Source organism: Peromyscus maniculatus, chromosome 4 (assembly GCF_049852395.1).
Source record: "Peromyscus maniculatus bairdii isolate BWxNUB_F1_BW_parent chromosome 4, HU_Pman_BW_mat_3.1, whole genome shotgun sequence".
NCBI classification, from domain to species: Eukaryota; Metazoa; Chordata; class Mammalia; order Rodentia; family Cricetidae; genus Peromyscus; species Peromyscus maniculatus.
In genome coordinates, this window is record NC_134855.1 from 22,138,289 (window position 1) to 23,070,788 (window position 932,500).

Sequence of the window (932,500 nt, forward strand, 5' to 3'; positions counted from 1 at the left end):
TGTAGTAGTGCTGGGTTCAATGGTACATGCCTAGAATTCCAGCACTCAGGAAATAGAGAGCAGAAGTTTAAATTCAAGGCCAGCCTGGGTCACTTAGCCAGCCCAAGGCCAGCATCAGATACATAATGAGACCCTGTCAAAAAAACAAAAACAACAAAAACAGAACAACTAACAATGAAAGCTGAACCATTTCAGAGACTACTAGAGGGGACAGAAGCATAGATCTGCTTCAGGAATCCAGGAAGAATTTTCACTGGCAACAACTTTAGAGAAAACCCCAAAGAGACTACACATGTTGTGAAGTGATTCTAAACAAAACTGCCTCACACAGAGGGAAGACTGAACACCATGCACCTCAGGTGAGCTACACAGACCTGCTACGGGATGTTCTGTATGGTGAATGTGTTGCTCTGATTGCTTAGTAAATAAAACACTGATTGGCCAGTAGTCAGGCAGGTGGAAGTATAGGCGGCACAAGGAGGAGAAGAATTCTGGGAAGTGGAAGGCTGAGTCAGAGACACTGCCAGCCGCCACCATGACAAGCTGCATGTGAAGATGCCAGTAAGCCACAAGCCACGTGGCAAGGTATAGATTTATGGGAATGGATTAATTTAAGATATAGGAACAGTTAGCAAGAAGCCTGCCATGGCCATAAAGTTTGTAAGCAATATAAGTCTCTGTGTTTACTTGGTTGGGTCTGAGCTGCTGTGGGACTGATGGGTGACAAAGATTTGTCCTAACTGTGGGCAAGGCAGGAAAACTCTAGCTACACAGATCCCTGTAAGGAAAGAAATGGAGGGCAAGATGCCTAAAGATCACTGAAAAATGAACTATTGGGCACAAGGTAAAGTCAGGAAAGTTTCAGAAGTGAAATCAGCTAAGACAGGCTTCACCAGCACAGATGGGGTCAGGTATCCTTTCAAGCTCACTTGCAATTTGCTGGAGGATTTCCTGTTTGGAGGTACCACAAACTGATGCCTACTTTTAGAAAAGATGCTACCAGCTTTTGAAAATGCCCTGTACTCCTGGGGAAAAATATGATTGTTCCATGTAATTTTTCTTTTTCTTATTAAGTTCCTCAGTGAGGAAGTTTAAAAACAAAAAGAGGAGAAAAGAAAGAAAGAAAACAAGACCACATTGATTTGTTATGGCAGTGCAGGGGTCTCCCTTCTTTGCTTTAACAGTCATAGTTGCTACAATCGTACTTGTGTGTACTATAAATACAAAACTTTTGATTTTATTGCTTGTTTTTGTTTTCAGACACATTTTAAACCATTTAATTCTCAAGAACTAACTTTTATCTTCTTGTATATGAACAGAAATAATGGTACTCATTTCAGTCCAAGGCTGTTGCTTTATATAGTTGTAACCCTAAATTTCAGTCCTAAGTGACATTGCATGTTAACCCTGGCTGATTGCACTGGCCACAAATCATCAACATTTCCATTTTCCTGTGCCTAGAAACAACGTCTAGCGTGCCAAAGGAAACTTAAAATATAAACCATGATGCTGCATCACATTCAGTTTCGGCAGGAAGTAGATACTGTTTTATCCTCAACAGATGTGACTGAAAGGATCAATATTGTTGACATTGTTCCTCTCTTATGGATAGAAATCAATACTAACAATAACATTCACCATTATGTTCTGGGGAGGGAATTTTTACCATTCATAAAGTCATGTTGAGCTTGTTCTCTATTACAGTGTCACAGGCTGCTTCTGATGGAGAACACTTTTATCTGCAATTGGCTAAGTCATTTATCTTAGTGAAACATCACAGGCACTGACGGCATTAGCAACATGGTATAGGAAAAATGTCATCATTAATTATCCCGAGGGCTGAAGCTGGGGTCTGTGAGCTTCAAGTAGCAGACTCACACAGACAGTAATGTAGTTTGTGATTCAAGCACAATTAAGTGTAATATATTGCTAATGTCTGTTTAGTTCTTCTATTTAGTACCTCTCCAGTCCTCTCTCTCTCTTTCTCTTTCTCTTTCTCTTTCTCTTTCTCTTCTCTCTCTCTCTCTCTCTCTCTCTCTCTCTCTCTCTCTCTCTCTCTCTCTGTGGGGGGGTGTAACTGATGAAGAATAGGGCTGTGGGGTCTGAGCTTACTAAAAGCATTGTATTTGAGCCTCTTGAGAAGTTTTCTGATAGCTATCAATGTTTTTAAGAGTAAATTTACCCAGTACCTACACAACAAATGACAGATCAAAGCAATTCTTAAGTGAGATTTTCCTCCACATTTTAACTGCCTGGATGATGCAAATTTACAAGGCACTTTTCTCTGATGGCTAAGGATGATGAGCATTTGTTTAAGTATTTCTCTGCCATTTGAGAATATTCTATTGAGAAGTCTCTGTTTAGATCAGTACCTCATTTTTAAGTTGAATTGTTTGGTTTCGGGGGGGGGAGGGTCAGTTTCTTGAGTTCTTTATATATTTTGGAGATCAGCTCTCTGTCAGATGTGGGATTGGTGAGGATCTTTTCCCATTCTGTAGGCTCCCCTTTGCATGACAGAAGATTTGCAATTTCATGAGGTCCCATTTATTAATTGTTGATCTTAGTGTCTGTGCTACTGGTGTTCTATTATGGAAACTGTCTGCTGCAACAATGCATTTAAGGCTATTCTCCACTTTCTCTTCTATCAGGTTCAGTGTAACAGGATTTATGTTGAGATCTTTGATCCTCTTGGATTTGAGTTTTGTGCAGGATGATAGATACAGATCTATTTGCATTCTTCTATGTGCCAACATCCGTTATGCAAGCACCATTTGTTGAAGATGCTTCCTTTTCTCCATTATATAATTTTGGCTTCTTTGTAAAAAGTCAAGTGTCCATAGATGTATCTGGGTCTTCAATTTAATTCTATTGATTGACCAATCTGTTTTTTTTTTTTTTTTTTTTTTTTTGGTTTTTCAAGACAGGGTTTCTCTGCGTAGCTTTGCGCCTTTCCTGGAGCTCACTTGGTAGCCCAGGCTGGCCTCGAACTCACAGAGATCCGCCTGCCTCTGCCTCCTGAGTGCTGGGATTAAAGGCGTGCGCCACCACCGCCCGGCGACCAATCTCTTTTTATGCCAATATCATGCTGATTTTTATAACTATGGCTCTATAGTAGAGCTTGAGATCAGGGAAGTGGAGAGCTCCAGCAGTTTTTTTATTGTACAAAACTGTTTTATCCATCCTGGGTTTTTTTGTTTTTCCATATGAAGTTGAGTATTGTTCTTTCAAGGTCTTTAAAGAATTGTGTTGGAATTTTGATGGGCATTGTATTGATTCTGTAGATTGATTTTGGTAACATTACCATTGTTACTATGTTAATCCTACTGATCCATGAGCATGGAAGATATTTTTCTCTTCTGATATTATCTCCTTATCCTATACAAAAAAATCCACCTTATACCTTTCTCTCCAGCTATGAGACCCTCTGACCAGGAATTCTCCTACCCCTTCACTAATCAACAGTAAAGATTCATGAAGATGCTAAAACAGAAGACGGGTCAGTTTCTTAGTTCCTAAGATATACAGTGGGTAGATATGAGCTCTGTTTAAGGAGGAATTGATGCTTTGTGCAGAATTTGTCTACTAAAGACCTGGGGGGAACACAAGAAAGTCTATACACAGAAACAGCTGTCTATCACCTTCTGACACTAGAAAACTTAAGAATGACATTTAATTGATACTGTTGGATCTTTGTGTACTTGTTAGAATTTGGTCTATCTTAACCTCAGATTTAGGTGAAGGCTAAGAGGACTATAAGACAGAAATTAGCATTCTATCCACAGTTATAAAAATCCAGATAGTGTTAGGTCAGAAAGATTGTTTAAAAGGAACTCTTGCTATTGAAGAGGATGGATGTCCAATTCCTGGCACCCACACAAGGTGACTCACAAAAAACTGGTGTAATTTCAGCTCCATGTGTTCAACACCTCTGGTCTCCATAGGTGCCTTCATTCACATGTACACACCCAATAGACACACATGTAAGTGTAAGGGAGGGAATAGTAAAACCCTGAACCAGGCTACTCTACAGGTGGAAAGAAGGTTTATTTGGGGACTTCAAAGCTGCCATGCATACTTCTTGGGGGCAAAGAGAAGCAAAAATCATTTGGAGGAGTCCAGAGCTGTAATAAATACCCACTGGGAGGCAGAGGACAGCAGAATGGTAAGGAAAGTCATGCCTATTTTAAAGAAGTGGGGAAGTATGCAGGCCAAAAGAGCCTGGTGAGGAGGTTTGAGAGCCATAAGACACCAGCATCCAGCATGGAACTTTGATGTGTTATGGGTATGTGCTAATAGGGACCAAGATGCCTCATTTGCTGAGGAAGGGAGAGATAGTTCTTATTAGCAGACAGAGACTATTTCATAGGTTTTACAGGAGTACTGGGTGTATACATGAGTAATCTTCTGTTGAATCTATCAAAAGTCTAGGCTGAGCTGAACCCATACTGTCATATAGGACATTGTCAGTGGCACTGCAATTGGGGAGGGGGTTGGGATTTAACATTCCAACATTTTGCTGATGATAGGGGCTGATTACAGTTATCATCTGACTTCTTTAAGATGAATTGGAATGTTGTAGGGGTTCCAGGAAGGCTGGGAAGTAGGTCTGTCAATGGTTGAGGGTGAGGAAACAGGCAGGTGGGTAACAGTAGGAAACCCAGGGATATTTTGTCACAAGTGTCTGGTTTATGGACCACTGTGTAATTTTGCCAGTTTTTTTTTCTGGAAAAGTCATGCAGAGATAGAGAGTAATCATGATGATGTAGCACAAAGAGACTCCACCTGGGACCAGCTTTAAGTGTGGCCACACTGACACCTAGGCAGAGAACTGCCACACATTTCACCTGCTGCCAGGCCCTTCTCAAACTGTGAACAAACAACACTGGAGGGTTGACTACACCACTCTGCCTTGCCAAGGTAGGTCAGGTCCTAAGGCTTTAGTGGAATCTCTGAGTCCAACGAGAAAAGAGACTCAAGGAGACAGGCAAAGGGGGGGATAGGAGGAGGCAAGAGACCCAAAGGAGAGTACTGCAAAGGAGTCAGCCCCTGGAGGATGTAGTCTGTGAGTCAGCTCATATATGTCTTTAATCTTCTCTTTCACTTGGCCAGACTGCCTCACACAGAATATTCTGCATCAGTAGGTAAATACTCTACCACTGAACTATATCCTTGGTCCTTTGTGGAATTTGATCACTTTTAAAATAACAAAATAAAATAAGATAAAAATGTAACACATCAGAATAGGATAAAACAAACAGAAAGAAAATTGCATAAGGGAATGCATAAGAATCAGAGACCCAATTTATGGCATATTCAGGAACCCCATTAAAAACAATAAGCATGAAGCCAAGATATATACACAAAGACCTATAGCATAAAAAGAGAGAAAAATACATAAATAAACTAAAATTAAAAGATAAGATAATGAGAAAAGAAAAAGAAAATCCATGACACAACATAAAGACAAAAGGATCTTCCAAAGATGCCATTGAGTTTGTTTTCTGTTGGCCATCTACTTCTGGGGATGCAGCCTACCCTTAGCTGTACTTTGTTTCCCCAGTGAAACTTCCTTGGAGAAAACTAAATTTTCATTTGAAAGAGTTTATCAATTGGAGACACCTTCTGGATTAGGGATGGGGACTTGTGTCCATCTCTCCTTTCAACTCTAGGACCCCATCTGGTACAGATCTGTGCAGGCACTGGATGCTGTCTCAATCTCCATGAGTTCATATTTGCTTTAATTATTTTGTTTTCTTGGTGCCCTCTATACCCAATGCATTTTAGACTCTTTCTGCCTCTTCTTCAGAGGAAATCCCTGAGATCTGAGGAGAGGGATCTGATGAAGGCTTCCCTTTTAGGGATGAGAGTTTCAAGATCTCTTTCTCTACATAATGCTTGGGTGTGGGTCTCTGTATTTGTTCTCATCAGCTACAGAAGGAAGCTTCTCTAATGAGGACTAAGCAAGGAACTGATATATAAGTATAGCAGAATATCATTAGGAATCACTTTATAGCTATGTTTTTATTATTTAGAAAAGTAGTATTTGATTTTACCCTAGGTTCTTGGGCAATCTTGTATTAGGTTCTCGGCCATCCAAGCAGTATTGGGTACAGTTTCCACCTAGTGGAGGAGGCCTTAAGTCAAATCAGATATTGGTTGGTTACTTGACAAGCTTTGCCCCACCATTGCCCTAGCATATCTGCAGGTAGGACATTAGTAAGTCAAAGGTTTTGTGGTTGTGTTAGTTGTTTCATTTCTCCTTAGTATCATGAAGAGTATCTTTCTGTACCAAAGACTCCTACACATAGGGGTTGAGGTTCTATGTATGTTGACTCCTCCATAGTCAGAGAATTTTTTAGGCGATATCTTTAGTAATGTGGTGCTGTGGATATCACTCGGTATAAATAAAGCACTGATTGGCCAGTAGACAGGCAGAAAGTATAGGCAGGACTAGCAGAAAGGAGAGAGGAAGAGGAGAGGAAGGCAGAGAAAGGAGACAACAGCTGCCTCAGGGAACATCATGTAGAGGCAACAGGTAAAGCCACAGAACAAGTAGCAACATACAGATTAAAAGAAATGGACTTAGTATAAGAGTAAGAGCTGGACAATGGTAGGCTTGAGCTAATGCCTAAGCAGTTTAAGTAATATAAGCTTCTGAGTGATTATTTTATACGTGGGTTGTGAGACTGCGGATGCTTGGTGGGACCTGGAGAGAAGCACTCCAGCTACATAATGGCGCCCACTGGGTTGGCAAGAGTTTCCACCTAAAACCTGAGAAAAAAAGATTCTAAATGGAGCTGAAAACAGTTCCTTGTCTCCCTCAAGTTAGCCAAGTTAGCTACCCCACTATGGTGGGTTCCTGGCATCCATACTCGACCTGCAGTATGGTGGGAATAAGGCCACTACAAGTGACACATTATGCTGTCTGGTGGATTTAGCCTTTGCTAGCACAAAACAAAAAAAGAGGTTTCTGGGCTACACACTGCCCAGAAACTTTGATAGAAGCATAAACCCACTATTTCTGAGAGGTGATGGCTCCCAGAGCTGGCAGAAAACATACCACCACCATGTTGGGAAGCTGAGGTGGGCAGAGCCAGCAGCCACAGCACAGTTTTAGTCTTGGAATGCTGCAGTTTAAAGCAATAGGCTCAAGATAATATAAAAAATAAGCCACGTAAAGATGGCTACCACACAGAGAATCTGGATTATGTTCTCTTTGATATTCGTAACTGAAGAAAAACATATGATTGCAAAAGCTGTTGAGTTATGTCAAAATGTGTATTTTAAAGGTACCTTGACTTCAAAATTTGGATATAAGGATATGTTGCTTTGGAAAAGAGGCTCTGCTTTTGTCTCCACAGAAAGCCAGAGGCTACGGATTTGTTCCAGATTAAGATACATCAGGTTTGACCAGCCAAGACCTCCTGAAAGGTCTCCGATGACGCCATGGCCCAGATGATCCAACATCCAGATGGGATTCAAGGCAACTGCCTCAGATGATACACCCTCACAGACTACTCAATGATTCTAAAATTATCTTTACGTCCCCATAAGATACAGCGCCCCCTTCCAGCAAGAAGTAGTAAGAGAAGCTATGCCCAAATTCCCAAATATACCATGCTGGTTTTGGAGATGGAATTGGATCAGTCCCTCTCTAAATCCAGGCATATTGCTAAAATAAAAGGTTAAGAGATTCTTGTGTCCCAAATCAGAAGAGCCCTCTGATGTGGGACAGAGAAAAACCAGTATTTTTATTTAAAACAGGTTGACTATAAATGCAATCTTTTTCTAAGGAAGAAAAGGGGATATGATATAGATATGATGGGATAAAAGGGTAAATTGCTGAACCTATTTTAAAGAGCAACAACTTGTTTAAAATGTTTTACATTGGTATTGATTTTAGTTTATTGATACAAACTTAAAGTTTATTTTGTTATACTGGGTGTATATTTCTACTCTTGTTTAATGTGTTATGTTTGTACAGCTCATTTAAAATCATAATGGATAATTAAAAATAGATTAATAATTAGTAATCTATGATAATCATACTCGTAGCCATGTTAGTTAAGTCTTCTAGGTATACATAGATATATTTCAGATAGATAGGTAATCTTCAAATACTTCAAAGACCTACAGAATATGGCATTTAAAATATTTTAAAAATTTAGGCTTTCTGGACAGTGAGACATGTCTGCTCCTGGCAGTACCAATTTACTTCAGAGAGGAGGATGGGCATCAAAGACACTCCATATGGAGTTTATCTTCACCTTGACAAAAATAGCCATTTGGGCAAGAAACTGTTCTTGCCTGGACTGCTTGATTGACTGGATATGCAGGACCCATAGAAAGGTGACCACTGAACTTTGCTTGACAAAATGGTCCTTCAGGTTCCTGCTTCACAGAGGAACCTGCCAGACATTCTGCAGGACACTGAGAAAAGTGACTGCACAGAGGAAACTGCCAGACATTCTACAGGACGCTGAGAAAAATGACTGAGAGACTCTCGCCCTGTGGGCTGAAGACAGATGCCCCAACTTTACAAGAGAACTTTGGACGACTATCCAGACTGCCAGCTGTCTCTGTCTACCCTGCAAGACTCCAGAAAGTTGCTTGCATCCTCCTCCCATTTTTCAGGTAGTATTATATCCTTCTGAGGTCTTTGATGTGGTTAAAGACTAGATAGTTATAATTTCCTCAGTTGTGATAAAAGATGGGTTAGATATAAAACCTTAGACTCACAAATATAAGATAGATAGGATAACTTCTTTAATATTATAACTGTAATTCTTGCTTGATATTGTTTTGTTATATGTAATTTTACTATGTTAAAGCTAAAACCTTCCTTTTTGAAAAAAGAAGAAAAGAGGAAGTACAGTGGATATCACTTTGTATAAATAAACCACTGATTGGCCAGTAGCCAGGCAGGAAGTATAGGCGAAACTAGCAGAGAGGAGAGAGAGGAAGAAGAGAGGAAGGCAGAAAGAGGAGACACCAGCTGCCCTTCAGGGAACATCATGTAGAGGCAACAGGTAAAGCCACGGAACACATGGCAACATATAGATTAACAGAAATGGACTTAGTATAAGAGTAAGAGCTAGACAATGGTAGGCCTGAGATAATGGCTGAGCAGTTTAAGTAATATAAGCTTCTAAGTGATTATTTTATACGTGGGGTGTGGGACTGCGGATGCTTGGTGGGACCTAGAGAGAAGTGCTCCAGCTAAAATGTGGCCTTGCCATAAGTTGTGGAAAGCAACCTATAGTTTTGGCAACAGCCTTGGATGTTTGGAGACTCTTTTATTTTTTATTTTTTTTTTTGTTTGCTTGAGTTTTTTTTTTTACAACTATTTATTTTAAAAAAGATTTTCTTTCGTTTTACATACCAACCCAGTCCCCTTCTCCCCCCTACCTATGCCCATCCCACCACGATCCCCTCCTCATAGAGAACAAGTCCTGCCTTAGGTAGTCAACACAGGCTGTTATACCATGTTGGGGCTAGACCTTGCCCCTCCCTCCTGCATCAAGGTCGAGTAAAGCATTATACCACAGGGAATAGAGTCTAAAAGGCCAGTTTGTGTACCTGGGATAAGTCTTGGTCCCATTGCCAGGGGACCAACAAACACCTTCACATCAAGCAATGCAACTTTCACCCACATTCATAGTTCAGTCTCATGCAGACTCCCTAGCTGTCAGTCCAGAGGCCATGAGCACCCATTAGGTTAGGTCTGTTATTTTTGGCATTTTACGGACCACCCCCTTTTGCTGATAATCCTTCCTCCTTCTCTTCAACTGAACTCCAGGATCTTGGACAAGTGCTTGGCTGTGGGTCTCTGCATCTGTTTCCATCAGTCAATAGATGTAGGTTCTATGATGACAATTAGGGTAGACACCAATCTGAGTGGAGGGGAAGGGTAGTTCAAGACCCTCTCCACCATTGCTATGAGTTTTATTTGGGGACAAGCTGGTGAGTTCCTGGGGTTATCCCTAGCTGCAGATGTCTCTTCATCCCCTTAATGGTACACTCTGTCTAGATATCTCTTTCATGCTCTCCCTCCCTGTCTCTCCCCCATGTTCCCACATCTATTCTCCTCCTATCCCCTCCCCTCTATTCTACACTCTCAGTTTGCCCAGGAGTCTTAATCCTTTCCCCTTCCTGGGGAGATCCATGTGTGTCCCTCTTAGTGTCCTTTTCTTTACCTAGCTTGTCTGGGGCTGTGGGTTGTAGCCTGGATATCCTTTGCTTTGTTTCTGACATTCACTTATGAGTGAGTACATACCATGTTTGTCTTTCTGGGTCTGGGTTACCTCACTCAGGATGATTTTGTTCTAGGTCCATCCATTTGCCTACAAATTTCAAGATGGCATTATTTTTTACTGCTGCATAATACTCCATTTTGTAAATGTACCACATTTTCTTTATCCATTCTTCTGTTGAAGGGCATCTAGGATGTTTCAAGGTTCTGGCTATTACAAATAATGCTGCAATGAGCATAGTTGAGCAAATGTCCTTGTAGCAATTTGAGCAACTTTTAGGTATTACCCAGGAGTGGTATTGCTGGGTGTTGAGGTATGTGGATTCCCAATTTTCTGAGTTACTGCCATATTGATTTCCAGAGTGGCTGTACAAGATTGCATTCCCCTCAGCAGTGGAGGAGTGTTCCCCTTTCTCCACATCTTCTCCAACATAAGCTGTCTTCTGTTTTTATTATCTCAGCCAATCTAACAGGCATAAGATGATATCTCATAGTCATTTTGATTCGCATTTGCCTGATGGCTAAGGATGTTGTACATTTCTTTAAATGACTTCTGACCATTTGAGATTCTTCTGTTGAGAATTCTCTGTTTAGTTGTGTAGCCCATTTTTAAATTGAATTTTTTGATATTTTGCTGTCTAGTTTCTTGAGTTCTTTATATATTTTAGAGATCAGCCCTCTGTCTGATGTGGGGTTGGTAAAGATCTTTTCCCATTCTGTAGGCTGCCTTTTTGTCTTATTGACAGTGTCCTTTGCCTTACAGAAGTTTCTCAGTTTCAAGAGGTCCCATTTATTAATTATTTCTCTCAGTGTCTGTGCTAGTGGTGTTATATTTAGGAAGTGGTCTCTTGTGCCCGTGCATTCAAGGCTATTTCCCACTTTCTCTGCTATGAGATTCAGTATAACTGTATTTATGTTGAGGTCTTTGATTCATCTGGACTTGAGATTTGTACATGGTGATAGATATGGATCTATTTGGATTCTTCTACATGTACATCCAATTATGCCAGCACCATCTGTTGTAGATGCTTTTTCCCCATTGTATAATTTTCACTTCTTTGTCAACAATCAAGTGTTCATAGGTGCATATGTTAATGTCAGGGTCCCCAGTTTGATTCCATTAATCAATATGTCTGTTTTTATGCCAATACCAAACTGTTTTTATTATTATAGCACTATAGTAGAGCTTGAAGTCAGTGATGGGAATGCCTTCAGAAGTTCCTTTGTTGTATAAGATTGTTTTGCCTATCCTGGGATTTTTGTTTTTCCCTATGAAGTTGAGTATTGTTCCTTCAAGTTCTGTGAAGAATTGCATTGGGATTTTGATGGGGGACTGCATTGAATCTATAGATTGCTTTTGGTAAGATTGCCATTTTTACTAGATTGATCCCACCTATCCATGAACATAGGAGATCTTTCTATTTTCTGATATCCTCTTTAACTTCTTTCTTCAAAGACTCGAAGCTCTTGTCACACAGATCTTTTCCTTGTTTGGTTAGAGTTACCCCCAAGATATTTTATGTTATTTGTGGCTATTTTAAAGGGTGATGTTTCTCTAATTTCTTTCTCAGCCCATTTATAATTTGTAGATAGGAGGGCTACTGATTTTTTTAATTTAATCTTGTATCCTGCCTGACACATTACTGAAGGTATTTACCAGCTGTAGGAGTTCCATGGTGGAATATTTGGGGTCACTTATATAGACTGTCCTATCATCTGCAAATAGCGAAAGTTTGGCTTTTTCCCTCCCAATTTGTATCCCCTTGATCACCTTTTGTCGTCTTGTTGCTCTAGCTAGAATTTTGATTACTATATTGAAAAGTTATGGAGAGAGTGGGCAGCCTTGCTTTACAACCCTCTCTATGCATATTTTCCCCCTCTTGTGGCTTCTTTTGCTCAGCACTTTACTCTCCCATTTTACCCACGTTGACATAAATGGCAGGAGCTGATACTGTTTGTGATACCTTAACAGGCAGTTAGAATCTAACTCAACAGCCCTGGTGCCTCACTCCAAACAGTCAGTTTCACAAAAGGAAGCCAATGGTGTTATAAAACATAGTGATCTGTCCCCTTAACTATTCAAATAAGAGGCTACACAAATGGCCCAAGAGACAAGGCCAGATATTTCTTAATGGCTGTAAAAATGGACCCCATTCACTGTAATGCAAGGGACTCTCTCATAATTCACCTGCCTGTGTGTCTGCCAAAGTGCCTATTATTCATTAAAACTTTCATATCCATCTGGTCAGGCAAATATTTCTCCCTACTCCTTGGGCTCCTTCATTTCAACATAACTTTAATAATGAGCAGGACCTCAGGCCTTACATAAGGAATTTCTACCTTGTCTTTGAGAGCCTGCCGGATTTCTGTCAGGAGAACTGTAATTAATGACTCACCTCTGGCAGGTCAAGTCTAGTGATGACCAGCTCTAGTTTGTGGGGTATCATGTTGGAACATGTGTCCCTCCAAATTCATGTTGAATTTTCATTCCTAAAGCAATGATAATATTGAGAGTTGGGGCCTTTGGAGGTACCAACCCAGGAAGGTCACCATCATGACAGGAAGTGTTGCTTGTAGAACAGGGCCTGAAAGAGAGTATAGTCCTTCCTAGGATCATGTGAAAACATAAAACAAACTGCCATGTTAGAACAAGAAAGCAGCCTCATATATCCAAAAATACACCTCATGCACTCCAAATATATGAATTTTAACATATCTACTTTGAATGTAGATATGTTGAGGTCTGTAACAGCCAGCTGTTATCACAGCATTTTTGATCTTACTTGCAAAGGTCATTGGAACATCCTCTGGGTTCACTTTCTTACTGATAGATAGCAGAGTCTATACCCAATAACACACAGAGTTTTAGGGGCCTATATTTTCATTGTTACCATTTCTGTTGTTGCTACTGTTAAAGTGGAGCCAGTCCTTCCTAGGGTTTGCTTGTGAAATGTCCCATGTAGACATTTTTGTGTTTGAACTCGTGCTCTCCAGCAGGTAATGCTGTCTTGGGAAGTTGGGGTCTAGCTTTAGGTGGTGGGATCTAGCTCCAGGAAGTAGTTTGTTAGCCTGGTATTGGAGGTGGGGTGACCACAAGTACAGTGTAAGCAGCCACATGCTAACACCATCTATTCCTGTTACCATGCTTTCCCTGTTCTCACAAAGTGTGAGCAGAAAGGAACCCTTCCTTATGTTACTTTCTGTGGTTCACTTGGTAGCAGTGACTGCAGAGTAGCTAACACAGTCCTTTGACAGGAGTGTGCCCATCCCTCATTGGTCCATGTCTTGCTCTGACCTCACAAGGAGCCACTGTGAGGAATGACTGACACCTGTGCATATAACACACTGCCTAGGGCTGGGTTTTGTCCTTCTAGTACAGAGAGCTGTTGCGTGGTGATCTGTGGGACTTGGACGTGGATGAAAGTTTTGGACCTGGATATTGGTGAAGTTTTGGACTCGGATACTGGTGACTTCTTGTACTTGACAGAGTGAGTTTTTCTCTCACTTTGCTGGTTGTGCTTTGGGGGTATTGGTTTTAGTTTTTCATTTTATTTTTTGTAATTTATGTTTCTGGTTTTAGATGTTAATTTTTACATATTTTAAATTTTCTTTGTTAGCTATCCTCCATTTTTCTTTTTCTAATTACTCATTTTCTTTGTTTCTTTTTACATTTTAAAGATTTTGTTTTAATAAATATTAAGCATATAAAGTAAAAAACTTCACTGTATCTGCACATAATGTACTTTGAAAATATTCACCTACTCTATATACTTACCCCCTCCTCTTTCCCCTTAACATACCTAATCATTCCCTATTACTATCAGGTCTGCTCCCCAACCTGAGATCCAAGATTTGAAAAAAAAAATGTCTTTGTGGGACTGGCTTGTTATACACAACACCATGGTTTCCAGGTCTATGCGTTTTCCCTGAAAAAATGACAATTTCACTCTTTTTGGCTGAGTATTTGATTCTTGCCCTTCTGTTTCTGTACAACATTGCTAATATGTTACAGCCCTTACATGACTGGGTGAACCCATCTTTATCATGAAATATGGTCCTTTTAAGTGCTGTTGAATTTTGTTTAAACTATTAAGTACTCTTCCTAAGGACTGTTGCATCCATGTTCACCAAAGATGTTGATTATACCTTTTTCTTGTTACTGTATCCACCTGGTTTAGGTACCTGAGTAATACAGGCTCCTAGGATGCGTCTGGAAGCATCCATCCCCTTTTCATTTCATGCAATCGTCTGAGAAGCATTGGTATCTTGGTGATATTTTATGTATGCTCTAACAAAGCTTTCCTGAAAACCATTAAGACAAAAAAGCCAGCATCTAGAGAGACTTCTTACCTCTAGCCATCCTCAGAATGAAAGAGTACAAGAGTCTGTCTCCAGGAATCCTCAGACTGAATACAATGAGCTCCTGTCTCCTCCCATCTTATATTCCTCTCTCTGCCCAGCCATATCCCTTTAGATCTCCACCTTCCTAGTGCTGGGATTAAAGGTGTGAGCCATCACCAGCTGGCTCTGTTTTTCTTTTAGACTGGATCAATCTCATATAGCCCCGAGTGGTCTTAAATTTACAAAAATTCATCTCCCTCTGCCTCCTGAGTGCTGGGATTAAAGGTATGAGCCATCAACACCTGGCCTCTATGGTTAACTAGTGGCTTAGCTCTGTACTCTGATCTTCAGAGGTCTGATAGAAATCACCAATGAGTTTTTCTGGTCCTGAAGTTTTTGTTGTTGTTGTTGTTGTTGTTTGTTTGTTAAGAGATTATTTTAAATTACTATTTCAATTTTGTTGCTTTTCTTTCTGTTTTAAATTAGTTCTTTGAGAATTTTATACAATATATTTTGGTCATGTTTATCCCTTCCTCCAATTTCTCTCAGATCTTCTATACTCCCTTTCCTGCCACCCAAATTTGTGTCTTTTTGTCTTATTTTTCACCATCAAGTACAGTTTCTGTTGTCCTTATACTTTTGGATATATGGCCTTCCACTGAAGCGTGGTCAGTCCCACCTACCAGGGGCCACACCCTTAAAATGTATTCTCCCTCTCCTGGAATCTATCAGTTGTCAATAGCTCATCAGGGTATGACTTCTTTTCCAACATCCCCTCTTGGTGCTGAGACTTTTTTCTGGAATGAGCTTAAGCAGGTCACAATGCTGTAAACTCAAATGGGCAACTGCCCTGCTTTGTCCAGAAAACAGTTTGTATTGTCATCCACTGCCTCTGACTCTGACAGTCTTTCAGTTTAGGTGTTTTATATTTTCTTAGTTGAGTTTTGGTAGCTAATGTGTGTCTAGAAGTTTATTCTAGACTATTCCAATTCACTGGAACATTTTAAAAACATTCCCTAGTGATTGTCTCCATGTCTGGATTTCAGTTGTATCTCTGGTAATACTATGTTATTTTGTCTCCCATATTATTAACTTGTATCTTAAAGTTTTCTATTAGTTTCTTATTTTGTCTCTAATATTGTTAACTTGTATCTTAAATTTTTCTGTTAGTTATTTTGGTTAAGATTACCTCAATTATATTTATTCTTAAAATAATCAAGTCTTTTTTACATTGGTCCTTGTATTATTTTAGTTTCCATTTCATCAATTTCTGCTCTGGACTTGAGCATTTCTTCTATTTCTTTTGGGTTTGGCTTGTTCTTGTTTTCCTATGACCATGACATGCATCATTAGGTTATTTTGGACATCCATCAGGAATTTATAGCTATAAATGTTTCTCCTAGACCCGCTTTTGATTAATTTTTATCTTGCATCACTAGTTGGTGTTGGTACAAGCATTTATATCAACAAAGATGAAGAAGTGGGAAGTGGCTCAAGGCAAAACCCTACAGCACAACTCCTTTCACGAAGAGGCTTTAACAGAGCACTATAAAATCCTAAAGACCCTTGGCCAAGGAGCATTCGGAGAAGTAAAGTTGGCTAGCCATCTACTCACCCAGACAAGGGTAGCAGTAAAAGTTCTTCCAAAAGGCACAAAGAATAGCTTCATCAAATCAGAAATTGAAATAATGAAATCTCTTGACCATCCCAATATTATTAAACTTTTGCACATAATCGACACCACAAATAACACTTACATGGTTATGGAATATGCCACAGGCGGTGAGCTAATGAACAGGATTGTACTGTTTGGCTACCTACAGGAGGATGAGTCCCGAAAGGTATTTAAACAGATGGTATGTGCCCTCCAGTATTGTCACAGGAAAGGGATTGCTCACAGGGATCTAAAGCCTGAAAATATTTTAGTGGACAGCAAAGGCAATATAAAACTCAGTGATTTTGGGTTGGGCACCAAGCTTACCATGGGGCAGAAGCTAGCATATTTCTGTGGGACCCTTCCTTATTGTGCCCCAGAAATCTTAGATGGTAGAGACTACGATGGCCAAGCAATTGACATCTGGAGTTTGGGGGTTGTACTCTACTTTATGTCGACAGGGCGCCTCCCTTTCAAAGGAGTTACCTATGGAGGAATAAAGCAGAAGATCTTGGCAGGAAAGTACTCTATTGAATACAATCTGTCGCCAGAGCTTTGGGATGTTATTGCTAAGTTGTTAACTGTAAATCCTGGACAAAGACCAAGAATAGACGACATTGTGAGTTTTCAATGGCTAAAGCATGGCAATGAAGGTTCTCCCAATCCCTTTAGAGAGAACAATGAGGATAGCTACCCAGACCCCACTGTGATGGTCATCATGGGCGTCATGGGTTATAAGCAAGGAGAGATAATGGAAGCTTTACAGGAGAAGAAGTTTGATCAGGTGATGGCCACCTACTTGATTCTAAGGCAGCAGTCACCCTGGGAAGACGACTTGATAAAAGATCTTCAGCCCAAGCAGTCTTCTGGAACCTTGAACCTTACAGAGCCTTCCAGGAAACCTAAAGTGGCTATAAGGAGGAGATCTAGTGTCCCTATCCTTCTCAGTTCTTTCATTTTGCCCACTCTACCTGAGAGTCCTGAGAACGACAAAAAGGGGAGAACGAGGTACAGTATGCCTCCCACCGTGAACTGCCCTAACAAGAAAATAGCCCCAGTTGAAAGAATCTGCCCCCATCGTGTACACGAGGCTAACATCATGAACAGAACTTGGAGGGATAAAGAGAGCACTATTAACACCTGCAATGAATTATGTACCAGAGTGTCTTCAAGACTGGAAACTTATTCCAACAAGTTACCCCTGAATGTGTCCAAAGCTGGCCCTAACAAATCAAAGAACAAGGCATCCTCACAGAAGGTTTTATCTCATCACACCCCAATGGAGGCAGTTCAGTACAAAGATGTCAACATACCAGGTAAAAATATCGCCTCATCTCTCCCAAAAACCTCACTTCAGGTGGACTTCAGGGGGCAGCCCCACAGCGTGTCTTCAGCTAGTCGGAGAGGTGAAAAGACCAGTTCATCTCTCTCACAAACTGCACCTAAGGAGGACCTCAGGGGACAGCCCCACAGTGTGGCTACAGCTAATTCAAAGAAAAAAATGACCTCACAAGATAGATCACCCCCATTCTCCAGCAAGGAGGCCCAGGATGAGGGTCCCATTGTACAAGAAAAAGACCTCAGCCCATCCTCCCCAGAAACACCCCAGGGACACCTCAGTGGCCGGAGCCAGACTGCACCCAGAGCTCCCTTTAGAAAGCGGGTTTGGAAGAGCCTACAGAGCAGGATTATAAAAGGCCTGAGAAGTTTATGTTGCTGCCTACCAATGGAAAAGAGGGAGCACCTAGGCTGCAACAAAATCCTGCCTATGAGTTTAAAAGGACCACGGAGGCAGCCAAGGTAACAACAGGTAGGTGGAGTGGCTCCAATGCACTTTTGTATCTAGGCCTTTTTTTAAAATTGTGTTCTTTTCTTTAAAGAAAAAATATTTACTATATGTGTGTGGAAGTTAACTTGCAGGAATCAGTTCTGTCTTTATACCATGTGGGTACTAGGGAATGAATTAAGGTCCCCAGGCTTGGGGTCAAGTACCTTTACTCACTACACTATTTCCTGGACTAAATGATATGCTTTTAAATAAACAGATTATAGGAATAGGTGATACTATATTATCACACCAGAAAGCAAATCCCACACTATCCTTCCTGAGAAACTTGACCTAGATGTAAACAGACAGAAGAGCATAGTGGCCCAAGGCTGGGCATGGATGAGGAGAAGAGTGGGTGAAGAGAGCAATGGGATAGGCACTCAGGAGGAATCAGACTGAGGGGCCAGCACTGCACAGGGCCAGCACAGCCAAGCAGAAGACCTGCATATTCTCCTAAGAGGCCCCTTTCTTGTGTCTGTTTCAAGTGCTGTTGGAGGCACTGTGCTCCCTGTAAGCTGAAACCAGAGAGTAGAGAACAGTGCGCTGAAGATGCACACGGCCCAGGAGAGAGCCAGGTAGGAAGTTTAGATGGCTGTGTGCCATGGGAAGCTGTGTTCATATCACAGGCTGAAACTAGGAACAAAGGGTTCCTGTGTCTGCAGATGAAGACTGGGGAGGAGGGGGCATGCCACACCCTTCTTGGATTACCTGGACCCTGAGGACTGAGAAAGGATTCTGGGAGGCAGGTCTGACAGACTCATGATCCTCCTGACTCTCCCTTGCAGGTAGGTTCATGATGGCTGGTGGTGCCACAATTGTGCCAGTAAAGGGAAGCACTCTGTGGGACCAGAAGTCCTTTAAACAAGGATCCACGGAGTGCTGTGGTCATTAGGAAAACAGGCCTCAGAGGACTTTCCACACACAGAGAGATCATCAGTCCAGCTACCTGTCTCCAGGTATACCTATGAGCCATTAGAAGAGACAGCGGCACTGGAAACAGAGGAGGACTCCAGAGGCCTGCCCAGTTTGTATGTGTTCAAGATGAATATTGCTGACCAGGTTGGAGCCAAAAACAGAAGGATGAGTTTGCATGGAGTGTCCATCTTGTGCTCATTTGCTAAGGTAGAGTGTGTGGGAACAGGTGAGGCCATTATTTATGGTGCAGCTCTCAGCACCATCCTGGCCTACTAGACAGCTTGCTTCCTGTTCCCACCAGATCCAGACACCTTCACAACTCACCCCAGCACTATTACTGGTGAACCTGCTTGTTGCTTTGCAACCTGAGTCATATGGATGCACTCTTCTGTACTCTGTATCTGGACAGACAGACAGACAGACAGATAGACACACACACACACACACACACACACACACACACACACACACACTCCTTCCAATGTACCTCATACACAGTTGACACTAGTGAAGTTTGCTTGAACGGGAGAGGATTCCCATACAAGCAAGGTAATTTCATATTCCATGTGATTTCCCTCCTGGAAATGCCTCCAATTCCTCTAACTCAGCTTGTTCCTTTCTCTACCCCCAACTCAATCACTTACCACCCTGCTCTACTGCTTTGCAGGAGCCATGTGAAACCAGCACATGCCATGGTGCACGTTTTGCCGCAGGGCATCCGTTCCTGTGCAAGGTAAGGCCCACCAGCTGTGCTTTGAGTGGAAGCAAGGTGAAGTCTGGAGTGTCTGACAGTTGGATTCAGAGATGGAGCTGGTTTCAAGCATGATAATGGATAGAACCTGTTGATGGAAAAACAATGGCAACACCTGGCCTGACACTGAGGGTGTTTTTCTGGGTGACTCATGGTCTCCTGCCATATTCCTACCTCCTAAGATAACTCAGAGACACTTAAAGGGATTTAAGGGGTCAGATTCACGCCCCTCCTTAGGCCCACACTGTAGTACACCCCAAAACCACAACTTAGTACACCCCAAGATACTATTTTCAACAGTATTTTATACAAAGATCCCAGCTGTTTTCTTTCTGACATCCTGTAGGGACATTGCTGTTGCTGAGGCTCTGTTTCCCCAGGCAGCAGGCTGGGAAAGATCTTTGCTGCCTCTGTGACCCTATGCTTGGGCTGCCAAGGAGACTCATGGGACTACACTCAGCAAGGGACATTTTCAACTGGATATTGCTTAGAGCAGGAGATGCCACTCAAGCCCTAACACACTGGATGGAAGGGGGACACACAGGTGACACTCCTCTGCTCAGGCCATGGGGAAGTTTTGATTGGTTACAGGGTGATGGACAACTGAGCATTTAGTAATCTTACCAAAATGCCATGTTTTTAGGTCTCCTTGATGGAAGAGTCTTCTTCTGATTGACAGAGAATTTGGGCCAGAAACTTACAAGCAGAAGGACTAAGAGCAACAAGAGAAAATATCTACTATCCAGGTAGCACCCAGGCCCTTGTACTAACTCCTTGTTTTGGTGGAACAGTGTCTGAGGCAACTTGGAGACTTACCTCACTGAGGGTAATGCCTCTCTGTCCTGGCAGGAGCCATGTGAGAGTGAGGTGCTGCTCAATCCCCTCCATCTTCTCTATGGAGTCATCTTCTATTACTGTTCCTTGATCACCTAGGCAGGGACACCACTTCTTCATCAGAAATACTGCCAGCTGCAAGGGACAGACATAGAAAACACTGATAGTAATTTGAGGGTGTTTTATAGTGGGGCCCCTTTTAGAAAGTGACATCAACCAATACCTAGAGAACTGAACCATAAAGACAGTCTCTAAGGAAAGGTCCTAGACAGTGAGAGCTGAGTGACTGATGACTTTATGCATTGTGTATCCAGGTGAAGATCAGCCGTCATGGATATGCTCAGAGAGCTCGGCATAAGATTGTTCTGCAAAGGTGTTACCAAGAAAGACAGGCACCAGACAAAAAGATATATGATATGGCACAAATATCTGAATAAAGAGACCGTTTTCTTGCTACAATAAATTCCTTTGTATATTTGAAGCACATGCTCTGATGTCCTGATTTATATCTATATGAATATTTTGATGGTGGAATTGGTCAGCATGTCTGTCTTCTGAATGTACCATTTCTCCCTGTGGTGAGAGCAGCACTAATTCTCCATGATGTACTTTGGTCTTCATTCTGTGCTTTAGATCTCTGCCCTCTTCCTCCTACATACTGCCTAGTCTACAACCTAGAAACATCTCTCTATCCTGCTATTATCACTAATGGAGAATTTTATTTTAGGCTCCACTGTGGTGGTAATCTAATTGTACAGAAATGTGATTTTGAAAGTATGTTAATAAATAAAGTTGCCTGGGGGGTCAGAGCTATTAGAGCCATAGCAAGAGTGTGGCGGTGGTGGCACACGCCTTTAATCCCATAGATCTCTGTGTGTTCAGGGATACAGCCAGCATTGGAGACATATGCCTTTAAGACCTAGGGGGCTGTACATTCAGACAGTGACAAGGCAGTCACGTGTTTGGGTTTACAACCAATGAGAAGGCAGAACAAAATACTATAAATAGATGAACAGACAGGAAATAAGTCTCTTTTCGGGAAGCTGGGACACCGCAGGCGGAAGGGTGAGATTTTAGCAATGAGCTCTGACCTCTCAGCTTTCTCTTTTACATTGTTTCTGTGTTTCTTATTTAATAAGATGGTTAGTTACATCTACATCTGGCGCCCAACGTGACAAGAATCCATTAAAAACCGTTTGGCTTGGAGGCAGGCGGCCGGCGGCGGCCGGGGGCAGCCTGCGGGGCAGGGGGCGGCAGGCGGCGGTTGGCTTCTTAGCCTGGGTCTAGGTCTGCTTGACCTCAGGCTGGACTATCGGTGAGCTGCTTGCTTAAATCCTGCTTGCTTAAAGCCGGTGCTACAAACAACTCAGACCTGCCCTGCCGAACAGGGCCCTGCCTGTAAAGCCAACGCACGTGGTCGGAGCTTAAGGAAGCCAGACCCAAGCCTTGACTCGGCACAAGAGGGAACACGTGGCTGCATTTAAACTTTAGCCAGCTACGCTTTCTTGTGCTTGCTCTCTCTCTCTCTCTCTCTCTCTCTCTCTCTCTCTCTCTCTCTCTCTCTCTCTCTTTCTCTTTCTCTTTGGATTTACACCTGGGACACTAGGTAGCTGTTTTGAAAATCCCCTCAGATTTCTACTGTTCTACGCAGATTTGGTAAGTCATAACATATCAGATATTTTAAAGGAAACTATCTAAAAGAGAATTTTTTTCCACATTTAAAAAAAATGGGTTTTATGTGTACATTGGAAGAAAATTGGTTTTTGTTCTAAATTTTAGGCAGTCTGACAATGGAATAACTATATAATATTAGTATTGGTGGAATTATGCACCTTATCACTATGCTAATCCTCATTTTAATATTTAAAAAGATAGTCAATTTAAGTGCCAGGATAACAGCTTTAGAAGAACTTGTTAAACCTGTAAAAATTCAGACAGAAGAAATTAACAGTGAAGTTGTTTCAAGTCGGGATCATAAGGTTGCAGAAAGAAAGCCTGTTTTCACACAGTCACCCTTAATTTATCCTGTAACCGTACAGCAGATGCCTGATCAAATGGCTACACAAAATATTTGGGCTCCAATTGAAATGTTGGATTTAAAAAGGTTTAAGGAGGCAATAGTATCTTATGGCATGCATTCCCCATATGTAAAGCAAATGTTAAACTCTTGGTCAACATATAATAGGATAGTACCACAGGACTGGTGGGACCTTGCACAAGGTGTTCTGGAACCCAGCCAGAGACTTCAATTTCTGACCTGGTTTAAGGAGGAGGCTAAAAAACATAGAAAAACAATGGAAGGATAAAGGAATACAAGTTTGCCAGGATCAGCTTATTGGAGAAGGCCAATATGCTTCAGTACAAACACAATGTTTATATGATGTCCAAACACTAATTTTATGTCGAACGGCAGCCTTGAATGCATGGGACAGAGTTGAGGAACCAGGAAAAAATCTGAGTCATTTACAAAGGTGATGCAAGGCCCAAAAGAGTCTTTTACAGATTTTTTTACAAAGACTGGCTTCAGCAGTAAAGAGAATGGTCTCGGATTCAGAAGCTGGTAAGGCAATAATTGAATCTTTGGCCTTCGAGAATGCGAATGCAGCATGCAGAAGAATAATCAGGCCATTAAGGGCAAGATCTGCACCTATGGAAGATTGGATTAGAAAACAATTAATGTTGAGGCTGATGAGCATGATGATACGTGGGTAGGAGAAGTAATTTCAAAAGGTTTGAGGAGTGTTAGATGTTTTGGATGTGGAAAGCAAAGACATTTGAAAAGGGACTGTAGACAGGTCATTCCGAGAAACAATGTTTCTTCAAGGAACAATGGCAACAGAATGCCCCTTCCTTCTGGAGTTGCAGAAGGTGTGGTAAGGGAAAACACTGGACCAACAAATGTAGATCAACAAAGGACAGACAGGGTAATCCTTTGCCTCAGTCTTCGGGAAACTCCCAGAGGGGCCTCGTGCAGGCCCCCAGTGCAAATCCAGTTCAAACCTTTCCTGCAGCCATAGAGGAAATCCCTGCTCTGAGCGATTAAATAACCAAATGCCTATTGGAATATATCATGCTGGTCAGGATGATGAAACAGAGAGAATAGAAAATTCAGGAGAAAACATAAAGAAAAATTTTTGGCAAACTTCTTTTAATGAACAAAGACCAAAATTAACGATAAAAATAAATGGTGTTTTGTTGTCTGGTCTGGTAGACACAGGTGCGGATGCTGCCATAATTGCACCAGAATTTTGGCATCCAACTTGGCCTCTTCAGGAGGTAAACGTTCAACTGTTAGGAATTGGGACATTATGTCAGGTGAAACAGAGTGCAAGATGGCTCGAATGTATAGGTCCAGAAGGACAGAGAGGAAAATTAAAACCATATGTGGCTAACATAACTATGAACCTGTGGGGTCGAGACTTGTTGCAACAATGGATTACTCAGATTAACATCCCTCCAATCTCAGAAACAAATCATAAACTAGCACATGTTACTGAGAGAAATATTAGAAGAGATTGTTCTAATGAGTGGTCACCAGCCATCCATATTATACAAGAACAGGGCACAATAACTGATGATCTTCCAAAGACACCAACAGCTCTACCTTTAAAATGATTAACAGACAAGCCTGTATGGGTCCAGCAATGGCCTTTAACAACAGAGAAACTCCAGGCTTTAGAAGAGCTGGTAGAAGAACAGTTAAATGCTCAGCATATTGAAGAATCAACCAGCCCTTGGAATTCTCCTGTATTTGTTGTTAAAAAGAAATCTGGTAAATGGAGAATGGTAACAGACCTTAGAGCAATTAACAAAGTAATTCAGCCAATGGGCTCTCTACTATCTGGGATGCCTTTGCCTACTCTGTTACCAAAAGGATGGCCTCTCATAGTTATTGATTTAAAAGACTGTTTCTTTTCAATACCCTTACAAGAAAAAGACAGAGAAAGATTTGCTTTTACAATACCTACGTATAATAATTCTCAACCAGTTAAAAGATTTCAATGGAGGGTCCTCCCACAGGGAATGTTGAATGGCCCAACTCTGTGTCAATATTTTGTACAACAGCCATTGGAAGTGATATGTAAAAAATTTCCTAAATCTATAATTTATCATTATATGGACGATATTTTACTAGCTGACTCAAATGCAGATACTTTACAAATTGTATTTGAAGAAGTAAAGAAAATTTTGCCTTGCTGGGGATTACAAATTGCTCCTGAAAAGATACAAAGAGGAGATTCTCTTAATTATTTAGGATATAAAATAGAGCTACAAAAAATTAGACCCCAAAAGGTACAAATTCGGAGAGATAGACTACAGACTCTTAATGACTTTTAAAGATTATTTGGAGATATTTCTCATCTACGAACTATTGTTGGGGTAAAAAATGATGAACTGACTAATTTGTTCAAAACCTTAGAAGGTGACAAGGACTTAAATAGTCCAAGAGAATTATCACCTGAAGCTGAGAAAGAATTAGCCTTGGTAGAAAAGAAAGTGCATGAAGGACACATGGATTGTATTGATCCAAAGATGGATTGCATTTTGGTTATTTTACCTTCTAGGCTTTCTCCTACTGGAATATTAATGCAGAGGAAAGATATTATATTGGAATGGATATTTTTACCAAATAAACCAAATAAAAAATTAAAAACTTATGTGGAAAAAATCTCTGACTTGATTTACAAAGGAAAATTGAGACTTCGTCAATTAGCAGGCATAGACCCAGCAGAAATTGTCATACCATTAACTAAGGAGGACATTGAAAAATTATGGACAGAAAGTAAACCTTGGCAAAGAGCTTGCAGTAATTTTTTGAGAGAAATTAACAGCAAATATCCCAAAAGCAATAGAATTGATCTTATAAAGAGAGCTGATTGGATCTTGCCTCAAATTGTACGGCAAAAACCCATATCTGGAGTTTATACATTTTATACAGATGCCAACAAAGAAGGAAAGGTAGGTTATAAATCAGAAGATTTAAGTAAAGTGGTTCAAAGTCCGTATAATTCAGTTCAAATATCAGAATTGTATGCTATTCTGTTGGTATTAATGGATTTTTCAGAACCTCTCAACATAGTAACTGACTCTCAGTATGCTGAAAGAGTGGTGTTACATATTGAGACTGCAGAATTTATCCCTGATGCTTCAGAATTAACTTCACTATTTATTCAATTACAAGATACAATGAGGAAAAGGAATCATCCTTTATATATAACTCACAATCGATCCCATACTGGTCTGCCAGGCCCTCTAGCACAAGGCAATGATGAGATTGATAAATTATTGATAGGAAATGTGCTGGAAGCCTCAGAATTTCATAAAAACCATCATGTCAATAGTAAAAGTTTAAAAAAGGATTTTTCCATAACCTGGCAACAAGCCAAAGAAATAGTAAAGAAATGTCCTACTTGTTCCTTCTACAATCAAACGCCATTATCAGCAGGATGTAACCCAAAGGGTACTCAGAGAAATGAAATCTGGCAGATGGACGTGTTTCATTTTGCAGAATTTGGAAAATTGAAATATGTACACCACACTATCGATACTTATTCAGGATTTCAATGGGCAACTGCTTTGAGTTCTGAAAAAGCTGTTTCTGTAATCACTCATTTGCTAGAAGTTATAGCCATCATGGGTATACCTGCACAAATCAAAACTGACAATGCTCCATCATATGTCTCTGTTAAAATGAAACAGTTTTTTTGCTTATTACAATATAAAGCATATTACAGGCATACCACATAATCCTACAGGTCAAGCAGTTATAGAAAGATCAAACAGAACTCTAAAGGATATGCTAAATAAACAGAAATGGGTAACAAAAAACCCCAGAAATAGACTGCATAATGCTCTTCTAACTTTGGATTTTCTGAATGCCAATGAGAAAGGAACAACAGTTGCAGAGAGACATTGGATAATAGAAAAAACTACAGAATTAAATCAGCCTATATACTTTAAGGATGTGCTGACCTCAGAATGGAAACCAGGGTATGTATTACATTGGGGACGAGGTTTTGCTTTTGTTTCTACAGGAGAAGATAAGCTGTGGGTACCATCAAAATTGATAAAGGTTCGATTTGAACAAGAGAGACCTCTTAATTAGAGGAGGTGATAGTTCATCAACCAGCATGAACATCCAATTTAAACTAACTTGTATCAATAACACATGCCTTTTCATTTAATCAGATAATAACTTGTCAAAAGGAAACATCCCCATAATTAGTCTTGGGGAAAGGTTTTTGTTTTTGTCTTTTAGGAGAATGAAGTTTAAGGAATTTGAAGAACACTGGACAAATGAGACAACTGAAGAAAAGGGACAAATCATCTATCCCAAGAAACAGAGTGAAACGGTGTATAGGTATATATTATCTAAAAAATTTTACGTCTTCCTAAATGTTTGTTTCTGCCTTTCTCTAAAGATTTAACACTATTGGTCTTCTATTAGTCCCAGTTCAATAAAAATTTAAAGCTGACTTTGGAGTTGGAGAATGGCTCTCTCCTTCTTTAAACTGAAGCATGTTGTTAAAAGGAAAATGCAAACTCCCTGTATCATGCCAGAATAAAAGAGCCATCTTCTGCTATGGTACAGGACAAAGGCAAAATTAATTAAGGGACTATTCTATTACTAATCTCAACTCTTTTGATTGTATTCTGATTCTTTAACCTTTTCTTAAAGTATAAATTTTATATCAAAATTTACAAGATTAATATATATATATATATATATATATATATATATATATATATATATATATTTTAAACTTTGTTAAGATATGAATGGTTATATAGAGTACTAACTAATTCTAGAAAAAAGGCTAGCTACATATATATGTTTTTGTGTTCGAGTCTCTTATCAGTTTTCTGCAGGAAATCACGGCCAGGCCTAACATCAACTGAAGTCTCCAGAAAGAAGATGGGGCCCCACAACAACAACAATTCCACGTGGACAATAATAATATCATTAAGCTGACAAACATCATCCACAGATCAGCTTTGAACTACAAGGTGCTCAGAGCAATTTTGAGATGACTAGCTGAGATGATCCAGTCTCAAAGACTACTTGAATAAGGACTTGAGATAAACCCTGAACTTTGGCATTATACACAGACTGGATAATGAAGGATATAGTTACCTCTCCTAGAATTTGACAATTAACCTAAAATTTTTCTTTCAGGATAAAGAAAACTTCGCCCATACCCAGCAGGAAGCAATTTTAAGAATAAGACGCCCACATTCCCAAAGAGGTGGTGTGGGACAGGTGGTTTTTTGGTCCTTTTAATGGGTTTTGGTTCTGGGATAATTTTCAATGTTTAGGGGGGTTGGTTACAAGTTATTGTCAAGGGTTAGGAAAAATGCTAAGCAAAGGAGATTAGATTTAAGGTTCTTGTCTAAAAAAAAAGAAAGAAAGAAAGAAATGAAAAAGACAATTACTAATTTTAAATACTTTACATTGGATTGAATTGTTTTATATTGTATACAAATTTGAAACTGATATTGTTAGAAAATGCTATATGTATATTTCTAATTGTATTCATACCATTCATTTAACAAATTTCTGATCCTTGAATGTTAATATTACCAACTATTAGGATATAAAGAAATGAAAGTTAGTAGTTAGACATTACAATAGAACTTGTAGTCATATTAGATATGTTGTAAAAATTGAGCAGAGATGTTTTAGACAGGTCATCTTCAAACCCTTCAGAGATCTATAGAATATGGCATTTAAAATGTTTTAATAACTTAGAAAATTTTTCTTTTTTGAGACATGTCAGCTCCTGGCAGTACCAATCTACTTCTGAGAAAATATGGGCATTGAAGAAACTGCATATGGAGTCAACTTTCATTGTGGCAAAAGTTAGCCACTGGACAACAAAGTATCCTCAAATCAACAGGACAAAATGGACAGACAGAACACGAAACAAGGGACTACTGATTCTTGCCAAAACAAGTGTGGTTATGGCTTTATCAAAAGGCATCTTCTGAGGCCAGGACAATATGGCCCATCCCTGAAGTGGCCTTCGCATCTGGAAAAGGCATGGTGCCCTTTTCCTTCAAAGGCAGCTTAACAGGCAGAGGGCCGATGGCTTCTGTTGTGCAATGGAACAGCAGCTGACAGTTCATGCCTCTTGAAAGTAGACTGGCATTTAATAGAGGGATGTGGAGAAGAAGGGGATGCTGAGATGAAGCCATATATACACAGCCAAGAAGAATGAACAGCTGAATTAAAAAACTGTCAACAATTTCCAGAATTTAAAATCCTGAATCATGACAGGACACTAGGGGAATTCGGGTGTTTCTGGTACGTGGACTGCTCTCACTCAATGTGAGGTTGAACTGTTGACCTTGTGTACATCCTACATCACAAATGAGTCTGCCAGATACACTAAGCCTATAGGCTGAAGATGATGCCCCAACACTGAGGAGAAACCTCAGGTGACTGCCCAGGCAGCTGGCTGTTTCTGTCAACTCACAAATTTTTTGGAAGTTGCTTGCATGCACTTCCTGTTTTTATTTTTGTTAGCTAATATTATTCCCTTCTTGGGTCTCTGAGGGAGTTGAAGATTAGTTAGTTATGGTTGAAGATTAGTTAGTTATAGTTGAAAATTAATTAGGATAGAAAGTGCATTAGATACATCTTAGATTTACCAAAATAGGAAAGATAATGGAATTATTTCTCTGATTTGTCAAATACCTGGTTAGGTATTTATTACTTGTATATATTGTATATAGTTATTGTACTTTTGTATATAGTTTTTCTTTTGTTAGTTATAACCTTTTGCTTTTTTTCTTTTTATTAAAATAGAAAAGGGGAAATGTGGTGGTAATCTAATTGTACTGAAATGTGATTTTGAATGTATGTTAATAAATAAAGTTTGCCTGGGGGTCAGAGCTATTAGAGCCATGGCAAGAGTGTGGCGGTGGTGGCACACGCCTTTAATCCCATAGATCTCTGTGTGTTCAGGGATACAGCCAGCATTGGAGACATATGCCTTTAAGACCTAGGGGGCTGTACATTCAGACAGTGACGAGGCAGTCACGTGTTTGGCTTTACAACCAATGAGAAGGCAGAACAAAATACTATAAATAGACGAACAGACAGGAAATAAGTCTCTTTTTGGGAAGCTGGGACACCGCAGGCGGAAGGGTGAGATTTTAGCTCTGAGCTCTGACCTCTCGGCTTTCTCTTTTACATTGTTTCTGTGTTTCTTATTTAATAAGACGGTTAGTTACATCTACATTCCACATATGAAGTATTTCTCTCTTTTAAGGCTAATTTTAGTACCATAATGTCCTTCAGGTTGGCTCAAGTTGACCACAAGTCTCAGTATCACTCTCCCTTTCTTTTTCAGAGACAGGGTCTTGCTATGCAGCCTAGGTTGACCTACAATTCTGATACTCCCATTTAGAATCCTGGATACTGGGGTGACAGGTTTGTACCTCCTGAATTATAAGGCCTAACTACATTCTTCTTCAACAGACATGTGGATGTAGGGTAGATACATTGTTAAAGGATTAGGTTTTGATTCATTTTGAAATACTTCCAGTTTTCTCTGCAGTTGTCCTAGCTCAACATTATCAAAAAGATCCTTATAATTGGGTGTGGAAATGCTCACAAGAGCCCTGACTACTAATCATAAGGCAGTGCCTTTGTGTAGCCTGTAACCTGGTTCCCTCTTCAACTTGTATTTCTGCCCTGTCATTCACATCCTCTTGAGGGACAGAGTTTCCTTCAAGGGACAAGGGATGATCTGTGCTGTCATGTGAACTAGAGACTGAGAGGCTTCCAAAATGACAGAAGTCCTGTCCCCCTACAACCAAACCACTGTCGGAAGAAACTAAAAGAGCAGCGCACATCTCTTCCTGTGGAATCACAGCCAGCATGGGCCATCTAGCAGGTCTGGTTTTGGTTTTGTAAGGGGTCCTGTACTGTGCTGTATCAGTTCACCCCTTGATGCATGCTGGTTAACTCCATAGCCTGGTTGTCAGGAATAGGTCTCAGATACATGGGGCAGTACAGAGATCTCTTTGGCATCCTGACCTCCTTTCCTTTGTAATGTCCAGAATGTTGGGATGACTGGATCACAGGGCAGATATGGTTTCACATTTTGAGAAATCTCCACACTGTGTCGCATGATGATTGTATCAATGTGTGCTCTGCCAACAATGTCCAAGGGTGTGTAATTCACACATAGGCAAATATTTTTTTTCTTTTGATAATATCCAGACTAGTTCATATGGTGACATTTTTGACAACTCATTTATCAATGGTTGGCCATACTTCTTGGATGAATGGAGTTTAATTCACAAAGTTCTAACCTATGTCTCTACCTTGGTGAGTTTCCTCTACTTTTCTAAAAGCAATTTCAGCATAACCAGGTCTTACATGAAGGTAGTTGTTCCATTTTGAGTTGATTTTTATGCAGGCAGAGAGATAAAGATCTAGTTCACTCTTCCATATCAAATGCCCAGTTGTTTCTAGCACCATTTGAGGTCTACATAGAAAGTTGCAGACCAGTCTGTGCTAAATAGGGAGGCTATATCTATAAATAGATAGATGATAGATAGATAGATAGATAGATAGATAGATAGATAGATAGATAGATAGATAGATAGATAGATAGATATAGATAGGTAGATAGATAGATAGATAGATAGATAGATAGATAGATAGATAGATAGACAGATGAAAGAAAATTCCAAAGGTAGGTATAGGAATTTTCCCAGGGGCTTGCCCAGAGATTATTCCTCCCAGAGTCAAGGGGAAGACACTATGTCCAACATGGGGTTATCTGAAGAAAAAGAATCTATTTACACTATGATCTTTTGTCCATTTACTTTATTTCTCTAAGACAAAATTCTGTCTATACAGCTTCCGTTGTGTCCTGAACTCACCTCCTCTCTGTCCCTACATTTTCTGTCCTCTCAGTTTTAGTAAGCTCTTAAATTCAATCTCAACTTCATCTTAAGTTTCTCCATCCATGCTAATTTCTTCTGTTTCTACTCTGTTGACCTGACCCAATCCTTATTCTCTACAAAAAAAAAAAAAAAAAATCCACCTTGTTCCCTTCTCTCCAACCACGAGACTCTCTGACCAGGAATTCTGCCTTTCCTTCACTGCAACCTAGATCAGCAAAAATCTTTTGTTCTGAGTCAAATGCTCTGGAATGGCATTTGGCCAGTATGGGGAAGGAAAGTCTAAGCTTCGGTTGCAGGAAACAAGGCTAAGCATCTACAGTTTGCCTGTCTCCTGGGCTCTGTAGTGGTATTACTTAATAGATCAGCAAAAGGACTGAGAAACTTAACTGTTTGCCATATGGCCTAGTAGTATATGAGCATACAAGATTTTCATAGCAGAAGAAGACAGCTGGTATATATTAAAGGCTGAATAACACCAAATATTCCATGATAAATGGCATGCCTCTAGAAAAATACCTTGACTTTCTATGTATAGCTTTATTATATACAGCTGAATCTCTATAATATATTCTTGTGTCTCACAGCACGTAGATACCTAGGATTCACTTCAAATTTTTCTGTTCTCTTCCCAATTATCTATTAACTAATCAACAGTAAAGATTCATGAAGATGCTGAAACATGAGAAAGGTCAGTTTCTTAGTTCCTAAAATGTACAGTGGATGAATATGAGCACTGTTTAAGGAGTAATTAGTGCTTTGTACAGCGTTTTTATACAAAATACCTGGGGGAAACACGAGAAAGTCTATACACAGAAACAGCTGTCTATCACCTTCTGACATTAGAAAACTTAAGAATGACATTTAATTGATACTGTTGGATCTTCGTGTACTTGTTAGAATTTGGTCTATCTTAACCTCAGATTTAGGTGAAGGCTAAGAGGACTATAAGACAGAAATCAGCATTCTATCCACAGTTATAAAAATCCAGAGAGTGTGGGGTCAGAAATATTGGTTAAGTGTGCCTCTTGCTATTGAAGAGGATGGATGTCCAATTCCTGGCACCCACACAAGGTGACTCACAAACAACTGGTGTAATTTCAGCTCCATGTGTTCAACACTTCTAGTCTCCATAGGTGCCTTCATTCACATGAACGCACCCACTCAGACACAAATGTAAGTATAAGGGATGGAATAGTAAAACCTTGAACCAGGCCACTCCATGGGTGGAGTGGAAGGAAGGATATTTGGGGAGTTCAAAGCTGGCATGGTTACTTCTTGGGGGCAAAGGGAAGCAAAAACCATTTGGAGAAATCCAAAGCTGCCATTGCTACCCCTTGGGAGACAGAGGGGAGCAGAATGGTAAGGAAAGTCATGCCTATTTTAAAGAAGTGGGGAAGTATGCAGGCCAGAAGAGCCTGGTAAGGAGGTTTGAGAGCCATAAGAGACCAGCAGCCAGCATGGAACTTTGATGTGTTATGGGTATGTGCTAATAGGGACCAAGATGCCTCATTTGCTGAGGTAGGGAGAGATAAGGAAGTGTAAGCTCTTCTTAGCAGACAGAAACCCATTTCACAGATTTCTGAGGAGTACTGGGTGTATACATCAGTAATCTTCTGTTGAATTTATCAAGAGTCTAGTTTGACCAGAACCCAGACTGTTATTTAGGACATTGTCAGTGGCACTGCAATTGGAGGGGGATTGTGACTTAACATTCCAACATTTTGCTGAAGATAGAGGCTGATTATAGTCATCATCTGACTTCTTTAAGCTGAATTTTTGGGGGAGTAGGTCAGTCAAAAGTTGAGGATGAGGAAACAGGTAAGTAATAGTAGGAAACCCAGGGAAATTTTGTCACAAGTGTGTGGTTTATGGACCACTGTGTAATTTTGCCAGTTTTTTTTTCTGGAAAAGTCCTGCAGAGATAGAGAGTAATCATGATTATGTGGCACAAAGAGACTCCACCTGGGACCAGCTTTAAGTGTGGCCACACTGACACCTAGGCAGAGAACTGCCACACACTTCACCTGCTGCCAGGCCCTTCTCAAACTGTGAACAAACAACACAGGAGGGTTGACTACACCACTCTGCCTTGCCAAGGTAGGTCAGGTCCTAAGGCTTTAGTGGATTCTCTGAGTCCAACGAGAAAGAGACTCAAGGAGACAGGCAAAGGGGGGGATAGGAGGAGGCAAGAGACCCAAAGGAGAGGGATGCAAAAGAGTCAGCCCCTGGAGGATGTAGTCTGTGAGTCAGCTCATGTATGTCTTTAATCTTCTCTTTCACTTGGCCAGACTGCCTCAAACAGAATATTCTGCATCAGTAGGTAAATACTCTACCACTGAACTACATCCTTGGTCTTTTGTGGAATTTGATCACTTTTTTTTTTTTTTTTTTTTGGTTTTTTGAGACAGGGTTTCTCTGTGTAGCTTTGCGCCTTTCCTGGAGCTCACTTGGTAGCCCAGGCTGGCCTCGAACTCACAGAGATCCGCCTGGCTCTGCCTCCCGAGTGCTGGGATTAAAGGCGTGCGCCACCACCGCCCGGCTGATCACTTTTTAAATAACAAAATAAAATAAGATAAAAATGTAACACATCAGAATAGGATAAAACAAACAGAAAGAAAATTGCATAAGGGAATGCATAAGAATCAGAGACCCAATTTATGGCATATTTAGGAACCCCATTAAAAACAATAAGCATGAAGCCAAGATATATACACAAAGACCTATAACATAAAAAGAGAGAAAAAATACATAAATAAACTAAAATTAAAAGATAAGATAATGAGAAAAGAAAAAGAAAATCCATGACACAACATAAAGACAAAAGGATCTTCCAAAGATGCCATTGAGTTTGTTTTCTGTTGGCCATCTACTTCTGGGGATGCAGCCTACCCTTAACAGTACTTTGTTTCCCCAGTGAAACTTCCTTGGAGAAAACTAAATTTTCATTTGAAAAAGTTTATCAATTGGAGACACCTTCTGGATTAGGGATGGGGACTTGTGTCCATCTCTCCTTTCAACTCTAGGACCCCATCTGGTACAGATCTGTGCAGGCACTGGATGCTGTCTCAGTCTCCATGAGTTCATATTTGCTTTAATTATTTTGTTTTCTTGGTGCCCTCTATACCCAATGCATTTTAGACTCTTTCTGCCTCTTCTTCAGAAGAGATCCCTGACATCTGAGGAGAGGGATCTGATGAAGGCTTCCCTTTTAGGGATGAGAGTTTCAGGAACTCCTTTCTCTACATAATGCTTGGGTTTGGGTCTCTGTATTTGTTCTCATCAGCTACAGAAGGAAGCTTCTCTAATGAGGACTGAGCAAGGAACTGATATATAAGTATAGCAGAATATCATTAGGAATCACTTTATAGCTATGTTTTTATTATTTAGAGAAGTAGTATTTGGTTTTACCCTAGGTTCTTGGGCAATCTTGTCTGAGGTTCTCGGCCATCCAAGCAGTATTGGGTACAGTTTCCACCTAGTGGAGGAGGCCTTAAGTCAAATCAGATATTGGTTGGTTACTTGACAAGCTTTGCCCCACCATTGCCCTAGCATATCTGCAGGTAGGACATTAGTAAGTCAAAGGTTTTGTGGTTGTTAGTTGTTTCATTTCTCCTAAGTATCATGAAGAGTATCTTTCTGTACCAAAGACTCCTACACATAGGGGTTGAGGTTCTATGTATGTTGACTCCTCCATAGTCAGAGAATTTTATAGGCGATATCTTTAGTAATGTGGTGCTGTGGATATCACTCGGTATAAATAAAGCACTGATTGGCCAGTAGACAGGCAGAAAGTATAGGCAGGACTAGCAGAAAGGAGAGAGGAAGAGGAGAGGAAGGCAGAGAAAGGAGACAACAGCTGCCTCAGGGAACATCATGTAGAGGCAACAGGTAAAGCCACTGAACAAGTAGCAACATACAGATTAAAAGAAATGGACTTAGTATAAGAGTAAGAGCTGGACAATGGTAGGCTTGAGCTAATGCCTGAGCAGTTTAAGTAATATAAGCTTCTGAGTGATTATTTTATACGTGGGTTGTGAGACTGCAGATGCTTGGTGGGACCTGGAGAGAAGCACCCCAGCTACAAATGGCGCCCACTGGGTTGGCAAGAGTTTCCACCTAAAACCTGAGAAAAAAGATTCTAAATGGAGCTGAAAACAGTTCCTTGTCTCCCTCAAGTTAGCCAAGTTAGCTACCCCACTATGGTGGGTTCCTGGCATCCATACTCGACCTGCAGTATGGTGGGAATAAGGCCACTACAAGTGACACATTATGCTGTCTGGTGGATTTAGCCTTTGCTAGCACAAAACAAAAAAAGAGGTTTCTGGGCTACACACTGCCCAGAAACTTTGATAGAAGCATAAACCCACTGTTTCTGAGAGGTGATGGCTCCCAGAGCTGGCAGAAAACATACCACCACCATGTTGGGAAGCTGAGGTGGGCAGAGCCAGCAGCCACAGCACAGTTTTAGTCTTGGAATGCTGCAGTTTAAAGCAATAGGCTCAAGATAATATAAAAAATAAGCCACGTAAAGATGGCTACCACACAGGGAATCTGGATTATGTTCTCTTTGATATTCGTAACTGAAGAAAAACATATGATTGCAAAAGCTGTTGAGTTATGTCAAAATGTGTATTTTAAAGGTACCTTGACTTCAAAATTTGGATATAAGGATATGTTGCTTTGGAAAAGAGGCTCTGCTTTTGTCTCCACAGAAAGCCAGAGGCTACGGATTTGTTCCAGATTAAGATACATCAGGTTTGACCAGCCAAGACCCCCTGAAAGTTCTCTGATGACACCATGGCCCAGATGATCCAACATCCAGATGGGATTCAAGGCAACTGCCTCAGATGATACACCCTCACAGACTACTCAATGATTCTAAAATTATCTTTACGTCCCCATAAGATACAGCGCCCCCTTCCAGCAAGAAGTAGTAAGAGAAGCTATGCCCAAATTCCCAAATATACCATGCTGGTTTTGGAGATGGAATTGGATCAGTCCCTCTCTAAATCCAGGCATATTGCTAAAATAAAAGGTTAAGAGATTCTTGTGTCCCAAATCAGAAGAGCCCTCTGATGTGGGACAGAGAAAAACCAGTATTTTTATTTAAAACAGGTTGACTATAAATGCAATCTTTTTCTAAGGAAGAAAAGGGGATATGATATAGATATGATGGGATAAAAGGGTAAATTGCTGAACCTATTTTAAAGAGCAACAACTTGTTTAAAATGTTTTACATTGGTATTGATTTTAGTTTATTGATACAAACTTAAAGTTTATTTTGTTATACTGGGTGTATATTTCTACTCTTGTTTAATGTGTTATGTTTGTACAGCTCATTTAAAATCATAATGGATAATTAAAAATAGATTAATAATTAGTAATCTATGATAATCATACTCGTAGCCATGTTAGTTAAGTCTTCTAGGTATACATAGATATATTTCAGATAGATAGGTAATCTTCAAATACTTCAAAGACCTACAGAATATGGCATTTAAAATATTTTAAAAATTTAGGCTTTCTGGACAGTGAGACATGTCTGCTCCTGGCAGTACCAATTTACTTCAGAGAGGAGGATGGGCATCAAAGACACTCCATATGGAGTTTATCTTCACCTTGACAAAAATAGCCATTTGGGCAAGAAACTGTTCTTGCCTGGACTGCTTGATTGACTGGATATGCAGGACCCATAGAAAGGTGACCACTGAACTTTGCTTGACAAAATGGTCCTTCAGGTTCCTGCTTCACAGAGGAACCTGCCAGACATTCTGCAGGACACTGAGAAAAGTGACTGCACAGAGGAAACTGCCAGACATTCTACAGGACGCTGAGAAAAATGACTGAGAGACTCTCGCCCTGTGGGCTGAAGACAGATGCCCCAACTTTACAAGAGAACTTTGGACGACTATCCAGACTGCCAGCTGTCTCTGTCTACCCTGCAAGACTCCAGAAAGTTGCTTGCATCCTCCTCCCATTTTTCAGGTAGTATTATATCCTTCTGAGGTCTTTGATGTGGTTAAAGACTAGATAGTTATAATTTCCTCAGTTGTGATAAAAGATGGGTTAGATATAAAACCTTAGACTCACAAATATAAGATAGATAGGATAACTTCTTTAATATTATAACTGTAATTCTTGCTTGATATTGTTTTGTTATATGTAATTTTACTATGTTAAAGCTAAAACCTTCCTTTTTGAAAAAAGAAGAAAAGAGGAAGTACAGTGGATATCACTTTGTATAAATAAACCACTGATTGGCCAGTAGCCAGGCAGGAAGTATAGGCGAAACTAGCAGAGAGGAGAGAGAGGAAGAAGAGAGGAAGGCAGAAAGAGGAGACACCAGCTGCCCTTCAGGGAACATCATGTAGAGGCAACAGGTAAAGCCACGGAACACATGGCAACATATAGATTAACAGAAATGGACTTAGTATAAGAGTAAGAGCTAGACAATGGTAGGCCTGAGATAATGGCTGAGCAGTTTAAGTAATATAAGCTTCTAAGTGATTATTTTATACGTGGGGTGTGGGACTGCGGATGCTTGGTGGGACCTAGAGAGAAGTGCTCCAGCTAAAATGTGGTCTTGCCATAAGTTGTGGAAAGCAACCTATAGTTTTGGCAACAGCCTTGGTTGTTTGGAGACTCTTTTATTTTTTATTTTTTTTTGTTTGCTTGAGTTTTTTTTTTTTACAACTATTTATTTTAAAAAAGATTTTCTTTCGTTTTACATACCAACCCAGTCGCCTCCGTCCTCTTCTCCTTCTCCCCCCTACCTATGCCCATCCCACCACGATCCCCTCCTCATAGAGAACAAGTCCTGCCTTAGGTAGTCAACACAGGCTGTTATACCATGTTGGGGCTAGACCTTGCCCCTCCCTCCTGCATCAAGGTCGAGTAAAGCATTATACCACAGGGAATAGAGTCTAAAAGGCCAGGTTGTGTACCTGGGATAAGTCTTGGTCCCATTGCCAGGGGACCAACAAACACCTTCACATCAAGCAATGCAACTTTCACCCACATTCATAGTTCAGTCTCATGCAGGCTCCCTAGCTGTCAGTCCAGAGGCCATGAGCACCCATTAGGTTAGGTCTGTTATTTTTGGCATTTTACGGACCCCCCCCCCTTTTGCTGATAATCCTTCCTCCTTCTCTTCAACTGAACTCCAGGATCTTGGACAAGTGCTTGGCTGTGGGTCTCTGCATCTGTTTCCATCAGTCAATAGATGTAGGTTCTATGATGACAATTAGGGTAGACACCAATCTGAGTGGAGGGGAAGGGTAGTTCAAGACCCTCTCCACCATTGCTATGAGTTTTATTTGGGGACAAGCTGGTGAGTTCCTGGGGTTTTCCCTAGCTGCAGATGTCTCTTCATCCCCTTAATGGTACACTCTGTCTAGATATCTCTTTCATGCTCTCCCTCCCTGTCTCTCCCCCATGTTCCCACATCTATTCTCCTCCTATCCCCTCCCCTCTATTCTACACTCTCAGTTTGCCCAGGAGTCTTAATCCTTTCCCCTTCCTGGGGAGATCCATGTGTGTCCCTCTTAGTGTCCTTTTCTTTACCTAGCTTGTCTGGGGTTGTGGGTTGTAGCCTGGATATCCTTTGCTTTGCTTCTGACATTCACTTATGAGTGAGTACATACCATGTTTGTCTTTCTGGGTCTGGGTTACCTCACTCAGGATGATTTTGTTCTAGGTCCATCCATTTGCCTACAAATTTCATGATGGCATTATTTTTTACTGCTGCATAATACTCCATTGTGTAAATGTACCACATTTTCTTTATCCATTCTTCTGTTGAAGGGCATCTAGGATGTTTCAAGGTTCTGGCTATTACAAATAATGCTGCAATGAGCATGGTTGAGCAAATGTCCTTGTGGCATGGTTGAGCAACTTTTAGGTATTACCCAGGAGTGGTATTGCTGGGTGTTGAGGTATGTGGATTCCCAATTTTCTGAGTTACTGCCATATTGATTTCCAGAGTGGCTGTACAAGATTGCATTCCCCTCAGCAGTGGAGGAGTGTTCCCCTTTCTCCACATCTTCTCCAACATAAGCTGTCTTCTGTTTTTATTATCTCAGCCAATCTAACAGGCATAAGATGATATCTCATAGTCATTTTGATTCGCATTTGCCTGATGGCTAAGGATGTTGTACATTTCTTTAAATGACTTCTGACCATTTGAGATTCTTCTGTTGAGAATTCTCTGTTTAGTTGTGTAGCCCATTTTTAAATTGAATTTTTTGATATTTTGCTGTCTAGTTTCTTGAGTTCTTTATATATTTTAGAGATCAGCCCTCTGTCTGATGTGGGGTTGGTAAAGATCTTTTCCCATTCTGTAGGCTGCCTTTTTGTCTTATTGACAGTGTCCTTTGCCTTACAGAAGTTTCTCAGTTTCGAGAGGTCCCATTTATTAATTATTTCTCTCAGTGTCTGTGCTAGTGGTGTTATATTTAGGAAGTGGCCTCTTGTGCCCGTGCATTCAAGGCTATTTCCCACTTTCTCTGCTATGAGATTCAGTATAACTGTATTTATGTTGAGGTCTTTGATTCATCTGGACTTGAGATTTGTACATGGTGATAGATATGGATCTATTTGGATTCTTCTACGTGTACATCCAATTATGCCAGCATCATCTGTTGAAGATGCTATTTCCCCATTGTATAATTTTCACTTCTTTGTCAACAATCAAGTGTTCATAGGTGCATATGTTAATGTCAGGGTCCCCAGTTTGATTCCATTAATCAATGTGTCTGTTTTTATGCCAATACCAAACTGTTTTTATTATTATAGCACTATAGTAGAGCTTGAAGTCAGGGATAGGAATGCCTTCAGAAGTTCCTTTGTTGTATAAGATTGTTTTGCCTATCCTGGGATTTTTGTTTTTCCCTATGAAGTTGAGTATTGTTCCTTCAAGTTCTGTGAAGAATTGCATTGGGATTTTATTGGGGGATTGCATTGAATCTATAGATTGCTTTTGGTAAGATTGCCATTTTTACTAGATTGATCCCACCTATCCACGAACATAGGAGAACTTTCTATTTTCTGATATCCTCTTTAACTTCTTTCTTCAAAGACTCGAAGCTCTTGTCACACAGATCTTTTCCTTGTTTGGTTAGAGTTACCCCCAAGATATTTTATGTTATTTGTGGCTATTTTAAAGGGTGATGTTTCTCTAATTTCTTTCTCAGCCCATTTATAATTTGTAGATAGGAGGGCTACTGATTTTTTTAATTTAATCTTGTATCCTGCCTGACACATTACTGAAGGTATTTACCAGCTGTAGGAGTTCCATGGTGGAATATTTGGGGTCACTTATATAGACTGTCCTATCATCTGCAAATAGCGAAAGTTTGGCTTTTTCCCTCCCAATTTGTATCCCCTTGATCACCTTTTGTCGTCTTGTTGCTCTAGCTAGAATTTTGATTACTATATTGAATAGTTATGGAGAGAGTGGGCAGCCTTGCTTTACAACCCTCTCTATGCATATTTTCCCCCTCTTGTGGCTTCTTTTGCTCAGCACTTTACTCTCCCATTTTACCCACGTTGACATAAATGGCAGGAGCTGATACTGTTTGTGATACCTTAACAGGCAGTTAGAATCTAACTCAACAGCCCTGGTGCCTCACCCCAAACAGTCAGTTTCACAAAAGGAAGCAAATGGTGTTATAAAACATAGTGATCTGTCCCCTTAACTATTCAAATAAGAGGCTACACAAATGGCCCAAGAGACGAGGTATTGTTGCTTATAGAACAGGGCCTGAAAGAGAGTATAGTCTTTCCTAGGATCATGTGAAAACATAAAACAAACTGCCATGTTAGAACAAGAAAGCAGCCCTAATATACCCAAAAATACACCTCATGCACTCCAAATATATGAATTTTAACATATCTACTTTGAATGTAGACATGTTGAGGTCTGTAACAGCCAGCTGTTATCACAGCATTTTTGATCTTACTTGCAAAGGTCATTGGAACATCCTCTGGGTTCACTTTCTTACTGATAGATAGCAGAGTCTATACCCAATAAAACACAGAGTTTTAGGGCCTATGTTTTCATTGTTACCATTTCTGTTGTTACTACTGTTAAAGTGGAGCCAGTCCTTCCTAGGGTTTGCTTGTGAAATGTCCCATGTAGACATTTTTGTGTTTGAACTTGTGCTCTCCAGCAGGTGATTGTCTTGGGAAGTTGGGGTCTAGCTTTAGGGAGGGGGTCTAGCTCCAGGAAACAGTTTGTTAGCCTGGTGTTAGAGGTGGGGTGACCACAAGTACAGTGTAAGCAGCCACATGCTAACACCAACTATTCCTGCTACCATGCTTTCCCTGTTCTCACAAAGTGTGAGCAGAAAGGAACCCTTCCTTATGTTACTTTCTGTGGTTCACTTGGTAGCAGTGACTGCAGAGTAGCTAACACAGTCCTTTGACAGGAGTGTGCCCATCCCTCATTGGTTCATGGCTTGCTCTGACCTCACAAGGAGCCACTGTGAGGAATGACTGACACCTGTGCATATAACACACTGCCTAGGGCTGGGTTTTGTCCTTCTAGTACAGAGAGCTGTTGCGTGGTGATCTGTGGGACTTGGACGTGGATGAAAGTTTTGGACCTGGATATTGGTGAAGTTTTGGACTCGGATACTGGTGACTTGTTGTACTTGACAGAGTGAGTTTTTCTCTCACTTTGCTGGTTGTGCTTTGGGGGTATTGGTTTTAGTTTTTCATTTTATTTTTTGTAATTTATGTTTCTGGTTTTAGATGTTAATTTTTACATATTTTAAATTTTCTTTGTTAGCTATCCTCCATTTTTCTTTTTCTAATTACTCATTTTCTTTGTTTCTTTTTACATTTTAAAGATTTTGTTTTAGTAAATATTAAGCATATAAAGTAAAAAACTTCACTGTAACATTTCTGTATCTGCACATAATGTACTTTGAAAATATTCACCTACTCTATATACTTACCCCCTCCTCTTTCCCCTTAACATACCTAATCACTCCCTATTACTATCAGGTCTGCTCCCCAACCTGAGATCCAAGATTTGAAAAGAAAATGTCTTTGTGGGACTGGCTTGTTATACACAACACCATGGTTTCCAGGTCTATGCGTTTTCCCTGAAAAAATGACAATCTCATTCTTTTCAGCTGAGTATTTGATTCTTGCCTTCTGTTTCTGTACAACATTGCTAATATGTTACAGCCCTTACATGACTGGGTGAACCCATCTTTATCATGAAGTATGGTCCTTTTAAGTGCTGTTGAATTTTGTTTGAACTATTAAGTACTCTTCCTAAGGACTGTTGCATCCATGTTCACCAAGGATGTTGATTATACCTTTTTCTTGTTACTGTATCCACCTGGTTTAGGTACCTGAGTAATACAGGCTCCTAGGATGCGTCTGGAAGCATCCATCCCCTTTTCATTTCATGCAATCGTCTGAGAAGCATTGGTATCTTGGTGATATTTTATGTATGCTCTAACAAAGCTTTCCTGAAAACCATTAAGACAAAAAAGCCAGCATCTAGAGAGACTTCTTACCTCTAGCCATCCTCAGAATGAAAGAGTACAAGAGTCTGTCTCCAGAAATCCTCAGACTGAATACAATGAGCTCCTGTCTCCTCCCATCTTATATTCCTCTCTCTGCCCAGCCATATCCCTTTAGATCTCCACCTTCCTAGTGCTGGGATTAAAGGTGTGAGCCATCACCAGCTGGCTCTGTTTTTCTTTTAGAATGGATCAATCTCATGTAGCCCAGAGTGGTCTTAAATTTACAAAAATTCATCTCCCTCTGCCTCCTGAGTGCTGGGATTAAAGGTATGAGCCATCAACACCTGGCCTCTATGGTTAACTAGTGGCTTAGCTCTGTACTCTGATCTTCAGAGGTCTGATAGAAATCACCAATGAGTTTGTCTGGTCCTGAAGTTTTTGTTGTTGTTGTTGTTGTTGTTTGTTTGTCAAGAGATTATTTTAAATTACTATTTCAATTTTGCTGCTTTTCTTTCTGTTTTAAATTAGTTCTTTGAGAATTTCATACAATATATTTTGGTCATGTTTATCCCTTCCTCCAATTTCTCTCAGATCTTCTATACTCCGTTTCCTGCCACCCAAATTTGTGTCTTTTTGTCTTGTTTTTCACCATCAAGTACAGTTTCTGTTGTCCTTATACTTTTGGATATGTGGCCTTCCACTGAAGCATGGTCAGTCCCACCTACCAGGGGCCACACCCTTAAAATGTGTTCTCCCTCTCCTGGAATCTATCAGTTGTCAATAGCTCATCAGGGTATGACTTCTTTTCCGACCTCCCCTCTTCGTGCTGAGACTTTTTTCTGGAATGAGCTTAAGCAAGTCACAATGCTGTAAACTCAAAAGGGCAACTGCCCTGCTTTGTCCAGAAAAGTTTGTATTGTCATCCACTGCCTCTGACTCTGACAGTCTTTCAGTTTAGGTGTTTTATATTTTCTTAGTTGAGTTTTGGTAGCTAATGTGTGTCTAGAAGTTTATTCTAGACTATTCCAATTCACTGGAACATTTTAAAAGCATTCCCTAGTGATTGTCTCCATGTCTGGATTTCAGTTGTATCTCTGGTAATACCATGTTATTTTGTCTCCCATATTATTAACTTGTATCTTAAAGTTTTCTATTAGTTTCTTATTTTGTCTCTAATATTGCTAACTTGTATCTTAAATTTTTCTGTTAGTTATTTTGGTTAAGATTACCTCAATTATATTTATTCTTAAAATAATCAAGTCTTTGTATTATTTTTGTATTATATTTAGTTTCCATTTCATCAATTTCTGCTCTGGACTTGAGCATTTCTTCTATTTCTTTTGGGTTTGGCTTGTTCTTGTTTTCCTATGACCATGACATGCATCATTAGGTTATTTTGGACATCCATCTTTTTTTAACCGCAGGAATTTATAGCTATAAATGTTTCTCCTAGACCCGCTTTTGATTAATTTTTATCTTGCATCACTAGTTGGTGTTGGTACAAGCATTTATATCAACAAAGATGAAGAAGTGGGAAGTGGCTCAAGGCAAAACCCTACAGCACAACTCCTTTCACGAAGAGGCTTTAACAGAGCACTATAAAATCCTAAAGACCCTTGGCCGAGGAGCATTCGGAGAAGTAAAGTTGGCTAGCCATCTACTCACCCAGACAAGGGTAGCAGTAAAAGTTCTTCCAAAAGGCACAAAGAATAGCTTCATCAAATCAGAAATTGAAATAATGAAATCTCTTGACCATCCCAATATTATTAAACTTTTGCACATAATCGACACCACAAATAACACTTACATGGTTATGGAATATGCCACAGGCGGTGAGCTAATGAACAGGATTGTACTGTTTGGCTACCTACAGGAGGATGAGTCCCGAAAGGTATTTAAACAGATGGTATGTGCCCTCCAGTATTGTCACAGGAAAGGGATTGCTCACAGGGATCTAAAGCCTGAAAATATTTTAGTGGACAGCAAAGGCAATATAAAACTCAGTGATTTTGGGTTGGGCACCAAGCTTACCATGGGGCAGAAGCTAGCATATTTCTGTGGGACCCTTCCTTATTGTGCCCCAGAAATCTTAGATGGTAGAGACTACGATGGCCAAGCAATTGACATCTGGAGTTTGGGGGTTGTACTCTACTTTATGTCGACAGGGCGCCTCCCTTTCAAAGGAGTTACCTATGGAGGAATAAAGCAGAAGATCTTGGCAGGAAAGTACTCTATTGAATACAATCTGTCTCCAGAGCTTTGGGATGTTATTGCTAAGTTGTTAACTGTAAATCCTGCACAAAGACCAAGAATAGATGACATTGTGAGTTTTCCATGGCTAAAGCATGGCAATGAAGGTTCTCCCAATCCCTTTAGAGAGAACGATGAGGACAGCTACCCAGACCCCACTGTGATGGTCATCATGGGCGTCATGGGTTATAAGCAAGGAGAGATAATGGAAGCTTTACAGGAGAAGAAGTTCGATCAGGTGATGGCCACCTACTTGATTCTAAGGCAGCAGTCACCCTGGGAAGACGACATTATAAAAGATCTTCAGCCCAAGCAGTCTTCTGGAACCTTGAATGTTACAGAGCCTTCCAGGATACCTAAAGTGGCTATAAAGAGGGGATCTAGTGTCCCTATCCTTCTCAGTTCTTCCATTTTGCCCACTCTACCTGAGAGTCCTGAGAACGACAAAAAGGGGAGAACGAGGTACAGTATGCCTTCCACCGTGAACTGCCCTAACAAGAAAATAGCCCCAGTTGAAAGAATCTGCCCCCATCGTGTACATGAGGCTAACTTCATGAATAGCACTTGGGGGGATTCAGAGAGCACTATTAACACCTCCAATGAAATATGTACCAGAGTGTCTTCAAGACTGGAAACTTATTCCAACAAGTTATCCCTGAATGTGTCCAAAGCTGGCCCTCACAAATCAAAGAACAAGGTGTCCTCACAGGAGGCTTTATCTCATCACACCCCAATGGAGGCAGTTCAGTGCAAAGATGTCAACATACCAGGTGAAAATATCGGCTCATCTCTCCCACAAACCTCACCTCAAGAGAACCTCAGGGGGCAGCCCCACAGCGTGTCTACTGCTAGTCGGAGAGGTGAAAGGACCAGCTCATCTCTCTCACAAACTGCACCTCAGTTGGCCTTCAGGGGACAGTCCCACAGTGTGGCTACAGCTGGTTCAAAGAACAAAATGACCTCACAAGATAGATCACCCCCATTCTCCAGCAAGGAGGCCCAGGATGAGGGTCCCATTGTACGAGAAAAAGACCTCAGCCCATCCTCCCCAGAAACACCCAAGGGACACCTCAGTGGCCGGAGCCAGACTGCACCCAGAGCTCCCTTTAGAAAGCGGGTTTGGAAAAGCCTACAGAGCAGGATTATAAAAGGCCTGAGAAGTTTGTGTTGCTGCCTACCAACAGAAAAGAGGGAGCACCTAGGCTGCAACAAAATCCTGCCTATGAGCTTAAAGGACCACAGAGGCAGCCAAGGTAACAACAGGTAGGTGGAGAGGCTACAATGCACTTTAGTAACTAGGCCTCTTTTTAAAATGGTGTTCTTTTCTTTAAAGAAAAAAATATTTACTATCTGTGTGTAGAAGTTAACTTGCAGGAATCAGTTCTGTCTTTATACCATGTGGGTACTAGGGAATGAATTAAGGTCCCCAGGCTTGGGGTCAAGTACCTTTACTCACTATACTATTTCCTGGACTAAATGATATGCTTTTAAATAAACAGACTGCAGGAATAGGTGATACTATATTATCACACGAGAAAGCAAATCCCACAGTATCCTTCCTGAGAAACTTGACCTAGATGTAGATAGACAGCAGAGGATAGTAGCCCGAGGCTGGGCATGGATGAGGAGAAGAGTGGGTGAAGAGAGCAATGGGACAGGCACTCAGGAGGAATCAGACTGAGGGGCCAGCACTGCACAGGGCCAGCACAGCCAAGCAGAAGACCTGCATATTCTCCTAAGAGGCCCCTTTCTTGTGTCTGTTTCAAGTGCTGTTGGAGGCACTGTGCTCCCTGTAAGCTGAAACCACAGAGTGGAGAGCAGCGTGCTGAAGATGCACACGGCGCAGGAGAGCCAGGTAGGAAGTTTAGAAGCTGTGTTCCTATCACAGGCTGAAACTAGGGGCAAAGTGTTCCTGTGTCTACAGATGAAGACTGGGAAGGAGGGGGCATGCCACACCCTTCTTGGATTACCTGGACCCTGAGGACTGAGAAAGGATTCTGGGAGGCAGGTCTGACAGACTCATGATCCTCCTGACTCTCCCTTGCAGGTAGGTTCATGATGGCTGGTGGTGCCACAATTGTGCCAGTAAAGTGAAGCACTCTGTGGGACCAGAAGTCCTCTAAACAAGGATCCATGGAGTGCTGTGGTCATTAGGAAAACAGGCCTCAGAGGACCTTCCAAGCACAGAGAGATCATCAGTCCAGCTACCTGTCTCCAGGTATACCTATGAATCATTAGAAGAGACAGCGGCACTGGAAACAGAGGAGGACTCCAGAAGCCTGCCCAGTTTGTATGTGTTCAAGATGAATATTGCTGACCAGGTTGGAGCCAAAAACAGAGGGACGAGTTTACATGCAGTGTACACCTTGTGCTCATTTGGCAAGGTAGAGTGTATGGGAACAGGTGAGTCCATTATTTATGGTGCAGCTCTCAGCACCATCCTGGCCTACTAGACAGCTTGCTTCCTGTTCCCACCAGATCCAGACACCTTCACAACTCACCCCAGCACTATTACTGGTGAACCTGCTTGTTGCTTTGCAACCTGAGCACTCTTTTGTACTCTGTATCTGGACAGACACACACACACACACACACACACACACACACACACACACACACACACACTCCTTCCAATGTACCTCATACACAGTTGACACTAGTGAAGTTTGCTTGAACGGGAGAGGATTCCCATACAAGCAAGGTAATTTCATATTCCATGTGATTTCCCTCCTGGAAATGCCTCAAATTCCTCTAACTCAGCTTGTTCCTGTCTCTACCCCCAATGCAATCACTTACCACCCTGCTCTACTGCTTCGCAGGAGCCATGTGAAGCCAGCACATGCCATGGTGCACATTTTGCCCCAGGGCATCCGTTCCTGTGCAAGGTAAGGCCCACCAGCTGTGCTTTGAGTGGATGCAAGGTGAAGTCTGGAGTGTCTGACAGTTGGATTCAGAGATTGAGCTGGTTCCAAGCATGATCATGGATAGAATCTGTAGATGGAAAAACAATGGCAACCCCCAGCCTGACAGTGAGGGTGTTCCTCTGGGTGGTTCATGGTCTCCTGCCATATTCCTACCTCCTAAGATAACTCAGAGACACTTAAAGGGATTTAAGGGGTCAGATTCACAACCGTCCTTAGTCCCACACTGTAGTACACCCCAAAACCACACCTTAGTACACCCCAAGATACTATTTTCAACACTATCTCACACAAAGATCCCAGCTGTTTTCTTTCTGACATCCTGTAGGGACATTGCTGTTGCTGAGGCTTTGTGTCCCCAGGCAACAGGCTGGGAAAGATCTTTGCTGCCTGTGTGTCCCTATGCTGGGGCTACCAAGGAGACTCCTGGGACTACACTCAGCAAGGGACATTTTCAACTGGATGTTGCTTAGAGCAGGAGATGCCACTCAAGCCCTAACACACTGGATGGAAGGGGGACACACAGGTGACACTCCTCTGCTCAGGCCATGGGGAAGTTATGATTGGTTACAGGGTGATGGACAACTGAGCATTTAGTAATCTTACCAAAATGCCGTGTTTTCAGGTCTCCTTGATGGAAGAGGCTTCTTCTGATTGACAGAGAATTTGGGCCAGAAACTTACAAGCAGATGGACTAAGAGCAACAAGAGAAAATGTCTGCTGATCCAGGTAGCACCCAGGCCCTTGTACTAACTACTTGTTTTGGTGGAACAGTGTCTGAGGCAACTTGGAGACTTACCTCACTGAGGGTAATGCCTCTCTGTCCTGGCAGGAGCCATGTGAGAGTGAGGTGCTGCTCAATCCCCTCCATCTTCTGTATGGAGTCATCTCCTGTTACTGTTCCTTGATCACCTAGGCAGGGACACCACTTCTTCATCAGAAATACTGCCAGCTGCAAGGGACAGACTTAGAGAACACTGACAGTAATTTGAGGGCTTTTTATAGTGGGGCCCCTTTTAGAGAGTGACATCAACCAATACCTAGAGAACTGAACCATAAAGACAGTCTCTAAGGAATGGTCCTAGACAGTGAGAGCTGAGTGACTGATGACTTTATGCATTGTGTATCCAGGTGAAGATCAGCCATTGAAGATATGCTCAGAGAGCTTGGCATAAGATTGTTCTGCAAAGGTGTTACCAAGAAAGACAGGCATCAGACAAAAAGATATATGGCACAAATATCTGAATAAAGAGACCATTTTCTTGCTACAATAAATTCCTTTGTATATTTGAAGCACATGCTTGGATGTCCTGATTTATATCTATATGAATATTTTGATGATAGAATTGGTCAGCATATCTGTCTTCTGAATGTACCATTTCTCCCTGTGGTGAGAACAGCACTAATTCTCCCTGATGCACTTTGGTCTTCATTCTGTGCTCTAGATCTCTGCCCTCTTCCTCCTACATACTGCCTAGTCTGCAACCTAGAAACATCTCTCTATCCTGATATTATCACTAATGGAGAATTTTGCTTTAGGCTCCACATATGAAGCATTTCTCTCTTTTAAGGTTAATTTTTCATACCATAATGCCCTTCAGGTTGGCTCAAGTTGACCACAAGTCTCAGTATCACTCTCCCTTTCTTTTTCTGAGACAGGGTCTTGCTATGTAGCCTAGGTTGACTTACAATTCCTGATACTCCTGTTCAGATTCCTGGATACTGGGGTGACAGGTTTGTACCTCCTGAATTATAAGGCCTAACTACATTCTTCTTCAACAGACATGTGGATGTAGGGTAGATACATTGTTAAAGGATTAGGTTTTGATTCATTTTGAAATACTTCCATTTTTCTCTGCAGTTGTCCTAGCTCAACATCATCAAAAAGATCCTTACAACTGGGTGTGGAAATGCTCACAAGAGCCCTGACTCCTAATCACAAGGCAGTGCCTTTGTGTAGCCTGTAACCTAGTTCCCTCCTCAACTTGTATTTCTGCCCTGTCATTCACATCCTCTTAAGGGGACAGAGTTTCCTTCAAGGGACAAGGGATGATCTGTACTGTCATGTGAACTAGAGACTGAGAGGCTTCCAAAATGACAGAAGTCCTGACCCCTACAACCAATCTACTGTTGGAAGAAACTAAAAGAGCAGCGCACATCTCTTCCTGTGGAATCACAGCCAGCAATGGGCCATCTAGCAGGTCTGGTTTTGGTTTTGTAAGGGGTCCTGTACTGTGCTGTATCAGTTCACCCCTTGATGCATGCTGGTTAACTCCATAGCCTGGTTGTCAGGAATAGGTCTCAGATACATGGGGCAGTGCAGAGGTCTCTTTGGCATCCTGACCTCCTTTCCTTTGTTATGTCCAGAATGTTGGGATGACTGGATCACAGGGCAGACATGGTTTCACATTTTGAGAAATCTCCAAACTGTGTCTCATGATGATTGTATCAATGTGTGCTCTGCCAACAATGTCCAAGTGTGTGTAATTCACACATAGGCAAATATATTTTTTTGTCTTTTGATAATATCCAGACTAGTTCATATGGTGACATTTATGACAACTCATTTATCAATGGTTGGCCATACTTCCTGGATGAATGGAGTTTAATTCACAAAGTTCTAACCCATGTCTCTACCTTGGTGAGTTTCCTCTACTTTTCTAATAGAAATTTCAGTGTAATCGGGTATTACATGAAGACAGTTGGTCCATTTTGAGTTGATTTTTATGCAGGCTGAGAGATAAAGATCTAGTTCACTCTTCCATATTAAATGCCCAGTTGTTTCTAGCACCATTTGAGGTCTATATAGAAAGTTGCAGACCGGTCTGTGCTAAATAGGGAGACTATATCTATAAATAGATAGATGATGATAGATAGATAGATAGATAGATAGATAGATAGATAGATAGATAGATAGATAGATAGATAGATAGATAGACAGATGAAAGAAAAATTCCAAAGGTAGATATAGGAATTTTCCCAGGGGCTTGAGCAGAGACGATTCCTCCCCGAGTCAAGGGGAAGACAGTATGTCCAGCATGGGGTTATCTGAAGAAAAAGAATCTATTTACACTATGATCTTTTGTCCATTTACTTTATTTCTCTAAGACAAAATTCTTTCTATACAGCTTCAGTTCTGTCTTGAACTCAGCTCCTTTCTGTCCCTTCATTTTCTGTCCTCTCATAGTTTTAGTAAGCTCCTAAATTCAATCTCAACTTCATCTTAAGTTTCTCCATCCATGCTAATTTCTTTTCTTTCTACTCTGTTGACCTGACCCAATCCTTATTCTCTACAAAAAAAAAAAAAAAAAAAAAAAAAAAATCCGACTTGTTCCTTTCTCTCCAACCACGAGACTCTCTGACCAGGAATTCTGCCTCCCCTGGATCACTCCAACATGGATCTGCAAAAATCTTTTGTTCTGAGTCAAATGCTCTGGAATGGCATTTGGCCAGTATGGGGAAGGAAAGTCTAAGCTTCGGTTGCAGGAAACAAGGCTAAGCATCTACAGTTTGCCTATCTCCTAGGCTCTGTAGGGGTGTTACTTAGTAGATCAGCAAAAGGTCTGAGAAACTTAACTGTTTGCCATATGGCCTAGTAGTATATGAGTACACAAGATTTTCATAGCAGAAGAAGACAGCTGGTATATATTGAAAGCTGAATAACACCAAATATTCCATGATAAATGGCATGCCTCTAGAAAAATACCTTGATCTTTCTATGTATAGCTTTATTATATACAGCTGAATCTCTATAATATATTCTTATGTCTCACAGCAGGTAGATACCTAGGATTCACTTCAAATTTGCCTGTTCTCTTCCCAATTATTTATTAACTAATCAACAGTAAAGATTCATGAAGATGCTGAAATATGAGATAGGTCAGTTTCTTAGTTCCTAAAATGTACAGTGGATAAAAATGAGCACTGTTTAAGGAGTAATTAGTGCTTTCTACAGCATTTGTCTACAAAAGACCTGGGGGGAACACAAGAAAGTCTATACACAGAAACAGCTGTCTATCACCTTCTGACACTAGAAAACTTAAGAATGACATTTAATTGATACTGTTGGATCTTTGTGTACTTGTTAGAATTTGGTCTATCTTGACCTCAGATTTAGGTGAAGGCTAAGAGGACTATAAGACAGAAATTAGCATTCTATCCACAGTTATAAAAATCCAGAGAATGTGGGGTCAGAAATATTGGTTAAGAGTACTTCTTGCTATTGAAGAGGATGGATGTCCAATTACTGGCACCCACACAAGGTGATTCACAAACAACTGGTGTAATTTCAGCTCCATGTGTTCAACACTTCTAGTCTCCATTGGTGCCTTCATTCACATGTACACACCCACTCAGACACACATGTAAGTGTAAGGGATGGAGCAGTAAAACCTTGAACCAGGCCACTCCATAGGTGGAGTGGAAGGAAGGATTATTTGGGGAGTTCAAAGCTGGCATGGTTACTTCTTGGGGGCAAAGGGAAGCAAAAATCATTTGGAGAAGTCCAAAGCTGCCATGACTGCCCCTTGGGAGGCAGAGGATAGCAGAATGGTAAGGAAAGTCATGCCTATTTTAAAGAACTGGAGAAGTATGCAGGCCAAAAGAGCCTGGTGAGGAGGTTTGAGAGCCATAAGAGACCAGCAGCCATCATGGAACTTTGATGTGTTATGGGTATGTGCTAATAGGGACCCAGATGCCTCATTTGCTGAGGTAGGGGGAGATAAGGAAGTGTAAGCTCTTCTTAGCAGGCAGAAACCCATTTCACAGATTTCTGAGGAGTACTGGGTGTATACATGAGTAATCCTCTGTTGAGCCTGTCAAGAGTCTAGGCTGAGCTGAACCCATACTGTCATTTAGGACATTGTCAGTGGCACTGCAATTGGGGAGGGGGTTGGGATTTAACATTCCAACATTTTGCTCATGATAGGGGCTGATTACAGTTATCATCTGACTTCTTTAAGCTGAATTTTTGGGGAAATAGGTCAGTCAAAAGTTGAGGGTGAGGAAACAGTCAGGTAGGTAATAGTAGGAAACCCAGGGAAATTTTGTCACAAGTGTTTGGTTTATGGACCACTGTGTAATTTTGCCAGTTTTTTTTTTTTCTCGAGAAGTCCTGCAGAGATAGACAGCAATCATGATTATGTGGCACAAAGAGACTCCACCTGGGACCAACTTCAAGTGTGGCCACACTGACACCTAGGCAGAGAACTGCCACACATTTCAGCTGATGCCAGGCCCTTCTTAAACTGTGAACAAACAACACTGGAGGGTTGACTACCCTACTCTGCCTTGCCAAGGTAGGTCAGGTCCTAAGGTTTTAGTGGAATCTCTGAATCCAGTGAGAAAAGAGACTCAAGGAGACAGGCAAAGGAAGGGGTAGGAGGAGTCAGGGGCCTAAGAGAGACCCAAAGGAGAGTACAGCAAAGGAGTCAGCCCCTGGAGGATGTAGTTTGTGAGCCAGCTCCTATAAGTCTTTAATCCTGTCTTTCACTTGGCCAGATTGCCTCACACAGAATATTCTGCATCAGTAGGTAAATACTCTACCACTGAACTATATCCTTAGTCCTTTGTGGAATTCAATCTCTTTTTAAATAACAAAATAGAATAGCATAAATGTAACACATAAGAATAGGATAAAACAAACAGAAAGAAAATTGCATAAGGGAATGCATAAGAATCAGAGACCCAATCTATGACATATTCCGGAACCCCATAAAAACAATAAGCAGGAAGCCAAGATATATACAAAAAAGAACTATAACATAAAAAGAGAGAAAATATATAAATAAATAATTAAAAATAAGATAAAAAGAAAATCCATTGCATGCATAATGAAACAAGGAACTTCAAAAACTCCACTGAGTTTATTTTCTGTTGGCCATCTACTTCTGGGGATGCAGCCTACCCTTAACAGTACTTTGTTTCTCCAGTGAAACTCCCTTGGAGAAAACTAAATTTTGATTTGAAGAGGTTATCAATTGGAGACACCTTCTGGATTAGGAATGGGGACTTGTGTCCATCTCTCCTTTCAACTCTAGGACCTCAGATCTGTGTAGGCACTGTAGATGCTGTCTTGGTCTCCATGAGTTCATATTCGTTTGAATTACTTTGTTTTTTTTTTTTTGTTTTGATTTGTTTTTGTTTTGTTTTTTTTTTGTTTGTTTGTTTTTTGGTGTCCTCTGTACCCAATGGATTTTACATTTTTTCTGCCTCTTCTTCAGAGTAGTTCCCTGAGATCTGAGAAGAGGGATCTGATGGAGGCCTACCTTTTAGGGATGAGAGTTTCAGGATCTCCTTTCTCTATATAATGCTTGGGTGTGGGTCTCTGTATTTGTTCTCCTCAGCTACAGAAGGAAGCTTCTCTAATGATGACTGAGCAAGGCACTGATATATAAGTATAGCAGAATGTCATTAGGAATCAATTTATAGCTACGTTTTTATTATTTGTTTTAGTACTTGGTTTTACCCTAGGTTCTTGGGCAATCTTGTCTAAGGCCATCTAAGCAGTGTTGGGTACACTTTCCATCTAGTGGAGGAGGCCTCAAGTCAAATCAGATATTGGTTGGTTACTTGACAAGCTTTGCCCCACCATTGTCCTAGCATATCTTGCAGGTAGGACATTAGTAAGTCAAAGGTTTTGTGGTTGTGTTAGTTGTTTCATTTCTCCTTAGTATTGTGAAGAGTATCTTTCTCTACCAAAGACTCCTGCACATAGGGGCTGAGGTTGTGTGTATGTTGACTCCTCCGTGGTCAGTGAGTTGTGTAGGTGATATCTTCAGCAATGTGGCTTTGCCATAAGTTTGTGGAGAGCAACCTGTAGTCTTGGCAACAGTCTTGGTTTTTTGGAGATTCTTTTTGTTGTTGTTGTTCATTTGTTTTTTATTTTTATAATTTTTTTATTTAAAAGAAGATTTTCTTTTGCGTTTAACATACTAGCCAGTTCCTCTCTCCTCTTCTCCTTCTCCTCTCACATACCCCCATTCTACCCCCATCCCCTCCTCATAGAGAGTAACTCCTCTCTTAGGTAGTCAACACAGGCTGTTATATCATGTTGGGTCTAGACCTAGCCCTTCCAGCTTGCATCAAGCCTGAGTAAGGTAGTATACTATAGGGAATGGAGTCTTAAAAGCCAGTTTGTGTACTTGGGGTAAGTCTTGGTCACAATGACAGGAGACCAACAAACACATTTACATCAAGCAATGCAAATTTCACCCACAATCAGAGGGCCTAGTTTGGCCCTATGTAGACTCTCCAGCTGTCAGTCCAGAGGCCATGAGCTCCCATTACATAGGGTCAGCTGTTTCTATAGTTTTTCCCATCATGATTGTGACCCTTCTCCTTACTCCTGTAATCCTTCCTCCTCTTCAACTCCAGGATCTTGGCTAAGTGCTTGGCTGTGGGTCTCTGAATCTGTTTCCATCAGTCATTAGATGTAGGTTCTATGATGACAATTAGGGTAGACACCAATCTGAGTGAAGGGGAAGGCTAGTTGAAGAACCCTCTCCACCATTGCTATGAGTTTTAGTTGGGGACAAGCTGGTGAGTTCCCAGGGTTTTCCCTAGCTGCAGATGTCTCCCCATCCCCTTAATGGTACACTCTGTCAAGATATCTCTTTCATTGCTCTCCCTCCCTGTCTCTCCCCCATGTTCCTACCTTTCATTCCCTCCTATCCCCTCCTCTCTATTCCACACTCTCTATAGTTTGCCCAGGAGTCTTAATCTTTCCCCCTTCCTGGGAAGATCCATGTGTGTCCCTCTTAGTGTCCCCCTCTTTACCTAGATTCTCTGGGATGTGAACTGTAGCCCTGTTATCATTTGCTTTGCTTCTATCATTCACATATGAGTGAGTACATACTGTTTTTGTCTTTCTGGGTCTGGGTTACCTCACTCAGGATGTTTTTTTTTCTTGTTCCATCCATTTGTCTACAAATTTCATGATGACATTATTTTTTACTGCTGCATAATACTCCATTGTGTAAATGTACCATATTTTTTTTTATCCATTCTTCTGTTGAAGGGCATCTAGGATGTTTCAAGGTTCTGGCTATTACAAATAATGCTGCAATGAGCATGGTTGAGCAAATGTCCTTGTAGCATGGTTGAGCAACTTTTAGGTATTGCCCAGGAGTGGTATTGCTGAGTGTTGAGGTATATGGATTCCCAATTTTCTGAGTTACTGCCATATTGATTTCCAGAGTGGCTGTACAAGATTGCATTCCCCCCAGCAGTGGAGGAGTGTTCCCCTTTCTCCACGTCTTCTCCAACATAAACTGTCTTATGTTTTTATTATTTTAGCCATTCTGACAGGCATAAGATGGTATCTCGTTGTTTTGTTTTGCATTTTCCTGACAGCTAAGGATATTGAACATTTCTTTAAATATCTTCTCACCATTTGAGATTCTTCTGTTGAGAATTCTCTGTTTAGTTGTGTAGCCCATTTTTAAATCGAATTTTTTGATATTTTGCTGTCTAGTTTCTTGAGTTCTTTATATATTTTAGAGATCAGCCCTCTGTCTGATGTGGGGTTGATAATGATATTTCCCACTCTATAGGCTGCCTTTTTGTCTTATTGACAGTGTCCTTTGCCTTACAGAAGTTTCTCAGTTTTAAGAGGTCCCATTTATTAATTGTTTCTCTCAGTGTCTGTGCTAGTGGTGTTATATTTAGGAAGTGGTCTCTTGTGCCCATGCATTCAAGGTTATTTCCCACTTTCTCTTCTATGAGATTTAGTGTAAATGGATTTCTGTTGAGGTCTTTGATCTATTTGTACTTGAGATTTGTACATGGTGTCAGATATGGATCTATGTGGATTCTTCTACTTGTAGATCCAGTTATGCCAGCACCATCTGTTGAAGATGCTTTTTTCCCCATTGTATAATTTTGTCTTCTTTATCAAAAATCAGGTGTTCATAGATGTGTATGTTAACGTCAGGGTCTTCAATTAGATTCCATTGATCAATGTGTCTGTTTTTATGCCAATACCAAGCTGTTTTTATTATTATAGCACTATAGTAGAGCTTGAAGTCAGGGATGGGAATGCCTCTGGAAGTTCCTTTGTTGTATAAGATTGTTTTGCCTATCCAGGGATTTTGTTTTTCCCTATGAAGTTAAGTATTATTCCTTCAAGTTCTGTGAAGAAATGCATTGGGAGTTTGATGGGGATTGAACTGAATCTATAGATTGCTTTTGGTAAGATTGCCACTTTTACTATGTTGATCCCAACTATCCACAAACACGGGAGATCTTTCTATTTTCTGATATCCTCTTTATCTTCTTTCTTCAAATACTTAGGCTCTAGTCACACAGGTCTTTCACTTGTTTTGTTAGAGTTACCCCAAGATATTTTATGTAATTTTGGCTGTTATGAAGGATGTTGTTTCCCTAATTTCTTTCTCAGATCATTTATTGTTTGTATATTAGAGGGCTATTTTTTTTGAGTTAATCATAGGCCTGAAGGGAACCTTCTTTCATTATTTACTAAATTATCATATTATCATCCCTACTTAGTTAAAAAAAGAGATTTATTTTATTTTGTTTGTGTGTATGTTTTCCCTACACACACACACACACACACACACACACACACACACACACACACTTATATATAAAATGAAAGTACCTACATAGGCCAGAAGAGGTATATTGATTGTCCTGGAATGGCAGTTACAGATGATTATAAGCCAATATATGGATGTTGTAACTGAATCCAGATCCTCTGAAAAAGCAACAATTACATTTAACTATTGAGACATGTCTCCAAGCCCCCTTCTTAATATTTGTGCTTCTATCCATAGATCTGTGCATCTTTCACCTTAGGAAGGGAGTTTAGAGTTTCTTTTATTCAGTGGATAATGTAGAGACTAATAACTGTTCAAATTGCTGAGAATAAGTGTCTTTGAGTGTTCAGCCATAGGGGGCATCCCTATCATCCTCCTCTCATGAAGGCTCAGGGAACATCTCAGAAGAGTGGGAACAAAGAATGCAAGAGCTGGAAGATGGGGAGGAGAGCTGCAAAACGCTGTCTTCCAGATATCACATCTCTAATGTACATGTAAACTCTTAGCAGCTGTGATAGCTTGAACAAGATCAAGCTAGACAAAATTAACATGGGTTGGGGAAGAGTCCTTATAGTCTCAACCCTGGCCAAAGAACTGTTAGCTGCTGATTGCTACTGAATGAGAAATACTCATTTTCCTTTGGGGATGTGGCAAACACTAAGTTGTGTATACCTGGTTTGATGCCTCATACCCATTCACATATGATCAGCACTAATTGGATTCAAGAGACTTTTAATGATGATGATGATGATGATGATGATGATGATGATAATAATACATTTGCATCACAGTTTCTGTATCTATCTTTTCTAAAAAGAGGGTGCAGGAAAATTGTAAAAGCCAGAATAGCAGGAAGTCTGCTGTGAGACAGTTTCTCCTATAAATGGCTGAATAAACAAGACCAACCTAAGGAATGACAATATCAATTGACATGAAAAGGGGAAATTTTCATGGAGTCCTATCCCTACACAAAGAACTATGGGCTAGTATCGAATGCTGGGATTAGGAGAAATAGCCTTTCCCAGGAGTTAGCCTCCTCTCGGCTTTCCAATGCAGAGTGGTCAGTCTTGAAACCATATACACACCACTAACAAAAAGAGATTTAACAGGTTGTTTGTATGTGTATGCACGTGTGTGTGCATGTGTGTGTGTGTGTGTGTGCAAGTGCATATTTATATAAATAATACCTTCCACTGCCAATAACCTACCAATCCATCCCCGTCTGTGTTAGATAGTTTTATGCTAACTTGACACAAGCTAAAGTCATCTTTGAGGGGAATATTTCAATTAAGAAAATGTCTCCATAAGCTTGGGCTGTAAGCAAACCCTTGAGGCCTTTTCTTAATTAGTGATTGATAGGAGAGAGTCAAGCCATTGTGGGTGGTGCCATTCCTGGGATGGTAGTCTTAGGTTCTGTAAGAAAGCTTTATACAATCTCATGATCTCAGCATTGCACTCAGCTGTTTTCTGTGATGTTCTCTATTTGCTGTAAAAGGGGGCTTTTTTGGGTGAGGCATCATGGTTATGCTTATCTGCAGGTATACAGATATTATTTAGAATATAGTAAGGAACTATGCTGATCAAGCAAAGTGGCAATGCTAGGTTATTTTCTAAATTCCGTAATCTCACTAGCCTTGGGAAGGTGACTCAGTTTCCAGTACCACAGATTTCCTTTGTGCTACATGGGCTTTAAGTCCAATTAGGTAACTGGTGGTTACCACAAATCTGGGGTGTTTTGCTACCTTTATGCATATCTTGCCTTGCTGGTAATGATCATAGTTCACAGGTATTTTAGCTGGACAGGCTATTTGATTACTTCCCTCTCCTGGCAACTTGTAGAGTATTTATTTTTTAGAACCATGGGAACTGGACCACAGGAAAAGGGCTTCTGCATCAAATCCAGCCCAAATCATCTGAGTCCTATGTTCTAAGTGTACAGTGTCTTCAGCAATAGGGGCCTATCCTCAATCCCTGAGAGGGAACGAAGAGCTACATCAATAACCTATACTGTTTTGAGAGTCAATAGGACTACACTAACTATTTGAAAGGAGGTTTCTTGTGATTGGTACTAGGTTTTTAATATTCTGGTTTATAATTGGGAGCATTTTTAACTCATGTGACTTAACTTCACACAGTCACACACATGCATAAGCACACATATACACACATAGGTGTGTGTGTGTGTATATATGGCTTTATCAACAGATTTAGTGTCACTTGTCACTCACCTTTCCTCCTTTTGTATTGACCTCTGTCCCTTCTCCACAATTGGAACTCCTTCCCCCATTATTTCATTTCTGCTTGATAAGACCTGTATCCAGCTATGTCCCTCCCAAGCTATCTCCCCACCTATGATTGTTTTATATTTTTCTGGTTTCTGTGGTTACTCCATATTATCTACTCAAACCTGAGGATTTGGAGGTAGGAGCCACAGAAGTGAGAATAAGAGACATTTGTCTCTAGACCTGAGTTACCACACTCAATATAATCTTTTCTTGGTCAATTCATTTAACTGGAAATTTCATAGTCTCATATTTTGTTACAGATGAATAGTATTCCATTTTGTCTACGAAAAAGATTTTTATTATCCATTCATCTGTTGAAGGACATTTATGGTTTCAATTACCTAGCTATGGTGAATAGTGTAATAGTGGACATTGTTGAGCAAGTATCTGTGGGGTAGTAGGTCAAGTATTTTGGGCATATGCCAATGGTCATATGGTAGATATATTTTTAGTTTTTTGAGAATTTTCATATTTATTTACAGAATGGCTACATGATTTTGCATTCTCATCAACAGTAAACAAGGGTTCCTGTTTCTTCACAACCTCAATAGCATTTGTTGTCAGTTGTTTCAATGTTTAATGCCATAATTATAAATTAATGTTCCTACATTTGTGTTCTTTTGTATATGTATACATATTTCAACTTTCAGTATTCAGAGAATTTTGGAGAATTTTTTGTTTGAAATCAAGATGATGACTGATTCCATCAACATTAGAATATAAAACTATATGAATAATTTTTGCTCATTTTCGCTTGTTGATCTTTATTATAGAATAACACTGTGATGATAAGATAGTTCACACATATCAGCAAAACAATAGGTTCTTCACTTTCCCTATTCGGTGTAGAGACCTCCGGATGTAGAGATTTGCTTTCAGAATAACTTATGGATGTCACAACTTTACTTCCTCACTCTAAAAATGTAATAAAGATGTGGGAGAGTCTAAATGCTGTGCTAGGAGCAGAAAGGTGTCAGAAATCTAGTGGAAGCCAAGGTAACTCCATGTCATCATCACCCTGTTGAAGCAGACTCATTCCAACAGGGAGCCATACTTTAGTGTATTCTCCCTTCTTTCTAAAGAAAAAGAGAAACGGCTTGTAGTGTCCATTGTCCTGTGATCAGTCATATAAAATCACATACCATGGATCAGCACTATCTTGTCTCAAAGTCATTTGCATAACATTAAAATACAGCAATGTGCTTTGTTTCAACTCAATGAAACCAAGAGTCCAAAATTATTTATATTCAATACGTCCACAGTTGACTAACATTTAGCCAGGGTTGTAGAATAAAAATCTTATTATTTACAATAATATGGATGAACATGGGAGATAATGAGAGATCATCAGATGCATCAATAAAAATTCCACTTGTTCTCATTTCTACAAAAATCTAAAAACCTGATCTCATAGAAACAGAGAGTGTGATACCTATGAGAAGCTAGAGTGAAAGGCTATTGGGGAAAGGCACATGTTGATCAAATGGTACAAATATTCAGTGGGAGAGTAATCAGTTATGATTCATAGAAAGGCACCAAAGAAAAGGAAGGCTATATGATGTATTTCAAACTTGCACAAATGATAGTTTTTAAATGTTTTCACCATACACACTCAAAATGTGAATGTCAGTTGACAATTTTGTTAGTTTTTCTAATTTAAACCTATATTAGAAACATATGTCAAAACATCACAGTAAGTGCCAGGAACATTTACAAATGTCCTGCTAACTAAAAAATAACATTAAAAATACTAACATAGAAAGTGAATCTTTTCCAACCACATATTTTTCTAACTATACTAAGGATTTCATCTCCTACATTCAGAGAACACTTTAGTGGGTGATACATGGGATATGGAAAAAGCACCACATGTATATGTCAGCATGTGTAAACATGTCTGTACCCTGAACTCAGGTGTAGTGCCCTCTCTAGTAGAAATACCTACCCATATGTAATCTCTTCTGGTCCACCCAGCAGCCTTACAGCGGGGAGAAATAGGCATGTCACAATATTTTGGAAAGGGTACTTACTGAGTATTAAGTGTCCATGTTTTGTCAATGTCTGGGAAACTAGGATGAGACAAATTACTGCTTTGATTTACCTGTTCATGTTTGATTATTCATTATTATTATTGTAACTATAAAAGCTGTTATTCAGCACAACTTGGCAATTTGAGTAGAATTCTATGAATTGGTCACAGGACTGGGAAACTCAAATGTCTACACTATTCTTCAGTAAAGAAATCAAATACATGGCAAAATTATTTTAGCAGAGGAAATAATACTAAAAGCTGTATGCATTAGACGGAACTTCAGTACTTACAATTTTGTCTTGTTAGCTGTACTTAATAGATTAAGAAAGTTGGCTTAAGGAGATACTAAACTGAGGCGATTTCTCTCCTTAAGTGCTGAAGCTAAGGCTTGAAAATGAAAATTTCCGATCGGCATTTGCTTTTCTGTCCACTGCTGTGTACCACACTGGTCAGCTATTGAGTTCTGCTATTCTGTTTTCTCAGAAGCTTTCAGCCTGTTCACACTGCATCCTCCTCTCCAACGTAAGACACATATCCATTTTCAATAATTCAAGATGATAAACATGCCTTTAAAATGGAAATTAAGATGCAGTCCTGTGCATATTACAGTACATGAAAGTAGTCACAACATGCCACCTCAAAATATGTCGCTTTGTAGTGAAGATTCTTTTGAGCTGAAGGCAATTGAGATTCAATAGGTAAGGGAAGCATTTTCTGTTCTTCTCTCACTAAGCTAAAAGCAGGTCATAAACTTACCTTTACAAAGGTGTCTGTTTCCTTCCCTCCCTGACTAGAAACCCATCATTGAAACAGAGTTGACTTCAGTATGAGTTTATGTAAATAAACATTTCTGAAATAAATATTATCTTCTTTAATATATGCCTACTTGGTTCCCCATTTCTTCTAAATGACACCTAATTGCCTTTTTTTCTTGTTCTTCTTGTTCTTATTTTTTTCTCCCCCTCCTCCCCCCTCTCTTTCTCTCTCTCTCTCTCTCTCTCTCTCTCTCTATATATATATATATATATATATATATATGTATGTGTGTGTGATTATGATTTAATTACAATTCTTTCCTGCTTTTCCTCCCTCCAAACCCTCCCACATATCCGTTACTGCTCTCTTTCAAATTCATGCTCTTTTCCAATAATTGTTATTGCATGTGTATATGTATATGTTTATGTATATGATGTGTATGTATATGTTGTATGTATGCATTTGATATATGAGTATTTTAATTACACATATGCATACATATATATATATATATATTTAGATGTATATATGATGTCTATGTACACTTGTATACGTATATTCCTAAATATAACCTATTTAAACTCTATACTGTTACTTGCATGTATGTGTTTGGGACTGATCATTTGGCACAGCATGTGATATGCTGAATCTCAAGGCAGGAGAAACAGCTCAAATATCATGGTTAAGGTCAACTTGTCATGGGTGCATCAGATTCGATTCCATTTCAGTACCACAAAAATTAAAGAAGGAGAAAAGAAACAAAGTTTTAAAAGATTTTGTTTCACCACTTGCTTGATTTTCCTCTTCTTTTACCACCTGTATGTATAAAATATTAACTAAATTGGACTTTTCTTTGTTCTGTTATGTTATCCTTTGGTGGTTTCGTTGACAAGCTCTTAGTTACTGAATATAGAGATTAGAAGAGTCATTTTTATCTCAATACAGTGATATGACTCTGGAGGCTAGGGCAGAAGGGTACAGAGCTCAAGGCCAACATAGTCTACAGAATGAGGTCGATCTCTCTCTCTCTCTCTCTCTCTCTCTCTCTCTCTCTCTCTCTCTCTCTCTCTCTCATAAAAGTCTGTGTGTGTGTGTTGTGTGTGTGTGTGTGTGTGTTTTAAATTGTGAAACATTTGAGAGGTCTGAATATATTTCCAGGGATCTGATCCCAGATGATTCAGACTCTATCACTTTTAATATGTTAAACCACATAAGGCATCTCTGCCTTATACTTCAAAATGTAAAGATGTCTGGTATAAGTAAATATCTGAAAATAATGTCACCTATTCCATTTTCTTAAAGAACTAGAAAGGCAAACTGTAAGTAATCACTGATATACAGATGGAGAAAGCTGAATACAATGAAGAAGAATACTGTCACACTTCCCTTTCCATGATTTCCATTACAATTGACTTTACTTATAAACCATTTCATTACATAAGAAACAAAAATAGTATCATAGATATCATACATTAGTGTGTGATAACAATTCTAGAGAGGTTTTCCAAAAAAAAAAAAAAAAAACAGCATTTTAAATTTCTTTTTTAACCACTGAGATCACTACCCAGTTTGGTGATTTCTCCTAATGCCAATCCTTTGGTGCCGTACTAGTGACAGGATTCTGATTCTGATAGGTGCAGTGCCCAACCAACTCTGCAGCAGAGGTCACACTCGTGACCTATCTACATGGTCTCTGCTTTTATGGTTCCATCTGTAGAATGATAGATAAATCATCATAAACTTGACTAAGTGTGTCCTGTGTGCATCTGCTTGATTGCACTGGATATGATTGACAGATAACAATAAAAGGCTATTAGAAGAAGTCTCAGTATTGACAAATGAGTTTCATCTGAATAGTGACTTCTGAGGGGTGGTCAGGATTCAGATGGGCTGAGAGGAAAAAAAGCCATCCAAGGAAAGCAGAGACAGAAAGGGCAGTAGGTGCGTGATAGTGTGGCATCTGTGTGTGTGTGTGTGTGTGTGTGTGTGTGTGTGTGTGTGTGCATGAACACAAGTGAGAGGAAAGAAAGGAGGAAAGAATATCTCACTATTAAATTGTTACTCATTGTAGCCAGTACATTCATATTAATCAGGAGGAGATGATTTTATAACTGTTAGTTTCACTGCAATTGTTGAATACCAAAACTGGGCTTTACATCACTGTCACATTGGCAGGTCTGCGCAGTAACACTGACATTACATCAAGGAAGAACTCATTACCTCCAGGCTTTCATACCTTTCTCTTTTCATGCTTTTCATATCAAATTATGAAACACTGAAAAGACAGTGTCCAATCAGAACAAGGTTAGTATAGAACAAAATCCTGGAAGCATTTTTCAAATATTATATAAAAATAAGAAAATGTACAAACTGGTTGAACCAATTATTTAAAACAAGGTCTAATAACAGGTTTCTGTGGCTTCAGATGCAACATGAAGTGTAGCATCTCAGCAATGGTTTTTGTTACACATTCAATTCTTCCCATTTCTCTTTTCTATTACTACTGGCCAGAGTTCATCCAGTAATCTAATGGGATCCCCCCACCTTGCTTTGTGGTTCTTATAAATCAACAGATATGCCTTAATAGTTTCCCATTATTTCCTTTAATCAACTTGAATTTTCAATTCAGCTCTTTAGAACTTTAGAACTGCTTGTTCTGTGAATGATCTGATCCTATAACCTGAGATTATAGATTTTTAATTTCTTTTAGCAAGAATTCGAGTGAATAGAGTCAATCTAAAGAAAAGGAGTAATGTAACAGCAATGAAAAATTTACGAAAAAAAAAAAACCTCTTTTAATTATCTTATCCTTAGAGACTTGGGTAAACATTTCCTTGGAAGAAAATGAAAATGCTTAAGTCCTTAATTTCTGAATCCTGTAGATCTCTTTACAAGAGTTTGTGCCTAAAGAATTTCATACATGTCTATGTACAGTCAAGTCACCATGTGGAACACTATACAGATGGAGAGACAGCCTCAACAAACATAGGGACCTCAACACAGAGAGTCAAATGAGGATGATGACCAGTGTAACAGAAGAGAGACAGCGTGAAGCCATCACTCAGCAGTGATGCATGGGCTTCCACAAGAGTCCACACTAGACCAGTTCAGAAGTTGAGTAGACCTTGTATGAAATCTGATATGCTGATATCACACGTGTTCCCACAGTACCAACGTACAAACATTTTCTTTCTTCCTTTCTCTTTTTTTTTTGTTTTGTTTTTTGGGTTTTTTTGTTTTGTTTTGTTTTGTTTTGTTTTGTTTTGTTTTGTTTTGTTTTGTTTTGTTTTGTTTTGTTTTGTTTTGTTTTTTTGAGACAGGGTTTCTCTGTGTAGCTTTGCACCTTTCCTGGAACTCACTTTGGAGACCAGGCTGGCCTTGAACTCACAGAGATCCACCTGCCTCTGCCTCCCGAGTGCTGGGATTAAAGGTGTGCACCACCACCGCCCAGCAACATTTTCAAATAGTTATTCCAACAACCCAACTTCTGCTTTTATTAAATAATTCATTTTTTAAAAGTTATACTGGCATTAGAAGAGTAAAATACAAATATTATGAGAAATATTTTGAAGTAAAAGGCTAGGGAAGGATTTCTCTCTCATAGGATTTTGCAGTATGATTTAAAGTGAAGCAGTTCAGATGAAATATGAAAGGTATTATAAAAGGTAGGGAAAAGTCTATCAAAACAAATGAAGAAAGGCAAATGTGGTGTAGTGGTACTTCACTTAAGAGAGCTTCAGTCAAGACAGCCTGACACAGAAAACAATCTGTCCTATAGTGAAATTTGCAGAGATTCCTTTGTGTAGACAAGGGGATGAGTTCAGGAGTTAAAGAGTGAGAAACACTTACAGTTTAAATGTCTTTAAAAACATGTTTCTTGATCATAGCCTGCTGGCATGTGCATGGAGTAGCTGTCACAATGCCACAGAATTGCCATCCGAGGAAAAAACCACACCTTAAAACTAAAATTAAGACTTCTCCCTATCTCTTGATTGTGCTTTTGGTCTGGGATTGAAACTTACAAACTTCTCTCAGAGGTAGAGAGCCACATTTGATATTGAGTTTGAGATCCAGCATGTGCTTGAGCCATACTATAATCATTTAATTTTTAAAATAACATTGCTAAAATAGTTTTCCCACAAGCGTGGGATAACAGATAGTAATACAGATTAGAGCAACACTGCAGTGCCACTCTTCAGGGTGCAAAGCAGGTGCCGCTCCATCTCTGCACGTGTGCCTAATGCTTATACATTTTAAATGTAAATTGTTCCCTTTTAAGAAAAAATACTATATTGAATATGGATGCAAAGGGGTTATGCATTTGTGTTTCATATTCTTGTGCTGTAAAACTCATTTTCTATCAGTAATAGAAGTTTTAGAAAATATTACAGTGTTTGTAACAAATCTGGCTTTTAAAGAAGCAGATTTACATAAACTAAAGCACGGATTTCTATCTCTATGCAGCTTTGTTCTTTGTGACATTTTGTGCAGGCTTATTATGATTTTATCTATAGACACATTTAAATGTGCTTTGAATGCAGGAGAAAAATAATAATTTGAAAGTGAACAAAGTGAGTTACTAAGACAAATTATCTTAAATCGTATGTTTTAAATGTTAGATAAAGTTATCTGTTAAGTCTTCAGGCTATAAAGCAAGTGCATGAATCATTTTGGGTTGTGAACTAGTCATGAGTTTTCTATAGCTTTCTCTATAATCATCACAGTCCCCAAGGTGTGGATATCATAATTACAGAATGTTCAAGAGACTGCCCTTGAAATAGGCAACATGATCATAGCTTAGATGTCTATATACGAGCATTTACATTAGCAATTTTTCAACCAAAGAAATCCAAGCCTGGAATGTTGGGTAGCACTTCAGTTTGCTATATTTTCAACACATCTATTGTAGTTAATATAGAATCATGGCTTATGTAAGGTATATTATGCACATATAACTTCAGGTGAATATATATGTATATATAATATGATATACATATATATACATATATATTATATATAATTAATGTTATATACACACAAATAGAGAGAGACAGAGAGGAATGGAGGAAGAGGGATGTGGGGATGAGGGAGGGAGAAAGAGAGTTTGGATTTTCTAAATGTTTATAGGTATGTGTATGTGCTTACTTGTCTATATGATTATCATGTGTGTGTGAGCACATGGTGTCCAGAAGAGGGCATCAAATTCCCTGGAACTGGAATTGCTGGTAGTTGTGAGCTGCCATGTGGATGCTAAGAACTGAATCTAGAGACTGGGCCTAGCCTGTCGGACCTTCCCAGCAGGCGAGAAGAAAGCTAGCCCAGGTCCTTGGGTCAGGTATGTGGGCCCCCTCATTTTAAGGAAATAAGGGCTGGAGAATTAGATGTGTAAGAGAATTGGAATGGTTCATTGGCACAGCCATATCTGAATGGAATGGCAGAAGTCATAAAGCCAGCACAGCTGCTTGACAAAGATCCAGCACAGCTGAGCCACATGATGGCTGCCATGCCACCTTTGTTTTTCATCTCCACCTGTTACATACTTGGGGCACTTTTAATATTTATACAATTTGGGGATGTTGGATTGATGGAAAATTCTTTATGAATCATTTACGCCTTCTCCCAGGAATGCTGCTTCTAAGCTTATCCAGGAAAGTCCTGAACATACTAACCCCCCCACTTTGAGGGAGATATCTTTATGTACTTGAAGGTCTTCCTTACACCTGGGAGGTTGCTACACATAAAGTAGCTACAGGTCTCTTCGTGAGGCTATGAGACATTCTTGAAACATCTGTCCCTGTACTTACACTGGAATAAGATATTCAAAACAAAGTAAATTCAAAAAGGTCAACAAGATCTGGTAGGCTAGAGGAGTTGGCCACAGCTCAGATCACAAGCCTCTTCCCACAGTACACTCAGACAATTACATGTCATAAAACTCTGCCTTACATAGAGACATATTGATAAGTAAATTACGGAGTGAAAAGATGATAAAAGTTAGATGTTAGGACCTCCGTCTCTTAGAAGTTAGTTCATGTAGCATGACAATTAGGATGTTTGGCCAGGTGGCCTTCGAATACTTCAGAGGGTCTGATCCAGTTGGGGGCCCCTCAGCCCTTGGTTCATAGTTCATGTGTCTCCATTCGTTTGGCTATTTGTCCCTGTGCTTTATCCAACCTTGGTCTCAACAATTCTCGCTCATATAAACCCTTCTCTTTCTCGCTAATTGGACTCCCAGAGCTCCACCTGGGGCCCAGCCATGGATCTCTGCATCCAGATTCCTCAGTCCTTGGATGGGGTTTCTGGCATGACTATTAGGGTGTTTGGCCATGGGAACCGGATGCAGAGATCCACGGTCAGGCCCCAGGTGGAGCTCCAGGAGTCCAATTGGTGAGAAAGAGGAGGGTTTGTATGAGCGAGAATTGTTGAGAACAAGGTTGGAAAAAACACAGGGACAAATAGCCAAACGAATGGAAACACATGAACTATGAACCAATAACTGAGGAGCCCCCAACTGGATCAGGCCCTCCGGATAAATAAGACAGTTGATTAGCTTGATCTGCTTGGGTGGCATCCAGACAGTGGGACCGGGTCCTGTCCTCAGTGCATGAACTGGCAGTTTGGAACCTGGGGCTTATACAGGGACATTTGGCTCAGCCTGGGAGGAAGGGACTGGACCTGCCTGGACTGAATCTACCATGTTGAACTCAATCCTGGGGGAGTCTTTGCCCTGGAGGAAATGGGAATGGGGGGTGGGCTGGGGGGAAGGCAGGGTGGGGGGTGGGGGAGGTGGGGGGTGGAGGGAGGGAGGAGCACAAGGCAATCCATGGCTCATATGTAAAATTAAATTTAATAAATAAATTTTAAAAATGAAAAAAAATAGTGTAAAACTAAAAAAAAGAAGTTAGCTCATGTAGAGCCACTATAATGTCATTTGGCCAAGGAACAACAGAATGCCAGGATTAGACATATAGACAAATTCTATACGGATATAAATGTGAACATTGATTGTAATAACTGCAGCTTTAGCGTGAGGGGTTTTCCTGCACACTCTGACCACTAAGAGTTAATAATACACTGCTTTGAGACAAGGCAAAATGCCCAGGGTGGTTGAAGATTTTGTTTTGGTCTAGTGTCCTTGAAGCAACCAAAATAACCAGCCTGAGCACAGGCTGTCATATGCCTCTAGATTCTCAAAAATTGCATTATGGGTTTATAAGAATGATAACTCTGTTTATTAATGATGTCAAAACTTGAGGGAAATGATTGGAAATGATAACTCTGTTTTGTCATAGTTTATTAATGACGACTAAAAGATGAGCAAAAGGAAGTGAAACACATGTCCAAAAACAAAAATGATATGATCCATGTTTTGGAACATCATGAATCTATCTCTGCTAACTAAATTCTGTATAAATAAGAAACATTCTGGCTGCTAGTCAGTCAGGCTGCAAGATTCTCCCAACCACCATGGCCTGGCTTACTTTCTTCTCCCGCCGACTCCTTATACCCTCTGCAGGACCCATCCACCACCAGGGAATGGCTCCCGGCAGTTCGTATGCCAAGGAGAAACACATAAAGGAAAAAGGTAGATGAAGAGGATTGGGCAGACGTTGGAGGCCAGCTGGCTATCTGCGTCTATGACTGAGGAAGGAGGTCTGTTTACCACCTGGGACCATTGTGATGTCAGGCTCAGGTTGCTACCAAGGGCCATGTGTGGGTCTCAGGTCCTACAGTAGCCTATAGGGTCTGTGTTGATATTCATGGCTCCTGTTGCCATCGAATGTCAAGCTGACTCCAGTGGGCTGGGCCGCCTCCTGGGACCAAGTTCCGGTCTAGGAGCCATGCTGCCACTGGGGCCGTACTGATCTGGGCAGCCTTTGCTGTCACCTGCGGCCATGGTCACAACCAGGACTAGGCTGCTCCTGGGGGCCATGTATGTGGCCATTGTCCTACCACAGCTGAGGTCTATGTTGATGCCCATGTCCCCATGGTTCCCCCAAAGGTCACATGAAGCCTGAGGTCTGGGCTTATTGGTGTCCAGGGGTCATGCTGCTGTCAGAGCCACCCTGATTTGAGTGACCAGAGCTATCACTCGGAGCAAGGATGTCAATCTAGCCAAGCTGCTGTATGAGGACATATCTGAGTCCATGACCCTACTGCAGCTGGGATCTCTGTTGAACTCAGGGGCACAGGTTGCCACTAGGGCCCACGCAGAGGCCCAGGATCTGGGCGGGAGCCTACAGCTTGGGTGGAGTCATGGGGAGCATGCCTCAGCAGGGTCCATACAGATATGGGTAGCCTGTGCTACCACCTGGGTCCAGGCTGCCACCAAGGGCCATGTCTTGATTGCTGGTCCTGCAGCATCCAGGGGCTGGATTTACATACGTGGCCCTGGTTCGCCAAGTGCCATGAAGAAGCCTGGGGTCCAACCAGCCACTTGAGTCTGGGTTGTTATCCGAATGTCAGGATGTATCCATGTTTGAATGACCTGTGCCGCTACTCAATGACATGGCTAGTCTGGGCTGTGGCTGAGGGCCATGCCAGGTCCATAGCCCTACTGTGCTGATATCTGATGCTCCTGTTACCATCGAAAGCCATGCTGAGACCCAAGATCATGGGCCAAGCTATTAGTGCCTCAGGACCATGCCGCCACTGGGGGCAGTGGCGACATCCAGAGGAAGCTCTTGTTAAGGACCATATTGGGAGTCCAGGGTCCTACCTTGGCTGGGTGTTTGAACTGAGATCTGGGTCATGTATTGCCACTAATTCTCATTCATGCAGAGGCCCCAGGTTGGGCCTGCTAACTGATGTCTTGGTGATTTCTGGCGACCACACAACTACCGGAACCATTCCTACCTGGGCCGCCATCCCCTCCACCCAGAGCCAGGATGTTGTCCAGCCTAAGATGCTGCCAAGGGCCATGTCTGAGTCCATGGTCCAGCCGTAGCTTGGGTCTGTGTTGGTGTCTGTGGCCAATGTCACCTCAGGAGGCCTTAGGAATGATGTGAGATGAAATCAAGGGGCTATACTGAGCCATCAGGCCCTCTACTGCCCTGGGAAACCTGGTCTAGCCTCTTGTGGGCCACTAAAGGAACAGAGCTGGGCCCTGCACTCCAAAGAATGGGTCCCCAGCCCTCACCCCAGGCGAGGGTGAACCTACGCTGAGGGCATGCATATAGGTGGAGCTGATCCTACCAACCACACCCGAGGCAGGTGGCCCCAGTGGCTCGATCTGACCTGCATGGGCTAACACCCAGATCAACAACTGGGCCTTGGGTGGACCCACCCTAGCATCTACCCCACCTAGGTCCTGCTGGAGCTCATGAAGGTACTGATCCTCTGGAACGATACCTGCATGATCTCTAAGACATAGGATACCCCAGAAGAGCTTTGGTGAGGATCCAGTGAGAATGATGTATCAAAAACCAGAGGCCTTGAACCAGACCAATGACTCACTGCAATGAACAGTTACCAGTCAAGCTAAAGGGACAAAAAAAAAAAAAAGGGTAGACTTTATGACACACCAAAGCCTCCAATGCCATCAGGAGGAATGAAGAGGTGATGGAGAGTCAGGAGAGAAGGAGAAACAGTGTTTTTCTGTTTCTGGTGTGGCTTTTGTTCTGTTACGGTTTATTGGTTTTTGTTTGTTTTGTTTTGTTTTTGTTCTTGCTTTGCTTGCTTGCTTGCTTACTTGCTTGCTTGCTTGCTTTGTTTTGCTTTCTTTCATGGTGATGGGATTGCAGCAGGAATGAAGGAGGGTTGGGGGGACCAGGAGGTAAACAAAATTGGGGTGCATGATGTGAAACCCCCAAAGGTTCAATAAAGATGTTTTAAAAAACCTGAATTTATGTCCTCTGCAGGAGCAGTAAGAAGTCTTAGCCACTAAAACATTTCTCTAGACCTATGTCTTGACTCCTAAACATTTTCACACCCTAAAAGCCTATGTGCCAAGGCTGGCTCATTAATGGGATATGAGAGAACATTGAGGAGGTGGGACCTACTCAGAATGGGTTAAGGCATTGGAGGCTTGCCTTCAAAGGATCTCCAGTTTCTTCTCCTTCCTCCTCGTTAGTGACCATCACTTGGTGAGCATTGCGTTCTCCCATGCTCCCTCAGTGTGAAGTACTGACTCACCATATGCTTTAAAGGTCAATGGGCCAGGCATCAAAAACTTTAAGAAAAAATAGAGAAAGCAAACTTTTCTCTTTATACATGTGTTTATCCCAGATATCTCATATAGTAACTGAAAGCTGATATTCTGTTGCAATAAAGCAAACAAGTAGATCCGGTTCCTCATCTGTCAGTGACCATAAGCAGCAGGGGTCCTCTGCCCCAAGTGAGAGTAAATTTTATTCTCACTATCTGAAGAAACTGACTCTTTTGGGCTCTAGAGTCAATGTGTGGAATATAGTAGGTCTATTATGTGGTCAGCTTTAACCTTTATTTGGAAAAGTAAAAGTCCTGGGAGAACAGGGTAAGAGAAGAACTGATTTTGACTGTGGTGTGGAAGGTTCCATTCGTGGTAGAACATCATAGGGCAGAGGTGTAGCAGCACCTTCCTGAGGGTACAAAACAGAAAGAGACCAGAAGGACAAGATATCATCAGGTACCTGCTAAAAACTGCTAAGTCATACGGTATGCCCCTGCTTTATTTCAATAAATTTTAAAACCCCTAAATTTCAAAATGATGGGTTTTCTGAACCAAAGTGAATAAAGAGCTTCTCGCTTTCTTTCTTGCTCCAGATGTTATCAGAATTTTAATTTTTATGAGCATTATTGCTTTATAGACATTTCTAAATACCTTTAATTTACACTTCTGTTACTACTAAAGTGTTTGTCTATTTCTTTAAAAATATACTGACGATTAAGGTTTCTTCTTGTGGGGTGTTTTTACTTTAATTCTTCCATTTTTCATGTGTTGTCTTTAGGAAAAAAACCTCTCTCATAGTTTTAGAAGTTGTTTCTAACCTCTCACCTGTGTTAACTCAATCTAATGATTATAATCTACTTCCTGCTTTTAAAAATAGAAACAATACTTGCATTGTTTATTTCCACTAAGTATTTAATTAGGTAATAAATATAAAATACTAGTACAACATTTGACATGGAGTGAGGGTTTCATTCATGCTTGTCATTTACTAATCTGCTTTCAATTGTACTGATAGAATTTCTTGTACCTAACTATGTACATGAATTTAGAAATTTTAATTTTAATGTATACTTAAATAGATTATTATGTCCATTTCCTCTCAGATCAAAGTCTTAGACTAGATATCTGCAATTTAGAGTGGGTGCTATAATGATAGATGAGGGGATACTTCTGGGAAATGAGAAGCCTTGTGCTCACATTAACCTGCTATTCCTGTCAGTGTGGGAAAGAGACCCTCTTTTACAGCTGACCTGCATTTCTGAACTCTTCATCCGACCTGCTGGTGATAGAGACATGTAAAACGGTACCTACTGAATCTATATTTTTAAAACAAAGGCACTTTCATCTTATCCACTATTGCACCTACCACTATATGATTTATCACCCAACACATCAAAGTATTTTGAAGCAGGTATTACAAAAGGCAAAGTCTACTTTTTATTTCCTTTCTGAAGAAAAGCCAACCCACAAGAGAAGAGAAAATCCTACAGATGCCATAAAAGTGAATAAAGTCATTCATAAATTCATGAGGCAAATGTTTTCCCTAAGATTTTACTATAGATGTTAGACAATAAAGGTAAATGTGAAAAATGTGACCATTCAAAGGTTTTTTTTTTTAAGTATATGGCATCTTCTCTTAGCAGAAAATTTTACTTTTAGTTACTAAATAAATGTGTGAACAATGAGAGTATTTCAGAAGTTACCAAGACTTGATCATTAAAGCAACTTGCTTAGTGTTTGTCAAATGTCCACTCCAGGGTCAATTCTCAAGATACGGAGTCAGATTCTTCACTAGCAAAGAGTCCTGGGAAGCATTTTATGTTCATTTGTCTACTCAGGTTAATCTACTATTCACGCTGTACCATACTGGATATACTCAACCCTAAGCTGGTAAAAATATTTCATCCCTTAAAATTAGTGTCTGCATACATTGTTGAAAGAGTAATAGATTACATCCTGGCATGGCACAGAGCAAAACATGGTGTCAGTTCAAGTAGTAGTGGCCATCATACAGAAGTAAGAAGAGAATAGCATAGGGCATATCATCCTTTCTCTTCTAGAACATTTTCACCTCCTCAATGAGTAATCATTACCTCTTGACAATGCCATGACTGTATTCAAAACACTGTGATTGACTATTCTAATCATGTAGTCCAGGGTTCTAACAGATCAAAGGCAAATATAAAGTACTTTTCTTGAAAGCTTTAAGATTCACTCTGGACATTCACAACGTTAATCAATAATTTCAATTCATTAATCAAGTAGCTTACCAGGTATTATGTACTTAGGAGCTATGCATAATTAGGGCTTTCCAAACTGGGCTAACCCTTTGATCTAATCAGATGAGTATTACAGGTATGCTCATATGGTTTGGGGGTTATTTTAAAAAAGTCAAATTAAATAGCTCACTATTCTATAAGCCATATGTCAATAGGCTCAAGTTTCACAAACAGAGTAAAAAATGTTACTTCCAATGCTTTGTGCTGTAATTATACTATAATCAAGTTATAGAGCACATAAGGTAGTAGAAATAGATACACGAGGCCTGTCCCATAAATCAAGAGTGAGACTCATTTAATAAGCAAAGACTGTTTAACTGCTAGGCTAAGAGGCAGAGTGAAAAAGAATAAGCTTTTAACAACACCTCTTTAATTGAAAATACAAGCAGAATCTTTTGTTTGAGCACTAAACGCAAAGGACTGGTTCTCAGTCTGTGTGAATGTGCATGATTCCCTAGGACTATGAATGCTTGTAATAGGGGCAACTTTGGTTGAAAGTTTCATGAAAGCATGAACTGTGTATGATGATGAAGTGAAAAAGTAAAAGTAAAATACTCTCTTAGTAATTCTACAGCCTCAATTTAATCTTGGTAGACATTTTTATTAATGTTATAGTTTCCTCAAGACTGTGTTTTCTTGGTGGAGTTTCTTGTTTGTTTGTTTTAATCAAAATAAGATTATCTCAGTCATGTTTTCTATGAATTATTTTTATACTGAAAATTTAGAAATAAATAAACTATTGAGACCAATGATTATATTTTCACATAATTTTATATTTGAAGACTTATTTATTCGAATCCTTGGTTATTAAGACTTTAAAATCAGCATTTAAAAGTGTATTATTCATTTTTCAAGGAATAATTTTCTTCTTCATTATCTAATTAATTTTTCTCCACAAATTAATTTGTTTGTGGAGACCCCATGTTCATTTTTCATACCAAGTCAAGATAATACACAGATACACAGCCTTCTGATTCAGTAGTATTTTCTGTTTGTTTATTTATTTGCTTGCTTGCTTGCTTGCTTGCTTGCTTGCTTGCTTGCTTGTATGTTTGACAAGCTCTTGCTATGCTATTAGGCTAACTTTGATTTCATGCTCTTAAGAGATCTTTTTGCTTCAGGTATTCCAGCATCTGGGACTATAGGTGCATGACATCATGCCCAGCTTGTTTCTTTCCTATTTCATTACCATATGTTTTGGTTTTACCTTGTGATATCCTAACACATTTAAATACTTTACATAATAGAATAAACCTTATGAATAAAAATAATTCAAAAACAATAAGTATAATTAAAAATTTTAAGCTAAATCACAAAATATTTGATTAGCTTCTACTTAAAAGTCAGTAGAGAGAAAGAAAATGCTCTGTGCAAGTGAAAAATTATCTAGAAAAGATGATAATTGTCCTAGTCAGTTCTAGGAGATACAAAAAATGGAGTTGATTATTTATAAATAATTAAAATTTGCTTCCCACAGTTTTTGTGCCTCAGTTATCTAAGAAAAAAACTTAGAACAGATACTAAAATATTCTGCACAAAGATGATGCCTTGTTTCTTCATCCTCTGAACAGGAAGGGGAATGATGTATCCTCACATGGCAGAGGGAAGTGAAGACAAGAGCTTCAACCTGTGTGAACTGACATCCTGTAGTGTATTCACAAAGTGAAAAGATGGTGAAGATCTCCAGGCCTCATGTATAGGGCCATCAATGGACCCATGACTGACCCATCTCCTAAACATCCCACCTCCTCCATTACACCCTCCATTACAATGCATGAATGCAGGAAGGCACCAGGATTCAAACAATTCAGTTCTGCCCTTGAACCCACGATTCACATATAGACTGCGTTCACTCTCTCCCAATAATTCCAACCAGGATTAACTTAGAAAACCTGTGTCCTCAGCATCAACTAATTCAGATGTGGGTGAAACCCAAGGTGTGAGCCATCATGGGGCAAACTTACTCTAGCTGTAATCCCGTGAATGCAAACAGATTAAGTACTTCCAAGCATAGGATAAACATTTACACTCTTAAAAATGAGACACAGCCAAAAAGAAAGGGTATGAAGAAGCTCCCAAGTAAGAGCAAAGCCTACAGAAGCAAACAATAAATCTTAGCATAGGAAAAACTGAGATAATATAAACTGAGGTAAGGACATCCATTTCCACCACCACAGCCATACAGATTAGCAAAACACCTACCCTCTGACAAACACATAATATTAAAAAAGAAAAAAAAACTTAATGAAAGAGCTAGAGCTACCAATCAACAAATTGGCTAATGAAATCAGGAGATTGTTCTCAATGGATGTGCTCTATTATTTTCTATAATTGAATTTTTCTTGAGTTGGAAGATTATAGATTTCTATTTAGTTTTTTTCCTTCATTCTTTCTGCCAATATCCCATTTCCTATCTCCTACTCCTCTACATGCTCTAACATTTATAACCCTGATGGTTTTTTCTCTCTCTTTCATTTTATCTATATTTTATTATCTCTTCTCCCTTAAGGTATCTCAAACCCCAGTGGCCCATTTCAAGTGCTCTGGCTTCCACATTGACTCTAAGTTAAGCATAGGAAACAAAGGATTTTCAGCTGGGATCTACCTATGAGAGGGCAGGCAGCATTTGTGTTTCTGTGTCAGGGTGACTTCACTCAGTATCATTTTTTGCAGTTCCATCCATTTACATGTAAATTTTGTTGTTTCATTTTTTCTTTACAGAGAGTAATGTTCCATTATGTACATGTATCATGTTTTCTTTATCCATTCGTCTGTTGATGGACATCTTGGTTCATTCCAGCTCTTAACTATTTTGAATTGAACTTCTATGAGCATGAATGTGTAGGTATCCTTGCAGTAGGATATGAAGTACTTTGGTGATATGCCCAGGAGTGAGATAGCTAGGTAATGTGGTAATTCTATTCCATTTATTTATTCATTTATTCATTAATGTCTTCAGTTTAGAAACACCCACAGTGGTTGCCTTAGTTTATCTAGTTTATTATCCAACTAACAGGCATGAGGGGTCTGTTTTCCTTACCTCCACAGCATCATTTCCTGTCATTTGTAGTTCCAAACTTGGTCATGCTTCCTGGGGTGAGATGGAATCTCAATGAAAGTTAATTCTGCATTTTCTTGTGGCTAAAGATGTTGCATACTTTTTTAAATGTATTTGCCAGCCTTTGTGTTTCACGCTTTGAAATCTGTTTTTTCTTGTTATTTTGTTAGTTTCACAACTGATTTTTAACTGGATTCTTTATGTATGTTTTAGTTCATTGTAAATGATAGACATTAATCCTATGTTAAAAGTATATGTGGTAAATATTTCTGGACATAAAGCTTTAAGTGGAATATGGGGACTAGGAGAAAAAAGAGGTTAGATTGTGCATTGGCCAAAACTTAGGATATATGAAGAATCATTTATAAAATCCAGCATTGTAGGGTAAATACACACACACACACACACACACACACACACACACATATATACATATATATGTATATGTATATGTATATATATATATATATCTGAGAAGATAATGAATATTTTCATGAAGATCTCAGTGGCAAGCATGAGATACCTCCATATGAGTTATTGGCTATGAAACATCTAAAACAAAACAGGCTGTTGCCATTGTCCTTGGTTGGCCATTATGACTAAATGGTAATATGAAGTGTGATCCTAATCAGTCTTAACAATAAAAACCCAGAGTCAGATATTGAGGGTGAAAGCTGAATGATCAGAGGAGCAGAGCAGCCAGCCACTGGAGATTTCTTACCTCTACAAAAATCTCAGAACGAATGGCCAGATCCTATCTCTACAAATCCTCAGACTGAATGGGGGAGATTCTGTCTCTATGAATCCTCAGACTGAATGGGCTCCAAGATCCTGTCTCCATCAGCCTTATATACCTGTTTATATTCCTGTTTCCACCTCCCAATTGTGCTGAGATTAAAGATATGAGCCTCCCAAGTGGAGGGATTAAAGGAGTGCACCACCATACCTGGCTTTGTTTCTCTTTTAGACTGGTTCAATCTCAAGCAGCCCAGGGTAGCCTTGAACTCCTGATCTCCCTGCTTCCTCTTCCCAAGTGCTGAGATTAAAGGTTTGTGCCACCACTGCCTGGCCTCTATGGTTAACTAGTGGCTAGCTCCACGCTCTGATCTCCAGGCAAGCTTTTTTTTTTTTTTTTTTTTTTTGTCAGAACACACACAAAATATCATCCAACAGTAACATCCTATTGCTGAAGATCAAAAGCACTCATTTTGATTGCAAGACAGAGAAACCAACCTTAAACTGGCCAGGAAACTCTCTCCCTGCTTGCTAGCTTACATGGTGCCAAAAGACGCTATACATTCTGCTGGAGGAGGAAAAACACTGATGTTGATACTCAGCAATGGACTCTGAATGATATAACACTAACTTGATGGCAAAATGGGCCTAGTGGTACAATCATGGCATGATATTTATGGACATAATCAACCACTTTCTGACTGAATATGAGGCCTGCTCCATGGGGGTGATTTCATGCCTGCTATATAACCCTGGTGTAAAACCCATGACTGTGAAGATAATGGGCCCAAGGGGGAAACCTACTGCTGTTTTGTTAAATGACCATGCTGTCAAACTACAGTCTGTATATTTATGTGTATACTCACAGATTTTTGTTGCTCTCAACTTGGGTCTGAGAAGCTTCTTTTTTGCAGTGTATCAATGCACTATTGTAGATGGATCACCTGTATCAATCACTCATCATAGAAGGTCCAAGGAGCATCATAGAAGAGGGGAAAAAAGGAATGTAAGGGGCAGTGTGTAGGGAAAAGACATTGATGAGATGCTGACTTCTGGACATGATGGTTATTACACACAGAATCCCAGCAGCTGTGATTATCTGTACAAGCTCACTCCAGGCAAAATTCCATCATAGACCAGGGTGGGGGGTGGGGACCAGTGGTTGGGGGAGAGACACGACTCCGGAAGGCTTCACCCATGGCAGCAGAGCAATTGGTGGTTGGTGGCTACTGAGTGCATGTCACTCATCTTGGGAAAAGTGCTATTGATAGTTTTCTCATATTCCTGAGGATGGGCATGTAACCATGAACATATGAGTGGTACTAATTATGTTCAGGGAGTTACTAAAAACAATAAAAAAGACATCATGAAGTTTGGGAGGAAAGAGAGTATGGGTAACTAGAAGGAATTTGATGGAGGTAGTGATGAATGCATTTGATCAAAATGTATGTAGTTGTGTGGAACTTTCAACGAATCAAAAATAAACAAGAAAGTCAAATGATCAGTAAGCATTTTAAAAGTTTTCAATACCCCTAGACATCGTGGAACTATAAATCAAAGCTACTTTAAGACTCCATCTCATCCCAGTCAAAATAGCCGTCTTCAAGAAAACAGATGACAGCCAACGTGGGCAAAGATGTGGGGAAATGATCCTTATTCACTGCTGCTGGGAGTGTGGAGCAGCCACCGTGTGTGAAGCACAGGTACTGTGTGTGAAGCACAGGTACTGTGTGTGAAGCACAGGTACTGTGTGTGAAGCACAGGTACTGCGTGTGAAGCACAGGCACTGTGTGTGAGGCACGGCCACTGTGTGTGAAGCACAGCCAGTGTGTGTGAAGCACAGGTACTGCGTGTGAAGCACAGGTACTGCGTGTGAAGCACAGGCACCGTGTGTGAAGCACGGGCACCGTGTGTGAAGCACAGGCACCGTGTGTGAAGCACAGGTACTGCGTGTGAGGCACGGCCACTGTGTGTGAAGCACAGGCACCGTGTGTGAAGCACAGGCACCGTGTGTGAAGCACAGGTACCGTGTGTGAAGCACGGTCACTGTGTGTGAAGCACGGCCACTGTGTGTGAGGCACAGGCACTGTGTGTGAAGCACAGGTACTGTGTGTGAAGCACAGGTACTGCGTGTGAAGCACAGGTACTGTGTGTGAAGCACGGCCACTGCGTGTGAAGCACGGCCACTGTGTGTGAGGCACAGGTACTGTGTGTGAAGCACGGCCACCGTGTGTGAGGCACAGGCACTGCGTGTGAAGCACAGGCACTGCGTGTGAAGCACAGGTACTGTGTGTGAGACACGGCCACTGCGTGTGAAGCACAGGCACTGTGTGTGAAGCACGGCCACTGTGTGTGAGGCACGTGAGGCACGGCCACTGTGTGTGAAGCACGGCCACCGTGTGTGAGGCACGGCCACTATAAAAACCACTATGGAAGTTTTCCCCAAACCTGAAAGTAGAGTTGTCATCTACCCAGCTATGCCACTCCTGCACATGGACCTATAGGGCTCACTGCTCTGTCACAGAGTCACTTGCACAGCCACTCCTGCACGTGGACCTATAGGGCTCACTACTCTATTACAGAGACACTTGCACACCCATTTTTACTGCAGTTCTGTGCACAGTAGCATGGATATGTAACTAGCTTAGATGTCTGTCCATTGGGAGTTAAATGAATGGTGAAAATGTGATTCATATATACAATAGAATTTTCCTGTAAAGAAAAATAAAGTTATGAAATGTACAGTAAAAGGAAGATCTGTATCTTACATTAAGAGAGGTGACCTAGACTAAGAAAGATAAAAAATCATGTAATTTCTCTCATATGAGATCCTAATATTTTATCTTTTTCTCTCATATATATGTATATATAAATGTATATACATACATATATATGTACGTGACTTGTATTAGTCACTTGTTGCTGTGATAAAGCACCATGGACAAAATCAACTCATGGAAGGAAGGGTTTATTTATGCTTGGCATTCTAGAGGGACACCCCATAACTGGAGTAGGGGATGTGACAGCAGGAACTCAGCTCAAGGATTCAATATTCAACCTCAAACATGAGGCAGAGAGGACAAACCAGAAGTGGAAGAAGGCTATAAACTCCCGCACCGTGCCTCAGCCTCCAGTGAGCTCCTCCTCCTGACGGTTCCGCCAACCAGAGACCAGTTGTTCAAATACGTAAACCTACGGGGGGGGGGGGGGGGGGGACATTCCTCATTCAAATCACCATGCCACCTGAAGTCTGAAAGAGGACTAGAGGAAGGGAGTGCTAAAGAACATGAGGGAGGTGAGCAGGAAGAATGGTCGGCTACAACAAAGTTTGTTTGAGAATCTCATAATGAGAACTAATGCATTGCATGCTAATTAAAGTCAACCAAATAATTGCAAAAAGACTAAGGGCTTAAGAATTCTCTGAGCTTCTATGTCCTATATATTTACTAGCGCGGGTATTGATAATGAACTAAATGGGAACTGACCCTGTGTTTTCTGCAGGCAAAGCCTCCACAGAATCCCTCTTCTTTGGAGTTGGACCTTTACAGCTCTCCCAGGATGGCACTGAATATGGTGACTAAGCAGTTAGGGAGCCTGCCCGCTTGGCTTCTCTATACATTGCAGTTGTGGGCAGTCTCAACAATGGCCTCCCCATGTGACAGTTCTCTGTCTAGTTCCTAAAATACCTTGTGCATCCTTCGAAATCAGGTGGAAGAAGCATCTCCCAAGAGTCCATGCTTTTTCATAAATGCTGAGTAAGCTTCTTATGGACATGACCCATATTTATGGCTTCAATATTCCAAATGGGTTATTCTGGATGATATAAGTCATAACAATGACAATTAATAAGCACTGCATTCAAATACAGAATGTAAAGATTTGAGCTACACATACAACCCCAGATCCTCACAACTTCCTTAAATCCCTTATTAAAACTATTATATCCTCAAGGTCCTAGTTTTCTTGGCCTCTATGTGGTAGTGGTCTCCAACATGGCAATATGCCTTGGAGGTCATTCTTCCATTGTCGTGATAAATAGCTTCTACTTTCCTTATAGCTACACTAATTTCTTTATCAAATATTCATTTGATGCTTTGTTCCTCCCTCCTGAATACTCCTCTTCATTATTTATCAGCTGATGAGCCTGAAATTTTTCTAAATCTTATAGTTCTGCATTCCTTTTGACTATAAATTACATCTTTAATTCATTTCTCTCCTCTCACACTTTCCAGTAAGCAGTCAAGGGAAGTCATACAGAACCCTCAAAACATCTTAGAGATTTCTACTGCCAAAAAGTCAAATTTCATTGCTCATAAATCTTTCTTTCCACACAGTTGTAGGACACAGGCACAATGTTAACACTTGTTAACAAAAATGGCCTCTTAGCCAGTTGCTAACACTGTCCTTTTATTTGTATATGAGATCCTAGAACTGCCTTCACTGTGTGTGTTATTTCAATACTACAACTACAATCGCTCCTGCAATAATAGTCCAAGGGGGTAAGACTCTCCCCACAGTTTTTGTCTCCTTCTGAGTCCTTATGGTCCAGCTTCCATCATTGCCTACCTCAAAGCTGATCACACATTTGGGGGAGGGCATTTTAAAAAACATTCCTTTCAGTTTTTGAAATTAAAATATACTTATATCACCTTTCCCCTCCTTTTTCCTCCCTCCAACTATTCCCATATACCATGCCCCTTGTTTTCTCTCAAAGTCATGGCCTCTTTTTTCTTTCAAATATATAGAACTTATGTAGTCCACATGTGTCAGCCAATCCAGTCCAGTCTGCCATAGAGAATACCTAACCCACCAGGAGTCTTTCCATCTTTCTCACAGCTCTAGGGTTGAGAATGGTATGATGCTGACAGCATCAGTTTATGGTAAGGGCTTGCCTTGCCTGTCTACTACCTCTGGACAGGAAGAGGAGACTGTTGTGCCCTCACAGGTCAGAGTGAACAAGAAGGTTGCTCTCTGAAACTCCCTTCATAAGGGCATTCACTTGAATCATGACACAAAGCCCCTGTGGCCCACTTATGTTCTAAGGCACCTAACTCGGTGCCATCATCTTAAAATTTAAGTTTTAAGGTGGGAAATTTGGGTACATGCAAACAGTAGAAAGGACCATGAATACCAAGAACTTTGCAAAGTAGGCTTGCTATGCAGAACAACACAGAGAGAGAGAGAGAGAGAGAGAGAGAGAGAGAGAGAGAGAGAGAGAGAGAGAGAGAGAGAGAGAGAAATGCTCCAAAGACAAACCTGAAGGGCTGAAGGGTCTGTTTCACATTGGTAGCTCCAAAAGAGGAGTATAGAGAAAGAATGTAAGAGAAGAGGCAGAGCAGGGCTAGAGAATAAAGATTGGTCCAGGCTCTGCCCAGGGAAGGAAATGGTAAGAGTGGATATAGAACCTGTCAACAGAGAGGAGAGTTTGAATTTGTCGAGAGCATCATTGCAGCATGGCCAGGAAGAGGGTACTATGAGTGACTCAGAGAAACTTGTGGTTAAAGGGGCATGTAAAAGGTCTTACCTTGGCCTTCTCATTAAGGGCAACAGAAACTATGGAAACTTCTTTAAAAACACAGAAGGCAATTCCCTTTATTACAACAGCCAGGAGTGAAGCTACTTGGGAGGCTAAGGCAGGAAGGTGGCAAATTCAAATCTAGCCTGAACAATATGAGCAAGATCCTGTCTCTAAATACTATCAAAAGTTCTGGAAATGTTCAGTGGTGAAGTTCCTTTCTAGCATGTCCAAAGCTTGGTCCTAAATAAGTAAAATGAGCCACAACTCTAATTTTAAGCACGTAGTATAAGAGAGTTGCTAACTAGCATTAAGACACAGATGGAGGGAACCTAGGGATGGAGAGGACACTGCTAATTGCTATGAGTGTCCCAAGGCAGATGATGTGGTCCTTGGCAACCCATTGAAGCCTATCTCACCAAGAGTTTCTAGGAAACTAAATAATCTGGGGAACGATCTCTATACTGCATTCTGTGACTGGGCAGATGGCTCAGCACATAAGTATTTTCTGTGCAAGCAAGAGTACCCAAGCTCAGATCCCAGAGCACAGTTAAATTTTGTGTGGGTATGGTGACCTGCTTATAATTCCAGACCAGGAAGATGGACAGAGGACCATTTGAGCTAGCTACCTAGCTAGCTAGGGAGCCAACCAATCCTAACCAGAGAGCTCTAGGTGCATTTGAGGCCATACCTCAAGTAATGAGATGAAAGCATGATTTAGGAAGATTTGAAACATGAATCGAGCCTCCACATGCCCACATGTGTACATATACATGCATAGGCCCATTCACATACTTATATCCATGTGCACATACCACACACATGGTGGGAGAAAAAGAAAAATAAACTCCAACTCCTCTCTGAACACTGAAAGAAGACAGAACTCTGGAGGAGAGAGTACATAGATCGAGCATTATCCTAAGAAAGTGTAGTCACTGTGGCCATCGAGTAACAGCAGCAGCAATTTGCTTTATCCACAGTGATCCAAGCTAGCTAAGTCATCTCCCAACAGAAAAACTGGGTCACCTGGTGCTAATCTTGAACCATATTGATTTTCTGCTTTAACAATAACAAAAAGGATTGGGCCATACAGGGAAGATAAATCCTTTCATGGCTCCTGGATATCTAACCTCTCTCAGAACAAAACCAGACAGTTAAATAAAACATTGTGAGGAGCAATATAAAAGAGGGGAGAAAAAAAACACCTCTAACTATAGTTTAAGGGAAGACCTCAGAGTTAAAATTGAGACTGAAGTTGGTTTTTTTTTTTTTTTGGAAGAGTAACAAGAGAGAAAAGAATAGCAGAGACAGGAGGAAGTAACCACATTAACCACATGTAAGGGAAGGCAGAGAGGTGACAGAGAGTTTGAGAGTCAAATTCTCATAGAGAATCTAGTGGAGCTCTTCTCACCCACAGTGAAAAAGGACACAAGATGTGACCCAGAGCTCAGCACAGGTCAAATCATAAGAGCCCTGCATGTCATGTTGAGAACTGCATCTTTTTCAAATACCACTGCACAAAGCTCTTTTTCCCCTAATATATAATTCTACTTGTGTTTAAGAAAAGTTAATATATGGATCACAGAGACTTTATAATGTTAGATAAATTACAGACACAGAGAATTACGCTAAGATATTGTCTAAAGAAAATTAAAAGAAAATGAGTGGAAATGGATTTGGAGAAATAAATGTGACCACACGCTGTTATCACAGCGCATGGATGGTTTGCATCTTAACCATGCCCCAAGCCAGTGTGGCATATAATATTGCCAGGAAAAGGTAGAAACTCTTGGGGATAGGGCAAAAATTGAGGGAATAGGTCATTGGGAATGTGTGCATCAGTGTCTATCAGGGCAAAAATTGAGGGGATAGGTCATTGAGAATGTGTGCTTCAGTGTCTATCAGTACCCTGGCCCATTCTTTTTTCCTCTCCTACATCTCCATGCACCCCATTATGCATTCTTTTGCCATGTATTCCACCACGATGCTCTACCTTATCACAGGCCCAAAGTGATGTGACTAAGTTCTCATGCACTGAATGCATGAGACAAATAGATCTTTCCTTTCATGGTATTTATAGTATTCCCTGCCAGCCGTGGAAAGTTTATACTATAGTGAAAACCCCACATTTACCATAAAGGATGGTAGGATGCTGATTCTACAGTCTTTGTCAAGAATTACAGACAAGAAACTAGAAACAAATCCTCCTGAAAATATTTCCTGGTGACATTTTTGGTTCTGTATTAATGATATTTTATTCATTAAATATTTAGAATGCCATAGCTAGCTGCTTATTTGTATGAGGGAAATGTTAACCAATGATTGCATCTCAGAGCAATGAATCCAAATGTCCATTCTTTCAAGCAGGGGGGAAATTTGAAGTCTCATGTAAAGGGACTAATTGCAAATATTTCGTTAGATAAACAAGACAAATAAACACAATTTGAAAGAAACAAAGCATAAGATATGTAAATTGCTGTGTTAGAAGCAAACCTATGAAAACAGGACAGGAAATGAGCTAGTTGCTGATTGCTTTGTTTGTATGTTGTAGCTAGTATCCAGACTCAAAAGTCCCTTCCTATGCCAGCTGGGGATGCCTGAGGACCTGCCTGCATTTTGAGCTCTTCCTTTGATCAATGTGTGTGTGGAGGGGGGCAGGGGTGGATAAGTTTCATACATGCTCTCAAGTGTATGATAATGAATCAAAGATATCACAATAAGTAGGTTTGATGGAACCTAGGCAATGGCTCACTGGTGAGTTGCCTTCCTAACACTACCAAGGCCATAGGTATGATTCTCAACACCAGAAATGACAAAAGGGAATTGTATGCATTTAAATTATGTCTATACAAAGAATGGGAAAGAAATAAGTAGGTTGCTAGAAGAAAATTGTGTGACCAATAAGGTCGTTAATGGTGAGTGAAAAACTGATTGCTGCCTCTAACAGTCAGAGAAAATGATGGCACAAATCTGCATCATTTCTGAACACTGATATTTGAGAACTATTTCTCCTGTGGCTTCCCAACCAAAAACTCATGCTTTGTATTGTGTGTGGTGGCACATGTTTATAACTCCCTCATCCAAAAGTCTGGGGGAGTCAGATTACAATTTTGAGCCCAGCTTGGGCAACATATCAAGATTGTCCCAAAAATTCAAAAATGGGAAGAAAGAGACAGACCAAGACAGCGACAGAGACAGATAAAGGAGCCATTCTGAATTGGATTTCATACAAAGTGAAACCCATGTCTGTGATGCCTTTATATGGCCCAGTTTGCACTGTAAGAGAAACTGAGTCCTCTAAGAGCCAAACCCACGGAAACAAAAGCAATGCATTGTAAGTGTGCTTGCTATTATAGGTAAAATGAAATCTTCCTGGAGATGACCCAGATATCTGAACTTCCCATTTTCAAGGTCCCTTCCTCTGCTTGTGGTCACCAATATGTAAGAATAGGGAGGTTAAAATACCCAACTTTTCCCTCTTGTATGAGTTCCAACATTCACAATGTTATTTCATCATGAAGACTGTCATCATCCAAAACTTTCCCTTCTTCCATTTGATAAAACTGTATTGAATGTTGTAGTGGGTAGCCATCCAGCTTGGATCTGGAAGTTCCAACCCCCATTGAGACTCTGGCAACTGTCACGCCTACGAGGCAGGGCAAGGGGAGGCGCCTGGGGACCCGAGAGCTGGATGGGCCAGCGCTCTCTCTGTGCGCTCTCTCTGTGCCGGGACACTGAACGGTGAAGGTGGACTGTGGAGAACTCCGGAGAACACCACTGGACTGTGTTACACCTTCCCCAGACCCTGCGACCTACTCATTACTTAATTTGTGAGTTACGCCATTAAATAAATATCCTTTTAACTACGTGGAGTGGCCAAAATAATTTCTCCAATAGAATGTCAATGTTATTCTGTTATCCCTGGCAAGAATCTCATGGGCCCAGTATCTTGACTTCAACTCTACATAGAAAACAGTCTACATCACAGGGTACTAACATTAAAGATCACCAACTCCATTAGTTGGAATGAAAAATGTCCCATATAGGCTCATGTATTTGGACACTTGGTCTCCATTTGGTCACATTGTTTAGAAAGGTTATGGGACCTTTAGAAATACAACACCAGGCAAAGGATTTGCTGTATTGCCCTGCTCCCTGCTCCTTTCTCTCTGTGTCTGTCTGTCTCTGTCTCTGTCTCTCTGTCTCTCTCTGTCTCTCTGTCTCTGTCTCTCTGTCTCTCTCTGTCTCTCTCTCTGTCTCTCTCTCTCTGTCTCTCTCTCTGTCTCTCTCTCTGTCTCTCTCTCTGTCTCTCTCTGTCTCTCTCTCTGTCTCTCTCTCTCTGTCTCTCTCTCTCTGTCTCTCTCTCTGTCTCTCTCTCTGTCTCTCTCTCTCTCTCTCTCTCTCTGTCTCTCTCTCTCTCTCCTTACTATGTGTCCATGAAAATGTCACCCAACAGATTCCTACTCCTGCTGCCATGCTAAGACTTCTTTGCCATTATGGAATCAAGCCCTCCTAAACCATAAGTCACAATAAAGTCTTTCTTTCCTACATTGCTTTTGGTATGCCCTTTTATCACAGCAACAGAAAAACAGACTTATTTATATCTTTTTTTTGTTACCTTCTTGCCCATCACTTTTTGTGCACATAACTTGAGCATTGCTTTCGTTTTTAAATGATATAAAACTTTGCTTCTACCTGACTGACCTCAATTTAGCTATGCCAGTTTACAGAATGAATTGCTTGGGGGCTAAATTTGTGTTGTTAACTTAATCATTTTTCCCTCAAAATTCTGGAATTTGAAAAGATACAAATTTATGAAAATCTCTTGAAATCTTTAAATCATTTTTGATTCACAGAATACAGATTTCCTGCTTTTATCTAAGGGGATGTACTAAAGTCAGACTGAATCATTTAGGGCCTGCTTTCTTAAAAATGTAGATATTTCGGGGAATAAGATATCATTTTGTTTGGACATTTGTGCATGCAAATGTATATGCAGATACATGAGGGAAGGAAGGAGAAATACTCAAGGGAAGGGAACAGCCTGGGACTTTAGAATCACGTGACAAACTTGTTCTTTCATTTAGCTATTAGTCTATTGAAGGAAATCGGTATGTTTTAAATCAATGAAGAAAATATTTGACGCAGGCCAGTCTCTATATGTCAATATCCAACAAGCAGCTAAAGTTGAAAATTGTAACAGCATCCGTGATATAGCCACTGGTGGTAGATAGTATGTATTTTCAAGATGTCCCTTTAGGACCTGGAAGATGAGTCCTAATAATCACGTGATTGCTACACATCAAAACTTTGATTGGTTGTACATCTCTGTGATAGCAGCCAGGCCACACAAGTCTTTGTCATCAACACTTCCACACATGAAATATCCCTTCATGACAGAAGATGGCAACAGCATTAATCTACAGGTATGCAAAAAAAAAAATCTGTAAAAGGCAGTCATGCAGACATGTGTCACATCCATCTAACAAAGCATTAACTGTTGTATTCACATTGGAACCTATGACTTCTATAGCCATAGGCTTCTGTTTTGGATCGCAGTACATGATTTTAGTTTTTCTCATGGAAAAGGCCTTAAATTCTAGTGAGTAGCAGTTGGTGGCATTCTAACACTATAAAAGCCAGGCAGCATGGAACAGCTCCCAACTCTTTTCTTATTTCTCCATGTCACACAGTCAAGCATGGGGTGTCTTTAGCAATACAGTGTTATCATCTGGCCCCAGCATGCAATCAACTGCATTAGCATCAGCCTTTGTGGTTTGGGAGTGTCAGGAGACTCCTGGCTTAAGAGAAGATAGAAAGATAGCCCACCTCTGATACTGGGTTATTTAGTCAAAGGCCTTATGTTTTCTGACACTATCTTTTCATGTGCACAGAGGTACTTTCTTTAAAAACCCTCTTAACCTCTTTTTTATTCTTCTTCAAGATCTTTAAGCCACTCAGGGGTTAACACTACATAATAAGATGTTTTTACAGAGTATGGCAAGATCATTGAAGGTCCTGCTATGCTTTATAAGCAAGCATCAATTGGTCTTAGACAGTTAAAAGGACACTAAAATGAAACATTATCAGGGCCCAAAAGATTATGAGAAGATCTTGTCCTTGTTTCATTTCTGATAAAATACCAAGACCAAAAGCAACTTAGATGAAAGGGGGTTTAATAGACTTATAATCCCATACTATAATTCCTCATGGTGGAAGTAAAGTCAGGAACTAAAAAGAGCTATTCACCTCATACCCTCAGTCAAGAGCAAAGAGAAATAAAGTCATGTATCTTGGCTTGCTTGTTTACACTCAGCTCAATTTCTTTATTCTTACATATGATTCAGCACCCCTACCTAGGGAATGGTTCCACTCACAGTGGTCTGAGTCTTCCTATAGCTATTAACATAAGACAATACTCCACAAACATGCCCACAGCTCAACCCATTATAGAGAATTCCTTAGTGAGACTTTCCCATCTGATTTTAAGTTTTATTAAAGCTAATCATCAAATGCCATCGTTTGTATCAATTGTTTCATCAGAAGAGTAATGCTGAGTTCAGACGTGGGTGGGAAACACTATGCCCTTCAGCCCTCAATCATTCTGGAAGGAATTTCAAACCATTTTATTTAAAGTACTCCCTTATTTTCCAAGTAGGACTGATAATGAAAATGGTTGAACATATGCATATCCTTAAACATTCATGAATTGTAACATGTACTTCAAAAGTATAAAACTGTAGGCAAAAGGAACAAAGCCAGTTCAGATTTCTCATTTTAACATGGCCCTAGAAGAAAGAGGAACTTCACCTACAAATTAATGACAAAATGTTATTCCAACATGATAAAAGATAATATTTAGTCATTTTAACGACAAAAATATATTTTAGAACATACATAAATTCAGCTAAAATGCCATGCAAAGTAATTTGAGTGTCATGGATTGAATCCATGTCCTCAAGCATGCTAAGCACGGGCTCTAATCTTAAAATACTCCTCACGTCCTGCAAGAAGTTTAAGAAATAACTCTGAAATAAACAGTGAATCACAAAAGGCACTTTAAATAGAGTAAGAAGGAGAGAGTAGAGACTCTAGAAGAAAATTAGATGAAGCAATGTTACTATCTATATCCATCTGTGCACAATGAGAAGGTAGTTGATAATGACAGACTTGAAAACTATAGTCGTCACCCTAGATCCAGTCTCTTGTAACCCTTGTTCCAGTCTCTTGAAACAGAGGGGGGGGGTTTACTGGAAAGTCTATTAAACATTAAACTGCTTTAGCCAAGTCCAGAATACATATACGTCTGTACTTCAAGAAGAAGGAAGTAAAAGATTTCCAAATTTCTCATCTATGAATAGGCAGAAACAGAAGGGAAAGAAAGTGAGTGAAAAGCCTTTTAAAGGTGTCATTTTTCATGAGGGGAATGTAATAGGAAGGAAGAAGCAGTGAGACTTGCCAGAGGAAAACGACACTTGGGTTCCAAAAATGGATTCATGAGGAAGAAATGGAAAGTGCCTAGTAGGTGAAAAAATATAGTAGAACTTCCAGCCGAAGATTGATGGGTCAAACAAGAAAAATATGGGCATGGACAGGAAAATAATGTTTGAAATAACCAATGTTCTGTGACATAAAAGTTGAATTGTATGTCACAGAACAGACTAGAAGTACAAAACATACCCCTCTGTGTAACACTAAAGACATTTGGGATTAGAAGATAGATGATAGGCAGATAGACTAACGATAGCCAAATAATGGACAAGTGTATGACAGACTGATGATAGATGGATATGTAGATAGATATGATAGAAGATAGATGATAGAGAGATATATGGAAAAATGGATGGATGGATGGATGGATGGATGGATGGATGGATGGATGGATGGATGGATGGATGAGTGGATGGATGGGTGGATGGATGGGTGGATGGATGGGTGGATGGGTGGGTGGATGGGTGGGTGGATGGATGGATACAAATGTACTTCATATTATTGTGTATACATCAGGAAATTAAGAACAATGTGTGTGTAACAAGGTAGTATCTCAAATGTGGGAGTTCATGAGCCCCAAACTAAGCAAAATTTCCAGCATCCATGAAGCCAAGAGACGACACATGTCCAGGAAGTAGACACAGGGACAAGAGAATGGCCCTTAAGAGAATGAGGAGTCAAGTGTCATAAATAAGGATTGGTTGGCATGAAGGTACAAAACATTTCCAAACTTAGACAGATATCATTAAGGATAACAAGATATAACAAGTGGGATGACTAGCTTAGTGTTCAATTAGATCTCACAAGATTCCCACGACCCAGAGCAGCTGTAGTTCCATTATTTTACTTTGGCAAAGAGCATGCAAAACTTCCTGATTCTGAAGGTTTAGTAAGTAACAACTTAGCAACAACTTGTTACTAAGTAGCTTAGTAACAAGTAAGGTTACCGGTCAGGACAGCAGAGTTTTCCTGTTCTAACTGTCCGTATCTAAGTAGCTTGGGCATATCATAAAAAGACTTTTTTAAAAATTAAATACAATGATAATTCCCCAATACTAAACGTTTAAGGGAACTGGGGAATAATGTAAATTATGAAATAAAGCCAAAAGGGTAGAGTGAAAGGATGGAATATAAGAACCTAAGGTCTGCAAGTCAAAGTACAATATGAGTGATGAAGGAAGCCAGGCCACAACAGCTCTGTCTGAATGTGCTACAGTTATCACTCCAAGATTTTACCAATTGCATGAAAGGAAGACTTTGACCTGTCAGTCTTTTTCTTTCCATATCTAGTCAACAACAGAGTATGACTTTCTCCTGCACAGTAGAACTAATCTTCCAAAATTCTGACAGCACAAGACACTAGCTGATAGAAAGTAAATACAAATATTATAATATTTTAGATTTCTCAATTACATTCAAATTTTTATAATTCCTATTGAGTCAATGTAGGATCCTCTATTTTATGTTTCTTTTAAAAGTGGCCAGTAAATTATCTTGAAGTAACTTCATGTGTTCTACTACCCTGTCTTGGAAGCTGGGGACAGCATGTTTTGTCTGGGGAACTTGGTCTAATTTGAGGCAACAAAGGATGTGTCAAAAGGATTTATGTGTCACGGTACAGTGGTTTCCTTTTCCCCTGCATTGTTTCACTATCTCAATAACCTTGTAAAGAAGATGTGTTTTCTGCTCATCAGGTAGATAGTAGCTGTAGCCTGAGCCTGAGCAAGGTACAGCAAATTGTACAGGTCACAATGAAGACACTCAGAATAAACTGTAGAGGGCCTCAAGGGGTGCAAATGCTGCAGGCTTCAGCAAGGAACAGGAGCCAACCAGCAGAGAGCCAGGCAGTCTCTTCCACAGTCCCCATTCTGAAAACAGTAGCTCTTTGTTTGAATGCCTAATAGCACCTTCATCAAAAGACCTGAGCTCAGGAGTAGGCCGGAGGAAGGAATCTAGACCAGACAATAAAGAGCAGAGCTTAAAGAAATAATGTGCATTAGTGAAGTTTCTCAGTCTACTTCTCACATGGACTTTCAAGACCTAACTCTTTTTTTTTTTTCCCTGTGGTTGTCATACTATCTGTCAAGATTTATAATCTACCCATTTTAAAAATTTCATTTATTGGACAATAAATTATTGTGAGGAACTAATAGTCCATATTAATTTTTCTTTTGAGACAAGGTTCTTCTTATTTAGCGCAGAGTGCTTGAGTTAGTGGTATACACCACTACACCCAGTTTATTTTAACTTTTGAATAAAACCGTTATCCATTATAAGTCAAAAATCCTACAATCAAACTGAACAGTGGGTCAGGGTCTCAAAATCCAAGAGAAATGTGTCCAGAGTTGAAAGAGAGCATGTCCCCAGGGTTTAGAATATTCCAGAGCACAAAGTAAAAAATACATGCTGATGTTTGGAGTTCAGTTCCCTGACACAGAAATCACTGCAGAAACAAGCAGAGCTCAAGGAAGTGTCTGTGGGTGTCTAGAACTGACAGGATCTCCATGGGAAAAGCTCTCAGAAGAGCCAGATGTCTCCAGCCTGCAGGGGGAGGTGCAGCGTTTTGCTTAGTTTCTGTCAGTGGCTAGAAATTTACAACCTGATTAAACAGGGTGGGAGGGACTAAAGTTAACATGCAAATTCCTAACAGGGTGGAGTCTCATCAGGTCTTAGAGTCTGGCTGGCTAGCAACAAGGAAATATCAGGCGTCTCCCACCCCCACCCCCCAGAAGGTACTGGAAGCTGAAGGCCCTGTGAGGATCTAAGCAGGTAAGCAGGGAGGCCATGGCATGGCTCTACACAGAAATGTACATTCACTTCTCTTACTCTTTTCCAAATGGTAATTCTCTCTGCTGATACAGCGAGGTCCTTTGGAGATTTCTTTCCCTTGTTTCTTTTATGGCATGGCCTCCTGCACCTCTAAACCCAGGAGAGAGAAGAGATCTAAATAGCAAGAGTGAGATAACACATTGCAATTCATCTACTAAACTTGATTAGTTAGCCCTGCACTTCCTCCAGTTTCAATGGTCCAATAGAGCGAGTCCTGTTGAGGACAGGCATGTTTCAATAAGCTTTCTGATTTGTGGGCCTGTGTTTTGTCCTATGCTGCTGTTAGTCACAGTAACTTTTACAGAAGTGAAAGTGTCTCTTCTGGCGTGGAGTCTCTTCCCCTTTTGTTTTCTACAGCATTTGCCTAAAAATAGAAAGTCAGTTGATGTTTTTCTGTGTTTGGTAGACAGCTTTGGTTTCCAATGTTCACTGCTTTAGGAACTTGGAAACAAACTCAAATGCTCAAACAAAACTAAAGCAAACTCAAGTCTTCTAAGGCTCAGCTCGGCTGGCAGTACTATGACGTCACATAATTCCCAGTGGCAGTCCCACAAAAGCATGCTTTGTGCACCTGTATACAAACTTTTTACTTTTCCCATGGAGGATGACATTTCATGAATGTGTCTATACCAGCTTCTAAACTTTGAACTTGGGATCCAGTTTCCTCACTTCAGGGTTAGAAGGGCTCTTTGCTGTGTAAAAATTAACTTTTGAGTACTGGGTCATTTATTTAACTGGTCAATCTTAGAACAGTAGGATCAGGATTCTTACCTAATAATAAGCTATTAGTAAGTAAGTAAAACCTTTCAACTGTAAAAATTTAGCTACATAAATATAGTCATGAAAATACAGTTTTCAAAATTGCAAGGGTATGACTGAGGACAAAATCAACTTCCTTCAAAACACATTGATATTTAAAGCTGTTATGAAAATATCTTATGAATGTGACTTGATGCTAATCACAGCCTCCTGCAAAAAGTTAATTTGAAGTTTATTTTATATAACAATGACCAAAGAGTGTTCAGATGACTTGAATCAGGTACATGACATGTTTGTCTACCTTTGCAAAATTAAACCATGCTAAGTACATGAAATATGAATTTTGACAGTTATGATGAACTAGGATTTAATGTCTTCATTTTCAAACAAATCATGTCAATATGCTTGGAAATGATAAGTCTAAACAAGGCATAAAATGATGTTTTGAAGCACTAATTGTCTTAGCTGGTGGTATGAATGCAGAATTAAGCAGCAATTAGTGTGAACTAATCAAGTGCTCTCTTGGGGCGAAGGCCTTGAATGAGCATTTCAGCCTGTTGGAGCTATGCACAGAAGGGTATCCCAGAAGGAATGAGACCCTATTTCAGCGAAGACACTCCTACCCAGTATCTTCTCCTTCCTTAAGTGTAACAAACCTGGAAGTGGAAACAGCCGCACTTTTGCCAGAAAGAATTAGATTTTAAAATAAAGACAGATAGGCATGAATCTGCAACCCCAGTACTCAGGAAGGAGAGTCATGAGCTCCAGTTAGGCCGCTGCTCCTTCATGATGCTCTGTCTCCAAGTATGTTTTTAACAGGAAATAAATTCACATTTAGACTCTGCTGGTGTGTAGACTTTATGTGGAATTGAAAAGAGAAACTAGAGGAAAAGGGAATAAACTAAAGTTATTGGTTTTAAGACTCGAGAAACAGGATGCAAGAAAATAAGAGGCTGCTCTGAGCAGAGAGTTTTCTCTCTTTGAGCAGGGGGGTTTCTCTGTGGGTCTGACTCCATGCCTCCTCAAGAGAAGCACAGTTTGCTTCTTGGACACACTTGATAAACACTGCATTGGCCTCAGAGTCCATTTTTTAATCTGTTGTAACGTCTTTGGCTTCTGGGTTAAGTAACTCTATCTCCTCAGTATTGTTACAAGGACTAACTAGACGTAGGTGAAAACATAGTAACACTTTTCTTGTTTGTTTTTGGATAGGGTCTGGCCATGTACTCAGGGCTGGCCTAGAACTCGTAATCCTTCAGTCTTTTCCCCAGTAAAATTACTGTGATATCGGCCACCGTGCCCAACATGATTCACTTTTATATTGTCCACATGCTTTGTCAAGAGGTCAGAAGCATTATTTTACTTTTTCAGAGTTATATGTCTGAGTCATAGTAGAGCTCAATAAACATTTTTTGAATTGGTAGTTGGAGAACTACCATTCTTTTCAGTTAGAAAGTCTCTACATTTGCTCACACAAATTATTACCAGTTGTTTTCTCGCATTATTTTGTTGTATGTTAAAATATATGTTAGCAACCAGGAAGACTGTTTCTAGGTTGCTGTTGTTTAAGACAGGGTCTTATGATGTAGTACAAGCTGGCCTGGAACTCAGTATAGCCAAGGATGATGCTGAATTCAAGGCCATCCTCAGCCTCCCTAGTGCTGAGACTGCAGGCATGAGTAAACATCTCTAGTTTCATTTAGTAGTATTGCACCAGCATTTCACAGATTGAAGGGATGATAGCAAGGTTAAAATGTAGCCACAGAAGATTTCACAGTGTTAACAAATGCTCCCTGAGAGGATAGTGGGGTGCTGCTTGGAATATGACAGTGAATTAATCTCAGAATGGAAATAATCTCTCTCAGAACTCATGTGTCCCCAAAGAAATAGTAAAGTGCCAGCACTCCAGGTAAAATCCCAACATAAGGCAAACTCTTGACTCTGAGTTTCACTAGAAGTGTTTCTGTAATTGGTCTTCCTATGGTCAGAGTGAGAGAGGTCACATTCTCCTGGGAACAGCTAGTCCTCATTCACTGAGCTGTTTGTTTGGCTTCTCCTATTCAGCTGTCATTTTATTCTAGGGAAAAGCCTACATAAGCAACAATGCTTAGCAATGAGGTAACCAGCATGAGTAATTAAACATGGTGTGGTGCCAGTAGAATAGACTTTAACTGAGCCTGTAAGAACTCACTGTCACAGGTCTGTAGTAAGGATACACCTTACAGCAAGGACGTAAAGCACCCCAGGATATTTAGCAACAGCCCTCAACAGGCCCCAGAGCTTTGCAGAGCTTAGTGTATAGCAGGGTTCTGTGACTCTCAACAGAGGACCAGCCTGTATTTGTTTGGAGTCTTCACTGTTTAGCCACAACAATTGCTCAGCTTGGTGACCTTATTTGCTGCTGGAATCACTGCACACTTTCATGGTTTAATAATCAATACTTCTGTTTCACTGAGAAAATAAAAATGAGTCTCTCGTGACCATATGCTCTTGAGCCCCAGTATTTCATAGCTTCTCTCTGATTCTTTGCAATTTATGACCCTGTTTCTACCTGAATTAATCAATGTCTATCACAGTTCAAACTCTGGGAAGAATTTGCTGTTATGCTCAGCTAAATACTATGCCCACTGCCTCAACAGAGCTGCAGCAAGTCATTCGGACACAGCAACGCATGGTCAAGTGTTCAGGCAAGGACTAACTAAATGTGTCAGGTCAAGGGAGAGATGCTGTCATCTCTAGTCATGCTCCCTCCTTCAGAAGGTACCCCAGTAGGAACCAATTTCAAATCAAGTCGCAGGCATAGCAAGCATATTCTATCTTTCTCATCTGCACATGTACCTAAAGAAACTGTGCTGTAGTTAGAGTTCAAAATAAAAGGAAGGATAGAAAATAAAATGCAACTTTAAAAACTTCTTCTATGCCAGGTTTGAACAAAACCCATTCTAGATTAGCATGAGGTGAAAAGCAGACATCATACACTCTCTTCATTACAATGGCCTTAGTGGCATCACTGTCTATACTTATGGAATTGAATGTTTTCCATGTAGGACTCTTCTGTGCAGGAGAAGCCATTGCCACCCTGTCTGTATTTTTCTTACCAAATGTACCATGAACTCACACTCTTCTCTTTTCTCAATCCTGTAACATTTAAAAAATTATTTGTTATTACTAATATAAGTAATATTGTGTATAAGTAATATTATCTGTGTGTGTGTGTGTGTGTGTGTGTGTGTGTGTGTGTGGTTTTTCTGCATTAGTACAGGCATATATGTGCCACGGTGCGTGTCTAGGGGTCAAAGGAAAACTTTTGGGAGTTGGTTCTCTCCTTTCACATTGTTCAGTCAAGGGCTTTCTTGTATCTGCCAGACTCACACTCTAGGCTGGTTGTCCCAGGGAATTCTGGGGAGTTCTCCTGTTTCCACCCCCCATCTTTCTGCAAGAGTGCTGGGATTACAGATGTATGGCATATATCCGGAATTTAACTTTGGCTCTGAGAATCAAACTCAGGTTGAAAGACTTACGCAGCAACTGCTTTCATCTGCTTTGCCGTGTCTTCGGCTCCCTGTTAAATTCTTATAATTCTTCAGAGTACATGGTGTTTTTCACTTAATGCAAATTACATATCTTTTCTTCACTAAAATCACTGAATAAGCCTATTTTCTATTCGACAAGTACCCCAAAGCCCCTTTGGGTCACAGAAGTTTCCAAAACTAATATCTGCTGCCCTTGTCAACTTCACTCGATTTCCCACCCCCTTAACCCTACAGAGTATTGTGTGACCAAGCTAAGGTCATCTCCTGCCCTGGACCTTTCAGTTATAACCATCTTCCTTCCAATTGAGATTTTCATCAAGACAAATGCACAGGGCCCCACTGAGGTTGGTCACTTAAGCCACAGATGCATCCCATTATTCTGTTCCCTTAGTTCTTAGAAGTATCCACAACATTTACTACAGTATTCGTTCTCCTTTTCTTCCACAAAATGTCAACCATGTAAGAATTGACACTTACAGCTTTCTCCCCTACCCTCCCACCAGTATCGGGGGCTACAGGAAGGGAGCAAGGCAAGCACAGGTCTTAAAGGCTTAAGTGGATGATGCTTACAGAACTACCATGTGTAAAACAAGGAAGTCTAAGGTGGGCTAGGTATCTTTCACACCTTTCTTACTCAACTTCAAAAGCCTGAAATTTCGGGGAAATATAAATCAATATGCCAACCGATGAATGGAGTTAAAACATGCAATTAAACCTCCATTGTCAGGCCAGTGAGATAACTCAACTGGTAAAAGTGCTTGCTGCACAGCAGGATGTGTTGAACTCACTACCGAGACCCACAGTGCAAAGAGAGAACTCATTTCTAACAGTTTTCCTCTGATGTCCACACATGCTTAGTGGCATGTAGGTGTTCCCATATTCATTTTATACATTCTATACCAATTATTGAAGTAATTTTCTTTAAAAAAAATATTGAACCCCTAATGGCTCCTCAGAAAGGTTCAGCCCACTTCCCCAAATACTAAAGAGTTCTAGATAATTAGGAAACAGAGTAGAATGTGGTTTTAAGAAACACTACAGAATCCTGCTTGCTCTGGGGTGGCTGAGAAGCAGCAGGTGGTTGAATTAATTGCTCTGGTATCCTATTGAGAGAAAGAGGACATTCCAAGAGAACTTGCCTTTCCATCAATATCATATACATTACATTTGCATGTACATTAAAGACTCTTGTTAAAGTTTAAGTTATTCATAGCTTTAAAATGTTGTAACATGGAGAATTAGGTGTCTATACTTTTAAAAAAAAGGAACCTTCATTGTTACAACTTAGTAAAATAGCTAGACAGAATGAGGTGAAACAATAAATTCGTGGTTTGTTTTTTTCAGATAAGAATGGAATGAGGACTGGAGAGATGGCTCAGTTCACTAAGAGTACTTGTTTCTTACAGAGAACCTGACTTTGGTTTCCAGCACCCACACAGATAACAACTGCCTGCAACTCCAGTTCCAAGGACCAGATACCCTCTTCTGGCCTTTGTGGACACTGCACACATAGGACACACACACACACACACACACACACACACACACACACACACACACACAGACATATTCATGTAGGCAAACAATCATACACACAAAATAAAAATAAATAAACCCTAAAATTGAAAAGTAACAGAATGAGGAGGTTACAGGAGATGTTTCACTCAGGAAACTATCTGCCATACAAGCCCACAGATCGGATGTCAGATCTCCAGCACCTACAGAAAATCTAGGTGCAGCAACAGGCATTTGTAACCCCAGTATGAAGGGAAGGATGGAAACTAACTAGGCCCTGCTGGAGCTCACTGGCAAGCCAACCTAGGCTATTGGTGAGCTCCAGGGTCAGTGAGAGCACTTGTGTCAGGAATGTTAGACTAAGTGCGTGAGGACAACACCAACACTGACCTTCAGCCTCTGCATGCACGCACACAGACGTGTGACCCACAAACATATATGCACATACACACAGAAACACATGCATGTACACAGACATGTATAACACACACACACACACACACACACACACACAACCACAAAATAAAAAAAATAAAAAACCAGCAATATTAACAACAAAATCTCTTCTGCAGCCTTAGCAATTTTTGTTTTTTATTTATATAGACAAGGTTTCAGTATGTATCCCTGCCTGGGCTGGAAAGCTCTATGTGATCCAGGCTGACCTCAAACTCCTAAAGGTTTGCTTCTGCCTCCCTGTTGTGCCACCACACCTAGCATAGTATTTTCAAACATTTCTAAGTTACTACTATTTTCATTGTATATAGAACAAAATCTTTGGATTAGGTTTAAAGTGAGTAATTCCATTGTTCTTTCTACCATGTGGGTTGCAGGAATGGAACTTGGGTTTCCAGGCTTGACAGCAAAGGCCTTTACTCTTGGTGCCCTATCTCCAGCCACTTCTGTTGGTTTGATTTGGGGGAGGGAGGTTGGTCTCAGTATGTAGCCCGTCCTGGTGTGACGCACTCACTGTGTAGCCCAAGCTTGTGTCTATCTCTCAGTAATTCTCCTACTTCAGCCTTCCAGTTCCGGGATAACAGGTATGTACCACTGCTCCTGGCTAGAATTCTATTGTTTCTGGAGTTGCAAAAATGGGAATCTGGGTTTAAAACCATGGTACACTCTGTAAAGGGATAATACTCTGTAGAGAAGTGACGATGGCGATATTGTTTGATCATTTTACTTCCTTCTTAGATAACAGTTTGTGATGGAGCCCTCGCCCCTTGAGCTACCGGTTGACGCAGTGCGGCGCATTGCGGCTGAACTCAAATGCCACCCAACAGATGAGAGAGTTGCACTCCGCTTGGATGAGGAAGATAAACTGAGGCATTTTAGAGACTGTTTTCATATCCCCAAAATGCGGGATCTGCCTCCAAGTAAGACTAGTGGGAAGGGTTTTATAATTCAGTTTAGTAATTAATTTATCTCTGCTAAAGCATGTGATTGTCATAAGTCTCCAAAACCATTGTTCCATTACATAATAGAGCTGTTACAATTGTTTCTGAGAAAACAGCGGGCCCCTGACACTACCCTACCAACCCATCCACCTACCTGAGCCTCCTATTCTTTATGTTTCTTATCCTTCCTGAATATAATGCTCACAGGGTGCTTATGCTGTCAACTACTTTTCTGAACAATACAGCAGCTGATTGAAAGTATAGGCAGAGGTGCTTGCTTGTTCTCGGCACTTAAAGCACAAAGCAATTCTTTTCAAAGCGATATTAGAACATGTCTTATTTTGTGGCATCTCATTGATGATAGATAGCATGGTGCTTGTCTGAGAGCTAATGCATTTGTGGCTAGAAGTATTAGGAGGCATAATATGTGAACAGCTTTCTTTGCATGCTACAAGGAAAGGCAACATGTGTCAGAGCTTCAAGAAACCCACGCTGCATTTCTAATGTGACAAAGTGACCTCAAAGTTTCTGTTTTTAGGGAGAAAACTCTGTCTTTAAACATATGTATCCCAGGCACAAAAAATATGAAGCATCTTGTTTCAAGCTCCATTGCTTTACACCAGTGAAAAGGCTACAAGGCTGACTGGAATGGATTGCAAAGTCAGCCTCACGTGATATATATAATCCAACTTCTGTTAATTTTCCTTCAAATTTAATAAAGTGGGTACAATTTTGAATACTCAGAATCCAAGAACTTCCACTAACATTATTCATGATAGGTTTGGGTCACATATTCTCATTTGGCTTACACTCTCTGAACACCCTTGTGAAATGTGACACCTAGAGGATCGATCCCTGTGTGACTGCCATGTCTAGCATCAGACATAATTTTGGAAAGAAGAAAGTGGAGTGCAAACCAGGTGTCAGAAGATGAATATGCTTGCCTCAGAAGTGTACACTTAAAAATAGATGAGATGTAAGATTTTCTCATGGGGAACTTAGCATAGTTTTTTGCTATGTGTTACAACTAGAAGTTTCTGGGGCTCGTGAGATGGCTTAATGATTAAGCACACATGTTGTCCTTTCAGAAGATCAGAGTTCAATTTCTAGTACCCATATCATGTGATTCACAGCTACCTATGATTCCAGCTCCAGGGGGATTCAATACCTCTGCCTCTGTAGGCACACAAATTAATGTTCACAGACCCACACAGAGACAGACAAACAGATAATTTTTAAAATAATTTAATTTTTAAAAACAGCATTGCATATATATGATCATTTAAGAGCTGATGCCATTGTCCCAACCCTAAGAATAATATCCGCTTTGAGTTTTTGCCAAACAGACTTACTTGGGCAAGACATGGCTGATTCTTAAAGAAAATAAAGAGGGATGATAAATTGATTCAGTAAATAATTTAAATTGTTTTAATAAATCAAGTTTCAGATGGCAAAAAAAAAAAAATAGTTCATCAAGACAAAGTAAGGTTTCTTCACGAGCAGCCTGAGGGTGAACAGGGACTGTATTAGAAATTCTGTTTCTTAGTTCTGGCCCAGAATTATTGAATACACAGCCTTGGTTTGAGGCCACTGTCACCTACTCTAAATGAAACTGGGTGGTATACTGGAGGTGGATCAACTGATCTCCATTCTTGTATTCCCATTCTGTGTGTGTCTTTCTCTAAGGATTCACCCATTCAACCAACATTTCTTCACCATTTTCTGGTATGACTCACTTTTCTCAGAATAACTGAGTGAAGTGAGTAGTGGTTGATTGTGTGCTTGAATTTGAGGAGACGGATATTAAGGAAAATCACGAAGAACTCAATGTATGCTCTACTCTGAGATATTGCCCTGGTAGAACAGTGATGATGGGTATTATTTTGCTCAAGATCATATGGGATGGAAACTTTGATAGGGTGACATCTGTGTAAGGGATGACAATGGAGTGAGAAGGTGAGCCCTGTGTAGATACAGGAGAAGTAAGCTGAAGAAGAGCTCAGGTTTATACTATTAAAACAAAACAGAATCCAACTCAGGAGCAATGACGGTGGCTTCTCTTCTGTGATTACTTCTTACAGGCTATAGATGCATCAAAAAAATCAATATTTTAAGAGTATAGAACAATGGCATAGCAGTTCATTCTGGGAGACTAGCATAAAAGCCAAAGCAAGAAGCTTTAAATGCTGAGCGACAAGAAACAAAGCAGGCCTATCAACAAAATTGGGAAAGGAAAAGCAACAGGACTCTCAGTGGTAGAATTCTTTTTTTTTTCTTTTTTTTCTGTGCTACAAGATCTTGCTCATTGCCCAGTTGGGCTACAAACTGATGGATGTCCTCCAGCCTTCCAAGTGCTGGGGTTACAGGTGTGTGCCACCCTTCTCAACTCTAATAGTATGTGCCTTAGAATATTCAGAAAGCACTATGTTTATTGACCTGATAATTTCTGGGTTGACTGTTTGATTTTTGCAGTCCTTTATACACCCTAGATATTAATACCCCATCTGAGCTGTAGTTGTCAAATTTTTCCATCCATCTTTTCTCAACTCCTTGCCTGTGCACTTGCCTTGAAGTATTTTACTTATGTTCTCCTCTAAACAGTTTCAAAGAACCAGGTCTTACAACAAGTTCTTTGATCTATTTTGAGTAGATTACTATGCAGGTCGGGAGATAAGACTTCAGATCTAAAATCTACAAATGCAAAAGTACATGCAGAAATCCTACTTTGTCCAGACCCATTTGATAAAGTCTATTTTTTCTTAACAATGTTTTTTTGTTTTATGTTATGTCCATTTCCACCTCTCTCCCGATTCCAGTTCTTCTTGTATCCCCAACCCCTTCTCAAATTATTACCTATATATGTTTTATAAATATACATGTGTATGAATGTATATATATATATATATATATATATATATATATATATATATATATATATACACATACACATACACACACACACACACACACACACACACACACACACACACATCCACATCCACAAATATGGCATCCTTATAAAAATTTGTTGGTATATTTTTGGAAGGCCCTCTATTTTGTTGTTCTGCATGTTTTTATGTGCCAGTACCATGGTGTTTTTGTTATTGTGTCTCTGTAATACAATTTGGGGTCCGGTTCTGAAGTATCTCCAGCATTGCTCTTTATAATATAGAGTTGCTTTTACTGCTTGGGTTTTTTTGTGTTTCCATATGGTATTCGTGGTATTTTCCATGTCTGTAAAGAATGACAACACTTACATTTACTCAGCAGACTGCTTTTGGTAAATAATTATTTTCATAATCTATATTATAAAAATGACTACTATATATAGTATATATATGGCATATATATGTAATTCTGCCAATCCATTAATGTAAGATATTTTTCTATCTTCTGTGAGTTTTTATTATAGAAGTCTTTCATCTCCTAGGTTACATTTATACCTAGGCTAGTGTGTGTGTGTGTGTGTGTGTGTGTGTGTATGTGTGTGTGTGTGTGTGTGTGTGTGTGTGTGTGTGTGTGTGTGAAGCTATTACGCATATGTTTTAGCCTTGATTTATTTCTCAGGAAGTTCATTATCAGTCTAGAGAAAAGTTACTGATTTTCTCTCCTGCATTCTTCTTGAAAAATATGTATAAGGTCTAAGAGTTTTCTTTTCCATATGGGAGCATTTGCAAGTGAGAATAATTAGAATCTCTTTCCTAATTATACTCTTTTTATTTCTCTCTCTTGATTTATCACTCTAAGACTTTGAGGCAGGTGGATCTCTGTGAGTTCAGGGCCATCCTGGTCTACAAACAAGTTCCGGGACAGACTCCAAGGCTAAACAGAGAAACCCTATCTCAAAAAAAAAATAGTTCTGGGATAATAAACTTCTTGAAAGAAGAAATACAAATGAGCAGATACTTGAAAAGTGTTCAACATCCTTAGCCATTATGAAATTGAAACTGAAAATTTTCTTTAGATTCCCTCTCACACCAGTTGGAATGGCTAATATCAAAGCAAAAACAAAAACAGAAGAAAGAGGAAAAAAGTCAAATAACAACACATACTGTCAAGATGCAGGGAAAGAGGAATGCTCCTTCCCCACTGGTGGGGATGTAAGCAGACACAGCAACTGTGGAAAGGAGTGTTGCAGCAGGCTTTCTTTTAGACCACCAACCAACTCTCAAATCATGACACAGACACCTGTTAGTCATAATGAATGCTCAGCCTTAGCTTATGCTCATTTCTTGCTAGCTCTTATAACTTAACCTGTTTCTCTTTAACTACATTTTGCCTTGGGGCTTTTACCTTTCTTTCCTTCTGTATATTTTACTTTCACTGCTTTTCCATGGCTGCCTGGTGGCTGCCTGGCTTCTGGCCCCAGGCATGTCCTTCTCTTTTTTCTTCATTCCCTCCTATTTCTTCTCTCTTATTTTTCTAGAGCCTACATTTCTCCTCCTGTTTATTCTCTCTGCCAGCCAGCCCCACCTGTTTACACAGTTAAAATAGTATTCTGCAACAGTGTAGAGGGTGTTCAAAATCGAAGTCAGAACTACCATACTACTACACTCGTGCCACTTTCTTACATATTGGAAGGACTCTAAGTTGGTATGCCACAGAGATGCTTGCATATTCATGTGTTTTTGTTTGTTTATTTGCTCTGCTGTTCAGAATGGCCAGGAAATCAAAATGAGCATTTCATGTCTAGCAACAAAGGAACAGATAGAGAAATGTGCTACATGTAATGTGATGCTATACAATCATAAAGAAATATGAAAAAGTTACATGTCCAGGAAATAGATCAACTCATTGTGCTAAGTAAAATAATTAAATATGTGAGCACAAATACCACATGCTTTCTCCTCTATGGGCATTCAGAATTATGTGTGGAGGTTCTTAGAACTAGGAAAGAGAAGAGGAGCTCTTAGGGGCAGGGAATCAGTTGGTGGAATACATGGAATCAGAAAGCAGATGGAGGACTGACTATGTGTGGGAAGGAAGAGAGCCAGTCAGAGGGAAGCAGAAGGCAAGGGGGAGAGCAAAGGAGAAATAAGTGGGAACAAAGGACCCTGGCATCTGTGTGTGAAAATGTCATAACAAAATTGATTACTTCATATGCTAACATAAAAAATTAATTTTTAAAAATTCTTCAAGGAAAAACTACAACCTACAGTTTTCTAATTTTTCTTCATTGAATACAAGATTAGTCTAGGTTTCCAGTAGAATTTTTTTGAAGTGAATAAGCTTTAAAAACATTTTCTGGGATACTATTATGGATAGGATGAAAATATTCTTACTGAGCTGGTGGTATTCTTAATGCTTCACATTGTTCTGCAGGTTATAGCCAAAAATGGAAGGAAGGAAGGAAGGAAGGAAGGAAGGAAGGAAGGAAGGAAGGAAGGGAGGGAGGGAGGGAGGGAGGGAGGGAGGGAGGGAGGGAGGGAGGGAGGAAGGAAGGAAGGGAGGGATGGAGGGAGGGAAAGAAAAGAGAAAATGTGAGTAGTATAGAGTGGTTGTGAGTAAAGGGCTGATAAGACCAAAGAAGTAAAAGTAATGGAAGCAAGGAAAGCAGCTGAGCTTCAAGACAGACTTGAAATGCTTGTTAAACAGTAGATTTAATGTTAGCAGATGCTGCACCAGCTTTATGGTATAGGTTAAATAGCAGTGACATGATTCATGTAATTAGCTTGTTTTAGGTAACTACTCATCTCAAAAAATGTCTTTTTCTGCTTTAGTATGTATGGCCTTCATTTAGAGTTCAGGAAGGTAACAGCTAAGTTTCATAGTAGTAAGAAGCATGTGGTGACAGAGAAAACAGAGCAAGGTGTGTCCTCTTCTTTGAAAAGGATTTCAGGTTCACCTAACATGCCCCCACCTAACTGTAAAAACAAGAGTGCTGATAAAATGTATTTTTTTTTAATTTAAAAAAGATTTATTTAAATGTATATGTGAAGTTGCATGTGTTTATCCACATTACATGCATATAAGTGCCCTTGTGGGCTACAGGGCATCAAATCTCATGGAAGTGGAGTTCCAGTCTGTTGTGAACTACCTAATGTAGGTGCTGAGAACCTGGGTTCTCTGCAAAAGCAGTAAACATTCTCAACTGCCAAGCCATCTCCCCAGCCTCACATTCATTCTTAATAGTCACACGCCAAGCTAACAATTCTAATACTATAAAGGAAAATGAGAGTGGAATCAGGGAACAGCTAACAGCTGGGTTAACAGTGAAATCATAAATTTGAGAGTCATCAACATTTAAGTAACATTTGAAAATATAGGTTTGAACATTAAAAACCGTACATCCCACTGGAACAAAATTTCTGGAAGCAAAACAGTAAGCATGAGCCTGTAAAGCAAACTATTAACAGAGTTGGAAAAAGTGAATCAGGGAACACATAATGTGTGTAGAAAGGCATTCAATAGAATGAGAGTGCTTCTGCAGTCATAGAAGCTAAATCCAGCAGTTAAGAAAGTGTTATTTAATAGGCTTAATTTTAATCAAGTCATTGGAATGATAGTGGGGATGGATTTTTGCAAATATAATTGAAAGATTGGAAACTGGAATTTACAGACATTTTCCAAGAAACTTTCCCTTGAAAAGAAGAAAACCAGAGATCACAGGGAGAGAAAGGAAACCCCAGAGGTCTTTGATCATGTCTGCACTTTAAGAAAAAGAAACTGAGAGGAGTATGAGATAGAAAGATAAGTTTTCCGGCTAAGAGGAATTTATATTAGCTCTGTTGTCTGTCCTCACATATTCAGCTCATGGAACCCACAAACCTAAGATGATATAGACTATTAAAGACAATTTTTGTCAATTCTCAAGAGATGGGCATAGTAGGCAAGATCTGCAACTGAGATGGATACTTCTTGAAGAACTTTCATGTCCCCATCTCAGCATTACATCATCCTGGCAATACAGCCCATGCCTTGCTCTTCAGTGTCACAGAGGGTTGGAAATAAAATGTGTTTATCAAGCATCCAGGGTTTCACCCAAGTGTGGTGGCAAGGTCTACTTTCCCCTTCAGTGGTTGCCTTAGTTACATTTCTATTACTGCACTAAAGCACCATGACCAAGGCATCTTATAAAAGAAATAATTTATTTTGGCTTATGCTTTCTGAGGGTTAGAATCTATGATGGAAGAACAAAGGAACAGCTGAGAGCTCACATCTTGATGCACTACCACAGACAGAGAGAAACAGTGGGAATCATATGAGCCTTTTTAAACCTCAAAGCTCCTATCTAAGTGACACACCTCCTCCAACAAGGTCACACTTCTTAATCCTTTCCAAACAGTTTCACCAATTTGAGACTAAGTGTTCAAATGTATGAGCCTATGAGAGTTGTTTTCATTCACACAATCACAGTTATGTATATTTTTCCCTAAAGGGAACTTAACTTCAAGAGTATAGGGAAATCCTTCTTAAGTCCTCAAAATGCATTTTTTTCTTTGGGAGTCTTCCACCCTATAATTTCCAGACAGCATAGAAGACTAATTAACTCAAAAATTACTTAAGACTATATTAGTTGTGAAGGTAAGTCTAGAAGTGAACCATACTTTTCTCAGTCTTCCTCTTAGAAGATCAAGTCCCAAGGGCTTTGGATGGGCATAGCCTTGCATCCTCATAAAAACAAAAATAAAAGCTAAAACCATCCACTCTTAGTAGCCATGGATTGCCTATAGCTATTTATCTATTGGTGAATCCAAGTGAGATTTATCCCATTCACACTGGCATCTCAAGTGGTGGGTACCATTTTTCAGGTATTATTTAGGTGACCATTTTTTTTTTTTTTGGTTTTTGAGACAGGGTTTCTCTGTGTAGCTTTGTGCCTTTCCTGGAGCTCACTTGGTAGCCCAGGCTGGCCTCGAACTCACAGAGATCCACCTGCCTCTGCCTCTCGGGTGCTGGGATTAAAGGTGTGCGCCACCAACGCCCTGCCATGGTGACCATATTTTTAAGATTCATGGCTGCACCTCTCTGTCATACACAGAAGACACTATCGTCCAGTAGATACCTGATCCTCTATCTCTTAGGTTATACAATCCCAAGTGGGCAGCTCTGAATACATATACACTCAAGCAACACTAAAGGGACTCAACAGGTTGTATTTATAAATTAATATAGACATATGTAACAATAATAATTAAAGAATAAGAGGACATGAAAAAAAGAAAGGGAAAACTAGTGTTCCTTCAGGATAATATCAAGAAATCTAATAGTATTAAACTGGACTTAATGAGATGTTGTGGTGTGTGATGTTAGTATTAAGGCACTCAGCAAACCATAATGATATGAACTCATTCCATTCTGAACAATGGTAAACTAGACATAGGTACAACTTTTATTCAGTAAAATACATAAATCAGATTAATGGGTCTTTACAATGTGAGTAAATCTCTGTCCTCAGACACATGGGCACCATTTTACAAATTAGTGCCAGATCTTTATGCACACATGAGTTCAGAGGCTCATGTATGACTGACTCTGTATGGTTTTCTGAAAGTGCCTGCTACTGAGAGAGGGTTATTTTTGTCTTAATTTTTGTTTGGATGAGGATTTTGCTGTAGGTTGCTCAGTAACCAGCTTCAAAGGGCCCAAGTTCATGTACCTCTGCTAGAAAACTGAGAGTTTAGTTTATGTTCTGCTACTGACATAAGGGGCAAGGGCACTGGGAACAAGTTGTGCAAGTGTCCACCTTGCTTTCCTCCATGTGGCCAAGAGCCCTGGCGCTGGATCAACACGTTGCTACTGGAAAATCAGATGGAGGGCATGAGCAGAAAACAAAGCAATAATTGCAAATATCTCGTTCATTCTTCACAATCTTCAGAGGAACGCTGCTCTGACAAGTAAAGGAGAACTAGGATTCTCCTAGAATTCGGACAGACCTCCAACTTTGGGGTTTCTGGTTCTGTGAATTCCTCAAAAATAGGAAGAAACCCTGAAGCTCCTTTATAGTTTGGTTGTATTTCCAGTTCTGACTTTTTAGCCTAATCTACAGGTGGCCCTTAAACAGGAAGCTATATCCCAACTAGCTTATCACAAACTGAAAATGCATTTGAAAGTTAAAAACTATGAGTGGAATTTAAGTCTGTTAAGTTGAACCAACTCATGTCTCTGCTGTCAGTTCTCCAGAACCATCAGACGGCCACTAGACACACCACAATAGACTCCAGTGTCATCCTGGAAGTGCTTCACCGTGTCAAGTTGTGTCTGACTGCTACCTAAGTGCAAAATACAGGCAAGAGTTTCCACAGTTCAAAGTCAAGTAAATACCCATTGTACCAGTACTGAATTTTTTTTTAAAAAGAGCTTTATTTTAAAAGATTTTTTAAGGCAGAATATATTAGTACCCTCATCTTTCATTTTAATGGCCAGGAACAGAATTGCTCCTTAGGAAGTTTGACAGGCAGAATTATATGTATTAGATAATGGAAGAAAAGGAAGCCTTCCCTCACCTATTGCTTTGCTTCTGAGGCATCTTTGTCTTCAACTAAAGTTTTGACCTGATTTCTCAGAGGACCGTGATCTCAGATTTATGGACATGAGCCTAAGTCCCAGCTAAGTGCTATTGCAGAGTGCTGAGATGCAGCTCCATATTGCCAACTGTAATAACAAGCCAGTTACATTACTACCACAATTATTAAGATTGGAACAATTTTACAATTAGGCAGTGTGTACCTAGTGAGTTCAGATTATATGCTTGGCTCTTTCTGGTAATGAGGGGCTCCGAATAATCAAAACGTGAACGAAACAAGCACATCTGGGCCCTCTGTGTTTTCACCTAGTGATTGTAACACAACCAGCAACCATTTTGTGTCCATTAACCTGCCAAAACACTGTGCTTCTTTGAAGAACAGAGTATCTTTCATTTATTTCCTTTCCCTTCCCCGTCTTTGCACTCTGCCCATTTCCCTGTCCCTGTCCTTTAACATGAAAAGAAATTCTCAATTGAGATGAAATTGAAAATAAAAACAAAAGCAATTCATTTATGCTTTCTTAAATAAATAGTTATGATGTCCCAGTGATAACACAAAACTCTGGATCAGGATTCCAATCAGACGGGGCCACACCACCCACCAGTCCTGGAGAGGAGAGTCAGAGAAGAGCATGGGGTAGAAGTAGGGAGAGCCCTATGTCTGAGGTTTATTGCACAGTTGTCAGGGAGGTAGCAGAAATGTTATCAACAAGCTCAATAGAAAAGTTCTCGTCACTATAGTCATTCCAGGCACCAGCAGACGGACACAGGAGCTGGACACAATCATCTAAGCTGTTAGTGTCAAGGTTTTGTATGCTGGAGTCTCCCATGCCTGAGCCAATTACTAAGCAGAGTAAAAAAGCTGTTTTGAAATGCTCTGAGTGGGCAGTGCCTCCAGTTACACTTTGTGTGGTGGTCTTTCTGTTCCTTCCCTGGCCCTCTGGTATCCAGAAACACCTGGGAGGCAAGGAAGAGGGATCAGGTGGCCTTCTAAAGGCCTCATCTGTGCAGCAGCACAGATGGCTCTTCCAGAGAGGATGGAACTGAGGCTCATGGAATGCTTGCAAAACTAGGCCAACACCTCAAAGCAGAGCCCTGTTTCTACTCCCCCTCCCTAAGCCTCTGAGGATACTGCCCAGCACTGATAGTGGGCACTCAGAGAGCCTCGTGTCAACAGCCAGGAGACCAAGAGGCTGTGGGGAGAAAGATGTGTTTGAAAGGAGAAGATCCTTATTAGCAACCTGAAGGCACTGGGCAGAACTGAAGGCAATGCTCTAAAATCCATCCGCATATGCTCACTGTAGTCTTGGTGTTTGCTCTATGGAAAAGAGAAACAAAGACAAGGCTTAGGATTGTCACAGTGGCCCATCACCCAGCCTGTCTGGCCTTATAGTGTGATTGATCATAACCTCGGAACATTATGTCAAAGTCAACCATGCAAGGCTTTGTTGGCACAGGAAGGACACTGTAGCCTAGGAAGTAGATTCTTATATTCGCCTCTTAGATTCACCGATGAGTTTTATTATTCTTGGCATGGAAGGTAACCCCAGAGGAGAAAGATTGGATAGCTCCACCAGGAAAAGAAATAAGAGGGAGTCAGATACAACATGGAGTTGGCCACGACAGTAACATGGCCTTCCTTCAAACTTCCAGTGGCTGGACAGCTATCATTCCATTTTTATCAAAGTGGGGCTGAACATACAGCATATACAATGGTGCATTGAACATTGAAATTTTAGCTTAGAGCTAGGCAGAGTGGCACATACTTTTAAAATCCCAGCACTCAGGAAGCAGAGGCAGACTCTGTGAGTTCAAGGTCACTATGGTCTACATAGGGAATTCCAGGACAGCCAGAGCTACCTGTCTCAAAAAAAGGAAGGAAATAAGAGAGAGAGAGAGAGAGAGAGAGAGAGAGAGAGAGAGAGAGAGAGAGAGAGAGAGAGATTCTAGCAATTTCAAATTAAACAGCTCTGTAATAACATCTGAATCCCACCTGTCAGATAGCTGTTCACTAATGTTGTCACGTCTTCACATACACATATAGGGAAAGACATGTCACATATGAATTCTTTCAAAGCAAATAATGTAGTTTTGGAGTTAAATCTCACAGAGGTATTTCATTTTCTTTGATTTCTTTTTCTTCCCCTGTGCCCTCAGGCCAAAAACATCACCATAAATGCTCTTCTGATAGCTATCACAACAATCTGTCCGGAAACAATGTTGTCAAAGCAGCTTTGGGGCCTGACATGCTTCCCACGTCAGGACCTCGGCCTTGACAGCCTTGCGTTTTTATGTCACTCTGTACTTTGACATCTCCAAAGTACAAAGTGCTGTTCTCTGGTTCACAGAGAAAAGAATTTCAAAACTGGACAACATTTGTTTTTTAAAAAGAACGTGTCCTTCAAAATAATTAAAGAACATTAATCTTGTATTCTAATTAATTCTAATAACAAACATCAATTGCATAGAAAGAAATTTGAAGGTTTTATCTTGCCGAAAATGAATGAGTGCAGCTGCCGATAGTCACACTGAATGCTGATGTATAAATTACAGCCAAGACTGTGGTTCATACACCCTGAGTTCACACCAGGCACACAGTAAACTCAGTCGCTAACGTATGAATTCATTATACAATCATTTTATTTCTAAATATTCTGTACGCATTTTAAAATGTTCTGTAAAGCTACATAGTCACTTCTGGGTTCCCTTCATAATTTGAAAAAAGATGATGATGAGGATGATGATAATGAGCTAGAGAGATGGTTCAGAGGTTGAGAGCACTGGCTGCTCTTCCAAAGGACCTGAGTTTGGTTCCCAGCACCCATGTCAGACAGCTCACCACCTCCTGTACTCTATCACCGGGAGACCTGATGCTCTCTTCTGGCTCCTGTGGCCACTGCACGTGCTTGGCAGACAGATACACACATGAATGAAAGTAAATGTAAATTAAACCTCTAATTAAACAATTGAATGTAACAGTAAACTTCCACCGGCTTCTCAATATGAGATCATTATTGCTTATATTTGTGTATCTGCTCTGAGGAGATAGAATTGTTCTGAGAGTGCGGTCTTTGAGACAGCTGACCAGAACCTGTCAGCTAGATCCCAACATGAGCCACTTGACTTACTAAATATGCTGAACAATATACATTTAATCATGTGAAGAGTGGGACGATTTTGTTCACAAGGGCTGTGTTATTGAATCCTAAAGCATTTTAAGTGGGATTCCTCAAGTCTTATATTCCTGAAATTACATGCCATACTAAGAGGGATGTAAAATATCCTTTATGGCCTCAGTAATTCCATTAAACTCGAGCAATCTCTGTGTTTTGCTCATTTTGTGATTTTTGAGAATTGAGTTGAGTATAAGACTTCCCAAAGTAAACCTGGATAATTCCTTGGACGATTTTTTTTAATGCTTAATAGAGGGGCAATCTATAGGAACAAGTTAATTAGAATCTTTGATTCTAGCACAGATGCTGGTATTTCTTTTCAGGTTTTTTTTTTTAAATGATAGACTAGAAAGTAAATCTAAGGAAGCACAAGAAGACTTGCTTGGCATTTACAGTATTTTTAGAATCATTATTTCATTAACAGGTCATAATCACTTTAAACAACAGCAACCATATTAGGTATAAAATAATTATATATATATAAGTATATAAATATACTTAGATGATTTAAAAATAATAAACAGTTTACCTCTTTCAATCATAACATACCTGGAACTGGTATGCGATGTATTTTCAATTAAGAGCTTGTGTGAACAAATTATATTACTAAGTGAATGGTCTAAACATCTAATGAGCCCATTTTGTGTGTGTGGAAAGTGGTGTAATAGAAAATTCATACATATAAAAGACATAAAGCTCTACTTACAGACATTAAAATAATTACAACTTAAAATAGCTTCATTAGTATGCCTGCAATGACTAAAGGTGTATTTCCTTTGACTTAATCAACCCTGTAAAAGCCAGCAGAACTTAAGTCACTCCAAAGAGCCCCACTTGGGAAATCTACTTGTAGGATTCAGTCATCTCCACAGAAGGTTTGGAAATGTGCTTTGCCACCAGAGGTGAGAGGTAGTAGCAGCAGACGTGAAATGTCAGCTGAAGGGAATAGTAACTACTCTAAGGGCCTGGTGGTCCTATGTGGAGAGAAGTTTCTGGAATACTTACAATAAGCTCCCAAGGGAAGGAGCTAACCTAGATGCACCAAAGCCTGAGTAAGCTTTTCCTTAGTTTCTGTGCTCTACAGTGTCCTTGGTTTGGTTTTGATCGTTATTTTCTGCTCTGATGGAGGGATTGAAACAACATCAGCAACAGAAAAACAAGTCAGACTTTGGTTTTCTGAATTTAGGACAAGTGTAAGATGAAACTTCGCATCCAATATGACACAGAAATTTCACTTTATTTTTAACACATGCATACAGCGTGTACTGATCCAATCACGGTGATGAGCAGGTACAGTTCCTGGTCAGAGCTTTATGTTTGAAGCCATCAAGTCCCTTTCTCCTGCTTCTCCATGATGTTCCAAACAGTTAAGATCTATATCCTGCCCATTGTGCAGTGAGATACCAGAGTTTACTCCTGCAGTTGAACTTTGATACTCGGTTCTCTGACCTGCCTCCAAACATTTGTCCTTATCTTGCTCAACCTTTAGTAACCACAATTACACACTCAAGTTGGCTTTTTTTCATCATCTTTGTAAAATAACAAGTAGTATTTGGCTTTCTTTGCCTGGCTTCTCTGGTTGCTTAACCAAACTTGGAACTGTTAAATAATTATAAGGGTCATTGTTTTAAATTAGGTCCTATCTTGGACCAAGACTGCAATTCAGTTGCAGCGATCTGCACTGAAGGCTGATGGAGGCTGCCATCAACAAAGTAAAACCAAGCTATTTAGCTGACCTTCTAAAAGACCAAGAGAAATGGGAGATAGGAGTCAACTGTGCCAAATGGGCTGCTTCAACCTTACTCCTCTGCACCCTGTAATATGTAATCCTTGAAAAATAACCTGAAGGAAGGAATCTGTGTTAACAGAGCTGTTAGTTTCTGTCATTTGCCCCTGTCTTATATGGAAATCATCATCTGGTGCTTCCTTCTGTCTTCCTGTAAGGAATCACCTTTTTTTTTTTTTTTTTTTTGGTTTTTCGAGACAGGGTTTCTCTGTGTAGCTTTGCGCCTTTCCTGGAACTCGCTTTGTAGCCCAGGCTGGCCTCGAACTCACAGAGATCCACCTGGCTCTGCCTCCCGAGTGCTGGGATTAAAGGCGTGCGCCACCACCGCCCGGCAGAAATCAACTTTTTATTGATGAGGTTATTGTTGTTTTTTTAAACTGTTCTTATTTCTGTTTGTTTTATTTCTTTTTTAGCTAGATCTTTGTTGCATAGCCTCAAGTAGGTATTAAATTCTCAGTTCTTTTTGTGAAAGTCGGGTACAGGGCTTAGTCATTGGAACACTAATTCTATGTTATACATTGAAATATTACTTGACACTACAATTATAAATAAAATCAAATAATACCTTTCAAATAATTTGCTGTCATTTTGCTCTCACACAAATTATATCCACTGAATGACAGAGTAAGTAAAGACCAAAGTGATTGCATTTTTTATTAATTAACTTGTTACTCAGATTTGTAATAGTGTATTTCCACAGCCTCACATTCCAAATAACCAAACTGTAGCCATGACCAAGTATGGAGACTTCCAGAATAAATACAAATTTTTGTCTTAAGTTTAGCTTAATAAAATTATATAGAGAAAGTTGAAATTCTTAAGTGCTTCTACAAGTTCTTAAGTAAGTGTGGAGTGAATTAAACCTTTGTGGAGTCTTCTCTGGGTTGAAATATATCCTTTCAAAATCCATGTTGAAGGTGAATGATACCATGTGGCTCAGTGGCTGGACCCACATGGTATCAAGTCTGATGATCAGAGGCCAGTCTTTGGATACTACAAGGTAGAAGGAGAAAATGACTCCTCAACATTGTCCTCCAACCTCCACATGCTTGTAAAAAAAATAAAAATGCCATGTGGAAAAAAATGTTACTTTAAAGATTAGTCACGTTTGGTTATCCCTAATCTACCATGACTTTGTATTTTTATGAACAGAGGCAATTAGGAGGCACATTACAGGAGATACAATGAGGACTGCACATGAAGATAGCCATCTACCAGATAAGGATAGAGATTTAGAAGAGAGCCTTCCTCATGGGATACACAGAAATCAACCCAGACAACAATCTGATGTTGGGCTTCTACCCTCCATTGCCACAAGCTTCTCTGTGTTAGACCTCCTCATTTGTGAGAAATTCTTAGAGAAGAACTGTCCTGTTCTTAAATTTTGGAATAGTTAAATTGGAAATAAATCCAGAGGGCTTATAATGCAAAGTGTTGCAGCTGCAACATATTGTAGATACTTGGCAGATAAAGAAATTAAGAGCATACAAGAATTTCTCGGTGACCTAGGGAGAAATTCAACAACACCTCTTTGATTCTTTTAAGCAGACACTCATGAGTTCATGGCCACCATTCTTGTCTTAGGTGTTCTCTACAGGTGCTTCCATGCTGATGGAAAAACCAAAAACACTGCAGTAGAGATGGTATGATTGACAGAGCTGGGTTCATGAAGAGCAGAGCCTGGCCTGGTGTAGAACAAGAGTACTACTCACTCTTCTGTCTACTTGGGGTTGACAATACAAAAGCAGCAAGTGGTCAAACCTGGACACAGATCCTCAGGGCTCCAGATCAAGAAGCCATTCGAAGCAGATCTAAACAGTATAGACTAAAAGAAGGAAAAAAAAAACAGAGGGGTCACCTCTACTTCCTCCTTCCAGTAAGAGTGAGGTCAATTCAAAGAAAATTTTCTTCTGATGGACTAGAAGGAAAAAATTAAAAGATAATCTCAAAAGATGTCCAAAGAATCAACCTCCTCAGGTGTTAGGATTTAGCCAACTTTGGGGGTTCCAGTAAGATGGCATTTATTAGTCATAGTTCACTTTAAAAGTAGATTACAATAGCTCATTCAGGTGAGGGTGAAAACAAAACCAAAACATAGAGATGGTAAAAACTCTGACATAATTGGAAACCCTTAATTCCAAGAAAAGAGGTATGTCAGTGCCATCATTTCTACAATAACTGGTTTTGCAGGACATCAAATTAAACATATACTGAAATAAAAGAAGTTTTCATGATTAAAAATATCCTGAAGAACATTAACACCTGATATGAATCAATACTAACTTCATTTTGGAAGAAAAGAATAAATTTACCTCAGAGAAAAGGCAGTGTGTGTGTGTGTGTGTGTGTGTGTGTGTGTGTGTGTGTGTGTGTGTGTTAGAAGGAATCTCACATTAGTCCATGAATATGAAGCACTAAAGAAGTGATCTAATACACTCATAAGACGTCAAGTTGTGAAAGACTGGGGTTGGGGAACTACGGACTTGGAATTATATATGTGCCCAGACCTACATTCTCAGGAGTTGCTCCTAGAATGCACTGGAGATAGGAAAAATACAAATACATTTTAGAAAGTTCTAGATGTGGACTCAAGCTATAATGTAAGAGGAGATAATTATTAGTAATGATTAATGTGACATCAGTAACAATTGACACAATCATCTTTTTTTTTTTTTTTTTTTTTTTTTTGGTTTTTCGAGACAGGGTTTCTCTGTGTAGCTTTGCGCCTTTCCTGGGACTCACTTGGTAGTCCAGGCTGGCCTCGAACTCACAGAGATCCACCTGGCTCTGACACAATCATCTTAACAACAAGAAACAATGAGTCTTGGCTAGCCTAGCAACTAATGATGTAACCAAAGGGATATGGCTTGCACAGATGCAGAGTAACCTCTAGGCACTCAGGGAACACATAAATGTCCTATGATTCCAAAGCAGTTTGGAAATGCTCTGTTTAACCTACTTTCCTTTCTTCTTATTTAATATAGAAAAAATAGTTGTACTGTAACAAACAGCAAGGATTAGAACAAGAAGGAAAAGAGAAACTATTTTTGGTCCACATGTTCATGAACATGAACGTGCATGATAAATTCTGTTCAGCTGCTGTCTGGTCTGAAGACCCTCTGAACACCCATCCAGTTACTTACTTCATACTATTTGATGCTATGTCCTTAACAATTATCACAGATGCTGTTTCTGACAATGAGTTCTTGAGAGATTTTGTACAGTAAGTTATGTGTGAACTTACATAAGTTTCTTCCTCAACCCATGTCTCAACTCTCCTCAAATTGCTGACCTTATGCTCTCTGTCCCCAAGTAAATATTTTTTTCTAAAAATTTTAAGAAAAGGAACGGAGAGTGGGAGAGAGAGAGAGAAGAGCACTGTAATATTATGAGGGTTGAACCTGCAGGCAATATCATCCAGGTGAATCAATGACTGACTGATGAAATTTGCTTAAAGGGCAATAATGTGATAAAAATAAAATGAAATTCATTTATGATTTTTCTATATGACCTATCTATAAAACAAGTTAGAGTTAAGAGATGGAAGATCGTGTTAGAAGTATTACTTGGCAGTAAGACGCTTGGCTACATTGTACAAGGCCTTGGATTCAATTACCAGGACAAAACAAGGAAGGAAGGAAGCTCAATTTGAAGAAGAGGGGTATTTTATTTTGTACGATTCCAAAGTCATTAATAATCTACTTTCTGTCAAATTATTGGAATAGATATAATTTTGATTTTAAAATAGGACCAAATTCACTAGCACAAGATTTGATAGCAGATTTTGTTTCTTTCATTTTGGAATTTCCTTTCCCTCTTCCTGCAGGCCTGTAAGCTGTATAGGGCCCCTCAGAGCCTCTGAACTCCGATCCTGTAAGAAACTCTTCTCTCCTGTTTACTCTTGTCCCAGATTCTATGCCATAGATATAGGCCTCAATGACAGGGGACCCTTTCTCCTATCAATCTCTTCCCCAGTCCCCAAACATACTCAGGGGAGGGGCCTTCTTTTCTTTCAATAAAATTATTTATTTATTTTATATCTCAGCCACAATTTCTTCTCTCTCCTCTCCTCCCAGTCCGTCCCCCACACCCCCTGTGTTCCCATGCCCCAATCTACTCCTCCTTCCTTTCTGTTTAGGAAAGGGCAGGTCTGGGGAGGCCTTCTTAATGTGTGCAGTTATACAACTTAAAATTTTCCTCACAGTGACAAAATAGCTGAGAAAATTAACTCCAAAAAGTGAAGATTCACATTATGCTCACATTTTAAAAGGTTTTTGTGCACAATTAACCACTTGAACTTGCCTGGACCACACTGAAGCAGAACATCATGATAAAAGGGTGTGAAGAAATAAAGGGGCTGTGCCCAGGAAACAACGAGACAGAGAGAAATTGGAACAAGGTCTAGCCTCCCAAATATGGCACAATTACCACTTCCTTAAGCTGGGTTTAAACTTCTAAAGTTTCCACAGTTCCAAAATAGCATCACCAGCAGGGGTCGAAAGCTAACACATGAGCCCAGGACCATTTCCTATTCAAACTCTAAAATCCCACCCCTGACCCCCAAGGCACATGTCCACTTCACAAAGCAAGAGGCATTTAGAATATCTCCAGGAGTCTTCAAAATGTCTGCAGTTGCAACATTGTTCTAAAGTTCAAATCCAGTATCTCCTGAAATTAAAGGCTGTATTCCTCCAAGATACAACAGTACAGAGTGAATATTTCTGTTCTGAAAGGGAAAAAGGGGTGTGGGGTATAGAGAGGAGAGATGGACCAAAGACCAAAACTCAACAGGGGAAGCATTAATGAACATAGATCTGGGAAGAAATGGCTGTGCACACCAATAATTCCAGCACTTTGGAAGTTGAAGCAGGAGAATTGTGATTTTGAGACCAACCTGAGCTACATAATTATACTTCCTCCTCTGCCCCTCCCCGTAAAGGGGTTTGTAATTGTGCATCCAGTGTTCGGGACAGGTAGCGTCATAATTCAAAACTACAAGATCCTGGGTGGCCTTATCCCTACATTGCCACCTGCAAGAGGCACTCTACTCGGCTTCTGTCTCAGCTGGATCCAAAATAGCTTTTCTTGGCGAACATTCAACTTTTCTGGAATCGCTAACTTCCAGGGGTCTCCATTGTGTCCTTAGCTTCAAACATTGCCCTGTCAAAGACTTCCTACAGAGATCCTGGCACTCTTATACACTGCCTGGCCTCCTAGGTTTTCCTTTAAAGTCTGGATGGAAGCTTACATAACCCTGTAATTCTTGCCTTTTACATGCCTGCAAAACCAGCATCTCCTGGATGGTACACAAGTCAGCCCCCAGCTCAAGCAGTAGCTCTCCTTTGAACCCCCACACCCACCTCATTTAAACCATGACTACAATTACTTCAGAATACCTATGCAGCTGATCCTGGGAAAATACTTCCCTAGGCTATTCAGTGTGAACAGTGTTCTCTCAAAGGAAAGTCTTCTACATAAGTTTACATGTTCACTATTTGGCCACAGATGGCTTTGTTGAGTCCTCGGGTCTCAACAAGCTGTCTTCCCTATCATTCCAGTCCATTTTAATTGCCTTTTTTAAAATCATGCCAACCCCTTCAACATTTTCATCCTATGTATGCTCTTCTCTGGGAAAAATCTAAGCTTTTCTAACATTTCTGTTCTTTCTGCTTTGTATTCACAATTTTCACTCTAGAGTGATTCAAAGTATCCAGCAATATTTATGCTACACCCAGAGTTCTAAATTGCTCCCACTCACCTACCACTAAGTTTCAGTTTAAATGTCTAAGTAACATTAACACCTGTTTTGTTGTGTCAAGTTCAAAACATGCAACAAGGATGTCCAATAGTTGATAAGAGAAAGTTTAGTACTTATCTTTATTTGTTTGTTTGATTATTTTTATCTCTCACCAGACATGGTGGCACATGCCTTTAATTCTACCCCTTAGGAAGCGGAGGCATGTAGATCTCTGTGAGTTCAAGACCAGCCTAGTCTACAAAGTGAATTCCAGGATAGCCAGAGCTACACAGAGAAACCATATCTCAAAAAACAAACAAACAAAATTATCTCGTACAGTTCTAGAGATTTAGGATCAAGCTGTTGGCAGATCTGGTAAGACCCCTTTCCTTCACAGATGATTCCTTATTGGGTGGTTCCATGAAGGAAGGGATTGGATGTTTTTGAAGGCAAAGCCCTTCTGAGCTTACAATGCCCCAAAGCCTTCATTGCCTAAAACCAACAGTCTGGGAAGTAGTATTTGAACATATGAGTTTTCAGGGAATCCAAACATTCAGAATATAGCATATTTTGACATTTTCTACATATTTCTACATATGATTCACATTTTTCACAGTAGAATAATTTACCCTGTCTCCTTGAAGCTTTCTTTATGATGAAATATATTTGACAAATCATAATAATCAAAAGCATGGAGTAATTCTCTTGCTGAGAGAAAACATCACACTAGTAAACAGAGTTTCCACAGATGCTCTCATGTAGAAACTATCTCAGCACATCCTTCTGAATAGCCACTTTCAAATCTCAGGGGATACCTCAAAGGTTTAGTTGGTCCGCTGGGAATGGCTAAGCTAAATGGCTGCCACTCAGCAGTTCCCACAGTCCCTGTGGCACAGGACAACAGGCTTGTTTTCTGTTGCAGAGATGCTCTATTCATTAGGTTCTCAAAAGATTCAGCCACAGCGGGTCTCAGCAGTTGTGCTAGAGGGAAAGTAGGTTCTGGGTGACCTCACTTTGCTGAGTAAAGAATTTAGCTTAGAAATGACACACACACCCTTCCTGCTCACAGTTGACTTGCCTAGATCAGTCTTGTGTGTCACAAGTCTGTCACACGAGGGCAGGAAGTATGTTGTCATCGTATGTCCAGAAGACAGGAGAATCAAAAGCATTGGCAAAGAACTCCAGTGATTTCCTTACTAATACCTGATATGTCCTGGTGTTGAAGTTGTGTCTTAAGTCTTGGGGATGACTATGCCTTGTTGCTACTCATAAGATAAATATGAGTGCTCATCCATGCTGTTGGGCCACATCCTCTGACTCAGTCATGCAATACACAAAATGCAGATTGCAAAATGAATGTGGGGCTATTGGTAACTTAATTATGAATTCAGTAAAGTTCTTTGATGTTGGTCTTTGTATTTCTCTGGTTCCAGGGACTGAACCCAGTAGCCATTATTACTAATGTGTTCTTTTCTCCATGGTCTTAAACATAAGAATTGTTTACTTAATTGCTACAGTAAGTGAAGACTAAAACCTAAGATGGAAAATGCAGGAAAGTTCTGATGTATCTGAAAGAGAAAAAGATGTAGAGAGCAATATTTACTTTATGATGTTTGTACTATGCATGTGTATATATAAACACATAATAAGATACAGAACTCTAATAGCATTATGTTGTTTGATTTCTAAACATTTCCATGACACCCAGTAATTCAAAGTGTATTTTGCCTAAACTCTGGTAAGCTAACTCAATTAGATAGGCTATCATATTTCCTGTAGAAAACTGTTCTTAAATCTTCCTAAAGCCTTTGGCCATTTATGATTGGAAGAAGTTACTAATTTAGATTTCTTCCTGTAGCACAATAACTGTGCGAGATCTTCATGTCACCTCTATGGGTTTAAGTTATGTTTTAATGTAAAATACAAAAGGTTAATTACTGTTCAGAACCTGACGCTTCTGTGGAAGTAGCTGCAAGTTATTTATTATCCTTCCTCTAGTTAATTATGTTAATTGTGGTGGATTTACAATGTCAAGTGTAAGAACATTAATTAATTTAATAAGCACTTTTTTTTTGTACTTTCTTCTGTTTCAGTTGATCCATCTTTAGTGAATAAGGATGAAAATGCCATCTATTTATTGGGAAATTCCCTTGGCCTTCAGCCAAAATTGGTTAAAACATACCTGGAAGAAGAGCTAGACAAGTGGGCCAAAATGTAAGTACCAACCTGAAAAGTGTAATTCCACATCTGACAGAAGAACTTTGAAAATTACAAAAGGTGTCTAATTTGGGCAAGTTATGCCCAAGCATTTTAGGACTGAAGAAAATCTAATTGACCATAATTATCAATACTACAATATTTTGAGGAAATGACTTGGGGTCAGAATAAGGCCAAATTGCAAATTCGTGATGATGGGAGTGTAAAACAACATATTTAAACATTTAATCTCCTTTCCTACATCTAAATCAATGTAGCCACTTTATTTTACATGCTTAACCACCAGCAAAGAAGTTAATTTATGACTTTGAGTGTTTTACGATTCATTCATGTCTAAGCTAGCAATGACATCAAAAAATATGGAAGCCAGGCTTGTTAAGATAACGTTAGGTTGGGGGGGACGGGATGGGACACAGGATCATGGATACACTGAGTGAGATGTATCGCCTGTTCTTAGCATCTTTAAGCTCCCACAGTTTCTTCTTGTGTAGACAGTTAAAAGACGTCTATTTCCAGGCTTTCTATATATGAATTCTTACAAGAGCACCCTTTTTCATCCTGTGTTCAATGTATACTTGTAGTCTTCTAAGGACTAACCCTTCCTCTTTCCACCCTTCCTGAACCCTCTTCTGTAAACTAGCCTCCTCAGCCATATGTCACCTCTCCCAAATGTCACTACATTAAAAACACATCACTTTCAACATTTAAAACTTTTTCATTAACACCCAAGAGTTGTACATATTGATGAGTATATCAGTGTGATATTTTTATTTATGTTTATAATGTGTACCAATCAATTCAAGGTAATTGAGGTTCCCATCTAGTTATCACAGCTTATTGTGAATTATGATGCCATCAGTTTTATAAAACACCAGAACTTATTGCTTCTGTCTAACTGAGTTCAGTTGCCCATTTTTAACCCTCTGCAATTTCCCTTTGAGTAGACAGCTTAGAGATATCTATTTTCATCACTTTCCCGTTCTTAGGGAAATAATCTGGTTTTGTGTATCTTCTCTCTTTCCATAGTAATTACTTATAAAACTGAAATGAGATATATTTGTTAAGTACTTGAATGTTGTTGTCTTATTGTTGAATTGTAAACACTTGAGTATTTTAAACAGCTCCAAAACATTCTTTAAATGTTTTCTCTGATCATTTGAAAAATAAAAAAAAAAAATCATTATGGAATTGAGCCCCACCCGATGGTCAGGAAACATTTCAGAAAGATGAGGCCACATTAAATACGAATTCTGGTGCAGGCCATTGTTTTGTGACCTTTCCACCTTCCTGCTCTGTCATACTGGGAGCAGCTTACTTCTTACCACCTAAGTGAGGACAGCTACCATGACTGTCAGGTAACGCTGCAAAGCTCTCAGTTTTTATGGTTAAGAATGAGAGCTCTCAAATTAATACAAGAGTGATGGAAAGCTGATATAATTTATTAAGCATGTTATAATTTCATCTGCCCGACTTTTATGCGCAAGTTTCAAAATACACATCACCACATTTGAGAGCATTTTGGACTAACAGGTTTTAGTATTTAATAAATGAGGGTCACAGTTAATAAAAATGGTCGATATTCATGTCGGTCCTTAATGTGCGAGAGCAGAATTAAATTGGATGATTTTGCACTTTTGGAAGTGTCGTCCCCCCTTGAATACTCAGGCAGCCAGGCTTTGCATTTTTATGCTCTAGGTATTTAAAAATGCTGCCCTGCTGCTCCATTCACTCCACAGCATACCTCAGGCCACCAAGGGACCAGCTGAGGAGTGTTGGGATGTTAAAATGATGTTTCAGGAAAGTGCCTGTCTCTCAGAGCATCTTCTATTGTTGCATTTCACTTTCATATTTTACTTTGTGAACGTAGACAAAGCCAGAGCCTTAGTTAGATCCTTCCAATGCTCATTAGACAAATGATTCAGAGAGGAGTGCACTTTATGGCAGGAAGCGATGAAAATTGAATTAAAGGCCTTTTCTCGGCAAAAGAGATCCACCCATTTTTGCTTTGGTTACTTTCCTTTCCCTTTCCCTCGGCCCTGGGGACATAGTCAACCTTGTGACCTTACTTTCTCCTAAACAGCCGCAGAGTTTCAGATGTAAAACGGTTACACTTCTGTTCCTTCCTCTCTTCCCCGCACATCTTTGATCCCAAAACAGTTCTTATTTGTTTTTTTTTTTGCTCCCCAAATACTTAATTTGGAACCTCACTCCTAGCTTTTTCTGTATGAGACTCTGTAGGAAAGAATTTTTTTTCTTATCAACTTAGCTCCAAATAGGAAGAGGGCCTGCAAACGTTTTGACAGCTGCGAAAGTATTGAGGGAGGAAAGGTTTTCTTAATGGAGGAGCTGGCTGAAGAGCTGGGCATGATGGATAACTGTAGTGACTCACAGGGAAACACAGGACACTGCTCCATGGGACCCTTCACTACTGTGCTGAGTTAGTGAGTATCCTGGGCTGGAAGCTTCCAGGAAGGACAGCAGGAAACTGCCTTTGTCCCTGAGTTTGGGTCCATGACAGCCTTCCCTTGAAAAGCCCTTAGTCAAGTTCAGACTGTTTCTTTTTATAAAATCTTGCTTTGTGTGCACATGTTTTCATCTAAAGGACTGTGGTACTGTGGTAGACTGTCCTCTCAGTTCCCTTTCCGATGACCGTTCTGGTTTCTATACTAATCTCCCCTTGTGCTGTTTGTCGATAGATCTGGGACTTCCCAGTATTGTGGTAAGCTTTTAATGGATGTGATTTTACTCTCTCTGCATCCTCCACGCCCATGTTTGTTCCCAGGCTGAACCTCAGGCCAGGACTGTGCCTCTTTCATTTGACCAATGCAAGATTCTCAATTAAAAAAAGCTACAGGCACTATTATTTTTTTCCTTTAAAAAATTAGGATATAAAGTGATAAGTTTCACTGTGGTATTTTCACACAAAACTTAGTTTTGTTGATCCTCCTTCCTCTACTTGCCTCCCCTGGCCTCCTGCTCCCAGGCTTGTGTCATGCCATTCACAATAGTTTCCTCTCACCTTCCCTATCTTATGTATTCTGTTGTTGTAGTCCTCTACTTCAAACATCTGTCATCTACTATACAGCCTCTTTTCTAGTTTCATGACCTACAGCCACATTCACGTTCCTGTATGGTCTCACGCGATAGAGAAAGTGCAATTTTTCTCTTTCTGAGTGTGGGTTGTTTTGTGTACTATAATGATTTCCAGATTCCTCATTTTAATATAAATTTCAAAATTTCATTTTCTTTATAGCTGAATAAAGTTCTGTCATATGTATGTACATTTTCATTGTTGCTCTCTCGACAGATATCTAGCTTAGTTCCTTCCTATAGCACAGCAAAGAATATGGATATACAAGTATCTCCATACATGCTACAAGTCCTTTAGAGTAGTCCATAAATGGTATTAAAATGATGAGAAGCAGGAGAGGGGGCCGGTGTCTTTGAATACGGTGGAAACATTCTCACTCACCTCAGGTGGGCTTTGACTCAGAAGTTAAAGTGCAAGAAAATCAGGGTCACACAAAATGTGTGCTGAGTCAGTGGCTCACAAATCAAAAAGAAGAAATGCACAGAGCACAGAGGGTGACTTTTAGATGCATGTTTGATTGTAAGGAGTTTAGGACCAAAAGGGTCAGCATCCTACACAGCAGGAATGCAGGAGTGAGTGCATCATTCAGCTGCCACTCTGGAGGCTAGGGAAGGACTTAAGTAAAAAGTGGATGCTATGAGGCAGTTAGGAGAGGGTGCACTGCTCAGTGAGTCCCATGGGCCTCCTCTCAGTTCCTGTCAAGTCTAGGCAGGGCTGCTCATTTAGAGGAAGAGAGAGAAAGAGAAACCAGATCAGGAACCAGACTCCTTTGGGATTTCTGACCTCTAGCTATGACAGAACCAAGGAAAAGAATAAGAACTGGTTTGCTTTCGTGTCTCAGTCCCTAAAACTACCCAGCCAGTTTCTGTCTCCCTTCTCCCATTCTTTTCCGTATAACTGGTTATGTGGTAGCGCTACTTACAATTTTTTGAGGAGCTTCCATGTTGATTTCCATAGTGGATGTCCCTTTCCCTTACATCTTTGCTAGCATCAATTAATGGGGGATTTATTAAGGAAACTCCACATAGTTAAAAGGGAGGTTTATTTTGAAGTAACTTACAACAAGTAAAGGGATAGGTTACAGGATCCAGGAGGAAAGGTGAGGTGCAGTCCACCTGGGTTCTCTGGAGACCTCTGCTTGGTCTACCACCCAGCATCCAGGATCACCAGGAACCAAGAGAGCTGGCACATCTGAATCTTGGGTCTTAAAGCCTTCCATCGTGGCCCTGCCTCAGGACCAGGTCATAGGTAGGTGTGACAGTTACTGGAAGCCACACTGGGGGTAGTGCTTCCAGGGTAAAGCTGGAAGAGCTATCCACTACAATTAATTGTCATATATTTTCTTAATGATGGCCATTCTAACTGGAAGAGATGAAATCTCAAAGTAGTTTTTATTTGAATTTCCCTGATGGATGAGTAAGTGAAACAGGATTTAAAATATTTGTGGGCTCTTTGTGTTTCTTCATGAGAACTGCCCAGTCCTCTACAGAACTGCCCAGTCCTCTACGCTATTTACTGATCAGCAAATTTGGGTGGAGTTATTTAAGGGGTTATCCAATTTTTGAAGTTCTTCATGTATTCTAGATATTAACAATGTCTAAAGTATAACTGGTAAACATCTTTTACCATTCATCTTGCTGTCCATCCTGAAGGCTGATAGCTTCTTTTGCTATGAAAACTTAAAGTTTACTAAATAGTCTAATATGAATTAAAATTTGTTGTCTCAGTAAAGACAATATTAAAAAGCACAATCTTGCCGTGCAGTGGTGGCACACGCCTTTAATCCCAGCACTTGGGAGGCAAGGCCAGGCAGATCTCTGTGAGCTTGAGGCCAGCAGGGGCTACAGAGTAAGTTCCAGGAAAGGCACAAAGCTACACAGAGAAACCCTGCCTCGAAAAACAAAACAAAAACAAACAAACAAAAAAAAAAGCACAATCTTAACAATAGGGTTAAAATTATCAATACACTTTGACAAAATGAGACATCACTAAGAGCTGTGGATATCAAGGCAGGAAATGTCATATTCTTCTCTCTTGCACTCCACTGCAGACATCCTGCCTATTTGTCTACAGCAAAACCTACTTTTTACTGTAACTGAACTTATACCCTAGGATGACCATGTTTGATTACTAATACTAAAGAAAAATCAAAGGTCAAAACACTTAGTGATATTTTTTTTATTTTGGTAAGGGGCTTTATATCCTAAAATAAAATACTAGAGACTGATAATCTTATAAAGGTCAGAAAAGTTTTATCTCACAATTCTGCAAAATTAAGGTATGAAAAGACTTGGTACTTGCTGAAAGTAGCTCTTGCTTCCCAAATACTGTTTCTTGTCATGTCACAGGTGATGGATGGTGCATGCACCTTATTAACCTTTTATGAGGCTGTGGGTCCTAGTCAAGCCTCTGCCCACATGACTTAAATCACTGTTTAAATCAGTAGTTATTAGCCTGTGAGACCCCTTCAGGGGTCAAACAACCAACCCTTTCACAGAGATCGCCTGATATAATCAGAAAACATGGATATTTGTATTAGAATTCATAACAGTAGCAAAACAGTGATAAAGTAGCAACACAAATAATAACACAACATGAGAAACTGTATTAAAGGGTTGCAGTATTAGGAAGGTTGAAAACCACTAGTTTATACTCTGTAGCTCTTAATACAGACACACTGATGACTTAAATTTTCACCTATTACTTCTGAAGAAATATGTCTAGGCTCTAGTTGTATACAAAGTATTTCTTCTACAATTTCCACTTATTTAAGAAAAAAATTGCATCTTCCCCAAAGTTTAGTAAAAGCTTTTATCTCTCATAAAACAATCCTTATTATTGTTATTTTGCAAATTGATTTTCATTTATGAAATTTCTTAAGTTGATCTGAACAGCTTATATTATAGTTTAACATGTGTTCTGTCAAATTAAATTATTTAGGCAATTCTAATATTTTGAAACAGAAAAGTTGTAGCATAGACTCATTGCTATGTTATAATTATCAATAAAAAGTTTATACAATCCTGAACATTGTATCATAAGCCTACTATCCCATCACTCAGGATGTTGAAACAAGAGAATTGGATATTTGAGGACATCCTTGGATATAGAGCAAGATATTGTCTCAAAAATGAAGAAAAATGTCCTTTTTATGTAATAAAAAGACTAATATTCTTCAATCCTATGGTATATGAGAAAGGATAGGCTGTCAGCTTACAAGATTTGGGAGAATGTTTTCTAATAAATATTTACTAACAGTTTGTGTGGTGGTTTGAAAGAAAATGCCCCCAAAGAGAGTGGCACTATTAGGAAGTAGGCCTTGTTGGAGAAAGTGTGTCACTGTGGGGGCAGGCTTTGAGGTCTCTTTTGCTCAAGCTTCCCTCAGTGTGACACTGAGTCAACTTCCTGTTGCCTACAAGATGTAGGACTTCCCCACTCTTCCCACAGCACATCTGCCTGCATGTAACCATGCTCCCTGCCATGATAATAATGGACTGAACCTCTGAAACTGTAAGTGACTTCCGTCTGTAACCAGAAGTTTTTCCTATGTCCTGCAGCCACTTGGTCCCAAATAAATACTCAGAGGCTTAATATTAGTCGCAAACTGTTTGGTCTATAGCTCAGGCTTATTGGTAGCTAGCTATTACATCTTAAATTAACCCATTTCTATTCATCTATATTTTGCCATGTGGCTGTGGCATTACCAGTCTGCTGGCATCTCGTTCCCTTGGCAGCTAGATGGTGTCTGCCCTGACTCTACCCTACTTCTCCTTATCTCTCTGTTTGGATTTCCCACCTGCCTCTTATCCTGCCTTACCATAGGCCAATGGGAGCAACATATATTCACAGCATACAGAAAGACCATCCCACAGCACCCCTCAATTGGATGTTATTCTTGTAAGAGTTGTCATGGTCACGGTGTGTCTTCACAGCAATAGAAGAAGCCCTAAGACAGTCTGCATTATTTAAAAGAAAGTAACGTGAGTTAATTAATAGCCATGATGATAAACTTCAGTTAGAAGGCAAAACATCAATCCTAAGAGTATATTGTAGATTGAGAAACATACATTACATTCCAAAGACAGAAACCTAGAACCATGGTATTTAAGTCATCTGTATTCTCAAATTTACTAGATAGATGCTGTCTTCTGTTTTTTACAGGAGTAATTATTTCTATGGTAATGCCTTCATAGGGACTTTTGTAAAAGATTGACAGCTTAGGTAGAATTAGTTAAAAAAGAAATGTCCCATGGATTTATACTTCATGGCAGTGTGTTTGTGGACAGTGCAGTGATTAAGTAGCCCAGAGAAGCTTTCACCTGAAGACACCTACAATAGTTTTTATTCAGTTATGAATTTCTCCCTTTAAATAAGAGGGGGACTCATGAATAAGAAAATACAGATCTCCACTAGTCAAATACAGATTGTTAGCCAGTTATCAATTGGGTCATGGATAAAGTTGTGCTTCATTAAGAAAGGCTCTGAAAATTTATTTGTTCACTTACAGGGCAAGCTTTCTAAAATAGGACCACTTCTTATTTTGTAGGATGGGTAAAATATGGCCCCATTTTAAAGAGAATCCAAGTTTCTATTAACTTCTTAATTAGATGTTATATCCTGAAATCTGATTTCATAGGCAAATATTGCTCATGGCCACCTCACAAAACACTCCATTCCTGGCAATGATTAATGTTGTGGTAATGGGTTAACTCTTTATATTTCTTTCCCAACATTTGTAAAGGATTGCAGCTGTGTTCAGCTTATTTTAAGCAACTTTGAATGAAAACAATCTAGCAACTTTCCTAACTCTAACACATATGTTTATAACCACACTTTAATCTACATCAATTCTTCCTAATGACAGGCCACTTTACTTTGGGTTTATTTGGATAAAACGTTCTAAATACATTTCACTACCCCAGGCTAGTGGGCTGACAAAATGAGGAAGTAGCCTTAGTGTGTAATATTTTAAAGAGACGAAGATGCCAAAAGCCTTGCAGGGAGAAACATATCCCTAAAGATTATTACCATGGTGTCTACCAGAGTGAGAAGTAGGTGGCATAATATTCTGAGATATAAATTCTCTGAGGCAGAACATAGAATTTTACTACCTAGATGTAATAAGATATATTGTGCTATCAGCAAAGGCCAGGGAGCTCTATGTGATTAAAATAAAAAAGGGATCCAAGTATCTGCCTTTAACTACCATTTAATGATAATGATTTTTGTCTTTAACATTTATATTGGGAGTCCAGAGAAGCAAGCTGCAGGCTATCTAATAATAATATGAATAATAATAACTAGCAATTGAATTGCCCTTTCCTTCCTCCTAGTTCTTAGCAGCCTATGTTTATTCACACAGAAAGTCCTCCTCCTTCATCTTAGTTTATATGGTAATGGAAATATTAGCTTAAAGATTCCTGTTATGTACCACATGTTGATGAAGGCAGTTTAGCATTAGATTTACATTAGAAGAGATGAGTCAGCAAGGGAATATTGTGCATCCATCTCTTTTATATGCTATCTCATTTACTTTTTCTGCCAACCCTTTAAACAACATATTGTCACTCTTTTATTTACTTTTTCAGATGTGGAAAATTAGCCCCTGGAACCTTCTAATAAATGTGATTTTCCTCCAGCAGAGACCTGAAGTTGACTCATACTATATGATAAAAAGCTAACTATCAAACATTCAGAATGTAATTTTTTTTTGGTAGCATAGCATCAAATGTGAAGGCATCCCAGCTCACCACAGGCAGATGGAAGAATTTCAATAGGTGGACATAAACCTTGACTTCCCTTAGAATAAAAAGCATGTGCACCAGCCTTATTTCCTAGTCTATAACGCATCACCTAAGACCAATCCATTTCCGTGTTATGGAAGACGTGAGCATTCAACAGCGTTCTAGATGTCCCCGCACAGACTTGGATTCAATTTCCTCCACATTTTCATGTGCATTATTCTTTCTCATTTTCTTAACACTGAAATACTCTTTTGTATTTTCTGATTTCCCTTCCCCCGCAAAAAAAAAAAAAAAAAAAAAAAAAAAAAAAAAAAAAAAAAAAACCTTCGAGGAAATGTACTTCAATAATAAAATTGAGCTGGAACATGATAGCTCAATTGCTAGAGAGGCGATATGTAGTGAAAGATAGGTGAAAATGTAGTGTTGACTTTGATTGTTGCTAAATTTTGTTATTTCTATAAAATACTATCACAAGGATAGTCATTTTATATGTTTTTATCTCATTAATAGATTTTGGCCTCCCAAAATAAGTTAGTATGTGTATTTTTGTATAGATACTACTGTAGGCTACAAGTATGTAAGTAGAGTGCTCTAATAGTCTTGAAAATTTCAAAATAAAGAGAACATAGTAGCTTAGGCTGGAAAATGTTTTACAAAATGAAGTAGCACATGGATAATCTTCCAACCACATGACAGTTAAAAAAAATAATAAGCAATGAAAGAATGATGAATCTTAAACATAAGATACCCAGGTACCACTTCTTGATTTTATAAAAGCTATATTTCAATATTTTTGCTTAAGCATTATAAAGATATGTGTACTGGTTACTTGTCTTGTTACTATGTCAACTGCTTAAGAAGACTCAAACTTAGGAGGGAATGATTTATTATGAGTCATGGTTAGAGGATGCAGTCCACCATGGTAGGGAATGTGTGACAGTGTTATTGTGAGTCATGATTTGAGGATGCAGTCCACCATGGTAGGGAATGTGTGACAGTGTTATTGTGAGTCATGGTTTGAGGATGCAGTCCACCATGGTAGGGAATATGTGACAGTGTTATTATGAGTCATGGTTTGAGGATGCAGTCCACCATGGTAGGGAATGTGTGACAGTGTTATTGTGAGTCATGGTTTGAGGATGTAGTCCACCATGGTAGGGAATGTGTGACAGTGTTATTATGAGTCATGGTTTGAGGATGCAGTCCACCATGGTAGGGAATGTGTGACACTGGTTGCAGTGACTGTTGGCTTACATTTGGGCAGATTAGGTGTGGTGATCTATTGTGTACCCTCATAAAACTTAATGTGGTGATATATCATGTACCCTAATAAAATTTTCCTGAAGATCAGACAGACAAAGGAACACGCCACTGCCACATCTTACCTCTGGGACTCCTCAGCTGGAAAAGGCTTCAGTTCCTGTCTCTGCCCAGCCCTATTACTTCCTTTTTAGTGTTGCGATTAAAGGTATATGACTTCCCAAGTACTAGTAGGAGAGGCATGAGGTCTCAAGTGCTGGGATTAAAGGTGTGTTCCACCATCACCTGGCATAATATTTAATCTAGTGGCTTGTTCTGTTCTTTGATCTTCAGGCAAATTTTATTAGGGTACACAATATATCGCCAAAATTAGGAAACAAAGCAGGATTGGCCTACAAACCTCAGGTTTGCCCCTGAGTTACCCAATTCTTCCAACTAGGCTCTACCTCTTAAAGCTCCTATTACCTCCCAAAACAGGGCCACCAACTTAGAAACACCTGTTCCAGTACGTGAGCCTGTGGAAGACATGTTACCTCTAGACTAAATAGTACACATGGAAATATCTTACTAGCTAATATTTAAAAACAAAGTCACACACACCACCACTGCCGCCGCCGCCGCCACTGCTGCCGCCACCACCACCACCACACTACTATTGGTTGTAGTATTAAGTCAACTCCACATAGTTAAAAGGGAGGTTTATTTTGTGGGTGACTTACAAGTGAAGGGATAGGATACAGGGTCTGGAAAAGGTGTAGCACAGTCCAGCGGTGCTCTCTGGAAAACTCTGCTCCATCTACCTCCAGCATCCAGGATCCAGGAGCCAAGAGAGCTGGCACATTCAGATCTCGGGTCTTAAGGGCTCCTGTCTCAGCCCTGCCTTGTAGGCATAACACTTACCAAAGCCTCAATGGGGGTAGTACTTCCAGGTCAAAGCTGGAACAGCTACCCACTACACACTACTAAGAAATTTTTATGTCCCTTTTTCAATTTCAGGGGAGCCTATGGTCATGATGTAGGGAAACGCCCTTGGATTACAGGGGATGAGAGTATTGTAGGCCTTATGAAGGACATTGTGGGTAAGTATAAAACAAAAGAATTGTGAAGATATAGTTTAGCTCTAAAAGTAAGTGATAGCTCTTATTGACTAACATTATGATTTTCTATGTTAATCCATAAAAGTAAAAAGAATATGTACCTTTAATATTATATCCAAGGTTTTTATGAAGAATATAGTATCAATATACAAAATATAAAAATAAATATCTGTTATTTCTAGTCCTTTCAATTATCTATTTGTTTATTTAATTCTTTATTTTGTGGTACTGGGGATGGGCCCCAGTTCCCGCCTCAAAATAATCACGTGTTCTCCACTAAGTTGAACCCAGACCTCCTGGGTCTCTGCTTGATTTTTAACACAGTCTTCCTCTGTAACCCAGGCTATCTTACAACTTTTGCTTGGTCTTTTGTGTGCTGGGATTATAGGCATGTTCAGCCCCTTAGATACTTTGAAACCCCTTTTTATCACCTTCTAAAAAGAAAAGCACATTTTATTAATTTATAACAAATAATTAAAAAAATACATGAATATTATAATGTTACATAATAAACATTAATTATCATTAATATGTTTAGTGTAAAGCTCTGAAAGCATTGTTTCAGTTTAATCCTTGGTGATCTATTTAAATTAAGACTGAGCCAGATGAAGAAACCAAAGAGGAGGTGTGGGGGTCCTAAGTTTATGGCCAACAAGCTGCATAGTGTGATCCCATCCTAAACTTGACTAACAATCAAATGAACAAAGTTTTATTGTTTTGTGTGTGTGTGTGTGTGTGTGTGTGTGTGTGTGTGTGTGTGTGTGTATGTGTGTTAGAATAAGAATGATCCCCATAAGCTCACATATTTGAATGTTTGGTTCCTAGCTGGTGGGCTGTTTAGGAAGGTTTAGGAGACGTGGTCTTGTTGGAGTAGGTTTGGTCTTATTGGAGAAGGTGTGTCACTGTGAGATGGGCTTTGAGGTTTCAAAGGCACATGCCAAGCCCCATCTCTCTGTGGCTCTCACTTGCTGATCAGGATGTGAGCTTTCAGCTACTGCTCCAGCACTATGCCTGCTTGCCACCCTGATCCCTGCCATTGTGGCGAGCTCCTCGACCAGCGAGGAAGAAGGACCACCACTCGAGGATTCTTCTCAGATCACACTTTATTGGAGCGCCTCTTAGTTAAGGGAGAGCGGGAGGTGAGGGGCCCCGAGAACTAAATTGCAGCTGCTTATATGGGGAATCAGGCAAACGTGCTGTACTGTGATTGGGTCCCACCAGAATGCAAGCACAGGGAGCCACGGGATAGGCTGAGGACATAAGGTCAATTACCATACCCGTGCATGTGCAGGTCACAGGACACGTAGTCCCGAGAGCATAGCCAAATATGGAGTTGTTTACAGCTAGGCTACCAGGAAGCCAGTGCCATCTTTGAATGGCGACTCCCTACATGCCATGATGGCCATGATCTCACCTTCTGAAACTATAAGCAAGTCCCCAATCCAGTGCTTTCCTTTATAAGTTGCCTTCATCATGGTATTTCATCACAGCAGCAGAACAGTAACTAAGTCTCTCTGTCTGTCTGTCTCTGTGTCTTTCTGTGTGTGTCTCTGTCTGTCTTTGTCTTTCTCTGTCTCCCCCTCTACCCAACCCCTTTGTGTGTGTGTGTGTGTGTGTGTGTGTGTGTGTGTGTGTATGTGTGTGAGTGTACATGAGTAGATGTACCTACAGAAGCTAGAAGAGGCCTTCGAATCCCCTAAAGCTAGAATTCCAAGCAGTTCTGAGAGATCCAACATGGGTACTGGGAGGGCATCTTAGGTATTTTGTAAGAATAATATGTGCCCTTAATCATGGAATCATCCATTCATCCCTAAAACTTTAACTGTAATATGACTGGTTCTATTTTGTTGCATAATGAGTTTCCAAAACTAAATTTTGTATCCTATTGGTAGAATTCATGATCTTTTGGATAGTAAATTGACTTTTTATTTCATTGGGTTGAATACTGACTGAAATTTTATGTGAAATTTAGGGTACGTTATACTTTTTCACTTTTTATATGCTATCTGAAAATATTTGATTTACTTTAGGAAATTCCCAGTTTTCAAATGGTTTTAAAAATCTGGCCCCCTTATTAGAAAGTATAAAACTGTCTTTATTTTTGTCTCATTTGATTCTGGGCAACTAACTAGGTGATTCAGTCTACATGGATGACAGGTGGAATTAGAGTGGAGAAGACAGACTCAAGTGCCAAAAGGCTATGGCAAACCATTAAAATTTAAGAAATAGAATATTTACTCAAAAAAAATAATTTGTGATCCTTTGCTAAAAGTTCCAAGGCTGTAGTGAGAAAGAAATGAAGACAAAAACATCCCTGACTGCCAAACATAAATTAATATATATATGATCACTAAAAAAAAACAAGGAAGCCCAGAATTTGTCATTGTGACTCATATTACAATAGGAACTAAGTTTTTAGTTGACCAAGTGCCAGGCATATGCATGTAAATCCATTTTATCTGAATTATCACACAAGAAATTATTTAACAAATTGGAAAAAATTATGTAAACTCTCAATGAACAGAATAGAAAGCCAAGACAATTGATGTCCATGCTATTTGGAGAATCTGTTAGCAGAAAGATGATTGCTAATTCCTTTATTATAAATAAACAAAAATCTATAAATACACTATAAACCAAATTTTTATCTTCTAGAGGAAAAACAAACAAGTGACAACCCTTTCATTATTACCCTGGTCATTATCTTTCAAAGGCTTGGATATTATTCAGCCAATCCAATAGGGGAGTAGGTATAAAGATAGGAATAAAAGAGAGATCTCTTGAAAGACTGTAACCACTGTATCCAAATAATCAGTTCCTCTTGCCCCTGTGTGTAGCCTCCAGGCTCCTCTTATATCAGACTGAAGAGAAGACTGTCAGGTTGGAAAGCAGGGGAAAACTAGGCCCATTGAGAGGAATGGCATGCATGTCCATCAGCCCAGGCTGCCATAACCAAGTGTCTAAGATGGGGAGGCTTTAAAAGACACCTTTTTCCTGAAACCAACAGCCCTGATCTAAGAGCCACCAGGCTCTCTTTCTGACTTGCACAAGCTAATTTCATATTTTCCCCAAGTGACTTTTCTTTCTTGTAAGAAAGCTAGTCATACCTGATTAAGACCTCACCTGTATGGCCTCAATTATTCTGAATTAACATAGGGGATTATTAGGGCTTCAACAAACGAGCTTAAGACACATTAATTCATAACACATAAATGTAAGCACGTTCTTCATAGCAGCTAGAACTCACCAGAAGACTATGTGCTTTCTCTGTGCTTTAAACCTAAAGGCTCAAACAGGAGACCAACCCCTGGCCGATCGACTTGGTGGGACCACCTTACTGTAAAGTGCACCACCAGCTTAATGATCCTCTTTTACATTGAAAATTATATTTCCATGCTATCTACTACAAAAAATTTAACTCTGGTTTAAAAAATTGTGAGCAAAAGTAACCTTACTTCATTTCAATTTTATTGAGTTTCTAATGTGCAAATTTCTTTTGGTTTCATGTGGCTGCGTTGTAGAATCTGAAGACTGAGTGCACGCTGACAATACCACCCACCTCCTCTGGCTCAGAAAGATGACAGGAACAATATAGGCATATGTGCCTCCGCAGACCAAAACTATAGCTGCTGTGAAAGGGCTCAGAAATTCACAAGTACAGCTTTGGGGGCAGCAAGCGAAAGGCTCAGAGAGAGGGAACTGCGTTAAGAGCATGCACAAGAAGCTGTAGGGTATGTAGGCAACCTGTAATCTCAGATCTTGAAGCCAATATCCCAGGATGCCAAAGGGCAACTGACCTCAGGGAGGCTAGAAGCACAGCATCTCCTGCTCTACCATGAGGTTCTCTCCAAGCAGCACCCTTGACCTGTCAGGAAGCCCTGTGCATGACAAGGGAGGAAACTCACAAGGAAACAGTCTCTATTATAGCTAAGAGGCTGCATTTTTGAAAACTATGTGTATTTGTTGAAATTTCTAATAGATAAACAAATGAAAACCTAAAAATAAACATGTATATTAATTCAACGTGAGATTTGTGTTTCTTATCTATAGACTGTGCAGTGTGTGTATGTGTGTGTGTGTGTGTGTGTGTGTGTGTGTGTGTGTGTGTGTGTGTGTGTTAGTAGTAAGCTTGTTGTTCAGATAACAATTGCATTCTAATCTTGTTACTCTGTGTTTAGTATTTATTATCCCCAAAAGGGGGAGTTAGGATGTTTATAGACAGGCCAGGAAAGTTGTAAGATGATATTATTTAGTGAGACTTATTTATAAAGCCAATAAACTCTACATAATTTTCCTTTGACCATTAAAAAGTTTATAGGGCTATTGCAACTTATTAAATGTACAAGCATTTTGTTGCTCAATAAGTGCATTTATGTCACATAAAGATAGCAAAATTTTTAAAGCAGTCATCTTCCACTGTTATTAGTAAGGTGTGGGGGGACATCCCTCACCCCCACATTTCCCCAGAGTACTCTTGAGTAGAAGCAGTAGGAAATATTAGACAGAAGGATAGAGGGGAGAGAAACAGACAGAAAATACAGGACAGCCTCCAGAGGGCCTGGATCCTAATTCATCAGCCTGACTGTCTCTGCCCTAGGGTATTTAAAGGAATGCCAAAGGGGTGTAGCAAATGACCTCTCCCCAGCACAGTCAAGTGCAGACCATCTCAGACACCTGTACTCAGGACCGTGGTCCAAGCATCTTCTTTATGCAGACCTGCTGGGTAAAGCCACTAGGAAACCTAAAAATGTGCTCCAACAGTAAGGAGAGAAAAAAAAAAGGGCTATAAAGATTCAGGTTGCTTAGAAAAGAAAAAAATGCTAGAACATTTTTAAATTTGAAGAAGCTACATTAATTAACCTCTGCTTTGTGCAGCTTTATCTGGTTTGTAAATTCTATACAGTGTCATGTGATTCATGTTCTGATGCATTTCTAATGCTGGAAACCAATCCTGACAATGAGACTATGTTAACAATCATTTGATTAAATTCCGACACCAGCTTCCCAGAGTTCGTTCACATTACATAGGTTTGGAGTTTGACCCGCCTCTGGTGCTCCACTTGTGACACCTGCCATAGGTCCCTACTTTGAGCTGACTGTCTATATACTGGGACTTCCACAATTGACTCTTTGGTTGTAATGGCATAAGATTCACTTTCCATATTCTAATGATCTGATTTGAAAGTACACAACCCAGCAGAGCAAGAAGGAATCTCAAGGTCATGTGAGAGGGTTGACATAGAGCGTGGTCAAGCTTACCATGCCCTCAGTGCTCAGGTCTGCTCTCAGGGTCAGTGTCCAGTCCCTGCCCAAACAGGAGGTAGTAGGTGAGATGACCAGTTCTATCATCTAGTCACATGATCTCTCCTGACTCCACCTAAGTCACAGCCTGGAATAAAGAGCCAAACATATGAGACATTTCTTCTTTTCTTTGCACATTTTAACTTGGATGTTGTATTAGTTAAAATAGAGATGTTTCAGTTCTCTATGTAAAAAGGCATATAAAAGATAATTATTCTTGAAATGTCTAAAGTATTTTGTATATATGAAACTCAATAAAATATATGAATAATTTCCCAAAGGCTCAATATTATATAAAAATTATTATAGAGTTAAATGTTGCTGGAGAATTTCTCTCCCGCTCCCGCCAGTCCCGGAACCCACTTATAAAATAAACACACAGACGCTTACATTATTTAAACTGCTTGGCCATTAGCTCAGGCCTATCATTATCTAGCTTTCACTCTTATATTCAGCCCATTTCTATTAATCTTTACTTTGCCACATGGCTCATGGCTTACCGGTACTTTACATCTTCCTTGTCCTGGCAGTGGCTCCAGGCAATCTCCCTTTCCTTCCTCCTTCCTCAGTTCTCCTCTCTCGTTGTCCCACCTATACTTCCTGCCTGGTCACTGGCCAATCAGTGCTTTATTTATATAGAGTGATATCCACAGCAGTTAAATACTTGGCTTTCTGCTGTAACTCATGTGTCCAGTGAAATATCCCTAGTATTTCAGAGGCAATAACTCCCAAAAGCTGAACCCTTGAAGTTATTTGCACAACTTGCAGGTAGCTCAATAGGTTGGAAAGTATACTCTCTTCAGTAATCTTTACTGCCTATTATTAATCTTTGGGGAAAGAAAAGGCTTTGTGGATCTGGTAAGTTTTAGGGACTTTCTGAGTCTTTTGAGTTGTCTCATTAAGTCTTAGCAAAATTTTATTTAGAATTTTTCAAATTTAAAGGAGTTTCCCTCAGGGATGGAATGTTTGAATTAAGAGGAAATTACTACAGGGACTTGGAAACTTAACTCAGTGACAGAATGCTTGTCTAGCAAGATCTAGCTAGACCCTGGGGTCAGTCACTAGCATCAGAAACAAACAAACAAGGCAAATTGTTACACAGAAGCAAAGTAAGTATTCCTGGGAATTAAGTAGAGGAGTCTGGTTTTATTCAAAGAAAAGAACCAAAGAAAACCCCAAAACAGAAAGAGAAGATAAACTATCCATTTTAAAGTTAGTTTCTTTCCAAGGTAGGACAGGGAGACAAATTTTTTTGTATCAGGTTTCTGTTGGTTACCTGTTCTGTGAAGGAACTAAGGCATTGGGAATGTTATTGTGCCAATTAAAAGTGACTTGTTTGGAAATCAGACTGATGCTGGCTTTTAAGGTTAGGTAAGAAATTGGTTTCACCTGAATGATATAAAATATGAATGTGATTTCATTTTTGTTGCTCTCCTGATTTATTGGAAACTTAGTGTGGGAGTTTTATCCTAATCAATGTCTTCTTATTTAACATTTTTCTCATGGTGTTTGTCAAAGAAAAGCCATACATGATTTCCCTTTACCTTGCTTTCAAAGTGTTTCTAAGAGGGAAAATATATCCAAATTTAAAGTAACAAAATTGTTAACAACTTCAAAATATTGTTTTTTCTATACATACTTTACTTCATTGCTCTCTCTCTCTCTCTCTCTCTCTCTCTCTCTCTCTCTCTCTCTCTCTCCCCCCCCCCCCCGTGTGTGTGTGTGTGTGTGTGTGTATGTGTGTGTGTGTGTACTCGAATGCATATATGTGAGTGTATATATATCCTCAGATGGAACCCATGGCCTTCCCTGCAGTAGACAAGCTCTCTATCACTGTGCCATGCTTCCAGCTTTATTGTAATTTTCGTTATTCTTCTTTATATTGTATCATAAGTAACTTCAAACTGTCTCCAGAAGATGACATGGCTTAAAATCATGAAATAGTTAAAATAACAGTGAAGTGTAGCAAAAGCCAAATTACTTTTCATTACTAAATATAAGCAGAAATAGATGTCTTATTCTGGTCATTGTTGAATCGTCTGGTCACTTGAAAATATAGTCTTTACCATAAGATTATTCAAAAGAAGTAATAATAGGGTGGTGACAGTTATTATGTACACATGTTGATGGCTCTAGAATGAACAGGAAGAGAAAGAGAGTGATCAGCCATATTTATTCAAAATTTTTCAATTTTGAATGTAAAGAAAAACTACTAATAAAATATTTTGTATAGAGCCAGCAATTCCACAACACATGGGACATGGGGTAACTTTCCCTTATAATTAATGTCATACTATCAAGATGCTAGAAATAGATGTGCTGGAGAATATTATTAGGATCATTATTAAGTCTACTTCCCCTAGATACATAAAAATCACCAAGGGTTAGATGCATGCATTTGATCTTTTAAAAGAGTAATATGAACATATTTCCTTTATGAAACTGTGGTTGACCATGAGAGGAGCAATGATTCTCAGGTGATCTGCCTCAGCTGTCCCAGACCCTCTTCCATGCTCTGGCCGTCTTTATGGGCCATAGAAATTTGTAACTAGAAAAATTCCCTGGGGCTTTGCCTAATTACAGTTCTGACATCAAATGCACAATAGCATTTGCATCTGCTTAATAAAGGAGAGGGAAGAGGATATGACAGTCCAAGTGGACTCTCTTACCAGACAGTAAGCAGCTGGGGGACTTGCTCTTCTCAGCTTGCAAAAACTTTGATATTATATTGGGATTGGAGAGACAAAGAAGGAAATTGGTTATGAACCTGGGTCTCCCATATTTGATTTTTGGGGAATGTCTCATAAACAGTGCCTCCAAATGTAATTCTGAACAAAAAAATTTATTCTTATTTGTGAGACTTTGGGTTAGTTCTATTTGGATATCAGTTTCCATGTTGATATAATGAAGGAAACCCACAATAGATTTCTCATCTCATGGCTAAGAAGGCTGTGGGAAATAATGTAAGTTGCAGATTTCAAAGTGCCGATGCACTTTCTGAACAAAGTCTTTAATGGTTCAGCTCACTTGAAACTCCCAGGAGTGGCTGTTTAAACATTTCTGAAATTAAAAAGTATCAGTGAATAGTAATGGCTCCATAACTATTTCCTTGCCAGGCTTCAATAGAAGAAGGCAGTGCTTATATTGAGTTGCCAAAAACAAGTGGGAAACACTCATCTCAGATGAAGCAACTCCAATTTCGACATTTATCAAAGAAAATCACAAGTGGTCCCCTAAGGGTAGAGCCTCCCAAGTCTTAAGCTTTCAGGAAGCTTCTAAAAAACTGTGCTCTGAATAATTTTAGGTCATGATGCTTCCTCATTAATTCAAAGAAGGCTCTTAGGACAGGAAAGGGAACAAGGAGAGGCAACTTGAAAGAGTTTCATTTAACTTAAACCATTTATCTCTCAGAGAATATTGAAATTGTGTAGAACAATATTGTGTTCAGAGGTAGACTTGAACCCATGAGGTCAATTAGGTAAACTTTCTTTTGAAAATAAACTAAAAATTAGTTCAGTTGGCATTGCTGTGAGGTTAAGAATAAATTATTCTTAAGTGCCTTTAGTTATACTCACAGTAAACATTTCTGTTAGTGTTTCAAGACTTTAATTCTAGCATCCCTCCTGGGTGTACCTGGGTATACACATTTGCATCCTAAATAAATGGGTCTTGTCTTTGGACAGGGCTCAGCAGTAGGTTAGGATGGCATTCAGGAAAGTGCTCTGGTGAATTCCATATGTAGTAGTCAAAGAAGGGATAATGGTGTGGGGATAAATAATCACTCAAAGTAATGAGAGATTATTGACAAAGAATTGGTTCAAGAGTGAGTGTGCCCTTGAAAATGAGGGAGAATTGCCAAGAATAAGCTGAGATTGGTTTAGACCAGCATGTCTGGGGTAGATATGCTTGTGGGGTCAGAACTTACCCATGCCAGAAATATTCAGAAAGCAAATATGTATTATGTGACAGACCAACATTTCCCAGAAAGTGGTAGTTTTAATAAATATGTAATGCTTAAGCAAAAATAAATGTCTGGGTTTCTATATAAAAGCTCTCCATTAATCTCTTCCAATTCTTGGTTTTCATCTGACAACTATTGTGTTTTCTTACCATTTTTATTTATCTTAAAATGTTTTCCCCCATTAATTGTTTTCTTGCCATATTGTTTTCTTTCTTTTTCTCTCCTATTTTCTACATCAAGTTTTTTAATAAGTGGTTTTCACAATAAATACTTACAAATGACAGAGAATCAATCATATGGTCAAGACAGATACCATAGAATAGGGTTTTATTTCAGAAGCAATAGTTAAAAAGAATCATACCGCAGTACAGAGAAACAACTAGGATAGAGCTGATGATATTTACTTTCATAGAATATTTCAAAATATATTTCATATGTAGGAGAAGACACATGTTGTTACATGTGAAGTAAGCTTATCATGTCCATTTACTATGTCTAGACATGTAGATGGAGATTGTTTTCCTGGCCCCTTGACTTCAGACCTGATCGCCCTTAAAATGATCAAGGATGTCTTTTAATACCCACTACTTCTTCACCAATTGTATAACAAGTAAAGAAATCCAGATAGCAGATACAAGTTGCCTCTGACCAAAGGAAAACACAGGCTCCTCCTTGAATAGCTATGATAATATATGAGTTCATCAGTTAAACACTCATTTCCAATAACCTCACTCCAAGCCCACTTACCCTAGAATTTAGTGGACTTATTATCCCACTGACCACTGTGTTTCTAAAGGGAACTCTATTATAATTATGCCTGTGAGTAGACCAAAGTAAGACCAGCATTATATATTTTCTCTTACAGCTTTATGAACCTTGTGATAGATATTTTCCTCAGTGTTGGTTAGGAAATAATTTCCCTTAAATAGATCTAGTTGGTGTTTTTTAAAGAAATATCTAGAAAGTTGAAGCACAGAAGTTGCAGAAGCTTCTCTGGGGTGTCCCAATGACAAATATAGGCTTGTATCTCCTGTCTCCTTCCAGTTCTCAAACCTTCAGAGCCAGGTCCCATGGTGAGTAGGTAATAGACTTCTTAATTTTGCTTATGTTTTCATCAGATGGTACACATTTACCTTGTCTTTTTATCCCTGTGTGTGAACAAATCATGAAGGTATTTAAGCTGTGGTATTTCCTCAGGTAGCTCTTTCGTCTTGACAACTAGGACTGATCTTGCTGTGGTAACAGTGAGATATATCTGGCAGAGTTGACTTCTGCTACCAAAGGTGCACTTTAGCTTCATGACAGGAACAACCAGCTTTAAAGTTTAATTTCAAAATGTACACACATTAAAAAGTACTCTCTGGGGATTTTGCCAACTGATAACAGAATAAACCACTCCGAGTTTGTGAGTCATAGAAATGAGTATTATCTTGGCTTTGTTATTCATAACATCAAGAGAGAAATACAATTTTTAACTGTCTACATGTATGGAAGTTCAGGTATAATTTGGTAAATGGACCAGGTGTGGAACTTCCATTTTCATAATGACATATCAATAATAACATTGTATGATCAAATAAAGCCCCAGCCTCATGTTCAAACTACATTCCAAACCAACAAGATAAACCTCAAATATGATGGATTTTTAATAATTGTTTTCCAGGAGCCCATGCGAAAGAAATAGTTCTAATGAATGCTTTGACTGTTAATTTACATCTGCTACTGGTAAGGTTTCTTTTCCATCTGTGTTTTGGGTTCTCTTATTTGCATAATCTGATATATTTCTATCTTAAATTCATAAGTCTCCGATGGACTGTTCATTAATGTGTGAGATTATTTATATTTTCACCAAGAAACTCTAGACCATGACCACATCATTCCTTCATAATTGTGCAAGAGTTTCTTCTTACAAAGAGCTTTAGAGTAATGAGTTCTTATCAAGAGCAGAAGGAAAAATAGTAATAGCACTTGAAAGAAAAAACTGTTCCATAAGAACACTCACTGGCAAGCTCTGAGCCTCTCAGAAAGGATGCTTCCCTATGCTGAAAAAAAAAAAGTCAGTGGTTTCTAACATCAATCTAAAATGCACCTTTGGTTGCAGAAGTCAACTATACCTAATGTATTTCACCATTATCACAGTATGATTGATCATAGTTATTAGTACAAAAGAGCTGTATAACAAAACACCACAGGTTAAGTACCTTTGTGGTTTATTCATACACAGAGAGAAAAAGACAAAATAAATGTTACACTCTGATGGGAACATGCAAGAATCTGTTTTTGAATGATATCTAAAAGTTCATACATCCTTAGTTTTGACTCCCAACTAATTGCTTAGTGTCTCTTTAATGTTAGTCAAACTTCTCAGTATCTCTGAGAAATAGTATTTCTCTTTGTAATAATAAGGACAACAGTATCTTCCTCATAGATGTGCAGGACTCAGTGATTCAATATGTAAAAATTAATTTAGCACCTGGCCATTAATGAGCATCCTGTTGAAAGGTGTTGCCTATATTAAAATCTGGGCCAAGCTTATTGTTCAGGGATTTCATGAAGAAATGGAAGGGCCTGTGAAGAAGCAGTATATTTCTGGCTGGTGCCTCTAAGATGGACAGGGCCTTCATGTGAGGGCAGAGGCACATTTAGCTGGACCTAAACCAAAACTCCATAAAGCAAACAACCAGACAACCAGTGATAAAGGAAACCAAATTGGCAGAGTAAGATATGTAAATAAGACACGCACAGAACAAGCTATTTCAGCCTCACTCTAGAGAAATTACCTTTAATGTTTAAGGAGATAAATTTTCAATTAACATTTAGGTAAAGCCTTAGAATATGTTTTTATCTGGTTCACATTTTCCTCTGAGTTTGTTTTCCATTGATAAATGTAATGAGCCAATATCTTTTCCCTCTTCATAATTCACTGGAAACTAGGCTAATTGGAAAGGTACCCCTGTCAGATATCTTAGATGTTTAATTAATTAATGTCTTTAAAATGTTGGAGCTTATAAAATGAAAGTGTGGCATAAAGGAGTGAATGAGTAAATTGTGTGTTAATGCTTCTCAATAACTCTATTTCATTGTAGTTATCATTCTTTAAGCCTACACCAAAGCGGCACAAGATTCTTCTAGAGGCCAAAGCCTTCCCTTCTGATCATGTAAGGATTTCTTCAAATTATATTTATGTTCTTTCTACTCTTCCTAGCGGGACGTATCATTTTCCTGACTTGAATGTTTATTCGTTAGTAGTTCCAAAGTAAGCTGACTAAAAAAGATCTGTCAAGTGCTTTTGATTTAAGTTTTTTTTTTTCCTAGATACGAGATTTATTTCTTTTGTTCAAGTAAAACATGTGTTCAGGGAGGAAAGGACTGAATGGGGACATTGATTTATTAGTCTTTTTAAAGATGTTGAGCAAATCGTTCCCTAAATCAAGTGTGGTTATAAATGTTTTATTAATTCCTGTTGCTGTTTTCTAAAATCAAATCAATAAAAACTCCACTGCTTAACCCTTTAGCAATGTTAAATTGTCATATGAATGTGTATTTGCATCTCTTTTGTCATAGTATGCTAGCAATACTTATTGATTCCTTTCTATGAAAAAATATTAAAGATTACAAAATGCTAATGCAGGGAGATGGCTAAGTCTGTAAAGCGGTTGCTGTAAGGCATAAGGATCTAAATCGGCTATCTACCACTCACAAAAAAAGCTGAGTATAGCTGTGTGGACCTGTAGTCCCAGAACAGGAGACAAGAGAGAGAGGAGGATGTCTGAGGATTGCTAGACAGCCTGTCTCTCTTGTCAGAAAGTTTCAGTTTCAATGAGAGACCCTGTCTCAAAAACACAAGATATAGAAAGATCATTGAAGTCACCTTACATTGACCAATGGCTTTTATATGTGCATGTGAACACACACAGAAAAATGTACGTATAACTACAGCCTTACACAGAGAGAAGATTCAAGGATTTCTTGTAACTCATTCAGATACTCATGATTCTTCCAGATCCATACACAGATAAAACCTTTTCATTTAGTTTCAAAGAAACTTCACTCCTAAATTATTTTATTACTCTACACTACATCTTGTAATTTTAAATCGTGTAATTCTATTAAGCCAACAAATGATATTTTACTAAAAAAAATCAAAACAAGATTAAGACCTTGCTACCTTGAAGACAATTCCAGCTCCTCTTAGTTATTTGGCCACATGCATATCTGATTTTCTCTATGGAGTTTCAAATGTGATCTGTCTGGTGCCTGACTCTTCCTGGGGTGAGTTGTTAGTTTATCCTAACTCAAGCCAGGTGCTGCAAACTCCTCTCTTTGGGTACATTGCAAGCCCCAGTTGTGATTTGCATTGGGTGAGTTTTACTGTAACAACCTCCTTATCTCTAAAAGCTACTCTGCTCTTTTGATCACCTTTAGTATGTGGTACTTCAAAAAGTGCCCCAATTCCTGCTCCATTACGTTAAGAAGATCCTCTCTGGTGTAGTCATTCACTTTACCTTTGACATGTGGTTTAATATAATGGTTTGGTTTCATTGGTATTTTATTATTTATTTTCAGAGGAGTTATATTAAGGGACTGCTGTACTTTGGACTTAATTTAATGAGTAAAACTTCTTTCTTTTTCAGTATGCTATTGAGTCACAGATTCAACTTCATGGACTTGATGTTGGAAAAAGTATGCGGATGATAAAGCCAAGAGAGGTATCTGAGAAAGAAAGAAATGTTCATTATACTTCTACTTAATGCACATTGATTTCCCTCAGAAATGTATTATCTTCATGGATTTGATGCAGCTTCTAAGAAAGCATAAGAGACCAATGCATTTTTTACTATTAGATCATTTTGTTTAAAATAAAAAATAAATGGAAGTATATTTATCTTCATTTTCAAGAGCTAGATATATGACAAGGAATTTTTCCTTTTATGCCAATGGAGTCCATAGTGGTCAAGTGGGTGAGAACGGGATGACAAATTGGATATACCACTTTAAATTTCAAATATAGTTGCTGGTGGATCCCACTAAAATCAAAGACTAGAGATCATTGGGAAATTGTTTGGAGACTGTATTTCATGTTCTTTTTCAATGTATCAAACTTTTTCTTGTACGTGAGACACAGTAAGTTTTCTAGAGCCAATAAGTTGAAGAGTCTGGGATAACAGTGTATGTAGGAACCAGTATGAAGGATTAATGGTATAAAAGAGTCTCAAATCTGTAAGAAGTATCTGTTTTCACAGTTGTTACATAAATGGGTAGTTTCTAGCATAAACGAATATAGCCACCAGAAACCAAAATTCAGGGCTAGATATGACCAGCATGCTTTATCCTCTGGGTCCACTTTAACCAGCTGTTTAGTAAATAGTTTCAAATCAACATGAATGAGAGCTTTATCTCACTGAAACTTTTATTTCTAATTTGATTCATGGTAATCCTTTAGCCAAATAAATTACATGTTAGTTTCTGCAGTACTCTCTTTAGTCTGTTTTTTGTTATTGTCAAACTGTATTAGAATTTTAAGAGTTTTAAGTTGCCAGTTCCCTAAGTATAATTTTTATGATTAATAAGTTCTTTCTTTATATTTATAAAAAGTATATATCTAATAAAACAGAAATTTCAATATCAGTGGTTTCCTTATTTGGTAAAAAATCCCTAGGAGTCTTCTAATAGAAACTACACACACACACACACACACACACACACACACACACACACACACACACCCCTACTCATTCATACAAGTCTTCTAACATGAGACTTTGGCCAATAGCAAGAAATTGAAAACTTATATACAAGGATAGTATAGGATTATTTTAATGAGCTTTCTACATGATATTAAGGCAATTAAGCATGCACTGGACCCAAATTTACATCATGTTTGCTACAAGAGAAGATTTGTAGAAAAGTTAGATAGACATCAAACCCGCTCACCCCTAAGCAGATGCTTATCTGATTTCTTACAGCTCAAGTTACTTTTTCAAGATTGAATCTCACTTCACTGACAATTTCCAATCATTAGTTGTGGTGAGGAGGTTAGAGAAACTTTGTCCTTGATACTTTATTTTGATCTGTTTTCTTCATGTTTGTCTTTATCTTTACATTAGTTTGGAAAAGATTAAATTTTATAATAATTGAAATGTCCATTTGGCAAAACTCAGTTGAAAGGTGTGTAAGGGAGTTTTCACTGGAAAAAGTACCACTAACTTGATAAGTGTAATAAGTGAATCTCCAGCTTTGCTAAAAGATATTTAAAGGACTTCATGATATTTTTTTAAGATAAAGATAATGGGAATACTATTTACAGGTTTGTAAATTGTAAAGATTAGTTGAAAACTGAAGTACAACGGAGCATATAGGATTGTGCAGATCGGCACTTAAATGAAACCTCTTTAGCATTTTATTTTTTGTCTTTGTAACCAACTCTATCCCCATGCTGCTCTTTTGCTGGGTTTCTGAAGAGCATTGGCGTGGGGAAACATAGTCACCTTTCATTTGCATTCTGAAGGAAAGACATTGGTGGATATGGAGTGACATGTTTGCTACTGTCATTCTGTCAACTTGCACTGAACTTGACTTAGGGGGAAGAGACATTAAGGACAGAGGACATACTGGAAGTAATCGAGGAGGAAGGAGACTCGATTGCGGTGATCCTGTTCAGTGGAGTGCAGTTTTACACTGGTCAGCTCTTCAACATGCCTGCCATTACAAAAGCTGGACAAGCAAAGGTAGATAACTCTTTTCTCCTTGTTACTTCCCCAGGCAGCACTCTGCTCAAGAGTGGTCCACCGGCGTTATTTTATGTATGCTTTAAATTGTTTTGGAATTTTTTCTTTAGAAAGGAGGCTTAAATATTTTAAGATATTATCATCACTATTGCTATGGTTGTTGTATTTCAAGCCATGTTTACATGACATCAATGATCCAACCTCATTCATCATAATGTCATCCTCATGTGGGCCCCTAGAGTCCAGGATGAGCACATTTTGCACACATGATGTGACTCTTCAGACAGCAAAAGAGGGATGAAATAGGGTTTCCAGGACATGCAAGGACTGTTAAAAAGCCCACTTCAGTACATTGTCATACTGTAACTCGTTCTAAATCTTAAAGCTAGGTACTTCCAGATAAGGAAATATGGACTCTATTAGTAGCTCATATAGAGTTATCTGTAGGATGAGTTTTACTCAAGCGACTTTAAGGATGCCATTTTATTTCTAACAATCTTCTAGCTTTTTAATATTGTCTATAGCAAAAGTGTTTATTCCCCCGTACACTATTAATTCAAAATTAAATTATTTTTAATTATATATCATGTTTCTCTATATATAAGTAAGTGACTTAAGATTTTTTTTTATTAATTTTGGGTTATAAGCAAGAAATCAACTGGGGAAAAAATGCAATAGTAATAAGTTATATTTAAAATCCTAAGTAGCTGTTCTGTTTGATTATGCAATCAAGACTTGTATTAAAAAAGGTGACAATTGAATTTTATTCTGAACATTAATAAGTTATAGGATTACTATATATGTGAGATCCAGCTAATACATGCAGTTATTGAAGCTAATGAAGGGAACTAATGAAAAGAAATTTAACACCGTTTTCAGTGGTCTCTAGGAATTTCCAACCAGGACTTCCAGCTGATTTGATGGATAGCTGTGAAAGTGGTGCGTTACAGGAGATAGAAAGATAATGTCTTCTTAATTTAGATGTTAAATCTTGAGCACCAAAATAAAGGGAGGCCAATAAAACTTGTGTTTTAAAATGTTCTGCAAGTAATCAGCAGCCATGTACTCTTAGTATGCAAGCATGTCTCATTAACCTTCACAGAAATGAGACAAGGGACAGAGAAGAAAGACCATGAGCTTGGCGATCATACAGGCAGGCTTTCGGACACTGGCTGGATCTTTGCCATGTTAGATGATCCCTAGCAAGTTACTTGACCTCTCTGAGCTTCTGTCTCAAGTTTATAAAAACAGAATCTACCTTATGCACTCAGAATTAAGAACGTAGTATCTGAAGATTTTTGTGACTGCCTCACGTTCTGCTCTTAAGCAGGGTCCCTCCCCACTCTGCTCTCTTCAGTGGATATGAAACAATGGGCAATGTCTCAGATATTGACTTTATTTCCCATTAAAAATAAAAATAAGGGAGTTAGAGAGATGGCTAATTAAGAACATTTGGTGTTATCACAGAGGACCAAGGTTTTGTTCCCAACATCCACATGGCAGTTTAAAGCATTTCTAACTCCTATTCCAGGCATCCAATGTCTTCTTTAGCCTCTGAGGCACCAGGCATATACATATACATATACATATACATATACATATACATATACATATACATATACATATACATACATGCAGGCAGAATACTCACATATTCAAAATATAAATAAAATTTTAAAATCTTAAAAATGTTTATTCGGCTTTATATTGAATTCTTGTTAAGGGATTTAGTTGCTGGAACTAGTCTCTAAGTATGCCGCTGGCTGTCATTCATTTAACATGTCTGTAGAGTCAAATTCTCATGACACCGTCAGTCAAACAAATGAAGGGAAAAATGAGCAGTTCCCATCTAAATCCAATGATGTCGTGGGAACGAACTAGGGATATGGCTGACTTAGATTTACCCATTATCAAATTTCTTTTAACAAATGTTTACCCTCTTGCTGTCCAATTGCTTTCATTCTCAACTGGAGTTGAAAAATTAGGCTAATTTAAAATTAGACTTATGTAACTCTCCTGTGTGGTCTGTGAATATAAAGCTGATGAAAGAGACAGGGAGAAAATTAAAGGTGTCAATCACAGAAGAAACTGACAATTGTAAGGGGGAAGGGGACTTAAAATTATCACTGCTAAGACTTAAAGAGTGAGGTAAAAGAGAGGGAAGTTTCTAGAAATTGAGCATGATAGCAGCCAAAATGACAGTGAATAGAGCAATGAAAATCAATGAGTCGCTTATGAAGTAAAATCTTCAAAATCTTGAAGGGAAAATTTCAAAGTTTGTAGTAGGGAAGTGGGTCCACACATTTTGAAAGGTGGTTTAAAAATGCATATATACCAATAACAGCACAAATCATAAGTAGCTGGAGTTACTTTGTATCTTGAAATTAATTTAAAAATTGGCGTATGGTTCTCCAGGACTTGTTAGGCAACCATAGTGCTGAGGTGTTATAGATGTACCTTCTTTGTCATTTCCAGGAGACACTTTCTCACAGCAGATTTCCTGGTCCTCTAGCTCCTAACAGCCATTTGCCCTTTCGGACAGTGTTCTCTGAGCCTTGGGTGTAAGAGCTGTGCTGGTTCTGTTGGGGATGGGCACCCCATGACCACTCGTTCTCTGCTGTTTGATAGATGTGCTAACAAGGAAGGAAAAATCTTAAGGGGTCGAACTATAGACAATGAATGACAGACAACTAAAACATGCTGAGAGCAGGAGAAATATTCAAGGATAAACCCTCTAGTTGATTATACCAAGTGGTCAGCTCTGAAATCATATACATAAAAACAACACTAAACAAATCAAGCATATCATGTTTATATTGTGTATGTGTGTGTACTTGTGTGTATGCTCAAACACGCACATACATTCTGCTCATAAGAGAAGAATCCTTGTGCCTTAATTGTCTCCCAATGAATGCCCCCATTCCTTTTTTTTTTTTTTTTTTTTGGTTTTTTGAAACAGGGTTTCTCTGTGTAGCTTTGCGCCTTTCCTGGAACTCACTCTGTAGGCCAAGTGGGCCATGAACTCACAGAGAACTGCCTGCATCTGCCTCCTGAGTGCTGGGATTAAAGGTGTGAGCCACCACCACCCGACCCAATGTCCCCATTCTTAATGCTGGTATTATTTAACAACTTGGTATTATTCAACAAGTTGGTATTATTTAATAACTTGTGAATTGGGAGGATACACCAATATTTAGAGGATAGACCTTCCCATCCCAAATTCTACCAACTTTACAAATATAACCTCTTTGTCCAGTTTGACTCTTTATAGAAGTTCAAAATATGTGCAAATATAGACCTTTTGTACCTGGTTTGTTCCTAGATTGTAGTACTAATTCATCCATGCTGTGCTGAGCTGCAGTCTTGCCTCCTTGTGTTTCCATCTGAGTATAATATTCACAGATAGGAAATACAGCACAATTTCTCAATTTGCATCAGAGCAGATGTTTGTTTGTTTGTTTTTCCATTTGAAGGCTGCTTCTATACATGCTACTTCAGCTGTTATTACAAATAACTTAGGGTAAGCCTCCATCAAATTTCTGGTAAGGCTGTATCTTAGAAGTAGGATCCCTGGATTATAAATTGTGTGCCAATTCAGTCATAATCAACAATACCCACCACTTTCCTACAGAATTATGTAAATTTGGTGTACACTCTGAGCAGTGTGTATGAGAACAACTGTTGCCCTGTTGCAATCTTGGTATCAGTTACTCAATGCCCTGGTTGAGTCAGAAACTTTCAAATGTGTGCTATATGATTGAATATCTTCTTTTGCGAAATGCCTTATTAAGTTTTTTTAACCCATTTTCTACTGTTGTCTGGTGTTTTCTGGTTAAGTTGTAAGTGGTGTAAAGTTAATTTCTGAAGGACAGAAGAATATTTAATTTTCAATAGGTATCAAAGATGAAATCAAATTCATAGAAGAAGAGCTTATACCACAACTTTGACTTATATGGTGATTGTAAGACGTGGAAGTGCTTTTCATAACAAGAGGAAGGTCAGAGATTTGTGTGGCAAGGTTGAGGAAAATGAAACAGAGTAGATAAGAAATCATAGGGAAGGCCATGAGTTGTCAGAAGACATGAATTTGAAGAGAGATATTCATCAGTTCATGGAACTACATGGTTGTTTCATATTACTGAACAACCCATCTTTCTAGAGCTCTGATTTCCATATTTCTGATTTTCATGGTCTGTTACTTGTTTCTACTAACATTTCTTTTCTATACCAGCAACATGCAGATGTATCCCCTTAACCTCCACCACCATCTCTAGTGATTTTGAAACTGCCCCTCAACTCAGCCATTGCTGCCAATTGAAAAGCCCCAGATTGCAGGACAATGAAAAATCAATAGTCAATGCTAATCTTCCCACAACACTTGGACATCCAGCATGTGTTTCAAAATCATGTGCTTCACCATTATGCCAGACTTAGGGCTCAGCTGTAGTTTCCTTTCTGAATCATTTTTTCTTTCTTTTTTTCCTTCCTTCCTTTCTTTCTTTCTTTCTTTCTTTCTTTCTTTCTTTCTTTCTTTCTTTCTTTCTTTCTTTCTTTCTTCCTTCCTTCCTTCCTTCCTTCCTTCCTTTCTCCCTTCCTTCCTTTCTTTCTTTCTTCCTTTTTCTTTCTTTCTTTTTCTTTCTTTCTTTCTTTCTTTCTTTCATCCTTCCTTCCTTCCTTCCTTCCTTCCTTCCTTCCTTCCTTCCTTCCTTCCTTCCTTCCTTCCTGATACTTGAGATGAACCTTAGGGACTTGCACTTCTCCTTCCTGAAGGATAAAATTAGAGTCATGTGCCACCATGCTGAGCCTTCTGATCTTACCAATTTTTTTCAAGAGAAACTTCAAAATAATTTATTTTCTATTTAATTATTTTAAAGTGAGAAGAAATTACCTGTATCCATCCAGTATTTTCTTAGAGTCCAGTTAAATGGTTTGCTGTGTGCCACGTTTACTTTTGGAAGATATTTGAAATTTGATGAACCAATAGTGACATGCACAGTACTTTTAGAGTTTTGAAATTACATTAGTCATTTCCATCTTTTATTTTATTCTTCCCTCTTGTATTACATCCCAACTGCAGTTTCCCCTCCCTCCCCTCCCCCAGTCTCTCCCCCCTACCCCCCAGCTCCAACCCTTCCCTCCATCTCCCCTCAGAAAAGAGCAGGCCTCCCTGCAACATCAACCAAACATGACGTAACATGCTACAATAAGACCAGGCACATACCACCATATCAAGACTGGATGAGGCAACCAGGTCAGTAGGAGGAAAAGGGTCCCACAAGTAGGCAAGAGTCAGAGACCGCCCCTGCTTCCACTGTTAGAATTTTAACCAAACACTTTAAATTCTGCTTTCTCACTGTCTGTCTTTTCTTAAGCAATCCTCAATCAAAAATTAAGATTTTCAGGTGTAATGAACAGCATACCAATGAAAATCAGCCCAAACACAGAACTCTCTTTTGCTAACCATAGAGCCGTAGTGTCCTGAGGCTGCTGAGCTGTATGGAGAAACACAGTTAAGTCTTAAGTCTGAGTGACAGATCTAGAGTCCTCAGACTTTCCACATCAGTTATAACATGGTTGTCAAGGACCTATTTCTATTCAAAGCAACAAGAAGGAAGAAGGGAGGAGAGGACAGGTTCATCTGTCCCATGTGTCCCTTTTATGTGAAGTGCTAAATCTTTCCCAGCAAAGCCCAGCAGATTTCTGCTCATGACTCAGTGCCTCTGAAGTGGCAGCCAAAGGAGGTATGGGCGAAGAAAGAGTTTGCTTTTATGGTCCTGTAGTAAGAAGAAAGTGCTGGAGAGTGGGTTTGGGATTGCCAACCCACAGTATTTCCTAACTACATCTGCAGATGACCCAGTGCTTTCTAACATGGTGCCTTTGTTTCTGAGCTGTATTCCTGTTCTTTCTTTCCTTCCTCCCCATTTCCCTCCCTCATCACATTTCACAGGCACTGAAAACAGTTAATAAGGAACTTATAAGAAAGAAACACATGTTCTCATGAACGATAACTTCTTAGTTTAGAGTATGATAAAAAAAAAAAAAAAACAGTTGAGTGAGCCTGATAGTACGTGCTTATAATTCTAGCACCGTGGAGGCTGAAGCAGGGGAATTGAAACTTCCAGATTAGTGTGAGTGGCTAAAGAGCCAACCTTCTCAAAACCAGACAGACAAACAAACAAATGAACAAAACTGAGTTGTTAAAAGTTCATTAGTAATTATTTTCTATGCAAAACTCTCTGTGTATTAGTTAGGCAGACTAGCCTCTATTTAAAAAAAAAAAAAAAAAAAAAAAAAAAAACAGAACCATAGGCCCTTTCCCAACACCCTCCCAGGGTATATTTCTTGCTCATGCTATCCAGAGGTCAACCTTCTGTCCATGCAAAGATTAGCTTCTCACGAGTCAGGATTGGACCTTTTGGTTTTCCTACTCTAAAGCTCTGGTGTGTCCAGCCAAAGGATGAGGATAAAGGGTGTGATCAGCACAACAATTTCCCAAATGCCTTACCTTCAAGTGGCAAGATGCCTTCTTCATGTAATCCACTGGCTAACAGTCTGTGCATTCTCTGGGAAATCAAGTTTAGCTGTGTCTGCGAAGGGCTGTTCACTGCTACCCTGACACACTGATGGGGTAGGACGTTTCTTTTGAAATGTAGAGTGGAATGTGCACTCGTAATTTTAGTAATTAAGGCTGGCAAGAGGGCAAAAACACTTGTTGTGCAACACTAAAGACCAGAGCTTTATTCCCAGGACTAGTGTAAAGGCTGACCTCTGACCTCTACATGTACACCATGGCATGTGCACCTACACTTACACTGTACAATATTTTCAATAGTAAAGAAAAAATTTAAATAATTATATTAATTGTGTGATTTACATACTAGACAATAGTGTATTAATTATGTATTTTATATTAATAAACTAATGAGTAACATAAAATATATGTTGTTAGGGTGTATTATATACTTTTATATTAGGAGAATTATATTTTAGCATAATTTAACTGATGAAATGCACTTATCAGCTTAACTTATTTTGTCTGCCTAGCAAATTAAGATGATAGTAATGTTTACTTCATAAGCCTGCTTTAAGAAGAATTAAGAGAAATGGCATCTTAAAAATATTTAATACTTATTATGTGGTAAGTACTCAATAAATATTTATAAGTTTCGACATACAAAAAGAATAAATAGATATTGGGATATATAGCTTCCTTGGAAAAGGAAATAGTAGAGAAAGGAGACTTCCAGGTTAAAAAATAAGGAAGAGAGTTTTTCACTGGTGAGTGAGTATTTTTGCATGAGAATGCACACAAGAGCAGAATAATATGGACAGCTTGTTAAGAGCGGAAGAAGCTATGCTGAAGCTTCAAAAGTTAAACAACGGACTAATATACCATTCAATAATTGAATTCTTAAAAATCTCACTGTAGCCGGGCGGTGGTGGCGCACGCCTTTAATCCCAGCACTCGGGAGGCAGAGGCAGGCGGATCTCTGTGAGTTCGAGGCCAGCCTGGGCTACCAAGTGAGTTCCAGGAAAGGCACAAAGCTATACAGAGAAACCCTGTCTCGAAAAACCAAAAAAAAAAAAAAAAAAAAAAAATCTCACTGTAAACTCCTCATGCTCTCTGTCCCCAAGCAAATGCCTTACACCACCTGAAACACCTGGTTCCTGGCAGATAGTGAGTGCCCAATCATTACCCATTGAAGGAGTAGATGAATAAATAAATCGCTTTAATCCTTCATCCCTTTGACACATTACAGTAACACACATATGTGGGTGTTCATGTATTTGTTTCCTTTGAGCCTACTAAAATTAAAATGCAGATGGTGGATTAAAAGAAATAATTCTGCAAGACACCTCTTTATCATGTAGCAGTTTTTATTTTTGTATGTGAATTATATGTCATGCCCAACCATAAGGCCTTTCTATTGCTAGTAAATATTAATAGCTATTATAGTCCAATCCATGTTAATAAAGTTGAATTAATTCGCAGCTATACATGGTGATCTGTACCTGTAATTTTAGACACCATCTGAGAAGTTGAAGCAGAAGAATCATTTTCGTCCAACAATTAAGGGCCAGCCTGGGCAACGTAGGAAGACCTCATTTCTTCAAACCTACACAGAGTGGTGGGAGAGACGGGGAGAGAGATGGGGAGAGGGCGAGGGGGCAGGGAAGGACAGAGGGATGGAGAAAGAGGAGAGGGACTATGGGAATGGCTCACTGAGTAACAAAACTAGCTGAGTAAACTGAAGATCTGAGTTCCAATCCCAGCACCAATGTAAAAAGCTGGGCATAGCCACAGGTGCTCCTGTTACTCATCATTGTGAGGAGGAAGAGACAGGAGGATTTCTGGGGCTTGCTGGCCAGCCATCCTAGCTGAAAAAAATGACAAGCTTGGGTTCAATGAGCAACATTGTCTCCTGGAAATAAGGTGCAATTGATAGAGTAGGACACACGGCCATTGCGAATGCACATGGACATGTACAATAAACACACACACACACACACACACACACACACACAAATACACAGACATGTGCAAACACACACATGCACGTGCATACACACAATTGTTTCTGAATACTGAATGATAAAATCACAGAAAACTGATAAATATCTCATTGGTGAAATCAACTAGCAAAAAGTCAGAGATACCAAAGCAACATCCATATGTGAATAGTCATTCATTAATCTTCAACATAAATACCAACTTTTCTTTGAAAAGTTTTCATGTCTGTAAGTGCACAAATAAATGATTGCCTAAGCTTTTAACAGAAACCTTAGCTTTAATGGTTGAAGTCAACTTCCAGGAACTGTTATAGTATAATACCAATAATGCTTATGTGGGGCATCAAGACTTGCACTCAGTTTGAATGCATTAATAATAAACTAAGTCACCAATAGTGCATTGGTGTCACATTAAGAAAAAAAATCAAAGCATTTCCCTTGTGTCACTTAACCAGGAGAGAGCCCAGATTTGAATTCTCTACTTGCTCTCTGTCTTCTGTCTTGTCTGTCAGAGGAGTATGAATCTGTGCCTGCCTCAAGGCTGCCTTGTGAATGTATCCCTGTGTCTGTGTCTGTTTGTCTGTCTGGGTGTGTCTGTCCCTAAGAAAGGACTTTGCTCTCTCTTTCAAAGAGCAGCATTGTAAGTACCACATGGAGGAAGGAATGCGATACTTTACAGAAATCTTTAACAGAGTTTTATGAAGGATTAAGTCACTGACTCCAGCTCACCCCAGCTGGCCCAGATAAAAACAGTATACATTACAAATAACATTGTTTATACAGCAATATCTGTAGTTTGCTTACAACATTTATGATGGATATTCACTTTATAAGAATAAGCTTAGTCTTCCTTTGCTGTTTTCAGCAAATGACTATCATAACACATGAATAAACATATGTGCATTAATCTTGGGTCAGGAGCATGGAAGAACATATACCTTGAGATGACACCTGTGTAATAGTTTAGGCTGTAAATGTTGGTTACATGGGATATCCAAGGCAAGTAAGATTGGTTGTTATATTTTTCTCTTAAAGACATGTTAAACAAAGAGGGCAAATAACAGTAGGATAGTTAAGTCTTACATGACTTCAAGTTATATTATTAATTCTGGCTGTGAGGTACAACAAAAGCTCCTGTCACTTAGAATATAAGATACATTTTTCTCATAATGCATTGCCACAGATGCTAAATGAGATATATATAAAAATACATAGATTTTACTTTATTTTATATGTATATATTATATATTATGAATTAGCATGATGTGTGTTCACTTTTTTTTTGTAGCCCAGTCCGGCCTGACATTCATGATCCTCCTGCCTCAGCTTCTTGACCTTCGATGTTATGATCATGTGCTTACCTGCCTGAAGATGCATAGAATTCTGTTGTACAAAAATTAAACTCTTACACAAAAATTTAATATTACAATTTTACTAGTGAGTCATCTTTACTAGAAACTGTAAGTTGGAGTTCACTTGAGAGGATCTTACAGTCAGCACATAAAAGAATTTTGTCACTATATTCTCTATAGTAAAGTGGCATATATTTGTATATTTCATTCATCAGTAAATATTTTCATGGCACATTGTAATAATAAAATTCAAACAAGGAACACCTAACACAGCATTGTGTGCCAGGTGAGCATCTTAGGAAATAAGAGATGAAGGTAGTTCTAGCAACAGGAGCAGATAGTATCCAGTAAGACCTTCTCTGTCTGGGCTGCATATCCAATAAGGACTATTCTCAGAAGTGTAAAGCATTAATGGGTTTATGAAGTAGCAAATGTGGCAGTATAATCTAACTTAAAGACTTCAGAAAAGAAAGAATAAGACAGTGTATGAGGATGACAGAGTCGGAAGCAGCGTCTTCCAAGCTTTATGAACTTCATGAAGACCATTGGAAGATTCTGCAGGGCTTTAGGTGTTTAAGAAGACAGATCTATTTTAACTTTCAAAAGGAGCCTCCTACCTGCAAGGGTAAAAATGGATGGGAAGGGAATGAGAGTGGACAAAATGAAAAAGTATAGCATTATCTTTGCAAAAATTTAAAGACTGTCATTGTGATGCACTTCAGTGTGCTTTGATCATTTGAGAAATCATTTTTATCTTCATTCCCTCAGTTATAATAAAAATGAGTTTTAAATAATCATTAGTGATTGTGTCTACACAGAATTCCTGAAGTATAATATAGACTTGATTCTATCAAGGAAATCCAAAAAAAAGAAAATTGAGAATGTGTGTTTGTGTACATATGTGTATGTGTAATTGTGTGTATGCATGCTTTGGATAATAAAAATGCTGTGGCTGCCCAGAAAATGATTGAGAGCAGAACATTAGTCTTCGTTTTAGTAAGGAGAGAAGTAAATTTTAAATGGAATGTACCATTAACACTGGTCTTTGAAATGGTAGAGAATTGCTGTACTGTATTCAGAAAATTATCCATACTCTTAAATCCTCCCATTTGAAATCCAGAAAGTGTTAAGTCAAAATAAATTGATGAGGATCAGTGCTCAGGAATCTAAAATTATAGAGCTATTTCTAAGCAATCTCTTCAGGTGTTTTATATAAGATTTGATTAAGTGGACCATACAAGATAAAAATAATTTATTCCCAGTGGAAGAATATTCTAGACTCCAGATGTTGTTTTAGGATTATAAATCTGGGAAAAGCAAACCTCCTAGTTGTCAATCAGGATTTCTGATATTGCAGCCATTCCTATCAAAGGCACGAGGGAGAACTAATTTTCTGATATCAAACCTCATTTACCTGATAATTCCAGGACCACCTGAAGGAGATGTTACAGTCAGAGGGTTTTTTTCAGATGATACAAATGATGTAATTAGTTGTCTAAGTCTCAGGGCTATTCCTCTTCCATTCCATTTTTCTTATCTCTTGACTAATCAAGGAAGATTGCTTTGTCTTTGTTGTGATTAAAAAGTAAATGAATTCCAATGCAAAATGTATGTATCCATGTATATACCATTCTAATTTATTCACTACAATAATAATAAAGAAAGACTATGGAATTCTAAGGGTTCCTGGCACAGAAGAAAATGCATAATAAAATACAGAAATTACCCACATCATTTCCTCTTCCCATTTCTTTTTTTCAGGTGAATTATTAATGTAAACAAGTTTAGTACTATCACCTTCAAAGTTAGTTGAGTTGGAGAATGTTCATTTACCCACAGATAGTCTACCTAAGGTAAGGCAGTGACCAAAGAAGAGAACCATCAAATTATCTGTAAGAAACCTTTCCCATTCTTTTGGTTTCCTTTGGCTTTTTTTTTTTTTTTTAGAAATTTCTTTACTTTTTTTTAATGTGTGTCAGCATTTTTCCTACATGTAAGCATGTGTACCACATGTGTGCCTAGTGCCCACACAGGTCAGAAGCAGGCTTTGAATCTTCTGGAACTGGAGTTCCAGATGTTCAGGGGCCCTCATATGCATGCTGTGCAGCAAATCCATGTTCTCTGCGAGAACAGCAAGTGCTCTTAACCACTGAACCATCTCTCCAGAACCTGTTTTGGTATTTCTAAGACAGGGTCTTGATATGCAGCTATCTGAGCTCAAGCCTGTCAGCTTCCTGCCTCAGCAGGAGCCCTGGAAGTGCAAGCATGCAGCACCATGTCCAGTTTTAAAAATTGTCTGTCATGGGACAAACATAAGAGATGTCTCTTTGACTTACTGTGTAGACTTTAATGTGACATCATCATATTTAGTGCATAATTAAAAACAGAAAAGGAAAAGTTGATTAGGGATATTATTACCATGATTGGCACAGAAATCATTCAAAAATTACTTTCAAGGACAATGTTTCTTGATTTCCCATCTCAAGCTGGGCTGTTTCCAGATAGAGTCACCATTACTATGTAAAAGAAAAATTAAAAGGTTTTTTTTTCCACCTATGACAGAGTCTTTACGGTGAATGTCCTGTTTTCATTCCTCGGCTTGACCCCTACCTACTCAAACAGTCAAAAGCCTGCTCTAGAGATTTCCCTTGCTGCCTTCATTCTCTTGGAAAACAGAGTGTGATTTAATTACATATCAACAATTAAAATTTATGATATTTTATATAAAACTACCATTTGCAAATATCTCAGGAAAAACCAGAAGTTTGTTTGGATCATCATTCCTGCATTGTAACAACTCTAACCTAAGAACTCCCTAAAGGCAGGCCTATGGCTCTGTGCTGTCCTTGGTGCTGAAGCTGAATCACAACTGTGGTTTACATTTATGCTTTGCCCTGTGGCATTCTTACAATGGGAAAGTGAAGTATTTCTCTCAGGCCCAACTTATATGTAAACTTGTCTGACTTTAGGGCAGCAGTTCTCAACCTATGGGCCACAACCTCTTCAGGGGTCTTAAGACCATCGGAAGACATTACTAGTCATAACAGTAGCAAAATTACAGTCAAAAGGAGCAATGAAATAATTTTATGTTGGGGGTAATCACAACATGAGGAACTGTATTATAGGGTCACAGCATTAGGAAGGCTGAAGATCACTGCTTTAGGGATCCTACATGTAAAATTCTTGACCTTCATCACGAAAGCTTTTGGATCTCTGTGTAAGGAATTTGTCATCCTGCAGTATTTCCAGAGCATGATGGGAAACATATTATTGGTTTCCTTTTGCTCTGCCTTACAATTTTTTCTACACCTGTTTAGACTCTTAAGTTTAGGAAGTTTAAATCAGTAGAGTATCAATGACTGACTCTACAAACTTCACAGGCTGCAAGCTTTTGCTTTGCACAAAATGATTTGCTATAAATACATGATATGTCTGTGAACAGATATCTGTGTGTTTTCAACAAAAGTGTTGGTCAGGCAAGTTGAAGGGTCACAATATCACATAAAGAACAGAATTTAAACATGATCATTTTCTGGAGAACTACTTGCAGTGGCTAGTTACCCTAAAAATTGGATACTTTTGTTAATTTTGAGCTCCTCCTCAAAGTCTTCTCTACTCGTTGTCATTCTTAGGCCATACAGGGTGTTCCATTAGGTCATTAAAAATTCAATGAACTAAATTAAGCATGAAAAATTACCTCACTCTATTTTCTCACTTAAGATATCCGAAATAAATCAAGCAGGCTCATTTTTTTAGTAAGATCGTTGTCAGATAGGCTTAAAATTGTGCAAGAATACAGTACTGCTGAGTCCATTATATTTTCCTGGTTTCGTACACATTAGATTGAATTAGGAAAGGATCTGAAGAAAAGTGTAGCCATGGGTAGAGTGCTTGTCTTGAATGCATGTGTCCTAAGATTATATACCCAGCATTGAAAAAGGTTGGGTAGATCATCAATTTGTGGAGTATAAGTGACAGAAATTGTGAGACAGAAGTTTCCAGCTTAAAATTACAGTGTGCGTCAGAGTCTCTGAATTAATTTGCTTTTCCTGTCTCCCCAGTCCAAGATTCTTACTCTGCAAGCAGCATTTATTTTTGCCTTATGTATTCAAAATAGACACATTAAATCGTACTTGAAGATGTCCCTCTCCTTCTTTCCATTCATTTTCATTTTCAGATTTCCCAGGCTTATTTGGGAATCGAATCCAGGGTCTCATGCTACCTAAATGCTTGATCACTGAGATAGTCCAGTCTCAGTGTTGACTTTGTAACAACAGAACTAAAAAGATGCCTGTCTCTGGGGAATGATGCATTCTATAAGTGCGGCTAGATTAACAGCAGCTGCTTCGGATAGCCTACTGTGGTTCAGGTGCTTGCTATCTAGTACAGTGCTTTATTTCCCAGAAAATACACTACTGACTTTTCATCATGGCTCAGATGAGAAAACTAATTCTGCGAAAGCACTTGCCCTGCACACTTAAGCAGATAATGAGGGTTGGTGTTGGAGTCTACTTTCAGAGTATACCAAAGCTATCTTCTCAATGTCTGGCACGGAAGATCTCTTTCCACTAGACTGTCTCTTTTTCAAATTAATCACACAGTGCCAAAGAAGTCTGATCATTTATGAAATTCAAGGTAAAAGTGAGTAATTATCTCTTCTTATCACCTCCTTCCTTGAGTTTGAGATTTACATCCGGTTTTCAAGGATAGAAAATAGAGATTATTCCAAGTAAGGGTCCGACCAATGCCAGCGTTCAGAAGTCACTTCTCAGACCTTCAGAAATACAAACTCCACCTCATGTAGAAAGCTCTTAATACTTGGTTTCCTCAACCCTCTTGGTGGTTATCTCATACAGCTGCTCCATTAACTATGGCTCCAGCTGAAGGCCCATATATCTGTGCACCTGCATCTCTTTAGTGCTTTATGTGGTAACAGAAAGAGTTCCTTCTAAACAAAAGAGTATGCAAGCCTTTATAGGAATGAATAAGATCTACATGACACTGGGCAGATTTGCAGCAGGAAGTCCCTGGACACTTCACTGGATCCTGTATCTGCGGTGCAGTGCACAATCAATGAACTTGGTTCTTTCATCTGTATGTTGACATCTCACTTTTGTGAGGATTGGCTTTAAAGGGGAAAATAGAGAGAAGACCAAATGGGGGAAACTCTACTTTCTTTCAAGAACTAAATTAGCCAGGGTGTACAGACATAGAAACATTTGCTTGTGACTATTGAGTGCTGACAAAGGAAAGAGCAAATACTCTGCTGAATCTCATGAAATCAATCCAAACTCACATAACGAAATTTATGCATATGCATGCTTGAATTTGTTTAAAATTAGGCCAATATTGTGGATGAGGGACTCAATTTTCAGTTCAGAAGCTCTTGCTTTCTTTTGTGTCTCTCCTCACAATTAAGAAACACAGCCATGGTACTAATTCATACTTACCAGTTTACACCAAGGAGTCTCTGACTATGTTAATCCCACTTTGAGAAAACTGAAACTTAAAAGATAATTTAGATTATGTCAATGTTTATGTCAAAAGAATGTGAAAGAGATCTTCCTATAAAAGAAATAATAGCATCCAGAAAGGCTCCAAATGTTGTGATAGCTTGACCACCCTCCACATTTCGGTAAAGTTTCCTTATCTACATCTGGTGTTCTAGGGATTTCATCTAAAAAACGAGCCTTTGGTGGGCTTGTGCACACCTCTTTCTCACCATCATTCCATCCCCATGGATAGATGGGGCATTTTGCTTCATGGTGATTTCTGTCACAAAGTACCTCACTTTTAAAAATAATCTATATCATATTATACTATATGTGAAAGCAGCTTGGTTCTAATGAATTGCTCATAGTGTGTTACTTTCATTGGTACAGGTCAACTAGTTAATGAGGATTCCCACTTCCATTTTTATACTTACCCATCAACACAAAGCAGAGTATAAAGATCAAATGGTAGAAATAGCCATTCCAATTTTATTAGGATTTCAAAGAAAAAATTTTTTGAGTTGGGATATTGCCGGGTTGGTCTCAAACTTCCAACTCCTCTGCTTCCATCCCCCAAGTGCTGGCTTCATAATCATGCATCATCATACCCGATAAAGCATTGTTTCTACTGCAATAAGTCCTTTCATTTTTGTGTATTACTTTTCTCATGACAAACTCTTTTTTATTCAAAACTCTCTTACTGGATTTCTTATCTTTAAAATTAAGCTCTCTGGGACAAGCAAGTCACAGAGCAATGCTCACTTTATCAGGAACTGTTGTCTCTCTGCAAATAGATTGCTTAAGTACCATCAATCAATACATCTGGGACAAAGGGAACTGTGAAATCAATTTAGTGAGAAGAGTAAGTGTAACCTAGTTACTATGCACTTACGCATTAAAATATTTCATTTGAAATTATCAGACATCAGTCTTTGGGCAGCTATTTGGGGTGTCATCCCAGCTTCCTTCATCTTATTCCAGTTTGCTACTGACCTTCAATATGAGCATTTAGAATTCATCATCAGGCAGCTCTCTTCTGGGATAAAAGATTGTGTGGATTTATTTTCTATAATGTACTTTATTTGTAGTTCTATCTTCTGTATTACTTACAAGAGCCTAAGGTCTAATACAACCTTGACTAACAGAGTTCTGCTCACAGAAAACTTGCACGCTGAGTTATTTTGTGATGCAACTTGACTCCTAAAATCTGTTCCTGTAGTTGAACAAAAAAGAATTTGCCTCATACGTTTAGACCCATTGTTTTCACTTTTGTTTTAATACTGAAGAGCTGCTGTTCCCACTGAGCTATTTATGTAATTGACTTGGCAGCCTACACCCTAGATTAGAATAGAGTAGATACTTGCAGGTACTGTTTGGAAAGTATTGTGACCCACAGAACTTGGTGACATTTGCTACAAAGTAGGCTTAATATACAAAGTAGTATTAATTCCTGCTCATAACCAGATAGCTGAAAGAAAATGAAAACAGCAAAAGGAAGACATCTGACAGTCTTGGTTAATTTGGTATGGATAAAAGGAAAGATTTTGTAAATTCCCAGGCTGAGGTGATTGACAGAGATGGCGGGACAATAGGAGGCCCTCTTGTAGATCTTATTGCTTGCTTTAATGTTATTTTATTTTAGTTAGTTAGATAGTTTTCAGATGTGGTTTTACTATGTAACACTGGATGATGAGAACTTGATATGTACCAGGCTGGTTTCCAATTTGCACAGTTTCCTGAATACCTGGATTGACGGTGTGAACCACCACACCTAGTCAGGTCTTAGTTTTGGTTTTGGTTTTTAACTTGGTATCTGTGTATGATTGTGACTCCTAACAAGTGAGTGAATTTGGGAATTAAATGTTCCAATACTGTGGTAAGAAACCTTATTAGTTTTTATCCTCCATTCCATTCCTCCCTAATAATTTAGCAGATATCTAATTGCGAATCTCATTGCAAAACTTAGCATCAGAGTTACCTAGCCAACCTGTTATTGTTAATCCACCATATGTCTGTATTTCTCTATAAAGTGGTAATGTTCATAGGCAAGCATACACATATAAATATACATAGAAACTTTCTTATAGATTCTAAAACAAATTTTTCCACCTCACATATTTTTTTTCTTATGAGAATGTTGTCCTAATTAGTGTACAATTTTAATCTGGATTTTTGAGTCAGGTAAAGAAGGGTGATCAGAATTCTCAACAACTTCACTATTCTGTAAGGTTTCTGATAAGAAGCCAAGAGGTACTCACACAAGCACACCAAGAGTGTCCACAATTAGTCTCGAAGGAACTGAGAAGGCTCTGGACACACCTAGTACAGTTTTTGTGACACTGGAGATAGACTACTTCATTCAACTGGGTCCGAGTCAGCACTTCCAGCGAACACTCTGGTTGACTGTACCAATGTATAGAGGTGCCCTTCTGTGCAGCAACAAGGATCAGAAGGCCTCATCTGTAAAATGGATTTCAGCTGGCTTAGCTCAATGGCTATTGCTCACCTCGTTTAGGTTTTTGACAATCCTTATGAACACACAAATGCACACCTGGTGAATACCAGCCTCAAGTATTGATACAAATATCTGTCTTGTATCATGTTCTGCACAATTCAGGGGCCTTTTTTGAATGAAATAGGAGCAAACCAAATAATAGTAAAGAGTCAACGTATTGCAAACTTCCAAAAGAATCATAACTTAGACTATCGGAAACTTCCAAGAGAATCAGAATCTTAGCCGCCCCCCCCTTCATTTATCTCATTCTATAATTCACTTAATAGGTCCTGATGAGACTGTGCTTTTTCTTCTCCTGGAGATATCAGCAATAATCCTATGCTGCATTTGACTCCACTGATCAGAAAAAAATATTAATGCTATGTTAAAGACGATTAAAGAAACAAACCCAAGTGGTGTTTCATATTTAATTGAGAGATTTAGAACATTTTGAACTGCTATTTTGCCAAAAATACTCCATTTTAAAAGATGCCCTCAGAGAAAATAGCATACAATAAAACTATATCCAGAACAAACCTCAAAGAATCTTCTTCTACAATCCAACATCAGGGTTCTCAGAAGTCCCTGTCCCCTGTAGCCATGTGCTGCAAGCCACGGTCAACCATACCATGTTCACTGACATTGACATCTTTGTAGGTGGATAGGGAGCCCTTGGGGCATAAGTCATTTGAGCTGTTTGCAGACAGAGTTCCAAAGGCAGCAGAAAACTCTCCTTCTCTGAGCCCCGGAGAAAAAGGAATTGTTTACAATGGTTTATTTTCTTCATACAATTACTTCAGGATTTCAGTAACAAGGTGGTGACATCATATTCCATAATGGCACTGGCTGCAAGTCCATCTATAGTAAGTAGTTCCAGGTTTAGGACTTCACCCTGAAACCTACAGGTCCTAGGATCTTGCCCATGGCAAATGCTGAACCAAACATGAATGACTCCTAGGTTTTGATCTCACTGCCAGGACTGAATGGTTGAGTGACAAGCCTGTGGTCTTGAGGAAAAAGAAAGATGATGTAAGCATTGTGGAAGCCATGAATCTCTTTGACTCCAGAAATGACAAAGCCAACAAGAAGATGACCATTGCTGACTCTGGGCAGCTCTGATGCTTTTGACTTGCACGCATCTTAACTACTAGGACATTCCTTCTGTAGCTCAGGAGAGCTCCCCACTTCCCATCTGCTTGCAATATCCCAAGATATTTGCACTCTCATTAAAATTTTAGGATCTCAAGTCTAGCTGTATTGCAATGTTAAGTTTATGAGTGTGAATAAGAACTATTAAATAAACTCCAGCATCAGATGAGAGGATATCTACTGGCAGTTGATTTTATTTGTTTCTTCTTTTGCTTACTTGTTCAACAATGTTTTTACTTATTGTATAAAACAGTAAGACTGGAAATTTGCATAAGAATATATAAATAGGGAAAAACTACTGAGAATGGAGCCCATCCTTAGAAGTTACTTTATGAACATAATCTGAGCTATTCAAGCCCATCTGCTTCCTGTGGCTGTAACTGAACAGTATAGACTGTCTAATTCATAAAGGAATGTTGTTTTATTTAACTTGTGGTTCTGAAGGTTGATAAGTCCAAGAGCAAATCTTGGGACTCTTGGGAACTCCCTTTCTGCAGTTCATCATACCCTAGCAGGGGCCATCACTTGGGAAGCAGAGCATGGATGATATGATACTGTGTGGTCTTTTGCTTTCCTTATTCATACGCAGTAATACCATACAGTGGGACCCTGTGACTTCAGCTAATGTTAACTACTACCCAAAGGCCCCACCATCACATGCCATTTACATATGAATTTCAGCATAAAGTTTCCAACCCCTGTACTTTGAGGGACTCTAAAATCATGGTGTCAGCACAGTGAGGAGAGAATGGTATTGGGGAGAAAGTGTAAACTAAAGGGAAGAAGCGATAAGGCCTCTCTGGTCCAGGACAGATAGAAAAGTCTATAGAGGCTCAAGAACCATGGCAACAAGTACTACAGTGTGCTTCCTCATCCTACCAGGGGTTTTCTAGAGGGAGAGCAGGTGTTGTCAAATTCGTGGTTTAGAAAATTCACTGGAAAAGGGCAGAGTGCAAGAATTTGCATTGCTTGAGAAATAAATTCCTAGAATTATTCAAGATGGCTAGAAAGTAAGGTGTTGTGCTGTCTGTACACAACTGTATTTCATGCAATTCTGCCAAAATGTATTTGCAAAGACCCATTTATGGTAAATCTGAGTAAAAAATGTGTTGAAAATTTGAGAATTTTTATTTTTATTTTAAAAATTATATAAAGGAGACAAGCAAGCTTTAGGGTCTCCTCCTCCTCCTCTTCCTCCTCCTCCTCTTCCTCCTCATTTTCTTTTTTTTTTTTTTTTTTTTTTTTTTTTTTTTTTTTTTTTGGTTTTTCGAGACAGGGTTTCTCTGAGTAGCTTTGCGCCTTTCCTGGAGCTCACTTGGTAGCCCAGGCTGGCCTCGAACTCACAGAGATCCTCCTGGCTTTGCCTCCCAAGTGCTGGGATTAAAGGCGTGCACCACCAACGCACGGCCCTCCTCATTTTCTTTGCATCTCAAGTCACCTACTTTTATTTGTAAAATAATGGAAACAGCTGAGGGAAGGCGACCTGGGAAATGGCTCTGTGCTATGCTTTGTTTTAAGATGCTGCCATCTAGCGACACTTCTGTAAAATTACACTATACTCAACTTTGCTTCTTGCTGCATGCAGTCTCTGCTTCAATAATTTATGTTCTCTGCCATCCATACAAAAGAATTGTACATTCAATAAAATGTATTGTGGGAGCCTGGAGTGCTTTTCTGATATGATGCCACATCTGTGACCACAGGGCATTAATAATGGGATCCAGTAGGTGAACTTGGTACCTTCTTCATAGTCCATACTTTATAAATAATTCATAATGAAATAAAGTACAGACGCTTGAATTCCTTGAGTTTTTTAAGAAGGTTGAATTTATTCTAAAAGTGTGTAAAAAGATGAGTTTGGAAAATTCTTTGATTAAAACATCTTTCCTCTAATTAGAAATATGGGTGAGTAGAAAGATGACTTCAATTTCAGGATCTCTGGGTTGTTTGTTTGTTTGTTTGTTTGAACACGGAATTTCAGTCTTATGTGTATCTCACAATGCACAGTAACAATTCTGCCTTTCTATTAAGCCTGACCATGAATCTGAGAGTCCAGATTCTGATGACCTCCAAGTCTTCTTGGTGTGGATTAACTGTATTGCTTCCCAGTCGCTTTCAAAAGGTGCATTACTGTAGAAAATGTCTTGCTTATATGACATATATTCCTGAATTTGGGAGTAAGAAAAATTGTACAAATTCACCTCTCTACCTTCAAAGAAAGAGACAAAATCAGTTAAATATTATAGATAAGCTGTTCCTTTTGTGAAATAATAGATGCAGTCAGGTTATAATAAGTATAGTTTTGTGAACTGAATTTCCAAGAATAAAAGCCACACCTGTGTTAAGAATCCTACAAAGCTGAAGAGATTATTGACTGATTAGAACATCTGCGATTGTGGAGTGCTCAGATGTGGTAGGTTTGAAGCACAATTATCTTAGGCTATCTTTAGTCTCCTTAGCAGGGATTCATTGTTCACCTCTGTGTGTGACCTGCCATCCTTGTAACTAGCAGGTAGAATAATTTGGGACTGTGCTAACAAAACTGCCTCTATCAGCCCATAGACTTAGAATGTCATCAGATTGCTCCTGGGGTCCATACCAGAGACTTCTCCATTTTTCTATAACAACCTGATAGTCCCACGAAAGTCCTTGAGAACTTGAGAAGTGACATGATTTATGACTTTCTTTTCTTCTGTTACTATAAGAAGCACTTCATGAAACGTCTGCCACACTGGACATGGTATATTTGCTGTAAACTGAATCTGTGTTCTTGGACATGATCATGCATATTTGGATCTCAAATAAAATGCCTCTTATTCCCTTTGGGCTGGGAGCTTTGCTTCTGTATCCTCAGTTCTGGGCACACAACATGGGGCCCTAAGGATGACCCAACTCACAGCAGGAATAACATGCATCTGTGTGAGATACTAGCATGACCCTCTCATGCCCAGTTGCCTAGTGTGGCCTCATTGTGTGGATGTTGATGGAGTCTTTCTGGAGGTTGGACTTCCCTTACATCAGTGGATGATCCACTGGTTTGTTTTCTTTTCTTTTTTTTTTTAATGTTCTATATATTTATTTTTTATTAAGATATTTTCTATTCATTTTACAGATCAACCATGGATTCCCCTGTCCTCCCCCCTCCTCCCCCCAGCCTTCCTTCCCAATCCACCCATTCCCACTTCCTCCAAGACAAGGTCTCCCATGGGGAGTCAGCAGAGCCTGGTACATTCAGTTGAGGCAGGTCCAAGCCCCTCCTCCCTGCACCAAGGCTGTGCAAAGTGTCCACCATAGGCACTAAGTTCCAAAAAGTGGGCTCATGCACTAGGGACAGGCCCCGGTCCCCGTGCCTGGGGGCCTCCTAAGCAGTTCAATCTAAACAACTGTCTCGCTTATCCAGAGGGCCTAGTCTAGTACCATAGGGGCTCCTCAGCTACTGGTCCACAGTTCATGTGTTTCCACTAGGTGTTCCCGAGTGCTGAGATTAAAGGCATGCCCACCACCGCCTGGCTAATCCGCTGGTCTGTTTTGAGCTGGTAGTTGGGAAACTATTTTGTTTGGATTCTATTTGGTTTTTTTTTTGTTTGTTTGTTTTTTGTTTGTTTCTGAAGCATTTAGTTGAGGTTAGTCATTTTGTTTTCAGAACATTCGGTTACAGGCATTTGGTTTGTTTCTGGTTTTGGAAGTTTTATTAATATGAAAGCATTTGACCTTTTCCCTCCAATATCTAATTCTGTGTTTTACTCTGGCCTCTGTCTATCACAAACTCCATAATCCATAAGCACAGTACATTGGGGACAGGGGAGCCCAGAAAAAAATACACATTCTTTCGATGAAAGAAACTTTAATGGCTCTGTTGGAAACAAACATAAGGATTGATCGCCCAGTACGTTGAGTCCCCATACATTACCCATCATGTAAATGTCCAGCAAGTAAATGTCCAGGACAAGTGTTAGATACAATACAGTGGGAACTGACAGGGGAAGAGCTCCAGAGGGAATTCCTTCCGAAAGCACTGTGAAGCTTCCACCCAAAGCACAGGTCCCTAGCCAGCACAGAGAAGTTCATAATTTTCAGAAGAAAATGGGAAACAGATAGAAAAAAAAGATGAAATATTTGGAGAAAAACTGCTATTTGGTATTCTTCCTCATTTTATGGCTGATATTTTTGTTAATTCAACTTGGGGAAAAATGGGCACAGCAAAAGACAACTTGGCTTTCTACTGCCTCGCTGGAGAACATCTGGTTTTTCTGGCGTATTTCATTTCTTTGCTGTTTTCTTTGTTCTTTTCTGGGGTTTTTGTTGTTGTTGCTGTTTGTTTGTTTTATCAATCTCACAGCAGCATGTTGATCTGTTCAAATTTTTACCCCACCTTGGTTTAATATTGGAAATTCATTTGCATCTAAAAATTTACCAACTTTTAGATTTTCCAACTCACTGGAATGTATTTCAAGACAAGACTTGAAGATTTTTTTGAATTTCATTGGTAACTGGATCTCCTTTCATCACTTATTTTATTAATTTGGGTCTTTTCTCTCTCTTCCGTTTGTTTCGTTTGGCTAAGGTCCTGTCAATCTTGTTTATCTTTTCAAAGAACTGACTTCACTTTATTCATTCTTTATATTTGTTATGTTGTTTCCCATGTCATGAATTTCTTTCCTAATCTTAACAACTTCTTTCCCTCTGCTCCTTGGAGTTTGGCCTGGTCGCCTTTTCCCAGAACTTTAAGTGCATCATTAATTTATTTATTTGTAGTTGCCCTGACTTACTTACTTACTTACTTACTTACTTACTTACTTTGTTTTTTACTTTCTCTCTCTCTCTCTTTCTTTATCTTCTTTCTTTCTTGCCTTCATTTACTTCATTTTTTAAATTTATATAATATATATATATATATATATAATCACATTTTTCACTCCCACAAATCCTTCCATATTTCCCCCACCTATTCATCCAACTTCATGCTCTTTCTCTCTTAAAAAAAAAAGACAAACCCCCAAAACAAACAAAAAGCATCAAACCAAATGATTTCTTAATGTAGGCAGGTAAAACTACAAACTTCACTATCATTGTTTTTGAGATGTTGTGTTTTCATTTTTATTTGCTTCTAGAAATGATTCAATTTTTTTTCTTGTTTTTTCCAACAACTCACTCAATGTTAAATAGTGTTTTGCTTAATAACCATAAGTTTGTCTGTGTTCTAGATGGGTTTTTTTTTTGCTTTTGTAGTCTGATGCAATACAAGAAATTATTTAATATTAACTGTATTTATTATACTTGATTTTTGTCCTAATATATGATGTGCATTGTGCAATGTTTGGCTGGAATGTTCTGTAGATGTCGCAATCAAGAGAACATTATTATTCTAAACAACTCAGTATGAAGTTGCTGTCTTTATCTTTTCTCATTAGTTTTGGTTTAAATTCTATTTTGTCAGGCATTATATCAGTGAAACCTGCTTGTTTATAGATCCATTTGCTTGGAATGGCATTTTTCATTCTTTTATCCTAAAATGATGAGGTGCATTTTTTGGAGGCAACAAATAGATGAACCCTGCTCTTTGATACAATCTATTAGGCTGTGTTTTCAGATTGGGGAATTGAGACCATTAATATTCAAGATTATTGAAAGTTGTGTATTGATTCCTACCATTCTGCTGATTTTGTAGTGATTTTTTTTATTTTCCTCCATTGATTAGTATCATTCTCTCGGACTTATTCCTATCTGTAGCCTCATGGAGGGATTCGTGTTTATCTTAAGTATTAGGATTACTTTCAATATTTTCTGCAGAGCTAGCTTCGTGGCCATAATTTATTTAGTCTATTTTTATCATAAAAGTTCTTATTTTTCCCTTAAATTATGATCAGTAGCCTATATTGACAGTGGTTATCTTCCATAACTTAAAATACATCATACCAAGACTTTCTAGCTTTAAAATTTCCAGTTAAATAATCTGCTGTTATTCTGATGGGTCTTTGTACATGCCTTAGTGCTTCTCTCTTGCTGGATACTTTCTTTGTTCTGTTTAAATAATATTCTAATGAGAATTCTATGAAATGAAGTTCTTATTTGCCCTCAATGCCTTATTTATCTGAATTGACATCTCTTTTCTTAATTTTGGTAAATTTTCTATCATGTTTTTTTAATGTTTTCTATGTCTTCAGAATAAGTTTCTTCACCTTCTATTATGCCTACAACTTATAAATTTGATCTTTTCAGAGAGCCTCATTCATCTTGGGATTCTCAATATTAACTCACTGTTTTATCTTTGTCCTTGTTGGATTCTTCCAGTCCCTCCACCTTGTCTTCAAGCTCAGCATCCTTTCTTCTCCATGGTCCATTCTATTGCTGAGACTTTTTAAAAGTCTTGTTTCACTTATTTTTTATCTTATTTTATTTATTTACTATTTTATTTTACTTACTATGAAATTTATATCCAGCATTTCAGATTGATTTTTCTTCAATATTTCTTTCTTTTTGTTGAATTCTTCTCTCATTTCATCTATCGCCTTCCTTATTTTGTTTGGCTATTTGTGTCTCTAAACACGTTTATAATCATTATTTTCAGTTCTCTGTCTAGAATTTCATCTAACATACTCTTACTAGATGCCATTGCTGTAGGAATAATACTTTTTGAAGAAGTAATGTTGTCTTGCTTTTTCATATTTCTTTTAATAGTGCATTGGGAATTGTGTATTTGGTATTACTTCTCTTGATTTGGTGTTTCTTAATCAACTGTATTCTTTTAGTTGAAATATTTGTACCATTCAGGTGAGACTTGGTTGAGGAAGAATAGAATGTGTAGCTATAAAAATAGTTCTTTATATCAGGATCTCCAGGTGCCTGGCAGAGACCGTATAAATCCCGCTGTAGGACATTAACTAGGAGAATGACCAGAGCTGTTTGGTATTACCAAAAACTGTGGAAAGATGAACAACCAAGGATAACATGAAGTATACTCAGATTTTAGTTAATATGATAGAAGAGGGAGGAAAGTAAGGTAAATAAGAGAAAGTATTAAATACTGGATTGACTTTGAAGAAAAGAAATTCAGGTAGGGAAAGTTGAAGTATGGTTAGGATCTACAGAATTTAGAGATGGTTACATTGACGGAAGGTTATGATTAGGAAGTAAAAGAAGGAGGGATAAGGATGATAAAAAGAAGAAAAGACATATGGGGAACAGGAGAGTGTATGAGATGTGACAGAACAGTCTAGATTAAACTAGAAAGCTAGACTAGAGTGAAATGACTTAGAGTAAGCTGTATGGAGCCAAATAAACAAAAGCCTAAAACCAGCTGAGCAACAAACAAAAGCAAGATCATCATGACACATATGTGCGTGAGTGGAGGGTAAATGATGGAGGCTACATGATAAAAAGAATGCTTGTGGGGTCATTGCTAGTACAGATGCATGGCAGATGGTAGTACAGGAGCCATTGGCTCTGCCACCTGGGTCTTCTGGGAACCCTCTGAATCTGTTGGGGATAATTGGTTGTAGTGTTCACGAGGAGAATTTAAGCAAACCCCTTCCATCTCCCATAAATGAGCTGTGGGTTGAGTGCAATAAAGGCATTGCAGTTTGGCGTTGCTGCTTGCATTTCTCCTACTGGACCTGAAGTTTCACCCCATTCCCATTTTTGCATACAAGTACAAATGTCAACGTAGTGAAGAAGGAAATAGTGGCAGTTTTATGAAGATGGCTTTGGTCTAGAAGGTCATGCAAAGGGTTGTGGGAGTTGTAAGTCAAATGTTGTGAACTGAGGCATCAGGGAAACTGTTATTGTTTAAAATGTTGCAAAAGACTTGAGATACTTGTCATGACTGTTTCTGATCATTAAACAAATTGAAGCCTTGTTCTGTTCTTCCTCAGGGCTGTTTTGTTGGCTTTGATCTAGCACACGCTGTTGGAAATGTTGAACTCCACTTACATGACTGGGGTGTTGACTTTGCCTGCTGGTGTTCCTACAAGGTAGGAACTAGTTAATGCCTGAAATCCTTTTATTTCACATTGGTCTTATTCTAAAGAAAAAGCTTGGCCCACGATTTGGATTCTGTTTCTGTCAGTCCTGAGTTTTCTGATTCAGAAAATAATGAAGTCATATGATAGAATAACATGAAAAACAATTTAGTTCTATTCTTCCTACAACTGTAGAAAATTTATTCATTAAATTTCTACGCTACTATGAAAAGAAATTAAGTATAGAGAAAAGATTCCACACTAGAGCTTAATTCTTACTGATTAATGCCTTTAGTTTTGATGGATGTGAAAACCAAGTTATAATATCTCTACATACAGAAACGAAAATTTAGACTATGAGTATTTGACACAGAATATTTGAACAAAGACTTTGAAATCTGTTAAATCTTAGTTGAACTGCTACCTACTAGTGATGCTGGGCATTCCATGGGCACCTCTGCAGGTTTCCAGACTCTCATGTCCTGAAGGAAGGAATTGGACACAGATATATGAAGAAAGCAGGGCTGTGTGTTAGAGAAAGGTAATTTTCTAGGTAGGAAATTGCAAGAGCAAAAGGAGCTCAGTAGTTTAAAAGGCCCTACTCCGGGGGATTGCAGCTTTGGGGGCTTTTTTCTTTTTAAGCATTCATTCTATGCAAGTTCTATCTGGTAAATGTAATCCTATGTACAACTTCATGCACCACAAGCATGTGTTTTGACCAACTTATGTCTCTCCTAGGGAGTGTGTGTTAGCATTTTAGTGAGTCACAGATCACCTTCAGACACCAGCCCCTTGCATCGGATGGCACCTGCACTTTTGCTGAGATTAGTCAGCCTACAGGAGAGAATCGGACCAGCTAAGTTTTCAATACATCCAAGGTTCTCCAGGGCCTCACTCTGCCCCACTCTTCTGACGCAATAATTTGAATAAAATTTCCTGGAAAATAATATAGCTACATATTTTTAACTTAGTAATATTTTTCATTTGTTTTTCTTTTAACAGTAAGACCCAATATTCTGTTTTACTGCAGAAGCTCAAATAATCACAAATTTTGAACTGGTCAAAAGTTATGGGCTTATTGAAAACAAGTAAAAATGAAAACAGTGTTTATATTTTTCTCATGTATTCAAGTAAACCCATAAAATTTCACTTCTTTTCCAGTATTTAAATTCAGGAGCTGGAGGTCTGGCTGGTGCCTTTGTCCATGAGAAACATACTCATACAATCAAGCCTGCGTGAGTAGAATCTCCAAGCTTTTATTCTTTTACGAACAAATCTGTGCGCATTCTTAGGATGTTAAACGTTTCTAAAATTGCTCACGAACAGGAGCTGGATTAGATTATAATTATTTTACCACTCCATTAACAGTGCTATGCTTTATCAGAAAGAAATGCTTTCCAAAGACTTCAATTGGCTGGATGGGAAGTTTAATCAAAAAAGGAATCTCCAATGCAAAATGAGTTTTAGCAATCATGTAGAGCCAACGGTTTAATGCAAAAGCCCTCTTGAAATTTATACTGTTTAAATATGCTGCTTTGGCTTTCCAATTGCTATAAATACAAGCTGTCCCCCCACCCACCCAAACCACAGTCTTGTGGCCACGACATGAAAGTTACAGGTTGTGTTTGCGTTCCCCAATGCCAAGGTGTCGCATGAACCATTGGAACCAGGACTTTTACTAAGTTTCAATTGCTTTGCCCTCTGAGCTGGCCAAATCATCTTCAGAGTAAGGACAGTGGACTGAGCACTCCTCCGCCTCTGGGGAATAGAAGGATCAGCGGAAGAGGTGAAGGGTCAAGGGAAGTGATCATTGTTGGGCAGAATTAGAGGAGCAGCTTCAGGCCCTGCATGAACAACTGGCTCTCCTATCCCATGGCCCAATATCTAAGAGACAAAAAAAATGGAAGAACCAGAAGGCAGAAAACATCAAGGCCAGGTTGGGACTGATGAAGATGGTGAGGGGCCTCAGGTACCTTGACCCTTTACCCCAAGAAATCCAAGAAAGCAAGCGACAGTGGGGGTGACAATGCTGCTACTCTAGGCCACCCTGGCTTTGGACTTTCAGGAAGAATTAGCAAGATACCCAGGGAGGCCACAGAGATAGCCCCACCTGGCTTGCCCATTGATTAGGGTCCAGAGGAGCAAGAAGAGAACAGTGCCGTGAGTTACGGGAGAAAAGGCAGTTGAGCCAGGATATCAAGATTACCTGGAGAGGAGCTGCATTGAGCCACACACATCACCTAAGCTAAGGAGCCCTCTTTATGAGACTCAAATCCAGAAGCAATTGGGATTGAATTTGAAACTGACAACCCATGCACACGTAGCTTGAGCACGGTTTTATCCTGCCTATGAAAGAAACTTAGAAACGTTACATTATTAAACGTGTGGGAAGAGTTTGAAATACCAAATGGTTAGCCACCCCCTACCCCAAAGATATATATAGAGAGAGACATGCACACACACACACACACACACACACACACACACACACACACACACACACACACACACACACACACACACTTTTGTAATAACAATTAATGGAATAAAGAAGCCATGGATTTGAGAGAGAGTATGGGAGGATCTGGAGGATGGAAAAGAAAGGGGAAAATGGTGTATTATAATCTCAAAATAAAAAAAGAAATAACTTTTTTTAAAACCTCAAATAAGAAAGAAAGAAAGAAAGAAAGAAAGAAAGAAGGAAGGAAGGAAGGAAGGAAGGAAGGAAGGAAGGAAGGAAGGAAGGAAGGAAGGAAGGAAGGAAGGAGCCTGTGGGAATGGCCAGGGAAGAGCTAGCTTTGAAGAAGTGGGAACTACAGCACTTACAAGATGTCAGTGGACATCACAACTCACCGAGAAGCCTCTCAAGAGGGTGAGTGTGAAACCAACTTACTGTGCACCAAGTCCCAGTGTCTCATCAAGTCCAGCCCCTGATTTAGCGCTTCATCCTCATCTTCCTCTTCGTATGACACCATTGATTTTGATTCAGTCAGGCTAAGAGACAGATGGGGCAGGAAGGGCCAGACCCCTTAGCCACACTGCCCCAACACTTCCCTCCATATTGTGACACTTCTTCATCTCACACTCAGCCATAGGAGATCCGGCTCTGTAGGGAAGAGGATTACAGGGACATTCACTGAAGTAGGGACATGAGTAATGAGACTGAACTCCCCAGGCCCATTGGTAATGACCTCTTAGATGTGGAATCTCTTTCAGAATGTTGGAGATGGGGCAAAGGCATGATTGGGAGAGAGCAAAGGCCTAGCATGAGGCTACCTGAAGCCACATCATCCCTGTTTACACCCAAAGACCCTGTTTAGGGGGTTTGTTTGTTTATTTGGTTTTGCTTGAATTTACTTAAGCTAGGTAAGACTGGGAGTGGGTAGCACCATTGTCCTACCCTCAGCCTTCATGGGGATGAGAGGAGGCAGGAGTTCTCTTTCTTTGTTGGCTTTTTTGTTCCACTTCATTTGGAGCCTGAGGATTTGTTCATATCTTCATTTGGATCCCAAAACTGTCTTTCCTTTGTCTCTTGATTTTAACTTTTAAATAAGGAAAATGTTGAAAGAATTAGACATTAGAAAATGTTTTATTCCTTATCAATATAAAGACAATCAGACTGCGCCTAGTAGAGGCCTAAGTGTGCTGTTGTTCACATTGCATCTACCTTTAAAGCTGTCAGTGTTACAGGATAGCTTGTAAGGAGTATCTTCTCTCCTGAAAGACTTGATAATCCATGAAACCTAAAGGAGCTGAACGTTGAGCAATAGACTGGTACTGCAAAAGCAATACTTGCATGCTTTACACAACTCTCTTCATGTTTTACAATAAGTGTAAATACAAGCACAGTATACCAACTTATTCATGCATTTTTATTTGATGAGGGAACTCATTGTTTGCCTTTTATTTCAATCTGGTGTGGAGATAAACAAATAACATCTTATTTGTTTTTGTCCTGGAATGTGTTTGATGAGCATCAGGAATGCCACTACGAGATACAGGGCTGCTGGTTAGGTTTCTTCATCCCCCTGCCACTAGCTCAATGATTTAACCTTTAAAGAAATTACAGGAGAATTAGTAGACCTTGGAGCGCCTCCCATTTCTACAATCCTCTGCATATTAATCCTAGAAATTTAAGATCATTTTCTGTGGGTTACTTAATCATGTCTGAAGTCTCCTCAAGATTTCAAGCTTCTAAAATTAAAGAGCACTTTTTCTTTGGACAGCTATTTAGTCAGGCCTGTATTTTCCTTAAATATATTGCTGTCAGTACATTAAATTGTTCTCTATATCCCAAATCTTCAGAAAAGACTATAAAGCACATATTATGAGAATACTACACATATTTTAAGTCACTGTTTTTTTTGTTTGTGTGTGTGTGTGTGTGTGTGTGTGTGTGTTAGGGTGTGTACATGTATGGCACATGTGGGGGTGGTGCATACTCATGTATGTATATCTAGATGTAAAGGCCAAATGTTGATTTCGGGTCTCTTTCAGTTGCTCTCCACCTTAAATTTTGAGACAAGGTCTTTCAGTGAACATGGAGCTCACTGATTTGGCAAGGCTAGATGGTGAGCAAGTTCCCAAGACCCCCTTATCTCTGCCCCACAAGCCTAGGTTTACAGGTGTGGACTATCACTTCTAAACTTCTAAATAGGTGGTAGGGATCTGAACCCAGGTCCTCACGCTTGCAGAACAGGCATTTTATAAAATGAGGCATCGCCCTCACTGGGTAGACAGCTCAGTAGACAATGTACTCGCTCAATCATGAAGACCAGCGTTTGTATTCTCAGAACCATAAAAACCCAGATGTGTTTGCACACATATGATAATATCAGCCTGCCTGTGGTATAATGACAAACACAAACAAGATTGTCTCCAGAAGTTCCCAAGCCAGCTAGCCTGGCTGGCATATGTCACAGTGAACAATAAAGTAAATATCCAAGGTTGTTCTCTGACCTCCCCACATGTGCGCCATGGCATACGTCTGAACACATGCACAGGAACATGCAAGCACGTACAATACACACACATAAAAGGTGGCTACCATTTGAGCCAGTTTAGTTTCTTTCTACATAGTTGACAGACAAGGTATTTATGACTTTTGTGTGATGAGTAACCTTCTCAGCCATTTCTCATACTCTGTTATTTAAATTGGGATCGACGATCTGATGTGTGATATCACATTGAAGGGCAAACTGGTTACAGAGGGACAGAGGAGGAAGTAATTTATATGTGCTTTAGGCCATGCTAGGAGTTAAGCTCCGACCTCCCAGCAGAGGTGCGTTGCCCTTAATTTCCCTTGCAATGACGGAGGAGAAGGAGGGGGTGAGGATGCTCTTCTGCACTGCGTTCTGTAGACTCCCTAAATTATACTCTCTTGCTGGTGTGCAACTTTAAGATTATTCCTGCACTGTCAATGCACTTCCCCTAAAGGAAATCATATCTGCCTCTATTGCATACACAAGTTTAGTGAGAAAAAAATAGTTTGATGTATCCTAAGGCATTAAATGCTGCCACTTAATTTTATTATATATCATAAATTCATATAGGGCTACATAAATATATTCAAAGTTTCAGAATGAATAAAACTAGGTGACATTTCTAAAAATTAGGACATTTTTTGACACTTAATCTTTAGGACTTCTTTAATACTACCCCCTGGTTACGTTATTGGCTCCCAGTGAACATGTAGCATTTTGCCCAATCAAAAGCATAAATTCTCCAGCAAGAGAGATAACTCCAAAGTTTATGGTTTCTGACCTTCTAGGATATCAAATCATTCTTGACTGTCATCAGTTTCAGTGGACTTTGGAAGAGCTGACTGAATTTCCATTCCCCAAATTCTCTCTCCCACTGGCCTTATAGCCTACTGTTTTCTCCTCCCTCCCTTCCTCCTCTCCATTTTGAGATTTATGAGGCAGACTGTATATATAGCCCAGGCTAGCCTGTTCTGAGGCAGATTGTGAAGCCCATGCTGGCCGGGAAGTCAGAATAGTCTAGCTCAGCTCCTGAGTGTCTCATTCATTACAGGTGTGTCAACTACACCGGAAAGGGAGCTCCTTTGATGCTTACTTTGTATTTGTATAAGCTGTGGTTTAAGGTTTTTGAAAGATTATATTGTGATGTACTGCATTTTAGCTAGTCAGCTTGGCATGTGGATGGGCTTAAATCAGGCTTAACTAGCAAAGCTGCATTACAAGAGACTGGCTTTTGCTGTTTGGTCTGTTGTTCATTTCTTTGTGTCCTTAAAGCTTCTTTCCAAGTGATGTCAGAATGACTAACTCTAGGGCTTCCTGTTTCTAACCTGATTTCCCTCTTCCAAACCCAGGATCATGTGTTAATTTGTGTTAGGGACTTAGAGCTCTGTAGGCGTGGGATGTTGCAGATTTTCGCAAGAGCAGCGTAAGCTATTCCCGGTGATCTGCTCTTGTCTGCGATGAGAGGCCTAACGCTTCACTGAAGCTTCACAGTGTGCTCTGTAGTGTGTTTTCTTTCTTTGTTCATCTGCCAATCAAGCAGCATCTTCAGGAAAACATTAGAGCAAGAACAAATATTGGAAATGTCAAAATAGAAAGCTGAATTAGACTGATCCCATAAACGGCAGTGGTGTCCAGTAAAGTTGTACTGAAATGAAAAGCTGTTTCCTTTTAAATAGTAATTATCATGCAAAGACCACATATAACTTGAATTTCAAAAGTGTGCTAATTCTATTGCCAATTAACAATCATATTTCAGTTGTTAGGTCTGAGGTTTCAGTTAGTTAACTGTGTTTAATAAATCTTCTAATGCCTATACCATCTCCATTTGCATAGGACTGCAGAGTTTTTTGTTATTAAATTATTAATTATTGTATCTGAGAGCCATGTGAACAGCCTCAATTCAAATGCAAGGATCTAAAGGCTAACAAACTTGACATACAGCAAAGTCAGCTTTGTTGCTTGAAAAGGCTGACATCTAGTGGTTGAAGATGTTATTTCAAATTAATAAACAGTCATTACCATTCGCCTTTACCAGATATTTTCATACACACACACACACACACACACACACACACACACACACACACCACAATCTTTTTTTAAATCTTTTATCACAATGTACATTGCAGCAGTCTGATAATCAATGCCTTAAAAAAGGTAAGAACAGAATGTAGGTGGGAGTAAAGGTATGGGGGAATTTCAGGTGTATGGTTAGAGAAATTTTAGATATTCAGCATGGATGTGAAAAGGACTGCCTTGCAGAAATGGATAGTCCATCTGGTGTGGAATGAATCACAGGAAATGAAGCAAATTCTAGAAAGTTAGCATTTGCTATATAACTTTGCATTGTTTTTGATGCAGTATTTCCATCAGTGATGGATGCATTGTATCTATACCAAGAATTTTAGTCCCTTTTTTGTTAGAAAGTGCTTGTTGGACCTTGTCCATAGCTAATGATATAAGATATTTCTGAGGAGTTTGTGCATGAAAAGAATGAAAATATTAGAGGGCATAGGCAATCTACTGTGGAAAGGTCAGAACTCAAGCAATCTCACCACCTTCTAGTTCAACATCACCCTTTCTCAGAGCAACGTCACATTTTAACCTCTCCTACTTAATAATTATGATATATTAGGACTGCTATGAATGAATTACATATTGGGAATCCCTCAATAGATATTTCAGGTGGATTGCAGCTCAATCTACAAAGTTAATAACTGCCATGGGAATATATTTTAATTTAAATTCTTTGAACGTTTCAAATGTAAGTCTTGTATTTACATCACTGCCTTCCCTTCCTTTACCCTCCAATTCTTCACATGCCCCCCATGTTTTTTTACCTACTCACTCATTATTATTGCTATATATACGTATATATACATAGCCTACTGAGTCCGTTTAGTGTTGCTCATACATGTATAGGTTTAGGGCTGACCACTCAATATTGGATAACCTGTCAGGGGGCTTTGTCGCAAGAGAAAACTAATTCTCCCTCTCTCAGCAGCCATTATTTATCTACAGTTCTACATCTGGAGGTCTCCCTCCCATATCCACACTGGCATGTTAATTGGGGTTGTCATCACGCACATCTTGCTCTGTTGTTGATATATCAAATTGGGGCTTGGCTCCCCACAGTCAGTTGTTCTTTGCATTTTGACCAGTTGTGTCTTTCTTTCTATATGGATCTCCATGCACTACAAAGAGAATTTTCTTTGATGAAGGGTGAGGGTTTACTCTTATCTGAAGGTATAAGGATACCTGGGTGGGACTATTGGTTGTTGCCCTCTCTTGGTAGCTTATTTAATAACATCGCTAGATACCATGAGAGCTAGTCCTCAGGGACGGGCTTTCTAAGTCCATTCCAACTTGATTCTTTCAAGTACTATATCTGAAGTGGTTTCTTCACCAACAGGTCTTACTTTCAAGTTCTGGGAGGCAACTGAGACAACAGCAGTAGCTGAAATTGTTTGGAAAGTCTTTCGGACCCTCCTGAACAAAAACTTGAAGGGAGGTTTCCTATGGCTGGTTCTCAAGGGGGAACATTACCACTCCATGTGGTATAACTTCACTTAATATATATGTGTATATATTGTACATGCCTTTCTAAGCAAACATAAAAAAATATGAAAGGAGTCTTTTAATTGCAAAGGCTTAATAATCAGAAATGTTTGGCAAACAGCAGTGTTCAAATGACCTTGACTTTGTGTTAGCTTTACAAATGTCACCTTTCTATTTCATATGGTCCATGATAATGTATAATGTTTGCCCTTTTGATTTAGGAATTCCAATAATACCTGAATTCTATGAAAAGTTTTATTTTTTTCTGCAAGATCCCATGGCTGTAATTCAATATTCAGCACCCAACCTACTTTTATGAAAATGGATATTCTGCTTTGATTGGATGTGCAGAAAGATGATTTCTGCTCACAATGTTAACCTTAGTCAGTGAGATCCTAGTGCTCAATGTTGTTGTCCCTTATTTGCACTCTGATTCAGCAGATCTCCAAACACCCCCATTATGTTTGATCTCCTGAAATGTTCATTTCTCTTGGAATAAATTTGTGAGCATTTTAATTGGCCCAGAATGATGCCGACTGATAATTTTGATGCGAATTCTCTAATTTCTAATTCGTGTCAACACATTTTCATAACAACTTACAGTCATTTGATTGAAGATTTTAAATATAGATGACATTTTAAAAACTTTATTAAGGGCTTTCCCCCTCTTTATTGCTACAGATAGTTTGCAAGTTAAAACAGTCTGTCTAACTTAGTGAATGGTTACAACAAATTTTAGATCTCAGAAGCACAGGTTAGTATCATTGTTTCAGCACTTATTATGCACATAAAATGATTCTCAGAGAAGTCCAGTGAAGAATAAACATATGCATGAAAATGTCCTACCAAAAGACTTAACAAAACATATAAGCTTATACCATGCTTCACCCAACATCGATTTGATGTTTCCTATATCTACATACATCCAGAGACATGCCCCAAACCTTATCTAAAATGGAAACCTTGCTTTAGTTTCTTAGTGATCCCTTCTGACTCACTACTTACCAAAGCCTCTGTTGCTTCTGCATAATGCCTCCATATGCAAATGCTCCTATAACAAAGAGGAGAGGTTGCAGAGGAAGGTGCAAGTGTAGGACTAGTTCAGCCCTGGAGATAATTTTAACCACACATTCTTGGAAGAAAAAATTTCCATGGCTAGCCATTATTATCATCAAATTGCAAATTGTGAGTTTCTCATTATGCAAATAGTACCCAGTGTTGAACACAATACAGTGATGTAAGAAAACAAAGATTTTCCTACAAGAAAAGATGTTCACTCATCAACCACCCTCATAAAATTAGTCCTCACTTGAACATCCTTCCTCAACTAAATTGGCATCCAATTCTGTAAATTACTTTGTGTAGTTTCATCATAAATAAGAGAAGATACAGCAAAAGCATACTGAATATTAAAAGTAAGATCTTTCCAGAGAGTCACAATGTGAATAAAGTTGAAAAACTGTTGATTCCTAATCATGGGCAAGAATATGCCATAGTTAGAGCTGCTAGCATAGATAGTTGAAGAAATCTGATAATAATCTTAAATCAAATAACTGAAATATTAAGGATTTTAGAGAAAATAATTGTTAAAAAATCTCTAAGATCCTTTGTAAAGAGTTAAACCTTGTATAAAGGGGATTGTATTTTACCACCATCATTACTGACTCAAAATACAGACCAAAAATAAACAATGGATGTATTGTTTGTTCTTTTCAAAATTTGTTTTCTAGGGCTGGAGGAATGACTCAGCAGCTAAGAGCACTGGCTATTGGTTCAGAGGATCCAGATTCGAATACCAGCAGGTGCACATGATTCACAGCTGTTGGTAATTCGAATCCCAGGTGACTCCCCCACCCTGTTCTGGCCTCTGAGGTCATCAGATCCACATGTGGTGCACAGATATACATGCTCAAAAAGCACCAGTACATATGGAAATTAAAAACAAAATAATTATTTCAAATGGTATCATTTCTATTTCAAATTTATCAGATTCTAAACTGAAACTTTTCATAATTTTCAACTTCATAATTTTTTATCTATTTATTTTTGTTTCACATATATGAGTGTTTGTCAGTGCTACATATGAGTGCCTAGTAGCTACAGAGGCCAGAAGAGGGCATTAGATCACCTGAAATTGGAGTTATAGATGGTGGTAAGCTGCCATGCAGGTGCGGGGAACTGAACTTCAGTTCTCTGCAGGAACAGCCAGTGCTCTTAACTGATGAGCCATCTCTCCGGTATTTTCATGTACTTATTTTAAGGTAACACTTCAATAGATACTTAAATACTTTCTCCATTACATTTAAAATTTATTTCAAAAGATATTTGCTCAGTTTGTCATCAAAGGATAAAGAATTCCAGTGTCTTTACATACATATGTGTGTTGTGGAAGTATAAATATGTACAGATATTAATTTGTATTTCCAACTCAATAATTAAATATGGCAAAGCTTACTATGTATCTTATTCCTACCCGAGTACCCATCTAAGTTCTCAGTGCTTAGTCATGTAAATGGAATAATACTGAGTGGGTTAAAATGAAGCATAAATACAACCTGCAAGTATTTTTATGCAAAAGCCTCATTTTTCTTTGACTAAAAATAGATTTCTTTCTCATATAGTGTGTCTTGAATTGTGTTTCCCCTTGCTCTACTTTCCTAGTTCCTTTTCAAACTCCCCCTCCCCAATCTGAATTTACTCTCTTTCTATCTTTCATAAGAAAACAGATTCCCAAGAGATACTAATATAATAAAAACAAGATAAAACTAACACATTGGAATAGGACAAAACAAGCAATATAAGAAAAAGAACCCAAGAGAAGTCACAAGAAACAGAGACCCACTTGTTTCCACACACAGGAATCCCAGAAAAACACTAAACTGAAAGCCAATATATATAATGGAATCTATAAGGTAAAAAAGAAAGAAGAAAAAATATACATAAATAAAATTTAAAAAATAAGATACTTTTTTTTTAAAAAAAAAGGAAAAACGCTGACATCATATTATGAGACAGGGAACATCCAAAGCTGATGCTGACTTTGTTTTCTGATGGCCATCTACTGCTGGACATGCAGCCTACCATTAAGAGTAGTTTATTCCCCAGTAAGATTCCCTTGCATGTAGTTGAAAGTTTTCCTGTATCCTGGCCTGCTGGTGGTCCCGCCAAATCTCTCCCACTTGCGTCCCCCAAGTAAGTACACAGAGGCTTATATTAATTAAAACTACTTGGCCCTTAGCTCACGCTTATTGCTGACTAGCTCTTACATTTAAATTAACCCATAATTCTTATTAATGTTTAGCCACATGGCTCAGTACCTTTTCTCAGTTCTGCCTTGTCATCTTGCTTCCTCTGTGTCTGGCTGGCAACTCCTGACTCAGTCTTCCTCTTCCCAGAATTCTCCTTGTCTGCGTATCTCACCTATACTTCCTGCCTGGCTACTGACCAATCAGCATTTTATTTATCAACCAATCTGAGCAACACACATTCACAGCATGCAGAATGGCATTCCACAGCACTTGGAGGAAACGAAACTTTCATTTAGAAGTGGTTATCTGTAGATGTAACCAACCGTCTTATTAGATAAGAAACAAAGAACCAATGCAAAGAAGAAAGCCAAGAGATCAGAGCTAAGAGCCTTACCCTGCAGCTAGCCTCTTCAGCCAAGAGACCTCTCTGAAAAAGACCTACTTCCTGTGTGTTTGTCTTTATTTAGTCTTTCTGTTCTGCCTTCTCATTGGTTGTAAACCCAAACACATGACTGCCTTGTCATTGCCTGTCTGTAGAGACTTCCAGGTCTTCTATGGTATTGAGATTAAAGGTGTGTGTCTCCAATGCTGGCTGTATCCTTGAACACACAGAGATCTACCTAGCTCTGCCTTCCAAGTGCTGGGATTAAAGGTGTGTGCCATGAATGCCCAGCTCTGCTATAGCTTGCTATTAGCTCTGACCCCCCGGGCAACTTTATTTATTAACATACAATTAAAATCACATTTCAGTACAAATAAAATACCACCATAGTTATCAATTGGAGAGTGATTCTGGGTTAGGGTGCAGACCCATGAAGGCCCTATGTATGTTGTTTCAATCTCTGTGTTGGTACTGATGATTTGTTTTCTTGGTGTCCTCTATCACCTCTGACGCTTGAACTCTTTCTGCTCTTTCTGCCTTCTCTTCAAGAGGGTTCTGTGAACACTAAGGGGAAGGATTTGATTGACCCATCCCATTTAGGAATGTATCCCAAGGTCTTTTATTCTCTGCATATTGTCTGGCTGTGGGTCACTGTATTTGTTCCCATCTGCTGCTGGAGGAAGCTTGGCCATGATGGCTGAGCAAGGCACTGATCTACAACTATAGTAGAATATCATTAAGAGTCATTTTATCCCTCCCCACTTTTTTTAGACCATTAGTACTTAGTATTTCCCAAGGTCCCTTAGATAGCTAGTCTCAGGTCCTTGAGCCAATCAGCATCAGGTATGAGTTCCATCTTGTGAGTGAGCCTTAAGTCAAAATAGATATTAGTTGGCTATTCCTAGAAGTTTTGTGCCACCATTGCATTAGCATATCTTGCAGGTAGTATACCATTGTAGACCAAAGGGTTTATGGCTGGCTTGATGTTTACATTTCTCTTTTGATAGCATAGAGTACCTTCCTGCACCCAAGACTCTAGCACCTAGGGGTGAAGACTCTATGTAGGCAACAGCTCGATTTCTTTTTTTACTGTATTAGGTTTCCTAAAATATATACATGTATGAAGGTGATCTAAATGAAATCACCAAATAATCAAGAGACAGAGTGACAACTGGATATTTCTTGTTACTAAATGAAGCTTCCAGTAGCAGGATTGGGTTACATCTAATTGCGTTATTTGAAAATGGGTTCCAATGGGAATCCACAAATAACCCAGATTGTTGCAAAGACTATAGTTTCCTCTTCACAAACTGATGGCAAGCCCATACTGCTGAAGATAATGTTTATACAACTCATTGGACATAGAGAAATCGAGCAGGATTAAAACAGGTGGATGAAGTGGAGAGGGAGAGCGAAGGAGGGGCAGGAAGGAATATGGGGAGAGATAGTTTTGATAGCTAGCTTTTTTATTTTTTTATTTATTTTTTTTTTGTTTTTTTTTTTTCGAGACAGGGTTTCTCTGTGTAGCTTTGCGCCTTTCCTGGAGCTCACTTGGTAGCCCAGGCTGGCCTCGAACTCACAGAGATCCGCCTGCCTCTGCCTCCCAAGTGCTAGGATTAAAGGCGTGCGCCACCACACCCGGCTCTAGCTTTTTTAAAGCTCTTTATATAATTTTGGATATTAGCACTCTGTCAGATGTGTAGTTGGTAAAAATCTTTTCCTGTTCTATAGGCTGCCCCTTTATCTAAATGAGAGTGTCTTTTGGTGTATAAGAGCCTTTCAGTTTCATGAAGTTATAAATTATTTATCTTAGGGACTATGCTAACACTTCTCTGTTCAGAAAGTCTTCTCCTATGCCAATGAGTTCAAAGATATTGCCCACGTTCTCTTCTATCAGGTTCAGTTTATCTGGTTTCATGTTGAGGTCTTTGATTCATACAGAGTGATAAGGATAGATCTCTTTGGATTCTTCTACATGCAGCTGTCCAGTTTGACCAGCACTAGTTGTTGAAGATACTTTCTATTTCAAGTGTATATTGCAGCTTCTTTATCAAATATCAGGTGTGTGTGTGTGTGTGTGTGTGTGTGTGTGTGTGTGTGTGTGTGTGTGTCTTCAATTCTATTCCACTGATTGATGTATCTGTTTTTGCACCAATTCAATGCTGTTTTTAGTACAATAGCTCTGTAGTACAACTTGAAATTAGGGATGGTGAAACCTCCTGCGGTTCTTTTATTATTCAGAATTGTTTTTTTAGTTATCCTGGGGTTTTTTTTTTCATATGAAGCTGAAAATTGCCCTTCCAAGATCTGTGAAGAATTGTGCTGGAATTTTGATGGGGATTGTGTTGAATCTGTAGATTACCGTGAAAACCTCTTTATTAATATAAAATGTTCTTGCTGTATAGTCTAGGCTGGTGTTGAACTTGTGATCCTTCTGCCTCAGTGCAGGCATTACAGCTGTGTGTCACTGAGAAGAGCACTCAAGAAAGTAAACATTCTTTCTGATGGAAATTAAAAAATGTTATAGTTCATTTGGGAAGATACCACTTAAACAATCATTGTAATTGATTTAAATGACAGACAACACCAAGGTAGAATATGTGTCCCAAGCCAACTTGTAAGTAATGGCTGGTGTTGCCATTGAAGTGAAGACTCGTAACTAACTTGGGGCTGCTTGGTCTAACCTCAGACCAGGGGAGGAAGAATGTAAAGCATCTATTCCCCTGTCAAACAGAATGCAATATTAACTACATGATTACCTTTATCCAGTTATCTATAAGAGAGAGTCACTCCACAAATTCCATCCATTTAAGGAGGAATAAAAGGAACAAAGAATTGTTTAAATGACATTCCTTAAGTTTATATCAAGGGACTCTTTTCTTTTTATTCCGTTCACTGGCACCTTTATGGAAGTGTTATTGGCTTAACATTTTAAACCTGCCTCACTATAATCAGATTGCCCTTTATCCTCATTCTTTAATATTTTAGAAAGTATAAGCAATAGTAAAATCAGGATTATTTTAAGTTACCAGTTCTGAACAAGTTAGTTACATCTGTCCTCAGAGTTAGGCCTCAACTTGTAAGTATATGGGAGTCCAAAATCAGACATGTTTCTTTCAGAAAATTTACCTATGGAATCATGATATATAACCAACTCTGTTTTTGCTCATAAATTATTAAGATTTAAGATCAGTCATTACAAAATTATTATTTCCCTCAATGGCAAGGTGGTGTGTGTATGAGAGGGGGGGGAGAGTAGCTAAGCTTATCCAGAAAACTGGAGGTCAAAATTTGGTGTTTCCTTCTGTCAATCTTCAACCTTATTTTTTTTCATCATTCCTTTCCCCCAACTCCTCCAAAATCCTTCCCACCTCACTAACTACTAATTCTCTCTCTCTCTCTCTCTCTCTCTCTCTCTCTCTCTCTCTCTCTCTCTCTCTCTCTCTCTCTCTCTCACTCTCTCAAAAATGAATGCATAAATGAAAACAAACACAAAACCAATAAGACCAAAAAAATACCAAAACAAAAAAAGAAGTGCACAAAATTTATGAAGTTCATTTTGTGTGGATCAACTACTTCTGGGCATGAGGCTTGCCTAGGAGTGTAGTTAATATACCCATGACACCCCAATGGAGAAAACTATTTTTCCTTTTTCCAGAAGGTACCAAATGCAAATAGATTATTGGCTAGGGGCATGAATTTGTGTCTACTTCTCCTTCTCAGTGATGGGCTTTTGGTTGATTTGAATCTGCGCAGGTGTGTGCATGCTATTACCATCTCTGTGAGTTCATATTTCCATCAGTCCTATTGTGTCTAGAAGACACTGTTCCCTTGGAGCTGTCTACCACCTCTGAATCTTACAGTCTTTTAACCTCCTCTTTCACATAGATCTCCAATCTTTCATGGGAGGGGTTTGATAATGACATCCCAACTGGGTCTGAATGCTCCAAGTCTCTCACTCTCTGGGTATTGTCCATTTGTGGGTCTCTGTATCAATTGCTATCTAGTGCAAGAAGCTTCCTTGATGAGGGTTGAGTGATACACTGATCTATAGACACAGCAATATGTCATTAGGAGTCATTTTATTGCTATGTTCCTTTATCAGAATAATAGTAGTAGGTTTACCACTAGGATCCCTGACCTACCTTGTCTCCAATTTTTGGCCACATTAACAGTGTCAGACATGAAGTTTATCTCATGGAGTATACCTTATATATAATAAAGATTGCTTACTCCCATAACATTTGTGCCACTATTACACTAATATATCTTCTAGACATGTCTCTATTGTAGGTCATAAGACTTGAAACTGGATGACATTATTACTTTTCTCCTCTGGTATCAAACAGTACTTTCCAACACAATGAATAATACTACTTAGTAGGGACAAAGCTTCTAGTTAGGCACAAGCTTGAACTCCCCATGTTCAATGACATAAGTAGAATCTTCAGCAATAAGGCAATACTGTCGGGTTGTAGAGATAATATACTAGAGCTCACTGATTTGGCTAGACTGGTTGACCAGTGAGACCCCTGGAATCTACCTGTCTCCTCCTACCTAGGCTGGGGCTACAGGCTTATAGCCTTATAGGAATTTTTTTAATGGTTGCATGGCTGTCCATGGTCTGGGCCTTGTCATACTAATTATTTTATTATTATTATTATATCATTATCATTGTTGAGATTATAATGTAATTATAAAATTCTTCCTTCCCTTTCCTCTCTCCAAATCTTCCCAAATACTCCTCCCTAATTTCCTTCAAGTGGCCTTTTTATTCACTAACTGTTGTTCATATATATATGAATATTCATATATATATATATATATGTATATATATATATATATATATATACCTAAATATAACTTTTTGGTTCATATAATGTTACTTGTATGTATGTTTTTAGTGCTGAATGTTTGGCATTGGACAACCCATTGGTATGCAAGTGTGGGGCAGACCACTCCTCCCATGACCAGTTTATTCAGTTTCTTATAGTTATTTTTGTAGGGTTAAGGCCTTGTGGGCTTTTTCCCATCCAGTTTAACATGTTTATTAGTGTTCTCCTTGTTCAGCTCATGTTTGGCCATCCATGTTGGTGAGAATTTATGGGTGTAGCTTCTGATATTACTAGTAGACACAATCTCACAACAAACACCTTGATCCTCAGGCTCTTAAAATGTTCCCATCCCTTCTCCCACAATGTCCCCTGTGTCTTAGGAGCAGGATCACTTTGTATAGAGGTGCCCATTGGGATTGGGTTCCATAATATTGTGTTTTGATTGGTTGTGATTTTCTGTAGTGGTCTCTATCTGTTGCAGAGAGAAGTTTCCTTGATGAGGGCAAAGACTACATTTACCTGTAGGTACAAAGACTAATTTTTATACACTGTTGCTAGAGATTATGTGCATTTAGTAAATTAGTTGTTGTAGATTCTCCTCCAATAACCATGATTTCACTAGCACTGAGTAATTAGCTAGGTCCAGTACCAGCCATTGTTTTCCACTCACAGATATATCAGACTTTTATATGGGTGCTAGGTATCTGAACTCAGCTTATTATTCTTGTGCTTCAAGAACTTTACCCACTTAACCTTCTCCCCAGCCTCAGCAGTTTTATTGTGTGAAATTTCCAAATAACTTTCCCATATGGTAAATTTAAGCTGTTACGATAAAAATAACTTATTTGTACTAAGGTGTGATCACAATTAAAAATAAATTTGATTAATCATTTTGTTTTCTTTCTACTAAGGAAATAAATAATACCAGCTGTTAAAGGAAGCTAAATAGTAATTATCCACATTATAAGATCCTTGAGGCCCTTCTTGCTAGCGCATCAGTCTTCACTGATAATGATGACATAATCATTATTTTGGGAACGGTGAAGTCCTTTGGAACCTCACATTTTATTTTATGCTCTAAAACTGCAGTCTAGGGTCTCAGAAGGAACATAGGGTCAATGATCCTTTCAGACTTGAAAAGTAAAACTTGTCAAAGAGCTTCAGCTCGTGTGTTAATTACTTCAAATTCTGAACAGAAAATGACCTTTGAAATCTGCAGGGTTTTTTTTTTCTAAAATTTTATATAGTATTATCTAGAAATTGCTTGCATCCCCCACCCCCAGCTCTCTAAGATTGCCAAAAGAGCTGGGGTAGAAATCTGCTACGAGGATACACACACCTGGTCTGTGGGCAGCTTGGGAAACGACCTCATCACTCACAGACCCAGGGCATGCTGGTATGTTCAAGACTTTCTGAATACAGTTCTTGAAACAAATGGCTGACCTACAGGCTCTAGTTTCTCTTTGCCTACTTGTGTTTTGTAAGAAGAAGGAATTTGCTTGGGTGGTAATTACTCATTTACCTGCTACTTTCATGGCCTTATGTAGATACGGTGTGCCTTTGGTTTGCATAACATTTTCTGTTTCAATCAGTTTTGGTTGATGTCTCAGAAACTTAACATAGCAATTTAGGCAGGTGATATGTTCTTTTTTCTTTTTTTTAAATAAAGGGTTTATGATCCTAGTAAGATTTCACCATAATCTCTCCAATATAAAGTTGATTGTAAATTGAAACTTCTTAATTCTGAATTACTTGAGTAAGGGGCATTATGCTATTAATCTCTCCTTTATAATCCAGAATGCTCAGTGAAAAAAATTAATGTATGTTCCTTTCTTTCTTTCTTCCTACCATAATAGACAAACCAGAGTTTAGCATATGGAGACATTTATACTCTGAAAATTATTCTGAAGGGGTGTGAGTTGCAAAGTGCTGACAAATTAAATATGCATTTCCATATGCTTCTAAAAAGATCAAATGTATCTGTGAGAGCTATCTACATAAATCCTTCATGAGTTTGGTTCAACACGGATGCCCAAAATTTGAGTACTTTCAAAAGTCTCAGGCTGAGACATCTTTTTCCTGTTCTTGTACTCAGGACGTCAATATTATTTCAAAGGATTATGCAGCAACATTTCAAGATAATAAAAGACTTCAAGAAAGTATATTCAGAAAAATTTCAAACATTTTTGAAAATAATGTTTTATTCCAAAATATTGATTCAGCTCTTATAAGAACAACATAATATTCTGAAATGTCAGTAAACAATAATTTTTATTAACTAACAGTTATCAACTTAGGACATATGTTTGTATGACTGCGCTTATCATACTGCTAGCTCACTGGCCACATTTGAATGAGTCTCATGCAAAATGAGACTTAAAGAGGTAGCTGAATATGTGACAGACCAAGAAAGCATGGATGGGCAAATGAGAGGAAGAAAATGGGTTGATCTCAGCACTGACTCCTCAAACTCCTTTGCAGGGACATGTTAGACAGTTGATGTAGAACTAAACACAGCAGTGGTGAGGAGGTGAATAATTTCAGAAAACAGAAACTTATGACCACCTCAATGCCATGCCATATCAAGCTTGATAGCAGGCCAGCTTGGGGGCTGGTCGCTAGTTTCAGAAGAGGAACCAAAATTTGTAGACCCAACCAATCCATGGTGCTTCTTTGCAGGAAGTATCTTCTTTGTCATGGGGACTCTCAAGCCCGAGTCTGTTTTTGTCACACAACCACACTTTCACCTTTTTGCCAATATTCTGAATAACCAATGACTGAATTTAGGCATTCCTTGTGCCTTCTCTGGCTGTTTAATTCGTGTTTCATTATTTATGATTCCTTTCATTACTTTCCCAGCCATTGACTGCTCTGATCCCTCTGTGCTAACTGCCTTCTCTTGGTGCCTGAAAACCTGTTACTGCTGAGATACATTATCTCCTTGAAGTCTAACAAAACAGTGTCTGCTTCCTCTGTGTTTCTTCTTACTCTCACCATTGGTTTAGCAAAACAGTGGCCTGCTATGACATTGTGGCCAAAGAACATGACCTCATGACTTATGTACCTACCAGACCATGTCCAAATGTTACCCAACTAACTTCCCATGCCAGAACACAAAGTTCTAGTACATTAAAACAGGGGTTGTTTGCATTTGTCCATCCAAATTGGATTGTACATTTAAAGACTATCATGGGAGTATGCAAGAAACACTATGGCTTATGATAGATGAATAAATCTTAGAGCAATAAGAAATGATAGCCAAATGATTTGCAATTATTCATGAATAGAAGTTATGTTCATTGAACCACAGAAGAAGGTTACCTTACAATTTTAAATAAATATTGTCCATATTAAAGAAATATTTCTGTACATCCACTATATGGCAAGCAAAATTTAAGGTACATGGAATGTACCAACAAATAAGCAATCTTGCTTATCTCCATCAAGCTTATGCTTCTACTGGTGTACAGACCATGCTCATAATATAGAGCAATTGCATGCATGCTATAAATAAACAAGTCTTACAGGGGATTTAAAGAGTATCAAAGAAGAGGTTTATAGATGCACATTTTGTGGGAATGTTGACATGTCAAATTTTGAAAAAGTCTTCAAGAAAATACATCCCGAGTGCTAAAGAGTTAAAGGAATGAAAGTATTTATGAAGTTCTTCTGAAGAGAGTTGCAAGTAGAGGAAATACTTTATCCAAGGCTATAATGTAAGAGCAGAACTTGAGTATTTGTGGGAAAGCAAGGATACTAGCATGATCTGAATAGATTGGATGGGATGAGAATAAATCGACACAATTAGATAGGTAAAAATCATTATATGTTAAAAATTTTAAATGATCATCAAAATTGATTCTTAGGTAGGGATAGAATGAATGATACCTTCAGCAATTCTTTTATTATATAGGATTGTTTTAGCTATCCTGACTTTTTTTGTTTTTTCATATGAAGTTTAGTATTGTTCTTCCAAGGTCTGTAAATAATTGTGTTGGAATTTTGATGGGGATTGCACTGAATCTGTAGATTGCTTTTGGTAAGATACCAATTTTTATTATGTTAATCCTATGGATCCATGAGAATGGGGGATATTTCCATCTTCTGAAATCTCCAATTTCTTTCTTCAAAGACTTGAGGTCCTTGTCATACAGGTCTTTCACTTCCTTGGTTAGAATTATCCCGGGATATTTTATACTGTTTGTGGCTATTATATAGGGTATTGTTTCCCTGATTTCTTTCTCAGCCTTTTTATCATGTGTTTATTTAAAATTGTAAGGTAAAATTCTTCTATGGTCCAATGAACATACTTCTATTCATAAACAATTACAGATCATTTGATGATCATTTTTTTAATTTCTCACAGATTTATTCATCTATCGTCAGCCATAGTGTTTTTCATATACTCAGCTGACAGTCTTTTAGATGTACAATCCAATTTGGATGAACAAATGTAAACATCCTCAGTTTAAATGTACTAGAATTCTGTGTTCTGCATGTGAAGTTAGTTAGGTAACATTTGGACCCAGTCTAGTAGGTGTGTAAGTCATGAGGTCATGTTCTTTCGCCACAATTTCACAGCAGGACATTGTGTCGATAAACAGTGGGTATAAGAAAAAACACAAAGGAAACAGATGTTCTTTTGTTAGGTTTCAAGTAGACAACACATCTGCTGGAAGTTTCCCTTGCATCAGGCATCTACTCTGCTCCTTAAAGCCTCCCTTTCCAGTCATCTCTCTCACCATTCTACCCTTCTGCCCACCTCCAACCTGATCCTTCAAGTTCCCATGCCTGCCCACCCCCAATTCAACTAGGAGATCTCCTCTATTTCTCCTACCCTAGGAGATCCATGCCTCCCACCTTGGACCCTCCTTGTTACTTAGCCTCTCTGGATCTGTGAATTGTAGCATGGTTATCCTTTACTTTACAGTTAATATCTACTTATGAATGAGGACATACCATGTTTGTCTTTCTGGGTCTGTATTACTTCACTTGGTAATTTTTTTTTTTAGTTCTGTCCATTTGCGTTTAAATTTCCTGGTATCCTTGTTTTTAATAGCTGAGTAATACTTCATTGTGTAAATGGAATCAAATCAAAGACCCAGACATACATCCACACACCTATGGACACTTGATTTTTGACAAAGAATCGAAAACTATGCAATGGAGAAAAGAAAGCATCTTCAACAAATAGTGCTGGCATAACCAGATCTCGGCATGTAGAAGAATGCAAATAGACCCATATCTATCACCTTGCAAAAAACTCAAGTCCAAGTGGATCAAAGACTTCAACATAAATCTAGTTACACTGAAAGTGATAGAAGAGAAAATGGGGAATAGCTTTGGTACAGGAGACAACTTTCTGAATAGATTGCCAGTAACACAGACGCTCTCTTGAAACTGAAAAGCTTCTGTAAGGCAAAGTGTAGATGTAACCAACCGTCTTATTAAAATAAGAAACACAGAACCAATGTAAAAGAGAAAACCAAGGGATCAGAGCTCAGAGCTAAAATCTTACCTCCTACAGTGCTCCTAGCTTCCCCGAAAGAGAGCTACTTCCTGTTTGTCTGTCTTTAAATAGCCTTTCTGTTCTGCCTTCTCATTGGTTGTAAACCCAACCACATGACTGCCTCGTCACTGCCTATAAGTACCGCCCTCCAGGTCTTAAAGGCGTATGTCTCCAATGCTGGCTGTATCCCTGAACACACAGAAATCTACCTAGCTCTTCTACCAAGTGCTGGGATTAAAGGCATGTGCCGCCGCCGCCGCCACCGCCGCCGCCGCCACCGCCGCCGCCACGCTCTTGCTATGGCTCTAATAGCTCTGACCCCAGGGCAACTTTATTTATTAACATACAATTAAAATCACATTTCAGTACAAATAAAATACCACCATAGCAAAGGACACTGTCAAAGAACAAAATGGCTACCTACAGAATGGGAAAAGATTTTCACCAACCCCACATCCAAAGAGGACTGATCTCCAAAATATATGAATAACTCAAGAAACTAGACATTAAAAAAAACATATTTAAAAATGAGGTACTGATGTAAACAGAGAATTCACAAAAGAAGAATCTCAAATGACAGAGAAACACTTAAATGTTCATCATCCTTAGCCATCAGGGAATTGCAAATCAAACAACTCTGAGATTCCATCTTATACCTGTTAGAATGATTAAGATAATAAAAAAAAAACCCACTGATGACAGCTTATGCTGGAGAGGATATGGAGTAAGAGGAACACTCCTTCTTTGCTGGTGTGAGTGCAAATTTGTACAGATACTTTGGAAATCAATAAAGAAGTTTCTCAGAAAATTGGGAACCAATATATCTCAAGACCCAGTGATACCACTCTTGGGCATATACCCAAAGGATGCTCAATCATACCACAAGCACTCATGTTCAGCTATGTTCATAGCAGCTTTACTTGTAATAGCCAGAACCTGGAAACAACCTAGATGCCCCTCATCTGAGGAATGGATGAAGAAAATGTGGTACATTTGCACACCGGAGTACCACTCAGCTGTTAAAAACAAGGACAAGGACATCAAAAAATTTGAAGGCAAATTGATGGAACTAAAAAAAATAATAATCCCAAGTGAGGTAACCCAGACCCAGAAAGACAAACATGGTATGTACTCACTCATAAGTAGATATTAACTTTAAAATAAAAGATAATCATGCTACAATCCACAGACCCAGAGAGGCTAGGTAACAAGGAGGGCCCAAGAAGGGGATACATGGATCTCCCAGGGAAAGGGAAATAGAGGAGATCTCCTGGTTGGACTGGGATGGGTGGGCAGGGAACTTGAGGGATAGGGTTAAGGGTGGGAAGAAGGTAGAATGCTGAGAGAGATGACAGAAAGGGGGGCTTTAAGGAGTAGGGTAGAAGCCTGATGCAAGCAAAACTTCCAGGAGTCTACAAGGATGGCCCCAGCTAAGACTCCGGGCAGCAGTGGATGCATAGCCTGAACTGGCCATCCCTTGTGACAGGATTGGTGATTACCTTGCTTGTCATAAAAGAGCCTTCATCTGGTAACTGATGGAAGCAGATACAGAGAGCCATGGCCAAACATTGGGCCAAGCTCAGGGAGGGCCCCTGAGAAGAGGAAGGAAAGATTGTAGGAGCAAGGGGGTCAAGGACAATGCAGGAAAACCCACAGAAATGACTAGCCTACCTCATGGGAACTCACAGAGTCTGAAACAACAACCTGGGAGCCTGTATGGGATCAACCTAGGCCCTCTGCATGTATTCAACAATTGTGTATCTTGGTCTATTTGTGGGGCTCCTGGCAATGGGAGCAGAGTCTGTCCCTGGTGATTTGGCTGACTCTTGGGAATCTACTCCTCATCCTGGATTTCCTTGCCCATCCTGAACTCAGGGGGAGGTTCTTGCTCTTATAGCAGTTTAATATACCATTCTTTGCTGATGCCCATGGAAGGCCTGCCCTTTTCTGAGCCAATACAGAGGAGGGGTGGAGTGGTGGGGTGGAGGGGAGGTAAGGAGAGGCAGTGGGGGGAGAGAATAGAAGGCAGGTTGAAGTAATGATGTAAAATAAATAAATCAAATTTAAGAAAATGAAGGAGGGAGAGGGGTGGACTTTAGAAGTCCTTCTGGGGAGTTATCCCAGTGACCAGACTGCAAATGCTCAGAATTCAAAGAGGAGGCTAGCAGAGGAGGTCATGAAAGGTGCCAGGCTTCTGGATCTATGCTCTGAGATAGTTGGAAGACTTCATGAGTAATTCAAGAATGGAAACATATGTCTTCCTCAGGAAAAAGAACAAGTAATAGATGGTTCTCTCGAACAGAAGAGCCTGAAAGACTTGGGGACCAAGGTTTGGGAGACTGTAATGGCCTAGTTCAGTCTTTTGCAGTGGTCTTCAGGACTATATTCCTGGGTTGGGGCTGGGGTGGAAGCTGGGGGGCTTGTGGTGGCAAAACAGAAGACAAGGAGTGTATTCCCATCATTAACCTGGAATGCCTGGTCAAAGACACAAAATTCAAGTTTCTGGAAGAGATCCACCTGTTCTCACTGCCATCAAAGAGTCTAAGATTATTGGCAGGCTCTTGGCTGCATCCTTTAAGGAGGAGGGTTTGAAGATCATGCCAGTGAAGAAGCAGACTTAGTCTAGCCAGTGGACCAGGGTAAAGGCTTTGCTGCCATTGGTGACAACAATGGTCATTCAAAGCTACTCTCTTGGCTGTTTTGGAATAGCCAACAGATTGTGTCAATTATTGTCACCTACTGCGCTGCAGAACACTGAAACCTCTCTTCTCAGCTGCCTGAACTGGGTGGTCTTTCTGCCTTTCTCTGCCTCTGGTGACCTCTACAACTCACCTCTGTGACATCAACTTCTTCAGGAAATATGAGTGAAGACATGCAATTGTCAACTTCCTGTGCTTTATCATTTTGTGTAGCATCCCCCAGTGATACCACCAGTGACAGCATTGTCTTTTTATGTGGCTGAGGCCATGCTGTTATGTATGTAGGCCAAACTTCTTGGTCCATTCATCCACAAATGGGTATCCCAATTGTCCATATCTTGGCTGTTGTGAATAGCCTGTCATGAATACAGTGATCTCTTTGTAAAAAATATAAGGTCAAGCTGCCAACCATTTTCTACAAAAATAAGAACATGTAAAATTTGGTTTTGGTGAATATGTTTCTCATTTTTCTCCAATTAAAACAATCTTTGTGAAACTTTTGACTCCATGAAACTTGTTTAGTATATATATGTGTGTGTTTATACATATGTATGTATATTAATGTATCTGCATTTCTGTCACAGAAAATTCTGGACTGACAGACATTCTAACATATCCCCAACTGTTTTTTACAAATTGTATTTATTTTTAGTAATAAGCAATTATGATGCATCATATTGTAGTTTTGTTGTTTTTGTTTTTTTTCAATACTATAACATTTTGTTCAAATCAATACATTTTTAAAAGCCATGAAAGGAGTAAGACAATTGTGTTTAAGTTGTGATGGGGGAAAGGAAGGATAAGTTGTGAGAACAAGAAGCATAAATTCTGAATTCATGGGCATAAGATATGAAGTCAAAGGACATGACTGCAATTTTTCACTACATTTGTTCCTAAAGAAATTTGGATCTGACTGTATTATATTTTGGAATTTGCTCCAAGAGCAACTGAGTTTTTATAATAAACTACAAAGTCAAACAATTGCTTTGCTTGGTTTCAATGAGGTTTGGGGTGAAGGAAAGTAAAGGGTATAAAGTTTTTTAATTTAGTAAGTTAGATATTGATGTTAATTTGTTAAATTTCTGATCTGAGGATTCTAGCATTAATGTCTTCTTTAGAAGATCAAAGATGGGCCTGCGTTAATGGCACAGTGGTTAAGAGTGCTTTTGTGCTGGGCGGTGGTGGTGCATGCCTTTAATCCCAGAACTCGGGAGGCAGAGCCAGACGGATCTCTGTGAGTTCGAGGCCAGCCTGGTCTATGGAGTGAGTTCCAGGACAGGCACCAAAACTACACAGAGAAACCTTGTCTGAGAGAGAGAGAGAGAGAGAGAGAGAGAGAGAGAGAGAGAGAGAGAGAGAGAGAGAGAGAGAGAGAGAGAGAGAAGGAGAGAGAAGGAGAGAGAAGGAGAGAGAAGGAGAGAGAAGGAGAGAGAAGGAGAGAGAAGGAGAGAGAAGGAGAGAGAAGGAGAGAGAAGGAGAGAGAAGGAGAGAGAAGGAGAGAGAGAGAGCGTGCTTTTGTACCATCTTGAGGGTCACAGTTTGGATTCCAGATTCTGGTATCAAGGTGAGCATCTGGCAAACACATGATAGAAGCAACTCTGATGTCCTCTGCTGTCCTCTATGTGGATACACACAGCTAAAACAAATGCCGGAGAGTTTTGACCTCACTTTGTCATTCCTTATGTCCACATTTAAGCACCCTTGTGGTTTTCTCACACGGAGCATGATTGTGTTTCAGAAACACCCTTAACAAGTTGCAGCCATGCTTTCCATTGGTTTGCATTTATTTGCTGCTCTTTTTTTTAATGATGGTCAAAGAATTTTTTGGCTTTCTTCCAACACTTTCTTTTCCCCAATTCCTTTATTTTTTAAGAAAGCCATACTCTGTTTAATTTTTAATTTTTCATGAAAAAATTTTCAATGAAAACTTCAAATACCATGATACTGCATTTTATTTGTGATTGTTCAGTTCAATTTTAAGGAATCATTTGTGAGTCTGTTGTGTTGTTAGTTGATTACTAATATTATTGTAATTTTACTTCACTGGCTTTACATCTATTGATTGGTAGAGTGTATGCCAAAACGTCACTAGACTGCATCTCTTTAGTGCTCTGTTTTTTGTTGTTGTTGTTTTGGTTTTGGTTTTATTTGTTTATTTTCCTAATTCTAATTGGTGGACTCTGCTAGATTCTGTGTGATACATTTGGAGTCTGAATATCTTCTAAATAATTATATTTTTGTTTGTGTTCTATATCTTTGAAACCCTTTAAATAGTCCTGAGTCCATCTGTAAAAGCTTCAAGGTAGACTGTATGAGTGAAATTACTCAAGTTTACTAATTCAAGTGCCAAGAGCTGTTCTTTATTGTTCTGAGACAGAGTATCATGTCTGGCCTCAAATTTGTTATGCTTTGTAGCTGAGGTTGGTCTTGAACTCCTGATCCTTCTACTTCAATCTCTCAGTGTTGGAATTATAGGCATGTCCTGTCACACACAGCTAGGTCTATCCATTTTGATGTAAAATTACTAACAACCAGAGAAGTCAGGCAATGATGCTGGCGTGTTCTTTTTTTTTTTTTAAGATTTATTTATTTATCATGTATACAGTGTTCTGCCTGCATGTATGCCTGCATGCCAGAAGAGGGCATCAGATCTGATTATAGATGGCTGTGAGCCACCTGTGGGTGCTGGGAATTGAACTCAGGACCTCTGGAAGAACAGCCAGAGCTCTTAACCTCTGAGTCATCTCTCCAGCCTACTGGTGTGTTCTTAATCACCACTATTTTCTCAGATCAAGTCAACCAGCATCAATTGGCCAGTAAAGTAAAGGTTTCACTGTAGTGGTACTGGTATCTTGTTAATCATGGCTGATTCTTCAGCCCCAGAGATCAGAACCACAAATTGTTAACTCAAAATATCACACAAATAGCCATAGGAGTCTTTGTGTCCCTCTGAAACTTCACAAGCTCTTCCTTCTGCTTAGCTCTCAGCAGTTATCATAACTCACCAAGTGTTTGCAATAAATTATTTTTCTCCCCCCAAAGGTTCCAAAGTCCTGCCAAAAGCTTTCTGTGCTGGATGGTTTTACTTCAACTTGATACAAGCTCAAGTCATCTGAAAGGAGGGAACCTCAATATATTTTAAAAAAATGTTTTCATAAGTCCAGGTTGCAGGCAGGCCTGTAAGGCATTTTCTTAATTAGTGATTAATGGGGAGGATCCAACCCATTGTGTGCAGTGCCATGCCTGGGCAGTGGTCCTGGGTTCTATAAGAAAGGCTGTACAAACCATGAGGAACAGGCCTCCTGTAGCTGAAGTTTTCCTGTGCTTGCCTGGCACCATGGTCCCACAGCCACTTATAAAATTATAAAATTCCTGTGTCCTGGTCCGGTAACCACTCAGACCCAAGTAAGAACACAGAGGCTTATATTAATTAAAACTGCTCGGCCATTAGCTCAGGCCTACCATTGACTAGCTCCTACACTTAAACTCAGCCCATTTCTGTTAATCTATAAATTGCCATATGGCTTTACCTGTGTGTCATTACATGCTGCTCTCAGAATGGCAGGCTGGAGTCTCCTCACTCAGCCTTCCTCTTCCCAGAATTCTCCTTATCTGCTTATCCTACCTATACTTCCTGCCTGGCTACTAGCCAATTAGCGTTTTATTAAACCAGTGTACAAAAGCATTATCCCACAACACCCTCCATTGCCATTAGTTCCTGCCTCCAGATTCTTCACCAGCTTGAATTCCTGCTCTGACTTCTTTCAATGATGAATAGTGATATAGAAGTATAAGCCAAATAAACCCTTTGTTCCTCAACTTGCTTCCTGGTTGTGGTGTTTCACCACAGCAATAGATACCCTAAGACACTTCCTCAAAACACATGGTCAGGTCTGTCAAAGAATTACTCTATGAACTGGAACTAATTTCTTTCTTATTCAGGGTTTCTATTGCTGTAATGAAACACCATGACCAAAAGCAACTTGGGGAGGAAAAGGTTTATTTCAGTTTGCACGTCCCAATCATAATCCATCATGAAAGGAAGTCATGGACAGCAACCTGGAAACAGAAATCATGGAAGAGTGTTGCTTACTAGCTTGCCCACAGGACAATCTGTAGGGAGCGTTTTCTCAACTGAGGTTCCATCTTCCCAAGTGATCCTAGCTTGTGTTGAGTTGACTGAAAACTCATCAGCATACAACCTTTCCCCTTTCAAGTTCCCTTTTCTCCTCTCATGAGCCCCTTTTAATAGCATTACCCCCCCATTCACTCTCATATAAATACCACATACAAAAAAATTAGAAGGTATGGTGTGCATGTGAGAGAGAACATTCAGCATTTGTCTTTCAGAACCTGGGTCACCTCACTTACTATAATATTGTCAGTTCTATGCATTGTCATCAATATTTTATCATTTAATTTTTCTTTATAGTTAATAATATTCCAATGTGTGTATGTATCATATTTTCATTTTCTAGTCATCTTTAAATGTACAAATGAAATAATTTGATTTTTTCCTATTGTAAGTAGAAGAGTAAATATGTCTACAACTATCGCCATGATAAGTATGGAGTCTTTTGGAAAATGTTCAGGAGTAGTATTGCTATATTATATAATAGTTCTATTTATAGTTGTTTGAGAACATTTCAGAATGACTTCCAGAATGGCTGCACAAGTTTATACTCTCTCCAACAGTAAAGAAGGGCTCCTCTTTCTCCACGTCCTCAATAGCATATGTTGTCATTCGTTTTCTTGGTGATGACCACTTTGAGTTGAGTAAGATGGAATTTCAAAGTAATTTTAAGTATATTAGTTGGTCATTTGATTTTTTTTCTTTCAAGATCTGCCTGTTAAGATCACTGGCCCACTAATTTATTGGCAGATTTCTGTGGATGTTCATTCCTTTTTTGCAGGTTAAAAAAAAAATTATTCTAGATAGTAACCCCTTCTCTGAAGTATAGCTGGTAAAGATTTTCTCTCATCCTCTAGGCTGTCCAGCTGGTTCATAGTTTCTTTTAATGTGCAAACTCTTGCTAATCTGATGTGATCCTATTGTAAATTATAGAAGATACTTGCTGTGTTATTGGGATTCATTCAGAAAGTTCTTGTCTGTAACTGAATCCTGGCAAGTTTTCTCTACCTTTCCTCTAGTGATGCAATGTTTGGGGTTTAAAATTAAAGCCTTTGGCCCACTTTAAATTGAGTTTTGTGCAGCCTGAGATTCATATGTGTAATTTCATTCTTCTGCAGGTGGATATCCAGTTTTGCTGATGCCTTTTATTGAATAAGTTGTCTTTTTTTCCAGTATGTTTTTTTTTATGTCCTTGTCAAACGTTAGGTGTCCATAGATGTGTTGGTTTATTTTTGGACCATCTATTTTATTTCATTGGTCTACATGTTTATTTTTGTGCCAGTACTATGTTGTTCTTGTCACTATTGTATAATCTGAAGTCAGGTAATGTGGTGCATCTGACTATGTTCTTTCTGCTTAGGATTGCTTTGGCTATCCATGGTCTTTACATTTTCATATGAATATTAGGATGTTTTTCTAATTCTGTGAAAATTTCATTATTTAAAAATTTCAAATTTTAATGAATATGCCATTGAATTTGTAGATTATTTTGCTATTATATCCATTTTATAACAGTAACTATGCCATTGTCTACTGTATTCTTGTTTTATTTTTTTCAATGTCTTCAGGCTTTTCTTATATAGGTCTTTCTTATCTTTGGTTAGCTCTATTCCCAGATGTTTTCAAAGCTGTTGGAAATGAGATACTTTTCCTACCTTCCTTATCAGCAAACTCTTGATTAACATATCTAGAAGCTATAGATCTTATATTCTCATTTTATATCTTGCACCTTTCGAACATGTTTATGAGATCTAAAAGTTTCCCTATGAGTTCATGGGTCTTTTAAGTGTAGAATCACATTATCAGCAAGTACAGATAGTTTAACAATTTCCTTTCCAACCATTGTGTATTTCGTATATTTTTCGTTCTTTGCTCTGCCTAAGACTCCGAGAAGTATGATGAATAAGTGTGGAGAGAATGGACATCCTCTATGCCTCCCAGATGCTCTTGGATTTTCCCAGCTTAGTATAACATTATTTGTAGGTTTGTTGTCTACGGCCTTTCTTATGTTGAGGTTTTATTCCTAGTCTAGTCTAGAGTAAGTTTTACCCTAAAGAAATATTGAGAGAATGGAAAGATGTCTCCATGCTTAACAGTGCTTACTGCACTTGCAGAGGACCTGGGTTTGAGTCCCAGAACTCAAATAGCAGCTCACAACTACCTATAACTACAGTTCCAGGGAATCCAATGCCTTCTTTGAACCTCCAGGAGATGACCAGACATGCACATGATGCACTTGTGTTCATAAGTGCAGGCAAGCACTTGTGACAAAATAAAGTAAAAATGAATAATACTTCATTTCCTCAAATGTCTTTTCTGAATCTACTGACACGATTATTTGATTTCTATCTATCAGTCTATTAATAAAGTGTATTACATTTCCTGATTTGATTATGTTGAACTAACATGTGATATTATTAATGTGATCTTGAATAAAATGTGCAAGTCTTTTTGTGAAGAATGTTTACATCTATTTTAATCAAGGATATTCTTTTGTAATTTCCTTTTTTGGTTATGTCTACATCAAATTTTGGTATCAAAGTAATACTGACTTTGTAGAATGGGTTTGGCACTGGTCTCTCTCTATTTTGTGGAACACTTTGACAAGTATTAGTATTAGATATATCATATAGGTAGGTAGAATTCATCAGCAAATACATCCCCTCCTATGCTTTTTTTTTGTGAATTGATGTTTAACCATTGCTTCAATTTCATTGTTAGTTATTGGAATGTTTAAGCAACTTAAACATACCCATACATTTATATTCTTCTGGATTCTATATCCTTCTGACTTTAATTTTAGTGGTCATATACTGTTTACTGCTCTAGAGGCAGTGGGACTTGGGAAAATGGAGCAGATAAATGAGGTGGACTGGTCTCATGCAATAGCCAACTTTATTCAAAGCATTGGATAATTTATACTCTGAGGGTAAAGAAGCGTCACATGACTAAAGTGTACAATCACAAGGGCAAGCCACAGGTGGTGGGCAGGCCACATGCAGCAAAAACATGTTTTTCCATAAAGGCATATAAATAAATAAAAATTACCCAGTTGTAATGAATAATCTGAAGTAAACTCACTCCTATCCACTATATCTGGGAGGATAACTAAATCATAATCCAAAAACCACTTTGTGTTTTTGAAGAAATTGAGGTCATGAGACTCTTGTCTTGGTTTCTTAGCATTTTCTCACAATCACTCAGAAATCTCACACAGCTCCCTCCATTCTTGGATCATGTCTGACAATATACATTTTGATTTTTTTTTTCATTTCTTCTAGATTTTCTAATTCATAAGATATAATGTCTCCCCTCTCATCAGTTATTTTATTAACTTGGAGTTCTCTATTTGTGTTAGTTTGGCTAGGAGTTTGCTAATCTTGTAAGTTTCTTCAAAGAAACAGCTATTCAGTTGATAATTCTGCTTATTGTTCTTTTAGTCTTGATTCCATTAGTTTCTGTCCTGGTCTTTATTATTATTGCTTGCCATCAGTTGCATTTGGGGTTAATTTTGTCTTGTTTTCCTATAGTTTTGAGATGTATCTCTAGGTTATTTACTTGCTGTCTCTCTGATACTTTTTTGTGAGCACTTTCAGCTCAGCTATAGCTTTTCATCTTAGGCCAGGGTTCAATGTATCCCAAAGGTTCTGGTGTGAAGCACAATAATTTTCTTTTGATTATTGTTTAGAAGCAGCACTGAGTTTAACTATAAAGAAGAGAACATTTCCCCTTTGGTATAGTCTTTTGTTCATATTTCTGTTATGAACATGTCATTGTGTATACTCAAGACAAGTTACCATTTCCTCCTGTGATACTAGGCTGAACAGTACGTCTTTGATGTCCCTGTTAAACATAAACAGAAACCATCGTAACTCATACTCTTGAATTTTTAATATTATTGCACACACAGAGATGACAAGTACTCAGTTCTTCAGCGAATACACAAAATGAAAGAAAGCTTGCTAAGTAAGAAAAGATTGAAATATTACCCCCAATTTTTATTTTGACCCCACTAAAAATGAAATGAAGAAACATGTTACTGTATTTTTTCACCACTATGTCTCAGAGTCAAACTTTTCAAGAAAACGCCAAGAGGTAAATTTGATATCTTTGAGTGCATAAGGCTCATATACTATCATGATATGTGCTACAAAAGAAATAATTCTACCTAATAAATCAATGTTTTCTACATTTTTCAAGCTGTAAAAAATGAAAATAATTCCAAGTTCATGCTTTTGCCAAAAACGTTACCTAGTTCCTTCATTCTGCAATAAATTTTATCTCTTGTACATTTTCCTTAACATTTCTCAAACACTATCATTTAAGCTATTAATCTAATAACAATTCTAGAATAAATTTTATCAAAACAACGTTCTATTGAAATATTTTATAAAGTGTTTGCTGTGGGACTGAGGTGAACATGGGCATCATGTAGATTAAATACCAAAGTCTTGGCTCTCTTATAAATGTTTACAGAGGTAATGATTCTTTCAATTAGAATGAGACATACACTTTTTCTTTCTTTTTTGTTTTTGTTTTTCCTTTTGGGTGGGCATGGATTTTATAAATCATTACCACAAATGTCTCTGATTATGCTACACCTTTTTAATTAACTTTGTTATGTCTGTCTTTCAGTCAGCTCTTAACTGTTTTCAAACTAAATAACCATGAATTCATTAGAATTGACTTGATCATCTTATATAAATAAGTGCATTATATTTCTTCTTCCACTTTACCCCCTTGATGTCATCCAGCTAGTTACATGAAATGTCTATAATTCCCACATTATACTTAAGAAAGTTCTGATTTTTATTTTAAATATGTGAAAAAGAATAAATATTTGAAGGCTAGTGAGATGACTCAGTGGATGAAGATGCTTACTACCCTGTCTAATGAGTAGAGTTCAATCCCTGGGACTCATATGGTAGAAGAGAAAAGAAAATTGAACCCTTCAAGTTTTCTTCTGAACTCTACAAGACACTGTGGAACACAAGTCCATACCCTTCCACACAAAAAATAAGTAAATAAATAAATGCAATAATAAACCTTTTGACAAGTATACCTTCCTTTGGACTCCAGTTTAAATGTTAAAATTTTAAAAGTATTGAGTAAATTTCTATGAATGCCCCTTCACCACATGCCAATTGCATTTCAAATGGTGGACAAGGCTGTGAATTTTACTCAACGAGTGTTCTACTTGGGAAAGTCACTTTACTGAAATGATGTGCCTCTCTCATGCTTCTCTGCCTCTCTCTCCTAGTCTTTCCTTCCTTTTCTGCTAAAATGGACCCATATTGTTGCTTACCTTCCCCAGGAGAGCACCTTTCCCACCCCAAGGTGACTCAGTTTTCCTGCTTGTGCTTCCTGTATTGATCATTTATGACACATCACACCACACACATACCCTGACCTACAACATAGTCAAGTCCCTGAGCTCACAACTTTATATTCTAGCTGGAGAGAAAACAAAAGCAAATGAACAAGCAATTATTAAACATGATCAATATATACTGTGGGTACTCCTCATCTTTCTTGATTTTGTATAACTTGTATTCATTCCCTATTAGCACATCCAGTTCTTTGCCTCACTTTTAACTTAATAACTGCATACTAGTTTCTATAATTTACAAAACCAAATTCCCAATTAAAGAAGTATTCCTTTACATCTTGAACAGTTACTGAGAAGATGTTGTGTCTATACTTACATGTAATTTGCTTCACACTATATTTTTCCAGAAAAATAATTGTTAGATGTGTATTTGCCAAGTCAATAGTATAAGCATTCATAACTTTTGTAGTCATTATTCCTCTGCTTTCCTCTGGTGCACATCTCATAATACTCCTACAATAACATGTGAGGATTATCATTTTTGTCACATTTATACCAATAGAGGGCAAAAACAGACTTTTAATTTTTTCAATATGATGGATGAATTATGCTATCTTTTTATAACTATAATTAATAATGGTATTTTGATGCTTAAAACAACTTTTGAATCAACACTGACATTTTTATGCACTTTGGCCTTTCTGGTTTATTTCTCTCTGCTCTCCTCTTTTCTTTCTTAGACTTTTTTTTTCTCTCTTTCTCCTCACTCTTCTCTAAGACAGGATCTTCACCTCTAGCATGGGTGGCCTGAAACTGTGTGTTGCTGAGGCTGCCTCTGACTTTAGGTCTACTGTCTCTACTTCCCAGGGCCAGGGCTCCTGCTATGGAATGCCTATCACCCTTTGTCCAGTCTCACTGAGTTAGTTTGCACTCTGACTTTCTAGAAAGCTTAAATTAACCTTAACTGATACATAAAAAGCACAACAATTGTAAATATTAAAACTACGAAGTGATTTGATGCATGTGCACATTTTAAAATGCTCAGGTTAGCTGTGTTTGTCTCACACACTTACCATTTTTTGTGGCAAAGCCACTTATACCCCTTTCCTAGCTTGCTGAGAAATACTATGCTCAATTGCAGTGTGTAATCAACCTATGGTGCGGTGTCGTGCCAAAATTTCTTTGTCCTGCCTGATTTTAACTTATTACCAATAGACCAACTTCCTCCACCTCTTCGTTCATTCTTTGCAAACTCTGCTAATCACCACTCCCCTCTAAATGTATTTGAAATCAGATCATTTACATTTCACATGTTAGTGGCATCATGTTTTTCTTTCTGTGCATATTTTCTTTCATTTAATAATGTCCCCCATTCCTATCATGTCATAAATTGCAGGATTTCCTTCTTCCCTTATGGTTGAATACTGCATCTACATACATATTAAGAGGGCTAAGTGGTTAAGAGCACTTGCTACTCTTCCACAGGACCTAGGTTTGGTTCCCAGCACCCACAAGGTGGCTAACAGCCATCTGAAACCCCAGCTGCAGGGAACTGCGTGCCATCTTCTGGTCTCTGCAGGCACTAGATGTATGTGTTGCAGACATATGTGCAGACAGAATGCCTACGTAGATTAAAAAGAGTAAATTTTTAGGTTGGCTAATCCTTTGTGATATAAATTGAAAATGATTGTTTGAATTGTTACTTAAACAATCTTTCCTAGTTGGTTGTTCTGCAGAAACAGTCTCAAGATTCTTTTTAGTTTTATTACACAATGAATTATGTATTTATTCACTTGTTGACATGGTGTATGCTGTTTTGAATGGGAACTTTCACAGATAGTAAAATCTTCCGCGAATATTCCCTGTCATCATGTTTTTCACAAAGAGATTTCTTAGTGTGTTTGTTTTCCATGCGACATTTGAGTCAGCTTCACTTTTCATAAATAAAAGCATGCTTGCTTGAATTTTTATGTGACTCGTGTTAAATTTGTACATCAACTCAAGGGTAATTGGTTTCCTTTTGATATTGATTACTAATTATATCCTTTCCAAGTGGTTTAGAAATGTAGGCCTTACATGTTTCTTGGCAATATATCTGTGTATTAATGCAAGTATATTTAAAATTTTATTTTTGTAATAATTACATAAAAAACTATTATATTAAATAATCAACTTGTTCTTTTTTTTTTGTCTTTCCTCTCCCCCCCCTTTTATTTTATTTTACAATACCATTCAGTTCTACATATCAGCCATGGATTCCCTTGTTCCCCCCGCCCCTGCCCCCCTCCCCTGCCCCCCAGCCCACCCCCCATTCCCACCTTCTCCAGGGCAAAGCCCCCCCGCCAAGGACTGAGAGAAACCTGGTAGACTCAGTCCAGGCAGGTCCAGTCCCCTCCTTCCAGACTGAGCCAAGCATCCCTGCATAAGCCCCAGGTTTCAAACAGCCAACTCATGCAATGAGCACAGGACCTGGTACCACTGCCTAGTTGCCTCCCAAACAGATCAAGCCAATCAACTGTCTCACCTATTCAGAGGGCCTGATCCAGTTGGGGGCCCCTCAGCCTTTGGTTCATAGCTCATGTGTTTCCATTCGTTTGGCTATTTGTCCCTGTGCTTTATTCAACCTTGGTTTCAACAATTTTTGCTCATATAAACCCTCCTCTTTATCTCTAATTAGACTCCCGGAGCTCCACCTGGGGCCTAGCTGTGGATCTCTACATCCAGATCCCTCAGTCCTTGGATGGGGTTTCTGGCACAACTATTAGGGTGTTTGGCCATCCCATCACCAGAGTAGGTCAGTTCTGGCTGTCTCTCGACCATTGCCAGCAGTCTATTGTGGGGGTATCTTTGTGGATTTCTGTGGGCCTCTCTAGCACTTTGTTTCTTCCTTTTCTCATGTGGTCTTCATTTACCATGGTCTCCTATTCCTTATTCTCCCTCTCTGTTCTTGATCCAGCTGGGATCTCCCGCTCCCACAGGCTCTCTTTCCCTCAACCCTCGCCTTTCATTACTCCCACTCATGTCCAGGTTGTTCATGTAGATCTCAGCCATTTCTCCATCACTGGGTGATCCTAGTGTCTTTCTTGGGGTCCTGTTTTCCAGGTAGCCTCCCTGGTGATGTTAGTAGCAGTCCAGTCATCCTTGTTCCACCTCTAGTATCCTCCTGTGAGTGAGTACATATCATATTTGTCTTTCTGAGTCTGGGTTACCTCACTCAGGATGATTTTTTCTAGATCCATCCATTTGCCTGCAGACCTCATAATGTCATTGTTTTTCTCTGCTGAGTAGTATTCCATTGTGTATATGTGCCACAATTTATTTATCCATTCTTCAGTTAAAGGGCATGTAGGTTGTTTCTACTTGTTCAAGTACAAAATAACATAACTTGAAAGTAGTGATAATTTATTTTACCTCCTTCCCCTAATTTTTTTCATCCATAAACTCTTTTAATTTATGCTGGAAGTTTTGGTGTTTCTCTGCAAAGTTCAAATTAATTGTGACTGTGTATTATTACATTTAAGATTAGTTTGATTTTATATTTATCATTCTTTCTGTGTGTGTGTGCTGAAATGTGGTGATATTTTATTATTTTTTAATTTTATAATTAATTTAATTTTAGATATCAGCCACAGATTCCCCTGTCCTCCCTCCTCCCGCACCCCCCCTTGCCCTCCCCCTAATCCACTCCCCATTCCCATCTCCTCCAAGGCAAGGACTCCCCTTGGGATACAGCTCAGCCTGGTAGATTCAGTGGAGGCAGGTCCAGTCCCCTCCTCCCTTCACCCAGGCTCAGCAAAGCGTTCCAGCATATTTTATATTTGTCATTCTAATTTAGGTTTATAGTGATATTACATTGCTCTTACAAAATAGTAATTTTTCAAATGCTTTCTCTCTAATTGAATACTTTTTGATGGATGGGAATAAATAATTTTGAGATTTATCTACTCCAAAACAGTAGTGAGATAGGTTTTCTTTAATGACTTTACATTTTTATAATGTTTTCTAGTTCTATAAAAATCTTTTGGTTTAGACTTTTCCCTTTCTTGAATTAAGTTAAATAAATAACCTTCTTTTAGAAAAGTGCTCATTTTATTGATGTTTTAAAACAATTTAGGTAATCTCTGTTTCGTGATAAACTACATTTTCCTTATTTGTGACTAACCGTGCACATAACATTTTCTTTTGCTTTATTGCACCGTCTTCCATTTTCCTACGGAAATAGAATTTCCTGACCACTGCTGACTTCAAGATGCTCCCTGGACCCACTGGCATTTATGACTATGATAGCTGTGTCTGGGCTTCATTTAATGTTGTTTAACATGGTGTCTTCTGTTGTTAAGAGCTTCTAAAACAGCATTTCAACACACCTTGCTTTTCTATTTACTGTTTTTAAGCAAAATCTTCTGATTCTTAGTATTTTATTTAAATTTTTCTTTAAAAAAATTCTGTTGTTCCCTTCCATTGAATAATGGTGGGTTTGGCATGTTTCTTCTTCCTTCTGCCTAGCCACCATCACCCTTTGCTCTGACTTCCTTTCCTCTCTGAACTCCTTATAAGCTAGAGTTCTAATATGCAGGTTGGTCACTGTGGTCTGGATCGCTCAGTTGCCATTGCATTGTTTCAATATAAAAATTCAAATCAGTCTTTATTCAATAAAGTTCTGTTGAAATAAGCCAGGTGGTGGTCATGCATGCCTTTAATCCCAGCACTCAGGAGGCAGAGGCATGTGGACTTCTGTGAGTTCAAGACCAGTCTGGTCTACAGATCAAGCTCCAGGACAGCCAGGGCTACACAGAGATCCCTGTCAATTTCCTTCTTGGGGGCCAATAATTACCACTTTTTCTATAAGTAAGTTGCATTAGATCTTTCTTCCTTTGCATCTTTGTCCTGCTGCTCACTTCTGTTCTTTTCTCTTTTCCCCTGCCCTCCTCACATTCCTTCCAAACCCTTCATTACTTCTTTCACATGTCCTCTTTTCTTTCAAATTCAACTCTACAAGCTCATTTTCATCTGTCACATTTCTAAGATATATGTTGTGTGTGAAACTTTTCCTAAGAAGTCATCACACACACACACACACACACACACACACACACACACACACACTTGCATGGGCGTGCACATCTATTCACCCCAGAAAGGGAACACACAATAGATCAGAGTAACGTTTGAACCAAAGTCAACTTTGTAAAACAGTGAGTTTTCATTGGAGTTACTAACAAGAGTATGGGTAAAGGGTTTCTTTCAGGAGCAGGGGTGACTCAAAACAGTACTGTCACCAAGATGGCCACCCCAGTACCTGTGGTGACTGATGAATGCTACAAGCTAGGAGCTCTTTGCACAACTTGCAAATAGCTACAGAAGTCCCAGAATCTCCTCTGGGCTGTGATGCTGGTCACTTTCCTCGAGGGCACTATTTGTTGCTTCTAGACCCTGCTATATTCCCTACACTTGCCCTTGGAATTTTCACATCACACTAAATATCATTTACAACGCTTTTTCACATTTATTGATTCAATTGCTGTCTGTTTTCCATTACCTTTTTGGTAGTCAGTTCTGCAGCTCCTGCAGGTTGTGATTTCCATCTGTGCATGGTGTTGCTACTGGTCTTGCGTTTCAAGTAGATGTTTCATGTTGCTGCTGCTATCTTCCATGCATTTTGTCAAGTCCTCATTCAGAAAGGCGTGAATGCTTGTAATCCACATCACTAAACAAAGAAGAAAGATTGTCTCTCTTTGAATGCTTGGCAAAAATAGGCACCTCAAGTTTTGTAGCATGCTGTCAATTGAGTGCCTTAAACATGGTTTAATTCTTCTGTTATTTGAAATTGTTTCTTTATTTGTGAGATTGAGATGTGTTATTTGTTTTGATGAATGGGGGCACATTTGCATTTCCTCTTTGGTCAAATTTGTGCCTTGTTTAGAAAAACATAGCTCTTGGAATATTTTGTTATTCTCTCTCTCTGAAAAACAAAAAATAAAAAACAATACTCTTTATGAAATCACTCAAAAATAGCAAGAGCATTTCCCTATCTGTCATTTTCTCTGTAAGTTGGTCTACCTTTTTTTTTTCCTTTTATTTTATTTTACAATACCATTCAGTGCTACATATCAGCCACGGATTCCCATGTTCTCCCCTCTCCTGCCTCCTTCCCCTGCTCCCCATCCCACCCCCCATTCCCACTTCTTCCAGGGCAAAGCCTTCCCTGAGGATTGAGATCAACCTGGTAGACTCAGTCCAGGCAGGTCCAGTCCCCTCCTCCCAGGCTGAGCCAAGCGTCCCTGCGAAAGTCCCATGTTTCAAACAGCCAACTCATGCAATGAACCCAGGACCAGTCCCGCTGCCTAGATGCCTCCCAAACAGATCAAGCCAATCAACTGTCTCACCTATTCAGATGGCCTGATCCAGTTGGGGGCCCCTCAGCCTTTGGTTTATGGTTCATGTGTTTCCATTCGTTTGGCTATTTGTCCCTGTGCTTTATCCAACCTCGGTTTCAACAATTTTTGCTCATATAAACCCTCCTCTTTCTCGCTAATTAGACTCCCGGAGCTCCACCTGGGGTCTAGCCGTGGATCACAGGATTTCAAGTGTTTACGTGTCCGTATGTTTTACTTCATATTTTCTTCTTTCATTTATACTTAAAAATTATTTTTAAAATACTGAAAATAGGGTTAGACGTGGCTCAAGGATTAAGAGCACTTGCTGTTCTTCCAGAAGACCTGGATTCAGGTCCCAGCAACTACATGGAACTGCTCACAACTGTCTGTAACTCCAGTCCCAGCAGATTCAGTGTCTGTCTTCTGACCACCATGGATACCCACATGCATGGTGTACATACAAACAAGTATGCACACGTGCAGAGACAAAAATAAAACATAAAAAAAATTAAAATAATGAAAATATACAAATGTATTTTCTTTACTCTGGGGTGTTTTAAATCACAATAATCATGTAGCACATGACATAAGGCTGGCTTTTATGTATACTATCCAGTTCCTTTTGTCTGAAGATGTTTCTTTTGCTAGAACTTTACTTACTCATTTAATGTGTATTTTATATTTTTTCAAGCTTGTTGAATATTATTTACAAAATTAGACAGTGAACTCCTTTAAATATTTCTATGTTTCAAAGTCTTTTATTTTCATGCATTTATTATGTATAAATTGATAAGCATTTCTCCAAGTTCCAAAAGTGAGTGTCATAGTCTTTATTCCAATGGCATTGCAATGACAATACCGTGCTAGTCAGCTTATGTGACAAACACCTGGGAGGAAGAATTCAGCTGAAGAATAATTAGTCTGCATCTCAGTGGCAGGTTCTAGTTCATGGTCAGGGGGCTCCATTGTCCTTGGGCCCATGGTGAGGCAGAGTCTCATAGATGAAGGTCATAGAAGAGAAGGGTGTTTCACCTCCTGGAACCCAGGAGGCATGGAGAAGAGTAACTGGAAAGGGCCAAAGCTACACACAGTGCCCACAGTGCCCCTTCCTCCGGTGAGGTTCCACCTTCCACAGTTGTACTGAGTATTCAAAGTCTGAGGCCACCAATGGAGTGAGCAGACCACTGATTAGAGCAGAGCTTTCATGATCAATTTCTATGTCTGATGAACCTCTGTGGTATACCACGGGGTGTGCTTGCTCATCTCCTCCTGATCATTGCATCTAATTAAATTGACAGGATATTATGAAAAACGTTGTTCACAGAGAACTCATGATTGGGAGCATTGTTCTTTTCTCAAAGTTTGTTTGTCTGTCTGTTTACTCTAAATTGTTTCATCCTGTTTTCCATCTAACAGAGGCATACATGATTTTTTCCTATATAATCTATATTTTCTATCTGGCTCATTCAAATACATTCAGTGTAAACTAAGTTCAAACTGAAGGAAGACATTTCTTTAGGAAATTATTCAAACACCCTCAGCACTCTATCAGGTTTTGCTAGGCCAACTCTCTAGGATTCTACTGTAAAATATCATGGACTAGTAGGTAACTTTAGCATTTAAGCTTTAGTTTGTCATTTAAAAACAAAACCCCCATGAATGTTCTTCTAAATCATTTAAGAGATTAAAAAAACATTGTATAAGAAAATATTATATAACTGTATTTTACTCTACTAAAACGAAATAAATAATGTGAGATTAATAAATTCTCATTTTTGATAGTATCTTATTCTATTGTACAACATTTATATATTTAAGTATTTGGTAACTTGCACCACAATTTATTTTAATATACTGGTCACAAAATCCCTAAACAACTGCAGTAGTGTTGTAGACCAAATGCCTATTGTTATCTTATATTTTAGGTTAGTGGGATGGTTTGGCCATGAACTCAGTACAAGATTTAAGATGGATAACAGTAAGTATATTCAACTTTATCATATGCAATTTTGTTTTGATTTTATTCTAATTTTCAACTGACTTTGTATTCCATGTAATAGACATGCCCCATGGAGAATGCACTTTAAAAATGTCACTGTGGTTTCCAAAATAAGAAATGACATTTCAGTATGTAAGGCTAAGTGTTTATAGATGTAGCATGATTTTGTATTTTATCCCTTTGAAGAGAGATTAAAGGGAGTGAAATCTAGCCTGTGGCTCATGTGGCTTGGTCAGATTCCCGAGTAGGAATGGCCAAAACCCAGGCAGGAAAGATGGGGCCATTTGGTGATTGAGGCCAGAGCCAGGGAAACATGAATGTCAATCCCAATTTGCTGCTTAGTAGTTTTGTGATAATGCCAGTCATTGTTTGTTCTGTTCCACATATTTAATGTGAATAATGTGGACTTCAGTGTTTGCTTTAAGAGTAAGTTAAACTCAAAATCACAAACCCAATGGCATGCTACAGCCCTTTTAACAAATGTTCACATTTATTCTTGGTCCAAATATTCCCTTGCTATGGCATTTGCCACATACCAAAGAGTAGGAATCCCTATAAGCAGCACGCACAAGGGTCATATCTTCCCTCATCCTTTTTCCCAGGACTGTGCTCTAGCCTTCTACAACACTGGAAGCATCCATTTTCCAATTAAGCATAAATTCAGAGGTTTTTTTTTTTTTTATATGTCCAGATCTTAGGAACTCTTTATATGTCTTTCAATTGGCAATAGCCAGGTCACAGAGTCCTGAAAGACAAGCCTAGTTAGATCAGAAGCCACACTGCTAACCTGTTAGCTTCATGCCAGTCACTTCAACTGAAGTGAGGGTTCTCCCCAGTGGAGAGATTTGATTAGGTCAAGAACAGAACTGGCTCTCTTGCTGTGAGACGGAAGCTCTTTTGCTCGGCTCAGTATTGTAATGCTAAAGCAGCCATAGAGGCTCATAAAAGCCACCGAGATGGTTGTCCAATAAGCCTTCACTTAAAATGATTTAAAACCATGTAATGGATTGGACTTTGCCTGCTGGTTTTATTTCAGCTAGCCCAAGGCTTGATGGATTTCCAAAGAAATTTAACATTTTATTCTTAATTTCAAGTGAATTTCTGGCCACACCGATGTTTTTAGGTTTAATTTGCATCAGTTCAATGTATTTAATTGAGTTAGGGGGTACAACTTTATTTTCTAGCTCACCACACATAGGCAGATTTTTTTTTTTTTAAATCTCCCCTCCTTTTCCTAAGAAATCCATGTGACCTAATAAAACTCCCAGAGCTAAAACCACCTTCATGGGTCATTTCATTCATCTCTCTGCCTTCAGGTGACTCAGGATCACATGCCTTCACATCTTGATGTTCTCTCTCATGACATGACATTCGTAATATTTTTAAAGCAGAGAGTAAAAAGGAAACACTGTCTTGGAACCAGGAAGAAAGAGGGTAGGGTTTGGATGATTTTTATCCTCCTGAGAGGGTGCTAGTGTCAAATCAGCTGACAGGGCTGAGCCCAAGTCATAGGAATCGCCATGAAGTGAAAATACATCAGAATCTTCCCTCCATTGAGTTTCTTTTACGTGGTTCAGGAATACCATGGAGGGGGGGCGGGGATGGTTTTAAGTCTTACTCTTTCAATATTGACTTCTTTATTGTTATAAGCCCTTCTTTAAAGTATGTTGTAAATAATGATGTTATACTAATTTTTCAGAACTGCAGTTAATCCCTGGGGCCAGTGGATTCCGAATTTCCAACCCTCCCATTTTGTTGGTCTGTCCCTTGCATGCTAGTTTAGAGGTAAGAAACCTGGGCTTCTGCCTTCCCACATCCTTCCTGCATACCTCACCTGGTTGTCACAGGTCCTAAAGAGTTTCTGCTAATCAAAAAGTTCCTGCTGTTTCTCCAAGAAACGATGGAGAAAAGGCAGCATTTCCTACTGGGACAGTGACTAGGACTATGACCTTGAACTTGTTTAATTTGTTAATTGTGCCTGACATGTCTTTTGCTGTTCTCCTGAGATGTATGTGGACTTGACAGAGTCAATGTTCACCTTTCCACAAACCAAATGAGCATGGAACATTGAATTCTAATTTAATTCACTCAAGTAGCTAGTATTTACTGAGGAATTGGCAGGCGTTGTTGTGACATCTAGGTATCCTGATACTTCTAGTTCAACAAGCCGAGGAACCACTAAAGTGCCCTGTAAAAAAGTAACAGGAGGCTAACTTCATAAGGTAACTGAAGAATTAGGGAAACCATACATAGGGTAAGGTGGCCTCACTAAACCGGGTAGATATTTTTCTTATTGAGATGTCTATGGCGTTGTATCAATGTATAATTTCTAGTATAATCAGTATTTCTTTTAAATGGATTCATACATTTGTCTGAATTGATTTTACACAATATTAATATTTATAAAATCATTTAGGTTTATTGATATGTATGTATACAAAAAGTAGATACAGAAAAATGAACATATCTAGAAACCCAAACTGCCAGTGATATTCTAAATTCATTCAAGTAAATATATTACATATAATTATTACTTATCAAGTAATTGAAGTTATATGATTTGGGGCTAGAGAAGTGGCTCATGGGTAGAATACTGGCTGTATTTCCACAGGACTTGGGTTTGATTTCAGGCACTCACATGACAACTCACAACTCTCTGCAACTCCAGTCCCAGGGAATCCAATGCCCTCGTCTAACCTCTGTGGGCGCCATACACCCAGGTGGCACATGCAGACAGACAAAACACCCACACATAAAAAAATAATAATAATACATTTCCAAAGTTATACACTTAATATTGGTACATATATCGGTTGAATACATTTGACTGAAATGTATTAAAAAATCATACCTCTTTAAACAAATGTTTAAACAGATACCTCCTAGCCAAATAAAGATTTGTATTTGTTTTTTAATGCCTTCTAAACCCATCTAATTCATGATATTTTAGGAAATCTGTTGTGCAGGATTTGAGCTTGAAAGGGGTTTTAAAGAAACGATATCTTTTCTAAACCAAAACTATAGCAGTTTCCCATTATGGCCACTGGATGGCAGTATCAAATTCCTGTTTTTGTACATCTTCACCACCTAATAGTGATAACTGTCTTTCTCGTTTCATCCTAGTTTAGGAAGCACCTACTCAGTTCGACCACTAGATGGAGCATGTGCTGTTTTCCTTTTGGGACTGTTAGGTTTTGATAGAAAATAGACCAAGTGACAAGATTGTTTTTCAGCCAGTGTAACACTTTTTAAAGTCTTTTGGAGGGCAAGTCGGTTTAGTACTTTGTGTAATGATATTTAGTAGTTGTCTAATATGATTTAATAACTAGTATCCATAAGGAGAAACCTTGTGTTTAGCAATTTGAAAACAGCAGTGTGATCTCGGTTCGCAAGGTTTTGACAGAAGGGCTAAGTATGGAAGCAACCAAGACATACCCTCAGGAGCTAGAGAGTCCTAGCATTTACATAAATCTAGCATTTATATAAGTCCTAGCATTATCTATAAATCAGAAATGCTTCTGATTTCTCTGATCCATATATTCCAAAGTTCCAAAATTCCAAAATTGTCCTTTTTTTTTTTTTTTTTTGACAAGGTAACCTCCAACTCAGCTCTCTCCACCTTTGGAGTGGGGTGATTCTAGCCCCTGGGGCCACACCCAGCCCCACTCATTTTAGCAAACTATCTGCACACAAGGGAGGCAGACTGTCCTTTATCCTACCACTGGTCTACCATGCTGGATTAGAGCCACCTACACCAACTTTCCATTCTCAGACACGAGGACTGACTGATCTTTCCCTTTAAAACCTAGACTTAAGCCTACCAAAGAACCTTAGCAGCTGCCTGCAGCCGGACACACAGGTCTCGGCAGCTTCTGGACCCCAACTGCAGCCAGTCACTACCAAGGCTATGTTCTGGCCAAATGACCCTTTTCCCCTTTTTAGTTTTAATTTTTAGACATTTTAATTAAAATATAATTTTGCCACTTTCTTCCTTCCTCTCCCTCTGGCCCCTCCTCCAATTCATCCTATGCCCCTCCCAAACTTACAGCCTCTTCTTTGGTTATTATTGTTGAATATACTACTCAAGCTTTGTTTGAGCTAAAGTGGGTTTGAAGTTTTTTCCTCCACATTTTAAATGGCAAAGGTTTAAAATCACAAAATAACACACAATTTCCATTCCCATTCTCTGATATACTAATCCCCCTGAATTTCTGAGCCACCACGTCAGTAAGCATGGGCAAGTTAACCTCCTTGGTTTTACTTGTTTATAAGTTTTGTTTGATTCTGGAGGAGATCCAGCCATGCCGTGGAGACAAGAAAGGAGAAGTGTCCTGGGGAAGGAAACAATGTAAGGAGGGGGTTCAACGTGAGAAAGGCTGATCAGTGAGAGAAGAGTGGAGATAGGGAAGGCAGGCTGGGACAGAAAAAGGACAAAAGAGACGAGAAGAGAGCGAGAGTGGGAGGGCATGCACCTTACTAAAATATGACCGATATTTAAATCAAAGAAACAAATGCTTTAACTAGTTTCTCTTCTCTACCTTCCTTACAAAACTATTCTATATACTTGAAAGACAACTGGAGGATTCTACACTTAAAGATCAACTGGACAGGGACAGAGAGGTGTCTCAGCGTGTAAGGCGCTTGCTGCGCAAACCAGGGGACCTGTGTAGATAAAGGTGGAAGGAGAGAACAGAAGGGGCAATGTTGTTCTCGGACCTCCACATGTGCACCACAGCGTGCACACACCCACCCAATGCTTCCATACATCTTCAAAATATGTATTACTTATGACTTTGACTGCAACTACATTTGCTCAGCTGATACTGTGAGAGTATTTCCTATCATCAGTTTCAAACTGCCACTCCTGTCCACTGCTGGGTGGTGGTCATTCACGCAACCATTTAAAATAGACTGTGTCAGAGCAGGAAGAGAAGGAGACTGGGAAGAAGCCCACACTCCATTCCACACCAGACACTCTGGATGACCTCAAACAAGCACAGCTGCTCCAGAATATATTGGCTCTATTTTTGTAATGAAGATGTTTGGGGCAGAGAATTTCAGAAGTTTCAACGGTCTTCTGACCGCTAAGTTGCAATTTTTATTTATTTTATACTTAATGTTCATATTTTTATATATCAGTAAGTGTACAAGTTCTACATCTGCTCAATATATAAATTTATTGTTATGGTATAAGCTACAATAACTATTCAAAAACACAAGCTAAGTATTCAGGTTGACTGCAGGGTGATGAAGCCCAAGACAACAGCAAGGACAAACGCGAGGTGCTTCTTCACAAGGCTTCGGGATCCAAGTTTGAAAATTTAATAGATGCCAGGTAGGCTTGGTGGCTCACTCTTTATGTCCTAGCACTCAGGAGGCATAGGCAGAGACAGGGGAATATCTGTGAGCTCCGGGCCCACCAGGGCTGCATAGGAAGACCCTGCCTCAAAAAAAAAAGAAAGAAAGAAAGAAAGAAAGAAATGAATAAAGAAGGAAGAAATAAGAGAAGGAAAGAAGAGAAAGAAAGAGAAGGGCATGCAGGAAAAAAGAGAAATAAGAGGAAAAGAAAAAAAGAATTTAAGAGAAAAAAAAATCCAAACAATGGAATACTCCGCATTCTACATGGTTTCACTCCTTGAAGGGTCTAACCTTCTACCTTGAGAGTCTAGCCTTCTTCCTTGAGGGTCTAACCTTCTACTTTGAAGATCAAACCCCACCCTAGCTTGAAGGTGTAACCTGCCAAGAATTCTTTTAAAAGCTATAGGATTTTAAAATTGTATTTTTCTTTCTTTTTTGTTCTTTGTTTGTTTTGAGACAGGGTTTCTCTGTATAGCCTTGGCTGTCCTAGAACTAACTATGTACATCAGGCTGGCCTTGAACTTACAGAAATCTTCCTGCTTCTACCTCCCAAGTGCTGGGATTAAAGGCGTGCACCACCACCGTCAGGTAAAATTGTGTTTTTCAACTTCCTCTTAAAAATAATTTTGTTTTTGATTCTTGAAGGAAGTAAAAAAAAAAAAGCATCAAGGAAAGCAGGCACATGTTATATTTCCCTTCTAACTCCAATTAACTTGTCTTCCGGTTTTTTGTTTTTGTTTTTGTTTTGTTACGTTTTTCCATGCTGAGGATGAAGCCCCTTGGACTTCATTATTATTCCAGCAGTGAGCCCATCCGCAGCTCTCTTAAATGTAGGACTTCAGAACCTACTTCTCAGCTCTGTGAGGACACTATAGGAAGGCTCAGGCCATGTTGTGGTTGGAATGCGGTCCCCACAGATTCGGGTATTTGAGTGTCTGGTCCCTGGCTCATGAAACCATCTTAGAAGGAGGTGAAGTTCTGCTGGAGGAAGCGGGACATAAGGGCGGGCCTTGGATTTTTATAGTGTGTCCCAACTTCCGGTCTGCCCTGTTCCTGAAGGTGGACACAGTGTGACTAGAACCCTTTGTAAATTGTTTGCAAGCATAAACCCTCCCTTGTTCACATTGCTTATTGTCAGGTCACAGGTAACAGGAACTGTGACTAGAAAGACCACAGCCACCCTTGTTGTGGCTGTAAAGTGGGAAAATAATTTTATATTTATTTTTCTGTGGAAGAGTAAACCATTTTGTAATATAGAAGATAAAACAGGTTGACATTGAGCACAAAGACGTTTCAGTTATAAAAGAAATCAGTAAAAGCAAATGCCTCATCTTTTTTAAGAACACAAGAAATGCTAGTTAATAGTCTCCAAGAGCTTCTTTTACCTGTTGATATAAATGAATTATTAAAAGTGGACAACTTGCTCTTCCTATGCATGGGGTCTTCATTCATGGAGTCATATCCAGGGGAAAACATTCACACAGACCTATGTTTTCATTGTCATTATACCCAGATGATACAGTGTTCACAAGTAGCTACACAGCAGTTGTGCTGTGTTAGCAGGATCTTTAGTTATTATAGTGTGTGAGAGGATGTGTGACCGTCACATGAAAGTCCAATGCTATTATATTTATGGAATTTGGTTGTCGAGGGTTTGGATACTTGTAAGAGTTCTAGAAGCCAATGCAAAGGAGCAACTATATTTTACACATTACCCTATGTGCATATTCAGGGGCCAGTAACTGAACCAGAAAGTTTTATAGAATAGTTTACTAAACAAAATATTTTTTAGAATATTATATTTTCCAGAGAGAAACTTGAGCTAATATATCTCATAGTCTTGTTTCCAACCCTTATGAGCCATGCCTTGCCAATCTGCTCCTACCCTTCAAGGAGTATTCTGACCTAAAACCTGACTGGCTTCCCAGAAGCTCCAGCCCGCCAACATCTTGTTTTGCACAAGGTAATGAAACTTCGAGTATCTTGGACCTAATGTCCTGAAGCTAGTGATGCTGACATCTGATCTCTACAAAGATACCAGCACCTTCCTACACCTGCCTTTGCCCACAGCTGCTTTGGTGTGCAGCTGTCTCTGCCTGGAACAGGTGCATTCACTCATCTCAAACAGTATTTCCCTTCAGCAGTTTCCCAGCCTTACGCACAGACAGAAGATCTAGAGTAGCCGTCAGCCTCTGCCTGCGGCTGGATCTTCGCTGACTCACAATCCTAGCCAATCCATACCTCATACACTGTAGATCCAGAGAAATCTTTGCACACTGTTTCAAGTCTGATTATCATGCCTTCTCGCACATGCTGTTTATGTCTTGGTAAAACACAGATACCACTAAATGGCACCACCCATATTTGCTCTTGATATTTTGGCTCATGTTATAGCAAAGGACATTAAATGGCATGCCATATACATCATGCTGTTAACATTCCTCCCCCCCCCCCTTTCTTACATGGAGGATACATTTTTAAACAAGACAGAAAAGTATGTCTGTTATGGCCCATTAACATCACTACACCAATTACTGTAGACCCTTGTCACCCATTGTGATAGGCCCGTCAGACGGCAAATGACCGTATTTTACACAAGTGCTAGAGTCTTGCAAGGAAAGGAGCGGTGGAAGGTGGTGGTGACTAAATTCGTCAGCAACAATAAGTATTTATGCCACATTATTAGCTTCCCTGAGAAAATCAGCTTCATAATTTAACTTTTAACAATATAATGGTGGTGAATCACACCTTTAATCCGAGCACTCAGGAGGCAGAGGCAGCTGGATCTCTGAATTCAAGGACAGCCTGGTCTACACAGCAAGTTCCAGGATAGCCAGAGCTAGACAGAAAAACCCTGTCTCAGAAAACAAACGAACAACAACAAAACAGTACTGACTTGGGAAAATGTAGAGATCACCAAAACATTGCGGACAATACCAGCAACCTCATTTGCAAATGTGTTTGTCTTGGTTTGAGTGGTCTGTAGACCAAACTACAGACAACAGTTGAATGGTCCAAAGCAAAAATATTCTTCACTTGCAAACATTGTTTAAATGGCATTTTGCATATATTTTCTGTCATGGAAACTTTACCTTCATTGTTTAAAGATTAAAGCATCAAATGAAGGCATGTTTCCATAGAGAAAAGATGTTCTAAAATGTGGTTTTTTTTTTTTTTTTTTTTGGTTTTTTGAGACAGGGTTTCTCTGTGTAGCTTTGCGCCTTTCCTGGAACTCACTTAGTAGTCCAGGCTGGCCTCGAACTCACAGAGATCCGCCTGGCTCTGCCTCCCGAGTGCTGGGATTAAAGGCATGCGCCACCACCGCCCGGCCCTAAAATGTGTTTTTTAATAGATCAAAAGTCGGAATTTCCTTTTTTATGTGTGATTTACATTTAACTTTTGCTTCTCTTTGAACCAGAAGCCACTGCTAATCTGACTGTCATTCTCAGCTCTTTCAGAAAGCAACTATGACAGCGCTGAGGAGAAAATCCATTCTGCTGACAGGCTACCTGGAATACATGCTCAAACAATACCACAGCAAAGAGAACACAGAAAACCAGGGGCCCATTGTGAACATCATCACCCCGTCCAGAGCAGAGGACCGAGGCTGCCAGTTGACATTGACCTTTTCCATTTCCAGGAAAGGCGTTTTTGAGGAACTGGAAAAAAGAGGAGTCGTTGTGAGTATACGATCAGTTTATGTCTTGGACTGAACCACAGTTTCTCTTTGGGCTCCAAGTTGGGATGAGTCTTAGGTTCCTCTGTTCACCCTTTATTTCATATCATTCCCATTAGCCAGTCAGGATAAGTCAAACACCAACTCGGCACTCAGCACTCCGCTGATGGATAGCCAGAAGGGCCCTCTGTTGTTTCTGATCAAATGGAATACACGACAAATCCTGCTTTTGAAAAATAGTCTTACATTATTTCCTCAGTTTTTCTTAAAGATGTATTTATTTATTATGTATACAATGTTCTGTCTGCATATATGCATATACCCCAGAAGACAGAACCAGATCTCATCATAGATGGTTGTGAGCCACTATGTGGTTGCTGGGAATTGAACTCAGGACCTCTGGAAGAGCAGACAGTACTCTTAACCTCTGAGCCATCTCTCCAGCCCATTTCCTCAGTTTTTTGACAGCTAAGCAGAGATACATCAGACTCAGTGAAGACAAAATTTTCACCAGTTTGGCTTGTAAAATGTATATATATATATATATATATATATATATATATATATATATATTAGGGTTAAAGATAACCCTTTTATATTTTATTGAACGAAATAAAACTAATCACCCTCATTTGGTTGATTAAACTAAATTAATCTCATTTTGGCATTTCAATCAAAAACAATGTGGTGACATTTCTAAGGAATGGGAACGAGACAAAGAATATTGACTGTTGCTTAAACCCTGTGTTTAGGTGGCCTTCTTAGCCTTTTGAGAAGAACTGACACATATTACTGAGGTAGTTGCAAGGAAAAAGTTTATGAGTTGGGCTGCCTTCCACTCATTAGTACTCACAGCTTTAGAAAGGTTACCCTGCCTTGGAGCTCATGTTATAGTAACAGTATTGCAAACCAAGCTGAGGCCCTCCCAAGCTCTGTGCTCTCAGGAAATCCATGCTCCTTTGGCTTGAGATTTCCCATATTAATTTTGAGTTTAATAACACTACAAAGAGTCATTATAAAAATTAAACTAGCCGGGCGGTGGTGGTGCACGCCTTTAATCCCAGCACTCGGGAGGCAGAGGCAGGCGGATCTCTGTGAGTTCGAGGCCAGCCTGGGCTACCAAGTGAGCTCCAGGAAAGGCGCAAAGCTACACAGAGAAACCCTGTCTCGAAAAACCAAAAAAAAAAAAAAAAAAAAAAAAATTAAACAGGATAGCATACCCAGACTATATTAACTGATGTCTATAATTGACATTCTTTAAAGTTGGCCGTGGTGATGACTAGGCCAGGTAAAATTATTTGTTCCTACTTCCAAACCCATCAGTAGTCCCAGGGACATATGGACAAGTCCTGTCTCCATGGTCAGGGACTAGAGAATTAAATAAAGGGTGGTTTCTAAAGCTCCTAAAATTTCACCGAAGCACTTGTACATTTACATTGGTCCCAGGGATCCATCTGATCCAGAGCTTACCCTCTAGAAAGCTGGTTATAGGATCCACTTTGAGAGATAACTCTCAGTGACTTCAGAAACATAATTTGGACATTCACATGAAAACCCACTGTTGGTGTCATTATTAAGAGCAAAGTTTAGACTAACAGAGACATAGAGTTTTACTTACAGTGACAGAAAAAAAAAATGCTCTTATATTGTGTTATAGGGAAGTCATGGTCTATGAAATCTTATCATGTAAGTAGAATTTCTGTGTGTGGATATTGCTTAGATGATGGCTTTATGTTTTTTCTCTCCAGTGTGACAAGCGAGAACCAGATGGTATCCGTGTGGCCCCTGTTCCTCTCTATAATTCTTTCCATGATGTTTATAAGTTCGTCAGACTGCTCACTGCCATACTTGACTCTTCAGAAACTAGCCGTGTTTTCTAGAATCACTCAAGCAAATCTAATTTTACTACTATTGAATTCCAGTCATTAAAAAATATCTAGAACTTGATTGCCTAGAATTGGTAATAATTATATAAACTTAGATAAAACTTGATATCTGTTTTAATGACAGTGTTGTTGGGGAATGTACTGTCTCTGGGACTGGGGAGTCAGACATGACATGACATGACTCCAGCCTGTAGGTCACTGTCTTGGTCAGCTGTATATTCCATGGTCACTGAAAGATTTTCTGTTTAATTTGTGATTGAACTGACAGCTTTATAATGTATGAGGACTTCTTGCATCATCATTGAAAGTGTTGCTTTAATTTTAATGTAAAAAAGTTTTTCTTTTAAAACTTGTAATTGAATCATCTAAAATATGTATGATTGTGTGATGTTCCACCCAATTCCAGGAAAAGAAAACCCATTTTCTATGCTGTTACAATCGTGTGCGTGTGCGTGTGCATGTGCGTGTGTGTGTGTGTGTGTGTGTGTGTGTGTGTGTGTGTGTGTACTCATGTAAATTCACATACATAAGGGATGATGGTGAGAGTGCTTAGGCTACATGCTCATGTGAAGCCAGAGCTCAACACTGGGTATCTTCCTCAATCACTGTCCACTTAATTTTTAAAATTTTTATTCACTTATTTTTATGCATATGAGTGTTTTGCTTGCAAGTATGTCTGTTCATCATGTACATGCTGTGTCTACAGCAGCTAAAATAGGGTATCAGATCACCTGGGACTAGAGTTACAGCCATTTGTAAGCCACTGTGTGGGTGCTGAGAATCGAACCCAGGTCATCTGGAAGATCAGCCAGTGCTCTGGTCCTCTGAAGTATCTCCGCAGCCCTTCTGCCTCGTGTTTTGATATGGGCTTCCTCACCAAACCTGGAGCTCACTCCTTTATGTAGCTGACCAGTGAGTCTTCAGGGTTTCTCTGTCTCTGTCCCCTCTCATTAGTGCTGGGATATAGATGTATGCTGCTACACATAGATTTTACATAGGTTCTGGAATCTGAACACTGGTCCTAATGTTTGTACATCAAGCACTTCAACCACCAAGCATTCCCCAGACATTCACATTGTTATTTTATATTTGTTCTTTGTGTCTTTCACATCATGCATCTCTATCTCTTTCATTTCCCTATCCCTTTGTATCCACCCTCTGTCCTTGTAGCATCCCCTCCAAAATAAAATAAAATAAAATTTAAAAGAAAAAAAAGTCAGCCTCATCATGGAAGCTGTAAACTTACACACTGAGTCATGCAGTAAACCCTTTTATCCATATGTCTTTACTTGCAAATGTTCATTGCAAAGAGTTGTTGGTCTGGTTCGAGGCCTCTGGTTTCTGCTACACTATCAATGCTGGGCCCTCACTGGGACTCCTATTGGTTGTCCTGTTGTTGCCTTGTGGCATGGAGGTCCTGCAGCTTTGAGTCAACAGGACCAGTCCCTTCACATGCTCCAGCAGGTAACAGATGGGATGGATATTGGAGTGAGCCAACTCATAACCCTTGTTCAGGGTTGTTGCAAAGTTGATAGGCCTGCCAGGTCTCCCTTGTCCTCACCACCAGGTTGAGCTCTCCTGCATTGCCCTGGCTAGTTTACCCCTTACAGCAGCGAGCAAGGGGTGGGGCCAGTTTCCTGCCTTCATGTCCCCAGGGTCACTTTCCCCACACCTACACCTCCAGGGACAGGTCTACTATGTTGCCCAGGTGATTAATGGGGACTTCTCTCCCATGCTCACAACCTCCGGGCTGGCCAAGCCACATCCCTGCCAATGGGATTGACTCTATTGTGCGGCTCAGGCGAGTCAGCGGCTGGTATGGGGGAGGGTCAGCTCCCTCACCCACCTCAGGTGGCAGGGATAAAGGAGAAATGGCATCTTTCTCTCACCCTCACCAACACATGGCAGACAAGGGGGAGGGGTGGCTGGCTATCCCACTCTCACACCCTCAGAGCTATCCCACCTACACCTCTGCTACCAGAGTCAGCTCTACTAGGCTGCCCAGGCTAGGAACAGGGCCCACTTCTCTGAACACTGAAGCTGGTAAAAGGAAAGGTCAGCTCTTTTGTCTGTAACAGGTGGTGAGGGGTAAGGGGGGCATCTCTCCCCCACCCTCATCACCACATTAGAGAAGAGTTGTGGGGACAACAATCCCACTCTCACAACCTCAGGGCTAGCTCATCTACACCTCCACCAACAGAGTTGGCTCTAATATGTTGCCCAGGTGAGGTGCAGGGCCTGCTTTCCTGGGTGTTGCAGCTGGTAGGGATCGGTCAGCTCCCTAGCAAACTGGAGGAGGTAGGGGTGGGGGGCATCTTTCCCTCTCCCCACCACCACACGACAGATGAAGGAGGCGGTAGCAACTATGCTCCTCTCACATCCACAGAGCTCAGCCATCGCTTTTGATGCTGCTACTAATATGTATTTATTGGCAAAGTATTCCAAATTTACATGTATAAACAGCAAGATATGACGATTACAACATGATCAGTGGTACTAAATTGATAAACTTGAATTACATAAACTAGGTCAAACAACTACTTTTGGTGCAGTAAATAATAAGATAAGAGACTATATCCAACAGCTACCAACACACACAACACTCTTGTTTACTAAGCAGTTCGATTCCATGTGTTCACTCATATCTTGGTTAATGCAACAAAGTTCTCCACTTCATTATCTTACCTGAATTGATGGAATGGCCCTCAGGACATTGAACTTCATACATGCATGGCCTTCTATGGGATAGTTTTAGAGTTTCACAGTGGTCAACAAAACAGTACAGTTTCCATTTCCAAGGAACATAGATCCATGGAGTTCAGCACATTAATCGTGGAAAAAAATACTTAATTACAACTGGCAGCTGTTGTACCCAGAGTCCCCAAAAGACCACCAGAGATAGAATCCAATGCAAAAGCAAAGAGTCTTTGTACTGAGAGTTAACTCAGGAATCTCTGTCTGTCCGATGCAGCAGCAGAGCAGGTAAGACCCTGAGTAGCAATGGGGCACGATTTTTAAAGCAAGGGGGTTTGGGGTCTACAGTCTATATATGGGTAGACAGACTCAGGATTGGTTTATGTGAGTGGCAATCATGTTAGTAACTTTTAATTGGCTAGGGTTAGTTGGGGGCTACAGTTAACCATTTTGAGGCAGGCCTGGACAAGTCCCAGGCTTTGTCCTTGAGCTGCCATGGAGGCTGGGAGGCCTAGCATGTACTGACTGTGGGGGCTACTCAGTGGCCCAGGCTCTGTCCTTGACTCATGCATGTAGCTCTAAATTGGTAAGGGCTCCCAGACAGTAAACAATTGGCTGAACCTTGAGTGGTCAGAGTAAGTGCAGAAAGGGAGCTACTGCAAGGGCTATGACTTTTGTTCATGGCCCTCCCAGAAACTGCTTGCTCAAGTCTGAGGAAACAGAACTTGAGGCCTGATCCCTGAGAGAAGAATGAGCAGCCTTTTATGGCGTCTGCCTGATCCTTTCAGTAACATCTGTTGATGATGTCCTAGGTAGTTCTCTGTTGCTGGGATGAACATTGTGCTGGCTAGTGTTTTGTCAACTGGACACAGGCTAGAGTCATTTGTGAAGAGAGAACCTCAACTGAGAAAATGCCTCCACCAGATTGGCTTGTAAGCAAGCTTGTGGTATATGTTCATAACTGATGATTGATGTGGGAGGATCCAGCTCACTGGGGATGATGCCACTCCTTGACAAGTAGCTCTGGGTGCTATAAGGCAGTCTGACAAAGTTATGGGGAAAAGCCAGTAAACATCATTCCTCCATGACTTCTTTTTCAGTTTCTACCTCCAGGTTTCTGCCTTAAATTTCTGTCTTGACTTCCTTGGATGATGGATCACGGTCTATAAGGTGAAATAAACCATTTGCTTTCCAAGTTGCTTTTGGTCATGGTGTTTTATCACAGCAATAGAAATGTTAACAAAGACAAACACCATCACCAAAAATGACTTAGGGAGGAAGTGGTTTATTTCATCTTACAGGTCACACAACCCATTGCTGGATGAAGTCAGGGCAGGAGCTTCAGCAAGCCAGGAATTTGAAGCAGAAACCATGGAGACACTCTGCTTACTTGCTTGCTCACAGGCTTCTGTTCAGCTATCTCTCTTATACAGCCCAGGCCCATCTACCAGGGATGTACTGACCCACAGTGCCTGGCCCTCCCACATCAATTAGCAAACAATTGAATGCCCACAGACATGTCCACAGGACAATCTGATAGAGCTAATGTCCCAAAGGAAACTCTCTCGGATAAGTCTGGGCTTGTCAGGTTGACAGCTGAAGCTAACTAGGACTGATGATAAATAGATGACAGCATGAACTAGAAGACTTAACCCATATGATTGAGCAAGGGGAAGTGTTTGAAGATGTTTATAAGGTTATATTAAAACTATTTCATGCTAATCATACTAACGTTTTATCAAATTATAAACAGAAAACATGGAAGGAATACCATATGCACATAACCCACAATGAAATAAAGTGTTACAATCCTGTTCCCTTTCCTCTCCCCTGATGTCATGTTTGTAAATAACTTCCCTGTTTTCAAGAGTTTTCTATTCATGTATGCCCATAAAAAAAATTCATTTTATTGTATAACAACATTGAATAAATGTAATCGTGTTGGATCTACTCAACTGCTTTTGCTCAATATCATTTTCTTTTCTGAGATTCACCTATTTGTTTTGATTATCATTGCAATGTAGTATTCTATTCTGGTAATAGTTTACAAACATTTATATAAGTCACCTTTATGCTTTAATATATCTGAAAACTTTTTCCTGAGCATTTTCAAGTAATTTTATTGTATTTTTCCCATGGAGATGATTATATAAACTGTAATTATTTTCTCATTCATAATTCAATTTTTTGTGCGTGTAGGTGAGAGGGAGAGAGAGAGAGAGAGAGAGAGAGAGAGAGAGAGAGAGAGAGAGAGAGAGAGAGAAAGAGAGGGGGTGAAAAGAGAAAGAGAGGAGGTGTGGGTTAACTTTTGTACAGATCTGGCCAATCTCTATTTTCTTTCTTCAATTATAAACTGCCTTAATTACTACAACATAGTAGGACCTAGCATCTGCTAAATGAAATAGCTCATCTTTTATTTTTAAAAGATTGCCTTGGGTATCCTGGGCCTCTTTACTTTTACTTATAAATTTAGAATATATCTAAATAAATTTAGAATAAATGTATTGTGCTCTATAAAATCTCCTGCTGGGATTTCAATTGAATGGCAATTAAATTTTAGTGCAATTTTGGAAGAATTAACTCATTTCAATGTTGAGCCTTCTTACTCAAGAACATAACATTTATTTTCATTTATTTATGACTTCTTTAATGTTTTTTTGAAAAGTTTTATTTTCTCTATTAAGACACCGCACAGTTAGAGTTCAGAGCACTGACCCCCTCGCATGCACTGTTGCATTACATGCTACCTTTTGTAAATGGTTCACTGACAGTTGACACTGCGCAGATGTTCAATTGATAGGTACACTTTGAATTTTTATTTAAAATCTAACTCTTTAATGCTCAATTCGCGGCAGAGTCTTCCATGCAAGGAGTCATTATCTGCAAAGAAGCTCCATTTCTACTTCCTTTCTAATTTGGGAGATTTATTTTTTCTTGTTTCTTTTTTTATCATTTTATCACCCAAAGGCTAAAGGGTTTGAACACATGGTTTCCAGGTGGAAATTTTAATTTTGAAGGTTACAGAACCTGTTGGATTATGGGTGTAGCTGACAAATGTTAGGCCACTGGGTCATGGAGCTCTGGGAAGAAACTTCCAGGTGATGGCTACTCCCTAAATCCTTCCTGCCTTCACTTGCTTCCTGTCAGGTATTTGATCATAGCAAAGAGACCGGTGATTAATACAGTATGTGTATTCATGTGTGTTCAATCTGTTTTATCCTTTCACTTGTATGGAAACAGTTCATTTACTCTAGCTCCTCCCACTCTGGTGCTGGAGTTCAAACCCAGGACCTTGTCTCTACTGGACAAACCCTTCACCACTGAGCTATACCCCAGCACTTGGATTTTGTGAGTGTGTCTCACTGTGCAGTTTAGTCTGGCCTCATTGGCCTTGCACACTTTTTGCCTAAGATTGATGCACAGCCACGCCTGTCTTCCCTGGCTGATGTTAATGCATGTGCTTGACAAAGTTGAAAATCAGCCCTTTTCTTTTCATCCTCCTCCTGTGCCCTGAGCCTCTGGCTTCCACATTGGTTATTTGGTGCTCATGCTTAGGCTACTTTCCACCAATGAAATCGTATACTGGGATGTCTGCTCACACTTCATCTCATTTAAATCACACCAAGGGATTGCATTTAGGGTTAGTTTGATTTTGTTTTAATGGGAATTTTCTACTAGAATTCAGAAAAAAAAATACTCTGTTATTTCCCCACAACCCTAAAAGAAGTGATTTTCTTTGCTATACAATTCTATATTGAGGATTATTTTTCTCTTAAGAAATAAACACTCTTAATTCACTGTCTTAGCATTCAGCCACTGCTTACATTTTTTACTTTAACAATTAAATTTAAAATTTAAATATTTGCATGAAATTTTGCTTTAACTGATAGCATATCCAAGACCTGAGAATGACTCTTTAAGGTTTTGGATGAATACACTAGCTCTGGTGTTATTTGTTCCAATATTATCTGTTCTCCACTTTTTTGAAATTCCATTAAGACATTGCACCCTCATTCTTATTACTAACATGTCTCTCATATTTTCTGCCTGAGTTTGTAGATAACATTCTCAATTACAACTTTTTTAAAAAGTATGTGTATAGAGAGTTTTACCTCTATATATGTCTGTGCACCACATGTGCGCAGAAAAGGGTCAGAAAGGGGCATTAGATGCCATGGGCCTGGAGTTACAGGCTGTAAGCCACCAACTGGGTAAAGGAAATTGAACCCGGGTCCTATGGAATAGCATCCAGGGCTCTTCACTGAATAAGCCTCTTGATTACAACTTTTAAAACGCATTTTGAATTTTTATATATTTTATTCTATTTTCTAAAAATCCCCTGGACATTGTTGATCTTTCGATGCCATGTTTTTAACTACTTTTCATGGGCCTTCTAGCATGCCGTCTCAGTTCTCTTTCCCCCGCTGTCCTGCATGGAGCCTGCTCACACCCTGTAGCTGCTTTGTTTATCCTGGGTCAGTGGCTTAGTCCTGTCCTAGTTAGAAGCACTACTGCTGTGATAAAACACCATACCCAAAACAACTTGGGGAGGAAAGGGTCCATTCTGCTTACACTTCCACATCATACTCCATCCCTGAAAGAAGTCAGGTCAAGAACTCAAAGAGGGCAGGAATCTGGAGACAGGAGCTGATGCAGTGGCAGTGGAGGAGTCTTGCTTATTGGCTTTCTCTTCATGGTTTGCTCAGCCTGTTTTCTTATAAAATCCAGGACTACCAGCCCAAGGGAGGCCCTACTCACAATGACCTGGGTCCTCCCCCATCAATCACTATGAAAATGCTCTACAGGCTTGCCTACAGTCCAATCTTAGGGAAACAGTTTCTTAATTGAGGACCCTCCTTTCTGATGACTCTAACTTGTGAGTCAAGTTGACATGAAACTATCCAATACAGTCACTAGTCTAGTATTGTAAAGAGACATCATGACCAAGACAACTCTTATAAAGGAGGGCATTTAATTAGGGCCTTGCTTACAATTCCAGAAGGTCAGTCCACTGTCATAATGGCTGGGAACATGGTGGCAGGCCGAAAGACATGGTGCTGGAGCAGTAGCTGAGAGCTTCACATCCTGATCCATCGACAGGTGGTGGGAGAGAGAGAGAGACAGACAGACAGACAGACAGACAGACAGACAGACAGACTGGGCCTGGAGTGGGTTTTGAAACCTCCAAGCCCATTTCCAGTGGCACACTTTCTCTAACAAGGACATACCTCTTAACCCTTCCAAACAGTTCATCAACTGATGACTAAGCATTCAAATATATGAGCCTGTGATAGTCTGCATATAATTGGCCTCTATAAGCTCATAGGGAGTGGCACCATTGGGAGGTGTGGCCTTGCTGAGGGAGGTATGGCCTTGTTGAAGGAGGTGTGTCACTGTGGGAGCACGCTTTGAGGTCTCTTTTGCTTAAGCTTTGCTCAGTGTCACAGTCGATTTCCTGTTGCCTTCAAGATGTAGGACTCTCGACTCTTCTCCAGTGCCACGTCTGCCTGCACACCAGCATGCTCCCTACCATGATGATAATGGACCGAACCTCTGAAACTGTAAGCAAGCCCCCATCCACCATTAAATGTTTTCCTTATAAGAGTTGCCATGGTCATGGAGTCTTTTCACAGCAATAGAAACCTTAACTAAGACAGAGACTACAGGAGGAGGGCATTCTCATTTAAACCACTTCATTCTACCTCTTGGCCCCCATAGACTTACAGCTATATCATAATGTACAATTCATTTTTAGTCCAACTTCAAAAGTCCCCGTAGTCATTCACAGTCTCAACACTGTTTAAAAGTCAAAAGTCTCTTCTGAGACTCAAGGTAATCTCTTAACTGTAATGTAACAGGCTCCCAAATCTTAGCACAACTAACACCATAATGGAAGTACCATTCATGCTATTAAACTCAGCATGTTGGCAGCATGACCAGCCAAACCTAAAACAAGGGCCTTATCCATCGAGTTTGTATTCTGGGAAAGTCTCTAAATGTACTAACCTTGCTTTTTGCGTTCTATAGTTCCACATCTGACTAACTGTTCTTGTTAACTAAAGTATGCCAATCAAAATCTGTTTTTGTGCTTAAAAGCTCACTCTGAGAAAGGTTCATTGCTACATTGTGACCCTGAAAACACCCAGTGTAGCTGCTAGCCAGCTAATAAAGACTTTCTATTGGCTTAAATCCACAGCCAAACAGTCTTCTCTGGTGGCTACCCCACAACAGTAGCCCCCTGGAAAATCAAAACTAAAAAGCAGATCACATACTTCCAACACACAATGGCACAGATATACATTACCATTTCAAAAAGGAGAGAAGGGAGCATAATGAGGAATTACTGGACCAAAGCAAGACCAAAAACCAGCAGGACAAACTCTGAATTCTGCATCTCCGTGTCTGATGTCAAAGTGGTCTACAGATTGGCAACTCCTTTTAGCTTTGTTGACTGCAACACACTTCTCTTCCTTAGACAAATTCCACACCCTGTTAGCTGCTCTCCATGGCAAATATCCCACAACTCTGGCAGCTTAACATCTTGGGGGGCTCCAACACAACCCATGCTTCATCTTCCCAGCTTCAAGCAATGGCCTCTTTAGGCCTCCGTGAAGAAATTCCCCTGCCACATGCCTGGCCCATTGGTTTTTCGTTATGCCAGGAAGACTCAACAACCCCTTTCCTATGCCTTTGACTCTACAGTTAGAACCACATGGCTGACGCTGACAAGTTCTTCTGCTTGCTGGGACTGGAAGCTGTTCTTCTTCTTGTTTCCCATTTGTGTAAACTTTTGGCTGTTGATGGTTTCCTTCACTGTGTAAGCTTTCCTTTAACTCCTCTTCACAAGTTGGAGGCTTAGCTGGATGGAGTCTTGCCCTGTGGTCACCACTCTCTTTCTTCCAGCTATCATAAGGCTTTTCTTTAAACTTTGGTATCTCCTTGAGCACAGGAACATTCACCTTCAACATTATATTTTCTGGTGCTCCTTTTCTCCTTAAACTGTACATTTTTTTTCCTGGCTCTTCTTACTTCTTTTCATTGTATGTTTGTGTAAGAGTGATCACTAATAACCACATTATACAGCTAATACTCGGCTATCTTGATATCTCTTCTGTCACTATCCTCATGGCGGGGGCCATGGTGGCAGGCAGGAAGGCCTGGTGCTGGAACAGTACCTGAGAGCTTTCCATCCTAATCTGTAGGCAAAGAGAGAAAGACAAGTGGGCCTGGTGTGAGATTTTGAGATCTCAAAGTCCATTCCTTGAAGTTTACCTCCTCCAAGGGTACAATTACTCCAACAAGGCCACACTCCCTAATCTTTCCAAAGAGTTCATCAACTGGGGACTAAAAAATACAAATATGCCTATGAGGGGCATTCTCATTCAAACCCTCACAATCAGATTGCACTATGCCTGGGAAAGTATGCAAAGCACAAGAAAACCCACATTTTGCTCATGCAGAATGGGTTCTGCATAGTTGAGAAACCCTGCCTGAGCTGTCAGTGAAACAGGAACAAATTGCTCCTGTGTTCATGCTTTGCTCCCCCTAATATCTACTACTCTCTCCTCCACTCCTTGGCAAACTTAAAGATCCTTGTTTCAACTCCACACTTCAAATCTCTCTTATTTTGTGAGGTAGGTGCTTAGAGATATAAACTGACCTCTATTGACTGCCTTCCTTGTGTTTCATAAGTTTTGGTACATTGTGTTTTTCATTATCATTAAACTCTAGAAATATTTTTACTCCATTCTTGATCTCCTCAACAAGCCATTCAGCATTCAATAATGTATTGTTTAATATCTACAAATGTGTGTGTTTTTGTTGCGGGCCGCAGGAATATATCATAAGAACTCAGCTGGTTATGGCAAAGTCACTACCTGGAGGGATCATGGAATTCCTCCAGAGGAAGCCAAATCCCAAGGAGTTTTTGGTGTTACTTGGCTTGTTATATATCAGCTGTCTTCTGTTATGAAAATCATGTGTGCCTTCATAGCTTTCCCAATTGACTTTTCCCCAAGAAGGACTAACAGTGTAGACTGAGCACTCTCTGGACATACACATTCCAGGTAATTTGGAGAACAGCCTCAGGGAAAGGCTTTCTCTGGAATCAGATTATCTCCCTTAGCCACTTTCAAAGACTGCAGGAAACACCACCCAGGTGGGCGCCCATTGTTAGTCCCAGGTGGACTAACAATGATAACCAGCCCACATGCAAGTCTCCTGACTTAAGGTAAATTCCACAAGGGGACACCGCCTAGGTCAGGTAGACATTAAGTAATAGCTTTACACAATTTAGCTCAGACCCCTCCTTTCTTACAGCCTTACTAACTTTATAGACCTCTAACTACTTACCTAGCCACTTCTAGGAATATTTAGATAACCTTCTGTGCTAACAGCTATGCTCAGCCAGAACTCCCAGTTCAAGCCTCCCTGTAATTATCATTATTGGTAGCATCCGGCCAGGTCCATCACCGGATGGAGGAAAGTACCTTATCAGAGATACCTCTGTACTCTCTAAGACTTAAGCATCCAGGCTACCTGTTTGAGAAGGCCTGGCGGATGTGCCAATTAAGCCTTACTTCCTCCTTCCCTAAACCTTGCCTCTAGTTCCAGATCTCCCTTTAACTATCACCAGAGGCATCTAGCTGTACACAGGTTGCCTAGAGACTGAGCACACTTTCCCCCACCCTGCAGAAAAACGGCAGACAGCTTGGACAGATAGGAGCCACAGGAAAAAAGAAGACAGTTTTATTTTCTCCCATTGACCTAGCAACTTATAGATTTTTAACATCCTTTACCAAACACATTTAAGATTATAGTTGTGCACGTAAGATCCCTCTTCTTAGATATTACCCATATTTAGCCTTTAGTTAATTCATTAGTCACTTCCCCTTTGGGTCACAAATGGTAATTAACAACTAGTGCCCCTCTTTGTAATTCTTATCAACCCTCCATTTGATCCTGATAGTGGACAATCACTGCCTGAGGAAGTTCAGGCTGAGTGTCCTGGGTGGAGGGGAGGATTGTGATTTTGGGGAGATATATAACTGTAAAGCAGGAGAGAAGAGAGAAGAGAATGGAAGAACTAGATGGGTAAGAACTTGAGAGGAACGAACTGAGATGGGGAAGAACTAGATTGAAGGGCTAGAAGAGCAGACTAGAGTAACGAGATGGAAGATGAGGAAGAGCCAGATGGGGAAGAACAAGATGAGGAAGAGCCAGATGAGAGAGAAGGAGACGGGAGAGGAGCTGATAGGGGAAAGAACTAGATAGATGAGAACCTAGAAGGGACAGAACTAGATGAAGGAATTAAGATAGAACATAGAGGGGACAGTAGATAAATATAGAGAAATCAGGCAAGAAAGGAGCTAGACATGAGAACAGAACTGTAGCTGTGTATAAAGGATGTTATGCCAGGAGAATTAAAGCGAATGGACCAAAGAACTCTGCGTGCATAGACTGATTTACCGACCTTAAAGAATAGATTCTCAGCTGGTTGATAGAGCCTTCCGCGGACCCTGGGAGGGGACTATCGAGGGGCTGGACCCCCATAGTCCTCGATATGTTTTCTGTAGTTTTTCTTGCTGTTGATTTCTTGTTTTAGTCAGCTACAGTCAGCTAGGATGGAGGGAATTATTTCAATTTTTCTGTACTTAGGTTTTCCTTCTTCTTAGTATATGATTTATTTTAGAATATTTTCACAGCTTTTTGAGAATGTATACTCTGTAATGTTTGGATAAAATATTCTGTAGATGTCTGTTAAATCCAGTTGTTCCATGTCATGATTTAAGTCTAATATTTCATTGCTTGTGTTTTGTCTAAATGACCTGTCCCTTAGTGGAAGTGGGATGCTGAAGTCATTGACTATTACTATATTGGGTTAATACATGGTTTAATGCCTAGTCATATTTGTTTTATGAAATTGGAAATATATGAGTTTGATATGTAAATGTTTAACATTATAATGGCTTCTTACTGTGCTGTTCTGTTGATCAGAATGAAGTGACTGTCTTTAGCTCTTCAAATTACTTTGGAGTGAAGTCTATTTTGTCTGATATTAGAATAGTGATGGTCCCTTGTTTTCTGTTTCCATTTGCTTGGGATATTTTTTTCTGTCCTTTCACTCTAAGTCATTTCTATCTGTAGAGGTTAATTGTGTTTCTTATAGACAACAACAACAAAAATTCTTTTTTATTTTTCTAATCCCATGGTTAGTCTGTGTCCTCTGATTGGCAAGTGAGGTCACTAATACCCAGTAATTTTTGAAAGCTGCGTATTAATTTCTGTCATTTTGTTGATTTCCTGGGGTTTGTTTTCTCAGTTCTACTTTGAGTAGCTGTTATCGTACCATCACCCATTTTTCCCTGTATCTCCTTGAATGGCTTTTTTTGTGATCACAAATGTCTTTAGTTTGCTTTCATCATGGATAGTTTTTCTTTCATTATCCTTCAATCATGATAAATAGTTTTTCTGGGTAGAGTAGTCTGGATTGACATCTGTGTTAGTCACAAATTCGAATCACATTGTTCTAAGCTCTTTTGGCTTTTACTATTCCCACTGAGAAACTGTCTGTTTTTCTGAGGGGCATGCCTTTATATGTGACTTGCAGATTCTCATGTAGCTTTTAATATCCTTTCTTTGTTCTGTATTTTAACTGTAATGTAGTATATGGAGGCTGTTTCCTGTTTTTGTCAGTTTGGTGTTCTCTGTGCCTCTTTAAACTGGATGGCCATCTCTTTCCCTAGACTTGGAAATTTTTCTTTTATGATATCTATTGAAAATATTTTCTGTCTTTCATCTGGGATTTTCTTTTTTCTGTTGATAATCAATAGATTTAGTATTTTCATGGTGTTACAAAGATCCTATAATTATGATTTGTTGCTGTTTGTTTGTTTATTCTTTTCTTTAATTGAATGTTCCAATTCCTCTGTCTTGCCCTCAAGCCCTAATAACCTATTGTGTACACAATCCATTCTGTTGGTGTCCCTTTCCACATAGACTTTTATAATTTTTCATTTTCAGCTTCATTTCACCTTGGATATTATTCAACATTTTTTATTGAAATCTATTTTCATATCCTGCGTTTGCCTATTTATTTCAGTCAATGTTTGTGTTATCTTGGGTTTCATCAGTTTGTTCCTCTGCCCCCTATAATTTCATTGAGACATTTATTCACTTCATACCATCTCTGAATTCTCTTAAGTCTTTGAATATATTTATCACAGTGATTCTGATTTCATGCTTTACATTTTATCAAAGTTGTTCTCTTTGGGGACCATTGCAATGGGATGCACAATTCTTGATGCAGAAGTGATTGTCCTGATATTTGTACTGCTTGTGGTTTTACAATTAGACCTCGGTGTCTGCACTTAGGTTATATTTATATTCTATAGGAGATTTTATTTCAGCTACTGTACTAAGCCAATAGGATTACACGCATCATATATTGGCTTAGTGCAGTAGCCGAAAGGTCCTGGGAGTTTGGGAGCTTGGACCAAGAGAATAAGTAGTGATAGAACTCCCAGGGCTTCGTGCAATAGCTGGAAGGTCACAGGAGGGTGGAGAGGGACTTTGTGGAATTCTGAGTGGGAAGAGCCAATAAGAAGTGGTTACCAACCCTGGAGCAGTAGCTGGATGATCAAGAAGAGCCAGTACCAGGGTTTTTTGAGTCACAAGATGGAAGCGTCAATGGGAACCTGAGCAGGGACACTTACAGGGCCTCCTATAGCAACTGAAGTGTGGTGTGTGGGCCACTGGGGAGCACTGAAGGAAAAGTGCCAAAAAGAGTCAGGAACTACAGTGACTACAGAAGCCAAAAAGCAAAGGACTTTCCCAGAACTATGGACTTTAATAGATTTGGTATTTGCTCTCCTTTTGGCAGGTGATCCTATCTGCATGCTGGGTTTCAAGGCCTGGCTTCCCTACTTTTATCACAGCACAAGTTGTGCTAAGGTCTGTGGTCTACTAAGGTTTAAGTCTTGTTAAATTTCCCACTGGTTTTGTGGATATGAGTCAAGTTGTGGACTCATCTGAAGGCAGAGAGTACTGGGGTTATATTGTCCATTAGCACTGGTAGTTTAACATAATTTATTCTGTGCTTTACATAGATAAGTACATAGATGTTAAGCAAGAAAGATCCCAAAGTAAGGGCTAGGGAGCAAAATGATTAATGACTCAGACATGACTGTAAGTAGAGTGGTTAACCAGGAGGGAGAGGATTGGTACCAGTTATGTAATTCTTGACAATGACCATGGCTAAACTTTCTCTAATTATCCCTGACTGACTGGCATAAAAGCAACAAGAAACATCCTTGTCTCATAAGGAAGAAGTCCAATTCTCTTGGGTTCTGAAGGACAAAGTACAGATGTGTCTACTGCATCACACATAACGCTGCCTCAGTGGGTCTCAAAAACACAGCTGATATCAATACCTTGTGTTGAATTGGTTTAGACCCAAGTCTACCAGAATATTTCAGAAGCAATCAACATTTAGAAGAGCTGTCTGAGATAACTTCCAGTTTTGGAAATGTACAAGTTTAATATTATTATTATCTTGTTAGAAGGCAAAGTTTCTACAGTCGTGGTCATCTAATGTACTGCTTCCTGAAGTTGACTGCCCTCTTACAAATGCCCCCTGTTTGAGACTTATCTACAGTGAAAGTTTAGAATGTATATGTATATCAATTATGTTATGTAAATGAGGATATCTGGGAGCTAAAGAGATGGCTCAGCAGTTAAGAGAGTATGTTACTTTTGCAGAGGGCCTGAGTTCAGTTTCCAGCACCTATGGCAGAGGCCTCAAACTGCCTGAATATCCAGCCCCAGGAAATCCAATGCATCTGGACTCAATGGATACCTGTGCTCACAGTCATTTCCATACTCCTACTTAAGTACATATAATTATGATTACAGTAAAATATTAACATAAAATAGTTTTTTTAAATGGGATACTTTCAATGCAAGACTCAGGGAAAAGGCAAATGACCTGACATTTCGCTCCTTTCTTGGCCTCAAATGAAATTTCAGTATCATATTTACATATCATTTTAGGTGAAAAGAAATGTACTTTTGTGCCAATATTTGTGAAGAAGAGGTCTTAACGTTTTCTCTCCCCATGTGTAAGAGTATCACTCCATGCCCATCTCCCTGCATTCCATCATGTTAAACAGCCAGCTTGTCAAGAATCGAGGCATTGTAGTGATGCATGTGTCTGTGGGACACATTTTCTGTGGGTTAAAGTAAGTAGTTGGATCCAAGTCAGGACATAGATGCTACAGCTGGTCTGGGGAAAAATGGCAATTAAGAGGGAATAAAAAGAACACACAGGGAGAGAGAATCACAGACAGTCTTTTTTTAGGTGACAACAACAGATCCAGACTGCTTGAAACTGGTAAATCACTCCAAATGTCTCGTTTTTCACTGAATGCTAAATAATACTGCAATTTTATAACCATGAGTTGGTTATATTGAAGGCCACATTAGCTTCTTTCATTTAAATGTATTGTATGTATTTTATAACTGTATTTGTTATCTTTCTTACATTTCTTTGTCTCAACAATACCCAGTATGACTGAAGCAAGGCTATGTAAAAGTTAAGGACTGTGACTTCTGAATGGCTTTCTGTCCAGCCAAATCTGGCATGTTCAGTGTTATTTGTGCAGGCACGTCTGTGTACTTTAGCATGTGGAATCTGTGTCACTACATATTAAACACACAGACTCACCTCTCTCAAAGTAAAAATGAAATAAGACAATAAGAAAAATAATATTTTAAAATAATTCCTCTGGTGAAATTGGTAATTTACAATCACTTAAGGAGAGAAGATTTTCTGGATAATAATCATCTATATCACCAAGTAGCAAGACATATTAGTCATCTAATTCATATGAAAATCATAGTGAATAAATAAAGACAGGAAGTAAAACAGCAAGGCCCTTTCTCTAAATGGTGAGGAGCAAGCAGGAGGGTTTGGGTTAACATACTCAAAGCTGGCAAAGATGAAATCAACATTGAAGAAGGTTGAAAAATTGTAATTGCCTGGAGTGGAAATCAAACTGTAGAAACCTGATTCAAGTTAAAGAACCATTGACAAGTTTAGGTCTGAGTTATTCTGAATGTAGCCTGTCATTTCTGAAGGCCAGACTGCAGGCACAATGCGAGACAGATGGTTGAAAAGCTGGAATTAGCAGACAGGGCCCAGATCCCTTTCTCCAGTTGGTGCAGCCAAAACATTCGAAGTGACAGGAATATGTTGTCCAGAGAAAGGGAACTTGGGTAGTTCTGGGTTCAGGGACACGAGTGTCACCCAAGAGAGAGAGAGATGGGGTTTGAGGCTGAAAAATGGGGATTCAAGGAAAAGTTTTGCATTCTAAATGATCAAAGTTTGCCCTCCGTTTCCCATTTGGATCCTAAGGATTGTTTATGTTTACACCCAATCTCCACACAGAAGGTGAATATACACTTGCTCTGGAAAAACTAACAGTTCAGTTGAAATCTATCCCTATACGAAACTTGTCTCTGTTTCTCTGAGCTCTACTTTTAAAAATGAATGGATTGTAAGTATCAACAGATCATCAGTTATAATGTTTAAAATGCAGGACCAAGTCCAAGGAACAAACTGAAAAGAAACAATTAAAGAAAATAGTCAAAGGGAAGTAAATAAAAATACAGAATCAAAAATTGATATACACAGAAAAATATGGAAAGAAAAACACTTGAAAATTAAGAATGTATTATGAATTTTTTTAAAAAGCTTAAGGAAATTTTTGAATATACAGTTGAAAAAATGTCTCAAAAAACACATTTTGATTATAGGATCAATTTAAGATGCCAGTATTAGGAAATGATTTCCAGTTTAAAATTCTATGGTGAGAGCCAAGGAGGTAGTCCAGTGGTGAAAAGGCCCTTGTTGTCCAGCCTGAGGACCAGAGTTCAAATCCCAGGACCCACAGAGTGGAAGGAAAGATCTGACTCCCCCAAGTTATCTTCAGACCTCCACAAGCATGCCATGGGACACATAAATATGCATACACGCACATGCATCTACACATACACACACAAAAATAATTGTGAGAACATTACTATGATCAGCAAAGCTACCAGTTACTGAGAAAATGCCTAAGACACTTACAGATGAGATCTTAGAATGTTCCAGTGCTTTGTACTTCTCAAAGCACAAAGAGAGCTACTTCAAAACTAAACCCTGGTGGGAGGGCATAGAGTTACCAAACAGCATGCAGACAAACCCAATGCTAACAGTGGTTCATCAGCCCAAAAGAGGAACCAGGCCAGCTGGGAGCAGGCGACTAGAGGACTCTCAATGTACATTCTGTATCTGTGGCTTCCCAGTTCTCTTTCCAGCCTACCAGCCACCTAACACAAAACCATGAGGTATTCAATGCCTGCAATATTTGACTATTCTGAGAAGAATTTTAACTTCTGTCAAAACTAATTTGAATATAAAAATAAATATAAGCGATAATACTAAGAAAATTTAAAAGATGACAATTGTCATCTGTAAAACACAGAGATAAAGATGATGGGATAAGGAAACATCAAGAGTCAACTGTACAGTTACTGTTTGAGAATGCTATATTCTCAATAAATTTTAGGATACATCACCATTCTTTTACTTATACGTGTCAGTTTTGCCACAAACAAAATGAATATTGATATAATCAAATCACAGTTGTACTGTATTTAGATAATGAGGAAGAACACATGTATTTATGTGTTTGTACATGAGCACTGCATGGGGAGGGGAATCCATGATAGCGGAAGGTACTGTATCCATGATCAGAAAAACAAAAATATTGCAAAAGTCATTTTACTGAAATAGCAATAAATTATGTTATTTTAAAACGTGGAGTGGGGACTGGAGAGTTAGATCAGTGGTTAAGAGCACTGGCTGCTTTTCCAGAGAACCTGGGTCTAATTCCCAGCACCCATATGGTGGCTCACAATCATGTCTAACTCCAGTTCCAGGGATAGGATGATCTCTTTTGACCTCTGCAAGGACCAGGCATGAGTGTGATACACATACAAACATACAGTCAAAACACTCAAACACATAAAATAATCAAATAAATCTAAAATAAATGAATAAACACATGGAGTGGGATCGTTATTATCTAATGCTTGAAAAAGAGGGCAGAAATATTGGAAGAGCTTGAGGGAGTGGGTGTCTACATTGAAACAATAGTGGGAACTTCACACACAAGACTGCTCAAGATCAGAGAAGCCAAAATGCCAACATGACGTTCCACTTGTCCTAGTAGTACTTGAGGGCTACTAGGAGAGAGAGAAAGAGAGAGAGAGAGAGAGACAGAGAGAGAGAGAGAGAGAGAGAGAGAGAGAGAGAGAGAGAGAGAGAGAGAGAGAGAGAGAGAGAGAGGAGAGAGAGAGAGAGAGAAAGAGTCAGTTTTCTTTATGGGCCTGGGAGACTACCATTCCTCTAATCAATGGAACTGCACAGTGCACATACACATAGCACTAAATAAACACAACAGGTATCAAGTAAGACAAGAGACGGCTAGTGAAGTTGGGAAGAAAATGGGGGTGGGATAGGAGAGCAACTAGAGGGAAGAAATGCTGATAGATTTGATCCAAACATATTACATGCATCTACTAACATTAAATAAAATATTTTTAAAATATGAAAGCTGGATATGGTGATACATACCTGTAACACCAGCACTTTAGAAGCAAAGGCAGGGGGATTGCAAGTTCTGGCTTGCCTGGGCTACTGTCTTAGTTGGGGTTAGTATTGCTGTGATTAAACACCATAACCAAAACAACTTGCCGAGGAAAGGGTTTATTGGGCTTACACTTCCATGTCACTGTTCATCATTGAAGAAAGTCAGGGAAAGAACTCAGAGTAGGAACCTGCAGGCAGGAACTGAGGCAGAGACCATGGAGTAGTGCTGCTTACTGGCTTGCTCCTCATAGCTTACTCAGTCTACTTTCTTAGAAAACATTGTATCATCAGCCCAAGGTTGTCACCACCCACAATGAGCTGCCCTTCCCCCATCAATAACTAATTAAGAAAATGATCTTATGGAGACATTTTCTCAACTGAGGCTCCCTCCTCTCTGATCACTCTAGCTCGTGTCAAGTTGATATAAACCTAACCAGTACAGTGTCCAGTGAGATTTACCCTGCTTCAAAATTCAAACCAAAGAAGCAATATGGATCTGAATAAAAAACAAAACAAAAGAAAAGGTTGAAAGCAGTTATCTTGTTGCTAGCAGGAGTAAACAGTAAATGTATGTGGAACAGACCACAGATTTTGACAGAGTGGAATGGTACAGAGAAATACTTCAAAAAGATTAAGCATTTAGATCCTGAAACCAAAACAGAGTTAAAATGATGTATCCACCTTCTCCTAGTTATAATTCCTGTTTTTAATACTTATTGCCTTTATTTCCCTGCTTGGGAATTTGAGTAATAATAGTACTGCTTCAAAGGGTTAGTCTAAATTTTGAGTTAATACAAGAAATTACTTAAATAACACCTGGCACAATTTACTAATGTTATCAATTATGTACAGCTGCTAACCATCTACATGGACTACTTTGATATAAAAAATGAAAGGAAAACAATGTGTAGCATGACACAGAGTAGTCAGGATACAAGGAGGGTCCTATATTTAAAAGCTGAAAGTTTTTAAGTAACCAATAATGGAACATAGCTGCTTTAACTTAAGTATAATTTTGCTACCTAACATTTAAATAATGTGATAATTATGCTTGATTCTGGAAGAGCTGGTTATTACTAAGTGTGTGGAGCACCTAGGATGTGAATTTTAAATGCTTTTTTTGAAAACAGAGATTGTATTTGTGAAAGAAAGGAAGCCAGTGCAATGAGTGTCACGCTAATCCTGAATTGTCAGAGGCTCTTTAACACCGGTGCTTGCATTTCTTCTGAGGAAAGTTAACACCACACCTGTATGTGGCCGCATCTGTGCTCCGGCTTCAGTTTCATGTCTACAATTTCAGTAGGTTTTTCACACATGTCTGTTCACTTATTAAGACAAAACTGATATTGAATGCTTCTATTTCTCATCAATACAAGTTGAACACAGTAATTTTTTTCAAATAGCAACTCTATTTAAAGAAATGCTGCTCAATAAGGGGAAATCAGGTAATGTTTTGATCGTGGTAGTTTTATTAATTATAACATACAGTAAGCCATGTTTGTGTTTTTGTTTGTATTTTCAAAATACAATGTAAATAAGAACACCTCCAGATATTCTTTTGGCAGGCACAAAAGCTGTTTATTCAACAGATGATATAGACAATAATGTATGGCTCATAATTAGGGAAAAAGCTGTAACTTCAGAAGTTCTGATGGCATTCAAACAGTTTGTGTGTAACTAAACTAAGGCTGTTAGTGAATGGCAGCTTCAAAACATTTTAAACATGTGGGCAAAAAAAATGAATTTTTATTATTGTAAACGCACAAGGAAGATTTGTGGAGAAGCTAGACAACATACTGCAGCCCAGGCTGAGTGAGCCGAGAAGAATGCTGCCGTATAAATAGACACCTGCTCCTCCACACGTGGGCCAATTCTATGCTTCGAGACCTCCTGCTAAATGCAGGCAGCACTGAGGGACAAGGTAGCTGAACAAAACACAGTGCACAAAGAATGTCGTGGGGGAGCATGCACCTGCCCTCACAGAGTCACAAATGCGTATACAATCCAATCACAATCAGAATGCCATGTCTGAAACCTTAAGTCATCCAATTAATAATTTCCATAATGTATCTAAAGTTGAAGCCACATATTGATACTTAAGAATGAAATCAATTCATTATTTTAAATTATTTCAAAGATTTTATCTGTCATGGCAAGTTATCCTTTCATTTTCTGTCAAATTGAGAACTCCACCAATGAGCTTCAAGATTAAAAGTGTAAAACTAACCATGTTTTGGTTGATTTATTAAAGTTCTAGTGCCATGACCACCATAGCCTTAGTCTTATTGGAACCCCACCCCCACCCCCCGGAGATGTCTGAAACTATGGGTGACATCCGAGCCATATGTATTTTCCTAACACATCCTGTCTTAGTCACTGTTCTACTGCTGTGACAAGACTCCATGACCACAGCAACTCTTGTAAAGGAAAACACTGAACTGGGTGGGGGCTTGCCCACAGTTTCAGAGGTTTAGTCCTTTATCATCGTGGTAGGGAGCTTGGTGGCAGGCAGGCAGGTGCTGGAGCAGTAGCTGAGAGCTACATCTTGATCTGCGGGAAGTAGGATAAGAGAAATAGAGACTGGGCCTGGCATGGGATTGGAAGCCTCAAAGCCCACCCCTAGTGACACACTTCTTCCAGCAAGGCCACATCCCCTAATAGTGCCACTCCTTGGTGACTAAGCAGTCAAATCTCTCTGTCTATGGGGGCCATTCTTATTCAAACCTCTCTCACTCCCTTTATTCCATTTAGCATCAGGCTTTTCTTTGAAATTTTTTTTATCTTCTTGAGCATTGAATTAAGCCCCATTAAACTCCCTGCTACTCATTTTCTGCTCAAACTGTACATTTTTCTATTTATCTTTATCCACCTTGCATCTTTTCATTATAGATCTGTATAAGAGTGATATCTAACCACCACAGGACACAGTAAATGTTGGCTCTCTTGAACTCTCCTCTGCCAACACCATTAATCCCAAACTCTTTAATTTAGCCTTGGGCAGATGTTTAGGACAAGGTCAGAAAGCAGCCACATTCTTTGTCAAGATACCATAAGAATGGTCTCTAGGCTATTTACTAATATTCTTCAGCTTTGAAACCTCTTGAGCTGGGTCCACTTGCTCTCAGCACTTCTGTCTTCTAAGATCCAACTGTGAAGGCCCATTAAGACCCCCTTGATGCATTCCACCGCCTTTCTAGTCTAAAGTTCCCAAACCATCCATTCCTCCAAACAGCAGCATGGTCAGGTTTATCAGAGCAGCACTCCAGTCCCTCGTATCAATTTCTATCTTAGTCTATAGCTGTGGCTATTCTTACAAAGAAAATTATTTAATTGTGGTATGTTTGCAGTTTTAGAGAGTTAGCCCACTGTCATCGTGGCTGGAAGCATGGTGGCAGGCAGGCAGGTGCTGGAGCAGTAGCTGAGAGCTACATCTTGATCTTCAGGCAACAGGAATAGAAAAATAGAATCTTGGCCTGGCACCACCCACCACTAGTGACACACCTCCTCCAAGAAGGCCATACCTACTTCAACAAGGCCAGCCTCCTAATCCTTCTCAAATAGTGCCACTCCCTGATGACTAAAAATTCAAAAATATGTGCCCATGAAAGCCATTCTTATTCAAACGGCCACACATACTACCTATGATAAATTTTAATTTATAAATTAGATATAATAAAATATTCAATACTAGAAAATGTAACAAATAGGAAAAATGCAATAATTTATTTATATATATAATGTATATGTATATATATGTATATATATATACACACACACACATACATTATTTAAACAGTTTGATTGTTTTATTTCTGGAGTCGTCTGCCTACTACTTTCAAATTATGTTTGATCTCAATAACTGAAGCCAGGGAAGTGGAATTGTGTATAAAGAATGTTACAGATGGTCCCTAATTTGCAATTTTGGTTCCTAATGTATTGTGTAGACATTATTTGTACTTTACAATACTATGGAAGTGATAAGCATTTGGTAGAAACCACAGTTCAATATTGAATTTCTATTTTTTTCTGGGCTAAAGATGATGTATATTCTGGTATATTCTTACAATGAAATATAGTAGCCATGAACCACAGCTCACAGTTGGTCATGTGACTTCCAGGATAAGCAATTGATACAGCTGAACTACAATGAGATTTTTTTATACTTTGGGTATATTTTAGTGCATTTTCCTTACTTCTTATATTTTCGATTTAGAATGTTAACCTGCTTTCTGATTTGTTCAGATTAATAGAAGAAGAAAGCTTAGCACTTGAGCTAAGCTCTTCTACAAAGGAGGTCCAGTCAGGGAACATCAAACAAGTGGGGAAACAAAGACTGTGAGGGATTGAAGGTAAGAAGAAGGAAGAGAAATACTATCATGTAGCTATGACATAACCATTGCAACCATGTTCTTATGGCTGCAGTGGGCTTCTCAACATCTGGCCATGGCCCTTGGAAGGAATGTGGGCCTGTATTCCTTCCTGCTGTCTCTGAGTGACAAACACTCACTATTACCTGCCTCCAGTGCATAGTTTTAAAGCTGTGGCCAAACAGACATTCTCAGTTAAAATTAGCAGGTTACAAAACAAAACAAAAAGACACAAATGTGGGAAAGATGCCTATAAAGTAGAAGGTAGATGACAGAGGCAGAAGATAGACAAGATAGGATGGGGATGGACTGGAAAGAGGCCTTAGCCATTGAAGACTAGGCTCACAACCAAAAAGACAAGAGAAAGTGGGGTAAGAATAAGATAATACATGCAAGGAATTGTCAAAGAACAAATTTAATCAATAATTGTAAAGAAGACTCACATGAGGTCTACTTACATGATTAAGTATATACAAAATTAACATATAAAAACCAGTACACTTCTCATAAACAAAAGATAAACACTGAGAAAGAAATCAGGAAAATAACATTATTCAAAATAGCCTCAAAAATACCTTGGGATAAACTTAGCCAAGCAAGGGAAAGAATTACATGATGGAAATTTTAAGACATTAAAAAAAATAATAATAAATTGAATAGAATGCCAGAAGATTGAAGGACTCCTGTGCTCATGAACTAGTTGGATTAATATTATGAAGATGGGCATTCTACCAAAAGCAATCTACAGGTTCAGTGTAATCCCCATCAAAATTTCAACCCAATTCTTTACAGAAATTGAAAAATAATCATAAATTTCATATGGAAATAAAAACAACCCAGAATAGCCAAAGTGACCCTGAACAACAACAAAAATCTTCTGAAGCCATCAACATCCCAGATTTCAACTTATTCTACTGAGTTATGGTAATAAATGCAGTGTAGTACTAACATAAAAACACATTCATTGATCAATGAAATAGAATTGATGATACACATATAAGCTCACACTTCTACACGCACCTGAGTTTTGATAAAGAGGTCAACATGATACAAAGGAGAAAAAACAGAATCTTCAATAAATGATGTTGACCAAACCAGAGAGAAAAGTTTAAAAAAAAATGAAACTATACCTTTATCCTTCACAATATACAAAATTCAACTCCAAATGGATGAGGGAGCTCAACATAAGACCTACTATCATGAGAAGGCATGCAGTACTCTTGCTGAACAAGACCCTGATATAGGTATTAAGACCAACAATTTGCAAGTAGTATTTGAAGAAAATAAAAGCTTCAGGATAGGGAAACTCATTATCATTTTAGTGAAAAAACAGCCTGCAGGATGAGAAAAAGTTCCAGCTGTATATCTGACAGATGGTTAGTATCTACAATATACAAAGAACTCCAAATTCTGAGCATCAATGAACAAATGGGTCATGAAACTAAAGAGTATTCTAAAAAGACAAAATACAAATAGCTGAGAAACATGATAAAAATGTTCAACAATCTTAGGCCCCAGGGACATGCAATTTAAATTTACTTGGAGCTTTTGTCTTACCCTACACAGAATGTCTAAGATCAAAACAAAACAAAACAAAACAAAACCTTTCATGCTGGCATGGATATGGGGAAATGAGAACAGTTATTCAGTGCTGATAGGAGTGCAAAATGGTACATATACTATGGAAACCATTGTGGGGATTCCTCACAAAACTAAAAATAGATTTACCACATGACTGAGCAATACCACTTTTGGGAATAAATTCACAAGGCTCTACATCTCACTAGAGAAATAGCTGCTCATCCATGCTCATTGCTACTCTATTCACAATATCCAGGAAATAAATGCAGTCTGTCAACTATTGATAATGAAATGTGGCACATTACACACGGGAATATTATTCAGCTCTTAAGAAAAACATGTTTATAAAAATAGCAGGTAAATGATGAAGGTTGAAACAAGTATTCTGAATGAGATAGCCAAGACCTCCAAAAGCAAACATCCCAATTTACGCTAATTTTTGGATATTAGCCTTGAATCTCCAGATATGTACGTTTCATTTGGAATACCCATAGAGGTCAGGAAATTAGTAAGGGACCATGGGCAGGGATCTTTCATAGGAAGGAATATAGAAAGCAGTCATATAAAGGATTAAAAAGGAAAAAAAATTGTCCAAGGAAAGTTTATTGAGGAAAGGGGTGGGGCAGAGTAAAGAGGGAATATAGAAAAAGATAAATAATACTAAAGACCTTTTGAACATGAGCACACACATAGATTTAAAGATTTATAATTGAGATAACTTGTTAATAGGTTGACAAAGCCCTCACTAAAACCCATGTGCTAACAAATACAAAGCTCAGAGCCATCAGTGGGTTATCTCATTTGGAATTGTTGACTAGTGAGGTCCCCCCCAGAATTAAAAGCTCTTGTCAATGCTGCTGGTTACCCTACAGAACAGGGTGTTAAGATCCTAATCACAGAAGATGTCATGTACTTGAGGCATCAGAGATATCAAACTAGTACCTACCTACAAGTTTCATCCCTTCAGATGAGCTTTTTTAGTGCTAGAAGGTGCTATGCATATTGCCAGGGGAGAAAAGTAATCATCAACCTTATCCAGCTGGGAATCTGTGAGCTCCAGTAATCAGAAAGCTAGTTGGTCCCATGGTGCTCATGTCACTATTGCACTAGTGGTCATGACTTGCCAGGTCAGTGATTAATCCTATATCATTATTTTCTTACTGCAGATCTCATGTACGGAGTGATATTGGATGTCCCCCAGAAGTCACAAATAATGCAAACACATGCCTTACCTTGAAACAGTCTAGTAATACTAAGTCCTACAAGAGTGACAAAGCAAATAAAAAATGAAAAGCAATTTGTGGCTACGAAAAATGTTTTTAAAGGGATGGGGAAATAAATAGGGGGCCACCTCTACATGAAGATGCAGATGTGGCAGTTTAGAATGATCACTGCTGTTTACCTGGAGCACTTGACGTATAAGATTCCCTCTTTATTAAGCCATTCCTCGTACAGAGGAGGTTAAGAGCCAGCCTTGCAGTGCTGCAGACTGCCTTCAAATTTCAACTCCACCGGTAGTTTCAGTACAACCTTTATCAGGGAAGCTTCTATCTAAAATACATGGTGATTAACACAGAGATCCACAAACAGGTCAAGGTGTAGCAAATAAGAGCATGTGGAATGCTCATCCGTAAGTGGAACATCTCTCACATCCCCTCCTTCTGGGGCTCAAACATCATTTTGGAAGAAGAACAGAAGACTGTGAGAGCCAGAGTTGTTGAGTGAATACAGGCACATGGCATCCTCTGAATGCAATTTGGCAGCTGCTCATATGAACTTGCAGCCATTATGACAATATGCGCAAGTCCCATGGAAGTCAAACCAGACCAAACCGCAGCATGAAGAAGGGAGGAAAACATGAAGTCTTTCCCCTGACTAATGAGCTATTTGCAATTGATTGCTGCTAGGACAGGGAGTGTCAGTTGTAGCTGAAGTTTTCCTGTGTCCACCTGGCTCCTGCAGCTGCTCAGACCCAAATAAACACACAGTGACTTACATTACTTATAAACTGTATGGCTGTGGCAGGCTTCTTGCTATATAGTTCTTATATCTTAATTTAACCCATTTCTATAAATCTATACCTTACCTCGTGGCTTACCGGTACTTTTACATCTTGCTTCCTCTGTCTTGTCTGGTGACTCCTGACACAGCCTTCCTGTTCCCAGAATTCTCCTCTCTCTTTGTCCCACCTATACTTCCTGCCTGGCTACTGGCCAATCAGCACTTTATTTATTAACCAATAAGAGCAACATATTCACAGCCTACAGAGTGATATCCACAGCACCCTCCCCCTTTTTAGAGTGTTGCCCAGGTAAGGTGACAATTCTTCACTGAAAGACCACATGTACAAGAGTATTTGGAAGCACATAATGGCCTTGGTGGCTGAAAAACAAACAAAAGGACAAAAAGTTGAGTTTGTAGGGAAGTGGAGTTGATCTGGGAGGTGCTGGGAGAGGGAATGCATAAGATTAAAAATAATAATTATACCATCTGTTTGTGATGATGCAGAGAAGCACGTCACTCATACACTAATGGCTACAATGAACATTGACCAGAAAAATCTGCAAAGTACTTTGGGAATTCCTTTTGAAATCCAAACATGTTTGTATTTGCAGTTGCTAACTGTCCTCTTGGGGATTTATGCCAGAGAAATGAAAACCCATGTTAACACAAAAATAGTTACAAATGTGCATAGCAGTTCTGTTTATAATAGACAAAAATTAAGAGCAACAGCATGTATTTCAGGGGATGGATACTTAGAATTTGCTACAGCCATATTATGAAATCCTACTTCTAAATATAATAGAACAGACTTTTAATACTTTTAGCCACTTAAACAGAACTCAGAGGAATTTTAGAAAAGAAAATAGTTACATTAAAAGGTGCTATGTCATATGGCTCAATTTTACAACATTTTAAAAATTGTATTTTAAGGTCTGTATAGCAGCTATGTGGTTGCCAGCAGCTAAGAATTAGGGATTCAGGGAGAAATAGCTAGAAAGGAATAACATGAAGTAACCTTTTAGTAAGTTTCCTGTACCCTGTTTGCATCATTTTTATGATATTACACATATTAGTTGCATAGAATTAAACATATGCATAAACAAGAACACTGTAAACTGGTAGTGTATGAAAAAGCTGTCTATAGTATACCAATGCCAATTATAATTTTGTTACTGCACTATAGTGTTGAGGGGACACTGCCTATTCTCTCTCCATGTTTCTTGGTGACCTCTGAATTCATAATTGTGTCTAAAATGCTATGCCTTCAGTGCTGAGCTGAACCCAGAGTCTTACATCCACTAGGTAAGTACTTTACCACTGAACTCCACCAGGCTCTTGAAAGCTTCCTTAAAGGATCATAACAAATATCTGTTACTTTTGAGTTTCTCATTTCACTCTTGCAGATACTTTTGAATGCTTTACATCAACTTTATATGAGTAGAACACACTATTTAATATTTCTTCCAAATTCTACATTCATTAATGTTCCTTCAGTAGCTTGACATCAGATAGAGTAGAAGCATTTGTACATGGAAATTGGCAAACACTTCAAGCCAAGAATTGATTTATTGTTCTGGTGATTTTCTAAAGAGAACTATTAAAAATTTAGATAAAACATATAAATGCCTTACCTATAGCTGCTACTTTGAATAACAAAATAAAATTGAGGACATATTATTTTAGTGTTAAACATTATTACCTATTTTATAAAATGTCACTTCATTTATTATTATTTCATTTTCAGCTGGCACATTACATTATTGTACAGAAACCAATAATCCCTTAGGATGTATACCCAGATTATTGGTTCCCAAACATTCGCCAGATGCTCACCATTTACTGTGATCGTTTTGATCCTGAAAGAGCTCTCAGCTAGACAGATGTGAGTAATAACAGGACCCTGATCTCACTGTTAGAGTGTGCTGCGAATTCAATAGTTAGCAATGCAAGAACAGAATGATTCATGAACAAAACTACAGTTAGCTCCTTTGACTTTGGCAAACTCTGTATTTTAGGTGAGGGGTCTGCATATTCATTTGCCTGAGTCTCATCAATAGTTTAATTTAAAGTTCTCTCATTCAGAGTTTCAAGAGAGAAGTCTAGGTTGGCTTAAGCCTTTCAATAAATGTTTTCACATCCTACTTGTTAAATGAGGCCACTAAACTTAAAAAATATTCCCTACCAATATTTCAAAATTGTCCCAGGGTTCTTTCAAACCCTAAATTTATAAATGGCCTTCACAAGGCATTCTTCATCTATTTTTGCTCCCCCCACTTGGACATGCTTTCCTTTAGTCAATAAGCATGGATTCCCATTCTCTCTGCCTTCATTATCATCTCTCAGATCCACAATTTCAGAGCACAGATAACACAATTTTTTTGAGAACCAGATTCCAACCATATCCCTAATGAATCATACTTGCAGGTGATTAGGCCTTTCTACATAGTTCCTTCCTATAAAGAAGGGTTCCTGAACCTTTAACCTACTTTGATCAATGGAACATAGCAGAAGTGACATTCTATAACCCCAATGCTTTATGTTAAAGAAATATGTAGCTTCTATTTTTAACCTTTGGAATGATCTTCTTTAGTCAGCTACAATATTCTGTCAAATATGGTTTTAAATGACATCAAATTGGTTTTTATAGCTGATTCAGTTAACAAAGGCCTAGAGAATAACACCAAAAAGGTCAGAAGTAACCATCAACCAAAATATTTGTTTGACCTTTGAATATTCATTGAATTTAACATATTCTTACCCAGAAGGGAGAGAAATTCTCCCCTACTTGGTCTTATACTGACTGTTTAACTAAAATTCCTTACAATGGGGTCAGCAAACTGTGGACCCTGAGACATACCATCTGCTCTTGTTTAGATTGAAGCTAAGAGTATTTCTCTTAGTCCAGGGATTGAACTCAAGGTCTCTCATGTGCTAAGCTGACTACTGAGGCACACTTCCAGACCAATAATAGTGTCCACATGTTCAAATGATTACTCACAAAACGGTAAGAACCTTTCATAATTCAGTTATTTATTATCCATTGGAGTTCAGCCATGCTCATTCACCCATGTACTGTATAGCATTTTCCATGATATGGCACCAGACTCCTACAGTATTACCCATAATGCCTAAATAATACACTCCCTGCTCCTTTGTTAAAAAGAGATACCAGCCCCTAAATTGAAAACTTAGTTTATTAAGGGACTATCAGTAATATAGTCATATTCAATTCTATTGTGTGCCCAATTCATTTCAAGTTTTACATATATATGAACCACTTCTACTTCTAATATTTTAATATTTAAAAATATTCTTCCCATTGATATATAGAACAATTTAATTTGAATAAGACCATATAAATATTTTTGCTTTATATCTTAACACTTCCTCAATTTTGTTTCAGGAGGTTAGAAAGCCCTCTAAAATTACAATATAAAAAGTTAACATTAGGTATTAGTATTTTATGTATTATTTCATGTCTATATCAATGAAGACATACATATTATTTTTGAAGACAATAGTTCCACAGGAAAATTACAATTCATCGCATTACTTGTCCTACCATTTGGGTACCTATATAATTAAAATGGCCTTTACATTTTCTGCAGAATGAAACTTCACTATTTTGCAATGTCTGCTGACATGTTTTGTCATACACATGAGCGAGAATAGAACTTAAGAGAGTAACAACAGAAACACTCAAGTGGTCTGCACTATAATGTGAATGAAGCTTCAGAAAAGAGACCATTTGATGGCCAAGCCTTATTTCTAGCCCGTTTAGTAGATTCTAGATTTAGTAGATGGTCCTAAACTGAAAATAGAAACAACATGTTATAGGGAAGTGAAAAAGACTCTGAATTAAAACTCCTTTTCCAAGGTGCAATAGCTGTCTGATTCAGGGCAACTTCCTTAACCTTATCTCTGTTTTAATTTTCTAATTTGTGTCATGGGCAGGATGAGGAACCATCTAGTTCATACTTCTCTGAGTTTCTGTGAAGATTAGATAATCTGGTTTTCATAAGCCACCTGGCTAATTGGCTGGCTCATTGTGCACTACACATGCATTAGCACCTCTGCCCTGCTATGTCCCACTTTTCCTTTATCTTGAAATTGTTGTGAACAAATCTCATATGAGAAATACTCAGTATATGACCTTTAAGGAACAGAGGATTTTACAAGATTAGGCCTGGATCTTGTGAATCCTGGAAGGGCTGCCTTTCCCTACCCCATTTCATAAAGACTGTTCTGTCTGCATGACCATTTGAGAAGCCTGTGAAGGATGGCTCCTTTATTCCCAGCACTCAGGAGGCAGAGGCAGGCAGATCTCTGTGAGTTTGAGGCCAGCCTGGTCTACAGAGTGAGATCCAGGACAGGCACCAAAACTACACAGAGAAACCCTGTCGAGAGAGAGAGAGAGAGAGAGAGAGAGAGAGAGAGAGAGAGAGAGAGAGAGAGAGAGAGAGAGAGAAGCCTGTGATGAAGCCAAGCCCTCAGGTCTGGAGGAAAAATTATACTTTAGTAAGATGAAACCACCCAAACCTCAGAAATTGTATTTTTAAAATGTTATATTTATTATATTTTATTATTTAATCACATACAACAATCATGTAAGTATGTCATATTGGATGTGTCTCAAAAACCTTTTGTATTCGTCTGTATTACCAGGATGTGAAAAATTTGTCAAAGAATCAGAGATCAAATGAGAAAAAAACTATCCCATGTTACTCTTTCTCAGAAACTGATAAGTCTTAACTTACCTAGTATTTAGTTATTTTATGTTTTTAGAATATATAATCAAAACAAAAGAGGATACCTGAAAGTGTGACAGTATATTCAACCCTAATGAGTCAATAAATGAAAATAAACCCCAAAATGAAGGGAAAAGCACATAAATAGACCACATGCTTCTAGAAACACATAGTACATATGAATGCTCAATATGAAGTTTAACCTGACATTTAAAGACTACAGTAAGAATGGAAAGATTAAGGTTAGAAATATAATTGATATACTCTGATGATTAACTCTGTCCTGCTTCTGAATGAGTGTGTTATATTCAAAGTAGCTAAAGGTTCTGGTTCTTCTCATTAAGCCGAAAAAAAATGTAACCCTCTTCTTGAATCTGAGCCTCCTTCACCAGCAGAATTTGGGTCATCAGCTGCTCTCATAGGAGCCTAGCAATGTGTACTCATCTGTTAGCATGTGCCTCCAGGGGAAGAAGGCTACCATGTCAGAAGTCCCAGTGCCCCATATCCTTCATGCTGAAGAAGGTGTACAGAAGCATACCATTAGCAGACCCAATCAGACCCGGCCATCTAGCCATCTCCATTATAGTCTCAGAGCGATGAAGACAAATGTTACGGCTCCTGAAGACCAGACCTTGTGCCAGGTGAATGAAACTAAGTAATCTTAGCTATTTTTCCATTGAACATAAGAACTCAGCATGAAATAGCCATGGTCCTAACAACAGCACACATTCACTCTGGACTGCACTAACTCAGGGCTTCCTCCTAACCTCAAACAGGTGAGAGTATGAAAGTAAGGATAGCTTAATACAAAGGATGTTGGGAAAATTCCATATGTAAACCTATTAGTCTGTTAGCTTCCAACATATGTCTATTCACATAAAAGCATTTAATAGGAATTTATGTACAGGGAATACTGCTTCTCTAAGAAGTCAAAATCAAAAGCCCAGTGTCAGGTGTGGGAACTGAACTAGTAACTTCACCTTGAGTTACTAGTCAGGGGTATTCTAGAACCTCCAAAACTATTGTAAATCTCCAAAATCTAAACCCTTGCCATTGTTCTCAGTTTCTCACTAGAACTTACTGTAATGACCCCATTGCTGAAAACAGCACACACTTTGATTATAGAACATGAAGAAATCAAGTTGGAACTAAGAAGGAAGCTTCCTTCTTGTTGACTAGATTTTAAAGTACCAGAAGGTGCCATGTAGGCTTCTGTGAGGTGCTATGGAATGTTGTTCTGTATGCTGTGAATGTGTGTTGATAAATGAAATTCTGATTGGCCAGTAGCCAGGCAGGAAGTATAGGTGAGATAAGCAGACAAGGAGAATTCTGGGAAGAGGGAGGCTGAGTCAGGAGTCACCAGCCAGACACAGAGCAAGCAAGATGTGAAGACAGAACTGACAAAAGGTACCAAGCCACGTGGCTAAACATAAATAAGAATTATGCGTTAATTTAAGTGTAAGAACTAGTCAGTAATAAGCCTGAGATAATGGCCAAGCAGTTAAAATAAATATCAGCCCCTGTGTGCTTATTTGGATCTGAGCAGCCAAGGGACTGGGCTACAGTGAGGGAACAGTCATAAAAAGTCTCACCCAGCTGTGGATCACATGAGCTATAATAACTAGCTTGGTAAGTCATGCTCATGAGTGCAATATTGTCATGGATGCTATGGGGGTAAGCAACTGCTTTCTTGTTAAGGCTTTCTCCATAGGAGAAAGTTCTTGCCTGGTGCCTGATATCTGGCTAACAACTTGTGGTTGGAGAGGTCAAAGGCTCCAAGAGATATAGCTACAACTATTATTTTGTTAAATTGACACAGTATCAAACTAGTCTCAATATCTGTATCTGTATACCCATAGGTTAGCACCACTGTCATACCACTTCAGAAATGTTCCTTTTTTTTTTCGATGGCAGTGGTTAGTACAGAAACTGGCAACTGATCAACTTATGGAGGGTAACTGTAGAAGGTAATTGTCAATGGAGTGCTCAGTCACTAAGGGGATATTTCTATTACCTAACATCTTCCCAAAGCTCAGCATTCATCAAGGATAAGGGGGTAGAAAGATTGTACAAGCCAAAGAGATCATGAGAGACTGAAGAAAAACTGTCTTTTGGACATGAAAGGACCACTGCACTCATGAACTCAAGCATCTTCATAAGACCTATGTAAGTCAAATTAGTCAACATTCCAGTATGATGGAGGGAATGTGGTTTGAATGGGAATGGTCCCCATTGGCTCATATATTGGAATGCTAGGTTTCAGGTTGGAAGAGATTTTAGGAAGGATTAGGAGATATGGCTTTGTTGAAGGAGGTGTGTCAATGTCTGCCTCTGTCTTTGTCTCTGTCTCTCTGTCTCTGTCTCGTGTGTGTGTGTGTGTGTGTGTGTGTGTGTGTGTGTGTGTGTGTCTTCCATGTGTCCATGTGCTTGTAGATCACTTACTGTTCCAGTGACAAGCTTGCCTGTCTGTGGCCATGCTTCCCACCATGATGATCATTGACTCACTCTCTGAAGCTGTAAGTAATCCTGCAATAATTGCTTTCTTTTATAAGTTGCCTTGGCCATGGTGTCTCTTCACAACAGTATAACTAAGATGGAAGGATATGAGCTCCATGCCTAGCTGAGGAGCTAATGCTAGCTGATAACTTCTGAGGAAGGGAGACTCAGGCTTCTTCAGAGGAGTGGTTCCTAACAAGTCAATCATGCACCAGTGGATGGTTCCAAACCCATGGGCTTCTGGGCAGCAGAACTTGCACTAAGTGTATCTAAAAATTTAAAAGAAGAGGATACAAAGTTGAGTGGGGGTGGATCTGGATGGAGTTAGGGGGTGAATATGATCAAAATGCATTGTTTGCATCTATGAAATTCTCAAGCAATAAAAATATTACATTTAAATAAACACAACATGGCTCAAATGGGCATGATATGGACTCATATGAGACTGCTCACTGTTTTACTGTTTTTATTTATTATCTTTACTGTGGGTATTAATATAACTACTATACAAATACTAATAACTTTAAGTGGTGCTGCAATGATTCCATTGGGAGATATATATATATATATCCAGTCTAAATTTTTTTATTTTTTAAATTTATTTATTAAATTTAATTTTACATATCAGCCACAGATTTCCTTGTTTGTCCCCCTCCCGCACCCCCCCAGCCTTCCCCCCAGGCCAACCCCCATTCCCATCTCCTCCAGGGCAAAGACTCCCCCAGGATTGAGTTCAACCTGGTAGATTCAGTCCATGCAGGTCCAGTCCCCTCCTCTCAGGCTGAGCCAAGTGTCCCTGCATAAGCCTCAGGTTCCAAACAGCCAGCTCATGCACTGAGAACAGGACCTGGTCCCACTGTCTGGATTCCTCCCAAGCAGATCAAGCTAATCAACTGTCTTATTTATCCAGAGGGCCTGATCCAGTTGGGGGCCCCTCAGTTATTGGTTCATAGTTCACGTGTTTCCATTCGTTTGGATATTTGTCCCTGTGCTTTTTCCAACCTTGGTCTCAACAATTATCGCTCATACAAACCCTCCTCTTTCTCGCCAGTTGGACTCCTGGAGCTCTACCTGGGGCCTGGCCGTGGATCTCTGCATCTGGTTCCCTCAGTCATTGGATGGGGTTTCTAGCATGACAATTAGGGTGTTTGGCCATCCTATCGTCAGAGTAGGGCAGTTCCGGTTTTTAAACACAAATAGATTCAGAATCTTCAAGTAAATTGAGAGTCTAGATTGTACATTCATTGTTTCACATAAAAAACTAGGCTGTTGGGTTTAATTGTCTACTCTGTCACTTTCCAATATATAACAAAAGATAGATTTGAATTTGTTTTGATTTTGCCCTCTGCGTAAGGAAGATAGCAATGGTGTCTGTCATTCAGGACTGCTATGAAGACTGAGTGAATAGTTACATCTAGATAAGTTTAGATAAATCTAGATCACAATAAATGGTTAAGAACTTATTTTTAGCTCTATTTTTTTGTTGTTCTTTTCCCAGGCATACCTACAACTAAGGACTAGGTGATAGTGAGGACTTAAGTGGCATAATGATATTTAGAGAGAAGAATTTCTTAACTCTGCATTTTTCCTTGAATAAATTTGCGAAGTTGTCTCTTTTCTTACCTAGACATCTTTCTTGCTAGATACAACTGAGGTATACTCTTGGAGAGCCATGCAGCACTTTTAACTCACATCAGCCTTCACCCATCTTCTGATTTCTCCCAGGGAGACACGTTAATATTCAAATATCTTCCCTTCACTAGTATATATTTATTATGTATGCTACCATGTTACATAAGGTCATTTTCATAAAAGGAAATCACATGCTGTGAAAATTTTTACTCCATAGCCCTCTCTACCCATCCAACCACCACCCCCCCCCCCCCCGTATTCCCCGAGCACTTTTGCTTCTGCTTTCATATCATATATGTATACATGACTGTATGTAGCTATATAAATCTAGAAACCACAAAGGAGAGGAAAGCTACTTCTGGGTATTTACTCAAAGACCTCTAGTCAATATATCAGAGATACACTTGCATACCAGTGTTTATTGCAACACTATTTACATATGGTAAATTATGCAACCAACCTGGACTTTTGCAATGCAAATCTTTTTTTTTTTTTTTTTTTTTGCCAACAATTGCTCATAAGAAAAACCAGGACTAGGCTGAGCCTCTCCATCTCCCTGGAACACTTCACACCACTGTTCCTGTTCGTCTGTACTAATACTAGTTTGGAATGTTTTCTTCACCTAGACTTTTTTCTAAGCATAAGCAAATGTCCTCCTTTTTTTTTTTTTTTTTTTTTTTTTTTTTTTTTTTGACGTAGAAACCAAACTAGCAATGTTCTGCACTCACATTCCTCACTACTTTATTTATCTTTCATGACTTATTTTTTATTAAATCATGTAGGTATCCCTGAGACCAATACTTTGCTTCCAGTCTATACTCAGAATAGTCTTTAACTTACTTTGTTGACTTGGATAGATGGTTCCCTGTGCATTGCCTCCTGGCCCACAGCAGTATCAGGCGCTTGGTACTTGCTAAAAGACAAATTCTTTGGCACTTACTCAGACATGCTTTTTCAGGTATTATGAGGAGGATAGGGGCCTGCTTTAAACAATTCTCAGTTATTCTCATGAATGGCAAAATTTATAATCTGCTAGTGTTAAGAATAATTGTATGGACAGCCAAAACTGTTTCTTACACTGCTTACAAGGTTGGGTAAGTTTTAGAAGACATGAAAGAAAGGGAAAAAGAAAAGAAAAATGTTCTTATTAAAAATCCCAAGGGACTGCAGAGATGGCTCAGTGGTTAAGAAGAACTAGCTTCTCTTCCAGAGGACCTGGGTTCAATTCCCAGCACAACCATGGCAGCTCCTGACTACTTGTAAGTCCAGACATATATGCAAGCAAAAATGTCAATGTACATAAATATAAATAATTTTTAAAGATCCATGATTTAAAATAATGTCAATATAATGATGCCTAGTGATAGTCTGCTATACTAATAGATTGGTGACTAGCCTAATTGTCATCAGAGAGGCTTCATCCAGCAACTAGTAGAAACAGATGCACAGACCCACAGCCAAACATTAGGCTAGGCTTGGGAAATCCTGCTGAAGAGAGGGAGAAAGGATTATAGGAGCCAGAGGGGTCAAGGATATCACAAGAAAACCCACAGAATGAACTAACCTGGGCTCACAGGAGCTGACAGTGACTCCTAACAACCAGGGAGCCTGCATGGGACTGACTCTGCATATATGTGACAGTTGTGTAGCTTGGTCTTTTTGTGGGACTCCTAACAGTGGGAACATGGGCTGTCTCTGACACTTTTGCTAGTCTTTGAGACCCTATTCCTCATACTGGGTTGCCTTGCCCAGTCTTAGTACATGGGGAGGTGCCTACTTTTACTGCAACTTGATAATCCATGTTGTGTTGATATCCATGGGAAGTCTGTCCTTTTCTGAATAGAAACAGTAGAAGAGTAGATGGAGGGGAGAGGCAGAGGAGAGGAGGAAGACTAAGAGGAGAGGAGGGAGGGAAAACTTCAGTATGGATGTAAAATAAATAAATAAATGAATATTTTTTAAAAGTCCCTGATTTTCAAGACCACAGCTTCACCAAAAGCTCAATAAAAAATAGCTTCCTCTCCTCTCTCTCTCTCTCTCTCTCTCTCTCTCTCTCTCTCTCTCTCTCTCTCTCCTCTCCCTCTCCCTCTCCCTCTCCCTCTCCCTGTCCCTCTCCCTCTCCCTCTCCCTCTCCCTCTCTCTCTCTCTCTCTCTCTCTCTCTCTCTCTCTCTCTCTCTCTCTCTCTCTCTCTCTCTCGTTATTCTGTATCTATTTTGTTTTGTTTTGATTTTCATTTTTTTATTAAGAAAGTTTCAATTCACTTTACATAACAACAACATATCTTCCCTCTTCCCACCTCCCAGCCTTCCCCCAATCCTCTCCCCATCCCCACATTTTCCAAACCAAGGTTTCCCATGGGGAATCAGAATAGCCTGGCACACTCAGCTGAGGCAGGTCCAAGCCCCCTGCAGCAAGGCTGTTCAAGGTGTCACACTCTAGGCACTGGGCTCCAAAAAGCCTGCCCATGCACCAGGGACAGATTCTGATCCCCCTGCCTGTGGGCAGGGGACGTCAAGATCATGATGGGAAAACATGCAGAGATGACTAGCTTCCTCTCTTTAGCCCCCAGCATCCACTGTGAGGACATGCAGGGATGCTGATTTAAGAACATCAGACATAACTGAGCAGAGTTTTCTAGGTATGTTATCATCATTTTAACCAGCACAACAAATGCATCTGTAGACATTTCTCTTAAATAGATATTTACGTTATTTCTGAATGAAGGTCAACTCTAACATTCAGTGGCTAGATGAAAACTTTGATTTTATTCTCCCATAATCTGCAGTTCTGAAAATTTGATCAGTCTCAGTTACTTGGTTCTTCTGTGTTTGCAGCATAGTTTAGGATGCCTTCTGAGGTACCCTCTCACTCAGATGACAGGGCTAAATACCCAAATGGCTTTACACACGTATCTGTGCTTTGCCTCAGATACGGTCCAGAGACAGCAATGTGGAAGTGGATTCCATTGCTTGATGAAGCAGAAGAGCTACAACACAAAAGCAGACTGAGGTCGAGTGTCTGGGCTGTCTCTCTAAAAAGAATTGAATGTAAATATACTCGCAGGAAATCAAGTCAGGCAAGCTTTTCCAAGTAATTCTTATATGGATGGAAAGTGGGAATCAATGCAAAGCCTAACCAAGAACTGTTAAGTTAATTAGTCCATCATTAAAAATACCATGTTTGCCATGTTTGAACATTTTATGATTCTCTACATCCAACATAGAACATAAACATAAAAATAAAGAAAAACGATTCCTGTGTGAAGAGAATCTTTACATTTTAAATCTAAATTGGAATGAACTAAATAAGAGTGTATTACCAAGCTTTATTCAAGTAAACTGAGAGTTTCGATCCCAGCTGAGGGTGTAATGAAGAAGGCCACTCCTCTTCTTTTCTGATCAACTTCAGATGACTCAACTTCACAGGAAGTCTTTCAAGGACGGAATGAATGAGTCAGGGAGGAAAAGTGCCATCCAAATACAGTGGAGTCATCCCATACAGCAGGATTCACCATCAAACATTTAAACTAAATGTGCACAGACCAAAATATCCAAACTAAAGAAGAGGATAAAGTGTGTGTGTAACTCAAATAGCCTCCCTTCTTCATGAGTTGAGATTGAATGTAACAAGGTGTACACACATTCCCCTCATTGTCTCAATGACTTGCAAGAGCAAGCCTTGTCATGCTAAATGGGATCACAGTGTTTTCTAGAATCCAATGTAGTTGTTGTTCCTGCAACCAAGCAAAGTACCCTGTTTTCCAACAATATATGAGAACTGAGCACACTGAACTCATTTAAAAAGGGGGGGGGGCGGAGATGTTGGCCTTGAAAATTTCCACCACTGAAGATACTCAGTGTACTTGGGCTCATTGTGACCAAGAAATCCCTGCCCCTGTTGAAAGTAAGGGACACACAGTCCAGTGTAGGTCCCTTCAATTTCTTACTCTGACAATTTTCCATCCCTTTCCACACTACACTTTTGTGAGGATCCACAGTTCTCGATTGCTCTGCCATCACTCTCGGTAGAAATAACTTGAAATTGCAAGCAGTTCCTTTAGTCATTTTCTTATTTAGCTGCTTGAGTGTCTTCATAAAACCCACTTCTTTTCTGAAAGAAAACAGGACAGCTCCCTGGAGAGCACTACACACTCATTTGAGATGTCAGAGATTTAGCACCAAGAGAGGGAATGAGCCATTGGTTTTCAGGCAGCACATAAGAACCCTGTCACTTGCCAGCCTCCATCACAGCAAGGAAGGAGGACCCCCTCCCCCTCAAAAAAACATGTTAGCATGTTAACTTTGAATAGAACAAAGTGATCCAAGTGATAGCACAGGCATACACCATTTGAGATTTGTGGCACCAGCCAAAGCTCATCTCCCCAAACCACAGGGAATGGGAGACAGCCTTGATGCTCCATCTCAGCCAAGACAACAGTCCTTCATCTCAGGGAATACAAAGGATGGATTTTATTTTTACCCTTTTAATTTAGGTTTCTTTTTCCTACTCAATCAGTAAGTTTTGAAAATGGTATGAGAAACTGGAGGTGATGGTAACTTTTTTTCTACATAAATCTAATCTAGACCACAACAAGGAATTAATACATTTAGCCAATATTAAAATAGAAAATCCTTCTCCCAAAACCAAGAGTCCCACAGGAGTCACTTGACAACAATCACTGGACTATTGTTTTATCCTCAAACTGATATAATTTTAATATCACATAGTTAATAATGAAATAATCAAGTAATTAATAGGCCAGCATTTCCTATACCAATTGAGAATAATTGCTTTTAAATAGTCACTTCAGGCCAGGGAGGTAATCAGTCAGTAAAGTGCTCACTGCAGAAGAATGAAAAACCAACTTAGGTTTGGTTTCGCCAGAACCATTTAAAAAGCTAAGGGTGATGACATGTGCCTATAATCCCAGCGCTTGGATAGTAATAGACAGGTAGATTCCTGGAACTTGTTAGTCAACCCAAACCAGTGAGCTTCAGGTACAGTGAAAGAAAATCTCAAATCATCAGGTGAATAAAAATGAAGACACTCAACACTGACCTCTGACCCCCATAGCTACACACATATGCACTTGCGCGCGCGCGCACATGTGTGCGCGCACACACACACACACACACACACACACACACACACACACACACGTCACCTATTTTATAGCCTAGGATCAATTGTTCTTTGACTCTGAAACCATGTTTTTCACACGCTTATCATTTAACACCTTCAGTTAACAGGCTTGCTTATCAAGTTCATACATAGGTCTCTACCAACGGCAACAACAGGCATTTGGATCATATCTAAATATCCTGCCTGGATCAGAGATAGGGAAGAATCTTAAAATCATCATAAGAAATAGCAAAGGAGGGGGTGGGGAAGTTAGCAATCACTGTGTTCCTCACCCTCTGGGACAGAAGTTTCCAAAGAGCTTCCATCTGCTCCTTCCCTACAGGCTTTCTCCCCCTTCCTGGCTGTCCTCTGCATCTACTAACAGCTCACCACCTACTCCATCAACCTTACATTTCCCCCAAGTTCTCCCCAGTTTGAAGCATGGGCTTACTGCCACTGAGATGACAAACCACTACAAACTGAGTGGCATAAATGAGCACTCACTGATCTCACAGCTCTGTAGAGAGAAGCTCAACATGTCTCTTGGGGGCACTGTCAGGGTGCTAACAGGTCTGTGTTCATTTCTGGAGAGAACCGCCTTTCTGAGCTTTTTCAGATTCCAAAGACTTTCCAAATCTCTTTCTCCTGGCAGCTCTACAGTCTTCAGAGTCAAGAACTTGTATTTGGATGATGATGATGATGATGATGATGATGATGATGATGATGATTATTTTGGTTTTTTGAGACAGGGTTTCTCTGTGTAGCTTTGGAGCCTGTCCTGGAACTCACTCTGTAGCCCAGGCTGGCCTTGAACTCACAGAGATCCGCCTGCCTCTGCCTCCTGAGTGCTGGGATTAAAGGCGTGCGCTACCACCGCCCGGATGATCATTGCTCCAAAGGCTCTAGATATAGCTGGGAAAGTTCTCAGCTTTTAAAGGGCTATATAATTAGGTTGGGCCTACTGGATAATGCAACGTGAGACTTATCAAGGCTTCTTAATTATCCCTGCCAAGTCTCTACTTGGACATTCTGCAATTAAAATATGAGTCATTTTGAGGTTATATACTACCTATGAGTTACCTGCTGGGTAATCCCTTTCTTATCCCTTACTTGTGCATGACTGCCTTGTAGAGTACTGGATTACTTTTCACATAAAATACTTCATTTCTATCTTTTATTCCCCATCACTCACTAAAGGCAGGTTTTTGTTTGGGAGACAAGCTTCCACTTTTTATTCACATTTGTTCTGGAGTTTGTAGACATAAAGATTTATGTGCAGACAGCTGCTGAAGAATTTTAAGGCTGGTATAGCAGTTTGTAGCCAAACACATAAAGAGCTCTAAGGTGAGATGGTCTTTCAGTAAATGAGTCTCTTATGTGGGGATGCCCACCTCTTCTCCATAGGAAACTCTTGGGGAAGTGGTTATGACTTCAAGAAAGGCACAAAAATAAATAAATAGATAAATCACTGGCAAGGTTCAGAACCCAAACCTTAGCACTACATGATTGGAAGAATAAATGTTTTAGGTGAAGGCAAAAGACTGTGACCAGGAAAATAAGATGAAAGGCAATGAAAGTATAGAATGATATTTCCTATACCAGCCATATCTTGATTTATGCACAGGCCTGTGTGAGATCTCAGATCCAACCACTTGGAAACAGAGACAATGGCCTTGTCTTGCTACTTCCCCTTCCTCTTGGGGGTTTCTGATGGCCTGACTTTAGTCTAATGAGCCTAGTATCCATGAACACATCCTTTATACTATGTCATCATAAGTCCACACTTCATATAGTAATATTCTAATCGAGTTATCCTATACACATACATGCAAACATAGATGTTCAATGTATATAACATACCCATAGAAACCTTTGTAAATTGCTCATTCAGAGTGAGAATTTTTTTAGATCTTTGTGGGTAAGTATACCTGTAGAAGATTTGGGGTACCTGAAAGTCTAATATGAAGTTGCTTTTTTATTTTTTAAAGAAAAAGTATTAATTCTTTAGTAACCATAAAAATTAGAAATAATGCATACACTTCCATGTGTAAGACTGGAAATTTTAATAATTAAAGATGTGAAAAGAGGAAATTTGCCCTTAACCTGGCCTGAGACAGAGCTGTTAAATCACCCCCTCCTTCTGGGAAGAAATTAGCATTCCTGATAAACTGTCCCAGCAGTTTGCAGAAGAACTCCTAATGGTGTTAAGACCTCTTCTGGGAAACCAGTTGTCATCCCACTCAATTTAGTGACAATCAGACACTCAGTGACCCTTAGCCAGATGCTTACTTTCCATTTGTAATTTTAAAAGGATGGACATATACATATATGTAAATATTCATATAGACTTATATACATGCATATTATGTAAAAGACTCAAATTGTCCAATTTATGATCTTTTCTTTTGCAAAAGTTTAAAGGTAAAATTCAATCAATATACCTAATTTTGTTTTCTCAAAGCAAGAACCTTTTGAAGTAGGGAATATTTCATAAATATTTGGAGACATTTAGAAATCTCCTTTAAATATTTTAAAATATAGGTACAAATTCTAAAAACTTACTTGACTTATTAAATATTTACATTATCACAAAGATTCTCTGGGCACTAACATAATTATTATAAAATGTACTAAATTAAAATGTGAAACATAACAACATCAACAAATGCTATAATATTAATGTAAACTAATATTTTAGTTCTGATCTCAAGGTCAATCAATAATGTAATTGTACTTTCTGAAGTATGATTATAGGCCTGACCTAATATTCTAATGCACCAAATCTTGCAAGACACATCCAAGTATTTAAAACAATAAGCATACACATTTTACTAGACAACAATATCAGCATACTAATAATATTGCTTAAACTCTCTTACACATTTTTTTAAGATTTTGAAACATGATCTCACTATGTATCCCAGACTGAATATGAACTCAGATTTCTGCTTCATCAGCCTCCCCAAATGCTGAAGTTGCGTGTGTGTGCTGCTACAGTAGGAGTCTTTCAACATTTGGATATGTAATTCTAAATCTTTCAAAGAGTTAAAAAGAAAAGTCACACATAAGAAATTAATTATGACTTCAAACACAGTTCCTGAGTTTTCTTCCCAAAATACTTTGGGGATTGCTTTTTGGCCTTTTGGCTCTTGAAGACCTGATGGGAATCCGTGTCTGTACAGAGGACCCAACAGAACCTTCTCACTTAAAAGCATTGTCATTTGGATCATTTTCTTAAGACTAATCATGTTTTTCCAATATTGCCGGGAAACAATACCATCAACTACATTTTTTTAACCACACAGTATTATCCAACCCTTGGCTATGTTGTGAACACTTAACTCAATGTTTATAAAATTTGTGTGCGGTAAAGGGATTATTTTTATTTAGCACGCCAGCTACTCTCTGCTGAGTTTTTTTCTTGTAGGTCAGAAACCATGTTAGGGCTGCCACATCATCTTTTACACCATGAACCAATGCCGTGTGACAGCAATAGAAATCTCCACTTCACAGCCAGAGTTTCAGAGCATAAGTAATATGTCCAGGGTTGTGCTGCAGCTACTGATAGAGTCGAAATTTGAAGGCAGTCTGCAGCACTACATGGCTGGCTCTTAACCTCTTCTGTATGAGCAATGGCTTAATAAAGAGGGAATCTTATACTCTAAGTGCTCCAGGCAACCAGAGAGCAATGATCGGTCTAAACTGCCACATCCGCATCTTCATGTAGAGGTGGTCCCCTATTTGTTTCCCCATCCCCTTTAAAAACATTTCTCCTACCCACAAATTGCCTTTTATTTATATTTGCTGTTTTACTCTTGTAAGGCTTACATTACTAGACTGTTGGAAGGTAGGACTTGTGTTTACACTGTTGTGGTTTCTGGGTGACATCCATCCAATGTCACTCCATTCGTGAGATCGGCAGTAAGAAAATTGCTGTTAAGTTAATGTGAAAAACAGGTTCGTGTCATTTAGTACTTACACACAAGTGGTATTCTATAAAAGGAGAAAAATAAAACCTTTAACATTTTTGTATTGGCTGATCTTAGCTCTGCTACACAATAGATGTTGTTTCAGTGCCGTCTAGCACCAGACAACAGCTCTTCAATTCACCCGGCCTTCCGTCCACTTTATTTATTCAAGCTTTTCAATAACCCAGCAAGACAGGCCAATTGCCACCATCTATTACTCTTGTTGTAACACTGAAGAAGTTAAAGGGCTTGTCAAAGGAAAAAGATCAAATAAGTACCAGGACAGACTTTGGAGCCTAGTGTGTCTGATTTCACTAATAAAGAGGCTTACCCTTGATCATGAAGGGGTACTGAAAGTGACTCATTATTGAAATTATTCTCTGTGCTCTGCTGCATATTCTCGGTAGATCCCTTTAACAAAATGCCTACAGCTCTCCTCTAGGTTGATTTAAGTGTGATATTCTCATATCCCAGCGAAGATTTTAGGAAATTAAAATGTGCTTTCATTTCAGCATGCTGCAGCCCACTTTGGGTGTGTGTGCTTCTCCCTCCAAACACCTGCTACCCAGGAAGTCTTCGGAACTGATCTGGGATGCCACTCACCTCCTCTCTGAACAGAGCCATAAAGGATCTTAGCTCCCATCCCATTATCCACACGTTTAAAATGGAACTCACTGCCTTCCCCACCACCCTAAACACACCCTGACCCCCACCTTCCTCCTCCATTCTCTCAATTTACTTCACTATCTATCCATGGTGTAATACATATAACCATTCACTAACTGAACCCTCCAAGTACCCACTTTCAAGCAATTATTACATTGCATTTTTATCTCACATTGACTTCAAATTTGATTCATTTTTCTCCATTCCCATTGTTCAAATTATACTCTGATAGAAAAGGAAGAATGGATCAGTTGGCTCACGTAGTAGAGCATGGTGCTCTTAGAATTATTTGGATTGTTAAAAGTGCATCTTGTGCGTATTTCTTTCATGGATGCTCTCCTATCCTTTGAGTTCCTTACAGTACAATATGTGATGGTATCTTTAAAAGACAATTATGTTCAGTCGGTTCCTTTTGGTAACTATCCTCATTTCCAGGAACCTGGGGACAGAGTGCATATCTACTCTGATACCCTCTGAAGCCTCATACTTTAGCACCGATTTCTTCCTCTCATTTGTTCTGCAGCAAAACTTAAATTTTCTTTTGCTTTGCAGCACCACCCATGCTCTGCTTACGTGGGATCTCTCATACTTTGTCCCCTGCTTATTTTCCAGTCATTCCTCAAGTTTACCTAATTAAAGAGAGCCTCTGTGTTGAGTGTAGACTTCATCTCCTATAGCAGGCTTCTATGAGATATCTAAATATACTCATGGCAAAATTGAGGAGCCCTCATTTGGGTTCCATTGCAATTTTGTGCTTTGCTTTCATCTTCAGTCATGCATGGAGCCCCCACCCACTAAGTGTTATACAAAGACCTGGAATATGCCTGGCATCCCCAGCACATTCATGCACCTACAATAGCACACTCATTCATCACCTATATTGCTCATTCAAAGTAGCAAACCTCAGGTAGCTGAATCACAACTTCAAATGGGTTCTTTCTATTTTTGAAATTATTTATGTAAACAAAATATGAGCAAAATATAAATCATCATACCTAAAAGCATGACAGTATGCTTATGTGAGTTTGGACATCATGAGAACACAATATGATTAATGAGAAATCTTGGTGACAAAGTTGTGCAAAATGAATGGAGGAGCAGTGTGTAAAAAAACACACTTATGGAATTGTTATATGACATCATGTTGTATATTGCTCTCCCATCTCTAGATTCTTTCTGAGCTTTGAGGCTTTATTGTATGCCATTTTGGGTCAACTGAATTAATTTAAACAAGTGAGTATTGAAGTGTAGATTAAGGGAGAAATGCTCAAGTTGAGGATAATAGATAAAGTTATAAAAAGTGAGTTGGCACAAATGAGAAAATGTAAAACTCTCAGCCAAAATAAAAAAGTTCAACTTTCTCATGTAGCACGTGTCTTTCATGACATTTAATATCCTCACTTAGAAGAAGAAAATTCAAGTAAGCTCCTTGCAGTTTCCCTTGGATGGCATACATGCATGAGCACAGATTTCTTTAAAACTCTTCAAGTGGGTAACCCATTTGAGCACTATTTTGACCAGGTATGAGTAGATTTTTTGCTCTGTGTCAAGGGTTTTTATTTTTCTTTTATTTTTATGAAGCAAACTTGTGTTCAATATTGGTGACATATTTTATTTACACACCCTGAAGCCATCACAATGCCTCGGTTATAGATCTGTAATTTGTGCCCTTTTATTCTTCAATTTTATTACCTAAGCTTACTCTTCTAAGCATTGTTTTATGTTTCTGGTTAAATATAAGTGAAAATTGATTGGAGTATTTCTCAATGGAATTTTATCTTTATTTCATCATAATTGCTTCATATTTGAATAATGACAGATGAACTGCCTCATTCAATTGTACTTTTAAGGCTTTGAAGTCACAATAACATCACAGGATTTAAATCCTCAAGCCATTATTACAGCAGAAATGACACTGGGGAAAATGGAAACTTATGGTGTGATAATTTGCTGGAGGGGAGAAAAGAAACTCCAGTGGCTAAAACACATTATCTCCAGGACAGTTTCCAGCCTAAGGCATTCTGACACATGAATGAACTAGAGAGGTACATGGGGTCCCACTTTTCCCAATGACTTCTAGAATACTATAACTATTGAACCAAAATTCACACAACGAACAAGTGATATCATAATTATTTTGTTTTAAGATGAAACATTTGGGCTAGTAGGTAGCTCGACAGCACAGTGCTTGCCTGGCATGTACAAGACCCTGGGTTCAGTCCCCACCCCTGCTAAGGAAAAAATAAAACATGATCTCAATATCGTGTAATAACAATTCATTATTTCATCAATAGAAAACTCATCGGATTTCTTTTTCCTCTGGCATATATACCAAGAGTCGAATACTTGTTATCATGCTCCAAGGTATATATTTAAAGTTATCTTTGTTTTTGAATTCGGTTTCAATTCATGACAAACTATAAGCAAATGCTAAAAGTAAAAACAGAGTTGGCATTTAAAACTTCATATATAGATCTAGTGCTTTTGGTGCTGACTGATCTATGCACAAAGCACTTTAATTTCTTCAATATTAAACCATTATTTCTGCCATTGTATTATTAAGGGTTCAGGTCCACACTACAAGGTGGAGTGTCATGGAAAGTAGCTCGAATACACAAAAAGGTGAAAAGCGCTCAGGTTGCACAGAATAGCATAGGTGTGAGGGAATATTTCTAAGGAGTGAGTGTAGACATGGTGAACATGAAGCATATTCCAGCCAAAGATAAGAGCATCCTGAAGAGATCAGGTCAGTGGCTTTCTTTCTGAGATTCTCAGTAAAGAAAAGCCAGTAAACTTTAGTTTATGACCTAATACTCGAACATTAGTCAGCATTCCTATAAAGCATCATCCCTCACTATGAATGGAGCATCTCAGAGCTTGCGGGGGAACTGTCCCTCTAATCCACAGATGCTCAGTCTCTATCATTTTCAAAGACAGCCCGATGTTTAATTCCATCTCTTCCCATCTTGTTCTCTGAGCTAGTTCTAGATTCTGGCCCTCGCTAAGGAGAGATTTGCTTGGTACCTTTTTAAGATTAATTTTATTTTATGTGTATGAATGTTTTGTGTGCATACATGTATGTGTACCACATGTGTGTCTCCTGCCTAAGGAGATCAGAAGGAGGTTGTAGGATCTCCTAGAACTGAAGTTATGGATAGCAGTGAACTACCACATGGGTGGTGGGAACCGAACCCCAGTCCTTTGGAAAGCATCAAGTGCTCTTAACTGCTAAGCCATCTCTCCAGGCCCTGTTTGGTACAATTTTATCTTCAGGTTTAATTTGCTCAAGTCACCAAACTAATTAGTTCCAGAGCTCTTATCTCCATTTCCTGTGACTCAAACTTTGATTTGCCAATGTCTCTTTCTTAAGCTCCTTTCTTTAAAAAGAAGCCAGCATTCAGTGTAGATGCTTGCAGAAACTGGTAGAGTTCAGACTTGGACAAAAAGACAGCTGAAGACTATAGTCCTCAGCAAAAATATATCATTTTTTGTTGTTGTTGTTTTGTTTGGGGGGCTTTTGTTTGTTTGCCTTTCTCTGCCTAAATGCCTAAGAGACTATCACATATCTGGAAAAATAATGCTTCTTTCCCCCCACTTATCTTCAAAAACACCCCAATATTTGCAGAGCCCTGTACAGAAGGAAAAGTAAAAATGCTTAAGCCACACTACTGAATAAAAGTTGCAGAACAGCTAAACTGTGATATCCAACACAGCCCTGTGTCCCCACATGGCACATTCCCGCAGTGTGACCGGGTTTCTTGTGCAGTTTGGAGTGTGGGAGACCCTGGCTCTGTCCTTGAATGTTGAGTTTCTACTCTGCTTTCTACACCACAACTTTATGCCCCAATGCTTCACCCAACCTCCCCTGAACATCTCTCTCTAGGAAACCTTGACGATTAAGGGAGCACACAGCTGGCAGTATGGCCTGCCCATGGCAAGATCGATGGAGGGGTGAGGTTTAAATAAGATCCCAAGCAGACACAGAGATCGTTGGGCAGTAAACAGTTAAATACCTAACTTCTGAAAATGTCTATAGAGGCAAAAGACACAAAGGCCAAAAGTCCCCAACAACCCACTGTTTTCAGTCACGATCCACGTACTAAGTTTCCACCCTCTTTCAATAGCCCATAAAGTGGGTGACTAAACCCTCATGCTCCCCACCCTTCCCCAAAGCCACACCTCTGAACAGCACAGCACTGGGGGGGACCAAGCACCAAGAACAACTGGGGACAACTTAAAATCCATTGAGAGATGACACCAATCATACACAGGAGGTAATTAAATTACACATGGAAACATTAAAGGACGGACGTCACAGATGTCTGCTCATTTTCTCTAATTCCTCATAAAGCTTGAAAGCCATTTTCTTTTTCATCCTGGTGACATTTGTTCAGCCTGTGACCGCTCTACTTAGAATGCCCTTAACTTGGAGGCCGTATGATACAAGGAGAGTGACTTTAAAAGAGTCTATGTCCTGTCAGCGAATCTGGGACATGGTGGGCTGCTGGAATTGTCCCCACCCCTAAACTGTCGCAGGGGTTGGCTGCTGGGTAAGCGCACTATCTACTCTTTTCAATTCCTGTACTCTTGCCCCTCAAACATCACTATGTGTGGCTGATCTAGCTGACCTAGGTGTCAACCACCTACAAAGCCCCCTGACTGAGGCTTCTCAGTCACTGTCACTGGAGAGGAAGTTCCCGTTAGGAACACCCAGAAAAGGTCCCCATTAGTATTTACGCTGACTCCTATAGATGCCACAAGGTGGCGCCAAATCACAAAGAAAACTGACAGAAGCTTGGCTGCTCTCAGATTTGCAGACCTTGCAGCTGGGCAGCAAACAATCATGGCCCTGCCGTTTCATTAGCCTCCCAATGGGCATCATTCCTCGATTTCCCTAATGCACTAATGTTTGTATCGGATCTTTCTTACATTTGAAGGATTTTACTCGAGGAACCAAGAAATCAATGAAATCGAGGGAGGGTTTGGAGGTTTGGAGGTTCCAGATAATCCATAAAGCCCTAAGTTTAAGAGATAAGTGGAATTTGCTCAAAAGAGGGCCCGCACCGTGGCAACACCTGCCTGCAGCTCCCTATTCTGAAGGACTCTAGTATGACTTCATTCATGTGCAGTCTTTCTCACCATGTGATATCATGCTGTGTTGTCTGAAACGTAACTCCGGGTATATGCCCCAGAATTAGGTGGCACAGTGAAGGCACCTGAAACTTGCGTGCTAGACGGGCTTGTCAACATAGACTGCCACACACCCCTGTCAGCATGGGGGTCTGGTATCTGGAAGGCCTGAGCTTACACATGCCTTTGTAGAAGCACTTGACTTCACTTTACTTTCACTGTGTGTGTGTGTGTGTGTGTGTGTGTGTGTGTGTGTGTGTGTGCGCGTGTGTGTGTGTGCAAGCGCACACACGTGCACATGTGTGACTCTGTGCACATATACCAATATATCTACGTGTCTATAAGCATAAATTTGTATACACTAGACACAGAGTTAAGTTCTTACTAATTACCTAAGTTTTACTTGTCTGTCATTGAAAATAGAATTTTGTGTAATCTTCCTGGATTTTGTGACCTGTAAAGTAAAACACTTACATTACTTAAGAGTAATGTAAGTTAATTAATGCATTAGAAAGGTCAATTCTTACCTAGTCTTTTATTCTGGAAATTCCCAAACAGGGACGTCATCATTATTTTCCCCTTCTTAGGTAAGAAGATCTATGTTTTCACTTGGGCTGTCAATGGGTCCATCCTGAAGTGACACATTTTGAGACCACAAAGATTAAAAGCAAAACTGTCAATGTGGAACATTTGGAAGAGTGCTTTTTGTTCGCATACCTGGTATTCTGTGAAGAACTCATACATGAAGGCAGGAGGTATAGCAACCATTTTGAGACCATGAGGGCCAAGACAAAAGGTTCCTAGCTAACTTGATCTTTGCCATTTGGAGACACTGAGTTCATTGTCTATGTCAGCCACAGCCCAGTTATATGTTTCCCTTTACATAACCATGCATATGTCAAACCCACTGGTAATTTGGGTTTCCTTTCACACAAGTAGAATCCTAGCTACTAGAATAACTGGGTCCCATCCTTACATGCTTCTCTTGAACTTGTCTACAGTTCTGTCCACACGTGATACCCACTATGGGTCATGAAGGTAAACTGAGCTGCTGTTTTTCTATGTTCTCTGTTCTTTTTAGCGTGAGCTCTGAATCATGATTCCACTTGAACAGGAACTGGGACTGACGCACTCGCTGTGGATTTACTACACACAGGCTGGAAGGGTCTGCAGACGTACGTTGTAAGCAGAGTAAAGGTGAAATAAAGAAATAGAACCTGGGGGAAAAGGAGGTTAACTAAGTAGAAGATGGGCCAGCCTGGGGGCGGGGGTGGGGGAGTGGGGGGGGGGACTTCATTGTCAGTGGAGGCTCCCGATGCTGGACAGAAGAAGAGAATAGAGAAGTGTGGAGCAACTGAGGGGACCTTTGTCAGCATGCAGGCCTCCAGAGGGCAAAGGCCACACTGCAAAGAGAGAACCTCAGAGAGAGTGCTGCTAGATACGCTGTAAAACTCAAGAAATGTCTGCTAAAAGCGAACCATCGGAACCCAGTGAAATAATCGCGTCAGTATAGTTAATCCCTGAGCGCTAGGACGGGAGGGAGAACTTAAAATACCACAGGAAAGGGCAACTTGACTCTTCAAACTTCATCTGTAACTGTTTACTGATGATGTTCTGCTTGTTATGAAATAAAGTACTCTGGCCGGATAGAGCTGGCAGATCTAGATGAGGATTCTAATAGATTCTGAAACTTGTGGTGTTTTTAGAGTTAACTTCCCTTTTGTATTTTTAGCTCACTTGTTACAATGTTGCAAACACCTGCTTCTAAAGAGCAGGCTGAAAGGCAAGAGTAACAGAAGTCACAACAGAAGAATCGCCCCTGTTGTCTAAATTGTTCTTTCTGTGTGGTCCCAGTCACTAACTGAGAGTTTTAATATGATTTATCCAGGAAGGCAGGCATGCTAGAGAAGGGGAAGAGTCAAGTTTCTTCCCTGTGGCTCTACCCACTAATATTTGATTAAGATATTTAGAGAACAAATGTTTCGAAACATAAAAGTAAGGTATTTGAAGTTGAACATCTAGAAAGGATTTGATCAAATATAAAATTATTGTTAACACATCAACTTAGTAAATGTTTTTACTTGTAGGTTTAAAACTGGCCCTTTTGTTTTAGTTTACATCAAAATACACGTTTGCCTTGAATTTCAAAAGAGTTCAGACTCAAGTTTCCAAGAAATGCTGGAACCTTGGGGACCTTGGAGGAGTGCCACATGCATTCTGTGTTCCTATAGCTACTGCTGTGCCTTGAATTTGGTGACTGCAAGGCCAGAGTTTGTTCTTAGTCCACCTTTCCTCAACTGCTACTCACCAGGGTGAGTGGCTGTGGCCTCCATGTGCTTCTACCACGGCTCTCCATCTCATCATGACCAGAATTCTGCAACTGAGGCACAGGACCACAGACCAAAACCTCAGAAACCCTGAGCCTCAGTCAGTCTTTCCTCTGCCATTTCAGACATCTTGCCATGTTGCAAAAGCAAATGGACCAACACACACACACACACACACACACACACACACACAAACAAAACAGAACAAAAAGAGACAATATTTTAGCATGAAAAACTATCGACAATCACTTCATACTTTACTCTGGAAGAACTAAAAGAATCCACCCAATGTTCATGACTGAGTGGCCATGTGCACTTGACTACAAGGGTTAGCGAGTTTCCATGTCCGCAATTCATTGCTGAAAAGCAGAAGATTACCCGTGAACGAGCTAGAATCTACCTAATGGATTAGCATATGTGAGAGGAAAACTGCTGAGCCCGAGAGATCTTGTTTACATAGTGAGTCCACAAGATTCCTAATTCAGTAGGTCAGTGGCACTGGAATTCTAGCGTGTGTTTTTAAATTCTGCTCATTTCGGTGCCGGAGTTTTGACTAGATTCGAGGAGAAATGTACAAACAAGTAAGAGTTGCTTTCTATTTTTCAGCCAGGGGAGGTTTGAAAAGAGCTCACTACAGAACGGAGACAACATTATTTCCCAGAGCTGCGGTGGTTTTCCTCATTACATGGAAGCGAAAAGATGTTTTCATTTTGAATATTCAAGCCTGCCGGAGAGTGAAATACAACTGAGCTGAAGAGTCAATGTAAGATGAAAAAAGGGAGCCCCCCTCCACAGCTGTCTGCAAAAATAGATTATTTCTCCTAATTTCCTGATTTAGTTATAGTCATAGTGTACATAAAAACAGATTTGATTTTCTTGGAATCAAACGTAAAATGAAAGCCAAGCCCTTATCGCTGGAACAAGACAGCAGTTTGCGGGGCTGTTGCATCCTTTGAACTCCGATGACATTGTCTCAGAGGGAAAGATGTTTGATGAGTTTTTTACACTTTAAAGCTCTTGCTAGGGAAAATGAGCTGGGAATCTCTTGGTAGAATTGAAGGGGGGTTGGATCATTCTGGCTTCAAAAGATGAGGGGGAAAGTGTCATTTTCTAGTTCCCTTAAGTATCATTCTTTCAAATACTTGTGTGACAAGAGGTTCAACAGGCTTAGATATGGAGTTTTAGTTTTCCAGAAATGCATGGAGGACTTAACTGGCCTTGCACATCAAAAAGAAGAAAAAGAGTAAGTGAGAGAAAAAGAAAATAAAATCCCCAGAAAGAAGGGAATGCTAGAACAAACCCTGAAAAACTCTAGCTCATAAAACTCCTGTGACCAGTTCTCTATCTTACCAGTCCAAAGTAAATAGGCCGCTCAAACCCATAGCCAGCTAACACACACATACTTCATTCAGCTTGTCAACGATGAACTCAAGGAGAAATGTTCATTAGAGACAGAAACTTCTTTGGACCTTTGGACATTGCACCACATATATACTATTTGCTAATAAGCATCTGTGTTTCATGGTACCCAGGTACCTAAGCATCATCAGGAATAAAACAGTAGCAGACAAAGGTGACACAAATTAGAAATGAAGGAGGGAGGATCGTTGACCTCTAACAGTCATGATGAAATTAATAAAGATGAAAAGCTGAGACTGGAAGGACTGGATATGTGAAGGATCAGGACCTAAGGTTTGGCTGTGCTGACAGGTTAGCAAGTCTCTGCAAGCTTCAAAAATGGCAGTAGAAGACAGGAAAATCCTGGTCAGAACCTCCAGAGCAACAATAGGGAACAGGTTCACCTCTGCTTCCCTTGTTCGCTAGTGCCCCAAAGACACCAAGGATGGAGTCATAGGAACACTGCTTTTGCAGGGGATTTCTGTGAGTCGTTGAGATTGCAAAGCTTCTAGAGTGTATGGAGGAAAACCTGCAAGCAAACCGCTGATGCAATGGGAGGCACAGTCTTCATCCTCCTCAGAGATGAAGAAATCTCATGTCTGCCGCAGAGTAAGACACCATGTCCTCCACGGCTATTGTCCATAGAAAGTTCTTGGAAGCTGTCCCAGAACAAAGCTACTGAGGCCTTTGTCTTACAGACAGGCAGGCAGGATTGTTTGCTGGAGGATATAGACATCAAAACCATTTCTCTTAGGATTCATGTGACATTCTGCCATTTCATATCTTCATGGTTCTTTCCCCAAGTCCAAACTATGATGGGCCCAAATCATTCTTCTACATAATCTTAAAATCTGCTTACCTGAGTCATTCTTAAATAAAGCAAACAGCTATATCTTGTCTAGAAATAGATGTATAGAAGATGCACAATGAATTAAATGACATGGTTTGGAGGAACTATATCATGATATTTTTATCACGAGTATTTTAATTGTGATTAAAATGCAAGGGGGATGCCTCAGTCAGTGTGCCTGTCCCATAAGTTTGGGGACCTAAGTTCAGATCTGTAGCACCTGTGCAAAAGTCAAGCATGGTAGCCACATGGGTAACCTGCTTGGAGCAAATAGAGATCAACAAGCCCCTTACTTAGGTCTCTAGTCTGCCAGGATAGCTAATCACTGAACTCTGGGACAGTGAGAACCCTGACTCAAAAGAAAGAGTGGAGCATCATAGTGGAAACCCGCTGACATCAAATTTCTGGCCTAGAAATACATGCATATACATGTACACATGCACTCACTTGCACACAAACACATACTGTGCATGTGGAGACATATACTAGACACAGAAAACTGATTGAACACTTTATTAATTCATTTCTCTTTATTTGCATTATTATTATTTTATAGAAAATACCTCATGATATTTGATTAGCCTAGCAGTTTGAGGTTGATATTTGTATTTTCTCCATGTCCTAGTTATTATCATTTCTTTTAGTGAAAAAAAATGCCTCTTTCTTTTAAATTATTTCTTTTATTTTTGAGATTATAATATAATTACATGGTTTCTCCCTTTCCTTTTCTCCTTCCAAACCCTCCCATAACTTTCCTCCCAATCTCTCTTTCAAACTCATGGCCTCTATTCTTAATTAATTGCTGTTACATATATATGCCTAATATATAAATAGTATATACATACATATTTTAAAATAGAGAAATACAGCCCGATCTGTCTGTATAATGTTACTTGTGTGTATGTTTTCAGGGCTGACAATTTCTCATCAAATAAATAATTTTATTTATTATATTATATTTATTTATTTTTTATTGTGCTCTTCTGGGAAGACTATTTCTTCTGCTCTCAGCATACCTTAGTGGCCTGTGATTCTTTGTACAGGGTTAAGATCTCCTGGGCTTTCACTGATCCACTTTAGAGACAGAGTCTCACAGTAAACGCTCTGTCCCTCCTTTCTTGACAGTCTTTCCACCCTCTGTTCTAAAATGTCCCCTGAGCCATTGGTGCAGGATCATCTTGTAGATGTATTCATTGAGACAGAGCTCCTCAACTCTGCATGTTGATTGGCTGTGAGTTTTTGTAATGGTCTCTGTCTGTTTCAAAGGTAAGTTTTCTTGATGGGGGCTAAGGACTACATTTTTCTTGGGGTATAAAGGCAAATATTTACAATGTAGTAAGGGATTATGCTGCTTTAGTAAAGTGGTGGTTGTAGATTCTCCACCAAGATTCATGACTGCACTAGCCCTCTGCAGTTGGGTAGGTTTCCAAAACTAGGAATGATTTCTGTCTAGGAATGTTGAGCATGTCTGAAGTCCAGGTAAAGAGCTGTTGGTTATGTCTAAGTATACATACTATTACTGCACCACTAAGGTTATTGGGCCATACTGGTCATTGTTCTGGTTCATAGGCATCATAGTTCTGTAGGACTGTTGGCTCCTTCTATCCTGTTTTAGTCAGTAAAGAGACAACATGACCATGGCAACTCTTGTAAAAGAAAAGCATTTAACTGGGGCTTGCTTACAGTTTCTGAAGTTTAGCCCATTATCATCATTGTGGGAAGCATGCCAGCATGCAGGCAGACACAGTGCTGGAGAAATAGCTGAGAATTCTACATTCAGATCCATAGGCAACAGGAAGAGTAGTGAGCCATTGGTCCTTCCTTAGGCTTCTGAAACCTCAAAGCTCACCCCTAGTGGCATACTTCCTCCAACAAGGCCACACTTCCTAATCCTTCTAAGTAGTACCACTCCCTGATGATGAAACATTCAAATACATAAGGCTATGGGGGCCATTCTTATTCAAACCACTACATCTCCTTTAGAAGCTTTCATGGCACCTTCTGAGCCTAAGAAAGCTGGCCCTTAGGGAGGAGACATTCAGATTGATTCTAGCTCAGGAGCTTCTGGACCCTGTTTCTGAAGTGCATGGTGTTTTCAGCAGTATGGACTTACCTCCCACCTCTGGTGGAGAACATCCAAAGGCAATAACAATAGCCTATAAGGTTTTTGGAGTCTCTTGGAAAACCTTAGCCAACAACTCAAAGCAGGAATTCTTGTGTCTGTCATTTGATTTTGGTAGATGATCTCTTGCTCTTGAAGGGAGAAGGATCAGTTCAGATGACAAAATTTCATTTATTCTATAAATGTACATTTATATACAGACTTACGTATATTGTAGGATTTTTTAAGGTAAACAGTTAATAATATGATTTCTCTTGACTTTCACTTGATTCTCTCTGTCTCTGTCTCTCTCTCTCTCTCTCTCTCTCTCTCTCTCTCTCTCTATCTCTATCTCTCTCTCTCTCAGCTTTTTATTGATTCTTTGTGGACTTCACAGCATGCATCCCAATCTCACTTATCTCCCTGTCCCCTCCCTTCTGCCTTCTGCCCTTGCAACCTCCCCACAAACCAAAATTTAAATTTAAAACAAACAAACCAATAAAAAAATCTAGGCACGGAAGCTGTAGTGTGGCCCGGTGAGTTACACAGTATAACCTTTAGTATATACATCTGTGCTTGTAAGGGTTTGTTGCAATGAGTCACTGGTCTGGTTCAAGGCCTCTGGCTTCTGCTACATTATCAATCCTGGGCCCTCACTGGGGCTCCTCTTGGATATCCTGTTGTTGTCTTGTGTCATGGAGATCCAGTAGCTTTGGCTCTGCAGGACCAGCCCCTTCACACATTCCAGAAGTTCATAGATGAGGTGGATGCTGGGGTGGGCTATCTCATAGACTCTGTTCTAAGCCTGGGTGGTAGCTGGGATGGTCAGCCTGCCAGCTTTCCCTCATAGTCACCACCCAGACAAGGCGTCCAGCACAACCCCAGCTAGTTCACCCAATGTAGCAGATAGCAAGGAGAGGGGCCAGTTCTCCTGCTCTCACATCATCAGGTCAGGCTCACCTGCACACACACCACCAGGGCCAGCTCTACTGCTTTGCTCCGACAAGGTGTAGGATCTACTCCCCAGATTCCTGCACTTGGTGAGGGGCAGGACCAGCTCTTCCATTCTCATGCCACTGAGGCTGGCTCTTCAGCCTGCCATGGTGGCGAGGGGTGGTGAGGGGAGGGCATATTTCCCTTACCCTTGCCACCCCATGGCATTCAAGGGAAGGGGCGGGGGTGGGTGGGTGCAGCTCTTCTGCTTTCACACCTGCAGGCCCGGCTCTGGTGTGCTGCCTAGGCATGGTACTGTGCCGGAAGGGCAGGGCCAGTTCTCCTTAGTGCTACTAAGAGAACCTAGTGCTACAAAAACAGTGAGGGGCAGGGCCGACTCTGTGCAGCCCTATCCTCACTGCTTCCAGTGGTAACAGGGGCCATAGACATCAAAACATCAACACAGAGACCAAGGCTGCCATAGGGCTACAAACCCAGACATGGCCCCTAACAGCAGCCCTGGCCAGGAAGACACCATGTTCTGTGGTGGATGAACAGGCTACTCTGATCTGCATGAGCCGGGCAAAGGCTCAACCCTCAGATACTAACCTGGTCCTGGGTGGCAGCCCAGGCCCCCGATGTCTGTGTGGCCCTTAGTGACACTATAGGTCATGGGCATCAAAACAGCCCCCAGCTGTGGTTGGACCACAGATCCAGAAATGATCCTTGGCAGCAGCCAGGGTTCAGATGCAACCATGGTCCTGGTTAGTAGTGCAGGTCACTTAGATCAGCAGGGACCCAGTGGCAGTGTGGCCCCACATGGCCCCAGGTGTGGGTCCAGATCCCAGGCATCCACACTGGCTTCAGTGGTAACAGGAACCTCAGCCATCAGTGCATGTCTTGGCTGTCAGTGAGCTATGGACCCTGACATGGCCCCGGCCCCAATGCCACCCTGGTCTCTCATGTCTGTGTGGGCCCAGCAGCCGCCCAGCCCTCAGGCCCTCAGGCACCAAGACAGCCAGAGGTAGAGGCCCAGATCCTGAGCATCAGTGTGGCCTCTGGTGGCAACACAGGCCATGGACATCAGCACAGACTCAGGCTATGGTAGGGCCATGGACCCAGACATGGTCCTTGGCAACAGCCCAGCCTGGATGTCATTGCAGCCCTAGTTGACATTGCAGATTGCTCAGTACCATGACCCCAGTGGCAGCATGGCCCCCAAATGCCAACATGTCCCCAGGTAGCAGCCCCCCGACCCCAGTTATCTGCTCAGCCTTTGATGGTAACAGGAGCCATTGACATCAACACAGACCCTAGCTGTGGTAGGGCCACATTTTGGGAACAGACAACATCATGGCCCCGGGTGGCAGCATGGGCTCTAAGATCAATGTGGCCTCAGGTATTAGCCCAGAGTGCAGGCCTTTGCACAGCCCTTGGTAGCAATAGGAGCCATGAATGTCAATTGTCACAGGGTCACAGACCTAAACATGCCCCCTGGCAGCAGTCTAAGCTGGATGCCACCATGGTCCTGGGTGGTAATGCAGGATGGCATGGCCCCTGTGGGGGCACATCCCTTAGACATCAATTTGGTCACAGGTAATGGCCCAGACTCCAGGTGCCCACGGGGCCCTCATTGGTAACAGGAATTATGGACATCAACCCAGACCTCCACAGCTGTATCAGGGCCACAAACCAAATCATGGCCCTTGGCAGCAGCCCAGGCCCAGACATTACCATGGCTCTGGGTAGCAAGCAGGGCATCTACCTCAACCATTCAACACTGTCCTCACCTTTTCAGATCTGCTCTCTCCCCAGAACATGAAGCATTCTGTCTCTTTCTCTCTCCCATTTCACCACCCTGTTCTCACTTACCATTGCCAGAGGCCCTGGGTAGGCTCTCAGATTAATTCTTCCCACCCCAGGTCTAGAGACCTTGGGCAGAGCTGTGCTTGTCCTTTGAGCCTGCCAGGCAGTTTTCAAATGACCACATTTTAATCCCTGGCTCCCATAGGATTGTAGCTATATCATAATGCAAAATACATTTAGGCCAACTTCAAAAGTCCCCATAGTCTATCATAGTCTCAACATTGTTTAAAAGTCTAAAGTTCAAAGTCTCTTCTGAGACTTGTGCAATCTCTTAACTGTAATCTTCTGTAAAATCAAAATAAAAGAGAAGATCACATACTTTCAACATACAATGGCACAGGATACACATTACCATTCCAAAGGGGAGCATAACCAGGAAATATTGGTCCAAAGCAAGCATTAAAACTTGCTGGGCAAACTCCGAACTGTATCTTCACGTCTGGTGTCAGAGTTCTCTTCAGATCTCCAAATTCTTTCAGCTTTATTCACTGAAAGACACTTCTTTCTCTTGGGCTGGTTCCACTCCCTGTTAGCAGCTCTCCTCAGCAGGTATCCCACAGCTCTGACACCTCCAACATCTTGGGGTCTCCAAGAAAACCCAGGCTTCATAGCTTCACACAATGGCCTTTCTAGGCCTCCATTCAGGGACACCCCTGACACATTCCTGACCTCAAGGGCTTTTCTTAGTGAGAGGGAGATTCCTGAAACCCTTTCTTCTACCCTTGACTCTCAAGCCAGAACCACATGGTCAAAGAGGCCAAGTTCTGCTGTTTGCTAGAGATGGAACATTCAACTATGTCTTTACCAGCTTTCTGTTTTCCATGGTTTCCTTCACTGTATAAGGTTGGATTCCCTGAAACTTGTCTGTAGACCAGGCTGGCCTCAAATTCAGATAACTGCCTGGTTCTGCCTCTGGAGTTCTGGGATTAAAAGTGTGCACCACCACACCCTGCTCCAAATTTTCTTTAATTTTATTTTACAAGTTGGAAGCTTAGCTGGGTGGGATCTTGCCCTGAGGTCACCACTCCCTTTATTCCATCTACCATCAAGCTTTTCTTTAATCCGTTTATCTCCTTGCACACAGGATTTAGCTCCATTTCATTTCCTGGTGCCCCTTTCTTCTTGAACTGTACTTTTTTTTTCTATTTTTCCTTGTTCAGCTTGTTCCTTTTCCTCACAGAGCTTCATAAGAGTTAACACCAATAACTTATTTATTTGTTGACGTTATTTACCAGGCAAGAAAACAGGAGGTACAACAGAACCCATTGTAAGAGTTTTTATTAAGGAAAGCAAAGGATGGAGGTGGGTAGACCTACCAAAAGAAAGATGCACAGGGAATGTGGGAGAGGCAAGGAGAGGCAATGCACACTACCCCAGGCAAAAGGGAGAGAGAGCAGGGAGCAGATAGAGCCTGCTTTGACAGGTCACCTCGCACATGCGTGTGGGGGTATTGTGTTCCCCAAAATATTGTGTACCTTAATAAACTTACCTGGGGTCAGAGAACAGACAAGCCACTAGTTAGGCAGTGATAGCACACGCCTTTAATCCTAGCATTCCAGAGACAGAAATCCCTCTGGATCTCTGTGAGTTCAAGGCCACATTGGAAATAGCCAAGCATGGTGACACACACCTTTAATCCCAGAAAGCCAGCCTTTAATCCCAGGGAGTGGTAGTAGAAAGCAAAAAGATATATAAGGCGTGAGGATCAGAAACTAGGGGCATTTGGCTGGTTAAGCATTTGGCTGGTTAAGCATGTGGCTGGTTAAGCATTTGGCTGGTTAAACTTTCGGGCTATGGAGCAACACAGTTCAGCTGAGATTCAATCTGAATGAGGACTCAGAGGCCTCCAGTCTGAGGAGGCAAGACCAGCTGAGGATCCGGCGAGGTGAGATAGCTGTGGCTTAATCTGTCTCTCTGATCTACCAGTGTTCACCCCAATAACTCGCCTCGGGTTTGATTTTATTAATAAGAACTTTTAAGATTCCTGCTACACATGCGTATATGGGTTTACCTAGCTATGCTATGCATACGCATAGATTATGTGATCACACTGCATGCAGATTATGTGACGATGCTGTGCATGGATTGCGTAGGACATAAGGCCCTGGAGTGACTAAACATTTTGCCTCACTACTGACAACTCATGTGCAGTCATGTAACTCCAGATGTGGCTAAAAATAATAACATTCTACCCTTTTTGTAATTATAAAAAGTAAGGGGCTAGGGGTGGTGAGTGAACATGAATGGGATAAAAGGCTAGGAGGAGGAGAGGAGTTGCTGGGGAGTCTGGGGTCGGACGAATGAGGGGAGCAAACAAAATGAAAGCTCCTACCTTGGCTAAAAAAAAAAAAAAATCTCTTCCTGTTAAAGGCACAAGGCAAGTTGGCAGGACAAAAAAAATGTGTGGGTAAGAGGAATACCCCTGAAAATACTATTAAGTGGTGGGGTCTGATGAGGTAGATAAGGCTGTCCCCCTACCCCAACAATAAGCAGATTAGGAGAGGTGCGTCCCCAAAACTCCCTGATGAGGTAGATAAGGCTGTCCCCCTACCCCAACAATAAGAAGATTAGAAGGAGAGGTGGGTCCCCAAAACTCCCAAGTGGGACTAAGTGACTCTGGTGTCCACCAGGAAGGAAATGGATCACCTCGATACTGCAATGGCTCCCTGAGGCTCCCTGTAGGAGATGATAGTTGTCAAGCCAGAGCCTGGGCACCTTCAATCATCCATGGCCAAGCCTAGAGTGTTGGCTGGAGGGTGGTCTGCATTTGATGTCCCCATGCCATAAGGTACACAGGGGGAAGTCAACTAACAAATGTCCCTCTTGGTGGCACTTTGGACATAGCCCTGGTGGCCAATACGATCCCAATGCCCTTCTTGACCACATTTAAAACAAAGATCTGGGGGCCATCCGATGGCCAGTCAGATGGCTGTGGCGAGCAATTGGCATTCCTGATTACTGGCTTTCTCATCTCTCCCATGGTACACCTTAAATGCCAGCACTAAGACCTCTGCCTGTGGGGTCAGGAGCTCTTTCTCCAGATGCTTAAGTTTGGCCCGAATGTTGGGGAAGCTCTGCAAAAAGAAATGGGTCATAAGAAGCTGTCTGCCCTTTGGTCTCTCAGGATCTAGATTAGTATATTGTAAGAGGGCCTTTGTAAGTTGTTCTAGAAATTGAGTCAGATTCTCTTGTCTGTCCTGAACTGTGTGTTGAAGCTTTTCAGCTTACTGGTTTGAGGGCAGCCTTATGAAGACCTGCTGGGAGACAGGTCATAAACTGATCCCTAGCTAGGGAGCCACCTGGGGTGTTATAATCCCACCATGGATCCCAACCAGGAACTGCCTCAGCTCCAGGAGGATGTGATGCATTAGTCCGGTGGCCCTCATCTGCCTGTATCCTAGCCTGTTCCCAGACTCATCTGTGCTCCTCGGGAAGTAGGTGATTAGTGAGGATCATGTATTTATCATGAGATGATTGAGTGATGTATTGGAATTGTTTAATAAAAAAGGTAGAGTTAGAAGTATAAGAACCCCGTTTCTTTTCTATCTGAGAGAGTTCTGCCAGTGAGAAAGGGACATGTACCTTAACCAGTCCATCCACCCTGGCTACCTCTTGCAAAGGGAGGATGGCCACCAAGTTGGTTTGACTGGGGTGGGACTCCTTAGTGGCTTCAGAACTCGTGACAGGAGTAAAGGTGAGAGCTAGCGTTGGGTGGTTGGAGTGGTCCCATACTGGAGAGGAGGAAGGGGCTTGAGGAACCAAAGGAACAGTCGCTGGAGGAGAAGCAGTGGGAGGTCAGGAAGACAGGGGTTCATTAAGGATCCAGTAGATGGAAGGGGGTACCCTGCTTTCAAGCTTTCTCTTATTACATCCCTACTCCAATGCAGCTTTTCCCTCTTTCTCCTTTCTCGTTCTTGTCCACAGGGACCAGTCCCTGCCCCTGTCTCTGCCCCTTTTCCTACCCCTTCCCCTCAATAAACCTCCTATGTGGGCCCTGTTGTATGGTGTGATTCTGCCCCGCTGTTTTTAAAATACAATATTGGTTCCCTGACTGTTCCCAGGCTCTCCTGTCAGTTTGAAATGTGCTGGGACCCTAGACCCTGGTCCACCACAACAGTCCTACTTTTCCACCTTATGGTGATATTGTGTTCCCAAAATATTGTGCAGCACTCTAATAAACTAATCTGTGGTCAGCGAACATATTAAACATAGAGTTTAGGCAGTGGTAGCACATGCCCTTAATCCTAGCATTCCAGAGACAGAGATCCATCTGGATCTCTGTGAGTTCAAAGCCACACTGGAAACAGCCAGGCATGGTAACAAGAGCCTTTAATCCCAGGTAGTGATGGCAGAAAGCAGAAAGGTATTTAAGGTGTGAGGACCAGGAACTAGGGCTGGTTAAGCTTTTAGCAACTGTTCAGCTGAGATTCATTCTGGATGAGGACCCAGAGGCTTCCAGTCTGAGGAAACAGGATCAGCTGAGGAATTGGCAAGGTGAGGTAGCTGTGGCTTGTTCTGCTTCTCTGATCTTCCAACGTTCACCCTAATACCTGGCCCCCAGGTTTGTTTTTATTAGTAAGACCTGTTAAGATTCCTGCTACACCACCTAACTGATCAGATCACTGAGATTCTCCATCTAACACCGACAATGGGTAAGCCTCCCACTTCTGACCATTTCCCACGAATGAAGCTTCATTTCTTGAGCACAGTCCTTGCCTTCTGGCTTTTCTCAAAGTCCTGGTACCAGGCAATTGTGTCTCACTTGGGCTCCTAGCCCATCAGCCCCTGCATTTTGGACAATGGTCCACTGAACAGCTTGTGCCTTCTCAGGTCCTCCCTGAATTTCTTGGATGCTAAAGATTCCAGCCCTTGGACCTTTTCTACCTCACTCATGGAAAATGTGCCTACCTCCATATCAAAAGGGCTGCTCACCAGCACTCCACAGGACCTCTGCAACTTCTGCCAGTGATCGGATAGATATAAGGGGGTACCCTGCTTTCAAACTTTCTCTTACTCAGCTTTTCACTCTTTCACTCTTTTGCTCTCCCCCTCCCTCACACCTGCAACAAATGTGTTTTCTGATCTGCTCTCTTCCACCTGCCATGAATCTGCTCTTTCTTTTATCAATCGCTTTGGCTTCCATTCAATACCAATAACTGGGTCTCTCATGGGGCCCCAGGCCTCTGACCATTCCCCTAGATGTGAGGCTCCATTTCTTGAACACAGTCCTCTCCTCACCTTCTGGCTTTTCTTAAATTCCTGCTGCCAGGAAACTGTCTCTCTCGGGCTCTTAGTCCTCAGTCCCTACTCTTATGTGACAACTTACTGAACATCTTATTCCCACTTAATCTGATCCTCCCTGGATCCCTGGGATGCCAGAACATTCAGGCCTTTGGATCTTCTTCTCTCTGCTTCATCTTTGCGAACTATGTCATACACCCCTCTGCTCCCATTGGGATGTCTTTTGGTGACCCACTGACCATTCTTTGGACCAGACAGTTGGGGAACTGAGAAAGAAGTCTCTGTTTTCTTCCCTTTTCTTTGCTCCAAGATCTGCTTGTGTCTGTCTGTTCTTCCTCTCTAAACGTTCTTTTTGCTGCAACGTGCAAATCAGAGATGGAGAAGAAGCCAGCTTTGTCTTGCATAGCACACACTGATTCTCCCTTTCTATTTACTCACCTCCTGTTTAATTCTGTGTGTATGTGCATGTAACTGCTAGTGCATGTAACTACTAACAGCAGCCATGTGGCTCTCCTCCATCCTGCCTGGTGATCTCATCATGAATTCTTATGAGCTCCAAGAAGCTGACTTGAATCTGTCTGAACAGCATCTTGCCAGGTCCAAGTGTTGCTGGACAGTTCCACAGAGCCTGGACAGTGAAGTGAAACAGCCAGCTACCCCAGGACATGGCCAGCACCCTAGTTTTCTCAGGTCCCCAAAGATAATCGACACCCCCCAGGCCACCAGGAAGCAGTCTCAAGAACAAGGCACCCTCATCCCTGCCTCACCTACTACCCCATTTGTAACTCCTCACCTGTTTATAATAAACAAAAGGGAGGAATGTCAGCGTTTAGGCATCTCTACTGGCCTGCCCTTAGGGTCCTGACAGGATACACCTCAACTGCAGCCACTAAGAGTACCTCCTGTGCGCATTCACTACGTTTCTTTATAAAAGGTGGGCCTTGCCCACCTCTCGTCTCTTTCTCTTTCCCTTCCTTGTCCCCAGGGACTGGTCCCTGCCCCCTTCTCTCACCCCTTCCCCTCAATAAACCTCCTATGTGGGCCCTGTTGTATGGTGTGATTCCTTCCCTCCATTTTCAAAATACAACAATAACCACATGAAACAGTCAATAGTAGGCTGTTTTGAAATTTCCTCTGCCAATAAAACTAATCCAAAACTCTTTAATTTAGCCTTTGGCAGACTTTTCAGACAAGGGCAAAAAGCAGCCACATTCTTCACCAAAATATCCAAAGGGCAGTCTCTGGACCACAGATGAATATTCTCCTCCAAAACCTTTCGAGCCAGGCCCCAACACTTCAAATCACTCTCAGCACCACTGCCTTCCATGTTCCTACTAGGATGACCCATTAATCCCCCACTTAAAGCATTCAACAGCTTTTCTAATCCAAAGTCCCAAAGTCCACAGTCCTCCAAGCAAAAGCATAGTCAGGCCTATCACAACAATACCCCAGTTTCTGGTACCAACTTCTGTCTTAGGATCTCTATTCTTTTGAAGAGACACCATGACCATAGCAACTCTTATAAAGGAAAACATTTAATTGGGACTGACTTACAGTTTCAGAGGTTCAGTCCATTGTCATTATCATCATGGTGTGTGTAAACAGATGTTTCCTGTCCCAACTGCCATATCCCAAATAACTGACTCAGAGGCTTAATTTTACTTATAAATACTCAGCAGATAGCTTGTTACTAGCTAACTTTTACATTTTAAATGAACCCATATTCCTTATTTATGCTCTGCCACATGGCATTACCTTGACTAGCATGGCACATGCATTCATCTCCTGCTCTCTGAATCTAACTGGCAACTCCTGACTCCACCCTTCTCCTTCCTGTCATCCTTAGTTGGGTTGCCCCAACTATACTTCCTGCCTGACTACTGTCCAATCAGTGTTTTATTAAACCAATTCAAATAACAAGTGTACAAGAGGATTATTCCACAGCAGGGGTGGGGGGTGCGTGTGGGTTCCTTCAGGTAGGCCTAGAGGTGAAAATCAAGTTTCTTTAGCTTTGTTATTTTGTTCTTTCACAGGGATCTTTGAACCTAACACACCAGACAAGCTTACGTTGTGTTTCTGTGTTGAACACACTGAGTGGAAATTTTTATAACATAAAATATTGAAATAGTAATGCAAACTTTACTTATAAAAGTTTAACAACCCCTGTGTCTGAGAGGGTTTCAGCTTAGAGTATAAGAGTTAATGCTAAAAGGCTTTCCATTCATATTGTTTTAAAAATCAAAATGCAGGATATCGTGATGTTGACCAATATCCATGTTGTTCTCTGGCAGAAATATCTTAGTGTATGCTCAAGAAGTGCCTGAGATGGATTTATATTGACTTTCAAATACATGTAACAAATGATAGGTATTTTGATGAAGGGAAAAAAAAAACAAAACCTCAACAAGTTCCATATAGAAGGAAGGTTTCTCACAAGCAGGAAGGCCGTGTGCAGAAAGCTCATTGCTGGCTTCAACAGAGAAGACCTTAAAGATGTTTCCTGAAGATTATAAAGGGAAAGATGCCCCCTTACCACTTCTGTTCTATGTGTTATTGGAAATCCTAGCTACAGCAACTGGCAAAAGAAAGAAAGAAAATGAGAGAGACAGGCAGGGAAGGAGGGAGAGAGGGAGGAAGAGACAGAGAGAGGACACTCAGATAAGAAAGCATTTAAATGGTTTCTTTTCAAATTATATAGTCTGGTGAAGAAAAACCCCACAGAGTCCACCAAAACATTGTCTGAGTTAAGTGACAAATTAAGTTGAGGGACTCAAAATTAATCTCTTGAAAGGTATGGACCCTGTTAAGTTGAGCATGCACCAGTGGATGGCTCCAGACCCATCAAGTTATAAATAGTAAAACTTAGATTTGATTGATACATAGAAAAGGGAGAGGACAAGTTGAGGGTAAATTGGGTGTATAGAAAGGTAGGTATGGCTCTAGGAGGAGTCAGGATAAATGATCAAAATACAGACAAACATTCTCAGAAATTAATAAAAATTGTATATTAAAAATGGGCTGTGAGACAGGTCACACCAGGCAGAAGAACAGATGGGTGTCTAGCCCAACTGCTCTCAGAGAAGCTTCACCCAGCAATTGATGATAAGAGATGCAGAGACCCACAGCCAAACATTAGACAGAGCTCAGGGAATCCTGCTGAAGAGGGAGAGGAAGGATTGCAGAAGCCAGTGGGTCAAGAGCACCACAAGAAAACCCACAGAATCAACCAACCTGGGCTCATAGGGGCTCACAGAGACTGGACTAATAACCAGGGAGCCTGCCTGGGATTGACCTAGGCCCTCTGCATATGTGTGACAGTTGTGTAGCTTGGTCTTCTTGTGGGACTCCTAACAGTGGGAGCAGGGGATGCCTCTGACTCTACTGCCTGATTTGGGGACCCATTCTTTCCACCACATTGCCTCATCCAGCCTTAACAGAGGAGGAGATGCCTAGTCTCACTGCAAGTTATTATACTGTGGCTGGATGATATCCGTGGGAGGTCTGCCCTTTTCTGAAGAGAAAGACGGGAGTGGATGGAGGGGAGGGGGGAGGTTCCTGAGAGGAGAGGAGGGGAGGCAAACAGGCAAACTTTGGTCCTGATGTAAAAAACAAAAACAAACAAACAGAAAAAAAATGGGCTTTGGAACTAAATAAAGTTGTCAAAATGAAAAAATATGAATGGAAAATTAACATTTAAAAAGGAGTTCAACATTCTCAGTCATCAGGAAATGTGGTTCAAAGGTACTTTAAAATTCTATCCAGCTTCCATCCAAATGGTCAACACCAGGAATAGAAATGACTATAAATGTTGGTGGGGATGTGGAAAGGGGGACCTTTACAGTTGGTAAAAATGTAAATTAGTGTAGACACTTCGGAAACCTGTCTGTAGGCTTCTCAGAGAACTAGAAGTCTAGCTGCCTTCTCACCCAGTTATAGCACTCTTGGACACATACATGAAGGACGTTACATCACACTAGTGTGCTTTTGCACACCCAGGTTCATTGCTGCTCTATTCACAATAGCCAGGAAATGGAAGAAGGCAAGATGTCCACCAGCAGAAGAATGTATAATGAAAATATTATACATGCACACAGAAAAAGTTTATTAAAAATAAACTTTTTAAACTGTGAAGAAAAATAAAGTCATAAAAATTTCAGGTCAATGGGGGAGATTGGGGAAGTTATGATGAGTGAGGCAGTGAGGTAACCCAGGCAAGACAGACAAAGGATGCCCATTCTCTCTCGCAAATGTGCACCCTGGCTAGGGGCGTCAGTGTTGTTTATTTAACCTGGATTTCCTGTGGGAACTAGGAACGGGATCTTGGGGGGAAGTGTTCCTTTTAGGAGAGGCCGAGTAGAACACAGGCAAAAGGAAAGTAGGGAGGGCACTGGATGTGGGACAGCTTAAGGAGGGGGAGGGGGGGCAGGGCGGAGGAGGAGCTAAGGAGGGCTGACCAAAATGAAGGCTGTAGGAAGAAACCATGTGGAAACTTACTATGTTGTAAGCCCAAGACACCCTCTGCTCGACTAAACACCGCTGCTTCCGGAAGCAGTGAGAAAAAGGTCCCTGGGAGAGCGATTGATTCCTTCTCAGAAATTGTTGCTCAGAGAGGCCCCAGAGGCCGCCTAAGCAGCACAGGCTTTTGTCAGTCCTTTTAGACAGGTGCTGACCAAACCCCAGGTTTTGTTTGACATCTGTCTCTAAGGAACCTCTTGGTCGTGTTCTTCGTTTTTACTACTAGCTTTGGCAAAGGCTGACAGCTTCTGGATAAGGGTGCATTTTTATATTGTGTGCGAACACCTTCTGCTAATGCTGGGGGGTGGGGGGTGGGGTAGACTGCTGAGCTGCTGAGCACTTCAGTTTCAGTAAAGCACTTGCTGCATGGAAATTTCCAGTTTGCTTCTTGAAAAGGGCAGGGAGGTTTCACTGTCCGAACAGCAGTTTAGCATGGAATTCTACCTTTGGGTTTCAAATAGGAGAGCTGTGATTATAATTTTAGCGCCTCAGCGTGAACTCATTTTCAGTTTCTCTTCAACTTTTGCTCTGCCTTGTGCCTTGCTTTCATAAGCTTTCCTGTTTTCTTTTCTTTTTTTTTTTTTTTCAAGTTCCTCTTATGTTGCAGTCATAGCCAGTCTCTGGTCTGGATTCCAAGCAGCAATGGTTTTTCTAACTCACTACTTCAGACAGCCTTGGTGCCATCTCCTCCTTCCCTCTGGATTAGAAGCTTCCTGGCCAGGGGTTTGCGTTCAACTTTGCTCAGTTAGCTGGAGATTTCCACGCAGGCCATCCTTCTGAGCGTCGGCTTTCTTTCAGAGAAGGTGGCTTGGCTGTGTGCTTAGCTTTAATTTGTGCATTTACAGTGTTGCCTGTGCAGGCAGAGCGCATCATCCCAGCAGGCAGTGTTGCTGCAACAGGAAGTTTCCACCACAGCTTACATCGCCACTGCCGGAAACAACGGCCTCTCGTAAATACACCTCTTGCTCCTTCTGCTTCTCTCATCAGAGAGGGAAATATTTAGGATTCTCAAAAAAACGCAGAGGTCAGGCCCACCTGCGTTACCCACAGCCCTGTACCCCAGAAGTCCATCCCCGAACCCAGTGAAGCCTCTGGAGACTTCACTTTGTAGACATTTAAACAAATCACAGGAGTGTAGCCCTTCTTGATATAAAACCCAAACATGTAAGATGAATATACTATATCAAGGTGCAATTACCATGCTTTGATGGAGGTGAGGGGGCGCATGAAGAAATCGCATGCTCTTATCTTTAAACTGTCACTGCCCCCCTTAGTAACTTGTACAATATGGACGAAACCCTTTTCTCACCTTGACATCCCAAACCCCACTCCCACTTGTTCTTTGCTGCCAGACAAACAAACATTCCAGTTATAATTCAAATTGCTAAGCCAACTCAACTTTGCCTCTACTTTTCCCTGTCTTGGATCTTAGTTCTCTGGTTGTGCACCTGAGTCGTTTCAAGTCTTGCACCAAGTGTTATTTTATCAGAAAGGTCATCTGTTTCCTTTTCTCACCCCACTGTGAAGTGTCAATGTCTAAATTGTAGCTAATGACACTTTTTGAGTCATTGCTCCAGCAAGTTTTCTGTTTTGTGTTATAGCAACAAAATTTCTTTTTACTGCTTCATTCAAGTTCACATGGGTTTTACTGGAGACCTGAAAAGAACAAAATCGTCTCTTCTTTTCAACCTCAAGCAGTCCATATCAAATTCATAGCTTTCTTGAAAGAGCTGTGTATAATCGCTGCCTGGTGCCTTTGCTTTACATTCTCTGTAATTGTTCTACTTTGATATATTAACTAATAATATGTTTACTCTCTGCCTTACCTCATCATCAACAAAATCAAACCTGAAGCTAGGTATTGGGGTGAACGCTAGAAGATCAGAGAAGCAGAACAAGCCACAGTCACCTCACCTTGCCAATTCCTCAGCTGATCCTGTTTTCTCAAACTGGAAGCCTCTGTGTCCTCATCTGAATGGATCTCAGCTAAACTGCTGCTCAAAAGCCTAAAAGCTTAACAGGCATCTAGTTCCTGTTCCTCATACCTTATATACCTTTCTGCTTCTTGCCATCACTTCTTGGGATTAAAAGCATGTGTCACCATGCCTGGCTGTTTCCAGTATGGCTTTGAACTCACAGAGATCCAGACAAATCTCTGCCTTGGGAATGCTAAGATTAAAGGTGTGTGTGTGTGTGTGTGTGTGTGTGTGTGTGTGTGTGTGTGTGTACAACCATTTTCTGGCCTCTATATCTAGTGGCTGTTTTGTTCTCTGACCCCAGATAAATTTGTTAGGATGCACAATATACTGGGGAACACAATATCACCACAATCCTGTTTCTTTCCCCTGGGATAATGTAACACTTGTTTGTGAGAGTTTTCATATTCTTTCCCCTACAAATATCTAATTCTGATGTGTACTATCCATTCTTGTATGAGGAATTAAAACGTTTAGAATATTTTATACCCATCTTTCCCATCTTTCCTGTCCTTAAAACCACACAGAAGTCCCAGGTACTTCTGTGGTCCTCAGAGAAGTTCCCCAGGCCAATATAAACATTCTTCAGGGCTCTCTGTCCAAGCTCAAGGATGCAACTTGGTTCCGACGCTCCTGAAGTACAGAAGCTCATATTGCTGTACTGTTGGACTGCCTCCTATTTCCTAAAACCTCCAATTCTTTGTCCCATTTTCTCTAAACCTTACTGTTTTCCTGTTGCTGACAACCAGAAGGGAACTTTTAGTGACTCTGAACACAGGAATCTCTATATTTCTGCACCCTGCCCAGGAATTCAGGCAGGATCTCTGCTTCCCAGACTGTGCCCCAGACTCCTAGTCAAGGCCAAGGCTTACAGTCATTCCTGATTCCAGTGCATCTCTCCCCTCTCAGGACATTTTCCACAATCCTCTCTGCTTTTTTCTTTCCATGCATGCACTGTCACTTTTTCCCTCTAAAGACTCATCCTCCAAATTCGTGTCTTCTTTTCCCATCCGGAAAAAGCAAAAACACATAAAATAAGTCTCTGTGGCTCCATTTCTCTCTTGGGTACCACACAATCCCTCCCACTTCTACCTTTTCCTGTCACATAAGAGCTCCTTAAACATGGGGATACCTCCTGTTACAAGTCTATTAAAATAAAGTCTTTCTTTTCCAAATTACGTGTGTGTGTGTGTGTGTGTGTGTGTGTGTGTGTGTGTGTGGTGTGTGTTTACACTAAGATGCATGTGTCATGGTCAAATAATATCTTCTAAGATGTAGTTCTCTCTTTTCATCATGTAGGTCCCAGGGGTCAAGCACAGGTCATCAGAATTGGCAGTAAGCTCCTTTACCTCCTGAGCCATGACACCAGCCCTGTATAACAAGATTTCTTCCCTGTATATCCAACAAGAACTGTTTTTATCAAAGTCACAGTGACCTCCACCATTCCCTATCCAAAGGCAATTTGACCACTCCCATTTAATTCTGGAGACATCACCAGCATTTGACAATTTATAAATCTCTCAAAGAAACACTTTAATTTGACTTTTTAAGACACCAAACTCTTCAAGGACCTCCTCCTCTTCCTTAGACTGTTTTAGTGCATTTGGCTGTGGCTGGTTTTTTTTTTTCTTCTTTTTCTTTCACAATCTTTCGATTGGGCACTGAGAGTCCTGCCTTGACCTTTCTCTGTTCTACGATCACTTTAGGCTTTCACACCCAGTCTCACACAAGTAAATGCTAAATGTTGCTGATTTCCAAATAGACACTGTTAGCTCAGCTCTTTCCCTTGTCTCTCACCTTCATATCCAGCTGCACATTGGATCAGCGCACTGTGAGCACAGCCAGCTTCTCAGAGGTCAATGTCAATAGCACTATGTACAGCCTCGGTGCTGCTCTTCTGAAGCCATTCGGTCTTATCTACATTTGATGTATTCTTTGCTGCTCAAGACAAAATGCAGTCTATTCTCAAACTCCTCCAGAACTGAACCATTGCCCTCTGCTGATGGTCCAGCTTGGTCCATGACCCAGTCATTTCTGCTGTGGGTAATTTTGACAGCTTGGTCCATCCTTCAGTGCTCACTAGAGTTGCACAGAATTCCATACAGTTTCTCAGGAGTGCCAGATGGAGTATTGCTCCCAGCCTGTGATATCTCTGTCTCACCACACACTGCTTTCATCAATTCCCCCTGTTCTCTGACATCTCTTATCCACCAAATAATGTGATTCCTCACCACCGCACCTTCCTTTCTCTCTCCTTATTCATATTTAATATCTAAATATGTCCCAGAGACTTATTTCTTTTTAATCTAGAGTATAATATGCCATTATTTTTGTCTGTTTTGGTATAAATTCAGCAGCTTAAAGAAAACAGGCTGGGAAGATCAACTCTGATGACAGCAGATTCAGAATCTGACAAGGATTTTTCCACATGGATGCTGCCTTCTGATTATGAATTCATATGGTAGAAAGAGTGGGCTATTTTCATAGGGTCCCTTTTATAGGAGCTCTTATTCAAACCATAACCCCAAACTTAACTTCTAGGGGTTGGGGTTTCAATATGAGAAATTTGGGAAGACTCCAACTTCTTATCTACAACATACATAAATCCAGAGGCAGATCTTAAAGCTGTGTGCATGGCATGTGGAAAGTGCTCAATAAGCACTGTTCTCCAAGAGAGGTAACTGCTTCTCCTCTCTCTCACATGGACTCTCAGTAATCCTCATCCTAGCAATACCTATTGACCCTATTCGGTGTTCCTGGAGTGTTCATCTCACAGCATCCATTCAGAGAACCCATAGACTTTCCCCCAACCACCACTAACATAGGTTCTACCTGAGACATAAAAGCCAGGATCAAGACCCATCGACATAAGATGGGGTGAAAATACTCTGTAGGAAGAATTCTCTAGACCATTATGGACACTACAGTCAGGGTGCTGGAGCAAAGTGAGAAACTGAGTGTATTTTATTTTGCTTTTTTTTTTCTGAGATTGCTTATTAGAATGGCTTGTTCATATTTCTCACCAATGTTGGTCATTTTCTCTTCCACACATTCACATCCAGACCTTTAACACTTCTGTGGAAGCTGTGGGAACTAGTTTTATTGTGATTACTCTTGGTACTTCCCTCCATGCACTGGTTGGATACTAGAGCATTTTCATAAATATTTCATCCAACTCCATTTTTTTTTAATCCAAATTAGCCTACCTAGAGGTTTTTAAAATTGGTTTATGTACATCTTTTGGAAATATATGCATTTTCTACCAGGCTTTTCTTCTTCAGTCATCTATGTCTGTTATATCTGTAATAGAAATGGTTAATTATTTTGTAGCCCAATCTACAAGTATTTGCTCTTTTCCCATGGTAATGGAAAGATAGCCTTTATGAAAATAAAGCAGATTTATCCACTTCACTGTATCAACATCAGAATTTAACCTCAAGTATAGGTTTAACTCATTAGGGGTGGGTCTATCTATAACATGAATCTTAAAAGGTCTTATAATAAAAAAAACCCAGAGCCAGATATTGGGGTGAAAGCTGAAAGATCAGAGAAGCAGAACAGCCAGCCACTAGCTTACCTCTACAAAATCCTCAGCCTCAAGAGAGCGAGTTCCTATTTCCTCATGCCTTATATACCTTTCTGTGTCCTGCCATATTACTTCCTGGAATTAAAGGTGTGTGTCACCACTACCTGGCTCTGTTTCTCTCAGGTAGCCCAGTGTGGCCTTGAACTCACAGAGATCCAGACAAATCTCTGCCTCCCAAGTGATAGGATTAAAGGTGTGTGCCACCACTGCCTGACCTCTATGTCTGATTTAGTGGCTGGCTCTGTCCTCTGATCCCCAGGTAAGCTTTATTGGGGTACACAATATATCACCACATCTCTCACTACATGTAATCTAATGTAGGGTTTTTAGACCCATGTACATCTGTCCATTTATATCTGCTTAGTGGGTGTGTCCTGCCAACACTATCTACAAAACAAATGATTCCTTCTGATTTACCTTAGGATGATGTTTTCGTCACATATTTAATTTTCAAATAATGTCTTTTATATTAATTATTGTATACAATGTTATAATATACTAATAACATTGATTTAGGTATTAAAACATTGATTGATTATTCTTTGAAAGAGGGTCTTGTGAAAGAAACCCAGGCTGTCCTTGAACTCAATATGTAGCTGAGGCCAGATTTTAACTGTCTGTTTTCCTTGCCTCTAACTCCTAAGTGTGGAGATTGTGGGCCTACACCACCGTGTCCAATTTTAATACACACACACACACACACACACACACACACACACACACACACACATATATATATATATATATATATATGTTTTTTTAGCATGTTAATATCTAGCGACCAAGTCAGCTGACTTTTTGTTATTATTCCCAAACGAGCTCGAATTCTTTAGATATTCATACTTCTACAGAAATTCTGGAAGTTGCTAGTGGCTTTCTTCAAAGGTTCCCACTCCAGTTCTAATCAGGACTATGTTGAATCTATTTGTAGGCTGACCTAGGCAGGCTGATGCCAAGCCACTGCTTTGCATCTACAAACACAGTGTATTTCTGGTTATAGTGAACTTCATTTCATTTATTTGATACACATTTAAATTTTAGAGGACATTCTGGGAAATTGGCTTCAATGCTTCTCCTGGAAATGACTCCTAACTTCAAAGTCTATTGTCCTCAGCAGTAGAGAGACTAAATGAAATTCTGAAAGTGGAACTTCAGGATTCAGTATCACTCACTCAGAGCTATGCTGTACAGTGAGTGGTTCCAAGATGGCTTGTTTAGTTATAATAGGGGCTCCAAGGTCAGAGCCTCAGAGTTTGACACCTGGTTCCTCTCTACTAATTTGGCCCACAAATAAATCTCATTTTCCTTATATATAAAAATAGTATACTAATATTGACTGATTCATGAAGGCATTTTGAGGATTAAAACCAAGAGTAGAAGGAACTGCTTGCCCTAATGTGTAGCTCACTGCAAGCACTCACTAAGTACTCCTGTGAATGAATGAACCTGTCTACCAATAAGTGACAACACGGGACCGAGAGCCTTAATCGAGATGAGTATCCATCACTCCTCATAGACCAAACCAAGACAAAGCCTTGTGAAAAGAAAATGCACCTTTGACTCCAGTTAATATATTTTATTAATACTTGCTTTTACAGAGACATCTAAGTTATACTGCTCATCCTTGATTTCTGAGTCCAGTGAGATTTTACCAAGGCTTCATATTAACTGTCTTAAATTTCTGGGATGCTTCCTGGTCCCATAGGCTCATATGCTTGAATGTTTGGTCCTTAGTTGGTAGAACTGTTTGAAAAGGATTGGGAGGCATGGCCTTGTTGGAGGAAGTGTGTCACTGAGAATTGGCTTTGACATTACAAGCCCACACTAAGCCTAGTCTCTCTGTCTGTTTCTCTCTGTCTGTTTCTCTCTGTGTATCTTTCTCTTTGTGTCTCTGTGTTTGCTGCTGCTGGTGGTTGTAGGTCAGGATGTATAGATCTCAGCTACTGCTCCTGTACCATGCCCACCTGCTTCCCTCCACAATGATAATGGACTAACCCTCTGAAACTGGAAGCAAGCCTCCAATTAAATTCTTCCTCTTATTAAGAGTTGCCTTGGTTATGATGTCTCCTCACAGCAATCAAACGGTAACTAAGATACCTACAATTCTTCCAGATATAAAGATTAGTTAAATCTATTTATTGTTCTCCCTAAAGTAGTTTTCATATCTGTGCATTCCACTATACAGATGACTATCTGAATTATAGGGAATGTAAATGGCTTGGACAAGGTTAAGCAGCAGTATCAAAATTGGTCCCTGAATTCAGTTTTCCTCACTTCTTTCACATTCTTCCTACTTTCTCTTTGACGCCAATAGCAAACACTCATCAAAGTCTTCTTAGGACCCATGTGCCTAAGAAGGTCCATCCAGGAAGGAGGTCTGACAGCGGATTGAATGGCATTGTAAAGCTGTCCATACTACTGTCCTCCATGGAGGTCTCATCCAATTAATCTGCAGATAAGAGACTGTGATTTATTTCCTCACATATTTTGAAGGCACGGGTTCCCTTTTGGGACTATCCTGCAAATCTCATGGAGCTAACCAAGCCTGGTAACCCAGGGTCTGATTTTCTGAACTCTGGAGCTCAATGTACATGCACATATTACAGCTGCTACTGAGACCTGGAACTGTATGATCTGGTCCAGCTGAGGCACAGCAGCTTGCCCAAAGGACAGCTCTTGAACCATTTATTTTGTCTTTTCCTTTCTGTTAGACCAAAGGATTGCGCAGCTTGAGCAAATGCTCTTCAGCACGTTTCAAACAGCTTAGGAAACAGAGAGAACATGCTAGAGTGGAACCTCATTCATGTGTAGTCCTGAAGCAGTCCCCTGCACTACAGGGTCTCCTGGAGTGCCTGCAGGATCTGGGCTGTGTGCTCTAAAGTTCTAATGCCATCTGCCCACAGCACTGTGCACTTGTTAACCCAACTAGGTTCCTGTATGTTTAGCCACCAGTTAGACAAGCACCAGCACTATGTCAGAGGTGACCTCTTGGCTTCCCAGTGGATATTCAGTGCCTTCTGTTAGCACAAACATGCATAAGTTAGCCCAGGAGAGACTGTTTTTAGGGCCTTACTAGAAGACAGAGAAAGAGGAAGTTTCCACTGGTCTTACAACCAGCTCCTTCCCTGACCCCACCCAACCCGGTGGCTAAAATTTTATTACATTTTCCCCTCCACATTAAACTTGTGCAGCCCACACAAATATACAATACTGGAAAACTGACTATTCTATTGGTAAATAATGGTATTGTTAACTGACTATGCAAGGTTAGCTCTAAGTCAAATAATGTGTGGTTAGCTGCATATACCCAGGAAGTGGGTTGTTTTTTAAGGTCTATGCTCACTCTTTGCCCCCGCCTTTTTTTTTTTCTTCAGTACTGAAATTAAGCAGCAGCTAGCACAGGCCTCCTCCTAGGACATGTGACTTTGCTCTTTCCCGTTTTGTTAAAAAGGCATTAACAGGAGTTGATATCAGTTTTAATAGCAAGTCATCATGGAGAAAAGGTATGTACTTTTAACTTCCTACTGTAGATTAACAACTGGAAAGTCTTGCTGTTTGGCACGTAGAATCATTTCTAGCACATGTGCTGTGCTGCTCCTACCTGTAGCTCAAACATCAGCTTGTTTCCTTTGGTGGAGAAAAGTAGCTTTTCTTGTTGTTGTTGCTGCTGCTGCTGCTCTTTCATATTTGCGGCTGAAAAATTCAAAAGTCTGTTATGGAAGTATTATGCTAGTGTCTTTGGTTCTGATTTTAGACTAAACTGTTAAGGATCGAGTATGGCCAAGTTCTAGCTTGAAAGTGCTTTTAAAAGTAACTCTGAGTAAAATGCGTACTTTTAAAAGTACCCGTAAGACCATGCACATTTAACTGATAGCTACCTAAAAATAAGCATTATTCAAAATTCAGCTGATAAGAGAAAAAGGCCACTACAACGATAGGAAATAGCCTCTTAGATTTCCGTGTGAAAATACTCTAAGGCATTGAGTAAAGAGCCATGAGAAGGTTCTCACACAACCTGATAAAACAGCCACTAAGAAGCAGGGAAGTTTAGCATATAAAAGATAATCTCTGTCACAGCAATGGAGTATTTCCCCTAAATTTTATGTATCAGAATGGATAAGATCAGGCTGGTTTTCTAAGTCATAAACAGACCTTTATGTTCAAAACAAAAATTTCACCTGATTTCACTGACGGTTATTTCTGGGAAGAGGGCTCACTTGAAGACATCATTCGTTGCTTAAGATACCAGTATTTTGAAATATTCTGAAATAATAAACCATGGAGATGAAAAGGACTTATTCACTGCAAACCAGCAAGAACTTTCCTTAGCCATTGATATGCTGATGTCTCTGTGCATTCTGACTTATGTGCAGAAATCATCAAAATGTTGCTGATCTTAGAGAGAAATACCTAAATAAATCTAACGGAAGAGTTTTGAGAAAATTTAATAAAAATGCAAGATATGATCCCTTTGCCCCTAATATTATTTTATTGTGCTGTTGGATAAGGATGCGATACCCTACAATACAAATATTTGGGGTTATTAAAAATGGTTGCAGGGTCGGTAAGTGCCAACAATTTTATTTTCTTTTATTGTGGTCTAGTGAAAGACACTTATAAATGTTTTTGTGTGTGTGTGTGACATGGTCAATCTTGTAGGAAATTATTCAGCATGCTGACACACTCCTGGCACACTGCATTTTAAGCTCTCTTCAATTGTCCACACTGAAGCTAGCTACTTGATGACTATTAAAATGATTATGGAAAAACGGAGATTAGGATGTGGTATCCAATACTTTTTATTGTTAGCATGTCAAAAGATCTGGTAACATATACTTGCTTTGATATTCTGATTAGAATTTCAATTTGTTGTATTTCCTTACCATGGAAAGTAGTATTTAAATCTGTCTTCAATATTATGCTGCTGAAACCCTGTATCCTGAGAAGCTATATCTTTCAGATAATTTTGGTTGATATGTTATTGCTAATTTCATTGTATTATAAAAGAGCATCCCCATGAATAGAGGTGGTAGAATCCACACATTAGCAAGAATGAATGTTCAGATGAACATTTGAAGTAAGGAAAAGACAATAAAGGTTTAAAGCATTAATATGATTGGAAATCAAATTCTTTGTTAAAAAAATGTTTCTGCAGCTTCTGTTAGATTCAGGTATTTTACAGAGTACATATGAAAAGTTCAGACAGTTTGGGATGGATGTAGACAAGGCAGCAAGTAAAGACAGGTATATTGATGATTTCAACCCTGTTTTGCCAAACAGTGGTGCAGACTCTGGACTATTCAGATTAATTCTTAAAGGGCTTGATTACAGTTGAGTTATTCCAGATCAGTCTGCCTCTGTGCATGCTGAATAGTTAAGTAAGTTTTAGTGAACTAAAACAAGCAGAGAATTTCATTTTCAAAGTCACTGCACAGCAGACCTGATAAACACTATAATTTTTTTTTTCACTTGGGGCCAGCATTCAGTCAAATTCAGAAAGGAGAAAAATCTTTCCTGCATACCTTCACCCCCTTTTGCTAATCTTTGGCTCTCTTCATGGGGTACCTCACACAGCCCCTAACTTAAAATCCTACAGTTTACTTATCCCATGATGCAGAACATAGGGACTTTAAGGCAAGCAGCTTTGTGCTGTACAAGGAAGGCACATGGTCTTAATGTCCTTGCCAGGACATCCCTGCTCTACTAGCAGACCCCCAACATGGTCTCTCAGATAACGGGATCCAAATGACTATTTACGTGTTGAAGATTCCAGTCTTGCTTAAAGAAAATGGTGTGTGGTAAATGGCTGTAAATAGTCCAAAACAGGGTGTCTTGCTACCCCCAGTCCAATTAGTAGTACTGAAAGACCAAAGTTCTGAGAGTGTCTAATAGGGAAGCACCTCAGGGATGTTCTCATCCCTATAAACTATTTCTACAAAAGTACACTTCTTTTTCACTTAAGTGAAAAACTACTGTGATGTATCTTCAGACAATTTTGTTGTTTCAATACACAAAACACTTAACACGTGTAAATTTTTGTGAGAGAATGTATGTGATATACGTGTGCATGTATGTGTGTTTGCAATGGTGTGTGTGTGTGTGTGTGTGTGTGTGTGCGCGCGCGCGCGCGCGCGCGCGCGCGTGCGTGCGTATGCATGCTCACTCATGTTTGTGTTAGTGTATAGACCAAAAGTCAATGTTAAGTGTCCTCCTTATTTGTTCTCAACAATACTTTTTGAGACAGCATCTCAGCAACCATGTCGTTCACCTAGTAAGCTAGACTGGAACCTCAGAGAGCTCCAGGCATCCTCCTGTTTCTGCATTTCCATTACCGGGATTACAAGCCCGGGCCACAGTCCCTGACTTCTCATGTGGGAGCTGGGGATCCGAACTCTGCTCTTCATGCTTGTGCAGCGAACACTTTACCTGCTTAACCATCTGCCCTCACCAGAGATGCAGTTTTTAATGTTCCAAATTATTTAAAAGTTTTTAATGTTCCAAATTAAAGTGGATATGATATTTTTATAATGTGAAACATGAGTTGATGACAAAAGTTAGAAATGAATTTATAATTTTTATGACTCTTAACTTATGGCAAACAAAATCATTTTGCTGCTAATGATACAAACCTAGCAGTGGTAGCCATGACAATGCTTGATTCATGACAGCTCCACAGAATACAAGGTCAGGAAAAGCTGGATCCAGCATCTCCTTTGAGACTCTCAGGATGGGAACTTTATACCTTCTATAAGGAGTATGCAGAGGACGTTCTCAGTGAGTTAACAGAGCTTCAGGCTGTGTCTCATCCTTTCTGAAAACCTGGTGGCAAAAGAATGCTTTTCCCATCACAACAGTAAGACCTAAGATGTGTGTCTAACTGGGTCAGACACAGGAGTCTCAAAATTTAGCTACAGGTTCAGGCCCATCTAATGATACCATACCTGTAGCACATGGGCTTTCTCTGACATGAAGATTCTGCTGAATCGGGAAGGGAGGCACTTTCCCAGAAGAGTTATTGTGCTTCTTCAGACAAAACCACAGGACTCCTCTCCAGAGTTAAAAATGGTTGCATTTGAAAGTATTGCTCCCACCTTCTCCAATCATGTACTTACACAGAAATGCATTAAAGCAGGGTTGAGTAAAGTAAGAATTTCCATGAAACAGAATTGAAAATATTTTCAACAACTATTTATGCAAACATCCTTTGAACAACCTAAAGTTTGTAATCTAGGACGAAAGTTAACTTACTTTGAAAGACTTGTTTACTTCTATTTTATGTGTATAAGTATATAGGCTGTATATATGTCTCACATCATGTGAGAATAGTACCACAGAGCCAAAAGAGGGTGTCAGATCCCCAGGAACTGGAGTTATAGGCAGTTGTGATCTGCCATATGGATCCAGGGAGTTAAACCCAGGTCTCCTGCAAGAGCAGCCAGTGCTCCATAGAAAAAAGTTATCTTATTACAATGCAAATAAAGTATATTAATTATCACAAAACATACAAAGGATGTTCTCTCTGGATTCAGAAACCCATTCAAAATTTTGCTGTTATTGTTGTTTGGCAGGCCACCAACTATAGAAACTTGGTGGATAAATAGTACACCATTTGGTCTGTCTTGTAAGATAATTCAGAAAAATTGTGAGACAGGCTTATGGTGGGTTTCAGAAACAAATTTATTCTAAAGAGCAGGATCGAATGTATTAAATTAGGAAAACATGGGCAAGGGCAGAGAATCTCAAAGCAGAAATGAAATGTCCAGTCCAGGTCTGCTGAAAAGTAATGTAATGTGAGGTGAAGCCAGAAGAATGCTGGGGTTGTCAGGGCATGCACCTGCTGAACAGGCTGCACCTTAGAGATCCAGATGTGTACAGCAGCTGTGAATGGCATCGTCCATTCCTGAGATTGCACACTGGCGTTGAATGGGTTTTGTCACATGAGCATCAGTCTGCTTCTTCAGTTTTCCTCACTGTTGAATGCAGTGCTCCTTGGAATTTGCAGACAGCCTGAACTCAGTGACAAGACACAATCCTTCCAGACAGGCACTTGCTTCCTTGCCCAAGCACCCAAGACCCTTGCCCAGGCTGAACTTCAAAGATTTTTTTTTCTTTTCCTGGAAGTACTTAGGTGATTTGCTGGGATGATTACACATAAAGGAGATTTTTGGAGACAATCCTTCTCACATTCATCTTTCTGTCTACCTTATTCACTCTGACTTCAACCAACCATTTTCATACTGATTTATACTCCTAGGATTCTTCCTGTAAAAAGTATATATTTATGTATGTTCATATGTGTGTGCTTCCTTTGAGGCATAACTTTACACACTTCTCCAACTTTGATTTTTTACTTTAGCAGTGAATATTGGGAACATTTTCATGATAAAAATAAATTATATGATACATTTTTTTAAACAACTGTTTAGTATTCCATATGAATTGATTACATCGAATCAGGATTTTACTTTAAGAGTCATAGTGTTCATCATTTTACATTTTCTATGGGGCAATGAATTTCTGTGTAATTATTTTGAAAATATATGTATAGAATGAATTATTAGAAATACATCTGTGAAACAAATAAAGTAATTTTAGTAGTGGCGCTAAACTATTCTTCGTATTCTTGACACTTTTTGAGCCTCTATCCGCACTTCGTTAGGGTGACCGTTGAAGCAGCGTGGAGAATGCCTCTGGCCGCCTCAGCTTCGGCAGCGATAGGAAGATGGCAGCCGTCGGTGTGCTCCACCTTGTCTGGTGTCATAAATCTACAAAATTGTATTCCGACGCAGTTTTGTGTGCTACTTCTGCTATTATGAATGAAGTTGAGTTTGCTTTAAAAAGTCATATCTGTTTCCACTATTCAGGAGAGGGGCTCATTCTTAACTGTGTAATTAAAAAAAAAATCACTGATGTTCAAACCTTGCTGAAGATCTTGAAGAAAGTAAGAAACCAGGGATAGAGTAGCATCCATAGAATAAACCTTTCTAAAGATTGAATGGACACTAGCCAACTGGGGAGGGGGAGACTGCTGTGTGAACGCTTGAAGGAAAGAGAGAAAGAATGCAAATGAAACAATACATCCAGAAAGCCAACAGGTCTCAGAGGAGCCCGAGACAGATGGGTGTAATCACTAGCTCAAGTAGATAAATAACCTTAAACAGAAGGAAGCAGGCTTTAATGAGTCTGAATGTAGATGAATTGGATATAGATAAGATGAAATGAGGAGAGGAAGTTGAGGGAATTCATGCTTCCTAGGTTCTGTCTTCCCTGAAACAGTTGGAAGCTCATCTGATGACAGTGAGTACTTCCAGGTGCCAAAAAACAGATGGAACATTTTATTTAAAAACGGCCCTTGTCGATAACACAGTACAATTGTAGATTTTTTTTTTAATTTTTTTCTTAGACAGGATTTTAACCATGTAGTCAAGGCAGGCCTTACAGTCTCTGTGCAGCCCACTCCAGAGTCTGACACCTTGTGTGGTCCAGGTTGGACTCGAACTTGTGTCAGTCCTCCTCTCTCACCCTCATATGGGCTGGGAATGCGCTCATGTCCCACCATTCCCAGTGTCTTTATCCCCTTTCTGTTGCTGTGATGTCATACGCTAGCAAAAGTAACTTAGAGGCAAGGGGTTTATTTCAGCTCATGGCTCAAGGTTACAGTCCATCATGGTAGGGGAAGTCACAGTGTCAGGGGCTTAAGACAGCGAGCAACACTGCATCCACAACAAAGAAGCAGAAAGCCATGAGTGAAAGCTTGCTCTCTAGTACTGGACACATTCCCCGTATAACATAGACCATATCCTCTGCCCAAAGAATATACCCCACAATTAAGATGGGTTTTCCCACATCAGTTTAAATATACACAAGATAATCCCACATAAATGTAACAGGCTTTCTTTTGAGCCACCAATCAGCTCGTAAATTATGACATGGAGACTTATTATTAGTTATGAATGCTCGGCCTTATCTTAGTCTTGTGCCACTAGCTCTTATAACTTAATTTAACCGACTTCTCTTCATCTACATTTTGAATCAGGACTTTCTACCTTTCATTCTGTAAGTCCTACTCCATGTCTGGCTGGCTGATGGCTGCCTGGCTGGCTGGCCCCAGGAGCCTCCCTTTCTTTCCCCCTCTTCTCTTCTCCCTCTTCTCTTTTCAAGCCTAGAATCCTCCTCTTAGTTATTCTCTCTGCCCACCAGCCCCGCCTATCCCTTTTCTGCCTAGCTATGGGCCGTTCAGCTTTTTATTAGACCAATCAGGTGCCTTAGGTAGGCAAGGTACAGCAACACATCTTTACATAATTAAACAAATGTAGGATAAACAAATGTAACACATCTTTGCTTAGTTAAACAAATGCAGTATAAACAAATGCAATACACCTTCTCATAGGTAGTTAAAATACTATTCTGCAACATAAACAAATGTAACACATCTGTACATAGTAAAAGTAAAATTCCACAAAACATAAACATGCCTAGAAGCCCATCCCCAAGGGGATTCTAGATTTGTCAAGGCTAGTTATCACATTTTTAAATGGATTTTTTTCTATTTTAATAGACAGTAGCACAATTGAATTAAAGTCTATAACCAATCTGAGCTCCAAAATCAGATCCTGTAAAGTGTTGAGAATTACAGGGGAAACAAAAAAAAAATTATGTATGTGTTCTAGTCAATGAAAACCTTAAATAACATAGACATACAAACACAAGAATTCAAATATGAAGCTATGTGCACAAACCTAATTTCTCACGAATGTTAAAGCACATACTATAGATAGATCCCCAGAGTTCTTAGCTTGGCATGTACACTAGCCATTGCACTTCCAGACACTGAGCTGCACATAGTGCTCTTGTAGACCCTTCTTTCCCTATTCTGTCTCCTCATTTGACTTCCTAGTGTATCCTGATCTGTTTTCACCCTACTAATTGGTGGATGATCTTTCTTGGTGTCTTTTGTGTACTTTATGCCAGCATTCAGATCTCTAAAAATTGAAATAATCTGAGATCCATCTTGGGATGCAATCCTAGTTTTGTCCTGGATGTCTATTCCTAGGTAATCTTTAGTTCTATGATTTTAAATCCTATCTATCTGCTAATTAGATCTCAAGACCAAACCTTTGTTCACAGCATTAAAACCGTAAATGCAACTGACTACCCATCGTCTGTCCTTGAATGTCTCGGACAAGTTGCAACAACTATAGCAAAAGCAGTCCCTTTGGCTAGCAATAGAGCTCCATGGGTAAAATGCCTGCTAAACAAGTCTGAGGACTTGAGTTCCAACCCCTAGAACCCACATAAAGAACAGGATGCAGTAACACACGGGTCTGTAATCTCAGCGAGATGGAAATAGGAGAATCACCCAGAAGCCCATGGGTCAGGTAGGCAGAAGTACAGAGTGAGGCAGAAACAAAGGGAGACTCCACCTTAAAAGAAAACAGCGTGGAAGGTGAGAAACAACTTCTGAAAGTTGTCCTCTGAACTCTATACTTCTTCTGGAGAATATGTGCCCCCCACATCACATGCACACACACACACACACACACACACACACACACACACACACACACACACACCAGAGAGACAGAGTGGCAAGGAACTTTAAAATACAAGACCAAAATAGTCACCTAGACACTGCCACCTCTGATCAACTCATGCTGCTTATCTCCTTCCGTCTTCCTTCATTATGACACCATCTTTCGGGCTTTCTGGGGCAATCTAGAATCATGCTTTGCTCCCCGCCTTCTTCCTCCTCTTTCCTCTAAACACCTTCTACTCACTGAACAGTAAGTAGATTCTGGGAACTACAGACAAAGCTTCCTCCATACTGTCTATGTGTCAGCGATGCCTCTCATAAAACGTCCCTTCTTCCTCAGACTATTTTTTTATCAGTGTGTTTGTGGGTATAATGGTTTTTTTTCTCCAAAACGCTGAGAAACAGCTACTCTGAGACACATGATGCCGTGAAGTTTTAAACAGAGCCGCAGCAACCAGTTCACTGTTAGTTACTGTTGTATTGCAGAAGAGACAGCATGGCAGAGCCAACTTACAAAAGAAAGCATGGAATTGGGTGCTTGCTTACAGAGTCAGAGATTCAGAGAGTGGGTTTGTGACCATCATGGCAGAGTACATGACACCAGGCAGGCAGGCATGGTTCTGGAAAAGTAGCTGAGAGCTTGTATGTTTAGAAAACAGCCATAAGGCAGAAAGAGAGAGAGAGAGAGAGAGAGAGAGAGAGAGAGAGAGAGAGAGAGAGAGAGAGAGAGAGAGAATTGGGAATGGGGAGGGCTTTTGAAACCTCAAAGCCCCCCCAAGAGACATAACTCCTCTGACAAGGTCAAACCTCCTAACCCTCCCCAAACAGTTCCATCCACTGCAAAGGTGGGGTGGGGTGGAGGCATGGCAGCAACAAGCCTTCAAATATATGAACCTAAGGGGCCACCACTATACTCTCTAAACAAAAGTAATATGGAGCAATGTGTATTTGTCTTAACTCACAGTTTCGATGTTAAAGAGTTTAGGAAATTCTACAACCTTTTGTTTGGATGTTTGGTCTAAAAGTGAATTTTTTGCTGTAGTATATTATTAGCCACATCTTGCGGAAACTATTTCTTACATATATTGAAGATACTAGCAAAGAACAAAGATATAAAAAAAAGAATATATTATAAACCAAACCCCATCTATTACATTTTAAAAGGCATTGTCATACAAATTGTTTATTTTTTACATGTAGGTATTTTACTTGTATCCATGTATTTGTATTCATAAAATATTTATTTGTTTCTTAGATTCAGGCTGATAGATTTATACTTTCTAGGAGTCATTTAGAGCAAATCAGAGGACAACTAAGGGTATTATTTTGTGTCTTGAACTCAATACATTTACCTTTTCCATTGCTGTTACTGCAGAATTCTTAAACTTTCCTCCCTGTCATTTCCAAGGAGTAGCTAAAGTGACCATTTGGAGACATGGACAATTCAGTTCTCTCCTAAGCATTCTTACTGAGCTCCAAACTAAACTCCCTAGTTTGCACTGTCCTCTGTGGCTCGGGACTACGCTTTTGTTTTCCTTTGCAGGCCGAAGTTTATTATTTTTCAGCTAGTCAGTGTCGATTTTCAAGACACTTTGCATGTCATCTTACTGCCAACCCCTTAGAACCTGTAAGAGTAGCTGCATGTAATAATCAATGAACAACTATTTTCTCAGCGAAAGAATGAAAGTTACAGAAGTTGGCCCTGGGCTGTAAAAATAGGGAAAGACTTCTGAACACCTAAGACTTTTCCTGAATCTAAAAATTAGAAAAAATGTAGACGGTAACTTATAAATACATCCCAGATAAATATCACTGCACCTACTCTGATGGTTATTGGTACTTCAGCAGCTGTGCCGGACAGTAGCAATTGGATTATCACTTGAATCTGTGGCTCTCTTTGCCTTCTCTTTATTCTTATCTAAAGATAAATGTAGCATGATTTTTGTTCTAGTTGAATTCTAAGTATTATCATAAATTCGTGAAACTCATCATGAGCAATTTCTTGCAATTAGTTTCAATTCCACCATATAACCATGTGTGGGAGTACAGTTCGGCAGTACAGGAAAGACAGAAGATGGGCTAATTCCTCTTTTGTTTGTTTTGCTTGGCAGAAAACTTTTACTCCACAAAGCTCAAAACAGGCTGTCTCCAGAAATATGATTTTATTTTCAAGAGTTCCTATTTTTGATAAAAGTGGTAGCCAGTCACTGATCCTTGGAATTGAAATTAGGAAGAACGAAGGAGAACTAAGGCATGGAAGAGAGGAAGTGTGGTGTTCTTTTTACCCACTTTTACTTTAAATCTAGTGTTTGTACAGGTGTTCAAATGAATCACCTGAGGCAGGTATGCTGAGGCCACAGAAATGTGTCTGGGGGGGAGGGGTGGGAGGAAATTTTGGGGTACAATATCTCAATTACTGGCAAGAAAATGTATTTTGTTTTATTTCAGTTCTTCCCTGGGTAAAGCAGCTCAGTATTCCATTATGGAGTTTAGGTGTGTATTCCAGTCCCTATTGTGAAACGACATATACAGGAAATCGATGAGGGCACTATGTTTAACTAGGGACCCCAAGTGCTGGGATAACATAGGCAGCAGCTGGGCTTCTGTCCTTGGAGAGCCACAAGATCCTGTGGTTGCTTGGCAATAGGTTCTAGATTAGCCATCTGGCTTTAGGAAAGGGAAATAGCAATGGGGTGGGTAGGTACTGGTGGGGCCATCTTAATAAGGAACCTGGAGATGAGTCTGTAATGGCAGATGTGCAGAGTACAGATAATGGCATAGATGGGGAGAAAGCAAGATGAAGCAATTATTCTGGTTTCCCCTCACGGTGTCACACAATCCTGGGTCCGTTTGGCTCTTGTAAGTGTGAATCAGAAGTGAAACACAGGATTCCAATGACACTCCACACTGACTGGGAATCACAACCATTTTAAGCATGAGAAAAAACCTGAACTTGGACATTCCCCATGGTGCTGGTAGAATTTGTGGCATGGACTTGCAGACAGGCAACAAGCATCTGTAAAGGTGAAGGAATAGCAGCTTTGACCACACTGTCTGCCTAAGGAGCCTACAGTTAATTGGGCAGATTAGACACTGCTTCAGTAAAGAATAGGAAGCAAGTCAGGATATAAATGTCTGTCAAAGTATAATAGGAACAGTAAAAGAGGCCAGAGCAAGAGAAGAGAGAAAGGGCAAGTCACGTTGTGCCAAGAGCACAGCACACTATCTCAACATCCAACAGCAGTCACGTTGGGAGGATGGTAAGGACATGTGAAGTAATGTCTGAAGAAACTCTTTCTGAAGCTGTGGTGCAAACACCATCTCCCAGCTCCACTCCCCATTTCTAACTTACCTGCCTGAATTCACGAAGAGTAAAATATAGAAACTTGTGTGAGCTTAATGTGCAGCAGGAACTCTGTTCCATGCACTCAGCAGAGGAGGGATGCTTCTATGCATATTGATGCCAGGTGTCACCTTCAAAAATATCTCCAGACCAGTCAGAACACACAAGCTAGAAGAGTCATTCAGAGAGAAATGGAACACAGGGACATGGGTCCTCTCTAAGGGATGGAAAAGGGGTTCTCATCCAGTGGACTGCTATCAGTCAGTCTGGTTCACTTTGTCAATGCTAATGATTTTTCAAGTGAAGATATGAAACTTTTTTTTTCTATTTTTTTCTATTTTTTAAAATAAACATCAGCTCTCATTTTCAATTGGAAATTGATTCAAAACATTTTAAAACATTGTTCAGGCCCAACACCATATGTCTGTGGGCTGAATCTGGTTGGCTGTCTGGCTGCCTTTTCCACCTCTTGTTGAATTTATAGCTGCTCCTAAGAATGCAGGAGCAGGTGTCACAGAGCAAACAAGAGCCACCAACTAACTTTTATACAGTTAAGACATCTCAAAAGTCCTTTGGGATTTGTTAAAACATTGAATTATCTTATGAGAAACCATCTATTTATATAGATAGCTTTTCATTTAAGTTTGTTTTGTCTGTCTAGATTTCATGACTGGGTTCATTTTCTTCACTAGAAAGAATAAATTTTCTTCTGCTGCCAACTCTCTCCAAAACATTTTAAAATCATTAAAATGTGTCTCCAAAAGTTTAACTTAACTGAGTAATAAAGAAAATATTACTTTTTCAACAGATATGTTTAATCGTATGTTATAGACTGTGTATTACAGAGTGTCACCTGACATCTACATGTGTGTAGATGTACTGTTCTATGGGATATGAAAGATTTTCATGTCTCACATGAGAGGAGTAACAGTGGCAACATCTAAACACATATCCACATGTGTGTGGCCACACTGGTGCTCATGCACACACACACATACACATACACATGCACACACACACATATGCACACATGCACATATACACGCGAAGTTCACAGTACACAAAGTAGGCAATATAGCCAGGGTGTGGATGCATAACCCTTTTCTTAACTCTCTGTGACTCAGAAGGATCATGGCAAAGGAGATAAGCAAGTAAAGCCACACAGGAGATAAAGAAAATCCAAACATTTTAAATTAAACAATCCTCAGTCCAGTATATTTTAGCTTATTTTAATTTTGAAATTATAATTACAACATATTTTTCTTTCCCTTCCTCCTTCCAAAATCTCCTCCTGGCTCTCCTGAGAATTCATAGCCTCTTTTTTCAAAAATTGTTATTGCTCACATATATTTATATGCATATATATACCTAAATATAGGCTTTCAGTCCATATAATGTCACTTGTATGTTCATTTTAAAACTTAAAGTATTATGCATTCTCTACATTAGGATGGAAATTCGGCTGAACTAATGAAAATTATAATAATGTTAAATGAACTGGACCCCTGTTAGGTAGATTACTAACCCCCATCACCTCTATTTTCTAGCTAAGGGGACCTCTGGGAATTTTGGTTTGGGGATCCAGCCACCCCAAAGTTTCATGAGTTAAGGTAATCAGCAAAACAACAGAAGAGACTAAAGATACTAAAAGCATGAGGACCCTTCAATTACTCAGTCAGATGGAGCTGAAAACATCCTAAGATATGCAATGAACATGGGATAGTGGGAAATTTCCAAAGATGGAGGATGAAAAATTCAACTAAAAATTTTAATTTCAGTACAGAGGACTGGCCAAAAAAATTTTCCTCATTTTTCTCTCCTTGGCTTCTACAAAGAACTTTTGCATGATCCATACTTCCAACCTTCCTCTACTCTTTAACAAGGAGAGTTCTGTTGCAAGTGTCCACCTTGCTATTTGGTTCACACTTACCAAGTCCATGATATAAGCCAACAAACCAAAGGTAGCAAAGTACCCTGAACCAAATGTGGCACAGCAGACTTGGAGCCTGTGCCAGGCTGTGTCTGTGTATATCTCTTATGGGAAAGGACAGACTTTCAGCAGTATTTGTGTTGCATATTTGTTAGTATCTAAATCCCATATTGAAGCACTGTTTTCATTCACCTGTGTCCACGTACCTATCCACCAACTACTCACACAGCTTTCCCTCTTCCCAATATGGTGCTCCACCACCTGCATGCTCTAAAGTGAACTTCCATCCCCGTAAAACAACTACAGTTACAACAAAAGCAAGATGAATCTAGCAATGATATAGCAATAATTTTAGAATAATATTAATATAAAAATAACTCTTACGATAATTTTTATAAAGCAGGCTGGAGATGACTCAGCAGTCAAGAGCACATGGATGTTGGGCAGCTCTCAACTACCCATAACTCTACCTCCAGGAGATCCCACCCCTTCTTCAGGACTATGCCTGTGCTGGACTCATGCAAATAATATGCAGCACATATAGAGAATCAAAATTAAAATGAAATAAAATATGTAAACCTCCTTATAAAATAGCTTAAAACTAGGAAAATCTGAGTCCCTGAGGGATGATGGGCTAATGTTATTTATTTTCTTTTTCCTTTTCTTTTTCTTTTCTTTTTCTTTTTTCTTTTTATGGTTTTTGAGACATGGTTTCCCTGTGTAGCCCTGGCCATCCTGGAACTCACTCTCTAGAACAGGCTGGCCTTGAACTCAAAGATTTACCTGCCTCTGCCTCCAGAGTTCTGGGATTAAAGGTGTGCACCATCACTGCCTGGGGAAAATATGATTTTTGACACTTCCTCAACCTTAATGATTTGGAATAACTGTGGAAGATACAGTTAAGTTTGCTTGCTTAATTATCTATAGACAAATCATTGATGACCATTGTTTTATAACACATGCCCCCCCCTTCTCTGTTATACTCCAGCACTCATTTTCAATTGTAGTAGAGCTTATTTTTTATTCTAACTCTTAGGATAAATGTTAACTAAGTGCTGGTAACCACTAATTCCAGAGGGATGGGATTGTGTGGTTGCAAAAACAACTGGTCTTGGATATTGGACTGGGCCTGCAAATGTACACATCAAGCTCACTTTTCAAGCTTAGTTCCAAGTCCAAGCATCCGTGAGGCCACTTTCTCTTCACCAGGCATTGCGTTGTCTCTGACTACAGCTTCCTCAACTGGTGACCTGGTCATTTGTTGGTTATCCACTTACCAGTGTTGAAGTCCTGCTCCAACACTGCCACTCTGAGATGTCTGCCATTCGATAACGGACTGCCTAGTTGATAGCTTCTACGCTGTGCCTCATTGGCTGTTTCTGCTCTCTGTTAGATAATTCCATCTCACTTGCCTTTCCAGTTGCCACTGTTCACCCCGACTGTGACCAGATACTTGCATCATTTTTTTTTTGTATAATGTTGGTACTTGACAAGTTATTCACCTCTGTCACCACCTGTGCCCAACAGAGCTCTTCAGAACCTGTCACTTTAGATGGTGTACTAGTTCATGGTTCCTTTTCACTTTGTGAACATTAGAGATGATACTCAATTCAAAATGGCAAATATATACATGTATGAGTTATCCATAGGGCAAGAATTTTATCCCATCTCCCAGCAAACACAAAATTATTCCAGGTTAAATCACAGTTTTAAAAATGAAAACTTAAAGAACCAATAATTTAAGGTAAAATATTTCATACAAACAAGTATGTGTGAACCTAGAATTACTCAGGGTATATTTAAGAAAAAAAAGTGATAATTAAAAGAGGAAAGGAGAGCCTGGAGAAATGGTTCTGCAGCTCTGCATCTCCCTGCTCTTACGGAGGACAAGCTTTGGCTCCTGGCATGCATATGGCAGTTCATATCTGTAACTCCAGTTCCAGGGGATCTGACACCTTCTTATAGCCTCCATGGGTACCAGGCACAAGCATGGTACACACAAATATGCACAGGTATTCATTCATCCACAAAAAATAAAAATTTTAAATAGGGAAGGAAGAGTATATGAGAAAATTTTAAAATTAAAGGATCATACTAATAAAATTATAACATTAAAAGAATGAAAAGGCTACCCACAAGTGGAAGATGTATACAATAGAAAGTGGTTTGTATCAAGGTCAGTAAAGAATTATTGCCAAGCAATAGATGAAAGAAGACAACACAATGGAAAAATCATAAGGAAAATGAGGAAGACAGAATCATAGTTGCTTTTGTTGAGGTGGCGACTGTAACAGACAGAAGCATGAATCTCAAGTGCCCTAGTGTGATGTTTAGCCGTGATTACACAAAAGTGTCCAGCTTCAAACAACTAACTGAGCTCTGGACACAAACACAGGCATGATCACACATGCAAAAATGCCTTTAGTGCTATTTAACATGCTTCATGCTCATGACGAAAAGACAGCTATTTTAAAAATATATTAAAGGAACACCTCTGAAAAACTTTTGATGATACAGCCATCATCCCTCACAACAATGGAATGTCACAATGCTGCTCCATCTCCATTTCAGTCTGCCCTGTTGGCACTGAAATTCAATTCAATCAATCCAGACTTTGGAGATATCAGCATTATGGGAAGAATAATGAACACAATAACAAATTTTCTAGATGAAGCAAATGCCAGCTGTATTGACATTACTGATCACTGTTAATTACTGATGAACACTAATTGTGCAATATACAACTTCCCTATATTTGAACCCTGCCCAGGCAAAGACCGAGATAAAGTCTGGTATAACTGTTACCAACAGCTAGAAGATTTAACCAACTTGACAGAGAACTTTGCCACAGCAACAAAGCCATTTAGGGGGAAAAATCACCCTAGAAATCCCAGGAAATAGACGCAAACATAGTCTTAAATGCAGTGTCTACAATTGGTACTCTTCCAGCAAAGATCAGAGCACATGCTTGGCCCTGGCAATATCTAGATTCTGTTTGTTTCGCCAGTGTTTTCCAATACTGTGGATGCAGGGCAACTATGCTGGTATTTCTCTTAAGAGATACTTTATTTTCAATCTCTGTAAGTCTGCAAGAGATTGAAAGTCCTCCACATTTCTTTCCGAGTTAGGTCAAAGTTAACAATGAAACAGTCTGAAGACTGCCTTAGTTAAAACCTGTGTAGTCCTCTGTATCTGAGGGACTGGCATTCCAGAGAATGTCTTCCAGTCCTGAAAGGTAACCACATCAGCATTCACATTTTGGCCCTATGGATTTCCAATGCTTTTCAACCTGCCTGAGCATCAGAGGAAACCAGACATTTCACTAATCTCAATTTCTGTCTTCTTAGTTCAATGAAATTGCACCTGTGACCTCTGTCACTAGGAACTTTGACTGTCTTGTCTCATCTTACCATTTTCTGCATATGTTTGATGCCTTAGAAACATTAAACAAGTACTTGGATGTCCAAATTGTACTTCCTAAAATCCTGGATCTTTTTCCCTCATGTCACACGGTTCTCTTATCATGACAGTAAGACTTATAAATACTTGAAGAAATATGTATTCAGATTTATCTTTCTCATTGTTGTTGTTGTTGTTGTTGTTGTTGTTGTGTGTGTGTGTGTGTGTGTGTGTGGTGCTTAGGCATATATTATAGCACAAATGTGGTTGGTCAGAAGATAGCCTTCAGGACTCAGTTCTCAATCTCCCATGGTTCTGGGGAATCAAGGTTAGGTCACAGGCTTGTGCAGCAAAGAGCTTAACCAACTGAACTGTCTCACTGGCCATACCATATCTTTTGTAAAACAAAATAACCTTAAACAAATAACCAAATGTCTCCAAGAACTATAAGATGAGTTCAAATTCCTTGAAAGCAGTTGCACAGTTCTCCTAATTCAGCCCTGCCAGACCTTCTCTACTTAGCTTTTTTACCCAGCTACCCATACTCTGCCATTTGATGTGGAGGTACATGTCTTTCTTCTGTGAATGTAATATCTCACCCCATGGGGCTCAGATTTATGTCTTCTCCTGTGAAGTTGTGTTTATCCTAAACACCAGCCCTAATGACATACCTTGAAAATGTCCCTGGTTCCATTCTCCTTTACACCCTTATCAGACTCCATGATTGTCAAGCATGCTATGCCTAAATTTACTGAAAGATTCTCCATAATTTCTGTAGAACCAGTGGGACTAAACAAGCCATTTCTTGGGGTGAAGACTCACTATGCCTTGGACTAAAACTGTCTGCTTCATTTCCATGAGAATGTTGCTAAAGTCCCTGGGAGGTGGGGGTGCCAATAACCGACAGTTAACAGATGTCAGAAATGCCTATCATACAGATTTTGAATCTATTCTATTTTTAATGGATTATCTCCATTTAGAATGGCCAATGCAAAGATAATAATAGTAACATTACAATTTTTCTAAGCAGCTGACCTGTCAGCCATTTTCAGTAAGTGCAGCCTACCCCCAGATTCCCTGATATTGGTTAAAGAAATGTAATGTCTTATTATCACATCTCCCATATGTAACACCTGCCCTGTCAAAGAGAATGTTACCCAATGGGCTGGCTATGATCAAATTCCTTTACTGTGATCTTCCTTTCTCATTATATTTGACATTTTTGAAACTGGGTTTTATTGCATTCTCTCAGCTTATGGAAGTGGTCTGGGGAAATGAGACTTAATAGAGATGTAGAAGCCACTGGGAGAAAAAGAAAAGGAAAGTAAGCGAGAAGGAAACTGAAATTAAAATGTTATTTTGGTAAATGGCTGCTGTGGTAGAAATAGCAAACAATGGCAATGCAAGTTAATTACTGACCTGTCAGGAAAGCACGACACGAAGGTTGTGCCACGTATTACTGGAGCTACCACAGCCACAAGTCATTTCCACAGGGGAACAAGCAGACTTTGTTGTAGCACAGATCAACATAAGATCTTTCCAGGGGATTGAAATGGATTTCTCTGAGAAATAATACTTGTCTGTGGAGTAGCCATGAGTTCTTCGCAGACCCGGAGAGTCAGTCTGTGCCACACATGCAGAGACAGAAATAGGATCTGACTGCAGAGGGGCTTTCTGCGTTTGGGGGGGTGGGGCGTGCAGAAGAGACCTGGCTTTTGTGGGTGGGGTGACCACGTAGCTCATGTGCTACGCAAGGAAAATCTAGGCTGGCTCTCATAAAATAGGAATTCTCTGAGGGTGCATGTGATATCTGCCTCTGAAATAGTTGTCCTCAAAAAGCTCCCAGTGGTAGCCAGTGTCATATGAAAAAGTTCATATTTGTGTATGTGAGTGAGTACATATATAAAGTGCCTGAAGTAATCTTGTTCTCAAGGGAGATGTTCACTTGTTTGCAATAAGAAGGAAACAGAAGGGTTATTCTGAAATGGAATGAAAATATGGTGTTCCGTACATTTTTGGAAATCTATATGAATCTCTAGGAATACTTTAATTCTGGCCACATAAATATAAAAATCCTCACTTCTTTGTGCCTCTCTCTGACTTGCTGTGAAATACTCATAGTGCACTACCCCTCATCCCAAACATTGCTAGGAACACATGTTTAAAAAAAAAAAAAAGCTTAGCCAGATGTTTTCCTTTTCCTGACAGTGTGTTGGTAAGTTACACACACTATATTAACTACTTTCCTCAACAAACATTGATTCTATCACTCTTGTTTTTCCCAGACCCATAGGAACACATATTAATTCATTGGGAGAGTTTATGATATGTATCTAATGTGGCTGCACTGTAGTCATTTTAACTTCCCTGATCTCTGACATATTTACTTTGGAATCGTTGTTCTCTTATTTTCCCAGACTAAGTCTTCCCTGACTTTGGACTCTACAATGGCATCAAGTATGTTTAGGGATACAGGGATGCCTGGGAGGACTTTGCACTGCCCATGACAACTTGGAGAAGAAAGCAATGTGTTCAAGCCCAATTCTGCTGAGTCCCCACAACATGAAGACTCCATCATAGGGCCTCTTTACTTTTTCATAGCTCAAAGATATCTTAATGTGTTCTTACTTTTAATGCTGCGGTTGTGAAATAGAAGTCAGAACTCTACTTTCAGACTCAAAAGGTCATGCTGCTGAGCTTCCCCATAATTAACAGTGCAAAAAATAATTGTCAGAGCATCTATGAAATTTGTGATTACATATCATGTTCACTCCTCTTTGGGCTTTTGTAGGGTGAAAGGTGAAATAGAGCCCAGAACGCCATAGAATCAAGTCTCATGAGCAGAGCCAACATTTGTGTGGCTTTGATGAAGTGTGTTCTCATCATACTTCCTGTTTTGAAAACAGGATTGAAAGTGGAACTTCAGCAATACCAGAAGATATTCTTGCTTTCTTAGTACGTACAAATCAGAAGTCTAGAGGAGTAGTAAAGCCAGGCTGAAATTTTTATATTTAAATTTCTAAGTTGGGAATTTGGGACTCGTGGGAGAGATTTATAAAATCAGTGGGTATCTTAGACACATGCAAAATTGTCTTGTTCTCCCCTATTTTTGTTAGTCATTCGCCATTATTGATTGCCTCCTACAGAAAGCATCAATGTCTTATCTTATGTAATAAAAATGATGATTTAAGTGAATGACATAGACTAGGATAAACAAGGGGCAATCTGAGCAGGAATGAAGAGTTAATATAATCAGAATTGCTACAGCTAGTATCAGCAATATGCCTGAGGTAACTACATCATCCAGAGAAGAAACAGGCAACACTAACATTATAAAATCTAGATAATTGAAGATTTGTGGGGTCGAGACATGGGTAGAACAATAGAATAGCTGTTAAAATATCTGTCAGTAATTTTGGAATAATATAGAGACACAGAGCTCTTCATGTCCCTTTGTGGATGCCCTGAAATGCACACAGTGCTTGGGTTAGCCCAGCTACTTCCAGATACTGAGCCAAGTCTTCAGGAACCCTCAAGTGTGAGTAAAGATTGAGCAGGTTTTGTAATATAGCTTGGTATCAAGAAATGTATTTCATGAAGACTGGGGCATCACTTCAATACACCTAGGAGGAATTTTCCAGGATGGATCACTATGTGCAATCCTGATGGCATCTCCATGGAGCTTACTTAAGGCCATATGCAATATGGTCTGGTATTCATTCTAGATTTTTGGAAGTTGCTCACAATGCTCTTTCTATTTACTTAGGTGATATTATATCCTTCTGAGGTCTTTGATGTAGTTGGAGACTAGATAGTTATAATTATGATTTTCCCTGGTTATAATATGAGATAAATTAGATATGAAATTTAGACTCGCAAATATAGGATATATAGAATATTTTCTTTAATTTTGCCAAATATAAATAAACTAGATGTTGTAATTGTAATTCTTGCTTGATAATTGTTCTATAATATGTAATTTTACTATGTTACAGTTAAAAACCTTCCTTTTTGATTAGACAGAAAAGGGGAAATGCTGTGGGATAATGCTATTGTACACTGGTTTAATAAAACACTGATTGGCCAGTAGCCAGGCAGGAAGTATAGGCAGGATAAGCAGACAAGGAAAATTCTGGGAAGAGGAAGACTAAGTGAGGAGACACTAGACTGCCGTCCAGGGAGCAGCATGTAATGGCACACAGGTAAAGCCACAGAACACGTGGAGACATATAGATGAACAGAAATGGGCTGAGTTTAAGTGTAAGAGCAAGTCAGTGGTAGGCCTGAGCTAGTCGCCAAGCAGTTTTAATTAATATAAGCCTCTGTGTGTTTACTTGGGTCTGAGTTGCTGTGGACCCGGTGGGACACAAGAAAATTTTCAGCTACAGTCTGGTAAACATTATTCTACCTGATTCAAAGATGCACACTGCCAGAGGAGTTTCCATTTTGATATTCAGACAAATGCTTCTTTGAAAATTATGAAGACAGCTGGCTAATCTTTCATAACATCATGTTTGTTGGCTTAATTGGAATAATCTTATCTAAATAATTCACTGAGAAAAATGAAGGATACAGGTCAGGAAGAATAGAAATGCAAACTGCACAAGTCCAGCTTCTGTAGATGACAGGATGCCTAAGTCAGTGACAAAAAAAAGAGACTTTAACAGGCAATTTATAGAGTAATGGTAGGGTGTGGGGTAGAGGGATAGAGTGCTGGAAGGTAAGGGGAAATAAGAAACTATAGGGGGGTAAAGAGAGGGCTTTACATATGATCCAAATACAGCTTGCAAAATATTATCTAGAAACAGTTCTACTCGGAGTCAGTGGTTCCTGTCGTAGTGAATGAGTCAGTCTTCTCTGCAAATACTTTGCCCACCACTACAGCTTGTGTTCCAATTCATGACGATCACTCTGCTTCCCTCCACCCCTTCCTTATGCACCTCCTGCTGTCAATGGGGAGATTCTGCTTTCCTCTCAATCAACCAACAGAAGACATTTGTGTATGATGCCAAGAGAAGTCTCCTCTCTCAGACTCTCTTCTGGAGGGTTTACAATACCAGCTGGGTATAGCTCTGGCAAGTGTTCTCAATTGATGCATCGATCAGATGACAGGCAAGCAACACTAACAATCTCACCCCCAGAAGTCAAACACCACTTTCTTTATGACATTCATCGTGGTTTCCCTTCAGTTTATTCTCTTCCCTGCCCCCACTTTATTTCCCCTTCATGAAAGCATTGGTAGCTAGTTCACATTATCTTAAATGTTAGCAAGGCTGTGCACTCTAAGCCCTTGCCTGACCTAGCCAGGCACTCTCTGATCTTCTCTTCAGAATTGCTCTCTCCATCTCCTAGCTCTTCATCAGTCTGATAACACTGATCTTCTCCCAAGCTGGGTACAATCTCAGTGTAGTAGACTCGAGAATTTAATGACTGAGATGTTTCTCTATCCTTCTCAAAAAACTGTAGGGCATTTGATGTAAGAACACAATCTCTGATGTCTAAGATGCTGCCCACCTCCTGGAAGAATCTCAGTAAATCTTGAAGGAATAGAGTTTTTCAGCTGATAGGAATCTTTTCCTGTGTGTGATGGATGTGTGTTCTTGTGGGTATGTACATGTAGGTGTACATGTAGGTGTTCATGAATGTGTGTGTGTGAGAGTATGAGAGAGAGAGAGAGAGAGAGAGAGAGAGAGAGAGAGAGAGAGAGCTTGCAATTCTCTCTTCCATCACGCTCCGCTTGACTGTTTAAAACAGAAGCTGATAATTCTCACTAATTCAGCTAGTTTGACTTCCAATGAACTCCAGGAATCTGCATGTATCTACCTCCCAACTCCCCATGATGCCCAACTTTCAGATTTTCATATAGGTGACGAGGATTTGAATTCAGCACCTTTACCAACTGTGCCATCACCCCTGTCTGGAAAAACAGATTTTGCTGAATTTTTTATTGTTATTGTTTTTTAAGATAGGGTTTCTGTGTGGCCCTGCTTGTCCTGGAACTAGTTCTATAGACCTCAGACTCACAGAGATGGACCTGCCTCTGCCTCCTGGGGAGCTGGGATTAAAGGCATGTGCCACCACCGCCTGACTGTGGCATTTTAAAAACCCTCTTCAGAATACTATATTGTTCTACAAAATGAGAAACTCACAAATACTTGGAAATAAAAAAAGATCAATTATAAGGTAGTTTTTCTTTGTTCCTGAGATAAAATATTGACCACAACTTGAGGAAGAATGTGTTTAATTGACTTGCAGTTTATATATAGTCTATTATCCAGGGAAGCCAGGAGAGGAACTCAAGAAGGGAGGCAAGAAAAGAGGCAAAGGCTAAGGAGAAACACTGCTTACTGGCCTCCTCTCCATTGTTTGCTCAGCTGGATTTCTTACCCACCCTGGACCTCATGCCTAGGTGTGGTACCGCCCACGGTGAACTGAGCCCTCCCTCATCAATCATTAACAAGGAAATTCTCCACAGACTTTCCTAATAGGTGAATCTGAAGGAGCAACTCCTCAGCTGAGGTTTGCTCTTCTCAGGTGACTCTAGTGTGTGTCAAGATGATGAAAAACTAACCTGCCCAATATTACAAAGTGACTACTAACACAGCAAAAGAAAATCCAGTAGCAGTTCCTGAGTGTCTGTGGCTTTAATTACTTATAGCCAATCATATTCTGAAAGTATTACATGGAAATTTCCCTAAATTAAAACAAATCTTAAGTTTGAAGCCATGTGCTGCTCTGAGATCATGGTGAAATTGAATGCTGTCTGCTCTGACACTCTCAAGAACCTGAGCCATACCTGTGTGTAGTGTCTTCATTGTATATGATGCCCACTTGTTAATGGCTTGGTAACCCTCTCCGTAATTAGATCCAGCATTCCGCGTCTTATACTTGATTTTGTGTAATCCTTATGCAGTGCCTAATTTACGTTACAGTCCTACCTTCTACACATACTGTATGACATCACTTGGGCATATGTCTTCTCCCATTGTCACTAGAAGATACATGAGGATAGTACAATTTTAAGAAAAAGAAACCACATTCGCATAACTTCCATTCCAATACAGTGTTATAATCACTTAGTGTGCATGACTCATAAAATAACCTATATTGCTAATATATACACATAGAGGAAAGCATAATAAGCATGATTTTCATCATGGTCCAGTTTCAGGAACCCACCAGGACTCACTGCACATCATCCTTATAGACAGGGAGGGCTACAATACAAGGATAGCTGAGGAAAGACAAGACGCATGGTGTAGTAAGAAATGAACATAAGGCCAGATGAAAGGAAGCAGCAGTTAGGGGAGCGAAAAGAGCAAAAATCAAGAGCAACTGGCCCAAAGAGTCATACAGCTGAGGGAAAGCTCTGAAATAGGGAGATTGTCCCTAAGCAATCAGGGAGGTCGGGACAGAAGTTTGCTAAGTAACCCTGCCTTTTGACAGTAGTACATCACTAGGCAATTCGGGGGCTGGTTTTAAAATGAGTATAAGAATTCACACGGTGGGGCTATGCAAATATGGTGGCTAGATAATCTCAGTCAAAAGACAGAGACTTCAGCATGAATGAGTCCCCCACTAATATAACAAACATCCTACCCTTAGACTTTGAATCTATTGATTAATGTGGAATATCAAGCTTTGAATGTACTTGGAGAACTTCACTAAAAAATAAAAGACCTTTCTAGAGGAAAGTAAAATGTAATTATTTTAATATGAATTAAAATGTAATTAATTACCTCAATTTTTCCTTCATACATACCCATTGAAAGAGCTTCTATATTCAATCAGATAAGTCTTACAACACATTCACATAGACATATTAAAAAAAACATAGCTAAGGAATTCTTTGAACAACTTTCCTCTAAATAATTTTGCGTATTATGACTGAGGTATGATAGAGTATAATCATTTAGTGTGTACAATGTATTCATTTTATTACATGAACATGGGACCATCTCAACATTTAATCAGTAAGACTAATATCCCTATCACTCCCACATTTCCTCCTATTCAATAATAGCTAGGTTATTATTGCCCCCACTGTCTTCTTCCTCTGTAAGCAATTGTTCTTTGGGTTTCTGTCCCGTGTCGGTTTGCACTCTTTTAGAACACTGTACTAATAAGACAGCAGAACAAATGCTCTTCTTTTCTTTTTGAGACAGGTTCTTGTTATATAGCCCAGGCTGGCCTAGAACTCATCACCCTTCTGCTTCAGCTTCCCAAGTGCTGTAATTACAGATGTGTGAGACCACAACCATTTACCACGCTTCCAATTGTTCCACCTTTCCTTTGGACTGGCTTCATTCAGTAAACAGAATGAGTTTTCAATTCTTCATCTTAGTGTCTGTGAATAGATGGTTTCATTTTTAAGATGCTGAACTATGTACATGAATATGTGTCGGTAGATGGGTGCACCACAAGTATAGATGCCCTTGGAGAACAAAGGCTTTGGACCACCCTAGAGCTGGAATTAAAGGCCGTTGTGAGCAGCCAGATATAAGGGGTGTGAACAGGACGTGGGGCCTCTGTAACAGCGGTGTTTTACCTGCTGAGTTTCCACCCCTTTATTTTCATTGTATAGATGCACTAGAATTTGTTCCTCTGTGCTGCTTTGGTTGGAATTATGTGCACACTTCACCTTCTTTGCCAGTGTTACTGGGAAAGTCCTTAGTCCCTTTGCATTTATCTCCTCTATAACAAATGATTTGAATGTCTATTTCATAGGCATTTTAGAGAATCAGGAAATGAACTATTGTGAAGACTGACTACCATGTAGTAAATAAAATCTGGACATATTTTTAAGCTGTTATAAGTTTCTTTTTTTATGGGGGTGCTTCAAGACAGGGTTTCTCTGTGTAGCCCTGGCTGTCCTGAGACTTACTTTGCAGACCAGGCTGGATTTGAACTCAGGGATCTGCCTGCCTCTGCCTCCTGTGTGCTGGGAATTAAGGCATGCACCACCACTGCACAACTAGTTGTTGTAATTTTCTAATTGCCATTTATTATAAAATAACACTATTTTTTCATATTAAAATACTTTTTTTTTTACCTAGCACAGTGGTACATATCTGTAATCCTAGCACTGAAGGTAGAGGTAGAAGGGTTAGGAACTCAAAATCAAGGAAAGCCTAGGATCTGCAAGACCCTGTCCCAAGCCAAAACACAAACAAACAAAAAGCCCCAATTTATTCTTTGCTGCATATTTTAGTGCCCATTTTTCTTGATCTCTATAACGATTCTAATCCCATTTCAAACCCATGGATATCAATACTCTTGACTCCTCTAATGTAAGACTACTGTTCTTTTAAGTTATATTACCTTCTGGAATTGATGAGTCATTGCTTTGTGTAATGTTGTACCCAGGTGCCTAGTGTTGATAGCGCAATGGTCAGGCTAGGAAAAGGTCATCAAGGTGCATCGGGGAAGCTGTGTTTGCGTCACAAATGTTCCCTTAGATTTAGAGGGTGTGTTCTCAGGAGGGGTTCTGGGGGGACAGGCGAAGAGTGTTCTTCCTCAGGTGCTGCCCTGAGTCTGCTTTATTTCCCTCACAGCTGCTTGTGTTAAGTGTGCCTACGCTGGATTTGCCCGTTAGCCTTTTTCTATTGAATATATATCATAAATAAATAAAATGTATAGGAAAAATAAGTAAATGCTGTTTTTCTTTTTCATTATATTCTTCTTAAATATAATGTTCAACTAATGCAGCAAACAGTTTAGTAGGCAGGTGTCAATGAACACAAGAATTTTAATTTCTCCCTGTGGATATTGTGAGAGGGGTCCATTAGGTCCGCTTGTTTTTCTCTGACGTTAATTCTACTTGATTCATATAATTTTTTTATCTCTCTCTCTCTCTCTCTCTCTCTCTCTCTCTCTCTCTCTTTCTCTCTCTCTCTGTCACACACACACACACACATACACACACACACACACACACACACACAGTGCTAGTGGCACACACAATGTGCATACAAAACTGGCAGTGATGTAAATAATGAAAAGCCTGTATCCGTAATAGTGAAGAGTTAGCACCATCATTTCCCTAGACAGAAGACTGTATTACATAGAAATTTCTTTTTTTAAAGATTTCATTTGGGGGGTTAAAAAGATAGCACAGCAGTAAAGAGCACTGGCTGTTTTTTCAGGTGATGGGGATTTGATTCCTAGCCCTTAGGCAGCAAGCTAGCAACCATCTTTAAGTCCAGCTCCAGGTGATCTGATACCCTCTTCTGGTCTCCATGGGCACTGCATGAACATGTTGCACAGACATAATGCAGGCAAAGCATCAACACATATAAAGCAAAATGCAAAAAATTATTTTAAAAAGATTTTTATTTTTAAAATGTGTGTGGGGTGGGATGGGGTTGGGCACATGAACGCAGTGCCCATGGGAGCCAGAAGAAAATGTTGGATCCCATGGAGCTGGAATAACTGCCAAGGCTGTGAGCTGCCCAAGGTGGGTGCTAGAAACTGAGACAGTTCTTATGCCAGAGCAGTAGGTAGTCTTAGTGGTCGTAGTCATCTCTCCAGACCCTATACAGAAGTTTCTAATAAAATTAGATATTTCACAGATAGGAGCTGTGATGCTTACAAACATCTGTCATCTGTGGGGGTGGAGGACAGAGCTGCTAAAAGCCAAGTGGCAACTGTCTTATTTCCTACTGGATTTTAGTAACTTGATGATTAAAAGGATTGTCTCCTCACTAATAGATTTTCACAGGAAGTGTATGTATTTATAGTAATATAATGTTTCATGTTTTACCAGGATAAGCTGTAGTGTGCAGACATCTACAAATTGTGATAACTCGTTGGAAACACAGAATTCTGCCCACCAAGCTACAGGAGTGGTGCAAATGAGAATCAAAAATGCCAACAGCCACCACGACAGGCTGAGCCAAACTAAATCCATGATCCTCACTGATGCTGGGAAGAAGGTCACTGAACCTGTAAGTCAAATACTCCAAACATGCCACTTCCTTTTAGCAGACAGATTTAAAAAAACAAAAACAAAAACAAAAACAACACCCCCCAGCTAATTAGCTTTGTTTTGTTTGTTTATCTAATGTGCACCAGAAAACTGTTTTGTAATGGATTTTATCTTGCCTACTTATAGTCATAATAATATCCCCAGTTACAAGAGCAGAGCTGGGCCTAATCCAGAGCAATAAAGGGGATGTGGAGCCAGGCTGAAGAGCACCTTTGACTCATTTTAAGGGCGTCTGCTATCATGCTTCATTGTCATAAAAATAATGAGGTTATGCTAGCATGCGGCGTTTGTACTTCCAAATACAGTACATCACTTTGAAAAGCCAGAGGCTAAAATTAGCTAAGAATGAACTGAGGGGAAAAAATCAACAACTAAAAAAATGTGAAAAATCTCTTTCTTAAAATCTCCCCCTAACCTAATAGAGAAGAGTTGAAATTGTGGTTTGATTTGCAGCAGGCTCCAAGCGGCTGCAATGGTGTGGCTATTTAAGGTTTGGAGAGGAAGCCATTTTGTTTCGATAATGTGTCATTAGAAAGATTTGAAATAAAATAGTTAGAGATGAACTCTACTGCCAATTGTGTCCCTGGCCCTGCACGCATCCTGAGCCACTATACCCACTGATTGCAATGAGTCTCCTCTGGTTAATTTTCTACCATAATGGTGGTAACTTGCAGCTGAGGCCATAGAATGTTACAAAATTATTTATGCAATGTTAGCCACTCTTTTGGACCCCAGATCTATTTTGTTTGTCACAGTGAGAGGAAGAGGGAGAAATAAGTTAGCTGGGGACAGACCATGAGTCCCAGTCACCCTGCAGAAGCATGTGAGCTATTAATTGAGTATTCTGTTAATATCATAGGGGCCTATGAAATATTCAGCTCCCTAACTGCGTTATTAAATGAGGTAAACTTACTGAGTAGAATGTTACCAATTATATTTATTTTCCATTTTTCACTTGAATTTCAAGTGCAAAATTAACTCACAGCAATTTCAGGGGGTTGAGAAATATATGAATTTAATCATTTCTTCCTCAGGTGTTGTAGACAGACTTAATGTGAGAAAGCCAGTGTTGATACAGGGGGAGTGAGAAATCCACCCTTAGATAAGGTAACTGTGAGAAAAGCATTTTCCTTTATTGACTTTCTCATTTACAACAATTGTCTGCTGGGAGGCACAACACTGTTAGCTGCCTTCACTTTAAAAACAGCTAGCTGTTTGTCAACTATGAACTTAAGACAGTGGTTAGAGTCAATTATTGGACTCTCTATATGTTCTATCCATAAGAACGGTACCTTTGGAAAAGTTTAAAAGTTAAGTATATTTAATGATGCCTAACATATTTTATTGGCTGTGTTTAACAAAAGGCACTATGCCGCAGTTGTTTTTGACAAGCATGAAAACATCACAGCATGAGACTGCAAAAGGAATTATGGAGAGAAATTACAAGTGATCCATCTCTCAATGAATTATCCACCTCAATAGCCCGCAGAACTCAGCTACCAATTAACACCTACTTTATTACATGTTGGGATGTACTTAATAACTTTCATGTGTTTATGCACTATTACCTTGACTGATGCCTCTTGTACAATTAGGCATAATTGGCATATCAATATGCAAAAGTTAAAAGGATTAACCCTCTTAAAACTAATGAGCATTTCTGTATCCAGCTGCTAAATGAGACAAAATTAGCATTTTTCACTTTTGGGCAGGATTTGATCATGCAGTTTCTCATTGTTGGTATTACCTTGTTACATAACTTTAGTTTGGGGGGTTGTATGCTGGACTGCTGGAGAAAAAGAGTTTTCCAAAGTTAAATTAGCTGTAATTATCCCAGCTTTTGTTTCCGCATCCTTAGTCTGAGCAATATGGATTCCTCGATAAGGAACAAAAATAAAAGTTACTTCTGGTTATGTGTACTCAGTGCATAATTATATAAAAGGGGTGTTTTAGTGAGGATATGTCATTTCACGGAGAAAACTTGGCTCAGAGATCCTGTATTGAAAGCTTGCCATGGCACTAATTTTCTTTCTGTCTCAGTTCTTTTCATCTTTTTTTCCATGCACAATTTTCTGACTAGATACTGACAGAATGTAAAGTATTTTGGCATATTTATTCAAACAAGCCTGTTAAAGTTATCTGCTTGGTTTTTCAGAAGTTGGGCGACGGTGTGAGGTCAAGGGGGAGAGTTCGCATTTGGAAGGGGGAGGGAGATGTACCCTAAAAATTTGTATGCATGTTTGCACAAAGCAGTTTGTTTCAACAGAGACACATACATGAAAATCTCTACAAAAGAAACATTAGGTGCTCAAAGGCTACACATAGGCTGTGTGGCTTGTTTAATAAAAATGTCTTATTTATAATATCTGTTTATTGGAAAGTCTCATTTTAAACTACTGGACTAACTGATAACATAAGCTGTCTGATATTCACAGTGATTTCATTATTATTTTTAATATTTTAAGGTAAAATCAATAGAAGTTTTCATTAATTCACAATTTCATTTGTTGAGTTACAGTATTTTTATATGACTGTTTACTTATAGCATACAATATTTTGTCATTTGTAAGTCCTTTAAGATTCTGAAAATTGAAGTGATTTTGAAATGCTAATGTAGTTCTTAAACCCAAGAAGTACAAACAGGTGAATTTAGTTGGAAATTTGAGAATTCTGATGACCTAAATGTTTTAGGAAAGCATTTCAGTCACACAGGTACCCCATATGACATTAGAATGATGTGTGTGTGTGTGTGTGTGTGTGTGTGTGTGTGTGTGTGTGTGTGTGTGTTTCTATTTAAACATCAAATAATTAATATCAAAATTTCAAGAAGTTGATTTGGTACTCAGGGAATGTTGGACAGGTAGGACTATTGGGTGTTGAAGGATGCAGTTTGCAAGACAATTGCCTCTCCGTTAAAGAAATCTGGAGCATTCCATTTGAGTGGGAAGGAAGCTTCCTGGTCTCTGCAGTGATCTGTTGTCCCATCCTGAGATGCATAGTGAGGCCTCTGAAAGGAGGGTAGCTTGTTTTCCAGAACACACTAGTTGGAAAAGCAGACAGCAAGGATAAAAAAATGGAGCAAGTGAAGTTGCCTGTCAAAGGGCAGAAAGGCCAATGTGTAATTCAGCAAATAGCTGGTACAAAAGGTTCAGTGCACTTCGATGTCTATTTATCATAGGGATGCTCTAGTCTACCAGACAGTTTAAAATAGATATTAATGAACAGTTTAAACAGTCCAAATCAGGAAGCTGCAAACACAGGATCTGCAGGCTGGAGCCATTTCAGCATTTAATGCTGGTGTCTTCCGCAGTGACAAGCATGAATATTCACCATTTCCATCCTGCAAACCCACAGAAGGGCATTACTACATTCATGGCCATCATGAACAGAGAAATATGTTTTCACTGGTGTTTAGATGAGGACTTAGGTCAAGCCATCCCTAAGTGTTAACATACAAGATTCCTCTTACCCCCGTTAACACACTGCCTCTGTTCTCTCTCTCTTTTTCATTTCAATGTATTATCAGAAAAAAAGAGGAAACAATTTTCTTTTGTTTCTTACTTCTGTCATTATAGGATACTTGCCAAAGTTGTGGCTAGCCAAAAAGGCAGACATAAAAATCACTACTAAAAATATAAGCCTTCTGTTTCGCAGACTTTTTGAGAAATATTATGAGATTGTAGGGCATGTCCATATTTACTTCAAATCAAGCTTATAGTTAGGGTTGAAGCTTTGTTTGGATAAATTGTCCTGAAGTGGATCCTGATATTTAATTAAAATGACACTAAATCACATTGAATTGATAAGACTTGGCATCTCAAACAAAGGTAATTGCCCGTATTGGTTTTGTGCAAAAATAGCGCTGCTTGGAAAATGTGCAGGCAACACAGACTGTCAACTCCATTTATAGATCGATATGTGAAAACCATTGATCAGGCAGGCATGTGTAACAGTAACACTTTGCATTTATTTGTTGTTTTTATACCACATTAAGGCTTACAGGATTATAGACTTCCTAAATATTTTGACTTCCTCATAAATATATGATCTGTTGCATGTTAATTAAATGAGAGTCTGTAGCCATTTCTAAAATTGTTTTTAGTTTGATGGTTTCCTTTTATTGCCATGGATCGTATGATCTGAAAATGGATTAGTTTTCTTTTGCATAAAGATTATTAAAGCTTATTTTAATGTGTCCTATTTAATGTAAGATGTGACTGCCGTTTTGCTTTGGAAAACATAGACACAGACAGTTATTTTCTCGTAGTGAGTGGCTGATCTGTTTTTTATTAACTGGGCATTCTCGGTGCACAGGGTAGAATTATTTCCTGACATATTCTGCACACCCAAAAAATAACAGGTATTCTTGATTTCTCTGATAGAATTTGTTTTCTTTCTTTTCTTTTTATCTAGCTCTGTGACACAGGCATCTGATTGAACATTATGTAGAAAACAAACTGATCATTTCAATTAAATTTTAAACACACACCAATGCAATCTGAATTCTATCTTTCTGATTTGAAAACAAGCCTCATGAACTGTCCTTCTGTGCTGCATTCTGCAGCTGAATCTTCCTTATCTCATCAGTGTAAGGACAGTGTTTTGTTCCTAATCTTTATTGGACTATTGTAGATGACATTTGTAAGCCATTTTGGTTTATAAGGAAAAGCTGGAGGACAGTGGAGTGAGACTCTCCGCAGATCCAAAGCTCTGATACGACGACGCAATAATGTGTCTTCCACTGCAATTTTCTTTGCCACTGAGAGGTCAATTCTGTTGAAGAATCTTTTTGTACCCTCTGTAAACGTTAGGAGTGCTGCTTTCAAGACAACATTCAGCTTTGTGCATGATATTAAAATGCTACAAGAAGCAAGACTTCAGACACACGAAGATTAAAGAAAATGAAACAAGAACAATACACAGAAACTCCCAGGTTGCCTAAGGTAACCAGCCTCCAGCTGTTGGCAGTCATGCAGTGGAGCAGATGAAAAAGTTTGTTAGTCAGAATTTCCACTTTCCTACAATATGCCCCAGAGAAGATTCAAACCCCAACAGAGGTTTCCGTCTCTGTCTGTGCCACCCTGTGCCATTTCATGCTGGGAAATCTTTTAACTCTATTTACCAAGTACAAATTGGGGTTCCCAAAAGGTGGGGGAAGTGTATGGTAAAATTAAAGAGTCCATACTTCAAAGAATGAGCCAGGGCTCTGGAGTTCACACACGTGGCAAGCACCGTTTTCCTTTTTACTTGAGCACAGAGCTAAATTTGTTTATAATCTCCTACTGATTGAACATGGTGCAGAATGTACATGAGATACATTTTTTTAAAAGTTAGTCCTCTGATTACTAATTTGAATCCAAAACTCTAACCTTGTTAGCATCTGGACTTATTTCCATAATAACAACCCCTTCAGAACCTACAAAGTAATGAATAATTGACAACAAATGAAATGTTTTGATAGTTGTCGGCACAAAGCATGTTTAATGTTTTGTGTTGCTTCCTAGCTAATTATGTAGATGACACATTTGTCAGACCTTGACTGCCATTAGAAACGTGTTTCCAGAGGGGAGAAAAACAGGCTATTCATAGAGTAATTAACTAGAATGCTCAATGACCTGTGAGAGATTCAAATCGCTGCCAGTTCAGACATTGTTTTGTTACAGAGCAGAGGGGTAATTAAAATTCCAAATTACAGTCTTATGATGGAGCATTTGTTTGTTGACAGTATACTCTTACTCTAGTTTGTTAATTCTTTTTTAAATTGCTTCTAATCCATTTTATAGCTTTAGTAGTCCCGTCTTTGAATTTACTGACAACTAATATTATGGTAAATTGTACTTGAATGGAGGACTGCCTGCTTCAGTTCCCTGGGAGCACAAGGTGGGTGGGACAGAGACGGTCCCTCCTGAAACTGACATACAAGGTGCTGTCAGCGGAATGTCACTGCCCCGAAACATCTTGTTAAACACTCCATTCCCAGCTCTGTGTTAAGGGCAATATCTCAGTAAAAAAAAACCAACAGAGATCAAAAGGAAAATTTCAGTGAACACCTAAAAATACTGAAAGAAACCTGTCCCCAACAAGAAATGATAGATGAGGTTTTGAGCACACAGAAAGAAGAGAGAGGAGGTAGCCCTGTGGAGGCAGACTTGAGCGTGTGGAGACAGGTGCTGGGTTAATTTCGTGGGATACAGCAGTGCACAGAGAAGCTCAGACACATCACTCAATGTGGCAGTTTTTGCAGCGATACTTTCATCCCAGGTCAATAAGAAACCTGGGATAACAGGTGTCACTTCTGTGGCTTTTCCAGGAAGTGTTCGAGAGGTTTGCAAATCTAGAGGGCTACACTAGCCTAGAAAGCTTCAGCTCCAGCACAACATTTATGTAGGTTGCTGAAAGTGAGACTATAGTTTTATTAAAGAGATCTGACAGAAGTCACACGGTGTTTGATGCAGGCGAGTTGACAGAGGCATCCAGTGGGCACTGATTATCCTGAAGTCACTGTCAGCTAGGATTGATTTTCACTTCTCCGTTTATGTAACGGTTCCTGTAATACAGCTGACCCCGAATCACGTTACCTTGTCATTTCTCTGCATGGATCAAGAAGAGATGAGCTGAAAATAGCGAGACACCGACCTTGAACTTGCCAGAGAAGTGAGAAGTGACAGTGGGGTTTTCTGTAGTTCATGCACAAAGATGAAAGCAGGCTGCTCTCTGCTGAGTTCAGCGCAGCAGCACAAGGGGGCAGAACAGCACTGGAGATCACAGGTAAAAGCTTTAGCACCGTGTGCAGAAGCCGGAATCTGTGTGAGAGCAGAGGTCTGATTTTTTACATCTTAGTGAGACATAAAGGAGAATTACTGATGAATCAAAATCTCGGGTCCCATGATGTCCCTAGTCAGTAATCTAAAATTATACATTCTAATTAAAAGAGGTTACCTAATATTCCGAGTGCCAGCAACTATGCTTTTCCAACCGGTTATCTGCAGTGCCTCTTCTTTTATTCATATGTTACTTTACCCTCAAAACAACTGTGAACTGTACTCAGCATTAGTAAGAGAGTCTTATGACAAGCTCCAACGGTGACCCGCCAGTTTGAGAAAGGTGAAATCCAAGGTAAAGAATGGGTTTTGCCAATGAATTCAAGTTTGCCGGTATGTTGTAGCTTTTCCAATTTTAATATTTGCCTCCATTTCCAATAACTGCCTTTTTATAGACCATGATTACAGGCGAGGTTAACTTAAACCAAGGCATAGTGAACAGTCCTTTACTTACTGAAGCTGAACCATCATTGGTTCATAAGTGCTGTTCACACAGTTTCTCACGTTAGGCCGAGGACTGAGAGAAAAGCAAAGAACAACTCAACTAAAGCCCAGGTTATAGATGCCTGGTGCAATGCCACAATGCCATCTTTGCATGTGTGATGGTTCATCAATATTTCTGAAAAATCTATGTAATACCTAGATATTTTCTTACATGTAGTAGATTCTACATGTCTGCATACAGGCTTATAGCATTTGTGAATGCATACAGAATTCTGTATCTGCATATATAGTATGTATACATATCTATAAAGAAACACTGCACAAGTAAGCTCATACATATTTATATAAATAACATGCTTTTGTACTCATTTGTGTATTTCTGGAAAATAATACATATATATATATATATTTGCAGACAGAAATATCAATATCAGTTTAATAATCTTTTAAGATTCAGCTCAGTATATAGTGACAATCTTAAGTTCTAAAACAATAAGTGGAATCTTTATTTTTAGGGTACAATAAATTGGGGATCATTCTGTCACCAAAAATGAGTCTAAAAATATTTTCAGTACATGGGTCATTTCAGAATTTCTTAATACCTATATTTTAGCCTCTGAAACAAGGAAAATATCAGTACTCTGACTTTCCATGATTAGGGAAGGGAGTATGTCAGGGGATATTGAGGGGCTTAACATTCTGAAGTGTGTGTGTGTGTGTGTGTGTGTGTGTGTGTGTGTGTGTGTGTGTGTGGCTGATGCCTTTCAGGAAGTTCTGGGAAGCTGTCTGAGAGTCTCGAAGACTTCTCCTTCCTGCTCTGAGGAGTGGTGTGAGCACACAGACCTCCAGGTGCCCTCTCCTAGGCGGTAGTAAATCCATCCCTAAACGGTTGATTAGCCTCTGCTTCTAAGGTCACTGATGACATAAAGCCATCGGTGGCTAAAACAATTCCCCAGAGTTTTGGTTTGGATTTTACTTTTTTCTCTTCCCTCTCTTCAGTTTGCAAGGCTTTTAATAAGGAACTCCACTCCCCGATGTGTTCAGATTCGGTTTATTGTTGCCATCTGTTTAATTATCCTCTCAGGTTTGTGTCGGGAAGCATGAAAGTATTTTCTCCAGCCTTTGAATCCCTATGTTCCTGAAGAGATGTGGGTAAAGTACGTGTCAGTTTTCAAAGAGAGTATTAAAAACTGATAAGCAGAACCATCTCCAAACAGCAGCTCCGAAGGCCAAGGCATTATTTTGTACATTAATGCTTGTTGCAACTAATTAGCAAATGTACAGCCTTGTGGCTCGGTGGCAGACGCACACGATGCCGTCTCGGTTACATGCAGTCTTCTATGGTGCTTCTTGCAGGTGACAGGTTTTTGTGATTTCTGTTTCCTTGCGATGCGCTGACAATAAGTTTATCGGAGGAAGAGAGGGGATTTGAGTTGCGACAGCACATGTGTTTGTCATATGTCAAGCAGGTTTAAGGAAGTGCTAATGTTAAAAAGCAGCAAATATGTGAAAACAAGGACGGCCTCCTTGGGGAAAGAGGAAAAAATGAAAGGGAACTCAGAATCGTTTTATCCTTCCCTGTTCCCCCACTTTCCCAGTCCCCTCAGCCCTCCATCTTTCCCATTACAACTATTATATTATAGCATTGAATCTTTTTCGGTTTTTTTTTTTTTTGTTTTTCACTCTGAGACTCAGTGCCATGATTTTTCTCTGGTGGACACTCTTCTCACATTTTATCTGATGCATTTTTTTCCCCTACGCAGAATTCTTTGAAAAACAATGCAGTGGCTGGCATAGACTCGTTATCAGGTCATACCAAAATTAATCTGTATACTGGCATCTGGGTAAAATAACACACAGTGAAGCAAATCAGTGTGTCAATATCCAGAGGTCACTCAGAAACTCCAGCAAGAAGGAAACCTAGCACATTTACACCCCGAATCAAAGAAGCCAAATAACTACCAATGAGGTAGTTATAATGAGGTAGTTATAAATGACCTGATTTTTCCTGAGATTCCTATATTATGTTTGATGGTATTCAGAAATGTCAGTCTTGTTTTTATTCACTGTCTTCCCAAGGCATCAGAAGCAGAGGTAATCAGAACGCTGTTCTATTATTGTAGTGTGGGTGGCCACACTGTGGTGTAGCCTTATGCTTATACAGGCTCTCTGACAGGGAGGAGTAATGGGTGCACTAAACTTTCCTCCTCGGTTACCTTTGGGCACCTGACCTGCTTTCTTTCCCACAGGGTGAAAGAGAGCTACTGTCTCGTATATGCAATGAGAAGGGACATGTGTCTCCTTGCATCGAATTGTCCTGGATCATATCATGTAGCACGAAGTGACCCAATATAGGAAGACAGGAAAACAAAGTGACAGTTTTGTTTAATATAAACCAGCATCAGAACAAGAGACCCAAACCTCCAGGCCCACGGCCAGATCGCAGATCACGAAGTGGCCAGAGCTGGTGTTTTCCTCTTGAATTTGTCCAAGGCACAGTCTTTAATCAAAAGAACAAGGTTAATGAAGAAATAAGCCTAGCTTTGGTCAGGCAAACCAAATGTAAGTACCACAGTTTTGAGAATCCACAGGAAAGCGAATCTGGCTGATACTTGATAATACATCACCCACTGTGGTCTCTCCTATTGATCACTGCCCGACAATGGGCAACCTTTCACAGTGGCTTCCTCCTTTACCATGAATTATTGACAGTGCTAATGCCAATAGCACATGACCAAATAGACAGGAAAGAAATTTAAATTTCTTGTGTAGTATCCTTAACTCCTGTGCTATTAAAAGAGAGAGAGAGAGAGAGAGAGAGAGAGAGAGAGAGAGAGAGAGAGAGAAGGAGCTCTTAGAACTCCTTTGACATGTAGTAATAATGTGATATTCTTAGAATTCTTGCCTATAACTAACACCTGTCCTCTCTACATGAATACTTTCCTTTACAATAGAATGATCACTGTGTCAACTCAACTTGAGGATCCTTCAAGTGTTCCCAAAACAGAAAGCAGAACAGAACAATTGCTTCCATCCACACATTCATTCGTTCCTTTACTTCTTCAATAAGCATATTACTAATGTCAGAATTGCTTTGGAAGCCGAGGAACGAAGCAAATAGTGCTTCTGTCTCCTTGCAGGTTACCTACTCATTGAGTGAAGTTAACTCCTAATCCTCGTGGACCAGGCCTAACCTGCCCAGTTCAGGGAGACCCTAACGCCAGCGCTGCCTCAACTTTTCGTGTGGTTGCTAGAGCCATTGGATTGCATTTTGTTACACAAACACCATGCTTCAAAATGGCCAGGGAACCCAGAAATGTTCTTTATTTTCACTTCCTGCAGGCTGTCTCCCTGTGATTATAAATCCCAAATAAAACCTTTTTCTTTTTAAAATATGTTTAGAATTGTGGGTTCCCACATGACTTTAAACTCTCATGTGTACAGTTTGACACCTCTCCTGTGTGCTGTTAGCTGGATGCACACAAGCTAGTTGAAGATGATTTTGACAACAGACGAAGCTGCAGTTTTTCTTATCTGGTTAAGTGTGTTGGTCCTCTTCTACTCACTGCTGATTTTAACCCATCCTCTGTACTTATAAAATTAATTATAAATTTAATTGATGTTAAAATAATGCTTTTTGAATAAAAATAAAATATTAATATATTTGTTTATCTGATTTCAGTAGAACTGAACATGGACCTAACTTAGACATTTACAGAGGAATCAAAACTCTCATAGTCTTGCCTTCTAAAATTTTTCCTTGGTTCTTTGCTTTGAGATTTGATGGAACATTATCCTTCACCTTCTCATGATTTATGGAGTTGTGTCGGACTGATTGCAGCTTATACTTGATCTAATTTATAAGCCTATCAAAGCAGCCCTTACCATTAGTGTTTTCCTGTCTATACAGGATGAACAAACTACTATTGCCCTTAAAAATGTGCCACTGATCTTGTGCTTACACTAGATCAAAAGTGACATCATCCATGAAGGAAAGCCCAGACCACAGGGTGAGTCACTGAGGAACTTTCTTGAGGCATATTCCACCCAGAAGAAAGGGAGGAAAATGAGCATTTATAGGAGAAATGTATTTAAATTGCTTAGACATGCCAGAGCCAAGATATAGTGTCAGCTGGTTATTAAAATAAACTGGTCTGGTAACAGCACTGCCCAAGGAGAGGTGCTTTCCTGATCTTCTTGGTCACCTGATCATACACCAAATGGCACTATTAAGTCTTTATAATTTCTTGTTTCTCCTGTTTAAGTAAATAACTGTCTAGCTATGAGAATGGATGACGAAATGTGGATTAGATTCAGGATGTACTAAGTTGTATTATTCCTCACCTTTTACCTGTAAAGATGAGCTCTCTTTCACTCATGTTGCCCTTTCTAACTCCAAGTTCCCCACCTGTTTAGTTGGGGCCAGCCTTGGATGACTTATGCAAAGATCATCATCCTGTACCCATAAGTCTGAAAACTGCTTTTCACCTACAATGCATAGACTTGCTTCAGACTGTTCTCACCACAGTCTACCCTGACTTTCTGTCTATCATGCTCTTTCTTTGAGGTTGATAAACTACAAACAAGTGACCAATCCACTGACCCAATTGAATCCCCAGTTATTTTTATTCAGCTGAAGTATTTTTTTGTTTTGTTTTGTTTTTAGCATTTTTCAATGTAAATGCTTAGCTGGATGTGTGACGCCTTCTTGAAGGTTATATGACCTGCTTAGCCATGGACTTTGCATTGAGTACCTTATAGCCATTCCATCGGCTGCCTTTCCCCAAGTGAGGACACCATGTGGAAAGTCAGAGTGTGCCAATTGTCTTTACACATGGGAACTCAGACGCTGACAGTTGCTACTCATAAATTTGGAAATGTAGTCTCTACCACATTTCAGTGACAGTATAAAAACAATCTTTCTTTATAGCTAAAGATGAATTTTCTTACTCAGATTTTCTTCTTTGGGTTTAATTTCAATTTTAGACTCTTACATTACTGTAAATTAACAAACATCTTGCTGCCTCTTAGACACCACTAAAAAAGTAACTGTGTTGTCTCAGGAAATGGTGTTCTCTTGTCACCAAGTTATAAATACTCTGTTTACTTTAGGTTATCTGTGGTTTAACTCTCACATGTTCTGTAAAAATCATTCGGAAATGATGGGAAGCTAGCTGCCTTGAAAGTCAGAACAACATGTGGTGATTTAGAAGTCTTATCAGAAGGACTATACAGGCCCTCAGAAGCAAGGGGTGAGACGTGATGCACCATATTTTACACAAAATTAAACCACCTTAGGTTTGAGTAGTTACCTAACCCCTTACCATTTATCATACATTTTGACTAATTAATCTTAACTTGAAGTTTTCTAAACTTTGTTTGAATCTTTACCTCCTTTTCAAGAGCATGTGACAGCCCATAAGAAGTGAAAACATACAGGAAAATGAACTCTACCAATACAGTCAACTTAGCTCCCCAGAACTAAAACTTACTCCAGCAGCCGGCGTTTTATCCAATAGAAGCCTTTATGGAGACGGAACAGCAGTGTCACGTGAGGAAGAAGCATTCCTCAGTAGCACAGATCGGAGGCCTCGCAGGACATCTGAGTTTACAGTTGGGATTCTGCTTTCAGCAGCTTCATTGCATGTTTTCCTCCTGTCTTTTTTTTTTTTTTTTTTTTTTTTGGTTTTTTGAGACAGGGTTTCTCTGCGTAGCTTTGCACCTTTCCTGGAGCTCACTTGGTAGCCCAGGCTGGCCTCGAACTCACAGAGATCCACCTGGCTCTGCCTCCCGAGTGCTGGGATTAAAGGCGTGCGCCACCACCGCCCGGCTTCCTGCTGTCTTTTTAATTGCACTGATATTTTAACATTGTCACTGCCCTATTGTATTTGTATTTAGAATTCTTCTGTCATAAGCTGGTTCCCCAACAGTCAAGATCCCATTGAAGTAGCTGTTGTCCCATTTAAATGAGTCCTAGTGCTCCTCAAGTTCACGACAGGCCCCCTAGTGATGATGCTTCCTAGTGGGCATTCCAGCCAGCAATTCTAATTTTAATGTCTCCAATCCAGTTTTGACTTGCCCACTGAAGGTGTGTGAAACTGTACATTCAAATCAAGACACATAGATCTCCTGAGTATAACTTCTCCAAGTTCCTGATTCTGTGTAGGAATAAGCCTTAGAAAGAGGAAGGCAAAGTTGTTTATATGTTAGAGAGGTCATTTACATAAATAAAACTTCAGGAACCTTTATCCTTTGCTGATTTCTGAAGACAGAAATTATTATGCCCATGACCAGAAATCAGCAATGAGAAATCAAAGATTTCATTTGCTAAGAAGTGGCCCTTCTTGGTTCTGTCAGAGCTTTCGGCAGCCAGTGTCTCTTTCAGTGTAGAAAAAAGTACATGTTCAAAGTTTCAACCAGTCACATTTCAGTCAGTGAGGACTAAGATATTTTAGGGATTATAAAGCCAGATGTGATCCATGCCCTCACAGATCTCCGTGATAGTCCTTACAATATGCTTTTTCACTCCACTCAGTAAATGGGTCCCTTAATTATGAATCTGGGGTAGTGCTGGGCAGTCTTAGGGACAAATCCTGCCTCTTGCCCCTTACTAATCATCTTAGTTTGAACTCATGACAGGGTCTTTTAATGCTTTTAGTCAGACAAATGTAAAAATAAGTCAGGAGGTGGTAGTGCAAACCTTTAATCCCAGTACTTGACAGGTAGAGGCAGGCAGATCTCTGTGAGCTCAAGGCCAGCCTGGTCTTCAGAGCGAGCTCCAGGACAGCCAGAGCTACACAAAGAAACCCTGTCTCTAAAACAAAACAAAACAAAAAAGTAAAAATTTCTATCATCTACAGAATAATAAAAATGAAACAGCATGATGTGTACAAAGAGCCTGTGGGCATTTGTGTAGTATCTTAACTTTTTATTAAATCACTATTATAATTAAACTATTCATCTGCAGTGTCTCAGTTCTGTACCTTTAAGTCGCCTCGTGAGTCACCCTGCCATTTTATCTTGTCCTTTCAGTGAATAGGTTGTGAATGTCTATCTATGTTCTGACCTATTCTGATTAAAACCAACTTGAATGTTTATTCAGGTTCTTCTTGATTTTAGATTGGCTTCTTACTCAGGTGTCTGAAATATGCTATCATTTTAATCATGCCTGTTGGATTCTCCCTTCTGGTGTGACTCATGATTAGCTCTTGCACTGCACTAATAGAAAAGTTGAACAATTGGAAGCATCCATTATGTGCTTGGAACTGTGCTGTGTAACAAAAGATTTCCTTAACTGGTAATAGCGGCAGACTGGCAACGCGGCTAAGAGGTGGTTCTAAGACTGTCTAATCCCAAAGCTGGAGCTTCCAGCAGGATGTTCCTTACATTACTCCTGGAGAGAATGACTGGAAATCAGGTGTGTCACTGAGTTTATACCTACTAAAATTGACTCCAAGGCCCAATTAAAACTTAGCCTCCTGTGCTCAGTTTTATGTCTGGCTTTCTTTTGTCTGAACTCTGACAACAAATACTCACCTTCTTAGTTATATAATTATCCATTATTCATAGCCTTGGTGTTCTTTCTGTCTTTGTAAACTTTCTAACTTTCTTACTGCTGTTCAGGATTTCATATTTTTATAGTATAAAGCACCTACTCAATTGAAAACTTCTCGAATTCAGACCTCATGCCAAATCTTGCCAAAAATGGCATTGGATATTATTTTACTTTAAAATATTTTAGAAGGCTCAAAACATCATAGATCTAATAATACCCAAAGTGCCAAGCAGGTTATTCTCGAAGACACATGATAAACCAACTTGCTTCCATATTGGGATTGAAGTGGCAAGCACAAGGCCAGCAAAGGTCTGCACCAGGTCCTCTGCATATATGTCATGGCTGTTAGCTTAGTCTTCTTGTGGAACTCCTAATAGTGGGAGTTCCTGACTCTTTTGCTAGCTCTTGGGACTCCTTTCCTCCTATTGTATTACCTTGTCCAGCCTGGCTATGAGGGGTTTTGCCTTGTCTTACTGTATCCAGTTTCGCCATGTTTGGCTGTTGTCTTTTGAAGGCCTGCTGTTTTCTGAAGGGAAAGAGAGGAGGAGTTTATCTGGGGGAGAGTGGAGGCTGGCAGAAGCTGGGAGGAATGGAGGGAGGAGAAAATGTGGTCAGGATATATTGTATGAGAGAAGAATCCATTCTCAATTTAAAAAAAAGAAAGTCATCTTACAGTAAAGACAAACTATGCTCATTCCTGTTTATGCTTAAATCTGTTTCTCAAGGATTGGGCTGTGCCCTACCTGTAACCTTAACTATGAATAGTTTTGTACTGCCTATTCCAGGAAATGGTAACCATGCCTTTGCTTCTAAAGTTTGTTATGACCACCTGCTGTTATGATTACATTGTTATGACCACCTTGTTACGACCACTTTGCAACCCTGCCTGTGTTTCATGAGACTGTTATGGCCAACATCTTATGCTGATGTTCTGCTTCTGGAACCCCACCTGTTTACTTGCCAAGTCACCCATTCAGAAACTCTCTACTCCTAAGCTAAAAAAAAAAAAAAAACCCAAAAAAAAACAACAACAAAAAAAAAACATTATCTTCCCCCTGTCCAATGCTGAATCTTGAACCCTGCCCTATGGAAATACAGCTGTGTACATGAATAAAACTTGCTTTAATTAATTTGGCCATGATTTGGGACAGTGGTCTTTCTTCTTGCATCTATGGGATTAACACACAGAAAGAGCAAAGGCCAAAAAATTGCCATAGCTCAACTGTGCTTCACCCCACCAATGGTGAAGATGCTGCTGTGGAGAAACTGAGACCAAAACAGGCAGCTTAACCTCTTCAACAGATCGTTCAGAGAGTAAAGTGGCCGGAACTGGCAAACATCCCTCTACTGCACAGGCATTATTTTGTGAAACAGCCAGAATTCTGTTGTTCTTTAAACTTCCACATTTTTTCATTAAGAGACCAGAACACTCCAGAAACAACACAATGGAAATCATGGGATGCTAGCAGTAGAGTAAGGCAGCCAGGGACCAGCAGTGACTATGACAGCACTGTTAGGATTTGAGCTTGAGTTATAAGAAGCCCAAGAAAAGGAAGACAATGTTGCAGTTTTCTAGCCATAGCTAATCAGTCTGATGTAATAGAGAGCTCTGCAGGAAGAGCTGAGGATGCTCCTGCTTGTGGCTTTCAAAGCCATAGGAGGCATTCTTGTTGTTGTTAAAATGCCTCAAGGTATACCTAGCTCCAGGAAGGAAAATCATCTGCCCATGTAGATAATAAATTTTAACCAGAAATAGTCACATGACCTTTTATAAGCATTGACGTTTGCATTTAGTTCTATGTACTGGAAAAGTGAACATAGAAGATTAAATAAGTAATATTTTTGTGTCATTATGAAATGTGCTCTCTCTCTCTCTGAGTGTGTGTGTGTGTGTGTGTGTGTGTGTGTGTGTGTGTGTGTGTGTGTGTTAGTAATACAGAGGCAGATATTTCCTAATCAATTTTAGGAAAATGGGGATAAAAATTGTCAAAGACATAGGCTCGTTCCCTCTTTCTGCTCACTATCTTTTGAATGTAGCTCATTTCCTATTGCTTCTGCTCTTGTGGCCAGCAGGTGGCTGCTTTCCTTTCAGTCTTTAGTTTTTCAGCTAAATGCCAGGAAACACATGCAAAGGGGAAAAGCCCATGTGCAAATTGAACCTACCCTCCTTTAAATGAATAAGGAAGAAAGGAAGGAAGAAAGGAAGGAAGGAAAAAGAAAAAACTATTTAGTGGTCTCTACCAGCCTATGGTTAGAAATGTATCACACATTCACATTTAGTTTCAATGAAAATTGGGAAACTTAATTAGGACACTTACCTGATGTAAACAAAATAATTTTGAGTAGATGTAAGATAAAAGATAATAATAATTATCATAATTCAGGGTTGAAGTGGTTGACATTCCTTAGATTGTCAGGACCTTTGCAGTCTACTGTGAGTTTGGGCTTTATCGTTTGATGCACAATTATAGGCCACTGAAGGATTCTAAGCTGATTAAGTTCTTCTGCTGAGTGAGAGAAGAGTTGAAAAACAAAAGATAGAAACTCAGGGGACTATCAGGCACTTTATCATACTCTTTACATAGTAAATCACAGTAGCTTGTCCTAGATTGGTGGAGTAAAGACAGTTGGAGACAAAATAAAGAATATGTTCAATGTAAAATGATTTAAAAAAAAAAAGGATCAGCCACCAGTAGAGAGAGAGAGAGGGAGCAAGGGAGGACTTTTAAATGCTATGATAGGGAAGAAAATGGATGGGTGGTTGTGCCTATCCCTGAACTGGGAAGAACACAGCAACAGAGTCCTCAGCTAAGGTATCAAGTGAGCATGAGCTTTCAGGAATACATCCAAGTGATAGTTACAAATTGACCATCAGGTATGTGAGATAGGAGCTTCAAGTGCTTATGTATATATGCCTTGGAGATGCATTTTGATGCCAGCCACCAACATTTAGTGATTAATGCCACAGAAACAGTCAAAATCCCATTGAGACATAATATAGTTACAGAAAAGTGAATATTCATGGATATATAAAAATATTTATCTATATGCATGTGTGTGCTTTGATATCCATGTAAGTGTGTATATGATAATAACATTAGAGATACCTGTATGCTTTCATATACATGTATGTGCATAAGTTATAATAATATTAGAGATACATAATGTTTTAAATTATTTTTTTCCTCTCCTGTTACAGGAAAACTCAAAACTTTTAATCTTTTCATAGAAAGTATCAGTTCCTGATTAAGAGACTCATTTTGTCATTGCAATATCAGAAGGAAGAGAAAATATCAAAATTGACCAGAAAACAACACCTGGCTACAACAACATGCAAAATAAATGTTCCAAGATAGAATCAAAGTGCAAACATTAGGGGAGAGGTAAAAACAAGCTGCCAACAGATTATAGAGATCACACACACACACACACACACACACACACAATCCTCTTGTTTTGTCTGCAGTAAACTGAATGGATTTTTTCAAACTTTGTTTTTCCCACTTATGGTTTGCTCCAGGATAAAATGATAAGTGCTGTTAATCAGAAAAGGTAGGTGGCATATTATTTCCTTAGTAGATGGATAATAGACTCTCGACCAAATTGTTTACAATTTCTGTCTAAGAGTTGTTATATCTCAGGAGCAGAACACACAAAAACGTCAACTGTATGTCTGATTTAATCCACTTTAAAAAACGAAAATCCCACAAGGAACATTCTAGGATAATGGAATATGTAAAATTAGTTGCTTTCCAAAAGGTCTTTCCCAGTTTTATTCTTCTGGGTTGTATTCCCTACCCATTTGGCCCTCAGATCCACAGTCTCCTATTGGAAGAGGACTCTGCAGTACTGTCCCAGTGCCCACTTTGAATCAACCTGCATTTGTCAAACAATTCCCTCTCATCCACACGGTCCCAGTGTAGACACTGTGTGCAATTCTCCTTTGTTTCTACTTTCCATTTGTACCTGGTGGACTGTATATTACATTAATTCATAAAACTGGCTCTGCCAGGCTCCCCATGGTTACAATTATTAAGGCCATAACTGAACCAGTTTCTCTCATCTTGATCTTCAACCAGAAGTTCTTGTCCCGAAGCTTTTGCTTCCCATTAAAACGCTAATGATCACCTCCACCAAATTAGCAGCTTAATAATAATATTAAAAAAAAGCTGAATGGAAAGACTTCGATCACCACCTTTGAGAGCTCTGTATTCTAACATCTCTCCCCTGCATCATTAACAAACAATGACCTTTAATTAAAAAATAAAGGATATACACAAAATACACAAGAAGCTTTTTTAGCATGACATATTCTCACATCATTGTCTTTGTAAAGAACACCTAAACCTATTGTATTTGTTTTCCAGATCATACAAAGACCATACTTGCCCATAGGAGATTTTTAAGCTTTTTTTTTTTTTTTTTTAAAAATGTGTTGTCTTTTCACAGAACTAAAGTTAGTTATAAATCTAATCGAATGGTAGAAATTTGGTAGAGCTTTGAAGTTCCTATCTGACTTGCTTGTTAAAGGAATTGACATAGACGAGTCATTGTAACCTGTCCCCACATCCACGGAGACAATGGAGCTATTTGATGTTTTTTTCATTTTCCCATCTCCTCCTGGAAAAAACTAGAATAATGGCTTTATAATGAAGTCTTTATACAAACACAGTGTGTCCTGAAACAATATTAACAGTATTTTCTAATTGATCAAATGGGAAAAGACTTCTTTAGGTATCAATCAGATGTATTAATGTTATCCATTCCCCTGAAAAGTAGTAATACCAGTAGCACTGTAGACTTTTTAATCCTCAGATTTTAAATCCATTTCCTATTTTCAGTTATGAATTCTCCCTAGGACCCTGCAGATATAAAATTTGAAAATGGATGCTGTAGTGGTGGACTGTGCATCCACACATAGAAAGCCACAGAGGGCTAAGAAACTATGAAGCCTGAGTTTTTATGTGTCATTAGCTCTTTAATGAATCTCAAGGGCCCCTGAACCAATGAACTGAGAGTCTTGGGAAGCCTCTGTCTGACCTGAGTGGAAGAAGTGAGGGAGAGCACATAGATTAACAGTACTCAGTCCTATTAAAATATTCACAGAAGACTCATTTGAGAATGTATTAACCACATACTAAGTTAAGGCCCACCACAGATCAAATGCTAAGTTTGGGGACAGGAAGCAATTGGCAGAAGTTAATTGGCCAATATTCAGGGAGGAGACTGGAAGAGAGGAGGCTGGGAAGGAAAATGCCCTGATAGCCTTTTAAGACCTGTGGTTGGCAGACATTCTTCTGATAATGATCTGTGTCCATTGGTGTTTCTTCCCTCAGGAGGTAAATACATGAAGAAATGGTAGCGCTGATGCCTCCTGGAAATGGAGCAGGCGTCTGCATGGCAGAGTGGAGGGAAGGGCTGGATGCTTTCATTCCCAACCACATTCGGGATAAATAATGCTCTCTAAGCCTCAGAAGTCGCTAGACTCTTACTCTTAAGGCTTCTTCTTTGAATTAGAAATTAGTGCAGTAGTTCCACGGAGGGCTTTCTAATGACTGCAATCTGCTAATTTCCTCAAGGCTGTATTAGGATGATGACCTTCAAAACTCAACATTGTTGCCAGATGTGTTTTCAATGGAAAGAAAGTACCAAATCCAAGTCTTAGGTCATGAAATGTAGCTGTCAACTTGAATAAAGTAACACAGAAATGATGTTACTAGTTAAACAATAAGGGATATGCAATAGCCGAAAGAAATCAAAATTTAATAATGAGTTAAAGCAAACATATATTTAGCTTGAGAAAATTTTAAATATCAACAAATTTCAAGGAAATCATTTCCTTGTTAGGCTTGAGCAAGTTTTCTTACTTTGAAAACTTCTTCAGTGACAACTGATATGAAAGAGATGACCTCATTATATAATTATTAACAAAGATTATTTTATATGGATGAAATGGTAAATAGGCAATTATGTGAAGCTTTTCTACTACTTATATATATATAATATGTTTCCCATAAAAATCTCAGTTATAATTTCAAAAAACAAGTAAGGAAATTATTCAACACAAAAATAGAACTAATTTATTAATTTAGGTGATAGGCTATACATTGGTATCTATATGCAGAAGACAAACTAATGGTAAATTAATCATTATATATCCTAATTCTTAGCTTTAGGCAGCTAGTTCAAATCCATGAAAGCAGAAGAAAATCTCCTTTCTCTTGGCTTTTTTTTTGTCATTTATCAAATAGTGAAAACTATCAAAAAATCTATATAAACATTTTATGAACTGAAAAAGTCTTCCTTTTTACATATGCAGACTCTCGTTTTGCACTTTAAACAATAAAGAAAAATTAGCTACTTTTGTATTTAGCTATTTTGTTACTCTTGATAACATGATATGGAATGTTTATTTAACTTACAAAGCTACAGTTTGGGCAGGAAACAATAGAAAAGGTCTGTATTCTAAAGTGACACCAATCAGCTTAGGAATGGAAGACTTTCTGTTTGGATTGCTTGCTTATGAGATTAGAAAACAGATGTCATTGTTTCCTAAAGGATTAGCTGGACTTGAAGATTGGGGTTTGGGTTCTATTTCCTTCCACACCAGCCTGTGTCAGCTGCCTCTTAATCTAGGGACAGCTCCTTAGAGCTGTTTCTTGAGGGCAGTGTGGAAATTTTATTTATGTAGTAGCTTTAGAAGCTTGCATAGAGTCACTTTGATGGTAGTTATAGGCCTGCCAAGTTTAAAGGAACATGGAATATTTGTGTGAGTTGTGTTTTGGAGTGCTTAGAAAATGAAATAAGCTACCAAATGAAGTGTAGAAATGTTCCAAACTCTACATCTTTCTTCTGCTTGCCATTATTGGCTGGCATCTTTGTCCTCTACTAAGATTTTCTTCGGTCATAAAGTGTGAAGCTTAGAGCTTAGTATGGTCTTTTACAGAGGAAGAAGAGCTGAGCTGAAGGAATTACAATCAAGGACTCTACTTAGCTGCATTTTGGTCATGAACCAATCCCATATCAATTGCTTGTCAAGTTGATGGTTCTAGGGACCTACCTGAGCAGAACCCAGGAGACCAAGTCCATTGGATTAAGAAAGGCTGTCATCACTCTTACCAAAGGGAGTTGCCTTCAGGATAGACAACATAAAGCAACCAGAGAAAGTTATCACACCAGTGAGAAGACTTTTGTATTTTCTACCTAATTCTTACTTCCATTGTGTACTTTCCAACGGTACTTACTTATCATTGTGTTCATTCAACTGTTTGCAATTCTCACTATCTGGCAGGTACATCAGTGGTTCTCAAGGGCAATCTTGAGAAGAGGAGAAGGGGTGGGGGCTTCTCCTCTTCTCAGGTCCACTTCTTCATAGTGTTTGTAAGCTGTGCCTTGTCCTTCTTATGTGCATGGGCATCTGGGTGTAGGATGATATCCTAAGAGGCTCCATGATGTACTGTAACAGTAGGTTAGGTGCAGACTTTGGTTCTGAAACCTTTTCCTTTTCTTTTAAGACAGACACAAAAGACATTTGCAAAACCACTAGGCAATTCTTCATCAGAGAATTGTTTTGGAAACTAGTCATTTTTGTTGAAAAACATGTTAATAGGCAATGTGTTTATTATTGTTGTGTTTAAATGAATTGGTACTTACATATTATTAAGATAACTCAATTTTAGCTCCTTGTGATAAATAATAATAGTTGTAGCTTATATTAACAATGTCTTTAAGGATCTTAAACTTTTTAAGAGAGTAATGTTCTGTTATAAATATTTGAGAACCTTCGTCTATGTTTAAAAATGCAAACTTCTACAGAGGACATAGGGAAAGATGCTATGGGAAAATGATAAAATACATCATACCGTACTGTGTGTGTTTATCTAATGCTCATAAAAACTCCATTCCTGGAGACGGCAGCTATGTATTATTCTCACAAATAATATTAAAATAGTATCTATTTCTTTTATAAACAGATCTAGTGAGGTGTTTAATTTTATACATTCATGAACCATTGAGACATGAAATCAGTTGTTAATTTATTTCTAAGGTATTAAAATATTAAATTGATTAATTATTGATTAGCTTAAAAGCATTCATTTAAATCTTAGGTATATCTCAAACATCTTTTCTAAATAAATGTTTAATAATTACTAAAATAAATACTCCAATATTATAGAATTCACTATAGTCAGAAAAATAATACTATGTCATGTGTATTTTAGTAATTGTGGCTGTAGTTTATAAGTGCAATTTTAGATTGGCTTCAAACCCACAAAAAATATTCGGGCTGATCATGTTCCAACACTGGTTAAATTTTGCTGCTATTGAAGAATAACTTTTTATTTTGTTTTCAGTGATTAGATGAAAAATGTGACACAAATTGCCACCTAGACCTGAGCAGTGCTTTTTATCCTCTGAGATCACTGATTTATTTATTTTTGGCAATAATTTTGAAGTCTCTAGAAAGCAGCACCAAAATCTGAGCTAATGACTGAACTTCTGTTCTCTTGGAATGAACAAGGTCTTTGCCTCCGTGCTGAGGCACACACGCTTTTGTAGGCTACCACTGGGAAATTCCTACCACTCTCTACTGCAGAGGTTATCAATTTGACTGGTGATCAGAATCATTTAGGCAGATTTAGAGACACAGATCTCCGCACTCTTCCAGATCCGAAAGCTCAGACTGACCTGCTCTTGTGCCTGATGTCTCAGGCCTCAAAGTTAAATGAGAAAAATCAAACAAAATGTAACAAGCAAACAAAGCAAAAGCCCCTACATTGACCAGCTTTTACTTCAATATTCAGCCCATGAAACCGATAGTATGGTACAGAGCAAGTCATCTTGCCTATAAATACCTACCTGACAATCTATGTATATATCTTTAGTTCATTGTATGTTTTTCAAAAACCTAGATGACAAAACCAAATGTACAAGTCATTTTCAAAATGATATCAGTGAGACAATAGTAAATATCAATGTTTTAAAGAGAAAATGATCTGGTCACAGTTCATCTGTATCTAGGAAACTTTTACTTTTCTTTAACAATGATTCCTCAGTGATGTATCGTGGTGTGTGTGTGTGTGTGTGTGTGTTAAATATAGGGGGCTAGAGAGAATGGAAGGGGAGAGGAAATGAAGGGAGAGTGGGGAGGTGGAAAGAAGGTGAAGAAGGGAAAGGACTGGAGGTGAAATGGGGGTGAGACGGAAGAAGGGGAACAGTGAAAAAGCAAAGAAAAGAATGGGGAAGAAGAAAAGACAGAGGGTGAAATGAGAATAAGCTATTATAGAAGTAGCTTAATCTCTTTGAAATGATCCCATAAGAATATCAGAGGACTCTACTTTCAATAGAATGGGAATTAATTTAGGTATGGAAACTGTCTCTGGAAAGTCAAATGTTAGAGGGTGAAAAATTCTCAGAAATGGTTGAAGCAGTCTTTTCTACCAGCTGAACTAATCATCTGACAAGGGCAAAATCACAAAGATTTAGGGTAGATGGTACCATGAAAAAGATCTGTGCATATGTAGTGGGGCTCCCACCAGGTATATGGGTCATGAAAATATAGTCTACTCCTTGGACAAAGAATAAGTAGGACATAAGGGGAGATCATAAGTGGCAACTTCTTTCCACCACAAGGGAAGCTACCTGTCAAGGATAGAAGGTCAATTTTAACATTAGAGACAGATAAAGAAAACAGAGAAAGGTCATAAGATGTTTCCAATTTTGACCCATAATGTAAGTCAGATGGCCTCTAACTTTACAGCAGATGAAGTTTATTGGAGCTTTATTTTCCTAAGACACTAGAAAATCTGGTCAAATACTTACTCTTTCTGGCAGGCTCTGTAGCTGAGCTAAATACTATTGAAGAGCTTGGTTATCAGAGACCAAGATAAGCAAAGGCAAGAAAAGGCAGTTATACTGCTGGACATTGTCAAGTATGTCCTCTATGCATACCATAGGCTGTTTGTGACAATCAATGATTACTTGTCATCAGGATGATGTTACTGGAATTAGGAAGATTGAAGCTGTCTTTCTGGTTTAAGCCTTGGTTCTTTTGTGTAAAGTGAGCAATGTTCAAACAAAAAAAAATGGAATGAAACTATAGTACCCACAGCACTGTCTTTCCTTGAATTCATCTAAATATCTTTGAGGGAAAAGAAAAATCAAAATAATAAAGTGTCTAAAAAGATAAACTGGCAAAAAGAACACACACAGGAAAATAAAAGGAAGGGTCACACAGCTCCAGCCTGAGTGTGAAAGTGGGACACTCAGGTAAATACTGTTTACAAATAGCTCACTCTTCAGAGTTTTTTGTTTTAGATTTTCCTATTTTTTTTCTTGATTAAAGCTAAAGGTAAAAAGCAACCATCTTATAAGTTAATTTACTGGAAACACAATTGTCCAAAAGTAGAAAACAAACCAACAAACAAACAAAAAAGTACTGTCCTTAAATTAAAGCTTGAAATTGAAACCATATAAAGAGACAATCTTTACAAATCAAGTTGCCAAGGAAGAGTAAGACAGGGATGGAAAAATAGGCAAACCCAAAGTTCCTCCACTGTGATTGCCCTTGCTCTTCACAGCTCATCCTCTCGTGGTTCATAGCCCATGGCAGTTGACTCAGCTGGGGAGGTCAGCATCCCAGCAACCCAAGACTTAGGAAGAAAGAACACAACCATGTAACCTGAAATGACATATCGCTGAGACAGCTTGTTGCTCTGCATGCTTACATTTTGAAATATATCATGTGAGCTGAATTACAGAGAATAGCATTCGACAGGGTGAAGGGTTGCTTTCTCTAAAGAGAAGGCAAGGTCCTTGGCAAGGCAAAAGTCTGAAGGACAAGTGCCTTTAGCATCAACCAGAAGTCTTACTTTATAAGATGACCTCAAAAAATCAGACAGCCCTGCAGAGCCAGTAGAAGAATAACCAGTGGGATGAAATGACTTAGTGTGTTGCTATCGAACCAGCTTACACAGGACTTATCTCTGATGGCATTTATCTGAAGAAGACTGGACTATTTTCTCTCTGTCCATTCCCTCTGTAGCTCAATGTTCAGGAATGGAACAGTGTTTCTTCTTTGGGTTTTCCGGGAAACTGTGGAACACCATGAGATTGGAAAACTAGTTATCTAATGTCAACTTACTCCATATACAGGAGCCTTTGTTTGGAAATCAATAGTATCTACGTACAATGTTGGTTTTGTTGACCAAATGACATAGTAGATATAGCTACAAAAGAAATGTAAGCTATAATTGAAATATTGCCTGGTGTACATGATGCTTAGTGGATAGTTTTGCCCATAAAAATTATTTAACAATATTATCTTTAAACTGTAGCTCAGTTCTCTTATCTTCCAAAAAGACCTAATGATTTCCTTTATGTGTGCATTGTTGTTGCTTCTGTGGAATGAATATTATCTATGAAACCATTTTTAAAATGAAATGTTTTTTTTTTTTTTTTTTTTTTTTGGTTTTTCGAGACAGGGTTTCTCTGTGTAGCTTTGCGCCTTTCCTGGGACTCCCTTGGTAGTCCAGGCTGGCCTCGAACTCACAAAGATCCACCTGGCTCTGCCTCCCGAGTGCTGGGATTAAAGGCGTGCGCCACCACCGCCCGGCTAAAATGAAATGTTTTTATTAGTACTTTCTTATTAATTTTTTGCATTTATCCCACAATTATAATTCACCAAATACTCTGCCAGCCTTTTTGTTTGCTAGGATGAGGTAAATATAGCTCATAACTTAAATAAAAATATATTTCTTCTCCTTTAATCTGTCTTATCAATATTTTCATTGTTCTATCATTTTTAATCATTCACATATAACTTGACATTCATGTACTTTGAACATTTCCTCTGAATTTTGTTGCTTCAAATCCTTGATTCTTTTCTGGTTTTTAAGTCTAAGATGGGGATAGAACATGTCAGAGTCACTTGAGAGTTTTCTGCATGAAATCAGCCACATCTATGGTCCTACAAGGGTCCAGTGGCTTCCACCCAGACCTGTTAGTTACAGCAATGTGAATGAGTAGCCATGCTTTGAGGAGTCCTTCCTTTCAGATTCCTCTGGAGGGCCAAAAGAAGTGGAGATCGTCCCCCAGGAGTACTCATGTTTTGTTGTGATCAGGATGATTCCTACCTCCTTCGCCCTGCATCCCACCCCCATTATTAATCGCATTGTAGGAAATCTATTTATTCTGTGTCAGTTCCATTGGAGAGACCTAAAAAAAAAAAAAAAATCACATGAAAGCCATTTTCCTTAAACTGAAATTTCATAGAGTTAAAACAGAAAGTGTCCTCTACAAAGGTTACATGAATGCTACAAAGTTGGCTTCCTTTTTAATTTTCCTAAAATTCCTCGGATTCCTTAGCCACAGTAGATCCTGTCAGGCCCCCACCTTGTTCCTTTTTGTTGCTGCCCAAGACTCCAGATTAGCTTCTCCATAGCTGCCTGCAAAGTGCCCTGTTTCCCAAGGCAAACAAACAAACAAACAAAAAAAAAAAAAAAAACACACAAAAAAACTAAGCTCTCATAAGGAATGCTTCATAAGGGCTTTCCATATGCTACAAGAATATTGCTACAAAGTTTTTGGTGAACTTCTAACAGTTCAAAATTTTCTCAGGTTTTTCTTTTTCATTGTGGATGAGGTGGCTGTGCCTTCTTCACAGTAACCGAACAAGGAAAATCATGGTCATCCTAAGGGGGCAGAGAAATCTGAGAATCTGAGAGTACAAAATAGATATGAAATAATATTTCCTTTATGATTAAAACTCTCATTTTTCTTCTTACATGAACCAAAACTTATAACATCTGTGATGTGAAACTTTTTATTTTAAAAGATTACTGTGCTTCTACTGTTGTTGTTTTAAGATTTAGATGTGGAGTTTTTGTTTTAAGAGTAAATTATGAAATTTGTTCATATAATAAGAATTTCTTTTGTAACATATGACCTAAGCTATTGGGACCTAGACTTGTTCTATACCTAAAAGCTTCTCATGCCTTATTTTTGAATTGGCACTGATTTTTGTTTATTTATTTTTTTGTTCACTTGGTTTGCCAGGATGGCATGTGTTTTGTTTGTTTAAGAATTTCATACAGGCATGTAATGTATTTGATCAAATTTACTCCCCCACCCCATTCATCCCTTCAGTGTCTGTCCTATGAACTGCACACTTTTCACTCCCAACCTCACGTATTCTTTCTTACTTTATGAAAAACTCACTGAGACCACTTAGTAATGCCTGTATGTGCATGGGAGTAGCACATTTACCAGAGCATGATAAATATATCCTTGAAGAAAACTGACTTTCCCTCCCCTAGAAGATATCAGTTGCCAATAGCTTCAGGCTAAGGGTAGAACCTCATGAGCACCTCCCGTACTGATGCTGGGAGTGTTTTGTTACTGCCTTTGAATGTGAGTCCACAAATCAATATTGGTGCCGTTCTATGTTATTTGATTTTCAAAATATTCCCACTTGGTCCTATATCTTATCATCCAAATTTGCCTTAAAATACCCACTAAATGAACACAGAGGAGTCTGCTTTAAACGCCCAGCATCACAATTTGGGAATCATTATGCTATGTGACAGATTTCTCCCCAAACAAACACTTTGATCATTTAATGATAGCCCACGCAGGGAACACTAATGACTAACTCCAGCATTGTGGTGAAGACACAACAGAGGATACAATGCCTCAGAATTCACTCATCTTTATTCATCTAAGGGGAGCATTAGTGAGGGTTGATTTTCTTCTTTCTTCTTTTTTAATTAATATTATTTTGGCAGCTTCCCTTGCTTTGAAAAATAAGAAAGTTTGTAGAAGGTGATGGGTGAAAGAGATTTCTCTTTTTCTTCCTAGATGTCTGTGAGAATCATAAACATGAAAATCCTCTCATGGATTCTATAGTAAGAGAAATGACAGCATCCCACACAGTAATAACAGCCAGGAGAATACTTCCCAGTCCTTCCACTGACTGTCCAGAATGACGAATACTTACTTAAACAATGGCATGGGTTTCATGGCACTGCTTTCCTCTAGAAATTCTATTGATTTGAAATATTTATATTTTAGCTTCTGCTGTTATTATTAAACCACTATTTTTATTATTATTTTGTACTCTCATGAATCCTATTTTTCTTGTCTTTTGAAAATATTCTGAAAAGTTTGATTTTCAGCTTTTTAAGTTTCTTTTCTTTCTTTTAACTATTTCTGCTTACAAGCAGTCTTCTACCAAGTCACCCCACACACACCTTATGTCGACTTATTTGATACTCTCTACTGAATTTCAAAACTTTTCATGAAAAGCAGGGGTTATTTTATCACTGAGAACAATGTATTGCCTATACCTGATGCTTAATGACTAATTACTACTTAATAATTAAGTAGTTTCTCATAACCAATGACTATTAATTTACATTTTTAAAAGAGCCATTAAAATGTCGCTGGAAATCTCCATGTCTTTAGAACAGGGACCTTATTCTTTTTGCTTAATAGGCTTTTCTGTAGAGCAGTTACATGATGAAACCCTTTTTCCACTTGAGGTTATCTAAACTCAGTATCTACAAGAACTTAGAACTATCCACAGTGCTATCCCTCTGGTCTTCTAGATGATGAAATACATCTTTGCTTTGGAGTTTCTGGAGTGTGATTGAAAATAGATGCTGGAGGTCTTGATTAGTAAGAAGGTGTTAGTCCCCTAGTTTATAGCTACATACTTACCTCTTCCCTCTGTAGTAGCCAGTGGTTTTGAGTCTAGACCCTAGATTCTAGCTGTTTCTGATATAATGTTGTAGTTTACATGCCTTTGTACAGTGGGTTAGTGTGTCTGCAAGTCTATTCTTTCTGAATGATGGCTGTTATTGGCAGTCATGACCTCATCATCTGGGTACCAGGTACTACAAAGTGATGAGCTTCTTGAAGGTTTTGTCAGTAAAATGAGCAACTGGATTTGTTAGCGCTATTCTGTTTTGTTTTTAGAGTTTTCCTTTATGTTATTAATATTCCTTTCTCTACAAGTTCAAATGCAGGTTGTATCTCCTTTAGTCATTATAATGCTTCCATGTGTTTTTTTCTTCCAAAAATATCTGTCATGTTTACTTTTGCTAATATTTTCATTTCTTGTTGTTTTAGAAAGATATCAAAATTTTGTTGTGTTTGTTTATTTATTTATTTATTTATTTATTTATTTATTTATTTATTTATTTATTTATAGCCAGTGTCTTTCTTTGTTGTTCTTTAGGAACTTCAAACATGAATTTATAGTAATATTCATCCACTACTGCCTTTTGTCACCCTCCCTCTCTGACTGAAAGCTTTCTTCTTCCCCAAAGCTTCCTTTTTATGTTGTGTGTGTTCATTCTCTCTCTCTCTCTTTCTCTGTGTGTGTGTGTGTTTGTGTGTGTGTGTTTGTGTGTGTGTGTGTGTGTATCTGTGTGACCCACTAAATTTCATTATGGTTTTGTTACATGAGAATGAGTAGGGAACATGGACAACTAATCAATTGGTATGACATTCCCTTCTTCAGCAACCATTCATTTCCTATAATCACTCAGTGAGGGTTGAAGATTCACAAACAACTCCCTATGCATTTTGCACTGATAACAGGCCCAATCTCATGGAGGTCTTGTGTAGATAACCACAGCTACCATAAGTTCATGAGTGTTACTACTCAACATGTCAAATGTTCAGAAGACACTGTTTTACAGTATGCATACCTTTCCTCTGGCTGTTACATTTTTCTACCTCCTGAGTCTTGGAAAGATTGAAATAGATGCCCCATTAAGGGCCACATACTCCATAGTCCTTATTTCCAGCACTCTGAACAGTTATGAATTTCTGTAATAGCTGCTGCCCACCCACAAAAAAAGAAGCTTCTCTCATGAGGCCGAGAATAACACTAACCTATGACTAAAAGCATATGAATATAGAAAGGAGTTTGATAGGATGTCTATTTTGATACAAAAATATCAGTTTCCCTTCTAAGCTCTATGAAATACCCAACTATAGGCTCTTGGCCAAGTTTACATTACCAAGCATGAGCTAACTCCTCTTGAATGGGCTGAAAATCCAACCTGAAAGCTGTTGTTTACCCTATAATAATTATGCCACTATTGAACCAATGTGAACCTCCTCTTCCCCTGCAGAATGATATTGTAGTTTATAATATCCACTGCTGGATATGCCTGATGATGAATTTACTCCTCCAGAAGCTTGTATAGTAAATTCTGGCACTGTGTAAGTAAGTCAGCAAAGGGGGATGTTCTCCATGTCCTGCAACTCAACTTGTGTTTTCTTCATCAGTTGTCTTACATTCTCATCCTGGTAGGCAATCAATATACTGTATTATTTGAGGGATGGGAAAGTCTGTCTCTTTTACCAAAAACTCAGGTGTGAGTTACCTTACACCTGGTAGTTGTATTTTCACTTAATAACCTTTGGCTTTGAGAGGATCACTCTCCACACATGCCACTGGATAAATACTTTTAGTTGCATTTTAATAGATACAGAAAATAGTAGTTGTGTTGGTTAGTATCAATTGTCAACTTAACAACGTATACAGTTACCAGAAAGATGTGCCTGTGAGCATGCCTGTGGGGAATTATCTTTATTACATTGTAGTAGGATATAGAATCACTGTGGGTGATACCATTTTCAGATTAGGACCCTGGACTGCATAAATGGAGAAGATAGAGAGCATCTTCCTGATTAGGATAGGACTAGCTTTTCCAGGCTCTGCTGCTGTGATAGCCCCCCAAATGACACTCTACAATTTAGAAAGGTTTACTGAAATAAACCACTGACCCTTTAAATTGTTTTTGTCAGGTATTTTATTTTATCACAGCAAAAGAAAATAAAAATAAGACAGTAAGTTTCTATAGGGTATTTTATAAGGTTTTGAATAATCCTTCTCCCATTATCTACTCTCTATGTCCTTCCACCCCTATACCAATTTAAACCTTTCCACCCTCAGTATTCTTCAACTCTACATTTATATCACACACATTCTACTATTATGTCCTCCCTCCTTGAGGCCTCTTTTCCTAACCTCTCTCATGGACCCTTTCTATCATCTTTATTTGTCTTTAGGATATGGTCTTACTATATAGTCAAGGTACTCCTCAAACTCAAGATTCTCCTGCCTCCAGTTTCCAAATACTTAGATAATAGGTAGGCACACACCAAGATGGGAAAGATAATACATTTTTAGCTTCTAAATTTTTTGATTCATGTTCACATTTGCTCACATTTTCATTTTCTAGGATTTTGTATTGATAAAGATTTTTCCCCCTTTCTACCATGGCTTCAATAGGATTTTAATGAGTGGGAGATGTGTTATCCACCTCTAAGTTTTAACTATAAATTAATTTTGACACTGTAATTGTTTTCTCGTATAAGAACTAGATGAGATAAAACAAATTGTCAATCATATCCCAGTATGAGGATTCACTGGTAAATCTCACTGTGCTCTGCTGAGTAGATTTAAAGAGAGCATACCTACACTTAGTCTATGTGTCTTCCAGGTTTCCAAAGCATTACTACTGCTAGTTCATCTTCCATGATAGTCTAAGACACTATATATGAAATACAATGACTATAGATAAGAGGTGCTTTATTAGTTGCAAAATAATTAGTTACAAATTATCTACCTGCAAAAAGTGAACTTGTAGGTCAGTCAGCAAATATTGGTTCAATAACTACTTTGAAAGGTAGAGTGAATTCAGCGCTAAACATCATTAGGGGCAGAATATATATTTTTTAATAAAATGAATCTGATAACCAAATGCCAATGACCTTTATAAACTCCATGCCACTCCCACCACCCCCAACCACACACACACACACACACACACACACACACACACACACACACACACACACACGCCTTGGATTTATCATCTGGAGAGATGGCTTGGTGTGTAAAAATGCTCACTGCACAGCATAAGGACCCGAGTTCCGATCCCCAGAGTCCACACAAAAAGTTAGACTTGGTAGCATGTACCTGTAAGCCTAGTGTGACTGATACTGCCAAGCAGATCCCAAGGGTTTGCTTGCAAACTGGTCTAGCCAAAAGAGCAAGTTCCAGGTGTGGTAAGAGACACTGTCTCAAAAAATCCAGCAGAGAAGATATTGAAGAATATATACCAATATTAACCTCTGTTTCCACTTGCACCCTCCCGAGTGAGCACATGCACACAAGCATATACAATACACAACAACAACAATAACAATAACAACAATAATAATGTAATTATAAATACACAGCACTTACTTGTTAAACGATGCTGGCTCTACAACAAATTACTTACATTTGGTTTCTTCCCCTTAAATGATCTTACTTAAGTTCAACTTCTTTAAAAAAAATGCAATTAGGTGATGTCCTGGTTACTGTTCTATTGCTATGAAGTGATACCATGACTGAGGCAACTTATAAAAGAAAGAATTTAATTAAGAGTTTGCTTACAGTTTCACAGCATGAATCCATGACCATCATGGTAGGTAGCATGAGCCTATGAGGGCCATTCTTATTCAAACCACCACAGATGAGTTAGCTAATAAGATGTTTAATTAGATCTAGTAAGATTTGTTTATGAAACTATAGACTTTGAGCCAGTGCTACCCATTGTAGGATAAAACTTGGAAATCATGAGAGTGGATAATGTATTTTGTATGTGGAAGGGAGGTAATTGAAACCAAGATCAGGCAGGGTGTGGTGGCTCTCCTCTTTAATATCTGCTTTCAGGAGGCAGAAACTAGTGAATTTCTCTGAGTCTGAGGCCTCAACGTGAATTCCTGGCCAGTTAGAGCTATATAGTGAGGTCGTATCTCAAAAGAGAAAGAAAAGATGAAGTGGAGGGAGGGAGGAGGGAGGGAGGGAGGGAGGGAGGGAGGGAGGGAGGGAGGGAGGGAGGGAGAAAAATTAAAGAAAAACAAGGTCAGGTAGGTAGAATTCAAAGGTGACACCAAGTTTCCTAGCTCTCAGTATTCATGTCTGGCATAATATTATTTTTGTGTATGTGTTCAAAAGTTTCTTTCTAATTAATAAACTACCTCACACTGTCTTCAAAGGAAATGGGTATATATTTTAAAACTTTTTTTAGAAACTTGAATTTTATCAAGTACATCTGACTGATGTTAATTACCATGTTAGGACATGATGATATGTTATAATGAGTGTTGCCCATGTGCTCAGAGTTTTAGGGTGTTTATTTCTTTATTTCTAATGCCATTCTGTGGAGCAAACAAATATTGTACTTCAACAAAATTTATAACTGAAGAGATAAAGTTGCCAAAAGTTATGTAATCTGTGCAGAGTATATGGTAAGAAAACATGCAATGGCCCAAAATGATCATCTGTGTGACGGTAGATGGGTTTAATGCATTTTAGAGCAGATGTGTTTTACCTTGCATGCAGTTCTGCATCTTTACTTCTCTACAGTGATGGATGTCTATCTACTCAGCTTTCCTTTCTAGAGAAGAACCTAAGTTTTAGACAACTACCAAGCATACAAACCCAGGAACTATATTTCAGTTATGATCGGTGAATGATTAGTTTTGCAAATTTGACATCTTTTTTTTTCAGTCTAAATGGATGCCAAAAATTCTAGAAGAAATTATAGAAGTTTATCTAGAAGAGACCAAAAATTCAGTTGGCTCATATTTTGAAAGGAATTAGGAACATATTTCCAGTGAGGTATCTTGGGCCAAAGCTAGTGCTCATGGTGGGCTCAATGACACAATAGTTCAAATATATAAAGGGATACAAAGCAAAGTTTGGAAAGATCTATCTCATAGCACTGTGCAATTGCATGTGAAGTATTGTGACTCCAAGATATGTAAAACTGGTCTCTGTGCTCAGGACTCTCTTGATTGGACTACTAGGGAACTCTGATGTTTAACTCACAGCCCAGTAATTGGATAAAGGAGCACTGGGTGTCTTTACACTAAATTTCTTCTACTTTTCTCCAGAATTTCCTGAGATAACTCTAAATTCAAGCTAATCAAATAATTAATCACATAGTAGTTTCCTTTGAATCATACTGACTTACTTTGTCTTCTACTTATTCTCTTGAGAATGCATCTAAGCAACTGATAATAACCTGAACATGGAAAAAGGGACCCACTTCTAATATGCAAATGTGCTGCTTTTATGAAATTTTTGGACAGAAAAAATGGCAGATTTTCTTTTAAAAACCGTATGTTCTTACATTTTTGATATCTGAAATCGGCAGCTTGCCAGAAACATTCCTAGCCCAATGCCAGACTACCCCAGAAAGGTGTCCTGAGAAGTCTGTTCTGATTACTGAAGATGTTGAACTAGTCTTGACTTCAAACAGTAGATATTTCCACACTTTAGTGGTATATGACAGCTCTATCCATTCCACAATGTCAAATTCTTTGGTTTTGGCCATCGGGTATTTATGCATTTCTGGCTAAGGAAGTAGAGAAGCCTAATTTGATTTTGGAGCCAAAAGTTTTTAGGCCTCGTTCCTTTGGAACTTGGACTGGACAATTTTGGCAGTCTATAAAGGCTAGGACAGATCAAGTAGTCACACATAACTAACTGACTCAACAGAGCATATTCAGAGAGAAAGATCATGCCTACACATTGGATAACCATTCTCCAAGGCAGACTGACAACACCCTGAATTCAATCACCCTTAAATAAACACACAAGGAAAGCACAGCTTTAACATACCTTCGGGCTCTTCTCTCCACTGCTGCCTGATTGGTTTTTGTGCCATAGGCCAGGCTGCAGATGCTGTCATTACTGTTGTTCTTACTTATGTCTGTCTGCTGTCTGCTAACAAGCATTCATATGCTTTGGATCATTAAAGTCACAACCTCCTGTGCCAATCTATTCCTCTTCATGGGTTTTGCTGTAGCTTGGAAGGGATGATGCTATTTTCGTTTCCTTTTCTTTCCATTAGGACCTCTGGTCAGGGTCATTTTGGAGGTCTAAATATCACAGCATCCACCCTTTGGCCTCATTGAATGTAAGATTTGTGTTCCTATTAAGCTTGTTCTTCCTGCTTGATTTTCAATGCAAGCCGAATGGCGTGTGCTGGAACTGCAATGGACAGCATTGCTGCAGCTTCAGCCGTGCCCTGGTGTCCTGCTATGTACCAGCCTGTTGTACTTCTACCCATGCTAAATGTCTTCTGACAGACTCCAGGTGCTCAGGATTTTCACAATCTAACCCATTTCATTGTTGGAACATGTCACTTGGGTCTTGGAGAAATCTCCCCTTTCATCTTTACTGTGGGTGGCAGATTGAATACACATGTTCATCTACATGTACAAGGCAGCACGTGTCCGTCAGTGTGATCAGGGGTGGAGAAACACAAGTTTCTCTTTCATGGAAGGCACAGAGGATAGATATTGCACAGAGAGAAAGGGAAAAAAATGTCACTTGGAGTATTATGCAGGCTGCCCATCTAAACCCATCATTGCCTGGCACCTACACACTAAGGGCAAGGATCCAGCCAACTTGTGAGTGGGCACCAGGCCATCTGAGCAGATGGGCATGGAAGTCGGCAGCCAGTAGACCATGTATGTGCATCAATGGAGGGTGTTGAGGGCACGATTCCCAGAGGAGAATGTCCTAACAGCTGTCTGGCCTGAGCCAACATACTTACAAGCAAGGAAAAGCGCCATCCTTCAATCCTGCTGAGTCGGATTAACCTTCAAAACTAAATCTTCTTTTTCAGCAGCAGAAGGTGAGTTCGGGGGTCTCTAGGAACCTCGTGGAATCAGTGAAGAAAGCAGTCTGGCAAGGTGTAATTATTAGGTACAGACTAAAGTTGCTGAAGGCATTCATTCAATGTGCTTATTTTGCACACTTGGCAGAAAGTCTTAATTCTTGAAAGAGTGTTGTAGCTATTCAAATCTTTGCCTCCTACAATGTTTGTAGAAATGACTCTCAACACAGACAGGCCACTTTTACTAAGTACATGTTCTCCTTTAAATTAAGAAAAAGATTTATTTAAAAAATGTCAGTAGACTATAGAAAGCAGAGGGCAGGTAGGAATCTTCATTCAATTTTACACACTATAAATGAAATGGCATATATAATGCACTATAGTTTTTCAAAACCAGAAGAGCTTCTTTGTTAGTGGTCAAAATAAACTTACAGGTTTTTTAACCTAGGTTTTTTAACCTAGGCCCTTCTGGAAAGTGGAAGAATTTTTTAAAATTTGAAACTGAGCCTGATTTAATTTGTTAAGAATTTCATGCAGTTTGAATCATCATGAAATCAGATGTAGAATGTGTCTGTACAAAATAGCAAAACAGGAATTTAACAATGATGTGTTTCATTTGGGTAAACATGACTAGAGTCTCATAAATATCCTAGTTCTCAATAATTTTTATTTTTTTGTTTTTTACAGTTTATGGAGTGTTTAGGAAATAGTTTTCTTAGCATTATTTTTATGTTGGCTTCAATCTTTTTATTTAAAAGATGCCTAGTGTATACTTGTGGGGGAAATGTAAGTTTTGTTCAAATGTTCTAGAATATGCATATATAGTTTGATAAACTACTCTTTGAACTATTTCCTTTTGTCTCTATCAGAGTAAATATCTCTATTATTAAGTGAAGAGGATGAGTGAGCTATTTTATTTGCTCTTGGAAGTGATCACACTTGTGACTTCAATAAATCCTGTACTGCTATTAATAGTGTCATAAGCCGAATAAAATGCATCACCAACTTGCGCCCAAGGGTGGTGCTATTAGGAGGTGTTGTAGACTTTGAGGAAGAGAGCATTATGGGATATCCTTATGCCACTGGGGTCCTGGTCTGTCCCATTTTTATCTTTTGCTCCCTCCCAAAGAACTGAGTAGTTCTGCTTTGCCATGAGCTTCCCACAGGATGTGCTGTCTCATCACAGGCCTAAAGCATTGTCATCAACTGACCATGGATTGAAACTTCCAAAGCCATTACCCATAACAAACTTTAAGTTAATTATTATAGGCATCTCATTATAGAGAAAGAAGGCTGAACACTACATATGCAGAGTCTAAAAATTCAGTCTTATGAAGAGAATAGTTAGCATGAACAGAAATAAAGGGAGAGAATGGTTAGGGATAATAGAGGTGCATTTGGATAGAAGTTACGCCTGATATTCTGTAGCATATTAATGTACTTGAAATTGACAATACTTAGATGCATATTTCAAAACATCAAGTGAGGGAAGTTTGAATGCTGCCCAAAGATGTGAGAAATATTTAAAATAATGGATACATCAACTACCCTCATCTGATTGATACTCATTATATATCTGAACTGAAATTTTGCACTTTTGCCCCATAAACAATGTGTTACGGTTGTGTATCAATGAAAATTTTTAAATATTTAAGTAAACACTATTTAAAGCATACATAAAACAAAATTCTTATTAAAACATAGATGTTCCCACAGAGATAAAATACTAAGAATGAACACAAGGCACGGACATATTTCACATTAAAGAGATACAGAGAAGCGTAACCTTCAGACATCAGCATCCTTGGTTCTGATGATGATTTCAGTCTATGAAGACAGGAAGAGAGACCAAAAGAAATAATATCGATCTGAAGCAAGCCAATGGGCAATACTGTACACAATTAATTTGTATTTAAATAAGATCAGTAGGTAGTCTGGTTTTCTTCTTGAAGTAAAACATGTGATTGAGATTAAATAAAGAAAAAAAAGGTATTAAGCATTTAGAAAGCGCCTTTCTTGGCTATATGGGAGTCAGGAAATTATGGTTAAGTTTAGCCTTAACATGTCTCAGGAATCCTTTCTAATTGTTCCCTTTAATTTTTCTCAGGGGATAAAAAACATAATAATCAGTGTCCTATTTCTGACTTATATTATACAATAAAAGAGGATTAAGGAGCAGCCAAACGTCATGTGTGGGGAATAGATTTGGTTATGGATACACACTATGATATTTAAATTGTACAGAGGTCAGAAGGGAAATGGAAATGAACATGCTAAGCATTAGCGTGTATCTATCATACACGAATAAGGTACAAAGTAAAATAATTTGGTTTGTCACCACTTTAGGTGAGTGCCTACCATTAAGTCTACTGAAAAACATATTTACATCACAGCAGAAAACTGAGAACGGGGTAACTTTCTGTGTCCACAGAGTAACAAAAGGATATGTGCACAGGATGAACAGGGCCACCATCCCAATCTTCTTTCTGCAAAGCTAGCTACCACGCATACGTGCTGTGAGAGCAGTCATCATTTGGGCTGTATTTATGATGTGTAAATAACTAGATCGTTACAAGTACTAGAAATATTAGCCATGTCTCCACATTCCCCAAAGAATTCAACTAACTTTCCTTTAAATTCTGATTCTGATAGGTTTAAGAAATAGAATTTGGCAAAACAAATGAAAATTTGAATATAAGACTTGGGATACACCAAAAAAAACTTTGAGAAACTGTGAAGATAAAGACTAAACTTAACCACAGATTTATTTCTGCTTTTCATCCACGTATCCAGGGAGGTTGCTAATGGGAGGTATGCCTCAGAAAACGCACATGTCTGTGAAAACCTTGGAACGGACTAATGCTTTTCAAGTGATTTTATTTCAAGTCTAAGCCACAAGATATAAACTTTCATCAAAAATGGTAATCTATTTAAAATCAGAGCTGTGTGGAATGTTTCATGTTTATGTATAACTTTTATGGTAGACCCTCCCACACAGGGGAAATAATGTGCCCAAAGTCTGTTATTTTTACAGTATGTAATATATCACAGACTAATCCCACTCATCAGTTTCATGCACTTTATATAGATAAAAAATGAAAAAGAAATGGAAGGAAAATGAAGAATATTTGAAAAAGTGACTTTTAAATTCCATTTTGAAGCTAAAGATCTGAAAAATTATGGTGCATGTTCTAATAAGAGAAGTGAGGGGTTTGAAGGAAGCACGTTTATGCATTCTGGGTACTTCATCTTTCCACATTCCAAAGCTGCAGGAAGGAGAAAGGGCTGTGTGCCGATAGTGAGGGAAAAGTGAACCTTTGGTCAAAAGTTGTTCAGTCATATAGATTAATCTCATATCGATTCTAAGGGAATCCAAGTCAGAAGACATTTATATTTCAATTGCTTTTCGATGGAACCTACTACAAATCATTTCCAATTATAGAGCATGATCATTCACTAGGAAGGTACCATCATTGATAAGTAGTTTGCTCAGGCCAAAAAAAAAAAAAGATGAAATGTGACATAACATTTTTTTCTTCATTAAATGAAAGGTTATCACCAACTTAAATACTAATTATCACAACTTCATTATTTAGGAGGCAGGATAAAGAGATAAAAACAGCTTAAGACATAACCATGTCACTTCAATTGCAACTTTTAAATGACACTCTTAATAAACAGGCCAGAGAAACTGAATTGTCAAAGCTTTTATTTGCTCAGAATTTTAGAAATCAATTCAAGTAAAAATTTATGATTATTTCAAAGTAGAATTGTAAAATGGTATTAAAAACATTTCATAACTCAGAAATATAAAAACCAACAAAAGAAAGGTGACTGTGTGCCTTCAACTATGTGCTAAGCAAACATACATGTTTCCTTTAGGCTTAAAACCACATAGAACCAAAGAGAAGCATACATGAAAATAGTGCCTTCCACACAGGTAAAGCTTCTGCAACTACATGAAAAATAACTTGCTGAAATAAAGCTGTACTAAACTACAGTAACTTCTCATTGTTATTCAACTTCTCAAATTCATCAACTACTTAGAAAATAATCAGAAGTTAAAAAGAACTAACAGACTTTACCAGGTCATGAAACATAGCATATACAACTTCAGACAAAGCATAGGTATTTGAAACCGAGTAGGGTGTCAGTCCTTAAATTCTTGGTAATAACTAGGGCTATCTAAATGAAGCACTCTCTTGATGTACTCATAGCAGAAATATTTTATAACATAAACAAGTGTATTTTAGTGATCTGCTTAGACATTACTGAATTGAGTGTACCAGACATGATCATTGTTCTAACTACACTATTTGATCATAGGTATCTACTGTCTTAAACCATCAAGTATAAGGAGTATCCCAAGACAACTTACCAAATTAGACAATAATTAGCTGCTCATTAATATCTATAAAGGTACTATGAAATTTTCAATTATTTATAATATAGTTTAGGAGGTATTTTTCCCCTCCAAACTTATTTCATGAGAATTTTGGCTGATCCCAAGTTTTCTTCATATTTATTATTTCAATTAAGTATATCATGGAAAGACTGTTTGATGAATCCTAACTTTTTCTGATATCTATGTGTAGCAATTAAGCCATTATGAAATCAGAATTTTCAAAACCATAACTGTCGGTCAACTGAATCTGATTGGAATGGTATATTTCTTGGCATTACTAGAAAGACTGTTTCAGCTGAGAATGGATGATGAAAGTTCTCTATTTCAACACTCTCATAACTCAGTTGAACATGACTGATCAGCAGCTAATTGAGTTAGGAATGATCAGGAGCATTACCTCCCCCAAACAAGGATTAAGATGATTTGTAAAATGTTTGAAACCCATTTCTAGCCTCCCTGTTAAATGTGTGCAAATTTACATGCTTGACTTTCTCTCAAGCAATCTACCTTAGAAACATTCTCTTCTGCATACTGAAATGACTCAAAGTTTCAGCTCCCCATGACATTACTTACTGATGAGATTCACATATGATTTTATGTATATACATATGTGTATATATATATGTGTGTGTGTGTGTGTGATACACATATATGCAAAGGATGATAGCTGCATAATAAATATATAAATACTGATCCAACTTAAAATATTATCTATGCTTTTGTTAGGTATAGATTCACAAAGTTACTTAAACAGTGTCTGTATTTATAAAACAAGGTAATATTATTGACTTCTTAAAGTTTCTGTGAGATTAAACATTCTAATGTATAAAAAAAGCCTTCAATAGTACCTGGCAAGTCAGTACTCTATAAAAGTTAGCACAAGGTATTGTCCTTTCATCATTTTGAATTTAAATTTGGTTTAGGTAGATCATGGACCCAATGGTCCATTTCAAGAGAAAAGCAAGTATATGTTCAAAATGGTCATTTCTCTCAATTTTTCTCATTAACATTGATTTCAGATTTTAATCATTGGCTTACTATATGAGCTTCCCCATATTTTCCCCTATATTGCTCATTTAATATAATTATAACAGTTTTGTTTTAAAGTAAAATATGTGACTATACTAGTAAATGGCTTTGATATGATAATCTTTCTGTGAAACCGTAAGACTTTAAAATAATGAAAGTTAAACTGCCACAACTCTAACAAGTGTATTGCTTTGTTAACAATAAGAACAAAGCAGAATTTGAAAGCCTGACTTAAGGCACACATTTACAAGGTGAGATACAGGGATACTTAGGTGCTGGTGTGCTACTAACACCAAGTCTACTAACATTGGAACAAAAGAGGACATGGAATGATAGGGCTGGCCAGGTCCCATACAGAAACTTTAGGGTTTTCTAGGCATAACTATCTTTAACACTTGAAGCATTTTACTTTCCAGGTAATTGACTTTTGCACCCAAGCTAAAAATATAGTTGGGTTTTAAGGAGATAAAATCTGAAAGTTTCTGTCATTCACAATCTTCCACACTTACATATAAAACATGTATGTTGCATGGGTACAAGTATAGTATAGTAAGTACTTAGGAGAGGTACTTCCAAACACATGCCATCATGAGATGATTTTCTATTTATTTATTTAAAGTATTAAGTGATGGAAGATCATTTCTCACTGCTGAGTAGTGGAGATAGCCACTGTGAAGCTGGAGTTTCTAGGATTCCTCTCATTGACTACTTTTGCTCTCAGCATCCTTGTGCATAAGATCTTCCATCTTCACATCAATTGAGTATCTACCATGATTATCCTTTTGAGGTAATACCAGCTTTCAAATTCTCTAAACTGCATGATGACTCCAAGAAATAGGAATTTATTTCTCACTTGTGCAAGAGAAGGCTGTTTTTTGCAGGAAACTCTGAAATTTTCTATAAATACAAAACTCTTCCTCCCCAAAAGTTTAAAGTAAAATAATTAATAAATATAAACTTTCTGAGCCTAGGTTAGTTTCCTCCACATGGTGACTCAGGGTCTCCAATCTTCCTTCCATATAGATTAGTTTGATGTTGACTGTTAGCCAGTGTCAAAAGAAAGAGAGAATTTGGAAAAGAGAGCTTTTGTCATTAATACATCTTTGTTTCTATTCACATTCTGTTAGCCTAAACTAGTCAAATGGCAAGCCCTAACTGTAAGATAGGTAAGTGCAGGTACAAGAAGGCATCTCCCCTTACCTCTCTCTTACTTTGTATCTACTCTCCAACACTTGGAAAACTGTCTTTCCTCCTCCCCAAAGAAGACATCTCCAAATCAGTCCCATTCCTCAAGACAATTCTAACAAATACACATGAGATTGGCTTACATGATAGGGACGAGGTATTCCAGCAGTGGCTGTCTGTACACCTGAGAGGCTGAAAACTCAGATGCCCCAGCAGTTCCAGTCTAGTGCTGATGGCCTGGAGCATTCCTGGAGAGCTGCTGGTCTTTAGTTCACATTGGAAGGCCAAAGAAGCTGGATTCTGATGACAACCACAGTGGCAGCAACATTAAAATATACACACGTTAACTGCAAAAAGCCAAAGCATGTAGGCAACAGCAATGCTTTTCCCCTGGACCTCTTGGCTTCCAGGCTGCTTGCCAAAGGTCCTGCCCGTTTTGTAGAGAGACTCCCCTGATTCACAGTTAATCCTTCCTGGAAATGCTCTTAATTACTAGGCCAGATACGTGTTTCTTAGTTGATTTCAGATCCAATCACATTGAAAACGAAGATAAATTAGCACAGCATCCGGCTATATTAGGCTCTTATTTACAGAATCTTTGGTAATAAAGAGTTCTTTTTCATGAAGTCACAGTATCTCTGGAGAGCTAAATGATTTAGGACTTAAAATTCAAGTTGTATGCTTTACTTTATCTACCATATTTAACAGATAATGGCGGGGTCAAAATGAGGTAAATGAGGAGAAAAAAATGGTAAACATCCTTGTCAGTACACCAAAATAATGACTGTGTCCTGCAGGGCAGACCCTGTGAGACCCTGGCTGTGGTGGAGACCATTCCTGACTCCTCTGCCTGGGAGGACACCTCATGCCCATTATTCTAGAGTTTGTGTCTGCTTTCTACGTGTGCTTCCCTGTGCCTTATGTCCATCCTTCCATCTGGACTCCAACAGGACAGTGGAAAAAATGATCTCAAATTTGGCTCTCTTCTTAACAGTTTTTGTGGAACAAATATGGGCTTCCAGAATTGTATAGAGTTACAGGATTTTAGGCCCAGCTTCTGGTTTCTATGGTAATACAATTACCTCAAAATCTTCACAGACATTGATCTAATTTCTTCAGTTTGTTAAAAACACCAGTAACTAGAGCCAAAGACATAAAACCTTTTTCATCTCTACTTATGGTGCTAAGACCTGCCTCATTTCTTTCATCCACTTCTTTCCTTTCTTCCTTCCCACTCTCTCTTTCATATAAAATATGAAGAAATCTTATTAATGAAATCCTTTAAGCTATCAATCAAATTAAATCATAACTTCCTCCTCTCTTCTTCTTTAATGATGGAATTTGTCCATTAGGCTTCTTCTGGAGAAAGAACAATAACTCTCATTCTTCTTTGTTCAAAGAAAATGTTCTGTGTGACTTTTGTGTATTTAATGGCATCTGAACAATGAAGGAAGATGTGAAAATAACACAACACATATTTTGAGAATCATGAGCTGGCATCACAAACATCACATCATATTTCAACATGAAATATTTTTCCCAGTTACTGCAACTTAAGATGGTAAAACACAAAGATGTAAACTATTTATCTTATTATGCTTAGAGTCTGGCAACAAAAGCAAAATGTTTTTTCTGAATAAAGCCCAAGCTCAGCTTGTCTCTCCTTCAGGGTGCTCCAGAACATCTTGGAAGTCTGAAGGTTGAGGTTACTCTATGTTTGGGTGAACCAATCCTCAGGAAGTTTTATATTTATGTGATTGGTGGTTGAAGCTAGTTACTAGGGCCTCATTACTCTAACAACCATAAATGGTAAATTCTCTCCTTGTGCACACACTATATTCAATGATTTGAGCTTCCACATAGCATTGGGAATATAGTCCAAGCTAAGAGTTCCAAGAGGAATATGCATATACTTTTTGTGTTCTAACCTGTAATGCCTTGTAGTGGCACTTGCGTTATATAATTCAGTTAAAGCAGGTGTAAAGGTCTGGTAAGGTCCAAAATTGGAATACTGATCTCACTACTTGATAAGATGAAATTCAAGGCTTAGAAAGGCACATAATTATTTTTTTCAGCCAGCCATCTTGAAACACAAACTTTATTCAAATCAATTAACATCTAATGCATTGCTCATTTTATATCTATGTTATTATCCTTATTTAATTAAATTTTAATATGTTCACTTTCATTTGCATATCCACTAAATTGTGCTCATTAAAATGATTTTCAACTTTGTAAAGAAAAACAATGTAATAGCATCAAATGTCAATGTGTTTGCAGATTTCCCGGCACAGAAGGAATCATTCACAGCATGTCTTGAAAGATGTCATTCCACCGGTAGAACATCCAGTAAGTGACTAATTTTACTCTAGTATTCTACTCTTTGATCTACTATTGCAAAAAGGTGCCATAACCTCAGTGTCTTGAAACTACACACATAATCATCATACATTGTGTGAGTCCAGAATTCAGATGTGTTTTACCAGAATTGGGGTATGTTTATTATTGCCTAGCTCAGTGACACTCAAAGGTTACAATCAACCTGTCACTGAGAACAGGATCATATGAGGAAGTTTGACAGAGGGAGTGTCAAGCTCACTGACAAGGTGATTGGTGGGATTCACTTCTGTAAGAAATAGCAAGTATGACTCTTTTGCATCAAATACTATAAAACATGTGTTTAGGACAAGAAATTCCAATATATGTTTTCCTCCCCCACCCAGTTATATTTTTGTTTACACAAATACCAATTGATACATTTCAGGAATTTTTGTTTTGTTTTGTTTTGTTTTTCGAGACAGGGTTTCTCTGCGTAGCTTTGCTCCTTTCCCAGAACTCACTCTGTAGCCCAGGCTGGCCTCGAACTCACAGACATCTGCCTGCCTCTGCCTTCCGAGTGCTGGAATTAAAGGCACCCGGTTGTGGTGGTGCATGCCAGTAGGATTTGCTGAAGGAGGCAGAGGCAGGAGGATCACAAGTTCGAGGACTGCCTGGGCTACATTCCAGGAATTTAATGGCCTGGAACAGGACCCTTTCCTCTTTCCTCCTTCATTTCCTGTGTGCCAAGTCTTTTCAGAATAGCCAATTGAATAAGACTGTAAAGCCTTTCTTTTCATAAAATCCCATTCATAAAGGATGCACACTCATGAGCTAATCACTTCCCATCTCCTCATGCAGTCATGATGGAGGTTAAAATGTCAACTTTGTGTCAATCAGCCTACAGTATCACTCCTTGACTCAAAACTTGCAGTGGCTTTTATTCTCCCAAGGGCAGAAGTTAGAAGGCAACCAGCAGTTCCCAAGTCTTAAATGTCCAGCTACTTCATCAATATCACCTCCTTCTTCTGCCTTATTTTGTTCCCACCAAACTGGTCCTTCCTCTGAAGTGTTATTTAACTTGTTCATTCATCTTTCTTGTAAACTATAATTTATTTGTGACCAGTATATTTAAGTGTCACTACTTCATTGACCTATTATTATTATTGTTGTTATTATTATTATATCTTAAAAATAAGTCTTGGGGTGGTAAGATAGCTCATTGAATAAAGGCAGTTGCTGACAACAAGTTCAATCTCAGTTTAATGTCTTGGATGCATATGTTAATAAGAGAACTGACTTCAGCAATCTGTCTTCTGGATTTTACCCATGCACCATGGCATATGTATGCCTACATACACACGCACGCGTGTGCACACACGTTTGCATGCACTCAGGCACACACATGAGAGAGAGAGAAAGAATAAATGTAAATTTTAAAATATATCTTATTTAATCTATTTTAGGTTCTTCATTTTCACCCTTATTCAATATTCTCTTTGGACCTCACATACATTTTATTTATTTGTCACTCATTGAAATGTTATTCTGCTAAGGTAGAGAAATTACTTCCTATGTCCACTATTCTGTTTCTATGATTCTTATAATTGCAAGAGTATAGAAGAGTTTGGAAAGTATCATTTGAGTATATGGCATAATGAAAAGCTAAAGGCTTTGCTTATAAGCAGATCTATATTTCACCATTTTCTTAAGTCTTGAAGTATTAATTAGTCATTTGTTCTGAGACTTCCTTCTTACTAAAAGCAGGAAGTAAAATATACTAACATCACCAGTCATAAGTATCTCCCCAAACTCCTTCCCTCAACATCACACCAGCTCCAGTAGTAACAAATATTGCTAGGTTTCAAATGACTTTCCTTCTGCTGTTTATTTTACCTACCATCATTGATATACAACTGTGTGTACAAGCGTGCACACAAGTGTGCATGCACATGTGCATGTTACTATACACACATGTTACTGTATACACATGTGTGAGTGTATATGCACATATATAGGTATGCAATATGACCAACTGAGACATCTCTTCAGTTCCAACCTAGCCAGCAATCTTCTGAAGCAGCCTCTCCTCAGCTGGCATGTGACTACTCAGTCCTCTTTGTAAGCACTCATTCCATCATCTTGACTTTCAAATGCTTTGGTTCCCACCTCTAATATTCCTTTATGTCTTTCACACAGATCATGGGCAATGACACCAGAACAACTTCCCTTAAGGCAGTACCTTCAATATTGTGTTTTCTTTGTCCAAACAAACTGGCTTCCTTTTACCTATGGTATCAAGTTTATAGAATTCTCCTATGGCCCCTGATTTATGCTATATATAATCCACTCCGAAATACAGACCCTCAAGCCAGCAATAGAAGTATGACTGAGACATGGCTTTTAGCCTGAAGGAGCTTGACTTTTCTGTGGTAATCATGGTGCTTTCATGCTATCACATGTTCAAATACTGTTACACTGTCCACTCTTATTTCATGGCTAATAGACTTGTGCTGTAGTTGGACTGTAAATGCCTGGAAGTGAGAGGCCATGACTTGTGTTCCCTTTTTTATGTCATGCTCCCACTTACATTACTTTTGGCATTATTGTTTGTTCTGGAAACACATGATATAACAAGATATTAAGGGATGATGAAAGCGATGGTTGAAAATAGTAATAAATGTATGCTCATTATTCAAATGGAGCTCAATCTTTTCAATATTGTAATTTGATGTATTTACGTATTTTGTTTTCAAAATTTTCAGTTCTGAGCTTTATGTTTTCTATGGAAACTATTTCTATGATTTCTCAGATTTGAAGCAGTTTGCCCTTGTATAATCTGCTTTCCAAGAGCAACTGGGACTTGTCTCTGTCCCAGATGTATAACACTAAAATTGCCTGCTTCCTTTTCCACCTCCCTTACTGATTTCTAACTTATATGAAGAGAGGATTACGCATGATTTACTATTTCAATATTAGGACCTAGTATAGAATTTGTCACATGGTAGCCACATGATGAATAAGAAAATAAATATATACAAATAATTATTTATGTATACATATATGTGTGTATATATAATACATATATGTGTACATATATACACATATAAATACACAAATGTCTATGAAATTACATTTGAGTGTCCTAATTCTCCCACTGAAATGTCCCAAATTTTTACATACAATATATCTGTGAATTATGAAACTTAAAAATTCAAATTACGATTATTTTCAAATTTAATCAATAACTATTACCCAGTTTTCAACTTCACAGTCATGCCTCTACATATCAAGCATAATCCAAGTTTAGATAAACAATTAGAATATTCAGAAATAGTTTTTATGGTTTACCTTCCTTATATTAAAGTTATATTTTTATTAACTAATGTGGTAAACTGTGTGATCTCTGCAGTTTCAATTTAAAAAGAAAGAAAATAAGTTACATTTGAAGGTGACATTGAAGAGAAATAGTAAATCTAAGTAAAACCAATACTTTTTTTTTTGAGACAGGATTTCTCTGTGTAGCTTTGGAGCCTTTCCAGGAACTCACTCTGTACCCCAGGCTAACCTCGAACTCACAGAGGTCCTCCTGCCTCTGCCTCCTGAGTGCTGGGATTAAAGGCATGTGCCACCACCACTGGGTGCAAAATAAATACTCTTAAAAGCAAAATTTTAGTTTGTAATCACTCAAAATCTATAATCCCCCTACCCCATAATCTCAATATACACACAACTACACATAGCCACTACTTCCACAAACTTTTTAAATTATCAATTAAATTGCTTCCTGGTACTGATGGGCCCCCTCCCCCAGTTTTCTCTCTGAGTATACACTTCACTTGCTCAGTCTTCTGATCTCAGGGGACATTCACCTTTTACTTTCTGGCTTCTACTGAATGGAGTTTCTTACTTTTATTTAAAGGCAGAAATGCCATCAGTCAAGTAGTCTTCATCTGGTGGCTTGGCTGGTAGGAAGGGCAATGATGAAAGAACCCCTGGCTTTTTCAAAAGGCAAATATGTACATTTTCAACTCTCCATGACCATCCATGAAGACATTCTTTTACAGGACCCACAGAGTTTTCTTTAAATCTGACTAACTTGAACTTACAGTCCCTTCATTCACCCACAGATTCTTTTCCCACACCCTGCCTCTGCTTTTATCTCTCCCTGCCTCCTGCCTCCATACCTCAGGGTGGCAGCCAAGTCATCCACAGCTATCTGTTGTCAGCATCTATCAAGACAAGATGTCATGTATGAAACAATGGACCAAAATAATTTGGAGTAATTATTTAAATTCCTTGAGTTGATATTACTACTTATGTTTATTGTTTTAATCATATGGATTATCTCATGCATATTTATTTTTAAAAAATGGCTGTAATGTAAATATCACTTCTTTTATGTCATATTCAAAAATTCCCCTAAATATTTTTAAAAATCATGAGACTACAGTTTTGGTTCCAGCTTTTCAAATTGTGTATTAGGTCTACTCCTTTTTGGAGTAAAATGTTTTATTTATAAAAATGAAACTGCTATTGCAGTTGCTCCATTGAGTGGGTTTTCTTTTTGGGAACCATGAACCATGAATTATTTTTTTACAGTTCCCTTTGATAAAGCTGATTGTGATCAACATGAATAATTAAAAGAACAACACATTTGTTTTGACTGTTACCTTTGAAACATTGCTAATTGGAGTCTAAAAATGCTCACAGTGGCCCCAGTTCAGGAAGAAGTGTAGCATTAATGCCACACAGATGCAGATCACAGGGCTTCCATGGAAAAGGCTGGGATTACAGCAGAGAAGTGTGCTCAACACAGCAATGAAGCAGCAGCTTCAAACATGGAACATCATGACATAAACCTCTAATGCACTCCTATGCGTTCATTTCTTGACCTCCTATTAATATATTCCACATTACAGCTGTTCATGAGACCCAATTATTTTCAAGACTTTTTTCCTTTTTCCCTAAAGATTCAAGAAAGGTAACCCTGACTGTAGCATGTTAAATCTTTATCTTCTTTATTTTTATTGAAACATTGTAAGGCATGTCTGGATAACCCTGCAGGAGTCAAAAGCCTGTGGTGGGCTTTAGAGAATCATCTACTTTCTCCTGAGCAAGGAGGATTTTGAGGGCAGAGCGCAGGAAGTTGTCCTGGCTCAGGGCAAAGCAGGCTTTTGCAGATAAACCTAAGCCACAGATTCTTCCTTTTCAAGCACGATATCATTTTGTGGATTAATTAATTCATGTGGGGGCTTTGAGGATGAAAAGCAGTATAAAGATATTGTACTTTCTTATTTTAAAGAAAAAAGCATAGTCACTACGTGGGAATAATTCTATTGACCAGGCTAGGGTTTCTCTAAGTTGAAAACAAAACAAAACAAAACAAAAGCCCAGAAAAACAAAACAAACAAACAAACAAACAAAAAACACCTCTTCAATCTTTCAGAATATTTTGCTAAGTTAGAGGTTAGATTTTTCAAAGAATATCCTCTCTATATTCAAGGCAATAATAATAAATTACATAATTGAATCCACCTATTAGAAACCATTTCAAATTAAATATTTCGTTCATTTTCTTAAGCAGGAGTCTGCTCATTGATTCATTTATTTGTCTGGGCTGTACTCATTCAGGAAGTGTGTTAGGCTCTGGGAATCTGATGAGAGATTAGCAAGTCATGGCCTTTCCTGGAGAAATGTTCAGACTACGGATAAGCAGAAGCACCAATGATCGAAGAAAGGCATCATTCTGCACTCATATCTGTGGAAGAGGAAAGACCTATCTTGAAATCAGTAGGCATACAATCAATCACACTTTGAAAATGTCACTTAAAATGAGATTTGCACCATGAGTAGAACTGCAGAAACAAAGAATGGGAACAGAAAGAAAGAAAGAAAGAAAGAAAGAAAGAAAGAAAGAGAGAGAGAGAGAGAGAGAGAGAGAGAGAGAGAGAGAGAGAGAGAGAAAGGGAAGGGAGGAAGGAAAAAGAGAGAAAGAGAGAGGGGGAGAGAGGGGGAGGGAGGGAGAGAGGGGGAAGGAGGGAGGGAGGAAGACAAAACAGCACATGCAATGGCTTAGAGACAGAACAGATTTATTTCAACTGTGTTTGAAAACCTGCAAGAAAACTATGATGAGGCAGGCATGGTGGTACATGCCTGAATACAAACACTCAGGAGGTAGAAACAGGAGGTCTGCAAGTTCAAGGCCAGCCTGGTCTACATAGAGAGTTCCAGACTAGCAGCCAACCAGGATTACATACCCTGTGTCTCAAAAAAAACAAACAAAAATCTCATACTGGCTAGACTATAATCATCAAAAGAAAAGAGCCACAGGGCATGATTAGAGGGAGCAGTCCTCAGGTGAAGAAGCGTGAGGTGATAGGAAGAATTCTAGAAGCCATGAAAATGGATACTAGTTAAATCGTGTCTCCCAGCCATGTCCCCACTTGTCATTTATTTAATTCTAGAGGAAAGTGCACACGCATCAACAAAGACCACTAGGATTGAGCAATTCTCTCTTCACAGCTGCCCAGAGTGAAATTAGGTTATAACACAAATGAATTATAGTAATAAGTGGCTCACACAGCAATGGGGAATGAAGAGAAGATCATCCTCTGTGAACTTCAATGATGGTCACAGAACAAGTAACACTGGAAGCAAAGACGGAGCAACAGAAATTCCCGACAGAGTCTATTGAGAGTTCAATTACAAGAAGAGCCTCCTGAAGACTGAAGTTCTTCAGATACAGTGTGGTCCCCCCTAAGCCTGTTTCCTACACAGAAACTGGATTTCTTGGTGGCGAATAAATGAGACATGCTGGCTTCAGGAAGAAAGGCTCAGGAATAAAGTTCAGAGGAGAGCTGAACCATGGGATGCTATAATGTCATTTTCAAAATGACCTTTTGGTGAGTTAATGGTAAATAAATCAGCAACCCAAGGACAGCATTGCCCTTGAAATACACAGTGGTTTAATAAGAGTGGGGAAGATAGCTTGGCAAAACATAACATGTGGTTCACCAAGCCCAGTGTTTAGAAAACAGTTCAAGCGCCCTAAAGGCAGCCATGATACCACACCCTCAAGTGAGACAAACAGGGCAGGGTAACTGAACGAAGGCACGCTCCACACAGGAACTGAAGAGAGCCAGGAAGTTGTGACAGTAAGAATCACCCCAGGCCAGACCGTGATGCTAGATCAGCTTCTCAAGAGTTCTGGGTTTCTATTTTTTCATTTTTTGGTTGGTTGTTGCTTGTCTTTTGTTGCTTTGTTGTCGTTTATTTGAGTCAAGCTCCCACAGCAATGCAGCCCTGGCTTACCTGGGCTACCTATCCCTATGTACCAGGCTTGCCTTGAAACTTGTGGGTTGTTCTTCCTGCCTGTGTCTCTAAGTGCTGAGGTTATAGGCATTATAGGCATTATAGCCACCATGTCATACTTCAGGAATTCCTTTAGGAATGCATAGCTATTCTCTGGGTTTTGCAATTGTGTGATGCACAGAACTGCTTTTTTTAAACTCTTTTTTTTTTATGTAATCATTGCATCCAACTTGAGAGTTTACATGTATGAACGTACAATGTATTATGTGTTTACATAAGGTAAGCGCTTGTATCTGAAAGGACCATCCTTCAGAGAAACCCTCGTGGGTCCTTTCCATATCATGTTATCTCTCTCCTTTATTTATAACTCACCAGATCCAGTTATGCTGCCCTCATATGCACAGGTGTAGGGCCAGTAGAGCATGGTCACCCTACCGTGGACTACACTCCTAAGGAAAAGGGTCTCTCCCCAACTTAACAACAATCAACTGTCAACTGCTCCCCAGCTAGGGGGAGGAGCTCCTGTGCCCATCCTCATTCCATGATATAATGCTGATTTACATATTCTCTGCTGTTTGCTCAGATGTGAGTCTTTGCATTGACTGCTCTCCTCTGCACAAACACTTCTTCGATGGCAACTTAGAGCTTTATTAATCTATGGATGTGAAACATTTATGTATACATAAGGCATTTGTCTATTTAGCAAAACAATAATGATAGGCTCACGTTAGGGCATACGAGCTCCTCTGGTGGTTTGAATGAAAATGTCTACATAGAGTCAGACATTTGAACACTTGGTCCCTAGTTGGTGGTACTGAATGGAGACAAGGTACAACATTGGAGGTAGATGCTGAAAGTTCATAGTCTCATCCTACTTTGAGTTTGCTCTCTCTCTGCTTTGTGTTTGTGGTTGAAGATCTGTTGATCTCCACTCTGGACAACTATTTCCACAGCTCCTCACCATTATTGGCTCTCCTTTTGGAACAATAAGCCAAGATCTTCCTTGCATAAGTTGCCTAGGTCATGATACTTTATTACAGCATCAAAAAAGTAACTGAGACAGCCACAGGTTCCTGGCCAGAATTATAGTAACAGATATGAACTTCCTCCCATAGAGTGATCTCTAAATCAAATCAGGCATCTATACAGAAAAAAACAGGTGGAATTACTGTAAGAGCCAGAGGTAATTTGTGACTGTAAGGAAGTAGCATTTTCCATATATAACAGAGCAGATGCGTGCATGAACTTACAGAGACTGTGACATCACATCCAAGACCTTCACAAGTTCAACCCAGACAACATCTCAAACATGGAGAAGGCTAACTAGACACAAATCTGCACCAGTACCCAAGACACTGTTTGCAATTGATAACTGTTGAGGAAGGGAAAATCAGTTTCCATCAATGGAGTGGCAGTAGGTATATTAAACATACCCGAGGGCAGGCCTATGCTCAGGATTATTTGGCCACAACAAAATGAACTTTATGCTTTTGCTTGCTTTTGGTGTCTGTGTGTATTTGCATGGATTTGAGTGTGTGTGTGTGTGTGTGTGTGTGTGTGTGTGTGTTGTGTGGGAGTGTGCGCACACACAAGCACAAGTGTGCATGCATGCATGCATGCACTTTTGTTTGTTTGGTTTCATTTTTGCTGTGTTTTTTTTTTTTTAAGAGAGAGAAAGAACATGAAGCTTGGTGGAAAGGGATGTGGGAGGATCTTGGAGTACTTGGGGGAGGGTAAAGAATATGACTAGAATGTATTGTATAATAAGTTTTAAAATAAAATAGTCTTCAAGGAGGAGGCTTTCAGGTCAGAGCTCAAATCTTCTGATTCATGTGTCTGAAGTGCATAATAATGTCTTCAGCAATAGGGACTTACATTCAACCTTGGGGAGGCAACCAAGGGCAGCAGCAATGGTCTGTATTGTTCTGGGAGTCATTTGAACTCCTCTGAACAAAACTGGAAAGAGGGTTTCTCTTAATACCTTATCCCCACTACGAACCTACATACATTATCAGTAGATCGAATACAGGAGGACATGTAGAAACTGTGATATACTGAAAAGAAAACAATGAGTCTCGGGGAAGAAGCAGTGAGAGGGGGAGACAAAGACAGAGATAGAGGTAGTGTGTGTGTGTGTGTGTGTTTCTGTGTGGTGGGGAGCGTGAATGTATGTGTATGTGAGACTGTGTGTGTGAAAGTATGTGTATTTGCATGTGTGTGTTTGTGAGCATGAATATGTGTCTGTTAGCTTTCTTGCTGTTATGATAAAAAAAAATACAAGAAAGAACATATCCAAGGGTACACTTCACTTCCGTCACATTTACAAAGTGCTAAGTCTCAGGTTGGTGGCTTTCAGTGGCAGCAGGAATATGTGGTAGAAGTTCTTCAGTTCACAGAGAACAAGAAGACCAGATCACCAACAAGAGGGGAGCAAGTAATATAGTCTCCAAGAGCCTTTCCAACCTTTCTCACCACCTCCCATTCTCCATTCCCTCCCACTCCCTCTTGCTCCCTGCCATTGACCTACTTCCTTTAACCAGGAACCACCTCCCACAGTCCCACTACTTCCCAATAGTGTATTAAAATCTGAATTAATGTTTTAATGCCTTTAGAAATGCCTGCACAGTCACACCCAGAGGTGTACTTGAGTAATCTCATAGTCATTCCTAAATCCAATTCAAGTTAACAATCAAGATTTGTATCACAGTGTAACTAGAGAAAAATGTCAAGAAAAAGAAAGCACATGCGCACGCGCACACACACACACACACACACACACACTCAAAGACAAAAAAATCTCTTTCTGAGAAAGAGTACAAGGTGATTAGAGAAGCACAGGATGGTATAAAAATGATGTGACAAAACATGTCCTCATTTGATTTTTTAATAGAAATCAGTAAACAGGATTATCAGCAAAATACTGTGAACGACTAAAACTTTTTTAGCCACCTTATTATCAAGTAGGAAAATAAATTAATGCTAGATGTCTGAGAATTACAGCGGTCCAGGGTTGTGGTCATGAAGTAATGATGCAAACTTTCCTCAGGTCAGTCAGCCATAACATGATTCACATCATGAAACCTCCTTTCAGAGAGACCATCCCAGCTTCAGACTGAGTCCTGTCTCAGATCTATGGGACCAGAAGAAAATCCTGTTTGCTAATAGCATCAATGTTGATAGAGACCCATCAGTGCTTCCTCATAAAATATGGGAGGCAGGGGCTATTCTGACTCTCACTACGTAAGACACTGGATTTCTATAACAGATGACCTAAGAAGCTGAAAATGGTGTCAGTGGTCATCAACAAACATAGACTAAGAACAAAGGAGGGAGAATAAAACATGAAACCATCATCAGAGCTATAAAGCAAAAAAAAAGAGCTATGTGGTCAAAAGCCAAGTTCTCAATCAAATTGCTTGAAAGTTTCTAATTTAGTTCAGTTTATTTTAAGCAAAACCGTTCAGTGTACCATTATAGACAGATGAACCTATTGCTTGCATTTGTGTCTGGTCACATGAGACATTGACGTGAAAACAAAACAAAACACAACAAAAAAACCTGCAGTGTCTTCTTGAGAGATTATAGGCTCAAGTTTGTTACACTTGTACCCAGCCATCAATCAAAAGTTCTCTTCTCTCCTGCTCTGTCTGTCATGTCCAACCTAGGTTTATTAACAGGTACCATCTTGAAATTCCACTGCCATTCATTCTCCTCAGCTGTGTCTCAGCACACAGGATGCTGCTGAAGCATTTCCTCAGTGCTGGCAGACTGGCTGGCATCCAGCCTGGACAAATTGCTGATCTTTCCTGCCACGCAATGTTAAATAGGGATTCTAGCCGGCATTGAAAAAAATAGCTCCAACAGCCGCATTTAGCATCTAAAGACTGGCTGATATTTCTTAAGTATTCATCGTTTGGGTGCTGTGATTCCTTTAATGAATTTCAGTTTGGCCTAGAATCTGGCATGGGAGGAATCCCAAACTTAAATTTAAAGCCTGTATATAACTTTGTAAATCACTAAAGACAAGACAATCTGAGCTCCAGATGTCTGAACTATAAACTGAAATTTATAGATCATTGCTCTTTCAGACCATGCGACTATGAAAACAATTAATAAAGTACCATATATAAACCCAGATGTACAATCCATAGCAATCTTCCTTTTACCCTAATACCTCCTTCCATTCAGTCTAAGCCTCTCAGAATGGCTTCTTCTTGGTATGTAGAACATGGGAAGTTCCAATGTACGATGGCAACCCCTTAGATATTCACATAATTAAATTTACCTATGGAAGTCTTTCTTGCCTGTCTGGCACATGAACAGTGTAAGAAGTCAACTGGAATTTATTAGTCCAGGTTGAAGGATGACCAGAGTCTCAGAGGAGCAGAAGAGTATTATCAGTCCACAAAAAAGAAGGGATGTCTTAATGGGAGCCCATAGGAGGTTCAGCTGCAGTAAGATCAGGCTGGTCTTGTGAATCTAGCAACTTTTGTTCATGCATAGTGGCTATTTAAGAGAATGGAAGACGATTAATTAAAACTTTGCTGAGGACCTAAGTGTGCATCAAGAATAGAAGAGAAACAATGTATAGAGAGGAACTGCTGATCCTAGAAGCAGGAGTGTGTGTTTGAGAGATGGTAAGACATGAGTGTAAAGCTCAAACACATACACATCACACATTTAGATATGTAATGTGTATGGACCATACACTTAAATATGTATAGCTGTTCATGGTGGTACTAAGTGACTAAAAGCAGAAAATACTGCAAAGTTACATACAGTTCTTAGGGTCTTCCTATGGCCTGAAAAGCATATGAAAATTTGAAAGTTAATACCTAACTAGCTATTCAGCTTTCCTTCATTGATCTCCCAGGATTACTAGAAGGTCATTCCTGAAGACTTCATGATACTGACCAGTGCCCTTGGAAAATTTTTCTTCCATTAATGGCAGAGATACCATGATTACTGAATCCCAACATGAAAAACCTTTGGCTATCCATTTCAAGTGGCCCGAGAAAGGTCCAGCTGAGGAGATGCCTTTGTATACCCCACCTCAAACATGTTTCATTGATCTCTTCCTCTAAGGACATTAATGTTGTCTTTTCACCTTTCTCTTTATAGAGAATAGTCATCATCAATATGGTTCTTTGAATTCTAAGTGTTCAATTGTGGGTCTTGCATGGAATATTTCCGAGAAGGCAATAATCTTAGCTGAGAATTTATGAATGGGTTGAGAGGGTTTTGTAGCTTTTAATATAAAACATTTCAGGTTTTTTGTAACTTTTAATCTTCCTGAGAAGTTTAAACAAAGCAGTGAATTAAAGAAGGGACTTCCTCTGTGATGCTAATAGCTACTGAAAGTGTCTTTGTTTCTAATATTTATAGAGACCAGTGATGCCTAGAGTTAAACTTGTGTGGGATTTAGATGGTAACAAAATTCTCTGTTACCAAAGAGATGGACAGTATACATAGAATAAGGAAGTGGTCAAAACACATGGTGAGATGCACCTAAACATGGGGTGATAACACTGTGAACACCATGGTTCTGAAAACATCATCAGACTGTTTTAGACTTGTGGAAAACATACTGAAGGAAGAGACATCTTCTAAACCTATGTGAAAATTATTTTGCCACAATTGTCATTGTTACAATAATTTCCTACAGCTTATTCACTAAAAGTGCACTTACCAAATGTATTTGAAAGATAAGTATTAGGAATATAACAATGTAGGAATCAAGGAAAGGTCACATACATATTATCTATAGCAGAGCAAGTCTTACAGTGGACAATTCTTTATTTGGTACCATGTTACTCTTTGAGACAACTCACTACTCAAATGGTCTTTTCCATTCACCAATGAATGGTTTTGATTTTTACAATTTCTCTAAAAATGTAAATAGCATTTACATATGCATTCATTCATGTATTTATTCACACAATCCAGTTAGTGTAACTCTGGATTCCCACCAAATATAAAAGAGACAGTCCTTTGCTTTCAATGGGCTCCTAGCATGGGTGTAGATATAAGTAAATAAGCCAGTCATTACAACATTATCTCATAGGTGTTAGTAGAGTGATAAGAAAACAGTGGAAATGGAAACTGGGAGTGGGATGCCTAAAAGACAATTCAACAAATGATGGAAAGGCCATCTGACAAAAGCCATATAGGTAGAATTTTAAAATGGGTTGAAATTTTGTTTTGTATATATAGGAATTTCTGAGATGAAGATATAGTGAAATATTATACTTAAGGATATGGATTTCACTGGTGGCACTAAGGAAATAGGAACCTCGGCTGTTAGACATGGAGCATGAGCATTGTACACTAATCCTTTAAAGAGAGCACAGGCCAAGAACTGGAATAGGATGTACAAGGCAGTCAGGAGGGCATTAATAGACCACCAAGAAACTAAAACAGCTTATTGACTTTGCTGGGAATCGACATATTATGATCTTCACTTGTATGTACTTTGCCTGGAACTTACTGAACACCTCTGTTGTGTCCTAGTGAATTGTTGCATGCCCTTTAGGGGGTTTGCAGCTGTGTTAGGATGAAAGCCAATAGTAGAAGTGGGGGAAAGAAAAGCAGTTACACAGCTCAGATGTCAATAATACTGTTATGTTGTCTCTGGCTAACTGGTCAAAATGCTGCCATTGAAATATTTTCTCATGATTCATCAGGCTCAATCTCTTCTTCCACTGAATTCTTTCATTTTTTCTGGCCTTGGCAGGCATATGGGGAGGGCATAAATCAAGAGCTTCTCTGGTAAGATTAAGGAGAGTTTGCATTGTCTTTGTTCTATCATTGAAGTCAGTGTTTTAAGCAAGTGACTTCCTGACACAGAAAGGAAGGTGAATGGTGCTATATCACTATCAAACAATCCATTCACATACATCCTCACAATCTATCATCTGATAAGCAAAGCTTGTAAAGACTTGGATCTTGTATGCATTCCCCATAAGTCTTGTATGTATTATTAATAAAGTTCTGTGACTGGGAGCTTCCATCACTGCAATGACTCTTGCTTCGAAAGCTTGGGTTCATTCATACTAAAGTGCATAGGAGTTTGTCACAGTGTTAACATATGCATTCTTCTTGCAGATGGTTGAAAAAGAAGGGTATCTTCAAAAAGCCAAAATTGCAGATGGAGGAAAAAAACTAAGGTAATGAAAGTTCTTCAACTCTCTGTTGCATAACCACACAGTCTCCTGTACCCTTAGCTTGTATCACTGATATTGTTTGAGAAGCAAGACCACCCACATCTAGCTAGAAGAGTCCCTTCTGTTACCATTGTTGACACCCTTATTGTTAAAATGATTATAATTTTCAAAGGAAGGCATTGCATTGTAGAGTGTTGCCCAGAATGTAAAAGTGGCTGATGTCTTGTCTTCTCTTGGGACTAGAAATCCTTAAAACATAAAAAGGGAAACATGGTTTCTGGATTAACAGATTGGGTTGTTGAATGAATTCATTTGCAGCATGTAAAGATCTCTATGCAGTACCCAGAGAAGTTTTATGAAGGATAGAAGATTTGAACCATATTTGTAGTTCAAAATAAAACGATCATTTAGAAAAAAAGGAAAATAAAAAAGAAACCATGAACAGAAAGTAGGTGAGGGAAATTCAAAAATAATAAAGAGCTCCCTGGAGTGAGGGGCAGAACAACAAAAATATTCAAGAAAAAGAACAAGGTGGTTGTTGTGTTAAGAAAGACATTTGTTATGTTATTTATATGGGGGCTTTAAAATAGTCCTCTTCATTTTAGAATTTTTTTCCGTTTCTTACATTATGTATTCTATATTTAGCTTTATAGTATGGAATATACAAGTAATAAAGGTTCATGGAGGGACTCAAAGTAAGAGACATTTACTTGTGAGTTATTACTGTTATAACTAAGTAGGACCAATATTCTAATTAGCTATACAATGGGACAATAGTTAATTGCATTACACAATATGTTACTAGAAAGATGCTTTGGTTAACACTGGAGAATAAAAAATGCTTTAGTTTAATGGCTAGAGTGGGCAGTGTTTATATTTATTTGAAAGAAGTAAAATGGAAGTGTCACTCATAATTCCAGTGCCTCCAATAGTTATTCAAATTTTAAATGGGAAATAGGGCTGATTCTTTCCCAGAGATGTTTCTTGTCACTAGCCTGGCAGCCACTTTGCCTCAAAAGTACCAGAGGCACAAGATCAAATGTAAAGCAGCTTTCAGCCTGGCCTTCTCTGTCCCTGGAGAAATGCCAGTCAAATTTTAAAAGAGCAACAGGTGAGAATCATTGACTGACTAGCACAACCATTGTACCCTTCTTTTTCACAGATCTCAACCCTCAGTCATCAACTCAGGCATGTGTGTGTGTTGGGGGGCGGGGTGTAGCTATGCAAGTAGGCCAAGACTCTTTCTTACCTGACCGACCACAGGGGTCCCCACACCTAAGCCAACACAAGAAACCACCTCAGTCAGTTCATTATTCCATGATTTGTGGGCATCCAGAAATTATAATAACACTGGTCATTGTTACTCTCTAGCATCACACAAAACAGGAGGGCCATGAAAGCAAGGTGATGGCCTCCTGTGGTGGCTCTGTGGAGCCCCTCATCTGTGCCCCATTAGCCAACATTGTCACACTCGTAGAAGTAGGGGTCTGAAGCATCAGAGACAGAGAGAAGCTCCTTTCCCTGCGAACTCTCATGGACACAACGCACATTGTTTCAATGTATATAGCACTGTACATTTGCTTTATTTACATAAAAACTTAATGAACTTGTGTACAGTGTCTGGATAGAAGTTGCAATACATATAAGCATTGGTGTGTACTCTATTCCATCGGTTTCTCAATCAGTCTGCATGCCATCAAGCATTTTTTCAGATTTTTTCATTTAAAGTTCCATAAATTTTAGTTTTTAATGTTTTATAACTCCAAGGTGCAGTGAACTGAATTGATTATACCCTTCATTTGCAGCCCTATGATACTGTATCTGGGGCAAGACCCCTAGGTGGTTTTATTCCATATTTTCTTCTACTCTCATATCAATCTCCTGTGCACATACACTCTAACTGGTCTTCAAATCCCCTATCCATACATCAATTTGGTTTTCTGCATGGTATTCAAAACAAATCAACAAAATCATTGTTTATAGTAATATGTGCTTTAATGTATTCTATGTCATGTAAATAGTTTTATATTAAGAATCTCATGTTTTTTGCTGTGTTCATTCAATATTAGTGCAAAAATACCTGTCGTGGTGATCTATTAAGACCATTTCCTTCCCATTGTTACCCACTTGCCATTATGTATTTGTACAAAATCTTATTTTCACCAGTCCCCTAGCCACAAACACCCAAGTTTTCTCTAACTCTTCCCGAATCTAAAATATTATGATAAATCACACATAATTGTTTCCTTGGAACCTATTAGATGTTCTCTCAAGGAACTGTACTCGGGAATTAAGATTGCTTGGGCATCTGCTATGTGCCACTGCCAGGCTCTATTGAATGACTGTAGAAATTCACACAAGTTTATCCTGTATTGCAGAAGGGATCCTATTTCTCCATAATCTAATCCAATCCAACATTCTACTTTTAATATTGTCAGAAATATGGCCACAAGAATGTTCCCTTGATGCTCCTTTCGTTCCTGTTTCACTGACTGGTGTTGCAGTTGAGTGGAACTTGAATTGTTCATCTAGAGTCACTCAGATTCTGCATCTCAACAATTGCTTATTCATGAGCTTTGACTACTATCTGTTGAATATCTTGTCTTCTTTTAGTTTGAGAGAATGCATAATATATAATAGGTAACAATACTTTGTTAGGTTTAGACATTATCAATAACTCCTCTAAATGACGTGTGGAGTTTATTTTTACATTTAATATACATGCTTTTAAAAATGAATATTTTAAATGTTATAGTCACCATTTTTCATATACTTGATATCCTGCCCTATTCATGAGCTACATTATATCAAATAATTTCTACTCTAAAAAAATGTTTATTTAATATTTAATTGAGTCAAGTTTTATACTAGAAGTGTTTATAACTGCAATACACTTACTAATTATTATTGTTTTTTTTCTTTATATTTTCTAAAGACCAGTTATAAGCCTGGATTACCTGATCAAATTGCATGACCACTAATGAATCTTAGGGGCTAGGGAAGTGATGGAATGGGTAATAGTGTTTTCCACAGGACCTTGGGTTCCAATACCCAAATCCCACAGGAAAATGCCTAGTAGAGTTAGGGACAAATGTATATGAGGAGAGCACTGCCAATCAACTAGGCCAAAACAAAACAGTGACAGACGACAGACATCGAATGGACTCTTCTGTCCTCCATGCAGGTGCATACAGGAGCAGGCATCTATACACACACACACACACACACACACACACACACACACACACACACACACACGTATGCACATGCTTACAATACACATGAGTGAAAGCACAGATGTGAACCCTCTCCCATATCCACACACTAAAAAAAAGAACCTCACTATTCTTGCTATATCTTGCTATTGCCTACCCAAAGTCTATACTTTTATAAGCAGTAACCAAAGGGTCAGTTTGGTCATAACCTTGAAAAATTATAGAGGTTTTATCACACAGGTCATTCAATGATTATTAAATGATTTCATCTAGTTACAGTAATTTATATTGCTTATGTGAGATTTCCTATGGGCTGTTTCCCATTCATCAAGGATCTTATATCACTTTAGTCAAGTTTAATGAGCTAATAAGCACTATTAATAAATGCTTATTCGGTCAAGCACATGGTTCATTGTGATAGTAGTGACATGACTTAAGTATTTAAGTCATATTGGGTTATAGGCTTCATGGTGATTTCTTGGTTTTCAAATGTAAAATTGTCATCCTCTTAACTGCTCCTTTCGCCAGGGTCTTACAGATGTAGTTGTACCAGCATGTAACCCTGGCCTGCTTGAAACACACTTGTTTGCCTGTTCTTGATTTAAGCTGCATGAGGCCAAGAAGCAAGACCTGTCCTTTTCTTTCCTGCCGCTGTTGGTCCTGAGAGCTTTCACTGCCATTTAATAAGTAGCACTTTTGAAACTTCAGCAGAGTTTTCTATCTCTAAATCCATGATATGTCATCTACATTTTACATTGTTCCTTATTTTTATCTTGTCTTTCCTTGTTATCATTTTTATTTGTCTCTATTTCTCTCTGTCCTATGCCTTTTTTCCATTAAGAAAAAAAATTACTCATGTGACTAAGAGAAGGTGGCAGGAAAGACAAGTTGCTGGCTTCATCTAACATTCATAAAAGGCCCCAAACTTAGCCTTATTTTAAAATGAGGTTATACACATTTCCCTTGTGATATACTGACAGGCTTGAAAGCAGAATTCATTCAGCATTCAACTTTAATTTTTAATTATGAACCTTGAAATTATGCCTCAGCTTTTCTGATGAATCCTGGGACCCTTTTCATTTGGGGAATTTCCTTCTCAAAGCAGTAAGTAGCCCTGGCTTGTCTGAAACTCCATGATGACTTAAGAATAGTTTTTTGGGGGGATTATTTTTGTTAATTTGTTTTGTTTTGGTTTTTTTCTAGTTCCTAGGGCTTAATTTTACAAAAGGCACCTGACAATGTACTTATAAATGAGTTCAGTATCTCACATGTTTCTCCACGCACATCTTTCCTCTGTCGGTTCCTCTGTGGCTCCGTACATCTCACCACGTTTAGATTTTCTCACATTGCTTTCCCCTTCAGAAGGGCATGACAACACTTTGTGTGAATATGGACAGAAAATGAGCAGGAAAACAAATATGAAAGGGGTAGCAATGGTTGTCTTTACTAATGTCTGCATTCATCACAGGCTGGGTACTGTGTGTGTGTGTATGTGTGTGTGTGTGTGTGTGTGTGTGTGTGTGTGTGTGTGTGTGTGTGTATGCACATGCACACTGCTCATTATCATCAGCATGGTTTTTTTTTTTTCTGATATGATGCTAAAGTCCCCTCCAGTGTGAACTTAATTTTCCTTGGTGCTTTCTGCTCAGATTGTCAATAAATTAACACAAACCCAACCTCTCTCTCTCTCTCTCTCTCTCTCTCTCTCTCTCTCTCTCTCTCTCTCTCTCTCTCTCTCTCTCTCTCCAGCCTTCCTTCTCTCCCTCATTCCTTCCCTCCCTCCCTCCCTCCCTCCCTCGATCTCTCTTCTTAGAACACTGAAAGAAATCTGTTGTATATTTACTGTCTCACTGGCTCAACTTTTAGTACAGATACATTACAGAAGCTCAGCATATGAGCGAGAACACATAAGTTCTCAGTTCCTCTGGTCTAAGAGTCGGCAGGGTTTTACAGTAAATCATTCAGAGGCACTTGGATAAATCCCTCATTACTATTACAGCACAGACTCAAATCAACTCCAGAATAACCAAGTTGGGTCACAGCAGCAGGTGACCCAAAGAGAGTCTGAAATTGATGACATCATCCCACACATACTTTCCTCTGTTTTTTCTTTTTGTTTTGTTTTTTTGTTTGTTTGTTTTGGGTTTTTTGTTGTTTGTTTGCTTGTTTGTTTGTTTGTTTTTTCGTTTGTTGCTGTGTAAGTAAAGAACACGAGGAGGAGTGAAGAGCATAAAGCTTTGAGGTTAAGAGAGATGAACATGTTGTAGGCCCTAAATCGCTAGAATGATGATGAATATTTTAAGGGCCATTTCCATCACACAGCCAAGCAGGTATATGCTGCTGTTATTATGTGCTGCCATCCGGTGTCCATTTGGTAGAATGTCAAGCTGATGTCTGCGTCAGGGGCTTTTTATTGTTTTGGTTTTACTTTGTTTCACCTTCTTCCATTTTTTCCACTTTATAACTCACAATTTGTTTTAGTAAGTTATAAGAAGTATTCCACTTGCCTAAAATACCCTGGCAATTGCTCATATCAAAATCAGTTGTTCTGATGTGAATTTAGTTATTCTGGCTTTGTAATTAAAGGATCTTTTATCCTATCAGATATCATGTATTTTGTCTGTCAAACTGCAAAAAATGTTTTCATTTCTTGTTCCTAGATCTATTTTCAGCACTAAAAGACTAGCTGTGATTCTGCACTGTATACCTGGAAGTCTGTGAGGGGACTTCGAATCTTTCTCATTCCGGGGGTACTGACTCCTGACTTCCTAAGTTACATGTATTCTAAAAGAGAGAGAGAGAGAGAGAGAGAGAGAGAGAAGAAGAAGAAGAAGAAGAAGAAGAAGAAGAAGAAGAAGAAGAAGAAGAAGAAGAAGAAGAAGAAGAAGAAGAAGAGAAGGAAGGGAGGAAGGGAGGAAGGGAGGAAAGAAGGAAAGAAGAAAGAAGGGAAGAAAGGAAGGGAGGGAGGGAGGGAGGGAAGAAGGAAGGAAGAGCAAGCATGTTAGCAACAGTTAATCATTCTCTCAGTGTCCCAATGTTAGGACAAATGTGGGGATTTCAGCGGCCTCCCACTGGTGTAGGAACACACTTGCTCATCAGAAGGTGGCACAGGAGACTGGAACCAGCAAGACAGGCAGCTCTGCTCCTAGGAGGAAGAGTTCTAATGCTTCTCCAAGATCATGTCCTCTCCTCCTAACTCCTGCCATGAGGCTCTGCATAGAGCAGCCATGATAGGAGAGTGTTTGGCCATGCCCCCGAAACAGCTGATCCTTCAGAATGAGTGTAGGCTTCAGGGTCAAATCCTTCAATGTCTTCTGTATGACTGTGTGTCCTTAGGAAGGACACGGTCTCAGTAAGCTTCAGTTATCTCCTCAGTTGCACTGGCTCCTCACCCACCTGCAAGAGTTGCTCGGAGAACTGGTGCCTTTCTATGATTTAGGGTCTGTCTTCTAATCAGTGATAAAAATCCTGGAGGTCCATCCTACTTTTCTTTACTTTTATCTTCGACTTACTGTCTTTACTTTTCTAGTCTGCCGTGGGAATTGTTTGGCACAGAGTGTGTGAACAGGTACTTGTGACTGGCTAAGTGGTTCAAGTACATGATGTGTATAAAATACCAGGTGGCAAACTGCTCCAAGTAAGAAGCTAAGCAACAGCATAGCTCCCGTTATTGAAAGGTTTGAGATGAAGAGATGATCTAGCTGGGGACTGGTCAGACTACTAATCTTCTTTAAAAAGAACTGGGTAAAGTAGTCAGTAAGACAGCCCAGATAGATGACTCATTCTCACAGACCACAAACGGTTTTGATAAATTGAGGAAGTCAGCCAAGGCTATTTAACTTACATTGATGATATTCTTAATCAAGTTCACACTGCTTACATCTTTTAAAAATCCAGTGTAAGGTCATAGATTACATAGATTACAAGGTACATTTTCAGAGAAACTGGACTTGACCTTTAATGCTCATGTGGTATTAAGTAAGTCCTCTAAACTCTCTGAGCCTAGTTTTCTATCTTAGTACATGGGGACATTAGTAGTTTCCTTGTTTTTTGGCTTAAGAGTACAAACATTAGCCAGACAATTAAACTTTTACTAGTTGCTCAAAATAATTATGTCACTGATATTTTTAAAAGAAACAGTGGGAGAAATTGAGGTGAAAAGAGGTCTTAAATTTATCTGCTACATTTTATTATTTATTTTGACAAGAAATGATTTTCAAGCTGTAGGATTCAGCTGTTGGGGCATCTTTCCTCTTCATTTGGATACAATAAAGATGATGTTTGAGACCAATGAAACTAAGATATAGCAGCCCCAGACATAGGTATTACAGATGGTCACATGACTAAGCTTCCCAGCTCTTCCTTCTCATGCATTAGCGTTTGTCCTTCCAGTTAACCTAGCAGGAATAGTTCAAAGTCCTAAGACAGAATGATGACGTAACTGGAATTTCATGGACTTCCTGTGTAACCCGCTCCAGTTAGAAGTTTAAGGAACAGAAGAGTTTTTCCAGCAAGTTCTATAAATGATCAACATCTGAAACAGATTCAAACCAGAACCATTTCTCTAGGAACTTCTATAGATAGGAAGCAAATACGGTGCGCGAGAGCACACTGCCAGGAGATAGGAACTATAGTGAGAAGCACAGCAGGTGGATTAAATATGGGTCCGTCACCTGTTAGGATGTTTCGCACTCTGATCACACATGGTCAAAAGGACTGATAGAGATGACCAGCCTTGACCAATGGCTCAGCGTTTCTCACTCTTCTTTTTGGAGTCGTCTAATAATGTGAACTGCTTAAAGGGAAGGCTATTACTGATTCAATTCACCTTAGTACTGTTGCTATCTATAAAAAGAAACTGGCACTAATCCAGACAGAAAGTGTTAATTTTTCTCTTGCTTTCTGACTTTTTATAATTTGATTGAAGCACTGACTACCCATCTGAAGACAAGGGAGTCCAACAGCATGGTGTTGTATGATGAAATTCTGAATGTGTTTCTTGTATGTCTGTTTATTCTGTTCTCTTTTAATGCAATAGTGCAACATTCACGAGGCTAGAAAGATTGCTCAGTGGTTAGGAACACTGGCGGCTCTTCATGAGGACCTAAGTTTGGTTCTCAGCACTGATGTAGTGGCTCACACTGTTCTTAACTCCAGTTCCCTGGGATCTGACACCCCTTTCTGGTTCTGCAGGCACAAGTCATGTATACATACATACATACAGGCAGAACATGAGTACACACAAAGATAAAAGTAAATACCTTTTAAAAAAGAAAGCTTCAGGCATGTAATAGCAACCACATTCTTTTTGTCAACATTAGTCATACTAAATAAAAACTATCCTTATAATTAAGGCTCTAGATTATAAATGGAAAGTGGAAAAAAAAATCACACAAAATCTTGTGTATATGGAACACAAAAACTTGTCATAGTCACACATTTTGTATGGTGTTCAATTTATCTGAATGAAAGCTTCTTTGTAAACTTTTTCTTCTTTGCTTTTTGTAAAATCAATACTATTATGTTGAAATAAAGGTTAAACTAGAGAAAATGGTAACAATATAATTGAAGGGCAGAAACTTGTGCATCCCCATCTTATTGATAGTTTTGCCACCTACGGAAGAAAACCTTTCACAACACTAATACATACATACTCCAACTGCAGAAGCTTTCATGTGTTCAGTTGAAGAAATAAGGAAAACTAAGAAATAAATACAAAGGGAAGGGGAGAACTGTAATCTCACCATCTTATTTAACTATGGCTACAATCGAGACTTTTTTCCAGGCCAAAGTGATCATTGATTAAATAAACGTCCATTTAGCTCCTAGACTCTCCAGGACTCTGTGCTAGGCTCTGAAAATACCCAATAATGTTGAAATGATTTCTGTTGCCTGGGGGCTTGTATTTTAATGAAGGCAATGAAAGTGAAAAATTTTGAAGTATTTTTTTTAATTCATCATGTTACATGTCATGAATGTACTTTGAGGGAAGCAATATTTGGACTTCTGATGGATGGAATTAATAATCAGAAGGGGCTAAGCTGAGGAAAATGGTCCTAGGTAAATTGCATAGCATGGAGGAAAGTATATATTATAGGCTACATTGAAATCTTCCCACATCAGTATTCTCAAACACAGGAGTCATTCTTCCAATGTACAATTCTATTATGAGCAATTTTCTTAAGCAATCTCTGTTTTTTGATGTTTTTTGTTTGTTTGTTATACTTTAGGAGCAGAATTACCAAGGAATGTGCAATTCATCTTAATGGTCAGAGCCTCAAAAACCTAGACGTATTTCTTATTTAAATTTGTGGGAATAAACACGCCTAGTCAAAAAACGATGTATAAATTTTTTGGAAATTTATGAAAAAATATATCGTTATTTTGCACTCTAGAAGTGTGAGAGAATGTATTTAACATTGGTTCTTTTAATCCTTGGCAATTTCATGGGAAAGAGGAGAAAGCACACCACTGCTCCCATTTGTAATTCCTTGACTGCTAGTGAGTATCAAAAGCATTTTTATTTAAAGAATGGCATGTGAACTGGTCAGTCTTTCTGATTCTGAGACGTGCTACATCAATGAAAAAGAGCAGAGACGGAGCGGCCTCCAACATGTTTACTTTAATGCTTCAGTACCGTGAGGAGGCACTGATTAGTTAAAGAGCATCTGGGAAGATTGACAAACTGAGAAACTTTTATTTATGTGCCACAAAATTTAAAATTCTAGAGTTTTTTATTATTATATGAATTTTCTATTACTTAACAGATATAAACAAATAGAAGATTTTTAGGAAAACTCATTAAAAACAGTCTGCACTCACAACAAATTCCCTGATACGGTTCATAAATGTTCTTTTCTCTTATGATGCATTTATCTATTTTTTTTTTCCCTAAGGAAAAACTGGTCTACTTCCTGGATTGTTCTTTCTGGTCAAAAAATTGAATTTTACAAAGACTCCAAGCAGCAAGCTCTTCCCAACACGGTAGGTTGTTCTCTGGTTTTTTCAAATAGCATTGAATCCAAAGTGTGGTTTCATCAGCCATCACACTGAAGCCTCTGAGCTACCAACCTCTGAAAGCAGATGGAGGAAAGGACACAGGAACCTCTTAATCAGATGAAGGGAAAATAGAACGTAGTGTCTGTTTTATTAAGTGCTGCATTTGGAGAAGATGCAGAAATGAGATGGATGGTGAGCGGCTATCTGGTAATGTGAAGGTAACACTTTAAATTAAGGTGCCATTTATAAGTGCTTTATTCTTATTTATGAAATAATCACTAAATGCTGCTACTTTCCCAAATAATGTATTATAAAGCATGTTATAAAATGCATTAGTAATAAATGTTTAACGGATGAGACTATGGGAGGCTGCTTTAAAGAATATTATAAGACGTAAATCGTATTAAACCATGTATGTGCATCTTTAATACATGGATTTAAGTTGTTATCTTGCATTCTATAAAGTGCCTCATACATTAATAAATAATAATAAACTGTTTATAAATGGCACCTTAATATAGGGTGTTACCAATGAAAAAACACTCTAAGTTAACGAAGTGATTTTTTATCTTAGCCTAACTATGGCATTCACTATATCCAGCTAACCTTTCTGAATACTCCTTATGATGACACCTAATCGGCCTAATGCAATTTCTGTATCTTGTGGTTATTGCAAAGTAAGATTTGCAGAATTGCTTCACTGTACCTGAGGGAAGGCACCACAGGCCGCAGAGATGTGGCAGTGACAGCGGGAGCTATTGGGGGTTACTTAATGGTGAAACCTGGACCTCAAAACCTCGCTGCCCAAACACAACAGCTACCATGCAGTGCAAGACAGGGTGGGCAGATGGTCTGTCAGGCCCTGATTAGGAAGGACTCTAGGCCACAAGGAACTAACCTGCCGTAGCCCATTGGTTTGATAGGCAGTAAAGAAAGTGGTGGCCTGGTGGGAGGGAACCATAATGAACTAATTTATATTTGGCAGATGATAAAATAATGGCAAGTTCTTTGCTCTTCAGCCACTAGTTATGTTTGCTATATAATCCTCTTTAAATAGGAAATAGGAACTCTGGCTAAAAGATGTCTTTTAAAAAAGAAAAAATTAGTAAGAACAAAGAATCACATCTGGCTTGCTCCTCATCATTTCAATCACCTTTGTCTGCAAATGACTTACTGATTTTGGAGACTCAGTAAAGTCCAATTTTCAAACTAATAATGAATAAATTAAAAATATCTTAGTCCTTTTTTTTTAAATTACTTCAAAAATTTGTCTTAGGGCTTTGTTTTGTTTTTCTTTTTGGCTACAGTAAGGTTGGGATAGTATTTGAAGGGACATAAAATACCACCCAAGGCTGGGCACAAAAGAACCCACCCCCACCCCCTCGCAGGGCCTCGGTGTTTTTCTTTGAATGAGTTCTGCGGGGAAGGTAGGAAGTTAGAAGGTGCCAGCCTGCCTGGGCCTGATGCTAAGAAGATGATCCTTGTCCTGCTGAGGGAGAAGAATCCCATTGGAGCTGAGTCAGGTGGAGATAATGGGATGGATTAATTCCATATTATAGCATTTATTTCATTATTTTTAATCTCCTCATACCAGGAGATACAATTCTCTCAGCTGTTTAATTGTATAAAGGGGAAAGAAAACTCTCTTATCCATTGCAGGCAAACCTTGCAGGTTAGCTCACTAATTGTACGCCACCAACTCAACCTTCAGAATTGTTACAAAGTGACAATGGATTTGACTTGTAGGAGGAACTCACTGACTTTCTATTTCGTTTTGGTTTTTGGTAGTCCTTCTTATTACTTCTGGCCCCATTTTCAGTGCTTTCTGTTTCTCCCAGGCACCCGTTGTCTTCAAAGCAAATTCTGGGTAGGAGCTAACTGTTCTGTGGTAAAGGGAAGGAGAATTACAGATCTGTTTGTACCGCATGAATTGTCTTGCTAGTCAACTTGGATTCGTTTCTAACTGGGTATCAAAAGCCTAGTGGGACAGCTGCATTTATCAACTCCAGCCTTAGAGAAATGATACAGTGATTGCCAGGCCTTGATTAAAGATGCTGTGGTTTTACTCGGGAAGAGATTCATGCTCAAATTTCTAAATTTCCCTTGCACCTTTTAGCAGAGCCTTGGTGTTCACTTTGCTCTCAAGGAGAGGCCTTTCCTCCACTAAGCCTGGAGAAGCTGTCATAAGTGCAGACTGTGGTTGTAAGCTTTCTGAGCCATCTTCGAATGTTATGAGTGACGAGACAAAGATTAGGGTAACTCAGAGCATGCTAAAGTCACACCCAGAGGACCAGTTCTTCTTGCCACTAAGTAGCTGACAAAGTTACTCAACTTCTTTGAGATGGGTATCCTCACCGAAGAACATGGTAGTTTTGTCACCAAAAATGGTAAAGAATGAAAGTAATGAAGTAGAACCAAAGAGTCACAAGTAATGAAGTAGAACCAAAGAGTCACAACAGCTATAATTATTAATCACCTGCTCTCATATTTGCCAATAACATATTTAAATATTTGAGGATGAAGAGGTGGCTCTGTGGTTAAGAGTATTTTCTGCTCTCTCACAGGACCCAGGTTCAGTTCCCAGTAACCATAAGGCAACTCATAACCATCTGTAATTCTAATTCCAGAGAGTCCGATGCCCCTGTTCACCAGGCACACATATGATGCACATACATGCAGGCAAAAGACTCATATACATAAATTAAAAATAAATAAGTATTTAAAAAACAATTTACTATGTAATATTGACAGCAGTATAGTCAAGACATTGTATCATATTAATTTTATGTGAGTTGTTTCACATATTTATAATATATATATATATATATATATAGAGAGAGAGAGAGAGAGAGAGAGGGGGGGGGGGGCGGGCGGGGCAGGTTCTCATTGTGTAATCCTGGAGCGAATGGACCATCTTGCTACATAGACCAGGCTATCTTGAACTTACAGAGACCAATCTGCCTCTGCCTCCCAAGTGCTGAGTGTACTACCATGACTGTCTGGCAAACTTGTACAAATTTAAGAAAATACTGTTACACAAGGCTTTCATAAAGAGAAAATAATCTGTATCCAAAGGCAGCAAGAGATATCTATTCAAATGAAGCAGCTGTTCATCTGGGACTCACTTATACCTTCCTAAATATCCAAGAGTGTTTCCAGACCCCACGTTCTTCTGTGGATTCTCACTACTGCTGTTTGATGTAGCATCTCACATAATGCTGTGACTGATTGCACAGCCCACATTTGACAAATCTTCTTCTCACTGAGGTGTTTTCAATGTCTGTCTTTCCCCAACTTAGGGCTGTTAGAACAGTTTGCCATTGGTGGCACATCTCAAACAACAAAGACTAAGTTCTCATGATTTTGGAGTCTGCAAACTCCAAGATACAGGCACTGGTAGATCTAGTGTTCAGTGAAAATGCCCTTTCCATGTGGGTCCCTTCTCCTTGTAATCCCACGAATAGCAAGAATATTAAGGCTTTGCCCTTCATAGCAGATCCCACCCCCAAAACCAGCTTCCAACAGCATGGCAAGGGTTTAGGATTCAGTGTATGAACATGTTGATTCCACAACAACATCCTAGTGACACTTTTATCCTGAAAACATGCACAGGATCATGTAATTTTGGGTCCTCAGTCCTCTCTTTAAAGGACGTGGAGGACTTTTATCCCTTTCAGCATTTGAATCAGAAGATCAAACAGTAACTGATCATCTAGTGTCAGCATTTCCTAACAGGACACTAGGAGGGAACCAGTGCAGAACTAAAGTCGGTTTCTACGGAGAAAGAAGCAGGTTTGCTATCTACCTGCATCCTGTTCCTGCTTACGCACCTCACCTCAGACCAGAGCGTGGGCAGTGCTGGATGCTGAGCTTACTATGGTCCTGAACACAATCTACAAGTTTTCCATGTTTTCAGATGTAGCCCACTTTATAGTCTCTCATTTTTATTCTAAGTCTCAGCCAAAGTATGTTAAAGTGTCTTACTGTATTCTCCAAATGTCTTAACAGTCTTCTCTCTTTTTTTTCTTGTATTTTTGTCTTTTTGAGCTGAGTTGGGAGTACTTTTTCTCTGTGTGTCTTTCAGTTCTTTATTTAAGTCTCCTCATGTGATAAACATTTTTTCTCTAATTTCAAATAGTATAATTTTTCACTTCTAGGAGTTTGTTTCTTTTAATTTATTCTATCAGCTGGCATTGCTACTTGTTCCCACAGGTATTTTCCAGACTACAATTTAATTTTGGTAAAACCAGGAGGAATAGTTGTTTTATGACTGGTCTTGTGATTCTAACGTCAGTGGTCCAGGGCCTCACTGTATTCATGGGTTTTTGCTGCCTGTCACTCATGCTTCTCGGGTTCCTGATTGTCATTGCTCAGCTTTGGCTGTGCACTAATCGTTAAGAGTGAAATATGACCATGTGGGGTGGGGGTGGGGGAGGTCCCTGTGGTTTGTAATAAATGTGTCCTACTTACTGGAGTGTTTGTATTTTCAAAAGGGATGTGAGACAGTGACTTGTGGTATTAGAGTCTCTTTGAAATGTATCTGAAATGGCAGAAGTACAGAAACACTAACTTCTTGGAGACAAGGTGCTTCTCTGCTCCTTTAACATTTTAGCCTGACCAACATCTCCTTTCAGTGTCCTTTTGGAATAAGAGAAATAAAACAGTTTCAACACCAGTATTTGTTTATCTTTCCAAAAGATCTTAGGCAGGACCTTGTTCTATTACATTGTGAGGTGGAACAAAGCTCCAATGTGTAGTATAAATAAACAACCTCAGAACAACATGAAGTTAGGTTGCTTTGAGACTCAGTTTTCCTGTCTATTTTAGAGCTCCATCTCACACATACAAATAAAAACTTCAGCATGGCTTTCTCCTCTGTCATTTCAGACTTTCAATTCTGAAGTAATCTTTAAAAGATATGTTTTTTACCCAAAATTTTTCATTGTTTTCAGTAGGAGAGTTGATCCAAATAACATCTCTACTCATTATAATCTACTTCACTTTAATGTGAGTATGCATTCAGTTAATCAGGTTTGTGCTATTTATATCAGCCTTGGTGGGAAAAGACTTCATTGGAATATGTATTGAAATCCCACAATGAACAGCTTGCTCGTTAAGGCTGCATATAAGACATAGATATATAACCAAGATAGAGACGTTGCCTTAACATATCTCTGCCAATAATGATGAGAAGAAATAGGAAACAGAATAGATGTTTGTTTTTGTTTTTCTTCCTTTCTTTTTATTTTTTTTTTCAGGATTTAAAGGAGGGAGTGCTCACATCTGTGAAGGATTTGAATTGGTCCTTAAGAGATGGTTGTCACTTCTGCATGTGGAGATTTGCAGACAGAAAACATGGGGCAATGAAAAACTCGAGCAATGACTAAGAATGGATGGGATATGAGCACTAAAATATAAATGATTTCTCTGGTCCAGTTGAAACACAGGATAAAATAAGCCTTAAGGAGAGGCTATGAGCTTTTGAATGCGCTACCAGGGCAGGGCTCTTCAATGTGATACTGATATATAATCCAGGCATCTGCACTGCAGAATAATCTAAATGGCTTTTACTGAGAATGAGTATGACACATGTGGTGCTTCTGGAAGGAGCTGAACTTAGAGAGGGACCCAAACAAGAGAGAAATTGATTCTCTTGGGATCATGGGTTACCCTCAATACAGGATCTGAATCTTTGCTTCCCTGGAGAGGTACGCACAGTCATTGTCTCATCTCCTGCTGTCATTTGGGTTTTCCTCTGAGGCCTTGACTCAAAAAAACTCTAATTTTTGAATGCAGCTATACATTTTTGTGCCTGGACAATTTCAGCTGACTCTTGTATCCCATTTCCGAGTAACGCCTGGGCACTTGCTGTGTTTTGTGACTTTAGAGTTTCTGTTTGATGTGTGGGAAGATACCCAACAGCATCTATGGGACACTACAGATGCACATTGCTATGGATATTGCTCTGTATAAATAAAACACTGATTGGCCAGTAGCCAGACAGGAAGTATAGGCGGGACTAACAGAGAGTTTTAGGCCACTCTAAGCCCCTTTCTGCCTCTACAGACAATAGGTCTGCCAGCAGGCATGACTCCAAACCCCTGCTAGGGACAGTGTTCTGTCTGTTTTAACTAGGTAAAACTGTGGAAGCCTTGGGCTAGGGAGGGGAGCCAGCACTCAGGGAGGAGGGGGAATGCCCCACTCACTGCATTTTCCCTGGTCTGGGTGCTAAACTTGACGCAGAACTGAGACCGGATTAGCTTCTTTTCAGGAATGGAACCCTGTAGGTTTTTATTGGTTTTACAGAACTCTGTAACCTTCAGTTTCAAGTGCCTGCCAGCTGGGGAGGAATCTGAGGGCAGGAGCCACCCAGGCCTTTGGAATTTGCACCATGTGAGAGCCAGATATTGATGAAATTATAAAGGCCACTCCATGTAGTTAAAGGGAGGTTTATTTAGTGGTGTAACTTACAAATGAAGGGATAGGTAGGTTGCAGGGTCTGGGGAAGACGTAGCACTGTCCGGCGGTGTTCTCTGGAGAACTCTGCTTGGTCTACCTCCAGCATCCAGGGTCCAGGAACCAAGAGAGGTGGCGCATCCAGATCTCGGGTCTTCAGGGTCCTCTCTTGGCCCCCACCTTGTAGGCATGACAGTTACCGAAGCCTCCACGGTGGTTAAAACTTCCAGATCAAAGCTGGAATGGCTACCCACTACAGCACATGGTTGATTAATCAAAACCTGTGGATAGATGGCCTTGTGAAGTGGATTTTTCACAATGTGTTTATTCTTTCACAGTTTCCACATACTTTGATCATGATTCCACCATCATGCTCTCTCACCCACTTTTCTCTCCCACTGAATCCATTATAGAATATAATAACCCCAACAAGGCCTTCTTACACTTTTGTGTTGTTTTTCTTATGTGACCAACTGTGTTTGATTGTGGTTGCCTACATGCCTACACTAATATTTTGACTCCTTCTCTTAGTAACCATTAAATGTCTAGATCTCTTAGGGAGAGGTAGAGTCATATGATCCTCTCCTCAGGTGAGGATTTCTGAAAAGGACTCCTGGTTTCTCCAGAAATAAGACCAACAACTGACAAATGTCAGAACAACTTTTTTAAATGTAGAGACCCTGGCTCACTTATTCTATGAATAATCAATAAGTCCTACCAGGCATCACATGATCATTTTAATCAAAGAGAAATCCAAATGAATAATATATGACCCTTGCTCTCACGGTGTTGTGATATGGTAGAGCTGACAGAACCATAAATAAGCTTATTATAATAAACTATGACTGTGATATAACTGTAAGAAAGCCAGCAACAGACCAGGGCTTCCCAGGTATACAGGAATGTAAAATAGGCATACAAATCAAACATTTACTGATAATAAATCAGAGAAATTTATTTTATCACAATCTTTCGGTATGCATATAATTTTACTGTTTATTAAAATGGAAGCAAATTTACATAATAAGATGTATGTGCTCATTTTTTTCAACATAAAGAACTAAATCTTGGCTGAGCATTTGATACTATAGGACCTAGAGCATTTTGTCAGAGTTGATTGATGCTTTGATTCTGTAATCATCAATTCTGAGAATGCTAGTTTATATAAATAGGTAGTTCAAAATAGCAGGAGTGCTATTTAGAGACATTTTAGAAATAGGTGGAAATTTTGCTCCACTCTCTTATGGCCAAAATCCATTTGGTAATTTTTTTAAATGGAATTCAAATAAGCAAATCAAATGTTGAATTTTATGAAAATCAAACACTGAACAAAAAAGGCAGTTCAAGGGTATGTTAATTTTACACTGACATTCTGAGGAATGATGACAGGCAAGTACAGATAGTCTGTTTTCATAAATACCCCCACTGTGCTTCTGTGAGGACAGAACCTTCAGTATGTACAGTGAGGACACTAACACCCATCACACAGTCTCAAATGTGAGCTGAGGTCTCTCAGGCAGCCTTTGCTGGCTCTGAGGATACAAACACATGTGCAATGCAAAGTGTCCCTGCATGCTCCAAGCTCAGAAGCAAGGCTGAAGTGAAGTTCTGTGACACAGCACAGGCAAGCGTTGCCAGACACATCTTCTTTGCGATTTTATTTTGAAATAACTTTTTCTCCTTGCATATCCAGAAGCAAAAGTAGCCAATTTTCATGACCCTCATGCCTTAGGGTTTCTGTAGCTAGAGAGTTTCTATTGCTGTGAAGAGACACCATGACTATGGCAACTCTTACACAGGAAAACATTTAATTGAGGTGGCAGCTTACAGTTTCAGAGGTTTAGTCTGTTATCATCATAGTGAGGAGCATGGTAGCATGAAGAGAGACATGTGCTGGCTACATCTAGATCAGAAGGCAATAGGAAAGACTCTGACACTGAGTGAAGCTTAAACATAGGAAACGTCAAAGTCCACCCCTACAGTGATACACTTCCTCCAACAAGGCCATACCTACTCCTGCAATGCCACACCTCCTAATAGTGCCACTCCCTATGAGCATATGAGGGCCAGTTACATTCAAACTACCACACTCCACAATCAGTTACCTGGCCGTTTAAGAAGCCCAGCTCTAAAACCATAGGTTTGTGTGGATTTTTGCAAACCATTTGCCCCCTTAGGCTTATATTTCTGAATGTTTTGTCATTAGGGTGTGTTGCTGCTTGAGAGGGATTAGGAGGTGTGGCCTTGTTGGAGGAAGTGTCACTTGGGGTGGGCTTTGGGGCTTCAGAAACCCCAAACAAGCCCAAAAGCTTTCTGCTGCCTACTCTTTCTGCTGCTTTCGGATCTGTATGGAGAACTCTCAGCTTCCCCAGTACCACCTTGGCCTGCCTACTACCGTTCTCCCTGGCATGATGACAATGGACTAAATCTCTGAAACTGAAAGCAAGCTCCAATTAAACAGTTTCCTTTATAAGAGTTGCCAAGGTCATTGTGTCTCTTCACAGCCATTGGACACTGACTAAGACAGTTTGGTACATATAGTCCTTTCTCAGGGATGATGGCCTTGCAAGTGAATGCTCATTCTACCATATTCCCTCGTTTGATCATTCTACAAGCAATATTTTGCAAGCTCAACTTTGCACCATTGTGTCAAATGTTCTGATAAGTACAAAACTGAAGCAGCCATGCTGGGTACACAGGACAGCAGTCTAATCTCCCCAGAAGCCAGAGACAAGAGGATCACAAATTGAAACCTTGCCTAGGGTGCAAAGCTTGCTCAACTTAGCATGACTCTGTCTAAAAAGGTTTTTTTTTTTTTTTTTTTTTTTTTTTTGCGGGGGGTGGGGGGGGTGGATGGGGGGGTGTTTGTTTTTGTTTTTGTTCTGCTGGCAATGTAGTTCGGTGGTACAGAATTTGATTTCTATGCTCAAGGTCCTAAATTCTACCCCAATTACTAAAAGGAAGGAAGAAGAGGTGGGAGAGATGAAGGAAGAGGAGAAGAAGGAGGGGCAGGAGGAAAGGAAGAATGGTCTTCCTGCCTCTGCTTCTTCAGCATATCTTATCAGCAGACACCACAAGAAAAATGATATGATTCTACACATAAAAGACCCTAAACACTCCCCAATACTTTAATAACTGATAAACATATTCAGCAAAGTAGTAGGATAAAAAATTAACACACAAAAATCAGTAATCTTCCTATATACACAGGACAAGTACACCAAGAAAGAAACCAGAGAAACAATTCCATCCACAATGGCCTAAAACATACATATCTTGAAATAAATCTAACCAAGGAAGTAAAAGACTTGCATCAGAAAGACACCAGAAGATGGAAGGACCTTTCATGCTCATGGATTTGTATGAGTAATATTGCAAAAATGGTCAAAATCAATCTACAGAATCACAATATTCATAAAAATCCCAATGATATTCTTTACATAAATTGAAAAAAATCCTAAATTTCACAGAACAATAAACAAAACAAAACAAAAATCTCCAGAATAACCAGCATAATCCTAAACAATAAAAGCACTATGGAGGTACAACCACCCTGATTTTATACTGCTTTGTACCAAGGTGATATAGTAAGAAAAATAGCATGACACTTGGCATAAAAACAGAAACATTGAACAATGGAACAGAACTGGGGACCCAAATCTAACTCCACGCTCCTACAGCCCACCCACCTTCTTTTCAAAGAGGCAAGAAAATACACACTGGAGAAAAGTAGCATTTTCAGCAAATGGTGCTGATCAAACTGGATAGCTGGGTATGGAAGAATGAAACTAGATCATTAACTCTCACCATACACAAAATCCCAGATGTATCAAGGACCTCAGCGTAAAGCCTGACATTCTCAATCAGACAAGGAAGGAATTACTAATACAATGGAGTTTATAACACCGGAACAGACAATATCCAGGTAGCATAGGCATTAACACCAACAATTGACAAATGGGACCCATGAAAGTAAAATGCTTTTTTCTACAGCAAAATACACCGTCATTCAAGTGAAGAGACAGCCTGCAGAGTGGGCAACAATCTTTCCCAGCCATACATCTGACACAGAATTAATATCCAGAATATACACAGAACTCAAAAGAAAAAAACTAAACATAAAAAAGGTCCAGATAAATTGGGGCAAAGAACTCAACAGAGACTTTTCAAACATTGAAATATTAATGGCTGAGAAACACTTTTAGCATGTTCGACATCTTTAGCCATCAGAGAAATGCAAATTAAAACTACTTTGAGAGTTCATTTTAGCACAATCAGAATGGTTAAGGTCAAAAAGCATACAAACAAACAAACAACAACAATAGCTAAAGAACAAATGCTGGCATGGAGATGAGAATGAAGGGAATGTATTCATGATTGTTGGGAGTACAAACCAGTGCATCCACTATGGAAATTGTTGTGGAGATTCCTCAAAAAGCTGAAAATAGATAGATAACATGATTAAGCTATACCAGTGTCTTAGATAGGTTTTTGTTGCTGTGAAGAGACACCATGACCATGGCAACTCTTATAAAGAAAACATTTAACTGGGGCGGCTCACTTACAGTTTTAGAGGTTGAATCAATTATTAACATGAAGCGGGGCATGGTAGCATGCAGGCAGACATGGTGCAGGTGCCAAGAATGCTACATCTTGCAGACAATAGGAAGTTGACTGAGTGACACACTGAGGGTAGCTTGAGAAAAAGAGATCTCAAAGCCCACCCCCCACAGTGACACACTTCCTCCAACAAGGCCACACTTCCTAACAGTGCCACTTCCTTTGAGGGCCATTTTCTTTCAAACATTCTACTCCCTGACCCTCAAAGGCGTATAGCCATGTCAAAATGCAAAAAAATAAATAAATAAATAAATAAAATAAAAATGTATTCACTCTAACTTCAAAAAATCCCTATAGTCTATAACAGTCTCAAACATGTTTCAAAGTCCAAAGTCTCTTCTGAGAAGTATGGCAATCTCTTAACTGTTATCCTCTGTAAAAATCAAAATCAAAAAGCAGATCACATACTTCCAATATATAATGGCACAGGATATACATTACCATTCCAAAACATAAGGAAGGGAGCATAGCAAGGAAATACTGGACCAAAGCAAGACCAAAAACCAGCAGGGCAAACTCCAAACTCTGCATCTCTATGTCTGATATCAAAACACTCTCCACATCTTCAACTCCTTTCAGCTTTGTTGACTGCAACACACTTCTCTCTCTTGGGCTGGTTCCACTACCTGTTAGCAGCTCTTCTTGGCAGGTATCCCAAGACTCTGGCATCTCTAATATCTTGGGTTCTTTAAGGCAACCCAGGCTTCAACTTCACAGCTTCACACAATGACCTCTCTACTAGGCCTCCATTCAGGGACACCTCTCACACATGCATGTCCTCAGTGGCTTTATTCCATAACTCCTTTCTTCTATCCTTAACTTTAAAGCCAGAAGCATGTGGCCAAAGCTGACAAGTTCTGCTGCTTGCTGGGGCTGGAACATGCCTCCCTCATTCACTTACATCTTCATCAACTTTCTGTCTTTCACACCTTGGCTGTCCTGAAACTTGCTCTGTAGACCAGGCTGGCCTCAAACACAAGAGATCTGCCAGCCTCTGCCTTCCCAGTGCTGGGATTAAGGGTGTGCCCTACCAGACCACATGTGGCTCTAAGCTTTTCTCTAGTTCCTTTTCACAAATTGGAAATTTAGCTATGTGGGATCTTGCTCTGGGGTCACCACTCCCTTTATTCCATTTCTTAATCTGTTTATCCCTTTGAACATAGAATTTAGCTTTATTCCACTTCTTGGTACTCTTTTTTCTCCTCAGCATTTACTTTTTGTAATTTACCCTGCTCAGCTTACTCCTTTTCATTATAAATCTTCATTATGGTTATCATTAATATCCAAAGGACAGAGACTATACTAGACTGTTTTGAGATCCCTTCTGCTAATGGAATTAATCCAAAACTTTTCACTCTAGCCTTGGGTAGACTCTTCAAACAAGGACAAAAGGCAGTCACTTCCTTCACCAAAACATCACAAGAATGATTTCTAGGCAGCATACTAAATCTCTTCTCTGAAACCTCTTGAGCCAGATCCCAACGTTTCAACTCATTGTCTAACATGCTCCTACTAGTATTCCCTATTAAACAGTGCTTACAGCATTTCACTGCTGTCCTAACCCAAAGTACCACAACGAATATTACTCCAATGAATGACATGAAATGGTCAGGCCTATTACAGCAATATCACACTCCCAGTACCAACTTCTGTCTTAGTAGCTGTGAAGAGACACCATGACCAGGGCAACTCTTATAAAGAAAACATTTAATTGGGGTGACTCTGCTACAGTTTCAGAGGTTTAGTCCATTATCAAAATGAAGGGGAACGTGGCAGTGTGAAGGCAGACATGGTGCTGGAGCTGAGAGTGCTATATCTTGCGGGCAACAGGAAGTTGACTGACTGACACACTGAGGGAAGCTTGAGGAAAAGAGATCTCAAAGCCCACCCCCACAGTGACACACTTGCTCCTACAAGGCCACACCTCCTAACAGTGCTACTCCTTTTGGGGGCCATTTTCTTTCAAACCACCAGAGCCAGTTCTTGGGCATATACACAAAATTTACATCTTATTACAGAGATAATTGTTTATCTATGTTCTTTGTTGCTCTAATGCCAGGAAACAGAAACAGCCTACATGTCTACCAACTGATGAATTCATAATGAAAATGTGGTACATTTACACAATGCAATAATATTCACCTGTTGAGAAAGAGTAATCATTCTAAGTGAGGTGATTTAGACCCTAAGAAGCAAACAAGTATATTTTTTTTCTCTCATATATGGATGTGATCATTGATCTTTAGAAATGTGTATTTCATTTTGACCACTCATAAATGTTAGGAAACTAGTAAGAGATCGTAGTGGATGGGGAAATCTTTCAAAGGAAGAGAGAGAGAGAGTGATATAAAGGGGGCAAGAGTGATAATTAAACTAGAAGGATTAAATAGGTTAGGGGATGGGAGGGAATATGGAGAGGGGTAACTGATACTAAAGGCCAATTGAAAATGTCATATGGACACTTACTGTTGTAGAAGCTTTCTAAAATATGTATGTATACACACATAAAATAGTTTAAATGGGGTCTCTTTATAAAGGGGGTGGGGGCAAGACCATAACTACATACTACATACTAGCAAATAAAATCCTCAGTATTAGAAATGGGTTATCTCTTTTAGAGTTGATGGCCAGTTGGGGTCTCATAAAAAAACAAACATTACTGGCTATGTCCATTGCTTTTGGTCACCTTCCAGAAGTTGACAATAAGGCCCTGTTGTTGAAGCTACCTCATTCATGAATCCTAACACATGGAGAAATCAAGTTGGCACTGACCCAGGAGCTTCATCCCCGCTATCTAGTTTGATAGTGCTGGAAGGTGCAATACACTGTACAGGAGGATACAATTAATCATCAGTCTTACCCAGCTGTGATTCCAGTGAGTGAGCTAAGAAAATGACTCCACTGGTACAGTAGTGGCACAAATATTATGGAAATTATCAAACACTTTCTAATTGGATTTAAGGTCAGTGTCACAAGATGAAACCCATACCTGCTGTAGGTACTGGAGCCAAGAATTTGAGGTTAGATATGTCATAGCCTTTGGGTAGAACCTACCACCGAATAGGACATAGTATGTAATTGACTTCTAATGACATCACTATATCCATTGATTAGTGTACTTGTCAACCCTCATCAGAGAAGCTGCTCCTTGTAGTAGTTGACAACTACTACACAAGTAGGCAACATACAGGGAATAAGAAACTATGGCATACTCAGCCCCAAATGGATCAACCAATTTCCCCAAGGCCCAGAGACCACTGTGAAAGAGGGGGATGAAGGATTGTGAGGGCCAGAGATAGTAGATGGAAAGGAAAGAGTGTTTTCTGGACACAGCAGGTCAGTTGCACATAGGACCTCACAGTGATTATGACATCATCGCAAGACCTGAGTAAGCTCTAGCCAGATGAAAATGTCTTGCCTCTAGCTTGGGAGCTATTGTCAACTAATAGTTGCTGGGAGAGGCACTAATTTTCTTTTTTTTTTTTTGGTTTTTCGAGACAGGGTTTCTCTGTGTAGCTTTGCGCCTTTCCTGGGCCTCACTTGGTAGTCCAGGCTGGCCTCGAACTCACAGAGATCCACCTGGCTCTGCCTCCCGAGTGCTGGGATTAAAGGCGTGCGCCACCACCGCCCGGCGAGGCACTAATTTTCATTGAGGGTGTGATCCCTGCTAGGTCCATGATCCAAAGCAGGCCCCACAACCAAGAGTATCTGGGCAGCACAAATTGGATTGGAAGAGAGAGAGAGAGAGACAGAGAGAGAGAGAGAGAGAGAGAGAGAGAGAGAGAGAGAGAGAGAGAGAGAGAGAGAGAGAGAAAACATGAAGTTGAATGCATTAGGAAAGTGAGGTGCATCTGGAAGGAGATGGGGGAACTGATGAACATAATTAAAATACATTGTATGACATTCTCAAAGAATTAATTAAAATATTATTTTAAAAGGAAGAAATATAGATATTGAAACGTTTCCCTTGAATCTAAAACCAAATTGAAAGAAAATATACCCATAAATTGATTTACACTGTAAAGTTGGACATTGATAGTGGCCCTAAAGGGCACGACAATGACCTGGGCTAGTTTTATGCTAACTTGAAGGGAAAGAGATTGCTTCCAGCTAGTGAGGATTCTAAATATATTCAGAGGAAGTGACTCATTGAGCTTGCTTTCGAAAGACAAATGGGATTTTGATGCAGGCACTGTAAGGGGAAAATATTTTATGTTGCTATAAGAAATGGTAAACTATGGCAATTTAATTCCTTAATTGAATTATTTCACAAAGCTATTGATCTCCTTTCTTCTCTCTTGCTCCATGCACTGTTTAGGCTGATTTAGCCATTTTGATCAAGCCTCACAGGCAGAGTAAGTGTGCTGCAGTCCCGGTTGTACGCTGCTTCTACAAAACACCTGGGAACAATTCCCGTTGGGACTGCATCATACAAGTTTCAGCTGGTTTCTAAAATTGGAAGCCACTGCCTTGACTAGAAAGTCAGTGTGGAAATGGCTTAGGGAAGACCTGAGCTGCAAGGACATCACTTCACCTGCTGGCCACGTGGAGCTCTTCGTATCCAGTATTACACGTTCTCAGATTAAGACAGCCTCAGTAGCAGTCAGGACACAATTGGAGAAATAGCACTTCTGTATTTCTAATTGTAAAGAAACTTAGAGCTTATATGATCTTACAGACACGTTCTAAAACTGTTCAAGCAGAGGAGAACAAAAAGGCTTTTCTCTTACAGAGAGAGAAAATTGCCCACCGGTTGTCTTTGTAACTTTAATAAACCATAGGCCATCTCTCACTGACAAGAGTATTTTGATATTCTCTCCTGTGTTTGACCTTTGGCAGTATGGCCAGTGTTACAGACATCCCAGTGCAAAGAGAAAAGGAGGGCAACTTATCTAAGAATTTTGAATGACAGTTACAAGAACATGAGCTCATAGGTGCATCAGCCAGAACCAATTGCATACCTAGAAAGCTTAGGACCTCTAAATAGAATGTTTTATGGTTGTCTGAACTGAGTAATTTCTGTTGTTCCATATGCACACAGATGAGAGCAGGTGGATCTCCCTTATCAATTAGGTGAGTTAGTCTATTTTAACCCTCACATACTACTCAGAAAACTTAGTGTCATTTTAGGCACAAACTCAAGAGCTTTGTATGTATTTTCAGTAATATTTCTGCCTCAAAATTTCTGAAGTCAATACAAGACTTCAGTATTGAAGGTGTTTCTGGCTCAGCTATACAACTTTAAGAGTTTTCATTTCATATTATTCTAGTGTGTCAATCAGAAGTAACAACTGTAAATTTATGCTCTGGGTTCTTGGTTTGTTCCTTTGCTGGGAATTCACTTCAGGTTCTCACACATGGTAGGTAAGTACCCTACCACTGACCTCCTAGCTCTCAAACTTAACCTTTAATTATGTATTTACGGATGTAGAGAGTGATGTTTGATATATGTATACTAGGGAATGATTATATCACATAATGAACAAATCACCTCCCATACTTTATTCATAGTAAGTAATTTAAATTAATAAAATTAATTTAATTCATAAATTAAAAACTTTCTGGGTGGTGGTGGCACATACCTTTAATCCTAGCACTCAGGAGGCAGAGGTGGGCGGATCTCTGTGAGTTCAAGGCCAGCCTGGTCTACAAAGCAAGTTTCAGAAAAGACTCAAAGCTACACAGAGAAACTCTGTCTTGAAAAACAAACAAACAAAAAATTAAAAACTTATTCTCTGCAATATTCATGTACACAGTAGATTATTAAGTAGATTATTAAGTTCCCATGCTGCACAAGAAACCCAAAGAACTTACATTTCTCCTTTTAGCTTTTGTTTGTTTGTTTTTGCACAGAACAGGCTCAATCCAATAAAAATAAAGCAAACAGACAACAACTAAAAATAGCTGCAGAAAAGATATCACTTCTTCCAGAAAGCAGAGAGCTCACATTCTGCTCAAAGACTAGGATAACTATATCTGGAGGAGGAAGTCAAGGAAGGTCTAAACAATTCCTCTTTGGGCTAGATAAAGGCTATTGCTAGGAGTGACTAGGGAGTGGTGAGTAAAAAATGTTTGGTAATCTCTAAGTTTGTTTGTTGTACTTCTGAACTGGAGATCAACTGGGTAGAGCCTTGACTAGCATTTTCTGGCCTGGGGATGACTAGAATCTAGGTGGGGAATCATTTACTTCTTTAAAATGCAAATTTCTGCAGTTTCAAAGGGAAGGAAGTGCATGGAACAATGTGGCACCAGCTCTCAACATTCAAAATAGGGCTAGTGGTATGGATTAGCAATAAAGCATTTGTTTAACATGCACCAGGCCCTGAGTTTGAACCCCAGCAGTGCAAAATCTTTTTTTTTCCCTTTAAGTAATACTAATATTGTAACCTTCAGTTCTACAATACTGAATGAATTTTCAAGGAAGAACTCCAGAGCCAACAAGGGAAAGGAAAACTCCCATCTTGTACATAAGGTCTGTACTAGTGCCTCCTTGTGTGTGTCAAGGGAAATGTTAATGAGTGTTGGCAGAGTTGCCACATGTTACTGGGAAAACTGGGCTTCCCTCTAGGTTTCTTAGTCTCACTGGTAATAAAATTCAAGGACAGATTCAAAAGGAAGCCTGAAGATAATTTGTTATCTTTTTAAAGGAAATCTACAAGGCAGGCAAGTTATAAATTTCCACACCTGCTGAAAAAGGGAAGGAGATAAAAAGAAGAGAGAAAGATAGAAAGCCATGCTATTTATTAGGCATGAAGGGCTGCCTGTAATGGACAGTGGTGGGGGAGTGTCAGAGAAAGACTAAGGAAACCCAGAGTACCCCAGAAAGCATACTTAGATGTTGCTATTATCTTAAAGAAGAATCTAGAGAAAGAAACGCACATTATCACAAGGTTAAGTATTCCTCCTACCTCTTTAACATAGTTTATGGTTGACCTTGCTCTCACAGTGGGCATGTCCAACTGAATTGACTTTTAAAAAAGAGATAATATTATGTCTACACCTGGAGGTGGATTCAGATCTTTACTGTAACATTCCCTGGTCTAAACCAGTAAGCGAATTTTTTCAGGAGATATTCTGAAACCGAGGAAAACATAGGAGATGTTTTTACTACAATGATCTAGAGATCTAATTTTAAATCTGTTCACCAGTGGGGATTTATGTCTCAATTGGAGGCACTAATTTATCTAACTAAAATTTGACCAGCTCCCTTAGGCCCCTGGTAACCACCATTCTATGTAGATGTAACCAACCATCTTATTAAATAAGAAACACAGAACCAATGTAAAAGAGAAAGCCAAGAGGTCAGAGCTCAGAGCTAAAATCCAAATAGAATACCACCATAATTCTACTCTCCACTTCTGTGAGATACATGTCTTTAAAAAGTTTATATCTAATTACAGAAGCATTTGAGGACACTTAATAAACTATTAACTTTTTTCAAACCACCCATTCAGCTCCATTCAGCTGTATTCTTGAAAACAACAACAATAGAAGTGTAAAAGGCACCATTTAAATTGTTTGCTTTCTTTAATATTGTTTACTTTCAATGTGAAATATGTGTTAAGCATTAATTAGATAAGCACCAGATCTAAGGCTGATTCACTGTAGTGTGAACTCAACAACAACATGAACTTATGGATATAAAGTATGGGAGTGAGCAAAAAGATGAAAATAGTTTCAATTAAAATGCTATTCATGAATTATTGCATATCTATGCAAAATGAATACAGAATAATTTTATCATTATGGAGGGAGTATTGAGCCCTCACACAGACTCCTGCTCAATAAAACCTGGAAGAATGGAAAGGCAATAGTAGAGCTAGCAATCTTAGCCTGGCAAAGGCATCTTAAGTCTCTTCTTAGTATTTTAATCTCATGATCCTGTTCTTGAGGTCAGGACAGTCATCCCTGCTGGGCTTCACTATGACAACTGCAAAGTATACCATCATGTGGGCTTATTATAGATTTAATAACTAGAAAAAGGTTACAGTTGAAAATCTGGAGATGACAGGTAAAAATAAGAATAAAGGAAGAAAAAAGAGGAAAGTAGTTTCCATTGTATTATTAACATAAATTTTGTAAGAAAAAAATCCAATGATCAATATTACTTTAAATGAAGCTGTGTTCTCTGGTTATCATTTTATTAAGATTTGGCCATTAACCACAATAAATTCTGTATCTTACATAATTTTTAATAGCTATAAAAATCAATTAAATTGATGAGAAGCCTTATAAATGGATAATAGTTTGCTATCCCTCAATAAACCTCACCTTAGGCTTTCTCAGAAAACTATTTTAATTATGAAGCTTGACTTTGTGTTTTATCACTTTGGTCAACATAATACATATTTCAGAGCTTGTGTTTCTCTAGAATAAAGTGAACATTTTCCTCTACAGTACATTAAAAAATAATTGTGCAATAAATGTATTTAGACTTTTAAAAAGCCACTTATGAACCAGAAGTTTCAGAGAATTGATATATCATTCAGGGTAGATGTAAAGTTTTTAAGTTATACTACCTAGGCTACAAATGTTAGGCTCACATTTTATTTGCTGTGTAGCTTTTGGTTATTTCAATAACTGCAACATGATGTTAATAGGTGCATCTCACCTCATAGAACTGTATGTGGCAAAACTGATGTGCCTGACACATAACTAGCACAGTAACTCTTAATTGCATTCATTATTGGTGTCTACTACTAGGAAACAACGAAGCATAGTTGTTAAGAGTAGCAGCAGATGAAGGCAGGTAATGACAGCAGTGTGCAAGACATTCAGGCTCTTAAAAGCCTTGAAAGATCTTCCATCATTTTTCCCATTCCATTGATAAGAAGAAGGAACTGACTACTTTTTGATCCATAGGGTACTGAATTAAAATGGAGTAACTATAGACCCTCAACTAAATAGCAGCTATATTGGTGGAGAACTATCTATCTTTGCCATAAGAAAAGCAATGTCAATTATTGCAACTGTGTGTGTATGTTTTTTTTGTTTGTGTGTTTGTTTTCTTTGTTTTAATAATGAATGGTTAAGCGTCATGCTTTATTTGGAAGGTATACGTCTGAGACATACAGAAGTGACATACAAATGACATGAAAATGTAAGAACTGTTACAGTGGACTCACTGGATGCTGACTGACACTGCACAGTCCAATAAGGCAGGAAGCTCACTGGACAGGTGTGCTGGGCAGAGAGACATCCTGAAGAACGCAGAAAGAAACTCAAAGGACAGAGGACATGGGGGAAGGACCAATAGCTTTCTGCCCTATTTCTTCTGAGTTTCCTGCTTCCCCTTGGTTTAAATTTATCAGCCAGAGCCTTTACATGCTTGTCCCAATAAGATTCTGTCCCCAACCTTAATGGCTCCTCAGAAAACCTGGTTCCAGTCCTTGTAGAAATGGCTATTTATCTACACTGGAAGTAAAAGAAGGAACTAAGAACCCACCGACACTCTGGCCATGTGGAGGGAAGAACTGAAATCCTAGGAAGGTATTCTGAGATGAAGGGCCATATAGCTCAAGTAGGATTGATCATCTATGACAGCCAGTGGAGTGAATGGAAGTCTAAAAAACATCTTTGGGAGAATTCCATTAGCTTTATATAATATAATAAATATAATATAATATAATTAATATGATATGATATGATACGATACGATATGATATGATGTGATATGATATATGATATGATATGATATAATATATATGTAATATAAATGTGAGAATCAGCATACAGTACAAGTAATCTATGAAGAAGCTGTTAGAATTATTCTAGAAAGATCTTTTTTTAATATATGATGGTTTTTATTTACAACTTTATTGGAAAAAAAGGGGAGAAGTTTAAACAGCTTTAATACAGGGTATTGTAGCTGATTTTTTTAGGTTGAACAAGTTCATTCTCAGTGTCCACCTAATTGTCCAGGTGGACAATACTGAACCTGCATATGCAATTTCCTTTATCAAGTACAGTGCTAACCTTTTATGCAGTCTTTAAAACATATAAATACAAAGGAAAGGAAACCATTCATTAAAAACTGCATCAAATACAAAGTATTTTAAGTATGAATTTGTTGTTCCTGGAAATAACACATGCCCATTGAAAACCAAAAGCTGGAGAAGCAGTTACATTTCCTATGGGAGTGGACAGTTACAATAACAATCATCTTCTATAATGACCATTTTCAATTTGTTATCAACTACTCTAAACTTACTATGAGATGTAGTCAAAGTCTGAAGAGAAGACATATGGAGAGTATTCCTTTTTTGGAGGACAATATCCCTCCAGAATCGTCATGAGGAAATATAAACTGTTGATTCTAGGTGGCAAAACAATTAACATAGTCAATTTCAATTCATGTTGGTCATGTTGAGTTGACCTGATTTTCTTCATCGACTTGTTTGGTGTCATTCTTCTAGATCAAGTGTGTGTTTGAATTTCATCCTAAGTTGGTCAGTGATGACGATGAGGAAGCTGATGATAACTGTTACATTCAGGGAACAGGTGGTGATGAGGTTGATGATTCTATAGGTGTAAATGACATAGATGTAAGCTTGTACATTCCAAGAGGTGTGGAAAGGACAGGTATCCCTGTAACCAGTCTTGAAAGATTCAACAATGTGCTTCAGATAAAGATGAGAACAAATTAAGGGAAGCTTCTGGAGGTCGGGCTGAAAATGATGAAAGAAGTGATTTAGAAGAGGACAACGGAGTGGGCTGGGGGACAAGAAAATGGATTCGTCGATGTTGTTCCTGTTGATGAGAATCTGTTCACTGGGGATGATCTGGATGAGCTAGAAGAAGAATTAAACTCTAGAGGGATTTTGATTAAGAAATAAGTCCAAGAGAGGTCTATTATTTATTTAAAAGGAGAAAACATTCTTTCCACTAAAAAGTAATAAAAACACAAATTTTAGCACTATAACTACTAATGAAGGTTTACTTCTCTGAAAAGCCAGTTTGATTTGTCCTATAACATACTGAGAAATTTCACTGTAATAGCAATTTCAGTTATTATTAAAATCATTTATATTCATATACAGAAAACCCACATGTTATAATCAGTCTCCCCTTCTGGTTTGACAGAGGCCATACTTTAGATATTAATAAGATCAGGTATCAGTTCTGCACTATTTTCTAAATCGTTTTTCTCAGATAAGAATTGATAAGTGAGTTTTGTCCTCCTCCATGAATTATTTCCCAGAATCAAAACAAGTTATGTGGTTAAACTTAATTCCTCTAAACCTATTTCATGTTCTGTGTTTCAAAATTGTAAGGAGAATCTCAGCTGATATTCCAAAACCAGCAATTAATCCAAAATAAAAAATGGTAGCTAATAACCTACTTCAGAAAGACTGAGTTTTATCTTGTTTAAAAACACATCTAGGACTAAGGCAGAGAGGAGAAGAAGCTCAGTAATTTGTTACATATGTGCCTAATGTCCATCATAGAAAACACCATAAAGCAAAAGACTGTCCACACTGAGACTCTTTCTAATACACAACCAAAAACTATGTGCCCCCAATAGCTCGTAAAATAGAAAACTAAACCCAAAGGCTTAATCTAGCACAAAGAAAAACATACTATGTAGAGAATACTGTCAGCGATTATTGAGAAGCCATGAAGATGGACTACGAGAATAATAAAAACATGAAGTGGCTAAGGCACAGGATCAATTTTTAATGACTTCACATTTCTCCAACTGAGGGGCTTGCATGCTTTCCTGTCCAGAGGCAGTAACTCTTCAATAGAGCTATCAAAATAGTTTTTTTTAAATCAGTCATTTCTATTTTAAATTTATCCCCACAGAAGGTATGACATCCATATCCCCAGATTTAAATCCATATTTGATCAATTTATAACTATTATAAATCGGTATAAATTAAAAAAAAAACCTTTGTTTTTATAACAGAGTATTCTCTCATCCATGGACTTCATGTAGTTCATTAGCTGTCTCTTGCTTGTGTTTCAATGCTGTAGGATCAGAAATACATTTTGTATTAAAGGAGTCTTTAATTTCAGGCTTCTTGAGTAAAATCTTGTTCTCTTCCAAATGCATTTTACGACTTTTTCTGAACTGTATATTCTGATGTTTAAGACTTGAATACTAAGACTTTCTTTTCTGATGCTCTCTGGTGTCCATCATTGTTCTTCCAGGCTGGGTCTTTTCTTAATTGGGAGGAAAATAAAGTACAGGTTAGGACAATTGTTCACATGATCCTCCATCTCCTTACCTTAGTGTTCTTGTCATGAAGCATGTATCTTTGATCCTTTAATATTACTCAAATAACCAGTTTTCTGTTTTATTTCTAAATTCACCACATTACTAATCTAATAGTTTTTTTTGTTTGTTTTGATTTATAACATGATGCAAAACTAGACATACCTAGGAAGAAAGAACCTAACTTGAGAAATTGTCTCCAACAGACTGGGCTGTGAGCATGTCTGTGGGAGACCCAGTCCATGGCGAGTGGTAGCTCACTGGGCAGATGGACCTAGGCTGTATAAGAAAGATACTAGAACAAACTGAGGGAAGCAAGCCAGTGTCACATTGTGGCCTCTGCCTCAGATCTTGCCTCCAAATTCCTGCCTTGACTTCCCTAGATGACGGATTGTAACTTTGGTCTGTGTTTTATCACAGCAACAGAAAGCAAACTAGAATGTTCTACATGTTTTATTTTTTGCTCTGACTGTGCTGTATGATAGCTTTTACTGAGGTCCTGCCTGTTTATGCTTTCATAAACGATATTTCTAGATGAGCTCTTTATTTATAATCATTAAGGCATGGGACAGAATCTGGATATTTTCTGTTATAACTCTCCATCTAGTTCATAAATGATTTAAGTAGTTCAAATGTTATGAAAACATGTTGCATTTTGAAAACTCCCATGGGTGTAGGTAGCATGGCTGGCATCCAGAGAAAAGGAAAGCAAACAGATCTGAAAAGGGCTGTCAGTTAGGAAGTTGAGCCTATAGATAGAATTTATTGAGGGATTTGGCCATTATCTTAAAGACATAAGATTCCACAGATGAAATAATGTGAAGTCTGAAGGGGCAGAAAAGCCAACGTGTAGGAAATGAGTAGAAGAGGGTTTTTTGTTTGTTTGTTTGCTTGTTTTTTTTTGTTGTTGTTGTTTGATTGGCCACAAAAGAAAGAGCTAGAAGAATTCAGGTAAAAGAAAACAAAAGAGTTCAAAGGGTTATCATCCCAAGATGGAAAGAGTTAAGCTAGTTTGGGAATTTTTGAATCTTTTGGTTATCTGTGATGGGGGAGATGGTAGAAGAAGTCAAGACAATTTCATGTAGACTGGTAAACAGGTAATTAAACACGATTAGCAATAAAGAGAAATAAGAGAGCCTGAGATTCCTACAGCACATTCTAACATTAGTAGTCTTAAAAATAGATTTCTGGACCATTGTTAGAAGCTGGAAGGGGCAGGGCAGAGGAATTGATTGAGGAGTCAATATATTACAAATGATGGGACCAGATTAGAGGAGAGACAAAAATCCAAGTATGCTGTTGAATGAGAAAAAGTGGGAGATGAAGAGAGTAAGCCAGAGATTAGTTAGACATTAACCATAGACTATTTAAAAATTGGAGAGAAGAAGAAGTAGGTGAAAGAAACAAGGAGTCACATAAAAAAAGACAAAATAGTAGGAGCAAGCATACTTCTATCACTGAGGAACAAGAGCATTTCTTGGAAAATGGCAGCCAAACTGAGTCCAAGGAGCAGACACTAGGTGTCAGGTGGTTTATGTTAACCTTAACAGTTAAAACATTTTACACTAACCAAAAAAAGGGAGTAAAAGCCAAGCTATAGGTGGTTAAAGGAGCGTGGGACATGAGCAACAGGAAACCATGAATTCAGGAACCTGGTGGTTCTGGAAGTAATGGAATAATAATAAAGGCAGCTGAGAATGAAGTTTTTGAGTTGGTAACTTTGAAGAGCATTTTTCCATTGTCTCTCATGACTGAAGCTGCAGAAGGAAAAATTCTATCAGAGAGTGAGGAAACGGAAGAGTAAAGAGATAAAGCAGGGTTTGAATTCTCTAGATGGAACCAGAAGTTATAGGGAATACACCATGGGAGATGTGTCTCTTGCTCTGAGGTCAAGCAGGCCACAGGCTGAGTCATCGCTGTCCTGCAGGATGCCTGTATTCCCGGAACTTCTGACTTACATACAGGCCAGTCTCATGACAAAGAATAGGGCTGTAGGTAGGTAGAAACAGATCACAGAGCCGGAGCTAGAATTCTGTGGATAGACAAGGAATAAGAAAATGTCAGCTCTTATAAGGAACCAATAGAAAACAGGAATTAGGTACACTGCTTTGAAGCAGGGGCCTGGGAGGAAGAAAGAATGACTATGCAGGGGAGGCTGTGTCTGTGTTGTCAAGAGCATGCTGCATGCCATTGGATAAAAGTGAATTCATATCTCAGCGTAGGTACTTGCTAAGTGTGTGGCCTTGGGTGAGGTACTGGCCACTTGCTGTTTGAGTTTCTTCACATGTGTGTTGAAGTAACTGACACTAGCTTCACAAAAAAATATTGTAAAGATTGCAGAAAAATTTAGTGTAAATTTTTAATTTGTTCTTGGGAAGGATCGGGATTAGGGGACCTGTGTCTGAGTTCTACACCCTTTGGGCAGTAGGAACACACCATATCGTAGAGCAGAGTTGGAAAGGAGAAAAACTTTGTAGGTTACCTGTCTCAAGAAAGAAAAGAAAATAATAACTAGGCACAGAAAAATGTTGCTAAGCAGAGTCAGCAGCCCATTGAGAAGGGCAAGCACCATTTGTGATACTGCTCTCCTGAGGAGCCCACAAGATTATTTTTCCAGATTTTTTAGACTGACAGATAATGAACAAAGGACTGGTGGGAAACAGGGTATTTGATGGGGTGGTTAAAGTGACTGTTGAATCAGGAATGAGGGCTTACACATGGAAAGACATGAAACCAAAATTCTTAGAAGACTGGATGGAAGACTATGATAAGACTATTTCAAGAACACCAGAAAGAATGTCAGGAGCAGGAAGGAATTGTGCAGAACTCAGAGTTGAGTCTATAGATGAGAAGCACAGTGAAGTCATGGACTGGAAAAGAGATGGAAAAGTGAGAACATGGGGAGTCTGGGACACAAAGAAGGCATGATCAGGAAAGGTATGTTGGCATGAGGAGCAAAGGAAGGTGATTGGGAGTGACAGAAATTTGGATTGGGATAATAATGAATCAGATGCCACAGTCATGGGGTTTAGCTCATGATGCTGATGACATTTAGAGACCAGCATTGATGAATGATGTAAAGAATATAAAAACCTGCATTGATCTTTACCCATTGTGGTCCTCTATTTCAACATCATAGAGTGACTATAAATAATCAGGTAGAGTCTTCTAAGGCTTCTAATGGGGAAATTTCCGTCTCTGTCTCTGCCTCTGCTCTCACCCCGTGTGTGTGTGTGTGTGTGTGTGTGTGTGTGTGTGTGTGTGTGTGTGTGTGTGTGTGTGTTACTGGGGATTGAACCCAGTGCCTTGTACATGCTAGTGATCCAGTGATCCATATGTTCAGCCCCAGCTATAAAATTCTTAAAGGAACAGTCAATACTTTCTGTAACCCTGGAGTTTCAGGATGGAGCATAACTCACAAACTGATACTGAAGATGCACAAGGAACAGTTTAGTATGATGTCATGAAATTCATTCTCAGTTTTCATGAATCCATTAAACTATTATAATCATGTTCCCAAATCACAAGTTAAGCAGTCATACTGCTTAACTCCTAAAAATTTTAGAAATCTGAATTTATGTAAAACAAAATTTTAAGACACTCAAGACTTCCTTCCAAAGCAGAAAAGTTAGTTGCATGTTGGTATTTTTCTTCATTCAGAATTCAGTAAATATTCACTGAACAGCAAGTGCATGCCAGGCATTGTTCCATACATTGGGAAAAACAGTGAAGGAAAAGGGAAACAAGCCCCACATTGAGGAAGCTCAGTTCTAAGGGAGAAACACAGATAAAAATAATACATGTTACTTCCAGGTGGAAATGAAGTTGAGTGAGAATTAGGTAGAGGTCTCCAGGGGTGCTGGGAGACAGCCGCTTTCCACTGGATTCAAAAACCCCTGGGGACAAGGTGCCTTTAGCAGGGAGCTGATGCAAAAGAGCCAGCTCTTTGAAGATCTGGAGGCAGTGTAGGTAGTATAAATAAAGATGATGAAGGGATGAAGAATCTCCAGCAAGACCAGTTTAGTAGAGGGGAATGAAAACAAGATAAATGCCTACCCTGCATGAGTGAGGCACAGTTTTCCCCAAATTCTAATGTATTTTATCATGAGTATCACCCCAGTGATAATTCCAGTTTCAAGGACGGCATGGTGGTTAACATCAGACTTTGGGAGTTGTGTGTACATCTGTAACTGGAAGCTTTTCTGTGTCCTGCCTGGCCCCACAGTAGCTTATAAAATAATAATTCAGAGGCTTAATATTAATTACAAACTATTTGGTCAATGGCTCAGGCTTATTGTTAGCTAGCTGTTACATCTTAAATTAATCTATTTTTATTAATCTATGTATCACCACATGTCTCATGGCTTTACCTGTGTTCTATTAAATCTTGCTCCCCTGTGGTTCCTAGTGTCTTCCCTGAGTCGGCCTTTTTTCTCCCTTGTATTTGTTTGGATCTCCTGCCTGCCTATAACCTGTCTTGTCATAGGCCAAAACAGCTTCTTTATTAACCAATGGCAGCGACACATATTCACAGCATACAGAAAGACCATCCCACACCATACATCTCTGTGGTAGAGTACTTGCCTATGCATGAGCAAAGCTCCATGTTTGATCTCTAGCACTGCACAAAGAAGACAGTGAGTCTAATTGCATTTAAATTCTGACCTTTGGTGCCAGAGAGATGGCTTAGCAGTTAAGTGCATTTGCTGATCTTCCAAAGGACCAGACTTCAAGTCCCTCGTAAGGTGGCTCAGAACCATCTGTAACTCTAGTTCTAGAGGATCTGATTCTCTCTTTTGCCACAGGAGTGTAAGTGGGGCATAAGCATGCATGCAGGCCAAAAACTCAAACACATGAAACAAAATGAAATAGTTTAAAATAAATAAGTTAATTCAGACCCCTTTAAGCTGTTTGCCTTGGTAAACTTCCATACACCAGAATCATTCTAATACACGTTATAACCTATAACACAGTAGTATTAATGATAACTGCCTCATAGTATTATAAGGATTAAAAGACAGCCTAGTCATAGGGAGATGCTAGTTAAAGAAGTGCTTGATATATGCAAAGTGCTTCTTAAAAAATGTAATTCTCCTACCACTTCTCCCACCCCATTGCATTAAGGAAATAAAATCCTTTAGTTTTATTCCCTTAATTATTATTGTTGGCTCTGAGTATGATATAATTTAACCAGTTCTACAGAAAGCAACTTGTTGGTTTTTCCTGGTGAGATCTAGAGTAGTGACAGCCCGGGTGTCGATGTGGTGTGAACCTGCAATAGTTTTAAGGGGGATGGCTAATTTTAAAGGGTTTCCTACGGAGCTCCTGCTGAATAGAAGTGAAAGGCACACTGTGGACTGCTACCCAATCAGGTGAATTTTTTCCTGCAGAAAAATTATGCTCATGTGGGTGCACATACACAGACACACAGAATACAGACACACACACACACACACACACACACACACACACACACACACACACAAGTTCACACACTTACTTTAGTTGCTGAGATGCAAACATCTCCTATTTTACCATAGGAGTAAAAAAACACACAAAATCTTCTGCTTACTCCTAAGTTAGATTTTTTAAAATCCAATAAAATTGGAAATAGTGGTTATGAGGCAACAAGTATGGACAGAAAATATCTTTTAACATTTTTACATTTCTAATTTCAAGTTTTGACTTAAAGCTCTTGACATCGAAAGTTGCCTAGAACATCTCTATACTAAACATACAGAATGTTCTGTAGGAAAAAAATGAGGAAATTATTGAATTTCTTAGTAAAGAAGACGAGAGTAGCCTAAAGCACATGAAAATTGTTGAAAAAGAGTTCGAGGCGCCGCCGCCGCTGCAGCCGCCGAAGCCGAGATGCCTAAAGGAGGTAGAAAGGGAGGCCACAAAGGCCGGGTGAGGCAGTATACAAGCCTTGAGGAGATCAATGCCCAGTTACAGGCTGAGAAACAGAAGGCCAACGCAGAAGATGAACAAAAAGAAGGTGGAGATGGTGCTTCGGGTGACCCCCAAAAGGAGAAGAAGTCTCTAGACTCAGATGAGAGTGAGGATAAAGATGATGACTACCAGCAAAAGCGAAACGGTGTGGAAGGGCTCATTGACATTGAGAACCCCAACCTGGTGGCGCAGACAACCAAAAAGGTCACACAACTGGATCTGGATGGGCCAAAGGAACTTTCAAGGAGAGAACGAGAAGAAATCGAGAAGCAAAAAGCAAGGGAGCGCTACATGAAGATGCATTTGGCTGGGAAGACAGAGCAGGCCAAGGCTGATCTTGCCCGGCTGGCAATCATCCGGAAACAACGGGAGGAGGCCACAAGAAAGAAAGAAGAGGAGAGGAAAGCAAAAGATGATGCAACTTTGTCAGGAAAACGAATGCAGTCACTCTCCCTGAATAAGCAAGCTGGCCTGTGGGAGGAGATGCCCAGGAACTGGGCCATGCCTCCAGGACCTCTGCCGTGTCTCATCCACCCTGTGCCCTGGCGTCGCTGCTGCAGCCCCTTATGGCCAGGAGCCCCTATGGCCTGGGGCCTCCTCTTCATCTTTGCACAGAAATCATTCAGGGGATGTGGGGAGGCTGGGGGGAGGGGCAGCTGCTATCTTTGAGACAGAAAGATGCAAGACAGCATTTCATACATAACCGTTTGAATGTTTTTGCTGATTTTACAATTTGGAACCCTGGTTGGGGGCTGCCTGGGAAGTGGGGTAAAGAGATTCCATTTGTCCAGTAGATTGCACGTTGCGGGTAGGGGGATAGTGCCAGTAGGCAGCTGATGTGGGAGTTGATGACAACCAACCCAGATCGTTCTCTGGGTGCTCACTCAGAGGGGCTGTCAGGAAGCCTGTGCCCCTAAGGGTCCAAGGTTTGTGCCTGGCCAGTTCCGTCCAATAAGGCCTCTCCTCTCTGACCTGCTCTGCCCCCTTCCCACCCACCTGATCAGGGCTAGTGGCCATTTTTAACCCTACCCATTGATCATTTCAAGAAACCTCTGGTAACTGTGCATCACCCAGACAAGACATGCTTCTCAAATTCAACTTGTATATTTGGCAGATTAAACAACATTATCGAAAAAAAAAAAAAAAAAAAAGAAAGAAAGAAAGAAAATAAAATTGTTGAAAAGTATTTCTATACAGTACCTCCCTGGAAAATAGTAAAGAAATGTCCAAAAAAGGGGGCTTTATGTAACACTTGAAGTAGTGTGAATTTAAACTTATGTAGATGTTATTTACTATGAGTCAAATGAAATTATTAGGCAACTGTGGTTAATGTTCATTCTTAGCTGGTTATTAGGAATTTCTGAAATGAAATGACTTTCATTTATCATGTACTTTGTATAAAAGAAAGCAAATATTATGATCTGTTTATTAAATAAATTAACTTTATTACATAAAATTTACATATGTACTCCTAAAGTCTAAAACGTGGATCTTTTTCTTCTTACTATTATTTTAAGACAATGTCTCACTATGTAGACCAGACTGCCCTTTGATTCACAGAGATCAGCCTGCTTCTGCCTTGTGAGTGCTGGCATTAAAGATATGTGCTACCATGTCCAACTAAAAATGTGACTTTCTAAAAATAACATTGCTGACATGTTTTGGATTTGCTTTTTAAATTTGTTAACATGCAAAATACAAACATTTGAGGAGTGTTTGAGATTAAACCAAATGCGTTTGCTCTGATTTCAAGATGATATAGCTAGGTTCTAAGTAACTTCACTGATGCCACAAAAATAAAACCGGAACTTCTTCCATTACTTTATGATTTTTCTTTTAATTGTAGGTCTAACAAGTATATGACTTAATTTTTTTTCTTGTCCATCACTGACTAACAATATTATACATGATGGAAAAGCAGATCTTCAAGTTTCTTTAGCATTATGCCAAATCATTGATATAAGTATTGATCCTTTTATTGTCTGTAATGAAATGTGTTTTTCACATAGAAACTATGCTTCTAATTTTAGAGTACTAAAATTATAAAACCCCAAGTAAAAGTCCCGCGGATTAGGTTTCCCCTGGGAAGCACAAAAGAGAGGCTTTATGTCTTTGTGTATAACCTCTAACGCAGTGAACCCATTTTCTCTGACATGCTTCTCTGATGCTCTGTGATCTTTACTCTTATTTTATTTTTGTTTACAGAAAGCCAGGCACAAAGCAGAAAGTGTGGATTTGTGTGGTGCACAGATAGAATGGGCCAAGGAAAAATCAAGCAGAAAGAGTGTCTTTCAGGTAGGAATGCCACATGTACTCAATTTATTCCTGTTTCTTCTGAACCAGAGCTCTCTTGGGTAATCAGAATAAGACTACCTTCCTGGGATGTTTTCATGTGCATGAACTACTTGTCTGAAGGTTATTATGAAAGTCTGACTCTGACTCCTCTTCCTTGTGGAACTATGGGTTTATTTTGTGTTTTCCCTTGATGACTGGTTACTATCTAAACAAACAACAACAACAAAACAAAAAAAAAACAGATGCTCTGTGTCGATTATTTTACAACAATATCATTGAATTTTGCAATGTATTTGATAGCTGTTTGGGGTGCCAACCTAGAATGCTTTGCTTAAATAGATGTGACATGGCACTTTCAAACATACACAAATTAAGATTCACTAATTATAAGCTATTCTCATTCATTGCCCTTCCTGCCTTTCAGTCATTGAAAACATTTACCAGTGGAAGTAAGGAGCAAGGGAAAGCAGAGCAGTCTGGTGGGGATGGCACGGAAATATGAAAGGGAAGTGGGAGAGAAATCAGAGTGCATTACATACAAGTAAGAAGTTGTCAAGGCACAAATTTAATTAATAAAATTTAAATCAGATCCTTTTATATTGAATATTTTCACTTTGGGAAGAAAAATTGCTATGATTGATTAACAGTCACAATCATATTCCATTGAGTGTAAAATAAACCACAAAATCCTTGAATGACTGGAAATCAGTAACTTTGGTATTTCATATGGGATGTTACCACTTAGTAATCATTATTTGATATGATTTTTAACAATTCTTTAGCAATCATTTCAGATTATAAGTTTTTCCATTTTAGGTGATATACAATGTTTACATTTTCAATTTTGTTTTATTTTAGAATTATTCCATTTAGGAGTGAAGGAAGTGGAATAATATTTATTTATATTAAATATTTTCTGCAGTAATTCTACTTTTAAAGAAAAAAGTCAGTTATTATGTAACAAAAAACATTGATGTACTCAGTATAAGGATCTTACAGTGGTGTAGGTGGGTGGCCTTTCCCACTTCTACTCACATGAGGGGAAATAGTTCACTTCTAGTACGTCCAGTATGGGTTACTTCCTCAAGGAACTTATTCAGATGTATTAAAATAATTCAGGTCTATTCAGATTTAAAAAGGAAAAAAACTACACACATGTCCTAGAAGAAATTATCTTTCTGTTTCTAGTTTTATTCTACTTAAATATAGAGATGTTTTTAACCAAAAATTAAGTGAAAGGATAGATATAATTATCATCTGTCAACTAAAAATAAAATTTTAAAAAAGAAAGAGGAAGGAAGGAAGGAAGGAAGGAGGCAGGCAGGCAGGCAGGCGCATGGAGAGGGTGGTGATCTCAAACCAAATGCAGAGAATTTAGAGAATCAAGGTATACATAATAAAATTAACTTTGTTTGAGAATGAAGGTAAGGATCAGTAAAAATAATCCTCTTCTCTGATCTCTTCCTCTTGGTGTTACTCTGACACTAATAATAAAACGTAAAGGTCACAATTCTAGTCTCTGACCATCTAAGACAGTGATTCTCAACCTGTGAATCACGACCCCTTAGCAAACCTCTATCTCCAAACAATATTTATACTATGGTTCATAACAGTAGCAAACTACAGTTATGAAGTAACAACAAAAATAATTTTATGGTTGGGAAACACTGCTCTAGGACATGATCAGATAAGCTAAATGTTGTAGGCTTACATCTTTGTGTGTCCCCCAATTAATAAAGTTGTAAAATAAAAATATTAAGTTCAATTTTAAGAACATAATGTTTGTACAATGGAACATTTCTTAGATTTTTGAGGTCAGTCTTTCTGCATCTATCTCTACAAAGTTTCAACTAGACCAAAAATGAGGCTGCTGTCAACTCTGATATACAAAAGATGATGTATGTCGTCCTTAGCATTTTGAAATACTGTTAACGTTCATTCTTTTATAATTTCTACTTTATTTTTATATGTACTTCTGAACTCAGGTTCTTCTAATGACATTGTAGTCTATTTTACCTTTTCCAAGTTTAGTGGCTTGAAAATTCTTGTTTTCTATTTTTGTTTGTAATATAACTGAATAATTCATGGGGCTTTGGGCTGTCATTATTGAGACAGATGATTGGTAGGTGGGTACATATGTAGATAATATAATGATAGATAGATAGATAGATAGATAGATAGATACATAAATACATAGATACATAGATACATACATAGATGATATATAGATCATAAGTGAATAAATTCTTGATAGTTTTGTATATAGAAATAAAAGGTTATTTGTTGTTTGAATCTTAGATGGTCTTTTAATAAAAAACATGGAGCCAGATATTGGAGTGAAAGCTGAAAGATCAGATGCAACCAGCCACTAGTTCTTACCTCTATGAAATCCTCAGTCTAAAGAGAGTGAGTTCCAGTTTCCTCATGCCTTACATACCTTTGTCTACCCAGATATCACTTCCTGGGATCAAAGGCATGAGTGCTTCCCAGTATTGGGATTAAAGGTGTGTGCCACCATGCCTGGCTCTGTTTCCAGTGTGACCTTGAACTCACAGAGATCCAGGTGGATCTATGCTTCCCAAGTGATAGGATTAAGGGTGTATGCTGCCACTGCCTGATCTCTATGTCTAATCTAGTGGCTGGCTTTGTCCTCTGATCCTCATGCAAGTTTATTAGGGTACACGATATATCACCACAGTTATTATAAAGCTATTATGAATAACAAAGTTAAAGGAAAATTCTGGTATTGTTTTCTGTTCATTCATTTTGGATAAAGCATCTGTCTTTCCATGAGCTTAGGTAAAATTTACTAATATACATCCATAGAGTAGATCAGAACAGTCAGCTGTTTGAGCAGAATAACATAAATTATTTTTATAGTTCCGTTAACAAAAAAGCATTGGAAAGAATTTGCCAGACAACTAAGTCCAGATGATGTGCATCAATATTTGATTAGATACATTAGTTGGGCTAACTCTCAGCTGATCAGAATAAACATGATTCTATCTCAAAAACATGGTATTAAGGCATGGGTGGGTGTTTGAGTGCATGTAAGGGTCTCCTTACCTACTGAATAATGAAACGTTTCTTCCCGACTAAAAGAGACCCTTCTAACTTTAGCTGAGGTATCACATCAAAAATAGTTTTAGGATTCCAAGTTTGAATTAGGCTTGATATTCAATCTCAGCCTATGAATTATAGATTACAGACAGCAAATGACTATTGAGATTTTTAGTTCCAGAAGAATCAAAGAAGAGCAAAATTAGAAATAATTTAAAATTTGAAATCTGTCTTTAAAAAGTTGATGGATTGGCAATTATATACCACATAATTACCATTCTGTAGAGAAGTCAAACTTGAAATGAATGGGAAAACAAACAAAAATTGTGAGTGCCTGAGATATGCTGGGAGCACACATTTTTTGATACAGAAAAATGGAATATTTTTCATTCACTGTTTGTACTTTTTAGACATCTGACTTGTTCATTTTCTGTATTTAACAAAAATCCAAGTTTTATTTACAGTCAAATTTCCATCAAACTCAGTGTGGATCCAGGCTTCTTCTAATAGTACATGCTAATACCATACTGACAAAATTATAGCTTTAGTATGTAGTAACTCTTGGTAAATCAAAATGATATTCACTTTCTGAGACCAGGAACTGCTGCCTATTTTGGAACCAGAATCTTTGTGCTACTTCTGTCTAGTGGGCATTGTTCAATAACAAGTAACATTTTATAAAGTGCTGTTCTCTTCTATAGTACATTATCTATGGCTTGTATTCACAGGTGTCAAAGAATGTATAAACACATCTTTAAAGAATATAATTAGGTGTACATTTATATTGAATTACTTGATCTTAGAAAATGCAGTGAGCATTTGCACACACACACACACACACACACACACACACACACACACACACACACACACACGAAGCTTTGCACTTATGAAAGAGCCATACAAATTCTAAACTAAATTAGTAAATGTCCATTCCTCTAACTTTTGTTTAATTCTGCAGAAAGAGTGAAATCATGGACCATCACAATTTTGATGTTGCTTGAGAAAGCATTTAGCCAGTGAGTAATTTGGGATGAACTTTGGACAGGTTTTCTTAGTTAACTAAAAACAATGCCAGGTCTTCATCGGCGAGAGACTGGGCAAAAAGATTTATGCACAAATCACATGTTTTAAACATTTCTGCTAAGTGCTGGTTTGCTCTTTGGTGTTTAGCCTGAAATTTAAAGCACCAAGGATTAAAAGGATTACAACATAATCTTAAATAATCCCAAATGTCATTTACAGAGAGATAGTTGTAATAACTAAACAAAACTCCACTAAAGGGTGGCAGGACTGTAGGACAGCATCCAAGGCATTAGGGGAATGACTATCTTCTCTTTTCTCACTTGCTACATTAGGTGCACTGTCTTGCATAAGGAAGTTTAACTGATAACATAGTTGTGAAGTTAGCTACAGAAACACAAAATTTGGGCAAAGCTTTAAAAAATCTTACTGTTTTGAAGTTGAAGGGAAGTTTTCAGTAAGGTTCTTTCCCTTCCTTTGAGTTTGAGGCTTTCTGAATGATGTTTTTGGAAGTCTAGGGTGGGAATTTATGACATGTGTCAAAGGACACATAGTCCCAGGTTCCTAGGGATGCCACTTGTTAAAAAGGAGAAGGAGCTCTGCATGGTGGTGCAAGCCTTTAATCCCAGTCCTTCTGAGGCAGATGCAGGTGATCTCTGTGAGTCTGAGGCCAGCGTGATCTGCATAATGAGTTCAAGGACAGCCGGAGCTACATAGAAACCCTGTCTCAAATAAATAAATAAATAAATAAATAAATAAATAAATAAATAAATAAATAAATATAAAAACAGAAACAAGACTAAGGACAAAAAAGGTAATTAATTCCACTCAATTAAGTTATCACATGATACTCTTTCCTGTCATATAAAACAATTTTAGATGTAAGACTAGAAATTATTTCAGCTATTGTACGTATTGAACCAGGAGACTGGGAATGCTCTTGCTGATCAGATTATAACTGCTGAGGCTAGACCAGAATACATTTAGTATAACAAACAACAAACAAAACAATTAGGAAATTCTGTCTACAACATTAGTCTTGTGTTACAAGATTCCCAAAGAGTAACTGAAATAAAGATCTAAGAGATATAGTTAGTTTCCTTGGTTCTCAGTAGGTGGTAAGATAGCAACTAATTATTTAAGATATCGAATCATCTGTCCTCTGAAGACCTATTTTCCTCAGACCTAGTGTGGCTGAATAGGTCTTGGTGTTTTATAAACCAATTTTATAAAATTTTGCTATTGAATTTGTTGGCTTTTTATAGATTACATGTGTTAAGCTGTAAAATTCTACCAGTTAATAAATAATGAGTGGATCTATGTCAATTGCCTATCTGTAAGGCAGAAAATATGGAGATGACTTAAGGAGATGATTGTTCACTTTACCTCCTTCAGCAGTTCAGAACATAAATACTGTGTTCAAATGTCTAGGATTTGACATTGTCTCTTTAATATAAAAGCACATCTGCGGAGAGGGACCCTGTTCCCTACAAGCAAAGTAAAGTTAAAGTAGGTTTACCATTTAATTACTCATGTTACTTTTCTGACTCTGGGTAAACTCCTCTGGCTATATTGTATATTAAATATATTCATGTAATATCTTGCATGGATATGCATTACAACTAAACATAATTTGATTGCTCGTTCAGATCTGACATGTCTTAGCTTAATGTATTTTAGTACTACTTAAGTTTATTAATGTGGAGATAATTTAATAACATCCTGGAAAATGCTACTTTAAGCCAAAAGGAAAACTACTGGTATTTCACATTTATACATTTCTTGTATCAAGAGGGGTAGTTTAGAATAAATCTGAGCTTTTACCGATTTTTCTCTTCCATTTTGCAATGCATATAGTTAGACTAAATGCAAAGGGGAAATTCTTCACATTTATACATGCATTAATTTGAAGTAAGACTGGTTTTAGTTGGCAGAATTGCTCACAGTGTCTTAAAAGGCATAGAGTAAAAAATAAACCAGAGTAAAAAGAAGCATCAATATCTAACACAGCTTTGGTTTCCTCAATGGCTCGCCCTTCACCATTTCATCTGCCCACTAAAGACTTATCCATCCTGAAGAGGCAGAGTGGAGAGACATTTGCATCTGGGGACCTGCATGTTTTCAGTTGAACTTTACAGAGACTGAGGGCAGGATTCCTTCTCCAATTGCCCCTGTATCACACTGAGAAAGGAGATGATGGGCCCTCCCCTTCCAGCCTTCTGTCTGTGTTAAAAATGAAGAGGTCCTTGGGTATGTTTGAAAGCAACTACAAAGGAGTAATGTTAATACATATACAGACGGTCATTGTTACTTATCTGCTCACTAACCAAGTCGTCTCATAACTTTAAGCTTGAAATTCCAGTTGTGAATTTCAGGAGAATCTCGATGATGGTGATACATATTGTACAATGCAACCAACTTTGGGGTGCTTCAACTTTTACGCACTGCCCTCAGTTGCTAAAGATTTAGTATGCCAAAAGAAAAAAAATATTCATTTACTGTTCACAGGGTATGTGTCTTTCTGTCTTGTTTAGATTTTAGTATCTAGTCCTTTTTGAAAGTGTCATTGCTGCAATGTCTAGTTGGTGTAAACTAGTTAATGGAATATGCAAGTTAGTATGTTAACAGAAGCATATTCCCCTGGAATTTTCTAACAATCCCTGAACTGCAACTTGTAGAGACACCTTCAGTAACAATGTCCCCAAATAAAAGGGAAAGGACATTTTCTACTCCCCTTCATGGCATCAAAGAAACACTTTTCTCTTGTTTAGAAGGAAACAATAAGATTATTTTTATGAATGTTGGCTTCAGTATGTCAGTGAGATTATGCTTCGAAAGACTGAATTGTGGAATTAGGGCTTTGACACACAAACAAACACACACACATACACACACACACACACACACAGAGAGAGAGAGAGAGAGAGAGAGAGAGAGAGAGAGAGAGAGAGAGAGAGAGAGAGAGAGAGAGATACATCTATATGACTGGCTGTGAAAAAGAGATCCTGAACACAAGAGAAAAAGGAATGTATTCAAATTTTGATGAAGCCAAAACACATTTAGCTCTGACTAATAAAGGAAGAGTAGACACAGGGAGACAGGTCCAAGCACACCAATAAGATGAAGACCACGCCCATCCCTTCAGACTAGATCACTGGGAAACATTGGCATTTTTACTGATTTAATTTTAAGGAAAAGAATAAAAAACAGAAATCAGCTATGTTGTTAGAGAAAACAATATCAAATTTATCCTACCCAGCTGATCCTGTGACGCTCTGGAGTATATATCCTAGACTCAGTATATTTTCCTTTGCACATTTCACTCACTATCTAAAGCTGCTGGAGGACCATGGCTAGTGCACTGTGATTTTACCTGTTCATGCTGGAGTCAGAACAGAATGAAACCGGATGGCAGTAGACATTACACTGATCATGTTGATAGATTTCTAGAACCAAATCGGTCCAAGGAACTAAGATGTAAGCTTTCCAAAATAACATAAACTAGATCAAACTTTTGAACTGAAAGGAATGAACTTGTCATGTGCATTCTTCTCAGAAGAATAGATGGATGTATCCTAATGGGGTACAGCCGCTGCATTGCTCCTTTTGAATTCTGAAGTAGCTGGGGTACCGGGTGGAGATAAGAGATTTTTATTTAGACAATCTGGGTTTCAGTCTGATCTCAGGCTGCCAGAAGTAAGCTGCCCTTCACTCCTCGGCCTTGTGCTGGGACTCCCACCTCTCATGAAACTTCTTCATCTCGTCATGCTTTGGTAGAGCAAGTGTGCTGGTCTCCAGGCTGTCTGTGGCTAACTGCAGTTTCCTGGAGGTGTCCAAAGGATGAGGCTTCCAGGTACTGGGTAACAAAACCTAGGTCTTCCGACTATATAAATCAACCCAAGCAAACAAATCCTGGGCCTTAAGAAAGGTTTCATGGGATTGAAATGAAGTTACCAAGTACTAGAATTTTTCTACTTGTGAATTTTCATCTGCTATAAAGTGCAGAAAGCATGACTTTGATTCTAGCATGACAACTTTCCAACCAAGGGATCTCTTTTGCATATCTGTTTCAGAATTCTTATTTTATATTTGTAAAACAAAGTAGCCATGTTTACTTCATGCTGAGTCTGGTTTTCTTTCCTTTTTAATAGCAAACAGATGTATTCAAAGAAAAAGGAATAGTTTGAAGTAAGACTGGTTTCATCCCTGAAGCTGGTATATAATATATGGAGCCAATAAATGGTAACACAGTTTACAACCTGTCCATGAGGAAGACAGAGTAAAATAAAGTCAAGTACCTTAGCAAAGCATAAAATCACCTTCAAATAAATAGCCAGTGCCATTCAGTTTTTAGAAACCCAAGTTGATGAGGCTGTATCTGAAGGCAAGAAACACACACACACACACACACACACATACACACACAAACATACACACAGACACAGACAGACACACTCAATGTTTATATGCCACTAGCCACAAGAAGGAGAAAAATCTGGGCAGTGGTAAGCAGAACTATGAAACCTCAGAGCAATGTTTAAAGCAGGATGAGAAAATAACAAAGCAAGCATCATAAACAAAGGCTTGAAATGAACTCAAGGAAACAAACAGTCAGTTTATGATGCAGACTAATGCCAGCATTCACTCAGTATCGAAGCCTGGGATCTGTGCAGAATCTTTCAATATATGAGTGTACCATGGCACTAAAAATTTAGTGGAAAGTACAGAATTCAAAGCAAGGACATAATTTAGGAATATATATGTATAAGCAAATACAGATATGCATATAATCAATAGTTGAAAAAGAGGCCATGAATTTGCAGGAGAGTGAGAAGGGATATATGGGAGAGTCTGGAGGGGAGGAAAGGGAAGGGAGAACTTTTGTAATGAAATTATAATATCAATTTTTTCATAAGGCAAGGAAATAGAATCTAGGAAGATGGCTCAGTGGAAAAGAGCACTTGCTGTGCAAGAACGAGGACCTGAGTTCAAATCCCCTCAACCCTTGCAAACCACTGTGGGTGGTGGCCCTGTGTGCCTCTGACTGCAGCTTTGCAGGAGGTAGAAAGAAGAGGGTTTCCACCGCTTTCAGATTCAGACTAGCTCTAGCTTCAGTGGGGGATGATGCTTCAAGGGAATAAGGTGGAGAGAGACAGAGCAGAACTCCAACACCCGCCTCTGTCCTCCCTGTAAATAATCATAAGGCACAGGTTTGTTTATTTATTTGTTTGTTTGTTTGTTTATTTGTTTATCTGTTGTCTTCAATTTGACACAAGCTAAGAGTTATCTTGGAAGAAGAGCCTTAATTGAGAAAATCCGTCACAGTCTGATAGCCTGTAGGCAAGTCTGTGAGGGCATTTTCTTGATTAATTATTGAAGCAGGAGGTCCCAGGTCACTGTAGATGGTGCCACTCTTGGGCAGGAGGTTCCGGGTGGTATGAGACAGGCAGTGAACAAGCCATGAAGGAATAAGCCAGTCAGAGTTTTTCGATGGCCTCTGATTTAGTTCCTGTCTCCAGGTTCCTCCTCTGCTTCCACTCATGATGGACTTCAATCTCTTAACCAATTAACCCTTTCCTCCACAATGGCTGTTGGCAATGGTTTCATGGTCTTTATAACAGCAATAGAAACATGACTAAGACATACATATACCATGTAAACACACACACACACACACACACACACACACACACACACACACACACACACACACGCACGCACACATGCACGGATATAAAACACTGTTGGACAGTTAAGGTTTCTTGGTATTTGAAGAGGACAGGGTATTGAAAAAGTGGTGCCCTAAGTGTAACAATGGGGTGAAATGATGACATTGGGGGAGGAAACTGAAGCCAGCAACAGATGGGGCTGCTGTTTGTGTCTGGTGCTGGCATTCTCACAGAGAATGTAAATGCATTTCTTCTTGGTAGAGACTTTCCCCCACCCCCCACCCCCACCCCCCGGGCCAACCTCACCATTTTAGAGAACATTTCATCTCCAGCATGGATGGAGGTTTTCTTTTCTTTTCTTTTCTTTTCTTTTCTTTTCTTTTCTCTTCTTCTTCTTCTTCTTCTTCTTCTTCTTCTTCTTCTTCTTCTTCTTCTTCTTCTTCTTCTTCTTCTTTTTAAAACCTTTTTAGAGCTTTATTGGGAGGGGGGAGAGAAAGAGAGAGGGAGAGAGAGGACAGACGGAAGGAAGGAGCAGAAAGGCCACATGGAGGTTTTCTAATTCATTGTAGGGTGTATGTTCAACCTTAGCTGTTTACAGTGACAGCGTTAACACACTGCAGAAGTGACTCCAAGGAGCGTGAGCTGCTGACACTGACCTTCCTTTAGTACCTTAGACAGACCTTGGTAGTTCTCTTGTGTTTTATCTGCTACTTAAACAATGCTTAATTTTTAAGAGTCCCATGCCCATGATCAAGTCAAAGACAGACTTCTAATGCCTGATTCTGCGATGGATTTGAACTCAAATCATGACAGAGATTATGAATGCAATCTTTGTATGTACAGGGTGTGGTGATAAATGTGATGGGAAATATGTGGGACATTCTTCTTTGATAGATACACTGGGACATACACCATCACAGATGTTACTGTCCACCTGAAAGGAAGGCACAAGCCCCTGGCTGTCTTCAGCAGAGTATCAAATGAAATTCAGCAGCATTTCATGTTTAATCAGCATAATAAATATGTGGAAGACCAAGTACTAGAAAGCAAATGTGTCCCACAAAGTACAAGTAATGCATAAAAAAAGTGGCTGGCTTCATTGCAGACAAATTTGTCCTTTTACTAAAGTAAGGATTGTTCTATTATTAACACGGGAAATCTTAGATGGGCAGCGCAGACTGCTGCATTATTCATAAAAGCGTTGCTGCCATCTGGTGGCCGACTGGCAGTTCAGCACAGACTGCTAATTCCATTTGACTGGGTCTCGTGTGAGGGATGCCTGACAAGGTTCTGGGTGGTGAAGCAAGAAAGTGGGAACAAATAGGCTTAGATGTCATTCACTTGACTACTGTCCTTGCTCCCCACACTGTGGTAGAATGAAAGACTCAAGGAGGTAGTGAGATACTTACATATTTTTGGCCTTAATGTGAATTTATATTTTACAAGGCTTATCTAAGGATGTTCCTCTTGGCTGTTGTTGACTGACAAATTTTATTGACATTCAGTTCTGTTGGCAAATAAATATGTACTCAAATATTAGGAAGATGTATTGAATCTAAAGATATGTTATTTTGTGTAAATAAGAATATATGTGAGATGCTGTAATCCCTCATTTGGATCTAAGCATGAATTTTCTTAAGTTATCATTCACTGAGTCTGCTTTTGGAATTAATACAATTTATAATATCAAAAAAGAAAAATGAACAGCAATTCATAAAGCTTGAGATTCTATCTCAGTCCCTGAAGGGTTGTATAAAGAAATCTGATCAATTGTACACAACTCAGAAACCTATAGAGTAACAATATATCTTGTAAGATTTAGAAATTTAATGACAAATAGTCAGGTCACATTGCACTTTAAGCAGCTGAGGCCTCATGATTCATTCTCACTCAGATGAGGACATCTTTGTGTCCTGGACATTCTAAAACTTTCTAAAATCATAGAATGGCTCATTGTATGTGGTAAAATCTGATCCCGAGAATGGATATTTATGTAGATCAGATGTCTTTGAAGTACATAAGATATAATGAGTTAAAATTGCCCCAGGAGGGAGGTTGGAGTTCCTTGAATTCTCAAAGATGGTATTTAATAGTTAATGTTCACATTCCAGTGTATGTTTCCCTGCCATTAAACTGCCTTACGACTTAGTAAAAATCACCAACAAAGAGGCATTGCACTATGCTGGAAGAATTATAATATTGAATGAATGTTATTCTTTACCATAGAAATTGCAAGTGACTATTTTTAAAAAAAGACATTTGGATTTTATTTTAAAATTCTTGGGAAGGCTTTGGATCTATGTATATACATTTGCTATTACCTCTGTTACTAGCTACTTTTGATACTGAAAATATTTCCTTCAATACATTTAATTTGGCGCATCAAAAATTCGTGTCCCATCTTCCCAGGAAGAAGGCTAAATTTCCTTATGTCCTCCATTCTCTCTTCTCCCCATATTCTCCTCAGGAAGATGATGGAAACAACAATACAACAAGGCTCTGTCAGGAAACTAAACACCATGTCACTTATCTCTCTGTCTCTTTTATCTGTACGTGTACATTTTAAAATAGATCTGTTTCCCAGGAGGCTTGAGTACAGTTGCATGGTCAGGGTACCCAGGTATTAGTCGTAAGTTGCTCATGATTATCTCAGTAACATTTGCTTTTCGGCACCTTCTACAGCTTTTTAACAGTGCATTCCTATTTAGTCAAGAGGATTATTCATATACTATAATAAATGATGTTACCTTAAGCATTTTAATATACAATTGCTCGATGTTACTGCATAGTGCGGTATTTCGTGGTGTGTTGGTTTCTGCCAAGTGGTAATAAGACAGCCTTATCTAAGTGAAAAGGGCTTGTTTTCTTTATTAAGAACGTTTTTTAAAATCCCTTCAAGCCTATGGTTTTGTCATAGGAGGCTCTGGCTTAACTTGGGTTCTCTGTCTCTGTCACAAAGTCCAAGAAACTAGAAGTTGGTCTGCTCTTAGCTTATTGGAGGGCAGATCTCAGAAAGTAGATTTTAAGAATCAGCAAGAGCCAAACAGCAGGGAAAAAACAGCACATACAAAGGACGTATAAAGCTGGCCACAGAACTTTCCATCCAAAGTTCCATAAAATGATTAAACAAAATATTTTTTTTAGCTTCTGGATGCCCCCTATGGAATGGGGCATCCAGAAGCTAAAGAAGTCTTTCCAACTTTCTGGTCATACACGGTGACTGTGGGGACAAGAAGGCTCTTCTGGGGGTTCTCTTATAGAAGCTGTAAATATCCATAGCAGAAAGCAAAATATATATGATGCAGCTTGAGGCAAGATGTACGCTGTCTGAAGAAGGTTGAAACCAAGAGGCAGCTATGTGCACCAGCAAGTGCAGACACAGATGTGGAGAGATGTGAGGAAGGAGAGCAGCAATGTATGATGCAGTATGTCCTAGTAACATCCAAATGTCCATATATCTCACACTAAATAATACCCAGAGCCTTAGAGATGTGGCTGATCTCACGACTATAGAAGAGCTAATAAAAAGTTTCAGGGAAAATTTTTTACAATTTTCCTGTAACTGTGTATGAAGCTGTGTCTGATATTCATTCTACATTTCATTCCCAGGGGTTCTGGATTTTTCTTACCCATTGTTATGGTCTGTTTTCCTGATGTGATATTGTCATGTTCAAGGGCTGTGGGACCTGGTGTTCTTGACATTTCCAAGCTCCGTTTGATGTAGTTAATAACCCACTGCACTCACCAGGTATGGAGACAACAAGAAGCAACTCCCTCAGTTACTTACATGCCAAAACCATTCTTGGTGTCAGTATACAGAACCAGCGGTACCCTATTGTTAGAAGGGCCAGGTTTCCTCATAAACATATCAGCTATTTTATTGGATTATTAGTCTATATCTTTAGGATGCACAGCTACCAGCCATTGGACATAGTTTTAATTACCACATTACTGACACTTTTAGAAGCAAACCTCACCCTATCCTGATAACAATGGTTTCCAATGCAGCAAAGACCAGACTTGAAAACTTAGAAGCATAAATATTACAGGTGTGTTCTATGGTGGCTATTCTCTTTTCTACTGTGGTTCTTAGACAGCTCTGGTCTAACTTTGGGGAATGTCGTGTCATATGTTACCATGAATCCTGTGATATGGACCAGTTTGGTGAGTGTATGCACTTGGACTGTAGTATGGCAGACTTTTTTCCTCTAAGGTACCACTTTATTTCAGATTTATTTTAAGATACCATACCATTGCAAGGTCAATTGTTCCCAAGTGGTGTGGCACTTAGAAGAACAGTTTGCCCCGGAGCTAGGTGTCCAGGCTTCTATTTCCTTTACTTCTTTGCATTGAGGCATTGAGGCAGTGCTTGGAATAACTAGTGTTACTGGTTCTGTGTACTTAAAGATCAGAGACAGTGGCACCAATCAGAAAATACAAACCCATATTTAGAGTTGATCTCAAGTCCAGGGAGGCTAAATCAAGATCTCAAGAGCAGAAGGGGTCCAATTTGCTAGGCAGCACCTGACTGATGTTTCAAGTTATGAATGTTTGTCTCTCTAGATGAAAAGCTCTTCAGTAAACAAAGCTATATTGACTCTGTTGGCAGGAAGTAATGGTGTTAGGTCAATGTAGAGTCACTATGTCTGACAACATGACTATAATCCTGGATTCATTTTTACAAGATCTAAATGGCTAAGGAGAGGAGATGGAGACCATCAAAGGTCTAAGTCACCTGGTTCAATGGTATGATCTCTAGGAAATGCTGAGGTTTTTGTTGCTTCAGAAAACAAAGTCTTCCTCCATCATCTCATAAGCTTTAAAAATATGTATGTGTATGTGTATGTGTATGTGAGTGTGTAGGTGTGTGTGTGTGTGTGTGTGTGTGTGTGTGTGTGTGTGCATGAAACTTTTAGCATAACCTACCACAAAACTTACAGTGATATTATATTCCAGTTTTTCTTTGAACTTTTTCAATCTTATGTCCTGAGAGTCAAAGTTCAAATATCATAGCCTGGACATGCTAAAGACATTGGTTGATTGTGGAATAGCCACTCTGCTATATCAGTGGCTTCCAGAAATGCTGTTATTGCTCAATATACAATGTACATATAGCATTAGAGGCTAGTTATAGTCATGTAACTGGATGAGAATATCTGAGTAAAAACTGAGATTTGTGACTTTAATCAAACAAGTAATTGTTGTAAGCCCCTGAACCTTGGGCTCATTCATAACAGAATAAATAGCTAGGTGATCCAAATTATGCATCTACAAACATAATCCAAAGGTTTATTTTTTATGAGAAGTAATAACAGTTATAAAAATATGATTTAACCTTTTAAAGAGGTCATAGGACCTCAATTCATTGTGCCAGCTTTAATAATTAATAGCCAAGTTCCATGCTACAAGGCTGTAGAGAAAAGGCAGGTAGTAGACTTCATCTGGCCATGTAGCTTTCCTATTACTCAGTATGTTTATAGAAATAACTGCCTAACAAAGTTAACTTCCAGGAAGGATGCCAGGTTACAAGGAATCATACCCAAGTCTCAGAATCACATTGGGCTTTCACCCAAAATGTTTGCAACATTAGGTGGAAGCAACATAATCAGGCTTGGAAAGTTCTAAGGGAAAAAACGACAGAGAATGCTCAGGGAACACTGTGTTCAGAGGCTTCAAGATAGTATCTTTCTTGGCCTCTCAAAAAATAAGAGAAAACTGTATATCTTGCTATTTTTAAAAACAACGTGGACCAACAGAATCCAGGGTTGTCACAGATCATTGTTAAGCCAACAACTTTAGAGGTTCTAACCCACAAGCTGGGCTGTAAGACTAAGAGAAGATAGAAATACAGTTGGAAAAAATCTAAACATAGCCCAAAAGTTTTGGCATTTCAGGACTTTCCAGGGGAAAGAAAAGAAATTTGATTTCTGTGCAGTTGATGGGAAAGCTTGCAAATGGCCTGAGAAAATTAAATTTCTCATATTTTCATTTCAAATGGTATTTTCCTGTTTGTTTTTCAAAAGTTGAAAATGACCTTACATGTTAAAAGTCATTAGTTAAGAATAGTTATGAAGACAATGTTACTTTTGGGATTTAATATTGTAACAATTCTTGATTTTGAGAATGTATATCTGGAAATTGCCATTTTTATTATTTTTAAAGGTTTTCAGAGATTTTTTTCCAGGCTGGATACTTGTGTAAAGTGAACATGCAATTCATAAACAGGACTATCTTAATGTATTGTTAACATTTTCTTTCCCCAAAAATATGTGAACGTGGAGGTTTAATTTATTTGTTCCCCTTTAGAGTTCTTTTTATTTCCACTTAAACCAAAAATATTCATGTTTAAATTTTAGGCTTGTTAACTCTAGGATTTAATTTTTCCCATTTTTTCAGCTAACTTAAACTCCAAAATTACATTGAGTTTATATTTTTGAATTTATAACAGGTTAGATTCAATAGAAAGAACTGATGAGAAAGAAAAGGAATGAAACAATTGAGTTAATCAAACTCTAGCTCAGTGGTTCTCTACCTTCCTAATGCTATACTTTTTAACACAATTCCTCATATTGTGGTAACCCACGACCATATAATTATTTCCATTGCTATCTCATAACTATAATTTTGCTACTGTTGTGAATCATAATGTAAATATCTGATATGCGGCCCTGTGAAAACACCATTCAACCTCGAAAGGGGTCATGGGCCATCGGTTGAGAGCCACTGCTCTAGGTGTCTAGTAACACCTTCACAGCTATTTCAAGTTCAGTGTGTTTAGCTGGCAGTCTTCCACAGCACTGGGTACAGCTCCAGATTTTGGAGAGTAAGTTTTCAAAATACCCAGTTTCTGGTTAAGAAGTACAATAATATTCAATTATTCTCCATTGTATTTCTTATTCTTTTAAATACATTTCTCACCTCATATAAAACATTTTTTGGGGTAAGAGATACTACCTCATCTACTACAGTGGGATAACATCATGTTTTCCAGTGTAACATAAATTGAACTATAAAGAAAATCTCAGTTATTGGAGAAAGCTGCTAGAGTACATTTCAAATGCATCTTCTGAGAAAGTGGTTGGCATTTGCTTTGCGTAGAATAGTGCTGAATCGCATGAATCCTAGCTTTTCTGGAACCCAACTAGGACAGATGAAGGTGGAGTTGAAAAAGACGTATCTCTTTAACTAAAGGCATGCTTTTTAAACAATGGAAAACCATGTTTGTCGATGTGTTTTATATTTTATTCATTTTTTGCATATGAATTTCTTAAATTTGACTATTGTAAGTGAAATATTTCTGAGAGAATAAGTTATTTTCTATTTTAATAAGTCCAATCCTAGATGCCAAGAGATGCTGTAGAGGCAACTTCTGGAGTCACTATGAATTGGGGTTCCATCGTATTACAGCTCTTTGACATGCAGAAGGTACCCAGGGGGTGCTCGTGTTTCTGAACAGTGAAAGCAAGGCAATAAATTAATGAAGAAAATATTAACTGAGAAATACAACAGACCAAGTTCATTAAGATTTTCCTTTGCCGCATTTCAATGTCTGGCCCTGGAATTAACCAAAATAGACTTTAGTGTACTCTAGAGTGTATGGGGTGTCTTCTGGTGTTTAACTATACCATCTTCACTCTGGGCCCAGGCTGATGAAAAAGACTGTTTAGCACAGCTGTGCAAAAACCAAACGGGTCTTTAAAGCCTCCACCCAGAAAGGACATGTGTCATATCTGTCTCTATTTCACAGTACTAAATAAGCCAACAACTTCTAAAGTGGCGATGCCCTAACTCCTGCCCCAGCTGCCCACCAAATAGACAGAGCCACTGCAGGAAGATCCCCTGCTTTGTACTGAGAATAGCCAAAGAGCCTACAACAGTCTTTGCCCAAGTAGACGTTCAAATCATCTGCATTATCTGAATTAAAAGACCTTTTGCTAGATGTCGCTATTGTTAAGATGGAGTGAATTGCACCACACCTTTACAAAAGTAAAAGTGCATTTCCACAATTTTTTGTTTACTTGTCTTTGGTGATGATGCAATGACTCATTTAAAGGAACCACTCATCTTCTTTGCTAAGTGCTGTTGCAAGTGGAACTAGAGTTCAAGTTATTCAACATCGTATGTCAACCTGCATACCAATTCATATCCATTTTAAAATTAGTTCAGAAGTGTTTAGGAAGTGAAAATTTTGCATTAATAATTAAAGTCCAAGACAGATGCATAAATGATCATTAAAGGTCAGAGAATTCAGGGTGAAATAAGTACTTTCAGAAAGAATTACAAATGAAGAAAGATTCTTAAAGTATTTTCATTTAGTGTTTGAATGATATTACTGGTTCATTCATTTTTCTAATGATAACTGAGTATATGTCATACATCCTCTAATATATTTATGTTTGATTTGCAAACATTTACAAACTGTATTTAAAATAGAAAGTATGTAAATATGATGACTTATTTGGTTGGACTCACAAGAAACATTTAGCAGAATGAATCAATTGCAAGGGGCTTTGTTGGAATAATTATCTTCTAGAGTTCAAACATAAGAAATGATTATTTTTCTATCATGTTTTATGAAATATATCTATACATTTATATGAATATATATTTATTAAATAATACTAGATGGGCTTTAAAAAAAGGAAAGACAGTTTTCAATGTAAATTGTTCCATAGCAAAAACAACAAATTTTGACAGTGAGTAAAGCTATCTAAATTTCCAAAATGTGGCATATGCCTCATTTTTGGTGTTAAAGATTTGTACAAGAAAAACAACTTTAATTTCAGTGAAAGAATTGACTAATGTCAGTGAAAACGACTGTGTACCAACTCGATGTATGCAGCTATCATGACAAAGTTTAGTGTTGGTTAGTTTGCTCTTTCATTTTGTCATTTGAAAACTTGATTTTTCTTATGTAGAGCATACTGGTTCAAAGCAAGCAAACAAAGAAGCCTTCAAACAATCCCAGTAAATCAAGGTGCAATTAGCTACCACTCGGGAAATATTTAACACATGCTATTGGCACTTAGAAATCTACACCTTTAGAAGGAAGGCAGAGAAATTTAGTGAAGTAGCTGAACTGATGGAAATTATCAACAATCTAAACAAATGAGACCTAAGTCAGAAAGGAATAGCCAACACTTGTATAATGTAGTTACATCTTGGAACAAAAAAGTTAAAGAATATTTTGTACCTCATATAAAAAACAAAACAAAACAACAACAAAAAACTTCTTTTCCATCAAACAAGCTTAATGGAAGTCAATTAAAAACCTGATGTGTGTGTGTGTGTGTGTGTGTGTGTGTGTGTGTGTATTAGAACATCTTCTGTTCTTAGTATATCACAGGCCTTGCTTAGATCATATGCTTGTAGATTTAAGTAGGAGGAAATGCTATGGTTTACATGCTCAACCCTCATGCCCAAACCTTAAGATGCTCAACCCTCATGCCCAAACCTTAAGATGTGTCTCTCTATTCTATCCAGATACTCTGATTCATTTAGAATTTGAAAATTTGCTAAAGTAGCACTTCTAAACTTTTCCATTCATAAACCCCAAAAGGGAGAATGAAAATCTCTAACGGCTGAAGAAGACTCAGAGATAAAGCTTTAGAGTTTGCTTAGCACATCAGGTTGAATTTTTCCATTAAACTACTTTTTTTTTTGTTTAGGAAATTTTGAATTAGTGTACATGTTGATGGGCTTCCTAGTAACATTACATATATATGTATTTATGTTTCTGTATCATTATGCTTTGCTTCTAATTTGCTCACACTCTCCTTTCTGGTCTCCCTATCTCACCAGTATCCCACCTTCCCTTCATGGCAAATGTATGTTTAGATAAATTAAAGTTTTAATACATAGGTAAGAGAGCAATAAATGCATATCCCCTGTCTCTTCCATTACCCTCTCTTCTTCCTGCATTTTAGATTCCTTGACTCCCTGCAATACCTCTCTTTGCTTCCATATCACATATTGTGGATACACTCATAAATACTGAGCCCCATAGTCTCAGGTGGAGAAAGCATCAATGTTGGCTGAAGCTGGTCCATCTTCAACTCTGTCCATTTTCCTCCAGACAGCAGGATTTCATCCTTCTTTATGGATGAAATTCCTCTGTGTATATGGACTACATTTTCCTTATTCATCTGCCTGTTGATGACAACATTGTCCATGCTTTATTAAAGCCGAAACTTTTGTCACACTTAAAAGAAGAGAATTCTAGCCACGACATGGTATTTGCAATAAATTTGCACCCAAACTCTTACTGTTCATCATCATTGTGATTTGGTCCTAGATGATGGAACTGCTTCCCCCATACAATGCTAACTATCTTGAACACAGAAGGCTTTCACTTCTGTTGCTGTTTTTGAAAGAAGCTCAGGGTGACATAGCATTTGACCTTTTGACACATCAGTGATATTTAATCATTTCTAGTTCATTTTGGTGTGCCAGGAAATGATAATCACTCGGTATCATTTGGTGGTGAATGGATTGCTTCTCTGTGGTTTTATGATGCCTATTTTAATTACATCTCCTTTTTCAATAAATGTATATCAGAGATGCTGATTTCTTTGATATAACACCCATATTATTTTAATTATTCTGTTATCATTTAATGTAATTATATTTCATTGGAAAGTCAAATCTCCTACTTAACTTTTCCTTTTTATATTTACATTAATATTATTTGGTATATTTAGGACATTAGTAGGGTTTAAAGCAATCTTTGATCCTTGTATGTAATCTATTTTAGAGCGTTATTTTGAAAATGTTTTAAAATGATATTTTAGTTTTCTATTAATATGCTAATTACATTCAAATATTTTGAATGTATATTCAGTGAAATTCAAAACATTTATTTCATTAATGTGGACATCATTGATAATCACTTAAAGTTTTAATTTTCATCCTCAGGAAATCTAATGCTTTATAAAAGTGTTCCCCTTTCTGTTTGGTTTTCAAGCTTCTCTATTTTTTATTATCATATACATATTTAACTAGTTATATATAATGGGTTTCATTATTACACTTTTGTACATATGTTTAATGAGTTTGGTCCTCAGTTCCCTAATCTCTTTTCTCTTTGCAACTATTTTCCCTTTTCTTCCCCCCCCCTTCTTCCCTCCCTTCTTCCCTCTCTTCCTTCTCCCTTTTCCTCCATCTCTGTTTCTCTCTTGGTTATACACTGAATTTCACCTGGGTTACTTAAACAAGCATGGATAGGGATTATTTTCAGGAATATGGACATCTTGTCAGTGACTATACAACTGAGGAAAATATCTCTGTCTCATTGAGAGCTACTAACTGCCTACAGATCCTTGGACAGTGGAGTGGAAGCTGGGTGGTAGGATGTTGAAGGGCCCAGTCTCAAGGAAGCTGTGCTGATAATCAGAGCAGCTGAAAGTTCAAGAGAGAATGGCCATGGTGTGCCTGGCTGAAGCTGTTCTATGGCACCCTACCCATTCCACCATTGTTGTAGTATCCCACTGTGCTATTCCTGGAGCCTGCATGTCCTCCTTTTGATGTCTGAAGTTCTCTTTCTCTCTTTCTTCTGTTCTGGGAATTTCTGTCTTTCTTCTCTGTTGTTAACATAATTTTCTGCAGCGTTAGTTCTGCCCTTTCTGGCCCTCATAAAGATCTGAGATCTAGTAATAGCTTCAGGTTTGATTTCTTTACCCTTTCAACTATTCTTTCATTTCATTAGTTTTCAACCTTCAGAAATCAATGTTCCCACTTTTGACCATGTAAACTCCAATCTGTGTTTTACTGAGAAGCTAACATAAGTAAATTCCTAAATATCCCATTTCGTCCAATAAATTTATCTTCCTTTCCTCAAGATATTCTTAAGGAACTTTTCTTTATGAATTATAAACCTTTTATATAGTATCTAGGTATTTATATAATACTCTTACAGATTTAACACGTTTGCTTTCTCTTAAAATGTTCACTTACATATTAAAGGTGAAGGAAGAATCAGCATGTTAATATCTTTTTGTAGTCTACACTCCACTCAAAAAGAGATAGATTTAGCTCACAGACTAACATTTGAAGAATTTTAAGCAGTCTCCAGTTCCTTTTTTACTTTAATGTGGGCATGAATTAAATCTGCAATTCTCCTGAAAAACGAACTACTTGCTGTCTTCTTTTTAATCTCCAGTCATTTTTGTTTTTATTTTTACACGTCAAGCAAAAAAAAAAAAAAAAAAAAAAAAAAAAAAAGCTTTTTCTCACAAGGGACCTGTTACATCCATAGCAATGGATGAAGGAGATGGTAGCTGGGGTACTTTTGTTCTACCCATACAGGAACCTTGGTAGGCCAGGAGAAGCTCTTCTATGGCTGACATTTAGCAGCTTTCAGAATCCTCAGCTGCTGACAGTAGTGAGCTGGGGCAGGAGGCAGTTGTAAGCTGCTGCATACAGTGACTTCCAGCAGCTCTCAGGCAAGTCTCCAGGCCTGGAGCCCTCAGCCTTATACTGACCAATGTAGAGCTTTCTGGCCTAGGGTGCTGGAACTCTGTGATCCACTTCAGCATGTACTGGGCTACAGCTCCTTTGCCTGGAAGCTCTCTGGAACTCTTTGAGCAAGCTTTTGCGGTTGACATTGTTATTGCAGCCCCTCCAAGGCAGTGTGACTACTGCTACTTTTGCCACTACTTCTACCACTGCTCTTGCCTTTGTTGATGTTTCTTCTGCCACTGTCACTGCCGTCCCCTCTGTTCTTCATGGTACAAGATCAGCCTACTCTATCAATGATGAAGACAAAAGATAGGCAAGAAAATACAACTTGAGGAAAACCTTTTGGGGGACTTGTGTTTCAACACTAGCATTGGGGGGCAGTACAGAAGGATGTCTCCTTGCCCGCCTCAGCCAATGTATGTAGCGAAGAATGGAGGTTTGTACCAATCACAGCCCACTTTCATATGCATGAAGTGATCTGTTCATTCCCATGCTGGCGATTTCTAGCTTATACTGGTCACCACAGTCTATTTGCTGAGCAAGACTGTCCTGGCTCTTCCAAGCTGTCTTGGGGTAGTTCCAAGGACATCTAAATAGGAATGAGACTCAGAAAAGCAAGGACTGCTGCAGTTTTGCCTTTAGGAGCAAGGCTTTGGCAGCACATCATCTGTGACTGGTCAAATGGCTGTGTTGAGGGGAGAGCAGTCTGGCTTGACTCATATTCCTTAGGTCAAGGAAGCTTGGGGACCAGGGAATGGTCTAAGAAAGGTCAATTGAGGAACCAAACTGCCCCATCTCCAACAATTTAGCTTATTTAAAAAGCAAAAAGTAAAGTCAAACATAAACATTGAAAAGCAATGGTGCTTACAGTAAATGCTGGTCATCATAGTAATTGAGTCATATTTAACATTGATTTGAGTTGGTTTAACTCCAGAGGTGGGCCCTCTCATCAACCGCACCACCCTCAAGGCTCTTGTGATTGGGAATGAGACAGTTGCAGGCCCTCTTAACATTCTTGACTTCTTTTGTTGTCTTGGGCCAGGAACGGGGTGCTACTTGCCTAGGCCCAGATGACCTGTGTCATGTCTAGGCATAGTTATTATCAGTATTCAAAAGAATTGCCCATCTATATCCTCCATGCTTGCCATGTGCTGCCATGGCTTGATTTCTTCCATGTTTTCATGAATGTTTCAGAAGAAAAGTATTAAATATGTATTTTGTCAGCAACTCAGTTTTGAATCTTACTTTTAATAGCCTGTGTTTTTCTAAATTTATATTTTGCCATATAAAGTGGATTTTTTGTGCTTTTTTGCATTGTGATTTTATATTTGACAATGCAAAGATAACAATATCCATGTAAATGCTGTATATTCTATATTGAAGCACTTTAAGATTTTGACGGTGTGTCATTCTGTTATTCTGGTGTGACTTCTCAATAGATTGTTCTAAGTTAAAGATTAAAATAAACAAATTATTCACATCATTCTATTTCATAATCACATGCTTTACTACAGTGCTGAGGATGGTGCCCAGGCCCTGGGCATGTTGGACAGCCACTCTGCTGTGGAGCTACATCTCCAGCCCTTTAATCACCCTCTGTGGTTGCAGATCCTGCACTATTTTCAAATATTCCCACTTAAAATAACACCGCACTGATACCCTTATATCTGTCATTTGTGTCCAAAACCCAAAGTAATTAGGCTGAGATACCTAAAATAATGTACAATCTTTATTCAGTCAGAAGCCACTTAATTGTGGTCATTATTTAACTATTCATTTCAGATTTTTAAAGCAAAATGTCCATGCATCTTCCATTACTTTTGTGAGTGAGATTAGGTCACTCTACCTCATTAAATACACTGTGGTTTAAACACAAATAAATTATGCAGCATACAGCCTTAGAGCCCTGATAAAAAGTAGCAAATGTATGACTCTATCCCTTGTTATCTGTGCCTAAGTGAACTATCTATGTCCTGGCTGGCTTTAAAGTCTAGAATTTTAGGAGTACAAAGCTGTCTTTAATAACTAGTTTGTTTCCAGAGAGAAAAAAATCCATAGTTCTCCATTAATGTTCATTGTTACATTCAAACTAGCTTTGCTCTGGTCTTCTCATCTGCACTCCATTAAGTCACATTCTGTGGTATAATGTTGCAAGTTTTGGAAATGCAGAGACAGTTCAAGAAATTGATTCTATTTGTTCTTTCTGTTCAATAGACCTTTGATCTGAAATGTTCAATGGTGCCTGGCTGTTCCACGCAAGCCACTTTTAAACCATTGTTCGCATTGTAATAGCCTTGTTATCAGGTTGTGTGAATTAATTCCATCACATTACGAGGAGGAAGTTAGATTCACACGGCACAGACTAATAGCTGTCTCCTGTTACTGGCCAATTGATTGGGTAACCGGACGACACGCCACGTTTCTAACTCAGTTGTTTTGCAAGGTGGTCTTAATTTCGGAGTTTTGTAATGACAATAATAAATTTTGATTTCCCCAGGACACCTTGCCTAATAGGCTTTGAAAATTTAACAATATAGACTGAAAAATGTCACAATGGACTAGGCCACCACTCTTGGTAAAATCCTCGAATCAAAAAGAAAACAAAGAATAAGCCCTTCTATTCAGTGAAAACCCATATATAAACAAAAACAGAAACCACCCACAAACTAACAAGGCCACATCTCTGGGGCAGGAGGGGGCTCAGGAGAAATACTGAGTCCCTCCAGGCAGTTCCTGTCAAACATTGGGCCAGAGTAGCTTTTGATTTCTTTCGCAGGAAAGAAGGTTGGAGGCATCGAGCAGGCTGCCCACTCCATCACTGAACTGTTGCTGCAAGGAGCAATATTGATTGGCAAAAATGGGTCACACATTATGATGTCTACATCACATATTGCTCATCTTAGCAACAGCAAGGTAGAGTTAGAAAATTAATTTGAAAGAAGTAATTTAAAAGTTGTCCAAATCAACATTTAAACAAAATTGTCATTTGATAAGATGAGTTTATTTCCTTTCTTAGTTGAGTTTGTAAATATGAAATCAGTTCAGTTTTTATTTAATTACTCCTACTTATTTCACAAGATCACGCGAGCACATTTTTCTGAAAGCAAACGTCTTGTTCTTGAGATAGCCAACTGTAGACAAATGACAAGGTCACCGCTGAAGACTGTTTGCTTGAGGTTCCTTCTAGAGGTGTTATGGTTGCCTGGACCCATTTGTCTTCTGACACATCAGCATGCTTGTGACATACACCTTGGATGCTAAGGCTTGACTCTAGAATGACTGACCTGCCCTCTAACCACACTGTTCAATTATTAGTCTTACTTCCTGAGGCGGCTTCATTTCCCATCCTGCCATGGCCCCCTCTTCCCTCCCCTCCAACTCAGCCTGCGCTCGTCCTTTGTGAGAACTTCCATGAACAGTTTGCTCTACTCTTGTGACTAGAGTGAAAATTTCTTAACTCTACTCTTGCGTAGACTGTATGACCCTCTAGTGATTGGCAGAAAAATTACATGAGACAGTTTAAGCAGAACAACTGTCTTGCCAAAAGCATTCTGGAGGAACAGTTGGACTTTTGGAGACCCTTATCCACCTAGTCTTTGCAGGGGTGCTGCAACCTCTGCCATGCATTTTTGTATTACCACATATACTCCTCAGAGCTACCACATCTAGAACTTGTTTTCAAGATTAAAATAAAGCCAGGTATGGTGGAACACACCTTTAATCCCAGCACTCTGCAGGCAGAGGTAGGCAGATCTTTGTGAGTTCAGGGACAGCCTAGTCTACAAAGTGAGTTTCAGGACAGACAGGACTACACAGAGAAACCTTGCCTTGAAAAACAAAAACAAACAAAAATAAAGGCGCCAAATGATGAAAACGAGAAAAGGCTTTTGAAGAGCAATTGTTTCCCTTGTGCTATTCCATTTGTTTCTGTAAATCTGGGCTTTAAAGCCACAGAAAGTGTCTCCCTGCTATCTACCTTTTTCAGTTATATAACACTGCCCCTAAATGAAACAGTGCTGTGCATTTAGGACTAATAATCCTATTTATGAGTTACTCTTGCTTAACATTTAGCATTTTCTGCACTCTTTCTAGGCCTATGCATCATGGTTATAATTACATTTTGTATCTTTCGAAGCTAGAGCCACAACTACTTTTCTTGAATGTCCTTTAATGCTTGTCATGGTACCTTTCATAGTGATTCTCTGCATTGTGTTTATTCTGTTTGATTTAATTTTGAATCTTACTAAGACATTGGCTTAACATTAGGCACACAACAGACATGAACAAAACTTGCAGACTGTTTAGAAATTCCATCATGCAGCTACCACACCACCCTAGCGTTCTTCTGGCTCAGATGCTGCACGGTTCATAGTGTTCTTTGCAGTTCTCTTCCTCTGTCTTTTCTTGTTGTGGTGGTGGTTCTTGCTTTGATCCTGGAGTTTATTGAATTTGTGTCTTTCAACCTCTTGAACTTTCTTTCCCTTCCTTTCTAGTATACCCCAGGAACCTACAAGTGATAGTGCATTCATTACCTGCCATTTGATTTGCAAATAGAAGCAGTTTAGTTTTCATTTATTGTTCACCTATCCATAAGAAAAATGAACAGTTTCATTAAGTATCATTTGCTTAGAGTAGCGGGCAGACAGGATTGCTTGGTTTTGAAACAGGAAAATGGCTAGAATAAAGGACACATGCTCCATGCCCCAACCCAAAGTTTACCATCCTTGCCTCTGTATTCTTGTATCAAGCGTACTCTTGCCACAGGGATGTTCTGTCTGCTTGATTATTTGGACAGTTAGAACTTTAGAATCTTAACTATTCATCTGTGGACCTGTTTTCAGAAACATTTCAAAGGATAATTTATCTTACCACATCAATATGTTAATTCAACTTTGAACTAGGCCGTATGAAACTCTGCAGTACAATAAGGATTATTTTTCTAGGTCCAGAGGAAAACGGAGCATGATTTTGACTTCCAACACGCACCCTCTGAATTCTGTCCTTGTTCTCCTGTCTGGACAGCTTTCTTCAGGGACATTTTTCTGCCTATGTTGCTCCTTGTTTTTCATTTAAGGAAAACTATTAATTGGTTTTCTATCCTCTCTGGAAATTTAAGAGCCAGATTTGTGTGTCTCTAGCATCTCATAAAGCTTGTGTTCATCTCAGAGTCTTTATACTGGTTTGTAGAAATAGATTTGAGAGACCATTGGAATAAAGGCATTGGGGCTGGGAATTCAGCCTGCTTAGATGCACAAGGCCCTGGATACAGATTCTGATGATAATTATGATGACACAGAAGTGTTTATGAAAACATGTACTTGTTATTAATTATAACACACTTATCTCGTGTATGTGTAGAAGGAATGTGCCAGGATAAAACATTTCAGAGTTTGCTGCTTCCATAGCTCAATGATATTATTAAGAACATCAAGTTTTCTCCCTATCTGTTTTCCTGGGGATCAGCTTGTCTCACTTGGGATGCATATTGGCAATTTCTGGACCAGGTGTTCCACAGGGACCTGCCAAGTTTAAGCAGATTAAAGAGTTGCTTCTTATACCTCTTGAAAATAAAGAAAGCTTTCCCAGGAAGGTCCTCTGAGGGCACTTCTGGAGCGGGGGGAGAACTATTTACATGACTGTTGCACACATTGAATAGAATCACTCAAAGAGAAAGAGAGATTCTGTAGTTCAGAGGACAGAAGGCTGGCATCCCCACAGACAATCTTCAGTACAGGCATGGCTTCTGTCCACAAGGAAAAGAAGATGCAACTTTTGAGTGGGTAATATTTGGAACTGTTGTATTGGTCCCCTGACTTCAGGCGCCCAGTCCCTTGGGTGGAGTCTCTGAAGCAATGCATATACAACTGTTTACATAATACTACATTGACTACCATGCCAGTTTCAAAGTTTTTAGGATCCTTTATAAATGTAAAGCTTATTCTCTTGATACCAGGAGCCACTATGAAATCCACAATATGTTTTCAAGTTACCAGTATTTTGTCCTTTGGGCCACCCACACTGAAATGGTTGTTTACTTGGTATTATCATTTTGTTTCTCTGGCTACATGTTACATAGGATAGATTAGAAGAAGGCAGATTCAATATATGTTGTGGCTACTATTTCTAGTAAAATAGCATAAAATTCAGAGTGTACTTATTTAAGTGCAAATGCTGTCTCTATTCTAAGTCACTTAATCAGGACACTTTAATTTCTACCACAGCTGAATTCAGATCATAATATCTGCCCCCTATCTTTCTCTCTGGGAAGCTGGGAGGATTAATTAGATAAAGCACTTAAATCTCCTCATAGAGACGGGGGACATATAAAGGATGTTATTATTTCTAGGAGAGAATGAAGTGGTGTCTTTTTTATGGACAGTCCACCCTTCTGGGTTTTTTCCTCTTCATTCAGCTGAAGTGCCAATTTGGTGGGTTTTAATTTATCCTGTGAAACCCTTCTCATCTTCAAGTAGTTGTGCTTAGAGAAAAGATTCTCAAGTACTGCCTCTGATGATGGGAATTGCATGCGAGTTCTGAATTTCCTGAACAGTATAGTGTTTTGTTCTGCTAGTATGTGATTGTAGCATTTGTCAAGAAACAAGCTGTGCCTACATTGAAGACTATGACCTGTGCCAGATCTTGAGGTTAGACCAGTCCTAAGTTCTGCCAAGAAGTATGACAATTCTTAGTCAGTTTAGTGTTGATTCTCAGACACTGGGTGTCTCTATTTCAAGTTGAGTCCTGATTTGAATGTACCACATTGTTCAGACCTGCCCATCTTTAAGCAAGGATCATGAAGACCTTCTACCTGATAACAACTGAAATGCTCTGAGTTAGATCCTCTTAGACATAGAAAGATGACAAAATGGAAGCACGGTCTTTATTCATTCTGTTCTAAAGCTTCCCAGGCCGTTTACATGTAAATTGCCTTCAAGCAATATTATTTTCATATTTCGATCACAGAACCCTCTGATTTTTCTTCAAGAATTCTCATTGTTGGTTACAGAGTTAAAACATGCCCATTTTTAAACCTGTGTGCCTTTTTTTTTATAGAGCTTTAGTTGGTTTTGCTTTTCAGCTGTTATATTTGACTTTACTCAGCGCCTGTATGAATGGGTTTTAGCTGCAGAGCTCAGTTAGGTGGTTTTTTTTTTTTATCATTTTAACTGCTCCTTGAAGTTCAAAGTTGTGACTTTTGTCCAGTGGCATGGAAACCCTTACAGATGGAGATGGATGTACTTCTTCTCAGGAGGAAGTAAGTCTGCATCCACCCAAGGGTTTGGGAAGTAGCCACAGTTGGGGGCATTGTAGGGTGGTGAGATTGTTCCCAGTACTTCAGACCAGCCTGACATGACCTCACATATTACCCATCCTAGAAATGAAATCAATCTGTAAATCTTCACAAGTCAAAAATCAAAGACTTCTTTGAAAACTGAAATGGGGGCTATTGAAATGGTCTGAATCTGGTTTTTATATTTTATAGGCTCACTTTAAAAATCTGAGATTTCTTATTTTCCTTATAATTCTGGTACCAAAAGGAAAAGGAGAGATGTGGCTTTCCTAGCAGACTCATGCCAGACTGGCTCAGTCTGCCAGCAGTCATGAACATGGAGACTCAGGAGAAGGAGAAAAGATAGAAGGATGTACCGTCAACAGAGGAACAAGAAAGGTACAGTCAGGGCGTCTGTAGGTCCATTTGTCGGTGCAGAAACAAGAATGTAAAAGTGCTATTAGGGCTTGCCACCCATTGACTCAGGCCATGCCCTGGAATGTTATGCTGTCGGCATAAACATTACACCCTTGGCAGAAGTCACAACGGTAGGTAGAGATGAATGTGCCTTTGAAGAAGGAAGAAATAAATGTTTCATTTTCTTTAGCAGTGACATGGCTTTTCATAGTATTGGCATCTTCATTTACCACCCCCCCTCCAGAGTATTATCTGTTTATGATGCCTTCTTTTGAAAAATTCACAGCCAAGAGAGATGCCAACATTAGCCTAAAATAACCTGAGTTTTAAGGTTTTGATCAAGCATTTGATGATTTTGAGGAGAGAGAATCCTGGTCTTGAAATGGCAGTCTATCCCTAACAACTGTAGCCTTCCCATCCGCATCTATCAATCAGATCAGTGAATAGCAGTCAGTCCATTAAGTGTCATGCCTTAGTTTATATAAAAAGAAATGAAAAACACAAAAGGAACCCTCTTTTTCTTGCTAGAATAAAGACATTTGTAAATATATTTCTAATTGAAAGAAAAAGCAGTAGAGCTACTTAGATAGTTATGCTTAAGCTAGGTATGCTTTACTTGCATTTACTGGCTTAACCCTTCAAACATCCCTGCTGTCATACCCATTTTACAAATCAAGGAAAGTAGTATTCAGAGACTTCCGGTTATGTGACCAAGGCAAATTATCTTTGTTATATTTTAGTGTCAACTTTACACAACCTAGAGTCAGTTGGAAAGAGGAACTTCAGTTGCAGAGTTGTCTTAATCGGACTGGCATGTGGCTATGTCTGAGAGATTGTCTTGATTGATGATTGGGTTGGGAGAGTCCAGCCAGCCCACCGTGAATGACACTCCCATCCCAGGAAGGTAGATCTGGGCTGTGTAAGAAACTCAGCTGAGCATGAGCTAGAGAGGGAGCCAGTGAGGAGCATTCCTCCATAGTTTCTTCTCCTGTTCTGCTGATTTCCCTCAGTGGTGGATCATAACCTGGAACTATAAGATGAAATTAAGCCCTTTCCTCCCCAAGTTGATTTTGGTTGGAGTATTTTATTACTGCAACAAACAACAGGAAGCAAATTAGGATAGCCATGCAGTTAGTAAGTGGTAAAGTCAGGCTTAAAACAGTGGCAGACCATCTTGCAAGAATAATAACCATATCACTAGGCTACCTTGGATTAGAAAGACATAGAGGTGTGGTATTTAATAAAGGAAGCCCTAAGCAGCAAGCCAAAACCAAGGGCATAAAAGAACACACTAATAAGATAAGATATAAGACTCTTAGGATTCATTTGTGTCAAGAATATTGGCTTAAAAATGGAGATCTGTGCATGGCCTTAAGGTGGTTCATCTAGACAGCAGCAGCTGAATGGATGGAAAATGGAAAAGGAAAGGCAAGAGCTGTAGCTCTTCCACAGTTTATATGTGCCTATGGGGCACAGGTCTGAGAACCTGACTTCTTGATGCTGATGTGAAGAAGCACATTCTCTCACACTGGCCAGGTGTGAATGGTGGTGCTTGTAACAAAGCGGCCAGTAGTCACTATGCACTAAGATCCGTTATTAATATGTGGCTGCGCAGCAGCTACCACAGACTCCCCCAGCATTCAGTGATGAGCTGAAAATATGCTACTTTCCATTTTTAAAAATCCCACTATTGAGATAAAGAGAAGAGAAAAACTTCTCACTTTATTCCTTTTTTATGCTTTTTGATTGCTGAACTATGCAAAAGTGTTACCTAGCCAAAAATATTTTTAAAGTCTTCTATGAATCCAGTATTCATAAGCTTATGTAACTTCTTCACTCCCAAATTAAAGGAACTTGTTATACATGCAATCCAATAAGGTTACCATCTAGTACATAAAAGAGTTCATTCTTTCAGCAGGTTATAGTTTTAGTAACTTTCTTGAAAGTTAGCTCTTCAAACTGTTCCTCATCCTTCCACAGTGAGAAATGACTTTATTAGGACTAGAACTTGCCAAATGTCACATGGATAATCACTGGTAGAAGACACGTTTGCACCTGGGTCAGTCTTCAAAGTTGCAATCTTTCTACCCAGGCAAGCTGTTCCAAAAATGCAGCCCATGCCTGGTTATGCATACCTGTTTACATGCCACCAGTGCTGCCCCCTGCCGATATCTGCTTGAACTGCATTGTAATCAGTCAACACAACCCAGAGAAAACAGTCAGTTCTTGTTGGAGCAGATCATTTAGTGATATTGATTCCAAATTTGTCATTGCTTTCCATGAAAGCTAAGCATAGAGTATAAATTGCCACTCACCACATACAGTTGATGACTTTCTATACCCAAATGGTTTGACAATTTGTGATTTCTCCCCCAGGAGGTTTTTTGCTAACATTTTTCAAGGCAAAATATTCAATCCTTGTCTAAAATGATCAAATTTTGCCCTGAAGCAAACTTGTAAATTTTTGCAAAGACTCGTGAAACTTCACAAGGCAAGAGATCAATAATTTCACACTGTTCTGTTCTCACCGTTTTCCTCAGTGTACAAACTGCCAACATGAGAAAGTTAAGATTTAAGTGGCGAGTAAGAACTCTCTCCCAACCTTTTAAAAATAAAGTAGTGTCTTTAAAATAGACGTGATCAATCTGTATTCAAAAGTTTTAGGAAAAGCAAAAAACTGAGTTTAGAAATGTAAAGTTAGTTCTACATAAACAGTGAAATATGTCTCAGCTCTTGTACCAGCCTATCATATGTACTACACTCCCCATAGTACTTTTGGGTTTTAGACTGCATGTCTGATACTGTAACTTTTGTTCCAAGCCAGGATTCAAGTACATGCCAAAATGGTCTTTGCACTACTGTCACACCAAGGCAGAAGGGCACTCTGTTCCACTTTGGTAATGCTCAACCTTTGTGGTTCTGGCTTAATAGTGCACAAATTAAACCTCAATAAACATGAACCAATGTTAAGGCATGTTCTATCATTTTTCTGTTCAAACATTTAGGTTTTTTTTTTTAATTTCCTTGCATCTAAGTTGTGAATTGCTCCTTTATTTTTCTTCCTGGGTTCTGTCAGAGAACTCGTTTATTTCCATGGCTTCAATTATGCCTTTCACGTGGACAACACTCAGCCTATGTCACCTGTCTCACCCCTTCATCAGGTCATCAGCTCTTTATTTCTGGCCGTTTACTGGCAACTTGTGCTCTTTGAAAATTTGCTTCTCTTTGTGTTGAACCCTCCATGGTAACCTCAAACCATCTCCTTCTTCTGGATTATTAATTTTTTTATAAATAGAAGCATGCATCCAGACATCTCATGTTTGAAACTTTGGAGCATAGTTTAAGTATATACACAAGAGATAGGAGTTAACATAGAAGAATGCTTGGGGTCAGGGACACCTAGATGACCTGGGAGCTTTGCTGGAAGTAATTAATGGTCACCACAGAGAGTTTTGTCAGATCTAATTTTTCAAATGAAAACAAAGAAGAATTTTGTGCTAAAGTTTTTTTAAATATGTTTGACTGCCATCAACTGTTAAATATCATACTCTTTTGAAGTAACAGGAGATTTACAATGAGAATTCCTACTGCCAGACTGTGACTCCTGTCTAGTAACTGACCAAAAGGCAATCAGAAAAATACATAAATGAAAAACAAAAGATAGGTCCTGATGTCATACAGCAATCTTGTGAAAGATATGCAAAAGACCTATACAAATAAAATTAAGCACATGTAAATGCATTCAAAATTTACTTACATAAAGTTAAAATTGGGTTCTTTTCCATTTGGGAATTTTACTTCTAAATCCAATATTATTTGAGAAAATTGAAGAACGATGGGAATATAGCTAATTAAGTATTGTTTTCAATGTACTCTAACAGTATTTTTCAAATAAAAGAAATGAAAATTAGAAGCATATCAAAACATGATTAAGATTTTACCCTTAAATATTCAAGTTATCAGGTCAAAATCCATGTTAAATGTAAGTTAGATGAGTCATGATACCAAACTCTATTTTGTCCATTCATGGAGCAAAAATGACCATCTACCTTTTACTATTTACTTCACCTACATGAGGTAGATAATTGGTCTGAATATAAATAGCTTAACACTGAAAATGGGGAACATATTGATAAAACACTACAGCATAATAGCTACTGAATTCTGTCGGCGCTGCCGTGGACCTACATGCATTTGCTTTTTGAATTAGATGTCTAATATTTTGTGAGATGCATATTTCTTTAAATTGAGTAACTAAATTCATGTTAATATAGTATTGGTTTATTGAACTTCAGATTTCAGCTCAGGCATTACAGAAGAGTTAGGAGCTATATTTAGAGTGAGATCTGCATATTCCATACAGATGGAATCAGTCCATGAATGCATGTTGTTATCAACCCTGCCAGTCCTAATAAAACTCTATCTTTGGTGTGTTTGAACAAGACTTACGTTACACATGAAAACTGAAACATCAACCATTATATACCCTTTAAGTGTAGATAAAATAATTTTACATCCATACAATATTTTTAAATGTTGACTTTAGCAAAAACTTAAAAATCCTCTGCAATTTGAAATGAAAATTCATGATGCACAAAATTATGAAGGAAAACAATGTCTACTCCAAATAACCCATAACTTTTTTGAATAAAATTTTAGTTTTGTGATTTAATCTTTCTCATTTACACTTGCTCAGTGTATTTGAATTCACAGTGTTTCTACATGCAGTATAACATTTAATCTGCACAGAGCCCTTTGTGAAAAGTGGTAACGTTTCATGTTTAATGATGAGAGGGGTCCCATGGAAACGAATGGCTGTTTTCATCATCATAACCAAGAACAATGGCAAATCAAAGGGTGGAGGTCCGATGCTCCCAATGCCAGTCCAGGGTTCTTTTGAATAGACTTTGATATGTTATGCCAAATTCTGAGCAAATCTTCACTTACCTCTCATGCACATGCATAGGGTACATGATAGAGGTACAGATATGACAAGTTTTTAATTTGTCTCTATTGAATTTCCTTTATCTGAGCATAGCATAATAAGAATGCAAAATGCACTTTTATTTCTTGCCTAATATGAGTATATACATGTATACATGCATAAAATAAGTACTATAGGATGTACTTCTTCCTTTGATTTTTCTATTACACAAAGATTATTATGATTTTTAGACAAAAATGAGAGGCAAAAAAAGGAAATCTTAATAGTCACACAGAAATCATAGCCTATAGGGAAACGTATTGTCCTAATTTGTTTATTTACTTTTTCTTTGACTGATGGTAGTGATTGAAGGCAGACCTGGGAAATGTAGAGCACACACTCTGTTTCACTGGCCTATACCCCTTACCATTGGATCTAAGTGTTTGGGAGTGGAATAATAAACTGAACAAATGTATAGTATGTTGTAGTGGGTAGCTGTTCCAGCTTTGACCTGGAAATACTACCGCCAGTGAGGCTTCCGGTAACTGTCACACCTACCTATGACTGGCCCCTTCAGCAGGGCCAAGACAGGTGCCCTTAAGATTAAGAGTGCCATGCAGGATGGTGGTGGTGCATGCCTTTAATCACAGCACTCAGGAGGCAGAGGCAGGTGGATCTCTGTGAGTTTGAGGCCAGCCTGGGCTACAGAGTGAGTTCCAGGAAAGGCGCAAAGCTACACAGAGAAACCCTGCCTTGAAAAACAAAACAAACAAACAACAACAAAAACAAACAAACAAACAAACAAAGCTGGCACATCCGGATCTTGAGTCTTAAGGGCTCCTGTCGCCGCCCTGCCTCAGGGGCCACTGATAGGTAGGCATGGCAGTTACCAGAAGCCTCACTGGTGGGGGTACTTCCAGATCAAAGCTGGAACAGCTACCCACTACATTATGTATACTCCTAGATATAACCTAGCATAAGTCTGCTCTATATCATTGGTGGTTGTCTGCCCATATGATCCTATAGATTAAAAAAAAAAACCTCTAATGCTGCCATATAAATTATCTAGTGACAATACATTAGTCATTAGAAAAGCAGTCTGCTTTTGACACCAACAAAGCACAGGCAGAGAAAGGATAATGGAAGAGATTAGACTCAATTATCTGTTACAGTTACTTATGCTGGGACTTTTTTTCTTTAACTCCAGTGGACTTGAAACCATGTTTCAGGACATGAGTCTCTCTCTCTGAAAATGACTGACATCCCAAGATATGTCTTGACAGTTCGCTACCTACCAAAACAGTAGAAAATAGGGAGAGACTGTAACAAGCTTCTGATCTCTGTGTGACTATTCAGCAGCAGTGAACCGCAGACTTGACTGATCCTTGAGTCTGTACCTTCTGTGGTACAGAATGGGAGAGGACCCATTCCATTCAGTTGACTTTCCAGTTCTTACAAGAAAGAGGCTATCTCAAATTTTCAACTTGAAAATACACGTGTTTGAGTTCCTAGTCTTCCCTGCTGCTTCTTGAGCTCACACACCCGTACACACATGGTGTGAAGGCTCTTTGCATTTGATGAAAGGCATGAAGAACCAGGCACAGTGCAATCCACATGGGAAAAAGTGCCACATGGTTCAGTTGTACATCAATCACCCTCAGATGGTGACAGAAGGTGTCATTCTAGGCAACAGGTCACTGAGAGAGTGCCACTCATATGTATGCACACTCAGTTATATCTTGTGCACATTCCACACCTCCTAAAGCCGACTGAACATGTTTCCTCTGGAATCACGTACACAATATGCAGAATGGCTATGCAGGAAAAATCCATGGCAACCGCACATGCAGAGCTTAGAGATCTTATTTGAAAAGAAAATAAGTTTACCTTTCTTCAGATTTAACTTTTTAAAAGACACAATTCTTTAGCTATATTGGATTAAAACTTGAAAAGTAATGCTGCACAATTTCTTGAGCAGTATCTTGTCTTGGGGCTTTCTGAACAACCTACAGGCTATTCATTCTTCCCTTTAGAAGCCTTGGAGGTATTTTTCTGTGCTGTGTACATTTTCATCCAAAGGAATATTTTCTTCTCATTCCCTTATATACCTTGGGACATTTTTCTCCCACTACAGACCTTAGAGGACTGTTTAAGACCCTATCCACTCCATCTACCCTTACTTTCACCTGAAGGGCAAAATCCCTAAGATCTTGACACAAATACTGATAAATACATGGAATTATTAAAGGTGCTATCTCAGCAGAAGAGGGTCGCTGCTGCCTTTGTTCTCGGGGGAATACATATTTCACCCAGTAGCAAGACACCCAACTGTGGCTACAATCAGAAGCCTCTGAAATGCCTTTAAGCGAATCATCTTTGAACATAAGCCTTTGTTGTTGAGTGAGGGATCGTCTAGATATGAGGCACAAAAACCTGATTTATTATTATTTCTCTCCACCTTGAGTGAAACAGCATCAAGCTTGTCATCGCTGATGGTGAGTGAGGTTCAGTGATCTGTCAGCATTCACCCCCCCCCCAATGAAGACAGTGAGAGAAACCCAAAGCTCTGTAGAGAGGGCTCAGGAGAGAGCCAAACAGAGTGTTTGCAAAAGAGCATTTTTATATGTTTTCTTGTGACAGCGCTAGTTTAACAGAAAATAGTTGGAGTGTGCCAAAAAGGGGAAAAATGAAAGACACTAGTAGTAAGTTAGGCTAGCATGACATGATGGATCTGGGCTATGACAAACCGAATTGGAACAAAGCTTCCCTGGGGAGCAACTCTACCAGGTTTGCTGAATTGTATTTCTTGATTTCTTACTGTGCAACAGTGCTTTTTACTGTTAGATTGACTAGGCTTCAGAATATTTTTAAAATTGTACAAATCAAAATCCATGTAGCTTAAAAATGAAGGATGTAAAAGGTTTAGGAGTTTGATGTATTGAAAGGCATTCTGTATTCCCTCATGTGAGTATTAAATATACACTTTGTCTGTTTGATGAATTTCAAATCTTTGTGGAAGGCAGTATACACGAAAGCAGTTTATGAGGCTAGAAACCCTGGTTAGAAAGGGCACAAGCTGCAGCTCACCAAAGCTTGTCCCGCTGATGCCACCCAGTTATGCATGGCACTATAGCAGGCTACATGTGTAGATTCATGCCTGTTCTATAATATACACAGGACACTTTTTTTTTTCAAATCTAGTGTCCTCCTAACACAGGTGTATTGTTCTTACAGCCCATCCTGCCATCCTTCCCTCAGTGATCCACACACCATGATGTAAAATCAAATGACAAACAATGAAAAAGACGGAAGGAATAAAAGTTATTTCATATCCTATAAATTTGGCTGTTTTTCATATTTCACAGGACACCAAATAACTCAACAATCTGATTGTATGAATTGTCATTATAAGAAATTGTTAAGAGAAAGCTAAAGGAACAGATGCTAATCCATTCTCAGATTTGTACAGGTAATGGAGCTTCAAAGGCATAAAGATTTAGTGTGCCTGTCTTCAAGGAGCAACCAGTTTGAATAACTAACGGCATCAATTGACTATAACATAGGAAGTGCTAAGAAACAGACAAGCTCAAAGCAGAGGCAGATCACCAGTCAGCTCTGCCACAATTTCATGACTTTCCCCAATTCCATGGCTGAGGTATGGTGGGAGGGAAAGAGGATGGTGAAAGAGAGGTCAATGAGGTTTAGGAAGAGAAGGCGACACACTATGGACCTAGGGACAAATGGTACAGCTGGACTCAAAAGTGCCAACAGTCTAAACCACATGCTGAAATGCTGATGATAATGCAAAGGTAGAAAGCAGATTACTTAATGAAAAATAAGAAGTAGGAACTAATTGCCACTGGAATTTGGGGGGCCATATGTAAAACATGGAAACTGCTTGTCACCTGTAGTACACTGACACATGCAAAAACGTGAGGTGGTATTGGCAGATCCTTTCGACTTTCAATAGAAACCTGCACTCTGGATCCTCAATGAAACCTCTTGATGTTACATACATAGAAAATGAAAAGTTACGTGTTAGCCCATGCTCTTTGCCATCTTCTCTCTACCCCAGGACACAAGCATGTAATTATATAGATACAATGTGGAGGAGCCTTTGAGTAGGAACATGAAAAGTGTACCTTTCTGGGTAATCATAAGATTCAGACAGTTTTCACAGGAGGGAGCAGAGTTAGTATTTAGAAGTGGGAAAAATAGCTTATCAGACAGGCAGTTAAAGTACCATAATGGTAGAGGTAGGGTGGCAAAGAATGTAGGTATTGGCAAAGAATAAATATGGTTGGTCTGAAAGTCCTTAGTTGAAGAAATGAGGAAGCAGACTGGGTAGTAGAAGGATGCAAGGTGATTGTCAATGAGAAGGTGAGATCTGAGTATTCTTTTGTGGCTTGAAAGGGACATTGGGTAGACTACCCAAAGTCCAAGTTACAAAAAGTAGTGAGTTGTTAAGGAATGATCTACATACCTTAATTGGGGCATACTGATTTGAATCCAAATTGGCTAGAATTGACCTTTGTCCCTCCAGGTCTATGCACCACTTAGATTGGGGCTGAGACTATCATACAAAACAGTACATTCTTAACCTGGCCCTGGTGGCACACGTCTTAATCCCAGCACATAGGAGACAGACAGGCACATCTCTGAGTTTAAGGCCAGTGCCTGGTCTACAAACTGAGTTCCAGGACAATAAGGGCTAATAGAGAAACCCAGTCTTCAAAAACCAAAAACCAAAAAAGAGTGAATTCTTGGCAAAGAGTTCAAGTGTCTTTAAGTTTACACCCAGACACTAGTCGAATTTAACCGGTAAGTTAGGTTGGATAGAGGCAGCATATTGTACATTTTCTGAATATAAATGTTTTAAGATCTGGGAAATCTAAACCACTTTGGAAAGCTGCAAATGCTTCTGCAAAAAAACCCTCTGATTCTTAGAAGTGTTTGTTGAGGGCTATATCAGTGTCACCAAATCAATGTTAATGAAGGAGAACAATACTGCTTGAACTTTTCTGCCTTAAAAGAACATTCTATTCTATTTTGAATACAGTTGTCTGTACTTTCTACAGATTGGTCAGATTCATCTAACATGTGGGGTAAGCTCTAACTTCTAGTTCATAATTTATAATATCATAAAATGAAATATTAAGGTAAATTTAAGAAGTTCCACATAAGTATTGCTACTGACTTTTAATGTTCAATTATTTACCAATGTAAATTCATATACAGTACAAGAAAATGCCAATATTACTCAATTATTCTGATCCATTTACACCTTAAACTAAGGAAATAATAGGCATGCCACTCTAATTTTCATTTACTCTTGATTTGTATTCTCTTTGGCTTGGTTTTATTTATGTGTAAATATGCATAGTTCAAAACTTGTTAGTAGCAACACTAATAATATCATTTATATACTTCACCTTGTCCATTTTAAATGGATTGTTCTATTTATAGAGTAACAGCCTGTAAAATTAAATTAAAAATTTTAATAGAAAAGGCAGTCCTTTTAAAATTATTATGATAGAAAGAAGGGTAATTTTTTCATAAATCATTTCCAGAGCAACTTTTTAAAAAGTGTTTTTAGCTCTAAAACTTTAAAATAGTCATTGATTTTTTTTAAAATAATTATTTATGCAAAATAATTTATGACAGATTTTGCAGTACATGAAAATGTATTCTTATAATAGGAATTTTATAAGACCATTAATTTTAGCAGTGCTAGGAAGCATAAATATAATTTAGGAGCTATTTTGTTGATTGTTTCTAGAAATATATATTGACCCCATTAGTTTTAAGTGATAACACTACTAAGCCAAAATATTAATCCCACAGTACCAGAATTGCTGGCTTTAACCATTTTTTTGCAAACCCTTTGCTTGTATTCATATTTCACTTAGCTTATCATGCATAAATATAAATGTAAATTTTAAATTGATCATCTTAGAATTCACTTTTTAAAAAACTTACTTCAACTTAACACTTTTAGGGTCTCTAATCGCTAACCTTTTCTTCCAGTCACGTTGGTATATGTTTGGGGCATGATAGGGTTGATATCCTTTTGGACACCATTTCATTAATCAAGGTGGTGTCCCTGTATTTAGAAATCCTGCACGTTCTGATATTCATTCACAGAATCATTTATTCGCCAAGGAAGGCTGTCAAGGAGAGGACACAATCATTGTCAAAAATAATGATAAATAGCCTCATTGTTTCTGTTAAGTGTCTGATATACAAATTTTTAACATGGATTAATGTGCTTCATTCTCACAACACGGGAAAATATTTGAAATGTTTTGAGAAGTTTCTTAGCTGGCTTTACTATTCTTATGTATTAATATGTAACATGAGCATTTCATATATACTCTTGTCTTGAGACTTAAAGATGTTTATTTGCCTACTTAACAAAGGTTAAGCCAAAAACATCCATTTTGCACAACTAAGAATTTGTGTCATATCTATTTTGGCACAGAGTACATTAATATTGATTTCAAAGCTTTCAACTACAATGATTGGCAGCCTTTGTTAATTCAGTGTGTACTTGACAAAATGCAGAAGCTGAACCATTTTCAGATTATGAGTCTTAAGGCTGGTTGTTCTGGAAATGAAGTATAAGGAGCATTCCTGTTCAGAACATAAATATTGAGAAGATAATTTGATAATGGTTCATTTATATTCAAGTTTAAGTTCTGGTGTATTTTTGGTGACTTAACATAAAAAGCTCAGAGTAACATATTATGTTGTCTATTCAGTTTGAAAAATACATACTTAAAAACAGAGATATGGGCAAAGCAAGTGATCTGTTTAGATTAATGTGTAAAAGAGCACATTTAAGACAAATTTCTGAGACCTCTGGACACTTCACTCCATTGTAACTTGCTAAACCACTTTCTTTAAAGTTCCTCTCATGTTTTCCTTTTGTAACAACGGAATTCTTTTAACGTGTACCCTGAAGATCCTAAGACAGTTTTCTGCAATTGTCAATTGCCTTTCATCCCAGCATTTAAACATATGAATGATATGAACAAGTTATTTTTTAAGCTTAACACAATTTTACTGGAATAAGTGCCCCAATTTGGAAAACATTGTCACATGAATTTCTTGGTGTTTCTGAAGCTTAGCTATTTTATAGATTGATGTTTAACTTCTGGTAAGATGCTTATACTTCTCCCCAGTTTATCAGTGGCTAGCATATTAACCAGGATAACACTAGTTCATATAACAAATCAATCCAAAAGTAGGTAATAGCTTCAATATGACACCACTCATGTCATATCCAGCATAAAAAATAACTGACCTTCAGGTTGATTCCTTGTAGACTGCAGGTCAGAAACCTGGATGTTTATCTTCTGATGGAGCAAGCATCTTCAACATGTATCTCCAAGGCTCACCATGTTCATCTCCCTCAGTCCAATCAAATCACAATGAACAGTGTTGTTGTTTGACTGGAGTGGCACTCACCACCTCTGCTTAGGTTTGAAAGGCAAGAATTCATTCCTAGAAAACAATCACAGACGAATGAGAAATGCATTCTCCAGTGCTCAGCAGCTCCCTACTAAACATATCATGGACTGTGGACAACATTAACTATGTAGACAGTCAGTGGGCATTTTCCTAATAAATCTAATATTTAAAAATACCAGCAATGAACCAGGAGAACTCTCAACTACTACACTGGATAGGAATTCGGAATAGACAACTCTCTTAACATACAGCCTAAGTTTCTGGTCACTAAATAGTTACTTTTTAACCTACAACTATACACTACTTTTTAACAAGAAATATCTACTTGGAGAGAAACCAAAGGAAATCTTAATTGAAAACTAAGCTAATGAGAATAACTTTAATCATAATAAAATAATAGCCAGCAAATGAAAGCTATTTACTAGATATACTGGTTTAGTTCATAGTCACTGTAATGCTAAAGAAATTTTACCTTTACTTTTCAAGATGGGGAAGTAAGGTACAGGGTGTTAAAATACCCAACATCATGAAATAAAAATGTATCAAATTCTGATTCATCTTTTGAGGTCTGTCATACTATGGTACTCCTCATAAAAGACAGAAAATGCTGTTTGGAAAGAGAGGACAACCGTTTTTTTCCTGAATGAAGGAAATGTCCTCCGATTTACTTGGTTTTGGTTACACAGTCTGTACAAGTGTATGATTCATGCCTTCCCTGCAGAGCACAGATTCCTGTTCCCTTCTCTGTAGGACATTTCCCACCCTTCTGTGTCCTGTGGTCTCAGAGAAGAACAGATTCAACAGACCTGTGATCTCCAAGAATACAGATTTTGCTTTAAGGTGGAAAGTCATCTGAACTCATTAGAAAGGAGAATCTAAAATAAAAGAAAAAACAGGGTTTGAGAAAAGGCTAAGTCAGTGCATGTGCATTGTCAGAGAGTTCATGGAGGTTGTGAGACTTCAATGGTCTTTTGTACAAATGGGCAGGAGCTCAAGAGGAGAGAGAATACAGGGACTAATGGAGAAGGGTGATAGAAATCAGGATTATAGTAGATAAAGACAGGATCTGTCACCCATGGCTGTGATAGCAGGCAAATTTAGGAATTAGTAAGAGTTACATCTTTATACATTTTACTTTCAAACCTATTTTTGCTTATATTTTTAATTCTATATAACCATCTGGTAGGGCCTGGCACTCTATGATTTGTTACAATACTAGTGTTTATCTAGGGAACTACTCATATAGTCACTGGGAAATGAATGCTAGGCTCTGGGAACAAAGTTTGAGGAGGAATTTCCAAACAAATGCTACTTACCAAAAGCTCAAAACTGTACCTCATGCCTTCTCAGCATTTCTAGGATCCCATACAAGTCTTCACCCTATCCTGCATCTACCTGTCTTTAGAATAATTGACCATCTCTAGTTCTCACATCACTTCTTGTCTCTGTTCACTCATGTAGAGAGTACCTCATATTGTTTTTTACTATCAAGAAAAAAGACCCTCGAATATCAAGAAGGAGGTTCTCAGTTCTCTAAGGAGCCACCTTTGACACTGACTGCTCGTCCTTGTCAATCACACAGCACTGCCAGTGACATTATTGTTGTTTGTAATTTATGTTGTTGCTGTCTGCAGCATAAGTTGACAAGGGGCACAGTGAAGAGCTTAGAGGGCAGGTCTTGCTTTCGGGTTCATACAACACCTGTATTCACAAGAAAGTAAACTGCTTTCATAAGCACATTACTGGTAAGTGCAGAGGTGAATGATTATTGAAATGTGGCTTTTTAATGTCATAGCAACATTGAATCCAGCATGCTTCTGCCACTCCTGCCCTAAGAGTATCAACATAAGCGAAGCAGTCTGGGGTACATAGTTTTCTAGAATCTTTGAATAAAGAGTTATGCTTCACTGAAAACCCATATAACTCTCAGAGACTTTTAATCTATATGTTGGCAGTCTCAGTATCTTGATTTTAATAGAATATTCATTTTGCACTTACATTACCTCCTGGTTTTTCCTCTACTTGAATGATTATATTATATATCAAAAAGCAGTGTCCAAAGTGAAAAAAGGAAGAAAATCATACCTAGGTCTCTTCTGGGATAGTCTTTAAGAAGAGGGAACAGATAAGCCTGCTTAAATCATATTATTGTTATGGTTATTGTGACACAATAGCAAATAACAATAGCAAATGAGAGTACTTGAATTCAAGTATTACTGGAGGAGCTCCAATACCAAGTGGACAGATTACAGAATTAGGAAGTGATTGGGTTGCTGACAGAGTCAGATGCTCTCCTGCCATGGAGAGTAAGTATGTTGAACTTGAGCAGTCCTCTAGAGTCTACAGTGTTGAGTAGGCTGCTCTTTCTAGTTCTTTATCTTTCTGTAGCATCTGCGTTGCAGGGGGGCTTGTTTACTGCTAGGTTGGTTGCCTGTCTCTGCTCTTGTGGAGGACTCTTTCTTTAAATCAAGGGACTAAACTATGTAGAACATAAAATTATATATTCTCTATGTAGCGACCTTTAACTATGAAAATCTCATACAAGTCCAGATATACTAAGTCATTTAATCTTGGTCCCAATTTTACTAGGCATAATTGTCATTCCAGTCCTACCATGGTTTAGGTCATTCCTCTGCATTCTTATTTTCTGTGCTGGCTAGTTTTATGTCAACTTGACACAAGATAGAGTTATCAGAGAGGAGGGAGCCTCAGTTTAGAAAATACTTCCTTATGATCTGGCTGTAGGCAAAGCAGTAGGGCGTTTTCTTAATTAGCAATTGATGGGAGAGGGCCCAGCCCATTGTGGGTGGTACTATCCTTGACTGTGGTCCTGAATTCTGTAAGAAACCAGTCTGAGCAAACCATGTTGAGCAAGCAAGTAGCAGCACCCCTTCATGCCCTCTGCATCAGCTCCTGTTTCCATGTTCCTGCCCTGCTTGAATTCATGTACTGGCTTTCTTTGATGATGAACTGTGATGTGGAAGCATAAACTGAATAAACCTTTTTCTCACCAACTTGTTTTTGGTTATGGTGTTTCATTATAGCAATTATAACCCCAACTAACACATATTGTTTTAAGGATCACATATTTTAATTATTAAGGTGTATTTATCTGGCTTACAAAAATAATTCTCTCATGTGGGAGTTTCTTAATGGTCTTCCTATTCTCTGGCATACATTTGCTTACCAAGTGATAAGGGGAAACTACTGTGATCCCATCTAGCCTTTCAATACTGCCCTGAGCTATGAAATTCTAAACAGATACCGGTCCCCCACAGTCTATTATGACTTTCTATCTTTCAGAGTCAGTTAAAAGGTAATGTTAGGATTACACCTCAAATGCCTATAATCCCTAGTTAGTTCTTCTAATAAAGGAGCTCTTTATCATCCTCTTAGTACATCATGGCGTTGATAGCACTTTGTTTTACCTTATCATTATAACATCATCTTTGAGAAATTCCACTTGTGTCATTACAAGATGATTATGACAGCTTCACTAAGCCTCATTCATGTGAATGAAGAAATTAGTGCCATAAAATTCCTAATAATTATTTTCCAAGACATGTTGGTACTTTTCAAACTTAAACTCATTATACCGATTTGAATCTCACTTCAGCAAATCCATGCAAACTGAGTGTTCTTATTAATGTCAGTCTCATACTACATTGAGGTAAGATTTAATCTGAAAATAAATGTGTTAATAAAACCCACATGCATGACTTGAATCTCTTCACATATGTGGCAATAATGTACATGGATAATACCCTTGGAAAAAATTTAAATATGTTATAGGATGTTAGATTATCAAAATAATTTTGATACTAAATAGTATGTCAGATACTCTGTTAGTTGTTGTCAGGTAATAACTTATTTAATCTTCCAACAACAATTTTTGCTGGTGTTTTACAGGTTGCTAATTAATCATTAAATGGTGCTATGTGATAACTTGGGGTCATATACTTGGGGTACAGCATGAAGCTTTGGGGGGTATACTAGATGGACTCTCAACTTAACTCTTAGCATTGTCACACTGGTAGGCTAGTCATATTTCCAGCAGTGGAATCCTCCTTCCACTGCATTTATCACCAGAACAAAAAGAAAGAATCATGCTTGTGATTGTTATGATGAGAAATAGGAGCCAATTTGTTTTTAATGCTCCTTTAGGATTGCAAATAAAAAATATACAGAATATAAAACTTTATTTAGTCAACTTATTATTGTAAGAAACATTTGAACAAATGCATACTTCAATAATTAAAAGCAGAATGCAAAAATAATTTTTAGGAGTCTAGAGCTATTGAATCAAACCTCTCCATTCTTGATTTTTTTGCCCAGGTTATATTTTTTCAGTGATTGAGGTTTTCTTCTTTTTTTAATTTTTTTATTAATTTAATTTTACATATCAGCCATGGATTCCCATGTCCTCCCTCCTTCTGCCTCCCTTGCCCTCCCCCCAATCTACCCCCCATTCCCACTTTCTCCAAGGCAAGGACTCCCCTGGGGCTCTAGGAGTCCAATCGGTGAGAGGAGAGATTATATGAGCAAGTGATATTGAGACCATGACTGAAAGAAGCACAGGAACAAATAGCCAAACTAGTGGAAACACATGAACTATGAACCAATAGCTGAGGAGCCCCCATGGATCTTCTTTAAATAACAAGAGATAGCATCTAGACTTTGTATGGAAGCCTGCTACACATGTATTGCATATGACCATGTATGTATGTATGTATATACTTTAACATAATGCTTATTGAAGACATCTTGCTGTAAGCATGAGTTATTTTATGCATTACTATTGAGTGAGCTTTGATGATCACTATGCTATGGGAAATAACTGATTCTTACATTGAATTTCTCCAAATGCCTGCAGAGTTCCTCATCTGCTATTTCTTTCCAATCCTTGTGCCTTGATGTGGGTCATTTTCTTTCCTCCTACTGTTTTCCATGTTGAGGAAACTACTTCTTTAAAATCATTTCTAAGTTAAACATTTAAGTCTTGACTCAAGATCTTAGTTCTTATTTAAGAAATCCAAGTATTTTCCATGGACATATAACTCAAGAGTACTGAAAGTTGTATTTTAAAAATTGTGATGACTTAAAATAGATTCGATAGTTTCCTTTCCTGAGGAATATTTATGTGAGATTTAGAAAGAATCATATTGGGAAGTCATTTAAATAATAGTGGGGAGAGCAGAATAGTTATTATCCTTCAGGCAAAAATTAATCAAGAAAGTCTCCTTTATTCTTTCTGTAGCAATGAAAGTCTATAAAACCTTTGCTGATGCATTAACAAGGTACTTCTTTTCTTGTACAATTGTATTTAATAGCATTAGTTAATGAAATACATGGGATTATCAAGAACAGATTTTTAAACTGTGTAAACAAACTGCATAGTCTATTCTTAAAAGAATGGACTTTGAACTGCTTAGGGGCAGACAATCAGGATTTTAAAAATAGAAATAATATTAGCCCAGTATCTACGTAGAAGATGAGAAGCTTTCTTGTGCTACAGAGGTGCATACCTGTATATAACGGCTCTTGAAAAATGAGTTAGTGTTCTAAAAGTTTAAAATGAAGTAGAACAGAATCATGTGTGGCCTTAGGGATACATGCTTAATTAATAATCCTTTACCTCATGTAATCACATACTGACACTGAAAAAACTTACATTTGTGAGTTGAAGTTATCTCTTAAGTATTCATTTTGGTATCAATAGAAGATTTTGAATGCATTTGTTAGTATAATGGCTCAACTAAAACATAGCTTCAGTTCTTGACTTACAACATTCTTATAAACATTATTAGTTGGAAGTTCTTAGACAAGCAGCCTTCTAGAGTATAGGCAGTGACAAGGAATCCTTGGCATCTGTGGCTTTTCTTGCTCCCGAGGCCTCATTGTCCACACCCGGGCGGTGCAAGGGGCATGCAGCCAGGACACGCAGCCAGGACACAGAACTTCTCCAATGTCTTTTTATAGAAACAACAGTCATCAGGTACTACTGTGTTTCTTTGACTAGAACCCTAACATGAAGTATAAGGAAGCCAGCTGTGTACAATTTAGAAAAGTTATTACAGTGTTCTCTGGTGTTATATACAAGATATATCTAACAGAGAATAACCAAATCAATGAAGCAATAATGCCATTGTATTGATGTAGTAACTACATAATAAATACATTCCTGATGCATCAAATGTAATAAACACAGGGAATATGCATATATATATATATATATATATATATATATATATATATATATGCAGAGACTTAGCACTTGCATATCTTTTCACAATTTTTTTACTACATTATAAATCATCTGTTCACTGTCTCTACAATGTTTTGAAGATATGATAACAAGTGGAGCCCTTTTTTTAAACCAACTTCATTGATTTATCATTTCCTTAAAGGTGACTAATGAAAACAGTAGCAACATGTATAAAAGTCACTTCTGTGTGTAAAAAAGATGACTTGGTATGTGAATACGATATTCCGATATCCCATTACCACTTTGGATATTTCTAATTACTATATCCTTACAGTACATGTCAGGATATTTTTTAATAACAAAATAATTCCATAACCAATTTGTTTAACGTGAATTTAACATTATTGGAGTTGCTAGTACTATGCTATTGTAAATTCATAGATTATAAGGTAATCTATACATATAAAAATATATATTCAAATGTTATTTTATATCTATATATGTCCATGTTGATAAGTAGATACACACATATATAATAATTTTTAAAGGTTTTAAATGGTAACTGTGATTCCATTTGATTAATCTAATTATGGTGTCAAATAGACATCTGAGTTTGAGAGGGTGAGAGCTTATATATCTAAAATAGATCTGTTTAACTTTAGATTTTGAGAAGTTCTAGAAGAAAGACATTGAATATATTTTGAAGCTTGCTAACCTCTGTATTTGAGCCTACTAAAAAGAGAAATAACTTTTCCTCTGTGTGTTGGTTAAAATGATCAACTACAATGAATGTCAGGTGCATGCAGAGTTTTTCGTGTTTCATACCTATTCATCTGTTTCTCGTTTCTATGTAGTTTGCATTCCCTATCTCATTCCCACCATGACTTTACCCCACCACTATTGTTCCTGAAAGTTATTGTTGCTGAGGACTTCTAGTACAGCCTGCATTCAGACGTTGCTTCATTCTCCAAGACATTTTTTTTGTTAAACTTTCACAGGAAAAAAAATGATAGCTAGGTATAAATAATACTTCTTGCTCTGACTAAAAATAATTCAGACACTTTATATCCTTTTTGAAAATTTCAGTCCAATGTGGTGTGAAATTCTGGGCTGAAAATCTGTATTTCTGGTGAAAATACTTATTTAACACAGAAAATGTGGAAGTTGGAAAGTAGTTCTACTTTATGATCTTTTCTAACAAATATTACCTGGAAGAATAAGAAAATTAGGAATTTTGAATTTGCAGACAACTTTAAATTCTCTCAGGCAGTGAAATTCCAATCCCTCCTTAGGAGACAGCTGAACTCAAGACAGTCCTGCATTTTCATAAAATGTCTCTTTTGTTGAAGAAAAATACTTAACTGTGTAAATCATGAACTTGACCATGAGTAAACTCTTGTGGTTTTACTATCTAAGCATTTTAAATTGGGCAGGATAAACATAATGTCTACCATACTCAAGGATAAATATAATAAAATTACCTTGTAGGCATATATAAAATTAAAAGGTTAAATATAGACATCCACAGGATGCTACAATTATCTTTTGAATGAGTTAAGGCTAGTAGCCTTAACTCATTTAAAAAGACTGTCTTAAAAATACATCCCTAAAACAGTGCTTATTGGATTTTGCAGATACATCAAGAATATAATGTATCTTGTTTAAATCACATGAAATTTCAAATTCCTTGAGTAAAAAAAGGGCAAATATCATATCACTTAAGTCTTTACAAATCATATTCTTTCTTAATTATAAGCAAAATAATGAGAAAATATCCAAAAATGCTTGATTATGCCAAATTTGAGACACACCAATATTCTTTTTGAAGTCTTTCAATTGTCAGTGTACTCAGTAAAAAATAGCCCCCTAATATGAAGGAGGTAGTAGAATGTTAGCACTTCAGGGGAAAATGGTCCTTCTATACAAATGGAACTTGAGCAACTGTTATAAACAAATTAAGGGTAATTTAAAATATATAAATATCATTTAGTGCCAAGAGAATGCCAATCAAATAAAACCAGTTGACACTCTCTTTAAGACATTCTCTACATAAGTTTATTTTATTATATAAAAAAAACAATTTTCCTAAACTGAATTTTTAACTAAGATTTGTTTTTAATTTTTTTGGAAAAACAATTTTTTAAACACCTGTTTCATCATCATTTCATTCAAATCTGTTGGAACAGCCTCAGAAATATTGGGCACACTGTGGATCTCTTATATAAGGATGCACTGCTTCTAGCCAAGTCAAAAATGCTAAATTTTAGTAAGGAAATGCCTTCATGTCTTTACAAAAAAATGTAAGGAAGACAGAGAATATTTCTGAGGTTTATGGGAAGTCACTGAATAGAATGGTTACTATGACAGTGTTCAGCTTAGAGTGGATGGGACAGACTGCATTTTATTGTAAAGGGAGTACAAACACTCAACTACTCAGATCATGAGGGTGAGACTAGGTGACATCTGCATTTGAATCTTCCTCTACCTTTTTACTGTTTGCTTATAAGTGCATGTAATCAATGCATGCCATTGAATATATTATCTGAAAAAACGTTAATAATTCCAGATACGATGTATCAGATGGTTGTGAAGAACAAAGCAAATAATATCCACAAATTCTTTTGCATGATGCCTGTCATCTGACCTAGTGCCTTGCAAACACTCAAATGTACCATTCATCTGTATCATTATTACTTAGGAGTAGGAATAGATACTCTAGACAAATGTGAACACTCCACTGTTTCCTCCACAGGATCAAGGATTTGTTTTTGTAAGTGGGAACAATCTCTTATCAATTTACTGATGATACCTATATTGGTTTTCTGTTACCCTACAACAAATTACCATGACTCTGACATCTAAAAATGACTCAAAGCTGTCATCTCAGTTTCCAAGAACTAGAGGTCAAGGCACCCAAATTCTGGGACCCTCCCTGAGGCTTCTTTGAGGCTTTGACCAATATATTGAGGGTTGCCATCTCTCTATGGCCCTGAGAATTCTCTGGATGATTTAGAAACTGAAATACTCTTCAGTTGTGGACGGAGTTGATTGTTTTCTTCAAGGCCAATGAATAAACCTCTCTCAGGAAAGTAATGATTGCCTTTTAAAATTTTGTTTCTTTAAAAGTCATTTGGTTGGTTAAGGCCTGTGCAGGTTATACTTTTTGGTGAACTCAACCTCAAGCATTTGGCATCTTCTTTTCATGCACAATGTCTCTTTACTGATTACATGAGTGATATTCATCGAACTACAGGTCTTGTCCACAGTGAAGAGAAGGAACCACTCTAGGCTTTTTTGGGGACCATGTAAGAATTCCACCTACCATAATCTCTAGACTTTGTCCACTTAATAATGGGCATTTCATCTGACAATTCTGGGTGAAATTTAAGTGTTGAAGCTTAGTAAAGGTGGAAGAAAATATGGGCTCCACATGCAAATGAAGCATCAACAGTTGATACATTCCTATCAGAATCTCTTGTTTCATATCACAAGTCGGATGAAGATTAGCTTGGATATAGCTAGGGGGCCGGGGAGAGTGGGAGCATTGTTAGTGTGAAAGGAGAAGAGGAAAAAGTATCTTTGCTCCTCAACCAGCTAAAAGAATATCTCAAATATTTACTGAAAATTAAGTCTGGTTTGCCTTTGAATGACTTTCAGTTGGAAAGAATCAAACCCTGTGGGGTCTTGATAAGAAAGCTGATCACGTAGCCATCTTTATGTCTCAGGACAATAGATATCTTTACGGTGTTATTCCATTTGTGCTATCAGTTGCAAAAAAATTGAAGCATCACTGAATTTGTCAATAGGTTTTTCTGTTTGTGTGTGGGAACAGCTGAGCCAACCTTAGCCTTTCTTGAACATGAACCTACATATACAGTTTTAGAACTTTGCCCAGTAGGCACACTTAAGCAGTGTTGGAGAGCACAAAACATGTAGACATGTAGCTGAGAGAAATTGGTAAAATATTTGGACTCTCCCAAAGTATTAGTTCTGTGCTATGGTGTGGTAGGGGTAGGGGTGTGTGCGGACCTGCCCTACCGGGAATTTAGGTTACCTGTGAAGAGGTGGCCTGGAAGCAAGGAAAGGCAAGTGCCTGCCTCTCCCCCTTCCCCAGCCTCCCTCTTACCTGGAGACAATCAGACTCAGCGGGGAGTCAAGTCAAGCAAGAACTTATCATGGCAAACAGACAATGCGCTAAGAAATCACTTTGTGACTCTGAGAAAGAAGGCACATGTGGCTGCTGGTTCTAAAGCCACTGCCTTGTCAAGGTTTTTTGACACTGTTCAGTGAACTATCAAGAAAAATGGAATCCAGCATGCATACTCGTATCTCACATACGTAAGAAAGCAAATCAAGCGAACAGGATACATTTTTTAAAATACAAATAGAAGGGTTGGAGGCTTGACTGTGAGTGAAATTTGATCTGTCTATGACCTTGCTAGTAGATAGGATCTAAAAACAGAAGATAATACCTTTTTAAAAGTGAACATTTTTATGAACTTTGTCTTGATGTCTACCGCTTACTTCTGTTTGTGTATCAAAATTTTGCCAATGGGGGCTTCCTGCTTTAATGGCCTTCAAGGATGCAATAGAAATGATGTAAATACAATTTTCATGTATGAAAGTATAAAATATAAATAAACTAAAATGATAAAATTAATAACATTCTTTTTTAAATTAATTGATTAATTAATTTTATGTTCATTGGTGTTTTGTCTGCATGTATGTCTGTGTGAGAGTGTTGGACCCACTGGAACTGGAGTTACAGGTGATTGTGAGCTGCCATGTGGATGCTGGGAATTGAACCTGAGTCCTCTGGAAGAGCAGTCAGTGCTCTTAACCTCTGAGCCACTTTTGGCAAAGATCAAGTGTAGTATCTGATCTGTTCTTATCTGTTTAATAGCATTTCTAAAAACGATGCCTAACTAAAAATGAAGGCACAACATTAAAATAAACAATATTAAACTACAACTGGATATATAGGTCAGAGTAGAGCACTGGCCTGAAACACATGAGGCCTGACTTTGATCCCCAGTAATGCAGACACAAGGTTTTAGATATGTATATTATATTTCATATATATGTATATTCTTAATAATACTTGTGACATATGCCAATATATATACTTACATGTATGTCATATATGTATCAATGAAGGTGATTTATTCAGCTATTAGTCTATTTCTGTAGAATCCACCTATTTTCTTCATGGCCTATCTATTTTTTTTTACCAAATATAAACAGGATTTCCAAAGCAAGTTCCAATATACAGGAAAATACACAAAATGAACATCAACATCACACAGGCACCATTCCTGATCTGGGCTTTCCTGAGAACAGAATTTTGGGTACAAAAAATTGGCTAAAATCCCAGCTAAGAAAAGCCAGTTCAAACCAGCCCCACCAATGTGCAACTCACTTTATTACTTGGCCATTTACTTACTAGACTGTAAATGAAGGATTGGGCTGAGACTTGTCCTAAATCATGCCTGCAGTAAGCTCCTCCCGCAGATGATGCATATGCACAAACAAACCAGGAAGGACTCTGTGAGCTCAACTGGCAGTGTACTTGCCCAGCATTCATAAAGCTCTGAGTGTGGTCTCCATCACCACATGAACCAGGTGCAATGATATAAACCTTCATCAAGGATTAGGTTGGCTAGCAGGAAAATAAAATGTTCTAGGTTGTTCTCAGCTCCTCAGCAAGCTTGAAGATGACCCGAGCTATGTGAGACCCCATCTCAAAAAAATAGACCAAAACAACAAATACCCAAACAAACACCCACCCCCTTCTTTACTTTCTCAAGTATTATAGTTACCTAATGTATCTATTTTGTGGCTTTCATTTAAAAAGAATAAGGAACAATAAAAACATCTCTGGGTAATTATCCAGGTTCCTCAACCCAGTGCACAGAATATTTTGGAGCAGATAGTTCTTTGTAGTGGGAGATATCCTATGGACCATGTAGATTAGCAGCATCCCTGATTTCTGTCCTCTAGTGCAGTGGTTCTCAACCTTCCTAATGCAACCCTTTAATACAGTTCTTCAGGCTGTGGTGACCCCAACCATAAAATTATTTTCATTTCTATTTCATAACTATAATTTTACTACTATTATGAATTGTAATGTAAATATCTGAGATGCAGGACCAAAGTGGTCACAACCCTCAGATCGACAAACACTGCTTTCATGTGTTATGGTGCTCTTGCAAATCTTTGGAGCCATCTTGAGAAACACTGATACGTATGAACTGGTGTGTTTGTATGAATGATTATACAAATGGCTAATAATGAACAACTTAGTAACAATAGCTACTCTTATATGTTGGGTAATATTTAATAACATCTAATGTGAATATGTAAAGTCAATGATTTTATACTATTAATTCTATATTTTCCTTGGCATAATATACAATAATACAATTTGACCACTGGTCCCTTCTTATCTTGAGTGCAGTGTGGCTATAATCTAAAAGTATAGAGTATTTTCCAAAATTAAAGCTAACGTACTTTGTTGTGTTGCTTGTGGTTCTTGATAAAATCCTGCAAACACAAGCAGTCTGATGTTATTTTTCTGTTTACAGTATTACTATGTTGTTTTGGTTAACAGAATGAAAAACAGCACTGTGATACCACAAGTAAAAATGTTTTATTCTTAGTTTGTTTCATCAATAAAAGCTGACATTTTTGCAAGAAAGATGTTATACTATTGAAATTAACTCTTAGTCAATTGTAAATAATTGTATTATATCGGTATGTTATCATGAAGATTAGAAATCATTTCCTCCAGAATCATGTTTTTGCTTCCTCAGCACTGTTTCAATTGAAAGGAATTTGAATGAAGTGCATCTCATTACTAACATAAAGTAGATGGAGCTTGAATAATTTTTATATTTATTTTCCATGGATGGCTATTACATTTCTTATCCTATCTATCCAAATTTTATAAAATAAATTGTTTTAATCCATTCTTTGGAGGGAAGCAATGAATTTATTTTTGCAAAAGCTATGCATCTGAATATATTGTAATATGCACAAAGCTCTGTTAACGCAGTTATTTATATAAAAAGTGTAGCTGCCTTACCTTTTATTTAATTTACATACTCTATTTACTTTCTGACAGGTTCTTCTCCTTGCATTTTTATTTACATACCAAAAATGTCTTTCTGGATAAGTCAACTAAAGCTTGGGTGAATGCACAATCTGACACCCCATAAAATGTCTTATGTGTTATATGCTTTATATGAATTTTTGAGCTACTAATATAGAAGTTTGGAACTGCTTCATCAATGATTTTTCTACAGCAACAACATGCTTCTTAAGTATGGTGGTGAAGAGAATATTGTCTTTTTCTGAGATCATGTCTAGGGAGGATTATAAAACTCATTCTCAGTCTATTTGTTTCAAGTTAGAAACATAAATAACTAGCTATATTTAAATATCATTGATATTTTATTTAAATTATTATGAATTTTGCATCATACGAGCACTGTATTTTGACACTCAGAGACTTTTGTGTGATCTAAGCAATAAAATATTTTTCTACTCACTTGTTGAAAACAACAATTTTCTTAGCTGTTTTATAAGAAGTGATGGGGTCACATGCTATCAAGTATCTAGGACATGGTGAATCAATTCAATGATGGACAGTTTTAGAAATACAAACTATTTTATATTTCTACTCTGCCTACCCTTTTCTTGTATATAGCTTCTGTAAGTATGGCTTGTATTTGTGTAGCCTACCATTCATATTCTTATGCTCTCTTGATATAAATAATTTGAAAAATTTCATTCAGTTTCCCAAATTATTCTAGTCATTATGGATGATTCATGAGAGGATTAATCTCTTGGATGTGACATCAAACTAGAGAGGAAAGACACTACCTATCATATCGTCTGCAGTTAAGAACATGCTGCATATCTTTAAGCTTTACTTAAAGTACTTATAGTAATTGAGTGTGCATGCTCAGCTCCGTTAAAACCCAAACAGCAATATGGGAGAGTGTGGTTTGTTTTTTAAATGTGCAAGGCAGGAAAATTAGTGAAATCTGTTTAAGTCACAAAACTGCCTCATTCAGGACTCAACTCAGCAGCATGAAAAAGTAACTCAAGTTAACTGTACTCTTAGCATATGTCTAAGCTCGCATATTCAATTCACTTTAAATTCCTCCCTTCTCCCTTGGATCTGACTGCAAAGAAAAGAGATACAAAGATGGCAAATAGGTTTAGTCATTCATGAGCCCCAGCTTTTCTTAAGGCTTTCAGGATGAAAATGTTCCTGGCTGAGGCCACACACCCTTGCAGCCTGAGTGGTGACACGGATGGCGAATTGTTAGGCTTCATTACCACCTTCGGCCGTCCTTTCTGACACTCCACCTGTGTAGCTGCTGCCACTGGCAGACACAATGGTACACATGCGGATGGAGAGAAGGACACTTTGATTTTATCCATACTAGGAAGATTTGGAAGAAGAAAGAAGACCAAATTAGTGAACAATAGATTAAGGTATTATACAGAAATTGTGGTTGGGTAACCTGAATTGTACCATAATCCGAAGATTACATATTTGGAAAAAAAATATGATGTCCTTATAATGGGGTATCATTATAAGAGGGTATTACTGAATATGAGCTGTGTGGCAGCATGCGATAGTTTTCTGTGTGTCTCTCAGCTATCAGAACAGATCTCAGATGCACTGAAGAGCACCACTGAGGAATTAGTCTTCATTTATAATCAAACATTCTTGAATAATATTCTCTTCCAGTTTTTGTTTTAAAGGCCTAACATTTGATCGTATGTTTTCTTTAGTTAACTTTCTATATTATATGGCAATCTCTGCAGTTATTTTTTCAAAGAGAAAAGAGAAAAAAAGCAAGCTCAAAAAATGTAGAAGTTATTTTTGCAGTAACGTATGTCATGATTTTTAAACATTCAGGCCTTTAAACTTTTTTTTTATAGTGTATATTCTTGCCAATCCCAGCACAGTTCTACAAAGTAAAATATTTGGCAGTGAATTCATATTAACAGATGGAACAAGAAATTAACACGTTTTTGCTTCGCTAATTCACAGTTCCTTTAATACGCTAATTCTAAATCACCTGTTCTGACTTTGACAGGCTACAGACACCTGTTTGGGGTAATATTCCACAGCTAATTATTACATGAGAAATTCAGTTTCCAACAAAAGGGTTTCTGCATGAATTTGTCATAGTTAACAAATTAGTAATATCATCTAAATACAGATATATCTCTGATGTCTTCATTTAAATGCACTTAATCTCCTACTTATCTCGAGAGTGATACGTGAGCACAAGGCTGTCCTCTTAGTTTAGAATTCTGTCTGTCACACTTTACACCACAGTTGCACTGATCAAGTCAGAATGTTCTTACCAGTTGCAGCAATTTACGGTAATACTATATTCTAAATCTCAGGAAAGGAGGCTAGAATGTTCAAGTGACTGGAAAAATTCCTAAGTATATGTTAAAAATGACTCAGGAGAGTTAAAAGGAAAAGACAGATGATGAGAGAGAGAGAGAGAGAGAGAGAGAGAGAGAGAGAGAGAGAGAGAGAGAGAGAGAGAGAGAGAGAGAGAGAGAGACTTAGCTTTAAATAAACAGGAAGTTCACTGAACTGAAGAGTTTGAAGTCCAACTGGCATAGATGAAGCCCCAAAGGAATATTTCCTAAAAGAGAAGCCACTAAATAGTGGCAGGAACTTCATGCAAAGAAAATCCCACGCCCACCCCCCTCATATCTGAACCTCTTTGCACTTTGTTTTCTACAGAACTTAGTTTTTTATTTTTTTTTTAACTCTTACTCTTGTCCCCAGTTACATCCAAGTGGTCATTTCCCCTCTCTTGCCTTGGAATGCTGTCCCTTACAAAGCCAGTTTGCTTAGGAGTCTGCAGGAAACCCGTGTTATAGAGGAGCGTGTGTCTGGGGAAGGGGGAGGGGGAGGGTAAGTTGATGGAATATGAAAGCAAAAATCAGAAACGTAAGGTTTTTAGATGTTTGTAACATAATGACAGATGCTGAGGTACAGTCTCTCTTCAGGTTTGCCAAAGGTTCCATTTTGTGTGTCTGTTTTTTGAGTCTCTCTAATTGCTGTTCAGCTTTCTCTGTGGCTTTGCTAATGTGTCTTCCTTAGCCACGTTAGGGAAGGAGAGAACTTGTCGTTTCTTTAATTAACCTTTATATCTTAGTACCAGATAGCAGAGTTCACCAAGCAGGCACACTTCAAGATTCATGCTGTTTTGCTCTGATTTTTAAGAGTTATTGTACACTGGATATTTTTTAATGCCTTTTTGTGTTGCAAGACTTAAAATGGATAAGGAACAAGAGTGTTATTTTTTTTACATATACACTCCGTGTAATTTTGTTGTTTTTCTTTCAATTGCTGCTCTACCAAGCACACGGTATTTCTCTCAAACCATGCTTATGACATTGCTATTTGCAGAGATTTAACTGGCAGCCCACCCCAGGAAGATAAAATCCTGCTGCATCCAAGTTCGGTTCCCTCCTACACCCACACCTGAAACCGTATTTCTGCCAGAGCCTACATTCTGCTAAGGAAGAAACCAATCTTTTATAATATTTCAACATACGTGAATTTTATTTTATTTTTAATTAAAAAATACATTTCTCATCCAAATATGCTGGATGACATTTAAAGCTAGAAAAGAGTTTCCAGCTAACTCACCTTTACAATTAACTCTTATCAGAATAGACAGTTTTCTCCCTGTACCTTGACTGTGTGGGACTGTGGCATCTCTGGTGAGTGAAAGTCACGATGATTACAGGCACCAAAGCTTTTGGCTGTATGCAGAGGCACACTGTCCCATAGGATCTTCTCAGGGCTCAAGGTTTGGAAGAGAGCTACTAGTACAGAATTGGAGTGAGGTCTGTTTTTATTTTCAGTTGATAAGATACTCAAAAGCAAATAGAACTTTCTGGTCTTTAAAACAGGAGAGACAGGTCTTAGGAAGCTTACATTTTTTCTGAAAACAGTTTTAGATGACTATTTGCCATTCTTAAGGTAGAGTTTAATGTAAATGGTTAAATGGCCCAGCAAAAGTGTGTTTGCCATTTGTATAGAAGAAAAATTCTTTTAAAAGTTTTCATGATGATTGACATTACAATGTGATTTCATGCATTGATCACAGACTAAAACAAATCCACCATTTAACAGAAATCTCAATAACTCCAATGCATCCAACCTTAATATTATCCTTTTGTGTCATGCAAGAAAATCAACATGATTTCACTATAAACCAACCATATGCATGTGTATTTGTTTGTATTTATGAATACATATGTATGTTTGAAGGCAGCTTCTTGTTCAGAAAGGGTTATGCTTTCACCAGGTGAATGTGCATTACAGGAACAATAACATTACTGTCAATATTTTTTCTGAGCAAGTAAAATGTCAATATATCAGACTTAAATAAAGGAAAAACATTTATATAACTATCAGATGCCATTAATTGATAGTCACCACTCCAATCCTTATGTGTATTTTGAAATTGCTTTCTAGACATAGAACCTTATAGTCTTACATTTAGAATTTTATTTATAAAATACACTGTAAAAAGGATTAGATAGTATTCATTATAAAAATCTAATTTTCTTGTAATCTTAGGCCAGTTTTGCTAATATATCATCTGTCTTAGAATTATGGTAGTGTTTTAATAACATCAGCTTACAGAGACACACATGTGGCTCTCAAACACAGCTATACTTAAGACTCAGGAGGTCTTTCTGAAATTAGGAGAGGGAAGAACATTTGCTGTGCTGACCGGGGTGGGACACAGGTCCCCATGTGCTACTTCAGATGTAGGAAACAATACCAGCATGCTACAATTTCTGCCAATCAGAAACAAGGGTTCTAGGACAGTATTAGCCATCATTATGTAAATAGTTGGACCGAAAAGAACACTGCTAAATCTACTCTTTTCAACATTTTTAACCTGGACAATGATCTGTCATATTTACATTCTTAAGTGACCTTCACCTCCTAAAAATAAATACATATTGTGTTTACTTATAAACATTACATGCATTTTTTTTATCTGAAAATGGTCCAAATGGAGTATTGTTTAAAGAAAATTCTAATACTTTCCACCTAGTTTGGTTAACAAACCATGGTCTACATATAGAACTGCAAAAAAAGGGATATGTGTGCTTAAATAACTTTTTAGGGAATGTCTGCATCTGGTCTAGGAAATGCGCCATGTATGAGCCTGCATCATCATCAAAAAATGCTGAGAGCTTGCTGTCAGCCACTGTGATAAACAAAAGTTCTAAAGGAGGGCAGGTAAAAGACGTCACAGACACATACAAATGCAACAGAGAAAGGAGTAAAAATACGGGCACCACAAAGCACAAAAACCAATTCTTCTTGAGTTAAAGATGACTTCAGCAATGGGAAGCAGAAGAAGGGAGGCCACCTCTGACAAGTAGACAACATGGTGTTGGTGTTACCACAAGGGCCAGTGGCCTTCAAGAGGAAATGTGAAGCGTTTATTCACAAATCTGAGCTTGCCTAGAACCCATAGTTAGACAGATGACTAGAAACTATTACATGGTGGATTTATCTCCAAAAAAATAAATATTTCTGCTCTACTCTATAAACTGTTTATAAGAAACTAAGTTTTGTTCTGAATGACTGCATAGAAGGGTTCAGGTAGCCAATGTATGATGGGGTGAACAGGACGAAGGAGAGACTGCTATATTGACACTTATATCCACTATATTGACAATTGTGTCATACCTGGAGGCAGTTTATTAAAGTGTGGCATTGGAAGATAAAATAGCAAGTCAACTAATAATATAGAGGAATTTAAAAAGCACCTGTCAAAGGAAAAATTATAATAGTAGTTATTACCAATGTCTTCAGTGCATGGCACATGAAACACTTACAGCACATTCTCATGGCTAGAATATGAGGCACTGACTAAATATGTAGAAAACTTTCTTCTAGAGTAGGTCATCTTTCTATGCCCATTTAAGACTCAAACCGCAGGACTATGTCTTGGCATAGTGGTCCTTGTAACTAGAAACTAAAAACAGGAGTTTATCTTCACCCACTCAAGCAGAGCTATAACTTCAAGATAAAAGGCCTGTTTTTCAAATAGCCAACTGGAGGTTTTTTTTCCTGTTCTCCAAAACCTTTGTCAGCTAGGCAGCAAGGCCCTCATACTCACAAATTTTAGATTGTCATTGTTCTTTTCCTGAGTGAAAGTGCTCCTAACTAAAAATGAGACAATCAAAGTCAAGCAGGCTAGATCACCAAGAGGATTATTAAGTCACAAACTGTGGCTGGGTGGAAAATCAGTACATACAAAAGGACTGTCTTTCCCTCAGTAGTTAATGTAGTATCTTTCCCACAGTGATGCTGATGTTCAGTAGTAACTTTTCAAATGAATGTTGCGACCATTGAAGTCTCAAGTGTCAGTTTGGGACTGCCACACAATATTTTCTAGTGTTGGGCCTCAGCTGTAAAACCAAGAAAAGTTCCTTAATCTCTAATCCATCCATTTTTCTTCTGATAGATTAAATAGTAATCCTCCAACCCCACCTTTAGGCCACAACACTAAACTTAGCAATCTGCCTCTTGCCTTCCAGTCAACAATTTGTTTGTTATTTATTATAATGTATTTCACAATGTTGCAGTTTTGTCTGATTGATGGCTCTGTTTTCTTTGACTTTGTGGGCTTTTTATTGAATATCTGAAAAATATTTGTTTATTGAATTCCACTTTCATCTGATTTAATGCCATTAATTTATATTTTAAGTAATGTAGTGTGTTCCCAAACCACACGCTCTTCAATGTCTACTCCTCTTATATTTCTTTTGTGAAAATCTCCTCTTTCAATCTGTGCCATAAAAATGTTTCTATCTTTTGCATATTTTGTCAGTTGCCCAAGGTATTGTAATCATAATTGGATTAGAAAACTCATCTTTATAGGTCCTTTTATGTGTTCTGTGCACTTATGGTTTTCTGTAAACAAACATAATAAATAACAGGTGGATAGCTAAATATATAACTCATGGGAATCAGGCATTTCAAAGAGGAGGAAAAGGCTATGTCAAAACCACTCTTTTTGTGCTGTGCTGAGTCCAGTAAGAATCCAAATGCTCCTCAGCTGTTACGTTTCATCAACTAAAGCCTGCTAGTTACTAGTAAATAAAAAAATTAACATTTCTACTTATCAACTACAAATTTTTCTCAGAAATGTACTGCAATAGGTGCCATGATAACTGCTAACTATGTTTTATAACATTAACCATTAAACCTCTCCTCTGTCCTTGTTCTTACCTCTGTCTTGATCAGTGGATCAGATGAGGGAGGTGAAACTGTGGGTGCCAACCAAAAGCAGAGTCTAAGGTTTCCAATGACACATTGCGTGATTCAACTGTATCATTCTCCTCTCCCTGGGTTCTGCTTCCCAGCAGACAAAGGGGAGATGAGGGATGGAAGCGAAGAATAGTCATGGCCTGCAGTGGCTGCCAAGCTGAGAAGAGCTCTTCTAGATTGGAAAACCGTATTGACGGTTGGCTTGGAAGTAACAGCAGTGAGAAGATTCCCAGTGTCAAAGCTGGTCATCCTGATTATACTAGTGCAGAGCTGGCCTAAGGCTGTAGGGAGAATTTCTCCTAGAGTGTCATCATTGATTTCTCTCTTCACTTGGCTACAGTCTGAGAGTAAGAAGTAAAAGAAATGAGATAGGCTAGTCACTTCTCTCATTGCTGTAACAAAATACATGGCAAGCAGCAACTTCAGGGAGGAAGGGTTTCTTTTGCCTCACAGTTCAAAGGGACACAGGAAGTCAAAGAAATCATGCATCATGGTTTGGAAGGCATGGATACCAAGAACCAGTCTGACTGGTCCTATTGCATCTGTAGTGAGGAATCAGAAAATGAACAGGAAGTAGAGTCAGGGTAAAAACAAGCAAACAAACAACAACAAAAAAGTCCTTCAACCCACCTTTACTGGGACCTACTTCCTCCAGCCAGATACCAGGCTACTCCTAAACATTCAGCAGCTTTCCATATAGAGCCCCCAGCTGGGTATGAAGTGTTCCATCCAACACAGGCAGCTATGGAGAAAATTGCTTGTGTGGGACAGCTGCAGTGCCCTCAGGTGTTAGAAGCAGTGAGGCTTGCCTTTAAAATCCCTAATAACACTAGTTAAGACATTCTTTAAAAAAGAAATTGAATATTCACAATGTCACAGAGTCTGTGCTAACAACTGATTTATTACAAATGACAGTAGATTTCTCTGGCAAAGGTAGGTATGTTACATATAGCACCTGGGGACAAAAGGCCACTGCTCAGGGCCGGATAGCAGACGCTGGGACACATTTCAGTGAATTTCTAATCTTAGAAGTTAACAATGTTTATGATTGTCTTTGGGAGAACTGTATGAAGAAATATAAATGTGAAGGAAAGTTCAGGGCTATGTTCAGTGCTGGCTCAGAGATCTAAGGTTTAAATCTTAAAAGTCCACACTTACTGGCTTTAGTTTAGCTATGCCTCTTGTTATAAAAGAACCCTAAGGATGCTCTGCACACATGGTCGTGCCTTTCCATAAACCTGTAGGAAGAAGCCCACTTACAGAAAATCATTTATTTCTTTAGTTATAATAGCTATCAAAGTTAATATATGTCTACTTGTTTCTCTATTGTGTTTTCTTCTTTCTGGGAATTGTGACATGTTTTTGTAGACAAGAAAAACAGTCTATGGTTTTCTTTTAATGTTCACATAATGCCTGAGGTGAATCACCTGTTAAAATGTCTTTGATGAACTGCCACCAGCACAGAAGGTCTGACATATTCTCTATGGAAAATAATCCTTATGGCTTCACAACCTAATACTTGCTTGTGTTGCGTTTTAGTGAAGGAATACAAGGAGAGTAAATCTGACTTGTTTTTCAGGTTTAAGTATCCACTGGTACTTCTTGTACTGCATCTGAATGTGGACACTTAGCTACGAAAGTCTGTGCATTGGTTTTGAAGCAATAATCTTAGGTTCAGTTTGTGTGCTGGTCCATTGTGTAAATATGACTTTTTAAGCCATTTAGCATTTCATCAAAGTAGCAGGGCCCTTGATTTTCATTCATCCATATGAAAACAATTAGGAAAAAAATGCCACTTATCTTAGACTGTATTTGTCAGATTTTCTTCATCAAACTTGGTAAGTACAGATCTCTTGACATTCTGATGAATTTTCATCACTCTGTGGTAAACCTAAGTGACTAGGCTGTGGCCCGTGAAGAGCTTTTGTTTCTGTGTGACATTAAATGTTTTTTTTTTATTTTTTAAAAAGACATGATTATAATGAATATTCAAAATGAGATTCATCCTCTGGCATGTACAGCGTGGGTCAGAAGTCGTGGTTAGAGAGGAACACTTACTAGTGAATCTCAAGGCTTTATTATTTCTTATAAATTCCCTTTTTTCTCATGCTTCAGAGATGTAACTATCAAAGAGGAAAGCTGGCTAAACATATACCCTCTTCAGTTTACCTCAGAAGCTTTAAAAATGAGTCTCCTGTGTAAGTAATTTAAAAGTTGGTGGAGCTCCCTAGCTGGATACTGTCTTGACTCAAGTTTTCTTAGACCTTATGTTTAAGACAGCTTGAAACAGATGTTATAAATGAAGAATAATCAGTCACCATAGTTCAGAGCATTTCTTCAAATACTCTTCATTTTCTGGTTCCAGCAGAATTTTATTTGCTCAAATATAAATCCTTTTTTGTTTAATACTCTAGAGCCTCATCCTCAACAAAACACATTTTACTACAATTGTTTTTATAACCTGTCACTGCTTGATGATGATAAATGGAAAGTGATTAAGTATATTGTTTGTCAGATTTCTTCTTTTGCAATTCAATAAATATTCCCAGAGCCCTGGCTTGTCACCTTGCTTACAATGATTATCAAACAGCAAAGACTTGAAATCTAGGAGGAAAACTGGTGTTTATCTTGGTTGTATTTTTTCCCTGAAGATAAAAATATGAATTGAAACTTTTGGTGCTTACAAGATAAATTAATTACCTAGAGATATTAAGTCATTTGTTTCATGTATAGGTACCAAAAAAATTAAAACCCCACCTTGAGATTGTAATTTTATGGGAAGTCTCTATCTATAATGGATGGTACCTTCATGTTGGATATACTTTCATGAATTAAATAATTGACTTCCATCTATAATGCTACTGAGTGAAACTTTGCTTCATTTTTTATTTATTAAATGCCAGAAATAATCATTAGTGAGAATGATGACCCCTGAAAGGCACAGCAAATGTGGAGCCTTTGTGTATCATTTGCTCGGTCTTTACATTTCCTGAAATATCCACCGTCTATGTTTGTGTCCCTAAATTATCAATAGCCTTGATTCAAACAATAATTTTATCATTTAACTATCCATTTATAAGCTTTCTAATTTTAGAGTGGTCTTAATAGTCCACACATATTTATTATGTCAAATATGAAGGCAAGGAAGGCTGTAGAGACAATTAACCAATGGGAAAAATACCACTGGGAAGTGTTTCAATGAATCATGTGGCACTCTATAGTTTTCAAGGTCCGTTTCTCATCTAAGGTTTCTGTTGTACTTTTCTAGTGAGCAGATGTGTAAACAATCAAAAAAATTATTTCTAGTCTTTGATGAAAAATTTATGTAGTAGATTCTAAAGTTCATTTATAGAAATAAAGGAGTGGAAGTTCAGGGATTTTGTATAACTTTCCTTAAGTCATACAACTGAAATGTAAACATACATATACCTGGGTAGATGATGCATGATTGAGAAAGAATTAGAAACTTTTTCATAAGCTATAACTCTCTCTCTCTCTCCCCTCTCTGTCTCTCTCTCTCCCTCTCTTTCTCTCTCTCTGTCTCTGTCTCTCTCTTTCTCTCTCTCTCTCCCTCTCTTTCTCTCTCTGTCTCTCTATCTCTCCCATCTCTCTCCACCAACCTGACCAACCCTCTGTATCTTTTATAATCTAGCCTAAGTCTCTTTTTAACATGGTCCTCTCCAGAAATTAAAACTTATTTCCTGAATTAGTTTTAATAACTCCTCTGGACATTTAATCAGACATTATACCTCCAAATTATTTCTGAATGGAATTTTCTAATTGTGAATTTCCCCCCTATGATATGGAATGAAAACAACTTATCAGTTTGTTTCTACATACATGTACCAATATTTCCTCTGATTCCTGATTATGTAGGTTTGCCTTCTCCACTGTTTAAGCAGTTACAGTGCTTAGATAAGGTTTGATAAGTGTGATTGTTGGAATGAAAATGACACCCACAGGCTCCTAGGGAGTCTCACTGTTAGGAGGTGTGGCCTTGTTGGAGGAAGTGTGTCACTGGGCATGGGCTTTGAGGTTTCAGATGCTCAAGCCAGCCCTAGTGTGTCTCTTTCTTCCTTCTGCCTACTGATCTGAAAGAAGAGCTCTTGGCTCCTTCTCTGGCACCATATCCCCGTGTATTGCCATTTTCCCCACAATGATGAAAATGGACTAAACCTCTGAACTGTAAGCAAGTCCTAATAAAATACTCTCCTTTACAAGAGTTGCCATGGTCATGGCATCTCTTCACAGAAGTAAAACCCTAACTAAGACAATAGGAGAATGTCCAGAGGGCCCCCACTCTCTACCATCTGTTTTTACCCCCGTGGCTACTTACATTAAAAGCTATGGTTATAAAAGTGGTTACATTTTAAAGTAACACTGAGTAGATTTTTTTATAAACTGGAACATGCACTATTCTAATTAAGGCTATTATTGAGAGCAAGACTCATTTGATTATGCTATCTCTTTAAAAGGGTTCAGATATGGCAGACAGCGTTTATATTGGCCTTAGACCAGCAAAATAGTCATGCTGCGAACTGAGTATAGGGGGAGGCAGCTCTCCTAAAACATGTTCACTTAAAGGGATACTACAGTATCTTAAATATTCTAATTATAGCCTGTGAGATCCTGAATCAAGGACCCACTTACTATTCTAACCTCAAAAACACATTGAAACATAAAACAAAAATACATTTTGGCTTTGAGCTGCTAAGTCATTGTCAGTTAAATGGCTACAGAAATTGCTATGCAACATGACATGGCATGTTTTACAATAGACTTATATTTCACACACACACACACACACACACACACGTAACTTGCACAAATTATTCACTGTAGCTAGAGTTTTCCTGCCTTGCCCACAGTCAGGACAAATCTTTGTCACCTGCCAGTCCCACAGCCGCTCAGACCCAACCAAGTAAACACAGAGACTTATATTGCTTCAAACTGTATGGCTTTGGCAGGCTTCTTACTAACTGTTCTTCTAGCTTAAATTAATCCATTTCCACAAATCTATACCCTGCCACGTGGCTCGTGGCTTACCGGCATTTTCACATGCTGCTTGTCCTGGCAGTGGCTGGCAGTGACTTCTGCCTTCCTGTTCTTTTATTTCTCCTCTCTGTTAGTCCAGCCTATACTTCCTGCCTAGCCACAGGCCAATCAGTGTTTTATTTATTGACCAATCAGAGCAACTTGACATACAGACCATCCCACAGCACAGCCAAGTGCAGACCATCTCAGACACCTGCACTCAGGCCCGTGGTCCTAATCATCCTCTATGCAGACCTGCTGGGTAAAGCCACCACGAGGAACCCAAGAACGAGCTCCCACAGGACATACAGAACATCCCACAGCAATTCACACATACAAAACTCTAATGTCTAATTTAGCAATAGTAGCATCGCAAACTCAAAATTTTAATTGTAAACTTTCCCTAAAGTTTTAAAATCATTCTATAAAAAGTTCTAAGTGAGCATATCTTAAAGAATTTCCCTGCTAATTAAGAATAATTTCAAGATAAAAAGGAAATTGACATTAAACTTCAGAGTTTAGTATCTAATTGTCAAAAATAAAAGAGAAAAATACCTAATATAAGAAATGACCTACTGGATCTATGAAGTACAAATTTTATACTAAAATTTTAGTGGTTCAATATTTCAATGTATCTGCCCAAAATATGCAGCGATATCTTTACCACTCATTTTCAAAAAAAAAAAATGCTTCAATGAACAGCACATTACATAATAGAAGCAAAATCCTCAAGTATAATACACACCTATGAAATATCCATAGTAACTAGTGTTGCATTTGTAAGTAGTTCATAAATATCCATTATTCCTAAGTCCCTATCACTTTACAGTTGAATAAATCTGTTTTTTTTTCCAGGCTCTTGGGGACATTGTAGAAGGGCAATGGAAGATGGTGAATCATGTCCCCAGAGTTCCGAAGTAGCACATGTATAATAATGCCACAGTGTTTGTGCAGTTTCAACATATTATCCAAATAGAATTATGGCTTTTTTTCTAATTCAATTTTCCCTCAAGCTTTCATTTCTCCATCAGTGATATATTGGAAAACTACTCGAGGCAAAAAATATATACAAGATGAGTTGTAATTTCCCATTTCTAAAGTAATAATGCTTATTATGTAACTTTCAATGTCCCCAGATCAATTTGGATATCTGTAAAAGAAGTTCTCACTGTATATTAGTGCAAGTATACTACACTATATGTATGCCCTCCTTAGGTTTCCTTCAGGACTTTCCCCTAATTATTGCTGAAGTGGTATCACTTTCTCCCTAAACAGATTTCTTTTTGATTTGGGTTGTAAGTTGATGTTATCATTAAACTGTTCCTTAAATACAGCCCTTCTCATTTATCATATATCATTATTTTGGTTTAAAAGGACAGAAATCCCACCTGCTTCAAAAATGTTGGTGGAGTCAGATAAGCATTAAGAGCTTTGCTTGCCAGCAACCCTCACACAAGCTATAGTTGTCCTCTACATCATTATAACACATACTAACCAAGTATATACCAGCTTAAGGAACTACATTTTAAGCAACAGATATTTCATTATGTGGTGCTCTTGGGGCCATTGTAACCAACTGCCTTTAAGAGTTCATGGTGAAGTTGTCACTCTAACCCCTCTGTTGGGAAAAACAAAAACAAAAACAAAAACAAAAAATCCAGCATCTTCAAAGATCTGAAGTATGTCATGGACTAAGACTCTTCATGCTGTGATCTAACTATAGAGGTTGTTTCCGTCTTCTCAAGTAGACTGCCTGAGCAATATTGAAGACGTGTGAGTGGTTTCTTTTATCATAACCAAAATAAGCACACAATTCATAGTAGTTACTCAAAATGGTTTCTAGTTATCACTTAATAAGAGAATATATAAGTGGGAATATGGTAAAAAAAAAAACTTTGAGGAGAGAGGAGGGGGCATCTGTGATTGGTATGTAAAATGAATAAAACAATTCCTTAAATAAAAAAATCACAGGCAAAAAACAAACAAACAAAAATTTCATAGTACCTTCATGTAAGGATTATATGGTTGTCTCTCCCTTCAGTCACCAATCTAAAGTTTTTAAAAGAAGAATTGCTGAAATTACAACTATTTGCTTTTAGGAAGTATGTAAGAAAGTCTGAAATGTGCTGACACTTAGAAAGGCTCAGCTCTTGGGGGTGAAAAGGAGTCTGACTGATATTTTAGCAACACAGCAACACTTAATAATATTTCTTAAGTCTGACCTCAGGTTTAAATTGTGAGTCATTGTTATAAGCTTCACACCCCATAAATGTGTCAGCCTGTTTCCACTATGCAACGCTGGTTCAATGAAGAGCAGTTTCACAAATCATGTCTTTCCTAGAGACTGTCTGCCCCTTCCAAATCATGTTTCCTGTATAGAAACCACCTTCCAGGAGCTAGCTGACATGAAACCTACCAAATAATAACGCAGATGTTTGAGTCAATAAAGGGCTCATCTCTCTTTCAGTCAATTTTTACATTGATAGATACAATTGTAGCCTCTTCACCCATTTGTTCAATCCTAGATGACAATATCCATTCAAACAAAGAAATACAACACATCGTAGGGACTGGGCATGCAAATGCGTTATTTCTTCTCTTTGAAATAAGAGAGGGGAGTTGAAACTATAATAATGTAATATTGTCGCCTACAGCTAATGGCAGCTGGGAATTCTCTAAAGGGTGTTTGTCCTGATGCAGAGATATAGCTGGCTTTCATAAAACCAGAGATACAAATGTCCTCATATTTTAAAAAAAAGTTTGATAAGATCATAATCTGCCATACATTTCTGTTGAGATATTTTATGTTGTGTGCTGTATTTAATAGGCCTATTCACAAATGGAACAGCACAGGAGAGGAAAAAATGAACATCGCTTTGTAATAAGACATGGAGATAAACTATCCTAAATTATGAAAGCTTCCAGACTCATATGACTTTTTTAATTCATGGCTTTTCTATTCAAACATTTCGACATTTCAAGTGGCTTTGATGGCATTCATATGCATCCATGGGCGTGTTTGTCATGGCGCACTCACCTTTGGTGCTAAGCAGATAGCTTTGCGTTTGTTTGGCTAGCAGTGTTCCGGAGATTGCAAAGTCTTTACACAGTGTCTAGAATTGCCTTCAGACACTTTTGAGAAACTTGCTGGGACTCTCCACCCAAACTTGAGGCAATGATAAGAATAAGTGTCAAATATTATTAGTTCTGGAATCTAACCACTAATTTTTGTTTCAACTGCAAAGTGCACATAAAAACCTTGGAACATTTCCAGTTATCTTCACTATCATTTACTCCTTAAAGCTCAGAACAGACATTGAAAATGCAAAAAAAAAAAAAAAAAAAAAAAAAAAAAAGGAAAAAAATACACCATCCTATTGGGGCTGCAGATGCAGTTCACACCATCAGAAGATGAGTTCTCACTGCCTTCTCTGGCAACCTGAACAAATGCATTCTGTATAATTAAATAAGGGAGCAGCTTAAAAATAAAAATACACCATCTTTGGCAATCCTTTGTGAATAATGGAATAAGAAAGGGGAAGAAAAAACCAAATGTGATTAGTGGTTGCTCCTTAGCAGAAATTTTCTCCACCTCTAATTTGACTTTTCTGAAAAGCTTTAATGAATACTTTCCCCAGTGATGCTGTTTGCTGTTTTAAACATCATCACAGACTCTTTGTGGTGCTATTACGCTATGAAGACAACACATAGACGAACGTCGTAGGAATTCATGTGTTTGTAGGCATAGCATTCTCTTCCTGTCCAGCCTACCAGATCTTCTGAATAAATATTAAGGTTAACATGGTTTCAAAATAAACTAGAATTTTCACAGGGGGGGCTTTACGAAGAAGAAGACTTGGAAGGCGGCTGAAAATAGTACATCAGGCACAGTACAAAGACTAGGTGGCTTAACTTGTGAGTTTGTTTGCTGAAACTCGAAGGTAAATACATTGTAGCTGAAAGTGTTCCATTTTTATCCGCCTGCTGCAGTAATGGCTGTGTTACTTCAGGCCCCTACTTCAATAATTGATCAGGGTTTGTATAGCACTGGCTAAGAGCAAAAATAAGAGTGCTGCTTTGAACAAACTGCTTCACTGTTATAGCATTAGGCCCAGAAACAAGATTCAGGAAATATAGATATAGAAGAAACAGGAAAAAGATGGATACATTGGGTTGTAAATACTGCTTCGGGCTAGAAAGTAATGAGAATTTTTCCGCAGAGAGTTTTGACCTGCTATTCAAAAATTGTTTCTTGTCCTAATAAATCCTAAAAGTGTAATTTACTTGGGAAGGGGAGAGAACAAAGGCACCAAAATTCTTTTGATAACAACACTTGTTAAGGTTGATAAGTTGAGTTTCCAATGTGTGGAGAAAAATGTACGACAGTTTGTTTTAAGGTGACAACCTAAGTGTTGAGACTTCCATGCTATACAACCGAACAAGCAGGACCCCGGGTGCAGCTTGCACTTGCATACTCTGTATACGTGTGATCCAAGTACAGGACTCTGCATTCACCTTGCAAGTGATAACCATGGAGGCCGTATCTTTTCTTAAGCAGACAAAAGCAAGACTTTACTTTTTTTTCATTGAATTCTAATTAATCTCAGCTATAGGAAATACTGGTTTGGAAGGAAATGATTTATTCTGGACACCGAGTTTTCTAGTACTAATACACGCTAACCTCTCTCTGGATTGAACCTGACCTAGGTCAGAGGGCTACCTACCAGTAGATGCTCACAGTACATACTCTTCTCTACATGTCCACTCTAACATTTGCCTGCCATGTCAGCTATTTATGAAGTTTTAGCTTAGACTTCTTGGTAGTGTATGCTTATATGTGTGTCAGAATCAACCTTATAACTAGCAAGCATTAGGTAGCAAGTTCTAAATTAAAATTAAGGTTCAAACCATTAAAGCAATGGCTGTAGCTGGCTGCTAAGATCTGGTGACAGTGATGAGACAGTAATATAAATAATTAAGCAAAGAAACTGTGCTGTCTAAAATAAGCAACATGACTTTTCTAGTATGAAACATATTATAAAGTACTTATGTACTTGCTTCGTCCCCAGTCACTAAACAAAAGAATAAAATTAAGAAGTTATATATTTCACTCAAGCAAGAAGGAAAGATGCATCTAAAATGGTTTGTTCTCCTCTTATGGAAGTTCAAGGTGAAAAAATGATGCTAACTAGAGTCACCCCAAATAATTGCTTTAGCTCCAGACCTTGCATGGGCACACCCTCTCATTAGTGAGCAAAGATGAAGAGTGGGAATGTGGTAATCAAGGCCAGCTTTATCCACAGTGAGTTCTTACCACGTTCATAAGGCTTGCCATCAAATGAGTTCAGGAAACGTTAAGCTAAATAAAGATAAGGAGATCTCTTTTCTGAATTTTTTCTCAGGGAATTTAATACAACAGAACATACTACAAGGCTCTGTGCAGAGCCAGGAATGTAGTGTTCCCAAACTGATCTGATCATGAGCATTTTTGTTCAAATTCTCAAGGGATCTGTGAGTCTTAGAGATACTTTGAGAAATGCTGACCTTGACCTGTAGTGGCCATAACCCTTGATTAGCAGTGCAGTGAGAAAATCACTCTCTTTCTTTGTTCTTCAAGTTTCTAAATTTAAAAAAAAATCCTTATCATCCCTAAGGGATGCAACGCATCTTAGAAATTCTTATATTGGTAAAACATTATTCTAAATAAAACTGGGAAACTGCTTAAGGTGGTCAGAGATCTTGACTCAACTCTCTTCTCAGATGAAGGGTGTTCATAGATAGTGGTCTCTGGGCATAATTTTGATTAGGATTCAGAGAATTTTTATATGGCATATACCTTGGAGATTGTCACAATGAATTGAAATTGTATTACATGTCTAAATGACAAGGAACTGTTCAAATTGACAACTCTTCTCCTCTTCTTAAGGATCAATTTATTATGTCAGACCCTCCCTAGGAAGTAAGGACATGGTTGAGTCTGTCAGAAAGCTATCAAGGCCAGAAAGATGGACAAAAATCATCACATTCTGTCAGATCAGGCTTGTACTGTGGTGTGACCCAAAATCACAAAGTTCTAGAGGTGTATGTAGTAAGGTTTTTGTACATTATCCAGAATGGATAAAGCAGATGATAACCTTTGAAATAGTTCACAAAGGAACTGAAGGAATTGTTCAGTCAGAGAAAGTGCATCAGGAAAAAAAAAAAAAAAGGAAGCACACAGACAGGACATGTGGGAAAGAAGGTGTGCTTAGGAAAAGAGCCTGAGTATTGGGAATGGTAAAGCAAGCAATGGTGGGATTCTGAAATGTTATGCCATGGACTTGGATAGTTTCTCGTTTGTATTTGTGCACCCACGTCAAGAGCCTCGTACTTGAAGGGAGACAGGGATGGATGACAGAGAGACTACTACAGGAAATTCAGATCTGGGCCTTGTCAACATTGCCTCCCCATCTTCTCCCTTCCCCCCACATTTCCCCTTCCCTCTCCAATCCTCTACTTCATTCTCTTTCTTTCTAAAAATACAGGGAAATGATCCTTTTTTCTCACACTGGGTAATGCCCTACCATTGAGTTATATCCCAAGCCCATTTTGAAATTTTGAGAAAAAGTTTCCTTAAGCACATGGGCTTTGGATTCATTGTGTCCCTGATTCAGACTCTTTCGGAGTGGGGTTACAAGCCCATGTCACCACCTATCTTAAATCTGTATATTCTCATTTGAAGCATGTATATAGCTTAAAACTGGACTTTGAGGAGTAGAACAGTAATGCCCTTTATAACAGTTTACCAAGGGCAATTTACCCTTAACTTGACAGTGAAAACAAATTGAACATTCCATGGTGGCCTTCTATCATTGATTTTCAAACTAGTTGTAGCCTCAAAATCTTTTGCTCATGGATTCCGGAGACAATGCAGTGGAAAAGCATTAGGCGGATATGACTCTGCTTCAGCAGTAGTGATGTGAGTATGAAAGGCCCCAGCGAACTACCCTGGGTTTCACTCTTCACTTCTCTAGTTCTTTCTCAGACCCAAATCGGCCCCAGCAGCCTTGTGAAAAAAAGTCTGGAGCAGAGTGAGGAGGGCTTTTAAATTGCCATTCCACATACTGAGAAAACATCACACACACAGTGTTGAGATCTACGTCCCTACCTGGTAGAAGCAATCACTGATATGTGACTCAGCCATGAAGATGCTGAGCTCACGAATGCATTAATCCTTTCGAGGATTCTTAATATGATGGCATTTTGGGGAGGCGGGGCCCAGATGAGGGCATGGCTTTAAGGAAATCTTATCCCTGTCCCTTTCTGTCTGTCTCTCGAATTCCCAGCTGCTATGCAGTGGGAAGTCCAGCTGCACACTCTTTCCTGGCCACAATGATCTGACCCACCAGAGATCCACCATGATGGGGACCAAATCTCGTGACGCTATGAGCCACCACCTTTCCCTCTTCTAATTGTTCTCTCAGGAGTTTGTCACAACAAAGAAAAACACTCTCTGGTTAGTTTGCATTTGTTTTCTTTACAATTTTTTTGTTTCATTCATTCATTCTACAACATTAATTAATGACATAGGATTTGTCAGGCCTTGGGCTAGCCACTGAGAAATCAACACGTGCAGAAAACATTACTGTTGTCAAGTACTTTCTAGGAAATAGGAAGGATGAACAAGAGATGCGGCTGGGGATCAGGCTGGAGGAATCCTTAGATCAACAAGCACAATGTGAAAGCAGTTGGTTTGGTCAGTCAGGGAGGAGGGACATTTCTGTTCATGTAAGATGGGCAGAAGTTGAAGCCAAGGACTGGAAATCAGTTTCTCTTCCCTGTGCAAATGTACTCTGTGAGCAGGGATCCTTTGAAGGCTGCCAATGGGAGTGGAGGACATGTGAGGAATTAATACCTATCTACCGCACAATGGGGAGCCACTACATGATTTGGGCATAGCAGTACAATATCTGGATGATTTCTGTTTGCTTGCTTGCTTTTGTTCAAGATACTTATCTACATGCTACATGTAGAAATTGCGTCAAATTCATGGCAAATTTTACATTACTTTTAGGATTTGAGCATTTTTGCCTGCCTAAGATTCTGCATTGTATTTAAGGGCTTAGGAATTTTTTGGAATTTAATCTAATTTAGGTAACTCCTTCTGGAGTTCTCTTAAATTTTTATACTTTCAGGATCAAAAGATCTATTTTCAAACTCACTCCAGGCCAACTAAATTCATCAAGGACTGGAAAAATATCAAACATTAAAAAGAAATGAGAAAGAAGAAAAAGATGCAGTAGAAGGTGTGCTATCTAAACCCTACCAAAAACACTGGAAGGAGAGTGCCATTGACCTATGATAATTAACTTGAGGAGAAAAAACAACATTAAATTAATTGCTCAGCTGGAAATTATTTAGTAATTCTCTGACTTCTAAATCCCAAGGGCTTTCCCCTTAATGTGGTATTGTCAGACATCTTACAATGTGAATTCTCCAAGGCATCATTCCTTTCTTTCACTCCTGCTTCCCAAACGTACCTGCAAGTGTCTATCAAAAATGATGGATGGATTGGCTGCTTGGTGTGTGTCGAGTACTAATCTAAGTTTCCTATGCAGCACCTCACGTACCCTCCCGTGAGGTAGGGTATGCTTTATAGACAGGACACAGAAGCATTCAGAGAATTAACTTACTCAACGTAGGAGAGGCCAAGTGGAGATTTGAACTGGTAAAGTCCAATCCTGTACATATTGGTTAAATCTGCAGTATCCTGCCTTGAAAGTGAATAATATTAATACACACAGTTGTACATTTAATGACACTAAATAAATGTGTAATTTATGGAGAAAAGACTTGGCGTATTTAACCCATTTAGTGGAGTGAATTCAGTGATCTTTTGTGTTGCAAAGAAACTATCAATGGGCAAAACTCTGGTATTGAAACACTGTGAGTGAAAGGTGTAGACCTCTCCAACAAACACCACTGATGGGGAATTACATTAAGAGAAGCAGGGAACAAAAGAGAGCTTTATACAGCCACTTCAGTGTCAAATTTAGTTAATAACAAGAGTGAGAATGGCTGGCTTTATACGTTTCATTTAACACTTCCTTCTTGTGAGTGTGCTGTCCTCTTTAAGCTAAAATCAGAACTTCACATCAAGTAGTGAATTTTGACCCAAGTTTCTATATAGGATAAAATTCTCCAGTTACCGGACAGCTGAGTGACCTTTTACATACTGTTCAAACTTTCTCATTCTCATTTTTTAAAAAATAAAATCAGGACTGCTAGTATCTTCCTCATTGTGTTGTGGATGAAAGCCCCAGGTTCCAAAGCTTACATTTACTCCACCGTGTCATTCTAAAGCATAGCAACAAGGAGAAGCATCAGAAGCAAGGGATTCGAAATACTGTGCTCTCGGTTAGGGTTAACCATCCGTTTTTTTTTCATTAATATTAACTGAATGCCCATTACATGTTAGACTTGTTTCTAAGAGATAGAACCCTCAACTGTCACCTCTACACAGTCTATTGGGGAACAGGCAAGGATTGTGGGTTTTTTGTCTTGTCTCTGAGTGCACTATGGCATAGATAGGGTAAAAGGTGATGGCACTGGGGTGAGAAGAGGCCCAGATGGATGCCAAGAGGCAAGTCTACTCCCAGGTATGTGATTTCTTCAGTGCTGTGTCTCTGAAGATCAATAGCACTACATTCCTGACCATTTTGACTTCCTGGAGAAAAGTCTATAGTTATACTTTTAGGCCACATGGCCATCAAAACCACTCCTCAAATATTTTTCTACATCATTAATATGAATGCCACACCTCTCTCCATTCCATACTGATTATCTTAGATCTTATCTTAATAATCTTTGGTGTCTATGGTTTCATTACTGATAATTATGACCGAATTATCAGGTATTATTATATTCCCATAAAATCACAACAGACTTTACAATTTAGCTGATTTGTATTCAGTGCCATTGTTATAACTTTGCTTGTTTGTTTATTTGCTTGTTTTGGTTATTTAAGATAATTCCATTCCTCACTTATGACATGAAACCTCCCTAGAGAAGATTTGGAGTTCTCAAATATAATTTTTAGAAGGCCCACAAGTCAACTTGGATCATCTTTCAGCAATTCAGACTGATTTTTAAACATCTGAAACTCATTGTCTTGGTTTCTATTGCTGTGCTAAAACATCATGACCAAAAGCAACTTGGGAAGAAAGGTTCTACTTCAGCTTATAGTCAAACAGGAAGGGAAATCAGGGCAGGAACTTAAGGAAGAAACTAAAGCAGAAGTCCTGGAGGAAAACTGCTACTGACTTACTTCCTGTGGTTTGCTCAGCCTGTTTTCTGATACCACCCAGGACCACCTGTCAAGGGGGGTACCACCCTCAGTGTTCTAGCCCCTCCCAAGAAAATCCTTAATCAAGAAAATGCCGTACAGATTTGCTGATGGAGGCAGTTTATTACATGGGATTGTGGGTTTCTAGATAACTCCAGCTTTTGTCAATCTGACAAAGTACTAACCAGGACACTAAGCCAAAGACAGTATTCTTTCTCTTTGAAAACAATGATGTTTAAAATTCTCATTTAGAGAGGCAGAGGCAGGCAGATCTCTGTGAGTTCGAGGCCAGCCTGGACTACAGAGTGAGTTCTAGGAATGGCACAAAGCTACACAGAGGAACCCTGTCTTGAAAAACCAAAAACGAAAAACGAAAAACCAACCAAACAAACAAACAAATAAAATTCTCATATAAAAACAACGTATATAGAGCAGAAACAAAGATATTCAAACAAAGATTTTAACAAAGTAAGTCATATCTTACACCCAAATAAGGAAGAGGTTTTACAATTTGTCTAGGAGTTGGCTACAGGGATTTCTATACTTGGATGTTGTTCATTGGAATAATGTATTAAGCTGCAGGAGCAAATGAAACCAAAACAGACTCATCTTTCAGGGTGAGTGACCAAGACTGTAAGAGCCAAAGCAAGAGGAAAGGAGTGAGGTGGGGAGAGGAGAAATTAGGGTCAACAGGTGCTGAGTTTAAGTGTGCATTTCTGCCATTTTAGCAGAATCAATAGAGTAATCTAGATGTGTGCCACGCACGTGACTTATTAGTATAGAATTGAGAAAAGATTGTTTATGGTTTTCTGTGTCTCAGTACTCATCTATTATAGCATGCTATCCCCTCATTTTATTGGTACTTATTTCCTTTTAAGTTTGTTTAAAAAATGATTATGCTTTGGAGGACAGTCACACACAGTAAATTATAAATCATACATTTGGCAGTCTCTATGTGTGAGAACTCAAAATAGGATCAGGTAAGAAGTGGCTAGGGTATGTAGCTGAAGTTTTCTTATGTCCCACCTGGCCAGTGGTCAGGACAAATCTCTCTCACCTGCCAGTCCCTCAGCCGCTCGGACCCAAATAAACACACATAGGCTTATATTATTTTTAAACTATGGCCGTGGCAGGCTTCTTGCTAGCTAGTTCTTTTATTTTAAATTAACCCATTTCTATAAATCTATACTTAGCCACGTGGCTTACCGGCACTTTTACATCTTGTGTCTCATGGCGGTAGTGAGCAGTGTTTCCTCTGCTCTCCTTTCTCTTTTTGTCTGTTTGGATTTCCTGCCTGCCTCTAAGCTGCCTGCCATAGGACAAACGACTTTATTTATCAACCAATCAGATCAACACATATTCACAGCCTACAGAAAGACATCCACAGCAAGGGTGTTTACTATCTTGACAGCACCTGCTGATAGACTTGGGTTTCTAAAGGCACTGTGATGGCAAGAAGCCCCCTGCTCATAGGACATTCATGTTCCAGAGGCATGGGTGGGGGACACTTGAAGAAGAATACTTGTTTCAGGAAAAAAAAAAGATCATTCTTTCTCTATTTTTCAGACATTTAACTGGGCAATGCTAAAACATTAACTGAAAACTGTAATTATACAAACTAGAATCCAATGTGATAAGAAGTCAGGATGCTATAGCTGTCGTCATCAGTTTCTTAATGCAAAGTTTGTTGATTGTTGTTTTTATAGCAGTGAGGGAATTTATTTTTGATGCTTCTTTATACTTTGCATATTTGTTTTCTCTTAAGACACAAGACAGTCCCTTCTCTCTGTGACACAGAGAGTGCCTACAGGTTCTGCCTGTGTGGATCTGCTGCATCCTGCATTAAGCACTGTACTTATTTAACCCTTTCCCCGTTCCTTGGGGAGTTCATTGAGAGAGTGAGCACCACCATGCCTTTCTATCAGTCTTATTATCTTGGAAAAACCCATGAAGAGTAGCTGCTTATTAAACTGGACTTACATACACTTCTGCACTTCGTTGATATGTTTCACATTTACTATGGTCAAAAAAACATCGGAAAGACTGTCATTGGAGTGCAGGTGCTATCAGCTAAACAAGCAGATTTTTTAGACAATTTTGGTGGGCCTGCAGGATGTCTCAGGGCACAAAGACAGTTGCCACAAAGGCTGGTAACTTAAACTTGTTGCTTGGGTTCTACATGGTATAAGGAGAGAACCGACTCCCCACAAGTTGTATTCTGATCAGCACACACATGCCATGGCACACTTACACCACATAGACACACATTCACATATAGCATATATTCTCTCTCTCTCTCTCTCTCATACTAACATATATACATATTAATAAAAGGTAGGCAACACATTATGTAAGTGTCATAAATAACACCTACAAACACATAGGTAATATATTTTCTGGAAATGTTTTCAAAGCTTCACATAAACTGTTTGTTTCTACCCTAAGATGTACATATCCTCTTTCTTCCGTAGTGGTTTGGCTGTGCTTATTCAGAAGGAACAATATAGGAAATCTCTCTCTGATTCATCTCCCCAATCCACTCTAGTTTCTTCATGCATTTAAGTGTCAAAATACCTTACTTATCAGTACTAATGCTAAATAACTAAATATAGAATGTCTCCCCCTGATTTCTTAGCAAAGATATATTAGGTATTTGTTCTCCTTTCTATTTATTCAATAAAATTGGTGGATCCAAATTATATCAGGTATCAAGGGAACAATTAATAAAATTAGGCAAAATTTAGAATTGGAAAAAGTATCAGAAACTAAAATGTAAATTGCTTTTAGCCTGATGATAGGAAAAGTTATATTGTTTTAAACATCAAAAATTATTTTACCAATTAAAAACAAGTGTTAATCCCATTCCATGTGTCCTTTCCAATTTACATTATGACAAAATTTAGCCTCCTCAGTTCTTATGCCTCCAAATCTGAGAGACTCACTGTGTGCTCTGTCCTTTTCAGTGTAGAAGTGCACTGTGTCCATACTGGCCACATAAACAATTGTGCTGATTTGGAAATTGGTGAAACCTCAAAGCCATATTCCAGATATCAGTGGAAGCTTTCTGAATTTTTCACAGAATTCAAAGTGTTATATAATAGTAAAATACACTTGTATGGGACATTTATATGTCTAGAAATGCAGTATAGGGCAGTCAATGGAAAGAAAAAAATTTCATTTAAAAGTACAGTGTTTCATAAGAAAAAAGAAATGCTTGAAACATGAGAGATGATTTATTTTTCTTACTATTAATAAACTCTTTATAAAAGGATTATAATGAGAATGTTCTATGATCATTCTCTTCTGATGGCACAGTAGTAGTTTGACTTCTTAGAGAACATTTTAACAGACACACGATGCCTGGTGGTGTAATTGCATTTAAAGGCTACAAACCTCACAAGGTGAACAACAAAGTTCCAAGAAACAGCAATACATTATAACATCCCGCTGATAAATATGACAACCTTTAAGTATGCATAAAATTATTCCTTCCTAACCCTAGACTGTCTCCATCCACTTGCTTTGTACCTTGAGCAGAAATTATGCTGGGTTAGAGGTGAGGCATGGAAGGAAAGGGCTCAGAGAAATAAGCTTCAAGGCAACTGTGTAAAAGCCAGTGTGATGATATAATCTGTAGACGACTCTTAAAATATTTCCTGGTGAGTTGTTATCCAATCAAAATATCAATAATATTAATTACCTCCAACAATACACGTTTTCCTTCCTTGTTTTAATCTTTTTCCTTTGAAATTAGCATTGCCTACCTAAAATTATTATATAGTAAATGAGATATATATATATATATATATATATATATATATATATATATATATATATATATATTTATGTAAATACTTACTGATTTTTCAGTTTTGTAATCTGAGGATCAATTCCGTAAGATTAGAAAGTTTTGCCTGTTTTTTTTTTTTTTTTTTTTCCTAGTGGTGTTTCCTCACTGCCATGAAGGCTTTCTTATAGTGCTTAGGGTCAAGTCCGGTCCTTTAGGTATTTTTCAGTGTTGTAATTGGAGGACAAACTCCATGAGATTAGAAAGCTGTGCCTACTTTCCCTTGGTAGTGCATCCTCACTATGTAGCATGCCACACAAGTTGCCTTAACGTGCTGGAGTCAAACTCAGAGCCACATGCTGCACCACTGAGCTATAGCTCCATCAACCCAGGGGGAATTTGACTTGGTTGATAGTGTGTCAAGAAACAGTGATGAAAAGCCAACACTGGGTAAAGTGTGTATAGGGAAAGTCATACCTAATCTAAATTTTGCTAGATGAATAGGAATTCATCATGCCGAAAGTGAAGCGTGGAGAGAGGGCCTCTTGGAGGAGGGGTAGCACCTAGGAGAATCATACTGAACAAATGTGTTGAAAAGGAGCCATTAGCTCTGAGATGGATAAAGCCACCTGCTCTTGATGGCTGTTTGGCAAGGAGGAGGTGACCAAGAAGGTCAGAAAAAAGATTAGCAAAACAGGTAGACACTGGATTCCTAAGAATGCGCACATTCTGAGGTTTACATTGAAACTGCTGTGGAAGTCATCTTTCTGTAGTTTCTGCAGAACATCATCCACACATGGTTAGCCCTGGAAGACAGGGCTATGGGAGAGCAGAGGGTTTAGAGAAACACAGTATCTGTTGAGTTAATGAGAGAATTATTTGAGTTACTTTTGACTTTACAATTTGGTGATTTTTTTTTTCAATTTCACTACAAATATTGAGAGATAAAGAAACTGAATAACCCAAAGTGATGGAGTAGTACTAATAGGAAAGACAAGAATTTACTCAATATTGAAGACTGAAATTGAAGAACTTTTCAGTCCCTCACCTTTGCTACACCTGTTCCTTTATTACCCTGACGTTGAACACACCCGCTATCTTCTCTGAAACTCTTCAAGGGCCTTAAAGAGATGCTTTCAACTTGAAAAACAAAAACAGTTTTTGACTTTTTGTTGACTGCCAAAATTGATTAGCTGCAAATCAAGTTTAGCAATGTACTTCTAATTCATTATGGAAAGTAGTTCATGCAAATTTAAATATCAATGCTCCCCACTACATATAAAAACAAACTTACATAAAAACAGATTGCCAGGCAGACATGGAGGAGTCTCTGATGTACACACGTTTGGAAACGCACTCTCTCCAAATTCCTTCTGCTCACACCCTCCTCACTGTCTCAGCTCATCTCTATGGGAATTATGTCTTAAATAGAAAGTCATTTTTCTCTGGTAAGTGCTTGAGAGTGAGTGACACCTTCAATCTGACTCGAAAAAATAGCATGGATAATTTGGAATTGTTTCTTTCCCAGCTAAATATTACTAATGTATTTACCAAGTATGGAAACAATGTAAGTTGTGTCTCAATGAATATTTATATGTAAAGTACATGACAAGCTTTAAGGTTATAGGGATTGGCCTTATTAAGGTAAAAAAATATTTGAGCTAAGTTTTCAGCTACAAAACAATTTACTCAAGGAAAAGTTTAGGTAGCCGCATAGTAAAGTATTATTATTAAAGAATCACTAAGCTACTTTGTTTTGCTGAATAAAATCTCATTCTGGTGAGATTAAATAAATTGTCATTAACACCAAATTAGACTTTTCATTTGTCATTGACAACATTGTATGCCATGGAAACTATGACCAGGGCCTCACATATTTACAGAACATTAGCCCACCCTGGATATTCCAAGAAAGTGCTGAGAACCTCTTGCATGCAGACTGTGGTGTGTAAATGACACCTCTCTCTCTCTCTCTCTCTCTCTCTGTCTCTCTCTCTCTCTCTCTCTCTCTGGAAAACAATAATAGAGGACACCAAAGTGGTTGCTTCTGGAAGTGGGGTTCCTAAATAAGAGGGGAGAGAAGCAGTGAGCAGATGAACAGGTGAACAACAAGAGCTGGGTGTGGGCATTATGATTTGCTGAGACTGGAATTAGAGAAAGGCCAGAGGGCCGCTTCTCAGGACAGTTAGGTGCACAGAAATCGAGATGGAGTTGGCTTCTGATTTTCTCCAAAAGCCTTCCTGATTTCAGCAATGGAGAATTCAGCAACAGCAAACCAGCTGGTTTCTGTCCAGAATCATTTGCCATGTTTAAAAAAAACAAAAACAAAAACAAAAAACAAAAAAAAACCTTAGTATGTTAAAGTCTCCTAGCATTATTAGTAAGCAGTTTCATTTTAAATCTCATTTCCTATTAATGTGATTTCAAAGTACCACAAAAGCTGGACACTATGATTCCATTGGTATATTTATTGTATGGGTTTTGAGCATGTGAACTCAGAGAACAGCCAACATCAGTTCAAACTTGCCCCACATGGTTTTCCTAATACCCTTCAAATCCTGACTTCTGCCATTTAAGCCATATGTCTCTTTAAGCAGATACACTCGGCAGTGCCAACATGTGTCAAGGACATCACTAGGTTACCAAAATCATTTTATGTGCAACTTCTTTCTAATATTCCAAAGTACTCTTCCACCTGAACCCCACCCCAACCCCTAAAATACAATTTTAATAATAGGCATTAAAATGTCATGCTGATAATAAACCCAGAGATATATTACAGAGGATCTGTCTGTATTTTTTTAAATGCTTTTGGCAATAACATAATGGCGTGTGTGCACAGACTCACCCGCAGTGCCTAAATTCTATCTTTTTTTAAGGTTTTGGTTATGAAGTAGTGCAAAATTTCAATATTATATTATTCAGTACACAAATGTTAATTTACAGAGGAGTTGGTAAGGTAGGGCTATAGATTCTTGTTAAAGGACAGTGCAAAGAGATTAGAATTGTACAGACATGCAATGTGGCATTTTCATCTCTAGTCAAGAGTTTTATCACCATATTATCTTGTGTTGCTGCTGGGGAAACAACAAACAGTAGCTTTGGCCATCTCAGTGACAGAGGTCTCTGGAAATGCACCTGCTCGTTATGTGAGAAATCCTTCTGTGGGCAGAGAGAAGGATTCCAGCTTTATTCTCAAACTGTTGCCTAATTCTTATAACTTGTGCATATTTTTTTTGAGTCATGATTGTACAATCTGCTACCCATTTTGGGATAAAAACACTATTGAAATCAAGCATACTAACTTAACCAAGCTGCATTTTTTTATGAATCGGGTTGTAAAGTTGGTTGTCACAATGCAGCCATGTCTTCTGTAAATTAACACACACACACACCACACACACACACACACACACACACACACACACACACACACACGGGAGGGCATCATTTAACACTTTGCTTTTCTTAAATAAATAGCTTCTCTTGTTGCTGTTGTTTTCCTTACTGATCTTCACATCTTTGAAACACCATGAGTCACGGTGTTTCCCATTTAACAAACAGCTCGGCTTCTTCATTGTCTGTGAGCCCTTCCACGTACTGCAGCAAATTTGAATTGGATATGTTGTGTTCAAATTGATAGGACTGAGTAAGCCAAGAAATACGTGCATTTTCCTTTAAATGTGAGCTGCGGCAAGGCATGGTACGCTATACTGAACAAGTCAGTCGGCACTGACCAAAATGTTGATGGATATACAGCAGATCAAAACGAGGAGAGTCATTTTGAAGTGCTCGGTGTCTGTCTGGCATGATAGGCTTCTGAATTTATACCTCTTTGCAAAAAGAGGCTTCATGTTATTTTGTCAGTTTGTTTCAATTTGAGAGGTGTAGAGAATTGGTATTCATTTTTTTGATATAACCCTTAAATTGTACAATTTAAGAAAACTGACTGAAAGAGATAAATTAAATGGGTAGAAATATTTTCAAATCAAAGACCAACTGACATATATAAAAATGATGTATGTTTCTTACATGGTCCACAGGGAGAATTCTGCAGGCTTGCTATGATCTCTACAATTTGCTTCAGGGCAAACTAGATTCTGGGATATTCTATTATCCCTTTGGTCTGTTTATCATGGAAACTGATGTACAATCGAGAGTTCTTTTAGTCTTTCTTTCTGTCAGGCTGGAACTGGAAGGAATTCACTTATCTCATCTACTCACCTCCAGGAAACTGCTGCAGCAGAGTTCAGTGACCAGTAATCAATTATTATTGAGAAGCAATCAATTGCTAATTTCCATAATTATGCACATCTAAACACTATGAACAAGAAAGAGAAACAAAGCCGCACTCCAAGCCTTGCCTTGTTAGCAGTATTTTGTTAACACAGGCTCTAAAAAAAGCCGCCGCAGCTGGTACCACAAATGTGTTTCCAGTATTCAGGCCATCAACGTGATTCGTCGCTAAATGTATAGAATCAGCTTCTTGCTAAAAACTACAATTACAGGTGATATACAGATTGAAATCACAGGGCTGGTTTGTCGAAGAAAATTGTCCTAATGATGGGTTTTCGGATGGGGAATGCAGCTCTTTTCTTTCTCTGTGATGGGTTGTGAAGGCAGCTGCACCTGCCTCTATGCTGTATTCTGCCGCACTTAATGATATCTGATGATATCATTAGGCAAAGTGTTCATAAACAGATGTTGAGCCTGTGCCTAAATGCTGTCAGATGAGCGGTTGCTGGCCTGAAACAGTATTATTTATATAGAACATTTACGTTTGTTATGTTAATAACCCCACTATTAGCTCTCTGGATGTTGCGTTAGGAATGTAAATGTAGTTAATATGAATAACAACCTCTTTACTCTTTGTACTGCAGTTGAGTATAACTTTTAGGCTTTGGGAGAGAAACAAAGATACCCCCACCAAATCCTTTTGACTTAGTGATTTTTTTTTTTTGGCACCATTTGAAATTTTGATCAGAAGATAAATGATAAAAATCATTAGGACAGATGTTAAATATCAGACTTTGATTTTCTGGACCGTTAATAACCTTAGAGATCCCAACATCCCTGAATTTTCTCCTGGGACCCCAGTCCATCAACCTGATACATCAAAGTGGTCATCATGGACTCCAATGACAAGTGGCCATCTCAAAGATTCCTAAACACAGTCAGACATGGACCTAGCTTGGTTCCACATTTTGTTTTGTTTTCCTGACAGGACCACATTTCTCTTCCCGTGTGTCAGCACATGACAGTCATGTGTCATAGCCATGTTTTACTGGGTTTTTTGATGACATAGGAATCACTCTGATGTCATGATTGCAATGCCTAGAAATGTGACGTGACAATTCCATGTGTATTTAAGTCAAAGTCGAATTTTATGTTTTGTAGTTAATTCATGCAGAGTAAGTTATGCAAATTCTGACAGTCTTCCAATGTACACTATTTCTCTGGAACACTGTTTTACTGTGATAGCCATATTATGTTTTGAGAGTGTCTTTGTCATTTTATGTTATACTCTCTGGGGAATTTTTGGCAACTAAAACTTGTGCTAGATTATTTATGAGTTCAGAAAACTATTATATCCAAATGTTAATGAAACAAAAATCAAACAGTGTTTTAAGCTGGCACTTTCTTACCCCTGCAGTCATAGACTAAAGTGATTTTTTTTGAAGTGTCTCACCCTGGTTAACTCCAAGAAGTAATTCAGGTTGCTAAAAGTGGTAAAATGCCTAAGTGTGCTCGTTTCAGACTCTATGAAAATGAACAGGGGACTAGGAAGGCAGGCTCGTGTACCTAACTTCTCTTCATGTTGTTTGTAAGGATTCCTGTATTGTGTCATTGTAAATTATTATAGCAAGATTTCAGTGATTACAGATTGTTTCTTTTCCTTTACTATCTGTCATTTTAGTTTTGTTCCTTTGGAAAATACTGGAAACTCTGGATTCTTTTCATAAGGTGGTTCTGTACTGTCTTCTAAATAAAGAAATGAGAAAAGTAGAGTAGAAAATTCTCTATTATATACTCCTGTAGCAATTGTTACCTACTGTAATGTTTACACGGAGACTTTAACAATATTTTAAACTTCTCAAATTAGAAAAGTGAGAAGATAACTTTTTTCAAATTATGGCATCAGATAATAAAACCATAAAGCTATGCAGGTTTCCATGCAAGAGAAATGAAGTTACTGGGAGGAATGAAGTAATTCTTCATATATGCACCATGGAAAGACTGAGGGCTTGTCCAAGTATCTGGACCCTCCAACACGCCTTTTAAGGGGTCCAGATAAGAAGGGGTTGGGGAGGGCTCTGACCACTATGCAGTGCAATTTCATTTGTTTGATATTGCTGCAAGTTGTTCAGAAGAAACTCAAGGATTGCCTTTTTATTTGTGCATCCAGTCAACACTTGGGAAAGCCAGCCAATGAAAATGCTCCTTCTGAACTCCTCAGAAATTTAGATCGATTGCAGTGAGATGATGAAAGGAAGTGCTGAAAGCATCAACTCTTGTTGAAACAAGATCAATTCATCAAAGTCTATTTACGAGGCATGAGAGCCTACCTATCTCCAATGAGTGTTCATTTCCTGTCTTCTCTTCCCTAGCTGTGATTTCGACCAGTTCCTTAAGAGGCATGTATGTTTATGTCCTATATTAATTTCCTTTCATTCTGAAAGGTGGAAACTGATTCTGTTGTTTAGTCTGTAATTTTCCAAAATGTTTCTGTTGGGAGAAAAAAGAGGACCTCTTTTACTGTTACAAGTCTCCTTCAAGGGACCGCTAAAGACAATTGGTGCATTTCACCTTTCTCTCTCTTCCTCCCCTCCACCCTGCCTCCCATCTCTCTTATTCTTGCTCTTTGACATTTCTATTTACTTAGAGAACCAGACCTTTATGTAAATACCTTGATGCATATTAAATATCACTTATGTTGTTATAATGACATGATTACCTTATTGCAGGATCTTTGCTTTTCCTACGTCCATAACAACATCCAGAGGTCAAGTACAAGACAGCAAGTGATTCCGGACTCAAATAATGCAAATTTCAGCCCTAGCTAAGCAAATTACTGTTTATTGTTGAGAGAATCTGTTACATTTCTAGGCCTCAATTTCTCTGCTCTAATGTATTTATGCTTTCTTGGTGTCTTGATTCTTGGAAGGATATTTATGCAGATGATCAAGTGCTAATATCTGTTGACGTGTATAGGAGCCTACATTCAACATAAACTTTGTGTTACTAAAGCATGGTTGAATTTTTTGAAGCAAACCTCTGAAAATACTTACTGTATGCTATATTGTAATGATAACAATAACAGCATTGCCGTTAGCTTTGCCAATTCCTATTGTTTTCCTTATTTTTGTTTATGACTTGAAAATGACAGGAGGTACATGAAAATATATTTTACTAGCACAAATAATGCAGATTTACTTATTTTCACTTCAATAATGAAACCCAATTTAAATGAATTTATACCTTGATTGCTACAATCAGTTTAATTTCAAAATTTGTTACAAAACATCTTTGATGGTGATAAATTTTATACCATCTCTGTGTTGGACCACTAGAAAAACCAGGGGCTTTTTTTTTAAAATCACTTTCTTAGGTTCTAATGTCTATAACTTTTAGAAATTTTAGTGAAGAACTTCACATTCTAATGAGCATAAAAAGAATGTTTTCTTTCAAAAAATAAATCTAATTATCCTTGAAAATCATATAATATTGGTTTTATATCAAAACAATGTTAAAATTACTATTGTGATACTAATTCATTTATTATTTTATGTTACTATTCATTTTTCCTTATAAATAAGATGGTCTCAAAGAGAAAGTGGAACTTACAAAACACTTGTTCAACATTCTCAACTTTCTTTCTGTATCTTCCTGGGCTTCGTCAAAATGCTCATGATATGGCAGAATTCCACAAAACCATTCTGAAGATTTTTAGTTCATAATGTAGTCTGAAGGATATTCATGTCTCTGTAAGAAGAAATTTGGTACTATCATGACAGTATTGCTATAAAACTAGGAGTTGAAAATTGTAAACACTATACAGGAGGGGCTTCCGCCCATAAGAAATGTGTAAATAATGTGTATTAACATGAAGTTCTTCACTCATGGAAGGACTGTCAGTTGAGTATACATTGGCATGATGACATGGTTGTCTAGTATACAGGGATTCAGTCTTGAAATGCCCATAAAGCATTCCACTAATAAGCTCTGTATTTTAAGGGATTTTTGAAATATCCTATTAGATGTTTGACTATAATCATTGAATTGTCCACCATTTGTTTGAGGACCTCAAAGAGATTTTTCTTTTTCTTTTTGTTTTTTGTTTGTTTTGGGTTTTTGGCCTGGAAAAGGGAAAAACAGAGAACAGGAAGGAGAGAACAAAACTGAGCATGCTCAATTTCTTGGTGGAACCATCAACCAACTTCCACCTTGTTAAGCAAAATGCTCAACTGAACAAAATTTATTTTCTGTGATAATCAAATCTTGCCCCAGATGGTGAGCATCACCAGTTTCTTAGTCCATGTCTTCTACAAGGAATGATGTTCTAACCTGGGGAGCCAGGATTGAGGACGACCATTAGAGTGGCCCCCAACTGGCCAGTCCTAACTGTAGAGCTCGTTATTAAGCAAATTTGGGTAGGAGGATTAATATCAGAAGACTCTCCATCTTTCAATTTTGTGTCCATACATATCAATAAAATTGAGCTCATTACTAACTGGTATTCAGAAAATAAACTACTCTAGTACCCCAGAGTTTTGCTGTGTTACCACATAGAGTTAGAAATAAGATCCTGTTGACTTCCATTACAGAGTGTGGCATTTATTCCTGTAAATGACAGTCTCATTTATAAAATTTTAACATAAAATATATCTGATTATATGGGGGCATCAAAATAGTGTTTCCAGGGCCATTTATAGCACTTACTTACTCACAAAATATGAATTTCTTACTAATCGTTACTTTGAAATAAATTGTTAGAAACTGACACGGTTTACTAGGAATAAAGACGGTATTTTCTCCCTGAAGAACCTTTATTATCCCCCCATCTTCCAATGACCACTGCAGAATTTTTTCTTGGTTTTACTCACATTGTATTGTTCAGTATTTAAAAATGTTTTTATTCATTGCTCTGGCATAGAATATTTTAACACATTTGGTGAATTCCATTTCTTATGTCTTCCAAAGAAATTATAGTTAGGGAAACATCAATACAAAGGATTTTCATTGTGACAACTAATACTGTCTAAATAAATCAATATACAATCTTAAGAAAATACTACTAGAAAATTCTGCTGTTAAGTATTTGTTATATTTTACTTTTAATTATATGTAGGTATGTGTTTCTGTGTATGAATATGTACAAATGAACACAGTGTCCATGGAGGCCAGAAGAGGGTAATATAACCAACCCCTGGAGCTTTAGTTAGCAGCAGTTGTGAGCAGCCTCCTGTGGGTGCTGGGAATTGAACACAGTCCTGTGAAGAGTAGCATGCTGTCTTAAATGTAGAACCATATCCCTAGCATCCTAGAAAAATATATTTTAAAGATTTATTTAGTAGACCTCCACAGCAGACTTGCTTGGTTTTTCCTCCAGTATTATTTACATACAATACCAATCAGTACAATGTCACTGTTTCTAAAACTTTAAATACTGGTAAGGGTTTGTAATTTCATTAGTCAACCATTAGAATTACTTTGCTTTTGTTTATTTGTTTGTTTGTTACTTTAGAAATGTTATTTCTAAAATGTAGCTTATGGCATCCACAATCCTCTTTGGAAAAATTACCCATCTTCTAATCAATTTGAGACAATTTTCAGTGCTGTAATCCAATGGAGACTATGAAAATCAAAGGTGGTGACGAGTACTGAAAGAAGAGATTTCTTGGTTTATTTGAATATTTAAAAGACAAATATTAATGTGGAATCTGCCTTTCTCCTTGGCACTAATTGTGTTTCCTCAGGAACTGTTTTAGTATAAAGCACAAAGGTGATTATTTATACCATTATATACAACATACAACAATATTATATATAATATATATTGCAAATGTATATAATATATATATATATATATATAATTTTAAGAATTGTAACTTCAAGTCTTTTAATCTGATGACTGACTATCCAAAATGTGTTACTCAGTTGGAAACAGTGTATTTCTGAATTGTGAGCAAATAACTTTTGAAAGCCCATTGCATAATTCTGATGATCAAAACTGTCATCTCAAATTTTACTTTAATAAAATACTCAAAAATTTACAAAATAATTAAATGAAGTATTCTTAAAAAAAGAAAAGATAGGAGTGGCTAGAAATGTGGCTCGGCAGTTAAGACCTCAGGTCTTGCACAGGACCTGGTTCTGTTTCCAGCACCTATATTGCAGTTCACAGCTATTGGTAACTCCAGTGCTAAGGAACCCAGCACACTCCTAACTGACTTCTGTTATAATCAATACAAACTGGTGCACACATACATGCAGGCAAACACTCCAATGTGAAATACACATGAAATAAATAACTCTAAAAAAACCTTTTTAAAAATATTGGTATTACTGCGGCTACAGCTCAGTGGTAGGGCATTTGCCTAATTATTTTCTAAATGGGGAGGTAGGGAAAATCTGGAAAGACTATGTGGTATGAAAACAACCTTTTTTTTAAAAAAAAAAAGAAAAAGAAAAATGTAAAAATACCAAGCAATGTGGTATATAGCTTGAATCCTAGTACTTTGGAGGTTGAGGCAACTAGACTGCCTTGAGAGCCTACATGCTGAGTTCAAGGCTAGCCTCGGCTACAAAAAAATAAATTAATTAAATAAAAAATTAAAAAAATACCTGTGGTAGTGCATCTTTCAAATTAGAAGAAACATAAACAAGAAACCATTGACACCAAAAGCCAAGACTAAGATGAGCCCAGTTCTTTAAGAGGAACTTATTAGAATTTCTTGCCTTATTTTCTTAAAACTGGGAAAACCACAGCAGTGTATTGTCAGCTACTGGGCATAGGTAAGTATCTTACTGTCTTCATATACTCTGTTTAGGCTAATTGTTTTCTAAAGATCCTTCTAGCAATTTTTTTGATGGTTTCAAAACTGACACCCATTCAATTACATAAGCGGACCTTAGTTGGTATTATACAACTTGGGGAGATATCTAGAAATATAGCCTATGGACTTTGACTTGAAATCAATGGATAAAGATCTTTTTTAGTCTAAGGTTCTCCGCTGTGAAGTGTGTGCCAATTTCATCATATCGTACATTGGTTGATTGATTGGAAGCTAAGGAACTCTGCTATAAATATGAAACTTGTTTTTAGAATACACTGAATTTATCCTGAGGTATGTTAATAATTGATTTTTGTTGCTCATTGTTTCATGAGCATGCCAGTAATTGTCTCCAGTTCAAATATGTCAATAACCAAATTGCCATTGAAATCGGGGGCCCAAAATTTACAATAATAAAACCTACAAGCATTGAAGGCTTTAATGTGGCATTTCCTGTGTTGGGATTTCATTTACTCAACTGTTCTTTTCCTTAAAACAAGAAGCTCTCATTTGTATGGACTGCAGCAAAACAGAACTGGTCCTCTGAGCTACTTCCTGATGAATGGGATCAGAACAAGAATGACAATCACTCTCAGCCAGACACTAGAAGGAGAAGGGAGTGCCATTTCCACGCATCCTCACACTTGTATGGAAACAGGTGCTCCCTGTGAGTCAGTGGAGCAGCAATGTGGGAATTTCAGCGTCCCCCTCCTAGAACTGTGTTCACTGCATTCTGAGTGAATACACAGAAGTCTGATGCAAGGCACAATGGCAGTGGCCACATTTGTGCAAACAAGTGTCTTACTGAAAGCAGAAAGCACACTGCTTGAAAGGATCCCTCAGAACCTTCAAAGTAAAAGCATGGCTGCCCAGAGCAGGCTCTCACACACAGTATTTCAGTGCTTCTGGTAGCAGGCAAACAAAATATGGTTCAAATGGCTTAGCAATACTAGAAACGGAACACACCAGTTTAATGAGGTCTCTGCTTGAAATTAAAGTGGAAGGAGTTTTGCAGAGAACAGTATTCAATAACAAAATATTAAATGATAAACACAGATTGCTTAAAATCAGACGGGCCATTTTAAGAAAAGCATTTTAGCTCATCATGATATGTAGCACCTTATTTAAATTAGGAGGTGTTAATTCGTAGCTTGAATAATATATTAATATAATATGTAAAGTGAATGGCATTGTTAATCACAGTCGCGCCTGGAACGACTTTGCTTCTGTGCACTGAATGTTAATTTTGCAAAACATTAATTTCAAAGATTTTGCAGCAGTGCTTTTGTAATTAAATATTAATGTCACATGTTATTGCAGTAGCATGTTTATGAAAGCCGGCAACACTTCAAGTCAACTCATTTGTTTTTATATTTATTCTTGTACATCTGCAATCCCTTCCATTTCACCATTTCAAAGTGCAGGCCATTTTGAATAGTCAATATGTGAACATTTTTCATTGTAAGCGTTTTTTAACATCCAACAGGGTAAATATTTAATGTTGTGTTTTTAGCTGGTATAATTTTTCAGAAAATTGGCTATAACTTTTAACAACTCAAAGGTACCTAAACTGTCTCCAGTTTTGGCTTAAGTGATCTGAAAATAAAGTAGTAATAAATGTGATGAAGCTATGTAAAAATATTCAAGAATTCGAAGGCTCTCTATGAAAGTTGGAAGTCACAAGTACAATTCCATGCACTAGACATCTCAGCATTTACTCATTTTTAATGTCTTTATTAAAAGTTCTGTATCTAGACAAAGAATAGGAAAACATAACTTATGAGTTTGATTCACACATATTACATGTTTGAAATCATGCATTTGCTAAAAAAAAAAGGAGTATTTATGCTCAATGATCCATTCCAATGTATAGTGTATATATGACCAAATCACTGTACATGGTCATCTTCTCTAAGACACTCCCAAGGTATTCTGGATAATTCATCTAAAATCTAAATCATTGCTCTTTAAAAAAATCTTGGTAACAAAAGAATATACAAGGCATTATAGTTTAAAACTATTTCTTCATCAAACAAAGTTGTCTTCTACAATGAAACCACACACACACACACACACACACACACACACACACACACACACACACACACATATATATATATATAATGAGTTATCCACATTGCAAAGAAAAATCCAGGAAAAATAAGATCCATTTTGTTTGGTTAGGGGCATGTTTAACAGTTAAAAATTATATCTGCACCTGATGTTGTATGTTAGCAGCTAATGCCATTTGACAGTGATGAAATTAAAGGATGAAGGAGGGATACAAACTACATTTTACAAGCATGATGGGTCTCCAACAATGCCATTTAAATATTATTTGTCACTATTTAAAATGAACCTTTCCCCTTTAAGCTATGCCATTATGCTCATTTGTCCTGTCACCACTGACAGGCTATATGACTCACACACAAAAATGGTCATTAGGTACACTGCATCTTCATCTTATTAAAAAAAAAGGAAGGAAGAAAGAAAGCATTCTGATGCCTCTAAAAGCCTGTAATTATTTTCATCCAAAGAGATAGTGTCGCTCGGAAGGTAATTTAATAACCTTTTGCATGTACCTGGGGAATGCCTCTCCAGGGGACCAAGGTGCAGACATGCCATTCAGTCGTCAAAACATGACCTTTAATGGTTGCTTGGAGAGAAGTTAGTGCTGAATGTTGTACACAGTGCAATGCTAATTCTGCTTTCTAATATATGCAAAATTTAGTTCTTGAGCAATGATCTTTATAAGATGAATTAATATAGGTACTGATCCAGGAAACAAAAGAAATTGCAAGTGAAATTCTCCCCACTATGCATAATCTTTTATACTTCAGTTTGAAGTAGTTAACAACTTGCACAGTATGTGCAAAAAAAATTGTACCAAAAAACTCCAAAGACTTTGCTTCCTTTAAGTTAGTGGGTATTTTCTCTTCTATATGCTACAGAAACCTAAAGCAAGGTTAGAAGCATTTCTTTGATAAGCCCGTTTTCCCAAATATGGCATTGGCTACAATTCCACACAAAAGATGCAGAACCACTTCTGTTCAGTATCCCTCTCTGTTTTATGCCACCTTCTACATGGCTCATTGAAATTACTGCTAATACAGTTAGTGAATTGTTTTTATAAAATTCTTCATGGATTTTTGACATTACAAAGTGACATTTTCAACACTTGCATAGACAAAAGAGGTGCAGGCAATTTCCTGTAACAGACAGGTTCAGAACTCTATTTTGGTAGTGTGATGTTAGATCCCGCCTTATTAGAAATGCTAGGGTTTCACCTCCTACCCCTGACATGCCATCCGTCAATTTATTAGCACGCTGGTGCAGTAAGCCACTGAACAGGCTATATCAATTCGTTTAGGTTTTTTTTTTTTTTTTTCTTTAAAATGTCTGTAATCCTCAGCTCTGCTCTCTCAACCGGTCAACATTAAAGATTTATGTTGCACTTTTTTCATTGCCACACCTGAATATGGATTACTTAAATGGGCTGTAAATAATTCATATCTGGGAATAAGTTTCCATTACTGACCAATGTTGTAATTTAATATACTGTATTAGGGGTTATACAGTTTTTAGATTGTTTTCTGTGTGCATGCTGCAGTCAGGAAAACAGCAGTTTAAGTCAAAAGGGTGAGGTGTTTGTTCAGCTTATTTTCAGGTTCACTCTGGCCTCACAGCAGCAACAGGAATAAAGGAGGCAGAAGCTGCATGCTCTTCTGGTATTTATGGAAGTCTTTTTTTTTTTTTAAGCTCTTGACCTGAAACAAAATAAATTCAAAAGAAATAAATGTGTTAATATCGGTGACTAAAAATCTTCTTATGCATTGAAAAATAATCTTGGTTCTTGAACCCAAAGGTTAATCTTCTTGTTTGATACTTGAATATCCTCTGCATAAAATGCCACAATAAAATTATAATTTATGTGACAGGCTTGAATGAGGCTACTGGATCAAATACACAAAATATTAAAGTACAAGCTATTTTTAAAGCACAGGCAAGTGTTTACTCTTAAAAGAGCTTTAAACAACTTAAGATTAAGTTGAGTATAGTAAAAATTAATAATAGATTAATACATTAAAATCTATGAAGACACATAAGATAATGATTTAAAAAGGAATAATTTAAAAAGATGAATTAAAAAGTCGAATCAGAAAAGAAGGCCAGCATAAACTAGGGAAAAACATGCTGTGAATAAAGTCTGTTAGATCTTGAAATAGGAAGAACTGCTAAATAATGCATAGTTTTATTTTTCTATCATTTGCATAAACCTTAAGAGAGTATTTATTTGTGTAAAACTTGATGTATCGAGTAAGGAGAATGAAAAAAATGGCATTCATTTTGTTTTCATTTTGGTATTTAGGAAAAATATTCTGTTACATATGGACTACTTAGACCTAATCATCTGACTGAATGTGCAGTGTGCCTTGAGCCAGGTTGGAAAGGGCTGGCTGGAGAACACTGCCCTGGTCTTGCTGCAGGCGATGCAGGTTGGCCCACGCTCTGCTGGGGAGCAGATGGTGAGCCAATGCTTGTAGTCACACTTACCTTCCTTGCTAAATCCATAATCCCTCGCTGGACACGGAGCCAAGGCAGGCTTTGGAGGCAGAAAGGAGGTTACAATCTGGACTTGGGTAGTGACTGCCAGAACTGAGAAAACAGCTCAGAAATTTCAAATGCTTAACAAGTTATCTGTCTTGTCCCTAAGCCAGTGCAGCATTTTTAAAAGTAATTAAGACATGATTGAAAATGTGTATGCCATCTAAATACAAAAATCTTCAAAAATCATCAAAACCAATAATTAAAAGCCACATTTAATGTGACATTATGCAAAAGGCATTTAAAAAGAGCTGTACTTTTGTTATTGGAGAGAAATACATTGAGTGGGTAAAAAGAAAGAAAGAAGCATTTATAGAAAAGACATTTTATTTTCCTTGCAGAACTGGATGCTATAGAAAGGAATATTCCATAAATGCCTGTAAATATGAATATTTTCCTTCCACAAGGAAATGTATAGCTATGTAACATTGTATCTATACCTATATATGCTTCTCTTATTTTAAAATATTAAATGATTAATCAATTTTCTATATGTAATACTTACGTATGTATATGTATGTTTTTATATGTGTAGATAGGTTCATTATCAACACAGACATTATAAACCAAAAAGACAAAATAAAAATATTGAGTGGATAGCCAAATTCTAATCATTATAAAAGGGACAGTGAGAGCCATCTGTTTAATGTAAAACAACAACAGTAAAAACCCTAACTGATAAAATGCATATATATATATATATATATATATATATTATAATGAAGTCATGGAGTACTCATAAAAAACAAAATACATGTAAAATGTCAACATAATCTATTAGGGTAGCATTGACTTAATATACCCTGCCCTCACAATAATCTTTTACAAGAATCAAAGCAGGGTCTTACACAATTTGTGCCATGCCACAGGGTTTTCTCTTCTTTCTTTTCTTTTTTTTCCTTTAAGTTGGTAGTGATCTCAGTGGGTGTTACAAAATCTTTTAGTTTTCCCTACTGAATTTTCATGATCCCTCATTTTCTTAGGGAACATTCTTTCTATGCAAATCATTCTTAGGCACACTCTAGTTGAAATCCATTGACTTAAGCAAACTTCTAGCTGTCATCAAGCCTGTTTCAGCATTCACATTTCTCCAGCTGGTATAATGATCCCTCTTCCTTTTGTGTGTGGGGGTAACCTGTGCTCCTCATCAACTCCTTACATCACCATCTTTTTCTATTGTCTCTCTTGAGAAAGTAACTTATTTCTTCCTTACTTATACTTAAGAAAATTTTCTACTTTCTCTTCTTTATGAACCTCTTTCCAAATTCTTTTCAGTAACTTCTAACCCTTTCCTGGCAATACTGTTTTCTTCAGAAATTGATATAAATAATTAAGACATTTGCACATCTTTCATGGCCTCATCTTGTATTCAAGGAATCTACCTGGACTGAGACATGCATAGGTTAGTGTTGTAAAGAGATACAGAGGAGAGAAGTGTTAGATATGGTTTGTGTCCATACAATAATGTATCTGTCAACTTTAACTATTTTATTACCTTTCATTGGAAGAGTATTCCCATATTTATGATATTTACATCAATGTTTCTTGAATTTATTAGGAATGTTACTATAAAACAAGATCAGAAAGTTTATTCTTTCATCCCCTAACCTAAAATGATACATTGTATCATCATGCATGGCTATGTAATGTTTTTGAGTGAGGAATATTTTTATATGCTTTCAGAAAACTTCAAAAGTTTGATTTAATGTAATTTCTGTTACCAATAAGAGAAAGGGAGATAACATTAAAGGTTGCTTGTAATGATGCAAGTTTGTTGTAAAATCCCACTGTTGTTAACAAAATATTTTTCTATGACAATAAATAATTTCAAACCAGCAAATCAACAAAAGATATAAAATGTTTTATTAAGAGTTGAAGACAAGAAGAAATTGCTTTTGGTGTAAGACATATCTCCTCCATTTGAGATTTTAAATACAGACAATATTGTCAAAAAGTCCATTGTCACAGAACTATGAAAATGTTTGTATGTTTCTGTGAGCCAGTTTCTTTAACCATATAATAATAGCACATATGCAATGATTTATAGCATTTTAATCGCCCCAAACTGTCTATAGCTATATGAGTGAAAAAAAAAAACCCAGAGATAAATAGAATTGAGTACAAATAAGTAGCACAATTTGTCTCCAGGTAACCTATGACTCATTACCCAAAAGCACTTTAGCAATAACCAAACCCACCTAACAGGATGAACATGCATGTAGTCACTTATTTAAAAAAAATTGTGACATATTCTGATAGAAAATTTCTGACATGTTTTTTTTTCATGTCAAATAAGACACTGACAATGGAAGCAATTTCAAATATAGAACTCTAGGCATGTCCCATGTTACAGGACAATGAAATGATAAATACTCTAAGTATGTTACATACATGAGTCCCATATTTGGAGGCAATATAAAGATCCTGGAGTGTGGAGAAGAGCTCTACTCACAATTAATGGGGACCAATGAGTAGCAGAAGTGAGCTAAAAAGCAAGTAAGTAAGCAAGCAAGCAAGTAGAAACCAAGAACTGAAGGCTGAACAGGAAATCCAGCTCATCAAAACTCTTAGAAGTGGTTTCAGATCTCTAGTGAATCTTTTGCCTTTGATCTGTCACCTATTAAGTACCAGAGTGGCATATGCCAATTATCTTGTAGTATATAAAGCTTCCAAGTATGTATATTCTTAACCATCAACATTATCACAAACATTATTAATTAAAAGAGACCTCTGCTTTCCTAAAAAGGGAATGATGCCCCGATGGCAAGTGACCTATTATAGAATTGGAAACGGTGATATTGTCAGAAGTTGCAGCTCTTGGATGGAGCATAAAGCAGAGATCTTGATGTTAATGGTCATGGAAGATTCTGTGTTGCCATCTGTCAGGAATTATTTACCAGTTTTTGCTGACCAAATTCCAAATTAAGAAGCTCCATTCCTGGCACAAATTTACCTCCTATCTTAATTACAAATAGTGTCCGTCTTTAGTAAGACCTATTAAACCACACAAAGTTTCGAAGGTCTTCAACTGGAATATATTTTAATTACCTTCTTCCCCATACTCATCATTCCCTGGATTAGATTTTCATTAGAGGTTCCTAAATAATACTCAGATATTCTCAGTCAACTGTCAGCATTTGTCCTGGGGCTAGCTGCCAAGATCATTCTAAAGCACAAATTCTGTTTTTCTTGTCTGCTTTTAATAACGTCTCTATAACTGCATATCTTTTAGAAAATAAAATTCAATATGTTTATGATAACTTCCAAAGATCTCCATGATCTGGTCCCGCCCTAGTCTCCAACTCTTTATATACTGGTGAATCTAAGTTCTTTCCATCTTGGAAGCATACCCACACATTATCAGACATAGTTCTTTTTTTTTAAATCCAGTTTTCTGTTTATGAGAAATGCTATTCCATCTAGTCATATTTCCTAATTTCTTTCACATCAAACTCTCTCTTATCTTCACCCACAATAAAACCATTCCTAATCACCCTTCCCCATCTCCAAGACTGTGTCCATATGTATTTCTTTTATACTATCATAATCTCCTTAGTTGTCACAATTGAGTGTCAGAATTTCTCTGAACAATGAAGTTGTTTCTCTGCCTCTCCTACTTGAACAAGGACTTTCATTAAGACGTGAGATTACATTTCCTCTTGAACTTAAAGCCATACTGTTGTACAACAAAAAGCAGAATTCTCATAGTTGATCACCTTATTCCTGGATACTCTGGTATCAAACTCTTAAGAAACACTCCCATTTCTTCAAGGTTTCTGCCTTCTCCATTTCTTACTTATAGAGTTTCTTGGGGCTCAGTCATAAGTGATATTGCCTTAATATCTACAATATTTTAGCTGTTTTTATTTGGGAGCATGATTTCAAACTATCCATAAGATGCCTACATTCAAATCTCTGCATCTGGGTTTGCCCAAGGACCTTCAGACCTAGTGAGAGATTTGCCTTTTGATGTTGCTTTTTGGTTAACTCATACAAGAATACTTGCTGACCCCTGCATTGAAATTCTGTCTCCCCCTTCTTATTTTCACCAAAGCAAATAACCTATGCCAATCTCTGTGGTATCTAAGGCCTACATCAAAGTAACGTGAGTGCATCAGTTTTTCCCTTTCTCAACTTAGCATCTCTGCCCAAATGACTGTCCTCTCCTGCGAGCATAATACAGTAGTCTTTCTCAGCTGTCATGCTTCTTGCCATGCTCTTCCAGCCTCTTGCCATACACTCTTTAATAATAGCCAGATTGACCATTTAAACGTGTGGATGAAATCAAGCCATTTACCTATTCAAAACTCTATGTCAATTTTCAATTCTATTTCAAATGAATTTCTAGGATATCCTCTTGGCTGACCATGCAGTCCCTTATAAACTCTCCGGCATATTTTCATGTTGCCCCTCTTTTTGCTTTGTTCTGGCTACAACTCATCTCTGATTTTCTCAAACAACTCCTTTCATTTCTCTGGTTCTAAATTTCTTCTTGCTTCTTCTTCCTGTCATCTGCTTTCACCTACTAGCCTAAGCTTTCCTCAAGGGAGTCGTTTTGTCATTCGCTATCACAATTCTTTATAGAAGAGCCTTCACTACTACCTATCTCTGCTTATACTCAATATTCTTATTACAGTTCTCTGAATAATTATGTCATTTTTAACATTCTATATTTTAACCGGCCTTCTCACAGAATTCCTTTTGTTTATCCCCTAATCAGTATTTTTGAGTCATCTTCAAACTCACCAAAATAATAGCATTAGCAGCACATAGATCTTTTCATGTCCATCACAGTGATTCTAGAACCTTCAGCTAGGTCTCAACCAGCAGCAAGTTCCTCAGTATTTGCTAAGTAAATAAGAACAATTGTATGTGAGGTTAACATCAAATGAGTGTATTTTAGAAAATCCTAATGTAGAGGATCAATCCATGTGGACTGGGAAAACATAACCTTAACTTTTCCCTCAAATTTCATGATTCTTAATAAGAAAAACAATAAGCTGGCATTCAAATACTCCTTTCAACTGCTGGACTGGAGAGGGCATCACAAAGTAGCTCATGTCCATACAAGTGCTGGTGAAACTTGCTTTTCAACTATTTATTCATTGAGTATGAGACCAAATAAATACAAAGCACAGAGGAAACCTTAACAAGAGGAATCACTGCTTCACTTGCTTACCTAAAGATGAATAGACATCTGAATAATAATGTCTTACATGGATATCCACAACAATTCTTGTTGCATGGCAAAAAAAAAAAACTCACTACTTTTATCCTTAGAGTTTTACTTTAAAGTTATTGTTGTCTCATATTAGGATAGGAAGCGTTTCTACATTTATTATTGAAGAAAATACTTAGGCAGCTTAAAATACAGTAAATATAAGCCATGAGTGTAAAATTTTCCTTATGTGCTTGTAATAGTACATATGATATTGTAACATTAAGTGCTAAGTCAAAGGAGAAGGAAAACTACAAAGGAGTTAGCACAGTCCACATAGTACATCAAATGGCTTGGTTTGGAGATATGTACCTAAGAAAGAGAGCTAAGTATAAACAAAGAGACATGTCCTGTCATGGTGGATGAGCTGCTACCCTTGAATAAAAAAACAATGTTATAGCATTCTCTGCAAAAAGAAAAGGCAACCCAGCAGCTACCTATCATAAACAGGTTCTTGACTATAGATGGAAACTTTGCACCCAATTCCCATTTTCCACACTGGAATTTTTTTCTAGTTTGAACTTATACAGGTGTTGTATAAGTTTTCCCTGGGAAGGGAAAGATTTGACCAAAATACATTGTATGAAAAAGTAAAAAACTGAAAATTTCAAGAAGACAACCTATTTTTTTGCTGTTGTTAACTTTCTGGTTGGAGGTGTCTGCATGAAAATACAAATACCTCTATTTGGAAGGTGACAGAGTATCATCCAAACTGTATTTTATGCACTCAGGCATGCTGTCCCCATGATTTGGCACATCCTTTCTTTTTACTTCAGCCTTTTCTCTTTATGTATATATAGTCAAATCACAAATGGGAAGTTGTCTGAGGGAGTAGGATTCTGACTCAGTTGCCGAGTGCTTGCCTAACACACACACACACACACACACACACACACACACACACACACACACACACACACACACACAGGTTCTGTATTCAGTCCCCAGAAATACAAAACAAAATAAACCACCAACAACAAAAACCCACTGGATTTTGAAGATAGAACCTCTTAGAACCTAATATTCAGGTACTACCGAGTTGTTGGATAGTATCTTTTCCAGAATACGTTTCAGGCAGGCTTTCACTGAAATAATAGACACCAGCTACTTACAGTGAAAACCCGTTTATCTAGCTCAGAATACTGAAGGTTCAAGGGTGGAGAATCTTCATCTGCTCAGTTGCAGAGATAGCCCTGTCAGTGATATCTTGTGATAAAGGCAATCTTACACCAGGAATCCAAGGAAACAGGCTCCACAGTCCTGGGCACTTCCTGTGACTTAAGGACCACCCACAAGTCCCTAATACTTTAAGGACCTATCACTTCCCAATATGGTGACCACATTGTAGTCAGATTTTTTTTAACTGTGACAAATAATTGAGGAAAAGAGCTTAAGGAAGGGAAAGTTTCCATTGGCTGATGGCTTCAAAGACTTCAGGTCATGCTGCCAGGGCAGAGCCATTCACCTAGTGGAGGCCATGAAGCAGAGAGAGAAAATGCCTGTCCTAGATGCTGTTCTTCACTTCCCTTTGGAACTCCATGTGGATGGATGCTGCTGCTCACATTCCAAGTGGGTTTCCTCTACAGATAACCCTCTTCAAAAGCATCCTGTCTGTTGCATGTTGAGACAAGCTTTACTAATCTCCTAAGCACATCTCAATCTGATTAAAACTAACCATCACACAGCCCTTAAACATACAAAGCATAAAGGGTGAGAGTGTCAAACAGTATCTGAATCACATGACATCTCTCTACGTTGTCTGCTGTGTGAAATCAAATAATCATACCCACCTTTGAATAAGTTATGTGGTGAGTCACAACCACTTTTTTTTTTTTTTTGCTTTAACGGACCAATGTTCTAAGGATCAATAATGGAAGTTGTGAAAGCACTAGACTTTTTGCTGAATAGATGCTGTTACATCCTCACTTTTGATTTCCCAGTTCCTTGTGTTAGAAAGTTCTTTATTTTGCTTTCTGAAACTTTTTATATAAAAATAACAATATTTTTATATAATATATCATAACAGTTTCATCTCCTTGATGTCCCCCTAAATCCTCCCCACCTCCATATCCTTCCAAATTTATACTTTTCTAACTCTTTTTAAGAAATTCAAATAGGCAAATAAAAAAGATAAAATTATGTTTGAGTTCATTTTCTATTGGCATTGATTACTGGGCATGGGGTCCTCACTTAAGTGTGGTTTGTATACCCAGTGAGACTCTCTTGGAGAAGTGAATTCTTCCTTTTGAATGGTTTTTAATTGGAGATAGCTTCTTGGTTGGGAATGGGAGCTCATGTCTACTTCTCCATCTCTGCACTGGGACCCTGTCTGGTTTGAATTTGTCCAGTATTCATACAGACACAGTCTTTTTGAGTTCATATGTGTCAGTCCTGATGTGTCTGTAAGACATGGTTTCCTTGGTATTATCTGCTTCCCTTCTGACTTTTATTCTGCCTCCTTGGCTTCATAGTTCTGGAGCCCTGAGGAGATGGCTTTGATGGAGACATCCCATTTAGGACTGAGTGTTCCTAGTCTCTCACTCATTGCATATTGTCCCATTGTGGGTTTCTATAGTTCCCATCTAATGCAGGAGAAAGCTTATCTGACCATAGCTTAATTTATTCTGCATTTTCTATCTGGGTAATTTTGGGTCATCTTTATTTGATAGGTTCTCAAATGATTTGCAAATGATCACAAATCTTTCTCCAGTTTTTCAGAAATTCTTTTATAGTAGTGTATTTATTCACCTTATTAATTATAGCATAAGTGTGCATGGTCTCAGATAGTGTGTGTGAAGTTTTGCTGTGTTTTCATCTTAAATGTTCTTCCCAAAGCCTATGTGTCAAAGGTTTAAACTTCAGTAGCAAAGGTGGTATTGTGGTGTGCTAGAACCTAAAAGAGAAAGATCTTAAGGCAGGAAGTTAGGTCATGAGATGTCCTTTAAAGAGATAGCTATAGGTAACCTCTTTTCCTCTCTGCTTACTGACAACCTCAATGTGAGCAGCTCTGTGTCCCCTGCCTTTATGTGCTGACTTGCATAGGTCTAAAACCACCAGGGCCAATTGGTCATGGGCAGGAACTTCAGACATTGTTAGTTAAAATAAACTATTCCTTTGTAAGTTGATATCTGAGATACTGGTGACTAAAACAGAAAGTTACTGACATGAGTTTAAATTTGTGTCCATACAGTGTTTAAGATAGTATGTTTTCAAACAACAGATCCTTTATATACTCAGAGAACATCAATTTTTTTCAAAATTATTCTTTTTTTATATTAAAGTATTGTAAAATAATTTCGTTTAAGAGAGTTTTATCTAATAAGGTACAAACTTTTATCTGAACAAGATTCGAATATTTTTGTTTCAAACTGCTTGAAGCCTATTATATTTTACACCTCTGCAGCTGTGCTCGTAGACTGGAGCTTAGCATAATCATCATCAGAGAGGCTTCATCCAGCAACTGATGAGAGCAGATGCAGAGACACATAGCCAAACATTAGTTGGAGCTCTAGGAATCCTGTGAAAAATGGGGAGGAAGAAGCCAGAGGGGTCAAGGAAACCACAAGAACAGGGCCCACAGAATCAACTAACCAGGCCTCACAGGGGCTCACGGGGGCTCATGAGGGCTCACGGGGACTTGCAGGGGCTCACTAGGACTAGAGCGATAATCAGGGAGGCCTGTAAGGGTCTGAGCTAGGTCCTCTGTGTGTATTATTGTTGTGCAGCTTGTTGTTTTTATGAGACTCCTAGTGGTGGGAGCAGGAGCTGTCTCTGACTCTTTCCTGCTTTGGGGACCTTTTTCCTCCTACTGGGTTCCCTCATTGAGCCTTGATATGAGTGTATGGACCTAGACTTATTGTAACTTGCTATACCATGTTTGATGGTGCCGTGTTCATGAGAGGCCTGGTCTTTTCTGAGGGGAAATGGAGGAGGAGTGGATCTGGGGAAGAGAGGAGGGGAGAGGGGGAGGGGGAGGGGAGGGGGAGGGGAGGGGGAGGGGCAAGAGGTGAGGAGGGAGGGGGGATTAATTAATTAATTAATTAAAAAAGGAATATATGCACCTGTGTCTCAGTTCGGCTCTGTTATATTTGTATAATAGAAATCATGATCTGTAAGACTAATTTGTACTTTTGTTAAAGGCTTCATAAAAATAATAGTTTTTGAGTTAGAGATGTAAAATCAATATTAAAGATAATAAGATCTTATAGTAACATGTTGACTTTTTATGTGAATTTTCTTTTGATTTTTGGTTGTTTTCTACGTAAACACTAAAAAGTAAAATCCTTACATTTCAGTGTGTTATATGATGATTCATTCAGTTTGTTTACAGAAGTTGTTTTCATATGAAATCTGATATCACAAAAATACTTTACTATTTCCTGAACATCCCAAATCTAACTAATAGAAAGTATGTTTAATTTATTTATGTTTATTTTGTGTGTGTGTGTGTGTGTGTGTGTGTGTGTGTGTGTGTGTGTTTTGCCTACATGTATGTATGCATGCCTGGTGCCCACAGAGACAAAGAGGATATTGGCTCCATGGAAATGGAGGTCCAGGTGATTGTAAGCCCCCATGTGGGTGCTGAGAACCAAACCTGGTCCTTTGAACCATATCTCCAGCCCCAGAAAAAATATTTTTAATTTTCCAGTTGAAAAAAAATTCTCAGTTGTATCATTATCTATTTCTTCTGAAATGTAAACTACAATGTATAAAGGGTAGCCTAAATATTTCCATGTTTTAGTTCAACTCTGCTGGCCTACTGTTTACTGGACTTCTCTTACAGATAATTCATAAAGGCTGTTTATGCTCTTCAAATGGACACATTCCTGATGCTTGCAGACAACTGTAAGCACACTATTGTTAGTTTCACCTTTTGTTTTAAGTAGGATGACCTGCTCCAAGGAAGCCCCCATAAAAATTTTATTTGTCTTCAGCCTTTCCTTTCCGTCCTCTGGAAATGAATGTCTGCATCTGCCACATTAGTTTATCCACTATTTGTGGAAACTGAGGACAAAAAAATGAATTCTGTTTCATCAGTTCCTCCATATTGGCTGTCAGTAAAGGAGCGCTGGCACCCTTTGAGGGCTGGACTTCCTGGCCCCGCTGCACTGGAGGTGTTTCTTACCTTATTCATCTTCCTCACCATCACAATTTTCCTTTTGTTTGCCATCTTTTCTTTCTACCCGTTATGTTCTCTCTTGAGTTCATTTTTATAATCTTCCTAGTTTAAATTTTATGGAACTCGCCTTGTGTATTACTCTTTCCTATTCCTGATTATTTCTGCATTTTCTTGTTTATACTAATTGGCTCCGTTTTTATTTCCAGTATATTTATTACTAAATGGCATTCATTGCCTTTGGGCGTACATTAATTTATCTTTCAGGATTTTTCATTTTCTCTGTGTCTTTTCTTTATAGATTCCTTTTTGCAACCTCCATTTCACTTCACTTTTCTCATACGTGTATTATTTTGCTGTTGCTTTTTAATGTGCCTTCGTATCTGTAATTCATGCTTCATGTATTATTAGTAGGGTTTATAAAATAAACCACTGTATATTTGTCACAAACCATGTTAATTTGGATTATCTAAAAATAGATTTGGATTCACTGTACTACAATTTGCCAGCCTTCTTTATGGCCACATTATAGGTCTTAACTAAATAAAAAAAATTAGAAAATAATATTGCAAAGTAAAAAGACTATAGATAATTTATTGACTTATAGTCAAAATGGGGGAGTCTATTAAAAGCAAATAACTGAAATGTAAAACATTCCCTTAAAATATATATTGAGATTTTTTGAGGTTTTTAATTCCAGAGAAATTGATTGATGTATGTATATGCTAATACTGTTCATCTTCATGCTTTTCTTTGCTCTTTTGCATTTAAAACCAGATGCACCTTCTTCAAGGAAACCCTTGAAAAACCATAGAATTAAAACAAATAAATATGTACCAAATGAGTTATAGGGAAATATAAAAATCACAATGATGTACTTGGTATCAAATAGCAACTCAGTGAGTATCAAGAATCCTCCAGACTTTGCGGGATAGAGATGAAAGGACAGCCATGTTCAGAGACGTCATTCCACCCTATACATGAATAATAACTTCGATAGGATCAGTGTCAGGCACTGAAGTTTGAAATCAGTGGGTATTTTGCTAAGAAAATTGGAATTTCCTGATAAGTAGAACTCACAGGCCATTGAAAGTGAAGAAGCAACAACTCTGATAGAAACGAGGGAGCTGTGGGCGGAGACACTACACCCTCTCAGGATTGTGCATGGTTAATAATGGTTAGATGCCAGGAAACCCAGAGTCATTTGTAGAAGATGTCTCTGTAGGCCAAAGAATTTGTCAAACAACTAAGAATTAAGTGGGACTTAATTTTTTTCACAGAATCTAAGGTGACTAACTTAATTTAATTAGAAAACCCCTTTGTAGCCTCCTTTCCTTCCAACAGTCTCTGGTTGCATTAACTATTTAGATAACTACAACCTTGTAACAGTTAGTGAGTGGTGATGAGTAGCTCAGCAAACAGAATGTATATAGTCAATGAATAAAATAGAAGTCTGATTATTGAATTAATATTGAATAATATTAATAACTGAGTAGTGACACATCCAGACTTCTTAACACACAGCAAGTGAGTCCCCCCAAACAATGAAAAATGCCCACACATTCATGTAAAATGAACGCTGATGGTAGTAAATTCTAAAAATGGCAGAATTTGGTTCTAAATCAAATGCAATTTGCACATTTACATACCATATAAGAAAGCATAACTATGCTCATAGTATATTGTTCAGCTCATTTGCATAATCTAATTCAGTGACACTTAAGCTCTGCAAATAGTATTCACTATGAGATTTTATCTCTTCTTATCCTAAATTGCAGTTTTATGAACTATAGACTATCTCAGAGAGAGACTGTAAATATCATAAATATTATGCCAATTTTTCTTTAAGATGGAAATTCATGTAAATTTTATTTCTTCATTTTCTAACAAAAACTAAAAGTAGCCTGTCCTTGCTGCTAAAGTGTATTTATGTGTCTTTTAATTAAAAACATATAATGTTTAGAAATCATCAGTTTATTTAAAAAAAAACTAGTCATTTTGGTAAGATCATACAATATAGATTTAAAACACACCAATTTGGTCAACTTTCTCAACCCAACACATTAAATTTCCAATATAATGTCAAGTATAACTGAGAAGCTAATAATGTGGGGCTTTGTTTCATAGAGAGCATATACTATCTATTCAAACTATGTTAAACTCCCAAGACATCATTTAGCTGTGTTAATGCTGTTGTGTTAAGTTGGAGGAAGATTAGACCAAGATCTGCCACCTGGATAGTGTATGTAATATAACAGCCTTTCACAAAGAGTATGCTACTTATTATCATTCCTATTACATTTTTATAACTTATTTCCCGGAAATTTAATCTCAAGGAAGTTAAATAATTTCCCCTGTACTCGACTGACAAATGTTAATTTGGATTGGATTCCAAATCACCTGCCATATTCTGAAGCCAATTCTCATTTCCACTGAGGTGTCACAACTGTCATCAGGGAAAGGAAATAGGCCAATAGGAAATCAGTTTTGAACAAAGTAGTTCTTATTTGTTTTAAAGAATTGCATCATTTTAGCCACCTAAAGGTAAGCTACTTAGAACCTAAGTAAAACTAATACAGACACTAAGCAACAAATGGACTTTTGTAAAGATATCAATTTTCTCCTGATATGTTTAGTTCTTGTTTTTTTTCCATTAATACTAAACTTCTAAAATTGAATTTTATAAATCATTTTCTTAAATAATCACTATAGGATTATTGCATCTCATATATTGATTTTAATTTCTACAATTTACTTCAATAGCATTATATTCAATGTCATGTTGGTAATAATTATTTGTAGAACTCTTCTAATAATTTGACCTAATCATGTCTTTTTGTTGTTGTTGTTGCCGTTTTTTGTTTTGTTTTGTTTTTTGTTTGTTTTTGGGTTTTTTGTTTTGTTTTTGTTTTTGTTTTTGTTTTTGGAGACAGGGTTTCTCTGTGTAGCTTTGTGCCTTTCCTGGATCTCGCTCTGTAGACCAGGCTGGCCTCGAACTCACAAAACACCTGGCTCTGCCTTCTGAGTGCTGGGACTAAAGGTGTGGGCCACCACTGTCTGCCTAATCATGTTTTTTTACAAGACGACATCTATGTCCTTTCTAAAAATGTTTCATATATGTTCCACCTTAATGAGAACCATTAACTCTAATGAACATTTCTCAAGACAGGGGCAAGTCAAACACAAATAGTAGGTACCCACAGTGAATTCAAGTTGCTTTTCTGAATGTTATACCCTGATATATCAGGCAAGCATAGTATTTCTGTTGATTTGTTTAAAATTACCCACCCATTCATTTGTACTGTGTTATCAATGCTGACAATTGAAACTAGTTTTTCCCCATGCTAGGCAAGCTCTCCATCACTGTATTATATTTCCAGACCTAATATTATTATTACTTTACTTTTTGCTTTGAGACAGGGTCTCAAGATGTTCAGAGTGGCCTTGAATTTATGATATTCTCAATCTCCTGAGTATATGAGATTATAGTTTTATATTCTAAGCCCTGTCTCACATTTATTCTTTCCTTGTCCATTTTTCCACACTAAAAGTATAATAATTACTTTTTCATATTTCAATTGGTTATACAAATCAAAAGGTCTTGTTTTTCCTTATTATTAATTTTTTCTCCTTTCAGTATCTTGGTCCAGTGTAGCTGTGAAGATATGTCTCATTATTTGAGATATATCTCCTGTTGTTGGGAAAGATTCCATTATCTTTTGTTTTTCATTGTTGTTTGGCACTATAGAAATTTATTCTAGATTATTTTCTGACAAATCAGATTATTGGAAGAGTACAATACCTTAAATATTCTTGACAAGAAATATATCTGAAAGACATTTAACTGTAAGGATCAGTTAGTTATGAACTCTTCATTGCAAAACAGTGAAGAAAAAGCTCTGTGTATGATTTAACAATCTTGAATTGTCAAGATGTCAAGCCAGTGCATTCTTTCTATTGTCTGTCTGTCTATCTATCTATCATCTATTATTTACCTCCATATATATCATTTCTCTATTTACCTACATATATATATTAATCTATCTATCATATATATATATATATATGTAATCTCTATCAGTCTTCCTACCTATCAAACTATCTATTTATCTCCCCAACCTTATATCTATTGCCCTGTCTCACCTAAATATGAGAGAAATGGATACATCTGGATCTGGACTCAGTTTGATCTGGATAGCAATTCACATGGTTAGAAGGATTACAGATAGGTGACACTATATCCATCTTTTTAAAAATTCTTTTATACATTTAGCCACCAGTCTCAGGACCTTATTCATCAGGCACAGTTAGTACCTCTTTTTTTTAAAGATGAGGAAACATAGAGGTAATGAGGCACAGTGGATAAGGCACAGAGAGCCAGTGTAATTTACAACTACAGAATCCTGAATACACTCAATGGCAGAACCAGGACTTCATCCCGGGCTGATGTTTCAATAATCCATGCACTTAACACTTGCACTCATTGCCTCACATCAAAGGAAGACAGGAGTATGCCCGGGAACTTGGAATACAGGCTGAAATAGCAAGACTCAGAGAAGCATATCCCATTTGGGTAAGGTATTAAATGACTAGAGGAGGCAGACAATACCTAGATTAAGGTGTCGTCTCATGAAGTTAAATATGATTTACCATGTTTAGATTAACATAATAAAGTTCTCCTATGTCTCCAGAGGAAAGAGTAAATATAATTAGACTTGAGTTGTTCATGAATAAGAAATCCCAAGGAGTTGAAAGAGTCATTGGATCTAACAAAGCTGCAAAACCATTTTACCATGTTTAAACTGTTATTAGAATTATGGGTAGCACTTAGAAACAGACCCATAGCGATAAATCCTAACTGCTGTGTATCTGTGAGGTAGAATTCTCCTGCTACTCACATGTAACTAAGTTTGTATCTGTTACCTTCTGAACAGTTGGCAGAGACTATTGCAAAGCCAGTGGATGAAAGCCATTATAATGGGTGAAATATAAGCTAGTGTGTAAAGAACAGCACATTTTCTAAATGGGAACATATTGCTCATTTCCTGGTTTACAAAAAAGAGTGTAAGTGTGCTGTAGGTGAATTATGGGATGCTTTTCCTGGAATGGGTCACTTTCCCCTGGAGCTGAGGACAGAAGTCTATTCTTGCCAGCTTCACATTCCTTCTTCCCACAGTTGTCCCACCTTCTGATCCTGGGCAGAGATGGTCCTCTTCTGATTCTTTTTGGGGTTGAAGAGCAGTTCTTACATATCAGTGCTAGAACATCCATACTTTTGCCATGGTCTTTATTGAAAGAGTCACTCCACCCCCATCATTCAAATTACTCTTCAAGGACAGGTACTGTGACTTTTCTACTTGATACTTAGAATTTTACCATGTTCCATGTGGGCTAAAATAACTCATCAGAACACATAAGAAAGGAATAGCTTCAATATGGGTAGAAATTACCAGCATATCTGGACTTATAAAATGAAGCAACAAGCAAACACTATCTTATATACGAGGGATTTTTTTTTTTGATGTGTTGATTATAGACATGGACCTATACTGAGTCCTTTTAGATGAGACAAACACTGACACATAGCATAATATGCTCTTAAAAACAAGTGCTTGCTGAATTGTTTAAAGCATATCTCAGAATAGATACAGTACTGTATAATAACACTGATACTTGTATTATTAGGATCCTTTTTAGAATCAATACTCTCTATCTGCTAATCTATAGAAATATTCTCTCCTCCACTCTTCAGCTCCCATCCTGCCATTCCTCCCCAGAGCCCTATTAAATATAAATTTCCCAAATTCTTTTCTGTGACTTTTATGGACTGAAAGTAAGTAATCTTATTGGTGATGAAAACTGAGAACAACATAACCCGAGCACCTTGGGATTTAGTTCTGCCAAGCACTTGTGAGCTAAGAAAAATATACTCTCGCATATGTGGACTATTGGGGGGAACTGTGTGGATCACTAGGTGTTAGAACAACAGAGGGGGAGGTCCTGATGCTGGTATGCTTTAAGACATGGCCTCCCTGAAAGCCCCAGTGAGTTAGCAATGAAATCTTAGCCTGCTCTGGGAATGTGGGAGGGAGATGCAGTTTCCCTATGAAAAAACGGACTTTGCCTGGGTTTTAAAGTGCAGAGAGCAGACTGACCACTACAACACAGCCTAGGGTGAATGTTCCCACTGAAAACCTCTGTCAGCACTACAGCACCAAGGAATTCATACTGAAAGCTAGCAACAGGGAAATGCCAACTGAGAACTCAACGGCTCCAAACATTGTTTTATCTTTCCTGATGTTTGAAAATGGGCATGCTTTGGAGAAGAAAAAAGTTTAAGGAGGAAGTAGTAGATGAGAAAAGACTCACATTTTAAAGTATTTCATGAAAGAACAAAACAAGTGAAGAAATCACACCCATATCTACCACAGCCTATTGTGTTCATGAATATTTTGTCGTGTGCTCTCATCTGCCACACTTCTTCGGTTCTAATCAGAACTGATGTTTAGAATGATGCATGTGAGGTACTGCACACATTCCTCATTAATATGATTTAATATTTTAATTTATTGCACAGAGTGAGCTGAAATTTATGTTTTGTTTTTTTTGAACAAGGGGCTTGCTGTGTTGCCTAGGCTGGTTCCAAATGCATGAGCTGATGTTATCTTCCTGTGGGAGGATCCACACACAGCTTAAATTGAAACATTTTAAAGAAAACTTGAATCAAAAAGCAAAATCTAAAATGAGAGGCTTTTTATTCATCCTGAAAGAACAAGAGCAATCCATAAATTTCTCATTGCCTGAGTATTGTATAGTCCCTGTGTTATGTTAACATTGTACTTAATTAGGATTTTTGGACAGCCTATCAACAGCAACATTTCCTGGCCAATGACCATGTCTGTCAGCTTTTATCTATAGACTTCAGTGATTGTGGCCGACTTGGTTGTTTGGCTTAGAAGAGGTTGCTGACATGAACAAAACTTCCAAACTCATGATCATGATGATTTTCTGGACCATAAACTAAGAATATTTGTTTCTATTAACTTCAAGTTTGTAGTATATGTGTAGGTGGTCAGACTTAGAATGCATAGAATACGCTTTGAAAACAAGCATGGGCTAGGAAGGGTGAACACAAAGAATCAGAAAAGTCCTATGCTAATCATACTGCTTATAAAGAAACACACCAACATTATTACAATGTTTTAAATGTTGTATTTAATATTTGATTTACCCCCAATTTCTTCTATCAGTCTCTTATTTCTGTATTTCCTTTTGGGCTTTACAAATGATAAACCTTATCTTAGCTTTGGCTGACTATTTTAAGATGCTGAATTTTTCAATTTCATGAGTCATACCCTTCCATTCTTCAGAAGCATCCTTCTCTTGTTCCTTGAGGCACAGGCATATGCTTAAAGGCCACATAGCCAAACTGTAACATTGCTTTTCTAACTATTGGTACTGGCAAACACTTTCCTTCAAACTTTTTGAAATATTTTGTTTTGCAAACAATGAGAGCATCAAGAAACGTTCCTGGCTTGAAGGTGAGACCTTGCTCCTGTGTGGAGGAAGCTCGAGTGCAGATGCCATTCACAGGAGGTATCTGTGGATCTCTTTCTCTGCTGTATTAAGCTTACTACTATGCGTTCACATTACCTCTTGGCGTATCGGAGTACTTCCCAGTTATGGATCTAAAATAGTAATGCACAAGACCAAGCCCATGATCCTTCCTGTGCTGAATTCTCTTTCTGAACACACAGTTTATAAACTCATGGTTAATGCCTTAAGGAAAAGAGAGATGTAGTCTCAAAACAAAAATCAATGAAAACTTTGACTCGCTTAAGAGTATCGTTTTCAGTGAGCTTGTCAGCGTCTTATTATATACCATCCTCTACCAGTTCTGCTAGAAATAGAGGCATTGATGGATGCGTTTTATCTTCTTCCCATCCACTGTTACCCTGTAGCAAAGATTCTAAAGAGAAAATAAGCACCCCAAAGTCAGAAGCTTAGAGGAAATGGAGAAATCAAGGACTTGAATTATTTTCACAGACTGAATAATCAATCTGTGAAGTATTGAAAGTTAACTGGGAGAAATGCTGTAGATAAATGTTACAGTGTATAAGTTCATAAACTTAAAGTACTGAAGGGACACTGAGCTGGCACACTATTTACTTTTTGATGGTACACACCATACAACTTGGAATTGTGGAGTTATTGTTTTTCTTTTAACTTGCTTTTCTAAAAATTGTTATTAATAGAATGGATATTTCAAATTTTGTGAAGTTAAGTATAACCATTGGCATTTTAGAAGTTTGAATTTGAGTGAATTTTTAAAAGAAGAAATGAGTAGTTTCTCATTTACGTATCTAATTACAAAAAAGGAATGAGGGTAGAAGACTCACTATGCTCAAACCTAAGTAGCTCTTTCTCCAAACACACAATTTTGCCTGTTTTTGCTGATCACTGCAATAGATGGGTTCATGGTTAAATGAACCACATTAGCTGTCACTGTAGACTTTTACAGACAGTATATGCAATGTTCCAAAGTGGCGTAGTTTGCATAATTCTCTCTTTAATGTCCTGAAAAATAATTCAAACTAACTAATTTGAATCTTTACTCTTTTTTGCCTCATACAAAGATATACTGTCAACTTTAGAGAAGTGTAAACAGTAAAAATTATAGTAAGACTCTATTTCAAAATAAAGGACTCATATATTAAGATTTTCTTCTTTAGAGTAAATAGATATTAAAATGTTCAAGTAGAAAAGAAAAGAATGTCTATGTTCTTTTCAAAAGAAAAAGGAAAGGTGGACTGGAGAGATGGCTCAGGACTTAAGATGACTTGTGGCTCTTCCAGAGGACCCAAGTTCAGTATCCAGACCTACAGTGTGGTTCACAATAACCCATTCCAGATGATCCAACACTTTCTCATGTACATACAAGCAAGTAGGCAAACCACTTAGATAGAGATAAAATAAAATTAATATCCAAAAAAGAAAATTATAAAATGAAGAAAGCTAATCGAAATAAGCAAAATTTAAATAGATTTTTTTCAATATCTAATACACAGAAATTTATTGTGCTGGATGCTCATTTTATATCTTCAAAATAATCAGTGGATTGGAACAAGGAGTACAAAACTCCCCACTCAGGAACCTTATGTAGTAGTACAGAAGGACTGTATCAGGAGAATAATAAAGGAAGAGATGAATGTATCAGACCCATGTTAGACCTCTCAAGCAGATCTAATCTTACTGAAGAATTAAACACATCTTGTAGTATAAACAAAATAGATTACATAGATTAATACTGAGCACTAATATGTGCTACTGACATGTTAGTGTTGTTTCTTATTGCCCCTTGCTTAATGCACTCATAACAACAATATGGTGTAGTAAAAAGAACGTTACTCTATAGTTTCTAGAAATCATGAAAATTTTGATAATCACAACTGAACAAGTGGTAAAAGGTTAGGTGCAAGGTGAGTGGTGGCCACACACATCTCTCTCTCCATGTTTCCCTTTTTAAATACTTCTTACATACATAAATGAACTCAAAGCAAATACTTTTCCACCTACAAACTCTAACATTTCAGTTATGAATGACCAATGGGAGGACCCATGATGCTTGGATATGAACTTTCCCTAGGGTTATCAAGCTGGTTGAAAGAAGAGTAAAGGAATGAATTAGAGAGAGATGAAACATTAAGACACTGCCTAACACACATTGTGAGTGTGGCAATGAACTCAGGGTGAGCAGCCTCTCCTAGAAAAGCACATGACAAACAAGGACCCCCTGATTCTTAGGATATCCATATCTCCATGAGTGAATGATGTATTATCATCATGATCCTTCTATTTTTAAAACTCTTGAACATCACTTGAGGTAGTTTGCATTTATTTCAAACTAGTCTAGCTCATAACATACAGAGGTTTCCATACAAATTCTGCATTTTTTTTTAGGGTGTGAGACTGCCTATGAGAGCCGCTTGGCTCTGCTGCAGTTTTAAGGTGCACTTCAGATTCATATTCTCCCCAGATGATTATATTTTCCCGGGGAATGCTGAAGTGTTCCCGCCAGCTTTGACTTCTCATATTCCCTTCTATACCCTCATCTTATTGGATGCTTGCCATCAATATTAAATTGTTTTAATCCTGGTTTTTTTCCCCATGTATTGCTGCTTTGCAGTTGGCGCTGATTCTTATGCCCCTTGAAAGGTACTTGTGTGGCAAAGATTGAAAAAAATTTGGCAGTTGCTGTCAGGGTTAATGTAGAAAAATAAATCTCTTATATTGCCAGTTTGGATTTAGTTTTCATTTTTAATGGCCCCAACAGATGTTAGAGGAATCCTCTACTTCCTGCACACTTCCATTTTTACAGCTGGTACTGCTTGACTGGTTCTTGACTTTGGGTGAGCAGTTCCTGGGTGTTTACACAGTGATTTACAGACTCTATCTTGTAGACTATGGCCATCCTCTTCTTCTCATTCACAATTTATCCTGAAAGGAACTGAAATCACTGTCAATGCAATCTCTAGCTGTGTTACTCTGTCCAGGACTTCCTAGCAATTCTTTCCCCCATATGGTAGTATGAAAGGTTAGGAATAGAAGAAATAATAAATCACAACAACAACAATAGTAATGTGATGAGGTACAAAAACGTCATTTACAAGCAACAAATCAGGGGATTCTGTCTTTATTGTCTCCATAGGGTTTTACCCATGTTTTTTCTTCATTCACTCTAATTTGGATTTGGGTGACAGTTCTGTTGGAATTTTTCTTCTACTTCTCTCACCTTTATTTACAAAAATCACCTACAGGTGTGTTTCATCAACCACTCATTTCTTAGGGCTGTTGTGACCAAATATCACAGATGAATGACTTAAAATAACAATTTCACCTTTCACAGTTTTAGAACCTACAAGTTCTGAATCAGGGCATCTCCAGAGGTGTGCTCCTTCTTAATACCAAGCCTGTCTTCTCTTCAAGTTCTGTATGCATTTTTAACAATATGGGGCTTGACTTGGTGTGCAGTTGTATAACTCAAATTCTGGGCACCAGTGCCACAAACCACAATGTATACCTTTGTGTCATCTGCCTTTTGGGTGTCTTGTTTATCTAAATTGTCCCTTTGTGATAAGGTAACAGTTGTATTAGGCACCCCATACTGACCTTATTTTAACTTGACTACCTCCACAAAGGACTTCCAAATAAGGTCACATTCTGAGTTGAAGTGTTTAATGTGACTTTGTAAGGAAGGGACATAAGTCAGTCCATAAAACAATTTAAGGACAGAATCTTTCCCATACTTGCTTCTTGCCGCCCCAAAGAAGATTGACAGCTCTTATCTGTTTGGATGACTCTGCAGGGCTGGAATTGCCATTGTGACTGCTCTTCTATCTGCCATTTTATAGGACAATTCATTTGTTCTCTGTAGTTTCCATAGAAAGGTAGCATCAGATGCAAATAGCTCAGCAGAAGCATGTGCTTAAATGTATCCTTCAAATAAAACCTTCACAACTAGCTCTTTAATGAATTATAAGAATTTGTTTGGCAAATATCTCAGCTCAATGAAAGAAAAACTAAGCTAAACTATCAAGCACTCTGAGAAAGAAAATGATCAGGTATCAGTAATACCAACCATAGTTTTTCTTTCCAAAATGTGTTAAATAGACAGGTAACAGGGTTACAACAGATACTAAGGAAGCTTATATTTTAGTGGTGGTGGTGGTGGGTGTACTTTATGCATGATGTGTACATCACTATATGTGTACATTCAGGAGTCAGTGATTGAAGTTGGTTGTCTTCTGTTACACTCCACTCTACTCCTTAAATTGCTCTCACTGATCCTAGCATTCACAAATTTAATAGAGTGATTGGCCAGTAAACTCCAGGGGTGGTCCTTTCTATGCATTCTGGCATAAAGCATGTCATTGTTACCTGGATGCTGAGCATCCAAACTCAGGCCCCTACACGTACTCAGCAACCTCTTTACATACACTGAGGTTCTTCCCCAGCCCCTAAAAATTTTATCAACCCATAATTCCCTGTACCAATAGTCAATAATTATTTTAAAAGTTTGATTAAATTAGGGGGAAAAAGGCTGAACACCTTTAATAGAAAGGCATTTAAGTCAGGACTACTAGAATATTTGCCTAAGAAATCTCCAAAGTTTTCTTCCAATAATATTATATGCTTATCAGTGTTACTTGCATTAACACCTTTGTTTTCTTCTTGAAATTTGAAGACAATAGATTATTTTATTCAAGCAGTTATCTTAGCTCATTTAAATAAGTACAACATGGCAATTCATTTCAATGAATCCTTATTAAAATTAGAACCAGCTACTAATAAAAAAGTATTTTGAAGTTACTCATGCAACTAAAATTAAAATGTTTTAATATCAAAAGAATTATATTTGCAAATCTCTACTACATTAATTATGTTGCTGTAACCCTTTAACGGGTCAATTCATCTACCTTAGAAATATTTTCTTATAGATAGTTCTGCCAAACATAGAAAGTACATACCAAATAACATGTGTCCCATAGCCTATGCTAAGGAAAGTACAGAGATAAAATAAGTAAAAAAGTTGTCCAGAAAAAACACTATTTGTAGCTTAAATTGTTTTGCTTGCTAATTCACTTGCATTGACATCACACAGACCATGTCATGCTCACATGTAGCTGGTGAGGCAAGGACATCACATGATAGGTAATTAAACGAATTACAATGGGCAAATCTGATAAGGTAAGGATTCTGGATGCAGGAATGAGGGAATGTCTTAGAGAGAATATTGAAATCTTTGTTACTACTAAAATTACGGGCTAGTTTTAGAGAGAAAATTAAAGTTGAAAGATCTTTCCCTGCTTGTGAGGGGCCACCCTGGAAAAGCCTTAGCATCCTCCTTTATCAAGTGACAGCACCTCCCTAGGCTGACTGCCCCTCCACTGTGTGTCAATGTAGGAAATATACTTCAGATTCTTATTAAAACAGCAACAACAACAAAAAAACATCCAGGATATTTAAGCACATGCCTGTTGGATTTTTTTTTCCTTTCCGTTGATTTTTTATGGAGTTGATGGAGATAAAAAGATCAGCCTGTCAGCTTGCTGGCATCAAATTGGAGTGTTTAGGGTTTGTTTTGCCTTTTTGCAAGATTGGTCCACAAGAACTTTAAAAGGAGAAAAAGACTATGCAAATTAAATACGTTAGAAACGTATGTCCCATCTGTTTTCATTTCATTTTTAGAATAAGGTTTTCATACCTTCCTTTATTTTTACATTCTATGATACCACACTATAATGTTGGCCACCTCAGAGACAACTAAATTAGCTATCCTGACCATATGGAAAGGAAAAGCTTTACCAGCTAAGGAAACAAATTTAACTCAGGCAAAAAGGCCTATGTGTTTTAAGGCTGGTGGGGGGGGGGACCACATTGCTAAGAACATAGTAGGGGATTATAACCTACCTGCATAAGTAATATTTGAAGAGATTTGGGTATTCCCAAATAGTTTCTCTTTTCTTGGCATCGATCAGAAATCACCCATGTCTGAAGTGCCCTTCTGCTGTAGGCTGGCATCTGGATATATTTGTAAGTAAACCCACAATCAAAGATGTGGAAGGCCATCTATTTCTGTCTCTGCTTCTAAGAAGTAAACCAAACATTTTCTGGCTAGAACACAGCCCATTATGGGGAAAAATGTTTCGACACACTTCACAAAAGAAAACTTTCCCCTAATATCAATTCTTTGGAAAATTGAATAAGACATCCCTTTGTGAAAGAGATTTTATTTCATTTCTCCAAATGTCAATAGTGTCAAGCACTTGATAGAAACCCTAGGATACCATTTCATTTTACCTGGATAGAAGAGTCTTACAAATTCACATATAAAATTGATGACTGCTTGAGAAATCTACCAATCTTAGGTTTTCATATCAGCCACAGAGAGGGAATGGAACTTACAGAGGTAAAGCACATGTTTTCTAACCACAAAAGAGTAGAAGAGCAGCTGCTTGATGCAGGACCACTTCAAGTTGACATGTGCAGTTATTTACAACGAATGAAAGTATCATTCACGGGTACAAGCTGTGAAGACAGGGTAAATACATCGGTGGGGGAAGTTTCAACCCAGTTCACCAAAGTGCTTTCTACCAACCTGATAATAACTCTCAAAACAGGGGTACTCAACATTTACAGTTCTGATTTAAATTAAACTTCACTTTATCAAAGTAATAGCCAAAGTTCTAAGTGAAGGGATATATTTTAAGAGTTTTTCTAATAAACTTTGAAAGGGCTTTTACTGGGCATTATTACTAGCAAATGTTTTACCAAAATATACAACCAATTACAAAACTATTAGTACACATTCAAGATGTGTCTTCATATTTTCCTTTACTAGGAGATGGAATTAGAGTTCTCTTTAACAATAAGCAAGAACTTCCCAACTCACAGACACAAAACTGTCAAAATATCTTTAAAATTCTCTCCTATACTCTTTTTATGAAGACAGAGCAATCTGTGCTCAATGACAAGAACTAATCAAGCAAGAGCAATTTTGATTTTGATCTGGATTATGTAGGTTCTCTAGGTGTTTAAATGTTAATGGTTTTCCAGTCCATGTGGGTGGTATTAGGATGAGCATAGGAGATGAAAATATTAAACAGCAGTGTTTTTGGTGGTGGAATATGGTGCTAAAATTCTAGACTACAAAAATAAAGACTTCCTTCTATTGTTTATTGAGATTCCTTAATGTTCATATTCAATTCTAATAATTGTCATAGTCCAGTTTATGGCCAAGCATTAAAAAATGAGTACCTTCCTTAAAACATGCATAATAAAATTAACACTACTGATGAGCAAAGGAAATGTGTATGAATTCCATTTGAATTATATTAAAACATTCATTACAACTCAATCACCAGCACAGAGCTTACAGACCATCTTCATATCATTAGGTGGAATATTATAAAGTAGACAAAAATTGCCATAGATTTTCCCAAAGTAAGCGAAGATGTGAATAAATTGTTTAATAACTAAGTAGATATAACCAAATGTGATCTATTCAAAATTTTAGCTAGTTAAATAAGCCATGTATCAAAAAAGAGACTCCTTTTTAAAATTTAGAGTTTGTTTTGTAGCAAAGCAAGTAAATACTTTCAACAATCGTTGAAGGAATCATAAAGAAAACATTCCTTGTTTTAGATTAAAAGGTAGAACAGTCAACTCACCTGAGAACCAAGTTTGAGAAGAGAAAGTATAACAGAATACTACGTTTATTTTCTTTTGACCTATTGCAGATTTATGTAACTATCTACATCGAAAGGAAGCTTCATTGATCCCACTATTAGTCAAAATGCCCAGAAAAACTAATCATTGGGTGCCCGCTCAGCTGATAAATCTACCCCAAAATTCCTACATCTAAGGCTCAGGGAACATACATAAAAGGGGGTATAAAGACAGTAAGAGCCGGAGGACAAGGATATCTGCTGTGAGATGGCATAGTCTATATGTAACAAGGAGGACAGACTTAGGAAATCTCAACACCACTTTCACCTAAACAAAATCTGGAAAATTATTTAGGATCACACACATACAAATATGAATACATACACATATCTGTATCTGTAACAACTATTAATTAAAAAAGAATGAATTTGAAAGAGAGCAGGGGTGGTTCAGGGGAGGACTTGGAGGGAGGAAAGGGAATAGAGAAATGATGTAATTATTTTATAATCTCAAAAATAAATTTAAATAAAGTAAGTAGACCATGAGATTTTTTTTCTGGCATAACTCAATGATTTCAATTTTTAAAAGGCATATCTTGGCATGTTTTTCTATTTCTGCTCATAAGGCCTTATCCCTCTTTACAGAACATATTCAGTACATGTTTTTGAAAGACAAAAGTGGCAGGTTTCAATGTCTGGTGCATTTACTAATAAGCCCAGGTCTGTACCAGATGGGCAGGTGAAAATGTGATTATGAGGTGTGGAGATGGTTCTGTCTCTGGAAAACATGCTCTCCAGGTTACATGTGCGTCTGTTATGTTCATGAATTCTCTAAAGGATGATCCTTCGGTTACTTGCAGAACTAATATTGCCCCATAAAAAGGTCTAGAAAAGAGGGGGGAAAATGTTGCCTCTTTTAACACAGTCACAATAAATGTTTCTTCCTGTTTCCTGAAAATCAAGTAAACAGAAAGGTGTCAGGATTTTACCTTGTCAGATTTAGAAGTTTGTTGCTGAAATACTGGTTCATTTTGGGAAAACTTGAAATGCCTTTGCTATTTACTATGTAATTGCACAGTAAGGATCAGGTTGCATCTTTCTGTATCATTCTTTAGTGAGATGTGTACGGGGCAGACAGAGCCAAAATCCATCCAGGTGGTAGAATTCCCCACATAGTCATTTGGGCTGAAGCCTTCAAATGTCAGGTGCCTGGAGAGCTCATTTAATGAAGGGGCTATCTCTGCCAGCTAGTCAGTAGTGAGAAATATTATTTATGTATATAGAAGGCAGGGGCTTCCTGTCATTTCCTTGTGGGTTTGGGCAACTTTCTTCTCTCCAGAATGCAAGTTTTCCATAGCAACTTCACATTAGCTCTACTCCTTTTGTTCTATACCTCTGGCAAAGGAAAAAAAAAAGGTTTTCATGGCATTGAAATCATTTTCATTTAAAAACAAGAATCTCAGATGAACCAATTCTTTATTGAAAATACAACAGAGAGGCAGACAGTATGCACGGTACCCTTGGTTAACTTTTAACTTATTTAAAAGTAGCTTGTTGAAGATTGAATATTTCTATGTTTCACTAGAGCCTTTAAATATAAAAGAGATATGAGACTATATCTGACACCATCAGGCATATTATATTAAAATTTATGAACAACTTCATCAAAAACCACTTTCCCTCTCCTGCATAGAGACAGATTTGTTCTGACACGAACGTTACATGGCTGGTTGCAGCCTCAGATTAATGCGAAGACCCTGGCGATTCCTTTTAGACGTTATTTTATGAAATAATACCTGTCAGCTGCTGCCTGATCCTAGAAGAGGGGGCAGGTTTCCCAGGTCATCTTGCCATCTGTCAGCGAAAGCTCATCTGTCCCTCTACATTACCACCTGATCTGTGCTAACAGGCCTCACGGGGAGGCCTGCTTCATTGGCCCAGTGGGAACCAGGGAAAGAGACTGCATGAGGACATCACCTGTGATGCTGAGATTTAATTATCACTGAAGTGATGAAGATGTGCACGCAGATTGAAACGCTTTTGAATAAATTCATGGAGCAGGCTATTCTCTGCTTCCCCCTCCCCTCCTTTTCTCGTTTACCCCTACTCTCTGCCAAATGTATACCCAATTCAACAAAAGCTTACAGTTGCCCTTACAGGGAAACCCATGGCAAGCCAACCCATGGCCACCCCCGCCACACACACACACACACACACACACACACACACACACACACACACACACACACACCGCGGTTGTGCACCAGCATACATACACATGCGACAAAATATGCCCACTGAAGAACCAACCTGAGGAGAAAGAACAAGCTGTGAACTTGGGAGGAAATGTCTTTGCCTTTCACTGCAGCCCTGGTTATTTTCTGCCAAAGTTCCTTGTTATCAAATTTTAAAGCTGTATTGATTGTGGCTGGCTTGAAAATCAGATTTCATTGTGGGGCTCACTTTTGACCTAGGGTTTTGCTCAGTCTGTGGTAGGAGCGCCACAGAGTTACCTGGGCTCTCCTGCGGAGAGTTAATGCAAGAGTTCTCAGTGGAGGTAGAAGTGAGAGAGACTCTAAAAGGTGGACAAGGCTTACACAGCCCCTGGAAACCCCGGGACTGTGCGCTCCAGCGTGCTCTCTGAATCAATACCCTACACAAAAGTTATTACAGGTCCGGGCCTTTTTGCCTTCAAAGCCGCTTAGGCTGTATGTGGCATTAATTCTCTCCTGTACAAAAATGTAGTTGATAATCACCTGGCTGAGAAAAGGATTTGGGCTTGCAACAGCAGATTTCCTCGAAGATTACAGAATAAAACCTAGTTTCTTGGGATAACTCAGGATAATTAACCATAGTGAAATATGTTCCCCTTGGTGATTCATGCCCGTGTGATACCTTTGTTAGATGCAACCACAGAGAAACACTTACGCCATTATGGGAGGCAAGATCTGATTTTTACCCTGTTCTAAAACACGCTATGCAGCACAATACTGGGTTTTATTTCGTTGATTTTCAGAAACCTGCCTTAAGTCTAGAGGCCGATTATTAAGCAAGCACTTAACTCAATTGACTCCTAATTATAAAGTTACAAAAGAAAATCATACCCTGCAACCAGCCCCCTTTCCTGCCCCAGCTACGTGACCCTCAGCCACTGGTGCCTGAGCCTTCAAAGGTTCCAGAATTCTCTTCCCACTATAGCTTGCAGCACAAGGGACATTTTCCCTATGAAGGGAGATTTGGGATAGCCAAAGAAAACCCAGGGTTTCCCTAGCACAATGGTAAGCAGAAGCTGCGTGTAATTCCTTGTCCTTTTAAAGGGAAGTCAAGAGCAAACTTTGCTTAAATTCCCATTTCAAAAATAATTACTACACATTCAAGCATTTATCATGTTGTCATTGGAATCTGGGAAAGGTTATTCTTTGGGACTTAAGGTCACAGGCGAGAATGTATTATTTGAAATTAACACATAGGCTATACATGAGATTCCTAGGGGGCAAGTAGAGGTCCCCTAGCTTCCAAAAGAGTTGACAAGTGAATAAGGTAACTGGGGCACAGAAACTGATCAGGCTCTTGTGAGAATGTGTGCTGAGAGTCAAAACAAAACATTTCCACACACTGAGAGTTTCATTGTCTGGGATCATATGGAATATTAATAAGCTTCCATTTTCTGATAATTGTGAAGAATTCAAACTTAAATTATATACAAATATCTTAAACTATATATTGAAATTATGTTTTATAGAGACATTATTTTGCAATACACATTGTCAGCAGATGTTTCATTGGTAGGTAGTTTAAAGAGTATGCATGCTTTTAAGTGCCAAGTTCAGCTTAGATTATGAGAGTATACAATCAGACGTGTGCAAGACATGAGCATATTACCAGAGTCCACACCTTGCAGCTCTCAGTGGCATTTGCACATATGATCCTCTCCTAGAAGGTAAGCAAGACTGGTTTTGAATAGCTTCACATGCATGTGGCCTGTCCACAGCTCTGTGGTGCTAGGAAGTCATGAAAAGAAGTAGGATGATAAGGTATTAAAAAGGAGTAAGTGGGAAATGAAGGAATATGCTGAGAAGTTTTATTGTTTTGGATTGAGAGAATATTGAACAAACTGTGTATAGCATGCATGACTCCTTAGGATCAGTTTGATCTCTTCTAGCAAATGTCATCAGTATTACCGAATTACTCAGCACTCAATGAGAGGATATCTTCCCTTCAAAAGTAGCTTATTGGAGACGTGTACTTAAGATTAACATATAAGTTTCTTTGAAGCTCAAGTCATGTTTAAAAGGATAATAAAAAAGGGAAAGGGAAATGAATACTTTTATAGACTATATATATATATATATATATATATTTTTTTTTTTTTTGGTTTTTTTTTCGAGACAGGGTTTCTCTGTGTAGCTTTGCGCCTTTCCTGGAGCTCACTTGGTAGCCCAGGCTGGCCTCGAACTCACAAAGATCCGCCTGGCTCTGCCTCCCGAGTGCTGGGATTAAAGGCGTGCGCCACCACGCCCGGCCTATATATATTATATATATATATTTATTTATATAGAGAGTAAATTACTTTTTTGGAGGGGTGGGACAAGGTTTTTCTGTGTAGCCCTGGCTGTCCTGGAACTCTCTCTGCAGATGAGGCTGGTCTCAAACTCAAAGATCTGTTTGTCTCTGCCTCTGGAGTGCCAAGATTAAAGGCATGTGCCACTACCACCCAGTTCTACTTTGTTCAAAATTAATTAATTAAAGTATGTTTCATTCTATAGGTCTCTGGTCCTGCATTTAGTCTGGAATTTGTGAGATTGACAAAGGAAAAAGAGTGACCTCAATTTCCTAAAATATGTGTATGGTCAAAATCAGCATCCTTTCTGTTTTATATTGGATTATGCAATTCATGTTATTATAAATTTTATAATTTAAAGACTGAAATTTTCAAAACTATATTTTATTCCCCAAGAAGTGAGACTTTTATCATCAGGCGGGCATTGTAATATTGTTGGAAGGAATGCAATGTCACTATAGTGTATTCTTTGGAGAAAGCTGTCAGGATAACTTACAAGAACTCTTAACACTGCTACTTGATAGGTAAGAAAAACAAGGTTATATTTGAAGAAAAGCTATTGGATATTGTATCCTTCACAGAGCTTCCTTTCCAATTGGGTTGTAATTCGAAAAAAAAAAAAAGAACAAAGAAATACTTCCAAATGCTGCCATTAGAAAGCTAGTCTTACTATAAGAACAACCCAATTACTATGCCCATTATAAATACTTCTTCCCACTAACTTTTGTTGGCATTGGAATTCTTATGTGCCAGAGGGTGGAACCTGACAAGATCATGTCCAAACTGTTTTTATGATTTATGGAGACAGCAAAAATTATCAAGCACTTTCTTAAAACATCCTCTTTTCTAAAACAAGGCTATTAATTATTGATGCATATACAGTGATCACTAAATAAGCACACAATACATCCAATGACAACTTAATTAGAGCTTTCAAATAGATTTCTTTGCTCATCCATTGTGACAAACATTTAACTTCCCTACAACTTTGCTACAACCTCATTAACATTTTGCATAAACTAACAGACGCGTAGAGATGAAAGCAGACATAAATATGCTAGTCTGTGAAGTGTGGGGGATGCTCAAGGTGACACAAGAGCTAGTGACAGTCAAGTAACCCTCGTCCCTATTGGAACTTTGAAAGATTAAAAAGACTGTGAAAAACAAATGCTTCACCATAAATTATGGTCACATGAAAAAGTATTGAAAGTCTCACCAGAATAATCATTTGTGGTTCAGACATGGTTCTAAAGAGACCTCAACTCCATATGATGTGTATGGCTTATGCCCTCTGTGGTTCAGCAACCTCAGGTGTACTTTAAACAGTGATTATGGCAAATGGTTTCAGCATCCTATATCCAAAATGGTGACTTGACTAGCCAGTACTATCTTCTACCTACTGCAAACAGCAAAAAGTGAAATACAAAAGGAGCATCTTGGGCAATGGAAGCTTTGTTTCAGAACAGGCGTCTTTTTAATCCTAGTTGAACACCTGTGCACTGTAAGTACACTTGAGCTTGACATTTAGTCCACATTTGAAGTGCTTATTAAGCTAAGAGTTAAGGAGCCAGAAGTCCTAGATCATGTAATAGAGTATATTTTCAGTTTCTTTGCTGCACATTGTGACAAGAAAATGATAAAGTACTCCAGGATCCTGGACTAGATCATATCCTTAAGAAAAAATTGTGAGATTAAAGCTTCCTTTGCAGGGAGGGTAGAGAGAAAAAGACATTGAGAGCAAGATAGGAAGGTTTCAACCTCTCTCTACATCACCTAACACCATAGTTTGGCAACCTACCCAAACAAAAACAGCTCAAAGCATCTAGACCTTGCATTTGAAGAATACAGTAATATTTTAAGTGTATAATTATTAACATTAAAGGAGTTTATAATTAATTGAGAAAATTATGAATCAATAGGAATGTCAAGGGAGAGTAAGTCAGACTATCAGGAAGAAATTTCAATCAGAGATTCATTTTTCTAAAAGCCTTTTTTAAATTTATCTTATGAGTGTTTTGTGTGTATGTATGTTCCTGTACCATATGCTTGCCTGGTACCCTATGGAGGGCAGAAGAGGGTTCAAGGTTCCCTGGGACTGGAATTATAGGTGGTTGAAAGCCATCACATGAATATTTGGAATTATACGCAGGCTGTATGGAAGAGCAACCAGTGTTCTTAACGACTGAGCAATTTTTCCAGCCCCAACATTTCATCTTAATCATGAAGAATTGAGTAGATATCACCAGGCAAGGAAGTAAAAGATAGTTCAAGACCAATCACTATATATATAGATTCAAATAGATTTCTTTGTTCATATATATATATATATACTGATATACGAGTTATTATATAATATATACAAGTTAATATATAAAATATATATAATACATTGTATATGAGTTGTAATGTATATTATATAATATATTATATGTTTATATTGATATATATTAATATATTATATACAAGGTAATGTTCCAACTCTAACCTAGAACTGTAAACTCCATGTAAACAAGCATAATGCTGGACTTTATAGTGTTTATGACTAAAATCAACATTTTTTTACTATATTTGAAGCTAATTACTCAATTACCACTAACATTGTCTTTAGCAATATCCATTCAGGAGGGTCAAGAAAGGCCCTCCTCGGAATATAGCTTTAAATTGAGAAGAAAAAATGGCTGGGAATAACCAAGAGAGTCTAAGAGATTGCAGAGAGAAATAGCATCTCATTCAAAGACCGTGAAGCAGGACAGAGCATAGTTTATTGAATGATCCCAGAGATAACTGGGATGGATGAAATTAATGAGGAAGATGGAATGTTTTAGGTCAGGAAGCAGGTAGTGGCACAGTGTCCCTGTCAGCGATGGTCAACATGATTCCCTCTTACCTGACAGTGTGTGATACTACTGATGGTTTTAGCAACAGGAGAAGGGGGAAAGGTGCTCTGGAGTGCAAAGTGCTTAGTGGGGTGTACTGGAACATGCATGCGGTTCTAGTCAAAGTCTAAACCAGAAAACAAAAACTGTTAGGCCTTCCATGCTCCATTTATATTTTATCAATTGCTATTATGAAATTATCTGCCCTAATCACTACCCATTAGACAAGATCAGCTTTTGCATTCCCTTAAATTTTGTTCATAAATCAAAGATTCTTCACTGATGATCTTACCAAATTGAGGTGAAATGCAAGTGCGTAGTTTCTGTTGTAATGAGTATGCGTATTTGGCTCTGATTAAGAGTAACAGAAAAACCCTAAATAGTTGCACCATCATTGTTTTCTATACTTCTAATGCTATCTATGTAAAAATGATGCCGTCCTCTGGGTAGGATGGCATTTTACCTAATACGTCAAGGAGAGTGAGCTGAGCTCCAGCTCCATTCAGGAACAGCATCAATGTTTACAGGTCTGTCTGTCTAGGAGGTGGGCATACTGCTTAAAAGGACCATAGGAATTACAATAGCAAGCTACTTGATGCTGCTATGAATGAATAGAGAGCTTGACATACTGAAAGAATCCAAGAGTTTTTAGAATAACCTACAGGTAAAGATTTTAAAACAAAAATTTACATCATTTTTTTTCTTTAACTAGTGCTAGCATATCAAGTTTCCAGAATGATTTCGTGAACCTCAAGCTACCCTGGAGTAGAAAACTATTCTTAAATACATTTTATTTACTGGGATGTGTTTTGGTTTTCTAGATATTCACTGAGACTCAATTGAAAACAAAGTCAGGAGAGAAGAAACACCTTGATATTGCAACATCCAAGAGTACACAGACCATCATTAGCTGTAATGACTATAGTAGTGTCACATGTATGGGTTTTTGAAGTCTATAAAGCTTTTTTATGTGATTTATCTCATATTTACCAGATTTAGCAACTGAGACAACAAGATGAGGTGAGACCCAATGTCAGAGGAGGAAGGACAATTCCTGAATTATCCCTGGCAGTCATTTAAAGAGAGAATTCTTGTTCACCATGCTATTTTTTTTTCAGTGCAGCAATGGAGGCCATCAGAATTTCTTTGCCTCCTTAGGTGAACCTTCTCTAGGGAGAGATGTAGAAACAGACTCTTGTCAAGAGATCATGACATATACCTTCAAGCACAGTTTCAATAGTTTTTCCATGTCCATGAGTAATCATGGCAAGCACTGATTTGTGGACACAATATGATTACTAAGAATGAAGGATAACCATTATTATATACATAAATATATAGTAAACATACATTTCTATAATTGTACAAATATTACCCAGTTTTCTGGTTACTAATCTTCAAACAGTCACTTTCAAAATTATTTTTGAATCACTTATTAAAATTGCCTAAATCTGTACATTCCAAATGAGTAGAAGATACACAAGTAATGAAAATGCTAAAGATATAGAGACTTTATAACTCTGTTTAATAGCAACAAAATGAAGGTATACAACATGGTCCTAGAACAATTTACTCAGTCTTGATTTTTACTTGTTTTTTTCCTAGATACAAACTGATAAAATCTAGCATTTTAAGCAAGCTAATCTCTCCAATACTCTATATTCCAGCAGAGCATAAAATGTCACCATTCTTTTTTTCATTTCCACTAATTTTAAATTTCCTTTCCATGCAGGCCTCTCTTATAATGTTACATCTTCATTTGAAATATAGGATTCCTATAAATTTATTTGAAATGTGTGCAAATAGTCATATTTTCAATTAATTGATTAATTTTTTTCAAAGAAAGGAAAGTAATCAATTGGTTACTGTGCCACCAGATGAAATATGAAAGTAAGATATGGAGAATAATTATTAACTCCTTCTGTCTTTAGATGCTGCCTTTAGCATTGAGTAGTGATTTCTTAAATAATATGTCCTTAAAAAGTTTCACAATTATATGAGATAGCCTGTGTGGTTTTACAGACAATATGTAAAACCAAGAATTGGATTTCAGATTCTTCAGCATTAGCAACTAGACTCCAAAATAGACAGTCAAGAGGTGCTGGGCAAGGGATTCTATCTCATGATTTATGCAAAGCTAATGTATATCTCAACTATTGGCTAAATGTCCCTTTCCATAGAGTCTTAGAAAATGTGGGTTTTCCTAGGATTTTGCCACCACAGTAGTTGTTTAAACGAAGCAGGCTGGCTCGCATCTTGGAAGCTTTGAGCTTTGAGTGTTGTTATCTCAGCTAGTCATGAATGCATCCAACCTGCATTTCCATCTGCAGTGTTGGTGATTCCCTCCAGAACACACTGAGGCACACTCAGTTTACAGGCACAGACAACTGCTTTAAAGCTTCCTCCAAACAGAACATTATATGACTGAATGTAAATGACCAGTTCTGATCATCACTCACACAGTGAAATGGGAATAAGTACTACTGAGTGGTCCTGAATTTTCTGGTTCATAAACAAAATAAAAAATAGCTAACTGAATGTATTGAGTTTTATGTGCATTTTGGCCACAATACAAACTCTCTCCCTTTGCAATGCTTAATAAGAATGGCCCTTCTCATTGCAGTTTCATTCTAGTTTTAAACTTCCCTATCACAGATGATCAATTGCTTAGAATAAATGGAAAAATTCTTATACTTCTCAAAGTGGTTTCTGGTATCCAATTACACGGGATTTTTGACCTGGCTAGACAGAAAATGTTAACACAACTTCACTACGAAGCAATTCTGAACATGTGTGTGCTTGACTTTTATTAAACTCCTACTGAAGAAACAGATTAATTGGAGGCTGATTCACTGGCGAACAGGCGTTAAAGACAGAAGGACCTTCTCACATTTTGTACTGTTATCCAGGCTTATGCCATCTCAGGTTGGCAAGAAGATCCCAACTGCAGTGTTTTGAAATATAACTGAAAGAAATTGTAGAATAACAGGTGCAAAAAAATGCAAGCCACTTATAAAATGTTGATCTGGTTCCTTCCCTTTTCTCTTTCCAAATGGCCACCTGACACTTTATGGGCTCAGGTACTTCCCAAGTAGCATTTCACTCAGTACTAACATTATGGAGACTGACTTTGGAAGACTGCAGCTGCCACAGTTATACTTTAAACCATTATTACTCACCCCTCTCCCCAATTAGACAATTATTTTAAAAATTGAAGCTGGGTGCAGCTCTGAAAAAGCCTCTTTGGAAAGACTTCAATACATGGGATGCTGGAAAAGCCCTTCTCAGCAGCCTGGTGTCTGTCTATAAAATCTGGATGTCAGTCCCTGTTGTTTCCTTATATGTTTAATAATTTACATTGTGTAAGATAAGCTGAATAAAACAGTAATACTACTGCTGTCATAGAAACCAGGAGCTACAAGGCAGGTGAGTTGGGGAGAGGCCCCGTGATGGATTTGTGGAGAACTTTGTGGTTTACAGGATTTTCCCATGTATTATCTTTCTTGATATCTCTGTGAAATAGGTGTCACCAGACTTTTACAGCTGAGAATGTTGCCTTTTCACAGGGTTAGGATAGTTCCTAATGCAGCAGATGGATTAAGTTAGATGAGCAGACTACGAGCCCAGACCATCTGACTCAGGGTTGCCTAGTGATTTTGGAAGAACATGCCTTCTGAAAAACTTGAAGTTCTTTACATCTGAATCTTTCCCAGTGTCACATAAAAGCCCTGTGGAGGTAGGAACTTCTAGTCTCTCTTCCAGCTTCAAAGTGTGATTTTGACCTTTGGTTGTCAATCACTAGAACTATAGAAATGTACAACAGATCGGTCAACTGAGATCTGTTCCTACCTGACACTAATCAAGAGTGATCTGTTCAGACCCTCCATGGCATGTGTCTACTGACATGTGTTTGCCATAACCTTATATTTCTGTGATTTTGAGTCTTCTATTTTCCTCTCTGAAATTTTTTCTTTGGCTCAAGCCATTAACATAAATACTGAAATGAATATCTGAGAGTAGAATTTCAGTGTTATATTTTTTAGGACCCAACTGTTAGAAATCAAATATTACTATGCAAATTTAGGCAAATTGCATAGTCCATCATATTTCAAGGAGTTTCATCTTAGCACAAAAATGACTCTGGATTGTTGGTTGAAAGTGAAGGGCAGAAAAGTTAGGTTGAGTTTCTTTAGACTTGTACCTCATACCTGTATTTTTTTCATCATACTTTTCAGGCAGATTTATAATGTTATTTATTGTAATTAAGCACCCTGAAGCCACATGGTAAATAAATTACCTATCATCATATCAATCCACTTCAAGTTAACATATATACGCATCTGGGAATATTGACATACATCCATGTTGTGAGCAAGTCAGAGGCTGAGGTAGAAGATTACAAATTTAAAACCAGCCTGGGAAATATCATAAGTTTAAGATCTACCTGGAAATGACTCAAAAAAAATTGAAAGAATATGGATGCAGGTCAATGGTTGCCTACTTGTGTAACATCAATGAGGATGAGGATTCAGTCACCACTACTGTAAAAATTATAGTAATGGTATTCATATGAAATGGGCCTGCAGTAAATACAATATTTTAACTAATTACAGATAGTAATATTAGGATTGACTGTGTGTTGCCTCCCCGCTTTTAAACTGTGTAGACCAAATACTAACTCTTCTTCTCTAAATCCCATACTATATAACAAATAGTTGACATGAAATGCATCACAGAAAATTATGGAATATTGTTTAGTCTCAACTTCTAATAGAGAACCCTTATGGTGGACTTTTCTGTGTGTGCTTTGTAACAGCTAACTGACTTCCTTCTGATACTTTTTTTTAAACTACATTTCAATTTAGAATAGAGGTCCAAGAACAGAGTGAACTTTATCATACCCCAACAATCCAAGCCTGGTAAATCCATTCCACTTGCTGGATGATGTTATAAATATCAAGATTATTTTCTTCTAAAATTACCAGTGCCCAGTGCATTGCATTTCTCATGTCATATAATATACTGTTACCAGCATCCAGTTTAAAAGAGAGCATAAAGAATATGTACACACACACACACACACACACACACACACACACACACACACACACACACACACAAGAGCTAAGTTCTTTAAATGTGAACTGTGTTTACATAACCTACACAGGATGTCAAAGAGTGAAAGTATTCCTTATTTTTATAATTAGTCTCATCTTTGTTTCACCTAAATAGAATAAGATAGTTAGAGACAATATGCTTAGTGCTGAATCAGGTATTGTCTCCATCATAAGTAAATACAGAAGTTTAAATTAAAAAATCAATTTTAAAACCATTATTATTGTATTTCAGTTGTTTTACTTAACATGCATAAAATCTAAGCAGTCAAGATGTCCCCGTAAAATCTTTCACTAAACCTTTGTTTTAAGTTATCTGAAAGGACATCATTCCATGTGGGAATATTACATACAGCCACTGATTCAAGAGTAACTGAGAACTTATGTACAAAACATTCTTTACATATTGACAAATATTTCTAAAAAATGAATTGGTATTTTTTGTTGTTGAGTGTTTCATGAGTGACCTTTACCTCTGCAGACATATGCAGTTTTCAGTTTTTTGGGTGAGACTTTCAAAATATTTTTTTAGAGTGTTCAATGTTAGCAGTGACATTTTTACAGTGATTTCAGAGCCTTGTAGTTTAGAATATTCTATTTTCTTTATTTCTAATTACTTACACCACCCTCATTTTCAATCCTGTGCAGATGTAATTGACAGTGATGATATACAATATGTATGAAATGAGCTTTTCACTATCAGTGGTGTGTGTCATACAAGACTCCATTGCAATATTTACAGTTAAACTAAACTTTTTAGAACGAGCAAAATTGCATTTGTTTTGCAGATTTGCTCATCATTAAATGTGAAACATTTCACATTTGTCTTTTTGAGTAATTGGCTTTTTAAAATGATAAGGTGCTCTGAACACTTGTTATGTGGATAGGTCTGACGTTGTATCCCAGAAATCCATATGCCATACAGACAGAACAGAAGAAAGATATTCACAAGCATGTCACAGATTGGACTAAAGCAAGCCAAAAACCCAAGTGCCATGGCATTAACAATAGCACCAGATTTACTGTCACGATCGCAATCTGTGCTGCATCATAGACAGAAGGAGAACTTTTGATAGGTAACACCTCAGGGTTTTTTTCATCTTTTTGGCAAATTATCATTTATCATTATATTTTTGCCTGCCATATAATATTATTACAATGATATGAGAAATACAGGATGTGTTTAAGAGGCCCCAATAAAAGGACTGAGCAATTCTGCAGGCCTTGTGGGATGAAACAGATACGCAGATATACTGTTGTTTTATTTCAGATCTAACTTGAACTGGAAACAGAAAACAGCTAAGGTGCTGGTATTTTAGCTTCTTTAGAGTTCACAAAAGGAAAAGGATTCTTAGTGACAGGGAAAACAAAGGAATTACCCCCCTTGGGAACTTTAAAAGTCTGATGTTTTTAAAATATGTGGTTCCCCAGGATAATAAGTCAAGACTAATTTTATTTCAGAAGTTGGAAGGGGCTGAGTGAGAATATTTTGAACGTGCAAGTGTCCATTCCTTTCTCAGCCCTGTGCAAGTCTCCAGGATGCACACACAACAGGGCCACTGTTCACAGCATGCCCCCAACAGCTACTAAACAGCTACAGAATCAGAGGGGCAAAGCCTCATGTTGGGATGACGGAAGGAAAAACCCCAGAAACACTACACAGAGATTCCTGGCATCAAATGAGAAACATCAGCCGATTGTTTCTCTTAATTGAAGGCTGTTTGGGAACCACAATGAAAATATTCTGTTCTTCTATGTTTTGACTGTCTTCTGGCTGAGAGATTTCTGGAGGCCAGACTTCTTGGGTACTTTCTTTTTGTAAAAGAATGCCTTCCTCCCAATGTTATTCAATTTTGTTGACATAATTACAAATATTAAATCTAATTTAATAAAGATAGAAAAGGGGCCTTAAAATCCATTTAAAAAAAAACAAGCAAGATAAGATGCAAGCTATTCAAGTCTAGCTACATAGAAACAAAGGAATATTGATCTGCCAAATTAATGTTCACTTGGTTGGTTGAAATAAAGAAATTTTGATAACTGAGTGAATGTAGTATCTTTTGAAGTGAGTAAGTAAATCATGGTGAGTTTTCATGTTGCTTACACTATGTCTTTTCCCCCACCAAATCTTCAATATTTTGTTCTTAGCATTCCTTATCACTAGCCTTACCATACCCTCACATTATCCCACTGGTCAAAACCCATCTTCTTGTAAAGTTCTAAGGATTATATTTCATTGATCAGGTCTGGTTCCCATGCTTCACTTTCATGACACTTCATATATTAGTTCTGATTTTCAAACCCTTGCCCAAATTTTTACTTATTCATCAGTCTTTCTGAGGCAAAGTTTCAAGAATTACAGAGAAACACAATAGTTATGACTTTTAGATATATGCATGTTGTTAATAAACAAGAAACAAAAGGAAGACCACTCAAAATAAACTTAGATAATAAATTCAATAAACTTTATAAAAATTAAACAATATATATTTAAGGAGGTGCTGTGTTCAGAACTGGATGGCATGTACTATGTGTGTAATAGTAATACAACTGAAAAATAAAAATTGAGTTCAGAAAGTGTCCAGTATATGAGAGCATGTGTACAGAAATTCTTACGTAATTTTACAAAGTTCATAAAATAATTATACTATAAAATTTGTCTTGGAATTTCTGCTCCAAGTCCATAAAGCCCACATAAATTGCACTTAGTAATTTTAAACCAGAAGAGCAACTATACATAGGCTCACTTTGGAGTTGCAAAGTGAGGCTTATATGAGTAAGACTTGAATATGAAGGTTGAAAAAAGTAGACAGCTATATTATAGGACTTATTCGTGTGAAATTACACTGAAATATCCACGATTTACATCAAGAGCCCTTGTAATCTTAATCTTCTTATGGTCTTAGAGCTGTTGCAAAGCACACAGAAGCCATGATATTAAATATATGAAATAGTTAAGGTCTTGAAAAGAAGGGGACCCAGAGCCAACATGGTGGCAAATCTTGGCAGGAGTCAGGAGAGGGTGGGAACACTGATGGTTATGAACAGTCAGGACAAAATGAAGCCTAAGCGATCTCACACTAGCAGCAAAGGGATCCAGGAAACCAAAGGCAGGTGTGGAACAGGAGAGTGGGTGATGGGCTAACAGGGATACAGGAAGAATGAGGGAAATCCTGTAAGGTGACAAGCATAAAAGTGAAAGTTTCATAGAAGAGGGAAAATGTTAGGGCTGCCCTAAGGTAGAGGTTGAGTGTGGATGGACACTGACAGAAAGAGGTGCCATCTAGGTTATTGACTGAAAAGTTTGCTTTTTCACTTCAACTAATAGAAAAATCTTTCTGGTCATGAGGAACATACCATCACCTAAGTCATGACATACTCCTAATTTTAAAATAAATATTAGATGATGCATATGTGGCTTCCATTAAATTTGATTCCATTTAATATTTCATGTAAATAATCTTAATTTAGCTTAAATAAGATATTAACTGCTACTTATTCATCAGCAAATACAATTCCCTGTCATGTGGCATGTACTGGCTCACAACCATCTGTAACTCCAGTTCCAGAGGATCTGATGCATCAAATCCATACTCAGACACACATGCACCCATAATTTAAAACAAAATAAATAGTTTTTAAAACACTGGACAAGGAATTTAATACTAATACAGTAGTAGGTAGAGACAGGAGGTGTCTTGTTGGCTACCAGCCTTCCTCCAGTTTCTGTCAGAGAACTGGTCTCAGTGAAATAAAGGGGAGAGTGACAAGACAGGCCACCCTATGTCCCCTCAGGCTTCCATGCACACATGTATATGTCTCTCTCACACACACTTGCATACATGCACTATACTCACAAACCCTCACATTTATATAGTCCCCCACAGACACACCTATGCACACATCCACACAAATCAATAAATAGATACTCAATTCTAGACAAGTAATGTACAATCCAAACAGCTTTGCAATGAAATTGGTGTCAATGTGATGTGCAAAAGGAGCCTGGACTTTACCAAACACATTTGTAAGCTTGACCTGGTCAAGTACCTTTCCCTGTGGCAAAACATAGAATAACCATGAGCAAGTTCCTTTCTTTCTCTATTTGCTTTGCTTCGTAGTCTTAATCAACTTTTGTTTGTCATATCTGTTTTTATTGTCTCTCTTATGAAAATATGTTATCCTCACAGATATGCTTACAGTTCTTTATCACTGCAAGCAGACTGCCTACATAAAATAGAAGATAGCTACACATTTACTAGAAACATTTCATATTGTCAGGATCACTGTACTTTATTTCCTTCTGTTCCTATAGTTCTTGGAGAATATCACCCCAAAGATTATCCCTCATTTTATGCAACTTCCTTCCTTAATAGTGCTTTTAAAATCTTTGGTAGTGTACAAATTTATTTTGGGTCGTGTTTTCATTTCCACTTGGTCACCCTGTTTAGGGACATGAATATGTACAGAACTCTAACACCAGCTTATTTTGTGCTCTAGTAATTAACTATATTTCTTTCTTAGAGGTCCATAGTACTTTTTCTTTTAGCCATAAAATCTGGTGATTCTGCAAGGATGTGTATGAGGATGTAAACTCTGTGCCAAGACTCCTGAGACGCTTAAATCTTACAATACTGGAACTCAAACCTAGGGTCTAACACATGCTTACCAAGTGCTCTACCATTGAGTAGAGTTGCACACATTCACAGCCTTGCAACTCATGGAGCTTACAAACCTACATGTTCAAGTCTCCCTATCTATGTCAAGGCAGTTTTCATGTGTTGGATCTTTGAGTATTTTTTTGGTTCCAATTTATTTTAACATTTTCATATGTACTAATGATGAATCACTGTGAAATATCAATGTGAAATAATTTTCTCATGTTTATTGTCTTTCATAAATGCAATTACCTTGGACTTTTTTCTTACTAGTTGGCATTTTGATCCCATTCTTGAATGTTTTGCCATCCATCCAATGTGCAGCTTTAAGAATTTGTAATTCTGGTTTTAGTGTCCTTTTGTTCTTTTGTATATAGAGGTATAATTTACTACTTCCAAAGGAATAGATTTGTTTTTATTGTTGTTGCTAATTTTGTAGTGGTGGTGGGTGGGGAGACAAAGAAGTGGTCTCACTATGTAGCCCTGTCTGGTCTCAAATTCATAAATCCACCAGCCTCAGCTTCTCTAGTGCTAGGATTAAGTGTGTGTGCCGACATCTCTGGCATTTACTTTTAATTTCTAATTGTAGAGTACTACATGTAAGAAATGTGGCTTGAGAGGATATCTGTTGATATATTCTTTGTGGCCTAGCACACAGTTAAGCTTTCAGTGTTTGAAATCTTCTTGTTTGACTTGTTATGTGTGAACATGTCATCCTGCTGTATTTGTCAATATGTTATATGAAGAGTTTGCAGATGTGTCCATATATTTCCGATTAATTTTGCTGTATGTACTTAGAGCTATAATCAGACGCCGTTATTGTTTCTTACCTGAACATAATGTTTTAGCAAGGTGGACTGCTCTTCATATAGCAGTAGCTGCCATGAAATGCAGATCCCAGTTCTTGGTGTCTTGGCACAAAGTTTATTTCTCCTCATGACAAGTCATTGAGTATATTATCTGTAAAGTAATAGCTTGTGTGCCCTCCTTCTTAAGTTCACTTTCCTCTAGTTTATCTGAGTCCTTCCCATTCAGGGCCTGGATGGAGGAAAGTATCAAGGACTGTTCAGCAGAATATTAAAGAGTTGTTAAAGTGTTGACTGTCTCTCACACATAAATAAGGAAGAGGGTCTAGCTGTCTTTCCACAAGGGAGAAAACTATTTTGGTAAAAAATAGAAATATTTGGCTCACAATTCACTGCTCATCCTTAGAACTTCTTTTGTTTTCCTGATATGGAAACTGCAAGATTTTTATAACACTTCATTAGCATAAATTTACATCCTTCATTTTCAGCCTCCTCCTCCTTTTAGTTTTGTCTCAGAGAGTAGTACAATGATTCGTTGTTGTTTGTTAACCCAACCTCGAAAGCTGTATTTATTAATGGGAAAATGTAACCAATTCAAAAATTTAAGGTCAATGTGTTTGATATTTCTGCAATTTTATTTTGTATTTACTTTTAGGTGATAAGTGGTCTTGTATATTTATTGTTTTCTATGTTTGGAAATTATTTGACTTGTACTAGAGCGCTTTCATACAAAGGATGGTGTTTTTTGCAAATAGCCATTGACTGAATGAGTCAAGGTTATGATTACACTTTCCTCCTCTGTTTTTGTTGCTTGACCACAATAGAGTGGGTTCATGCTTGTACTCAGCCTGCCCTTTGTATTAAATTCCCCCCTTCAGTATTGTCACTTTGATCTCATGGGGTTTTTGTTGTTGTTGTTGTTTATGTCACATCTTTTCCTTTCTGGTGTTGTACCTCTCCTACTTCTTGCTATTTTAAAGTGTGTGGTTCTGAAATAATTATCATTGTATCAATTACTGATTAGTAATTATCCACGAAGGTTTGCAAACTGATTTTTCCTGCTGAATTGTCTTTTCTTTACCATTTCTGTTCATTTGTTTACCCTTTTTAACAAGGTTCAGGCTTTCATATTTTCCTCTGAGGTTAGTGAAAAATCGCATGCAATCTTTTCTCATTTCCTAGAAAAATTGTTTTTCTTGTGTCCAGTTTTCTTTCTGACTTAGGGATCTCAATGAGCTCTGTTACTGATGTTGATTTTTTTTTCTTCTTGTAGTATTTTGATAGGTAGTGAGCCAGAGTTTCCCATGGACTTTCTCTGCTTAGACATCACAGTCAACACAAAATCTTATTCTAAGGGAAGCTACCAGTTTCTCCTTAGAAAAATCTCACTAAATTCCCCTCCTACCCCACCATACCTCACCCTGCTCCACCCCCATCCACCTGTGCCCCTGTCTCTCTCATCCCTTCCCTTTCCTCCCCTTCCCATCCTTTCCCTCTTCCTGTTTCTTCTCAAGTTAACATACCACTATGTTCATGTACTTTCCAATTGTGCACCTTCGTTTCTATTTCTTCCTGACTGACAAATCTGGGTGGGGCCATTAAAATCTCTAAAACTGTAAGTTGGATTTATCTATATATTATTATATCTTAGTATGGCCCACAGAATCAACTGAACAGGGCTCATAGGGGCTCACAAAGACTAAAGTGGCAATCATGAAGCCTACATACATGGGTCTTCACTAGGTCCTCTGCATTTATGTTGTGGTTGTTTAGCTTGGGGTTTTGTAGGACTCCTAACACAGGAAATAGGAGGTGTTTCTGACTCTTTTGCCTACTCTTGGGACCCCTTTCTTCCTAATGGGTAGCCTTGACATGAGGGTGTGTGCCTAGTCTTATTGCATATTGTTATGCCATGTTTGGTGGATGTCTCTGGGAGACCTGCTCTTCTCTGAAGGGACATATAGGAGCAGTGGCTCTGGGGGAGAGGGGAAGTGAGGGGAAGAACTGGGATGAGTGGAGGGAGGGGAGGCTGTGTTTGGGATATACTGTATGATAGAAGGATTAAAAAAAATAGCTATTTGACCACACCTTCAAATTGACAGTGTGTTTAGGATTACACAGGATCCCTTCCCTAGAACTTTCATCCATCATGCTAATAATTCTCATATTTTTGTCCTTTCCAATGAGTTACTTAAATTTTTACAAAAACAAGGAGTGCACCAAAGAAGTAAAATTTCTGCCTTTCAGAAATTAAAGTTTCATGTTTTTCTGTGGGGAGGTGTTAACCCTTCATCCCTTTGAGATTTCTGTTCAATGGGGACTTTGGATATAATAGAAATTTGATTTGATATATGCATCTTATATTTGTTATATAAAATATATAAATCTTGATACGGTCATTTTTTAAATTATGAGTATTCAACATAAAACACATATACTTCTACCATCTTTTGTTTTTTGAGACAAAATAAAGGGTATATATATTATCTTATTACCTAACCCAGTAGGAAGCCACCACATTCTAGAAATAGCTTACTCTAAAGCGACTCTAGCTTCTGAGAAATGCTTGCCTGTTAAAGCATGTTAGTTGAAGATACAAGTCTAACACATTGACACATATATCACACACCCACACCTACCCCTGGAACAACAACAACAACAACAACAACCTCATTAAATTTAATGAGGCACATGGTGCTATTTTTGATGGGACACTAATGAGAGAATTTTTTTAAACCAAATAGAGTCTTATTAATTTATGTCAGGAGCAGAAATGGAGACAGTCATATTAGAAGTGTTAATTCTAATATGGGAATATCTCCAATGGTCCTTTAACTGGCTTAACCAAGTATTTAATTGAATGTATTGAGCTTTGTGTTAATGTGTCCTGGCTTAAGATTATCCCTAAGTTCTAGAATAAGCTTTCTAAAGACTTGTGATTGTTCTCCTACATATCTCCATTATAATGGAGAGTACCTTCCACATTCTCTTCCCCCACTTGTAGAACAAGAAATTCATATTATTTAAATTTCATGGTTTTTAAATTTTAATAGAAGAAATGAAATTAATATGCTGATAATTTAAATATGACCATAATCATACTGGAACTAGTATAATTCTGAAAAGTAATATTAGAATATCAAAACTTAGTAATATTTTAATTAATTTTTAAAAAATTTTATTAACTTATATCTATCATTTATATAGTATGTTATATGTATTTATTGTATATTAAATTTTATGTTATGTTACTATTATAAATTTTATATTAATTAAAATTGGGTGATATTTCTTCTGCTGATGCAGAAATGTGAACATAATCACAAGTGGAGCTATTGTAAAAATACATGCTTAATGCATCCATTCACTGACAGCAGCCTGCATGTGCCTATGTATATAGTATGCCCACTGTTAGTCAGTGTTTTTTTTTATATAACATTAATATTCCATCCCAGAGGAAAGAAAGCATGGAACATGAGATGGAAATATAAGACTACCTGTTTGACAAATCTTTAGTAAGCTACTACTACTTTGTGTCAAGCAGTGATACATGTTTATGTTGAGTCTTTGAATATATGATAGGACTCAGCAGTTAAGCACACAAAACACTTTACTCTTGTGGAATTTATACTCTCATTAAAGAGTCCAGATATAGGCTAAACAGTGAAACAGAGTAAGACATGAGGTATATTAGAAGTTATCATAGTAACTAGAAAATTAAGGCAGAAAGAGAGACTAGAAGTTTAAGTAGGATGATCAGAGAAGGTTTTGTAAATGCACTATTTGAGCAAAATCTAAAGAAGATACAGGTTATCTGTGATAAGGTTTTGTTCATGACAGTGATTTATATGATCATAATAGTTTCAGTCACTATGGTGATGAAAATGATGATACAATAGGAAAAGATACATTATTTAGAAAACTTTAAAAACTAGTTATTTTTAAGACTGCCATGCAGTTCTTATTTTAGGATTGACAGCCTTTCATCCTGTATTTATTACACTTAAAATAAAATGCCTTCGTGGATGCAGGCATTAAGGTAATCACTTACCAGCTGTGTGGAGAAGTGGAGTCAATCAATAGCTTCCAACCAAAGCCACAATGGCAAGGACATTCCTGTCATAGCTATGGGGACTGTTTCTATTACAGTCATCATGTTGATTGTTCATTGTTCACATGTTTTTCTACTTTTATTTTATAGATTTATTAACAATATATACTGTATTCATCTTTTCACCTTGCATAAAAGGAAAAGAATGTCTGACACTCTTTACAACTTGAAGACTAGGGTAATTTTATTAGATGGATATTTGTTGCAATATTCCTATTCTGAGAACTAGAGATATATTAATAATTATTAAGAAAAAAAAGTTTTGAAATAATAGGGTTTACATATTGGCAGACAATAGTCCTGGTAAACTAAGCAAAAAGTACAATTAAATCAGGCCTGAAAGTGGCTGGGAGAACAAAAGGATATGTCCTTAGGAGAAGTGTCAGAGAATGCCTCTCTGAGGCAGCAGTGCTGGAGCTGAGTCATCATGGAGGGCAGCAGTTTATATACAATGTATTTCTGAAGGAGAGAATGTAAATCTAAAAGACTCAATAAGCCGCTCTTAGACTAATGTGGAGCAGTGTAGAGGGAGTGTAAGGGGAGAGAAGTCAGCAGGCAGGCAGCACTCAACTCAGAAACATTTTCACCTTTGATAGAGTCTCTGTTTCTAGGGTAAGGAGATATCTCCCATGGTAATGTGCTTGCATTGGAAGCATGAGGACCTAAGTTCCAATCTCAGCTTCTATTCTAACTGCTGAGGATGCAGTGATAGGCAGATCCCTGGAGCTTGCTTGGATAGACAGCCTAGCCTTCTTGGCAAGTACCAGGTTTATGAAGCACCTGTTTTCAAAAAGAAGGTAAATGGTGTCTCAGAAACAATACTCAAGGTTGTCCTGTAACCTCCATGAATGTGTACATACATGTGTAGTGAACCCACACTGTCACACACACACACACACACACACACACACACACACACACACACACACACACAGAGAGAGAGAGACAGAGACAGAGACAGAGACAGAGACAGAGACAGAGACAGAGACAGACAGACAGACAGAGATTTCAGTTTCCCTCATCTGTTCTAAGTGGAGGTATGTCCTGTATACTAGTTTTGTGATAAGAACACGTGTATGCACTCTGTGCACTTTTCAAGAATACAATATATTATCATCAATGTGCCAGGGGGCTAGTCAATTGATTGTTGAACTTATTTCCCCATCTAGGAGTCATGTGAGATATATGTTTTGACTAATATCTCCCTGTTTTCCCTCCAAGTGTTCCACAGGCACTGGTAACTACCATTTCTATTTTCCATAGCTGTGAAGTTAATATTATAATACACACATGAGTTAAATTATGCGATATTTGTCTTTTGGAGCCTGTGTTATTTCATTTAATATCCTTCAGGATCATTCAGGTTGACATAAAGAACAGAATTTGCATTTTATTTTACAATAGCACTCCATTATATGCATACACCACACACACATGCACATGTGTTTTTATTAAATTTTCTTTGTCCATTAGTTCATTGATGGTTTAGTTTGAGTCTATAACTTGACTGTGAATAATGTTCATTATTCTTGGGAGTGTATACCTTGAATGTATTGATTTCATTTACCTCACATATATACCCAAGTTTGGGAATGCCCATAATCGTATTAATATATGTTATCATCACTCTTTTAACTGTGTAATGAAACTGAATACAGAAGCTTAAGATAGGAAGGGTGAGGAGCAGTTAAGACGCCCTTACTAAAGAGGTGATCCTTAGCCTGATATAAAATGATAAGGGAGTAAAAAATAGTAGTTAGAAATTAATACAATATGATAGCTTAGGAGGAAGATGATAAAAAACATCTTGCTTGTCTTTAATCACAGAATTTCAAGTAATTGTAAAATAGCATTTTCTATAGCAATAAGAAAAGTAACTAATTAGTGTACATTCCTAATGTTTAAATCTAGAACGCACCAGAAGAAAAATTAAGACCAAATAATGATCAGAGAACCCTGGGTTTGCATTTCTTCCAAATCTTGAATCTTATAGAGTGCTACACTCACCAGAGGAGCTGGGATTCCTGCAGCAAATGCAAACAAAAGCTCTTCTATCACGGAGTTTACGGTCAGTACTGACTCATGCTGCACTGTCTTCCCAGTTGCTAACAACATTAAAGCACTATGTGATATAGGCAAGTGTCTGGCCCAAGACTCATGTTTGTGAATGATGGACTCAGATGTGACTGCAGAGCCTCTGTGCTGATATTTCCATTGTACTGTCTATCTGATATATTAGAAAGTACACTGTACCTTTTGATAGACATTATCAAGACAAAAGGGAAATTAAAGATATTCCAAAACTTGGAGAATGGGATATGTTATATATCCACAAGATGCTATATTGCATGATAACTGAAAATTAAGAATTTCTAGAAATCCAATGAGCTATTTGCAAAATTTTCATTTTTCTCAAATTGTTATAGAATTTTCTGAATTCTAGTGGATATTCTGCATGAAGATAAGAAAGAAATATTCAAAATTCATTGGAAAGATTTATAATCAAGAAAAATAAATAAATATTACAAATGAATAACAATGGGGGAACTCCCTAAGAGAAAAAGAAGAAAAATGAATAAAAGATAGTAGGCTGTGATGCATGACTGTAACCCTAACATGCCAGCATTTGGGAGGCTGAGGAAGCAGGTTTAATCAAAATTTAGGGGCAACCAAAGCTATATAGTGAGAACCTGTCTCAAAAAAAAAAAAAAAAGTGGAGGCAGGGAATAAAGTTGGAAATCCACAAATCAAAAAGTAAATCAAAAGAGAGGTCACAAAACAAACTAAAGGGCTCCCAATAAAAGCCACATCTAGACCAGCAAGAGAGTGCAGAAGGCAAAGGGGCTTGTCACCATGCGTGACAACTTAATTTGAACACCAGAACCCGGTCAATGGAGGGAGAGAACTGTGTGTGCCAACTTATCATTGACTTCTTTACACATGCGTGGCACATGCACCTACATGTGTACCCACACAACTACACACAAAATAAGTAAATAAGTGTTACAAAATGATTCATGTAGACCATAATAGAGAAGTCGCAAATCAGTGGGAAGAGAAAAGATTTGTCAGTAGTTGTTGGCACAGGACAGGCTGACTATTTAGAAGATAATTTAAACCATTAGTATCCCGCCTCCCCCACCTCACACACACACGTCCAAGAATAATATCACGTATAGAGTTTCAAAATTTGGGGGGAAATGAGTTACAGATCTAATATTTGAATGTGAAAGAAATTTCTAATAAATGAAATATAAATATGAAAAAGTCAACAGTTAGTTGTAATTTAGAATAAAAATAACATGCTAATATATAGTCTCAAAAAGTATTTAAAATTAAGATACCATATATAGTAATTTTCTAAAAGTTTAGTAGGCTTATAAAGCTCTTCAATGTAATTGTAATAAAGAATAATCTCACCAAAGTTATAAAATTTAAAGAACGCTAGCAACAATATCCAAAAAGGTAAAACATCTAGATGGTCAATTATATAAAAAATAAATAAATACAAAGCCAACACAACTGTTTTCCTGTATAATTTATTAATTATTTAACATTATTATATTTGGAAATATGAAGTAAAAACATCTCACCTTTAAATTTTGGTGAGCTAAGACAACTTTGGACATCTTCTATAGAATTAATCAATTAATAATGTTGCATTTCATTAGCCTTCCCAAATTTGAGCTTTGAACCTAGCAGTTCCCTTCCCTTTTTTTTTTACTTAAAAAAAATTATGCACTATGAACCAAAGGCTGAGGGGCCCCCAACTGGATCAGGCTCTCTGAATAGGTGAGACAGTTGATTGGCTTGATCTGCTTGGGAGGCATCTAGGCAGTGCTACCGGGTCCTGGGCTCATTGCATGAGTTGGCTGTTTGAAACCTGGGACTTATGCAGGGACGCTTGGCTCAGTCTGGGAGGAGGGGACTGGACCTGCCTGGACTGAGTCTACCAGGTCGATCTCAGTCCTCGGGGGAGGCTTTGCCCTGGGGGAGGTGGGAATGGGGGATTGGCTGGTGGGGAGGGGAGCAGGAGGGGGGAGAACAAGGGAATCTGTGGCTGATATGTAGAAATGAATGGTATTGTAAAATAAAATAAAAGGGAAAATGCCACAAAAATATGCATTTTACATACCAATTTCAGATCCCCCCCTCTCATCCTTCCTCCTGCTTCTCCCCCCCGCCCCCATCCCCAGCCTTCTGCCCCCATTCCCTCCTCCAAAAGGAGAAGCCCGCCCATGGGGAGACAGCAAAGCCTGGTACATTCAGTTGAGGCAGGACCAAGCCCCTCCCCTCTGCATGAAGGCTGTGCAAAGTGTCTGACCATAGGTAGTGGGCTCCAGAAAGCCAGTTCATACACCAGGGATAGATCCTGACCCTACTTCCAGGGGCCCCTCAAACAGACCCAGCTATACAATGTCTCCCGTATGCAGAGGGCCTACTGAACCAAGTTCATAGGAACTCAAGTACTTTAGATTGACAGCTGTGAAACCTGCATGGGACCGGACTCGATAAACAAATCGTAAAGACTTTTATTTAAAGAACATGTTAATTTGGTGTCCCTTGTTCATTGTGACAAAAAGGTAGAAATGAATGCATGATGAAAAAAATTGAAGCATAAACGCGCTATGGTATGTCCCTGTAGAAGAATGGTGTGGAGCTGGGTGGTGGTGGCACACGCCTTTAATCCCAGCGCTGGGGAGGCAGAGCCAGGCGGATCTCTGTGAGTTCGAAGCCAGCCTGGTCTACAGAGTAAGATCCAGGACAGGCACCAAAACTACATGGAGAAACCCTGTCTCCAAAAACCAACAAACAAAATAGCTGGTGCTCATAGGGTGGTGTAGAGTCATGGAACTGATGCTCACAGGATGGTACAGAGCCATGGAGCTGATGCTTCAGGGTTGTGCCACAGAAGAACCTTCATTACATAAGGTTCAAAATACAACAACCAAAAAAAGAGGTTGTTTAAATTTGACCCACATATGAAAGAAACAAATATAAACTAATGCAAATATATCATATATAGACACATAATAGACTATAATATGCTGAAATAAAAAAATATGTGCCTTGATACATCCAGAAATAAGGTAATTTCTTGAGTGATTAGCTATGGGATTAGTTTCTGTCTTATGATTTTTCATATATTTTAGTGTTGAAATATGTGTGTGTGTGTCATTAAGAATTGTTTTTTAAATATTGTTTCTTTGTAAAGTCAATGTACACTATAATCTGAACAAATAATTACAGAAAATTATTGTCTAGACATTTATTTAACTGTTTCAAAGGCTTCATCTAAAAGGAAAATATGGTAATTAAAATTCCAGACCCTAGACAGAAGGTTTATGGAATTAGTTTGTCACCAGAGAGGCTTCTTAGAGCTACTAGAATCACAGTACATAGCAATTGGCAATACTGCCAATATAAGTTTTAAGTTCAGGTCAACATATGGATACTGAAATCTCACTTATGGGATGTGTGGGAAAATGCAGTTCATCAATATGTAAGGAGAGTCTTCAAAGTTTCTCAACTATACCGACAGTTTGGAATGCAGCAAACAACCAGCTACAGACAAGAGAGTCAATTTATTTATTTACTTATTTTTTGAACTGGAGAATTTTATGCAAGTATGACATATATGAATAAAAGTAAATGGAAGTATGGGGAAATGAAGACAATCTCAGAGCACCATGACCTCTGGAATATATTGTGGGGAATAGAAGAATCAGATGAGCTGGAAAATTTTTCCCATATGCCTTTGATACGCCAGCTCCATTTTTTCGTATTCTGCCATTTCATCCCCTGAATTGTATTGCAGTAAGACTGCTAAACATGGGCCACAGTTCTCTCATGAAGCTGTTACACACAGGAAAGCTTCACCACACTTAGTTATCACAGTGAGAGTGGTGTTTGGAAACTTCGATGTGGGCCAGGCTTAGTGGTGCATTCATTTCTTTGATCCCAATACCAGGTAAACAGAGGCAGCCAGATCTCTTTGAGTTCTCTCTCTGTCTCTGTCTCTGTCTCTCTCTGTCTCTGTCTCTCTCTGTCTCTCTCTCTCTGTCTCTCTCCTCCCTCCCCCTCTCTCTTTCACACACACACAGAGAGAGAGAGAGAGAGAGAGAGAGAGAGAGAGAGAGAGACTTGATGTAGCTGAAATTTTTGCCAAAGTTCACTAAGAAGCCTTTGGAGTTGATTGGCAAATATTACCATTGGGGGTCAGAACCTCCTATCAGGTATCTTCCTGGCATCATGGAGTACTAGGACATCTGCTGATGGCCAGAAGTCTATGAAGTCATGTTCTCAGATAGTGTTTATTCCACATCTGTGATTTCTGTACTACAAGACCCTTGGGACTTAAACCATATGTACTATATTTGCATTAATGGGAACTTGAGAAGGAGAGTCCATAACACTTAAAATGTTTAGCTTTCTCCCTCCCATCATGTAGACACATGTTAATAACTACTCCCAGACCTCGTATGGAGGAGCTGTAGGATGCAACATGCAATGTGCTCATTGTTTTAATTCAAGAGACTTAAAAACCAATAGTTGCCATCATTGCCTCTGATAGCTTGCCAGGTTGTTAGCTTCTTTGGTTTTCCCTCTTCCATCGTGGTGCACTATCTCAAATGCGTTCCAAACAGCACATTATCCCAAGTCTTTGTTTCTTAATATATATAGTCACTCTTACTTTAGAGTATATTTAGAAAATCCAGGACCTTAGCCAAATTCCGAAGAAGCACATCCTAATTGTACTTCCAAGTGGCAGGAAGTTGTTTATCAGCAATGACTTCCCCACTCACAAGATTGCTGATCACCTGGCCCTAAAAGTCAGAAGGGTTACAGGAGACAGTCTGTGGGTTCAAATATCCAACTCTTATCTTACATATGGGAACTTTTGGAAACATCTTACAAACCCAAAGAGAGATAGAATTAAAGACAGAAACAGAGGTGTTGTAAAAAGGGTAAAGTTTTAAGACAGAACCTCTAAAGGAAGCAGGCATCAGATTGCATTCAGGACCATTCAATGGTTCCTGCAGCCAGTTTGGTAAGTTAAGGCCAACATTGTTTTAATGAAATAAAATCAGGAAAGAATAGAAAATATTAGATCATATTTTTTTAGTGAGGGGAATATTATTTTTCATAGTTTTTAATTATATAAGGTAAATATATAAATGTTCAAATATACACATAGTATAAATACTGGATACTATATAAAAATATGGATGGATGGAAAAATGAAGAGCTAGGGAATGGTAGATGTGTGTGTGTGTGTGTGTGTGTGTGTGTGTGTGTGTGTGTGTGTGTGTGTGTGTGTGTGTATTAGAGAGAAGGAAAGGGTGTGAAAAAGACAAAGAGAAACCCGGATAAGGGTTGGCAACGTAAATATATTTCTTACCATGGATCATGGCCAAAGCCGTCTGAAAGCCAGATTATGCCTCCAGGCCAGTGGCTCCTTTAACTTTGGAATAAATTTTTCTCTTAGAGCCTCCTCCATCTGCTTTTAGGCAAATTTCACAAGCTGCACATAAACCTAATCTAATTAAATCTCAAACTTTTAAAGAAAATTGTGGAGGAAACCCAGTAAACTGTAGACCCAATGCTGTAAGCCATTCATCAAGGGTAGCAGATTACAAACTCAGTGTTGGTTCTCGTAATAGAAAAACGTTCTCATGAGAAAAATGTTCTCTTTAAAGTCCTAATCCCTAGGACTCTGGAGAACGATAAATGGCACGCTAGTTTAAAGGGACCCTCAGAAATCAGAGGGACAGCTCTGCATTGGTATCTTTAGATATCATTCAATCAAGTTAGACTATTGCTTGGCATTGGGAATTATCTGGTTAATAACAATGAAACTGACCTGATCTAGCTGGCAGAATACTTTAGCTTAGTAAGGCATATCAGGAATGTTTGAACTGGTACCATTGGAAAGCAGCATGTCTGCTGGACAGAATACAAGCTAGTTAGACCAGAGATCATAGTCTATTTAAAGACATTCATTATAACCAGAAATAACTAAGATTTTTTTCTTTTTACAAGTGTTTATTTATTTGTGTATTGTGTGGACAACTTGTGGGAATTGCTTTTTTTGTTACACTATATGGATTCCAGGAATCAAACTCAGGGTGTTAGTCTTGGCAAGCATCTTTATCTGCTGAGCTATCTGGACAACCCAGAAAGGTCTTAAAATCCATTTGGGCAGTCACTGACTGTACTATCATGGCTATTTCCAGATAATCCAATAACCAAGCTGCCTCAGAGATATGCATTGATTATTCTATGTGTTTTCTATTTGAAAAACTTCTGAGGATTGCCTTGAACTCACAATTGCAGCTGAACATTACCTGGAACTTCTAAAACTCCTGGGAATACAGATGTGCACCACACCCAGATTATTTTGACTTCCTGATTGTTAGACAGGCAATCCACCAACTGAGCTACAGTCCCAATTATATGAGTCGTGGTTATAATAACATGTGTCGTGATTTAGACATGTGAGGCTGTTGGATGGTAGATTTCAAGTATCATGAGAGAGGAAAGAGTCAATGAGAACTGAAGAAACACAGCAGAATGTCGGGCCCAGTTCTTTATAGTATGGCTAGCAAAAACTTCTACAGCAGCTGAATCCATTATGTGAGCCAACAACATGAGTGGTGACACACCATGAAGCCAGAATAAGATACAATGAGAAGCTGAGCTTGATAAGAACTCCATACTGATGGCCAAGTGAATGCTCAACCCGAAGAGCAGGAGATTATGTAAGGTCTTCTTAGGGTAGGGTCACAGTCCTAATTCAAATGTCAAGCATCTTAAAAAGTCAGAGGCAGAGAAACAAGCTGCCCCAGCTTTGTGAAAATGGAGAGGAAAAGCCCAGCAATAGAAAGAATGTTAGAACACTTGGGCCTCCATGGAAGAGGCACTGTCCATCAAGTAGAGGTGGTATGTCATCTTTTCAGAGAGATATATTGGCACAGCCCACCCAAAACAGAGTGTTGGCTTGACAGTCAGCAAAGTCACTGTGAAAAGATGTCTCCTCCTCTGACACTGTGATGAGGCCATTGATGCATCCTCTCAGCACCCAGTCACTGCTTTCTTCTGGTCTACCAAGTCATATGCTTCCTAAATTGCAAGGCCTTCTGTTAGCTGGTACCACAACTCTACTGAATCAACCTAGGGCAGCTGAGCTTTCATTCACTGTACAATCCTTAACTGAGAGGCTGTAGTACTCCAGCCAAGCACACATGCTCACAAGGACATATGCTCACTATCCCAAATAGATGATGCCTAAGGAGTTTCCAGAATTATGAGGAAAGTTTGCAAAATCCAGGTGACAATTAATGAATCAATCAGCCAAGTAACTATAGCAAAATATTAAAAATATTGCCTGTGCTTACTGCGTGTCAGTATTACTTATTGTATTATAAGTATTGTATTATAATTTGTCCTATAGTCTATTTCCTGTAGCCCTCTTGATGTTTCTGTGAGGTAGGTGTTAACTGATTTTTATTTTTCAAACTATAGGTAGAAATGTAAAAGCACAAATTCTAACTTGGTCATAATTAATAAAAAGAATAAAAACAGAAAATGTCAGAGACAAATTATAAAGTATCAAATCTGGACTACAGCAAAAAGTGGATACAGGGAGTTGCTTATGCCATTCCAATCAGCATCAGGAAAGTCAGCCCGGAAGTGATGACGACACATCTAATGCTGAAGAAAAAGCACTAATAGGACTGAAATGTAGATTTGTCACTTCAGAACTCTAATATCTAGCAAAACTAATTCCCAATGGAGAGGCACACTTGTACATCCATGTTTATTTCTGTTCTTATGGTAGCCAGGAAATGGAATCAGCCTGGATGTCCATTAACTGATTAATGAATGATGAAAATATGTTACATTTACACAATGGAATTTTATTCATCCATAAACAAAATTAGAATCCTGAGGTTTATAGGAGAATGGCTAGACCTGGGAAATACTAATGTGGCAATTAGTGTGTATATATATATAGATGAAAAAACTAGAAAGGGATCCATGATAGGAAGAAAAAAGGAAGATTTTAGTGAGAAGGGTGGCAAAGGGCATAGAATACATATCATATGAATGTAGTAGAGGGTACACCAGGGATGGAAGGATGCGATAATCAGGAGCAGCGGAGGCTGAATGGTGTCAACCAAAACTAAACATGTAAGAAGATGCTGTAAGAAAACCTTCTATCTGTAAACTAATTAAAAACAAATTTCAGAGAAAAAGAGTTTGAGAGTCTGTGGAGACGGCTCACTGGGTAAAGTTCTTGCTATGCAAGCATGAGACCATATCAGGAGCCAGTCATGGGGATGCACATGCCTATATCCCCAGCCTCCATGTGGAAGGGAGACAGGCAGGAACCTAAAGCTCATCAGCTAGCGACTCCGACAAAATGGATGAGCCTGAGGTATAATGAGAGATATGTTTGAAAAATAAATATGGGGAGTCATTGTCAACCTCATGGCTCTACACACAAGTGCACACACAAGCATGTACATACCTCACAGATACACAACATCATATACAAGCTTAAAAATAAACACACAAAAAAACAGTTTAGGTAATATAATCATTTAAGAACATGTGTTGAGGGGCTAGAGAGATGCATGAGCAGTTAAGAGTGCTTGCTGCTCTTCTACAGAGTTAAGTTCTGAGTTAAGTTCCCAGCACACATTCAGTGACTCCTAATCACCTGCACCTCCAGCTCTCAAGGGATCCTCTACCTTTATCTGTCATCAGCAAGCACTGCACTTACATGTACATAGCATAAATATGCACATGCACACATTAAACTCTACATCTTTAAAGAAAGAAAGAATGCATGCTTAAGGAAGAAGTGTGGCTCACAAGGGAATGCTAAGGAAATTCCATTTGAAGGGTGAGTGAAGGGCAAGAGGCTGTGAGTACTGGTGAGCCGTCTCTCAATGTCCTGCAGGACTGTACCTTCCTGGCCTTACAGTCACATGTGTAGTACTATCTCCTTCTTTTCTTCTACTTAACCTCTCTGAACTTTGAAGATTCTCTTCCAGAATTTTTCTCTGAACATTCCACTTTACTGTCAGAGAAGCTGGCATTTTTCATAAGAATCCTTATGTTTCCATCTTAACTGTGAGTCAGTTGTTTCCAATGCTGGTTTTGTATGTCCCACTATATACTTCTTGAGAACAAAGGCCACTGCCAAGTTTTCCTGGGGTTGCCTCAGTTCCTGGAGTTGAAACTATGGCAGATCTTTAGTTGGCATCTCAAGATCGGTAGTTGCTAAGTGACTCCCTGTGTTATGGTGGGGGGGGGATCAACTAGCAATACACGTGTTGCAGTATGTGCAAAATTAGATCTGGTTTATACCTATTTTATTAGGTAAGTTGCTCATAGGGATTATTCAAGCATTAGTGGTTGGCTTCAAGATAGCAGTTTGGACGGTAAATTATATGGTCATCCTGCTAATGGTACAACCAGGATTTTTATTTTAATGTTGTCATTTGTACCAACACAAGCACCATTTTGTATCTTGAAATAAGGTGTGTTTAGGTTTGGGTGCACACTTTTATCATAGCATGGAGTGATAGGTCATCCGAGATATCCTGTTATCAGGTGGCCTATTGCTCAGTTGATACATTCTACTGTCTAATATAGTCACAGGGGATTCTGTCAAAATGATCAGAAATCAAAAACCAAGTCTTACCTTTCCTTATTGAATTATATAGCTTAGACTCCAGACAGAAAATGTCACCAGTTGATTCCTGGATCCTCAGACAATCTTGCTTCATCTGCCCAAAGCACACAGTCAGACTGCAAAGGATGAAGTAGACTGTTATTTCTTGTGGGCCATATTTTTCCTTACCTCATTCCCTAGGACAAAGTGACATTTGTCATGGGGAATTATTCAAGTGTGTGTTGGCTAATCTATGTTTACTAGACAGCATACAAGTATTTTGTTTGTGTCTGAGAAACGAGTTACAAATCACACTTCTGTAGATCACAAATACACATTTATCTTTAGAATATATCACCAACTGAGTCATTTTGATGTAAATATTGCACCTCTCAAATATAATGATGATAATAGAGGCTGTGATTCGACGAACTGTATGAATGCTCTCTTCAATAACTGAAAATATTTAAAGTTACAGAATCTTAAATGTCTTGTGGGGAGTGGTAGACAGACAGGCCATGGAGTGAGATCTACAGAAGTTGTGATTACTTATTTTGGGGAATAATAAAACAAACTCCCTGGCTTTTGTCAAGAATGGTTCACATTTTCTTTGTTGGTATGTGTGGGGCACAATGACCAAAAGCCTGGGAGCCTCAGCATCTTTGTTCCTTTGAGCTCTGTCATCACAGAGAAAGGGCTCCCTAGGAAAGGGCCTGACATGACACGAAAGGCATCCACATCTGTTCATAACTCCTCACTAGTCCGAGCTTTGGAAGACTGGCAGAGACCAGCTTTTTGGTAGGAGGCCTCCAGGACCACAAAGAATTTTTCTTTTCGTAGTTCCTAACTTGTTGCCATCTTGAAACTATTTTTGTTGGTTGTGATTTTACTTGAGCATTAAAGCACAGATTTTTCTATGTGTCTTCTGTTCTCCTCAATGTAGAAAATATAAAGTACACCTACATTCATTTCTAAGTGAAGTATTATAATTCAGCAGATTTCTGGTTTTCACTGAAACCTGGAGTTGAATTGTCTTGAGCCGGAAGGCATTCAAGCTGCTGTTTTTCCCTGAGCTGTATTTCTCTATAAGCATCTAATTGTTTCAAAAAGTGATGTACAGTATGTGAAAACCTGAATCTGATGCAAATAAGTCTGTATGGCACTAAAGCTAACAGGTGTTCTCATTAATGTAAGTAGACATGGAACAACTCTTGAATGTTTTATAAACACTCAAAATCATTGCCAAGTATGTTACAATAGCACAGAAATACTTACATATGGGAGCATCTTTTATTCCTATTGTACAACCTCAGCACTTACTAGCAATAGGCTTGTATGAGTGATAATACTTTCATTTGCTTAAGTCACCATATCTGAAAATTAGCTAATGTGTCTACATGGAAGTATTAGTGGCATAAATAGTACCATTTCCCAGTAGAGTTCCCTTGTTTAGTAGTGAAGCCAATGGCTGCAGTTCTGAGGAATCAGCAATAAATATTCTACATCATTGTGGTCCTCTAAGGAACTGGCCTGTTACCTTCTGAATTAGCTCCAAAAATCTTGAAATCATGTCCATTTTCTTATAACACATCTCATAGGTAGGAATTTTCAGACACAGTGTGGGATGCCTGGACAAAACAGCATGGATTATCCCTCCCCAACACAGGGTGGCTTGGGAATACAATTGTAAGCACTGAAATCCAAACAACTCTTGGTGCTTCTTGGCTCCCCCAGTTTATAATCCTATTATATGAAGACTAGAATGTCTTGGTTGGTGAAAAAATACATTCATTTGACAGTTCTTCTCGATGTGTAGAATGGTTTTCCTAGTCTATCCTGCTAAAGTGGATAGCAATAGATATCAAAGTTACCTTACCTATATTATGTGAATTAATGAAACCTTATTGCACCTTAAAGGGTTTTATTGTAATAGAAGATGAGTTAAATTTACCAGGCCATATCAAACAATTAAATAGTGTGCATTCACTGTTGTGTATTAAGTGAATCACTTTTTTATTTACTTACCATCTTAATAGCTCTGTATTTGTGAGTTGTTCAGCCACACACTTTTGTCAGTGACTTCAAAGTGATTAGAACATAAGATGAGAATGGAAAGATCCACATGGAACTGAAACAAAGATTTATGTTGTGTGGTATGACAAGAGAGAAACAGATCATGTGGATGCTTATAGGGGTGTCCATTCTAGGGAAGTCTTTATTGAAAAAGTAAGATCTAAATTGCCTTGGATGAGATGCTAGATGAAGTCAGAGGGTTCTGGCAGCAGGAACAATCTTTTCTAAGGGAAGAGATACAAATTAGGATAGGATAGTTAGGGAACAAAATGATTTCTGTATCTCTGAATTCTAGAAGTGCAAAGGGAAACTGACGAGCAGGAAATTGTGGAGCCGAAGGAGCCAGAGCACACATGGTGTGGCAGTCCAATGAAAGGACTTTTATTGCACAGTCACACCTGGGACAAGCTTCTGAATGACAATCACACAATGTAATAAGTGTTCAAATTGCACAGATCATTTTACTATGGCTGTCCTGTGTGTACTGGAAGAGATATGACTGATGTCATGGAGAAAGTGAAAAATAGGGTAACTCAGTCCACATGGGGGAGAATAATAATTTAAAGAGCTGCATGAGCACAAATTTTCATAAAGGTGCACATGATGTTTATAATAAGATAAACACTTAAAGTTTATGAATTTATGAATGGATCCAAAATGGATGCAAAGAAAAGTATAAAATTGGCCTATTCGATGGAGAGGGAGTTTTGTACTTTTAAGATAATTTTCTTATTTATTTATTATTTACTATTAAAAGGTTTTATTGAAAATAGATACTTCCCTCATACAATACATCCCAACCACAGTTTCCCCTCCCTTTACTCCTCCTTGGTCCCCCCACTTTCCCTCTCCCCAGATTTCCCTCCATTTCTCTTCAGAAAACAGCAGGTCTCCAAGAGATGACAGCCACACAGGACAATACAACAATAAGACAAGGCAAAAGCCCTTATATAGAGGGTGGATGATGCAACCCAATAGGAGGAAAAGAGTCCGAAGAGCAATCAAAAGAGTCAGCGATACACCTGCTCTCATTGTTAGGCGTCTCACAAAAACACCAGGCTAAAGGCCCCAACATACACTCAGAGGACCTGCTGCAGATCTGGGCCAGCCCCTTGCTTAATGTTTCAGTCTCTGTAGATGCATGTGAACACTACTTAATTGGTTCATTGGGCCATGTTCTCCAGTTCCTCTGCCTCCTACAATTGTTCCTCCCCCTTTTTCGTGGTGTTCTCTGATCTGCAAGGGGAAGATCCGATGGAGAACTCCAATTTAGACTCTCTCTCTCTCTCTCTCTCTCTCTCTCTCTCTCTCTCTCTCTCTCTCTCTCTCTCTCTCTCTCTCTCAGCATATCTGGCTGTGGGTCTCTCTCTGCACCTGTTCCCATCTGCTGCCAGAGGAAGCCTGTCTGATGATGGCTGGATAGGGCATGGATCTATGAGTATAGGAGAATATCCTGGGAAATTTCATTCATTTTTTCCCCCAATTGTGTTTGGTTCTGCCTAGGTCTCTAGAATAACCATGCTTGGATTCCTGACCATCCAGGCAGTGTGGGCCATGGGCTCTGTCTCATGGTGTGGGTTTCAAGTTAATCTAAACATTGGTTGACCACTCCCACAATTTCTAAGCTACCATTGCCCCAGCACATCTTGCCGACAGAACAGATTGTAGGTTGAAGTGTTTGTGTCTGGCTTGGTGTCCAGGTTTTTCTTTCTGTAGCCTGCTGAGTACCTTCTTGCACCAAAAAGACTGGAACAGAGGGTGAAGACTCCATGCAGGCACCAGCATGACCTCTCTGCATTCAATGAGCTATGTAGATGTTGTCCTTTGAAATAGACCCAACTGTCAGTTTTCAGAGAGCAACCATCTGTGTTAGCCTCAGCCTGGGTTATTTAGGGACCTCCTCAGCCAACAACCCAGCTGAATATAACCCAGTACCACCACTGGCAGTCTTGCCTGGCTACAAAAGATGCCCAGTTCATACTCTGCATCCTCCACTACTATGAGTCCTCACTAGGGACACCCTCATAAATTCCAGGAGAATCTAGGTTTTTCCCTAAAAAATTTTTAAATTGAGCCTTAATTGAATAAAAACAATAATAAAGTCATTTCGCTTTGACAATGATGGAGTCAACAGGTGCCCAAATGTCATGTGATTAGATGAGTTAGTGGACAAATGTGAATATAGCTCAGGGTGTGAAGTGCACTCATGGCAGGAATGGGAGCAGGGGACACAAGTCCTGGGTTGATTCATTTATGTTGAGATGAATACTCTTCCCAAACATCAAGAGCCAAGGACCTATTCGGATGACATCATAGGTCATCAGCTTTTTCCCTTCCCTTTCCCAGTTGTTTGTTCATGGAAGCACTACAGGCGACGTCAACTCCAGTGACAACTCTGGGAACTGCTGAACTGGGCTTCTAATCAGTCTGGCGGTATTCTTCCATGCATATTAAGGGGACTGTTTCTCAATACTTAAAAACACTTTAACACAGATAAATAATGAAAGTGAGTTTCTGTTTGCTTGTTTGTGTGACATGACTATGGAGTTTAAATATATTGCTAATAAACAGTTGTCAGGGGACATGGGTATGAGTGTGCACTATAGGGCCAACTTCATTATGCAGAACAAACCTCAGATGTAAGAATTCATGGACCAAATTATTTAAGTGTCAAAAGTACAGCTCAATTTCAATTAAAAAGCATTGTTTCTTGAAAGGCTGCCCTTAAACCTTATATTTCAGAATGCTCTTGAGATCTGTCAAGTATGTAGCTCAACATTTGTTTACTTTTCATTAAATAAGAAATTGCTTACATGGGCAGGTTATGTTGATATGATGACACCACTGAGGTTTCCAATAAATGTGCATGCAAATCAATCACCCAAATGCATTGAAAACATATCCAATAAACATCTGGAAACTAATGAATACACATTTGTTGATACAGGGGGAGCTGTGGAAATGCAGGATCCATTGGTGGCCAGGCTGATTTAGTGGATGCAGATTTAGGAACAGTTCACAGCCTCAGAAGAAACAGGGCAATTATAACATGGAGTTCAACATCTTTTAGATATGTAGAACATTTTCCGTCCCTTAAAACAAATATTCCCTAAGAAAGTATAAAACATTTTTCTGACTTGCAAAGTTTTTGCAGTCTATCATTTAAATTACTTAAATAAAGGGAGCTTTACCACTCCCCAAAGTGAGAATATAACACCCTCCATGCGTATTAGCTTGATCTTCTTGACAGACCAGAAAAGTGTTTGTGTGTGCCAATTAAAACAAAAGTGGGTCCCTAGTGACTTGTTCCTCACACAACTTCTGAAGACTGCTATCATTGTTTGCTAGGGTAACCCTGTATAAGGCTGCTCTCCAAAGCAAACAAAGTTTTTAACCTTTCATGACAGATGGGGGTTACAAATGCATTTTAATAAGAGAGTTACCAAAGCAACCTTTTTTTTTGTAATCAGCATATATTTACTTAACATCCAGCAACACTGGGAGCACAAGATAGATACTTTCTCACAAAATAACAAGGAGCATTCTGGAAGACACACTGAAGACCAATCACTTCAGGCTGATATTTTACCCTTAGTTTTAGTTAGCTTTGCTCTGAAGAGTTTTTGGGTTTTTTTTTTTTTTTAATTTTGAGTTACTCAAAGACAACTGCTATTTGAGACTGACACAGACCTGATAATATAATTCCTCCAGTGGTCCTAAACGCCTTTGAGATCTAATAATTGAACTTTGAGTGTAATCATAACAACCTGTACTTGATCATCGAAAGCAATGAGTATGACGCAAGATGAAAACAATGTTAACTTGAATTGTTATTTTTTATGAGCTTTTATTGCTTAAGTTTTAGGTCTTGCTATCTCATTATGACATAGTCAAAATATACATCTATATTTTATTCACTGAGGATTAAATAAAGATATGGCCGAAATTAATATCACAAAATAATTCATGCTCACTTCAAATAAGTTTAGTATATTTTGACATAACTTTTTATTTCTACTTAATTTAATTCAAGTGCAGTGATACCATCATGAAATCCAAAGTATCTCCAAATGTAATAGTAATCAAATTTTCTAGCTCTTACTTGTTTCTAGAACCACTATAGCCATATCATTTAATATGCCTTGAGGCTCCTTGGTCATTTGGCATCTTTTATTATACATTTCCTATGCATAATTTCAGCGTACTTACGTTGGAATATCTTCTTGGGTTCTTTGTCAAATGCTAATTTTCAGCAAAATGTGAATGACATGCATTCAAATGTAGGTTTGTTTTAGCTCTTTCTAGGGTTTGAAATTTCTGAATGCCTCAAATTGGCCATAAAAACATTATTTTTCATAGCAAAAGAGTAGTTATTTACAGAAAGAAGAAAAAAAAGATAAATGTCAGGATAGAGATGTTCTTGATGTTTTTACTGCTCCTTCTTTAGCATAGCTGTAAGCAAGTGAACAAGTTTGTCTGCGGTCACTCTTCTAACTTTTGTAGCTGACATGAAATCATCATGGACCTTTTCTGTAGGCTTAAGTAGTTCTCCATTGGATACAACTGTGTGCTTTCAACTACTGCAACATAAATCAAAGTTTTTGTAACCTCTAAATTCTATCAGTTAAAATGATGCCAATTCACTAGAATGACATCTTCATTTTCCTCATTTACTTCATTTGCAAAATTACTTTATGATGCAGAAAAGCTGCACTGGAGATGTTTAAGTGCTTTGAGATCACTAAAGCTGGCGTCACTTTGCATATCCAGTGGTAGTGTTCATGTCCTCAATACCCTACAGTTCTGATACAAACAACCTATCATGGCCAACAGTTATACATAACTCCAAGATATAAATGTAGCCACAATAGTTACTCCCTCCCTCCCTGTCGTGAGCATGGTCTGTGCCACTCACAGTGGGACCTAGGATAAGCCATTTTTTATGGTTATTTATCTTGATACGTATATGACCTATGCAGTCAAACAGATTTCCAGTTTTAGGGGTTAGGGCCATATGTCACTAACTTCAAACATTGCTCCTCCTACTTAGTGGATAATTCATCAGTGTTTGTTGATAATTATATGTGTAATCAATTATAAACATGCCCCTTCATATAAATATGCCATAGTCATAGAATTATTGGTAGCATTTATTATGCAACTGGAAAGGTTCTACTTCAGAGAGAAAGGAGCACAATGACACCCCTGGATATACACTAACCACTCCATGAAGGTTTGAAATCAATTAAAAAAGAAGTCAGTAATATGTGCCTATTAAATATTGCTTGCTGGTACATCAATGTACCCATTGATAGTTATCATATTTATTCAGTTATTATTTATAAAAGACTGGTAATGGCTCAAGTCAAATGTGTGCAATGTTTAATCTGTGTAGCCATGAGCAGTTTCAATTGTATTCTTTGTTACTTTTAATTTTCCCATTCTCCACAATAAATCTATATCTCATAATCAGAAAAAGTGAAGATTTAAAAATAGTTCTACACTAATTAATAAAACCAAAGAAATTTTTATTACTATAAATGTAATTTATTACACATAGTTATTTTTCATCCAAATTAAAACTTAATACTGCCTTGTTGCCGAAAGTCCTTGAAAACATCAGAAAGGACAATAGTTAAAAATATAAATGCTATCCCTTTAAAATAAAACATTATTCTTTGACAATGTTCTCAGTTAACATAACAATGTTCAATTCACTTAAAAAATTTCCCACCATATCTCTTATCAGTGGAGTATGGAATTTACAAACTAACCTTTGTCTTCGAAGGCACCAAAGATACAGACCAAAGTCCCATATGCCCATGGGAAACTGACGTCGAATGAATTTCAGAAAAATCCCAGGAATGTGCCTACTCTGCCTGTTGGCCAATAGACTGCTTATATAATTTTTGACATAAATTTATTGCTAAAAAGAATTGAAGTGGATGCATACTTGGAGTAAAACTGACTAAGGCATTGAAAAGGCAGTAGCAGCATCTTTCAGGCACTACCAGTGATGTGTTTTCACCCATGGTTTGCTGTTGTAACCAGTAAATGCTATTTGTACACCTCCCAAGATATAGTGAGGTGAATTTCTCCAGGCAAGTGTTTAAACATATTTATCCTCAACAATGCTAGAGAACTTTGCAAAAGGTGCTTTGCTGACTTGTTACACACACACACCCAAAATGCAGCCTGGTAGAGATGCAGGATTTCATTAGATACTTAACTAGGGAGGGATTCTAAGCAGAAGGGAAGCCAACAGCTTTTACAAAAACTTGCTTTGTTTGCTCTGAGTTTTGTCTTCACTGTCTTAAGCCTGCATCTGCCAAATAGCACATGAGCAAGGGGCACATTAGCATGGGTTAACAGTAGATCCCTTCTGCTTATTATTGTAAAACACTGTACATTGGCATCATGTTCTTTTCAATTAAAAGGTTTAGTAAAAGCTACATTCTTTACTAATGTCCTCCACTGTCACCAGGCCCTGTGTTGAAAAATTGAAGATTCACTAGTTCAAAGTGCAAATATGTTTCACAATCCACTTATCAGAAATTCTTAAGAGGCAAGAATTCAAAAGAAAATAAAAAAGTAGATTGAAAAGCTGAATTAAGTGGACTTTACCCTGCAGAGTTTTGAAAGGTACTTTTCTGTGTGAGTCTGGAATGGAGCAGAACAAAGTCAATTACTGCCTGTAATTAAGAAGTGAATGCATTTAAACTGTAGAGAGCAGTAGCAGTCTTCTCCACACTGCCTAGGAACTCCAAAGATTACTGGGAAGACCGAGAGGAAGATGTGAGCAGGATGCCTCTGATAGGGTGATTCCGAGGAGCTGCATTCATAGATGCCCTTATTCTGGCTTCCCAGAGTGAATTTATAAGTCACTGATTATGTATGATTAATGCTGTAATATATTTAGACAAAGAAACTTTTAAAATACAGCTTGTGTTTGGCTATGTGAGCAGGAAAAAAGCCCATGCTGAACTCTGCATCTAGTACCAAAACGGCAAAGCAGTGCTGAAACCTATTTGCCACAGTTTGAATTTACTAGGGCAAAAACTGAGCTATGCTGGCACTTTTGTTAACCTTTGGGATATAGTAAATCTAATTATATTTTTCTTTTCCTTTTAAATGCTTTTCCTTTTATATTTTTGATAATGTTTTATTTATACTGGTATAACATATTATATACTATGTTGTACTTTGTGCTTGGGAAACTCATTTTTCTTTATGTATAATAACAAATTGTGATGTGTATAAAATATTAATAATCAAAATATTTACATTTAGAATGAAGTTAAAAGTTGAGGACACTATGAGTTTTCTTGTGTTAGTTACAAGTTACCTCGTGTTTTTAGATTTTAGCTTCTGAGGCAGTACTTTAGAAAGTAAATATTTGGGATTTTATGTAAGTAAGGAACATTACAATGGCAATAAGATAATTAGAAAAATATCAGCCTGGCGTTCTTTTCATGGACACATGGCTATTTTGAACCACCCTAAATTTTATATGCCATTTTACTTCAAAAGAGGGAGAAAGAAAGAGTAATTGGCTCCAGTAATCTGTCAGATTTTAGGGTGTGTAATTAATCCTCTTACTTTCCAATTTTTCCCTCTTTATAATTTGGCCACTTCTCTCTTTACTGAAGGAACCAGAATTGACATTGAAACTCATGTCACCTAAGAATGTGTGTGTGGCTGTCCTCAGCAGTATCACATCTCTCAAAAGGCTTCTGAAAATAAATAAGAAATATATATATATATATATATATATATATATATATATATATATATATTCACATGTGTGAAAACAAAAATTTCTTTAAAATCAACATCAGATATTTCTGGAACAAAATATCAGTCTACATGAATTCATATAGAACTGATAGTAAATCTGGAGAATACAGGCCATTTACTGTGTTAAACATTTGTAGCATCCTAAGACATATCCATCTTATATCTACTTCGTGTTACAACACTGACTTAAGTGAGTCAGTGTAACTGTAGAAATTATACTGACCAACAGTCTGAGTCTATCTCCTCATAAGGAGAACTCCTCTCTGCAAACATGCGGTTCTGATTACAATTCCCAGCATACAGAAATGACAGCAAGGGATAGTTAAATATATAGATTCCTATATCGACAGATTGACAAATATTAATATTTATTGTGCTACCAGTCATTTGTCATTGTGACTGATCCAAAAGTGTCAGAATCTTTAGACCAAATAGCCAACATAAGAACATGTATTAAATATTCAAACAATAACTATACTGGTTCACATTAATTGAAATTATATTCTATTTATACCTTGAAAAAATTCCAAGATAATTGTTGTTAAATGTTGCTATAAAAATTATTGAAACCTGCAGAATAAGCTGCCTGGGGTTAACCTTGTCACTGCGGATAGAATTGTTAGCCGCCCTGAAGTGTGATTTATGGTCTTTCTGAACCTGTACCACCTTCCACCATTCACCCATTGGAGCATGTAAGGCTGAGAAGAGGTAACTGGCTCCTGACCGAGTTTCTTGAAATGCCAATCCTCTCAAGTTCTGAAGCCTGGCTTCATATGTGACAGTTGTTGAGAAATGTCTGTCCTCTTGTGACAAAAATAAAGCCAATAAGACAAAAGGAAAATCTTCACAGTTCAGATTGATAGCCTCATACAAAAAGCATGTCCACACCCACTCTAATCAAATTTTCCCCTAACTGGCCTTTTATGTGTGAAATCAAGAGTATTTGTTGCTGTGTTTCTATAGGGTCCTATCCACTATGGGGATTTCTATAGGGAAAGATCCACTATGATTTAAAAAAAAAAATGGATAGCTAGGCTGAGCATTGCCAACTACTTAACAGCACTGAGAGTCTGGAAACTGATGTTGATTTGATACTTTCTAGCAAAGTTTCAAATATGCAAATGAAGCTGTATTCTAATATACTCCCTTTGTGAGGAAATTTGTCTTTTATGACTTTCCTGTAGAGCTTTACTATAGAAAGACAGGAACAGCCAAAAGTTATTCATCTGAGTGATCTTTTTAAAAGTCGGCATTAGTCTCTGGTAAATAATCTGTTTTAGAGCCTACCATAAAAGGAAATCAAATATAGAGATACTATTAGATTTGAAAAAAAACAGACAGGAAAGAGCCAACAGCACAGAGTAAGTTCTGACACACGGGGTGCGTTTCTGTTGGTTTTTAACTTACGTGTTCACTGCCTGTACCCCTCAACTTCCTGTCTTCCTTCTCCTGAAGTCAGAGTAACACAGCATTAGCCCTGCTCTGAGTTAATCTTTCTATTTCTAAAACAATCATGTATTTGTTATGACATGAAAAACACAGTTTACAGAGAGAAGTTCAAAATGACAGTAGTCCTCTTAGTTCCCAGAAAGACAATTACTGGAAAACAAGGAAATATGTCCATGTGATAAACTTGCCCTTGAAAAGGCCTTTTTCGTGTAAGAAATCTATCTAATGTAGTGCTCTTACCTGTCAATTTTTCCTCTCAGATCACAACAGCATCAGGAAATGAGTTCCTTCTCCAGTCAGATATTGACTTCATCATACTGGATTGGTTCCATGCTATCAAAAATGCAATTGACAGATTGGTATGTATTTGTTTGGGCTGTTACATTTATTAATTAAAATATAGTCATTTAAATCTTACTCTCAGGCATACAACATTCACACATCTAAATGGATCCTACAGCTGAGAGATATTAGCTATTTTAAGCTTAATAAAGAACACTAGGAACCTTTCCTGCAGACAGGATTTGTGAGGTAAATGTCATTTAATTTCTCTCCTTCAAAACTGCAGTGTTCTTTTTCTAGAATAGCATGGGCATTCATTTACTGGAGGTTGTAAAAAGCACACAAGCACTTCAAAACTACTGCAGTTTTACATTTTCCATTTATGTAGTCTCTAATATAAATTCTGGAAAGTAAATATCTATGCATTTATGACCTTACTTACTGTTATAATACCACAAATAAAAATCATTTATACTTGTTTTTATTATTTTCTCGCTAAGCTAGAATATTTGTCTCATGAATGATAGATACCTAGAACTTCAGAAAACTGGCTTAATAACATATCCAGAGTATGTGTTTTAAAGGCTCAAATTATTTAAAGCTGTTTCTTATTGACGTAATTTCACCTCACTAATATTTATAAAATTATATGGAAAAATACTTCTGAGAGCTCTTAATATCCTAAAAAATAGGATAATATATTTAAAATCTTTCATTATATCCATATAAGATCAAACTTTACAGATTAAAATAGTCTTCTCATGCTGTCAACAGAGTCCCCATATAAAGACAGCAAACACATGGATTATTAACTTTAAATATGGAGTGTAGGGCCAGAAAATCTGAATTTGAACACAGATCCTATTTACTAGCTGTATGGTTTGGGAAAGGTGGGTTCTTTTCTTTCTGTTTCCTCAGTATTAATAATGTTGCTAAATGTGGGCCCTGCAGAATGTCTGAGAGGATTAACTGAGTTAACTCAAAGCATTTAGTAAGTACTATTTAGATGTATGCATGAGTGTAAGCATTGTGCTTAGTGTAGAGGCCATTATCACAAAATAATTAACTTTTTCCAAAGTCCGGCTAAATTTGCATGAAGATAAAACACAGAACAGTTTGGTGAATCTTCTCTTCCTAAGTCAAATTATTCAAGTTACTGCTTATTATTTCTAGCCGAAGAATCCAAGTTGCCCATCCCTGGAGTTGTTCAGTTTCCAGAGATCCTCCAGTACTGAACTGTTGAGTCACTGCCACAGTCACAGGAAAGAAGAGAAACCAGAGAACAGGAAGTCTTTCAGTGAGTGTTTTCTCTGACTTGCTTCTTCTACCTCTGTCTAAATGCAGTGCTTATGAAATACAAATGCATAAAGACAAGATGTGAGCCAAAGCCAGACTGTGCTTTGCAAGGTTTGTAGCCATTTCTTACCTAGGGATCATGCGCTGGAGGGCAGTCTGGGCTTTCTGCTCACATCGTTGTTGGTAATGTCTTTTTAGAAAATAATTGTTCCAAGGTCATGGTCTCTGCTTACAGCAAACCTCTGAATCTCTGAGTAATAACCATGGAGTTCAGATTGGTGATTGATTTTAAGAGTGGGAAATGTCAAGCATCTGGCATGCTGACCATTTGATTTTCATACATTAAAGACACAAGTGACCACCACAGTTGGCTCCACTAAGCCAACAGCCTATGCAACTATTCATCCACACTTCCGGAACACCAGGAAGATTTACAATGTATATCCCAGAGGTGACAGGAAATGTAATGTCTGGATGAGCTGGTTAGTGAAGTTACATACATTTGGAAGTTCCACTTCCAAAACAATTGAATTTGGAGTGAGAACTACTCATACCACTTGCATTATGATCTTCAAAAAACTTAATTCTTTTTTTAACCATCCTACTTCTTTCTCAACAAAAGGAGATTAGAACAAGTTACATTTATCTCACCAAGTAAAATGGAGTCCTAGACTTCTGAAAGCACATGTAGATATATTTCGTGTCAGAGAAACCAATTCCTCAGTTGTAAAAACTATAGCATCTTTCTGAACCTTCTATCTAGTTATTTTTAGCCATTTTTCTCTGAATAGAGGTATATGTAGTTGGATCCTAGCATTTGAAACTTAAGAACAAGTCAGTAAGTTAAAACACCTCAATACATGTAGTGTAACTAAAAATGTGTAATAAATGTCATTTTACACATATGTCATTAGGAAAGTATGTGTATGTGCGGCAATGTGTCTTTCAAAGCTGAATTAATTGTTAGGATCCACAGTTCTCGATGTTACAGGAAAAGCTGAGTAGAGATGACTTTTTGAAAGAAGACATTGTTGGAAGGCCTATGACACACTTTTCTCCAACTCCCCAAGGCTGATTCAGCCAGCCATTTGTGTAAGGCTGCAGCTGAAGAAGTCGTTGCTGTCTATGTCTACAGGGTACATGGAGTATTGATGGAGACTCAGCAATGTCTGTTAGAAGATTTTATTTAGAGTTAATTTCATTTCAATAATGTTTTCCTTTAATTCTTGAGTTTTCCCCTTTCATTTCCCATGGCATAAGGTATAAGGTAAGATTACAGCGTTAGAATTCAGTTGTGAGTACATGTTTAACGTTAATTATGTAAATATTTTGTAGTAAACACACAAGGGTTTGTGACTCAGTGATTAGAGGATCTGAAATCAGAGATTTAATTACAGCTGTGAAAGAGAACTTGACTTGCTTCAAAACCCTGAAGCAATGGGAAAAAATTCACAACAACATGTTTGAGAAACTGAGGCTAACATGTACTGTATTGAACAGTAATTACATTAAAAGTTTAGAATGTTTCTTAGAAAAAATTCTATGAGAAGAATACTCGGTCTTTCTTTGTATTTTCTCTCCCCCCTTCCCCCCCCCCCCCCCCTCCCGCCCATTGGGAAAGACAATCATTTATTTAGTATGAGAGCAAAGTCATTCTTGTCTAAAGATAAGGGGAGAGGCAGGTATTTATTCAAGTCCTTAATTATACAAAGACTTTTAAGTTAAAATAGCACTAATACAACACAGCATTTTAATACAGTACTGTATAAGACAGTACAGTACTCCTGATGCTGTTCTAAGTACTTATCTTATACCGACTCATCAATCCAAAGAAACTATTACCATTTTTAAATCCTATATTTTAAATGTGTTAGCCAAGGCATCTAGAATGGTGGTAATGTGTGTAAGACAGTTAAGATACACAAGTCAAACTCAAGCAATCTGCTTTCACAACCTGCTCTTGAACAAATAAATGTTAATTTGTTTCAAACTTGAACTTGGGTGGACATTTGCTTAAAAGTGAAAATAAAATCTGTATAAGCAGTTAACTTAAATCAAGACACCAACACTTTTAGATTAATTTTACTATTAAAGTAAAAAGTCCATTTAGTCTTGAATGCTAATCATAATTTTCAAAAATATTTCATATCTTTATCTTCTTGGTTATGTATAGTTGTAAGACTTCTTTCAAAATAGGACACAGTTAATCACTGTTTAAACTAAGTTACATCTTATCTTAAGTGTATATTCATCTTCACTTGAAAGGCATAGTGATTGACCTATCCACAACATATTAAATTAGACCATGGATTTGAAATCACTGCTAGCATATTTTATATTTGATTTATTTAAAACTTCTTTTTCAAGTAGGAATTCCCCTGTGTGGAACCATTCTGAACTAGGTCTTATACTGGAACACCCAAAGTTTAGGTTTCTGAAATCATACATTATGTTTTAAGTCACTGTCTGGAGATTAAATAATTATGTGGACTCACATTCACAGTAACTTCTTCCTTATTAGTAGTCCAAGCACAAACTGTATTGTCTGTGTGCTGCCTTTGGCTTCCTGTGCCCTTGATGTTCCCACGAGTTTTGTCGCCAAGATTGTAAGCAGATAAAGCCAGAATTACTTTTTTTAAAAGGCATGTGAACATCATTAGCAACTAACAGGTGGTCATCTCTTTGTCCAGTTTTTCCGATTAACATGGGAAAAATATGTTCTCCCAAATGAGTGAATTCAGAAAGTTGAGTTAAAATATACTTTCCTTTCAAAAATATGATTCCAACCTGCCAACACTATCAAGTACTAATCGGATATTTTAAGATATCAGTTGAGTCTAACAGACAAGAAGCCAGAAAATTCAATGAGAGGGCCAAATCTCTGTGAGAAATTCAGGACAGCAGCCTGGGAGGAGAGCAGGAGATCAGCTCCCTAGGGAAGGCTGCTATGGAAAGTGAAGAGTCAGTCAGACACAGTGCTCACAGATTTCTCCAAGGAGAGAGAGAGTCTCTCCCACTGATGGAGAGAGGAAAGGCCCAAATATAATCATGGCATCAGATTACTTGGGAGAGCTTTTTTAACTTTTCCAAGTGTTCCTTTCCAGATCTATAAAAATGGGTCTGATAACATCCTTCTAGGATCATGTGAAATTTTGAAATTAGAGATGTAAATACTTAGTTCACAGCAGGCACTCAATAAATAGGAGCTCTTTTATTATCCTCTATGTCTCCAAGCAGATGGCACCAAGAAGGGTATGAGCCAAGGGTGGTGTCTGATGGAAGGCTGGAGCAGGGCACACATACTCTACATCCTTCTCCCTGAGGGTACAGGAAATACAGGAGATGAGCCAGAATTGGATACGGGAGTCATAGCTGCAAAAGTCTAAATATGAGCAGCTGGTCCTTCCCCTGGCACCTCACCAGGTGAAAATGGCAGCCAGGGCATTCTTGGGAGCAGCACGTCAGGACCCAGTAGAAGGGAGCCAAGAGATGCCCTTGATTACTTAATGCCCAGAAGAGCATGTCATTAAGAAGTCCTGGTTAATGGAAAGCTTCAGCATCCAGCAAGTACTTCAGACAAAGCTCTGGTTTATTCCCGTATTCACAGTCACTGAATATGAACGTTGCTTCTTAGCAAATACCACTAAAATGTACACAAAATTCTTGTATTCAGTTGTCTTTGCCTTCAAATAAAGACAGAGAGACAAACAGATAGAAAATATGGCCCTTCTGTAGTAATCTATCTCATGATTATAAAATTGCCAAACTATAAAATCTGCAAGTGTGAAGGATAAATTTTATATAAAACATCTTCAACTTTATAAATGTACGAACTCAAAATTAACATGTTTTAAAAGTCACATGGTAAAAGAACTTGCCGGGCGGTGGTGGCGCACGCCTTTAATCCCAGCACTCGGGAGGAAGAGCCAGGCAGATCTCTGTGAGTTCGAGGCCAGCCTGGGCTACCCAGTGAGTTCCAGGAAAGAAGCAAAGCTACACAGAGAAACCCTGTCTCGAAAAACCAAAAAAAAAAAAAAAAGGAAAAAAAAAAGAACTAAAAGAAAATGCATTTCCATTTGATTTTTTTTAATAAGATATAAATACATTTTGGCAAAATCCTAGAAGTATTTCAATGCAGTCTTCTCAGTTTCATACACCTTCATGATGGTATGCCATAACAAGGTTATGGGAATGAAGACAGGGACAGATGTCTTGAATGAGATATGAATACAATGCTGAAGGTTAAACATCTGAAAACCTCTATGGTGCCCTGGTATAACCATTATCATACTGAGTGAAAACAAATTTGATAGACAAGCAGTGATGTTTTGTAATGCTCTAAATAATCATATTTGTCATCAGCAATAGCTGAAAGTATGGTCTCATTGTAAACTGGTTGCTCAGATCTTGACCCCTGTTCCTATACATATAGGAAATCATATATAAGGCACAAATCACATTGGACCTCCTGTAGCCATTTACAGGTGAGGAATGGTTCATTCTGATTTCACCCCTAGATAAATGGGACTTGGCCCCTAGAACTGGGACTTCCCAGTAACATCATTTCTATACAGTTTGTTTCCTAGTCTCTCAGACCTACAACAATTCCACCAAAGCAATGAGGATCTCAGAATGGTTCTAAATAACAAAACCACAGAAGTGGCAGGAAAGTGATATAGTACCTCTAAACCAGGATGAACAGTATGGGGCAAAGACGACAAAGCCTGGAAAGGAAGGTTTTGCAGCATGTCAGGAAATGAGTCTCCAGCAAGGCCAGATCTGGATATAACGGTAGATTAAGTCTGGTATCATCCCAACAACTAACTTACTGGATCTAGGTGGTGAATGTACAATTTATAATGATACTATCTCTTTCATCTTTTCTGTTTATATTTTAATGTTTTTCAATTAAACACTGACACACACAAAGTTAGAAATTAGGCATTTCTGTCATTCAGTAAAAGAATATTTACATTTTAAAATTGTAATATGAAAACTTTTAAGGAAAGATCTAATTTTCTTTATGATTAATAGTAAGACCTTTTAAATACAATCTTGATAACTCATTTTTTTCCTACTCTTCCCCAAACCCAGTATTTTTTTATCCTTATGACCCTATGGCCTTTATGATAAATATATAATTAAGAAAACTTGTAATATGTTTGTTATTATCCCAAATTGAAAAGTCATACTATTTTCTCAGATAAACATGTAATTAGCAGTTATTTGAGACACACACTGAGAAGCCTGTCCTGGAGACTCATAAAAATACATATCGTAAAGGTTTTCTTATTATGAATTTTATATGAAACAGTATAACCCTGCCAATGCTTGAAAATAATAAGATGAATAAGCCATCTGCCAAGAAAGAAAAAAAACAATATTACTCTTTTCAGAGATAAATCAAATCTAGTTACAAAGAAAAATAAAAGATCTTACCTGAAAAAAACTCATAATGTTTGCGTAGATTACTGTGGGTTATCATGTCATTGGAAGATTGGAAGGACAAATCCTCTTAATAAAGTACTATGGTCATTCACCTTAGTTTTCCCCCTCAACTCTACCCCACCCCACCCCCCAAAAAATAAAGAATGTCACTTGTGGCACCAGTTTTATTCAATAGCACTTGAGGAAAACTATTGAACAAAAATATAAAAGAAATCAATAATTTCAGTTATTTAAAGACTATCTGTTCATTTGATCATATTCCGTAGATTAAAGGAGCTCTTTGTTGAAAAATAGTTCAGATGACTTATAAAATATACATTAAAATGTTATTGAGGCTAGTGTTTAAATTCACGAAAGAAAAACATTAAAGATTAAATGCATTCTTGATAACCAGGCATCTGAATACATTTGTCCAAACACTGTTATTTACAAAGTTTCAGGACTACACCAGGCACCTATGTGACCTTGCTTATATTGCTATGTGTCTTCATGATAGCTAGCAGCAATCTCAAACTTTCGTAGAACCCATAAATTGTAATTTTTTTCAAAACATTTAGTTCCCTATGAATCATTAGATACTAGGACTTAGTTGTGAGCTGAGCAAAGCAAGTTCTGATGAATCTCTTCTTTCCCATCTAGGGGGCTGATCTTACCCTCTGCCCTTTGGGCATCCAAGGCCATGCATCTTGAAGCATGAGCTGTTCTCAAGTCCCTGTAACCCTTTGGGTGTTCCGTCACTAGATCACCCCATCTACTTCTTGACCCTGGCAGTAACACTGTGACCATATTTCTCCTTAGATGAACTGCAGTTAATCAATTTCTGATTTCATTAGGTCAAGCGTCAACTTTCTTTCAATAATAGGCCAAATCCAGAGGGCTCTTTGCTCTGCTCTCCAGCAATATTTCCTAAATGTTAGTACACTGTTGTGATTATAAACAAAAGAAAATAATACTCTTTGAACTCCTCTAAAAGTTTTATCCTCTCTACTCCATGACAGAGAATAGGCACATGTTAACAGTTTATTATGAAGTTAAGCATAGGATTGTCACTCATTATTGTCAACTAAATTTAAAGTGCCCTTTCTAAGCATGATATTTGAAGCTTTCTTACATTCTCAGCTTTCTGTGTTAAGAAAACACTGTTTTGGATGCAAAAGATCATTTATTCTTTCTGTACTCAAGATTCATGCGGTCCACCCACTCACTTTGTCTCTATACTACTTGTATCATGATTCCTCAAAAGCCTAAAAGAATGTAACTTTCTTTTTAAGGTATTTTGTAGGATGTTGGAATGGGTTCCCCAATATGTTTGGAAAAGTATTCATTGTAAACATAGAACCTTCAGCGTGTTTTCAGAAAATAAGTTTGTTTCTTGTTATTCATAGTATATCCCCCATCCTTTAAGGAAAGTCAGGTACTAGTTCCACTAAACAATATGACATAAATCTAAAAACAACAAATATATTACTTGAAATTTATAAAAAAAATGTGAGCTATAACATCAAGATTTTTTTCTTAGAGAAATTGTTCATGTATATTTTGATTGTTTAAATAATAACTAAAGGCAATATCCCTACTTTTTAACTCTCTTGCTGAAAATAGATGTGTCATAATTGTACACAAAATCAATTGGCTTAAAAATGTAGACAAAATGTGAGATGTCATGACTATAAGTAAATATAAGACCAAGATTTTGCAGTGGGTAGTAATCATGGTGTCACACACCTATAATCCCGGCACTCAAGAGACACATGCTAGAAGATCAGAAGTTCCAGACCATTCTCTTTTACATATTATGTTCAAGGTCACTTTTAGAAAAAAACGAAGAAGGAAACAGAAACAAAAACATCCTTCTATCAGACATAGAATCTTCCAGAGCCCAAAACTGAGCTTGAAGAATAAAAACAGTTTCTTCTCCTCTACCTACTTCTTGTGTTGCTTTTCAAATGTTTGCACTCAAACTAGTACAATGGGAACACATAATTCCACTGTACCTTTATAAACAGTTCTGCATTGTCTGTGCCTTCTTCTCAAGGTGTACCCACCCCCTAAGTCTGGGACTCCCAATTTGTTTTCCAGGGAAATGATCTAATGACCCTGATCCACAGCTGAGCTTGCTGACATCACCTCATGTTACTCCCTCATCCCACTGAGCTAACTTCCCTTAGTCTCAGCTCAGGCCACATCTCTCAATATTCTATTTTTACATTCTATTGTGTTTTAAAGAATGGTGATGGTTCATACCCATTCTTGAGGCTTTTTTATGTGCACTGATTTTAAATTTTTAACATTATATTTGAGTCAGTAAAATATAATGATATTTCCAATGTAGGAAAGGTAATATTTTTGACAATTTTTGCAAACTATGAAGATAATTCTCTCGAGCCTATTTATAGAAATCCAACTTAAATTACGAGTTGCAGAAATTCTCATCCTCATCACATTTTTTAAAAGCTAGATGGAATTATATAAGAAATATGGGTGTAAGAGTTAGAAGTTTTGAGTACCTCTGTTTTGTTTTGATTTGGTTTGGTTTGGTTTCATAGGTGAGAAAGGAGTTTATTTGACTTACATTTCCAGGTCATAGTCCATCATTGAAGGAAGTCAGAACAGGGACTCAAGCAGGAACTTGTAACAGAAACTATGGAGTAACACCATTTACTAGTTCACTCTTTGGCTCATGTTTAGGTAGCTTTCTTAAACATTCGAAGATTACCTGCCCAGGGAATGGAGGATACAACGTGGCCTGGAGCCTTTATCAATTAACAATAAAGATGCTAACAGACTTGCCTATGAATCAGTTGGATTTGGGCAGCATTTCAATTAAGACTCCCTTCTCAATGGCCTCTAGGGTGTGTCAAGTTGACGATTAAGGCTAACTGGGACAGATGCTAATACACAGGCTTTTCAACTTTATATACTTGAGTACCATTTTTAACCCAAAATACACAGCTATATGATTTAGATACATTTTTAAATGTCCTAAAATTGAATTGCTATGTAAATATAATAGATATTTCAATGTAATTATTAAATAATACAAAGGAAAATCTGGATATTATGGAAATATATGCACTAGATGTAAGAGTAATGTAAAATCATGGTTTAAGTATATCTAAGGTATTTGTAAATTTTATATTGTTATATAAATACTTGATACAATGATTTCTATGAGTGAATTTTGAGTAAAGCATTTTTGTCTACTATAAATCCACCAGTTTCTATATTTAGAGCCCAGAGCAAAAATGTGCTTATTTAACTCATTTTCGTTAGTTCTTTGATAATTTCATACAATGTATTTTGATCCACTTCCATATATTCTTGAATTTATAGTTTTCACTAGATGATGGCTAACCCACCTCAGTCTTCACTTTGAAGGAAAACGTGCTCTTTTTCTCCCACTGTCTCTCAGCTCCACAATTATCACTAAGCCTTCAGAGGAGGTTGTTTAATATAGATATCTGGCTTAGGGTTGAATATTCTAGGATCTTTATTCTCTGCACCTTGACTAGTCTCTATGTTAATTGCCATATACTACACAAAGAAGCTTTTTTGATGATAGTTGACCCATACACCAATCTCTAGGTACTAATGATATATCATTAAGAGTCATTTTAATGCCATGTCCATTTAAAAGAGTAATAACTGTAAGTTCTCCCCTGGGGCTTGTAACCTGTCTAAACACAGTTTCTTAGTCCTGATAACAGTTCCAGGTATGGGCTTTAACTTATGGAAGGAGCCCTAACTCCAACAAGAAAATGGTTGGTTACTCACATGATATTCATGTCACTATTGTACGTAAGCTGGCATGTGTTGCAAAGCCAGTCATTACTATACAATTCACAGCTGGTTAAGATTAGTGATTTTGTCTTCCTTCTGGTAACATCCATAACATCTTTTAGTATTATGAAGGCTATCCAGTGCATCAAAAGCTTCCAGGTCAGTAGCAGCTTGGTTTCTTAATGTGTGTGGTGCCTTCAGCAACAGGCTCTTACTATCATGTTCTTGAGAATAACTAAGAGCATTGGAAATGACTTGTTTGGAGGGTCTATAGGCTTTCTTGCCAACAACTCCAAAAGAGGTAACCTGTTCTTGGCACTACATTTAGTATTTGTTATCTTCTAGTGTCTAGTAAAGGTATTGTTGCCCTACTACAGAGTAATTCCATATAAAATCTTTTTATAAATATTTATGTATAAATTTTAAGAAGCTTCTACAGTGGTAGGTTTCCATATAATTTTTGAAATGTCTTTAGTGTTAGTTGTCTTTCTATATATTTTGCTATAAAATAAGTGCAGAATAAGCAAATGCATAATCTGTCCAAGATATACTTCAATCATTCAGTTGAGTTGGGATATCACATTTACTTTTATTTTCTGTTTCCTTACGGGATTTGGTGTGCCAAAGGGAATAATGTCCTTCAAATATATGGGCTTTTATTATCTTATAAGGAGTAAAGTGAAAGTCTCTAAATGTCATATTTCATAAAAGTCAAGTCTGTTGAACAACTATCAAACATGCCTGGATACCCACCATGTGCCCTGTATCCAAGATACCATTCTGTCTGGGTGAGATAATCCTAGCTGACTAAGGAATTCATCATTTACTTAATCCAGAATCACCTTGAGCCACTAGATTGTGAGTTCCTAAGGGAAATATGGCGTGACCTTCTGAAGCTTACTTCTTCCCATCCTAGTTTTTTAGAAAGCAGTCTGAAGCACCAGTATGTTCATGTTAACAACAAAGTGAGTAAGTAAATAACCAAGCAAATGAGGGTAGAGTCCCAAAGAAAGTATCAAATTGATGTTCACACAGTAAAGGGAAAGGTCCTTCTAGAAGGCTGTTTCTGAAAAATAAGTTTGTATTTAGAGAACAAACATTTGAATGGCATCCTGCACATAAAAGTAGTAACTGGAAGGTTGTCAGAAAACAGAAAACAAGTATCCTCAAATTTAATGCTACTGTGAAACTGTGGGAGCCTTTCAAATGTAGAAGAAAGAATGATAGGGAAATAATATGAATATATATTAGAATAGGAATCAGAGAGCCAGAGAACAGGGTTAGGGGCAGAGATTTCTGAACCTACAGGGTGTAAACATTAGGGAAACAACTGTAGGTCTGCTTGGCAAGCGAGATTGAACTATTTGGCACTGTGGCCTTTGTACTGAAAGCCATAGGAGTGTAATAACATGCTACAATGTAGGCAAAAGAAACACACAGGAACTAACCGGTCTGGTTTCTTAAAGTAACCATTTCTACAGCTAGAAAACAATGAAAGATCAGAGGTAAGAAAATGCTGCAGCAGACCAAGTAACAGATGCTGCAGGCCCAAGCAAGCAGTGGGAACAGAAACAGACTCCAACGATTTCTGAGAAGGTGGCAGGTTTTCCTGAAACATATTGGAAGGATTCTTGACAGTTCCAAAAATTCCATTTCTTCTGTGTCTTCAAAAATATAAGATGGAAAGTTCAGCAGAGTTTGCATATAACCACTGGTTTTCAGAACTTACAGTCTTGCTACACAAAATGTGGTCAAGGGACCGGTGACAATCATATTCTGGGAGCTTTGTAATAGGAAAGACTGGATTCCCAACACCCAACCCAAACACACTGAGCAGAGACTGCATTTCTTTAAAATTCATTATTTTATGGTTTATTTATGTGTATTGCATATGCCTGTGGGTACCCTAGAAAGCCAGACAAGGACATCAGATCTCATAGAGCTGATTTTTCAGGTAGTTGTGAGTCACCTGAAATGGGTGCTGTGAATTGAACTGGAAAAGCCACAAACTCAGTCATTTACCAGCCCCAGGAGACTACATTTTAATAGATAAGCTATATACATATTAAAGTCTGATAAATACTTTACCACATTAAAAAAAAAAACAAAAAACAGAAAACAAAACAAAACAAAACAAAGACAAACCTCCCTAAATCAGTTTGCAAAAGGCCAGAGCCTGAGCACTTTGGAGCATTGCCTAAATGCATCTATCCTGGATGGAGTTGAGTTGGCCACTTCCTGACAATGCATGGCTTGAGATGGTGAATACTCATTGCATCTCATAGATTTCTACAGAATCAAGAGCTACTCTTCTTGTGCACAACCGCTTGCACTACAGCCATCATCATTACCCTGAACACTGAAATGGCAGGGCAAAGGACAGCAGCAATAACACAAACATGACTCTAAAATTAACCTGAACTCATCAAAATAAAGAGATAATAAACCAGTCATATCAGCAAGTCCATGAAATATTCCATTAATTTTCTGGAATTCCACATGCAGAGTGGATTTGAAATTCTGTTTACCCTTCACCTTCCACACAAGTCCTGTTCCGAGAATATAAATTCCCACAAGTATCCTCTGGTAGTTAATTCACTTCTCCAAGGGCAAGAATAATGATATTTGATTCTTTAGGTGACTTAATTTTTGTGTTAGTTCTTGAGTACTGTAATTCACTTCCCATCAACCTTTCAGGTTAGATGTCTTAATCTAGATGATTCACTGCTCAGCTGCTGTATTACTACCTAGAGCTAGCTTATTAGCATTTCCGTGGTGCCTGCCAAAACAACCAAGGCTCAACAAGCTATACTTAAGTTAAGTTGTTTGGAAAAGGTGCAAAGAAAACAAAAATAGGCTCACATTTGAGTTCCCATAAACAGAGTGGGCAAACTTAGAATGAGGTCTGTTGAAGCTTTCTAGGAGCATATGATTGCATCTCTAGGAAAAACCGATAGTGATTATTTCTGAGATAAAACATCACCTCATGTTTGTAAATCTAGGAAGTAAAGACGAAAATGGACAAATGATAAATATCTTCTCAATGGATTTGACTAAAAAGTTGTTCCTAAATATCAAGTCTCTTAAAATGTCATTTTGTGCGGTGAGAAGACAGGCTGTACCGTCTGGAGAGCTTCACTTTTTTAGCTTCATACTTCAGGACAGCTTACACGGGAATACTTAACATTCTTTTTTTCTAGTAAGTGCCTGCATTTGTTGTTGCTATCCCGTGCCTTATTTTTAAATTGAGCGTAGCTGATTTCCATGGCAAGATTTGGCTGAGAACCTAAAGAATTTTGTTTAACTCATTTTTACTGGGCAAAATCCAGAATGTTAGTCAAGAAGCATTGATCACTCGTGAGTGAAAACATTAAAAATTTCTTTACCTTCCATAATGGTAGGTCACTAAGGTATTTTAAGAAGTGAACTCACATAATAGCCTTTCTTATTGTAAAGTCAATAAAATTTTTATTTAAAGGACTTATTTAAAGGATTCCTTTGCTGTCCATCCAGGTAACTAGGGTTCAAGATTTCTGAAAATAACCCTTTCTCAGAGAAAGGTGTTTACTCCTGCTGTGCTATCAGCCTTGTATTCTTTTCTCGCTCCTTGAATTGAAGACACATAGTCATGACAACTTCAAAGTTCTCCCCCAGAGGATTTCTGGCAATTTCTTCAAACAATTTACTTGAGGAACCGTTTTAAGACAGGCTACTCACTTGGTGATGCTCCACATCTCGGAAGAGTTATGCTTATGTCCGTCACTAACACACTCAGAATACTAACCTGTATGCAGGATACACCAGTGCTACATCAAAACAAACATTCACTCACAGGTGTCTCCAGCTCCACACTCCTACTCCAGACAAGATTCATCATCAGCACTATCATCCCGTGTGCTGTCTTATACTTCTTCTATACATCAAAACTCATACTGAACAATGAAATCTGGGTTGCAAAAAACGATCTATTTTTGTACCTGTCTAATCTGCCATCGTTCACTATTTGAACAAACACACACCCAAATTCTATCATATAGCAATCTTTGTGATGATAGAAAAGTCATCATTTTCATGTATTTTCCAAGAAGCCATTAAACTGCCCCTGGGAGAACATGCTGGAATCCTGGAATGTCTGTGTTCTATTGGTGTGTATGTAACTTTCTGAATAGAAAGAAAAATGTTCTCTCCCTCCAAACTTTCACAAGCTGACCTTCTAGCTACAGTAGTTTTCATTGCTTAACAGTTATATTTTTAGTATGATAAGCAGAGAATTAGTCACTTATTAAACTCAAACTTTATAGAAAATTAAAGCACAAGTGTACTGTTTATACCGCAGTTAGCAATAGTAATTTGTGACAATGTAAGGCAAATCCATTCAGGGGAAAAATTAAACCAAATCACTTCTCTGAATTATTGTTGCTTTCCTCCTTCCTTGTCTTGTAACTACTTCTCATCTTTGACTTTGAAACCCATCAGTTTAAACTTGGTTCTTATTCCAGTGAGCTAATCCCCTTTCATAAATCATGCTCAAGCGCCGAGGTAATTTGCACATCGTTTAAAGAGTATTTGCTTTGAAATCTTCACCTCAAGCCCTCTTGTATATCCTTTCTCTCTAAAGATTTGTAGTATTTGTTTTGTTCTCTGAGGTATAAAAGACCTGGATAAACTTTATTCCTGTTGTTTCAAGATTAGTTAACTAAAATGCATATTAATTCAGCGGGGATGGGAATAAATCTCAGTAAAGATGATCACGCGTGAGCCCCTGGGAATAGCAAAGTACAAAACCGTCAGTCTCCAAATCTCCTTGGACTTGCTCAAAGGAGTATTGGGGGATTTAAATTTCTAGAATATGTCTACAAATGTAATTTCTTTGTTGTGGAGAACAGGAGCTATACTGATTATTTCTCCCCAGAAAATTGATTCTAATTTATATTTGAACAAAAATTAAGCTGTCTACAAAGTAGTTCTTCAAGAAGACAGAAAGAAAGTACAATGGGAAAAATACATTCAATACTAAACATTATATACCTAATATACCACCAATTTTATTTATTTATTATTAATATTTATTTATTATCATATATTTTTTACTTTCTCCTTTCAAATCATAAAACGAAGCTTAGCAGCAGAGCGCCCACTTCTTTTTCTCTACAAACAGGTGAAATTGGGCAGGCTTCACAAAATCAAAAGGAGTCACATTATAGGTACAGTTCAATGTCATTTTTGCATTTATAAACTCATATCTTACCATTTCCTAGTAAACTCATCAAATAATACTGACATCTGTGGCACTGATTTTTATGAGACTGTTAAGATTTTCTCCTGGAATTTGTGTTTGTCTGGAAATGACTGAGTGCAATAGACGGTAAGGCGTCACTCATATGGAGTCACAGCCACCAACAGTCTTGTTCCACTTCTCTTCTTCACAAGTGCAGGCATAGACGGTCCCCCAGTCCTCAGGGTGCCAAACTTTGCATCATTAGGAAAATCTACAAGTACCTTGATTAATCTTCCTCACTCAGTTAGCTAAGACCCAACTAAGTAAAACTCAGCAGGAACGAACTTGACTCGTTAAACTTTTTTAAATTGGGAGATGCAACAATTACAACTTTCCTGCTCCGCTCCTTGAGTTTCCATTGGAAGTAAAGTCCCTAGTGAAAAATATTTAGATGAGATCCCAAATTATAGGTGCATGGCTGATGATGCTGACTCTTGAGTTTTCATTATGCACAGAGGGTTGTCTGCTGTTCGCAATTAATCCAGGCACAATCCTCTTGGTACTTTGGGAGGAATGTGGAAGACAGAGCCAATTTTGTAAGTTGTAAACTCCTAAATTACCCTAAATTAGAGACACTATTAATCGGACACTTAAAGATAGGGTCTGCCTATTGTGTAGACTCATCTTCCCCTGATGGAGAAATCAATTAAATATTTAGGATGTGGAATACCTTCCAGGTTGGATAATGCATTTCATTTAAATTATGGTCCTCCAATCCAAAACATTCAAAGGGATCTTAACGGATGGAAGCACATTACTGTCTCTTGGATTGGGTGCATTAACACTTTAAAAATGAATGTGCTTCCCACGATTTCCTATTTGTTCCACCAGCTGCCTGTTGATGTGCCAAATAAACAGTTTAAAGATAAGTATGTAAAAGATGCATGTGTAACATGCTGTGTGATGAGGTGCACCCTTATAGGAACAGTCTACAATGATGTCCCTGTCAATTTTATTTTTCTCAGTGCCCCAGCAACTCTAAATGAGTGGGTTCATTTGATCATGGGGAAGTGGGGGAGAAATATACAAGTGAGACAGTTAGAACCCTCACAAAGTTTCTATTTATAATTGTTCTATATAAGTCTAAATTGCTTATCATGTCTTTCTATAATTTATCTTAATAAATAAGTAAGTGTATTAAGTGACTACTGTGAGAAAATTCTGCGACAATAAAGTAGAATTTGAGACAAGCTTAAGCATTTTCATTGAATAACTGTGTAACATGAATAGAATCCTTTGATTCCCATTCTTGGATTACCACTATGTCTCACTGTAAAAATTACTGTAAGAACAAAGTTGTCGTGTCCTCTACAGCAGAAAGACACTGTATAGAAATGCTAACCAGCTCTAGGCAATAAAACAAGTAGAAAAGAGATCTCTCTTTTAATCCTGTCCACTATTATATGTGGTATGATTATTACCTCCCTTTTACTTCTTAGGTATAATGAAGACACTGAAGTGTCATTTGTGTTTGCAAAGTCACACCAAGGAAGCCAAAGTATGAATTTGAAAGCAAGCCATCTAGCATCACATCCTAGAGCTACCACCTTGTTCCATGGTACTCCTGACAATGGGGGTGAGGCTGAGGGAGCAAAAGTTTACCACCTCTCCCAGCTTTAATTCAGCCTCTCCATCTCACTTAATCTCTGTTTTGCAGTTTTTTTTTTTGTTTTTGTTTTTTTTTTTTTTTTTTTTGGTTTTTCGAGACAGGGTTTCTCTGCGTAGCTTTGCGCCTTTCCTGGAGCTCACTTGGTAGCCCAGGCTGGCCTCGAACTCACAGAGATCCGCCTGGCTCTGCCTCCCGAGTGCTGGGATTAAAGGCGTGCGCCACCACCGCCCGGCCTGTTTTGCAGTTTTTAAAATGTCAGTAATAGTGCCTACCTCACAGGGGTTTTTGGAAGCATAAATTTGGTTAAACAATTTATAGAAGGGCATGATGCAATAAATGTTAATAATAGCATTAATACAAGCATGATGGATTCTCCTTTACATTTTGGAAAATAGTCACAATTTGGTTAACAAAACATTACCATAAAGATAAATTATTAAAATCTCCATAAATTATCATACTTTCAAAGATGACCTTGGGATTTTGGAGGCAAAGTTTATTGAGTGCCTTAATAAAGGCTACACTTCGTGGTATGTGTTGTATATCTGCCCTCACTCAATTTCCATCTACAAAGTCTTGATTCCCAATCAACAATGGGTCAACATAAATATATCATGTTACTAAACTAAGTTAAAACAAATTTAGCCAATCCCCCCCCCCAAAAAAAGACTGTGAAGAAGAGATCACTTTCTTTGTTTCTAGAGCAAAGCTCTTCATGACAAATCTGATGGAATGAATTCATCTTTGCACATGCCATGTTTCAGGGGAGAGCAGAAAACCCGGCTTCCTAGCATAATTATGTAACTTGGATTACCATATTTTGGGTCCTAAGCTTCAGAAATAAAATAGAATTACAAGGAAACTGCAGGAATTAAACTGAAAAAGGAATTATTTATTAGCATTTTGATGAGATGTAAATAAAGAAAGGGAAGCAAATTGATCTTTTCAAAGTAAGGTAGAAAGAATGTTTCAGTAGGCTTCCTATGTAATCACTGTCATTGGGAAGCTCAAGGACTCTTATTTGCTAGTAATTGATCCCTACTCTTCAGTCTGAAGTATAGAAGACAACTGGTGCTTTAAGGGATTGTCTAGAAAGGAACTAGTCTTCAATTTTTTCACAATTGAGCTAAGTGTGTAGTAAATCAGGGTAGAATAACACAGAGATAACATTACTTTGCAATATTTGGAAAGCTATGCAGGTAACATATGAATCCAATATTTAAGTCAACCAGCAATGTGAATTACTTGGCTAGGAAGGGACTAGAATTCTGCTATTGTCTACTTAGTATTGCTTGCTATGTATACATTTTTAAGGCTAATTACTTCATATTGGATAACCAATTAGGGGGGGTCATCCCTGGAGAAGACTGATTCTCCCTTTCTCAGTAGTCATTAATTGCCACTCTTGATAGAAAGGTATATACCCATGTGATTTCCCTTACTCACATTGGCATGAGAGTTGGTGCTGTCATTGTTTAGGAACCTTACTGTTAAGATTTTACGGGTATAGCTTCCTTGTTCTATATAGAAGACACAGTCTTGTAGCAGAGTTCCTGGTCCTCTGGCTCTTATTATTATTCACCCCTTATTCCATGATGTCCGATGTTCCCTGAGCCTTCGATGCAGGCTTATGTGTAGGTATATAAATTTGGGCTTGGTACCCCATGTTCAGTTGTTTTCCCAGATACAAATCACCTTCCTGATGACTAGCTTTCATACTGGAAGGTGTTGTGCAAGCTTCCAAAAGAGAAAAACAATCAATAATCCTACCCAGCTATGATACCTGTAAGCCACGACAATGATTAGCATGACAAGACATCCCATGAAAGTGCAATAGTGGCAGGCATATCCTGGCGATAAACAACAACTCTATAATTTAGACCTTAGGGCCACCCAACAGGATTCATTCCTGGTGCTGGAAGCCTAGGTAACCAGTCCTAGTGAGGCTATGGGACCTAGAGGAAACCCACTACTGCCACCGCCCCCAAAGCAATATAATCTTGAATTGTGTTTTAAATACATATTCTTATTCCAGCAGATAAGTGTAGCTCTGAACCTTCATCAAAGAAAATTCTTTTTTGGGAGACAGAGAACATTACAAGAAACCACAACTGGTTAGCTTATATAATTTTAAAGAAAAAAAAATGGCAGAAATATAACCAGTAGAATGACAAATTAGAGAAAGCAGGAAATGTTTAAGATTATTATAAATTAATTATTTTTGAATTTTTCTATTGTCTTAACATGTTAAAATAAGTTTGGAAGAAATATGATACAAAAAAGAAAAGTGATATGGCAAAATAAATCTCAAAAAAGTAAAAGAATTTTCTTCCTACATGACAATTTTGACCAAGTTTTATTTGTTACCAATGATAAATAAAATCTAAATAGAATATGTGCTGTGAGTATTTTGAAATACATAGTCTATATCTTCATTCTATTATTCAAACAGTATACTAAATTGATTCTTATTTTAGAAAAAGGAATTCATATAGTTACTTTTCAGGTCTAGAATAAAGAGTTTACTTCAGAATATACACTGACATATAGGCTTTCTATATTTATTTCTTTTCTTTTGCCATTTAGTTTTGTTCATTATTATATATAATTAATCATATAGTTGAATGACTTTATATGTGTGTTTTGAAAAAAGATATGCCATATATATAGCACATAAAAATAAAGTTTTAAGGCCATGTTGGCAGATGGAAAAGGCACAAATGTCAAGAAAAGTTGATTAAGAAATAAATATATAATAACAAAATTAAACTTTACCATTTATTGATTTAACAGATGGTAAGTAAAACAGTAAAAACAGAAAAATTAAAACGCAATTTGAAGTTTGAAATTAGTAAGATAATTTTGTGTACTTGATTAGAAATTTGCTACTTGCTACTTTTATTTTTAGAAAACTCTCACCTTTCAGTTCACAAATAATTAAAATGCCTCATTTAACAAATTCTATTCTGAAATTTGAATATGAATAAATATTTTTACCAGAATATAAAATTTACTCTTAGATTAGCAAAAGAATAAAAATTTATTTTCCATGTATTTTGTATTGTTAATAAATTTGCATTATTACCATTTATATCCTTAATATAAAAATCTGTGTTTTATTTTTAAATATCCCACAAGATTCAAAAATAAGGAACTATCAACTATATTAAAGTAAAAATATTTTAATCCTAGATACAAAAGTTGAATAGAATGTAGTAAAGATTAAAAATAACAAAAAGTTAAATAAAATACTCCAGGTAACTTACCCATTAAAATAACATTCCTTTCCATTATTGTTCTTTTACTAGAAACTAATAAAATGAGTATGTGTATAACACTATGCAACTAAAGAAATATTCAGAGGCACATGCATAGCATGTTAAATTTTAATATGAAAAAGAACGTAAAATAATGCTGCACTTAAATATATAGTTTACATTTTTAAATTTAGTTTTATTTTTTTTTAATGTGATGGACGTTTTGCCTGCATGTGTTTCCGTGCACCACATGCTGGCCTGGTGCCCATGGGGGCCACAAGAGGAGGTCAGCACCCTGGGAAGTGCAGCTTCCCACAGCTGGAGGCCACCATGTGGGTGCTGGGGCCTCTGAAAGAGCAGCAGTACAGAGCCTTACATGCTGACTCCGCTCTGCAGCCCTACAATAGGTATCTTTAGATGTCTAAATAGAATTAAGAAAACCGAAACTCTGAAGCAAGAACGATAAAATTAAGAAAAACATTCAAGTAAAAGTATTGCTAAATTGAGAGATACTTCTTTGGAAAATAAATAATCTTATGAAGAATTAATCTACATACATGTGACAGTTAGCTTAATCCTCTTGTGGGATTCCTAACAGTGGGAACAGGGGCCGTCTCTGACTCTTTTACTGGCTTTTGGGAACATATTCCTCATACTGGGTCACCGGCCCAGCCTTCATACAAGGGGAGGTGCTTAGTCTTACTGCAACTTGATGTGCCATGTTTTGTTGATATTCATGAGAGACCTGGCCTTTCCTAAACAGAGGTGGAGGAGGAGTGGCTTGGGAGATGAGAACAGAGGGGCTTGGGAAGGACAGAAGGGAGTGGAAACTGCAGCCAGGATGTAAAATAAATAGATAAATTTAAAAAAAAATTAAATTAAAACTACTCTGAAAAATCTAAGTTAAAAGAACATAAAACAGACCATGCAGTACAAACCAGATACAGAGGAGATCAAATTTCAACCAAACTACATCAAAGTTGTTGGTTTTTTTTTTTTTCCTGATAGTTTGGAAAATGACCAAAACAACTCAGAAAAGCTAGAATATCTGAATATGTGCCAAAATCTGCCTCAAAAACTTACAAGAAAATTTATTAGTGAGTGATGTCAGTCTTCTTAAGAACAGCTTATTTTATGCCATTTCAAAGCATGCAAATAACATGAGAAAAAAAAATCTTCAGACATACCAAGAACTAAAATGCATAGCAACAGAGAGCGCTGGCCACCACAGCAGGGCAGTGTCTTGAACACTGCAATGTGGGCAGAGAAGTCAAGTGTGGCCAGAGCTTCAATCCTGCTGTGCAAGTTCAAGGAAGAGTGTGCTACAGGACAGTTCACTGAACTTTTGAACACGACAAACTATGTGTCCAGGGAGCCACATGGAGTGGGTGGGCTCCTATGGAAAGGCTAGTGATTGTAAACCATGAGAAAGAGATCTGAACACACCCTGGCAGTTGAAAATGCATCTCTCCGGTCTGGAGGTAGTAGTTCTGGGTTTGGTCAGTCAAGGTCACCAAGATAGATATCAGGTGGATGAACAGTGTTGGAGGGGGGAAATGTATTCCTTTCTTCTTAATGACTTCCTCTGCTTTCTCTGTGCTTTGAAGTCGTGATGCAGTTCCTCTGCCATCTCAATAGCAACCGAGTTTGGTAAAAAGGAACCATCTTTGTACTAGCAGTGCATTGTGTGCATTAAGTCTGAGACAAGGAATGAATAGTCAAGACAGAGGCACCTGACCTCTTAGATGTTTACTGATTAGGTTAGCACAATCTGTCTATATCTATCTATCTATCTATCTATCTATCTATCTATCTATCTATCTATCATCAATCTATCTATTTATCTATCTATCTACCTATTTTCTTGGGAACAACTGGAAGAGAGCTGTGGTTTTAGCACTCAAGGGAATCATTTATAATTTTAAATAGCAGTGTACTGGTTTTCCAGATTGCTACTAATCTGGCTTAGAGAAGCTGGAACAGTCCCAAAGACAGCTTCCTGGCCTGGGGAGAGGTATCAGGTGAAGACTTAAGGACTTCAAGAAAATCACAGTGAAAACCCTGGTAGAGGGCTCACAGTGAAGAGGAAGGTTACTGTGCTGTTGCCAACAGTGGGAAAGACCCTCAAGTTCAAAATCTCACTTTTACAAGCGTCCAGCCCATGTTCAAGATTTATGTATTAGTTTGTGATTTATGATTTATATAAGTGATTTATGTATTAGTTTGGCTGATAACAATAAGTATCTTTCACAGTCTTCTTTGCTTCAGCATGACCCATTGTATGCTTGCCTATAATGAAAATTTTAACTATTTGCCAAACTGAAGGTACAAGTTGATCGTGCTTCCGAACTTTTCTGTATATACAACTCCCTTTTGGGGTGTCTTTTTTTTTTGCACAGCAGTTTAAACACTTAAGTACTAACACTTGCTGCAGTGCAGGCTCACCATTTCAATGAACTGGGCTACAAGAACATGTGGTATGTAAAGCTGTTTGTAGTAAAGTGTGTCCTCTAGACTGGAACTGTCAGAACAACTCAATTCTGCAAGGGAAATCTTGTGATGTTTGAGCTTTTGTGATTGAAGTTTATCTTTAACAAAATATTTACCTTATACATTTTAACCCCAGCGGGGGAGGGGGGGCTACCAAAGATAAAGATGTTACCAATTCCCAGTGTATTTTGCTGTTCCTGTATGCCTGACTGTAAGGGAAAGAAACCATATGAACAACTTCCCTCCATGCAAGGAGTATTGGTCCTAAAGCCCCCCCCCCACACACACACACACTGCACTGAGGATGGAAAGGTAAAGCAGGGTACACACGAGCAGCTTCCTACTTTTATTTTAAAAAAAGGAAAAAAAAACTGAGACAAAATTAGTAGTGATAGCTAGGGCCCCGAGAGAAAAGCAATGCCCATCTTAGCAAGCGACTGGGAAAATGAGTGGATGAATGGATGACCAGAGGAATGTTAGAGATGGTGTGCTGGTTAAAGGCATTTGGGAAGAAGGAACCTCAACTGAGCATGCCCTACCAGTTTTGTTCTGTAGACAGGCCTGTGAGGCATTTTCTTAATTGGTGATTAATGTGGGAGGGCTCAGCTCACCGTGGGCAGTGCTAACCCTGGGTAAGTAATCCTAAATTGCATAAGAAATGCAAACTGAGCACAGGATGAAGAGCAAGCAAGTAAGTAGTGTTCTTCCATGGCTTCTGCTCCAGTTCCTGGCTCCAGGTTCCTGCCTTGAGTTCCTCAGTAATAGAGTGTGACTGAGAGTTATAAGATGAAATAAACTCCTTCCCCCGAGGTTGTTTCTGGTCATTGAATTTTATCACAATAGAAACCCTAACTGAGGCAGATGGATTGAGGGATGGAGAGGCAGATTGACAGATCAATAATATCAAAGAGGATGAATTTCCACAGCTGTTCAGGCTCACTAAGCACATCTGGAGACCACAGGATAGATAGTCAGAAAGGGAAGGTGGACAGCAAGCAAGAACCCCATAGATCACAGCTGAAGGTCAGCAACAGTCTGGATTTACCAGGCAGGACTTGCTGGAAGAATCTTTGAACCCACAGAATGTCTAAGTCCTCAGAGAGCTCATCTGGCTGACCATAACATAATCTCTGCTGATTAATATAAAGTCAGCTGATTAGAGACTTTTATTATCTTTCACAATCCCTTCACAGCATCACTGACATTAGTGTGTGATAGAATGATGAGGGTCTGTAGTTTAGCCTACCTAGGACAACACATTAAAAAGCCATCACAGCACAACCATTTGCCTAGTATCAGACAGCTGTCAAGTAGCTGAGCTAAAAACTGTGATCAGTTCTCCATGGCAAACCTATCAGACATTCATAGGCTTTATTCTCCTCATCTTGAAGACATTTCCAACAGAAAAATTTTAACCATGTCTCACCCCCTTAAATGATTAAAAGAATGGCCTACAAATGATTTAATGCCTGTAAATTTGATTGGTCTTTAACCAAGACTGTATATTTAGTTTTGATTTGGAGGGCAAAGGGCTTATGACAGAAAATATCAGCCTGACTAGAACTTGCCAAGGTTTGGGGAAGTGGGCTATTTTCCTAGAAAAGCCTATGTTTACTCTTGCCAGGATAGACCAACCTGCCTAATTCATCAAGTTGATATTTAAGAGAATCAAGGTCAATGATGATTTGATTATTCAATATTATTTATTTTGGTAGTAATTTGGGAAATATAATTTGGTTGAAATAAAGAATAGAGTGAAATACAATGATGTTGTAGAATGTGGATGTCTAAACATGAGCAAGAAGAACAAATCGCATTAAGGATTGATGACATTCAATAGCATACCCTAAAAGACAATTTTATGAGCAAGGCAAACAGTGCCTCAAAAAGCACACATAAATAAATAAACCAACTCAGTATATTGATGTCGTCTTGGAAAAAGTGTGCTTACTCTTGCCAGACAAGTTATTTATATTTCTAAATATAAATGACAAATTTCTATGACAATTTCTAGTCAAGACAACTTCTGTTCCAGTGGAAATGATGTCACCAGGCCTAGTTCTGCTTCTTTACTTGCTGATAGTCAAAACATCTCAAAACGTTTGTGTTGCAGGATGATGGCATATTCAGAGATTGCTATTATAGGCTGCACTTCCTAATGTACCTTCGCTCTTCCTCACAGAGAGTCAGGGTACCAAAATCTACGGCTATCCTTAAGATTCCTACATCAACTCCAAGCTTTTTGTTGGAAACGATTGCTTTACATCATGATACCCTTTTTCATGATAAAATATTTATCCTGACAGGCTTTTATTTTGCACTTTAAATATTCTCTTGATGTTGTTCTTTTAGGTATGTAAATTGTTTGACCCTGAATTTGAAACTGAGTGCCTTCCGCCTCCCTTTCCTTGGTGCTCATCACTATTTTCCTTTCCTCATCGTATTTTCTTCCTAATCGTTTGTTTCTTGTCTTTTGTTCTTATTCTTCTTTTGTTGTTGTTGTTTTAGTTTCCCTGATGGACTTTAAAATACACTTTACTGAAAAAACAAAATATCCAAGGTAAAAGGAGCAAGGAGAAAAGAAGGGGCAAGAAGAATAGGCGGGTGGTGGTCCTTTTTACCCTGCCGTCTGCAGGTGCCTCTCCTTCCTGAAGTGGATAGAATTCTGTCACATTTACAAGATGATCGGATCATACCAAAACAAAAATAGGGATAATAAGATAAATTTGGGTAATAATTCCTGGGCTCTTGACTTTTAAGTGGAGCACATATAAATCAGGGACAGTATAGGCCATGTGATCGGCATATGTGTTTTCACAGCATGACCTCTGCTGTGCTTCCAAATCCCTATTTGTACTTATTCAAGTAGAAAGGTAATACATTTTATTTTCCCAGGTTAAAAATCAAAATGCTGATTTGTTACATATAGAATATCAACTCCCCCTGCCCTCTCTCTCTCTCTCTCTCTCACACACACACACATAATGTGTGCATAATGTGTGATTGCACTTGTGCCGTGGTGCATGTGTGAAGGTCAGAAATCAACATGTAGGTAATTGGTTCTCTCCTTCCACCTTGTCAGTTCTGGGGATTGGACCCAGGTCCTTAGCTGGGTGGCAAGTACCCTTGCCCACTGAGCCATCTTGCTAGTCCATAAAATGTTTAAAAAAAGAATTTTCGTTTAAATGCTAATCAAGGGACTCAATTATATATATGTATATATATAATATATATATATATGTGTGTGTGTGTGTGTATAAATTTTGCCTCTTTTTGCTGTGACAATCAGTAAAGATGAACAGAAGACCACACTTCATTGTATTAGTGGTGGCAATATTCAATTTGCTTTAACCCTCCACCTTTATGTAGGTTTGAGAGTTCTATAAGCTCAAATCCCCTCATTTCTACAGTTTCCATTGACAAAGAAGATAGAAGGCCTAGCTGCCTTCTGTGGCTAAAAGCTTCAGATCTGTCTTAAAAACCTACCAGATTTCACAGGGCTTGTGAGTCAATACACCAGGTCCTTAAAGAGGGATGATTTCATGTAGAAACCAAGATCTTAATTCAATTGCTTTAATTCCAAATGTTTTGCCATTTTCTCTGTAGCTTGCCTTTGTCTCACTAGTAGGAGAGTGTGGGTAGAGGTGAGGCTTGGGCTCAGCAAATCCTCACACACTAGGAAGGTATTTTAGAACAGAAATTTTATTTTGATTGGCTATTGTGCTTTCAGTCTGTTACAGTTCCCTTCTTCCATATAGGAGGGTAAATTATTTGGGCCAAACAATACAATGTGGTTTGGAAACAATTGGCTTTTATGGGCACAGTCTTATTCTTTCCATCTCCATTTTTTTAATGTGAAAACCAAGCCAAGTTTTTTTTGTTTTGTTTTGTTTTTTCACCCAAAACTGTGCAATTTCCCAAAATTCATGGAAAAGACAGCTTGGGTTGTTTTTGTGTGTGTTCATGTGTGCATGTGTATGTATGTGTGTATGAGAGAGAGAGTGAGTGTGTATGTGTTTCAATTCTTGCTTATGAAGAAAAAGAGCTGGATGTATAAATCCAGCATATTTATTTGGGCATGCATGCATGCTCTGTGTTTTGAGCATTGTGCATGACAGGCTTAGTCTTCCACTTTAACTCTTCAAGTCCTTGCATCCTGGTCAGATATGCATATGTCAGGCATACTCAGGTGCAAAGCAGGTAACTAAGAGAGCCACTGTTTGGCTATTCCATATTCTCTTCTGTGCTCACATTTGCAAATGGAAGTAATTTTCATCCTGCTGATACCCTAAAGGGGCTTGTCTGTCCTAACTCTTTTACATACCCAAGAAGTTTCTTTGTCAGACTCGTATTCTTCGATGCCAGATGGTTGATGCTACCCTACAAGACCATATTTTGAGTAAGGAAGACCAGTTTAGCAGGTAGATGAGGCAACTGTTACAATTGTTGCATTTCCAGAATCAGTAATGGCAAAATGTACTTCTCATCATGAATTCATCCGAAATACAAAAATGACTGAAATTGGTATGGTTTTCCTTTTATTCTAAGAATTGGGCACAGCTGCTCCCTTACAAGTATTAAGAAGGAAAGGGAAAGATACTAGCAGTTTTAATTTCTCATGTTTCTCAGATTCTCTTTTTACAGGGCTAAGTAGTACACAGCTCGATGGTCTGAAAATACCTACTCTTGCTGCATTCATCAACATTGTTTTTCTTCGTGGTCTAACACAGGGTAGGGAATTTTTCTAACCAAAGTGCAGATCTAGGGAAAAGGTATCTGAAAACCTGAAATAAGGCCAGTCAGTTTTTGCAGTTGCCCTGTGTGGTGTGCTTCTTTGTTCTTGTGCTTGGTGTGACGACTCTACGCAGTATCTAAAATAAGTGGAAGAAAATGTTAAACATCTAACTATATATGTGGTGGATATTTTAAATACTTGTCAGAATTTCAAGTGTTTGTTCTTTTCCAGAAGATGGAAGATTCACTAGAACACAAAAGTAATGTGATTGCCCATTTTTATATGACTGCTAGGAGATTGTCAGCACAATAATATCACAAAATAGTGTCAATGTCACAAAATAGTGATTCTCACCAGATTGAAAGTTGGTGAAATCACCCTTGGCATTCCAAACTTCGTTCTTCTTTAACATAGTCCAGGTTAGAAACCTCCCTGAGGGGACTTAGGCGTCATAGATAACACAGACATTATAATTAAATTAAACTTATATATCTTACAGTCTTACAGATCCTATAAATGCAACTATTTTAAAAGAAGAACAAGATTTTCATACAAAATATGAATTATACAATAGTTGCACTGAGTCTTTATTGCTGATGTGCATGAGGTTCAGAAGCATAATGACAATATTCAGCACTTAAGTCATTATGCTGTCATATTACGGCAAAATTATTTGCACTGAATAACCATTGTTTCCTTCTTGTATTGCATAGATATGAACTCAGTTCATCTGTCTCTGTCATTAACGTCCCAGTTTGTCGTCATAAATACCCATTTTTTAAGAATGGTTTGGGTATGTTTGCTGTGATTCAAGTCCATGTTGATTGAACCTTTGCTTCCTAAAGCTGCTAACTGAGACTGAAGGAAATATTCTTCCTGTCTTGTGATGTCTTGGCTACTTACACATTACTTCATCACGTCAACTACTTCATTGTTTACATTTTAATTGTTTATACACTGAACATTTCATAGGGAATAGGAATGTTTCTCCTTTTTTTTCCCTACCAAACTTTCTGTCTTATTCATTCTATTTAAAAAAAAAAAGTCTTATTTAAATTAGAGTGGCACTGTGTGTTAATCATTTTCCTTTAGAAATGTAAACATAAATAATTATAAATGGTCTCTGCTTATTATGTTTTGTGAAAACCAAATAATCTGGGGAAACACAACTGAAACTGAAAATCTTCTGTAAACCAAAGCTTAGATTTGGTTTTGAGAACTGGTCCCACAGTGTCACAAACCTCTGAGAAGCAGGTGTTATCATTCTCACTCAACTACCAGATAGCATTCCCGGATTCTGCCTTGCTTATACTCAGTTTCATAATTGTTTGTATTACTTAAAAGTAAGTCTTGAGAATCATAATGCAATATAGCCTGCCTGCTATGGCATCCTTTGTGTGTGTGTGTGTGTGTGTGTGTGTGTGTGTGTGTGTGTGTGTGTGATCAAGAAATGTACATTCTTCTGACTTTCGATGAGTGTTGGGTGAAACCAAATTGGTTTCATCTTGGGAGAATGGCATGCAAGCAAACTCACTAGTCTAACCAACTCATTCTACAGTCAGCTCAGCTAAGTATATAGCATTATTAAGTCAAACTCCAATTTAATCCAATGATATGAGTGTATGTCTCCTCAACTTCTTTCCCTAGAACAAAGTTATGATTTGGGGAATACACAGTAAACCAAACAGGACCCATGCACTCTCTTCTCTATTCTCAGCCAACAGTCTGAACACACTTCATGGTCATTAATGTTGTCGCTTTACTGTGGGTTCTCATAAATGAACCATTGTTTAACTAATAAGCACTGTCATCTTGACATAAGAAAGTGTGCTGGGTAAAGAAAGCTCACATTATAAATTGCAAATGCCAGAATCCTTAGAAATATTTAGTTTGCCCATTTGCTCTCTCTGATGTACTTAGATATAAATACAGTTACAGAGGTGGTCGTGGTTGCATTTCTGTTGCTGTGATGAAGTACTCTGTAGAAAAACAACTTGGGGGAGAAAAGACTTGTTTGCCTTACATTTTGGGTTACAGTCCATCATTGCAGACAAGTCAAGCCAGAAGGAACTTGAAGCAGCTGGTCATATCTACCGTGGGATATGTCAGGAATGAATGCATACCTACTTGAGCTCAGTTCACTATCTCATTTTCTATACTGTCCTTGATCTAACCCCTGAGAGTGATGTCACACACTTTTAGTCTGGGTCTTCCCACATCAATTAACATAATTAAGAAAAATGCCCTATAGACATACCCACAGGTCAACCTGATCTAGATAACCCCTCATTGAGACTATGTTCCCAGATAGTGCTACATTGTGTCCAGTTGCCAATTAAAACTAATCATCACAAAGGGCAACTGGCATGTATGAACATGTAAGGATGCCATGCTATAGAAGAGCAACATTTGGAAATAAACATATTACACTGAAAAAACCTAATGATTGCAGCTTGTACAGTTTGCTGTACTAACAAGACGTTTGACTGGAACTGAAGACAGTATCTTCTCCTGAAGCTTGTAAGTCAGCCTCTGAGCTAAGTCAGGCTTCCTGTTCTGCTACAGAACTCCCCCATGGCTCCCGGAGCCAGTTCTTTTTATGACATGACACCCAGAAACTGTGTGTTATTTTTTCTCATTACTGTGACAAGATGTCTCATAAAAGCAACTTAAGAAAGGAAGGTTTGCTTTGGCTCCTGGTTTAAAAAGGCATCCAGTCAATCATGGCATTCAGGCACAAAGGCAAGAACAGGCGATGGCTGGTCACATCGCATCTATGGCCATAAAGTAGAGAGAGATAAATCCTGGCACTCAGTTTACCCACTCATTTTTCCCTTTGCATTCAGCCCATGACTCCAGACCTTGGGATGACATTGCCTACATTCAGGATGAGTCTTCTTTTCTCAGGTAAACTACTCAAAACCTGTTTACACCCAGGCCAAGAGGTGGTTGCTTGGTAATTCCAAATTCAGTCAAACTGGAAAGAAGGTTAACTATCACAGCTTGGCTTTAGACTGACCTATTGGACACAGTGCCAGTACCATCATATCACTGTTGGGTATTTGCATTATAGATCAGTGTAAACTGAAATGTGCTGTAGGCATAACGTACATACCTGACTTTAAAAATTTAGTATAAGAAACAGAATATGAAATATTCCAGTGATTTGAAATTGATTATACAAGGAAACAGAACAAATTAAAAAATATATAACATTAAAATTAATTCCAACTGTTTTTCTTTTTTTTTTTTCCTTTTATTTTATTTTACAATACCATTCAGTTCTACATATCAGCCACGGATTCCCTTGTTCTCCCGCCTCCTGCCCCCCTCCCCTTACCCCCAGCCCAACCCCCACCCCCCCATTCCCACCTCCTCCAGGACAAAGCCTCCCCCGAGGACTGGGACTGAGATCAACCTGCTAGACTCAGTCCAGGCAGGTCCAGTCCCCTCCTCCCAGACTGAGCCAAGCGTCCCTGCATAAGCCCAGGTTTCAAACAGCCAACTCATGCAATGAGCACAGGATCCGGTCCCACTGCCTAGATGCCTCCCAAACAGATCAAGCCAATCAACTGTCTCACCTATTCAGAGGGCCTGATCCAGTTGAGGGCCCCTCAGCCTTTGGTTCATAGTTCATGTGTTTCCATTTATTTGGCTATTTGTCCCTGTGCTTTATCCAACCTTGGTTTCAACAATTCTCGCTCATATAAAGCCTCCTCTTTATCGCTAATTAGACTCCCAGCGTTCCACCAGGGGCCTAGCCGTGGATCTCTGCATCCAGATTCCTCAGTCCTTGGATGGGGTTTCTGGCACGACAATTGGGGTGTTTGGCCATCCCATCATGTTTTTCTTTTTTTACCTTTTATTGTGGTTATTAGGATATTTTCAATTTTATTTGTGGTTCACACTGTATTTCCCATGGACACTGCTGGCCTTAGGAGTCTGTAACCTCTGCCACCAAGTGAGCTGCTCTCTCTAAGAATTAGTTTCTGTCTCTCTCTCCTCCACTATCTCGTCTCTCTCCTTCTTTAATCCCTTAATGATACAGAGAATTCCACTAATAGTCATCATAATTTTTGTACTTACAATCATTAATCACCAAAAAAGGGTATGTTTATGATTTTAACCTCAATCTTCTATTCAACTCCCTGTAAAAAAAAAAAAAAAAACTCATCTGGAATGATTTTAATATATCTTTGTAGATGTAAATATCCTTAAGTTATTTAATGAGATTTTTGAAAACTGAATTCTATTATTCTGTAAATAAGACAAAAGATAAAGGATTTTATATTCATATCTATAAATATGCAAATAAGGAAAAGTACCACAACTAGTTGTTCAAGGTTTGAAGAGAAGGTTTTGAGAGGCAGAATTTGCTTTTTTCTCAGACAGATTGTGGATATAAATTCCCATTGTCACTTAATGATAATTATTAATCATCATCTCTTTTCTTTATGAACTATCAAGTTAAGTCTATTTTCTTAGAAGATAATTTTATCTCTAAATGTTAAAATATTTTCAAAGGAATTAAGAGGTTTTATTTGTCTAGAAAATGGAATTCAGAATACTCTCCATTTCATTCAGTATGTGTATACTCTCCACTCATTTGTCCAAATCATTTGTGGCATTGAAAGTATAACCTCTAAAAATTAAAGTCTCATTAGGGAGCACCTTCTTATCCAGCACAAGGCCTTGATCTAGACCTATAGCACTGCAGAAAATATAATACAAAATGGACAAAAAATAATCTCCTGGTGCAACTAAAATTATAACATTGAAGAAAGAAGATATTAGTAAGTACAAAATATATTAACTAAATTGTGTTTAGCATTGAAAAATAAAAGAAGGGTAAGGAATAAAATATAGCCAGTGTGAATGAAACTCATAGTTTTAAGTAAAGAGGAAACCTATGAGAAATGGTGCTTGGATCAGGACTAGAGGGAGTGAGAACCCTGGCTCTGTGAGTGTCTAAGGAAGGATGATGTGGTGACAGTGAGCAGCAGGTACAGAGGCTGGAGGCAGGATGTGCTCAGGAAAGAGCAAGAGAGCCCATGTGTCTGGAGTAGAAGTGAGTTCTAACTGTTAGTACAACTGGCCAGTTCCACCTAAGGGTGCAGAAATAGAGCTTAAGAAGCCCCTGTTGGTCTACTGGTTAGAACTAATCAAGCTTGAAGGTGGGAAGTACGCTTCCACTTGGGTCAGGTGGAAAGCAAATGGGGTTTCTTCTTATTAACCCCGCTCATCATCTCCTAATCTACCCATAATCTAGCTCCTCAGAACCCCAGAGCACCCCAGAATTCATACTCATCTGCAATTCATCAGGAGTTAAGGGTCATTTTTAAGGCTAAACTCAACTTACTTGTTTTTATATTTTAAAGATTTATTTTATTTTGTTATATATGAATGTGTGTGCATGTGCATGTGCGTGCCTGCATGCGTGCATGCGTGCGTGCGTGCGTGCGTGCGTGCGTGCGTGCGTGTGTGTGTGTGTGTGTGTGTGTGTGTGTATACACATATGTGGGAATGCACACAGAGGCCAGAGATGGCATTGGACCCTCTGGGGCTGGAGTTGCAGATGGTTGTGAGCCACTTAGTGTGCTGGAAACCAAACTCTAGTTCTCTACAACAGCAGCCCTCTCTCTAGACCTCCAACACATTCCTCTAGCCCTAATTTCCTTTTTAATGTATATTATGTGTGTATGTGTGTGTTCATGTTTCTATGTGTGTTTACATGTATGTGATTGTGGCACACTCGTACTGGAAGGCTAGTGTGGAGGTCAGAGGATAACCTCTGGTATCAGTCCTTGCTTTCAACCTAATTTGAGGCAAGGTCCTCTTGTTATTCACTACTACTTACTGTAGGCTAGCTGTCTCAAAAACTTCTAGTCATTCTTCTGTTCTGCCTCCTCTGTTGCCACAAGCAGGCTAGTATTACAGGTGTAAACTATTGAATATGTTGCCCCTGGAATTCCAGTTCTCATGTTTGTGTGGCAAACATTTTATCCACTGAGCCCTAAGAACTTTTTACAAAACATTTTAATATATAAAATATATTTTGATCGCCATGACTAAAGCATGCATGTGTTTGTGCCCTAAGACAACTATAGGGCTTGGAAATACATTGAATATAATGTCAGTACCGTGTATTACTATGTAAGGTCACATTGCTGCCATATTTATCAGAGCAGATAGCCTGCCATTTGTGATTAGATAGATGCAAGATTTATTATAAAGTATAAACTTAAAAAATTGTATCTATTTAAAAATTGTTAGCAGATTATGGTGCTAATTATGGTGCACTCATTTCAGCAACACACTAATCCTCTACCAAAACTACAATCAATTCTCATTTATCAGCTGGGGATTAAGGTATGCAAAGTATTAAAGATGTGCTATGTCTCAAAAGCAATCCCCAGAGCTCTCTTTATATAATATAGACATTGACCCTTACTAATAATTATTAGTGATATGCTAAATTTCTAGGCACTGATTCTGGGTTTCTTAAATTACCCATGTCCTTTTTGGGTTTAAAAACTTCAATGTAGTGATATTTAGTTATCAGCCCCCAAACCCCAAGGACCAGTCCTATTTAAGTCTTATGGTATAGGTCCTGTGGAAACTGTATGTTAATAACGGTGACAATGATGAAGAAGGAATGGGATTAAGGCCTTAATCCCCGTGTACACCATACAAAGCAATACGATCATAGGTGATAGCATATTCAATCACTGCAACACTGCATCAAGTTCTCTTTCTCCCCATTGTGCTGATGAAAAATTCCAGTCCAGGAACACTGAGGTAAGGACTGTCCTGGTAACAGAACTGGAATTCGAAGTCAGTCAGACCTCAACACAAAGGGCTGTGTGCTCCTTCCACACATCAAGCCCAGATACTGCTCAATTATCAAACATTTTTTCTTTTTTCTTTTGTCATTAACCACAAACTATACTTCAGGCTTGACGGGAATGTAGGGAGCACCATTAAACTTTAAACTGCCTCATGAGAAAACTCCCTCCACTTTCTGCCTCAACTGCAATAATATTCCAACGGCAGTTTACTTTACATAGCCACAAAGCTGGGAAAAGAAATATTTCTGCCAAACGGCCAGGTGACCTAGAACAATCCTCAGTTGACCATTTCCTCACAATACAGCAATTAACTTCAATTTTCCTCTGCAAGGGCCACCCACAATCCCTGACCCTGCCTGTCCCCTCTGCTTTCCTTGGAGCTGCTGTGTGAGCCAGCACCTGTTTGTGTCGATGGGACTGCTTTTCACACAGGTGGCTTTTTGTTTTTTTCATCTGTGCCATAGAGTGCAAACAGCTAACCTGTTTTCTGTTGGTTTGTTTGCAGAGGTATATTTCCTGGCGGATGTTTCTTACTAATTCACAAAACTGGGGAAGTAGTCAGAATATATCACTTGCACTCCTGCTTCTACTTTGAGAGTTTAAAGTATTAAGGGCTAACAATAACAATAGTTCTTACTATTGCCCAAGTCTCACCCAGTCTTTCTCATCATTCATAATATCCATGTTTGGAATCAACACTGATGACTACATCTGCTGTGTTATTTAAAGTCGATCTTGAAGTCGAAATGAGAATGTGGTTCAGCCTCATTTTGAATTTGCTTAATGTTTCCATCCATATTTTAGAAATAAGTCAAAATACGTTCTTGCTAAGTGCATTTTTCCTTCAGTTTTAAACCTATGTATATTTTAAAGGTCATTCAATCTGTACATTTCCAATTCCTCCAGTCTTAACCCATCACTGCTATTTTATGTAAGAGGTTCTTAATGTCTCAAGAAGCTTGTGGAACCCTTAAAACCCAAAGTCAGTTTTTTGGGTGTTTTGGGGTTTTTTTTTGCCTCAAGACCATAAGTTTCATTGTGTCAAGAATGAACAAGCTTGCAACAGACCAAGATCACAGCCTGTTCAAGTCCAAAAGCTGGAATTTCAGAGGGGTTGGAACTTGGCACAGCACATTTTCCCATCCGTAGCTCAATCCTCTCTATTCCCTCCCAGCTTAGGCAGAAACACATGGAAAGGATATCCAGCACAGCACTTCTCAGTGACATCTGCATCTGGAGGGTGTCCTGGCACTCGGCAACACAGCTCTCTGGCCCCCAGGGAAAGGGAAGGCTGAAAACCCCAAATAATAAGAATAATCTATTGCAGATTTCAGGTTAGCAAAAGTTGGAGAGAAGAATCACAGCCAAACACTTAGCATTGTTGCATGTCAAAGGAAGGCTACTGTAATTTCCCCCTTTGGGCATGTATTTTTCATATTATTATGCATAATTATGCATATAAATTTAAATATATTTCCATATTATATTCAAAACTCTCCAATTGGGAAGACATAGAATAAAACAATTGATGAGAATTATTGCATTTGGACAAAAATCCTAGACACTGGAAGCTCTGGGCCAGCAGTGGGCGCCTCAAGCAGCAGAAAAGGCTCCTAGAACATTCTTCTGGATTTAAGAACAATTTTTCTAATAAAGTCAATCTGGGATTAAAGAAGCAGAAAGAGGCGCTGACAAAGAAACCCGAAATGATGTTTAAGAGGCTTGGATTCCAGCTCTGCTCTGCTTCTTCCTATGTTGCCTTGGGCTAGTGACTTCACAATTGAGTGTCTTTTCTCATCTCAAAAACTGGGGACACTTACACTTTGTTCTCTCAAGTTGGTGTTTGTCCCCCCCCTCCCCAGATTTAACATTTCATGTTTCTTAGATGCTAACTTGAACTGTGCCAAACAACAGGGGCTTCCAATGTTTTCAAAAAGGAAAGAAAGGGAAAAAATGAAGGAAGAGAGGGAGGAAGGAGAGAGAGGGAGGGAGGGAGGGAGGGAGGGAGGGAGGGAGGGAGAAAAAGAGAGAGAGAAAGAGAGAAAGAGAGAGAGAAAGAAAGAAAGAAAGAAAGAAAGAAAGAAAGAAAGAAAGAAAGAAAGAAAGAAAGAAAGAAAGAAAGAAAGAAAGAAAGAAAGAACAAGAAAGAGGGATGGACGGAAGGAGGGAGGGAAGGAGAGAGGAAAAGATAAAGAGTTTGGACATTTTACTTGGCTCATTTTGGAATAGCAGACTATTTGGGATAACGCTTTGGTTTGGGGGATCTGAACGAGTGGGAAGAAAGCAGGAAACAGCTTGGCTTATGACAGGCCCGGTAACTCGGGTCTATATACAGGACCCTGAGGGGCTTCAAAATAGCCAGCAAGCAACCTGCATCCGGACCACAGCAAGCGACAAAATGACAGGAGTCTTTCTGGGCTTTTTCTTAGGGTTTGAATTCTCCTTTAGAAATGTATGTTATGAATTATGATCACTGCGCTACAGCCAAGTATTCACCGGGCTCCAGCTAGATCTTTGTTTAGCGAGCATAAGCTCCCTGCCAGCTGCAAACTGCAGCTGTCTGTCAGCATTTGTGAGGACAAACCACGCCGCTATCCCTGATCACTTAGCCGTAGACTACACACTGTGTCCTCAGATATGCTCGGCGCACCCTTCGCATTTTCAATACACTTCCTGTGGGGGTGGGCAGCAGTGCTTTGCACGCACATTTTGGAGCAAATAGCTTGAAGCTTATGTCAAAATAATTCTTCGAATAATAGAGGGTTCTGTCCCCGAAACACTACTTTCTGAAAGACTGTGTCTGGCCTGACATTTTCAGATCCCTGATATCCCCAAACAGACAAGGGAGGGTGCCACGCTCACAGCCATTGCACAGGCCAGAGCAAGGCTTGCAGAGCCAGCCAAGAGTGCAGGCCAGGCCAGGCGCCGGTCTCAGCGCTGGGGAATGTGGGGGTGAGAAGGCCACCAAGAAGGGTGAAGGAGGCAGGGCAGAGCGGCCACTGCCCTACAACATGGTCTGGAGCTGCAGGCAAGACATGAGGAATCCTTATCTCAGCCCATCCAGAATATGCAGCTGAGCCGGAACCTCTGTGGCTTTCAAGAAGGGGCTTTGAAAGACGATGCGTTTTAGATTAGAATGTATTGGTCTTCGAGGGTGGCTGTGTGTTTTCTATAATTTCTAGGTACATTTAAGCCGAGAACGCTGCTGCAGTAACGCAGAGTAAAGCGTTTGCAGGGTTAGTGGAAGTCTACGCTGTTTTCATCATCAGAGTAAGTCAGACAGGGATGGCAATGTCGGTAACAATCAGAGAATTACCCCAGGAACTTAGGAACGGCTGGGCAGGCATTGCTTACCTGGTAAAACCGGGGCTGAAAGGTCTTTGGGTTAGGGTCGCCCCTTGTATGCTTCAGGAAGACACGGTGTCATCAGACCCTGCTTGAGGATAGGTCATTTGGCAAATTTTGTTTAATGATTCTATTCTCTAGTTGAAAAAAAGAAAAGAATTCTTCCCGTTCACAGGAGTATTGTGAGAACTGCTTTTTGCTACAGAACAGTATTGTTTCCACAAGAAACGTTCTCTCCCCTGGTGGGGAGAGACACAACGCAATTCAAATTCACAGCAGAACTGCACAATATGTACCACATGCCCAACGTTGGCCTAAGTCACTCAGTGAAGAAAATATCCTCAAGTTTGGGAAAAGACACATTCCTCTGTGTGTGTGTGTGTGTGTGTGTGTGTGTGTGTGTGTGTGTGTGTGTGCACACTCTTGAATGTTTAGGGTTATGTGTGTTTATCAGCATGGGAGCACTGACCCAAGCATAAACACTTTCTTTCCCACAACTTTAACATATACACAATGCTTGGAATAGTTCCTTTCAGTAGGAGAAACCATGAGTGCCACAGGGCAGTAAATAACAGCAAAGCACTGTTAGCCCATGATTGTTCCCTATTCACGACGACTGTAAAATGAAAACAAAGACGGCAAGGAATCAATATTTTCAAAACGAATAGCAACTTGCAGTGTGTGAGTCTTTGGATTCCTAAGTGCCTTCACTTGTCTCTGCTGTGTCTGCTGCCTCGCTCGTCGTGAAACCCTTTTGCTGGATGTGCTACATACTATGAGCTTGGGTGTTATGATAAACAGAGAGGAAGGCTGCAATAATGTATTTTGGTTAGAAAGAAGCACTTGAAAGAAATTGGTTTTGCTATACACATGATGTGAGCCAATCAATAGTGGTTTAGTCTGACAAGCACTGTCAATATCCACTGTCACAGTTCAGAAAGTCTTTAACAGATAGCGTCTCAAAACCCAATCGTTTTAACACATGCTCCGTCTTGAAATGCAGTCTACCTGGCAGATATTAATCACAGGTAACTCTGGGAATTATATTCAAGATTTTTCTTTAATCGAGAGGTGCAGAACAGTTCATTTAAATGTATACATACAAACACTGGTGTACATATGCATACATGTGCGTATATATAAATAAATGTGTGCTTAAGCATGCAGCCGCCAAGAGTAAGCTCTAATGAGAGCAGATAGATAGTAAATGCTCAGTAAAGGTTGAAAATGTTAAATGCTGTGCTGTAGGATGAGAAGTGGGAGTTTTATACCTGTTCTGCCTATTGCTGATTATGAGTACAGTCATAGCTGTACAGGACAATACCCACAATCTTAAGAATAACAACAATTGCTAGCATAGACTGAATGCTTAGCACACACTTGTCATTCTGCTGTGTGCTTTGCCTATATCAGGGCATTTTTCTTGCACAGCAATCTTTGGTATGGATATTGTTAGCCTCATTTAATGAATAAAGATACACACAAAAAAATAAATAAATAAAAACCCCTTGTGTCATTTAAATAAGATGCCGTGTTAAATGACAAGTTGAAATATTATAGTATTCATAAGAGAGTGAAAGAATGAGAAAGAGAAAGGGGCACCACTTGTTGTTGTCGTTGTTTTAAGGAAGAACATAAAAAGTTGGGAGGAAATTACATCAATAGTTCTTATGTGCTTTCCCACTAAATACTGTTATTGAAATCAAATACTCATCCTGCAAAGCAAGGATTATATGAATGATATAAGTCACTGACCTCTGTGGTTGGGCACAGAGGAAAATGAGATGTCCTGGCAAGAGTTAGAGTGGAGAACTTACAAAGGATGCTGTGGCTAGGTATGTCAGTATGTCAGCCTTGGGAAAGCCACGTATGGCATCTCGAATAGAGCTTGAGATATTGGGATAGATTGCTAGCTACTTTTTTTTAAAGGGAGTCCAAATCTTTATCTACAGCTCTCCTTTGGTACTCAGTCTTGTCTTGCTTCATACAGCCACTTGGAGAACAGTTAAGTGATTTCCCTGTGAGTGTGCAGCCTTGCTGCAGCATACAGCTTCCACTGTCAGAGTGATTACACCACCAGATGCCCTCTTCAGTGGTTAAGATTGGCAGTCCCAAGATGGTTCATCCGTCAGCTCCTTTGCTGTCCCTCGATTTACTCATCTCACCCAAGGCGGTCCTCCTTCCTCTCAGGCCTACAATAATACACACCACCAAGCTCTAGTGTCTGCAGTTCCTGTGAAGCAGAGGATTTAAAATGTTTTATCAGAAGTACTGAAGAAAGGCAAGGCAGACAGTGACATTTTTTAGTGTCATTAGACATTGAATAACATACTGGACAATGGAAAGGCAGGACATTGGCTTATGAGTCAAGCAACCCTGCATTCTGGTCCTGTTGCCCACCTATTACATGGTCTCAGAACTTGAGATTCTCAACACGAAGAACAGGCAATTATCAGGATAGAATCTACCACATTGAAAGATTATAGTGATTAAATAAGACACACCGTGCTTACAGAGTTCCTTAGCATATAACAAGCACTCCAAAAACATTGGTCATTATTAGGAATAAATTCTGGTTATCCTAATAACCAGAATGGCTAACCAAAAATGGAACTGAAACTGTTTTAGATAACTCAGTAATTTATATCTGTATCCATCTTTACATCTATATCTAGACCTAAATCTACATCTATACCTGTACCTACGTCTATATCTCTATATACATCTACACCTATTGTAACACAGGTGTTCCACCTGTACCTTTACCTGTATCTACATCTACATCCATATCATTTCTATTTCTAATCTAGATGTATGCTTATATGCATGTGTTATACATTTTTCTTTTATTTACTTTTGGGTGTGCCTTTAGTAATAATATATATATTCACATATGTGTAGTTAGAGGTCATTCTCTATCTTATATTTTTATATATTAAGGTGAAGTCTGTCACTCAACCTAATGCTCAGCAGTTGACTTAAACTAGATGATGAGTGAGCTTCAAGAATTCACCTACCTCCACTGGCACCCAGGGCTAGAGTTATAGACATGTGCTACCAGGTCCAGCTTTTCATATGGTGCTGGACATTCAAACTCAGATCCTAATGATTGCATGGCAAGGCTCTTACCCACAGAGTCCATTCATCAGCCCCATAATTTTTTTTTATAATTCAAATACATCTTAAACTTTAAGTGTTTATTCTAACTAATGATTATTTTGATTTTTAAGACATGTCTCACTCCATACTCTTCCTATGTGAGCATGGTGATGGTGGAGGTGATGGTAGTAGTGGTGGTGGTGGAGGTGGTGGTGGAGATGATATGGTGGTATGTGGGTTTCTGTTCTGGCTCAGTTTTCATGCTTGAAAATCTATAGATACAGAATAGCATATTCTTTTCTAAAGATATATTGTAGCGTTTGAATGGCTATAAATTCTGATAGTTAAAAGAAAACTACACAGTCCTGTCACCCTGCTCCATACCTGTTAAAATGCATATCTGCCCATTTTCAGGAGTGTGGAACCTAATGGACACTCACAGTATGTTCTGGTAGCTCTCATTGTGAATGTGAACACCGAGAGAAAGTTTAAATACCACCCCCAATTTAGCAATGTGGATCCTAGGGTTTGGGCCAGATTGGCCTTGAAATAATCAAAAACTTCCAACACAAATTTTATTTTATTCTGCAACACTGCTTACTTTTTCACAAAAAAGTCTAAATGGGAATTTTCTAGAACTCTGCTATGCTGTTAATTACCATGCTTACAACTCCATGGTCCAGAGTGTTCTTTCTTTGGAGACTGATGTTCACATTCTCTGTCAGGCTTTTTGTTTAATCTGGCTGTGCCTGTTTTCTGTCACGGCAGTACCCATTCCTGCTTTTAATATACCACCTTTGCTCATAGAAAACAGGTTTCCACTGCACGGTACCTTTTGTCTGGATTGATGACCCATGCTACCTCTCTCTCTCATAATTGAAATTTTAAAATCAGCTACTGCTTTAGCTCAGGAGCCACTTACTTTATTAACAAATTTATCAAAGTTGTGAGTGGCTCTCAGAACAGTTTACTGGCACTGTGTCAAATCATGAGGAGCCAAGATAAAATATCTAGTCGATAGAAGAATGTTTTAATGAGCTGAACCCATAGCTTATCCTGTTGATGATCCTATTTTAGGGAACAACCACGTTGTGTTTCTCTACATATCCAGTAGATGGAAGCTATTAAGGTCTATTTTTCCCTTTTGTTTTTCTGGAAACAAAGTATAAATTCAAATAGCAGTGCAAAGATCTTTTTTAACTCTAGATCATAAAAAGAAACTTGATAAATCTGTCGTGAAAGAAAGGTTGCATATTGCAGCAATGAGTAATTCGCAGACGATGAACTCATTAGAAGACATGTATACACATATTACTGGGAAAAGTACCCATGGAATTTACATATGGTTGAATTATAGTAGCCCACATCTCTTTAATAACACTGAGATTATAAAAATGGGTTCAGACTTGACTATTTAGCTAGAAAATTTATTCAAAAAGTAAACAATTTCACTGTATGAATTCTCACTTCTCCATAAAAGGGTATGGAGCATAAATATGGACCACTGAATAAATGATGTATGCATACCCTTCCATTATGAATCAAATCGTCTGTTTTGTATTTTTACAATGTCTAAGTGGGAATTAAGCGGTTAAAACAAAGTACTGCTGTTAAAATTCCCTGCATTAACTCTTCTAATTATTTCCAGATTTAATCATGATTTGTACTTTGAGTGAGTCACTTAAAGTTTCAATAACTTAGTTTCTCAGACTGTATATTGGGGGCCGAAATTATGGCTTCTATTTATATCAAACATGTGGAAAAAGGAAATGTTAAAGGACCAACAGTATATTAAGCCTAAACCTTCCCCTTTTCTCCCCTCTAGTACAGGGAGTATCATATAAAACCTGTGTGTCTAAAACCGCCTGCAGGAGAGGGACATGCTGGAAAGCATGTCAATTCCAGTCCCATCATTAGCCCAAATGTGTATGCCTTGGGAAGAAAGATACAAAAGCCAAAAAGAAACTTGGTGAATTCCTTTTTCTTTTCCACCAATTTTGAGTAATGTACTGCTAAGAAAGTATCGATACAGAACAACCCCAAATACAAGAAAGTTGTGTTGGAAAACCTGAGTTGAGACAACAGCACACTTGTCAGGACAGCCATTGGGATGGTTTGGGAAGTACCTCAGAACATCTGAGGATAAAGAGCCTGGCTTGACCTTATTTTTGACATTTCTTTCTGGATCTCCTGCTGTGGACACCGTGGGGCGCTAAACTGATTGCATTGACCATCTCTGCCAGCGATGCCCTGATGTCCTTCTTGTTGGAAACTGAAGTGCTGGGGACTCTTGGCTGTTAAGAGGACTCTTAAGCCACACCTGAGGTTGATTCACACAGAATTTTATTAGTAAAATGAAAGGAAGTAGTCTTGAAAGGTGCTCAATGCTGTATTTCTGAGGGTAGCAACTCCTCTCCCTTTTACTGACATTTCTGAAGCCTTAACTCTCCTAGAATTTCCAAATATAAAAAAATAACAATGAAAACATGTAATTGTGACATGGGAATAGTGCGAGAACAGCAGTTTGGCAGGAAAAGGAAATATTTCAAAATAAGTCCCAAGCAAGCAAAGTTCTGGCAGATACACGATCCTGGATTATATTATCCAAACTGTTAGATTCTGGAAGATTTGGGGTTTTCTTTTGTGGTTCCCATACCCTTAATAGAATGGTAGTAGATGACCATCGTCCACACTGTGTGGCCCTTCCCTCCATTACTACTGTGGGAAAGAAGCGCAGGAGAGGCACCAGTGAACTCCCCAGTGGCTGGCCTGGGTATAAGATGTGTGTTGAGCTCACGTTTACCATGACACAAAACGCTATTAACTAAAGATCATCTGAGAAAGCCCACTATCCTAACACCTTCCAAAGCCCAAGACCCCAGCACCTATCTGCCTTAGCACCAATTAAATCTCTCAACTGGTTAAGAATCGTGTTTAAAGGTAGGGCTGCTCGCCTCTGTGTGCTGAGACTTAAACTGCATACTGGTTTTTTTGTTTGTTTGTTTGTTTTTTGTTTTTGTTTGTTTTTAAGATTCTTGGTCTTTGAAAAATAGTCTATTGAGCTTCAAAGAAAATATCACCATCAGTGGAGAAGTAAGAGGAAAACATAAAGGAAATGTGCTTTATTTCCAGAGACCCCAGAAAGCATGTGCAGCCAAGCTAACTTACATGGAGGTGACAATATACAGAATTAAGAGAAATTCCTGTTCTCCTCTGTAAATCAGATTAACTGCTTTAGAATTCAAACCATATCTCTTTCAGCTCTTTTCATTTTCAAATAAAATGTTTAAATGGGAATGGAAAAAAACTGCTCATTGGCTTAACATAAATCTTCAAACTGCAGGAAGTTTCACCCTCAAAAAGTAGCTAAATCTCTGAGGAAAAAGAAAAGGCTGAATTCTATTTTTCATAAATGATGGATTATTGTACCACACTGTGTATTTTCCAGTAAAGTGTCCTTTTATTTGCACTGTGTGATTACAAGTTTCTAAAAGTATGTGTGGGGTCATTGGGTGCTGTGGGAAAATGAAAGGAAGACTGTTCTGTGGGATCAGTAGTGAGATCAGAAGCGAGCTGTCCTGATTATCACAGGCATGTGTTTAAACTTTGCTTTCCTTAATTGCTTATGTTGTATTTACTTAAAATGAACAATTTGGCAAGTTCTTCTCCCTTGACAACAGAAAAGCATAAACTGTTTTATAAGTTTGGCTGTTAAAATCAGATTTGTAAACCACAATATTCAAAGGCTTTTACTGCCGTTCGCAGGGCCCCGGGATGGACCTGTCTTCATAGCCAAGCGTTTCTTACATTTTTATTTTGTATTTATAGCACTTTCTTTCAAGTTATTTGGTTAATAAAAAGTATGCTATATATTACAGTCTTCTACTGACTTTAACGTCTTCATAACTCCCCTTAGAACAAAATTAGCAAAGCAAGGATGGCAAAGGCCTTGCGATCTGACTCGTCCAAGGATGATTATTTATGACTTCAGGAAATGCAAGCTGACACTCAGGAACATCATCATTATAGGCACCTTTGGAGAGTTTGCCTCTGCTAAAAACTGTAATCCTACCCATGATGCTGTTAGGATGTGTAAGAATGAAAGAAGATAAAGCATTTAGAAACCCATTTCCAATTCCCTTACAATCCAATACACCTTACAGACATCTCTCACATGTGGAGCCAGATGGTGGCATTAAATATATATATATATATATATATATATATATATATATATATATATAATTAAGAATATTATCTTTGTAATACCTGGGGGTTCCAAAAAGATATAACTCATTACATAATTATTTTCATAATGTAACATTTGTAGTGTGTGTTTGTGTGTGTAAGCATGTGTGTGTGTGTAAATTTGCAAAGTACTTTCTAGTCACATCATATTTATGAGCTCTGTAATAGCAGACAAAATATATTGCCTGGTCCTACAGTTTTTGATACCCTGTCATGGGAATTGCAAGGGTTTTGAGGTGAGAAAAGAAATGGAAACCAGCATCTTTGGTAACATGGAAAAATTTAATTCAGTTGTTCCATACAATTACCAAGGTGGACTTGAGAATGAAATCTCCCCAAAAACATGTGGTTTTGAAGGACACTAAGTATTCTTTAGCCTCATACACAGAAGTCAGATCTGGAACCTTTGATTACAGTATGTTTTAATATGTATAGTTAAATATTTATAATAGTTAATGCTGTAGTAGTAGTCTACCGTTCTCCCCAGTATTGTAGTCTTAACTATGGTATTAACCTTTCTTACTCATATACCACTGAGGTTCACTGCAATGGCTAGGCTGGAATGTAAGCTGTTCTCTCCATGTGCTGATGAACCTTTTACCACCAAGAAAGGAGAGTTTAAATGTGCCATATTAATGTCCCAATTAGTTTAGGCAATAATCCTCAAGCAAGGACAATTTTGCCTCACTCCAAGGTACATTTGGATATGTCTAGAGGTATTTTTGATTGCCACCCCTGATGAAGAGGTACTGCTGGCAACCTACAGAGATTATGTAAAAAGTCCCTTATAGCTACAACAAAACTCACCTAGCCTAAAACACAGGTAACTGAAAACTTCATTTCAGGTAAAATTATGTATATTATGATCTTTTTCTATGACAAGCGTTGGTTTCAGTTCTATATAGCACCTTATCTCAGGTCTCAACCAATTTTTTAAATTTAATTGAAAAACAAAACTCATCATCTGTCCAACTACCAGGTAGGCAGAATCTTCACCTCCTTCTGCCTTCTCAGCTGGATGCTTCATTCTTGCCTTCTAGCCTGGTCAACTGAAGTTTTCTCCTGCCTGGGGTCCAAGCTGCATCCTTCCGGAGGATGCAGATATACCCTCCCATGACTGATTACAGGATTTCTCACCCTCCGAACAAGGCAGATTTTAAAAACAGACTATGCATTTTTGTCGATAATTGGGTTAAAATAGTGGAGACAGAGCTAGAATATATCTTATCTCACAGACATATCAAATTGCCACCAGTAATTAATAATAACAGCCTTTGAATACGGCTGGACTGTAGGCTCAACGGAAGCCCAGAGCTTATGGGTTACATTTGTCATTGAATTCACAGTCCTCAGTATGGAGTGTAATGATCAGAGGCTTTTGTTCGGGACTGAGACTGACACACACTTGACTGAGAATAGAACTAAGATCTGAGGGCAGAGGAATTAGAGGAATGTGGAAAATTCTGAGGCAAATTTTATGAATTTGAATAAGAATTGGCTGCATCCCAGGAAAAGAAATCACATGAGTTAATATAAAAAAGAAGAGTAACAAAATCATTTGGGCGTGCAAAACTTTCAAAACAACACCTTATGTAGATAGAGCATGTAATCAACATTAATTGAAATTAACAGAGCTAAAGCAGTCCTCCAATTTAGGTTCCTTTTCTCCGGCTGTAATTTAGATACAAGGAAGTGGAATTCTCTAGAGGAAGGTTTCTATGTTAAACATAAGGAGTGGAAATAGAAATGAATTGTAGCTAGCCCTTTTCTCTTGGCACATTGGGTAATGCTAGCACAATGCTTTCGTGTGGACAAATTTTATTCCTCCGGCCGGCCTACCTAGACAGAAGGGCCCTGGTTGCCATCCAGGTGGTTACTCTGTAACTTCTCTCACTTGTTTTTACACAAAGTAATAATCATAAGCAAAACGGTAGAAAAAATTTTTTAAAAAAATTCTAACTTTGTTTTTAATCCCCAGTGTTCCGGCTGCATCACAGTGCTTCTGATACAAGTGACAAAAACCGTGTGAAAAGCAGACTGAAGAAGTTCATCTCTCGAAGACCTTCTTTAAAAACTTTGCAAGAAAAGGGAATCATTAAAGGTATGGGACAGTGTAGTTTTCGTGGGATGTTCTGTAACAGAAGAAAATACAGTTGTCCAGAAAAATGACCCTTGAGTAAATAAAGTTGGTGGTGTGAGATTATAGAGAAAAGAAATACCCAGAGTTGGCCTCGGAGGACCCGGCCTCTGCACCAGGAGCAGAGAAGTGATGTCCTGGGAGATGGCCCATGAGAATGACAGCATGTTCCCATGGGTCTGTACTGTTTATATCTGTTGTTCCAGCATACTTAATATCAGTAGTCCTTTTCACTGTCAAATATGTCCTGATTTAAATAACAGGATCTAGTCACTGAAACCAGAGTTTTAGAGAATGCTAGGAAAAAAACCATAGACACCTAGAGGATGACAGTTCAACATGAAGGAGATACCTCTGCAAATATGTCTCAGGTAGAGGAAAAAAAAATTCTAAACTGTGCTAGCAATGTATTGGAAAGACAGTTCCAAGTATTACAATAATCAGAATTCAGGCTTTGTATCTACCAGTTAATCCTGTTGACAGTGTAGAAGGGAATTTCCTGAATCTCAGCTTCCCCATGTGTTAAATGGGAATAATTATACACACCTTGGGAAAACAGTCAGCACACTGCCAAGTCAACTTCATTGAGTAACCTTCAATCAGTTCTACCTTTGAGTCTATCCTATAGTTAATCTAATTTTAGAAAGACTCAGGTGTAAGTTATCTGTCTTCTTAAGAGACATAGAAAATTCATTAGCAACTCACACAATGCCAACTTCACCTAAAGCTTAAATTTAAATTTGTGTGTGTGTGTGTGTGTGTGTGTGTGTGTGTGTGTGTGTGTGTGTGTGTGTGTGTGTGTGTGACTGCAGTAAAATGGACAGCTTCTTCATTCAATGGTAGGATCTGGTTCCAATCAGGTGAGCAAATTCGCCTCACCAGCGCCCTCTAGAATGGTCTGAATTTGCAGCCCCTGAGCCAATGCAAATACAATTGCTCTAACTGATGTATGCCTGCTTTCCTATCTGGAGCCCCATTGAGGTCTCATCATCGCTCACCGATGAGTCAGTATTCATTAGCAGAGCTATGGAAAATCTATGTGTAATTCTGATTTGATAAGCTTCCATTGTTGTCTTCAGTGGCATCTTTTTTTCCAAATACAGATCAAGTTATGCAAATGTAGTCACTTCCTGGCTTGTTTCAATTTTATCTGTGAACTTTTCTCAAGGCTTTTGCTGAGATTTTTTTTCCAGCTGGATAAATGGCATTAAACCAATTTTTAAAAGTATCTGGCGAGTCAAATACAGCACTTCAGCACAATTTTCATAGTTAAGACAGAGTTAGGAGAGAAGGTAAAATCAAAATTTTAATCAGTTAAGAAAAATTATATAAAATAAAAGATGAATAGTTAAACTGCTAATTTCACCCAGCAGGGAAAAAGAAAAGAAAGTGAACTCTCTCAGGGGGAAGAATATTTAGAAAGAGTGCTAATGTTCTCTATAAATGAATCTATGATGCATTTTTTAAGGAGTGTTTGTGTCGCATTCTTTAAAGTGACCTTCTAGATGTGGAGATCAGACCCACAGCCATAGTGGGGTAAGCTGTCCTTTCGTTTCGACTCTCCATACCCAGAGTTGATTTGTCAGGGCCCTGACCACTTTTCAGTGTTTGCTCTCTTATGTACTTGTTTCCAAAGGTAGAGGGGACTTAGCTCTGACTTTAACCAATCCTCACTGAACACCGCTGTGAGGACAGAAGCCAGTGCCTTGTAGACTCTGGTGCTCAGTGTAATGTCCACAAAGCACACAGAGTCCCATGCCCTTCATGCAAAACCTATTCTTTGAACCATGGAGACCTGGCAGGATGTGACTGCACAGGCTAAAATCTAGATCTGGAATGTGACTTGATGTGGAGGAACTTTATAATTTTTTAAAATATAGCTATTGGGAAAAATACAGTGATACCAAATATAATGGCAAGTCACAGATAACCTCTGAAATTGCCCAAATGGATTTGCATTGCCTAAGGGAGGAAGGAGCCCTTTTCAGTCAGTTTATTAATGAGCTGCACACTGGACACACAACTTGAATCAGTTTAATATGTAGAGTGTGAGCAAAGAGGTGCATGCTAGGGTAATAGGTGTGGTTGCAAATAACTGCAACTCATTTATGGAATTGAATAGCTCTTTTAGATTCATTCAAGTTTCTCTGTTGTAATCTTTCAAATAATGGCATTGGATATTCATGCATAGGAATCATTCGGGTTTAGAGCTTTTAGAAAAGGTAACAATTGTTTAGTGTTTGGGCTTTTGTTGCTTTATTTAGGAACACCCAATGCTTCCTGATATAAAAAAAAAAAATAGAACTGTGTGCTTAGAAAATTGTTTTATTCATCTTACTATGGAACCCAAGTGAAATTAATTTTGCTTCTATGTTTAATCATTAGTACATGAAACTACTTAAAGACTTAAAGATGACAGAGGAATCTCAGAATGTGTGGTGTTAGACAATGTTTCTAGCTCCACTCCCACTTTGCTCTTAAGGGAATGTCACACTGGTTTCTATTCACGGAACTTCTGGAGGTGAGCTCCTTATCTGTGTGATGGTTGTGTGGGTGCAGACTTGTTCATTAATATCTTTCACATCTTCAATGTTGACTAGTCTGTCAGTATCTTTTGTATCTTTAATGTTGTAGTATCTTGCTTTATCATTCTCAAAGTTCTTGAACAATGCCTTGGCTGACGGGTCCCACAAGGGATAATGTCCGTGTTTCCCAAGGTTATGTTTAACCAGTTAAAATCAATCTGATTTTTTTTTAATTGTGACTTTTCTGTGCAGCTCCCACTCACAACAGTTCTTCTCTTTTTTCTGGTCTTGCTAACTTGGCTTTTGTTCCATCAACTGCTTTTTCATCTCTCTTTGATCTACTCTACCACCCTTTCTTTTCTCCTCTGGATATCTTCTAAATTCATAAAGCATTCTCAGCTTGGAATGCTGTCTCATTACCTTCTGGTTTTGCTCTGAGTGTTCTGGGTTGTATTTGTTCTCCTGCAAACCTCATGATTACTGCTTCTTATTCTAATCTGTTTGTTATTATATGAAACGAGAATCATTAACTCATTTTGAAAACACCTTCAATATAGCTACCATTTGGAGGGTTTGTTTGATTGTATGGTTGTTTTGAAAGAAGACTGTAGCAGGAATCTTAAAAGTTCTTATTAAAAAAATCAAACCCGAGGCGAGTTATTGGGGTCCATGCCGGTAGATCAGAGAGACAGAACAAACCATAGCTATCTCACCTCACCAGTTCCTCAGCTGGTCCTGTTTCCTCAGACTGGAGGCCTCTGAGTCCTCATCCAGAATGAATCTCAGCTGAACTGTGTTGCTCCAAAGCCTGAAAGCTTAACCAGCCACATGCTTACTAGCCAAAAGCCTAACCAGCCAAATGCCCCTAGTTTCTGGTCCTCACGCCTTATATATCTTTCTACTTTCTACCACCACTCCCTGGGATTAAAGGCTGGCTTTCTGGGATTAAAGGCGTGTCACCATGCTTGTCTATTTCCAATGTGGCCTTGAACTCACAGAGATCCAGAGGGATTTCTATCTCTGGAATGCTAGGATTAAAGGCGTGTGCTATCACTGACTAACTAGTGGCTTGTCTGTTCTCTGACCCCAGGTAAGTTTATTAAGGTACACGATATTTTGGTGAACACAATACCACCACAGAAGACCTCAGATTTCCACCAACCCAACTGGGGCAAGGGCTTGTATTTGTTTGTTTGGTGTGTGTGTGTGTGTGTGTGTGTGTGTGTGTGTGTGTGTGTGTGTGTGTTGCTTGGGATCATACTACAAAAGCACTTTATTACTAAGTTCATCCCCCAGCTAATGCCCATATACTGTATCAGTAGTTCAGTTGGATATAAAATTCCACTGCTTCTACAAGATAGAATTAAATGCTCTACTTTTATAATTGTTCACCTTTATATAGTAATGGTTACTTTTTTGTCTCTTAAATTAAAATCATTTGGTATTTTGTGTTTACGTTTTATAAACAAGATAATGTATATAGTTGACAACACTTGTCTAATTTATTCTGCTTAGCACTTAATCCCGAGGATAATGATTCCTTTCAACTCTGAAATGCTCTTCTCTTTGTTTGGGTGTTGACACATTCCTCCCACGTGTGTCCTGTTCCTCTCTGAGTTCTTGTCTCACTGTTAGATCACAAGAATGAATTGCTTTTCCAGTCTTACTTTTTCTCCTAGCCTGAAAGAATTCTCGGTCTTACACCTCAGTCTTTATATTATATGTTTGGCAATAATTCTTTCTCTGGACTTCTTTATTTTTTTCTCTGTTTTTTTTTTTTTTGGTTTTTTTTTGTTTTTGTTTTTGTGGTTTTTTTTTTCATATCTCATTCTCTTCCACATATGAGAATAAACTTGGCATCACTTGGCGACAGTCACTAACTAAGCACTTAGCACTTAGTATGTTTCTTTTCACTGATGTAAAACTACATATATGTGTATGTTTTTTCTTTAACTTATATCAAGACATAAATTAGAAATTTTTGTTGCTTTGGAATTTTGATTTTTTAAATTTTGAAATACTATCTTTCATTCTTGGAGTCATTCATTTCATTTGAGTCCTTCTGTTTACTTATTTTGTTGTATTTCTATCAAATCAATTATTTTGCTCAAATGTCAGGCAAATCCCTTAGGAAGGCAAGGACACTGAGCATACCGGTTTCAAGAAAAGTGAGCTGAGAACTTGGGCTTGCCTTTCTAACTCTCTTAATATCTGTTAGAAAAGTCTATTCCCATAAATAAATAAATAAAGTGTGTAATCTTTATTTGTAAGTTGGCATGTGCTACTTTCTTTCCCAGTTATATTCACTTGCATCATGTCAGTTGACTGCAGGGACATTTAAGTAATTACCCACACAAGCACGACTAATTGTTTCAAATTGCTGTCAAAGAAGAAAATGTCTTTGAAAAATCACAGTGCTTTTGTAAAATATATCAGTTATTGAGAAATAAATATTCACCATTCATACTGCAAATATAAGTCAGTCCTATGTTTCCCAGGTGGGGTTATGAATACGAAAACAATTGAGTTAAAGGAAAGTGTTTTTAAATAATTTTGTAGAACTTATAGATGACAGAATAACCTTGTTATCACACTGTTAATAGCAGAAAAAAAAAATCTATCTGAGCATCAGTACAAGGCAGCTTTCAGTAGAGACATGTTCAACTTTGCCACCTCTCACTATGAGGCTGAGAATAATTGTATTTGGATTTATACACTAGGGCGTGGGTCCATCATTACTTGGGCATGAAGCACTCTCACAGCTTCCACAATATGCACTAATGTGCTTAAAAATATCTTATAAATCTTCTTTTCTTCAAACTTCTTTATGGCGTATAATTGAACTGTGATCCTTATATGTGAGCTATGTCATGATTTAATATTAGCCAAAATTAATAGCCAACCTTAAGCTTCTTTATCTTGGCCTACAAGCTTCCTGGTTTCTTTGCGTTAATAGGTCTTGGGCAGTTTCTGTTATTTAAAGGCTCTTAGGAGTAAATGTATTGGTAATAGAGTACCACATAGCTAGCTTTTGTTCAATAATAAAATTTGGGTTACCATGAGAAATGAAGAAATTCTGGAAATCATGCACCTGGGTAACCTATGTCTTTTAACAGCCTGTTAACCAGGGAGGAAATGGTCAGGTCTTATGGGATATTAAAACCATATCAACTTTGGGACAATGAAAGAAAATGAGATCCAGAAATGGAAATATCTAGTTAGGTAAGAGAAAAACAATGAGCCAGTTTAAGAAATTGATTTGCTTGTGGTTCAAGGATTTATTTTTTTATGGGAAGAGACTTTTCTTACAGATATTAGCAGAGTGTAATATTATTTAAGAATATAACATATATTTATATATACATACTCTTCCCTCCAGATCCATGAGCTTGGGTTTGACCAAAATGAATTGAAAATTTTAGAGAAAAGTGTTATTTGTCTTTTAGTCAGTGATTTCCAAGCACCATCCCCTGACAGAACACATTGCTATTATATAGAGAATTTAGACATATACTCTTTAGGGCTAGTAGAATTCTAGGACCAGTTAGGAATATTGTATTTGATTCTTCCATCTGGAAGACTGTCAGGTTTCTGTGAAGTAAGAAGTAGAGAGACTGAAAAGATTTCTCAGTACTTAAGACCACTGGTTGTTCTTTTGGAAGACACAAGTTCAATCTTCAGCACCCACCTGGCGTCACTGCAGCTCCAGGTGATCTGACACCTTCTGGTCTCTGAAGGAACTGCACACTTGTGGTGCGCAGACATGCATGTAAGCAAAGCACCCATACACATAAAATAAAAATAAATAAAATTTGAAAATAAAAGAAATTGAAGATGAGGACCAAAAAAGGAAGCAGTAGTAGATAGTGTTGGGCTTGGTTTCATCCTGTGAATGTATGCCATGCTTTAAGCATACACTGTTACACTAACTCAAAATGTGTATGGGTATACATCTGTGTATATGTGTTTATGATCAAAATAGCCCATCATTGCACAACCCAAAGTGGATAAAACTCTCTAAAATTCTTGACTAATTGTAGATGACCAAAAGTCAGGCTGATAGGCTGTTTCTTTCAGGTGTCAGAAGGCTGCTGCACAAGTAGTTCATGAATATTTTTGTACCTCTCATCTTATCTAAATCTTTCGTCTCTGAAAAGACATAAGACCTTTGTCAGAACTCAGAACCCTCTTCCCACCTTCCCATGGCCTCTGTGGACCTGTGAACAAGATCCAAAGCCAGTTCTAAATACTGAGTTTTTCCCCTATAGTTTTTATAATTCTACTCTCCATACAAAGTGTTAGTTGCTGATTTTATTTTTTTAAGTTGCTAATTCCAGGAGATTGAAGCATCATTTTATCCTGATCTAGAGAAGGAACAAATATAGAAATAAATGTTTTATATGCAGCCAGGCAGATGAATTTACCACATATCTGAGAATTGGGGTCTACCCTGTCCTTATGCATGATATAAGTAAGATTTAAGAATCTATAGCATGTGTATGTTGAGTGTGACTCTAAAAATCACCCACACCAGAGCTCTCACAGCAAGTATCTCATCAGGGACAATGTTCAGCAGATGTGCTAGACTGCTACAAGCAAGGAAGTATTGATGTCAACATTTCATCTTGACATATCCTAAGATTAAGGGAGTGTTCTCAGTATCCTTTAGCATCACTGACAGTTTGCCTTACAAACACCCCCAAATTCATATCTATAGTAAATCACTGTATCTATAATAGATCAACAATACCCCATAAATTTCCAAAACAAAAATAAAGAAATTGCATCACTGTTTTTCTAAATAAAGTAACTTTCTTCTGTTTTATTGCTCTACCTTATTAATGATTTAAAATTAACTATGCTCAAGCCAGGTGTAGTGGTGCTTGCTCTGGGTCCCTCATGCTCTGGAGGCTGTTATAAGAGGCTTATTTCAGCCCAGGTGCTCAAAGCCAGCCTGGGCAACATGGTGTGAACCAGTCTTAAAAGAAAATACGTCAGCCAGCCCCTATAAAATTTATTCATTAGGAAAACAGTCCCAATTGCAAATGCTCTTTTCCTGCATTGTTACTTTTGTCTGTGGCAGGAAGTCAATATGTTTGACCAGAATTTGATTAATCACAATTATCTGTCTCTCCATGCCAGCCAAACTACAATATGGAGAGGTGTATCTCTCAGATATTCTTTGAAATGATCTGTGTTGCTCCAAGTATGTACTATCAAAGCATTTTCTGGGGCAACAGATCGGAAAACATAAACTTTATGTAGTATTGCTCCTCCTCAGCTATGTCTCTTTAATATGTTCTTTCTTTTTGAAGATAAAAGTACATAAAAGAGTTCTGGGAAAGCGGCTAAATGTCATAAACACCCTGCACTCCCTCCCCCAGGGCTCCATCGCCCAAAAGTTAGGAATGGTTTGATGGAAGTGGTGACTGCCTTGATCTTGTTGGAATACTCCTCCTTCAATGTCATCTTCTGTCTGCAGGAGGCAGATCCTGCCTTGCAGTCACTCCTGGGAGGGAACGAGGTATTTCTGGCAGCCATGTTTTCCAAACACAACATTGAGACACATGGCCTGACAGTGACATAATATTTGAAGTAGAGGCCGTGCTCAAAGATCCAGAACATATGGTTATTTTCTTATAAAAAAAAAAAAAAGGCGACCATTTGAGACACTTTCTAGATTTTAAGGCACAAAAGGCACATTCCCTCTTCCTTTATTCCCATTTTTCAAAAACTTTACATACAGATCCCAAAAGTAACCAGCTTTTCCTTAAATGTACTTCTTAGGGTGCTTGCAAGCCAGCCTGTTGATGACAGAGCTGAACCCTTAGCCATCAAGAAAGAAATGCAAAGCAGACTGCCGAGCATATTATGAATATATTGCTCTCCTTAAAGTGGCTAGCTGGTTTTTCACACTGGAGTATTGACTAACTGTCTGTGCTTGATGTATGCTTTACCAGCCTGTGCCGACTTATGGGTAGAGCTTAACTTGTTAGCTCTGCTTTTGCAGCCCATTCAGAATAACTACAGATGCCTGGAGATATTAAAATTGACTGCTCAAATGGACTCAGTGTGGGAGTTTCATTGGTTTTAAATTGATAACAGCTGAAAGAGTGCATGATTAAAATGTACATGGGCATAGGACATATGAACTCTCAGGAAGAGACTCCAGTACTGTGGGAAATGTTTTTTTCTTTCTTTTTTCTACTATAGTTACTTTCAAGCAATCTTTGTCTAAATTTTAAATTGTGCAAAAATACTCAGGAGCTTAAAGAAGAAATAATTCTTCATAAAATGAGTTATATTTTGTACAGTAGGTTTCTAAGCTGTAGGGAACGTTTAACTTAAGTAGCATTCCAGAAGGTGGTAATCGTGTCTATTTCCCAGACATTTGAGTTAAATAACCTGTATAGGAAGCATAAACTGTCATAATAGAAGGGTTGGAGTGTCTTGTATATCTCTTTCTTTAACTCATAAAAGCCAGAGGCCCTAAGTGCCTTATCACAGATAAGTTAAACAAAACCTCATCCTCACTTCCTTATTTCCCTGGGAAATGTTATTATTGTTTCCATTATTTAAAAACATGTCTTAAATATCTTTCTTCTCAAACAAGAAAAAGAGAAGAATGTACAAGAGGAATAGGGAAACTTTTTCTTCCTCCTAAAATTAGCTGCACCTTACACAAAGCAAGTTCTATTAAATGTGTTTTTACAATTTAATAGTAGCTGGGGAAAAGACCCAGTAAAGAAAAGAATTCAGAAGTATTTAAAGTTTATAAGAAATATCTGTTTATAATACATGCCTTCTATAACATATTTTTCCAAGAATCCAGGCCTTTTCTATACAATTCTCTACCTTAACTATGCTCTATATTCAAATATCTCTGCTATCTTACCTTTGATATTCCATTAAAAATGTTACACACATTTCATAGAGCTAACCAAGAAAGCATTTGAATCTGCTGAGGAAGTATAAAGCTGAATAATATATACCAATCTCACTTTAATATTTTGAGATAAAAATCTAAATCACTCTGCCCATTAGCATATTCCCAATTTCACAGCCGTTATTTGCCTAGTTTTAAACAAGAGTTTCAAATACATTAGGTAATAATTTTAGTAGAAAATTATATGTTAGCTCAGACATGTAAGAAAACCAAACATAAATGATGTTCTAATTCAGGAAACAAAATAAATCATGAATGTTTTGGTTGATATGTGTAAGAAAATCTGTTATGTATTTAATTCTTAAACTTTGTTCAGAAGTATAATCTTGGATACTGTTTACTTCTTGAATTTTGCCCAAATTATTCTCTACAGCTAGACAAAATCATTAAATTACCTAGCTTGACACCTTTCTAAGATACACACAACTGTTGGATTGTGCTTTTGCTATGGTAGATACCTTGTGCAGATAGTCACCTAAGAACCTACCACCAAGACTGATGTTTCCATAGGACATGATGCCCTTAAAAGAAGAGCAAAAGATGAATTCCAATTTCTTTCAATGGTTGTTGAACTCCAATACTTTAATGATTTTCTTATCTAACCATATTAGACAGGAGGGAAATTTTAGAGGAGATGTCATCCAAGTTAAACACATGTGAAAGCTGTTAACTAGAATATATCACTTCTAACATGTCCCTTTGAACTTACAACTCAAATTCATAAGAGAAAAGGAAAAGACAGAGTGGGAAGAGACCTGGCCTTAGTTAACCTCACAATGAAGAAATGTGTCACATGACTGGAGGTTCAGAAATAAAAAAGTAGATGGTCTGAAAATAATGTCCAGAGGATATCTATTAAGATATTAATCTTGAGGTTCCAAATAAGCTAAATGGCAGAAAAACCAATACCCCTGAATTCCCTCATACATGTTCTTGTGAAGGGCAGGACACTGTGTACCTCCCCATTTCAAATGCACTAAAGCTTTAAGCATGCTCCAATTTTTTTCTTATAATTAATTGGTATGCACTATTCAATATTATGTAAAGGGTCTGATAGGACCTCATTTAGTGTTGTTCTAAAGACAAATAGCATGCCAAAAGAATAGAGCCTGTTTTAGTTATGAATCTGTTCACATAATTATCAGTTGATAAAGAAAAAACATATTAGAAAAACAAGCAGGTTAAACCCTTCATCAAACAGACTTCCAGACTTGGTATGGTGGCATATGCCTTTAAGCTCAGCACAGCACTTGGGAGAAAGAGATGGGCTTATCTCTGCATTTGAGGCTAGCCTGGCTAATGTATTGAATTCCAACCCAGTCAGGGATACACACTGAGATGCTTGTAGGTTCAGTAAGTAATCTGGAAGAAAACATATTCTATGGCAATATACAGTTGAACATAGAAGCATAAATGGGTAGGCATGTAAATAAGGTTGGTGGAACTCAACTCAAGATGCCACAGTGACATGTAGAAAGTATTACCAACATGACTATTCAGTGTGAGAGCTGGAAAATAAAAACTTGCTTACAGATCAGGATACTGCAGGAGGAAATATGCCTTTGCCCCAGAAGAGGGTGAAAGAACACAAGTGACTGGTGGTGAATATAGAACACACAGACTTGGTTCAAGACAAAATAATTCAGTGGAGAATGATTTGGGATACATTGCCTGGAGAATTCTATGAATGAAAATAAGCACTTCAAGGTAAAATCTTAGTGGAAAGATTTTCCATATTATAGCCAAAGACATCTCTCTATACCCACAATCAGTAACTACAGTGTGAATTTTATCAAAAGCCTAGATGAAGCCTTGTCTGAGGTTACTTCCTGGTGGCCCAGATGTGAATCTCCAAAAAGCTGCTGTAGACATGACCATTGACCTTCAGGTTCATGTGCAGATGTTGACCTTTGGCACTCATCTAGGACCTGAAATTAAGAATCCTTACTAGTTAGTCAAGTGTACCCTCTAAAGGTCATAAATAGCCTCTACTGGAAAAGACATAAGCCTACCATCCCCATGATAACCAGACTTGAGACTCAGACTCAAAATACATGTAAAAAAAAAATTCATCTCTTTCTTGAAAGAAAATGATAATCATAAAAGCTATACTTAGCTTTGCAATATTAGGCACATTTGAAATAATTACATATTTGGACATTGATTTCTCTCCTTGAGTGTGGTAACTGATAAGGTGCTAGGTAATGGCAAAGTACAGGTTAGCCAAGATTCTTGCTATTCTAGTCAGAGGACAATCTTATTTTATTGTTGCTGTTTTGTTTAGTTTTGTTTTTATTGAGGAAAAGAGTGTATTTTGAACCATCAAGATACTGAATTTTAAAATAGATTTGAAGTCTAGTTTTATCTTTATTGCTTACATGTTTTGTAAATTTGGGCAAGGTGATGAAATTATCTGTCTTCACACATTCCAAATAATACCTCTTAGGATTGTTGACATTTTATAAAGAGCAATTACTGTAACAAATACTGACTACTAATTTTATTCTCTGCTTCTAAGTCTCATCCTGCTGGTATATAGCATTCTCCTGATCATAGAGAACACACTCTTTATTTGTCAAAACTGATTGATCCTTGTAGATTGTGACACTCCACTAATTAAGGCAGCATCTTAAATATTGTGTGGACCTTGCTTCATGATGAATCAGAGAATGGGCTTGCATTTCTTTCTGCTTTAATTCTGATAGTTATTCAGATTGCCTACTGACATATATACATCAAAACATTGTGTTACTAGAGGGTATAAACCTCCATAAAGCTCCCCAAATGTGAATGAGGAAGATGAATGTTCAAAAATATAGTGTAATATATCAAATGCTTTAAGGAGCATTCAGGTCACAAATTTGGGGTAAATTACAAGCAGAAATGATGGGGAAGATTAATATTTTCTTTATCCCTTGTTCTTTAGGCTAAGTCTCTGCATTTGGACTTTGGAGAAAGAAATGGACAAGACATTTGAGTTGTGCTACTTTAGGATAGCCTTGAGAACACAGTGATTGGTTAGGCTAAAATGCTGAGGATTTCATTATAACAATGATTTGTTGTAGGTGTTTTTGAACCACTCTAAGCTAAATAAGCTTGTACAAAAGGCTTATTTGTACAATTTTTCTATTGGTTGAAATTTTTAGCATTTTATTTACTTTAAAACATTTACTAAGGACTTATCATGTACCAAACAATATATAATTACTGGGGTCACAAAGATAAGTAAGTTGTGCCTCCCTTCGGCAAAATCAGCCTTTTCACCTCTGCTACAGAAGAACATTCTAATTCAGCAATTGCATGTGCACAGACAACACACCCATCTCCACTAGAAGGTTGATGGAAAGACTGGAAAGAGGTATCATTGAACTGTTTGCATTAGGTGCTGTGACCTAGTTTTACTTGAATCTTATAAAATCCTAACAGAACTATGTGAATGGCTCTCTCCTGCAGAAACACAATTTCCCAGTTACCAATAGGAGTTGTTAGAGTACACTGCCTAGAATGAGGACTATCATGTGGCCCTCCTGTCTTTTATTTCCTCCTTTAGACAGTGTTATTTACACGCTGCCCAAAGAAAGAATACCACTACAACTGGGCAAACAGCATCCTTGAGAGTGAGCTGTTTTTCTGCCTAGAGCAACTAAGCTTGCAGAAGCTCCCAGGTGCCCGCACATGCTCAATCCCTCCTGTTGATCCTGTGTGCAACAGAGAATGCAAGAAGATTGCTCTTTGCTCTTCCCCATGTGTATGTGCAGATGGTTTTCAAAGACCCATAGCATCACTCTGAGGCTTTGAATCTCACAAGGTGAGAAATTGCTCGATTTCTTGATTTCTTTGTGTCTAAAGCTCTTTCCTTAACAGAATTCATTCCTAGCCCCAGGATATAGCTGTAGTACATGTACCCTTTGTCCTTTCTTAGAACTCTCATTGACTTCAGCAAGTTTACAGACAATACTTCTGCTAATATCAACACTTACAGGAAAACATAAAGGGTGGTAGACATCACTCTGCAGTCATTCTGTGTTCAGTAGACACTTTCAGCTGAGTAGTCCATCCCATCTCTATAGCTCCTTCACATCCCAGAATTCCCATTGCCTGGATAATCACTGGGTCTGAAGAGCAGCCTTGACCCAGAAAATGTGCAAGATACAAAATGGCCTCTCACAATGGGATGCCTAGTCATTCAATTTTGGGGGTTAATATTAGGTAGAATAAAGTGTTTTGGAAATGCCTTTGAATTATCCTTTTCTGCACTAAGAGCTGGAAAAAGAAAAATGAGAAAAACACAGTATTTGACTAGAAACCCAAAAAAGACAACTTGTTTTGAGAAATGTGTGCATCATGGCCTTCTAATTTGGGCTCATAATCCCTTCTCTCCAATTACATTGCTGGAACTGGTGTTCTGTTTCTTTATACAGAATAACTAGTGAGCCACCTTGCTCCGAACAACCTACAGAGAATGGGAATCCCTAAGCACAGATTACACACACCCCTAGTGTTCCACAGAACCATATGACTCTCAGGCTCTTAATATGGTTTATTATAAAATCCTTTACCTGCCTCAAAGCACTTCTCATCAAAGCCACTTCTAAGCTGAAGCTGAGGACGAAAGAATGCCTTTAACAGAATCCTGAAATAGCTTTTAACCCGAGGCTGAGAGAGAAAGTGCTTTTAACCTAAAGTGCTTTCCTCTTAGGTACTTCAGCACATACCTAGCGCTCAGCATTAGTGGCTTGAAGAACACCCTTAAGAACCAAATGAAAGAGACTCCATTATAGATATTCAAACCTGTTATATTAATACATTACAAGCAATATTTGAAATCATTAAGCAGTTTTACTCCTACTGAATATGAGTCTTTTCTTATTGAACTCTGCATTCATGCAAATAAATTGAAGTCTTTACCACTTGGGATTCTAACAAATCTATGCTGATATTAGAGAAAATACAGTCTTCATTACCTAGATTTTGCTTAATTCTGGAGTTAAAATTTCTGTGCTTCCTCTACCCAAAAAGAATCTTTCAATTCTTAATTACTGAATGGTGTTTTCATCTTTAGTCTCTATTAGTTGGCTTTAAAAGACAAATTAAATCATTTAGGATTAGTTCACTTAATTACCCTAAATTTTATGCATGAGATTCTTGCCTCATACTTGCAAGTCAAACAAAAAATAAAAATATTTTTTTCATAGTAGTGTCTATCCCACTGTAAAGTAGGCCTTCTTTAGTTAAAGAATATCATACTTAATGATAGTTTCACCTTTAGATGAGTTAGTCTAAGTTTTGTGATTGAGTAAGTGAATTTCATGAACAGTTTTCTATTGAAAATGTACAGAGTTTGTAAATAAATATTAAGAAGCTAGCAAAATTTGACATACTTGAATTTTATAAAGAACAATGTTCTTTCTTTTGTTGACCCTCCCTATACTTCTAATGAAGTAATGCCAGGCAAATAAAACTCACAAAACATTGTCAACTCCCTCTGCTAGTAAACACTACTGTTCAACAAATACCTGTCCATATTAGTCATTTAAAACTCAAGAACTAAACTAAGATTTATTTCCTCCAAGGTCAACTGATCATGTCACTGTCTTTAGATTTAAATCACTTATTTTTTATAAAATATCCTCTTACTCAATTTTATCTTACATACATTAATGTATTGATTTGGTGACTGATGGCACCCAATGCATAAGTATAATCATGTAATGCATACATACAAAAATATGATGAAGAGGCTGCAGTTATCTTGTCCTACTATGCAAAGTCCCTTTTACCTATAATGTTATGTTTTCACTTAACTTAATAAACTCTGATTCTCTTTTACACTTTTAGCTGAAAGTCTCCAATACCATGAAACTATCCTTATCTTCCTCCTTCCCATTAGTTCCCAATTGTGTCCCCAGAACTATTATGTCATGTTCTAATATCCTCTATTTAGATTATGAGCTATGAATTTAGACACCATCTTATTCATCTCTGTTCCTCATGGGAAGTTATTGCCTGGAATGAGACTAAGAAACTATGAGGCTAGATATGGATTTATGGGCTTAGAGTCATGGTTTGTTTACAAGTTCCTATTTCTTTATGATCAAACTTGGGTCTGTGAACACCTCTTTGGTGGCCTCGCTGTTCTCCTCATCCTTGTTTCTTGGCTTTCTTTTCTCTATTCTTATTCTCCAACTATTGGACACTGTTCAAACATTCTGGGGCTGAAATATTACATCCTTGTGACTTCTAATTCCATCTATAGGTTGATATTCTCCAAACTTAAAACGTCAGCCTCACACTCCAGACTTGCATATTGAAATGTCTATTTGACATCTTCTTGGGTGCTTGGTAGACATCTCAAATTTATCCGGAGCAACCCTTGATTCCCTGGCTCCCACGTGTTCTCTATTTCAGGAAATACCACAGCCATGTGCCAGCTGGAGTCACCCTCCACTCTAACTTTGTCTCTTTCACTTCCATCAGCAAATCCTGCCTAAAAATATATTCTAAATTAAACCACTTTTAGTCACTTCCGTTATTACCATTCTTATCCAAGTACCATCTTCTCTCTTGGGAATATTTCACCAGCCCCTTGCTTGGCCTCTCTGCTTTTCTGCCTGACCCTCTTAAATTTAGTCACTACACAGCAATTGCTCCAGAGGATCATTTAGAGATGTAAATCACACCATGTCACCCCTCCCCCCCCAAGCAATCTCCAATTCCTTAGCATAAAACCCTATTTAAAGTTATGTTTAGTGTCCTCCTATGACCTGTTTGTTTCTACCTGCTTTGGCCTCCAGGCCCCCTTTTCAATTTCACCCACACTGCCCTGCTTTCTGGTCACCCTACTCCAGCCACGCAACCCTCTAAGCCCACAGCTTTCTTCAGCAGTTTGTGTGCTTTCTGTTTCTCTGTGTGTTTATGTTACTCAAGCCTCTCAAATGGTGTTGCCTTGAAGATGTCTTCCCTGGCTATACCATCAGCTCTGTCTTGTTTATCTATTTCTGACTTCATGTTATGTATTAATGTGTCTGTGTTTCTCTTTCTCCACTTATGTGCATAAGCTGTGGAATGATGGAGCCTTTTCACTATTCCAACCCAAGAGACTTTGAAAAAAGAATATCTTGAATGGATATGTTGAGTGGATGAAATAATACATTGTATGGAAAAAAAATGTTTCTCATGAAAGTGCATCATTTCCCTCTGTTGTTGTGCTTTGTGGTGTGTGCATGGAGGGAGAACTATTTTGTGCAAGCAGAAGGAAAAAGTGTAAGACAAAGTTGCTGTCTAAATAAAACAAACACAGAATCCCATGCTTACTGTGCCATTGGGTTGGAGGGTTAAAGATACAAATTTCCTCCTGGCTGCTGACTCTCTCTTGGAAGGGCTCATTTCACCAATCAGAGAAAAGCACAGTTGGGTTCTAGTTCTGTGCAAGTTTAAATAAACAGGGAGATCATACAAGTGCACCCACCATGGATCTGTGCGAAGTAGACACTGCTAGAAGCCTAAAAGGGGAAGAAGACAAGCATGGATAGTACAGGGAAGAACACTGCAGTTCCATCTGGGGGACAACTAGCTTTCTCTGAAACTCACCCTTGCTCTGCTCTCATCAATGCTACTGTCACTCCAGCCAGCTGTCCATCCTCAAATGTAATCTCTCAGCCTCTACACCAGACTGGAGATCTCTAAATTGTGTAGTCAAATATCCAGGTCAATCTTCCCATGGGGAATGTTGTTATTCTTTACCATACACTATAGAACTCTTAGGTTTAGTGAAAAAAACATCAATGAACAAGTGGGAGCAAGTGGCATATGTAACCTTGGGAAATGCCTACTTATTTACAATCTAAAATACTTAAAACTTGAAAGCATTCATTTTTTCCTTATATTTGCCTCTTATGTCAAAAAGTAGAAAAGCAATAAAAGATTTACTGTATGTTACAGATTCAGTAGAAAATCAGCCCAGTGTTTTACATTGATAAACCAAAAGGTGGTAGCTTACACTTTTAATCAAAGCCATGGAGATTCACTAGAAACTTGAGCATTTTCTGAAGCATTGAGGAGTTATAGGATAGTACAACCATCTTTCAGCACTAGACAGACGTCTGTGTTCTACACAGACATAAACTCCACTCAAGCATTCACTCAAATCTCCCACCTCTTCATGCAGTCTCAGTAAAGTTCGGAGACAGTTCTGAGTGCTGTGTTAACATTTCATATTGTGTTTGAAGAGAAGGACATGAGACAGTTGTAAGAATTGAGCTGAAAGACAGATTGCAAAATGAACAATGACTTCCTAAACATGAGCTTAGCAATGATGTCACCAATAAACATGCCAAAGGGCCCTGGGTAAAATCCACAAGAGCCTCACCAGTACATGAAGAACTATAGGCAACTAAGTAGTTCTGAGAATGGGAGGAATAATGTTCTCCAGGGAAGAGCACACCAATCAGTTATTCAGTACCAAATGGTCAGCCCTAAAAACATGCATACAAGGAATATTATACAGACTTAGTAGGCTATATTTAGAAAGATATAGGTATATGTACAAACATCTATGCATGTAATAACAATTTAAAAGGAGGCCATGAATTTAAAAAAATAGCAAGGAGAGGTACATGGGAAGGTTTGGAGGGAGAAAAAGAAAGGAAGTAATGTGATAATTATACTATGATCTCAAAATGAAGAAAATTAAAATAAAAATTCATTTAAACTACTGAAATTACATGATAAGAATATTATTTGCAACGCCCACTATCCCCTACATCTCCCTTATAACAGTATATTGAAAATTATCTGCCTGTATGTGGCATTTTGGTGGGAGAAAAATTCAGAGTAAATGTGACCTATGAAAGCAAAGAGGGCTGCATGTTTTATTTCCTTGTACATATTTTATTGCATGATCTCAGTCACTGAAGCGTCCTTTACTGAAACTAATGTAATTAATTATTTGAAGTCCCTGTACTCAGCCTAGTGTTGGTGCTGGTGTATAAACATGGTACTTCTCTAGCTTCATGTTTCATAATCTCTTGAGCATTTTGGTCTCAAAGCATCTCCAAGTCTAGTCCCTAGACTATATTCTTTCTGTTCCATCTCTACTCCTCAACCTTTTAGATAACATCCATCTTCTTAATATAAACCATAGTGCTGTGTGTTTCTCAATCGCTGCCAGCTGATCACCTCTATAAATACACCTCATTTCCAGGGTCATCATCTTCTTTGCTTCCGAGCTGAGCAGTCTGGCTTTCTGTCTCCCTCTCTATTCCTCACTGTGTGTCATCCTCTGCTATGGTGGCTTGCCCTCCTGAAAACAGAACATCATTTTGAAAATGTGTGGAGACTGTCTTCTAGGTAAATAATGGTAACACTGTCACATTATTTGAACATTTAACTGCATGTATTGAGTAGTTCTCCTCATAGTTTTGATTCATTTGGAATCTAACTGACAAAGATCCCATTACTGAGTGTTCTTTCTTTAATTTTTCAAAAAAAATATAGCAGTAAGGAGAAAGAATGAAGCTAATTTGTAGTCTGGGAGACTTAACCTGGTTATGCTGATGAACTAACTAAATCGGTCAAAAGTTTGAGAGGTGAAAGATTAAAATCCACCATTCTCTAGTTAAACTCTAATTCATTATATAAACAACATGATTTATAAGTGCAGTCATGTGGAAGGTCTATTTATTTTTCTCACCAAAAGATGTTTTCAATGAAAAAATCACAGAAAATGGATTTTCTCCAAACAATGTGTTGCCTGACACCCTTGGTATAAATGCTGCAGCAGTAGGGTGGAGATAGAATGATCACACTTGCCAAGGCCAGAGACGTTTGCAGAGGATTCCAAAAATATTGACACCTCAGGCAAGAGGCCCTTTCTAAATACAAAACAAAAATTGTTAAGACAGGAAGAAAAGATTAGCAGTGAGCCCACAGATGGGAATGTAGGTGGGGAGTTAGGAACTTGGGGTTCTGGGAAGCCTCCCATTTTTAAATATCCTTAAGGAGAAGGAAGGCAGAAATAATTTTTAATGGTGTGCCAGACAACGACCACAGAGGTTAGAGGCAAAGCTGGTCATGTAAGCTTGCCTGCCGAGAAAACAAAATTTCTTCTCTTTCCCTTGCCCTTGTCTACACTATTTTAAGACAGAAAGCCAGATGCTTTCCAGTAACATAAAGGTCCTCCTTGGTATGTCACTCTGCACTTGATCATATCTGAGGATGGGAGGCAATTCTAAATCCATCCTGAAATGCAATAATTTCATTTTAAGTCAGTCTCTACGATATCCTTTCTTTGATAAGATTTCTCACTTTGCAAAGTTGTTTCATTAACCCTCTGAGATGAGTATTCAGTATTTATGTTGAAGGCTAATGTCCTGCTGAAGATTTTTTCAGTTGTAATTCATAAAAACTTGTATAACCTACATAGGTAAGAATGAAATTTTTCTGATTACTTAACTGACCATTTCAGGGATATGGATTGGGGGGGGGGGGCAGATGTGTGTGACTGGACCCAGGAGCACAAAATGTTGTATACTTTCAGATTCCACATTCAAGGCTTTTCTTCACTTTTGCTCTAATTCCCCTGTGTGTCTTCACAGAAAGAATTGATGTATACAAGATACTTCCTGACCAGTACCCTCTGTAAGAGTGGATCCTGACCTGTTTTGTCGATCTTGGCCCTTGATATTGTAATTGTACCTTCTTACTTGCAGTCCCATGGGAAGTGCTATGTCCATGCAATAGACACATTTATAATAGTAACACACAGAAAACATCTTGAAGGAATGTCATCAAGAAAGGGTAGGATGGAATCTATGGAATTTAGGAGTTGAGAAGTCTGAGTGCCATGGAATGGACGTAGTTGCTGGGGCGGGCTTTTGCAATGAGCTAGTTGAATCTGTTCCATTCACCAATTTCTGCAAAGTAGAGTTGCTCTGTTCACCCATTCCTCTCATACAACCAGCTCAGAAGAGGCTGGGTAGTTCGCAATGTCTAAATTTAGGCGGCCTCACAGTTCAAATCTGTAGGAACTGCTGTCTTCGATCTCTCTGCACCTGGATTTGAAATTTCCTGAAGGAGGCCCCAGTTTGATCCCTAAGACAGCCTTGGACCTTGTTGGATCATGTAGGAGCTGCAATCCTTTACTCCAGAGCCACCATATTCTTCAGTAAAGACAGTAAATCTTAAGGGAGGATTGAAGCAATATGAAAAATATTACCTTTGCTAATAACTAATGAACTCAAATGCTTCAGTGAAATTTACAATATTTAGGTTTGGGGCAGTTGTTTTCTTTTACTTCCTAGGACATTATTGGCAATGGTAGAAAGATAGATTTTCTATGGGATACCCATTTTCCTGGGTCTCTCAGTGAGTAGCAATAGAACACATCTTCCACTCCCACAAGACTGCCAAGATAGTTAGTAGTATATCTCCTCACCCACTCAGCAATCAAAAATACCCTGTAGTTGATTTTTCTCCTATCTACCTCAAGCCAGACACCACGTCCTATATCTTCGTCCTATATCCTTGTCTAGTTAATTCATCTTTTCCTCATCTTTTTTAGAAAACTTGTTCACAACCATATGATTTTCGATGTTATTTTTCTCCTAAGACCACTCTCTTTACAATCACCCATGTCATAGGAGTTGTCAAAATCCAAAGATAACTTGTCATATCCATCTCCATCACCATCCTGCTGCATCTGAAACCCTTAACTTCACTTTCAGGTTCCTATATCTATTCTCCAACCTCTCATGCTCTCCCCACTGAAAAATGGAAAGCCAGAGGTTATCATTGTCTGATGGACTTAGTTACAGCCTCTATCTGCTTCCCATGAAGACTGGGTCATGAGTCTCATCCCTTCTGGTTCATCTCATCTTTTGCTGCTCAAAGCCTAATTCTTTGTGACCACGAACAACAATTCAGTATCTTTGATTCCATTTTCTTTGCTGTAAAATTAGTACACAATAGTGTCTACCATCCACACAACAAGGATTGATCAGTGGGTTAAATATGTAGAATATACAAATGGACCCCAAGTTGTAATAGTTCACCATACATTTTCAGCTTTACAATAGAGAAAAGCAATTTATAGTCAGTGGAAACTACTCAAATCAAAGGCTTTGATATGTTCCTGGTTTGGGTAATTCAACAGTCTCTTACAATGCTCAGCCACAACTTCAAGTCATGGTGCCCAGGCAGCACACAAGCATTGAAGCAAATGGCACTCCACAAAGAACTGTGTTGGCAAGCATTGTACTTTAGGAGTTCATGAAACACACTCTTTAACATGAGATTTTTTTAATTTTTAATAGATTTTTTAAAAAAATTTCATATATGAGCATTGCTACTACATCACCCATTCTTCCCTCTTCCTACCCAACCCCACCAAGTTCATGATCTCTTTTAAATTGTTATTATTACTTGTGGTGGTTTGAATGAGGATGCCTCCCATTGGCTCACTTGATGATGGCATTGTTTAGGGAACTTTAGGGAGATGGAGACTTGCTGGAGTAAGTGTGTCACTGGACATGGCCTTTGGGAGATTATATTCTCTTGCCATTTCCAGGTGCTGTCTCAGCTTTATTCTTGAGATTCAAGATGTGAGCTCCCAGCTTCCTGCTTCCAGCCACTATGCCTTACTCTATGTCTTATTGCTTGCCTGTGATTTGCTACCAAGCTGTCCGTGCCATCGTGGACTTGAACCCTCTGGAACTTAAGCCCAAATAAAATTCTTTCTTCTATAAATTGCCTTGTTCATGGTGTTTTATCATAGCAATAGAAAAGTAATTAATTAAGAAGTATATACATATAGTTGTAGTAAATATACATATAAATATATGTATATATGCTTAACTGACTGAGTATGGTTAGTTTTGTTCATGTGTCCACATGACAAGGGCTCACCACCTGGGATAGAAAGCCTAACATAAGAGATTTTCAACTTAGAATGTATTTGTCGGACTGTCATACAACATCTGTATGAACCAGGCCGGGCTTAGTGTAAGTACATAGTAAATAACCATAAGTGTTTACTATGACAGCATAAATTACATTTTGTTGTAACTACTGTGAATGTCTTGTAGGAAGTATACATTAAGCTATAGACAGTCCCAGCCTGGCTTCTATCTGGCATGTAATATATAGTTACTGAATGAATGAATGAATGAATGAATGAATGAATAATTAAATTTGCATTCTCTACACTACTCAGCATATGCTAGGTGTTCAATGATATTTACTGAATTAAGTTGAGTAGAACTGGAAACACAGAATAAGAAATGTCATAATATTTTGTAAGGCATAACAAATATAAATGTTAAGGTACAAACAACTTAATTTGGGGCCTCTCCATTTACTGAACTAAAACTAGACATGCACTTCCTTATTTGTGGCAAATTTCATGGATTTTGTTTTTGATGTTCTTGTTTTTGTCATTTTCTCCCCAGTCTGTTTTCATGTTCTGCCACCGTTTTCCCTTTACATCCGATAGCCCAGGTTAAACCACATTTTACCATACACCTGACCTCCAGTTGAAGTTGAATCAGTGAGATACTGCTGAATAACAAACAAAAATTTGCAGCATACAATATAATGGTTCTGTAATGGGGGTGTGATATATGTGACTTAGAACAGGCCTGGCTTGATAGGAGTGCTTTAATATACAGTCTGCTTGGACTTCTAAACATTGGCTTCAGTTCTGGCCATACATGTTTATCCTGAGGCCAGGAGGACAGGACGGTAGCTTTCTAGAGAAGATGTCCTGTGAGCAACAACACAGAAGTGACAAGGTGGATAGAAGCCTCCAGTGTTCTCTCAGACCTTGGTCTGGAACTCATCTGATACATTGCTGTTCACACCCCACCATGTAAAGCCAACGGCAGGTCAAGCCCAGTATCAAAAGACATGGAAAGAAATAAATGCTGTTGACACTAATGAATAGAACCTTATAGTTACATGGTAGGGGGTATAAATCCACACCCTAACTTCAAAACCATGAAAACTATGAACAAAAAGAAATGTACACCCTTATCCTGACTTGGTATTCACAATATACTTCCTAGAATATGCATTGCCTATTTAACTAAGACTCTTGTGTCTAATCAACCACCCTTCTCTGTGCCCCCATCCTCTTTACAAACCACCAAACAGACTTTCTCGTGCAGATCTATGGCTATAATACACACTTAAATCAAAAAGCCCAGAAGTTACTCCATATTGGTTAGGATACTTTTGGCTGAAGTAATAGAAGTTCTGTCTAAAACAATTGCATGCAATAAATCTAGAGAAGTGTTTCACAGTTGGTATATAACCTGTTCCATTGTTTTCTTTTTAAAGCAAGTTAGCCTTTGTTCTCAAGTTTGTCTCATAGTGACAGAAATGCTCCAGTTGCTCCAGTTGTCCAAGGATTGTCACAAGGTGGTGTTCCAAGTGGAAATAAGGAAAAGAAAGTGTCTCCTTCTCTACAATCTTTTCACAGGGGAAGAAAGCAAAATCACTTTTCTGTAACTTGTCCAGACCATCCCATCATGCAGAGGTGCAGGAATGTAGACTTCAATGGACATCATTCTTGGGTTATGTCTTATGAATTCTATTACATTTATGTTGATTTGTTTTGTATTCACATGAATACGTACTAGTGTAGGTGTCTGCATGCCATTTCTATTGTGTAGAGGTCAGAGGACAATTTTCAAGAGCAGTTGTCTTCTTCTACCACATGGATCAGAGGGACTTTACTTAGGTCAATTGGCAGCAAGTACCATTACCTGTTGAACCATTTGGCCAGCCTGAGTGAATTCTAAGAACAAGAAAGGAACTTTCAAAGGAAAGACTTATTTACAGGAGATTACTATTATTTGTCAAATAACTGAACCTAGTTGACAAAATATAAGGCACTTCATAATACAATCTTCATCTCCTTTTTAAGCATAATTCATCAAGATTTCAATAAGCCATGATTTTTTTTCCCAAGTGAGGCACTCTGGTCATACTGTCTTTCTCCCAAGTGTTGGCACTTTGTGTCCTCCATCTCTCCAAATGCCCTTGTGTTCCTCTGTTGGCTTTCTACTCAAGTCCTGCTTATATCTGAGGATTGCCTCTTCTCTGGGAAGTTGTCCATGGGTAAGGCTGGTCTTCCCCTTTCCTATATACTCCCACAATACACCTTTACACAGCATACTTCATGATCACTTATTCTCCTTTTCATGTGTGTCAGTATCTTACACAAGATGCATTTAGAGGATGAAGAGTGTGTGGCATCATAATAATCATGTGGGAGAGTCTCAGATTATTGTACTATAGGATAGATGATCATGATTGTCTTTCCCAGATAACTGAGTGGATTAAAAGGAAACAAAACAAAGCTCTATTGGAAATTTAACATAGTTGAGCATGTGTCCTTGTAGTATGACTGACCATCCCTTGGGTATATGCCCAAGAGTTGTATAGCTTGGTCTTGAGGGAAGATGATTCCCAATTTTCTAAGAAAGTGCCATATTGATTTCCAAAGTGGCTGTACAAGTTTGCATTGCCACCAAGAGTGGAGGAGTGTTCCCCTTGCTCCACATCTTCTCCAACATAAGCTGTCTTCAGTGTTTTTGATCTTAACCATTCTGACGGGTGTAAGATGGTATCTCATAGTTGTTTTGATTTGCATTTCCCTGATGACTAAGGATGTTGAACAATTCCTTAAATGTCTTTCAGCCATTTGAGTTTCTTCTGTTGCGAATTCTCTGTTTAGCTCTATAGCCCATTTTTTAATTGGACTCTTGGGTATTTTGATGTCAAATTTCTTAAGTTCTTTATATGTTCTGGATATCAGCCCTCTGTCAGATGTGGGTTTGGTGAAGATATTTTCCCATTCTGTATGCTGTTGTTTTTTGTCTTGTTGACCGTGTCCTTTGCCTTACAAAAGCTTCTCAGTTTCAAGAGGTCCCATTTATTAATTGTTTCTCTCAGTGTCTGTGATACTGGTATTATATTTAGGAAGTGATCTCCAGTGCCAATGCATTCAAGACTACTTCTGACTTTATTTACGTTGAGGTCTTTGATCCACTTGGACTTAAGTTTTGTGCACGATGACAGATATGGATCTATTTGCAGTCTTCTACATGTTGACATCCAGTTATGCCAGTACCATTTGTTGAAGATGCCTTCTTTTTTCCATTGTATAGTTTCTCATTTCATGACTATATCTACTTCTTGAATGACTTCCATCCAAAATAATTCTCTTTCTGTTTCTCTCCCTCTCCAGAAGGCATGGAAAGACACACACACACACACACACACACACACACACACACACACACACACTATATATATATATATATATATATATATATATATATATATATATAGGCATCAGTCTTCCCACTCAACGCCTATTATGACACCTGCTGTATCAACCTTACAATATTAGAAGATTCCCAGTATCATTTTACAACTTAAAGTGCCTACTTTGCTGCTGTGCGGATAGAAGAGTCCATCAACATTTGTGCAACAGACTTAAATAATGAAGTCTATTAACAGGTTTACATGTTGTAGTAATGTTTCCTGACTATGACCTCTGGCCATCCTAAAATGTTTGGTCTGAAGTCCTAGGTAATTTTTCATAGATAATATTTATGTCACCCTTTATTATAGGGATGCTCACCGTTTGGAACAAATCTCTGCTACTTCATCAAGTGTTCAAAGCAGATACAATTGTTTGTCATTTCTTTATACTATCGGGGTTTTGAGTTTATCTTCTTCCTGTCTCTTGTATAAACACACATATTTCCACATCATGGTGTGTTATTAATAGTGCATTAACCTTACTCGGTTCCCTCCATGTTGTTGTTACCAGCACACACTAGTACATTTTCCTAAGGAGTAGATGAAAATCCAACTTCTTTGAAATCTCAGTTTCTTCATCATCAAAATACTTTGGCACTTAGCATTCTGTTATGTGCTATTATATATTTTCTCCACATTTCTATATATTTAAATTTTCTACAGTATCTTCACTGACAATTCAAAATATGTTTAGTGAACTTCCATTATGTGTCAAGCATTGTCTGGGTCTTGGAGATCCGTAAATGTGTTATTTTGACCCTTCTGGATTTGAATTCTAAGCAATTTAAACATGCTATACAGTCAACACAGGTCTAACATCTCAAGTGGAGATAAGCCCCATCCCCAGATAAAGAAGAGATATTGGTATAGAAAATGGAGTTGAGGTGGCTGGAAAAGACTACAGTTGATACAGAAGATAACACTTGATCAAAAACTAGAGCATCAGAGTTCCACCCAGAGGGGATAATGAGAACACAACCCCAGGGACAAAGTATTTGTAAGGGATTAGAAACAGAGACTCAGACAACAAGGCTGGTTTCCATGGAGATAGAGAGGCCTGAAAGGAAAGCAGTTAGTGGAGGACAAATCAGGTACAGCATGAGAAGTCACAAGGGGGACCAGTCTTCACTCTGATCAAAATGGGACACCCTTGGCCTCAGCATGTACTAGTTTGGTTGTTAGTACTAAATATCATTGCTACTGAAACAAGTTCTTGAAGTGAGTAATGCAATGGTTCCACAATACCAGGAATGGACTTAATGCCACTGAAGTCTATGTACACTTAGTATTAAGGGCCACATTTTATACAATGCACATTTTATGATTATTTTTAAAAGACAGTCTATGAGTGCCTACCGTGGGACTAAGCACCAGCAACTACAAAATAACACAGATGATTCAAACACTCGGGCTGTACTAATGGAAAGATATTCTGTATTAGTCACTTTTTTTTTGCCATGGAAAACAATACCTGGGAATGTCAATTATGGAAAGAAAATGTTCTTTTAGCTTATGGATCCAGTGCAGATTTAAAAAGATCCAGTGCTTTGGGCTGACAATGCATTGTGGCGAGGGAAATGTGTGGCGTGGCCGTGGGGGCACATCACAGAGCCTACTGTTCACTGCATGACAGTAAAGAGGGAAAGAGGGAAATGAGGAACCAGGGAAGAGATGTACCTTCCAAAATCATGCCCCCATGACCTACTTCCTCCAACCAGGCTCCAGTGTCTAGTTGCCACACCTCCCAGTGACTCCATCCAATTATGTATCTGTTAATGAACTCATCAGAGCCCTCCTAATCCAATCATTTTTCAGTAGCACCCCCATCTGGGGAATGGCACTTTCAATTAAAAAAATGAACCTCCAGAAGAAAGTTTAGGTCCAAGGCACAATTCCATTAATCATAAATGCAGAAATGCTGTTGGAGGAATCATCTGTCTTATTATAAATGAGAGGAAAGGGCTGGGGTCCCACACCCCCATTTTCAGCAGCTTTAGTTCAGAGAGATGCCCTTTAAAACAAAGAGGTGTTAAAAATATGAGTCTGAGGAATATTATCCCTTCCACCTTCTTACAGAAACTCACACATGTCATGGCTCTAGCAAAGAGAAACACTTTAAATCACTTAAATACATGTCTTAAACTCTGTTTAACTTGGTTCAATTTGGCGTTGCCGAGTCATTTTGACCACAGGCTCTGTTGCCTACAGCATCTGTTGAACAACTCAGGGAAGCATTGTTGAGAGAGTCTATTTCCATGGAGAGGCCATGCTGACACAGGGAAGCTCTGAGCTCAGACTTGTCGCTAAGGTGATACTTAAATCTGGCAAAAGAGTGAGCATTCAAGGCAGAAGAAACACTAAGAGATTTACTTTACAGTACTTACTTCCCTTGCTACTACCTGCCTCATCAAATACCTCTGCAGAATGAATGCCTTAAATATAATGGCCAAACTGTGTTCTTGGTAACTGCTGATACACTTCTAAAAGATGCAGGATTCCAAACACACTTAGACACTCCTCACCAGTGCCTAATCAATGACCATGTCAGTTTTCTTACACACTGAGATCAGGATTCTATTCCATAAAGGGACACACAGTCTTTATACATCTGCCACAGACACTTTGAAATTAAAGCAAAAATCAATTCCTATGCAAGATGAAGATCTCAGTATTGGCTATGGAAGCGGAATCAAATTAAAGAACAACGCAGACTTGGATTTTAATGAAACTCATCTTTGTTTCGTTTACAGATCAAACTTTTGGCTCTCATCTGCACACAGTGTGTGAACGAGAACATTCCACAGTTCCGTGGTTTGTAAAGCAATGCATTGAAGCTGTTGAAAAAAGAGGTGGGTAACGAAATATGCAACATTGCTGAGTCCTCTGAACAGCCAGGGCTCAAGTTCGCTGCACCACTTGATTTCTCTGGGAAGCCACGCAATTAAAACTTGACTTTTGTTAATCAGTTAAGAGGATCAAGTTTCTTATTAACTTCAGTTTGTTTTTACAATGGGGACATTAGCAATTCTCACTAATGTTCTTTTTTTTTTAATATTTTGTCTGTCTGACATACTGTTGAATCAATTGCAAACTTCTTGTTTCCAAGCCAGTGATAAAACATTCATAAAATATCAGCACTCACAGTGTTAGAACCCTCTAACATTCATGCTGTTGGATGTGCCAGAACAATTTTGGTAAGCCCCCAGCATTACCAGAGTGAAGTAAACAGCGTTTCTACCCACAGATAGTGATACACCATCTTCCACATGGTTCTGTTCCGTACAGATTATAGCTAACTGGGTCTCCCGGAACAATTAGCAGATACACCTCCAGTGTTAAGATGACCTTTGACTCCTCTGTTTCAACATTCTGTTTTTCATCTGAAATTATTTCATCTCACTGAAGAGAACAAAACAAACCCCAATTGACTCATCATTTCTATGCTAGTTTATCTGTGGAGTGTTTTTCCTTCGAACTATGACTTCATTCATTCAAGGTCATTTTTCCTGGAAGACACACACTGTAAATGCAGAATCTTAAAAAAATGTATTAAATAAAAATGTGAAGCTTCATCACCATCTGTTACAAGTTTACAACATACTTTCAGGATCTAGGGGAATATATATCATGTGAAACATAGAGGTGCTTGCAGAGAAAAGCAATGGGTGACCCTCTTTCCATTATTTTCAACACCTATTCTCCTAAAACAATACAACCAAAGGGAAGAAAAAAAAACCTTCAAATCCTCTGCTCAGAAAAGGCCATTTTATTTCTCTCAGTGTTACCTGGCTTTATTATAGAAGCATAATAAAAACGGCATGCAATTTCTAACTCCTAGAAATTCATACTTTAATTATACGGTAAGGACAGCCTTGGGATCCTATTATTCCCATATCAGTAGGGAATGAGAGAATAACAAGACGGGAAGGCTGGGCAGGGACAAAGATAAAGAGAGTGTCTGTGGGAAAAAGCACATTGACACTTCTGGGAGAAGAGTTGAGGGGACAGAGAGCAGGAAACATTTACTGTTCAATAAGCACCTAGAGAAGTGTCTACAAGGAATGAAGCTGATTGGAATTTGGAGAGAAATGTGTTTTTAGTGCATGTTGCAATTTCATTTAATTTATAGGTACCTATCTTAGGAATACATATTATCTAAAAATACTTAAAGCGAAAATGGATCCCTAAGAATATTGTTATTATTTTCAATAGTTAAATTATCATCATTTCCAAGAAATCTTTGTTCACTTTTAAATACTGAGTACATTATTATATCAAAACTCCAAATAGGCCATTGGGGGAAGACATACATAGTAAGATGTATGCACGTGGAAAGAATAGCTTATATCTTCTGATTTGTGAGTCTACCTAAGGCAAAATGAAAAACCCTGCTTGATGTAGCCTTGCAGTGTACAGATACCATAATATTATAGAATAGAAAGTGTCTATAAATAGGAATTGTATCCGTGCATGGCATTTTCGTGGTGATTTTTAATAAAGTAAGATGGTGTTTCTGCTGACAGGAGCAATCATGACAGCATTATATTTTATTGTCCCAATGTTTACTCTCAAAATGAATTTGTAGATCCAGCACTAAACAGCTGCTAATCGCACATATGATTATTAAAATAATTCCCGAGCATTCTAATGAAACTCAAAGACATTTTATAATTCTGCAAAGCAACTAAAAATTCAAAGCACTTTGGCAGTGTTAGCTTAAAGGAACTCCATGGAAATGTTCAATAAAAACTCAAAGGCACAAGATAAATGTCTCACATCATTGCAAGATTTACAAGTGTGTACTTTTGATTATATTTTTCTATGATCATTTTGTTGGATTAATATTCTTACAATTATACACCAATTCTGTTTACTCAAAGTGTTGTTTTTACTAAATTTTGGCAAAATGCACCTCAGGACAGAAATAATTTATGTGAATCTAAGTCCAATATTTATGCAGGCTTCTGATGACATTTGATGCAGGGTTGGTACTAGGAAGTAGCAGAGGAAGGTGCCAAGTCTCTCGACATGGCTGGGACTCAGCATATCTGGAGTGCTCCTTCTAATGGCCAGATGCTCCTCCAGCCAAGAAACTCAACTGCACAGTCATGGGAATGCTTATGGGTCCCTTCTAGGAAAAGCCCATTTAATGAAAGCTGTGTTCACTCCCCAGTCCTGGGGAAATGGCCTCTGCGATCATAATATGGGCACACCGGCTGTTATAAAAAGGATTCGGTTTTTTCCTCATTTGCCGTCTGTGATTATTTTCCTTTTTTTAAAGGCATCTATACAAATCAAGCAGTATTTTTAAGTGCTTATTATATATTTATTATAAAATGAAGCATGATAGAGCGAATAAACTCGGCATTGATTCAGCTAGCCTCTCAGTTTTCTTGTTCCCTGAATCTGACAGAACCAACCTTAGCTTTTGAGATCTCCCAGGAAGTTCTACCTAGTGACTAGCATGAAGCGTGTTCATCCTTCACCTTCAGCTAAATGGCATTCGTTACATATGGCATTTTTCGTGTATAACTTAGAAGAAAATGGTGAAGTAAGCATTGCAAAACAACCGGCAAGTGACTTATGTGGTACATTCCCTTGTCTTAGTTCGATTCACTGCACTCTTGACCACCAGACCCTGTTGTCCTCCCCAGCCATTTGGAGCATAGTCACTTCTGCCATTGCCTTTCCCGCCCTAAATATGCTTTGGTATGAAGAATCCCATTGATTTGCAGACTGCATCTCCTTCTCTTTGCCTCACTTTCAATGTTGGAGACTCTTTGTGGGGTGTCCAAATTGACCAGTGAACATCTCAACTTGGGTTTCTTCTTGAAAGACACATTGGATGTTGATGAATGAAGAAGTCACTAGATGTATATTGTTCTTTATGTTATAAACTAAAATTGTAGAAGAAAGAGATACTAAAAAACTGGACAATGCACAAGCCATGATAAGTGCTTTGGGAGGAAAGAGCAGGTATTAGAAGATAGAAAAACCATTATGAAATCTGAAAATCAAACAAAGATGTGTGCCTTAAAATGATAGATCAGATCCTGAATCATAAACCCATGCTTGTGTGCTTTGACCTCCTCTATGACCAGTAGAATTTTAATTTTGTTTCATTTACAGAGCTATTTTCTTGACCCCTTGTGTGGTCACAGTTGAATAAGCCAGCCATATGTGATACCTGGAAAGACATACTTTAAATGGAAAACCAAACATAAACATAGCCAGAGAATTATTTTATAGAGAGATTATTATTATTATTTAGAGTTTACTAAACTAATGAACATAATTCTACCCTAACTATGTCTTTGCATATCAAGTACAATTTTTGAATATAAGGAAATACAGCTGAATTTTCAAATTAATATAAATGGAGTTGGCATTCACTATCCATAATATGCTGTAATAACTCATTCTCCTTTATGATTGCCAATTCTGGTACTGTGCCCCATAAGAATAGAATGTTAAGAGGATACCAAGAGATCTGTAACACAGCATCCTGAATATACTTGACACTACTGAAACACACACTTAAAATAATTATTTTACGTTATGTGCTTTTTACTACAAATTTTTTTTTAAAAAAATTTGCTCAGTGCATGTGTTAGTGTCTGTGTGTTCCTGAGTGCATATGTCACAACATGAGTGTGGAAATGAGAAGACAACTTGCAGGAGCTGGTTCTCTCCTTCTGTCATGTGGTTCCCAGAGATCAAACTCAAGTGGTCTGGCTTGGTGGTACACCCTTACCCTATGAGCTATCTCAGCAGCCCTAACTCACTGTGTGTGTGTGTGTGTGTGTGTGTGTGTGTGTGTGTGTGTGTGTGTGTGTACATGAGTGTGTGTCTGTGTGTGTGCATGTGTCTTTGTGCATGTATGTGTGTGCATGTGGTGTATGTGATCCCATGTCTTCCACACGTGATGATTTGAGACACAAGATAGCTTTCAGAATGCTTCAGCAATTGCTGATCAACAAGAAGCTTGTCCTTTCTGTGTTTTTTTTTCTTTTCTCAAACACAAAAATGCTATGACAGGAATTGAAACACAAGTTACATACTTGACTGAGTGCCCAGAAGATACCCTGGGATCCATAACATTGCTTAAAGATTTAAGAAAGACCTTTAGTCCACTTCTGAGAAGGTCCTTAGCCTCAAAAACTTTATCTCTCAACTTGACTTCATGGCAGCTGTTATATTTTTTTGCTGTCGTTTGTTTGACAGGATCCAGTTATAGGTTCCGATGTCTGTTTAAAGAAACAAGGAGGCTGTTGGCTCCAAAATCCCCTCATTGCTTGTGTGATCAGCATTTTCCCAGGCTTTTCTACATAGTTTGCCAAGCAAAGGGACTGACCTTTTGTAGCAAACACTTTTTCATTTCAAAATGCTCACTTTGATTTTTGTCCCATTTTATACTCATTCCAAACTGTTTACAACCCACTAAAAATGACTGTGAATTATATGTTTGTATAATGGATTCCTTTTGTGGTCTGAGTGGAATGTTTACTTTGAACAATTAGTTATCTTAGGGTAGATTGTAGCAAGTTGAAAAAATAATGGCTAAAATTATTATTATACCTTAACTGGTTTTTTAATTCCTTGTGATTATGTGAAATTTGAGAGACAGACACCTTAACTACATGAATTTTTATATGGTCATATTTGCTAGTACCATGTTACCGTGAGACACATGAGTGCACTTCTATGATGCAGAAAACTTCACAGCATGGAATAAAAACATATATAGGAGCATTTGCTATAAACATATTGCTGTGACTATTAGGTAGAGTATGTATGTACAAGAAATTATTGGATAAATGACAGGAAGGATGATTGTCTAGGTATTCTGCTGAGCTACATGAAGCTTATCCTTGTTAATATTCTGTAACTTCATTCAGTGAACCCTTCAGTCCATTGAGATCCAACTAAGTACTTTGGTATAAAAATAAAACTTCACATTGCTATTTCCCACTGCTGGAAATCTAGGCCCCTAAAGTGCAGATTGTGCAGCCATAACTAGACAAGTCTGCTCCCAGCCCTCTAACTTTATACTGTTCATTCTTTCCCACTTTGGAATAATCTAGGAGAGCTGGATCCAGGCACGCACTAAAGGCTGATCCGTCTACGAAGAATGTGCAATTTGTACTGTTTAGTTTCTGATGAGAGTCTTGAAAACTTTTATGATTCTATCCTCTTCCAGGGAGACCTCTGCTTCCTGGTTTTATAAGCAGTGAGTGAAAAAAAAGTAATAAAAACAAAACAAACTGATAAAAATTACATGCTTAAAACGAAAATCTAGAGAACAAGATAAGCAATTTTTCTTTTTCTCTAGAGAAAATTTGTGGATTTGACAAGAAAAAAAAAATGTTCCTAAGGGAGTGAGCTATGTTGGTGTTTGTCGTTGTTTGTTTTGTTTTGTTTTTCTCACTTTTATGTCTAGAGCTGGGTGTCCACATACGCTTTCGGTGCACACGATCCTTGAATGAAGCTCTTGAGAGTACGCTGCAAATTAGTTTTTCTTTCTGAGTTAAAATTAAGACCGATTTTTTTCTTTTTTGTTCTCTTGGTATTTTGTTTTGTTTTTTTGTTTTAATGCCACCTTCCTGACAGCAGTACTGTTGTGCTAGATCCAAGTTGGAGTTGGCTCTTTGGGGTAGTCATGCTGGGGCCTCTGTGTCTGTAAGAAAGCCACATTGAGGCATAGGAGGGAAGACAATTTCAAACAAAGTAAACAGGAAACAGCCAGCACGAGTATAAAAGAGAAACCAGAAAAGACAACCGAGAGAAATCAGAGATGGCAAGGTGGAGAAGTGGGGTGGGAGTAGGTTTCGCAAAGAAGAAAACAAATGTGGGCAAAAAGGATAGGTCTGTGAATTCTGTAAGGGGGGAGCATGGGGTTTTGCCATTTCTAGCAGTTACACAAAACTTGCTTTTCTGTCCCAGAGAAATTTATTCTTGCTTTAAAATGATAAAAAGTTAAATCTTGCAATGTACCGTATTCTTGAATCATCACAAATTCTGCATACAAAGTTGTTATTAATTAGTTTGCTGTACTTGTTAGCGGCATTTAATTAGGTTTATCTCCACTTAGCAACATACAACAGTCTTGTTATCAAAAAGAGCTTGAGTGTAACAGAAGTCAACACAGGAGTGGACGTGCAGTTCAGTCACCAGCGAAGAAAGCTGAGGAACACAGCGGTGGGGCTCTGCTCACATCACATCGACTGCGGATATTCCCACACTTTTGGATCCAGACTGCAAAAGAACAGTGTCTTTTCTCAGATAAAGCCTGGGTCTAATTTCCAACACTTACCACAACTCTTAATCCCCATTCTGGAATTTAGGATTTTAAAATTCTTTCCGCTGGAGTCACTTGGTTTTAAGCCAAAATTAAGACCCTACACAATTAGACTTTTATTATGGATAGAAGGCTTAAATAGAGTCAGCATATCAAAATGCAATACTCCAAAATGTCTTATAGTGGTGTCATTTTATAAAGTAAATTCTGGGTCTGTAAGTTTCTATTATTAAGGACCTATATTCAGAAGTTAATAGTTCAGCCATTAAAAATAATCTAGCTGAGAATTGGCAGGATGTTTTAGCTTGGAAACAAATGTTTACAAAATTTGAAAAAGAAATTATATTTGTTTGGAAAGCTTTCGGATTTCAGGAACAAAAAATTATAAGACAGTCAAAAATTTTCAGATATTTGTTGCCTTGGGAATCAAAACAAAATGACCCTATATTTTTTATTTTTTAATTCCTGTTACATAATGAAAACTGACTGATTTAAAAAATATGAAAACTCCCACAACATTATGACTATGCTTTGGGCAAAACACTTTTGTTTCTGACAGAACAAGAATATACAGATTATATTTAGACAGACAATCCTTGAGCTTAACACATTAAAAGTAAGAAGACTTAAGTTGGTCTGGGAAGTGGTGAATAACACTAAAATTTGTATCCTTTTGAGTTCCCTAATGACTAATGCTCCCTTTAAAGTTAGTAGGAAAAGATGGTCTTTCCAATTCCCCCTTTTCTATTTGCAAATTAAGTATGTCCAACATGAACATCATTCTACATACATACAGTAAGCCAAATAGATGTTCTAGGTACATTGTTGCACTGGCCTGTAGGACTGAGCATCATGTCTGTTCCTTTAGTACTGTACTTTGTCATAATTTTCTTGTCTCCTTGAAAGATTAATGTCTCAATGATTCTTTGAGTTCTTTAAATTAATTGGAAAGTTATTTTATAGTTTAACAGTCTAGGAGTTAGTAATATTTTTCCTTGGGTTAAAAATAATCTCTAATTTTCTAGTTTAATCTTTTGCCTAATTTTATACTCCTCAGACCACTTCCTATTTTCAGTTCAGAAAAAGAAAAACAATCAAGCAGGAAAAAAAATCAAGGGCAAGGCACTTTGAGAAGAAAAACAAATTACACGAAACCAAAATAGCTCTTTAAATGATAATGTTGAGAGAGCTCTTGAGGTTCCTGGAGACTATAGACCCATTTTCAAAAAACATGCTCATTTTAAGAAAAAAGAAAAAGCACTTGAATGTCTGAGTGTTGGGGTAATAGTGTAACATATAGTAGAAAGCTATTTGCATAACCGCTTCAGTGTGCTGTGTGTTCCTTCATAAGTTCATGGACTTCTCACACAGTGCCTGACAATGAAGGGCTCCCAGGAAATGGTCTGGATGAACTAAACTCAACTTTGCTTTGATGGTCAAAGTAAAAAATAAATCATGGTCAACAGTTGTTGGATGAAAGTAGCTACGTGATATGTAAGGGGATAGTGTGATTTGTAGCTTGTTTTTTAAATATTTAAGTAGGACCTCTTGCAGAATATGTTACATTATTCAGTAGGATACCATCCTTCCATCAGGATCCAGCTATATCAGGCAGTTGAAATTAGGTTGCCTTAAAGATTTTATATTCTTCAGTTTGGGGATATTTTATTTAAGCAAACGATCCAGCAACCACTAGACTATCCATTCCCTACTCATTTTCATTAGAGAAAGTAATGTCCCATCAGGCATTGTTTCATTACCACTAACCTACTGTTTTTAATCAGATAATTGAATGATTACTATGACTTACAACTGACATGCCTGATGATGGTCAGGCATAGACTCAATTTCTATAACCACATAGGATGTTCAGTTCTGTATCTTTTTCTCTTATTTGAAGACAGAATACAGTGTTAGTATTGTTCTGTATTAGTTAACCTCCCTCTGATGTAGCGTTTGTTTTCCATACACCTCTCAGGAAATTTTTATTTAATGAAATTTTTCTTTAGTTAAAAGAGATTGCTAGCCGGGCGGTGGTGGCGCACGCCTTTAATCCCAGCACTCGGGAGGCAGAGCCAGGCAGATCTCTGTGAGTTCGAGGCCAGCCTGGGCTACCAAGTGAGCTCCAGGAAAAGGCGCAAAGCTACGCAGAGAAACCCTGTCTCGAAAAACCAAAAAAAAAAAAAAAAAAAAAAAGAGATTGCCAACTTGAAATAAGCAATACATGATCAGGGGCCAGAGAGAAGGCTTGGAAGTTAAAAGCATTTGTTGCTCTTGATGTGGACCCAGGTTAACTTCCCAGTACCAACATCAGGCAGTTCACATACTCCAGTTCCAGGGGATTCAACACTCTTGACTCCAAGGGTACCTGCACACATGTAGTACACATGTATTTTCAGGCACACACATATACATATAAAATAAATCTTTTTAAAAGAGAAATACATGCTCAATACAGGAATATCACCATGTGGCTAATGAAGGGAGGATGTCAATATTGTAAATTCTGAAATAGACTTCATTTTCTCCATATGTACTTCATCCAGGACAAAATATAAACTCTGCTGATTAAAAAAAACTATAAAATTCTGAAAACACCTATGTCATTAAAATTTGGAATGTCTTTGTACAATTAAAAAATGTTTTCTAATTCTGTTTTGAATTTTTGGCAATTTGGAGTGAATTAACTCTTGAGTTACCTGCAAAGCCATGGAATACCTAATAGATGGTGTTGTAATTAGTGGTGTCAGGTCTTTTGTTTCATGGGTGGGCATTTGGCCTTGCCTTTAAAATGGCATAGCCTAATATTGGAATGCCTTGTTTGACCTAGAGTGTGTTAGGATAAGAAATAAACACTTACTATGAACTCACCTCTTGACTCTGGCACTTCATGCTATTGGTCTCCCAATGCAATCCCAGGTACAAGTTTTACTGATTCCTGTCATCAGGAATCCTGTCATCATTGATAGGTGGTAGAGTTCCCATATGTGAGTAACTCTTCAAATTATGATTTCCCCTCAGGTCAACAGCCCAGAAACAACTCTTGCAGCACCTAAAACTCCACTTTTTCAGCCTAGAGTTGTCATTTTCAACCATGTACTCCTCTCTTTTACTTCTTAACTCCATCTGTGGTGTCATATTTTATTTGCCCTGCTGCTCTAGAAAGAAAAATACTGGACATTAACATTTTGTCTCTCATCATACACAGCAATATCCATTAAGCTCATTATCTATTTTCTTAATGTGTTTGTACTGGGAAGAACGTGGTTCTGCTTTGTGCTTTCTGTACCTTTCATATGGCCTCTGTCATTCTTGAGGCAAATATCCTAATGAAGCCATTGCCTCTTCTCTCTTCTCTTCTCAGGCAAGTCTTCTCAAAACTGTCAAAATAATTCCTCTTAACTGGGGATAGTATTATGTTATTCCTTCTTAGAGCTCTTCTTCCTCACCAGGATAAACAAAACTCCACAGTGATTTTCTCTGTTGAAAGGATAATCACATGATCCCTGCCTGCTGTCCATCTCCAAATCCTTATAAACTGCTTCCTGTGTTCTAGGAATTCCAGCAAAACCCTGGCTTCCAAAGACCTCTATTTATTCCATATGCTATTTCCTTTCCCCAAAAAATCTCCTCCAAACTGCCCACTTGCCATATTCGTATTCATTGTCTTGTGATCAACACAAGAGTCACCTTCTCCAGACAAAATGATCTGACACATTCCCCAACCTCCTCTGTGGCCACCTGAATATATCAGGAGAGCTTTTATTCAGCATGCTAACAACAATTTTGCTTTTCCTAACATATCCCCAATTGCCTGAGATTGTAATAGCTTCTTTCACTGTATTTTTTCCATCTAGAGCATGAGTCTTGAGCATAGCCATTGTGCTGGCTTTATGGTCATCTTTGCTCTAGTTAGCATTCCATAGCCATAGGAGAAAGAGGCTCATTTCACAGTGGATGAGTAAGTGGATGAAGAGGTGGATATTATCCAAAATTCCTGCCTCACATCCATCCTTAGAGAATGATATCCTGTAAACTAGATATTCACTGACTTAAAAAACACAATGACTCTACTAAACACCATGTATAATCATACTAATCAGAGGTAGGGAAGCTACATATAAAGGGAAAGTAGGGGTTGTGTTTTCTACAATGTCAATAATTGCCAGTATATTGACTGCTATATTAGCAATAGTTCATGGTAGAAAGTGACAGAAATTAAACAATGACTCTATTGTCCAACATAGGTCTTAGACAAAACAAACTTTATCATTTTTAACAAAGGAAAACAATACTCCCAGTGAAAGGTAATAAATTGTCCTACAGACCTGAGTGATTTAAAGACTAAAACAAAATTGATATTTGATGCTTGTGAACATACTGGTGTCCTAAGAAGAGCACTATGCCTTTTTATATATCTAAACCCCCAGGCATAGTAACTACTTCCCTGTAAGTTTGTGCATAATTTTTCCTATTATCACCCCCTAGGTCTCTTTCAACCATTGCCACTTTCCAGGCCTCGAACATCTACTGAATAGCCATGTTTCTGATTATCTTTTCCCAAATGTATTAGCCTGCATTATTTAAGACTGAATCTCATTTTATTATTTCCTGCTCATATTTCTAAACTCCTTAAGTCCATTTGTATGATTCCTTTGTCCTCACAGATGTCCACAGTTCCTCCCAATTTAGTATCATCAGCAAATTTAATTAATGTTCTGTTTACCTCTCCTTCTAATGAAACCAGTCCCTTGCTTCATTTTATCATACAAAGTAAAAAATGTATTGGCAATAAAATAGTCCAAAGCAAGGTTCCCTCACTGTAGGAGGAGAAAGCTAAGGATACAGCAAAGCCGTGGTGAAGAGTAGGCAATGCAGCAGGAAGCTGAGCTGGTTTGCTATTGCCCTGAAGCAAGGGCTTTCTCACACTTGAGTACATTACCTGAGCTGGTGTCTGTGTACATGCTCATGTGTACACAAGTACAAGTTCTCTATCCTATAAGTGGCTTTATTACCCTCAATAAGGACTTATGGCTAAAGATATATTTACAGATATATGAAAACACGTTTACAGCCTAGTTTGAAATCTTAAAGGCATCAACTCAACTATAAAAAATATTTACATAATAAAATACAAATTATTAATATTTGATAATATTCAACACCCAAGATAAATAAAAAGCTAGATCTAGACACATGCATTTGGATCACACAGGCTTTTAATTCTCTTTGGTGGGTTTTTTTCCTAGAATTTACTATGACATATTTTTTTCAGAACTTGATGAATTCAAGTTAACCCTTATAATTAAGTGAAATCATTCATATATATATATATATATATATATATATATATATGTGTGTGTGTGTGTGTGTGTGTGTGTGTGTGTGTATATGTGTGTGTGTGTGTGTGTGTGTTTGTGTGTATAATCTTACATACATAAGATGAAGTAGGAGATTTTCTTCAGGTGTATTCAATATGCAAAAGAATATATGACTTGTAGATTTAGTAGTTTGGGAAATGGAGACTGAACAGAGAAAGGGACCTTACTTATTTAAGGTAATGAAGTTATCTTAAATATATCGAGAATCATATCGTTAGACTTTAAAGATAGGGTCATAGTAACATAGGATATTTATATAAAGGAAAAAGAATGGCATTTATTAACCTTCCATTATATATCAGACATAATGTTACTTCTGTCTGAGATATGTGTGAGCCAAGCTTACACTGATTATTGCCAGGTACTCCATAGACTATCTTCACCTTCACTAAAAACCTGGAAATATCTTGTAAGTTTCAAGCAAAGAGTCAATCTTCAGAATGTGGATACTGTCATATAAACCATGGACTGCACTGGAAAAAAAAATATTTTTAAGTTTATACTCTAAATAGGACAAACAGATGGGAGACCAATGTCTCTATTGTCTACACAGAAGACAATGCACGTTCACAGTGTTGAAATGAAAGCCGATACACACTTCATATATAACACAAGGCCAGCAAAGATGTCATCACCAAAGGATAGTGTTAACAAAATAGTGACTGGGAATATTGTTAAGCAGTCACAGTCTCACGTTGTTTTTCTAGTGAGAAAAGTCTGATGCATAATGCATTCTTAGGAGGGAATGTTTTCAGATGCCAAGACTTTACAGGCATAACTTCAATAGCTTTAATGGGAGTTTCCTGCCAGCACCTGTTACAGTAGAAGGCTCTTACTTTTCACACATAATCCAAGACTGATTTGGAACAAAGTTTTGGAAAAACTAACATAGTGAAAATGTCTTATAGTGTTTCCTCACATATAATATTCATCTTTTAATCCTTAGTCTGATATATATATATATATATATATATATATATATATATATATATATCCATATTTTCCATTCAAATTCTTTTCCCACCAGAAAGGTTTTTCCCACCAACTTTTTGTGGAAGGCAACAGATAAAGCAACTTGTTCTCCTATGTAAACTAGTTGAACTTCTATTTAAGGGTGGCGTATGCCTTTAACTCAGCACTAGGGAGACAGAGTCAGTCGGATCTCTGTGAGTTCGAGGCCAGCCTGGGCTACCAAGTGAGTAAGTATACTTATGCTAGACATCAACTGCTCTTCAAAAAACCCAGTTCTACAGGTAAACTGTGGCCTCCTGAAGAACCAACAGAAACAAATTGAGTTCTATGTTTACTGAACAATGCAGAGGAACTCTGAAATAGGAAAATGAACTAATATAAAAAAGACTTTGACCATATTTTTCTCATGTCTTTACAGATACAAATATGAATATTTAACAGGTAGTATATTTTAAGTGTAAGGAGGATAAATCAGCATTTTTTCATAGTGAAATCAATAAAAGAATTATTTAAATTCCACTTTTTTTGTTTTGTTTTTCAAGATAAGGTTTTTCTGTGTATCTCTAGCTGTCCTGGAACTCATGCTGTAGACCAGGCTGGCCTCAAACCCAGAGATCTTCCTGCCTCTGCCTCCCAAGTGCTGGGATTAAAGGCATGAGCCACCACTCCTGGCTTAAATTCCATATTTTTAAATCAACTCTCATACTCTATTACCAAAATTCTGTAAAGAAAAAAAATCACAATGTTTATGCTTAACAAAAATTTTCAAAAGCTACACCGATATACTAGCTTATGAATAGCCACTTCATTTTCAAAGTCTTCATTTAGAAGTCTGTCTTAGAATGAAATCAGGCCTTGGTAGAAAAAAATCCTACATCATCATTGTCCTGCCTTAACAAGATGAGGGACAGAGAAACACTTCACTTGTTGAATATTGTTGAATAATAAAACTTCATTTCAATTTGTAGAACAAGATTTTAGAAAGACCACTGGTAGGTGGCAGAGTTAGAGTGAGCAGAGTAAAAAGTCCTGAAATGATGAGCAGATAACTGAGAAGATGTTGTCAGTGAAACTTCTCACAGGAGCAGGACAGGGAATCCAAAAAAAGGAAGAAGAGTTCATTTGTTTCCTTTCTTCCTTCCCTTTGCTAGCTGGTTCCATTACTCCATGGTGTCCCCTGTGCCTCTACCTCTAGTATTCTTCCAGCAAACAATTTCAAGAATATCATGTACAGAGAGGGTTCAGGCACCATTATTACTCTGTTGTGCATTACCTTGAGTACATCTGTTTTTAATTATTTTGGTCATTTTAAAAAAGAAATGGTCTTGTCTTCTTTTACAATATTTTAAGCACTAGAAAGGAAAGTTTGTTGTTTGTTTTGATAAGTCAGAGAGGGAGTCGCACAGACACTTCTAAGGCATATGATGTTCCCAAGCTTAGAACTCTCCTTACAAGGAGTTCTGCTTGTAGAGCATGTTGCTCTGAAGTTGGATGAAGTAAGGTCAATCTTTGCTTTTGATACTCTGGCCAGTGAATTAATAGAAATTTATTTGGTCCTGGGTCCACAAGGCTTTATTAAGATTTGTTGTAAAAATGAAAAGCAGGTTGGAAGTCTCTCTGACTTCAGGAGTAAGCTATGTTTGAGGCAATGTGTCTGTACTTAGCTTGAGTTATTGTGAAAGACGTCAGGTTCCTAGGAAGAAGAGGGGTATCATGTGTAGCCAGTGGTCTATAAGTAAACAGTTTCACATGTGGCTAAGGTGCAAGAGAGTACCACTGTAGAAGTTGTCAAGACTGTACTGTGTGCTGTCCGAAACAGAGTAGAGAAGAGCCTTGATGTCAGATTCTCTTGATTTCAAGAGAAAATAAAGCATTTCTAGTGACATCTGGTTGTCTAGAGAAAAGCCCTGCATAGCTCAATGAGGATTTAGGACTCAGTGGAGAACATTGCACTCACTCTGAGACAAGCAGCATTGCATAAACTATACCTGCAGAACAGTAGATGATCCTTTTACAATTCATTCTTGATGAAAAAAATATTAAGATGATAAGAGCAAACCATTTAAAAATTAATTGCATTTACTCATCCTGAAAATTACCCTTCTCTCCCCAAATTTATACATACATGCAGATCACTTCTTTTCTCTGTCTTAGTTTATAAGGAAATAGTAAAATATCTATGTAAAGAAATATTTGTAAAGTGTAAGCCATTCTATTTTATTATTTTAAAGCCAATAAGGCCCACAAATTTTCTTACTCTGTTCCTCTCTCAATGCATTGTCCGTAATCTCTTACTGTCTACTTTCATCTACTTCATATCATACACAGATTAACAATGCTTACTCTATTTTTACTTCCCAGTAATCAAGTTCTCTCACAAAGGAATGATTTCAAGAGAAAAATATTATTTCTTATTGTAGAATTTTACATATCAGCAATCTTGTCTGAAAGAAATGTTTTAAGAAATAATTGTTTCCTCAATATTTTGAAAATATAAACAAGGCCTCTGTAATTATCTTAAAACCTATTGTGGGAGCTGAGTACATAAACTCTAAGTTTTCAAATTGGTAGTCTTTAATGTCTACCCTCTAATATCACTTCAAGTATCAGTTAGAGAGACTGATTATAGATTTTCAAATATCCCTAAGCCTTAAATTTGGGCGGTATTTAAGGAAATGGGGAAATGATGATATTCTTTAAATTTCATATAAAGTAATCTTGAAATATATGTGAAACTTTGTTTCCCATCATTGGAAAATTACATATATGATTAAGCACCACATAAACATTATATTAATGAATATTAATATCTGTAAAACATAATAGGTTGCATACCTTCTTTCCATAATGATATATTAGAAAAGATGTTAGATATTAAATGTATTTGAGTATGTGTATACATACATGCACATGTATTTCAATAAAACTTTCAATGTACACCTATATGACAAAAATCACTCAGATGCAGGAAATCTGGTTCATATTACACTAGCATTAGATGAGTTTATACGAGTATTGGAATGCCCTTTTTCTAAGCACCTGTATGTGTTCTGAGTAGCCAGAGGGTGTACAATTCTTTGGTAGAGGGTTAACAACCATTATACAGTCAGGAATGAAGCTAACAATTTCTCTGCTAGAACACTAAAAGAAACCTTTGTGATTTTAGCAGTTAATAAATTAAACCTCAGTGTTTTGTTTGTTTGTTTGACTCCTGAAATCACGAATGTGAATGGTATTGATTATCCACGAGGGTTAGGGTTTCTAGCTAGGGGAAAGATTCCGTCTATTCTCTTTTCTCTGTATTTGTATCTTTCAACCTTTCCGTACAGAACCTAATGGTAGAAAAGTTCATCAATCAGTTAAAATTTTGGATTTCTTATGTGTGTCCCATAAAGAATTTTCATCTCATCTCCTGGATTTTACATCTTTCAACTAAATTAGAGATACATATTAGAACTCAAAGACAGTGGACATATTGATGATACTATCTAAATATTTTTATGTGGATGTGTAGAAGTAAAAACTCATAATCTATGGGACTTGAGAGATGGCTCAGTGGTTAAGAGTGCTGGCTACTCTTCCAGAGAATCTGGGTTCGATTCCCACCACCCATGTAGCAGCTCACAATGGCTTGCATCTCTTGTTTCAGGTGATCTGATGCCTTCTTCTGGCCTCTGAGGACAGCAGGCACATATGTAGTGCATAGACAAATATGCAGACAAAAGTTACATAGAAAATAAAATTTATATATTTTTAAAACTTCACAATATTTGTAAAAGAAAATAAATATAATCTGAGATTATCTTAAAGAATTGTTATTATTTGTTCAAAAAATATAGGTAGTAAAATATTTGTGTGTGCATGATATATTTTTAATATTTAACTATTTTTCATTTGTGTATACTTGTGTGTCTGTGTGCTGCGTTTGTGCAGGCAACCACAAAGGCCAGAAGAAGGTATCAGATCTCCTAAAGCTGGAGTTACAGGTGATTGTGAGCTACCTGATGTGAGTGTTGGGAACTGAACTCCTGTTCTCTACAAGGGCGGCGATTGCTCTTCTTAAATGACTAGGCATCTCCCAAGCACATATAGAATGATTTAAAAAGAACATGTTTATATGGCACATACATATAATCTCAGGTGCTCCATAGAATCTAATGCAAGACAGTATCAATGTGAAGGCCTACCTCAGCTATAGTGAGCTCAAGGCCAGTCTGACAACTTACTGAGTCCCTGTCTCAGAGTACAAATTAAAGGGAAAAAAAAGCTGATGCCATCTGGGGATATGCTTGCCTAGCCCTCACAATGCCCTGATTTCAAACCCTAGTTCTGAAAATGAATAAATGAGTATTTGTATGAAACCCAATGGTGTGAGGCTTAGGCTTAATCTATAGTTTAGAAAAATGCATAGATAGTTGGGATATATAGATAGATATAGATATAGATGTAAAATACATACATATGTATGTATACACACACACACATGACTGCATGGCTGCATATGTGTTCTGTACCAAATCCTCAATACCTAGCATTCTATTCCTATACAGTGAGCTTAATCAATATTTGTCAAATTACATAGAGAACTGGAGTTCATCAACTCAAGGATGTCCATTCCCATATTCAGCTTCTCAATGCTTCCATATAACCACAACAAACACTGTTCCACCTGCCAGACAAGGAGGAATGGACTCCAATCTCATTTTTCTGTTTAGCAGAAGTACTTTAAAAATTTGAAGATGTGAATTCTTCTATAGTCTCTCAAAAATAATCCTGCTTACATTTCCTAAGACTCAAAGCATCAGCGCTGCTACTATTGTGCGCAGGAGCCCCATCTTTACTGGGGAGGTGTCAAACGGTGCTAGAATGTCTCAGAAGCCTGAGAGGACCACCAAGCTGGAAGGAATCACCTAGTCTGTGGTTTTGGTGTGCTTGCTTGTGCTGATGGTTGGCGTGCTCATCCAGGCTTTGTAGAGGTGTCCTTTTGTGCCTAGAATTGTCTTCAGCAATCTAAGGCAGAGGTTCCAGTATAGCAGGGCTGTCTCTCACCTGAATGCGCAGCAGGGGCAGCCATGAAAACCCTCCAGGAAGTGACTAGCCCAAGGCTCTGAATTACAGGCGCCTCCCCAAAGAAGATCAAAAGTCATGCCCCACCAGCACAGAGACACTGAGAAATGGTTGAATGTGTTCTAAATTAAACTGCCCTGGTGGTGAGCGGAGATCTGCCAAAATCTTTCAATTAATCACTTTTACCTTCAGGGCAGAGTTAGGCCTGAGAGTATTTCAATAGGTTTTTATTGGAACAGGGTTATTTCAGATATTAAACTATGTTGCACAAAGTAAAAATAATGTTATTTTTAAGTTGCTACTCTTGTTAAAAAAAAGTTGGCAAACGTTCCTAGGGTCTGTATTGTGTCTGTGTGTTTGTGTATGTGTGTGGCTTTTTCTTGTTTCATAAACCTCATTTTTTGTCTTTTTGTTTATTTGTTTTTGCTTTTGTTTTGTTTTATTTTTAACAAAAAAGTGAACAACAGTGAATTAGGAGGTAAATATATGCATAAAGTCATGTTCTTTAATAACATGTTATAAGTAATATAAGACAGGTCTTAAGTGTATAATTCTGCACAATGGGACTAAGTTGGTTTTTGGATTTTTGTTTTGTTTTTTTCCGACATCTTTAGCAGTAAGTTAATTAAAATCACCTGCATTTCCTTGGGTGGACACCAAATGGATTGCAAACAAAACCAGATTAAAATAGCTGCTGGAGCTCACGGCATACAGATGACAAGATTCACGGAGGACAGCGAGGCTCTGAAAATGTGTTCTTTTCAAACAATTTTAGGTGAAATTTAGCTCTTGTGACTCCTCTGTAAAAGCCCCTTCTAAGTGTTTTGCTGAAAGGCTAGCATGGCTTTCCTTCTGATCCCTTGATGAGTGAGAGAAATGTTTAAGAAAGATCACTTTACAGAGAGATTCAGGCTGAAATGTGATGACTGTGAGTCAAGCCAAGCCAAAAATTACAGTTCAGAATGAAAGGAGAGAGACGTGGTTTGGGAATCCATTTTCCCACATTCCTGAATCTCAATCATCCCTGCCAATGTTTAAAAAAAAGAAGAAGAAGCCCAATGGAAAACAATGAGATCACTTTGTTTAGATGTTTAAAGGAAAGTAGGAGGGGAGGTCTTGGAAGGATGACAGCAAATATATGAATTTTACATCAATATCTATTTCAAGTGTGATGGGATCAGAGACTAGACTTTATATAACTGTTATGACTTCATCAGGAAAGGAGACAGTGTTTTCTCCATGCTTGTGTCCTGTTGGTCAGCCTTTTATTATATGCTTTTAATTTATGAAATCGTCTGCTGCTAAATGTTTCAAAGGAGTAAGTATACATAGCAAAGATACAGATTGCTCCTCCCCAGGCTTTAGGTTTCCTTAGTAATGGCACCCATGTGAAACTCCTTCTCTCTTGACTCTACTGGGACACCCTACTGCCACTAAACCTCAGGTTTTCCTAGTACGTGTGCCAGCAAACTACCAGATGATGGTGGCAGAGCCACTTCTATTTATTTTCATGAAACAAGTCCCAATACCAAAAGAATGATGTCCTTACACCAGCATGATCACAGCAAAAATTAAACAGTGGAGCCTCAGCAATGCAGAGGACGATAGGAGCTGAACTTAATGTAAGTAACTTCCAAAGTCAGTATTTTCCAGCTGTGTGAAAGTTCCCTTGAAGATGACAACTTCTACTGAATGATCACCAGAGTCACTTGCCAATACTTATCTTCAAGTCTGAGATTGCTCTGAAAGCAAGAAACATACTAAAATTGATCTAAGACTATTTGTGGGCAAAGCTTTCTGTTCTCCAAAATCATTTCAGTCCGTCAACTTTATTCTGATGGCAATATTCTTAGTGATATTTCACGTTCAAACTTAAGTTCTTTTGAATTTTTTTTAACTTTAAGAGATTTATGGAACGGTTTCATGATTGGTATAATTCTATAAATTATAGTCATGAATACTATCCTACAGACCTCAAATTCTTTGCTGAGTTAGACAGATATATACGAGTAAGTATATAAAAAATGAGTAGCCATACAAGGAATATCATCCTTTGTCTATCATTTCACTTTACCCAGATATTAAATACAGCACACAAATGGCTTCAATCTATACCACATTAGCCATATTGGAACACTTTCCCCCATCTTTTCCCTGATTCACTGATCATTTAGCAATCTATAAGTTAAAAGGTTTGATTTTAAAGGAAGTTGGCCTAGTAGTCAAAATGGGAATATGAGTTACATGAAATGCATGGAGGTTTTATGCAAAAGCTATCACAATCCATTAGGAAGCACAGGAAATGGATGTCGTGGAGCTTGTGTGCACTATCTACAATGCTATAGTTCAGCCAGTGTAGGCAAGTATCTCTCATTATGAGGAATTGGTGAAATATTTGGCAAGAACCAAGTACAGACATAGGAGACAGGGTTTAACAAAGAGGACAGTGACTTCCCAAATGTGGAGGACAGTGGCTTCTATTTTCACACAAATATTTGAAGACTTCAGTAGGTTTCCCTTCTACTTATAAAATACCCAATATCCCATATGTATAGTGTGGAAAGTGATGCAATAAAACTAGGAAAGTGATGTAATAAAAGATTTTTCAAGATGTATTTTCCCAAACATTTATCTCTGTACAGAATACCTGATAATATTTAAAACAGAATAACTAATTGCCCTCCCTCCCACCTCCAGGCCCCCATAATCTCTAGATGAAGTTATATAGGCATGTTAAGGTTTAAGTAGCACAGTACAGCATCAGTAAGAAACCTGAATTCTAGCACACTTACCGCTACAGATTTTGTCCTTCTCCTTTACCTGTTTTAACCCTGGCACGATGTTAGCACCTGTCTTCCCAGCTGCCAAGTAGGACAGTGCTTTTTCAAAGTCTGCAATGGGCAGGACAGTGACTACAGGTAATATTAATAAATAAGTATTGTTGGATGGACATTAAATGTTTTTATTTCCTAATACTGGGTTGAAGGGACAGTGGTGTAAGGAATGGTGGAGCACTTTGTAGTGTCCTAGGCAATCAGGTGGCAAATAAAAAGCCCTGAAAGGTGATCCTCATTCTGATTACAGAACCTCTGTCTTTAATACAACCCTCTTCTTTAGGCCCATAGAATGTTTCCTTAGTTGTGTGTACTTTCTATTTTAAGAAATCTGAAATTCACCCCCTCTGCAAAACTAGGTAAAAGATATAGGGCAAATGATTCTTTTTCAGTTCTTTCACAGGCTTTGTACAATTTAAAAAACAGTTTCTTAGTGATCCCATTCCAGTTCAATAGTCTTTTAATATTTATTTATTTAATTGTTTTATGTAGACATGTATATGCCCAAGTACATGCATGTAGACCACTTCCATGTTGTACCTACAGAGGCTGGAAGAGGGCCTCAGATCCCCTGAACAGGAGTTTCAAATAGTTGCAAGCCACCATGTGGGTGCTGGGAATAGAACCCCAGACTTCTATAAGAGCAGCCAGGGCTGTCAGGCACTGAGCAAGCCTCGAGCCCCATCATTTACTGTTTTTTAATTGAGCAACAAATGCTTGTCTGTCCCACTGTTAGGAGAACAAAAGTTCTGCTTTTTTAATGTGAACCTCTCATAAATACCTAGTAGATGAAAAACTCTTCCACAAGTGAATAATCAAAAAATATACCAATAAAACTCTCACAATTACCTTAACCAAAATTAAATAAATAAAAGAAGTGAAGGAACAGTTGAAGATAAGGATTTTGTTATTGCCTTAAGAGAAAAGGAAAATCATTTTGCAATAATTGTTTCTATCAAGCAAGTACCCTAAATATAGAAATAAGAAAATAGAATTAATTATCAAAAACATAAAGAAACTGAAAATAAAGGCCTAATGAAAAAATGACAGAGAAAACCCTCAGTATTAAGGGAACATTATTAAAGTATAATGACAATAACATTTCTATAAACACAATAAAAATCATGAATACAAAAAATAAAAGTCATGAAAGATGTACTGAAATAGGACTCTTTGTTAACATACTCTCTTAATATTACAGTATAGTAACATAGCAAATAATTCAAATATTCATAATTTAATCAACCATCATTTACATACCATGCATGAATGAAAACACACATAGCAACATGTCAGAATTCAAGTGACATTTTTTTCAGCATTAAACATTCAGTCATTATAAAACCAATGCATGCATCTGATTCAAGATGGTAGCTGCCTAAAAAAAAATTTGATTTTCTTTTCTCAAAAATCCTAATAAGAAGATGAAAAGTATATTCTTGAAGAAAAGAACAGAAAGGAAGGAAGGAAGGAAAGATGGAAAGAAGGAAGGAAGGAAGGGATGAAGAAAGGAAGGAAGGAAGGAAGGGAGGGAGGGAGGGAGGGAGGAAGGAAGGAAGGAAGGAAGGAAGGAAGGAAGGAAGGAAGACAGAATAGCACTAACAACATCACAGCAGAAATAGGCTCCAAAAAGACAGAAAGCTGATGAGATCATCACACATGTAGAGACATTAAAGCAGAAGACACTGTTCCCAGACAAAGTAAGTAGGCACAGTTCTTCACAGGGGTATCCTACAGACTATCATAACCCCCTTGAGTCAACATATATAATGAGCAGAAATTGGCAAAAGATCAGTAACCAGGTATGCAAAACTAAACAAAATTCAGTCCCTCCTTCTCAGTCCTTTGCCAGCACTGTGGCTGAACTACATCTATGCTAGCTTAAGCTTCTTTGGGAGAAAAAGGAACAAGTTTTTAAAATCCCCTGCAGCAACACCCAGTGATTTCTGCCAATGGTAAACGGTGTTTTGAAACATAAAAATTCAGCTGGTGAGTAAGCAAATGATACTTCAGAGAATGTGGTTCTCTTCTGAGAAATCTTTGTAATCCTGTTCATTCCAGTCTGTTTTTTTTAAAACAAAAGTGCAATGACTTGGTCTCATCATGTTCCCGATGTATTCCTAGCATGGCAAGCAAAAACCTCTGTCAGCATTCACTCATGTTATTTACTGAAAAGAGGTAACTCTCAAAAGTAATTTGTCCTGAACTTCACCAAAGCACAATGTGGCTACCTTGAAGACACCACTCATTTAAAACTCATACCAAGTCTAACTTTATTTCCAAAATGAGTAGTTCTCAATCCAGCAAGGATAATGTGGTCATGAAAAGGATGTCCAAAGCCACCAATTTACATTGGTTTGGTTTGGCGAAACTTTCAAAGTTCTTGGAGTAAAAAGGGAACAGCACGGGAATAGCTGCAATTCAGATAATGCTCCCAGGATTTTGAGGTTGTCATTCTGTAGCCATTCAGGAGAGAGCTAATCAGCTTCAAGGCTGTACCTATATATTATAATTACTGGACTTCACTGATAGGTTCCAGATTATTTTTTGAATCACGCAATGCTCTCTTTTTTTAATATACACTTTATCATTTTCACTCTACTTACAAAATTTAAAAAAAGTATGGTACCAGGGGGCCAGGACCCACCCAAAGCAGGAGCCACTAAGGTCCACATTATTGTTATTTGCAAGATGTATGATGTTGATATCTCTGAACCTGAAGGACTTAGAAGCTATGTCATTGGATTCATAATGCATCTAAATGTTTGACTCTACCCCCTCTTACTTTCTGGTTTCTAACTGAAGCCACAAAACAGTTTCTCAGCTATGACTCAGTCACACAACCACAGTAGTGGCACAGGTCTGAATTGCCCTCTCCATCTCCATCTCCATCACCAGCACACCCTGCTTTCTTCCCAAAAGAAAATAGATTATTAATTTAGGATAAGGCTGCCTTCTTTAAACACTACTGTACCTTACAATTGTTCATAAGTAATATATCTAATCCATGCTACCCTTTCAAATGGTTTTGATTACTGACTGTTTCAAAAAATATTTCTACAGAAATTTCCAAAAGACCAAAGCAAGTGCCTCTTCTGCCGCAGCTTCAACTTATACAAGAGAAAAGCAAAGCCTGGGACCCCAAGGAATTGCAGTGGTTGAATTTCAGTCTGTAGCAAAACATAGTCACTTCAGATACACCTAAAACAATACTATGAGTCTTAGATAAAAATTAAAAATGTACTTGATTTTATATTGTACATAAAAGAGATACATACCAAATGAGGCTTAAGGAAAGTTATGATTCATATTAAAATGTGTTGGAATTTATTTTCACTGATCTTTGTTGACATCTCATGAAGGCTCAGCTAATTAGCAAAACAAATAAATGAATACAAAGTCAGTATATTCATTTTTACCAGATATGGACTGACTTTTCATCTTTAGTAATTCTCTTAACTGTGACTACTTTGATTCCTTTAAAGATAAATTGGAACCTCTCCTTTGGAGAACATAGACCCACATATTTCTTTTTCTAAAAATATTTTTTCCTCTGAATTCCTTTAAAACAATTGGTAATCTATAGAAAAATTAGGGCAATTTTTCATTTGGTCAAATTTTATTTTATTAGACAGGATGAAATTACTTATAGCTCTTAGTTCTGAATGATATTTGTCTATATCTCAATCCCAAGTCTTCCTCAACAGTCCCAAATTACTGTCCTGAACTCTGTTCTATAGACAGTAAGGAACCACCAATAGTGACCAGAAAATGCAAAACCATTATCTGCAGCTGTTTATATGTTTAGAAGAGAAAGAAATTTTTTGAAAAGAATACACAACAGTATATAAATTTTAACTTTTAAGAATACATCATCATATTATTTTAAAGGTTTCAAATTAAGACAAAATGCCAAGAACTGTCTGATGATGCAATATGAAAATTTAGTTATATTAGTTAAAATTTGGTCTGTAAATCATTCTAAATTAATCTCTTAACATTCTGAGCTTAAACACATAAGCATAAGGACAACTGGATCCTGCAGTAAAAGCAAGAATCAGATATTAGAAAAGTTTTAATTATGATTGTCACATTTAAGATGCCAAATTTATATTGTCCTTTGGGCAAACACAATAGGTCCTCTTAAGTCAACAGAGGTAGTTTGTTCATTGGGAAGAAAAATTTGTTTGATGTTTATAAAATGTCCTATGTCTTAGGTTATTTTCCTATTCACAGATAGGTGTGTGACCTCATTCAATTCTTCACAGTTCATACTTCTCAGAAAGGGAAAGTGTCTCAATAATGTATTGATCATTAGCTTATTATGGAACTCGCAACCCACAATAATTAAGATGCTTGCTAATAGCAATTCTACTTCACTGCTATTTGACAATAGAAGAGTTCAGACCATGGGCAATAGTTGCTCTGTATTATGTCACTGATGCTTGTGGTATGAATTACATTATTCTACTGTAAGCTAATGAAGAAATGCTTTACACAACACAAAATGTGTAAAAGTATAGAAATGGCAAAGCAGCAAAATGACATTCTCTATAATTAAAGATCTTTGTAAAGTCTTTGTTGCAAAATAGCATGAGTTTATTCCAATTTATTTAACATTGATTATCATGAATCACCATGATTAACAATGATTTAATGCTACCTCCCTGGAGAAGATGCTGGAATAATGGCCCTTGCTCTTGACCAATATTCTCACTCAGACTTGTCTGTCTGAAAGTCTAGAGACATGAGAGCATGTATACTAACACAAAAATTATAACATCAACATTCATTGGAGATAATAATAGTACATGAATAAGTATCTCTTTTATTTCCTCATTCCTTAGTAATCCTGCAGACTTAGTTATGAAAATAACTAAATAAAATAAGTAAATATGTTAAAAAACCAAGTAAGTGATTATCCAAGTTCCCTACCAAGATAAGTTATTTTGATGACCAGTTTCAAAACTACCTGAAACTAATATACCAATAGGCCAGGATTTCCTGTATCTTCCTTTTATAATGTAACATTTTAGTAGAGGAACATGCTAGAAACTAGTCAAACGTAGACTAACCTTTATACTCTATAGGTCAAACATTAAGCTAATACACGCCATGTGGCAGTGATCGCAAGAGACAGAGAACAGGGCACGATTGGGAACGGAGAGAGAGGAGGGTGGGGCATGGAAGGAGTGGAACAAATAGAGGACAAAGGGGAAAGAAGAAACAGCTTTCACGTGTCCAGTTGTTTTATCTTTCCAAATAAGGGCAGTTATGCATGCGTGCGCATGTGTGCATGTGCTCGTGCATGTACACACACACACACACACACACACACACACACACACACACACACACACACACACTTTGCTTCCTGCCTGTCTTGAGAATAATCTTAGATATGCCATGCAACCCCATGGATTTTTGTTGTTGCTGCTTTAATGAAACTTGTATTTGATGCTGATTGTCTCAGCACTTTATGATTAAAATTGGGGGATTCAAATTTTGAACATTGCTTTAGTCGAGGTCCTAGAAATTTGTTTTCTCTGTGGGGAAGGGGTGTTCACTTCATTATCGTTTGTTTATATTCTCAGTTCTCCCACGTGCTGATTTGGAACATGCTATTTTGTTTTTAGGCCTGGATGTTGATGGGATATATCGAGTTAGTGGTAATCTGGCAACAATACAGAAGTTAAGATTTATCGTCAACCAAGGTAAGTGATTTCTTCAGATATCTTCAAAAGTCACATTTCTAGTGATTCTCAGATGCTGCTGTGCATGATAAGCAGACAGCAGGAGGAGGAAGGACAATGTGCAGAAATTAAGGAATTACTAAATTATCATCAGAGAAATAAACAATAACCCGTGTTCCCAGAGACACATAGAATAGAAATCAAACTAATAGCTCATATAACATAAACAATAAGTAGAATAAACAAAGTAATCAAACAGGAAAGGGAAGAATAAAATAAAGAAACACAGCCCAGCTTTGAATAACTGTTTACAGGTTATAATAGGTACCTGATATGTGTTGATGAAGGAAAGAATGAACAAATGATGGAAAACATAAGATCACAAACATTTAAGCATAAATCACAAACACTTAAAAAGAAAACATGAAAGATGTATATGATGTTAGAACAATACAAATCAAAATTGAGATAAAGTTAACACCCATTCAGTGGAAATACACACTTTGGGTTCTTTCCATCTGATACAAAATCTCTGAACTGCCTTGCTATTCCCATACAAAATTCTGAACACAAATATTTACAGCTTTATTCATGATTGTCTAAGTTTTAAGATAGGGTTGGGATATTGCTCAGAAGTTTGATGTCTGCCTAGCATGCAGGATGGATAAGGCCCTGGGTTCCAGCCCCAGAAACGAATGGATAAAAACTTGAAGAAAATCAGATATCACTCAGTATATGAATGAATTAAAAAATGGGGTAAATTCATATAATGGAATATTACTGTGATGAATGGAAACCACCTACTGAGCCATGAATAGACAGAGGAAACTTAAATGTATATTGCTGAATAGATGAGGCCAAAAACTACATATGGAAAACTATACAGCATTCCAGGAAAACTATACAGATAGTGAAAGATTCATGGTAAAAAAGGAATTTGAGAGAGAAGATGAGTGAGCACAGAATTAATTTGAGAGCAGTTAAATAATTTTGTATGACATCAGCATTGTACATACATGCTATTATCTATTAGCCGAATTCATAAAAAATACAACACACAGAATGAAAGCTCACATAAACCATGGCTAGCAGTCAACAATAATACATCAACATTGGCTCATCAGTTGTGACAAAGTTACTTCATCAGTGCAAAGTGCTAGCACAAGGGGACTCTCTTGGAGGTGTGAGGACACACGTGATAACTGTACTTATTGCTCAACTCTGCTAAGAGCCTAGAGCTACTCTTAGAAAGTATATTAAGGAAAAAATAAAAATAAGAAAATTAGGAAAAGAAAATCAGGAAGCCCAAATGACCTTAATGATGTTTAAGTAGCTTATACATTTCATAACCTGACAAATAACATGTAGGCCAGATATCCATAACATGTTTGTATCCTTGACATCTTACTTAAACGTTATGTGCTCATGTTTCTGGTTTTTTTTCCTTTAGTAAAATTAGTGGGATAGAGGGAAGTGCTTTGGAAATATTTGTGAGAATGGAAACAAACAGGAGGCTCAAAAGACACGTTAGCAGTTACAAGCATTTCCTACTCTTGCATAGGACCCAAATTTGGTTGCCAAAACCCACAATAGGTGGTTCACAACTTCTTAAAACTTGAGTTTCCAGGGATCCAGAACCCTCTTCTAGCCTGCCTGGCTACTAACACACACACGGTACACACACTTATACTTGAACATCCACATACATATAAGATAAAAAATAAAAATAAGAATTAGCCAGGCAGCAGTGGCACACTCCTTTAATCCCAGCACTCAGGAGGCAGAGCCAGGCAGATCTCTGTGAGTTCCAGGCCAGCCTGGGCTACAGAGGGAGATCCAGGACATGCACCAAAGCTACACAGAAAAACCCTGTCTCTAAAAAAACGAAAATAAATAAATAAATAAATAAAATAAAAATAAGAATAAAAAATATCAAAAGAATAAAATTAAACAATATACGTGATGTTCCCTTAGTAATGTGACAGATTCATCTTCATTTTTCTTTAAATTAAAAATAGTCAGTGGTGTCTTCAGAAAAACTTAACAGTTCCTCTTGATGTGGTTTTACAGCTAGTGTCTAGGTAGCACTGGATGCTCTGGCTCTCCTGTATGCTGCTTTTTGTTTACAGTTATGCCTGTTGCTTTCACAGTGTTAGAGACTGAACCCTGGCTCGCACATGTTCACATGTGCAGTAGTGCTGAGGGACACAGCCCAGTCCGTGATTTATTCTTAGGCTGTCCTCACACATTTGCGTACTTCTCTCGTTGTTTTTACATATTCTCTTTACTTCCAGTATCTTCCCACCTTCTCTTTCTTCTTCTGTACACCCAAGTTTTCTGAAGCAAGGTCATTTTCCCCCTTAATTTTCAAGACCCTAATTCTATGTAAGTACCATCCTGCGGGAATCCTCCTGTCTTTTCTGTGTTCCCACACTCTCAATAGCTGAATTTATAATGGTATACTATCTACTATCTAAAATTCCATCTATGCTAAGACCTACTGATTTAATACTTTAGAGAGAATGTAAATATTTTTAGAGAGAATGTAATCAAATGTACATAGGGATGTTATACCAAGAAACATTAAAACCTGAAGGTCTTGGCCTCAAAAAATAGGATCAAGTGGCTGACACACCTCTTCCTCTTCCACAAATCTCTATACAAGGTTGGATATGATTCTTTCTTTCTTTCCTTCTTTCCTTCTTCTTTCCTTCCTTCCTTCCTTCCTTCCTTCCTTCCTTCCTTCCTTCCTTCCTTCCTTCCTTCCTTCCTTTCTTTCTTTCTTTCTTTCTTTCTTTCTTTCTTTCTTTCTTTCTTTCTTTTTTTTTGACTTTTTTGAGACAGGGTTTCTATATGCAGCTTTGGTGCCTGCCCTGGACCTCGAACTCACAGAGATCCACCTGGCTCTGCCTCTCGAGGGCTGGGATTAAAGGCCTGTGTCACCACCACCCGGCTCTGTCTTGCTTTTCTAAAAAAGGATAAATTTTGTTGTTTCAATTTTGTGTTTGTGTGTGGGTATTCGAATGTGAGTGAGTGCTCATGCCCACAGAAGTGAGAAGTCTTCCCAGAGCTGGAGTTCACAGGCAGTTATGAGCCACCCAACATGGATACCAGGAATTGGACTCAGGCCTAGGCCAATTCTTCAGCCTATTTTGTTCATGAAGCAGTGCTAGTCTTGCGGTATCCCTATATTAATAATTGTGGGACAAGTATGTATGTGTGTGCATAGTTGTGTATGTGTGCATCTATGTGTGTATATGCCCCCGTGTGTGTGTGAGGGGGGTATGTGTATAAGCCTCTGTATGTATAGTCCTGTGAGTGCTTCAGGTAGAGGTATTAAAACTGGTAAGAATTAAACTGTTTCTCTATAAGCTCAGGTGGAATAGCTCTTTTATGTGTTGACTAGTTCTTTTGACTAGTTGTCCCGTAATTCTTGTTTCTGAGAATCTTTAGGGGCTCTGCTTATTGACTAATTTGACCAAGAAAAACACTGAACTCAATTTTACATTACTTCTTCATATTGGTCCCATTGGTCTAAGTCACAGTGTCCTTCTGTGGGTAAAAATGACATGAAATAGCCCAACTTCATTTTTATTCTGTTTATAAGCAGCTAAAATCATTCTTGTAAGATAGCTCATGCTGAAACCATATCCTGATTGGGATTCTAGACAGCTGGGCAACACATTTCTCCTACAAAGAAGAAATCTCAAAACAGAAGCCATGCTAGAAACAAACACTAGCTGCATTTCCTGCCTTTAAAAAAATTATGCTCAGCAGTTTGAAAAAGAAAGAAATCTGCAATGAAAATATGAAATCTATCCATCTCATCTTTTACAATCCAAACTTCAGCATCCTCAGAGACTTTGTAACTGCTCGTGTTTCCATGAATGTTGACAATGTAAAGCTGGACAGAGGCCTGAGTTGGTATCTGGAAGTATAAATTGTCAGCAAACAGTCTCCCTGTTTTAGAGCACTGCAAGGATTCAACACAGTCAACACAAATGATGCTACACTGAGACCTTTGATACTGCTGACTCTGTGTTCAAGAGTTTGTTTGTTTTTTTACTTACACATAGCAGAGCCAGAGAGATGGTCACTAGTTAAGAGCACTTGTTTCTTTGGCAGAAGACCTAGGTTCAATTCCAAGCACCCATGTAGAGGCTCACAACTATTTGGGTGATTCAATATTGGTAGAATTATTAAGGCAACTCCACGTAGTTAAAAGGGAGGTTTATTTTGTGGGGTAAATTACAATTGAAGGGATAGGTTACAGGGTCTGGGAAAGGTGAAGCGCAGTCCAGGGGTGTTCACTGGAGAACTCTGCTCTGTTAGGTATACCTCCAGCATCCAGGATCCAGGAACCAAGAGAGCCCCTCCAGATCTCAGGTCTTCAGGTCTCTTGGCCCCGCCTTGTAGGTTTGACAGTTACCGAAGCCTCAGTGGGGGTAGTATTTCCAGGTCAAAACTGGAACAGCTACCCACTACAATCCAACACCCTCTTCTGGCATCAGAAGAAGGTTACATGCACTTAAATGCAGGTAAAATACTCATACATATAAAATAAAATTAAAAAACATTAAAATTTTTATATGTATACACACACATATATATGTGATGTATATATATATATATATATATATATATATATATATATATATATATCACCCTTTCAAAATTTCATAATGAGGAGTATTATTTGAATTAGTACTTGGAACAAGGAGGCTAACACATGCTTGTGTGCATGTGACTGTGTGATGAAATAAAGTGTTGATGGCATGAATTTCCCATGAAAAGTGTACAGAGCTATGCCAACAGCATGCATTCATTTTATAATTTCATATGGGACATAAAAGAATTTGGTGTTCCCTCCTTCCATTAGCATCTTTTATTTCCTCTGTGTTCAACTTACATGATGCCTCTTTTTTAAAAGGTTCTAAATATACATTTTTTTAAAAAAATGAATAAGTCTATCCACTGTTAGACTACACAAATGAAAACTGATTTTGGAGATTTTCAAGAACAGTTGAATTGCAATTTCTGTGTTTCGCTGACTTTCTTGAATGCTATAATCATCAGCAATTCTAAATACACCAGTTGAATGATTCAATTTGTTTTGGTTTTCTGTTTGACTCACTAAACCAGAAAGAATTAGATACCCTTATTATACTTCCAGATCAGATGACACACAAGTTAAATTCAAAGTGATCACTTTCAAAAAACATTTTCTAATTAAAATTAGTAATGCTGATAATAATTTTATTGTATAGGTAGCTACCATTTTCACAACTTACCATATCAGGCTATCCACTGAACTCCCTACATATATATTTAATTTAAGCTTTTCTTCAACCTCATAGTGAAGACAGGTACAATGATTAAGCTTGTTGTTTTCAGTGAGGAAACTGAGGCTCAGTTGTTAAATAATGTCCCCAGATAAGGGGCTAGGACTAGATCCCAGATGTCTCTGACTCGAGTCTGCACTGCTAACCACTGCCAAGAAGCTACATTCCCCATGCACTGATTTTTATTACATCCTCCTTATAAAAACAGAGAAGTGTCTTTTCATGCTATGCATGCATTTACACTTCCCTGTTTCCACTCTCCTTCCCAGCATTGGTTATCGGTATTACTATTCAACTTGGCTAAAACTATTCAAGAATGGGGATGTTTGGGAAAACATCACAGGAATGAGGAATCCTGGCACCTCGAATCTCTGTAGGGTTTATGATTCTATGTTTGTATCAAGAAACACTTTGCAGCCTTACAGAAAGGCATTACAGATTCTGGACTTACTAGGCTATTGGTGCATTACTGAGCAGTGCTCTGCCTTGTTTGTTGAATTTGGTGACAGCTTTCAGTGACATTTTGCTGATGCAACTTTTCTGGTCTATATGGGCATCCCCAAAGAAAACTGGTACATGACCTTAGATGTCAACCTGTCATCAGCCTGTGTCATTGTGTTGATTCTTCTGCATGACCTGTGACCTCCTGGTGACTTTCCACCATGGGTGCATGTATGCAAAAGACAGGCTTCAACATAGAGGATGCTCTGTGGCTGTCTTAAGGACTTTTGACAGTGGGTCTTAATCCCACCAGACTTCCTCACATCAGCACTCAGTTTCAGCTGCCATCTACACATACTGCCCAAAATCCAATCTAGCTGTGACTTTCTTTGGTATTACTTTGATGTCTTCTGGGTTCTCTCTGTATAGAAGAGACAGGAGGGGTTGGCATCCTCTCTGGAAAATACCACATATGAAGCATCCCCAAACCCTGAGCCAATGGGATAACTATAAAGCACTGTAGCGAGAGAAGACTTGGGATTTTCAGGACCAGCACTTCATGATACACAGTAACAGATTTTCCCTGCAAGTGTTTGCCTGGAATTGGAGGGAATAACTTCTAACCAGGATTTTAGAATTGATTTCCACAGATAGAAATGCAGATAAGAGATATCATGTTCACGTTTTCACTATGGGTGATCAAAATATATGCATTACATAAATCTACATGGCCAAGAATCTTCTATATGCATGCACACACGTGTGTTTGTTGTTTTTAGTAGGAGAGGATTTTTAATTTGTAGTCTTGTACCTCCCCTGTATTTATTCACAAAGATTTTATTGGCACAAGAAGATGTATTAGATGTTTGCTGAAAGGGATGGTTTTGCTTACTTTGAACTTGCTAATAATAGGTCAACCACACTGAAAATATATCAATAGAAAAATAATTTTGTGTTAGCAATTATCCCCCAAGCTACTTTTCTACAGCCATGCACCTTAAAGCAATGCACAAGCTTTAGTAGCTGTCCCTCCACATCTCATACCATTTGCAGCATCAAAATCAAATAAAGGAAGGGAAAAGTGGGAAAGAATGTGGACAAGTGGCGGTTTCTCCTGGAAATAAGCAAGTGGATGAAAGAAAAAGGATTTTGAACAGGATTTTACAGCTTCTAGTTGTGTTCTTATAAAACAGTCCTCCATTCATTTTTCTATTAAGTGAGTTTATGTTGCTCTCTTGATATTTTTAAAATGAGTATTTTCTTAAGCCTACTTCACTTTCTCAGCAACCACAGCATCAACAAAATAAACTGTGTTATTCACTTTATCCTATTGTGTTGGGTGAGTTTCTCTGTTTGTTTTGTTGTTTTTGATGGTGGTGGTATTGTTGGTGGTGGTGGTGTGTGTGTGTTTCACTATTTTTTTTTAAGGTGTACCTTTTTGGCTTCCATGTGATGAGATTTTCTTTTAACAATGATTTATTTTTCCCTTAAAGCTAGAAAGTTCACTTGATTATAAAATGGGCGAACTCGAACATTGTTCAGGGCTTTAGAAACTTCCTCAGACCTCATTTCTCAGCTATACTGAGCCTGTGAGCCTGAGTGCTATTGATGCTGGAACTCATATAGCTTGCTAGCTGCCTAAGGAAGCACATTGGCCACAGTAAGGATTCTTTAAAAAAGAGGTCAAGACAACAAACTCTTCATATTTCTGAGCACAGAGGCCAAAACAATAAACTATAATTTCTAGTTATCGCAAGCTTAGGTGTCCTTTCCATTTTTAATGTACAAAAATTCTGGCCACTAAAGTTAAAGAAAAATTATACACTTATTGTGGGTTATATTATATAATTTAATACAAAACAGGCAATAAAAGCTGACCTAAAGCTGTAATTGAAGCAATTAAAGTCAGAGGCAGTCAAGTGGGAAAGGCAAACCCGATAAGAATCCAAGGACCTTCCCTCTTGTCATAATTCTGAGCTATTCTGCAAGTCTGAAAAGATTTGTTCTGATCTCTTTGAATTGCAGACTCTTCATTTCCAAAATGAGAATTAATATTTTAAAAAGTGAGCAACTTAAAAACTCAATCAGTCAACTGATAATTACTATTTACTTTAATTATGATGACAAGAAGTTAGATAAAAATGAGTATTAGTTTTATTAGTAATACTATATTGCTAAATGTTAATAATCAAATATGGTTCTGTCATCTACATGATGGAATTTTCTTTGATGATAATTAGATTTGTTTTCTAGAAAGAGAAATCCAATACAGGAAATTTTTTGAGAGGCTTGGTATCCAGAGTTTTATCACATTACTAGCCAAATGGATGGACTTTGGAATTCCTGGATATAAAAGAAAAACTTAATTTCCTTTTACCAATGAATTTGTGATACAGGGAGTGGGTGGAGTCTATGGAAATTTTACAACGAAATTCAGTTCAGATTTTCCATGGACATTTGGCTACTGAATCCGGAAATTAAATCAGAGTTATTTAGCTGCCAACCCTCAAGAACCCCGTAGGAGATTTATAAACTATATCGTCATCATCAGAAACCATCACCACCATAATAGTTAATAAGCTGCTCTTGAAAGCTTGCTAGAATAACAAAGCAAGCTTCCACCTGCCCTGGTTACACTGCACACACAGCACCCTTTCTCTGCATTCCGACTCCATTGCAGACATGCAATGCTGTCTGACAGGGTCACTGCCAGATGAGCTGCTTAGACCAATGCAGACTGATTATCTCCCAGTTGCTGCGAGTCAGAAGTCTGGGCACAGTTTCACTGAAGGCTCTGCAGTCAAGTTGTTAGCCAGGAGTGGATTCTCATCTGGTGGCTTGCCTCAGGGTGGGATCATGTGGTGCTTGGCTGGACTGTTTCTGGTGGCTTGTTGGACTGAAGGTCTCAGTTTAGCAGTGGCTACAGGCCTGAGGCTGCATGGACCTTTCTATAGGCCAATCAAAATGGTAGCTTGTGTCATCAGAGAAGTATGAAAGAGAAAGATTAATAACAAGACAGAAACTAGAAGCCTGAGTAATGGTAATCATAAAGTGCACATCCTATTTCTTTTGCCACATTCTGTTGGCTAGAAGAAAGTGGCTGTTCCCACCCATACCCTGGGGGAAGGAGACACACAAGGCATGATCCTCAGGAAGAGAAAATGGCTGTGTGGGACATCTTTGAGTTTCTGCTACAAAAATCAAGTAATGGAACTTTCCAAAAGTATAGATTTGGGAGTCATTCATTCATAGAAGCTCTAGTTTCAACTCAGGTTGGTACTATAAACACATATTTGAAAAGAGGAGAGTTTGTAGCCATGTCTGGGAACCTCCACCATAGTATCTGGCTGACTCTGTTTTTGTTTCCCAGGGAAATACAATTTACTTGTCCATAAGTTATACAATATTTGAAATTTAAGAAATAAATCATTATCCACTTTTTTGTTAACCAGTTTTCTAATTCACGTAAACTTTCTCTTCAGTTGTTGACTAAGTGGTATTCACTACCACATATAAACTGAATCTTTGTATAATTTTAAAATTCTACAAATGTAGTATACATATGATTAAAATTACTGACAGGTTTCATTACTACAATCATTTTCCAATACTCCACACTCAGAAATAAATAAAAAGGAAAGATATCTAGCCTAATGGTTCTCTAACAAAACTAAAGAGTGAATAATATTGAAAAGCATAACAGAATTAGTCCAGTGCCAATGATAGCCAGACCTTAATTGAGAATCTACTAGATGGCATTATCTCAAATGCAGATATATGTACCTCTAGCCCTCATTGTTCACATGAGAAAACTGTACCTCAGAAGTTTAAAGAACCTTCCTAAGGCTACAAAGTCTATATATAACAAGGACCCAAAATGATCCATTTAAAACTTACTGCAAAGCATACATTATCAGATTGTTGAATTCAATTTATCATCATAGACTCAAAACCATTTTCTTCCTTTGAACATCAAAGAGTCAAAACCTTCTTCTCATTATAACATATCTTCCTGTATCCAGTGAATAAGATCTTTTTTACAAGGAAAAGTCCATTTGAAATGTCTCTCCAGTAAACAGTCTCTGTCTGCCCGTGAGTTCATCAGGGGTAAAATCTCGATTCATCTGTGTGCCTTCAGCACATAAAGACACCTGTTATTTTGTATTCATTAAACAAAATTTTGTTCCTACAAAAGAAACTAAGCAAGCTATAATTTGTTAATACAAACCGACTTTATATTACATAAGTATCAAGTGATCTCATTGGTTCCATTTCTTGTATTTCTCAACAATAAAAACAAGTCCTACAGTATCATCTGTTTTCTCCCAGAGGCCTTTAAAGTTGCATTTAGTTTTTCATGAAGAAAATAAACAAGGGACAGAAATGAACATTGAATAACCCCATATCTCTATCTAACTTCACTAACACTAACTTAAGGAAAGATAACTGATTGTCTATCAACACAGCATGCCATTAACAGTTGAACTTACTGGATATGGTATCAGACATAGAGCTTGGCTTGCTATATTGGCCTCCCAAATGCTAGGAATGATGAGTTAGCTGGATCCAGAGCAATTGATTTGCATTGCTCCTGTTGGTTGATGCTGGCATCCTGATTTTGAATATCTTGTTTTTGTGTTCATACCAGAAATCCCTGTTGTTAGTAATGATAGCTTTAATGACTCACATGTATTCATACATCATCTCTCATTAAGGTGCCCCATGAACTTTAATAACATTTCCTGACAAATGTGTCCTATAGAAAGAAGCACTCTCCTCTTCAAAGCTATTTCAGAAACAGAAACTAACAGTGGCAGGGTCAGTGGAGAGATGTTTTCATTCACAATCTCAAGATTTGCCCAAAGTTTGCAAGATGCAGGGCTCAAAACAAGATAACTAAGGTCCAAGATAACTAAGGAACTAAGGTCTGAGGGACAGAGTTACACTTTCAGCATAAGAGTCCATTCTCTTTCATGCTTTCATATCAGCGAGCACTCTGGAGGAGGGGTGACAGGTAAGTCACTGTTTTCCTCTGCATTAGGAGTCCAAGAACAAATCCATTTATGTGAAACCAAGAAGTGAGGTCTCTGAACCTGGGTTTTTGTATCATCTCCTTGATATGCACTTAAGGAGTTCCTACTCAGCCCAGACGTCATGTGAGATGCTGGAAATACATCAACACATGGAACAAATAACATTCCCTAGGTCATTGAACCCCATGTCCATGGACATTCCAATCTGCTGACCAAGAAGATAGGTATAAAGTAGAAAATGCCAGGCTCTGGAGGACTGCCAAATTCAGGCCCTTTCTTCTCCTTAAATAGCACCAGGGATTGGTGACATCTATCTTTTCTACTGGGTTATCATCTTTTGTTTTACTCTAGTCCAGACTGCTTCTCTTTGTGTATTTTCATCCTCTTGTGCCACATTCTTCATGAGCACACCACTCCCCTTCTTATTATTATCCCCACCTATTCTTATCATAGTCAAGCAACTATGAGATCACTCCTGGTTCTGTGCTTAGCTTGTTAGAATCATATGTTCCTTCACCCTTTGGGGCTTGCAAGTGTGCATGTTATTATATTGCAACAGCAGATCTGTCCTTCTGAGCAAGAGGCACACCATCATAGGTTTTGCCTATAGACAAACTCATGTTATGATTTTTGGAATACATCTCAACAAGAAGTCACTGCTTCTGTTGCTATATTCTCATAGTGCTTTGCAACTGTGGATCTGTTCTATAGCCCTCTGTCTCTCTCACAATTGTCTGGGTGATCCCCATTATGCCAGTCACGTTCTATGCTCATTGTAAGTTCTCAATAACATTATGCTGCCTGGTCCTCTGCTTGCCAAAGTGCTTGCCATTCTATTTCCACTAGAGATCTACCTGGATTAACATCACCTCCCAAATCATGGAAGTATCCAGTGTGGCTTCTGAGATTCATGTTACTATGTCCTAAGCCCCTGACAAAGCCAAGGCTGTATGTCTTAGTGAGCTCACTTTTCTATCCTCATACCACATGTATCCAGTTTTATATTTCTTTTCCTTCTCTCTCTTGCCTTACCCTCTGCTCATCATTAGCATAAAGATTCTCATCCTACAATTCTGTGGGAAGAGGATCTCAGTTGAGGAATTATATACATCAAATTAGTTTGAGAGCAAGACCATGGGTAGTTGTCTTGTTCTTGATGTAGGAGGGCCTGGAGGGACTGTGAGAAGCACCTTTCCCTAGATAGATGGTACTGCACTGTATAAGAAAACTCCCTAAGCATAAGACTACCTCTAGTAGCTGGTTTTTTTTTTTTTTGGAGGGGACAGGGTATTTGTTCAGCAACAGGACTGAAACTAGAACAGTGATTATCTTCCAGACTGAATAAAATAAATCATGTCCTCTCCTATTTCCAGGAAGCCTTTAGTCAGGGATCTTATGTAATCAGGTTAATTGTGAGGATTTTGGGTTGTCATGAAAGCTGTTTTTGACAGGTAATATTAGCTCATGTCAAATTACAGCATTTCCATGACCATCTTTCCTGAAATCTTGTTTCTGGCCCTCAACTATTCTGTCTCTCTTGTGTCTACTGATTCTCACTCCTAGATGAATACAGCTCATTTGGATTCTACATCAAAGTGTAATTCTGCTAGCATTACCCTTACTGCTAATCTAGTAACCTTAAAAAAAAATCCCTCCATCTTGAAAAGTTAACATGCAACAAACTATAACCAAAAAGCCAAAGGCCAAATAGAACCTCTACAGCACTTTAAGTACAGCAGGACTTTGAGACGTTCACACTTGCAAATGACGTAGATGGAAATTTTTTTTTATTTAATGTTTCTCCACTTGGATCTCCCTGTGTCTGTGGAAGAAATGATGGTCAAGTGTTTGTCATTTGAATAGGATGACAAAGGGAACTGTCGGCTGCAATGCAGCTTCTTGGCACAAAAGTCTGCCACTGCTACTGATGAAATTTTCAAACATTAATTTTCATGCTTACTCCAAATGAAAGACACTATAAAGTAAAACTTCTCCTTTCTTACCTGCTAAACGCAATGTGTTCCCATTCTTTACAGGATGGTTGAAGTAGGTTTTTAAATGGTTTAAAGTTTCAAGGACTTTTTCCCCTTTGTTTATTCTTTCTTCTAGAGAAAAGGAATTTATAAAGTCACATCTTTTAATGGCCCCTGTGCTAGAGAATGGAAGTACCCCAAACATGTTCCACTGTAGGAAAATCAAAAATAACGTGGAAACTCCAAATATGTTAGCCTATTGAGAATATTTATTAACTAAATAATTTAATAATGAAGAAAATGCCTACTTGATTAATTGTTACAGAGTAAAAATTACAATAAAACTGTCTTGATCAGTGCTTTGCAGAAGCGCCATTACTGTCTGTGCGGTTGTTTAACAAGGATTTAATTGGAAAGATAAGTGAATGCACATTTAAAAGTATTGTTAATTTGCTTTATAATCACCCCATCCTTCACAGTATTGACAGCACAAGGCACAAACCCCTTTCTGTTTAACAAGTATTATTTTCCATATGTGCACAATAAATTTTGAAACAGTAATTGGAAATTTTATGGGTTCCTACATACCTAGTGCAGCGGGTTTTGAGGTACACTTTCATTATAAAAGGTAACCCAGTTTTTATTCTTGGAAAGAAGTGATGAATCTTTATCACTTGCACCCCATTCAGAATAGATCAGAATCCATTTTGTTCATTTCTTTTAAAAGAAAAAAGTTCAATCTAGTATATTTTTTTGTCTAATAAAATTAAGATTGAGATGAGGTAGAAAGGAGATTATTTTTAGTCAGTGATTATATTTCTTTCTTCAAAATGCTCAGAAGCATGGAAGAATGTAACCATGGTGCTTTATAGAGTGTGGCTGCAGCAGAAACACCTGGATCTGGAAAGTGGTTGCATTTAAACCCATTGAAGGGAACAAGACAGCAGTCATGATCATCTTTGGCGCCCATTCCTTCAGCCACACAGACGAAGAGGGGCTCGGCCTCCTAAGAATTTAATCAGCATGGTTTACAAATTATTCCTGGGCTTTCTAAGGTATAAGGAATTCAAAGTGCCTGACTCCAACTATACCTTGGGAGCTGGCCATTTACCTCATCCAGTGGAGAAAAAAATATAGAAATGCCTAACATATTAGCTGATTGTGAATGTATCTCAATCCCTAAGTATTATTTCAAAAGAGAAAGAGAAGGCAAGTTTGAGCCTTGGCTTAAAAACGGTGAACTATAATGGAAGGCTTGGTCCCATAGTCACCTCTCCAGCTTTCCAATTATGGCAAGTGGGAATGGCCTTTTTTTTTTTTCATGTCAAGAACCTAAAACTATGCAAAGATGCTTAATGTCCCCCTTAACTATGGCTGCCTCTTGTTAGAACTGGTAGAAATTCTTAGTCTTCTTTAAATGGTTTTTGTGGTGGTGGTTTTTGTTTGGTTTTATTTCTGTAGATAGGAATCATTTCAACTGTCAAAGCTTAGAAATTCTGAATATGTTTCCTTAGAATACTTTTCTATATAAATGCCTTGCTCTCTGATAAAACAAGTGTATCTTTAATTTGGCTATGCCTCTAAGATATAACAATAAATGAGGATATCCAACCATTAATACCAATCCATGTGTCACAGGGTCCTTTCTTCATTTCTACATGTGACTTGTGTATTTTGACTTCTTTAGTCAAAATCATCACATGCTGGTTTTTCATTCCCTGAGTGTATATATACTTTTGTATGGTAAAAACCATACTATATACACATACAAATATCCTTTTAGTATTACTTTTCTTTCTTCTTGGAATTTCTCCACTGAGCTGTGAATTTTACAACCATTTATCTTGGGTGAAAATGTGTTTGGACCCAAGTGCTTCCCATGTCCATTTCAACTAGACAGAACTAAGACCAGTCAATAATGAAGTGTCCAGCAGTCCTTTAATTAACTGAAATGAAGAAAATGTAATGTTTGCTAAGAGAACCAGGATGCTGAGAAGGGGGAGGCTATATGTTTCTGTGCCTTCCTGCATATGAAGGAGCCACGGGGTGCAGGAAAGAGATGAGGCTTTTTATGCTCCGGTAGGGGGAGCTTTCTTTTCCCTACTGTACGAACAGCATGGTGCATGTGTTTAAATATGCCATCCTGAAATGCAGACTTTTCATTTTCATTTTGCAAGTGGGAAATTTCACTATGTGATGGGCACATTACTCTTCTTAGCGACACATTTTGTGCAAACTCATTTGGGAAAGAATAGGAAATTTAGAATACTGCCTTCATATTTCTTCTGGAAATGTTAGCCTGAATCCATTATTTCCAAACCTGATGAGGATTACAGTTCATTTGTATTTCACAGCAACCCATATTGTATTCTGTTTTGTGAAGTAAATAAGAGATGATGCTGTTCTAATGGTGCTTGGGATTTGCTTTCCATATGAATAGTTTTATTTGGGGGGCAAGAGGAAAGGGAAAGGAAGCAGAGACTGAAATAGATGATTTAGCCTTCACTAGATGGAGTGTGTTATTCTGACAGAGAAATGCCCTGAATTATTTTTATAGATAATTTAAACTGGAGGAGGTGGGATTAAAAACTTACTTAGGTCACTGAGCATATACATATTCAAGTGACATTATAAAAAGCACTGCTGGTAACACCCAAATCTATCTCTATTTAACTTCATTTAAAATACTTGTGGACTAACCTAATTTGATGGTCGAGTAGGTGGGTGCTCTGTGTCGCCCAAAGGAGTTTTCTTTGACATGATTCCGCACCAGTGTTTCACTGTCCCTGACACAATTAGAAACCAGTTCATTCTGCCTAAGCTAGAAGGTCAAACAATTTGGCCTTTTATATCAAAGATGTGTTTATTGCAACCGATTAGGAGGTTGTGTTAAGAAGGATACTGCAGCATAGTCATTAATAAGTGAGAAAGAGTTCTATGATTTATTCAGAGTAGATGGCATGGGCATTATTTTTTTAAACAGAAACAAGTTTTAGAGAGTCACATAGTGTATGGTACATAGCTTATATTCCTGCATTACAGTGTGACATTAATAAAAACTGACTCTTGTATGGCGGCTACTATGCACAGCTTACTCCTTGTGAAACATGAACACACCTCTTCTTATCAACCAGGACAGCACACGGATCAGTGAGGAAACCATCAGGGGAGGATGGCAAACAACAGAGTCAGAAGAGGTGAAGGTCTTATGACAAAGAGTGAAGAACTCCGAAGTACTGAGAACTTTAAAGGAAAAATAAAGAGCCTTGATTTTAGCAAGTAGTTGGAAGAGGAAGTCATATCTTACTTAACCATTGTACCAGAGCCAAGTCTGTTTTACCCACTAACAGAATTCTTCTTTGGCATTAGGTATAACTAGACTATTTTGGTCGAGTCCCATCCGTTATGCAAATCACCTGCTTAGTTCATTTTCATTGGCATAAAAAATTTTCAAAATAATTTTCCATAGGAAAAAAAATCCCCTGCCCCTCAATGATTTGGGCTGATAATCACCAACATTATGTTTCTGTCCATAAAGTTCTCCTCAAACTAGCATTAGAACTAAACTTTCTCAATGAGATAATCTTTAAAAAATCATCTGTGATAGGAAAAAAAATCTGAAACCACAGTCTTAGAGGAGGTTTTTTTTTTTTCACACATTATCTTCACTTCCTTTGGACATAAGCTGATGGACTTTGTAAGACAACTGGTTACTTTCTACACTCTCTCAGCTTAAAAATAACAAACGTCAATGGAGAATAAAAAGAAATGTTGATTTTTCTTAATGTATGTATTGGGTCTTCCAATTACGAAAGTTCTAAAGCTAAAAAATCAGCACTATTAGAGAGGCAAAGTAGTAAATAAGAAATATGTGTGATTATTTAGGAATATTTCATGAGACACAAAGTTAATCAGCTTAACCCAAAACAAAACTGAATATGCTTTTGTGTATGTGCCTGGAAAATTCAGGAAATTGTCAACTTTAAGCAAAACTAACCTCTAGTTTGAACAGCATCATTAGAATGTGAAGTCTGCCTCCCACCTCTTCTTATCTCCATATTGGGTCTGTTCTCAATTTCACAGGGTGGACAAAGGAACAACGACAGCTCTGAGTCATACTCCCTAATTCTAGTACACTCATAATCTCTTTTCCCAAAATATATATTGCTTATATTCCCCAAATGGGGTCATTCGTCAATCCTGGAATCAACCATTCTGACTAAGCTGATTGCCTTTACCAAGGTACCAAGGTCCACACCTAGAGACTGAGGTCCAAATCCACCCAGGCACATATGTGGGATGGAAGATGCGGTGTTTATCCAGAAGAATACCATATCCCAGCAGCAAGACATTTCCTACAACTGATTTTTCACAGTTTGTTTATGAGTACCACCCTGTAGGGACTGAGAAATAAAAGAGAGATTAGGGGTCACCAAAGTAATTCTTTTACCTGCAAACAGTTTTTTAAATGCTTAAAACTCACTAAGCAAATACATTTTGCAGGGTTTGGAAGATTTTTAAACATGCCAGTAAAATTGCTTGAGAATTTAATATACTCATACCTTGCTGTAATTGATTTGTTCAGGAAAGGGATAATTATTTCTAAGTTATATTGGCTAACTTGGTCAGACACACAAGTATGGACCCTCCCATGCCCTGAATCATCTATCATTATGTAGTATTTGGATTGTTTTGAGAAACAAGCCCGCTTTCAGTCTTTTAGGCAATCACCACTTATACCAAGCACATGATGGCATGTGAACATCTATATACCAACATACAGAGAATTGAAGCTGAGAACATGAAATAGGAGAGACTTAGCCTTGTACAGAAATGACAAATGTTGAGGAATCAGAATAATGGTGTAGAATTATGTGGCTGAAAATGTGGTGAACAGAGACAGTCAGCAATTCAACAGAAGTACTGAGATCATGGATAAGTGCTGGCTCCTCCAAGATATTTTGAACATAAAGAAGCATCAGTTTTTGGTCAATTATTTGACTGATTGGTCCTGAGATTTGTTTAGGGAAAAAAAATGAGCCTTCATATAAGAAGAAAAAACTGTTTGCTCTTTTTGTTATATCAGAGACACATGACAAAGCATTCAAATATAGTGCAAATAATTGCAAACTGATGTATCCAGCTGTTTAAAAATTGAATAAATAATTTAGCTTTTACACATGGGCAACCCTTGCTTAAAAACTACAAATCAGAGCTCTCCTGTTTGAATCTATTTTATTTTGTTAATAGATGAGCTAATATGATAAGCATTTAATTGTATAATATATTATTAGCCATTTTCTTTGGCATACCATTAACTTTAAATAGTATTAATATTTAACATTTTATAATATACACTACAAAGTTCTTATTTTTCCAGCTGAACAGAAAATGTACATTGATAGTAAATCTCTTTAAAGTGGGTTTTAAGAGGCTCAGTATGCGAAACTTGTTCCATTTATACTGTTTGATCAGAAATACTCAAAATGTCACAGCATAATAAGGCAAATGGTGTAAGATGACAAGGATGCCAAGGTTGTATTTTGATTTTGTATTCAAATACAATGTATTGCACAATTAGGCATAATTATATATTCGAATATTTAAGAGAGCATTTAAAATGTGAAAGTAGGTATCTAAGTGTATCGACTTCTCAAAGATGAGTAAATCAGAAGATATAAAGTAATAGTTGCTGGGCAGTGGTGTGCATGCCTTTAACCCCAGCACTTGGGAAGCAGAGCCAGGCGGATCTCTGTGAGTTCGAGGCCAGCTTGGTCTATAAAGCAAGATCCAGGACAGGCACCAAAACTACACAGAGAAGAAACCCTGTCTAAAACAAAAACAAAAACAAAAAACAAAAAAAAAAAAAAAAGCTCAAATTATCCAGGGTTGGGGATTTAGCTCAGTGGTAGAGCGCTTACCTAGCAAGCACAAGGCCTTGGGTTTGGTGCTCAGCTCTGGAAAAAACAAACAAACAAGCAAACAAAAATAATAGTTACTTTTTTATTGTATGTTACTATAATGCAAACACAAATCTGCCAGGTGAGGCTTACAGTTACCTCACAATTATGGGCACTATCTTGGCAGATATGGATCTATATGACTTTGACCAACCAGTTCTCTCTACTTTAGAAAATATCAGCAAATACCATCAGTATTTAGTGTGTGGTAGACAAATGAACACCCTCAGTTATATAGGTCAATGCGATGCTCTTTGCTCTATGGGCAAGGATTGTGTCCTTAATGCCAGCTTGCATTCCCAGAAGGGCATGCCTTTATCATAAGAAGAACTAGACCAGAAAGAATAAAAGGAGTGCTCCAACCTATACCCATTTTCATAATAATCTTCTAAAGGTATTCCCACTTGCATTAAAGCAGCCAAATTTTCAGCTAAGGAGGGCAATATGAAGAAGTTAAAGGCTTAAGTAAGAAATGAACTTTCATTCCTTGTTAATAAAAATGTTGGTATACCTGTTAGTGAGCAAGAATGAAATTTGAGTTCTTTCACCCTTTCACATAGAGCTTTTCCCTCACTATTAATATTTGAATATTTATTTCTATTAAAAAGAACACTAAGAGATGACAAAAATGTCTTGATTTCTAATTCTACCTAAATTCTCAATGATCTGAACACATGATTAGACTAGGTCTATGAAAGGTAATAAAGTTAGAAGAAAAATCCATTCAGTTTGCGTCTATTTCTTATGAATTTAGCTGTGATTTAATTAGGAGACTGAAAGGTAAAGAGGTGGAAAAAGTTTCCTTGGTTCACTATTCAATAAGTCAGTTCTGTCAGAGATGAGCCCATTTCAACAGAGTAAATTAAAAAGACAAAATTTAACTCAAGGTTGACTACAAGCTAGTGGCAAGGCAGATGAATTTCTCTGGAGATGTCCATGGTCTCCAGAAGCATTCGCCACCCAACTATTTTTCAGTTAACAGCTGGCATGAATTTTTGCATGCCTAAAATGAATGTGGGTATGATTAGAAGAAATCAGCATGCTCACTCTATCACTGTGATCCTCATTGACAGTGCATAGTTACACTCAAATTACAGTATACTAAAACACAATAATACAGTTATAATATCTACTGGGGACTTATGGGCCTGAACAGTGCTAAGTTTAGATCATCAGTGTATAATTGATCATCAAAAATAACCCTATCAAGCAGGTGCCATTATCATTCCTGTCTTCAGGTAAAAGCATTAGGAATAGTGAGACAAATAGCTTGACTGTGTACAGAGTTAGCAATTAGGACCAAATACAGGGATTCCTGAGTAGAGCCCATTTTCAAGAACAATTGGCTGGTTATTAGCATCACAAAAAAAATGAAAAGATATAGGAGCTAAGTGATCTCTATCCCCAAATGCTGGAACTGTAGGAAAGCCATGATTTCCTGCAAATTCACTTGAGGAAGTCTCATTTTATCAGACCAGCATCTTCTTTTCTTGCCCAGTGCACACTGGAGGCCATGTTCCAGCCCATCCTGGGATACATTTCATCCTGGGATACCATACAGAGTCCTGCAAACACCTGCAAATGTATTGTTTCAAATCAGGGTAACCTGTCATCCCTTCTCCAACATGAGTCTTGAATCTGCCACATACAAGTTATTGCTTGCTTGCTTTTCTAGCCTTCCTTGATTTCATCTATGCCCTGATCAGAGAATTTAGCATCATCTAGTCATTTACTTACTTATTTGCCTGCCTCCTTCTTCTCCTTTTAAAATCCTGAATTCCTTAAGGGAAAATTTGGCTTCTCAGCTCTACCTCTACTATACGGCAGAGGAATTTGTACAGATATGTGATAAGCAAATGGATATTACATGAGCCATTGCAAAATATAAATAAAAAGAACAAATTAAAAAGAATTCAAGCTATACATGGAGCAAGTGGCCCCAACTACAGAGAGGATGCTGTTGTGCCTCTTTCTTTCCTCGGCGTCTCTCCAGCTTCACATTCTCAGGATCTCAAGCAGAGCAAAATTTCAACTCTCCAAAGAAAATTCTGGAAAAGAATTTTCCGAGATTAGAGCTTCTCTCCCAGTCTTTTCATCGGTGGGAGGAGACTTAAGAGGAAGGAGCAGGGCAGTTTCTTTTCCTGAAGACATTACATCTAGAGACTGAAAAATGATAAATGTCGTTTCATTTTCCTTTATTTCAAGTGTTTACGAGATTTTCTTCTACATGCTGAGCAGTCTCATTTTGAGTTTAATATTGAATGTGATATAAGACGCACACGTCTTTTCCATTATAAGACATCACATTTCAAATCCCCATACCTTGTGTCTCTGCACTTGACAGATGGTGTCCTGCAAGGCAACGTCCAGTAAGAGGCATGATCGTACTAAATTGAAAGCATGAGGCAAAGGGGTGTGTTTTTATTAGGAGGGCAGGGAGGAAATTTGAGGGGACTGGGGTAGAAGAAATCACCCACAGATGCTGCTCTCTGTCTACTGGTAGACGTGATTTTTGAATTGGGGTAATTCCTGTTTGTGTGACAGTTCATCAAAAATTGAGGGCACCACTTTTGAAAATTGCCCATGGTTTCATTTCCCAAACTAGATGCAGGCTCAGTGCCTTTGATTATTAGAATTATTCAACTCACTCAGTGGTCAAATGAAGAGAGCCCTTGGTAAATACTACCCCAACTGACATTCTGCAAGAGATTCTTAACAGAAAGAAGAGGCAGCAGAGCAAAACGAATGTCTTTTTTTTTTCCTTTTAATAAGCATTGTCTAAACACACCATGGCAATTCATGACTTAGCCAAAGTAACAAGATAGAGAATCTTTTCTCTCCTTCAGAAAAGCTTATTTGGGTTGGAGAGGTAGGCAAACAGAAAAATGTGGAGACAAACTATTTTCTACATTTATTAAGCAAGCTTAGATACTTTGTGGACAGCAGTTCTATGTGTGTCTCATGTTTAGCTTTTTACCGAACACTTCATTTAAAGCCATACAGTAAGTACTTCATGCCAGTTTACCTATGAGTGACGAAGGGACAATGATATACAACTTTTTCATACTTAATAGCAATTAGGCAGTTCTTTTAGCAGAAGGTAAATCTTGAAAGCTGTTTTCCTCTCACTGTGTTGAAAACTGGATAGAGTTGAGCCCCAACTCTCTTCTTATAGAATGGGGGTCACTCATGTAGAAAGGAAGATGGGAGATGGGGTGGTAACGAACATGTGAGTATGTGCTGGCTCCATTACAACAGGAAGGTCATTTCTTTGCTGTCCCATTTGGAGCTCAACCATCCTCATGATCTTGCTGAGGGCCACATGAGCACTGGGATAAAGAGTCAAGGCTTAAATTCTAAGAGGTGTTTTAAGAAAAGAGTGTATGACAGGCAGTGGTGGCACATGCCTTTAATCCCAGCACTTGGGAGGCAGAGACAGGCCAATCTCTGTGAGTTCGAGGCCAGCCTTGTCAACAAAGTGAGTTCTAGGATTGCCAAGTCTACACAGAGAAACCATGTCTCAAAAAAAAAAAAAAAAAAAAAAAGTGGCGGCGCACGCCTTTAATCCCAGCACTCAGGAGGCAGAGGCAGGTGGATCTCTGTGAGTTCCAGGCCATCCTGGGCTACCAAGTGAGTTCCAGGAAAAGGCACAAAGCTGCACAGAGAAACCCTGTCTCTACAAACCAAAAAAAACCAAAAAAACAAAAACAAACAAACAAAAAAAAACTAAAACAGAGGAAGCAAAGAAAAGAGGATGCTGACACAGTGTGACAGCGATTGAGTAACCAGTGACATAAATGTCAGGTACCAACACCAAACAGTTTATCATAGAACTATAATTGTCTTTTTAGAAGAATAATTAAAAAAAATAATGCATACGTTTTATATTACTCAAAAGCGTTCCACCAGGATGCATTAGTCCACAGAAGCAATGGTTCCCCCAGTAGAGAAGAGCCAGAGCCATTTCATCAGATTCATTGTCATTTGTTTAATTAGTTTGTTTCCAGTAGTAGTTTCATGAACTTGTCTGAACTAGTATTTTTACAGAAAATCAACTTCCTGATTTTTATATTCAAGAATGTGGAAGGGACGGGCCAAAAAGGTATACAGCATGGATTTTCTTAATGAAATGTAGTGAATCCAAGGCCTCTGAATTCAAATTTAATGTATATTCTGTTAGGGAATTTTTGTCTGAGATTACTTAACTATGAAGATTAAGTCCTCCAGCAGGCTGGAAGATTTTTTTCTGAGCAAAGGCAAATTAGAAATACTTTTATTGAAAATAATTCTGAATAAATGAGTTTTTCCAAAGTGAGAGATAGATAGGTGATAGGAAAGTAGGTAGATGATAGATAGGCAGACAGATAAGTAGATGATAGATAGATAGATAGATAGATAGATAGATAGATAGATAGATAGATAGATAAAACTGATTACTACAAAATACTGTTTATTAATTTACAGTTAAACACCTGCTAATTTTATGCACTCTATTTCCTACAAAAAATAAATATTTTAATTTACATTCTCTAGCTGGCCAGGTTTTTTTTTAAATATGAAACAAGTAAAGAATCACCATCATCCATGTATTTTTATTTAGTAGAGACACACTCTGTTGACATCAGATGTTGAAAAAGTCCTAAGTGTAAAAATGCAGAACAGCCTTAGTGGAGCTGCCTACGCACATGCAGGGCTGGCTGGAGAATCAGCAGATGTCAAGTCTGCCATGACTCTGAGCACCTGAACTGTGCAATTGTTCACAGGGAGCATGCAGACAAACATAAAACTCTAGAAGGATAGCAATGATACTGCAATATAATCTGGATGACTAGAAGATTGAAAATTGGATCATGTAACACACACACCACAAATCTGTAGAAGCTGATTAAACTCAAACAATAATTCAGTGAAGCAGCCTGTGTGAATTGAAATGAGTAAAGTCATACATTTTACTCTCAAAACTTAAGTCTACATTCCAAACAACAACAACAACAAAAACCAGATAAATATGATTAGATCAAAGTCACAGGCAGAGGAAGTCTCTAATTCTAAGCAGACCCAATTCATTCCTGTTTAGTTTTGAAATTTCTTATGAACACCTCAGTATTAGTGTTTTATTTTTTGCCACCAGAATAGTTTGACATTCTTCTGTTTTCAATGCTGATAAGGACACTGAGCGTTCACAGGTCTATTGGATGATGATTAAGATACCATCCCAAGATTTTAAAATGTCCTTTCCAAATTTAGACCAATACAAAGAAAATCTCACAGCAAGTTCCAGATTTCAAAATCAAAAGAGTGCAGAGATATTCTTCACTCTGCGACTTTTTCTCTTAATTATGTATCAAGTAAACAAAGGATCTCAGACACCTCAAATCTCTGGGCAGCTGCATTGTTATGTTAGAAGAATAGTTTAAAATTTGATTGTGTTAAAGTATTGAAGCCTTCTGATGAAAATACAAATAATATAAACATATGCACAGAGAATATATACAGCATCTCAACATTCCACAGATGAACACATACCTGTGTACATTCAAGCACCCTGCACTCTAGATAGCCCTTTGTGGAAGGTTATAGACAAAGGACAGACTTAGAAAGAGATAAAAATAGGGATTGCCATAGCAGTTTTTCCTTAGTAAATATCTTGTATTAATTTTTGTTTATGTTATAAGAAGACAAAGAACTATAAACAACCCCAATATGGTTGAACTTCAAATCAATGTTTATATTCTAGTATTGATCTTGCTTTCATATCACAAAGTGCAGTTCATTTTGTCAAATTTTCTTTATTCACAGGGGTTTCCCAATAATTTTCTGTAGGTTTTATTTTCCAACCAGCTCCTTTTAGAAAAAAGATCATGAATAGGGATCGTGTGTGTACATGGTTTCATAATCAATGAATAACAGGGAAAGTGAGGAAAGGGAGATTTTAACTTTTCTGATTTTCATACAGCTTTTCATCCAGCACTGAATGTTATAAACTATCTGGGGCCAGTTTTTTCCTCCATTTAGTATGATTTACTTGTCTGGCCTTGGAAGCCCTGGCCTTTTCTTTAATCTTAAATTTTAGGATTTGTGTGAAAACAAGGAATGTACGTAAGCATTTCCTGAGACCAAATGTGCCCCTTCAGTCAATGGGTTTCCGCTCTCCATTTCCAAGAGCTTTTCTTCTATCACGTTCCTCATTTTGATTTTACTCCATCTGCTCTGCTCCCTTCTTCAGAAGCTCTGATTCCATTTGCCTTCTGTACTGTAGTTACCACCACCAATGTACATTAATTGTCCCGACATATTTTGTCTGTTTTGTGTAGCATTTCTGTGCTTCCAATTGTGTGCATTATATTTTGACTCTACTTTTACATTGTAGTTTTTTATCCCTTATTTCCTGCTTTTAATTAACTTGCTTTTCATTGACTTTAAGACATACAGTTCTTTTCAAAAAATATTTTCTGACATTATATGCAAAATAATGTCTTTAAAGCTATAGATATTATCTGCTGAAACTTCTGTCTTCATGATAATTCCTTTTCTGATATGTTCCCATCTTCCTGTCTACTGAGGTGTAATCAGCGATCCGGTGATGATTCTGTAATTGCTTAGCTATGTCTCTGATGAGTAGCAATCCTTGATTAAAGGCTGGTGTTCTCTCTCTCTCTCTCCTTCTTTAGGTCTCTTTCCCCTTCTCTCCCTCTCCTCATCTCTCTGTCTTCCTCCTTCTCTCCGCTCCCTCCTCCTTCCCCTTTCCTCTCTACCTCTCTCATTACTGACTTCCCTTTTTTTCTCCTTCCCTCCTTCCTCTCTTGCCCCTTTTTTTCTGCCCTCCAGCAATATTGGAATTTAATGATTTCTGACCTTCCCCCTTTTATTCAGCTTTTTATTTAACTCTCTTCTTAAAGATTTAGAGGAAAGAAAATAAAGTGGTTTTGCTATCAGGACTGCTTCTTTTGAATTTCTGAAAGCTTTTAGGACCTTACTCACAGGACCAAGACCTACCAGGTCCTAGAACTCTACCTAAACCATCAGTTATCACTCTCAAATTAGAATTCTATTAAGAAAACCCCTTTCACCTTGGGTTTCTGATATTTGTCTCTGCTCCTAGATTTTCTCCTTGTTTTAGTGTATACTCCATAGAATTTGACAGTGCATGAGATTGTTTCTGGTTTGAGGCTGTTATTTTTTTGTTTTATACAAAATGGAGTATTTTGTTTTTAGTGTTGCTATGGTTCCCTGAATTTTAGTGTCTATTGCTTTGGGTGTGTTTTCAAGGAATTCTATGCTGAGCTTATCAGAGGAAACAATCTGACCTTGAGGGCTTCTAAAGTTTGTGGCAAACACACTCCTGGAAGAAAATAATGAATTAATCTGAACAAAACAAATATATTACTCTTTTCTAAAAATTCCCTTGCATCAGATGACATTATCCATTCCCGATGAAGGTTTAAGGCCTACCTTTCTTTTGCCTCCCTTCTTTTGTTTAATTCTATAATGCCAGTCCTTCTTTGGAGGTATGTGAATATCTCTACTAGGATAAAGACTATATTATAGTTAAACTTGACATTTGACCTTTACAGCAAACCAGTAATTTGCTGCTTCATTAAATGCATATAAATATTTATTATTTTTTAATATGTTCCCAAATATTTGGTGAAGAGAGAGCAGAAGGAAAGTCTACTCATGTCCTCGACCCAGCTGCCTGACTTCCCAGCACCTCACAGCCTTTCTCCTAACTGGACTAGCTCTCATCTGTAGGCAGCTCACAGACGTGTTTGTTCTGGAGGACTTCTAGTCCCATCTGCCTCTCTAAGAAGCTCACCGAAGAACTTTCGCCAACCTTCCACCTGAGAGTATCTTTACTCAGCAAATTTTCTCTTTCATTATGCTTTAGGTTATGTTTTCCAGTCTATTGCATCGAACACCTAAGGCCCCAGTGGCAACATCCCTACATCCTTCACTCACCTTTTCCACTTTTCCACTTTCTAGATGAGCCTTCTTTATTTACTATTCCAAGTGCCTACATTTCCAAGTTGCCTCCTCTTTTTCTAAAGATTAGAGAGACATCAACATTTCCACTGGGGAAAAAATTAGCACAGCCATTGCACCCCAATTCGTTTTCAGGACTGGAAGAGAAGGTATGGATTTCCAGATAGTTTGGTTAATTTGTGATTAACCATCAGAAGTCCTCCCGGAAGGAAACACCACCTGTAATGTGTTAAGCATTGACTCTGCAAACCATTCTTTCCTACCCAGTGTAATCTCACTGCTTTTGGGTTTAGACAATGCTCCTTAATGAATATGCCTTAATATTTGTGCTCCCCAACTATCTGATAGAGTCTTCTATGGTCTTTTATACATATTTTCCATTTGAAGTATTGAGTCAAGACTGAAAAAAAACCCAAAAAGTCTTTAAATGTCTCCATTGTTTGGTTCTCCATCCCTGTTCCTCCCAGTGAAGCTTTATTTTACCGCCTTAGACACTTAACTTTGGAACCTTCTCTACTCACTCCTGAAAACTTGCAGAGTTCAATCATCACTTCCAATTAAATTATTATCAAACCCACATTTTTGTTCCTTAATTCTTGCCTTTCAACATATTATTTGAACTCTGATTTTTATTGCCTTAAAAAAAAAACCCACCTTTGCTTAAGTGGTCACCAGTCACTGGTATGAGAGAGAAATTTGATCTCTAATTAGAGTCTGTACTGCCTTCAGACACTGGAGGTGCCTATTGCTCTTACTTTCCCAAGGCTCTTTGGGCTTTATTGATTTAAAGCTATTTGTGTGTGTGTGTGTGTGTGTGTGTGTGTGTGTGTGTGTGTGTGTGTGTGTGTGTGTGTGACACACATGGAAGGGGCAGGAGACAACTTTTCAAATCAGGTTTCCTCTTCTAGACTGTTCTGAGGGTGTAACTCCTCAGGTTTTTGCAGTGAACCATCTCACTGCCCTCAGAATACACAGTGCTATCCCATTGTGTCCATGAAGAAATAAATGCCTAGTGAAGTTATCTGATCCAAGGACAAATACCTAGTATATGGCAAAGCCAAAACTAATTAAACTTAAGGTCAGTGCATTCCTCATCACTGTGCAGTTCATTACCTTAAACTCGATGTGTTTTTAGGTCAAGAACAGTCTTCCTGAGTCTGTGGCCACTCTTTTTAAATTTTTAAACGTATGTGCACCCGGTTTGTACAACTCTGTACTCTTCGTGTAGAGGCAAGCACTAGTGTTGCTGTATCTTTTTGTTCCCTTGATTCAGTATCCGCTAACGATGACAATGTCATTTGAAGGCTATGCATTGTCATTCTCATTGCCTGGTACTATTTGTCACAAAAATTAGTCAGCTAATCCTTGACTTTGTTCCCCTCCTTGTAATTATTTGACTTTAGAATGTCATGTGTATGCAGGAACTTCTAAGTTATTATTGGGGCTGGGAAGATGGTACAGTCAGAAAGTCAAGTTTTAGGTTGGAGCCACAGCACTCATGAACAAAAAAATCTCTAAGAGAAATTGCTTGTAACCCTGTCACGGAAATGTTGAAGAAAGGAGATTTGGGCAGTTTCTGGGAGGTAAATATGGCTGAACTGGTGAGATCCAAGTTTACCCTGTCTCAAAAACAAGGTAGCGACCAACTGAGAAAGACACCAAGGTCCTCTGGCCTCCACATGAGCAGACAAACACACCCCACCCCCACCCACCCACCCCCACACACACCACATATTCTAAAAAATTCTAAAGTGCACATTTGATGATCATATATCCAACTCCCTGTCCACTGTCACTTTGGTGTTTACTGTTTTGCTACTGATCTTTTCCTATCAGCTTCTCCTACCCAGAAGACCCTTTTCTGAATCCACTACATTTTATTTCTGTTTTTCAATAAAGTCTCCTGAGGACATTCATTACATCTCAAATTAGACTTGACAATCAGTCTCTTTCATTTTGGGGGCAAAACAATATGTACTTCAAACTGGAGGTTCTGTCATCATGGTTTAGGGGTCAGTTTGCGCCCTATTGTAAGGTGAGCACAACTTTAACTGGGTTCAAGCAACTCAATGCTCTGATTCTGTCTTAGGCTTTTTATGTTTGTGAAGAGACACCATGGTCATGGCAACTCTTATAAAGAAGACACCTAATTGGGGTGGCTCACATACAATGTCAGAGGTTCAGCATGACAGGGAGCATGGCAGAATGTAGGCAGACATGGTACTGACTACATCTGGGCTTGCAGGCAACAGGAAGTTGACTGAGACACTGGACAGTATCCTGAGCATAGGAAACCTCAAAGTCCACCTTCACAGTGACACACTTCCACCAACAAAGCCACACCTCCTAATAGTGCCATTCCCTTTAGGGGCCATTTTCTCTCAAACGTCAAAAGAAAGGCTAACAATTTTCAATTCCTAAAGTTGCACATAAAAAAGCTGAGTTTAGTATCTTCTATTATCACCATTAGCTTCTGTAAATGTTGCGGTTGTAAAATTTCTTATAATTCTATTTTGAAGGGAATTATTGTTTGAAAAAACTCTTCTACCACTTTGCCTGATTTAAGGAGTATAGTTCATAATTCTTTCTCAAATATTATTAAATTTAATATTTCATAGGAAATATGCACTTTTTAAATGAAGAAGTTAGTCACTGAATAATTGCTCTGTTAATTTTTCTGTCAATCCTACCATATTCTTGTGAAGTGTTCAGAAATTTTGCTTATGAGCAAAATGTTTTTAAATAATTTCACATAAGTGAAGTATCTTTATTTTCCCAGATATTTATTACTTTTATTGTGTTTAACTTTACAACTCAGGAAGAACTTGTGGTATCGTTTTGTTAAGTCTCCAGTCTAACTCTGATGCTTGCCTGTGATATATCTGGTTCTATTTAGCTGAAATGGGGGAACTGAATACTTTTAGCTTTTCCTGCTATTTTTAGCTGACTATTGGACTTTTCTTGTGTCATTCTGTAAGAAGCCTTGACAAGTTAAATTTACCCACACAGAAACCTATAGTTAGGAGACCTGTGAGACGACTATAATTTCCTTCCCATTAGCTGCAATGAATTCCATGCACAGGAAAAAGAAGCTGGAGGGAGTGTGGAGCCCATGTTTCCTGTGATGCAGGTAGACTGGGGAGAAAGAGAGAGTTCAGGTCTTCCTATGTTGCTCCTCTGCTGCCCATTACCCTTAATCCTCCAAGCAAGTGCAGAGTGGAAGAGTGGTGATAAGAACACTTGACTATTTGAACACAAAAGGCCCATGGACACATAGCTTACTCTTCACATATAACCTGTGAGATGGTTAATAAATACATGTGAGTGTCATTTCTCTTCTAGCCAATGTGAGTGAGAAGAAATGAGCTATAGTAAGTATTCATTTAACATCATTTTTCCATCTGGATCTTTTGTGGAGAAAGAAACATTTGAAGGGAATTGCCTTTGGTCACAAAGATGATTCCACTCTTCTCCTTATTTATATGTTAATCATCCCATAGGCACCATTGTTCAAAGTTCCATAAAAGATGCCCTGTTTTCCCCCACTGCTGCTTGACAATTTAGATACCATGGTGATCTCTAAGAAGCATAATGAACATTTCTACAGACAAATCACATTGACCTACATGAATGAAAATCAACTAAACAACTTAGTCCAGATAAAAATCACATAACTAATTACCCAGAGAGGGCCAGTTAGCTTCTACTCATTGGCTTCTTTCTTAAAACACAAGCTGCTTCATGGTACAAATAATTTGTACCTCAGCATTCAAAAGTAAATGATTATTGGACACCTACATTATCAACTGGTTTGGCATTGGTTCTATCCATTCTGCAACAATGAACCTAAAATCAAACTATGGATAAGCCCCTTATCAGAATCTCTAATTTACCTGTGAACCTGGCATAAAGTAGAGTACATTAAAAGATGGTAGTGAACCTCTCACACACATGTTTTGAATATTAAGCCTGAGAAAATTGTCATTCACATATAGGAACTATAAATTCATTCTGGATTAGGAAGAAAAGATATTGCATGACTGTTGTCAGATTTCTTTTATTGTTGTGTTTATAGGATTCAGAACCAGTGATTATTATATATTTGTAAGACCAGATCGTTTTTATCTCCCATGAGAGTTCTTTAATAATATGTATTAATTAAATCTCTATACATAAAGGCTTTTGAGTTGAGCATTGAGGTATAGTCTGGGGGATCCTAGCCATGTATTATTTTGAAATGTATTGAGATAAAACTATTTACTGACTTTTTAAGAACTCCTGGAACTCATATAAAAGAAAAATCCACAATAAAGCTCTTTCAGACCAACAATAAAGTAATAAATTAACAAATACACAATAGTATAATCCATAGGAAGTACTTATATGTTATTCACATACACACTAAAGGATGACTGGAAGGAGAAAATTATGAAGCTATAATTCTAAATATTCAGCTCCTAATAGTCTTAACTGGAAACTGATGCATTACTTAATTCTTTGGCAGAAATGGATTATATTCACAAATTAGGAGCAAATTATAAAATCAGAAGGTAGATGTTAAATCCCATATGTGTGTGTGCATGTGTGTGTGTGTGTGCATGTGTGTGTGTGCATGGATTTATTCATCTCATCATTAGAAGGAGAAAACAGGGCCTTTAAAGTTTTCATTATCCATTATGTCAGGTAGCAAATATCTTCTCAATGTAACTCCAGACATTAAATCTGTCGAGAGGAATGCTGTAAAATAAATGTCTGGAATACCTTCATAAACAAAAATCTTATTTCCATAATTCATACAGCTGGCTGGCATTTATTGGCACGTCAGGTGCAATGGGGACATTTCAGGAACATTAACATGTACAGCATCATTTGTCAACAAAGCAACAATGTAAGCAAATCGTTCAGAACTCATACAGATTTACAGCTTTCTCTGCCAGCTGCTAATTACGGTGTGCTCGGCCTATTTGGTATGGTCTTTTTATTGGAAAATGACAAAAGGGTTATACTATCCTGCTTTGGAATATAGATGTGGCTTTTAGTAATAATATGAGTGTAATATGACCATGTAGCTTGGAGTTGCGATCCAGTTTTGCTGGTCTTATAATTGATCAGCTTTGATTGATGAAAGACAAAGAAATTCACAACCTATTTTCTTTCTAATGCAAGTAACCTCTAAAGCAAAGGGAAAATACGGAGGAAATTATCAAAGACCATGTCATAGCACTACTTAATGCCTTCTCCTGTGGAACATGACACATAATATTTACCTCTCAAGGAAAATCTGACATGCTGATTGCTGATGGAGCAAATGTTACAGAAGCCCACACATGTCAGAATTCTAGGTTGAACTTGAACGATAAGGACACCCATCCATAAATACACTTAACTCTTGTTAAGGTTATGACATAAGGTGACAAATGTCAGCAATGTCAAAGTTACATCTATAATCACCCCCTGCCATGTTGTTCAGGTGTCAGGAAAGACACAACTGTATAAGCAAACAATAGAGTTTCAACTCTACCTTCAGATCGCCTGGGTTGTGTCAAGACATGTTATAGTCTATAAAATAAATGGAGCTGCTGCCTCATGTCCACAATGTAAATGTCTTCTATTCAAGCAAAATATAAAGAGCAAATTGGTAAATACTTACTCAAACATTATTTAGATTTATCCCATCTCCAACCTTATTAAAACCCATTAAATTCCAGAGTGAACAGATTTGACATTCAGCAAATCAATTGCTGTCATTGCAGCTGAGTTGACCAGATATTAAAATTTTTCAGTTTTACTGGCACCAGATCTTCAGCCGTTCCTAAGGCTTATAAAATCAGGACAGCCATGGTAGAGTAGTGTCCAAAATGCATCATACCAAACAAGTATCATCTTCATTTCTCTATTAGTGAAGGCTAACTGTAAAATGTGTTTACTGACAAATAGTCTTTCTAAATTAATTAATACCCCTGAGAAATTAGTCTTCTCAGCACATTTGCCATTGTATACGATTGCTAGTTTCTATCTCTTTAATGTAACAGAACTCCTAAAATAGAAATTGTACTGTATTTCCACCTTCAGTGTCTAAGTACTGCCTGGAACCTAGTGAATGCAAAATTGAAATTAGTCAAATGAATAGATGAGCATGTGCTTGTGTGAATATTAGGCCAACCCCAGACGCTGCTGTGATGAAGGAGAAATTTGGCTTACTATTTGCCCCATGATACGTCTTTGACAGTGTCTTCTCCCAAGTCCTCCGGGAAGCTTTTTTTTTTTCTATATGTTTTTCTCTTCCTCTGAAACTTACTTGTAGAAGAATATCTGAAGTTGAAAAACATTAAGATGGGAAGTAGAAAGACTCACTCTTGAACTGAAATTCATAATTAGCTTGGGTATTCAAGACATTACTCTTTACATAAAGAAGTATAGTGTGTGCACACATTTGTATGTGCATCTTTGTGTGTGCCAGGATGTGTGCATGTGTCTGCACATGCACGTGGTTGCTGAAGAACAGTCTCAAGTATCATCCTCAGGTATGCTATCCATCTTTTTTGAGATTGGAGTTCACCAATTAGGATAGACTGACTCCTCAAAGCACCCCATGGATCTTCTCCCCCATTCCCCAGCCCTGGACTTATCATCACATGCTACTGATCTCAGCATTTTTATGGCCTCTGTGTGCATGGGTGGGGCTGTGATCAAACTCTGTTCCTCATGCTTACAAGGCAGACACGGTACTAACAGCACTAAAGGAGTACTTCTAAAGTGAAAGCACCATTTTGCTTCTATGGAACGGACAGGATGGAAATGCAGCTTTGCTCAGGGTTGAACTCACATTTATGTAAAATCCCTTCCTGTTCAATCAACACGAAGGGAACACCCTACTTTGCAGCATCTGATCGGAAACCATTTAACCCATATTGTCCCTGGCTGTGTGAAGCCAAGCTTACCACTGAAGCTGGAAACATGCAATGGGTTTTAGTAATTTTTACTGTTCAAAGAATGTGAAAATGTTCCGTGAAGTTCAAACAATCCAGGAAACCCAGTGTTGATGGAGACAGACAAGTCTAAGAAGAGACACCTCAAATGTAAACCGGTACTTATTAGCCAGCATGCCTCATCGTCTGCTTTTAAAATATGACTGTGGAGGGGTGGTATTATCCCTGTGGGACTGTCACATAAAATTGGTTTTGAATTCACAATTATTTGAATAAAGCCTACCATTTCCAAAACCACTATTCCCCTAAAACGAAAATGATAACCTCTGAAAATAAGTAACTTATATATATTTACTTATAAACTACCATTTGTTTTAAGCTGTGCCTAAAAGTATTATCTTTTAAGAATCATTAAATGAGTGCTTTAGAAGATTCTGTTTTATCCTCCATATAATGGAGGTTTCACTAATTAACAATTCATGCATGTTTGAAACATAATGATTTGATACTTATCTGCTTGTTATGCTGAAAAGTCTTTATTGAAAACATTTCCAAAATTCCAGGAACATTTTTAATAATTCTTAATTGCTTTAGAGCTATCCATTTGTCTCTGTAAGTGTGAGATTATAACCATAAAACCTTCATAAATGATCATGAGCTCAGACCCCACTAAGAACTTCATTCACTGTCTCTAACACTATATAAGAATTCTATGTAGAACATTCTCAAATTTGACTAGAAGTTCGTTTCTCACTAATTTAAATAGGCTTCTCCTTTGTTTGTTCTTATGACCTTCCTCTTTTTCTGTTTTCCCATAATAATAAAAGTTTACAAACTATATTGTAGCATAGATGTTACAAAACAGTGTTTTGGGATTTCATTTATAACTCACAAAACATAGCAAAATTCTCAAATTCTCTCATTAATAGAGAAGTTGGTTCTCATTGTAGTCCTATTTTAATTGCTTAAATATCAAACCTGATAATGAAGAGATAAAATTATGTAACTGACACTGGTTTATAACAACTAAAATAATAGTTAATGTTATCTATAGTGCATTTTTAAGATCTTATGGAAAATGGAGATCAAGAGAGAAATTCTAGCACTAACCTGAATATTTAGGAAAAGCTATGCTGTGACTTTTCTGGGCTGAGAGAGGAGTTTAATCACTAGAATTACGTAATCCAGGAAATTGTGAATATGTTAATTAGTGCTCTGCTTTAGAAGAGTGGGCATTGTATTGATAAAGAGAGAGAGATGAGTTAAGAAGAAAGATTTTAACCTCACAGGAAAACATTTAACTTGAACCATGACACAGAACAACGGGCAAAACATATCTGAAAGGTAAATAGTAAGAGAATTACTTGAGAGAACATCACACAAACTGATAGCATGAGTCTGTTTTATTATGGTCTGTAAAATAATATAAACTTTCCCAAGCAAAGAAATTTGAGCAATTCCCATCCACAGACTCTCCTGACAAAACTCTATCTTGGTTTCTTGAGCCACTGGGACAGAATAGCAAAGTTTAGGTAATTTTTGAAGACTAGAAATGTATTTCTTCTCACTTCTTGGAATCTGCAAAGTGGATGCCACTAAGGAGTTGGTGGTACCTGGTGAGAGGCTTTGCTTCTTTCCTACATGGCAGAAGGTAGACAGGCAAGAGAGAATGTGCCCACTTCTACACTGTAAAGCAACATCAGTCCATTCATGAGGATGGTGACTACATGGCCTACACACCTCCAGAAGATCCTACTCCCCAACACTGTTGCACTGAGGATTTTGCTTCTTACACATGGACCGTAGCCAATACTATAAGGACACTGTCCAGGAATCATTTTCATGAAAAGAATGTCAGTGATGCAGAAAGGAAAGCCAAGTGCAAGTTACCTGAAGTAGAGGAAAGATCCTGTCCAAGAAACCTTAAACCAACAAAGGGTGGGGTTTGTGGGGCATAAAGTAAACATTGATGTAAAGACCAATTCTTAGTCAAAAATAATATACAAAATGGATGAGGGATGCTCAAAGTTAATATCCCCAGGATGGTCATCGTCTAGTGTAGCTGGAGAATTTCTCTCCAGCTCCCTCTATGTCCCGCCAGTCATGGAACCCACTTATAAAATAAACACACAGACTCTTACATTATTTAAACTGCTTGGCCATTAGTTCAGGCTTATCATTGTCTAGCTCTTACTCTTATATTTAGCCCATTTTTTTAATTATTTTAATTTATTTTACAATACTATTCAGTTCTCTATAACAGCCACAGATTCCCTTGTTCTCCCCCTCCCTGTCCCCCTCCCCAGCTCACTCCCCATTCCCACCTCCTCCAGTGCAAGGCCTCCCCTGAGGACTGAGATCTACCTGATAGACTACCTGATAGACTCAGTCCAGGCAGGTCCAGTCCCCTCCTCCCAGATTGAGCCAAGCGTCCCTGCGTAAGTCCCAGGTTTCAAACAGCTAACTCACGCAATGAGCCCAGGACCTGGTACCACTGCCTAGATGCCTCCCAAACAGATCAAGCCAATCAACTGTCTCACCTATTCAGAGGGCCTGATCCAGTTGGGGGCCCCCCAGCCTTTGGTTCACAGTTCATGTGTTTCCATTCGTTTGGCTATTTGTCCCTGTGCTTTATCCAACCTTGGTTTCAACAATTCTCACTCATATAAACCCTCCTCTTTCTTGCTAATTAGACTCCCGGCGTACCACCCGGGGCCTAGCTGTGGATCTCTGCATCCAGATTCCTCAGTCCGTGGATGGGGTTTCTGGCACAACTATTAGGGTGTTTGGCCATCCCATCACCAGAGTAGATCAGTCCCGGCTGTCTCTTGGCCATTGCCAGCAGTCTTTTGTGGGAGTATCTTTGCGGATTTCTGTGGGCCTCTCTAGCACTTTGTTTCTTCCTTTTCTCATGTGGTCTTTGTTTACCATGGTCTCCTATTCCTTGTTCTCCCTCTCTTTTCTTGATCCAGCTGGGATCTCCCGCTCTCTTTCCCTCGACCCTTACCCTTCATTGCTCCCACCGCTTTGGAAATCAATATGATGCTTTCTTAGAAAATTGGGAATCAATCTCCCCCAAGATCCAGCTATACCACTCCTGGGCATATACCCAAGAAATGCTCAATCATACCACAAGAGCACTTGCTCAGCTATGTTCATATCAGCATTGTTTGTAATATTTAGCCCATTTTTATTAATCTTTACTTTGCCACGTGGCTCGTGGCTTACTGGCACTTTACATCTTCCTTGTCCTGGCGGCGGCTCCAGGTGGTCCCCCTCTCTCCTTCCTGTTCCCTCAATTCTCCTCTCTGTTAGTCCCGCCTATACTTCCTGTCTGGCTACCAGCCAAACAGTGTTTATTTATACAGAGAGATATCCACAGCAGTCTAGAGGAATGAAAGTCTTTTGATTATCGTCAGTGATACTGTGTTAAAATGCCAAGACTACTGAGTTATGTTACACAGGCCAGGAAGTAACTCTAGCAAAGAGAGGAAGAGCTGGTTTGGGGCAGCAGTCAACGATAGGGTTTTCTACGCCATATCATGTCTCTTTTTATCACATCCTGCCTGATCCGCATTGAGTGTTTCACCCTTTACACAAAAGCCTTACTTTATTTTTTCAGGCTGAACATATATAACTTGGGAGTTTGGGTGGCACACATCTGTAATTCTAGCACTCAGGAAACTGAGCCAAAAGTACAAGTTCAAGACCAGTCTGGACTACATAGAGAGATTGTGTCAAAAGAAAGAGACCAAAGAGGAGAAGAGGGGAGGGAGAGGGGGGAGGAAATGAAGAAGGACAGAAAAAAACAAGCAAGCAGAGGAGAGGAAGCAAAGGAGGAAGAGACAGAGAGAGGTGAGGGAAGGCAGAAAGGTTGCCTGATTTGTCTGTCGAAGATAGATGTCCCAGCAAACATGCTAAAAATCAAAGAGGAGAGGTTCATTGCTCAAGGTTATGCAGGGACCCTGAGTAAAAGATCTGGAGGGCTAATAAAGATAGAACACCAATAGCAAAAGGGACATACTGTCTTCTGGAATCAGTGTTACTACGGAACTGATCATTTATTTGTCCACTTACCCGATATCAAACTTCTATACACTTTCGTCTGGGAGAATGAAAACTACCATAATAAATAGAGACATTTTAGTGTTGCTGTGCATAGATGACCAAATGCTTAAGGCACTTTTCTCCAGCCTGTGGTATATACCTGTGAACTTTTTAGTATACAACAGGAAATTAAACATTATTCATTTGAATTTTTCATAAAAAGAAAAATTATTTTGTGATAACTAAAATATGATATTATCCATCAGAAATATATAATAAATGACACAGAAATAAAACTATCACAATCAAAGCCAGAAAACTATGCCTCAAGGGGAAAGAACATTTTCCATCCAAATTAGAAAATCCAGTATTTTCATGCTGTTAAAATTCATCATACATGTCTACTCTTACTGTTCCTAATCTCTTTCCGTTGCTATTGGGTGACAAGAATGATTTTCATCTCATTATTGTTTTCAGCTTTTGCTTTCTTATTTTGTGTATCTGCCTCTGTGAATTTTAAGTGGCTAAACTATTTGCTTAGAATTCAGGTGTTTTTCTTTGCATATATTTCTAACTGAAGCTGTTGCAGTCACATATTGTGGGATTCCAAAGGCCCCCCTGAAACATCACCAGAGAAGCAATTTCATTGCTCTCCTCATCAACACTTCAGATAGTTAGTGCGGCAGGCACATGTTCTAAGAGAAGTTGCTGGAGACAGAAGCATGAAGTGAGCTTGGCATGGAGAAGTGGTTGGTACTAAACACATGGATGAAGTTATTTACTTCAAGCTTTTCTTGTCGGCCTGATTTGGCTATATCTTCACAATTGACACATAACGTGCTGTAGGCTTCTATTTTCACTAGCTGAGAAACAGAGCGATTGCAGACTTTTGCATGTTATGCATTTTTAAATATCACCATGTTAAACTTAGATCTTGATTCTATGCCCAGGACCAAGTGGAAAATCTCCATCTTCAATGGTTTCTATTATCTTTGAGTCACACGACCACATACTGTACTTCTTCGACAAGTGGAACTCTCACTTGGAATTCCAGGCATTTCAGAACCAGTGGAGTATTCATTAACTCAGTAGGCCTTCATATTCAAATTAGATATTCAGAACACAGCCAATATTTAATTCATCCGACAAATATTTGTCAAGCACCTACTTCTCCCACTACTATTACAGCATGACTACCTCTTCAGGTAGTCCTTTAAGTGTTTTAAATTGCTTTTACAAACCTCATCTTATTTAACTACTGTATTGAAACTGTTCAATGCCTTGAAGGAGCTTAGAGTCCCATAAAATATAATTACATAATACCGGGCCTCAAACCTCTTGTCTAGAATGGCATCAACTACCATAGTATTTTAGATTATTTTGATGAATTTATAGCTGATCTTAAGCAAAAGATTTATATGCATAAGTGTATAATTACATTCCAATGTATTATATTCCCTTTTTATTAAAAACAATATTTCTAGGAATAAAGAAATATGATAAAACTATAAAATACATCAACTATATGAATGATACACTTGTCATATTTTAAATGGGATCTATTTTCAAAAAAAGTTTCACACACACACATATATATATGAGAGAGAGAGAGAGAGAGAGAGAGAGAGAGAGAGAGAGAGGATCAGAAGCCTCATTTGCTCTCAGGCTATAATGTGGACAGGTTTGTTTATGCTTCTGCTAGCACAGTGGCTCCAAAAGTTTGAATGGGCAATACTAATAGCTTTAGAAATCCATAGACTGGTTTTAATAGCTTAGAATGGTAGAAATGCTGAGTTGAAGGAAACTTAGGTATCATTGAATTTCTCTTTATACTTTTAACTTTTGTTTTTCAATGTGATAGTAGCCACAGTTGTATTGATTTCGGGAATTTATATTTTATGACAGCCTATCCTGGTAGATCTTCCAAAATCTCCACTTTTCTTAAGTTTTTTGCAAGTAGAAGGTTTTCCTAATAGAATTTCCATATGGTATGGCCTCAACAGGCCTTCATATACAAACAGATATTTCATTTTTGTTGTTGTTGTTTTTTTCAAGATAGATTTATCTGTATAACAGCCCTGTTGTCCTGGAACTCACTTTTTAGAACTCAAACTCAGAGATTCACCTGACTCTGCCTCCCAAATGCTGAGATTAAAGGTGTGGACCACCATGCCCACATGATACTCTTTTTCACAGTTAAAATGCATCAAAATATAACAAGAAATGGTAATAGAATAAGTAAAAATGGTAAATTCTGTTTCTCTGCTATAGTTTATATTTATAGACTTCAAAATAATCATTCCTTATTAATCAAGTAAATGGCAGTTTCAGCCAGGAAAAGGAAGGATGTCTGTCCACAGGACTCAACCATCTAGAACCATAGGCCATGATTATACAGCAGAGTGGTTAGAGACTTCAACCTTTTTTCCATTAATAAATATTTGCCCTTTATATTCCAGTGATAAGGGCTAGGAATATAACTCAGAGGTAGAGCTCTTGCCTGCTATGTGTGAGACCATGGGCTCCATCCAAAGGACCACAAAAAAAAAAAACCAAACATACACAGTCATAAGAATATAACTAACCTTAAAAAAAACAACTTTATCTCATGCTTAAATTTTGTATTAATTTAGTTTTCTTCTACTTCTCAAAAGCTGACCTTCAAACTGCATTCTGTTGTGTGTCTCACCTAAAATAAGAAAATTATTACATATCTTAACTTGGATTTGTTTCCATTCCATAGCTGTTCAATTTTTTTATACCTTTCTCTGGGAGTGACTTGTTAACCTTACCCTGTCCCAGTTCTGTGCCTTCTTATCAATGAACGTTGACGCCTGAGCACTTACCTTACACTGTTGTAAAAGATCCATTTCAAGGGGCTGTTTTCTCATGTAACATAAAACAGAAAGCCATTCATTAGTCATTATTAAATCCATTCTTCTTTTTCTCTTTATTGAATTCAAAAGGAAAATCAGCTGGTCTTTCGTTTTTTGGCATGCATCAGCAAAAGTATGTTATTATGATGTATTCTTAAATCATATATCTTCATAAAACAATATAGGTGTGGGTTTAAAGAGAAACAAGGAAATAAATTGGAACCATCTGGATATTGAAAGCAGAGAAACGTTTTGCTAATGGTTGTCATGTCCATGTTACAAAAATAGCATTATATAGAGTTCTAACTGGACAAATTCAGAGCTATCAAAAAGTTTTGAAAAGAAGAGAGTTTTGAAATGCGACAATTGAACAAATAAAATCACTTATCGGACCTGGACTTAGTAGTAAAGAGTCCCACGGACTGGGTCAGCAAGAGATAAACTAACCTCCCAGGTGACCTGCCTGGCTTGCTGAATGGTAATAGAACTAATTTCCAGGGTGGGGGGAGGGAGAGGGGGAGGGGGCGCTGGAGCTGCATGCCCAAGGATGGAGGAGAAAGGAGGAAGGGCCCCTTGCATCCAAATTAGCCTAATGAATGGGGAAGAAGTGTTGTAAACATTTGAATTAGAGATTCCAGGGGAATGTGAGACGGAAGGCATGAAGGAGGAAGTAAACTCTAGGAGAGATATCAAACTCCTTCCTATGTGACTGTTAAGAAAGAGAGAAATCATGTCAGCCCTTTCATAGTAGATATTGAAGTATTAATATCTAAGTTAGAAAATAATTAGAAATCGAGTTTGGAAATGTTACCTAAACAATACAAACACCCCACCCCCGCCAGGTTTTTCTCCTCTTTGTCGTTTTACCAGCAAAAATCCTTCCTAGGTTGCATATCTCTTACTAGTTTAGTGAAGGTGGCCCAATTGATTATTTTTAATGGTAACTAAATAGGTAGGCTCTAGTTTTGCCTGTCTCTGCCTCATGTTGCCCAGCATGGTAGAATGCTTGTTCAAACAGGTGCCTTGGTCTCAGAGACAATGCTGTACAGTTTACCTTGAAGTCAATTGAAAACAGAATATTCCTTATTGATTTTGCCTGCTTGGCTGCTGTTTGCTGTCGGTTCGCCCACACGGATGTAAACAGAATGAATCAACTCTAGCTGGCCCTGGGCCTCCTCGAATCATGTGAAGTGAGCTTCTGATTCCTTTATGTTCAGGCGCAGCCAGGGAGACAAGAGTGCTACTGTCTTCTGCTGCTGCACATAGTCACCTCGGGCTATGCTGGAAAATGCTTTTTTCTTATTTTTAGACCTGAATCGGTCTAGGCCACTAAATGTATTCTTGTGAATACAGACAGCACTTTGTTGTTGTGCTCATGGGAAGGCAATGGAGTAACCTGTTTGGACGCAGCTGCAGGCCACCTGTAGAGAAAGTCAAATTAGGGAGAGACCCCACTGTTCTTTGCATTAATGCTTTTTGTATTGTTGTTTGACTTTTCCCCTTCTGTCTATGTATCTTTTTCAACTAGGGAGAGCGGGAGCACATTTTAAGGCCTTCTGTCCCTTTAAGGCATCGGGTGATTGAACGGACTCTAAGGTTTGAAAGGCTGTAAAAACTCCCCAGTTACCAATGAGTAATGGCAATACAAAGGATCTTCAAGCTGTTGAAGCTGAAGTGGTCTTCTTACAGATTTAGGTTATTTGGTGAACTTCCATCTTCAAATATGCCCACCTATCTGCACTACTTCTACTTCTCCTTGTAAAGATGTATCATGTTCTCACTGGAAAAGCCGCCATCCACGCTAGCAGTTAACTTTACTACACTTAAGGGGGGAAAAAAGAAAAGAAATTCTGAGTTTAAAAGAAAAAACAAACAAACAAAAAGAATACTTTTTTAAAATTAATTTGCCCATTTGGAGCTTTAAAAAAAGAAGTCCATCAAGAAACTATCAGCATTAGCCATAAATATTAAAGGAGGGAAATGCGCAAATAAAACTTGTTTCTGGAAATCTTGAATTTGGCCGAATATCAAAAACCATTTCCTGACAATGAGGTCCATTAGTCTACAGAATCATCTCCCCAAGTAGTGGCTGTGTGGCTTCGCGGACAGCGTTTGAGGGTAGACTGAGGACAGCCACAGACACCAGGCTTAGCTGCCCAAGGTCATTTTCCTGGTGGGGGACTGACTCTTTTAAACCTGATCATTTCTCTTGTGTCTGCTCCATTCATTGAAAATTCTGTTTTAGAATGCAGAAGTGGACATTTCTGTGGCCTCCATCGTAGCCTCTTGCAAGCTGCTGGTAGTAGCTAAGATCAAATTGCTATATACAGCAACCTGGATACATGTGTTTAGTGTGTTCTTCAGCTGGAGGAGCCACCATTTATTGCAAATCCCTTCTGAGGATTCTTTTTGCTTCCCAAGGTATTTTTTTAAGAACCTGTATTATCTCCCATTAAACACCCTGCTGTTACAAAACATTTGATCATCATCATTTTAATACATGCAGAGTGCCTTTACAGAGAAAAGTACTATAGCTAGCTAGTTATTGAGAATTCCCTAATGAATTCTCATGGGTGAAGCTCTAGTACTCACTCCCAATGACTTAACTCTTCGATGTGTTTGCTATATGCCCTATCAAACTCAACACACCTGAGTAGAATTCGTCGCAACTACGTAGTGATGTTTAGGCAGCTTTCCTTCTCTAGAGTGTGGTACACGCTCTGGGAGCTGATGGGGCTCTCTTCTACCTACCCTATACTTTGCAGCTCTTTTCAGTGAAGAAAAGACTAGAGCAACATATTTCTTTCAAAGCAAAATCCATCTAATTTTTCTTAGCTTGCTTCCTCTAACATTTTCTTTAACTAATGCTCACAATTACCTGGCAAGTTGGGCTAACATACGAAGGCAGAAGCCCTGACTTTCTGATTCTCTTACTCTGTCCACTGTGTCTCCATGGCTGAACTCACCCACGAGAAACACGGTTCATGGGGCTTTTTTTTCTCTGAGATGGACACATAATTAACACTTTAAAGTATATACCCAACGAAAGCCTAACAGATATTCCTGCAAGCAGGGAGGCATAGCACTTCATGATTGGAAACCAGGCAAGTTTTAGAAAACAAAACAAAAAAACCCAGATAATGGTTATACAAAGGTACATCACCATGAAACAATTTCAGGGTGTTTTAGTAAACAGCATTCGACTTGCAGGGTAAGAGGGTGGAGCTGTCAGCCATTGGGAGCACATTTTAACCTCTCCCTTAAAAGCACCTTCTCTGCATCCTACAAGTGACTGTGTTTCGATTTTGAGGTGGCTTTATTCTATTTTTGTTGTTAGATGCAGATCATAGTTTCACATTAACAAGTTTACACAGGATAATGAACCGCGGATTTAAATGGCAACCAGGATGCCACCGGTGACACAAAATGGAGTGTTCTATTCAAAACTTTGCTTTCAGTATTGTTTTTCCTGTTTATAATATTTGTGTAGCTAGTGGACTGACCCTTCATTTATTATTCTATAAAATAAGGAGGAAACTAAGACAGACTTTTCCAGTTTGTTGTGATTATTTAGTAAGATGATGAGTATAAGAGTGTTTTGTTATCTGTAACACTCTACCTCACTCAGTATGTTCTATGATTATATTTTCTATGACCCTCTACCTCAATATATTCTATGATTATATTTTCTATGACTCTCTACCTCAGTGGATTCTCTAACTGTATTTTCTGGGATCCTCTACCTCATCGTATTCTATGATTTTATTTGCTCCAATTTGTTTGGTAGCTCAGTGAAAATAATTTCTTAAAACATCTAGCTAATTATCTCTTTAACACCCCAATTTGATCTCTGTGTGCACTCGGCCCATATCAGAGTAATTAAAAATGAAATGGGAAAGACATCAACAATTTATGACAGTCTTGTTTTGAAGCACTCTCTGTTTTTTTGTCAGTTTATTTATAAGACATCTGCACCCAAACTTACAGCCTATTCTGTAAAGAAATTTTCAGTATCAGAAATCCCATATGGTTTTGCTGGATGTTAAAACTGTACCCATTTCTCAGGTCAAGTTTGGTCCACTCCCTACAGGTTCTGCCACATGTGAAAGGCTGAAAGACCACTGCTCTTACCTGCCTCAGCTATGACCGTTCCCTCACCCACCTCGCCTCTGCACAGACAGAATCCTACCCCAATGTGATGGCTAAATGACATATAGAAAGTTATTACACATGAAAATACTAAATGCTTTCAGTTTTGAAATAACTCCACAGAGTTATAACCATAGACATGATTTATGCATATATAACTACTGCTGAAGATTTACATAAGTCTTTGTTCTAAACTTTAGGCCAAATTTGCCAAATCATGTTCATAGACATCAGGAACAATTAATGCACATACATTTCGCTGGGTGTTCTAATTTGGCAACAGAGCGCCAAAATTCTGCTGTCTCAGGTAGCACAGGATCTGAGAGGACACTTCAAAGACAGACTTACTGGAGAGGCTTATTTGGCAGAAAGAGCCAGATCTTACTCTGTCCCTGGTGGATTTCGTAACACTTATCTTTGGACTCAGAACCCTTGCCAAAGAAACTTTCCTTCCTAGAGAAAATACCCCTGATAAGTTAGGATCCAGACATGTCTGAAGAGTTTGCAAACATCTATGCATTATCAAAAGCTCTGTGAATTATTGGTCATTTAAATACCAGCTATCTGGATTTTGTTTCAGATTGCTTTTTCATTTTAATTGCTCCCATTTCCTGTCATGACCTCTGTGTTTCAGAGAAAAGCAAGCATCCCACAAAGGAGAAAGAGGGAGAGATCTTTTATTGTGAACGGCAGAGGTCCCAATTTGGCCAGTAAATTTGCTATGCGGTCTCGGAATGCTGTTTTGCAGTTTCAAAAGTGACCATATTCAGTTTCCCAGAATTTCTTTTATGCCTGGAGGATGCCACTAGAACAAGGACAGCCTTGTGAACAAGTTGCAATCTCTCAAAAACAAAACAGGATTTGGATATAAATCATCATTTCAACTCACAGAACTGTGCTCTCCACCCCACTGAAGGGCTTCATTTACATCTAAAATGGTTAATACTGATCTCCAGCAGAACTCCTAAGTGGAGGAATGCAGCTGCCATGTGCTTAGTGACTCCAAGGTTAGGGAAGAATGACATCACCAGCTTTAAGCATGTTATCACGCTGACAGAGAGGAACCTTGTATTCTCTTCTGCAGATAGAGCGAGGATTGTGCTCTCTGCCTTGTTTTTCCCTTCTAAAGAATACCTTTCCCCCTCCTTTCTCAGCAGCTGCAAAATGAAGGGTTGAAAATGTCACTTCAACTAATGATGAATGATGCTTGACCCCGAGATGGGTTGCTCTGTATTTTATGCAATTCTCAATTAATATGAAAGATCCCGACTCAAAGGACTTGGGCTGTTAGTGATTGTTTCAAGGATGGATTTGTGTGACGAGTCAGTAGCTTGGGGGTTTTCTCTTGTGGCTGTCATTCTGTCTTTGTAGGGTGGAACGGTTGCAGGGTTTGCTCTATAAGCAAGGTAAAAGACAGAGTCTGCTGATATTTTTTTATGTGTGTTCTCCTGTGAGATTAATATCTTTGCTTCCCAGAAATATTGTCAGTAAGCAGAGGCAGTTTGAAAAAAAAAATTCTCAAAAGGGCAACTGCCCCACATGTCTTTGTTGTTTTTATTTGAATATAATTAATTATGTAAAGCAATAGTTAGTGGAAGATTAACAATTAGTAGATTCTGTCAAGTAGTCACACGGAAATTACTAACTAATTGAGCGACTGGTCCTCTATTGTGTCAGAAAGCAATGCTGAGTGGCATTCTTTTCATCTTTTTACTTTGTTGTTTTCACAGATCCCCTTTCTTCTAAGATGTATGTTTCACAGCAGACTAATAAATAAATAACCCTGGTTGTAATTTCATAACATGCAAAAGGGTTTGAAATAAAAACACCTGTTTTAATTAGCATTATGGTTTGTTCACTTTAAAAAAAAAGTGATAATCCTGACGCACTGAGCTGACATTTCTACGGCTTTGAATTTCCATCTGCATCTTATATTATGATGTTTCAGGATCGTCATGAGTTAATTATGTTAACTTGGGAAGCACTGCTTGCATTCCAAATGAAAAACTTCAGCTTGAATAGACAGAAAAACAGATGCTATCTTTCTTGTCAATTGCTTTGTTGTGGGCTGCCTTGCAACTTTTCATGTATTTCTGGATCTAAAGGGAAGTGTAAATCTATTTATTTTAAGTTTTACATAAACTACACAGTTTCAATATTCTGTTTGGGCTGTATGTGTCTAGTGTATCTTTACATGTGTAGCTTTCCTGCCCCCCAAATTTAGCAATCCACAGTCAAATTATCTTCCCTTTAATTTGTAATTTGTTTTGTTGTGCCTAGACATTATGGAGATTAATGCATAATGAGATCTAAGAAGAGGACAGCTCTACTGGCTCCATCCTCACTCTAATTTTCCTATCACCTTTTTATTTTTGTACATCAACCTTTTAAATGGTGCAAAAAATGCACACAGCATCTGGGCACAACAAGGCATGTTAAGAAAGGAGTAAGCATTCTAAGTAGGGATTTCCATGCTTTTGTGAGTTTAATGTTCCTTTAACATAGAGAGCAGCTGTGTTTATATCAATAATTATGCATAGAAATAAATGCACATACATGTGTTTCTTTATGGGGTTAAAGATGTTAAGGATGGACGCAAACAAATGATTTTTGCTCCACCCCCACCCCACCCCACCTACTCTGAATTGTTCTTCAAGATTCCAAAACAAGGTATGCTGTTTTGAGGATCTAGTATGCCACTCTTGACTGCTGAACCTCTGATTTCACCTGACATTATTTTGGATTGCTTATCATGTTCTGTCTTCTTCCTACTTGACATCATTCTCGACGGTCTCTGTCCTGCTCAAAGATACTGAACTGCATGCAGTTCATGATTCGGGCCTCACTGTAGAAAGTCTCCAAATTAGGTCAATGAGAAATGTCTGCAAGACAGCAAAGAACAGAGGCCAGTGTGAGAATGTCATGATTGATCGGGCTTTGTTTTCATGTTGGTCCCATAGGCCATAAATGCATCCATTTACCGAAAAGACATCTGAGGAGTTGTAGTAAGCAACCTGAGGTGTCATAGGTTACTCTAGGCAGGATTTGGGAAATGTGAAATTTTCCTTTGGTCCTTGAGGGGTTAAATGATCTGTGGGTGTAACTTTTACGCATCAAGCAAAAATAAAAAGTAAAACAACAAGAAGAAAAATGAACTGGTGGGACAGGATAGGACAGTGTATGTCAAGAATGACTGAATGTCAAGGGCTACTTACAGTTCTGGCTTGGGCATAGCATTGAGTTGAAAGATAACATTGCTCAGGCTCTGTGTGCTTGGGCTGTGGCCACGAAGTTAAGCTCCAGAATGGCTGAATGGAGCCCTTATTCTTTAAAATATATGACAAAGGTGTGTTCAGTATGTAAATGCAATCTATAAATGATATGTACTGTGCCTTATCACACATTCAAATTAATGTACGGCTGTTCTGACACTTAAAAATAGCTCTGTTCATTAAAAGAACTGTAACCTACATTTTCAGAAAATTAAAATATTTTATTCCTAAAATCATATTATACCTTTAACCAAGATTTATAGTTTAATACTGCCTTCTTACATATCTTGAACTAAAGCAGAAGATTAAAAACCTGATAGGTCTATTTCTACTTGACCAACTGGTTTGCAATTTGATAGCAAACTACTGTTAAATTGGATTCTCAGACTCACTATTGTGCCTAGGAATCAATCTATGTGTTTCATTCCTCTGAACTTCAGATGGTTTTTCTAAGACCACAGTCAGTGTTGCTCTCATTTCCATACATCAAAGAATTTAGGTTAGCAGTTCTCAAGCAAAATGTCCACTGTCATTAAGATAAACATCACTGTGCTAGAGACAAAGTCTGGCAGGTAGGTAGAATTTACCTGATCAAACAGCCTGATTTGTCCAGACTTTGGGCTTTGTAAATATGCTGTTAGTACATGTACTCTCATTGCTTGATATTTTTTTAATGATATACTTCAGAGAAGTTTATTTATAAGTCTTAGTTAATGAATAATCTTGGGCTAGGTGGTGGTGGCTCATGCCATTAATCCCACCACTCAGGAGGCAGAGGCAAGTGGCTCTCTGTACGTTTGAGGCAAGCTTAGTCTATAGAGTGAGTTAACATCCAGGACTGTTGCACAGAAAAACCCTGTCTCAAAAAAGCAAAGAGAGAGAGAGACAGAGAGACAGAAAGAGAGAAAAAAAAGGGAACAAAAGAAGGAAGGAAGGAAGAAAGGAAGGAAAGAAAAATTTTTGGAAGGAGAGAATCAACCAAAATGAAATATATATATGAAAATCCCATTTGTAAATGTAATAGTTTGTAAGCTAATTTTTTTATTTTATTTTACATTATTTATTTCTCCTTTGCCTTTTACCATCCACACCTTCTCATATATTCCCTCTATGCTTTCCTTCAAATTCATGACCTCCTCTTTCATTAAACATTATTGCATGCATATATGCATATACATCTATATTGCTAAATCTAACCAGTTCAGTCCTTACAATGTTACTTGTATGTGTGTGTTTTTAGGGCTGACCATTTAGCACTAGACACCCAATCAGTGCGCTCTTCTCTGAGGAAGACCACCACTCCTGCTCCCAGTTTTCCTCAATTATCTATAGTTCTTTATAAGGTGGAAACCTTGTGGACTTTCCCCATCCATTTTGGCATGTCCATTGGTGCGGTTCTTGTTCTGTCCACATTTGGGCAGTCATATTGTAAGCTAATTTTGAAAATAAACTTAAAATAGAATAATTATGTTCTCATCTCCAAGACTTCTTGATATTAGAATGGATAAAGAGTCAAAGTTTGTATCTTAGTCCATGTTGTGCTTCTATAACAGAATACCATAGACTGGGAAATTTTAAATGAGAAGAAATGTATTGGCTCAGGATTCTGAAGGTTGAAAAGTCCAATGCCAACCACCAATACCTGGCTAGGTTCTTTTGCATGATCACATGGAATCCAGAAGGGCAAGTAGAAAGCAAGATGGGAAAGGGGTGCTGTTTTATAATGGCAGTGTACTGGCTAGTTTTATGTCAACTTGACACAAGCTGGAGTCATCTGAAAGGAGGGAACCTCAACTGAGAAAATGCCTCCATAAGATTCACCTGTAGGTAAGCCTATAGAGGATTTTTTAAATTAATGATTGATGGGGTAGGACACAGTCCATTGTGGGTGGTACAGGTGGTTGTGGGTGTATGAGAAAGCAGTTTGAATAAGTCAAGAGGACTAAGTCAGTAAATGGCATCCCTCCATGACCTCTGCATCAGCTCCTGCCTCCAGATTCCTGTTCTGTTTGAGTTCCTGCCCTGATTTCCTTTGATGATCAACAGTGATGTGGAAGTGTAAGCAAGTGAATAAATAACCCCTTTTCTCCCCAACTTGTTTTTGATCATGGTGTTTCATCATAGCAATAGCAATGCTAGCTAATACAGGCAGTAATCCAACCCAAAAGTGTGGAGCTCTCATGGCTTAATGCTGTCTTAAAGAATTCATCTTTTTTAGAGTAGGTTAGAATCACAAATTAATGTAAATGTGACTTTTGAAAGAGACACATTAAAGCACCAACACAAAAGGATCAAGGCTGCCTGGACTTTGCCACTAAATATCTGAAGGAACTGAGACAAGTTGCTTAATCATTGAGCCTGTATTTTTCTGTCATAAAAATACATAAAACATATATTAATTTAAGTATAAAATTAATAACATAAAGAGACACTTGGAACAAAGCCTGAGAAGTGCACAATTATTACTGTTTTGAGAAAGTCACTTTTTTTGTTAGTAGCAAAGCATGTAAAGTTTTGGTTTATTGAAAGTATCGATACTTTAAAGAATTAATATAATTCTTTAAAATGAACCTAATGGATTATGACAACTTAATCCATTGTCTCTGTCTTTTAAATGTAGTATTTTTTATTAATTCTTAAAGAGTTTCACACATGCATACAATTTATTTTGATCATATTTTCCCATAACTCCTCTTAGATCCTTCTGCCATACCTCTCACTTTCATATCTTCCATTTATTTTATTCATTTTAATAATCCAGAGTCAAATTTGTGCTGCCTGTAATCTCATGTGGATGGAGCATGGTTGACTTACCAGGGACCACAACCCTTGAAGAAAAACAGCTCATAGCTTTAATGGAACACTTCACTTAGGCATAATGATGTTTAGAGTTTGTGAGTCTAATTCCTTCTCTATATAATAAGTTCATTGGAAGGAGAAATAACGTCTTTGTGATTGCTCAGAAGTAACTCTGGGTTCAGCTCTTTATAGAAATCCAGTGAAAAAAAATGTTTTTAATTAAATTGAGATTGAGAAAAGATTGCAAAAGGATCTTAAAAAGTAAAAATCTTCTAAACAATAAACAAACCATCAATTTATTTCCCCTTCATCATAAAAATGAATAAAAATGAGGTCAATCATTAATAATACATTGAAAGTAGGTTTGCCTTTCCCTTTGAATTTTCTAAACTCTATAATTAAAATGACTTCAAATTGGAAGATTGTAAGGAAGAAATTAATCTTATTGGTAAGTAAAAAAGCAAATCCCATGGTTGATGATAGATATGACCTGTTAGCAACAGTTCCACTTTTATACTTTCTTTTGTGCAATCAGCATGTGGAGACCAGCATAATCCAATTAATTGTAATTCCCCTTTGTAGAGTCGGTAAAGTAGCTCATGATACTAAAACACCATTGAAGTCTTATCATTGGTCAGATAATCCAAATGGATTCTCATTTTCAAACTACCAGCAGGTCTTTATAAACTTCTGGAAAATGAAATATTTTTACTTCCCTGAACTTACATTAAATTCAGTAATGGCCTCTGAATTTCAGTCTTTTGTAAATGCTATCCACCATTTTTTTTTTACTTCTCCTCTTCTATTTTACAGTTTCAGAAATATATCTTTGTGTTCCTCCATTATGACTTTTAAAAAAACATTTTCCACAGTTAATAAACACAGCAGTCTCTCACCCAAGCTATTTGCTTGTTGTGTCTTTTTGGCCACATTTCTCATCTTCCAAACTTGCACTCACTCTGTCCCACCCACACACGGCTACTATAATCCCTGTTTAGAACATGGCTGCTTTGCCTATTCTTTCAGGTCTTTTTAAAATTTCTTTTATCTTTGAGATTATAATACAGTTACATCATTTCTCTATGCCCATCCTCCTTCCAAACCCTCCCATATACCCCTTCTTTCTCTATTTCAAATTCATGACCATAAAATCTTTTATTAATTGTTACATGTATATATAAAATCTGTTCAGTCTGTACAATGTTCCTTATGTGTATGTTTTCAGTTTTCAGAGCCTTCTTATTCTACCACATTCCCCTCCATCCCTCTTAATCCTCAATACCTTGAGATATGGAACCTATCTTTTTAGGTTCTCTAACAACCCATGACTTACCCAATGTGTTTGTGGTCTGTCTTTGACAAACTATTGCTTCTACTAGGATCCATCTTCATTTGCGGCTTGTCCTCTCTCCCAGCCCATGCCCCTCCTTCATCCACCTAATTATCTTCTTTGAAACAGTTATCATGTAAAACTTTATGCACAAAATTTCCTCTGGCCGCCACCCAGATGAAGCTGGATAATCATCTTCTATGTTCCCTTAGCAATCTACATAAAATTATAGCTTACCATGTGCTATTATTTTGTCAATTTGCCTAAATTTCTTGCGTATTGTAATATGTGCAATGGTAGATACTCTATATTTTCTTTCACATTTCTAAGCTCCATGGCTGACTACAAGACTAGCATAAAATTTGATTTCAAGTATTTGATAAGGGAATAAATATGTGGATGACTGACATATATGTCTTCACTATTGGTTAAATTCTATGAAAAGTAAACATGATGAAAAGAACAGTTCATCATGCTCTGTGAGTATACACACTTCTGTTGCCATTGTCATAGTATAGTATCACTGCCAAGGACGTTAAATTAAGATTGATGAAGGATTGCAAAAAGATATATTCTGATCTAATAAGACAAATGCATCAGGTACTAAACTCTGTGGATAGGAAAGTTAATCAGAACAAATTTCTTTCAGTAATAAGAAAGTTTTTGAGGGAGAGACATAGATAAGACAATTTGGTTCAAATGAGTAGTAATACTTGTGGAGAATGGTGGGATTGTCATGGTAGGATTAGAAATACCATAATAAAGGTGGATATAAACCTAAGCCATGGAAGAGTCTATTTCATCATTATATACTATGAATGGCTTCACAGCTATAGGCAAGAAACTCAAGTCATCGGTCACAGATTTGCTTAGGTGGGAAGAGAAGAAAACCTAAGATTTCTCATAGTTACAAAAGCTTATAGTGTCCTGCATTTGACACAAAGCTTACTCCATGGGCCATCTGTGCTCTCTAACATTGGTGTGCATGACTTCCTCTGCTCTTGAACTTCAGAGTACATGGTGATGTCAGCTTCCTCCACTGACTGAAGGTGCTAATGTCAGTATGCATGTTAAAATTTGCTTTCTTCCCTGATGTCCTCTGCTCTCCAACATCAGAGTGTGTGTGGATAAGTCAGGTTAAGTATATCTCTTTTGTTGGAACAAGACATTTTTATATGCATCAAACCTGTCTGTGCTGCCTGCAAAGACATCTTAGTGCCAAGAGGTGTCTTGAGATGGTAGCAGATATTTTTCAAAAAAAAATCTGTAGATGACCCTTTTTCTTGAGAGTTTACTCAGTCATTATCACCATCAACATGATCTTTGTTTAGAAGGCATTTATTAAGTAACTAATTGAACATGGATTTACATTAATGAAGCAGATATAAAAATGAAAGGGGTAACTCTTTCCACAGAAACAGTAAGATTTTTTTTTTTTTTTTTCCGAGACAGGGTTTCTCTCTGTAGCTTTGCGCCTTTCCTGGATCTCGCTCTGTAGCCCAGGCTGGCCTTGAACTCACAGAGATCTGCCTGCCTCTGCCTCCCCAGTGCTGGGATTAAAGGCGTGCGCCACCACCGCCCGCCATCAGTAAGATTTTAATAGAGATACTAACAAGAATCAAAATTCTGGTGACTTCAAGAGATTATAGATCATTTTTTATGTCTTTCATTCTTCATTTTTCTCCTACCTGTATTTCTTGCACTTAGTAGGACATCTGGCACACTTACTAGGTGTTCATAAATTACTTAATGATTAAATATGTTAAACCGATTATCTTATTTGACCTTATACTATAATGCTTATATTGACCTACAATGGTAGAATAATGTTTTTTTTTTCATTTCCAACACACAATTTTCTTTTGTTTGATTGTTTCTCTTTTGTTTCTTATTTCTCAAATATTAACAATTCTTGTTAAGGGAATGACTTCTATCATTAGTAAATATTGTTGTTATATATTAAATGATCATTAATTGTATGTAAGCTTCTGGATCATTTTAATTAATTAGATATTGAATCCACCTCACTGCAGTCAGAAAGCCTATCATCAAATCTGACTATCTATCATCAAATTTCTTTGATATCTATCATCAAAGAAATGTTTGGGAAGATGTGGATAGAAAGGGACCTTTATTTACTGTTTGTGGAGATACAAATTAATACAGCCATTGTAGAAATCAGTTTGGAGAATTATAAAAAAAATCAAAAAAGAATTACCAAAAGATCAAGCTATTTTATTCCTAGGAATATACCTATAGAACCCCATACTATACCATAAAGATGTGTATACCCCATGTCTAATGCTGCTTTTTACACTATAGCAAAGCATTAGAACCAACCTAGTTGTCAACCAAGAGAAACTGAAAATTTCATACACACATATGAATACAGGTAATAGACATGAATTATGAAAGAAAATATAAAGTTATTGTTTTTCTAGTTCTAGCTCTCATGAATTTTTAGTTTTTTCATGGTAAATAAGTACAATATTTGTTAGTGAAAATGTAAAATCTAATGTGACACTGCACAACTTCTGTTCAAATGACTAATAAAAGTGTATAGAAGTTCATTGAGATAAAAAGAGTATGGGTCTGTTTAATTTTGGTGTGTGATTTTTTTTTATTTTCAGGTTTCTTAATAATAAAGTTTATACTTTGGTAATACCTATTAAAATTTAAATACATATACAAACTTTAACATAGGAATTAAACATTTAGGTGTTTGCCCTACTCACATGGGTATTTACTGACACAGATATAGAATTATGTTAGTACTATTTGCACAATCATGATGGGATTTATGACTGGGTAAGTGAGTTATTACATAATCCACAAAGATGAATATGTAGATGAAATAAACAGAGAGAGCTAGTAATAGTTTTGAATGACCTCCAAGATATATCTAGTGAAAAAAATCAAAGTGCAGAAGAATATATAAGTCACATTTTGTTTTTTAAGAATGGTAGTAGAAGGTACTACTACCTGAGTGCAGAAAATGTCTTTGAAAGGAGACCTAAATAATTTATAGTATAAATTTTTTCTTATAATAACTAAGAGAGATGAAGCAAGGATGCTGCAGTGTACTCTTGCATATACTATCAATTGACACTGGTTCAATACATGGCATATATCAAGTCAAAATAATAATGTGTTCAAATAACTGTACTACATAATTCATATTTTAAAATTATGAATTTTCCAATACTATGTCATCAAGTGCTTTGACAATCTTAAATAGATTTTTATTTCATTAAATTTTTGCAAATGATCTTGTGAATCTTTTGTATAAGTTATCGTTTTTTAAGTTACAAAAGGAAAGAGCAACAGGGCTATTTTATGTCCCACATCTTTGAAAGTGGGAGTGATCAACATGTCTCTATATTTAGGCAAGCAAACCTCACTGAAGGTAGAAAAACACTCAAACTTTTCATCTATGAATATCAAAACAATCAGTTATTGATAGAATACTCATCCACTAAAGAATCTATTTAACTATTCTGGACTTCCGAAGAGTTATATTGATACATAACTATGACAGTTTTGTTCTGCAGTTTCGAAAAAAGTGTTGTAGTAACCAAGTTATCCTGTCTAGTATGCATGCTGTTGTGAATGTTGTAAGTCTCACAAATCATTTTTGTACCTGTAGAGCTCTGACTATCCTTATGATATGAAGTTGAAAATTCACTTAACTACTCTTAGGAAATAAATTAATTATTATTGTGTAGGTAAAATAATTATTATTTTCTCTTTATTTCATAACTATCATACATTTTATCTGGAAACAAAATGGTTTGAATTAATGAAAGTGTCAATATCTAAATCTACAAATTTTGTTTAAATCTTCTACTTTATTGAAGGATTATTTCCAGACTAACTTCTAAATTGACAAGTTAACTTCTAAAGCAAGTCCCTATTCTGTTTAATATTCCCATTTCTCACCCAACAAATTCCAACAATATAGTAAGGAGAATAAAGAGAGCCAGGGTTTTATATTAGAGTCTGGAAACATTTGCCACTGGCAAAATGAATAATATACAAGTAAACCTTCTGGTAAAGAATGGTGGGTCTATACTGGTCCATTACATATAGAACCTTGCTTAACTCATATGAACTTAAAAGTTCTCAAATGACAAGAGACAAAAGCTCAATGTTAAGTAACATCCTTGTGTGCACAGAAGGGTTATCTGTGCATAGTCATTTATAGAAACTGACCCCTTAGGTTGACATTAAATAATGTAACATGAACTGGATGGGACAAATGAGCAATGGTATCATTTAGAGCCAACATGAAGCAAGCTGTTAAAAATGATTGTTAAATTTTACCCTACCCTTCTCTACCCTTTGGAGGCTGTAATATGTGAAATCATCCATGGAATTCAAGCAAATTTGGAATCTATTTGGAGAAGACAGTCACATAAAATGAACCATTGTGTATAATGTCTGTAGAGTACAAAAGGCCTTTGACTGAATGGAAATAAGAGCTGCGTTGAAAGCTCTAAGTAAGAAGGGCATTAAAGAAATATATATTGGCACCGAGCAATACATCAGTTTTTATGATCTAACTCAAAGAAAAACCAGTTTATTTTTGGTGGTGTTGTCAGAATCAGTGCAGGACCACTACTTTCCAGATGCCTAGAGAGGAATATCTCGACGCCCGGAGAGAAATGTGACGTCAACCACTGCTTTTTATGAGATTTCATTACACATGGAGTTATGATGATGGGAGGATGTTTTATGCAATGCCACTGTAAATTAAAAATGCACAAAGCAGTGCCACATTTGCTATACTTTCCGTATTGTGGTGCTTTCTTCCCAAGTTTAATCTCTACCTGTTTGCTATGTTGCTATTTCATCCAAATGAAACTTGATGATTTCATAAAAAGAAATGTCACATTATCAACTTGCTTCCAACACTTGGTGTGGTAGAAGACCACTCTGCCTGCTTCAAAAAGATGGTCTTAGAGATTTCATATTATGCTGTGGCACTGTGTCTGTGGCTTTGGCATCTCAAATGACTTTCAAAGGTATAGATGCAATATAAAGTAGAGGGAAACAAAGTCAACATTGGCTGCCAGAATATCCTACTAGAAAGGATATAAAAAGGACTTTCTCTTTTGTTTTTTGAAATTTTAGCGTTTCAGAAAGCACCTATTATTTCCTTGGTTCCTTCTTCTTTCCTACTTCAGAATGGCCAAATGGAATTGGCTGTGTATACTGGGTGGCAGGAGGACCTATTTCGTGTGTAGTTTAACCATTTTCAAAAGTAAGACTTCTAGCAGTTTACTGGGGATTTTTGTCATAAACTAGGAGGGATGAAAAGTTTTGGGGGATTTGGAGTACAGAAATTTCACATCTGAAACTAATTTCTTCCTTCTTTTTTGGTAGATGCCATGGCCATAGACTCTTGGCTTGGCTTGGTAAATTTTTTTACACAATCTTAACTGTTCTTTAGTAGTTAAGACTTCACTTTCAGGAGAAGCAATGTATTTCTGCTCTAATAAATGCATTTGTGTGAAAAGGGCTGAGTAAGAAAATGGCAATTGTATTTTATTCCTTGGCACCCTGAAGTGTATTGTATATATTTACAGTTAGGTTTTGGTGAAATAGGCAAGCAATTTTGAATTATGGCTTCAAATTATTTCTTTTTTTTTTTTGGTTTTTTGAGACAGGGTTTCTCTGTGTAGCTTTGCGCCTTTCCTGGGACTCACTTGGTAGCCCAGGCTGGCCTCGAACTCACAGAGATCCGCCTGGCTCTGCCTCCCGAGTGCTGGGATTAAAGGCGTGCGCCACCACCGCCCGGCTAAATTATTTCTTAAAATATAAATTTTATATCATTCATCTGGAATAATCTAATCAGCTTTATCCTGTATTTCACAAGTGTGACATAGCCTTTGTTTGAGGATGTAATCTAGGAACACAACAGTGTCTTTCACTATGTAAAATCTTCAGCAGTTCTAGTAGTTAGCTTGGGCTACAAAACTTCCACTGACTGGGTGGCTTACATCACAGTAATTTACTTCAAAGTTCTAGAAATCTGAGTTTTAAACAAGACCAGGTTGTCGTCATCCAAAGCATCTATCCTTGATGTTTATTATATAGATATATCCATCCCCTTTGGCATCTCTGGCATCAAATGTCTCCTGGTCTTCCCCTCAGTATGTTTCAGTCCCTTGTTATAAGGACACTACTCATATTGGATTGTCATAGTGTTTGGAGTCCATGTGACCTTATATTTTTATTACTTCCTTAAAAGACTTGTCTCCAAATTGTTATATTCTGAAATATAGGCATGAGGCCTACAGTACAAAAATATGTAAATTTGAGGATTCAGCCTGTAGCATCATGTACATTTGATAGTGATATGTTTGTTGACTGAGTTTGTCCTACTGGTCTTCAAGGTCAGCGGAGTGTGATATAAAGGATAGACATAAGATGTGAAATGTTAGAACTTGGTCAATACTCACTTTAGCAATGGTTCTGAGCACCTGGTAAAACCCTCTCCTTTGAGGAGCATAAGGCAGTCTGCCAGCTGCAGCTTCCTAAAGCACACAACATAGTGACTAGTATCCAGTCTGTGCTCAGTCCCTGTTTGCATAATAAAAATTAAGTGAACAAACAAATTAACTGGCCAACTGGCCTAGTTTTCTAAGATAATGTCCTCAGTGCATTCTCATGCTATAGCCAGTGTGTGGTAGAAAGGGGCTTCTACTAGGACAGCATAGGAAGGCGCTGCTTTGGCATAGAGTTTATATCAGTATTTTGACCCTGTCTAAGCCACCAGAAATCAGATCAAACTGTCACTCTGAGTAGATCACAGGAGAGGTTCACATCAGTGACTCAACTGACTTCCTCTTGATCTAGTCCTTTAAATACAATGACCTAAATAGAAGCTGTATATTTATAGACAAACAGTGCCATTTTATCCACTCTAATATCTAACCTTTTAGTTTTATTTTGTAGCCAAATATTATATATAGATTCATCCTCGCTGGCATCTACAATGTGACATTCATGCAATGCAGCAGGCATTCTCAATAAAGATGTGGCTGTGCTGTGGTCCTTGGCACTCGGTGCAGATGCTGCATCCTTGATGACATGTTCACAGTGTATTCTGTTCTTATTGCTGCATTAATGAAATCAGAGCTATTCTTTCCATAATCTGGATTTTTCCCCTTTCTATTATGATAGTAAAGTAAAAGTTTGAAAGATCTTTTGAAAATGTCACAGAAATGTTACAAAGTAAAGAGTGAAAAAAGTTACATTTGATTTTTAAATGACCAAAGAAGTGTCACTTTACAGTTGTGTCAGTATTCTGTTCTAGTTAATTATCTAGTTGGATAATTCTAGTTCTCCAAGCCCACATTTTAACCAAAATTAGGTAAAAACAATTTAGTTAAACTCAGACCTGATACAGCAACTTCCGCTTTGATTTATCTATAGAACTATATATAAACATGTAGCAGAAAGTTGGTGAATAAACCGACAATGATACTTAAGTGCTCCTTCTTCTTTGGCAGCTGCAATTGCCCATCGATGGTCATCAGAGATCCATCTTACAAATCTCTGCCATAAGGAAAGTTGCCCTTAATTTTCTTAGAAATGATAGATTTTTTCTTTCAAACATTTTTGCATCCACAAATAATTTTTTTCCTAAAAATAGATAAAATATACTAAGACTCCTTCACAGAGAGGCATTTCAACACATCCTTGTTAGAATAAAACATTTTTTAAGATGATAATGATCTCATGAAACTCTCATAGTATTTGGACCCTCGATCTTAACGTACCTGAATTACATTTTATGTTTTATAGCCATTGACTAAGATGTATTTAAAATATCTTGAGTAAAGGGCCAAGAGAAGCCAGGACAGATTTTGAGTAGGGATATGAGATACCTTGAGTCAGAGACTTTTTTCCAGCATTAGTTTCCAGTGTGTAAAGTTGCTGTTGACCCTGTATGGAAAGCCATATCACACTGAAATAATTTATCTAAACCGATTAGTATGGTTCATAATGTTCACTCAGTGTTTTCATTGCCTTCATCCTTTATGTATTTTGCCTATAAACCTTTATTTACCTTGCTCATCATAGTTGTAATTTGGATGTTTGCTTCTTTATAACTACAAAATGCTGTATACACTCTCCCCATCGATAGCAGCATTTGTCTCTCTAACCATCTTCATTTCACAAATAAATGAATAGATATAAAATGTATCAGTGGTGAATCAGGCCTAAAAAAGATGTTTTATATATCCATATAATTTGTTTTCGACTCTACCATGTTTCTTCAACACCTCATCATATAATAATCTGTTTCATCTCTGACTGTTTCATAATGCTGTTTCTTTTTATGACTAGTTTGTTTGTATCTGCTCATAGCCTCTCAATGATTGGGAAATTACTAAATTTTGGAGCTAGTTTGTAGATAAAAGCACAGTCTCAAATAAGACACTTGGGGATAAAATGCAAAAACCACCATTCTGGAAGTCAGGTCAGTCTCCTAGCACTTCACACTAATTATTTACCTTTTCTCTTCTGCCAGATGAATTATGTACAAGTACAGTGATTTTAAACATAGTGGGGATGTAGTGGCTCCTTATCTCAGTTTCACTACCTGTCACTCCTAAGAAAATTCCTTAAGCTACTCCCACCCCTTTTATTCTCTCTATAAAATGGATATCATGCCAACAACAAATCTACTTCATTGTATTACCTACTTATATTAAATTATATCTAATTGCAAAATGTAAAGCATAGTGTCCTGTAAGTTAAGTGCTACATATTTTCAGTTATTATTTTTGTTGTAAACACCTTGAATATAGTTAAATGAATTTTGTTATATAAAAGGTTTTGATTTTTTCAGTAATTAAGAATTACTGCGCTGACAAGATGGTTCAGTGGGTGCTTGCCATACAATCCTCAAGACCCGAGTTTGATTGCCCAAACCTGCAGCAGAGAGAACCAATTCCCACAGTAGTCCTCTGACCTCCAAATACATGCCATCGTATGTGTTCACCCACCTCTCTCCCTCTCCCACACACAGTAACAATAATTTTAATAAAAACAAAGTACCAACTCTAAAGTTCATATTAGGGAAATCATAGTATCTACATACAGATAGTTCTATGGATCCTTGTCCACATGAGGTAAATTTCATAAGCACTGCTTGTAGAGGAGTATCCATAGACCCTCAGCCTCCATTATAGTCCTGCCAACCAGGAAGAGTTTGGAGCCCCAGAAGACACTTGGTATGTCTGACAACATTTTCTATAGTCAACCCTAGGAAATGTAGCTCGTCTCTAGTGGGTCAAGGCCAGGGATGTTACCTCTACATATCAGAATGCAAAGGCAGCCCCATAAGGAAGATCATCCTTCCTCATGAGGCATGGCCACTGTTGATAAGCCTTACATTTTTGGAAAAGAGGGAAGTCCAGTTAGAAATAATACAAATAATTCTATGAATATTTTTTTGTATTTGTATTTGAATATATGCTTGTCAATACCAGGAAAGGGTTATGATCAATTTTTCTTGAGAACAGGCTGATTTTGTGAGATGGCAGGCTATTCGGGCATAATTATATGTTTAAATGAACCACCATGGCCTTGAAAGCTCTACCTTGAGACCCTCTGGATTACAAGTGATCTGATTATGAAATGCTGGATATAAAAATTTGTTAGCATATTTCAAATGACTAATGTCAACTCTTGCCATATTTTTTTATTTGAGCTACTTCTTGAAGGTTATAAACTATAATTATTTTTCTTAAAATGACTAATACTGATATCTAGATCTATATTAGGAATTTTAGTGTATAAGTGACACAAATTAACAATAGTACAGCTTCAGGCTTTTAAGCAGACATAATGAAGTGGCACTCACCAATTGACATACTCTTTTTCTGCATACTGAAATGCTTCCTTTTCACATATATGTACATGAAATTGGCTTACATGAAAGGCATTTTCCTCAAGTTAAATAGTCATTTGTTATTCTTGTTGGCTTTTTGCTCAATACGAACATGCTTCTTTTGACTCTGAACATTTTCCTTTAGCAGTCTCTAATCTACTCAGCACAATGCATTTCATGTTTTAGTTTTCTAATAAAGTTTGGAAGTTGTGTACATGTGTTTGCCTGCGTGTGTGTATGTTGAGGTTTCCACTTCAAGTTCAGTGCCAAAGCTACAGTACTGATACATTTTCTAAATGTGTTTTAAGCAATAAGTTGTACAACATTTTTAGAACATGTGTTAAACTATTTCTCTAAGAATGAAGCTCTTAACAAAACATAAGCACTCTGCATGAGATCTTAGCAGCAAAGTGCTTAAAAGATAAAGTAAGAATTGGTACCATGGGAAGAACACCAGCTGTAGAGCGCACAGGTCCATTATGAGAAGTATGGTAGTGGGTAGGGAGAAAATGATTTAATCAGGAGTAAAACCAATTTTATTATAAGGGCACGCAGGGGGTGTGGCACCATAGTGAGAGGGACATTTCAAAATATCTGACAGATTTCAACAATGTGAAAACCCCGTTCTTTAAAGTGACAGTAACCCCCATCAGGTCTTCCTTTTTGATGCTATTGTTAACAGTTGACTGTTTAAAGCTGGCCTGCTAAGATGCTGTCGGTCTATTTCAATAGTGTGCAGGCAAATAAAAGACTAATTGTTGAAATACAATCAATCAAAATGATTGCAGGGCAGAGAGAAGGTCTCCTCTGCTGATTTAGTTGTGGGTCATATTAGTGTGTTATGATGGAGGTAGGGACTATGATTGAAACGAAGAGGGAAAGAGTCCCTCTGATATAAACAGATCCACCTCATCCTCTTTTTTTTTGAAAACACACTACTGAGCAGGAACATCACTTACAAGCCCTGAAAATTATAGTCCATTTAAAAAAAAAGATCTGATAGTGATGTGGGCTAATATTTTTAAAAGGATATGAACACTATTAACAAAACAGCTCCTGCAGAGAATCCCTACGGTGACAGTTCTCAGCTTTTCTTTTTTCTTTTCTTTTTTTTTGGGGGGGGGTGCAAAATGCTCCTTGGCATTTGTAGAACTCACACTGTGGGGGCATGTGACTGTGAGCTCAGTCATCATCAAAATAATGAAAAAATTTCCAGTTAACCAAATACCTGTAAGTTTTTACCAGGATTCTTGGATTTTCAGTTAATTCCATATTGTAGCCAATAACCTTTTGCTCCTTTAGGCCCAGAATCAAGACATCCTTTCTATGTAGCTTATCCTATAGATCATCAGAAATGTCATAGTATCTTGCTTCATCTTAATTATATGTAAAGATGTCACTTCTAGACAACAATCATCCCTTCATTGTATAAGAATGATTCTAGATTTTCCTATTGAGAGTAAAAGGGGGAGGTGATAATAACCTAGCACATTTCCTTGCTACTGAACATTCACTTTGGCACCTAAGTTCTTCAGTGTCACTGTGGCAACCCATTCAGGCTTCCCAAGTAAATATTTTTGTTGTTTCTAAAGAGTTCGTTAGCATTTGTGGTTTGTCTTCAGCGCGTTATCATTTTGGCAGCTTTGCACAGCCTGCATAGGCCAACAGGGGTCTGTCTAATATTGTTGCTGGGTACATTTTCCTCACTGAGATGAAAACTGAAGAAAGATGTTTCTGAGGCAGTAAGAAGGAATTAATATCCTTTCTCTCCCATATTCTATTCCTTGCTGACTTTAGATTTAGACAAGGAAAAAAAAAGAAGAAGAAAGAAAAAAAGAAAAAAGTGTTAGCCATTATTCCCTTGTACATAGCAAGGCTAACACATGTAAAGCAATAACTCGTTTTCTGTTGCCGTGTTTAGCATATGTCTCCTGTTGGCTCAGCAAGGCCTTCAGGCCGGTCCCTTGAGCCAGCCATCGCTGGCAACTCTTAGCCCCTCGGCCTCAAAACCAAATAGCTTTGAATCATGTTGAGCTGTGATGCTAATTTTCAAACTGATGCATTATGGGAATAACTGTATCTGACATACTGTGTCAATGGTACTGCCTCTTTGTGTCCCTTGTTTTTTTGTTAGCTGCATTCCTACAGATGGCATTCCATTGAAAATGTTCCCTTCCTACAGAAAATGAGAAGAAAAAAAAAATCCATGCACAGCACCAAACCTCTAGGTGCAGAAGGCTGTTAACGGTTGCTGATGATAGTAGGCAAACATTAACATAATAATTAGTGTCTTGTAATTGTTTCATTAAAACCAGTTGTTCCATCTCTCCTCGTGTTTTCCCAGAAGAGAAGCTGGATTTGGATGACGGCCAGTGGGAGGACATTCACGTCGTCACCGGAGCACTGAAGATGTTTTTCCGGGAGCTGTCTGAACCGCTCTTCCCTTACAGTCTCTTTGAGCGCTTTGTGGAGGCAATCAGTAAGTATGCCTCAGAAAGGAGCCGGGTGTGGTAGAACTAATAACGATAATGAGATCGATACTGACCATGATGGCAGAAAACAGAATATGTGCCCCATGCTCCTATCTTTATCCTTAGGTTTCATCATTTGGGTGGCTTGTTTTATTTCTCACCCTGCAATATTATCTGAGCTTTAAAACCAAAATTATTCAGACTGGAAAAAAAAAGATAGAAATCTATTTAAGGCCACCAAATTTAAGCTTTCACAAATGAAAATAGCTTCTTCTGCAATCTGCTTTAAAGGGGTCATCTCTTGTACTCCCAGCCCCTGCCTTTATATTTTCAGAATTGCACTGTTTGCAGACAAAGAGGTCTTGCAAAGGAACCTAAATATATTAAATATTGTGTTTCATTAAATATGTGTTAAACCATCAGCTGAAATACCATCTTCTCTTGGCTCACTCATTTGTTCCCTCACCAGCAGCAGTAACTATTACAGTTGGCTTCTGAGCAGTGTGTAATGTTAAATGACAGCAAATTTCTTTTAATGGGTGACATTACCGGACGATGAGTTACATCCCTCCATGAAGCTTCTTTTTCTGATGTTTTATTCTCTCATTTGTAATACACAATCTAAAGTAAAAATGACATGAATGAATGAGTGAATGAACAACATCTTTTCCTGCAGGAAAACTTTTGCTGTAGATCCTTGGAAAAACAAATACTTGAATATCACTAAATTTAATATCATAGGGTACATTTACTATAATTGTGACAGCTTGGAAAACGTCTCCTGGCAAGCAGGCTGATATAAGAAGGAAAGAGAAAGAAAGAAGAAAGAAAGGTAAAATTAAAAAGCTTGCAAGCCTGGCAGGAGCTTAATTAAAGTCCCAACAAGAAAAATCTCCAAGGAAAGAAATGCTCTCCTTAGGAGGTCTGATCGTGGATGCTGTGTGTGAAGGGTTCCCAGTAGTGGGAATGAGGAGTTGGGGGCCAGTGCTGGAAAACGGCCTTTCAATTGGGCACGTTTATTCTCTTTTTCATTGGGAAAACCTCTTCACACTCTTAAAACTTTGTGAAATGAGATCGATTGGATGAACACAAGGGTTTCTCTCTCAGTCTCTCATCTAGCCTGCTCACAATTTCAGATTGTCTTGTTGGCTGCTTATTATTTAAGGTAGTAAGATTTAGGTGAGCCTGGAGTTCTTATCCCTTCTGGAGAGCAATGATTTATAGTTCCCAGGTTCTCTAAACTACAACTTAGGAGGAATAATGAAGAAAAAGTGAATAAGCATGAATCTCATTCGGTGCAGTCTGAAGTTCTATCTTAGCTTATACATGTGCATGCACTGAGAGAGCAGCATTCTGGGAGGAAATCTGAAAGACCTGTACAGATTCCTATCTTTAATTGTGTATATTTAGTAATATGTATGTCATAATGTGACCTCTATACTCTTTGGTGGCAACTCATCTAGAAACATACTTACATATCTGCTGAGTGGGGAGTAGTGTATAAGATTTTAAAAAATTAAGCTTCCTATCTCCTTTAGTTCACATGATTCCAAAGACACTGGCAAGCTATTCCCATAGGCTAAGCATATGGAAAGCAGGCCCTCAGAGCTCATGAGTATGTGTCCTTTGAATCTCTATAAGAAATACGATGATGTCTGGGATATTTTAGACTTAAACTCAAATTGGACATAGTTTCAGCAATACAGGCATGATCAGAGCTGAACAGAAAAGATAAGGCAGGCAGCAAGCTCTTAGGGGTGGCTGTAAACAGTTATAAAATAGGTAATTGTCCAAATAAAGAAGAGCATGTTTAATAACATCCTTTTAAAAATTCAAGATGTTGTACACATGCTGGCAGTAGCTTTCCAGGTGATCTGTGCTGAGAAAGCAATATGAAAGTGAAAAGATGGAATATATCTCATTAAAGTCATATGTTGCAAGCCCAGAGTAATGGTGCTGAGAGGTGGGGCCTTTGCGTGATTGAGTCATGGAGCAAAGCATTCCTGATAAAGTTAACCCTCTTATAAAAGAGGCCCTAGCGATGGTGATGTAGCTCAGTAGGTAGAGTTGCTTGCTACCAAGCCTGTAGACTTGCATTTGATCACTGGAACCCATATGGTGGAAGGAGAGAACTGACTCCCACAATTTGTCATCTGACTTCCACACATACACCATGGCACATTCATGAGGACACACATACACACATAAATAAATAAATAAATAAATAAATAAATAAATAAATAAATAAATAAATATGAAAGCTATGGTGCACCTTTTTTTGTTTTTTGCTGTTTTCTGAGACAGGGTTTCTCTGTGCAGTTTTGGTGCCTGTCCTAGATCTCGCTCTGTAGACCAGGCTGGCCTTGAACTCACATAGATGCACCTGGCTCTGCCTCCCAAGTACTGGGATTAAAGGCATGCACCACCTCCACCCGGCTTATGGTGTACTTTTTAAAAAAAGTTAAAAAAAAAAGAAGAAAGAAAGAAAGACAGACAGACAGACAGAAAGAAAGAAAAAAGAAAACAAGACCAAGAGAAATGCCTTACCTCTTCTAATCATATGAATACACAGCTAAACATCACTGTCAGCTGCAGCAGAAAATGGGCCCTCAGCACCCAATGCTATTGTTTTGGTCTTGAATTTCTTAGCTTCTACCTACAATTGTGGTGTATACATTTATATTGTTTATAAGGTACTTTTATAGAAGGACAATAAGACTAAGACTTTCAGCAATCTTGCCTTAACTAACCAAGAATACCAGAATGTCACTGTGTGATATATAATGTGTGGGGACTAAGCCATAGGATAGAATGATTGAGAATATGCCGCAGTACTCGACAAATCCAGACACATGAACTGTAGTAGCTTGAAAGAAAATGGCCCCCAATGGGAGTGGCACTATTAGGAGGTGTGGCCTTGTTAGAGTAGGTGTGGTCTTGTTGGAGGAAGTGTGTCACTGTGCAGACTGGTTTTGAGATCTCATATATGCTCAAGATACTACCAAGTGTCTCAGACCACTTCCTGTTGCCTATGAGTAAAGATGTAAGGACTCTCAGCTCCTGCTCCAGCACTGTATCTGCCTGCACATCACCATGTCACACTAAAATGATAGTGGACTAAACCTCTGAAAATATAAGACACCCCAATTAAATGTTTTCCCTTCATAAGAGTTGCCATGGTCATGGTGTCTCTTCACAGCAATAGAAATCTTACAGGGCCTCGAGCATACTAGATAACTGCTCTGCCATTGAGCAATACACCCAGTCCTTTGTTATAAACTTGGGGTGAGCTCTAGATTGTAATGCTAATTTAAATATCATTCCAGTATAAGGAAGTGGTCACTTTGATCTTCAGTATGGGAGAAGACACACCAGAGAGGGTGCATTTACTACACTTGACATAATTAAGCTTTAAAAAAGCTTCCAAAATTATGTGGCCATTCATATGCAGGCATAGAAGAGTCTTGGATTTCATCAGAGCTCACGTTGCAGTGCTTTGGGAAGCTATAATAGTTACAAGTTCACCAAATCCATGCAGAGTTAACTTTTTTCAAAAAGAGGTAAAGCATTTCAGGAAACCCAGAGTGTGTTGTGTGTGCTGGCTGTGTCTGGGCCCTGTTGCCCACACATCCTTGCGCTGTTGTTCCTTGTGTTCTGTGCCATCATAGGATTGGCCCTAAGCAGAGCTATTTCATAGGTATTCTTGGCAGCTAGCAGCTATGGCAGAGAGTGGCCAACCACTGGCAGGAAACAGCAGGTAGAGGGGTGTGATGGTTACTGCTCTCATTTCTTTAACCAAATGCCTGACAGAAGCCATAAAGGATGAAGGGTAGAAGGTAGTGCGCCAAGGTGGAGCAGACTTGGCAGAGTATATGGTGATGGAAGTACACAGCTGAGGCTGGCTACCTGGGTACTGGGTACTCAGTAAGCAGTGAGACTTTGAGCTGAAATCAAATCAGATATAAAACCTTCAAGGCCTCCTCCCAGTTTCCTACCTCCCCTGCTAGGCATTACTTCCTCAAAGTCCATAACCTGTCTGTAGTTTGGGTATCATGTGTTCAAGCATATAACCTTGTGAAGGACACTTTACATCCATGGCAAGGAAGGAGGCCAAGTCCAGCCCACATAATGGTTTATCCTTACTCTTTGCTGTTACCTACCTCACTGCTTCAGTGGCCTTTCTGCATGCAGCTTTGGTAGACAGGACCACTCCAGTCCCAGCCTCCACCTTATGATTCAGACCCTTCTGTCTTTGCCCTTCCACTTTGGAGGAGCTAGGGGCTTCCTGGCAGGATGAATTTCTGATTTTCCTCACTCATATGTTAGCTCTTTCATCTTTGGGGTATTTCTTTGCATTAAATTAATTTTGTGTTAGCAGAAATGCTTAAAATGGTTTCTACTATTTGGTTAGGCGTGGACAAAACACCATTCCCATCAATGCCACAGTTCATGTTGTCATATCATTATTTCCATTTTCTCTTTTACTATTACTAAATCCAGTTTATGAAGACTTAATATTTTTATTTGGCCCCTAGCTGAGAGATGTGTTTTCATGGAAAAATCCCAAAGCGAATAGACCAAATGGAATTTTACATCTGACTGGAATGCTTTGCATGGAAGGAAGAATGCTATTTCTAGTAGAAACAATTGACTTGACTGCTTGCACTTTTTGAGTTATTTTATTTCTCATTATATGTTTGAAATTCATCATTGGATATTCCAAGAAGAGTAAACAGAAAATGCTTTTTAAAAGAGTTTCGTTTGGACCAATTTAATACAGTTTCTTTCTACAAGAAACTGCAAGTGCTGTAGTGGTCCCCTGTCTCATTCACCGGGACAACAAACGTCTTGGGTTTGGTTTTATATTTCAGAATCTAAATGACCTAACTATTGATATGAAATTCTGCACCTAAGGTCAGTATAATTGAATTAGTAGCACATTTCTTTTCACAAGGATTTAACCCACTGTCAGCAAAGACTTGATTTCCTGGCAATAGGATGTGCTGAAGGCATGATTAGTCCTGTAACTGTGAGCCTGTTAGACAAATGGTGCTATACAGTTCTAGGGTAAATGGTGTGATCTTATGGTAGAGGCTGGGGGCCCTTCTGGATCTTTACAGTAGACTTAAATACGCCATCTAAGACTACCACCATGGTTTAATTCTGATAAATACAAATCCAAAGGGAAAAAGACAATGTGTGGTCTCTTTTCTGTATTATTGTCTTTATTTTCTCAGTAATCTTGCAAAAGTAAGTGAGAGGAGAGAGGTTCACTGACGTTTCTGATGTGCTTGCACTTAATCCTCAGGATAACAGCAGAGCTAGTGATGGAGTAGAGAGATCACATGGAAATTAATTTCAAGCTCATAAAGGTCCTATGAAAACTAAATAAACTAACTTTTTTCTTACAATATGAGTAGTAGGTGCTCTATATGTGATTTTTCAATTCTTTTTTATTGGTTAAAATTTTTATATATTTTAATCATTTCCTCTCTCCCCAGCTCCTCTCTACCTCCCATCAACTTCTTAAATTTCACACACACACCCCAACACACACACACTGAAAATCAAAACAAATTTAAAAGAAATTAATTCTTAGGGGAATCCTGAGTTCACATAACTCAAAAATTTGACTTCACATTCTACTCCAAACTCCAAAACCTGTGTACTAACTTATTTTTTCACACTGATTTGAGTGGTAATGAACTAGCTGTTGACAATGGATGTGTATTATATTAGTCTCTGTAAAATCTGTATACCATGAAATATTCTTTACAAAATTAATTCCTTCTTCTTTTTAAAGGGGATTTTAGCATTACCTGGGTGTGATGGTGTATGCCTTTAACGCAAGTACTGGGGCATGGTAGGAGCGGTGATCAGAATTTGAAGAGTTTGAAGCCAGCCTGGTCTACATAGTAAGGTCCAGGATACTAAGGGCTGCACGATGAGACCGTTTCAAATATTAAGTGAATTCAGAATTAAGTGAGGAGTCAGAAATGTTGAGTATTGGAATTTTAAGTTAGATATAAAAAACAGAACTTCACAAGAATAAGCAGTGTTTCTATTTATTACATGGCATCAAAAGTATCAATATTTAAATCATCTTCTCTGGGTGTATTTTTAAAACTTCATTCTCTTATTGCTACAATCAATTTCTGGTCCATTCATATTTAGAATTCATTTAAACACATAAAATAATTTTTATTTCATCTAAGCACTATTTCAAGTTTAATGTTATTAACATTCTCTTTTCTGTGATTTTGTGTATACTATAACACACACACACACAAAACAAAATTTAAAAGCCCTAAAGAGTAGTTTAGTTTGGTGAAAATGTTCAGACACTACCAGAGGCTTGCTCATGAGAGGAAACCTTGTCCCTGTTAGTAGATTTTTAATCACTTTTAATTTTTTTCTTAGTTCGTTATGATATTACTAATATATCAATCATTGATAATAATATTCTAATATATTAACCATTGGTAATAATATCCTTTACTGTGTAATATAAAATGTTAACTCATTCCACTTTATGCTCATTAAATTCAAGTTTAAATAGTAAGCTGAAAGCATATTTATTGCTTCACTAACATTGAGCAATATCTGATAACTTCCTTTATAAGGTCGGTACATTCTTCTTTATCTCTCACCTTTCACGGTAACAATGGTGCATTGACTCCTTTAAGTTTTATATGCTGCTGTAAACGCAGTGATTTGTCCAATTAGAAAAATAATAAGCAATATTTACATTTACACTGCTACAGTGCCAGAAGCATTGTTGACTACCTTCACGGTGGCTACGCAAAGGTGTCTTTGGCATTCTCTCTCCCAACTCAATCTCTTCTCAAGGAAAATTCTTCAGATGATGAAATACAATACATGTTTTTACTCTTCAAAAATTGCTTAAACGCTTTGTTGTAGCTAGAGTTTTCCTGCCTGGCCCACAGTCAGGACAAATCTTTGTCACCCGCCAGTCCCACAGCCGCTCAGACCCAACCAAGTAAACACAGAGACTTATATTGCTTCAAACTGTATGGCTGTGGCAGGCTTCTTGCTAACTGTTCTTATATCTTAAATTAACCCATTCCCACAAATCTATACCTTGCCACATGGCTCGTGGGTTACCAGTACTTTACATCTTCCTTGTCCTGGCGGCTGCTGCAGGCAGTGACCCCTTCTGCCTTCCTGTTCTTTTATTTCTCCTCTCTGTTAGTCCCGCCTATAATTCCTGCCTAGCCACAGCCAATCAGGTTTTATTAATTGACCAATCAGAGCAACTTGACATACAGACCATCCCCCAACACAGCCAAGTGCAGACCATCTCAGACACCTGCACTCAGGCCCATGGTCCTAATCATCCTCTATGCAGACCTGCTGGGTAAAGCCACGAGGAACCCAAGAACAGACTCCCACAGGACATACAGAACATCCCACAGCACTTTGCCATCTTTTACTCCCTTTGTAGTTAAACAATAATTTTATTAGGTAGGCATTTTAATGTTTTTCTTGGAGTTTGTAATTACTTTTCTTTTCGTTGCTCTTTATTTTTAATGCTTCCACTTCTTCCTTCCCCCCTCTTCCTCTGCTTTTCCCCTCTCTCTCCCTCCCTTCTTTCCTTCCTTGTGCATATGTGGGAGCTTGTGTACGTGGCAAATGTGTAGAGGTCAGAGGACAACCTCTGGGCCATTCCTCAGGAGCTTGCACTTCTTGATTGGAATATGGTCCCTCCTTGGGCATAAAATTTTTCCTTTAAACCTACATACTTGTCATCGTGCCATCTCCATGATTACAGATATACCACCAGGCCTAGTTTTTTAAATGGATTCTAGGAATCAAAACACCACTCTTCATGTTTGTGTGGCAAGCATTTTACTCACAAAGTTCTTTTCCCAGTTCCCTCATGTTTTTTGTTTTTTAAATGATGTCCTTTAGTCTCATTTCTACCGTATAAAGAGCCTCTTATCATCACCATTCATACTAGAATGGCTGCTTTCAGTATTTCTGTAGGTGCTCATCTGGAGACTGCTTCTGCTCCATTTAAATCTACTGTTTTCTACATTACATGAACACTAGTTTCTTGTTTCTGCCATAACCTACTATTTCAAACACAGAAGTTTAAGATTGTACTAATATATCATCTTAATGTCCAATAGGACAAAAGTCTAACCTAGGTCCCACTGGACTAAGATCAAAGTGTTGGCAATGTTGCATTCCTTTCTGAAGATTCGAAGAGAAATACATCTTTATGCCTTCTCCAGCTTCAAGAGACCATTTTTGGGATCGTGTCCCTTTCCCCCACCTTTCCATCTAACGATGGTTAATGGAGTATTCCCGGTACCTCACACTGACACCTTCCACATAAGTCCCCTGTAACATGCCTCTGCTTCCAGCTTCCACTTCTGAGGGTACTCATGATTAGATGGAGCTCACCTGAACAATTCTTAATCATATCTCTGCAAATTTCCTTTAGCTTAATAAGATAACATATTCACAGGCCCCCCAAATTAAGAGATAAATGTAATTGAAGGGTCACTTTTTTCCATCTACTGTAACATATTTTCCCTTAGTTTGAAAAAGTAACTCCCACTACACTTTTAAGTCCAAAATGCTGATATACCTCATCAATCCATGTACTTTATCTGCCTTATCACAAATCAAAATAACCATCAGAATTGAGATAGACGTAAAACTACATAATTGTCAGCAAATGAGAGGGGTCACCTAGTGCATTTACCTAAAGGATATACTACTAATACTTGTGAGGTTGGACTATATCAGATCTTACCTACAGAAGGACTGGTCATTTTACTTGGTGGCCATCTTCATCTCAGCTCTTTCACACTCACATGATAGCATATTGAGTTTTCAATAATGAATTTAATGGATTACACCTTTTCAAAGTTGCAATTTGCATGTAAAATTAATAACTTCCCCCCCCCACTTATTCTCCATCATGAAAATAAAATGAATGGTAACCTCTTAATCAAATAAACCTCATGCTGCTGAGCAGAGGGTGCTTTTAGAATCCCTATGCTTGGGAGCTGAGGCAGTAGGATGACAAGTTTGAGGCTATCTTGGACTACAAAATAAGGCTTTGGTAAAATGAATTAAAAACTAACAGCAACAAATAAACTTATGGTCCTGTATCATTCCTTTTGTCTCATTTTTCAGCTTCTCTAAATAAATCATATGTATATACATATAAGGTATATAAATATGTGTGCTTATTATGTCATTTGATATATTGCTTTCATTTTGTATGTGAATGTGTGCATACATATGTACATATGTATGTATGTGTGTATATTTATGGCAGTTAGCAGTTAGGTAGTACAGTAATAAAATGAGATAGAAATGATGTTACATTACAGTTCAGGCCTCAACTTAAAAGAAGCCCTCACTTGCGCATTCAACCACGGTGTACCCTGATGCCTAGATTTTGTAAACATTAACTACTTAATCAATTAAAATAAACTATAAGAAATGGCACCCATAAGATTGAATAGTGTTAAAATTCAGCCAATCAGACACCAAAAGTAGAGTGTTCCCATGTGTATTCCTTAAATAAAACTCATACACCTATGTCTATGTCAATACCACCATCCTTACATAAAAATGATTTAAGATATTGCCCTATGACCAAAAGTACCTATTATATGTTTCCATGACTTTGCCGTGGATGGTCACCATGCCATTTTGCTGATAAAGTGTATTTTGAATAGGTAATTGGGGAGAAAAACCAGTCAAGTATATTTGCAAATATTTTCTTTTCTTGACTTTATCTTGCCCTTTGGTCAAGCTATTTCTAATGCATCATCAACTTTGTGATTACATTCCTTGGGAGAAAAGAAGCAGAGCTTGGAGAACAGTTGGCTAACGTGGTAGCTAGACAAATGATGATAGAACAAAGTGCTTTAAAACCAGAGAAAGTAAAAGAAGGCTCTAAAGACTCACTGTAAAGAAATCAAAGACATAAAAATAATACAGTATAAAAATATTCTTGATCAACAGACTTTCAAGAAAGTTTTAAATTAAGTAAAAATAAATTTTACTGATGCCTCTAAAATTTTTCACTGAAAGCAAATATTCTCACAGGCTTCAGGGGTTTTATTTATTTATTTATCTGTGTGTGTGTGTGTGTGTGTGTGTGTGTGTGTGTGTGTACTTGTGTGTAAGCACAGTGGAAATTTTATGGCTGATGTCTAGCCTGTCTCTTAACTCATCCTAATTATATTCATAATTAAATTGTAAAAATTATAGTTGACTAGAGCCAAATGGCTTGTACAGGTGTCTCTTTGTAGGAATGGTTTAGTACTTGATAATAAACAACTGGACTTCCATATACTTAATTTAGCTTAATAAAAGTCCTTTATAAGTAAAACTGGAAGGTGATTCAGATTTAAAGTCAGACCTTGACTCAAAAATTGAGTAGCAATACATCAACTCCATTGGAAAGTCTAATGCTAGTTTTTTGCTTTTTCTTAAAACCTTTACTTATTTTACACGTCAATGTCCTTGGGTCACTTTTTCAAAGCAATGATTGTTTCAAGCTGAGCAATCAGCCAGGCAGCCTTCAGAGTCTGGATTCTAAGCACCCCTGCCCTACTGCATAGACATGCTACCAAAAATGCTCACCAAAGTGCAAAAATTCTTCTTAGTACTCAGTGGAAAACAGTTAACTTGACCAATTCCTCTAATGATGTACTTGGGTGGCTGGGTTTCACTGCCTCAATAGACCATGATGAAATTGAAGTTTTGTGGCCTTTTGTTCCATCCTGCTTTATTTCCCATGCTTCAGTTCACACTGGATTGTGGCTACCACATGGAACTTCCACAACCTTCCACCCACCACCAGCAACTCTGAGTGTCCTCCCATCACCAGGAGAAGAACCGCCCTTACATGTCCAGTAACTTTTCCTCAACCTATCCATTACAAAAATAAACGAATTACTGTAACTGGATTCATTTCATTTTGAGGAAAAGCTAAAATCTTTGTAAGAGATTCAAAGCTCTCTATTATCTGGTTACACATAAGCTCTCTGACTTCAATTTTCTGCCCCATGATAGCCCTTTGAGCCAATGGCTTTCCTTCAAATATTCAAGGCACATTGAATGTGGCTCATTCCCTGTTAAAATCCACTGCCCCATATCACTGCTCAGATGTTCCCTTTCAGCCAAGTCTTCTAATGCCTCTCCTGCATCACTCATTGTACTACTATTCAAATTATGACTCTACAATTTACTTCCTTTAAAATTTTGGACAAAATTTTCTCTCTTGGGGCTATAAAAATTGATGGAAAAAAATGGTACTTCCCTACCTAGATTTTCAAATAATTTTGTGAAATGTTAATTGTATTAACTCACTTTTTACAGTTTCTGGCACACAGTGTTCACTAAATGTTAGCTAATGTTATTATGTCAACCTATTGACATACTACAATTTGGATAGTAGGATCTTGGGAGATCTTCCTGTCCATAATTATTCATCTCTCTCCTGGTACAACTATCTCAAGTGATGCATATGAATATCTTCATTCTGCTTTAATATTTTGTTTCTACAATTCACATAGCACAAGACAGGTATAAGACAATACTATAAGATATTTTCTTGTTCAAAACCCGGTGAACTCCAGTTTCCTTATCTCATGACATGTTTTATTCTGAAGAACAATCGGACAGATAATCAAAAGTGTGTCTTTTTACGGAAGAGTTCACATCCTTTTCATAATTTGTAGGCTATCCCAGCTTCTCTTGGTTAATGTTGTCTTGCTTCTCTTACATGTTAGCAAGCCCATGGTATTCATTGTGGTACCAAAAGTGACAACTCCAATGTAATTCATCTCCAGGTGAGGAAATCATCTGCTTTCCTGTGTGTGTGTCCTGGTGATTTTGGCTCATGACTGTCATAAACCCTCTGGTAGGTGGAAAGTGGCAGGTTTAGAGTATGGTAGAGGAGGATATATAATAGCCTATGAAAATGTTGTGACAGTATAGATTCTGTTCAAAGTTAAAAATGTTCCGAGTCAACCCTATTCAACAAATAATCCTTCCTCACACAGGAACAGATGCACACAGGTACATGCATACTCTCATTCACCAAATCTGAGATTTTCACTTGTCACTTATTATATATTCTATCTTCTCAAAAGGAGACTTTAAAAGATAATTTTCCTAAAAAAAAAAAAAAAAAAAAACCTTCCATATTAACTTCACGTGTGCTATTTTCAAACTTTTCATGGAGTGGCAACTGTGTCTCTGTCCTCCTGCTTGCTGATACTAGGATATAAGCTGTGACTGTTAATTTTAATTGTCAGCTTGACAATTTTGCTGTGAGTTTTATTAAGCACACTTTGGATTGTGTCTGTTATACTGTTTCCAGAGACCAGCATATCACACAAGCTCAGACCTAATCAATAGTTTAATCCACAGATAGATTCCAAATCTGAATGAAGAACTGAGAGGTGGTGGTCTAGCTAGAGGAAGTCCCTGAAGGTATTGGAATGGCACATTTTGTCTCTGACCTTTCCTGTGCTTCCTGACTGCTGAGAAGTAAGCAGCTCTGCTTTACCAAACCCTGTTACCATGATGGTCTACTACACGAAAGGTCCAGAAATAATGGAGCCAATGACCATGGACTGAAATGAGCTTGGGATAAGGCTTTCCTCTTTGAGCTTCTTCTCACAGCAGCAACATGCTAACTAACACATTTGTTCGACCAAACACTTGTCCTTACTCTAACCCTCGGTATTTCTATCAATAGAAGGATTTTTTTTTTAAATATTGTCTAGATATGCCTTGAGTTTCCCGAAGTGTGACATTTGTTCACTGGGCTCATTCCTCGCTGTTTTGCAGAGTTAAATTCTAGATATGATAGTTGCTGAAGTACTATCAGTTTCCTGGGGGAGTTTGGCTGATGTTGGTATAGCTGAGCATAGCCATGTGGTTTAGAGTAGAACATTTTTCCCCAAGGATTTATGCAGACATTTCTACCTACGCTTTGGTAAACAGAAGCATGGAAAACAAATACACTGTTGCTGAAAACTAGTCTCAGTACTTGTTTAAGAGGGGGAAAAATAGTGTTCAGAAAGATGAAATTACACATATATATTTTAAAATATTTATGAACTACAAAAATTATGTATGAGAATTTTTTCTTTCTCTAATTGTACTTTTCTGTTTAAATGTGTAATCCCCTCTCCCTTTTTCTACCACCTCATTTTCTGCAACACCTTTATTTTTCAAAAATGCAATTCTCAAAGGTCAAACGCCCAAGGCCCGAGCTCATGATTGCTGTCTAACCAGACAATCAGCTCTTGGCCCCTTGTTATTTTCCTTCTCACCTTGAGTGTCCAGCATGTGTGAGGTTCACCCTTTCAGATCTCAGTTCCATTCCTCTGCCAAGTAACGGATGGGCAGACATAATTAGTGCCATCTGTCCTGCTAGTTGCAGGTGGAGACTATCTACCCAACAGATGAAAGCATGATCTTTTGAGTTCCTTCTTCAGACCTCTGACTCCCAGCACAATGGTAAGATTATTCTTTGACATTGTGTGTATTATTCTCTGAATTCCCAAGCGGCACCTATGAGGGATCCATTTTCTCACTGAAATATTCACTGGGATTTTTTTATCGCTTTGTGTTGCATTGTGAATATGTTTTCAGAAAAGTCAGAGAAATGTGTGGTAATGTGATATCAGACCCAGAAAGACCTCAGAAATTGCTGTCTGTGATGTTGTGTCTGATGCTCAGGACTTCTGAGATCTGGTTCCCTCAACAGACATAGAAAAGTATGAGCTAAGCAAAAAAGCAAGACCAAAGAGAAAGAGAGAACAACTAGAACCTGACCAGAAGCACCACATTGCTCGACATCAGGCACCCAGCAGCACTTTGCTCCAAAAGACCTCTAGCATTACAGCCCAAGAACAACTGCTCCATCTTCTCACTTTCCCTCTGCTATTTCAGAATGTCCCCCCAAAGCAGTGCTTCCAGATCTTTCATCACCCAAATCACACTTCTCTGTGTCTGACCTTCCAAAGTTTTGAATTTGTCTTAGCTGGAGCTTTCATAGGAATCTCTGGCTTCAAACACAGAAATTTACTTCTTACAGACCTGGTTTTTAGAAGTCCAAAATCAGGCAAAATTCAACCCCATCACTGTTGGGTTCTGGTACAGACCTTAGCCTGTCATAGTCTTGAGCCATCTATGCCTGGCTTCTTTCCCAAAGACCTCGCCTCCAAGTGTTCTCACACTGGGTCCCAAGCTTCAACACAGGAGTTTAGGAAAACACAAGTATTAAATCTACAATAGAAATCCTACTTCAACAGAGTATTTTAGGTGTACAATTTCTTCAGCAAAAGATGGTTTCCTCCTTTACTCTGGCAATGTCTTCCTACTACTGCAACACAATATTTAATTAGTTCTTTATTTATATTCTTAATTCTATCGTTGTGATCTGAAAATTGAATTTTACAGTCCGAGGCATCATTTTTACCCATGTTCTCTCATATTGTTTACATGCAGAAATGTTCGGGTAACCCTGTAGCATTTTTCTTCTAAGCTTTACTTGCCAAAATAATGACAGCAAGAGGATAGTTTGTCTTAAGTTCTGCAAATTCATAAGACGAATCTCACCTGAGTTTCTAACAACTAGAACTGGAACCAAAGCCAAGTGCTAAATTATAAATGCTTCAGACATTATCATTCAAACTTCCTGCCAGTATTGACAACTGCAAGACCATAATACAAATTGTAGGACCATTTGGAACAATCGAGCTGTTAGAGATAACAATTCACAACATCTTGAAAAGAATTTCAAATAAGGAATATTGCAGAAAATAGGCATCCCAGCATACCAAAATAAGGGACACTAAATTCTTGAACTAATTTTACAATTTGAATCAGAAAAATAGGCATAGTTACCTTATATATTGTGGTGTGTGTGTGTGTGTGTGTGTGTGTGTGTGTGTGTGTGTGTGTAGTGTAGTGTTATATGTATCTGTTGGTGTGGCCATGTACACTTCTTTGTAGTTGTGTGTGCATGTAGAGACCATAAGTCAATGTCAAGTGTCTTGGTCTATTGCTCTCCACTTTATTTTTTTGAGGCAGGGTCTCTCATTGAACCCTGAGCTCCCTCCCTTCCCTGATACTAAGAGCTAAGGTTACAGATGCATTCCACCACACCAGACTGGTATTGTACTTTTCTAACTGAAGATTTGAGCCAACCTTGTCTCATAAAAGTCTACTGACTCTATTTTACATTACTCTGCTCCGTTTGAACCTCTGTGGTAGGAAGTGTCTTTTTAAGTTGTATTATCTGTTGTTGGCCCTGTCATTAGTGATCTGTCATAATAAGATGTAATTCTGTACAGACAACGTGAACTGCATCCACACAGGATGATTAATTTCATTAGAATTACTTGTGTTATGGCTATTGCAGGGACTAGCCATTCCCTATCTTGCTTTCTTCTTGGATCTCCCTATTTCCTGAACCACAAAACACTGAAATTAGACCACATAAGAACATTTCAATGGCCTCTATGAACTCAAGTGAAAGGAAGAGATTCAAATCTCTCACTCTAAATCAAAGCTTAAAAATGATTATTCTTAGTGAAGAAGGCATATTGAAAGCCTTCATGGGCTAGAAAAAAACACTTCTTGTGATCTGAGTTGTGAAGGTAACTAAAAACTAGAATCCTAAGAAAGAAAAAGTACTTTATTGTTGACATAGAGAATGGATTTGTAGCAAAAGCTCTATCAGCTACATTTCCTTAAGTCAAGCCTATGTTCACTTACAGAAGGTAGAGAGGCTGCAAAGAAAAGCTTGAAGCTGAGAGTTGCTGGTGAATGAGGCTTAAGAGAAGACAATATCTCATGACATACAATTTAAGTAGAAAAGGAAATGCTGGCAGAGAAACCCCAGCAAGTTTCCCCAAAGACCTAGCTAAGCTGGTGAATGAAGGTAGCTACACTGATGAGGAGATTTTCAGTGCAGGTGGAAGAGCTTTATAAAGGATGTCCATGGCATCTAACACTTTCATAGCTAACATGGAAAAGTCAACTCCTGGTTTCAATGGACAGACTCTCTCTTGAGATGAAATGTGTCAAAGGCACCACAAACATTATTAAAATGAGAATACAGAGTTTATAATATTACATAAATGTGTTTCATAAAACACTGACAGCGTTTGAGAGAGCTGACTCTAGTTTTGAAAGTTCTGCCATGGCTAAAGTAGTATCAAACAATACCACACAAGACAAACAACTCTTTCATGAAAATAGATACAATTATATGAAAAACCTCATTGTTGTTTAAGAACTTGCTATACCCACTGCAATCTTCAGCAGCCACCATTCCAATTAGTCAGCAGCCATCAATATCAGAGCCATACTCCTACCACCCAAAATACTGTGACTAAACAGCTCAAATGTTCTTTAGAATTTTTAGCAATAGAGATTTTTTGTTGACATGAAAATTCAAATATTTTAAATGCTTATTTCTGTGATATACTTGATAGCAAACACTACAAGAAAATGACTTCAAAATATAATCCCTGGATACAATATATTGCCTTCATAATTATACAAGCAAGTGTCTAGGAATACACATAGACACTATCTAAGTGTTTCTGTTGCTATGATAAAACACTATGACCAAAAGCAACTTGGGGAGTAAAGGGTTTACACAGTGTCTTACAGTTACACATTGCAGTCCTTCACTTAGGGAATTCATGGCAGGAATTCAAGCAGAGAAAGAAGCTGAAGGTAGAAACCAGAACAGAGGTCATGGAGGAGTTGTTCTTGCTGGCTTGTTCCTCATGGCTTGCTCAGTCTGCTTTCTCATACATTCTAGGATCACCTTCCCAGGGGTGCCACCATCTACAATGAGGTAGACCCTCCCATATCAATTATTAATCAATAAAATGCACTATAGACTTGCCTAGAGGGGAATCTTATGGTGGCATTTTCTCAATTGAGAGTCCCTCATCTCAAATGGCACTAGCTTGTGTCAAATTCATCAGAAGTATCCAGAGCTACACCTCCTTGTTACAGACAAAGACTCAAGTGAATCTAAAGAGGAGAACACTTTCTTTGCCATCTGTAGACATGCACTGAGAAATAAGGACCAGGAATTCTGTGGGCTCACTGCCTATCAGGATAGCCCTAGTAAAGATGCTGATGTTTAGAACAAGCTTCTGCCAGTATTACAAGAATAAAGCCTTCAAAGCAATAGTTATCAGTATAAGCATGATAGTTTTTTCCTTCTATAATCATCTCCAAAGTGTTAAAAAAAACAAAAACAAAAACAGGATTGCAGCTGTAGCTGTTTGGCTGACATGAGAAGTTACAGGTGTGTGTAAGACACAGCAGGACCTGCTGATGACATTCTCAGAGTTTTCTTTTAAGGATCTTGGACTCAACTTAATCACAGAGGATTCTGGTGTTCAGTTTGCCAAGCAGACTTCTCTATGGGTCCACCAAGTAGAAAATCTTTACCACAAGGAAGTTCTCTTCTACCCTAATGCCCAATGGGAGGCTATTGTTGCTTGATGATACCATTAGGTCAATCAAGAGGCCCCTGAATAAACCATCATGATCTTCCAACAGTACCCCATACTACCAGACAATTTAGGAAGACTGCAATACTCGTGTTCCCAAACTGTCATTCTCCCTTGGTGTATTGATGTAAGTGAGAAGGATAAAGTGGATATCCACTAAAAATGATAACCATAATTTGCATTATGAAATTCACTGGTAAACTGATATACTACTAAAAGCAAGTATATCCATAGATTGTACAAGGCAAAATCCAAAGAATAGAAGAAAACTGATAGGAAGTGTCTTCTTTAAAATGCATTAACAAATAGAATTCAATGTGCTCAATCAAATAGATAATGAATGTGCTATGGAAAACTCTGAGGAGAAGAAACCAGATAAACATGAATAACTTTCTTGATCATACATATAATCTCAGAACCTTGTTCTTTGTTTCTGTCTTCACTATTCAAATGAAATTCAACAAATATTTTCATTGCTTTCTGTCTCCAAGGCAACATTACAGGTTTTCATTCCTGTGCCTAGGTTTCTAGGAAAACTTTTAAAAATAAAATAAAGCACCAGTGAGATTCAAATACCCCTAACAGATGGAGAAGGTTGAAGGGCATGCAAATGTATTTGTAAGGAACATTTAATTTATCTTTTAGGAACGTTGGCTAAGAGCACCTATTTTGTGCAAAATGCATTAGGAGAAAACAACAACTGTGTTAGCAGTAAGTCCCTCCTTGTGTTGTAAATGCTTACAGTATAGATCAGAACGAGGACTCATGCCCTCGTGACAACTCCCAAAAAGTGGGTAGGAAATAACAACGTGACATCTGCTACAACTTCCATCATACGTTGTTAGAGAGAGAACTACAACATGGCATCACTTTATGCCTCATATCATGGGCTTAAAAAATTTCAGCCTGCAGAGTATTTCATCATTTCCAGCTTCCTACACAGAATTTTTTTAAACTTAACATTAAAATATTAACAATGGCCGGGCAGTGGTGGCGCACGCCTCTAATCCCAGCACTCGGGAGGCAGAGCCAGGCGGATCTCTGTGAGTTCGAGGGCAGCCTGGGCTACCAAGTGAGCTCCAGGAAAGGCGCAAAGCTACACAGAGAAACCCTGTCTCGGAAAACCAAAAAAAAAAAAAAAAAATATTAACAATGTCTACTCCCTTCAGATGATAGTCCATATCTTAGTTAAGGCTACTATTGCTGTGATGAAATACTAATACCAAACCAACTTGGGAGTAAAGGGTCTGTTTGGCTTATATTTCCATGTCACTATTCATTATGGAAGGAAGGACAGGAACTCAAACAGGGCAGGAACCTGGAGTCAGAAGCTGATATAGAGGCCATGGAGAGGTGTTTACTACTGGCTTGCTCAGCCTGCTGTCTTTACAGGACCACCAGCCCAGCGACAGCACCACCCACAATGGATTGGGCCCACCCATGTCAGTCACTAATTAAGAAAATGCCCTATAGGCTTATCTACAACCTGATCTTATTGCAGCATCTTCTCAACTGAATCTCCCTCCTTTCTGACGACTCTAGCCTGTGTCAAGTTGACATAAAAACCAGCTGGCACAGTGAGCTTTTAAATTCTAAAATACTTGTGGATACAGAACAAAAAATACAGAAAAGCACACAGATTTTAAGAGTATAATTGGGAAATATAAAAATAATAAAAATTGTTTTCTAGGCTTATAGGTTTATGGCTATCTCTTCTGACAATGATTTATATATTTTCTTTGTTGCATTTTTCTTTTTCTATTTGTTAGTCTCTGTTTTGTTTGTTTGTTTGTTTGTTTGAGATGGCGTCTTGATTTGTAGCCCAGGCTGGCCTAGTAATGGAACTCCTGCCTCCGCCTTTCCAGTTCTGGTTGGGGTTACAGACATGTACCACCACACCTGGCTCTCTACCAAGATTTTCTCTGTGAAACCGAGTATACCTTGCCTAGTGTCCACTTACAGAACAATATATTACAGTTTTTCATCTCCTTCTCTCTGTGTTCTGTGAGCTGAACCAGGCTTCACATATACTGCACAAACACTCTATCAGTGACGTAGACCCCAAGCCCTATTTTCCAGCTCTTAGTATGACTTAAGATTCTCTGGGGCAAGAGCCATATCTCACTCTTATTCATGGCTCCAACACAAGATGAATATAAAAGTCACCGCACTTTGTGGTGGTTGATTCATGCAATTCCTCCTGGAACCGGCCCTGGTGATTAGTAGCGACGATCTTGAATTGTCCATGTGAAGAATCAGAACTGGTGGCAAAAAACGAGAGAGGTGGAAACTCTGCTTAATTCAACCCCTTTTGTTGACAATAAATTTAAGAACTAACTACTTAGTTTTTTTCCAAATGTTCATCTGTGTTTATGAGTTCTGTTTTATACACATTATCAATGGATCTTGTAGATACTAGCCCTTACATTTTCTATATGTAGTGTAGTGGATTTAAGCAATCAATATACACATTTTTTTTTATTTTAACTGGCTGGTGAACTTTTGCAGCGTTCAAAGGGTTACCTGAACTCCTGCTAATTCAAGTTGCCAAGCTTAAATGCAGAGCCATAGTACAGAGGACAGTGAAACTGTACCATAAAAATAAATTACTGTCATGAATATTAAGCAAGAAGAATATAATAAACATGACTGTTTACAGGACTCTGATTTATTGGTACTGATATACTTATAAATTATGATACTGAGTGTTTATTCTAAAATTGTTTCAGAATATAGGCCAAACAAAGCTGGATGGACATTTCCTGTAGATCAGACCATCTGCCACCAAATCCCTACTGCCCTGCTCTCATCGACGGCCCTGGTGGCAATGGCACTGGGTCCATGCATGCACACAGTTCCCTTGCATTACCTCTGCAGACTGGGGCAGGTAACTTTGCATGCTGTAATGCTGCAAACACCACCTAGGAGCTACTGTTCTCCCCAAGGAACAGCTCTACCTGCAAAGTGGCCCAGAGGCCTCTCTTACTTGCCTTGGTCCATAGTGCTCACCTTTTGTACTCATGGCCATCTTCTCAATGGAGCTGGAATATACCAATACAGAACAGCAGTATTTTAAATGTTTGCACAGCCAGGCATGTTCTGATCATGAATGCTGAGAGATGGGAGACTAAAACAGAGAAACAGCAAGCAAATGACAGGAAGAGAAAGACAAACTTGTATGCCCATTGAGCTACCTATTTTACCGTAAGAGAGCCATGTCCTAATCCTTCTGATGTTCACAAGTAAGGGTTAGTAAAATTTGTCATCCATTTGAAATGACATTATTTTGAACCAGTGATTTGTTCAACAGATGGCTAGAATAAGGTATTATACTAAAAATAAAAAAAAACTAGCATTCTCCTACCTCAAGTTTTAGCTTTTATGTTACATCTAATCAAAAGTTACTTCAGGAGACTAATTATTTTTGATGTTTTCTTGTCTCTAATGTTTCAGGAAACTTTCAAGGATGATAGACAATAAATTTAATATCCTTAACAAAGGACACCATTTCCACATAGTAAATTATGCTACATAGTTCCTGTGAAGGACTGTTTGGGATACACACACACACACACACACACACACACGTGTGTGTGTGTGTGTGTGTGTGTGTGTGTGTGTGTGTGTGTGTTATGTATGTGCATATACATCATATATATACATATATATATGTATTATATATATATATGAAATATAGATATTATGGTGAAGCAATTCCTGTCAGCTTCTTGGCATTGTCAGTCTTAGAAATTCTTGGAGGGCAATGTGTGTATATATGTGTATGTGCATGTGAATGTCCAGGAAAAATCTTAAAATATGCATACCACTATAATTGTAATAGCAAGTGCATATCTAAAAATAGCTTAGGAAATGTTTTTAGAGGTACATGAAAAAGTGTACAAATAGGACCCCTAAAATATTGTTTCTAACAGTGAAAATATATAATGTATGCATATGAACTTAGAGAAGGTGACTAGGTATATAGTTAATTAGTAGAATGCTTGTCTAGCATGTGCAGGCCCTGGATTTGATCCCCAATGTGGCAACAACAACAACAAAACAATAACAATGTAAAGAAACTATACAGAAGAGTATACCATGGCAAATTCATATAATACTGTTGTTAAATTGTTCTACTGAAACATTACATCACAAGGCAAATAAGCACCTAGATATTAAGAGAAAGCATAAGCTTAATGTAGCATGGCACTACTGTCTTAGCCTGTTTCATGCTACTGAGTAACAAATAAAGAATAAAGAACTTAGCTGAGACTGAGTAACATATAAAGAATAGGCACTGTAGGTTTTGAAGGCTGAGAAGTTTAAAGTCAAATGTCCTTCATAAGGTATCCTACTGCATGACCTAAGGTAGAATGTGGAAGAACATAATAGTGTGTACATGAGAGGGGGAAAAGAGAAGGGGAGAGAAAGAAGAGTAGAGGGGTAGAAGTGGTAGGAGAAATGGAACCCATATTTAGATAATGGCATTAATTCGTTCATGAAGGCAGAGCTCTCATGGACTAATCACTTCTTTAAAAGTCCTACCCCTCAACACTTGTGTAGCTGGAGTTTTCTCCAGTCCTGCCTGGCCCGTGGTCAGGACAAATCTCTCTCACCTGCCAGTCCCACAGTCGCTCAGACTCAACTGAGTAAACACACAGAGACTTATATTGCTTACAAACTGTATGGCCGCAGCAGGCTTTTTGCTATCTAATTCTTCTATCTTAAATTAACCCATGTCTATTAGTCTGTAAGTTGTCACATGGCTCGTGGCCTTCCAGTACCTTACATCTTGCTTGTCATGGCTGGCAAGCATCTCTCTGACTTCCACTTCCCAGAGTTCTCCTCTCTCCTTGTCCTGCCTATACTTCCTGCCTGGCTACTGGCCAATCAGTGTTTTATTTATTAACCAATCAGAGCAACACATTTAACATACAGAACATCCCATAGCACTCTTGCACTGGTGATTTGGTGTCTAGCATAACTTTGGAGTACATATTAAAATCGTAGCAAGTACAAATATGTTCTTAAGCGTGGATATGAATACTCAAATGAATAGAAAAAACAATGCAGATTTGCTTCAGAATATTATCTCCTACCTATGAATGAAGAACATATAACAAAAAGTGTACAATGCAAGGAGGAAATCTTATAATCAGTTATTCTAGGAGCTTTCAGTGTAGTTCTGATTCAAATCACTTTTGTAGAAACAGATTCCTGGACCTACAATGATAGATTTTGTTGTTTATTATTGCTTATTGCACTTGAAATAAATTCTAACAATTTTTACTAAAAAACAATGAGTAAACTCATGAGTGATTATATTGTGGAGTTAGCTCAGGAAGCCGTTTGTTCTCTTCCTTTTTCTTGATGAGGCTACACAGGGAGAGTGAAACTCTTCCTTCTAATATAGATGGATGCCACAGCATCTTGCTCCAAGCCAAGGCATGTGCACTTTGAGGGAGGTACTGAAAAGTGAGAGGTTCAGTCCCTGACTGAGCAAATAATGACTTAATGTGATCCAGCTGGACAGTGGGCAATAAAGACAATAAATGATCCACAGCAGAGAGACAAGATAGAGCAGGGCTTGCTTCCTAAAGCAGGCGGCAGGGTATGTGATGCTTGGGATATCAGCCAAAGAATGAGCATGAGACCCCGCCCTAAGGCAAACACTGTTTAGGGGAAAGTGAAGTGTCTGGGTTGGATGAAGCAAAGAGTTTTGGAGCTAAAAAGTAGGAGATGAGGGAGAGCAGATACAGTTAATCCAGCATTATAAATTCCAAGTAGAAAAAAAAAAAAAAAAAATACGGCCGGGCGGTGGTGGCGCACGCCTTTATTCCCAGCACTCGGGAGGCAGAGCCAGGCGGATCTCTGTGAGTTCGAGGCCAGCCTGGGCTACCAAGTGAGTTCCAGGAAAGGCGCAAAGCTACACAGAGAAACCCTGTCTCGAAAAACCAAAAAAAAATAAAAATAAATTCCAAGTAGGCACACCCTGAAATTATCTAATTAGATTCTCCATCCTGTTGCCTAGCAGAGGACTTTCCACAGAAAAGGCAAATATTTGACCAACAAATTAACTAGTCAACTACAGAGATTTTAATTGTATATATGGTTTAAATCTTATCCAATATACAATAAAAATCCTTTTACAGATTTTTTTAGGAAAGTGGACAAATGGAAAATTATGCTTTAGAGAAACTAATCTTAATGGTAATTGACAGAATGGCTTAATGGGGTAAAGGAAACACAAAAACCCAGAAGGCACTCACTCTCCTTGGCTACCATCCAAGGATGACTTAAGTATAGTTACTTTGCACACTTTGTAGGGACAAAATTACTGAGAAAAGCAACTTTGTAAAGAAAAAGGAGGTTTCCTGGGCTCACAGCTCATGGATATAGCCCATCATGATGGGAAATCATGACTTCAGGAGTATGAAGAGGCTGGTCACACTGCAGTCAGGAGCAGACAAATGAATGATGTTTTCATCTTGCTTTCTCCTTCTTAAGTGGACTAGGACCCCAGCCCATGGAACAGCCCACCTGCATTCAGATTGAGTATTTGAACCTCAAATGTAAAACCAATCTAGAAAGTTCCTCACAGACACACCCCAAGTTTTGTTCCCATGCTGATTCTAAATTCTATCAGGTTGACAACCAATGTTACCTATCACCAAAAGTGACTTTATTGCCCTGTGGTCTATCCATGCATTTGCTTCATAGGATTCTTATGCAACTCCCTGAAGGAGTTGCCAAATATGTATATGTGCTCTGAATATATTCTGGAACAAGATACTTGGATATGACTCAAAAAAATTTTAAAGTAAGTGTCATGCCAAATATTGCAAACTGAGAACATCATATTACCTGTAATCTTATTGCACACATAAATTCTAGTGCCTCACACCATATCTTCTGAAGGAGACAGTCTGTAGAAACAGAGCTCAGGGATATGTGTTTGTTCTTGTTCTCCAGATTATCTGCACACAAAAGTTTAAGAACCATCTTATTTTTAAATTAGTGCTAAGCTGTTCACAACTTTAAAATCCTTCGCTATGTTGAAAATTAAGAATTACATGTATGTAATAAGTATATATATATATATATACAAAATTAAGTATATATAAAAAGAAGTAAGTATATAAAACACGATAGAAAGCAAAAGTTAACATGGTTTAGCATAATTTGGAAAAAAATCATGAAAGAGAAACATAGGTGAGGTTTTGAAACTGGATGACCAAGGAGAAAGAAATAGTTCTAGTGGAAGTTGAGAAACTGTAGTATTAGATGTTTTGTATACAGCAGAATATGGAACCAAACACAAGTTATCAGACAATTTTCCCTACTGGCTTATTATTCCTATACACTAAATCTAGATAGCTCTAGAAGTAAAAATGACATATCTTTTCTCCATCCTTTTCAATGTCTACAACAAGCACTCCTAAATAAATGATATATTAACATGTGAAAAGCATAACAAATTTATTTCATCAAAATTATATGTGACATTTGAGCCTTCAGAAATGAAGACACAATCCAAGAGAGAACTGTTTGCCTTTATGCTTACGTTTAATAAGAACTGGACAGTCACATGGTAGTGTGACTGGAGTTAAGATCTAATGCTAACAAGACTTATTGCCTCAGATCTTTCTCTGTCTCCTGGCAGAGGGAAAGACAAACAGCACATGAGTGGTCACTAAGAGAGAAGGAAGAAAGGGAGAATTTGTTCTAGGTTTGGGGCTGGTTTTAGGAAATGCAACATGAGGAAAGGGAATTCTGGTTTTTATGACTTTCTTTTTTGGTGACTATAGGAAGGAAAGAAAAAGGCAAGAGAAAGCCAAAGTCAGCCTCTTGCTTCTGAGGCCATACCCTATACACTCAGGTGTCAGGTTGGATGTGTCCTGTGCTCAGCATTAGGCACTGAGGCATCATTCTCAGCTCACTGCATTCTTGCCCTGCAGAGTCCCTCCAGCATCATGCAGCTGAAGCTTTGTAGCTATGAGCATGTTGAGCAATCAGAAGTTGAATGTTATCAGAACTCTGGTTTTGGGGAAAATTTATGATATTGTGCTATGTGCAGTTATAGCTTCATGGCCAAGCAGTGTGTTTGTCATGTGGTAGGAAAAGCCTAAAAATGAATTTGTCCATATATAAGTAGTTACGCATTAATATGCTAGTGAGACTAAGTCTTTAAGTGTCTGAACATGAATATATATATATATATATATATATATATATATATATATATATATCATCCTCACTGCAGCACAGACTTGAATCTTGTGTTTCAATGGCAACTCCATCTACCAGTCATATATGAAAAGCCCAGTATGGAGAACAATATGCTGAAGGACAACTCGGCTCTGTAGTAACTGCAGTCCTTCATGTACTGAGCACATCTGCAGAAGAAGGCTATCATGGTTTGATGAGTGTATATAATGGAACATTCCTATTTCACTGGTGTGTAGTTTCTAATTATTATTAGAATATTAGGGAGTAACCAAAAAATGCCCTATAGGATAAAGAAAATCAATACTTGGCTAATTTTGAGAGAAGTTTTCCAGTTCTACAAGCTAAGACACCATTCCAGGAACTGTAACCAACTCGTTTGATTCAATAAAGAGAAAAGATATGCAGATTGAAAAGAACTTTTAAATCTAAGTCTACACTATCATTAAGTATACTTAGATTTGTACCATATAATTATTATGATTGTAGCAATTAATCAATCAACTGATTAACATGTAGGGTCAGCAGGATCCAGTGATCTTATCTTAAGCTTGAATTAATTAATTACATTTTCTTCAACATTATTATTTTCTGTTTGTGTACCCAGTTTGTACAAGTTGCCCTATTGATAAAATGTGCTTGAGTCTCTGTACTTATCACAGCAGGTAGAGCCTGCGCTGAGGTATTTTTGCTGATGTAATGTCAGAAGTGTAAGAAAACTGAAATGTCTTCATACTTCCTGGAGTAACTGCGTTGATCCTTGCCATCTTTATCTGTTATATAAATCACACAAGTAAATGCGATTCTTTCAAATGATTTTCAGCATAAAACTAAATCTGTCTGAAAGAGTTAAGTCAAATTTAACACTACTATTGCATATTAAGCAATAGTTATATTGTTCAGGAAAACTCAGCTTTTAATGCAACAAGTACCCCAATCTGTACCTGATAGACACAAGCATGTGCTCTCTAAAAAGTGTTTTCTCTCTCTTCTTTTTTTGTGGTCCTGTAAATTAAATCCAGGGCCTCAAACATGCCAGTCATGTCCTCTACCATTCAGCTACATCACCATCATTTATTTTCAAATAGCAAATCTCTTGTGCTAAGTTTTTGCAAAAAAATGTTTAGAGCTCCATTGTTCCCATTTATTAGTGAGGGAAAAAAAAATAAAGCAAAAACAGTTTGTCCAGAGTCTCTGAGGAAACTAAGATCAGTGCTGGAACTCAATGACTTGTAATGAGTATGCTTTGAATAACTTCTGAAGAAAGCCTTAAATGGAAAGGAGAGACAATAAGACAAAGAGTCCCTGGTGCTGCTCTCAAGGGATTGCCCAGCAAGGGAATGGGCAAGGTATAGAGAGGGTATGAGTGAAGCCAGATAAGAACACCGGTGTACCTGGGCGCTCCTGGTGGTCAGGGCAAGGCTCCTGATGAGTTATTCCACATGAAAGAAAGAAGGTAGTTGGCAAAGGGAAGAAAGAAGACCGTGGTGTGACCTGTTGCATATGCTTGAAGCTGTCTTCCTTCTTTTTTTTTTTTTTAACTTCAAGCCACTTATTAGCAGAGCCTGTCTCAGTTGGAGGCCCTGCCTTTTTGCTTACAGACTGTCTGACGCCTTTATAAAGTGGGCCACTGCATTGTTGATTACTACACACCAGGGTGGTCTGCGAGCCGATGTTTTCTGCCATCCCACAGTGAGACAGCATCTTCTGAAGTTCTGGTCTCATATGTCCTTAGAGAATGGTTTGTGTTTCCTAAGCAGCTTAACTCTGGATGATTTACATGTGACATTTTAAACCCCGGTTGTGTAATGCCTGGGCTGGGATTTATATACGCTGGGAACAATTTTTCAGGTCTGTATATGACAGCCAGCTATGTGTTGTATTGTCTATCCAGGAGACTGGAGGAGAGAAGACAGTCACCCACGGACTGCAGGGGGATCTGAAACCTATGTGTCTACTGCAGGGCAGCATAGTTCAATAGAAACACTGGCCACACAATCCAGTCTCATATTCACACGATTATTGGTCAATCCAAATTAGATGTGTTTGACTTTGACTTTAAAGGGAAAAGAAAAGCAATTGGCATAAGATAAGAAGTAGTCAGCTTCCTCCTTTTGAGTTCATTTTAGCCCACCTACTCTTTCGCTTTTTTATTTAATTTTTTCCAAGTAAAACAGTGTTTCTCGGAAGTCAGAATTTGTCAAGTGATTTCTTAAAATTCCAAAACCAGATTCAATCTGTAAGAGAAAATGTGATATTTGAAATCACCTTCAGGAATGTTAAAAGAAAAAAAATCACAGAATGAAAATCAGGACTAGTGCCGTAACGAGCCACACTAACCCAAATTCGAGTAACTAGGGTATGCTACAGCACAGCATATGTAGTCCATGTGGTGGGTGTGACCACCAGTGAGTGGCTGTGCCATTGCCTTAGCATAAAAGAACAAGTGAGCTTCCATGAGACCAGATGAGAAATCTTCGTTCTTGTTTTGAAGCAATCCGTTGAGCATGGTTAACTAGGGTATCACCACATTGTTTTTAAGAGTGAGGCAAACAGCAGGGCTCTGTGGATGGTACTCTTTCTATCCGCTTCCATTACAGTGCTGACTTAAGGATTATGAGAGGAATGCACCAAAGCCCTGGTTGTTAGGTTCCATCTGCAAAAACACATTTTTCTCCAATTACAACAAATTATTATAGTTATTTGATGTGGTGCTGCAGCACTGCCTGTATGTGAATCATTGAGTTATAAACAAAGAGCGCATTCCAGTCCTCCAAGCAATAACTGTAAGAGGACAAGCCAGAGAGAACTCATTTGGGAAAAACAATTAATCTTTAATTCTGCTCTTATTCTGTCCATCAGAACTCTTTTATCTCGATTTACTAATGTACATCATGTTTGTGTAATGTTAACTTATAATAAAATCTCTGAATAACTGGTGATATTAAGCACAGCCATCCAAGATTTACATTGTACTTTTTTGATGTAAGGTATAACTTTCTCTTGAAAGACTATCCATGTCGCAAACCAGTTAACTTCTCTCATTAATGTAAAAAGTGAAAATGGATCCATGTTTTCATGCACACACCCTCTTTAGTACCTCCGTGTGTGTGTGTGTGTGTGTGTGTGTGTGTGTGTGTGTGTGTCAGTCTTTTCAAGATCATTACATGAATCTAACAGCTTACGAGGACTAAACATGAATCCTCAAAATATCGCTCTACTCAGAGGATTGGAGTTCTAGAGCCCACACAGCTCCCTACATATATTACAAATCTCAGTAGGAGTCTTCTATTTCTGCATACGGTTAGATGTTCACAGTATTTGAGGCTTGGGAACAAAAGGACAACAACAAAATCTGCCTTTTGCCCTACTACTCAGATGGCTTTCTACCTCTTGATTTCTTTATTTGAGCTTCTCTTACGCATTACTTAAGAGTTATTGTGAAACAAGCACAGAATGCAGAAAGTGTCCTCTAATTTGTACACTCATGCAAAAAAATATATAGGTTAAATTTTAAAAAGCATACCCTAATTGTTTAACTGCAATATTAAAAAAATTACATGTGAATAGCCTTTTTTTAACATGTATTTAACAAATATGTTGGCTTGGGTGATATATTCCTATAATTTCAGGACTTGAGAAGCAGAGGCCGGTAGATTTTTGTGAATTCAAGGCCAATCTGGTACACAGGATGAATTTCGGGCTAGTCAGAATTTTCTCCATTCAGGAGCCTTCAGTGTTTTGGGGTTTGTTTTGTTTTGTTTTTGTTTTTGACAATGATCTATTGGATGTTTTTATGTCCATGATGGAAGCCACTCATCCAGCTTCTCCTGTCAGAACCTAAGAAACATTTGATGCTGCTGAGGCCTATTTGTAGCATCTGGGCATGAGGATGCTTTGTGTATTTGTGTCTGTTGCATCCTTGGGATAGTCTTGGGGTTTGCTTGTGTTTCTGGCTCATTTATTGTGAAAAAATAATTCAGCCTCCCCCGAAAATAACTGAGAATCTAGATAAGAATATGCATTAGAAAAATAATAACTTTAAATTTCCAAGTTCAAACTTTTGCTTTGTACATAGTGTTCTGCAGAGATTCCCTTATTTCCACCCAGGTTCCAAAACTAAATCCTTCACTTTTAAAGATGCATTGATTACATCTTTCTCTGTTCTCATTTCTTATGTTTTTATTCATGTTGTAGTTCAAGTGAACAAAAAAAAGCAGTCTTTACAATCTATCTATGTAAAAGATAGACCTTGCTCTGTTAATATAACAAGATATATAGACAGCTGAGTCAGCCAGCTCAGGTCTCTGTCATGCCAACACTAGTGTACAAACAACATTTTCAATCCCACCAAATCATTTATTAATAAGTTAAGGAGTTTTCCTGACCTTAGTTAATATCCTTAGTCAATGTAGTCACTGTGTTTTGACATAGTCAAGATCATGGAGTGGAAAGTATTTCTTAATAATTGCCACCCTTTCCTTTTACAAATGCTGCATAAAAGCAAAACCTCTTTGTGTTGTGTAATGAACTTAATCCTCTTCTGGTCTAATTTGCAACCACTACCACCACCACCACCACCACCACCACCACCACCATCCATGAAACCAGTTAAGTAACCAGCATGTGGCTCTAAACTCTAATTGTAACTTGTTGAAGGGGCAAAGGATGAAATTCAGTTTGCTTGTTCGCTTCAACACAATTGTCAGATTACCCTCTGGAATGGAAACGAAGACTGGAGAAACTGACATCTCCGTCAGTGGTTAGGAAGTAAATATGGAAGTGCAAAATGGCATTTTTAAACAGAACCGCTTTCCTGACCATAACTTAATTTTCACATTGTCAGCACTTCCATTATAAACACTTTTTTTTTTTTAGTTTGGAGTTTATAACACAAATGTAAAGATTTGCTATGAGCTAAATCTCAACCCAAGAGCAAATGTTTATACCAATTTTGAAAACAATCAGCTTGCCCATTTGTAGTTATGCATGTGTTCATCATCTGTTACTGCTTGTCCAATGCTCTCCAACTTCTGGGAGAAAAAGCAGACATCTGGAGAGAAGAAACAATGTTTGCTTTCCGGCAGATGTAGCCTGTTCTCCACAACCGTCCAATAAGGAAGGTACAGAATAAAAATGTATGTATAAGGAAACAGAAATGGCAAGTTTCTTCACACATGCTGATGCTGTGAAATACTAATTGGGCAGTCTGTGAACTGCTCACCTTAGGTGACCAGAACTCCGTTTTCTACCCATTTTATAGATGATACTAGCATGAATAAAAACAGCAAAACACCCTCACCTTAAAAAAAATACACTACACTTCAAGCATTGCCAAAGTCAGTGAAGAATAGTCATTTGTGCAAAATTGTCACTGCAGATGATTGACAGTTTTCCAAAGAGTACAGTCTATTGTTCCACTTTTGGTTCCATGCTGCTGGAAAGGTTTTTCCTCTGTGTTTTAAGTTCTTTAAGCAAACTAGTGAACAAATATTTGTTCAGAAACAAATTTATGTCCAGAATAACTCTAAAACTTTCCTTCCGTTAAGGAAACTGATGGGGAAGGCAAACCAGGCTGACTCTATTGAGCTTTCTTTTGTCTTCATCACGTGTAACACTTCAGTTGGTCGTTTGTGTGGCATACGTGGATGGTATGTGGTTAGCAAAGGAACAGAATGATTTGCCAAGGGCAGGGGACATTGCTAAGTGGTTGAGTTCTCTTGGTTTGTTCTCTAATTAGCACTACCACATCAAAGTCTCTGTTCCCTCAAACCTTACGTTTTGCCACTAAAATAAAAGGGAGGTCGTTGAACTAGGAAATCTGCAACCATCTCTTCTGGTTCTAAAGTTCTGTAGTTTTATAGTAAAAAGCCTTAAAATATCTTCCTCAGATGTTTGCAGGTCCTTGATTAATCAAGACTTTTGTCTTATCTTCTCCTAGTCGGGGACACTCAGCCCAGGCAAATACTTTGAGAAGGAGTAAAATTTAAGGCCCTTGTTTATGACAAATGCTAATTTTAATACAATATCTTTGGTATTTGTGATGTTTTGGTAATGCAGGAGATGAAATCAAATCCTTAGCATCATTTGTCTTATCTCCACAGTGATAGTTAATATAGCTATAAGTTTTGAAATAAAATTAGTTAATTACCACAATGCTTGACATATTATCTTCAACATTAACAATTTGGATAGCCACTTTTGCTACAGTAGACATACATTCCCATGGTGTCCAGGAAGACTTCTGTAGAAAAATTTTATGTCTTTATACACTAAGTACAGTTTTCTGAAAGAAAATTATCAATTTTTATAAAATGTACTTTTGAGAATTTCACAAATATTTACAGTGTACTTTGATGATATCCTCCCTCCCCAACTCTCTTTCCAGATCCTCCCCTTCTCAATTCCATGTCACTTTTTTCAAATCCACTCTCACTGGGACCAATTAGTGTCCATGGGTGTGAGGCTATTCACTGGAACATGGGCATCTTACCAGGAGCCAAATAGCAGGGAAAAAAAATAACTCCCTTCACCAATGAGCCATCAACTTCCAAACCTTTTCAGCTAGTAATGGGGGCTCATGTGTCCCCCCTCCATCCACGCTGGAATGTTGATTGGCTCAATACGTGAGGTCCTGTCTAGGCAACTACAGCTGCTAGGAGATCATGAGTGCAATGGCTCTGTCATGTCCACAAGACAGTTTTGCAGCAGTCTTTCCTGACTTCTCACTCTCACAGACACCCTGCCACCTCTTCCCGGGTGTCCCCTGAGCCTCAGTTAGGGGGCTATAGATGTCCATTTAAGAGTGAGCACTCCACAGTCACCGCTCTCTTCATGTTGACCAGTTGTGTGCCTCTGTGTTAACTGGTACCAACTGCAAAAGGAGGTTTCCTAATGAGAGTTACACTAACTTGTGGGTATAAACATAGATATTTAGAGAGTAGTTTAATGCTATGTCCATTCAGCAAAGCAATTCTCTTGTAGGGTTTATGACCTACCAGCTATGGGTTCCTGAGAGATTTACAGTGCCAGCCATTAGTTTCCTCAGGTAGAACCAGACTTAGAGTCGATTAAAAAGTGGTTGCTTGTCTGGATAACATTCATGCCGCTATTGCAACAGTCAACAAATGCACGAATTCGTATTACTCACCCTCACCAGAAAGAGTTTAATGTAACGGACTTCCTGTAGTAAAAATGCCCAATGAAGACCATGGTGCATTTAACTTTAGATTCCTGTTGCTATGTGTTTGTTTTAACTAAATATTGCTCTAGTTAAAAAGCAAAATTAATCTGAATTGGAATGTCATATGTGGATTTTTCCAGTGCTATTAAAGTATGACTTGTGCTCAAATTTAGTATAGCATCTGATGCACTTGACACAAATTGCCATGTATACACATACCATGAAATTCCCCAAAGAAAAAATAATAATGATGAAATCCTTTACCTCCCAAAGTTTCTCCATGCCCTTCCCTAATCCACTCACCACATTCTGATACCATAAGAAAATTATTTTCTGGAATTACAGAACTTCTGTTATGTGATCTATAGTACTAAATAAGTATAATTTCATAGCACATAAAATATAATCTTTTTTCTGGTTTGTTTTATGAAAAACAATTATTTCCAATTCCATCAGTGCTGTTTTACATATAAGAAAAAGTTATTCATTCTTGGCGAAAAGTAGCATTTCACTGTATGGTTATATCAAAAATTACTTATGAACTGGGCATGGTGGCTCATGCCTTTAATCCCAGCACTTGGGAGGCAGAGCCAGGTGGATCTCTGTGAGTTCAAGGCCAGCCTAGTCTACAGAGCAAGATCCAGGACAGGCACCAAACTACATAGAGAAACACTGTCTCAAAAAACCAAAAAAAAATATTATTTATAGATTTATCTAATTATTGGCATTTGAACTTTCTAGTTTTTGCAGATGAAAATGAAACTACCCCACACACCACTGATGTGCCCTCAACCTTTTCCTTTATTCAAAGTTTTTTTTTTCTAAATTTTGTTTTTGTTATTGTAACAATTAGTTTATAAATGCCAATGACTATTAGTCTTTATTGTCAACTGGTTTTGGAATCACCTGGGAGACACATCTCTAGTTATGCTTATGAGAGTATTTTGAGATATGTTTACTTGAAAAAGAAAGACTTGCCCTGAATGAGGGCACCACTACCCCTTGGGATTGAATCCCAAGGTGAATAGAGGGTTAGAGATCAGCAGTTAAACACATTTGCTGCTCTTCTAGAGGACTGGAGTTTCGTTCCCAACATCCATGTCAGGCAGCACACAACTACCTGAAACTCTAGCTCCTGAGAATCTAATATCCTTTTCTGGCTTCTGAAACTAACTGAACACACATGTACACACACACACACACACACACACACACACACACATGAAATTAAAATAAACTTTAAAAAACACAAAACAAGGGACGAGGGAAGAATACAAGCTGGATACCAGCATCCACCTCTCTGCTTCCTGACTGCAGATGCTGTGTGACCAACTGCCTCTGTGATAGACTTTATATCCTCAAACCATGAACTAAAATCAACCTTTTCTTTCATATGTTTTCTGTGTGACATTTAGTCACAGCATTGAGAAAATTAACTGATATAATGCCTGCTTTGATTCTTCCAGTTGTGCCATGATAAATAATTCTAAGAACTATTATTCTCAGCCCACAAAAAAAAAATAGATTAATATGGCTATTTACCAGACATGAAGGTTTCTCTGTGCATTACTATGACATTTGGCTTTTATCCTGGGGCAATCAAAATCTACTGACAGTTTAAACAAGTTCATGGCAGTGTTATCTGTGTAGTGTAATGTGTGCATTTAGGAAATTTGAGGGCTACACAAGAAAGAATGGGCTACAGAGGTGGGTAACAAGCTAGTTTTCATGTGGAACATTCAGGAAGCAGAATTTATAGAGTTCACTCATCAGATTCAGTTAACACTAAAAATAAACATCAACAGGAGAAAGGAAGAGGCAGAACAGAGTGGCTTGGAGATTCTGTTGGATTAAGGTATTATTGAGTAAATTTTTTAAAAGCATGGGTTAGACAAACCTTTTACATTTCAAAAAACAGGTCTCCAGATTGTTACCTGTGTACATAAGCACTTCCATTATTTTACCCTGAAGCCATCCCCAGTGACGCTGCCATGGCCTATTTTCAAGGATTTGAGAGAAGCAAAGATTCTGGAAGGTTCTTCAGAATGTCCCATTGCCAGATAAAGCACTGGCTCAGACACATTGAGATATATGTATATGAATATCCAAATGAGTTAAACAGTCCTTCAAATACAAAATCAACTGATTTTTAAAATCCTTTTTGATAGAAATTATTATGAAATACACATACATGCACCTATAAAGTATTTTCAAGCCTTTCTTTTTCTTTCTTTGACAGCCACTCTGGCAATAAAAAAATATTAACACCCACCTTGTTTCAATAAATAAACTGTAACTCATTGTCATTTCTAATGAAACATTTTTAGTTCTTTTAAAAACATTTTTTATTTGTTCTTTGAAAATGCCATACATGTATATAATTTATTTTGGTAATAGTCACTCTCCTGATTACCTTCTTATCCTCCTCCCACTCCATCTGAACCCCTTTCATTTTCCAACAAGTTCTTCATCCTACCTTCCAGTTGTTGTTTTTTTATGACCCACTGAGTTTAATAGAGGTTTCTCACATGAGCATGGCCATTTATGAAGCATGAGAAACTTATCATTGGCTACATCACTGATGAAAAACGGCTCCTTCTCCCCAAGCAGCTATAAACTGCCAATAGTTCCTCATCTAGGGTTAGGGCCTTATGACGCCTCTGTAATCTATGATGGAGTCTTGATGGACTCAGTCCTGTGCACATCTTGTGTAGATGGCTACAGCTGCTGTGAGTTCATGACGGCAACAGCCATGTTATGTCCTAAAGACGGCCATTCATAGTACTTATTTCCACCCTCCAGCTCTTATGTTCTTCCTGCCCCTTCTTCCGCCATGTTCTCTGAGCCTTGGAGGGGTTGATATAGGTATTTTTTTTTCTTTTTGAGACAGGGTTTCTCTGTGTAGCTTTGTGCCTTTCCTGGATCTTGCTCTGTAGACCAGGCTGGCCTCAAACTCACAAAAGATCCACCTGCCTCTGCCTCCCGAGTGCTGGGATTAAAGGCGTGCACCACCACCGCCCGGCCAGATATAGGTATTTATTACATGTAGGTATTAGCATTCAAGTCAGTTATTCTCACTTCTTTGACCAGTTATGAGCCTCTGGATTCATCACTTCCCACTGCTAAAAGAAACATCTCTGACCAAGGTTGAGATCTAAGATTATAGAAATAAGCATTTAGAAGGCAAATCTGATGTGACCATTTATGAAATAGGGCTATGACTTCTATAGCCATGTGCTTGAACGTACCAAGCATGAATTCACTCTTGTGGAGCAGGCCTCAGATTCAGGTAGAAGAAAGTTGATTGTTACCATAAATAATAGCTATGTGCTGTTACACCAGTGGACACATCGTCCTATAGGCCACCTATCAGCCTGAAAACTAGATGTTTTAAATTCTGAGTCTGTATTCTTCCCACCTTATTTCCGCATGTACTCTGATGGTGTCCGGGCATACTTTCGTAAATGTAAATGAAAAAAAATACAAATCACAATCAGAAGACAATCTGATAAGCTCATGGTTAAGGTAATAATCTATTTTCCTAAGGCAACAATTTTAATGAAAATATGAACAGTGTGTTAGAGGGAAAAGGCTGAACCTTGAAGTCTGATAAGATTAAATTGAAATTTGGGTTGTATTCCATACTGTGGACATTCGTAGAAATTAATAAAATCTGAATTATCAATGTTCTCATCTTTAAGATTAGTATGTTACCCAGCTGATAGGATTATTACAAGTATTTATGTCACTATATTATGATGCTAGGTAACTCTGATAATATGAAAGACAATAAACTTTTTAAAAATTTACCATGAAGTTCAGAAATATTAAGTATATGCATTGAAAATCATGACTAAGTTTCTTCCCAGAAATCAGCATTTTGACTAAAACCATTCTCAGTAAAGTTGCCACAGCTTTATGGGTGAAACAATAACAAGTTTGTGTGGGAAACTCAGCCTTCAGGATGGTTATTTTCTGGATTTATTTCAACAACTAGTGAATAGTCTTTGGTTTCCTTTTAGGATCAAAAGACCATTAGCCTCCATGCCACGTGTGGTTTTACAGATCTCATTTAAGCATGCTCTAATTCTGAACTGATTAAGTGCTGCTTGATTTCTGGATGGCAGTTGTTTATAAGTTGAAAGAGTTTTCTTGGTTATTGTGCAGAATCCACAATGATGCATCTTGCATACAAGATGATGTCTCTTTACAGAAGTCATCTTTGACCACACTACCCACAGACCCAGAATAAAAAGACACCACAAATGGCTGAAAGTGTCAACATAAATAACTATCAATAAATATGGGATGTAGAAAAGCACTTGGCTTGTATCTCCCTATCCTATCAGAGCTAACTACATAGCTATTATACTTGCAAGGGATGCTCCCAGTTCAGCTACATACAGTATTTATAACATGCCCATCACCATGGTATCGAAACACTTGGGCAATCTAATTAGGCTGGTCCAATTACTTTTGTAGAAGTAGAAGAGGTGTCCTTCCTTATATCCCACTCCACTGGAACCAATTTGATTGCGTTTTTAAAAGCAAGGAGAGCCTTCTGTGAAAATAGCTTTCTAGGCCTCCTGTTCCAAGATTAAAGGACTGCCTAGGTAAAGAAATGGCTGCTTCCCATTCCTGAAGGTGATAATGTTCGAAATCAAGCAACTCTCCAGTGGTAGAAAACACCACAGCCCAGAGATCTTTACTGAGAACATTTTAATCCCTTTCTTTGAACTTCACTCTGGGGGCAGGTAACTGAGAGTACTTTCTAAAAGCAGTTCACCTGAATGTGAATTATTTCCAAAGACATTCATGGTGGGAAAGCTATGTTCTCCCTTGGCCTGCTAATGCAGAGTCATTCTCCTATTTAGGAAACTTAACTAGGTCAGTCAGGAACTAAAGTTTGGTAATGAGGGTCTCTCTTCTGACTTTCACATTGGACAAGTCAGGAGAACTTACTGGTAGGCTGTAGTTGCTGTTCATTCTGTGCATGGGAAGTGAGTTTACAGAACAGTCCAGGCTAAAGGTGCTTCTGTTGGAGTGAGAATGAAATTCTAAGTCTCTCACCTGTGCACATGGGTGTGGAAGGCACATGTGTTGGGGGTGAAGAATATCTTATCCTTAAATGAAATCATTAATATCCATTTTTCAGAATTTTTGGTTGAACAAAGGTTTTTAAAAGCTATTTTACTACAACTGAGGACCCTGGCTTGATATTTCCAAGGTGAACTAAATATTTTGCTTAGATAAGAAAGTGCCAGTATTTCAGGCCAAAGAAGGGCTGTCTTTTTGTAGTGGCAAGACTTCTCCCTGGATTTTACCAGGAATTCAAGTTGATATTAATCTAATTTATCTAATGCTTTACTTTATTGTGTTTTTCATAGCAAAGTAACAATCAAACCCATATGACCTGCAATACAATTTGAAATTTCATAGAACTAGCACTTACCCTGAAAATGGCTGTCTCATTTTCTAGATAACTCCTTGGATACTCTCTGTTTGATACATCTCATGCTGCAAAATTTTCGATTCTGTTTTTAAACTTTGTTTCCTCCTGTGATCCATCCCTTAGTGCCATGGGTCTCTGAACCTGCAATAATTCATTCCTATTATGTCTTTTGACAGAATCATAAGGTTTTAGCTTTTCTCCATTTCAATCCCCATTTGAAAGAATCCCTGTGCAGCCCATTAGTTCCTCTGATTGGCTACTCCCTTTCTTTTTCAGTAAGTTCATTTTCAATTGTAGTCTTAGAATTTTGTTTTAGAGCACCCAATTATGTTTATGGTGTCTCCACCCAGAAATTCTCACAAAGGGATCTTAAATAATTTTTCCTCTTGCTATTAAAATAAGGGCAACTACTACTGAACATCTACTTCATAAGAGGATTGATATGTGTGCCAGCTCATTTAATTTCTACAATTAAATTTTGGGGTGGGTTTGCTATTTTATTTGTACTCTGGGATTCAGAGATGACATATTTGGCAATAATAGATCAGGATGAATTTCAGTGATGGATTTGTTTGCAAACACTGTACTCTTGAGCATTATGTCCATCTATGGTCCCCCAGGGTCAAACTCTCCTATGTATTTTCTCCTAAAAATTGCTGAGTAACATACAACTGCCCCTACATCAACATCAAATACTGTGTGAACTGGATTCTATTTATCTATTTGACAGAAATCAATTCAGAGGTTGAAGGTAGAGAGGTTATTGGTCCTAGTAGACAGGAATCCAAGGATAGTGTGAAATTCATACTATATTTATTCAGGGACCCAAAAGTGAAAACCAAACGCCGGAGCCCACTCTGTCAAGTCTGCTGATGACCCGCCTTGTATGATAACCACTTGATGTGTGTCTTCCCTTTGTCTAATCTGCTCAGAGGTAGAACCAGAGTAATTTAAATTATATTACATGCTCATTTCTTAATATAGCCTTGAAAAATACTTCAGTTAATCAAAGCTGAGTCCTAGATCAAGCATTAAGATCTAAGAATCTCTGAGCACCACCAGAACTCTCTTTAGAAACTGAAAGAGAAGAATACATGTAGACCAGACAATCAGCAGTGTCACCTGTACAACTCATTGGCTACTTGGAATCTGCTTGAATCCTTCTGCTTGAGCATTACCCTTAAAACTCTGACATCTTCTGAAGCCACTCACTACTTCCAAGACACTGACAGTTTCTCCTGCTGGAAGCAGTCAAGCTTGTGCTCATTTACTTTCCTGGGAGTCCTGTAACTTCACTAAACTACAAGACAGCTATCCGGGGGTGGGGTGGGACTCAGAAGTAAGGAAAGAAAGGATACTACCATCAAATTTCCTATTAATAAAGATCTGAGGCACAAAATGAGCAGGAATTGATTTATTAATTAATTTCATTGTGATTGTGATAGTTGTAATGAGAATGGCCCCCATAGGCTTATATATGTTCCCAGTTGGTGGAACTGTTTTGGAAGGCTTAGGAGATGTGGCCATGGAGGAGGTATATCACTGGGGTGGACCTTGAGGTTTCAAAGGCCATACCAGGCCCAGTCTTGTTCTTCTCTCTGTCTCTTGGTTGCCTCGAGATGTAAGCAGCATGCTACTGCTCCAGCACCATGACTGTTTGCTGCCATGTGCCCCATCAGGGTGGTCATGGACTCACCCTCTGAAACTGTAAGTAAAACCCTAATTAAATGCTTTATTTCATAAGTAGGCTTGGTCATGGTGTCTCTTCACAGTGATAGGAAAGTAACTAAAACATTGGTCATCATTGCACTACATATAACCACCATATTAATCTTTTTTTATTTTAAAATTCCATTTAGAAGAGCAAACAACAGAAAAAATGTTCTAGACCTTGACCTGTAGGATATATACCATTCTGCTGGGTAGAAAAAGTATGTGTTCTGTGTCCTGGCCATCAGATAGTTACTGGTTCCATTTCTGAAAGAATATTGGATAACCTCATTTCTGTGGTCCTTAGAGAAAGCCATGCTAGTGGACATAGTATAGATTCATCTCTTCCAACCCACACTATCAGAGGCCACAGGACGCAAGAAGGAGACGCCTGTTCTTCTTAGCCAGACAAGGGTTCATGTGTCTATAAAACTATTACTAAAAGTTTTAACACTTCTGATTTATTTGTTTCTAGTCAGTAATATAGGTTTTCAAAAAATTCTAGGACTCTTTTGTGGTCATATTCTAGAGATTTCCATCTTATCACAGCTAGTTTCTATCATATGCTCATTTCTGTGGCATTTGGTTTAGTGAATATTACTTTCATCTTGAAGATTTGGAAGCCACAGGAGGATAGTCTTAGAGAAGGAAGACACTAGCAGTAGATAATTTGGGCCAGTATTCAGAATGTTGAGTTTTTCCTAGCAGTATTACTAATGTGGAAGTGTGGGTCTGAACATGGTCTTAACGTTAGAATGATACACAATGTCTGAGGTAAGGCAAATGTTCTGCTGTTACACAATGACAAAGTCAGGCTCTAGGGCCTGGAATGTGGTCTCAAGGCCCCCTATGCTAGCTCTTTCCTTCAATCTTTTCTCTCTCAGGAACCTTGTCTAAAGTATAGCTTGTTTGTTTTTAAATATATATGTAAGTATAATTCCTCCTTCCTTTTCCATACTCAGTATAATTCTCTAAGCCTGAAATCCCAGGCATTCTAGGAGAGGCATTGGCTTTATTCATATTACTTTCAAGCAGATGTCAAAGTTCTGTCTTCTGAGCAGCATTCTGAGAATCAGAAAATAAATCTAAATCTACATATTGAGACATTAAAATAAGGTTAGTTCAATCTGGCTAATGATTGAAGGGTGGGAAAAGTGACCATTTAAAAATCACAAGAACTAGAATCCATTGCAACATGTACAGCTTGTGAATAATTGAGAGAAGGTATTTCAAAATCACCCACTTAAATAGACCTATACAAATCCCCACACACTGTATACAAGATGTTCTGCCACCAGGGTTATCTTCATTTTACTCCAAATATAACAATATTTTTATATTTATAAAAAGAAGGGTGGGATTGTCACAGAAAGAAAAGATTGGGCTTACCATGTATGTTTCTTGACAGAGCTCTCTTCTGAACTGCTGACCCTCTCCCAAGGAGTAGAACCAATGCAAAGTGTGTGCAAAGGCAAGAAAGTGGAAGTGCTACGTCCTACTTATTAGTGCTAATTTCACTACATACCATGTTCTATTAGTTTCTACTGCTGTTGTGTCAATTACCACAACTTACGACTTCTTTTCTTATGATTCTACAGCTGAGAAGTCTTACTTGGTGAAAACCCAAAGTGCTGATGAGGCTGTGCTCACTTCTGAAAGCTCTAAGGAGGAATCCATCTACTGCTTTTCCTTTTCCTAGAGGCTCCCCAATTCCTTTGCTTGAGACTTCTGTCCTAGTTAGGGTTACTATTGCTGTGATGAAACACAGTGACCAAAAGCAACTTGGGGAGGAAAGGGTTTATTTTACGTACTCTTCCATATCACAATTCATCATCAAAAGAAGTTGGGACAGGATCTTAAACAGGGCAGGATCCTGGAGGCAGGAGCTGATGCAGAGGCCATGGAGAGGTGCTGCTTACTGACTTACTCCTCATGGCTTGTTCAGCCTGTTTTCTTATCTAACTCAGGACCACAAGCCCAGGGATGGCCCCACCTACAATGGGCTGGACCCTCACTATGAATCACTAATTAAGAAAGTGCCCTACAGGTTTACCTACAGCCTGATCTTATAAAGAAATTTTCTCAATTAAGATTTCCTCATTCAAATGACTCTAGTAGCTTGTGTCAAATTGACATAAAACTGTCCAGTACAACCCCCTTCCTCCATTTTCAAAACAATCAAGTTTACATCTGATACGTCCCCATATTTTCCACTAATCACAACAGAGAAACATCCTCTGCTTTTAAAGACACTTGTGATTTGACAGGATTCAGCCACATAATCCTGGACAATTTCTTCATTTCAAAATCCTTTATTTAATTACATTTTCAAAATCTCCTATTTTCAAGCAGGTAACGTATTTATAGTTTCTAGGCAATCAGGACAGAGATGCCATCAGAGCCCACTATCCAGCATCCCATATATGCTAATTAGATAAAATTAGAGTATAGTTTTGTGCAGGGTAATGAAGAATGAATGTTTTGTGAATGTCAGTTGTATATAAAGGAGTAACAGGAGATAATGAGGAGTAGCTAAATGCAAACTTATTAATAAAGTAAGATTGTAAGTGACAGCTACCTCGAAAAAGATATTTCACAGAAGTTTGCTTATTTAATCTTTAAAAAAATTCATTTTTCATAACTTACTATAATAAATCATGAAAATGATTCAAACAAGAAAATGTGTTGAACAGAGAAGCAAGGAGGAAGTATTTTAAGCACATTACTCAGATTTAGCAATTTTCAAATGGAAGGCAGGGAGTGCCATTTATAAACTCTATAGAGCGTAAGTTTAATGCCATAGCTTGGAAGATACTCCGTAGCTATTCAGGTTCAACTATATCTCGACAGTGCACCAAGGCAGCATTGCCATCACTGTCTTCATTCCAGTCTCTTTTTGTTTTCTATTATTTCATTGTTTTCAGCATGCAGTGCAAAGTTTGGCAACAGCTTTCAGTTCTGAATGACTAATGAATTGCTCATCTGTGAGTAGAGTCTCCCTGGTGCAAGGCCTGTATGAGTTTCTATTCCTCCCTATTCAAAGATGACATCGTTGATTGTGGCATTATTGCCCATGTTCACAGACCCAGCTGAAAAGATAAATGAGAGACCAGCATCCTTTTTTAAAGCCTCATGCTTTAAACTATGTCCTTTGTTTGTGGGCGCAATTAGCTGTTTGACAAGCCTGCACTGACTCTTTCTTTGCGTGCAGAACACATGGTCATCTCAACACTGAATCTCAATCCCATTCCTTTATCTGTCAGTTATTTTTGTATTAAAGAAGTTGAGAGTTTTGATATAACTGTCCTGCAGGTCCCCTCCTACAAGACCATCCTGCAATTTCTAACTTTCCAATTAGAGCTGAATCCCTACCCAATGTCAAAGAAATGCTATAAGAATTGCCCCCATAAAAACAATGATACAGGATACATAACCCTTTAAGTTCATAGCACAAAACTTGGTTCCCAGTAGCACTCCACAAAGGAAATAATGAAATCCATATGCAAATACATTATAATCTAAAAGAATACTCTTTCCTCTATAAAAGAATCAGAATTTTTTGTTTGTTTGTATTTATTTATTTTTCTATTTTTAGCTTGATGCAATACAAACTCTTATCCTAACAGTGAAATGTTTCACTGAGGCTTGCCCAGTGATTGAGTAAAACCAAAACTTATTATAAGCCACAGTCATCCTAGGGTCCCCCCTGCTATGTAGCCTCCCTGGTTCTGTGGGTTGCAGTCTGATTGTTCTTTGCTTTATATCTAAAATCCACTTATGAGTGAGTACATACCATGTTTGTCCTTCTGGGTTTGGGTTACCTCACTCAGGATGATACTTTCTAGTTCCATCCATTTGCCTGCAAATTTCATACCGTCATTGTTTTTCTCTGCTGAGTAGTACTCCATTGTGTATATGTACCACATTTTCTTAATCCATTCTTCAGTTGACAGGCATCTAGGTTGTTTCCAGGTTCTGGTTATTACGAATAGTGCTGCTATGAACATAGTTGAGCATGTTTCTTTATGGTATGATTGAGCATTCCTTGGGTTTATGCCCAAGAATGGTATGGCTAGGTCTTGAGGTAGACCGATTGCCAATTTTCTGAGAAACCGCCATACTAATTTCCACAGTCGTTGTACAAGTTTGCACTCCCACCAACAGTGGAGGAGTGTTCCCTTTGCTCCGCATCCTCTCTAACATAGCCATTAGTGTTTTTGATCATAGCCATTCTGACAAGTGTAAGGTGGTATCTTAGAGTCGTTTTGATTTGCATTTCTCTGATGACTAAGGATGTTGAGCATTTCTTTAAATGTCTTTCAGCCATTTAAGATTCTTCTTTTGAGAATTCTCTGTTTAGCTCTTTAGCCCAATTTTTTAATTGGATTGTTCAGTATTTTGATGTCTAGTTTCTTGAGTTCTTTATATACTTTGGAGATCAGTCAGATGTGGAGTTGGTGAAGGTCTTTTCCCATTCTGTAGGATGTCTTTTTGTCTTATTGACCATGTCATTTGCCCTACAAAAGCTTCTCAGTTTCAAAAAGGTCCCATTTGTTAATTGTTGTTCTCAGTGTCTATGCTGCTGGTGTTATATTTAGGAAGTGATCTCCTGTGTCAATGCATTCAAGAGTACTTCCTACTTTCTCTTCTATCAAATTCAGTGTAACTGGAATTATGTTGAGGTCTTTGATCCACTTGGACTTGAATTTTAACTTTGCTTTTGGAATTGGTAACCAAGATGAAATTTTAAGTACCTATTAGGCCTTAGATACCTGAACCTAGACCTTAACATGTCAATTCAATACACCTAACATACATCTACCTAGCACTTGTGATTTTTCCAAGTATTATCTAGCACGTGAACAGTGCCAACTTGAACTTCAGAGAAGCCTAACAGACAGGACTTACCATTCTTTCCATTTGTATAATAAGAAAATATTAGGTACTGATTTTCTTGTTTCTTGGGGTTCTGTATTTGGGATCCCAGCTGGACATAAATCAATCACTTGTACCAAGACAGAACCCAGTAAGAGAAGCACAAATTTGAACTCTTGCCAGAATACAACAGTTGAAGATCTTAATGAATGAATGAATGAATGAATGAATGAGCTAAACTATCATGTCACAAAACATGCATTGGGAGTATAGAGACAAGTGTAGGTCCATGTAGGAAAATATTATGATGGCAATAGCCATGACTAATTGAGGACTAACTATGCTCAAACTATGCTAATGGATTTCTGTGTCATTAGTATACCTTAAATAACACTGTGAGCATGAGCCACCACCACCCCTTACAAATAAAGAAACTGAAACTTGGAGAGGTTATGAGGTTTGTCCAGGGTCAGACTCCAAGTAATTAAGAAAACTAAGCATGAAATCCAGGTCTCTGGTTCTATGGTCAGAAGACATACCTTTTTCTGAACGGTGGGCTTTATCACCACAGGACTCCTGTCTTTAATGTGATATATATCCAGGAGGAATACAAGGGGGATTCCAAGATTTGGCTACTGTCTTAGCACTATTAGCTTATAACAATACAAGCTTACTTCTTGCAATTTCTGCTAATAAGTCCAGGTTTAAGGCTCATGCAGATTCAATATTTGTTTTCTAAAATGATAGATTCATGGCTGGTATCAGAGTTCATAGATGGAAACTTTTCCGGCATCCTCATATAGTGGAAGGGACAAAGCAACTTTCTGGACATTTTTCCACAGGCAGTCAAACCCCATTATTTCCCAAAGGCCTCACCTCAGATTCAACTGCTCCCAAAGACCACATCTGACCTCGGCAGTAAGCTTTCAGTATATGAGTTTTGTGGGAACACAAACACTCAAATCCGAGCAGCTATATTTTATAATCCAGACAAAAAATATTTCAAGGAACAAGCAGGTTTAAGAATATTAAATTTTCCAGACATACGGACAAGACAAGAATCCCGTGGTAGAGGGACCCAGGATCTGATCATCAACATATGATGTTGGCAGAAGAGAACATAGGTTGAGACAAGCAGCAAGACTGCCATGCTGTCCGAGTCACATGCCCAAGGCACTAAGACTAGAGCTGTAAGCAACACCTCTCCTGAAAGCCAGCTCAGGCTTTGAGCACCAGGAAAGAGTTGAGCCTCTGGTGAGCCTGTGGAGTCCCGTAGAGGGTATTCAGAAAAATTCTATGAATCACGCTTACATATTAAAAAATCTCTGTTTCTCGTGTTCTTACAGCAAACTTTACCTCTGCCCCTAATCTTCCTGTTAGCACCATTTCTACCTCCTCACGCAGTCTTCATCTTTTTCTATTTCCAATACTATTGCATTCCCTCTGGGGTCAACATATTTAGGACACAAATCACATTTTATGTTGAGGTTTAGCTATGCTAGATGATAGCATCTGGGTTTGGAAACTGGCAAGACTGAAGACTCATGCTTTGGGTGTCCTTCTAAAGTAAGTGAAAAGGTGGAGCTAAGAGCACCCAGCATAAAAATAATCCATATAAGTACACTTATGCTCCCCTCTGACACCTCCACCTCAATCCATGACTTCAACAACCTTTAGGAACTGAGGGAACCAGAAGCTCACATCCTGGTCTTGGTAAGTTCAGCAGATAGTGGTGAGTACAGTGAAGCTCAGGATATAAACGCACAGAATTTCATTTTGTATCATAGTTAAATCTACTGAACTCAACATCTTTTATTCAATGATCTCAGCTTCATGGCTGCTGTCTGAGATGATCCAGCCTCACAAAATACAACAGTCATGACTGAATCATTTTCCTGAATTTTTTCAGGGTTCAAAGATCACCAGTGCCCCTAAACAACAAGAAGTAGTAGATAGAATGACACCCACATCCCCAAAATTTGGATTATGGATATTTATTATCATTTCATGGAGAATGGTTACAAATTGTTATTGGTCTTAGTCAAAGAAGGAAAAAGACTAAACAAAGAGTTAAATTCAAAAATCTCTTTCTAAAGGAAAAGAGGGGCATATGACATAGAAATGATGAGATAAAAGTGTAGATTATTGAATCTACCTTAATCCAAAATACAACTACTAATTTTAAAATATTTTACATTGGTATGAATTTGGTATATTGATACAAATTTAAAGTTAATTTTGATATACTGTATGTATGCTTCTACTCTTATTTAGGGTATTATGTTTATGCAGCTCATTTAAAAATGTAATATATAATTAAGAAATACAGATTAATAGTCATCTATAATAGTCAAATTTATAGTCATGTTAGGTATATTTCCAAGGTCATTAGCAGATATATTTAGATAGATAGATGGTCTTCAAACACTTCAAATATCTATATAATATGGAATTTAGTATGTTTAATAACCTAAGACTTCATGACAGTGAGACATGTCTGCTTCTATCAGCACCAATCTACTAAAGAGAAGATGATGGGCATCAAAGAAATTCAATATGGAGTTTTCTTTCTTTGTGACAAAAGTTAGCCACCTGGCAAGAAACTGCCCTTGCCTCGACCATTGACAGAGTGCTGTTCAGGTTGGACAAGTAGGACACAAAAGAAAGCAACTTCTGAACTTTGCCAAGACAAGGTGGGACAGTCCTTCAAAATCCCTGCTTCACAGAAAGGTCTGTCAAATGTGCTTGTCCTGTAGGCCAAGATGGATGCCCCAACATTGCAGAAGAACGTAGATTGCGAGTCCAGGCAGCCAGATGTCCCTGTCATTAGGTGACATTTCATCTTTCTGGGTTCTTTGATAGAGTTAAAAACTAAATAGTTAAATTTATAGTTTTCCTTAGTTATGATAAAAAGTAAATTAGATATAAAACTTTAGATGCATATAAAATAAATAATAGAGTATTTTCTCTAAATTTGCCCAATACAAATGGACTGGATATTGTAACTGTAATTCTTACTTAATAACTGTTTTGTTATATATAGTTTTACTATGTTAAGGTTAAAACCTTCCTTTTTAACTAGACAAAAGGGGAGAGATTTTATGGAATAATCCTTCTGTACACTGTGAATATGTATTACACTAATCCGTTAATAAAGAACTGACTGGCCAGTAACCAGGCAGGAAGTATAGGCTGGACAACAAAACTAAGGATGCTGAGATGCAGAAGGGTGGAGTCATAGAAGATGCCAGCAGATGCAGGGGAAGCAGGATGTGTAGAAAATGAGGTAACAAGCCATGGGGCATATGGCAGAGGGTAGATAAGAAATATGGGTTAATTTAAAGTGTAAGAGTTAGCTAGTAACAATCTTGAGCTATCAGCCAAGCATTTATAATTAATATAAACCTCAGTGTATTTATTTGGGAGCTTCTGGTGGGACAGAAACTTCTGCCTACATAGTTTCCAAATATTTTCTCCCCATTTAATCAGCAGGTAACTGTATATATAAGGGTTTGGCTATATTTTATTTTTAATGGCCGCAGTGGAAAACATTAGAAGAAGTTACTGGAAAGGCAAGCTTAGGAATACCCACTTTCTCTTCTGGTATTTACTGCATGCCTTCCTTTCTAATAAGCATTTTCTTGGAGATCATTCTACTCATGGAAAAACTACTAAAGACATGATGTATCAGAAGGCTAAGTGAGAAGTTATGTAATGCTTTGCAATTAGATGTTGCTGTATACACTGTTCATGCAATATAATACAATGGTGAATCAATTCCACTTACCATTTTATTTTATGGTTTGGTTTTTGGAGACAGGGTTTCTCTGTGTAGCTTTGTGCCTTTCCTAGAACTCACAGAGATCCATCTGCCTCTGCCTCTCAAGTGCTGGGATTAAAGGTGTGCGCCACCACCGCCCAGCACCATTTTCTTTCTATCAGTGAGAAATTTGCTTCTAGGAACACATTTTGTTGGTTTCAGAATATTTCTGCTTCTGTAGCTACCTGAAAGAAAGCTCTTTGGAATCTGCTCTTTTTATCATAGCAAAGTGATCAGATATGGCATTATTCTTGACTTAGAGGATCACTTTGCTTTTAGTTGCAAAATTGAATAAATGCTGATTTGACTAAAACAAATTAATCTTTTGAATATCTCAAATGAGATTGTATTAAGAGCGGATCGTAGTGGCACTTTAAGTGATTAAGCAAATAACACATGTATAGACATCTAATTCAGCCAACAGTCATGCTGTTCATCATTTTGTGAATATTCTTGCTCCAATTATCCTAATATTGGCATAGAGTATCAACTAGTTAGGCAGATAGTAGAAGTAAAATAGAGAATTTTGAAATCTCATCAACTTCAGAGATTTTTTGTGTTGTGCAAATCAAGTTTGGCAGTCCATGGTTGAAGTATCTGGTCACCAAAATAGAAAGGTAAACAAAAATCTTTGGTTACTGAAAGCCCTATCTCATTTTCACGCCACTGCTCTGGATCCCCCCAGACATGTGCAGTGTTTGCCTTCCTCAGATCTGCATGTGTCTTAGTTAGGGTTTACTATTGTTGTGAAAAGACACTGTAACCACTCTTATTTTAAAAAATATTAAATTAGGGTGGTTTGTTTACAGTTTCAGAGATTCTGTCCATTATGATCATGAAGGGGAACATGGCAGCATGCAGGCAGACATGGTGCTGGATCTAAGAGTGCAGCATCTTAGAGGCAACAGGAAGTTGACTGACTGTCACGCTGATGGAAACTTGAGAAAAAAAGACCTCAAAGCCCACCCCCAGAGTGACACACTTCCTCCCAAAAGGCCACACCTCCTAAAAGTGCCACTCCCTTTGGAGGCCATTTTCTGTCAAACCACCACACCGTGGGAATCTGTAGTTCTTTGCTAGGCTTTGCCTTTCATTTTGGTGAATCATGAGTCATGTTACTCTGCCACCTCTACCTGGTATATCTAAGAAACAAACACACAACAACAACAAAAACAAAAAACACATGCTTGCCAATCTTTGTCACATCCAGAACATTCTCTAGGTTAGATTTCAAACAACTTACTGAAGGTATTAAATATTTGATGGGTTGTATTTGGCTAGACAGTGTGGAATAATCTTTGTAGCTAATGGAGCCATAAGTCTGGAAATATTAACAGAGACTTAAGGAATTGGCTTCATTTGTGGCTTCTTATGCTGAACAGTCTGAGTGAGTAATTACCATGTATAAAACACTGAGCTAAGAAATAAAGAATAATCGAAGATAAATAAAGTAAGTTTTTTTGTGTAAAACAACCAAGTTTTCAGGGAAAAGACAAATGGACAACTGATATGACACAATGAAAGGACACAAAACCTCATGGCAAAGGAAAGGGCTTGATGCATTCAAATGAGAAACCAAAAAAAGTAAAACATACGTTTGCCTCTGTGATCACTCCCAAACGGGACAGTCCACTTTATCGGGCCAAACTTCCCTCCTGCTCATTTGGGAAGGTAAAAATAAATGCCAGCAAATAGTTTTAGGAATCTTGTCTACAACCAAAGGGGAAAAAAACCTACCCTAGAAGAATATATTCATCCTCCTTTTGGAAGTCAAGTGTTAGTGAAGGGCATGTGATTTCAAGACTTCCAGCAGCTTCCTCCACCCACCCCCTCTCACTTCCCGTCTTTCCCTTCCTCCCCTCCCTTATTCTCCCTTCCTTCTCCCTTGCCCTCTTCCCCACTCCTCCTCCTCCTCCTTCCTAAGCAGCCTCAAGGCATTCTGGTTTCTAAATCCACTTTTGCCTCAGCCAGTCAGTAACTTCATTCAATCCCTTGCATCACAGCTTTATCACCCGGAACATTCGGGAACAGAATACAATGATTTCTAAGGTCTCCTCCAGCTCCAAAAATGGCATGATTCCATTTTTCTGTGGCTCTGTAATTCTGGGGCCATTTTTCTTTTCCTTTGTGAAGGCTGGAAAGGTAGGGCACTGTTAAGCAAGTACTAAGCATGTCCTAAGCAAGTACACCTCCACTGAGATGTAAGCTAGCCTCTTCTAATGAGTGGGAAGAGGTTGCTGTGTTTCCCAAATTTCATTTATCCACATACTCATTTCATAATTTTCATTTTCAGTAATATCACTACGTTAAAATTTTCCCTAAAATTAAATTATTTTCATACTTAGATACATATAATATAACTAAATGTGTGAAATATTAAAATAAATATATAACCATTATTTTTTTTCTTCTTTGCTCTCACTTACATACACATTATATTTTAAGAAACACTGTTCTGCTATATTAAGAATATCTTTTTAAATTTTTCTCCCAGTTGATTGGAGAGGTTGATCATAAATATTATAGGAATAGGTCAACCTATATGCACTAGTGTCTATAAAAGTTTTAAAAAATATATGTTCCACTCAACTAGAATTTTCTAATATCCTGATCATCCACTCCTAAATAGATTTGTGCATTACCTGGAAAACAATTTGCAAAACAGATTTTTAAAGTTCAAAGTAAATTGGAGAAAGGGCTACATTACATTTGAACCTTAATAAATACTTAATAACCCATAAGACAAATAGCCATGAATTACAAGAATGGTTTTAAGCACAGTGCTTCTGTGGATTCAACCTGCTCTCTTGTTTTTGGTCCTTATAAAACAGGAGTTACAATATTGCAAAGTTTATTAGCACCATTGATTTGTGTATTTTGTAAAATGAGACACTTGAATAATGTGGGACCAGAACCATTAAGAAAATCTCTTTCCTTTCTCTTCTTTTTGTCCTCTATCTAGTCTCCTCTGCCTTTAAAATGGCTTTCTCATAGAAGGCAAAAGCATGAAGATGGCTCTGTGTCTTTTTTTTAAATAGAGGTTGTTTACCTCTTGAATATGTGTGTATGTGTGTGTGTGTGTGAGAGACTGTGTGTGTGTGTGTGTGTGTGTGTGTGTGTGTGTGTGTGTGTGTGTGTGCAAGCTTTGGTCCTCAGGTGGAAGCATGGTTCCTGTGCTTTCGTCCTCGAAGCTGTTTTTCTGGAAGGGAACGGAGGCAGCTGTGTTTACAGCTCAAGTCTTGGCATACATTTACCAGAATCTATTATTCATATCATTCAGTATCAGGGAGAGATCTCAGGCCACCTGTCTATCTGACAAATTCACCCTTTTGTGAGCTTTCTGTTCATAGCAAATTATGTTCACATTGATGAATTGAGTTTTTATGAGCATTGCTAACTAACATTCTCACAGAAGGCCAGGGGCAAGAGCCTGCAAGTGTTTCTGGTCTACAACTAAATGATTAAAAAAAAAAAGAAGAAGAAAAAGAAAAAAATGCTAGTGTTTAAAGACAATTCGCCATAGTGGGGTAGTTAAATCTTTTGGCATTGATTTAATATTTATAATTCCAAGAATTTCCATAAATTATTGCAAATAAATTATTGCTTATATAACAAACAAAACATGGAAAAAACCCACACACTATTTTTCTTAGTGGCACAGGGTATCCTTGATGAAGCCTACACGCTGGCAGGTAACTACTGATCAGGACAAAACACAGAGGTGAAGGATGACCAGCATCAGTAAACCCAGCACTTTTGTACTGTAATGTGGAAAAGTCACAGCAATTAGAGCTTGAATTCCAGCCTGCTATTTCCATAGATACAAAGCGGATTTCTTCAATCTCTAGGAACTCTGGCGGTTATGAGGCTAAGCCATGTGGCAAGAGTTAAATAAATGAGAGCAATCTTTCACAAAAGACTAACAGAATCCGGGCTTCCTAAATGGTGAGTGGGAGAGACCCAGTGTGCATGATGAAAATGAAGCTTTTCTTTGGTTCACATGTAGAATTGCTTCTTCTCTCAGCCTTCTCTGCCCCTCCCACTTATTCTGCCTCTTTTTTTTTTTTTTTTGCATTTCATTTAAAGCAAGAGAAGGGGGCTGAATAAGAAAGATATGTTCTACTTTTACTATACCCACATGTCAAAGCTCTCATTCAGAATTTACTCACAATGATAAGCCTGCTTCGGTGCCAGATTTTCTTGTCAGTATAAATTTTTTAAAGCAAAAAAAATGGATTTTTTTTTACAAAGTACAGTAATGAGCAATATCAATAAAAATGATTTTTCTCTCTTTGCTTCACAACCGCAATCCCAGCTTCCCAAACGGCAGATCATCACCTTTGGTCAGGTACGATATTATTCTGTTAAATTTATAACCAAAGTCGGTTGAAAATTCTACACCTCCTCACAGCAGCCTGCCAAATGTGCCAGACACATCACCTTTCAATGCAAAGACACCATAGCACAAAGAGCGCTTGGCATTATCCCCTGAAAAGGCACACCTTTTCGGGGAGCAAATGGGAAGTGGAGCCTGTGAGACACCATATGGGAGGAAGCGGCACCAGGCTCGTTTCTCCTTCCAAACGCCACAAGCTGCTACCTCGTGGTGGTGTGTGTGTGACTCTCAGATGAAATCAATGACAGCCAACTGGCTACCTGGTCCCAATGTCAGCTGGACTGTTGACCACTCAAGAATACGGCTGAACATGACGCCATGCTTAAGTGGCCTCTCATAAATAAGAGGTCCCATCCTTTACATTTATTTAGTAGTGTGTATGCAACTTTTATAGGCTTCCCAGTAGCTGCCATCACCTTCAGATTTATGAGCAGAATGAAAAAGCTGGGTTTGTGATCTTCAAAAAATGAAGATAGAGGCATTTTTTTTTTTTACAATTTTTCTGGACTTTCCTGTTCATCTCTAAGCATATTAGAGATGGGTGCTTCTGATACCTTTTATTTGTGATGTGGTGTGTGTGTGTGTGTGTGTGTGTGTGTGTGTGTGTGTGTGTGTGTGTACACACACGCATGCGCACTCAATAACATGGCACCTGTGTTGGGAATGGCGGACTGCTCACAGGAGAGGGTTTGCTCCTTCTGCCATGTGGCTCAACTTCAGAACATCAGGCTTGGTGCAGGCTCCCTAGCCCCTAAACCATCTTGCCAGCTGTTAGATTATATTTTTACATTTTTTTTCATTTTTATTTTACTGTTTTATTTAAAGTAAATTTTGGCAGGCACATGACAGCACAATGCTGCCATCATAGGTCTGATCAGGATTTTCTGTAATGGTAAGCGTAGTGACCCTGCACGCTAATTTCTTCATGAGAACTCGGGTTTCAAATAGCATCCTTGTATCTTAAAATCATGTGCTCCTATTTTAGTTTAGAAAATGAGATAAATGCCACTAGAAAACAAGACCAGTTTTCCTGCAATAACTATTCACCCTAAGGTTGTGAAAATTGACACAGGAGATGAGGAATGAGGGTTTCCATTTAGAGCTAAACACTTTCTGGTAGTGCACATTCTCTGATAAAGAAGCCATGGCAAGCTGCACTCTGTAGGTTGGTGCCATCGTCACTGTGTCAAGCAGCTGAAGGACCGCCATTTTGCTCCCTGGAACTGCTACAGCATTTTAAGCATTGCTAGAAGGCTGAGAGTTGGCTGCAGCTGGCAAAGCATTGTTCCTTTTTTAACTCATGTGATAGGTATCTTCAACAGTGTCAAACAAATTTGTAGAGCTGGTGATTAGCTGCCCAAAGAGCATAATGTATGCATTATTAATTAAAGAAGGTAAGTTTGGCTAATTGTCATTTCTATACAGTAGCAGTGCACTAAGATACATTTTAACAATCTATAAATAATTGATAATTTTTTTTCTTTCATCTTCCTTCCTAGTTTGCATAAAACTAATGACTTGGTAAATGTTACTCACTTCAAAATATTCTACCGCTTCTATGAAAATTAAACTAACACTGTAACCTTAGCAAATAAGTAGATTTTTTCCCCTTTTATTGCAAGTTTTTTTTTTTTTAAAAAAAAAAGGATAGGAAATATAACACTTGTAACAAAAATGTGATTCTGTGAAATCCAAATGAGAATCATAAATAATATAAACTCAGCATTAAGAATGTGACTGTAAGTATAAGAAATGGGATTGACCTTATAAATACCAAGATTCAAAACCACAATCACATATACCCATGCACGTGTTCACATGCATGCATATGAACCTACATATGTGTATGTACATACATATGCATGTACTTATATATTTGTATATCCCAGCATGCCCAGATACTTGCTCATTACCTAGCCAGGTCTTGAACTTATGTAAGCTGAGGCAGCTCCGAATCTCTTTCCAGCCTAGTCCTGGTATTTGTTGATTACTCTATGAATAATCCCTTAAACCTCATTAGTTTGGGATGGGCACAACATTTTCTCAAGTGAAGGAACGAGTGTACTTCCTACATGCTGTGTCAATTTGACTATATCATCTAGCTGGATCCTCATCAGGGAAGATTGCTGCAATAGTAGATACTTCTCCTTTTTGGAGGAGTTCTGTTATTTCTACAAATCCACACACAATCTGTCGGTCTTGGATAACAATTAAAGAGCTTACTCCTTCATTTATAATGCAACTGCAACTGAATACACTCCTGGATTTATGGATAGCACTATAATTTCCTACATTTATTTTGTTGGGCATACATTGTGATTTTTTTGAAGATTTTTTTAGAAGATGACCTACAAACTAAATACTGCCTAAGTGACATATTGTTATTTAAGCCTTCGTCTAGTCTTACATATGCTTCATTATGATAAAAAACAGGTTGTAAGGACTGATTCTATGACCTTTTTTTCTCATTTTAACCCTACTGATATGTCACCCATGGCAACCTTAAACTGATTTTAATAGAGTCAATCCTATTATTCATTTAAATTGAGGTGCAAGAGCACTTAGACCAGGGAAATTTGCATTCAGCAAATGGGGATTTGATGAGCAAAAATGATAAGATATATGTTGTATAACATGGCCTATTTTACCAGCAAATAAACAGCTCTTGAAATTGATAAACTTCAGAATATTTTATCCTCAAATGTTTATACATAAATGATTAAAATGCATTAGCAATTCTGCTTTTGAAAAAAACATATTGGGAAAACAACACAGTTGTGTTGCTTAAATTTGTAATTAACAAATTTATTACTAATTCTGTTCAGTTCTTTAATATGCTGCATTCCTGAAGAAGAACATTAATACACAATGGCAGGAAGAAGCTAATTTTAAGACTTTGGAGAAATGAATGTCTTTTAATGCTGTGTGTTTCTCTTATCTACATGCCACATTATTGTAATAAGTACATTCAGGAATAATTTCTTTTCAAATATTTTTACAAATCTTGCTCTTATTTGCATGCAAGTAAGTTGTCAGCTTAAATCTTTGAAATGCAAAATATATCTCATTTCTATATTTCATCAAGGAGCCTTTCATGTTTAATAAATTACAACTTAGATCCTCCAAGACTTTGTTTTTCATTAACTAAAAGCAAAAGGATACATTTAAAATCTTAATCACAACCTGCAAGAGTATTTGCATGTTGCTGATATTTGTCTTGATGGGACTTTTAATATTTGCAAACGAATCAGGAGAGCAAGGTTATACCAATAATTTCTGAAGACAAAAAACTTTTTGCATTATTTTCCTTATTATATTCAGCAAGAACTTAAAAAAGAACTTTCAGCAGTTTAGGCTCCACAACCCTTACGTGTTTGTGCATATGCCCCTCTCCTAAAGATTTTCTGTGGAGAAATGGCCACATCTCAGGAGCACTATTGAAATATGTAGAATGTCACACTGCGTTCAGTCTAGCCTTTTATTAGTACTTGATTGGCTCATATTAGACAGAATCATTGGCAACAAACAAGGTAAATTACCCACTCCCTCCCCAGCCATCACCTCTGGGTGCTAAACAGAGGTGTGTATTGAGAAGAAATCAAAGGGTAGCCTTCCTTTTCTTCTTCAGCTCAACCCCAGTTCAGACAGGGGATAATGGTGTTTCTGCCTTTTTGCTTGTCTTAGTTATTATTTTCATTTTGGCCAAATACCCCAGCTGATCTTATAGAAAGTGTCTAGGCTTTGAAATGGGATGGATCATCTCATCTCAAAAGAGACCAAGGAAAAAAAGGGTCTTGACAGCTCAATATCCTTATTAGGGGTATAGGGTCCCATGGGCCACTAAAATACAGTGTCACATAAGAGGCAAACTTCTGCTGAACTTGCTGCCCTGAGACCTTCCCTTAATCTTTTACTGTGGAATGAAAGATCAAAAACCCCAAGCAGTTTAAAAAATATGCAGCTAATGTCACGCAGTTAAACTGATGTAGCATGCATGTTGTTTTGCAAGCTAACAGGTTAAATATGGCTTTGCTTTAAGATTCCCATCAAATTTCGTTTTTATAGAGAAATCTCTGAAAGCAGAAGGGGTTGAGGGAGGGTGAGGTAAAAAGAAATAAATCATTGTAGTCTCAGGAACAGTAATCCTTGTTGAGGATTTTGGCTGATTGATATAAATAACATCGTCCCCGCCATCTGTCCGAAGAGGGACCTTTCCAGTCAGTGTTAAGCTGCAACGGCAGAATAATTAATGAATGGTGTCCTTTGTGCTGGTAATAAAGACAAGACAAATTATGTTATAATCCAACTGCTGCTCATTTGTCACAGCCAAATAAAATGTCAAATAAAAGTGAGGGGGGCACTGTGTTTGTTTAACGGACTGCATGCTACCTGTTTCTATTGTTGACAGACAACCCGAGTGTAAGTTTTGAACATTACAGAAGAGGAAAACCTCTGAACTCAAATCACATCTCCTTGAGAGCTGGGGTGGGAATGTAGCGCGATACGGGGGGAGCCTGGCAGAGAAACACTGAAGTAAGTTTTAATTAGAGAGCTGTAATGCCACCCGCTCCTCTGAGTAAGTCGGTTGCGATTACAGTGCAAAAGCTCTGCCTGCAAAGTCCAAGTTCAAAACACAGCTGAGCTATTTGCAAATCTGCAAGAATTCGGTAGGGCTCTCATCTTGCATTTTCAGGATAGACACATTCATCCAGTTGCTCGGAAAGCCAAATAATGAAAACTGAGCCGGGATTTAGCAAGTCCCGCTGGGAATTACCTATGATGGAGGGCAGGGCTGCACCTCCTCAGAACATGCTCCTGCTGTAAAGATTCACAGACCTGGCATTCAGACAGGCATCTGTCGCTTGCTCTAATGCCAGTTCATAGTATACATACAAACATCTGCTTCCGTGCACAAAGGGATACAGAGCGCTTGACAGGTCTGTGTTAGCCGGCTTCGCAATGCCAGTTCTTTATGCAAAAACCCTAATGCTTCCCGGCAAGCCATTAGAAGTGATACAATCAGCCCAGGCCCCATTAAGCCATCAGTGTCCACCTGTGATAAAGATGGCCATTTGTTTTCTTAAAGCCCACTTAATGTCTGCTTAACTCAATTTGTCAGGAAATGTAGAACAATTTCCTCACAGTCTGAAATTTGGTAGTGGTTCAAGTCAAAGGCCAGGTCTCGTCCTATTCAAATGATGGAATAAACAGTCTTCACGTCGGATCTCCCCGAGGAGCCAGTGTTTACTTTTTCTAAAAAATTATGTTGCTGGAAAAGGAAAACATTTGCATCCCTTTACCATTATTTTTTTTTCTTCTGAAGTCCTGGAATATGTCTAGCAGGAAAGTGGGTTATGGTTAGATTATCTGAGAAAATAACTTCATTTTCTTTCTAAATTCAGCCCAAAATTGGTTTTAGGAGAAGAGCCCTTGCAAAATGTCACAGCAATAATCACGTTGTCCTCTTTAAACTATCCTATTGTCTAGAACATTTCTGAATTGCTTACATTTACAGGGTTTTTTTTTTTTTTTGGAAATTGGTATTTTCTTTGTATATCCTTTAACACGGAGAATTTTAAAACTATTTTTGAAAAAAAAGTTCTTTGGTACTTATGTTAATCAAATATGGAAGTTTATGTTTTATCTATCCCAAATCATTTTCAGCCACATGGCCATCCACGTAAAGACTCAGCATGTATTTCTACGGTTAACCAATAGGGGGCTCCCTAAAGTATTTCAGCTATAGTGGAGCCCTAGTCCCGCAAACTTCAGCCCCATATGGAATTAACATCAATTTTGACCAAAATGAATTAAATATTTATTGTCAACCCAAAAACTTCTACACTCAAAGATCTGGCTTTCATATCTTTGTATGTCTGCTTAGTGTATGTAGGAGCAAGCTACTGATAACTAAAGGTTTTCTATGCTTGGTGCTTGTGTGTAAGATCCATTGAACAACTAAATCAACTACCTGCATAATTTGATCATTGAATACTAACTGGGCATCTATTGTGTTCAGAAAACTGAGGCAAACTTGAGGTTTAAACATGTATATTAGCTGAATAACGACCTCATTTTTAACTTTATGAATATAAAGGAGTTGAATACATATGTTTTCCAAAGAACAGAAACCAAGGCTGCATGGTGGTGAATTGTGTGCTTGTGTACAAGTGAGCAGCTGCCTTCTTTTTTTTTAACTTGGCAATATACCCACAGCTTTGCTTCTGTGTAGTAGTGCTGTGTGTACATGGCTTGCATGTTTCGTACTCACATACAAAGGCACAATCCAGTAGGCAATAGAATTTCCTAAAAACTGAATGATCGGGGAAGGGCTGGAAGTTAGAACGTAAAACTAGAATACATGTTCACACATCACAATGTGGGGTCCTTGCTCCTTCAGATTGCAAGCACACATTCCTCTGGGTTTCCCACTTTCTGTGCTTGCTCTGCAAGCACCCCTCCACCTAATGTATTCAACCAGAAGAATAAAAGTGGCCAATGCAAACACTTCCTACTTGATTCTGGAACACAGTCACAAAATAAAAGGTCAACAGCACCAGTAATACCTAGAGGAAAATCTTAGAAGAAAGGAATGTTGTTTTTCTAAAAATGGTTTGACCTGTGTAAGTTTACTTTTCTGCAAAATCAACTAAACTAAAGATTCTCATACTGCAAACCCTGGGCCTCACACTGAGCTTTAATTTTATTGTAATAAACACATACTGTTATAAAAATTGGAAAATATTTTAAAAATACATATTATTTATCTGAATTAATATTTGGGTATATTTCTTATCAAGCTTTGAACTTAAGTGTTTGGAGTTATATGAGTTATATGGTAGCTAAGCAATTGTACAAACTCATGTTAAATTGCTTTAATAGATTTTAAAAAGTAATTATGTATATTAACATTAACTTGATGTCTACACAAAATATAGAGAATATGAAAATGACTCCAAATTTTATCCTGATTTAGAGATAATTGCTTCCGACCTGTTCACACTACATTTGTGTTTACTCCTGACATTCATAATTTTAAAGCATATGTGATATACAAAATTCCATATAATACCTACTATTACTTTATCTTTTAGTCTTCTTCATTTTAACTACCTTTCACCAAACTACTTCAAAACAATTACTATAGGAGTACATGATTACTAAGAACTCTTAACTACAGAAATGTCGACACAACTGCTGTCCTCTCTACAACTTTGATTTTTACCAGAGAAAGAGAAAACAGATGTAGTCTCTTTCCAGCACAATGTCTCTGTAGACATTTGTTACTAAACTCCAAAATGGACAGCACTGGTCATTGTTTAAAAGACTGCTGCCCATCCCCAGAGCCTTCACCTCAACTGTGTAGAGGGCACTGCCAAGCATTCCTGGTACCATAAGCAAAGCAGAAGCCATAGAGCAGTAATGCAGAGTTCCCTGGGTTTGGGATCCAAACTAAGAAGATGCGTAGTTTTCCTCATAATGTCTCTCTTCTTCAGACATAGATTCTGATCCTTCAGTGGGCAGACAGCATAAGTTTCAAACTGACTTTCAAGAAAGACATGCTATTATCAGTCTTGCATAGACGAGAATGTCCTTCTATTGGCTTAGCAAACAAATGACAATTTTGAAGGCATAGCTAATTTGGGGAACACAAAATTTCCCCTATAAACTCATCATGTATTGCTTTGTGTTTTTGTGCTTTTGCTTTTATTAGAGTTTTGTTTTGTTGGGATTGGTGGGAAGAGTCTTAGAAAAGGCTATAAATTTATTTATTTAGTCCCATTTTAGCTAAGTGTAAGAAAATGCTTTATATTCACCACTCAAAAGTTTTACCAAAATATTTCTAAATTGTGTATCTACTCAGTTATATTTTGTTAGAACCTATCACCTTTAATATTGACAAAGTGTTTCTTTCTTATTCACAGGAGTTTTCTTTTCACTTTTGATCATGACACTTAGATTCCTGTTAGTTTTTCAAATGTTATTTTTCCAGAGCATTTATATACATATAAATCAAAGAGAATATATCAGCTCTCTGATATCCAACAGGTCTTCTTCATTGCTATTTATGTTTCCACATTCTAGGGAAACTTCTTTAATTTGTGATACAGGTCACTGACCTATTTTCTATAGTAAAAATGTGGCCTTTAATGAGATTTAATTTTTATTTTATCCTTGATCCTTCCTCAGTTTTTTCCAGTATCTTTTCATCTTACCATATTCCTTTCTTATATTTGTGAGAGTTTTCAATACATAACTTTCATAAAATCCAATGGATGCTGAATTGTCATGTAGGCATTGTGAAACTTCTAGACTTCTCTGGGCACTCTCCTTTTCTCTGAGCTAAGGTTGTTCATATGTGTTCTGAAGACTTTATGTTTGTTCATCTCAAAGGGCAAAAATGGATCCTTTAACCTTCTGCTTCTATTCTAGTCTATGGCTTTGTCTCGATGATTGGAGTGATAGATTCACAGTCACAGTTGTTACAATTCTCAAATGGTAACCACCATGCCCGGCTGTGGTCTGGCACCTAAAAGGTGAATTGCTTGCTTAGCCTATTCATCTTCCTTGTACAGTGTCATGGTCATTTCATGGAAATCACTATCTCTGAATTATCCCATGTAAACAAAACAAAAACTATTCCATAGTTCAAAGGGAAGCAACAGGTGAGGAGGGGACCAGAGGGGGGAAAATTATGAGAAATACTATTTATTACCAGAGCAGTGTCTCACTCTCTGATTAGCATACTTCTGGGGCTTTGAATATAAATAAGGCAGTTGAAGAAGTCTGGGGAGGCTTCTGCCTGCATCCTGAAAGGTGGGCTCTTTGCTGAACTAGTTCAGGGGCCCAGGTGGTCCCACCACCAGCACTTCCCGGTTCATGAAGGCCTTCCAGTAAGTTGTTCTTAAGTTCTATAACTGTGCTGACTGTCAGTCTCTGTTTGACTTACCGTGAAAGGCAGAGTTCGTCTCTGAGCACCTTTAGTGGCAAGTCCCAAGAGGACACTTAGGTGTTGCCAACCAAATGCCATTTCAAACCAAAAGTCACAGTTTGCATCAGTTCCTCCTAGAGGGCATCACACTGAAAGTTCACATTCAAATCCACCCTCTGCTGCGGCTTCCTCACACCATGCCTTTACCTAGAAATGATGACCCACCGGGGAGCACAGGCTGTGCTTTAGTTGTGCCTTTGTCCCTCTGAGCTTCTAGGACGCTTTGGATCACAAAGTGTGAATCAGTCATTTATCATAATGGCGGGTTTCAGACTATTATTTTTCCAGTTAGGAGATTTTTTTTTTCACTCATCTAAAACACACCTTAGTTCTTTATAAAAAGAAAGTGGGATTTACATCACAGAAAAAAAAGTTCCTCTTGGCTTAGATCCCTGGAAAAGAGGTGTGTGAATGGCCTCAAGTTATACATTGCAGAGGAAATACCATCCAGATGCTTCAGTGAGCCTTTTCTTGGCAGACAAGTAAGAACCATACTGAAAGAGTCTAAAATTTTAACAAAAGAATTCTAAAGACCCACATCGTTGGAATGGGCACTAATTAAAAGAAACAGTCACCTCTTCCCTGATCGAGAAGTAGCCATTTGTAATCAGAGTTCACCATGCAGTTAATACTCTAAGTTCATGAGCAAATTGGATTACAGCAAGAATTTTGGAGGTGAGATAGCGAATGGACCCTGCTCATCCGAGTTCCCTGCCCCTCCTCTCTGAGGGGGAGGAACACACAGGGTGGCACTCAGCTCTAATGAACTGGACAGGTTTTGTTGCCGGTGAGGTGTTTGTCATTACATATTGCACATAATGTATGGCCCTGTTAGAAGGGAAAAATTGGAGTCAAAGTGGCTGGAAAGTTAGGTCTGCTCCGCAGCTCTGCGAGATTGTTGACATCTGCCGAGGTTGGAGCGCTCAGTAAGCGGGAAATGGGGTGTCACTCTGAGTGGTAGTTTACCATTATCCTGGCATCCTAATGAAGTGTCTGCAGTGCACAGAGCTTCTGGATGGCATCTTAACGCACGGCTAAGCAAAAGCACTTCTCTCCCTGTCACTGTCATCCATCTGCCTGCACCCTACTGTAGCCAATGGGATGGAACCATGTTACAATGTGCTATAAGCCATTTAGAGTTGCACATTGCATAATCAGTCCCATCAAATATGTTAAAAATGGCTATTATTGGTTATTTCCCTCAAACTCTGGCACCTGGAGTTTGATACATTAAAGTTAAACTTTCTCGAGTGCTATTTCTGCTATTAATTCTATTTCCCCACTATCTAATAGAGAGGGTTGCATCGTCCTTTTGAGTCTTGATAATGGATTGAAAGAGTTATATGAATACTCATTAAAAAAACTTCCTTGTACATCACACTTGGTGAATTCAATTTACAATATAAGGGAATGGCCATCTTTGAGATATCCGTTTTTAAGGCAAGGACAATTCCAATTGCCACTGGCTTGTTTTCATCTTTAGAGCACATTACTTAGTTTGCAGTGAGTTTGGGGGTTTTTAAGAGAATTCTTTAAAGACACGGCACATTTCACCAAAATCATTTGCATCTTAAGCTACGATTGCCAACACCAGCTGACTTAGTTTGGTACTTTAACATTACCTAGGATAAAATTCAAGTGCAGTGAAGAGGAAGATGGCTGCACTAGCTACCTCAAAAGTAGGGTGTGTGTGTGTGTGTGTGTGTGTGTGTGTGTGTGTGTGTGTGTGTGTGTGTGTGTGTGTGTGTGTGTTCCTCCAAAACTTCTGTATAGACAGGCTTTGCAAGCCAGGCTGCAAATCCGCTGGGCTCTTGTAAGAACTGAAGTGGTAAGATGGCCACAAAGTTGAGGAGACACTTTCTGTTACAGACTGGGGCAGCCACAACCAGAATCTGTTAAAACAGGGGCAGCGAGTGGCCAGGGAAGGGTAGGGTTGTATAAACAGAAGGGCAGAGCATAATTCGGTTGCATCAGGAATTTTTTCACAGACATTAAAACTATGGTAAACATAACAGCAGGAAGCGTGCACTGCCGCGCAGTGGGAAGCTCAGTCTGCCGAGCGGTGCCTGGCTCAGCCACTGCTAGGAGTTCTGACTTTCATTAGCACTCAACAATTCACCCAGCTCCCCAGAAAGGGGGGAGATTCCAAGCAGCAAAGCTCCTCACTAATTATTGTAAATGCTCCCAGGATGCGGGGGTGGGAGGGTGGGGATGGGGCGCTCCGACGGGCAAGATGGTGGTAAATTCAAACAAAAGCACCATCCTGAAATACAAAAGAAGGAAGGGGAGTGCTGGTTCTTTGCTTGTTTGTTGGGAATAAAACGGTTAGTCTTTCATTAGGTTGCAAGGCAGTACATCCGAGTATCAGTCCACCATTTTACAGTGTGAAATTTTAGAAGACTGAACCAAAATGTGGGCAGCTGCTTGTGAGCAACTGAAGTACAGGTTGGCTTCATAAATGACTGCTTTTCCTGGACCTCAAATTCAGCAGGTATAGCTCTCAGCTAGTCTCAACAGAAACAGATCACTTTGGAGGACATCTGCAATAATACCTATTTGATCCTGGGACCAGGGACCAGGGACCAGTGCGACGATACACAAAAAGTGACGCATGTTCCTACAAAATGATGCCCATCAGCTAAGTTGCTATTGTTTCGGCCTTTAAAAATGAAGATTGGGCTTCTTCAAAGGGAGAGGGCTCTACTTTTGATGACTATAAGCATTTAGAATAATAAATAAAAATAATAAAAGTGATAGGTTTGTTTTTTTTAATTGGGATGATAGGTGTTTATTTTTGCTCAATCCGGACCCCGAATCTGGGTAGTTCATTTGTACCCACCAGCTGCTGTCAGCAGTACAGCACACCAGCTTTCCTTCATGTGTGAATATTTCTCCAGAACTCATCTGCAAAAGAGGCATAGCAATATTAAACACCACATCCAAACCACTTTTAAACACACAAAGAAATGGGAAAGCACATCAGAACTAGACCATTGAGAAAATCCTCCTTTCAAATTTACTGCTTGCTTCACGTGCTAGTATAAAATACCCCACCAAGTCCCGTTTGCGATCCATTTGAAACAATCTTGATTTGCTTAAATTGTCACATTCTTCTTGCACATTTCTTTCTAAATGTAAAATGGCAAAGAAGTCTCCTCCCTCTTCATTATAAAAGTGCAGAATTTCTGGCTTGTTTATTCCTAATGGAACACTTGAGAAGGAAGAAAATATATAAATATCTCTTTCAGAAGATTAGTTGCCTCAATCTTTTTAAAAGAGAGGGATTGTTTGTTTCTCCCCATGGTAAACAACTTGGGCTGTGCATTGAAGTTTTCCATTGTTCGATTAATGCACATTACTTTACTGATTTAGTCCTGTGGTTCTGAAGCATCAGACCTTTTATATCCAATTTCCTCCACATTCTGTGTCCGTGCATTTCATTAGGACGTTGGTAGTTTGAGACGAAATCTAAGCATCATTTTGGACAAAGTGTTTAGAAGAATCTTCAACTGCATTCTAATCTACTAAGCCAGAGTCATTCAAAGCCCCAATCAAACAAAATAAAGCTATTCTACTCCCCGTGAGAACCCAATTTCAAACAAAGTATTTGAGGGAAAAGAAACCAATCATATGAAATTTTGTCTGACCTACTGATCAGCATTCTATTGATAAGGTCCAAAACAGAGGATGGTCTGGCCAGCAAGTCCAAGAGAAGGATCATTTAAAATAAGCAGTTTACACCTATCATGTTACTACACACCTAAAGTACCTCCATAGTCCTTTTACAGAATGTTCCAGAAATTCCTCTAATTATAAATTGTATCTATATGTATTGTTACCATACAAATGCTGCCATCAAAAATTATGTTTAGGATTGTAATAAAGCGGGGGGGGGGGGGGTCATGTTCTGAGAAACTATAAAGAGAGAGAGGAGAAAAGAAAAGCAAGCTGTGGCAAAAAACCCAGGCTCAGCAGCTTTCTGGGTGAAATGGTAGGATGTGACTATGTGATTTATAATGAGAAAAGGTATCTACAACATACAATTTTCTACCTAGCTGCAAATAATAATTCATAGTGATGTCCCTTCCAGATAAAAGACCTTTGCTATGTAGGACCCATGTGGTAAAATGATCATGATAAATGTCAGACCAGCGCAGGTAACGGCTTTACAAACCATTAAGATTAGCTGGCTCTTTTTCCCGATGATAACAGTAACCATGCTGTGACTGTATGTGGTAATAATATCTCAGTCCTGATAAATGCCGGGGCCAGGCAGAGGTGTTTATCATTCCCAGCTCAGAAATGCTGAGTAAAGTTGCCACATGTTGCCTGTTTTTCCTCTTTCACAATTGTCCAGTTTGGAGGGGGAGGAGGAAGCTGAATCATAAAATGATTTTATAACCCATTTCTTAAAGGATTTTGCTGTTTGTTTAATTCAGAACTTTCCCCTGCTCTCAGTGCTGCTGTGTGTCCATGTCACATAAACTCACAAGGAAGCTACTGTACCAGCCATTCCCTCATCTTCAGAGGTCTTTGTTTAGCACAAGTGCTCCAGATAAAACTGAATATGCCTTTCCTAAAAGTCATCTAGAAACTCTAACCAGAGGAGAATTTCTTAGATTATGTTTTCTTTCTCAGATAGATCCTATGGTTTTCATGTGAGATTTTTAAATCCCTGTAATCTGTCTACCAAGGGAAGAACGAGAATATAAGAAACTTGTATGAAAATCTCAAACCTTAAAGAGTGGAATTTCTACTCTCCTGAAAATGTACAAAGAAAATAATTAATACACACAGCCTCTTAAGTATTTGGAATGTATTACTGGTTTGTAGTGAGAAAGATCTCAAAAACTCACAATGCTGACTTAAAAAAAAAAAAACTTAGAAAACCAGACATACATAAACATAATTTAAAGAAAAATTCCATAGAACTGAATTTCAAAGAAATAAACAAGTGAGCTGGGTTTTTTTTCCCCCCTCAGCACAGCGTATAACCTAAGAATGAATTTGTGTCATTTGTAAGTTACAGAAATGTGCTTGGCCACCATGATACTCCCAAAAGCTACTTTGAAAACAAAAACTCTTGGTAGGAGAGTAGAATTCTGCTCTCCCTGTAAAAACTGCGGATGGAGTGTCAGACCCCACCTCACTCTTCAGTTCAGATGAACAGAGGCATCGTTGCAAAAATAAGGAGCGCGCGTTTGGATTAAGATTCAGCTTACTCAGTAAAGTGCATGGACCTGAGTTCAATGCTCAGCACACAAGGCGAAAAGCCAAGCCCCAGCGTGGGGGTGCACATTTCAAACACCAGTGCGGGGAGGTAGGGAGAGAAAGGTGTCTACCTGAGGTTCACTAACCACTCAGGCTGCTCTGCGTGGCAAGCTCCAGAGAGACCCTGCCTCAAAAAAGCAAACAGGACCCTAAGAATGATAGCACATATTGTCCTCTGGCCTTCACACACACACACACACACACACACACACACACACACACACACACACACACACGAGTCAGTTTTGGGTTGCTGAATTTTAGGAAATATAATCATCCTAAAATAATTGGTTACTCCCCAAGTAATAATTCTCTTTAAAATTTAGATGTCAGTGTTCCCTAAACTTCCTTCCCATGTAAGGTCAGTACACTGGGAGTCTCTGAATAGCAAATACAGTTACTGAAAAGAGGAAAGACAGTATTTTTACTTTCCCTGAATGTATTTAAGGATACATAAAGTAGTTAATGATAATCTTGAAGACCTTCCAAAGTGAGTTAACTAGAATTTAATCTCACTGATTTGTGAAATTCTGATTATTTTGATTTTTTTGGCCAGATAAACTAGCTTATCTCAGAAGCTTATTTACTTACACAATTGTCTTGGATAATCCCTTGAGTAAGAAGAAAGATATAAAGTTCATGACACCTGTATTGTAACATTCCTTTTATTTAAACATCTGTTAGGACATATTTTGTGTTTTGTTGGCTCTCTGGATCAAAGATTGACAAAGACACAGACCAGATTTGTTTTATACGTGGGCTGCACCCTTGCCCTGCTAAGTATTGGTTTCTTCATTTGTATGTATGCATATATGTTTAGCCCACTATAAATTATTTAAAAGATAAATTTACTTAACAATTCCTGACTCTTGACTGCTGAGAGGAATAAAGGGGCAGATAGATTGGTCTTAAGATGTTCATTAGCAAGGTTTCTAATAACATGATGTTTTCCACTTTTGTGATATCTGTGTTCCCTGAAGCTCCCCAGAAACCGAGAAATGCTGTATTTTATATTTAAGTAAGAAGAAGGTGTTTTTTCAATGTCTGCAGCTACTTGGCCAGTTTGGCTTGAGATAGTACTAAATGACTACTTCTTCCTGCATCTGGACCAGAAATGGCCTCTAGAAATGATACTGAAGCAGTCAGTGAGCAGCTTCCCTACTTAAGGAAGCCATGGGCTTATGCAACACCCTGGCTAAAGTATTCTTGATCTTAACATTGACTGATGATGAAGAGTTGTTGCCATTGTTTAAATTCTTCTATAAAAACTAGTTTATTTTAAAAATGGGTAAAACACTGACATTTCTCAGGGGAAACTGTAACTACAAGGAAGTCTGTGTGATCTGTGGAAATCAGGTGACCAGATCTAGTTATCAGGAGCTCTCCACTAAAAAAGGAAATAGTCCTACTTAGGACACATGGACTCAGTTCCAGGTAAACTGTTGAACACAGCTTATCAGTACTTCAAACTAAACTTGCCAGGTGTCTGCAGGCATCAAGAATGCTCCTTCCTTTTCAATAACTGTAAGACCTTGCTTCTCTGGATTCTAAAGGTTTCTGTAAGGAGCACAGAATCTCACAAAAGTAAAAGTTGTCAACCACAGATCAATTTCAAGGCCGTGATAATGTCCTGGTGCTTTATTGCAATGGTGCCTCTGCTTCCATACACTCTGCTTAGGAATTTTAACCAAATAAACTTTGATAACTGGCATGTTATGTGATTACAGATCTATCATATTCTGTGACTTGCTTCTGTTTTTAACAAAGTACTAAAGGATAATATATAAGGAAAAATTAAATTAAATAAACAGTAAAATAGACATGATTTTGGTGAGCATTTCTGTGTCAGAGCTGGTAACAGTCTAAGAAAGCTTGCCCAAGTGAAGATTACTCTATGAGCACTTAACATGCATGAATGTGCATTAAAACATTTGATTCCATAGAAACCCTGCAATCTATATACAATTTGTTATACTCTGAAGACTACGAACCTTCCAGAGTGTAAGCATTGCCCATCACAATAAAGCAGAGAAGAAATTCTCAGGCACTTTCATCAGTCTTCTCAATGATAAACCACTTCTCTTATCCACAGCATGGGTTTCAAGTATGTGAGCTATAAACCTTCCTCTCAAGTGTCTCTTCCTAAAGTGAATGTATGTTATTTTAAAATATTGAGCAAGCAATAGTTATAACTTGGGTAATTTCTCATCCTCAACTAAAACTTTGTCATTGAAAACATATTGTAAAGGATTTTTTCTCACCAATAGTATAGTCTGAAACAGAGGGATGTCACCCGACAATACTCATCGCTGTAAACAAAGACAGCCTCTCACCACATTCTGAAATGACCACAGAACAAAAAGTATAACTCAACAGAAACTAGAGGGTCGTCATTCTCTAAACTCAGCCTGACATATAATGGCTCCCGTGATTTCATACAAGACATGTTCATGTTCCAGAGTACACTTCAGAAGAACAGCTGTGTGCTCTTTAACACACAAAGATATAGCCATCTTTTAAGAATTATAGACAGTCTGATAAATAAGACTTCTGTGAATTATGTACTGGTAGAATCAAGACTTTTCTTTCCCTGGACCTACCTATATAATGTAATAGAATCTATTTCAAAATGTGACTTAATATACATCTATAAATAAGAAAAATAAGACCATGAATAATAAGGCCAGAAAGTGACTAAAGGTCATCTGTTCCAAGGTTCTTTACTGTGCATTATCATGTAACTTTATCTTCTCTCTTTTCTATAAAGCATTTGTTTGTAAATGTGTTTGTGGTGGTATTGTGTTCCCCAAAATATTGTGCATGCTAATAAATTTATCTGGGGTCAGAGAAGAGAACAGCCACAATATTAAACATAGAGGATAGGCTGTGGTAGCACACGCCTTTAGTCCTAGCATTCCAGAGGCAGAAATCCCTCTGGATCTCTGAGTTCAAGGCCACATTGGAAACAGCCAGGCATGTTGATTCACACCTTTAATCCCAGAATGTGAGCCTTTAATCCCTGGGAGTGACGGCAGAAAGCAGAAAGATATATAAGGTGTGAGGACCAGAAACTAGAAGCTTTCGGCAATTGGCTGGTTAAACTTTTAGGCTTTGAGCAGCACAGTTCAGCTGAGATTCATTCTGGATGAGGACTGAGAGGCTTTCAGTCTGAGGAAACAGGATCAGCTGAGGAATTGGCAAGGTGAGGTGGCTGTGGATTGTTCTGCTTCTCTGATCTTCCAGCATTCACCCCAATACCCAGCCTCAGGTTTGATTTTATTAAGACCATCTAACAATTCTTGCTACATGTGTTTTAGTAGTGACATTTCATGCATATAAATGCAAATGTAACTTTCATAAAGTTTATTTTTTAGAAATGTACCTTAAGAACCATTAAGGTGAACACAAAGCCATATTCTTATCATAACATTAAAGTCCATTTCACATCATGAAAGATGTTACTTCTCCAAGAAGCATAGAAATGTATTTGAAGAAGCTGATTTACAGCTCTAGTTTGTTAGAGTTTAAGATGATTGGGGGCTAGCAGGTCAGGAGTTGACAGAAAATTATTTAGAATTACTCGAGGGTGCTGAAAATGAATGCAGAAATGTCTTGTGTGCCATTGAAGGTTCCCAGTTTAGAGACTGGAAGCACTAGTTGGAGGTGAGAGACTAAAAAAGACAATTGAAAACAGAGTGGATCTAAAATTCAGTGGCACTAAAATAAAAGTACAATTAAGTGCAGACAGAGGAGAAAAATACAACTTATTTCCAAAAAGAGTTTGTGATTCTTAGTATTCAGTTCCACTAAGACATCTTCAACTCTCCATGTAGAAAATGTTCCTTTACTTTCTCCATTCTTAATGTTAAATCTGAAAAGTCAGACACCATAGTACCTCACACTTCAGAGAAACTACATGCTAAGAGAGGAATAGCAGAAAATCCTGTTATTTGTGAGTTCACAGAATCAACTGAAGAGTGTTGACATGGTCTTGGTAAGCTGTGAGAGTCATATCTCAGGAACTACTCCTGGCTATGGGTGGTGATCCCAGACCTTAACATGACACACCATAAACCAGACTGGAAAGATGTCCTTTTAATCTTAATGTGTCCATTGCGTTTTTAGATGCTTCTTCATTTGGACATGTTTATATTATTTATATGCCACGAAAGGGTTATGTGGTGTTGATTTAAATGGGAAAACATTGCTTTCTTATAACTCTTCAAAAAAGTTTTTGTTCCAACTATGTTGTCAGAAAAAGTTACTCCTCATTCATATTTCAGTCTCCTTTAGTCTATTGTGTTTGTTTCCCTCAGCATAACCTAGCCATAAATATCTACACAACTATCTAATTGTCTGATTCCCCAAATATGTATGCATGTATGTATGTATGTATGTGTGTGTGTAAATAGAAAAGGAAGGAACCTTATAAAATACTCTTAATTTTAAATGTTTCTTATAGACAGAAACCACCACATAGCTTATAAACTTTCCTATATATAAACACTCTCCAATCAGATCAATTTCTTAGGCTATCACAAAACTATTTAGTATGTTACCTAATGCCTAGCTAGGAGAGCAGCTGTATGTTCACCAACTGACAACAACTCAGCGCAAGAATCAGTAACTAGGAGTGGAGACATGACTCAGAGGCTAATAGTACTGCTTAGGATCTGAGTTTACTTCCCAGCATCCCTGTTAAGCAACTCAACAGCCTGTAACTCCTGCTCCAGGGGACCTGATGCCTTCTGCTGGACTCTATAAGTACCAGCACTCACATGCATCACACACACACACACACACACACACACACACACACACACACACACACACACACATACACACACACACACACACACACACTTAAAAATTAGTAACTACATTTTAATGGTTACTGTGAGGAGATAATTGCTATGCGCTATACATGGATGAACTGAACCCAGAATGAATCTCAAAAATCTTTGGTTGGAAAATGAGAATTTATAGGGTCCTTGGTTTCACTAGTGTTTGTGCAAAAACATATGTTGAATACTATAGCTTATTCCATAAAACTCCTCTTTTAGACACTAGTCAGAGAGAATAATAATGTGTACATGGCCACATAGCTAATGTCCTAGTTAGGGTTACTATTCCTGCGATGAAACACCATTACCAAAGCAAGTTGGGGACAAAAAAAAGGTTTACTTGCCTTCTTCCACATCACAGTTCATCATCAAAGAAAGTTAGAGCAATAACTCAAATAGGGCAAGAACCTGAAGGCAAGAGCTGCTGCAGAGGCCATGGATGGAAGCTGCTTATGGGCTTGCTCCTGGTGGCCTGGTCAGCCTGCTTTTTTATAGAACCCAGGACTACCAACCCAAGAATGGCACCACCCACAATGGGCTGGGCCCTCCTGCATCAGTCACTAAGAAATGCCCCACAGGCTTGCCAACAGCCCAGACTTATAGAGGCTTTTTCTCAATTGAGGCTCCCTCCTCTCTGATGACCTTAGCTTGTGTCAAGTTGATGTAAAACTAGCCAACACAGCTACTAAGAGACTATTACAGAATTTAAAGTAAAACCCGTCCATCCTAACCCTTGTTCATGTCTTTCATTCACTAATTTATTTCTTGTTCATTTAATCCATTATCTACCAGTGCAGAAGTCACTTTGCTTCAGAGGAAAATGCAGTTTGATGGGGGAATTGAAAGACATTTGTGCAATGGAAATGTCTTAAGTGTTGCACCGGTTACTATATAAGGTTAACTACAAGGATTACGGCATGCCTGGCTAGTTTTGTCTGGGTAACTAGACCAACTTAGCCACCATTTTTCTTGACTTCATCGTGTGAGGTTGCATATTCACTAGGTGCTGTGTGAAGCACACATTTCCTACAATCATTACATTACATGGCTACTCTAGAAAGAGATATGGCAACTGCTTTTCTTTCCTGTTTCTTTGCCTCTTCATTTCCTTTATGGGTAGTGGTCCAAGCCGTATACTCTCAGAACTCTTCTAAGAGTAATTGCAATTCTGAAAGCTTTGACTGTGGGCAGCATTATTTATAGACCTTTGTGGTTTTAAAAGGGAAGAGTAGAGCTTCCAAGCAGGGTACTCCTAGGAAGACTGCCTTCACTCCACTTTAGCCAAATATTATCTTCAGCAAGATATTCTCTTCTAATGCATTATAAAATGTTTCTTTTGCAACATCACAGAAGAAAACTGCCAGCTTCTAAACTGACTCTTCCTTAGCCTACTATATAAAATCCATGTATCTATTAACAAGAGATTATATACTAGGTTTTTGGAAGGACATCTTCCTAGGAATTATTTGCTTTGGGATCAGTGACCCATCTACAAAGACTTTAGTACATAAGAGACTATTTTTACATGTCAAAGAAATTCAGGTCTTGATGCTCCACAGTGCCACTTATTCTAACATGTGATCCTTGTTTACAGCCTCCGTTCAAACTCATCTCACAGTACAGACTTTCATCTGCATTCTAAGAAATTCTAATTAGAAAGGGGAAAGGTTAAGAGGCCCTGAAATGAAATCAGCACGTAACCTTTTCAGAGCTCCCACATAACTTTGGCAATCATTGGCCAGACTTGGTTACACAGCCACCCCAGCTACAGAGGAAGCTGGGAAAGGGACCCGTTGACCAGACAGACATGTTACCTTGCTGTTCACCATGGTATTATCATGCTAAGGACGATGAAAATGGACACAGTGTGGGTGTCTATTTTATGTACTACTTTCCCATACATCATGAGCCTAGCAAAGAGTTCTTTGGAATTCTGAGGGTCACTGTGTTGGAAGTGAAAGAGAACATACTGGCAGAGGTGACACCTGGTTCAGGGTGAAGGAAGTGCTCAAGGGGAGTAGATATCTATGCATCTACAGTAGAAGGCTTTGACTAAAACAATACTTGTAAGAAGGAGCTAGATTCATTTTCTGTGCAACACCTCTCTCTGACAGGAACAGTATGAGGGAAGCAATCAATGGGGCATGAAGTTTTAAACGACTACCTATTTTAATTATGTAAGTTACCTGGTTTTACACTTCCTGACTTTTGAGAGATGTTTAATGCTCATATTTTACCAGCAAAAACAAAATGTATGACAGTAAAAAGGCATAGACATTCTTAAAATTATGTTCTCTGCTCCTTCAAAAGTATTTTCCAAAAAATCAAAACTACCTTGGAATATTTACAATAACTGAAGCATTTTTATAATTAAATCACACTGTGTGTCCTTATGGCAACACATGGCTTCAAAGAACATGAACTTGCTGTCTTACAATCTTGAAGGTTAGAAATCTGCCGTCAGCCTCACCAAACACAACTCAAGATCTTGTCATGTCTGTTTCCTCCACGGGTTATGTGTCCTTGCCTTTTCCAGCCTTGGGCAGCTTCTCCTGAATCAGATAGCCTGTCTTTGCGCTCACTGTCATATCACATTCTCTCTGTCACCCCCCTGACTGCCTGTGATATGGACCTGAGAGATCACACGGCCCACCAGCAATCCAGAAAGTTCTCCCTCTGTCAGTTCTTAACCTGATCACACCTGATCACACCTTCAAAGACTCTATTGCCAAAGACTAGAGGACATGGATGTCTTAGAAGGCATTATTCACCCCGTGCCTTGCAAAAAAAAATATTAAAAAGCAATTCAATATCTAATCTCAACAGAAAGATTGCATCAAAGTCACCCTGTTTTGATGTGATTATAGTCTAAGTTAGAGTCAAATCAAGAAGCTCCTGACAAGCAAGTTGGGAGCTAATAATCAGTACTGTTAGTTGCTAGGTCATAGTCCAAAAAACTCCTCAGAAACTCATATGCCTATGGAATCTCTGTCTTTTCTAATCTTTCTTTTCAATTTTGTTTCAGAAAAACAAGACAGCAATGCAAGAATTGAAACTATAAAGTCTCTGGTAAAAAATCTCCCTCCACCAAATCATGACACCATGAAAGTCCTCTTTGGACATCTGACTAAGTAAGTTATACAAGTTTTTAATTATGCTGTATTATCGTTGTTACTGACATGAAGAACATTTAACTTTATATCTCTTAAGGCAAAGGTTCCCCAAGGAGTCCATCAGAGAGCTTTACTTCTAACTGGCCTCAGTCTTCCTGCAGAGTCTGAAAAAATACTCAAGATAGGAAGAAGAACCTAAAAAGGGAACTTCTGAAGGCTTTTATTTTGCCTGGATATATATATATATATATATATATATATATATATATATATATATATATAATATTGTGATATGAAAATGTTTGCTGACTGACTGTTAGAAACATTGCCAGGGCCCATGATAGACCATGTTGACTTTGCTGTCTAATATCATGGGGTAAACATGAAATGATTCAGACAGACATTAAACTACAGCTCCACCAGGTACCAAATCTAATGACCAAACTTACATGGCTTACACACTCTACATTCTCCTTTCATAAGGTGCTATTCATATAGTCAGTTAGAGAAGAGTACTCTAGGAAAAGTGGGAGGGCAAACATAAAAATCCAGAGGCCCAAATGATCTTGATATCCATGAAAAGAAAAAAGCAGATGGGAAAGGCTAGCATTGAGTGAGTGAGGAACGTGGGCTCAGGAATAGAAGTAGTCTCACATTTCCATGCTAAATACAAGGAGGAGCCATTGAAGAGGCTCAGCTGAGGGAATATAAGATCCTTCTGACTGCTGGATGGAGAAGAGACTACAAATATGAAATCAGGAATGCCATTAGTAGCCTAGGCAGGAGATAGAGGCAACTTGAAGAAGGTTTTAGAGCTTGGGGGTCACAAGCCTTTAGGAGTCAAAGACCTTTTCACAGGGGTCACCTAAAGCCATTGGAAAACACAGGTATTTACATTATGATTTATAACAGTAGCAAAATTATACTTATGATGTAGCAACAAAAATAATTTTATGATTGGGAGTCACCACGACATGAGGAACTGTATTAAAGGGTGCAACATTAGGAAGGTTGAGAACCACGGCTTTAGAGAGAAATGAGTCAAGAAATCTCACAAGTGGGTGTGCTGTTGTTTGTGGTGTAGTGTAGAAAGGAAGGAAGAACCATGGGTGCCACCTTGGGTTTCTGCTTAGGCAAATTGAGAACTGATAGTGCCACATGCACAGATGGGCAAACCTGGTGGAGGAATGGTAAGAGCAGGTTTGAAAGCTCTATTTTGGCCATGCTGCATCTGAAATAACAGCTATTGCCTTCTGTTGGCATTCACTAAGGCACGGTATGATACACATGGTGACGTCAGAGCTCTCACTCTACATGCAGAGTGTCAGTGTACTGCTCACAGAACAGTGAACCAAAACTGCCGTTGCACTTTGTGAGATTGAAGTTGCTTAATCACCTGAGTCACTAGTTAGGATGAATAATGCCTGAAAACTATTCAACTAATTCATTCAATTATTTTTAATTGTGAATGTAATACATGCAACTGCACACAAAATATGTAAGCAGCAGCAATGAATATAAACATTGAAAAGTGAAATTTGGCCCCCAGTCATTCTTAGCTTGCTGAGCAGAAGTAACTAACATTTTTTTATGTATCCTTCCAGACCTGTTTCTAAGCACATGTAAGCATGTGTGTGTGTGTGTGTGTGTGTGTGTGTGTGTGTGTGTGTGTGTGTGTTGCTTCTGGTGCGATAGCTCATAGCCCTGCACACAGTATTCTTCAACTATTTGCAACCCATGCACTGCCTTTCACTTCATGAAACAGATAATGCTCCAAGGTTTCATTCTGTCATGGCTTACTAAAGTAGTAATTGCCTTAGAGAACATAGAATAACTTAGTGCATCGCATTTGTTCTCTCAAAGTTCTGATAATTCTTTGGAGGTAGGATGCAGGATAGAATAGGAAAAGATCTTGACTCTTAAATGAATAGAAAAGGAGAACTTAGAGCCAAATCCTTGGTCTATATGTTGTTTCAGTCATGGTCTCAGACATCTACAGCTATATTAAATAATATACCATATCTCATAGTTATGAGAAGTAAGAATATATATACATATATTCTTATATATATAATGTCTGGCACAAGACAAAACATTCCTGATATGCTATTATTTCCCTCAAGATTTTTACCCAACATGAAAGGGATTTTCAGGTTGCAGTTAAAAACTAGAATTCTTAGTAATTCTAAATGGATAGTCAAAAGACAAATCAAACAATTACATTATTTAGTACTAAGATACACCCAGTCCTAGAGTTCTTGAGATATATCCATTACTTAGTCTTAATTATTGCTGGTTATTTTTGTTGTTGTTTTGGGTTTTTCTTTTGTTTTTTTTTTTCGTTTTGTTTTTTACTGAGAGGAAAAGAAGAATAAAATGAATAGTAGAAGTTTTTTAAAACAAAGAATTAAATAAAGAAACTAAAAATTTGCTATAAAACTTCCCTCAGAAACACGCCGAATCTGCATAGTGGGGAATCTTCTAAGCATCAGGCTTCTCTATGCTCATGGATGCATTTCCTATATAAGCATGATTCTGACACCTAAATGGATTTTCTAACTTAGTTAGATCTTTTGTGTAGTTCAGTGAAGCTAGAAATAGATATTTTAAACTAAGATTTTTAGACCAGATTATTGTGTTACCTCAAGGCATTCATACTTTGAGATGTATCATTTTAGGTGAGGAAAATATGTTATTTATCATCCACCAACCTTTCTTGGGTGATATGGCCATATTCCATATTAGAACCAATTTATGGACTGGATTTAATTATGCAAAAATGTGTGTACACAATTATATCTTGTTAAGCATTTTTCCTAAGTTTTTGATAAAACAACCAGTTGTGGCATGTCATCAAAGCTTGGGAAAACTAAACAGAAAGATTGTTTAACTAGAATTTAAATATATTCATGTTTGAAAAAAATCATTGGGATGTTTTCCTTATTCTTGATGCATTTGGTAGTCCTTCACAGAATATACCATCAATATTTGGGTAGGGTGTTTATTACAAAATATGTGTGTGTGTGTGTACTAAAGTTTGTTTAGTGATGGAGAGGAATCATAATGATGTGTCAAAATTCCACTTGACCTCTATATGCTATAGTCAACAGAGCAGAACTATCTTTTCAGAGCTGTGAGTTAAACACTGCCCTCAAAGCAGAGAAGCTACCAACAGGGACGGTTTGCTACAGCACAGCTGGATTAGAAGGTGGAGGGAAATCTTCCCATAAAAGCCAGAACTTTTACAGGGCTGTGATTATACTAAGCATAATGTTATTTAATGACTGCATAGGCTCAGTAGTATCAGGGTATAAGTCCTCATTCTTAATCAAGCTCAAGGTCAAATCCTATGCTCTTTCTCTATCTGCTCTTACAAATAAAGGAAAGAATGTTTTCCTAAACAATGTCAGAAACAGTTTTCACAGTTATGCAGCATTGCAATTTCAGACTTTTCTCCATGGAGAACTGGATACTTCTAGGATACAGAAATGAGAGAAGTAAACATTATGTGGATGTTTCATCTAAAGATCTTACGTTTAAGGCCAATTCCTATTGTCAGAGCTAGAGATCAAAAGTCCAGAATGAGCAGTAATCTGAAAATGCTACCAGTCAAAAATTTATTAATGACCACTTTCATGAATTAACATCATAATGCTTGGACCAGGAAGATCCTCTGATACCTTCTGAATCACCATGTAAGAATCAAGGGTTATCTCTGTAAAATATGTCACAGGTGACTAAAGATGAAGCTAATGGGGGGAAAGTTATAGGAAAAATGTCCTGTTTATTAGTGGACAGCAGTTGGGGAGTGAGGGGGTAGGCCAAGTAAAGGAAGGAAGTGAGAAGCGAAGAGTCACTAGTGCGTGTGCAGCACACAGTTACACAGTGATCTTTGTGTAGGAGAGTCAGCACACAACTGTGTGTCAGATGGCACTTAGAGAAGGAAAGAAACCCATGAAGCCTTGTGGTTCAACTTGAGTACTGGAAAGAATTGGTCCACATCTTAAGGGAACAAAGAAAATGAGCTTTGAAGTCAGGCAACATTACAATATTTAGCGAGATTTACTTTGTGGCTTATACTCAGGAAAACAGAAAGCATCTCAGAATATTGTGGGGGAGGGCACAAAAGAACACTTAATTCCCACTTATGTACACATTATTCAGGGAAACTAAAAATCTCTTAGAAATGGGTATTTTTAACAATAACTAGCAGTACTCGAGGCTCATACATAAGGCCCTGGGTTCAATCTCTAAATAAATAAATAAATAAATAAATAAATAAATAAATAAATAAATAAATAAATAAGAAACAATAGTATTCAAGCATTTCTGAAAATATCCTTACAAGAATATATTTACTGATGACTTTTAGGCACAAATAAGCTTTCTTGGAAGAGATTTGCACATTGTAAAATAGATTAAAAGGAGAGTTTAAAATCTTCCCTTTTGCATAGACTAAGAAAATTACCCAGCTGTTCATAGAATTCCAAGGTGAAAAAAAAATGTTGAGTGAACAGGCAGATCTTAGGGAAGTGTGCCAGTTGAATGCTGTGTTAAAAGGAGCAACTGTTGAGCTGTGGCTACTTTGTGAGAGTGAACTGATATTTAAAGCCTTTGTGGTCTTCATGGATATTAAATGAAATATCCTGCAAAAGCACATCTGAGGCAACTTAAATCATGATGACCTAGAAATAGGAGGGTTGTGTGCGGAAACCATGGTGAGGAAATAGGGCATCCACCCGGTCTTTAGAATGGCACTGTGGGCATTTCTCATATGCACTGGAGGTTAGATATGGTTAAACATGAACTTCAACGCCCTGGAGACCCCCTTCTCTCTTTGCTCTGGTCCTCAGGAGCATCACTGGTGTGGCTCAATTCTGCCCATCCAGGCCTCGGGCTGCTCAGGTCCGCTGTGCTTTGGAACAGGGTGTGTTTTTCTGTGCTGTCTTCTGGCACTACACTCTTTTTCTGTACACTTTGGTCTTCCACCCAACCACAACACCTGATATCCAAAGATTTGCAGGCTATGGTTATTTTTACTGGAAAATGAGGAACGTGTACAAATTGTTATTCTCTCTCTCCCTCTCCCTTCCTCCCTCCTTCCCCTTCCTCCATTCATCCCTCCCTCCCTTTCTCTTTTTTTCTTTGCTTCAGGGACAAGGGTGGCCAAGGTGTTTGGAATAAGCCAGAATCATAGTGGCTTCTTTGGCTGTGTGTGCTAAATGTTTGTCATTCGGAAGAGCTAATGCACTTCCAATGGGCACGAAGCTCCTCAACTGGAGCCTTGTGGGAGAAGCTGGACTGATCCTTAAAATTAATTATTCAGATTGTGAGGTGAAGCAATAGTTTTCAACTCCGCTTTGGGAATATGAAAATGTTATCAACTTAGGAGACATCTTGGCATGGATTTATAAGGTTTGTAAACTGGGGACCAAGGTGCAATTACCCTTCCCATGTTGACCCTTGTTCTAGGAGAAGGCTTTGGGAGATAAACACTCAAGGCAGGAGTGAAATGATTACCAGTGATCTTTAGACTTTGCATCTGAATAGAGTAGAAAACAGTAAACTTACAAGTGGTACTGCGCCATCTATGGCTGCCTTCTGTTGTTGACCAAGGTTCACCCCACAGGGATACTGGCCTCTGAGAAGTTGAAGTTTTAGCCATATTTCTTCTTCACCATGATTCTTGGCCTTGTCCCAATGGAAAGAACTGGGAATCTGGAACTTGGATTAAAAGAAAGGTTACAGCCCCAATCTCAACCCTTAGCAGCATACAACACTGAGAAAAAAATCTTTAATGCTCCTTTTATTCATGTTTGAAATATGTTAATAAATTCTTACTGATTTGTTCATCAATTGTAAAATCCTATCTTCTATTATAAAGTTTGCAATGAATATCTGTTAGCTTCTAGGGCCTACAGGAAGTAGCAGATTGACAAATTCTCAAGCTTAGACCAGATCTACCCTATTTCCTGTCTTTGTCAATAACATTTTATTGAAACACACACTTGTTGTTTATATATTTCCTGGAAATGTTTTCATTCTACAATGACAAGAATTAAATAATCACAGTAAGTTGAACAAGATTCAATGTACTCAATACAGAATTTGTTAAAGAAGAAAAAGTGTCTGGCCACTGAATTCAAAGTTCAAGGCATGAAACACGAAACAAGAGTGGAAATTTAGCTTTGAGACCTCAAAGAACACCTTCAGAATGCATGGCACAGACTAGCTTTAAGTGTATTCATTTGGTAGGCAATGCATGAAAGCTAAAAATGGTCAAATTTCTTGTATAAAATGAGATAGTATTTGTACATAACTACTGGTATCCTTCTATATATGAGCTTAAATCATCTCTGGATCATTCATAACACCTAATACAATGTAATAATATGAAAATAATTTCTATTTGCTACCATTTATGAAATAATGACAAGAAGACTATTCTGTACATGTTCAGTACAAATGTAAAAAAGATTAAACGCATTTAATCAGCAGTTACTTTATTCCTCCAATACGGAACTTATGAACACAAATGGGAAACTGTACTGTGTACCAGAGCATGGAAAACCACAGTGTGAGGGGAAAAATGTCCTCCAGAATAAAGAGTTATGAATTGTAAATAGAGATTAAAAACTATGAACTCAGAATGTTGTAGATAAGAAAAATTGTCAAGAAAACCCTAGTATTATAAAGGGGTTTGAACTTCAGGACAGTTGTGGAAAGTCCCCAGTGTGGAAGTAGAGCAAAAGGATTGCATGGGAAGGGTTAAACAGAGAAGAAGTGAGACAGTACAGACGTCTAAGATAAGAGGAGTTCGACGACTAAGACGGGATAAGGTTAGGAGAGTGGGTCAGGTCAGCCCCGAGCACCCTCGAGGAAGCACAGCCCATAGCAATTGCTCTCCAAGAGCATGAGGAGGTAGGCTGAAGCTTCCAGGAGGGTTCCCAGGCTTTGAACTAGCTGTGAGGCAATGCCTGTAACTCGTGTGCAGGAAAAGGAGTCAAGTGGAGCCCCAGAAGGACCTGAAAGTAGAACATAATGTGATTTGCTCACTGTTTATACTCCACTAGTATACTGTAGTAGAGTAGAACCAATATTATCTTTCTATAAGTTTGGAAATCATTTGGCAGAGGGCCACAAATAACCCCAAGGGATGAGTTGACAGCAGCATCCTAGGAACGTCTAACATTGGAAATCACAGGAGAAAATGCCATGAAAGCACTTGGAGAACGTCAAGCATATTTCCAGAAAGAAAATGTGGCAGAAGCAGAGGCATTACATTTTGTGTTTAAGCCTACTAATTTCTCAAAAGAGGCCCAGAAAATGCTCAGAAAAAAAATGTATGCACAAAAGCTTAAAATGAATAAGTAACAAAACAGGAAGTTCTCATGATAACGGACCATTGGGTAGATTTCTAGCCATGAGCAGGTACTGTTCTTACCTTGACCTAGCATTTACAAAAATGTCCAATAAATAAACATAACATTGAGCAAGGAGGAGGAGGATATTCTGTAGCTCAGACTCTTGAAAATATTGGTGAAAATAGAAATTGAAAACAAAAGTTGACTTGACTCCTGCCATTAATGGGGTGGCCACAGGGGTAAGTAATGTAGCTCATTGAGATCCCGACAGCACTATGAGCAAAGACTAGTAAGTATAGTGTCCCCACAATTTTGTGGAATCAATGGAATTCCCTGACTTCATTGAAGATGATAATCACCTATAAACCAGTAAGTAGAGCTAGGTGAGATCAGTTTTGTAGGCCTGAAACGTTAGAAACCCTGACATAGTTCTGACTAGGATAGGGAATATTTTAAGGTAACTTGTTCTTCTTAAGTGTCTGTTTTCATATGATCTCTATCACCCATGATAAAGAACAGCTCTCTTCTGACCACAGAGGAGACAATGTTAACACTCCAGATACATATCAAGAGTGAGAAAGTCACATGTGCAGGGCTAAGAGGCTGAAGCCACATTAGGACACTGTGACCCACCCCCCCAGACTGGAGCAATTCTAACACTACATCATAAGGTCACCATTACTTGTGATTTTTTTTTAATTTAGTATTATCTGGAATTAGTAATAGGTCTTAGAACATGAGAATTGATTTTTACATCTTCCTTTAAATCCTTACTGAGAGAAATTTTTTCTTTTATTAAAAATAGATGTTTTTCATATAGTATATTCTGATTATGGTTTCTCCCCCCTCTATTCCTTCCAGATCCTCCCTACCTCCCCTCCCATCCAGATCCACACCCTTTCTATCTGTTAGAAAATAAACAAGCATCTAAGGATTAATAATAAAATAACATAAATCCAAAACAAATTGGAATATGAAAAAATAACCAAACAGGAAAAACAGTCAAAGAAAAAGCACAAGAAACATGTTTGCACACACAGGAATCCCATGAGAATCCCAAACTAGAAGTCATAATACTTGCACAAAGGACTTGTAAGGCAGGAGAAAAAACAAAACCACTCCCTGACTCAACATTATGAGACAAAGAATCTCCACAGATGCCTTTCAGTTTATTTCCGTTTGTGGCTATTGCTGGGCTCAGGGCTTGCCCTTAAGAGTGGTTTGTATCCCCAGTGAGACTCCTTTGGAGAAAACTAATTCTTCATTTGCAAGTGGTTATCAGTTGGAGACAGCTTCTGGATTAGGGATGGGGGCATGTGCCCACTTCTTCTTTCAGCTCAGGACCCCATGTAGTGCAGACCCAGGCAGACTCTGTGCCTGCTGCCTCAGTCTGTGGGTTCATATGTGTGCCAGTCCCACTGTGTCTAGAAGGCCTTGTTTCCTTGGTGTCCGCTATCCCCTCTGGCTCTTAGACTCTTTCTACCTCCTCTTCCACAGAGTGCCCTGAGCCCTGAGGGGAAGGATTTGATGGTGACATGCCTTTTAGGGCTGAGTATTCTAAGGTCTTTCCCTCATGAGAGAATTTTTTATCAATCTCAGACCATACCAAATCAATCCCAACTTCCCTATCCATCATTTTTTCAATTCCAGAATACTTCATCCTGTCTTCAAATATTAAGTATCAGGTGAAGAAAGGAGAGAATGAAAGGATAGAGGGAGAGAGATAAAAGAGATTGGGGGAATCCCAGCACTAAGAAGGATGAGACAGGAAGTGATATGGTTGGGCAGAGAAAGGAATATAAGGCGGGAGGAGACAGGAACTTGAGCTCTTTCAGGCTGAGGAGCTGGTGTGGTAAGAGGTGGTGGCTGTGGCTTGCTCTGTTTCTCTGATCTTTCAGCTTTCACCCTGAAAAAAAGAGATTTGGAGGAGAAAGAAAGTAATAAAAGCAAAGACATGAAAAAAAGAATGAAGGCACCTGATTGCAAAGCTCGCTCTCTCCTTCGGTGGATAGGAAATGTGGTTTTGCTGTACTGTGGATCAGAGACAATAAACTTCAAAGTGGAAGGAGGAAAAAAAAAATGCCCAAACCTCAAGTCACCTGATTTCCAGTCTACCAGAGCACACTGCACTCTCCTGCCAACACCAATACTCAGCCATGTTTCCCGGGAAGAAGAGGGCAACACATAAGGAGCAGGAGAAACAGCCTGTAGAGGCACTGCCCTTCTTCAGTCTGTTCCCCTAGTTGCGCACCGTATACCATTCTAGCCACTCAAATAAAATCCCTCAATGCACCCTAAGTAATGAGAACACTCTGATGGTGACAGGAGCCTCAGCAGAACTGTGGCAGCCTCCCTGTTCTTCCTCTCTCCTTTCTCTTAATACCTTGCTTTCTGTCTGAAAAGCAAGGGGAATGCTGCATCCTTCAACGGTGTCTTTGAAAGCAAGTGCCATGTCAGAATCCACTGATGCCTCCGTGTGCGTTTCTCACACTTATAAATAGCACTTTTTGGAAGGGCAGTGACGGGGCTGCCACTTGCCACCACCTTTCTCCTCTTTTAAATGGAAAGCACTGAACCCAGATGCCCAACTACGGAAGACAGTCTTCCAGAAGCGGCATCTGGCTTCCTGGCAAGCCCTTCCAGAGAGCTGTTTGGGGAGTGTTGCCTTGTCTCTGGATCTGTCACGTGTATCTGACACCATGGCCTCCCTGGCTGGCAAGTCCAGACAGCTGCCAATTTCTTTCGGTTCACCTTTAATTCTGAGAAACTAGTTCACTTGATTTCATTCTTACTGAATTTGTTTCTCTCCCCTTTGCCCATAAGAATTTCAGGACAACACTAACCCTCGCTGCTTCCTGCCTGTCTCTGTCTTCTGCAGGCTTCTGTCTTGAATCTGGGTGAAATCCTCAGTCATTCAATCCCACATTAAAATGGGTTAGCTTTAATAGATTTCTTAGCTACTTAACAGTGAAGCTGTAAACGTGGGGTTGTTGCCTGAGAAGAAAAGCAAAACATTCCATCCAAGTAATTTATTATGGTCTGTATACAAGACATGAAAGTATTCTTGACATTTGTATATTATTTCATTAAATCATACTGGCTCCCACACATTCTTGGTCCATGCTACAGCAAGAACAAAAGACTATCCCAGGACTAGAAAATGCAAAACAACACGACCATGCGCAGGGGCAGGGAGGTTTCACAAACAGCCCCCACTTGGGAAACTAAATTTTTAAAAGTAGCTTCCTTTTCCTACCTATTAATATATATATTTTTAATTGTGAGGGATGTGTGGGGTTTGTGGATAATTGTGAGGAACACGGAGTCCGATGGTAGCCCACGCAACAGGAAGCAGTGACAAGGTGCTGACGAGTCCGGCAGCAGTCCCCAGAATGCAGAGGAGAAAGCAGAAATTAGAGCTGCAGGGTGACATCCAGTAATAGTTAAGATGGGGTAGCTGCAATTTCCATGTCGTTGGCTTTTTTTTTTTCTTCATGCAAAAAAAAAAGTGCAGATTGTGTATGAGATTTCAGATCTCAGGGCTGTAAAGTCTAGGCTGGAAAATGACTGGAGTGTAGCCCTGGGCAGGGGGCACTCTCAGCCATAAATAAGAGCTGGCCTGTGGCCAGTAGCAGGCTGGACCCACATTTGACTCTGAAGCACATTACAACTAAAACCTCCTGGGCTTAACCTGACTGAGAGTCTCTGGGGACAAAGGCTTGGGTCACGCCACCAGAAAAATGGCTTTAAAATCCTATGCAAGATAAGAAACTTCAATTTTCAATTGGAATTTCGAGGTTGGGAAACATAACTCACTAGCATGCAAGGTCCTGGGCTCTACCCTAGCAAATAAATGAATAAATAAATAAATAAATAAATAAATAAATAAATAAATAAATAAATAAATCAAGTAGGTATTTAGACTATTTTCTCTTCAATTCAACAATATTTTGGGTCTATAATTTTCACACAGATCCCCTTTGCTAATCTGTGCAAAGGAAATGTGAAAACATAACTCACAAGCTTTGTACAAAGATTCACAGGTCCCTATGCTATAGGGACACTCTTCCAGGTCAGTCACCATTGCCCTCTTTCCATTTATGCATACATGGAACCAACATGTACTTGGTATCATGTGTATTTGGTAAATATGTGTGGTCGATGCTAAGCTGGAAATGGAGACAGTTGTACCAGGGAAGTAGAAAGTGTCTCGGATATAGGGACTTTGCTCAACTGTGTTACTGACCTCCGTGCCTGTGTGTAGTAATGTTCCCATCCCAGAATCGCATTCTCGGGTACTGTATTCTGACTCGACTCACCTCCTCTTGTGACTGAAATTGATAACGTAGCTGATCTTCAAGAGGCGCTCAGCCAGTCTCTGCATCGGGCTGAGTAAGCTCCTGCTCCTTTTCTTTGTCCCCATTGTCACTAGACAGGGAAAACACTGAGGCAGAACAGAACCTGTGGAGAGAGTCAAGGCATGCTGGTATCCTGGCACTGACTAAACACCTTTTCTTGTACTACTCTTCATGAATTGCTAGTCCCCACAACCTTGCCATGTCTTCCCTTGACCAGTTTTGCTCACTCATTTGTTTATTTCCTTCACTGATTTTCATTTGTTTCTCATATTGTTGAGATATGAAAAATAATAAAAGAAACTGCCCTAAAGGACATTTTTAAAATTTGTGCTTGTGTTCTAGGGCATCAAATTACAATCTATTTGTTCACATCGTGAAAAGGCATGCAAGGGGATACCTTACTCAAATATGGATTGCTTGCTTCCATTTGGACATTTTTTTTAGCAAAAATTATGCATCACAGAATACATTTTCCTCTCCAAATCATCCTTTCTCTCATGACAACACAAGCATGCCCTGTTGACCTCCAGTTCACCCACCATCTTCCTCTTTTGGTCCTAGCTGCCACTGCAGAGTTGTATTTCCCTGGTGCTGACCCTTCAGCCATCCAAGAGGAATCCCATTCTCTCTGCCTCCTGGTTGGGATCAATCAGTCCCCCACCTCGAGATAGTGAGACATTTTACTGGCAGTCTGCATGTCTTGTTACATTTTTCTAACTGGAAGAAAGGAGAGATAGAGTGCATATTCTGTACTCTCTAACCTCATCCTCTATTGCCATTATAATGAAAATAGGCAATTCCTGGAGTGCCAAGTCCCTAAAGCAATTCATCTTCCCTGGCAATCAGAATGTTGCTCCATATCTTGAAGGGAATTTATCCTTTCTTTGCTCTTCTTCCTATAGGCATCAATAGGAAGCCTATTCTCCACCCCTTATCATATTCCCACCCCTGTGATAAACTAGGAGCAGATGGCTACCAAAAGAAACTAAAGCAATAGTCGTTGTTACATCTAGTGATTTCTGATCCCAATGCACTTTAACCCAGGAAGCAGTAGTCCAGAAGGAAAGAAGCATTCACTTGTATAGGGCACTGGAGAAAGCTGAAGAGGGAAGGAGATGACCAGAGGGGGGCGTTCTGTTCATCATGCAGCCACTCGAAAAACACAAGCTAATTAGCAGTCTGCAGCCACACAGCACAGCAGTTTAATACAAGAAGTGAACAATGCTTTACCTAATTGAAACTACAGAGCTGACTTAGGTAGGCTGTATGCAATTACACAGATTGGAAGTCAGCCAGGACACCGAGGTTAACAATCTCTCCTTTCACAAAAGGCACCACAGGAACCTTAATGACCACAAGTGGTGAGGGCCGCCATCCTGCATCCTATCCAAGGAGCTCACCTCTCAGCCCAGAATCCATCAGATGGACTTAATGGTGATGACTAATTGGCTAGAAGGGTGCCCTCTATTGGCTCAACTGTAGTGCCCTGTAACTAACTCACCAGGCTCGGCAAACACACTTTGAAAGATGAAGAGGAGGATGGAGATCGCTGAGGATAGAGAACAGGTCAAGATGCTAGATGGGAACCAGAAGGCTACCAGTACCTGATGCTCCTGCGGCCAGAACTGCCAAGAGCATCTTTAAAGTAGCTGTTATAAAGTAAGCCGCCTGCAGGATTTGGTTGGAAAAATATAGATTCTGTTTCAGAAGGGATAGCACTGGGCCTGGGAATCTGCATAAGTAGCTTTCCAAGGGAAAGTGCTGCTGGATTGGGGCTGGACTTTCAGAAACCAAGTTCTACAGGAAAGAAAAGAGGTTCTCTGTAGACAAAGGAGAGACTGGCAAAGAGAAGGCTGTCTTCAAAATGCAATATGACAACCAGAGTTATCCAACTTGCTTCATTTGTCCTAGAAACGGAGTCAGAAGCAAAAACTTGGAGATTCCAAATTAATAATGGGATCTAAACTCCTCTCCACAGTAGCTTAATAATGAGGATGGGAGGAATAAATTTGGTCCTTCAATCTGTCTCATGAGTGAGATACCTACCTGAACAATGTTCATATTCCTCACTTAGTGGTTACATCAGTGAGGAGAGCCAGCAAGAGGCCTGTTATGATGCCTAAGACCTGGCATCATCAAGCTTTCAAAATGAAGCAAAAGAAAACAGGGTAGAGGAGTGCAGATCCTCAGAGCTTATTTAACCCATGGTAAGTTAAAGAAGGGAAAGGATGACAGAGTTGCTAAGAAACAGTACGTGAACAAGCCATTTTTTAAAGCTTATTGAAGGCAAACATGGTCATTGCTGTTAAAAGGGCTTTTATGATAAAGCATGGATGTATTATTAAGGATCCTGATTGTTGGTGGGATTGCCAATTATGTTCTTTAATTATTTCCTAAATGATTTTTGGGGTAATATCTACATATTTTGTGACTTTTTAATGATAGAAGCCACTGATATTTGAGAAGAAATGCACATACTGGAAAGGAAATACCCATGTATCCCTAGTAGAAGCAACACGGTTCTCTTCATTTAGACATAGTGCAAACTGCTGTAAACTAGGAAAGGTAAATTTTAAATAGACATATATCCTCATGTATGTTTTAGCCTTATATCTGCAAAAAGCTACTCCTTGTCATATATATATATATATATATATATATATATATATATATATATATATATATATATATATGTCTCTGTGTGTGTGTGTGATGTCATTCAAACTATAAATCATTTAGAATATTCAGCTATCTAAAGCTAGCATAATAAGCACCTATACCAGAAGAACACAATATGCTCAATGAATCTGTGTTATGGAGCACCTATTTTGTGGCCCATCATCAAGTAAAGAGAGTTGAAAAGATAAAGAAACATAAAATTGGAAATTAAGGGATATACTTTTGCATAGCTACAAATCTAATGGGGTAAGAGCTTAAGAAAAGAGACAAGATATTTTACTGCGAAGGAGAACCTGCAGTTGATAACTCAGATGAGGAAGTCTAGTAGAAGCCCAGCTGTGGTCAACCGCACTGTGCTATGGAAAAAGAAGGAGCAATTGCAAAGCAGTAAGTGACTAGAGATGAGGGTGGGGATCATGGGAAGGTTGCCTCGGGCCATGAGGAAGCAACATGGGTTACTGAGCAGTTAAAGAACGTAAGTTGTCAGGCTAAGGAAAAGACTCAGTGGTTAAGAACATTTGCTGCTCTTGCAAAGGACCAGGTTTAGTTCCCAGCACCTACTGTTTGTTTTTGCTTTTTTTGCGGGGAGGCGGGGGGGGGGGGGGGGGGGGGGAGGCTGCCACTCAGCTCCCAAGTAAATCACACATGGAGGCTTATTCTTACTTATGAATGCCCAGCCTTAGCTTGGCTTCTTTCTAACCAGCTTTACTTAACTTTAAATTATCCCATCTACCTTTTGCCTCCGGGCTTTTCCCATTCTCTTCTGTAAGTCCGACTTTTACTCCATGGCTTGCTGGGTAGCTGGGTGGCTGACCCCTAGAGTCCTCCTCCCTCTCTGGATGCTAGCTCCTCCTCCCAGATTTCTCCCTCAATACAGTCTCTCTGCCTGCCAGCCCCACCTATCCTTTCTCCTGCCTTGCTATTGGCTGTTCATCTTTTTATTAGACCATCAGGTGTTTTAGACAGGCACAGTAACACAGCATCACAGAATTAAACAAATGCAACATAAACAACAGTAACCCACCTTAAAATAATACTCTACTACAAGCATCTGCACAGTGGCTCAAAATCACCTGTAACTTCAGTTCTAAGGGATCTGACACCTTCTTCTGAGTTCTCTGGGTAGCAGGCATGCACGTGGCGCACATGCGTGCATGCATACATACATGCAGGCAAAACCCTCAGACACTAAATAAATAAAGCTTATGAAACTAAATAAATAAGTTCGATTTATGATTTAATTATCTCAAATGATCCAATGCTAGTATAAAATGAATGTAGGAACAGTAGATCCAAAAAGACCTGGAGCAAAGCTGGAAATGCATCATTATCTAGGCTAACCTTTGTTTCTGGTCCTGGCTGTGAAAATAAGCAGGAAGTGGGGAGCTCCTATAGAGACTCTGAAGTGTGTGTGTGTGTGTGTGTGTGTGTGTGTGTGTGTGTGTGTGTGTGTGTTTTATGTATTTTTTTGAATGGTACATGGAGAACTGAAGAGTCTGAGACAGTGCCAAGGTGCCCAGCCTATGGGCTACAAAATAGTGAGGCCACCAATAAAACTAAAATATCTAGGAATTAGGACTGAGCACCAACTATTGCCCATGTGGAGTTCTAGAAATTTCCCACCTACCTAGAAATTGGCCTTGGCCCTGTGGAGGCTATAATAAACCTAACCCAGAGAGCACAAAGATATTTCCTTATCTATAGGATAAGGAGAGTAATGCCATTGCATGGTACAGAACTAGCAGGATAAAGTGAGACGATGGCAAACGGCGAGGATTAAGAGTGATGTGGGGTCTGCCTGCTGCCAAAGGAGAAACATAAACACCAACGCAGGCACCACCCCTTTGATGCAATGGTATCCTGCCTGTAAGTGTGCTAGAGCAATGGTAGCACAGAGTTTGTGGAAGTAACCAACCAACATCTCCTTTGACTGAAAGCCCGCTCCATGAGATGGAACCCATGCCTGGCATAGCCTGGGTGACGAAGAACCAGAGACTAGATGGCCCAGGAACCTAGGGTAAAACCAAATTCTACTTCCTGTTACTACTTACTTACAAAAAGTAGCAATAAAATGACGACTAATGCACTCTGCTATACTAATAGGTCAGTGCCTTGCTCAGCCATCATCAGAGAAGTTTCCTCCTGCAGCAGATAGGAACAAATACAGAGACCCACAGCCAGACCTTATGCATAGAGTGAAAGACTATGGAACACTCAACCTGTCTTTGTTAGAGTTTTATTGCTGTGAAGAAACACGATGACCATGGCAACTCTTATAAAGGAAGACATTTTAACTGGAGTGGGCTTACAGTTCAGGGGTTTAGTCTGTTATAATTATAGCAGGGAGCTTGGTGGCACACAGCCAGAGATGGTGCTGGAGAGGTAGCTGAGAGTTCTGCAGCTGGATCTGCAAGCAGCAGGAAAACCACTTTCTGATGGCTTAAGAGAACCAAAGATTGGTTGCAGCCACTCTCGGTGGTCAGCTTCCTCAGTGGGCGTAGGCACATTGCCTCACTTCATAGCAACTGCTCTTACCCCCTTCAACATGGGCTTAAACTCTGTGTGTGTGTGTGTGTGTGTGTGTGTGTGTGTGTGTGTGTGTGTGTGTGTGTGTGTGAACTTTAATGACATGAATAGAAAAGCCATAGTTAGCCTGTGGTCCCACATCTGAAGATTCAACCCACCACACCACCACTAATAAAACACCATTAATTTTTTTTTCTATTTACAATAATCATACAGAGATTTTTTTCTTGTCATTATTCTCTGAATAATATAACTATGTATACATCACTGGCATTGTATTCCATGCTATAAATAATCTAGAGATCAGTTAAAATTTATAGGGGGATGTTCATCTGTTCTATATTTATAATATTGCATACGCAATATTATAAATAAAGAACTTGACCTTTATGTAGGGATTTTGTTATCCCAAGGAGACCTTAGAACCAGTCTCCCCCGGAGACTGAGGGATGACTATTCTGTTACAGGGGTGTTGACATGGTGGAAAATCCAAACAGAATCCATCCTCAGCACTCAACACTGCATGGACAGTGCCTCAAACGGAGAAAATACTGGATTCACATCGGGAACACCTGATCTTCTCATCCAGGCTTTCCTTTTCCCCTGTCACACTGAGCAGCATATCTTCTTGTAGCATTGATTTCCTCTGTTGTATTAAAAGACATTTACAATACCTATAACTAAAACGACCTCTATGGAATTTAGAGCTGGATGTGAATAACAGTCCAGTAGAAACTCCGAAGCACCAACAACGTGAGTTGGTTTTTGCATGCAAACTTCCCTCCAGGCTCCTTTTCAAACTGTAGGTAGATCTCTGCTACCTGTTACAACACTCAATTGATCCTTCCTTATATGTAGTGACGATGTTCCTTGAGAGCAGGATTTTTTTTCTTCACAGTTGCAGTATCCCATGTAAATCATAGAGGACAGGGCCGAAAAGTGATTTGACAAAACATTTTAGCAAGTAGAGAAAAGAAGGCATTATGTAAAAGAAGGAAACAGATTGAGATGTATCTGTTTTAGAGTACATGTTTCAAACCACAAAAGTGAATGTATTCACCAAGACACTTCAGAATCAGCAAGAAGTAAGGAATGAAATGCAACCCGGGATCAAGCATGGCATGAACCACTAAGTAGCAAATGGGAAAATTAGAAAGTAAACAGCGAAATCGGAATTAGCTGCATCACCCAGACTTGAAGAGTGACATCCAATAAGCATTAGCCAATAAATAATTCCTGCCCAAAAGGATCCAAACAAATTTCAATTAGCTGCCATTTCACCAGTCAGAAACTTCTAATAGTCCCCCACTTATCTAATAACCACACTCTAGCACAGCGATAACTCCAGTTCTTAATGAGAGCTTGAAGATTCAAAAGTTCCTTGTGAATTATCAAAGGATGCTAATTCTGTGTCCTTGTAATTTTAGTATTAATTGTGTTATTTGATTACTGCTAATCCGCATATGATGATAAGTGTTTTTAACCAGAACATTTGCTTAATCAGAACTTTCTATGCCCCATCTAAGTGAAAAAAAAGTTACTGGAAATGAGTGAAAAAATGGTATGTTAAGCCATTTTCTTCAGCTGTTCTTTGAGAACACACTTGAAAGCCACTCTTGCAACATACCTAGCCAATAATATAAAAATGTACCTCCTCTCCAACACCCACTTTGTGTCTTTTTAATTGACATTTTGGAATTCACCTGAAAGCATCAAAAATTTGCCAAGACAAAACTTGGCCTTGGAGAAGACACCATATTCAACACCAATCTGGAGAAAACAACATATTCAATTCATTCAATCTGATTTTTAACTGTTATTTTCCTCATTATTACAATTTGAGCACCAGATTCGGTTCTAGCAAAACTAGACAAAGGGCAATGAAGAGTTAAAGCCAGGACATTCACTCTGTCTGCCCTATGCTCTTGCCACCTCATCTCAACCCCTCCTTCCCTATGGCACCACACAATGAATAATGCTTTAGACATAGTTTTTGCAATGCTAATATCTAAACAGTAAAAGATACCTTAAGACCTTCATCAAGATTTTTTAAGGCCTCATTTAATGTCAGTGTCAAGGTTCTGTGAAGAATAATTAATAGAACCAAGCAAGGTCTATGTGGCCATCGATTGCCTGGGAATTTATGCAGGTAACTCATTAATGCCACAGGGAGTTCTGCATGTAAATCCCAAAGCCTTGATAGGGAAATGGGACCCAGTGATTTTCCCCCTATAAAAAACACAAACAATGACAAGTGAAAAAGCGAATAACCTGAATATCTATACCAACAACTCTGGGGCCTGTGAAAGTTTTCCATTTCCACCCTGTCACCTCTTCTTCTCACATGTATAAAAGATGGGGCAATTATTTCAACAAACCTACCCGTATAAATCAAGGCAGTTTTGCTGTGGGAAGACCGGGTGTTTAAGGCATTTAATATTTCAGCGTCCCCAGATTATCGCCAGGATCCATTTCACTTTGTGGTCAAGTGCATGATTAGCCCTGTGACAGGAGATTGGCCATTTTCTATGAAGATCTGAAAATGCTAGTAAACAAATACCAGTTGGAAAAGTAAGACCAAGTCTGCGGACTGGAATGCACCCTACTTGTAATGGGAACAAAAAGCTGGCAATCAAATCTAAAGAAAAAGCAAAATCACAGCAGAATGACCTACTTTAAGGCATTTGCCAAAGAAGCGGTGTTTTCAGACAGCTCTTCTGAAGCAGCGCCTCTCTGTCTATGCCATCTGCAGATTTATTACTTTGCCTGAAAAAAAAAAAAAAAAAAAAAAAAAAAAAAAAAAAACAACCGAAGGGGGGCCTCTATTTGAATGATACAGGAAAGATTCCAGTATTGTGGGCACCACACCCACACCTACTGATGTGGTCCAAGGTTTTGCTTTAGAGGCACCTAATTAAGAAACCCTGACTCATTTACATGGAGACGTTTGATCTAAATTACACTCCAAACCGCACCAAATTGGGAGCATCTGGGAATGTGAAATGTTTGTTCCCTGTGACGGCTAGAACAGGGCCAGCTCTGGACGGCACATGTTCAAGTGACGAAAAATATTTCACATGTAACGTACTTCTGAGACCCACTTTTCCACTAATAATTCATAGCAAGCCTAACCAGTATCTGTACTTCCACAATTATTTCAGGCTGTGAAAAATTATGTCACTATTTTTCTTCCTACAGCTAGAAGGAGGTAGAAGACCACCCACTTAGCTTGTTGTCATTGATAAAAAGGCCTTAAATGCAGCCAATAGCAAAAAGGCAAAGCTGGACAGGGTAGAGGCTGGTCATTATAAATATCCAAGTTGCCTCCAAAAATGCTGAGTGGCGATCTCAGGGGCTAAGTCCCAAGTATTAGCCCTCTCGTCACTGCTTGGACTCCTCCAGCCACCCCACTTGGCTTGCTGGGGTCTCAGCAAAGCTCTACCTCCCAACTCAATGGAGGCTTCACTGTACCTGGAGAGGCAGCTCATGAAGGTGAGGCTGTTTCCAGAACAGAGGTCATGGGGTCTGCCACAAGATGACATCTGGATGCAGCCCAGCTCATTCCCATCAGGTAAAATGTCTAAGAAACTCAAAAGAAAACATTTCTGTCTTGGATGCTCTGAGCAGTACTGGGCACATAATTCACATAAAACAGTGTTGTGTTTCAAGTACAATAAACAGAGCTTTATAGATACAGTCAACCCAATACTTCAGCACCTGATGGCCACTTTACCTTATTAGGCTATATGTCACCAATGTTTCAGCAGGAGTCCAAGCAACAAGAGGAAAGTTTAAAAATAATACTGGTGTCTTTTGTCTAAGGACGATATTAATGCATTTATCTGATGTGCCGTGTTTTTCAGTAGCTGGAATGAGATTTGAATATATTAATATTTTCATCAGCAGAGCCCAGGGAGCCCGGTTAATAACTTATGCATGGATACATAGATAAACTTCAGACAGACGTAAGGTTTTTAGCTCTCGTGTTGGTAATACTTGAGAGATCGAATGAAAGGGGCTGTTCTCCCTGAGTCTTTGTTGTGGGCATGCATTGTGACAGTATGGAGCCAGAGTTCTTCTGGTTGTCTACACAGCCTGGATTCAATAAACTGTTATGTATGCATATTATGACAATGTGGTCAAGGAAACCAGATTTTTTTACTCTACCTTCAAGTGCTTATGTAGCCTGGGTCTGGTGCTTATTTTTCTTGTCCCCATTCAATATGTTAACATACTCATAATTTGATACAGGTTATATTCACTTTATAATTAAAGTTATGAACTTAGTTGAGAAAGCACTCACATCACACAGAATTAAAAGTATTGATTGTGTTCTACGGTGTACTCTTCAGTTCCATGTGAATCCAAGGACCAAAGAGACTATATGCCGTAGGCCTGCCATGAAAAACCCCACAGGCAGTACTACACCTTAAACAACAGACTTCCTTCTTTGGCCACTCTCCATCACTTTCAGATGACCTTTGTCTTATTTCTTGATGATCTCATGGTCTTGCTTCTGTGCCTGCGTGCTCCTACGACCTCTGGTAAGGACATAGTCAGACACTTAGAGCCAGACCTAGCAACCTCATTTTAACTTAGTGACCTTTTTACTACCCTAACCTGCTTGCAGCTGCAGTATGAGGAACTGGAGGTTAGGACTTTACTATGTACATAGAGGGGACCTAAGTCAACCAACACTGCACACAAGGGTTTGTGCTCCTCCAGGTTCCTGATGTGCTCCGTGCCACATGTGTGTTTACTTAAGCTCAGAACTCAAACCTATATTCATATTTCTAAATCATCAGTGTTTATCCAGTATGATTTTCAGTTATATCCTCCATCAATAAGAAATGATGATGGCTTCCGAGGTTTAGGGGAATAAACAGCAGTGTGACCCTTCTCACACCTGCTAGATTGGAAGGAAGTTCTCCACATACAGTAAGCATTACCACGGGCCTGCCTGAGCCCCACCCGCCATCAGGGACCAGGTCTCCAGGCCTAAGTGCCTCCTCCTCCATTACTGCACCTCCATTAGGAGCTCATAATGTGAGAGATATCACTTTCGCAATAAGACATTGCACTTATACCCCACCTTTCAACTCAGCATTTCCAAATGCTTTAAAAATCATTATTTTTTTATTATTTATTTGTGGAATCCCAGCATCGGGAAGTGCAGTCAAAGCCACAGAGCTATGGTCTTTAGTTACACAGACTTAAACCTATGCTCAAGTTTCCCCTTGGTGTGCCAGGAAAAACCTGAAGTGAACTTGTGTATGTGTGTGTGAGAGTGGAGAAAAGGGGAACGGATACTAAGACCCAAGACGTGCTGCTGCTTACACACCTAAAAAACTTGAGAAAGGGGCCATTTGTTAGTGTTGTCCCAATAAACTACAGCCTAACCAAGAAGAAAGCAGGAAAGCAAGCAAACTTTCAGATGCTAAAAGTTCAGGAAATGGAAATGAATTAATTACCCTACCCAAGGTCATTCATTCACAAGAAGGCTTTTAGGAAGAGTATTAAGCCATACAGGAAGTAGAAGTCAACCATACCCTGCTTATTATTCCCTGGTTGTTATGTCAAGCTCTGCTTGACACTGAATTTACAGTCTTTCATCGAGTTGAAAGGACTTAGAGAAACTATCACTGCCCAGCCACACTTCCCTTCTCACTATGGCTCATCCACCCTACTTTATTTTCAAAGCTTTTCATCATTGGATGTTGGGCCTACTCTGCTTGAAACAACTCTGTTGTTTTCCATGACTTCTATGGTGTTAAGTGTGTATCATCTGTCCCTTTATTGCTTGAACATGATCCAACCCCTGTGACACAGTAGGCTATCAGTAAATGTTGGTGGGATTTTTGAATAACAGGTTTTTATAGCACACCGAAGGCAGTCCCAAAGTGAATTTGACATATCTTGTTCACTCAGTAAGGTCATAAACTAAGACAGATCATATCAAACCATGGCTATTACAGATGCTATTTAAAAACCCAGCGAAATAATGAATTAGAGATAGCTTTAAACCAAAATGACCAAAGTGTGTGTCTCACACTATCCTGACTACTGTTGAATTTAGCCAGGGAAGCTTTCCTGAAAGAAGTGTAAGTTTGAGAACTTTCATGAGAGGAAGAGGGAACAAAGAATGGGTGAGTGTTCTGAATGCAGGTGTGACTAAGAAGAAACACTCAGTTAACAACTGAGCTGCAGAAGAACAGGGTAGGCAAATAAGTGGAAGCACTTCAATGGTAATGAGAGATGTCCAAAGAAGGCAAAAGACAAAGGCCACGAGGCACAGAGAGCTCCCTTGAGATGTGAAAGCCATATTGTTAGCAGCGTGGTTGGGATTGCACCCAAAGTAGAAGTTTAGAAAACAATGAATGTAGTGCAGCCAAGGTGAGGAGCCTGTTTATACCCCCCTGTCTTGGTACATACCCCTCCCTCTATAGTTCTGTCTTGTCCCCAGAGCTGGGGGTTTAAAGGGGGCTCACAACTTGTCAATAGATGCATGCCTTTCCCGGTACACATGGGATGGCTGAGGAAAGGATAGCCACTGTGCTTAGAAACAGGTATGCGACGACAGTTCTTTGTCTTTACCGTTTCAAACTGGCCATCCTAACTCTCCAAGAAGAAAATGTTGCAAAACAGGAGAAGGAGTGTTTTCTGAAAATGAGTAATCAAAACCACCAGAGAGCTGCTGGTGTCATCATGAAACTCACCAAGAAACAGCAGCACAGCAGAAGTGAACTTCAAAATGCAGATGTGACTTCCTGCCCTAAATTAAAGAGAAACATCCCCATCACCTTCCGAAACTCAATGCTCATCTATTATATTTTGCATTTACATTTTACATATCAGTACACTAAAGTGTGGACTCTATTTTTTAAAAAATAACCACTGAGTTTCAAATCAGGAATTAGTAGCTTGGCATCATGGGTGCAGATGGAAAGATTTTTTTGTCTGAGGAGGTTTGGGGAGAGGTTGGTTTGGGTTGGCTCTGAGGAATTTTGGTCCAATCAACACCTTGGCCAGAAGAGGAGGGAGGAGGAGAAAGCCTCTTTTAACATCCAGTGCCATGCACTAAGCCTCTTTGCAGACATCTGGGAGTTGAGAGACATCCAAAACAGGCAAGCAGAGGAGAAGCCACCATGGGAGCAACAACTGACCTTTATTCTCATTTCGGGTCAGAAATGGCACCTAGGTTTTCCCCAGCAGAGCAGAAGCTGTCTAATCTTCTGATGTCAAAGATGAGCAGACTTAGGACTTCCCCATGTCACCTAACAATGCTGCAGGGCCCCTAACCGCGGTCACTAGTGCTGGGTGAAGAAAATGGAAATAGACTCATCATTCTAGGTCATTAAATACAGTTAAGATTTTTACATTTTCAGGTTCCAATAGAAGTAATTTCTTCCCCTGACCCCCTTTCTACAAAATACTTAGATTTGCTTGTCATAGCCCTCCTTGGCACTCTGTGAATTCCATACAAGAACCACTAGGTGAGTAAACTTGGTGATCATCCTGCCTTATTCTCCTAACTTTAAAATGCACACTCTTCGTTCCCACCATCCCCCTCCTATCCGGATCCCTCTGAATCCTTTCTGCCTACCCAAGACGGTATGACTTCTTTGGAAGTTTGGACTCAACTTCCAGCTCTTACAATAGGGGACCTTATTAGGGAACTGCCTGCCCTGTGTGTAAACATCTTCCTCTGCTCTGACTGTTTGGCCTGGCCTAGGAATAGCTGTAGAAGCACATTGGATACTCCATGTTGGGTATGAAGTGAATATAGGCTAAAGCACATTGCTGTTTTTGTAATTTTTCCAGACTGTCTGACATGAATAGACACAAATGTTAACCATGTATCCCATACTTCACCAAGTGTTTAAAAACACATTATTGTAATTTATCACCACATAAAGCAACCAACCATCTTCTACTTACGCAACCAAACTCTAGTATACAGAGAGAATATATTATTGCATAGGTTATCAAAAAAAAAACTGGAATAGGTCCAGTATTTAGAATGCAGGCCTAATTAAATGATATAAAACCCTTAGATATAACTTCAGTGCAAAACTAACTCCCTCCTTAGAGAAACTTCTGTGCAAAAATCTTTACAAGTGTGTGGCTCTGAAAGATGAATAATCGAATTACTGTAGACCCCCATCCATGGGTTTGTTTTCCAAGACTTCAATTATTCTCAGTCAACAACAGCCCAAAAACATATTAAGCAAAAAAAAACTAATATGGAAAATTCCATAAATAAATAATTCATAAGTTTTAAGTTGTATGCTACTCTGGACAGCAGAAATTTCTCACTTTCCTATCCAGAATATGAATCTTTGCCAGTGTACCTGTACCATAGACACTACCTGCTCGTTAGTTACTTAGTAACTATCTTAGGACCAGATCTATTACTGCAGTTTCAGTATTGTGCTTCAGTGACTCTTAGTCTTAACAACTGCCATACAGCCCAAGAACATGGAAACACAGGAGGCACCAGCGTATAGTACATAGACACACAGGACAGGTAACTTCTGTTGCTCCTGGTGTACTAGGCTGAATATTAAAAACATGTAGCAGAGACAGAGTTTGCCACTATCTGCAATATCAAGCATCCACTAGGAATCTTGCTAACAGATGCATGGATAAGGAGGAATTATTGTGTACACAAAAGGAACACAGTACCAAGGTAACTTGCAGAAGGGAAAAAATAGGGAATTTTGAGTCTTGATACCTCTGGGCAAATGTGGTCTGATAATAAAGGAAAGCCAGAATGTTCTTAAAAGTTAACAGTAGTCACAATCACTGGACACCCAAGCACAAATAATGAAATTCAAAAAGCAAGAAAGTCTTGAGCTAAACCTGACTGACATTTAGCAAGCACATGGACCTTCATAGCTTCCATTTGGATCCTGAACCCTGTTTTCCCATCACTTTTGTTTTCTTTCTGGCTTTAAATGTATTGTAATATTTCTATTTCAAATGCATTTTAAATATAGTTCTTTTGCTTAATAATATAGGAGTGTAAATCAAGTAAATAACTAAATTTTAAAAATCAATGTGGAGCTTAGATTTATAGCTTATTCAGACATGTTTACTGAAAGGGTTTATGGATAGTAGATAAGTACTATCCATATGTATAGTAGATAGCTCACAGCTTCACATAGTAACTTTCACCGAGCAAAGAATTATGGTTGTTAAGTTGTGGGCTAGGGAAGATCAGCAATCAACAATACAGGCTGGTCACTGTGAAAGTGCAGAGAAAGACATGGGCTTTTCGTAGAATGAGAGAAAGGGAAGTAATTCTCACAGAACTAAAGTATCTTAGTCTGAAAATGACTTTATCTCAAACAGCAGTTAGGTTACAAAGAAATGAGGAATGACTGATAATGAAAAACACTGTTTCCTTGCTAAATTAATATCAAGGCAGCGAGGATAAGCACTCCCTTGCCTTCTTTTATGTATTTTTCTTCTGATTCGGAGCTCACCAAGTGGCTCATCTCCTTGTTGTCTTCATCAAGCTCAAATGTGCTTCCTAATGGAAAGCCTGGGAGCCGCTGACTACTCGGGGCATGCCACCAGGATACCAACCGTAATAAAGAAAGCTTTTGTTTGTCTGGCAGTCCTCTAAGTGTAAAGGAGAAATGAAGTTGGGGTGACTGTTGGCTCGTGGGAATGGACTTAACTCAGTAAATGAGAGAGGGGCAGGAAGTGAGTCAGGAAGAGGGGAAGGGCGCTTCTTATCAAATGGTGACAGGTTGCTGCTGCTCAACAGTGAGTGTCATTGTCTGAGACACCTTTCAAGGACCACTGAAGAATCCGAGTGAAGCACTTTCTAGGAATGCAGAGAAGTTTGGGTATCTGATTTGCTTTGACTGCAGGCATGTGTGTGACCAAATAAAGCAGATCCCTGAAGAGCCTTTTCCAGATGTGTATGTAGCATTTGCAGTTTATCTGAGCCTATTTGGAGAGTGAAGGCCCTTCAAAGTAATATAATCCTCGTGGATGGAGGGCTCAGTACTCAGGAACGGAGGCTCCAATTCCCAGTTATGTCAGTAAGCTGAGCTTTCATTGCCGACTTCAACACTAAGCTTAGAAAGAAAGAAAGAAAGGGAAGGAAGGAAGGAAGGAAGGAAGGAAGGAAGGAAGGAAGGAAGGAAGAAAGAAAGAAAGAAAGAAAGAAAGAAAGAAAGAAAGAAAGAAAGAAAGAAAGAAAGAAAGAAAGAAAGAAAGAAAGAAAGAAAGAAAGAAAAAGAAAAAAATTAAAACTGTCAAAATTCGTTTTTTAGAGGAGACAGTTTTAACAAAACTATTCTCTGATCCATATTTGCCAGACAAGCTACCGTAAATTTTCCATCAGAAACTGTCAGTTAATTTGCTCTGAGATTAGAATTCATTTCATTTGCTCAGTTGATGAACAAGAGTTTCCCCTGGGCTAAATGTTGTCACCTACCTATAAAGACAGGGTAGATCTGCACCGTGGGGAAGACCTGGGAAGCATGGGGGATACTTAAGATCGAACGTGAACCTGTCTTTAAAGTCCATGCTATTATTATATCTATGATCTACTTTTCAGAAAGAAAAAAAATTAATGAATTTACATTTATCTATTATTTTTACCAAAAAGTCTATAAAAATTTGTTGTGAGAAATTTCTATAGGGATTTACTTTTACAAAAACTTAAATATAGCCATACAAAGGCAGAAATTTTAAAGAATTCCCCATTCTAAATCCTCACGCTTTTGTGTCAGCTGACCCTCATGATCGCAAACATTTGAGCTTGAATCTTCCCAAAGTATCCCATCTAGTGCAGGATGTGAGGACAGCATCTACCTCAGTTTAGATGTGCCTGAGCAATAAATTCCCCTCAGACAATGGCAGTCCTTTTCTCGTCAGTGATAGCCAGGGGCAGCAGCAAAGGGTGAGAGAGATCCATCATGAAATGTCCAGTGTCAATGTGTTCTCCCAATCTACTTACTGACCTTCAGCTCGCAGCCACACTGCTGACCCTCATGAGTTGGAGCCTGAGGGGAAAATGGCACTGAGTACTGATTCCTATGTCCTGTTGTTCTGTGGTCTCAATTAAGTGCTAATTAATTACCACTGGCATCTTTGGCATTGCTTGTCAAATTGCATTTAGGACTCTCTTTTCACTGTTACAACATCAGTAGCCCAAATCCTCAGCTAAAATTCCCATGTGTTCGCATAGCCTCTTTTTTCCTCCTTTCAAAGTTATGTTTAAAATTTCAACAAATATATCTATAACCACTGCAGGAATCTTTCAAATACAACCAACAGGAATTGGTATTGTCAATTTTGATTAATAGTTCTTCATTAATAAACATCCTGTTATTCCATCTCCACCTGCAGTTGCTGATGCTGCCTGGAATCAATTAACTCTTATAATTTGATTTATTTTACAAAGACATTTTTGGATGTGCTGTGTTGATGATAAAGGTCCTATTTGAGCAATTCTTGATTGCAAGTTAGATTGTACCTGAACGGCTTTCTCTTCCTGTGTGGACATATATACAAGAGTATGTGTTTTGCAAGAGAATAGGAAGAAAATATTCCTCGAAGAAGTCTTGATTTTTAAAATTCATTTAAAAAACATCATGGGGGGCATTCCTCCTGAATGTTCTGGCTTTATCTGAAGACTCCGAAGGAATACAGATCCTAAAATGTTATGAATCGTCTCTCATAATCAAGTCCCTTTATTTAGCAGATTAGTGAATCTTCTTTTAAATTAAAGAACAAAGTAAAACTAAGAAGTGATAAAGCCAAAGCATCAGCTAGCACTATGCAATCGAGGCTGATATACACAACTTTACTTTGTTTCTCTTAGATGTGATTTCTTCTGCTTCTCTAAATATTTACAAGCTGCCATTCTAGATCAGTATTCAGTTGCATTAGGTGACATATGAAATCACATCTAGACATGTAGATGAAATTTCGGTCCAAATGACGGAAGCCCAATTCAAACTGTTTAGGCAAAAGAAAAACTCTTCTGAACTACATAAATGAAAATTTCATGATTAGACAGGACTCTGCATGTTAGAGCCAATCGCCAAAGGGTATTGACAGACATTCCCTTCCCACCCCTAAACTCTGTTCACCACCGGGTTAACTTTGTTTTAACTTAGAAATCTTTTTTCTCCTGGCAGCAAAATGGCAGTGCCAGGATTATATCATGTCAACTTCACATCCTTGGGGGCATGTACGCTGCTCTTCTACTGTGGGAAGAGAAACTTTCAGGAATCCTTCTCCTTGGCCTGGCTCATGTCCCTTGTTTATTCCTTGTTTGTTCCTGATCCATTCTCTATAGCAAAAGAATGCATGGCTCTCATTAGCTGGGTTTGGAAGGCAGGCCCACCCTGGGTTAACTTCACACAAAGCAGATACTGGGAGTGGGGAGAAAATAACTTCTCCCAAACATGATCTCACTAAAAGGAGGAAGGAGTAATGACTGGAAGTCAAGGAGAAAAATCTACCAGCCTACAACTGTAAATTATTACTGTGATTTCTCCCCAACAACTCATCTATCTTGGATGAAAATAATAGTTCAATCAATGATAGTGAATAAAAGCTAAGTGTCATCAAGGAGCACTGATACCTATAATTAGGGAAAGTTGCCTATAACTTCCATTTTCTAGCAAACTGGTATCGTTTTTATCAAAAAAGAGGGGGGGAAAGTAATATTCATCTAACTGTGCATCCCTTCACCCACATGACAGGAAAGAACACCTGTAGCAAAGCATGCTTCGAACTCTGCAGAGACTACAAAGTTACTATAGACAGTCCATAAAAGCAATGCATGGAGGCAGCACAGGTTAATAATACAGGGTAAGGCTTCAGAGGATAAGTGCCGGGTTCCAGTCTCAGGAGTTTGGCCTCTTAGTTGTGAGTGTACACCAAGTTCTCAATCCTTCTACCCTTTTAGGTTTTTGCACAAAAATAGGAGTACTATGAAGATTAAATGGATAATATATACATAGTGTGCTCAGCATAGTACCAAGCACTTAATGTAATTTTTCAAAAATTGATAGTTATTATCATGTATATCAAATGAAATAATATAAGCAAATCACTTTACAGTGTGCATGGCCCTGGGAAGCCCTTAGGAGATGATAACTAGACACTACTGACATGAAATGGAACAAAGGGCATGTGGATAGGAAAATGTAAAAGCTCAAGCAATATCAACTGTGATGGATTTGAAAAAGAAAACAAAACAAAACAAAAAAACCTTTGCAAGTTCAGTCATACCTAACCCCATCCTCAGAGAAAATCCTTGGTAATTTTAGATAAAACAAGATTTATCTTCTCTCCAAAGAAAGTGTTCCTGAAGCAGCTCTCTTCCTTTTTCCTCTCATATTTCATCGGCTTACATAATAGCTAATTAAATTACATAATTATAATAATAAGTACAACTGGCATAAACTTGTTTGGGACTCTCTCCTGGGACTTCCCTCTAGTGGGAACAGATGTGCACAGTTGAGAGTCATTAGCTAGCTGGGCACATCAAATGTGTTGTGGGCACTGGTCAGTTATTTTACAGGGGAAATGGAGAGCTGGGTAAGTGGAATCAGACAAGAGGGTCTCTGCCAACTGTCAGGAGTCTTTGCACTCTGCTCTACCTGAATTCCCCTAGCTCTTAATATTTTGCCACAAATTTGGCATCTTTACTTAGATTTCTTAAACAACCATCCATAACTGCTATGCTCAAAACTCCATAACTGGAATTTTAAGCATGGCTTCCAGAATCAACATTGTTACTGGAGAGTCACCATTGTGCACTAGGAAAAAAGGAACATAGAAAGAAAATGTTAGACTATGGAGGAAGACTACTTGGTGATGTCCTATCCCCATTAGTCTTAAGTAGTAGGCTATATATTCACTTCTAAGAAGGACATAAGAGAAACTTGTTTCACAGTCTTAAAAGACACTATGAATTGGATAGAATTTAAAGAGACATTCTGAGTGTTTGTTTAATGACACCTGATATTCTGACTGGACAATTGTATGAAAGGGGCAATTATCTCCATCTTTGTGGTGATCTCATGATTATTTTTTGTTTTTGTAATTTATATGTTTATTATATTATAGTTTTCAGAATCAGAATGCTGAAAAACAAACAATATTGGCAGCATGTATATTCTTAACTCAAGGTTTTGGAAAATTGGTGATTCTGTGTTGTTTAGGTTACTACAGTACACATTACCAGCTAAAATCTAAAATTCTTAGAGGAGAATGTATGCTGTTATTAAGAAGGGTATTGGGTGTAACTTACTGTTTGCCATGGGAAGTCAAATTTTCATGATCACAATACTTTAATGATGACTTTGGGTGAGGAAAAAAGATTTACAAGTAAGCTCATCATTTTGCTGTTTTTATTTTTCCAATGCAAATTATATGTTATGCTTCATAAATAACTTAAATGTAATAGTGTTCTGTTTTTCTTCATATTTTTTTGTTTATTCTTTGACAATTTCAAATAAGGTATTTTCATATAATGTATTCTCATCATATTTACCCCATGATCCTCTTTTATTGCCCCCTTCACTCCCACTGAATGAACCCCTTCTACTCAACATTCTTAATCCAAACATTAAGTGCTAAAAGACTGATTAGGACCATTCTTTGGTTCAAATCCATTCACACACACGCCCTAAAAAATCTGTAACAAAATGTGGCCAGGTCTACTCACTGGGAGTAAAAGCAATATTTTGTCAAATAATCATGGAGAATATTGAATAAATGTCACCAAAAAGAAAGTCTAGTGTCAAGTAAGAAGAATAATACTACACTGTATTAAGGGGCTAGGATTTTATCTTGTAAGTGAGTAGATTTTTTCAGCAGAGATTGACTCACATGAATCCACCTATAAGCATTCTGTCTTGGAAGGCTCTGTGGCCTGTGCTTGGAGATGGGCAACAAGAGCAGCTTAAGCATACTTGAGAGGACAGAAGAAGGTTATCTATTACTTTGGAAATAGAGATAGCAAACCTTCTGTATGAGAATCAGTCTTCCCAGCAACCCAACTGGGGTCACAGACTAAATTCTGATCCTGAAGAGGAAAGGAAAAACCATAGCAGAAGCTCCACTTGTGAAAACTGACCTTAGGTGACTCACTTTTGCTGCTTCTTGGGATCAAGGCCTGACAGGATCCCTGAGGCAGAAAGATAGGACACCAAGAAACCTAGGAGATTTCTTCTTTCATTCCACATTTCACTCCCTTAAAAGTGAAATAAAACTTGTTCAGCCCACTACTCTTTCAACATTAGGCGTTCAGCATCTCTGAGGTTATTCCGAGGTGGGGACACTTCCTGTAGTCACTCCTGCTGCAGCCACACTTTCAACTTACCCAGACATTCCTGCAGGAGTTCCTTATCTCAAGAGTTCCTCTGCCTGTGTTCCAGTGTTTCATTCCCAGCCAAAGAACTGGCAGAATTTTACCAAAACTTCACCAGGGATGGGAAGCTGACCCAGCATCTAGTCCAACAGATAACTTCCACTGTGGAGGTACATAGTAGGCTTCCCTGGTGCTGAAAGTCCCCTTTCCTCCTGCCTTCCTCCTCTAAGAGTTTCTGTAGGTCTCTGCTGTCACTCAGCCCCATTCTCTACTCTCAGGGTATATATAATCTGTGTGCACAGCCATCAGAAGTAAGTCCATTTTTCTGTCTGACATAGAAAATTTGGTTCTCATTTTTCTGGCTGCATTCTAAGGATTATCTTTTCACAACCAAAATGCCCATCATAGTGTTTCTGCTAAGCAAGAAAGCAAAACAGGTAATTTTCTCGCCTAAGTGGAATCTTGCTGTCAGCTATTAAAATAGCATTTTCCCTATTATACTTGAATCTATAACTTGAGTATAATTGTATATCAGATGGATATACCTAAGCTGATCTGCAGATAGTCTATTGGGCTCTCCCTGTATGTGTTGACCCATCTGAGTACCACAGTTTGACTGCATATTATAAAGTACAGACATATCAAGATCTACCTCCTGACATCCTGTGTCAGGTTAAGATAGAATCTTACCAGAGAGGCAATTCCCTTGAGCCATCATATGCAAAATATTTCTTCAATTGAAAAATTTGACCTGAGGATTTCACTGGGAACTGGGGTCCTGAAATTGCATTGTACAGACCCGTGAAGACTGTGCAATAAGAAGCAATGTTCTCACTGGGCTGTTGATATCATTTCAGAAATTTACATCTTGGAACAATGTTGTGGTGATAACAAGCATAATGTCAACTATCTGCCAGGTCTGTCTATTGATCTAGTCCCAAGTAACACCAGGCACTTTACATCTTATTACAGAATAAATGTGGCCCCAGACTGTCAGTAGCACAGAGCTATTGAGTGCTGTAAATGAAACCGTCTCGGGAAATAATAAGTGCAGAATCTGCTCTGCTTTCGAGTATTTTTGCATTTGAACACTGACTTTAACTGCTTGTTGCTTATCCAAAGAATATTCATTTTTTTCTGAATACTAATGTAAATAATTTCATTTTAAAAAAAAGAAAAAACAGACAAGAATTTAGCAACTACAATCAACCTACCATGTTACTATGATATGTTTCAACATCTTATTAGTCATCCCCTCCCCCACATTTGTCCCACATCAGATCACTAAACCAAATGACAACAAAAATATAAAAGGACCAAAGCAACTCACTAACCTTGACCAGGACTAGCCCCTGGACAAACACGGGGAAAACCTCCACAGGCCTGGAATAAACAGTTGGACTGTGGCTGGCACATTAGTGGACATCATCAGTAAGGAGGATTAGCTTTTATTGAAGAATTTGCCAAGCAAATAAAATAAAACTGACCTAAAGAAATTATTTTAGTCTTTTGTTGGGCATGCTCAGAAAGAGCATTTTGACATCTTTTATTTTTAAAATGTTCAACCATTTTCTTCAAATATTTGGCTTGATCTTCCCCACTCAAGGATAACTGAGGTTATGCCAACTTTGATGTTTTAGCTTCAGCTGTTTGAGAGCTATATGTGATCCCCCAGAAAGGTTGGAATTATTTTTTTTCTGAGTAAAGAAGGAACCATATGTTTTAACCCTAATATGCCTTTTTTGAAAAGAATGAATTAACATCCTATAATATTTTATCACTAGACTTAAAATACAGAATTTAGATTGAAATTTGAGGAAACATTTTTTTAAGAAATAAAATGGAGATTCATATATTTAGTAACTAATGCCATGGATTTTAATCTATATTATTAAATACAGAGCCATGCAAGTCTACCACTATTGTTTTCAAAATGGCAGCTGAAATAAGACAGTTTGGATACATGAGCAAGAAGGACCACATACAAACCAAATTTCAAAACATCAAGGAATATAAGCTAATGTGTAGAAACACTGAAGCATCTTGAACACATTTCCTTCTAACTATATATCTGACATTAAAAAAAATGGGAAGTAAAAATGAACTTCAAATGTTCCATAGAGATAGGAAAAGAAGAATATTGAGGCTGAATGGTATGAAATATAACTAATCCCATTGAATAATAACTTGAGGTGGGAAAATCTATCTGGGGGGCGCTGTCAAAAGCCACATCTCAGTTCCTCCCTATTACTGATGTTATCACTGCATTGTACGAGTACCAGAAGGATCAGCTGGTCATTGGATACTTAGGAAATAGCAAAAGGAAGGCAATCAGGATGTAATGGCTTGAATCTGAAATGCTCCCTGTGTGCTTGATCTTCTTCACAATCTTGAGAAGTAAAAGAGGAAGCTTTGGGAGCTGGGGCCCAACTTCATTGTGGGGAGATGTTCCTGAATGTTATATGTCGTCTCTTCCTTGGTGTTTCCCTCCCTCTCCCCACCTCCTGTTTACTTCTTCATCCCTAGACTCACACCACTGTGATGTTCTCCCAGAGTGCATGGAGCCAAATGACCATGGACTGAACCCTCTGAAATCATGAATTTACCCCTCTTTCATTAACTTGTTCCGTCACGTCCTTTGGTCACAGCCACATCAAAGTCAATAATACATAAGAGAATTAGGGCAAATACAATCATTACTGTCCTTGTGTCTGTCTACTGTGAAAACAGACAACAAACAGAGCTAGCAATGCAAGAACAGTGTCTCATGAGGCCCTGACAAAGCTAGTCATACAAATCTCATCTGGGAAGTGGCTGTTGACTTCAGGAGGGAACTTGTCCTCTTACAGTGAGTTGAAACATTGGCCAATACACTCCTTCCAGATAATACGTAGGTCGTTTTTTGCAGATGATTGTGTACAGACAAGTCTAGAAGTCCAATAATTTCAAGTTCAATTTCTCTAAGTTATAACTCCCACTGTAGTCTGGTATGTGCTCAAAATTCTGGAAGAACAACAAAAGGAAAGACTTGGTTAAGAAATGACAAATGTCTTGCTCTCTTCTAACGACAGAAGAACTATTGGCAGAAAACGTAAAACCAGAATGAAAGGAAGGTTTCAAAGGAAATTGAGTCTGTGTTTACAAAGAGGTTCCAGTTCTGGGAGAACTGTCCCACACAACCAGTTGCTGCAGAGAAACCCTGATGAAAGTGATGACTGAGGTGTTCGGTCTCCTAGCCTCAGTTTCCTTTATTCCCCTCAGAGTCCAGGGACGGCCAATCAGAAAGGATCCTGGCCTGGGGGCTTGTCAGTGAGAATAATTGAAAACATCTGTCCATGTAGCAAGTGTGGGAAGCCCATGCCGGTCCCTGACAGAGGGAGTTCTGAGACGGCAAAGTCATAACCACGACTGTGCTCATGTTCTCCTTAACAGATTTTTCTCACTGGCAGATGTCTTTCTTCTCCTGCCGGGAAAGCAGGGGGCCTGGAGCTCTGACCCAGGCAGGGGTTAAGTGAGCTGAGACTGGGAAAAGGAGCGGGACAGGCTGCCTCAGAACTCTGGGTACAGAGACAAGGGGTATCTGGTTGGAAACTAAAGGACAAAACCAGGAAAAGGATAGCGAAAGGAGATTGCACGTAGGCTTTGAGCACAGGTAACAGTAGAAGAATTTGGGTTCTAGACCCAGGTGAGCTGATCCCCTGTCCCAGTGTCCAGACGGATATTTTAGAGTGGTTTTGAATGCATCAAGAAAAGATTTAAAATGCTCATAGGCCTTCTTTCAGCCCCTAGGGAAGAGAATTCCAGACTGCAGGTTAAAGAAAAGCTAAACCATCCAAAGCTGGAGCATAGAGAAGAAAGTTTAGTTCTCAGTAGAAAAGGTTAGGTGTTGCCTTGCCTGTAGTGGGAGAGAATTTAAGAAAGAAAAAAAATGCTTTTTGAAAGTACATGAACCAAAAGATTTGGGGGGTAAAAGCAAATTTGGGGATAAAAGCAGAAGTTAGGAATAATGTGTTAAAATATTGACTCCTCCTGATTGTTTTATTGTTTAAAATAGTCTCTGCATGAATTAATCAGCCCTGGAAGCTGCATTAACTGTTGTGTCACAACTGTACTCAGAGTTAGCTCACAGCCACTTGATGTACGACGTTCACTGGGACAGAAAGAATAAATCCAGCTTGCAATGAAGCAGAACTTGCCAGTAGGATGGGGCTTGGGTCCTGAGAAAATCTTGCTCAACACATGGGTGGCAAGAAATAATACAAAGGGAGAGAGTTGGGGAGGCCACTCTGTCTCATTAGTTAGGAACAGTTCTGTATTGTATATGTATCCAACATAAACACTTGGCTGAGGATGTTATTCTACTGACAGTGTTTGCCTTTCCTTATGGTCATCAGCTGGGTGACTACCGCTACTTGGCTGAGAAACACTCATCCATAAAGAAAAGTTCCATAAGTAATAATGAGCATGAGTTTGTGTTCACTGCATAGCAAGGATTCATATTCAACAAGAATTTTTCTTATCCAACTGAAATGAATCAAGCTGTTTAACCTAATTGAGCTGCTATAAATCAGGCGTGTTGTGATATTAGTAATCCTCCCACGTCAGGCATTGGAATGAGGCGCCACACAAGATACAAAAGTGTAAGCACAAAATAGAGATTCCATTTACCCTCTTTTACTCACCAGATTTACACATCTCCCCTCTCTGTAATCATATTGTAGTGAAATCATCACTTAGCAGCTGATATTAGCAGATCGAGTGTATGTGCGTGTGCATGTGTGTGTGTGTGAAATATGCTGCAGTGTACATGCATGCTCCTCTGTGTGTGTGTGTGTGCGCGCCCTAGCACACATGTAGAAGTTAGAGGAGGAACTTAGATATCAGTCCTTGCTTTCTGTCTTGTTTTGAGGCACAATCTGCTACTCATCACTGCATATGCCAGACTAAGACTGTCTGGTGATCCTCCTGTCTCGACCTCCCATCTTATCTAGGCTCATTGGACTTACAGATACAGAGTACCACATCAGCTTTGCGTGGTTCTGGAGAGGCAAGCTCTCATGCTCATGCTTGCATGGCAAATACTTTATCCACTAAGCCATCTATCTCCCCAGCCCCAGAACATCATTTTAACTACTGAAAGACCATTTGTGCTTTCAATAGTATGCTCTTCCCTATGCATGTATAGCCAGAAAGAGGCTTGGTTAATAAAAAGTGAACAAATTGTTAGGAGGGAGTGTACATCTACTGGGAACTGGGCTTTAAAAATACACATTTCGAAGATTGCAGAGCTGCTTTATAAAAAGGAAGCAGGTGCTAATCTGAAAGGATCCATGGGATATATCATTTATGTAAATATTCTAAAATTCTGTTTCAAATATTTATATACATAAATTGCTTCTAATATTCCTTAAATATATTTTTAGGAATGCCTAAATATTTGTCTACTTTGATGCCTCTTTCTACTGACAATTTTTCTTCTTCCGAGATGGTTAATGGTAACTTTAGGTTAACATGGTTCAACACCCAACCACCCTGGCAGCCCCAGTATCTTGCCTTTCAAGATCCCAGATTCCTGACCATCTGGGAGATAAACTATCACTCACTGCTTCTGTAGATGTATTGGGTTTCCTTTTGAAATTGCTTTTGCAATGAATGGCATGGCCTTAGCACATAGGCCACCACTTTCCATTTCTAAGCCCATGTAGACATTATGGGTTGATGATGTGCCCCTTCGACTCAGTGGTTTCAACTACAGAGTCCTTACCCAGAGAACAAGAAGTCACCCTGAGGCACATGATGCACACCTGTAGGTCAGCCCCGGTAGAGCAAGGTCAGTTCATTCAAAGTTACCATTCATTCCAAAGCACTCTAAAAAACAGTTTCCAAGACAACAGGAGATTTGTGGCTGTTATTCTCTTTAAATCCACAGTATCTGCCTTTCTATTTCATTCTTCATTTTAATAAATATATCTCTTACTCCATATAGTGACTTATGCATGAACAAACATTTACATTGTCTACATATATGCAAGACGCTATTACAACAACTAACAACTCACATTCCAGGTTTAGTCTATTTTGCAATGGTGATTATGCCTTCAGTGTCTTTCTAAGTTTGTCAGACTTCCTTACAAATTACCTCAAGTCAGAATTTAAAAAAAAAAAAAAAAAAAAAAAAAAAAAAAGAACAAACAGTGCTTAGATGTGTTGAAAATCAAATTTCAAATTTCTAGCACAAAGAAAAAAGCAAGAACTCTTCCAGCCCGGCTGACTCACACTGCAAAACAGAGTAAGGAAGGCTAAATGAATGCCTGTGGTCACTCAGGTAATGAAACCTGGAGACAGGAGAACAAAACTAAGCTTTCTGTGTTCCTGTGGGGCAGACCTCCCACTTCAGCAGCATGCACTAACGAGGCTAGGCCTCAGTGCATTCCTGTGTTTCTCTAGTTCTGGGTTAGCTGCTTTCAGGAGTCCCCACTTAATTGCATAGGTATGAAATGGATCATTTAATACTCTCTCCTGCACATCCTCATTTGATTTATAACCAGTCACCTTTTGAACCTAGGCAGTTCTCTTTTATATTATTTGAACAGTTTCAATAAGGAACCCTGGCTTTTGGAAACAAACCTGTATTCTATTCTTGACACTTTAACCTATAAAAAATTTACACTAACTTACAAAAATTTTGAGAAGGAAGCATCCAAAGATGATATTTTACATGTACCAAGTTCCCCTTTCCCTCAAAAGCACTTCCTAAATGTTACATTATATTGTTGCATACCCAAAATATGTTCTCTAGTTATCCACTGTGATTCGTTTTCAGAAGAGTGATGAAGACAGAAAGAGACAGGTAAACAGCCATGACATGACAAGAACTCACGAGCTCAGCTCACTGAACCTGGATTTCTCCTCTAGATTTATGAGGAAACATAAAAGGAGCATCTGGGGCTGGCTTGGTTATTCTACATATAGAAAAATCCTTGGTTCAGTCCAGTTCCTGGCTGCTAGAGCCGAAGCAGCACAGGGCTGAACCTCCCCACACAAAACAAATGCTATAACAACAGCAAGGTAGGGAATGTCCCAACTTTTTACTGCACCGGAATCTAGGAGTGAAAAGGAAGGTAATGCAGCACATAAACAAGCTCAGTGAGAAAGATAAAACATATGTGCACGAAATGGAGTTAAAAATAAAACATGTCAACAACAACGTAATACAATCTCAATGTGTAAATGCCAAGAAAGCAAATAACAAAATGTTCGGAATACGGTGTCTAAACGCTTCCTAGTAGAGGCATGCTTAAATACGGTTTAGGGTATGGAGCAGAGCATAGATGAGATCTCAGAAGCAGGAGATGTATGAGATCTCAGAAGCAGGAGGTAAAATGGCATAGAGAGTATGTGGCGTAAAGTAGAGTTAGGTGAGCAAGCAAGCAACCTCTGAGCCCAGATGGAAGCAATCTGGTTTCAAAAACACCTTTTTCTTTTCTTTTTTTAAATAATACATTTTATTTTTTTGACTATACGTAGTTTGGGAAAGAAATTGAACCTTTGGTACAGGGCATCCCCTTATACTCCCATACCTCTTGGGCCACACAGTGACATAGTTTCTCCTGTCATGGGAATCCGATTATAGCTGATGAGCCCTTATCAAAACATTGTTAACTAAAGTTCATAGTTCACACTAGAATTCACTCTTGGTTTTATGCCTTCTAGATTTTAGCAAATGGATAATGGCATATAAGCACCACTGTAGTGTCATACAGAATAGTTTTACTTTCCTAAAATTATTCCAGTTTCTCACCTGTTCTTTCCTCCTTTTACTGAAATTCTGGTTAATGACTGATTTTTTTTTCTTCCTATATAAATTTTGGATTGTACAGAATGTCAGTGTTCTGGTTGGCTTTTTGTCAGATTAACACAACTAGAGTCATATGAGAAGAGGAAACCTCAAATGAGAAAATACTTTATCAGACTGGCATGGCTGAGCATTTTCTGGGTTAGTCACTGATGTGGGAGGGGCCAGGTCACCTCTGGGCAGGTAGGTGCTCCTGGGGTGTTTAAGAAAGCAGGTTGAGCAAGCTATGGTGAACAAGCACTCCTCCATGTTCTCTGCTACAGCTCCTGCCTTGCGTTCTTGCCGTACCTTCCCCTCGTGATGGAATGTGACCTGGGTCATGTAAGACAAATAAACCCTTTCCTCCTCAAGCTGCTTTGTAGTCCTGGTGTTTATCTTAGTAATAGAAAGCAAACAGTCCAGTACTGGAAGCATTGTCTCTTTCCCTTGACAACACCCATTACAAACTCCCCAAAAGTTTATGTGCTTTCAGAATTCATTTCTTTCTGCCATTGAATCGTATTCTATTGCATGAATATGCTGTATTTATATCTATCTACTCACTTGGGGGAGGATATTTATGATCTTTGTTAACTGAAAAACAAGTTTTCAAACACAATTTTTAACTTATGTAATCAATGCCTTTCTCAGGTGGGAACTGTATTCTTAGCGCATGTATTTATTTGTTTGGAGGCGAGATTTTTTTTTGCTTTGGTGGGCTATGTTGTGACTTTCCACCATACAATGTAAACCTATCTTTTCTATTCTTAAATTTAAGTTGATTTGAAGCCAAATTCACTTATTGTTTTTGTTCGCTGGTGACATGAGAGAAACTAGTTTTATAATGTATATACCAGCAAGGAAAGCTATTAAATTAAGTTGTGATTGTCAAATGGACATGATTATTCATTCACCCATTGGAGGTGTGTCTTTTCCTGCCTTCTCCAACCACAACAATGCGTTAGCTTCAAAACGAATCAGAACATAATTCTAATTCTAAAGTTACTCATATTTTCTGTCTTTAGTGTCAATTATATCCAATAAAAATGTGCAATTCTGTAACCTTTTCCAAAGAGACATATAAGCTGTTACAAGTTTCTAAGTAGAAATAAATGTTACCTGGCACACCTGTGCCTTTTTTGGACACCAAATAATATTTATATCTGACTTATTTTAATAGGAAAAATAAAGGCTGTTCTCCCATTTGGAGGCAGCTTCCAGTGGAAGCCGTTTGTGTCCCCTGATTCTCTGCACATGGTGATTGCAAAGCACAGGGGGCTTTGCTAAGGAAGTCTTAAAGCTCAAGCAGAAAAATAATCACGTCTTTCAGTCATTGCCTGCTCTGTTTGTTTCCTTAAAATGCACAGCTAAATGCTCTCTCCATACAGATACTATTCGGTGGGTGGGGTATATCTTATTACCGGGTTATTTTCCAGTACATTTGGCATAGTTAAGGTAAAGTGTATTAACTTTCTCTCAAAATAAAGATGAAAACAGAGTTGTAGCACTTGTGAATGCTTCACCCATTGTCAGAAAGTTCAGAAGTGACAGGAGGTCCAAATAATCAAGCCTGCCTGGTGCATATACCGTAGTTTTCCCCTGGGATATCTGCTCTAATCCGACAATGTATCTGACTGGCATGAATGTAGAATTACTTTCAATAAAGATTTTATTTCAAGCTTGGATGATTTCCTCCAAAACATCTTGTCACTAAGGCAAAGTATATCATTGAATATCTGATTTTTTTTTCTTCCCTACAAGTCAGCTTTTGAGGGGAAAAAAAAATACACATTTCAACTCAAGTGCTCCACTCAGGTCAATTCACTGTAAAAATCACATTTTAACATATCTAGGCTGATTAAAGATTTGCTGTGTTAAGGAAATCAGGGAGCTGTCAAGAGAGCTTACCCTAAAGTCTGGAAATGGGACGTCAGCAGCACATTTGCTCCAGTGCCATGGAAGCTCTCCCTGCAGTAGCCTCCAATCAAAGAGCACACAGGACGGATGACTCTTCCCGTGAACACTCAGCTTCTAGAATATTTGTCTTTTGGCAAGCAAGGAACGCTTAAAGGTCATATCTTCCAATAAGTATGAAATTGTTTCCAGGCCATAAGAGAAATATGAATGGCCCAGTTATGATCCCTCGAAGATGCTCTCCATGGCTTCATTTATCCTTCTCTCCCTCCACTCTATTCTCCGCCATCACGACACTACATTAAGTCAGCATGTTCAAGACAGGGAACAGTAGGTAACAGTGCGTTGTGCGGTCTGAATTCACTCACATGTTTCGCTTGGAGCTTGCTTACATTACTTCAGCGTTCATGTCACGTTGTTTAATTTACGCTTGGTTCATGTCATCTTAAACGTAGCTTATGTTACCTACAGAGTTTCACCTTTACTAAAAGAGCACAAATCAAATGATTTAGCCCTAATGGGGTGGGAGTCATTATTTTAACATTTAATAACTATAGCAACATTATAATTACAACATGTTTTAAAATTCAAAATCCATGTTATCCCTATTGCTATATTTTATGACTAATAGGCAAGACTAAGGTAAGAACTCTGAGCACAAATGCAAACAGCATGGATATCAGTACTTAACACCAGAAGAATGTTGAGAGTTCAGTCTGCTTTTTTCTTCACCAGCTGTGTAACTTTGGGGCAGTTCATTTAACCAAAAAGCCCATGAGCCAAGGTGCTGTACACGAGCTTTTCTGGGAGGATTTTTAGACATTCCAAAGCTTATGTCAAAATCCTTTTCCTGTGTCAAAGCTCTCCTAGTGAGACCCAGTCTCCCTTTTCTTCTCCTAAAGCGACAGTCCACAGAAGCACATACAAGCATGTATGATGACAGCAACATCTATCAGTTTCAAAAGGTTTTCACAAAGGTTTAAATCTTAACCCGCAAAGTTTTCCTGGTATCACATTTGCCATTACCTTCACTTTAGAAGTGGAGACTGAGGCTCTGAGAACTGCTAAAACGTTTCTCTCACATGCTTAGCACTTGGAGAGCGAGCAATGTGGATTCTGCATCCCGATTATATTATCACTTTTCCCACAGCAATGATTATCCCCACCCCCAACCACTGGGCACAAGGCAGTCATACTAAGACCTTTTAAAGCACGTGAGCCTACTGTAGATCATTGTAACAGAATTTCTGTGGATGAGCCCCAGACATTGACATACTTTTGAATTGTCTAGAGATGATGCTAACAACCAAGCTGGATGGAGAATATGTTCTCTCTGGTGACCTGAACAAGTGTGGAAAATATAAATACTTTTATAGATATAACATGATTTTGTGCCATTTTTGCTGATCATAAAACATGAATTCAGTGTGGAAGTAGATAATTAATGAATGGTCAATTCTTTTCTTTCACAAGTTGCCTTTCTATTGGAATTTCTAATTCCCTAGAGATCATGGTGACCATCACAAGAGGGATTTAACAAGGTGATAACTATCTATTACTACAAAAGGAAAGAGGACAGCACAGTGTAGAGAAGAAAGAAATCTCACATTGTGACATGGGCTCAACCAAGCCCAGACAACCTACAGAGGCTCTGGAGCCCGTGAGCCACCACAGTCCCTGCCTTATCCAAAACAGCTCGGCCTTTATATACTTATTGCCTTCATTTACTAGTCAAAGGGACTTCCAAGAATCTTTTGGGCTGAATTGCATCTTCTCAGCTGGGGAGAACCCCGCAGGACTGATAGCTGAATCTGTCCTCTGACAGAGTACTGGCAGCCAAGCCTTCCTTGAAGATCAGTGGTTCTCAACCTGCAGGTTGTGACCTCTTTGGGGTTGAGCAATCTTTTCATGGGGGTCACATATCAGATATTTACATTACAATTCATAACAGTCAAAAATTATAGTTATGAAGTAGCCATGAAATACTTTTATGGTTGGGGGTTACCACAATGTGAGGACCTGTATTAAAGGGTCACAGCATTAGGAAGGGTGAGAACCACTGTTTGGAGACAAACCTACTTCTGAAAGTAGGTGTGGACAGAGAAAGTGGCACATCACGGGCCATCCACAGTTCACCTACTACTCTATGCCAGTCCATTCTTCATGTACATTTGATAAACATTTTCCCCAGGATGACAGGGGGCCTCTCTTTCTGAGGAAATCTTTGTTATGAAAGATTTAGAAGGCTAAATCCCAGACTCAGAAAGTGAAGCCAAGCCTGAGCTCAACTCACCATCTCACCCCTCCACTATTGACCCAGTGTGGTGACCCACTCCTTCATTCATGACAGGTCCAAAATCCTGTTCCATAGACTAGGATTTGTACCTCAGATATTAACTGTAGTTGGAATATTTCTCTGGTCTTACCCTCAGTCTAGACAAAGCTCTCCCTCCCTCAAAAAGTCTGAAGTTTTCCTGTGTCCCTCCAGGTCCCACAGCTGCTCAGACCCAAGTAAACACACAGAGGCTTATGTTATTTACAAACTGTATAGTATGTGGCAGGCCTCTTGCTAGCTAGCTCTTATATCTTAAATTAACCCATAGCTATTAATCTATGTATCACCACATGTTCCTTGGCTTTACCTGTGTCCCATTACATGCTACTCCTTGGGTGGTTGGCGTCTTTTCTTTGCCTTTCCTTTCGTCTTCCTGTCTATCTGCCTGAATTTCCCACCTGCCTATAAGCCACCTTCCCATAGGCCAATACAGATTTATTTATCAACCACTCAGAGCAACATATATTTACAGCATACAGAAAGACATTCCACATCAATTAACAGTCAGAACTATACCTAAACAACAGATACCTTAGAAGTTCCATGTAGGTACCTCACATATTATCCCTGTCTTGACTGCAACAATTCTACCTCTTTACTAGATCTAAGTCAATAACATCTGCCTAGATGATAACTCTTAGCCTCAGCTTCTGGTCCCTGGACTAAAGAAGCCCAGGGGCCAAGAAGCAGCTAAAATCCAGTGATTCAGTGTATTGCTCTAACACAGAGAAGGGCATCTTTATTAGCTTCCTATTTATCTTGCTCTGAGAATGCCATGTCCTATTACTCATCTTCATGACTCTCTGTAAATCAGGTCGCCTTGCCTGCCCCTCAGGCCCTGTTGCATGTTGTTAAGATTACAGCTACCTGACTTCTTGTAATTAAGCTCCATCACTCTATCCCTATTACATCAGTGTCTTTTTAACTCCATTGCTGTTAGTGAGCCTATATATGTAGTAGACACTTTCCAGTCAACCCTCATTTCGGAGTAGAGGCCCCTTTACTTAGGAACATTGTCTTATGGACTTTCACTGATAGTCAGTAGTTACTACCAGGAATCTCCAACTGTTGTTTGTAAATGCTCATGTATTACACAAGCTATTCTCCATAGATACAATACCCCAACTCACCAGTTGTAAGAGTTTTAGCAATTGGGCTGTTATCTTCCCCAAGGACACATCTGTACTAGACCTGCCACCACTGCCTGACTCATTGTCACCCAACAAACAGCAGATGAGCAAGGCCCAATCTGAATGGTATTTTTTGTCTTCTTAAACTACTTCTGAAACTAGCAATCACAGGCTACATTCCCTGGAAGGAGTATGTAAAAGAGTACATGACATGCAAGGTTTAATTGTCATCCATCCACTGAGGAAGGAAAGATGGGGTAGCAGGACTAAACAGAGAAAGAAACTGAACTAACTTGCAACCTATTCTAACTTGCAGTCCCAGTCTGCGTAATCGCAACCTCTTCACAAGGTCGCAAAACATACTAGCTCTTGAGGCTAGAAGGATGGCTCAGTGGTTAAAATCGCTTACTGCTCTTATAGAGGTCCAGTTCCAAGCACCCACATGGTGCCTCACAACTGCCTGTAACTCTTGTTCAAGGAATCCAGGACCCTGTTCTGTCCTGGCATGTGTCAGGTACACATACATACATGCAGGCACTCACATATAACATAAAAGATGAATACCTAAGTCTTTATTAAAAATAGCAATTTGTGTTTCTACTTCTATCCTATTATTTCCTCAGAGTAGGTTGGAAACTTGGTTGTTTAAGAATATAACAACTATGCCATAACTGAATCTAATTTTTACTCCAGATCCCATTCTTCTAAATGAATTGTGACTACCTTCCAGATTTTTCTGGATTTGTTTTTATTCTGAATTTCTATGGCTATGTCAAGGGAGGGCATCTGTTTATAAAGTATTTCAATGAATGCTTATTGAGTACCTACACTGTGACCCACACACAGCTCTTGGTCTATGGAAGTACACTAGGCTAAAGAGGTCAATCCTGGTGTTTAAGATATTTACATTCTTTCAGAAAAGATAACAAGGCAGATTAACAGGAAAGAAAGTGTCTGGCTTTTGCAACTTCAGTGGGCTGGTGTTACGTTGTTCTGGTTTTCAGCTATCATCCCCAACTTCCAATTCCTAATTCCATGTGATGCAGTACAGTGTGACACTATCTTGGGCCATATTTACCTAGATACCCTACACAGTAATTTTAACTTAGCTATGATTGGAATAATAGACATGGAAACTCTAAAATCATGCTAAACACTGGGTATTTCTGAAGGAAAAGAATGTCATCGTGCCTTACCTCAGATTCTTTGAACTGTCTAGCAACCTTTAAACCCAGGAAAGAAGCCTAAGAAGGCATCAGGACAGTTACTATCCTGAGACCTCATTGATGTCTCAGCTCTCCCTTCCCTGCTCAGGTCTATCTGTAGCCTACCAGCATGGTAGCCTGGCTCATATTTCTACCCAACAATTAGGCTATTCATAGGCACTGTCCTTTGCTATTCAAATACCATAATTGGCCCAAAATCTAAAGTATTTTCTCTGCTTTTCTAATGTACCACCCTCCTCTGAGGCCATGGATTCTGCTGAATCCCAGAGAATGGCAAGAAACACCAGCATGCTGGGTAGAAATTGTAGTATATGTTACCCCTCCTCATTTTAAATGATGCTTCAACTTTCCCAGAATGTCTGTTCTTTAGACATTAATCCAGCAGCACAAACCATTCTTCAAAGGTCACTGATTCTGCCATCTAGTTCAGGACTCACAAATGTCCTGCTAAATATTTCTCTTGATGGGGAATGTGGGCCTTTTAGGCAATAAATTATTGAATAATCTTGATGGATACTCCCAGTACCTCTCCAGTATTTATAAGGGAAGTCTATACCAGATATTAACAGAGGTAAAATTCTAAATGGTTAGAATTTTGAATGATTTTTGTTTTCTTGTTTTGACTTGTCTGCATTCTCCATGGTGATAAGAATCTATAACTGTTCTGAAACAGCCATTTCTATTTCCACAGCACTAATTCTTCACACAAAGGAAAATCGTTCCCTCTTCCTTCCATACCATGGCTGTTTGCTTTCCCAGCATTGTGGCTTCTCTAAGTGCACTGTATTTCAAGCCAAACATGTTCAACATCAGTCCTAAGTCCTTTCTTGTAGGAGCACATTATTTTAGTGCCACCCTGATAACCCAATACCTCACGGGCACCTGTGAAGACCAATCACTGTAGAAAGAATTAAAAGACTTATTTTCACTGAGAAAATAAAATAAAATATGGACAAGAGAATGATAATACTCAAATTGCTACGGATAATCAGCTACCCCAAGGACATTTGAAACAAGAAGATATGTCTGCCAAATACAGACTGCCAAAGACCTTGTGAGGATGCCCTTAGCGGGAATTGACACTTCCTTCACTTATATAATAAGGAAAAATAAGAGATTAACGAATTCTAACTACACACTGGTAGCATTCCTCCTAGGCTTTTCAGACATCACAGGGTAAATATTTAAGATCTATGTTTTCCACTAATGTCTTTTAATTAGGTGCATTATTCTGTGGGCTTAATTAATACTGATCCATGTACAGCATTTGATAGTCCATATAAGATGTGACTAGCATACACTAGCATTTCAACAGGTTTATTTGGAAAACTCAGGTAGAGAATAATAGCACTCTTATGAATGTCTGCTTCCTGCAAGTACTCCAAATGTATGATACATTTTCTAGATGTTTCCTCTAACTGCAAAGTGGGATCTTGGAATTATCGATCCTTAAGTAGCAGCAGAGAAAACTTCTGTTACTCTTGAGAGACTCACATATAGACGACTAAAACCATCCTAAAGTTTGAGGGAAGACACCCAAAAGAAAGCAGAGCTGAAATTCTCTGTCATTACACCAATAGTGCGCTTTCCTTTGTGGTGAGAAAGCTGTGACACAGAGAGAAAACCCTTCATCTTAGTTGTGTTTTTCTTCCATCTTCTTACCCTTCTCCTCTTATGCCCTTGAATGTGAATTAAGAGATTCTGAAAAATCAAAATATGTCTCCCAGGAAATCTTGCTGGCTGCAACTCACTTCAACTAACTGCAACTCTTCCTCAAGTCTTTCTCAAGCCTCACTGTTAGGAAGAGCCCTGTTTTCAAACTTAAAACCACTAGATCTTACTCGTGTGCAAAGCGGGTGTCTGTATCCCAGAGCAGGAGAGATCTGAGCTTTCCTGTCAGCTCTACTGCTTTCTACTTGGTGGCTTTGGTCAAAGTATGCTTTCAGATAAAAGAAGATGGACTACTTCCGGCATCTGAAGTTCATCTGAAAGCTTTTTGTCAGTTATGAAGAAAAGAAAGACCAGAGCAGGAACATGCCTAATAATATTACAGGGATTTAAATAGGCAAGTACTTGTTCAAACTACACAGAGAGATAATAGCAGAGCTGGTTTTTCAGGTATGTGTGGCTATGAGCTCAACAAACTACAAAAAAAAAAAAAATCATGTCACAAATCACTTGGTGATGAGTAGATTATTCAACAATTAGCTGGCATTGGGGAAAGGATAAATTTATATTGTGATCACATTTGCAAATTAAATTAGATTAAGATAAACTAGGGAGCATGTTGAAAATGTGACATAATTTTTTTAACTAGGAGAAAACTGGCGATCTGTAGCTGAGCTCTTTAATATGGCTGAATTTTATAATAATAATAACAACAACAATATAAATTTCAGAAGGAATACTACCATATGTGACTACATAAAAGTAAATGAAATTAAGAAATAAAAAATCAGGAACATTATGTTTGATAAAAAATGATAAAAATTTTATCATCAAAATATATAAGATCTCAGAAATCTGCACAGAAAACACTTCATTGCAGCATTGTCTGGGGCAGAAAATAAAGAAACAACCTAATAGCCACCAACTGAGGAATGCTTAAATAACTTAAAGAATTTCCATGCTAAGAAATGAAATGACTTTTTTTAAAGAATGCAGTATATTTATTAGTGGCAAGTTGGAAATATATCCATGATATACAGTAAGGGGGAGCAAATATTAGAACATTTTGTGTGTTACTATTTCATTCTTTTTCAAAAGAAAATTTGTATATATGTGCTGCATATTACATATTATACAGGTATCATGAATATATATTGTCATATATAATGGTAGATAGATCAATGGGTAAGTAGAAAACTATCTTGAAGCCACACCCACTGGTTAATTACAGCCACAATGAAAGTATTTCATTAGGAAGTGGTGAGACTTTGCTTGTTACTCTAGGTGCTTTCTATTACCACATTTTTAAGGATTATGCAGTAGTTTTTATACAAATAAATAAAATGGACCAAATAAACAAACAAATATAAAATTGTGTGCTCTCAATAGAAAAGATGTCAAGAAATATTCACAAAGAGAAAATATACAACTCTATTTATTTGCATTTCTTGATTTCTTTTCCAGTGCTTATACTGAAGGATCTAAAGTTTAAAGAATAGAAAATAGATAGCCATTTTTCACCTACAGTGATTACATTTTAAAGAATATACCAGATAATAATGATGATAATAAGGCCCTCCCATATGCTACCATGTTGGCTTGAGGATGGGTGCTTGTTCTCATGGCATGGACTTGTACCGTCTGAGAACTTGTGAACGCCCCTTGTTTGTCAAGTGTCTCCCCAAACTTCTTGCATCAGATTTCTGGGAGAAGATCTCTGTGTTTCATGCTTCATACACCTTTCCAAATTGCTCTCATGAGTAAGGTGAGATCCATTAGCACTCTCCCACTGAGAGCAGGGTTTCCCACCACCTCTAAAACCATGATCTAAGCCTGATGATGTGATAGGAGGCTGCTCTGTGTTTGTAGGGGTTAACAGTGCCTATGGCCTCTGCCCACTGAAGGCTAGAGGCAAAGAATAGCTCCCCACCTCACCCAAACAAGATGCTTTCTGCAGATAGAGTCAAGTGACTCCAGCGGCAGGCTGGTAGGGGACGGGTGGATTAACCTGCTCAGAACAAAAACCACTACCTACAGAAATACTACAAAAATTGACGACAGAGTATGTGGTAAAATTTTATTGTTGTTTACTAATTTTACATGTACTAAATCCTTAGAGTATATCCATTTTCCCATATAAGGTAATAGCAAAACAATATACATTACACAACCAAGACATAGCAATTGTTCATGTTAGGCATGAGAAATGCTGAATTCAGAACTGTAGAAAGAGTATTTACTCAAATGCATACAGCAATTATGATATATTCATTTATATTCTCTAAATACTGGTAATGCCATTTTCTTCAAAACTCAAGAAAAGATGCCCCATCATCCTTAGAATTAAATCCCTAAACTTTACTATGGACCTCTAAGTCCCTGAGGAGTACCTCCCACCTCCACACTCTGGCTCCCCATCCATAGCCACACTGTGCTTTTCTCTACTCCTAGAACTGCAGCGTGGCTTCGTCCTGGACCACTGTACCTTTCCTGAAATCTTTCCTCCCTGATTTGTGTGCCTAAGCAGTACAGGACTTATACCACCATTGCAAGGGGACAGGGTTTTGGGAGCACCCTGTCTGGTCATGTGTAGTATGTTCCACTACTCTCTGCTACTTGAAATCATGAGTACTATTTGAAAATGGCAGCAGCCAGATCCTGTCTATACAGTGTAAGCATGAATCTCAGGATAGATTCTAGATCACTGGGATTTTTAAAGTGCTCGGGGTCAATAGAAGATCTACCCCTTTCTTTCTTAGTTTCCTTGTAAAACATTTCATGATTGAAATCACATTATCTATTGAGTAGTGTGTGCTTGGCTGTTTGCCCACACACACACACCCCAAGATTCCAGTCACCCTTCAATCTCCTAAGAAGATTAGTTTTGGCACACCCTGCAGATACCAGACTCTGTGGATGCTGGGGTCTTATTTATAATACCAAATATAATTTGTATGCTATGGAAATAGTTGTTACACCACATTGTTTAATGTAGATGTAAAGGAAAAAACCCTATATTCTGTCAACACAAATACATTTTTTTCTCAAATGTTTCCCATCTGAGCTTGGTTAGATCTCCAGACATAAAAGCTATGGATTGGGAGGGCTAGCTGTGTGAGCTCCTACAGGGCAAGGATTCTGTCTGTTTTACTTGCTACAACTATTTCAGCATTCAGAGTAGCATCTGGTACATAGTAGGTTAACAAGTAATGTACTTTTTGAGTTATACTCATGTACTAGTGAGGCAGATCAATGGGTAAAGTATTTGCTGCACAAATATGAGGACCTGATTCCAAATTCCCAGTACCCACATAAATTCAGGTGTAACAGTGTGCATGTCTAGAATCTCAATGCTCCTATGGCAAGATGGAAGACAGAGACAAGATACCCAGATACTCAAGGCCAGCTAGCTTCAAATTCCAAAAGGCAAACAGCCATATTCCCTTTCTCACATAAGGTGAAAGATGAGGATCAGCTTCCACATGCATGCTGTAGCATACATGTAACTGTATTCACTCACAGACCTGCATGCTTCCATACACATAATCATATATACATAAAATAATACTCATAGAATTTACACATTTTCTCTAACCAAATTCATTCCTTTATAGTTAAAGGAAAAGTTAAAGCTTATTTTCAAATATGTTTCCAAAACACTGGCATACCTGCAGCGCTATGACTAGCACAGTGAAGGCATTCAACAACAGTATCAATAGTGTTCCCTTCTGGTATTTAGAATGGCGGGACTGTGGCTCTGACGGCCATTGTATTTGCCATTGTTGATAACTTACAAAATACATAACTAGAAAGAAGTCATTAACTGAAGCCCATGGCTATTCATTTTTTAATTTCATTCCCTAAATCCTGTTAGACAATTTGAATATTATTTTAAAGGTGCTTTAGACTATCTCTATAATGTCTGATCAATAAAAATATGAGACAAGTGAATAATTGAAAGTGTTTCAATCTTCTGTATTGAAATTAATGCAAAGTAGCTCAATAAATTTCAAAAAAGTAGGCTGGGTTACCTATCAATAGGCAATTGCCATATTGTTTTTTTTCCTATAATGTATTTTGAAAAATTATATATGCATGCTCTTAAAGATTATTTAAAAGCAAAAATGTCAGAATATAGCAATAATTCCCATTTGAGATGCTAGTCACGAGCTGATTTTTGGAAACTAATAATGATATAGTATCTAGATACAAAATTGAAGACTACAATTAGTTCAAGCCAATTGATTTCCAGATTGACATGTGACCATGCTGAATCAGATGTGAATGATCACTCTGAAACACACTGATGCTAAATGCAAGATGCTCTGTAAATGTGCTCTTGCTTTTATTATAGTTGAGCATTCTTCTGACATATGCCATGACTTTAAGAGAGAAGGTGGGAGTTTTGCAAATTCCCCAATCTTATAAAAGGCCAGAGGAGCCAGTAGAAGAGTTGGTGCAAACTGAAGGAAGGCAAGCATATGGTTAGTATGGATCCCCTCAAAATAGTCACAACACAGAAGAAACATAAGTTGAGCATATTGAAGATTGATTCTATTTCTAACAGTCTCTCTTTACTAAGTGGTCAAAATTACGACTAACATTTCACACGCAGTGGCTGAGATGTATTTTGCAAGCCAGGTGTGTGACTTGACGGAATAAATTTGTCACCACATTCTTCCCCAATCCAGTAACACCCTCTGGAAGCTCCTCTGACAGGAAGAGGAACATTGCAATACACCCCCAGAACTGAAAACTTGTCCTATGGGCAGTTATGTGGCTTTCTGTGTACATTACCATGGTAACAGTAAAAAAAAATCTTAAAAGGAAGTTTGCAGGCTGGTGAGATGGCTCAGTTGCTTAAGGCACTTGTGGCCAGATGATCTGAGTTTGATCCCCAAGACAGATTTGTCCGAAGCAGAAAAACAACTTCTGCAGATTGTTCTCTTGCTCAAACACACACACACACACACACACACACACACACACACACACACACACACACACACACGATAGACAGGCAGATAGATAGATAGATAGATAGATAGATAGATAGATAGATAGATAGATAGATAGATAGATAGTAGGTAGGAAGATAGGTAGGTAGATAGATAGATAGATAGATAGATAGATAGATAGATAGATAGATAGATAGATAGATAGATTATAATTTTCAAAAGGTTGCACCCACCTATCAGCTATCTGCTTGAACATATGCTACTATTAATCATGTTGCTTTTCTTGATTTCATATCAGCTATAGTTTTATACCAAATTCCCATTTCCTTGAGTCATTTGGCTGTGATTATATGCAACCAAGAAATTTCTTTCACTTAGCTATAACTCTGCTCATTTTTGGAAAACCCTATCAAGGATAAGGCTTTTCTGAGAGTTTTTGGGTTTTGCTTGGTTGATTGGGCAGTTGGTGGTTTTTTGCTTTTTTGTTCTGGACTGAAGTCCAATGTTTGCAGCATTGTAGTGCAGATTGCTTCTTTACTAATCCAAAAATCTATGTGTCTATAGTGCTATACAATATCACTTCCCTGACCTTGTTTTTTAAAAGAGTCTAATCCACTTAAAGTTTGTATAAACTTGGATTTAACTTAGTCATATAAGCATTGCTCCTACAATGAACATGTATCAACTGGTATCTCAGAACACAGTTATAAAGTCATGACATCTTCATTAGGCTATGTTGGATAAAGTAATGTTTCTTCAGTCTTTCTCAAAGAAGAGCTGAAGCCTGGTAGTCAGCCATTTGCAGGAGATTAATTTTGAGTTCTTCATGCTGCTTAAAATCAGGTATCTTTGCTATTAGGGTTTCTTGGGAATAAATTCACAGCAAATAAACATCTATCAATGGAATTCCCAAATACTGATAGAAGAGCTAAATGTTTTTCGTCACTTCCTAATCACCCACCAATTCTTGGTACATTAATCTCTCAGCCACATTGGCAATCTTACTCATTTCTCACTCATAGTTTGCCTTCTCTGCAATTTCACCTTTGTTTTGTAATGGAGGGTGTGTGTCTTTCATCATTTTTTTCTGGAAAAAGGTTAAATTACAGCTCAGAATTCAGAGCACTGTCATGAACTTTAAGGATGATGCAATGTGTCCATCCACCTAAAAGGGGAAACTGGCCACAGCACACCCCCCTCTGGGTTGGCAGAAGAGAGACTGCAGATGCAGAAAAACACAGGCAGGTCAAACTCAGTAGATTTTCAGAATTGCAGACCGGCCCTTAGCACACTAGGGCAGGGTTGCCCTGACTATACAGCTCAGTGCCACTGAGGCACAAAAGCCAGGCATGCCATTTAAGTCATAAGGACACAAGCTGAGCATGAGCAGGGCCATTTTCTCTGCAGGTTTTTTAGAGTCTTAACAGTTTTTGCGCACTGAAACCTACAAGAAGGAAATCAGTCCACAATCTTCTTCAAAACTTGTCTTGGACACCATTTTTATGAGGCATAGACACAAATGGTGTTGCACAGAACTCACTTTGGTCAGAGCTTTCTGGAAGGAATTTCCAACCGCGGTCTCTCCCTTCCAACTGCTGGAGTAACTGCTTACTGCATTTTTGTTTTCTGCCAGAGATATGAGGTTACATAAAGTAGATGCACAGTTTTTATTGCTTTTGTTAGACTGTGTTCTAGTTTTGTGTTAGACTGTGTTTAACCAGCAGTTAAACCCTTGGCTGTAACTCGCATCTACTCACTCAGGAGACTGGAAGATATGCTATAATGATGCGACCAATAAATAATTCTGCCTAATGTTCTCGCTATATTTTGGAAACTATGATTGACTCTCTATGTGCTCATTAATCAGCTGTGTAACTATTCAGGAGGCTAGGTTTTTATTTGAATCAGTAAGTTTTTATTTGAATAGCAAAGTTTACAATGGCATTAACACATTAGTCAGGCACACCTAATTTCAGAGCTTTCTTTGCTAGAAGTATCTGTCTCTACAGCCTACAAAATGAGGTATAATCTAATTCAAAATTTAGTGTAAGACTATATTTGCCTGTCAACATAAATCAGCAATTTCTACCTCAGATTGGTCTTCACCCTCAACATCATTTCTAACCTAAAGACTGTTTTTTTTTAACATATCAAGTACTGCTTCACTGAATACATACACACCAACAAAATGCATTTTATAATGGTAAAAAGCTAATAAGCACATGTTCCATATAATGCACAACCATATTGTCTTATCTCTTAACTACATCTTGTTTTTCTAGAACACATAGCAAGTGACAGTGACTTGGTTTCCTTAATTTAAGAAACAAATTTAAGCTACTATCAAAATGTAATCTGCACTAATCTAGACATAGTAAAAAATTACAAAATTATGTTATTCTGAGGTGTTTACATTAACAAGATCACTTTAAAGCACTCATCAATTATCATTATCCAAATCAGATGGGAAATTTCTAGAGAACAGACCTGAAGAATATGAGTTTGGGATGAGATGTAATGATTTCTTTTTGCATAAAAGCAAAAACTGAGCATTGGCACACTAGATAGAAACCTACCCACTGGAAGGAATTCGTAGAAGAGTCCCTATGGCCCAGGAACTGAGAAGGAGATATCTTTAGAGTGGCCTGGACATGCTTCATTATCTCCCCCTGTCCATTCTGTCTAAACTTAACCAGGTACCCACCTGTAGATTTGACCTTGTTCTGGATCCTAAGACAAGGTCTTTGCCAACACACACAAAAATAACCTATAACTCTTGGAGAATAGTAAAGTTTCTAGCCTCAATGCAGCCTAGTTCCTCTATAGGACTATACCCACCTAGTTGTGCTTTGGGGATGAGAGCTGAGCTGCCCTGCCACTAGAAGAGTTACCCCATCGTTTTCTGTCAGTCATGATCATCCCCTGCAGTTACCAAATCCTGGACAAGTCTTAACTTCTGACCTTATATTTTGAGGGTGTCACTCAGTTTGAGCCCCCAACTATCTCCTGTCCATTCTTTTGTCTGACAGAAATTAGAACAGCATAAATTAGAAAACATAACTCCATCCCTCAGTCCATGTTTACATCATGCCCTTCCTCTTTCAGGTTTTCTAAACTCCAAATCCTAATGATCTTCCACTAGCCAGATGCCTTTGCCAGGCCATTGACCATCACACAGTCAGTGCTGTCTGAGGTTTCTGTCTGCCTTCTCCATAGCCTATAACCAGAGTGCTGGTCTCTGCGAGGTGAATCTCAGCAACTGAGACACTTGCTGTCAAAGGGTAAAGTTACAGCAACTTTTGCCTTCTGAGCACTCAGTTACTTACTTTGTTTTGTTTTTTTCCATTTTTATCTTTGGCAATTTTTCATGTCTTAGAGCCACTGAAGTTGGTATCATAAAAGGCATTCAGTTAAAAGCAAAAGATAAAAACGCTTTTTACCTTAAAATACATCTTACTAATGACTTTCATAGCACACTTGCCAAGAAGAGGTTCTGAAGATCTTAAACTGAGGTAAACTACCATGCTGCAGAGAGCTAAGGCCTGCTTCACTCACCAGATGTGGGGGAGAAGGCTTATATCATTTTACAGTCTTTGAAAAATGAAGCATCAAAGTGACATAGCCTTTTTTCCCAAAGGAAACTTTAAATTTGAAATTTCTGATAACTTACTGAAACTCTAAAAATATGAGACTCCCTTCCAGAAATGTAGTCATGCCAACAATACTCACAGGTACAAATGTTCTCAACTTAAAGCAGGAAGAAAAGAAAAATGTGAGGCAGAATGTCTTGGATTTTCACTCAAAATTGCAGTCATTTTGCCCATGATAAATATGCTAGAACCAAATTGACAATCACAATTGTACAGTGAAGGATGAAAATTCAGAGCCTCTTATAACAGACTCAATAATGTGCAAGGTGCAGAGAAGTGAAAGGTTGAGCCTGTTATGAAGCATAATGGTGTTAACAGACACTCTGAGATGATATATCCTGAAGAGCTGGGACCACACAGCCCACATACCAGCCTTAGTTCTTCATGGTATCAGTCCCTGGGTTCACAGGGCCTCAGTCATTTCCCCTGCTCAACAGAGCTAGCAAGAAAATCTGCTTTGTGAGATTATTATGAGGATTAAATGACACAACAAAATCATTTGAAATAATGGTTGATTATAGTTGATTTGCAAATTGTAAGTCAAGTACAGTTTGCTGGCAACACTCCATTATATTAACCTGGACTGTGCTCTGATACAAGCCAGAACATGGAACTTCAAGGATTCCATTGGAAAAGTAATGAAAGTAAACAGAGTCTCCTGCCTTCTCTGATTCTGGACTGTGTAGACCAGCATAGGCCAAACAGGACAGTGCCAAGGTCTAAACAGCTCAACCAAGTTCCACACTGAGGACAACAAAATCACTGTCTCGCTCACACTTCCCTTGGGTCAGGCTATCCGGAAGTCTGTAACAGCATGTCTTAACACCTGCTTTCCACAGGCTACCTTGTTTCCTTTCTGTCGCTGAAATTTTGTGTTCTCAAAGTATCAGCTATGAAATTATTCACTATTTAAGTGTCAATCTGGCAAGAAGGTTTGGTTTTCTTTGAAAAGTCCCTTTGTGACATGTAAGGCATCCCTTAAATACAACATCTTTGTGTACCAAAGGTATTGCAGCTTTCTATATAATCCTCATGTGAGCAAATACCTCTCCAATCTCAGAAGGATTCTTTCTCTATAGGAATGCTACCAGATTCTGCATTCTGTTGAAGCATGAGAAAATCACCCATCCAACTGAATGGAGAAACAGAAATTTGACATATACCTAAATGTCTCAGAGCCCACCTCCTCTACAAAACATATTCCTGTTAAGCTTCTGCCAGGAGCACTTCCCTCATTCTAATCACTAAAGTCATATCCCAGTCCTTATGTCTGTCTTCCATTATTAATTATGCATATTTTTCTATTATTTTGTATTCTAATATAGTCCATGATTAAGTCACCTATATTCTCCATTGATTATAAGTACTTAAGAGGCTGAATCTTTTTAACTCCATAAGAATTTTGCTGTTTAACGTATTTATTAAACATCCACAATAGCCATTTATAATGAGGATTCAAAGTTGGACAAGGTAGTGTTCTGATTTCATTCAGTAATTCATGAAGGGCTTATGATCAAATAGAGTGGTGAGGTTCTTTGTGTGTTTTTTTTTTTCCTGGAATTAGAGCTAGCTACAATTTCACATTAAACTCCAATGGTATCTTTTCTTTATTTTTTTCTTCTCTGCAGGATAGTGGCCAAAGCCTCTCAGAATCTCATGTCCACACAAAGCTTAGGGATTGTATTTGGACCCACCCTTCTGCGAGCTGAAAATGAGTCTGGGAACATGGCGATACACATGGTCTACCAAAACCAGATAGCAGAGTTCATGCTGAACGAGTATGATAAGATCTTCAGCTCAGAGGAAGACTGACAGACAAGACAAGCTACTGAGTATGTTCACATCTGTCTTGATGCCTAATATTTTTACATTTCTGTAAACATATTTCTGAAATATTTTTTCCTTCCAAGCGACAGATGCTTCATTTTGTGAAAACTTAGTGATGATTTTGTATTTAAGTTCCAAACATTTGAATAAAATAAATGACAATATTTTCCTATATGTGTTCTATGTTAACCCCTTGAGTGTTGTTCCTTTTAGCATTCTAGAAATACATCATAAATGTCTCACACTCTTAAATAGTGTGTACAAGACAGCACCCAGGCATAGCTCTACTACTGCTCCTTGGCATCAGGTATTTGTTGATGTGTGTGCAGATAGGTGAGTATGTAGAGAAGTTGTGGGTAAGTATGAGTGTGTGCCTGCTCAAGATCAATGCGTCAGCTATGTCCCCACATGCCTAAGCCTCCACAGAGAGAGCACAAACAATAGGAAGGCATCTATGTTCTCAATCAAAAGAGTGCTTTCATCTTTCAAGAGTACAATACAATGATCATCGGTGATGGGTGAGCTTTGCAAATACATGTTGAGTGGCAGCTTTCCTGAAGACCAAAAGGACAGTTCAAGAGATTTGTTGTTGGACAGCTCTTTTTTGTGTGTGAGTGCTGTTTTGGTTCCACAAATATACCATTTTGTAAATTAAATGGATTGATCTTTATTTTCCACAGGGACTGCATTTCTGTTCCATTTTGAGTCTTCATCAAACTGTGTCTCCTCCTTTCCCCAGCTATGCCATTTTATGTAGAATTTTTATTTTTATTATGTTTTGAAGGATATTTTATTGGTGAGTTACACTAATTCTAGCTAGGAAGAACTGTTTTTAAATGCTTGGATTAGTATGCCCTAAGGATTCCTTAACTAGACTCATATTATCTTATCCATTTGATGGTTACTTTCAGTTGTGATTGATTAAACAAAGGGATAACTGTCTAGAATATATCAAACATTGCTATATTTTGAAAAGTATGTTCTAGCTGAACACATCTCATGGCATTTTATGAAAGAGTTCTGCTGATAAAAATGTAGACTTATGTTTGACAGCTTTTTAATAAACTCAAATGGAATGAATAAAACTAATCCATTATGATAAGTAACTCTGGTTATTGATTTGATCACAAAATAAAAAATAAAGCATGTAAATACTATGTGTGAAGCACGGATCCAAGAGCAGACATTCAGAGCAATAATGAGCTCAGAGGCATAGGCTGGGGCATGGATGAGCAATCAGAGATGAGAAAGAGATACTTAGGAGACCGTTCATGAAGTACCAGCATCCACAGTGCTGCCTGAGGATGCTCACCTGAGGAAGGACTGAGTATGCTTGTCCTCTTGAATGTCTTTATTTTGGTAAAGGCGCCAATATATGGGCTCACAGCCAACAGTGAAGCAGGCACAGTGAATTCTTCAGTGTGGTTTCATCAAGTGGGATGTATACACATCATATCACAAAGCCAAGAGAAGAAACAGAATCCCATGATCTAAAGCTGTCAGTAACAGTGAAGCAAGAGCATGGCTAAGCTGTAAAACTGTGCTTGTGCCTTTCAATAAAACACAAAGAAACATGAAGCATGGGTTTCTGGCATTTATTTCTAGTCTTCCTCAATGCTGTAACATTCTCAATGAAGTCTTTTCCAAGACTTTAATTATTTCTCCCTTTGAAAAGAGAATGGCAGAGTTGGAAGTTCTGTATTAAAACATTGTGTCCTCACGAATCCATCTTTAAAGATATTCTGGACGCTTTAGCCGGAGAGAAATCATACTGAAAGCCAAAGAGAGTGGCACTACCTGCTTTGAGCAAAGATTCACATCCCCTTGTCTCTGCTGCCTTCCAGATTCATAATCTTCAAAAGCACCAGCTTCTTGATTTCCAATCAGATGGGATTTAGCCTGATTCAGACCCCAGCTGTGTCCTGTTTCTGCCTGCTAAGGGCATTGCATCAGAGAACATGTTTCCTCTCTAGAGGAAGACCTTTCCAAGGTACTGAGCCAAAGTGCCCATCACAGGATCTCACTTGCTCATTCTGAAAGCATAGAAAGGTCATGATATTCCGTAACATTTCAGTTAGCTATGATGTCTAGAATCACCATCCTAAGTGTTCAAGCCAAGTTTCTGCACAAGGCTGAAGCACTAAAAGGTTTTATGAAACCGGACACTATTCTCCATTAAAACAACAACAGAACAAAACAAAAAACAAACTGGGAAAGTTAGCCAGGGTTTCTTACTCACCTGGTCTGAGTCAGGCCCAGTTCTAGGCATTAATGATGTGAATGCCATAGAAAGCACCTAGTATGTATTACTACCCTCTGTAGGGAAGGAAGACAATGGCCTAAGGATTAGTTACTATCCAGTACAAGATCACAGATGTTGGCCAATGGGGCAACCATGTTCACCTCAGGGTTCAATCCCTGTACATAGAAATGATCAAATAGATGGGCAGTGCCAGTGACAGAAATATTAACAAAATGCAGTAGTTGGAGATTAAGAAACAAGTTGTAACTGGGGAATTCAAATTGGGCTTCACTGCTGAGATAATCTGGGGCTGTTCTATCTAATCTTGACTGATGAATAAGATTTATTAGACAAGGAAAGATACAGAAGGCACACGAAGTGGGAATGAGAAATGGCATGCACCAGAATTGGGGAAGGCCTGACACCCCCAAAGAAAACTGGGAAAGTTAGAGATGACATGTCTATGTCTGGTGATTTGGGAGGATGGAACTACAGAAAGTGGTTGATGTTAAACGTGGGCCAAAGTATTCAGATCTTTCCTCACAGACAAAAGAAACCGAGGGTGTAAAATAAGAGAACCACGGAACAACTTGGACAGAGAATCTCTAAATTTCCTAGTGGTCAAGAGATGCAAACCCCTTGGAGAAGACTCCTGTTCTCTTACAGGGGCTAGGGCTCTGCAAAAATGTAGGTCATGTGTCTATAAGTTTTTTTAACATTTAACAATGCAATAATAGTCGTGTGTTCTCAGATGCATTTCTATACAATGATAAGACATTCTAATCTAACAAAAAGAAACACAAGTCCCAAACTGTTGCCCTAGAAAAATCAAGCCGTTTAGAATACCCATTTCATCAGGCTTTACCCACCGGGCTTGTAAGAGATTGCCTCTTTCTTCATGGAAAAGGTGGCTATCCCATCTTACATGTTCTGAGTCTGGCTTTACTTAGCATGTGCCATATGACAGGATCATCATGCCACAGCTCGTAATTGAAAGCCTTATGATGGTTCACCCTATCCAATTAGAAAACAAAGGATCCAATTAAGAAAAATTAGAAAAGCTGTTAGAAGGAAGCAATCAGTTGCCAATAGTGCTGTCCTTACAGATTAACACAGCTAGAAACTGACCTGAACTTCTCTCTTCCACATTTATTTTTGTGAATTATAAGTTAATCACCCTGTCAATTCCTAATTAAAAGGCCCTGCAAAGATTTTTATCCAAAAGGACCGTCACTAAAAGTTCTGGGTCAAATTGCTCTGTTGTCAAAAATGAGAAAAAATTCCAAAACAATATCAACTCTCTCTCCTTGGGAATTCAAATCTTAATATAAAAAGGAAGATATCCTTCAAATTTTATTTCTTCAATTAAAATGCATCATCTGGTCAGCCCTGAAAACATATATATGAATAACATTATACAACTAAGCAGGTTGCATTCATGTATTCAGGTATATTCAGGTATACCTATATATACACAAACATATATAACAGAATTAATGAAAAAAGAGGCCATGAATTTGAAAGAGAGTAAGGAGGGCTACCTTGAAGAGTTTAGAGGTGAGTCAGGGGAGAGGGAAATGATGGAATTATATTATAATTATATTATAGTTTCAAAAATAAAATAAATAATTTTTAAAATGCTTCATCTTATCTTTAAAATGTAGATAGGTTACTCTTCGTGTGTGTGTGTGTGTGTGTGTGTGTGTGTGTGTGTGTGTGTGTGTGTGTGTGTTTCTTTAAGCCAAGGGCTGCAAACTCAGACACTGAGTGGGGCCAGGCATGTAGCATAAATGAGTAAAGAGAAGCAGGCAGCCGGCACTATGAAGTGGTAACAGCTGGGGAAAATGCAAGCTCCCTGCCTGGCCAAAAGGCAGGCTTCTACTCAGCTGGAGCTGATGTTGCTTATGTGGGAATGTGAGCCATGTTGCCAGACCTTCAGATCTTTCATAGAAAGCCAGAATTGAGAATCTTCTATGAAATCTGATTTTTAAGACGCTAAATAGGCTACCAAATAAAACACATCTGAGCGGAGTCGGCCTAAAGACCAAGTCTTTTTTGTGGCCTCAGTGTTAAGCCTTCCAAGTCACAAAGCTTGTTCCCCAAAAAATGGCACTCCTTGGAGTAAATTGTGGAGATAAGGGAATGAGCCAAAGCAGTATGAAAGAACATACAAGCAGCAAAATATGTCAAACTTACTGTTCAAATTCTGAGCAGATTATTAGTCCATCTGGAACTCTCTTCTTTTTTGATATATTAAATGTTATATACATTTTTTTAATCTAATGGAATAATGTGGTGAGAGTTAAAGCAGGTAATGTGCATCTCATAAATTGTCATTTAAGGATGTAGATGATTGATCCATAACTTAGTAATAAGTCACTTCATAATCTGAAGATGATAGAAGGAAGGTTGGGACCAAAATCTAAAAAGCCTTGAATGGCATATCACATCTCTAGTCAAGTTTTTACACCCTAGATCTTTCATCAGGAAAGCAACTTTATCGGAGCTGTGACGTTATGATGTAGAGCTTGGTGCAGGGAGAAACTGTGGATGCCATTGTCAGATGGAACATGATTGCCAAAGCACTATTAACGCAGTCTGAATTCAGACTGGCAGTAGGCAGAGAAGATGCTCTGGAAATGAGGTGGCTATACTTTGTGGAGGCTTTGCCCACATCTCCTTGTTACCATTGCTAAGTGAAAAACACCAGTACCAAATGGATTAAATGTCTATAAGCAAGTCCATTTCTGGATTACTTGCTGGGTTAGGGCCATGGTCCATTCTGACATTCTGGCAGTAATTTGTCATTTAGCAGTCATTAATATATTTGGACCAATTCACACCAAAGCAATATGAGACTGTGCCTGCTACCAGAACTATCCCCAGATAGTCATGGGGTCATTTTCCTCACATCACACCTGCTTTCTCACTCCTTTCTCTCATCCTAGGATTACTTCTTTCATTCCATGCCACCAAGGAAAGTTAGTCCTGGAAAGACTGGCTTGGCTGGCTACCATGTATGAAACACTAGCTCTGTACCAATGAAGGTCTTATTTGTTGTTTTGTTTATTCCTCACAACTGTCTGCATGCAAATACTCTTCTTGTCCCTAGTTTATCCTCAAAGAAACACAAGTGAAAAAATAATGGTGTTACCAGGTCCATGTAACTAGTAACTTGCCAAGCCACTATTCAAATCCAAGTAATATGGCTCCCGAGGATCCTGCCCTGTTTGGGATGGTGAAGCTTCATTGTCAGTTTGACCAGATTTAGACTTCTGGGGGTTTCTCTGAAGACATCTCCACAGACACTTAGCTAAAGAGGAGAGATCTACTCTGAATGTGGATGCCACTGTCCCACTGTCCCATGGGCTAGGATCCTAGACTGAATAAAAGCAAAGGGGAGGTGGGGGTGACTGGACTGAGCATCAAGTATTCAACTGTTTTAGTGGCCTGATGCACCCAGATGTGAGCAATGGCTCACATGCTTTCCTCACATTGATGGATGGTGATATCTAACCGTGAGCCAATATAATCCCTTCCTCCCATAACATGCTAGTGAGATAGTTTGTCTCGGCAATGGATAGAGTAACTAATACACAAGTGTACCATAAGGTTCTTCAGGGAATGTAACTGAAAAAAAAAAGTAAGCACATAAACACCCCAAATATTTATATTAAATATGGGAGGGGTGCTGGTTGCTCTCTTGTGAACATTCTGGAAAGATTTACCTCCATATTAACTTTCATAAAAGAACAGAAGGAACATTATATGGGTTTCCCAAGGAAATGTAGAGTATTTCTGCTGCTCTAAGTAGATGACTAAACCACCTTAAAGATTTGGCTCTTAGGATTTCAGTGGTCAGGTAATAATTCATTTATCTGTATGCTTTACATACGTAGTTCTGGCTTCACTTCATTGTGGGTAAGACAGACAAGAAAACCTCTTTTCTCAAATATATACAAAGCACCTGTTTGGGTGGCCCTGACCCTGTGTGGCATTTTATTAACCAGGGGGGATCATATTTGTCAGTGGCCAGTTAGCATCCATCATATCATGCTACCCAACATTGTATTGAAATTAGATCTGGCTCTGTAGGGGTCCTGCAAAGGATGAAAAAAATGGGTCTCCAGCAGTCTTCCTCTTAAATATAATTGAAAAAGAGGCAGGCATCAGGACACGCTGTGTCTCATGCTGCTGAAGAGTGATCCTGAATCATTGGAGTGATGAAAATACAGTGAACATTTTGAATAGGAAGATGACAATTTGCTGCAGTGATGTTGTCAAAATGGAAATGTCTTCCATCTTGATGAGAAGCCTAACAGAAGGGAACACACACACACACACACACACACACACACACACACACACACACACACACACACCGTATAAACAGGCATCTGATTTTTGCTAGTTTGTACTTGAGGCAAAGCATCCAGTGTCCACAAAATTCTCAAGCCTGAGTCTGCAGAACACCCTTCTTCAACTTGGAGAGTGTAAAGAAAGCAGCAAGGGAGACAGTCAGCACTGTGCCCGTGGTTTGTGCTAAGTGCACACTTGTTAGGTAAGTGAACCAAGACAAACACCAAGAACATAAGCAGATGAACATAATCCACCATCATGTTTCCTATCGAGATAAATGTAGTGTCTAATGTCTTAGGTGTAGCCAAATCACTGGTATTTATGTTGATTCCTAGCCCTAAATTAAAAAGAAAAGAGGAAAAAGAACCATCAAAGAAAATACCCTTCATCTATGTCTCTTGAAGTCTAAGCCCCCAAGAAATGCTTCTTCCCTACAGCTCTGTGGAGGCAGCAGAGCACTGGGATTGCCAGCCTTGTGCCTGCAAGTCTAACAGCAGATGCTCACATCCTGCTTCAAACCCGGGAGCATCCTTGTATCTACAACACCTAGTGACACCTTCCACCATGTCTCTGAAATTCTATATGTGTGACTTACACGTTATCTGAATCCTATAGAGTGAGGGCTTCCTGACCAATCTATCAAAAGCCTAGATCACTGCAAAAATATAAAGCAATGGCCTGGAAATCCTCCCTTTCCTCTGGCACCATTTGAGCTGATGAGTTTCTTCATATACATGCTCATATTTTAAGAGCAGGAATGTAACCATTGCTCTAACCATTCTCACATCACTAGCAAAATGTGTTCTAAGTCCATATTGTGCGGCATACTTGAAGACGTGTGGATTTTTCCACATCATTTGGTGACATTTTACACAGTTTAATTTCTGCTCTTTCTTGCTAGACCCTACCTCCCGACTCTCCCTTCAAACACTCCAATAGAATTTCACAGAGCATCTTACCCTGGGCTCAAAGCCCTTCCTGTCCTTCAGCATCTATTTGCTTGGCTGCTGTGAAGTTTTGCCAGGAAGTGTCCATCTGTTAAATTCAAGCATCCTAAAGAAATAAAAGGGATAGAGGTGTTCAACTGCAGAGGAGAGAGCATTAATGGCTTTGAGTGATCTGACAGGAGTATGTCAGGAGTGAGCAACAGGAAGACACCAGCGGACAGGGACACAGGCTCCGGCTCCAGAAGCCCTATCCCTTCAGGCTGCCAGGTAAATGCAGCTTTCAAGTTGGAAGAGGAACAGAACACCACTGAAACAAAAATTGGTTTGCACTCACTATTTTCCGAGCTATCAGTTCTAAGGTCACAGTCACTAAAACTGGAAACTTTAAAATGACTTCAAAAAGGCAAATGCTAACCAGATTTCACACTGGATTTCATTTTACTTGGCATTACAGAAAGAATGCAGGTATTAAATAGACTGCTTCCTGTATACAATGAGGTTAATTAGTGGTGAGGGATGGAAAATCAGTGTAGACATAACTCTTTTCGACAGGTATCAAAAATAATCCCCTGATCCCTACAGACTCCAGCTGCATTGAAAGAGGAGCAATATAAAAGATTCTTTAAGCACAAAATTTTCAAACATTCTCCAGGTGTCCTCGCACAGTTAAATAGGCCCCGAGTCCCCTGTGCCGAAGCCTGCTCGGTGCCATTTCTTGTTCTAACTTGGAGGCTCAACTACTCACCCTGAATTTTGTGGTGCCCAGAAAGGCTTTCAGTACAAAGTGCCTGAGATTGCACACAGAGACAGACAGGAGAACAAAAAGAGACTATACTGAGGCCTGAATGGGACTTCCCTAAGCTCCTTATCAATAAGGTTAATAAGGGTCTATGCAATTTACTGATCACTATAATGCAACAGCCTCCTCGAGCTCCCAATCTCCACATTGGCGCTGCCTGTTAATGTTTTCCACAGCCAATCACATCAAAGAGCCTTTGCCTGCACTCCCGAGAGTACGCCCCCGTTCAGGATCCTGGCCTCTATGAAATCTCTGGTCCGTTATTACACTCCTACCTGCCCTAGTTAAGCAGATTAACAGTTATTTCCCAGAATTTGATCATGAGGTTCTTTGTAATTGAAGCTGGAGTACTCAGATATTACTAAAAAATGTATTTCTGAGAAACACATTCCTTTTTTCTCTGGTTTAATTTTGTTATCCTCAATCATATGCATGATATGAAAAAAATCCAAACTTCTATCTCCTCTAGAAAATACATGTCATATCAAAAAGGTGACAAGAGGGGGAAAAGTAATTAGTGAGTTCACAGAGTTCAGTAGGAAAGTTAAAATGGAGTAACACATTACTTTTTATGTGAAGATTTCACAAGACAAATCTTGCCTGTGTTTTAATTGCATGTGACCCTGGCAGTCCTACTCTGAAATGAAGTGCCGTAAAATTAAAGATGACAGACGCTCAAAACAAGTCTTGTGATCTTGATTAAACTACAAAGACCACACTCTCTCTGCTGTAACTCAGATATCATGGGCTGTTTTATTTGGGGAATTGCTTCATTAATGCCTTCTTTGACTAGACATGTTTATTATTAAAAAAAATACTGAAAATGGTGATATCTTGTGTAGCTAAATAATTCAGAAAAGCATATTATAAACGAGGAATGTTTAAATATGTCAAAGACTTAATTCATTTTATAAATGCTCATGATTACATGCATATATTAATTTCATATACATATACATACACATGTATAAATCACATGCAGATGAATGTGTACACATCCCTCTTTGATACACATATAGCCTACTCTAACCTGGGACTCTGCTACAGACCAGAAAGCAGGGCAATTCATCTCTCATATTTTTTTATAGCCATGTCAAGTTTCTCAGGCCAACAGTACCTAGAAAATTCTATAGAAATGCCTTCTGGCAAATACTATTTGTAATCTTAAACTTTTCAAACATAGTTTGAGAAGAGAATGGATTAGACTTGTGGCTGTTAATAGCAGCCCATTCTGTTATGAGAATGAAAACAGGTAACCACACAGAAAGCTCCTGGGAAAGCAAGGGACATAATGTTTCCTATAAGTATTATCTTTGCTACATTGTTTAATCAATTTTTCCTACATACACACAGAGTCTTGTATTTATGGGCCCTTTCTTTATGTCCTATATCCTTTTTTTTTTTTTCAAGACAGGGCTTCTCTGTGTAGCTTTTGAAGCCTATCCTGGCACTCACTCTATAGACCAGGCTGGCCTCAAACTCACAGAGATCCGCCTACCTCTGCCTCCTGAGTTCTGGGATTACAGGCGTGCGCTGCCACCACCGCCAACCGGCTTGTATCCTATATCTTTCAAAAATCAGTCAGCTTGCCTTTAACATGAAATGTTTGTCCCTATATACTCCCTAAACCCTGTGTGTTGATCCCTCAGGTATGGGATATGCTATGTCTCTCATAAGTGGAATTTTATTTTGTTAGTAGAACTCAGGATTATGAACATAATAAAGTATTTATTAGAACCTCCTTATGAACAGTACTGGGTGATTATAAGAAACTGAAGGTCTATGTTCACACTGACTTTGTGTCTCAGGCTCTGTCCCAACCTCCCTGTTGTGCTCTCTTGTTCTTGTTACTTCTCGCTCTCAGTGCCACTTCTGGGCCTAAGTTTTCATGCTTGGCCCTTGTCTTCACAGCCAGAGCAGACTCTTGCCTTAGAGGTTACAGTTCCCTGTACCACTGGGCTTTGGGAGACATCAGGACTTTGAGAACATTAATGCTACACATTCCTTGTGTCTTTTTTCATCATGTTCTCAGAGAAGTCTGTGGTTAGTAATCACTGGTCTAGATTGGCTTCTATACTTATCAAAACCACTGCCTTATGCCCAATTTAAACCTCAGATGGTTCATGCTCAACACCATCTTTAACTCTACCAAGCCCTTAGAAGTCCACAAAGGTTTGTGTCTCATTGTTCAACAGTACAAGCTTGCCCAAGGGACTAAATGTAGATCTAACAAAATCAATTAGTGCACATAAGGAAATGAGAAGTCACCCTGAGAGACACCAGCATTTAGAACAGGACATAGAGGCACCTATGAAATTAAGACATTTGCCTGCAAAGACATTTGTCAACAAAGACATTCAGTATCTCAAGAATAAAACCAATAAATATGCACGTCGTCCATTCTCACAATGCCCACATGTAAACTGTGCCAGATACATGGCCTATGCCTGCATGGTACATCTAAGCCATTAGCTGTAATACATCAAAAGCAATAGCATTGCTTTTAATAGGATTACAGAGGACCCAAAAAGAAGCAGGAAGACTAGTTTTTGACTGAGTAACTGGCCAGTAATTTGAATGTTTAACTAAATGATTGGCTGCCAAATTGACAGGTCATCCACACTAAACTAGCCACTATTCCATGAATTTTCATGACGAGAGCCACAATGGCTCATTTGCATGTGTGAAATTCTGCTGTGAAGCTGGCTTTTAAACTGGCTAACACAGCCAGAGATAGGTTCCATGGTGCCACAAATTAGTGTCCTGGAAGTGCCATCACATGAGGTTAGCGTAGATCACAACCCAGCCCCTGGCAATTAACAAAATAAATAAATAAATAAATAAATAAATAAATAAATAAATAAATAACCTGAGGGGCCTGATCGCAAAAATGAAAGTAGAGAATAAGGAGACAGGACTAGGACCAGGGCTAGAATGTAAGGAATGGGTGAAGGAGGGATAACAGCAAACTAAGATGAATACCAAAAGCAAAGTTTGGCACAACAAAAAGTCTTAAGACAATATGACTTCTTTGTCACCATTTTGCAGTGATTATCTGATTATGCAATGATGTGATATTTGAAAGGCAAAGTAATGTCGTCTTTGAAAGGCTACATTATTATTCAAAGGAATAAAACTAGGAAGTAGGTTTTTTTATGTGTACCTTTTAGTAAATATTTCCAGCTTCTCCAAATTGAAAAGTTACGTATAACAAAATTGCCTAAAGTATACTAACTGAAACATTTATAATAAGAGAGTAACAAAACTCTTAATGATAAAGATTTGATAATAAAGCCAATTAAGGTTATGATGAAATATTACAGAGGCTTTAGGAAACCAGTTGTGTATAAGTCCTATCAACTAGAGAAATCTGCTAAGAGGAAAACCAGGTTACAAAATCATAGGTACAATATTATGCCATTGTTGTTTATATACTGCAATATGTATGTATACACACAACAAAATATTATCAGTGGTTATCCTTGGGTTGTGAGATTATTGGTAATTAATTTTCTCCCATTGTTTCTGGCACATCCCCAAGTTTTTGCTTTTACCATTTGTTACTTTCATAATTAGAAAAAAATACAAGTGTAATTTTAAAAATATGTAAGTGATAATTTAAGACTATATATGGTAATTGATACAGACAAGACACTCTAAAGAATTTCAAATGAGATCATGTTAAACAGGGGCATGGAGAAGCCAGGAGAGGCTCCAAGACACAAGGGTGTATTGAAGCACAGCCAAAATAAGAAGAAAGGAAGGCATAGACCCAGGGTGTGATGGGAGCAAAGGCCTAGAAATTTCCAGGGTGTGACAGGAGCAAGGCAAGAATGTCAAGATGCATTTGGGAAGTAGGACCAATTTGGCCATGAGGGGTCCAAAAGTCCAATCACTGTGCATCTTGTAGGGATCATCTTTTAAATGGTGGAACTGAGAAAAACAAGGATGCCCTTAATGTGACAAATTTTCTAGCAAGCAAAAGCACAGAGCTCCAGACATATACTTTGGCTTAGACACCCAGTTTGTATGCCAGCTTCACAGTAGAATTTCACACATGAAAAGATAGGTAAGGGCCAAATTTTGGAAGCCCTAAATGCCAAGCAAGAGAGTTGGACTTGATCCTGTAGGCAGTGGGGGACCTCTGAAGTTTTAGGCAGGGGGGGTAATGAGAGCCAAAACATTTCAGTAAAGTTATTCTGGCAATACCAGGTAGGAAGACTAAAAGAGGAACAGCTACATGTGTCTTCTTGCAGGTTTCATATATTGAAAAAAATACATCTTTTTTTTTCTATGATGATTCTGTCTTCTCAATTTGGATTATAAAACCTTTGAGAAAAAAATAAGGCCTTGGAATGGAGAGGTAGCTTGGTGGTAGAGCACTTGCCTAATATGGACAAAATCCTTGGTTTGATCCCTAACAACATAGAGAGCAGGATTGGGGAGGAGAGGGGAAGGGAAGAAGTAAAGGGAGAGAAAGGGAAAGAAAAGGAAGAGAAAGGGGGAAGGGAAAGAAAAGGAAGGGAAAACGGAAAAGGAAGGGAAAAGAAGGGAAGAGACAGGAGGGGACGGGAAGCTATGTCTTATAAAGTATGGTGCCACATGCTTGTAATCCCAGCATTTGAGAGGTAGAAGCAGGAGGATAGAAGTCATCCTTGCTTACATAGCAGGTTTCTTTACATCTTTGGCATTCTTAAGCAATAGAGAAATATGGAACCACTGTTAAAGAGTGTCAGATTTGAGTCTAGAGAATTCTCTGTGGAACTTCCAGATCCTTAAAGGAGTAATTCTATTCTCCAAGTCTCATTGTGATAATCTATAAAGTGGGGACAGGAATACCTATTGATCAGAATTGCAAAATGGTCGATGTGAGATTATAAGAATGTACTAAGTCCAAGGGGAAAGTATTTAATGTTAACTAATGCTCTAAAAATCACTACCAACTGAAACTGTTACTAAGATAAGCAATTTTGGTAAATGTAATAATTATGATATTTGATGTTGACTCTCTAATGTAGACATTGAGTGGGAGAAGGTAAGACAAATAGAGTTTGGAAGATGTTATTCTATCAGAAAGACAGGCATTGAAAAGAGTCAAAGGACAAAATCTGAGTCTTCTGTGCCCAACACATATATAACTCAGCAGAGAAAGGAGAGGGGTGTTGGAAGTCAAAGAAATCTTGAGGAAATTAGAAGGAAGAAGCTGGCTGGCAAAGTCTAGCTGGAAGAACCAGGTACTATATCTATATACAAACTGAGCTACATTCCCATGAGGAAAAAAAAAGAACAATGTTTGGAGGGAACTCTTTTGAGGAAACCTCCAGTTGAGTTTCTTCCGATCAGTATTATTTCAACCTAACCTTACTTCAAAATGTGTTAGAACAAACAGACAGCTTCGTGATTTGGATTAAAACACTCCGAGATCTTGGAGAAATATCAGATCTTGGGCAGGAAACATATAAAGTCAACCAGGAACAGTTCATGGTGCCAAAAGTCAAGGAACCACCAAAGACCAATGGGTTATTTCCAATGGACAAAACAGCCACCCTGAAGATGCTCCTACTAGCCTAAGGCAATATCACATATAAATAGGATGAACTGTATATACAAAATGTGTACTTGAAATCTAGATAGTAATATTCATGCAAAGAAGAAAATACAACTTCATCAAAAGAAAAAATAGTGTGCTAGGAAAACATGAGAGCATTGTGAAAATTGACTACAAGGCAAACAATTCAAGCATTTTTTCTGACTTTCTCATATCATAGTATTTCAGAATAGCCAAACAGTTGATGAAAGAATAAATTTTTGCAGATGAGTTCCAGGTAAGAAATGGAAGGAGGGCTCAGAAGCGAGCTCAGTAAGTGAAGCTTTTGCCATGCAAGCATGAGCACCAAGTTCAGATCCCCAGAACCCACACCAATCCAGACAGAGTAATTCAAGTGAGCATTCTTGAAGTGAGACGGGAGAGGAGACGAGAAAATCCCCTGAAGTTCTTGGGCCAGCTAGCCTGGTGTTCACATCAATAGACTCTGTCTCAAACAAGGTAGAAGGTTAAGATTGACAACTGAGGTTGACCTTTGACTTCTATATGCATGACATGGCATATGCACACCCATACTCACAAGCACAAACACACATGATACACGCAAAAATAAAGCATGAACCAATAAAATCTATGCCTACTCAACAGTAGATAGATGAATGTAAACAACACCTGAGTGTTCATTTTCTACTGTTAGCAAATACTAACATTTTCTCACCTTAGTTCCTCTCTTCACCGTTTGTTTGCTTGAGCATGGTAATGCACTTTGAAATATATTGCAATTGGCTTATAAATATGTTTCAAAGATACCTGGGGAAAAAAAAGGTCCGTTTTCTACAGCTACAGCATCAGAAATATGTGGGATGCAAAGCAAAAATAAATCCCACTTCACCACTCAGTCAAATGCTAGAGAATGGAAGGATAAAAGACAAACTAAATGCGTATGAGTCAGATGGGGGAAGCAAGCAGTGATAAGCTCAGCTCTCGCTGTGGTCTTGATCCTATGCAATGACTATGCAGGTTATTCCAGTGGCTGGAGCTCACAACCCTCACTACATTTTATCTGATTTGACAAGAGAATCCATGCTTCCCTCTCTGGATGAATCCGAAGCATGACAATCTTACTAGCCTCCCTATCACAAGGTCGCCCTCAAGAAAAGATCTATGAAGGAATAGAACAAAATGTAAAGGTCACAAAAGAAAACTCAGAAAGTGTTTTGTGTGTGTGTGTGTGTGTGTGTGTGTGTGTGTGTGTGTGTGTGTGTGTGTTCTCTCCCTCCCCTTAAATGAAAACTTCTGCACATAAATCTACTCTCCCACGAAGAGATTCTGTGGCTTTTAGTACTGTGGCATAAGGATAGACAGGTGAAATGCTTGGTGATGGTGGGGGGTTATCTCTTTGTGTGTCTTAAAGATGACCTGTGGCTGCCTCTTCTCTTTCTATGCTAGAATTCTGGTGTTCATGCTACCAGATAGAAGGCCAACAGGATTCTGAGACTCCGTGAAACTCTTATTTTCAAAGCATGTAGCTAGGACCTGAGACATGGAAATTTAAAACTTAAGTTGATGGAACAATAGAACTTAACACTAACATGCATAGATATATTTTTCCCCTCATTATTGAGACAGTATTGTTGGATTTGATGAATATAAATCCGTGAGCTTTAAAACACTCATATTCATAGCAGAATACTGTTAATAACAGAAACTCTAATGTCATAGGTCTCTTCACAGCTCTTCTTGGGATTTTAAAAGATAACAAAAAAGTCAATTTCATAGATATGGAGGTTGCTTATTAAGTCATTTTTTTTGCTCACCTGGGAGTATAATTGTTAATATTACTTATCTGTTGTTTCACACTTTCCCAGTTTTTCAAGTGATATCTTTTACACATTCTCTGAAGAAACACACAGTGTGTCTGGAGAGACAGCTCAGTGGTTAAGAGCATGTACTACTCTTGCAAAGGACCCTAGTTTGATTCCAAACACCCATTACTGCTAATTATAGCCCCAGGTAGACCTAATGCCTCTGGACTCTATACACCTGCATTTGTGTGCTCATATACACACAAACACACACAATTAAAAACTAAATCTTTTTAAAAGAAAAAACACACAAAAAATAATTATTAATAATAATAATAAACTGTTTTGAACCCATCAGACCCCAGTTTGTAGGAACAATGCTTCAAGCCAAATACTGTGACTATGCAGCTCTTAGAATTGAAATTAGCTTGACTTAAATATGGCTTTCACTAACCAAATGTTTGCCTGAAAAGGAAACCTCTTGGAAATCAAAAGGCTTGAAATGAAAAATCTAAAAGTTAAAGATACACTTTGGAGTCAAAGTACAATAGATAAAAACCATATAATAGAAAATGTCCCAGCACTGAGGTCAAATAAACAGCTTTCACAACTGCCTCTGTCATCCAGAAGCGGTGTAACCAAGTGTAGTTCACTTTCAAATCCCAATGTTCTCACTTATAAATTGGGGATTGTGAACCCACCTCAAACACTTGGTGATGGCTGCAATAGCATGCCAAGAAGCCTAGTCTGTGGCACGTTCCTCAAGAGATGACATTGATTTTTGCCACTTTTATGTGGGGACAGGGGCAGAGAGCAACCCTAGAACAGTGGAAAGATATTTGAGTTTGTGCACAGATGTTTTCCTTTCTATTTCCACATTCCACACCACTGCAGTCTGACCCTGAAACACAGACGCCAGCCAGAAGGAAGAGCCCACCCAAGAATCATAAAGGCTGATGCCAAATTGAATTAGTTAACTCCTGATTTCAATATAAAGACATTATATTTTATGAATCAAGACCTTAAGTTCTGCTAAGATCACAGGTACATAGTAGTCTTTAATTTAGCTTTTTTTAAATGTTTAAAGTATAGAAATAATTTTTAAAAATACATTTAACATGCATCAATCCACACAACAGTAACATGCTGAAACTCTGTTAGATCTATTTCAAATTTCTAAAATAAAAAGTGAAACTTTGTGGATAAAACCAAAGTCTCCCTGTTCTTTGCTGAATTCTCATTCCCTTCATACCTAAGAAGTAACAATGATGTCGAGCATGACATGGATACTTCCAGAAAATCTATGTCTCAGATGTTTCATTCTCATTCCAATCACACCTCAGAAGTAATGATGATTATGAGCATAAAATGGATACTTCCAGAAAGTGTCTGTTTCAGGCTTCTACAGTGTGAGATACTTACATGACTAGTACACATGCTAGCGTAGTTTTCTATTTTTGTACATGAATGTTCTATGTATGATTCTTAAACTTACTCTTTTGGCTTTTGTTTTAAAAATCCAATCATGCCAAGAAAAATAGTTGAAGTTTTCTCATTTTAAAAACAATTTCCTAATTAAGTTTTTAAAAAGTCTACTTGGAACAGGAAAAAAATAGGATAATACTTTTCAGCAGACTTCTCAAGACATACATACACAATTCTAGAATTACTTCTGTTTCTTAACCTCTTTTAGGGAATGTTTCCTTGTACCTACTACTTCTTCTGTGGCCTTATTATAATCCATTCATTCTGTCAGTTAGGTCAGCCAGGCAGCCAGGCAGTCAACTGGTCAACCTATGCTGAGCCTTACATGGGGACGGCAGTGTTTTGCATAATGAAGATACAGAAAAGATTAAGTTGGAAAAGATCTCCTCCTTCAAGAAGCTTATCATCTACTTGGAAGGATGTACAGTACATAAATAACTGAATAAATAAATAAGATAGTTTCAGCTTATAACTTACTCCCTAACCAAATGAAGACATCACATCATGGAAGCAAGAAGTGTGGTGATTTGACAACCGCTTCAGGAAGGGTAGACAGGGAGCCTCTCTAGGGAGTGTTTGCTTTAGAATGAGAATTTTAGCAACAAATGTGAAACAGCAATATGACACAGCTGAGGATGAGCACTTCGTGCAAAGGCAAGCTAAAGAAGAAAAAGGACTTGTCCACTCTCCATCAAGGACCAGGAAAGTAAGAGACAATGATGACATAAACAAGGAGGAAAACAATGGAGCTTGTTCAGGGTTTTGGTCTAAAATGCCAGATGGTAGTGACATTTACTGATATGGGGAAGACTGTGAGAGAAGGTGACTTATGTAGACACAAAATGAAGACTTACTACTGTTCCGAAGACTTTAAATTTGAGGTGATTTGATGTTTAACACATGCCCTACAGGACACTGTGAGTAAGTGATACACATGGGCCTCACGGGAGTAGTCAAAGCAGAGATAGAAACATATGCTCATATCTGTAACATAAATTCATGGGACAAAGTCAGGTTGTGTCACAGGAGGAGGAAAAAAAAAACGGTACACCAATGAACATGCAAACTGGAAGGGGAGAGTCCACAAGACATCAACCCTAAACAAAGCACTATGGACAACTGAGTAAAGCTAGGGACAAGAGAGGTAGTCCTCCTCAGGAAAGAGAATACACTGCTTGTCCAGTGCCAAGTAGTCAGCCCTGAAAACATATATGCAGGTAACATTATATGGACTCAACAGGTTATATATAGGAATATATATATATGCAAATATTGCATGCAATATCAATCGATGAAAAAGGAGGCCATGAATTTGAAGGAGGGTGGGGCAGGCTATATGGGAAGCTTTAGAAGGAGGAAAGGAAAGAGGGAAGTAATTATAATATAATCTCAAAAATAGACATAACAAAACAGGGAAAATCGGACAAGGATTTCTACTGTAAATATGGCAACATTTCGATGAGGAAAGTAAAGGAACTATTGAAAATTACTAGAAAATAACCAAAAGGGTAGGGAGAGCCCCCAGAAAACCTATGGTCAGAGAAAACAAAGGGCAGTCCATCTTGTGACAAGAAAGAAACAGCCAGTCTAGGTTTGATCTAGGATAGTAGGTAAGAAAAAGAGAAAAAAGAAAAAGAGTATGAAGCAAAGACAGGAACATACATTTTAGGAAAAAAATTTTCAAGGGGAGGAGAGACATGAAGTACAGGAAAGGGGCATACAATCAACAAACGTTTGTCTGACTATGAAAGATGCATTAGCATTCTTATGTGCTAGTTGGATCTAGAATAGAAGAGGAAGCTAAAGACACAAGATGATAACCACAGCAGAATGTAAGTCCTCAAACGCTGGCATGAGAGGAAAAATCCGTGCAAAGGACATGAGACAGACAGGCACCTGCACAGCCAGGCCAGTGTATAAGCAACAGGAAGAGAAGGGAGTACCTCTGATCAGCTCTGTTTTTTTCCAGAGGCTGGTAGGGTCATCAGTCAGCAATGACAGGATTGGGGGAGGGTGTGAAATATTTAAGTAAGAATAAATAAAGAAAAATATTCTTAAAGGTTGTAAGGAATTCTCTGGAGGGTGTCTTGGAGTGTTGAGTGTAAACTGAATAAAACTTTGTTTTCTGGTCTCTCTGATTCTGAGCAAAGTGGGCACTCCATTAAAAAGATGTGTTTTATGAGCATATGAGTGAATGAAGAGCAGAGAAGTCAGGCATTTGTGTTATATAAAGGTTAATTTGCTGCACCAACTTAACAAAGGAAGACAGGAGCAATTGTGCTTACAGGAGGTAAACATGACAATGGATGCTTTTAAGATTTATCTTACTGTTAAGTGTGTGTGTGTGTGTGTGTGTGTGTGTGTGTGTGTGTGTGTGTAGGTAGGTAAGTGCAATGTGAGTGCAAGTGCCCATGGAGTCCAGAAAGGGGGGTTGGCTCCCCTGGAGCTGGAGTTACAGAAGTTTTGAGCCACCAGACATTTGTGCTGGGAACTTAATTCAGGTTCCCTACAAAAGCAGTTCACACTCTTAACTGTTCAGCTACCTCTCCAAACCCTTAGTAATAGATTTTTATATCTAATTGATATCAAAAGCCTATAGATAAAGCAAAGGGGTGATTTATTTTGTCAATGAATTGAAAATATTAAATTATTATTATTAAAATTATGTCTCTGAAGTAAAAAGGGGGAAGTATATTTGTAAACCAAACACATCCAATGGGCGGGAGGAGAGGAGGTAATGTGATAAGCAAGACAGAAACCCAAATTAAAATCAGGTGAGAAAATAATGATTAGAGAAAGGACCTGAGAGCTGTGAGGCCCGGGTATAGAATGGCTCATCTGTTTGGTCATGAAAGTCTATGGAAACAATACCCCAGGGATGAGAGAGAAGACTGGAAACGAAGCACAAGAGCCAGAGACGACGGAAGAGGTCGCGGGGAACACAAGCAGGTGGCTGAGCTTTGGGGAGGAGGGGCAATGGTGTAGCGTGAAAAGAGGGAGCAGGGAAAGGTGGGCCTCATCCCAACTTGAATAAAGCTGAGGAGGAAGAACAAGCTTGCTTGAGAAAGAAGAGGAGCCATGTCCTCCAGGAAGATAGGTTGCAGCTAAGACAAATAGCAAGGAGCTACAGGGAGCCGGGACCAAGGCATGCAGCTTGTTTGGGGGCCCTACGCCCTCTAGCACCAAGTATGTCTAAGACAAGCAGGCTGAATAAGAATCATGGATCAGCTGGATGGATCAGCCGGGCAGTGGTGGCGCAGGCCTTTAATCCCAGCACTCGGGAGGCAGAGGCAGGAGGATCTCTGTGAGTTCCAGGCCAGCCTGGTCTACAGAGCGAGATCCAGGAAAGGCGCAAAGCTACACAGAGTAAATGCTCTCTTGAAAAACCAAAAAAAGAAAAAAGAAAAATCATGGATCAAGTCAGCTTGGACCTTAGTGGATTCAGGGAAATGAGGCCAGTCTGTGGACCCAGACGTCTCTTAGAGGTAGAGAAGAAGGATTCAAGTTGCACTCTGTGTTCTCAGCAGACCTTTTTTACACCTTCTCCTTTATCCTCAAACTTGTTTCCTCTCTCTCAACAATGATGTCACATTATCTTTATTATCATTATTGTCATACAATTCACGCCAACTGCAGCCCCCTGCCACCTCCCCTCTCCCCCAGACCCACTCCACTCCTCCTCCATTTCCCTTGAAAAAAAAGAGCAGGCCTCCCAGAGATATCAACCAAACACAGCGTAACAAGTTACTATGAGACTAGGCACAAACCCTCATATCAGGGCTGGCTGAGGCAACCCAGTAGAAGGAAAAGGATCCTAAGAGCAGGCTAAAGATTCAGGGACACCCCCACTCTGAACACTGGTAGGGGTCCCACAAAAACATCAAGCTGACAACCATAATTGATTTGCAGAGGACCTGGTGCAGATTTACACAGGCCCTGTGTTAGCCACATCAGTCTCTGTGAACCCCTATGAGCTCTGTTTAATTGATTTGGTGGGCCATGTTC

At 38.4% G+C, this 932,500-nt stretch overlaps 3 protein-coding genes, 1 non-coding gene and 2 pseudogenes across 43 annotated transcripts in view; 5 read left to right on the plus strand and 1 right to left on the minus strand.

Annotated features, from left to right (window-relative positions):
* Positions 1–49,442, plus strand: part of LOC102925376 (sperm motility kinase X pseudogene) — a 754,818-nt pseudogene extending 705,376 nt beyond the window's left edge. The window contains exons 1-8 of one of the 22 annotated variants that reach the window (XR_013050451.1): positions 13,587–13,740; positions 16,033–18,057; positions 18,561–18,650; positions 18,861–19,216; positions 19,658–19,723; positions 48,478–48,675; positions 48,775–48,878; positions 49,281–49,442. The product of XR_013050451.1 is annotated as a sperm motility kinase X pseudogene, transcript variant X7 (transcript). Of the gene's footprint in view, positions 1–13,586; positions 13,741–16,032; positions 18,058–18,560; positions 18,651–18,860; positions 19,724–20,087; positions 20,286–20,384; positions 20,488–20,889; positions 21,057–46,995; positions 47,084–47,275; positions 48,676–48,774; positions 48,879–49,280 lie in introns of those variants that run through there. The other 21 variants (XR_013050452.1, XR_013050458.1, XR_013050459.1 and 18 more) reach the window with 21 other exon arrangements.
* On the plus strand, positions 42,022–49,442 carry LOC143266860 (sperm motility kinase X-like). Of its 13 annotated transcripts, none has more exons than XM_076569359.1 (8): positions 42,022–42,158; positions 44,468–46,491; positions 46,996–47,083; positions 47,276–47,631; positions 48,048–48,113; positions 48,478–48,675; positions 48,775–48,878; positions 49,281–49,442. In XM_076569359.1, the coding sequence occupies exons 2-3, from the start codon at positions 44,501–44,503 to the stop codon at positions 47,027–47,029; spliced, it is 2,025 nt and encodes a 674-aa protein (XP_076425474.1). In that variant the 5' UTR covers positions 42,022–42,158; positions 44,468–44,500; the 3' UTR covers positions 47,030–47,083; positions 47,276–47,631; positions 48,048–48,113; positions 48,478–48,675; positions 48,775–48,878; positions 49,281–49,442. The 13 variants fall into 13 exon arrangements, with proteins under 13 accessions (XP_076425474.1, XP_076425477.1, XP_076425479.1 ...); XM_076569362.1 differs by having other exon boundaries at positions 47,383–47,631; XM_076569364.1 differs by having other exon boundaries at positions 47,447–47,631.
* A 45,182-nt stretch (positions 49,443–94,624) lies between these two features.
* Kynu (kynureninase) lies at positions 94,625–233,739 on the plus strand. 5 transcript variants are annotated; one of them, XM_076569376.1, is made up of 15 exons: positions 94,625–94,776; positions 101,835–102,016; positions 124,293–124,413; positions 135,508–135,590; positions 146,534–146,595; positions 147,957–148,028; positions 149,505–149,579; positions 151,452–151,598; positions 178,468–178,566; positions 179,716–179,789; positions 221,531–221,583; positions 223,304–223,389; positions 228,856–228,925; positions 230,412–230,642; positions 232,387–233,739. In XM_076569376.1, the coding sequence occupies exons 2-14, from the start codon at positions 101,848–101,850 to the stop codon at positions 230,615–230,617; spliced, it is 1,317 nt and encodes a 438-aa protein (XP_076425491.1). In that variant the 5' UTR covers positions 94,625–94,776; positions 101,835–101,847; the 3' UTR covers positions 230,618–230,642; positions 232,387–233,739. The 5 variants fall into 5 exon arrangements, with proteins under 5 accessions (XP_076425491.1, XP_006974357.1, XP_076425492.1 ...); XM_006974295.4 differs by lacking the exon at positions 228,856–228,925; XM_076569377.1 differs by lacking the exons at positions 221,531–221,583; positions 223,304–223,389; positions 228,856–228,925; positions 230,412–230,642; positions 232,387–233,739 and adding an exon at positions 219,768–221,487.
* A 78,050-nt stretch (positions 233,740–311,789) lies between these two features.
* Arhgap15 (Rho GTPase activating protein 15) lies at positions 311,790–911,477 on the plus strand. 2 transcript variants are annotated; one of them, XM_006974294.3, is made up of 14 exons: positions 311,790–311,924; positions 339,392–339,572; positions 385,031–385,099; positions 399,485–399,546; positions 409,655–409,742; positions 441,208–441,297; positions 609,907–610,005; positions 611,102–611,225; positions 657,340–657,462; positions 686,049–686,147; positions 712,487–712,564; positions 776,929–777,063; positions 852,405–852,510; positions 911,115–911,477. In XM_006974294.3, the coding sequence occupies exons 1-14, from the start codon at positions 311,914–311,916 to the stop codon at positions 911,296–911,298; spliced, it is 1,449 nt and encodes a 482-aa protein (XP_006974356.1). In that variant the 5' UTR covers positions 311,790–311,913; the 3' UTR covers positions 911,299–911,477. The 2 variants fall into 2 exon arrangements, with proteins under 2 accessions (XP_006974356.1, XP_076425496.1); XM_076569381.1 differs by lacking the exon at positions 339,392–339,572 and having other exon boundaries at positions 311,814–311,924.
* On the plus strand, positions 430,501–440,145 carry LOC102910946 (28 kDa heat- and acid-stable phosphoprotein pseudogene; annotated as a pseudogene).
* Positions 624,353–624,480, minus strand: LOC121829236 (small nucleolar RNA SNORA40). The gene has a single exon (XR_006072018.1). It is a non-coding gene; the product is annotated as a small nucleolar RNA SNORA40 (small nucleolar RNA).
* Positions 911,478–932,500: the final 21,023 nt, after the last annotated feature.

Coding starts and splice junctions, on each gene's coding strand:
- Arhgap15 (XM_006974294.3), top strand. Junction 441,298..609,906: donor GCAGAAAGAGTGTCTTTCAG/GTAGGAATGCCA, acceptor TTTTCCTCTCAG/ATCACAACAGCATCAGGAAA. Junction 686,148..712,486: donor TGAAGCTGTTGAAAAAAGAG/GTGGGTAACGAA, acceptor TTTTGTTTTTAG/GCCTGGATGTTGATGGGATA.
- LOC143266860 (XM_076569357.1), top strand. CDS start 44,501: ATGAAGAAGTGGGAAGTGGCTCAAGGCAAAACCCTACAGCACAACTCC. Junction 46,492..46,995: donor GGCAGCCAAGGTAACAACAG/GTAGGTGGAGAG, acceptor GTCTGTTTCAAG/TGCTGTTGGAGGCACTGTGC.
- Kynu (XM_006974295.4), top strand. CDS start 101,848: ATGGAGCCCTCGCCCCTTGAGCTACCGGTTGACGCAGTGCGGCGCATT. Junction 102,017..124,292: donor AATGCGGGATCTGCCTCCAA/GTAAGACTAGTG, acceptor CTTCTGTTTCAG/TTGATCCATCTTTAGTGAAT. Junction 148,029..149,504: donor AAGCCTTCCCTTCTGATCAT/GTAAGGATTTCT, acceptor TTTCTTTTTCAG/TATGCTATTGAGTCACAGAT.